Raw genomic sequence first — 985,799 nt, 5'->3', positions numbered from 1 at the left:
GCCATTATCACCAAAGGCAGAATTACAATGACAAGTACCACTTTTTTTATAGATAACACAGGATCAACCGTTCAGAACACCTGATATCACCGCTTATCTGCTCCTTCCTGAACTCTGCACAGGTCACAGAGCATGCCTAGAAAACTCTACCATAGAAGTCAATTGAGTCAGCTCCTGTCCATTGTGTCTTTGGTCCCTGTAGCTGCTCTCAAAAGACAGGAAGTCTTGACATATTTTATGCCTAGTGGCCAGTGTGAAAACCACAGGATTTTAGTTTTTGTTTCAATATAGATAGTGACACGGAAAATTAAAACCAAAAATTAAATCTGCAATTAAATTATTATATCATTATCAACAAAATGGCAAAATAAACTATGTATAGTCACTGGTGCTTTTCAGGACCCTGATCTAAATCTGCCACTGATATGCCAAAATGACACAATGTTGTTATATGTATTTCCCATAGAAACAACATAGTTTTAATGTGTATATTTAATTTTTGGTATATATATATATATGCCTGAGGTAAGGCAAAGGTAAGGCAAAGCATCAACACAGAATACCAAAGATTATACAAAACAAAACTTCTCTTAAAGGGGTTGACACGTGAACAATATTCTATATTTTTTAAACAAGTACCTGGATCTGAATACTTTTGTAATTACATGTAATTAAAAATTTTGCATAGCCACTGAGTTATTCAATACGAAGTATCTATATAGCGCCACCTGCTGTTTTCTCTTTTTCTAATGTCTGTCTCCTGCTCTCCTGAGGTGGAAGCACATGCTCAGCTCCATCCTTCAACTGCCACCCGCTACAGCAAACAGAAGACCCTCTAAGAAAGGACACGCCTCCGGAGCTGCCATCTTGAAATAAACCTAGCAGAGCAAATGGAGCAGTGAATGGATCCACGTGAGGTACAGGGCTGGTTCTAGCTTTCTTGGAAAGAGATTGTCGGTGTACTAGATGATATTTGATTTTGATTTTTACATTAATCATGGGGTAACCCCTTTAATACAAGTTACCAAGACACAGACTCACATTCAGCGGCAATGACTCCTGTTTTGTGGATTGCAAACCAATAAGATTATTATTAGTACTATTAGGTCTCACATACATAGCAACAATCCCCATCTCTGCTGTATGGATCCATAAAAATGTGTGAACCCTAAAATGTATCTTGAACAAATATATATATATATATATGTGTGTGTGTGTGTGTGTTTGATAACTTTTAATGGCTAACTGAAAAGATTATCCAATGAGCAAAGAATTGTATACAGAGGCAGGAAAAAGTTAGTGATTTCTACATAGATCATTATACAATGCAGTCTGATTGTTATCTTAAGTCAAACACAATCTAACTAAACTAATGAACATACACTCACCTAAAGAATTATTAGGAACACCTGTTCTATTTCTCATTAATGCGATTATCTAGTCAACCAATCACATGGCAGTTGCTTCAATGCATTTAGGGTTGTGGTCCTGGTCAAGACAATCTCCTGAACTCCAAACTGAATGTCAGAATGGGAAAGAAAGGTGATTTAAGCAATTTTGAGCGTGGCATGGTTGTTGGTGCCAGACGGGCCGGTCTGAGTATTTCACAATCTGCTCAGTTACTGGGATTTTCACGCACAACCATTTCTAGGGTTTACAAAGAATGGTGTGAAAAGGGAAAAAGATCCAGTATGCGTCAGTCCTGTGGGCAAAAATGCCTTGTGGATGCTAGAGGTCAGAGGAGAATGGGCCGACTGATTCAAGCTGATAGAAGAGCAACGTTGACTGAAATAACCACTCGTTACAACCGAGGTATGCAGCAAAGCATTTGTGAAGCCACAACACGCACAACCTTGAGGCGGATGGGCTACAACAGCAGAAGACCCCACCGGGTACCACTCATCTCCACTACAAATAGGAAAAAGAGGCTACAATTTGCACGAGCTCACCAAAATTGGACTGTTGAAGACTGGGAAAAATGGTTTCTTGAACATGACAATGAGTTCACTGTACTAAAATTGCCCCCACAGTCACCAGATCTCAACCCAATAGAGCATCTTTGGGATGTGGTGGAATGGGAGCTTCGTGCCCTGGATGTGCATCCCTCAAATCTCCATCAACTGCAAGATGCTATCCTATCAATATGGGCTAACATTTCTAAAGAATGCTATCAGCACCTTGTTGAATCAATGCCACGTAGAATTAAGGCAGTTCTGAAGGCAAAAGGGGGTCCAACACCGTATTAGTATGGTGTTCCTAATAATTCTTTAGGTGAGTGTATAGTCGTACCTATTAAAAACATTGAATAAACATTCACAGTGCAGACAGAAAAAGTAAGTGAACCTAAGTAAGGTAATGACTTCTCTAAGAGCCGATTGGCAATAGGTGTTTCAATTACTGAGATGAGATTGGATGTAATGGTTTTATAGGTGCTATGTCCATTAAAGGCACACAAAGCCTGTTTACTGACAAATCTGTTCCTATGAAATAAAGTTGGTTAGTGTGAACCGTGCCTCGATTCAAACACCTTTCAGAAGACCTCAGACGATGTGTTATGTACAGAAGATGTGTGATATACAGACCCTTCCTTACCTTACCCACTTGGCTGGACCAGCAATGATATGTGTGTCACGAGATGACCAGCTTTCAAAACAGCATGATTGTGTGATAAGGTCTCTATCCAATATATGTATCTGTTTGCAGCCAACCCAGTGCTTGTGTTGCGGATTGCAGCCTCTCAAGGAAGTTGAAATATTGTATTTAATTGGATTAATGAAAAAGTGGACTTCTTAAGGTAAGAGTAGCCATATCTGAAAATGTATGCTACTAGTAAAAGCCAGGAAAGCTTTGCAACGGTTGTGGGAATATGTCAGTCTACAGTTCAAATCATCTAAGAACAGAGAAATGTCAGGACTGTTTGCAGTAAGGACCGTTTTACATGGTTGGGAACAAACAATGCTCATTCCAGATCATTGGTCCATATACAAATGCCACCAATCAATTGACAAGCAAACAAGAATTTGTTTGAAATGGTGATTTGATTGTTTGTGTGGACATAAAAGTGCTTGTTTGATGGCAGCACACCTCCCTGTGTAAACTTGAACCCCAGAAGGAGGTCAATGGAACCCCAGGGGATCTTCACAACATCAGAGACGTCATCCAAGGCCAGAGAAAATATTATGGCATATCACTGGATGCGAGTTCTGATGAATTTGAAAAGTAGTTCCCTGTGCTTATTACGTATCAACATTGAGGGGTAATAGTAACTGAATTTTTAGACATGGTCTCATGCCCATCAGGTAGAGCGCAAGACCTATTTGAGGAAGTTGACACCGGGCTACAAAAACATAATGTGGCCTGGATTATGTATGCTACATATTTCTAGAGATGTCGCGAACATAAAAGTTTCCGTTCACGAACGGAGAATGCGAATTTTTGCAAATGTTCGCGAAAGGGGCAAACCGCCATAGACTTCAATAGGCAGGTGAATTTTAAAGCCCACAGGGACTCTTTCTGGCCACAATAGTGATGGAAAAGTTGTTTCAAGGGGACTAACACCTGGACTGTGGCATGCCGGAGGGGAATCCATGGAAAATTACTTAGTTGACACAGAGTCGGGTTTTAATCCATAAAGGGCATAAATCACCTAACATTCCTAAATTGTTTGGAATAACGTGCTTTAAAACATCAGATATGATGTTGTATCGATCAGGTAGTGTAAGGGTTACGCACGCTTCACAGTGACAGACCAAACTCCCCGTTTAACGCACCGCAAACAGTCCATTTGCACAACCGCAAACTTCCCATTTGCACAAGGTTGGATACCAAGCTAGCCATGTCCCGTTCCTTGTCCTCACTGACGTCATTGAAGGTCTCTTCCTCCACCCAGCCACGTACAACACCAAGGGTCCCTGAAAGGTGACAACAAGCCCCCTGGGACGCCTGCTGTGGTTGGTCCTCCTCAAAGCCACCTTCCTCCTCTGACTCCTCTTCTTCAGACTCCTCTCTCTGCATTGCCGCAGGTCCAGCAATCAACGACGACAAGGCTGCTTCTGGTGGTGATGGTGACCACAACTCTTCCTCTTCATGCTCATCTACGGCCTGATCCAGCACTCTTCGCAGGGCATGCTCCTGAAAAAACGCATATGGGATGAGGTCGATGATGTTGCCTTGTGTTTGACTGACCAGGTTTGTCACCTCCGCAAAAGGACGCATGAGCCTCCAGCCATTGTGCATGAGCGTTCAGTAACGCGGCCAAAAAATACCCAGCTCCGCAGGGGCTGTCCTCTTTTTTTTTAATTAAAAAAAATCTGTTCTTAACAGTTTAATCTCTGTTTTGTCCTCTATCAGGGGCCGGTGTATGGAATAGATTTTAGGAAAAGGGAGATGGAAAAAGATGCTTGATCGGTCCTCTTACTTACAATTTGTGGCACTGCGCATACGCCTTGCAATGTACTGTGCCACCACATATGAGTGGTGTGTTTAAGTAGTACTATTCCTATCAGTTTAATCCCTGTTACGTCCCCTATCAGGGGACGTGTATGGAATAGATTTAAGACAACCGCAAAGAGTTGTCAATAGTTGATACACTCATGACATAAATTTTATTCCTCTATGCATCAATCTTGGTGTAGTGATGACTGTGCTCGTGCGCACGTTTGGGAGATTGCAGGCGATGGGGTTTTTTCAAAGTCTATGGTCGTGCTGAGGTAGTTCAGTGACAGTTAAGTGACCCAGAAAACAATGATTCTGAAGTGTGGGCCCATTGTTGGCTTAGTAGGCTTTAATGATCACCTTAGATGATCACAAAGAAAATTAATGTATTTTCTATGCAAAATTATCCAGCCGATCGCTTTTGGTCTGTTCACAATGAAGCAACGACCTTATCATCTGGGGTGAGCCAACATTGCCATTGCCAACACACTCATAGAGGTGGTCGCTTCATTGTGATACGCAAGCCCCTTCACCACAACAAGGTAACAATCACGAAGGGGAATTGACACATGTATGTGGACTTTTTTTTTGTTTTGTTTTTGCAGCCACAGTGCAGCACCAGAGGCCAGAAAAATTAGGCATTGTTGCAGCCGCTGCTATAGCAGCGGCCAGAAAAATTGATGTTTTCCAGGCAGAAAGTGCACTAAAACATTGCGGCTTGAACCCTAGTTGGTGGCAGATAAGTCACGCAAGTCATCTGGCATGCAGACATAAAATACAGCAGCGTGTGGACCATTTTTAGCCCAAGGCAGCTCATCTCATCACCAGGCCTTTTTTAGTCAAATGTATCGCCCACTGTCAGTCCCTTCGGGATCCATGCCTCATTCATCTTAATAAAGGTGAGGTAATCTAGACTTTTTTGACCTAGGCGACTTCTCTTCTCAGTGACAATACCTCCTGCTGCACTGAAGGTCCTTTTTGAAAGGACACTTGAAGCGGGGCAGGCCAGAAGTTCTATCGCAAATTGGGATAGCTCAGGCCACAGGTCAAGCACATCCAGTAGTCAAGGGGTTCATCGCTCCACAGAGTGTCAATATCTGCAGTTAAGGCGAGGTAGTCTGCTACCTGTCGGTCGAGTCGTTCTCTGAGGGTGGACCCCGAAGGGCTGTGGCGATGCATAGGACTTAAAAAGCTCTGCATGTCCTCCATCAACAACACGTCTGTAAAGCGTCCTGTCCTTGCCGGCGTGGTCGTGGTAGGAGGAGGATTACTTTCACCTCTTCCCCTGTTAGATTCCCGTTGTGCTGTGACATCACCCTTATATGCTGTGTAAAGCATACTTTTTAATTTATTTTGGAACTGCTGCATCCTTTCCGACATGGAAAGACGACTCATGTCCCATTCCTCGTCCTCACTGATCTCACTGAAAGTCTGTTCTTCTCCCCAGCCACGTACAACACCAAGGATACCAGATAGGTGACAATGAGCACCCTGGGATGCCTGCTGTGGTTGGTCTTCCTCCACCTCCTCAAAGCCACATTCCTCCTCTGACTCCTCTTCCTCACACTCCTCTTCCAGCGTTGCCGCAGGTCCAGCAAGCGATGCTGATAAGGCTGTTTCTGGTGGTGATGGTGACCACAACTCTTCCTCTTCCTCTTCACGCTCATCTACGGCCTGATCCAGCACTCTTCGCAGGGCACACTCCAGGAAGAAAACAAATGGGATGATGTCGCTGATGGTGCCTTCAGTGCGACTGACTAGGTTTGTCACCTCCTCAAAAGGACGCATGAGCCTACAGGCATTGCGCATGAGCGTACAGTAACGTGGCAAAAAAATTCCCAGCTCCGCACAGGCTGTCCTAGCACCCCAGTCATACAAATACTCGTTGACGGCTTTTTCTTGTTGGAGCAGGCGGTCGAACATTAGGAGTGTTGAATTCCAACGTGTCGGGCTGTCGCAAATCAAGCGCTTCACTGGCATGTTGTTTCGCCGCTGGATATCTGAAAAGTGCGCCATGGCCGTGTAGGAACGCCTGAAATGGCCACACACCTTCTTGGCCTGCTTGAGGACATCCTGTAAGCCTGGGTACTTATGCACAAAGCGTTGTACAATCAAATTCAACACATGTGCCATGCACGGCACATGTGTCAACTTGCACAAATTCAATGCCACCAACAGATTGCTTCCGTTGTCACACACCACTTTGCCGATCTCCAGTTGGTGTGGAGTCAGCCACTGATCCACCTGTGCGTTCAGGGCGGACAGGAGTGCTGGTCCGGTGTGACTCTCTGCTTTCAGGAAAGTCAACCCCAAGACGGCGTGACACTGTTGTATCCGGTATGTGGAATAGCCCCTGGGGAGCTGGGGGGGTGCAGTTGATGTGGAGCAAGACGCAGCAGCAGAAGAGGACTCAGCCGAGGAGGTTAGCGAAGAGGATGGAGTAGGAGGAGTAGAGGAGGTGGCAGCAGGCCTGCCTGCAAGTCGTGGCGGTGTCACCAACTCCTCTGCAGAGCCACGCATTCCATGCTTGGCAGCCGTCAGCAGGTTTACCCAATGCGCAGTGTAGGTGATATACCTGACCTGACCGTGCTTTGCAGACCAGGTATCAGTGGTCAGATTGACCCTTGCCCCAACACTGTGTGCCAGACATGCCATGACTTCCTTTTGCACAATCGAGTACAGGTTGGGGATTGCCTTTTGTGCAAAGAAATTTCGGCCGGGTACCTTCCACTGCGGTGTCCCAATAGCTAAAAAATTTTGGAAGGCCTCAGACTCCATCAGCTTGTATGGTAAAAGCTGGCGGGCTAAGAGTTCCGACAAGCCAGCTGTCAGACGCCGGGCAAGGGGGTGACTCTGTGACATTGGCTTCTTACACTCAAACATGTCCTTGACAGACACCTGACTGTGGGCAGATGAGCAGGAACTGCTCAAGGCGAGAGACGGAGTGGCGGATGGTTGAGAGGGGGCAAGGAGGACAGCAGTGGTTGACGTGGCTGAAGATACTGGACCAGGAGGAAGATGGCGGCTTTGAGTTTGTGTGCTGCTTGTACTCATGTGTTGATCCCATAGGCGTTTGTGATTTGAGATCATGTGCCTTCGCAAAGCAGTTGTACCTAGGTGGGTGTTGGACTTCCCACGACTCAGTTTCTTTTGGCACAGGTTGCAAATGGCATCGCTAGTGTCAGAGGCAGACACACACAAAAAAATGCCACACTGCTGATCTCTGCAATGACGTCATTCTGGTGGTGGCAAGAGCATGCGTTGATTGGCGTGCTGTCTGGCTGACCCTGGGTGCCGATGCATGTTGTCTGACTGTGCCACTAGCTCCTTGCGACGACCTCCCCCTGCTTCCAACTCGTCTACTCCTCCTCTCTGTCTCCCCATCTGAACTTTCCCCCTGTTTTTTTTCTCTTCGAGTGGGCACCCACGTGACATCCATGGACACATCGTCATCATCAACCGCTACACTTGTATCTGACAACTCAGAAAAGTATGCAACAGCGGGTACAACATCATCATCATCACACCGTACGTCCATGTGTGTAATGCTGCCTGACTGAGACATATCCCTGTTATCTACATCATCTGGCAATAATGGTTGCGCATCACTCATTTCTTCCAACTGATGTGTAAATAACTCCTCTGACAGATCAAGTGAAACAGCTGTGGTGCTAGTGTTGGTGGTGGCGGCAGGCGGGCGAGTGGTAACTTGAGAGGTGCCCGAAGCGGAGCTGGAGGAGGATGGTGCGTCAAGGTTCCGAGCGGAAGCTGTAGAAGATTGGGTGTCCTGTGTTAGCTAGTCAACTATGTCCTCAGAACTTTTTTAGTTCAGGGTACGTGGCCTCTGAACACTGGGCATTATTCTAGGGCCAAAGGGAATCACAGCACCACGACCACAACGGCCCTTGCGGGGTGGCCTGCCTCTGCCTGTCATTTTTTTTTAGATTAGTTTAGTTGTACTATGCGTGCAAGCTACTGTGACACCAGATATGAGTGGCACTGTGCACTGGCAGAAGTTGGCAGAGTAGACGCTGTAGGCCTGACACACACGCTTGCAGACAACTAACTGCTATTCAATCTATTACAGTCAAAATTGTTGTTGTTTTTTTAAATGTAATCTACTGTGACACCAGATATGAGTTGCGCTGGTGACACTATGCACTTGCAGGGCCTGAAACACACACGCGTGCAGGCAACTGACTGCTATAATTTCACAGTCAAAATAGTTTTTTTATTTAAATGTAATCTACTGTGACACCAGATATGAGTTGCACTGGTGTGACACTGTGCACTTGCAGGGCCTGAAACACACACGCGTGCAGGCAACTGACTGCTATTATTTCACAGTCAAAATAGTTTTTTTTTTTTTTTTATGTAATCTACTGTGACACCAGATATGAGTTGCGCTGGTGACACTATGCACTTGCAGGGCCTGAAACACACACGCGTGCAGGCAACTGACTGCTATAATTTCACAGTCAAAATTGTTTTTTTATTTTTATTTAATCTACTGTGACACCAGATATGAGTTGCACTGGTGTGACACTGTGCACTTGCAGGGCCTGAAACACACACGCGTGCAGGCAACTGACTGCTATTATTTCACAGTCAAATTTTTTTATTTTTTTTAATGTAATCTACTGTGATACCAGATATGAGTTGCGCTGGTGACACTATGCACTTGCAGGGCCTGAAACACACACACGTTTAGGCAACTGACTGCTATTATTTCACAGTCAAATTATTATTATTATTATTTTTTATGTAATCTACTGTGACACCAGATATGTGTTGCTCTGGTGACACTATGCACTTGCAGGGCCTGAAACACACACGCGTGCAGGCAACTGACTGCTATAATTTCACAGTCAAAATTGTTGTTGTTTTTTAAATGTAATCTACTGTGACACCAGATATGAGTTGCACTGGTGTGACACTGTGCACTTGCAGGGCCTGAAACACACACGCGTGCAGGCAACTGACTGCTATTATTTCACAGTCAAAATTGTTTTTGTTTTTTTTATGTAATCTACTGTGACACCAGATATGAGTTGCGCTGGTGACACTATGCACTTGCAGGGCCTAAAAACACACACGCATGCATGCAACTGACTGGCATTATTTCACTGTCCAAAATGTATTTTATTTTTTTAATGTAATCTACTGTGACACCAGATATGAGTTGCATTGGTGACACTGTGCACTCGCAGGGCCTGAAACACACACGCGTGCAGGCAACTGACTGCTATTATATTACAGTCCAAAAAGTTTTTTTTTTTATAAATGCAAGCTACTGTGACACCAGATATGAGTGGTGGCACTGGGCAAGTGGGCACAGTATACGCTGTGAGCCTGACACACACGCTGGCAGGCAACTGCAATTAGATTACACAGGGGGAAAAAAAAGAAGACTGATGTACTAGCCCTAAAAAGGGCTTTTTGGGGTGCTGTCCTTACAGCAGAGATCAGATAAGTCTTTCAGGACTGTAGTTGACACTGAATACACTAGCCTAGCAATCGATTTCCCTATTAAATCAGCAGCAGCTACACTCTCCCTCCTCTCACTAAGACTACAGCTTCCAAATGAATCTAAAATGGATGCTGTCCAGGAGGTGGGAGGGTCTGGGAGGGAGGGTCTGCTGCTGATTGGTTGGAATGTGTCTGCTGACTGTGAGGTACAGGGTCAAAGTTTACTCAATGATGGCGAATAAGGGGCAGACCGAACATCGCATATGTTCGCCCGCCGCGGTGAACGCGAACAAGCTATGTTCGCCGGCGAATAGTTCGGGACATCTCTACATATTTCGCCGATAATGCAGCCGACATGCAGGGAAAGCACAACAGTGTGTTGTCAAGAATAAGGAGTGCTCAGAGCTCAGAACAAGTTGCAGTTGGTTGTCCCTGTCACTTAGTCCATCTAATGGCTGAACATGCAGCAAAGCTTCTGTCCATAAGTGTGGAAAACCTTATTATTGATATCCATTATCACTTTCAAAAAAGTGCCAAAAGGGTAAACACTTTGCAGGAATACATGATATTCTACAACACAGGTATTAGAAAAATAGTGAAGACCTGCTGGCTGTCGCTTGAAAAGGCAGTTGAAAGGACGTTGATTAATTGGGATGCCCTCAGGGCTTTTTTGTCTAGCACATTTGAAGAAGACAGCAGTTGTCTTGGTGCTAGGGAAAAGCGCATTCTTGCAAGTGTCAATAATCCGATGACAAAAGTCTATCTTTTATTTTTGCACTCTGCCCTACCAGTGTCCAATGCTTTAAATGTACTGCTACAAACAGAAGCGCCAATGGTCCATCACTTGTACCAAGCAATGTTTAACCTGTACAGAGACCTGCTGGTCAGATTTGTCCAGCCAGCTGTAATATCTAGAGCTGAAAACATCATGGACTTTGATTATTCTGATCCATCTGTACATCTGGCCCAGGAAGATATTCTTATTGGATTTTAAACCAGAAACTACTGTATTCGAGGAGAGAGAACCTGATTCATACCCCCATGTTCCAGAAATTTTCCCAGGAACAGTTGCCTTTTATTGTAATGCACTAGACTACATGAAAAAGTGATGCATCTGGTGGACCTAGTACTTAAAATAATATCATTTGTTGGTCGAGATCTGTGGTTATCATCAAGTATTGAGGACATCCACACTCTAATGAACAGACTGCTAAATGAATTTAGAGAGCAGTGATGTTGCAATGACGGGGAGCGTCAGCAGAAGAATTTCTACAACAGGTCTTCAAGAAGAAGCCAGAACAGAATCTTTAGTTGTACGAGGAACTGACTGAGGTCCTTCAAGTGGACAAGTTAGGTTACTTTCACACTAGCGTTCGGGTGTCCGCTCGTGCGCACCGTTTGAAGGGGCTCACGAGCGGCCCCGAACGCATCCGTCTGGCCCCAATGCATTCTCAGTGGAGGCGGATCCACTGAGAATGCATCCGCCTGCCAGCGTTCAGCCTCCGCTCCGCTCAGTGAGCGGAGACCTGAACGCTGCTTGCAGCGTTCGGGTGTCCGCCTGGCCGTGCGGAGGCGAGCGGATCCGTCCACACTTACAATGTAAGTCAATGGGGACGGATCCGCTTGAAGATGACACTATATGGCTCAATCTTCAAGCGGATCCGTTCCCCATTGACTTTCAATGTAAAGTCTGAACGGATCCGCTCAGACAACTTTCACACTTAGAAAATTTTCTAAGTTTTAATGCAGACGCATCCGTTCTGAACGGATGCGAACGTCTGCATTATCGGAGCGGATCCGTCTGATAAAACATCAGACGGATCCGCTCCGAACGCAAGTGTGAAAGTAGCCTTATCAGCAAGGAAGGAGCGTCTTCTCTTGCTAAGAGACTAGCACCTTTATTTACTCAGTTTGCATCTGCGGTATCAAGAAAGTGCTTGAGATTAGACTTAGTGTAAAACTATTTAAGCAAGAGTAGTCATTCTGCCTGTTAAAACTAAAGTCTTGAGAGAACTCCGCAACTGACAATTGCCAGACCTGTTATAAGGAATTCCAGTTAAACCAACATCTGGATTATTGCTTTTGCTGTATTGATGAACTGTAACAACAGCCCTGAGACGATTGATTCAGTAAATGTTCAACTGTTTTCTACTACAACTGAGTCCTCATCCTTTCTACTACTCTCAACATTTTCACCTTACGGTGCTGGTGTCACGAACACAGGGGCCCAACCACCAAAGCACCTTAAACCCCAATACCATCAAGGGCACCTCAACTTCCATCTGGCTGGTGTTCCCTGCAATAGAGAGTGCCCCGGAGGATTTAGTGCTGTCCTTCCCTTCACTGCACAGCCAGCCCAGGGAGCCTCTGCTAAACGTGAGTAAATTAAGTACTACCCCCATTGGCCCGTTAGTTCCATAACTAATGTGTTGCCCCTACAAAGGGACACACATATAAAATAATTGCAAATTTTATTACATAATTAACATTACAAAAGACATAAAGAAAATAGTAATAGCAGCAGCAATGCAGGCTAGCGCGGCGACAAGCAGCTCATTTTCTGGGCAAGGAGTACGCCCCATCCCAATATAGGGGAGACTCCAAAAAGAACATAAGTGCCGCATAAAGCAGGCAATATTCGAACAACCCCCAATAACAAGATGTAAAAAATCCTACTCAGGTATACAAGGACTACACTAATATGAGCAAATGTGAGGGCCAAATACAAAGCACCTCAGAGGAGAAGCCCATAAACAGTGTTAGAGACAACGGTAATAGTAATGACTAGAATAGTAAAAACTAAAACATATTACCTAAAGTTTAGTAGGACTACAAGAAGGATCGGACTCTGGACCGGCAAAGAGCGCACTCCGACGCGCGTTTCGCTCCGCTGTTTCAAGGGGCGTATATAGCTGTACCCACTGACCATCTTACATAGGCCCTAGGTAATGGAAATTAAATGCACTTCACCTGTGCGCGGACCAATAGTTGTACACCGGGCGGGACATGGCAGAGCCTGGGCAAAACAGCGACGGTCGCGTAATCTCGCGAGATAACGCGAAGATGACGTCAGCCGTCACATGACCAGTTGAAGCCGGGTTACAGAGTAAGTTGCGCGAGTCAACACTGATCGCGTCATCTCGCGGGATCACAGGAGATGACGTCGGCCGTCACATGACTCACTCGAGCCAGGTAGAGAGATCCATCGTGCGAGGCAAAGAAAACGAGATCGCAGATCACATTGCGATCACGTGATCACACGCCATTTCCTAATGTGAGGATTACTATCTCACCATGGTAACCGGCAATGCCACAAGCCTACCATCTCACCACGGCAACCCAAAAGCCATACCATCTGCACCTAATACTATCCTCAACTATTTATCAATAGAAAGGGGAGACAGAATACTCCATAACAAGGTTTTAGGTGCATGATAAATACATACTGATTATCCTAAATATAATCGAACATACTAAGCAGCAGAGCCACATAACCATATGGCTGTGATGATGTACACATTAAATATACATATAACGCATAAGAAGCGCAATGGAAGTTCTGAATACATAACAAATACAAAATACTTACCCTAAATATTGAATGTGGTCAAGCTCAATAAATATATACAATAAGAGACATTAGATGATAATGACCTTAAAAGGTGTCGTTTAAACACTTCCTATAGTGAATGAGCAATAAAGTGATGGTGTAAAAACCAAAAAAAGAAAAAAAGTGTGAAAAAGTGCAAGTGCAAAGGTGAAAAATAAAGTGTCATGCAGTGACCTAAATTAGTATATTATAACATAAGAACACATAATTGTCATACGGTTCTTAAAAGGCACATATATCTCATAATTCTATACAAACAAATAAAAATTAAAACATTTTTAATTGGCAGCTAAAAAATCACCAGTTATGATAACAGTAAATAGTCCCCCATGTAAATGTCCGAAGAGAAAACTCCCTAAATGACTAAGGGTATCTCCAACAATAATCTCTTGTCCATACTCCTTTGTCTTCTTCCAAAATTTGGGTATACGTGCACCATCCAGATGACCTGAAACGTATACGTGGTCAGAGGGTACTGAATACCATATGTGTATAACCTGTTAAAAAATAGATAAATAGATAAAAATTGATGTTGCACCAAAAAGTTGAAGGCTACAGAAGAAGAACACATCTAGTGGTAAAAAAGTGATGATCTAAATGAATGAGGCAAAGCTATTGCCCTCATTCAAACCTAAAGGTGTAATAACTGCAAAGAAAAAGGGGGTCAGTCAGCACATCCCAAAGCGCAGGGGCACGTTGCTATGGCTGAGAACAAGACTGTTAAACAAAACAAGCAATGCAACAGCTCACTGCAAACCAAATAAAATACAAAATTGCATCATAATAGCAAATGCTGAACTAATAAGTTAGAGATACTTGGCAAATCGTTTTGTACAAAATTATTTGAGCCCGTCTGCCGAACGTCAAGGCAATCTCTAGTTAGACGGGTTCCTAACACTAAATATACCTGTTATGTGCCATAGCGGCTATCATAAAATTCAGAAAGTGCAGGTTCCACTTACATGCTGGATCCGCCTGAATTTCTGTCATTTTCCCGTCTGTCCCACAGGTTGATTTTAATTAGTGTTAGTATTTAGCTTGGCCCGCTCCCCCCCCACTCACTGAAGCCATCTGGCACCAGGAGAGAGATAGTGTGTGGACTCTCATTGCAGTCCTTGGTGACCATGTGGCGCCAGGGGTGGTGTGGAGTGGGCCCGGCGTGCATGCTGGTAACTGCTTTCCCTGGATATAATGGAGGCCATTTTGGCACCGAAAATGACAGAAATTCAGGCGGATCCAGCATGTAAGTGAAACTGCACTTTCTGAATTTTATGATAGCCGCTATGGCACATAACAGGTATATTTAGTGTTAGGAACCCGTCTAACTAGAGATTGCCTTGACGTTCGGCAGACGGGCTCAAATAATTTTGTACAAAACGATTTGCCAAGTATCTCTAACTTATTAGTTCAGCATTTGCTATTATGATGCAATTTTGTACTTTATTTGGTTTGCAGTGAGCTATTGAAACATAAAGGTGTAATAGTATTAAGGAGAAAAATTCATTTAGTTTCTCTTTGAGCCAGCACTTTTTTCCAATTCCCACTTCTCGTGGTTATTATAACTCGATCGATGCCTCTAACCCGTAACAAAGCACCATCCGAGTCATGTCTTTCTTTGAAGTGCCTTGCTAGAGTTTTCAACTGTGTCTCGTCTTCCTCTTTTTTGGCTGCTGTAATAGATAACACGTGTTCTCTAACTCTTCTCCTCAATTGACGGGACGTCATACCCACATAAATAAGGTTGCATGGACAGATTGCCCAGTATATGACCCCCACCGTCGTGCAGTTGATGGAGTGTGTAATCCTGAAGGTCTTATTGTTTTCAGAATTGTGGAAATGAGTTGCTCTCTCCATATTAGAACAGGGCTTACTCTCACAGGGGGTCCCAGGCAAGGAGGCGGGGCCAGTGTGAGAAGAGGACAAGGCACTGAGGGCTGTGTGGAGCAGCATGAGTGAGGAGGAGGAGCTTATCTGGGGAGGAGTCAGGTAACTGATCTGTGAGGAACTTTCTTCACAGTGAGTACAAACTACTGTATAATGTAAATGTGCTGGAGCCTGTGCATGAGGTATGTTCAATGTATGAGGGAGGGGGCTCAGTACATGAGAGGACATGCGGGGGGGGGGGGGGGTGCTCCGTACATGAGGGAAGATACTGTGGATGATGGGTGTGCTCAGTGTATGAGGGGAGATGCTGTGGAGGATGGGGGTGTTCAGTACATAAGGTGAGATATTGTGGAGGATGGATGTGCTCAGTGTATGAGGGGAGATGCTGTGGAGGATGGGGGTGTTCAGTGTATGAGGGTAGATACTGTGGAGGATGGGGTGTTCAGTGTTTGAGGGGAGATGCTGTGGAGGATGGGGGTGTTCAGTACATAAGGTGAGATATTGTGGAGGATGGGGGTGTTCAGTGTATAAGGGGAGATATTGTGGAGGATGGGGGTGTTCAGTGTATGAGGGTAGATACTGTGGAGGATGGGGTGTTCAGTGTATGAGGGTAGATACTGTGGAGGATGGGGGTGTTCAGTGTATGAGGGGAGATACTGTGGATGATGGATGTGCTCAGTGTATGAGGGGAGATGCTGTGGAGGATGGGGGTGTTCAGTACATAAGGTGAGATATTGTGGAGGATGGGGGTGTTCAGTGTATAAGGGGAGATATTGTGGAGGATGGGGGTGTTCAGTGTATGAGGGGAGATGCTGTGGAGGATGGGGGTGTTCAGTGTATGAGGGGAGATGCTGTGGAGGATGGGGGTGTTCAGTGTATGAGGGGAGATGCTGTGGAGGATGGATGTGCTCAGTGTATGAGGGAAGATACTGTGGAGGATGGGGGTGTTCAGTGTATGAGGGGAGATACTGTGGAGGATGGGGGTGTTCAGTGTATGAGGGGAGATACTGTGGAGGATGGGGGTGTTCAGTGTATGAGGGGAGATACTGTGGAGGATGGGGGTATTCAGTGTATAAGGGGAGATATTGTGGAGGATGGGGTGTTCAGTGTATGAGGAGAGATACTGTGGAGGATGGGGGTGTTCAGTGAGTGTATGAGGGGAGATACTGTGGAGGATGGGTGTGCTCAGTGTATGAGGGGAGATGCTGTGGAGGATGGGGGTGCTCAGTGTATGAGGGGAGATGCTGTGGAGGATGGGGGTGCTCAGTGTATGAGGGGAGATGATGTGGAGGATGGATGTGCTCAGCGTATGAGGGGAGAGGCTGTGGAGGATGGGGGTGTTCAGTACATACGGGTAGATACTGTGGATGATGGGTCTGCTCAGTGTATAAGGGTAGATACTGTGGAGGATGGGGGTTCTCAGTGTATGAGGGGAGATACTGTGGATGATGGATGTGCTCAGTGTATGAGGGGAGATACTGTGGCGTTACTAGTGCTGCACTATGTCTTGGCAGCGCACATAGGAGCACACTATGACCTGGCGCTAGGACACAGCGCTAAACCAAGAGCGATGGCGTCTGGAGGAGAAGCAGAGAGGGGAGTATACACCCTATATATATATATATATTTTCTAGTCTGATGCCTGCATTTAATGTACTAAGGAGTGAGGTGGAGGTTCTAGGGGGCGACAGGGGTCTGAATACATTTTAGGCCTGTATAAATTTGTGGGCTGATCTGTATGAATTTGGGTTTTTTTCTGGGGTCTGAATGGATTTGGGACTGACTTGGGGTCAAATCTGGGGTCTGTATGAATTTGGGGGCTGGTCTGGAATCTGGATTAATTTTGAGATCTGGTTTGGAGGTCTGCATCATTAATTTTGGGATCTCATGTGGGCTCTGTGTTAAGAAGGGTTTATCCAGCCATGTAAAATTCATTTCTAAAACTGATTTGAATGTGATAATAAAAGTAGTGATACATCTCTGATCCCTGCCGCATACCTTCCACTACTTCCCGTGTCCTCGCTGGTCTATGTACTTCTATGTCCCCCTCCAACGAGACATGAGATCACTGCAGCCAGTGATTGTGAGTGAGCGGTGGGATCAAAAAAGTTTCACTACTTTTATTATTTGAGCATGTTCTCAGCAGTTTTAAAGTACAGTAAACTAATGTAGGCACATGGGGCAGCATCGGGCATAGTATTGGTGGACACTACAGGGTGGCAGTGTTAAAAGGGACAACTATATAGGGGGGTTATTTGCTACAGATGGTCGGGGTGGACTGCAGAAACAAGCCAAAGTCAAAGGTATCAGCTGAATTCCCTGGTCCCTAATGCAAAATCTGTAACAGACCTCCTCTACCCTGTGCCATTTATTAATACTGGTGTCTTTCATTGTGGCAGAGGGGGCTGCGCACCCCTGGCCGAAGATGTGTGCGCATTAGCTTATGGAAACAAACTGAAAAGAAGAGTGAACAAACTGAGATCTGTGGAGACGTTACCTGTAAGTCACTGGGTTCACCTTGGGTAACTGATTCTTTGAAAATGTGTTTTAATCTCTTCATTAGAAAGTAAGGTCACTTTAAACGTGAATGGGGGGAAGGGGCGATTTTGTATTGCTCGCCCTGTTGCAAAATTCCCTAGAAACTGCCCTGAGAGGGACGTCCTTGTACTGACCACCATTCACACTAACACCAGCTCCCCTGCTCCTGTACGAGGTACCACAACCACTACCCCCAAACCAGGCACATGGGAGGGGTGGATCTTTCAGATCAACTTCTGAAGCCCTACAGTGCCACGCGAAAAATAAAAAGTGCAATGCGTACGTGCTATTTCAATCTGCAGGCCACACAGGAACTTTCCTTCAGTTTCAAGAGGTGATTATCAAGGCCCTAATTTTTCAAAGCCAGGCCGGGGAGGGTCTCAGTACTTCAGGAAGTCATGGTACCCGTTTTGTACCAGGGCAACATTTTCCAGGTCAAGTCCCCCAGGCAGCAAGAATGGGAAGGACCCAAAAAAGATGCAGGATGTGTTCTAAAAGGGGGATAATGAAAGACACCATTTACCACTGCGAAACCTGCCCTGAAAAACTTGGCCTGTGCATGCAGGAGTGTTTTAAAATCTACCACTCATCCATGGAGTATTAATTTAATTTCATCCATGATGTACCCTGTAGTTTTACCACCTTATATCTCTGATTTAGTTTGCATAGCTTACAGATCTACGTTTCACCAACCACTACATATTCATTTCTGTGAAACACCTGTGATAGAGATGTGGACTACATTCTTTGAATTCAGCTAAGAAAGCTCCCACATACTTTAGCTCTCAGACAACACTTTATCTTCTCCAGAGCACAAAGGATCCATCCTACTGAAGATAACACGCCTCCTTGCTACGTCATATATGCTTTTCTGTTGTTAGTACAGACTCCATTACAAGATGGACGCTATAGCTAGATATTTACATACCAGAGTTAGTAAAACAATGCACACTGCGCAGATGCCAAGTCTTATCTCTTTTCTTATTTTCATATTTCAGCCAATGTAACAATGCCACATGCCTCAGGGGGAATGCCTCTCTGATGTCTATATAAACTGCTGTACTTCCTGTAATAAACAAGAATTTGCTTTGACCCCAGTGTGTGTCATAGTTATTTTCTTCCGTGCAAGTAAAACCCTTGGGTTAGTATTAATTTGGAGCAGTAGAGCAAACGTAATCAGCCCTGATTGAGGGCAACTTTATCAGTTGGCGCCCGATACGTGGGCTTCAGGAGAAGTAACATCGCTAGCCGAAGTTTGGGGTTCCCAGAGCACGCCTCAGAGACAAGGTGATACATTTTTGGTTATCTCACCTGCCTCTTGCTGCTCCACTGTACTGTGGTAATCTGTTCTGCTATTGAGGTTACGTATGTAGTAGCAACTTCGGTTGATGTAAAATCCTGAGTTCCTGGAATCCTTCTTTTGAGTTTGCTCTTCTGTGTTTGTGTTTTGTCTGTGTGTTTTGTGTCAGGCACGTTCACAGTTAACGGTTAAGCAGAGCAAGAGATTTCCCCTGGCAGGGGGATGGAGCCACATTAGGGGCTACTAAATTATCTGTCCTGTTTAGACCGAGGGTGTAGCCCCGGGGTGCTCTGGGACGGGGCTTGATTTAGGGGTTACTGATTTATCTGTCTTAGTGATGGAGGGTGTAACTCCGAGTAGCCCCGAGTGGGACTCAAATTAAGGGTCACTAAATTATCCTAATGATGGAGGGTGTGGCCCTGGGGAGTCCCAGGAGGACTATAAATTATCTGCCTGGAGTGGCGGAGGGTTAGTCCTGGACTGGCAGATCAGATGTGGTAGCCAGGGAAAAAACTGTTAATTTTCTGCACTGGGGTGAGCTTTGCTTGGGAGCATGAAGGAGAATGTGTCACCTTCTATCTTGGTTGTATGTGTGAAGTAAGTGAATAAATCCATGGGAGACAGTGTTGAAGAAGTTGCAGGGATGAAGTATGGGAATCTTAACCCTAGGAGTACTATTACGGTGGCACCCTGATTTAGGGAGGAAGCTCCGAGGAAGCTAGTCTGGGAAAGATTCAGAAACACACATTGTGTGTATGTTATAAAGGGCCATGGATGTGAAGAAGTTGAAGATTACAGGATGTGATTTTAAATAGGAAATTGAGTGCGTGGAAGTAAGCAATACTAAGCATTGTGGAAAGTTGAGTGATGATGCAGTGCAGCGCTGATGAAGTATTGTGTCTTGTGTGCCTGTGTGCCCCGCACCGTGCGTGTCTCTGTTGCCCGGTGAATATAGAGGGAGAGACAGGGGGGCGTAGCTGCATGGGGAGAGTGATGTCATGACATTGGAATGTATGATAGTAAGAACACTGCAATACTAAGATATATTGGATATAATCAAAAGAAAATGTGCGTGAAGTACTGAGTGTGTGTGTGTATGGAGGCAGAGCAGGCAGACACTTGACCACTGAGGAAGGGAGAGTGAATCTACCCGTAACGCGTATGGTGAAACAAGTGATATACCTGCATTGAAAAGCCTCCGATAATACTGTATGGCCATACAGAAGAAAATTTCTACAGTAAAGGATTAACTATTATCGTCGAAAGCTGCACCAAAGGAAATTGCGGAACAGAGTGGCAACTTCCGCGATCTTTGGAACTCCCGCGAAATTTAAACCAGCTTGCTGTATGGAGCGACTGAATAAGCCGGCAAATATTTAAAGCTCCATTGAAGCAATAGGGAGTAGTGTTGAGCGCGAATATTCGAATATCGAATTTTTTTTGCGAATATCGGCACTTCGCTAATTCGCGAATATTTTGAATATAGTGATATAAATTCGATATTTCGAATATTGTTTTTTTTTTTTTTTTTATTGTTATATATTTTTTTTCCCACTTCCCTAAAGTTGTTCTAACCTGTCCTTTGGATTCCTGGCTTCCTGGCTGCTCCAGTCAGTGCCCGTTGCCGCTTCTGCCGACTTCCGTGCTCATGGAGCGTCCCCATTACCATGGGAACGTCTCCATCTACTAGAATGTACTGTCGGATTTGAGAATTACGTTGAAATCGCAATTCGATTATTTCAAGTTATAATAATCAAATTTCGATTTTAACTTAGCACTGCTATATTCCATATTCGTTAATTCTAGCCTAATATGGAATATAGCAGTGCTAAGTTAAAATCGAAATTTGATTATTATAACTTGAATTAATCGAATTGCGATTTCAACTTGGACCTGGTTTACTATGGTTGGCTTGGTAGAATTAGCGAATATGACGAATGTATAATACTTGATAATTATTATAATTATTCTATTTATATAAAAAAAGCTAAGTAATATAATCGCATAGCGAATTAAATTTAGCTGTCTCTATAGAAAACTTTCCTATATGATTGCTAGAATTAGCGAAGTTGATGAATAGGTAGCTAAAACGAAGATGCAGAATACTTCGTTAGCTTTGTTTTATGGAATATGACGAATACATTCGTTATATTCGTTTTGTGGAATATGACGAATACATTCGTCATATTCGCTAATTCTACCAAGCCAACCATAGTAAACCAGGTCCAAGTTGAAATCGCAATTCGATTAATTCAAGTTATAATAATCAAATTTCGATTTTAACTTAGCACTGCTATATTCCATATTAGGCTAGAATTAACGAATATGGAATATAGCAGTGCTAAGTTAAAAATCGAAATTCGATTATTATAACTTGAAATAATCGAATTGCTATTTCAATAGGAGAGTAGCCTTTAAGTTAAAATCGCAATATGCGATTATTTAAATCGCATATTAATCGCGATAACAAGAATAATGACGAATATTCGATTTCGACGAATATAAAACGAATATTCGAATATTTGCGAATTTCGTCAAAATCGAATATGGCACCTGCCGCTCATCACTAATAGGGAGACAACAGACACTAGACGGTAAGCCAAATATCGATTTAAAGTTTTCTTTGATTCAAAGCTCATATCGACCTTAAAAGGATATGCTATAAGAGACTTTTCACATTATCAGGATTCCTGTGGACACTTTATGAACATATTGGTTACAGTCTGTTTAGAAAGGATCGTCAAAACCGGAGAGGGGGAGGGGTCTGCCTTTATGTAAAGTCCTGTCTAAAGCCCACACTCCGTGAAGATATAAGTGAGGGACATGAACATGTGGAGTCACTGTGGGTAGAGATACATGGAGCTAAAAACAACAATAAATTACTAATAGGAGTTTACTATAAACCACCTAATATACCAGAGTCCACAGAAAATCTACTACTAAACGAGATAGACAAGGCGGCAAATCATAATGAGGTGGTTATTATGGGGGACTTCAACTACCCAGATATAGACTGGGAAACTGAAACTTGTATATCTCATAAAGGAAACAGATTCTTGGCAATAACCAAAGACAATTATCTCTCCCAACCGGTTCAGGACCCGACTAGAGGGACGGCCATGCTGGACTTAGTATTAACCAATAGACCTGACAGAACAACAGACGTGCAGGTTGGGGGACACCTGGGAAATAGTGACCATAAAGTAATAACCTTCCAATTATCATTCAAAAGAGCGTTTCTACAGGGAGGAACAAAAATACCAAACTTCAAAAAAGCTAAATTTAGCCAACTAAGAGAGGTCATAGGCCTAACTAACTGGGACAAAGTCCTCAAAAATAAAAATACAGCCACAAAATGGGATATCTTTAAAAACATCCTAAAATCTCATTGTGAGAGGTACATACCGTATGGGAATAAAAGGTTAAGGAACAAAAAGAAACCAATGTGGATAAACAGAACTGTAAAGAAAGCAATAAATGACAAAAAGAAAGCATATAAAACACTTAAACAGGAGGGTAGCACGGAAGCACTGAAAAACTACAAGGAAAAAAACAGAACATGTAAAAAACAAATAAAAGCGGCCAAACTAGAGACCGAGAGATTAATTGCCAAAGAGAGTAAAACTAACCCTAAAATGTTCTTCAATTATATAAATGTTAAAAAGTATAAATCTGAAGGTGTCGGCCCTTTAAAGAGTAATGAGGGGGGATTCGCAGAGAGCGACGAGGAGAAAGCAAAGCTGTTAAATATTTTTTTCTCCAGTGTATTCACTGAGGAATATAAACTGTCAGATGAAATGCTGAATGTTGAAATAAATTTGCCATTAAAAGTGTCCTGTCTGACCCAGGAAGAAGTACAACAGCGACTTAAAAAGAACAAAATAGAGAAATCGCCAGGAACGGATGGCATACACCCCCGTATCCTAAGGGAATTAAGTAATGTCATAGCCAGACCCTTATTTCTGATATGTGCGGACTCTATACTGACAGGGAATGTGGTGCCAATATTCAAAAAGGGTCCAAAAACAGAGCCTGGAAACTATAGGCCGGTAAGTTTAACATCTGTTGTGGGTAAACTGTTTGAAGGTTTTCTGAGAGATGCTATCTTAGAGCATCTTAACGGAAATAAGCAAATAACGCCATATCAGCATGGCTTCGTGAGGGATCGGTCATGTCAAACTAATTTAATCAGTTTCTATGAGGAGGTAAGTTCTAGACTTGACAGCGGCGAATCAATGGATGTCGTGTGTCTGGACTTCAAAGCATTTGACACTGTACCACATAAAAGGTTAGTATATAAAATGAGAATGCTTGTACTGGGAGAAAACGTCTGTAAGTGGGTAAGTAACTGGCTCAATGATAGAAAACAGAGGGTGGTTATTAACGGTACATACTCAGATTGGGTCACTGTCACTAGTGGAGTACCTCAGGGGTCAGTATTGGGCCCTATTCTCTTCAATATATTTATTAATGATCTTGTAGAAGGCTTGCATAGTAAAATATCAATTTTTGCAGATGACACTAAACTGTGTAAAGTAATTTGCACTGAAGAGGACAGTATACTACTACAGAGGGATCTGGATAGATTGGAGGCTTGGGCAGATAAGTGGCAGATGAGGTTTAACACTGACAAATGTAAAGTTATGCACATGGAAAGGAATAATGCAAGTAACCCGTACATACTAAATGGTAAAACACTCGGTAACACTGACATGGAAAAGGATCTAGGAATTTTAATAAACAGCAAACTAAGCTGCAAAAAACAGTGTCAGGCAGCTGCTGCCAAGGCCAGAAAGATAATGGGTTGCATCAAAAGGGGCATAGATGCCCGTGGTAAGAACATAGTCCTACCACTTTACAAATCATTAGTCAGACCACACATGGAGTACTGTGTACAGTTCTGGGCTCCTGTGAATAAGGCAGACATAGCAGAGCTGGAGAGGGTCCAGAGGAGGGCAACTAAAGTAATAACTGGAATGGGGCAACTACAGTACCCTGAAAGATTATCAAAATTAGGGTTATTCACTTAAGAAAAAAGACGACTGAGGGGAGATCTAATTACTATGTATAAATATATCAGGGGGCAGTACAGGGATCTATCCCATCATCTATTTATCCCCAGGACTGTGACTGTGAAGAGGGGACATCCTCTGCGTCTGGAGGAAAGAAGGTTTGTACACAAACATAGAAAAGGATTCTTTACGGTAAGAGCAGTGAGACTATGGAACTCTCTGCCTGAGGAGGTGGTGATGGTGAGTACAATAAAGGAATTCAAGAGGGGCCTGGATGTGTTTCTGGAGCGTAATAATATTACAGGCTATAGCTACTAGAGAGGGGTCGTTGATCCAGGGAGTTATTCTGATTGCCTGATTGGAGTCGGGAAGGAATTTTTTATTCCCCTAAAGTGAGGAAAATTGGCTTCTACCTCACAGGGTTTTTTTGCCTTCCTCTGGATCAACTTGCAGGATAACAGGCCGAACTGGATGGACAAATGTCTTTTTTCGGCCTTATGTACTATGTTACTATGTTACTATATTGCGCTCCCAGTGAATACACCTACAACATTTTCAGTGACATTCAGTTTCCCAAATTGGGATAGAGCGCTAGAAGATAATACCCCCTCTTTCCCAAATAACAGCATATACTTGAAGTTTTTTGGTGTGATATATATTATTGAATTTATCGACACTATTGAGTGGTATCGAATATTCCATCGAATATTTCAACATTGAATTTTCTACCATTCAATTTATCGAATATTTCTATCGAATATATTTTTATCAAATATAGTATCGATCATATCTACCACATTGTTCTTATAAATGTTATTACTTGTATTTTATGGGGATTTAATAAATATTTTCTGCACATGTCAATTTGGTTGCCAAGTGTATGAGTGCTCGCTCATTTTCCTATTACTATGTTACACATATGTATATTATTTGTTAATAAGTTCAAATACTTGTGTGTGTAAAAGTATGAGAAAGTGTTCTATATGTCTGTTCGACATTAAATGTTATGTCTGTGTGGATCGGGAATCTGACCTTGTGTGTTGCCAACTAGAAAACTGACTAGTAGAGGAAGGTCACGCAGCCAAGTTTACTGTGAGCAAAATCAGCTCTACTGATGTGATGATGAGGCCAAATTAAGAGTTAAGTCGAGAATGAAAAAGATCATCACACAGGGAGGGGTGTGTGTTCTGGCTTTAGGCCAAAAAGGAGCAAAATTATTACAGTGTTTCTCACAGGAGTGAACACAGGACATTCGGCATTGAATTTAGAACATTCTATTCTTGATATTATAAAAAAACAATGCAAGCGTAAACTGCTGTACTTCCTGTAATAAACAAGAATTTGCTTTGACCACAGTGTGTGTGTCATAGTTATTTTCTTCCGTGCACGTAAAACCCTTGGGTTACTATTAATTTGGAGCAGTAGAGCAAACATAATCAGCCCCGATTGAGGGAAACTTTATCACCTGTTAGGTCAAAAGTGCCCTTTCTACTTCTTAAAATGTTTGTACGGGGGTGCACTTTCCAAAATGGGGTCGCTTCTTGGGGTTTTTAATTTCTGGGGACCTCAGGAATTTTTTTAATGCAACATGGCACCTAAAATCAATCTAGACTTTAGAGCCCTGCTGTGTGCTCATACATCATTTTTTGAGCACATATGGGGTATTGCCGTATTCGGGGGGAAATGGGGAACAAAATGTGGGGTGCATTTTGTCCTGTTACTTTTTGGGAAAGTGAAAAATGTGGGTGTAAATTCTAGGAAACACCTTTGAGGTCAAAGTGCTCACTACACACCTTGAAAGATTCCATGAAGGGTGTAGTTTCCAAAACTACACTTTTGGGGGTTTCCAGTGTAGGACCACCTAAGGGTGTCTTCATATGCAACATAGCTCCCAATTACCATTCCAGCTAAATCAGCTCTCCAAAAGCCATATGGTGCTCCTTCCACCCTGAAGCCTGCTATGCCCCCATACAGTTGCAAGAAAAAGTATGTGAACCCTTTGGAATGATATGGATTTCTGCACAAATTGGTCATAAAATGTGATCTGATCTTCATCTAAGTCACAACAATAGACAATCACAGTCTGCTTAAACTAATAACACACAAAGAATTAAATGTTACCATGTTTTTATTGAACGCACCATGTAAACATTCACAGTGCAGGTGGAAAAAGTATGTGAACCCTTGCATTTAATAACTGGTTGAACCTCCTTTGGCAGCAATAACTTCAACCAAACGTTTTCTGTAGTTGCAGATCAGACGTGCACAACGGTCAGGAGTAATTCTTGACAATTCCTCTTTACAGAACTGTTTAAGTTCAGCAATATTCTTGGGATGTCTGGTGTGAATCGCATTCTTGAGGTCAAGCCACAGCATCTCAATTGGGTTGAGGTCAGGACTCTGACTGGGCCACTCCAGAAGGCGTATTTTCTTCTGTTTAAGCCATTCTATTGTTGATTTACTTCTATGCTTTGGTCGTTGTCCTGTTGCAAAACCCATCTTCTGTTGAGCTTCAGCTGGTGGACAGATGGCCTTAAGTTCTCCTGCAAAATGTCTTGATAAACTTGGGAATTCATTTTTCCTTCGATGATAGCAATCCGTCCAGGCCCTGACGCAGCAAAGCAGCACCAAACCATGATGCCCCCACCACCATACTTCACAGTTGGAATGAGGTTTTGATGTTGGTGTGCTGTGCCTCTTTTTCTCCACACATAGTGTTGTGTGTTTCTTCCAAACAACTCAACTTTGGTTTCATCTGTCCACAGAATATTTTGCCAGTACTGCTGTGGAACATCCAGGTGCTCTTGTGCAAACTGTAAACGTTCAGCAATGGGTTTTTTTGGACACCAGTGGCTTCCTCTATGGTATCCTCTCATGAAATTCATTCTTGTTTAGTGTTTTACGTCTCGTAGATTCGCTAACAAGGATGTTAGCATATGCCAGAGACTTTTGTAAGTCTTTAGCTGACACTCTAGGATTCTTCTTCACCTCTTTGAGCAGTCTGCACTGTGCTCTTGCAGTCATCTTTACAGGACAGCCACTCCTAGGGAGAGTAGCAGCAGTGCTGAACTTTCTCCATTTATAGACAATTTGTCTTACCGTGGACTGATGAACAGCAAGGCTTTGAGATACTTTTATAACCCTTTCCAGCTTTATACAAGTGAACAATTCTTAATCGTAGGTCTTCTGAGAGCTCTTTTGTGCGAGGTATCATTCACATCAGGCAATGCTTCTTGTGAAAAGCAAACACAGAACTGGTGTGTGTTTTTATAGGGCAGGGCAGCTGTAACCAACACCTCCAATCTCATCTCATTGATTATACTCCAGTTGGCTGACACCTCACTCCAATTAGCTCTTGGAGATGTCATTAGTCTAGGGGTTCACATACTTTTCCCACCTGCACTGTTAATGTTTACACGGTGTGCTCAATAAAAACATGGTAGCATCAAATTTTTTTGTGTGTTATTAGTTTAAGCAGACTGTGATTGTCTATTGTTGTGACTTAGATGAAGATCAGATCACATTTTATGACCAATTTGTGCAGAAATCCATATAATTCGAAAGGGTTCACATACTTTTTCTTGCAACTGTACATTCGTTATTGAGCACACATGGGGTGTTTCTCCAGAATTAGGGTAATAGACTTTGAGTTTTGTTTGACTGTTAACCCTTGATGTGTTGCAGAAAAAATAGATTAAAATTTAAAATCTGCTTTAATTCTTGAGGGACACCTAAAGGGTTAACAGTTTTTAAAATCAGTTTTGAATAGCTTGAGGGTGTAGTTTCTAAAATATGGTGATTTATGGGTGGTTTCTAATATGTAAGCCCCACAAAGTGACTTCATAACTGAACTGGTCGTTAAAAAATTGGGTTTTGGAAATTTTCTTAAACATTTTAAGATTTGCTTCTAAACTTCTAAGCCTTCTAACGTTCCAAAAAAATAAAATGTAATTTTCAAAATGATCCAAACATGAATAGAAATATGGGGAATGTAAAGTAATAACTATTATTGGAGGTATCACTACAGTATCTATTTTAAAAGCAGAGAAATAGAAATGTGGAAATTTTTTTATTTTTTCCAATTTTTTGTAAATTTGGTATTTTTTTTTATAAATAAAAATGAAATATTTTGACTCAAATTTACCAATGTCATGAAGTACTGTACAATATGTGATGAGAAAACAATCTCAGAATGGCCTGGATAAGTAAAAGCATTTTAAAGTTATCACCACATACAGTGACACATGTCAATTTGCTAAAATGACCTAGTCCTTAAGATGAAAAATGGCAGGGTCCTGAAGGGGTTAAACAATAATTGTGTGACATTAACAAAGCACTACCCTGTTGCTTAACTGTTTCTGGTCACTTTTCAAGACATTGTAAATGTACCGGCAGCCACTGCCAAACAGTCTATTCAGAACCTGACCTCCCACGAATATACTCCACCTAAACCGTGATGGACAGAACTCCAGTGGGAGATACTTTCATGTCTACTGATAAAATTGAAGGAGTCCTCAAGGTTGTAAAAGAACATCAAGCCTTCAGCAAACATCTTTCAGACTTTGAAGAAGCAGATTGATCAGGAACATCATCTCTACTGGCTCCCATCCTCCAATCAAGGAATGGTACCGGCCTATACCACCAGCTATGTACCAACCTGTCAAAAAGATGATCCAGGAGAGGAAGGATGCCAATATCATTAAAGGCAGCCATAGTCCATGGGCTGCATCTCTAGTCCTTGTCCGGAAGAAAGATGGTAACAGATTCTGTGTGTATTACAGAAAAATTAACAACATAACCCACAAGGATGTTTATCCTTTGCCACATATAGAAGAGTCCTTAAAGGGGTTGTCCAGGGTCAGAGCTGAACACGGACATACCCACATTTTCACCCCTCCAGCTCCTGTGATATTATGTTAGGTTTTTACACTGCTAAGTGTATTTGGTGACATCAATGGCTCTGATGGGCGGACTTTAGTGCTGCCCTAGCCATTTTATAGGCTAGGGCAGTGCTAAAGCCTGTCCATCAGTGCCGGGGATGTCACAGGGCTCCCTGCTGGGCGGAAGCCTCTGCCTGGCAGTCCCTGTGGGGAGCCCGGTATGTCACCTGATCTCCCTAAAATGCCTTCCATACAGGCTTGGACTTTCCCATAGGGGAACATGGGAATCCCCCGGTGGGCCCCTGAGAAAGGTGGGCCCCCAGTCCACCAGCACAGCATCTCAAATAACCTATATCAAGATAAAAAACTGGGTTGACTATACAGTTTATTTAGACGCATCAGAAGGTTAAGATGGCCTTTAGGAATAGAGACAAGCCAGCCAGTATCCTCTCTTCCCTGGGACCCACCTTTTAAAGTTGTTGCAGAGACCCCCATAATCAATTATCTTGTAGCATCTTGTTGCTGTCTGTCGCTGTGTGGGCAGGTAATATTTGCATGTCGCTGTACAGTTGGTCCCCAGAATTAATTTTACTGGTGGGCCATATGCACCCCAGACCAACACTGCTTCCATATGACATTCAAAAAAGTACCAAAGGACCCAAATAGCCACTGATTGGAATGAAGACATTGAAGAAATTGCCTTCCAACTCCTGAAGAAGAAGTTGACTGAACCATCTGTACTAGGCTATCCTGATTACAGTCAGCCATTCTGTCTCTACACAGATGCAAGCAGGAAAGGTCTAGCAGCTGTCCTGTGTGAAGTGCAAGATGGTAAGGAAAGAGTAATTGCCTACGCCAACCGATCTCTTAGGGGAGTGGAAATAAATTACCAGAACTAGAACAGAGATGGTTCTCATGTCTTGCAGACTATAACTTTGTGGTCAAGTACACAACAGGCAAGTCAAATGAGAATGCAGATGCCTTATCCCGTCTGCCTACTAGAGAAGACTCTACTGAGCAGGAAGACATCTGGGAAGAAGAAGAGATGGTGGCTTTCTACAAGAAATTTGCCCAGCAGGATGCCAGAACCACTAGTCGAGAAAGAAAGACGGGTCAAGCTTCAAGCTGAAAGTCGAGTGTTAGGTAAACTGCAAACCTTCACCATTGGAAGAATGCCAGAGAGAATACGAAGACAAAATGCATACCCAGATCTACTCAAGCTATGGAGACTGTGGAAACCGCTCTTCATGCAACAAGGGCTGATGTTGAGAAAAACCCTAGATCTCATTATCAGTGATTGACTGCATCAAATTGTGGTACCTCGCAGAGATGACAGAATTGTCCTAGATATGTACCACAACACTTTGGTGTACAGAAAACAGAAGCCACCAATTTTCAAAGATTCTATTGGATTAGAATGAAAGGAGACATTGAAAACTGGTGTCAAGAATGTTCTACTTGTGCCATTGGAAGAGGTGAGAAACATGATTAGAGAGCTTCTCTACATCCTATTGTGAGCCGTACACCTCTGGAGATAGTAGCCATAGACCATGTCAAGTTGGAACCAAGCCGCTCAGGGTATACCTATGGCATGACTATAATTGATCATTACACCAAATTTGTAGTTGCTGTACGTGTGAAAGATCTAACAGTCAAAACAGCTGCAGTTGCATTTTTGAAGAACTTTGTGCTGCCTTACGGATGCCCTGAGAAGATCCTAACTGACCAGGGATCTGCCTTTGAGTCCCACTTCTTTCAAGAACTATGCTCACTCCACAGCTGTCAAAAGCTAAGAATAACAGCTTATCATCCTCAAGGTAATGAACTTTGTGAAAAGATGAATCAAACTCTCATTGAGATGATGAGAGCTGTACCACCTGACCAAAGAACTGATTGGATGACTTTGCTACCTGAGCTGGTGTACCTCTATAACAACACCATCCATTGTACTAACGGTACACACTATACTACTTTATGTTTGGCCGTCAAGGTAAACTACCAGCCAACCTCACCTTAGACGTATCAGTTCCAGATGCCATCACCCCTTTACCACAGACAGATTGGGTGAGTGAACATCAAAAATGCCTAGCTGATGCTCAAGATATTGTTAAAATCTTCATGTCAAATGCATGTCAGAAACAACAAAGAGACTATGACCAATCTGCCAAAGCAGAGCCTTTCAAAATTGGTGACCATGTATGTCTGAAAAATAACCATCGTAACAGCAAACTGGATCAAATGGGAAAGAGAGCCATATACAGTATCATCATGTGATTCTTCTATATAATTACGTCACACACATGGGAGCTTATTAACCATTTAAGCACTGGGCACTTTTATGCACCTCTTTTTTACCTGGTTTAAAGGGTTTCTATCACTTCATATGACATACAGTATTTAGGTGTCAGACACTAGCGATCCGCTAGTGTCTGCTCTAACAAACCATCCTAATATGATAGGTTTTGGGGCAGTCGTTTTGCTAAAATAACAACTTATATCTATATGCTAATGAGCCTCTAGGTGCTATGGAGGCGTCATTAGCACCTAGAGGCTCCGTCTACCTTCCTAAACTGTCGCCGCCCAGCGCGTCCCTCCAGCCCACCCATCTCCTGATGAATGCGATCCTCTCCGTGTGCGTCTCTGTTCTGCGCATGCGCAGTGAATGTCTGACCGCTTCCCTGCTCAGACATCTCCACTGCGCCTGCGCCGATGACATCATAGTGCTCCGAGGAACAGGCGCAGTGGAGATGTCTGAGCAGGGAAGCGGTCAGACATTCACTGCGCATGCGCAGAACAGAGACGCGCACGGAGAGGATCGCATTCATCAGGAGATGGGCGGGCTGGAGGGACGCGCTGGGCGGCGACAGTTTATGAAGGTAGACGGATCCTCTAGGTGCTAATGACGCCCCCATAGCACCTAGAGGCTCATTAGCATATAGATATAAGTTGTTATTTTAGCAAAACGGCTGCCCCAAAGCCTATCATATTAGGATGGTTTGTTAGAGCAGACACTAGCGGATCGCTAGTGTCTGACACCTAAATATGTCATACGAAGTGATAGAAACCCTTTAATTAGATCTTAAGGTGATATATGAAATAATGCACATGTTACACTGGAATTATGTATGATCAAGATTATGGAATCATCTTTATGACTATATTTATACTGAATCATGTATATATATATATTTTTTTTTTCTTTGTAATTTTATTTTATTGGAACATATTAAATAAGCTCTGAATATATTATAGCATTCTTTTTTTCGGGTACCATTTCCAAAATAATAAAAGTCAAGAAAATAAACACAAATCGGCGGCAGTGCACGGTTACAAGATCAGGGGCCACAGGACTCAGGGGCCAAAACAGAGACCTTTATTTACAGGGCGAAGAAAAGCTGCAAAAATTTCAAAGATTCAAGAGCAAAAGCATTGCGGATTATTGTCATCAACAAAAGGCGAGGTACCTGGGAGATGAAACGCATGAGGTACCAGAGATGAGACGCACAGTCATAGAGAGCCCTTAATAGTCGAAGGCAGAAGCATCAGACCACCGCTCCGGCTCGGTGTCCATGAGAGACCTAGACCTTTCCATGGGGGTGAAGTAGCAGGGTGACCGACTGCTGGGGACATAAGCCCTTGATTCGGGAGGTGCTACACGTCTGCTAATTGTATGCAATGAGTCAATGATATTGCAGTAGAGGACATGTGAGCAGAGGTTCTGGGGCCCAGCATCTAGGGGGTTGCGATGCTCTGTGTCTGGGGGGAATGATTGCATAGAAGGGGAGGGGACCTCTCTGTCTTCCACCTTAATATCGCTCTTGAAGGACATTTCCATAGATCCATCCGTGATCAGTGGAGACGACTGAATGGAAAACCAGTGAGTATAAAACAAAAAATAATCACAGCCGGTCTATCCCATTATATGAAGCAGAGCTGAGTAGTAGTTGTGGGTTTGCAGTGTTTATTATACAAAGTAGCAGAGAACGGCAAATAAAAAATAAATTAAAAAAAGTCTGGGGAATGGCGTGGGGGTGTGTCAGTGTTATACACATTGAGGTAGTGTAAAGCAATGTGAACCACCAGTGCAGGTGACAATGTAGTGGATGGGTGAGGGGCACACAAGGGGGTTAAGTGCTTAAGTTCACCAAAAGTGTCAGTAGCATAACCGGGACAAAGAAGACAAAGTGCAGGTCACGGAAAAAGGACTGGGTCGTCATCACCACCCTCATCATCTTTAAAGCTGTGCTATGAACTCAGTGATGGGACATAAAGTGCTTCACGCTGAGGACTGGAGGTGGAAATAGGAGGGGTAACGGGAGGGCATAAAGTGCTTGCTTAGGGCGTGACACAGTTTAGAACCAAAAGTATGGGGCACTGGACACAAGATTGTCAGGTGATGAAACAGCAGCTCTAATGAATAACCCAGGAACTGAGTGCTCTGCAGGGGCAGGTCTAATACAGACCAGAGCAGCAGAGTGCAGTGCAGGGGCAGGTCTAATACAGACCAGAGGAGCTGAGTGCAGTGCAGGGGCAGGTCTAATACAGACCAGAGGAGCTGAATGCAGTGCAGGGGCAGGTCTATGGATTATCCCAGGAGCTGAATGCTGCTCAGGGGCAGGTCTAATACAGACCAGAGGAGCTGAGTGCAGGGGCAGGTCTATGGATTATCCCAGGAGCTGAATGCTGCTCAGGGGCAGGTCTTATAAAGACCAGAGGAGCTGAATGCAGTGCAGGAGCAGGTCTAATGAATATCCCGGGAGCTGAGTGCAGTGCAGGGGCAGGTCTATGGATTATCCCAGGAGCTGAATGCTGCTCAGGGGCAGGTCTAATAAAGACCAGAGGAGCTGAATGCAGTGCAGGAGCAGGTCTAATGAATATCCCGGGAGCTGAATGCAGTGCAGGGGCAGGTCTATGGATTATCCCAGCAGCTGAATGCTGCTCAGGGGCAGGTCTAATGAATATCCCGGGAGCTGAATACTCTGCAGGGGCAGCTACAATACAGATTCCAGGAGCTGAATGCTCTGCAGGGGCAGCTACAATACAGATACCAGGAGCTGAATGCTCTGCAGGGGCAGATACAATACAGATTCCAGGAGCTGAATGTTCTGCAGGGGCAGCTACAATACAGATTCCAGGAGCTGAATGTTCTGCAGGGGCATGTCTAATGAAAATCATGAGCTGAATGCGCTGCAGACACAGGGCTAATGAAGATCCTGGAAGCTCAATGCTCTGCAGTCACCTGTTTATTAAATAATTTACTTATGTTATACTCTAGTCACATCCAGAGCTGCAGTCACAAATCTGCTTTTCTCCTGACAGCTTGCAGGTGGAAGCACCTCACACTTCCAATTGACCATGCTGGTTCATTACATGTCAAACAGATTCTCTGCTGCAGTGCATTATGGGAGATGTAGTGTTTAAAACTTGTAAGACTATGGAAAAGAAAAAACCTGACCTAAGCAGTGCAGCAGAGCGCTGAGGATTATGGGATCTCACCAAGACTGCCGGATAAACCATGTGGAGGTTCATCCAGACACCTGTAAGTAAAGTGAGGATCCATGGAGAAGGTGTGATCAGAGGACGGAAAGAGCATTATATCAGTATCATCACCCGCATCCTCCCAATGTCTTTATACTAAAGTGTCCCCAACCACCACATCATGGCATCGATTATCAGCCCATGGCCGGCAGATACGAAACTGGTTGCGCGACAGCTGTCACGGCCAGGCCGGCAGAGCAGCAGCGATCCCACAGAAACGAATGGTAGATTTTTTTGCGACTGGTGCGGCCATCCCATTCATGTCTATGTGATCCCTGCCACTCTGCGAATCCGACCGCAACAGCTGCCGAGCGACCATGCTGTACCCTTACTGAGACACTTGGCGCAACATACCTCAGTCCATTTATTCACACTAGCGGAAACAGGGTCACGTCCCATGGGGGACAAATACCCGTAACCCAAAAGGCTTTGTTTTAAGGGACGACGTGTGGGGAGCGATTGTCACATTCCTTTCCTCCCATTTATATTCCACTTACCAGTGTTTTTAACACGACCTGTAGACCAAGATCTGGTGCGGCTGCGCTGTACGAGGCGAGCTGCTGTTGTCACATAGTACAGTATGAGCTGCTGCCGCGCTGTACGAGACGGACTGCTGCCGCGCTGTACGAGACAAGCTGAAACTTATGCACTGTACAGGGCGAGCTGCTGTTATCACATAGTACAGTATGAGCTGCTGCGGCTGTCACGCTGTACGAGACGGACTGCTGCCGCGCTGTACGAGACAAGCTGCGACTGCTGCACTGTACAGGGCGAGCTGCTGTTATCACATAGTACAGTATGAGCTGCTGCAGCTGCCGCGCTGTACGAGACGGACTGCTGCCGCGCTGTACGAGACGGACTGCTGCCGCTTTGTACGAGACGGACTGCTGCCGCGCTGTACGAGACGGACTGCTGCCGCGCTGTACGAGACGGACTGCTGCCGCGCTGTACGAGACGGACTGCTGCCGCGCTGTACGAGACGGACTGCTGCCGCGCTGTACGAGACGGACTGCTGCCGCGCTGTACGAGACAAGCTGTGACTGCTGCCGCGCTGTACGAGACGGACTGCTGCCGCGCTGAATCATGTATATTGATTATTAATTGTTTAATCACGTATCTCAATTATCCAATCATGTATTATAATTTATTTATGGGTATTTAAGTATGCACATGAGATCATTCTATTGCTTGACAATGGCCTCATTGAGCTGGGCTGAAATGTTGCGACTGGGGAAATAAACGGGTCTGACACCCTTCACTACATTGGCGCGCTGCCTCATCATTTGTCTTTCTGGATACTATTTACTGATTATTTGCCTGGAATTCCAGAGGATTTGCACCCATCTACACTGCTGCTGTTCTGCTTTTTATCTTTGTTTGTTGTATCATATAAGACTGTACAGCTAGCACCTGTTATCAGCTATCACATATTTTCAATTATGGGACCCCCCGCCGTCTTCACCTACAGTAAATCGAATGAGAAAAGGATACTACAGGGACTGGGGAGTAACCCTATTTATCTATCCATCCCCACTGTTACTGACCTAAAGAAGCAATTTGAATCGGATGCAAAATTGTTCCCATGGAATTGCATTTAATGACCTTGGGTGAATATTATAAACAGCATAGAATTCCAAGAGGGATTAGGTCATATTTAAAGCCTAATTTATTTCCTGCAGATTTCCAGCAATTATGCCTTTGATGTCATCTTGTTAAATTTGGAATATCTACAACATGAATTGATTAATATACAACAGACATACTTTAACTGATGATAAACTTAAGAAATTGTTAACTAAAGATGACTGGGATACATATTTAATAAACTGTACTACTTTCCTTAACAAGTTCAAAAAAGAACAAGAAATCACTAAGCGACGAAAATGGCTGAGGGATGCTAACGATTATGCAAGGAGCAATGTCTATACATGGCAGGATAAACAGTAGAAAAAACGTCCATCTACACAAAGCCCTCCAACATCTAAAAGGCAATTTGGTGATACGCAACCAAGACCAGGTACATCCCATGAATCACAATCTACAGCAAAGATGTCTCAATCATCAGCTTTTTTAGACCAGGGCACACCACCAACAGTTCCAGACGAGGCAGAAGGAGACAACATAAGTGGAGGAAATCAAAGGGAACAACGGTCTCTAAAGAACAGGACTCTACGCAAAAAAACACCAGAACAGTTACAACAATAAATACCAACTTTAATACAACTGTGTAGTACAAATATATCTTTATTTACTCTTACTAATGCACAAGTGAGGGTACTTGAGAATATGACTGTCCTATTGTCCTTCTACTGGGACCAATTGATTCCAATTGGAAATAGATTTACAAAGGTTATTTCAGAGTATTAAATTAAAATTGTGGTTTTCTGAACATCAACATTATACCAGAGATACTATTGCTATGTCTGATGTTAGGTCTGAACTCACTCTTAAACAGATGAATTTTAATCTGAAGAGTGACTTCACCCTACAAGTTAATTCATCAGTACTGGACACTTTCATTAAAGCTGTCACTCTTTACATTGAATCTAGTGTAACATCTATTAAACATCTGAATATGTCCACTGCTGATCTAGAAGCGATTACTGAATTGTTTAACAACAAGGATGTAACTATTAAGCCAGCCGATAAAGGCGGTGCTGTGGTTGTAAAAAATACTTCTTGGTATATGACAGAAATTGAAAGACACTTAGGTGATGTTAATGTATATAAACGCTTATTGCATGACTCTAAATTTGATATCATCAGGTCAATAAAACTTAAGTTGGAAGCTGCCAAACTAGGTGGAATTATAGATGCAGATCTTTATACTTTCTTATTGATCACACATCCGAAAACACCTTTATTATATATTCTATCTAAAATACATAAGTCATTGACCAACCCACCAGGGCGTCCTATTGTTTCTGGCAGAGGATCCATCTTTTGAAACATTGCTATTTTTCTAGACAAACTATTGCGCAATTATGCAGTCAGCACTAAGTCGAATATTAGAGACCCAGGAGATTTTTTAGATACAATTGCCAACATCACATTACCCTCACATTGTATATTGGCTTCTTTTGATTTTACCAGTTTGTATACCTCAATTGACCACAGTAGAGGTATTGCTGTGGTGTGGAGATGTTTGGATTCTAGCCACTACACGATGGAATGCAAAGAGTTCATCATTGAGCTACTCAATCTTGTTTTGCGTCACAATCATTTTGCTTTCAGGGACCATTTTTATTTGCAGTTACGTGGGACAGCCATGGGGTCTAACGTAGTGCCCACGTATGCAAATATATTTATGGCAACTATTGAGGTATATGTGTCCCACCACTTCAGCCATGTGCTGGGGTGGTGGCGATACATGGGCAATATTTTTTTAATCTGGACCAGTGATGAATCTGCGTTATATGACTTTCACCACTTTTTGAATCAGATTGACCCTGAGATCAGTTTTACACTGACATTTTCATCCGAACAAGTTTAATTCCTCGATACAACAGTACATGTTATAGACAATTCCTTGAGTACTGATTTATACACCAAATCCACTGATTGCAACAATTTATTGAGATATGAAGGCTGTCATCCTAGATCAACAGTCAATGCTTTACCTTTCAGCCAGTTTCTGAGGATCAAGCGTACCGTACAGGACTCCCATAAGCTGCCCATTAGATATCAAGAGATGTTACAAAAATTTAAACAGAGAGGTTATCCCTCTAAGATCATACATAAACATTTATCCAAAGCTGTGGCCGATGAGCACTGTGTGATAAAACAGGATAAAACTCCCCCTCCACATGTCCCCTTTGTGTCGACCTTTTCAGAGCAGACCAATCAGATTAGTAACATCATCAGAAAACACTGGCCAATTCTAACCAGTAATTTAAAACATATCAAAGAATTGACTATACCTCCACTAATGTCATATCGCCGTCCACCCAAGGACAAACTGGTAAAGGGAGATTTACCCATAAGAGGATCTGTTCAAACTTACATCAGAACAAAAAGGGAGGGATGCTACCCCTGCTTAAGCTGCATCAACTGTTCATATATGCTGAAGGGTGATTCTTTCACCCATCCCATATTGGAAACACGCCATGATATCCGCCATTTTTTTACTTGTGACAGCACGTATGTTATTTATCTACTTCAGTGCCCATGTGGTCTACTCTATGTTGGAGAGACCACTTGGGACCTGAAGACTAGAATAAATTAACATAGATACACAATACAACAAAAAAGAACAGATCTACCAGTCCCTAAGCATTTAGTTGAATTAGGGCATAAATAAACAGATCTTAAGTTCAGAATCTTGAATCATGTTCCACCCCTTAAAAGAGGTGGAGATAGGCAGTTGGTACGTAAACAAAAAGAACTACAGTGGATTTATCGGTTACAAACTTTGAGACCTATGGGTCTCAATACAGAATTTAAATGGGGCCTTTTTGGGTAGAACTATCTGGTGCCACGGTACTGTTGTGGTAGAATCTCCTCATTCTGATATACTGTAGGTTGTTATGAATGATGTTATTTAGCTGAGATATCATATATACAGTATATGCATTGTGGTTTTTGCAATATTTATTTTTTCTCTTTGTATACAGACAATTATAACCTTTGTCTTTTCATCACCACTACATCGTGTGGGTATCAGTTCAGGACTTTTACATTGGATTCTACCTTTATTAATGGAAATCTGACCACAATAGGACCACCATTGGGAACATCATCTCCAGGCACATGGATTTTTGACTAATATATTGTCTATTATGTTGCGCTTTTATTTGTTGAAATGGTGGGTTCTCACGGTCTCTAACGTGACAGGTGTCAGAAGATCCAAGAGACTGGCTGCACGTGATGTGATCTGACAGCCTCTTTTGGTTTCACTTGTTTCAGAGTTGTTGCTGGTAATGACCACACCTCTTGTCTTAGGTGTAGCCTAGTGGTCATTCCAACTCCCCTATTTAATATGGCTTCACCCATCATGCTATGCGGTTGATAGCTTCAGTTTGGTATTGGAAGTGCTGGTGTGTGGTCCTCTTCTGAGTTCCTGCTCGTCCATTTACTTCAGAAGTTAAGTGTTACTCCCCTTTTATATTTAGTTGTTTCCCCTCTGTCTTTGGTTACTAGGCCTCAGGGAGATGCTGGTTATTTCATATGGGAAGGAACAGGTCATCTCAAGCCCTGACTCTATTCCAGGGCAATTCAGGGTTTCCAGGGTCATAGGTTCCAGTGTATGAACATTCTTACCCTCAAGGTCTGTTCATACAGATAGGAGTCAGGGCTAGGATTAGGGTTTCTATAGGTGGTGTCCGTTTTCCTTTCCCTAGCTTTGAGGCCTAGTTCCTTTTCCCTTCCCTCCTCTTGTCGGTGTGGTGTTCCCTCCCACATCACTAACGTGACATGGGTCTAATGTAATAATAGTATCGTGACTCTGGGTACTCATTCACATTTACTTTATTTGGTGGTGTCTGGGATCAAGAACTTGACCCCATGTGGTGTGACATGAGCCTGTGCCCATGAGGTCAGGTGTGACAGACCACGCCACTGAAACTGGCAGATCACTCTGCCCATTTCCCATGTCCGCCTTTACTTTGCACAAGGGTAGGGTCGAGGCCTATGACTATGGTCAGTCCCTCCCTCTAATCATTTTGCTTCTGACCCCTCAATATTTAAGTGCTTTATTTCTAGATAGGGAGTCTCTCCCCAAGTTTTGTTCATAAACCTTGTGCCTTGAAATTTTTTAATACAAATCACCATATATAATAACTATTGTTTTAATATTATTTCCCTCTAAAGTGCATCCTATTTTGGTCTTATTTATGTCAAATATAATATGTACACAGACCAGTCACGTGACAGTGCGGTCAGGTGACCTACCGCTCTCTCCCCTTCTCCCCTGGGCAGTGCCACGAGTTCTCTGGAGCGCTCACGTGTTTACATGCTGACACTCCGCAATCACGTGGGGCACGCCCTGGCGAGTGCGAGCGGAAGCGGCATGTTCACTTGTACATGCTTACTGTGAAGCTGGGGATGCTATCCCGCCCACTGATTCCACCAACGATGTAGCAGGTGTTTATGATTAGTTTCTAACAATATAGCTGTTGCTATCTGTGATTCTTCTATACAATTACACCACACACATGGGAGCTTATTAACCGTTTAAGCACTGGGCACTTTTATGCACCTCTTTTTTACCTGGTTTAATTAGATCTTAAGGTGATATATGAAATAGTGCACATGTTACACTGGAATTATGTATGATCAAGATTATGGAATCATTTTTATGACTATATTTACACTGAATCATGTATAGTAATTAATTATTAATTGTTTAATCATGTATCTCAATTGTCCAATCATGTATTATAATTTATTTGTGGGTATTTAAGTATGCACATGGCATCATTCTATTGCTTGACAAAGGCCTCATTGAGCTGGGCTGAAACATTGCGACTGGGGAAATAAACAGGTCTGACATAGAAACATAGAATGTGTCGGCAGATAAGAACCATTGGGCCCATCTAGTCTGCCCAATATACTGAATACTATGGATAGCCCCTGGCCCTATCTTATATGAAGGATGGCCTTATGCCTATCCCATGCATGCTTAAACTCCTCCACTGTATTTTCAGCTGCCACTTCTGCAGGAAGGCTATTCCATGCATCCACTACTCTCTCAGTAAAGTAATACTTCCTGATATTACTTTTAAACCTTTGCCCCTCTAATTTAAAACTATGTCCTCTTGTAGCAGTTTTTCTTCTTTTAAATATTCTTTCCTCTTTTACCTTGTTGATTCCCTTTATGTATTTAAAAGTTTCTATCATATCCCCTCTGTCTCGTTTTTCTTCCAAGCTATACATGTTAAGGTCCTTTAATCTTTCCTGGTAAGTTTTATCCTGCAATCCATGTACCAGTTTAGTAGCTCTTCTCTGAACTCTCTCCAAAGTATCAATATCCTTCTGGAGATATGGTCTCCAGTACTGAGCACAATACTCCAAATGAGGTCTCACTAGTGCTCTGTAGAGCGGCATGAGCACCTCCCTCTTTCTACTGGTAATGCCTCTCCCTATACACCCAAGCATTCTGCTAGCATTTCCTGCTGCTCTGTGACATTGTCTGCCTACCTTTAAGTCTTCTAAAATAATGATCCCTAAATCCCTTTCCTCAGATACTGAGGTTAGGACTGTATCACTGATTTTATATTCTGCTCTTGGGTTTTTACGTCCCAGGTGCATTATCTTGCACTTATCAACATTAAATTTTAGTTGCCAGATTTTTGACCATTCCTCTAGTTTTCCTAAGTCCTTTTCCATTTGGTGTATTCCTCCAGGAACATCAACCCTGTTACAAATCTTTGTGTCATCAGCAAAAAGACACACCTTACCATTGAGGCCTTCTGCAATTTTGCTGATAAAGATATTAAACAATATGGGTCCCAGAACAGATCCCTGAGGTACCCCACTGGTAACAAGACCTTGGTCTGAATATACTCCATTGACTACAACCCTCTGTTGCCTGTCCCTCAGCCACTGCCTAATCCATTCAGCAATATGGGAGTCCAAGCCCAATGACTGCACTTTATTGATAAGCCTTCTATGTGGGACAGTATCAAAAGCCTTACTAAAGTCTAGATAAGTGATGTCTACTGCACCTCCTCCATCTATTATTTTAGTCACCCAATCAAAAAAATCATTAAGATTAGTTTGACATGATCTCCCTGAAGTAAACCCATGCTGTTTTTCATCTGACACCCTTCATTACATTGGAGTGCTGCCTCATCATTTGTCTTTCTGGATACTATTTACTGATTGTTTGCCTGGAATCCCAGAGGATTTGCACCCATCTACACTGCTGCTGTGCTGCTGTTTCTCTTTGTTTGCAGTATCATCACAGCTATCCCCTATCCTTGGACAGATGTCTATGAAATCACCAAAGAAAACAGAGCGTCTCAAGTAGTGCATCGCAACCGTCTCAAATTATACCTAAAAGAGACTATTCAGGAATAAATTCCAATCACTGAGCAACCATCTCGGGAACAAAAGTTGCTTGCTCCTGTGCAACCACTGATGGCCATAGGAAAACAATTATTGGACACAGAGCCTCTGCATTGGTTTCTTATGTCATTGCTTAACTTCCTCGTTCCTGTTGGAAATACTCTAGCTCCACATCAACCAGAAGTGCCATCCTATGAGGAGTCCTCTGAGGATCAAGAGGAACCAAGTTGTCCAGAGTCGACACCTGAGGATGAGGAAGACCGGAAGCCAGTCCAAAGATCCAACCCGACTTGCTGCTATTTTAATTGTTTGGTGGCTACCACCAACCTTGCTTTAAAGACTATGTACACCTTTGGGGGCATTTTTAATTGGCCTTTATTAAAATATGGAATCTTTTTTTTCCTGTACAGAGCTGAGATGCTCTAGTAGTACCCTTTGGATTTTCTGTCTTTTGCATCAGACCAGGAGCAGACAGACTCCTTATCTCTACTCTCTGACTTTATAAATACTCATTATAGCTTATATCTTACTGATAAGAATGTGGCTTAAATAAGTGTTTGTAACCTCTTAGTAGTTTAGAGATAAGGTTTATTAGATAACCAGCACAAAGTGAAAGTGAAAGTACGAGTCACACAGTTAAAAAAACAGTTAACCCTTTGTGACAGAACAACTCAATATTTTTAATAAAGGGCAATAAAAAATATGATTTTTAGCCAAAAATGAGTAAAATGCAATGATAAAAAAAATTGCCTCCAAAGGTGTAGATAGTCTTTAACCCCTTAAGGACACAGCCTTTTTTCACCTTAGGACCAGGCCATTTTTTGCAAATCTGACCAGTGTCACTTTAAGTGCTAATAACTTTAAAACGCTTTGACTTATCCAGGCCATTCTGAGATTGTTTTTTCGTCACATATTGTATTTCATGACACTGGTAAAATGAAGTAAAAAAAATAATTTTTTTTGCACAAAAAAATACCTAATTTACCAAAAATTTTGAAAAATTAGCAAATTTCTAAGTTTCAGTTTCTCTACTTCTGTAATACATAGTAATACCCCCAAAAATTGTGATGACTTTACATTCCCCATATGTCTACTTCATGTTTGAATTATTTTGGGAATGATATTTTATTTTTTGGGGATGTTATAAGGCTTAGAAGTTTAGAAGCAAATCTTGAAATTTTTCAGAAATGTTCAAAAACCCACCTTTTAAGGACTAGTTTAGGTCTGAAGTCACTTTGTGAGGCTTACATAATAGAAACCACCCAAAAATGACCCCATTCTACAAACTAAACCCCTAAAGGTATTCAAAATTGATTTTACAAACGTCGTTAACCCTTTAGGTGTTCCACAAGAGTTAATGGAAAATGAAAACTCAATTTTTAGGGACCAGTTCAGGTCTCAAGTCACTTTGCGAGGCTTACATAATAGAAACCACCCAAAATTGACCCCATCTAAGAAACTACACCCCTCAAGGTATTCAAAACTGATTTTGCATACGTTGATAACCCTTTAGGTGTTGCAAAAGAGTTATTGGCAAATGGGGAGGAAATTTGAGAATTTTATTTTTTTGTCAAATTTTTCATTTTAACCCATTTTTTCCACTAACAAAGCAAGGGTTAACAGCCAAACAAGACTGTATCTTTATTGCCCTGACTCTGCCGTTTACAGAAACACCCAATATGTGGCCATAAACTACTGTACGGCCACACAGCGGGGCGTACAGTGGTTTTTGGAAGGCTGATTTTTATGGACTGGTTTATTTACACCATGTCCCATTTGAAGCCCCGTGATGCACCCCTAGAGGAGAAACTCCCTAAAAGTGACCCCATCTAAGAAACTACACCCCTCAAGGTATTCAAAACAGATTTTACATACGTCGTTAACCCTTTAGGTGTTGCACAAGAGTTATTGGCAAATGGCGATGAAATTTGAGAATTTCATTTTCTGGCCTAATTTTCCATTTTAACCCATTTTTTCCACTAACAAAGCAAGGGTTAACAGCCAAACAAGACTGTATCTTTATTGCCCTGACTCTGCTGTTTACAGAAACACCCCATATGTGGCCGTAAACTGCTGTACGGCCACACAGCGGGGCGTAGAGTGAAAGGTGCGCCGTATGGTTTTTGAAAGGCTGATTTTGCTGGACTGTTTTTTTTACACCATGTCCCATTTGAAGCCCCCCTGATGCACCCCTAGAGTAGAAACTCTATAAAAGTGAAACTCTATCTAAGAAACTAGACCCCTCAAGGTATTCAAAATTGATTTTACAAACTTTGTTAACCCTTTAGGTGTTGCACAAGATTTAATGGAAAATAGAGATACAATTTCAAAATTTCACTTTTTTGGCAGATTTTCCATTTTAATTTTTTTTTTCCAGTTACAAAGCAAGGGTTAACAGCCAAACAAAACTTATTATTTATGTCCCTGATTCTGTAGTTTCCAGAAACACCCCATATGTGGCCGTAAACTACTGTACGGCCACACAGCGGGGTGTAGAGTGAAAGGTGCGCCGTTTGGTTTTTGGAGGGCTGATTTTGCTGGACAGTTTTTTTGACACCATGTCCCATGTGAAGCCCCCCTGATGCACCCCTAGATTATAAACTTCATAAAAGTGACCCCATCTAAGAAACTACACCCCTCAAGGTATTCAAAACTGATTTTACAAACTTTGTTAACCCTTTAGGTGTTGCACAAAATTTAATGGAAAATAGAGATACAATTTCAAAATTTCACTTTTTTGGCAGATTTTCCATTTTAATATTTTTTTTCCAGTTACAAAGCAAGGGTTAACAGCCAAACGAAACTCATTATTTATGGCCCTGATTCTGTAGTTTACAGAAACACCCCATATAAGGTCGTAAACCACTGTACGGGCACACGGCAGGGCGCAGAAGGAAAGGAATGCCATACGGTTTTTGGAAGGCAGGTTTTGCTGGACTGTTTTCTTTTACACCATGTCCCATTTGAAGCCCCCCTGATGCACCCCTAGAGTAGAAACTCCAAAAAAGTGACCCCATTTTAGAAACTACGAGATAGGTTGGCAGTTTTGTTGGTACTAGTTTAGGGTACATATGATTTTTTGATTGCTCTATATTACACTTTTTGTGCGGCAAGGTAACAAGAAATAGCTTTTTTGGCACCGTTTTTTTTTGTTATTTACAACATTCATCTGACAGGTTAGATTATGTGGCAATTTTATAGAGCAGGTTGTCACGGACGCGGCGATACCTAATATGTATACAATTTTTTTTATTTATGTAAGTTTTACACAATGATTTCATTTTTAAAACAAAAAATATGTTTTAGTGTCTCCATAGTCTAAGAGCAATAGTTTTTTTCAGTTTTTAAGCGATTATCTTAAGTAGGGTCTCATTTTTTGCGGGATGAGATGACGGTTTTATTGGCATCATTTTGGGGTGCATATGACTTTTTGATTGCTTGCTATTACACTTTTTGTGACGTAAGATGACAAAAAATTGCTTTTTTTAAACCGTTTTTATTTTAATTTTTTTACGGTGGTCACCTGAGGGGTTAGATCATGTGATATTTTTATAGAGCCGGTTGATACGGACGCGGCGATACCTAATATGTATACTTTTTTTTATTTATGTAAGTTTTACACAATGATTTCATTTTTGAAACAAAAAAAATCATGTTTTAGTGTTTCCATAGTCTAAGAGCCATAGTTTTTTCAGTTTTTGGGCGATTATCTTGGGTAGGGTATGATTTTTGCGGGATGAGATGACGGTTTGATTGTTACAATTTTGGCGTACATGCGACTTTTTTGATCACTTTTATTACCTTTTTTGGGAAGTAAGGAGGGCAAAATTTAAATTTCATCATAGTTTTTTATTTTTTATTTTTATGGCGTTCACCGTTCGGGAAAAGTAACATGACCGTTTTATAGATCAGGTCGTTACGGACGCGGCGATACCAAACATGTGTAGGGAATTAGATTTTTTTCATTTTTAATCAGTGATAAATGTGTTTTTTGATTTTTACTTTATTTTCACTTTTATTCACTTTTTTTTTTACCCAGACCCACTTGGTTCTTGAAGATCCAGTGGGTCTGATGTCTGTATAATACAGTACAGTACAATATATATTGTACTGTACTGTATTTTACTCTTTGTCTGAACAGATCTATGCCTTTTAGCACAGATCTGTTCAGCACCATGGACAGCAGGATGCCTGAGACGGCGTCCTGTTGCCATGGGAACCTTCCCCGTCTGCTCAGTACTGGCCAGAACTGCGCAGACGGGGAAGGGTAAGGTGGGGATCTGTCGGGGGGCTGTCTGGGGGCTCTCTGCCTCTCCATCGGGGGGCTGCAAAGGCACAGCAGCCCCCTGATGGGAGAGGGATGGAGCTCCCTGAGCTGTTAACCTTTTCCATACAGCGGTCCGTACGGACCACTGTATGGAAAGGGTTAAACGGCTGACATCGCAGCACAGATGTCAGCCGTTTATACCAGGGTGCCAGCAATGTGCTGGCACCCTGGTATACCCACTAGACGCCAACGATTATTCAAGGGGAGGCGGGCGGGGATCGCGATCCCGCCTGCCGCACCGCCTGCCTCCCGCACCGCCCGCACCGCCCGAAACCCTCCCCCTGCACCTCCCACCGGGCTAAAATCACTCAGGGGTGCAGGGGGGGGGGGATACAGATATATTTTAGAAAATGCAGAAATCGCAGCAAACCGCAGGTCTGAATTGACCTGCGGTTTGCCGCGATCTCCGACATGGGGGGGTCACGGGACCCCCCCGCGCATTTAGCCTAGGTGCCTGGTCAATGATTTAAGCAGGCACCGGGTTCCGATCACTGCCGGCCGGGCGGCAGTGATCGGAATAACACAGGGCGTACATGTACGCCCTGTGTCCTTAAGTACCAGGGCACAAGGGTGTACCTGTACGCCCTATGTCCTTAAGAGGTTAAGGACTCTCTAAAGACTACTTTACCTTGTTTGCAATGTTCAAGTCATGTGCCCAGAGATGGACTTTAATGTATCTAAGCCCTCCGTGATGTTCTGCACCCATCTGGCTTTGTGCCCAGGGAACGGACTCATGCCCTTTGAGCCTCCTAAGATGTTCCAGGTTGCCGTTGTTTACATTATAATTGACTGTCCTGGAGAGATGACTATGGCCCTTGCCACCCATGCTTCTACATATTTTCACTTTTATTCACTTTTTTTTTTACCCAGACCCACTTGGTTCTTGAAGATCCAGTGGGTCTGATGTCTGTATAATACAGTACAGTACAATATATATTGTACTGTACTGTATTTTACTCTTTTTCTGAACAGATCTATGCCTTTTAGCACAGATCTGTTCAGCACCATGGACAGCAGGATGCCTGAGACGGCGTCCTGTTGCCATGGGAACCTTCCCCGTCTGCTCAGTACTGGCCAGAACTGCGCAGACGGGGAAGGGTAAGGTGGGGATCTGTCGGGGGGCTGTCTGGGGGCTCTCTGCCTCTCCATCGGGGGGCTGCAAAGGCACAGCAGCCCCCTGATGGGAGAGGGATGGAGCTCCCTGAGCTGTTAACCTTTTCCATACAGCGGTCCGTACGGACCGCTGTATGGAAAGGGTTAAACGGCTGACATCGCAGCACAGATGTCAGCCGTTTATACCAGGGTGCCAGCAATGTGCTGGCACCCTGGTATACCCACTAGACGCCAACGATTATTCAAGGGGAGGCGGGCGGGGATCGCGATCCCGCCTGCCGCACCGCCTGCCTCCCGCACCGCCCGCACCGCCCGAAACCCTCCCCCTGCACCTCCCACCGGGCTAAAATCACTCAGGGGTGCAGGGGGGGGGGATACAGATATATTTTAGAAAATGCAGAAATCGCAGCAAACCGCAGGTCTGAATTGACCTGCGGTTTGCCGCGATCTCCGACATGGGGGGGTCACGGGACCCCCCCGCGCATTTAGCCTAGGTGCCTGGTCAATGATTTAAGCAGGCACCGGGTTCCGATCACTGCCGGCCGGGCGGCAGTGATCGGAATAACACAGGGCGTACATGTACGCCCTGTGTCCTTAAGTACCAGGGCACAAGGGTGTACCTGTACGCCCTATGTCCTTAAGAGGTTAAGGACTCTCTAAAGACTACTTTACCTTGTTTGCAATGTTCAAGTCATGTGCCCAGAGATGGACTTTAATGTATCTAAGCCCTCCGTGATGTTCTGCACCCATCTGGCTTTGTGCCCAGGGAACGGACTCATGCCCTTTGAGCCTCCTAAGATGTTCCAGGTTGCCGTTGTTTACATTATAATTGACTGTCCTGGAGAGATGACTATGGCCCTTGCCACCCATGCTTCTACATATATTTATGTTTGACTGCTCCTGATATATTTGTGCCTAACCAAATTTATTTGCAGTAAGGAAGAAGACAGAATAGAAGAATGAAATATGGTACCGTATATATGCATGCATGCTATCTCTGTCTTCCAGGTGACACATCTTCGTGGCAAGAGTGCGCCGGGGATGGCTTCCCTTTAAAGTAGGGGGATATGCAGTGTCCTGAAATACATTGCAAAGCACTGAAAGTGTTAATATTATTGTATTTCATGTATTATGTGAATGTACTACAAATCCCATAAGATTGTATAGGGAGGGAGAGGTGCCATGAGGCTAGTCAGGGCTGGCTCCACTCTTCCAGTCTAGGAGGAAGATTCTGGAGTTAATGGCAGACTGCTAAGGAGTGAACACCTCAGAGCAGCAAGGAGCAGCTCCTGTAGGGAGATCCCATTCCCCTAAAGCCTACAAGAACTTATGTGCCGGCCCTCAGAAAGGAAAAGACCTACAGAAGGCTTAGCCGACAGAAAGGGATTGTGATAATCGTCGCTAATCTGGCTACAGCCTCCTTTGCATGTGGTGGAAACACTGTAAGTGGGGGTGCATCTAGCCTTTTTGCTGCCTGAGGCGAAAACTGAAAAGGCAGCCCTCCCACTCATGCCAATTCCTAAACCTAACCCAGCCCTACTGTTGTAGACATACTTGGAAAACATGAAATACCTCGCTACAAAACATACAGGGTAATAAAATGCCACATACCTTTTATATCCAGTGACATCTCCTCTGATGTAGATGTTCTCTTTCTTCATCTTCTCCATTCAGACAAGACCACTATGACTATTTCTTTCAGCCATCTCTTGTCTCTGCAGTTTGACAACTACTTTTCCATCCTCCTCCCCACCTTCTAAACACCCCATTCTGCCACCTCTACTGCCTACCTCTGTCCACTGTGCTCCCCAACTATACTGCAGAAACAGATAATCCCCCTGAAAATACCATTGCCACACAGATAGTGCCCCCTTCAATAATTATTGGCACACAGTGCCCTAAAGTCCAATTTAAAATGGTACATGATGAGGGACGCTGAGACAGACATCATTCACACCTCCTTGCATTCACACAACGTTTCGGGAGAACACCTTACTCATGCGTGCAGGTATAAATACCTCACCTCCCTCTCTACCTGCACGCATGAGTAAGGGGACATCTTCTCCCGAAACGTTGTGTGGAGGGGAGGAGGTGTAAACGATGTCTGTTTCAGCGTCCCTCATGATCTACCATTTTATACTGGAATGAATTAAAGAAATAAAAAGAAACAAAAGGTTTTGTACCAGCAACTTGTGAGTATGACGTCTGTTGCTCACTCACATGCCAGTACAAAAAGGCTCCCTTACAATATGCGCTAAGTACAAAAAATGCCCCCTTATATGCCAGTATAACGTGTGTCAGTACAAAAAACGACCCCCTTTTAGTGCCCCCAGTACAATGAATGCCACAGTGGCCCCCTTATAATGTGTGCTAGTACAAAAATGCTCCTTTTTACAGCTGCATTGTCCCTATAGCGCTTTCTCCAATTACAAAGTAATGATCCCCACTCCATTGTGGCCCGACACCATGCTGCCAAATAAAAATAATAAACTCAAATACTTACCTCCATTCTGCTGTCATCGATGCAGTGCAAGACACAGACCTCTTCTAGTCTGTGCACTGAGCTGTATGCAACCCGCCTCAGACAGCGTGATAATGATGACACCGGCCTCTGATAGGCTGCAGGAACTATGACTAAAGCCGGAACTATGACTAAAGCCGACTAATGTTGACCGGCTTCAGTAAAGTACTTTGGATTTATTATACCAACACCGGTCTCATCATTATACCACAATACATTTGCATCGCAAGGTGCTGGCATCACGCCGAAAATGTGCAGGTCTTATGTAAACCCTATCCATAAATAGGCGATCCTGTGCTGTATGGGGTGTTCCTCGGAAGGGGAAAAATAAAAATATACAGTGTGAGGTAGAAGAAGCTTTCATAAGAGAAAATTTGTGTCGAATGGTGGACCTATACAACAGACAAAACAACTGGTTTGTGTCCGAGCCCTAAAAAGAATGCAACGTTCTATCTGGCTGCAAATAATGAAGAAAATGAAGACGTGGAATGCCTGCAGGATGCGGTGTCTTTAATCTCTGCAGCCCAAGCTGCCAAAACAAACCTGCATAATATTATTTCATTAAATCTTCTTTTAGTTTCCAAAGTCACATGAACGATTTTTTCATATAGTAAACATTGCGTGCAAATATTAAGCAATGTGTACACAGTGAAATGTCACATCCAAATTTTAATTTTGCCACTGGTAACACACAGTACTTTTCAAATAGCAATAGGAAAATTATTGCAAATTCACCTGGAATTCTTAAGAACTGATTACCATATTTCTAGCCTTATAATAAGCACTGGCCCATAAGACGCACCTAGGTTTTAGAGGAGGGCAAAAAGAAAAAAATATTTTTCATTAGACCTCAAGTCAGACCAGCAATCAGACCGCTAATGTTAATCAGGCCTCAGCTGACAGCCCCAATCAGACCCCCAATGTTAATAAGACCCCAATCAGACCTCAGCCCAGACCCCAATGTAGCAGAAATAAAAATTTTAGTCCCCAATTGCTATTCCTACTATGAGCGCAGCTGGTCTCCGGCGTAGTGAGTCCAATTCAAACCAAGGTCCAATTAATAATAATAGAGACCGCATCGCTCCAGAGAGATACAGATCCGACCAAATTGTGGTAGATGGACAACTGTCTCGATATAGTCAATCACTGTTATGTCAAGCATGTACTCCACAATGACTCTCGTCTGCACCTCCTATATTAGAAAGGACAGAATAGTCAAGAATAGTGACGTACTGCTATCACTTGATACTAAACAAGCATTTATTGTACTTACAAGATTCCATAAAACATGAGCATATAAAATTCAAAACCGGTCTCCCGTCACTAGCCCGACCCGGGTTTCGCCTCCGCTTCGTCAGGCATATGCACCACCTTTCAGGGGTTTGTCTCTTATACCTTGCCGGGAGTAACTCCTCCCTCTATTTGCATAATATTCCTTTCATACTTTCATTATAATTCATTTCATGCCTACACAATTGCATATCCATATCTAATTCATATTAAAAAAAAAACACTAAATTCTAAGTACAGGTAGAAGCAAACATTAAAATTTCCTCAAACTATCCAAATTACCGAATTCTCCTTCCTCAATCACATGGGGTATAAACACCAATTAAACACCAATTAAAATCCACATCCGCATGCTTTATTCACGATCATGCTTATTACCCAGCCAACCACAAATTAGCCCTGTATTTTCTTTCTTAAATCAACATGATCACATGTCATCTATCCACAAATGTGCTCCCACTATCACTTCTCATTCACATACACTCACCTAAAGAATTATTAGGAACACCATACTAATACGGTGTTGGACCCCCTTTTGCCTTCAGAACTGCCTTAATTCTACGTGGCATTGATTCAACAAGGTGCTGATAGCATTCTTTAGAAATGTTGGCCCATATTGATAGGATAGCATCTTGCAGTTGATGGAGATTAGAGGATGCACATCTAGGGCACGAAGCTCCCGTTCCACCACATCCCAAAGATGCTCTATTGGGTTGAGATCTGGTGATTGTGGGGGCCATTTTAGTACAGTGAACTCATTGTCATGTTCAAGAAACCAATTTGAAATGATTCGAGCTTTGTGACATGGTGCATTATCCTGCTGGAAGTAGCCATCAGAGGATGGATACATGTTCTCATTCTGTTTACTCCAAATTCGGACTCTACCATTTGAATGTCTCAACAGAAATCGAGACTCATCAGACCAGGCAACATTTTTCCAGTCTTCAACAGTCTAATTTTGGTGAGCTCGTGCAAATTGTAGCCTCTTTTTCCTATTTGTAGTGGAGATGAGTGGTACCCGGTGTGGTCTTCTGCTGTTGTAGCCCATCCGCCTCAAGGTTGTGCGTGTTGTGGCTTCACAAATGCTTTGCTGCATACCTCGGTTGTAACGAGTGGTTATTTCAGTCAACGTTGCTCTTCTATCAGCTTGAATCAGTCGGCCCATTCTCCTCTGACCTCTAGCATCCACAAGGCATTTTTGCCCACAGGACTGCCGCATACTGGATGTTTTTCCCTTTTCACACCATTCTTTGTAAATCCTAGAAATGGTTGTGCGTGAAAATCCCAGTAACTGGCCGTGTGACATACACCCTTTATATACAGGGGTTTGATTCAGGCATTTGAAATACAGCCATTTGGGGCAAATAAATCTTTAATTGAGGCCTACAGTGGGTCAGGCCGTGTGAGATACACCCTTTAAATACAGGAATTTGATTCAGGCATTTGAAATACAGCCATTTTGGGCAAATAAATCTTTAATTGAGGCCTACAGTGGGTCAGGCCGTGTGAGATACACCCTTTACATACAGGAGTTTGATTCAGGCATTTGAAATACAGCCATTTTGGGCAAAGAAATCTTTAATTGAGGCCTACAGTGGGTCAGGCCGTGTGATATACACCCTTTAAATACAGGGGTTTGATTCAGGCATTTGAAATACAGCCATTTTGGGCAAATAAATCTTTAATTGAGGCCTACAGTGGGTCAGGCCGTGTGAGATACACCCTTTACATACAGGGGTTTGATTAAGGCATTTGAAATACAGCCATTTTGGGCAAAGAAATCTTTAATTGAGGCCTACAGTGGGTCAGGCCGTGTGAGATACACCCTTTACATACAGGGGTTTGATTCAGGCATTTGAAATACAGCCATTTTGGGCAAATAAATCTTTAATTGAGGCCTACAGTGGGTCAGGCCGTGTGATATACACCCTTTAAATACAGGGGTTTGATTCAGGCATTTGAAATACAGCCATTTTGGGCAAATAAATCTTTAATTGAGGCCTACAGTGGGTCAGGCCTTGTGAGATACACCCTTTACATACAGGGGTTTGATTAAGGCATTTGAAATACAGCCATTTTGGGCAAAGAAATCTTTAATTGAGGCCTACAGTGGGTCAGGCCGTGTGAGATACACCCTATACATACAGGGGTTTGATTCAGGCATTTGAAATACAGCCATTTTGGGCAAAGAAATCTTTAATTGAGGCCTACAGTGGGTCAGGCCGTGTGAGATACACCCTTTAAATACAGGAATTTGATTCAGGCATTTGAAATACAGCCATTTTGGGCAAAGAAATCTTTAATTGAGGCCTACAGTGGGTCAGGCCGTGTGATATACACCCTTTAAATACAGGGGTTTGATTCAGGCATTTGAAATACAGCCATTTTGGGCAAATAAATCTTTAATTGAGGCCTACAGTGGGTCAGGCCGTGTGATATACACCCTTTAAATACAGGGGTTTGATTAAGGCATTTGAAATACAGCCATTTTGGGCAAAGAAATCTTTAATTGAGGCCTACAGTGGGTCAGGCCGTGTGAGATACACCCTTTACATACAGGGGTTTGATTCAGGCATTTGAAATACAGCCATTTTGGGCAAATAAATCTTTAATTGAGGCCTACAGTGGGTCAGGCCGTGTGATATACACCCTTTAAATACAGGGGTTTGATTCAGGCATTTGAAATACAGCCATTTTGGGCAAATAAATCTTTAATTGAGGCCTACAGTGGGTCAGGCCGTGTGAGATACACCCTTTACATACAGGGGTTTGATTAAGGCATTTGAAATACAGCCATTTTGGGCAAAGAAATCTTTAATTGAGGCCTACAGTGGGTCAGGCCGTGTGAGATACACCCTATACATACAGGGGTTTGATTCAGGCATTTGAAATACAGCCATTTTGGGCAAAGAAATCTTTAATTGAGGCCTACAGTGGGTCAGGCCGTGTGAGATACACCCTTTAAATACAGGAATTTGATTCAGGCATTTGAAATACAGCCATTTTGGGCAAATAAATCTTTAATTGAGGCCTACAGTGGGTCAGGCCGTGTGAGATACACCCTTTACATACAGGAGTTTGATTCAGGCATTTGAAATACAGCCATTTTGGGCAAAGAAATCTTTAATTGAGGCCTACAGTGGGTCAGGCCGTGTGATATACACCCTTTAAATACAGGGGTTTGATTCAGGCATTTGAAATACAGCCATTTTGGGCAAATAAATCTTTAATTGAGGCCTACAGTGGGTCAGGCCGTGTGATATACACCCTTTAAATACAGGGGTTTGATTCAGGCATTTGAAATACAGCCATTTTGGGCAAAGAAATCTTTAATTGAGGCCTACAGTGGGTCAGGCCGTGTGAGATACACCCTTTACATACAGGGGTTTGATTCAGGCATTTGAAATACAGCCATTTTGGGCAAATAAATCTTTAATTGAGGCCTACAGTGGGTCAGGCCGTGTGAGATACACCCTTTACATACAGGGGTTTGATTAAGGCATTTGAAATACAGCCATTTTGGGCAAAGAAATCTTTAATTGAGGCCTACAGTGGGTCAGGCCGTGTGAGATACACCCTTTAAATACAGGGGTTTGATTCAGGCATTTGAAATACAGCCATTTTAGGCAAAGAAATCTTTAATTGAGGCCTAGTCTGGTTCAGGCTGTGTGAGATACACCCTTTACATACTGTCGTTCTATTCTAGTATTAATTAAACACCCATTTAGAGGAAGATCCTAAATTCGATAAATATGAGGAGAGCGTCAAATAAGGGACGTGGCCCAGATCGTGGTGCTACTGGTGGAGCTTCTGTTGCAGGGAGAGGACGTGCTCGATCTGTGCGCATCACTTCCTGTCAGCTGACCAGTGTGACATCATCGCAGGTCCTGCAAGGTGAGAGCTGCAGGAGAAACCAAACATCGGGCTGTGTACTGCGCTTGGAGACAGGGCCAGGAGGCCAACGGTGTATGCTGGGGGCGAGCGCTGCCCTTTCCCCAGGGGGTGGCGCTTTCTCCCGGTATGAAGACCCGGGCTACGGCCATCCGGCGCACTTTACCAGGCAGCCAGGACGGAGATGTGAGGAGGGAGAGCGGTGGAGACCTGAGGCAAGCAGCTCCGGTAGTATGGGAGGTGGAGGTGGAAGTAGAAGAATTGGAAAAGCCGTGTGTGCATTCAAGTGGACTGTTGCAGCCAGGAGGTAAGCGGCACGGAGTGCAAGCATGTTATTCAAGTGCTCCAGCAAGAAGCAGTGTGGAGAAGCAGGGCCTCGGTGGCGGGAGCCTCAGGAAGATAAGCAGCCTGGACTCCTCGCTAGACCGGTCTGGTTTGCGTTTGGGGAAGCCATAAATGACTTTGGAGAAGAAACATGTTGCTGAACAGGCAATGGATATGGAGAATAAGGTTATTGCTGAACCATCAGCACGCAGAAGTGTGGTTACTACCAAAGCTGCAAGTCAAGCGGTAGTGAAAGCGCTCCCAAAGGTATTCAGGGGAAAATGTCTGGGACTGGAGCAGGGGCGGAGGTACGTGACTCCAAACAGAACAGAAGTGTATCCCACCCTGCGGTGTCTCGTTCTGGAGTGTCAATCATATCTCGCCCTAATGCATCTCAAACTACAAGCAAGGGGATTAAAGTGATGCCTAATTGGGGAATCCAGGGTCCCACAGATACTGCATCAGACCTGGCTTCTAGTGTAATGTACTATCTTGGACTGTATGATACTGTTAAAAAGGACTTAAGGAAAGCAAAATTGGAATACAAAAATATCAAAATACAGGAGGACTTATTACCTAAGCGAAGGAGAGGAACCCTCACTGCTAAGCTAGATAAGTTGGAGGAAGAGGTGTCAGTATTGTAAGAAAGGAAAGCTGCTATAGAAAGGAATCTGGATCTTCTGACCTGTCAGGGCTGCAGGTCAGGCGACAGAGAGAGGCGGCAGAAAGTGAATCTGAACAGGACTTCTTGCCGGATGGGCAGTCGGAAACCTCTGGGTGGCAGGGAATAGCCCCCGGGGAGGAAAGCGAGTCTGGTGGAGGGCTGATACTACAAAAGATCAGGCAGCTAGAATCCCCGGTAGGTAAGCTCTATTTTGGTAATGAAGAGGTACCTGAAGAGGAAAAAGTAAAGGTGACAAAAAGTAAAACCAAAGTCACAGAGAGAGAGGTCCTGGTGTATACCCCTTTTAACCCCGCTGCTGAGCCCAGCCTAGCTCCTGATGTGGAGCTAGGTTGTACAGAGCGGGAGAGTTGTTTGGCTGCGGACAAGGTGAAGGAGAGTTTTTTGGCTGCGGACAAGGTAAAGACGGACGAGGTGAGGGCGGACAAGGTCGCGAAAAGGGCGGACAAGGTAGCTCCTTCTGCGGTAGAAGGGGTGGTGGTGCCTGCAAAGGCACCACTGAGGTCTGAAGAGACAATGGCAAGAAAAGATAAGAAAAGTGATGGCAAAGTGATGGAGCCAGTACAGAATACAGTGGTGATTAAGGGTAGAAGTGGGGAGAACCCGGCCAGTCTAGGGGGAATGTGGTGAAAAGTGGAGTGAACAATGCAAAAAGAGATGTGAAAGGTAGTATGAAAGAAGGGGAGAATGGAGTCAGTAATGCAGAACCAAGTGCGGATGCAAGTGTGGCTGCAAGTGGGAATGCAAAAGTAAGTGAAAATATGGAAGTGAGTGGAAATGATGTAAGTGGGAATGTTGTAGGTGGTGAAAATGTGGATATGGAAGAATATGACGAAAGGATTTTGACTGCTGAGGATATGGAGAAGTTGAGAAAAGAGGAGGAGGAGGAAGAAAAGGAGAGACAGTCAAAAAAGGCAAAACGTACTTTTGCAAATGTCGTTAAGCAGGGAGCAAGGAACTCTTTGCCCACAGGATCTGGCAAGGGTAACTTGCAACGGCGCCTTTTGGGGGCCTTGAAAGAGGGTGCGGAGACCTCCATACAAGTAGAGGGTGAATCGGTTGACCTGTCTTTCTGGACGGAGAGACACGGGCTGAGAGTCTTCCGAGAGGAAAAGGGGGATGAGACCGTCTGGACTCACCCCACAGCCGGGGGGGACCGTAGGAATGTGGCCTGTCTGTTTTGGAAAAGTAAGGAAGTAACACCTTCCAGGAAGACTGTTGTGGAGCTTTTCCTGCAGATGGGTTTTGAGGCGAAAGACATCTATGCCCTCATCCATCCCTACGGGACCAAGTTCTTTGACGTCAGCTTTGTCCGGCCAGAGGGGCTTGAGCTCTTCTGGTCCAGATATGAGCTGACAAAGAGCACCCCGGAGTGGCAGGGTTTTGCCGTCCAGGCCATCACCCGCCAGAACAAGGTGAAGAAAGTGACTTTGTTAACGTGTAATGAGTCTCTTTCTAGTGTAGATATAGCGACCTGGCTGAGTCGCTATGGTGAAGTGGGCTACCCAGCCAAGGTCCTGGACGAGCATAGTATTTGGTCAGGGGCCTGGACCTTTAACATGACGTTGAGGGCCCAGGGAAATTCTGTTACCCATATCCCCTCCTCAGCCTTTATAGGGAGGGATCGGATAATGTTTTTTTACCAGGGGCAGCCAAAGGTCTGCCACAGGTGCGGCAACCCCACACACTTCAGTGCACAGTGTAAGACCCTGAGGTCCGTGAGGTGTGGGGGGAGTGACCATCTTGCCGCAACCTGTCGAAAGATTAGGTATAACCTGTGTGGAAACCTGGGTCACCCGTTTAGTCGCTGTCCGCTTGCCTTTGCCAACCAGGCTCAGGGACAGGCTCAGAACCAGGCAGGTACTAGCCGCAAGGCTGGGCCTGCAGTTGGTGAAGAGTCTGCTGCCGGGACTGGGGAGGCTGGTGAGGGGACAAGTGCCGGGGATCCCAAAGGCGGATAGCAGTTTGGCGCATGTCCTTCCACCACCGAGGATTGCAGGGCGCTTCTCTTTGCCTCCTGTTGCTTCCTCCTCCTACTCCGCTTCCTCATCCGGTCAGCGTAACACCTTTACCACCAACTGCAGCACAGCCAGGGGTAAACGACAGCAGGAAGTTTTAAAACGTATCTGTTTGGGGGACAAACCCCACACCACTCAGGAGCTGTGGATGGGCATGGAACAACAGACGGATGAGTTGTTGGTGCCAGTGAGCCTCAAGCCCGGCCTGGTGGTATGCGATAATGGGCAAAATCTCGTAGCAGCTCTCGGCCTAGCCGGTTTGACGCACATCCCTTGCCTGGCGCATGTGCTGAATTTAGTGGTGCAGAGGTTCCCGAAAAATTACCCTAATATGTCAAAGCTGCTGCAGAAAGTGCGGGCCGTCTGTGCACGCTTTCGGCGTTCTCACCCTGCTGCTGCTCGCCTGTCAGCGCTGCAGTGTAACTTCGGCCTTCCCGCTCACCGCCTCATATGCAACATGCCCACAAGGTGGAACTCCACCTTGCACATGCTGACCAGACTGTGCGAGCAGCAGCAGGCGATAGTGGAGTTTCAGCTGCAGCACGCGCGGGTGAGACACTCTGCGAAACAGCACCACTTCACCACCAATGAGTGGGCCTCCATGCGAGACCTGTGTGCCTTGTTGCGCTGTTTCGAGTACTCCACCAACATGGCCAGTGCCGATGACGCCATTCTCAGCATTACTATCCTACTTCTATGCCTCCTTGAAAAAACACTTCGGGCGATGATGAAAGAGGATGTGGCACAGGAGGAGGAGGAAGAGGGATCATTTACAAGGGTTTCAGGCCAGTCATTCACAAGTGGCTCCGAGGGTGGGTTCCTGCACCAACATTCGCCAGGTACACAATTGTCCAGCCAGGGCACAGTTCTGAAGGATGACGAGGTGGAGGATGAGAAGATGGAGGAGGAGGAACCGTGTTCATAGCAGGGTGGCACCCAAACCAGCTCATGGCCATCACTGGTGCGTGGCTGGGGGGATACAGAGGACACAGACGATACACCTCACACAGAGGACAGCTTATCGTTGCCTCTGGGCAGCCTGGCACACATGAGCAATTACATGCTGCAGTGTCTCCGCAACGACTGCTGAGTTAGCCACATTCTAACTTGTGCTGATTACTGGGTGGCCACGCTGCTGGATCCCCATTACAAGGACAACGTACCGTCCTTAAAGGGGTTATCCCACTTTGCGTTTTTATACTTACCTGCTGCCACCGCGCGTTCACTTCCTGGATTCTGGCTGGGGGCGGGCTTCATCTTGATTGAAGTCTTCTCCCGGCCGGGCCGCGCACTGGACTGAACGCGCACGCCGCTGCGCATGCGCCATGGTGACTTATTTCTGGCCAGTATAGTACAGAGCCTGCGTGCGCGTTCGCAGCTCTGTACTATTCTGGCCGGGAAGAAGTCACCATCGCGCATGCGCGGCAGCGTGCGCGTTCAGGACAGCGAGTGGCCTGGCCGGAAGAAAAGAAGGAGTCTTCTGGGCAAGCGCGACCATCGGGATTTTGCAGAAGAGCGGTGGTCATAACCAGGGGAGACCGAGTCACATCAATAAGGTAAGTGGTGATGAATTTTATCCTAATCGGTGGGAATTTGTTAATAAAGTATATTTACAAAAATGATCACTGTCAAATCATTAACAGATTTAACAGTGATCATTATGATGGGATAACCCCTTTAATTCCGTCACTGGAGCGTGATCGTAAGATGCGCGAGTACAAGCGCACGCTGGTAGACGCGCTGCTGGTGGCATTCCCACCTGACAGCGGGGTCACAGTGGAAGCACAAGGTGAAGGCAGAGGAGGAGAAAGAGGTCGCCAATGCAGCTGGGGCACCGCCAGCACCTCAGAAGGCAGGGATAGCATGGACCAAATGTGGAAAAGCTTTGTCAGCACGCCATAACAACAAGCACAACCAGCTGATATGAAACGTCTTAGCAGGAGGTAGCATTTCAGCAACATGGTGGAGCAGTATGTGTGCACACGCCTACACGTACTGAATGATGGGTCTGCCCCCTTCAACTTCTGGGTCTCCAAATTGGGCACATGGCCTGAGCTTTCCCTTTACGCCTTGGAGGTGCTGGCCTGCCCTGTAGCCAGTGTATTGTCTAAACGTGTGTTTAGCACGGCAGGGGGCGTTATCACAGACAAGTGCAGCCGCCTGTCCACAGCCAATGTGGACAAGCTCACGTTCATTAAAATGAACCAGGCATGGATCCCACAGGACTTGTCTGTACCTTGTGCAGAATAGACATGTATACCGGCCTTACCCAACCATCGTTATACTCCAGTGCACTTTCTCATTGTTGTATTTTTGATATTTCCCACTGTTTTGGGGTGTACCCTAATTTAAACAAAAACACCTACACCGCTACGTCCACCGCCTCGTCAATCTCCTACTCCATATGGACCTCCACCTCCTGGAGGTGCTCAGTCAGAAATTAGCTCAGTCAGTGAAAAAAGGCGATAAGACATTCTTCAGATACATAAATAAAAAAAGGAAACTAAAACAAGGAATTATCAAATTAAAAACAAAAGAAGGAAGGTATATGGAAGAAGATAAAGAACTAGCTGACTGCCTCAATGAATACTTCTGTTCCGTTTTTACAAAGGAAAATGAAGGAAAAGGACCTCAGTTAGGAAGGAAGACTAATGAATCTTTTGATGCATGTGTCTTTACAGAGGAAGAGGTTCTAAGTCAGCTGTCTAAAAGTAATACAAATAAGTCACAGGGGTCTGATGGGATACACCCGATTTGTTGTAGGAATAATTGAGGTACACAAAGTTGCAGTGAACCAGAACTTCTTTTTACTGAACAGTTCAACTATTTACAGGTTTCAGTTAATTCCACATGTACAATGTTGGTCACAGGCAGGCTTCACATAAGTGGCAGGCAAAGTCTTTGCAAGATACTCAGAGGGAATAACACTTACAGATCAGGCTGTATTTTCCTCAGATCCTGTCTGGCTTTCTCCAAGGCCCGTATGCCCTATAGCTGGCTTTATCCTTGGGCAGGGGCGTAGCTAAAGGCTCATGGGCCCTGGTGCAAGAGTTCAGCTTGGGGCCCCCCTTCCCTCAAACTTTCGTGCTGCATGAGGCAAAAAAGGAAACTTCACCCCCCCCTCCTCCATACCAAATTCTTGACCTAACCCCTTTTGTCCAGTCAGAGGTGTAACTTACATACACTTTCTATAATACCAGTGTCTTCTTATGTGGCACAAGGGTCTTTGGGCCCCTTAAGCTCCTGGGCCCGGTAGCGACTGCTACCTCTGTACCCCCTATAGCTACGCCCCTGTCCTTGGGTATGGCAACCTTCCTCTTGCTGTAAATATCCTTCTGCCCTTCAGCTTTCTACTTAGCTACGTAAAACTGGCTCTGCACTGTACTTTCCAAGGTGCTAGATATCTTCAGGAGGCAACTTCTTCTCCTGGGTGCAAGCTAGGAGCCTGGGCTATCTAGCTGCATGTCAGAAGCTTGACCTCAGCTCCTGCCTGGCTGAAGTGAATCTTGGCTTCTAAAACACTCCCCTTCCCTCGACTAGACCTGACTATATATACTAGGGGGTTCCCTAGCTCCCTCTACTGCCTAGGACGAGGAACTACACCCCTAACAGGCCTGGTACACAGGAGATAATATGAAAATACACATTGCAATGCAATATAAAATACCATGACCATGTTCCACAGGAGGTGGAGAACAACGTGAACCAATTGACCCTTGTGTAGTGCCCACCCTTACGTAGTGGGACACTACACATATGATTTTTAATTGCTCTATATTACGTTTTTTGTGAGGCAAGGTAACCAAAATAATTATGTTTTGGCACCGTTTTTATTTTTTATTTTTACAGCGTTTACCTGAGGGATTAGGTCAAGTGACTTTTTCATCGTTACGGACGTAGCAATACCTAATATGTCAACTTTTTCATATTTATTTAAGTTTTACACAATAATAGAATTTTTGAAACCGAAATAATGATATTTTAGTGTATCCATAGTCTGAGAGCCATAGCTTTTTTACTTTTTGACCGATTCTCTTAGGTAGGGTCTCATTTTTTGCAGGATGAGGTGACGGTCTGATTGGTACTAATTTGGGGGGCATACACATTTTTGATCACTTGCTGTTGCAATTTTTATGATGTAATGTGACAAAAATGGCTTTTTTTTTTTTTTTTACGGTGTTCATCTGAGGGGTTAGGTCATGTGATATTTTTATAGTGCTGGTTGTTACGGACGTGCCGATACCTAATATGTATATATTTTTTTATGTACCGTATTTCACTTTAGAACAATAATAGCAGTTTTGAAACATGTTCTGAGAGCTATAGTTTTTTTATTTTTTGGGCGATTGTCTTAGGTAGGGGCTCATTTTTTGCGGGATGAGGTGACGGTTTTATTGATACCATTTTGTGGGACATACGCCTTTTTGATCACTTAATGTTGCACTTTTTGTGATGTAAGGTGACAAAAATTGCTTTTTTTTACATTGTTTTTTACATTTTTTTACTGTGTTTATCGGACAGGGTGGATCATATGATATATTTATAGAGCCTGTCATTACAGACGCGGCGATACCTAATATGTGTATTTTTTTTTTCATTTTTACTTTATTAATTTCATTACTTTATTAATTTTATTAAAAACACTTTTTTTTTACTTTTTTTTCTTTACTTTATTTATGATGTTTACTTTTGGGGGTCTGATCCCCTCTGCAATGCATTACAATACATCTGTATTGTATTGCATTGCCTGTTAGGCCTCTTTCACACGAGCGTGTCCGGATAAGGTCCAGATGCGTTGCGGCAAACCCACGCGAGTAGGTACCCAATTGCAGTCAGTTTTGACTGCGATTACGTTCCGTTGTTCAGTTTTTATTGTGCGGGTGCAATGCGTTTTGCACGCGCGTGATAAAAAACTGAATGTGGTACCCAGACCCGAACTTCTTCACAGAAGTTCAGGTTTGGGTTCAAGGTTGTGTAGATTGTATTATTTTCCCTTATAACATGCTTATAAGGGAAAATAATAGCATTCTGAATACAGAATGCATAGTGCAATAGGGCTGGAGGGGTTAAAAAAAAATTGGTGATAGCCAATGTGGACAAGCCTACGTTCATTAAAATGAACCAGGCAGGGATCCCACAGGCCTTGTCCGTACCTTGTGCAGAATAGACATGTATACTGGCCTCACCCAGCCATTGTTGTGCTCCAGCACACTTTCTCTTTCTTTTCTTTTTTATATTTCCCAATATTTTGGGGTTTACCCAAATTTGAACAAAAGAAAACAAAACAAAAAAATTAAAACAAAAAAAACAGTGTTGGCTACTAGGGATGAGCGAACCCGAACTGTATATTTTCGTAAAAATCCGTGTTCGGGTTCGGTGTTCGGCGCTTTCTTGGCGCTTTTTGAAAGGCTGCAAAGCAGCCAATCAACAAGCGTCATACTACTTGCCCCAAGAGGCCATCACAGCCTTGCCTACTATTGGTATGGCTGTGATTGGCCAGTGCAGCATGTGACCCAGCCTCTATATAAGCTTGGCTCACGTTGCGCTGCACGTCACTCTGCTGATTGAAGCATAGGGAGAGGTTGCAGCTGCGACGTTAGGGCGAGATTAGGCAGTGATTAACTCCTCCAAAAGACTTCATTCTGTGATCGATCTGCAGCTGTGGATCATTGAAGTGCTAGTATTGACTTGCTCACTTTTTTGAGGCTGCCCAGAGCGTTTTTAGATCACTTTTTTTCTGGGGTGATCGGAGGCCATTTTGTGACTTGTGGTGCGCCAGCACAAGCTACCACCAAGTGTATTTAACCATCGATAGTGTGGTTATTTTGTGCTATATCCTACATCAGCTGCAGGCTGAGCCTGTGTCACCGAAGTGCATTTAACCATCAACAGTCTGATTATTTTTTGGCCATATACTACATCTGGTGCAGGCTGAGCCTGTGTCACCCGAGTGCATTTAACCATCAACAGTGTGGTTATTGTTTGGCCATATACTACATCAGGGGCAAGTTGAGCCTGTCACCCAGCGCCTAAAAAATAGACCTGACATTTCTATTCAACCAAATCTGTACTGTTTTAGCTGGTCAAGTTATTTGTAGTGACCGTAAAAGCACACTTTTTGTTCTGGGTTGAAAAACTATTCCCAAATTTGCCATTCTCAAAATAACTAGTTTCTGGTATATGAGGCCTACTTGAAATCTATCCCAAAAAGGATATCTTACATTGAAGGTACTGATAGTGTCATTCAGAAAAACCTAAGACACACGCTACCGTGCAGATAGAAGTCTGATTCTGAGATTAAACCTTAACCTGTCACACAGTGCAAAAAAAAACAGGTCTCACATTTCTATTCAAGCAAATCTGTACTGTTTTAGCTGGTCAAGTTATTTGTAGTGACCGTAAAAGCACTTTTTTTTTTCTGGTTTGCAAAACTATTCCCAAATTTGCCATTCTCAAAATAACTAGTTTCTGGTATTTGAGGCCTACTTGAAATCTATCCCAAAAAGGATTTCTTACATTGAAGGAACGGATAGTGTCATTCAGAAAAACCTAAGACACACGCTACCGTGCAGATAGAAGTCTGATTCTGAGATTAAACCTTAACCTGTCACACAGTGCAAAAAAAAACAGGTCTCACATTTTTATTCAAGCAAATCTGTACTGTTTTAGCTGGTCAAGTTATTTGTAGCGACCGTAAAAGCCCTTTTTTTTTTCTGGGTTGAAAAACTATTCCCAAATTTGCCATTCTCAAAATAACTAGTTTCTGGTATTTGAGGCCTACTTGAAATCTATCCCAAAAAGGATATCTTACATTGAAGGTACTGATAGTGTCATTCAGAAAAACCTAAGACACACGCTACCGTGCAGATAGAAATCTGATTCTGAGATTAAACCTTAACCTGTCACACAGTGCAAAAAAAAAACAGGTCTCACATTTCTATTCAAGCAAATCTGTACTGTTTTAGCTGGTCAAGTTATTTGTAGCGACCGTAAAAGCCCTTTTTTTTTTCTGGGTTGAAAAACTATTCCCAAATTTGCCATTCTCAAAATAACTAGTTTCTGGTATTTGAGGCCTACTTGAAATCTATCCCAAAAAGGATATCTTACATTGAAGGTACTGATAGTGTCATTCAGAAAAACCTAAGACACACGCTACCGTGCAGGTAGAAGTCTGATTCTGAGATTAAACCTTAACCTGTCACACAGTGCAAAAAAAAACAGGTCTCACATTTCTATTCAAGCAAATCTGTACTGTTTTAGCTGGTCAAGTTATTTGTAGTGACCGTAAAAGCACACTTTTTTTTCTGGGTTAAAAAACTATTCCCAAATTTGCCATTGTCCAAATAACTAGTTTCTGGTATTTGAGGCCTACTTGAAATCTATCCCAAAAAGGATATCTTACATTGAAGGTACTGATAGTGTCATTCAGAAAAACCTAAGACACACGCTACCGTGCAGATAGAAGTCTGATTCTGAGATTAAACCTTAGCCTGTCACACAGTGCAAAAAAAAAACAGGTCTCACATTTCTATTCAAGCAAATCTGTACTGTTTTAGCTGGTCAAGTTATTTGTAGTAACCGTAAAGGCACATTTTTTTTTCTGGGTTGAAAAACTATTCCCAAATTTGCCATTCTCAAAAGAACTAGTTTCTGGTATTTGAGGCCTACTTGAAATCTATCCCAAAAAGGATATCTTACATTGAAGGTACTGATAGTGTCATTCAGAAAAACCTAAGACACACGCTACCATGCAGATAGAAGTCTGATTCTGTGATTAAACCTTAACCTGTCACACAGTGCAAAAAAAAAAACAGGTCTCACATTTCTATTCAAGCAAATCTGTACTGTTTTAGTTGGTCAAGTTATTTGTAGTGACCGTAAAAGCACTTTTTTTTTTCTGGGTTGAAAAACTATTCCCAAATTTGCCATTCTCAAAATAACTAGTTTCTGGTATTTGAGGCATACTTGAAATCTATCCCAAAAAGGATATCTTACATTGAAGGTACTGATAGTGTCATTCAGAAAAACCTAAGACACACGCTACCGTGCAGATAGAAGTCTGATTCTGAGATTAAACCTTAACCTGTCACACAGTGCAAAAAAAAACAGGTCTCACATTTCTATTCAAGCAAATCTGTACTGTTTTAGCTGGTCAAGTTATTTGTAGCGACCGTAAAAGCCCTTTTTTTTTCTGGGTTGAAAAACTATTCCCAAATTTGCCATTCTCAAAATAACTAGTTTCTGGTATTTGAGGCCTACTTGAAATCTATCCCAAAAAGAATATCTTACATTGAAGGTACTGATAGTGTCATTCAGAAAAACCTAAGACACACGCTACCGTGCAGATAGAAGTCTGATTCTGAGATTAAACCTTAACCTGTCACACAGTGCAAAAAAAAACAGATCTCACATTTCTATTCAAGCAAATCTGTACTGTTTTAGCTGGTCAAGTTATTTGTAGTGACCGTAAAAGCACACTTTTTTTTCTGGGTTGAAAAACTATTCCCAAATTTGCCATTCTCAAAATAACTAGTTTCTGGTATTTGAGGCCTACTTGAAATCTATCCCAAAAAGGATATCTTACATTGAAGGTACTGATAGTGTCATTCAGAAAAACCTAAGACACACGCTACCGTGCAGATAGAAGTCTGATTCTGTGATTAAACCTTAACCTCTCACACAGTGCAAAAAAAAAAACAGGTCTCACATTTCTATTCAAGCAAATCTGTACTGTTTTAGCTGGTCAAGTTATTTGTAGTGACCGTAAAAGCACTTTTTTTTTTCTGGGTTGAAAAACTATTCCCAAATTTGCCATTCTCAAAATTGTGGTGAACGGGAACAATGAGGAAAACATCTAATAAGGGACGCGGACGTGGACATGGTCGTGGTGGTGTTAGTGGACCCTATGGTGCTGGGAGAGGACGTGGCCATTCTGCCACAGCCACACGTCCTAGTGTACCAACTACCTCAGGTCCCAGTAGCCGCGAGAATTTACAGGGATATTTGGTGGGGCCCAATGCCGTTCTAAGGATGGTGAGGCCTGAGCAGGTACAGGCATTAGTCAATTGGGTGGCCGACAGTTCATCCAGCACGTTCACATTATCTCCCACCCAGTCTTCTGCAGAAAGCGCACAGATGGCGCATGAAAACCAAGCCCATCAGTCTGTCACATCACCCCCATGCATATCAGGGAAACTGTCTGAGCCTCAAGTTATGCAGCAGTCTCTTATGCTGTTTGAGGACTCTGCTGCCAGGGTTTCCCAAGGGCATCCACCTAGCTCTTCACCAGGGGTGGAAGAGATAGAATGCACTAACGCACAACCACTTATGTTTCCTGATGATGAGGACATGTGAATACCACTTCAGCACGTCTCTGATGATGACGAAACACAGGTGCCAACTGCTGCGTCTTTCTGCAGTGTGCAGACTGAACAGGAGGTCAGGGGTCAAGACTGGGTGGAAGACGATGTAGGGGACGATGAGGTCCTAGACCCCACATGGAATGAAGGTCGTGCCACTGACTTTCAGAGTTCGGAGGAAGAGGCAGTGGTGAGACCGAGCCAACAGCGTAGCAAAAGAGGGAGCAGTGGGCAAAATCAGAACACCCGCCGCCAAGAGACTCCGCCTGCTACTGACCGCCGCCATCTGGGACCGAGCACCCCAAAGGCAGCTTCAAGGAGTTCCCTGGCATGGCACTTCTTCAAACAATGTGCTGACGACAAGACCCGAGTGGTTTGCACGATGTGCCATCAGAGCCTGAAGCGAGGCATTAACATTCTGAACCTTAGCACAACCTGCATGACCAGGCACCTGCATGCAAAGCATGAACTGCAGTGGAGTAAACACCTTAAAAACAAGGAAGTCACTCAGGCTCCCCCTGCTGCCTCTTCTGCTGCTGCCGCCTCGGCCTCTTCTGCTGCTGCCGCCGCCTCGGCCTCTTCTGCTGCTGCTGCCGCCGCCTCGGCCTCTTCCTCCGCCTCTGGAGGAACGTTGGCACCTGCCGCCCAGCAAACATGGGATGTACCACCAACACCACCACCTGCGTCACCAAGCATCTCAACCATGTCACACGGCAGCGTTCAGCTCTCCATCTCACAAACATTTGAGAGAAAGCGTAAATTCCCACCTAGCCACCCTCGATCCCTGGCCCTCAATGCCAGCATTTCTAAACTACTGGCCTATGAAATGCTGTCATTTAGGCTGGTGGACACACACAGCTTCAAACAGCTCATGTCACTTGCTGTCCCACAGTATGTTGTTCCCAGCCGCCACTACTTCTCCAAGAGAGCCGTGCCTTCCCTGCACAAACAAGTGTCCGATAAAATCAAGTGTGCACTGCGCAACGCCATCTGTGGCAAGGTCCAGCTAACCACAGATACGTGGACCAGTAAGCACGGCCAGGGACGCTATATCTCTCTAACTGCACACTGGGTAAATGTAGTGGCGGCTGGGCCCCAGGCGGAGAGCTGATTGGCGCACGTCCTTCCGCCGCCAAGGATCGCAGGGCAACATTCTTTGCCTCCTGTCTCCTCCTCCTCCTACTCAGCTTCCTCCTCCTCTTCTTCCACCTGCTCATCCAGTCAGCCACACACCTTCACCACCAACTTCAGCACAGCACGGGGTGAACGTCAGCAGGCCATTCTGAAACTCATATGTTTGGGGGACAGGCCCCACACCGCACAGGAGTTGTGGCGGGGTATAGAACAACAGACCGACGAGTGGTTGCTGCCGGTGAGCCTCAAGCCCGGCCTGGTGGTGTGCGATAATGGGCGAAATCTCGTTGCAGCTCTGGGACTAGCCGGTTTGACGCACATCCCTTGCCTGGCACATGTGCTGAATTTGGTGGTGCAGAAGTTCATTCGCAACTACCCCGACATGTCAGAGCTGCTGCATAAAGTGCGGGCCGTCTGTTCGCGCTTCCGGCGTTCACACCCTGCCGCTGCTCGCCTGTCTGCGCTACAGCATAACTTCGGCCTTCCCGCTCACCGCCTCATATGCGACGTACCCACCAGGTGGAACTCCACCTTGCATATGCTGGACAGACTGTGCGAGCAGCAGCAGGCCATAGTGGAGTTTCAGCTGCAGCACGAACGGGTCAGTCGCACTGTGATCAGACACACTTCACCACCAATGACTGGGCCTCCATGCAAGACCTGTGTGCCCTGTTGCGCTGTTTCGAGTACTCCACCAACATTGCCAGTGGCGATGACGCTGTTATCAGCGTTACAATACCACTTCTATGTCTCCTTGAGAAAACACTTAGGGCGATGATGGAAGAGGAGGTGGCCCAGGAGGAAGGATTTTTGCAACACCAGAGGCCAGGTACAAATGTGGCCAGACAGTGCCCACTACTGGAGGACGAGGAGGACGAGGAGGAGGTGGAGGAGGATGAGGATGAAGCATGTTCACAGCGGGGTGGCACCCAAAGCAGCTCGGGTCCATCACTGGTGCGTGGCTGAGGGGAAACACAAAACGATGACGATACGCCTCCCACAGAGGACAGCTTGTCCTTACCTCTGGGCAGCCTGGCACACATGAGCGACTACATGCTGCAGTGCCTGAGCAACGACAGCAGAGTTGCCCACATTTTAACGTGTGCGGACTACTGGGTTGCCACCCTGCTGGATCCCCGGTACAAAGACAATGTGCCCACCTTACTTCCTACACTGGAGCGTGATAGGAAGATGCGCATTTACAAGCGCACGTTGGTAGACGCGCTACTGAGAGCATTCCCAAATGTCACAGGGGAACCAGTGGAAGCCCAAGGCGAAGGCAGAGGAGGAGCAAGAGGTCGCCAACGCAGATGTGTCACGCCCAGCTCCTCTGAGGGCAGGGTTAGCATGGCAGAGATGTGGAAAAGTTTTGTCAACACGCCACAGCTAAGTGCACCACCACCTGATACGGAACGTGTTAGCAGGAGGCAACATTTCACTAACATGGTGGAACAGTACCTGTGCACACCCCTCCACGTACTAACTGATGGTTCGGCCCCATTCAACTTCTGGGTCTCCAAATTGTCCACGTGGCCAGAGCTAGCCTTTTATGCCTTGGAGGTGCTGGCCTGCCCGGCGGCCAGCGTTTTGTCTGAACGTGTATTCAGCACGGCAGGGGGCGTCATTACAGACAAATGTGGACAAGCTGACGTTCATAAAAATGAACCAGGCATGGATCCCACAGGACCTGTCCATCCCTTGTGCAGATTAGATATTAACTACCTCCCCTTAACAATATATTATTCTACTCCAGGGCACTTCCTCATTCAATACTATTTTTAATTTCATTTTACCATTATATTGCGGGGCAACCCAAAGTTGAATGAACCTCTCCTCTGTCTGGGTGCCGGGGCCTAAATGTGTGACAGTGGCCTGTTCCAGTGGTGGGTGACGTGAAGCCTGATTCTCTGCTATGACATGAAGACTTATTCTGTGCTGACATAAGGCCAGATTCTCTGTTACGGGACCTCTCTCCTCTGCCTGGGTGCGGGGCCTAAATGTGTGACAGTGGCCTGTTCCAGTGGTGGGTGACGTGAAGCCTGATTCTCTGCTATGACATGAAGACTGATTCTGCGCTGACATAAGGCCAGATTCTCTGTTACGGGACCTCTCTCCTCTGCCTGGGTGCCTGGGCCTAAATGTGTGACAGTGGCCTGTTCCAGTGGTGGGTGACGTGATGCCTGATTCTCTGCTATGACATGAAGACTTATTCTGTGCTGACATGAAGCCAGATTCTCTGTTACGCGACCTCTCTCCTCTGCCTGGGTGCCTGGGCCTAAATGTGTGACAGTGGCCTGTTCCAGTGGTGGGTGACGTGATGCCTGATTCTCTGCTATGACATGAAGACAGATTCTGTGCTGACATAAGGCCAGATTCTCTGTTACAGGACCTCTCTCCTCTGTCTGGGTGCCGGGGCCTAAATGTGTGACAGTGGCCTGTTCCAGTGGTGGGTGACGTGATGCCTGATTCTCTGCTATGACATGAAGACAGATTCTGTGCTGACATAAGGCCAGATTCTCTGTTACAGGACCTCTCTCCTCTGTCTGGGTGCCGGGGCCTAAATGTGTGACAGTGGCCTGTTCCAGTGGTGGGTGACGTGATGCATGATTCTCTGCTATGACATGAAGACTTATTCTGTGCTGACATGAAGCCAGATTCTCTGTTACGCGACCTCTCTCCTCTGCCTGGGTGCCTGGGCCTAAATATGTGACAGTGGCCTGTTCCAGTGGTGGGTGACGTGAAGCCTGATTCTCTGCTATGACATGAAGACTGATTCTGCGCTAACATAAGGCCAGATTCTCTGTTACGGGACCTCTCTCCTCTGCCTGGGTGCCTGGGCCTAAATGTGTGACAGTGGCCTGTTCCAGTGGTGGGTGACGTGATGCCTGATTCTCTGCTATGACATGAAGACAGATTCTGTGCTGACATAAGGCCAGATTCTCTGTTACAGGACCTCTCTCCTCGGTCTGGGTGCCGGGGCCTAAATGTGTGACAGTGGCCTGTTCCAGTGGTGGGTGACGTGAAGCCTGATTCTCTGCTATGACATGAAGACAGATTCTGCGCTGACATAAGGCCAGATTCTCTGTTACGGGACCGCTCTCCTCTGTCTGGGTGCCGGGGCCTAAATGTGTGACAGTGGCCTGTTCCAGTGGTGGGGGATGTGAAGCCTGATTCTCTGCTATGACATGAAGACTGATTCTGCGCTGACATAAGGCCAGATTCTCTGTTACGGGACCTCTCTCCTCTGCCTGGGTGCCTGGGCCTAAATGTGTGACAGTGGCCTGTTCCAGTGGTGGGTGACGTGATGCCTGATTCTCTGCTATGACATGAAGACAGATTCTGTGCTGACATAAGGCCAGATTCTCTGTTACGGGACCTCTCTCCTCTGCCTGGGTGCCTGGGCCTAAATGTGTGACAGTGGCCTGTTCCAGTGGTGGGTGACGTGAAGCCTGATTCTCTGCTATGACATGAATACAGATTCTGTGCTGACATAAGGCCAGATTCTCTGTTACGGGACCTCTCTCCTCTGCCTGGGTGCCTGGGCCTAAATGTGTGACAGTGGCCTGTTCCAGTGGTGGGTGACGTGATGCCTGATTGTCTGCTATGACATGAAGACTTATTCTGTGCTGACATGAAGCCAGATTCTCTGTTACGCGACCTCTCTCCTCTGCCTGGGTGCCTGGGCCTAAATATGTGACAGTGGCCTGTTCCAGTGGTGGGTGACGTGAAGCCTGATTCTCTGCTATGACATGAAGACTGATTCTGCGCTGACATAAGGCCAGATTCTCTGTTACGGGACCTCTCTCCTCTGCCTGGGGTGCCTGGGCCTAAATGTGTGACAGTGGCCTGTTCCAGTGGTGGGTGACGTGATGCCTGATTCTCTGCTATGACATGAAGACAGATTCTGTGCTGACATAAGGCCAGATTCTCTGTTACAGGACCTCTCTCCTCTGTCTGGGTGCCAGCCCTAAATGTGTGACAGTGGCCTGTTCCAGTGTTGGGTGACGTGATGCCTGATTCTCTGCTATGACATGAAGACAGATTCTGTGCTGACATAAGGCCAGATTCTCTGTTACAGGACCTCTCTCCTCTGTCTGGGTGTCGGGGCCTAAATGTGTGACAGTGGCCTGTTCCAGTGGTGGGTGACGTGAAGCCTGATTCTCTGCTATGACATGAAGACAGATTCTGCGCTGACATAAGGCCAGATTCTCTGTTACGGGACCTCTCTCCTCTGCCTGGGGTGCCTGGGCCTAAATGTGTGACAGTGGCCTGTTCCAGTGGTGGGTGACGTGATGCCTGATTCTCTGCTATGACATGAAGATAGATTCTGTGCTGACATAAGGCCAGATTCTCTGTTACAGGACCTCTCTCCTCTGTCTGGGTGCCAGCCCTAAATGTGTGACAGTGGCCTGTTCCAGTGGTGGGTGACGTGATGCCTGATTCTCTGCTATGACATGAAGACTGATTCTGCGCTGACATAAGGCCAGATTCTCTGTTACGGGACCTCTCTCCTCTGTCTGGGTGTCGGGGCCTAAATGTGTGACAGTGGCCTGTTCCAGTGGTGGGTGACGTGAAGCCTGATTCTCTGCTATGACATGAAGACAGATTCTGCGCTGACATAAGGCCAGATTCTCTGTTACAGGACCTCTCTCCTCTGTCTGGGTGTCGGGGCCTAAATGTGTGTCAGTGGCCTGTTCCAGTGGTGGGTGACGTGAAGCCTGATTCTCTGCTATGACATGAAGACAGATTCTGCGCTGACATAAGGCCAGATTCTCTGTTACGGGACCGCTCTCCTCTGTCTGGGTGCCGGGGCCTAAATGTGTGACAGTGGCCTGTTCCAGTGGTGGGTGACGTGAAGCCTGATTCTCTGCTATGACATGAAGACTGATTCTGCGCTGACATAAGGCCAGATTCTCTGTTACGGGACCTCTCTCCTCTGCCTGGGTGCCTGGGCCTAAATGTGTGACAGTGGCCTGTTCCAGTGGTAGGTGACGTGATGCCTGATTCTCTGCTATGACATGAAGACTGATTCTGCGCTGACATAAGGCCAGATTCTCTGTTACGGGACCTCTCTCCTCTGCCTGGGTGCCTGGGCCTAAATGTGTGACAGTGGCCTGTTCCAGTGGTGGGTGACGTGATGCCTGATTCTCTGCTATGACATGAAGACTTATTCTGTGCTGACATGAAGCCAGATTCTCTGTTACGCGACCTCTCTCCTCTGCCTGGGTGCCTGGGCCTAAATGTGTGACAGTGGCCTGTTCCAGTGGTGGGTGACGTGAAGCCTGATTCTCTGCTATGACATGAAGACAGATTCTGCGCTGACATAAGGCCAGATTCTCTGTTACGGGACCGCTCTCCTCTGTCTGGGTGCCTGGGCCTAAATATGTGACAGTGGCCTGTTCCAGTGGTGGGTGACGTGAAGCCTGATTCTCTGCTATGACATGAAGACTGATTCTGCGCTGACATAAGGCCAGATTCTCTGTTACGGGACCTCTCTCCTCTGCCTGGGTGCCTGGGCCTAAATGTGTGACAGTGGCCTGTTCCAGTGGTGGGTGACTTGAAGCCTGATTCTCTGCTATGACATGAAGACAGATTCTGCGCTGACATAAGGCCAGATTCTCTGTTACGGGACCGCTCTCCTCTGTCTGGGTGCCGGGGCCTAAATGTGTGACAGTGGCCTGTTCCAGTGGTTGGTGACGTGATGCCTGATTCTCTGCTATGACATGAAGACTGATTCTGCGCTGACATAAGGCCAGATTCTCTGTTACGGGACCTCTCTCCTCTGCCTGGGGTGCCTGGGCCTAAATGTGTGACAGTGGCCTGTTCCAGTGGTGGGTGACGTGATGCCTGATTCTCTGCTATGACATGAAGACAGATTCTGTGCTGACATAAGGCCAGATTCTCTGTTACAGGACCTCTCTCCTCTGTCTGGGTGCCAGCCCTAAATGTGTGACAGTGGCCTGTTCCAGTGGTGGGTGACGTGATGCCTGATTCTCTGCTATGACATGAAGACAGATTCTGCGCTGACATAAGGCCAGATTCTCTGTTACGGGACCTCTCTCCTCTGCCTGGGTGCCTGGGCCTAAATGTGTGACAGTGGCCTGTTCCAGTGGTGGGTGACGTGATGCCTGATTCTCTGCTATGACATGAAGACTTATTCTGTGCTGACATAAGGCCAGATTCTCTGTTACGGGACCTCTCTCCTCTGCCTGGGTGCCTGGGCCTAAATGTGTGACAGTGGCCTGTTCCAGTGGTGGGTGACGTGAAGCCTGATTCTCTGCTATGACATGAAGACTGATTCTGCGCTGACATAAGGCCAGATTCTCTGTTACGGGACCTCTCTCCTCTGCCTGTGTGCCTGGGCCTAAATGTGTGACAGTGGCCTGTTCCAGTGGTGGGTGACGTGATGCCTGATTCTCTGCTATGACATGAAGACTTATTCTGTGCTGACATGAAGCCAGATTCTCTGTTACGGGACCTCTCTCCTCTGCCTGGGTGCCTGGGCCTAAATGTGTGACAGTGGCCTGTTCCAGTGGTGGGTGACGTGATGCCTGATTCTCTGCTATGACATGAAGACAGATTCTGTGCTGACATAAGGCCAGATTCTCTGTTACGGGACCTCTCTCCTCTGTCTGGGTGCCGGGGCCTAAATGTGTGACAGTGGCCTGTTCCAGTGGTGGGTGACGTGATGCCTGATTCTCTGCTATGACATGAAGACAGATTCTGTGCTGACATAAGGCCAGATTCTCTGTTACAGGACCTCTCTCCTCTGCCTGGGTGCCGGGGCCTAAATGTGTGACAGTGGCTTGTTCCAGTGGTGGGTGACGTGAAGCCTGATTCTCTGCTATGACATGAAGACAGATTCTGCGCTGACATAAGGCCAGATTCTCTGTTACGGGACCGCTCTCCTCTGTCTGGGTGCCGGGGCCTAAATGTGTGACAGTGGCCTGTTCCAGTGGTGGGTGACGTGAAGCCTGATTCTCTGCTATGACATGAAGACTGATTCTGTGCTGACATGAAGCCAGATTCTCTGCTATGGCATGAAGAGACTGATTCTGTGCTGACATGAAGCCAGATTCTTTGCTATGGCATGAAGAGACTGATTCTCTGCTGACGTGAAGCCAGATTCTCTGCTATGGGACCTCTGTCCAATTGATATTGGGTCATTTTTATTTTTTTAATTTTAATTTTAATTCATTTCCCTATCCACATTTGTTTGCAGGGGATTTACCTACATGTTGCTGCCTTTTGCAGCCCTCTAGCTCTTTCCTGGGCTGTTTTACAGCCTTTTTAGTGCCCAAAAGTTCGGGTCCCCATTGACTTCAATGGGGTTCGGGACAAAGTTCGGTTCGGGTTCGGATCCCGAACCTGAACATTTCCGTGAAGTTCGGCCGAACTTCTCGAACCCGAACATCCAGGTGTTCGCTCAACTCTATTGGCTACCTCCTTATCCTCCACCGCTGCTTTCACCTACACCGCCACATCCACCTCCTCCTCAACCTCCTACTCCATATGGACCTCCTCCTCCTAGATCAAGAGTATTATTATTATTTTTTACGTATTTTATGTTATTTTAAGTCATTTCCCTATCCACATTTGTTTGCAGAGCACTTGCCATGCCACATTTTGCTGCCATTTGACTTTTATAGAGCCATTTTAGTGCTCAAAATTTCGGGTCCCCATTGACTTCAATGTGGTTTGGGTTCGGGGTCAAGTTCGGGTCCGGAACTCGAACTTTTTTGTAAAGTTCGGCCGAACCCCTCAAACCCGAACATCCAGGTGTCCGCTCAACTCTACGAAGCACACCATCCTCCGTCTCTTGCAAGCGGCCAATACGTCCCCGGGTAGCTGGGTCTTCCTGCCAGTGCTCCGGAGTGGGCACTGGGACCAGTGGCTTGGACAACAAACTCACCCCCGTAGCAAAGGGCCTTTAGAGGACTGCATGGCGGTAAACTCTACCTGCTCTCCCTTGTATAAGATATGGCGGGTCTGAGGCAGATACGGCCTTTTCACTGAACGTCTATTGACAAAAAGTTCCGTCCCCGACCGGTCATCCTAGATAAGCCCTGTACCTCGTTCAATGTTAAACCACAGCACGGTTCCGGTCTGCCTCTCCAGCACTGGGTCGTGGGGCATAAAATGATCCAGTATTCAGAGGACCAAGTCCTCAATAGTCTTCCGGTAATCCCAGGCACTTGTGGTATGAACTGTCACTTTCCAGTGGACCACTGGGTTAAGATCATCACCATCCATGTTCTTTCTGGGCGGCTCACTTTTTCTGGGCGGCGGAGTGGGATCTCCAGCCGCCTCCACTGCACCAGCATGGGGAAAGCGGGTTTCTCCATCCCCGGACCTTGGACAATCTGCACCATTCTGATCTCCTCCACTGTTCCTTGAGTTCCAGGAGGTCATCTCATTCGTCCATGGCTCCCCAATTGGGTATCGGGAGAGCCTTCCCACTTGGCTGCTCGTTCACCATCTTGTCTCTCTCTTCACTCTATGTCCTCACAGGCGAAGAAGGTGGAGTCGGAGGGTTGGAGTTTCCAATTCCCCTTTGCACACTGTAGTATCGCTCCCTGTAGGCAGGGCTAGAGTTTCCCGCTTTAGAGAGGGAGGTCCTGGATTTTCCCACTCTATCTGGGCATGAAGAAGCTGCGCCATTACAGGCAAAAATCGCAGATTAACCCTTCCGACACCGGCTCTCAGCGTTTTGCGCTCCGCAGTAAATGCATCAAAGTAATTTTTAAAGGCAGTTTTGTAAATCCAATAGGCTATAAAGTTCATAGGCACACAGATTGGTACTGTCCGAATCCTGTTCATGGCGCCAAATGATGCAGCCGACATAGACATGAGCCAGGGGTCCCTTTAAGATGGAATATGTTTTTGTCGTGACACCAGTTGCATTTCAGCAACGAGGGATGGAGTCCCCCTAAGTAGATGGTGGTAGTGGAACCCAGGTGTAGGAATGCCAGAGTGGTGTAAGGGTTGTCTATAATGTCCCTTTAGAGGTGGCTGCAGGGCCGGCACCACCCATAAGCAGAGTAGGCCACCGCGTAGAGTCCGAATCCCAAGCAGTTGCACCCGGCAGCCGCCTGCGCCACGCCCCCTACTTGTGATCCATCTGACATCATCTCCTTGACTCCTTCTGTGTCACGGCCATGCCCATGACCGTGACTTCTTTACCGCATGCAGTTGCCTGCGGTTTTGTATGGGTGTTCAACCACGGGTGAGGACCGCTTGTGTGTGGCCTCACTTGTGGTTGCCGTGGGCAACTAGTGTTGTATTTAGCAGCAAAGCAGCCTGAGCGTCGCTTGGCAGCTTGCTGCCCTGGCATGCGGTCTCACCTGACTTTCTTTATGTTAGGTGTGTGTGTTGTGTGCACGGTGTATTATGTATTGTGTGCACTTCCCCTTTATGTGTCTTTCCCTTCTGTGGTACTGGAAGGGTTAACTTCCTTCCCAGTGTGTGTGTGATGTCACTGGGTGTGTCCAACCCTTGGGTGTGGCCACTTGGGCCTATATAGACCCTCTCTTTAGCAGGGCTCAGTAGGTTGTTTCAGTCTTGCTAGCTGGAGCAGCCTCCTGTCTTTTCTATCCGCCTGTGAGAGCCACCACTGTGGTCATACTGTCACGGCTGAGGATGGGGGAAATCCTCAGCCGTGCGTGCCAGGTGATGTTATGGCTGCTCAGCCAGGAGAACAGGATAGGGAGCAGGTCACCTCCTAACAGCGTCCCTACCCTGACCCTAACTCCTAACTGCATGGGCCGACCTTAAAGGTAGGAGGACCCATGCGCAGGAACCTCGGATCCCTAACTCACCCTCCGTCCGGTCCCTGCGCTAGGAGTCAGGGTAAGACGACCTACTCCTCCTAGGCACGGAGGAGCAGGAGTCTCACTGGCCAAGCTGTTGGGAAAAGGGGAACAAATGCAAGCCTATGTATATGGCAGGTGCTGCACTAGTTCCAGCCACCTGCCACAGCCCTGCTGACTGGATCCGTGTGCAGGAAAGCTGAAGTCCACCAATAGCAAACAGAAGTCAGCACAAACTCATCCACACACCGGAACCCAGATACATGGCAGCACTGAATAATAAAGGAAAACATAAACCGAACATCACACAGACTTAGCTAAACTTAAACTTAAACTTATGACCACAGTGGTGGCTCTCACAGGCGGATAGAAAAGACAGGAGGCTGCTCCAGCTAGCAAGACTGAAACAACCTACTGAGCCCTGCTAAAGAGAGGGTCTATATAGGCCCAAGTGGCCACACCCAAGGGTTGGACACACCAAGTGACATCACACACACACTGGGAAGGAAGTTAACCCTTCCAGTACCACAGAAGGGAAAGACACATAAAGGGGAAGTGCACACAATACATAATACACCGTGCACACAACACACACACCTAATATAAAGAAAGTCAGGTGAGACCACATGCCAGGGCAGCAAGCTGCCAAGCGACGCTCAGGCTGCTCTGCTGCTAAATACAACACTAGTTGCCCGCGGCAACCACAAGTGAGGCCACACACAAGCGGCCCTCACCCGTGGTTGAACACCCATACAAAACCGCAGGCAACTGCATGCGGTAAAGAAGTCACAGTCATGGGCATGGCCGTGACATTCTGTTCCTGTACTTGCTGGCCGCGTGGGCATGAGTTTGTTCAATCACTTCGGGCAGAGCGGGCGGCATGCAGCTGACACACAGCTACGAGACCCTGGTGTATTTAAATCTCTTTAGAAAAGTTTCTCCTGGGATTCGAGCTCACGACCTGTCACATAGAGGTAAGGCATTTACCCACACAGCTATGAAAGTTATTAAAAAAGTATATATAAGCCTTCCACTGCAGGTAACTTTGATACCAAGTGTACATTCATACACATGACAGCTGCCCCAACACAACCAGCTCTGCTACATCCATACACAGTGTACTGGGGCAGCTGTCATGTGTATGGATGTACACTAGGTATCAATCAAAGTTACCTTCAGTAGAAGTCTTATATATATATTTTTTTTTATGTAACTGGCTATACAGCTTTCAAAGCTGTGTGGGTAAATGCCTTGCCTCTGATGTGAAAGGTTGTGAGTTTGAATCCCAGGAGGAACTTTTCTATGGATATACACTAGGTATCAAAGTTATCTACAGTAGAAGTCTTATATTTTTATTTTTTTAAGTTACTGCCTATACAGATTTCATAGCTGTGTGGGTAAATGCCTTGCCTCTGATTTGAAAGGTCGTGAGTTCGAATCCCAGCACAAACTTTTCTATGGATGTACACTAGGTATCAAAGTTATCTACAGTAGAAGTCTTGTATTTTTTTTTTAAGTTACTGGCTATACAGATTTCATAGCTGTGTGGGTAAATGCCTTGCCTCTGATGTGAAAGGTCGTGTGTTAAAATCCCAGCACAAACTTTTCTATGGATGTACACTAGGTATCAAAGTTATCTACAGTAGAAGTCTTATATATTTTTTTTTTAAGTAACTGGCACAGGATACACGACCATAGTTAAATGTTGCATGCAATAGGTGGCTGAAAAAGTGGCGGGTAAAAGGGTGTGGTCAATGGGTGGAGTCAAGGGGGCGGCAAAATTAGCTTTTGCCTAGGGTGGCAAAAATCCTTGCACCAGCCTTGGGTGGCTGTGTATGTGTCACGGTGTTCCTACCTGAATATCCTGGAACCCCAGGCGTTGTCGTTCGGAGCAGTGCAAATAGGAGGAAGAGTTGAGGGATTTGTAGATTAAATGGAGTCTAGACTTGTATTAAAGTTGATAACAGCTTTACTTGAATAAACTTTCATCAGGGAACAATATTCCAACTTTATCTTGGTTATCAGCAGGTTTTGGCATAAATTCTGGCAGGCAAACACATTCGGCTTTGCTACATCTGAAACTCTCTTTAGCTCTGCTGTGCTAACTGAATTAAATAGGGACTTTTCCTTTCTGCTGTAGGCTGCAACTTAGCTTTCTGTCGTCTGACGCTATCTCTCTCTTGATCTGTATCTTTGTATCTTTAGCTATATCTTTCTCTTTGTCTTTGTCCAGGGAATCTTTATCTCTGTCTTTATTCAAGGGATCTTCACTCTTGACTCTGGGGGCAGTCAGCTTTGGCCTCTGGGCCCAGCAGAGCAGAAAAGCTCTGCTGGCTGGAACACAACCTTCCAGGGGGTACTCTCAACTAACTCTAACTAACACCTCCCTAGAAAGGTCTAGAATGGATAGAAAGTTCGACTCTAGGAAAGCTAGCTCTGCCATTGTTGCCGCCATCTGCTGGTAAACCAAGCACATTACACTTAAACAGTCATTTGCAAGGAAATATAAATATACATTGTGCAGGACATGGAATTAAATACACATGATGACATAAAGGCAACCAAACAAGTTAGTAGAGGGGTGTAAAAGATGGTAATGCCACTCTGGGTCGTTACACATACAAACTTAAAGTGTGGCCCGCAACTGTCCGAGTTTGCCATGTGCATGCTTTCCTGCCCGGCCTGTAGTGTGGTATCAGAAAGGGTGTACAGTGCGGCGGGGTGCATAGTTACCTCTAAAAGAACTCGCCTTTTGTCACAACCAGACAGCTGAGAAGCTCTGACAGGAGCCTTCCAGATCTTCCTCCTTGAGTTTCTTTGTTTTGGTTTCAGTTCCTCATCTCGTTAGTCTATCTCAGCTGTCATGCAGTTGGACTGATTGCTTCCCTTTAAGTTCCTCCCCATAATGCAGTAGTGTGCGGCTTATACAACTTCCTGGAGTGTGTGTGCATGCTGTTCCTATTTCCCAGTCCTCTGCAAGATAAGTGCTGTTCCTTTATTTGTGATTTTCTGTCTGCTGGATTTCAGGAGACCCTGACTCCCTCCGTGTCTAGTGTAGGGAGCCAGTGGTCGTGTCCCCTCACTATTGTAGGGTCTTCAGGTATTAGATAGCCGAGGTACGTGGATATGTGCCCATCCACCTTTGGGGTGTTCGCATAGGCTGAGCAGTCAGGGAGAGAGGCAGGTCTCATGCGAGGGTCTCCCTTTTGTTCCTTAGTTGTGGATCCAGTGAGTCATTTATTATATTGCATTGTCTTGTTTCCTGTACACCATCCGTGACACCTTTCCTTCAAAAATGTTGAGAGACTAACCTTCATAAAGATGAATCAGGAGTGGAACAACCAGGATTTCCAGACACTGATGCCTGATGCAACAGAATAGATCATTCTGCCACTAATGATCATACTGTAGTGTGCTATCACACTGGAATATTGTGCAAAATAAAGGGAGAGCAGCGCATCGTAGGACCATATGATGCATATGGAAAAACGCTAATGGAGGGCTAATAATTGGGTTTCACTGGGAGAGAAACTCCTAAGATAGTAATGAATCAATTGTTAGTTGGTGTAGCCAAACTTCTCCCTTCAAGACACGCAGTGCCAGGTAGGTAAATGTGGAGGTAATAGTATATGTCATTTCTAAGAGTAGCCCCAAGGTGTCATTGGAGTCCTGTGGAAACATATTAATAAAATGTTACAGGACTGTTTCTACTCATTTAGACCATAGGATAGGTCATCAATATTAAAAGCCTGGACAACCCCTTTAAGTAAAAGGTGTCAATGTTTGGCAAGAATGGCGCATACATTTTGGTGGGAGTTAGAAAACGTGGTGACAAAATTGTGTTTTGGGGCATGTTGAGTGTCTTGGCTAGGCAAGATATTAAACATTCGGCCTGGCTCAGAGCATGGCTATGTGCTAGTGCACCCTTGACCAGTTTTTAGGGTAGCCTTTCTCTAAAACTTCTGTTCTAATTTATTTGATTGTATTAAAAAGGCAGAGTCCATAGTACAGTTCCTCCTGGTACATTTAAATTGGCTGTAGGTCACGTAGTTCAGCCATTTCTTGTAATGCAGATGTTTGTGTTGCCTAATCATAGCTCACAAAGTGAACCGTTTCTCCTCCACCACTTACGGCACCACCTTCCCCATCAGATTCACCTTAACTGTATAACAGACCATGTAATATATCTTGTACAGTGCTCCTGTGGACTGCAATACATCCGTAAGGCCTCTTTCACACGGCCCTTTATTTGGTAAATATTTGATCAGTATTTGTAAGCCAAAAGCAGGAGTGGGTTTAAAACACAGAGAGATGCAAATATTTCCATTACATTTTATCTCTGTTTTGAACAAACTCCTGTTTTTGGCTTACAAATATTGATCAAATACTGATGCAAAATACGGACAAAATACTGATCGTGTAAAAAAGGCCAATGGCCTCTTTCACACGGTCAGTATTTTGCATTAGTATTTGATCAGTATTTGTAAGCCAAAAGCAGGATTTGGTCCAAAACACAGAAGAGATGCAAATATTTCCATTACATTTTGTCTCTGTTTTGGACCCACTCCTGGTTTTGGCTTAGAATTACTGATCAAATAATCAAATACTGACCTTCTGAAAGCCACATATTTTTTGTTTTAGTTTTCCGTTCTTCTGACTGATCAGAAGAACGGAAAAATAAACAGTGATGTGAACACAGCCTTACTGTCACTGCTGCTGCCCCCCCCCCTCCCCACTCTCTCATGGGGCCACTATTGTCACTGTTACTGCCACTGCTGCCGTTGCCACCCTTCCCACTCTGTCATGGGGCCAAGCACGGTAAATCTACAGCTAACAGAAGGGATTAAAAAGCATGTGTTTGGACTGCCACAACATGCATTAAAAGAACAGTTTCTTTCTCCACCACTTTATTGGCGCTGCCTCCATGTCTTTATTTTGTTCCACTAAGGAACCGTATGGACACAGCTCCTACAGGAGCGCCCATGGGTTTTTGGATTTATTGAAGGGTGCTGTATGCTTTTCTTTTTGTTTAACAAGTGGGATTAGCTATGAATTTTGGTGCAGACTCTTACTGCCACTGCTGCTGACTACTTGAATCTTGGTGCACTGCACAGGGATGTAGACAGTGATAAATTATACCTATAATACAGTACCTACAGAATGGGATTAACTATGACTGTGGGTGCACTAGAACGTAATGCACACAGAAATACACTCTCCCTGCGCTCTCCCATCAGCATATCTCCCAGCTTTTTAAAAAAGGAAGAGGGACACTATGTGTGGTGCACCGTGGGAAATTTTTTCCACACTAGGCCATGCCTCTAACTCCGTCCAAAACATAACTAATCACCTAATCCCACCCAGTCCCCTAAGTGCCCCCACATAGTAATTATTCCCACTTTATGCCACCACACAGTAGTTATGCCAGCATTGTGCCCCCTTCACAAATTATGCCCAGATATCTGCCCCCTCACAGTAGCGATGCCCAGATATGTGCCCCCTCACAGTAGCAATGCCCAGATATGTGCCCCTTCACAGTAGAAATGCCCATATATGTGCCCATTCACAGTAGCATTGCCCAGATATGTGCCCCTTCACAGTATAAATACCCAGATATGTTCCCCCTCAAAGTAGTTATGCCCAGATATGTGTCCCCTCACAGTAGCTATGGCAGGTATGTGTCCCTTCAAAGTAATATGCCCAGATATGTGCCCCCTCACAGTAGTTATGCCAGATATGTGCTCCTTCACAGTAATATGACCAGTTATGTGCCCCCTCACAGTAGTTATGCCAAGATGTGCCCCATCACAGTAATATGCCCATATATGTGCCCCCTCACAGTAGTTATGCCAGATATGTGCTCCTTCACAGTAATATGCCCAGATATGTGCCCCCTCACAGTAGTTATGCCAGATATGTTCTCCTTCACAGTAATATGACCAGTTATGTGCCCCATCACAGTAATATGCCCAGAATTGTGCCTCCTCACAGTAATATGCCTAGATAGATGCCCCCTCACAGTAATATGCACAGATATTTGCCCCCTCACAATAATATATCCAGTTATGTGCCCCTCAGAGTAATATAACCAATTATGTGCCCCCTCACATTAATATGCCCAGATATGTGCCCCCTCACAGTAATATGCCTAGATAGATGCCCCCTCACAGTAATATGCACAGATATTTGCCCCCTCACAATAATATATCCAGTTATGTGCCCCTCAGAGTAATATAACCAATTATGTGCCCCCTCACATTAATATGCCCAGATATGTGCCCCCTCACAGTAATATGTCCAGGATTGTGAACCATTCACAGGCAGCAAAATAAAATAAAAAATCAACATACTCACCTTGTTTCCCAGCAGCAGCAGGATACACTGAGCTCCCATCTGGCACCGCCCTCTGCTCTCTGCTTCATCATTACAAGCAGGGCCGGCCTTAGGTGTCCAGGCGCCCTGTGCGAGCTAACCTTGTGGCGCCCCCCCCCCCCCCCCAAAAAAAAAAAAAAAACAACACTGCTTGTTGCTGGCATTATGGCATAGGCTGGCTGACTATCCAACCAAGTAGTTACCAGCCCACACACCCCAAAGGCCGGTGTAATATCATACTTCCCTACTTCGTGAGATTTCCCTACCCTCGACACTTCCGGTCGCACCGGACATGACATGAGGAGGTGTGCAGCGCCGCGCAGGCGCACAACGTCAGGTTAGGGAAGTTTCACAGCAGAGTGCGCATGCGCCAGGAGCCTCGCCGGCGGTTAGGGTAGGGAAAAACTATGGGCCAGTGCGCAGGCGCAGTGATCGGATGGATGTTCTCAGCTGAACACCGGCCGACACTGTGCATGCACCGGGAGCCTCACCAGCGGTTAGAGAAAGGGAAAAATTACGTACGGGCCAGTGCTTTTTCCCTACCCTAACCGCTGGTGAGGCTCCCAGCGCATGCGCAGTGTCGGCCGGTGTCCTGCTGAGAACATCCATCCGATCACCACACCTGTGCACTGGCCCATAATTTTTCCCTACCCTAACCGCCGGCGAGGCTCCCAGCGCATGCGCACTCTGCTGTGAAATTTCCCTAACCCATCGTTGTGCGCAGTGCGCCCCCCCCCAATATAATAAACATTGGTGGCACAGTGCGCCCCCCCCCAACACCCCAGTATAATAAACATTGGTGGTGCAGTGCGCCCCCCCAACACCCCAGTATAATAAACATTGGTGGCGCAGTGCGCCCCCCCCCAACACCCCAGTATAATAAACATTTGCGCAGTGCGCCCCCCTCAATATAATAAACATTGGTGGCGCAGTGCGCCCCCCCTCAATATAATAAACATTGGTTGCGCAGTGCGCCCCCCCCTCAATATAATAAAAATTGGTGGCGCAGTGCGCCCCCCCTCAATATAATAAACATTGGTGGCGCAGTGCGCTCCCCCTCAATATAATAAACATTGGTGGCGCAGTGGGCAGTGCCAATGAGGGTTAAAAAATAAAAATATAATTAACTCACCTCCTCCAATTGATCGTCTTCTGTTCTTTCTTCATGACCTGTCAAAGGACCTGTGGTGACATCACTGTGCTCATCACATGATACATCACATGATCCATCACCATGGTAATGGGTCATGTGATGAGCTCAGTGACGTCACCACAGGTCCTGAAGAAAGACCGGCAGCTACGCGATCAACTGGAGGAGGTGAGTTAATTTTTTTAAATTATTTTTTAACCCTCATTGGCACTTCCCACTGAGCCACCAATGTTTCTTATACTGGGGGGGGGGGGGGGCGCACTGTGCCACCAACGTTTCTTATACTAGGGGGGGGGCACACTGAGCCACCAATTATGTTTCTTATACTGGGGTGTTTGGGGGGGGGGGCGCACTGTGCCACCAACGTTTCTTATACAAATACAGGAGGCGGGTGCAAATAGCCGGCACCCGACCTCTGTGACAGGGAGCTGCGATCAGCGGCAGTTAACCCCTCAGGTACCGCACCTGAAGGGTTAACTCAACTGCAGCTGATCACAGCTCCCTGTCACAGAGGTCGGGTGCCGGCTATTTGATTCCGGCACCCGCCTCCTGTATTTGTATTCAGGTCAGTTTTCTTCATTGGTGGCGCAGTGGCCACAGCCCCTCCCCTCCTCCTCCTGTCTCTCTTCTTATTGGCAGCGGCGGGGGCAGCAGGCAGGTCAGACAGGGGAGGGGGAGATGGAGGGGGCGCCCCGAGGGAGAACACAAGTACAGCCTCACCTGCCGCAGATTACATTGCGAGCTGTCGGCCGCCCAGCGCCCCTGTTACTATGGCGCACACCCCAAAGGCCGGCCCTGATTACAAGCCACTGTCTCTGCTCCCTATGGAAGCAGAGACAGCTGCCTGAGAGCAGGACATACCTCCCTCGTACTGGGACCATGGGAAAGCCACTGAAATCCGTGAATGTCCCGCTGGATCTGGGAGATTGGGAGGTATGCTTCAGTTTGAGTTCCAAGCCTTCAAAATAAGATTGGGCCACCAAGTGGGATGAATATGATTAGGCAGAATGGCCTGGGTATACCTGATCTATTGAGATTTGTGACAAATTAATTCACAATAAATCAAATTTCTTGTCGAAGTTCGGCGTATCGGCCAAATCAAATTTTTAAAAAACTTCGCTAATCTCTATCTGTGGCACCCGCAAAAATATAGAACATGTCCTATTCTTGTCCGCATTATGGACAAGGATAGGGCACTTCTATTATGGGCCGAACATTTAGTTCCGCAAAATATGGAACACACGGTCGTGTGCATGAGCCATAATTTACAGAGATATAGAAAACAGCTTTGTACACCGATCCATTGGGTTCATCTATCAGGATTGGCATTTGTATGCTGGTTTTGTTGTCACCAATAGGTCATCAATATCAGATCGGCGGGGGTCCAACCCCCGCCTCTCTGCTGTAGGCAGCGCTCATACAAGATGGAGCCGTCCTATATAAGTGAATGGGAACGCCATACTTGTAATTACACTGCTCATCACTGCAGTTGCTACAGCGAACAGGTAAACAGAGCAGAGATGAGCGCTGTCTTCTCTTCATACAGCTGATTGGCGGGATGCCTGGTGTCGGACCCCCCGCCAATCTGATATTGATGACCTATCCTGAGGATAGGTCATCAATAGTAAAAAGCGGACAACCCCTTTAACCTCTCGCCTTCTATATTGCAGTGTATTATGCCCGTCAGTGCAACACTCTCAAGCAGCTTATTGGGCCCTGCCATTGCAGTGAGAGATTGATTCTATATTCCAAAGAGCTCCTGATATAGATGGCTCCGGAGCTAGCGCATTATAACCGCATTTAGAAATTCGGTGGATCGCAATCTTGATGTACAGTTACACGCAATTGTGGGAAGGGGTTAACTAAAAATGTCCCAAAATGACACTTGATGTGCAAACTTATGGCAGGTGCTGATTGTTTTGCTGCCAAGTTTTGATATATTTACACAAGGAAGTTGCCAGAGGCGAAAACAAGTTGCCATCTGTATACTGGGTGGTAAACTATGTCACTGATTTTCGCTATAAAAGGGAGTAGGATCCACATTTGTGCCAATCTCAGCCATCTACACAATGAAGATCATCATACTTTTTGCACTGGCTAGTGTCGGTGTCTGCACGGGTAAGTATAGTCAGCAGCACGTTTTATATATGTACTATAAGATTTGTATGGGGTTACTTAACGGTGTCTTTTGCGTGTGTTTTAGAGTCTGGGAGCTATGATTCCCCGCCACCAGAGGAATGCTCAACATGTGAACCATATGTTCCCACATTTGATCGCTGTGATGGCTTTGAAAATGAATACGCGAATGATGAAAACTGTTTGGAACATGCGTTGGAGGTAAAAAAATACTTTCCATTATAAAAATAAAATAATATATATATATATATATATATATATATATAACTAGAGGTTTCCATAAAATGTATCAATAAACCTGGTGAAGGCTATAACAAGACAGCACCTTAATTGACATTTGTCAGCAGATTTGTCCCTATGACACTGGCTGACCTGTTACATGTGCGCTTGGCAGCTGAAGGCATCTGTGTTGGTCCCATGTTCATATGTGTCTTCATTACTGAGGAAAATTATGTTTTAATATATGCAAATGACATCTGATATTACGTTAAGGTTGTCGTTCAAGGAGCGGCATGACGTAGGGGGTGCCGCGCTCCTCCTCTGGCTGCCCTCTCCTCTCTCTCCCCACCTCGCTCCTGGATGTAATCGCTGAAGCTAACGCTAACGCCGCTTCCAGATCGGCCCTGACCAATCGAGCCCCGATGTGATCGATGGAACTACGCTCGGCCTGCCGCCCGCCGCTCCGTTACCAGCTCTGAGCGGCTTCCTGCTACCTGATGGGTCCTGCCGCTTCCTGCTCTGTCCCTCTGCCTGCTGGGTCCCGCTTTGACGCTCTCATCGCCTGCTAGCTGCCCTGAGCGCCCCCCAGCTACCTGATGTGGTCCGCTACCTGCGGCTTCGTCCCACCGCTTGCTGCCTGCTTTACGGTACCTGCCTTGTCCCACTGCCTGCGGCCCGCTGTAATGTGTTTCCACTGCTCTCCGTTTGCCTCCCGGCTGTGATCCTCTCATGTTGTGCATCGCCTCGGATCGGTGGCGTCCTCGTGGCTCGCTGCATATGGTCCGTTGCCTGTGAGGTGTTGGGGGTGCAGGAGCTGCTGAGCTTGCGTTATTGCTGACCTGCGGTTTCCGCGGGAGGAGTGGAGAGCTTGGGTTTGGTGACTGGTGGGTGAATTTGGGGTGTTTTTTGCCCTTGACTAACATGCTAACACATTTTTGGGAGGCGGTTTTGATCTGGTGTGGTTGGCGGGGGGCGCTGTGAGACTGGGGATACTTTAATCCACGATATCTTTGTGGTCCTTACTGGATCCCCGTGGGACTGTTAGCTGCATGTCTAGCTGTGGTCACTGGAGCTGGGTCCTGGGAACGTAAGGAACGGTTCCCCCCCTTCCCTTCTTCTCTACAAATGAAGCAACAAGGCCCAAGAGGATCCGTTCCCATTGATAGAGGCTAGGACCCCCTCTGTTTTTCCCATTTGGATGGGCCGTCTAGATGGACTGTCCTGTTGGAAATTAAATGCGTCAGTGGAGGCCTTATTTGGGTGCCCTTGGCATTATAGCGGGGTGGCTGAAAGCTATATGTTTGAGGCTCTATTCAGAAAGCAAGAGCGGTGTTATTACTGGTGTTCTACTCAGTGAACTGGACTTACATACTAATCCCAATTGCAATAAGTTATATAGTTATGTCATCCAGTTATCTAGTTATTTAGTGGCTCTGCCACACTGTCACCAACATGACTCTCATAGAATGATTACCAACTATATTTTGTTTGTTAGCGGTCTGGAACCGCTCTCTGCTCTAGGGGATGATCTTTATATAATTACCTGCAACCGTCTATAGCCTTTCTATTTGGGGGATGTAACTTTTTATTTTTTAGTGTGCAATTACTATGTGTTTGGGGGTGCGTATCTATTTAGTACCCGCTTTCCCTTGGGGGTATGCTTACTTATAAGTTATCTTCTTCTGCTTAGGGGTACCTGATACTAGTAACAACCGGCTTTTTGTGGGGACGTGTTGGGTTTATAGCTTTTTGTATTGAAGTGTGTCTTTAATTGTAGCTCACCTATTTAGCTAAAGGGAGGAAAAATAAATAAAAAATGCCGCCAAAGTTTCGTAAATCAGGAGGAGTGACTTCCCCAAAAGGAGGGGCAGGGGGGAGCCCACAGGCCCGATTAGATAAATTTCTGAAGTCACCACCACCTAAAACTAGAGGAGGGGTACATAGGTCTGCCGCCCAGCCCGAGTCTGGATTAGAAAATATGGATCAGTTAGAACGGGGTTCATCAAAGGCCAGCTCCTCCCATAGTGAAGGTTTTGATAGTATCAATAAAAAACTCCAGGATATATTGGGAGTAGTAAATGCTACTAATACCTCGGTGGCAGAGTTGACTTCTTCCCTTGCAGTAGTTCAAGGTGATGTCACCATAATAAGAGACGAAATGGTGAAGTTGAGACTAAAAGTAAAGGAATTGGAATCAGCAGTCAACTCTGTCACCGCGGAGAATGGTCAATTAAAGAACAGACTAGAAGAGGTAGATGAAGACCGCTCTTGGTTAAGAAGGAAAGTGGTAGAGCTGGAGGATAGATCTCGTAGATATAATCTGCGGCTAGTAGGGTTCCCAGAAGGAGTAGAACAGGATAACCCGTCGAATTTCATTCAGAAATGGCTGGTAGAGAGTCTGGGACCAGACTATGATGTGTCTACCTTCTGTGTGGAGAGAGCCCATAGAATCCCCTTTAAAAAACCTCTTCCAGGGGCCCCTTCTAGGGCTATCCTGGCAAAATTTGTTTGCTCTAGGGATCGTGACTGGGTCCTTAGACGCAAAAGAGAAGTAGAAGATACACAATTTAATGGTAATTTGATATCAATCTTTCCCGATTTTTCGCGAGAAACTCAAAATAAAAGAAGATCCTTCTTTGAAGTGAAAAAAAGATTGATTGCAGCTAAGATTAACTATTCAATGTTATATCCCGCTAAACTGAGAGTGGTATATAATGACTCGGTGCGGTTTTTTTCCACACAGACGGAAGTGGCGCAATGGTTGGACTTAAAGGGTCTATGAACGGTGTGGAAGGTGGGTGAGGGGGGAGGCTAATGAGGGGAGGTGGCGGGGGGGAGGTTTGGTGGAAGGAGAGAGGTTGATGGGTATTGAGAAATGCCCTGTCAACCAGATAGGGGGGGTTTCTGGGGGTGGGTTTAAGGGAGGGATTGGCTGCCGTCGTTTGCTGTGTAGATATGCGTGCCCCTCCGTTAAGGAAGGGGGTTTTTGGATTTTTTTTTTAATTTTTTTTTTTTTCTCTTTATTATAGGATATGCCGTGTAACATTCTATTTTGGAATGTGAGAGGGCTGGGAGACAGGGTGAAGAGGACGGTGGTGTTTGACCTTGTAGTCCGCCACCTGCCGGCGATTGTGGTACTACTAGAGACCCATGCTACAGTAGATAGGATTTACACACTGAAAAGGAGATGGGCTTCTCTTGAGTACCACGCTTGCTCCTCTTCTTATGCAAGAGGGATCAGCGTATATATTCATCATGGGATGGAGTATCAACCGTTAGATAATTGGATTGATAAAGAGGGTAGATTTGTATTTCTCCATGGGTATTGGAAAGGGCAGGAGGTCATACTGGCTTTTATATATATCCCCCCACCATTTAATGCAACGGTGTTTGCGTTGCTAGTTCAATATATATCCACAAAAAATCAATGTGCGCTTTTAGTGGCAGGTGACTTTAATGCAGTACCTGATCCTGAGTTGGACCGGTTCTCGTCGTTCTCCGGGCGCGGCCGCGAGGGATCCCCCTTGACTGCTGTATGCCAGGAGCTGGCGCTGGTCGATATCTGGCGCCACCTATATGGCAATAAAAAAATCTTTTCATGTTTTAGCCAGTCATTCGGGTCAATGTCCCGTATAGATCTGGCATTTGCAAGTCGTGATCTGTGCGGTCGAGTCCTGAGAATGAGATATGAACCCCACGGAATCTCGGATCACTCCCCAGTTCTTGTTGGGTTTAAGAGGCTCCAAATATAGGTAGAACTTTTAAACTGAACCCGCACTGGTTTGATGTGATAGGGGAGCAATCCCGAATAGACCAAGATATTCGGGAATTTTGGGACCTTAATGTAGGATCGGCACATATCCATTATGTGTGGGATGCTTTGAAGGCTCATATAAGGGGCTTATACTTTAGTAAAATTAATAGGTTCAGAACGGAAGTACGGCGCAGGGAACAACAATTGACAGACTTAATAAGGAGTTTACGCGCCGCACTAATTGATTCCTATACGGAGCAATCTATTAAACAGTTAAAAGAGGCCAATTTACAGCTTAAGACGCTCCTATATAAAAAAGCACAACATAAGCTCCTATTTCAAGGCCAGAATCGTTTTTGGGAATCTGGTAAAACGGGCAGGTTTCTGGCTCGCTTGGTGGCCAACCAGAGGGAGTCTACCAGTATAAGAGAAATTAGGAACTTACAGGGTGCTGGGGTGAACTCTGCAGAGGAGATAAGGGAGGAATTTGCGAGATATTACTCTACCCTCTATAAATCTGAGTCTATGTTTAGTCGCACCGTTATGGATCAATACCTTCAAAAATTAGAGCTCCCCCAGTTATGCACTCAAGATAGAGAGCGCTTGGATTCCCCTATTCTGTTAGAGGAACTCCAGGCGACTCTTTCCTCTCTAAAATATAAATCAGCCCCTGGATCAGATGGATTGCCGTTTGATCTATATAGGTACCACGCTAGCGCACTCTTGCCGATCCTGCTTCTAGTCCTGAATGAATCCCGCGCATGCTGTTCTTTACCTCCATCATTTGGGGAAGCAGTGATTATTTTGGTCTTGAAAAAGGACAAGGATCCGTGTGATATGGGATCATGTAGACCCATATCACTCCTGAATACGGATTATAAGATTTTCGCCAAAATTTTGTCTAATCGGCTAAAGAGGGTTATAGCGGGTTTGGTACACCCTAATCAGACGGGCTTTATTCCGGGACGGCAAATACAGACGAGTCTATATAGGGTTTATTTGAATCTGTCTGTTGGGGGTAGTATAGACCACTCCATTCTGTCTTTAGACGCCGCAAAGGCGTTTGACAGGATGAAGTGGCCTTTTCTGTGGGCTACAATGTCCCATTTTGGCATTGGGAATCCCTTTTTGGAAATGACTCAAATGCTATATGCACATCCTGTTGCATGTATTAGTATTAATGGTATTAGATCTTCCCCCGTTACGATGCGGAGAGGGATGCAACAGGGTTGCCCCCTGTCTCCTCTCCTCTTCGCTCTCTTTATTGAACCATTGGCTTCTCGGATTCGCTTGGATAGTCGTATAGACGGTTTTGGAGTAGCGGGAGTGGGCGATAAAATAAGTCTATATGCCGATGACGTGATTCTGTTCCTGGACCAGGGGTGGAAAATTCTCCCGTATGTCATAGAGGTAATAGAAGATTACGGTAAGCTATCAGGCTATAGAATAAATTGGTCAAAATCATCGCTCCTCCCGCTAAATCGGAAAGCTGTAGATGAGGGGAGGCGAGTTCGTGTTTTGGTCCCCAATGACACTTTAGATTATTTGGGGGTTAAGATTGGGCTCCCCTTAAATAGGTTTTACGATCTTAATCTGGCCCCGGTTCTGAATAAAGTCAGGGACAAAATCTGCGCTTGGCGGAAGCTGATACTGGCACAGACGGATCGAATAGCGCTGATTAAAATGATTATCCTCCCGATAGTTTTATTTCCGTTGTGTGCCTCCCCTATCTGGATAGATGATATTTTCTTCCATAGGTTAGAGGCTATGATCAATGATTTAATTTGGGGAAGGAAGAGGGTTCGCATAAAGCAGAGATATCTATGGTTGTCGGAGGCAGATGGTGGGCTGTCATTACCCTTTTTTCAAGGTTATTATTTGTGTGCACAGATTCGGCGTTGTTGCTGTTCTAAGGAGAGTTTACTTTCACGATATTTGGCAAAACTTTTTGATAAACCAGTTGATAATATTTTTGTATGTTTGGAGAATGGGTTTATGGGAATGAGGAGGTCCTTGCTGATCCCGTGCTCACTGCAGAGGGTTTGGAACAGACTGAAGAAGATCCTTAAATCTTCCGGTCCGTTTGTTTTCACCCCTCTGTGGGAGAACAGGGGGCTGGAGGAGTTCTTCAAAATTACAGATTTTGGTTATTGGGTACGTAATGGTATCAATAGGGTGTCTGACCTTATTTATATGGGTCAGTTTAAATCACTTTTGGAATTTGGTTTTACTGATAGTTCACCATTAGATTTATTTATGTATTCACGTTTGAAACATATATTTGAAGCCTCTAGGAATAGAGGCCCCTTTTTTCCACGAGAGAATATATTTTTTGATTTTTGTGACGCTCAGAAGTATGAAAAAGTGAAGTTATCCAGACTTTATGCAAAACTCCGAATTGCACTGGCAACTGTTACACCTTTCAAAAGCACAAATAAGTGGGAGCAAGAGTTGAATTGCCCCCCACTACAGTGGTCTACTATTTATAGGAATGTGAGAAGGGCGTCAGTTTCCAGTGCGCACAGGTTAATCCAATTTAAGATCCTCCATAGACTTTACTATACGCCTAAAATCCAAGGAAAATTTCCCCAAAATAAAGATCGGGATTGCTGCTGCTCCAAATGTGGATATATTAATGCGGACTATGTCCACTTGCTTTGGAGCTGCAGCAAAATAAGAAGCTATTGGGATGAGGTTTTCGCTACCCTACAAAGGGAGAGCTCAATGAATTATAACCCGGGGGTTTTGATAGTGCTTTTTGGAGAATGTGGGTCAGAAGTGGAAGTTCCGGCCCAGGTCAGACGGATTTGGATGCGGGGATTGATGGTCGCTAAAGCTATATTGATAAAGTATTGGGGCTCTGTCTCCCCGCCCTCATCAAGGGAGTGGGGTTCATATCTTCAAAAAATTAGAGTTTATGAGGACATTGAAAGGAAACGGAGGATTGCACGCAGATCTACATAGCCATAATTAATTGTATTTTATATATTGATGAATGGAGTGGACGGCAGCCAATGGGGGGGGGGAGTGGATATAGTTATTACTGTATATTGTCGTGAGGGTGTTCTTAGGATGTTGTATAGAATTTTTCTTCTTGTAAGGATGTCTATGATTGCCATGCTGGGCATACCGTTGTGATTATTACTGTTTTATGTACTAATATCATGATTTGGAAAATAAAAATATATATTTATCAAAAAAAAATATATATATGCAAATGAGACTCTAGGAGCAACGGGGGCGTTACCATTACACCTAGAGGCTCTGCTCTGTCTGCAACTGCTGCACCCTCTGTACATTGATTGGCAGGGCAGGAAGTATAAATGTGATCACACCTAGCCCTGTCTTCTCCTAAAGTCAATCAAAGTGCAGAGGGAGCAGCAGTTGCAGAGAGAGCAGAGTCTCTAAGTGTAGCAGCAATGCCCCCGTTGCTCCTAGAGGCTCATTTGCATATATTAGTATTTTGGGGGGAAAAGTACATCTTATGGAGCAAAAAATATGGTGTTTTACTATATTTGTGCATCTGTATACTTGATCCATATTGTATAAGTATGTACAGTATATATATGAGTAGAAGGAAATCAAGGAAGTTCAGAGTGATAGTTTATTTGCAAGTGAAGCAATCCAAAGTTAAGCGGGTCATACACATTAGATTTTGGCAGGTTTGGCCAACCATCTAATATGTATGGTAGCTTCCTGACTGTCCCCCGAGAGCTGATATCCGGGGAGATATCGACTGGACACATTGGATTCAATTGCCCGATCCTTTTGGTAGCAGGGAGATAAACCGCTGCCAGAGGAGTGTGTGTATGGGGTGTGGTAAATTTGGACTTGTACATATAAAATTATCACTTTGAACTTCTTTGGAGTTCCTTCTACTTGTATGCATTGGTTTGGAGTCCTGCTCCTGCACTCTTCAGGACTCAGCAAGGGTGCACTTAGTATAAGAACTTACTGTGAGTGTATACACTGTACATATATAGCGGGTGTAATTGTCTGAATATGTGCACGTCTTAGTTTTTTTTGACAGTATATGTTATTTGCATATTCCACTTCATTGTTATCATACATCAACTGTTTATTACTATTTTATGATTTATTCATTTTGCATAAGTCAATTAGATGCTCAGTGCTGCTCATCAGTGACTGCCATGTGATTGTGTTTTGTTCACAGAGTGTCCCACAACTGCTGGAAATTGGAAAGAAATTGATCTGTAAGCACAGAAGGAATGAGGTACAGTAAATGTAATGTAAAACATGTGACGAAAGTATTGGTTACCTGCCGTCCGACCCATCTAATACTCACCTGCCTCTTAAATGACCCCTTCCCCACTGATACATCTCCAACCCAGATACCTCCTTGACCTTAATAAAAACTCGGACACCAAGCTGGAATGAATGGGCCACAGCAGCCGTTTTATTAACATACAACATATAAATATATAACCATAAAACTCTTTAAATGATTAATTCCTTCCAGAGGGCCTTGAAGCCCCAAAAAACTGAATTATCCCACCGGAATGAGCCATCTTGCCTCCAGCCGTTGCCCGCCAGCTCGGAATCACCACTGAATGGCCCCTTTTTAATTCCTCAATTAAAGTTTTGTTTTGATTTTCAAGAACAGCGACTCTGTTTTCCAAGCATTTGACGTATTCTTTCTTCTTTCTCCGGCAATCTCTTGCTGCCTCCCTGTTTTTCATTAATCTTATTTCACGCTTCAGTTGTGGGTCGTCTGACTTCATTGGGGGACAAGTCAGTGTAACGGGTGAGGTCATAACCACAGTCTGTGGTAGTGAGGTGGTGGTTGAAGTGGTACGGATCTGATAAGTCTGCATATCTCCCGCTGCAGTCTGTACAACCACTTGGTTGCCGGGAACAAGGATCTGCTGGCCATCCGATGTTTGTTTATACTGAAGTATAGTTGTGCCCTGCTGGCTACTACTAGCATTGGCCATTGCCAATGTCTCTAAGCCTTGTAACCCATCTGCCGTCGTAGCGAGCTGGAAGGTTCCATTAGGACCAATGGTTACATACTGTCCAGTGCTGGTCTGGTATATGGTGGTGGTTGCAGCAGATACTCCAGCACCCTCTTCACTTTGTTTTCCAGTGTCTTCAGAAGAGAGATCTTTCAGGATCTGCCTATATGAAGCAATGCTAAAATGCCACAGGCTTTTTTTGAGGAGTCAATGCTGTCAGATGAGTCCTGAGAGTCTTCACTATCTGATAGTGACGATGCCTGTGATGCAGCAACTTGAGGAGAGTGGATGACGGAGGACTGAGCAGTCTGGATAACCTCATAGCCATGTGACCAGTAATATTGCTAGGTTACTTGTCACATGGTGATGATGTCATCTAAGGTCCTTAAGAGAATCACAGCTCTCATAGTTAGCTGCCTGGAGTGCCGGCAGGCAGGCATGGCACCCCCTGTGTAGCTGACAGCCTGACACCCGGGCAGTGGCCAGCAGGGCTCAAGAGGCAGCTGCCTTGGGGCCCCCCAGGAACACTGCCCCTTTTGCCCCTTGTTAAAGACGGCCCTGGTTAAGCCACGCTAATTTGGTCTGAACCAGGGCCGTCTTTAACAAGAAGCAAAAGGGGCAGTTGCCCCGGGCCCAGTTGTTCCTGGGGGGCCCAAGGCAGCTGCCTCTTGAGCCCTGCTGGCCACTGCCCCGGGTGTCAGGCTGTCAGCTACACAGGGAGTGCCATGCCTGCCTGCCGGCACTCCAGGCAGCTAACTATGAGAGCTGTGATTCTCTTAAGGACCTTAGATGACATCATCACCATGTGACCAGTAACCTAGCAATATTACTGGTCACATGGCTATGAGGTCATCAAAGGTCCTGTCTACCAGGAGTGTTGCTGCAGGAGAAGTTTTCCAGTCTTGTGGAGCTTTTTATGTGAAGATTACATCAGGAAAAGGTGACAGGGGCTGCTATACTAATATACTGTAAGCTCCTGTATACTGTGGGGGGCTGTATACTGTGGGGTGCTGTATATTGTGGGAGGCTGTATACTATGGGGTGCTGTATACTGTGGGGTGCTGTATACTGTAGGGGGCTATACTGCTCTACTGTATACTGTGGGGGCTGTCTACTGTGGGGGGCTGTATACTGGGTGCTATACTGATCTACTGTATACTATGGGGTGCTGTATACTGGGTGCTATACTGCTCTACTGTATACTGTGGGGTGCTGTATACTGTCGGATGCTATACTGCTCTACTGTATACTATGGGGTGCTGTATACTGTGGGGGGCTGTATATTGTGGGGTGCTGTATACTGTGGGGTGCTATACTGCTCTACAGTATACTGTGGGGTGCTGTATACCCTTGTGTTGCTGTATACTGTGGGGTGCTATACTGCTTTACTGTATACCTGGGGTGCTGTATACTGTGGGGTGCTGTATACTGTAGGGGGCTATACTGCTGTACTGTATACTGTGGGGGGCTGTATACTGTGAGGTGCTGTATACTGTGGAGTGCTGTATACTGTGGGAGGTTGTATACTGTGGGGGCTATACTGCTCTACTGTATACTGTGGGGGCTGTATACTGTGGGATCTGTGGGGTGCTGTATACTGTGGGGGCTGTATACTGTAGGGGGCTGTATACTGGGTGCTATACTGCTCGACTGTATACTATGGGGTGCTGTATACTGGGTGCTATACTGCTCTACTGTATACTGTAGGGTGCTGTATACTGTGGGGTGCTATACTGCTCTACTGTATACTATGGGGTGCTGTATACTGTGGGGGGCTGTATATTATGGGGTGCTGTATACTGTGGGGTGCTATACTGCTCTACAGTATACTGTGGGGTGCTGTATACCCTTAGGTTGCTGTATACTGTGGGGTGCTAAACTGCTTTACTGTATACCTGGGGTGCTGTATACTGTGGGGTGCTGTATACTGTGAGGTTCTGTGTTCTCTATAGTTTGGGGTGCTGTATACTGTATACTGTGAGGTGCTGTATACTCTGGGAAGCTGTATATTGTGGAGTGCTATACTGCTCTATTGTATACTGTGGGGTGCTGTATACCGTTGGGTTGCTGTATACTGTAGGGTGCTATACTGCTTTACTGTATACTATAGGGTGCTATACAGCATACTGTGTGGTGCTGGGGTGCACTGTAACACTAGGGTGAGCCGAGCTGCCCAGAGCACCGATCCTGAGCCGCTGGAGTCTTCAGAACTGGAAGTATTTACAGTAATTCACAGGACTCTACCAGGTGTGTGTGTCTTGTGGTGGAGGATGTGATTGCATGCTAGGGTGTGGGAAGGTGGGATCCAGGGGCCCAAGTAAATTAACTCTTTTCTGAACTACTTAAAATGGCCCCTTTCTTCTCCCTGTCTCAACCTTTTAACCCCTCGTCCCCCACCCCTAAACTCAAATCAGCCAATCCCCCATGGTCTCTTTAAACCTACCCCTCTAATTAAACTAGCCTATCCCTAACCCCCGGGGTCTCCCTGAACCAAACCCCCAGTCATGTTGGCCTCCCCTAAAGGCTCTGCCCCCCAGTCCAGCCATAACTTTAAAGGGGTTATCCCATGATCAATGAAAAAATAAAAATCAGACATCATCTAGTACATGTCAGTCTCTTTCTAACAAACTTAGAACCAGCCCGGTACCTCGCATGGATCCAGAGATCTCCCCATTCATTTCTCCAATTGATCTGCTAGATTTATTCCAAGCTGGCAGCTTAGGGGGCGTGCACTTTCTAGAGGGGCGTGTCCCTTCTACTGCAGCTGGTAGCAGTTGAGTGCTGGAACTGAGCATGTGCTTCCATCTTAGTCAGCAGGACAGAGAAATTAGAAACAGCAGGTGGCGCTATGCAGATCCTTTTTACTCGGTGGTTATGCAAAATGTTTAATTACATGCAGTTACAAAAGTATTCAGATCCAAGTGCTGGTTCCTGAATCCTGGCTGTGGGACAGCATCTGATCAGTTTAGCATTCATGGACTCCTTAAGCGAAATGGAATTGTCTCAAGAAAATCCTGTTACATTGTAAAAAAAATTCCCTGTAACTTGACTTCCAACATAAATGTGCTGTTTTCTTGCTATCTGCCAAGTGAACTGACTGTTAATGTATTTTTTGACCTTGCAGTTGGATGAAAGATTCGAATACTACGAAGCATTTGAAAAAGAATTGAGGGATTTTTTGGTAAGAAGAGCAAAAAGCTATTATTAATTATTAGAATTAGGGCTGAGTTCACACTTCAGTTATTTGGTCAGTTATTTCCATCAGTTATTGTGAGCCAAAACCAGTAGTGAAGCCTACTGAGAGATCAGGCGTAATGTGTTTTTGACCCGCACCTGGTTTTCGCTCACAATAACTGACCAAATAACTGAAGTGTGAACTCAGCCTAAGCAGCACATTTACATTTCAATCTCTTTATGGTTTATGAAACTGTATTGAATCCTCTATTATCTATAAATCCAAAATTACTTTTTGGGCTCTGTTGTTATTTCTGTTTCTTCAGGCTTTCGTTGTTTTTGACTGTCAGAATAGATAGAAAGGTTCAGTACTGCATTCCGCACAAAAGAAATTCTGATACCTGACTAAGTCTTGTCTGACCCGTTATAACTCAATGGAGAAAGCAACAGGTTCTGCCCAATGAGTTATCGCTGATCACAGACTTTACCCCCAGTATCTGTTGTTTAAAACGGCAATATAATCACTTTATATTGAGAAGCCATACCGGTATGTATTAATACATTATTGAGGGATGACCATACACATTAGCCACTTGTTGACCAAACAAGCTATTTCACCTAGTGCCCCAGGTCTGCTCGGCTTGGCCAAGAATCCATGTGTTCTAAACAAAGGGAGGAGAGAAAGCAGCTGCCAGACTCCTCTGGTGGATCTCCTTGAGAAAGAAAGGATCAGGCAAGTTGAAATAAACTGCCAGATCCTTATGGCCTTTGGGGTACAGTCGGGAGACCGCTATACACCTTAGATCAGGGGTCAGCAACCTCCGTCACCCCAGCTGTTATGAAACTACAACTCCCAGCATGCTCCATTCACTTTTGTGGGAGTTCTGCGAACAGCCAAGCTAGTGTGCATGCTGGGAGTTGTAGTTTGACCACACCTGGAATGTCGAAGGTTGCTGATCCCTGCCTTAGATGGTCGTCTGGTCCCACCAAAATAAATGGGTTTGACTGATGTACATCTATGTATGCCCAGCATAAATTGTAAAGTGAATTTGTATTTAAAGATGACCTTTTATCCCTCCTGACGGGTCTGGATACCCAACAATTGGGGAACACATTTATGACTGGGTGTTATCATTTCTCTTCATCCATTGGGTGTATCTCTACACAGTCTGGCGCTGTCAGCAAGGATTGGACAGTGTCAATGTGCAGGGACACACCCACAACTGGTAACACCCAGTTATCTATTTATACATTTCGATGATGAATAACAGAGGAACGGTGGACTGTACTGTAGTTACAAACATTAGATTCTCCAGAATTGTTATTTAATAGGAACTACAATTGCAGCGTTTACTAAAACAGACGTGTCGTGAGAGGTGAGAGGTCCTCTTTAACCTTATGACTAGCGCACTTTTCAATGTAGTGAGATTTCTAGATTTGATACAGTTGAAACCAGAAGTTTGCATACACTATATAAAAAGACGCATATGCAGGTTTTTCTCAATATCTGACATGAAATCAGAATAAACCTTTCCTGTTTTTGGTAAATTAGGATTACCATAATTATTATTATTGGCCAAATGCCAGAATAATTGTAACCAGTTTGGCAGTACGCTTTGGGTATTGTCCATTTGGAAGACCCATTTCCGCCCAAGCTTTAACTTCCTGGCTGATGTCTTGAGATGTTGGTTCAACTGTATATGTTACTTTGTAACAATGAATGACGTATTTCTTTCCCTTGGCAGGGATGTACTGGCTGTTCTCTTGGCAAGATACTTAGTCTCGAAGAGCTACTAGTAAGTGACTAAGGGTGGGTTCATATATGAGTTGTATATTCCGGTATACCGTTCCGTTATAACAGGGTTATAATGGAATATAACGGAATTTAAGGACGGAATGCAAAACAGAAGCCTTTAGAGGCATTCCATTTTGATCCATCCTAATATGGGCACAAATAACGGTTCCGTCTTGTTCTGTAATGTAAGACGGAAAATAAGTCCTGCCGAGGGATACTTGTAAAATATCTATTATCTGTTTGTCCTTGAAGTAGGCCTAATTGGTTGAGGACAGGGATGCCCAACCTGTGGCTCTCCAGCTGTTGCAAAACTACCACTCCCAGCATGCCCAGACTGCCTACAGCAGGGCATGGTCGGAGTTGTAGTTTTACAACAGCTGGAGAGCCGCAGGTTGGCCATGCCTGGGCTGTAGCTATTAGGGCATGCTGGGAGTGTTAGTTTTGCAACAGCTGGAGGGCCACAGGTTGAACATCCCTGGTTTATGACATGAAAATAGGGAATTCTGCTATAGATTTTACCAATTTTTTTCACTTATATAGCGCTGACATATTCCGCAGAGCTTTACAGACATCATCACTCACTGTCCCCAGCGGAGCTTACAATCTACATTCCATATCAGTATGCCTAGGGCAGTGGTGGCGAACCTATGGCACCCACACCCTGGAAAAAGTCTATGGTGTACCAATATGCCTTAAATGATTCCTGTCACTCATCAGCGCAGGGCGCACTATGAACGGCACAGGCAGAGCACAGAATGTAGACAGGTTATTATAGCTACAAGATAAAGTACATGGAAGATATACTATGTTGGACTGTAGTATTCAGGGTAAATTGCTGTGTTGGCACTTTGCGATAAATAAGTGGGTTTTGGGTTGCAGTTTGGGCACTCGGTCTCTAAAAGGTTCGCCATCACTGGCCTAGGGTATGGGAGGAAACCCAGGCAATCACGGGGAGAACATACAAACTCCATGCAGATGTTGTCCTTACTCAGATTCAAATCCAGGACCCCAGAGCTGCAATGCACCAGTGCTAACCTCAGAGCCACTATGCTGCCCATTTTCTTAAAGGGAATTTACTACCAAAATTCATAGGCAGTTGTATCGGTACAGAGTAGGATTCTGGGTGTGGTACTTTGGATGCATTGGCCAGGACCCTGAAACAGCTGTCTATCTCTGGCTTGGCTATTTTCCCTTGTTATATGTCCCAAGGCTTGTTAAAAAAAGTTGGATTTTGACTCTGATAGGGAGCCACGTCCCCAATGTGGCGCTGGCAAGGCAGTCCTCTTTCCTTGGGAAACACCTCTTTGCATATTGTTTTCCCACAGAGCAATAAGAGCTAATAAGTCAGAGCCAGAGCCAATACGTCTCCATAAGTCTCTCTGCAGAGGTCAGGATGGAGTAGATAAGCTGTGATATCACCTATTGTGAATGGTGGATCCTGTATTATTTATACACATAGGTGATATCTGTCATTGTACTCCTGACAGTAATGATAAGCAGAAAACAGAAGTAAAGTGATCTGTACAGACCAAGAAGTGGTGCCTATTTTTAGGCTTAGTGGCCAGTGTGAAAACTGAAGTATTTTAGGATTTTAAAAAAATAGATATTAACATGTTATGACAATTCAAAATAATCACCAGATATTCTTTAAAATATGTCTAATATAAAAACATGAATTAAAAACAACAGTAAAACACCTCTCACAAACACAATTTAAAACAAGTCCCAAGACATGAAATAACATACACTTGGTAACATCATACCCATAGCACATTATACAGTAAGCTTACAACTCGCTTACTAGGGCAGCACAGTGGCTCAGTGGTTAGCACTGGTGCCTTGCAGCGCTGGGGTCCTGAGCTCAAATCTGACCAAGGACAACACCTGCATGGAGTTGTATGTTGGTGTATGCTGAAAAAAAATAAGGTTGACTGCATTTTTACTCAAATAAAAACTAATATAAAGTGAATGCTAATGGATATGTAGCTACATAAAGAGCCACTGGTCGTATAAGAAACAAAGGCTATGGCTAGGGCCACAGGGAAGTCGTACGACATTGCTATGATTGGCAATGGAGTCGCAGTACGACATTCTGTGACATGTGTGACAATTGCAGAAAATCCAACACTGCTGGAATTTTGGTCGCAATTTGCATGTGACTTTGCCATCAGGGACCCCAGTGTAAGTTGTGTGTGACATAGGACGCCCCTGTGACCTGGCCATGTTGTGTACAGCCAGATTGCAGCTCTCAAGTAGCCGCGGGACAGCAAGTTGCAGACAAGTTGCCTGAATTCTTTTTGGTGCATGACTTTTCTGAGAAACATGTCGCTTTGAACAGCTATGTTGAAAAAGTTCTAAAAAATGTTATGAAGCTTGAATGTTAATAGGCAAAATAAAAAAATATTCATGTGCTCAGGGCTACAATTGGCCCAGTCCTCAAGGTGTTAAAAATAATGTTGTAAATTTCAGTCTTATATTTATTTTAGGGAAATGTTGGAGCTGCAGTTGGCAGTGTTGTCGGAACTTCAGTTGAACTAATTGGGGAAATAATTGTAAGTTTTTGTTATAATTGCTTTATATTTGACTGTTTAGTTAAACAGGAAACAGGAGCACACACAGCGAACAGGAGCACACACAGCGAACAGTAGTGTACACAGGAAACAGGAACGTACACAGGAAACGGGGGCATACAGAGGAAACAGGAGCGTACACAGGAAACAGGAGTGTACACAGGAAACAGGAGCATACACAGGAAACAGGAGTGTACACAGGAAACAGGAGTGTACACAGGAAACAGGAGCGTACACAGGAAACAGGAGTGTACACAGGAAACAGAAGTGTACACAGGGAACAGGAACATACACAGGAAACAGGGATGCACACAGGAAACAGGAGTGTACACAGGAAACAGGAGCGTACACAGGAAACAGGAGCGTACACAGGAAACAGGAGCGTACACAGGAAACAGGGGCGTACACAGGAAACAGGGATGTACACAGGAAACAGAAACGTACACAGGAAACAGAAACGTACACAGGAAACAGAGGCATACAGAGGAAATAGGAACGTACACAGGAAACAGGAGCATACACAGGAAACAGGAGCATACACAGGAAACAGGGGTGTACACAGGAAACAGGAGCGTACACAGGAAACAGGAGCGTACACAGGAAACAGGGGCATACAGAGGAAACAGGAGTGTACACAGGAAACAGGAGTGTACACAGGAAACAGGAGCATACACAGGAAACAGGAGTGTACACAGGAAACAGGAGTGTACACAGGAAACAGGAGCGTACACAGGAAACAGGAGCGTACACAGGAAACAGGGGCATACAGAGGAAACAGGAGTGTACACAGGAAACAGGAGTGTACACAGGAAACAGGAGCATACACAGGAAACAGGAGTGTACACAGGAAACAGGAGTGTACACAGGAAACAGGAGCGTACACAGGAAACAGGAGTGTACACAGGAAACAGAAGTGTACACAGGGAACAGGAACATACACAGGAAACAGGGATGCACACAGGAAACAGGAGTGTACACAGGAAACAGGAGCGTACACAGGAAACAGGAGCGTACACAGGAAACAGGAGCGTACACAGGAAACAGGGGCGTACACAGGAAACAGGGATGTACACAGGAAACAGAAACGTACACAGGAAACAGAAACGTACACAGGAAACAGAGGCATACAGAGGAAATAGGAACGTACACAGGAAACAGGAGCATACACAGGAAACAGGAGCATACACAGGAAACAGGGGTGTACACAGGAAACAGGAGCGTACACAGGAAACAGGAGCGTACACAGGAAACAGGAGCATACACAGGAAACAGGAGAGTATTCATGAAATAATGGCATAGACAGGAAACAAGAGCAAAAACAGCAAGCAGGAGGGTACATAGGAAAAAGTGTTTTGGGCAGGAAACAGGAGCAAAAATGGTAAATAGAAATATACACAGGAAACAAGAAAGTACACATAAAATAGGAGAGTACACAGGAAACAGGAGTGTACATAGGAAACAGAAGCAAACAGGGGTAGAGCCTGCAGTTGAAAATCAAATAGCAAGAAACACATTTGTCATGTCACAAATAATCAAAGAGGACTTGTAACTTGTTTTTCTGCACAACCTCCTCTCTTCATTGCAGTCATACTGTGGCACAAAGAAACTGGATCTTTTACCCCATTTATTTTTTTATGCTAACACATACCTGCATTTTTTTATTATTACGTTTTCCTCTGTTTATTTTTCCAGCACGGCACAGGCCTTTTAAATCCAGTTTTGGACCTGACGTGTGATTTGGTAAGAACGGTTACCCGCCCCTCCCCAAAATCTATTTATTTTCAGCACATTTAAACAAAAGCCCTAAAACTGATCCTATAACTAAGGCCTCATGTACATGACCGTGTCCGTATTGCGGTCCGCAAACCACACCTTCCGTCTGCAGTCCACATTTTTCTCACTCTCATCACTAGAAATATGGACAGGAATAGGACATGTTCTATAATTTGTGAAACGGACACACAGATGCGGACCCATATAAATGAATGGGTCCGTGTGCAACGGACACGGATACAAAATACGGTTGTGTGAATGAAACCTAAGGAAGTCATTTCGGTAATTACAGAAAGAAACATTTGTACAGAACTATTATGGTTGGAGCTATATTCCAGTGATGAAATGTATCCCTGCAGAGTAATATTTGTAAATATTAAAATGTCTCATCTTCCCTTGTTGTCCATTTGTGTCTGATAAATTAGCATAATTGATAAATCCATATAGGCAGTGCTAGAAAGTGATCTGGAAGAATGGAGAGTCTTTTTTGCGTCATTGCTGCTTGTTATATAACATTATAATAATAGTGTATTATTTTTTTTTATCTGACAGTTAACTGGGGACCTCACCTCCAAGTGTGTGGAAAAGCTGTCCAATGTAAGTCTCCTCCATAGACATACTCATTGTTAGGGCTCATTCACACAGAATGGGTGTGGACCCATTCATTTCAATGAGGCCACAAAAGATGTGGACAGCACCCCGTGTCCTGTCCGCATCTGTTGTTCCGTTCCACGGCCCAGCAAAAAATATGGAGCATGTCCTATTCTTGTCCGCAATCACAGACAAGAATAGGCATTTCTATAATGGGCTGCCTATTCAGCTCTGCAAATTGCGGAACGCACATGGGCAGCCTCCGTGTTTTGCAGATCCGGCAAAACATGGCGCAGTCGTGTGAATGTGCCCTTAGGGTGTATTCACAAAGCAGAAATTTCTGCAAGAGAATATCAGTTCCAGTTCCGTTCGTATGAATGGGTTTGTTTAGTCAGCGAACAAGGGGATTTCTGCTCGAGCCATTCATATGAATGCGAAATTTCTGCAACCATTCTTCTGTGTGCTATAAATACAAAGTCGGACATTAAAGCTGCTGACACGCTATAAAGGTACGACTACATGGCTTGTTGGGACACGGCAGTGCTGTGATCAAGAATCACGTGGCCAAACAGGCCTTAATTAAACGAAAGAGACTGCACTGTTTAATTCTTAATGGGCCGTGCGACCCCTATAATACAGCGCGGCCATTAACAATGCAGACTGACTTAAACAGGCCGCTCTCATTAGAACCAGGTGTGGCCTGTTTGGCCGTCGACCACGCCATGTGGTATTACCCTAAGGCCCCTTTCACATGGGCGAGAATTCTGCGGACCCGCACTGAATCCGGACCCATTCACTTCAATGGGGCTGTTCACATGAGCGGTGATTTTCACGCATTATTTGTGTGTTGCCTGAAAATCGCAGCAGGTTCTATATTCTGCATTTTTCATGCAAAGCAGGCCCCATAGAAATGAATGGGTGTGCGTGAAAATCATAAGCATCCGCAAGCAAGTGCGGATGCAGTGCGATTTTCACGCATGGTTGCTAGGAGATGATAGGGATGAAAGCAACCCCGGACCTCATTAAAGTGTTTTCCCTGTATTATTTTCCCTTATAACATGGTTATAAGGGAATATAATAGCATTCTTAATACAGAATGCTTAGTAAAATGTAGATTGAGGTGTTAAAAAAAATAAAAATTAACTTACCTGTTCCAATTGATCGCGCAGCCGGCATCCCCTTCTTGGCTCTTCTTTCAGGACCTGCAAAAGGACCTTTGGTGACGCAATTGGGCTCACCACGTGGTGAGCGCTATGACGTCAGCACAGGCCCTGCTGAATGAAGTTAAAAGATTTCTATCTTCATTCAGCAGGACCTGCGCTGACGTCTCGGCGCTCTCACCACGTGGTGAGCGTGATTACGTCACCAAAGGTCCTTTTGCAGGTCCTGAAAGAAGAAGCAAGAAGGGGATGCCGGCTGCGCGATCAATTGGAACAGGTAAGTTAATTTTTTTCCTTTTTTAGCACCTCAATCTACATTTTACTAACTATTCTGTATTAAGAATGCTATTATATTCCCTTATAACCATGTTATAAGGGAAAATATTAAAATCTACAGAACACGTAACCCAAACCCGAACTTCAGTGAAGAAGTTGTCGTTCGGGTCTAGGTACCACATTCAGTTTTTTCTCACGCGTGTGCAAAATGCATTGCACTCGCGTGGAAAAAACTGAAGAACACAACGCAATGCCATACAAAACTCACCCCACTCGCAGGCAAAATCGCACGATTTTCCCGCGACGCACCCGCATCCTTTCCGGCCCTCACACGCGACGCCTGTGTGAAAGAGGCCTAACCGTCCACATCATAGTGACATCAGATATGGCTTCCAGTACAGATATCAGATAAACGTTTAGAAAGGCGCAGATTTTCCGTCTAAGAATGTGCAAAGTTTAATGATCACCCTCCTATGAGCGCTGTAAGTAAAAATGTCTGTGTATTTATAAGACTTGTATTTCTAAAAGTAGATCTTAAGCTGACACTGTGTCTGTGTTTTCTTTAGAGCGATCTTACGTCAAAGACTGGCTCCTTGCAAAACCTCCTCTGCATGGTAAAAAATCTGTAATGAAACCACTGAATTGTTTAATAGCACTGTAGCATTGTGTCACTGTAACAGTGTCGGACTGGGTTCCTTGGGCCCACCAGTGGAAATTATTCTCAGAGCTCAACCCCTGTATCATCAATAAAGTCTAATAGATTTTTAATCAAAGAAATACACCCTAGAGGCATGTGATTGGCTCCAAAGGCAGCCAAATATTCTTTTTCTATTGAACCTTTGGAGCCCACTATAGTATCAGAGCCTGGGCTCACTGGAGGATCCTGGTTCTCATTTGCTGCATTCAAATCAACATGAATAGATCTAGCAGAGCTAAACAGCATCCAGTGGCGTACCTACCATATAGGCAGACCACTCAGCTGCTATGGGGCCTGTGAGGAAGAGAGGCCGCAGTGGAGGAGAGGCCCCGCCCCCTAATTGCTCCAGTCAATCTTTCTAAAGCTAAAGGACCTTTGATGATGTCATCACAGGTCCTGTAAGGGAACTGCACAGTGTAAAGTGTAGTTCCCAGGTTAGAACTGTGTATCTGCCAGGACCTGTGATGACATCATCTTCAACATCACAGGTCCTGCAGGATCTAGCAAAGGCACTGCACCAAAAATGGTGTAGTTCCTAGGTTTGGAAGGTACATCTGCCAGGACCTGTGATGACATCATAACAGGTCCTTCAACCACTAACAGCAAGTATTAGAAGCTTACAATCAGCTCTGCATTGATCCATACAGACTGGAATGGAGTGGTAAGAGGAGGTACTCCACTTCTCGTCATTTACCCCCCCCCCCCCCATGCCCTGTTTTTACTCATTGCTCACTCATGTATAATACTTTAGACAGTTACAGTGACAACTACCTCATGTACCTGACACACAGTGACCATAATGTATAACTGACCACATATTTCTGTAAACACTGTATCTACAGTATTATACCTTGTATGTCTCACATCAATACACTGCTCTGTATATATATATACACACACACACAGCATATATTACACAGTATTATAGAGGCAATATGTACAGATAGTATATCCAACAGTGTACTGATATGTGAGGTATGAGGTATAATATAATAGATGCAGTGTGTATAGATATATAGTATATACAGCAGTGTACTGATATATTAGGTACGAGGTATAATAGATAAAGTGTGTACAGAAATATTGTATATACAGCAGTGGACTGATATGTGAGGTACGAGCTGTAATTTATACCTCATACCTCATGTCAATACACTGCTATATTTACTTTATACCTGTACACACTGCATCTATTATACCTCGAACCTCACATAACAGTACTCTGCTGTATATACTATATATCTGCACACACTGCATCTATTATACCTCTTTTGTGCGCCAGAGCTGTTTTGTAATCCCAATCCGGCCCTCATGGCATGAATTATAAAACGCAGCAGCAAGAATAGTTCATGGAACAAAGAGAGAGGCCTGGAATGGGTAGTGGGAGGGGCTATAAATGGGGAATGGGGGCCCAATTTAGATTCTTGCTATGGGGCCCAGTGATTTCTATGTACGCCCCTGTACCACCCGTAGACCATTGCACTGATATATCCTCTATATGATATTCGTCATCCAACAGATGATCCTCCAGGTGGACGGTACCAGTCCTCTTCTATTTTACTCAGAAATTGTATTAATATCCCAAAGGCTTTTTTCCCACGAACTGAAGATTTTTATTCTAGATTTAAAACCTTTTATTTCAATCTTTTTAAAACATGTTTAAATCAAAATTCAAAAATATGCAACAAACAAAAAAATGTATTAATATAAAAATATACTCATGGGATCTTTGCTGTGTTTTATTCCTTACTTGCCATATTTATATAGTTAATGCCAACTCTGTGCAAGATTGGTTTGTGTCTGAACAGCCACAACAGTAAACTTTTTTTTAGAGGACTCGTCACCTCCCCTGACATGTCTGTTTTAGCAACTATTTGCATTCCCCATGTAATAAGAATTCTGGGAGAGTCTATTTTTATGACTCTCTGTTGTACCATTCCTTTAATATCCCTCCTAGAAGTTATGAATGAATTGCCAGAAGTTTGCAACAAAGGTCCAGATGGGTTTTACCAGTTAGAGATATGTCCCAGCACAGTCTGATACTATCCAATCAGTGCCGCCATTGTCAGACTGTGCAGCCCCCCCCCAACTGGTAACACCAATCTGCACCTTAATGGCAAGCTGCTAGTAATTAAATCATAAGTTCTTGCAGGAATAATAGAGGAATGGCAAAACACAGAGTCATATGAAAAGATGCTCCAGAATTGTTATTACATGGAGAATCCAAGTAGTTACTAAAACAGACAAGTCAGGAGGGGTGACAGCTCCTCATAAATGCATAGCTAGTATTGACACCATAGACGGCAGCAATAGCATACAATGCAAAATTTATTTTAATGGACGCTCTCTATATCACAGTCATAGAAGGCAGTTTATTGCAAATCGTAACAACTGGTTACAAAACACAGAAATGAATGGTGACTAATGTACAGATATTTCTTTTTATACTTGGTGCTTTTTTGCACTTAAAGAGGACCTTTCATGAGTTCAGACTAGAGTTCAGCGAGCATGCTCGGCACATCGCGGTGTTCGGCTGAATACCGTGTGAGTTCGAGCGCGATGCTCGAGTCTCCTCCCCTCACGTTTGTTGGGTGCTATGCAGCCAATAAACGTGCAGGTAAGTACTGCCACTCACTGTAATGCCGTAGCCATGTTGGTTACTGGCATTACAGTGATTGGCTGCCCGAAACGCGTCATCGGGTGCTATAAAGCACCCGATGACACGTGGTTCGGCTCAGTCTAAGTCAGGGAGAGCTGTGCTGTAGAAGGGACAGATAGTATAGGGAATTGAATTGAATTTTTTTGTTAGGCAGGGTTGGTGTTAGAGACCCAAAAGTCCTTTTAAGGACTATTGTTGTGTCTGGTAGCAATATATATTTTTAGCGCAACCTGCGCTAAATTGCGTGCAATTGTAGAGACCCAAAAGTCCTTTTAAGAGCTATTGTATATGGCAGCAATACAGTGGGGCAAAAAAGAATTTAGTCAGCCACCAATTGTGCAAGTTCTCACACAATACCTCAACTACGAGAGATATAATGAGAAAAAAATATCAAGAAAATCACATTCTTCACAGTCTGATTTTTAAATAATTTATTTGAAAATTATGGTGGAAAATAAGTATTTGGTCAAATACAAAAGTTCATCTCAATACTTTGTAATATACCCTTTGTTGGCAATGACAGAGGTCAAACGTTTTCTGTAAGTCCTCACAAGGTTTTCACACACTGTTGCTGGTATTTTGGCCCATTCCTCCATGCAGATCTCCTCTAGAGCAGTGATGTTTTGGGGCTGTCGCTGGGCAGCACGGACTTTCAACTCGCTCCAAAGGTTTTCTATAGGGTTGAGATCTGGAAACTGGCTAGGCCACTCCAGGACCTTGAAATGCTTCTTACGAACCAACTCCTCCGTTGCCTGGGCGGTGTGTTTGGGATCATTGTCAAGCTGAAAGACCCAGCCATGTTTCATCTTCAATGCCCTTGCTGATGGAAGGAGGTTTTCACACAAAATCTAACGATACATGGCCCCATTCATTCTTTCCTTTACACGAATCAGTCGTCCTGGTCTCTTTGTAGAAAAACAGCCCCAAAAAATGATGTTTCCACCCCCATGCTTCACAGTAGGTATGGTGTTCTTTGGATGCAACTCAGAATTCTTTCTCCTCCAAACATGACGAGTTGAGTTTTTACCAAAAAGTTCTACCTTGGTTTCATCTGACCATATGACATTATCCCAATCCTCTTCTGGATCATCCAAATGCTCTCTAGCAAACTTCAGACGGGCCCCGACATGTACTGGCTTAAGCAGGGGGACACGTCTGGGACTGCAGGATTTGAGTCCCTGGCGGTGTAGTGTGTTACTGATGGTAGCCTTTGTTACTTTGGTCCCAGCTCTCTGCAGGTCATTCAATAGGTCCCCCCGTGAGGTTCTTGTGATCATTTTGACCACACGGGGTGAGATCTTGCGTGGAGCCCCAGATCGAGGGAGATTATCAGTGGTCTTGTATGTCTTCCATTTTCTAATAATTGATCCCACAGTTGATTTCTTCACACCAAGCTGCTTGCCTATTGCAGATTCAGTCTTCCCAGCCTGGTGCAGGTCTGCAATTTTGTTTCTGGTGTCCTTCGACAGCTCTTTGGTCTTGGCCATAGTGAAGTTTGGAGTGTGACTGTTTGAGGTTGTGGACAGGTGTGGTTGTTCAAATAGGTGCCATTAATACAGGTAATGAGTGGAGGACAGAGCAGCGTCTTAAAGAAGAAGTTACAGGTCTGTGAGAGCCAGAAATCTTGCTTGTTTGTAGGTGACCAAATCCTTTTTTTTACCGAGGAATTTACCAATTAATTCATTATAAATCCTACAATGTGATTTCCTGTATTCTTTCCCCCCATAGTTGAAGTGTACCTATGATGAAAATTACAGGCCTCTCTCATCTTTTTAAGTGGGAGAACTTGCACAATTGGTGGCTGACTAAATACTTTTTTGCCCCACTGTATATATTAGCGCAACCTGCGCTAAATTGCTTGCAATTATTTGGCCACTGCAGACAGCGACATTATCTGCGCTACATCTCCTGTGTAACGTGTGCGCAGCCTAAAAATATCTGTGACATCCAGTGTACTTTTTCCGTAGACGGTGTCCGCTGCGGACAGTGACATTACCTGCGCTACATCTCCTGTGTAACGTTTGCGCATCCTAAAAATATCTGTGTCATCCAGTGTACTTTTTCTGTAGACGTTGCGGACAGTGACATTACCTGCGCTACATCTCCTGTTTAACGTGTGCGCAGCCTAAAAATATCTGTGTCATCCAGTGTACTTTTTCTGTAGACGTTGCGGACAGCTACATTATCTGTGCTACATCTCCTGTTTAACGTGTGCGCATACTAAAAATATCTGTGACATCCAGTGTACTTTTTCCGTAGATGCTGAGGACAGTGACATTACCTGCGCTACATCTCCTGTCTAACATACCCCAAAGCAAAAGAAAACAGAACAGTAATTGTATAATACAAAGATAACGCATTTTATTAGACATATAAGTGGAAGGCTGAAAAGTCAGCCTGAATTTGTGGGAGGGGCATCTTACCTTTTTAAGCTCCAGCCCCCAGCTCCTCAGGGCGCTTCTGTTCACAGTCTGGATAAGGAGTCGCTTGCTCTGGTACTGCATCCGTGCACGTCGTGAGTACTTTCATCTGGTTCGTCCGTTCGTTTTCATACACAGCCGTCACGTCTTCAGGAGAGGTAATTCTGTGCAAAACAAACGTGCCACAAGGGCCCAATCAGCGACGGCACATACCTCCGGCCCCCTGAGTCGGTGTGCGTTCCAGCGTGGAACGCACGCCGATACACATTTGTCGGCCCAAAAAATGTTTTGTTTCCGCCTTCCCCCCCTCTCCCTATCTGTCCCCTGTCTTTTGCATTCATCCCCTCCCGAGACGACAGGGGGGGCAGGGTCTCAACCACGGGTCCCCCCCTCCACACGGCCTCCCCTCCACACGTCCTTACCTGGGCTTCGCTGCGGGCCGGCGTGCGTTCCAGCATGGAGCGCACGCCGGAAGTCCCTCAGCCAGGCAGGGGCCTAGTCACGTAATCGGCGTGCGTTCCAGCGTGGAGCGCACGCCGGAGTGCCTCCGTCGGCCTGGCCTGGATCGCATGTTCGGCGTGCGTTCCAGGGTGGAGCGCACGCCGGAAATCCGCCGCCGGCCATGAGCCGGATCACGTGGTCGGCGTGCGTTCCAGCTTGGAGCGCACACCGGAGTCCTTCAGCCGGGCCTGGCCCCGGGTCGCGGGGTCGGCGTGCGTTCCGGCCTGGGGCGCACGCCGGGATCGCCGTTCAGGCCCGGCTGATGTATGCTGTGACGGCTCCGGCCTAGGTTTTCCCTGTCCCCTCTGGATCCCTCCCCTCCTTTCAGGACAAACTGGTTCTGGCCTTACTATTAGGCCTACGGCCCCCAGACCGGCACCCCCGTCCTAACTGGCCACACGCGGCAAGCAGGGGTATCTAGCCCCTGGCCAACGAAGGCCATGCCCACAGACATAAAAAAAAAAAAAAAAAAAAATGGGGGAGGATTTCTTTTCTCTCTCTGGATTGCTTATATATGCGGGTGTTATATGCATGTATGTGTACATGCATATGTGGGTTATGTGTGTGTATATATGTAGACATGTGTATATATATATGTGTATGCGTCTATATACTGTGTATATGTGTGGGTACATATATGTATACATGTGTGTGTATACAGCTGAATCGGTGTTCTTGTCATACTCTCTCCCGCCGTGTCACAGCGGCGGGAAGGCAAGTCATCTTCGGTTCTCCTCATTCAGAGGGGGGCTCCCGGGGTCTCTACTGGGTGGAAGGGACCTAGTTTCTGCACGGTGATCTGGGAGACCGGGGTCTCACCACGAGTAGGCCAGGTCATCAGTTACGCCATACCCACTCAGCGGTCACTAAAGCGCTCGCCACAAGTCACCTATTCTAGGAGGGCGACAGTGCCTTATGTTATGTATGAACGTCACGTTATATGCTACTGTCTCTTCTACTGGTTCACCCAGGCTCACACCTATCTCTGCCTCCTGGATCGCCCAGGCACGCACCTATCTCTGCCTCCTGGATCGCCCAGGCACGCACCTATCTCTGCCTCCTGGATCGCCCAGGCACGCACCTATCTCTGCCTCCTGGATCGCCCAGGCACGCACCTATCTCTGCCTCCTGGATCGCCCAGGCACGCACCTATCTCTGCCTCCTGGATCGCCCAGGCACGCACCTATCTCTGCCTCCTGGATCGCCCAGGCTCATACCTACCTCTGTCTCCTGGTTCACCCAGTCCCGTCACCCTCCTCAGTTATGTTCTCTTTTCCTTCCGAACCTTATGATTTGCCCTCTCAGGAACGTGTCCTGATCGTTCTCTCGTACGACTTTGCGATCAAGGTCAGGTGACCCAGCACATCGATACAGGTAGTAGCCTCTAAGCCAGGTACGTTGCCCAGACCGACTCAAGCCTTCTCTAGGCACCAGTCGCACTACGTTCCGGTCTCATATAGTTATTCGGGACCATTTTCTTTCTTTACAGGTTTAAGCATGTCACATGTTTCTGACACGGAGGACACCATGTCTCTCCCCGGAACGTCCGTCTCAGGCCAGCTGGGCAACACGTCCCTGAGAAGCTGGACGATTCCCAGGCTCATCGCGGAACTCAATAAAAGGGGCATCCCTCACCCGGCCTCTGCCCGCAAAGCAGAGCTGTACAAGCGGCTGATGACCACCCCGGGACCGTCGGGCGTCCAGCCGGGCACCACGGACACTGAACAGTCCTTGAGGCATCTGCAAGCCACCATTGACTCCTTGGTCGGCATGGTGACTGATGCCCAGTCCAGGGTTTCGGTACTGGAGTCCCGGGCCCCGACCCCTCCCCCCCAGGCCCCATACCCCCCGGCCGAGTCCGTGGTTCCTCAGTCGACCTCCGTAGGTACGGCCATTTTCACCCCCAGGGTGGCCCCGGCTCATTTCATCCCGGACGGCATTAAGAAGGAGATTCTGGCGGGAAAGGACGTGAACTTGGCGTCCATCCTTATCGCCTCACAGGACCTCCCTGAGAACAGGGTCATCAATTGTGGTGACGTCTCCCTTGTCCTGAGGGCCAAGGACGCAAGGCTGAACCGAAAACTCACCATCCCGGAGTTTGTTTTGGCGTTCAGCCTGTTCAGGGATGTCGTGTGCTCGGCCCAGCCCATAAGAAGGGAGGAACTAGATTCCTATCTCTATCTGGTCACCGATCTGGGGCATAAGTACGGTGGCGCGTCATTCTATGACTATCACCGCTCCTTCTCTGCGAAGGCTGCGGCTGCCCTGGTTCAATTCCAGTTCGTCACCAATTGGGCAAATATAGACATGGAATTGTTCTGCCGCCACTTCGCGGGCCTCAGGGCCCCGTCCTGCTCAGGGTGCCAATCCATCTTTCATTCCGCGGACTGGTGTCCGAACGCGGTCCACCCTGTCCAGGATAGGTCCCTGCCTGGTCCCTCAGGTCTCCAACCGGGCAACCCCGGAGTGGACAAACTGGGCAGGCCCATCGTGTACCTGGGCAAGAGCCAGGTCTGTAATAATTACAACAGGCATGGCTGCAGCTTCAACAGTTGCAGGGCCCTCCATGTCTGCTCGCAGTGTTTCAGGGCTCACCCGCGTTCCGCCTGTCCCAAGGGGTCGGCGAAGCAGCTATGACTAGCCGACATTGACCTCGACCTCCTTGGAATCCTTCTGCAGGGCCACCCCGACAGGGGGTTTGTGCAGTTTTTGCTGTCCGGCTTCACAGAGGGATTTCACACGGGCCTCATTGCTCTGCCGCAGACGCCTTGGGAGGGCGGCAACCTGAGGTCGGCTTCTGAAGACCCGGCAGCGGTCGAGGAGTTGCTCCAAGCAGAGGTTGACAAAGGGTTCGTAATTGGGCCACTTGAGTCGATTCCATTTTCCTCCTGGCGCATCAATCCCATTGGCCTGGTCTCCAAAAAAAATACAAATAAAAAAAGGTTAATCTATGACCTGTCCGCGCCTCATGCCTCTGCCGTCCCCAGTCTCAACTCGCTCATCCCATCCGAGGAGTTCTCCATTAAATATTCCTCTATAGACGAGGCGATTAGAGGTATAGTAAACTCCGGCAGGGGTTCCTGGTTGGCAAAAGCGGACATCTCAGACGCCTTCAAGCTCCTCCCCGTCAAACCGTACTTATGGGGTTACTACGGGCTTAGATGGGCCAACCGCTATTATTTCGCAAACAGGCTCACGTTTGGGTCGAAGAGTAGCCCTTGGTTGTTCGACCAGTTTGCCAAGGCCCTGCACTGGATCCTCGTCCACCATGGTGGATTACCAACGGTCATCCACTACCTCGATGACTTTCTGATCATCGAGGGTCCACAAGGCAGGTCGGGCAACCTGGCTACTCTTCTTCAGATTTTTTCCAGCCTACAGGTCCCGATAGCCCACGCAAAATCTGAGGGCCCCGCCCACAGGGTGACGTTCCTCGGTATCACCCTGGATTCCGTCCGGATGGAGGCCAGCCTCCCGGAGGAAAAACTGGCGAGTTGCCGAGGGGCAATTTCCCACGCTATGTCCGTGGGCTATCTGTCCAGGGTGGAGCTCCAATCCCTCCTGGGGCGTTTCAACTTCGCCTCCAGAATTATGCCCCAGGGCAGGGCTTTCACTTCCAGGTTGCTCCAGCTACTGCCTTTGGCCCCTGACCAGAACAGCATTGTCCACTTGGACAGCCATGCCAGGGCGGACTTGGCCATGTGGTCCCTGTTTTTATCCTCCTGGAACGGGATCTCCCTTTTTGTACCATCATGGGCACCATCATATCACACCGTTTTTTCGGATGCGGCTGCGTCCCGGGGGTATGCCGCTATTTTTGGGTCCCATTGGATGGCTGGCCAGTGGCCCATAGAAATCCGGTCAGTCGCCGAAAATCTGAGTTCATCTTCCCTCCTGGAGCTCTACCCCATCGTGGCGGCAGCCCAGAGCTGGGGTCATCGCTGGGCGAACACACCGGTGATGTTCATCACCGATAACCAAGCGTTGGTGGACATCATCACAAAAGGTCGGGCTAAATCCCCCAGGATCATGTCCCTCCTGCGCAGACTAGTTTGGCTCTCCCTCACTTATAATTTCCATGTGTTCTGCAGTCATATCCCGGGGGTCGAGAACGTGGCGGCAGATGCCCTGTCCCGATTTAATTTCCCCCTCTTTTTTCAGGTGCTGCCAGGAGCGGACCCCTCGGGGTTCCCCCCTCCGGTCTTCCAGTCTCTAGTGATGGACTAGAGTCCCTCCTTGCCCACGCCAGGAACCTGGTTCAGCACTCCCTCTCCTCCAATACCATCAGGAACTACCAAGCCGGTGTCAAGGTTTACGAAGGTTTCGCCAGGTCCCACCCGCAAGGTGGCTTGGACAATGTCTGCTACACCCTGGCGTTTATAGCCCACTGTCACCGCAATCTCAGGCTATCCTTCAACACTATCAAGCTGTACCTAGCGGGGGTACAACATTGCGCTATGCTCCATAACCCGAAGAGAGGTTCCATCTTTTCAGTGCAGGCGGTAAAAGCTGCCCTTAGGGGGGTCTAGAAGTGCGGGGTCGTCCCTCCCGTCCGTAGGCAGCCTGTCTCCGGCGAGATGTTTAGGCGACTCTCGTCCGCGCTGGATGGTCTTCCTTTTGGGCACTCTCCTAGTTTGATTATCAAAGCAGCCATGTACCTCGGGTTTTACGGGTTCCTCAGGCCAGGTGAGTTCACCAGCACCTCCCCTAATAGTCTGGGGTTGCAGGTGCGACAGTTGTCCTGGGCCCATTACCATTTCGTCCTCTGGCTCCCTTCCACGAAGGTCAACCAGCATGGACCACCTTCGGAGGTTAGGTTTTTTAAAACCTCCAACGATTGGTGCCCAGTCATGGTCCTCCGTCAATTGCTAGCCCTGTTGCAAGATGCCTCCCCAGAGGCCCCGCTGCTTCCTTGGCGTGGGGGGCCCCTGTCGTCAATCCAGTTTGTGGCCCACATCAGAACGCTGGCCTCAGGTCTCGGTTATAACCCGCTGGCCATCACAGGACACTCGCTCCGAATCGGAGCCGCGTCCTCAGCATCAAAAAACGGGGTCCCGGCTCACGTGATTAAGTGCATGGGTAGGTGGCGCTCTTCTTGCTTCACGAGATACATCCCGAACCCGCATGTTGAGATTTCCCAGGCATTTTGTAACCTTGCTCTCTGAGTGGTATTAAAGGCTTTGGTCACTACTCTGCTCTCCTCGTTTATTTTTGCCCACTACTAGGCTTACCCTCGCTCCTGGCTTCCGGCACAACACAGCCAGCTAGGTTAGGGGAAGCGCTTCACCCTCTCATCACAGTTAAGCCTCTCCCACAAGTGGAAGGCTGAAAAGTCAGCCTGAATTTGTGGGAGGGGCATCTTACCTTTTTAAGCTCCAGCCCCCAGCTCCTCAGGGCGCTTCTGTTCACACCCACCCACCCCCCCTGTTCTCAAACACTCCCTTTAGGGTACGCCCACTACTAGGCTTACCCTCGCTCCTGGCTTCCGGCACAACACAGCCAGCTAGGTTAGGGGAAGCGCTTCACCCTCTCATCACAGTTAAGCCTCTCCCACAAATTAAAATAGAGTTACATATATATTAGCAGCATTACATTCAAAGGAAAAATACCCACAGGACTACTACTCATGATACATACAGGTAACAATTTCTCCCATAGATAGAGGATATCAATAAACCCCAACCATAAGTAAAGTGCAAAGTGCCACAAAATGGATCAATACATATAGGAGACAATTTGGTAGAGTATACAGACCAGAATAGTTCTGAATCCGGACAGGTTTTTTGCGGTCGCTTTCTCCTGTCTAATGTTTCCGCATCCCAAATATCTGTGACATTGACTGTAATTTTTTCTTAACCGCTGTTCACAGCAGCGCCATTACCTGTGATACCTCTCCTGTATAACGTTTCCGCATCCCAATTATCTGTGACATTGACTGTAATTCATAGGTGTGCGCGCCGGGTGTGCCTGGGCACACTCTTATCGAGCCGACTTGAGGTTCTATCACCTCCATGCTGCACTGCCGTCTCGTTTGTAAATAGCGCTGGGAAGCGCTGAAAGCGCTATACTTACCTCTTCCTGGTCCTCTGCGCTCCACTGTGAAGGCTGCGCACAGTGTGAGGCCGCGCTGTGAGCTCACACTGTACGTGCCCACACAGCAGACTGTACAAGAGGATTACCGAGCGCAGGCAGTGAGGAGCGGCGGTGTCCGGAGCAGGAAAGGTAAGTGTTTTTTTTATTTTATTTGGGGGCTGAAGAGGGGCACTGGGGGCTGATATGAGGCACTGGGGGACTGAAGAGAGGCTGTTGCGGGGCTGAAGAGGGGCACTGGAGGGCTGAAGAGGGGCATTGGGGGCTGATATGAGGCATTGGGGGCTGATATGAGGCACTGGGGGCTGATATGAGGCACTGGAGTTCTTATCTGAGGTCTGATTGGGGGTCATTCACATTGGGGTCTGAGCTGAGGTCTGATTGGGAGTCTGATCTGAGGTCTTATTGGGGTCTTATTAACATTAGGGGTCTTATTGGGGCTGTCAGCTGAGGTCTGATTAACATTGGGAGTCTGATTGGTGGTTTGACCTCAGGTGTAATGAAAAATATTTTTTTCTGATTGTCCCCCTCTAAAACCTAGGTGCGTCTTATGGGCCGGAGCATCTTATAGGGCGAAAAATACAGTAAGTTTAAAATTATTTCTTCTCCCTTCATTATATTGATAGTGCAGGTCTGTATGTATGTATGCAGAGTGTATTTGTGTATATATATATATATATATATATATATATATATATAAAAATATATGTGTTTGTTTATGTGTATATAATATATACATACATACACACGCGTGCGGCGTGTGTTTGTGCTTTAGGGTGCACACCCTAATACAATAGGCTGCGCACGCCTATGCTGTAATTTATTTGCGCATACACTTAAAAAACTGCACTACTGTAAGTGTGACATACTTGCAAGCATATATACCATTTAATATGATAAAGGCGAGCAGTAAGGGAGGGGGAAGTGGCCATACTGCTGATGGAGCACGCAGAGGCCGTGGCCCTGGGAGCGGTGAAACTGTGCCTGCTGGCAGAGCACAAAAAACACACTCATCCACGATACCTATACGATATACCATGTCCCAGTTTGCAGGGCGGCGCAGGACTCCACTCTCGAAGTCAAACCAGTGCGAACAGGTGGTCGGTTGGATTGCAGCAGATAATGCTTACAGTCGGTTAAGCACCACCCTGTCTTCCACAAAGTCCAGTCTCAGTAGCCAAGAGTCTGGTCAACAGAATCCTCACCCTGTTACTCCTTCCTCTCACCATAGAGAGTCTTGGCAAACAAGTGTTCCCACTATCGGATATTCCGAGGAGCTCTTTTCATTGCCATTCCTTAATTTGGGCCTCTCGCCAAGCCCGCTTGAAGAGGGACATGAGGAGATCTTGTGCCCTGATTCCCAAACCCTTGAGCATCCACAGTCAGAAGAAGATGGTAAGGGGGAACGGCAATTAGTGTTTCACGAGGTGGATGATGATGATGAGACACAGTTGCTAATAAGTCAACGTCAATTAGTGTCTCAAGAGGTTGATAATGAGGATGAGTAACAGTTGTCAATAAGTGAGGTTGTTGTTAGGTCAACAAATCTGGAGGATGACAAGGTGAGGAAGTGGAAGAGGAGGTGGTGGATGATGAAATCACTGACCCAACCTGGGAAGGTGGCAGGCAGAGCAAGGAGAGCAGTACAGAGGGGGCGGGATCCGCAGCACCGCAACAGTCTGGAAGAAGCAGTGGGGTGGCAAAAGGGAGAAGGCAGGCCACACCAAGCAGGCCCGCAACTGTTCCCCGGAGTACATCCTTGCAGAAATCTCCCTGGCCAAGGGGTAGGTGTTCCGCAGTCTGGTGCTTTTTTTTATGAAAGTGCAGACGATAAAATAATTGTCATTTGCAACCTGTGCCGTACCAAAATGAGCAGGGGGCGTGAACAGTAGCAACCTTACCACCACCAGCATGATATGCCACATGGCATCAAAGCACCCTAATGGTGGGCCGAACGCCTGGGTCCACAATCAGTGTCTGCGGGTCACACCACTGCCTCCTCTTCCCCTATGTTAAGTGCTGGCCAATCCCCTGTCCAAGACACAGGCCCGGATGCCTCCCGCCCTGCACCTGGACTTTCGCAAGCACCATCAGCTAGCACATCCATTTATGTGTCCTAGCGCAGCGTACAGATGTCCATACCCCAGGCCTTTGAATGAAAGCGCAAATACCCAGCCACCTACCCACAGGCCATAGTAATAAATGCGCACCTTTCCAAATTGCTGGCCCTGGAAATGTTGCCATTTAGGCTTGTGGACACTGAGGCTTTCCACAGCCTGATGGCGGCGGCCGTCCTTCGTTACCCATTCCCCAGCCGCCACTATTTTGCCCGGTGTGCTGTTCCCTCCTTACACCAGCATGTGTCCCGTAACATCACCCATGCCCTGACCAACGCAGTTATTGGGAAGATCCACTTAACGTCTGACTCATGGACAAGTGCTTGTGGCTAGGGACGCTACATTTCCCTGACGGCACACTGGGTGAACGTTGTGGAGGCCGGGAGCGAGTCGTACCCTTGAATGGCACAGGTGCTACCGATGCCAAGGATTGCGGGCCCTACTTACATCAGGATTTCCACCACCACCTACATTAGTGGCTGCAATCCCCCTTCTTCTCCTCCACCTCCTCCTCCACTTTCACCTCTGAATTGTCATCTTGCAGCACCAGTCAGCCATCAGTTAGTAGCTGGAAGTAGTGTAGCACAGCAGTGGGGAAGGGGCAACAGGCCACGCTGAAACTTATTTGCTTAGGTGACAAACAGCACACCGCCTCAGAGCTGTGGCAGGGTATAAGGGACCAGACTGAGCTGTGGCTCTCGCCACTCAACCTACAGCCAGGCATGGTTGTGTCTGATAATGGCCGTAACTTGGTGGTGGCTTTGGAGCTCGGCAAGCTCACACACATCCCATGCCTAGCCCACGTGTTAAACTTAGTGGTTCAGTGGTTTCTCAAAACCTACCCCAATTTGCCTCAGCTACTGGCGAAGGTGCGCCATGTGTGTGCCCATTTCCGAAAGTCGTCTACAGCTTCAGCCTGTCTGGCAGTGCTGCAGCAGCACTTGCAATTGCCAGCTCACCGACTGTTGTGCGACGTGAGAACGCACTGGAACTCCACGCTCCACATGTTGGCCAGGCTTTGTGAGCAGCAGAGGGCAGTAGTGGAATACCAGCTGCATCATGGTCGTCGCCTTTCCAGTCAGCTTCCGCTCTTCACAAGCGACGAGTGGGCATGGAGGACTGACCTCTGTGAGATTTTACGCAACTTTGAGGAATCAGCACAGATGGTAAGCGGCGATGCCGCTATTATCAACGTAACCATCCCACTTCTGTGTCTACTGAAGCACTCGCTGCTCACAATGAAGGCGGACGCTTTGCATGTGGAAGAGGTGGAAACGGGGGAAGACAGTACACAGGGTGATAGCCAGACCACCCTCATTTCGTCTTCTCAGCGCGAATTGGACAATGAAGAGGAGGAGGAGGAGGAGCAGGAGACGGTTGCCTCCGCTACAGAGGGGAGTACCCATAGAAGGTTTATTCCATTTGTTCAGCATTGATGGGCAAAAGAGGAGGAAGAAGATATTGAGAGTCATCCTGCTAATGAGGACAGTGAAGTCTTGCCTGTTGGGACTCTGGCACACATGGCTGACTTTATGTTAGGCTGCCTTTCCCGTGACCCTCGTGTTTTACGCATTTTGGCCAACACGATTACTGGTTGTTCACCCTTCTCGACCCCCGCTACAAAGAAAACTTCTCATCTCTCATTCCTGTGGTGGAGAGGACTAGCAAAATGGTGCAATACCAGAAGGTCCTTGTGAAAAAATTGCTCCAAAAATTTCCAACTGACAACGCTGGCAGCAGAGTACGTAGTTCCTTGGGCAACCGAAGAGGGGAGACGAGGGGAACACAGCAGTTCCAACAGAGGCAGGGCAACACTCTCCAAGGCCTGGGACAGTTTCATGACACCGTGCCAGCATCCTCACCCTCATGCACAGCCTACTGTCACAAGGATGGAAAAATTTGGAAGATGGTGAAGGAGTACATAGCAGACCATGTCTGTATCCTCAATGATCCCTCTGTGCCTTACTACTATTGGGTGTCCAAGCTGGACATGTGGCATGAACTGGCGCTCTATGCCTTGGAGCTGCTGGCCTGCCCTGCCGCCAGCATTTTGTCAGAGCGGGTATTTAGTGCTGCTGGGGGGCATAATAACTGATAAGCGCATCTGCTTGTCAACTGAAAATGCTGACCGGTTGACTGGCTGAAGCGGCTGAACATAAAGGCACTTTAAAGGGCTTCTGTCACCCCACTAAACTCTTTTTTTTTTTGGGGTACTTATAATCCCTATACTGCGATATATCTACACATTATGTTATTAATAATTTTCGTTCAGTAGATAATGCAAAAAAAGTACTTTTATAATATGCAAATTACCTGTCTACCAGCAAGTAGGGCAGCTACTTGCTGGTAGCAGCCGCAAAAAACCGCCCCCTCCTCCTGTTGATTGACAGGGCCAGCAGCGATCTCCTCCTCCGGCTTGCCCTGTCTGCATTTCAAAAATCGCGCACCTGTCTTGATTCGGAGCTGACGCTCTGAGAGAAGGAGGCTCATCTGCTCAGCACTCCCTCAGTGAGCCGATGATGTCTTCTCTTTCGGTGACATACCCAAAAAAAAAAAAAGAGTTTAGTGGGGTGACAGAAGCCCTTTAAATGTGGCTTTTATGGTGTATTGAATAGTGATGAGCGAGCATGCTCAGCTGAATACCGGTTCGGCTTGAGCATCGCTGAGCTCGGCACATGGCGGTACTTGGCTGAGTACCGCATGTGCTAAAGTGCCATGCTCGAGTCTCCTTCCCGCACATTTTGCGGCTGCTAAACAGCTAATAAACGTGCAGTTAAGTACTGCCATCACTGTAATGCCAGTAGCCATGTGGGCTACTGGCATTACAGTGATTGGCTGGCTGGAACGCGTCATCGGGTGCTATATAGCACCCGATGACACGTGCTCGGATCAGTCATAGTCAGGGAGAGCAGAGTGTAGGAAGCGAAAGGCAGTGTAGGGAGCAAACTTCTCAAAGAAAGCTTTTCAAAGACCCAAAAGTCCTTTTAAGGACTACGGTGTGTGTGTGTTTTAGAGCAGCAATATATTTTTACCTGCGCTAAATTGATCAGTCTCAGGGACATCTGAGGAAGAGACAGAAAATGCAGGGAGAGAAATTTGCTGTTTTTACTACCAAAAGCTTTTCAAATACCCCAAAGTTTTTTTAAGGACTACTGTGTGTGTTTGACAGCAGCAAGATATTTTTCTTTAATACCTATTAGTGACATTTACTGTGCATCATCCGCAGAATGTGTCTTTTTGCAAAGTTCTAATAATCAGCGCCACATTTATTCTCTATACAGGGAGTGCAGAATTATTAGGCAAGTTGTATTTTTGAGGATTAATTTTATTATTGAACAACAACCATGTTCTCAATGAACCCAAAAAAACTCATTAATATCAAAGCTGAATATTTTTGGAAGTAGTTTTTAGTTTGTTTTTAGTTTTAGCTATTTTAGGGGGATATCTGTGTGTGCAGGTGACTATTACTGTGCATAATAATTAGGCAACTTAACAAAAAACAAATATATACCCATTTCAATTATTTATTTTTACCAGTGAAACCAATATAACATCTCAACATTCACAAATATACATTTCTGACATTCAAAAACAAAACAAAAACTAATCAGTGACCAATATAGCCACCTTTCTTTGCAAGGACACTCAAAAGCCTGCCATCCATGGATTCTGTCAGTGTTTTGATCTGTTCACCATCAACATTGCGTGCAGCAGCAACCACAGCCTCCCAGACACTGTTCAGAGAGGTGTACTGTTTTCCCTCCTTGTAAATCTCACATTTGATGATGGACCACAGGTTCTCAATGGGGTTCAGATCAGGTGAACAAGGAGGCCATGTCATTAGATTTTTTTCTTTTATACCCTTTCTTGCCAGCCACGCTGTGGAGTACTTGGACGCATGTGATGGAGCATTGTCCTGCATGAAAATCATGTTTTTCTTGAAGGATGCAGACTTCTTCCTGTACCACTGCTTGAAGAAGGTGTCTTCCAGAAACTGGCAGTAGGACTGGGAGTTGAGCTTGACTCCATCCTCAACCCGAAAAGGCCCCACAAGCTCATCTTTGATGATACCAGCCCAAACCAGTACTCCACCTCCACCTTGCTGGCGTCTGAGTCGGACTGGAGCTCTCTGCCCTTTACCAATCCAGCCACGGGCCCATACATCTGGCCCATCAAGACTCACTCTCATTTCATCAGTCCATAAAACCTTAGAAAAATCAGTCTTGAGATATTTCTTGGCCCAGTCTTGACGTTTCAGCTTGTGTGTCTTGTTCAGTGGTGGTCGTCTTTCAGCCTTTCTTACCTTGGCCATGTCTCTGAGTATTGCACACCTTGTGCTTTTGGGCACTCCAGTGATGTTGCAGCTCTGAAATATGGCCAAACTGGTGGCAAGTGGCATCTTGGCAGCTGCACGCTTGACTTTTCTCAGTTTATGGGCAGTTATTTTGCGCCTTGGTTTTTCCACACGCTTCTTGCGACCCTGTTGACTATTTTGAATGAAACGCTTGATTGTTCGATGATCACGCTTCAGAAGCTTTGCAATTTTAAGAGTGCTGCATCACTCTGCAAGATATCTCACTATTTTTGACTTTTCTGAGCCTGTCAAGTCCTTCTTTTGACCCATTTTGCCAAAGGAAAGGAAGTTGCCTAATAATTATGCACACCTGATATAGGGTGTTGATGTCATTAGACTACACCCCTTCTCATTACAGAGATGCACATCACCTAATATGCTTAATTGGTAGTAGGCTTTCGAGCCTATACAGCTTGGAGTAAGACAACATGCATAAAGAGGATGATGTGGTCAAAATACTCATTTGCCTAATAATTCTGCACACAGTGTAGTGTGCGTTTAATACACATCCGTCACATATACAGTACTCCATCCTAAAACTGTTTCTTTAGCGTAAATTTAAATAATCTGGGCTTAATTTAGTGTCCATAGTGTATTGTTTTCTGTGACATATACAGTACACCATCCGAAAACTGTTTCTTTAGGGCAAATTCCAATAATCTGGGACTAATCTAGTGTCCATATTCTGTGTGTTTTTGTGACATATACTGTCGTGCATCCGAAAACTGAGCTTGTATTGCAAATTCCAATAATCTGGGCCTAACCTATTGTCCATATTCTCTGTGTTTCTGCGACATATACTGTCCTGCATCCGAAAACTGAGTTTGTATTGCAAATTCCAATATTCTGGGCCTAATCTAGTGTCCATAGTGTGTTGTTTTCTGTGACATATACAGTACGCCATCCGAAAACTGTTTCTTTAGGGCAAATTTAACTAACCTGGGCCTAATCTAGTGTCCATATTCTGTGGGTTTCTGTGAGATATACTGTCCTGCATCCGAAAACTGTGTTTGCATTGCAAATTCCAATAATCTGTGTCTAATCTAGTGTCCATAGTGTGTGGCTTTCTGTGACATATACAGTACGCCATCCAAAAACTATTTCACCTTCAGCAGCATTCAGCCATCATTCGCTAGCTGGAAGCAGTGTAGCACTGCTGTGGGTAAGCGTCAACAGGCCGTGCTGAAGTTGATCTGCTTAGGGGACAAACAGCACACCGCCGCAGAGCTGTGGCAGGGTATAAGGGACCAGACCGAGCTGTGGCTCTCGCCACTCAACCTACAACCAGGCATGGTTGTGTCTGACAATGGCCGTAACTTGGTGGTTGCTTTGGAGCTAGGCAACCTGACACACATCCCATGCCTAGCACACATCTTCAACTTATTGGTTCAGTGGTTTATCAAAACCTACCCCAATTTGTCAGAGCTACTAGTGAAGGCACGCTGCATGTGTGCCCATTTCGCAAGTCGTCCACAGCTTCAGCCGGTCTGTCAATGCTGCAGCAGCGGTTGCTGCTTCCAGCTCACCGACTGTTGTGCGACGTGAGCATGCACTGGAACTCTACATTCCACATGTTGGCCAGGCTTTGTCAGCAGCAGAGGGCAGTTGTGGAATACCAGCTGCAACATGGTCGTCACCTTTCGAGTCAACTGCCACTATTCACAAGCCAGGAGTGGGCATTGATGTCAGACCTCTGTGAGGTTTTAAAAAACTTTGATGAATCCACACAGATGGTTAGTGGCGATAACGCTATTATCAGCGTAACCATCCTATTACTGTGTCTACTCAAACGATCGCTGCTCACAATTAAGGACTGTCGGGTGGTAATAATTCAATTAAGAATTATTAATTATAATTAAATTTATAAAATTTGTCATAAATTCTTAAAATCATGACCTGGTGAATTATAGACAACCTAATTGATACAATTCACATCTGAGTCCGACTATTTCCTCAGATAAATAAGTTCTTTTTGACGTGAGATGACGTTAATGATAAAATGTAGTTCTACATTATACAATAATACACAGGTATTATAAAAATATGCAGATTTATTGGTTACAAGGTTATAAACATATATAATTAAATAAACACAAAGATACATGCAAATGAATATACATAGCGTTAATATAAAGCATTACAAGCTTAACAATACATGTGAGTGGAAATAACTTGTCACATTATAACCAAGGTATTATTAGGTTAGGATATCAAAATATGAACATAAGTTATATACATTACTTCTGTTCAGAGAAAACCTCATGATATCAAGATGGGCATGTCTAATCCTAGACATCATTATAGAATGCTAAATACATTCTGCCCCCCTAACCAACTACACATCACATGACTTTAAGATGGGCAAATTCATTCAAGGATATAACTTAGAATAGATAACTGTATCCTTCCGCCCCATCCTGGACTATTTTCACACATATAACTTTGGTAAGACTATTAAGACAAATAACAGGGATCTAGGATTTTGCTAGATCATATCTTAAATGGGAAGGACTTGAAATAAGTCCTTCCTGTGGGAATCCATCACTTAGCTTGGCAAAGAATGTTCTATTAATATATAGATAGAAACATAGAAACATAGAATGTGTCGGCAGATAAGAACCATTTGGCCCATCTAGTCTGCCCAATATACTGAATACTATGGATAGCCCCCGGCCCTATCTTATATGAAGGATGGCCTTATGCCTATCCCATGCATGCTTAAATCCCTTCACTGTATTTGCAGCTACCACTTCTGCAGGAAGGCTATTCCATGCATCCACTACTCTCTCAGTAAAGTAATACTTCCTTATATTACTTTTAAACCTTTGCCCCTCTAATTTAAAACTGTGTCCTCTTGTGGTAGTTTTTCTTCTTTTAAATATGCTCTCTTCCTTTACCGAGTTGATTCCCTTTATGTATTTAAAAGTTTCTATCATATCCCCTCTGTCTCTTCTTTCTTCCAAGCTATACATATTAAGGTCCTTTAACCTTTCCTGGTAAGTTTTATCCTGCAATCCATGTACTAGTTTAGTAGCTCTTCTCTGAACTCTCTCTAGAGTATCTATATCCTTCTGGAGATATGGTCTCCAGTACTGCACACAATACTCCAAGTGAGGTCTCACCAGTGTTCTGTACAGCGGCATAAGCACTTCACTCTTTCTACTGCTTATACCTCTCCCTATACATCCAAGCATTCTGCTGGCATTTCGTGCTGCTCTATTACATTGTCTTCCCACCTTTAAGTCTTCTGAAATAATTACTCCTAAATCCCTTTCCTCAGATACTGAGGTCAGGACTGTGTCAAATATTCTATATTCTGCCCTTGGGTTTTTACGCCCCAGGTGCATTATCTTGCACTTATCCACATTAAATTTCAGTTTCCAGAGTTCTGACCATTCTTCTAGTTTTCCTAAATCCTTTTCCATTTGGCGTTTCCCTCCAGGAACATCAACCCTGTTACATATCTTTGTGTCATCAGCAAAAAGACAAACCTTACCAGCGAGGCCTTTTGCAATATCACTGATGAAGATATTAAACAAAATTGGTCCCAGTACAGATCCATGTGGAACCCCACTGGTAACATTACCTTGTTTTGAATGTTCTCCATTGACTACAACCCTCTGTTGTCTGTCACTCAGCCACTGCCTAATCCACTCAACAATATGTGAGTCCATGCTCAATGACTGCAGTTTATTGATAAGTCTTCTATGTGGGACAGTGTCAAAAGCCTTACTAAAATCTAGATATGCGATGTCTACTGCAGCTCCACCGTCTATTATTTTATTCACCCAGTCAAAAAAATCTATAAGATTTGTTTGACATGATCTCCCTGAAGTAAACCCATGTTGTTTTTCATCTTGCAATCCATGGGATTTTAGATGTTCCACAATCCTATCCTTTAATAGGGTTTCCATTAATTTGCCTACTATTGATGTCAGACTCACTGGTCTATAGTTGCTCGATTCCTCCCTACTACCTTTCTTGTGAATGGGCCCGACATTTGCCAATTTCCAATCTTCCGGGACGACTCCTGTTACTAATGATTGGTTAAATAAATCTGTTAACGGTTTTGCCAGCTCACCACTAAGCTCTTTTAATAATTTTGGGTGTATCTCATCAGGCCCCTGTGACTTATCTGTCTTCACCTTAGACAGCAAACTTAGAACATCTTCCTCTGTAAAGATACATGCATCAAACGATTTAATAGTCATTCTTTCTAGTGGAGGTCCTTCTCCTTTTTCTTTTGTAAAAACTGAACAGAAGTATTCATTAAGGCAGTCGGCTAGCCCTTTATTCTCTTCTACATACCTTCTGTCCTTTGTTTTTAATTTAGTTATTCCTTGTTTTAATTTCCTTTTTTCATTTATATATCTGAAGAATGTCTTATCCCCTTTTTTCATAGACTGAGCTAGTTTTTCTTCTGCCTGCGCTTTAGAAGTTCTTATAACTTGCTTGGCCTCTCTCTGCCTAATCTTGTAGATTTCCTTATCTTCATTGCTCTGGGTTTTTTTATAATTACAAAATGCTAGCTTTTTATTTTTAATGATTTGGGCCACTTCTGCTGAGTACCACATTGGTCTCCTCCTTTTTTTGCTTTTACTGACAAGTCTAATGCAATTTTCTGTTGCCTTCAATAATGCACCTTTTAAGTAGTCCCATTTCTCCTGGACTCCATGTAATTCATTCCAGTCTGATAAGGACTCATTTATGACTAATTTCATTTTTGAAAAGTCTGTTTTTCTAAAATCTAAAACTTTTGTTTTTGTGTGGTGGGACTCTTTCACAGTTCTTATATTAAACCACACTGACTGGTGATCACTAGATCCCAAGGTTTCGCCTACAATGACATCATATACCGAATCCCCGTTTGTGAATACCAAATCCAAAATGGCCTCCCTCCGGGTTGGCTCCTCAACCACTTGTTGTAGAGATAACCCCAGTAGGGAATTTAGAATATCTGTACTCCTGGTAGAACTTGCTATTTTGGTTTTCCAGTTTATATCTGGAAGATTGAAATCGCCCATAATGATAACTTCTCCTTTCATTGTCATTTTAGCTATTTCTTCAACTAGTAGATCATCTAGTTCTTTAACTTGACCAGGTGGTCTATATATCACACCTACACGAGTTACTGCATGGTTAGCAAACTGCAACGTAACCCAAACTGACTCTATGTTGGCCTCACCAACTTGTATTAGGTTAGATTTAATGCTATCTTTCACATACAGGGCCAATAAGCAATTATTTATATGCAATTATTTAATGCTTTGCTAGATTATGAGTCTAGATTCTTCTGCAGGTAGAATGAAGCCTCACAATATCCTAAGACTACATCTCAATATGGAGATGATCAATTAATTTAATCATTTATTTATTCGCCAATCTAGATGGTATAATTTCACCCACACTATCAAATTAGTCTTAATAAAATGAAATATCATTTTCTGTGTCTCTTACCAAGTCCTAGTAGGAATCTCACTTCTGCTCCTAGGAAAGCTGGGTGGTCCATCATAGCGCATCTCACCATGGCTTTCATTTTGATAGACCCCTCCTTTAGAGAGCTTTACTTCTCTTCTCTCTCTCTTTTCTTTCTCCTTTTCTTCTTCTTTCCTACCTCCTGTGTATGGCTTATGATCCCAAACTTATCAGTTAGACACACCTTCCTAGTTTGGAACTTTCCAATCATTGTCGGATGGGCGTGACCATTGATAAAAGATGTGACATCATAACCCTACCCAGAATGCACTTTTGCTACTGTTGTAATGTCACCTAATGACACATAGGTGGCACTGCTGTATAAGCTATCTGCATCATAGTATAAAGGGTTAACTTATGTAAGTCTGAATATACATTTTGACCTTAGAAGCTTTAATTCAAAGCCATAGGGATTAATTCTGACACTTGTAGCAATTAGAGACAGACCTCTAGGCGTCTCACTTAATGTCTCTCACACTGTTTATTTGTGGATCGTAAATGGCCTTGTTTTCTCACAGAGATATCAGTACCTCCTGTCATACCAAAGATGTGATTAATTGTTACAAAACACACATCTTCACAGACACTCTTCTTGAGACAGATATTCCCCTAATGAGAAATATATATATAATATACTGGATACATGTTGTCTTCGTAACATATAACAATATAATATAAACAAATATATATATGTCCTACTGATTGTCTTATGCTAAGGACTAACTAAGGCTCATTAAATGAATACATACATATTATATATTTTGCTTCATTAATAAATGCCTAATTGTATAGGTAATTATCACCAGCTGCATAGAGCTTAACTTTTTCTCCCGTCATAAATTTAAAAGTAGACAAGGAGGCTTCTTCTCAGACTGGTACATTCATGGGAAAGATAACACTGAAGAGTATAAACCTTTGTGTGACCTTAATTTGGCCTACTCAAGACATACAAAATTGCAACTATAGTCGAGCATGGCTCTTAAAGGTAATGAACATCCATCTTGACAATAATGAATTGGATATGAACGTATTTACCTATGAAAAGGCATAACAGGACGATGCTCTGAATGTGGCAGACGAGGAAATGGGGGAGGACATTACACAGGGTGATAGCCAGACCACCCACAGTTCATCTTCTCAAAGCGAATTGGATTATGAAGAGGAGGAGGAGGAGGAGCTGGAGACAGTTGCCTCTGCTACAGAGGGTAGTACCCATGGAACTTTATTTCTATCTGTTCAGCTTGGATGGGCAGAAGAGGAGAAGGAGGATGAGGAGATGGAGAGTCATCATGATGTCGACATCGACATCTTGCCTGTTGGTACCCTGGCACACATGGCTGACTTCATGTTAGGCTGCCTTTCCAGCGACCCTTGCATTATACGCATTTTAGATTACGGATTACGGATTACTGGGTGTTCACCCTTCTCAACCCCCGCTAAAAAGAGAACTTCTCACCTCTCATTCCTGTGGTGGAGAGGACGAGTAAAACGGTGCAATACCAGAATTTACTTGTTGAGAGATTGCTCCAAAATTTTCCATCTGACAACGCGGACGGCAGAGTCCGTACTTCCTTAGGCAACCGAGGAAGGGAGACGAGAGGAACACATAGCAGTTCCAACAAAGGCAGGGCAACACGTTCCAAGACATGGGACACTTTCATGACACCACGCCAGTAACCTCACCCTGAAGCACGGCCTAGTGGTACAAGGAAGGAAAAGTTTTGGAAGATGGTGACGGAATACATAGCAGACCGTGTCAGCATCCTAAATGATCCCTCAGTGCCTTACAACTACTGGGTGTCCAAGCTGGACATGTGGCAAGAACTTGCGCTCTACGCCTTGGAGGTGCTGGCCTGCCCTGCCACCAGCGTTTTGTCTGAGCGTGTATTTAGTGCTGCTGGTGGCATTATAACAGATAAACGTATCCGCTTGTCCACTGGCAATGCTGACAGGTTGACTCAGATAAAAATGAACAAGGCCTGGATTGCCCCTGACTTCTCAACATAACCAGAGGAGAGCTGAGCTGATAATGAACATAAAGGCAATTTCAATCTATCATTTATAACAGGCATTCTCAAACTGCGGCCCTCCAGCTGTTGCAAAACTACAACTCCCAGCATGCCCAAACAGCCTACAGGTATCAGCCCACAGCAGGGCATTGTGGGAGCTGTAGTTTCACAACAGCTGGAGGGCCGCAGTTTGAGGATGCCTGATTTATAATGTACTCTATCTACTGTAGTGTATTCCCATGCACCTTTTCCACCACAAAAAAAGAGTATGTGGTTGAATCTTGTTTTCTCCTTCTCCTCCTCATCCATATTGTATATATTCCCTCCACTCTAATTTTTATAATAGGGTCAGCTCAACTGCAGGCCCTCAACTCAAATTCTTTTATAGGGTCAGCTGAACTGCAGGCCCTCAACTCAAATTCTTTTATAGGGTCAGCGCAACTGCAGGCCCCTTAACTCAAATTTTTTTATAGTGTCAGATGAACAGCTTGCACTCGCATATAATGTTTTAGAGCGTCAGCTCACCTGCAGGCACTCACATGTAATGTTTTAGAGTATCAGTTCAACAGCAGGCCCTCGCACCTAATGTTTTAGAGCGTCAGCTCACCAGCAGGCACTCGCATATAATATTTTAGAGCATCAGCTCACCAGCAGGCCCTTGCCCTTAATGTTTTAGAGGGTCAGCTCAGCAGCAGGCTCTCGCATATAATGTTTTACAGGGTCAGCTCACCTGCAGGCCCTCGCGTATAATGTTTTAGCGCATCAGCTCACCAGCAGGCACTCGCATATGATGTTTTAGAGCGTCAACTCACCAGCAGGCCCTTGCCCCTAATGTTTTAGAGGGTCAGCTCAGCAGCAGGCCCTCGCATATAATGTTTTACAGGGTCAGTTCAACTGCAGGCCCTTGCATATAATGTTTTACAGGGTCAGCTCACCAGCAGGCCCTCGCATATAATGTTTTAGACCATCAGCTCACCAGCAGGCATTCGCATCTAATGTTTTAGAGTGTCAGCTCACCAGCAGGCTCTTGCCCCTAATGTTTTAAAGGGTCAGCTCAGCAGCAGGGCTGCTTAGGAGTGCTGTATTGTTATTTATCGTCACTACCTCCCCGAGTCGGAAGTGGGTAAATGCTGCGCGCCTGCTGCCTTCCTTGCATGCTTCTGCTTCAATAACTTGACCCACCCTCTCTGGCAACAACAGCTTTCAGACATTGACCTCCCTTGGATGTGGTATCCCTTTCTCAAGCTCCCTCTTCGTCAGCGAACCCTGATTCCCCGTTACCCATGATCACCATGGTAGGCACAGAAAAGTACATTGAAAGTTGATAGGGCAGACATCCAAATGGATCGTCGCAGTCACAGGGACGTGTAATCGCCCAGAGGTTATCTAGAGACACCAATGCGGCAGCAGGCCCTCGCCCCTAAGATTTTAGATGGTCAGATCAGCAGGCCCTTGCTCCAAATGTTTTTGAGCAGGCCATCAATCATAATTTTTCAAGGGTGTGTATGATGCCCTCTTTTATGTGTAACAAATTGTGTTTTGGAGTGCCGGTTTCTTGTAATTTTTGGCAGCCCTTTCACTTAGTGCATAGGCTTTATGAGTGTAGGAGTCCCACTACCTAAACAATTGTACCACAATGTGAATGAGTCCCTCCTTTATATGATATACAGGCTGTTTCGGAGTGCCTCTTGCTTGTAATTTTTAGCAGCACTTGCACTTTATATACAATTGAATATACAGGAAAGAATGTTTCCTAACAATTTTTCATGTAAAATAGATTTATTTTATTTTTTTTTGGGGGGGGGGAGTTTGTGCGTAATTTTGTCAGTCTGTAAAAGTGGCGTACAACTCGGACAACATGGTTCCCAGCAGCGACCTGGGAGTTCAAGATGCATCCAGTCCCCATGCTGTTCCCGATCCATTTCGGTGGTGTTTCTGTCACTTTCTGACCTTTTCCAATGGACCAGGCACCCTCCCCTCTTCAGAGCAGGGGGTGCCTGGTTGTCTCCCATTGACTTCCATTATACTCGGGTGCTCGGTCGAGCACACGAATATAGCAATGTGTTCGGGCCGAACACCCGAATACTTTGGTGCTCGATCATCACTAGTATTGAATACACTGTATTCCCATGCTCCCCTTCCACCACAAAAAAGGGTATATGGTTCAATCTTCCTTTTCTCGTCCTCCTCGTCCACCTCCATCATATCAACATGCTTATTAGGCTGCCCTCGCTCCTAATGTTTTAGAGCGTCAGCTCAGCAGCAGGCACTCGCCCATAATTTTTTCCATGGTCAGATCAGCAGCAGGCACTCGCCCCTAATGTTTTAGAGAGTCAGCTCACCAGCAGACCGTCAACCATAATTTTTTCTATGTTCAGCTCAGCAGCAGGCCCTCAACCATAATTTTTTTGATGGTCAGCTCAGCAGCAGGAACTCGCCCCTAATGTTTTAGAGACTCAGCTCAGCAGCAGACCCTCACCCCTAATGTTTTAGATGGTCAGCTCAGCAGCAGACCCTCACGCCTAATGTTTTAGAAGGTCAGATCAGCAGCAGACCCTCACCCCTAATGTTTTAGAAGGTCAGATCAGCAGCAGACCCTCACCCCTAATGTTTTAGATGGTCAGATCATCAGCAGACCCTCACCCCTAATGTTTTAGATGGTCAGATTAGCAGCAAACCCTCAGCCCTAATCTTTTGGATGGTCAGATCAGCAGTAGGCTCTCGACCCTAATGTTTTAGATGGTCAGCTCAGCAGCAGACCCTCACCCCTAATGTTTTAGAAGGTCAGATCAGCAGCAGGCCCTCGCCCCTAATGTTTTAGAGGGTCACCAGCAGGCCTTTGCTCCTAATGTTTTTGAGGGTCACTAGCAGACCATCAATCATAATTTTTCAAGGGTGTGTATGATGCTCTCCTTTATGTGTAATAAAGGGTGTATTGGAGTGCCGTTTACTTGTAATTTTTGGCAGCCATTTCACTTAGTGCAAAGGCTTTATGAGTTTAGGAGTCCCACTATATGAACAATTGTACCACAATGTGAATGAGGCCCTCCTTTTTGTGATATACAGGTTGTATCGGAGTGCCTCTTCCTTGTAATTTTTTGGCAGCACTTGCACTTTATATACAATTTCCTCTAAAATTGATTTTATCTTCAGTTTTGCGCGTATTATTGTCAGTCTGTAAAATTGGCGTACTACTCGGAAAACATCGTTCCCAGCAGTGACCTGGGAGTCCAAGATGCATCCAGACATCCTCCCCATGCTGTTCCCGAACCATTTCAGTGGTGTTTCCATCAATTTCTGACCTTTTCATGTGAACCAGACACGCTCCCCTCTTCAGAGCAGGGGGTGCCTTGTTTAACCCCTTAAGGACTCGGCCCTATTTCACCTTACGGACTTGGCCATTTTTTGCAAATCTGACCAGTGTCACTTTAAGTGCTGATTACTTTAAAATGCTTTGACTTATCCAGGCCATTCTGAGATTGTTTTTTTGTCACATATTGTACTTCATGACACTGGTAAAATGAAGTTAAAAAAAAACATTTTTATTAATAAAAAAATACCAAATTTACCAAACAATTTTAAAAAATTGCAAATTTCCAAGTTTCAATTTCTCTACTTCTATAATACATAGTAATACCTCCAAAAATAGTTATTACTTTACATTCCCCATATGTCTACTTCATGTTTGGATCATTTTAGGAATGATAGTTTATTTTTTGGGGATGTTACAAGGCTTAGAAGTTTAGAAGCAAATCTTAAAATTTTTCAGAAATGTTCAAAAACCCAATTTTTAGGGACCAGTTCAGGTCTGAAGTCACTTTGCGAGGCGTACATAATAGAAACCACCCAAAAATGACCCCATTCTATAAACTACTACCCTCAAGGTATTCAAAACTGATTTTACAAACTTTGGTAACCCTTTAGGTGTTCCACAAGAATTAATAGAAAATAGAGATACAATTTCAAAATTTCACTTTTTTGGCAGATTTTCCATTTTAATATTTTTTTCCAGTTACAAAGCAAGGGTTAACAGCCAAACCAAACTCAATATTTATGGCCCTGATTCTGTCGTTTACAGAAACACCCCATATGTGGTCGTAGACTACTGTACGGGCACACGGCAGGGCGCCGAAGGAAAGGAATGCCATACGGTTTTCGGAAGGCAGATTTTGCTGGACTATTTTTTTTGACACCATGTCCCATTTGAAGCCCCCCTGATGCACCCCTAAAGTAGAAACTCCATAAAAGTGATTCCATCTAAGAAACTACACCCCTCAAGGTATTCAAAACTGATTTTACAAACGTCGTTAGACCTTTAGGTGTTCCACAAGAATTAATGGAAAATAGAGATACAATTTCTAAATTTCACTTTTTTGGCAGATTTTCCATTTTAATAATTTTTTTCCAGTTACAAATCAAGGGTTAACAGCCAAACCAAACTCAATATTTATGGCCCTGATTCTGTAGTTTACATAAACACCCCATATGTGGTCGTAAACAGCTGTACTGACACATAGCAGGGCGCAGAAGGAAAGGAATGCCATACAGTTTTTGGAAGGCAGATTTTGCTGGACTGTTTTTTTGGACACCATGTCCCATTTGAAGCCCCTCTGATGCAACCCTAGAGTAGAAACTCCATAAAAGTGACCCCATCTAAGAAACTATTCCCCTCAAGGTATTCAAAACACATTTTACAAACGTCGTTAACCCTTTAGGTGTTCCACAAGAGTTATTGGCAAATGGAGATGAAATTTCAGAATTTAGATTTTTGGACAGATTTTCCATTTTAATAATTTTTTTCCAATTACAAATCAAGGGTTAACAGCCAAACCAAACTCAATATTTATGGCCCTGATTCTGTAGTTTACAGAAACACCCCATATGTGGTCGTCAACTACTGTACAGGCACACGGCAGGGCGCAGAAGGAAAGGAATGCCATACGGTTTTTGGAAGGCAGATTGTGCTGGACTGTTTTTTTTTACACCATGTCCCATTTGAAGCCCCCCTTATGCACCCCTAGAGTAGAAACTCCATAAAAGTGACACCATTTTAGAAACTACGGGATAGGGTGGCAGTATTGTTGGTACTAGTTTAGGGTACATATGATTTTTGGTTGCTCTATATTACACTTTTTGTGAGGCATGATAACAAGAAATAGCTGTTTTAGCATCGTTTTTATTTTTTGTTATTTACAACATTCATCTGACAGGTTAGATCATGTAATATTTTTATAGACCAGGTTGTCACAGATGCGGCGATACCTAATATGTATAATTTTTTTTATTTATGTAAGTTTTACACAATGATTTCTTTTTTGAAGCAAAAAAAATCATGTTTTAGTGTTTCCATAGTCTGAGAGCCATAATTTTTTCAGTTTTTGGGCGATTACCTTGGGTAGGGTAAGATTTTTGCGGGATGAGATGATGGTTTTATTGGCACTATATTGGGGTGCGTGTGACTTTTTGATCGCTCGCTATTACACTTTTTGTGATGTAAGGTGACCAAAAATTGTTTATTTAGCACAGTTTTTTTTTTTTTTTTTACAGTGTTCATTTGTGGGGTTAGTTCATGTAATATTTTTATAGAGCCGGTCGATACAGACGCGGCGATACCCAATATGTATACTTTTTTTTATTTATGTAAGTTTTACGCAATAATATCATTTTTGAAACAAAAAAAATCATGTTTTAGTGTCTCCATATTCTGAGAGCCATAGTTTTTTCAGTTTTTGGGCGATTATCTTAGGTATGGTCTAATTTTTTGCGGGATGAAATGACGGTTAGATTGGCACTATATTGGGGTGCATATGACTTTTTGATCGCTTGCTATTACACTTTTTGTGATGTAAGGTGACAAAAAATGGTTTATTTAGCACAGTTTTTATTTTTTATTTTTTACGGTGTTTATCTGAGGGGTTAGGTCATGTGATATTTTTATAGAGCCATTCGATACGAATGCGGCGATACCAAATATGTATACTTTTTTTTATTTATGTAAGTTTTACACAATAACAGCTTTTTTAAAACAAAAAAAAAAGATGTTTTAGTGTATTGGCTGTATGAGTAATACAGTGAGTATTACTCATACAGCTTCCGGCCTGTGAGATCCAGGGGGCTGGATCTCACAGGCTCGTCACCGGAAGGCAGCGCGATGCCTTCCTTAGACATCGCGCTGCCTTCCATGCCATCGGGTCCCCCCCACAGCCGCATGGGGACCCGATGGCACCGCCCTCCGCCACAGCGACCGCAGGTAAAAGCCGCAAACCACAGGTCTGAATTGACCTGCGGTTTGCGGCGATCGCCGATATGGGGGGGTCACATGACCCCCCCACCCGGCGTTGTTACAGGATGCCCGCTGAATAATTTCAGCGGGCATCCTGTCACAATTAACCCCCGCCACGCCGCAATGTACATTTAAACTTAGGACGTACCGGTACGTCCTGAGTCCTTAAGGACTCGGCAAACCTGGTGTACCGGTACGTCCTAAGTCCTTAAGGGGTTAATGCTTGGGTTCTCCCATTGACTTCCATAGTGCTCGGGTGCTCGGTTGAGCACCCGAGCATCCCGAGGTGTTCCACTCAAGTAACCGAGCACTTTGGTGCTCGATCAACACTAGTCCAGACATTATGAAATAAGTCACGGGTTATGTAGGGCATAGTCCATGGATGTAAAACCGCTTACTAGTTTGTCTGGGCACCGCTCCGTTCAACCGCTTTGCTACCCTGCAGTTTTCTTGCCTGGTATGCTAATGAATAGCATCAGGGAGGAGGAGACTGCCCTGTTTCTCATTGGGTGTCTCCTTCTCCTTGGCTGTAGCGCTGTCCAATCGCAGCGGAGAGCGTCAAAGCCAGGGAGAAGGTGAGCTGCTTTTTTTTTTTTCTTCTTTCTCCCAGGCTGTGACGCTGTCTGCTGTGATTGGACAGCGCTACAGCCAAGGAGAAGGAGACGCCCATTGAGAAACAGGGCAGTCTCCTCCTCCCTGTACCGATGATATTCATTAGCATATCAGGTGGGCAAAGTGAACAGTGGCCACATCGGGGGAACGGAGCGGCTCCCAGAAAATATAGTAAGTGATCTTACATCCATGGACTATGCTCTATATAACCTGCTACTTATTTCATAATGTCTGAAGTCTGGACCCATGAAAGGTCCTCTTTAAATAGTTATTGTATTGATTTATTATAAAAGCAATCACTGAGGCTTAGTCATTAAACAGAGACTGAAATTACCTTTTATTAAATAATGTAAACCCCTTCAGTATTTCTAACAAGCTGATGAATGCAAAGCACAGAGGGAAGTTATCAAGCTCTGCACTCCAGAATAGGGCTTTGACACTTTTTGGACTTAGGTGCAAAGGGACATTTTGCATGTTTACTCCACTCACTACAATTTTGAAAAGTGGATGGGAAAATGGGATTGTTTAGTCCATTGAGCTGATTTAAGCCAGATTTATCAGCTAAGACAATTTAAAAAGTCCCCAAAATTGTCTGAATCTTGCTCCAGTGAAGGGGGGTTGTACAAGGTAAAGAGCATCTCAAGACAGAAATGATAGACTTATAGGGTGTCCATAAGCAGATTTGCACCTATGACACTGGATGACCTGTTACATGTGCTCAGGGGTGGGATTCAAATTTTTAACAACAGGTTCCCTACTCAACAGCGGACACGCGGCGCCAATATATATGTTTACATATAAATACACCATATATATGCAACACACATACACATTAAATACACCATATACATGGTACACATACATACCGCCTAACTTTTAAAAAGCCTAAGGAGCTAAACTATTAGCCGGGCGCAAAGCGCGCCACAACAAGTTTTTTAAAGCGCTGACCCACACCTCTAACTCCAACCAATATCTATCTTTACATGTTCCAACCTTGCCTAGTCTTCATTGTGCCCCCAAAACAGTTAGTAGTTATGCCAGATCTGGGGTAGTTGAGAGGTATGCATACATAGACTATATAGACACTATACTCACATAATGACATATACAATATACACCCATATATAATACACCATACAGTATATAAATTACACACAGGCTACACTTACAGTAAATATGCCTACTCCATATCATTCCTCTTTCCTTATCTTATCCTTTCAGACCAGACCGCCATGATGATTTTTCACCCATCTCTCATCTCTTCAGTTTGACAAAAAGACATCTTAGGTTCCTACTTTTCTATCATCCTCCTACCATGTGAACAACTTATCCTGCCACCTAGCCTGCCATGCTCCCCAATACTATACTGCAGAAAAAGTCCCCCTGATAATACTAGTACCATGTAGATAGTGCCCTTCAATAATTATTGGCACACAGCCCTAAAATAACTGTGCCCAGTAAATAGTGCCCCTGACATAAATAGTGTAAACATTATGTCCCCTAATTACTACTGGGGGACTATGGGGAACATGATTACTATTATGGGCACTATGGGAGCATTATTACTTCTGGGGCACATTGGGGACATTATTACTATTGGGGGCACTGTAGGGGCACTATTACTACTAAGTGCAATCTGGCAGAGAATTACAGTACTACTATTGGTGGGACTTTGGGGAGCACTATTACTGCGCCACTTAAAATGAGCAACAGTACAAAGAATGTCGCTTATAATGTGCGCCAATAGAAAAAATGTCCCCTAATAATGTGCACAAGTTCAAAAATGCTCCTGTTTTGTGTTCCAATACAAAAAATTTCCCCTCTTTGTACCCCCAGTTGAGCTGATGCCCCCATAGTGTCCCCCATGATGTGCCAGTTTAAATGCCCCCAGATATGCCAGTATAAATGCCCCCATAGTCCCCCATGATGTGCCAGTAGATGTCCCATAGTGTCCCCCATGATGTGCCAGTAGTGCACCCAGTAGATGCCCCCATAGTGTCCCCCATGATGTGCCAGTAGATGCCCACATAGTGCCCGCCATGATGTGCCAGTAATTCCCCCAGTAGATGCCCCCAACAGTGTCCCCCATGATGTGCCAGTAATGCCCCCAGTAGATGCCCCCATTGTGTCCCCCATGATGTGCCAGTAGATGCCCCATAGTGTCCCCCATGATGTGCCAGTAATGCACCCAGTAGATGCCCCCATAGTGTCCCCCCATGATGTGCCAGTAGATGCCCACATAGTGCCCACCATGATGTGCCAGTAATTTCCCCAGTAGGTGCCCCCATAGTGTCCCCCATGATGTGCCAGTAATGTTCCATAGTGTTCCCCATCATGTGCCAGTAATGCCTCCCATCATGTGCCAGGAATGACCCCATAGTGTCCCCCATCATGTGCCAGTAATTTCCCCAGTTGATGCCCCCATAGCAGGCCACATACAAGAAAAAAAAACACTAATACTTACCTCCATGCTGGTAGCAATGCAGACCTCTTCCGGCCTGTGTCCCGCACAGTACAAATCTCGGCTCATGCGGACGCGGTGATATCATCGCTCCGCCTGCGCCAGCCTCTGATAGGCTACAAGCCTAGTGCCTGCAGCCTATCAGAGGAACGGGAAAGGGGGACGCCTCTTCCTTGCTCTGTATTGGTCGTCTCCCCCTGACCTGCTGCCGCCGCTGCCAAGCTCCGGATCGGGATTCAGCCAGCAACATGGTTCTCCGATCCAGCTGTAATTTTAACAACTGGATCTGGAGAACCGGAGGGAACCAGCTGAATCCCATGCCTGCATGTGCTCTTGGCAGCTGAAGGCATCTGTGTTGGTCCCATGTTCATATGTGCCCGGATTGATGAGAAAAATTATGCTTTATTATATACAAATGAGTCTCTAGGGGCAACGGGGGCGTTGCCGTTACACCTGAGAATTTTTTTTTTTTATGTATGCAAATGAGCCTCTAGGGGCAACGGGGGCGTTGTCATTACACCTAGAGGTTCTGCCCTCTCAGCAACTGCCGTGGCAGCAGATCAGCACCAAAATCTACATGTGTTACTTGCTGTATTTGGTGCACATTTGATGCAGATTTTTTGCAGCTCTCACCCTTCCATTGAAAAGGTTGAAGAGGGGAAAGTCTGTATCATAAATCGCACAAACAATTGCCACGCTGTAGATTTCTAAATCTGCACGACAGGTCAATTTAGGCAACTTTCACACTAGCGTTCGGGGCTCCACTTGTGAGTTCCGTTTGAAGGCTCTCACAAGCGGCCCCGAACGGATCCGTCCAGCCCTAATGCATTCTGAGTGGATGCGGATCCGCTCAGAATGCATCAGTCTGGCACCGTTTGTCCTCCGCTCAGCAGGCGGACACCTGACTGCAGCTTGCAGCGTTCGGGTGTCCGCCTGGCCGTGCAGAGGCAAACGGATCCGTCCAGACTTACAATGTAAGTCTTACACACAGAAAAAAGCAAAGTGTACGTGAGAATTGTCTAATTTCTCACACTTTGCTGGCACTGTATTACCCTGTGGTTTATTCATACATCAATCTGCTCTAAAAAGTCGGCATATTCCGCAACGTGTGCAGGTACCCTACTTGTAAAGAAATATGATAAGTACGAAAACAATATAACAAATGAAAACAAAAATGTTAAAAACTTCCCGTAGCCTTGCCATAACCCCTGCGTGCCTAAACTCCATCTGTAAAGCTAAGGCACTGCAAACAAATCACAATAAATGCTATTATAGGTCAGAGAGGGACTGATGCCAATGCCTGAAAACGAATGAACAGAGAATGTCGATCGGAGTGAAGTGACTTTATTTAACTACAGCTGATTCCTGTTTTTCAATGTTTTAATTCTAGGCAAAAAAAGACACTCTGGATTTGGAGAAACTTATCGAGCTTTTGGTAAGTAAATTTTATTCAGACTTTTTTTGCTATTATAAACCATATTAGGGCTCATGCACACGACAATGTGCTGCACGTGGCCGTATTGCGGCCCGCATATGGCGGGTCTGCAATACACGGGGCACCGGCTGTGTGCAGCCCGCATCATGTATGCGGACCCATTCACTTGAATGGGTCCGCAATCACGGAGATGCATTGCAGAACGGAGGCATGGAACCCCGCGGAAGCACTACAGACTTTTTTGCAGTGCGGACCTACAGATGCGGATCACGGACCCCGTTCAAGTGAATGTGTCCGCGATCCGCATGCGGCTGCCCCATAGTCGGTGCCCGTGCATTGCAGACCACAATTTGCATTCCGTGTGCATGAGCCCTTACCAATATATATTCTGCAGTACCTACTAGAGAGGCAGGAGATAGGTACTGCACCGTAATACAACCCTCCTATATAAAGTGCAGGTAGTGAGGGTGTAAGAAGAGCATTGAACCTGCTGTGCATATTAACCCTTTCAAGACCCTGGGATTTTCCTTCTTTGTTTTTTGTTCCCTGCCTCTTCCCGGAGCCATAACTTTTATTGTTTTTCATTAACATAACCGTAAGAGGGCTTTATTTTTGTGGGACAAAGTTGTACTTTCTAAAAGCACCATTTAATATTGCACACGGTGAGGTGGGAAGCTGGAAAAAAATTCCAAACAAGGAGTGGAATTGGATTTTTTTTTATTCAGCCATAGTTTTATGGGTTTTCTCTTTACAGCGTTCACTAGGCGATAAAACTGACCTGTGATTTTTTATTTTTTTAACAACAAGCAATCATTACATTGTCATTTGTATTTATTAATGGATTTTATCAGCTACCAAATACACAAGTCAGTATATTCCAGTGCAGTGCTGCCACCTGCAGGCTCTGGCCTATCACTACACGATAACAGCTTCCCCAATCTTAGCCAGGGGAAGCTGTAACCGGTGCTGTGGCCACATTTGACCATGGCATCTGAGGGGTTAAACGTCTGCAATCGACTTTAGAGACATCGGCCCCTGTTGTCTGTTGTCTGGAACAGCAGGCACCCTGTAGCTATGGTGCTCGCTCCGCTCCAGAGCTGGCCCCATCTTTAAGGGTCCATTCACACGTCCGCAATTTCGTTCCGCATTTTGCGGGACGGAATTGCGGACCCATTTATTCCGGGTCCACAATTCCGATCCTGAAAAATATAGACCATGTGCTATTCTTGTCCGCAATTACGGACAAGAATAGGCATTTTCTATTAAGTGCCGGCGATGTGCGGTCTGCAAAATGCGGAATGCACATAGCCGACGTCCGTGATTTACGGATCCGTGGATCCGCAAAACACACATGGACGTGTGAATGGACCCTAATAGTACGGTGGAGGTCAGGAAGGGGTTAAATGCAGAATTCTGAGAGGCCACAAAAATGGAGGAAAGAAATGATGAGCATAATAGTAACGCACTTCCTGATCTCACTTGCTATAATGATGTCTCGGTGGAGTTGGGGTTTGTTTCAAGTTTTAAGTGATCTCTTGTGTGATGAGAAGTTCATACAGTACCACTCCCTTATCTGAGAAAGTACAATAACCATTTCTAATTGGACTGTGTAACAATTCAAATATCAAGTTCTTAAATTCATTAAACCCCTTAAAGGGGTTTTCCAGTTTGCATCGACATCCTTTGAAATAATCTTATTTTTTTTAAAGGTAGCTGTAATTTTGTAATGTATTTCTTTTATCTTTATTGCTCCTACCTCCTGTTCTGGGCTGACTATGTCCATGCAGCTCTTTATTTCCTATGATGTCCATGGGCGTGTCAAAGCAGCAAAAGGGTCAGTGATGGGGGGAGATTCCATGTGACTGGATGGGAGGAGCTATAAAGTAGCTGGGAGGTGTTAGGGGCGGTGCCAGAGCTGTGGCAGAGAAAGTGCATCATGCATTACAATATAGCGGTGAAAAATTATTTGTGAGGTTAAACTGAAAAAACAATTGCACTACATTTTTTGGGGTTTGTTTTCACAGTATGTGCTAAAATTACAATATCCTTATTGTGAAGATCAATATGATTACATCAATACACAAACTCATATTGTTTTATTATGGTTTTACCATTAAAAAATATAATCCTTTGAGAAAAAAAATAATTTCTTTGCATCGCCATATTCTGACACTATTTTTATCTACAGAGCTCTTGGAGGGCTTATTTTTGCTCAGAAAACTATAGTTTGTATTAATACCATTTTGGGTTACATACAGCCTTTTGAACACATTATTTAAGTTTTTGTAGGGGCAAAGAGACAAAAAAGTAGCAATTTGGCATTTTGATTTATTTTTCCATTCTTAACATGTAGCAGATGGAATAAATACTTTTATAATTTGATATATCAGATATTTTCAGATGCAGTGATGCCAATTATTATTATTATTTTTGTTTATTTACTTTTATATGCAAAATTGGGAAAGGCAGATTATTAGAAATTTTTTACATATTTTTTTTTTTTTTAAACTTTCAATGTTTTTTTACTTTTTAACATTTTAATTCCTCCTTGGGGATTTGGACATTGCTTATAACATAGACTGCAATATTATAATATTGCAGTTTATGGGAATTCTTCTCACTGCCTATTAAGCCATGCCTGAGGCAGAGCTTAAAGGCTATGTACACCTTTGAAAGCTTCTTTTATTATTGCACTGTACTCATTTTAAGCTAAAAATCATTTTTCAGCACCGTGTGCTGTCCACATCCGTAGTCCCGTTCCGCAGCCCCGCAATAAATATAGAACATGTCCTATTCTTGTCCGCAATTGCAGACAGGAATATGGATTTTCTATGATAGCGGTCTGTAAATTGCGGAACCCACACAGGCTGGTATCCATGTTTTGCGAATCTGCAATTTGCGGACCATAATGCACTATGGTCGTGTGAATGTAGCTTTATGGTTACAGGAACCAGGAGAATTAATTAATTTAAAATATACTTTTTACATTACCTATAATGTTTAACCACCTCCGGACCGCCTAACGCAGGATCGCGTTCCGGAGGTGGCAGCGCTGCGCACAATCACGCATCTACGCGTCATCTCGCGAGACGCGAGATTTCCTGTAAACGCGCGCACACAGGCGCGCGCGCTCACAGGAACGGAAGGTAAGCGAGTGGATCTCCAGCCTGCCAGCGGCGATCGTTCGCTGGCAGGCTGGAGATGTGTTTTTTTTAACCCCTAACAGGTATATTAGACGCTGTTTTGATAACAGCGTCTAATATACCAGCTACCTGGTCCTCTGGTGGTCCCCTTTGTTTGGATCGACCACCAGAGGACACAGGTAGCTCAGTAAAATAGCACCAAGCACCACTACACTACACTACACCCCCCCGTCACTTATTAACCCCTTATTAGCCCTTGATCACCCCTGATCACCCCATATAGACTCCCTGATCACCCCCCTGTCATTGATTACCCCCCTGTCATTGATCAACCCCCTGTAAAGCTCCATTCAGATGTCCGCATGATTTTTACGGATCCACTGATAGATGGATCGGATCCGCTAAACGCATACGGACGTCTGAATGAAGCCTTACAGGGGCGTGATCAATGACTGTGGTTATCACCCCATATAGACTCCCTGATCACCCCCCTGTCATTGATTACACCCCTGTCATTGATCAACCCCCTGTAAAGCTCCATTCAGATGTCCGCATGATTTTTACGGATCCACTGATAGATGGATCGGATCCGCAAAACGCATACGGACGTCTGAATGAAGCCTTACAGGGGCGTGATCAATGACTGTGGTGATCACCCCATATAGACTCCCTGATCACCCCCCTGTCATTGATTACACCCCTGTCATTGATCAACCCCCTGTAAAGCTCCATTCAGATGTCCGCATGATTTTTACGGATCCACTGATAGATGGATCGGATCCACAAAACACATACAGGCGTCTCCCTGGAGCCTTCCAGGGGGGGGTGATCACCCCAAATAGACTCCCTGATCACCCCCCTGTCATTGATCACCCCCACCCCCCTGTCATTGATCACCCCCCCCCCCTGTCATGCTGCATTCAGATGTCCGTATGATTTTTACGGATCCACGGATACATGGATCGGATCCGCAAAACACATACGGACATCTGAATGGAGCCTTACAGTGGGGTGATCAATGACAGGGGGGTGATCACCCCATATAGACTCTCTGATCACCCCCTGTCATTGATCACCACCCCTGTCATTGATCACCCCCCCTGTCATTGATCACCCCCCTGTCATTGATCACCCCCCTGTCATTGATCACCCCCCTGTCATTGATCACCCCCCCTGTCATTGATCACCCCTCTGTAAGGCTCCATTCAGACATTTTTTTGGCCCAAGTTAGCGGAATTATTATTTTTTTTTTCTTACAAAGTCTCATATTCCACTAACTTGTGTCAAAAACTAAAATCTCACATGAACTCACCATACCCCTCACGGAATCCAAATGCGTAAAAATTTTTTAGACATTTATATTCCAGACTTATTCTCACGCTTTAGGGCCCCTAGAATGCCAGGGCAGTATAAATACCCCACATATGACCCCATTTCGGAAAGAAGACACCCCCAGGTATTCCGTGAGGGGCATATTGAGTCCATGAAAGATTGAAATTTTTGTCCCAAGTTAGCGGAAAGGGAGACTTTGTGAGAAAAAAATAAAAAATATCAATTTCCGCTAACTTGTGCCAAAAAAAAAAAAATTCTCTGAACTCGCCATGCCCCTCATTAAATACCTTGGGGTGTCTTCTTTCCAAAATGGGGGTCACATGTGGGGTATTTATACTGCCCTGGCATTCTAGGGGCCCCAAAGCGTGAGAAGAAGTCTGGTATCCAAATGTCTAAAAATAGTGTCACACATCTGGTATCGCCGTACTCAGGAGAAGTTGGGGAATGTGTTTTGGGGTGTCATTTTACATATACCCATGCTGGGTGAGATAAATATCTTGGTCAAATGCCAACTTTGTATAAAAAAAATGGGAAAAGTTGTCTTTTGCCAAGATATTTCTCTCACCCAGCATGGGTATATGTAAAATGACACCCCAAAACACATTCCCCAACTTCTCCTGAGTACGGAGATACCAGATGTGTGACACTTTTTTGCAGCCTAGGTGGGCAAAGGGGCCCATATTCCAAAGAGCACCTTTCGGATTTCACAGGTCATTTACCTACTTACCACACATGGTTATACTGCCCTGGAAAATGCCAGGGCAGTATAACTACCCCACAAGTGACCCCATTTTGGAAAGAAGACGCCCCAAGGTATTCCGTGAGGGGCATGGCGAGTTCCTAGAATTTTTTATTTTTTGTCACAAGTTAGTGGAAAATGATGATTTTTTTTTATTTTTATTTTTTTCATACAAAGTCTCATATTCCACTAACTTGTGACAAAAAATAAAAACTTCCATGAACTCACTATGCCCATCAGCAAATACCTTGGGGTCTCTTCTTTCCAAAATGGGGTCACTTGTGGGGTAGTTATACTCCCCTGGCATTCTAGGGGCCCAAATGTGTGGTAAGGAGTTTGAAATCAAATTCTGTAAAAAATGACCAGTGAAATCCGAAAGGTGCTCTTTGGAATATGGGCCCCTTTGCCCACCTAGGCTGCAAAAAAGTGTCACACATCTGGTATCTCCGTACTCAGGAGAAGTTGGGGAATGTGTTTTGGGGTGTCATTTTACATATACCCATGCTGGGTGAGAGAAATATCTTGGCAAAAGACAACTTTTCCCATTTTTTTATACAAAGTAGGCATTTGACCAAGATATTTATCTCACCCAGCATGGGTATATGTAAAAAGACACCCCAAAACACATTCCTCAACTTCTCCTGAATACGGAGATACCACATGTGTGACACTTTTTTGCAGCCTAGGTGGGCAAAGGGGCCCATATTCCAAAGAGCACCTTTCGGATTTCACTGGTCATTTTTTACAGAATTTGATTTCAAACTCCTTACCACACATTTGGGCCCCTAGAATGCCAGGGCAGTATAACTACCCCACAAGTGACCCCATTTTGGAAAGAAGAGACCCCAAGGTATTTCGTGATGGGCATAGTGAGTTCATAGAACTTTTTATTTTTTGTCACAAGTTAGTGGAATATGAGACTTTGTAAGAAAAAAAAAAAATCATCATTTTCCGCTAACTTGTGACAAAAAATAAAAAGTTCTTTGAACTCACTATGCCCATCAGCGAATACCTTAGGGTGTGTACTTTCCGAAATGGGGTCATTTGCGGGGTGTTTGTACTGTCTGGCCATTGTAGAACCTTAGGAAACATGACAGGTGCTCAGAAAGTCAGAGCTGCTTCAAAAAGCGGAAATTCACATTTTTGTACCATAGTTTGTAAACGCTATAACTTTTACCCAAACCATTTTTTTTTTACCCAAACATTTTTTTTTATCAAAGACATGTAGAACAATAAATTTAGAGCAAAATTTATATATGGATCTCGTTTTTTTTGCAAAATTTTACAACTGAAAGTGAAAAATGACATTTTTTTGTAAAAAAATCGTTAAATTTCTATTAATAACAAAAAAAGTAAAAATGTCAGCAGCAATGAAATACCACCAAATGAAAGCTCTATTAGTGAGAAGAAAAGGAGGTAAAATTCATTTGGGTGGTAAGTTGCATGACCGAGCAATAAACGGTGAAAGTAGTGTAGGTCAGAAGTGTAAAAAGTGGCCTGGTCTTTCAGGGTGTTTAAGCCATAGGGGCTGAGGTGGTTAAAGGGGTTTACTGGGATCACTATGGTTTTTAACAGACATTCTCATGTACATCTTCCCCATGCTTTTTTTTTTTTTTGGATCCTCCTGACCCGTTTTCACCATGTAAACCAATCCTTCTGCAGCCAGCCAGTCGCAGGGGCAACACGTGAGGTGCACGGTGGACCGATGAGGGGCCAAATAGTATAGCACGGTGGACCGATGAGGGGCCAAATAGTATAACACGGTGGACCGATGAGGGGCCAAATAGTATAACACACAGTTCATCAGTTTACTCACGGTTAGCAGATAGCCTCCCTGGGCTGGCAGCACAGTGTTGAGGTGGACAGAACGAAATCCTCCGGGGCACGCTCTGTGGTAGGAAACATCAGCCAAGATGGTGGTTGAGGTGCCCTTGATGTTAGGGGTGCTTAGGGTGCTCGTTGCGGTTGAGTCCCTTGATGGTTTTTGTCGTGACACCAGTACTGTTAATGGTGGTACAACCAGTAGTGGTAATAATGAGGTAGACAGTGGTAAGATGCAACTCACAACTTTTACTTTGGATGTCTTTTGGTTACAGCAGTACAAATATGCAGTCTTTAGATGGTACAGAGTTAATTCTGCAAATCCACTGTTTCAGGCTTGTCAGGTTTCTTGGGTTTTGGAGCAGTGGGTTATTTCAATGTCAGTAAATCTTCTGGTGAGGTTGCCGGAGGCTATGATATCCTTCACCTAAAATATCCCAAAGGTCCTTTATGCCTGGTTTACGGCTTTTATCCTTTGGATGAATTTGAATTTTTCCTTTTCTCTTGTCCCTTTCTGGACTAAAACTTCTCTTTAGAGCTGAAGTGCTGGATCTGCACCTTTTCACTCTCTCAGTGTCAATATACACACTGATCTTCACACTGACCTCTGGTCTCAACTGAACTCCACTCTTAATCTGCCTAATCTCATCTGTCTCACTAGGCCTGACCTAGATATATATAGGACCTGAACTTTATCCCCATCTAGTGGTGGGATGTATAAATTACACCTAATAGGCCTGTTAACAGGGATTTTGCAGATACATACATACAAAATCATACATTACAACCTAGTGCTTTTAATGCAGTAAAAAGTGCTTTTAAGCAGTGCCCACACACACGTAGTGGGACGCTGCACTTCTCTTTTTTATTTTTCACCCTGTACGTAGCACTTCCTGTTCCAGTATCCAACCAAACCCATGATGCACTTTTTCTCTCTCTGCCACAGCTCCAGCACTGCCCCTAACAACACCCAGCTCGTTTATATCTCCTCCCACCCAGCTGGTCACATAGACACACCCCTATCACTGCTCTGCCCATGGACATGACATCATAGGAAATAATAAGGAGCTGCATGGGCATGATCATGTGACCACAGCCCAGAATGGAAGATAGGAGCAATAGAGGTGAACGATACATCACAAAATGACAGCTACCTTTATCAATGGTTATTTTAAAGGATGTGGATGCAAACTGGAAAACCCCTTTAAGGAAAGTCTGAAATGAATATATAAGACAGTTTGCAGTATCCTGTTTCTAGTGACCTAGCAGTATGGATAGTGTTTGCTTCATGGTGACCTCGATCTAGTGAAACTGAGACAAAATGTGAAGTTACAAATGCTTATGGTTTACTTTGCCTTTTTATTTTTAATAGGAGGATATTGGCTGCATAGGGAATAACTCACTGGGCATTGAAGATGCGTTGGTAAGATACTTAAGTTCATATTGGATATAGGTAGAAATAGCGTTCTAAAAAATGCCTTTTTCCAATGAGCAGGAAACAAATTGTTATTATATACAAGCAGAATTTTATAATTATTAAAAATTGTTTTGAAAACAAAAAAATTGAAGACTATGCTACAATACAGATGACATCACTATAGATGACATCTATTCCTTTCCAATTTTTCCATACACTAAATATTAGCTCCCTCTTCAAGAACTGGGAAAGCTGAGTGACAAGCTGTAAGGTCCCCACTCCAAGGGTTGAGAAAACTTTCTGACACCTAAAATGCACCTCAAGAACTGGGAAAGCTGAGTGACAACCTATAACTAAGTGACAACCTAATCTTCCTGCCCAAAGAGAGAGACCTCATGATGGATTAAAATTACATTCCACACTACCAAACATACAGGAGAATACAGCACCACATATGTATTACACCCAGTGATGTTTCCTCTCATGTAGACATTCTCTTTCCTCACCTGCTCCATTCAGATCAGACTGCCATGTTGACTTCCTTCAGCCATATGTTGTCTCTGCAGAGTTTGACATGCAGACATCTTAGTTTTCTACTTTTCCATTATCCTCTCCACCCTATGAACACCCCATCCTGCCGCCCTCAATGCCGTGCCCACTGTCTTCCCCAATACTATACTGCAGAAACAGTCTCCCTGAAAATACTAGTAACAAACAGATAATGCCCCCTTCAATAATTGGCACACAGTGCCCTGAAAGATAATTGCACCCAGCAAATCTTACAGTAACAATGCTTCATACATAGTGTCTGCCAAAATAATTGTGCAAAGTATATACTGTGTCAGGGTGCCACAATAATAGTGCTTTCAAAAGTCCCACCAATAGTAATAATTCTCTGGCAGAGTACACTTAGTGGTAACAGTACCCCCAATAGTAATAATAATAATAGTAATACCTTCTTATAATGTGTGCCAGTACAAAGAAATACCCCTTTATAATGTACCAGTACAAAAAATGGCCCCTTATAATGTGTGTCAGTACTAAAAGTACCCCCTTTTAATGTGTGCCAGTACAAACAATACCCCTATAAAGCATTCCAGTATGAAAATACCCCCTTATAAAATACTGTATGCCAGTACAAAAAATGACCCCATATAATGTGTTCCAGTACAAACAATGCCCCCTTATAATATGTGCCAGTACAAAAAATACCCCCCCTATAATGTGTGCCAGTACAAAAATATCCCCTTATTATGCATTTTTTAGTACAAAAAAGTGTCAGTGCAAAAAATGCTCCCTTATAATGTGTGCCAGTACAAAAAGGCCCCTTATAATGTGTGCCAGTATAGAAAATGCCCCAAATGTGTGCCAGTAGAAAAATAGATAGAACTGATTATGAACCCCCTAAGAGGAAACCCATCGGGAATATATATCTCCAAAGCAGTTGCCCGTAATAATCCCTCTATTGGGCTCCCATGCATAAACTTAAAACGTAACCTTTATTGTGAAAATAATAATAAAATAAAAAAAGTGTCCCACAAATAATTATAAAGCTCAAAAACAGTTACCAGCGAGCGAGAAACTGGGGATCCGTGAGGCAATCATAAAATTCTGTTAACAGCCAATAGGTCATATAACCCATTCTGATGCATCTACTTACACTTGCACGGTCACACTGTCACTCGCTATGCACACTTCAAACAATTATTGCGACCAGTGTTGATCGAGCATGCTCGACCGAAAACCAGTTCGGCTTGAGCATCTCAATGCTCAGCACATGGCGGTATTCGGCGGAATACCGCACGTGCTCGAGCGCAATATTCAAGTCTCCTCCCCGCACGTTTGTTGGCTGCTACGCAGCCAATAAACAAGCAGGTAAGTACTGCCCTTCACTGTAATGCCATAGCCATGTTGGTTACTGGCATTACAGTGATTGGCTGGCCGGAACGCGTCATCGAGTGCTGTATAGCACCCGATGACATGTGTTCGGCTCAGTGTTAGGCTACTTTCACACTTGCGTTCGGTACGGATCCGTCTGGTATCTGCACAGACGGATCCACACCTATAATGCAAACGATGGTATCCGTTCAGAACGGATCCGTCTGCATTCTATTTCAGAAAAAAGTCTAAGTCTAATTGTTAGTCAGACGGATCCGTCCTGACTTTACATTGAAGGTCAATGGGGGACGGATCCGATTGCAATTGCACCATATTGTGTCAACGTCAAACGGATCCGTCCCCATTGACTTAAATTGTAAGTCAGGACGGATCCGTTTGGCTCCGCACGGCCAGGCGGACACCAAAACGCTGCAAGCAGCGTTTTGGTGTCCGCCTCCAGAGCGGAATAGAGGCGGAACGGAGCCAAACTGATGCATTCTGAATGGATCCGCATCCATTCAGAATGCATTGGGGCTAAACTGATCCGTTCGGGGCCGCTTGTGAGAGCCTTAGCCTCACACACATCCCATGCCTAGCCCACGTCTTAAACTTAGTGGTTCAGCGGTTTCTCAAAACCTACCCCAATTTGCCTGAGCTACTGGTGAAGGTGTGCAGCGTGTGTGCCCATTTTCACAAGTCATCGACAGCTTCCGCTAGTCTGTCAACGATGCAGCACCGCTTACAATTGCCAGCTCAAGGACTGTTGTGCGACGTGAGCACGCGCTGGAACTTGATGTTCCACATGTTGGCCAGGCTGCAACATGGTCGTCACCTATCCAGTCAGCTTCCGCTATTAACAAGCAAGGAGTGGGCATGGATGTATGACCTCTGTGAGGTTTTAAGAAACTTTGAGGAATCAACACAGATGGTGAGCGGCGATAACGCTATTATCAGCGTCATCATCCCTTTTCTGTGTCTAATCAAACGCTCGATGCTCACAATTAAGGACGACGCTTTGCATGTGGAATAGGTGGAAATGGGGGAGGACATTACACTGGGTGATAGCCAGACCACCCTCAGTTCGTCTTCTAAGCGCAAATTGGATGATGATGATGAGAAGGAGCAGGAGACGGTTGCCTCCGCTACAGAGCGTAGTACCCATGGAAGTTTAATTCCATCTGTTCAGCGTGGATGGGCAGAAGAGGAGGAAGAGGAGATTGAGAGTTATCCTTCTGATGACGACAGCGAAGTTTTGCCTGTTGGGACTCTGGCACACATGACTTACTTTATGTTAGGCTGCCTTTCCCGTGACACACGCGTTTTTCGCATTTTGGACAACACCGATTACTGGTTGTTCACCCTTCTCGATCCCCGCTACAAAGAGAACTTCTCATCTCTCATTGCTGTGGTGGAGAGGACGAGCAAAATGGTGCAATACCAGAAGGTCCTTGTGTAAAAATTGCTCCAAAAATTTCCAGCTGACAATGCTGGCGGCAGAGTACGTAGTTCCTAGGCCAACTGAGGAGGGGAGGAGAACACACAGCAGTTCCAACAGAGGCACTCTCCAAGACCTGGGACAGTTTCATGACACCCCGCCAGCACCCTCACCCTGATGTGCAGCCTAGTGTCACAAGGAGGGAAAAGTTTTAAAAGATGGTGAAGGAGTACGTAGCAGACCGTGTCAGCGTCCTCAATGATCCCTCTGTGCCTTACAACTACTGGGTGTCCAAGCAGGACACTTGGCAGGAACTGGCGCTCTACGCCTTGGAGTTGCTGGCCTGCCCTGCCACCAGCGTTTTGTCAAAGCGAGTATTTAGTGCTGCTGGGGGCATAATAACTGATAAGCACATCTGCCTGTCAACTGAAAATGCTGACAGGTTAACTTTTATAAAAATGAACAAGACCTGGATTACCCCTAACTTCTATACTCCACCAGAGGACAGCGGCTGAACATAAAGGCACTTTAAATGTGTTTTTTATAATGTACTGAATATACTGTATTCTCATGCACCCCTTCCACCACAAAAAAGGGTATATGGTTCAATCTTCCTTTTCTCATCCTCCTCCTCCTCCTCTTCCATCATATCAACATGCTTATTAGTCTGCCCTCTCTCCTAATGTTGTAGAGGGTCAGCTCACCTGCAGGCCCTCACATGTAATGTTTTAGAGGGTCAACTCACCAGCAGGGCCTTACCTACAATCTTTTAGAGGGCCAGCTCACCTGGAGACCCTCGCATATAATGTTTTAGAGGGTCAGCTCACCAGTAGGCCTTCACCTACAATCTTTTAGAGGGCCAGCTCACCTGCAGGCCCTTGCATGTAATGTTTTAGAGGGTCAGCTCACCAGCAGGCCCTCACCTACAATCTTTTAGAGGGTCAACTCACCAGCAGGCCCTCGACCATAATATTTTACAGCGTCAGCTTACCAGCAGACCCTCAACTACAATCTTTTACAGGGTCAGCTCACCTGCAGGCCCTCGCATATAATGTTTTAGAGGGTCAGCTCACCAGCAGGCCCTCACCTACAATATTTTAGAGGATGTGAGGATTTGCTCTGTTAGGCAGGGTAAGCGGACGCAGAACAGAGGCAAAAGAAACAGTTTGTAAAACAAAACTTGTTTATTCACACAAGAGGAAAAACAAAGCAACATTTTTCAGTCTTAGTGTTCGTTCACACAAAGGAAAGTCCAAAGCACAAAACAGTCACCTTGTTAGCAGGTTTTTTTAGCGGTCCACAACAGGCTTTAGGGGGCCTGTTTCCCCGCATGCTGCTCTCAGCCCTCTAGCACGGCACCATGCCTCAGATCCCAAAACAGAGACCTTGATTCTGAGCCCAGCTGCCTATTTAAAGGACAGCCAGGTGCTGCCAAAACCCAGACCGGCACTTAAACTCCGGTCCGGTATTTGATCTCACCTGGCTGGAAATCAGCCCAGCAGCCCATGTTGGGAGGAAAATACCTGCCTTCCCAAACAAAACTCCTTTCTATGTCACAAAGGTCAGCTACATGGTTGAATCTTCCTTTTCTCATCCTCCTCCTCCTCTCCCATCATATCAACATGCTTATTCGTCGCATATAATGCCCTCGCATATATTGTTTTACAGGGTCAGCTCACCTGCAATCCCTCGCATATAATTTTTTAGAGGATCAGCTCACCAGCAGGCCCTCACCTACAATATTTTAGAGGGTCAGCTCACCTGCAGGCCCTCGCATATAATGTTTTAGAGGGTCAGCTCACCAGCAGGCCTTCAACCATAATGTTTTACAGGCTCAGCTTACTAGCAGGCCCTCACCTACAATCTTTTAGAGGGTCAGCTCACCAGCAGGCCCTCGACCATAATGTTTTACAGGGTCAGCTCACCAGCAGGCCCTCAACCATAATGCTTTACAGGATCAGCTTACCAGCAGGCCCTCGTCCATAATATTTTCAAGGGTTAGCTAAGTAACAGGCACTCGCCCATAATTTTTTCAATGGTCAGCTCAGCAGCAGGCACTCGCCCATAATTTTTTCGATGCTCAGATCTGCAGCAGACCCTCACCCCTAATGTTTTAGATGATCAGCTCAGCAGCAGTCCCCTGCCCGTAATGTTTTAGAGGATCACCAGCAGGCCATCAATCATAATTTTTCAAAGGTGTATGATGCCCTCCTTTATGTGTAATAAAGGGTATATCGGAGTGCCGGTTTCTTGTAATTTTTGGCAGCCCTTTCACTTAGTGCATAGGCTTTATGAGTGTAGAAGTCCCACTACCCGAACAATTGTAATTTTTGGCAGCACTTGCACTTTATATACAAGTAAATATACAGGAAAGAATGTTTCCTAACAATTTTTCCTCTAAAATTGATTTTATCTTCGGTTTTGTGCGTATTATTGTCAGTCTGTAAAAATGGCGTACTACTCGGACAACATCATTCCCAGCAGCGATCTAGGAGTCCAAGATGCATCCAGACATCCTCCCCATGCTGTTCCAAACCCTTTCGGTGGTGTTTCCATCAATTTCTGACCTTTTCTTATGAACCAGACACCCTCCCCTCTTCAGAGCAGGGGGTGTCTGGTTTAATGCTCGGGTTCTCCCATTGACTTCCACTGTGCTCGGGTGCTCAGTAGAGCACCTGAGCATCCTGAGGTGTTTGACCCGAACACCCAAGCACTTTGGTGCTCGATCATTACTAATTGCGACGCCCTGAAAGTTTTATAGTTACATGTGGGGCAATAATTTTTACACTATTTTCGCAATAAAGGTTAGGTATTAAGTTTATGCATGAGGGCCCAATAGAGGTAATATTACAGGCTTTTTAGCCCTTTGCTGTTTTCCGGTACGAAAATGCCTCCTTATGTGTGCCTGTACAAAAATGCCCCTTTATAACATGTGCCAGTACAAAACATGTCTCTTTTAGTCTCTACAGTAGAACTAAGGTTCCCATAGTGCCCGCTTATGTGTACCATGTAGGAAAGCGCATGGGTCCGTCATTGACGGAAGGTATGTGTCACCAAGATTCCTGGCCTCGGTGAGGTAAGAGCCGGTAATTTTAAGTGTCAGCGGCAGTTAGTGATGACTGACATTATTTATTAGTTAGTATGGCTGTAGAGCCGATCCGGGCCGGCTTTTACTGGGAGAAGCCAAAGTGCAGGGTGGGTGGCTTCTCCCCACGCTCCAGGCTGGGTTTTGGCTGGGATATAAAAACCCAGCCAGCAGTCTCAGCTGTGTGGATTATCTTCCACTTCACAGTGAAGCTGTGGAGACGCTGTGGTTTTGGGAGCTCTCTGCGCTGAGGTCTGAATGCCGTGTGTCAGGCGAGCAGGCCGCCTTACAGCCTGCAAGTGGACTTTCTGAGGCTGAGCATTCAGCCGGGTGTGAACTGACACCCAGGATACCAGGTGAATGTTGTTTTGTTTTTTCTGTGTGTGAACAAGCACCAAGCCTGAAAAGGGACTGTTTTGTTATGTTATGAGTGTGAATAAACACTGAAGATTGATTTAAAATCTGGTCCATTGCCTCTATATTGCGTCCACTAACCTGCCTACCAGAGCGAATCCCCACAACCAGTACAAAAAATACCACACTCCCTTGACATAGCACACCGTGCTGTCACAGCTCTCTCCTGGTGCTAGAAAAAGCCCTGATGAAGGAGTCTGGACATCTTTTATGATTCACAATTTAAATTTGCTTTCTCCCAGTGGAGTCTAAATATATGAATTGTGATATGCATTTATATGTGTATATAATATTATAAATATACCGTATATACACTGTCTGTCCCAAAAAAAAAGTCGCCACCAAAAAATAATAAAGATTCTCAATGGGGTTAAGGTCTGGACTCTGTGGTGGCCAATCCATGTGTGAAAATGATGTCTCATGCTCCCTGAACCACTCTTTCACAATTTGAGCCCGATGAATCCTGGCATTGTCATCTTGGAATATGCCCGTGCCATCAGGGAAGAACAAATCCATTGATGGAATAACCTGGTCATTCAGTATGTTCAGGTAGTCGCTGACCTCATTCTTGGAGCACATACTGTTGCTGAACCTAGACCTGACCAACTGCAGCAACCCCAGATCATAGCACTGCCCCCCACAGGCTTGTACAGTAGGCACTAGGCATTATGGGTGCATCACTTCATCTGCCTCTCTTCTTACCCTGATGCGCCCATCACTCTGGAACAGGGTAAATCTGGACTCATCGGACCACATGACCATCTTCCATTGCTCCAGAGTCCAATCTTTATGCTCCCTAGCAAATTGAAGCCTTTTTTTTCTGGTTTGCCTCACTGATTAGTGGTTTTCTTACGGCTACACAGCTGTTCAGTCCCAATCCCTTGAGTTCCCTTCGCATTGTGCGTGTGGAAATGCTCTTACTTTCACTATTAAACATAGCCCTGAGTTCTACTGTTGTTTTTTATTGATTTGATTTCACCAAATGTTTAAGTGATCGCCGATCACAATCATTCAGGATTTTTTTCCCGCCACATTTATTCCTCGAATACGATGGGTTCCCACTATCCTTCCAGTTTTTAATAATGCGTTGGACAGTTCTTAACCCAATTTTAGTAGTTTCTGCAATCTCCTTAGATGTTTTCTCTGCTTGATGCATGCCAATGATTTGACCCTTCTCAAACAGACTAACATCTTTTCCACGACCACGAGATGTGTCTTTCGACATGGTTGTTTAAGAAATGAGAAGCAACTCATTGCACCAGTTGGGGTTAAATAACTTATTGCAGCTGAAAGATAATCGCCCATGCAGTAATTATCCAATAGGAGGCTCATAACTATTTGCTTAGTTAAATCCAGGTGGCGACTTTGTTTTTGGACAGGCAGTGTATATATGTATATATATATATATATATATATATATCATATATAATAAAATTCCTGTGTGAGTGCACTGTGTCCGTGTGGGTGTCACTTTTGTTATACTGGGCATGGGCGGCACAGGGACCTATCGGCACACAGCGCTCCACACGCCACTGCACCGCCCACACCAGCGCATGGACCATGCAAACGGCGAACCTCATATCCGACGCTACACTCTAACCATGGTAGGTTCCCATGGAGATGGGAAGGCTTATCAGGGAGGAATGTAGCCTAATCTCAATGTAAGGGACTCTGGGAGGCCAGGAAGAGCCCTGAGGAGATTGTAACTATGAATGTCCCGCCTCTCAGAGCCGACAGTACAACTCTACACACAGAAGGTTCCCATGGTGATGGGGAACGCTTCCAGTGTGAAAGGGGAAAGGAAGCCTCTCAGAGTGACTGTGGGGGAAGGGGGGGGGGCACTGGATTTCTGTGTTGATGATAATTACCTTAGAGAATTGATGCATTTAGAATACATATAAATAAATTCCTGAATTAATTGCATATAGTGATAAATTTATTTCTGCAAGGTAACAGATAAGATAGGATCAACCTAATATGTATCAAATTCATATTCATAATAATATGATAAAAATGAGTTAAAATGAAAGGCAGTTAATCAGAAGTAATAATTTCATTGGTGACGATGACAATAGTGATGAGAGAAAAAAAAATTGTAATAATAAGAAAAAAATTTATTAAAAAAATGATATATAGAAAAAAGAAAAATATATAATAAAAAATATTATATATATATATATATATATATATATAAAAAATAAAGTAAATATCAGCATGAGAAAGATCGCATTGAGACGGTTGAAACGTTGCACAGAGGGGAATAAAGGATCCACTTTTTTCTATTTACCTGGAGTGCTGCCTCATTCTTTGGATACTATACTCATCTATAGCCGTTTGAGCCTGCGGCTGGGAGGATTTGCACCCATGGTCTCTGGACTTGTGCTGCTGTGACTTTTTTTTATTTTTTTATATATATATATATATATATATATATATCCTACATAATAAAATCCCCGTATGGGTGCCCTGTGTCTGTGTGTGTTTGTGTAGTTTGTTATACTGGGCATGCGCTGCGCGGGTACGTATCAACACAAAGCACTCCACAGCTGCTGTGTCCAGCTCCACCGTGCCTCCTCCTCCCCCTCCAGCTTCCTCTGCAGCCGCCTCACACCCCGGGATCCCCATCATCCTACACATATTACACTCCAACCCCCATCATCATACATATATTACACTCCAACCCCCATCATTACACACACATTACACTCTAATCAGGGCTGTAGTGTAATGATGGGGGTTGGAGTGTAATATGTGTACAATGATGGGGGTTGGAGTGTGATACGTGTGTAATGCTCACTGCCTGTGATAGCTTCCCTCACTTGCTACTGTGCAGCCATTTCCTGACTGGTGGGCGGGGTTAGGGCGAAATAGGAGCGAGGAGTATGCGGCCACTGCGGGGACTAACATGTGCACCCTGTGCTGACAGAAACCCGGGGTCCAGAATCAGAGGTCCCCAGTGCTCCGAGCTTTGTCCTCCCAGGATCTTTGGGAGGTCTATGAACTCCAGGATGCGATGCTGCAGCAGGTACGGGGCCACTCTCTTCCCGATGCGAAGGTGTAGGCGGTGCGTAAGTGTGTCCGGTGAAGGACACGCTGTGGCAGGTGGTGGTTGCAGTGCCCGGATCCTGGGGTGTGAGTCGGCTGCAGAGGAAGCCGGAGGGGGCGGAGGAGGCACGGCGGAGCTGTGCGCACTTCACTAATCGGCGCGCACGCACACAGGGATTTTATTATAGAGGATATACACTCACCTAAAGAATTATTAGGAACACCTGTTCTATTTCTCATTAATGCAATTATCTAGTCAACCAATCACATGGCAGTTGCTTCAATGCATTTAGGGTTGTGGTCCTGGTCAAGACAATCTCCTGAACTCCAAACTGAATGTCAGAATGGGAAAGAAAGGTGATTTAAGCAATTTTGAGCGTGGAATGGTTGTTGGTGCCAGACGGGCCGGTCTGAGTATTTCACAATCTGCTCAGTTACTGGGATTTTCACGCACAACCATTTCTAGGGTTTACAAAGAATGGTGTGAAAAGGGAAAATCATCCAGTATGCGTCAGTCCTGTGGGCAAAAATGCCTTGTGGATGCTAGAGGTCAGAGGAGAATGGGCCGACTGATTCAAGCTGATAGAAGAGCAACGTTGACTGAAATAACCACTCGTTACAACCGAGGTATGCAGCAAAGCATTTGTGAAGCCACAACACGCACAACCTTGAGGCGGATGGGCTACAACAGCAGAAGACCCCACCGGGTACCACTTATCTCCACTACAAATAGGAAAAAGAGGCTACAATTTGCACAAGCTCACCAAAATTGGACTGTTGAAGACTGGAAAAATGTTTCCTGGTCTGATGAGTCTCGATTTCTGTTGAGACATTCAAATGGTAGAGTCCGAATTTGACGTAAACAGAATGAGAACATGTACCCATCCTCTGATGGCTACTTCCAGCAGGATAATGCACCATGTCACAAAGCTCGAATCATTTCAAATTGGTTTCTTGAACATGACAATGAGTTCACTGTACTAAAATGGCCCCCACAGTCACCAGATCTCAACCCAATAGAGCATCTTTGGGATGTGGTGGAACAGGAGCTTCGTGCCCTGGATGTGCATCCCTCAAATCTCCATCAACTGCAAGATGCTATCCTATCAATATGGGCCAATATTTCTAAAGAATGCTATCAGCACCTTGTTGAATCAATGCCACATAGAATTAAGGCAGTTCTGAAGGCAAAAGGGGGTCCAACACCGTATTAGTATGGTGTTCCTAATAATTCTTTAGGTGAGTGTATATCTACTATAATAAAAGCCATGTGTGCGTTCTCAGGAAAGCGTGTCCGTGCCGATAATTGAACTGCACATGTGCGGCATGCCGTCCAGTCAACACACGGTGCTATACACGACGCCCACACCAGCGAGCCACCCAATCACCGCCACCCCACACGCAACCGTGTTGACCACACCAGCGCGCACGGCGCACCGACCAATCACCGCCGCTGCTCGCAGGTTATGGTGTGCTCTCCACATCAGAGCGCTGCCATTCGTGCATCACACAGCCGCACAGTCCCAGCACTCTCAGCCACAGACAGCAGCCGCTGCCAGCAGTCTCAGCACTAGCAGTCAGTGCCAGCCGTCTCAGCCAGTCAGTGCCACCAGCCACCACCAGCCGTCTTAGCCGTCAGTCAGTGCCACCAACCATCAGTCACTGCCACCAGTCACCAGTCACAGTGCCAGCAGTCTCAGCCACCAGTCAGTGCCAGCCATCTTAGCCATCAGTCAGTGCCACCAGCCACAGCCACCATTCACAGTGCCACCAGCCACAGGCACCAGTCACAGTGCCAGCCGTCTCAGCCATCAGTCAGTGCTACCAGCCACAGCACCAGCAGTCTCAGCCACCAGTCAGTGCCAGCCGTCTCAGCCACCAGCCACAGTCACCAGTCACAGTGCCAGCAGTCTCAGCCATCAGTCAGTGCCACTAGCCACAGCAACCAGTCACAGTGCCAGCAGTCTTAGCCACCAGTCAGTGCCAGCCACCTCAGCCATCAGTCAGTGCCACCAGTCACAGTGACAGCAGTCTTAGCCACCAGTCAGTGCCAGCCGCCTCAGCCATCAGTCAGTGCCACCAGTCACAGTGCCAGCAGTCTTAGCCACCAGTCGCTGCCAGCAGTCTCAGCACCACTAGTCAGTGCCAGCCATCTCAGTCATCAGTCAGTGCCACCAGCCACAACCACCAGTCACAGTGCCAGCAGTCTCAGCCACAGCCAACAGTCTCAGCCACCAGTCAGTGCCAGTGCCATTTAATATAGACTGTTCCTAATAATGTTTATGCACTAATGTTCTAGCGCCGTTATTGTAACGGGCTTAATGTCTAGTATATATATAGTTATTTAAATTCACATCTATTAAATTAACATTTTCCAGGAAAATGTTGTTCAAAGCATTGGCGAAGCACTTGATTCACTTTTGAGGCAACTTCTTGATGCAGTGCTGGTAATGTATACTATATTTTCATAATTTGTATAATAGTTTATTATTTTCTTTAGGAAATGTATCGTTTGTGAGCTTGATAGGACTTCCCAATCAACTTGTAAAGGGATTGCATGAGCGAAGGATCACACTTCATACATTTTCACACACTCATTTATGCATTTTCTGACAATTATTAAAGAATCCCAGCAATAATTTATATATTAAAGAATCCCACTAATAATTTACATTATATTACATGTCATTTAACACTATGGGACACTTTTCAAGACCATTACATTGTATGCCGGTTTGGATTCCCCCTGTGTAGCTGGAGGATGAGCCACATTTATGCAGAGGCAAACTCCTCTCATAGATCTGGCGCATCTTCATGCGTCAGACTTTAATCTATGGCAGCCTTCTAGCTGCCATAGATATGTCTTTATTCACACCAGAAAAATGTTGCGAATAAAGATAACTGTGGCAGGCCAGCTGCACCACCCACTCCACGCCTGCTTTTCTCGACACTTCTAAAGTGGGTGAATAGGAAAGAGTGCAACAAAATTTGCAACCATTATAAGCCACAAAAGTGGTGTGAATAGATTAGAAAACGTCCCCATATATTTTTATAGAGAGAGTTACACAGGTTAAAAAATAGACATATGCCCATCAAGATCAACCCTTCTCAGACAAATTATACAACATTATGTTACGTTCATATCTGCGCTAGTTATGTCCATTGTTCTGCTCTGTTCAGGGGCGGATTGGCCATAGACCCTACAGGGAACTTTCCCAGTGGGCCGATGCCCAGGGGACCACCAAAAGCTCACCTGATGGCCGCAGTTAAGGTACATGATGATCAACGGCCACAGCTACCCTCCCGAACTTAACTGTATTACCATCCTCAGGACGATGATACAGTTGAATACAGTGGAGAGGGCGGCAGTATATTGTGCTGCACTGTGGTATTTGGTTCTGCAGTGGCGGTACGTTGTGCTACACTATGGTATTGCAGGCCCTGTCTACTTCTGTTTTCCCTGCCTACTTATGTTGCCCTGCCTTCTATCAATTTAGTCCCACCTACAATATGGGGCCACTTTTAAGTTTTTTTTCCAGAGCCGCTTTAAGTTGGCAATCCGTCCCTAGCTCTGTTAGAGGGGCATAAAAGCGAAAATAAAGGAAGTGCCGGATTTAGCACATAACAGATGATAACAGAGCTGAACAGACCCCATTGATAATTACCCCTTAATGGATTCTGCAGTATTTGTATATGCATTAGCGTGCCAGCTGAGCTCACTCCATACAAGGTGTCCCAGCAGTGACTGGGATTGGTGATGTCGCCGATCCTGGTCATTTAATCCTTCAGATGCGATTGCCAATAGTGACCACGGCATCTCTGGGGCTAGACTGAGGAAGGAGTCTCCCCCTCTCCAATGATCAGAGCCTCCACAGCGAAATAAGGGGGCTCAGATCAATTGCCATGGCAGCTTTGGCCTTGTGAAAGATCCCAAGCCAGCAAAGGAGGCAATATGGACAATCACAATACATTAGTAAGTGCCTTGTATTACTTTTCTCTACATGATAAATGCCACTTGGTGAAGAGAGAGAACCCCCTTAGGGAATAATGAGGTCCTTTCAGTTTCCGTTCAGGTGTCAGTTTTTTTTGCGTAAAAACATCCTGCATGTAGGCCTTTTTTTGTCCACTCTTTTTGTTGAAACTTGCACCAGACAGAGCTTCCAAAGTAGATGTGAACAGGCCCTAAATTGTTAGATTAATTGCGACCATCAATGTTGTTTGCTATTAGATAAGCATCTAGCCCTTTTTTAAATGCTGACATAGTATCTGCTATTACTACCTCTCGGGGTAGGATATTTCACAGTTTGACTGCTCTAACTGGAAATAACCCTTTCCCGTATTGATGTCTATATATACCTTCACACCTAATGAACATCCCCTGGTCCTTTGTAAGGTCTTTGGAAAGAATATGAAATAAGATCACCTCTAAGGTATCTTTTATCCAAGCTGAACATGCCTGACTATTCAAGCCTCTCATTATAAGGGCTCATTTAGGATCTGCAAAACAAAGATACCGGCTGTGCCCAATGGAATGGCCAGCCCAATGATAGAAATGCCTATTTTTGTCCGCAAAACCGAGAAGAATAGGACATGTTCTATCTGCTTTGCGGGGCCGTGGAACGGAAGTACGAATGCGGACAGCACACAATGTGCTGTCCGCATCTTTTACGGCCTCATTGAAGTGAATGGACACAAATATACATTCGTCTGGGACTACTCAGTGATCTTGGGCGCGACAGGTGTGAATGAATGGGGTCCCAGCGGAGACTGGGGACTCCCAGCTGCTACACCAGAATCACAGAAAATCCAACCCTGCTGTCACGCCCAAGATCGCTGTGTAGCACCAGCCTAAGCCTCTCATTAACGCCCATCTCTGAACCCTTCCTAGCCCTCCCATGTCCATTATTGGATATGGAGTCCAAAACTGAATCCCATATTCAAGAAGTGGCCTCACAAGAGATTTATAAAGGAGTTATCTTACATTGGAGTCACTTTTTTTCTCTCTTTTTATAATATCATATAAATCTTAGTTCTAACATAACACATGCTATTACAGGGAATCCCTGTGGTTGGAAAACTTGTAGGGGGCGTCGTATGTACAGTGGTAAGTATGGTTTATTTGGTTGGTTTATACAATATGTACCACCTTTTCCACAATACCCAAGGACAACTTATCTTTCTGATATATTTGGTGTGTGACTGTTTCATGAAAATGTTATGAAGGTGGCCTATACATGTGTCATACTATGGCCATTTTCTGTAGGACCCTCATTCACGATGGGTCTGAGGAGGTTGTTGTTTAGCCAATAAAAGATACAGTACAAGTTAAAACAACCCTCAATCTCTGCTGTGATCTAAGTCCGAGTCCAGGCATCCATTTATGCAATGCAGATTTGTCATTCGGCATGAGCGACTGTTCAACTACAGCACAACAAGAGGAAAATGTGATACAGGGTAGGAGCTCAGGGAAAAGGACCAGGACGATGTGATACCCATTGTAGGGGGCGATAATCGCATTCAGAGGAAGAGATTATATAGTTCTTCAATACCAATATTATATTTACATATAAATCTTTTTTATTGAGAATAAAGAGTATAAATAAGGCAGCATATAGCCATACAGAGTTTTGTGATCAGCAGTATTCGCCCATTGATGACGCCACAAATATTCAAGCCAAACAAGGGTGACGCATAAAAGGAGAGGTCTCACATACAAGAGGAGATGTGTTCAATCTGACGTTCACGTTGTAATAGTCCATCCTGATCTAGAGTCCATGGACAGTAATAGAACAGATGTTTGGCAACTGTATAGATACATCATGACAGCTGTATAGGTCGAGAATGCATAACATATCATACACCAAAATTAATATGCCAAGGTGTAGGCCACATCAAAACCCCAAAATGCCAATATTATATTTAAAATATCCACAGATATTGTTTATTAGGGTCCGTGTACCTCTTGTAAGAGTGGACACTGATGTGGTGAGTGATTATGATCCACAACGTCTCCAGGGTTTTGGATCTTCAGATGATTTTTAGGTCCAAAGAACAATAATACAAATAATTACACATCAGCGTTCAGCCTTTCCATTCTCCTGCTCCGTTATAGGAGCAGGAGAACGGGAAGGACGGATTTGGCACATAACTGAGCCGAATGGAGCCTACAGACATTATAGACCATAAAGGGCTCAGTTAGGTTTCCGCTCAGAGGAAGAATTTTGAAGTGGAGACAAAAGTCCTGCCTGCACAACTTTTGTCTCCGCTTCAAAAATCTTACTCTAAGCGGTAACCTAACGGACCCCATTATAGTCTATGGGGTCTGCAGTCTCTGTTTAGCTCAGTTCTGTGCCAAATCCGTCCTTTCCGTTCTCCTGCTCCATTATAGGAGCAGGAGAATGGAAAGGCTGAACACTGATGTGAACTCAGCCTAAGAAGTTGTCATGATGGAAGTTGTGCAGTATAAAAAAAAGATTTAATATAACAGGCTCTTCCAGTGGAATAATTATACTATTGTGCCCAAAGGCATAAGTTCTTCATTCCTACAGTATTTTTGTATTTTCCCACATTATTGATGAAGAGAAATGTATCTAGAGAAGAGAAGTTAACTATACATACGCTATGTGACCAAAAGTATGTGAACACTAGACCACCATGAGCTTGTTAGCCAATTTTAAAAAAACATGAGCATTGATATGGAGTTGGGCCCCCCTTTTTGAGAAGGCTTTTCAAAATATTTTGGTGCTTGTGGAAATTTGCTCCCATTCTGCCAAAAGAATCTTTGTGAGGCTAGACACCGATGTTAGATGGGAAGGTCCGGCTGGAAATCAGAGTTTCAGATCATCCCAAAGAATATGCAAAGAGGTATCTCCCAGGGAAATAGAACCATCTCGCAAGCGACACCTTTTGGAAGCGTCCCGCTCTGAATCAAAGTCCGACTTTTTAACAGAACTTGGGACTTGACAAGGGAAAATCGCCAAACTAAATATCTCTCTGTGGACAGCTGTCTACGGCCTGGCCTTCTCCACATTTCTGTGTCCGTGAAAAAATTTGCTTTTTTCATTCAGGAGGATGTCTGTGAAGGACCTGTGTTTGGTCCATGTATCCATTTTTCCCCTCCGTGTGTCATCTGTAATCCACAGACATTGCTCAGGTGAAAATTTATTTCCAGAGCATCAGTGAAAAATGGACGCACCACGGCTGCCATCCACATTGTGTATGTGATTTTCACAGACCCATAGACTTCAAAGGGAGTGTTTAGTCTGCATCACGGACCAAAGTAGTGCGTGTCTCCGTGATTCTTTTACTGACCAGCAGTCAGTTCAGACACGTTCAAATGAATTGGTATGAGTGCTGTCTGCAGAAAATGGGAACGTGTGCTGCACATACAGTATCAGTGAAAAACGGAAATGTGGACGAGGCGTGCATGCTCCTCATCAGTATAGAGTAGCCTTGGATGCAGTTTAGGCAAGGTTCTGCCTCTCATTAAAGGGGTTATCCGTGCTTTTAATATTGATGACCTATCTTCCGGATAGGTCATCAATATCAAATCGGCGGGGGTCCGACACCCGGCACCCCTGCTGATCAGCTTTATGAGGAGATGGCTTTACATACTTTTGACCATCCAGTGCCGGCCAATGGTCCCATGTCAGAGATGAGCAGAACAGATTTTCAGCCTCTGGTTATATACAAGGATATCTCCTTTCTGTAGAATCAGCAAAGAGCTTGTAAACTGTAAGGAATAGAAACAAATGTCTATTAGTGGCATTCTTTTCCATGTCACCTAATAATAATTACTTTATATTATGATGAAAATGTTATTTCCCTTCATATAATTCAAGTATTTATTTCCTACAGACGGGTCTTCTAGACAATTTACTGGGTGGATAGACAAAGAAACATAATACAGTTGTGGTAAGTAAGCGCCTTAATCTAGCTCCTATGGGTGAGTACGCAGTGCCGCTCGGCAGCAGAATCCACATGCTGTCAGCTGGGGGGCTGCATCTGTACTCGCCATTGTTTCAAGTGTATACGTACAGGCGCATCCTTGCATTTAATGGCAACCAGACTGCATCCTAAAGTATGGATTTCAGAAATGCTTTTAGAGACAATTTGTCCACTTAGGCCTAAAACCACACGGCCATACGGGACGAAATTGGCACAGGATTTGCTAGGTAACCACCTTCCATTGTTTTCAATGGGAGTCTGTGTTGTCATTGATGTGGCCACGGAAACCACGGTAGTGTGTGCGAAGGCAGATTAGCCCAGCGGAATAGGGTTAAAGCCACAATATTATTTGCCAAATTCAAAAGGCCAAACTGTGTATTTCTGGTGCCATCTTTCTGATGTGTGGGGTACTGGAGCCCCACCCATCAGATAGTGATGGCCTATCCTGAGGATAAGACATCCATATTAGAATAATTCATCACTATCTGATCGGTGGGGGTCCTACTTCAAGTAACCTACTGATACTTTGAAAAGGTATATTGCCCACGCATTAGTGTCGGTGACGTCAATGGGATAACTGCTAGGCAGAAGTCTCCACCTAACAGTGAAAAATGTAAACAAAAAAGCCCTTGCCCTGCGCGATAAATGCTCCGATGCGCATATCAGAGGGACTGGAGGTGCGAAAAGCAGGATATGTCCAGGTTAAGCTCTGAACCCGGACAACCCCTTTAAAATGCTTGAAAACTTTGGAAAAAATGTGCCCAAGAGCATGAGAGTGTGCATTGCCCACTGAGAGCAATTGGAAGCTGTTGGTGGCGTTTTGGACACGTATTCCACTACATAAAGTTGGCTTTTTTTGTGCAATGTAATATGCAGCGTTCCTGGATGTGAACACAGCTTCAGGCCTCATGCACACAACCGCAAATGTTTGGTGTATGTCTGATTCACATTTTTTGTGGATCGCATACAAACCCATTTATTTCCCCCCCAAAAAATTTACAGGACACATGGATGCAACCGGGCCACAAATTATAGAACCGGTCCTATTCATACTTTTGTGGACAATAATAGGCCTTTTTTTTACAGTAGGTCCTGTATAAATTGTGGGATGCACATGGACTGCATTCAATTTCCGCAGTGTGCAGGAGGCCTAACAGGGATTCATCTCATCACCTTTCATCTAAAAGTTGTCCAGACTTTCAGCTAAGGCTATTTTCACTTCTGTTCTTCATGTTTCCATTCTTGTGCTCCTTTATAGAACAAAAATAATGGAAGTGCCAGATTCGGCAAATAACTGAGGCAAATGGAGCCTAAGAGAGACCACTGATTATAATGGGATCTGTTAGGTTTCTATTCAGAAGAACGGTTTTATAGCAGAGAACAAAGTCCTGCATCCAGGACTTTTCTCTTCACCATTTTTAACAAATTCTGTGACAGAGGTCCCCGATGTGAAAGGAGCCTTAGCACATTACTCACATTATTTCATGATGATATGTCTAATATATGTAATATACTGTACACTCCTTTATTCTCCACAGGAACTCAAGCTTCCAACATGGAGGAATCTGAAAAATGAAAACTGACAAAATGTTTTTGGATCATCTTTTTTATAGAGATTTACATATTGTTTGTTTCTATTTTTTTCTCTTTTCTTCAAACCATACAATAAATTCCCTGCAGATTAAACCTGTGTTCTCTTTTTTTAAATAAAACAATTTTATGTTTATAAAACTAAATTGTGTAACCTGTGAAGCTACCAAAATATGTCATATAATATCTCATCATGAAACGCTACCAACAGTGATAAAACTGTATGTGAATCAATGATCATAGTACCGATCATTCATCCCCCTACAGTATAATTATTGCTGCGTGTAAATGGAGGTAAATGAGCTGTATTGTTGATCAGACCTCATTAACGACAGATCAGTGACCCATGTAAATTGATCTTAAAAGTGACAACCCAAGCAAGGTTGATGAGCAGTGTCGTTCTTTTCATGGTGGTCACTCTTCAATGGGGAGAAAGGACTAACTAGACAGTCAATAATGTCCCCATAGGTCCTTCTCCTAAGGCAGGAATGTCAAACTTGTGGCCCCCTGGCTGTTGCAAAACTACAACTCTCAGCATGCTCTGATAGCTGTAGGCTGCTTGAGGATGATGATGACGTTGTAGTTTTGAAACAGCTGGAAGGCCAAGAATTTGATATATGTGTCCTAAGGCCTCATTTACATCTCCATTTGGAGATACGGCAGGGCGTTCCTGCACAAAGCAACCTGCCAGATCCTGTACTTCAGCCAAAGGATTTACTTCATACAAAGGTTTATGTCCGGCCAAAAGCCGGCATTTACAGTATGCCAGAAATTGTCTAGACCACAACTGGACCCCATTGCAAATAAAGTGTGAATGAGGACTAAGATGATTTGGTTATGTATTAATTTTTATAATTAGCTAGTGGGTTCTTCTACAGTGATCTCTGGAAATAAAACAAAACATTTTCCCCTAAAAACAGTGGTTTAAGACTGTTATTGGTAAAAAAGAAAAATGTTTTTCTTACAGTGTGCAGTTTTTTGCTGCATGTAAATTATGTTTTTATTCATGCTGTGTTTTACAAATCCATGAAAAACACATTGCAAAAATATCAATTAAAAATATGTACTATATTTCATAATAGAAAAAAAGAGGTTTTGTCCAGCTTGTGGTTGTGGTAATCCAAAGGCTTCTTTATTGAATATTCAGTATAAAATCCAGGTACAGAAAGCAGAGTCTACATGTTTCGGGCACAATGCAATCTTAGCCCTTACTCATGACTGTTTCAGATACACTGTGAGTCCATTTGCATTTGTTGTAAATATATGAAGATCTGTCAAAATTTTGAATCCAGTATTAACGGCCAGGTTTTCAAAATAAAATCCTTTTTAAATTGCAATACTACCTATGCGATTTATTGCATAACATGCACAAGTTGCAAGTTACAATATGTGGGATGTACCACAAATGCAATAAAAACACGCATCAGAAAACATATATCAGACATACCGCACCATGAGAACCGCAACATATCTGCGGCAAGTCTCCATTTTGCCATGGTACATGGTGGTGATGTCTCCTATATGTCAGTACAAGGCATTGAAAAGTTTAAAAACCAATAAGAGGTGGCGACAGAAAAAGGAAACTCTTAAACAGAGAATCATATTGGATTTTCCGACTTGAAAGTCGCCAGCCTCAAGGTTTAAATAAGAAACTGGATCTAATCTTACAGTACTAACCAATGGTTTATTTCTTTCCTTTTCTTCCTTTATTTCCCATTTCCTTCAATCTATTGTTTTATGGACCATATGAATTGTCTTTTGGCATGTTTTTACCTATGTACACATTTGTGGAAGGGAGGGGTTGAATTTCAGCCTGATTATTTCAGGTGAGGGAACCTCCCCCTCCTCTCTACAAAAGTAACTCACAGTGTATCTGAAACAGTCATGAGTAAGGGCTAAGATTGCATTGTGCCCGAAACATGTAGACTCTGCTTTCTGTACCTGGATTTTATACTGAATATTCAATAAAGAAGCCTTTGGATTACCACAACCACAAGCTGGACAAAACCTCTTTTTTTCTATACTTCCGTATTTCTCCTGATTCGGGTGAAGGAGTTGTTCCGTGCTATAACAGTGGAATCCCTGACAGGTGAGAGCTGCTCAAAATCTCTGTTTTCTTTTTTATATTTCATAATAAATGAAAGGGATTTTCATAATTTTGCTAGTTAATATATATATTATATATACAGCCAGGTCCATAAATATTGGGACATCGACACAATTCTAGCATTTTTGGCTCTATACACCACCACAATGGCTTTGAAATGAAACAAACAAGATGCGCTTTAACTGCAGACTGTCATCTTTAATTTGAGGGTATTTACATCTAAATCAGGTGAACGGTGTAGTAATTACAACAGTTTGCATATGTGCCTCCCACTTGTTAAGGGACCAAAAGTAATGGGACAATTGGCTTCTCAGCGGTTCCATGGCCGGGTGTGTGTTCTTCCCTCATTATCCCAATTACAATGAGCAGATAAAAGGTCCAGAGTTCAATTCAAGTGTGCTATTTTCATTTGGAATCTGTTGCTGTCAACTCTAAAGATGAGATCCAAAGAGCTGTCACTATCAGTGAAGCAAGCCATCATTAGGCTGAAAGAACAAAACAAACCCATCAGAGAAATAGCAAAACATTAGGCGTGGCCAAAACAACTGCAACATTCTTAAAAAGAAGGAACACACCGGTGAGCTCAGCAACACCAAAAGACGAGGAAGACCACGGAAAATAACTGTGGTGGATGACCGAAGAATTCTTTCCCTGGTGAAGAAAACACCCTTCACAACAGTTGGCCAGATCAAGAACATTCTCCTGGAGGTAGGTGTATGTGTGTCAAATTCAACAATCAGGAGAAGACTTCACCAGAGTGAATACAGAGGGTTCACCACAAGATGTAAACCATTGGTGAGCCTCAAAAACAGGAAGGCCAGATTAGAGTTTGCCAAACGACATCTAAAAAACCCTTCACAGTTCTGGAACATCCTATGGACAGATGAGACCAAGATTAACTTGTACCAGAGTGATGGGAAGAGAAGAGTATGGAGAAGGAAAGGAACTGCTCATGATCCTAAGCATACCACCTCATCAGTGAAGCATGGTGGTGGTAGTGTCATGGCGTGGGCATGTATGGCTGCCAATGGAACTGGTTATCTTGTATTTATTGATGATGTGACTGCTGACAAAAGCAGCAGGATGAATTTTGAAGTGTTTCGGGCAATATTATGTGCTCATATTCAGCCAAATGCTTCAGAACTCATTGGACAGTACTTCACAGTGCAGATGGACAATGACCCAAAGCATACTGCAAAAGCAACCAAAGAGTTTTTTAAGGGAAAGAAGTGGAATGTTATGCAATAGCCAAGTCAATCACCTGACCTGAATCCGATTGAGCATGCATTTCACTTGCTGAAGACAAAACTTCAAGGAAAAATGCCCCAAGAACAAGCAGGAACTGAAGACAGTTGCAGTAGAGGCCTGGCAGAGCATCACCAGGGATGAAACCCAACGTCTGGTGATGTCTATGCTTTCCAGACTTCAGGCTGTAATTGACTGCAAAGGATTTGCAACCAAGTATTAAAAAGTGAAAGTTTGATTTATGATTATTATTCTGTCCCATTACTTTTGGTCCCTTAACAAGTGGGAGGCACAAATGCAAACTGTTGTAATTCGTACACCGTTCACCTGATTTGGATGTAAATACCTTCAAATTAAAGCTGACAGTCTGCAGTTAAAGCACATCTTGTTTCATTTCAAATCCATTGTGGTGGTGTGTAGAGCCAAAAATGTTAGAATTGTGTCGATGTTCCAATATTTATGTACCTGGCTGTATATTATATATTTGATATAGGAATCAGGAACTGTCCCTTGTATTGATTACACAGGGACTAGAGACAATACACTTCATTTCCTTTGAAATGCAGTGTTCAAGAATGCTCTTTTATAATGTTGGACGTAAGTGTAAACATAAACCTCTGGGTATACGATTGTTTTTGTGGTACTCCGTGAGGGTACTGCAATGCAATATGAGAGAGGTTAATCCACGTAGATCTCGTGTATAGTCTCTTGTCTTCCATTCCTGGGCTGGTAATTGTTGAGATGATATTGTTTGCGGTTTCAATGTCGTAGGAAAACGTATTTGCCGACATCTGACCTTTGGGGTGCTAGATCAGCAGATTCATCAAAGTAAAGAGATGATGAGATCTGCACCCCCTATATAGAGTTGGGTGCTCACGGAGGACGATAAATCGTCTCGTGTCAATGTAGAAAATCCGTGGCACACCAGAGCCAATTGATGCTTTTTAATTAGTAGACGTATTATATCATATCATATATATAGTGTATAGTACATCCGGATTGGAGCATTTGAATTAAAGTCGTATAGTTTGTCCCAACATTTCGGCCATATGATTGACCTTTTTCAAGGGATCTATAAAAAATTATGCAAATAAGGATCACTTATAAGTTTATATAATGATTGAGTAACAAATGTAATTCATAAGTAGATAAAAAGATAAGGGTCAGGTATATATATGTCAAAAAAGAGGAAGAGAAAGGACAATTACGTAAGTATCATCTGTATAGAAGTCACAGTAAGGTAATATCATGCAGCATAAAATGAGTTGTACAATCACCACATATCAACACTGGACATATCAATGAATGTAATAGGATACATACATGTATACAAATAAATACAGATAAGTACCACCTAATATGCTGTCTAATATATTATAGGGCGCCTAGTGCGGTAATATATCCTGTTCTGTGGAAAGATATGTCCTAAGAAGGAAGAGGAAGAGAGACCAGCATATGAGGGCACATACCTGTGGCTTGTTTATAAAGATCATTGCCGGATGTGTACGCTGTTGTTTATGAAGGGGCTAAAGTGTATCGTCTCCCAGGTGGCTACGTGCGTCCGGAATGACGTCACGATTTATAGCGCATGCGCAATGAGTGTATTAGGGCAAGAGAGGGCATAGAAGTTGCCCTTAATAAGATGATGTGTTTGTATATATCGATACTAGCGGTGCACTAATGGGAAGGAATAATCAATATATATGTATATGGGAGGCTTGTGGAGGACCTCTATAGCATTGGTGTGTGGCTAATGAAATGTATTTAAACATGATCAGTGTCTAATGGTAGCAATGCCATCATATGTAAACGGAGGACACCAGCGTCCCATAGTTATCACAAAATAGGTCAATATAATGGTAACTGAGCTAATGGGATGAGGGGGGAAGGAAAGGGAAAGGGGAGGAGGGCACTGGAGCACTGCGCACAATGAAGGCAGGGAAAAGTGCCTGATTTTGGGGTGCCCAGAAATCTCTGTCGCAGGAGCTTCGTTAGGGGTCTGATGTCTGCTCGGACCAGCCCATCCCTAATGTTCTTGGAGCGTTTATAGCAGAGTTAGTGGTGGAGTTTGGAATTCCGATATCCCTGGATAAGCTTTTGTGAGTATATGCCAGTGTTGTTTGAGTATATATTGTATTTCAGGTGTAAGGGGATGGTATGTAAGTATACTCGGTATACTCTTAGGAGATTGTAACTGCGAATTAGTCATATGTGGGGGACACCCAGGATTTTATCACTAAATTAAGCCATAGTACACCACTATCACACTCCATACTGATAACCATGGACGTCAACAGTTTATACACATCTATAGAACACAAGAAAGGCATTGAAGCTACAGCCAATATACTTGCAACACAATCAAAACTCAACAGTCAACAACAATTTGATTGTGTTGCAAGTATATTGGCTGTAGCTTCAATGCCTTTCTTGTGTTCTATAGATGTGTATAAACTGTTGACGTCCATGGTCCGTTTTGTTTATCTCTACTCTCCACGGTATTACATGAGAATTTTTGTCTCTTTGGCGATACATTTTACATTCAGAAACGGGGGACCGCTATGGAGGCCAATGTGGCCCCCCGTATGCCATTGCATACATGATTCATTTCAAAGAGACATACGTGTACCCACATTCTCTTTTCCAACAATATGCCCACATATGGCTACGTTTTATTGATGATATATTTTGTCTCTGCATTGGACCTATATCCAGTGCAGAATCTCTTCACAAATATCTCAACAACATATACCCTGAACTGAGTTTCACTATGCAAACTGACAACAACAAGATAAGCTTCTTGGATACTCTAGTACTGAAAGACGAATTTGGTAACATAACTTTTGATTTATACAGCAAACCGACTGACAGAAACAGCCTTCTATTATACACTAGCAATCACCCGAAAGCCACCAAGAGATCATTACCACGCTCACAATTCACACGGGTAGAACACATTGTCACTGATCCTTCCACTAAGCCAAAGAGACTAGAAGAAATTACAAAAAAAATTGTCGAGAGAGGATAACCGGACAATTCATTCATACGGAAACCAAAACCCCCACATATGACTAATTCACAGTTACAATCTTCTAAGCATATACCGAGTATACTTACATACCATCCCTACACCTAAAATACAATATATACTCAAACAACACTGGCATATACTCACAAAAGCTTATCCAGGGATATCGGAATTCCAAACTCCACTACTAACTTGCTATAAACGCTCCAAGAACATTAGGGATGGGCTGGCCGAGCAGACATCGGAACGAAGCTCCTGCGACAGAGATTTCTGGGCACTTTTCCCTGCCTTCATTGTGCGCAGTGCTCCAGTGTGATCAAAGGGAACATTGTGACCCACCCACACTCAGGTAAACGCTACATGATCAATGTTTTTTTTATGTGTGACATCACAGATGTAGTGTATCTGATTAAATGCCCATGTGGACTGTGTTATGTGGGTGAAACTACCCAACACATTAGAGACAGGATTTCAAAACATAAGTCTACCATTAGAACGAACCAATTACTCTTACCCATCCCTGCCCATTTCAAGGAACTGAATCACCAAATCTCTTCTCTGAGATTCCAGGTACTAGAACAGGTAAAAACCCCACGGAGGGGCGGTAATCAGACATTATTATTAAAACAGCGTGAATCATACTGGATACACCGTTTGGATACATTAACTCCCAGAGGACTGAACCGGGAATGCGACTTCTTCTTTAACATAAAATGGACTAAGTACTAATATTGTTGAACTATATGTATCTATCCCTTTAATGATGATTATTGTACATCTCTCCTCACAGATTCGCTAATATGGATTTTAGAACTAGAACGTATGGGTGAGACTATTCCCCCAATTTTCTCCCCTTCCTCTTCCTTTCCCACCCCTTTTCCCTCCCATTTTCCCTTTCCTTCCCTCCTTTCCCCTCCTTTTTCCCTCAAAATCCCCTCCTCCCCTTTCCATTTCCTTCCCCCCTCATCCCATTAGCCCAGTTACCATTATATTGACCTGTTTTGTGATAACTATGGGACACTGGTGTCCTCCGTTTACATATGATGGCATTACAACCATTAGACACCGATCATGTTTAAATACATGTCATTAGCCACATACCAGTGCTCTAGAGGTCCTCCACAAGCCTCCCATATACAGTACAGACCAAAAGTTTGGACACACCTTCTCATTCAATGAGTTTTCTTTATTTTCATGACTAAGAAAATTGTAGATTCACACTGAAGGCATCAAAAGTATGAATTAACACATGTGGAATTATATACATAACAAACAAGTGTGAAACAACAAAAAATATGTCATATTCTAGGTTCTTCAAAGTAGCCACCTTTTGCTTTGATTACTGCTTTGGACACTCTTGGCATTCTCTTGATGAGCTTCAAGAGGTAGTCCCCTGAAATGGTTTTCACTTCATAGGTGTGCCCTGTCATGTATAATAAGTGGGGTTTCTTGCCTTATAAATGGGGTTGGGACCATCAGTGGCGTTGAGGAGAAGTCAGGTGGGTACACAGCTGATAGTCCTACTGAATAGACTGTTAGAAGTTGTATTATGGCAAGAAAAAAGCAGCTAAGTAAAGAAAAACGAGTGGCCATCATTACTTTAAGAAATGAAGGTCAGTCAGTCAGCCGAAAAATTGGGAAAACTTTGAAAGTAAGGGCTATCTGACCATGAAGGAGAGTGATGGGGTGCTGCGCCAGATGACCTGGCCTCCACAGTCACCGGACCTGAACCCAATCGAGATGGTTTGGGGTGAGCTGGACCGCAGAGTGAAGGCAAAAGGGCCAACAAGTGCTAAACATCTCTGGGAACTCCTTCAAGACTGTTGGAAGACCATTTCAGGGGACTACCTCTTGAAGCTCATCAAGAGAATGCCAAGAGTGTGCAAAGCAGTAATCAAAGCAAAAGGTGGCTACTTTGAAGAACCTAGAATATGACATATTTTCAGTTGTTTCACACTTGTTTGTTATGTATATAATTCCACATGTGTTAATTCATAGTTTTGATGCCTTCATAGTCATGAAAATAAAGAAAACTCTTTGAATGAGAAGGTGTGCCCAAACTTTTGGTCTGTACTGTACATATATATCGATTATTCCTTCCCATTAGTGCACCGCTAGTATCGATATATACAAACACATCTTCATCTTATTAAGGGCAACTTCTATGCCCTCTCTTGCCCTAATACACTCATTGCGCATGCGCTAAAAATCGTGACATCATTCCGGACGCACGTAGCCACCTGGGAGACAATACACTTTAGCCCCTTCATAAACAACAGCGTGCCAGCCACTGCGTACACATCCGGCAATGATCTTTATCTACAAGCCACAGGTATGTGCCCTCATATGCTGGTCTCTCTTCCTCTTCCTTCTTAGGACATATCTTTCCACAGAACAGGATATATTACCGCACCATGCGCCCTATAAAATATTAGACAGCATATTAGGTGGTACTTATCTGTATTTATTTGTATACATGTATGTATCCTATTGCCTTCATTGATATATGTCCAGTGATGATATGTGGTGATTGTACCACTCATTTTATGCTGCATGATATTACCTTACTGTGACTTCTATACAGATGATACTTACGTAATTGTCCTTTCTCTTCCTCTTTTTTGACATATATACCTGACCCTTATCTTTTTATCTACTTATGAATTACATTTGTTACTCAATCATTTTATGAACTTATAAGTGATCCTTATTTGCATAATTTTTTAATAGATCCCTTGAAAAAGGTCAATCATATGGCCGAAACATTGGGACAAACTATACGACTTTAATTCAAATGCTCCAATCCGGATGTACTATACACTATATATATGATATGATGTAATACGTCTACTAATTAAAAAGCATCAATTGACTCTGGTGTGCCACGAATTTTCTACTTTGAGTGAGAGATATAAGCGTGTGGCGCATAAGAGACGTGTGCCTGGTCCGGGCCTGAATGTGGGTGATCTGGTGTGGTTGTCTACAAAGAATATCAAACTGAAGGATCCCTTCTGGAAGTTGGGTCCTAAATTTATTGGGCCTTACAAGATCTTGTCCGTCATCAATCCCGTTGCCTTCCGTCTTGATCTTCCTCAGACTTGGAAGATCCATAAAGTTTTTTTTACAGGTCCCTATTAAAACTTTATGTCCAACCCACTGTACTCTCCTCTTTGCCTCCTCCTCTGATTTTTGTTGATGGTAATCTTGAATTTAAGGTCTCTAGGATTGTAGATTCTCGCATTATCCGCGGTTCTCTGAAGTATCTCGTTCATTGAGAGGATTATGGTCCTGAGGAGAGGATGTGGGTCCCAGTGGCGGACATTAAGGCCACTCGTCTCATCAGGGCTTTCCATAGGTCTCATCCTGAGAAGGTAGGCTCTGAGTGTCCGGAGTCCACCCGTAGAGAGAGGGGTACTGTCACCGCCAATTCTGTGAGAAGATCTGACAGATGTTCTTTTCTACCTCTTGTATGACGTTCTTTGTTTTGGTTTCACTTTGTCATCTCCTTACCTTCTGCCAGGTGTCACTTATTTAAACTAATGGTCTTCCTTTATATTCCCTCCCATACTGCCTCACTTTGCGGTTTATACTACTTCCTGGATGAAGTGTTCACTGCTGGAGGCTGCTGCTGCTGCTGTTTGCTCAGATAAGTCTTTTCCTTTATTGTGTTTCCTTGCTGGCTTGATTCTAGGTGACATCCGCATTAGGTGCACGGAGCCAGTGGTCGTGTCCCCTCCCTATTATAGGGTTTTCAGGTGTTACACAGTCTTAGGTACGTGGGCATGCAATCATCTACCATTAAGACCCTTGCATGTGCTTAGCAGTCAGGGAGAGCTCTTAGGGTTTTATGGGGCTCACCTATATGCTCCTTAGTTTGGGATCAAGCGAGTCGGTCGTTTATTTATAAGCTCCAGCTATCTGCAACTTTACCCGTGACACATATTCAGTGAAGCCCACTTTGCGAATCTGGATTCCTGGTTGGCCAACAAAGTGACGAATCAAGGGCTCAAAATACTCTGGGGTACTCCAATTTTCCTGGTGGGCATTAGAGGCAAAGTATGTTAAGAGCTCATTTGCATTTCTTCCCTCCCAGAATTCCAGAGGAGCATGTATGGCCTATAAGTCTCCTCACACTGATTAAGGTGCTCTCTCCCTAAGGAGAGTTAGTTCCCCCTTGCTCGGACACAGGCCTCCTACCCAGTTAAGCCAGTACTCTTTGCTCTGCACTGATGAGGGGCAATCACCCCGAAACAGCTGTCTGCAGATGAGGTGCTGGCTTATATAATATCCAAGTCATGTCTCAAGGCTTATTTTAGGAGCTAAATATTGACTTATAGGATAGCTGCCTTACATCTGGTGGCATTAGAGGCAAAGCTTGTTAAGAGCTCATTTGCATTTATTCCCTCCCAGAATTCCAGAGGAGCATGTATGGCCTATAAGTCTCTTCACACTGATTAAGGTGCTCTCTCCCTAAGGAGAGTTAGTTCCCCCCTTGCTCGGACACAGGCCTCCTACCCAGTTAAGCCAGTACTCACTGCTCTGCACTGATGAGGGGCAATCACCCCGAAACAGCTGTCTGCAGATGAGGTGCTGGCTTATATAATATCCAAGTCATGTCTCAAGGCTTATTTTAAGAGCTAAATATTGACTTATAGGATAGCTGCCTTACATCTGGTGGCATTAGAGGCAAAGCTTGTTAAGAGCTCATTTGCATTTATTCCCTCCCAGAATTCCAGAGGAGCATGTATGGCCTATAAGTCTCTTCACACTGATTAAGGTGCTCTCTCCCTAAGGAGAGTTAGTTTACCCCTTGCTTTAACATACAAATACATAGTATATCTATAACTCATTATCACTTTGACTCTGAAGTATGAAGAGCATAAGTCAAACTCAGATGTCACAGTCAGTTGTCAATGTCAGGAGTCAAGTGTCAGGGTTCAGGGTCAGGTGTCAGGGTCAGGTGTCACATTGGCATTATTTTGATACTTGACTATGATATCTGACCATGTCTTAAAATGAACACTGTACACATTGTCCTGCCCCAGAAGTGGAAGAGATTGAGTGCACTGATGCCCAACCACTTATGTTTCAGGATGAGTACATGGGAGGATCATCGCAGCACGTCTCAGATGATGACGAAACATAGGTACCAACTGCTGTGGCTTTCTGCAGTGTGCAGACCGACAAGGAGGGCAGGGGTAAAGACAGGGTGGAAGATGATGTGGATGACGATGAAACTACGACCCCACATGGAATCAAGGTCATGCGAGTGACCTGTGTAGGTCGGAGGAAGAGGCGGTGGTCGCACAGAGCCACCAGCACAGAAAAAGAGGGAGCAGGGTGCAAAAGAGGAGCGGCCATCCCCTAGATAGTACGTCTGCTACTGCCCACCGCACCAAGGGACTGAGCACACCAAAGCCAGCTCCAAGGAGTTCCCTGGCGTGGCAGTACTTCAGACAATGTGCTGACGACAAGACACGAGTGGTTTGCACGCTGTGCAATCAGAGCCTGAAGTGAGGCATAAACGTTCTAAACCTGAGCAAAAAATGCATGACTAGGCATCTAAGTGCAAAGCAGGAGCTGCAGTGGAGTAGACACCTCAAAACCACTGGCTCCTCCTGTTTCCTCTTCTGCTGCAGTCTCAGCCTCTTCATTCCCCTCTGGAGTGAAAGTGGCACCTGCCACCCCGCAAACAGAGGATGTGCCAGCAACGTCACCAAGCATGTCCACAATGTCCCATGGAAGCGTTCAGCTGTCTATCTCCCAAACACTGGAGTGAAAAAGGAAGTACTCCCCTACCCACGCGATCCTTGGCCCTGAATGCCAGCATTTCCAAATTACTGGCCTTTGAAATGCTGTCATTCAGTCTGGTTGACACGGACAGTTTTAAGAATCTGATGGTGGTGGCTGTCCCACAGTACGTTGTGCCCAGCTGCCACTACTTTTCCAGGCGAGCCATCCCTTCCCTGCACAACCAAGTGGGGGACAAAATCAGGTGTGCACTGCGCAACGCCATCTGTGGCAAGGTCCACCTAACTACAGATACGTGGACCAGTAAGCACGGTCACGGACGTTATATCTCCATAACAGGACACTGGGTAAATGGAGTGGCGGATGGGCCTGAGGCGGATAGCAGTTTGGCGCATGTACTTCCACCACGAGGATTGCAGGTCGTTTCTCTTTGCCTCCTGTTGCTTCCTCCTCCTACTCCGCTTACTCATCCTCTACCACCTCCTCACCCGGTCAGTGTAACACCTTCACCACCAACTTCAGCACAGCCAGGGGTAAACGACAGCAGGCAGTTTTGAAACGTATCTGTTTGGGGGACAAAGACCACATCGCGCAGGAGCTGTGGACGGGCATGGAACAACAGACCGATGAGTGGTTGGTGCCAGTGAGCCTCAAGCCCGGCCTGGTGGTGTGCGATAATGGGCAAAATCTCGTAGCAGCTCTGGGCCTAGCCAGTTTGACGCACATCCTTTGCCTGACGCATGTGCTGAACTTAATTTAGTAACTTGACCCACCCTCTCCACCCAATCAGATTTCAGCCATTGACCTCCCTTGGATGTGGTATCCCTTTCTCAGGCTCCCTCTCGAGTATGGAACCCTGATTCCCCGTTACCCGTGATCACCATGGTAGGCGCATGAAAGAACATCGAAAGTTGATAGGGAAGATATCCAAATGGAACGTGGACGTCACAGGGACGTGCAATCAGGCAGAAGTTATCTAGAGTCAATAAAGCGGCAGCAGGGCCTCTCCTGTATAACGTTTCATATTTCAAAATACCGCAGTGACATTCCCTGTAATTTTTTATTACTCATTCCAATAACAGCATCTTAGGAGTCCTGTATTGTTATTTATCGTCACTACCTCTGCAGCCAGCCAGAACCGCAGGGGCACGTGAGGTGCACGGTGGGCCGATGAGGAGCCAAACAATAACACAGTTCATCGGTTTACTCACGGTTAGCAGAAAGCCTCCCTAGGCTGGCAGCACAGTGTTGAGGAAGACAGCACGAAATCCTCCGGGGCACGCTCTGTGGTAGGGAAGCACCAGCCTAGATGGAGGTCGAGGTGCCCTTGATGGCAGTGGTGTTTAGGGTGCTTGTGGCGGCTGGGTCCCTTGGTGGTATTTGTTGTGACGCCAGTACCGTTAATGGTGGTACAACCAGTGGTAAGAATGAAGTACACAGTGGTAGGATACAACTCATAACTTTTACTGATGTTGGTTCCAGTTGCGGCATATACATCCAGATAGAATACAGTCTTTTGCAATTTAGAGGAATCCTGTTGATCCACTGTTAATAGGTTTGGCTGGGTTTAGCTTAGCTTGAAGGTTCTGTATAAGTATTTCTGGTAGGTGACTTTGCTTCAGGTCCCTAGTAAACCAGAGTAATTTGGTGAGGTTGCCTGTAATGCTTATTTGGTATGCTTAGTCCTTTTGTTTTTGTATCTTCCAAGCCCTTGAACAGGTAGCTAGTCTGTATTCTTTAATGTATGGTGAGGCTGCCTGTAGCTAGATTGTCCTCCACCATGTGCAAAGGTGCCCATTAAGCCTTTAGTAGTGGCTGTTATCACCAATGTCTCTCTTTAGCTTGGTTATCTTCTTCCAGGGACGAAAACGCTATCCTCTGGTTATAGGATCTAGGATCTAAGAAGGTCACAGGAGGAAAACGCTCTCCTGCGCCTCATACCTTGGCTCTACCTCATTTCTGTATCTGGCTTCACCCACTATTCCGTGGTGTGTAGCCTCAGTTTTACAATTGGCTCTGCTCTTCACTAACCTCCTAATGACTCTAGAACCATCCCACTAACCTGTCCCACTAGGCCTGACCTAAGTATTTATATGACCTAAGTACTATCCCCATCTAGTGGTGGGATGTATAAATTACACCTGACCAGCCTATGAACAGGGATACAACAGGTGTTGCAATACAAAATTACATGCAGTAGAATAATGCCGTTTCACAGTAATTTTACAGTTCCCACGTGTTCTGAGGTGCCGCTGCACCTCCCCGAGTTGGGAGTGGGTAATTTCCGCGCGCCTCCTGCCTTCCTTCGATTTTTCTGCTTTAATAACTTGTCCCACATCTCCACCCAATCAGATTTCAGCCATTAACCTCAGGCAGAAGTTATGTAGAGTTAACAAAGCGGCAGCAGGGTCTCTTCTGTATAACGTTTCCTCATCAAAAATACCGCAGTGACATTCCATGTAATTTTTTATTACTCATTCCAATAACAGGGCATCTTAAGAGTCCTGTATTGTTATTTATCGTCACTACCTCCCCGAGTCGGGAGTGGGTAATTCCTGCGCGCCTCCTGCCTTCGTTCGATTCGTCCGCTTTAATAACTTGTCCCACATCTCCACCCAATCAGATTTCAGCCATTGACCTCCCTTGGATGTAGTATCCCTTTCTCAGGCTCCCTCTCCGGCATGGAACCCTGATTCCCCGTTACCCGTGATCACCATGGTAGGCGCATAAAAGAACATCGAAAGTTGATAGAGAAAATATCCAATTGGATTATGGACGTCACGGGGATGTGCGACATGGTGGAGCTGTATGTGTGCACACACCTACACGTACTGACTGATGGGTTTGCCCCCTTCAACTTCTGGGTCTCCAAATTGGGCACATGGCCTGAACTTGCCTTTTACGCCTTGGAGGTGCTGGCCTGCCCTGCAGCCAGTGTATTGTCTGAACGTTTGTTTAGCACGGCAGGAGGGGGCTATCACAGCCGCCTGTCCACAGCCAATGAGGACAAGCTCACGTTCATTAAAATGAACCAGGCAGGGATCCCACAGGACTTGTTCGTACCTTGTGCAGAATAGACATGTATACCGGCCTCACCTAGCCATTGTTGTACTCCAGCGAACTTTTTCTTTGTTTTATTTTTTATATTTCCCAATGTTTTGGGGTCTACCCAAATTTAAACAAAAAAGAAAAGAAAAAACAAAAACCAGTGTTGGCTACCTCCTCCTCCTCCACTGCCACTTCCACCTACACCGCCACAACCACCGCCTCCTCAACCTCCTACTCCATATGGACCTCCTCCCCCTAGATCAAGATTATTATTTATTTTTTTTACGCATTTTATGTTAAGTCATTTACCTAGCCACATTTGTTTGCAGAGCATTTGCCATGCTCTTAACTCCTTAAGGACACAGCCATATTTCACCTTAAAGGGGTTGTCCGAGTTATGAAAAAAAAAATATATAGCACTGAAAATCTGATGGGCAGCAATATATAACTAAGCTAAGCAAGTTTTCTGCAAAAAAAAAAAAATATATATATATATATATATATTTCCTCATTTCCCTGGTTCTTTTCTGGCCCTTTGTTTACATGCAATAAAAACAATGTATGCCCCTCCCCCTGCTCTGCTAAGAGCTACAAGACTACAAGAGCTGCCCTGAGTGACATGTCTTCCTGCTGGGAGACTCTGCAGCATGTTGTATGTGTAGGACTACAAGTCCCAGCTGTATAATGACACTGCTAAGGGAGTGAATACAAGTGCAGCCCTGAGTGACATGTCTGCCTACTGGGAGACTCTGCAGCATGTTGTAAGTGTAGAACTACAAGTCCCCCCTGTATAATGACACGGCTAATACACACAGGATCTTCCCCCTACCTTCTTGTGCAATGCTCTCTCTAGTCCTTCAGCTCCTGTGCCCAGAATTGTCACTGCTGCAGATACCCAATGTGTGCAGCTGAAGAGGTTAAGAATCCTAGGAGAGAGAGCAGACGGCAGTGAAGGGGGGCGTGGCCACACAGTGACATCTCGTTTACAGGCTTGAAAACGAAATTTATCAGAGCAGGGAGAGAAGCTGACATCACAGGTCATGTAACCCTCAGTGAAATCTGAGAAACCAGCCACTGCAGATAAAGTGAGTTAATGGGAAAGCTGTTATATTTGCCTAGTTAGGAACATAGAAAGAACAAAAAAATAACTCGGACAACCCCTTTAAGGACCAGGCCATTTTTTGCAAATCTGACCAGTGTCACTTTAAGTGGTGATAACTTTAAATCGCTTTGACTTATCCAGGCCATTCTGAGATTGTTTTTTTGTCACATATTGTACTTCATGACACTGGTAAAATGAAGTAAAAAAAATAATAATTTTTATTTCTAAAAAAATTGAAAATTTACCAAAATTTGGGGAAAAAATTGAAAATTTCCAAGTTTAAATTTCTCTACTTCTATAATGCATAGTAATACCTCCAAAAATAGTTATTACTTTATATTTCCCATATGTTTACTTCATGTTTGGATCATTTTGGGAATGACATTTTAGTTTTTGGGGACGTATGGTTTTTGGAAGGCAGCTTTTGCCGGACTGGTTTATTTACACCATGTCCCATTTGAAGCCCCCTTGAGGCACCCCTAGAGTAGAAACTCCATAAAAGTGACCCCATCTAAGAAACTACACCCCTCAAGGTATTCAAATGGAGATGGAAAATTTGCCAAAAAATTTCAATTCTCAAATGTCATTTTAATCAATTTTTTCCAGTGACAAAGCAAGGGTTAACAGCCAAACAAAATTCTATATTTATTGTTTGATTCTGCAGTTTGCAGAAACACCCCATATGTGGTCGTAAACTACTGTACGGACACACGGTAGGGCGTAGAGGGAAATGTGTGCCGTGTTGGTTTTTGGAAGGCAGATTTTGCTGGACTGGTTTATTTACACCATGTCCCATTTGAAGCCCCCCTGATGCACCCCTAGAGTAGAAACTAAAAGTGACCCCAATTTGGAAACTACGGGACAAGGTGGCAGTTTTGTTTGGACTATTTTTAGGGTACATATGATTTTTGGTTTATCTATATTACATTTTTGTACGAAAAATAGAAATTCTGAAATTTAATCAACATTTGCCATAAACTGTTGAGAATCACCTAAAGGGTTAATAAAGTTTGTAAAATCTGTTTTGAATACCTTGAGGGGTGTAGTATCTTAGATAGGGTTGCTTTTATGGAGTTTCTACTCTAGGGGTGCATCAGGGGGGCTTTAAATGGTACATGGTGCCAAAAAAAAAAGGCCATCAAAATCTGCCTTCCAGAAACCATACGGCGTTCCTTTCCTTCTGCGCCCTGCCGTTTGGTCATACAGCAGTTTACGACCACATATGGGGTGTTTCTGTAAACTGCAGAACCAGGGTAATAAATATTACGTTTTGTTTGGCTGTTATCTTGCTTTGTTATTGGAAAAAACGGATTCAAATGGAAAATTTGCCCAAAAATTGCTGTTTTGGCAGTTTTTATTTAATTTTTTTGACCATGTTCATCTGAGGGGTTAGGTCATGGGGTATTTATATAGAGCAGATTCTTATGGACGTGGCGATACCTAATATGTCTAATTTTTTTTAATGTATTTAGGTTCTACACTATATTATCTTTTTATAAACAAAAAAAAAACATTAAAGTATCTCCATAGTCTAAGAGTAATTTTTTTTTTTTGTTTTTAGTAGATTATCTTAGGTAGGGGCTCATTTTTTGCGGATTGAGAGGACGGTTTTATTGGCACTATTTTGGGGGGCATATGACTTTTTGATCGCTTGCTATTACAATTTTTGTGATGTAAGGTGACAAAAAAATACCTTTTTTTGCACCGTTTTCATTTTATTTTTTTGACTGTGTTCATCTGAGGGGTTAGGGGGGTATTTTTATAGAGCAGATTATTGCGGACGTGGCGATACCTAATTTTATTTATTTTAGTTTTACAAAATAATAATTTTGATTTATTTCTTTTTTGTTTTAGTGTCTCAAGTCTGAGAACCATAGTTTTTTATCCGATTGTCAGTGGCTAAATTGGGATATAAATTTAGTACTTCATGGAAGTGTGGTACTCCCTGAAGCAACCAATAATGCAGAGGCCCGGATGATCGGGGCACGTGTCACACTGAGTAATGGTGTCCTTATGTATCCCCCTCCTGTGACACACTCTGCACCTTTTTTGGGTCCGTCCCTTCTTTCCAGTATGGGGGGACCACACCTGGAAAGTGTTGGCCAGGAACAATCCGGGCGCCTCCATTTCCCGGGGTACTCCGGCCTGCTCTTTCCCGGTCAGAAAAGATCAGGTCCTTGAGGACTGCCTCATAGAACTGAAGGAATTTCCCTGTGTTGCCAGCGCTCCGGGACAGCACAAAAGAGTTGTAAAAGGCAACCTGCACCAAGTAGACCGCAACTTTTTTGTACCATGCCTGGGTTTTGCGCATGGCGTTATATGGCTTGAGGACTTGATCAGATAGATCAACTCCTCCCATATACCAATTGTAGTCGACGATACAATCGGGCTTGAGGACCGTTGCCACGGTACCTCGCACAAGGACAGGGGTGATGCTGTTACCATGAATTGTGGACAGTACAAGGATATCCCTCTTGTCCTTATATCTGAACAGCAACAGGTTTCCACTGGTAAGGGCACGGGTCTCACCCCCGTGGATAGGTGTCACGAGGGTGTCAAGAACCACGCCTGACTCCGTTATACCCGGGGTCAGGAAGTCGCAGAGGTTGCCTGCGCGCTCTATGTAAGATAGGGCTGTTTCCTTATGGTAGCTTTCTGGGTTTGCTTTGCAAACCCTTTTGGCTCACTCAGGGTGTAGTGTACGGGAACTGTAATACCCGTCACTACCAAAGTGTCACTTGGTGTGCTGTCGTCCCTCCTTAGTTATGGAGAAGTTGGTATATGTCAGTTTTATAAAATGTCATATAATGCAATGCTATGTGTTTCCCTGTTGCTGTGAAACTTGCATGTACAGGCCTGCAGGGGTGTCATTCCAGCTTCTAGTCGCTAGAGGGAGCTAGAGAGCCCTAGTTTATATAAGGCCCAGACAGGGAAGCAAAAGTCAGTCTAGACCACAGCTCAGAAGTTTCTAGAGCCTGAGGAAGTGTCCATAAGTTGAGAGAGACAGAGGCAAAAATCAGGAAAGCCAGAGGTACTCAGAAAGACAGAGGAGGTACTTATAAAAGCCATAGCCAAGGATATAAAGCCAGAATTAGGTTAATGGGCCTTGGTGAAGAATTGCTGTATTCCAGGATCAGACAGAATTAGAGTGCAAGCTCCTGTGCTGCAAGTCCTGTGTTCCACACTCTGTAATTACCCTGCTTTAACTGAATTGCCTGCATCGACCGAACTGCATTTCCTATATTGTCTCTGCTTGGAAAACTACTAAAGTTGGAGTTCTGTTTTAAGACTACGTTTCCTCCATTTATTCCTGCATCCGCAAACGGCGTGCCACCGTTTACTTGGCACTGGCGTCACGAACTATTTCTACCTATACCTGCCCTTGCAGAGAGTCAGCTGTAACAGGTTAGTGTCTATTGCACTACATCACCCAGAAACACCTATCACACACAACTTGAGTACGCTGCACCTCTCTTTTGGCGTCACGAACAGGATACGCACGCTTTCCAGTGCAAGAAGCGTGAACTTTGTGCCTTATACAGTTGCCCTGTGACCAAAGTGACAATTTGCCTGTTTATTGCAAGTGGACTTTGTGGACTGGAAATCATACCCAAAGTGTACCAAAAAACTCTAAAAAGCGCTGTGCAGTATTGCGCTGCACAGAGGAAGAAAACCGCCGCATTGGAATGTGGTTTTGTGGACTTTTTGCAATCCTGCTTGCTGTCAGTGAATGGACAGCGTTTTGCTAAAGATGGCCACCGGCTGCCTGGAGTAAAGTTTCCCGCGCCGCTGAGGACATTCGTGGGCGGATCCCTGCAAAGACACAGAGAGTCCCGCCTGAAAGGAATCCATGTTCTTTATTATGTCAAAATCAATTCTGCTTTTACTGAAGTTTCATTTCTATGTTAGGTACTAACTCTGATTGCTGTGAAACTAATATACTGTAAGGTTTCTATTCTCTGTAACCCTGAATCTTATCTCTTTGGCACTACTCCCGGACAATATTCCTAATATGGAAGTTCCGTTTTTGTTTCTATTTCTCTGAGCATAGAATGAAACGTGTTAATATGATAGGTTAAATACATAACATACGATGATGCCAATTAAGAGGGTAAAGCCCCCTCTATATAACCTGTGTGCGTTAAAAATAAACCTTAGAGTGTTCATTCAGTACATCACTGTTGTGTCTTTTATTACCTACTGAGTGAAGCGCTCTCCTGACGTCAGAAGGACTCAAACCAAGCCGATACTAGAAGTCTTGGTGCCAGGTACCAAGTGGGACTCAGAGATTCCTATCAGTTGGGGGCTCGTTTCCGGGATCGGGAAGGTTTTCCTCGTGTTCGGTAAGGAAGGCATCTGTTATTGTCCTCTGGCCGATCCGAGGAACACGTCCCGATCTAGTAAGTAGAACCTACAACTTCTAGTATAATTACTGTATCAGGGATACAGGGTACAGACTCCGGGAGTCTGGGGGAGTGACCCGGGGACTCCGGGAGTCCGCCGTGAGGATCACTCAGAGAAAATATAGTGCGCACTAGATAATATTGTCTCAGGGAGACAAAGACAGAGCTTGGTTTGACTCTTTACTTTTTAAAAGCTGTTTTAAAGTATAAGATTATTAGAGTTGATATAAGGATACTGATGTCCGGGTGGTAAGTGTACGGACTGAAGTTCACTATTTGCATAGAGTTTTAAGGACATTGCATTGTTGTTTTACTGTGTTGCGGAGGTCTGCAATACGCCCCACCCCCGGCTGGGAGCAATCCGTTAACCAGCAGATAGGTGAACACAAGCAGCAGACCAAAGCAACAAATTATATGTTTGATGAAACTCTCTGATATATTGTGATCAGACCTGAGTCCTTTGCCTAGTTGACAGGATTAATTTCTCTGAGCCTTAAAGGTTCAGTGCAGCCAGTCCTAGGAAAGTAGCATCATTCAAATATCAGACGGAATGGGATCACAAGAGTCTAAAACCAATTATCCCAAACCTGAGACGGGAGAAACATGCAAAGTTTATGTTGCACGGTGTAGTCCCACAAATTACTTCCTAGTTAACCCATGGGTGGATAATTTAGCTGGATGGACTGAGTTCATGCAAGCTGCTAGCCCCTTTCCCAGGGACGGCGATAATAGCCCGTACCACATGGACATGATAAAGGGTCTTTGTCTGGAAGACAAAGAAGCATGGCCACATTTTGACCATGATCCGTCCTGGAATATGGATTACATGATACAAGGGGGTGAACAATGGTTGGAGATAGCCCCACATTGGTACAATGTACCATCAAATAAGAAGAAAGGGAAAACTAATAAGATTCCAAAAGATGACAGTCAGTTACATAAAATGGAGAAAAGAACAGAATTAAAAGATGTGTCTGAAAAGCCAAACCCACCACCTTACACTGTCCCGTCCGCCCCTGCACCCCATCTCACACTAAACCCTGTACACATATGTCCAAGCATGCAGGAGATACAGGACGAAGATATAGGTGCTACATTTATGCAGGTCCATGACGACCTAGAGAAAACAAAATACAGTCAAAAACAACAGAAAGCTGCAGAACAATATAAGTACCACACACGCAGCAAGGGAATAGAAGCTAAAGAAGAACAGGTAGAACTCAGTGCACCCTTCATAACAATAGGAGAACACTTAATGAAGAAACCCATGGACATCGAGGACCTTAATAAAATTATCAAACACTGCCCCAAACCCACAGTGGCTCCTTTGGGAACCATCACCTATCTTAAAAAGGCTTGTAAAGGCAGAAATTGTACACAAGAAGATTTAAGGCTCATAATAGATGGCATCATAGGAACACATACTGCTTGGGATTGGGATGAAGTCCCATACATTTCTACACTAGTAGATGGAACTGTTGATGCCAGCCGGTACATATGCAATACAGAAGAAGGAATGAAGAAGATTTGGACCCAAGTTGAGGATCATATGAATAAGGTATTCAAACAAAAATCATCTCTGCCTATTGCTGTAGCTTGTAAACAAAAGCCCACAGAGTCTGTTACTGAGTTTTGGAAGAGATTCATGGACTGTTGGAGACTGGAGGCGGGACTCCCTACCCTCCAGAACGACAGCCTGATCATCTCCACATTCATTAACAATCTGTCAGACAAATTAACCCTTCCAGTGAAACAAGGTGTATCCTCATGGACCTCAGATGATACTGTCACTTTTGAAAAACACCTTTATGAAAAGGAATCAGCAGGATGTTTCGAAATCAGAAAAATCACACCCACACATGCCTATGCCAACAACAGGGGAGGGGGCAGAGGAAGGAGGAGAGGAGGACATACTAGTTACAACCAGAACACACAGTGGCAGCAAGGACACCCACAAGATCAGATACAAAATAACTGTTGTTATAACTGTGGGAAAGAAGGACATTGGGCAAGACAGTGTACACAGCCCAGGAGGCACCGGGGTAGACAGGGCCAAAGTCAGGTACCAGACACAAATACACAGTCTTTTAATCTTCCTCAACAAAGACCCCAACAAACAGGCCAACAACCAAGATTCCCCATTGATTGGAATCAGCAACAACAATCATACTGATGCTGCCCGGAGGGAGGTACCCCGATTTTCACACAGGTCACCACACACTGGAAAGACACACCTGTTATTCTACTGAGAGTGGGAGGAAGAAGAGTAGGATTCATGGTAGATAGCGGTGCAACTTCAAGTGTGTTAAGTAAAGATTTATACAAGGGACCATTGAGAAAATCTGAGCCCTCTATGGGAATTAATGGGGTTTTAACAAAAACTTTCAAAACTGACTCACTACCACTTGAGACCATGGACAAGGAGTACATCACAGACCATGCCTTCAGCATTATACCAGATTGCCCTGTCAGCCTGTTAGGGAGAGATTTGTTTATTAAGCTTGATTTACAAGTGTCAGCCAAAAATCAGGGCATAAGAGTACACTCAGATCTCATTCCAATCTCTACACCAGTGCCACTGATTCTTGCAAACATACAGGACCACCCAGAACTCAACAACATCAACCCTGCATTATGGTCTTCAAATGAATATGACACGGGGTTCATAGATTGCACACCTTACAAGGCTACTGTGATATCAGGTGTCCTCTCAGTGTTCCAGAAACAGTACCCGTTGTCCACAGAAAAAATTGAGGGCTTGAGGCCAATGATCGAAGAGTTTTTAAAAGAAGGCATCCTGGAAGAGGTGATTTCACCCTTCAGCACTCCCATAAATCCTGTGGCAAAAGCAGATGGTTCAATTCGCTTTGTGCAGGATTTAAGGGAAATCAACAACATCATTGTGCCTATAGCCCCTATTGTACCTGACATTACTCAGTTGCTATCTGCCATTCCAGCGGACGCTGTTTGGTTCAGTGTGATAGATCTGAAAAATGCATTCTTTTCTATCCCAGTTGACAAGAAGACCAGACTACTTTTTGCTTTTTCCTTCGAGGGGCGACAACTAACCTGGGCAAGAATGCCGCAGGGATATGCTGATTCACCTGTAGTGTTCAGCATTGTCCTCCAAATGACTTTAAAACCATGGCACCCCCCCCAAGGTTCCGTGTTGTTGCAATACGTGGATGATTTACTGTTGTGCAGTATGTCAGTGGAGGCCAACATTGAGGATGGTATATCACTGTTACAATGGTTGTTTGAATGTGGACACAAAGTGTCATTAGGGAAAATGCAATGGTGTAAACAGCAAGTCGAATACTTGGGGTTTGTCCTGACAAAGGGGGAAAGGAGGATCAGTCCAGGGAGAGTTCAGTCTGTAGCGGGATTGGTCACCCCGCACTCCAAGAAGGAAATGCTATCCTTCCTTGGAATGATAAACTACTGCAGACAATGGATCCCAGACTGTTCCTACCATGATAATATCTTGAGACAGGCAACACTGCAGGACAAACCTGATTTAATAAGATGGTCTTCAGAAATGTACAATGCATTTGATTATCTGAAATGTTCATTAATGTCAAGTCCAGGATTGGGCCTCCCTGACTACAAACTGCCCTTCCACATGTTTGCACGACAAAACTGTAAAACCATGGCGGGCGTGCTGACACAAGAACATGGAGGCAAGTTGCGCCCATGTGCATTTTTCTCGAAGGTAATGCCCACCTCTGTCCAAGGGATGCCGGCATGTCTGCGTTCTCTTGCAGCCTGTGCTATGATGGTAGAGTTGGCAACTCCTTTCACAATGGGACATTACACCATTTTGCACACCACACATGATGTTGTAGGCCTACTCAAGGGCATCCACACACAACACATGTCTGCACAAAGGCTTTCAGGATATGAGGTACTACTGCTCAGTGACCCTTCACTCGAAATCAAGTATGCTTCCCACACCTCAGGACCAGCACCAATACTGAATGCTCTCTTAGGCCTTAAAGGACAGGAAGATTGCCTCACAGATACACATGATTGCTTACAGGTCCTGGAACACGAAACTTCTCCAAGACATGATTTGTCATCCACACCCATTATAGGTGCTCCAGAGGTTTTTGTAGACGGTTCATGCACCAGACCAGATGACACCAGTTACTGTACAGGCTACGCCATTGTCATGCTCCCAGATGTTGTACTAGAGGCAAAGCCCATAAAGTTTCAGTCTGCACAGGCAGCTGAACTCATTGCCCTTACCAGGGCATGCATTCTACATGCTGAAAAACCAGTCACCATTTATACTGACAGTAGGTACGCACATGGGGTAGTGTGGGATCATGGAATGATTTGGCACAGAAGAGGTTTCACTGCAGCAGATGGTAAACGCATCTCACACTCACAGTTGGTCGCAGATCTACTTGAAGCCATCAGATTGCCTTCACAATTGGCAATTATCCACTGCAAGGCACACACCAATGGTAAGGATCATGTCTCACAGGGCAATGCGCTGGCAGATAGGGAGGCGAAACGAGCGGCCGACTACAGCCCCTCAGGTCCATGTAAACGTTGGGAGATGCCATGTTTGGCACCCCCAACCCTTGAGATGTCACAAATGCTTACCGATCTTCAAAGATACGCCACTGAACAGGAACGGCAAGACTGGTGTTATCCAGTATTGCAGAAAAATTCTAAGACAGAATTACTCTGCAAAGAGGGGAGACCATGCATTCCCCAACACAGTGCTTCCATCTTCATAGCACATTTCCATGGAGCAGGACATAACAGCATACAGACAACTCAGTCATTGTTGAGTCAAAATTTTTACATTACTGACATCAAAAAGTTAGTAACAGAATATGTACACAGGTGCATTACATGTTTGAGGAACAACCCCAACAACCCCTTGAAGGTAGTCCATCAACACCTTGACTATCCCACTACTCCATTCACCCATTTACAGGTAGACTTCACACATATTCCCAAAACTCAGGGTAGACAGGAATATGCTTTGGTGATTGTTGACATGTTCTCCAGATGGCCTGAAGTATTCCCCACCAAATCAGAGGATGCTAAAACAACAGCAAGGATACTTACTCAACAAATCATTCCTAGGTGGGGATGCCCTCTGATGATTGAATCTGACCAAGGGCCAGCATTCACCTCCAAACTCAACAAGGAAATTGCTAAATTACTACATATAGAATGGAAATTTCACATTCCATATCACCCGCAAAGTTCTGGCATTGTGGAACGCATGAACAGGACTATCAAAGATAAATTAAGGAAGGCCACTGCAGGTACTTTTGAAAAATGGAAAGAGATCCTACCCATAATACTTGCAGAAATAAGGATGACACCTAATAAGAGGTTAGGGTTATCACCATTCGAGATACTCATGGGAAGGCCTTTCCCCACCCCCTGGGCAAGACGCCCAATGATAGTGCAGGAAGGTGATCTTGATTTAATAAGGGAAGAATATGTCACCAAATTGATACAGGTTCTTAATAAAACTGAGGAAAAAGTTGCTTGTAAGTCTCCCTCTCTTCCACAGGAACCCACCCACCCATACAGGGTGGGGGATGAGGTAGTGATCAAAACACTGAAGAAAGGAAAATCCCAAGGTGACTTCGCATATGGCCCACCCACTACCGTGGTTGCAGTGACCAGAACAGCTGTGCTGACTGAACAATCTCCAACTTGGATCCACGCCACCCGAGTGAAGCTCGTGAGAAAAAGAGAGGAGGCAGGAACGGAGGCAGACAGCCTTGGCCTTGAAGAAGGACAAGAGGTACTAACGAGGGCAGACAGCCCTGACCTCCAACAAGGCCCAGAGGTACTAACGGGGGCAGACAGTCCTGACCTCCAACATGATGAGCTCCTCACTCCTTTCTGGAAAATGGTTGAATGTACTGACTAAGATTGCTTCAATAATCTTGTTGATTATACCAATTAGTAGTAAGGGAGAAGTAGCCGCAACTAGCAAGGGCGGCGTCATCACTTTTTGGTATAATTCATCTAACACTCACGTAGCCACCTACACCTTTTGCCTTTGTGATATCTTGAAAAAATGTTCATATTATAGCTATTGTTCCAACGACTATGTAGAAGGACAGGCCTATATATGTGTAACAGACTCATACTGGGGAAAAGGTTGTGGATACTGGGGATCAGTGGGATGGAATACAGGGACAAAATGGGGATATAAACCAGAAAGCGCCCTCAAAAGGAGGGATAAAAATTCTAAGTCCCTTTTGACTAGAATGACACTCCTTGAGAGAGGGACGTGTTATGTGGACACCTCTTCAGTGTATCATTGCAAAAAAAGGTCAGCGGAAATGAAAATTGTATTGACAATAGACAACCCTGGTAAATATGATGAAGGAGATTATGTATTAGGATGGTACTATCATAACATGTGGGGAGCTGAGACTTCTCAGGTAACACAAATGTTCAAACTTAGAGATATGTATAAGTCTAAGGAATACCAGCCCATCACAGGTGTCCCCAAAAACCCACTAGCCCCACATATAGTTTCTCTAAAAAACCTAAGGGCCATATCTAATCCCACATATGAGGATACTTTGGCCATGGGGACGGGTTTTTCTGATGTTAATTTGTGGCTGGAGTGGATGAAGTATAGTGCAGCCTCTGTGAATAAAAGTAACTGTTACATATGCGGTGCTGCCAAGCCACACCTAGGTACCGTACCTCTAGTGTTACCAGAAAGTGTTGAAGAATGTTTTTTGACTCTTTTTGTTAATATGTCTTATAACCACAGTGCATGTACAGAATGGAAATCAAAATACCCTCTTTTGTTAAAAAATCCTCGCCCAGGGGCAGGCATCCAGGTATATCCAGGTAACTACACATGTTACAAAGGGAGCACACATGGGAGGAATGTACAGAATTTCACCAAAGGTTATTGTCACAAATACAGCAATCTGAACATATCCCTCACTCAGAACCAAGTGTACTCCATAGGAGATGTGTACTGGATCTGTGGAGATGGAAAGATAAGATCCAGATTGGAAGGTGCCTGGAAAGGTGAATGTGCGCTTGCCAAAGCTATAATGAACATGCACATTTTTTCCGAAACAGATATTATAGACAAAGGGGTGCTAAAGAGAAACAAAAGAAGCGCCCCCCTTTCAAGTTTTGATCCCCATGTGTATATAGATGCAATAGGTGTTCCAAGAGGGGTCCCAGATGAGTTCAAAGCTAGAGATCAAGTAGCCGCCGGATTTGAATCAATATTTCCCATCATTACTGTGAATAAAAATGTGGATTGGATAAATTACATATACTACAATCAGCAAAGGTTTGTAAACTATACCAGAGATGCATTTCTAGGGGTAGCAGAAGAACTACAAGCAGACTCAATCATGACATTCCAGAATCGAATGGTGTTGGATATGATTCTTGCAGAGAAGGGCGGAGTGTGCCGAGTATTGATTGATCCAACCTCCTGTTGCACATACATACCAAATAATACTGGCCCCACTGGTAAGGTCACAATAGCTATAAAGAAGCTTGAAGATCTGTCAGTAGAACTGAAAAAGAACTCAGGTATAAATGATCCATGGGATCAATACTTTGGGTGGTTCACAAATTGGAAACAAGGTCTCATGCAACTAGGGATTGTCATACTAATAGTAATTGTAGTAATAGGTGTAGTAGCATTATGTGTTATTCCCTGTGTGAGACGAATGCTAGAAAAAGGGCTCTCTAATATGTCATTATATCAGACTACTGTACCCCAGGAGGATCGAAGCCCAGATGGGTATAAGAATTACCTAATATCGTATAGAGAGAAAAAGGACAAGAAAGGAAAGAACCATGTAGTGTGATCCACTAAAGGTTCTTAAGAGGGGATTTGAAAGGAATCCATGTTCTTTATTATGTCAAAATCAATTCTGCTTTTACTGAAGTTTCATTTCTATGTTAGGTACTAACTCTGATTGCTGTGAAACTAATATACTGTAAGGTTTCTATTCTCTGTAACCCTGAATCTTATCTCTTTGGCACTACTCCCGGACAATATTCCTAATATGGAAGTTCCGTTTTTGTTTCTATTTCTCTGAGCATAGAATGAAACGTGTTAATATGATAGGTTAAATACATAACATACGATGATGCCAATTAAGAGGGTAAAGCCCCCTCTATATAACCTGTGTGCGTTAAAAATAAACCTTAGAGTGTTCATTCAGTACATCACTGTTGTGTCTTTTATTACCTACTGAGTGAAGCGCTCTCCTGACGTCAGAAGGACTCAAACCAAGCCGATACTAGAAGTCTTGGTGCCAGGTACCAAGTGGGACTCAGAGATTCCTATCACCGCCCCTCTTCATCATCGCACCGCCGCGGCCCGGCTTCTCCTGCGTCACCGCGGTCTCAGGACGTCCGGAACCTCGCGAGACTTGACCTGCGCAAGCCCGGCGATACCGGTAAGCACTTGTAACCGGAGGGAAGGGGAGTGTACCGGCCCCTTTAGTCGCCAGCGGCCACCTCTCAATAGACTACCATGTCAGAGCCAGGAGTGCCTGAGCAGCCGGCCCCAGGAGAGCTTGCGGCTCCTGATCACCCTACAGCCCCTAGCATGATGCCCTTTACCATGCCCTACTATTTCGGGGCCCCATGGTTCCCCCGCTACAGGGGAGAGACCCATACCCTAAGGGACTTTAAAGAAAAGTTGCTGGCACTATTCCGACTGTACCCTATAAATGCTGACCAGCAAATGGAGATCCTGCTGGCGCAGCTGGAGGGAGCTGCCCGCAGGGAAGTGTTATCATGGCCTGCTACTGAGCGGAGTACTCTAGAACAGATCTTCACCCGCCTCAGAGCCACTTTTGAAACTAGGACTGCCTCAGAGATAAAGATGCACTTCTTTGGCAAGAGGCAGAAGCCCGGTGAGTCCCTCCGTGACTATGCCCTATCACTTCAGGAGGCTTTAGGGGCTGTAATCCAGGTAGATCCCAAAGAGGCTGATAACCGGGACCAGACCCTGAGGGAACAATTTATCAACGGGGTGTCTAGTGAACAAATAAGGACCCAGTTAAAGATGCTGTCCGCCCAGCACCCTAACAGTGCCTTTCTGGACTTTAAAGAACTGGCTATAAAAATTCTGGGGTCCACAGTATCTCCTGAGTTGAGCGCCCTATCTGAGTCATCAGCCTGCAAGCCAAAACCGCTTGTCACTAACCGAGCTGAGGCCGGCCAAGCTGTTCAAGTGTCAGCTACTGATACTATTGCCATGCTGACAGAGCAAGTAAATCACCTCACTAAAAGTCTAGAGAAGGTGTGCAGAAAAATAGAGGAATGGGAAAAACCCATAATGACAGAAGAAGAGTTCCTGTCATCTCCTAGGCCGTTCTCACCTCCATACCAAGAGACTCACCCCAGGGATCCTGGGAGGCGTAATAGAGGTCGCAAGAAGCCCGTGTGTACATACTGCAAAAAGCTGGGACACACAGAATCCACGTGCTGGCAGTTAAACGGGCAACCCCTGAGGCTGAGGACCAACCCTCGGGAGGTAGAACACTAGGTCCAGAGGATCCAAATTGGATGCCACGTTATGTAGGATCCCATCCTAAAATCAATATAGAGATCAACGGGATCCCCTTTGAAGCCCTATTAGATACTGGGTCTCAGGTCACTACTATTCAGCTGCCTGCATTTGAAAAGTTCTGGGACACCAACCAGTTGACCCAACCGCCTGAATCCTGGGTGGAAATTATCGCCAGCAATGGCAAACCAGTAAAGGTTCATGGATACTGGGAACCCACCCTGCAGGTGGGAGAAGTCACCCTACCTCAACAGGGAGTGATCGTAGTGCAGGCCGGTGACAGAGGAGGACATCCTGTCATTCTAGGCACCAATGTCTTTAAAAACTGTTATTCAGAAATACTTGCTGTATTACATCAGACTTTGCCCACTGCTTCCTCTGCATCCAGGAGGGTGATTCAAAAGACTATCACTGTGTTAAGTGCCCAGCAGAGGTTTGCTAATGGGAAAGGAGAAATTTGTACTGCCAGGATCCGTGATATTAAGCCTGTGACTTTGCCTCCTAATTCTCAAACTCTTTTGTGGTGTCGTGCTGTCCTGGGAGTCGAAGGCCGAGATTATCCAGCCCTGGTGGAACCAATCCAGATGGAGGATTACCCTTATGTGAGAGCTGCCAAGTGCCTGGTGAACGTCTCCCAAGGTAAAGTACCTGTCCGTCTGATTAATCTGAGTAATCATCCTGTTGCGCTTACTAAGCATTGCCCTGTTGCCCAGCTGTCCCAGGTGTCCTTCCAAGACATCATTCGTCTTCCAGTGACAGAAAAGCCGCCAGCTGCAGACAGCAGATGTTCGCCGGTGACCCAGCCACAAGTGCCCTGGTGGGAAGAGCTCCATGTCGGGGACGAGAATACCCCCCAACGGCAACAAGAAGGGATTATACAGCTTGTCAAGGAGCACCACCAGGCTTTCAGTAAGCATGCCACTGATTATGGAGAGGTGAGTGCCATACAACACACCATACCTACTGGCTCTCATCCTCCTATCAAGGAGAGATACCGACCTTTACCGCCTACTTCATATCAGACTGTAAAGGAAATGATCCAAGAGATGAAGGACTCTAATGTAATCCGGGACAGCCGTAGTCCGTGGGCTGCACCCCTGGTCCTTGTAAAGAAGAAGGACGGTGGTATCCATTTCTGTGTGGATTATAGGAAAATTAATCAAATAACCCACAAAGATGCATACCCACTGCCCCGCATTGAGGAGTCACTAACTGCTCTGGGCTCCTCTGCCTATTTCTCCACATTGGACTTGACCAGTGGCTACTGGCAAGTACCCATGGCCCCTGCAGATAGAGAAAAGACTGCCTTCACTACTCCCATGGGCCTGTTCGAATTCAATTGTATGCCGTTCGGGCTATGTAATGCCCCAGGAACTTTCCAGAGACTAATGGAGCGGTGTTTGGGTCACAAAAACTTCGAAACAGTGCTGCTGTATCTAGATGACGTCATTGTGTACTCAAAAACATATGAAGACCATCTGAAACATTTGGCAGAAGTATTTGAAATCCTTATCAAATATGGCTTGAAAGTAAAGCCATCCAAGTGTCACCTGCTCAAACCTGCAGTAAGATACCTGGGGCATGTAGTAAGCGGAGAGGGAGTGCAACCTGACCCTGATAAATTAGCAGCTGTCCGTAATTGGCCGGTTCCTACTACCGTCAAAGAGGTGAGGAGTTTTCTTGGGTTTGCCGGCTACTATAGACGTTTTATCCCCCATTTTGCTCAAATAGCTGATCCTATCCAGGAACTCTTGAGGGGACAACCCAAAAAGAGTCCTAGAACTCCTGTGCCCATTGAGTGGAATGAGAAAAGAGAGATAGCGTTCCAATTGCTAAAAAAGAAACTGACCGAGCCTCCAGTGTTAGGTTATCCAGATTATAGCAAGCCCTTCCATCTCTATACTGATGCTAGCAAGCGAGGCCTGGGAGCTGTGTTAGCCCAGATCCAAGAGGGAAAAGAGAGAGTGATAGCATATGCAAGCCGCTCCCTGAAAGGAGCTGAGAAAAATGACCAGAATTATAGTTCCTTCAAACTAGAGTTCATGGCATTAGTGTGGGCGGTGACGGAAAAATTCAAGGATTATCTAGCCGCCACCCCGTTCATTGCATTCACTGACAATAACCCTCTGGCACATCTAAATACAGCTAAATTGGGAGCCTTGGAGCAGAGGTGGGCCTCTCGCCTTGCCAACTATAATTTCTCTGTAAAGTATCGTGCTGGACGCACTAATGATAATGCTGATGCTTTATCCAGACTTCCCACAGAGACAGCTCCTGATGATGTACGAGATGCTTGGGAAGATGTAGAGATGCCGGCTTTCTATAACAAGTTTGCTCAACAGGACCAGGCTCGAGCTACCAATAACAGAGCTGCAGTTCCTTCACCCTCCAGTAGGCCTGATCCTAAAGAAGAAAGGTGGGTGAAACTACAGTCTGAAAGTAGAGTGCTGGGTGAGTTGTTGGACTTCATTACTAGTGGCAGAGCCCCTGAGAGGATTCGGCGTAAGAGTGCAGATCCTGAGCTCATCAAACTGTGGAGACAGCGCCATCAACTCTTCATACAAAAGGGCCTATTGCTACGGAGAAGCCTAGACCCAGTGTCCAACGAGAGAGTGCACCAAATTCTCATACCCCGACGAGATGCAGGTATGGTGTTGGAGATGTACCACAATCAATCCGGTCACTTTGGGGTCCAAAAAACTGAGGCTACTATCCGCCAGCGGTTTTACTGGGTAGGCATGAGAGAAGACATGGAGAAGTGGTGTCGAGAGTGTGTAGCCTGTGCCTTGAAACGAAGTGAGCACCATGATCAGAGGGCACCACTGAGACCCATTGTAAGTACCCGTCCTCTTGAACTTGTCGCCATCGACCATGTAAAACTGGAGCCTAGTCGCTCAGGGTATGCTTATGCCATGACTATTATTGATCATTTCACAAAGTTTGTTGTAGCAGTGCCTGTGAGAGACCAGACAGCCAAGACTACAGCCGAAATGTTCTGGAAGCACTTCCTCCTGCCCTATGGATGTCCGGAAAAGATCCTCACCGATCAAGGACCTGCTTTTGAGTCCCATCTGTTCCATGAACTGTGCCGCTTACACAACTGTAAGAAGATCCGGACGACGGCCTACCATCCTCAAGGTAACGGATTATGTGAAAAAATGAATCAGACCTTGATAGAGATGCTGAGGGCCGTGCCTCCTGAAAACAGAGGAGATTGGCCCAGTCTGTTGCCACAGCTCATGTTCACATACAATCATACCATACATTGTTCCACCGGGTATACCCCTTTTTACTTGATGTTTGGGCGCCAAGGGACATTGCCTGCTGATCATTCATTGGACATACATGTACCTGATTGCATTAACCCATTACCTAACACCGACTGGGTTGCTGAGCACCAAAGGCGATTGGACGCAGCCAAAGCCATTGTTCAGGAACGTATGGACTTTGCTAGAGATCGACAGCAGAGAGACTATGATCAGGCAGCCCATGCAGAACCCTTGACCATAGGGGCCGTGGTATGGTTAAAGAATAACCGTCGTACCAGCAAATTGGACAGTAAGTGGGAACGAAGCCCTTATGTTGTCACTGCAATCCCAAATGTTGGAACTCACACTTATGAGATCACCCGGGAAGGCAAGGGATCCCAAATTGTACACCGAAACCGGTTAAAGCTCTGCCTGACACCAGAACCTAGTGACGAGAGTTCTGGATCTGAGTATCCTGTGTCGGAGTCAGCAATACAGCCCGAGGATCCTATGCAGGCTGTTAGTAATCTGAGGTATGACGCGGATCCCATGCATTGGCTACTGACACCTTGGTTGAACTTGCTGGTGCCTGCTCCGGCACCTACTGTAGCTTCACCTCCAGAAGAGCCGGTTCAAGATGCTCCGGATCCAGTTCCCCCTCTCGTGGATATTGTTGTTCCAGTACTTCCTGTTGTTCCAGTTGTTCCTGTTGTTCCTGACCGAGGTCTCACGGATGGAGACCCTTCTGTTGCTCCTCTCCCTTCTACCTCGTTGCTAAGGGAAGAGGAGACCCCTGTGTTGAGAAGGTCTACCCGGATGACCAGGGGACGCCCACCAGTCCGTTTAGGAGACTTTGACTATTCTGGTGGTGTCTCCTCCCAAACCGTTGCTACTGGTAATACTTTGTTGGACATTTGTGCGCAAGAATGGACTCCCCCACGTGAGCCCTTGCCTGTGATACACCCACAGGAAATTCCTGGGTAGTTCCGTTATTTTGCTGTTCTATTATGGACTTATTCATTGTCATGGACTATCCTGGTTATAATGTTACGCTGTGCCAGGTCAGCGCCCCCGTTCCATTCATTATCCTGAGAGAAGAGAACGACGCCCCTTGTCACTACCCTTCACCTTTGCCAATTGGACCTGATGTAAATGTAAATCCAGATGAATTACATGTATGTATGCCTGCATGTCTCTATTTTCTATTTCAGGTAGAGATTCCAGTTGGGCGACCCATGATGGAGTACGAGGCCGTACTCAGCTTAAAGCAGTGGGGTATGTAGTGTACGGGAACTGTAATACCCGTCACTACCAAAGTGTCACTTGGTGTGCTGTCGTCCCTCCTTAGTTATGGAGAAGTTGGTATATGTCAGTTTTATAAAATGTCATGTAATGCAATGCTATGTGTTTCCCTGTTGCTGTGAAACTTGCATGTACAGGCCTGCAGGGGTGTCATTCCAGCTTCTAGTCGCTAGAGGGAGCTAGAGAGCCCTAGTTTATATAAGGCCCAGACAGGGAAGCAAAAGTCAGTCTAGACCACAGCTCAGAAGTTTCTAGAGCCTGAGGAAGTGTCCAGAAGTTGAGAGAGACATAGGCAAAGATCAGGAAAGCCAGAGGTACTCAGATAGACAGAGGAGGTACTTATAAAAGCCATAGCCAAGGATATAAAGCCAGAATTAGGTTAATGGGCCTTGGTGAAGAATTGCTGTATTCCAGGATCAGACAGAATTAGAGTGCAAGCTCCTGTGCTGCAAGTCCTGTGTTCCACACTCTGTAATTACCCTGCTTTAACTGAATTGCCTGCATCGACCGAATTGCAAAATCGACTGTATGCTAAGGAACTGCATTTCCTATATTGTCTCTGCTTGGAAAACTACTAAAGTTGGAGTTCTGTTTTAAGACTACGTTTCCTCCATTTATTCCTGCATCCGCAAACGGCGTGCCACCGTTTACTTGGCACTGGCGTCACGAACTATTTCTACCTATACCTGCCCTTGCAGAGAGTCAGCTGTAACAGGTTAGTGTCTATTGCACTACATCACCCAGAAACACCTATTACACACAACTTGAGTACGCTGCAAGGGATCCGTAGCTCCTTCTCCTCAGCTGTTCCTTGTCCAGCACTCCCAACCTCCTTATATTCCCCTCTCACACTTCTCTGGTTGCCAGATATAGAGCTTCCTGCCTGGACATCTATTCTGACCCTCTGGAGCTGTGTTGCTGCGTTCTCTGGTAGTTGGTCCAGAACGCTAGCCTCCGGATCCCTGTTGGACCTTTGTGGTTTATTGTGGTCGCCCACCTGGGTGTATGTGTTTGTCTGTTTTGTCTGTCCTCTCCCTGGTGTTTCCTTCTTAGTGACAGTGGTGCGGACTAGCGATCCCACCGGCCCGTTCACTATCTAGGGCTTATTTTAGGAAAAGCCAGGGTTTAGGCACGTGATCGCCGCACGGGTGAGGAACCCGTCTAGGGACATCAGGGCAGTCAGGTGCCAGTCGCAAGGTGAGTTAGGGGTCACCACCTTTCCCTCTCCCTTGGGCAGGGCTTTCCCTTTTCCCTCCCTGTGTGTGACGCGGTCATTACATTATATCTGGCCCTTAGGGAGGAATTATATCTGGCCCTTAGGGAGGAATCGAGCAACTATAGACCAGTGAGTCTGACATCAATAGTAGGCAAATTAATGGAAACCCTATTAAAGGATAGGATTGTGGAACATCTAAAATCCCATGGATTGCAAGATGAAAAACAACATGGGTTTACTTCAGGGAGATCATGTCAAACAAATCTTATAGATTTTTTTGACTGGGTGAATAAAATAATAGACGGTGGAGGTGCAGTAGACATCGCATATCTAGATTTTAGTAAGGCTTTTGACACTGTCCCACATAGAAGACTTATCAATAAACTGCAGTCATTGAGCATGGACTCCCATATTGTTGAGTGGATTAGGCAGTGGCTGAGTGACAGACAACAGAGGGTTGTAGTCAATGGAGAACATTCAAAACAAGGTAATGTTACCAGTGGGGTTCCACAGGGATCTGTACTGGGACCGATTTTGTTTAATATCTTCATAAGTGATATTGCAAAAGGCCTCGCTGGTAAGGTTTGTCTTTTTGCTGATGACACAAAGATATGTAACAGGGTTGATGTTCCTGGAGGGAAACGCCAAATGGAAAAGGATTTAGGAAAACTAGAAGAATGGTCAGAACTCTGGAAACTGAAATTTAATGTGGATAAGTGCAAGATAATGCACCTGGGGCGTAAAAACCCAAGGGTAGAATATAGAATATTTGACACAGTCCTGACCTCAGTATCTGAGGAAAGGGATTTAGGAGTAATTATTTCAGAAGACTTAAAGGTGGGAAGACAATGTAATAGAGCAGCACGAAATGCCAGCAGAATGCTTGGATGTATAGGGAGAGGTATAAGCAGTAGAAAGAGTGAAGTGCTTATGCCGCTGTACAGAACACTGGTGAGACCTCACTTGGAGTATTGTGCGCAGTACTGGAGGCCATATCTCCAGAAGGATATAGATACTCTAGAGAGAGTTCAGAGAAGAGCTACTAAACTAGTACATGGATTGCAGGATAAAACTTACCAGGAAAGGTTAAAGGACCTTAATATGTATAGCTTGGAAGAAAGAAGAGACAGAGGGGATATGATAGAAACTTTTAAATACATAAAGGGAATCAACTCGGTAAAGGAAGAGAGCATATTTAAAAGAAGAAAAACTACCACAAGAGGACACAGTTTTAAATTAGAGGGGCAAAGGTTTAAAAGTAATATAAGAAAGTATTACTTTACTGAGAGAGTAGTGGATGCATGGAATAGCCTTCCTGCAGAAGTGGTAGCTGCAAATACAGTGAAGGGATTTAAGCATGCATGGGATAGGCATAAGGCCATCCTTTATATAAGATAGGGCCAGGGGCTATCCATAGTATTCAGTATATTGGGCAGACTAGATGGGCCAAATGGTTCTTATCTGCCGACACATTCTATGTTTCTATGTTTCTATGTTTCTATGTTATTTTGTGTAGGTTAACCTCTTAAGGACATAGGGCGTACAGGTACGCCCTTGTGCCCTGGTACTTAAGGACACAGGGCGTACATGTACGCCCTGTGTATTTTCGATCACTGCCGTGCGGCTGGCAGTGATCGGAACCCGGTGCCTGCTCAAATCATTGAGCAGGCACCTAGGCTAAATGCGCGGGGGGGTCCCGTGACCCCCCCATGTCGGCGATCGCGGCAAACCGCAGGTCAATTCAGACCTGCGGTTTGCTGCGATTTCTGAAGTTTCTGGTCCCCGCAGTCCCTGACCGCGGGGATCAGAAACTTTATATGCCAAAAAAAAAGTTTTATTCACCCCCCCCTGCACCCCCGAATGATTTTTATGGTGGCGGGAGGTGCAGGGGGAGGGTTGCGGGCGGTGTGGGCGGTGCGGGAGGCGGGCGGTGCGGCAGGCGGGATCGCGATCCCCCGCCCGCCTCCCCTTGTATAATCGTTGGCGTCTAGTGGGGATACCAGGGTGCCAGCACATTGCTGGCACCCTGGTATAAACGGCTGACATCTGCGATGCGATGTCAGCCGTTTAACCCTTTCCATACAGCGGTCCGTACGGACCGCTGTATGGAAAAGGTTAACAGCGCAGGGAGCTCCCTCCCTCTCCCATCGGGGGGCTGCTGTGCCTTTGCAGCCCCCCGATGGGGAGGGAGAGAGCCCCCAGAGAGCCCCCCGAGAGATCCCCTCCTTACCCTTCCCCGTCTGCGAAGTTCTGAGCAGTACTGAGCAGACGGGGAAGGTTCCCATGGCAACAGGACGCCTCTCAGGCGTCCTGCTGTCCATGGTGCTGAACAGATCTGTGCTGAAAGGCATAGATCTGTTCAGTGTAAGTAAAATACAGTACAGAACAATATATATTGTACTGTACTGTATTATACAGACATCAGACCCACTGGATCTTCAAGAACCAAGTGGGTCTGGGTCAAAAAAAAGTGAATAAAAGTGAAAAAAAAGTAAAAATAAAAAAACACATTTATCACTGATAAAAAATGAAAAAAATAAAATTCCCTACACATGTTTGGTATCGCCGCGTCCGTAACGACCTGATCTATAAAACGGTCATGTTACTTTACCCGAACGGTGAACACCATAAAAATAAAAAATAAAAAACTATGATGAAATTGAAATTTTGCCCACCTTACTTCCCAAAAAAGGTAATAAAAGTGATCAAAAAAGTCGCATGTACGCCAAAATTGTAACAATCAAACAGTCATCTCATCCCGCAAAAATCATACCCTACCCAAGATAATCGCCCAAAAACTGAAAAAACTATGGCTCTTAGACTATGGAAACACTAAAACATGATTTTTTTTGTTTCAAAAATGAAATCATTGTGTAAAACTTACATAAATAAAAAAAAAGTATACATATTAGGTATCGCCGCGTCCGTATCGCCCGGCTCTATAAAAATATCACATGATCTAACCCCTCAGATGACCACCGTAAAAAAATAAAAATAAAAACGGTGTAAAAAAAGCCATTTTTTGTCATCTTACGTCACAAAAAGTGTAATAGCAAGCAATCAAAAAGTCATATGCACCCCAAAATAGATGCCAATCAAACCGTCATCTCATCCCGCAAAAAATGAGACCCTACTTAAGATAATCGCCCAAAAACTGAAAAAACTATGGCTCTTAGACTATGGAGACACTAAAACATTTTTTTGGTTTTAAAAATGAAATCATTGTGTAAAACTTACATAAATAAAAAAAATTGTATACATATTAGGTATCTCCGCGTCCGTGACAACCTGCTCTATAAAATTACCACATGATCTAACCTGTCAGATGAATGTTGTAAATAACAAAAAAAAAAACGGTGCCAAAAAAGCTATTACTTGTTACCTTGCCGCACAAAAAGTGTAATATAGAGCAACCAAAAATCATATGTACCCTAAACTAGTACCAACAAAACTGCCACCCTATCCCGTAGTTTCTAAAATGGGGTCACTTTTTTGGAGTTTCTACTCTAGGGGTGCATCAGGGGGGCTTCAAATGGGACATGGTGTCAAAAAAACCAGTCCAGCAAAATATGCCTTCCAAAAACCATATGGTGTTCCTTTCCTTCTGCGCCCTGCCGTGTGCCCGTACAGCTGTTTACGACCACATATGGGGTGTTTCTGTAAACTACAGAATTAGGGCCATAAATAATGAGTTTTGTTTGGCTGTTAACCCTTGCTTTGTAACTGGAAAAAAAATATTAAAATGGAAAATCTGCCAAAAAAGTGAAATTTTGAAATTGTATCTCTATTTTCCATTAAATCTTGTGCAACACCTAAAGGGTTAACAAAGTTTGTAAAATCAGTTTTGAATACCTTGAGGGGTGTAGTTTCTTAGATGGGGTCACTTTTATGGAGTTTATAATCTAGGGGTGCATCAGGGGGGCTTCAAATGGGACATGGTGCCAAAAAAACAGTCCAGCAAAATCAGCCCTCCAAAAACCAAACGGCGCACCTTTCACTCTACGCCCCGCTGTGTGCCCGTACAGTAGTTTACGGCCACATATGGGGTGTTTCTGTAAACAGCAGAGTCAGGGCAATAAAGATACAGTCTTGTTTGGCTGTTAACCCTTGCTTTGTTAGTGGAAAAAATGGGTTAAAATGGAAAATTAGGCAAAAAAATGAAATTCTCAAATTTCATCGCCATTTGCCAATAACTCTTGTGCAACACCTAAAGGGTTAACGACGTATGTAAAATCAGTTTTGAATACCTTGAGGGGTGTAGTTTCTTAGATGGGGTCACTTTTAGGGAGTTTCTCCTCTAGGGGTGCATCAGGGGGCTTCAAATGGGACATGGTGTAAATAAACCAGTCCATAAAAATCAGCCTTCCAAAAACCAAACGGCGCACCTTTCACTCTACGCCCCGCTGTGTGGCCGTACAGTAGTTTACGGCCACATATTGGGTGTTTCTGTAAATGGCAGAGTCAGGGCAATAAAGATACAGTCTTGTTTGGCTGTTAACCCTTGGTTTGTTAGTGGAAAAAAATGGGTTAAAATGAAAAATTAGACAAAAAAATGAAATTCTCAAATTTCCTCCCTATTTGCCAATAACTCTTGTGCAACACCTAAAGGGTTAACAACGTATGCAAAATCAGTTTTGAATACCTTGAGGGGTGTAGTTTCTTAGATGGGGTCATTTTTGGGTGGTTTCTATTATGTAAGCCTCGCAAAGTGACTTGAGACCTGAACTGGTCCCTAGAAATTGAGTTTTTGTAAATTTCGGAAAAATTTCAAGATTTGCTTCTAAACTTCTAAGCCTTATAACATCCCCAAAAAATAAAATATCATTCCCAAAACAATTCAAACATGAAGTAGACATATGGGGAATGTAAAGTCATCACAATTTTTGGGGGTATTACTATGTATTACAGAAGTAGAGAAACTGAAATTTTTGTTAAATTAGGTATTTTTTGGTGCCAAAAAAATTTTTTTTTTTACTCCATTTTACCAGTGTCATGAAGTACAATATGTGACGAAAAAACAATCTCAGAACGGCCTGGATAAGTCAAACCGTTTTAAAGTTATCAGCACTTAAAGGGACTCTGGTCAGATTTTCAAAAAATGGCCTGGTCCTAAGGTGTAAAAAGGCTGTGTCCTTAAGGGGTTAAAAAAAAAAAAAAAAAAAAAAAATAAAATTTTTTTTTTTTACCTACTTAGAATCCAGTATGGATCAAATTGCTGCTCTGTCCAAACAATTTCATGGCATGTCTTTGGAGGTGGCAGGATTGAAGGCGTCGGTCCTCCAGCAACAGCAGCAATTACAACTGACCGCAAGCCCAGCGGTTGCTACTGGTAACCAGGTTGTTGCGGAACCCAAGGTCCCTCTCCCTGACAGATTTTCTGGGGGAAGGGACAAGTTTTTGACATTCCGTGAGGCCTGTAAATTATATTTTAAACTGCGCCCTTACTCCTCTGGTAATGAAGAACAGCGGGTGGGGGTTGTTATTTCCCTGCTGCAGGGGGACCCGCAGTCCTGGGCGTTCTCTTTACCTACTGATTCCCAGGCTCTTCGGTCAGTGGATGAGTTTTTCGGGCCTTGGGACTCATATATGATGACCCTGACCGAGTCGCACTGGCTGAATCAAGATTACGGAGACTCTTACAAGGAGAGCGGCCGGTAGAGGAGTATTGCTCTGAATTCCGTAGGTGGGCTACGGATACCCAATGGAACGACCCGGCTCTCAGGAGTCAGTTCTGCTCTGGGTTATCCGAAAGGGTTAAGGATGCGCTTGCATTATATGAGACCCCCTTTTCCCTTGATGCGGTTATGTCCCTTTCTATCCGAATAGATAGACGCCTTAGGGACAGGTTGAAAAAACCGGAGCAATTGGTAACCCCTCCCAAGCAGCAGTTAGTCTGTACGGACTTAGACGAGCCTATGCAGCTAGGAGGAACTACTCGTCAGGTCCGTCCTCCTGAGGCTCGCCGTAGGCGTGGGGTTTGTTTTTTTTGTGGGGAGAGGGGTCATTTCATTAATGTCTGTCCTTCTTTCCTCAGAAACAAAAGACCGTCGGAAAACTACTAACCCCAGGCTGTGTGGAGGATGTCCCAAAACGAACAAGTGGAAATAATGTATCAAAATATATGTTTATTATAAAATATAAAATATGGAGAAACTACAGGATGGCATACAAAAATACGGAGAAGCACAGGGTCAATGACCCCAAACAGTCACCAATAAATCTGTGAAATATAGCACACAGAAAGGTACAGTCCATAAATCAGGATAAAAGCTCAAGGATGACAAGGATAGCAGGACACCGAAGTCGCCGCAATAAGGCTATGCACAACAAGTACAAATGACCATACCTGGTAATCCATGAGCTATCCCACACATACCACAATGCATAGATACCGAGACCGACCAATGTAATAATAGGTACTCAAAATAAGAATCAATGTCTCAGTCAGAAAGAAATGATAACAATATGCACAAGAATATAAGGGACCCACTATGGATATAAGCAGAGGTCCCTATGGGCTGTGTAAAGCAGTACTAATGACAGGACGTACCTGAGGACATGGTGGTGGATGGAATGCCAGACCCTGAGCGCGAGACCTCGACGCGCGTTTCACCTCAACGAAGCCGTATCCTGTTGGGGATGGTCCCTGGAAAACTTTTGGAAGAGGTTCCAACCTGTGCCGTAGTTGCGAGCCGTGTTGACCGAGAGGGATCGGTGCATGAGGTCCTTGGCGGTTGCCAGCAGAGACCTCAATCCAACATCAGGTCGCTGAAACCGGGAATCCGGGCCCCGGTCCGGTCTGCTTCTCGACATACCTGAAAGAAGGTTTGAAAATTGAACCTCGATAAGGCATCGGCCGCCGTGTTGCTGGCACCTGGAATATGGGAACACGAAAAATGAAAGTTATAGGTCATGGCCAGCCAGACCAGTTTGCGCAACAGGGACATGACCCTGGCCGACTTAGCTCGGCCTTTGGAGATGATGTCCACCAGGTCCTGACTGTCAGATATAAACATGACGCTGAAATTAGCCCAGAGGTGACCCCAGACGGATGCGGCCGCCACGATGGGGTAACATTCCAGGAACGGTGACGAGCTGAGGGACTGAGGGTCGGAGCTAACCTGAGGAGGCCATGGGCCAGCCAACCACCGGGACCCGAAGATGGCAGCGAAACCCCGGGATGCCGCGGCATCAGCAAACACCCTGGTAGATGACTGGGACCATGAGGGGACGAACAGGCTGATCCCGTTCCAGGATGAAAGAAAGCTGTCCCACATGCGCAAGTCTGCCATGGCAGCCCTGTCCAAGTGGACAACGCTGCTGGGTTCGGAGGCTGTGGGGAGGAGCGAGAGCAGACGGGAAATAAAGGCCCTGCCCTGGGGCATGACCTTTAAGGCAAAGTTCAGCCGACCCAGAATGGACTGTAGCTCGACCTTGGTCACCTGGGAAGAGGTGATGGCCCTGGCCACGACTTCCCGTATTTGGGACAGCTTTGCCTCTGGAAGCCTGGCTTCCATTCTGTCTGAGTCCAGGACAATACCCAGGAAGGTGATGGAAGTGACCGGCCCCGCGGTCTTCCCCTGCGAAATTGGGATGGAAAGGGCGGCAAAGATCTCCAGGAGGGAGTGCAGCCCGGATGGCCGACATAGCGGGGGTTCTATGAGGAGGAAGTCGTCCAGGTAATGGATGACCGCTGGGGCGCTGCCGTGGTGGATCAGGATCCAGTGTAGCGCCTGCGCCAATTGGTCGAATAACCACGGGCTGCTTTTAGAGTCGAAAGTCAACCTGTTGGCAAAATAGAACCTGCCCTCCCACCTAATACCATAGAACTGCCAAAGGTGAGGGGCGATGGGCAGCAGTTTGAAGGCGTCCGCTATGTCAGTTTTCGACAACCAGGCGCCTTTCCCGGCGCTAAGGATGAGGGCAATGGCTTCGTCAACGGATGCATACGTCATGGAAAACTCTTCGGAAGGAATAAGTGAATTAATGCTGGGGATGACGGAATCATGGGGGGGCGGAGAGATCGTAAATCAAACGTTTTTTATTTGACTCTTTTTTGGACACTATGCCTATGGGGCTGATCCGCCAGCGAGAGAAAGGAACCTGGTTGAAGGGCCCCAGGAGGAACCCTTTCTTGACCTCCGAATTCAGGAGTTCCTGCACAGCAACGGAATCTGACCTGGCTGACTGCAGATTGTCGCACTCCCAGTTGGAATGGGGTAGTGCCACCAACCCTGTGTCAAAGCCGGAGCAGAGGCCAGTGATCAGGAAGTCCACGAATCCCGGCACCGGATGGTCCCGTAATAGGAGGGCCAGGAGGTCGATGTCGCAGTCGGCCAGTCATAGGCGCTTGAACGCCTTCTTGGGACATGTGGACCTGGGGTGAGCCCTGAAGCAGATGGAGCAGATGTGCAGGGCCCTGCAACCGCTGAAAAGACAGGAACCAAAGTTAAAGTTGTTGCGAACTTGGCTGTTGCCAAGGTAAACAATGGGTCTGCCCAACTTATCAGTGGAGGAGGGACTGCGGGGGACCCCGGAGGGGCCTGGACTGGCCTTGTCTGGTTGGGCCGTGGCAGTTTGAGGACACCACTCCGTGGAGTGAAAAATCGACTGACAAGTCGAACAAGCAGGGGCCCGGAGACCGGCGAAATGCTGGCAGAACAACTCCATGTCCAGCGTAGCCCAGTTGACGGAAAACTGAAACCTGGGTAAGCGCGGCGGCGGCCTTGGCTGAAAAGGAGCGGTGGTAGTCATAGAAAGCCGTGCCGCCGTACTTGTGCCCAAGACCAGTAACTTTGTGTAGATACGTGTCCAGCTCCTCCCGGCGAGCCGGAAAGGCGGAGCAGAGCACGTCTCTAAACAGGCCGAAGGCCAAAACAAACTCGGGGACAGAGAGCTTGCGGTTGAGCCGTCCATCCTTGGCCCGAAGTACTACCGAGACCTCCCCACAGTCAAAGGTCTTGAGTCACATGAAGTGCGAGTCGGCGGGCGCGGTGCGGTGAGCTGGGCGTGGAGGAGTCTGTGGCCCGTGCCAACCTGGCAGGAGCGGGTGGCCTGGAGGTGGAAACCTAGGAGCCAGGAACGGCGAGCTGGATGGAGCCAGGAGAGACGTGGAGGGGACGGACCATTAATTACCCATCAGTGCCATTTATACGTAATGTGCAATTAATGCGTACCAGGATCACTGACCGCCCAGCAGTGGTGGTTATGACCTAAAGCTACATATGCTAGCCCTGCTATGTGACACCTTATGGGCGTGACCTAGCCAACCTGCCCAATTGCAGGCTGGCCACCATACTATCCATGGGCTGGTAGAAGGCACGGGCGGCAGCTGACTAACGCACCCCTGGATGAGCATTCAGCTGTGTGTATCAGACCCCCCGAGTGTGTGTGCACCTTGGATGTGCTGGTTAGGCCTGCACTCTGGGGCACGGGAGTGTGGCAAGCAAGAAGCGGCCCTGACAGGAGCGTGGGAGGCGGGAGCGGCCGTGGCCGTGAGCGGGGCTCCCCCTCTGTCCCCCACCCTTACGTCCAGCGTGCAGGGCTCGATGCGGCAACCGGGAGCTGGGCCCGGTAGCCGGCTGCGCATGCGCCCGACCTCTCGCGAGAGGACGGACGCGACATGACGGCGGTGGAGGGAGCTCGCGGTGGCCGGAAGCGGTGAGGGGGAGCGGGGCCCGCGGCCGACCTCGGTCCTGAAGTCGGACGGACCGGAGGCACAAGGCGGGAGGCAGGAGGCGTGCGGCGTGCGGCGTGCGGCGATACTTACCTGGGGAGGCGTGCTTACCGGAAGTGACGTGAGTCACATGAAGTGCGAGTCGGCGGGCGCGGTGCGGTGAGCTGGACGAGGGGGTTTAAGAAGGGGGACCTGGCCCCTCCCACAATTGCAGGCTGCATGCAGCCTTAACTATTTGTCTATAAATTACTGTATAATAAATCATTTAGATTTTTGCATAGACGCTGTTACCGTATTTTACTAATTGCACAAAATAATTAGGTTCTCGAATTCTTTTTTTCTAAAAGGGGTTTATATGTCCCCCTTGGATCAAAAGTCTCAAGGATAAATTATTTTACTTTGATCCATTCTTTGATATAAGGCATTTGCTTTATATACCCAACAGACTATAGGGTGACATTTTGGAGATGTAGCTGGCTTATTCACAGACATTGCAGCAGGCCTAGCAGGCTCTGGTTGTGGGTCTTTCCCCAGAATACTAAAAGCTAGCTCTTTGAAGTCTAGGAAGGTAGAACTTGGGTGCTGTGCAGTTAACATCTTTAACTGGCTCTTTAAGGTTTCTTTCCTAACACCTTCAATGAATTGTTCTCTCAGCGTTTTATCTTGATCCTCTGGTTCATGGAGATCTACCTGTATAACAGCTCTAAGGATAATGCAAAGTCTCTGAGTGACTCACTGGGTTGCTGTCTCTTGCTGAAGAATCTCATCTTAACCTCTGACACAATCCTGGGTTCAAAAGTGGTGAAGAGTCGTTCAAATATCTGCTCCACTGTTCTTTTCTCTGAGCTTGGCCAGGATTTCACTTCTCTCAGGGCGGCACCTTACAATAGTTCAATGAGGATTTCCATTTGCTGTTCTGCTGACACAGGGTACAATCTGAATACAGCTTAAAAAAAAATGCAAATTCCCTTAAAGTATGAGCTTCCCCAGCATATCATGGGAACCAGGGTGCTCCTAGAAAATAAGGCTTTGTTAGGGCCATGATGCTTGGTGCTGCAGCGGCTGGTGATGTTCTAGCTGCGGCTGCTGCAGGGGATCTGTTAAGGTCAGGCTGCTCATTATCTCCTTGTTCAGACATGACAATGACAGTGTTTCAATATAATGCAGGTTAAATACAGTTTTACACACTTTTTGTGTTGCGTTGCTTTGGGCAACGGCAGCAGAATTGGTGTGTGGCTCCTTTAAAAGTCGCTGTGACAGCTTAATATAGAGGATTATGGTGCTCTGTAAGGCAGATTGTAATCCCAAACAGTCCTTATTAAAGTTGATTTTCACCAACTGCATTCACTTTGAAATTCATGGATAATTCTCAGGCTGCAGGGGAGTTGGACCTCTATATTTTTTTTTTTTCAAGGTCGAGCTGCTTTCACTTCCTCTATGGGTACAGCTGTTTTTTTCTGTCCTCCTAGGAACTTGCACTCAAACACTTTTGTTCCTCTGTAGAGGCGGGCTGTTTGTCTTCCTATGTGGAGAGCAAAAACAAGATGGCTGATTAACCCCTGTTTTACCAGCAGCAAATTAATGCAATACAGTCACTTGTATGGGGTTTTTACAGATGATGTAAGCTTCAGCAGTGATCTGAGAGCACATGTATATTGTTTATACTAAGGCACAAAAGATTTAGATCCTGTTCGTGACCGCCAAAATTATGCAGCGGATCGGATCACAGGGGCAACACGTGAGGCACAGTGGGCCGATGTTGGTAGTAGTTCATCTACTCATGGTTAGCAGAGCCTCCCTGGGTCGGCGTGCAGTGATGGGGAAGACAGCACTAAATCCTCCGGGCACTCTCCAGTACGGAGATAACCAGCCAGATGTTAGTCGAGGTGCCCTTGATGGTATAGGTGGTTATGGTGCTTTGGGGCTGGGACCTCGGTTGTTCCTGACACCAGCACCGTTAGGTGCAATTAGGAGATGAAGCGGAATAATGAGACCAAATTTCTTAATAAACTCCCAGTACTTTACTGAAGCTGATCCAAAGGTCATCAATGTATGCAAAAGTCATTTACTGCAAGGCAGTGATTCAGATTAGTTCCTAGACGTTGCATAAGTGGCAGTTTTCTATGACAATCAATCTTTCTCTCTTGCTTCTCCAGGCTGGAGGGATGGACTATCTCTGCTGTACTGTATAATCATATACCTCTGTATCCTCTCTAAAAATACCATATTCTGACAGATGGCCTTTCTTTCCTTGATTATAGTGGGCAGCTTGTAGCCTAGAATCTCTCCACCTAATGCAAAGGAGACTAGAGCCTGATAAATGACCTTCCTTTGCCAATATTCTCACTCACTCTCTGAGTTGCCTGGTTCTTCTGTAATGTTTCCCTTCTATGGGCTGGTACATGGAACTAACTTTTGAGTTTTTATAACTCTCCAAGATGGCGGCTGAGGTGAAGCTTTTCCGCAGACATCACACACACACACACACTAACCTTCTTCTCCTTCTCCTCTGTACTGTGTGCAGAGCGGAGTCAGCCCTGGGAGGCGTGTTAGAACCTCCCTCTCCCTATGCAACTTTATTGGAACTCCTATACAAGTGTAATACCCCAGAGTTGTGTTACTACACTCCTCTACCCCACTACTATCTTCTAAGAGCTTTTACACTGTCATCAGATGTGATTTTGCTTATGTCCTCCAGAAATGTGCATAAAGCTATGTTAAATGTAATAGTTCATGTAATTATACTGGTTACCAGCGGGTGGCAGCATCATTGGCAGCGATAGTCTTAATGTTATGGCACTTCATAGTGGAACATTCCTGTTCTATTCTGCCCCCCTTCTGGAGAGAGGTGGGCGAGTTCCTCTTCCTGCAGCAAGGGAGGGAAAAAACAGTTAGAGCCAGATATAGTTTACCCCCTGTTAAGGAAAGGAGGGTTTTGAGTAGTACTCCCTCCGTAGGGAAGAAAGTAGGGGCATGTCTTCACAGGAGACGTGGCCATATACCCAGTCTGAGCACCTTCAGCTCTGCTGGATGAAGAGACAGAAACTACACACCAACTCCACAGTTCCAGGAAGAAAGCATCCCCTGAGAATCCATCTGTGAGATAAGTCCAGAGTCCTAGGAGAAGCCTATTCCTCCTCAGCTAGTCTGTCCCCACAAAGCAGAAGTTACAGATAAGTGCAGAAGCTAATCCTGCAACAACTACAGAGCTACCAAGCAGACGTTTATCCTGCAAGCTCCACATTTAAAGCAAAAGTACTTATACCTGCCAATCATTGCCTATACCTGCTGGGACCAAGATACCAAAGCTGTATACTGTTGGGATGCAAGTTATTCGAAGTAAAGCAACGTTTGAACTTCATCTAAAGGTCTGGACATCATTTATTCTGCAAAGTTCCTCTATTACTCCTACTATCACTACATTCAAATTTATTGCAAGTGAGCCAGGAGTCCGGCCGTAAACCAGGTAGGAGACACCGTGACACAACTACCACAACACTACAGAGACATTATAGGCCATTACACCGCTCTGGCATTCCTAATCTAGGACGTGCATTATAACACCTTGGAAGGGCCCTGGGATAGTACCCTGCGCATGCTGCAATTGGCGTCACGACAAATGCTAAATATTATCAACCCATACCTGGACACTGCACAAGCACAATTTACATGAAACAAAATCACAGTATTAACCCCTTAAGAACTCAGCCCTATTTCACCTTAAGGACTTAGGCATTTTTTGCAAATCTGACCAGTGTCACTTTAAGTGCTGATAACTTTAAAACGCTTTGACTAATCCAGGCCATGAGATTGTTTTTTCGTCACATATTGTACTTCATGACACTGGTAAAATGAAGTAAAAAAAAAATCATTTTTATTTATATTTGTAAAAAATTGCAAATTTCCAAGTTTCAACTTCTCTACTTTTATAATACATAGTAATACCTCCAAAAAGAGTTATTACTTTACATTCCCCATATGTCTACTTCATGTTTGGATAATTTTGGGAATGATATTTTATTTTTTGGGGATGTTACAAGGCTTAGAAGTTTAGAAGCAAATCTTGAAATTTTTCAGAAATTTTCAAAAACCCAATTTTTAGGGACCAGTTCAGGTCTGAAGTCACTTTGCGAGGCTTACATAATAGAAACCACCCAAAAATGACCCCATTCTAGAAACTACACCCCTCAAGGTATTCAAAACTGATTTTACAAACGTCGTTAACCCTTTAGGTGTTCCACAAGAATTTATGGAAAATAAAGATACAATTTCAAAATGTCACTTTATTGGCAGATTTTCTATTTTAATAATTTTTTTCCAGTTACAAAGCAAGAGTTAACAGCCAAACAAAACTCAATATTTATGGCCCTGATTCTGTAGTTTACAGAAACACCCCATAATAATAATAATAATTAATTCTTACTGCACAAATACCCCATACATAATAATCATCTATATCCATACTCTGAGAGACTTTAAAGAGAAAATGCTGGCTATATTCAGATTATAGCCTGTGTCTACAGAACAACAGCTGGAAATTTTATTGGTCAATTAGAAGGTGCCACACTAAGGGTCCATTCACACGTCCGTGTGTGTTTTGCGAATCCACGCATTTTGCGGACCGCACATCGCCGGCACTTAATAGAAAATGCCTATTTTTGTCCGCAATTGCGGACAAGAATAGGACATGTTCTATTTATTTTTTGGGAATGGAATTGCAGACCCGGAAGTGCGGTAGAACAGATATTTGAAAGACACAAACGAGGCCATACAGAGAAGATGTACTGCCAGTTAAAAGGGCAGCCCCGAGGCTAAGGGCGAACCCCTCGGGTGAAAAAAACAGTAGGTCCAGAAGATCCCAGTTGGATACCCAAGTATGTAGGACCCTGTCCTGAAGTAGTTCTCTCAATTAATGGGGTTCCGTTTGTTGCTCTGCTGGACACCATTTAGCAAGCCGCATTTAAGAATCCTGACTGAGTATTATAGCCATTAATGGCAAACTAGCGCCAGTGCATGGGTACTGGGACCAACCCTTCAAGTAGGAGGAACAAGTCTAACTCAACAAGGCATTATTGTAGTAGAAGTCAGACAAGAAAACAATCCTCCAGTAGTTCATGGAACATATGTCCTTAGAAACTGCTATTGAGAGATGCTTGAAGCACTACGCAAGTCTATGCCTACATCATCACCTGCCACTAAAAAGGTAATCCAACAGACCATCTGTGTACTACGTGCTCAACATAAATTTGCCAATGAAAAAGGGTAGATCTGCTGTGCTTGTACGAGAGATAACCAACCAGTGATCCTGAAACCCAGTACCGGAACACTCTTGTGGTTTCAAGCCCAAGACTACCAGGCCCTGAAATAAGTCATCAACCTGGAAGACCATCTTCTGTTTCGAGCAGCAAGAAGCATACTTACTGTCTCCCATGGCAAGGTACCAATTTGTCTGTTTAATTTAACCCCTTAGGGACCCGTAGCTGGATGTGACTTAAGGACTAGTGATGAGCGACAGGGGCAATATTCGAATTCGCAATATTTCACAAATATATGGTAGAATATTCGTCATATATTCGCGAATATTCGTATTCGAGATATTCGTTTTATTGCGAAAAATGCGAATAATGCAAATTTTTATTCGAAAAAAAGGTGGTCAAAAAAGAGTATATACACTGCGTGCAGAATTATTAGGCAAATGAGTATTTTGACCACATCATCCTCTTTATGCATGTTGTCTTACTCCAAGCTGTATAGGCTCGAAAGCCTACTACCAATTAAGCATATTAGGTGATGTGCATCTCTGTAATGAGAAGGGGTGTGGTCTAATGACATCAACACCCTATATTAGGTGTGCATAATTATTAGGCAACTTCCTTTCCTTTGGCAAAATGGGTCAAAAGAAGGACTTGACAGACTCAGAAAAGTCAAAAATAGTGAGATATCTTGCAGAGGGATGCAGCACTCTTAAAATTGCAAAGCTTCTGAAGCGTGATCATCGAACAATCAAGCATTTCATTCAAAATAGTCAACAGGGTCGCAAGAAGCGTGTGGAAAAACCAAGGCGCAAAATAACTGCCCATGAACTGAGAAAAGTCAAGCGTGCAGCTGCCAAGATGCCACTTGCCACCAGTTTGGCCATATTTCAGAGCTGCAACATCACTGGAGTGCCCAAAAGCACAAGGTGTGCAATACTCAGAGACATGGCCAAGGTAAGAAAGGCTGAAAGACGACCACCACTGAACAAGACACACAAGCTGAAACGTCAAGACTGGGCCAAGAAATATCTCAAGACTGATTTTTCTAAGGTTTTATGGACTGATGAAATGAGAGTGAGTCTTGATGGGCCAGATGGATGGGCCCGTGGCTGGATTGGTAAAGGGCAGAGAGCTCCAGTCCGACTCAGACGCCAGCAAGGTGGAGGTGGAGTACTGGTTTGGGCTGGTATCATCAAAGATGAGCTTGTGGGGCCTTTTCGGGTTGAGGATGAAGTCAAGCTCAACTCCCAGTCCTACTGCCAGTTTCTGGAAGACACCTTCTTCAAGCAGTGGTACAGGAAGAAGTCTGCATCCTTCAAGAAAAACATGATTTTCATGCAGGACAATGCTCCATCACACGCGTCCAAGTACTCCACAGCGTGGCTGGCAATAAAGGGTATAAAAGAAGAAAATCTAATGACATGGCCTCCTTGTTCACCTGATCTGAACCCCATTGAGAACCTGTGATCCATCATCAAATGTGAGATTTACAAGGAGGGAAAACAGTACACCTCTCTGAACAGTGTCTGGGAGGCTGTGGTTGCTGCTGCACACAATGTTGATGGTGAACAGATCAAAACACTGACAGAATCCATGGATGGCAGGCTTTTGAGTGTCCTTGCAAAGAAAGGTGGCTATATTGGTCACTGATTTGTTTTTGTTTTGTTTTTGAATGTCAGAAATGCATATTTGTGAATGTTGAGATGTTATATTGGTTTCACTGGTAAAAATAAATAATTGAAATGGGTATATATTTGTTTTTTGTTAAGTTGCCTAATAATTATGCACAGTAATAGTCACCTGCACACACAGATATACCCCTAAAATAGCTAAAACTAAAAACAAACTAAAAACTACTTCCAAAAATAATCAGCTTTGATATTAATGAGTTTTTTGGGTTCATTGAGAACATGGTTGTTGTTCTATAATAAAATTAATCCTCAAAAATACAACTTGCCTAATAATTCTGCACTCCCTGTACAGAATATACTGCTATATATTAGTTTTTAGAATATTCGTCATTTTTTTCATCTGAACAAATGATTCCTCCCTGCTTAAAATGCTTGTGGGTCAATGAGTCATTGGCCCACAAGCAAGAAGCAGGGAGGAATCATGACTTTAGATGTTGAAAAAAGACAAATATTCTAAAAAACGAATATATAGCACTATAGCGAATATATTCGTTTTGACATTTTTTTAGAATATTTGTCTTTTTTTTTTTTCTCCAAACAGTACAGTTAAACCCCTTTGGCATACTCCTCCCAACAAGCGTCCCCGTCACCATGGGAACGCCCAGTGGTTAGAATATACAATCAGATCTGAGTTAGATCGTGAAAACTCAAATCCGATGGTATATTCTAACACAAAGTCATTCCCATGGTGATGGGGACGCTTGAAGTTAGAGTATACCAACAGGCGCATACATACTGGCCCCCTGCTCCCTGGCGGCACCTGACCTCTGACAGGGCACTGTGATTCACACAATTAACCCCTTAGGTGCCGCACCTGAGGGGTTAATTGTGCGGATCACAGCACCCTGTCAGAGGTCGGGTGCCGCCGGGCAGCAGTGCGCCCCCCCCCACTATTAAAATCATTCATGGGCAGTGCGCACTAACCCCCCCTCACCAGTATTACAATCATTGGTGGCCAGTGCGGATCCCCCCCCCTCCGTATTAAACATCATTGCTAGCAGTCCGCTAACAATCCCTCCCCCCCGTATAATAATCATTGCTGGCAGTGCTCCCTCAATCCCCCCTCCCTCCCCAGTATTAATCATTGCTGGCAGTGCGCCCCCCCATCATTGGTGGCACCGGCAGTTCCGATCGGAGTCCCAGCAGTGTAATGCTGGGGCTCCGATCGGTTACCATGGCAACCAGGACGCTACTGAAGTCCTGGCTGCCATGGTCAGTTAGTCAGCATTGTACTTACCTGCGCTGGGGCCGCCGGGCGCTCCTTCTTCTCAAACTCACAGGTCTGTGTGGCGCATTGCTATAAGCATACGCGGCACAGACCTGTGAGTTTGAGAAGAAGGAGCGCCCGGGACTCTGCTGGGACTCCGATCAGAACAGCCGCTGCCACCAATGATGGGGGGGGGGCACACTGCCAGCAATGATTAATACTGGGGAGGGAGGATTGAGGGCTCACTGCCAGCAATGATTAATATACGGGGGGTAGGGATTGTCAGCGCACTGCCAGCAATGATGTTTAATACGGAGGGGGGGGGATCCGCACTGGCCACCAATGATTGTAATACTGGTGAGGGGGGGTTAGGGCGCACTGCCCATGAATGATTTTAATAGTGGGGGAGGGGGGCAGTGGGGGCGCACTGCTGCCCTGCGGCACCCGACCCCTGACAAGGTGCTGTGATCCGCACAATTAACATCTCAGGTGCGGCACCTGAGGGGTTAATTGTGTGGATCACAGTGCCCTGTCAGAGGTCAGGTGCCGCCAGGCAGCAGGGGGCCAGTATGTATGTGCCTGTTGGTATACTCTAACTTCAAGCGTCCCCATCACCATGGGAACGCCTCTGTGTTAGAATATACCATCGGATTTGAGTTTTCACAATCTAACTCAGATCCGATCGTATATTCTAACCACCAGGCATTCCCATGGTGACTGGGACGCTTGTGGGGAGGAGTATGCCTGACTCATTGACCCCAAGCATTTAAAGCAGGGAGGAATCATTTGTTCAGATGTAAAAAATGACGAATATTCGATATAAAGAATATATAGCAGTATATTCGTAATATTCGCGAATTATCGAAGTAGCGATATTCACGATTAATATGTGCTATTCGAATATTCGCGCTCAACACTATTAAGGACCAGCGCCGTACGACGCAAGGTCCGCCGGGTGCTGGGGCAGGATCGCAGGGGAATCGGGGCACCACGGCTGCTCTTACCGGCATGCATCCATGCCAGGTAAGGTCAGCTTGGTGTCTTTCCGCCCCACTGCAGCTCCAAGCACTGTGATTGGCTGGTCAATGAAGACCAGCACATCGCAGCGCCGGAAGCAGAAGGAAGCTGCGGGGAGAGTCGGGGGGAGGGGGGCGTTATGGGGAGGTGCACCGGTCTCCTCCGAGGTCAGGCAGAGGACTCCAGTGTTTTTCTTCCCCTGCCAGCGCTGCGATTGGCTGGAGCAACGCTCTAGCCAATGGCAGCGCTATAGCAGCACAGGAAAGGGCTGAACCTCTCTGCAGGTAGCCATTCTAGCTTGTGACTGCATGCAGAGAGGTTCTGTGCTTCTCTGTGCTGCTTGTTGGCTTGCGATTTGAGCTTTTTTTGCTGAAAGAAGAAAAGAAGAAGAACATCTGGAATTTCTGCACTGATTTCTTCATTTGCAGCTGTTCCAGATCCCTTAACCACCCTCCATCCCTGTCCCTTCCTGCTTCCCCCAACCCCAGCCCCCCTGTCCTTTTTTACAGACGTCATTTGGTCCGTGCACGCTTTTTGGTCATAATTTATTTTTTTTTATTTTCCAGCTCTGCACCACTTTTTTGGCGTGCGAGCTGTGACTGCCAAGTGCTGATCAGTTCGTAATCCACTGTTCAGCACCTGGACTTATTTTTTTGGTGCAGATATTTTTTTTTCATCTGTGCTTTTTTTTTTTTTTTTAAAGTAATAGTTAGAATCATATATATATATACACTGCTCAAAAAAAATAAAGGGAACACTTAAATAACACAATGTAACTCCAAGTCAATCACACTTCTGTGAAATCAAACTGTCCACTTAGGAATCAACACTGAGTGACAATCAATTTCACATGCTGTTGTGCAAATGGGATAGACAACAGGTGGAAATTATAGGCAATTAGCAAGACACCCCCAATAAAGGAGTGGTTCTGCAGGTGGTGACCACAGATCACTTCTCAGTTCCTATGCTTCCTGGCTGATGTTTTGGTCACTTTTGAATGCTGGCGGTGCTTTCACTCTAGTGGTAGCATGAGACGGAGTCTACAACCCACACAAGTGGCTCAGGTAGTGCAGCTTATCCAGGATGGCACATCAATGCGAGCTGTGGCAAGAAGGTTTGCTGTGTCTGTCAGCGTAGTGTCCAGAGCATGGAGGCGCTACCAGGAGACAGGCCAGTACATCAGGAGACGTGGAGGAGGCCGTAGGAGGCCAAAAACCCAGCAGCAGGACCACTACCTCCGCCTTTGTGCAAGGAGGAACAGGAGGAGCACTGCCAGAGCCCTGCAAAATGACCTCCAGCAGGCCACAAATGTGCATGTGTCTGCTCAAACGGTCAGAAACAGACTCCATGAGGGTGATATGAGGGCCCGACGTCCACAGGTGGGGGTTGTGCTTACAGCCCAACACCGTGCAGGACGTTTGGCATTTTCCAGAGAACACCAATATTGGCAAATTCGCCACTGGCGCCCTGTGCTCTTCACAGATGACAGCAGGTTCACACTGAGCACATGTGACAGACGTGACAGAGTCTTGAGACGCCGTGGAGAATGTTCTGCTGCCTGCAACATCCTCCAGCATGACCGGTTTGGCATTGGGTCAGTAATGGTGTGGGGTGGCATTTCTTTGGAGGGCCGCACAGCCCTCCATGTGCTCGCCAGAGGTAGCCTGACTGCCATTAGGTACCGAGATGAGATCCTCAGACCCCTTGTGAGACCATATGCTGGTGCTGTTGGCCCTGGGTTCCTCCTAATGCAAGACAATGCTAGACCTCATGTGGCTGCAGTTCCTGCAAGACGAAGGCATTGATGCTATGGACTGGCCCGCCCGTTCCCCAGACCTAAATCCTAGTGAGCACATCTGGGACATCATGTCTCACTCTATGCACCAACGTCACGTTGCACCACAGACTGTCCAGGAGTTGGCAGATGCTTTAGTCCAGGTCTGGGAAGAGATCCCTCAGGAGACCGTCCGCCACCTCATCAGGAGCATGCACAGGCGTTGTAGGGAGGTCATACAGGCACGTGGAGGCCACACACACTACTGAGCCTCATTTTGACTTGTTTTAAGGACATTACATCAAAGTTGGATCAGCCTGTAGTGTGTTTTTCAACTTTAATTTTGAGGGTGACTCCAAATCCAGACCTCAAAAATCAAAAATTTGATTTCCATTTTTTTTATTTTTGTGTGATTTTGTTGTCAGCACATTCAACTATGTAAAGAACAAAGTATTTGAGAAGAATATTTAATTAATTCAGATCTAGGATGTGTTATTTTTGTGTTCCCTTTATTTTTTTGAGCAGTGTATACTTGTGGTCGGGGCGACGGCCCCTGAGCGTACTAACCGGACCCTACCGATGGCTGGTAAATGCCGGGAGCCAAGGACGAGGGTAGGCCTAAAAGGGGGCCTACCTCAATGAAACCGAAGAAAAAAGGGGAGGGTGGGTGGGGTACCTGGCTCCACGTCCCGCCTAGGAGTCTAGCAAAGGTTATAAAGGCAAAGGGGGAGTGGCCTCAGCCCCTCCCACAAATACAGGCTGCCAGGCAGCCTTAACTACTTGTGGTCGGGGCTAAGGCCCCTGAGCATACTAACCGGACCCTACCGATGGCTGGTAAATGCCGGGAGCAAAGGACGAAGGTAGGCCTAAAAGGGTGCAAATAATTGTACGATTTACAGGGCAAGTGAGCAAAAAGCATTGCGAATTTCCAATTGAGGATTCGGGACATATCTGGAGAAACAAGACGACCTCCAACGCCCCATGCTCCTGATGATGTGTCGAGGTATTTGGTGTCTAGAAGCCGCTGAGGCGGCCCCAATGCGAAAGGAGTGGCCTGAGATGGTCTTTAGATCATAACCTAACCCTGCCGCTAATGAGCGAGCGTGCGAAATGAACTGTGACGTTGACAGTGGACCCCCCTTGAATGGTAGCAAAGGACTAACCGAGGCTGCGGCCTGAAGCCCCGATGTCAATTGCTGAAGTGTGTTGACCGGGCACGAATCATTGTGAGAAGGGTAAAACCTCACCTGTGTTGGAGGCCCTGTTTGTGCGGTCTTGGTAGAAGGAATGCTGAGTATGAAGTGGTCGTGATGCCATGATAAATGCTGTTTCTGGAGATGACGTCCGCTCCTAATGGTGGCGGGGAATTCCCCGGGCCGGAGGAACCCATAGAACCCCAGGTATATTGCGGCTTTAATGACTGTGCTGACGAGAGGCCCAAAAGGATTACCGTCCAGGGCCAAAGACAGCTGCCTGAACATTGAGCTGGACAGGGGTTGACGGACCACTGGCCTACTTGCACTGACTTTCTCAATACCCCTGAGAGTGGCTTTGATGGCTTGAGACGTGAAGAATGAGCCTCGGGCTGGGTCATTTAACGTAAAAAGGTGTTGTACCCCCACCAAGTAAAGGCGGATGGTGTTGGGAGAGAGGCCGAGGTTGGAATGGCAGTGGGCGATAAAAGCCATCATGAATGAGACGTCATCGATGTCGCCCTGTGGATGTCTAACAGCAAAATCCCTGTAGAGATTGCAGCCCGTGCGGTAATTCCTGGCGGTGTTCACAGAGAGGCTTCGGTGCAAGAGGTCTTTCGCTGTCATGATCAAGGATGCTAATCCCAAGTTAGGTCGCTGTACGCTGGAATTGACGCCCCCGTTGTGTCCGCGTGTGGCAAGTTCTGGAAAAAAAACATTGAAGTTAAAGCGGGACAGAGCGTCGGCGGCAATATTCCTGAAACCCGGAATGTGGGAGCACTCAAAGTAGAAATTATACACCATCGAAAGCCAAACCAATCTACGCATGAGGGACATGATTTTAGGGGATTTGGCTCTGCCTTTGTGGATGATGTCTACCAGGTCCTAACTGTCTGTGACAAACATCACCCTGGAATCTGACCACAGCCGGCCCCACACCTGTGCCGCTGTCACTAGTGGATACAACTCTAATAGGGGGGAAGAGCGAAGAGACTCCTTATCTACGGTGATTTGTGGTGGCCAGGAGCAGGCGAGCCAATGGTTCCCAAAAATGGCCGCAAAACCCTTTGATGCGGAAAACCCTTTGATGCGGCCGGATCCGAATAAACAGTGGGGGAGGAAGGGCCCCCGGGAGAATGAACAACCTGACCCCATTCCATGAGGACATAAACGTGTTCCACATGGACAGGTCCACCATGACCTGTTGGTCCAAGTGAATGATACTGTCCTGATACAGCTTTATTGATGACCGTCCGGATCTGCAGCAACTTCTCTTTGGGGAGCCTCGCTTCTAACCTACCAGAGTCGAGAATGACCCCCAGGAAGGTGATAGCCTTGGATGGGCCTACCGTTTTCCCTGGGGCTACCAGGACTGCGGAAAAAAGTTTCAAAAGGGTGGACAAGCTAGAGGGCTGCTGGGAAGGGTGCTCAACCAGCTGGAAGTCATCCAGGTAGTGAATGCACATGGGGGCCTCACCGTGTTTGACCAGGATCCAGTGCAGTGCCTGTGCGAGCCGGTCAAACAGCCAAGGGCTGCTTTTGGAGCCAAAAGTTTAGCGATTGGCAAAGTAATACTTGTCCGCCCACTTGATACCATAGTATTGCCAAAGTTGAGGATGGATTGGAAGAAGTTTGGATGCGTCCGCAATATCTGTTTTGGACAACCAAGCTCCCCTACCTGCCTTGAGTATGAACTGTATGGCCTCATCAATTGAAGAGTACTTCATATTGAATTCTTCTGAAGGTATGAGGGAGTTAATGCTGGGCACATTGGAAGAATGAGGAGCCGAGAGGTCATATATAAGCCTTTTTTTATTAGAATCTTTCTTGGCCACCACACCGATAGGGTTGACCCTCCAAAAATTGAAGGGAATGGAATCAAGGGGGCCGATGAGGAACCCTTTGTTCAACTCTCAGTCAATAGCTGCTTGCACTGCCTCCGGATCCCGCCTAGCGGAAAGAAGGTTCTCGCACTCCCAGTTGGACTGAGGGAGGGCCACCAACCCTGTATGGAACCCTTGTAAAAGACCCGTTAACAGATGTGTTACAAACTGGCGATCGGGATGACCCTTCAGGAGTGCCCCGAGGAGGTCCACGTTTATGTCAGTCATGGCTGCTTGGAGGATTTTTTGGGATATGTGGACCTGGGGTGAGCACGGAAGCAGACAGTGCAAACATGGAGGGCTCTGCATCCGCTGAACATGCAGTGACCGAAATTGAAATTATTGCATATTTGACTTTTACCCAAATAGACAATAGGTCTACCGAACTTATCCATGAGGGCCGGGCCCCTGGGGACCCCAGACGGGCCAGGAAGGGCTCTATCTGGTTGGGAAACCGCCTCATTGGGACACCATTCCGTAGCATGGAAGATGGACTGACACAAACCAAAAGTGGGGGCTCGGAGACCCTCAAAATGTCTGCAGAAGAGCTCCATGTCGAGAGTAGCCCAATTTGTTAAGAACTGGAATTGTGCCAGGGCGGCTGCTGCCTTAGCCGCGAAGGAACGATGATAATCGTAAAAAGCCGAGCCCCCATACTTGTGGCCTAAATCGGTGACCGATAGAGGTACGAGTCAAGCTCTTCCCTCCTATTCGGCTGAGCAGAGCAGATGACATCCCTGAACAGACTGAATTCGGGTATGGAAAACTTCCGATTGAGGTGGGAATCTTTGGATTTCAACACTACTGAAACCTCTCTGCAATCAATCGTTTTGTTCTCATTAGCATCATACCTGTTCTCATTAGCATCATTACCAGGACATACCTGGGGAACCCGACAGAGGCCAGGGTGGGGTAGCCACGGGAGCCACTGGCTGTGAGGCAGTGGATGCCCTGGACTTGAGCTCCCTGACACTGGCCTGGATGTCTGCTACCGAAGTAGCCAGACTTCCCATCGTGGCGTGCAACTGTGCCAATGAACTCTGAATTGTGGGTAACAAAGATTGATCACTGGAAGGTCCCGGGTTAGATACCAGCAGTCTATACAGCTCCGCCTTTCTGGCCGACACCGGGTGGCTGATGCCCCTTCTGTTTAATTCAGCGACCAGCTTCGGAATAGTCCAATTCCTGAGGGATCCATGGCCCGTCTGACCGGATATCTGGGACTCAGAGATGGACGAAGCGTCTTCTATGTCAGAAGCCTGGGACATGTTGGCCATGCCGACTGAAGGGTCGAAACCTGGTAACCACCTGAGGACTAAAACCTTAGTTTAACATGTGGATAGGAGAGCGTGAAGAGACAAAAACGCATGCTGAGAAAACCCTGGTGACAGGGGGGGGGATCCCGGGGTCACCACCAGGGGTGAGATGTGCCGACCCTATGACAGTGGATGGTGCCACGTGGACCAGCGCTGACACTTACCTGGGTATGATTAAGGACGTGACTGGAACAGGTACCGTGGAAGAGGACACAAACAATCTGACGGGGGCGGAGGCCTTGCTCTACGAAGGCCGAATAAACTGGCGCCCTCTACAAGTTGCTGTCGCGTGAAGAAGAGATTCATGATGAACATAATACCTTCAATGCAAAATGCGACAGCCATGCTAGAAGTGCACTGACCGGCGGCCACTCCAACACCAGTGATTTTTATTTTTTTTTCAGAAAACACCAGACCTAACGACCTGGACGTACCAGGCTGGAGAACAAGCCACCACGGGCGGCAGACATGACATGGTGCCTGAACGTTTCAAGCAGACGTGCAACGAGGACTGACAATCATAACGACCTGGACGTTCCAGGCAGGACAACATGCCACCCTGGGCGGCAGACGTGACAAGGTGCCTGAACGCTTCAAGCGGACGTGCAACGAGGTCTAACGAGCCTAATGACCTGGACGTACCAGGCAGGACAACATGCCACCGCGGGCGGCAGACGTGACATTGCGCCTGAACGCTTCAAGCATACGTGCAACGAGGACTGATGAGTATAACGACCCGGACGTTCCAGGCAGGACAACATGCCACCGCGGGCGGCAGACGCGACATAGCGCCTGAATGCTTCAAGCAGACGGGCAACGAGGACTGACGAGCATAAACAACCTGGAGTTCCAGGCAGGACAACATGCCACCCTGGCGGACGTGAAATTGCGCCTAAACGCTACAGGCAGACGTGCAACGAAGACTGACGAGCAACACGACCTGAACGTACCAGGCAGGACAACAAGCCACCGCAGCAGCAGACGTGACATTGCGTCTGAACGCTTCAGACGGACGTACAACGAGGACTGACAAACATAACACCTGAAGGTACCAAGTAGGATAGCAGCCTGACCTCAACTGGTGCCATACCAGAAAGAACAGCTTCCCCCTTGCTGACGTGGATATGACCAGAACCTGAACCTTCAGAAAACGTAACGCAGACAAATGCTACCTGGACGCACTAGGTGAAGACACACCAACAATGAACCCCCAGCCAAGCCTGTAAGCCACACTTAGCATGGTGACACCAACGTGAAAAATGCGTGGGTTATCTCGACATACCACCTATGGCTTGACAAAGAGACATCCGTGAAATTGGCGTGAAGCGTCCGCTACGTGGGACCATAGACCATAACCTGATAATAGAAAATATAAACACGTGTTTTTTTTGTTTTGTTTTTTTATATAACTTTACTTCCCTTCTGACAAAAATGATGGACACCCGGAAAAAGCAGCAGAAAATTCATGTGGGCGGGGCTTACTGCGACGCCAAGGGTGGCCTGACGCAACCCCGTTGCCTTGGCGCAAATGACGTCCTGCAGAAAGAGAGGCCGTGGTGACAGGGGGAGGAGCCGCCGCGAGTGCCTAGCAACTTGCAACACATGGCGGCCAACTGAAGAAACAGAGCTCCTCTCCAGGAGCACATGATAGCAAAAGGGGTGGAGGCTGAGCAAGCCGGACCTGCGGTTTACAGGATCCCGCGTGGATCAGGACCCGACCATCAGCCCCCCCCCCAGTCCATTGAACAAGGTAAGCAGCATAACCCTCCCCCAGAGCGGCACCTGCCAGACTCTGCCGCGGGCCCCGACACCCGAACCCCTGCTTACCTGATCACGTCAGCTATATCGCACGGACAAGAACGGCCTGGCCAGACCCCGATACCTACCTCAGCCTGTTTGCGGAGTTGCGGGACGTGCAGAGTACCGGTCAAGCGCGACGTGACCCGGAAGTACCTGGCTGCTAGATAGTGTTCTTTTTTTTATACTGCAGTGTCTGCACGGACGCACCAAACGTCAGCTTGCATGCGTTCTGCAGCCCTGAGCACCAATAAATACCATTTTTTTTACTGGTCGCTTTTGTGCTCAGTTTTCTTTTTTTGGTGTAAAATATACATTTAGTGTTAAATAGAAATCAATTTTAGTTAGGTAGTATTAGTGTGGATTTTTGCACGAACATAATATCTGTGTGTGTGCGTGCATCCTGCACCAGCTGAGTGCTGATCAGAAACATCCATTTTGCTGATCGGTCTGCTCAGTTTACTATAAATAAAACTATTGTTTAGAAATAGAAAACAGAAAAATGGCATGTGCGTATGTATTCACCCCCTTTGTTAGGAAGCCCATAAAAAGCTCTGGTGAAACCAATTACCTTAAGAAGTCACATAATTAGTGAAATGATGTCCACCTGTGTGCAATCTAAGTGTCACATGATCTGTCATTACATATACACACCTTTTTTGAAAGGCCCCAGAGGCTGCAACACCTAAGCAAGAGGCATCACTAACCAAACACTGCCATGAAGACCAAGGAACTCTCCAAACAAGTAAGGGACAATGTTGTTGAGAAGTACAAGTCAGGGTTAGGTTATAAGAAAATATCCAAATCGTTGATGATCCCCAGGAGCACCATCAAATCTATTGTAACTAGAGTTGAGCGGACACCTGGATGTTCGGGTTCAACAGGTTCGACCGAACTTCACAAAAAAAGTTTGAGTTCGGGACCCGAACTTGACCCCGAACCCCATTGAAGTAAATGGGGACCCGAACCTTTGAGCACTAAAATGGCTGTAAAAATGTCATGGAAAGGGCTAGAGGGCTGCAAATGGCATCAAAATGTGGTTAAGAGCATGGCAAGTGCTCTGCAAACAAATCTGGATAGGGAAATTAATTTAAATAAAATACAAAAAAATAAAAAATAATAATCTTGATCTAGGAGGACGAGGTCCATATGGAGTAGGAGGTTGAGGAGGTGGTGGATGTGGCGGTGTAGGTGGAAGCGGCGGTGGAGAAGGAGGAGGTAGCCTACACTGCTTTTTGGTTTTAAATTGATTTTTATTTTTTAAATTAGGGTACACCCCAAAACATTGAGAAATATAACCTGTGATAACCCTCTCCAGTCGTGCTAAACACACGTTCAGACAATACACTGGCTGCTGGGCAGGCCAGCACCTCCAAGGCGTAAAGGGAAAGCTCAGGCCATGTGCCCAATTTGGAGACCCAGAAGTTGAAGAGGACAGACCCGTCATTCAGTACGTGTAGGCGTGTGCGCATATACTGCTCCACCATGTTGGTGAAATGCTGCCTCCTGCTAAGACATTCCATATCAGCTGGTGGTGCTGGTTGTTGTGGTGTGCTGACAAAGTTTTTCCACATTAGGGCCATGCTAACCCTGCCTTCTGAGGTGCTGGCAGTGCCTCAGCTGCGTTGGCGACCTCTTCCTCCTCCTCTGCCTTCGCCTTGTGCTTCCACTGTGCCCCCGCTGTCAGGTGGGAATGCCACCAGCAGCGCGTCTAGCATCGTGCGCTTGTACTCGTGCATCCTACGATCACACTCCAGTGAGGGAATTAAGGACAGTACGTTGTCCTTGTAACTGGGATCCAGCAGCGTGGCCACCCAGTAATCAGCACAAGTTAGAATGTGGGCAGCTCGGCGGTCAATGTGGAGACACTGCCGCATGTAATCGCTCATGTGTGCCAGTCTGCCCAGAGGCAACGAAAAGCTGTCCTCTGTGGAAGGTGTATCGTCTGTGTCCTCTGTATCCCCCCAGCCACGCACCAGTGATGGCCATGAGCTGGTCTGGGTGCCACCATGCTGTGAACATGGTTCCTCCTCCTCCATCTCCTCATCATCCAGAACTGTGCACTGGCTGGACAATTGTGTACCTGTGTCACCGCCAGTTCTGTGAGAAGGTCTGTTAGATGTTCTTCTCTACCTCTTGCATGATGTTCTTTGTTTTGGTTTCACTTTGTCATCTCCTTTCCTTCTCCCAGCTGTCACCTATTTACACTAATTGTCTCCCTTTATATTCCCTCCCATACTGTCTCACTTTGCGGTTTATACTTCTTCCTGGATGAGTTGTTTACTGCTTGAGACTGCTACTGCTGATTCCTCAGATAAGTTTTTTCCCTTATTTGTGTTTCCTTGCTGGCTTGTTCTAGGTGACCCTGACTCCATCCGTATTAAGTGCAGGGACCTGGTGGTTGTGTCCCCTCACTATTATAGGTGTTTTCAGGTGTCACACAGTATAAGGTACGTGGGCATGCAATCGTTTACTATAAAGACCTTTGCATGGGCATAGCAGTCAGGGAGAGCTCTAGGGGTTTTATAGGGCTCACCCATATGCTCCTTAGTTTGTGATCAAGCCAGTCGGATTTTTATTTATAAGTTCCAGCTTTCTGCAACACCATCCGTGACATTATAAACCACCATAACCGTCTTAAGCATGGATCCGGTTTCAGCCTTGATTGACCGCATGCAAGGTCTTTCGCTGGAGGTAGCAGATCTCCGTAAAACTGTGTCTCAGTTTCAGGTGACCGGTTCTGCTGGTGTTCATGGAGTTTGTTCCGAGCCTAAGAGCTCGCTTCCGGATACGTTCTCCGGGGGTAGTGAGAATTTTGTTCGCTTTAGAGAGGCTTGCAAACTCCATTTTCGCCTACTTCCCCATTCCTCTGGTGATGAGGAGCAGAGGGTGGGGATCATCATCTCGCTGCTCAGGGATAACGCTCAGTCTTGGGCCTTTTTGCTGCCGGTGGGGGCACAGCCCCTCCTATCGGTAGATGAATTTTTTGTAACCCTGGGGCAAATATATGATGACCCGGATCGTATTGCTCTGGCTGAATCTAAACTGCGTCTTTTATGCCAGGGTAAACAGTCCGCAGAGATATATTGTTCAGAATTTCGGAGATGGAAAGCTGATACTGGTTGGAATGATGCTGCACTCCGAAGTCAATTTTGCCATGGTCTTTCGGAAAGATTGAAAGATGTATTTGCTTTTCATGAGAGACCAGCCTCGTTAGAATCTGCCATGTCTCTAGCTGTTCGTATTGACAGGCGTCTTAGAGAGAGAGAGGAGACTACTCCTTCCTGTCATATTCAGTCCAAGGACAGTGGGGCTGTCTCATTCAGAGCGCAGGGGTCTCAGTCTCTCTCAATCCCCTCTGAGGAGGAGGCCATGCAGCTGGGTTTGCTTACCTCTGATAGTAGAGGACTCAGCTCTCAGAGGAGGGTTTGTTTCTGTTGTGGGGGTATAAATCATTTGGCTAATGTTTGACCCTCTAGGAGATTCATGGAGTTTTCTAAGGGTAATAAAAGAAAAACAGAAAAAAAAAAACCTCTAAAAACTTTCCATTTGCTACTATTGGCAAGGTTGATGCTGAAATTGAAGGTTTGCCGTTTACTTGTAGTTCCCGTTTTTTCCTACCTGACAGGGTGGCGCTAGACAGCAAGAACATTGTTTGTGAGATTTTTGTAGATAGTGGAGCAGCTGTCAATCTCATTGATAATCAATTTGCTATAACTCATGGTTTCCAGGTATGCACTTTGGAAAAGGATATACCTGTTTTTGCTATCGATTCCGCTCCACTTTCTCAAAGATCGTTAAAGGGCATAGTTCACAATATCCATGTTGAGGATATGTCATGTTTCGTCTTAAGCGGATTACCTACTCCTCTAGTGTTCACCATTGATTGGCAAGCAAGGCAAATAAATGGTTGGAGTGAGTTTTGCAGAGAGAATTGCCTCATGGCGTCTCTTTCAGAGGTTTCTACCAAGACGGTGCCATCTTTTCTCTTTGAATTTTCGGATGTGTTTTCCGAGAGTGGTGTCCAGTAGTTGCCCCCGCACCGGGAGTACGACTGCCCTATTAATCTCATCCCAGGCGCCAAACTGCCAAAATCACGTTTATACAATCTTTCCCAACCTGAAAGAGTCGCTATGCGTACTTATATCTCTGAGAGCCTGAGAAAGGGACACATCCGACCCTCAAAGTCACCTGTTGCCGCTGTTTTTTTTTGTTAAGAAAAAAGATGGTTCTTTAAGACCTTGTCTGGATTTCAGGGAGCTGAACCGTATCACAATTCGTGACTCATATCCGCTTCCTCTGATCCCGGACCTGTTTAACCAGATTGTTGGGGCTAAGGTTTTTTCTAAGTTGGATTTAAGAGGGGCATACAGCCTAGTTAAGGTCAGGGAAGGGGACGAATGGAAGACGGCCTTCAATACCCCTGAGGATCATTTCGAGAATTTGGTTATGCCCTTTGGTTTGATGAATGCTCCGGCTGTCTTCCAACATTTTGTGAACAGCATTTTTTATCATTTAATGGGGAAATTTGTTCTAGTGTATCTAGATGACACTTTGATTTTTTCTCCTGATTTCAAGACTCATCGAGACCACCTACGTCAGGTATTGCTGATTCTGCGGGATAATAGATTGTACGCTTAACTGGAAAAATGTGTGTTTGCGGTCCCGGAGATTCAATTTCTTGGTTTTCTTCTCTCCGCTTCTGGTTTTCGGATGGACCCTGAAAAGGTCAGCGCTGTGCTTGATTGGGAGCTTCCTGAGATTCAGAAGGCGCTGACGCGGTTTTTGGGTTTTGCGAATTATTACAGAAAGTTCATTTTGAATAGTTCCTCTGTTGTACAAGTCACTCACTGATATGACTAAAAAGGGGGTAGATTTTTCTTTGTGGTCGGTAGATGCGCTTAAAGCCTTTTCTAGTATCAAAGAGAGTTTTGCTTCCGGTCCCATTTTGGTACAACCTGATGTCTCTCTACCTTTTATTGTTGAGGTGGACGCTTCTGAGGTGGGTGTGGGTGCGGTCTTATCTCAGGGTCCCTCTCCTGCCAAATGGCGACCGTGTGCCTTTTTCTCAAGGAAACTCTCCACTGCAGAGAGAAATTACAATGTGGGAGATAGGGAGTTGTTGGCCATCAAATTAGCTTTTGAGGAATGGTGCCATTAGAGGTTAGAGGGAGCCAGGGACCCTATTATCATGTTTACAGACCATAAGAATCTGGCTTACTTGGAATCGGCCAAGCGTCTGAACCCGAGACAGGCCAGATGGTCTTTGTTCTTTTCTAGGTTTCATTTTGTTGTTACGTTCCGCCCTGGGGTTAAAAATGTGAAGGCGGATGTCCTGTCACGTAGTTTTCCGGGAGGGCGGAACTTTGAAGACACGGGTCCCATTTTGGCTGAGGGGGTGGTCATCTCTGCTCTTTATCCTGATTTGGATGCAGAGGTTCAGGCAGCCCAGGCAGAGGCTCCTGATCTTTGTCCTCCTGGGAGGTTGTTTGTGCCTCTCGCTTTACGACACAAGGTTTTTAAGGAGCACTACGATACTGTCCTTGCTGGGCACCCGGGGAGTAGAGCCACAGTGGATCTCATTGCTCAGAGATTCTGGTGGCCGGCTCTTCATAAGACGGTTGAGGGTTTTGTGGCAGCCTGCGAGACCTGCGCTCGTGCCAAAGTCCCTCATTCACGGCCATAAGGTTCTCTCCTCCCGTTACCATTTCCTTCCCGTTCTTGGACGCATTTGTCCATGGACTTCATTACGGACCTGCCTCGTTCCTCGGGGAAGACTGTGATTCTGGTAGTAGTGGACCGTTTTAGCAAAATGGTGCATTTCATTCCCTTTCCCGGGTTACCCAATGCTAAGACGCTGGCGCAAGCGTTTGTTGATCACATTGTTAAATTGCATGGCATTCCTTCAGACATCGTTTCTGATAGGGGCACACAATTTGTTTCCAGATTCTGGAAGGCCTTCTGTTCTCGCTTGGAGGTTCGGTTGTCGTTCTCTTCTGCTTTTCACCCACAGTCGACTGGTCATACCGAACGCGTCAATCAGAATCTGGAGACATATCTGCGCTGTTTTGTGGCGGAGAATCAAACGGATTGGTGTTCTTTTTTGTCCCTTGCTGAGTTTGTTTTAAATAACCTTCGCCAGGAGTCGTCTGATAAGTCACCATTTTTTGGTGCATATGGGTTTCTGGAGAGGGGTCTTCTGGTTTACCTGATGAGGAGAGATTTTCCTCGTTTTTGTCATTTATTTGGCAAAAGATTCAGGGTAATCTGAAGAGGATGAGTGAGAGATATAAGCATGTGGCGGATAAGAGACATGTGGCTTGTCCGGACCTGAATGTGGGTGATCTGGTGTGGTTGTCTACAAAGAATATCAAACTGAAGGTTCCCTCCTGGAAGTTGGGTCCTAAGTTTATTGGGCCTTACAAGATCTTGTCCGTCATCAATCCCGTTGCCTTCCGTCTTGATCTTCCTCAGACTTGGAAGATCCATAATGTTTTTCACAGGTCCCTATTAAAACCTTATGTCCAACCCACTGTACCCTCCTCTTTGCCTCCTCCTCCGATTGTTGTTGATGGTAATCTTGAATTTCAGGTCTCTAGGATTGTGGATTCTCGCATTATCCGCGGATCTCTCCAGTACCTCGTTCATTGGGAGGGTTATGGTCCTGAGGAGAGGATGTGGGTCCCAGTGGCGGACATTAAGGCCACTCGTCTCATCAGGGCTTTCCATAGGTCTCATCCTGAGAAGGTGGACTCTGAGTGTCCGGAGTCCACCCGTAGAGGGAGGGGTACTGTCACCGCAAGTTCTGTGAGAAGGTCTGTTAGACGTTCTTCTCTACCTCTTGCATGATGTTCTTTGTTTTGGTTTCACTTTGTCATCTCCTTTCCTTCTCCCAGCTGTCACCTATTTACACTAATTGTCTCCCTTTATATTCCCTACCATACTGCCTCACTTTGTGGTTTATACTTCTTCCTGGATGAGTTGTTCACTGCTGGAGACTGCTACTGCTGATTCCTCAGATAAGTGTTTTTCCTTTATTTGTGTTTCCTTGCTGGCTTGATTCTAGGTGACCCTGACTCCGTCCGTATTAAGTGCAGGGAGCCGGTGGTCATGTCCCCTCACTATTATAGGGTTTTCAGGTGTCACACAGTATAAGGTACGTGGGCATGCAATTGTCTACTATAAAGACCTTTGCATGGGCATAGCAGTCAGGGAGAGCTCTAGGGGTTTTATAGGGCTCACCCATATGCTCCTTAGTTTGTGATCAAGCCGGTCATATGTTTATTTATAAGTTCCAGCTTTCTGCAACACCATCCGTGACAACCTGGCATTTGTGGGTGCAGGAACCTACCCTCGGATCCACTTGTGACTGACTGGCCGGAAACCCTATAAAATGATCCCTCTTCCTCCTGTGCCACATCCTCTTCCATCATCGCAAGCAAAGTTTTTTCAAGGAGGCATAGAAGTGGGATAGTAACGCTGAGGACAGCGTTATCAGCACTGTCCATGTTGGTGGAGTACTCGAAACAACGCAACAAGGAAAACAGGTCTCGCATGGAGGTCCAGTCATTGGTGGTGAAGTGGTGCTGTTCCGCAGAGCGACTTACCCGTGCGTGCTGCACCTGAAACTCCACTATCGCCTGCTGCTGCTCGCACAGTCTGGCCAGCATGTGCAAGGTGGCCCGCACTTTTTGCAGCAGCTCTGACATATTGGGGTAATTTTTAAGGAATTTCTGCACCACTAAATTCAGCACATGCGCCAGGCAAGGGATGTGCGTCAAAATGGCTAGTCCCAGAGCTGCTACGAGATTTCGCCCATTATCGCACACTACCAGGCCGGGCTTGAGGCTCACTGTCACCAACCACTCATCGGTCTGTTGTTCAAGGCCCGTCCACAGCTCCTGCGCGGTGTGGGGTTTGTCCCCCAAACAGATAAGTTTTAAAACTGCCTGCTGTCGTTTACCCCTGGCTGTGCTGAAGTTGGAGGTGAAGGTGTTACGCTGACCGGATGAGGAGCCAGTAGAGGATGAGGAAGCGGAGTAGGAGGAGGAAGCAACAGGAGGCAAACTGAAGCGCCCTGCAATCCTCGGTGGTGGAAGGACATGCGGCAAACTGCTATCCGCCTCAGGCCCAGCCGCCACTGCATTTACCCAGTGTGCTGTTATGGAGATATAACATCCCTGACCGTGCTTACTGGTCCACGTATCCGTAGTGAGGTGCACCTTTCCACAGATGGCGTTGCGCAGTGCACACCTGATTTTGTCCCCCACTTGGTTGTGCAGGGAACGGATGGCACACCTGGAAAAGTAGTGGCGGCTGGGCACGACGTACTATGGGACAGCCACCACCATAAGGCTTTTAAAACTCTCTGTCTCCACCAGACGGAATGACAGCATTTCAAAGTCCAGTAATTTAGAAATGCTGGCATTCAGGGCCAGGGATCGCAAGTGGGTAGGGGATTCTCTTCCGCTCCAGTGTTTGGGAGATGGAGAGCTGAACGCTTCCGTGGGACATTGTGGAGATGCTTAGTTACCCAGATGGTGGTGTTGCTTGCAGATCCTCTGTTTGCGGGGTGGCAGGTGTCACTGTTACTCCAGAGGTGGATGAAGAGGCTGAGACTGCAGCAGCAGAGGAAGCAGGAGGAGCCAGAGACCTTTCTTGGTTTTTAAGGGGTGTCTACTCCACTGCAGCTCATGCTTTGCACTTAGATGCCTGGTCATGCAGATTGTGCTCAGGTTGAGAACGTTTATGCCTCGCTTCAGGCTCTGATTGCACAGTGTGCAAACCAGTCGTGTCTTGTCGTCAGGACATTGTCTGAAGAACTGCCATGCCAGGGAACTCCTTGGAGCTGGCTCTGATGTGCTCGGTCCCTTGCTGCGGTGGGCAGTAACAGGCGTACTGTCTAGTGGACGGCCGCTACGCTTTTGCACCCTGCTCCCTCTTCTGCTGTGCTGGTGTCTCTGTGCGACCACCGCCTCTTCCTTCGAACTACACAGGTTACTCGCATGACCTTGATTCCATGTGGGGTAGAGGACCTCATCGTCCTCCACATCATCTTCCACCCAGTCTTCACCCCTGCCCTCATTTTCGGTCTGCACACTTTTGAAAGCCCCAGCAGTTGGCACCTGTGTTTCGTCATCATCCGAGACGTGCTGCGATGGTCCTCCCATGTACTCATCTTGAAACATAAGTGGTTGGGCATCGGTGCACTCAATCTCTTCCACTTCTGGGGCAGGGCTAGGTCAGATGGCCCTGTGAAACCCTGCTAACAGAGTCATCAAAAAGCAGAAGAGGCTGCTGCATGACTTGGGGCTCAGACTGCTTGGCTGATTTGCAAGGGGATGAGGTGAAAGACTGATGGACATTGGCTGCAGGTGCCAACTCTGATCTTTCAGCAGGAGACTGGGTGGGAGACAATGTGAAGGAACTGGAGGCACTGTCAGCAACCCAATGTACTATCGCCTGTACTTGTTCTGGCCTCACCATTCGTAGAGCCGCATTATGCCCGACCAAATACCGCTGAAGGTTCTGTCGCTTACTCGCACCTGTGGAAGGTGTTTCACTTGTGTGTGTAGCTGGCACAGATCGACTACGTCCTCTCTGTGCAACAGAAGCTCCACCAGCAGCACCACGACCGGGGCCACGTCTCTTATTTGACGCTCTCCTCATATCTATCAAATTTAGGATCTTGCCCAAAATGGGTGTTTTTTTAATAGCAGTATCTAAAGGGTGTATCTCACAATGACATATGCAGCAAAGGCTGCAAAATTAAGATTTTTGCCCTAAATGGGTGTTTTTTTAATTCCAGAATAGCACAACATTATCTAAAGCGTGTATCTCACACGTACAGATCCAGACAAGGCCACAAATTAAGATTTTTGCCCAAAATGGGTGTTTATTTAATACCAGAATAGCACAGCAGTATGTAAAGGGTGTATCTCACAATGACAGATGCCGCAAAGGCTGCAAAATTAAGATTTTTGCCCTAAATGTGTGTTCTTTTAATACCGGAATATGACAGCAGTATATAATGTTTGAATTTCACACGTACAGATGCAGACAAGGCAGCAAATTAAGTATTTTGCCCAAAATGGGTGTTTTTTTAATACCAGAATAGCACAGCAGTATCTAAAGCATGTATCTCACACTGACAGAGGCAGACAAGGCCGTAAATTAAGTATTTTGCCCTAAATGCGTGTTTTTTAAAACCCAGAAAATTATAGCTGTATTTCTAGCTTAAATTGCACACTGACTAATGCAGCAGAGGCCCCAGATGGAGGGTATTGACAAAAATTTGTGTTTTTTCAAAACCAGGAAATTATTGAAATATTTCAAGCTTGTTTTTAACAATCACAGATACAGCAAAGCCTGCAATATTAAGTATTTTGCCCAAAATGGGTGTTTTTTGAATAACAGAATATGACAGCAGTATATAATGCTTGAATTTCACACGCACAGATGGAGCAAGGGCTGTAAAATTGTGTATTTTGCCCAAAAAGTTTTTTTTTTAAACCTAGAAAATTATAGCTGTATTTCTAGCTTAAATTGCATACTGACTAATGCAGCAGAGGCCCAAGATGGAGGGTATTGCAAAAAATGGGTGTTTTTTAAAACCCAGAAAATTATTGAAGTATTAAAAGCTTGTTTTAACAATAACAGATCCAGCAAAGGCTGCAATATTAAGTTCTTTGCCCAAAAAAGGTGTTTAAAAAAAAAAACAGAATATGACAGCAGTATATAACGCTTGAATTTAACACGTACAGATGCAGCAAGGGCTGTAAAATTTATAATTTTGGCCAAAAAGGGTGTTTTTTAACCCCTTAAGGACCCTATTTCACCCTAAGGACTTGGCCATTTTTTGTCACTTTGAGTGCTGATAACTTTAAAACGCTTTTACTTACCCAGGCTGTTCTTAGACAGTTTTTTCGTCACATATTGTACTTCATGACACTGCTAAAATTGGGTCAAAAAAGTGCATTTTTTGCATAAAAAAATACCAAATTTACCCAAAATTTTGTAAAATTATCAAAATTCGAAGTTTCAGTTTTTCTACTTCTGTAATACATAGTAATACCCCCAAAAATTGTCATGACTTTACATTCCCCATATGTCTACTTCATGTTTGTATCATTTTGGGAATGATATTTTATTTTTTGGGGATGTTACATAGCTTAGAAGTTTAGAAGCAAATTTAGAAATTTTTCAGAAATTTTCCAAATCCCACTTTTTATGGACCAGTTCAGGTCTGAAGTCACTTTGTGAGGCTTACATAATAGAAACCATCCAAAAATGACCCCATTATATAAACTAAAAAAAAGGGGGGCCGCTAGCAAAAATAGTGTTTTATCCAGCTCCTGCCTAGCCTGTAATAACGCCTGTGAGACACATTGATAAGAGGGGAATAGTCCAGGAAGGCAGTCATAGTAGCAAGTAGCACGCTGTGGAAATAACAGCGTGCATCATATGAGCAGAGAGATGCCTTAATAAAGAAAGCAATGAGAAACATAGCTACATGAATATAGTGCCACCCAGTGGACGGATTTAATAATCAGATACTATGTTGCTATCATAAATACAAGGCAGGCAGCCATTGCTGAAAATTTTAATTGTAGAGTTCTAACAAGTGAATTTTAAGGACAAGGAATAAATGTTACATTTTATTATTATTTAACACGTGTCAGCCTAGGGACATCTATGGTCCTAGTGGCCAATTGTAAATAAAAGAATACAAAGTCCGAACACAAGTTAGGGAGATATATGTTAATCAATTCATTATAGAAACTACACCCCTCAAGGTATACAAAACTGATTTTACAAACTTTGTTAACCCTTTAGGTCTTCCACAAGACTTCATGGCAAATGGACATAAAATGTAAGAATTTAGATTTTTGGGAAAATTTTCCAATATAATCAATTTTTTCCAGGAAAAAAGCAAGGGTTAACTGCCAAACAAAACTCAATATGGGTTGCCCTGATTCTGTAGTTTGCAGAAACACCCCATATGTGGTCATAAACTACTGTTCGGCCAAACGGGAGGACATAGAAGGAGGGGAACGCCATATGGTTTTTGCAAGGCAGATTTTGCTGGTCTGGTTTGTTTATACCATGTCCCATTTCAAGCCCCCCGTTGCACCCCTAGAATAGAAATTCCAAAAAAGTGACTCCATCTAAGAAAGTACACCCCTCAAGGTATTCAAAACTGGGTTTACAAACTATGTTAACCCTTTAGGTGTTCCACAAGAGTTAATGGCAGATGGAGAAACAATTTAGAAATTTCTATTTTTTTTTAACTTTTCCATTTTAACCCATTTTTTCCAGTAATAAAGTAAGGGTTAACTGCCAAACAAAACTCAATATGGGTTGCCCTGATTCTGTAGTTTGCAGAAACACCCCATATGTGGTCGTAAACTACTGTTTGGCCAAACGGGAGGACATAGAAGAAGGGGAACGCCATATGGTTTTTGGAAGGCAGATTTTGCTGGACTGGTTTATTTACACCATGTACCCTTTCAAGCCCCCTGATGCACCCCTAGAGTAGAAACTCCATAAAAATGACCCCATCTAGGAAACTATGGGAGAGGGTGGTTGTTGTTTTGGGACTATTTTAGGGTAAATATGGTTTTTGGTTGCTCTATACTACACTTTTTTGAGGCAAGGTAACATAAAATTTAAATTCTAAAATTGTTTCTACAGTCGCTATTTAGTTTTGTGGAACATCTAAAGGGTTAACAAAGTTTGTAAAGTAACTTTTGAATACCTTGAGGGGTGTAGTTTCTTAGATGCGGTCACTCTTTTGGAGTTTCTAGTCTAGGCTACATCAGGGGGGCTTCTAATGAGACATTGTGTCAAAAAAAACAGTCCATCAAAATCTGCCTTCCAGAAACCATATAGCGTTCCCTTCCTTCTATGCCCTGCCGTGTGGCTATATAGCCATTTACGACCACATATGGGGCGTTTCTGCAAACTACAGAATCAGGGCAATAAATATTTAGTTTTGTTTGGCTGTTAACCCTTGCTTTATTACCGAAAAAAAGGATTCAAATGAAAATTTTGCCAAAAAATTGGTGTTTTGGCACCGTTTTTATTTTATATTTTTAACGCTGTTCATCTGAGGGGTTTGGTCAAATGTTATTTTTTTAGGGCAGATTCTTACGGACGCGGCGATACCTAATAGGTCTTCATTTTAAAATGTATTTTGATTTTACACTATATTATCATTTTAGGAACCCAAAAATATTATTTTAGTATCTCCATAGCCTGGGAGCTACAGTTTTTTTTTTTTTTTGGGCGACTATCTAATGTAGGGGCTCATTTTTTGTTAACGCTGTTCATCCGGGGGGGTTGAATTAAATGTTATTTTTATAGAGAAGATTTTTACGGAGGCGGCGATGCTCTCAGACTTTGGAGACACTAAGCAGGCATCCTCAAACTGCGGCCCTCCAGATGTTGTAAAACTACAATTCCCACCATGCCCTGCTGATGGCTGTAGGTTGTCTGGGCATGCTGGGAGTTATAGTTTTACAACATCTGGAGGGCCGCAGTTTGAGGATGCCTGCACTAAAACTAATATTTTTGGGGAAAAAAATTATTGTTTCCGAGTCTCCAAAGTCTGAGAGCCATAGTTTTTTATGTTCTCTAGGGGACTGTTAAAAATTTAGTACTCCATGGTAGTGTGATACTCCCTGAAGCAATCGATAACGCAGAGGCCCGGATGATCGGGGCAAGTGTCACATTGAGTGGTGGTGTCCTTCCGTATCCCCCTCTTGTGACACACTCTGCATCTTTTTTGGGTTCTCCCAATCTTTCCAGTATGGGGGACCACACCTGGAAAATGTTGGCCAGGGACGATCCAGGCGCCTCCAATTCCCGAGGTACTCCGGCCTGCTCTTACCCGGTCTGAAAAAATCAGGTCTTTGAGGACTGCCTCATAGAATTGGAGGAATGTCCCTGTGCTGCCAGCGCTTCGGGATAGTACAAAAGAGTTGTACAAGGCAAACTGTACCAAGTAGACCGCAACTTTTTTGTACCATGCCCGGGTTTTGCACATGGCATTATATGGCTTGAGGACTTGATCAGAGAGATCAACTCCTCCCATATACCTATTGTAGTCGACGATACAATCGGGCTTGAGGACCGTTGCCACGGTACCTCGCACAGAGACAGGGGTGGTGCTGTTACCGTGGATTGTGAACAGTACAAGGACATCCCTCTTGTCCTTATACCTGACCAGCAACAGGTTTCCACTAGTAAGGGCACGGGTCTCACCCCTGGGGATAGGTGCCTGGAGGGGGTGGGCAGGGAGGCCGCGCTGATTTTTCCGCACGGTCCCACAAGAGAACGTGGATCTGGCGGCAAGGGACCTGAACAAGGGAATGATAGTATAAATGTTAACTTGGAGAGAGGAAAAGAAATAAAGTTGCGGCACTCACCGAAAAGTATCAAAGGAGTCTTTTATTGTGGCTTCCTCAACAGGTAGCAGAAAGGATCCATTTTAGATGTGGCCACTGCTCCTTCTGCGCACTTAATGTCTGCTCTAGGCATCTACAAATAGGCAGTGTATCACACACAGTACGGGACTTTATTAATTGCCGTACGTCCTATGTAGTATATGTGGTTTTCTGTCCCTGTAGACGCTTCTACATTGGAAAGACAATTCGCCCCCTCTTTGAGCGCATTCGTGAACACATTGGTTCTATTCGATCAGGCAGAGGCAGTCCACGCCTCATTGAACATGTCCGCACGGCCCACGGCGCGTATCCACGTTGCCTCTCCTTTGCGGGCATAGAACATGTCCGTGACCGGCATCACCTGCTCCTGCAGAGGGAGACAAGGTGGATTATGCGCACGGAGGCCATGCATGCGGTAGGAATGAATGATAGAAATGACATGTCTGTATTTTTGTGAGACTCCATACACTCATGTTTAGAGGGATTTTTCACGACTTGTCTCTCCCATGTAGAAGCAGATCCTTTCCCTATGTCTCTTTTTTATAAATACATTTTGCTTATTTGATTAGGCCTTATGTATATATCGTGGACCTTGGTCCATATCAAGGAATTCCAATTTACTACCGTAGCCCAGGCCAGCCGTTCCATCTTAATCCCGATACAGAGATGCGACTTTGCCGCTTGCCTTGTATGTACACTGTAATACTCGTCCTTCCTCTGTATGTTTTCCTTATTCGTTTTTGGCTCAATTAACCATTGGATTGAAATCTTACCTGTTGTTTTGCATGTATTTTTACCACGTCACATCCGTGGGAGTGAGATACTTGCTGACGGCGTCGGCCGTCCCCTTACCCACCTCGTATAAAGCGCACGTATGCGCATTGACGTAATCAGTGGCCTGAGGAAGCGCGTTTTAGCGCGCGAAACGGCCGTCGCTGCTTGCAACTATGTGTCCGCCCCGGATCCTTTCTGCTACCTGTTGAGGAAGCCACAATAAAAGACTCCTTTGATACTTTTCGGTGAGTGCCGCAACTTTATTTCTTTTCCTCTCTCCAAGTTGCCATTTTTCTACTACATAGTATTTTCTGCTGAGCACCACGTTGAGAAGTGTTTTTCACTGCGTCTGGTTCGGTCTAAATACGGCGTGATCAGTGTATGCAGTGCCGCCTGATTATTATCTACGTCTCCCTTCATTCTATAGTATAAAAGTTATCCACGTATAAGTGGTAACCCTTATCTAGCAGTGGGTACATAAGGTCCCACACGAGTTTCCAGCTAACACCCAGAGTGGGGGGACATTCTGGGGGTTGAATACGGGAATTTCGCCCCTCGTACACACAAAACTTGTAAGTGTACCCTGAGGTACTCTCACAAATTTTGTACAGCTTCACGCCATACCTCGCCCGCTTAGTGGGAATGTATTGCCGGAAAGTGAATCTCCCCTTGAACGCAACGAGAGACTCATCAACCACGATCTCCCTTCCAGGTATGTAGGCCTGCTCAAATTTGGCCCCGAAGTGATCGATGACCAGCCGTATCTTATACAGACGGTCATAGGCAGGATCACCTCGTGGGGGACATTCTGCATCATCTGAATAATGCAGACATTTCTGGATGGCCTCAAACCGGGGACGTGTCATGACCATACTGTAGAGTGGGGTCTGGTAGAGGACGTCCCCACTCCAGTATTGCCTGACACTGGGTTTTTGCACTAGACCCATGTGCAGCACGAGGCCCCAAAATGTCCTCATCTCGGCTGCACTGACCGGCGTCCAGCCACCGGGTCTAGCCAAAAAAGAGCCCGGGTGCTGAGCAACGAACTGTTGGGCGTACAGGATTGTCTGCTCCACCATCAGATTCACAAAAGGGTCACTGAAAAAAAGGGGGAGTCTAGGGTCTCAAAGCTAGAAAATAAAAAGTTTAGATAAAGTGTTTTTTTTTTTTTTTCCTAACTAAATTTTCCCTTCTATCCCTGCCTAACGGTGCCTCTCCCTCACTGACCCTAACCTACCTGGAGGGTGATGGGTGCAGGAGGGTGATGGGTGCCGATTGGGGGGGATCGCAGGAGCCTGGTGAGGAGGGTGCTGCAGGGTGCAGGTGCTAAACAGGAAGAGGAGGGAAAGAGGAGCGCTGTAAGTTTGAATCTCGCGCCTCTCTCCCTGCACCAATCAGCACCCTGGACAGCAGGCATCAGCACCATGGCCAGCACCGCCTCTCCAAATGTTTGTACTGTGATTGGTGGTGTGTAATCACACCACTGATCGCAGTTTTTTTCCGGTTCATCGGGTCACCAGAGACCCGAATGGACTGGAAACGCAGCAAACCGCAGGTCTGAATTGACCTGCGGTTTTCTGCGATCGGCGATACGGGGGGGTCACATGACCCCCCCCCCGGCGTTGTGACAGGATGCCCGCTGAATGACTTCAGCGGGCATCCTGTTCCGATTAACCCCCGCGGCGCCGCTATCGCATTTTAAACCCATGACGTACCGGTACGTCATAGGTCCTTAAGGACTTGGGAAACATGCCGTACCGGTACGTCATGCGTCCCTAAGGGGTTAAAACCCAGAACATAATAGCTGTATTTCTAGCTTAAATTGCACACTGACTAATGCAGCAGAGGCCCAAGATGGAGGGTATTGCCAAAAATTTTTGTTTTTTCAAAGCCAGAAAATTCTTGAAGTATTTCAAGCTTGTTTTAACAATAACAGATGCAGCAAAGGCTGCAATATTAAGTACTTTGCCCAAAATGGGTGTTTTTTTCCCCCGAACAGAATATGACAGCAGAATATAACGCTTGAATTTCACACGTACAGATGCAGCAAGGGCTGTAAAATTGTGTATTTTGCCCAAAAAGGGTGTTTTTAAAACCCCAAAAAATAAAACTGTATTTCTAGCTTAAATTGCACACTGACTAATTCGGCAGAGGCCCAAGATGTAGGATATTGCCAAAAATGGGTGTTTTTTAAACCCAAAAAGTTTCTTAAAGTTTTTTTCCTATTCTCTTCCTCACAGCAGCAGCATCCTCTCCCTACACTAGTAACAGCAGAGTGACGTGCACCACTACGTGACTCCAGCTTATATAGAGGCTGGGTCACATGCTGCACTGGCCTATCACAGCCATGCCATTAGTAGGCATGGTTGTGATGGCTTCTAAGGGCACAGAGTTAAATGCTTGTTGATTTGCTGCTCTGCAGCCTTTCAAAAAGTGCCAAGAAATCGCCTAACACCGAACCTGAACCCAAACTTTTACTGAAATTTTAGGGTTCGGGTCCAGGGTCCAAAAATCCTAAAGTTCGGTACGAACCCGAACTTTACAATTCAGGTTCGCTCAACCCTACTCAGGAGCACTCACTAATGGCTCCTGAGCTGCCAGGGCGGGCGGGCAGGACCTCGGCGCCGGAAATCTCCTTTCTCCCAGCTGATTGGAGGCGGAGGTGGGCAGGAGTTACAGCAGCGCAATCTGCCAGCACTTAGACTTCAGTGAAGCCGCTAGCCCTTGCATGTATCGTGGCTGGTGGCTTCACTAAATGCAAAATTATGCCGGCAGCCGCGCTTCCATCTACCGTACGGGTACATCGCTGGGCAGGCTGGACGGCTTCTCTACCCTGTACTGCCGCCAGCCTGTATGTTCTAACAATGAGGCAGCAGGAGGATGTCCTTCTCCTCTCTGCTGCCTGGAGCTGGAGGTGCTGATTGGTGGTGAGCGTGTCCTGCTCCCTCCCCCACCTCCACCAATCAGCACCCTGTCATCTCCCTGTTTTTTTGTTCAAGCATAAATGTGTGATTGTTGCTCATGGAGCCAAAATAAGCCCTACCCCGATAATAAGCCCTAACCCTATTTTTGGAGAAAAAAATTATATAAGACCCTGTCTTATTTTCGGAGAAACACGGTAGTGCCCCCTAGTAGTGGCCTCTTAAATATAGTGCTCCCGGTTGTGGGATCTTTACAATTAATGCCCTCTGTATATATAATGCACCAACTGCTCCCCCGTAGTGCCCCTAATAGTGCCCATAACCCCCCCAAAAAAAAAAAAACTAACAGATGATTTACAGCCTGGTACGTAGACCAGTGGTTGGGGTTTGCTGATGTAAGGGACTAATTGACCTTTTTTAGGAATAAAGCCAAGGAATAGAGATGTCGCAAACATAAAAATTTTCTCGAACGGAGAACCGGGCAAACCGCCATAGACTTCAATAGGCAGGCGAATTTTAAAACCCACAGGGACTCTTTCTGGCCACAATAGTGATGAAAAAGTTGTTTCAAGGGGACTAACACCTGAACTGTGACATGCCGGAGGGGGATCCATGGCAAAACTCCCATGGAAAATTACGTAGTTGACGCAGAGTCGGGTTTTAATCCATAAAGGGCATAAATCACCTAACATTCCTAAATTGTTTGGAATAACGTGCTTTAAAACATCCAGTGTGTGTATACGATCAGGTATGATGTTGTATCGATCAGGAAGTGTAAGGGTGTAACTCTGACAGACCAAACTCCCCGTTTAACGCACCGCAAACAACCGCAAAGAGTTGTCAATAGTTGACACACTCATGACATAAATTTTATTTCTCTATGCGTCAATCTTGGTGTAGTGATGACTGTGCTCGTGCGCACGTTCGGGAGATTGCAGACGATGGCGGTTTTACAAAGCCTATGGTCGTGCTGAGGTAGTTCAGTGACAGTTAAGTGACCCAGAAAACAATGATTCTGCAGTGTGGGCCCATTGTTGGCCTAGTAGGCTTTAATGATCACCTTAGATGATCACAAAGAAAATTAATGTTTTTCTATGAAAAATTATCCAGCCGATCGCTTCTGGTCTGTTCACAATAAAGCAACGACCTTATCATCTGGGGTGTGCCAACATTGCCAACACCACTCATAGAGGTGATCGCTTCATTGTGATATGCAAGCCCCTTCACCACAACAAGGTAACGATCACGAAGGGGAATTGACACATGTATGTGCCTTTTTTTGTTTGTTTTTGCAGCCACAGTGCAGCACCAGAGGCCAGAAAAATTAGGCATGTACACATGCCTGAAAAATTTGATATTGTTGCAGCCGCTGCTGTAGCAGCGGCCAGAAAAAGTGGTGTTTGTTTCCCAGGCAGAAAGTGCCCTAAAACATTGCGGCTTGAACCCTAGTTGGTGGCGGATCAGATAAGTCACGCAAGTCATCCGGCATTCAGAGATAAAATACAGCAGCGTGTGGACCATTTTTAGCCCATGGCAGCTCATCTCATCAGGCCTTTTTTAGTCAAATGTATCGCCCACTGTCAGTCCCTTCGGGATCCATCCCTCATTCATCTTAATAAAGGTGAGGTAATCTAGACTTTTTTGACCTAGGCGACTTCTCTTCTCAGTGACAATACCTCCTGCTGCGCTGAAGGTCCTTTCTGACAGGACACTTGAAGCGGGGCAGGCCAAAAGTTATATCGCAAATTGGGATAGCTCAGGCCACAGGTCAAGCCTGCACACCCAGTAGTCAAGGGGTTCATCTCTCCTCACAGTGTCGATATCTGCAGTTAAGGCGAGGTAGTCTGCTACCTGTCGGTCGAGTAGTTCTCTGAGGGTGGACCCCGAAGGGCTGTGGCGATGCGTAGGACTTAAAAAGCTCTGCATGTCCTCCATCAACAACCCATCTGTAAAGAGTCCTGTCCTTGCCGGCGTGGTCGTGGTAGGAGGAGGATTACTTTCACCTCTTCCCCTGTTAGATTCCCATTGTGCTGTGACATCACCCTTATACGCTGTGTAAAGCATACTTTTTAACTTGATTTGGAACTGCTGCATCCTTTACGACTTCCGGTAATTCGGTAACATTTCAGGCACTTTCTGCTTATACCGGGGGTCTAGTAGCGTGGCCACCCAGTACAGGTCGTTCTCCTTCAGCCTTTTTATACGAGGGTCCCTCAACAGGCATGACAGCATTAAAGACCCCATTTGCACAAGGTTGGATGCCGAACTACTCATGTTCCTCGTCCTCACTGATCTCATTGAAGGTCTGTTCTTCCCCCCCAGCCACGTACAACAACACCACGGGTCCCAGAGACCTGACATCGAGCACCCTGGGATGCCGGTTGTGGTTGGTCTTCCTCCTCCCCAAAGCCACATTCCTCCTCTGACTCCTCTTCCTCAGACTCCTCTTCCAGCGTTGCCGCAGGTCCAGCAAGTGATGATGATAAGGCTGTTTCTGGTGGTGATGGTGACCACAACTCTTCCTCTTCACGCTCATCTACGGCCTCATCCAGCACTCTTCGCAGGGCACGCTCCAGGAAGAAAACAAATGGGATGAGGTCGCTGATGGTGCCTTCGGTGCGACTGACTAGGTTTGTCACCTCCTCAAGGACGCATGAGCCTACAGGCATTGCGCATGGGCGTCCAGTAACGTGGTGTGGAGGTTAGCTTTACAAACGGTAGGCAGTCGGCAGGATAGGATGCAACATAAGGGTTTTATTGGAAAAAACACAACTCAAATTTGTTCCAACAGGATGGCTTGGCTTCAGCCCATCAAAGTTCAGTCACATAAAGCACTTATCTTCAGCCCTCATGTGTCATATAACAGTTCAAATTTTAAACAGGCAGAAATACAGGAGTCACCTTTGTGCAGAATCTTGTCTTTTCCCTTCTCAGGAACACTGTTGAGAGGAATGCTCCTAAGTCCTCTGCAGACCAATACCAAACACACACTGACAGTGTGTCTTTTAAATTAGCTTCCAGCTGGGTGAGGTGGTAACACAGGAGATGGAGTATGGGAGTGACCTTCCCACCCAAACTCTTCAGTCACTCCTAAATCCCGGACCCAAATTCCAGCTACCACAAACTCAGCAATCTAACATCACTGGTTGCCATTTACCTCCGGGATTTACATCACTGAGAGCAGCAGCTTCAGTGACACATACTTACCATCAAAAACCTCACCCTTTGGATGCTTACAGTGGCAAAAAAATACCCAGCTGTGCAGAGGCTGTCCTAGCACCCCGGTCATACAAATACTCGTTGACGGCTTTTTTTTGTTGGAGCATGCGGTCAAACATTAGGAGTGTTGAATTCCAACGTGTCGGGCTGTCGCAAATCAAGTGCCTCACTGGCATGTTGTTTCGCCGCTGAATATCGGAAAAGTGCGCCATTGGCCGTGTAGGAACGCCTGAAATGGCTACACACCTTCCTGGCCTTCTTGAGGACGTCCTGTAAGCCTGGGTACTTATACACAAAGCGTTGTACGATCAGATTCAACACATGTGCCATGCTCGGCACATGTGTCAACTTGCCCAAATTCAATGCCGCCAACAGATTGCTTCCGTTGTCACACACCACTTTGCCGATCTCCAGTTGGTGCAGGGTCAGCCACTGATCCACCTGTGCGTTCAGGGCGGACAGGAGTGCTGGTCCGGTGTGACTCTCTGCTTTCAGGAAAGTCAACCCCAAGACGGCGTGACACTGTCCTATCCGGGATGTGGAATAGCCCCTGGGGAGCTGGGGGGTGCAATTGATGTGGAGCAAGACGCAGCAGCAGAAGAGGACTCAGCCGAGGAGGTTAGCGAAGAGGATGGAGTAGGAGGAGTAGAGGAGGTGGCAGCAGGCCTGCCTGCAAGTCGTGGCGGTCTCACCAACTCCGCTGCAGAGCCACGCATTCCATGCTTGGCAGCCGTCAGCAGGTTTACCCAATGCGCAGTGTACGTTACATACCTGCCCTGACCGTGCTTTGCAGACCAGGTATCAGTGGTCAGATGGACCCTTGCCTCAACACTGTGTGCCAGACATGCCATGACTTCCTTTTCCACAATAGAGTACAGGTTGGGGATTGCCTTTTGTGAAAAAAAAATTTGGCCGGTTACCTTCCACTGCGGTGTCCCATGAGCTATACATTTTTTGAAGGCCTCAGACTCCACCAGATTATATGGTAAAAGCTGGCGTGCTAAAAGTTCCGACAAGCCAGCTGTCAGATGCCGGGCAAGGGGGTGACTCTGTGACATTGGATTCTTACGCTCAAACATTTCCTTGACAGACACCTGACTGTGGGCAGATGAGTAGGAACTGCTGAACGTGAGAGGCGCAGTGGCGGGTGGTTAAGGGGGGGCAAGGAGGACAGCAGTGGTTGAAGTGGCTGAAGATGCTGGACTAGGAGGAGAATGGTGACTTTGAGTTTGTGTGCTGCTTGTACACATGTGCTGATCCCATAGGTGTTTGTGATGTGAGATCATGTGCCTTCGCAAAGCAGTTGTACCTAGGTGGGTGTTGGACTTCCCACGACTCAGTTTCTTTTTGCACAGGTTGCAAATGGCATCGCTGTTATCACAGGCAGACACACACAAAAAAATGCCACACTGCTCAGCTTTGTAATGACAGCATTCTGGTGGTGGCAACAGCATGCGTTGATTGGCGTGCTGTCTGGCTGACCCCGGGTGCCGATACATACTGTCTGACTGTGCCACTAGCTCCTTGCGACAACCTCCCCCTGCTTCCAACTTGTCTCCTCCTCCTCTCTGTCTCCCCATCTGAACTTTCCCCCTGTTCTCCTTCTCATTGAGCAGGCACCCACGTGACATCCACGGACACATCGTCATCATCAACCGCTTCACTTGTATCTGACAACTCAGCAAAGGAAGCAGCAGCGGGTACAACATCATCATCATCACACCGTACGTCCATGTGTGTAATGCTGCCTGACTGAGACATATCCCTGTTATCTACATCCTCTGGCAATAATGGTTCGGCATCACTCATTTCTTCCAACTGATGTGTAAATAACTCCTCTGACAGATAAAGTGAAGCGGCTGTGGTGCTAGTGTTGGTAATGGCAGCGGGCGGGAGAGTGGTAACTTGAGAGGTGCCCGAAGCTGAGCTGGAGGAGGATGGTGCGTCAAGGTTCAGAGCGGAAGCTGTAGAAGATTGGGTGTCCTGTGTAAGCCAGTCAACTATGTCCTCAGAATTTTTCGAGTTCAGGGTACGTGGCCTCTGAACACTGGGCATTATTCTAGGGCCAAAGGGAATCACAGCACCACGACCACGACGGCCCCTGCGGGGTGGCCTGCCTCTGCCTGTCATTTTTTTTTAGATTAGTGGTACTATGCATGCAAGGTACTGTGCCACCCTATATGAGTGGTGGGCACTGGGCACAGTACAGTCAGTGGACCTGACACTCACTGGCAGGCAACTGCAATTATATTACAGAGGAAAAATGTAATGACTTTTTTATCTGCAAGGTACTGTGCCACCCTATATGAGTGGTGGGCAGTGGGCACAGTACAGTCTTTGGGCCTGACACTCACTGGCAGGCAACTGCAATTATATTACAGAGGAAAAATTTAATGACTTTTTTATCTGCAAAGTACTGTGCCACCCGATATGAGTGGTGTGCACACAGTACAGTCTGTGGGCCTGTGGCCTCTCACACACGGGCAGGCAACTGCAATATATATATAGAAAAAAATAAAATAAAAGCAGACTGATTTAACAGCCCTAAAAAGGTCTTTTTGGGGTGCTGTCAGGACGCTCTGTGTCCACTCCAGTCTTTGAGGACTGGAGTGGACACAGAACACTGGCCTAGCTAACGCTTTCCCTATTAATTCAGCAGCAGCAGCACTCTCCCTGCTCTAACTAACACTGCAGCTTTAGAATGAATCTAAGAGGGCTGCCGTCCTTGCTTTTTTATAGGAGGTGGGAGGGTCTGGGAGGGAGGGTATGCTGATTGGCTGGAATGTGTCTGCTGACTGTGAGGTACAGGGTAAAAGTTTGCTCAATGATGACGTTTAGGGGGCGGACCGAACATCGCATATGTTCGCCCGCCGCGGCGAACGTGAACAAGCGATGTTCGCCGGGAACTGTTCGCCGGTGAATAGTTTGGGACATCTCTACCAAGGAACTCCATACACATTCGACTATCATCGGAAAAGCCTGAGGATATCAAGTGGGCCGGCCGACTGCCCAAAGCAGATGATTGCCTCACAACTCTTCCCTCAAAGATGCTATCTGAGAGAATATTGGACAAGTGAAATTTCAATGCCCGATCCACCAGCGGTGTGTGGCAGCGGCTTTCTCCTCTCCTGCCATTGAAAACACATGCAGTGGCCAATCCGAGCAGCATACGTGTGCGTGACAGCTATTGATAGTTCATGTGCACCTTATGTCATCAAAAAACTCTCTATCAAGCTGGCTGTAATTAACGATGTGCTAATGTCAGCTGAACATAACTGTATAACTTACACCTCCCTGCGTGCCGCCGTTATTGCTAAATAATTACTTTTATAATATGTAAATGAGCCTCTAGGAGCAGGGGGGGCGTTGCTCCTGCTCCTAGTGGCTCCATTCTCTCACCACTTGACATGCCCTGGTAAACTTGATTGACATCCTTGGTCTCCTCCAGCCCCGCAAATCCCACGCCTGCGCTGTCCCGTTTAGTATTCGGCGCAGGCGCAGTGATTGAAGGATGCTCGCCGGCTTCCTCACTGCGCATGCGCCGAACACAAAACGGGATGGCGCAGGCCCGGATTTGCGGGACTGGAGGAGACCAAGGATGTCAATCAAATATACCAGGGCGTGTCAAGTGTTGAGAGAACAGAGCCTCTTGGAGCAGGAGCAATGCCCTCCTTCTCCTAGAGCAGGGGTACTCAACTGGCGGACCGCGGTCCAAATACGGACCGCGGCCGCCAGTTGTCCGGACCCCGGCCATCCTTCAGAGCGCTGCTCCTCTCCTGCACACTGTGCCGTGCAGGAGGAGGAGCTTACCGGCGCACTTCCACCTGTCCCACAGCGCAGTGAGACAGGGCTTCCTCCACATGTAAGCGCTCCTCCTCCTGCACACTCTGGCAGCTCTGCTCAATACAGCGGCGGGGCACAGGAGCTGATAGTTCTCAGCAGCGCAGAAGGAGTCTCTCCCTCCCCCCTGTGCTGCTGCTGTCCCCGCCGCTGCCAATAAGAAGAGACGGGAGGAGGAGGGGAGGGGCTGTGGCCACTGCGCCACCAATGAAGAAAACTGACCTGTAATACAAATACAGGAGGCGGGTGCCGGAATCAAATAGCCGGCACCCGACCTCTGTGACAGGGAGCTGCGATCAGCTGCAGTTGAGTTAACCCTTCAGGTGCAGTACCTGAGGGGTTAATTGTAGCTGATCGCAGCCCCCTGTCACAAAGGTCGGGTGCCGGCTATTTGATTCCAGCACCCGCCTCCTGTATTTGTATAAGAAACGTTGGTGGCACAGTGCGCCCCCCCCCCTTGTATAAGAAACATTGGTGGCGCAGTGCGCCCCCCCCCCCCTTCCCCATTATAATAAACATTGGTGGCTCATTGGGAAGTGCCAATGAGGGTTAAAAATAATAAAAGAAAATTAACTCACCTCCTCCAGTTGATCGCGTAACTGCCAGTCTCCAGTTCTTACTTCTTTCTTCAGGACCTGTGGTGACGTCACCGAGCTCATCACATGGCCCAATACCATGGTGATGGATCATGTGATGAGCTCAGTGATGTCACCACAGGTCCTGAAGAAAGAAGTAAGAACTGGAGACCGGCAGTTACGCGATCAACTGGAGGAGGTGAGTAAATTATTTTTTAACCCTCATTGGCACTGCCCACTGCGCCACCAATGTTTATTATATTGGGAGGCACACTGCGCCACCAATGTTTATTATATTGGGGGGCACACTGCGCCACCAATGTTTATTATATTGGGGGGCACACTGCGCCACCAATGTTTATTATATTGAGGGGGGCGCACTGCGCCACTAATGTTTATTATACTGGGGTGATGGGGGGGCACACTGCGCCACCAATGTTTATTATACTGGGGTGATGGGGGGGCGCACTGCGCCACCAATGTTTATTATTTTGAGGGGGGGCACACTGCGCCACCAATGTTTATTATATTGAGGGGGGGGCGCACTGCGCCACCAATGTTTATTATATCGGGGTGATGGGGGGGGCGCACTGCGCCACCAATGTTTATTATTTTGAGGGGGGGCGCACTGCGCCACCAATGTTTATTATATTGAGGGGGCCACCAGACGAAAAAGTCGGACATGTAGTACTTTTAGTCTGGCGGCCTCTCACCGTGCTGCGCCGTAACTCTGCCCCCATCCCCATTATAGTCGATGGGCACAGAGCAGCGGCACGGCGAAGTAGTGGCAAGATGGATCTGACAGGGTGAGCAGCCTGTCGGATCCGTCCTGCTGCAAGTGTGAAAGTACCCTTACTAATGAGCGCTTCCATCATGGAACGCCCATTAGTACAGCCTTTACCTCCACCGCTACTTGTGCTAGTAAAAAAAAATATATATTAATTACGGTACCTCCACCTCCATTTGCTCACGCTGTGGAGAACACTCCCTGCTGACTAGAAGCTCAGGACAGGACCTACAAGACGCCATCACGTTAGAGCACCGGTCCTGAGCGTGCAGTCAGCAGCGAATGTTCACCGCAGCCAGGTGAATGCAAATTTTTTTTTTTTTTTTGCAAAAGCAGAGAAGGGGGGCACTAATGGGGGCAATACTCTTACTGGGGGCACTAATGGGGACATTATTCTTACTGGGGCACTAATGTGGCCATTACTAATTCTGGGACTTACCCGGGGCGCTCCACTATAACGTCAGAGCGCCCCACGCGCATGTATCACATGATCGCATGGCATCTTTACTGTTGGCGTTCAGCTCGGACCTTCACCTGACTGCAGACCCTGGTATGTGGACCTTTAATAAAACTAGTTGAGTACCCCTGTCCTAGAGGCTCATTTACAGCCGAGTTTTTTGATGACAGAAACCCTTTAAGCCGCCAAGTTGCTGGGAGCTATTCCTTCCAGAATAAGGTAAACATCTCACTGCTTGATGGAGCAGTCTAACACTCCACGTATGGAAAGATGAACAAAGGTAAATATAATTAAGGACATTAAACAAAGTTTCATCTGCCAATGTACCTGACTTTGATGTTTTATAGCAACGCTCACAAACTACGCAATTGGCACCGTGAACAGGATGATGATGACAATTAAGCCTACTGGTTGTCAGACCTCATGAAAGTTGTTTGTTGTATGCATTTATTTATTTTTTCAATTCTGAGAAGTGGAATAATACCTAGTTTTTGCTCCAAAACATAGTTCTACATTAAAAAAAAAAAAGCTACAAGGGAATACACTTAAAACGCTGCAAACATGAACTTGATGCCGCTAGATTTTTTTGTTTTTACACTAACAAAGTAAGGGTTAACAGCCAAACAAAACTCAATGGCCCAGATTCAAGAAGCACTTGCGCGGGAACAAGTGTGATTTGCGCTGCGCAAGTACTGATTTGCTCCTATGCAAATTTGCGGCTGATTCTGTAAACCAGTTAAGCCTGAAATGCGGCCATTTTCCCGCGCACGCAGCCTAGCTGTTCCTGCGCAATTTTCGTGCAATTTTGCGCGGGGTGTAAGTTGCGCCTTCATGGAATTCCCTCAGCGAATATGCAAATTAGGTACTGCCGATGATTCAGAAACATGCGCGTGTGATGCGCATCTTGCGCTGGAAGCGTGCAAGCTTTTTTCCCTGGGCAAACTTGCTCCTGTTAAAAGCAGGGGCAAGTTAGCAAAAGATGGCCAAATGTCATCTGAAGGAGCGCGCAACTTCAGCAGCACCTAGACAGACGATCTGAACAAGCAGAGCACCCACATTTTCGGGACCTCACATCTGTGCACCAACATGCCAGGGGCAGCTATGGTTCTTGATATTCTATTGACTGAGCCGACTCGTAGGAGGGCACGGGAGAGGATTTACAGAGGGCGCTACAACCTTTTTCAGATGACTGATACTGAGGTGTATCGCATGTTTCGCTTTAGCCCTGAAGTCATCCTTGAGTTGGTAACAATCCTGCAGGATGACATCAGCAGCCCGACCCATCGGGGACAGGCAGTGCAGCCACTGGTGAAGGTAGTGGCAACCCTTCATTTTTTGGCAACTGGCTCATTTCAGCGCACAGGTGGAGTGGTGGCGGGGATGTCCCAATCCAGCATGAGCAGGTGTGTGCACCAAGTGATCCCTGCAATACTCAGACGAATGGGCACACAATTTATCAAACCAACCACGGCTGACGTGCGGCAGAAGGCAATCAGTGATTTTTATTTATTAGCCAGATTTCCACGCACTGTGGGTGCAATAGATTGTACCCATGTGGCACTACGCCCCCCCCCCGGCACCTCGAGCATATCTACTGCAACAGGAAACATTGGCATTCGATAAATGTGCAGATGATTGTGGATGCACATGGCCTCATATGGCATGTCCGTGCCAAACACCCAGGGTCAAGCCATGACAGTTTTATTTACCGACACAGCCCCATCCCAACCGAGTTTGACCAGAACATGTATGGAGACAGCTGGCTGATTGGTGAGTGACATGGGTGTCAGGTATGACTGCCCCCCCCCCATGATGCACACATCACAAGGGGCACATGCACGACTAACATCCTCCTGTCTTTTCCCTTCCAGGTGACTCTGCCTATGCCCTGGGACCTCACATGATGACCCCATTTCGTAACCCTCAAACACCAGGAGAGGAAAGATATAACGAAGCCCATGCACGTACCCGTGCGGTGGTGGAGCGCACATTTGGCATCCTTAAATCTCGATTCAGATGTCTGGATAAATCAGGGGGGACCCTATTGTATTCACCCAACTTTGTATGCCAAATCGTAGGGGCATGTAGTATTCTCCACAATTTAGCTCAAAGAAGGGGCATGCACATTGAGCTACGCAATGACCTTACCCCCGAACCACGCAACCCCCCCCCCCCAACACTACCGGATCTTCTGAGGGAAGAGCAATCCGGAATGGTCTTGTGGAACGTCTCTTTGCACATTAAACACACCCTGATCTTGTCACAAGTATAATGCATGTATGTACACCACTGTAGTCCCTAGCACACACCCGACACATGCACCCCCAATTGGATTAGACCCAACAATACCCCATGGTATTAGGGAGCAGCAACGCCGCGTCAAGGCTCCAATTATGTTGCTGTCCATTCATACACCTTTCACATGGCAGAGGGTGACACCCCTTTTCCAGCAGGAGTGCCACCCCCCCCCCCCCCATTCACACACCAGTCACACTGTAGTATACACTCCTCACCGTGTGTAGGGACTACAAATAAATATAAAAACTCATATCCTGAGCATATAAAAAAAAAAAAATCTCATACCCTGAGCATATAGGAAAAAAAAAAAAAAAACATATTGTGTTGAGCAAAAAAATGTAGACATAAAATTATTTTTTTGTTTTTTTATTTGGGCCAAGGGTGCCCCGGCTCTGGCTCCTCAATCTCCGTGGTGCGGAGGAGGCATGGGGTGGGGATGGAGGGGTGGGGGGAGGAGGGGGGGGAGGAGCATCAACCCCTACTTCCACACTCCTTGCAGAGCGGGGGGGTGGTGGGTTGCACAGGGATGGTGGTATCCTCCTGGAGGGAGCCAGAGTCCTCCTGGATGAGGAAAAAGGAATCCTCCTCCAATACCACTTGCTCCTCCATACTTGGCCCCGGTATGATCTCCTCCTGGACCAGCATAGCCAGAATGTCCATGGGGCCTGACTGGACCCCTGGCTCTGGTCTGGATGGGCTGGGTCGAGCCGCAGCCGAAGACGGCCCAGCTTCTTCTTCCTCATCACCACCTGTGGATGACACCAAAACAACATATTTTGCTGGTGCAACACACTTCTCATATGTTCACTTGTACCCCCTCCCATGATGCACAGCAGATATGAAAGAAAAATAACTTACCAGTCCCCAAGTTCCCAACAGTGGAGTCATACCCTTCAAGTCCCTCCACCTGCTCCTGCACGAACGTTTGTGCAATAAGCTGCTCCTCCTGATTGAGCCGGATCATACATCGCGGACCACCTCCCGTGCCACCGGTATGCTTCCTGATAAGAGCCAGTTTTTCACGGACCCTGCGCCTCATATCATTTAATTTCTTCTGGATGTCATCCCAGGTACGCACTTCATTACCCAGGGCATTGATGTCCAGGGCAATGGCTTCATATATAGCCCTCCTTTGGGCAATGGTGGTGTTTGCCCGCTGGGCACCATATAGGACTTCCTTATGCTGCTGGAGTGCAGCAATCAGGATGTCCATCTCTGCAGCCACAAAGTTGGGCTTCCTTTTTTTGGTCCCTTTGGGAGGTGCCATGTCTTGCAAAAGGGCTGAATATCCTTGCTCAGGGGGGGTAGGAAAAAGCAGGATGAAATTCAGCAAAGAACCTGCGCAAGTCTGCTCCTATTTATTTGCTCAGTGCAAGCAGCTGAGCAGGATTTGCCCTGAAATTATGCTAGCAAACCTCTGCTGAGCCGAAAATTCCTCATTTACATAGGGGCACACCCACTTTGACTTGCACGGCCTTGCGCCCTCAGCTTTGCCTTAAACAGGAGCAAATTAAATGAACAAACGATTCCTGAATCAGGTGGCAATTTGGCAAAATTGCTCCAGCGCAGAGAAATTCAGCTGAGCGGCTCAGGTGTAAGTAATGGGCAAATCTACCTGAATCTGGGCCAATGTTTATTGACCTGATTCTGTAGTAGTAATGGACAAACTGTGTGTCACTTTATGTGTGAATAATTTTAAAAAACTTTTACTTATCCAGGCCATTCTGAGATTGTTTTTTCGCCACATATTGTACAGTGGTAAAATGGAGTTCAAAAAATTCATTTTTATTTTAAAAAAAATACCAAATTTACCAAAAATCTGGGAAGATTTGCAAATTTCCAAGTTTAAATTTCTCTACTTCTATAATACATAGTAATACCTCCAAAAATAGTTATTACTTTACATTCCCCATATGTCTACTTCATGTTTGGATCATTTTGGGAATGCCATTTTATTTTTTGGGGGTGTTATAAGGCTTAGAAGTTTAGAAGCAAATCTTGAAATTTTTCAGAAATGTTCAAAAACCCACTTTTCAAGGACTAGTTCAGGTCTGAAGTCACTTTGTGTGGCTTACATAATAGAAACCACCCAAAAATGACCCCATTCTAGAAACTAAACCCCTAAAGGTATTCAAAATTGATTTTACAAACGTCGTTAACCCTTTAGGTGTTCCACAAGAGTTAATGGCAAATGGAAATAAAATTTCAGAATTTGGATTTTATGCCAAATTTTCCATTTTAATCAGTTTTTTCCAGTAACAAAGCAAGGGTTAACAGCCAAACAAAACTCAATATTTATTGCCCTGATTCTGTAGTTTGCAGAAACACCCCATATGTGGTTATAAATTACTGTACGGGCACACGGTAGGGTGTAGAGGGAATTTAGCGCCGTTTGGTTTTTGAAAGGCAGATTTTGCTGGACTGGTTTATTTACACTATGTCCCATTTGAAGCCCCCCTGATGCACCCCTAGCGTAAAAACTCCATAAAAGTGACCCCATCTAAGAAACTAAACCCCTTAAGGTATTCAAAACCTATTTTACAAACTCTGTTTACCCTTTAGGTGTTATTGCCCTGATTCTGTAGTTTGCAGAAACACCCCATATGTGGTTATTAACTCTGTTTACCCTTAAGGTGTTCGGCAAGAGTTATTGGCAAATGGAGATGAAGTTTCAGAATGTGGAACCTACACTCCCTGAATTTTATGGCAGCCGTCAGGCACATAACAGGTAGTATTTAGTGTTAGGAACCCGTCTTACATAGATCGCCTTGACGTGCGGCAGACGGGCTCAAATAATTTTGTACAAAATGATTTGCCAAGCATCTCTAACTTTTTAGCATAGTACATGCCATTACTATGCTATTTTTGTACTTTATTTGGTTTGCAGTGAGCTGTTGCATCACATGTTTTGTTTTACAGTACACTATATAGTGTACTGTACTGTATTTTCACTTTACCTAGTCTGATCAGACTTCTGCCTTCAGCAGAAGTCTGATCAGCACCATGGAGAGCCGGAAGCCTGTGAAGGCGTCCAGTTGCCATGGTAACCATCACTCGCTGCCACAACAGAGCAGCGGGTGATGGGTAGAGATGGCCCGAATAGTTCACCGGCGAACATAGCTTGTTCGCGTTCGCCGCGGCGGGCGAACATATGCGATGTTCGTTCCGCCCCCTATACATCATCATTGAGTAAACTTTGACCCTGTACCTCACAGTAAGCAGACACATTCCAGCCAATCAGCAGCAGACTCTTCCTCCCAGACCCTCCCACCTCCTGAACAGCATCCATTTTAGATTCATTCGGAATCTGCATTCTCAGTGAGAGGAGGGACAGTGCTGCTGCTGATTCAATAGGGAAAGCGATAGCTAGGGCAGTGTTCTGTGTCCACAGACTCATCTGCTGTAAGGACAGCGTCCTGACAGCACCCCAAAAAGCCTGTGTGTGTCAGGCCCACACAGACTGTATTGTGGCCACTGGCTAGTGGCTAGTCCTCCACTTATACCGTTACAGGGTGTCACTCACTCAAATACCTTTCAGATAAAAAAAATTATATTTAATATTTTTCTGTGATCTAATCCCATTTGCAAGCCCCTGTGTGTCAGGCCCACACAGACTGTATTGTGGCCACTGGCTAGTGGCTAGGCCTCCACTTAAACCGTTACAGGGTGTCACTCCCTCACAAATACCTCGCAGATAAAAAAAAATTAAATGTAATATTTTTCTGTGATATAATCCCATTTGCAAGCCCGTGTGTGTCAGGCCCACACAGAATGTATTGTGTCCACTGGCTAGTGGCTAGACCTCCACTTATACCATTACAGGGTGTCACTCACTCACAAATACCTCGCAGATAAAAAAAAATTCTATTTAATATTTTTCTCTGATATAATCCCATTTGCAAGCCCGTGTGTGTCAGGCCCACACAGACTGTATTGTGGCCACTGGCTAGTGGCTAGACCTCCACTTATACCGTTACAGGGTGTCACTCACTCACAAATACCTCGCAGATAAATAAAAATTCTATTTAATATTTTTCTGTGATATAATCTCAGTTGCAAGTTAGTGTGTGTCAGGCCCACACAGACTGTATTGTGTCCACTGGCTAGTGGCTAGACCTCCACTTAAACCGTTACAGGGTGTCACTCACTCACAAATACCTTGCAGATAAAAAAAATTCAATTTAATATTTTTCTGTGATATAATCCCATTTGCAAGCCCGTGTGTGTCAGGCCAACACAGACTGTATTGTGGCCACTGGCTAGTGGCTAGACCTCCACTTATACCGTTACAGGGTGTCACTCACTCACAAATACCTTGCAGATAAAAAAAAATTATATTTAATATTTTTCTGTGATATAATTCCATTTGCAAGCCCGTGTGTGTCAGGCCCACACAGACTGTATTGTAGTCACTGGCTAGTGGCTAGACCTCCACTTATACCGTTACAGGCTGTTACTCACTCACAAATACCTCGCATGTAAATAAAAATTCTATTTAATATTTTTCTGTGATATAATCCCATTTGCAAGCCAGTGTGTGTCAGGCCCACACAGACTGTATTGTGGCCACTGGCTAGTGGCTAGACCTCCACTTATACCGTTACAGGCTGTCACTCACTCACAAATACCTTGCAGATAAAAAAAAATCAATTTAATATTTTTCTGTGATATAATCCCATTTGCAAGCCAGTGTGTGTCAGGCCCACACAGACTGTACTGTGACCACCGCCCACCACTTATATAGGGTGGCATAGTACCTTGCACGCATAGTAACACTAATCTGATAAAAAAAGACAGGCAGAGGCAGGCCACGCCGCAGGGGCCGTCGTGTTCGTGGTGCTGTGATTTCCACTGGCCCTGGAATAATGCCCAGTGTTCAGAGGCCACGTACCCTGAACCCCAAAAATTCAGAGAAAATAGTTGACTGGCTTACACAGGACACCCAATCTTCAACAGCTTCCGCTAAGAACCTTGACGCACCATCCTCCTCCAGCTCAGCTTTAGTCACCTGCTCTCAAGTTACCACTCTCCCGCACACCGCCACCACCATTACTACCACCACAGCCACCACAGCCGCTTCACTTGATCCCTCAGAGGAGTTATTTACAAATCATTTGGATGAAATTAGTGATGCGCAACCATTATTGCCAGAGGATGGAGATAACAGGGATATGTCTCAGTCAGGCAGCATTACACACATGGACATACGGTGTGATGATGATGATGTTGTACCCGCTGCTGCTTCCTTTGCTGAGTTGTCAGATACAAGTGAAGCGGTTGATGATGACGATGTGTCCGTGGATGTCACGTGGGTGCCCTCTCGAAGAGAAGGAGAACAGGGGGAAAGTTCAGATGGGGAGACAGAGAGGAGGAGGAGACGAGTTGGAAGCAGGGGGAGGACGTCGCAAGGAGCTAGTGGCACAGTCAGACAGCATGTATCGGCACCCGGGGTCAGCCAGACAGCACGCCAATCAACACATGCTGCTGCCACCACCAGAATGCCATCATTGCAAAGCTCAGCAGTGTGGAATTTTTTTTGTGTGTCTGCCTCTGACAACAGCGATGCCATTTGCAACCTGTGCCAAAAGAAACTGAGTCGTGGGAAATCCAACACCCACCTAGGTACAACTGCTTTGCGAAGGCACATGATCGCACATCACAAACGCCTATGGGATCAACAGATAATGACGAGTAGAAGCAGCACACAAGCTCAAAGAAACCATCCTCCTCCTGGTCCAGCATCTTCAGCCACGTCAACCACTGCTGTCCTCCTTGCCCCCTCTCAACCACCCGCCACTCTGCCTCTCACGTTCAGCAGTTCCATCTCATCTGCCCACAGTCAGGTGTCTATCAAGGAAATGTTTGAGCGTAGGAAGCCAATGTCCCAGAGTCACCCCCTTGCCCGGCGTCTGACAGCTGGCTTGACGGAACTCTTAGCCCGCCAGCTTTTACCATACCAGCTGGTGGAATCTGAGGCCTTCAAAAAATTTGTCGCTTTTGGAACACCACAGTGGAAGGTACCCGGACAAATTTTTTTTTTCAAAAAAGCCAATCCCAAACCTCTACTCAGTGATTGAAAAGGAAGTCATGGCATCTCTGGCATACAGTGTTGGGGCAAGGGTCCATCTGACCACTGATACCTGACCTTCAAAGCACGGTCAGGGCAGGCATATCACCTACACTGCGCATTGGGTCAACCTGCTGACGGCTGACAAGCATGGAATGCGTGGCTCTGCAGCGGAGTTGGTGACACCGCCATGACTTGCAGGCAGGCCTACTGCCACCTCCTCTACTCCTCCTACTCCATCCTCTTCCATAACCTCCTCGGCTGAGTCCTCTTCTGCTGCGGCGTCTGGCTGCACATCAACTGAATCCCCCCAGCTCCACAGGGGCTATTCCACATCCCGGATACGACAGTGTCACGCTGTCTTGGGGTTGACTTGCCTGAAAGCAGAGAGCCACACCGGACCAGCACTCCTGTCCGCCCTGAACGTACAGGTGGATCAGTGGCTGACCCCGCACCAACTGGAGATCGACAAAGTGGTGTGTGACAATGGAAGCAATTTGTTGGCGGCATTGAATTTGGGCAAGTTGTCACATGTGCCGTGCATGGCACATGTGTTGAATCTCCTCGTACAACGCTTTGTGTCTAAGTACCCAGGCTTACAGGACGTCCTCAAGCAGGCCAGGAAGGTGTGTGGCCATTTCAGGCGTTCCTACACGGCCATGGCGCACTTTTCAGACATTCAGCGCTGAAACAACATGCCAGTGAGGCGCTTGATTTGGCAACAGCCCGACACGTTGGAATTCAACACTTGTAATGTTTGACCGCCTGCTCCAACAAGAAAAAGCCGTCAACGAGTATTTGTATGACTGGTGTGCTAGGACAGCCTCTGCGGAGCTGGGAATTTTTTTGCCACGTTACTGGACGCTCATGCGCAATGCCTGTAGGCTCATGCGTCCTTTTGAGGAGGTGACAAACCTAGTCAGTCGCACCGAAGGCACCATCAGCGACCTCATCCAATTTGTTTTCTTCCTGGAGCGTGCCCTGCGAAGAGTGCTGGATCAGGCTGTAGATGAGCGTGAAGAGGAAGAGTTGTGGTCACCATCACCACCAGAAACAGCCTTGTCATCATCACTTGCTGGACCTGCGGCAACGCTGGAAGAGGAGTCTGAGGAAGAGGAGTCAGAGGAGGAATGTGGCTTTGAGGAGGAGGAAGACCAACCACAGCAGTTATCCCAGGGTGCTCATTGTTGTCACCTATCTGGGACCCGTGGTGTTGTACGTGGCTGGGGTGAAGAACAGACCATCAATGACATCAGTGAGGACGAGGAACGGGAAATGAGTAGCTCGGCATCCAACCTTGTGCAAAAGGGGTCTTTCATGCTGTCATGTCTGTTGAGGGACCCTCGTATAAAAAGGATGAAGGAGAACAACCTGTACTGGGTGTCCACGCTACTAGACCCCCGGTATAAGCAGAAAGTGGCGGAAATGTTACCAACTTACCGAAAGTCAGAAAGGATGCAGCAGTTCAAAACAAAACTAAAAAATATGCTTTACACAGCTTATAAGGGGGATGTCACAGCACAACGGGAATCTAACAGGGAAAGAGGTGAAAGTAATCGTCCTCCGACCATGGCGGCAAGGACAGGACGCTTTACAGATGTGTTGTTGATGGAGGACATGCAGAGCTTTTTAAGTCCTACACATCGCCACAGCCCTTCGGGATCCAGCGTTAGAGAATGACTCGACCGACAGGTAGCAGACTACCTCGCCTTAACTGCAGATATCGACACTCTGAGGAGCGATGAACCCCTTGACTACTGGGTGTGCAGGCTTGACCTGTGGCCTGAGCTATCCCAGTTTGCGATAGAACTTCTGTCCTGTCAGAAAGCACCTTCAGTGCAACAAGAGGCATTGTCACTGACAAAAGAAGTCGCCTCGGTCAAAAAAGTGTTGATTACCTCACCTTCATTAAGATGAATGAGGCATGGATTCCGAAGGGACTGACAGTGGGGAATACGTTTGACTAACAAAGGGCCTGATGACATGCCTTGGCCTCAAAATGGTCCCCACGCTGCTGTATTTAATGTCTGCATACCGGATGACTTTCGTGAATTCTCCGCCACCAACTAGGGTTCAAGCCACAATGTTTTAGTCACCTTTCTGCCTTGAAAACATCAATTTTTCCGGCCGCTGCTACAACAGCGCCTGCAACAATAACATTATTTTTCAGGCATGTGTACATGCCTAATTTTTCTGGCCTCTGGTGCTGCACTGTGGCTGCAAAAACAAAACAAAACAAAAAAAGGCACATACAAGTGTCAATTCCCCTTCTTGATCGTTACCTTGTTGTGGTGTAGGGGCTTGCATATCACAATGAAGCGATCATCACCTCTATGAGTGTGTTGGCAATTTTGACACACCCCAGATGATAAGGCCGTTGCTTCATTATGATCAGACCAAAAGCGATCGGCTGGATAATTTTTCATAGAAAAACCTTACATTTTTTTATATATTTTTTTTTTAAGTTGTATGGGTGGGTTTTTAATACATAAAATAAAAAAATCATAATAAAGTCTCTTAATAGTTTATTAGAAATAATGCAGACAATTTAAAAAATCCCCATCAATTACAATACAAAGCAAGTACAACGCTCAGAACTAAATTATTCCAGGATGTCGTAATGGTTCGTTAATTCGACAATGGTTAATCAATTCGACACACGTCCCCGGATAGGGGACGTAACAGGGATTAAACTGATAGGAATAGTACTAGTTAAGACACCACTCATATAGGGTGTCACAGCACATTGCTCCGTGCACGCGCAGTTCCCCAACTTGGGAGTAAGAGGACCGACCAAGCTGCTTTTTCCATTTCCCGGTTCCTAAAATCAATTCATTTTGGTGTATCAGAGTTTGGTCTGTCCCTGTGAAGGTAGTCGAAGGTACCCGGCCTAAAAATTTTTTCACAAAAGGCAATCCCACACTGATATGGGACGTAACAGGGATTAAACTGATGAGAATAGTACTACAGAAAATAGCACTCATATCGGGTGTGACAGTAAATTGCACGGCGCAGACGCAGTGACCGTGGCGTGGATTCAAACAAAGGGGAGGGAGCCAGCATTTTTTTAACCATCTCCCTGTTCGAAAAATTAATTTAATAAATAAACCCCAGATTGGGGACGTTACAGGGATTAAATTGATGAGAATAGTACTACAACAAATACCACTCATATCCGGTGGGGCAGTAAATTGCACGGTGCGGACGCAGTGACCGTGGCGTGGATTCAAACAAAGGGGAGGGAGCCAGCATTTTTTTAACCATCTCCCCGTTCGAAAAATCTATTTAATAAATGGACCCCAGATTGGGGACGTAACAGGGATTAAACTGATGAGAAGCGAGAACTACAGAAAATACCACTCATATCGGTTGGGGCAGTAAATTGCACGGCGCAGACGCAGTGACCGTGGCGTGGATTCAAACAAAGGGGAGGGAGCCAGCAGTTTTTTAACCATCTCCCCGTTCGAAAAATCAATTTAATAAATGGACCCCAGATTGGGGACGTAACAGGGATTAAACTGATGAGAAGAGAGAACTACAGAAAATACCACTCATATCGGGTGGGACAGTAAATTGCACAGCACAGACGCAGTGATCGTGAATTCAAACAAAGGGGAGGGAGCCAGCGTTTTTTTAACCATCTCCCCGTTAGAAAAATCAATTCAATTCACCTTTCCGGGACCCTTGTTGTTGTACGTGGCTGGGTGGAGGAAGAAACCTTCAATGACATCAACGGGACATGGCTAGCTTGGTATCCAACCTTGAACAAATGGGGAGTTTGCGGTTGGGCAAATGGACTGTTTGCGGTTTTTTGCGGTGCATTAAAAGGGGAGTTTGGTCTGTCAATGTCTGTGAAGCGGGCGTAACCCTTACACTACCTGATCGATACAACATCATACCTGATCGTATACACACACTGGATGTTTTAAACCACGTTGTTCAAAAAAAAATTGGATTGTTAGGTGATTTATGCCCTTTATGGATTAAAATCCAACTCTGCGTCAACTACATAATTTTCCATGGGAGTTTTGCCATGGATCCCCCTCCGGCATGCCACTGTCCAGGTGTTAGTCCCCTTGAAACAACTTTTCCATCACTACTGTGGCTAGAAAGAGTCCCTGTGGGTTTTAAAATTCGCCTGCCTATTGAAGTCTATGGCGGTTCGCCCGGTTCGCCCGTTCGCGAACATTTGCAGAAATTCGCGTTCGGCGTTCGCGAACGGAAAATTTTATGTTCGCGACATCGCTAGTGATGGGGAGGGCCCTCTCCCTCTGTTATCCCGTCAAGAATCGGGGGCTGAAAAGGCACAGCAGCCCCAGATGTGAGAGGGAGGGAGCTCCCTGCCTGTTAACCTCTTCCGTACAGCGGTCCCTACAGACCGCGGCATGGAAGGAGTTAAACGGCTGGCATCTGTGTGATGATGTCTGCCATTTCAAGCAGAGTGTCAGCAATGTGCTGACACTGCTTGCTAACTGCTTGGCCATCCTGAAAATGAGAGGGAGGGCGGGCGGATGATTGACCTGCGGTTCGCAGCGATTGCCAATACGGCGGGGTCACAGGACCCCCCTCGGCATTGACCCAGGGTGCCTACTGATTGATTTCAGCAGGCACCCAGTTCCGATCACCGCCCGCCGCGCGGAGGTGATCGGAACTACACAGGACGTACCTGTACGCCCTGTGTCCTTAAGTTCCAGGACATCAGGGCGTACAGGTACTCCCTGTGTCCGCAAGAGGTTAAAGGGAAACTCTCAAAAATTTGCCCTGCTGGAGCCTAGAAATTTTTTATTTCCTATCTGTTGGATGTATACAAATGTGCAGTACTCCACGTTTTTGTTTCCTTCAGAGTCCAGTAAAAAAAATGCATTCATTAACGTACATTTTTTTTCTACCATGGAACTTTATGGTGAACGGACGCCACTGTACGGCATCAGTCTGAGGCATGTGTTAATGCATACATTTTTGGTAGGCATTAAATGGATGGCAAAAATAGGATATGAACTTAGCCCTAGTGTCAGAATAAGCACCAGTACACAGTGGAGCAGCGTGGTGGAGAGGGGAGGCCGTCATGTACTGACAGAGCGCTACCTGGTCCTGGTGGTCAGGGATGAGGACTGTATTTCCCAAGGATCATTTTTCTACTGGGAAATACAGGGCACAGTATAATAGACTAGAATCTATAAGATATAAAGATATTAGCCCTACCCCCGAATAATGATACAATTAGGTGGTCATTTATTATATAGAAATATGTCTATGTTAGGCGTATTTCAGGCACAGATTGTGGCGCGAAGGTTCTTAGCACCGCAATATGCATATTTTTCCTGTTGGTGCGGGGTCAGCCACTGATCCACCTGTGCGTTCAGGGCAGACAGGAGTGCTGGTCCGGTATGACTCTCTGCTTTCAGGAAAGTCAACCCCAAGACGGCGTGACACTGTCCTATCCGGGATGTGGAATAGTTCCTGTGGAGCTGGGGGGTGCAATTGATGTGGAGCAAGACGCAGCAGCAGAAGAGGACTCAGCCGAGGAGGTTACCGAAGAGGATGGAGTAGGAGGAGTAGAGGAGGTGGCAGCAGGCCTGCCTGCAAGTCGTGGCGGTGTCACCAACTCCGCTGCAGAGCCACGCATTCCATGCTTGGCAGCCGTCAGCAGGTTTACCCAATGCGCAGTGTACGTGACATACCTGCCCTGACCGTGCTTTGCAGACCAGGTATCAGTGGTCAGATGGACCCTTGCCCCAACACTGTGTGCCAGACATGCCATGACTTCATTTTCCACAATAGAGTACAGGTTGGGGATTGCCTTTTGTGAAAAAAAAAATTCGGCCGGGGACCTTCCACTGCGGTGTCCCAATAGCTATAAATTTTTTGAAGGCCTCAGACTCCACCAGCTTGTATGGTAAAAGCTGGCGGGCTAAGAGTTCCGACAAGCCAGCTGTCAGACGCCGGGCAAGGGGGTGACTCTGTGACATTGGCTTCTTACGCTCAAACATTTCCTTGATAGACACCTGACTGTGGGCAGATGAGCAGGAACTGCTGAAGGTGAGAGGCGGAGTGGCGAGTGGTTGAGATGGGGCAAGGAGGACAGCAGTGGTTGACGTGGCTGAAGATGCTGGACCAGGAGGAGGATGGTGGCTTCGAGTTTGTGTGCTGCTTGTACACATGTGTTGATCCCATAGGCGTTTGTGATGTGAGATCATGTGCCTTTGCAAAGCAGTTGTACCTAGGTGGGTGTTGGACTTCCCACGACTCAGTTTCTTTTTGCACAGGTTGCAAATGGCATCGCTGTTATCAGAGGCAGACACACAAAAAAAATGCCACACTGCTGAGCTTTGCAATGACAGCATTCTGGTGGTGGCAACAGCATGCGTTGATTGGCGTGCTGTCTGGCTGACCCCGGGTGCCGATACATGCTGTCTGACTGTGCCACTAGCTCCTTGCGACGACCTCCCCCTGCTTCCAACTTGTCTCCTCCTCCTCTCTGTCTCCCCATCTGAACTTTCCCCCTGTTCTCCTTCTCTTCGAGCGGGCACCCACGTGACATCCACGGACACATCGTCATCATCAACCGCTTCACTTGTATCTGACAACTCAGCAAAGGAAGCAGCAGCGGGTACAACATCATCATCATCACACCGTACGTCCATGTGTGTAATGCTGCCTGACTGAGACATATCCCTGTTATCTACATCCTCTGGCAATAATGGTTGGGCATCACTCATTTCTTCCAACTGATGTGTAAATAACTCCTCTGACAGATCAAGTGAAGCGGCTGTGGTGCTAGTGTTGGTAGTGGCAGCGGGCGTGCGAGTGGTAACTTGAGAGGTGCCCGAAGCTGAGCTGGAGGAGGATGGTGCGTCAAGGTTCCGAGCGGAAGCTGTAGAAGATTGGGTGTCCTGTGTAAGCCAGTCAACTATGTCCTCATAATTTTTCGAGTTCAGGGTACGTGGCCTCTGAACACTGGGCATTATTCTAGGACCAAAGGAAATCACAGCACCACGACCACGACGGCCCCTGCGGGGTGGCCTGCCTCTGCCTGTCATTTTTTTTTTGATTAGTGGTACTATGCGTGCAAGGTACTGTGCCACCCTATATGAGTTGTGGGCAGTGGGCACAGTACAGTCAGTGGACCTGACACTCACTGGCAGGCAACTGCAATTATTTTACAGAGGAAAAATGTAATGACTTTTTTATCTGCAAGGTACTGTGCCACCCTATATGAGTGGTGTGCACACAGTACAGTCTGTGGGCCTGTGGCCTCTCACACACGGGCAGGCAACTGCAAGATATATATATAGAAAAAAATAAAGTAAAACAGACTGATTTAACAGCCCTAAAAAGGTATTTTTGGGGTGCTGTCAGGACGCTGTCAGGACGCTCTGTGTCCACTCCAGTCTTTGAGGACTGGAGTGGACACAGAACACTGGCCTAGCTAACGCTTTCCCTATTAATTCAGCAGCAGCAGCACTCTCCCTGCTCTAACTAACACTGCAGCTTCAGAATGAATCTAAGAGGGCTGCCGTCCTTGCTTTTTTATAGGAGGTGGGAGGGTCTGGGAGGGAGGGTATGCTGATTGGCTGGAATGTGTCTGCTGACTGTGAGGTACAGGGTAAAAGTTTGCTCAATGATGACGTTTAGGGGGCGGACTGAACATCGCATATGTTCGCCCGCCGCGGCGAACGTGAACAAGCGATGTTCGCCGGGAACTGTTCGCCGGCGAATAGTTCTGGACATTTCTACCAAGGAACTCCATACACATTCGACTATCATCGGAAAAGCCTGACGATATCAAGTGGGCCGGCCGACTGCCCAAAGCAGATGATTGCCTCACAACTCTACTCTCAAAGATGCTATCTGAGAAAGTATTGGACAAGTGAGATTTCAATGCCCGATCCACCAGCGGTGTGTGGCAGCGGCTTTCTCCTCTCCTTCCATTGAAAACACATGCAGTGGCCAATTCGAACAGCATACGTGTGCGTGACAGCTATTGATAGTTCATGTGCACCTTATGTCATGAAAAAATCTCTATCAAGCTGGCTGTAATTAGCAATGTGCTAATGTCAGCTGAACATAACTATAACTTACACCTCCCTGCGTGCCGCCGTTATTGCTAAATAATTACTTTTATAATATGTAAATGAGCCACTAGGAGCAGGGGGGCGTTGCTCCTGCTCCTAGTGGCTCCATTCTCTCACCACTTGACACGCCCTGGTAAACTTGATTGACATCCTAGGTCTCCTCCAGCCCCGCAAATCCCACGCCTGCGCTGTCCCGTTTAGTATTTGGCGCAGGCGCAGTGAGTGAAGGATGCTCGCCGGCTTCCTCACTGCGCATGCGCCGAACACAAAACGGGACGGTGCAGGCCCGGATTTGCGGGACTTGAGGAGACCAAGGATGTCAATCAAGTTTACCAGGGCGTGTCAAGTGGTGAGAGAACAGAGCCTCTTGGAGCTCATTTACAGCCGAGTTTTTTGACGACAGAAACCCTTTAAGCCGCCAAGTTGCTGGGAGCTATTCCTTCCATAATAAGGTAAACATCTCACTGCTTGATGGAGCAGTCTAACACTCCACATATGGAAAGAAGAACAAAGGTAAATATAATTAAGGACATTAAACAAAGTTTCATCTGCCAATGTACCTGACTTTGATGTTTTATAGCAACGCTCACAAACTACGCAATTGGCACCGTGATGACAATTAAACCTACTGGTTGTCAGACCTCATGAAAGTTGTTTGTTGTATGCATTTATTTATTTTTTCAATTCTGAGAAGTGGAATAATACCTAGTTTTTGCTCCAAAACATAGTTCTACATAAAAAAAAAAGCTACAAGGGAATACACTTAAAACGCTGCAAACATGAACTTGATGCCGCTAAATTTTTTTGTTTTTACGCTAACAAAGTAAGGGTTAACAGCCAAACAAAACTCAATGTTTATTGACCTGATTCTGTAGTAGTAATGGACAAACTGTGTGTCACTTTATGTGTGAATAACTTTAAAAACTTTTACTTATCCAGGCCATTCTGAGATTGTTTTTTTGTCACATATTGTACAGTGGTAAAATGGAGTTCAAAAAATTCATTTATATTTTTGAAAAAATACCAAATTTAACAAAAATTTGGGAAGATTTGCAAATTTCCAAGTTTCAATTTCTCTACTTCTATAATACATAGTAATACCTCCAAAAATAGTTATTACTTTACATTCCCCATATGTCTACTTCATGTTTGGATCATTTTGGGAATGCCATTTTATTTTTTGGGGATGTTACAAGGCTTAGAAGTTTAGAAGCAAATCTTGAAATTTTTCAGAAATGTTCAAAAACCCACTTTTTAAGGACTAGTTCAGGTCTGAAGTCACTTTGTGAGGCTTACCTAATAGAAACCACCCAAAAATGACCCCATTCTAGAAACTAAACCCCTAAAGGTATTCAAAATTGATTTTACAAACGTCGTTAACCCTTTAGGTGTTCCACAAGAGTTAATGCCAAATGGAAATAAAATTTCAGAATTTCGATTTTATGCCAAATTTTCCATTTTAATCATTTTTTTCCAGTAACAAAGCAAGGGTTAACAGCCAAACAAAACTCAATATTTATTGCCCTGATTCTGTAGTTTGCAGAAACACCCCATATGTGGTTGTAAATTACTGTACGGGCACACAGTAGGGCGTAGAGGGAATTTAGCGTGGTTTGGTTTTTGGAAGATTTTGCTGGACTGGTTTATTTACAACATGTCCCATTTGAAGCCCCCCTGATGCACCCCTAGAGTAAAAACTCCATAAAAGTGACCCCATCTAAGAAACTACACCCCTTAAGATATTCAAAACTGATTTTACAAACTCTGTTTACCCTTTAGGTGTTCGACAAGAGTTATTGGCAAATGGAGATGAAGTTTCAGAATGTGTAGGAAATTTCAATTTCATCATAGTTTTTATTTTTTATTTTTTTGGCGTTCACCGTGCAGGGAAAGTAACATAACCTTTTTATAGATCAGGTCGTTACGGACGCGGTGATATCAAACATGTGTAGGGAATTTAATTTTTTTAATCAGTGTTTTTTTTTTACCCAGACCCACTTGGTTCTTGAAGATCCAGTGGGTCTGATGTCTGTATAATACAATACAGTACACTATATAGAGTACTGTACTATATTTTCACTTTACTTAGTCTGATCAGATTTCTGCCTTTAGCAGAAGTCTGATCAGCACCATGAACAGCCGGAAGCCTGTGAAGGCGTCCGGTTGCCATGGTAACCATCACTCGCTGCCACAACAGAGCAGCGTGTGATGGGGAGGGAGGGGGGCCCTCTCACTCTCAAGAATCGGGGGCTGAAAAGGTACAGCAGCCCCCGATGGGAGAGGGAGGGAGCTCCCTGCCTATTAACCTCTTCCGTACAGTGGTCCCTACGGACCGCGGCATGGAAGCAGTTAAATGGCTGGCATCTGTCAGATTATGTCAGCCGTTTCAAGCAGAGTGTCAGCAATGTGCTGACACTGCTTGCTAACCGCTAGGTCATCCTGAAAATGAGAGGGAGGGCGGGCGGATGATTGACCTGCGGTGTGCAGCGATTGCCGATACAGGGGGGGCACAGGACCCCCCTCGGCATTGACCCAGGGTGCCTGGAAAACAAAACATGTGATGCAACAGCTCACTGCAAACCAAATAAAGTACAAAAATAGCATTTTTGTACTTTATTTGGTTTGCAGTGAGCTGTTGCATCACATGTTTTGTTTTACAGTCTTGTCCTCAGCCATAGCAACGTGCCCCTGCACTTTGGGATGTGCTGACTGACCCCCCCCTTTTTTCTTTGCAATTTGTGCAGGAGGTGTTGCTGCCTTCTTAGTCGTGCACTCCTGACCAGCTCGTCTGCCCCATAGGCTGATTTTAATTATTGTGAGTATATAGCTTGGCCTGCTCCCCCTTACTCACTGATGCATGTGGAACCTACACTCCCTGAATTTTATGGCAGCCGTCAGGCACATAACAGGTAGTATTTAGTATTAGGAACCCGTCTTACATAGATCGCCTTGACGTGCGGCAGACGAGCTCAAATAATTTTGTACAAAATGATTTGCCTAGCATCTCTAACTTTTTAGCATAGTACATGCCATTACTATGCTATTTGTGTACTTTATTTGGTTTGCAGTGAGCTGTTGCATCAAATGTTTTGTTTTACAGTACACTATATAGTGTACTGTACTGTATTTTCACTTTACCTAGTCTGATCAGACTTCTGCCTTCAGCAGAAGTCTGATCAGCTCCATGGAGAGCCGGAAGCCTGTGAAGGCGTCCAGTTGCCATGGTAACCATCACTCGCTGCCAAAACAGAGCAGCGGGTGATGGGGAGGGAGGGGGGCCCTCTCCCTCTGTGATCCCGTCAAGAATCGGGGGCTGAAAAGGCACAGCAGCCCCCGATGGGAGAGGGAGGGAGCTCCCTGCCTGTTAACCTCTTCCGTACAGCGGTCCTTACAGACCGCAGCATGGAAGGAGTTAAACGGCTGGCATCTGTGTGATGATGTCTGCCATTTCAAGCAGAGTGTCAGCAATGTGCTGACACTGCTTGCTAACTGCTTGGCCATCCTGAAAATGAGAGGGAGGGCGGGCGGATGATTGACCTGCGGTTCGCAGCGATTGCCGATACGGGGGGGTCACAGGACCCCCCTCGGCATTGACCCAGGGTGCCTGCTGATTGATTTCAGCAGGCCCCCAGTTCCGATCACCGCCCGCCGCGCGGAGGTGATCGGAACTACCCTGGACGTACCTGTACGCCCTGTGTCCTTAAGTACCAGGACATCCGGGCGTACAGGTACTCCCTGTGTCCGCAAGAGGTTAAAGGGAAACTCTCAAAAATTTGCCCTGCTGGAGCTTAGAAATTTTTTATTTCCTATCTGTTGGGTGTATACATTTGTGCAGTACTCCACGTTTTTGTTTCCTGCAGAGTCCAGTAAAAAAACTGCATCCATTAACGTACATTTTTTTCTACCATGGAACTTTATGGTGAACAGACGCCACTGTACGGCATCAGTCTGAGGCATGTGTTAATGCATGCATTTTTGGTAGGCATTAAATGGATGGCAAAAATAGGATATGAACTTAGCCCTAGTGTCAGAATAAGCACCAGTACACAGTGGAGCGGCGTGGTGAAGAGGGGAGGCCGTCATGTACTGACAGAGCGCTACCTGGTCCTGGTGGTCAGGGATGAGGACTGTATTTCCCAAGGATCATTTTTCTACTGGGAAATACAGGGCACAGTATAATAGACTAGAATCTATAAGATATAAAGATATTAGCCCTACCCCCGAATAATAATACAATTAGGTGGTCATTTATTATATAGAAATACGTCTATGTTAGGCGTATTTCAGACACAGATTGTGGCGCGAGGGTTCTTAGCACCGCAATATGCATATTTTTCCCACTCATGCCAGGTCTAAATAAGGTGTCATGGGCAGGGAAAGTGATACAGTGATGGCCATCCAGTTATTGGATACCAAAGCCATACATTTACCGAATAACACTTCTGTTTTGTTACATTGAACTTGGGTCATGATTAAGAGGGATGGCCGGTGGCATCCGTATTGCGCCGCTAGATTTGAAAGTCTTGGATCGGCGCAAGACAAACCACAGCCAAACCATTTGTTGCCACGAACGTTTTTAGTAATCAACAACAAAAGTCGGAGGTTCGAAGACGATATGACAGGCGACCCGGCAGCTTTATTCCCATTACCTGCCGAGCATTTTCTGGGAAACTAAACTCTTTGGGTTTCGGGGGAAGTATGGTTGCAAAGCTGAAACTTAGACTAATTGTTTGAACGGCACCACAAGGAGTGGAGCCTGCGGCTTAATTTGACTACGCACGGGAAACCTCACCCGGACCGGACACGGAAAGGAATGACAGATTGCTACCTCTTTCTTTATTCTGTGGGTGGTGGTACATTATGCGTCAAAGGTTAAAAAATTTACTGTAGGCCACTGTAGTACGGCCCCCAAAAAATGTCATTCCCCAGACAGAAAAGAAATTGTCAGTATGTGGCTTGAGTTACATTATGCGGTCAATGGATAAAAATGTTACTGTAAGCAACTGGAGTACAGGCCCCAAACATTCGCCATTCACTGGACAGAAAAGAACAAGGAATTTTGAGGTTGGAGGTAGATTAGACGGTCATTGGATAACAATTTTACTGCAGACCAGTGGACTACAGGGCCCAAAACATTAGGCCTTAACCTGACATAAAAGAACACTGAATTTGTGGTTATAGGTAGACAGGGCTGGCCTTAGGTGTTCAGGCGCCCTGTGTGAGCTAATCTTGCGACACCCACCCCCTTCCCCCCCCCCCCCCCCCCCCGTTCACCTAAACATACACAAAGAGGAAAACAATCTTTGTAACAAACACTTTTTTTTTATTACAGATAATTTAAGTGCAAGTGCAAACAAGTACAATCATACACAGTGTCACCCATAGCCAGTCTCCTGCCCCCCAATCATACCCTGTCACCTTTGCCCAGTCCCCTGCCCCCCTTAATCATACCCAGTGTCACCCAGAGGCACTCCCCTGCCCTTCTTTTTTTTTATTTTTTTTTATTTTTTTTTTATTTTAGAAATCAAGATATTAGTACATAAATCAGTATTCAACATATTGGCATAAAATAGTGTATCAATTACAAACATCATTATAAATGAATTATGTACGTCAACTTAAGTTCACATCTAAGATAATAGAAAATCTGCATATATATATATTCCACCCCACCCTCCCCATTGGCTGTCGACCATGCCATATTAAAATTTAAATGTCATACATATCGCTACGTAGTTATGTAGTTATGCGTGTACCTCTCCGCTTTCTTTCAATATCCTCAAAAATTCTAATTTGTTGAAGGGATAAAACCCATTCCCTAATCGAGGGAGGGGAGACAGAGCCCCAATACTTAACCAATACAGCCCTAGCCACCATCAATCCCCTCATCCAGAGCTGTCTAACCTGGCGTGAGAACTCAATTTCAGGCAAGTCATACCCCAAAATCACTGTCATAATCCCCGGATTATGGTTCGTTAAAGACTCCTTTTGTAAGGTACAGAAAACCTCATCCCAATATTTTTTTATTTTGGTGCAGCTCCAAATCAGATGGACATAGTCCGCATTAACATAACCACATTTAGGGCAGCAACACTCCCGGTCCCTATTTTGGGGAAATTTTCCTTGGATTTTATGGGTATAGTACAGTCGATGAAGGATCTTAAATTGGATTAGTCTATGAGCACTAGAAACTGTCGCCTTTCTCACATTCCTATAAATAGTGGACCATTGCAGTGGAGAACAATTCAACTCTTGCTCCCACTTACTTGGGCTTTTAAAAGGTGTTACAGTTGCCAATGCTGTTCGGAGTTTAGCATATAATCTAGATAACTTCGCTTTCTCGTACTTCTGGGCGTCACAGTAATCAAAAAATATATTCTCTCGTGGGTGAATACGGCCCCTATTCCTAGCGGCTTCGAAAATGTGTTTTAATCGTGTATACATAAATAAGTCTAATGGTGAACTATCTGTAGAACCAAATTCTAAAAATGACTTAAAATGGCCCAAATAAAAAAGATGAGAGACCCTATTAATACCCTTATGTGCCCAGTAACCAAAGTCTGTAATTTTAAAGAATTCCTCTAGCACCCTATTCTCCCACAGGGGGGTGAAAGCAAACGGATCCGAGACTTTGAGGATCTCCTTCAGCTTGTTACACACCCTCTGTAGTGAGTAAGGGATCAGCAAGGACTTCCTCATTCCCATATACCCAGTCTCCAAACATGAAAAAACATTCTCTATTGGTTTATCCATTACTTTAATCAAATAGGGTGACAGTAAATTCCCTTTCCAATAACAGCAACGCTGAATCTGTGAACATAAAAAATAACCTTGAAAAAAAGGAAGTGACAGCCCACCATCTGCCTCTGACAACCATAAGTATCTCTGCTTTATCCGCACCCTCTTCCTTCCCCAAATTAAATCGTTAATCAGGGACTCCAGTCTATGAAAGAAGATGTCATCGATCCAAATGGGGGAAGCACACATCGGGAATAAGACTATAGGTAATATAATCATCTTAATCAGTGCTATTCGATCTGTCTGTGCCAGTATCAGTTTCCGCCAGGCGCTTATTTTAGTCTTAAAGAGGACCTTTCACCGATTCTTACCCTATGAACTAAGTATACATACATGTGGAGCGGCGCCCGGGGATCTCTCTGCACTTACTATTATCCCCGGGCGCCGCTCCGTTCTCCTGATATGCCCTCCGGTATCTCCGTTCCCTAAGTTATGGTAGGCGGAGTCTGCCCTAGCGCTGGCCAATCGCATTGCAGAGCTCACAGCCTGGGAGAAAATAACCTCCCAGGCTGTGAGCTCTGCGCTGCGATTGGCCAGCGCTAGGGCAGACTCCGCCTACCATAACTTAGGGACTGGTATCTCCGCCTACTATAACTTAGTGAGCGGAGATACCGGAGGGCATAGCAGGAGAACGGAGCGGCGCCCGGGGATAATAGTAAGTGCAGTGAGATCCCCGGGCGCCGCTCTACATATCTGTATAGTTAGTTCATAAGGTAAGAATCGGTGAAAGGTCCTCTTTAACTTTATTCAGAACCGGGGCCAAGTTAAGCTCGTAAAATCTATTTATAGGGAGCCCCATCTTAACCCCCAAATAATCCAAGGTATCATTAGGGATCAATACCCGTACTTGCTTCCCCTCATCTACAGCTTTCCGGTTCAGTGGGAGAAGCGATGACTTTGACCAGTTAATCATATAGCCTGAAAATTTACCATAGTGCTCTATTACCTCCATCACATATGGGAGAGCTTTCCAACCCTGGTCCAAGAACAGAATCACATCATCAGCATATAGGCTTATTTTGTCATTCACTCCCTCCACCCCAAAGCCTTCTATACACTTATCTGATCGAATCCGACAAGCCAGAGGTTCAATAAAAAGGGCGAAGAGGAGCGGTGACAGGGGGCAACCCTGCCTCATCCCCCTCCACATCATAACAGGTGGATAACTAACACCATTAATATTAATGCGTGCGACCGGCTGTTCGTATAGCATTTGGGTCATTTCCAAAAATATATTCCCGAGGCCAAAATGGGACATCGTGGCCCACAAAAAGGGCCACTCCATCCTGTCAAACGCTTTTGCAGCGTCCAGAGACAGGATGGAGTGGTCTATACTACCCCCAAGAGACAAATTCAGATAGACCCTATAAAGACTCATCTGGATTTGGCGGCCCGGGATAAAACCCGTCTGATTGGGATGTACCAGAGAGGCTATAACCCTCTTCAGGCGATTAGCCAAAATTTTTGCAAAGATCTTATAGTCCGTATTTAGGATCGATATAGGTCTATATGACCCCATATCACATGGATCCTTCTCCTTTTTTAAAACCAGGGTAATAACTGCCTCTCTAAATGATGGAGGTAGAGAGCCACATGCACAGGATTCATTCAAAACTAGAAGTAGGATCGGCAGAAGAGATTTAGCATGATACCTATACAATTCAAACGGCAATCCATCTGGGCCTGGAGATGAATTATATTTTAGAGATGGAAGGGTCGCTTGAAGTTCCTCCAGAGAAATGGGGGAATCCAACTTCTTTCTATCTTGTAAAGATAGCTTGGGGAGCTCCAATTGTTGAAGATATTGGTCCATGTCAATACGGCTAAACATAGACTCAGATTTATAGAGGGTGGAGTAGTATTTAACAAATTCTTCCCTAATCTCCTCTGCGGATGTTAACCCAACCCCCTGAGAATTCCTAATTTCTCTTATACTAGTAACCTCTCTCTGGTTGGCCACCAAGCGAGCCAAAAACCTGCCCGTTTTACCGGATTCACAAAAGCGATTCTGGCCTTGAAATAGGAGCTTATGTTGGGCTATATTATACAAAAGTGTCCTAAGCTGTGAATTGGCCTCCTTTAACTGATTAATGTATTGCTCCTTATGAGATTCAATTAATGCAGCACATAGTCTCCTTATTAAATCTGTCAGATCTTCTTCCCTGCGACGCGATTCTTTTCTAAACCTATTAATTTTATTAAAATATAAGCCTCTTATATGGGCCTTCAGAGCGTCCCACACAAAATGAATATGAGTTGAGCCTACATTAATGTCCCAGAATTCCTGTATGTCCTGGTCTAAGCGGGATTGCTCCCCTATCACCTCAAACCAGTGAGAATTCAATTTAAAGATCCTTCCTGCAGTTGGTGCCTCAACAAACGCAATCAGTACTGGGGAATGATCTGAAATTCCATGAGGTTCATATTTCATTCTCAGGACGCGGCTGCACAGATCACGGCTGAATGAAAAGGTTTTTTTGTTGCCATAGAGGTGGCGCCAGATATCAACCAGCGCCAGTTCCTGGCACACAGCAGTTAAAGGGGACCCAGTACGACCGCGTCCAGAAAGCGAAGAGAACCGATCCAGCTCCGGGTCAGGGACTGCATTGAAGTCACCTGCTAATAATAACGCACATTGATTTTTTGTGGATATATATTTAGCTAACTGTGAAAGGACCATTGATTTAAATGGTGGGGGGATATAAATAAAGGCCAATATCACCTCCTGCCCTTTCCAATACCCGTAAAGGAATACATATCTCCCTTCTTTATCGATCAAACTATCTAATGGTTGAAACTGCATCCCCCGATGGATATACACACTGACACCTCTTGCATAAGAAGAGTAGCAAGCGTGGTACTCAAAAGAAGCCCATTTCCTTTTCAATGTATAGGTCCTATCTAAAGTTGCGTGAGTCTCCAATAGTACCACAATCGCAGGAAGATGACGGACCACAAGATCAAACACAACCGTCCTCTTCACTCTGTCTCCCAGCCCTCTCACATTCCAAAACAAAATATTACACGGCATATCCTATGAATAGAGGTAATTCCCGATCCCCCATCTTAACAGAGAGGCACGCACAACTACGAAGCAAACGACGGCAGCCAATCCCTCCCTTACTCCCACCCCAAAAAAAACCTCCTACTTGGTTGATAATGCATTCCGCAATACCCATCAACCTCTTTCCTTCCTCCAAACCTCCCCCCCACCCTCCCCACCTCATCAATCCCATCCTCGACACCTTTCCATCTTATTTCATAAACCTATCGAGTCCAGCCATTGCACAGCCTCTGCCTGGGCGGAGAAAAACCTAACGGAGTCCCTATAAACCACCCTCAACTTGGCCGGGTATAACATAGAATAACTGATCTTGGCTGCAATTAATCTCTTTTTCACATCCACAAAAGATCTCCTTCTGAGTTGGGTCTCTCGTGAGAAGTCCGGAAATATTAGTATGGAATTACCGTCAAAATAGATATCTGCCATTTCTCTTTTACGTCTGAGAACCCAATCTCGATCATTTGAACAGAGGAACTTTGCCAAAATAACCCTAGGTGGGGCCCCCGGAGGGTTTTTTTTAAATGGTATTATGTGGGCCCTTTCCACACAAAGGGTAGATGATTCATAGCCTGGCCCAAAATTTTCAATAAACCATTTTTGGATAAAATTTACAGGGTTATCCTGTTCTACCCCCTCCGGGAACCCCACCAAGCGCAGGTTATATCTACGGGACCGATCCTCCAACTCCACCACTTTCTTTTTTAACCAAACCTGGCTTTCATCTACTTCTTCTAGTCTCTTTTTTAATGCCGCATTCTCTAGAGTGACAGAGTTGACTGCCGTTTCCAGTTCCTTCACTTTTGATCTCAACTTTGTCATTTCGTCTCGTATTATCGTTACATCTCCCTGTACTACTGCCATGGAGGAAGTCAGCTCTGCCACTGAATTGCAGGTTAGATTTACTACTCCCAATATATCCTCAAGTTTTTTATTTATATTCTCAAAGCCTTCACTCTGGGGTAAGCAGGTCTTTAATGGGGTCTGTTCTAAACGGTCCGTACTATCCGAAACCGACTCAGTCTTTGGGGCAGCCCTCTGTACACCTCCTCTAGTTTTCGGAGGTGGTGACTTCAGGAATTTATCTAATCGGGTCTGTGGACTCCCCCCCGAACCACTTTTTGGCGAAGTCACACCACCTGATTTACGATACTTTGGCGGCATTTTTATAGGTGTTCGACTCCAAAACTGGAAGTGGGAACAACGTGACAGGTAACCAATAGTAATTTCGCTACTGATTCGGGTCTATCTACACCAATAGCTCCTTTAACTCTAAGACCGCAACCCGTATTTGTTACATATATGTCAATAAAGAAAATTAAAAAAATAAAAAAACAGAAAAATACATAATGCATAAATACAAAAAAAAAGATTAATACCAAAGTCGACTCAATCATGCAAAGTGAAATCTACGAACCACGGTCACCGTCCTGCATATCAAAAAGTCCTTGAGACAGATATGACGTTTCTAACCACGTCACTAAGTTATCGGGGCTTCTCAGAAACCTACCCCCCTAGGACATGGTAGATCTCCAACTGGAGGTCGCCAAGCAGCAAATACATAAACCCCCCAAATAACAAGCTGAATTGGTTTTCCCCAGGTTAAATCGTGGTAGCGGAGACAGGCCGCAGCAGATGTAGGTACTTGTTGAACTGAAAGTTTTAGCATGAAAGTATAAACAAAAATAATAATAATTAAAAAAAAAAAAATAAATACAGCAGCAGTCTTTTTACAAAGTCCCTCGTCCCACAGCCAAAGAAGATCCCCCCAAATATGAACTTTCCATCCAAGTCCTAAGTTGACCGCAGTCCTGGCTAAATACCCCCTAGCACCCAGTGCTTTACAGGGGGCAAGCCCGGTCAGCGCTGTATGCCAAAGTGAGTATCAATCACAGAGGACCATTTGGGGGCATTCAAAAAAGGGAAGCAGTGCCTCCAGCACCCTGGGATCAGCCACCAACCTCCACAAAGCACTTCACCGCTGCTAGAGCCAGAATTCTGGGCTAACAACGACCACCAACCTCCACGACAGGCTTCACAGCAGATTCAGCCGGGATTACACAGCCGGAGTTCACAGAGCGCTGCGGGTCATTACGTCCTCATAGCATGATCCAAGCGCATTCCCTTGATGCCTCAGGAGGGAAAAGGAAGGAAGAGCCCTGCTTCAGCCGACACCGAGGGCACGGATCTGTTTCTCCTATCACGGGCTACAGGTAAGTACCGACGAGGCTTCCACCCTCAGCAACCAGCGCCACACTCCGGCATCTCGGGATCACAGCAGGCATAGCTGCACCGGTCGGACGCCTCCAGAGACAGCAGGCAGCAAAGGCAGCAACGCTCGGCTTCACGCAGCTGAGCTGGAATCAGCTGTGGCTCGCATCACGGCCGAAGGCGGAGAGAGGGCGGCAGGAGGAGGAGCGCGGCACACCTACACCATGCCGCTACGCTTGACCCTCTCTCCCCTGCCCTTCTTAATCATACCCAGTGTCACCCTTACCCAGTCCCCTGCCCTTCTTAATCATACACAGTGTCACCCTTACCCAGTCCCCTGCCCCCTCAATTAGACCCTGCCGCCCTTAAATTAAGGGTGACAGACACTGGGTATGATTAAGGGGGCAGGGGACTGGATAAGAATGACACTGGGTATGATTAAGGGGCAGGGGACTGGCTTTGGTTGACACTGGGTATGATTAAGGGGGGCAGGGGACTGGGTAAGGGTGACACTGGGTATGATTAAGAAGGGCAGGGGACTGGGTAAAGGTGACAGGGTATGATTAAGAGGGGCAGGGGACTGACTATGGGTGACACTGGGTATGATTAAAGGGGGAAGGTTCTAATTGAGGGGACAGGGGACTGGGTAAGGGTGACACTGAGTATGATTAAGAAGGGCAGGGGACTGGGTAAAGGTGACAGGTCATGATTAGGGGGGCAGGGGACTGGCTCTGGGTGACACTGGGTATGATTAAGGGGGGCAGGGGACTGGGCAAAGGTGACAGGGTATGATTAAGGGGGGCAGGAGACTGGCTATGGGTGACACTGGGTATGATTAAGGGCCTTATAATGTCCCAGTAAATAGGGACCCCCATAATGCCCCACAATAATGTGCCAGTAAGAGTCCGAATAGATGCCCCCCATCATGTGCCAGTATCAAGTGCCTCCCCCCCCACATGTCCCAGTATCATAGTGCCATCTCGCCCCCCCCCCAAAGTGCCAGTATCATAGTGCCATCTCTCCCCCCAATGTGCCAGTATCATAGTGCCATCTCCCCCCCAATGTGCCAGTATCAAGTGCCTCTCTCCTTCCCACCACCCATGTGCCAGTATCATAGTGCCAACCCCCCCATGTGCCAGTATCAAGTGCCAAACCCCCCCATGTGCCAGTATCAAGTGCCTCTCTCCCCCACATGTCCCAGTATCATAGTGCCATCTCGTCCCCCCCCCAAAAAGTGCCAGTATCAAGTGCCTCTCTTCTTCCCACCCCCCATGTGCCAGTATCATAGTGCCAACCCCCCCATGTGCCAGTATCAAGTGCCAAACCCCCATGTGCCAGTATTAAGTGCCTCTCTCCTCCCCCCATGTCCCAGTATCAAGTGCCTCTCTCCTTCCCACCCCCCATGTCCCAGTATCATAGTGCCACCCCCCCCCAAAAGTGCCAGTATCAAGTGCCTCTCCTCCCCTATGTCCCAGTATCATAGTGCCATCTTCCCCCCAAAAAAGTGCCAGTATCAAGTGCCTCTCTCCCCCCTATGTGCCAGTATCATAGTACCAACCCCCCCCCCAATGTGCCAGTATCAAGTGCCTCTCTCCTTCCCACCCCCCATGTGCCAGTATCATAGTGCCATCTCCCCCCCAATGTGCCAGTATTAAGTGCCTCTCTCCTTCCCACCCACCCCATATTTGCCAGTATCATAGTGCCATCTCCCTCCCTCCCAATGTGCCAGTATCAAGTGCCTCTCTCCTTCCCACCCTCCATGTGCCAGTATCATAGTGCCAACCCCCCCATGTGCCAGTATCAGGTGCTAACCCCCCTTCCCCCTTGTGCCAGTATCAAGTGCCTCCCGCTCCCCCCATGTGGCAGTAACAGTCGGGTATTTAAAAGAAAAAAAACACTTATACTCAATGTGTCACGGCCTATGGTGTGTGCTGTGAAACTGTTGCTACACTTGCGGTTGCCCGTGGCAACATGTTGCTGTGTGAGCATGCGGTGGCAGTGTCTCGGCCTTCTGGGTGATTGCCGTGACATGGTTGCCACGCATGTTGTTGCCTGCGGCAACGTGTAGCTTTCTATGCTTGAGTGTGCACTTCCCCTTTAAGTGGCTTTCTTCCCTTGTCTGGTGTTGGAAGGGTTAACTCCCTTCCAATTTTTTTGTTAACACTGAGTTTATGTGTGTGTGGGTGTGGCTGCTTGGGCTATTTAGCCTCTGCTGGATGCCTGAAGCTGAGGGGTACTCCAGCCATGGTGTATGCTGGAGCTATCCTCCTGGTCTTCATATTCCATCTGTAGAGTGAGGGCCACCCTTGTGGTCATACTGTCACGGCAGGGATTGGTGGAAACCCCCACCGTGCAGTATCTAAGGGTAAAGGGGATCAGCCTGGCCAAAAGGAGTAATAAGGGAACAGGTCACCTCCTACCTCCCTAATCCTGGGACGCGTTAGGAGGTGACCTGCTCCCTTATTACTCCTTTTGGCCAGGCTGATCCCCTTTACCCTTTGATACTGCACGGTGGGGGCTTTCCCCCACTCCCCGCCATGACACAATGTCAGCGATGCAATGCAGGCCTCTTCCGGCCTGTGTCCCGCGCTGTATGTCCATATATGGATTCAGTGCTTGTGTATTCTAATTTAGCCTGTATTTCAGAAAAGTTTCTGCTGGGACTCGAACCCACAACCTTCTGTATCAGAGGCAAGGCACTTAACCACACAGCTATAAGAGCTGCATAGCCACTGACTGAAAAAATATGGGACTTCTACTGTAGACTCGTTTATAGCTTTGCTTTGATAGCCAGTGTACATCTATATACACATGACAGCTGCCCCAGCGCACTCAGCTCTGCTATATCTCTATATATGATAGCTGCCCCAGCACACCCAGCTCTGCTACATCTATACACATGACAGCTGCCCCAGAACACTAAGCTCTGCTATATCTCTATATATCTATCTACTGTATAGTAATACTTAGAGATATATAGATATAGCAGAGCTGAGTGTGCAGGGGCAGCTGTCATGTGTATAGATGTACCAGAGATGGGTGTGCTGGGGCAGCTGTCATATATAGAGATATAGTAGAGCTGAGTGTGCTGGGGCAGCTGTCATGTGTATTAGATGTAGCAGAGCTGGGTGTGCTGGGGAAGCTGTCATATATAGAGATATAGTAGAGGTGAGTGTGCTGGGGCAGCTGTCATGTGTATTAGATGTAGCAGAGCTGGGTGTGCTGGGGCAGCTATCATATATAGAAAATTAGCAGAGCTGAGTGTGCTGGGGTAGCTGTCATATAGAGATATAGCAGTGCTGGGTGTGTTGGGGCAGTTGTCATGTGTATAGATGTACACTGGCTATAACAGCTATAACAGAGTCTACAGTAGAAGTCTCATATTCAGTCAGTGGCTATGCAGCTCTTATAGCTGTGTGGGTAAGTGCTTTGCCTCTGATACAGAAGGTCGTGGGTTCGAATTCCAGCAGACACATCTCTCCCTCTCCTGAGGACAGCAATACAGATGACTATACCTGGGATTTGACGGATTCGAATCTCGTAAATGAGAAGCCTTCAAGTTGTGACACAGGCAGGGTGTCTATAAAGTAGTAAGGGCACTGCCGGGAGGTGAGAGAAGGCTGCCCTGTCCTGCATCTCATTACAGTGTGTGGCATTTGGGTGCCCATGTTGCCATGGCGCCCTGTGCGGCCGCACAGCTCACACACCCCAAAGGCTGGCCCTGTAGGTAGATTAGATGCTCATTGGATAACAACTTTACTACAGGCTAGTGTAGTACAGGGCTTAAAACATTAGGCCTTCACCTGACATAAAAGAACACTGAATTTGTGGTTGTAGGTAGATTGGACACTCATTGGATATCAATTTTACTGAAGGCCAGGTCAAATACATATGTTTAAAAAAACTAAAAAATATAAAATTGGATTAAAAACATGGCTAAAGAATTCCCCCCTCTTGAAAAAAAACCCTAATGATAATAGTTGAAACACGTGGTCGTCACAGGTGTTAAATTCCTCCGAGGTCCAAAACAGGCATTCAACAGACAGAAAAGGCCTTTCAACTAAGATAGGGACCTGTCACGGATGATGTTGCAGATAGCTGGAACTTATGAATAAATGTCAGACTGGCTTGATCCCAAACTAAGGAGCATATAGGTGAGCCCTATAAAACCCTAAGAGCTCTCCCTGACTGCTATGCCCATGCAAGGGTCTCAATGGTAGACGATTGCATGCCCACGTACCTAAGACTGTGCAACACCTGAAAACCCTATAATAGTGAGGGGACACGACCACCGGCTCCCTGCTCTTAATACGGACGGAGTCAGGGTCACCTAGAATCAAGCCAGCAAGGAAACACAATACATGAAAAGACTTATCTGAGTAAACAGCAGCAGCAGCCTCCAGCAGTGAACACTTCACCCAGGAAGTAGTATAAACCGCAAAGTGAGGCAGTATGGGAGGGAATATAAATGGAGACGATTAGTCTCAATAGGTGACACCTGGGAGAAGGAAAGGAGATGAAAAAGTGAAACCAAAACAAAGAACATCATGCAAGAGGTAAAGAAGGACGTCTGCCAGACCTTCTCACAGAACTGGCTGTGACAGTACCCCACCCTCTACGGGTGGACTCCGGACATTCAGAGCCCACCTTCTCAGGATGAGACCTATGGAAAACCCTGATGAGACGAGTGGCCTTAATGTCTGCCACTGGGTCCCACATCCTCTCCTCAGGACCATAACCCTCCCAATGAACGAGGTACTGGAGAGAACCGCGGATAATGCGAGAATCCACAATCCTAGAGACCTGAAATTCAAGATTACCATCAACAACAATCGGAGGAGGAGGCAAAGAGGAGGGTACAGTGGGTTGGACATAAGGTTTTAATAGGGACCTGTGAAAAACATTATGGATCTTCCAAGTCTGATGAAGATCAAGACGGAAGGCAACGGGATTGATGACAGACAAGATCTTGTAAGGCCCAATAAACTTAGGACCCAACTTCCAGGAGGGAACCTTCAGTTTGATATTCTTTGTAGACAACTTCCCTTCAAGGACCCTTTTGGACCCGGGATTTAAATATTACAGTTCAAATAGCCTGAGGCTAATGGGTTCCCGTTTCAGGTCTGATTTAAAACATAACGTTTACTTCTTTATTTAAATTTTTTTCTTTTTTTGTTTCACCACTGTCTTCAGGGGAAATGGAGCTACTATCAACACGATCGCTATTTGAGTCGGTGTTTAAACCTCTTATGGGCGGATCTTTCCCTTTCTATTCTCCAATGGACATACAGCGATCGTGCGATACCTATACAATCAGGCCAATAGATTCCGATCTTGGTACCTGGTCAGTCGTGAGTATCACCAAGGCCATTAGGGGACGTGCGCCTGCGTGAGAACTTTTACCTTTATGTCGGTATCTTATCCTAAATATCTGACAATGGACTGTTCCAGTTTTGGCTGACGTGAAGCCTGATTCTCTGCTATGACATGAAGACTGATTCTCTGCTGACATGAACCCTGAATCTCTGTTTTGGGACCTCTCTCCTCTGCCTGGGTGCCTGGGCCTAAATATGTGACAGTGGCCTGTTCCAGTGGTGGGTGACGTGAAGCCTGATTCTCTGCTATGACATGAAGACTGATTCTGTGCTGACATGAAGCCAGATTCTCTGTTACGGGACCTCTCTCCTCTGTCTGGGTGCCTGGGCCTAAATATGTGACAGTGGCCTGTTCCAGTGGTGGGTGACGTGAAGCCTGATTCTCTGCTATGACATGAAGACTGATTCTGTGCTGACATGAAGCCAGATTCTCTGTTACGGGACCTCTCTCCTCTGTCTGGGTGCCTAGGCCTAAATATGTGACAGTGGCCTGTTCCAGTGGTGGGTGACGTAAAGCCTGATTCTCTGCTATGACATGAAGACTGATTCTGTGCTGACATGAAGCCAGATTCTCTGTTACGGGACCTCTCTCCTCTGTCTGGGTGCCAGGGCCTAAATGTGTGACAGTGGCCTGTTCCAGTGGTGGGTGACGTGAAGCCTGATTCTCTGCTATGACATGAAGACTGATTCTCTGCTGACATGAAGCCTGAATCTCTGTTATGGGACCTCTCTCCTCTGCCTGGGTGCCGGGCCTAAATATGTGACAGTGGCCTGTTCCAGTGGTGGGTGACGTGAAGCCTAATTCTCTGCTATGACATGCAGACTGATTCTCTGCTGACATGAAGCCAGATTCTCTGTTACGGGACCTCTCTCCTCTGCCTGGGTGCCTGGGCCTAAATATCTGACAATGGACTGTTCCAGTGTTGGGTGACGTAAAGCCTGATTCTCTGCTATGACATGCAGACTGATTCTCTGCTGACATGAAGCCAGATCCTATGTTACGGGACCTCTCTCCTCTGCCTGGGTGCCGGGGCCTAAATATATGACAATGGACTGTTACAGTGGTGGGTGACGTGAAGCCAGATTCTCTGCTATGGCATGAAGACTGATTCTCTGCTGACGTGAAGCCAGATTCTCTGCTATGGGACCTCTCTCCAATTGATATTTGGTTTATTTTTATATATTTTATTTTATTCCTTTCCCTATCCACATTTGTTTGCAGGGGATTTACCTACATGTTGCTGCCTTTTGCAGCCCTCTAGCTCTTTCCTGGGCTGTTTTACAGCCTTTTTAGTGCCGAAAAGTTCGGGTCCCCATTGACTTCAATGGGGTTCGGGTTCGGGACGAAGTTCGGGTCGGGTTCGGATCCCGAACCCGAACATTTCCGGGAAGTTCGGCCGAACTTCTCGAACCCGAACATACAGGTGTTCGCTCAACTCTATTAATAATATATCTTAATAATAATCTTAATGCGCTATACACATGTATGTCCTAATTTGATGCACTGTCAGTGGAGATACATGTGTATATATCAGCATAAATTGTGAATATTTGTGAATATTTGTGATATATGTGGAGAACTTTTTTGTATGTGAAACAGGTCCTATATATGTATATATATGTTACAAGCTTTCAGATATGCACTTGCACTTTCTCTAGCTATTTGTGAATCTTAGCTGAGGTATAGCTGAGCGTTGACCTCCTTGCCCCCTTCTTTGTATGTAATCATATTATGTCCCCTCAGGTGTAGTCCACCTTTTTATCTGATGTGATATATCACCCAATTAAATAATGATTTTTTATGTATTGCTTAATAAAGTATATGTATATTATTTCTATTATACCCGTCTAGTCTCAGTTTATCCTTTGTTCGTGTATGCAGTGTCCAATGCTTTAAATGTACTGCTACAAACAGAAGCGCCAATGGTCCATCACTTGTACCAAGCAGTTTAACCTGTACAGAGACCTGCTGGTCAGATTTGTCCAGCCAGCTGTAATATCTAGAGCTGTTTATACCCCAGGTGTAAATTAATACTTTACTTTTATTGTTACTCGAATTAAAATCTGAACGTGATACAATGGTGTGTGTTTGTAAATAACGAACCAAATTAACAAAAAAGGTTAAAAATCCAGCCACCACTCTACTGAGAAAACCAATGTTGCTCAGTGAATCAGGGGGGAGAGCAGTGCACTATCTCTCACCCTGATCACTTTACAGGCACTACACTGCCCTCTCAATGCTTGCAGTGCTCCTACCAACTGGACTGATTTATCAATCCAACCATCTGGCTGTGGGAGCCCTGATGCGTCAACCCACTGCGAAAACAGCACATTAATTCGTCACATGTGCTTTATTGTTGGCAGCTATCCTAATGGCAGCAGACTCTGCAAGCAGATGTCGCACGGTTTTGATGCCGTATCTATGTGCTTGAGCCGGATTACTATTGATTAGTTTGCAGTGGAGTGGAGCGCTGAGTTAAAAGCTAAGACTGCCCCCCGACATGTTTCGCCAGATTTCTGGCTTCTTCAGGGGTAAATGGGCAGCATTGAGTGACCCCATGCGACTGGTGGATTAAATACGTCATTTGTAGATTGGCAACCCCGACATCCTATAAAGTGAGTAGCCAAAAACAACCAACCAATTGTGTCTGAAAACACACCCCCATATGCAGAGTGAAACGCCAATCCAAATAGTCTGTTCGATTCGCCTTCACTGGCGCACTAAAGTCGTCATTGGTGCGCTGTCAGAGCAACATTTGTTTTCTCAGTGGAGTGGTGACTGGATTTTTAACCTTTTTTGTTAATTTGGTTCGTTATTTACAAACACACACCATTGTATTACGTTCAGATTTTAATTCGAGTAACAATAAAAGTGAAGTATTAATTTACACCTGGGGCAAGATAGGTTCTACACCTGTATAGGCATCTGTAAATAAAGTATGAAAATTAGCCTTTCCCAGTTTTTGTCCCAATCATGAATATGTTATAGGTATAGGCTCAGCAGCCTTAGTTTTTGGGGACTCACATTGTTCACCAATCCCTCCTTCTCCTTTCACTTAACTCTGTGGGTGACTATTGTCATATGGCAGGTTTCCTTTCGAATGCACCGTCCTCTAGTTTTAATATTACAGAGGCGGCACAAGTGTTCTCCACTGGCTGTCTCCCTATCAATACTACCGATATCCAAGTAGCATTCAGAGAAATATATAAGACTTATAAGCAGTATGTGAGAGCCCAGTGGGAAGTTGCAAGTCTTGACACTTACCAGCAACAGGGCCTGGTGTTTAGGGGCATGCGAATTAATATTGTCCCACACTCACACCAAGACGATGCCACCTTCATTAAGGGCTGGCAACAATTATTAACAGAGAATTCACGGCTAAACAACTGGAGCAAGAAATAGCTCAAATTCAGAACTTTAGGTCCAACTCAGAATTTGCTGCACAGGAATCACGGTTACAGAAGCATATTGAGTCCTTTCAAATTGAAATGAAAGAAAGAAAACACAATAAATACATCAGAGACAAAAGGGATTTTGACACAGGTCAGGTTTATTTCAACAAGCCCAGTACTGTTAATAGTCAAGCCAAAAGGTATAACACTAACAGGCCAAACGCCTCACAGTCTGACTTTTCTGAATCAGATTGGTCAGGAATCGACCCACTAGAAATCCTGTGGGGACAAAACGTAAATATACAGCACGAGGACCGTCTAACCAAAGGAAGGCACCCCCTCCTCAGACAGGTGTAGTGACACAAACGGGTCCAACATGGCAAGGCTTTCAGGGATCTATTCCAGCACCAAATGCAGTCTTGACAGGACCAGCTCCCATCTCACTAGTGAATTCGCAACAATATGCCTCTACCTCTGGAGGACAACTGTTACCTTCTATACCATCTGGGGCCTTTTGTGCTCCATCTATAACAGAGCCCTCTGTAGTGGCACCTACGGCTCTCCCTTCTTTTTTAGGCCAGGGCCCAGCCCTGAGAGACAGAGAGAAGTGGGCATACAATGTCAGGACGTAGATGACCCATTTAGGATTATCAACCTTTCCAGCTTTGGGTTGGAACCTAGGCACCTCAAGATGCTTAGTAAGGGCTTATCATTTACACCCACTCCAGCCTTTGAATGTTTTAACTGGGTCAAGGACATCAACTTGTTCGCAAGGAAGCTCTCCTTGCATAAATCATTCAATCAGCAATGCAGAGATTTCCAGCGGATGCAGGCCAAAGAAAAAGAGGCCTTGGCCATTCTAGAATCATTGGACACACTCGATGATAATGCCCATGATCTAGTTGAGGCACCCCTGTCATCACTAAGACCGCAATCAAAATATACACCTTCATTCTCTCAGTATGGGAATATAGACACCTTTGTTCAGTTAGTCACAAGGGATTTTAAAACCCTTAGTACTAAAATACCTAACACACAGCTTAACCTAGAGGTGGATGAACAACAGGCATTAGATGAACTGAGTAAGAATGATGATTTGGTAATAAAACCCTCGGACAAGGGTGGAAATGTTGTCCTTATAGACAAACTGGATTACAAAAAGATGGTTGAAGACAAACAAACGGATACCTATCAGAAGTTGGATCAGTTGGAGTTGAAAGTGATACTCTCTGCAGCAAAGGAGAACAAGCTCATCTCTAAAGAGGAATTTAAATACCTCTTCAGGATGCACCCAACAACTGCCACCATTTATGCTATCCCCAAGGTGCATAAACAGAGGCGACCTGTGCCAGATAGACCCATAGTATCTGGTAACAACAGTATGATGAGTTTATAGCACCATTTGTACCCAGCCTACCCTCATACATTAGGGACACTAATGTAGGGATATTCAATTCACCTTACAAACTAAGTTAGCAAGCCTCGATGTCGAGGCCTTGTACACGAACATTAGACACGACTTAGGGATTAAGGCAGTCTCCTCTTTTCTCTCCACTAAGAGCACCCTATTCTGTGCACATAATGAGTTCATACTGACTCTCCTCAAATTTTTACTCACGCACAATTATTTTCTTTTTGATGGGAATTATTATTTACAATTGGTTGGCACCGCGATGGGAAGTAAGTGTGCACCAAATTATGCTAATCTTTTTTTAGGGTGGTGGGAGGACACTATTGTTTTTACACAAGATCTCTCTGATTTCACACAGCACATACTTTTCTGGGGTAGGTACATCGATGATGTACTAATACTCAGGGAAGGTACCACTGATAAGTTTCACCAGTTTGTTCAAATCCTCAATACCAACTCCATTGGTATTACATTCACTTCTGAGATTCACGATAAAACTATCACGTTTTTGGATCACCGTAAACCCACAGCGACAAACAACTTACTGCAGTGGAATAGCTACCACCCGAGACCACTCAGAAAGGGAATACCTGTGGGACAATATATTAGGGCCCTCAGGAATTGTTAATTACTGCCTGAAGAACGTATTTAAAAGAAAATAATAAATCGTTTATTAATCTCAGGTTAAAACGGGAAAATCTGTATATCACTTTGCGTGACTATCAGGCTCCAGACTCCGGTGATGTAGTATAGGAGTTAATTATATCCTCCACACAACCAGAAGTCTGGACTAAATCCCTGTACCAGCTAGCACGTTGGTGCCAATAGTTACTGGAGAGGGAGTCAGGACACGGTTTTTGTATTTAAACCAGGCCCAGGTGTATGGTTGAAGCAGTCCTATCTAGCGTGAGTTATAGAGCCGCTATGAGTGAAAAATAAGCTGGGTGCCAAAACAGACCAGCATAAAGCATCCACCCAGTGTAGTGTAAATTGTGGACGCTCACTCAGCCGCCTATAACTACCCCACCAATCGTGCAGTAAAGCACTGGGTCTAGATCTCAGACCGCATTCACACAAGCAAGTCAGCTAGTGATGCTGCTTGGCATTAAATCAACACCCTGCCTGAGGAACCGTGTCCTAGTTCAAGATCAACGGCTCAACGCGTTTCAATGTGGGACATTAAGCCACATATCATCAGGAGCGATAATCTCCAATTAGAGGTAGCCTGTAGGGCAAAAGTACATAGCCTCACACTGTTGCGTGTTAAGGCTCCGGCGCTGTAGTGGCCATACGCGGCCGCTCGAACGCCGGGATGATATCAGGTAAGCTCCGCCTATGAGAGGGGGGGTGTGCTGGTCCTGGGCGAATAGTCGGCAGGCGCGTCATCCAACACACGCCTCCTGCTCCGCCCAGGACCCACGTCATGGCACACACCTCCCTGCCAGCGCAAGCAAGCGCTCATGTGTGGGAGGAATCGAAAATTGCGGCTTAGATCATGTCACATAAACGCCTCGCTCCGCTGTCAGTATAATCGGCGATCCCAGCAGGTAACAGAATAATATTATATGCGCACAGTATCCATCATAAAACTATATTTGCGGAAGAAACACAGCTCCAAATTAGACCGCATATCTCCATAATATTGTAGGTCAAACAAAATCCCTATGCATTGTAGCTATACCAGACAAAATGGTCAAAATGGGATAGAGGAAAGACAAGCAAAGGAGAATGTCAGTGTATATTCAGTATATGTATGGGCAACAAAGTCCGTGCCCATATCCAAAGATATGGACTATATCTGGTCTAAATGAAGCAAGCGTATGAGATCGCCTCATTTAGACCTTTAGGCTGGATGGTTTGTAGCTTAAAGATCCACATAGCTTCTTTGCGGAGTAGTGGTGTATCCACGTCTCCGCCGCGTGTGGATCTATTTTGTAATGCAATCCCTTGAACCCGCAGCACATCTGGGTTGCCATCATGTTTCTCACGCACATGACGAGAAACCGTAGTGTCCCGTAAGTTGCGGATATCTGATAAATGTTCGCCAAATCTCCTCCTGAGTTCGCGTTTGGTCTTGCCAACGTACTGTAGGCCACATTTACAAGTAATCAAATAGACCAAACCCACCGAGGTACATCTAATAAAGGACCGGATATTATATTTTTCTCCAGTAGAGAAACTGGTGAAAAAAGCTCCCTTATTGATGTACTTACAGATGATGCAAGACCCACAGGGGAAATTGCCTTTTGCTGTGTTTTTCAACCAAGTTTCAGGCATAGGGCGAGTATATAGACTGTGTACCAATCGATCATGTAGATTGGACCCACGTCTATATGTAACCGATGGACGGTCGGGTATAGATGATCCAATGTCTGGATCCGACTGAAGGATGGGCCAATGATTCTCCAGGATTTCACGGACTTGGCGGTGGGCCTTGTCAAAATTACCCAGGATACGTGGGGTAGAATCGGTCTTAGTCCTAACTTTAGGGACCAATAATTCGCCCCGATTCGCACTCATGGCATGATGGTATGCCTTCTTCAAAGTATGTGCTGGGTATCCTCTATTTTTGAACCTGCATTTTAGATCTGATGCTGCGGCCTTAAATTCTCCAAGTTCAGAACAATTCCTCCTGGCCCTGAGATACTGTCCCTTAGGGATACCACTTCTCAAGGCCAGGGGGTGTCCACTCTCCCAATGTAGGAGACTGTTTGTTGAAGTTTGTTTTCTGAAGAGTTTGGTGTTAATTCTCCTGTCCCTACCTATGGAAATGGTCAGGTCAAGAAACGTTATCTGGCTCTCTTGCATTTCAGATGTAAAAAAGAGGCCGACCGTATTGGTGTTAAGGGTCTCCACAAATTCCAGAAATCCAGTTTTGGTACCATTCCACAATATCAGTACATCATCCAGATATCTAATCCATAACTGGATACAGGATGTGTATTGTTCCATCGTGTCCGTAAATACCATTTCTCTCTCCCACCAGCCCAGGAAGAGGTTTGCGAATGTTGGGGCACAGGGACTGCCCATCGCAACCCCCCTGAGCTGGTGGTAAACACGTTGATCAAAGAGAAAGATATTACGTGTCAGAATAAAGTTCAAGAGTTGCATGATGAAGGCATTATGGCGACGACAATGATCACCCCTTTGGAGGAGGAACGTCCCCACAGCCTCACACCCCAAATCATGGGGTATGGAGGTGTATAGGGCCTCCACATCCAAACTCGCCAGCCAAACACCCTCATCGCAATAAATGCCATCCAGCCGCTGTAGCACATCCATTGTATCACGGGCATAGGAGGGCAGGCTCACTACAAATGGACGTAGGATGATGTCTACATACGTGCTAATGTTTGCAGTGAGGCTGCCTATGCCCGAGACAATGGGTCTGCCTTTCAGGAGAGGGCCCTGCTTGTGTAGCTTGGGCAGACTATAAAATGTAGCAAGGACTGGGAATTTAGGTAATAAATATTCATACTCTGCCTTACTAATGAGTCTCTCCTCCATTGCATCACTTAAGATTGTCACGAGTTGGGCCCTAAATATAGATGTAGGGTCAGAGCCCAAGATGTTGTAGGTCTTATTATCCTCCAGGAGTCTGAGACACATGATACGATATTTATCCTGGTCCAGGACGACAATATTGCCGCCCTTATCAGAGGGCTTAATGACAATATTTGTATTCCTCTCCAGTTGTTCTAAGGCGACTCTTTCCTCAAGGTTCAGATTGTCATGTCCCATGGATAAACCCTCCAATTTGTGGAGGTCACGGGTTACCACATTTAAGAAAGTATCTATTGGGGTATTATCATTAAGGGGCGGGAATATTTTAGATGGATTCTTTAGATCCGTATATGGACCATCACCTATATTCCTGTCCCCCTCCTCAGAAAGACCTACCAAGAGGTTCAGATCCTGAAGATCCTCAACATCTATGCCCAGCTCATGACATTGTCGTTTGTTATGCATGGAAAAGAATTTCTTCCACTTCAATTTGCGCACATACAGTTGTAAATCTTTAATCCAATAAAACAGATTGAACTTTTGAAGGGGTACAAAGGATAAGCCCTTTTTGAGGACCTCTATTTGTGATGAAGAGAGGTCACACTGGGACAAATTCACGACCTGGAGTTCGTCTATTTGGGATCTACTGGGGCTTTTTTGTGGCGTAGTAGGTAGTCGGATACTGGTGGGGTCTGATCTAAAAAACCCCCACCCCGTGAACCTCTCCCTGATCTACCTCCTTGCCTTGATCCCCGAGATCTCTGAGATCTTCTGTTAGAATTACCACGACCTCGAGGTGGCACAAAACCCCGCTCGCCGTCAGTGTCACATTCTGAAGAAGATAGATCTGTGTCTAATTCAGAAGTGACCTGACGTCTAGGGCCAAATTCAAGAATTTTCCCTTCCTTAAAGTCGTTGGTATCTCTGTTATATAGGAAGTGTTTTCTTTCCTTAATTTGGGACGTAAAGCGTTCGATATTTTGTTGTAAAAGCGCCTCTTTTTTACTGAATTCGCTGTGATCACTGAATTTTTTGGCCTGTGTGATACATTCCTTTAGCTCTGTCTCGCTCACTATAAGTAGTCGTTTCTCTTCTTCCAACAATAACCGCATTAAGCGGAGGGAACCTTGGATGGATTCTTGTTCCCACTTTTTGAGAAACTCATTTGAGCGAATACGTGCTGTGGGGAGGATCGGACTTCTCAGACCTCTTGGGACTATGCTGTTTTTTATATATATATCCAGAGTCTGAACCTCCCACCAGCACCGGACATGATCTTTATAGATACGGTTCAGATGTTTAAAAGATGCCGTAATACTAATTTGGGCTGCCTGTGAGGGCAACTCTTTTTCTGTGAACACCTCCCTAGGATCACCCAACCAACATTCAGAGCTCAGGTCGTTAGACAAAAAGCCTGCCATTCCCCAGCTGACTCAAATCAAAATAAACTATCTCACACGAATAAATACTGGTGTGTACGTTCACTGAATATATGTTAATTACTGCCTGAAGAACGTATTTAAAAGAAAATAATAAATCGTTTATTAATCTCAGGTTAAAACGGGAAAATCTGTATATCACTTTGCGTGACTATCAGGCTCCAGACTCCGGTGATGTAGTATAGGAGTTAATTATATCCTCCACACAACCAGAAGTCTGGACTAAATCCCTGTACCAGCTAGCACGTTGGTGCCAATAGTTACTGGAGAGGGAGTCAGGACACGGTTTTTGTATTTAAACCAGGCCCTCAGGAATTGCTCAGACGATGCAGGGCGCTTCTCTTTGCCTCCTGTTGCTTCCTCCTCCTACTCCGCTTCCTCATCCGGTCAGCGTAACACCTTTACCACCAACTGCAGCACAGCCAGGGGTAAATGACAGCAGGCAGGCAGTTTTAAAAGGTATCTGTTTGGGGGAAAAACCCCACACCACTCAGGAGCTGTGGATGGGCATGGAACAACAGACCGATGAGGTGTTGGTGCCAGTGAGCCTCAAGCCCGGCCTGGTGGTATGCGATAATGGGCGAAATCTCGTAGCAGCTCTCGGCCTAGCTGGTTTGACGCACATCCCTTGCCTGGCACATGTGCTGAATTTGGTGGTGCAGAGGTTCCCGAAAAATTACCCAAATATGTCTGAGCTGCTGCAGAAAGTGCAGGCAGTCTGTGCGCGCTTTTGGCGTTCTCACCCTGCTGCTGCTCACCTGTCAGCGCTGCAGCGTAACTTCGGCCTTCCCGTTCACCGCCTCATATGCAACATGCCCACAAGGTGGAACTCCACCTTGCACATGCTGGCCAGACTGTGCGAGCAGCAGCAGGCGATAGTGGAATTTCAGCTGCAGCACGCACGGGTGAGACGCTCTGCGGAACAGCACCACTTCACCACCAATGAGTGGGCCTCCATGCGAGACCTGTGTGCCTTGTTGCGCTGTTTCGAGTACTCCACCAACATGGCCAGTGCCGATGATGCCATTCTCAGCATTACTATCCTACTTCTATGCCTCCTTGAAAAAACGCTTCGGGCGATGATGAAAGAGGATGTGGCACAGGAGGAAGAGGGAACATTTACAAGGGTTTCAGGCCAGTCATTCACAAGTGGCTCCGAGGGTGGGTTCCTGCACTAACATACGCCAAGTACACAATTGTCCAGCCAGGGCACAGTTCTGGAGGATGACGAGGTGGAGGATGAGGAGGAGGAGGAGATGGAGGAGGAGGAACCGTGTTCATAGCAGGGTGGCACCCAAACCAGCTCATGGCCATCACTGGTGCGTGGCTGGGGGGATACAGAGGACACAGACGATACACCTCACACAGAGGACAGCTTATCGTTGCCTCTGGGCAGCCTGGCACACATGAGCGATTACATGTTGCAGTGTCTCCGCAACGACTGCTGAGTTAGCCACATTCTAACTTGTGCTGATTACTGGGTGGCCACGCTGCTGGATCCCCATTACAAGGACAACGTACCATCCTTAATTCCGTCACTGGAGCGTGATCGTAAGATGCGCGAGTACAAGCGCACGCTGGTAGACGCGCTGCTGGTGGTATTCCCACCAGACAGCGGGGGCACAGTGGAAGCACAAGGTGAAGGCAGAGGAGGAGAAAGAGGTCGCCAATGCAGCTGGGGCACCGCCAGCACCTCAGAAGACAGGGATAGCATGGCCGAAATGTGGAAAAGCTTTGTCAGCACGCCACAACAACCAGCACCACCAGCTGTTATGAAACGTCTTAGCAGGAGGTAGCATTTCAGCAACATCGTGGAGCAGTATGTGTGCACACGCCTACACGTACTGAATGATGGGTCTGCCCCCTTCAACTTCTGGGTCTCCAAATTGGTCACATGGCCTGAGCTTTCCCTTTACGCCTTGGAGTTGCTGGCCTGCCCTGCAGCCAGTGTATTGTCTAAACATGTGTTTAGCACGGCAGGGGGCGTTATCACAGACAAGTGCAGCCGCCTGTCCACAGCCAATGTGGACAAGCTCACGTTCATTAAAATGAACCAGGCATGGATCCCACATGACTTGTCTGTACCTTGTGCAGAATAGACATGTATACTGGCCTTACCCAGCCATTGTTATACTCCAGCACACTTTCTCATTGTTGTATTTTTGAAATTTCCCACTGTTTTGGGGTGTACCCTAATTTAAACAAAAAAAATAAAATGATAAAAAAATTAAAAACAAAAACCAGTGTTGGCTACCTCCTCCACCGACGCTTACACCTACACCGCTACGTCCACCGCCTCGTCAATCTCCTACTCCATATGGACCTCCACCTCCTGGAGGTGCTCAGTCAGAAATTAGCTCAGTCAGTGAAAAAAGGCGATAAGACATTCTTCAGATACATAAATAAAAAAAGGAAACTAAAACAAGGAATTACCAAATTAAAAACAAAAGAAGGAAGGTATATGGAAGAAGATAAAGAACTAGCTGACTGCCTCAATGAATACTTCTGTTCAGTTTTTACAAAGGAAAATGAAGAAAAAGGACCTCAGTTAGGAAGGAAGACTAATGAATCTTTTGATGCATGTGTCTTTACAGAGGAAGAGGTTCTAAGTCAGCTAAAATTAAATACAAATAAGTCACAGGGGCCTGATGGGATACACCCAAAGCTATTAAAAGAGCTTAGCGGTGAACTAGCAAAACCATTAACAGATTTATTTAACCAATCACTGGTAACAGGAGTCGTCCCAGAAGATTTGAAATTAGCAAATGTTGTGCCCATTCACAAGAAAGGTAGTAGGGAGGAATCGGGCAACTATAGGCCAGTAAGCCTGACATCAATAGTAGGGAAATTAATGGAAACCATACTTAAGGAGAGGACTGTGGAACATCTAAAATCCCATGGATTGAAAGATGAAAAACAGCATGGGTTTACTTCAGGGAGATCATGTCAAACTAAGATTATTGATTTTTTTGATTGGGTGAAATAAAATAATAGATGGCGGAGGTGCAGTAGACATCGCTTATCTAGACTTTAGTAAGGCTTTTGATACTGTCCCACATAGAAGGCTTATCAATAAATTAGTCTTTGTGCTTGGACTCCCATATTGTTGAATGGATTAGGCAGTGGCTGAGAGACAGACAACAGAGGGTTGTAGTCAATGAAGTATATTCAGACCATGGTCTTGTTACTAGTGGGGTACCTCAGGGATCTGTTCTGGGACCCATATTGTTTAATATCTTTATCAGTGAAATTGCAGAAGGCCTCGATGGTAAGGTGTGTCTTTTTGCTGAGGACACAAAGATTTGTAACAGGGTTGATGTTCCTGGAGGGATACACCAAATGTAAAAAGATTTAGGAAGTGCAAGATAATGCACCTGGGGCGTAAAAACCCAAGAGCAGAATATAAAATCAGTGATACAGTCCTAACCTCACTATCTGAGGAAAGGGATTTAGGGGTCATTATTTCAGAAGACTTAAAGGTAGGCAAACAATGTCATAGAGCAGCAGGAAATGCTAGCAGAATGCTTGGGTGTATAGGGAGAGGCATTACCAGTAGAAAGAGGGAGGTGCTCATGCCGCTTTACAAAGCACTAGTGAGACCTCATTTGGAGTATTGTGCTCAGTACTGGAGACCATATCTCCAGAAGGATATTGATACTTTGAAGAGAGTTCAGAGAAGAGCTACTAAACTGGTACATGGATTGCAGGATAAAACTTACCAGGAAAGATTAAAGGACCTTAACATGTATAGCTTGGAAGACGAGACAGAGGGGATATGATAGAAACTTTTAAATACATAAAGGGAATCAACAAGGTAAAAGAGGAGAGAATATTTAAAAGAAGAAAAACTGCTACAAGAGGACATAGTTTTAAATTAGAGGTGCAAAGGTTTTAAAGTAATATCAGGAAGTATTACTTTACTGAGAGAGTAGTGGATGCATGGAATAGCCTTCCTGCAGAAGTGGTAGCTGCAAATACAGTGAAGGAGTTTAACCATGCATGGGATAGGCATAAGGCCATCCTTCATATAAGATAGGGCCAGGGGCTATCCATAGTATTCAGTATATTGGGCAGACTAGATGGGCCAAATGGTTCTTATCTGCCGACACATTCTATGTTTTTATGTTTCCTAGATCAAGATTATTATCAAGTATTTTATGTTATTTTAAGTCATTTCACTAATTTGTCTGATACATTGTTGGGTGACATATCCCAAATTTTTGGCTGTGATATACCCCTGCTCTACATAGTGGACAGGGAAATACATTGCATTAATTCATCTGTTACATTGTCGGGTGAAATTCACCAAGTTTTGGCTGTGATATACCCCTGCTCTATCTAGTGGACAGGGAAATACATTTGTCTGTTACATTGTCGGGTGGCAAATGCTCATCTTTTGCGCTAGAAAGTACATTTGCGGCCTACACTGCATTTAGGACAGTACGAATGGTGAGGTCAGAACAAGTACAGACGATAGTAGAATAACTTGTCCCACATTTCCGCTCGATCACATTTCAGCCATTGACCTCCCTTGGATGTGGTATCCCTTTCTCATGCTACCTCTCCGGTGTGGAACCCTGATTCCCCGCTACCCTTGATCAACATGGTAGGCACATAAAAGAACATCGAAAGTTGATAGAGAAGATATCCATTTGGATCGTGGACGTCACGGGGACGTGCAAACAGGCAGAAGTTATCTAGAGTCAACAAAGCGGCAGCAGGGCATGTCACTGGGGTATTTTGGATTTGGAAACGTTAGACAGGAGAGTCTAACGTTTCCAAATCCAAAATACCCCAGTGACATTCCCTGTAATTTTTTATTAAAGGGGTTGGCCACCATAAGTATAAAAAACAATAAAGTGCCCCAGACAATAACTGCAAAGTGAAAGTAAAATTCCCAGCATGCATCACAGCAAAGCGTCTCCAGGGGAGCAGTCACATGACATCTCTGCCTACTTGTGATGCCATAGTGACAACAGCACATTAGTTGTCATTTCATCAGTGCTTTAGCACACCTCCCAACTTTAGAATAGAAGGAAGAGAGACACTACGTGCCCAAGGCTACTTTCACACTTGTGTTTTTTGCGGATCCGTCATGGATCTGCGAAAACGGTTCTGTTACCATAATATAACCGCATGCATCCGTCATAAACGGATCCATTTGTATTAGGTCTTCTATAACCATAACGGATCCATCTTGAACACCATTGAAAGTGAATGGGGGACGGATCAGTTTTCTATTGTGCGAGAGAAAACTGATCCATCGCCATTGACTTACATTGTGTGCCAGGACGGATCTGTTTGGCTCAGTTTGATCAGGCAGGCAGCGTTTTGGTGTCCGCCTCCAAAGCGGAATGGTCACTGATCGGAGGCAAACTAATGCATTCTGAGTGGATCCTTTTCCATTCAGAATGCATTAGGGCAAAACTGATCCATTTTCGACATACCTCCCCCATACCAGGACCGCCACTGAAATCCGGGACTGTCCTGCCGGATACTGTCCGATACTGTCCTGCCGGAAGGAGGTATGGCTTTAGACCTCATGCACATGACCATAGCCTGTCTGTGCCTGTATTGTGGCCAGCGAACAGGGGGTCTGCAATATACAGGCACCAGCCGTGTGCGCACCGTATCAAGTGATGGGTCTGAAATCCGAAAGATACGGTGTGGTCTGGAATGGAAGCACGGATCGGAAACCTATGGAGTGCATCCATGGGTTTTCTGTCTATGCCTCCGCACTGCGAAAAAGTACTGTCGGATGCAGATTGCAGACCCCATTTAAATGAATGGGTTCATGTCTGCAGACAGTGGCCATGCATTGCAACGTATACACACACATACACATGTGTGTAAATAAATGTATATATACATATGTGTATGTATATTTATATATATATACTTTTTTTATATTTATATGTACACATACTTATATTTATATGTACACATATGTTCACACATCTGCAATTCCATTCCGCATTTTGCGGAATGGAATTGCGGACCCATACATTTCTATGGGAAGCAAGACGTGCGGCCACGATCCGGAATTGCGGACCCGCACTTCCGGGTCCGCAATTCCGATCCTGAAAAAAATAGAACATGTCCTATTCTTGTCCACAATAGCGGACAAGAATAGGCATATTCTCTTAGTGCCGGCAATGTGCGGAACGCACATTGCCGCTGTCTGTGTTTTGCGGATCCATGGATCCGCAAAACACACACGGATGTGTGAATGGACCCTTGGACATAAATACATACACACACATACATATAGATACATACACACATATATACATATATATACACATACGGTCAGTGCCCATGCATTGCGGACCGCAATGTATATACACATATAAATATATTAAACACGTGTGTTATATTTTGTGTATGAATAAATATGTATGTGTAAATATATATATATATACACATACATACACACACACACGTGTGTGTGTGTGTGTATACATATACACTCACCTGAAGAATTATTAGGAACACCTGTTCTATTTCTCATTAATGCAATTATCTAGTCAACTAATCACATGGCAGTTTCTTCAATGCATTTAGGGGTGTGGTCCTGGTCAAGACAATCTCCTGAACTCCAAACTGAATGTCAGAATGGGAAAGAAAGGTGATTTAAGCCATTTTGAGCGTGGCATGGTTGTTGGTGCCAGACGGGCCGGTCTGAGTATTTCACAATCTGCTCAGTTACTAGGATTTTCACGCACAAAGATTTCTAGGGTTTACAAAGAATGGTGTGAAAAGGGAAAAACATCCAGTATGCGGCAGTCCTGTGGGCAAAAATGCCTTGTGGATGCTAGAGGTCAGAGGAGAATGAGCCGACTGATTCAAGCTGATAGAAAAGCAACGTTGACTGAAATAACCACTCGTTACAACAGAGGTATGCAGCAAAGCATTTGTGAAGCCACAACACGCACAACCTTGAGGCGGATGGGCTACAACAGCAGAAGACCCCACCGGGTACCACTCATCTCCACTACAAATAGGAAAAAGAGGCTACAATTTGCACGAGCTCACCAAAATTGGACTGTTGAAGACTGGAAAAATGTTGCCTGGTCTGATGAGTCTCGATTTCTGTTAAGACATTCAAATGGTAGAGTCAGAATTTGGCGTAAACAGAATGAGAACATGTATCCATCCTCTGATAGCTACTTCCAGCAGGATAATGCACCATGTCACAAACCTCGAATCATTTCAAATTGGTTTCTTGAACATGACAATGAGTTCACTGTACTAAAATGGCCCTCACAGTCACCAGATCTCAACCCAAAAGAGCATCTTTGGGATGTGGTGGAACGGGAGCTTCGTGCCCTGGATGTGCATCCCTCAAATCTCCATCAACTGCCAGATGCTCTCCTATCAATATGGGCCAACATTTCTAAAGAATGCTATCAGCACCTTGTGGAATCAATGCCACGTAGAGTTAAGGCAGTTCTGAAGGCAAAAGGGGGTCCAACACCGTATTAGTATGGTGTTCCTAATAATTCTTTAGGTGAGTGTATATATATATATATATATACAGTACAGACCAAAAGTTTGGACACACCTTCTCATTCAAAGAGTTTTCTTTATTTTCATGACTATGAAGGCATACTTGAATTAACACATGTGGAATTATATACATAACAAACAAGTTTGAAACAACTGAAAATATGTCATATTCTAGGTTCTTCAAAGTAGCCACCTTTTGCTTTGATTACTGCTTTGCACACTGTTGGCATTCTCTTGATGAGCTTCAAGAGGTAGTCCCCTGAAATGGTCTTCCAACAGTCTTGAAGGAGTTCCCAGAGATGCTTAGCACTTGTTGGCCCTTTTGCCTTCACTCTGCGGTCCTGCTCACCCCAAACCATCTCGATTGGGTTCAGGTCCGGTGACTGTGGAGGCCAGGTCATCTGGCGCAGCACCCCATCACTCTCCTTCATGGTCAAATAGCCCTTACTTTCAACGTTTTCCCAATTTTTCGGCTGACTGACTGACCTTCATTTCTTAAAGTAATGATGGCCACTCGTTTTCCTTTACTTAGCTGCTTTTTTCTTGCCATAATACAAATTCTAACAGTCTATTCAGTAGGACTATCAGCTGTGTATCCACCTGACTTCTCCTCAACGCAACTGATGGTCCCAACCCCATTTATAAGGCAAGAAAATCCACTTATTAAACCTGACAGGGCACACCTGTGAAGTGAAAACCATTTCAGGGGACTACCTCTTGAAGCTCATTAAGAGAATGCCAAGAGTGTGCAAAGCAGTAATTAAAGCAAAAGGTGGCTACTTTGAAGAACCTAGAATATGACATATTTTCAGTTGTTTCACACTTGTTTGTTATGTATATAATTCCACATGTGTTAATTCATAGTTTTGATGCCTTCAGTGTGAATCTCCAATTTTCATGTGTCCAAACTTTTGGTCTGTACTGTATATATATATAAAGCAAAACAACAGCACTCTCATTAGATGAAAATAGAAAAAAGATTATTCACCCATATGGACGCGATGTTTGTATGTGTATACAGGGAGTGCAGAATTATTAGGCAAGTTGTATTTTTAAGGATTAATTTTATTATTGAACAACAACCATGTTCTCAATGAACCCAAAAAACTCATTAATATCAAAGCTGAATATTTTTGGAAGTAGTTTTTAGTTTGTTTTTAGTTTTAGCTATTTTAGGGGGATATCTGTGTGTGCAGGTGACTATTACTGTGCATAATTATTAGGCAACTTAACAACAAACAAATATATACCCATTTCAATTATTTATTTTTACCAGTGAAACCAATATAACATCTCAACATTCACAAATATACATTTCTGACATTCAAAAACAAAACAAAAACAAATCAGTGACCAATATAGTCATCTTTCTTTGCAACGACACTCAAAAGCCTGCCATCCATGGATTCTGTCAGTGTTTTGATCTGTTCACCATCAACATTGCGTGCAGCAGCAACCACAGCCTCCCAGACACTGTTCAGAGAGGTGTACTGTTTTCCCTCCTTGTAAATCTCACATTTGATGATGGACCACAGGTTCTCAATGGGGTTCAGATCAGGTGAACAAGGAGGCCATGTCATTAGATTTTCTTCTTTTATACCCTTTCTTGCCAGCCACCCTGTGGAGTACTTGGACGCGTGTGATGGAGCATTGTCCTGCATGAAAATCATGTTTTTCTTAAAGGATGCAGACTTCTTCCTGTACCACTGCTTGAAGAAGGTGTCTTCCAGAAACTGGCAGTAGGACTGGGAGTTGAGCTTGACTCCATCCTCAACCCAAAAAGGCCCCACAAGCTCATCTTTGATGATACCAGCCCAAACCAGTACTCCACCTCCACATTGCTGGCGTCTGAGTCGGACTGGAGCTCTCTGCCCTTTACCAATCCAGCCACGGGCCCATCCATCTGGCCCATCAAGACTCACTCTCATTTCATCAGTCCATAAAACCTTAGAAAAATCAGTCTTGAGATATTTCTTGGCCCAGTCTTGACGTTTCAGCTTGTGTGTCTTGTTCAGTGGTGGTCTTTTTTCAGCCTTTTTTACCTTGGCCATGTCTCTGAGTATTGCACACCTTGTGCTTTTGGGCACTCCAGTGATGTTGCAGCTCTGAAATATGGCCAAACTGGTGGCAAGTGGCATCTTGGCAGCTGCACGCTTGACTTTTCTCAGTTCATGGGCAGTTATTTTGCACTTGGTTTTTCCACACGCTTCTTGCGACCCTGTTGACTATTTTGAATGAAACGCTTGATTGTTCGATGATCACGCTTCAGAAGCTTTGCAATTTTAAGAGTGCTGCATCCCTCTGCAAGATATCTCACTATTTTTGACTTTTCTGAGCCTGTCAAGTCCTTCTTTTGACCCATTTTGCCAAAGGAAAGGAAGTTGCCTAATAATTATGCACACCTAATATAGGGTGTTGATGTCATTAGACCACACCCCTTCTCTTTACAGAGATGCACATCACCTAATATGCTTAATTGGTAGTAGGCTTTCGAGCCTATACAGCTTGGAGTAAGACAACATGCATAAAGAGGATGATGTGGTCAAAATACTCATTTGCCTAATAATTCTGCACGCAGTGTATATATATATATATATATATATATATATATATATATATATAATCCAAAAAGCAGGTAGCACTCCAAGGTAAAGGTGTATGTGTATATATATATATATACACACACACACAAAATCATAGTTCCTGGCTAGATGTCCTGCTTTCCCTGTTGGTTGCAGGGGCGTGGCCTAACGGAACCGGTGGGCGTGGCTTAGCGGGTCGGCTGTGTGGTGATAGTGCAGGGGGGATGGGGATTGAGTAGCTTCTGCAGTAGGGACTCGGAAGAGTTTTATCACAGCCAGCTTCTGACAGGAATCAGCTGTTTGTAGAGACGGATCAAGCAGCTGATTCCGGTCAGAGTTGGAGCGGGCAGCAGGGAGCCGACCACTGACAGGAGCAGACTGCACATGCGCATGGACGAGCTTCCTCTATAGCTCCTCCATGTCGCGTGCAGCCATGGACGAACTCAGCTGCAAGGTAGAGCTGGGCTGAGGAAAAATGGCTTATAACTGAAAGAGAAGCAGGCAGATGTGTTTAATGAAGTATATTAGGAACTTTTTTCCCTGCCTGCCACACTGTAGTGGAGAGTATTTAGGGAGTGGCCAACCCCTTTAATCATTCCAATAACAGGGCATCTTAACCCCTTCAACCCCGGGCCTTTTTTCACCTTCCTGCCCAGGCCATTTTTTGCAAATCTGACATCTGTCACTTTATATGGTAATAACTTTAAAACACATTTACTTATACATGCCATTCTGAGATTGTTTTCTCATCACATATCGTACTTCATGACAGTGGTAAAAATTAGTAAAAAAATACGGACGTAGCAATACCTAATATGTCTACTTTTTCTTATTTATTTAAGTTTTACACAATAATAGAATTTTTGAAACCGAAATAATGATATTTTAGTGTATCCATAGTCTGAGAGCCATAGCTTTTTTACTTTTTGACCGATTCTCGTAGGTAGGGTCACATTTTTTGCAGGATGAGGTGACGGTCTGATTGGTACTAATTTGGGGGGCATACACATTTTTGATCACTTGCTGTTGCAATTTTTATGATGTAATGTGACAAAAATGGCTTATTTTTTTTTTTTTACTTTAAAACACTTTTACTTATACAGGCCATTCTGAGATTGTTTTCTCAACACATATCGTACTTCATGACAGTGGTAAAAATTAGCAAAAAATAATCATTTTTATTCATAAAAAATACCAAATTGACCAAAATTTTTGAAAAATTAGCCAAATTTTAATTTCTCTACTATTATAATAGATAGTAATACATCCAAAAATAGAAATTACTTTACATTCCCCATATGTATACTTCATGTTTGAATCATTTTGAAAATGAGATTTAATTTTTTGGGGACGTTAGAAAGCTTAGAAGTTTGGGAGCAAATCTTAAAAATTTTCAGAAAATTTCCAAAACCCACTTTTTAAGGATCAGTTCAGGTCTGAAGTCACTTTGTGAGGCTTACATAATAGAAACCACCCAAAAATGACTCCATTTTAGAAACTACACCCCTCAAGGTATACAAAACAGATTTTACAAACTTTGTTAACCCTTTAGGTGCTCCACAAGAGTTAATGGAAAATTGAGATGAAATTTCAGAATTTTACTTTTTTGGCAGATTTTACATTTTAATCCATTTTTTCCAGTAGCAAAGAAAGGGTTAACAGCCACATAAAAATCAATATTTATTACCCTGATTCTGCGGTTTACAGAAACACCCCACATGTGATTGTAAACTGCTGTACGGGCACACGGCAGGGCGCAGCATGAAAGGAACGCTATATGGTTTTTGGAAAGCAGATTTAGCTGAACTGGTTTTTAGATGCCATGTCCCATTTGAATCCATTTTTTACAGTAGCAAAGCAAGGGTTAACAGCCACATAAAAATCAATATTTATTACCCTGATTCTGCGGTTTACAGAAACACCCCACAAGTGATTGTAAACTGCTGTACGGGCACACGGCAGGGCGCAGCATGAAAGGAACGCTATATGGTTTTTGGAAAGCAGATTTAGCTGAACTGGTAATTAGATGCCATGTCCCATTTGAAGCCCCCGATGCACCCCTATAGTAGAAACTCAAAAAAGTGACCACATTTTGGAAACTACGGGATAAGTCAGGGGAATGTCAGCTCCGGTAAGCAGGGGAACCGGGAGAGCAGGGCAGGCCAGACAGGTGCTGGTAGTGGGAGACTCAATTATTAGGGGAACAGATAGGGAAATCTGTCACAAAGACCGTGATCGCCGAACAGTGTGCTGTCTTCCTGGCGCTAGAGTTCGACATATCGCGGATCGGGTTGACAGATTACTGGGAGGGGCTGGAGAAGATCCAGCGGTCATGGTCCATATCGGAACCAATGACAAAGTTAGGGGTAGGTGGAGAGTCCTTAAAAATGATTTCAGGGATTTAGGGCAAAAGCTTAGGGCAAGGACCTCAAAGGTAGTATTTTCCGAAATACTACCGGTACCACGGGCCACACAAGAAAGGCAGCGGGAGATTAGGGAAATTAACAAGTGGCTCAAGAACTGGTGTAGGATGGAGGGGTTTGGGTTCCTGGAGAACTGGGCCGACTTCTCTGTCGGCTACAGCCTCTATCGTAGGGACGGGCTGCACCTCAATGGGGAAGGAGCAGCTGTGTTGGGGAAGAAGATGGCTAGAAGGTTGGAGGAGTGTTTAAACTAGGGACTGGGGGGGAGGGTAATTACACTATAGAAGGGGAAGATAGTGCAGATAGAGACCGGGGGCAAGGTAGTGGGACTGGGGGAGAAATGGAAGGAGGGACAAGAACAGTTCAGAAGGAAAGGTGTAGGGTAAAAAATATACATAAACCTCTCATATGTATGTATACTAATGCCAGAAGCCTGACTAATAAAACTGGTGAACTGGAATTAGTGATGTGTGAGGAGGACTATGACATAGTGGGAATAACTGAGACATGGCTGGATGATAGCTATGACTGGGCAGTTAATGTACAAGGTTACAGTCTGTTCAGAAAGGATCGTCAAAACCGGAGAGGTGGAGGGGTCTGCCTTTATGTAAAATCTTGTCTAAAGCCCACACTCCGTGAAGATATAAGTGAGGGACATGAACATGTGGAGTCACTATGGGTAGAGATACATGGAGCTAAAAACAACAATAAATTACTAATAGGAGTCTACTATAAACCACCTAATATACCAGAGTCCACAGAAAATCTACTACTAAACGAGATAGACAAGGCGGCAAATCATAATGAGGTGGTTATTATGGGGGACTTCAACTACCCAGATATAGACTGGGAAACTGAAACTTGTATATCTCATAAAGGAAACAGATTCTTGGCAATAACCAAAGACAATTATCTCTCCCAACTGGTTCAGGACCCGACTAGAGGGACGGCCATACTGGACTTAATATTAACCAATAGACCTGACAGAACAACAGACGTGCAGGTTGGGGGACACCTGGGAAATAGTGACCATAAAGTAATAACCTTCCAATTATCATTCAAAAGAGCGTTTCTACAGGGAGAAACAAAAATACCAAACTTCAAAAAAGCTAAATTTAGCCAACTAAGAGAGGCCATAGGCCTAACTAACTGGGACAAAGTCCTCAAAAATAAAAATACAGCCAAAAAATGGGATATCTTTAAAAACATCCTAAAATCTCATTGTGAGAGGTACATACCGTATGGGAATAAAAGGTTAAGGAACAAAAAGAAACCAATGTGGATAAACAGAACTGTAAAGAAAGCAATAAATGACAAAAAGAAAGCATATAAAACCCTAAAACAGGAGGGTAGCACGGAAGCACTGAAAAACTATAAGGAAAAAAACAGAACATGTAAAAAACAAATAAAAGCGGCCAAATTAGAGACCGAGAGATTAATTGCCAAAGAGAGTAAAACTAACCCTAAAATGTTCTTCAATTATATAAATGTTAAAAAGTATAAATCTGAAGGTGTCGGCCCTTTAAAGAGTAATGAGGGGGGAGTCGCAGAGAGCGACGAGGAGAAAGCAAAGCTGTTAAATATTTTTTTCTCCAATGCATGGATGGACTGGGACAATAAAGTGGCCCTGGACTTCAGCCAGACCGGCCCACTTTATTTTTCCCAAACACACTCAAAAAAGGGGTTATGTCTCTTCAGCAAGTGGCATTTATCTTGTAGAGAAAGTTAATACAAGGCACTTACTAATGTATTGTGATTGTCCATATTGCTTCCTTTGCTGGCGGGAGTCATTTTTCCATCACATTATGCACTGCTCGTTTCCATGGTTTTGACCACCCTGTAATCCAGCAGCGGTGGTCATGCTTGCACACTATAGGAGTAGCCGGGATTGTGGGAGTGCACATAGTTTGGTGCTTTTTTCGACCACCAATGCTGGATTACAGGGAGGTCGTAACCATGATGACGAGCCATGTATAATGTGCTGGGAGACATTTTGTCTCTATGGCACTATCTGCCCTAATAGTGATACAGTGCCCACATAGAGCACGATAGTGCCCTCCTATTCACAGAAAAATAGCGCATTTGTACCCATATAGTACCTACCTAGGTGCATAGAAAGTGCCATACTTTGGCTCTATGTCGGCACTGTATGACTGTGGCCAAAGTACTGTAGGTTTTCACTTTAGGTAGGTACTGTATGGCACCATAAGCAAGAAATACACCATTTATCTGTGCATAACATGGCGCTATCTGAGCACTGTATGACCGTGGGAAGACCTGGGCATACTATGCTCAGATAAGTTGTGTATTTAGTGTCTACAGTGCCCACAAAGTGCCATATCATACCTACCTAGAGCTAAAACGTGGGCAGAAAGTGCCATACTTTGCCTATAATTATACTCTGTCTACACAAGTATGGCGCTTTCCGAGTATGGGTTCTATATGGCACTATGTGGGCACGACAGGCACTAAATGCGCCATTTATCTGTGGATAGTATGGCACTATCTGCCCACAATCATACAGTGCCCACATAGAACCAAATATCGCCGTACCCACACTATTATATGGCAGTGCCCAGAGCGCCATATGTTGACTATGTGGGCAGATAGTGCCCTACTATGCCCAGATAAATAGTGCCCTTAGTGACTGCAGTGCCACACTGTACCCACCTAGAGCCAATCTGTGCACAGAAAGTGCCATACTTTGTCCACAGTGACAAAGTGCCCTTTCTGTGCACAGTCTGGCTCCAGGTAGCCGGTAGGTATTCTACTACACGTGGGGGCACAGCGCTCATCTCTTTAGTAAAGAGTCTTTACTACCTTACATTCAGCTCCAGCCTCCAGTAACAAGTGCGGGCGGCAGCGCTCACTCACTGACGTCACGCGCCTGCGCCGCCTAGTGGGAGGAGCAGGCGTGTGACGTCAGTGAGTGAGCGCCGCCCCCACACTGCCTGCTGTTACTGGAGCTTTACCCCCCTGATGGCGGCCCTGGCCGGCCCATAATTCGATCGGCCCACCGGGATTCTCCCGGTACTCCCGATGGCCAGTCCATCGCTGCTCCAATGTATTCACTGAGGAAAATAAACTGTCAGATGAAATGCTGAATGCTGAAATAAATTCGCCATTAAAAGTGTCCTGTCTGACCCAGGAAGAAGTACAACAGCGACTTAAAAAAATCAAAATAGACAAATCGCCAGGACCGGATGGCATACACCCCCGTATCCTAAGGGAATTAAGTAATGTCATAGCCAGACCCTTATTTCTGATATTTGCGGACTCTGTACTGACAGGGAATGTCCCACAGGATTGACGCATGGCAAATGTGGTGCCAATATTCAAAAAGGGTCCAAAAACAGAGCCTGGAAACTATAGGCCGGTAAGTTTAACATCTGTTGTGGGTAAACTGTTTGAAGGTTTTCTGAGAGATGCTATGTTAGAGCATCTTATGGGAAATAAGCAAATAACGCCATATCAGCATGGCTTCGTGAGGGATCGGTCATGTCAAACTAATTTAATCAGTTTCTATGAGGAGGTAAGTACTAGACTTGACAGCGGCGAATCAATGGATGTCGTGTATCTGGACTTCTCCAAAGCATTTGACACTGTACCTCATAAAAGGTTAGTATATAAAATGAGAATGCTCGGACTCGGAGAAAACGTCTGTAAGTGGGTAAGTAACTGGCTCAATGATAGAAAACAGAGGGTGGTTATTAACGGTACATACTCAGATTGGGTCACTGTCACTAGTGGAGTACCTCAGGGGTCAGTATTGGGCCCTATTCTCTTCAATATATTTATTAATGATCTTGTAGAAGGCTTGCATAGTAAAATATCAATTTTCGCAGATGACACTAAACTGTGTAAAGTAATTAACACTGAAGATGACAGTATACTGTATATATACTACAGAGGACAGTATACTACTACAGAGGGATCTGGATAGATTGGAGGCTTGGGCAGATAAGTGGCAGATGAGGTTTAACACTGAGAAATGTAAAGTTATGCACATGGGAAGGAATAATGCAAGTCACCCATACATACTAAATGGTAAAACACTCGGTAACACTGACATGGAAAAGGATCTAGGAATTTTAATAAACAGCAAACTAAGCTGCAAAAAACAGTGTCAGGCAGCGGCTGCCAAGGCCAATAAGATAATGGGTTGCATCAAAAGGGGCATAGATGCCCGTGATGAGAACATATTCCTACTACTTTACAAATCACTGGTCAGACCACACATGGAGTACTGTGTACAGTTCTGGGCTCCTGTAAACAAGGCAGACATAGCAGAGCTGGAGAGGGTCCAGAGGAGGGCAACTAAAGTAATAACTGGAATGGGGCAACTACAGTACCCTGAAAGATTATCAAAATTAGGGTTATTCACGTTAGAAAAAAGACGACTGAGGGGAGATCTAATTACTATGTATAAATATATCAGGGGGCAGTACAGAGATCTATCCCATCATCTATTTATCCCCAGGACTGTGACTGTGACGAAGGGACGTCCTCTGCGTTTGGAGGAAAGAAGGTTTGTACACAAACATAGAAAAGGGTTCTTTACGGTAAGAGCAGTGAGACTATGGAACTCTCTGCCTGAGGAGGTGGTGATGGTGAGTACAATAAAGGAATTCAAGAGGGGCCTGGATGTATTTCTGGAGTGTAATAATATTACAGGCTATAGCTACTAGAGAGGGGTCGTGGATCCAGGGAGTTATTCTGATTGCCTGATTGGAGTCGGGAAGGAATTTTTTATTCCCCTAAAGTGAGGAAAATTGGCTTCTACCTCACAGGGTTTTTTTGCCTTCCTCTGAATCAACTTGTAGGATGACAGGCCGAACTGGATGGACAAATGTCTTTTTTCGGCCTTATGTACTATGTTACTATGTTACTAGAATGCATAGTACAATAGGGCTGGAGGGGTTATAAAAAATAAAATAAAAAATTAACTCACCTTAATCCACTTGTTCGCGCAGCCGGCATCTCTTCTGTCTTGTTCTGTGAGGAATAGGACCTTTAATGACGTCACTACGCTCATCACATGGTCCGTCACATGATCCATCACCATGGTGATAGATCATGTGACGGACCATGTGATGAATGTAGTGACGTCATCAAAGGTCCTATTCCTCACAGAACAAGACTGTAACGGTCACGTATACACACACACAGGGGGAGGATAGTGACCACTGCGCTCCACCCTCACCCCTGGCCCTGCCTACTTGCCTCACGAGTCCTGATGACAGGGGACAACTGGACGGCAGTCCCTAACTTAGTATACGCGCGGGAAGGACAGACAAGACAAATAACGGATAGTGAACGGACCGGGTCAAAACCAAGAGGACAACGCAGTACAGAGGGATAAGCAAAGAAAGGTCAGGAGAAGCCGGGGTCATAAATACCAGGAGAGTCGAGAAGTACCAAAGGAGTCCGCAAAGAATAGTCAGGTGGAAGCAAAGGTCAATATACCAGGAAGGATGCGCAGTACAGGAGGAGCAGGCAAAGGATCGTCAGGGAACAGGATCAGGTAAGTACACAGGTATCCAACAACTGCCAGGAGCCTAAATTAACAGGCAGCACAGCTGTGTGACCTTAGACCCCCCAGGGGTGCTGCCGCTTGCCCCCCCCCCCAAATTTTTTGGGGTGCAGGATTTTTATTTATTTTTTGTGTACACTGACTGTGGCCGGCACTCTTAGCGTCCGGCCACTGTTAGCGCATCGCACACCCCACCGCTGATCAACTTCGGACGGTTGATCAGCGGTTTTGAAATTTTTTTTCAAATTTTTTGCCCTTTTTTTTAGTTATTATTATTTTTTTTTCTGTTAGTTTTAGGGTGAGTTCGTAAACACCCGTGCCCCCACACACACGCACACCAAATAAAGATTTACACACACGCACATACACACGCAGACACACACTCCCCTATGGCCCGCCGGACGTTCTCAGCCGAGGAGGCATACGCTCAGCTTACCTCCGTCTCCGAGAGTCCCAGTGAGGACGAGGATGACCCCACTTTCCTGTTCTCATCCGCGTCCTCCTCATCATCTAGCGATGATGATGAGCCCCCAAGGCGGCGGAGACGCCGCCAGGCGGAGCAAGGGGACCGCCATGTTAGGGACCCTGTGGCCCAGCCTAGTACGAGCAGCTCTGGGGCTCGTACTAGTTTTCCGGCCCACCAGTTAAATCCACCGGAGCACCCTGCCGGTGAACCTGTCTGGTGTAGCCCAGAGCGATACGAGCCCGTGATTCCTGATTTTGTAGGCCAATGAGGAATCCAGATTTCCACAGTAGGCTACACTGAATATGACTTTTTTTGTCATTTTTTCAGTGACCCACTGGTAAATCTGATGGTGGAGCAGATGAACCTGTACGCCCAACAGTTCATTGCTCAACACCCGGGCTCCTTTTTGGCCAGGCCCGGTGGCTGGACGCCGGTCAGTGCAGCCGAAATGAGGACATTTTGGGGCCTCGTGCTGCATATGGGCCTGGTCAAGAAACCTAGTGTCAGGCATTACTGGAGTGGGGACGTCCTCTACCAGGCCCCACTTTACAGTACAGCCATGACACACTCCCGGTTTGAGGCCATCCGGAAATGTCTGCATTATTCAGATAATGCAGCATGTCCCCCCCAAGGTGATCCTGCCTATGACCGTCTGTATAATATACGGCCGGTCATCGATCATTTTGGGGACAAATTTGTACAGGCCTATGTACCTGGAAGGGAGGTCACGGTTGATGAGTCTCTCATTGCGTTCAAGGGGAGACTCATTTTCCGCCAGTATGTGCCCTCCAAGCGGGCGAGGTATGGCGTGAAGCTATACAAACTTTGTGAGAGCACCTCAGGGTACACTTACAAGTTTTGTATATACGAGGGGCGAGATTCCCGTATTCAACCCCCAGAATGTCCCCCCACTCTGGGTGTTAGCGGGAAACTTGTGTGGGACCTTATGTACCCACTGCTAGATAAGGGTTACCACCTTTACGTGGATAACTTTTATACTAGTATCCCCTTGTTCCAGTCCCTTGCCGCCAGATCCACGTCCGCTTGTGGGACCGTGCGGAAAAATCAATGCGGCCTCCCTGCCCACCCCCTCCAGGTACCTATCCCCAGGGGTGCGACCCGTGCCCTTACCACTGGAAACCTGTTGCTGGTCAGATATAAGGACAAGAGGGATGTCCTTGTACTGTCCACAATTCATGGTAACGGCATCACCCCTGTCCCTGTGCGAGGTACCGCGGCAACGGTCCTCAAGCCCGATTGTATCGTCGACTACAATCAGTATAAGGGAGGAGTTGATCTCTCTGATCAAGTCCTCAAGCCATATAACACCATGCGCAAAACCCAGGCATGGTACAAAAAAGTTGCGGTCTACTTGGTACAGGTTGCCTTGTACAACGCTTTTGTACTATCCCGAAGCGCTTGCAGCACAGGGACATTCCTCCAATTCTATGAGGCAGTCCTCAAGGCCCTGATCTTTTCGGACCGGGAAAGAGCAGGCTGGAGTACCTCAGGAACTGGAGGCGCCAACACTTTCCAGGCGTGGTCCCCCATACTGGAAAGAAGGGACGAACCCCAAAAAAGTGCAGAGTGTGTCGCAGGAGGGGGATACGGAAGGACACCACTACTCAGTGCGACACGTGCCCCGATCATCCGGGCCTCTGCTTTGACGGTTGCTTCAGGGAGTACCACACTTCCATGGAGTACTAAATTTATATCCCAATTTAGCACTGACATCGGATAAAAAAAAAATGGTTCTCAGACTTGAGACACCCAAAAAAACTTAAATAATTTAAAAAAAAGTATACAAATTAGGTATCGCTGCGTCGGTAATAATCTCCTCTATAAAAATACCCCATGACCTAACCCCCCAGATTAACACGGTCCAAAAAAAAAAAACGGTGCAAAAAAAGAACTTTTTTTGTCACCTTACCCAACAAAAATTTTAATAGCAAGCGAAAGTCCTATAGCCCCCAAAATAGTGCCAATAAAACCGTCCTCTCATCCCGCAAAAAAAGAGTTCCTACATAAGATAATTGGCAAAAAAAAAAATGACTCTTAGACTTTAGAGATACAAAAACTTTTTTTTGTATCAAAAAGGATAATATAGTCTAAAACCTAAATAATTAAAAAAAATGTAGACTTATTAGGTATCGCCGCGTCCATAAGAATCTCCTCTATAAAAATACCCCATGACCTAACCCCCCAGATTAACACGGTCAAAAAAATAAATAAAAAAAACTGTGCCAAAACAGCTATTTTTGGCACTTTTCCATTTCAATCCATTTTTTCCGGTAACAAAGCAAGGGTTAACAACCAAGCAAAACTTAAAGGGTTTCTAGCACTTCGTTTTCACATAATTAGCTTTCAGACACTAGCGATCCGCTAGTGTCTGCTCTACCAAACAATCCTAATATAATAGCTTTTTGTGCAGCCGTTTCGCTAAAAAAAGAACTTATATTGATATGCTAATGAGCCTCTCGGTGCTATGGGGGCGTCATTAGCACCTAGAGGATCGGTCCACCTTCACAAAATGCCGCCGCCCAGCGCGTCCCTCCTGCCCGCCCATCTCATCCGGAATGCGATCCTCCCTGTGAGCCAGCGGACGAATTCTCGCGCATGCGCCGTGCGCGTCTGTATTCGGCACATGCGCAGTGAATGTCTGACCGCTTTCTGCACAGACATCTCCACTGCGCCTGTTCCTCGGATCACTATGACGTCATCGGCGCAGGCGCAGTGGAGATGTCTGAGCAGGGAAGCGGTCAGACATTCACTACGCATGTGCCGAATAAAGACGCGCACGGCGCATGCGCGAGAATTCGTCCGCCGGCTCACAGGGAGGATTGCATTCCGGAGGAGATGGGCGGGCTGGAGGGACGCGCTGGGCGGCGGCATTTTGTGAAGGTAGACTGAGCCTCTAGGTGCTAATGACGCCCCCATAGCACCGAGAGGCTCATTAGCATATCAATATAAGTTCTTTTTTTAGCGAAACGGCTGCACCAAAAGCTATTGTATTAGGATTGTTTGGTAGAGCAGACACTAGAGGATCGCTAGTGTCTGAAAGCTAATTATGTGAAAACTAAGTGGTAGAAACCCTTTAATATTTATTACCCTGATATTGCAGTTTACAGAAACGCCACATTTGTGGTCGTAAACTGCTGTATCAGTAAAAGGAAGGCCACAAAAGGAAAGGACCGACATGGTTTCTGGAAGTCCATAGTACAGTTCCTCCTGGTACATTTAAATTGGCTGTAGGGGACGTAGTTCAGCCATTTCTTGTAATGCAGATGTTTGTGTTGCCTAATCATAGCTCACAAAGTGAACCGTTTCTCCTCCACCACTTACGGCACCACCTTCCCCATCAGATTTCACCTTAACTGTACAACAGACCATGTAATATATCTTGTACAGTGCTCCTGTGGACTGCAATACATCCGTAAGGCCTCTTTCACACGGCCCTTATTTGATAAATATTTGATCAGTATTTGTAAGCAAGTGGGTTCAAAACACAGAGAGATGCAAATATTTCCATTACATTTTATCTCTGTTTTGAACCCACTCCTGTTTTTGGCTTACAAATATTGATCAAATACTGACAAAATACTGATCATGTAAAAAAGGCCAATGGCCTCTTTCACACAGTCAGTATTTTGCATTAGTATTTGATCAGTATTTGTAAGCCAAAAGCAGGAGTTGCTCCAAAACACAGAAGAGATGCAAATAGTTTCATTACATTTTGTCTCTGTTTTGGACCCACTCCTGGTTTTGGCTTAGAATTACTGATCAAATAATCAAATACTGACCTTCTGAAAGCCACATTTTTTCTTTTTTTCAGTTTTCCGTTCTTTTGACTGATCAGAAGAACGGAAAAATAAACAGTGATGTGAACACAGCCTTACTGTCACTGCTGCTGCCCCCCCCCCTCCCCACTCTGCCATGGGGCCACTATTGTCACTGTTACTGCCACTGCTGCCATTGCCACCCTTCCCACTCTGTCATGGGGCCAAGCACGGTAAATCTACAGCTAACAGAAGGGATTAAAAAGCATGTGTTTGGACTGCCACAACAGTCTGCCACAACTTGTCCATAATGTCCGCATTATGGACAAGGATAGGGCACTTCTATTATGGGCCGAACATTTAGTTCCGCAAAATATGGAACACACGGCCGTGTGCATGAGCCATAATTTACAGAGATATATAGAAAACAGCTTTGTACACCGATCCATTGGGTTCATTTATCAGGATTGGCACTTGTATGCTGGTTTTGTTGTCACCAATAGGTCATCAATATCAGATCGGCGGGGGTCCAACCCCCACCTCTCTGCTGTAGGCAGCGCTCATACAAGATGGAGCCGTCCTATATAAGTGAATGGGAACGCCATACTTGTAATTACACTGCTTACCACTGCAGTTGCTACAGCGAACAGGTAAACAGAGCAGCGATGAGCACTGTCTTCTCTTCATACAGCTGATTGGCGGGATGCCTGGTGTCGGACCCCCCGCCAATCTGATATTGATGACATAGAAACATAGAAACATAGAATGTGTCGGCAGATAAGAACCATTTGGCCCATCTAGTCTGCCCAATATACTGAATACTATGGATAGCCCCCGGCCCTATCTTATATGAAGGATGGCCTTGTGCCTATCCCATGCATGCTTAAACCCCTTCACTGTATTTGCAGCTACCACTTCTGCAGGAAGGCTATTCCATGCATCCACTACTCTCTCAGTAAAGTAATACTTCCTTATATTACTTTTAAACCTTTGCCCCTCTAATTTAAAACTGTGTCCTCTTGTGGTAGTTTTTCTTCTTTTAAATATGCTCTCTTCCTTTACCGAGTTGATTCCCTTTATGTATTTAAAAGTTTCTATCATATCCCCTCTGTCTCTTCTTTCTTCCAAGCTATACATATTAAGGTCCTTTAACCTTTCCTGGTAAGTTTTATCCTGCAATCCATGTACTAGTTTAGTAGCTCTTCTCTGAACTCTCTCTAGAGTATCTATATCCTTCTGGAGATATGGCCTCCAGTACTGCGCACAATACTCCAAGTGAGGTCTCACCAGTGTTCTGTACAGCGGCATAAGCACTTGACTCTTTCTACTGCTTCTACCTCTCCCTATACATCCAAGCATTCTGCTGGCATTTCGTGCTGCTCTATTACATTGTCTTCCCACCTTTAAGTCTTCTGAGGATAGGTCATCAATACTAAAAAGCGGACAACCCCTTTAACCTCTCGCCTTCTATATTGCAGTGTATTATGCCCGTCAGTGCAACACTCTCAAGCAGCTTATTGGGCCCTGCCATTGCAGTGAGAAATTGACTCTATATTCCAAAGAGCTCCTGATATAGATGGCTCCGGAGCTAGCGCATTATAACCGCATTTAGAAATTCGGTGGATGGCAATCTTGATGTACAGTTACACCCAATTGTGGGAAGGGGTTAACTAAAAATGTCCCAAAATGACACTTGCTGTGCAAACTTATGGCAGGTGCTGATTGTTTTGCTGCCAAGTTTTGATATATTTACACAAGGAAGTTGCCAGAGGCGAAAACAAGTTGCCATCTGTATACTGGGTGGTAAACTATGTCACTGATTTTCTCGCTATAAAAGGGAGTAGGATCCACATTTGTGCCAATCTCAGCCATCTACACAATGAAGATCATCATACTTTTTGCACTGGCTAGTGTCGGTGTCTGTACAGGTAAGTATAGTCAGCAGCACGTTTTATATATGTACTATAAGATTTGTATGGGGTTACTTAACGGTGTCTTTTGATGTGTTTTAGAGTCTGGGAGCTATGATCCCCCGCCACCAGAGGAATGCTCAACATGTGAACCATATGTTCCCACATTTGATCGCTGTGATTGCTTTGTAAATGAATACGCGAATGATGAAAACTGTTTGCAACATGCGTTGGAGGTAAAAAAAATACTTTCCAATATCTAAAAAAAAAAATATATATATATATATATATATATATATATAACTAGAGGTTTCCATAAAATGTATCAATAAACCTGGTGAAGGCTATAACAAGACAGCACCTTAATTGACATTTGTCAGCAGATTTGTCCCTATGACACTGGCTGACCTGTTACATGTGCGCTTGGCAGCTGAAGGCATCTGTGTTGGTCCCATGTTCATATGTGTCTTCATTACTGAGGAAAATTATGTTTTAATATATGCAAATGAGACTCTAGGAGCAACGGGGGCGTTACTGTTACACCTAGAGGCTCTGCTCTCTCTGCAACTGCCGCACCCTCTGTACGTTGATTGGCAGGGCAGGAAGTATAAATGTGACCACACCTAGCCCTGTCTTCTCCTAAAGTCAATCAAAGTGCAGAGGGAGAAGCAGTTGCAGAGAGAGCAGAGTCTTTAAGTGTAGCGGCAATGCCCCCGTTGCTCCTAGAGGCTCATTTGCATATATTAGTATTTGCTTCATAAAAAACAACTGCCATTTTCTCCCTTTTGGGGGAAAAAGTACATCTTATGGAGCAAAAAATATGGTGTTTTACTATATTTGTGCATCTGTATGCTTGATCCATATTGTATAAGTATGTACAGTATATATATGAGTAGAAGGAAATCAAGGAAGTTCAGAGTGATAGTTTATTTGCAAGTGAAGCAATCCAAAGTTAAGCGGGTCATACACATTAGATTTTGGCAGGTTTGGCCAACCATCTAATATGTATGGTAGCTTCCTGACTGTCCCCCGAGAGCTGATATCCGGGGAGATATCGACTGGACACATTGGATTCAATTGCCCGATCCTTTTGGTAGCAGGGAGATAAACCGCTGCCAGAGGAGTGTGTGTATGGTGTGTGGTAAATTTGGACTTGTACATATAAAATTATCACTTTGAACTTCTTTGGAGTTCCTTCTACTTGTATGCATTGGTTTCGAGTCCTGCTCCTGCACTCTTCAGAACTCAGCAAGGGTGCACTTAGTATAAGCACTTACTGTGAGTGTATACACTGTACTTATATAGTGGGTGTAATTGTCTGAATATGTGCACGTCTTAGTTTTTTTTACAGTATATGATATTTGCATATTCCACTTCATTGTTATCATACATGAACTGTTTATTACTATTTTCTGATTAATTCATTTTGCATAAGTCAATTAGATGCTCAGTGCTGCTCATCAGTGACTGCCATGTGATTGTGTTTTGTTCACAGAGTGTCCCGCAACTGCTGGAAATTGGAAAGAAATTGATCTGTAAGCACAGAAGGAACGAGGTACAGTAAATGTCATGTAAAACATGTGATGAAAGTATTGGTTACCTGCCGTCCGACCCATCTAATACTCACCTGCCTCTTAAATGACCCCTTCCCCACTGATACATCTCCAACCCGGTGTTAGATACCTCCTTGACCTTAACAAAAACTCGGACACAAAGCTGGAATGAATGGGCCACAGCAGCCGTTTTATTAACATACAACATATAAATATATAACCGTAAACATCTTTAAATGATTAATTCCTTCCAGAGGTCCTTGAAGCCCCAAAAAACTGAATTATCCCACCGGAATGAGCCATCTTGCCTCCAGCCGTTGCCCGCCAGCTCGGAATCACCACTGAATGGCCCCTTTTTAATTCCGCCACAACTGGGAGTCCAACCCCAACCGTGGAGCACTCCCATCATCCTCACCTGTGAATATAACCAACTTCAAGGACCCCGCCACCAACGCACAGACTTGACCCATTAAGTCTGCGCGACCCTCCAAACACCCAAAGCCGTCTCGATACCTTCCAGTAATGCCAGACTCCACATATCCAAAATGACTGCATTTAAATGTACACCATCAGACCTCCAAAAACCACCAACACCGTTCTCAAGCTCCCTATGCCTCACTGCCACTGCCCCATTCTTGGCCATAAAGCGACCCATCGCTCGATTCACCTTTACTCTCGCCCTATTCACCCCTTCCACCAATCTAGCACCCCTCCAAACCATCCTTGGAACAATATCTGACCATACTGTCACTAACTTCGGAAACAAAGCCCACAACCTCAACAAATCAAAATTCCTGCAGTAATTCCCGAAATGGCCGCGCTGCCAGATCATTGCCACCCACATGCAGCACTAACACATCAGGTGCCCTATCCTGCCTAACAAAACGGTGTACTTCAGGCAACACCCCACCCCATACCATGCCTCTGCGCCCCAACCACCTTACCACCAACTCTCACCGTGGAAAACTTAATTGCTGACCGCCCGGCCGAACCGCTGCCCGGACAGCCCCCCAAATAACCTAAGAATGTCCGAGGAGCCACTCTAGGGCTGGTACCGCACCTGAAACGAGAAAAAAACAGAGCAAAGAACAATACAACTGCCAAGAAATCCCACTGCTACTGTAATGCTAACTCCGTAAATTACAGTCGATTTAACCGTATATAGGACCTGAACCGACTCGACTCCCAACGCCCAATGTGTTTTATAATCTCATCCCCGAATCCCCACCGAGCTGACTGTCGCTGCTCCGATCCTAAATGAATGGCTTGAGTTCCCCGCCTGACCCAGCCCTAACCAATCTAAACAGCTGTAAACTGAAAACAGGACAGAAAAGACCCATCAGCATGCACTAACAACGGTAGAACCCCCCTCTTCAAATCTGTCCCATAATCCCGCATACAGTGCACCGGACACATTACACAATCCGGAATACCGAACAGCACTACCTTACGCCCCCTTCCTTCCACATCCGTCTTTGAACGGCAGATAACAAATTCAACCCTATCGTAGAACACATCTATGTCATCCCTAAGCAACCCTCCCACCCGACCAACCATCGGACAGACCAACTCCCCCAAGCGTAACGCCCCAAAAAAAGCCAAAGAAAACACTAGTCTAAATAAACACTCCTCCGAAGACGAACTGCAAACCCTCTTTAACTGTTCACCTAAACTCAAAAGCAACTTAAGACACTGGCCTCCTACTATCTGCCTTCGCCCCTAACCGACGCCAACCTCTTAAAGCTCTCATGACCAAAAAAAACTTTTTCATATTCCTCCACTTGAACCCAAAAGCCAACCCTGCTATGTAACTATTCATTTTTGCCACCGACCAACCTTCCGCTCTACAATGCCCTACAAACAGCAACAGCGGAACTTCCAACTTAACATTCCCAACCACCAGCCTACTACACCAATCTTCCCAGGAGCTCCATGCTTTTAAATATGTCGCCCACGTACCGGGCGCCAATGATGCCTGGAAGAGCCCTGCTATCGTCCCTCCAGAATATCCCACGGACCACTCGGGCACTCCCTCCCAAACTCTTCTGCCTCTAATACCAGCTGCTGTGGCAGCCGTACCACTAATGGTGACGAGGCCGACAACCAATTTATCGCCCGCCAGCGTGAAGGGTCCTCTGAAAAACTCTGTCTTCGGCGCTGAGCCCGGAGGGGACTGTGGGCTGAAGCGCGCAGGCGGTCTGATCCGCCACGCCGAGTCGCAGAGGGCTGAGGTGATACTGATGCCTCAGCCACCCCCCTCAAAAGCTGCTGCAGTTGGTCCTAAACCCAGCTGGGGCCCCGAACCTCTGCTACGGCCCTCTATTTCTTAATGGTGTCCTCCAGTTGCTCCATTACCGGTAAGTTCAGACCAGGGCCGTCTTTAATATTGATTGGACCCTGGGCAAAAATTTACTTGGGCCCCTGGATCCCGCCTTCCCACACCCAAGCATGCAATCACACCCTCCACCACAAGACACACACACAAAAAAAAAAAAATCCACACACCTGGTAGAGTCCAGTGAATAACTGTAAATACTTCCAGTTCTGAAGACTTCAGCGGCTCAGGATTAGTGCCCTGGGCAGCTGGGCTCAGGCTGGAAGTGGGCACCGCTCTGCAGTTCAGGAAGGAGACCGGGGCGTGGCTCACCCTAGTGTTACAGTACACCCCAGCACCCCACAGTATGCAGTATAGCACTCTATAGTATACAGCACCCCACAGTATACAGTAGAGCAGTTTAGCACTCCACAATATACAGCTCCCCACAGTATACAGTAAAGCAGTATAGCACCCCACAGTATACAGTAACCCAATGGTATACAGCACCCCACAGTATACAATAGAGCAGTATAGCACTCCACAATATACAACTCCCCACAGTATACAGCACCTCACGGTATACAGCACCTCACAGTATACATTACCCCAAACTATAGAGAATACAGCACCTCACAGTATACAGCACCCCAAACTATACAGAATACAGCACCTCACAGTATAGAGCACCCCACAGTATACAGCACCCCAGGTATACAGTAAAGCAGTATAGCACCCCACAGTATACAGCAACCCAAGGGTATACAGCACCCACAGTATACTGTAGAGCAGTATAGCACCCCACAGTATACAGCGCCCCTCACAGTATACAGAACCCCATAGTATACAGCACCCCATAGTATACAGTAGAGCAGTATAGCACCCCACAGTATACAGCACCCCACAGTATACTGTAGAGCAGTATAGCACCCAGTATACAGCACCCCATAGTATACAGTAGAGCAGTATAGCACCCAGTATACAGCCCCCCACAGTATACAGCCCCCACAGTATACAGCACCACAGTATACAGCACCCCACAGATCCCACAGTATACAGCCCCCACAGTATATAGTAGAGCAGTATAGCCCACACAGTATACAGCACTCCACAGTATACAGCACCTCACATAATACAGCCCCCACAGTATACAGTAGAGCACCATAGCCCCCCACAGTATACAGCACTCCACAGTATACAACACCTCACAGTATACAGTAGTGCAGTATAGCCCCCCACCGTCTACAGCACCCCATAGTATACAGCCTCCCACAATATACAGCACCCCACAGTATACAGCCCCCCACAGTATATTAGTATAACAGCCCCTGTCACCTTTTCCTGATGTAATCTTCACAAAAAAAGCTCCACAAGTCTGGCAAACTTCTCCTGCAGCAACACTCCTGGTAGACAGGACCTTTAATGACCTCATAGCCATGTGACCAGTAATATTGCTAGGTTACTGGTCACATGGTGATGATGTCATCTAAGGTCCTTAAGAGAATCACAGCTCTCATAGTTAGCTGCCTGGAGTGCCGGCAGGCAGGCATGGCACCCCCTGTGTAGCTGACAGCCTGACACCCGGGGCAGTGGCCAGCAGGGCTCAAGAGGCAGCTGCCTTGGGCCCCCCAGGAACAACTGGGCCCGGGGCAACTGCCCCTTTTGCCACTTGTTAAAGACGGCCCTGGTTAAGCCACGCTAATTTGGTCTGAACCAGGGCCGTCTTTAACAAGGGGCGAAAGGGGCAGTTGCCCCGGGCCCAGTTGTTCCTGGGGGGCCCAAGGCAGATGCCTCTTGAGCCCTGCTGGCCACTGCCCCGGGTGTCAGGCTGTCAGCTACACAGGGAGTGCCATGCCATGCCTGCCTGCCGGCACTCCAGGCAGCTAACTATGAGAGCTGTGATTCTCTTAAGGACCTTAGATGACATCATCACCTAGCAATATTACTGGTCACATGGCTATGAGATCATCAAAGGTCCTGTCTACCAGTAGTGTTGCTGCAGGAGAAGTTTGCCAGACTTGTGGAGCTTTTTTTGTGAAGATTACATCAGGAAAAGGTGACAGGAGCTGCTATACTAATATACTGTAAGCTCCTGTATACTGCGGGGGGCTGTATACTGTGGGGTGCTGTATATTGTGGGAGGCTGTATACTATGGGGTGCTGTATACTGTGGGGTGCTATACTGCACTACCGTATACTGTGAGGTGCTGTATACTGTAGGGGGCTATACTGCTCTACCGTATACTGTGGGGGGCTGTATACTGTGAGGTGCTGTATACTGTGGAGTGCTGTATACTGTGGGAGGTTGTATACTGTGGGGGCTATACTGCTCTACTGTATACTGTGGGGGCTGTCTACTGTGGGGGGCTGTATACTGGGTGCTATACTGCTCTACTGTATACTATGGGGTGCTGTATACTGGGTGCTATACTGCTCTACTGTATACTGTGGGGTGCTGTATACTGTGGGGTGCTATACTGCTCTACTGTATACTATGGGGTGCTGTATACTGTAAGGGGCTGTATATTGTGGGGTGCTGTATACTGTGGGGTGCTATACTGCTTTACTGTATACCTGGGGTGCTTTATACTGTGGGGTGCTGTATACTGTAGGGGGCTATATTGCTCTACTGTATACTGTGGGGGGCTGTATACTGTGGAGTGCTGTATACTGTGGGAGGTTGTATACTGTGGGGGCTATGCTGCTCTACTGTATACTGTGGGGGCTGTATACTGTGGGATCTGTGGGGTGCTGTATACTGTGGGGGCGGTATACTGTAGGGGGCTGTATACTGGGTGCTATTCTGCTCTACTGTATACTATGGGGTGCTGTATACTTGGTGCTATACTGCTCTACTCTATACTGTGGGGTGCTGTATACTGTGGGGTGCTATACTGCTCTACTGTATACTATGGGGTGCTGTATACTGTGGGGGGCTGTATATTGTGGGGTTCTGTATACTGTGGGGTGCTATATACCCTTGGGTTTCTGTATACTGTGGGATGCTATACTGCTTTACTGTATTCCTGGGGTGCTGTATACTGTGGGGTGCTGTATACTGTGAGTTGCTGTATTCTGTATAGTTTGGGGCGCTGTATACTGTGAGGTGCTGTGTTCTCTATAGTTTGGGGTGCTGTATACTGTATACTGTGGGGAGCTGTATATTGTGGAGTGCTATACTGCTCTATTGTATACTGTGGGGTGCTGTATACCGTTGGGTTTCTGTATACTGTGGGGCGCTATACTGCTTTACTGTATACTATAGGGTGCTATACTGCATACTGTGGGGTGCTGGGGTGCACTGTAACACTAGGGTAAGCCGAGCCTCGGTCTCCTTCCTGAATTGCAGAGCGGTGCCCACTTCCAGCCTGAGCCCAGCTGCCCAGAGCACTGATCCTGAGCCGCTGGAGTCTTCAGAACTGGAAGTATTTACAGTAATTCACTGGACTCTACCAGGTGTGTGTATTTTGTGTGTGTGTCTTGTGGTGGAGGGTGTGATTGCATGCTAGGGTGTGGGAAGGCGGGATCCAGGGGCCCAAGTAAATTTTTTCCCAGGGTCCAATCAATATTAAAGAAGGCCCTGGGCTTAACTCTTTTCTGAACTACTTAAAATGGCCAGTTTCTTCTCCCTGTCTCAACCTTTTAACCCCTCGTCCCCCACTCCTAAACTCAAATCAGCCAATCTCAATCCCCCAGGGTCTCTTTAAACCTACCCCTCTAATTAAACTAGCCTATCCCTAACCCCCGGGGTCTCCCTGAACCAAACCCCCAGTCATGTTGGCCTCCCCTAAAGGCTCTGCCCCCCAGTCCAGCCATAACTTTAAAGGGGTTATCCCATGATCAATGAACAAACTTACAAACTTAGAACCAGCCCGGTACCTCGCATGGATCCAGAGATCTCCCCATTCATTTCTCCAATTGATCTGCTAGATTTATTCCAAGCTGGCAGCTTAGGGGCGTGCAATTTCTAGAGGGGCGTGTCCCTTCTACTGCAGCTGGTAGCAGTTGAGGGCTGGAACTGAGCATGTGCTTCCATCTCAGTGAGCAGGACAGAGAAATTAGAAACAGCAGGTGGCGCTATGCAGATCCTTTTTACTCGGTGGTTATGCAAAATGTTTAATTACATGCAGTTATAAAAGTATTCAGATCCAAGTGCTGGTTCCTGAATCCTGGCTGTGGGACAGCATCTGATCAGTTTAGCATTCATGGACTCCTTTAGCGAAATGGAATTGTCTCAAGAAAATCCTGTTACATTGTAAAAAAAATACCCTGTAACTTGACTTGCAGAATAAATGTGCTGTTTTCTTGCTATCTGCCAAGTGAACTGACTGTTAATGTATTTTTTGACCTTGCAGTTGGATAAAAGATTTGAATACTACGAAGCATTTGAAAAAGAATTGAGGGATTTTTTGGTAAGAAGAGCAAACCGCTATTATTAATTATTAGAATAAGGGCTGAGTTCACACTTCAGTTATTTGGTCAGTTATTTCCATCAGTTATTGTGAGCTAAAACCAGTATTGAAGCCTTCTGGGAGATCAGGCGTAATGTGTTTTTGACCCGCACCTGGTTTTCGCTCACAATAACTGACCAAATAACTGAAGTGTGAACTCAGCCTAAGCAGCACATTTACATTTCAATCTCTTTATGGTTTATGAAACTGTATTGAATCCTCTATTATCTATAAATCCAAAATAACTTTTTGGGCTCTGTTTTTATTTCTGTTTCTTCAGGCTTTAGTTGTTTTTGACTGTCAGAATAGATAGAAAGGTTCAGTACTGCAATCAGCACAAAAGAAATTCTGATACCTGACTAAGTCTTGTCTGACCCAGTATAACTCAATGGAGAAAGCAACAGGTTCTGCCCAATGAGTTATCGCTGATCACAGACTTTACCCCCAGTATCTGTTGTTTAAACGGCAATATAATCACTTTATATTGAGAAGCCATACCGGTATGTATTAATACATTATTGAGGGATGACCATACACATTAGCCACTTGTTGACCAGACAAGCTATTTCACCTAGTGCCCCAGGTCTGCTCGGCTTGGCCAAGAATCCATGTGTTCTAAACAAAGGGAGGAGAGAAAGCAGCTGCCAGACTCCTCTGGTGGATCTCCTTGAGAAAGAAAGGATCAGGCAAGTTGAAATCCAACTGCCCAATCCTTATGGCCTTTGGGGTACAGTTGGGAGACCGCTATACACCTTAGATCAGGGGTCAGCAACCTCCATCACCCCAGCTGTTATGAAACTACAACTCCCAGCATGCTCCATTCACTTTTGTGGGAGTTCTGCGAACAGCCAAGATAGTGTGCATGCTGGGAGTTGTAGTCTGACCACACCTGGAATGTCGAAGGTTGCTGATCCCTGCCTTAGATGGTCGTCTGGTCCCACCAAAATAACTGGGTTTGACTGATGTACATCTATGTATGCCCAGCATAAATTGTAAAGTGAATTTGTATTTAAAGATGACCTTTTATCCCTCCTGACGGGTCTGGTTACCCAACAATTGGGGAACACATTTATGACTGGGTGTTATCATTTCTCTTCATCCATTGGGTGTATCTCTACACAGTCTGGCGCTGTCAGCAAGGATTGGACAGTGTCAATGTGCAGGGACACACCCACAACTGGTAACACCCAGTTATCTATTTATTTATACAATTCAATGAATAACAGAGGAACGGTGGACTGTACTGTAGTTACAAACATTAGATTCTCCAGAATTGTTATTTAACCACTTAAGGACCACAGGTTTATACCCCCCTAAAGACCAGGCCCTTTTTTACAAATCGGCACTACACTACTTTCACCGTTTATTGCTCGGTCATGCAACTTACCACCCAAATGAATTTTACCTCCTTTTCTTCTCACTAATAGAGCTTTCATTTGGTGGTATTTCATTGCTGCTGACATTTTTACTTTTTTTGTTATTAATCGAAATTTAACGATTTTTTTGCAAAAAAATGACATTTTTCACTTTCAGTTGTAAAATTTTGCAAAAAAAACGAGATCCATATAGAAATTTTGCTCTAAATTTATAGTTCTACATGTCTTTGATAAAAAAAAAATGTTTGGGTAAAAAAAAAATGGTTTGGGTAAAAGTTATAGCGTTTACAAACTATGGTACAAAAATGTGAATTTCCGCTTTTTGAAGCAGCTCTGACTTTCTGAGCACCTGTCATGTTTCCTGAGGTTCTACAATGGCCAGACAGTACAAACACCCCACAAATGACCCCATTTCGGAAAGTACACACCCTAAGGTATTCGCTGATGGGCATAGTGAGTTCATAGAACTTTTTATTTTTTGTCACAAGTTAGCGGAAAATGATGATTTTTTTTTTTTTTTTTTTTTTCTTACAAAGTCTCATATTCCACTAACTTGTGACAAAAAATAAAAACTTCTATGAACTCACTATGCCCATCACGAAATACCTTGGGGTCTCTTCTTTCCAAAATGGGGTCACTTGTGGGGTAGTTATACTGCCCTGGCATTCTAGGGGCCCAAATGTGTGGTAAGGAGTTTGAAATCAAATTCTGTAAAAAATGACCTGTGAAATCCGAAAGGTGCTCTTTGGAATATGGGCCCCTTTGCCCACCTAGGCTGCAAAAAAGTGTCACACATCTGGTATCTCTGTATTCAGGAGAAGTTGAGGAATGTGTTTTGGGGTGTCTTTTTACATATACCCATGCTGGGTGGGATAAATATCTTGGTCAAATGCCAACTTTGTATAAAAAAATGGGAAAAGTTGTCTTTTGCCAAGATATTTCTCTCACCCAGCATGGGTATATGTAAAATGACACCCCAAAACACATTCCCCACCTTCTCCTGAGTACGGCAATACCAGATGTGTGACACTTTTTTGCAGCCTAGGTGGGCAAAGGGGCCCATATTCCAAAGAGCACCTTTCGGATTTCACAGGTCATTTGTTACAGAATTTGATTTCAAACTCCTTACCACACATTCGGGCCCCTAGAATGCCAGGGCAGTATAACTACCCCACAAGTGACCCCATTTTGGAAAGAAGACACCCCAAGGTATTCCGTGAGGGGCATGGCAAGTTCCTAGAATTTTTTATTTTTTGTCACAAGTTAGTGGAAAATGATGATTTTTTTTTTTTTTTTTTTTTTCATACAAAGTCTCATATTCCACTAACTTGTGACAAAAAATAAAAACTTCCATGAACTCACTATGCCCATCAGCAAATACCTTGGGGTCTCTTCTTTCCAAAATGGGGTCACTTGTGGGGTAGTTATACTGCCCTGGCATTCTAGGGGCCCGAATGTGTGGTAAGGAGTTTGAAATCAAATTCTGCAAAAAATGACCAGTGAAATCCGAAAGGTGCTCTTTGGAATATGGGCCCCTTTGCCCACCTAGGCTGCAAAAACGTGTCACACATCTGGTATCTCTGTATTCAGGAGAAGTTGAGGAATGTGTTTTGGGGTGTCTTTTTACATATACCCATGCTGGGTGAGATAAATATCTTGGTCAAATGCCAACTTTGTATAAAAAAAATGGGAAAAGTTGTCTTTTGCCAAGATATTTCTCTCACCCAGCATGGGTATATGTAAAATGACACCCCAAAACACATTCCCCACCTTCTCCTGAGTACGGGGATACCAGATGTGTGACACGTTTTTGCAGCCTAGGTGGGCAAAGGGGCCCATATTCCAAAGAGCACCTTTCGGATTTCACAGGTCATTTTTTACAGAATTTGATTTCAAACTCCTTACCACACATTTGGGCCCCTAGAATGCCAGGGCAGTATAACTACCCCACAAGTGACCCCATTTTGGAAAGAAGAGACCCCAAGGTATTCGCTGATGGGCATAGTGAGTTCATGGAAGTTTTTATTTTTTGTCACAAGTTAGTGGAATATGAGACTTTGTATGAAAAAAAAAAAAAAAAAAAAAATCATCATTTTCCACTAACTTGTGACAAAAAATAAAAAATTCTAGGAACTCGCCATGCCCCTCACGGAATACCTTGGGGTGTCTTCTTTCCAAAATGGGGTCACTTGTTGGGTAGTTATACTGCCCTGGCATTTTCCAGGGGCCCTAATGTGTGGTAAGTAGGTAAATGACCTGTGAAATCCTAAAGGTGCTCTTTGGAATGTGGGCCCCTTTGCCCACCTAGGCTGCAAAAAAGTGTCACACATGTGGTATCGCCGTATTCAGGAGAAGTTGGGGAATGTGTTTTGGGGTGTCATTTTACATATACCCATGCTGGGTGAGAGAAATATCTTGGCAAAAGACAACTTTTCCCATTTTTTTATACAAAGTTGGCATTTGACCAAGATATTTCTCTCACCCAGCATGGGTATATGTAAAATGACACCCCAAAACACATTCCCCAACTTCTCCTGAGTACGGCGATACCAGATGTGTGACACTTTTTTGCAGCCTAGATGCGCAAAGGTGCCCAAATTCCTTTTAGGAGGGCATTTTTAGACATTTGGATACCAGACTTCTTCTCACGCTTTGGGGCCCCTAGAATGCCAGGGCAGTATAAATACCCCACATGTGACCCCATTTTGGAAAGAAGACACCCCAAGGTATTCAATGAGGGGCATGGCGAGTTCATAGAAATTTTTTTTTTTTGGCACAAGTTAGCGGAAATTGATATTTTTAATTTTTTTCTCACAAAGTCTCCCGTTCCGCTAACTTGGGACAAAAATTTCAATCTTTCATGGACTCAATATGCCCCTCACGGAATACCTGGGGGTGTCTTCTTTCCGAAATGGGGTCACATGTGGGGTATTTATACTGCCCTGGCATTCTAGGGGCCCTAAAGCGTGAGAAGAAGTCTGGAATATAAATGTCTAAAAAATTTTACGCATTTGGTTTCCGTGAGGGGTATGGTGAGTTCATGTGAGATTTTATTTTTTGACACAAGTTAGTGGAATATGAGACTTTGTAAGAAAAAAATAATAATAATTCCGCTAACTTGGGCCAAAAAAATGTCTGAATGGAGCCTTACAGGGGGGTGATCAATGACAGGGGGGTGATCAATGACAGGGGGGTGATCAATGACAGGGGGGGTGATCAATGACAGGGGGGTGATCAGGGAGTCTATATGGGGTGATCACCACAGTCATTGATCACGCCCCTGTAAGGCTTCATTCAGACGTCCGGATGCGTTTTGCGGATCCGATCCATCTATCAGTGCATCCGTAAAAATCATCCGGACGTCTGAATGGAGCTTTACAGGGGGGTAATCAATGACAGGGGGGTAATCAATGACAGGGGGGGTGATCAGGGAGTCTATATGGGGTGATCACCACAGTCATTGATCACGCCCCTGTAAGGCTTCATTCAGACGTCCGGATGCGTTTTGCGGATCCGATCCATCTATCAGTGCATCCGTAAAAATCATGCGGACATCTGAATGGAGCTTTACAGGGGGGTAATCACCACAGTCATTGATCATGCCCCTGTAAGGCTTCATTCAGACGTCCGGATGCGTTTTGCGGATCCGATCCATCTATCAGTGCATCCGTAAAAATCATGCGGACATCTGAATGGAGCTTTACAGGGGGGTGATCAGGGAGTCTATATGGGGTGATCACCACAGTCATTGATCATGCCCCTGTAAGGCTTCATTCAGACGTCCGGATGCGTTTTGCGGATCGGATCCATCTATCAGTGCATCCGTAAAAATCATGCGGACATCTGAATGGAGCTTTACAGGGGGGTGATCAGGGAGTCTATATGGGGTGATCACCACAGTCATTGATCATGCCCCTGTAAGGCTTCATTCAGACGTCCGGATGCGTTTTGCGGATCGGATCCATCTATCAGTGCATCCGTAAAAATCATGCGGACGTCTGAATGGAGCTTTACAGGGGGGTGATCAATGACAGGGGTGTAATCAATGACAGGGGGGTGATCAGGGAGTCTATATGGGGTGATCACCACAGTCATTGATCACGCCCCTGTAAGGCTTCATTCAGACGTCCGGATGCGTTTTGCGGATCCGATCCATCTATCAGTGGATCCGTAAAAATCATGCGGACGTCTGAATGGAGCTTTACAGGGGGGTAATCAATGACAGGGGGGTAATCAATGACAGGGGGGTAATCAGGGAGTCTATATGGGGTGATCAGGGGCTAATAAGGGGTTAATAAGTGACGGGGGGGGGGGTGTAGTGTAGTGTAGTGGTGCTTGGTGCTACTTTACTGAGCTACCTGTGTCCTCTGGTGGTCGATCCAAACAAAGGGGACCACCAGAGGACCAGGTAGCAGGTATATTAGACGCTGTTATCAAAACAGCGTCTAATATACCTGTTAGGGGTTAAAAAAAACACATCTCCAGCCTGCCAGCGAACGATCGCCGCTGGCAGGCTGGAGATCAACTCTCTTACCTTCCGTTCCTGTGAGCGCGCGCGCCTGTGTGCGCGCGTTCACAGGAAATCTCGGCTCACGCGAGATGACGCCTATTGGCGTTAGTGTGACCTGGGAGCGCCGCAGAAATGACGCCTTTCGGCGTTAGCGTGGCGGGAAGTGGTTAATAGGAACTACAATTGCAGCGTTTACTAAAACAGACGTGTCGTGAGAGGTGAGAGGTCCTCTTTAACCTTATGACTAGCGCACTTTTCAATGTAGTGAGATTTCTAGATTTGATACAGTTGAAACCAGAAGTTTGCATACACTATATAAAAAGACACATATGCAGGTTTTTCTCAATATCTGACATGGAATCAGAATAAACCTTTCCTGTTTTTGGTAGATTAGGGTTACCATAATTATTATTATTTGCCAAATGCCAGAATAATTGTAACCAGTTTGGCAGTACGCTTTGGGTATTGTCCTTTTGGAAGACCCATTTCCGCCCAAGCTTTAACTTCCTGGCTGATGTCTTGAGATGTTGGTTCAACTGTATATGTTACTTTGTAACGATGAATGACGTATTTCTTTCCCTTGGCAGGGATGTACTGGATGTTTTCTTGGCGAGATACTTAGTCTCGAAGAGATACTAGTAAGTGACTAAGGGTGGGTTCATATAAGAGTTGTATATTCCAGTATACCGTTCCGTTATAACAGGGTTATAATGGAATATAACGGAATTTAAGGACGGAATGCAAAACAGAAGCCTTTAGAGGCATTCCATTTTGATCCATCCTAATAAGGGCACAAATAACGGTTCTGTCTTGTTCTGTAATGTAAGACGGAAAATAAAGTCCTGTCGAGGGATACTTGTAAAATATCTATTATCTGTTTGTCCTTGAAGTAGGCCTAATTGGTTTAGGACAGGGATGGCCAACCTGTGGCCCTCCAGCTGTTGCAAAACTAACACTCCCAGCATGCCTGGACAGCCTATAGCAGGGATGGCCAACCTGAGGGCCTCCAGCTGTTGCAAAACTACCACTCCCAGCATGCCTGGACAGCCTATAGCAGGGCATGTTCGGAGTTGTAGTTTTACAACAGCTGGAGAGCCGCAGGTTGGCCATGCCTGGCCTGTAGCTATTAGGGCATGCTGGGAGTGTTAGTTTTGCAACAGCTGGAGGGCCACAGGTTGAACATCCCTGGTTTACGACATGAAAATAGGGAATTCCGCTATAGATTTTACCTATTTTTTTCACTTATATAGCGCTGACATATTCCGCAGAGCTTTACAGACATCATCACTCACTGTCCCCAGCGGAGCTTACAATCTACATTCCATATCAGTATGCCTAGGGCAGTGGTGGCAAACATATGGCACCCGCATCCTGGAAAAAGTCTATGGTGTACCAATATGCCTTAAATGATTCCTGCCATTCATCAGCGCAGGGCGCACTATGAACGGCACAGGCAGAGCACTGAATGTAGACAGGCTATTATAGCTACAAGATAAAGTACATGGAAGATATACTATGTTGGACTGTAGTATTCAGGGTAAATTGCTGTGTTGGCACTTTGCGATAAATAAGTGGGTTTTGGGTTGCAGTTTGGGCACTCGGTCTCTAAAAGGTTCGCCATCACTGGCCTAGGGTATGGGAGGAAACCCAGGCAAACACAGGGAGAACATACAAACACCATGCAGATGTTGTCCTTACTCAGATTCAAATCCAGGACCCCAGAGCTGCAATGCACCAGTGCTAACCTCAGAGCCGCTATGCTGCCCATTTTCATAAAGGGAATTTACCACCAAAATTCATAGGCAGATGTTTGGGAGCACTTGCCCCTCATCGGTACAGAGTAGGATTCTGGGTGGCTGAGTGTGGTGCTTTGGATGCATTGACCAGGACCCTGAAACAGATGTCTATGGATGTATCTCTGGCTTGGCTATTATCCCTTGTTATGTCCAAAGGCTTGTTAAAAAAGTTGGATTTTGACTCTGATAGGGAGCCACTTCCCCAATGTGGTGCTGGCAAGGCAGTCCTCTTTCCTTGGGAAACACCTCTTTGCATATTGTTATTCCACAGAGCAATAAGAGCTAATAAGTCAGAGCCAATACGTCTCCATAAGTCTCTCTGCAGAGGTCAGGATGGAGTAGATAAGCTGTGATATCACCTATTGTGAATTGTGGATCCTGTATTATTTATACACATAGGTGATATCTGTCATTGTACTCCTGACAGTAATGATAAGCAGATAACTGAAGTAAAGTGATCTGTACAGACCAAGAAGTGGTGCCTATTTTTAGGCTTAGTGGCCAGTGTGAAAACTGAAGTATTTTAGGATTTAAAAAAATAGATATTAACATGTTATGACAATTCAAAATAATCACCAGATATTCTTTAAAATATGTCTAATATAAAAACATGAATTAAAAACAACAGTAAAACACCTCTCACAAACACAATTTAAAACAAGTCCCAAGACATGAAATAACATACACTTGGTAACATCATACCCGAAGCAAATTATACAATAAGCTTACAACTTGCTTACTAGGGCAGCACAGTGGCTCAGTGGTTAGCACTGGTGCCTTGCAGCGCTGGGGTCCTGAGCTCAAATCTGACCAAGGACAACACCTGCATGGAGTTGTATGTTGGTGTATGCTGAAAAAAAATAAGGTTGACTGCATTTTTACTCAAATAAAAACTAATATAAAGTGAATGCTAATGGATATGTAGCTACATAAAGAGCCACTGGTCGTATAAGAAACAAAGCCTATGGCTAAGGTCACAGGGAAATCGTACGACATTGCTATGATTGGCAATGGAGTCGCAGTACGACATTCCGTGACAGATGTGACAATTGCAGAAAATCCAACACTGCTGGAATTTTGGTCGCAATCTACATGTGACTTTGCCATCAGGGACCACAGTGTAAGTTGTGTGTGACATAGGACGCCCCTGTGACCTGGCCATGTTCTGTACAGCCAGATTGCAGCTCTAAAGTAACCACGAGACAGCAAGTTGCAGACAAGTTGCCTGAATTCTTTTTGGTGCATGACTTTTCTGAGAAACGTGTCGCTTTGAACAGCTATGTTGAAAAAGTTCTAAAAAAAGTTGTGAAGCTTGAATGTGAATAGGCAAAATAAAAAAATATTCATGTGCTCAGGGCTACAATTGGCCCAGTCCTCAAGGTGTTAAAAATAATGTTGTGAATTTCAGTCTTATATTTATTTTAGGGAAATGTTGGAGCTGCAGTTGGCAATGTTGTCGGAATTTCAGTTGAACTAATTGGGGAAATTATTGTAAGTTTTTGTTATAATTGCTTTATATTTGACTGTTTAGTTAAACAGGAAACAGGAGCGTACACAGGAAACAGGAGCACACAGGAAACAGGAGCGTACACAGGAAACAGGAGCATACACAGGAAACAGGAGCGTACACAGGAAACAGGAGCGTACACAGGAAACAGGAGCGTACACAGGAAACAGGGGCGTACACAGGAAACAGGAGCGTACACAGGAAACAGGAGCGTACACAGGAAACAGGGGCATACACAGAAAACAGGAGTGTACACAGGAAACAGGAGTGTACACAGGAAACAGGAGCGTACACAGGAAACAGGAACGTACACAGGGAACAGGAGCACACAGGAAACAGGGGCATACACAGGAAACAGGAGCGTACACAGGAAACAGGAGCATGCACAGGAAACAGGGGCGTACACAGGAAACAGAAGCGTACACAGGAAACAGGAGCGTACACAGGAAACATGGGCGTACACAGGAAACAGGAGCGTACACAGGAAACAGGAGTGTACACAGGAAACAGGGGCGTACACAGGAAACAGGAGCATGCACAGGAAACAGGGGCGTACACAGGAAACAGAAGCGTACACAGGAAACAGGAGCGTACACAGGAAACATGGGCGTACACAGGAAACAGGAGCGTACACAGGAAACAGGAGTGTACACAGGAAACAGGGGCGTACACAGGAAACAGGGGCATACACAGGAAACAGGAGTGTACACAGGAAACAGGAGCGTACACAGGAAACAGGAGTGTACACAGGAAACAGGAACGTACACAGGAAACAGGGGCATACAGAGGAAACAGGGGCATACAGAGGAAACAGGAGCATATACATGAAATAATGGCATAGACAGGAAACAGGAGCAAAAACAGCAAGCAGGAGGGTACATAGGAAATAGTGTTTTAGGCAGGAAACAGGAGCAAAAATGGTAAATAGAAGTATACACAGGAAACAAGAAAGTACACATAAAATAGGAGAGTACACAGGAAACAGGAGTGTACATAGGAAACAGAAGCAAACAGGGGTAGAGCCTGCAGTTGAAAATCAAATAGCAAGAAACACATTTGTCATGTCACAAATAATCAAAGAGGACTTGTAACTTGTTTTTCTGCACAACCTCCTCTCTTCTTTGCAGTCATACTGTGGCACAAAGAAACTGGATCTTTTACCCCATTCATTTTTTTATGCTAACACATACCTGCATTTTTTTATTATTACGTTTTCCTCTGTTTATTTTTCAGCACGGCACAGGCCTTTTAAATCCAGTTTTGGACCTGACGTGTGATTTGGTAAGCACGGTTACCCGCCCCTTCCCAAAATCTATTTATTTTCAGCACATTTAAACAAAAGCCCTAAAATTGATCCTATAACTAAGGCCTCATGTACATGACCGTGTCCGTATTGCGGTCCGCAAACCACACCTTCCGTGGGCAGTCCACATTTTTCTCACTCTCATCACTAGAAATATGGACAGGAATAGGACATGTTCTATAATTTGTGGAACGGACACACAGATGCGGACCCATATAAATGAATGGGTCCGTGTGCAACGGACACGGATACAAAATACGGTTGTGTGCATGAGGCCTAAGGAAGTCATTTCGGTAATTACAGAAAGAAACATTTGTACAGAACTATTATGGTTGGAGCTATATTCCAGTGATGAAATGTATCCCTGCAGAGTAATATTTGTAAATATTAAAATGTCTCATCTTCCCTTGTTGTCCATTTGTGTCTGATAAATTAGCATAATTGATAAATCCATATAGGCAGTGCTAGAAAGTGATCTGGAAGAATGGAGAGTCTTTTTTGCGTCATTACCTGCTTGTTATATAACATTATAATAATAGTGTAATAACTTTTTTTATCTGACAGTTAACTGGGGAACTCATGTCCAAGTGTGTGGAAATGCTCTCCAATGTAAGTGTCCTCCATAGACATACTTATTGTTAGGGCTCATTCACACAGAACGGGTGTGGACCCATTCATTTCAATGAGGCCACAAAAGATGTGGACAGCACCCCGTGTCCTGTCCGCATCTGTTGTTCCGTTCCGCGGCCCCGCAAAACATATGGAGCATGTCCTATTCTTGTCTGCAATTACAGACAAGAATAGGCATTTCTACAATGGACTGCCTATTCAGCTCTGCAAATTGCGGAACACACATGGGCAGCCTCCGTGTTTTGCGGATCCGGCAAAACATGGCGCTGTTGTGTGAATGTGCCCTTAGGGTGTATTCACAAAGCAGAAATTTCTGCAAGAGAATATCAGTTCCAGTTCCATTCGTATGAATGGGTTTGTTTAGGCAGCGAACAAGGGGATTTCTGCTCGAGCCATTCATATGAATATGAAATTTCTGCAACCATTCTTCTGTGTGCTAATATGGCCTTATAAATACAAAGTCGGACATTAAAGCTGCTGACACGCTATAAAGGTACGACTACATGGCTTGTTGGGACACGGCAGTGCTGTGATCAAGAATCACGTGGCCAAACAGGCCTTAATTAAACGAAAGAGACCGCACTGTTTAATTCTTAACGGGCCGTGCGACCCCTATAATACAGCGCGGCCATTAACAATGCAGACTGACTTAAACAGGCCGCTCTCGGCTTGTTTGGCCGCCGACCACGCCATGTGGTATTACCCTAACCCTCAGTTCACACCTGAGCGTTTTACAGCGCGTTCCTACGCACTGTAAAACGCTCAACAAGGAGAAACCAATGCTTCCCTATGGGAATGGTTCTCACCTGGGCGTTTTACAGCGCGTACTATCGCGCTGTAAAACGCCCGACGCTCAAACAAGTACATGAGCGTTTTTTTGGGCGTTTGTCGCGCGTTCCCGTACATAGACTTTCGGGAACGCGCGACAATGTGTGTTCGCTTGTCTCTGTATGCGAGATTGTAAACGCCCGTACAATCGCGCATACAGAGCGCTCCTTTCAGAACGCTCAGGTGTGAACCCAGCGTAAGGCCCCTTTCACACGGGCGAGAATTCTGCGCACCCGCACTGAATCCGGACCCATTCACTTAAATGGGGCTGTGCACATGAGCGGTGATTTTCACGCATCATTTGTGTGTTGCCTGAAAATCGCAGCAGGTTCTATATTCTGCATTTTTCATGCAACGCAGTCCCCATAGAAATGAACAGGTGTGCGTGAAAATCGTAAGCATCCGCAAGCAAGTGCGGATGCAGTGCGATTTTCACGCATGGTTGCTAGGAGATGATAGGGATGAAAGCAACCCCGGACCTCATTAAAGTGTTTTCCCTGTATTATTTTCCCTTATAACATGGTTATAAGGGAATATATTAGCATTCTTAATACAGAACTTACCTGTTCCAATTGATCGCGCAGCCGGCATCCCCTTCTTGCTTCTTCTTTCAGGACCTGCAAAAGGACCTTTGGTGACGCAATTGGGCTCACCACGTGGTGAGCGCTGTGACATCAGCACAGGTCCTGCTGAATGAAGTTAAAAGATTTCTATCTTCATTCAGCAGGACCTGAGCTGACGTCTCGGCGCTCACCACGTGGTGAGTGTGATTACGTCACCAAAGGTCCTTTTGCAGGTCCTGAAAGAAGAAGCAAGAAGGGGATGCCGGCTGCGCGATCAATTTGAACAGGTAAGTTATTTTTTAGCACCTCAATCTACATTTTACTAAGCATTCTGTATCAAGAATGCTATTATATTCCCTTATAACCATGTTATAAGGGAAAATATTAAAATCTACAGAACACCTAACCCAACCCCGAACTTCAGTGAAGAAGTTCAGGTTCGGGTCTGGGTACCACAGCCAGTTTTTTCTCACACGTGTGCAAAATGCACGCGGAAAAAACTGAAGAACACAACGCAGTGCCATACAAAACTCACCCCACTCGCAGGCAAAATCGCACGATTTTCCCGCGATGCACCCGCATCCTTTCCGGCCCTCACAAGCGACGCCCGTGTGAAAGAGGCCTAACTGTCCACATCATAGTGACAACAAATATGGCTTCCAGTACAGATATCAGATAAACGTTTAGAATGGCGCAGATTTTCCATCTAAGAATGTGCAAAGTTTAATGATCACCCCCCCCCCCCCCTATGAGCACTGTAAGGAAAAATGTCTGTGTATTTATAAGACTTGTATTTCTAAAAGTAGATCTTAAGCTGACACTGTGTCTGTGTGTTTTCTTTAGAGAGATCTTACGTCAAAGACTGGCTCCTTGAAAAAACTCCTCTGCATGGTAAAAAAATCAGTAATGAAACCACTGAATTGTTTAATAACACTGTAGCATTGTGTCACTGTAACAGTGTCGGACTGGGTTTCCTTGGGCCCACCAGTGGAAATTATTCTCAGAGCTCAACCCCTGTATCATCAATAAAGTCTAATAGATTTTTAATCAAAGAAATACACCCTAGAGCAGTGATGGCTAACCTTGTCACTCCAGCTGTGGTGAAACTACGACTCCCAGCATGCTATATTTATTTCTATAGAGTTCTGAGAGCAGCCAAGCAAGGGGGGAATCTTGGGAGTTGTAGTTTTACCACAGCTGGAGTGCCAAGGTTAGCCATCACTGCCCTAGAGGCATGTGATTGGCTCCAAAGGCAGCCAAATATTATTTTTCTATTGAACCTTTGGAGCCCACTATAGTATCAGAGACTGGGCCCACCGGAGGATCCTGGTTCTCATTTGTTGCATTCAGATCAACATAAATAGATCTAGCAGAGCTAAACAGCATCCAGTGGCGTACCTACCATATAGGCAGACCACGCAGCTGCTATGGGGCCTGTGAGGAAGAGGGGCCGCAGTGGAGGAGAGGCCCCGCCCCCTAATTGCTCCAGTGTATCTTTCTAAAGCTAAAGGACCTTTGATGATGTCATCAAAGATCCTGTAAGGGAACTGCACAGTGTAAAGTGTAGTTCCCAGGTTAGAACAGTGTATCTGCCAGGACCTGTAATGACATCATCTTCAACATCACAGGTCCTGCAGGATCTAGCAAAGGCACTGCACCAAAAATGGTGTAATTCCTAGGTTTGGAAGGTACATCTGCCAGGATCTGTGATAACATCATCACAGGTCCTTCAACCGCTAACAGCAAGTATTAGAAGTTCACAATCAGCTCTGCATTGATCCATAGAGACTGGAATGGAGTGGTAGGAGGAGCTCCTCCACTTCTCGTCTCCCCCCCCCTCCCCCCCATGCCCTGTTTTTACTCATTGCTCACTCATGTATAATACTTTAGACCAGGGATCAGCAACCTCCGGCACTCCAGCTGTTGCGAAACTACAATTCCCAGCATGCTCCATTAATTTCTGTGAGAGTTCTGAGAAGAGCAGAGGAAGTATGCATGCTGGGAGTTGTAGTTTTACAACATCTGGAGTGCCGGAGGTTGCCTACCCCTGCTTTAGACAGTTACAGTGACCACTACCTAACGTACCTGACACACAGTGACCATAATGTATATCTGACCACCAGTATCGGACTGGGGTACCTAGGGCCCACCAGTAAAATGTATTTTGGGTGCCCACCATACAGATACATTCGAATATAATAAATAATTTAACAAGTTTTTTATATGAACACCGGCTGGTTGAGGTGCTATACATTGAATATATGTATGTAGTGCAGTAAGTCTACTGTGTTATGTGCCACTTGTGGAGGGGGTGTGAGACTAGGGGCCCACCTTACTCAGGGGCCCACCGGGGGATTCCCCTGTACCCCTGTGGGCCAGTCCGAGCCTGCTGACCACATATTTCTGTAAACACTGCATATACAGTATTATACCTTGTATGTCTCACATCAATACACTGCTTTGTATATATATATATATATATATATATATATATACAGTCAGGTCCATAATTTTGGGACATCGACACAATTCTAAGATTTTTGGCTCTATACACCACCACAATGGATTTAAAATGAAACGAACAAGATGTGCTTTACCTGCAGACGGTCAGCTTTAATTTGAGGCTATTTACATCCAAATCAGGTGAACGGTGTAGGAATTACAACAGTTTGCATATGTGCCTCCCACTTGTTAAGGGACCAAAAGTAATAGGACAGAATAATAATTATAAATCAAACTTTCACTTTTTAGTACTTGGTTGCAAATCCTTTGCAGTCAATTACAGCCTGAAATCTGGAACGCATAGACATCACCAGACGCTGGGTTTTATCCCTGGTGATGCTCTGCCAGGCCTCTACTGCAACAGTCTTCAGTTCCTGCTTGTTCTTGGGGCATTTTCCCTTCAGTTTGGTTATCAGCAAGTGAAATGCATGCTCAATCGGATTCAGGTCCGGTGATTGACTTGGCCATTGCATAACATTCCACTTCTTTCCCTTAATAAACTCTTTGGTTGCTTTTGCAGTATGCTTTGGGTCATTGTCCATCTGCACTGTAAAGCGCCGTCCAATGAGTTCTGAAGCATTTGGCTGAATATGAGCAGATAATATTGCCCGAAACACTTCATAATTCATCCTTCATCCTTTTGTCAGCAGTCACATCATCAATAAATACAAGAGAACCAGTTCCATTGGCAGCCATACATGCCCACGCCATGACACTACCACCACCATGCTTCACTGATAAGGTGGTATGCTTAGGATCATGAGCAGTTCCTTTACTTCTCCATACTCTTCTCTTCCCATCACTCTGGTACAAGTTGATCTTGGTCTCATCTGTCCATAGGATGTTGTTCCAGAACTGTGAAGGCTTTTTTAGATGTCGTTTGGCAAACTCTAATCTGGCCTTCCTGTTTTTGAGGCTCAAAAATGGTTTACATCTTGTGGTGAACCCTCTGTATTCACTCTGCTGGATATACTTTATATCTATACACACTGCATCTATTATACCTTGTACCTCACATATCAGTACACTGGATATACTATATATGTGAGGTACGAGGTATAATAGATGCAGTGTGTACAGATATATAGTATATACAGCCGGTGTACTGATATGTGAGGTACGAGGTATAATAGATAAAGTGTGTACAGAAATATTGTATATACAGCAGTGGACTGATATGTGAGGTACGAGCTGTAATTTATACCTCATATCTCATGTCAATACACTGTTGTATTTACTTTATACCTGTACACACTGCATATATTATACCTCATACCTCACATAACAGTACACTGCTGTATATACTATACATCTGCACACACTGCATCTATTATACCTCGCACCTCACATGTCAGTACTCTGCTGTATATACTATACATCTGCACACACTGCATCTATTATACCTCTTTTGTGTGCCAGGTCTGTTTTGTAATCCCAATCCGGCCCTCATGGCATAAATTATAAAACGCAGCAGCAAGCATAGTTCATGGAACAAAGAGAGAGGCCTGGAATGGGTAGGGGAATGGGGGCCCAATTTAGATTCTTGCTTTGGGGCCCAGTGATTTCTATGTACGCCCCTGTACCACCCGTAGACCGTTGCACTGATATATCCTCTTTATGATATTCGTCATCCAACAGATGATCCTCCAGGTGCACGGTACCAGTCCTCTTCTATTTTACTCAGAACTTGTATTAATATCCCAAAGGCTTTTTTCCCACGAACTGAAGATTATTATTCTAGATTTAAAACCTTTTATTTCAATCTTTTTAAAACATGTTCAAATCAAAATGCAAAAATATGCAACAAACAAAAAAATGTATTAATATAAAAATATACTCATGGGATCTTTGTTGTGTTTTATTCCTTACTTTCCATATTTATACAGTTAATGCCAACTCTGTGCAAGATTGGTTTGTGTCTGAACAGCCATCTCTGTAAACTTTTATTTAGAGGACCCGTCACCTCTGCTGACGTGTCTGTTTTAGCAACTATTTGCATTCCCCATGTAATAAGAATTCTGGGAGAGTCTATTTTCATGACTCTCTGTTGTACCATTCCATTAATATCCCTCCTAGTAACCTGTTGCGGCGTTTGCTTCTGGGTAAGAGGTCTACAAGGGGAATATTTTTATCCCCTTTTTTTTTTTTTTCCCTTCTCTCCCCCCTGCACCCCTCTGTCGCTTGCCCCTCCCCCTCTCCTGGGCGACATGTAGATAATAAATAGATGGCCGCCATAATGAGATTCGATGAGAATAATCTCATGGAATATTAGGGGATTAAGTAAGGGCAATCAAGAGAGTCGCTGTTTTTGACTTAATACAAAGGAATCTACCAGCCTTGGTCTGCCTCCAAGAGATGCACCTGACAGGTGAGATGTTAGTAGGGCTTAACAAACCATGGGTACAATATGCATTCCATTCGGTTTTTTCATCCTATGCGAGAGGAGTGAGCATATTGATCCATCGAAATATAGATATTAAAATACTAAATACAGCCATAGACGAAGAGGGTCGATATGTTTGTATTGACTGTATTTTGGAAGGCAGACCATGGATTATAGCAAATGTATACATACCCCCCTTTCATTTCAGATTAGAAGTCTTATTAAAAATAAATGAATTTGTGCACAGAGTGGGAGATAAGCCATTTTTAGTTATGGGAGATTTCAATAATGTAATGGACGCCCAAATGGATAGATGCAGAATAAATAATACTCAATAAAAAATACCGGGTCAAAATTAAGAGACATCACAATAGAACTGGGGAATATTTGGAGGGACCTGAATCCTAAGTTAAAAAGATACTCATGTTTTTCTAAGACACATAGGAGCTTATCACGGATTGATTTACTTTTTACTGATAATAAAGGTGCTCAGGAGGTGGAACAGGTTAAGTATGGAAGAAGAGGGATTTCGGATCACAATTCAATTATTATAAAGATAAAAACACAAAAAAAAAATAGAGGGATGAGGATAAGTATAAATTAGATTAATATAATGGGTGTTCACGATAGGATAATAAAAGAGATTAGGGAATACTTTGAGATTAATGAGGGATCAACTGAAAATAATATAGTTTGGGATGCCGCAAAGGCTTTTATAAGAGAGATATATAGGAAGAGCATAAAGAAAAAGATTATTGACTTAGAAAGTGAGGTGGAAAATTTAGAAAAAAAATATATAGATGACCCTACAGTTCAAAATTATCAAGAGTGGACAGATAAAGTAGCTAAACTCAAAATGGAGCTGCTTCTAATGGCTGGACAACAGAAAGAGAATCATGTAAGGGATAATTTTATACATGCACATATACCCGGTAAAAAACTGACATCCCTGGTAACAACTCCCATTAAAAATAAATATATTCATATCTTGACAGACAAAGTTGGTCATAAAATGACAGAACAATCAGCTAAAGCAACTCTCCTCAAGGAATATTTTGAAGATATGTATAGCAGCAAGACAATTAAGAAAGGGGGGGGGGACTACAACAGTTTTTGGATAAAATCTCTATCTCTAGGTTGACAGTTGATCAAAAAGAAAGTCTAGAGGCCCCTATAAATTCGGTAGAGGCAATATTGTCAAAGATAACCAAGAACAAGACCCCAGGAATAGATGGGATTCCATTTGAGATCTACGTACAATACAAAGACTTATTGATCCCGAAACTTCTTACAATGTGGACGGCCTCGCGGGAGAGAGGGAAACTTCCAGACTCCGCTAGAGAGGCTTTGATAACACTGATTTTAAAACCAGGGAAAGACTCAACACTACCAGATTCATATCGTCCTATCTCATTAATAAATTCCGATAATAAATTATTAGCAAAGATTTTAGCAAATAGACTTGGAAGAGTGGCTCCGGGGATTGTCCATGAGGATCAATCGGGCTTTATGCCAGGTAAAACTCCAACTGATAATATAATAAGATACTTCATGGGTACCCAACTGGAGCCCTCAAATGCTGGGGAACGTATGATTGTAACTAGACGCCTCCAAGGCCTTCGACACGATAGAGTGGCCCTTTCTATTTGCTACACTGACGAGCATGGGATTTGGAGATAATTTTATAGATTGGGTCAGGCTGTTGTACACAGAGGCCTCTGCAAGGGTGATGCTGAATGGTGAGTATTCGGATAAAATAAGCATTGGCAGGGGGGTTAGGCAGGGTTGCCCCCAATCCCCCCTGCTATTTGCTATAGCTATGGAACCCTAAGCCGATTTGATTAGACAAGATAAAGAAATTGAGGGGTTCAGGTTTGGGACCCATGAAGAAAAAATTTCTTTATATGCAGATGACATCATGCTTTTTGTGGGATCGCATGGTTCACTAAACAGGATTTTTCAAGTATTTAAAGATTATAGTAAACATGCGGGACTGAATATAAACTGGTCGAAATCGACCTGTATCCCGATTGATCCTCTGAATGTTTTTTCACCAAGCCCGCTCGAAATTAGAGAGAGGTATGAACCGGTTAAGTATTTAGGTATTCAGATAACCTCTAATTCTGGGGATTACGTACAGCTGAATGTACTCCCAAAAATACATGAGATGTGCAAACGTATAGGGGTTTAGAAAAACATGCCCATTTCGATGGCTGGTCGCACCTCTCTAGTGAAAATGTGCATGTTGCCCTCCCTGAACTATATATTCTGGAATGCACCAGTAATAATTCCCAAGAGAATCATTAAAACAATAACTACACTAATAACTGATTTGATATGGAGAGGGGAAAAAACCAAGAATAAGAACACAGATCTTATGTATTCATGAGAAAGCGGGTGGATTATCAGTTCCCGATCTGGACCTCTATTTTCTGGCTGGTCAAATTAAAAATATGATAACATGCAGCAAATCACGTAGTGGTAAGAGTATGATAGCTGGGTGTAAAAAAAATCTGGCAAATTGCAGTATTTTTCAACTATTAGAAGCAGATATTTTCTCACAACAACAGGTTAAGAATTTACCTTTAATTGAGTTGTGGATTAAATCCTGGAACAGGGTAAATGAATTGTGGTCCCAGAAGGGTCTACATTCAGACACATTTCTATGGCACAACATCCACCTAAGGGAGCTTAGACTAATAGAACAAAAAGTCTGGTGGAAATATGGAATTTCTAGACTGGGCCAGATATGGAAAGAGGGAGACATAACTACTTATCAAGATCTTAAAGACGAATATTTATTCGGAAATAGAGATTTGAGTTTTTTTTATAATCTATTAAAATTAGCGGTACGAACAGAGAAAGGGAACGCAGATTGCCTCTCCCCTCAACACCCTTAGCCATTATCACTAAGCTAGCCGTAGGGAAGAAACTGATTTCCAGGATATATGGATGCCTACTCCACCAGAAGACAAAAAAAAAGAGCTGTTACTACTTTAAATTATAGATGGCAAGAAGCACTCAGCCTGCAACAGGAAGAATTCTGGGAGAGGGCTATACGGTCTAAAAACAGTGTGTCAGGTAACTTCTCATATAGAATCATGCAATTTAATATACCGTATATACTCGAGTATAAGCCGACCCGAATATAAGCCGAGGCCCCTAATTTTACCCCCAAAAAATGGGAAAAATTATTGACTCGAGTATAAGACTAGGGTGGGAAATGCAGCTATAATGCAGAGTGTACAGTATGTATATAATGCACACACTCTACATTATATACACACATCTGCAAGAGGGTGACTCAGATTGATGGGAGTCTGACTCTGACTCCCTGTATTTAATGCAGAGTGTGTGCATTATATACACACACACACTCTGCATTAAATACAGGGAGTCAGACTCCCATCAACTGGGCATTTATTTATTTATTTTTTTTTTTTTTTATATTTAGCAGGTTGTTTATTTTTATATTTTTGTTCCCCCCTGCCTACTTCATACTTGGCCAGGGAGGGGGGCTGTGCTGGGGGAGGGGGGGATGTCCAGGGGGAGGGGGGGCTGTCCAGGGGGAGGGGAGGCTGTGCAGGGGCCGGTACTTACTGCCGGTGTAAATCTCACGGTCTGCTCCCAGTGTAAATCTCGCGGCCCGCGTGTTTCGCGAGATTTACACTGGGAGCTTAACAGAGGTGCCGCGCGGACGTGCAGGGAGCTGACCGGAGCAGCTGTAAAGGTAAGTAACAGCTTCTCCGGCCCCCAACATGTCATGGTCTGTATTATGGCAATGTAAGTTGCCATAATACAGACCTAGACTCGAGTATAAGACGAGGGGACTTTTTGAGCACAAAAATATGTGCCAAAAAACTCGTCTTATACTTGAGTATATACGGTACTATATCACTTATACTATTCCCCCAAGAAACTTATGAAAACTAAACAATTTAATTGTAAAAAACGTAAAAAACTTGGAGAAGTTGGGGGTAGATGACGTCCATATACTTTGGTCATGTATAAAAACTCAGCAATTCTGGAGGGAGGTGATAAAAAAAATAAAGAGCTATCATGCGTTCAAAGTCTCTACTTGCATTGAGGTCTTTGTTCTGGGACTGATGGATGTATATGTAGATGCTGCTCAAAATCGAGAAATAGCAGTGAAACTCTTATTTTATGCAAGGAAAACAATTGTAGCCCACTAGGGAGCAAAGACAATACCTACAGCTAGTGAATGGGAGAATTTGACTAGACTTCCGCTTGCTAGAGAGTAATTTCACTTGATATCAACAAAAAAAAATATGCATTTGCTAAAAAATGGCAGAAATGGCTGAAAAAGCGGGCTGAGTCGGTGTCGGGCCCGAGACACGGGAGTGGGGGGGGCTCGGGAGGGAGGGCGGTGAAGGAGACGGGAACTTATATACAATTTATTTTTTTTATTTCTTTTTCTTTTTTCCTCTCCTACCCCTTCCGAATAAGACAAAGCAACAGGGAAGGTACAAGGGTTTTGCAAAGTTTTATTGCTGTTAACTATATACACTCACCTAAAGAATTATTAGGAACACCATACTAATACGGTGTTGGACCCCCTTTTGCCTTCAGAACTGCCTTAATTCTACGTGGCATTGATTCCACAAGGTGCTGATAGCATTCTTTAGAAATGTTGGCCCATATTGATAGGATAGCATCTTGCAGTTGATGGAGATTTGAGGGATGCACATCCAGGGCACGAAGCTCCCGTTCCACCACATCCCAAAGATGCTCTATTGGGTTGAGATCTGGTGACTGTGGGGGCTATTTTAGTACAGTGAACTCATTGTCATGTTCAAGAAACCAATTTGAAAGGATTCGAGCTTTGTGACGTGGTGCATTATCCTGCTGGAAGTAGCCATCAGAGAATGGATACATGTTCTCATTCTGTTTACGCCAAATTCGGACTCTACCATTTGAATGTCTCAACAGAAATCGAGACTCATCAGACCAGGCAACATTTTCCAGTCTTCAACAGTCCAATTTTGGTGAGCTCGTGCAAATTGTAGCCTCTTTTTCCTATTTGTAGTGGAGATGAGTGGTACCCGGTGGGGTCTTCTGCTGTTGTAGCCCATCCGCCTCAAGGTTGTGCGTGTTGTGGCTTCACAAATGCTTTGCTGCATACCTCGGTTGTAACGAGTGGTTATTTCAGTCAACGTTGCTCTTCTATCAGCTTGAATCAGTCGGCCCATTCTCCTCTGACCTCTAGCATCCACAAGGCATTTTTGCCCACAGGACTGCCGCATACTGGATGTTTTTCCCTTTTCACACCATTCTTTGTAAACCCTAGAAATGGTTGTGCGTGAAAATCCCAGTAACTGAGCAGATTGTGAAATACTCAGACCGGCCCGTCTGGCACCAACAACCATGCCACGCTCAAAATTGCTTAAATCACCTTTCTTTCCCATTCTGACATTCAGTTTGGAGTTCAGGAGATTGTCTTGACCAGGAGCTCACCCCTAAATGCATTGAAGCAACTGCCATGTGATTGGTTGACTAGATAATTGCATTAAATGAGAAATAGAACAGGTGTTCCTAATAATTCTTTAGGTGAGTGTATACTGTCAATGTAAAGAATTTTTTTTGAAAAAATGAAAAAAATTGTTAACTACTGATATACTTGTATCTATTAAAAACAAATAAAAATATATGTAAAAAAGTAAAAATAAAATATCCCTCCTAGAAGTTATGAATGAATTGCCAGCAGTTTGTAACAGAGGTCCAGTTAGAGATGTGTCCCAGCAAAGTCTGATACTATCCAATGAGTGCCGCCATTGTCAGACTGTGCAGCCCCCCCCCCCCCCCCCCCCCCCAACTGGTAACACCAATCTGCACCTTAATGGCAAGCTGCTAGTAATTAAATCATAAGTTCTTGCAGGAATAATAGAGGAATGGCAAAACACAGAGTCATATGAAAAGATGCTCCAGAATTGTTATTACATGGAAAATGCAAGTAGTTACTAAAACAGACATGTCAGGAGGGGTGACAGCTCCTCATAAATGCCTAGCTAGTATTTACACCATAGACGGTAGCAATAGCATACAATGCAAAATTTATTTTAATGGACGCTCTCTATGTCACAGTCATAGAAGGCAGTTTTTTTTGCAAATCGTAACTGGTTACAAAACACAGAAATGAATGGTGACTAATGTATGGATATTTATTTTTATACTTGGTGCTTTTTTTCACTTAAAGAGGACCTTTCATGGGTCCAGACAAGTGTTGAGCGAGCATGCTCGGCCGAACACTAGTTCGGCTCGAGCATCGTGATGCTCGACACATCGTGGTGTTCAGCTGAATACCGTGTGAGCTCGAGTCTCCCCCCCGCACGTTTGTTGGCTGCTATGCAGCCAATAAACGTGCAGGTAAGTACTGCCACTCACTGTAATGCCGTAGCCATGTTGGTTACTGGCATTACAGTGATTGGCTGCCCAGAACGCGTCATCGGGTGCTATAAAGCACCCGATGACACGTGGTTCGGCTCAGTCTTAGTCAGGGAGAGCTGTGCTGTAGAAAGGACAGATAGTATAGGGAATATAATTTTATTTTTTTGTTAGGCAGGGTTGGTGTTAGAGACCCAAAAGTCCTTTTAAGGACAATTGTTGTATCTGGCAGCAATACGGTGGGGCAAAAAAGTATTTAGTCAGCCACCAATTGTGCAAGTTCTCACACTTAAAAAGATGAGAGAGGCCTGTAATTTTTGTCATAGGTATACCTCAACTACGAGAGACATAATGAGAAAAAAAAATCCAGAAAATCACATTGTCTCCCTCCAAAGGTTTTCTATAGGGTTGAGATCTGGAGACTGGCTAGGCCTCTCCAGGACCTTGAAATGCTTCTTACGAAGCCACTCCTTCGTTGCCCGGGCGGTGTGTTTGGGATCATTGTCAAGCTGAAAGACCCAGCCACATTTCATCTTCAATGCCCTTGCTGATGGAAGGAGGTTTTCACACAAAATCTAATGAAACATGGCCCCATTCATTCTTTCCTTTACACGAATCAGTCGTCCTGGTCTCTTTGTAGAAAAACAGCCCCAAAACATGATGTTTCTACCCCCATGCTTCACAGTAGGTATGGTGTTCTTTGGATGCAACTCAGAATTCTTTCTCCTCCAAACATGACGAGTTGAGTTTTTACCAAAAAGTTCTACTTTGGTTTCATCTGACCATATGACATTCTCCAAATCCTCTTCTGGATCATCCAAATGCTCTCTAGCAAACTTCAGACGGGCCCGGACATGTACTGGCTTAAGCAGGGGGACACGTCTGGCACTGCAGGATTTGAGTCCCTGGCGGTGTAGTGTGTTACTGATGGTAGCCTTTGTTACTTTGGTCCCAGCTCTCTGCAGGTCATTCACTAGGTCCCCCCGTGTGGTTCTGGGATTTTTGCTCACCGTTCTTGTGATCATTTTGACCCTACGGGGTGATATCTTGTGTGGAGCCCCAGATCGAGGGAGATTATCAGTGGTCTTGTATGTCTTCCATTTTCTAATAGTTGATTTCTTCACACCAAGCTGCTTGCCTATTGCAGATTCAATCTTCCCAGCCTGGTGCAGGTCTACAATTTTGTTTCTGGTGTCCTTCAACAGCTCTTTGGTCTTGGCCATAGTGAAGTTTGGAGTGTGACTGTTTGAGGTTGTGGACAGGTGTGGTTGTTCAAACAGGTGCCATTAATACAGGTAATGAGTGGAGGACAGAGGAGCCTCTTAGGCTAGGTCTACACGACGACATTTGTCGCGCGACAATAAGTCGCGCGACAGATAGGGTGCAACATTTGTTGCGCGACATTTTGTTGCACCAATGTTGCGCGACAATTTTTATAATGGCAGTCTATGGTGTCGCACTGCAACATGCGACATGCTGCGACTACGACGCAACAGTCGCAGAAAAATCCATCTCGAATGGATTTTTTGCGACTGTTGCGTCGCAGTCGCAGCATGTTGCATGTTGCAGTGCGACACCATAGACTGCCATTATAAAAATTGTCGCGCGACATTGGTGCAACAAAATGTCGCGCGACAAATGTCGTCGTGTAGACCTAGCCTTAAAGAAGAAGTTACAGGTCTGTGAGAGCCAGAAATCTTGCTTGTTTGTAGGTGACCAAATCCTTTTTTTACCAAGGAATTTACCAATTAATTCATTAGAAATCCTACAATGTGATTTCCTGTATTCTTTCACCCCATTCTGTCTCTCATAGTTGAAGTGTACCTATGATGAAAATTACAGGCCTCTCTCATCTTTTTAAGTGGGAGAACTTGCACAATTGGTGGCTGACTAAATACTTTTTTGCCCCACTGTATATATTAGCGCAACCTGCGCTAAATTGCTTGCAATTATTTGGCCACTGCAGACAGCGACATTATCTGCGCTACATCTCCTGTGTAATGTGTGCGCAGCCTAAAAATATCTGTGACATCCAGTGCACTTTTTCCGTAGATGGTGTATGCTACGGACAGTTACATTACCTGCGCTACATCTCCTGTATAACGTTTGCGCATCCTAAAAAAATCTGTGACATCCAGTTTACTTTTTCCGTAGACGCTGCTGACAGTTACATTACCTGCCCTACATCTCCTGTTTAACGTGTGCACAGCCTAAAAATATCTGTGACATCCAGTGTACTTTTTTTGTAGACGCTGCGGACAGTGACATTATCTGCGCTACATCTCCTGTTTAACGTGTGCGCAGCCTAAAAATATCTGTGACATCCAGTGTACTTTTTCCGTAGATGCTGTGGACAGTGACATTACCTGCGCTACATCTCCTGTCTAACATACCCCAAAGCAAAAGAAAACAGAACAGCAATTGTATAATACAAAGATAACACATTTTATTAGACATATAGCTTAAAATAGAGTTACATATATATTAGCAGCATTACATTCAAAGGAAAAATACCCACAGGACTACTACTCATGATACATACAGGTAATTTCTCACATAGATAGAGGATATCAATAAACCCCAACCATAAGTAAAGTGCCACAAAATGGATCAATACATATAGGAGACAATTTGCTAGAGTATACAGACCAGAATAGTTCTGAATCCCGACACGTTTTTCGCGGTCGCTTTCTCCTGTCTAACGTTTCCGCATCCCAAATATCAGTGACATTGACTGTAATTTTTTCTTAGCCGCTGTTGAGAGCAGCGCCATTACCTGTGGTACCTCTCCTGTATAACGTTTCCGCATCCCAAATATCTGTGACATTGACTGTAATTTTTTCTTAACCGCTGTTGACAGCAGCGCCATTACCTGTGGAACCTCTCCTGTATAACGTTTCCGCATCCCAAATATCTGTGACATTGACTAAGTTTTTCTAAGCCGCTGTTGACAGCAGCACCATTACCTGTGATACGTCTCCTGTATAACGTTTCCGCATCCCAATTATCTGTGACATTGAGTGTAATTCATAGGTGTGCGCCCGGGGTGTGCCTGGGCACACCCTTATCAAGCCGACTTGAGGTTCTATCACCTCCATGCTGCACTGCCGTCTCGTTTGTAAATAGGTCCGGGAAGCACTGAAAGCACTATACTCACCTCTTCCTGGTCCTCTGCGCTCCACTGTGAAGGCTGTGCACAGTGTGAGGCCGCGTTGTGACCTCACACTGTGCGCGCCCACACAGCAGACTGTACAAGAGGATTACCGAGCACAGGCAGTGAGGAGCGGCGGCGTCCGGAGCAGGAAAGGTAAGTGTTTATTTTATTTGGGGGCTGAAGAGGGGCACTGGGGGCTGATATGAGGCACTGGGGGGCTGAAGAGGGGCATTGGGGGCTGATATGAGGCATTGGGGGCTGATATAAGGCACTGGGAGCTGATATGAGGCACTGGGGACTGATATGAGGCACTGGGGTTCTTATCTGAGGTCTGATTGGGGGTCATTCACATTGGGGTCTGAGCTGAGGTCTGATTGGGGGTCTGATCTGAGGTCTTATTGGGGTCTTATTAACATTGGTGGTCTTATTGGGGCTGTCATCTGAGGTCTGATTAACATTGGGGGTGTAATTGGTGGTCTGACCTCAGGTGTAATGAAAAATATTTTTTTCTTATTGTCCCCCTCTAAAACCTAGGTGCGTCTTATGAGCCAGAGCGTCTTATAGGGCGAAAAATACAGTAAGTTTTAAATTATTTCTTCTCCCTTCATTATATTGATAGTGCAGGTCTGTATTATGTATGTATGTATGCAGAGTGTATTTGTGTGTATATATATATATATATATATATATATGTGTGTTTGTGTATGTGTATATAATATATACATACATACACACGTGCGCGGCGTGTGTGCTTGTGCTTTAGGGTGCACACCCTAATGCAATAGGCTGCGCACGCCTATGCTGCAATTTATTTGCGCATACACTTAAAAAAAGTGGCCGTGCTGCTGATGGAGCACGCAGAGGCCGTGGCCCTGGGAGCGGTGAAACTGTGCCTGTTGGCAGAGCACAAGAAACACACTCATCCACGATACCTAGCTTAATGTCCCAAATTGCAGGGCGGCGCAGGACACCACTCTCGAAGTCAGACCAGTGCGAGCAGGTGGTCGGTTGGATTGCAGCAGATAATGCTTACAGTCGGTTAAGCACCACCCTGTCTTCCACAAAGTCCAGTCTCAGTAGCCAAGAGTCTGGTCAACAGAATCCTCACCCTGATACTCCTTCCTCCCACCATGGAGAGTCTTGGCAAACAAGTGATCCCACACTCGGATATTCAGAGGAGCTCTTTTCATCGCCATTCATTAATTTGGGCCTCTCGCCAAGCCCGCTTGAAGAGGGACATGATGAGATCTTGTGCCCTGATTCCCAAACCCTTGAGCATCCACAGTCAGAAGAAGATGGCAGGGGGGAACGGCAATTAGTGTTTCATTTCACGAGGTGGATGATGATGATGAGACACAGTTGCTAATAAGTCAACGTCAATTAGTGTCTCAAGAGGTTGATGATGAGAATGAGACACAGTTGTTAATAAGTGAGGTTGTTGTTGGGTCAACAAATCTGGAGGATGACAAGGTGAGGAAGTGGAATAGGAGGTGGTGGATGATGAAATCACTGACCAAACCTGGGAAGGTGGCAAGCCGAGCAAGGAGAGCAGTACAGAGGGAGCGGGATCCGCAGCACCGCAACAGTCTGGAAGAAGCAGTGGGGTGGCAAAAGGGAGAAGGCAGGCCACACCAAACAGGCCCGCAACTGTTCCCCGGAGCACATCCTTGCGGAAATTTCACTGGCCAAGTGGTAGGTTCCCTGGCCAAGTGGTAGGTCCACACTTATGAAAGTGTGGACGATAAAAGAATTGTCATTTGCAACCTGTGCCGTACCAAAATGAGCAGGGGCAACCTTACCACCACCAGCATGATCTGCTACATGGCATCAAAGCACCCTAATAATAAGCCGAACGCCTGGGTACACAATCAGTGTCTGCGGGTCACACCACTGCCTCCTCTTCCCCTGTGTTATGTGCTGGCCAATCCCCTGTCCAAGACGCAGGCCCTGCACCTGGACTTTCGCAAGCACCATCAGCTAGCACATCCACTTCTGTGTCCCACCTCAGCGTACAGATGTCCATACCCCAGGCCTTTGAATGAAAGCGCAAATACCCAGCCACCTACCCACAGGCCATAGTAATAAATTCGCACCTTTCCAAATTGCTGGCCCTGGAAATGTTGCCATTTAGGCTTGTGGACACTGAGGCTTTCCGCAGCCTGATGGCGGCGGCCATCCTTTGTTACTCATTCCCCGGCCGCATCGGTGTGCTGTTCCCGCCTTACACCAGCATGTGTCTCGTAACATCACCCATGCCCTGACCAACGTAGTTATTGGGAAGGTCCGCTTAATGACTGACTCATGGACAAGTGCTTGTGGCTAGGGACGCTACATTTCCCTGACGTCACACTGTGTGAACATTGAGGAGGCCGGGAGCGAGTCGTACCCTGGGATGACACAGGTGCTACCGACGCCAAGGATTGCGGGCCCTACTTCAATCAGGATTTCCACCACCACCTACATTAGTGGCTGCAATCCCCCTTCTCCTCCTCCACCTCCTCCTCCACTTTCACCTCTGAATTGTCATCTTGCAGCACCAGTCAGTCATCAGTCAGTAGCTGGAAGCAGTGTAGCACAGCAGTGGGGAAGGGGCAACAGGCCTCGCTGAAACTTATTTGCTTAAGTGACAAACAGCACACTGCCGCAGAGCTGTGGCAGGGTATAAGGGACCAGACCGAGCTGTGGCTCTCGCCACTCAACCTACAACTAGGCATGTTTGTGTCTGACAATGGCCGTAACTTGGTGGTTGCTTTGGAGCTCGGCAACCTGACACACATCCTATGCCTAGCCCACATCTTCAACTTATTGGTTCAGCGGTTTCTCAAAACCTACCCCAATTTGCCTGAGCTACTGGTGAAGGTGCGCCACGTGTGTGCCCATTTCTGAAAGTCATCTACAGCTGCCGCCGGTCTGGCAGCGCTGCAGCAGCGCATGCAATTGCCAGCTCACCGACTGTTGTGCGACGTGAGCACGCGCTGGAACTGTACATTCCACATGTTGGCCAGGCTTTGTGAGCAGCAGAGGGCAGTTGTGGAATACCAGCTGCAACATGGTCGTCGCCTTTCGAGTCAACTGCCACTATTCACAAGCGAGGAGTGGGCATTGATGTCAGACCTCTGTGAGGTTTTGAAAAACTTTGATGAATCCACACAGATGGTTAGTGGTGATAACGCTATTATCAGCGTAACCATTCTATTGCTGTGTCTTCTCAAACAATCGCTGCTCACAATTAAGGACGACGCTTTGAATGTGGCAGACGAGAAAATGGAGGAGGACATTACACAGGGTGATAGCCAGACCCACAGTTCGTCTTCTCAGAACGAATTGGACCATGAAGAGGAGGAGGAGGAGGAGGAGCTGGAGACAGTTGCCTCTGCTACAGAGGGTAGTACCCATGGAACTTTAATTCCATCTGTTCAGCTTGGATGGGCAGAAGAGGAGAAGAGGAGAAGGAGAAGGAGGATGAGGAGATGGAGAGTCATCCTGATGTCAACATCGACGTCTTGCCTGTTGGTACCCTGGCACACATGGCTGACTTCATGTTGGGCTGCCTTTCCAGCGACCCTCGCGTTATACGCATTTTAGATAACACGGATTACTGGGTGTTCACCCTTCTCGACCCCCGCTAAAAAGAGAACTTCTCACCTCTCATTCCTGTGGTGGAGAGGACGAGTAAAACGGTGCAATACCATCCTAAATGATCCCTCAGTGCCTTACAACTACTGGGTGTCCAAGCTGGACATGTGGCACGAACTTGCGCTCTACGCCTTGGAGGTGCTGGCCTGCCCTGCCGCCAGCGTTTTGTCTGAGCGTCTATTTAGTGCTGCTGGTGGCATTATAACAGATAATCGTATCCGCTTGTCCACTGGCAATGCTGACAGGTTGACTCAGATAAAAATGAACAAGGCCTGGATTGCCCCTGACTTCTTAACATAACCAGAGGAGAGCTGAGCTGATGATGAACATAAAGGCAATTTCAATCTATCATTTAAAACAGGCATCCTCAAACTGCGACCCTCCAGCTGTTGCAAAACTACAACTCCCAGCATGCCTGAACAGCCTACAGATATCAGACTACAGCAGGGCATTGTGGGAGTTGTAGTTTCACAACAGCTGGAGGGCCGCAGTTTGAGGATCCCTGATTTATAATGTACTCAATCTACTGTAGTGTATTCCCATGCACCTTTTCCACCACAAAAAAGAGTATGTGGTTGAATCTTGTTTTCTCCTTCTCCTCCTCATCCAGATTGTATATATTCCCTCCACTCTAATTTGTATAATAGGGTCAGCTCAACTGCAGGCCCTCAACACAAATTCTTTTATAGGGTCAGCTCAACTGCAGGCCCTCAACTCAAATTATTTTATAGGGTCAGCTCAACTGCAGGCCCTCAACTAAATTTTTTTTATAGTGTCAGCTGAACAGCATGCACTCGCATATAATGTTTTAGAGCGTCAGCTCACCTGCAGGCACTCACATATAATGTTTTAGAGCGTCAGCTTAACAGCAGGCTCTTGCCACTAATGTTTTAGAGGGTCAGCTCAGCAGCAGGCTCTTGCATATAATGTTTTACAGGGTCAGCTCAAATACAGGCCCTCGCATATAATGTTTTACAGGGTCAGCTCACCTGCAGGCCCTCGCATATAATGTTTTAGAGCGTCAGCTCACCAGCAGGCTCTTGCCCCTAATGTTTTAAATGGTCAGCTCAGCAGCAGGCCCTCGCATATAATGTTTTACAGGGTCAGCTCACCAGCAGGCCCTCGCATATAATGTTTTACAGGGCCAGCTCACCAGCAGGCCCTCGCATATAATGTTTTACAGGGCCAGATCATCTGTAGGCCCTCGCATATAATGTTTTACAGGGTCAGCTCAACTACAGGCCCTCGCATATAATGTTTTACAGGGTCAGCTCACCAGCAGGCCCTCGCATATAATGTTTTACAGGGCCAGCTCAACTGCAGGCCCTCGCATATAATGTTTTACAGGGTCAGCTCAACTACAGGCCCTCGCATATAATGTTTTACAGGGTCAGGTCAGGGTTGAAAAACTTCTCCAAAGTTGATAGGGCAGACATCCAAATTGATAGTCGCCGTCACGGGGACATGCAATCGCCTAGAAGTTATCTAGAGTCAACAAAGCGGCAGCAGGCCCTCACCTACAAGTCCAGTCTCAGTAGCCAAGAGTCTGGTTAACACAATCCTGGGTTTACACTGGGTAAACGTTGTGGAGGCTGGGAGCAAGTTGGCTGCTGACACCAGACTTGCCCTCCAATAGATCCTCGTTAACGGAAAGTATACTCATTCCAATAACAGGGCCGCTTAGGAGTGTTGTATTGTTATTTATCGTCACTACCTCCCCCAGTCTGGAGTGGGTAAATGCTGCGCGCCTGCTGCCTTCCTTGCATGCTTCTGCTTCAATAACTTGACCCACCCTCTCTGGGTGGTTCACAATTAGGAAAAAAAAAGGGGCAAGGCAACAACAGCCAATCAGATTTCAGCAATTGACCTCCCTTGGATGTGGTATCCCTTTCTCAAGCTCCCTCTCCAGCATCGAACCCTGATTCCCCGTTACCCGTGATCACCATGGTAGGCGCAGAAAAGTACATCGAAAGTTGATAGGGCAGACATCCAAATGGATCGTCGCAGTCACAGGGACGTGCAATCGCCCAGAGGTTATCTAGAGACACCAATGTGGCAGCAGGCCCTCGCCCCTAAGGTTTTAGATGGTCAGATCAGCAGGCTCTTGCTCCAAATGTTTTTGAGCAGGCCAGCAATCATAATTTTTCAAGGGTGTGTATGCTGCCCTCTTTTATGTGTAACAAATGGTGTATTGAAGTGCCGTTTCCTTGTAATTTTTGGCAGCCCTTTCACTTAGTGTATAGGCTTTATGAGTGTAGGAGTCCCACTACCTGAACAATTGTACCACAATGTGAATGAGGCCCTCCTTAATATGATATACAGGCTGTTTCGGAGTGCCTCTTGCTTGTAATCTTTAGCAGCACTTGCACTTTATATACAATTGAATATACAGGAAAGAATGTTTCCTAACAATTTTTCATGTAAAATTGATTTTTTTTTTTTTTGAAGGGGGGGGGGGGGGGGTTGTGCGTAATTTTGTCAGTCTGTAAAAGTGGCGTACAACTCGGACAACACGGTTCCCAGCAGCATCCAGAATTTTTTTGATGTTCAGCTCAGCAGCAGGCTTTCAACCATAATTTTTTCGATGGTCAGCTCAGCAGCAGGCACTCGCCCCTAATGTTTTAGAGACTCAGCTCAGCAGCAGACCCTCACCCCTAATGTTTTAGATGGTCAGCTCAGCAGCAGGCCCTCGCCCATAATTTTTTCCATGGTCAGATGAACAGTAGCAGGCAATCGCCCCTAATATTTTAGAGAGTCAGCTTGGCAGCAGACCCTCACCCCTAATTTTTTAGATGGTCAGCTCAGCAGCATACCCCTAATGTTTTAGAAGGTCATCTCGGCAGCAGACCCTCACCCCTAATGTTTCAGATGGTCAGCTCAGCAGCAGACCCTCACGCCTAATGTTTTAGAAGGTCAGATCAGCAGCAGACCCTCACCCCTAATGTTTTAGATGGTCAGATTAGCAGCAGACCCTCACCCCTAATCTTTTAGATGGTCAGATCAGCAGCAGGCTCTCGACCCTAATGTTTTAGATGGTCAGCTCAGCAGCAGACCCTCACCCCTAATGTTTTAGAAGGTCAGCTCAGCAGCAGGCCCTCGCCCCTAATGTTTTAGAGGGTCACCAGCAGGCCTTTGCTCCAAATGTTTTTGAGGGTCACCAGCAGGCCATCAATCATAATTTTCAAGGGTGTATATGATGTTCTCCTTTATGTGTAATAAAGGGTATATCAGAGTGCCGGTTCCTTGTAATTTTTGGCAGCCCTTTCACTTAGTGCAAAGGCTTTATGAGCGTAGGAGTCCCACTACATGAACAATTGTACCACAATGTGAATGAGGCCCTCCTTTTTGTGATATACAGGTTGTATTCACCCTGGCTTTGAAGCTCTCCGCTGCGATTGGACAGCGCTACAGCCAGGGAGAAGGAGACACCCATTGAGAAACAGGGCAGTCTCCTCCTCCCTGATGCTATTCATTAGCATACCAGGCAAGAAAACTGCAGGGTAGCAAAGCGGTTGAACGGAGCGGTGCCCAGACAAACTAGTAAGCGGTTTTACATCCATGGACTATGCCCTACATAACCCGTGACTTATTTCATAATGTCTGGACTAGTCTGGACCCCTAAAATGTCCTTTTTAAATAGCTATTGTATTGATTTATTATAAAAGCAATCACTGAGGCTTAGTCATTAAACAGAGACTGAAATTACCTTGTATTGAATAATGTAAACCCCTTCAGTATTTCTAACAAGCTGATGAATGCAAAGCACAGAGGGAAGTTATCAAGCTCTGCACTCCAGAATAGGGCTTTGACACTTTTCGGACTTAGTTGCTCACAAATATTGAGACATTTTGTATGTTTACTCCACTCACTACAATTTTGAAAAGTGGATGGGAAAATGGAATTGTTTAGTCCATTGAGCTGATTTAAGCCAGATTTATCAGCTGAGACAATTTAAAAAGTCCCCAAAATTGTCTGAATCTTGCTCCAGTGAAGGGTTGGTGTACAAAGTAAAGAACATCTCAAGACAGAAATGATAGACTTATAGGGTGTCCAGAAGCAGATTTGCACCTATGACACTGGCTGACCTGTTACATGTGCTCAGGGGTGGGATTCAAATTTTAAACAACAGGTTCCCTATGTTTACATATACATACACCATATATATGCAACACACATACACATTAAATACACCATATACATGGTACACATACATAAATACACCATATATACACTACACACACATAACGCCCAACTTTTAAAAAGCCTAAGGAGCTAAACTATCAGCCGGGCGCAAAGCGGGCCACAACAAGTTTTTTAAAGCGCTGACCCACACCTCTAACTCCACACAATATCTATCTTTACATGCCCCAACCCTGCCTAGTCTTCATTGTGCCCCCAAAACAGTAGTTATGCCAGATCTGGGGTAGTTGAGAGGTATGCATACATAGACTATATAGACACTATACTCACATAATGACATATACAATATACACCCATATATAATACACCATACAGTATATAAATTACACACAGGCTACACTTACAGTAAATATACCTACTCCATATCATTCTCTTTCCTCATCTTCTCCTTTCAGACCAGACCGCCATGATGATTTTTCACCCATCTCTCATCTCTTCAGTTTGACAAAAAGACATCTTAGGTTCCTACTTTTCAATCATCCTCCTACCTTGTGAACAACTTATCCTGCCACCTAGCCTGCCATGCTCCCCAATACTATACTTCAGAAAAAGTCCCCCTGATAATACTAGTACCATGTAGATAGTGCCCTTCAATAATTATTGGCACACACAGCCCTACAATAACTGCGCCCAGTAAATAGTGCCCCTGACATAAATAGTGTAAACATTATGTCCCCCATATACTACTCGGGGACTATGGGGAACATGATTACTATTATTGGCACTATGAGAGCATTATTACTTCTGGGGCACAGTGGGGACATTATTACTGTTGGGGGCACTATTACTACTAAGTGCACTCTGGCAGAGAATTACAGTACTACTATTGGTGGGACTTTGGGGAGCACTATTACTGCACCACTTAAAATGAGCACCAGTACAAAGAATGTCGCTTATAATGTGCGCCAGTACAAAAAATGTCCCCTAATAATGTACACAACTTCAAAAATGCTCCTGTTTTGTGCGCCAGTACAAAAAAATTCCCCTCTTAGTGCCCCCAGTTGAGCTAATGCCCCCATAGTGTCCCCCATGTGTGCCAGTAGATGCCCCATAGTGTCCCCCATGATGTGCCAGTAGTGCACCCAGTAGATGCCCCCACAGTGTCCCCCATGATGTGCCAGTAATTCCCCCAGTAGATGCCCCCACTGTGTCCCCCATAATGTGTCAGTAGATGCCCCCATAGTGTCCCCCATGATGTGCCAGTAATGCACCCAGTAGATGCCCCCATAGTGCCCCCCATGATGTGCCAGTAGATGCCCACATAGTGCCCCCCATGATGTGCCAGTAATTCCCCCAGTAGGTGCCCCCATAGTGTCCCCCATGATGTGCCAGTAATGCCCCTATAGTGTCCCCATAGTGCCCCCCATGATGTGCCAGTAATTCCCCCAGTAGTGCCTGCAGCCTATTAGAGGAACGTGAAAGGGAGACGCCTCTCCCTTGCTCTGTATCGCTCATCTCCCCCTGACCTGCTGCCGAGCTCCGGATCGGGATTCAGCCAGCAATATGGTTCTCCGATCCAGCTGTAATTTTAACAACCGGATCTGGAGAACCGGAGGGAACCAGCTGAATCCCATGCCTGCATGTGCTCTTGGCAGCTGAAGGCATCTGTGTTGGTCCCATGTTCATATGTGCCCGCATTGATGAGAAAAATTATGTTTTATTATAGAAAAATGGTTTTAATATATGCAAATGAGCCTCAAGGGGCAACGGGGGCGTTTTTATTACACCTAGAGGCTCTGCTCTCTCTGCAACTGCCGTGGCACCAGATCCGCACCAAAATCTACATGTGTTACTTGCGGTTTTTGGTGCACATTTGATGCAGATTTTCTGCAGATTTCACCATTCCATTGAAAAGGTTGAAGAGGGGAAAGTCCGTATCATAAATCGCTCAAACAATTGCCACGCTGTAGATTTCTAAATCTGCACGACAGGTCAATTTACACACAGAAAAAAGCAAAGTGTACGTGAGAATTGTCTAATTTCTTACACTTTGCTGGCACTGTATTACCCTGTGGTTTTTCCGCACATCAATATGAGCTAAAAAGTGTGCATATTCCGCAACGTGTGCAGGTACCCTACTTGTAAAGAAATATGATAAGTGCGAAAACAATATAACAAATGGAAACAAAAATGTAAAAAACTTCCCGTAGCCTTGCCATAACCCCTGCGTGCCTAAACTCCATCTGTAAAGCTAAGGCACTGCAAACAAATCACAATAAATGCTATTATAGGTCAGAGAGGGACTGATGCCAATGCCTGAAAACGAATGAACAGAGAATGTCGATCGGAGTGAAGTGACTTTATTTAACTACAGCTGATTCCTGTTTTTCAATGTTTTAATTCTAGTTGGAAGAAAACACTCTGGATTTGCCGATCACTGCCAAGACTTTGGTAAGAAAATGTTTTTCAGACTTTTTTTGCTATCATAAACCATATTAGGGCTCATGCACACGACCATGTGCTGCACGTGGCAGTATTGCAGCCCGCATATGGTGGGTCCGCAATAAATGGGGCACCGGCTGTGTGCAGTCCGCATAATGGATGCGGACCCATTCACTTGAATGGGTCCGCAATCACGGAGATGCAGTGCGGAACGGACGCATGGAACCCCGCGGTAGCGCTACAGAGTGCTTCCGTGGTGTTTCTGGCCGTTCCTCCGCACTGCAAAAAAGTAGTGCATGCACTACTTTTTTGCAGTGCGGACCTACAGATGCAGTTCGCGGACCCCATTCAAGTGAATGGGTCCGCGATCCGCATGCGGCTGCCCCATGGTCGGTGCCTGTGCATTGCAGACCGCAATTTGCGTTCCGTGTGCATGAGCCCTTACCAATATATTCTGCAGTACCTACTAGAGAGGCAGGAGAAGGGTACTGCACCGTAATACAACCCTCCTATATAAAGTGCAGGTAGTGAGGGTGCAAGAAGAGCATTGGACCTGCTGTGCATATTAACCCTTTCAAGACCCTGGGATTTTCCTTCTTTGTTTTTTGTTCCCTGCCTCTTCCCGGAGCCATAACTTTTATACTTTTTCATTAACATAACCGTAAGAGGGCTTGATTTTTGTGGGACAAAGTTGTACTTTCTAAAAGCACCATTTAATATTGCACACGGTGTGGTGGGAAGCTGGAAAAAAATTAAATTTAGCAATAGTTTTATGGGTTTTCTTTTTACAGCGTTCACTAGGCAATAAAACTGACCTGTGATTTATTTTATTTTTTTAAGTCAGCATAGGAGACCACAACAAGCAATCATTACATTGTCATTTGTATTTATTAATGGATTTTATCAGTTACCAAATAAACAAGTCAGTATATTCCAATGCAGTGCTGCCACCTGCAGGCTCTGTCCTAACACTACAGGGTAACAACTTCCCCAATCTTAGCCAGGGAAAGCTGTAACCGGTGCTGTGGCCACATTTGACCATGGCATCTGAGGGGTTAAACGTCTGCAATTGACTTTAGAGACATCGGCTCCTGGTGTCTGTTGTGTGAAACAGCCGGCACCCTGTGGCTATGGTGCTCGCTCCGCTCCAGAGCTGGCCCCATCTTTAATAGTACGGTGGAGGTCAGGAAGGGGTTAAATGCAGAATTCTGAGAGGCCACAATAATGGAGGAAAGAAATGATGAGCATAATAGTAACGCACTTCCTAAACTCACTTGCTATAATGATGTCTCGGTGGAGTTGGGGTTTGTTTCAAGTTTTAAGTGATCTCTTGTGTGATGAGAAGTTCATACAGTACCACTCCCTTATCTGAGAAAGTACAATAACCATTTCTAATTGGACTGTGTAACAATTCAAATATTAAGTTCTAAAATTCATTAAACCCCTTAAAGGGGTTTTCCAGTTTGCATCGACATCCTTTAAAATAATCATTTTTTTTAAATGTAACTGTAATTTTGTAATGTATTTCTTTTATCTTTATTGCTCCTACCTCCTCTTCTGGGCTGACTATGTCCATGCAGCTCTTTCTTATTTCCTATGATGTCCATGGGCGTGTCAAAGCAGCAAAAGTTGCAGTGATGGGGGAGCTTCCATGTGACTGGGTGGGAGGAGCTATAAAGTAGCTGGGAGGTGTTAGGGGCGGTGCCAGAGCTGTGGCAGAGAAAGTGCATCATGCATTACAATATCACCGTGAAAAATGATTTGTGAGGTTAAACTGAAAAAACAATTGCACTAAATTTTTGGGGGTTTGTTTTCACAGTATGTGCTAAAATGACGATATCCTTATTGTGATGATCAATATGATTACAGCAATACCAAATTCATATTATTTTATTATGGTTTTACCATAAAAAAAATATAATCCTTTGAGAAAAAAAATTCTTTGCATCGCCATATTCTGACACTCTGTATCTACAGAGTTCTTGGAGGGCTTATTTTTTGCGTAGCAAACTGTAGTTTGTATTAATACCATTTTGGGTTACATACAGCATTTTGAACACATTATTTAAGTTTTTGTAGGGGCAAAGAGACTAAAAATTGGCAATTTGGCATTTTGATTTATTTTTCCATTCTTAACATGTAGCAGATGGAATAAATTATTTTATAATTTGATGTATCAGATATTTTCAGATGCAGTGATGCCAATTATTATTTTTGTTTATTTACTTTTATATGCAAAATTGGGAAAGGCGGATTATTAGAAATTTTTTACATATTTGTGTTTTTTTTCAACTTTCTATTTTTATTTACTTTTTAACATTTTAATTCCTCCTTGGGGATTTGGACATTGCTTATAACAGACTGCAATATTATAATATTATGGGAATTCTTCTCACTGCCTATTAAGCCATGCCTGAGGCAGAGCTTAAAGGCTATGTAAACCTTTAAAGGCTTCTTTTATTATTGCACTGTACTCATTTTAAGCTAAAAATCATTTTTCAGCACCGTGTGCTGTCCACATCCGTAGTCCCATTCCGCAGCCCCGCAAAAAATATAGAGCATGTCCTATTCTTGTCCACAGTTGCAGACAGGAATAGGCATTTTCTATGATAGCGGCGGCCATGTGCGGTCTGTAAATTGCGGAACCCACACAGGCTGGTATCCATGTTTTGCGGATCTGCAATTTGCGGACCGCAATACACTATGGTCATGTGACTGTAGCCTTATGGTTACAAGAACCAGGAGAATTATTTAATTTGAAATATATTTTTTACATTATCTAGAATGTTTAACCCCTTAAGGACCAGGCTCATTTTCACCTTAAGGACCAGGCCATTTTTTGCAAATCTGACCAGTGTCACTTTAAGTGCTCATAACTTTAAAACGCTTTGACTTATCCAGGCCGTTCTGAGATTGTTTTTTCGTCACATATTGTACTTCATGACACTGGTAAAATGAAGTAAAAAAAAAATATTTTTTTTTCACAAAAAAATACCTAATTTACCAAAAATTTGGAAAAATCCCCCAAAAATTGTGATGACTTTACATTCCTATATGTCTACTTCATGTTTGAATTATTTTGGGAATGATATTTTATTTTTTGGGGATGTTATAAGGCTTAGAAGTTTAGAAGCAAATCTTGAAATTTTTAGGGACCAGTTCAGGTCTGAAGTCACTTTGCGAGGCTTACATAATAGAAACCCCTCAAGGTATTCAAAACTGCTTTTGCATACATTGTTAACCCTTTAGGTGTTGCACAAGAATTATTGGCAAATGGGGAGGAAATTTGAGAATTTCATTTTTTTGTCTAATTTTTCATTTTAACCCATTTTTTTCCACTAACAAAGCAAGGGTTAACAGCCAAACAAGATTGTATCTTTATTGCCCTGACTCTGCCGTTTACAGAAACACCCAATATGTGGCCGTAAACTACTGTACGGCCACACAGCGGGGCGTAGAGTGAAAGGTGCGTCGTTTGGTTTTTGGAAGGCAGCTTTTTATGGACTGTTTTTTGACACCATGTCCCATTTGAAGCCCCCGGATGCACCCCTAGAGGAGAAACTCCCTAAAAGTGACCCCATTTAAGAAACTACACCCCTCAAGGTATTCAAAACTGATTTTACATACGTCGTTAACCCTTTAGGTGTTGCACAAGAGTTATTGGCAAATGGGGATGAAATTTGAGAATTTAATTTTTTTGCCTAATTTTCAATTTTAACCCATTTTTTCCACTAACAAAGCAAGGGTTAACAGCCAAACAAGACTGTATATTTATTGCCCTGACTCTGCTGTTTACAGAAACACCCCATATGTGGCCGTAAACTACTGTACGGCCACACAGCGGGGCGTAGAGTGAAAGGTGCGTCGTTTGGTTTTTGCTGGACTGTTTTTTTTTACACCATGTCCAATTTGAAGCCCCCCTGATGCACCCCTAGAGTAGAAACTCCATAAAAGTGACCCCGTCTAAGAAACTACACCCCTCAAGGTATTCAAAACTGATTTTACAAACTTTGTTAATCTTTTAGGTGTTGCACAAGATTTAATGGAAAATAGAGACACAATTTCAAAATTTCAAATTTTTGGCAGATTTTCCATTTTAATTTTTTTTTCCAGTTACAAAGCAAGGGTTAACAGCCAAACAAAACTCATTATTTATGGCCCTTATTCTGTAGTTTACAAAAACACCCCATGTGGTCGTAAACCGCTGTACGGGCACACGGCAGGGCGCAGAAGGAAAGGAATGCCATACGGTTTTTGGAAGGCAGATTTTGCTGGACTGTTTTTTTTTACACCATGTCCCATTTGAAGCCCCCCTGATGCACCCCTAGAGTAGAAACTCCAAAAAAGTGACTCCATTTTAGAAACTACGGGATAGGGTGGCAGTTTTGTTGGTACTAGTTTAGGGTACATATGATTTTTGGTTGCTCTATATTACACTTTTTGTGCAGCAAGGTAACAAGAAATAGCTTTTTTGGCACGTTTTTTTTTTTGTTATTTACAACATTCATCTGACAGGTTTTCTCATGTGGTAATTTTATATAGCAGGTTGTCACGGACGCGGCGATACCTAATATGTATACAATTTTTTTTATTTATGTAAGTTTTATACAATAACTTCATTTTTAAAACCAAAAAAAGTTTTAGTGTCTCCATAGTCTAAGAGCCATAGTTTTTTCAGTTTTTGGGCGATTATCTTGAGTAGGGTCTCATTTTTTGCGGGATGAGATGACGGTTTGATTGGTACTATTTTGGCGTACATGCAACTTTTTTGATCACTTTTATTACCTTTTTTGGGAAGTAAGGTGGGCAAAATTTCAATTTTCTCATAGTTTTTATTTTTTTATTTTTATGGCGTTCACCGTGCGGGGAAAGTAACATGACCGTTTTATAGATCAGGTCATTACGGACGCGGCGATACCTAATATGTGTAGTGTATTTTATTTTTTTAATTTTTATTCAGTGATAAATGTTTTTTTTTTATCTTAACTTTTTTCAATTTTTTTTTACATTTTTGTGACCCAGACCCACTTGGTTCTTGAAGATCCAGTGGGTCTGATGTCTGTATAATACAGTACAGTACAATATATATTGTTCTGTACTGTATTTTACTTACACTGAACAGATCTATGCTTTTAGCATAGATCTGTTCAGCACCATGGACAGCAGGACGCCTGAGCAGGCGTCCTGTTGCCATGGGAACTTTCCCCGTTTGCCACAACTTCGCAGACGGGGAAGGGTAAGCACAGGGCTGAGGGGGGCTGTCGGGGGGCTCTCTCCCTCTCCATCGGGGGGGCTGCAAAGGAGAGGGAGGGAGCTCCCTGACCGATGACAGTTAACTTTTTCCATACAGCGGTCCGTACGGATCGCGGTATGGAAAGGGTTAAACGGCTGACATCTGCACAGATGTCAGCCGTTTATACCAGGGTGCCAGCAATATGCTGGCACCCTGGTATACCCACTAGAAGCCAACGATCGTTTATGGGGAGGCGGGCGGGGGATCGCGATCCCGCCTGCCGCACCGCCCGCCTCCCACAACGCCCCCAACGCCTGCGACACCCCCCCCGCACCACCCTCCGGCATAAAATCGTGCAGGGGTGCAGGGGGGGTGAAAAATATTGATTTTAGCCACTCTAAAGTTTCTGATCAGAAACTGCAAAAAGCGCAGCAAACCGCAGGTCTGAATTGACCTGTGGTTTGCTGCGATCGCCGATACGGGGGGGTCAAATGACCCCCCCTGCATTGTTACGGGATGCCGACTGAATGATTTCAGCCGAAATCCCGTTCCGATTAACCCCTGCGGCGCCGGAATTCCGATTTTAAGTCAGGACGTACCGGTACGTCCTGGGTCCTTAAGGACTCTGGAAATAGTGCGTACCGGTACGTCCTGGGTCCTTAAGGGGTTAAAGGGGTTTACTGGGATCACCATGGTTTTTAACAGACATTCTCATGTACATCGTCCCCATGCTTTTTTTTTTTTCTTGTTTGGATCATCCTGACCCGTTTTCACCATGTAAACCAATACTTCTCTTTCTTATTTGTCACCCTGTACGTAGCACTTCCTGTTCCTGTATCCAACCAAACCCATGATGCACTTTTTCTCTCTCTGCCACAGCTCCAGCACTGCCCCTAACAACACCCAGCTCGTTTATAGCTCCTCCCACCCAGCTGGTCACATAGACACACCCCTATCACTGCTCTGCCCATGGACATGACATCACAGGAAATAATAAGGAGCTGCATGGGCATGATCATGTGACCACAGCCCAGAACTGAAGATAGGAGCAATAGAGGTGAACGATTCATCACAAAATGACAGCTACCTTTATCAATGATTATTTTAAAGCATGTGGATGCAAACTGGAAACCCCTTTAAGGAAAGCCTAATATGAATATATAAGAAAGTTTGCAGTATCCTGTTTCTAGTGATAAACTAAAGGGGGCAGTAAACTACATAAAATATCACTTTTATTAAATAATAGGAGATAAAAAACGGCCCCTACAGACAAACAACAAGTAAGACAAATACATACACGAACTGGTACACAAGCAAGGACCAGTTAATTAAGATGTGGGTAAAGTGTAAATAATGGACTGGACCAGTAGTGGCAAACTGGGCACGGCTATGTCAGGTCAGATCAACTAGCCCTAGTAACTCTCTGCTTGACCTGGTCCGCCCTATAACATATATCCACGGGACGGGGTCCAAAAAGCCCCGCAAGGGGTGGCCCAGACAGGAGCTCTTTTCCTATGTAAATGGCCCTAATGAGGCCCTAGCATATAAGGAAAAAAATGGTCCGTCCAGAAGAGCAAAATACACACGGTTACCAAAAAGCGCCCCTTTTATAAGGCTGTAGGGCCATGTGCAGTGTCCAAAAAAGGCCCCGGCGCCTCCGCATGACGTCACAACAGGTGCACCCGTCGCAAGGTCTTGTGACCGGAAGCTTTGCAGTTGCGCATGCGCTGAGACCTCTCCATGCGTCTCATGGGCCCGGGGTGGAACGCACAGCTGTGCTTCCGCATCACGTGACCGCCGCGATGCGCCTACGTCACAGGCTATCGTAACATCGCGGGGGTCACGTGATCGGAGCGCAGCAAAACCAAGCTGTCCCCAGTGAGCAGACAGGAGCCGTGTCAGGCTACATACCCAGACCAGGTAGCATCACTTTGGGACATTTATAATGATATGCACGGCCGCTCCTCCGGTCTGCATAAGATAATAGCTTGGTTACCCTCCTCACTAGGAAATGCTAACAGGAGGGGCTTTTAAACCCAATGAATTAATAAATTGGAAAAATAACACTAAGAGAGGTACAGGGGGGAGCAGAACACAGCTCTTCGGTCTTGTGGGACCTCAACCTCCCCATCCCTCATAACTGAGGGGAACATGGCAGTGTGTATCCACTGTTCCCCTAATGAGACCAAATATATATACAGGGGTTAAATGACCAGAAAGAACTGATACCAGGAGTATGACTGGAAAAAGTGGTATTTAAAGAAAGCAAGTAAAGTTTATTTGTTCATTTAGGCCATGAGGGGTGACCGTATTCAAGGTGAAGGTCCACCAACACTCCCTCTGTAGGATAAGTCTGTTCCAGTCTCCCCCTCGTGTGGGTTTGGGAACCCGTTCAATGGCCATAAAAGTGATGGCCGAGGTACGTCTGTCATGAGCCGTCTGTACGTGGCGTGCTATGGGGGTGTCCTTGTTGTTACGAATATCCCCAAGATGCTCCCCCATGCGTTTGCGTAACTCCCTAAACGTTTTTCCTATATAGCGGAGTCCACAGACGCATGTGACCAGGTAGATCACGCCCACCGCACGGCAATTCATGAAGTCCTTTATTTGATAGACGGTGTTATTAGGTTCCCCAGTGAAGGTCTTACCCTGTGAAAGGCTGCCGCAGAAACTACAGCGTCCACATCTGTGGCAGCCCGTCACGGGTGTGTTCAACCCCGTCCGTGGCTTAACTAATGGGGCAAAGTGGCTATGCACAAGTCTGTCCCGCAGATTATTGCCTCTTCGAAAGGTCAATGAGACATTAGGGCTCAGCACGTCAGAGAGGTCGGGGTCCATCAAGAGTGTCTTCCAGTGCCGTGACAGAATCCTTCTCACTTGAGAGGCCGCGGTGTCAAATGTTCCTATCACCCGGACAGTACCTTGAGATTCCTTCTCCCTAGTAGTTATAGGGTGGAGGAGTTCAGTCCGCGTACGTAGTTTGCTTTTTTCATACGCCAGTCTGAGGGTCCTGTCAGGATACCCTCTCTCCTGAAATCTCGCTCTCAGGTCCCTCGCCTGGCGCTTGAAATCACCAGACTCGGAGCAGTTGCGTTTCAATCTCAGGTACTGTCTGGTCGGAATTCCTCTCTTAAGGGGCACAGGGTGGCAACTGTCCCACCTCAGAAGGGAGTTGGTGGAGGTGGGTTTGCGATAGATGGAAGTACTAAGGCCGCCCTTCCCGTCCCTGCAGATAACCACATCTAGAAAAGGAAGGCGGTCCTCAACGATCACCGAGGTGAACCTCAGGTTGAAATTGTTTATATTCAACTCAGAGATAAACCTCTCAAAGTCGCTCTCTGGTCCGCTCCAAAGCACGAAAATATCATCGATGTAGCGTGACCAGAGAGCGACCATATCGGCGAACCATGGTGACGGTTCGGCAAACACCAGAGACTCCTCCCACCAGCCCAGGAGCAGGTTAGCATACAAATTGTCGACAATTTGTGCAGCATAACATCTTCACTCTTGAACTACTGAGGTTCATTCTGGTGAGCAATTTTTTCCTGTTCGACGGACGCATATACCACCAGCTCAGGGGCACCGCGATGGGTAGCTCTTGTGCCCCATCGTATGCTAACCTGCTCCTGGGCTGGTGGGAGGAGTCTGTGGTGTTTGCCGAACCGTCACCATGGTTCGCCGATATGGTCGCTCTCTGGTCACGCTACATCGACGATATTTTCGTGCTTTGGAGCGGACCAGAGAGCGACTTTGAGAGGTTTATCTCTGAGTTGAATATAAACAATTTCAACCTGAGGTTCACCTCGGTGATCGTTGAGGACCGCCTTCCTTTTCTAGATGTGGTTATCTGCAGGGACGGGAAGGGCGGCCTTAGTACTTCCATCTATCGCAAACCCACCTCCACCAACTCCCTTCTGAGGTGGGACAGTTGCCACCCTGTGCCCCTTAAGAGAGGAATTCCGACCGGACAGTACCTGAGATTGAAACGCAACTGCTCTGAGTCTGGTGATTTCAAGCGCCAGGCGAGGGACCTGAGAGCGAGATTTCAGGAGAGAGGGTATCCTGACAGGACCCTCAGACTGGCGTATGAAAAAACCAAACTACGTACGCGGACTGAACTCCTCCACCCTATAACTAATAGGGAGAAGGAATCTCAAGGTACTGTCCGGGTGATAGGAACATTTGACGCCGCGGCCTCTCAAGTGAGAAGGATTCTGTCACGGCACTGGAAGACACTCTTGATGGACCCCGACCTCTCTGACGTGCTGAGCCCTAATGTCTCATTGACCTTTCGAAGAGGCAATAATCTGCGGGACAGACTTGTGCATAGCCACTTTGCCCCATTAGTTAAGCCACGGACGTGGTTGAACACACCCGTGACGGGCTGCCACAGATGTGGACGCTGTAGTTTCTGCGGCAGCCTTTCACAGGGTAAGACCTTCACTGGGGAACCTAATAACACCGTCTATCAAATAAAGGACTTCATGAATTGCCGTGCGGTGGGCGTGATCTACCTGGTCACATGCGTCTGTGGACTCCGCTATATAGGAAAAACGTTTAGGGAGTTACGCAAACGCATGGGGGAGCATCTTGGGGATATTCGTAACAACAAGGACACCCCCATAGCACGCCACGTACAGACGGCTCATGACAGACGTACCTCGGCCATCACTTTTATGGCCATTGAACGGGTTCCCAAACCCACACGAGGGGGAGACTGGAACAGACTTATCCTACAGAGGGAGTGTTGGTGGACCTTCACCTTGAATACGGTCACCCCTCATGGCCTAAATGAACAAATAAACTTTACTTGCTTTCTTTAAATACCACTTTTTCCAGTCATACTCCTGGTATCAGTTCTTTCTGGTCATTTAACCCCTGTATATATATTTGGTCTCATTAGGGGAACAGTGGATACACACTGCCATGTTCCCCTCAGTTATGAGGGATGGGGAGGTTGAGGTCCCACAAGACCGAAGAGCGGTGTTCTGCTCCCCCCTGTACCTCTCTTAGTGTTATTTTTCCAATTTATTAATTCATTGGGTTTAAAATCCCCTCCTGTTAGCATTTCCTAGTGAGGAGGGTAACCAAGCTATTATCTTATGCAGACCGGAGGAGCGGCCGTGCATATCATTATAAATGTCCCAAAGTGATGCTACCTGGTCTGGGTATGTAGCCTGACACGGCTCCTGTCTGCTCACTGGGGAAAGCTTGGTTTTGCTGCGCTCCGATCACGTGACCCCCGCGATGTTACGATAGCCTGTGACGTAGGCGCATCGCGGCGGTCACGTGATGCGGAAGCACAGCTGTGCGTTCCACCCCGGGCCCATGAGACGCATGGAGAGGTCTCAGCGCATGCGCAACTGCAAAGCTTCCGGTCACAAGACCTTGCGACGGGTGCACCTGTTGTGACGTCATGCGGAGGCGCCGGGGCCTTTTTTGGACACTGCACATGGCCCTACAGCCTTATAAAAGGGCCGCTTGTCGCCACAGTAGCTGCCGGTCACCCCACCACTGCGGACACCACCACCCTGGGTCACAGTCTGATGGTGGAATTAGAGCCATACGCCTGACCGCTGCCAAACAAAAAGTAAGTGATCGGCCTCCATGGTCCCATGAGGGCTGACGGTATGGGGGCTTATCTACTGTACTTATTCTAGCCTTTGTATTTTTGATGTGATTCCTAGACTCAGCCGCAACCTGACTGTAGTAACTGCCCCGTGTCCCCTGATGAATCCTGGGGCATCCTCTCTGAAGAAACGCGTCGGGACACATGAGTATACCTCTCACTCTATCCCTTTTAGTGGATATATTTTGTGGTGGGGTTACGTTTTTTGGTAACCGTGTGTATTTTGCTCTTCTGGACGGACCATTTTTTTCCTTATATGCTAGGGCCTCATTAGGGCCATTTACATAGGAAAAGAGCTCCTGTCTGGGCCACCCCTTGCGGGGCTTTTTGGACCCCGTCCCGTGGATATATGTTATAGGGCGGACCAGGTCAAGCAGAGAGTTACTAGGGCTAGTTGATCTGACCTGACATAGCCGTGCCCAGTTTGCCACTACTGGTCCAGTCCATTATTCACACTTTACCCACATCTTAATTAACTGGTCCTTGCTTGTGTACCAGTTCGTGTATGTATTTATCTTACTTGTTTGTCTGTAGGGGCCGTTTTTTATCTCCTATTATTTAATAAAAGTGATATTTTATGTAGTTTACTGCCCCCTTTAGTTTATCGTTATTGTCTATTGAGCAGTAATCAGGGAGACACTCCTGTCTTCTCCTGACCGACCATCTTTAGTCCTGTTTCTAGTGACCTAGTAGTATGGAAAGTGTTGCTTCATGATGTTACAAATGCTTATGGTTTACTTTGCCTTTTTATTTTTAATAGAGGACTGTTGGCTGCATAGGGGATAACATGCTGGGCATTGAAGATGCGTTGGTAAGATACTTAAGTTCATATTGGCTATAGGTAGAAATAGCATTCTAAAAAAATTTATTTTTCCAATGAGCAGGAAACAAATTGTTATTATATACAAGCAGAATTTAATAATTATTAAAAAATGTTTTGAAAACAAAAAAATTGAAGACTATGCTACAATACAAATGACATCACTATAGATGATATCTATTCCTTTCCAATTATTCCATGCACTAAATATTAGCTCCCTCTTCAAGAACTGGGAAAGCTGAGTGACAAGATGTAAGGTCCCCAGTCCAAGGGTTGAGAAAGCTTTCTGACACCTAAAATACACCTCAAGAACTGGGAAAGCTGAGTGACAACCTATAACTGAGTGACAACCTAATCTTCCTGCCCAAAGACAGAGACCGCATGATGGATTAAAATTACATTCCACACAACCAAACATACAGGAGAATACAGCACCACATATGTATTACACCCAGTGATGTTTCCTCTCATGTAGACAATCTCTTTCCTCACCTCCTCCATTCAGATCAGACTGCCATGTTGACTTCCTTCAGCCATGTTGTCTCTGCAGAGTTTGACATGCAGACATCTTAGTTTTCTACCTTTCCATTATCCTCTCCACCCTCTGAGCACCCCATCCTGCCGCCCTCAATGCCGTGCCCACTGTCTTCCCCAATACTATACTGCTGAAACAGTCTCCCTGAAAATACTAGTAACACACAGATAGTGCCCCCTTCAATAATTGGCACACAGTGCCCTGAAATATAATTGCACCCAGCAAATCTTACAGTAACAATCCTTCATACATAGTGTCTGCAAAAATAATTGTGCTCCCACAATAATAGTGCTTTCAAAACTCCCACCAATAACCAATAACTCTCTGCCAGAGAACACTTAGTGGTAACAGTACCCCCAATACTACCGTAATAATGACCCCCATATTGCCCCCAGTAGTAATAATACCTACTTATAATGTGTGTCAGTACAAAAAGTACCCCCTTATAATGTGTGCCAGTACAAGCAATACCCCTATATAATGCATTCCAGTATGACAATACCCCCTTATAAAATATGCCAGTACAAAAAATTCCCCATATAATGTGTTTCAGTACAAACAATGTCCCCTTATAATATGTATCAGTACAAAAAATGCTCCCTCATAATGCATGCCAGTACAAAAATACCCCTTTATAATGTGTGCCAGTACAAAAAGGCCCCTTATAATGTGTGCCAGTATAGAAAATGCCCCAAATGTGTGCCAGTAGAAAAATAGATACAACTGATTATGAACCCCCTAAAAGGAAACCCATCGGGAATATATATCTCCAAAGCAGCGGCCTGTAATAATCCCTCTATTGGGCTCCCATGCATACACTTAAACTTAACCTTTATTGTGAAAATAATAATAAAATTTTAAAAGTGCCCCACAAATAATTATAAAGCTCAAAAAGAGTTACCAGGGAGTGAGAAACTGGGGATCCGTGAGGCAATAATAAAATTCTGTTAACAGCCAATAGGTCATATAGCCCATTCTGATGCATCTACTTACACCTGCACGGTCACACTGTCACTCGCTCTGCACACTTCAAACAATTATTGCGACGCCCTGAAAGTTTTATAATTACATGTGAGGCAATTATTTTTTACTATTATTTCACAATAAAGGTTAAGTTTTAAGTTTATGCATGAGGGCCCAATAGAGGTATTATTTGCTGTTTTCCAGTATGAAGATGCCTCCTTATCTGTGCCAATACAAAAATGCCCCTTTATAACATGTGCCAGTACAAAACATATCCCTTTTAGTGTCTACAGTAGAACTGAGGTTTCCATAGTGCCCGCTGATGTGTGCCAGTACAAAAAATACCACACTCCCTTGATATAGCACACCGTACTGTCACAGCTCTCGCCTGGTGCTAGAAAAAGCCCTGATGAAGGAGTCTGGACATCTTTTATGATTCACACTGAAAATCTGCTTTCTCCCAGTGGAGTCTAAATATATGAATTGTGATATGCATTTATATGTGTGTGTATATATATATATATATATATATATATATATACACACACACATCTATTAAATTTACATTTTCCAGGCAAATGTTACTCCAGACATTGTCAAAGCACTTAATTCGCTTATGAGGCCTCTTCTTAGTGCAGTGCTGGTAATGTATACTATATTTTCATAATTTGTATCATAGTTTATTATTTTCTTTAGGAAATGTCTCGTTTGTGAGCTTGATAGGACTTCCCAATCAACTTGTAAAGGGATTGCATGAGCGAAGGATCACACTTCATACATTTTCACACACTCATTTATGCATTTTCTGACAATTATTAAAGAATCCTAGCAATAATTTGTATATTAAAGAATCCCACTAATAATTTACATTATATTACATGTCATTTAACACTATGGGACACTTCTCAAGACCATCCATTTGTATGCCGGTTTGGATTTCCCCTGTGTAGCTGGAGGATGAGCCACATTTATGCAGAGGCAAACTCCTCTCATAGATCTGGCGCATCTTCTTGCGACACACTTTAATCTATGGCAGCCTTCTAGCTGCCATAGATATGTCTTTATTCACAACAGAAAAATGGCGTGAATAAAGATAACTGTGGCAGGCCAGCTGCACCACCCACTCCACGCCCACAGCACGCCCGCTTTTTTCAACACTTCTAAAAAGTGGGTGACTAGGAAAGAGTGCAACAAACTTTGCAACCTATTTGAAAACGTCCCCCCTATATTTTTATAGAGAGAGTTACACAGGTTGAAAAAAAGACATATGCCCATCAAGATCAACCCTTCTCAGAAAAATTACACATATCTGCTCTAGTTATGTCAGTTTTTTTGCTCTGTTCAGGGGCGGATTGGCCATAGACCCTACAGGGAAATTTCCCAGTGGGCCGATGCCCAGGGGGCCACCAAAAGCTCACCTGATGGCCCCAGGCCAGGTACATAATGATCTGATGCTCAATGGCCACAGTCACCCTCCTGAACTCAACTGTATTACCATCCTCAGGACGATAATACAGTTGAATACAGTGGAGAGGGCGGCAGTATTTTGTGCTGCACTGGGGTATTTGGTTCTGCAGTGGCGGTATATTGTGCTGCACCATGGTATTGCAGGCCCTGTCTACGTCTGTTGTCCCTGCCTACTTCTGTTGCCCTGCCTTCTATCACTTTAGTCCCACCGACAACATGGGACCACTTTTACGTTTTTTTCAAGGGCCACTTTATGTTGCCAATCTGTCCCTGGCTCTGTTAGAGGGGCCTAAAAGCAAAAATAAAGGAAGTGCCGGATTTAGCACATAACAGATAATAACAGAGCTGAACAGACCCCATTGATAATTACCCCTTAATGGATTCTGCAGTATTTGTATATGCATTAGCGTGCCAGCTGAGCTCACTCCATACAAGGTGTCCCAGCAGTGACCGGGATTGGTGATGTCGCCGATCCTGGTCATTTAATCCTTCAGATGCGGTTGCCAATAGTAACCACTGCATTTATGGGGTTATACTGAGGAAGGAGTCTCCCCCTGTCCAATGATCGGAGCCTCCACATCGAAATAATTGGGGTTAGATCAATTGCCATGACAGCTTTGGCCTTGTGAAAGATCCCAAGCCAGCAAAGGAGGCAATATGGACAATCACAATACATTAGTAAGTGCCTTGTATTACCTTTCTCTACATGATAAATGCCACTTGGTGAAAAAAAAGAACCCCTTTAGGGCGATAATGAGGTCCTTTCAGTTTCCGTTCAGGTGTCTGTTCTTTTTAGCGTAAAAACATCCTGCATGTAGGCCTTTTTTTGTCCACTCTTTTTGTCGGAACCTGCACCAGACAGAGCCTCCAAAGTAGATGTGAACAGGCCCTAAATTGTTAGATTAATTGCAACCATCAATGTTGTTTGCTATTAGATAAGCATCTAGCCCTTTTTTAAATGCTTACATAGTATCTGCTATTACTACCTCTCGGGGTAGGACATTCCACAGTTTGACTGCTCTAACTGGAAATAACCCTTTCCCGTATTGATGTCTATATATACCTTCACACCTGATGAACATCCCCTGGTCCTTTGTAAGGTCTTTGGAAAGAATATTAAATAAGATCACCTCTAAGGTGTCTTTTATCCAAGCTGAACAGGCCTGACTATTCAAGCCTCTCATTATAAGGGCTCATTTAGGATCTGTGAAACAAGGATACCGGCTGTGCCCAATGGAATGGCCAGCCCAATGATAGAACTGCCTATTCTTGTCTGCAAAACGGAGAAGAATAGGACATGTTCTATCTTTTTTGTGGTGCCGCAGAACGGAAGTACGAATGCGGACAGCACACAATGGGCTAAAGATAAGAATGGCACCGGCAGCATCTCATATCATCCAATCTTTTATTGCGACCTTAAGACAAATACAGCAGCAACGTTTCGGCTGAAATTCAGCCTTTGTCAAGCCTAATGACATCAACATTATCACACATATAAATACCCCACTTAAAAACACACCCCTTCAAATCACCAATGTTAATCACTGTTATTCTCATGTGTTTATCCTAATAGGTTATTACCTTCCACCTGGTTATAGACATACTATGGCGATGTTCGTCATGTTGGCGTTGTCCCATGTGAAGTGCGCAGCCGCGCACAATTGCACTTGCTTGGTAGGATGTATCAAACCGTGTCCATGGAAACTGACGGCGCTCATTCATGCAGCCAATCGGCTGTCTCCAAAACCACATGACGCACGTCATCACGTGTCATGTCCGCAGACGTCATCAAGACGCGCCCTTGTGCATCCGATGATCATATCACGCGAACACTCACGTGCGGCGTCACTGCAGCGCGACCTCATCAGTGCCATGGCAACGGGGACGCATATATAAGAATCATTCCTATAGCTCAAATGAAACAAACTTATTTAGATCAATCTATCAAGTAATCACATGGGACAGTTCCGATTGACATGGGCAAAAGAAATTGCATATTTGGCATGGTCATATAGCCTATAATGCATCCATCAATAAATCACATAAAGCAACTCCGATTGTAATGGGTAAAAAGGTATATGATTAAACACATATGATGTATACATCTACCATACATTGTAGATACATTATATAAATCCCCTATTCATGGAATAATAACACATCAGTGAATTTAAAGGTAACTGGCTATCCTAAGGAGTAAGGGATGGATCACCCGGGACTATTTTACACATAACGTTATAAAAACAAGATGTCCAAATACCTAGGGGACATATTAGCTACCCATCTCAATCAATGGACGTGACGTTAAATTCTAAATTAAGGCCAAATGGTTGAAGGGACCTCAGGGTGTGAATCCATTTTAGTTCCTTTCTTCTCAGGATTCTCTCAGTCACCCCGTCTCAGATATCCTACACTGTCAATAACACGAAATCTTAATTGATTTATGGAATGATTATGTTCAATGAAATGTTTTGCAACCGGTTTATCTAATGCACCCTTTCTTATTGTACTTTTGTGTTTATTGAGATATCCCTCGCATTCCCTTTGTGTCTATTTATGGGGGAGACAGCGGAAATATTGCTGCCATTCTTAGACAAGATTGGCAAATTTTGCATAAAGGATTACCGAATGTCATTGAATTTACAGCTCCCCCAATGATGGCTTATAAGAGAAGCCCGAATTTACGTGACAAAATTGTAAAAGCGGATATAGGGGGTAAAGATATGGAGAGACAGAAGAGATTGGCACCATTGAAGAGTGGCAATTTCCCTTGCCTTTCATGCTGCAACTGCAATGGCATCATGAAAGGCAACGGTTTTGCGCACCCTAAGGCTCCATTCACACGTCCGCAATGTGTTTTGCGGATACACGGAGACACGGATCCGCAAAACACGGAAAGCGGCAATGTGTGTTCCGCATTTTGCGGACCGCACATTGCCGACATAATAGAATATGCCTGTTCTTGTCCGCAATTGCGGACAAGAATAGGACATGTTCTATTTTTTTGCGGAAACGGAAGCACGGATGCGGAAGTGCGGATACGCAAATGTGGATGCGGACAGCACATTCCGTCCCCATAGAGAATGAATGGGTCCGCACCCTTTCCGCAAAATTGCGGAAAGGATGCGGACCCATTTTGCGGACGTGTGAATGGAGCCTTATAGCGGCAAGCTGTTTAAAATCAGAGGACATTATACATGTAGATCCACTGATGTGGTATACATGATACAGTGCCTATGTAGTTTGGTATACGTGGGGGAGACCACGATGGAATTAAGAGAGAGAATCAATAAACACAAAAGTACAATAAGAAAGGGTGCATTAGATAAACCGGTTGCAAAACATTTCATTGAACATAATCATTCTATAAATCAATTAAGATTTCGTGTTATTGACAGTGTAGGATATCTGAGATGGGGTGGTGATAGAAAGAGAATCCTGAGAAGAAAGGAACTAAAATGGATTCACACCCTGAGGTCCCTTCAACCATTTGGCCTTAATTTAGAATTTAACGTCACATCCATTGATTGAGATGGGTAGCTAATATGTCCCCTAGGTATTTGGACATCTTGTTTTTATAACGTTATGTGTAAAATAGTCCCGGGTGATCCATCCCTTACTCCTTAGGATAGCCAGTTACCTTTAAATTCACTGATGTGTTATTATTCCATGAATAGGGGATTTATATAATGTATCTACAATGTATGGTAGATGTATACATCATATGTGTTTAATCATATACCTTTTTACCCATTACAATCGGAGTTGCTTTATGTGATTTATTGATGGATGCATTATAGGCTATATGACCATGCCAAATATGCAATATCTTTTGCCCATGTCAATCGGAACTGTCCCATGTGATTACTTGATAGATTGATCTAAATAAGTTTGTTTCATTTGAGCTATAGGAATGATTCTTATATATGCGTCCCCGTTGCCATGGCACTGATGAGGTCGCGCTGCAGTGACGCCGCACGTGAGTGTTCGCGTGATATGATCATCGGATGCACAAGGGCGCGTCTTGATGACGTCTGCGGACATGACACGTGATGACGTGCGTCATGTGGTTTTGGAGACAGCCGATTGGCTGCATGAATGAGCGCCGTCAGTTTCCATGGACACGGTTTGATACATCCTACCAAGCAAGTGCAATTGTGCGCGGCTGCGCACTTCACATGGGACAACGCCAACATGACGAACATCGCCATAGTATGTCTATAACCAGGTGGAAGGTAATAACCTATTAGGATAAACACATGAGAATAACAGTGATTAACATTGGTGATTTGAAGGGGTGTGTTTTTAAGTGGGGTATTTATATGTGTGATAATGTTGATGTCATTAGGCTTGACAAAGGCTGAATTTCAGCCGAAACGTTGCTGCTCTATTTGTCTTAAGGTCGCAATAAAAGATTGGATGATGTGAGATGCTGCCGGTGCCATTCTTATTTTTCGCTTATTACATGGCCTGTTGGATCAAGGGTCAACGGTGAGGCTGTTGCATCATATTTTTACATCGACCAAGGACCGCATAGTGCTGCTTCTATTTACATTTTACTAGCACACAATGGGCTGTCTGCATCTTTTACGACCCCAATGAAGGGAATGAACATAAATATGCATTTGTCTGAATGAGCCCTAAGGCTGAGACATCTTAGTGATCTTGGGCGTGTTGGGGCAAAAACCCCTTCTCTATAATTGTCGGGGTTCAAATTGAAATGTTCTCATGAGAACTCAGGAGAGCTGACACAGGCGCATCGCTGAATCAGATACTGTCACCGCCAGTTCTGTGAAAAGGTCTGGCAGACGCCCTTCTCTACCTCTTGCATGACTTTCTTTGTTTTGGTATAACTGTCATCTCCTTTCCTTCTCCCAGGTGTCACCTATTTAGACTAATCGTCTCCCTTTAAATTCCCCCCCATACTGCCTCACTTTGCGGTTTATACTACTTCCTGGATGAAGTGTTCACTGCTGGAGGCTGCTGCTGCTGTTTGCTCAGATAAGGCTTTTAATGTATTGTATTTCCTTTCTGGCTTGATTCTAGGTGACCCTGACTCCGTCCGTATTAAGTGCAGGGAGCCGGTGGTCGTGTCCCCTCACTATTATAGGGTTTTCAGGTGTCACACAGTCATAGGTACGTGGGCATGCAATCGTCTACCATTGAGACCCTTGCAGTCAGGGAGAGCTCTTAGGGTTTTATAGGGCTCACCTATATGCTCCTTAGTTTGGGATCAAGCCAGTCGGACGTTCATTTATAAGTTCCAGCTATCTGCAACATAGAAACATAGAAACATAGAAACATAGAATGTGTCGGCAGATAAGAACCATTTGGCCCATCTAGTCTGCCCAATATACTGAATACTATGGATAGCCCCTGGCTTTATCTTATATAAAGGATGGCCTTATGCCTATCCCATGCATGCTTAAACCCCTTCACTGTATTTGCAGCTACCACTTCTGCAGGAAGGCTATTCCATGCATCCACTACTCTCTCAGTAAAGTAATACTTCCTTATATTACTTTTAAACCTTTGCCCCTCTAATTTAAAACTGTGTCCTCTTGTGGTAGTTTTTCTTCTTTTAAATATGCTCTCTTCCTTTACCGAGTTGATTCCCTTTATGTATTTAAAAGTTTCTATCATATCCCCTCTGTCTCTTCTTTCTTCCAAGCTATACATATTAAGGTCCTTTAACCTTTCCTGGTAAGTTTTATCCTGCAATCCATGTACTAGTTTAGTAGCTCTTCTCTGAACTCTCTCTAGAGTATCTATATCCTTCTGGAGATATGGCCTCCAGTACTGCGCACAATACTCCAAGTGAGGTCTCACCAGTGTTCTGTACAGCGGCATAAGCACTTCACTCTTTCTACTGCTTATACCTCTCCCTATACATCCAAGCATTCTGCTGGCATTTCGTGCTGCTCTATTACATTGTCTTCCCACCTTTAAGTCTTCTGAAATAATTACTCCTAAATCCCTTTCCTCAGATACTGAGGTCAGGACTGTGTCAAATATTCTATATTCTGCCCTTGGGTTTTTACGCCCCAGGTGCATTATCTTGCACTTATCCACATTAAATTTCAGTTTCCAGAGTTGACAAAACATCATCTGTGACATTATAAACCGCCGTAACCGTCTTAAGCATGGATCCGGTTTCAGCCTTGATTGACCGCATGCAAGGTCTTTCGCTGGAGGTAGCAGATCTCCGTAAAACTGTGTCTCAGTTTCAGGTGACCGATTCTTCTGGCGTTCATGGAGTTTGTTCCGAGCCTAAGATCTCGCTTCCGGATACGTTCTCCGGGGGTAGTGAGAATTTTGTTCGCTTTAGAGAGGCTTGCAAACTCCATTTTCACCTACTTCCCCATTCCTGTGGTGATGAGGAGCAGAGGGTGGGGATCATCATCTCGCTGCTCAGGGATAACGCTCAGTCTTGAGCCTTTTTGCTGCCAGTGGGGGCACGGCCCCTCCGATCGGTGGATGAATTTTTTGTAGCCCATGGGCAGATATATGATGACCCGGATCATATTGCTCTGGCTGAATCTAAACTGCGTCTTTTATGCCAGGGTAAACAGTCCTCAGAGATATATTGTTCTGAATTTTCGGAGATGGGCAGCTGATACTGGTTGGAATGATGCTGCACTCCGAAGTCAATTTTGCCATGGTCTTTCGTTAAGATTAAAAGATGCATTTGCTTTTCATGAGAGACCAGCCTCGTTAGAATCTGCCATGTCTCTAGCTGTTCGTATTGACAGGCGTCTTAGAGAGAGAGGAGATAACTCCTTCCTGTCATATTCAGCCCAAGGACACTGGGGCTGTCTCATTCAGTGCGCAGGGTTCTCAGTCTGTCTCAATCCCTTCTGAGGAGGAGGCTATGCAGCTGGGTTTGCTTGCCTCTGATAGTAGAGGATTCAGCTCTCAGAGGAGGGTTTGTTTCTGTTGTGGGGGTATGAATCATTTGGCTAATGTTTGCCCCTCTAGGAGATTCATGGAGTTTTCTGAGAGTAATAAAATAAAAAATAAAAACTCTAAAAACTTTCCATTTGCTACTATTGGCAAGGTTGATGCGGAAATTGAAGGTTTGCCGTTTGCTTGTAGTTCCCGTTTTCTCCTACCTGCCAGGGTGGCGCTAGACAGCAAGAACATTGTTTGTGAGATTTTTGTAGATAGTGGAGCAGCTGTCAATCTCATTGATAATCAATTTGCAATAACGCATGGTTTCCAGGTATGCACTTCGGAAAAGGATATACCTGTTTTTGCTATCGATTCCACTCCACTTTCTCAAAGATCGTTAAAGGGCATAGTTCACAATATTCGTTTGACTGTGGGTGATGCTCATGTTGAGGATATGTCATGTTTTGTCCTAAGCGGATTACCTACTCCTCTAGTGTTGGGGCTACCCTGTCTCACTAAACATAACCCCACCATTGATTGGCAATCAAGGCAAATAAATGGTTGGAGTGAATTTTGCAGAGAGAATTGCCTCACGGCCTCTCTTTCAGAGGTTTATACCAAGACTGTACCATCTTTTCTCTCTGAATTTTCGTATGTGTTTTCCGAGAGTGGTGTCCAGGAGTTGCCCTCTGCCCTATTAATCTCATCCCAGGCGCCAAGCTGCCAAAATCACGTTTATACAATCTCTCCCAACCTGAACGAGTCGCTATGCGTACTTATATCTCTGAGAGCCTGAGAAAGGGACACATCCGACCCTCGAAGTCACCTGTTGCCGCTGGGTTTTTTTTTGTTAAGAAAAAAGATGGTTCTTTAAGACCTTGTCTGGATTTCAGGGAGCTGAACCGTATCACAATTCGTGACCGATATCCGCTTCCTCTGATCCCGGACCTGTTTAACCAGATTATTGGGGCTAAAGTTTTTTCTAAGTTAGATTTAAGAGGGGCATACAACCTAGTCAGCGTCAGGGAAGGGGATGAATGGAAGACGGCCTTCAATACCCCTGAGGGTCATTTTGAGAATTTGGTTATGCCCTTTGGTTTGATGAATGCTCCGGCCGTCTTCCAACATTTTGTGAACAGCATTTTTTATCATTTAATGGGGAAATTTGTTCTGGTGTATCTAGATGACATTTTGATTTTTTTCTCCTGATTTCAAGACTCATCGGGACCCTCGTCAGGTCTTGCTGATTCTGCAGGAGAATAAATTGTACGCTAAACTGGAAAAATGTGTGTTTGCGGTTCCGGAGATTCAATTTCTTGGTTTTCTTCTCTCCACTTCTGGTTTACGCATGGACCCTGAGAAGGTTCGCTCTGTGCTTGATTGGGAGATTCCTGAGAATCAGAAGGCGCTGATGCGGTTTTTGGGTTTTGACAATTATTACAGAAAGTTAATTTTGAATTATTCCTCTGTTGTTAAGCCACCCACTGATATGACTAAAAAGGGGGTAGATTTTTGCTCGTGGTCGGTAGATGCGCTTAAAGCCTTTTCTAGTATCAAAGAGAGTTTTGCTTCCGCTCCCATTTTGGTACAACCTGATGTCTCTCTACCTTTTATTGTTGAGGTGGACGCTTCTGAGGTGGGTGTGGGTGCGGTCTTATCTCAGGGTCCCTCTCCTGCCAAATAGCGACCGTGTGCCTTTTTTCCTCAAGGAAACTCTCCTCTGCAGAGAGAAATTACGATGTGGGAGATACGGAGTTGTTGGCCATCAAATTAGCTTTTGAGGAATGGCGCCATTGGTTAAAGGGAGCCAGACACCCTATTACCGTGTTTACCGACCATAAGAATCTGGCCTACTTGGAATCGGCCAAACATCTAAACCCGAGACAGGCCAGATGGTCTTTGTTCTTTTCTAGGTTTAATTTTGCTGTCACGTTCCGCCCTGGGGTTAAAAATGTGAAGGCGGATGCCCTGTCACGTTGTTTTCCAGGAGGGGGGAACTTTGAAGACCCGGGTCCCATTTTGGCTGAAGGGGTGGTCGTCTCTGCTCTTTATCCTGATTTGTAGGCAGAGGTTCAGGCAGCCCAGGCAGAGGCTCATGATCTTTGTCCTCCTGGGAGGTTGTTTGTGTCTCTCGCTTTACGACAAAAGGTTTTTATGGAGCACCACGATACTGTCCTTGCTGGGCACCCGGGGAGTAGAGCCACAGTGGATCTCATTGCTCGGAGATTCTGGTGGCCGGCTCTTCGTAAGACTGTTGAGAGTTTTGTGGCAGCCTTCGAGACCTGCGCTCGTGCCAAGGTCCCTCATTCACGGCTATCGGGTTCTCTCCTCCCGTTACCCATTCCTTCCCGTCCTTGGACGCATCTGTCCATGGACTTCATTACAGACCTGCCTTGTTCCTTGGGGAAGACTGTGATTCTGGTGGTAGTGGACCGTTTTAGCAAAATGGCGCATTTCATTCCCTACCAATGCTAAGACGTTGGCGCAAGCGTTTGTTGATCACATTGTTAAATTGCATGGCATTCCTTCAGACATCGTTTCTGATAGGGGCACGCAATTTGTTTCCAGATTCTGGAAGGCCTTCTGTTCTCGCTTGTGGATTCGGTTGTCGTTCTTTTCTGCTTTTCACCCGCAGAGAATATAACTCTCTCTTGTATGTCAGACTCTGAAAAGGAAGCAAGGGGGCTACTACCTTGGCCTTGCAGCTAGGAACATTTGATCTATATACACAGAGACTCCCTAATCCTGCCAGCTGGTTCATTAATTCTACCACACATGTACAAGATGGAGGACATGTTTATACAAAATGGATTCTCATCCCTCACAGGCGCGACAGGTGTGAATAACTGGGGTCCCAGCAGCGACTAGGGACTCGCAGCTGCTACAGCAGAATCACAGAAAATCCAACCCTGCTGTCACGCCCAAGATCGCTGTGTAGCCCCAGCCTAGGCCTCTCATTAAAGCCCATCTCTGAACCCTTCCTAGCCCTCCCATGTCCATCATTGGATATGGAGTCCGAAACTGAATCACATATTCGAGAAGTGGCCTTACAAGAGATTTATAAAGGAGTTATATTACATTGGGGTTACTGTTTTTTCTCTCTTTTTATAATACCATATAAATCTTAGTTCTAACATAACACATGCTATTACAGAAAATCCCTGGGGTTGCTAATGTTGTACTGGGCCTCTTATGTAAAGTGGTAAGTATAGTTTATATGGTTTGTTTATACAATATACCACCTTTTACACAATACCCACGGACAACTTATCTTTCTGATATATTTGATATGTGACTGTTTCATAAAAATGTTGTGAAGTTAGCCTATACATGTGTCATACTATGGTCATTTTCTGTAGGACCCTCATTCACGATGGTTCTGAGGAGGTTGTTGTTTAGCCAATAAAAGATACATTATAAGTTAAAACAACCCTCAATCTCTGCTGTGATCTAAGTCCTAGTCCGGGCATCCATTTATGCAATGCAGATTTGTCATTCGGCATGAGCGACTGTTCAACTACAGCACAACAAGAGGAAAATGTGATACAGGGTAGGAAAAAGGAAAAGGACCAGGACAATGTGATACCCACTGTGGTGGTGAGAATCGCATCCATAGGAAGAGATGATATGGTTCAATACCAATATTATAGGTACATACAAATCTTTTTTATTGAGAATAAAGAGTATAAACAAGGCAGCATATAGCCATACAGAGTTTTGTGATCAGCAGTATTCGCCCATTGCTGACGCCACAAATATTTAAGCCAAACAAGAGTGACGCATAAAAGGAAAGGTCTCACATACAAGGGGAGATGTGTTCAATCTGACGTTCACGTTGTAATAGTCCATCCTGGTCTAGAGTCCATGGATAGTAATGGAACAAATGTTTGGCAACTGTATAGATACATCATGACAGCTGTATAGTTCGAGGTCAAGTCAAGAATGCATAACATAGCATACGCCCAAATTAAAATACCAAGGTGTAGGCCACATCAAAACCCCAAAATGCCAATATTATATTTAAAATATCCACAGATATTGTGTATCAGTGTCCATGTACCTCTTGTAAGAGTGGACACTGATGTGGTGAGTGATTATGATCCACAACGTCTCCAGGGTTTTGGATCTTTAGATGATTTTTAGGTCCAAAGAACAATAATACAAACAATTACACATAGGCTGAGTTCACATCAGCGTTCAGCCTTTCCGTTTTCCTGCTCTGTTATAGTAACATAGTAACATAGTACATAAGGCCGAAAAAAGAAATTTGTCCATCCAGTTCGGCCTGTCATCCTGCAAGTTGATCCAGAGGAAGGCAAAAAAAAATACCTGTGAGGTAGAAGCCAACTTTGCTCACTTTAGGGGAATTAAAAATTCCCTCCCGACTCCAATCAGGCAATCAGAATAACTCCCTGGATCACCGACCCCTCTCTAGTAGCTATAGCCTGTAATATTATTACACTCCAGAAATACATCCAGGCCCCTCTTGAATACCTTTATTGTACTCACCATCACCACCCCCTCTGGCAGAGAGTTCCATAGTCTCACTGCTCTTACCGTAAAGAATCCTCTTCTATGTTTGTGTACAAACCTTCTTTCCTCCAGACGCAGAGGATGTCCCCTCGTCACAGTCACAGTCCTGGGGATAAATAGATGATGGGAGAGATCTCTGTACTGACCCCTGGAGCAGGAGAACTGAAAGGACGGCTTCGGCACATAACGGAGCCGAACGGTGCCTACAGACCCCATAGACCATAATGGGGTCCGTTAGGTTTCCGTTAAGAGGAAGATTTTTGAAGTGGAGACAAAAGTCCTGCCTGCACAACTTTTGTCTCCGCTTCAAAAATCTTCCCATTATAGTCTAAGGGGTCTGTAGGCTCTGTTTAGCTCAGTTCTCCGTTATAGGAGCAGGAGAACGAAAAGGCTGAACGCTGATGTGAACTCAGCCTAAGAAGTTGTCATGATGGAAGTTCTCAGGTAAATACTTGTGCAGTATAAAAAAAAGATTTAATATAACAGGCTCTTCCAGTGGAATAATTATACTATTGTGCCCAAAGGAAGTTCTTCATTCCTACAGTATTTTAGTATTTTCCCACATTATTGATGAAGAGAAATTTATCTAGAGAAGAGAAGTTAACTATACTATGTAACCAAAAGTATGTGAACACCAGACCACCATGAGCTTGTTGGCCATCCAATTCCAAAAAACATAAGCATTGATATGGAGTTGGGCCCCCCTTTTTGAGAAGGCTTTTCTAAAGATTTTTGTGAGGCTAGACACCGATATTAGATGGGAAGGTCTGGCTTGAAATCAGAGCTTCCAATCATCCCAAACAATATGCAAAGAGGTATCTCCCAGGAAAATAGAACTATCTCGCAAACGACACCTTTTGGAAGCGTCCCGCTCTGAATCAAAGTCCGACTTTTTAACAGGACTTGGGACATGACAAGGGAAAATCGCCAAACTAAATATCACTCTGTAGACAGCTGTCAATGGCCTGGGCTTGTCCACATTTCCATGTCCATTCATTCGTGAGGATGTCTGTGAAGGATCTGTGTTTGGTCCGTGTGTTCGTTTTTACCCTCCGTGTGTCATCTGTAATCCACAGACATTGCTCAGATGAAAATGAATTTCCAGAGCATCAGTGAAAAATGGACGCACTACGGCTGCCATCCACGTTGTGTATGTGATTTTCACAGACCCATAGACTTCAAAGGGAGTGTTTAGTTTGCATCACGGACCAAAGTAGTGCGTGTCTCCGTGATTTTTTTACCTACCCACAGTCAGTTAAAATATACTGATGTGTAAACGGACACGTTCAAATGAATTGGTATGAGTGCTGTCTGCAGAAAATGGGCACTTGTGCTGCACAGATCAGTGAAAAACTGAAATGTGGACGAGGCGTGCTTGCTCCTGATCAGTATAGATTAGCCTTGGATGCAGTTTAGGCAAGGTTCTGCCTCTCATTAAAGGGGTTGTCCGTGCTTTCAATATTGATGACCTATCTTCCGGATAGGTCATCAATATCAGACCGGCAGGGGTCCGACACCCGGCACCCCTGCAGATCAGCTTTATGAGGAGACGGGTTTACATACTTTTGACCATATTTTTATTGATCAAATATCAGACAGCCCTAAAAACCAGTAATGGCAGCATACATGCACAGGAAAAAAGAAAAACAGAACCACAAATAAAGTGTCATTGGCCAAACTACAAGACCCATTGATGAATAGTATTCATATTAAGTCTCCTTCAACATTATCCAAAAAAGGGGGGTGATAAGGGATTTATCCCAAATTTTAAGTCTGTCTGATATTTGATCAATAAAAATATGTATTCATTATATAATATGCTGTGTATTCCATTTTGGGGTGGTGGATTTGAGTCTATTATACACAGCAACTACTCTACTGGAAACTAGTGCAACTTTTGATGTGATACTTTTGACCATCCAGTGCCGGCCAATGGTCCGATGTCAGAGATGAGCCGAACAGATTTTCAGCCTCTGGTTATATACAAGGATATCTCCTTTCTGTAGAATCAGCAAAGAGCTTGTAAATTGTAAGGAATAGAAACAAATGTCTATTAGTGGCATTCTTTTTCATGTCACATAATAATAATTACTATATATTATGATGAAAATGTTATTTCCCTTCATATAATTCAAGTATTTATTTCCTACAGCTGGGTCTTGTAGAAGGGTGACTGGGTGGATAGACAAAGAAACATAATACAGTTGTGGTAAGTAAGCGCCTTAATCTAGCTCCTATGGGTGCCAGTACACAGTGCCGCTCGGCAGCAGAATCCACATGCTGTCAGCTGGGGGGCTGCATCTGTACTCGCCATTGTTTCAAGTGCATACGTACAGGCGCATCCTTGCATTTAATGGCAGTCTGCATGCGGATCTCGCGGCCAGCCTGCACCCTAAAGTATGGATTTCAGAAATGCTTTTAGAGACAATTTGTCCACTTAGGCCTAAAACCACACGGCCATACGGGATGAAAACGGCACAGGATTTGCTTGGTAACCACCTTCCATTATTTTCAATGAGAGTCTGTGTTGACATTGATGTGGCCACGGAAACCATGGTGGTGTGTGAGCTTGCAGATTAGCCCAGCAGAAAAGGGTTAAAGCCACAATAGCATCTTCCAAATTCAAAAGGCCAAACTGTGTATTTCTGGTGCCATCTTTCTGATGTGTGGGGTGCTGGGTGCCATCTTTCTGGGAATACAATATTGATGACCTATCCTCAATATAAGTCATCACTATCTGATCAGTGGGGGTCCTACTCCAATTAACCTACCGATCAGGTGTTTGAAAAGGTATATTGCCCACCTATTAGTGTCGGTGATGTCCCTGGAATAACTTGCCGGGCAAGGAAGAGCATCGCAGCAGAGTGTCCGGAGGTGCGAAAATGAGGATATGTCCAGGTTCAGCTCTGAACCCGGACATCCCCTTTAAAATGCTTGAAAACTTTGAAAAAATGTGCCCAAGAGCATGAGAGTGTGCATTGCCCACTGAGAGCAATTGGAAGCTGTTTGTGGCGTTTTGGACATGTATTACACTACATAAAGTAGGCTTTTTTTGTGCAATATAATATGCAGCGTTCCTGGATGTGAACACAGCTTCAGGCCTCATGCACACAACCGTAATTTTTTAGTGCATGTCTAATTTGCATTTTTTGTGGATCGCATACAAACCCATTCATCTCTATGGGTCCCAAAAAAAATAAAAAATGTAAAGGACATATGGATGCAACCGGGCCACAAATTATAGAACCGGTCCTATTCATACTTTTGTGGACAAGAATAGGCTTTTTTTTTATATATATAAATTGCGGGATGCACATGGACTGCATTCAATTTCCGCAGTGTGCAGGTGGCCTAACAGGGATTCGTCTCATCACCTTTCAGCTAAAGGATGTCCAGACTTTCAGCTAAGGCTATTTTCACTTCTGTTCTTCGTATTTCAATTCTTCTGCTCCGTTATAGAACAAAAATAATGGAAGTGCCAGATTCGGCAAAACTTAGGCAAACGGAGCCTGGGAGACACCTCTGACTATAATGGGATCTGTTAGGTTTCCATTCAGAAGAACGGTTTTGTAGCAGAGAATAGAGATGTCGCGAACATAAATTTTTCCGTTCGCGAACGGCGAACGCGAATTTCCGCAAATGTTCGCGAACGGGCGAACCGCCATAGACTTCAATAGACAGGCGAATTTTAAAACCCACAGGGACTCTTTCTGACCACAATAGTGATGGAAAAGTTGTTTCAAGGGGACTAACACCTGGACTGTGGCATGCCGGAGGGGGATACATGGCAAAACTCCCATGGAAAATTACGTAGTTGATGCAGAGTGTGGTAAGTTAAATTCGCAATGCGATTACAACTTAGATCTGAGATCCTAATGGTTGTATTGCTAGAATATAACGAAGATTGAGAATATAGTGCTATATTCGTCAATTCTAGCAATACAACCATTAGGAACTCAGATCTAAGTTGTAATCGCAATGCGATTAATATAACCTGAATTAATCGCATTGCGATTACAACTTAGATCCAGTGGCGTTGCGAGGGGGGTGCGGTGGGTACGGGCCGCACCGGGTGACACCAGTCTGATGGGGTGTCACCCGCGGCCCGCCGGCGCAGGAGTTCTCACTCACAAGTTCAACTTCTAAACTTCGCAAGCAAGCACGTCGCGCCGTCACGTGGTAAAGGGGGACGGGGGTGTGACTCACTGCAGCCTGGTGAGTGGTGGGGCGCCGCGGCAGCTGCCCTGCAGGAGTCTCTGGTGCCGGGAGGAGGAGGTAGGTAGAGCGGCTCTGAGTTTATAGACCAAATTATTTTAATAATACCCCAATAATAAGTTAATAACCTAATGTCACGGATGGTGTACAGGAAACAAGACAATGCAATATATTCAATGACTCACTGGATCCACAACTAAGGAACAAAAGGGAGACCCCTGCATGAGACCTGCCACTCTCCCTGACTGCTCAGCCTATGCGAACACCCCAAAGGTGGATGGGCGCATATCCACGTACCTCGGCTATCTAATACCTGAAGACCCTACAATAGTGAGGGGACACGACCACCGGCTCTCTACACTAGACACGGAGGGAGTCAGGGTCTCCTGAAATCCAGCAGACAGAAAATCACAAATAAAGGAACAGCACTTATCTTGCAGAGGACTGGGAAATAGGAACAGCATGCACACACACTCCAGGAAGTTGTATAAGCCGCACACTACTGCATTATGGGGAGGAACTTAAAGGGAAGCAATCAGTCCAACTGCATGACAGCTGAGATAGACTAACGAGATGAGGAACTGAAACCAAAACAAAGAAACTCGAGGAGGAGGATCTGGAAGGCTCCTGTCAGAGCTTCTCAGCTGTCTGGTTGTGACACCTAACCCCATTCATAAATTACTGGTGGATTATTATAGAGACGGCCCCAGGCCAGGAGACATAAGGGGTTGGGTTGAACTGTGGGCTGGGGCACATTTACTAATCTTTGCTCAGGGGGGCCCTCATAAATATAGACCCACATGGTGTGGACTGGTCATTTTTACTAAGGAATATAGTTTAAACTGAAAATAAGAAGTCAGCTCCAATCAGATATCTGCACATAGCCCAAGACTCAGTTTTTTTTCTTTTTATCTCTGTATTATGGCTTTGGGGGGGGCAGGAGTGACACCATTTTTTACCGCACCGGGTGACACCAGCCATAGCAACGCCAACCATTAGGAACCCAGCTCTAAGATGAATTTGCAATGCGATTAATATAACCTGTATTAATCGCATTGCGATTACAACTTAGATCTGAGTTCCTAATGGTTGTATTGCTAGAATTGACGAATATAACTAATATAGCGCTATATTCTCAATCTTCGCTATATTCTAGCAATACAACAACCATTAGGAATCCAGCTCTAAGTTGAATTTGCAATGCGATTAATATAACCTGTATTAATCGCATTGCGATTACAACTTAGTCAAATTTGTGACACTGCAGCTTCCGAATGAATCTAAAATAGATGCTGTCCGGGAGGTGGGAGGGTCTGGGAGGGAAGGTATGCTGCTGATTGGCTGGAATGTGTCTGCTGACTGAGGTACAGGGTCAAAGTTTACACAATGATGATGAAAAGGGGGCGGACCAAACATCGCATATGTTCGCCCGTCACGGCGAACGCGAACAAGCCGGCGAATAGTTCGGGACATCTCTAGCAGAGAACAAAATCCAACATCCAGGACTTTTCTCTCCACCATTTTAAAAAAATTCTGTGACAGAGGTCCCCGATGTGAAAGGAGTCTTAGCACATTATTCCATGATGGCATGTCTAATATATGTAATATACTGTACACTCCTTTATTCTCCACAGGAACTCAAGCTTCCAACATGGAGGAATCTGAAAAATGAAAACTGACAAAATGGCTCCTTTTCAATCTTCTGATTTTCTGAAATGTTTTTGGATCATCTTTTTATAGAGATTTACATATTGTTTGTTTCTATTTTTTTCTCTTTTCTTCAAACCATGCAATAAATTCCATGCAGATTAAACCTGCGTTCTCTTTTTTTAATAAAACATTTTTTGTTTATAAAATTACACTGAACAAAAATATAAACACAACACTTTCGGTTTTGCTCCCATTTTGCATGAGCTGAACTCAAAGATCTGAAAAATTTTCTACATACACAAAAGACCCATTACTCTCAAATGTTGTTCACAAATCTGTCTAAATTTGTGTTAGTGAGCTCTTCTCCTTTGCCGAGATAATCCATCCCACCTCACAGGTGTGGCATATCAAGGTGCTGATTAGACAGCATGAATATTGCACAGATGTGCCTTAGACTGCCCACAATAAAAGATCACTCTGAAATGTGCACAGTTTTGCCTTACTGGGGGGGGGAGGTCAGAAAACCAGTCAGTATCTGGTGTGTCACCATTTGCCTCACGCAGCAGTGTAACACATCTCCGTCGATCAGTTGATCAGGTTGTTGATTGTGGCCTGTGGAATGTTGGTCCACTCCTCTTCAATAGTTGTGCGAAGTTGCAGAATATTGTCAGGAACACGCTGTTGTATACGCCGATCCAGAGCATCCCAAATATGCTCAGTGGGTGACATGTCCGGTGAGTATGCTGGGCATGCAAGAACTGGGATGTTTTAAGCTTCCAGGAATTGTGTACAGATCCTTGCAATATGGGGCCATGCATTATCATGCTGCAACACGAGGTGATGGTCGTGGATGAATGGCACAACAATGGGCCTCAGGATCTCATCACGGTATCTCTGTGCATTCATAATGCCATCAATAAAATGCACCTGTGTTCATTGTCCATAACATACGCCTGTCTGCCATCTGCCCTGAACAGTGAAAACTGGGACTCATCTGTGAACAGAACACCTCTCCAACATGCCAGACGCCATTGAATATGAGCACTTGCCCACTCAAGTCAATTACGACCACGAACATCAGTCAGGTCCAGACCCCGATGAGGACGACGAGCATGCAGATGAGCTTCCCTGAAATGGTTTCTGACAGTTTGTGCAGAAATTCTTTGGTTATGCAAACCGATTGTTGCTGCAGCTGTCTGGTGGCTGGTCTCAGACAATCATGGAGGTGAACATGCTAGATGTGGAGGTCCTGGGCTGGAGTGGTTACACGTGGTCTGCGGTTGTGAGGCCAAATTCTCTGAAACGCCTTTGGAGACGACTTATGGTAGAGAAATGAACATTCATTGCACGGGCAACAGCTCTGGTAGATATTCCTGCAGTCAGCACGCCAACTGCACGCTCCCTCAAACGTTGCGACATCTGTGGCATTGTGCTGTGTGATTAAACTGCACATTTCAGAGTGCTTTTTTTATTGTGGGTAATCTAAGGCACACCTGTGCAATATTCATGCTGATGTGTGAACAATATTTGAGAGTAATGGGTCTTTTGTGTATTGTGGGGGTTTGCTCTGGTAGGCAGATGGTAGCGGTGGCAGTATAGAGGCTCAGGAGACAGGCTTTGTGTCCAAACCGTGCTCTTTTATTCACTTCAGTGCATCACATCAAAACTGTGCAATTCACACAACAGCAATGTCCATAAACCCCACCTCCCACAACGGATCCCCAAACGCTGCAGGCGTCTTGGTGCCTGTTCACACAGTCTCTCACATCAGTGGTCAGTACTACACCTTGTCATGGGGCGGGTTTGTCCAAGTTCGTGCAAGTTAGACAGGCCATGTGTCGGCCTGGACAAGGGATTGGCTCCGGCCACAGGATCCCTTCTTTTGGTCCTTCGCTGAGCCTGCAGCAATTGGGCAGTTCTTGTTAGACGAGCGGACTACAGCGCTCAGCCCGACCGAGCGATCAGCCTCCCATACAGCTTCCTGCAGTGAGACAGGAGACCACACTTCATCAGCAGCACCACAGTCAGTGAGCCTCAAACCTATATCCACAGCCCTGGGTGTAGCAGGAAGACCACACCCAGCAAGCATAGTGAAGGATTAACTCCTTCCCTACCCAACTAAGGCCAGAGATAACCAACCTGCCAGGATCAGTGTAGACTGACACCAACAACTGAAACCTGTCCACCCTGCTCTTACTCCACCAGGGCCACGACCCCCGGTGGTACATATCTTCCATCCACTACCACTCCAGACATTCTCTTACAGTATGCAGAAAATGTTTCATATCTTTGAGTTCAGGTCATGCAAAATGGCAGCAAAACCGAAAGTGTTGCTTTTATATTTTTGTTCAGTGTTAATTGTGTAACCTGTGAAGCTACCGATATATGTCATATCATATCTCATCATGATACTCTACCGACAGTGATAAAACTGTATGTGAATCAATGATCATAGTACCGATCATTCATCCCCCTACAGTATGATGATTGCTGCGTGTAAATGGAGGTAAATGAGCTGTATTGTTGATCAGAGCTCATTAACGACAGATCAGTGACCCATGTAAATTGATCTTTAGGGACAACCCAAGGAAGGTTAATGAGCAGTGTCGTTCTTTTCACGGTGGTCACTCTTCAATGGGGAGAAAGGACTAGGCAGTCAAAAATGTCCCCTTAGGTCCTTCTCCTAAGGCAGGCATGTCAAACTCGTGACCACCCAGCTGTTACAAAACTACAACTCTCAGCATGCTCTGAAAGCTGTAGGCTGTTTGAGGATGATGGTAAAGTTGTAGTTTGGAAACAGCTGGAAGGCCAAGAATTTGATATATGTGTCCTAAGGCCTCGTTTACATCTCCATTTGGAGATACAGCAGGCCGTTTCGGCACAAAGCAGCCTGCCAGATCCTGTACTTCAGCCAGGTTTTGGCACACAACGGTTTATGTCCGGCCAAAACCTGGCATTTATGTCAGAAATTGTCTGGATCACCACTGGACCCCATTGCAGTGTAGGAATCCGGCGGTGAAGTAGAAGATTCGACAAATGAAGATGTGAATAAGGACTAAGATGATTTGGTTATGTATTGATTTTTATAATGAGCTAGTGGGTTCATCTACAGTGATCTCTGAAAATAAAACAAAACATTTTTTCCCCTTAAAACAGTGGTTTAAGGCTGTTATTGATAAAAAAAAAAGAAATATGTTTTTCTTACAGTGTACCGTTTTTTGCTGCATTTAAATGATGGTTTTATTCATGCAGTGTTTTACAAAACCATGAAAAACACATTGCAAAAATATCAATTATTAAACAAAATGTAAATGTAGTGTATTTCATAATGCACTATAGACTTTGAAGTAACATCTGGCTACATGTAAAAATGTGAAAAGACACAGTTAAAACTGCGGAAATAAATAATTGAAAGGCTGAGCACTCACCACCTGGGCCAAAACAGAGATACGTACAAGTATAAGTAATGGTGTCAATTAAATATTTATTATTACACCTGATGCAGATTTGACAACTAAAATATACAATGATAAAAAACCAATAATATTGCAAACTAGCTGACAATAAAACAATGGATAACAATAATGACTAATATAAAATACATTCCAATATATTTAAAAAGATAAAAGTAATTGCTGAGGTGAAAAAAACATCATTCAAATATATGGTTAACTTCTATGGCATATAAAACCCTTGCGATTAAATAATATTGATAATTTAAAATTTGATAAATCTTTGCTGATAAAATGCCCAATAAATTTTCGGATGACTATCTGAGCAAGGATCACATTCAATAGTCTGTGTTCGATATTATAACATATTCGGCATATATTCGCTGACTGAGATGCTGTGATTACACCTCGTAATATGGTTTAGTTCAATTGCCGTACGACTTGCGCACACAGTGGCATCCCACGTGGCTGGCAATGTCGAATATGGCGGTACCTGATTAAAGTTCGTCAGCTGGAACGGCTCGAATGATTCTGCGATCACTGGTATTTACGATCTACAAACTTTCTCCAATTATGGAAGGTATTCAGGTGGGATCTCGCAGTTGTCAGAACCGAATATTTAAATCGAGGCGTTCAGTCTATGCTGGAAAATCGAGCTTGTATAGTCAAGGGCTCCACAAGGATAAGGATCCAATTCCAAAGTATGTGGATAAGAGTCTGTCCATCAGCTGATGTGCGGGTCTTAAAACAACCAGACGCGTTTTGGGGTCTTTTCCTAGCCCCTTCCTCAGTGGTGACCCGCAAAAGAAATCTGTCCCTTTTTATACCCAGCATCCTTTACAATCCAATAAAACATAAAATGCGGAGAGGATTCAGGTGTAATAAAAAAAATGGGGCATGGAGTTTTTCAGATAAAATATCAAATATAAAAGAAAAAATACATTCAGAACCTATAGTTGTATAGTAATCTTCAGCAATATTCTTATCATTATTATTTTGACATTTGCTATTAAATTCTATCATTAATCTGCACAAATTTTCATATGCGATATTGATGCGATTTTTTACCATAGGTGCGTTTTTTTTCTGAACATGCATTTTATTTTCCCCCACTACTCTAGATAGAAAATATATAGATTGCATATTGCAGATTTCAAAACACTGGAATACATCCTATGTCCAAGGATGTATTTCGCATTCTGAAAGATTCTGGAGTCCTATGTAACTTCAATATTCACCTTTATATATTTATATAATTCATATGATCTAGTCATAAATAATCTAGTCATAAATAACATAAATCCATAATATGATTTATAAATAGCTTTTGCAATTGGTATTTATTATAAAACCTATAAAACATGTATGATAAAACGTATATTAAAAGCTGGTGTAGAATGAATGACAAAAAGTTCATATCCAATTCTGACTTCATTGACAAATTTCCAAAAAATGAAGAATTTAACACTTGGCAGGAAAGACTGTTAAAGTATTGATAGATTGGAGCATGACATCATAGAAAAAAAGTTTAAAAAATTTAAGAATTATGATAGAAAAAAGTCACATACCTCACAAACCCAATTTGTAGAGAGCACACAGTCACAAGATGTTAATAGTAATGTAAAAGATTCTAAAAAACCAACTAACACCAGTCCAAACCACTCTACACATGACACAGCACAAACAAAACCTAACATTCCCACTTCCAATAGGTATGAAGTTCTAATGAGTGATCATTTTTTAGATCGCACACCACCACATCTCAGAGCACGAACGAGACAATATCACAATACCAGGCACTCACCAAACAGATCACGTTATTCACCTTCACCAATCTCACACCCATACAATCTGAGGAACAGACAAAAGAATTTAGACTGGGAATACAGAGTTCCCCACGACATATCGCCTCAGAGATACAATCAATATCAGGAACTCAATTGGTCACAAGAGACACAGAAAAATCACAAAAATACACACATCAAACAGGAAGAGAAAAACAATGAGGAGTCACCGAAAGAAATCACAATCACAACTGGAAATAAATCCACATCCCATTCAAGATGCAGTAATTAATTTAACCTGCTCAGGACCGCCGTACGCAGGATTGCGTCCTGGCTGCGGCCCTGCTCTTCTGGGTGGACGCATATACGAGTCCTCTCGCAATAGCCGAGATTTCCTGTGAACGCGCGATCACAGGCGCGCGCGTTCACAGGATCGGAAGGTAAGCGAGTGGATCTCCAGCCTGCCAGCGGCGATCGTTCGCTGGCAGGCTGGAGATGCGATTTTTTTAACCCCTAACAGGTATATTAGACGCTGTTTTGATAACAGCGTCTAATATACCTGCTACCTGGTCCTCTGGTGGTCCCTTTTGTTTGGATCGACCACCAGAGGACACAGGCAGCTCAGTAAAGTAGCACCAAACACCACTACACTACACTACACCCCCCCTGTCACTTATTAACCCCTTATGAACCACTGATCACCCCATATAGACTCCCTGATCACCCCCCTGTCATTGATCACCCCCCTGTCATTGATCACCCCCCTGTAAGGCTCCATTCAGACGTCCGTATGATTTTTACCGATCCACGGATACATGGATCGGATCCGCAAAACACATATGGACGTCTGAATGGAGCCTTACAGGGGGGTGATTAATGACAGGGGGGTGATTACCCCATATAGACTCCCTGATCACCCCCCTGTCATTGATCACCCCCCTGTCATAGATCACCCCCCTGTAAGGCTCCATTCAGACGTCCACATGATTTTTACGGATCCACGGATACATGGATCGGATCCGCAAAACACATACGGACGTCTGAATAGAGCCTTACAGGGGGGTGATCACCCATATAGACTCCCTGATCACCCCCCTGTCATTGATCACCCCCCCTGTCATTGATCACCCCCCTGTAAGGCTGCATTCAGATGTCCGTATAGTAGGGGGGTGATCAATGACAGGGGGGTGATCAGGGAGTCTATATGGGTGATCACCCCCCTGTCATTGATCACCCCCCTGTAAGGCTCCATTCAGACATTTTTTTGGCCCAAGTTAGCGGAAATTGTTTTTTTTTTTTTTTTTCTTCTTACAAAGTCTCATATTCCACTAACTTGTGTCAAAAAATAAAATCTCACATGAACTCACCATACCCCTCACGGAATCCAAATGCGTAAAAATTTTTAGACATTTATATTCCAGACTTCTTCTCACGCTTTCGGGCCCCTAAAATGCCAGGGCAGTATAAATACCCCACATGTGACCCCATTTCGGAAAGAAGACACCCCAAGGTATTCCGTCAGGGGCATATTGAGTCCATGAAAGATTTAAATGTTTTTCCCAAGTTAGCGGAAAGGGAGACTTTGTGAGAAAATACAAAAAAAATCAATTTCCGCTAACTTGTGCCAAAAAAAAAAAAAATTCTATGAACTCGCCATGCCCCTCATTGAATACCTTGGGGTGTCTTCTTTACAAAATGGGGTCACATGTGGGGTATTTATACTGCCCTGGCATTTTAGGGGCCCGAAAGCGTGAGAAGAAGTCTGGGATCCAAATGTCTAAAAATGCCCTCCTAAAAGGAATTTGAGCCGCTTTGCGCATCTAGGCTGCAAAAAAGTGTCACACATCTGGTATCGCGTACTCAGGAGAAGTTGGGGAATGTGTTTTGGGGTGTCATTTTACATATACCCATGCTGGGTGAGATAAATATCTGGGTCAAATGCCAACTTTGTATAAAAAAAATGGGAAAAGTTGTCTTTTGCCAAGATATTTCTCTCACCCAGCATGGGTATATGTAAAATGACACCCCAAAACACATTCCACAACTTCTCCTGAGTACGGCGATACCACATGTGTGACACTTTTTTGCCGCCTAGGTGGGCAAAGGGGCACACATTCCAAAGAGCACCTTTAGGATTTTATAGGTCATTTTTTACACATTTTGATTTCAAACTACTTACCACACATTAGGGCCCCTAGAATGCCAGGGCAGTATAACTACCCCACAAGTGACCCCATTTTGGAAAGAAGACACCCCAAGGTATTCCGTGAGGGGCATAGTGAGTTCCTAGAATTTTTTATTTTTTGTCACAAGTTAGCGGAAAATGATGATTTTTTAAGTATCATATTCCACTAACTTGTGAAAAAAATAAAAAATTCTAGGAACTCGCCATGCCCCTCACGGAATACCCTGGGGTGTCTTCTTTCCAAAATGGGGTCACTTGTGGGGTGTAGTTATACTGCCCTGGCATTTTAGGGGCCCATATGCGTGAGACGTAGTTTGCAATCAAAATCTGTAAAAAATGACCGGTGAAATCCGAAAGGTGCTCTTTGGAATGTGTGCCCCTTTGCCCACCTAGGCTGCAAAAAAGTGTCACACATCTGGTATCTCCGTACTCGGGAGAAGTTGGGGAATGTGTTTTGGGGTGTCATTTTACATATACCCATGCTGGGTGAGAGAAATATCTTGGCAAAAGACAACATTTCCCATTTTTTTATACAAAGTTGGCATTTGACCAAGATATTTATCTCACCCAGCATGGGTATATGTAAAATGACACCCCAAAACACATTGCCCAACTTCTCCTGAGTACGGCGATACCAGATGTGTGACACTTTTTTGCAGCCTAGGTGGGCAAAGGGGCACACATTCCAAAGAGCACCTTTCGGATTTTACCGGTCATTTTTTACAGATTTTGATTGCAAACTACTTCTCACGCATATGGGCCCCTAAAATGCCAGGGAAGTATAACTACCCCACAAGTGACCCCATTTTGGAAAGAAGACACCTCAGGGTATTCCGTGAGGGGCATAGCGAGTTCCTAGAATTTTTTATTTTTTGTCACAAGTTAGTGGAATATGAGACTTTGTAAGAAAAAAATAAAATAAAAAATAAATCATCATTTTCCGCTAACTTGTGACAAAAAATAAAAAGTTCTATGAACTCACTATGCCCATCAGTGAATACCTTAGGGTGTCTACTTTCCGAAATGGGGTCATTTGTGGGGTGTTTGTACTGTCTGGGCATTGTAGAACCTCAGGAAACATGACAGGTGCTCAGAATGTCAGAGCTGTTTCAAAAAGCGGAAATTCACATTTTTGTACCATAGTTTGTAAACGCTATAACTTTTACCCAAACCTTTTTTTTTTACCCAAACATTTTTTTTTTATTAAAGACATGTAGAACAATAAATTTAGCGAAAAATTTATATATGGATGTCGTTTTTTTTGCAAAATTTTACAACTGAAAGTGAAAAATGTCATTTTTTTGCAAAAAATCGTTAAATTTTGATTAATAACAAAAAAAGTAAAAATGTCAGCAGCAATGAAATACCACCAAATGAAAGCTCTATTAGTGAGAAGAAAAGGAGATAAAATTCATTTGGGTGGTAAGTTGCATGACCGAGCAATAAACGGTGAAAGTAGTATAGGTCAGAAGTGTAAAAAGTGGTCTGGTCATTAAGGGTGTTTCAGCTAGGGGGGTTGAAGTGGTTAAGTGATGTCAATTTAACTGAGCCCCAAATCAAACTTCTAAATAAGGGCTTAAAATTTGCCCCTACTGTCAAAGTAAACAAATTCGATACGTATATAGGAATTGAAAAATATATTCGTAAACTTTGTCTTAAAAAATACTTTCTAAAGAACCCAATTACTATGAATTTGGAGGAGGATTCAAAATACAAACATACTGAGACTAAAATCGTTAAAATTCCCCAGACAAGAAATCAGTCCTGAAATGAATACATTCCGTAAGAGTGTTGAACAGGACATAAGATCATTAAATATTAAATATACAAAAAATTATCTCAACTTAGAAATTCAAGCAATTAAAAATCTACAATCCATGGAAAACATCACAATACGCCCAGCAGATAAGGATGGGGCGATGGTAGTTATGAATACTCAAGACTACAACGAGGAATGCAAGAGACAACTAGCTGATACAAATACTTACACTAAATTAAGTGCAGATCCGACAGAAAATTTTAAGTCAATTTTAAAAGAATACTGTACTAAAGGCATACAAAGCAAGATTTTATCAGATCATGAAGCAAAATTCATTTTAGATACACAATGCAAACTTCCTGTTTTTTATTGTTTACCTAAAGTCCACAAAAATCCAATTAAACCACCAGGCCGCCCTATTATTTTGGGTATAGGTTCATTAACAGCAAATCTCTCGCAATATATAGATAACCTACTCCAACCTGTAGTTAAAAAAAACTAGATCATATATTAAAGACACTACTCAAATAGTAGAAATCATTGAGAGCTTAAGGTATGACCCAGAATGGTTTTAGGTACTCTAGATGTCCAAACATTATACACATCAATTAACCACACACAAGGAATAGCAGCAATGAATAGCCAACTTCAAAACAGTAAACTATTTTTGAAGAACAAATTAATTTTATAGCAGCTGGTGTAGAGTTGATTTTAAAACACAATTATTTTTATTTTGACACAGAATATTATCTTCAGATCACCGGGACGGCCATGGGCACCAGAGGTTCGCCCCCAGTTATGCTAACCTATTCATGTCAGAATGGGAAGAACTGGTTATTAATCAAGTACTGGGGTCGGACCTGGTGCTATGGTACCGTTACATTGATGACGTGATTTTTATTTGGAAAGGGAGCGAGGAAGCATTGGCCTCTTTTTTAGACATGATTAACATTAATCAATTGAATCTTTGTTTTTCCTCTCAAGTCAGTAAAACACATTTAGAATTTTTAGATCTAAACATTAGAGCTGAACAAGATAGATTAGTATGCTCTACATATCAAAAACATACAGCCAGAAATAGCTTTATCCTCCACTCCAGTTGTCACCTACCTAGGTGGCTCCTCAATATTCCGGGGAGCCAATTCAGACGTTTAAAGAGGAACTGCACTGACAACGATACTTTTGAACAAGATGATGAGGCATTAAAAGTACAGTTTAAGGAGAAGAATTATCCTGCAAAATGTGTTGAAGACTCCCTAAATAGGATAAAACGGTTAGATAGACAGACTTTCTTTAATAAAATCCCCAAAGAAATAGAAGATTCCATAAAATGTAAAAACCGGTCAGAATTGGAACAGACAAATATCATTCTTCCTTTTAATACACACCATAAAAAGATTGAAAGAATCATCAATAAATATTGGCATTTTATCCAAAAAGACAAAACAATAGGATCATTATTGCCAAACAAACCAACTATAGTTTACACTAGAGCCTCCAATTTAGGCCTTAAAATCGCTCCTACCGTTGAATCTGAAAAATGTGTTCCGGACCCTTCTATACATAAATGGCTCCATTTGAAAGGCTTCTTTAGGTGCAATACCTGCTCCAATTGCAAAAAGACACATTTCCCCCAAAAAACAATGAAAGTCTCATCCACTTCTAATGGTTTTATACATGAGATAAATGATTTTTTAACATGTAATAGTAAAAATGTTATTTGTATTCTTCAATGTCCGTGCGATAAGCAATATATAGGATGCACTAAAAGAACTTTAAAAGAAAGAATCTCTGAACATTTTACTAAGATTAGAAGTGGATCAGACAAGCATACGGTTTCGAGACATTTTAAATTGCACCATAATCAGGATCCAAATTGCCTTTCCTTTGCCGCTATTGAAAGGGTAAAATCACATTGGAGAGGTGGTGATTTTATTAAACAAATGTCCCGTGTTGAATCAAGATTTATTTTTGATTTTAATTCAATAATACCTATGGGCTTGAATGCCGAATTTGAGCTTTTCGGCTTCCTTTGAGTTGGATGTGGGGGTGGGAGCCCTCCACCCAACGATGGCCCAGAGGTGGTTGTTTCTACCCACCATGGTCCCCTTGGGTAGAGGGCCCCCACTCCTTTTCCTCTTCATCAATGAAGTCAGAATTGGATATGAACTTTTTGTCATTCGTTCTACACCAGCTTTTAATAAACGTTTTATCATACATGTTTTATAGGTTTTATAATAAATACCAATTGCAAAAGCTATTTATAGATCATATTATAGATTTATGTTATTTATGACTAGATTATTTATGACTAGATCATATGAATTATATAAATATATAAGGTGAATATTGAAGTTACATAGGACTCCAGAATCTTTCAGAATGTGAAATACATCCATGGACATAGGATGTATTCCAGCGTTTTGAAATCTGCAATATGCAATCTATATATTTTCTATCTAGAGTAGTGGGGGAAAATAAAATGCATGTTCAGAAAAAAACGCAAGAAAAAATCGCATCAATATCGCATATGAAAATTTGTGCAGATTAATGATAGAATTTAACAGCAAATGTCAAAATAATAATGATAAGAATATTGCTGAAGATTAAGGGAGGGGCAGCATATAAGGGAGGGGCAATAGTCCTACAAAATACAGAAGATTACGAAAAAGAAGCACTGAACATTCTGAATGACAAAGATTATTACCGGAAAGTAACTGAGAACCCCTTCCCTAACATAATAAAAAAACTAACAACCTTTATAAAAAGTGCCCACAAGAATCAATACATAAACAAAAAAGAAAAAAATTTCCTCATTCCAAAATCACCCTCCAATCCATACTTCTACCACCTCCCAAAAATAAACAAGAACGTCGAAAATCCTCCAGGGAGGCCCATAGTGTCTAACACCAACTCAGCAACAAGCAATCTATCACACTACTTTGATCTGTTTCTACAACCCTATGTGCGCAATCTAGACAGCTATCGTCACGACTCCAGACAGGTAATCCAAGAGCTAGCTAACATCCCCTGGAAGGACACATATGCTCTGCTAACGATGGACGTAACAGCACTATACTCCAATATACAACATGATCTAGGCATTAGATGTGTAGAAAACACACTGAGAGAGGACCACACACTCAAACCACAACAAATCCTGTTTTTGCTGGGAAGCCTGCGTTTTATCCTAGAAAACAATTTTTTTATTTACAATGGTCATACATATCACCAATGTCGGGGGACCGCGATGGGTACGAAAGTAGCACCGGCCTTTGCAAACATTTTTATGGGCCAATTTGAAAAAGTACATGTTTATGACAACCAGGGGAAATAAATCATATATACTATAAAAGATACATAGATGATGTTTTCATCATCTGGGACGGAAATGAATCCTCAGCATTAGAATTCTGCGAAAAAACTAGACAACACAAACTGGGGCTATTGCCCTCACCCCAAGCTTTGATAAAACCCACATAGACTTTTTAGACATCTCCATCACTATTACAAACAACACCCTCATAACAAAAACCTTTTTTAAACAGGTAGACACAAACAGCTACATACACTACAAAAGCTTCCACCACAAAAAAGAGGATTCAGACTTCGAAAAACAAGCAGAAATTTTACAAAAACGTTTTATAGAAAAGGGCTACCCAAAAAAACTCGTCACAAACGCATATAAAAAAAGCATCGAAAATACTCAGAAAGAATGTCTGACCAGCAAAATAACAGAAAATGAAGGAACCCAAATAGAAAGACATCTCAACCTCATTACACAATACAATACATCCAACAATGCCATACGCACAATACTAACAAAACACTGGCACATTTTGAAACAAGACCCTTATCTTGTAAAATATCTACCCAATAAACCAATAATCACGTACAGAAGAGCCCCCACAATTAAGAGCACTGTGGCCCCAAACAAACCAAAACAAAACACTGAGGAAAAAAAGAGCACTATACAGAAAATAATGGGCAGCTATAAATGTGGAGAAAAACGCTGCCTCTGCTGTAATATTATTACACATAGAAGCACAACTTTTTCTTCCACAATAAAATGGTGCCACTTTCAAAATTAAACACCATCTCACGTGCCAGAGCAGCTATGTCATATATCTGATCGAATGCCAATGCGGCCTCCAATATGTGGGCCGCACCACACAGCCGATGCACGGCAGACTCAACCAACACAGATATAATATACGGAAACAGAATGTAAAACATAGTATCTCCAGACATTGTATAACCACAGCAGAAAAAGATAAACATGCGATAAGAATCACACCTATCGACTATATACCTGAAAACCCCTACAATAGGTTCAACAGCCTTCAGAGAAGGGAGGTCTTCTGGATATTCCAACTGGATACCCTAACCCCCTTCGGACTGAATGAGATCAGCGAAACCATTTTGTAATATAATATACCCCACATATACCCCACAATACCAGCGGGCGCACACATGTACGCACATATGTATGTGTGTACATTGCTCTATATATATGGGTATGTGTACACATATATATGTATGTGTATAAATATTGGCTATTATCTTTTTACCACTACCTTTGGCCCCCCCAAAAAACTTTTCCTGTTTTTCCGGGACCCCAAGATTGTTTTCGGGACCCCAAGCCTCTCTCTTTTTTGAAAAAAAATCTTTTGTTTTTGGGACCCCAAAACTTTGTCGGGACCCTACGCCCTTTCATGCATGTCTTCTATTAGTGTCTTTACACATACAGAATCCCTATCAGTGGCCAAATAATTTTATATACACTGACACGCACTGGGGGACACGACCCCCTCCCTCCCTTTTCTTCCACTTTTAGGTTTTAGTGGAAAATCCCTCTTATAATTTTTTTATACGAATCCCAACCTCATCCAAATACCTCCTTCTATTTTAACCCTTTGACATATCCCCATAGAAACATCCCTATACAAAGCTGTCCACATTATTATTTTTCTCTGTTTTCCATTTTTAAGTTTTTAGTGGAGAATTCCTTTAATAATAATTTTTAGATATAAATCCCAACCCTATCTAAATACCTCATTTTACTCTAACATGAATCTACGCTTAACCCTTGGACATACCCTCAAAGAAACATCCCTATATAAGGCTGTCTATATACTGTATATTTATTATTCTTAATTTTTTTATTATTTTTTATTTATTTATTTATGATTTTTTTTATTTGTATTTTTATATTTTTATATATATATATTTTTTATATATATATATATATATATATTTATTTTTTATTTTTATTACCATTACTATATTCATATGGACCTGTAGATGTGGTCTTCTTACCCTTCATCTTTATTTCGATTCACATATACATATAATTATTTATTATTTTTTGTCCCTTATTTTTATGTGTCCCTTTTTCTTTTTTTTATATATATTTATATATATATATATATAACTTCTCATCTCAGCCCACTGCTTTCTCTTCTCGATTCCTGCTTTTATTGCCCCGCTTTTTTCACTGCAAAACTAAGTACCAGCAACACATGACACTCGTTCTCCTGCGGGCATATACAGTACAGACCAAAAGTTTGGACACACCTTCTCATTCAAAGAGTTTTCTTTATTTTCATGAAGGCATCAAAACTGTGAATTAACACATGTGGAATTATATACATAACAAACAAGTGTGAAACAACTGAAAATATGTCATAGTCTAGGTTCTTCAAAGTAGCCCCCTTTTGCTTTGATTACTGCTTTGCACACTCTTGGCATTCTCTTAAAGAGCTTCAAAAGGTAGTCCCCTGAAATGGTCTTCCAACAGTCTTGAAGGAGTTCCCAGAGATGCTTAGCACTTGTAGGCCCTTTTGCCTTCACTCTGCAGTCCAGCTCACCCCAAATCATCTCGATTGGGTTCAGGTCCGGTGACTGTGGAGGCCAGGTCATCTGGCGCAGCACCCCATCACTCTCATTCATGGTCAAATAGCCCTTACTTTCAAAGTTTTCCCAATTTTTCGGCTGACTGACTGACCTTCATTTCTTAAAGTAATGATGGCCACTCGTTTTTCTTTACTTAGCTGTTTTTTTCTTGCCATAATACAAATTCTAACAGTCTATTCAGTAGGACTATCAGCTGTGTATCCACCTGACTTCTCCTCAACGCAACTGATGGTCCCAACCCCATTTATAAGGCAAGAAATCCCACTTATTAAACCTGACAGGGCACACCTGTGAAGTGAAAACCATTTCAGGGGACTACCTCTTGAAGCTCATCAAGAGAATGCCAAGAGTGTGCAAAGCAGTAATCAAAGCAAAAGGTGGCTACTTTGAAGAACCTAGAATATGACATATTTTCAGTTGTTTCACACTTGTTTGTTATGTATATAATTCCATATGTGTTAATTCATAGTTTTGATTCCTTCCGTGTGAATCTACAATTTTCATAGTCATGAAAATAAAGAAAACTCTTTGAATGAGAAGGTGTGTCCAAACTTTTGGTCTGTACCAGGGGCGTAACTATCAGGGAAGCAGGGGAAGCAGCTGCTTCGGGGCCCCGAGCTTAGGAGGGGCCCGGGAGCAGTAGCAGGGGTGTCAGCAGGGCAGGGTTGCATCTACTATGATGTAAACTTCTGGCCTCACAGGCAGCAGGCAGCGTATAGTGGAGGGCCGCACTGAAGATAACAGCAGCTCTTATCAGCAGCAGCTTATGCTGCTACCTTAAAAAAATCTCCCTGGAGCTTCCTTAAGAACTCCCCCCCCCCCTCCCCAGTTTGCTCCTCTTCACTTACTATCATATTACGGCAGGGCAGTAGTGCTCTTTGCTCTGCTGTCAGTGTCTAGTTGGGACAGAGTGAGGGGGGTGGGGGCTGCACTGCTCTCTGAGGAGGAGACACCCAGCCATGCGCTCCGTGGGGGTTAGAAACTCTTCTGGATCCTCCACAGCCTGACAAATCCATCTAGCCTGCATAAAAGGCAAGTGTATGTATGTGAAAGGTGTGTGTGTGATTATCTATCTATCATCTATCTATTATACTGTGTATATGTATATATATATATATATATATATATATATATATGTAACAGAACCTAGTTATCTCACCAGTGGAGGCATTTGGTGGAAATTTCAATGCATAAAATGCATATGTGAAATGAGAAACAGGCCTAAGACTATATAATGAATGTCTGTGTATATTTATACATTCAGCCCCATACTAAGGATGCATAGGGGAAATACACTGCCCAGTGGATGCTATTCCTGTACTTGCTTGAAATTGGTTATGCTATTTTATTCTGTGTATTCAAGTAAGCAAGAGTTCACATCTCCATTTCATTTTCGGTTCTTCTGATCCGTCAGAAGAACAAGAAAAAAAGGATCCTGTAAACAAATGGATCCTGTTGCATCCGTTATGCACATTTGGCATCCGTTTGAGCCATTTCTACCTGAGATCCATTTTTTTGGACAGAAAGAAAACTTCTGTACGCAGTACTTTTTTCCGTCTGATAGAACAGATCTCAGAAATGGCTCAAACGGATGCCAAATGTGCATAATGGATGCAACAGGATCCATTTGTTTACAGGATCCTTTTTTTTTATTTTTTATTACAAGATACATCCAGTTTTATTTATTTTTTTCGTTCTTCTGACACATCAGAAGAACGGAAAATTAAACGGAAATGTAAACTCTCCCTAATTATATTTATTGGCATTGTATAGTGTGTATAGCTGTAATATTGTGAAAGGCAGGAGCGTACCTATAGTGGAAGCAGGGGACGCAGCTACTGCGGGGCCTGAACTCAAAAGGGGCCTACCTGAGATGAGGACTAAATTGTAAAAGGGCACCCACAATAGTATTATATACAGTGACATGATATTGTCACGGATGGTGTACAGGAAACAAGACAATACCAAATAAACAATGTCTCTCTGGATCCACAACTAAGGAACAAAGGGAGACCCCTGCAATAGAGCTGCCGCTCTCCCTCACTGCTCAGCCTATGCGAACACCCCAAAGGTGGATGGCCACATATCCACGTTCCTCGGCTATCTATTACCTGAAGACACTACAATAGTGAAGGGACACGACCACCAGCTCCCTACACTGACACGGAGGAAGTCAGGGTCACCTGGATCCAGAAAAGACAAAAACATAAATACATAAACAGCACTTATCTGCAGACGACTGACGACTGAGGACTGGGAACTGGGAACAGCATGCACACACACTCCAGGAAGTTGTATCAGCCGCACACTACTGCATTATGGGGAGGAACTTAAAGGGTAGCGATCAGTCTGACTGCATGACAGCTGAGATAGACTAACGAGATGAGAAACTAAACCAAAACAAAGAAATTCAAGGAGGAGGATCTGAGAAGCTCCTGTGAGCGCTTCTCAGCTGTCTGGCTGTGACAGTACCCCTCCCTCTAGGAGTGGACTCCGGACACTCAGGGCCCACCTTCTCAGGATGGGACCTATGGAAAGCCCTGATGAGACGAGAGGCCTTAATGTCCGTCACTGGGACCCACATCCTCTCCTCAGGACCATAACCCTCCCAATGAACGAGGTACTGGAGGGAACCGCGGACAAGACGAGAATCCACAATCCTAGAGACCTGAAATTCAAGATTTCCATCAACCATAATCGGAGGAGGAGGCAAAGGCGAGGGTACAATAGGTTGAACATAAGGTTTCAATAAGGACTTATGAAAAACATTATGGATCTTCCAAGTCTGAGGAAGATCAAGACGGTAGGCAACAGGATTGATGACAGACAGGATCTTGTAAGGCCCAATAAACCTAGGACCCAACTTCCAGGAGGGAACCTTCAATTTGATATTCTTGGTAGACAACCACACCAGATCACCAACATTCAGGTCCGGACCAGGCACACGTCTCTTATCCGCCACACGCTTATATCTCTCACTCATGCTCTTTAGATTATCCTGAATCTTTTGCCAAATAGATGACAAAGACGAGGAGAATCTGTCCTCATCAGGCAAACCAGAAGAGCCCTCTCCCGAGAAAGTCCCAAACTGCGGATGGAACCCATATGCACCAAAAAATGGTGACTTATCAGAGGACTCCTGACGACGGTTATTTAAAGCAAACTCAGCAAGGGACAAAAAAGAACACCAATCCTCCTGATTCTCCGCCACAAAACAGCGCAGATATGTCTCCAGATTCTGATTGACGCGCTCTGTCTGGCCATTCGACTGCGGATGGAAAGCAGAAGAGTATGACAACCGAACCCCCAAGCGAGAACAGAAAGCCTTCCAGAATCTGGAAACAAACTGCGTGCCCCTATCAGAGACTATGTCTGAAGGAATCCCATGCAATTTGACAATGTGGTCAATAAATGCCTGCGCCAGCGTCTTAGCATTGGGCAAACCAGGGAAAGGGATAAAATGCACCATTTTGCTAAAACGGTCCACCACCACCAGAATCACAGACTTCCCCGAGGAACGAGGCAAGTCCGTTATGAAGTCCATGGACAGATGTGTCCAAGGACGGGAAGGAATGGGCAAAGGAAGGAGAGGACCTGATGGCCGTGAATGAGGGACCTTGGCACGAGCGCAAGTCTCGCAAGCTGCCACAAAACCCTCAACCGACTTACGAAGCGCAGGCCACCAGAATCTCCGAGCGATGAGATCCAGTGTAGCTCTTGCCCCCGGGTGCCCAGCAAGGACCGTGTCGTGGTGTTCTTTAAAAATCTTGTGTCTCAAAGCGAGAGGCACAAACAACCTCCCAGGAGGATAAAGATCAGGAGCTTCTGACTGGGCTGCCTGCACCTCTGCCTCCAATTCAGGAAAAAGAGCAGAGACCACCACACCTTCAGCCAAAATGGGACCCGGGTCTTCAAAATTCCCACCTCCTGGAAAACAACGTGACAGGGCATCTGCCTTCACATTCTTAACCCCAGGGCGGAACGTAACAACAAAATTAAACCTTGAAAAGAACAAAGACCAATCTGGCCTGTCTCGGGTTCAGACGCTTGGCTGACTCCAAATAGGCCAGATTTTTATGGTCAGTAAACACGGTAATAGGGTGTCTGGCTCCCTCTAGCCAATGGCGCCATTCCTCAAAAGCCAACTTGATGGCCAACAATTCCCTATCTCCCACATCATAATTTCTCTCTGCGGAGGAGAGTTTCTTTGAGAAAAAGGCACACGGTTGCCATTTGGCAGGAGAGGAACCCTGAGACAAGACCGCACCCACCCCTACCTCAGAAGCATCAACCTCAACTATGAAGGGTAACGAAATATCAGGTTGTACTAGGATGGGAGCGGAAGCAAAACTCTCCTTGATATTAGAAAAGGCCTTACGCGCCTCTACCGACCAGGAAGAAAAATCTACCCCCTTTCTGGTCATATCAGTGAGTGGTTTAACAACAGAGGAATAATTCAAAATAAATTTCCTGTAATAATTGGCAAAGCCCAAAAAACGCATCAGCGCCTTCTGGTTCTCAGGAAGCTCCCACTCAAGCACAGCGCGGACCTTCTCGGGGTCCATGCGAAAACCAGAAGCGGAGACAAGAAACCCCAGAAATTGGATTTCTGGAACCGCAAACACACATTTTTCCAGTTTCGCATATAATTTATTCTCCCGCAGAATGAGCAAGACCTGACGTAAGTGTTCCTTATGAGTCTTGAAATCAGGAGAAAAAATCAAAATGTCATCCAAATACACTAATACAAATTTTCCCATTAAATGATAAAAAATGCTGTTGACGAAATGCTGAAAAACGGCTGGGGCATTCATCAAACCAAAAGGCATAACCAAATTCTGAAAATGGCCCTCAGGGGTATTGAAAGCCGTCTTCCATTCGTCTCCTTCTCTGACCCTAACCAGGTTGTATGCCCCTCTTAGGTCTAATTTGGAAAAGACTTTAGCCCCAACAACCTGGTTAAAGAGGTCCGGGATCAGAGGAAGCGGATAAGGATCACGAATAGTGATACTGTTCAGCTCCCTGAAATCAAGACAAGGTCTTAAAGAACCATCTTTTTTCTTAACAAAGAAAAAACCAGCGGCAACAGGTGACTTCGAGGGTCGTATGTGTCCTTTTCTCAAACTCTCAGAGATATAAGCCCGCATAGCGACCCTCTCAGGTTGGGAGAGATTGTATAAACGAGATTTAGGCAGCTTGGCGCCTGGGATGAGATTAATAGGGCAATCATACTCCCTGTGCGGAGGCAAACCCTGAACTCCACTCTCAGAGAAGACATCCAAAAATTCAGAGAGGAAAGGTGGTACAGTCTTAGTAGAAACCTCAGAAACAGATGTTATGAGGCAATTCTCTCTGCAAAAGTTACTCCAACCATTTATTTGCCTCGCTTGCCAATCAATGGTGGGGTTATGTTTAGTGAGCCAGGGTAGCCCCAACACTAGAGGAGTAGGCAAACCGCTAAGGACGAAACATGACACATCCTCAACATGAGCATCACTCACAATTAAACGGATATTGTGAACTATGCCCTTTAATGATTTCTGAGAAAGTGGAGCTGAATCAATAGCAAAAACAGGAATATCCCATCCCAAAGTGCATACCTGGAAACCATGAGTTATTGCAAATTGATTATCAATGAGGTTGACAGCTGCTCCACTATCCACAAAAATCTCACAAAAAATGCTCTTGCTCTCTAGCGCCACCCTAGCAGGCAGGACAAAACGGGAACTACAAGCAAACGGAAAACCTTCAATTTCCGCCTCAACCCTGCCAATAGTAACAGACGGAACATTTTTAAAAGATTTTTTCCTTTTTGTCTCTTTATTACTCCCAGAAAACTGCCTGAATCTCCTTGAGGGACAAACATTTGCCAAATGATTTATACCTCCACAACAAAAACAAACCCTCCCATGCGGGCTGAATCTTCTATTGTCAGAGGCAATCAACCCCAGCTGCATGGGCTCCTGCTCAGAAGGGGCTGACAGCGACTGAGACTCCTGCGCACAGAATGAGACCGCTGCACTGTTCCGAGACTGAGTAGGACAGGAAGGAGAGATCTCTCGTCTCTTTCTAAGACGCCTGTCAATACGAACGGCCTGAGACATAGCAGAGTCCAAGGAGATAGGCCTCTCATGAAAGGAAAATGCATCTTTCAATCCCTCTGAAAGACCATGGCAAAATTGACTTCGGAGTGCAGCATCATTCCAACCAGTATCAGCTGCCCATCTCCGAAATTCGGAGCAGTATATCTCTGCGGATTGTTTACCCTGGCATAACAGACGTAGTCTAGACTCAGCCAGAGCAATACGATCCGGATCATCATATATCTGACCCAGGGCTAAAAAGAATTCATCCACTGAGCGGAGGGGCCGTGCCCCCTCCGGTAGCGAAAAGGCCCAAGACTGAGCGTTACCCCTGAGCAGCGATACAATGATCCCCACCCTCCGTTCTTCATCACCAGAAGAATGGGGAAGAAGGCGAAAATGGAGTTTGCAAGCCTCTTTAAAACGCACAAAATTCTCACTACCCCCAGAGAACGTATCCGGGAGCGAGACCTTGGGCTCAGCACAAACTCCATGAACGCAAGCTGAACTGGTCACTTGAAACTGAGAAAAAATCCTACGGAGATCAGCTACCTCCAATGAAAGACCATGGAGGCGTTCAGCCAAAAGTGAAACCGGATCCATGCTTGAGACAGTTTCGGCGGCTGATAATGTCACGGATGGTGTACAGGAAACAAGACAATACCAAATAAACAATGTCTCTCTGGATCCACAACTAAGGAACAAAGGGAGACCCCTGCAATAGAGCTGCCGCTCTCCCTCACTGCTCAGCCTATGCGAACACCCCAAAGGTGGATGGCCGCATATCCACGTTCCTCGGCTATCTATTACCTGAAGACCCTACAATAGTGAAGGGACACGACCACCAGCTCCCTACACTGACACGGAGGGAGTCAGGGTCACCTGGATCCAGAAAAGACAAAAACATAAATACATAAACAGCACTTATCTGCAGACAACTGACGACTGAGGACTGAGGACTGGGAATTGGGAACAGCATGCACACACACTCCAGGAAGTTGTATCAGCCGCACACTACTGCATTATGGGGAGGAACTTAAAGGGTAGCGATCAGTCTGACTGCATGACAGCTGAGATAGACTAACGAGATGAGAAACTAAACCAAAACAAAGAAATTCAAGGAGGAGGATCTGAGAAGCTCCTGTGAGCGCTTCTCAGCTGTCTGGCTGTGACAGATATGCAGTATATGTGTGGGAAACGGACGAAGTCGCAGCAGGGCCTGGTCTGAGTGAGTGATTTTGACTAGCTGCAGGACTGGGGCCCATGAGGGGGGGGGGGCCCATTCAATAATTTGGTGTGGGGCCCAGTCAGTTTTAGTTACGCCACTGGTCTGTACTGTATATATATATATATATATATATATATGTATAAAAAATGACTTGCCGCACATACCCGAATATCGCATACCATAAAACGGATGCTGCGGAGATCCAAAACATTTAACACTAACTCCGCCCAAGCCATGCTCACACAATAACATCCTTAGTGGCGAGGCAGCGCGTCATAACGCAACACACCGCCCACAAACACCGGAGCTCAAGCATAGAGACTCCGCCCATGAAGCGCGTCACCAATACCCCTCCCACAAGTGAAACGTCAGCAAGGACCGCCCACACAGCATCGAGCCGGCACTAAGCATATCTTCTATGGGCATCATGCAAACAAGGCTAAACACGTGCATCCACGCCCCCGTTCCCTCCCCCCACGCCCCCCACACGCCCCCAGAGGCCAGAATTATCGTGCCCAAACAGACAGAATAAAAAGACAATAAACACACCCACAATGTACAGACATATTGTCCTGATGAAGGGGGCAGTCCGCCCCTGAAACGCGTAGACTAATACAAATAAAGATCCATTTTTATTTACCTACCTGAGTCCTGTCTTCTGCAGCAGCGCCGCTTCAAAATAAGGTTCATTTTTTGAATCTATCCACTATTCTTCATATCCCGGAAACCGTATCCCACGGCAACGGGTAAGAACCTGGGCAGCAGCAGCAGTCACCTCCACTGCCTGGTACGTAGACAAGTGGTTGGGGATTGCTGATGTAAGGGATTAATTGACCTTTTTTAGGAATAAAGCCAAGGAACTCCATACACATTCAACTATCATCGGACAAGCCTGACGATATATCAAGTGGGCCAGCCGACTGCCCAAAGTAGATGATTCCCTCACAACTCTTCTCTCAAAGATGCCATCTGAGAAAGTATTGGACAAGTGAAATTTCAATGCCCGATCCACCAGCGGTGTTTGGCAGTGGCTTTCTCCTCTCCTGCCATTGAAAACACATGCAGTGGCCAATCTGAGCAGCATACGTGTGCGTGACAGCTAATGATAGTTCATGTGCACCTTAACCACCCCAGGACCGCCGTACGCAGGATTGCGTCTTTGCGGCGGTCCTGTTGTTCTGGGTGGACGCGCCGGTGCGTCCTCTCGCGAGACGCGAGATTTCCTGTGAACGCGCGCACACAGGCGCGCGCGTTCACAGGATCGGAAGGTAAGCAAGTGGATCTCCAGCCTGCCAGCGGCGATCGTTCGCTGGCAGGCTGGAGATGTGATTTTTTTAACCCCTAACAGGTATATTAGACGCTGTTTTGATAACAGCGTCTAATATACCTGCTACCTGGTCCTCTGGTGGTCCCCTTTGTTTGGATCGACCACCAGAGGACACAGATAGCTCAGTAATATGTTGCACCAAGCACCACTACACTACACCCCCCCCCTGTCACTTATTAACCCCTTATTCACCCTTGATCACCCTTGATCACCCCTGATCACCCCATATAGACTCCCTGATCACCCCCCTGTCATTGATTACCCCCCTGTCATTGATCACCCCCCTGTAAAGCTCCATTCAGATGTCCGCATGATTTTTACGGATCCACTGATAGACTGATCGGATCCGTAAAAATCATACGGACGTCTGAATGGAGCCTTACAGGGGAGTGATCAATGACTGTGGTGATCACTCCATATAGACTCCCTGATCACCCCCCTGTCATTGATTACCCCCCTGTCATTGATCACCCCCCTGTAAAGCTCCATTCAGATGTCCGCATGATTTTTACGGATCCACTAATAGACTGATCGGATCCGCAAAACGCATACGGACGTCTGAATGGAGCCTTACAGGGGCGTGATCAATGACTGTGGTGATCACCCCATATAGACTCCCTGATCACCCCCCTGTCATTGATCACCCCCCTGTCATTGATCACCCCCCTGTAAAGCTCCATTCAGATGTCCGCATGATTTTTACGGATACATGGATCGGATCCGCAAAACACATACGGACATCTGAATGGAGCCTTACAGGGGCATGATCAATGACTGTGGTGATCACCCCATATAGACTCCCTGATCACCCCCCTGTCATTGATCACCCCCCTGTCATTGATCACCCCCCTGTAAAGCTCCATTCAGATGTCTGCATGATTTTTACGGATACATGGATCGGATCCGCAAAACACATACGGACATCTGAATGGAGCCTTACAGGGGGGTGATCAATGACAGGGGGGTGATCACCCCATATAGACTCCCTGATCACCCCCCTGTCATTGATCACCCCCCTGTCATTGATCCCCCCCCCCCTGTAAGGCTCCATTCAGACATTTTTTTGGCCCAAGTTAGCGGAAATTATTTTTTTTTTCTTACAAACTCTCATATTCCACTAACTTGTGTCAAAAAATAAAATCTCACATGAACTCACCATACCCCTCACAGAATCCAAATGCGTAAAAATGTTTAGACATTTATATTCCAGACTTCTTCTCACGCTTTAGGGCCCCTGGAATGCCAGGGCAGTATAAATACCCCACATGTGACCCCATTTTGAAAAGAAGACACCCCAAGGTATTCCGTGAAAGATTGAAATTTTTGTCCCAAGTTAGCGGAAAGGGAGACTTTGAGAGAACAAAATAAAAAAAAATCAATTTCCGCTAACTTGTGCCCAAATTTTTTTTTTTCTATGAACTCGCCATGCCCCTCATTGAATACCTTGGGGTGTCTTCTTTCCAAAATGGGGTCACATGTGGGGTATTTATACTGCCCTGGCATTTTAGGGTCCCCAAAGCGTGAGAAGAAGTCTGGGATCCAAATGTCTAAAAATGCCCTCCTAAAAGGAATTTGGGCACCTTTGCGCATCTAGGCTGCAAAAAAGTGTCACACATGTGGTATCTCCGTATTCAGGAGAAGTTGGGGAATGTGTTTTGGGGTGTCATTTTACATATACCCATGCTGGGTGAGATAAATATCTTGGTCAAATGCCAACTTTGTATAAAAAAATGGGAAAAATTGTCTTTTGCCAAGATATTTCTCTCACCCAGCATGGGTATATGTAAAATGACACCACAAAACACATTCCCCAACTTCTCCTGAGTACGGCGAAACCAGATGTGTGACACTTTTTTGCAGCCTAGGTGGGCAAAGGGGCCCACATTCCAAAGAGCACCTTTCGGATTTCACAGGTCATTTACCTACTTACCACACATTAGGGCCCCTGGAAAATGCCAGGGCAGTATAACTACCCCACAAGTGACCCCATTTTGGAAAGAAGACACCCCAAGGTATTCCATGAGGGGCATGGCGAGTTCCTAGAATTTTTTATTTTTTGTCACAAAGTAGTGGAAAATGCAGATTTTTTTTTTTTTTTTTTTTCATACAAAGTCTCATATTCCACTAACTTGTGACAAAAAATAAAAACTTCCATGAACTCACTATGCCCATCAGCGAATACCTTGGGGTCTCTTCTTTCCAAAATGGGGTCACTTGTGGGGTAGTTATACTGCCCTGGCATTCTAGGGGCCCAAATGTGTGGTAAGGAGTTTGAAATCAAATTCTGTAAAAAATGACCAGTGAAATCCGAAAGGTGCTCTTTGGAATATGGGCCCCTTTGCCCACCTAGGCTGCAAAAAAGTGTCACACATCTGGTATCTCCGTACTCAGGAGAAGTTGGGGAATGTGTTTTGGGGTGTCATTTTACATATACCCATGCTGGGTGAGAGAAATATCTTGGCAAAAGACAACTTTTCCCATTTTTTTTATACAAAGTTGGCATTTGACCAAGATATTTATCTCACCCAGCATGGGTATATGTAAAAAGACACCCCAAAACACATTCCTCAACTTCTCCTGAATACAGAGATACCAGATGTGTGACAATTTTTTGCAGCCTAGGTGGGCAAAGGGGCCCATATTCCAAAGAGCACCTTTCGGATTTCACTGGTCATTTTTTACAGAATTTGATTTCAAACTCCTTACCACACATTTGGGCCCCTAGAATGCCAGGGCAGTATAACTACCCCACAAGTGACCCCATTTTGGAAAGAAGACACCCCAAGGTATTCCGTGAGGGGCATGGCGAGTTCCTAGAATTTTTTATTTTTTGTCACAAGTTAGTGGAAAATGATGATTATTTTTTTATTTTTTTTTCATACAAAGTCTCATATTCCACTAACTTGTGACAAAAAATAAAAACTTCCATGAACTCACTATGCCCATCAGCGAATACCTTGGGGTCTTTTCTTTCCAAAATGGGGTCACTTGTGGGGTAGTTATACTGCCCTGGCATTCTAGGGGCCCAAATGTGTGGTAAGGAGTTTGAAATCAAATTCTGTAAAAAATGACCAGTGAAATCCGAAAGGTGCTCTTTGGAATATGGGCCCCTTTGCCCACCTAGGCTGCAAAAAAGTGTCACACATCTGGTATCTCTGTATTCAGGAGAAGTTGAGGAATGTGTTTTGGGGTGTCTTTTTACATATACCCATGCTGGGTGAGATAAATATCTTGGTCAAATGCCAACTTTGTATAAAAAAATGGGAAAAGTTGTCTTTTGCCAAGATATTTCTCTCACCCAGCATGGGTATATGTAAAAAGACACCCCAAAACACATTTCTCAACTTCTCCTGAATACAGAGATACCAGATGTGTGACACTTTTTTGCAGCCTAGGTGGGCAAAGGGGCCCATATTCCAAAGAGCACCTTTCGGATTTCACTGGTCATTTTTTTACAGAATTTGATTTCAAACTCCTTACTACACATTTGGGCCACTAGAATGCCAGGTCAGTATAACTACCCCACAAGTGACCCCATTTTGGAAAGAAGAGACCCCAAGGTATTTCGTGATGGGCATAGTGAGTTCATAGAACTTTTTATTTTTTGTCACAAGTTAGTGGAATATGAGACTTTGTAAGAAAAATAAAAATAAAAAAAAAATCATCATTTTCCGCTAACTTGTGACAAAAAATAAAAAGTTCTATGAACTCACTATGCCCATCAGCGAATACCTTAGGGTGTCTACTTTCTGAAATGGGGTCATTTGTGGGGTGTTTGTACTGTCTGGCCATTGTAGAACCTCAGGAAACATGACAGGTGCTCAGAAAGTCAGAGCTGCTTCAAAAAGCGGAAATTCACATTTTTGTACCATAGTTTGTAAACGCTATAACTTTTACCCAAACCATTTTTTTTTTACCCAAACATTTTTTTTTTATCAAAGACATGTAGAACAATAAATTTAGAGCAAAATTTATATATGGATGTCGTTTTTTTTGCAAAATTTTACAACTGAAAGTGAAAAATGTCATTTTTTTGCAAAAAAATCGTTAAATTTCGATTAATAACAAAAAAAGTAAAAATGTCAGCAGCAATGAAATACCACCAAATGAAAGCTCTATTAGTGAGAAGAAAAGGAGGTAAAATTCATTTGGGTGGTAAGTTGCATGACCGAGCAATAAACGGTGAAAGTAGTGTAGGTCAGAAGTGTAAAAAGTGGTCTGGTCATTAAGGGTGTTTAAGCACTGGGGGCTGAGGTGGTTAAAGGGTTTATGTCATCAAAAAACTCGGTATCAAGCTGGCTGACATTAGTGATGTGCTAATGTCAGCTGAACATAACTGTATAACTTACACCTCCCTGCGTGCCGCCATTATTGCTAAATAATTACTTTTATAATATGTAAATGAGCCTCTTTGAGCGGGGGGCGTTGCTCCTGCTCCTATTGGCTCCGTTCTCTCACCACTTGACACGCCCTGGTAAACTTGATTGAAATCCTTGGTCTCCTCCAGCCCCGCAAATCCTGCGCCGACCCGTTTAGTTTTTGGCGCAAGCGCAGTGAGTGAAGGACGCTCGCCGACTTCCTCACTGCGCATGCGCCGAACACAAAACGGGGCGGCGCAGGTGTGGGATTTGCGGGACTGGAGGAGACCAAGGATGTCAATAAAGTTTACCAGGGCGTGTTAAGTGGTGAGAGAATGGAGGCTCTCGGAGCAGGAGCAATGCCCTCCTGCTCCTAGAGGCTCATTTACAGCCGAGTTTTTTGATGACAGAATCCCTTTAAGCCACCAAGTTGCTGGGAGCTATTCCTTCCAGAATAAGGTAAACATCTCACTGCTTGATGGAGCAGTCTAACACTCCACGTATGGAAAGAAGGTAAATATGATTAAGGATATTAAACAAAGTTTCATCTGCCAATGTACCTGACTTTGATGTTTTATAGCAACGCTCACAAACTACGCAATTGGCACCGTGAACAGGATGATGATGACGATTAAACCTACTGGTTGTCAGACCTCATGAAAGTTGTTTGTTGCATGCGTTTATTTATTTTTTTAATTCTGAGAAGTGGAATAATACCTAGTTTTTGCTCCAAAACATAGTTCTACATTTAAAAAAAGCTACAAGGGAATACACTTAAAACGCTGCAAACATGAACTTGATGCCGCTAGTTTTTTTTGTTTTTACGCTAACAAAGCAAGGGTTAACAGCCAAACAAAACTCAATGTTTATTGACCTGATTCTGTAGTAGTAATGGCTCCAATATTAAGTACTTTGCCCAAAAAGGGTGTTTTTTTAATAACAGAATATGACAGCAGCATATAACGCTTGAATTTCACACTGACAGATGCAGACAATGCCGCAAATTAAGTAGTTTGCCCAAAATGGGTGTTTTTTGAATAACAGAATATGACAGCAGTAAGTAAAGCTTGAATTTCACACGTACAGATGCAGCAAGGACTGTAAAATTGAGTATTTTGCCCAAAAAGGGTGTTTTTTAAAACCCAGAAAATTATAGCTGTATTTCTAGCTTAAATTGCACACTGACTGGTGCGGCAGAGGCCCAAGAATGGAGGTTATTGCAAAAAATTTGTGTTTTTTCAAAGCCAGAGAATTATTAAAGTATTTCAAGCTTGTTTTTATCAATCACAGATGTAGCAAAGGCTGCAATATTAAGTATTTTGCCCAAAATGGGTGTTTTTTGAATAACAGAATATGGCAGCAGTATATAACGCTTGAATTTCACATGCACAGATGCAGCAAGGGCTGTAAAATGGTGTATTTTGCAACCCAGAAAATTATAGCTGTATTTCTAGCTTAAATTGCACACTGACTAATGCGGCAAAGGCCCCAAGTGGAGGGTATTGCAAAAAATGAGTGTTTTTTAAAACCCCAAAAATTATTGAAGTATTTAAAGCTTGTTTTAACAATAACAGATGCAGCAAAGGCTGCAATATTAAGTACTTTGCCCCAAAAGGGTGTATTTTTTAAAACAGAATATGACAGCAGTATATAACGCTTGAATTTCACATTGACAGATGCAACAAGGGCTGTAAAATTGAGTATTTTGCCCAAAAAGGGTGTTTTTTAAAACCCAGAAAATTATAGCTGTATTTCTAGCTTAAATTGCACACTGACTAATGCGGCAGAGGCCCAAGATGGAGGGTATTGCCAAAAATGGGTGTTTTTTCAAAGTCAGAAAATTATTGAAGTATTTCAAGCTTGTTTTAACAATAACAGATGCAGCAAAAACTGCAATATTAAGTATTTTTCCTAATAATGATTAATGCGGCAGAGGCCCAAGATGTAGGATATTGCCAAAAATTGGTGTTTTTTTAAACCCAGATTATTATTGCAGTTTTTCAAGCTTGGATTTCAATGTCACAAAAGCACATATGCATGCTAGTGCACTGAGATTGCATAAAATGGCCGCCACCGCCCACCTAACAGATGGATAAAAGTTATTTTTCTCTGTCACTGGGCTCAGGGCAGGGTAAAAAGATTGTGCACTGCACCCACACAACTAAATCTATGTAGACCGCTGAGTTCAATTGAAGTTCTGATTAAAGTTTCTTTCCTATTCTCTCCCTCACAGCAGCAGCATCCTCTCCCTACACTAGTAACAGCAGAGTGACGTGCAGCGCTACATGACTCCAGCTTATATAGAGGCTGGGTCACATGCTGCACTGGCCAATCACAGCCATGCTATAAGTAGGCATGGCTGTGATGGCTTCTAAGGGCACAGAGCTAAATGCTTGTTGATTGGCTGCTCTGCAGCCTTTCAAAAAGCACCAAGAAATCGCCGAACACAGAACCCGAACTTTTACTGAAATGTTTGGGTTCGGGTCCGGGGTCCAAAAATCATAAAGTTCTGTAAGAACCCGAACTTTACAGTTCGGGTTCGCTCAACCCTACTCAGGAGTGCTCACTAATGGCTCCTGAGCTGTCAGGGCGGGCGGGCAGGACCTCGGTGCCGGAAATCCCCGTTCTCCCAGCTGATCGGAGGCGGAGGTGGGCAGGAATTACAGCAGCGCAGTCTGCCAGTACTTAGCCTTCAGTGAATCCGGTAGCCTGTGCATACATCGCGGCTGGTGGCTTCACTAAATGCAAAATTATGCCGGCAGCCGCGTTTCCATCTACCGTACGGGTACATCCAGGGCCGTTTCTAGGGGCGGGCGGGACGGGCGGCGCTGTCAGAAGGGGGGCGCCAGCAGGGGCGCCCTCTTGTCGTTTCTCTGCCGTGCGCCCTGGCTCCCTCCCTCTGACATCTTGCCTAGGGTTGCCACCCGTACGGGATTGACCCGGACAGTCCGGGTTTGTAATCCTGTGCCCGGGTTCAAGACTTTCTCAGACCCGGGCACAGCGATCTCTTTACTCTCCCGACTTCTGTAGCAGGTAGCCAATGAGCAGCAGTGCTGGTGGTGACGTCTAATCATACTGCCAGCCCTGCGGTCCGGCACTCAGCAGCCTGAAGACATCATAAGAAGACTCCTCCTCCCAGCTGCTCCTGATCAGAGGAGCCGACATGGCAGTAAGAACTGCTGGTCACTGCCCCCCTCCCCCATTGCTATCTGGTGCCCTGTTAACCCTTACCCTCTTATTTACACAGCTGCTGGTGTAAATGATGCAGCTATGTAGTCTGGACCGGGGTCGGAGGGGGAGGGTTGTCAGGAGAGGCAGTGTTACTAGCTGCAGGACTGCCCTTCCACTGCATGATGGAGCCCCAGGAATCCTGCATAAAAGTGAGTGCACATGTGATGTGTACTATGTGCCTTGTATGTAGTAACATGTGTGATGTGTACTATGTGCCTTGTATGTAGTAACATGTGTGATGTGTACTATGTGCCTTGTATGTAATAACATGTGTGATGTGTACTATGTGCCTTGTATGTAATAACATGTGTGATGTGTACTATGTGCCTGTATGTAATAACATGTGTGATGTGTACTATGTGCCTGTATGTAATAACATGTGTGATGTGTACTATGTGCCTGTATGTAATAACATGTGTGATGTGTACTATGTGCCTGTATGTAATAACATGTGTGATGTGTACTATGTGTCTGTATGTAATAACATGTGTGATGTGTACTATGTGTCTGTATGTAATAACATGTGTGATGTGTACTATGTGCCTGTATGTAATAACATGTGTACTATGTGCCTGTATGTAATAACATGTGTGATGTGTAGTATGTGCCTGTATGTAATAACATGTGTAATGTGTACTATGTGCCTGTATGTAATAACATGTGTGATGTGTACTATGTGCCTGTATGTAATAACATGTGTGATGTGTAGTATGTGCCTGTATGTAATAACATGTGTGATGTGTACTATGTGCCTTGTATGTAGTAACATGTGTGATGTGTACTATGTGCCTGTATGTAATAACATGTGTGATGTGTACTATGTGCCTGTATGTAATAACATGTGTGATGTGTACTATGTGCCTGTATGTAATAACATGTGTGATGTGTACTATGTGCATGTAAGTATTTTCTTTTAATTCCTGGAGAACCCCTATTAAACACCATGCTGGCTCCAGGATGAATGTAAGGGCCCACCAGAGCGTCCAGCTTGGGGGACACATGGGGGCAATGACCCCATATTTTATGACAAAATTATTAGGTAGTTTGTGTTCTCTACCCCCCTTTCTCCCCCTTTTTCTTCCCCTTCCCGCCTTATTTTTTCAGGTGAATTTACCTCAAGAAGAAGATTCCTGTACAACTGGTTTTGTTTATGTTTGATTTTCTGGATAGCAACTGAAGCCGAGCTGTTAATTGGTTGCTACCCTGTTGCTGGGGGAGATTTCCAGCTCTGTGATTTGTTCCTGCCTGCAAGGCGGGAAATTTGTCCCCTTTATATTTCCAGGTTCGCCGCTACCTCAGGGCAGTCGTCGCGGATCTGGACAGCGCCCGCCCTCCCTCCCTTAAATTTTGCGCTACCTGTCGCTGTGCTTTATTAGAGGGGCTGTATCGCTCAGCTGATGCTGAGTGGATCTTGGTCTATATGGATGGTTTGAAATTGGTATTTATTGTTAGGGTTGATGGTTTTAATTATTAATTAATTTATTAAATTATTTATTGGTTTTAATTTTGGTTACCCTTAATAAAGCACTTCGGCCATTTCTATTCCACTAAGAAATATGTTGTCAGTGTTTTTATTTATCTAATCACATATGGTTGAGAGGGAAGTGGGTCATTTGCCTCCATGTTCCTAGTTTTATTTTAGTTGCAGCCTTTGGAGAGTATCCCCAGCGTCTGGTAACTTGTAGGCCATAGTGATGTCCAGTACAAAGCATTAATTACAATGGGGGGGGCCGCTGTGGCAGACATGAAAATGGGGGCCACTGTCACTCTGGGGGACATTAAGTTTAATAAGGATCACTATGGACATTATTTAGAATGGAGGCTGCTGTGGGTGTCATTATAACTGTATAATGTCTGATAGGCCTAGTCCTGAGCTGAGTTATATTTCCCTGCCCTGTATAATAATGTACCCATCCCTGATACCCCTTAGTTATATTACCCCGCTGGAGTAATATAACTAAGGGGTATCAGGGTACATTATTATACAGGGCAGGGTAATATAACTCAGCTCAGGACTAGGCCTATCAGACATTATACAGTTATAATGACACCCACAGCAGCCTCCATTCTAAATAATGTCCATAGTGATCCTTATTAAAAATAATCTCCCCCCACAGGCAGGCTCTGGGGGCGGCGGCGCTCACTCACTGTACCTCACGCGCCGCGTGACGTTTAGTAGTGAGGTGAGCACCGCCGCCCGCAGAGCCTGCCTGTTACCGCCCGCCCGGAGCAGTGCTGAGAAAGAAGCCTGCTGTGATGAGAGCCTGAGTCTGTGGGACAGTGGGTCACTGGGTGCGTCACTGTGACCGTCCGTGCAATGTGGTGACACATTTTTTACAATGGGGAGACACTTATTTCATCGAGCAGTTTTGAGGGGGGGGGGGGAATTTTTTTGACACTCGCCCTGAGAGAAAATTTAGCTAGAAACTGCACTGGGTACATCGCTGGGCAGGCTGGACGGCTTCTCTACCCTGCACTGCCGCCAGCCTGTACGTTCTAACAATGAGGCAGCAGGAGGATGTGCTTCTCCTCTCTGCTGCCTGGAGCTGGAGGTGCTGATTGGTGATGAGCGTGTCCTGCTCCCTCCCCCGCCTCCACCAATCAGCACCCTGTCATCTCTCGCGCCGGATCTCCCTGTTTTCTGTTCAAGCATAAATGTGTGATTGTTGCTCATGGAGCGAAAATAAGCCCTACCCCGATAATAAGCCCTAACCCTATTTTGGAGAAACACGGTTGTGCCCCCCAGTAGTGGCCTCTTTAAATATAGAGCTCTCGGTTGTGGGCTCTTTACAATTAATGCCCTCTGTATATATAATGCACCAACTGCTCCCCCATAGTGCCCCTAATAAAAAAATCCTCCAACTTGCTGCCCTGGCTCAGTCCGTCACTGCGACCTTTGGCCCCTGGGTCTCTGGCTGTGTAATAACGTTGTTATGCCACCTGTGACCCTGATGTCATCGCGACCATACTGCTCCATAGCACTGCCTAATTGGACTATGAAGCTGAACTGTGGGGCACAAGAGACAACAGTTACCGTCCCTGCCGTTCAACTCTGTCCCCCCCCCACGGACCAGTACCAGATGATCCACAGCCTGGTACGTAGACCAGTGGTTGGAGATTGCTGATGTAAGGGACTAATTGACCTTTTTTAGGAATAAAGCCAAGGAATAGAGATGTCGCGAACATCAAATTTTCCGTTCGCGAACGACGAACCGGGCGACCCGCCATAGACTTCAATAGGCAAGCGAATTTTAAAACCCACAGGGACTATTTCTGGCCACAATAGTGATGGAAAAGTTGTTTCAAGGGGACTAACACCTGGACTGTGGCATGCCGGAGGGGGATCCATGGCAAAACTCCCATGGAAAATTACGTAGTTGACGCAGAGTCGGGTTTTAATCCATAAAGGGAATAAATCACCTAACATTCCTAAATTGTTTGGAATAACGTGCTTTAACCAGTTAAGGACCACAGGTTTATACCCCCCTGGCCAGGCCCTTTTTTACAAATCGTCACTTCACAACTTTAACTGTTTATTGCTCGGTCATGCAACTTTGCACCCAAATTAATTTTACCTCCTTTTCTTCTCACAAATACAGCTTTCTTTTGGTGTTATTTGATTGCTGCTGACATTTTTTGTTTTTCTGATATTTATCAAAATAGACTGCAATTTACTCAAAAAAAGTGTATTTTTAACTTTTTCTGGTAAAATTGCTCAAATATAATTACATTTCTATACAAGTTTGTGTCAGAATTTATTGTGCTACATGTCTTTGATAAAAAAAAATCCAATAAGTGTATATTTATTGGTTTGCGCAAAAGTTATAGCGTTTACAAACTATGGTACAAAAATGTGAATTTCCGCATTTTGAAGCAGCTCTGACTTTCTGAGCACCTGTCATGTTTCTTGAGGTGCTAGAATGCCAGGATAGTATAAATACCCCCCAAATGACCCCATTTTAGAAAGAAGACACCCCAAATTATTCGCAGAGGGGCATGGTGAGTTCATGTATGATTTAATTTTTTTTCACAAGTTAGCGGAAAATGACACTTTCTGAGGAAAAATTTAATAAATAAAGTTTCCATTTCTGCTAACTTCTAGGGAAAAAAAATTAAATCTCCCACGGACTCACTATGCCCCTTGGGGTGTCTACTTTCCGAAATGGGGTCATTTGTGGGGTGTGTTTACAGTTCTGGCATTTTGGGCGGGGCTAAATTGTGAGCAACCCTGTAAAGCCTAAAGGTACTCGTTGGACTTTCGGCCCCTTTACGCACCTAGGCTGCAAAAAAGTGTCACACATGTGGTATCGCCGTACTCAGAAGAAGTAGGGCAATGTGTTTTGGGGTGTATTTTTACATATACCCATGCTGGGTGAGAGAAATATCTCTGTAAATTGACAACTTTAAAAAGTTGTCATTTACAGAGATATTTCTCACACACAGTATGGGTATATGTAAAAATACACCCCAAAACACATTGCCATACTTCTTCTGAGTATGGCGATACCACATGTGTGACACTATTTTGCAGCCTAGGTGCGCAAAGGGGCCCAAATTTCAATGAGTACCTTTAGGAATTCACAGGGCATTTTTACGCATTTGAATTCCAAACTACTTCTCACGCTTTATGTCCCCTAAAATACCAGGGCAGTATAAATACCCCACAAGTGACCCCATTTTGGAAAGTAGACACCTAAAGGTATTCCATGAGGGGCATGGCGAGTTCATAGAAGTTTTATTTTTTTGGCACAAGTTAGCGGAAAATGATATATATATTTTTTCTTACAAAGTCTCATATTCCACTAACTTGTGACAAAAAAATTCAATTTTACATGAACTCGCCATGCCCCTCACGGAATACCTTGGGGTGTCTTATTTCCAAAATGGGGTCACTTGTGGGGTATTTATACTGCCCTGGCATTTTAGGGGCCCTAAAGTGTGAGAAGAAGACTGGAATCCAAATGTTTAAAAATGCCCTCCTAAAAGGTACTCATTGGAATTTGGGTCCCTTTGCGCATCTTGGCTGCAAAAAAGTGTCACACATGTGGTATCGCCGTACTCAGGAGAAGTAGGGCAATGTGTTTTGGGGTGTATTTTTACATATACCCATACTGTGTGTGAGAAATATCTCTGTAAATGACAACTTTTTCAATTTTTTTATACAAAGTTGTCATTTACAGAGATATTTCTCTCACCCAGCATGGGTATATGTAAAAATACACCCCATAACACATTTCCCTACTTCCTCTTCCTCTTCACGCTCATCTACGGCCTGATCCAGCACTCTTCGCAGGGAATGCTCCAGGAAGAAAACAAATGGTATGAGGTCGCTGATGGTGCCTTATTTGCGACTGACTAGGTTTGTCACCTCCTCAAAAGGACGCATGAGCCTACAGGCATTGCGCATGAGTGTCCAGTAACGTGGCAAAAAAATACCCAGCTCTGCAGAGGCTGTCCTAGCACCCCGGTCATACAAATACTCGTTGACGGCTTATTCTTGTTGGAGCAGGCGGTCGAACATTAAGCATGTTGAATTCCAACGTGTCGGGCTGTCGCAAATCAAGCGCCTCACTGGCATGTTGTTTCGCTGCTGAAAATCGGAAAAGTGCGCCACACACCTTCCTGGCCTGCTTGAGGACGTCCTGTAAGCCTGGGTACTTATACACAAAGCGTTGTACGATCAGATTCAACACATGTGCCATGCACGGCACATGTGTCAACTTACCCAAATTCAATGCCGCCAACAGATTGCTTCCGTTGTCACACACCACTTTGCTGATCTCCAGTTGGTGCGGGGTCAGCCACTGATCCACCTGTGCGTTCAGGGGGTCAGCCACTGATCCACCTGTGCGTTCAGGGCAGACAGGAGTGCTGGTCCGGTGTGACTCTCTGCTTTCAGGCAAGTCAACCCCAAGACGGCGTGACACTGTTGTATCCGGGATGTGGAATAGCCCCTGGGGAGCTGGGGGGGGTGCAGTTGATGTGGAGCAAGACACAGCAGCAGAAGAGGACTCAGCCGAGGAGGGTAGCGAAGAGGATGGAGTAGGAGGAGTAGAGGAGCTGGCAGCAGGCCTGCCTGCAAGTCGTGGTGGTGTCACCAACTCCGCTGCAGAGCCATGCATTCCATGCTTGGCAGCCGTCAGCAGGTTTACCCAATGCGCAGTGTACGTGACATACCTGCCCTGACCGTGCTTTGCAGACCAGGTATCAGTGGTCAGATGGACCCTTGCCCCAACACTGTGTGCCAGACATGCCATGACTTCCTTTTTCCACAATAGAGTACAGGTTGGGGATTGCCTTTTGTGAAAAAAAAAATTCGGCCGGGTACCTTCCACTGCGGTGTCCCAATAACTACAAATTTTTTGAAGGCCTCAGACTCCACCAGCTTGTATGGTAAAAGCTGGAGGGCGAGGATCATAGGCAGGAGCATGGGAGCGTCTGACGTGTGACGCTAGGCTCCGCCCCCCCGCCTCCCCTGTACGCTGGCCGCACGGATCGCCCGCTCACTGAGCCTGCGGTAGGATGCTGCCTGATATGCCGATGCCCGGGACCTGATCTCTGCCTAGCATGCCTTGCCTGCCGCCGCCGGGAGCTGCCTGACGGAGACGCTGCTGCCTGGCGGAGACGCCGCTGTTCGGGTGGTGAGTCAGTGAAGTAGTTGGGTGATGAGTCACTGAAGCAGTTGGCGATAAGAAGCAGAGGCACAGAGAGGATCCATATTAGTGGAGGCGCTGTGCTAACGGAGCTAGAGTGGCTGGGACTATATATGTGAATTGGGGGCGAAAGACGAAGGTTCCAGTGTTTTGTATGATCGGCTGGACTGTCTGCCCCTCTTCCTATGGAGTGAGTTTATTACTTTTGCTTTTTTGAATCTGTACGGTCGCCCCTCACCGTGTAACAAACAGTGCCAGAGATACTTTAAAAAGGGGTGAAGAAAGGAAGAAAGAAAGAAGGACGGTGTGGAGAGAGAAGGAGGGTAGGAGCGAACATAGATGGGCTGGAAACTGGAGTGTGGAGGATGGAGGTTGTGGCCTAAAAATTGAGGGGTTGAGTATTTTTACTATCGTTGGAAGAAGAACAAAGTAAGGGCTCTTTCACACTTGCGTTGTCCGGATCCGGCGTGTACTCTATTTGCCGGAGTTACACGCCGGATCCGGAAAAACGCAAGTGAACTGAAAGCATTTGAAGACGGATCCGTCTTCAAAATGCCTTCAGTTTTACTATGGCACCCGCTATTAAAGTCCTGGCTGCCATAGTAGTAGTGGGGAGCGGGGGGAGCAGTATACTTACAGTCCGTGCGGCTCCCGGGGCGCTCCAGAATGACGTTAGAGCGCCCCATGCGCATGGATGACGTGATCCATGCGACACGTCATCCATGAGCGTGGGGCGCCCTGACGTCGCTATGAAGTGCCCGGGGAGCCGAACGGACGGTAAGTATACTGCTCCCCTGCTCCCCACTACACTTTACCATGGCAAACAGGAATTTAGCGTCCTGGCAGCCATGGTAACCATTCAAAAAAAGCTAAACGTCGGATCCGGCAATGCGCCGAAACGACGTTTAGCTTAAGGCCGGATCCGGATTAATGCCTTTCAATGGGCATTAATTCCGGATCCGGCCTTGCGGCAAGTGTTCAGGATTTTTGGCCGGAGCAAAAAGCGCAGCATGCTGCGGTATTTTCTCCGGCCAAAAAACGTTCCGGTCCGGAACTGAAGACATCCTGATGCATCCTGAACGGATTTCTCTCCATTCAGAATGCATTAGGATAAAACTGATCAGGATTCTTCCGGCATAGAGCCCCGACGACGGAACTCTATGCCGGAAGAAAAGAACGCAAGTGTGAAAGAGCCCTAATAAGTGAGGGAAGAGGGAAGAAAAATAGGGGAAGAAAAAAAGAAAAAAAAGGGGGAAGAGGGGAGAAGATATAAAGTCCCAGCTGGACTTTTGATTAACCCTCTGATTAACCCTCTGAAGAAGTTGTTCCAGGACTAACCTCTAATCTTTCTAAACAGTTGCTAATACCTCAAAATTCTCCCGGATTAAACAGGGACTTATTCATCTTGATATTTATCCAGCTTCACCTTTATATTTAATAGTATAAATGGACATTTTGTTTTGATGAATATTTGCGACGTCTCCATTCCCCTTTCTCTGAAAAAGTGGACATTATCCTTTGATTAACTGCGTCTAATCTCTCTGGATAACAGGAAAAACGTTTATAACCTGGTTGCTGGACTTGTGTTCTTTTCTTTTTTCTTTTTTCTTTTCTCCCTCTTCCCCTCTGCTTTCACAACATTAACAGTTTTAACAGTTTTATGTCATTAACAAAACCTTTCTTGTCCTTTTTTTTTTTTATTAAGTTGAAACGTACGGCTAAGGCTACTTTCACACCAGCGTTCGGGTGTCCGCTGGTGAGTTCCATTTGAAGGGGCTCACAAGCGGCCCCGAACGCATCCGTACTGCCCTAATGCATTCTGAGTGGATACGGATCCGCTCAGAATGCATCAGTCTGGCAGCGTTCAGCCTCCGCTCCGCTCAGCAAGCGGACACCTGAACGCTGCTTGCAGCGTTCGGGTGTCCGCCTGGCCGTGCGGAGGCAAGCGGATCCGTCCAGACTTACAATGTAAGTCAATGGGGACGGATCCGTTTGAAGTTGACACAGTATGGCTCAATTTTCAAACGGATCCGTCCCCCATTGACTTTCAATGTAAAGTCTGGACGGATCCGTCTGAAGCTACTTTCACACTTAGAATTTTTTTCTACAATTTAATGCAGACGGATCCGTTCTGAACGGATCCCAAGTCTGCATTATATGAGCGGATCCGTCTGAGCAGACATCAGACGGACCCGCTCTGAACGGTAGTGTGAAAGTAGCCTAAGTTGAACTGTTTGATTTTCGGTTATAGTTCAGTATATTGTAAAACTTAGCGCCATTATATTTTTTTTATAGACCTAATATTTTTTATGATAATTATATTTTGGTAATACAGAAGGAGAGGGAGGGAGGGCAAGAGAGAGGGAGGGAGGGTGAGCAAAGATGCCACCCAAGAAAAGGGAGGAACAGCACGGCCCTACTGGCGGTGGTAGTAGGAGATCAGTAACAGGGCTAGAGAGTGGGTCTAAACAACAAGGATTGAACAAATTTTTGGTTCTAAACTCGCCAGGTTCCAGCCCCTCTCAGAAAGAAAAAAGTACGGATGTAGAGCCTCAGGGTTTGATGCATGAGAACAGGTCTATGGGTGGGGCTGGAGTACTGGTATCCCCGGTATTATCTACAGAGATAGATGCAGGAATGGTGAAGGACATATTTTGCACTGTCTGGAGGATGGAGAATGTAATAGGAAACATAGTGACGCAGATCGGGGCAGTGCAAACGGATGTCAGTATAATACGGGATGAGATGGAGAAAATTAGGCAGCGTTTACATGAGATGGAGAAAAGGGTCCCTGCTCTGGAACATTCGGTACAGAACTTAGAGAAGGAGGTTTTTTTTTTAAAAGAAATGAATACTAGCATGGAACAAAAATTAATAAATCAAGAAGATAGATCAAGAAGATCCAACATAAGATGTGTATGGATCCCAGAGCGTGCAGAGGGGGATAACTGTACTGGATTTATGGAAAAATGGATTAGGGAGAATTGTAAAGAGGGTACTCTCTCCCCCCTGTTCGCCATTGAAAGAGCACATAGGGTCCCTACAAAAAAAAAAGGGTTCCAGGGGATTATCCTAGATCGATACTGGTGAAATGCCTATTAGCCAAGGATCGTGATACTATAATAGGCAATGCTAGAAATTCTGAAAAATATCAGATACAGGGTGAAAAGATAAGATTTTTTCCGGATTACTCGGCAAATACTAACGCCCGTAGAAGAGATTTTATAACTGTAAAAAAAAGACTAAGGGAGGCAGGTTTAAAGTACAGCTTGCTTTTTCTGGCAAAGTTAAGGGTGGAATATAAAGGAAAGAGTGTGTTTTTCTTTGCTTCGGAAGAGGTTAGTGAGTGGGCGGACGGGGAGGGCCTTTGAGGCTGGGGGTGGTAGAGGGGAAAGGAGCCATTATGCTAGGTTATGGAGTCGCCCCGACTGCTGTATAGCAGAGTGGGAGACTATTTAGGGGGGGAGGTATTTATAAGATGAGGGAGAGGGGACGTGTTTTTTTTTTTTTTTTCCCTCTCTGCTAGATGGTTAGGATTCTTTCATTGAATGTGAGAGGTCTGCGAGAGAGAGTTAAGAGATTTGCTATCCTTGAGTGTTTGAAGAGGTTCTTGCCAGCCATCATTTGCCTTCAAGAGACCCACCTGGATAAGGAGTCATTGAGGTGGTTGGAGAGGAGATGGACTGTGGAAGGGTATCACTCTGTATATACTACTTATTCTAAAGGGGTGTCAATTTTGATACACAATAAGATCAAATTTGAGTGTGTGGTATGTGAGGTCGATGACTATGGCAGGTACCTCTTTTTGCACTGTAACATTGAAGGGATTAAAACTGTAATTGCTAATATATATATTCCACCACCATATAAGCCAGATGTTCTGTATCAATTGCACAGATTTATGCTGAACAGACAGGAGTGTGTAATGATTGCGATAGGAGATTACAATGCGGTAATGGATTCACTCAAGGATAGAACGTCTAGCAGAGGGGGAAGAGCACAAAATGTAGATTTTTTTAAACTAGCCCAGGAATTTAATTGGGTTGATATTTGGCGTTTCCAGAACCCGGATGAAGCCATGTACTCTTGTTATTCTAAAACACACCAAACTTGGTCAAGAATAGATATGGTCCTGGGAAATAAAAATTTAATGTCCCAAAATAAGATTAGGATAAAGTATGTACCCATGGCCCTATCAGATCACACCGCAGTGGTAATTGAATTAGATCTGAATAAAAAGAATATTCGGCCATTTTTTAAGTTCAACCCTCATTGGTTATCTCTGATTCCAGATAAAGAAAGTATAGCTGAAGAACTCAAAAAAAAATTTAAGGCAAATAAGGACTCCGCTAGTAGGTTAATTGTTTGGGACACTGCCAAGGCATACTTGAGAGGTTTGTTGCTCAAAAAGGTGAATCACTGGAAAAAAAAGTACTATAGAAAGTGGCAATGTACTGGAAAAAAAATTACAAGAAGCAAGAATAGCATGTAAAAGGCACCCCACTGACTGCAATAAGAAAGTTTGGGAGGAGGAACAGGAAAAGTTAAAAATATATCATTTAGAAAGAAGTAAGAAAGAATTACTCTTTCAGGGGATCCGGTTAGCCACAGAGGGTGAAAAGGTTGGTAAAATCTTAGCAAGTATAGTAAGAAATCAAAGAGGGAAATCCTGGATTGGTGCGATTAGAGATAAAATGGGCGAAATAATTAGTACAGTAGGTGTTTGTGAGATTGTGTTTTCAGCACGACAGCGTCGCGCTGATACTCGGCGACGTGGTGCCGAGATCTCGCACTCACTGGGATAGCGACAGCACATCCCAGCAAGCGCGTCATAGAAGCGACGGGAGATCCGACTTGGATTCCCGCCAATTCTACACGTGTGCGGCGTTTGTTATGAATCCTGAGGGGGAAGTCCCCGCCGGATTTTAAATAAAAATCCGACCTGGGTCCCGCCCTCAGGAGCATACCGGGCCCTTAGGTCTGTTATGGGTTGTAAGGAGAGCCCCCCCTACGCCGAAAAAAACGGCGTAGGGGGTCCCCCTACAATCCATACCAGACCCGTATCCAAAGCACGCTACCCGGCCAGCCAGGAAGGGAGTGGGGACGAGCGAGCGCCCACCCCCCTCCTGAGCCGTACCAGGCTGCATGCCCTCAACATGGGGGGTTGGGTGCTCTGGGGCAGGGGGCGCACTGCGGCCCCCCCACCTCAGAGCACCCTGTCCCCATGTTGATGAGGACAGGGCCCCTTCCCGACAACCCTGGCCGTTGGTTGTCGGGGTATGCGGGCAGGAGGCTTATCGGAATCTGGGAGCCCCCTTTAATAAGGGGGCCCCCAGATACCGGCCCCCCACCCTAAGTGAATGAGTATGGGGTACATCGTACCCCTACCCATTCACCTGCAAGAAAAGTGGTAAAAACACAAATAAACCACACAGTGTATTAAAATATTTTATTTTTCTGCTCCGGAGGCCGCCCCCTGTCTTCTTTATTAGCTCTTTTACCAGGGGGGGGCTCTTCTTCTTCCGATATCCCGACGGGTCTTCTCCGCTATCCGGGGGGGTCTTCTCAACTCTCCGGGGTTCTCCTTCTGTCTTCTCCTTCTGTCTTGTTGTCTCCTTCTGTCTTCTGTCTCCGGGGGGGGCTCTTCTTCTTCCGATATCCCGACGGGTCTTCTCCGCTATCCGGGGGGGTCTTCTCAACTCTCCGGGGTTCTCCTTCTGTCTTCTCCTTCTGTCTTGTTGTCTCCTTCTGTCTTCTGTCTCCGGGGGGGGCTCTTCTTCTTCCGATATCCCGACGGGTCTTCTCCGCTATCCGGGGGGGTCTTCTCAACTCTCCGGGGTTCTCCTTCTGTCTTCTCCTTCTGTCTTCTCCTTCTGTCTTGTTGTCTCGGCGCACCCCGATTCTTCGTCTTCTCTTCTTGTTTTCGCCTCTCTCTGTTGTTGACTCGGCGCACCCCGGTTCTTCGTCTCGCGAGACTCGGCGCACCCCGATTCTTCGTCTCGCGAGACTCGGCGCACCCCGATTCTTCGTCTCGCGAGACGAAGAACCGGGGTGCGCCGAGTCAACAACAGAGAGAGGCGAAAACAAGAAGAGAAGACGAAGAATCGGGGTGCGCCGAGACAACAAGACAGAAGGAGAAGACAGAAGGAGAAGACAGAAGGAGAACCCCGGAGAGTTGAGAAGACCCCCCCGGATAGCGGAGAAGACCCGTCGGGATATCGGAAAAAGAAGAGCCCCCCCCGGAGACAGAAGACAGAAGGAGACAACAAGACAGAAGGAGAAGACAGAAGGAGAACCCCGGAGAGTTGAGAAGACCCCCCCGGATAGCGGAGAAGACCCGTCGGGATATCGGAAAAAGAAGAGCCCCCCCCGGAGACAGAAGACAGAAGGAGACAACAAGACAGAAGGAGAAGACAGAAGGAGAACCCCGGAGAGTTGAGAAGACCCCCCCGGATAGCGGAGAAGACCCGTCGGGATATCGGAAGAAGAAGAGCCCCCCCCTGGTAAAAGAGCTAATAAAGAAGACAGGGGGCGGCCTCCGGAGCAGAAAAATAAAATATTTTAATACACTGTGTGGTTTATTTGTGTTTTTACCACTTTTCTTGCAGGTGAATGGGTAGGGGTACGATGTACCCCATACTCATTCACTTAGGGTGGGGGGCCGGTATCTGGGGGCCCCCTTATTAAAGGGGGCTCCCAGATTCCGATAAGCCTCCTGCCCGCATACCCCGACAACCAACGGCCAGGGTTGTCGGGAAGGGGCCCTGTCCTCATCAACATGGGGACAGGGTGCTCTGAGGTGGGGGGGCCGCAGTGCGCCCCCTGCCCCAGAGCACCCAACCCCCCATGTTGAGGGCATGCAGCCTGGTACGGCTCAGGAGGGGGGTGGGCGCTCGCTCGTCCCCACTCCCTTCCTGGCTGGCCGGGTAGCGTGCTTTGGATACGGGTCTGGTATGGATTGTAGGGGGACCCCCTACGCCGTTTTTTTCGGCGTAGGGGGGGCTCTCCTTACAACCCATAACAGACCTAAGGGCCCGGTATGCTCCTGAGGGCGGGACCCAGGTCGGATTTTTATTTAAAATCCGGCGGGGACTTCCCCCTCAGGATTCATAACAAACGCCGCACACGTGTAGAATTGGCGGGAATCCAAGTCGGATCTCCCGTCGCTTCTATGACGCGCTTGCTCTCCATTGCGGCAAGCCAGCTCGGCGCTGGCTCCCGCGATGGGGCTCGTATGTGCTCAATCTCGCCGAGAAATACAGCGAGATTGACACAAAATCGGGTTCACCTACTGTACATCGGAAGGCATTAAAAAAGTGTTTTTGGAATATTTCCTGGAAATATATAAGTCCCGGGTACAATATTCAAAACAAGATTTAGATTCCTATCTAGATCAGATTGCTTTCAGAGAGATATCCCAGGCCCAAAAAGAATATTTAGAAAAATAAATATCGGTGGTGGAAATAAATGAGGTTCTGGGGAAGGTAAAATCAGAAAAGGCACCAGGTGGTGATGGGCTCCCCTTTGAAATATATAAAACCTTTTCTCAGGTACTAGTACCAGAGTTAAAAACAACACTGAATGAGGCCCAAAGATTAGGTGATCTACCGGACTCCATGAAAGAGGCAATTATCACATTAATTCCAAAAAAGGGGAAAGAACAATTAGATCCCGAGTCATATAGGCCAATATCTCTGCTAAACACGGATGTTAAAATTCTGGCAAAGGTCCTGGCTGATAGGCTGTCGAAGGTTATTAAAGTAGTAATAAATGAAGACCAGACCGGCTTTATACCTGGTAGAACGATATACTCAAATATAAGAAGGTTGTTTCTTAATATTGAAGCCAATAGATTAGAAGCAGGGGAGAAAGCGGTACTTTCACTAGACGCCCAAAAGGCATTTGATTGTATTGAATGGGAGTATTTATGGGCAGTATTAAAAAGGATTGGTATAGGGGAGGGATTTATAAGATGGATTCAGCTTATATACTCCAATCCAAGGGCTAGAGTGATGGTGGATGGGAGCTTGTCCTTGCCACTTGCCCTTTATCGTGGCACTAGGCAGGGATGCCCTCTCTCCCCATTACTATTCGCTATTGCGATTGAACCATTGGCAAGTATAATAAGAGATGATAGCGAGATTAAAGGGTTTCCATATGTGGGTGGAGAAGAAAAATTATTAATGTATGCGGACTATATATTATTGTTTTTGCACAATACCGGGGACCAGTTTAATAGAGTAATAAAAATAATTGATAAGTTTGGTTTTTTTTCTGGTTTAAATATTAATTGGGGGAAATCACATATGTTGTTACTAGGAGAGGCACAATCACAGGGAGATTCAAGGGTTCATGTCCTTGAAAAGCACGAAAATTTCAAATATTTAGGTATACAAATCTCTGGAAACATAGAAGATTATGAAAAATTAAATGTACTCCCTCTAATAAAAGAACTTAGAAGCAAAATACATATTTGGAAAAGATTACCAATATCAATACACGGACGGGTAAATTTTATAAAAATGGTTTTCCTCCCAAAAATACTCTATGTTCTACAAAATGCCCCATTGAGATTACCGCAAAATATCTTTAAGTTACTCGACAGCCTAATGGGGGACTTTTTTTGGAAAGGCGCTATTCCTCGGATAAAGAAAGAAGTGCTTCAGCTTCCAGTGCGAGAGGGAGGACTAGCGGTTCCGAATAGTTTTTTTTTATTATTTAATAACACAATATGGTCACATAAAAGGTAGTTTAAATGCTTTAGTGGGTAAGCAGGAAGTAAATAGATTGGGGTGGAAAGAGGAATGGAATTACTTAGAGGTGTTGGAATCAGGTGCTTTGGGGAAAAATAATACAGGTAATAGAATCTTAAATTCACTGGATTATATATGGGTGGAAATTAAAAAAAGATTAGAGATTAAAGGGTTTTTGCACTATACACCTATTTGGAAAAATTTTAATTTAAGGCTGGGTTCAGACCTGAGCGTACTTGATATGCGCGTTTAACGCGCGTTTTTGTCGTGCGTTTTTATGCGCGTTTATTTGCAATAGTAAACGCGCGTTTGACGCGCGTTTGTGTGATTGACTGCAGTGTCCTATGGCCACAAACACGCGTCAAAACGCCCCAAAGAAGCTCAAGAACTTGTTTGAGCGTAGGGCGTTTTTCAGCGCGTTCAAACGCGCTGTAAAACGCTCAAGTGAGAACCAGGGCCATAGGGAAGCATTGGTTTTCATGTGTTGAGCGTTTTACAGCGCGTTTGAACGCGCTGTAAAACGCTCAAGTGTGAACCCAGCCTAAAGGAATTGCAAACAATTAGGAACTATATTGATTGGGAAAAAAAGGGGATGAAATATTTAGACCAGATATTTGAGGAGGATAAGTTGAAAGATTTCAATACACTGGTGAGGGAGTTCGGGATCCCCCAAAAGGATATGTATAAATATTTTCAGCTCAGGAATGCGCTGCGGACAGTGGAGCAGCGGGATAATTACAGAAGGGAAAAATCAGATAAGTTATACAAATTCACTAATGGAGGGGAAAGAGGAGGAATAACTGCAAGGAGATATAAGATTTTGATGGAGGTAAAGAGTAAACGGACCATAATGCTTGCCGAAAAAAAGTGGGAGAGTGAATTAGTATCTTTTACGGAAGAGAAATGGAAAGACGCCATTAGAAGTTACGCTAGGGTTTCAGATAGGGGCTCACATAAGATCTCACCGTTTTTCATAGTTCATAGATTACATAGATCCCCGTGGATGTTGAATAGAATGGGTGTGAGTACTTCAGATAAGTGTCTAAAATGTAGGGGTGATAGAGCAGATCTAATACATTGCTTCTGGAGATGCCCCAGATTGTTCAGATACTGGACAGAAATAGCAGAGACCGTATTTTTCAATCTTGAAGGTTGACATATCCGAAGATCCCGTGACCTGTATATTAATGGCAACCGAACATTTGAAGTTAAATAAAAAGATAAGATTGCTCCTTAGTAAAGTATTATTTCAAGCTAGACTCCTCATACTTAGGAAATGGGTAAAAGAAGACCCTCCGACAGCGGCTCAGTGGAGAAAAGCAATCGATAATTTGATCAAGGAAGAGCGGGTGATGGAGGGCCATAGTAAAAAATCACAAAATCTTGATAAACTATGGAAAAATTTGTTATTATAGGGCTGGGCACGTGTTAGTGATTTTTTTTTTTTTTTGTCCCCCCTCCCTCTCCCTCTAGGGTGGCGGGTGGGTATTTAATAAAGGGGAGTGATAAGGGATAAGGGAAGAGAAAGAAAAGGACAGAAAAGAGGAAAAAAAAATTCTGCAATTCTTCAATTTTAACTTTCATATTTTTTTTTTTTTTCTATTGTTAAAGTTGTTATGTATAATGTATATGTTTCTATGAAATTGAAATAAAAAGTTTAAGATAAAAAAAAAAAGCTGGCGGGCTAAGAGTTCCGACAATCCAGCTATCAGACGCCGGGCAAGGGGGTGACTCTGTGACATTGGCTTCTTACGCTTAAACATTTCCTTGACAGACACCTGACTGTGGGCAGAAGAGCAGGAACTGCTGAAGGTGAGAGGCGGAGTAGCGGGTGGTTCAGAGGGGGTAAGGAGGACAGCAGTGGTTGACGTGGCTGAAGATGCTGGACCAGGGGGATGATGATGGCTTTGAGTTTGTGTGCTGCTTGTACTCATGTGTTGATCCCATAGGCGTTTGTGATGTGAGATCATGTGCCTTCACAAAGCAGTTGTAACTAGGTGGGTGTTGGACTTCCCACGACTCAGTTTCTTTTGGCACAGGTTGAAAATGCCATCGCTGTTATCAGAGGCAGACACACAAAAAAAATGCCACACTGCTGAGCTTTGCAATAACGGCATTCTGGTGGTGGCAACAGCATGCGTTGATTGGCGTGCTGTCTGGCTGACCCCGTTTGCGATACATGCTGTCTGACTGTGCCACTAGCTCCTTGCGACGACCTCCCCCTGCTTCCAACTCGTCGTCTCCTCCTCTCTGTCTCCCCATCTGAACTTTCCCCCTGTTCTTCTTCTCTTTGAGCGGGCACCCACGTGACATCCACGGACACATCGTCATCATCAACCGCTTCACTTGTATCTGACAACTCAGCAAAGGAAGCAGCAGCGGTTACAACATCATCATCATCACACCGTACATCCATGTGTGTAATGCTGCCTGACTGAGACATATCCCTGTTATCTACATCCTCTGGCAATAATGGTTGCGCATCACTCATTGCTTCCAACTGATGTGTAAATAACTCCTCTGACAGATCAAGTGAAGCGGCTGTGGTGCTAGTGTTGGTGGTGGCGGCGGGCGGGCGAGTGGTAACTTGAGAGGTGCCCGAAGCTGAGCTGGAGGAGGATGGTGCATCAAGGTTACGAGCGGAAGCTGTAGAAGATTGGGTGTCCTGTGTAAGCCAGTCAACTATGTCCTCAGAATTTTTCGAGTTCAGGGTACGCGGCCTCTGAACACTGGGCATTATTCTAGGGCCAAAGGAAATCACAGCACCACGACCAGGACGGCCCCTGCGGGGTGGCCTGCCTCTGCCTGTCATTTTTTTTTAGATTAGTGGTACTATGCGTGCAAGGTACTGTGCCACCCTATATGAGTGGTGGGCACTGGGCACAGTACAGTCAGTGGGCCTGACACTCACTGGCAGGTAACTGCAATTATATTACAGAGAAAAAATTAAATGACTTTTTTATCTGCAAGGTACTGTGCCACCCTATATGAGTGGTGGGCAATGGGTACAGTACAGTCTGTGGGCCTGACACTCACTGTCAGGCAACTGCAATTATATTACAGAGGAAAAAATAAATGACTTTTTTATCTGCAAGGTACTGTGCCACCTGATATGAGTGGTGTGCACACAGTACAGTCTGTGGGCCTGTGGCCTCTCACACGGGCAGGCAACTGCAATATATATATAGAAAAAATAAATAAAAGCAGACTGATGTACCAGCCCTAAAAAGGTCTTTTTGGGGTGCTGTCAGGACGCTGTCCTTACAGCAGATGAGTCTTTGAGGACTGGAGTGGACACAGAACACTGGCCTAGCTAACGCTTTCCCTATTAATTCAGCAGCAGCAGCACTCTCCCTGCTCTAACTAACACTGCAGCTTCAGAATGAATCTAAGAGGGCTGCCGTCCTTGCTTTTTTATAGGATGTGGGAGGGTCTGGGAGGGAGGGTATGCTGATTGGCTGGAATGTGTCTGCTGACTGTGAGGTACAGGGTCAAAGTTTGCTCAATGATTACGTATAGGGGGCGGACCAAACATTGCATATGTTCGCCGGCGAACGCGAACAAGCGATGTTCGCCGGTGAATAGTTCGGGACATCTCTACCAAGGAACTCCATACACATTTGACTATCATCGGACAAGCCTGACGATATCAAGTGGGCCGGCCGACTGCCCAAAGCAGATGATTCCCTCACAACTCTTCTCTCAAAGATGATATCTGAGAAATTATTGGACAAGTGAAATTTCAATGCCCGATCCACCAGCGGTGTGTGGAAGCTGCTTTCTCCTCTCCTGCCATTGAAAACACATGCAGTAGCCAATCCAAGCAGCATACGTGTGCGTGACAGCCATTGATAGTTCATGTGCACCTTATGTCATCAAAAAACTCGGTATCAAGCTGGCTGACATTAGCGATGTGCTAATGTCAGCTGAACATAACTGTATAACTTACACCTCCCTGTGTGCCGCCGTTATTGCTAAATAATTACTTTTATAATATGTAAATGAGCCTCTAGGAGCAGGGGAGCGTTGCTCCTGCTCCTAGTGGCTCCGTTCTCTCACCACTTGTCACGCCCTGGTAAACTTGATTGACATCCTTGGTCTCCTCCAGCCCCGCAAATCCCGCGCCTGCGCTGTCCCGTTTAGTATTCGGCACAGGCGCAGTGAGTGAAGGATGCTCGCCGGCTTCCTCACTGCGCATGCGCAGAACCCAAATCGGGGCGGCGCAGGCACGGGATTTGCGGGACTGGAGGAGACCAAGGATGTCAATCAAGTTTACCAGGGCATGTCAAGTGGTGAGAGAACAGAGCCTCTTGGAGCAGGAGCAATGCCCTCCTGCTCCTAGAGGTTCATTTACAGCTGAGTTTTTTGATGACAGAAACCCTTTAAGCCACCAAGTTGATGGGAGCTATTCCTTCCAGAATAAGGTAAACATCTCACTGCTTGATGGAGCAGTCTAACACTCCACGTATGGAAAGAAGAACAAAGGTAAATATAATTAAGGATATTAAACAAAGTTTCATCTGCCAATGTACCTGACTTTGATGTTTTATAGCAACGCTCACGCAATTGGCACCGTGAACAGGATGATGATGACGATTAAACCTACTGGTTGTCAGACCTCATGAAAGTTGTTTGTTGTATGCATTTATTTATTTTTTTTAATTCTGAGAAGTGGAATAATACCTAGTTTTTGCTCCAAAACATAGTTCTACATAAAAAAAAAAAAAGCTACAAGGGAATACACTTAGAACGCTGCAAACATGAACTTGATGCCGCTAGTTTTTTTTGTTTTTACGCTAACAAAGCAAGGGTTAACAGCCAAACAAAACTCAATGTTTATTGACCTGATTCTGTAGTAGTAATGGACGAACAGTGTCACTTTATGTGTGAATATCTTTAAAAAGCTTTTACTTATCCAGGCCATTCTGAGATAGTTTTTTTGTCACATATTGTACAGTGGTAAAATGGAGTTTAAAAAATTCATTTTAATTTTTTCTTAAATACCAAATTTACCAAAAATTTTGAAAAATTAGCAAATTTCCAAGTTTCAATTTCTCTACTTCTATAATACATAGTAATACCGCTAAAAATAGTTATTACTTTACATATATCTTTACATATATCTTTACATATATCTACTTCATGTTTAGATCATTTTGGGAATGCCATTTTATTTTTTGGGGATGTTACAAGGCTTAGAAATTTAGAAGCAAATCTTGCAATTTTTCAGAAATTTTCAAAAAACACACTTTTTAAGGACTAGTTCAGGTCTGAAGTCACTTTGTGAGGCTTGCATAATAGAAACCACCCAAAAATGACCCCATTCTAGAAACTACACCCCTAAAGGTATTCAAAATTGATTTTACAGATGTCGTTAACCCTTTAGGTGTTCCACAAGAGTTAATGGCAAATGGAAATACAATTTCAGAATTTCGATTTTATGCCAAATTTTCCATTTTAATCAATTTTTTCCAGTAACAAAGCAAGAGTTAACAGCCAAACAAAACTCAATATTTATGGGGGCGGAGCTTGACCGCGGACTGGATGGCAGCTTGAGAAAGAGCTCTCCTGCCACGTACTCTCACAAGCATTGAAATACCCTGTTAAATCACATGAAACATGGGCAAAATAGGAAGATATCAACCGAGAGATGGTGAAGATAAAGATAAAGGACAAAGATAAATCAAGCAGCGGTCACGAAACTCTTTGCCAAGAGACACACGCATTCTCCCGCCTCACAGACTAAGATGGCGCTGGAGCTTACCCAGCATCGATAATCTGCGGAGGAACACCACTCTAGCAGTGAGAATGAACAGACCCCAGATGAAACGCTCACCGCGGCAGTGCTGAAGAAAGCCTTAGGCCAGGCACTGAGACTGACCTGGCTGATATAAAAACAAACTTAGATGCTCTTGGGTTCCGGACAGAGGCCTTAGAGTCGACATGTTCAGAGCTTACCTCTCATGCCTCCGCACTAGCAGCTAGAACAGAGCAGCTAGAGGCACATGTGAATACGACATACACACTGATCGAAGATCAGAAAAATAGAAGCCGTCGCAAAAATATTCGATTCAAAGGGATCCCCGAATGCTGGGCAGGGGAGGCGCTCCCTAAAGTGGCGCAGGAGATATTCGCTGAGTTATTGGGGCCAGAACGCGCCATGACAGTTGTGATTGAGCGTATACACAGAGCGCTGCGTTCGAAACCCAAGACAAATGAACCACCCCCGAGATGTAATCTGTGGACTGCTCTCATTTGTGGACACAGCCGCAATCCTCCGTTCAGCCAGGGAAAAAAGGCCTGTTTGCCATGAAGGAGTAGAGATATCCCTGTATCAGGACATTGCACCCTCAACTCTCCAGAAAAGGCGCCTGCTATGACCACTGTTGGATAAGCTGAGAGCAAAGGGTCTTCAATATGCTTGGCTATTTCCTTTTGGAATATCTGTGATGAAGAACGACAAGCGAATCATCATAAAAACCCCAGCTGATCTTGAAACTGCATGGTCTATCCTGGACTTAGAACCAGTAGAAATACCGTCTTGGTCCCCAGCTGTGGACTTGGTACGCTTACCACCCCTACCACAATCAGAGGACTGGCACACTATCACCCGTCCGAAGCCTCAGAGAACCAAGAGGCCTTCAGCTCATACCAGCTCGCCACACCGCTGACTTCAGGACCTTACCCCTTCATAACTTTCCCGAGTCACGTTCGATCAGGTCACCTATAACCTGAATCTTACTGATGATTTCATGATTCATTCGCCTTAGGAGGACCCGACCAGAACTTCCGCAATGAGTCCTTCTCAGGCAAATGTGTAGTTAACCCTTAAATACCTCAGGGATCTGTTTCTTGACCAATCTTCCCCGTTTTTCCTTTCATCCCTATCCTTCTCCTTTTACCGTTTTTTCTCCTCAGGGCCTTAATATATCCGGTAGCCATTTTTGAAGCATCCTATACATGAGACCACAAACGTAGAGCTCTAGGTCAATTAGAATAGGATGTAAATGCAATGAGTTAGAAATGTTTGAGAATATGTCACTAAATATTTGGTTGAATATTACGTACTAGAGATGAGTGGTGCTCTTTCTCTTCCTCAAATCCACACTCTATCGCTCTGAGATAGATATACTAGCACATTGAAATGGCCTACTGGTATGCTGTGGATGTTCCTTAGGCTAAGGTTATGATTACCGCTTCTTGAGAGGAAAGAATGGAGCATCATGAATTGAATGACGACTCCTGTATTTATGATTTAGGTATCTCACCTCCCCCGCCCCCTCATCCCTTCCTACCCTTTTACTTGCTGTCATTCCAATAGTAATTTGTTAGACTCTATAATACAGTACATGCAGATATGAAGATAGCTTTATGTGAACTGAACTGTGATGACATATATCAGGCCCCATTCCGTAAGCAGGGCAGTTAATTACTCTACCCTCCTCCTCCTCCCCCCCCTTATCCTTCACCTCTAATCCTGCCATCATCTCCTTTCCTCCCTGAAGTACTGCTGTTCCTATAGTTTAGGTTGCCGCATATTGGCGATTTTTTTTCATGTTATGCATAATGTTATGTGTTTGTACACCACAGGTCAAGACTTGTTCAGGATTTGAACACCTCTCTCACCCCCCATTCTTGATTCACTTATTCATTCTCTTACTTGGCTTCATAGCCTTGGAATATACCTTCCCTTATTTACTAAACCTCGTTCCCCCACCTAGACCTTTTTCTGTCCTCCTTCTTACCTGTCCCCACTGGTCACAAGGGGGATCTTGACCTTCCTCTACTACTATTATTTCCACCCCTTCTTCCCCTCTCTAAATACTTCCCTTTCTACTACTTATTTAATCGATAAGAGTGCTTGAGAAAATGAGCGAAATCAGATGTGCTACCTTTAATGTGCGTGGTTTAAATACTCCCAACAAGAGATATCATGTCCTAGACATTCTCAGGAAACTTAAAGCTTCCATTCTCTTTCTACAAGAGACCCATTTTAAACAAAACAAAATCCCCAAACTGCCCACTAAACACTTTACAAATTGGTACCATTCATGTCATGCTACTTCAGCTTCCAAGGGGGTCTCCATAGCCGTCCTAAATCAGTCCCGATCAAAATACTACAACAATACACGGACCATGAGGGTAGAATATTATTCTTGAGGGCTCAAATATATACAACTAAACTTACTTTAGCAAATATATATGCCCCCAACCATGCACAGATACCTTGGTTGTTGGATGCCTTAGATAAACTTAAGCTGTTTGCAAACGGTCTGGAAATTCTGGGTGGCGACCTGAACGCCACCTTGAACCCGTTACTTGATTCCTCAACCTCCAAGTCCAATATTTCTCACCATGCCTTAGCTAAATTACGATCTAAACTTTCTGACCTTTCTCTTTCAGATATTTGGAGGCTGCAGAACCCCTCCGCTCGGGACTATTCATATTTCTCCACAGTGCATAACTCACATCAAAGGCTGGATTATCTAATGATTCACCCGTCTCTACTGCCACGTGTCACGGACACAGGTATTTCGGTTATAGCCATATCGGATCATGCTCCAGTCCACCTTTCCCTTACCCTAACTAATACACCTCCTACAATGTGCCTCAACAAACAGATTTCAGAAAACACTAAAGCACTATCAGACATACAAACGCAAATCTCCGCTTTTTTCGAGTAGAACAAAAATTCTGGTCCCTCAAGTCCAATAGTTTGGGAAACACACAAGGCTTTTGTTAGAGGACTTTTCATCTCTTGGGGAGCCAAACTAAAAAAGGATAGGCAAAGAGTTATAGATGAGTTATTAGAACAGATAACAATTTTGGAAAAAGAATATAAAAGCTCTAGACTAGTTGAAACACAGACGAAATTGCGAACCTTAAGAGAAAAACTCCTCACACTCACAAAACAAATCAGCTAAAGCTTACCTTTATTTCAGACATAGGCTATACGCCCACGGGAACAAGGGAGGGAAGCTTATGTCCGCTCTACTTAAGAAAGAAAGAGCTAAGCAACACATTCATGGGATTAAAGACTACACAGGTATGACTACCTCCTCCCTACCAAAAATGGCGGAGGCTTTCCATAAGTACTACTCAGCGCTATATAACATTGATAAATAGGTAATGCGCAAGGAGAAAATCATAAGCAAACCCTGATTGATGCCTTCTTTCAGGACATATCCCTGCCAAACCTGGATCAAGTAATGAAAAATTCCCTCCTCACTCCTATCATACATAAGGAAGTGAACATGGTCCTTGCCTCCTTCCCCCCCGGGTAAGAGCCCAGGCCCAGATGGGCTCCCCTTGCTCTACTATAAAAAATTCCAAGACGTGCTCATGCCTCATCTCATCGAACTCTGCTCCTCGTTGTTCAGAGGGGACCCACTACCCAAGCAGTCGCAGGAAGCACACATTACCCTTATAGCCAAAGAAGGTAACAATCCAGAAGAATGTGGAAGTTACAGGCCCATATCACTTCTAAATTTAGACCTTAAAATATGGGCTAAGCTTCTGTCCCTACGAATAAAGAAGCTTCTACCTCACCTTATAGGTGAAGAGCAATCAGGATTTGTACCGGGGAGGGAGGGAAGGACCAACACACAGGGCCGGCCTTTGGGGTGTGCGGGCTGTGCGGCCGCACAGGGCGCCATAGTAACAGGGGCGCTGGGCGGCCGACAGCTCGCAATGTAATCTGCGGCAGGTGAGGCTGTACTTGTGTTCTCCCTCGGGGCGCCCCCTCCATCTCCCCCTCCCCAGTCTAACCTGCCTGCTGCCCCCGCCGCTGCCAATAAGAAGAGAGACAGGAGGAGGAGGGGAGGGGCTGTGGCCACTGCGCCACCAATGAAGAAAACTGACCTGAATACAAATACAGGAGGCGGGTGCCGGAATCAAATAGCCGGCACCCGACCTCTGTGACAGGGAGCTGCGATCAGCTGCAGTTGAGTTAACCCTTCAGGTGCGGTACCTGAGGGGTTAACAGCCGCTGATCGCAGCTCCCTGTCACAGAGGTCGGGTGCCGGCTATTTGATTCCGGCACCCGCCTCCTGTATTTGTATAAGAAACGTTGGTGGCACAGTGCGCCCCCCCAACACCCCAGTATAAGAAACATAATTGGTGGCTCAGTGCGCCCCCCCTTAGTATAAGAAACGTTGGTGGCACAGTGCGCCCCCCCAAACACCCCAGTATAAGAAACAAACATAATTGGTGGCTCAGTGCGCCCCCCCCAGTATAAGAAACATTGGTGGCTCAGTGGGAAGTGCCAATGAGGGTTAAAAAATAATTTAAAAAAATTAACTCACCTCCTCCAGTTGATCGCGTAGCTGCCGGTCTTTCTTCAGGAGCTGTGGTGACGTCACTGAGCTCATCACATGACCCATTACCATGGTGATGGATCATGTGATGTATCATGTGATGAGAACAGTGATGTCACCACAGGTCCTTTGACAGGTCATGAAGAAAGAACAGAAGACGATCAATTGGAGGAGGTGAGTTAATTATTTTTTTATTTTTTAACCCTCATTGGCACTGCCCACTGCGCCACCAATGTTTATAACATTGAGGGGGGGCGCACTGCGCCACCAATGTTTATTATATTGAGGGGGGCGCACTGCGCCACCAATGTTTATTATATTGAGGGGGGGCGCACTGCGCCACCAATGTTTATTATATTGAGGGGGGGCGCACTGCGCCACCAATGTTTATTATACTGGGGTGTTGGGGGGGCGCACTGTGCCACCAATGTTTATTATATTGGGGGGGCGCACTGCGCACAACGATGGGTTAGGGAAATTTCACAGCAGAGTGTGCATGCGCTGGGAGCCTCGCCGGCGGTTAGGGTAGGGAAAAATTATGGGCCAGTGCACAGGTGCGGTGATCGGATGGATGTTCTCAGCAGGACACCGGCCGACACTGCGCATGCGCTGGGAGCCTCACCAGCGGTTAGGGTAGGGAAAAAGCACTGGCCCGTACGTAATTTTTCCCTTCCCTAACCGCTGGTGAGGCTCCCGGTGCATGCGCAGTGTCGGCCGGTGTTCAGCTGAGGACATCCATCCGATCACTGCGCCTGCGCACTGGCCCATAGTTTTTCCCTACCCTAACCGCCGGCGAGACTCCTGGCGCATGCGCACTCTGCTGTGAAACTTCCCTAACCTGACATTGTGCGCCTGCGCGGCGCTGCACACCTCCTCACGTCATGTCCGGTGCGACCGGAAGTGACGAGGGTAGGGAAATCTCACGAAGTAGGGAAGTATAACATTACACCGGCCTTTGGGGTGTGTGGGCTGGTAACTACTTGGTTGGATAGTCAGCCAGCCTATGCCATGATGCCAGCAACAAGCAGTGTTTTTTTTTGGGGGGGGGGGGGGCCCCACAAGGTTAGCTCGCACAGGGCGCCTGGACACCTAAGGCCGGCCCTGCCAACACGACCAAACTGCTTACAGCAATCCATCAAGCACATGCCGAAGCTAGACCACTGGTCCTTCTCGGAGTAGACGCCGAGAAGGCCTTTGATAGAGGTAATTGGCTCTTCATGCACTCCATACTATTGAAATTCGGTTTTCCAACTGCTTTCATAAAAGCGATTTTTTCGCTCTACTCCCAACCGTCGGCTTCTCTTCTAGTGAATGACTATTTGTCACCCCCTTTCGAGATAACAAATGGTACCAGACAGGGATGTCCGCTCTCCCCCACTCTGTTTGTACTTGTAATGGAAGCTTTGCTACAGAGAGTAAGACAGCATTCACATATCAAAGGCTTTCCCATGCCAGATGGCGTGTTGAAAATGCTAGCTTTTGCAGATGACCTCCTGTTTTTACTGCCTGAGGTTGGACTCCCTTGTCTGGTTAAACTGTTTGAAAGATTTGGAGAAGTTTCAAACTTAAAAGTAAATATCACGAAATCAGAAATCCTGAATATATCCCTCACAAAACAAAGCTATTTGAGTATTAAGGGAACTTCCCCTTTTGCGTGGGCCCCCTCATCCCTCAAATACCTAGGCGTACATATCCCTACCTCCATACACAAAGTACACTGCTCAAAAAAATAAAGGTAACACTTAAACAACACAATGTAACTCCAAGTCAATCACACTTCTGTGAAATCAAACTGTTCACTTAGGAAGCAACACTGAGTGACAATCAATTTCACATGCTGTTGTGCAAATGGGATAGACAACAGGTGGAAATTATAGGCAATTAGCAAGACACCCCCAATAAAGGAGTGGTTCTGCAGGTGGTGACCACAGACCACTTCTCAGTTCCTATGCTTCCTGGCTGATGTTTTGGTCACTTTTGAATGCTGCCGGTGCTTTCACTCTAGTGGTAGCATGAGACGTAGTCTACAACCCACACAAGTGGCTCAGGTAGTGCAGCTTATCCAGGATGGCACATCAATGCGAGCTGTGGCAAGAAGGTTTGCTGTGTCTGTCAGCGTAGTGTCCAGAGCATGGAGGTGCTACCGGGAGACAGGCCAGTACATCAGGAGACGTGGAGGAGGCCGTAGGAGGGCAACAACCCAGCAGCAGGACCGCTACCTCCGCCTTTGTGCAAGGAGGAACAGGAGGAGCACTGCCAGAGCCCTGCAAAATGACCTCCAGCAGGCCACAAATGTGCATGTGTCTGCTCAAACGGTCAGAAACAGACTCCATGAGGGTGATATGAGGACCCGACGTCCACAGGTGGGGGTTGTGCTTACAGCCCAACACCGTGCAGGACGTTTGGCATTTGCCAGAAAACACCAAGATTGGCAAATTCGCCACTGGCGCCCTGTGCTCTTCACAGATGAAAGCAGGTTCACACTGAGCACATGTGACAGACGTGACAGAGTCTGGAGACGCCGTGGAGAATGTTCTGCTGCCTGCAACATCCTCCAGCATGACCGGTTTGGCATTGGGCCAGTAATGGTGTGGGGTGGCATTTCTTTGGAGGGCCGCACAGCCCTCCATGTGCTCGCCAGAGGTAACCTGACTGCCATTAGGTACCGAGATGAGATCCTCAGACCCCTTGTGAGACCATATGCTGGTGCGGTTGGCCCTGGGTTTCTCCTAATGCAAGACAATGCTAGACCTCATGTGGCTGGAGTGTGTCAGCAGTTCCTGCAAGACGAAGGCATTGATGCTATGGACTGGCCCGCCCGTTCCCCAGACCTGAATCCAATTGAGCACATCTGGGACATCACATCTCGCTCTATCCACCAACGTCACGTTGCACCACAGACTGTCCAGGAGTTGGCAGATGCTTTAGTCCAGGTCTGGGAGGAGATCCCTCAGGAGACCGTCCGCCACCTCATCAGGAGCATGCACAGGCGTTGTAGGGAGGTCATACAGGCACGTGGAGGCCACACACACTACTGAGCCTCATTTTGACTTGTTTTAAGGACATTACATCAAAGTTGGATCAGCCTGTAGTGTGTTTTTCCACTTTAATTTTGAGGGCGACTCCAAATCCAGACCTCCATGGGTTAAAAAATTTGATTTCCTTTTTTTTTGTGTGAATTTGTTGTCAGCACATTCAACTATATAAAGAACAAAGTATTTCAGAAGAATATTTAATTAATTCAGATCTAGGATGTGTTATTTTTGTGTTCCCTTTATTTTTTTGAGCAGTGTATATGACATGAACTTTCGTCCACTCCTTACAGAAATCCAAAAAATCCTTACAGACTATGATATCCCTTTGATATCATGGATTGGTAGGAAAAACGTCATACAAACATATGTCCTTCCCAAAGTTCTGTACAAATTGCAAATGCTGCCAATAGCCTTGCCGCAAACCTTCTTTACCAAGATAAGATCCCTTTTCTCGTACTACCTATGGAAACAGAAACGCCCCCGACTGGCGCATAAACTTTTGACTAGGCCTACGAAGAAGGGAGGCATTGGTCTACCAGATGTTCAAACAATATACAAGGCGATTCAACTAAGAAGATGGATCAACTTAACTGCCTTTTCCGACTCGCAAACTATATCTCGATGGTCCACAAAGGCTTATAAAGGAGATTTGGTGTGAGACATGTGGCTGCCCCCCAAAACGCGCAACACATATAACCAGGGCTTTTTTTCTGGCGGAACGCACCGGAACGGCGTTCCGCCACCTTTTGACATCGCAGCCTGCCATGCTCCAGCATCGCAGACTGCGATGTATCAGCGGGGAGGGACTGGGAGGAGGAGCTGGGGGCCGGTGCGTTCACTGTGCTCCGGCCCCCAGCTCCAGTACAGTTATAGAATGTGTAAAATTAATAATGATTCTATTCATGAGGCCCCCTCTGTATTAGAACATTCAATATATCCATCCTACTCACAGGGCTGTTATCGTAATCCAGGCCGGCCGGGCAGACGAGCGGCAGCGTCACTGACTGACGTCACGTGCCTGCCCGGCCTACTTTATGAATGAAGCAGGCGACGCAGGCACGTAACGTCAGTCAGTGACGCTGCCGCTCGTCTGCCCGGCCGGCCTGGATTACGATAACAGCCCTGTGAGTAGGATGGATATATTGAATGTTCTACTACAGAGGGGGCCTCATGAATAGAATCATTATTAATTTTACACATTTTATAACTGTACTGGAGCGGCAATGGGGGGGGTCTGTGGATGGCAGTGTTAAGGGGGGGGTCTGTGGATGGCAGTGTTAAGGGGGGGGTCTGTGGATGGCACTGTTATGGGGTGGGGCGGCTGTGGATGGCACTGTTATGGGGTGGGGGGGTCTGTGGATGGCACTGTTATGGGGTGGGGGGGTCTGTGGATGGCACTGTTATGGGGTGGAGGGTCTGTGGATGGCACTGTTATGGGGTGGGGGGGTCTGTGGATGGCACTGTTATGGGGTGGGGGGGCTGTGGATGGCACTGTTAAGGGGGGGGGGGTCTGTGGATGGCACTGTTATGGGGTGGGGGGGTGTCTGTGGATGGCACTGTTATGGGGTGGGGGGGTCTGTGGATGGCACTGTTATGGGGTGGGGGGGTCTGTGGATGGCACTGTTAAGGGGGGTCTGTGGATGGCACTGTTATGGGGGGGTCTGTGGATGGCACTGTTATGGGGTGAGTAGGTCTGTGGATGGCACTGTTATGGGGTGGGGGGTCTGTGGATGGCACTGTTATGGGGTGGGGGGTCTGTGGATGGCACTGTTATGGGGTGAGGGGGTCTGTGGATGGCACTGTTAAGGGGGGGGTCTGTGGATGGCACTGTTATGGGGTGGGGGGTCTGTGGATGGCACTGTTATGGGGTGGGTGGATGTCTGTGGATGGCACTGTTATGGGGTGGGGGGTCTGTGGATGGCACTGTTATGGGGTGTGGGGTCTGTGGATAGCACTGTTAAGGGGGGTCTGTGGATGGCACTGTTAAGGGGGGGTCTGTGGATGGCACTGTTATGGGGTGGGGGGGTCTGTGGATGGCACTGTTATGGGGTGGGCGGTCTGTGGATTGCACTGTTATAGGATGGGGGGTCTGTGGATGGCACTGTTATGGGGTGGGGGGGTCTGTGGATTGCACTGTTATAGGATGGGGGGGTCTGTGGACGGCACTGTTATAGGATGGGGGATCTGCGGATGCCATCCCCAGATCCCCCATTAACAGTGCCATCCCCAGATCCCCCATTAACAGTGCATCCCCAGATCCCCCATTAACAGTGCCATCCCCATCTGGGGGGTTTCTTTGCTGGGCTGGACTTTTATAGTCCCCCCAAATTTTACTTGCATCCCTGTTCTCTAAAGGGGCGGTTTTAGGGGGCGGTCCTAGGGGTGGGTAGGGGCGTGGCCAGGGGAGGGGGGCTGAGTTCCACCACCTTTTCTCTGAGAAAAAAAGCCCTGCATATAACCCATCTGACACTAACTTGTTCTTCAAAGGGGCTTCTAATACTTGGGCTTTACTTTCACCTTATCTAGCCCCTAAGACAGGGGTAGGCAACCTCTGGCACTCCAGCTGTTGAGAAACTACAACTCCCAGCATGCATACTTGTTCTGCTCTTCTTAGAACTCACATCGAAATTAATGGAGCATGCTGGGAATTGTAGTTTCACAACAGCTGGAGTGCCGAAGGTTGCTGATCCCTGCCCTAAGATATCTCCATTACTACCTTCCAGCATAATACCTGTGGTCGTAGGCAGAGAGTCTCTGACCTTTAAGCCTATGTGGGATCAACTAACACACATCTCAGTCTCAAACATGTTCCCGAGCAGAGGGATTCCTAGCCTTACAGACCTAAAGTCACTGCTCCCAAATCTCTCACTCACGTTTCTGCACGTCTCACACTTTACTAGATGTTGTACAGACTTTCTACAAGCGCATTACCCCTTACTGATTTTGAACTAGACCTGTCATCTCCGGTCTCTAAGTTCAAAAAACTCTTTAAAGTGCTGAGTGTTGTTAGAAGCGAAAAACACTTGAATAACCCAGGGTACATTGCTTCTTGAGAGAAAGAACTGGGCCTCTCTCTCACTGAGACGGAGATAACTCAGATCCTTCAAAATTCCCACGGATATTCAAGATGTATTCACTTACAAGAATCTCACTACAAAATTCTCGCTAGATGGTACAAAACCCCTGAGTTTCTTCATGCGCATGGACTCTCCTCCACTAGTCTCTGCTGGAGGTGTAACTTACAAGTGAGCACACATACCCATATCTGGTGGGATTGCCCGGCTATCCGCCCCTTTTGGTCTGAAGTGGAACGCATAACAAGGGAAATTATGGGACCACAATTAACGTTAACTCCGGCCTTGGTATTACTAGGTTGTCCTACATCGGAACTTCGTCAATCCTCCTCATCCCTGATCACTCACTTTTTAGCGGCAGCTAAGTCTTTAATCCCCCTGAAGTGGCTTAACACTATCCCCCCCACTATAATTGAGTGGTTTGAAAAACTACATCAAATATGCAGATTCGAAGAGATGTCTAGCAGATCAAGTCGTGCTCACCACAAGTTTCTCACAATATGGGATGCCTGGTTAAAGTCACCATATTGTACAACAACACGCTCCTACTTTACTACCTGATAACGTCTGTTTTGAACAGGTTTTCGAGGTACTCATGGAGGTAGAGTACCACTACTAAGGTGTTATTTGTGTTACTCATCTTAATGGTAATAAATCTTGTATTTTTGACATTATTAAGGGAAAAATGCCCCCTAAGTCTGTTAATAGGAGATCTACTGGGTTATCAGCCCCTCTGCAAAAATAGATAGATTCCTAAAAAAAATCCTCTCCGCCAAAGACAAGACAGGCTCAGAAAACACAGCTACCCCAGGAAACCCCTGATATTTCTGATAAAACAGAGTTGGTGAGCGAGATCGTGAGTACCACGGGGGGAGAAAATAGGTGTCACCGCCAGCTCTGTGAGAAGATCTGGCAGACGTTCTTCTCTACCTGTTGTATGATGTTCTTTGTTTTGGTTTCACTTTCTCATCTCCTTTTCTTCTCACAGCTGTCACCTATTAGCACTGATTGTCTCCCTTTATATTTCCTCCCATACTGCCTCACTTTGCGGTTTATACTTCTTCCTAGATTGTGTTCACTGTTGGAGGCTGCTTCTCCTTATTCCTCAGATAAGTCTGTTTCCTTTAGTCTGTTTCCTTTATTTGTGTTTCTTGCTGGCTTGATTGTAGGTGACCCTGACTCCGTCCATATTAAGTGCAGGGAGACGGAGGTCGTGTCCCCCTCACTATTAGGGTTTTCAGGTGTCACATAGTATAAGATACGAGGACATGCAATCGTCTACCACAAAGATCTTTGCATGGGCATAGCAGTCAGGGAGAGCTCTAGGGCTTTTATAGGGCTCACCCATATGCTCCTTAGTTTGGGATCAAGCCAGTCGGATGTTTATTCATAAATTCCAGCTTTCAGCAGCACCATCCGTGAGATTATAAACCGCCATAACCGTCTTAAGCATGGATCCGGTTTCAGCCTTGATTGACCGCATGCAAGGTCTTTCACTGGAGGTAGCAGATCTCCGTAAAACTGTGTCTCAGTTTCAGGTGACCGGTTCTGCTTGCGTTCATGGAGTTTGTTCCGAGCCTAAGATCTCGCTTCCAGATATGTTCTCCGGGGGTAGTGAGAATTTTGTTCGCTTTAGAGAGGCTTGCAAACTCCATTTTCACCTACTTCCCCATTATTCTGGTGATGAGGAGCCGAGGGTGGGGATCATCATCTCGCTGCTCAGGGATAACGCTCAGTCTTGGGCCTTTTCGCTGCTGGTGGGGGCAAAGCCCCTCCGATCGGTGGATGAATTTTTTGTAGCCCTGGGACAGATATATGATGACCCGGATCGTATTGCTCTGGCTGAAACTAATGTCACGAGGGTATCAAGAGCCACGTCTGACTCCGTTATACCCGGGGTCAGGAAGTCGCAGCGGGTGGCTGCGCGCTCTATATCTAAAGATCACGGTGTTTCTTAGTTATTGTTTTCTGTGTTTGCCTTGCTATCCTTTTTGTCTCTCTCAGGGATCCGTAGCTTCTCCTCCTCAGCTGTTTCTTGTCTGCCACTCCCTACCTCCTTATATTCTCCCCTCACACTTCTCTAGTTGCCAGTTATAGAGCTTCCTGCCTGGACATCTATACTGACCCACTGGAGTGGTTAATCCTGGTTGTTGTTCCTGTGTGCTACCCTCCGGATCCCTGTTTGGCTTATTGTTGTCTCTTGTTGTCGCCCACCTGGGAATATATGTTGAGTCTGTGTTGTCTGTCCTCCCCTTGGTGTTTTCCCTTAGAGTTAGTGGTGCGGACTAGTGTTCCCATCGCCCTGTTCACTACCTAGGGCTCAGCTTAGGGAAAGCCAGGGCTTTAGGCACGTGATCGGCGTACGGGTGAGGAACCCGTCTAGGGACGTCAGGGCAGCCAGGTGCCAGCCGCCAGGTGAGTCAGGGGTCACCATCTTCCCTCTCACTTGGGCAGGGCCTTCCTCGTTCCCTCCCTCTGTGTCACGTATGTGATAGCCACGCCGACCGTGATATTATAACTGGCCCTTACTTTTTGAGAAAAAAAAAATAATTTTTTTTTTTTTTTTAATTGTTGTTTTTTTTTCTCTCTCTACTTAGAATCCAATATGGATCCTATTGATGCCTTGGCAGAACAGCTTCAAAGCCTGTCTTTGGAGGTGGCAGGATTGAAGACGTCTGTTCTCCAACAACAGCAGCAAATGCAGCAGACCGCACCCCCAGCGGTTGCTATGGGTAACCAGGTTGTCACTGAACCCAAGGTTGCTCTTCCCGACAGATTTTCTGGGGGAAGGGACAAATTTGCGACGTTCCGTGAGGCCTGCAAATTATATTTTAAGTTGCGCCCTTACTCCTCAGGTCATGAAGAACAGCGGGTAGGGATTGTCATTTCCCTGCTTCAGGGGGATCCGCAATCCTGGGCGTTCTCGTTACCCCCTGGTTCTCAGGCTCTTCGGTCAGTGGAGGGATTTTTTGGGGCTTTGGGTCTCATATATGATGACCCTGACCGAGTCGCCCTGGCTGAGTCGAAGTTACGGAGACTCCTACAGGGAGATCGGTCAGCAGAGGAATATTGCTCAGAGTTCTGTAGGTGGGCTACGGATACTCAGTGGAACGACCCGGCTCTCAAGAGTCAGTTCTGCTCTGGGTTATCTGAAAGGGTTAAGGATGCACTGGCGCTGTATGAGACCCCCCTTTCCCTTGATGCTGTTATGTCCCTCTCTATCAGAATAGATAGACGTCTTAGGGAGAGATCGAAAATTCCGGAGCAATTGGTTACCTCTCCCAAGCAACAGTCAGCCTGTACTGACTTAGATGAGCCTATGCAGCTAGGCGGAACTTCTCGTCAGGTCCGTCCTTCCGAGGTTCGCCGTAGGGGGGGGGCTTGTTTTTTCTGTGGGGGGAGGGGTCATTTCATTAATGTCTGTCCCTCCTTTCTCAAAAACAAAAGACCGTCTGAAAACTACTAACCCCGGGCTGTGCGGAGGATGTCAGCCGGGGGGTATACGTTTCCTCCATACGAACATCTCAATTTGTGTTACCAGCGGTCATTGTTTTGGTGTTAAGACAGAGTCTATTTCTGTTTTTCTAGACAGTGGAGCAGGGGTAAACTTGATTGATGGCCATTTTGCCCGCACTATGGGTTTGCCTCTCTGTACGCTGCAGAGACCTATTCCCGTATTCGTTATAGATTCTGCTCCTCTGTCTCAGAGAAACCTCACCCACATTGTCCGAAATTTACACCTTCGGGTAGGGGACCACCATAATCAGTGTCTTGCATGTTACGTTCTGGAGGGCCTTCCCTCTCCGGTGGTATTGGGTCTTCCCTGGTTGGTAGCGCACAATCCAGTGGTGGATTGGCAGGCCAGGGAGATATTGGAGTGGAGTGAGCATTGCAGAGTGAATTGCTTAAATAACAATTGCTTAATCGCCTCCATAGCTTCTCTACCTACATTTATTTCGGACTTTGAGGACGTTTTTTCTGAAAAGGGTTGTCAGAAACTACCAACTCATCGTCCTTATGATTGCCCGGTTAACCTGATTCCCGGGGCAAAATTACCCAAGTCCAGGTTGTATAATCTTTCGGGTCCCGAGAGACAAGCCATGAAAGATTATATCTCCGAGAGTCTGGCTAAGGGACACATCAGACCCTCTTCTTCACCCGTGGCTGCAGGGTTTTTCTTTGTAAAAAGAAAGATGGGGGCCTGCGTCCTTGTTTAGATTTCCGTGAGTTAAACCAGATAACCATCCGTGACCCATACCCTCTTCCTCTCATTCCTGACCTTTTTAATCAGATTGCGGGTGCTAAGTGGTTCTCCAAACTTGATCTTAGGGGGGCCTACAATCTGATTCGTATCAGGGAAGGGGATGAGTGGAAGACAGCTTTTAACACCCCTGAGGGGCATTATGAAAATCTAGTTATGCCTTTCGGTCTGACCAATGCCCCTGCGGTCTTCCAACATTTTGTGAATGATATTTTTAGTCATCTCATCGGCAGGTTTGTAGTCATATACCTAGATGATATCTTAATTTATTCGGCTGATCTGAAAACACATGAGGTGCATGTCAGGCAAGTACTGCAGGTCCTACGGACGAATAAATTATATGCGAAAATTGAAAAATGTGTCTTCGCTGTTCAGGAATTACAGTTCCTGGGATATCTATTATCTGCTTCTGGTTTCCGCATGGATCCTGGGAAGGTCCAGGCAATTTTAGATTGGGATCTTCCTGAGAACCTTAAAGCCCTACAACGGTTTTTGGGTTTCGCTAATTTCTATAGAAAGTTCATTAAAAATTATTCAGTGATCGTTAAACCCCTTACCGACATGACTAGGAAGGGGACGGATTTTTCCAAATGGTCTGACGCCGCTTAAGATGCATTTTTCTCTCTAAAGGAGAGGTTTACCTCGGCACCTGTTCTAATTCAACCTGATGTCTCCCAGCCTTTTATTGTCGAGGTAGATGCGTCAGAGGTGGGAGTGGGAGCTGTATTGTCTCAGGGTCCGTCTCCTGGCAAATGGCGTCCCTGCGCTTTCTTTTCCAAAAAATTATCTTCTGCGGAGAAGAATTATGATATTGGAAATAGGGAACTGTTGGCGATTAAACTGGCGCTTGAAGAGTGGCGTCACTTCTTAGAGGGAGCAATCCACCCCGTCACGGTGATTACGGATCACAAGAACCTTCTGTACCTAGAATCGGCTAAATGTCTCACCCCTAGACAAGCTAGGTGGTCGCTATTCTTTACCAGATTTAACTTTGTAATCACCTATCGTCCTGGGGCAAAAAATACCAAGGCAGACGCATTATCTCGTAGTTTCCCTGGAGGGGGTAATGTTTGTGATCCGGTTCCTATTTTACAAAGAGGAGTGGTTGTCTCTGCTGTACACTCTGTTCTAGAGGGAAAGGTGTTAGAGGCTCAGGGGGACGCCCCGGCCTCTTGCCCCTCAGAGAAATTGTTTGTACCGTTAAACCTGCGTCTTGAATTATTAAAAGAACATCATAATTCGGCACTTGCTGGACACCCGGGTAGTAAAGCAACCTTGGAGCTTTTATCTCGTCGTTTTTGGTGGCCAAGGTTGCGTCAGGATGTAATGGATTTCGTGTCTACTTGTTCTACTTGTGCACGCGCGAAAGTCTCTCATACACGTCCAGCAGGGTCTTTATTGCCACTTTTCATCCCCAATAGGCCATGGACACATCTGTCAATGGATTTCATCACTGACTTACCGTTGTCGGCGGGTAAAACAGTTAACTTGGTAGTAGTAGACAGGTTTAGCAAAATGGTACACTTTATTGCGCTACCCGCACTTCCTAATGCTAAAACTCTTGCTCAGGTGTTTATCAGTGAAATCGTGAAGCTTCACGGGGTCCCTTCCGATGTGGTTTCGGATCGGGGAACCCAGTTTATTTCTAAGTTTTGGAAAGCTTTTTGTTCCCGTTTGGGGGTTCACTTGTCCTTTTCCTCAGCTTTCCATCCTCAGTCGAATGGACAGACTGAGCGTACCAACCAAAACCTAGAAACATATTTAAGGTGTTTTGTGTCTGAAAACCAAGAGTTGTGGTCATCATATTTACCGTTTATTTACTGAGTTTGCCATAAATAATCATTATCAGGAGTCCACTGGCAAATCACCATTCCTTGGTGCATACGGTTTTCATCCCCAATTTTGTACTTTCAAAGAGGGGGGGTCTTCTGGGGTTCCCGAAGAGGAAAGGTTTTCTTCATCTCTTTCATCGGTATGGCAGAAGGTGCAAGTTAACTTGAAAAAGATGAGTGGCAAATATAAATGCATGGCCGATAAGAAACGGTCGCCAGGTCCGGACCTAGGAGTGAATGACTATGTGTGGTTGTCTACTAGGAATATTAAGTTGAAGGTTCCCTCTTGGAAATTGGGTCCTAGGTTCATTGGTCCCTATAAAATAGTAGCCGTCATTAACCCTGTGGCTTTTCGCCTGGAGCTACCTCAGACTTTTAAGATCCATAACGTCTTCCATAAATCGTTACTCAAGAAGTATGTTCCACCTCTAGAACCATCGCCGCTGCCACCTCCGCCTGTTATTGTGGATGGTAATCTGGAGTTTCAAATAGCCAGAATTGTTGATTCTCGTCGGGTCCGCCGCTCTCTTCAGTATCTGGTGCATTGGAGGGGTTACGGTTCCGAGGAAAGAATGTGGGTTCCAGCGTCAGAGGTAAACGCCAACAGGTTAATTCAGACTTTCCATGCCTCTCATCCGGAGAGACCTGGTCCTGAGTGTCCGGAGGCCCCTCGTGAAAGGGGGGGTACTGTCACGAGGGTATCAAGAGCCACGTCTGACTCCGTTATACCCGGGGTCAGGAAGTCGCAGCGGGTGGCTGCGCGCTCTATATCTAAAGATCACGGTGTTTCTTAGTTATTGTTTTCTGTGTTTGCCTTGCTATCATTTTTGGCTCTCTCAGGGATCCGTAGCTTCTCCTCCTCAGCTGTTTCGTGTCTGCCACTCCCTACCTCCTTATATTCTCCCCTCACACTTCTCTAGTTGCCAGTTATAGAGCTTCCTGCCTGGACATCTATACTGACCCACTGGAGTGGTTAATCCTGGTTGTTGTTCCTGTGTGCTACCCTCCGGATCCCTGTTTGGCTTATTGTTGTCTCTTGTTGTCGCCCACCTGGGAATATATGTTGAGTCTGTGTTGTCTGTCCTCCCCTTGGTGTTTTCCCTTAGAGTTAGTGGTGCGGACTAGTGTTCCCATCGCCCTGTTCACTACCTAGGGCTCAGCTCAGGGAAAGCCAGGGCTTTAGGCACGTGATCGGCGTACAGGTGAGGAACCCGTCTAGGGACGTCAGGGCAGCCAGGTGCCAGCCGCCAGGTGAGTCAGGGGTCACCATCTTCCCTCTTACTTGGGCAGGGCCTTCCTCGTTCCCCCCCTTTGTGTCACGTATGTGATAGCCACGCCGACCGTGATAACTAAACTGCGTCTTTTATACCAGGGTAAACAGTCCGCAGAGACATATTGTTCAGAATTTCGGAGATGGGCAGCTGATACTGGTTGGAATGATGCTGCACTCCGAAGTCAATTTTGCTATGGTCTTTCGGAAAGATTGAAAGATACATTTGCTTTTCATGAGAGACCAGCATCGTTAGAGTCAGCCATGTCTCTAGCTGTTCGCATTGACAGGCCTCTTAGAGAGAGAGCGGAGACTACTCCTTCCTGTCATATTCAGTCCAAGGAAAGTGGGGCTGTCTCATTCAGTGCGCAGGGGTCTCAGTCTGTCTCAATCCCCTCTGAGGAGGAGGCCATGCAGCTGGGTTTGCTTGCCTCTGATAGTACAGGATTCAGCTCTCAGAGGAGGGTTTGTTTCTGTTGTGGGGGTAGAAATCATTTGGCTAATGTTTGCCCCTCTAGGAGATTCATGGAATTTTCTGAGGGTAATAAAAGAAAAACAAAAAGAAAAAACCCTGTAAAAACTTTCCATTTGCTACTATTGGCAAGGTTGATGCGGAAATTGAAGGTTTGCCATTTACTTGTAGTTCCCGTTTTCTCCTACCTGCCACGGTGGCGCTAGACAGCAAGAACATTGTTTGTGAGATTTTTGTAGATAGTGGAGCAGCTGTCAATCTCATTGATAATCAATTTGCAATAACGCATGGTTTCCAGGTATGCACTTTGGAAAAGGATATACCTGTTTTTGCTATCGATTCCGCTCCACTTTCTCTAAGATCGTTAAAGGGCATAGTTCACAATATCCGTTTGACTGTGGGTGACGCTCATGTTGAGGATATGTCATGTTTTGTCCTAAACGGATTACCTACTCTCTAGTGTTGGGGCTACCCTGGCTCACTAAACATAACTCCACCATTGATTGGCAAGGAAGGCAAATAAATGGTTGGAGTGAGTTTTGCAGAGAGAATTGCCTCATGGCGTCTCTTTCAGAGATTTCTACCAAGACTGTGCCATCTTTTCTCTCTGAATTTTCGGATGTGTTTTCCGAGAGTGGTGTCCAGGAGTTGCCCCCGCATCGGGAGTACGACTGCCCTATTAATCTCATCCCAGGCACCAAACTACCAAAATCACGTTTATACAATCTCCCAACCTGAAAGAGTCGCTATGCGTACTTATATCTGTGAGAGCCTGAGAAAGGGACACATCCGACCCTCGAAGTCACCTGTTGCCGCTGGGTTTTTTTTTGTTAAGAAAAAAGATGGTTCTTTAAGACCCTGTCTGGATTTCAGGGAGCTGAACCGTATCACGGTTCGTGACCCATATCCGCTTCCTCTGATCCCGGACCTGTTTAACCAGATTGTTGGGGCTAAGGTTTTTTCTAAGTTGGATTTAAGAGGGGCATACAACCTAGGTTCAGGGAAGGGGACGAATGGAAGACGGCCTTCAATACCCCTGAGGGTCATTTCGAGGATTTGGTTATGCCCTTTGGTTTGATGAATGCTCCGGCCGTCTTCCAACATTTTGTGAACAGCATTTTTCATAATTTAATGGGGGAATTTGTACTGGTATATCTGGATGACATTTTGATTTTTTTCTCCTGATTTCAAGACTCATCGAGACCACCTACGTCAGGTCTTGCTGATTCTGCTGGATAATAAATTGTACGTTAAACTGGAAAAATGTGTGTTTGCGGTTCCGGAGATTCAATTTCTTGGTTTTCTTCTCTCCGCTTCTGGTTTTCGCATGGACCCTGAGAAGGTCCGAGCTGTGCTTGATTGGGAGCTTCCTGAGAATCAGAAGGCGCTGAGGCGGTTTTTGGGTTTTGCCAATTATTACAGAAAGTTAATTTTGAATTATTCCTCTGTTGAATTACTCACTGATATGACTAAAAAGGGGGTATATTTTTCTTCGGGGTCGGTAGATGCGCTTAAAGCCTTTTCTAGTATCAAAGAGAGTTTTGCTTCCGCTCCCATTTTGGTACAACCTGATGTCTCTCTACCTTTTATTGTTGAGGTGGACGCTTCTGAGGTGGGTGTGGGTGCGGTCTTATCTCAGGGTCCCTTTCCTGCCAAATGGCGACCGTGTGCCTTTTTCTCAAGGAAACTCTCCTCTGCAGAGAGAAATTACGATGTGGGAAATAGGGAGTTGTTGGCCATCAAATTAGCTTTTGAGGAATGGCACCATTGGTTAGAGGGAGCCAGACACCCTATTACCGTGTTTACAGACCATAAGAATCTGGCCTACTTGGAATCGGCCAAGTGTCTGAACCCGAGACAGGCCAGATGGTCTTTGTTCTTTTCTAGGTTTAATTTTGTTGTTACGTTCCGCCCTGGGGTTAAAAATGTGAAGGCAGATGCCCTGTCAGGTTGTTTTCCGGGAGGGGGGAACTTTGAAGACCCGGGTCCCATTTTGGCTGAAGGGGTGGTCGTCTCTGCTCTTTATCCTGATTTGGAGGCAGAGGTTCAGGCAGCCCAGGCAGAGGCTCCTGATCTTTGTCCCCCTGGGAGGTTGTTTGTGCCTCTCGCTTTACGACACAAGGTTTTTAAGGAGCACCACTATACTGTCCTTGCTGGGCATCTGGGGAGCAGAGCCACAGTGGATCTCATTGCTCGGAGATTCTGGTGGCCGGCACTTCGTAAGACGGTGGAGGGTTTTGTGGCAGCCTGCGAGACCTGTGCTCGTGCCAAGGTCCCTCATTCACGGCCATCGGGTTCTCTCCTCCCGTTACCCATTCCTTCCCATCCTTGGACGCATCTGTCCATGAACTTCATTACGGACCTGCCTCGTTCCTCGGGGAAGACTGTGATTCTGGTAGTAGTGGACCGTTTTAGCAAAATGGCGCATTTCATTCCCTTTCCTGGGTTACCCAATGCTAAGACGCTGGCGCAAGCGTTTGTTGATCACATTGTTATATTGCATGGCATTCCTTCAGACATAGTTTCTGATAGGGGCACGCAATTTGTTTCGATATTCTGGAAGGCCTTCTGTTCTCGCTTGGGGGTTCGGTTGTCGTTCTCTTCTGCTTTTCACCCACAGTCGAATGGTCAGACCGAACGCGTCAATCAGAATCTGGAGACATATCTGCGCTGTTGTAATGGTCACGTCCACACACACACAGGGGAAAGGATAGTGACCACTGCCCTCCACCCTCACCCCTGGCCCTGCCTACTTGCCTCACGAGTCCTGATGACAGGGGACAACTGGACGACAGTCCCTAACTTAGGATATGTGCAGGGAAGACAGACAAGACAAAATACGGAACATGAACGGACCGGGTCAGAACCAAGAGAGCTACGCAGTACAAAGAATAAAGCAAAGAATGGTCAGGAGAAGCCGGCGTCAAATACCAGGAGAGCAGAGAAGTACAGAGGAGTCCTAAGAGAGTAGTCAGATGGGAGCCGAGGTCACAATACCAGGACGGATGCGCAGTACAGGAGGAGCAGGCAAAAGGATGGTCAGGGAACAGGATCAGGTAAGTATTCAGCAGTCCAACAAATAGCCAGGAACCTAGAAATTAACAGGCAACCTGTAGCCAGCAGGCTGCCTGTATTTATAGTGGGGAGTGAGGGTCATGTGACGTGGCCAGCGTCACATGACCGACAGACCAACCAGTCGAGCACCGAGTGATCAGCTCGGCGCTCAAGGCAGACTAGGAGCAGGGAGCCACCCAGCTAGTAAAGCCGCCCTGGGAATGAGGTCAAACACAGAACCTCATTCCAAAAGCTAAGCAACAGGTCTGCGGGCAATGGGGGACCGAGTGCACCTTCGGAACCCCGTGACAGTACCCCCCCTTTTGCGAGGGGCCACCGGACCCAAGACTTCAGGCGATGGCTTTTCAGGGTGTTCTAAATGAAATTTACGAACAAGTCTAGGAGCATGAACCTCCCTGGCAGGTACCCAAGAATTCTCTTCAGGTCCATACCCCTTCCAGTGAATCAGGTACTGCAAGGAATTACGCACCTTCCTGACATCCACTATTTTAGACACCACATACTCGACAGCATCATTAACAAGAACCGGCGGAGGCGAGGCTTTTGATGGTACTACCGGTTCAAAATATCTTTTAAGCAGAGATTTATGGGACACATTATGAATGTGGAATGACTCAGGCAGCTCCAACCTAAAAGATACCGGTTTAATCCCTTCCGTGATCTTATATGGTCCAATAAAACGAGGAGCAAATTTTTTAGAAGTTACCTTGAGAGATAGATTCTTGGAGGACAACCATACCTTATCCCCAACCTGAAAGTTTACCCCCCTTGAACGTCTCCTATCGGCCTTGAGTTTTTGAGAACATTGAGCCTTTTCTAGGTTCGATTGAACCTGGGCCCAAACTGTGCACAGTTCGGAGGAGAGTTTATCCGCTTCAGGGTTAGAGGAGGAGACGGACGACCCAGAATGAAAACGGGGATGAAAACCATGGTTACAAAAGAAAGGGGAGACCCCTTTCAAAGCAAATTCAGCCAACGGAAGGAATTTGACCCATAATTGCTGGTCATCAGCAACATACAACCTCAAGAATTGTTCCACAGACTGATTAAGGCGTTCAGTCTGCCCATTACTCTCAGGATGGTAGGCGGAAGAAAAAGACAATGAAATTTTATATGTTTGACAGAAGGCCCTCCAGAATTTGGACACAAACTGCACACCCCTGTCAGAAACAATATTTTCCGGGATGCCATGTAAACGAACAATCTCTCTCACAAAAAAAGACGCCAGGGTTTTAGCATTCGGAAGTTTAGACAGGGGAATGAAATGAACCATCTTGCTAAACCTATCGACCACTACCCAAACCACAGTCTTACCCTCCGCCAGCGGTAGGTCAGTTATAAAGTCCATCGAGATATGGGACCAGGGTCTACTTGGAATGGGTAGGGGTCATAGGTTACCAGCAGGGCGAGTCCTAGGTGTCTTAGACCTGGCACAAACCTCACAGGCTGACACGTAGGACTTAACATCCCTGGTCAGAGTGGGCCACCAATAAGATCTAGAAACCAGATCCTTAGTGCCCTCAACACCCGGATGTCCACAAAAGGCAGAATCGTGACACTCCCCCAACAGCTGGAGACGAAATTGTACGGGAACAAACAACTTATCTGTTGGGGTGGATGCCGGTGCCAGATGTTGTTCAGCCTTAATGCGAGCCGAGATATCCTGGGTTAGAGTTGCTAAGAAGGGGGGCGGAGCTTGACCGCGGACTGGATGGCAGCCTGAGAGAGCTCTCTCCTGCCACGTACTTGCATTAACGTTGATCCAGCTGGATAAATCGCCTAAATATGGGCAAAATAGGAAGATACCAGCCGAGGGAAGGTGAAGGACTTAGCAGACCGCAAATGAATCAAGCTGCAGTCACGAAACTCTTCACTAAAAGACATACCAGTTCTCCCGCTACTCTGACCAAGATGGCGCCGGAGCCCGCCGAGCAGAGGGAATCTGAGGAGGAGCGTCACTCGAGTAGCGATGAGGAGCGAACACCGAATGAGACGCTTACAGCAGCGGTGCTCAAGAAAACCTTGACCCAGGCGTTGAGACCAGTGAGAGACGACTTGGCAGTCATAAAAACAGACTTACATGCACTTGGGTTCCGGACGGAAGCCCTTGAGACGACATGCTCGGAACTCACTGCTCACGCCTCCGGATTAGCTGCCAGAACAGAGCAACTTGAGGCCCACGTTAATACAGCGTTCACATTGATCGAAGATCAAGAGAACAGGAGCCGCCGAAAGAATATTAGAATAAAGGGGTTACCTGAATCCTGGGCCGGGGAAGCGCTCCCCAAGGTGGCGCACGAAATTTTCACTGGTCTCTTGGGACAGGACCGGGCAGATGTGATCACAATAGAGCGTATACACAGGGCTCTTAGATCGAAGCCTAAGCCTAGTGACCCGCCACGAGATGTAATATGTGGTCTGTTATCCTATGTAGACACAGCTGCAGTCCTCCGCTCGGCCAGGGAGAAATCTCCGATTGATTACGAGGGAACTGAGGTTTCCCTATACCAAGATATAGCTCCGTCTACTCTGCAGAAGCGCAGAATGCTGAGGCCGTTACTAGACAAGCTGAGGGAAAAGAACTTACAGTATGCATGGCTATTCCCTTTCGGGATCTCGATTATGAAGAACGACAGAAGAATCATCATTAAGACCCCAGCTGACCTGGATGCCGCGTGGCCTGCATTGGACATTGATCCTATAGAGATACTGTCATGGGCACCTGCGGCTGATCTGGTTCGCTTACCTCCCCTGCCGCGTATGGAGGAATGGCAGACCTTCTCTCGTCCGAAGCCTCAGCGTCTGAAAAGAACATCTGCTACCAACAACTCGCCTCATCGCTGAACTCTGATAGTCCCAACGTTGGACTTTTCTTCAACCATGTCTGCGAGGGTCAATTGAATTCTGGTTGGCCCTGAAGTTTCTTCGGTCAGACTTGCCGTGAGCGGGACTGTTCTGTTTTGTTCTTCACCGCTATGGTTTACCTGTTGAGGAGCGTCTCCTCTCCTTATTGATAAGGTTCTTCCTTTCCAGTCAGTCTGCACCTTGCAAGAATGTCTATTTTGATCCTTATTGTTTCCCCCTCTCTCTCTCTCTTTCTCTCCCTATCCCCATCAACCTCCCCTACCCCATCTCTTCTGTCTGTCAATATAGATCAGAGTTAGGTGGCTCAATGGTTTCTTCACCACATGAAGTGCGTGGTAAGCTGATTACTTTTTTAAGTTACTGTCTTTTATTGTGTTTAGGTAAACCACCTCAATTGAATTGAACGCACAGTGGTTGTGGATTATGCTGTTTCATCTTCTTCATCACTACTGAGCGCTAGATGGAGGAGGTGAAACATCGTGCGCACTATAGAACAGTAAGAATGCCAGTTATCCGTCTTGTGTTCTCACTCTCCCCGCCTCCTATGAGCGGCCATGATGAGATATTGAATTGCCTGGGGAATAGCAATTACAGCTCAATCACAGTGAACCTTAATGTCTCATTACCTTAATGTCTCATTACCTGATATGTTGACATGGAATAGGATGATTTATTAATGTACAGAATTATATTTGAGGCGACTTTGGAATCTGTGGCGAAGCGCTGTTTCACTAGTCCATATCTGCTAGTAGGTTAGTCTAAAATATTCTGGCTCCACTGTTCTCCCCACCCTCTCTCCCCTCTCCCCCTCCCCCCCCCCCTCCATCCTTCCCCTGTCCTTCCCCCCCCCCTCCCCCCCTCCTTGGGTCAAAGATGTTGATGTTGATAGATCTAAGGTAATGACATATCTGGCGATCGTTTGTATATGTTATGTATAACGTTATATGCTTGTACACCACAGGTCAAGACTTGTTCACATTTTGAACATTTTCTCTCATCCCCACACCTGAGTTATTAGCTCACCCTATATTAGGCTTCAAGGTTTTGAAGTTTACTCTTACTCAGAAACACATTTCTACTTGTTTTATCTGCTCTTTTTTTCTCTTTTTTTTCTCTTTTTTTTTTTTTTTCTCTTTTTCTCTTTCTCTCTTTTTTCTTTTTCTGTTTTTCTCTTATTTTTCACCTTACTTTTTACCTTATTTTCTTTCCTCCTCCCTACCCTTCTCCCACGTGACATTTGTGCCTCTGTAATATGTGCGATATCAGGTGCGCATCCTTTAATGTGCGGGGCCTGAATACCCCGAATAAGCGGCATCACGTGCTGGACATGCTCAAGAAACTACGTGCCTCCATTCTCTTTTTACAAGAGACCCATTTTAAGAAACATAAAATCCCGAATCTGCCTTCCAAACAATTTGCTAACTGGTACCACTCATGCCACACTTCTTCAGCTTCCAAGGGAGTTTCCATAGCTGTACACAAATCTATTCCTATTAAGATACTGCAACAATACACGGACCTAGAAGGGAGAATATTGTATCTAAGGGCCCAGGTATATACTACCAAGTTCACCTTGGCTAATATTTATGCACCTAATCATGCTCAAGTGCCTTGGCTTTTGGATGCCTTAGATAGACTCAAGTTGTTCGCGGACGGTCCGATTATTCTAGGAGGAGATCTGAATGTTACACTAGATCCCTCACTTGATTCCTCGACTTCTAGGTCGAGTGTCTCTAGACGTGCTTTAGCAAAGTTGAGGTCTAAATTGTCTGAACTTTTCCTTACAGATGTCTGGCGGCTACAGAACCCCTCTGCTCGGGACTACTCATACTTTTCCCAGGTACACAACTCGCATCAGAGGTTGGATTATCTGTTGGTTCAGGCCTCCCTTTTGCCGAGAGTGACAGATACAGGTATATCGATCATTACAATATCAGACCATGCGCCAGTTCACTTGTCACTAACCCTCACAAATGGCTCTCACACGACGTGGAGATGGCGGCTCAATGAGCAGATATTAGAAAATGTGGAAGCACACTCAGATATACAATCTCAACTTTCAGTCTTCTTTGAACAGAACAAACACTCTGGCCCCAAATTTCCGATAGTCTGGGAATCGCACAAAGCGTTTGTTAGGGGTCTCTTCATTTCGTGGGGGTCCAAGATCAAGAAAGATAGGCAAAGGGTTATTGATGAGATGTTGAGCCAGATCACTATTTTAGAAAAAGAACACAAAAGCTCTAGCTCGCTGGCCACACAGGGGAAACTTCGAGTGTTAAGGGAAAAACTCCTCACTTACTTACAAAACAAATCGGCCAAAGCTTATTTACACTTCAGACATAAGCTGTATGCTCATGGTAACAAGGGAGGGAAGCTCATGTCCACATTGCTCAAAAAAGAAAAAGCTAAACAGCACATTCACGGGATCAGAAATCCTGCGGGGACAATCACATCATCTTTACCTGAGATGGCCGAGGCGTTCCAGGCGTTTTATTCGGCTCTATATAATTTAGATAGGACGGACGTTATGTCTAACTCAGCACAGAGGCAGGCTTTGATTGACAGTTTTCTAAGGGATATTTCTCTACCGCAATTAGATCAGGCCATGATCAACACACTAACGGCCCCCATCACACAACAAGAAGTATCTGAGGTCCTCGCCTCCTTCCCCCCAGGGAAGAGCCCGGGTCCAGATGGTCTTCCCCTGCTTTACTATAAGAAATTCCAGGAGGTGCTTTTGCCCCATCTCGTTGACCACTGCTCCGCGTTATTTGGAGGTGATCCTCTACCGAAGCAGTCCCAGGAGGCTCACATTACTCTCATAGCCAAGGAGGGGAAAGACCCGACAGAGTGTGGAAGTTATAGACCCATCTCTCTTTTGAATCTGGACTTGAAAATATGGGCCAAGCTCTTGTCCTTAAGGATAAAGAAACTCCTGCCTCATCTGATAGGTGAGGAGCAATCGGGCTTTGTACCGGGGAGGGAGGGGAGGACCAACACGATTAAACTGCTTACAGCAATACATCAGGCACATGTGGGGAGCAAGTCATTGGTCCTTCTCGGGGTAGATGCCGAGAAGGCCTTTGATAGAGTTAACTGGCACTTCATGCGCTCTACTCTTGTGAAGTTTGGCTTCCCCATTACTGTTATTGATGCAATCTTTTCATTGTATTCCTGCCCGTCGGCCTCTCTTTTGGTCAACGACCATTTGTCTAGCCCCTTTGATATAACAAACGGTACTAGGCAGGGTTGCCCTCTCTCCCCCACTCTTTTTGTATTGGTGATGGAAACTTTACTTCAGAAAGTGAGACAGGAACCGCATATTAGTGGCGTTGCTACGCCTGAGGGAGAGTTGAAAATGCTGGCTTTTGCGGATGATCTACTGTTTCTGTTATCCAACCCTGAGAGGGGGCTGCCATGCCTAAACAAACTATTTGATTGCTTTGGGGAGGTCTCAAACTTTAAAGTGAATACTGCAAAATCCGAGTTATTGAATATCTCCCTAACAAAACATAGAATCTTGCAGCTTAGAAAGGAATCATCTTTTTCTTGGGCCCAAACCTCTCTTAAGTACCTGGGAGTGAATATCCCTTCATCCATAACCAAAATTTATGATGCGAACTTCCGTCCACTCCTAGATGAGATTCAAAAAATCTTGATAGATTATGATATTCCTCTGATATCGTGGATAGGCAGGAAGAATGTCATCAAGACATATGTACTTCCGAAGGTCCTTTACAAATTACAGATGCTCCCAATCGCACTACCACAATTCTTCTTTACAAAGTTGAAATCGCTTTTCTCTCGTTACTTATGGAAACAGAAGCGTCCGAGACTGGCACATGTTCTCCTCACTAGACCCGTAAACAAAGGTGGATTAGGTTTGCCAGATGTTAGCACAATTTATTCAGCAATCCAACTGAGGAGATGGTTCAATCTGACTACCTTCTCTGCCTCGGATTGTATTTCTAGATGGTCGAGGGAGGCATATAGGGGTGATTTACTAAAGGATATGTGGCTCTCCTCTCACAAGAAGCGTATAATGTACAACTCATCAGATAGCAATTTGCTTTACAAAGGAGCCTCAAACGTGTGGTCATTGATGTCAACTGAGCTGGCGCCTGGAATCTCACCATGGTTGCCTTCTAGTCTGATACCTGTAGTCATTGGAAAGGAATCTTTGACTTTCCAGCCTATGTGGGATCAGCTGGCTCATATCTCCGTTACCAATCTATTCCCGAGTGGAGGGGTTCCCAGCCGTTCAGACCTCCAGACATTTATACCGAACTTTAAGCTTACGTTTTTGCACATTTCACATTTTAATAGTTGTTGTGCAGTTTTCTTGCAGGCTAACTACCCCTTTAGGGCTCCCACCGACTTTGAAAGAGAGTTACTGACACCAGCAGTTAGACTGAATAAGTTGTCTAAGTGGATAACCATTGTAAGGAGTGTGAAACACTTGAGTGACCCTGGGTTTGTGGCCTCCTGGGAAAAGGAACTGGGTATTTCTCTCACTGAGCCGGAAATTAAACAGATTCTTCAGCACTCCCATGGTCACTCAAGGTGTATACGTCTCCAAGAGTCTCATTATAAAGTACTGACTCGCTGGTACAAGACTCCGGAGTTTCTGAACTTACACGGATTAGCCCCTACTAATCGATGTTGGCGATGCAATGTGCAAGTTGGCTCACATACTCATATCTGGTGGAGTTGTTCAGTTATCCGTCCATTTTGGTCCGAACTGGAAAATATAATCAAGGTAGTTGTAGGGACGAGCCTTGAGTTGACCCCGGCAGTGGTTCTTCTTGGTTGCTCGTCGAAGGACATACATCAATCCTCTACATCTTTAGTAACCTATCTTCTTGCAGCAGCGAAGTCCTTGATACCCTTGAAATGGCTGAGTGTAGACCCGCCCACCATCAAAGAATGGTGTGGAAAGGTGCATCAAATTTGCAGATTCGAAGAGATGTCCAGCAGGTCATGTCGTGCTCACCACAAATTTCTTCGAATATGGAGTCCTTGGTTATCTTCACCTTATTGTAAGGATTCACAGGGTAACCTACTTCCTGACTGATTTGCTTGTCTTGTGTTATCGTACTTGGAGGTAGTATCCCCCCCCCCCCTTCCTTTTCCCCGTCCCCCTCCTCTCTTTCTATCTTCTTTCTTTTTGTTTCTTCCTTTCTCTCTGCTCCTTCTTTTTTTATATACTCTTTATAGTCTTTATTTTCTTATATTCTTTATGGTTTATTTTTACCATCTCTGACTTCCACCAATCTTATTTAATGGCAGATTTTTGACAAGGTTAGAGATTACAGCTATACATCAGGAAATTGTAATCCCTAGTATGATGTAATACTAGTTTTGAATTATTTTCTGATTCATGTAACTCATCCATGTCTGTCATACGTCCCTTGTTGGGACACTGTAATGCCTATTGTGAATGCCATGGATGTAAATCTGTCTTTATGATTAATAAAAACAAAGTTGACAAAAAAAAAAAAGAGTTGCTAAGAAGATGTTTGTTGGTAGGATGGATTCAGGCGGCGTCTCAGTGGGTTGAAAGCATGGAAGCTCCGAGATAATGCGTCTGCTTTCACATTTTTACTTCCCGGCCTGAACGTAATGGAGAAATCAAAACGGGTAAAAAACAGAGCCCATCGGGCTTGTCGGGGATTCAACCTCTTAGCTGACTCGAGAAACATTAGGTTTTTATGATCAGTGACAACAGTTACTCGATGCCTTGCCCCCTCCAAAAAATGCCTCCACTCCTCAAATGCCCATTTAATAGCCAGCAGCTCCCTATTCCCTATGTCGTAGTTTCTCTCCGTGGGAGAGAATTTCCTGGAGAAGAAGGCACACGGTCTTAGGTTAGTGAGGCTAGCAGGACCTTGTGAAAGGACTGCTCCTGCGCCATCCTCGGACGCATCCACCTCCACAATAAAAGGTTTCTCCTGATCAGGCTGGATCAGAATGGGAGCGCTACTAAATGCCTTTTTTAAGGTTTCAAATGAAGAGATGGCCTTGGTAGACCAATTCTCCAAATCCGCCCCTTTCTTCGTAAGGTCGGTCAATGGCTTAGCAATTACAGAAAAATTCATGATAAATTTACGATAGTAATTAGCGAAACCCAAAAAACGTTGTAAAGCCTTTAAGGATGAAGGCCTTACCCATTCCTTAATTGCTAAAACCTTACCAGGATCCATCTTAAAGGCGTGAGGAGTCAAAACATGCCCTAGAAACAGTATCTCCTGTACACCAAAGACACATTTCTCTTGCTTAGCGGATAGCTGGTTCTCCCTCAACACCTCTAATACTTGTTTGACATGAGACACATGAGATTCGAAATCTGGAGAGAATATCAAAATGTCGTCAAGATAGACAATAATAAATTTACCTAAGAACTCCCTGAGAATATCGTTCATTAAGTTTTGGAACACAGCTGGGGCATTGCTGAGTCCAAAAGGCATCACCTGATATTCAAAGTGTCCTATCGGAGTATTGAACGCTGTCTTCCATTCGTCTCCCTCCTTGATTCGGATTAGATTGTATGCCCCTTTCAGGTCAATCTTGGAAAACCAGGTTGCCCCCAGAACCTGGTTAAATAAATCCGGAATCAATGGGAGAGAGTATCTAGTTTGGACAGTGATCTTATTCAATCTCCGGTAATCAATACAAGGCCCAAGACCACCATCCTTCTTTTTACCAAAGAAAAACCCTGCTCCCATAGGAGAGACTGAAGGTCTAATATGCCCTTTAGCAAGGCTCTCCTTAATATAATCTTCCATAGCCTTGCATTCGGGCCCTGAAAGATTATAAATTCGCCCTTTAGGAAATTCGGCACCCTCTATTAGCTCTATGGAGCAATCATAAGGTCTATGGGGGGGTAGAACCTCTGGAGTAGGGGATGAGAATACATCAGAAAATTCTTTAATAACTGAGGGTAATGTATTAGACCTTAATGAAACCCCAGCCTGGACCACGGACAAGCATGAGTCACACTTAGGTCCCCATTTCACCAACTCTCCTTTGGACCAATCAATTGTGGGGTTATGTAAACGGAGCCAAGGCAACCCTAGTACCACCTCAACCGGTAGGTTCTCCAGGACTAAAAGAGAACATCTCTCGGAGTGGCACACACCCACGGTCAGAGAAATTTCAGAGGTACATGACCTCACCGTACCACCCATCAGGGGAGTAGCATCAATAGCCATGACATGGATAGGTGTAGGTAAAGCAAACATTGGAATACCCAATTTACTAGCAAATTCAAGTCAATAAAGCTGGCCGCTGAACCGGAATCAATAAAGGCCTTACCCTGCCACTTATTAACCCCCAGAGAAATTGTTATGGGTACCAAAAGCTTATATTTAGAAAAATCAGGGTGTACCTGGACTTTAGGTTGTCTTGCCTTAGGAGACTTGTCAGAGAGGACCCTCTTAGGACACTTGTTGATCCAATGGCCAGGATCTCCACAGTGGAAGCACTCTCCGCGTCTGCGACGAAGATTACCCCGGGTCATGCCAACCTGCATGGGTTCCTCGGTGGAGGCCTCAGTGTTGTCCCTGGAAAAGGCCTCTGGCTGGAACACCATCTGAGAACAGAACTGTCGTTCTTGTCGTCTCTCTCTAACTCGTCGGTCAAGTCGGACAACTAGGGTCATCATCTCCTCTAAGGTCACTGGAATTTGATAACTGACTAATAGATCTTTTAAATTATTAGACAGACCAGACCTAAACTGACTCTTCAGGGCTGGTTCATTCCATCCTTAAGGGACACACCACCGTCTGAATTGGGTGCAATACTCCTCTGCAGGGAGATGACCCTGAACCAGTGCCCTAAGAGCCTTCTCGGCTACCAGGGCTCTGTCTGGTTCGTCATAGAGGGTACCCAGGGCCTGAAAAAACCCCTCCACAGAAGTCAGACAACTGGCCCTAGGAGGTAACGAGAATGCCCAGGCCTGGGGATCACCCTGTAGAAGAGAAATGATAATCCCCACGCGTTGGCTCTCGGGACCAGAGGACACGGGGCGCAAACGGAAATAGAGTTTGCAACTCTCCTTAAAGGAAAGAAACCTCTTCCGGTCTCCTGAAAAGGGTTCTGGGAGCTTGATCTGGGGTTCAAAATGTGGACTGGAGGGCAGAGGAGTGGAAGAACCTTGCCCTAACTCAAAAGAACAGAGTTTCTCTCCTAGCTCCTGCACCACCTGTGTCAAGCTAGAGACATGGTCAGTCAGGGTAGTAAGCGGATTCATGATACAGTGGTTATTGGGCCTGTTAATCTGTAACGGTCACGTCCACACACACACAGGGGAAAGGATAGTGACCACTGCCCTCCACCCTCACCCCTGGCCCTGCCTACTTGCCTCACGAGTCCTGATGACAGGGGACAACTGAACGACAGTCCCTAACTTAGGATATGTGCAGGGAAGACAGACAAGACAAAATACGGAACATGAACGGACCGGGTCAGAACCAAGAGAGCTACGCAGTACAAAGGATAAAGCAAAGAATGGTCAGGAGAAGCTGGCGTCAAATACCAGGAGAGCAGAGAAGTACAAGAGGAGTCCTAAGAGAGTAGTCAGGTGGGAGCCTAGGTCACAATACCAGGACGGATGCGCAGTACAGGAGGAGCAGGCAAAAGGATGGTCAGGGAACAGGATCAGATAAGTATTCAGCAGTCCAACAAATAGCCAGGAACCTAGAAATTAACAGGCAACCTGTAGCCAGCAGGCTGCCTGTATTTATAGTGGGGAGTGAGGTTCATGTGACGTGGCCAGCGTCACATGACCGACAGACCAACCAGTCGAGCACCGAGTGATCAGCTCGGCGCTCAAGGCAGACTAGGAGCAGGGAGCCACCCAGCTAGTAAAGCCGCCCTGGGAATGAGGTCAAACACAGAACCTCATTCCAAAAGCTAAGCAACAGGTCTGCGGGCAATGGGGGACCGAGTGCACCTTCGGAACCCCGTGACAGCTGTTTTGTGGCGGAGAATCAGGAGGATTAGGGCCACTTGTCCCATCAGGGCTTTCCATAGGTCTCATCCTGAGAAGGTGGGCTCTGAGTGTCCGGAGTCCACCCGTATAGGGAGGGGTACTGTCACCGCCAGCTCTGTGAGAAGATCTGGCAGATGTTCTTCTCTACCTGTTGTGTGATGTTCTTTGTTTTGGTTTCACTTTCTCATCTCCTTTTCTTCTCACAGCTGTCACCTATTTGCACTGATTGTCTCCCTTTATATTTCCTCCCATACTGCCTCACTTTGCGGTTTATACTTCTTCCTGGATTGTGTTGACTGTTGGAGGCTGCTTCTCCTGATTCCTCAGATAAGTCTGTTTCCTTTATTTGTGTTTCTTGCTGGCTTGATTGTAGGTGACCCTGACTCCGTCCGTATTAAGTGCAGGGAGCCGGTGGTCATGTCCCCTGTAACGGAGCTCCTAGCACCCCGACCGGGTACCTCCATTGATAAATGCTCCCAGTGTCTCCCGAGGACTCCAAGCACTCTGCTCGACACCGATACCACCACACGAACCAGGAACAGAAACAGCTCTTACAAGAGCTAGGAGTAATAGCCAGGGGAGTATACACGTATAGCAATCCCCCACACACATGAGACGAGGCTCTATGTTGAGTGTAAAACAGGAACACTTTATTGAGGGCTACCCGTCCGTATTTATGCAGGTCCCCATCTGGTGGACACTCCCCTAGGGGACCAGATGGAAAACTGTGACACAGGACAGATATGCAGCAATTCAGGATACACAGACACAAAACATCCCCACAATGCATCATGGTTTCCTCCTCTCTGCCCTGGAGACACCCGAGGAGTAATTCATTTATCTCTCAGGACAAAGGGAAATCGCCAATACACATGTGGGGACAACAGGACAGAAATCACCATTTAAACATACAATGTCACAACCCTTACAGTAAACACAGACATTTAACATATCCTTAGATAGCTCAAGTCTGAGTGCATATTATTAGCTATCTTGGTACCCTCACATAACATACAAATCAAATTCCAAAGACAGATGGTTCTGTCACACCTCAAAACCCCACATATCCCCATAATGTATAAATTCATGGATAGCTCTGATCTGGGTGAACAACATATCCAAAAATCACCCAGATCCGAGCAGGGGTTCCCGAATTCCATGGAAGTCACATTTGGCCGACCGCAAGCATGGCTTTCCTGCCCAAAACAGTTCCACAGATTTAAGCTGTGCGGCCGGTATGTCTTCTCCTTTAACCCCTTAAGGACTCAGCCCTATTTCACCTTAAGGACTTGGCCATTTTTTGCAAATCTGACCAGTGTCGCTTTAAGTGCTGATAACTTTAAAACGCATTGACTTATCCAGGCCGTTCTGAGAATGTTTTTTCGTCACATATTGTACTTCATGACACTGCTAAAATTGGGTCAAAAAAGTTAATTTTTTTGCATAATAAAATACCATATTTACCAAAAATTTTGAAAAATTAGCAAATTTCAAAGTTTCAGTTTCTATACTTCTGTAATACATAGTAATACCCCCAAAAATTGTGATGACTTTACATTCCCCATATGTCTACTTCATGTTTGTAGCATTTTGGGAATGCTTTTTTTACACCGTTTTTTTTTTTTTTTTTTTTACGGTGGTCACCTGAGGGGTTAGGTCATGTGATATTTTTATAGAGCCGGTCGATAAGGACACGGCAATACCTAATATGTATACATTTTTTTTATTTATTTAAGTTTTACACAATGATTTCATTTTTGAAACAAAAAAATCATGTTTTAGTGTTTCCATAGTCTAAGAGCCATAGTTTTTTCAGTTTTTGGGTGATTATCTTGGGTAGGGTATGATTTTTGCGGGATGAGATGATGGTTTGATTGGTACTATTTTGGCGTACATGCGACTTTTTTGATCACTTTTATTACCTTTTTTGGGAAGTAAGGTGGGCAAAATTTCAATTTCCTAATAGTTTTTATTTTTTTATTTTTATGGCGTTCACCGTGCGTGGAAAGTAACATGACCGTTTTATAGATCAGGTCGTTATGGACGCGGCGATACCAAACATGTGTAGGGAATTTTATTTTTTCCATTTTTAATCAGTGATAAATGTGTTTTTTGATTTTTACTTTTTCTTTCACTTTTTTTTTGACCCAGACCCACTTGGTTCTTGGAGATCCAATGGGTCTGATGTCTGTATAATACAGTACAGTACAATACATAGTGTACTGTACTGTATTTTACTTACACTTTATCTGAACAGATCTCTGCCTTTAGCACAGATCTGTTCAGCACCATGGACAGCAGGATGCCTGAAACGGCGTCCTGGTGCCATGGGAACCTTCCCCGTCTGCTCAGTACTGGTCAGAACTTCGCAGACAGGGAAGGGTAAGGACAGGGCTGTCGGGGGGCTGTCTGGGAGCTCTCTCCCTCTCCATCGGGGGTCTGCAAAGGCACTGCAGCCCCCCGATGGGAGAGGGAGGGAGCTCCCGCACCGCCCGCACCGCCCAGACCGCCCACAACTCCCCCCCCCTGCACCACCCGCCGGCAAAAAATCATGCAGGGGTGCAGGGGGGGTGCAAAATCTATATTTTAGGGACACTAAAGTTTCTGATCCCCGCAGTCAGGGACCGCGGGGATCAGAAACTGCAGAAAGTGCAGCAAACCGCAGGTCTGAATTGACCTGCGGTTTTCTGCGATCGCCGATACGGGGGGTCAAATGACCCCCCCCCTGCGTTGTTACGGGATGCCGGCTGAATGATTTCAGCCGGTATCCCGTTGCGATTAACCCCCGCGGGGCCGGAATCCCGATTTAAAGTTAGGACGTACCGGTACGCCCTGAGTCCTTAAGGACTCGGGAAATAGGGCGTACCGGTACACCCTGCGTCCTTAAGGGGTTAACGTTAGTATGGGCCATAATCCTGAGGCAAGAGGCTGGCAAACAGGCCCCTCCAATAACCTCGCCACACATCTCCCCCTCCCAGGGAAGACTAACTATATACCTGACCTCACGCCGGTCGGTACCTGAGTTAGTCTGGCAGCCCACCCACAACCAAATACTGGACCTGTTGAATTTGGTAGCCTGTCTCTGTCCAGTGAGTCCACCAAGGTTATGTTGGTAGCTGGTACTCCCGGTCTCTGTGTTGCTCCCTGGCTTGGAGTGGAGGTTGCTTTGTGGGCAGGGATCAGCGGTACTCTGCCCTGGTGCCAGCGTTACCATGGAAGAACCCTGGTTGGAGCCTGGTTGTTGGAGGGGGAGACCGACTGTCTCCCCTTTGGATACCCAGCTCTGCTGCTGGAGGGGGAGACCGACTGTATCCCCTTTGGCTAAACAGCCCTGTTGCTGGGGGACAGGACCGACTGTCCCTACCCCCTGTGCTGTAAGTGCAGAGACCACGGTCCCATCTGCACTGTTGTGGGGCTTACTGTCTTCCCCTGGTGCGTTAAGCTGCCGCTGGGGAGAGGGGGTAACGAGCTCCTCTCCCATACATACTTCCAGCCGCTGGGGTGGGCGACCGACCGTCTCGGCTCCCAATACAGTGTCCTGCTGCTCGGGAAAGGAGACTGGGCTCTCTATTCCCTGCTGGACACTCTGCCGCTGTGGGACAGGACCGACTGTCTCTTCCCTCTGTAACTCCGCCTGCCGCTGGGGAATGGAGACTGGGCTCCCAATTCCCAATAAATCACATTGCCGCTGGGGGACAGGACCGACTGTCTCTGCCCCCTGTAACTCAGCCTGCCGCTTGGGAATGGAGACTGGGCTCCCAATTCCCTGCAAGACTGGTGGAGAGACCTCAGTCCCATCTCCACCCACACCCTGGGTTTCTTCCCAGAAAAACTCCACAATATCTTCCCAGCTGAAGAGGTCTGGCTCTGGGTCTGTCACTCTGCTCTCCTGCTGAGCCTTCTCACTGGAGTGGAACAGCTGCTGGTAGCCCTGTTCCAGCTCCATCTCCCGGGTCACCAGGTGGACCAGGTCCTGCTCAATCTCATGAGTGTTGTCCCAGTCATACCTGCTCTCCCGCCACTCAAAGCGGTCCCTGTACCGGGCTTGTGTAGGGCTCCCAAATTCCAGCTCTGAAAAAGTCTCCCATAACAAGCTAGGACCATCAAACTCCTCTCCCTCCGGCTTGTCATGCTCAGCTGTCCTGGGTAGGTACTGTGCCCCATACCACCAGAGCGCCTGGTAGGCATCTTCCAGCCACAGCTCCTGCCATGCTAGGAGTTCCAATTCCTTTACCCATTCCTCCCGGGCTGCTCTCCCAGGAAGGGCATCCACAGGGCTACTCGCTTCTGCAACCTCTGGTCTTCCGTGGGGAGTCTCTCGTCCCACATATACTCCACAATACCCAGTACCTGGTACCAGATGCCTTTGGGGACTGCATCTCGGTCATCCATGACACCCTCATCGTACTCCACTGCTATTTCCATTCTGGTGCTGTCAGGGTCGCTGTACTAGGACATGCGTTGCCCTCAAATTGTAAAATCCATGGAATTGTGTCTCCTGTAGCTGTCCTTCTGGCTGTGGGAACGATCTCGCCGCTTGCCACCAATGTAACGGATCTCCTAGCACCCCGACCGGGTACCTCCGTTGATAAATGCTCCCAGTGACTCCCGAGGACTCCAAGCACTCCGCTCGACACCGATACCACCACACGAACCAGGAACAGAAACAGCTCTTACAAGAGCTAGGAGTAATAGCCAGGGGAGTATACACGTATAGCAATCCCCACACACATGAGACGAGGCTCTATGTTGAGTGTAAAACAGGAACACTTTATTGAGGGCTACCCACCCGTATTTATGCAGGTCCCCATCTAGTGGACACTCCCCTAGGGGACCAGATGGAAAACTGTGACACAGGACAGATATGCAGCAATTCAGGATACACAGACACAATACATCCCCACAATGCATCATGGTTTCCTCCTCTCTGCCATGGAGACACCCGAGGAGTAATTCAATTATCTCTCAGGACAAAGGGAAATCGCCAATACATATGTGAGGACAACAGGACTGAAATCACCATTTAAACATACAATGTCACAACCCTTACAGTAAACACAGACATTTAACATATCCTCAGATAGCTCAAGTCTGAGTGCATATTATTAGCTATCTTGGTACCCTCACATAACATACAAATCAAATTCCAAAGACAGATGGTTCTGTCACACCTCAAAACCCCACATATCCCCATAATGTATAAATCCATGGAATGCTCTGACCTGGGTGAACAACATATCCAAAAATCACCCAGATCCGAGCAGGGGTTCCCGAATTCCATGGAAGTCACATTTGGCCGACCGCAAGCATGGCTTTCCTCCCCAAAACAGTTCCACAGATTTAAGCTGTGTGGCTGGTATGTCTTCTCCTTTAAAGTTAGTATGGGCCATAATCCTGAGGCAAGAGGCTGGCAAACAGGCCCCTCCAAAACCCAGTGGCGAGGTTATTTTCGCCACATTCCCTAACTATTATAGGGTTTTCAGGTGTCACATAGTAAAAGGTACGAGGACATGCTATCGTCTACCACAAAGATCTTTGCATGGGCATAGCAGTCAGGGAGAGCTCTAGGGCTTTTATAGGGCTCACCCATATTCTCCTTAGTTTGGGATCAAGCCAGTCGGATGTTTATTTATAAATTCCAGCTTTCTGCAACACCATCCGTGACAATAGGATGGAATTGATTGATAATAAACTGGCTGATATATTGGCTGCGGTTCATTTATCTAATCAATCGCTGAGGGAGCTTTCTTCAAATGTTGCTTCTGTACAATCTGACATTTCCCTTATAAAGGATAAAATGAACAAGATACAGGATAAAGTTAAGGAACTACAGGGATTTACCAAAGAAATGAAACTAGATCTGGACGTGACCTCTGGGAAGGCCAAGTCTCTGGAACGTGAGAATAAATTATTAAAAGAGAAACTGACCTCCCTGGAGGATACGTCCAGAAGATCTAACTTGAGGTTGATAGGATTCCCGGAGGGGGATGCAGTAGAAGAGTTTGTACAAAGCTGGCTGTTAAATAATATTGGGAAAGAATCCCTTACGCCCTCTTTTTGTGTGGAAAGGGCGCATAGGATACCAGCTAAAAAAAAAACTCTGGGTGCCCCCCCCCAAGGACAATGTTAGTTAGGTTGCTGTCTCAAAAAGATAGGGATAAGATCCTGAGGGAAAAGCAGGATATTAAAGATTTGCTGTTTAATGACAGCAGGATTGAGATTTATCCGGATTTTTCTAAAAACACTCAAGATAAACTAAGGGAATTTCGAGAGGTGAAAAAGAAGCTCGCATCCGTAAAAATTAAATATTCCATGATCTACCCAGCAACCCTTAGATTAATATATGAAGGGACGACTTTGTTCTTTCCCTAATTGTATGGATTAATATCGTGGTTGGAGCGGGAGGGTATTGCTAATTAAAAACACGGGGCAGGCGTGGGCGGTGGGGGTTGGGAGGGGGGAGTGCAAAGAGGAAGAGGCTATCAGGGAGGGATGCCACTCTCTGGTGACCAAGAAGGGGGGTTAGGGGGGTGGACAGGGGGAGGGAACTTGCGGTCTCGGGGCACATCCAGGGTGAACAGGTTATGGAGGTTCGGTCCTCCAATCTTTGACCTGGACACAGGATAGTCATAATTCAATGACAGAAAGACACTCCTGTTTTTCTTCTTACTCTCGGGGGTTTAGCGTGTATATTCATAATAAAGTACAGTATGAACCTATCGGACAAAGAATAGATAAAGAGGGCAGGTATGTGTTTCTTCACTGTAAGTGGCTTCAGACAACTTGTATACTGGTGTTTGTTTACATCCCTCCCCCTTTTTCTTTGAAGGTTATTTCTCAACTCTTTGACTTTGTAAGCCAAAGAGATGAATGCCCAATTGTATTGCTGGGAGACTTTAACAATGTCATGGATCGCGGATTGGACAGGATCTCTTCTGGACGTCAGGGCAGTTCGGGAACAGGAGGAACATAGTTATTATTCAACATATGCCAAGAAATGGCGCTAATAGACATTTGGCGACATTTATATGGCAATGTAAAGACATACTCCTGTTATAGTTGTTCCTGCACTGCCCTATCCAGGATAGATCTTGCCTTTACAACGGCTAATTTTATTAATAAGATTGTTCGTATGAAATATGAGCCACATACGATCTCGGACCACTCTCCAATTCTCCTAGCAATAAAAAAACGGGAAGATGTTAGGAGATCTCGTATTTTTTAACTTAATCCACATTGGCTTAATATAATTCAAGAGCAGGGAGAAATAAGGACTGAGCTGGAAGAATTCTGGAATTACAACTCTAATTCTGCTCATATACATTATATTTGGGATGCTTTAAAAGCTAATTCAAAAAGCTAAAGTTTCCTATGCAGAAAAGGAGATTACTCTTGAACAGCGAGTACATTCTTTGCAAGGGATAATAGCTACGGACCAAAGTGTAAATATACAGCAGAGTCTACTCAAAGCTAGGGAGGAATATAATCGTCATCTCCAGGACAAGTGTCAACAAAAGATTTTCTTTTCAGGTCAAAATCAGTTCTGTGAGGCAGGAAAGCCAGGGAGATTACTAGCTTCCCTGATTCAAAATCAGCAAACTACCACTATAATTAAAAGTATTAGGTCTCCCAAGGGAAAGATATGTACAGATATGGCAGATATTGAACAAGAATTTGTCAGCTACTTCACTACCTTATATAGATCAGACCTAAATGGGCGTCATGTTAATCATAAACTCTACCTGGATAAAATCAACCTCCCCTCTCTCTCTCAGGAAGATAGAATGGCGCTAGAGATCCCTATCCAACTCTTGGAATTGGAAGAAGCACTGAGATCAACTAGAGGTAACTCTGCCCCTGGGGCTGATGGCCTCTCTTTTGAATTATATCGGCGGGATAGTGATGTGCTTCTACCTCACTTACTGCAGCTATTAAATGTGTCTTGGAATGAGGGCCATCTATCTCCATCAATGTCGGAAGCTATTATTGGTTTTAAAAAAGGGAAAGAATGAACTGGATATGGGGTCATATAGACCCATCTCCTTGCTCAACACTGATTATAAAATTGGTGCAAAAGTGCTTGCTAATAGACTCAAGAGGATAATAGCTAAGATAATCCATTCTGACCAAACAGGATTTATACCAAGGCGCTCAGCCCAGACTAATATTCGTAGGACATTAATGAATATTTATCTGGGAGAGGGTGAGGACCGCTCCATCCTGTCACTAGATGCCGCAAAGGCTTTTGACAGGGTAGAGTGGGACTTTCTATGGGAAGTAATGTACAGGATGAATTTTGGCCCTAACTTTGTTCAGTGGATCAAGTTACTATACAAATCTCCTAAAGCAAGGATAAATGTGAATGGCTCCTTATCGGATCCATTTGAATTTCAGCGGGGTACTAGACAAGGCTGTCCCTTATCCCCCCTCTTATTTGCTATTTTTCTAGAACCCCTGGCATGTCAAGTCAGACAGGATATTAATATTCGTGGTTTTGGAGGCCAGGACTTGCATGATAAAATGAGCCTCTATGCTGATGATGTTCTTATATATTTAAGGGATGGATATTTAGCCCTGCCTCATGTTATGAAGATAATAAATGAATTCGTTTTTTTCTCTGGATATGAAATGAACTGGCAGAAATCTGCTTTATTACTGCTAAATAGTACCCCCCCCCCCCCCCCCCCCCCCCAGTTAAAGTGGCTGTTAGATGTCCAATGTTAACTGATTCACTGGAATATCTGGGGGTTCGGATTGGCCCCTTGGTGAGAGACTATACTAAATTGAACATTATCCCACTGATAGATAAAATTAAAAATAAAGTATGGGTATGGCAAAAGTTGACGATGGGTCAGGCAGATAGGATTGCCTTAATTAAAATGGTGCTCCTTCCACAGATGCTATGTCAACTGGCTCCTTGCCCGGTGTGGATCGAAGATGCGTATTTTAAAGTCCTCGAGAGATTGCTTAACAAACTAATTTGGGGCAGAAAAAGAGTACGCATTAAGCAGAATTACCTATGGCTAGCAGAGGAGAATGGGGGTTTATCTCTTCCCTATTTGCGGGGTTATTACTTGGCCTCTCAAATACAATGGTACCTTTCTGCTCCCCTTAATATATACCCCCAACTTATCAGAGACTGTAACGGAGTTCAGCGGGATATATTTAGTATTCTAGAAACAGGATATATGGGAGAAAAGGGAAAAAAATTTATTATATTACACTCTATGCAACTTGTTTGGAACTCACTTAAAGTAATTTTGGGAATTACTCATACACTTAACTTTACCCCTCTATGGTATAACGTGAATTTTAGTGAAGTTAATAAGATTGATGATATTAAATTCTGGGAAAGGAAGGGAATAATTAGGGTTGAACAAATGATACACAATGGTGACATTAGGACTCTAGTGGATATACTTTGTCACAATGTTAATATATTAGATAAGTATAAATATTTTCAGGTTAAACATGCTCTTAGGAGCATTAAAGACAAAGAGGTTTTCACGACCAAATCACATGATTTTATGGATTGGTGCTTTAATTCATATCAGAATAGTATGTCTATCTCACTAATTTATAGTAAATTGAGAGTGGAAATGGGTAAAATGAATAAGTTCAGAAGTGAAGTGAAATGGGGACAAGATATAGGGAATAATAAAATATTAAATTGGTATGCAATATACAGAAATATTCGAAAAATTTCTATATCTGTGAATCATAGGTTAATTCAGTTTAGGATTCTACACCGTCTATATTATACGCCTTCTTCTCTCTCCCGGTTCTATAATAATGTTTCAGATAGATGTCGTAGATGCCTGGCCCAACGAGCGGATTTTTTACACCTTGTTTGGTTATGTCTGGTGATTCAGGGTTTCTGGACCAACGTTTTTTCTGAGCTCCGAAGATGCTCTTTATCTAACTATGATCCAGACATAACCACTGCTGTTTTAGGTGCCCCCCTATTTGATGGGCAAGGATGAGAAAATATGCTTTGGATGAAGTCGCTGATGTTGGCCAGGGTTGTAATTGCCAGGAATTGGGGCTCAAATAACCATTTGACTGTATCGGTATGGCAACAACTTGTTGATAAAGTGAAGAAATTTGAGAAACTCGCTATTCAGAATAAGTGTCAGAAAACAAAATGGGATAGAACTTGGTCAACATGGCCACAGGGCCCTGTTCGCCATGGATGTGCTCCGAGACATTGAAGGTGGGTGGGGGGGGGTGGGTGATTAAATACATAGGATCTTTTTTTATACTAATTTTTGTATTCATGATGGTTAAGTGGACCAAACTGTGGATATTTGTTGTATTTGTGTAACATCATGTTATTTAAATTGTTATGTTTTGGATATAAAATAAAGATAATTTAAATTAAAAAAAATTAAAAAAACACAGGACGTACCTGTACGCCCTGTGTCCTTAAGTACCAGGACATCAGGGCGTACAGCCAAACAAAACTCAATATTTATTGCCCTGATTCTGTAGTTGGCAGAAACACCCCATATGTGGTTGTAAATTACTGTACGGGCACACTGTAGGGCGTAGAGGGAAAGGAGCGCCGTGTGGTTTTTGGAAGGCAGATTTTGCTGGACTGGTTAATTTACACCATGTCCCATTTGAAGCCCCCCTGATGCACCCCTAGAGTAAAAACTCCATAAAAGTGACCCATCTAAGAAACTACACCCCTTAAGGTATTCAAAACTGATTTTACAAACTTTGCTTACCCTTTAGGTGTTCGACAAGAGTTATTGGCAAATGGAGATGAAATTTCAGAATGTGTAGGAAATTTCAATTTCATCATAGTTTTTATTTTTTATGCCGTTCACCGTGGGGGAAAGTAACATGACCGTTTTATAGATCAGGTCATTACGGACGCGGTGATATCAAACATGTGTAGGGAATTTAATTTTTTACATTTTTAATCAGTGTTTTTTTTATTTTATTTTTTTACCCAGACCCACTTGGTTTTTGAAGATCCAGTGGGTCTGATGTCTGTACAATACAATACAGTACACTATATAGTGTACTGTACTGTATTTTCACTTTACCTAGTCTGATCAGACTTCTGCCTTTAGCAGAAGTCTGATCAGCACCATGAACAGCCGGAAGCCTGTGAAGGCGTCCGATTGCCATGCTAACCATCACTCGCTGCCACAACAGAGCAGCGGGTGATGGGGAGGGAGGGGGGCCCTCTCCCTCTGTGATCCCGTCAAGAATCGGTGGCTGAAAAGGCACAGCAGCCCCCAATGGGAGAGGGAGGGAGCTCCCTGCCTGTTAACCTCTTCCGTACAGCGGTCCCTACAGACCGCGGCATTGAAGGAGTTAAACGGCTGGCATCTGTCTGATGATGTCAGCAATTTCAAGCAGAGTGTCAGCAATGTGCTGACACTGCTTGCTAACTGCTTGGCCATCCTGAAAATGAGAGGGAGGGCGGGCGGATGATTAACCTGCGGTTCGCAGCAATTGCCGATACGGGGGGGTCACAGGACCCCCCTCGGCATTGACCCAGGGTGCCTGCTGATTGATTTCAGCAGGTTGCTACACTTGCGGTTGCCCGCGGCAACGTGTTGCTGTGTGAGCATGCGGTGGCAGTGTCTCGGCCTTCTGGGTGATTGCCGTGACATGGTTGCCACACATATTTTTGCCTGCGGCAACGTGTAGCTTTCTATGCTTGTGTGCCCTTCCCCTTTAAGTGGCTTACTTCCCTTGTCTGGTGTTCGAAGGGTTAACTCCCTTCCTAGTGTTTTGTAAACACTGGGTTTATGTGTGTGTCGGTGTGGCTGCTTGGGCTATTTAGCCTCTGCTGGATGCCTGAAGCTGAGGGATACTCCAGCCATGGTGTATGCTGGAGCTATCCTCCTGGTCTTCATATTCCATCTGTCCAGTGAGGGCCACCCTTGTGGTCATACTGTCACGGCGGGGAGTGATACCGCACGGTGGGGGCTTTCCCCCACTCCCCGCCATGACACAATGTCAGGCCTCTTCCGGCCTGTGTCCTGCACTGTATGTCCATATATGGATTCAGTGCTTGTGTATTCTAATTTAGCCTAATTTCTAATTTCAGAAAAGTTTCTGCTGGGACTCGAACCCATGGCCTTCTGTATCAGAGGCAAAGCACTTAACCACACAGCTATAAGAGCTGCATAGCCACTGACTGAAAAAATATGGGACTTCTACTGTAGCTTTGCTTTGATAGCCAGTGTACATCTATACACACATGACAGCTGCCCCAGCGCACTCAGCTCTGCTATATCTCTATATATGATAGCTGCCCCAGCACACCCAGCTCTGCTACATCTATACACATGACAGCTGCCCCAGCACACTCAGCTCTGCTATATTTCTATATATCTATCGACTGTATAGTAATACTTAGAGATATATAGATATAGCAGCTGTCATGTGTATAGATGTACTAGAGTTGGGTGTGCTGGGGCAGCTGTCATATATAGAGATATAGTAGAGCTGAGTGTGCTGGGGCAGCTGTCATGTGTATTAGATGTAGCAGAGCTGGGTGTGCTGGGGAAGCTGTCATATATAGAGATATAGCAGAGCTGAGTGCGCTGGGGCAGCTGTCATGTGTGTATAGATGTACACTGGCTATCAAAGCAAAGCTACAGTAGAAGTCCCATATTTTTTCAGTCAGTGGCTATGCAGCTCTTATAGCTGTGTGGTTAAGTGCTTTGCCTCTGATACAGAAGGTCATGGGTTCGAGTCCCAGCAGAAACTTTTCTGAAATACAGGCTAAATTAGAATACACAAGCACTGAATCCATATATGGACATACAGTGCAGGACACAGGCCGGAAGAGGCCTGACATTGTGTCATGGCGGGGAGTGGGGGAAAGCCCCCACCGTGCGGTATCACTCCCCACCGTGACAGTATGACCACAAGGGTGGCCCTCACTGGACAGATGGAATATGAAGACCAGGAGGATAGCTCCAGCATACACCATGGCTGGAGTATCCCTCAGCTTCAGGCATCCAGCAGAGGCTAAATAGCCCAAGCAGCCACACCTACACACACATAAACCCAGTGTTAACAAAACACTAGGAAGGGAGTTAACCCTTCGAACACCAGACATAGACATAGAGATATAGTAGAGCTGAGTGTGCTGGGGCAGCTGTCATGTGTATTAGATGTAGCAGAGCTGGGTGCATTGGGGTAGCTATAATATATAGAGAATTAGCAGAGCTGAGTGTGCTGGGGCAGCTGTCATATAGAGATATAGCAGTGCTGGGTGTGTTGGGGCAGCTGTCATGTGTATAGATGTATATAGAGCTATAACAGAGTCTACAGTAGAAGTCTCATATTCAGTCAGTGGCTATGCACCTCTTATAGCTGTGTGGGTAAGTGCTTTGCCTCTGATACAGAAGGTCGTGGGTTTGAATCCCAGCAGACACATCTCTCTCTCTCCTGAGGACGGCAATACAGATGACTATGCCTGGGATTCGTCGGATTCGAATCTCGTAAATGAGAAGCGTTCAAGTTGTGACACAGGCAGGGTGTCTATAAAGTAGTAAGGGCGCTGCCGGGAGGTGAGAGAAGGCTGCCCTGTCCTGCATGTCATTACAGTTTGTGGCAGTTGGGCGCCCATGTTGCCATGGCGCCCTGTGCGGCCGCACAGCTCGCACACCCCAAAGGCTGGCCATGTAGGTAGATTAGATGCTCATTGGATAACAACTTTACTGCAGGCCAGTTTAGTACAGGGCCTAAAACCTTAGGCCTTCACCTGACATAAAAGAACACTGAATTTTGTGGTTGGAGGTAGATTACACGGTCATTGGATAAAAGGGCCCAAGACTAAAGGGCCCAAAACATTATGCCTTCACCTGACATAAAAGAACACTGAATTTGTGGTTGTAGGTAGATTAGACACTCATTGGATATCAATTTTACTAAAGGCCAGTACAAATATAGGTCAAATACATGTTTAAAAAAACGAAAAATATAAAATTGGATTAAAAACATGCCTAAAGAATTCCCCCCTCTTGAAAAAAAACCCTAATGATAATAGTTGAAACACGTAGTCGTCACAGGTGTTAAATTCCTCCGAGGTCCAAAACATTAGGCATTCAACAGACAGAAAAGGCCTTTTAACTAAGATAGGGACCTGTCACGGATGATGTTGCAGATAGCTGGAACTTATGAATAAACGTCCGACTGGCTTGATCCCAAACTAAGGAGCATATAGGTGAGCCCTATAAAACCCTAAGAGCTCTCCCAGACTGCTATGCCCATGCAAGGGTCTCAATGGTAGACGATTGCATGCCCACGTACCTAAGACTGTGCGACACCTGAAAACCCTATAATAGTGAGGGGACACGACCACCGGCTCCCTGCACTTAATACGGACGGAGTCAGGGTCACCTAGAATCAAGCCAGCAAAAAAACAAATGAAAAGACTTATCTGAGTAAACAGCAGCAGCAGCCTCCAGCAGTGAACACTTCATCCAGGAAGTAGTATAAACCGCAAAGTGAGGCAGTATGGGAGGGAATATAAAGGGAGACGATTAGTCTAAATAGGTGACACCTGGGAGAAGGAAAGGAGATGACAAAGTGAAACCAAAACAAAGAACATCATGCAAGAGGTAAAGAAGGACGTCTGCCAGACCTTCTCACAGAAGTGGCGGTGACAGTACCCCTCCCTCTACGGGTGGACTCTGGACATTCAGAGCCCACTTTCTTAGGATAAGACCTATGGAAAACCCTGATGAGACGAGTGGCCTTAATGTCTGCCACTGGGACCCAGATCCTCTCCTCAGGACCATAACCCTCCCAATGAATGAGGTACTGGAGAGAACCGCGGATAATGCGAGAATCCACAATCCTAGAGACCTGAAATTCAAGATTACCATCAACAACAATCGGAGGAGAAGGCAAAGAGGAGGGTACAGCTGGTTGGACATAAGGTTTTTATCGGGACCTGTGAAAAACATTATGGATCTTCCAAGTCTGAGGAAGATCAAGACGGAAGGCAACGGGATTGATGACGGACAAGATCTTGTAAGGCCCAATAAACTTAGGACCCAACTTCCAGGAGGGAACCTTCAGTTTGATATTCTTTGTAGACAACCACACCAGATCACCCACATTCAGGTCCGGACCAGGCACACGTCTCTTATCCGCCACACGCTTATTTCTCTCACTCATCCTCTTCAGATTACCCTGAATCTTTTGCCAAATAAATGACAAAGACGAGGAAAATCTCTCCTCATCAGGTAAACTAGAAGACCCCTCTCCAGAGAATGTCCCAAACTGCGGATGAAACCCATATGCACCAAAAAATGGTGACTTATCAGAAGACTCCTGGCGACGGTTATTTAAAGCAAACTCAGCAAGGGACAAAAAAGAATACCAATCCTCCTGATTTTCCGCCACAAAACAGCGCAGATATGTCTCCAGATTCTGATTGACGCGTTCCGTCTGACCATTCGACTGCGGGTGAAAAGCAGAAGAGAATGACAACCGAATCCCCAAGCGAGAACAGAAGGCCTTCCAGAATCTGGAAACAAATTGGTGCCCCTATCAGAAACGATGTCTGAAGGAATGCCATGCAATTTAACAATGTGATCAACAAACGCTTGCGCCAACGTCTTAGCATTGGGTAACCCAGGAAAGGGAATGAAATGCGCAATTTTGCTAAAACGGTCCACTACCACCAGAATCAGTCTTCCCCGAGGAATGAGGCAGGTCTGTAATGAAGTCCATGGACAGATGCGTCCAAGGACAGGAAGGAATGGGTAACGGGAGGAGAGAAGCCGATGGCCGTGAATGAGGGACCTTGGCACGAGTGCAGGTCTTGCAGGCTGCCACAAAACCCTCAACCGTCTTATGAAGAGCCGGCCAGCAGAATCTCCGAGCAATGAGATCCACTGTGGCTCTACTCCCCGGGTACCCAGCAAGAACAGTATCGTGGTGCTCCTTAAAAACCTTGTGTCGTAAAGCGAGAGGCACAAACAACCTCCCAGGAGGACAAAGATAAGGAGCCTCTGCCTGGGCTGCCTGAACCTCTGCCTCCAAATCAGGATAAAGAGCAGAGACGACCACCCCTTCAGCCAAAATGGGACCCGGGTCTTCAAAGTTCCCCCCTCCCGGAAAGCAACGTGACAGGGCATCCGCCTTCACATTTTTAACCCCAGGGCGGAACGTGACAACAAAATTAAACCTAGAAAAGAACAAAGACCATCTGGCCTGTCACGGGTTCATACGCTTGGCCGATTCCAAGTAGGCCAGATTCTTATGGTTGGTAAACACAGTAATAGGGTATCTGGCTCCCTCTAACCAATGGCGCCATTCCTCAAAAGCTAATTTGATGGCCATCAACTCCCTATCTCCCACATCGTAATTTCTCACTGCAGAGGAGTGTTTCCTTGAGAAAAAGGCACACATTTGGAAGGAGAGGGACTCTGAGATAAGACCGCACCCACACCCACCTCAGAAGCGTCCACCTCAACAATAAAAGGTAGAGAGACATCAGGTTGTACCAAAATGGGAGCGGAAGCAAAACTCTCTTTGATACTAGAAAAGGCTTTAAGCGCATCTACCGACCACGAATAAAAATATACCCCCTTTTTAGTCATATCAGTGAGTGGCTTAACAACAGAGGAATAATTCAAAATTAACTTTCTGTAATAATTGGCAAAACCCAAAAAACGCATCAGTTCCTTCTGATTCTCAGGAAGCTCCTAATCAAGCACAGCGCTGACCTTCTCAGGGTCCATGAGAAAACCAGAAGCGGAGAGAAGAAAACCAAGAAATTGAATCTCCGGAACTGCAAACACACATTTTTCAAGTTTAGCGTACAATTTATTCTCCCGCAGAATCAGCAAGACCTGACGTAGGTGGTCCCGATGAGTCTTGAAATCAGGAGAAAAAATCTAAATGTCATCTAGATACACCAGAACAAATTTCCCCATTAAATGATAAAAAATGCTGTTCACAAAATGTTGGAAGACGGCCTGAGCGTTCAACAAACCAAAGGGCATAACCAAATTCTCGAAATGACCCTCAGGGGTATTTAAGGCAGTCTTCCATTTATCCCCTTCCCTGACCCTGACTAGGTTGTATGCCCCTCTTAAATCCAACTTAGAAAAAACTTTAGCCCCAACAATCTGGATCAGAGGAAGCGGATATGGGTCACGAATTGTGATACAGTTCAGCTCCCTGAAATCCAGACAAGGTCTTAAAGAACCATCTTTTTTCTTAACAAAAAAAAACCCAGCGGCAACAGGTGACTTCGAGGGTCGGATGTGTCCCTTTCTCAGGCTCTAAGAGATAGAAGTACTCATAGCGACTCTTTCAGGTTGGGAGAGATTGTATAATCGTGATTTTGGCAGCTTGGCGTCTGGGATGAGATTAATAGGGCAGTCGTACTCCCGGTGAGGGGGCAACTCCTGGACACCACTCTCGGAAAACACATCTGAAAATTCAGAGAGAAAAGATGGTACAGTCTTGGTAGAAACCTCTGAAAGAGACGCCGTGAGGCAATTCTCTCTGCAAAACTCACTCCAACCATTTATTTGCCTTGCTTGCCAATCAATGGTGGGGTTATGTTCAGTGAGCCAGAGTAGCCCCAACACTAGAGGAGTAGGTAATCCGCTTAGGACGAAACATGACATATCCTCAACATGAGTGTCACCCACAGTCAAACGATTATTGTGAACTATGCCCTTTAACAATCTTTGAGAAAGTGGAGCGGAATCGATAGCAAAAACAGGTATATCCTTTTCCAAAGTGCATACCTGGAAACCATGCGTTATTGCAAATTGATTATCAATGAGATTGACAGCTGCTCCACTATCTACAAAAATCTCACAAACAATGTTGTTGCTGTCTAGCGCCACCCTGGCAGGTAGGAGAAAACGGGAACTACAAGCAAACGGCAAACCTTCAATTTTCGCATCAACCTTGCCAATAGTAGCAAATGGAAAGTTTTAGAGGGTTTTTTCTTTTTGTTTTTTTTTATTACCCTCAGAAAACTCCATGAATCTCCTAGAGGGGCAAACATTAGCCAAATGATTTATACCCCCACAACAGAAACAAACCCTTCTCTGAGAGCTGAATCCTCTACTATCAGAGGCAAGCAAACCCAGCTGCATGGCCTCCTCCTCAGAGGGGATTGAGAGAGACTGAGACCCCTGCGCACTGAATGAGACAGCCCGACTGTCCTTGGGCTGAATATGACAGGAAGGAGTAGTCTCCTCTCTCTCTTTAAGACGCCTGTCAATACGAACAGCTAGAGACATGGCAGATTCTAACGAGGCTGGTATCTCATGAAAAGCAAATGCATCATTCAATCTTTCCGAAAGACCATGGCAAAATTGACTTCAAAATTGATTCAGTCAGAGCAATACGATCCGGGTCATCATATATCTGCCACAGGGCTACAAAAAATTCATCCACCGATCGGAGGGGTCGTGCCCCCACCGGCAGCTAAAAGGCCCAAGACTGAGCGTTATCCCTGAGCAGCAAGATGATGATCCCCACCCTCTGCTCCTCATCACCAGAGGAATGGGGAAGTAGGCGAAAATGGAGTTTGCAAGCCTCTCTAAAACTAACAAAATTCTCACTACCCCCGGAGAACGTATCCGGAAGTGAGATCTTAGGCTTGGAACAAACTCCATGAACACCAGCAGAACTGGTCACCTGAAACTGAGACACAGTTTTACGGAGATCTGCTACCTCCAGCGAAAGACCTTGCATGCGGTCAATCAAGGCTGAAACCGGATCCATGCTTAACACGGTTACGGCGGTTTATAATGTCACGGATGATGTTGCAGATAGCTGGAACTTATGAATAAACGTCCGACTGGCTTGATCCCAAACTAAGGAGCATATAGGTGAGCCCTATAAAACCCTAAGAGCTCTCCCTGACTGCTATGCCCATGCAAGGGTCTCAATGGTAGACGATTGCATGACCATGTACCTAAGACGGTGCGACACCTGAAAACCCTATAATAGTGAGGGGACACGACCACCGGATCCCTACACTTAATACGGACGGAGTCAGGGTCACCTAGAATCAAGCCGCCAGCAAGGAAACACAATACATGAAAAGACTTATCTGAGTAAACAGCAGCAGCAGCCTCCAGCAGTGAACACTTCATCCAGGAAGTAGTATAAACCTCAAAGTGAGGCAGTATGGGAGGGAATATAAAGGGAGACGATTAGTCTAAACAGGTGACTCCTGGGAGAAGGAAAGGAGATGACAAAGTGAAACCAAAACAAAGAACATCGTGCAAGAGGTAAAGAAGGGCATCTGCCAGACCTTCTCACAGAACTGGCGGTGACAGGACCATTATTTGTTCTGGGTGGTGGCGGATATAAGTGGGCTTGCATGAGGAAATTCAATTAAACGTGATCGTCACAGGTGTTGAATTCCTCCGAGATCCATGCCTCATTCATTTTTATAAATGTGAGGTAGTCCACACTGTCGTGAGCTAGGTGAGTGCGCTTATCGGTCACTATCCCCCTTGCTGCGCTGAACGTCCTTTCGGACAGGACACTGGACGAGGGGCAAGCCAAGAGTTCCATGGCAAATTGTACCAGCTCTGGCCACAGGTCAAGCCTGCACACCCAGTAGTCCAGGGGTTCCTTGCTTCTCATAGTGTCCACATCAGCCGTTAACCCAACGTAGTCGGACACCTGTCGGTCGAGGCGTTCCCTGATGCTGGATCCAGAGGGCGGCTGTCGATGGGTTGGCTGCAAGAATGATCTCATATCCGAAGTGACCAACACATCTTCAAACCGCCCTCTTCTTGCATGCGCTGTTGGATTGGTACACGCAGCTGTTACTCTGTGAGTGGAAATTCCTCTGCCAGCGCCCGCAAAAACAGAATGCAGAATCTCTCGAAGCAAGGCCTGGAAGTGCTGCATTCTGCCAGCCCTCTGTGATGCTCGTAACATGTCTGTCATTTTTTGTTTGTACCGGGGGTCTAAGTACGTTGCCACCCAGTACTGGTCCTTGACCTTTATGCTTTTTATACGGGGGACCCTCTTCAAACACTGGAGCATGAAGGCCCCCATTTGCACAAAATTAGGAGCAGTGGAGCGGCCTGGCTCCTGCTCATCATCCAGGATAATGTCGTCCTTGGTATCCTCCCCCCAGCCACGGACAACACCAGGGATCCCAGAAAAGTTTAAAGCATGCTCTTCTTGCTCCTCCTCTGACTCCTCCTCAGACTCCTGTTGACTTGTCTCAGATGGAGTAGCCTCCTAGGAATTCATCCAGCATTGCCAATTCCTCATCTTCCTGCTCCTCAACGGTTTGATCAATGACACGACCCAATGCACACTACAGAAAATGTGCATCCGTGTAAGATCTTGTAAAATGGCCAGAGATTTTCCTGGCCTGCCGCAAGAGGTCCTGGACCTCGGGGTATTTGGCAACGAACCGCTGCACCAATAAGTTCAGGACGTGTGCCATGCACGGCATGTGTGCCATTTTGCCCTGTTCAGAGAGCTCAGCAGATTGGCACCATTGTCGCAAACCACTTTGCCAACTGTCAAATTGAGCGGGGTTAGCCACTTATCGGCCTGTGACCGCAAAGCTGAAAGGAGTGCAGGACCGGTGTGGCTCTTGGCTTCCAGGCATAACAGCCGCAGCACAGCATGGCAACGTCTCACCTGGCACATCGAATAGGTTTTGGGGGGCGCAGCGAAGAGGCAGTAGCAGTGGAAAAGGAGGAGTCAGCCGAGGAGGAGATGGAGGATGGAGGAGGAGGAGAAGAGGCAGGCCTGCATGCAATCTGTGGCGGTAACACCAAATCCACATGGGTGCCACGGGATGCATGCTTGACAGCCATCACAAGGTTCACCCAGTTGGCAGTAAAAGTTTTCTAAAGGCCTCTGAGTCCACCAGTTTATATGTCAGTAGTTGGCGGGCTAGCAGTTCCGACAAGCCAGCGGTCAGCCGTTGGGCAAGAGGGTTACGCTCAAACATTTGGGCCACGGAAGCCTGCCTTTTGCCAGATGAACGTGACGACAGCACGGTGGAAGGTGGAGTGGAGGACACATGGGAGGAGAGAGGAGAAGGAGAAGAGGCAGGACGTGCAGCGCACACTGTGGAGCCATGTGTCGGCGTCCTGGGAGCACCAGATGTGACCATGCATGGTGGATGGCTCGCTCCAGATACATTTTCAGTCTGCTTTTTGCCTCCTGTGCACTGCGAGTTCTGCCTGCTTCTCCTCCTTCTCCTCCCTATCTGCTGCTCCGTCTCTCCATCCGAACTCCCCTCCTCTTCCTCTCTTGTGGGCACCCACATGACATCCATCGACACATCATCATTGTCACCTTCACCACCACTGACCTTAGAGATCTCGGAGTAGGCAGCAAAAGCGGGGACCTCCGTCCTTGGGCTGATCTGGGTACTGTCGTCAGACCGCTGGGTGGCAGTCATTGCTACCTCCTCTTCCTGATCTGATGCCAAGAATGGCTGCGCATCAGTAAGGTCTGGGAATGGATGTGAAAATAATAACTGTGACTCGAGTGGAGGGGCTATGGTGGTGGTGGTGGTGGTGTCTTTGGGGGTGCACACAGCAGAGAGTGAGGAGGGTCCAGATACAGAGGATAAGTAGGGTGCAGAAACGGAAGGCTGAATGAGCCACTCAACCAACTCTGGTGCGGCCTTTGAAGTTATTGCACGCATCTCCTCCAACTTCCCACTTAGGCTCCGGTCTGGTGCACCTGCCCGACTCCTACCACCCCTGCGGAAGAAAGTATATTATAAGTATATTTCACCCCTCAGTAAGTCACACCTATCGATTGCACACCTATACCAGTCCTTAAAAGGACTTTTGCGGCCCTATTAGCTAGCGTTTGGTGTCCCTAGCAATCTGTCCCTGCTCCACACAGCAACCTCTCCCTACACTGGCAAAATACTGAATGTAAAATGGCGGCCAGATCGGGTCTATTTATAAGGTAGGGGGTATGTCCATGTGCTGAAATGTCTCAATTGGCTGTCCTGTACCACCTTATGGATGTATCATGGATCAAAGTTCTTCACGATGTAAAAGAATATGGCGCTGGCGGACATCGCCATATGTTCGCCCGTTCGGCAAACCGCGAACGAGCAAAATTCGGCGCGAAACTACTGCCGGGTGAACCATAAGGCCATCTCTATTTACAGTTTACAAAAACACCCCATATATGGTCATAAACTGCTGTACGGGCACACGGCAGGGCGCAGAAGGAAAGAAACGCCATATGGTTTTTGGAAGGCAGATTTCACTGGGATAATTTTAAGTTGCCATGTCCCATTTGAAGACCCCCTGATGCACCCCTAGAGTAGAAACTCCAAAAAAATGACCCCATTTTGGAAACTACGGGATAAGGTAGCAGTTTTGTTGGTACTATTTCAGGGTACATGATTTTTGGTTGCTATACTGTAGGTTACACTTTTTGTGGGGCACGGTAACAAAAAATAGCTGTTTTGGCACCGTTTTTAATTTTTGTTATTTACAATGTTCATTTGACAGGACAAAAACACAGAAATGACAGGTTAGATCATGTGGTATTTTTTGTGGTATTTTTTGTGGTATTTTTTGGTTGATTGTTTCAGTTTTACATAATAACTTAGTACCTCCTGATGACGCCGCAGAGGTGAAATGCCCGTCGAGGTCTTGCGCTTAGAGTTCAGTATCCTCCTGTGTTCCCGTCATGTCTTCAGGTACGTCCTGTGTGTAGCATAGCGTGATACCTATATATGGCCCTTATCACATCCATATTGGGTCTTTCATGTTTTTTAGATCATTGCTATACTTTGGAATTGAGTTACAGATTAGACTGTAGATATTTGCAATCATTGTCAGTCTTTGTTGTCTATGATCCTCGGACGGTGTGTTGTTACTCACGGACATTTAGTTATTTTCTTTCCTTTTCTGCAAACATATTATATGGCCCATTTGGGATTATTTATACCAATCATGCAGATGCGGGTGTCCGTGAACTACAGCCCCCCTACCTGGTAGCCACCTAATGCTTATAGCTGTGTGGATATACATGTGAACTCAGTTGTGCAAACTGCCCTTTGCTTCTCTGTACACTGTTTGTCATCCTGTCTTTTCCCCATATTTTTATATTTAATAATAAATTGATATTTTGGTATACTATCTCCACTTGCTTTTTTTGCTACGACATTGGACATCGTTCAGGTGGAATATTTTGCTGTCTGGTTTAGACAGAGAGGTTTTTTGTAGGTTTAATAAAATTGACATAATAAAGCATTTAAATAAAAAAAAAAGTCTGAGACTTGTACAAAAAAAGAGCAAGGATTTTTACAAGGTAAAAAATCTCATTTTATTCAATATAAATCACATGATCATTACAGGTAATGCTCAAAAGGGACAGGACATGGAGACTGAGCCACAAAGGGCTATACAATGTGGAGAATCACATTGGGGGATAATGTGACCATAAACAGCAGAGAACAACAATTAACCAGAGGCCGTGAACAAGAGTGTAGTTGCGGGTGCAATTGCTGATCCCTAGTATAAAACAACTACCTGACTATTGTTCACAACATCTGTTCAAGGATGCTGTGAGGTGTCAATGGACGGTGCAGTACTACTAATGAAGATGGCATATAACAATGAACTGCAAGCCTCTCGTTCCACCCTGATCCAGCTGCCAAGTTACCTACCCATGTTGCTGCTGTAGCATGGTAACACGATTCCCCCACTGCTTCAACCTCGACACGTGTTTCGCCACGTAGGCTTCGTCAGGAGGTATAAACACAATAAAACAAACTTGGGCATATGAAGGCTAAAGAGGAGGGATTAATTATCACTCACCATGATCATCTGTACTGGGGGTGTGGTCCGGCGCAAACCGCCCATGTTGCAAGACTGCCTCCTTCAGCGCTCCCTGGTCATCAAAATGCGACCTGATTCCAGCACTTCCGGGTGGCAGTCATACAGAGCATGCTCCAGCCGTCTCATCCCCCAATCACATGATCGCTCACCGGTCACATGGTCCTGACATCATGGACATGCGACCATCTCCCAGGTCCTTCAACCATAGCTAAAAAGTACTCCCAGGTTCTGAATACAACTATTGTAAACAACTACCAGTCATTGAGCTAAAGCTAACTATCCATAACTCAGCATACCTCTCGATTATCTTCATTTCAGCTGATAGGTAAATTCATAAAATACAAATATAATCTCAAGATCATTTCATAGTAGAATATATCTTTAAATTACCATAAGTAAATTGTAGGGAGAAGGAAAGGGGAGGGAGGGAAACCATCCACTCATCCATTCATACAGGGAAGGCAAAAATCGAAATCACTGAATGGATACATGATCTTTACATTTAACCAAAACCTACGTGCAAGAGAATAAAGTGCATGTGTGCTCGAATAGATTCTATGATCACAATGACATTTAATGTCAATAATTATTACCAAAATATAAAAAATGTATTACATAGTGAGCGGATCCAACCCCCAATAGCTGGCTGCAGGGCTACTGATCCCAGGAAAAATTGGGAATCAGCCGCGCCGCAACCCCCAATGGTGGGTCAGATCCGTCCCAACTCCAAGTGAGTAAGGTTCATGTCCAAATGAGGATGGAACAGACCCACCCATAAGGTGGCCCAGTCCCCCATCAGATGGACAATATGCCTTGTGATTCCCCAAACAGGTGCTGAATACAATGCTGCTGGTGCACCCACCTCCCAGTGGGCACAGCAGAGAAGCCAATCCACAAACCGGAGTTGACCTGTCCGCCGTGCGCAGTGGGAGGTAGGTTACACCACAGCCACATGAAAAATAACAAATATATGGGTCAGCTGTCCACCTAAGGGCGGACTGAACCACCCATAATTATGGGACGTACGTCCTATGAAAACACCAAAAGTGTATACAATACATAATCTATGTTAGTCATCAATGTGACAAAAATATAAAATATGAACATGATAGTGCCAAGAAAATGTACAGGTTGCTTCTTCTCTGATGATGAGTGACAGTCCCATGAAGAGTGTTCAAAAGGGGGTCCAATATGAAGATACCCCATATCTCCCTCTCAAATCACGTCATGCAATTGACAGGTTTTCTTATGGTTCGTGGTTATCTACCATCCAATCTTACTCCATCTTAAATCTAAACAAAAAATGACAATTAGACACATACATATAATTGAACTTATTTGCCCATAGTAAAATTCACGTCTTACAAAAAGGACTTGAAGCTATTATATTCATTTAACCCACTTGGAACCACTGTATCAAGCACAGTAATCCATTTAGTTTCTTTTGTAGTAACGCCTTATTTGCGTCACCACCTCGCACCCCCAACCTAACTCTGTCAATACCTCTTACCCTCAGGACACTCGGGTCACTATTATGGTACTTGAGGAAATGCCGTGGAACAGATTGTAATTCATCCACGTCCTGGTCTTTACATTGTGAGGCTGTGCAGATTTTGCTGGCATGTTCCAATATCCGAGTTTTCAAGGCACTTGTTGTCATGCCGATATAAATCAATCGGCACGGACAAGTTAGCCAATATACGACTCTCTCAGTGGTGCAGGTTATATAGTGAACGATCTTAAATTCCGCGTCCCTGGAGGCGTCATAGAAAGTGGTGGAACGTTCCATGTACATACATGCGGCACATTTCCCACAAGCTTTCGAACCCCATGGAGGACCTTTGCCCCAAAAGATTCCCCTGGGAATGTCTGCTACATAATGGCTCCTTGTCAGCATATCCTTCAGGGTTCTGGACCTTCTCCAAGTGATTTGGGGATAATTGGGTAGGGATGACCGCAGATCCCTGTCAGTCATAAACACTGACCAATGCCTTTTCATTATTTCCTGCATTCTACGCCATTCACTGTTAAAGGGAGTGATGAATCTAACTGGGCCATCTTTAGGTTTCTCAAATGGCTTTTTTCTACAGAGTAAGGCCTCCCTCGTCTTGGTTTTGGCCATCTCATAGCCCTTTGTCACCACCCCTATCTTGTATCCCCTGTCTAGGAAACGTTTCGTGAGGTCTGAAGATTGTTGTTAAAACCTCTCCTCCTTGGAGCATATACGCCTCATCCTCATAAATTGGCCTTTCGGTATGGCCTGTATTACCTTGGGGTAGTGTGATGAAGTTGCATGCAACAATGCATTCACCGAAGTAGGTTTTCTATGCACATCTGTCGCTACCATCCCCCCATTCTCCTTTTTGAAGATAATATCAAGGAAGTGTCACGACTATGACTGATCCAGACAGGTCTGGGAGGAGAAGGTCGCAACGACTTGCTACTCGCGATAGCTTGTGAGTTTGCTCCGTGGTTCAGGGTATGTCATCGGGGTTTTGCCTTGTGAACATTTTTGTCCTGACTGGGAGTTTGTAGGCATCCTTCTCAGGTGAGTCCTGTCTGCCACTCCCAGCTACTATATTAGTTTCAGTTTCACTTGCAGTCATTGCCAGATATAGTCCTTACTTCCAGTGCTATTCTGACCTTTGAAGGAGATCGTTGGACGGTATTGCTGTGGAGCTCTTGTCTGGCGTGGACTGTCGTCATTGGGATCACCTTCTCTGCTCGTGACTGGATAAGTCTATCTCTGCTGTAGATTGTTTGTTTGTTGCTGTCTTCCCCTGTTGTTCTCCTAGACACGAGTGATGGTGACTAGTGCTCCCATCTGCCTTTCCCCACTCTAGTCTTGTTAGGGTGACTGAGGGTTTAGGCATCCTGCTCGCCGCACGGGTTCACACCCCGTCTAGGGTATCAGGGCAGACAGGTGCCAGCTTAGGGTTAGCCATTCTATTCCCCATCCGTAGATAGGGGTCCCCCTTCCCCTCCGTCTGGTGCGACACGACTGCTGCTGGGTTAGCAGTCATGACAGTATATCTGGCCTTTTTAAAGAAAAAAAAGTGACATTTCTTTTTTTTTTTTTTTTTCCTGTTCCACTATGGATCCGGTTACGGTTTTGGCAAAACAATTACAGGGGTTATCCCTTGAAGTGGCAGGATTAAAAGCAACTGTGCTGCTGCAGCAACAGCAGCAATCCTTGGGTTCCACCGTTGCTACGGGAGACCAAGGTACTCCTGAGCCAAAAGTGGCTTTACCTGATAGGTTCTCAGGAGGGAGAGACCAATTTGTGACCTTCAGAGAAGCTTGTAAATTGTTCTTCAGGTTACGCCCTAGATCCTCCGGCGGTGAGGAACAACGGGTGGGCATTGTAATTTCTCTCCTGCAAGGAGATCCGCAGGCTTGGGCTTTCTCCCTACCATCAGACTCTCCGGCTTTACGATCAGTGGAGGAGTTTTTTGAAGCCCTGGGTCTCGTATATGATGACCCGGACAGGGTCTCACTGGCTGAGTCTAAGCTACGTAGACTTCGGCAAGAGGACCGGTCTGCTGAACTATATTGTTCCGAATTCCGTAGGTGGGCTACTGATGCATTATGGAACGACTCGGCCCTTAGGAGTCAGTTCTGCCAGGGGTTGTCTGAAAAATTAAAAGATGCGCTGGCGGTATACGAGGTCCCTGGGTCTCTTGAGGCTGCCATGTCTCTGTCCATAAGAATCGACAGACGACTCAGGGAGAGACTACAAAATTTGACAGATGCCTCTATAGGGCAGGGATCAGTTTGTTTCTATCCAGTCGAACCAATGCAAATAGGGGGCGCCACTAGACGGGTGAATCCTCCTAAGGTCTGCCGTAGGTCAGAGGTTTGTTTTCGTTGTGGGGGGAGGGGTCATTTTGTAAAGGTTTGTCCCTCAGAGCCCAAGAGACCACAAACAAAGGAGCCGCCGGAAAACTAGAGTCCCCAGATTGTGCGGACTATAACAATCTGGGCGTATTCGTTTCCTCCATACGCATGTCTCAGTTTTTGTTGTCCGCTACCGTTGAGGCGGGCAATAAGACTGAGATCTGTTCCGTCTTTCTGGACAGTGGGGCGGGGGTCAACTTGGTGGATTCACGGTTTGCTCAGGCTCTGGGTTTTACTCCGGAAACGGTACGCAGAACTATTCCTGTTTTTGCCATCGACTCCTCCCCTCTTACTCAGAGAGAGTTAACTCAGATCATCCATAATATCCATCTGCAGGTAGGGGACCTCCATAAAGAGCATATCTCTTGTTATGTTCTGGACGGTCTTCCGGCTCCTATGGTGTTGGGGCTTCCCTGGCTGGTGACTCACAATCCAGTGGTGGATTGGCAGATTGTGGAGTGGAGTGAACATTGTAAGGACAACTGCTTGAGTAGTAGGTGCTCTACACTCTCTGTAACATCTCTACCTGCCTTTCTGTCAGATTTTATGAATGTGTTCTCTGAGAAGGGTTGTCAGGGGTTACCACCTCATCGTCCATATGATTGCCCGATTAATCTATTACCTGGGGCAAAACTACCTAAAACCCGGTTATACAATCTTTCCGGCCTGGAGAGGAAGGCTATGCAAGATTATATTTCGGAGAGTTTGGCTCTTCTTCACCTGTGGCTGCAGGTTTTTTTTTTTGTTAAAAAGAAAGATGGGGGCCTGCGTCCTTGCCTGGATTTCCGGGAAATAAACCGGATAACTATCCGACATCCCTATCCTCTTCCTCTCATTCCCGACCTCTTTAATCAGGTTGCTGGTGCTAAATGGTTCTCCAAAATGGATCTCAGAGGAGCCTATAACCTGGTTCGCATCAAAGAGGGGGATGAGTGGAAGACGGCTTTTAATACTCCGGAAGGGCATTATGAAAATCTGGTAATGCCATTTGGTCTTACTAATGCGCCTGCGGTGTTCCAACATTTTGTCAACGATATCTTTAGTCACCTTATTGGGAGATTTGTTGTGATATATCTTGATGACATCCTGGTCTATTCTCCGGATCTGGTTACACATAAGATCCATGTGAGACAAGTGCTGCAGATATTAAGGGCCAACAAATTATTTTCTAAATTAGAGAAATGTGTGTTCGCCGTAAAAGAACTGCCATTTCTGGGGTATGTGTTGTCAGATTCAGGTTTCCGCATGGATCCAGAGAAAGTCCGGGCGATTATGGACTGGGATCTGCCTGAGAACCTGAAGGCTTTGCAACGCTTCCTGGGGTTTGCCAATTTTTATAGAAAGTTTATAAAGAACTATTCCTTGGTGGTCAAACCACTGACGGACATGACCCGAAAGGGATCCGATTTTTCCAAATGGTCACATGCAGCCAAAACTGCCTTTACATCTCTGAAGGAGAGATTCACCTCGGCCCCTATTCTCGTACAGCCAGATGTCTCGCTTCCTTTTATTGTAGAGGTTGACGCATCAGAGGTGGGGGTGGGAGCTGTACTATCTCAAGGCCCGTCCCCTGGTGAGTGGCGTTTGTGTGCTTTCTTTTCGAATAAATTGTCTACTGCAGAAAGGAACTATGATATTGGGAACAGGGAACTTTTGGCTATTAAGTTGGCCTTTGAAGAGTGGCGTCAATTTTTGGAGGGGGCGGTTCATCCCGTCACTGTGATTACTGATCACAAAAACGTATTATATCTGGAGTCTGCTAAACGTCTCACCCCTAGACAGGCTCGGTGGTTGTTATTTTTTACTAGGTTTAATTTTGTAATAACCTATCGCCCGGGGGCAAAAAATACTAAGGCGGATGCTTTGTCTCGAAGTTTTCCTGGAGGGGGTGATGTTGATGTAACAGAGCCTATTTTGCAAAAGGGGGTGGTGATCTCTGCATTACACTCAGGTTTAGAGGGGAGGGTGTTGGAAGCTCAGGGGGACGCCCCGGCCTCCTGCTGTCACGGCTACGGCTATGGCCGTGACTCCTTGGGAGCCGCATACAGTTGCCCGCAGTTTTGGGTTGTAGTGTCAACCGCAGCTTGAGGCATAAGGTTGTTAGCCTCAAGTGCGGTTGCCGCGGACAACAGCTATGTGCGCGGTTTCCTTGGAGTTGTGTGCGCGTTTGTAAGCACTTTTGTATGTCTGTGTGCACTTTGTTTATGTTTGGTGTGCACTGACATTTTCCCATCACTGTGGCTGTCCGGGGCAACGTTTGGTTGTATTATGTACATGTGGTGGCAGTGTCCCGGCCTTCGGGCTGACTCCCAGGACACGCTTGCCACCCATGTCGTTGCCTGCGGCAACAGCCACAGTGTGTTTGTTGTTTGGACACTTCCCCTTTAAGTTATGTTTTCCCTTCTGTGGTTTTCGAAGGGTTAACTCCCTTTCAGTGTGTGTGAGTCACGTGGTGTGTCTGATTGTTGGGTGTGGCCTCTTGGCCCTATAAAGCCTCAGTTGTAGGCAGTAGCCAGAGAGGGTGTTTCAGCCATGCTGGCTGTAGACATCCTCCTGGTTACTTACCAACTGCCATTGGGGGCCAACCTTCTGGTCATAAGCAAATATATATGTCCTTTGGTGTCTTGAAGATGTGTTTGGTTTTATGTTTCTTTATTGCACCTGTGGTCCTGGGTTCCCGTGTGTTGTGTGTTTGTGTGCTGAGTCCTGCTGTCTGTGGGCAGTACATCCACATGGGTTCCAGGCTTGGTTGTCTGTGGTAGGTCTCTGCTATGTTTGTGACAAGTACCTGCCATTGCCATAGGTTGCATTTGTTTCCCCTTGCTTGCAGCTTGGCCAGTGAGACTCATGTTCCTCCGGATCCAGAAGGAACAGGATGTCTTACTCTGACTCCTAGCCTAGGGACCGGCGGAGGGCGAGTAGGGATCCGAGGTTCCTGCGCATGAGTCCTCCTACCTTCAAGGTCGGCCCATGCAGGTAGGAGTTAGGGTCAGGTTAGGGACGCTGTAGGAGGTGACCTGCTCCCTAATCCTGTTTGTCCTGGTCAAGCAGCGACCATCATCCTTCGGCACACGGCTGAGGGTTTCCCCCATCCTCAGCCGTGACACCTGCCCCTCGGGTAAACTGTTTGTGCCAGAAGATTTACGCCTGGAGATACTAAAAGAACACCATAACTCCACACTGACAGGACACCCAGGTAGTAAGGCAACCTTTGAGTTAGTGTCTCATCGGTTCTGGTGGCCTAAGTGGCGCCAAGAGGTGTTGAATTCTGTGTCTGCATGTGCTACCTGTGCTCGTTCTAAGGTAGATCATACTCGTCCGGCAGGGCGTCTTTTACCTCTGGCCATCCCCAACAGGCCTTGGACGCACCTGTCAATGGATTTCATTACGGATCTACCAGTATCAGCGGGGAAGACTGTTATTCTTGTGGTTGTTGACAGATTCAGTAAAATGGTGCACTTTATTGCTCTTGCCGCATTGCCTAATGCTAACACACTGGCTCAGGTTTTTATTGACCACATCGTGAAGCTTTACGGGGTCCTTTCCGATATTGAAGCGCTCTGAAGGTCCGGACCTTGGGGTGAATGACTTGGTGTGGTTGTCTACCAGAAATATCAAGTTGAAGGTTCCCTCGTGGAAATTAGGTCCGAGATTTATTGGTCCTTATAGGGTAATTAAGATCATTAACCCGGTAGCTTTTCGTCTGGAGCTACCTCAGACTCTAAGGATCCATAATGTTTTCCACAGATCTCTGCTTGAGAGATATGTAGAACCTCCTGAACCATTGCCACTACCGCCTCCACCGGTGGTTGTTGATGGCAGTCTTGAGTTTCAGGTAGAAAAGATTGTGGATTCATGATATGTTCGCCGCTCTCTTCAGTACCTGGTGCACTGGAGAGGTTATTGTTCCGAAGAGAGAATGTGGGTGCCAGCATCAGAGATAAAAGCGGACAGACTCATTCGGGCTTTTCATAGGTCCCATCCGGAGAGGCCTGGTCTTGAGGGTCCGGTGGCCCCTCGTAGAAGGGGGGGTACTGTCACGACTATGACTGATCCAGACAGGTCTGGGAGGAGAAGGTCGCAGCGACTTGCTACTCGCGATAGCTTGTGAGTTTGCTCCGTGGTTCAGGGTATGTCATCGGGGTTTTGCCTTGTGAACATTTTTGTCCTGACTGGGAGTTTGTAGGCATCCTTCTCAGGTGAGTCCTGTCTGCCACTCCCAGCTACTATATTAGTTTCAGTTTCACTTGCAGTCATTGCCAGATATAGTCCTTACTTCCAGTGCTATTCTGACCTTTGAAGGAGATCGTTGGACGGTATTGCTGTGGAGCTCTTGTCTGGCGTGGACTGTCGTCATTGGGATCACCTTCTCTGCTCGTGACTGGATAAGTCTATCTCTGCTGTAGATTGTTTGTTTGTTGCTGTCTTCCCCTGTTGTTCTCCTAGACATGAGTGATGGTGACTAGTGCTCCCATCTGCCTTTCCCCAGTCTAGTCTTGTTAGGGTGACTTAGGGTTTAGGCATCCTGCTCGCCGCACGGGTTCACACCCCATCTAGGGTATCAGGACAGACAGGTGCCAGCTTAGGGTTAGTCAGGGGTGGCCATTCTATTCCCCATCCGTAGATAGGGGTCCCCCTTCCCCTCCGTCTGGTGCGACACGACTGCTGCTGGGTTAGCAGTCGTGACAGGAAGTCCACCTCAACTGGGCTGTACTTCCAAGTGAGCCTGATATTAAACTCATTAACATTGAGGGCGGCCAGGAAGTCATCCAACTGCGACGTCGATCCCTGCCAGATGAAAAACACGTCGATATACCTCGACCAGAGCTGGGCCGCATCAAAACCCAAGGAATTCTGGACGATTTCTCCCTCCCACAGCCCCAGGAACAAATTTGCATACGAGGGCGCACAAGGCGGCCCCATCGCAGTCCCCTGGAGCTGTAGGAAGAAGCGATCTTTGAAAAGAAAATAATTATGAGTTAATAAGAATTCCAATAACTTCAAAATTAACTCAATTAGATCATTTTCCAGATTCGTCATTGTAAGAAAGTACCTAGACGCCCTCAGGCCCTGGTCGTGGCATATCGATGTAGTCTGAGAGCCATAGTTTTTATTTTTTTTGGTCAATTGTCTTAGGTAGGGGCTCAGTTTTTGCGGGATGAGTTGACAATTAGATTGGTACCATTTTGGGTGGCATACGCCTTTTTGATCGCTTGGTGTTGCACTTTTAGTGATGTAAGGTGACAAACAAATTTTTTTTAGCATAGTTTTTATTTTTATTTTTTTACGGTGTTCACCTGAGGGGTTAGGTAATGTGATATTTTTATAGAGCCGGTCGATACGGACGCGTCGATACCTAATATGTCTACTTTTATTTTTTTCCCTATTTTTTTTAATTTATTTTTTACTTTATTTTGGGAAAAGAAAGCTTCTTTTTTTTAATTGAAACTTTTAATTTTTTTATAAAACTTTATTTTTTTAACTTCTTTTTTTACTTTATTTTTTGTCCCACTCTCGAACTTTAACTTTTCGGGGTCTGATCCCCTTTACAATGCATTAAAATACTTCTGTATTGTAATGCATTGGCTGTAAGTGTATTACACACTGTAATACACTTACAAGTTCCTGCCTGTGAGATCCAGAGGGCTGGATCTCACAGGCTGTCACGGAAGGCAGCCACGATGCCTATGGAAGGCATCGGGCTGCCTTTCCTGCCATCAGGTCCCCGTCACAACAGTGCTATTAGTGACTCCGGATTCTGCCGCTCATCGGGCGGGCGCAGCTCCTGCTCCCGCCCGATCAGCCCGCCGTACATGTATGGCACTGGCCTTTAAGTCACGTCCACCAGCGCTGTACATGTACGGCACGGGTCCTTAAGGAGTTAAACAAAGTTTCACCTGACTTTGATGTTTTATAGCAACACTCACAAACTACGCAATTGGCAGGATGATATTGACGATTAAACCTACTGGTTGCAAGACCTCATGAAAGTTGTTTGTTGACATGGGACTGTATGTCGGAGGGGGCTGGGGAGGCAGTGATGTTATTTACATGGGACTGAATGTTGGAGGGGGATGGGGCAGGGAACGATGTTATTTACATGGGACTGAATGTTTGAGGGGGCTGGGGGAGGGGGGATGTTATTTACATGGGACTGAATGTTACAGGGGTCTGAGGGAGGGAGTGATATTATTCACATGGGACTGAATGTTGAAGGTAGCTGGTGCAGGGAATGATGTTATTTATATGGGACTGAATGTTAGGGGTTGATGTTTACATTGGATTGCATGTTGGAGGCGGCTGGGGAGGAGTGATATTATTTACTTCGGACTGTATGTTGAAGGCGGCCGAGGAGGGGGTGATATTATTTACTTGGGACTGTATGTTGAAGGCGGCTGGGGAGGAGGTGATGTTACTTACATGGGACTGTATTTTGGAGGGGGCTGTAGATAGAGAGGGATGTTATTTACATAGGACTGTATTTTGGAGGGGGCAGGAGAAATGGTGTGATGTTATTTACATGGGACTGTATAGTGGAGGGAGGAATATAACTACAGGGGGCACTGCAGTGGGTATTACAAATACTGGGGGCACTTCAGGGTGAGCATTATAACAGTAGGGGGCAGTATAAATACTGGGGCACTGTAGCGGTATATTAAATCCAGGGGACATTGGGCGTTCTTATTACTACTAGGGGCTCTATAGGAGGGACTTATAGATCTGCCTTATTTCAACTAAGAGCACTATGGGGGGCCTTATTACTACTGAGGGGTCTGTAGAGAGCTTTATTACCACTGGGGGAACAATAGGGGGCCTTATTTCTACTGTGGGCTCTGTGAGGGCATTATTAATATTGGAGGGCTCTTCTACTAATAGGGGCACTCTTGGGGAGCGTTATCACAGTTGGGGCACTGTCGGGGGCAGTATTACTAATGAGGGCATTCTAGTAGGGAATTACTATTAATGGGACTATAAGGAGCACTATTACTATGGGGGCATTATTATTTCTTCAGGATAGTATTTGGGGGTATTGGGGAGCAAAGTGAACAGCAGGATAACACTATGGGGACTCCAGGTTGGGGGATGATGATAGAAATATGAGGAAGCTAAAATGTCTGTATGTCACACTCTGCAGAGACGAGGTGCAGCTGAAAGAAGTTGTACGGACCAAATGGAGAAGATGATAACAGAGAAGATCTACATCGGAGGAGACGTCACCTGGAGGCACTGGATGTGATAGGTATGTGCTGCTGTATAGCAAGTACAGCAAAATGTGGTGTGTGCGTGTGGGGGGGGGGAGCGACTTAGAGAACTGGGCCATATTCATTGGGGCTTGGGCCCCGGATCTTTTGAGACTCTAGCAACGCCCCTTGGGGGGCGTGTCTTTGCTGCTGCAGTTCAGAGGGCGTGTCTTTTCTGCTGGAGCTCTCTCTCTGTCACAGCTCAGGACACAGCTGAAGGATAAAACTGAGCATGTGCGACCTTCTCAGTGAGCAGGACAAAGAAATAAGAAAATGAACAAACAGCATATGGCGCTATACAGATAGATTTTATTGAATAGCTCACTGGCTATATAAAAATTTTAATTACATACAATAACAAAAGTATTCAGGTTGAGGTGCTGGTTTGAAAACTGTAGAATATTTTTCATTGGACGACTCATTTAAGGTATCTTTTAGGCTCCATTCACGCATCCGCAATTCCGTTCCGCATTTTGCAGAACAGAATTGCGGACCCATTTATTTCTATGGGGCCGCACGATGTGCAGCCCCCATCCGGAAATGCGGACCCGCACTTCAGGGTCCGCATTTCAGTTCCCGAAAAAAATAGAACATGCTCTATTCTTGTCCGCAATTGCGGACAAGAATAGGCATATTCTATTAGTGCTGGCAATGTGCGGTCCGCAAAATACGGAACGCACATTGCTGGTGTCCTTGTTTTGCGGATCAACGGATCCGTGGATCTGCAAAACACACACGGATGTGTGAATGGACCCTTTATCTGCATTTTTGAAAGACTGTGTGCTCATGGAAAAGCTATGTTCCTGCAATGCAATGCACTATGGATCCATATCATGCAATACTAGAGGGTAACACTTCGGAAATACAGTGTGAAGCAATCATGTTTCATGCAGGAATGTATTTGTAAGTTATTGAGTTGTTCTGGTAGGTTGTATAATTTCTGAAAAAAAATATTGATTTTGATAAGTATAGTACTGTTTTTCAAATTTTCAGGTAAGGACAATTGCACACCCATTGTTTCAGAATTTCTATGAGAAGTTTTTTTTTAGATCTAGACATGTTTGGAACATACAAAGTTTGAAGGCTTGATTTATTGTTGTGAGACCATGTCTTGTGTGTACACCTTTGCTTGGATATTAGTTTAAAGGCAAGTTGTCATCATAAAATTATCTACTGTTTTAATCACGGTCTTGTGTTAAACAATTTTTTATTTTATTTTTTTGGTGAGCTATTCTAATTTTCCATGTCACTATCTGTATTCTTAAAAAAATGTATACAGGGAGTGCAGAATTATTAGGCAAGTTGTATTTTTGAGGATTAATTTTATTATTGAACAACAACCATGTTCTCAATGAACCCCAAAAACTCATTAATATCAAAGCTGAATATTTTTGGAAGTAGTTTTTAGTTTGTTTTTAGTTTTAGCTATTTTAGGGGGATATCTGTGTGTGCAGGTGACTATTACTGTGCATAATTATTAGGCAACTTAACAAAAAACAAATATATACCCATTTCAATTATTTATTTTTACCAGTGAAACCAATATAACATCTCAACATTCACAAAAATACATTTCTGACATTTAAAAACAAAACAAAAACAAATCAGTGACCAATATAGCCACCTTTCTTTGCAAGGACACTCAAAAGCCTGCCATCCATGGATTCTGTCAGTGTTTTGATCTGTTCACCATCAACATTGCGTGCAGCAGCAACCACAGCCTCCCAGACACTGTTCAGAGAGGTGTACTGTTTTCCCTCCTTGTAAATCTCACATTTGATGATGGACCACAGGTTCTCAATGGGGTTCAGATCAGGTGAACAAGGAGGCCATGTCATTAGATTTTCTTCTTTTATACCCTTTCTTGCCAGCCACGCTGTGGAGTACTTGGACGCGTGTGATGGAGCATTGTCCTGCATGAAAATCATGTTTTTCTTGAAGGATGCAGACTTCTTCCTGTACCACTGCTTGAAGAAGGTGTCTTCCAGAAACTGGCAGTAGGACTGGGAGTTGAGCTTGACTCCATCCTCAACCCGAAAAGGCCCCACAAGCTCATCTTTGATGATACCAGCCCAAACCAGTACTCCACCTCCACCTTGCTGGCGTCTGAGTCGGACTGGAGCTCTCTGCCCTTTACCAATCCAGCCACGGGCCCATCCATCTGGCCCATCAAGACTCACTCTCATTTCATCAGTCCATAAAACCTTAGAAAAATCAGTCTTGAGATATTTCTTGGCCCAGTCTTGACGTTTCAGCTTGTGTGTCTTGTTCAGTGGTGGTCATCTTTCAGCCTTTCTTACCTTGGCCATGTCTCTGAGTATTGCACACCTTATGCTTTTGGGCACTCCAGTGATGTTGCAGCTCTGAAATATGGCCAAACTGGTGGCAAGTGGCATCTTGGCAGCTGCACGCTTGACTTTTCTCAGTTCATGGGCAGTTATTTTGCGCCTTGGTTTTTCCACACGCTTCTTGCGACCCTGTTGACTATTTTGAATGAAACGCTTGATTGTTCGATGATCATGCTTCAGAAGCTTTGCAATTTTAAGAGTGCTGCATCCCTCTGCAAGATATCTCACTATTTTTGACTTTTCTGAGCCTGTCAAGTCCTTCTTTTGACCCATTTTGCCAAAGGAAAGGAAGTTGCCTAATAATTATGCACACCTAATATAGGGTGTTGATGTCATTAGACCACACCCCTTCTCATTACAGAGATGCACATCACCTAATATGCTTAATTGGTAGTAGGCTTTCGAGCCTATACAGCTTGGAGTAAGACAACATGCATAAAGAGGATGATGTGGTCAAAATACTCATTTGCCTAATAATTCTGCACACAGTGTATAGTCCTGCAATTTTCCACTAGGTCTAATAAAAGGTAATGATTTTCTGTTCTGTACAGGTACATTTTTAGTAGCCATTATCACCAAAGGCAGAATTACAATGACAAGTACTACTTTTTTATAGATAACACAGGATCCACCGTTCAGAACACCTGATATCACCGCTTATCTGCTCCTTCCTGAACTCTGCACAGGTCACAGAGCATGCCTAGAAAACTCTACTATAGAAGTCAATTGAGTCAGCTCCTGTCCATTGTGTCTTTGGTCCCTGTAGCTGCTCTCAAAAGACAGGAAGTCTTGACATATTTTATGCCTAGTGGCCAGTGTGAAAACCACAGGATTTTAGTTTTTGTTTTAATATAGATAGTGACATGGAAAATTAAAACCAAAAATTAAATCTGCAATTAAATTATTATATCATTATCAACAAAATATGCCACAGATATGCCAAAATGACACAATGTTGTTATACCGTATTTTTCGCTCTATAAGACGCACTGGCCCATAAGACGCACCTAGGTTTTTGGGGAGGAAAATAAGAAAAAACATTTTTTGAACCAAAAGGTGTGCTTTTGGTGGGTTTGGAACTAATGGTGGTCTGTAGATGACAGACACTGTTATGGGGGGATCTGTGGATGACGGACACTGTTATGGGGGGATCTGTGGATGACGGACACTTATGGGGGGATCTGTGGATGACGGACACTTATGGGGGGATCTGTGGATGACGGACACTTATGGGGGGATCTGTGGATGACGGACACTTATGGGGGGATCTGTGGATGACGGACACTTATGGGGGGATCTGTGGATGACGGACACTTATGGGGGGATCTGTGGATGATGGACACTGTTACAGGGGGGGATCTGTGGCTGGCACTGTTACGGGGGGGGGAATCTGTGGATGGCACAGTTAAGGGGTGGGGGTCTGTGGATGGCACTGTTATGGGCTGGGGGGGCACTGTGGATGGCACTGTTATGGGGTGGGGGATCTGTGGATGGCACTGTTAAATATGTGCCATCCACAGACCCCCCCCTATAACAGTGCCATTCACAGTGCCCCCCCAGGCCATAACAGTGCCATCCACAGACCCCCACCCCTTAACTCTGCCATCCACAGATTCCGTGTGCCCCCCCGCATACAAATTTAAAATGTATTATTGAATTGAAAGTTATTAAACATGCCCCCCTCACTCCTAATAGTACCGTATATCCGAATTTCTTCTGTATAATGCCGGCAGGCGGGCCGGGCGTCCGGCGCGTCCCTCAGTGACGTCACTTGTCTGCGCCGCCTGCTTCAGTCATAAAGCAGGCGGCGCAGGCACGTGACATCAGGGAGTTACGCTGCCGCCCGCCCGTCCTGCCTGCCGGCATTATACAGAAGAAATTAAGATATACGGTACTATTAGGAGTGAGGGGGGCATGTTTAATAACTTTTAATTCAATAATACATTTTATATTAGTATACCTGAGCGGTGGGGCGGGGCTATAGTACAGTGACCGCACCGCACCGCCGCTATTGCCGGCCCCCAGCTCCTCCTCCCAGTCCCACCCCCGGCCCCCGCTCCGTACATCGCGTCCAGCGATGTTAAACTGTCAGCATTCGCCCCATAAGACGCAGGGGCATTTTTCTCCCATTTTTGGGGAGGAAAAAGTGCGTCTTATAGGGCGAAAAATACGGTATGTATTTTCCATAGAAACAACACAGTTTTAATGTGTATATTTAATTTTTGGTATGCATATATATATGCCTGAGGTAAGGCAAAGGTAAGGCAAAGCATCAACACAGAATACCAAAGATTAGACAAAACAAACAATATTCTATATTTTTTAAACCAGTACCTGGATCTGAATACTTTTGTAATTACATGTAATTAAAAATTTAGCATAGCCACCGAGTTATTCGATACGAAGTATCTATATAGCGCCACCTGCTGTTTGCTCTTTTTCTAATGTCTGTCTCCTGCTCACTGAGGTGGAAGCACATGCTCAGCTCCATCCTTCAACTGCCACCAGCTGCAGCAAACAGAAGACACCCTCTAAGAAAGGACACGCCTCCGGAGCTGCCATCTTGAAATAAACCTAGCAGAGCAAATGGAGCAGTGAATGGGGAGATCTCTGGATCCATGTGAGGTGCATGGCTGGTTGTAGCTTTCTTGGAAAGAGATTGTCGGTGTACTAGATGATATTTGATTTAGATTTTTACATTAATCATGGGATAACCCCTTTAACCACTACAGGACCGCCGTACGCAGGATTGCGTCTTTGCGGTGGCCCTGTTATTTCCGAGTGGACGCGCCGGCGCGTAATCTCGCGAGACACAAGATTTCCTCTGAACGCGCGCACACAGGCGCGCGCGTTCACAGGAACTGCAGGTAATCGAGTGGATCTGCAGCCTGCCAGCGGCGATCGTTCGCTGGCAGGCTGTAGATCCGATTTATTTAACCCCTTAAAGGTATATTAGACGCTGTTTTGATAACAGCGTCTAATATACCTGCTACCTGGTCCTCTGGTGGTCCCTTTTGCTTGGATCGACCACCAGAGGACACAGGCAGCTCTGTAAAGTAGCACCAAACACCACTACAGTACACCCCCCTGTCACTTATTAACCCCTTATTAACCCCTGATCACCCCATATAGACTCCCTGATCACCCCCCTGTCACTGATCACCCCCTGTCATTGATCACCCCCCTGTAAGGCTCCATTCAGACGTCCGTATGTGTTTTGCGGATCCGCGGATCTACGGATCTGCGGATCCACAAAACACATACGGACGTCTGAATGGAGCCTGACACAGGGGTGATCAATGACAGGGGGGTGATCACCCCATATTAGACTCCCTGATTACCCCCCTGTAATTGATCACCCCCCTGTAAGGCTCTATTCAGACGTCCGTATGTGTTTTGCGGATCCACGGATCCGCAAGACACATACGGACATCTGAATGGAGCCTTACAGGGGGGTGATCACCCCATATAGACTCCCTGATCACCCCCCTGTCATTGATCACCCCCCTGTAAGGCTCCATTCAGAGGTCCGTATGTGTTTTGCGGATCCGGGGACCCATGGTTCCGCGGATCCGCAAAACTCATACAGACGTCTGAATAGAGCCTTACAGGGGGGTGATCAATGACAGGGGGGTGATCAGTGACAGGGGGGTGATCAGGGAGTCTATATGGGGTGATCAGGGGTTATTAAGGGGTTAATAAGTGACAGGGGGGGTGTAGTGTAGTGGTGTCTTACAGGGGGGTGATCACCCCATATAGACTCCCTGATCACCCCCCTGTCATTGATCACCCCCCTGTAAGGCTCCATTTAGAGGTCCGTTTGTGTTTTGCAGATCCGGGGACCCATGGATCCTCGGATCCGCAAAACTCATACAGACGTCTGAATGGAGCCTTACAGGGGGGTGATCAATGACAGGGGGGTGATCAATGACAGGGGGGTGATCAGTGACAGGGGGGTGATCAGGGAGTCTATATGGGGTGATTCAGGGGTTATTAAGGGGTTAATAAGTGACAGAGGGGTGTAGTGTAGTGGTGTCTTAAAGGGGGGTGATCACCCCATATAGACTCCCTGATCACCCCCCTGTCATTGATCACCCCCCTGTAAGGCTCCATTTAGACGTCCGTATGTGTTTTGCGGATCCGCGGATCCACAAAACACATACGGACGTCTGAATGGAGCCTTACAGGGGGGTGATCACCCCATAAAGACTGCCTGATCACCCCCCTGTAAGGCTCCATTCAGAGGTCCGTATGTGTTTTGGGGATCCGGGGACCCATGGTTCCGCGGATCCGCAAAACTCATACAGACGTCTGAATGGAGCCTTACAGGGGGGTGATCAATGACAGGGGGATGATCAGTGACAGGGGGGTGATCAGGGAGTCTATATGGGGTGATCAGGGGTTATTAAGGGGTTAATAAGTGACAGGGGGGGTGTAGTGTAGTGGTGTCTTACAGAGGGGTGATCACCCCATATAGACTCCCTGATCACCCCCCTGTCATTGATCACCCCCCTGTAAAGCTCCATTCAGACGTCCGTATGTGTTTTGCGGATCCGCGGATCAGCAAAACACATACGGATGTCTGAATGGGGCCTTACAGGGGGCTGATCACCCCATATAGTCTCCCTGATCACCCCCCTGTCATTGATCACCCCCCTGTAAAGCTCCATTCAGACGTCCGTATGTGTTTTGCAGATCCCAAAACACGGACACCGGCATTTTGCGGATCCGCACATTGCCAGAACTATATGGAAAATGCCTGTTCTTGTCCGCAATTGCGGACAAGAATAGGACATGTTCTATAGGCTCTACAAAAAACGCACTGTTCGCCCGATCAGGCCTGATCTTGTGCGCACACTTGCGTTCAGTCCGCCCCACCGCAGTGACAGAATTATTTTTTTTCTGATCACTGCAAAAACACAGTAAAATCACTGCGGCGCTATAAAAAGATCACTTTTGAGAGGCATGGCGAGTTCATAGAAGATTTTTTTGTTTTTGTCACAAGTTAGCGGAAATTGATTTTTTTGTTTTTTTTGTTTTTTCTTACAAAGTCTCATATTCCACTAACTTGTGACAAAAAATAAAATCTCATATGAACTCACTATACCCCTCACGGAATCCAAATGCGTAAACATTTTTAGACATTTATATTCCAGACTTCTTCTCACGCTTTAGGGCCCCTAAAATGCCCCACAAGTGACCCCATTTCGGAAAGAAGACACCCCAAGGTATTCGCTGAGGGGCATATTGAGTCCATGAAAGATTGAACTTTTTGTCACAAGTTAGCGGAAAGGGAGACTTTGTGAGAAAAAAATAAATAAAATTAATTTCCGCTAACTTGTGCCAAAAAAAACAACTTATATGAACTCGCCACGCCCCTCACACCCCCTGGGGTGTCTTCTTTCCAAAATGGGGTCACATGTGGGGTATTTATACTGCCCTGGCATTTTAGGGGCCCTAAAGCGTGAGAAGAAGTCTGGAATCCAAATGTCTAAAAATGCCCTCCTAAAAGGAATTTGGACCCCTTTGCGCACCTAGGCTGCAAAAAAGTGTCACACATGTGGTATCGCCGTACTCAGGAGAAGTTGGGCAATGTGTTTTGGGGTGTCATTGTACATATACCCATGCTGGGTGAGATAAATATATCGGCCAAATGCCAACTTTGTATAAAAAAATGGAAAAAGTTGTCTTTTAGAGAGATATTTCTCTCACCCAGCATGGATATATGTAGAAAGACACCCCAAAACACATTGCCCAACTTCTCCTGAGTACGGAGATACCACATGTGTGACACTTTTTTGCAGCCTAGGTGGGCAAAGGGGCACACATTCCAAAGAGCACCTTTAGGATTTCACAGGGCATTTTTTACACATTTTGATTTCAAACTACTTCTCACGCATTAGGGCCCCTAAAATGCCAGGGCAGTATAACTACCCCACAAGTGACCCCATTTTGGAAAGAAGACACCCCAAGGTATTTCGTGATGGGCATAGTGAGTTCATGGAAGTTTTTATTTTTTGTCACAAGTTAGTGGAATATGAGACTTTGTAAGGAAAAAAATAAAATAAAAATTCTATGAACTCACTCTTTCCAAAATGGGGTCACTTGTGGGGTAGTTATACTGCCCTGGCATTTTAGGGGCCCTAATGCGTGAGAAGTAGTTTTGGAATGTGGGCCCCTTTGCCCACCTAGGCTGCAAAAAAGTGTCACACATGTGGTATCGCCGTACTCAGGAGAAGTTGGGCAATGTGTTTTGGGGTGTCTTTTTACATATACCCATGCTGGGTGAGAGAAATATCTCTCTAAAAGACAACTTTTCCCATTTTTTTATACAAAGTTGTCATTTGACAGAGATATTTATCTCACCCAGCATGGGCATGTGTAAAAAAACACCCTAAACACATTGCCCGACTTCTCCTGAGTACGGCGATACCACAGGTGTGACACTTTTTTGCAGCCTAGGTGGGCAAAGGGGCCCACATTCCAAAGAGTACATTTAGGATTTCACAGGGCATTTTTTACACATTTTGATTTCAAACTACTTCTCACGCATTAGGGCCCCTAAAATGCCAGGGCAGTATAACTACCCCACAAGTGACCCCATTTTGGAAAGAAGACACCCCAAGGTATTTCGTGATGGGCATAGTGAGTTCATGGAAGTTTTTATTTTTTGTCACAAGTTAGTGGAATATGAGACTTTGTAAGGAAAAAAATAAAATAAAAATTCTATGAACTCACTATGCCCATCAGCGAATACCTTAGGGTGTCTACTTTCCGAAATAGGGTCATTTGTGGGGTTTTTCTACTGTTTGGGCATTGTAGAACCTCAGGAAACATGACAGGTGCTCAGAAAGTCAGAGCTGCTTCAAAAAGCGGAAATTCACATTTTTGTACCATAGTTTGTAAACGCTATAACTTTTACCCAAACCATTTTTTTTTACCCAAACATTTTTTTTTAATCAAAGACATGTAGAACAATAAATTTTGAGAAAAATGTATATAGAAATGTATTTTTTTTTTTTTTAATTTTACAACTGAAAGTGAAAAATTTCATTTTTTTGCAAAAATTTGGGTAAATTTCGATTAATAACAAAAAAAGTAAAAATGTCAGCAGCAATGAAATACCACCAAATGAAAGCTCTATTAGTGAGAAGAAAAGGAGGTAAAATTCATTTGGGTGATAAGTTGCATGACCGAGCAATAAACCGTAAAAGTAGTGTAGTGCAGAATTGTAAAAAGTGGTCTGGTCATTAAGGGTGATTAAGCTAGGGGAGCTGAGGTGGTTAATACAAGTTACCAAGACACAGACTCACATTCAGCGGCAATGACTCCTGTTTTGTGGATTGCAGACCAATAAGATTATTATTAGTACTATTAGGTCTCACATACGTAGCAACAATCCCCATCTCTGCTGTACGGATCCATAAAAATATGTGAACCCTACAATGTATCTTGAACAAATATATATATATATATATATATATATATATATATGTGTGTGTTTGATACCTTTTAATGGCTAACTGAAAAGATGATCCAATGAGCATAGAATTGTATACAGAGGCAGGAAAAAGTTAGTGATTTCTACATAGATTATTATACAATGCAGTCTGATTGTTATCTTAAGTCAAACACAATCTAACTAAACTAATAAACATACAGTCGTACCTATTAAAAACATTGAATAAACATTCACAGTGCAGACAGAAAAAGTAAGTGAACCTAAGTAAGGTAATGACTTCTCTAAGAGCTGATTGGCAATAGGTGTTTCAATTACCGAGATGAGATTGGATTTAATGGTTTTATAGGTGCTATGTCCATTAAAGGCACACAAAGCCTGTTTACTGACAAATCTGATCCTATCAAATAAAGTTAGTTAGTGTAAACCGTGCCTCGATTCAAACACCTTTCAGAAGACCTCAGACGATGTGTTATGTACAGAAGATGTGTGATTAGAGTTGAGCGAACACCTGGATGTTCGGGTTCGAGAAGTTCGGCCGAACTTCCCGGAAATGTTCGGGTTCAGGATCCGAACCCGACCCGAACTTCGTCCCGAACCCGAACCCCATTGAAGTCAATGGGGACCCAAACTTTTCGGCACTAAAAAGGCTGTAAAACAGCCCAGGAAAGAGCTAGAGGGCTGCAAAAGGCAGCAACATGTAGGTAAATCCCCTGCAAACAAACGTGGATAGGGAAATGAATTAAAATAAAAATAAAAAAAATAAAAATTAACCAATATCAATTGGACAGAGGTCCCATAGCAGAGAATCTGGCTTAACGTCAGCAGAGAATCAGTCTCTTCATGCCATAGCAGAGAATCTGGCTTCATGTCAGCAGAGAATCAGTCTTCATGTCATAGCAGAGAATCAGGTTTTACGTCACCCACCACTGGAACAGGCCACTGTCACATATTTAGGCCCCGGCACCCAGACAGAGGAGAGAGGTCCCGTAACAGAGAATCTGGCTTCATGTCAGCACAGAATCAGTCTTCATGTCATAGCAGAGAATCAGGCTTCACGTCACCCACCACTGGAACAGGCCACTGTCACATATTTAGGCCCAGGCACCCAGGCAGAGGAGAGAGGTCCCGTAACAGAGAATCTGGCTTCATGTAAGCACAGAATCAGTCTTCATGTCATAGCAGAGAATCAGGATTCACGTCACCCACCACTGGAACAGGCCACTGTCACATATTTAGGCCCCGGCACCCAGACAGAGGAGAGAGGTCCCGTAACAGAGAATCTGGCTTCATGTCAGCACAGAATCAGTCTTTATGTCATAGCAGAGAATCAGGCTTCACGTCACCCACCACTGGAACAGGCCACTGTCACATATTTAGGCCCCGGCACCCAGACAGAGGAGAGAGGTCCCGTAACAGAGAATCTGGCTTCATGTCAGCACAGAATCAGTCTTCATGTCATAGCAGAGAATCAGGCTTCACGTCACCCACCACTGGAACAGGCCACTGTCACATATTTAGGCCCAGGCACCCAGGCAGAGGAGAGAGGTCCCGTAACAGAGAATCTGGCTTCATGTAAGCACAGAATCAGTCTTCATGTCATAGCAGAGAATCAGGCTTCACGTCACCCACCACTGGAACAGGCCACTGTCACATATTTAGGCCCCGGCACCCAGACAGAGGAGAGAGGTCCCGTAACAGAGAATCTGGCTTCATGTCAGCACAGAATCAGTCTTTATGTCATAGCAGAGAATCAGGCTTCACGTCACCCACCACTGGAACAGGCCACTGTCACATATTTAGGCCCCGGCACCCAGACAGAGGAGAGAGGTCCCGTAACAGAGAATCTGGCTTCATGTCAGCACAGAATCAGTCTTCATGTCATAGCAGAGAATCAGGCTTCACGTCACCCACCACTGGAACAGGCCACTGTCACATATTTAGGCCCCGGCACCCAGACAGAGGAGAGAGGTCCCGTAACAGAGAATCTGGCTTCATGTCAGCACAGAATCAGTCTTCATGTCATAGCAGAGAATCAGGCTTCACGTCACCCACCACTGGAACAGGCCACTGTCACATATTTAGGCCCCGGCACCCAGACAGAGGAGAGAGGTCCCGTAACAGAGAATCTGGCTTCATGTCAGCACAGAATCAGTCTTCATGTCATAGCAGAGGATCAGGCTTCACGTCACCCACCACTGGAACAGGCCACTGTCACATATTTAGGCCCCGGCACCCAGACAGAGGAGAGAGGTCCCGTAACAGAGAATCTGGCTTCATGTCAGCACAGAATCAGTCTTCATGTCATAGCAGAGAATCAAGCTTCACGTCACCCACCACTGGAACAGGCCACTGTCACATATTTAGGCCCCGGCACCCAGACAGAGGAGAGAGGTCCCGTAACAGAGAATCTGGCTTCATGTCAGCACAGAATCAGTCTTCATGTCAAAGCAGAGAATCAAGCTTCACGTCACCCACCACTGGAACAGGCCACTGTCACATATTTAGGCCCCGGCACCCAGACAGAGGAGGGAGGTCCCGTAACAGAGAATCTGGCTTCATGTCAGCACAGAATCAGTCTTCATGTCATAGCAGAGAATCAGGCTTCACGGCACCCACCACTGGAACAGGCCACTTTCACATATTTAGGCCCCGGCACCCAGGCAGAGGAGAGAGGTCCCGTAACAGAGAATCTGGCTTCATGTCAGCACAGAATCAGTCTTCATGTCATAGCAGAGAATCAGGCTTCACGTCACCCACCACTGGAACAGGCCACTGTCACATATTTAGGCCCCGGCACCCAGACAGAGGAGGGAGGTCCCGTAACAGAGAATCTGGCTTCATGTCAGCACAGAATCAGTCTTCAAGTCATAGCAGAGAATCAGGCTTCACGTCACCCACCACTGGAACAGGCCACTGTCACATATTTAGGCCCCGGCACCCAGACAGAGGAGAGGTTCATTCAACTTTGGGTTGCCCCGCAATATAATGGTAAAATGAAAATAAAAATAGGATTGAATGAGGAAGTGCCCTGGAATACAATAATATATTGTTAAGGGGAGGTAGTTAATGTCTAATCTGCACAAGGGATGGACAGGTCCTGTGGGATCCATGCTGTAGACAGGCGGCTGCGTTTGTCTGTAATGACGCACCCTGCCGTGCTGAATACACGTTCAGACAAAACGCTGGCCGCCGGGCAGGCCAGCACCTCCAAGGCATAAAAGGCTAGCTCTGGCCACGTGGACAATTTGGAGACCCAGAAGTTGAATGGGGTCGAACCATCAGTCAGTACGTGGAGGGGTGTGCACAGGTACTGTTCCACCATGTTAGTGAAATGTTGCCTCCTGCTAACACGTTCCGTATCAGGTGGTGGTGCAGTTAGCTGTGGCGTGGTGACAAAACTTTTCCACATCTCTGCCATGCTAACCCTGCCCTCAGAGGAGCTGGCCGTGACACAGCTGCGTTGGCGACCTCTTGCTCCTCCTCTGCCTTCACCTTGGGCTTCCACTGGTTCCCCTGTGACATTTGGGAATGCTCTCAGTAGCGCGTCTACCAACGTGCGCTTGTACTCGCGCATCTTCCTATCACGCTCCAGTGTAGGAAGTAAGGTGGGCATATTGTCTTTGCACCGGGGATCCAGCAGGGTGGCAACCCAGTAGTCCGCACACGTTAAAATGTGGGCAACTCTGCTGTCGTTGCGCAGGCACTGCAGCATGTAGTCGCTCATGTGTGCCAGGCTGCCCAGAGGTAAGGACAAGCTGTCCTCTGTGGGAGGCGTATCGTCATCGTCCTGTGTTTCCCCCCAGCCACGCACCAGTGATGGGCCCGAGCTGCTTTGGGTGCCACCCCGCTGTGAACATGCTTCATCCTCATCCTCCTCCACCTCCTCCTCATCCTCGTCCTCCAGTAGTGGGCCCTGTCTGGCCACATTTGTACCTGGCCTCTGCTGTTGCAAAAAACCTCCCTCTGAGTCACTTCGAAGAGACTGGCATGAAAGTGCTAAAAATGACCCCTCTTCCTCCTCTTCCTCCTGGGTCACCTCCTCTTCCATCATCGCCCTAAGTGTTTTCTCAAGGAGACATAGAAGTGGTATTGTAACGCTGATAACGGCATCATCGCCACTGGCCATGTTGGTGGAGTACTCTAAACAGCGCAACAGGGCACACAGGTCTCGCATGGAGGCCCAGTCATTGGTGGTGAAGTGGTGCTGTTCCGCAGTGCGACTGACCCGTGCGTGCTGCAGCTGAAACTCCACTATGGCCTGCTGCTGCTCGCACAGTCTGTCCAGCATGTGCAAGGTGGAGTTCCACCTGGTGGGCATGTCGCATATGAGGCGGTGAGCGGGAAGGCCGAAGTTACGCTGTAGCGCAGACAGGCGAGCAGCGGCAGGGTGTGAACGCCGGAAGCGCGAACAGACGGCCCGCACTTTATGCAGCAGCTCTGACATGTCGGGGTAGTTGCGAATGAACTTCTGCACCACCAAATTCAGCACATGCGCCAGGCAAGGGATGTGCGTCAAACCGGCTAGTCCCAGAGCTGCAACGAGATTTCGCCCATTATCGCACACCACCAGGCCGGGCTTGAGGCTCACCGGCAGCAACCACTCGTCGGTCTGTTGTTCTATACCCCGCCACAACTCCTGTGCGGTGTGGGGCCTGTCCCCCAAACATATGAGTTTCAGAACGGCCTGCTGACGTTTACCCCAGGCTGTGCTGAAGTTGGTGGTGAAGGTGTGTGGCTGACTGGATGAGCAGGTGGAAGAAGAGAAGGAGGAAGCTGAGTAGGAGGAGGAGGAGACAGGAGGCAAAGAATGTTGCCCTGCGATCCTTGGCGGCGGAAGGACGTGCGCCAAACAGCTCTCCGCCTGGGGCCCAGCCACCACTACATTTACCCAGTGTGCAGTTAGGGAGATATAGCGTCCCTGGCCGTGCTTACTGGTCCACGTATCTGTGGTTAGGTGGACCTTGCCACAGATGGCGTTGCGCAGTGCACACTTGATTTTATAGGATACTTGGTTGTGCAGGGAAGGCACGGCTCTCTTGGAGAAGTAGTGCCGGCTGGGAACAACATACTGTGGGACAGCAAGCGACATGAGCTGTTTGAAGCTGTCTGTCTCCACCAGCCTAAATGACAGCATTTCATAGGCCAGTAGTTTAGAAATGCTGGCATTGAGGGCCAGGGATCGAGGGTGGCTAGGTGGGAATTTACGCTTTCTCTCAAATGTTTGTGAGATGGAGAGCTGAACGCTGCCGTGTGACATGGTTGAGATGCTTGGTGACGCAGGTGGTGGTGTTGGTGGTACATCCCATGTTTGCTGGGCGGCAAGTGCCAACGTCCCTCCAGAGGCGGAGGAAGAGGCCGAGGCGGCGGCAGCAGCAGAAGAGGCCGAGGCGGCAGCAGCAGAAGAGGTATCAGGGGGAGCCTGAGTGACTTCCTTGTTTTTAAGGTGTTTACTCCACTGCAGTTCATGCTTTGCATGCAGGTGCCTGGTCATGCAGGTTGTGCTAAGGTTCAGAACGTTAATGCCTCGCTTCAGGCTCTGATGGCACAGCGTGCAAACCACTCGGGTCTTGTCGTCAGCACATTGTTTGAAGAAGTGCCATGCCAGGGAACTCCTTGAAGCTGCCTTTGGGGTGCTCGGTCCCAGATGGCGGCGGTCAGTAGCAGGCGGAGTCTCTTGGCGGCAGGTGTTCTGATTTTGCCAACTGCTCACTCTTTGTATTTTGCTACGCTGTTGGCTCGGTCTCACCACTGCCTCTTCCTCCCAACTGTGAAAGTCAGTGGCACGACCTTCATTCCATGTGGGGTCTAGGACCTCATCGTCCCCAGCATCGTCTTCCACCCAGTTTTGATCCCTGACCTCCTGTTCATTCTGCACACTGCAGAAAGACGCAGCAGTTGGCATCTGTGTTTCGTCATCATCAGAGACGTGCTGAGGTGGTATTCCCATGTCCTCATCATCAGGAAACATAAGTGGTTGTGCGTTAGTGCATTCTATCTCTTCCACCCCTGGTGAAGAGCTAGGTGCATGCCCTTAGGAAACCCTGGCAGCAGAGTCTTCAAACAGCATAAGAGACTGCTGCATAACTTGAGGCTCAGACAGTTTCCCTGATATGCATGGGGGTGATGTGACAGACTGATGGGCTTGGTTTTCATGCGTCATCTGTGCGCTTTCTGCAGAAGACTGGGTGGGAGATAATGTGAACGTGCTGGATGCACTGTCGGCCACCCAATTGACTAATGCCTGTACCTGCTCAGGCCTTACCATCCTTAGAACGGCATTGGGCCCCACCAAATATCCCTGTAAATTCTGGCGGCTACTGGGACCTGAGGTAGTTGGTACACTAGGACGTGTTGCTGTGGCAGAACGGCCACGTCCTCTCCCAGCACCAGAGGGTCCACTAACACCACCACGACCATGTCCACGTCCGCGTCCGCGTCCCTTACTAGATGTTTTCCTCATTGTTCCCGTTTTCCACAATAAGAAAAATATTATTCGGGCCAATGTATTGAATTAAAATTCAGGCCTTTTTTTACAGACACCTAACACTGTCTGGCTATCTATTTAGGTACCGTATTACACTAATACAGGCACACCAGTAATGACAGATTTAGCTGAATATAAATGTGAGGCCTATTTTTTAGGCGCTGTGTGACAGGTATACGTTTAATCACAGAATTAGACTTGTATCTGCACTGTAGCGTGTGTGTTAAGTTTTTCAGAATGACCCTATCAGCACCTTGAATCTAATATACTCTTTTAGGGATAGATTTAAAGTAGGCCTGATACAGCAGAAACTACTAATTTTGAGAATGGCAAATTTGGGAATTGTTTTTCAACACAGAACAAAAACTGTGCTTTTACGGTCACTAAAAATAACTTGACCAGCTAAAACAGTACTGATTTGGAGGAATATAAATGTCAGGCCTATTTTTTAGGCGCTGGGTGACAGGCTCAACTTGCCCCTGATGTAGTATATGGCCAATAAATAACCACACTATTGATGGTTAAATGCACTTGGGTGACACAGGCTCAGCCTGCACCTGATGTAGTATATGGCCAAAAAATAACCACACTATTGATGGTTAAATGCACTTGGGTGACACAGGCTCAGCCTGCACCTGATGTAGGATATAGCAAAAAATAACCACACTATTGATGGTTAAATGCACTTGGTGGTAGCTTGTGCTGGCGCACCACAAGTCACAAAATGGCCGCCGATCACCCCAGAAAAAAGTGATATAAAAACGCTCTGGGCAGCCTAAAAAAAGTGAGCAATTGAATATCAGCACTTCAATGATCCACAGCTGGAGATCGATCACTGAATGAAGTCTTTTGGAGGAGTTAATCTGCCTAATCTCGCCCTAACGTCGCAGCAGCAACCTCTCCCTACGCTTGTATCAGCAGAGTGACGTGCAGCGCTACGTGACCCAAGCTTATATAGAGGCTGGGTCACATGCTGCACTGGCCAATCACAGCCATGCCAATAGTAGGCAAGGCTGTGATGGCCTCTTGGGGCAAGTAGTATGACGCTTGTTGATTGGCTGCTTTGCAGCCTTTCAAAAAGCGCCAAGAAAGCGAAGAACACCGAACCCGAACACGGACTTTTACAAAAATGTTCAGGTTCGGGTCCGTGTCACGGACACCCCAAAGTTCGGTACGAACCCGAACTATACAGTTCGGGTTCGCTCATCCCTATGTGTGATATACAGACCCTTCCTTACCTTACCCTCTTGGCTGGACCGGCAATGATATGTGTGTCACGAGATGACCAGCTTTCAAAACAGCATGATTGTGTGATAAGGTCTCTATCCAATATATGTATCTGTGTGCAGCCAACCCAGTGCTTGTGTTGCAGCCTCTCAAGGAAGTTGCAATATTGTATTTAATTGGTTTTATGAAAAAGTGGACTTCATAGGCCTCATGCACACGACCGTTGTGTGCATCCGTGGCCGTTGTTCCATTTTCCGTGATTTTCTGCGGACCCATTGACTTTCAATTGGTCAGTTGAAAACTCGGAAAATGCACCGTTGTTCATTCGCGGCCGCGATCCGTGTTTCCTGTCCGTCCAAAAAATATGACCTGTCCTATTTTCTTGAGGGACAACGGTTCACGGACCCATTCAAGTCAATGGGGCTACTTTCACACAGGGGCTACTTTCACACAGACGGATCGCAGATCCGTCTGGATAAAAGCTTTTTCAGAGCTGAGTTTTCACTTCGTGAAAACTCAAATCCGACAGTATATTCTAACACAGAGGCGTTCCCATAGTGATGGGGATGCTTCAAGTTAGAATATACTAAGAACTTTGTAAATGACTGCCCCCTGCTGCCTGGCAGCACCCGATCTCTTACAGGGGGGTGTGATCCGCACAATTGATCGTATCATAGCCCCCTGTAAGAGATCAGGTGCTGCCAGGCAGGAGGGGGCAGACCCCCTCCCTCCCCAGTTTTAAATTCATTGGTGGCCAGTGCGACCCCCTCCCTCCCTCCCCAATATTAAATTCATTGGTGGCCAGTGCGGCCTCCCCTCTCCCCCCCCCTAATTAAAATCACCTTCCCCCATCATTGGTGGCCAGTTCGGCCTCCCCTCTTCCCCCCTTCCTAGTTAAAATCACCTTCCCCCATCATTGGTGGCCAGTGCGGCCTCCCCTCTCCCCCCTCCCCTAGTTAAAATCACCTTCCCCCATCATTGGTGGCCAGTGCGGCCTCCCCTCTCCCCCTTCCTAGTTAAAATCACCTTCCCCCATCATTGGTGGCCAGTTCGGCCTCCCCTCTCCCCCCCCCTAATTAAAATCACCTTCCCCCATCATTGGTGGCCAGTTCGGCCTCCCCTCTTCCCCCCTTCCTAGTTAAAATCACCTTCCCCGATCATTGGTGGCAGCGGAGAGTTCCGATCGGAGTCCCAGTTTAATCGCTGGGGCTCCGATCGGTAACCATGGCAACCAGGACGCTACTGCAGTCCTGGTTGCCATGGTTACTTAGCAATTTTAGAATCATTATACTTACCTGCGATGTCTGTGACTGGCCGGGCGCTCCTCCTACTGGTAAGTGACAGGTCTGTGCTATAGGCAATGCGCCGCACAGACCTTTCACTTACCAGTAGGAGGAGCGCCCGGCCGGTCACAGACTGCGAAGGTAAGTATAATGCTTCTAAAATTGCAAAGTAACCATGGCAACCAGGACTGCAGTAGCGTCCTGGTTGCCATGGTTACCGATCGGAGCCCCAGCGATTAAACTGGGACTCCGATCGGAACTCTCCGCTGCCACCAATGATGGGGGAAGGTGATTTTAACTAGGGGGGAGAGGGGAGGCCGCACTCGCCACCAATGATGGGGGAAGGTGATTTTAACTAGGAGGGGGAGAGGGGAGGCCGCACTGGCCACCAATGATGGGGATGGTGATTTTAACTAGGGGGGGAGAGGGGAGGCCGCACTGGCCACCAATGATGGGGGAAGGTGATTTTAACTAGGGGGGGGAGAGGGAGGCCGCACTGGCCACCAATGATGGGGGAAGGTGATTTTAACTAGGGGGGGGAGAGGGGAGGCCGCACTGACCACCAATGAATTTAAAACTGGGGAGGGAGGGGGTCTGCCCCCTCCTGCCTGGCAGCACCTGATCTCTTACAGGGGGTTATGATACGCACAATTAACCCCTCAGGTGTGGCCCCTGAGGGGTTAATTGTGCGGATCACAGCCCCCTGTAAGAGATCGGGTGCTGCCAGGCAGCAGGGGGCAGTCATGTACACAGTTCGTAGGATATTCTAACTTGAAGCGTCCCCATCACTATGGGAATGCCTCTGTGTTAGAATATACTGTCGGATCTCAGTTTCACGATCTAACTCAAATCCGATGGTATATTCTAACATAGAGGCGTTCCCATGGTGATGGGGACGCTTCAGGTTAAAATATACCATCGGATTGGAGAAAACTCCTGACTTTACATTGGAAGTCAATGGGGGACGGATCCGTTTGCAATTGCACCATATTGTGTCAACGTCAAACGGATCCGTCCCCATTGACTTGCATTGTAAGTCAGGACGGATCCGTTTGGGTCCGCACGGCCTGGCGGACACCAAAACGATTTTTTTTTTTACTTTCCTTCATGTCCGTGGATCCTCCAAAAATCAAGGAAGACCCACGGAAGAAAAAACGTACACAGATCACGGACCTACAGACCCCGTTTTTGCGGACCTTAAAAAAAAACGGTCGTGTGCATGAGGCCATAAGGTAAGAGTAGCCATATCTGAAAATGTATGCTGCTAGTAAAAGCCTGGAAAGCTTTGCAATGGTTGTGGGAATATGTTAGTCCACAGTTCAAATCATCTAAGAATGGAGAAATGTCAGGACTGTTTGCAGTAAGGACCGTTTTACATGGTTGGGAACAAACAATGCTCATTCCAGATCATTGGTCCATATACAAATGCCACCAATCAATTGACAAACAAACAAGAATTTGTTTGAAATGGTGATTTGATTGTTTGTGTGGACATAAAAGTGCTCGTTTGATGGCAGCACACCTCCCTGTGTAAATCTGAACCCCAGAAGGAGGTCAATGGAACCCCAGGGGATCTTTACAACATCAGAGACGTCATCTAAGGCCAGAGAAAATATTATGGCATATCACTGGATGCGAGTTCTGATGAATTTGAAAAGTAGTTCCCTGTGCTTATTACGTATCAACATTGAGGGGTAATAGTAACTGAATTTTTAGACATGGTCTCCTGCCCATCAGGTAGAGTGCAAGACCTATTTGAGGAGGTTGACACCGGGCTACAAAAACATAATGTGGCCTGGATTATGTGTGCTACATATTTCGCCGATAATGCAGCCGACATGCAGGGAAAGCACAACAGTGTGTTGTCAAGAATAAGGAGTGCTCAGAGCTCAGAACAAAAAGTGTATGCAGTTGGTTGTCCCTGCCACTTAGTCCATCTAATAGCTGAACATGCAGCAAAGCTTCTGTCCATAAGTGTGGAAGACCTTATTATTGATAACCATTATCACTTTCAAAAAAGTGCCAAAAGGGTAAACACTTTGCAGGAATACATGATATTCTACAACACAGGTATTAGAAAAATAGTGAAGACCTGCTGGCTGTCGCTTGAAAAGGCAGTTGAAAGGACGTTGATTAATTGGGATGCCCTCAGGGCTTTTTAGTCTAGCACATTTGAAGAAGACAGCAGTTGTCTTGGTGCTAGGGAAAAGCGCATTCTTGCAAGTGTCAATAATCCAATAACAAAAGTCTATCTTTTATTTTTGCACTCTGCCCTACCAGTGTCCAATGCTTTAGGCTACTTTCACACTAGCGTTCGGGTGTCCGCTTGTGAGCTCCGTTTCGGGTGTCCGCCTGGCCGTGCGGAGGCAAGCGGATCCGTCCAGACTTACAATGTAAGTCAATGGGGACGGATCCGTTTGAAGATGACACAATATGGCTCAATCTTCAAACGGATCCGTCCCCCATTGACTTTCAATGTAAAGTCTGGACGGATCTGTTCAGGCTACTTTCACACTTAGATTTTTTTTTAAACTATAATGCAGACGGATCCGTTCTGAACGGATCCAAACGTCTGCATTATAGGAGCGGATCCGTCTGTGCAGACATCAGACGGACCCGCTCTGAACGGTAGTGTGAAAGTAGCCTTAAATGTACTGCTACAAACAGAAGCGCCAATGTTTAACCTGTACAGAGACCTGCTGGTCAGATTTGTCCAGCCAGCTGTAATATCTAGAGCTGTCTATACCCCAGGTGTAAATTAATACTTCACTTTTATTGTTACTCGAATTAAAATCTGAACGTGATACAATGGTGTGTGTTTGTAAATAACGAACCAAATTAACAAAAAAGGTTAAAAATCCAGTCACCACACCACTAAACCAATGTTGCTCAGTGAATCAGGGGGGAGAGCAGTGCACTATCTCTCACCCTGATCACTTTACAGGCACTACACTGCCCTCTCAATGCTTGCAGTGCTCCAACTGGACTGATTTATCAATCCAACCATCTGGCTGTGGGAGCCCTGATGCGTCAACCCACTGCGAAAACAGCACATTAATTCGTCACATGTGCTTTATTGTTGGCAGCTATCCTAATGGCAGCAGACTCTGCAAGCAGATGTCGCACGGTTTTGATGCCGTATCTATGTGCTTGAACCGGACTACTATTGATTAGTTTGCAGTGGAGTGGAGCGCTGAGTTAAAAACTAAGACTGCCCCCCCCCCCCCCCGACATGTTTCGCCATATTTCTGGCTTCTTCAGGGGTAAATGGGCAGCATTGAGTGACCCCATGCGACTGGTGGATTAAATAAGTCATTTGTAGATTGGCAACCCCGACATCCTATAAAGAGAGAAGCCAAAAACAACCAACCAATTGTGTCTGAAAACACACCCCCATATGCAGAGTGAAACGCCAATCCAAATCGTCTGTTCGATTCGCCTTCACTGGCGCACTAAAGTCGTCATTGGTGCGCTGTCAGAGCAACATTTGTTTTCTCAGTGGAGTGGTGACTGGATTTTTAACCTTTTTTGTTAATTTGGTTCGTTATTTACAAACACACACCATTGTATCACGTTCAGATTTTAATTCGAGTAACAATAAAAGTGAAGTATTAATTTACACCTGGGGCAAGATAGGTTCTACGCCTGTATAGGCATCTGTAAATAAAGTATGAAAATTAGCCTTACCCAGTTTTTGTCCCAATCATGAATATGTTATAGGTATAGGCTCAGCAGCCTTAGTTTTTGGGGACTCACATTGTTCACCAATTCCTCCTTCTACTCTCACTTAACCCTGTGGGTGACTATTGACATATGGCAGGTTTCCTTTCGAATGCACTGTCCTCTAGTTTTAATATTACAGAGACGGCACAAGTGTTCTCCACTGGCTGTCTCCCTATCAATACTACCGATATCCAAGTAGCATTCAGAGAAATATATAAGACCTATAAGCAGTATGTGAGAGCCCAGTGGGAAGTTGCAAGTCTTGACACTTACCAGCAACAGGGCCTGGTGTTTAGGGGCATGCAAATTAATATTGTCCCACACTCACACCAAGACGATGCCACCTTCATTAAGGGCTGGCAACAATTATTAACAGAGAATTCACAGCTAAACAACTGGAGCAAGAAATAGCTCAAATTCAGAACTTTAGGTCCAACTCAGAATTTACTGCACAGGAATCACGGTTACAGAAGCATATTGAGTCCTTTCAAATTGAAATAAAAGAAAGAAAACACAATAAATACATCAGAGACAAAAGGGATTTTGACACAGGTCAGGTTTATTTCAACAAGCCCAGTACTGTTAATAGTCAAGCCAAAAGGTATAACACTAACAGGCCAAACGCCTCACAGTCTGACTTTTCTGAATCAGATTGGTCAGGAATCGACCCACTAGAAATCCTGTGGGGACAAAACGTAAATATACAGCACGAGGACCGTCTAACCAAAGGAAGGCACCCCCTCCTCAGACAGGTGTAGTGACACAAGCGGGTTCAACATGGCAAGGCTTTCAGGGATCTATTCCAGCACCAAATGCAGTCTTGACAGGACCAGCTCCCATCTCACTAGTGAATTCGCAACAATATGCCTCTACCTCTGGAGGACAACTGTTACCTTCTGTACCATCTGGGGCCTTTTGTGCTCCATCTATAACAGAGCCCTCTGTAGTGGCACCTACGGCTCTCCCTTCTTTTTTAGGCCAGGGCCCAGCCCTGAGAGACAGAGAGAAGTGGGCATACAATGTCAGGACGTAGATGACCCATTTAGGATTATCAACCTTTCCAGCTTTGGGTTGGAACCTAGGCACCTCAAGATGCTTAGTAAGGGCTTATCATTTACACCCACTCCAGCCTTTGAATGTTTTAACTGGGTCAAGGACATCAACTTGTTCGCAAGGAAGCTCTCCTTGCATAAATCATTCAATCAGCAATCCAGAGATTTCCAGCGGATGCAGGCCAAAGAAAAAGAGGCCTTGGCCATTCTAGAATCATTGGACACACTCGATGATAATGCCCATGATCTAGTTGAGGCACCCCTGTCATCACTAAGACCGCAATCAAAATATACACCTTCATTCTCTCAGTACGGGAATATAGACACCTTTGTTCAGTAAGTCACAAGGGATTTAAAAACCCTTAGTACTAAAATACGTAACACACAGCTTAACCTAGAAGTGGATGAACAACAGGCATTAGATGAACTGAGTAAGAATGATCATTTGGTAATAAAACCCTCGGACAAGGGTGGAAATGTTGTCCTTATGGACAAACTGGATTACAAAAAGATGGTTGAAGACAAACAAACGGATACCTATCAAAAGTTGGATCATAATCCAACTGACAGGTTTTTGAGTGAGTTGAAAGTGATACTCTCTGCAGCAAAGGAGAACAAGCTCGTCTCTAAAGAGGAATTTAAATACCTCTTCAGGATGCACCCAACAACTGCCACCATTTATGCTATCCCCAAGGTGCATAAACAGAGGCGACCTGTGCCAGGTAGACCCATAGTATCTGGTAACAACAGTATGACTGAGAATATCAGTCAATACATAGATGAGTTTATAGCACCATTTGTACCCAGCCTACCCTCATACATTAGGGACACTAAGGATATGGTCATCAGGCTCCAGGATATTCAAGTCACCTCACAAACTAAGTTAGCAAGCCTCGATGTCGAGGCCTTGTACACGAACATTAGACACGACTTAGGGATTAAGGCAGTCTCCTCTTTTCTCTCCACTAAGAGCACCCTATTATGTGCACATAATGAGTTCATACTGACTCTCCTCAAATTTTTACTCACGCACAATTATTTTCTTTTTGATGGGAATTATCATTTACAATTGGTTGGCACCGCGATGGGTAGTAAGTGTGCACCAAATTATGCTAATCTTTTTTTAGGGTGGTGGGAGGACACTATTGTTTTTACACAAGATCTCTCTGATTTCACACAGCACATACTTTTCTGGGGTAGGTACATCGATGATGTACTAATACTCTGGGAAGGTACCACTGATAAGTTTCACCAGTTTGTTCAAATCCTCAATACCAACTCCATTGGTATGATATTCACTTCTGAGATTCACGATGAAACTATCACGTTTTTGGATCTTAAACTTTTCCTGGACCCTGATGGCCACATCCAGTCTGAGATCCACCGTAAACCCACAGCGACAAACAACCTACTGCAGTGGAATAGCTACCACCCGAGACCACTCAGAAAGGGAATACCTGTAGGACAATACATTAGGGCCCGCAGGAATTGCTCAGACGATGCAGGGCGCTTCTCTTTGCCTCCTGTTGCTTCCTCCTCCTACTCCGCTTCCTCATCCAGTCAGCGTAACACCTTTACCACCAACTGCAGCACAGCCACGGGTAAACGACAGCAGGCAGTTTTAAAACTTTTCTGTTTGGAGGACAAACCCCACACCACTCAGGAGCTGTGGATGGGCATGGAACAACAGACCGATGAGTTGTTGGTGCCAGTGAGCCTCAAGCCCGGCCTGGTGGTATGCGATAATGGGCGAAATCTCGTAGCAGCTCTCGGCCTAGCCGGTTTGACGCACATCCCTTGCCTGGCGCATGTGCTGAATTTGGTGGTGCAGAGGCTCCCGAAAAATTACCCCAATATGTCAGAGCTGCTGCAGAAAGTGCGAGCCGTCTGTGAGCGCTTTCAGAGTTCTCACCCTGCTGCTGCTCGCCTGTCAGCGCTGCAGCGTAACTTCGGCCTTCCCGTTCTCCGCCTCATTGCACATGCTGGCCAGAGTTTGCGAGCAGCAGCAGGCGATAGTGGAGTTTCAGCTGCAGCACGCGCAGGTGAGACGCTCTGCGGAACAGCACCACTTCACCACCAATAAGTGGGCCTCCATGTGAGACCTGTGTGCCTTGTTGCGCTGTTTCGAGTACTCCACCAACATGGCCAGTGCCGATGACGCCATTCTCAGCATTACTATCCTACTTCTATGCCTCCTTGAAAAAACGCTTCGGGCGATGATGAAAGAGGATGTGGCACAGGAGGAAGAGGAAGAGGAATCATTGACAAGGGTTTCAGGCCAGTCATTCACAAGTGGCTCCAAGGGTGGGTTCCTGCACCAACATACGCCAGGTACACAATTGTCCAGCCAGGGCACAGTTCTAGAGGATGATGAGGTGGAGGATGAGGAGGACTAGATGGAGGAGGAGGAACCGTGTTCATAGCAGGGTGGCACCCAAACCAGCTCATGGCCATCACTGGTGCGTGGCTGGGGGGATACAGAGGACACAGACGATATACCTCACACAGAGGACAGCTTATCGTTGCCTCTGGGCAGCCTGGCACACATGAGCGATTACATGCTGCAGTGTCTCCGCAACGACTGCTGAGTTAGCCACATTCTAACTTGTGCTGATTACTGGGTGGCCACGCTGCTGGATCCCCATTACAAGGAAAACGTACCGTCCATAATTCCGTCACTGGAGCGTGATCGTAAGATGCGCGAGTACAAGCGCACGCTGGTAGACGCGCTGCTGGTGGCATTCCCACCCGACAGCTCGGGCACAATGGAAGCACAAGGAGGAGAAAGAGGTTGCCAATGCAGCTGGGGCACCGCCAGCACCTCAGAAGGCAGGGATAGCATGGCCGAAATGTGGAAAAGCTTTGTCAGCACGCCACAACAACCAGCACCACCAGCTGATATGAAACGTCTTAGCAGGAGGTAGCATTTCAGCAACATGGTGGAGCAGTATGTGTGCACACGCCTACACGTACTGAATGATGGGTCTGCCCCCTTAAACTTCTGGGTCTCCTAATTGGGCACATGGCCTGAGCTTTCCCTTTACGCCTTGGAGGTGCTGGCCTGCCCTGCAGCCAGTGTATTGTCTAAACGTGTTTTTAGCACGGCAGGGGGCGTTATCACAGACAAGTGCAGTCTCCTGTCCACAGCCAATGTGGACAAGCTCACGTTAATTAAAATGAACCAGGCATGGATCCCACAGGACTTGTCTGTACCTTGTGCAGAATAGACATGTATACTGGCCTTACCCAGCCATTGTTATACTCCAGCACACTTTCTCATTGTTGTATTTTTTAAATTTCCCACTGTTTTGGGGTGTACCCTAATTTAAACAAAAAAATAATAATAATAAAAAAATTAAAAACAAAAACCAGTGTTGGCTACCTCCTCCTCCATCACCGACGCTTACACCTACACCACTACGTCCACCGCCTCGTCAATCTCCTACTCCATATGGAACTCCACCTCCTGGCGGTGCTCAATCAGAAATTAGCTCAGTCAGTGAAAAAAGGCGATAAGGCATTCTTCAGATACATAAATAAAAAAAGGAAACTAAAATAAGGAATTACCAAATTAAAAACAAAAGAAGGAAGGTATATGGAAGAAGATAAAGAACTAGCTGACTGCCTCAATGAATACTTCTGTTCCGTTTTTACAAAGGAAAATGAAGGAAAAGGACCTCAGTTAGATAGGAAGACTAATGAATCTTTTGATGCATGTGTCTTTACAGAGGAAGAGGTTCTAAGTCAGCTAAAATTAAATACAAATAAGTCACAGGGGTCTGATGGGATACACCCAAAGCTATTAACCACTTCAGCCCCCCTAGCTTAAACACCCTTAATGACCAGGCCACTTTTTACACTTCTGACCTACCCTACTTTCACCGTTTATTGCTCAGTCATGCAACTTACCACCCAAATGAATTTTACCTCCTTTTCTTCTCACTAATAGAGCTTTCATTTGGTGGTATTTCATTGCTGCTGACATTTTTACTTTTTTTTGTTATTAATCGAAATTTAACGATTTTTTTGCAAAAAAAATGACATTTTTCACTTTCAGTTGTAAAATTTAGCAAAAAAAACGACATCTATATATAAATTTTTCTGTAAATTTATTGTTCTACATGTCTTTGATAAAAAAAAAATGTTTGGGTAAAAAAAAATGCTTTGGGTAAAAGTTATAGCGTTTACAAACTATGTATGTGTCATTTTACATATACCCATGCTGGGTGAGAGAAATATCTTGGTCAAATGCCAACTTTGTATAAAAAAAATGGGAAAAGTTGTCTTTTGCCAAGATATTTCTGTCACCCAGCATGGGTATATGTAAAATGACACCCCAAAACACATTGCCCAACTTCTCCTGAGTACGGAGATACCACATGTGTGACACTTTTTTGCAGCCTAGGTGGGCAAAGGGGCCCACATTCCAAAGAGCACCTTTCGGATTTCACCGGCCATTTTTTACAGATTTTGATTTGAAACTACTTACCACACATTTGGGCCCCTAGAATGCCAGGGCAGTATAACTACCCCACAAGTGACCCCATTTTGGAAAGAAGACACCCCAAGGTATTCCGTGAGGAGCATGGCGAGTTCCTCGAATTTTTTATTTTTTGTCACAAGTTAGCGGAAAATGATGATTTTATTTTTTATTTTTTTTCTTACAAAGTCTCATATTCCACTAACTTGTGACAAAAAAATAAAAACTTCCATGAACTCACTATGCCCATCACGAAATACCTTGGGGTGTCTTCTTTCCAAAATCGGGTCACTTGTGGGGTAGTTATACTGCCCTGGCATTTTAGGGGCCCAAATACGTGCAAAGTAGTTTGAAATCAAAATCTGTAAAAAATGGCCGGTGAAATCCGAAAGGTGCTCTTTGGAATGTGGGCCCCTTTGCCCACCTAGGCTGCAAAAAAGTGTCACATATCTGGTATTGCCGTACTCAGGAGAAGTTGGGCAATGTGTTTTGGGGTGTCATTTTACATATACCCATGCTGGGTGAGATATCTCGGTCAAATGCCAACTTTGTATAAAAAAATGGGAAAAGTTGTCTTTTGCCAAGATATTTCTCTCACCCAGCATGGGTATATGTAAAAAGACACCCCAAAACACATTGCCCAACTTTTCCTGAGTACGGGGATACCAGATGTGTGACACTTTTTTTCAGCCTAGGTGGGCAAAGGGGCCCACATTCCAAAGAGCACCTTTCAGATTTCACCGGCCATTTTTTACAGATTTTGATTTCAAACCACTTCTCACGCATTCGGCCCCTAAAATGCCAGGGCAGTATAACTACCCCACACGTGACCCCATTTTGGAAAGAAGAAACCCCCAGGTATTTCGTGATGGGCATAGTGAGTTCATGGAAGTTTTTATTTTTTGTCACAAGTTAGTGGAATATGAGACTTTGTAAGAAAAAAATAATAATAATCATCATTTTACGCTAACTTGTGACAAAAAATAAAAAATTCTAGGAACTCGCCATGCCCCTCACGGAATACCTTGGGGTGTCTTCTTTCCAAAATGGGGTCACTTGTGGGGTAGTTATACTGCCCTGGTATTCTAGGGGCCCTAATGTGTGGTAAGTAGGTAAATGACCTGTGAAATCCGAAAGGTGCTCTTTGGAATGTGGGCCCCTTTGCCCACCTAGGCTGCAAAAAAGTGTCACACATGTGGTATAGCCGTATTCAGGAGAAGTTGGGCAATGTGATTTGGGGCGTCTTTTTACATATACCCATGCTGGGTGAGATAAATATCTCGGCAAAAGACAACTTTTCCCTTTTTTTATACAAAGTTGGCATTTGACCAAGATATTTATCTCACCCAGCATGGGTATATGTAAAATGACACCCCAAAACACATTGACCAACTTCTCCTGAGTACGGCGATACCAGATGTGTGACACTTTTTTGCAGCCTAGATGCGCAAAGGGGCCCACATTCCTTTTATGAGGGCATTTTTAGACATTTGGATCCCAGACTTCTTCTCACGCTTTAGGGCCCCTAAAATGCCAGGGCAGTATAAATACCCCACATGTGACCCCATTTTGGAAAGAAGACACCCCAAGGTATTCAATGAGGGGCATGGCGAGTTCATAGATTTTTTTTTTTTTGGCACAAGTTAGCGGAAATAGATTATTATTTTTTTTTTCTCACAGTCTCCCTTTCCGCTAACTTGGGACAAAAATTTCAATCTTTCATGGACTCAATATGCCCCTCAGTGAATACCTTGGGGTGTCTTCTTTCCGAAATGGGGTCACATGTGGGGTATTTATACTGCCCTGGCATTCTAGGGGCCCTAAAGCGTGAGAAGAAGTCTGGAATATAAATGTCTAAAAAATTTTACGCATTTGGATTCCGTGAGGGGTATGGTGAGTTCATGTGAGATTTTATTTTTTTGACACAAGTTAGTGGAATATGAGACTTTGTAAGAAAAAAATAATAATTTCCGCTAACTTGGGCCAAAAAAATGTCTGAATGGAGCCTTACAGGGGGGTGATCAATGACAGGGGGGTGATCAGGGAGTCTATATGGGGTGATCACCCCCCTGTCATTGATCACCCCCCTGTCAGGCTCCATTCAGATGTCCATATGTGTTTTGCGGATCCGATCCATGTATCAGTGGATCCGTAAAAATCATACGGACATCTGAATGCAGCCTTACAGGGGGGTGATCAATGACAGGGGGGTGATCAATGACAGGGGGGTGATCAATGACAGGGGGGTGATCAGGGAGTCTATATGGGGTGATCACACCCCTGTCATTGATCACCCCCCTGTAAGGCTCCATTCAGACGTCCGTATGTGTTTTGCGGATCCGATCCATGTATCAGTGGAACCGTAAAAATCATACGGACATCTGAATGCAGCCTTACAGGGGGGTGATCAATGACAGGTGGGTGATCAGGGAGTCTATATGGGGTGATCACCCCCCTGTCATTGATCACCCCCCTGTAAGGCTCCATTCAGACGTCCGTATGTGTTTTGCGGATCCGATCCATGTATCAGTGGTTCCGTAAAAATCATACGGACATCTGAATGCAGCCTTACAGGGGGGTGATCAATGACAGGGGGGTGATCAGGGAGTCTATATGGGGTGATCACCCCCCCGTCATTGATCACCCCCCTGTAAGGCTCCATTCAGACGTCCGTATGTGTTTTGCGGATCCGATCCATGTATCAGTGGATCCGTAAAAATCATACGGACGTCTGAATGGAGCTTTACAGGGGGGTGATCAATGACAGGGGGGTGATCAGGGAGTCTATATGGGGTGATCACCCCCCTGTAAGGCTCCATTCAGACGTCTGTATGTGTTTTGCGGATCCGATCCATGTATCCGTGGATCCGTAAAAAACATACGGACATCTGAATGCAGCCTTACAGGGGGGTGATCAATGACAGGGGGGTGATCAGGGAGTCTATATGGGGTGATCACCTCCGTCATTGATCACCCCCCTGTAAGGCTCCATTCAGACGTCCGTATGTGTTTTGCGGATCCGATCCATGTATCAGTGGATCCGTAAAAATCATACGGACGTCTGAATGGAACTTTACAGGGGGGTGATCAATGACAGGGGGGTGATCAGGGAGTCTATATGGGGTGATCAGGGGCTAATAAGGGGTTAATAAGTGACAGGGGGGTGTAGTGTAGTGTGGTGCTTGGTGCTACATATTGCTGAGCTACCTGTGTCCTCTGGTGGTCGATCCAAACAAAAGGGACCACCAGAGGACCAGGTAGAAGGTATATTAGACGCTGTTATCAAAACAGCGTCTAATATACTTGTTAGGGGTTAAAAAAATCACATCTCCTGCCTGCCAGCGAACGATCGCCGCTGGCAGGCTGGAGATCCACTCGCTTACCTTCCGATCCTGTGAACGCACGCGACTGTGTGTGCGCGTTCACAGGAAATCTCGCGTCTCGCGAGATGACGCATATATGCGTGACTCTGCGCAGGGCTGCCACCTCCGGAATGCGATTCTGCGTTAAGCGGTCCGGAGGTGGTTAAAAGAGCTTAGCGGTGAACTAGCAAAACCATTAACAGATTTATTTAACCAATCACTAGTAACAGGAGTCATCCCAGAAGATTAGAAATTAGCAAATGTTGTGCCCATTCACAAGAAAGGTAGTAGGGAGGAATCGGGCAACTATAGTCCAGTAAGCCTGACAATAGTAGGGAAATTAATGGAAACCATACTTCAGGAGAGGACTGTGGAACATCTAAAATCCCATGGATTGAAAGATGAAAAACAGCATGGGTTTACTTCAGGGAGATCATGTCAAACTAATCTTATTGATTTTTTTGATTGGGTGACTAAAATAATAGATGGCGGAGGTGCAGTAGACATCGCTTATCTAGACTCTAGTAAGGCTTTTGATACTGTCCCACATAGAAGGCTTATCAATAAATTATAGTCTTTGTGCTTGGACTCCCATATTGTTGAATGGATTAGGCAGTGGCTGAGAGACAGACAACAGAGGGTTGTAGTCAATGGAGTATATTCAGACCATGGTCTTGTTACCAGTGGGGTACCTCAGGGATCTGTTCTGGGACCCATATTGTTTAATATCTTTATCAGCGAAATTGCAGAAGGCCTCGATGGTAAGGTGTGTCTTTTTGCTGATGACACAAAGATTTGTAACAGGGTTGATGTTCCTGGAGGGATACACCAAATGGAAAAGGATTTAGGAAGTGCAAGATAATGCACCTGGGGCGTAAAAACCCAAAAGGAGAATATAAAATCAGTGATACAGTCCTAACCTCAGTATCTGAGGAAAGGGATTTAGGGGTCATTATTTCAGAAGACTTAAAGGTAGGCAGACAATGTCATAGAGCAGCAGGAAATGCTAGCAGAATGCTTGGGTGTATAGGGAGAGGCATTACCAGTAGAAAGAGGGAGGTGCTCATGCTGCTCTACGAAGCACTAGTGAGACCTCATTTGGAGTATTGTGCTCAGTACTGGAGACCATATCTCCAGAAGGATATTGATACTTTGAAGAGAGTTCAGAGAAGAGCTACTAAACTAGTACATGGATTGCAGGATAAAACTTACCAGGAAAGATTAAAGGACCTTAACATGTATAGCTTGGAAGACGAGACAGAGGGGATATGATAGAAACTTTTAAATACATAAAGGGAATCAACAAGGTAAAAGAGGAGAGAATATTTAAAAGAAGAAAAACTGCTACAAGAGGACATAGTTTTAAATTAGAGGGGCAAAGGTTTAAAAGTAATATCAGGAAGTATTACTTTACTGAGAGAATAGTGGATACATGGAATAGCCTTCCTGCAGAAGTGGTAGCTGCAAATACAGTGAAAGAGTTTAAGCATGCATGGGATAGGCATAAGGCCATCCTTCATATAAGATAGGGCCAAGGGCTATTCATAGTATTCAGATATATTGGGCAGACTAGATGGGCCAAATGGTTCTTATCTGCCGACACATTCTATGTTTCTATGTTTCCTAGATCAAGATTATTATTTTTTATTTTTAAGTATTATATGATCAACATGGTAGGCGCATAAAAGAACATCGAAAGTTGATAGAGAAGATATCCATTTGTATCGTGGACGTCACTGGGACGTGCAAACAGGCAGAAGTTATCTAGAGTCAACAAAGCGGCAGCAGGGCATGTCACTGGGGTATTTTGGATTTGGAAACGTTAGTCTGAGTCTAACGTTTCCAAATCCAAAATACCCCAGTGACATTCCCTGTAATTTTCTATTAATCATTCCAATAACAGGGCATCTTAACCCCTTCAACCCCGGGCCTTTTTTCACCTTCCTGCCCAGGCCATTTTTTGCAAATCTGACATCTGTCACTTTATGTGGCAATAACTTTAAAACACTTTTACTTATACAGGCCATTCTGAGAATGTTTTCTCATCACATATTGTACTTCATGACAGTGGTAAAAATTAGTAAAAAAAAACATTTTTATTCATAAAAAAATACCAAATTTACCAAAAATTTAGAAAAATTAGCAAATTTCCAAATTTTAATTTCTCTACTATTATAATAGATAGTAATACCTCCAAAAATAGTAATTACTTTACATTCCCCATATGTATACTTCATGTTTAAATCATTTTGAAGATGAGATTAATTTTTTTGGGGACGTTAGGAGGTTTTGAAGTTTGGGAGCAAATCTTTAAATTTTTCAGAAAATTTCCAAAACCCACGTTTTAAGGATCAGTTCAGGTCTGAAGTCACTTTGTGAGGCTTACATAATAGAAACCACCCAAAAATGACCCCATTTTAGAAACTACACCCCTCAAGGTATACGAAACAGATTTTACAAACTTTGTTAACCCTTTAGGTGTTCCACAAGAGTTAATGGAAAATTGAGATGAAATTTCAGAATTTCACTTTTTTGGCAGATTTTACATTTTAATTCATTTTTTCCAGTAGCAAAGCAAGGGTTAACAGCCACATAAAATTCAATATTTATTACCCTGATTCTGCAGTTTACAGAAACACCCCACATGTGATTGTAAACTGCTGTACGGGCACACGGTAGGGCGCAGCATGAAAGGAACGCTATATGGTTTTTGGAAAGCAGATTTAGCTGAACTGGTTTTTAGATGCCATGTCCCAATGCACCCCTACAGTAGAAACTCAAAAAAGTGACCACATTTTGGAAACTACGGGAAAAGTTGCCAGTTTGATTGGTACTATTTTGGGGTACATATGATTTTTAATTGCTCTATATTACGTTTTTTGTGAGGCAAGTTAACCCAAAAATTTATGTTTTGGCACCGTTTTAATTTTTTATTTTTATAGCGTTTACCTGAGGGATTAGGTCATGTGACTTTTTCATCGTTACGGACGTAGCAATTCCTAATATGTCTACTTTTTCTTATTTATTAAATTTTTACACAATAATAGAATTTTTGAAACCGAAATAATGATATTTTAGTGTATCCATAGTCTGAGAGCCCTAGCTTTTTTAATTTTTGACCGATTCTCTTAGGTAGGGTCTCATTTTTTGCAGGATGAGGTAACGGTCTGATTGGTACTAATTTGAGGGGCATACACATTTTTGATCACTTGCTGTTGCAATTTTTATGATGTAATGTGACAAAAAAGGTTTTTTTTTTTTTTTTTTTTTTTTTTTTTTTACGGTGTCCATCTGAGGGGTTAGGTCATGTGATATTTTTATAGTGCTGGTTGTTACGGACGTGGCGATACCTAATATGTATATATTTCTTTATGTATTTCACTTTAGCACAATAATAGCAGTTTTGAAACATGTTCTGAGAGCTATAGTTTTTTTATTTTTTGGGAGATTGTCTTAGGTAAGGGCTCATTTTTTGCGGGATGAGGTGACGGTTTTATTGATACCATTTTGTGGGACATAAGACTTTTTGATCGCTTGGTGTTGCACTTTTTGTGATGTAAGGTCCCAAAAATTGCTTTTTTTAACATTTTTTTTACATTTTTTTACGGTGTTTATCGGACAGGGTGGATCATATGATATATTTATAGAGCTTGTCATTACGGACGCGGCGATACCTAATATGTGTAGGTTTGGGGGTTTTTTCAGTTTTTTTTATTATAAAATATGGGGAAAGGGGCGTTTTTTTTTTTCATTTTTACTTTATTAATTTTATTACTTTATTAATTTTATTAAAAAGCACATTTTTTTAACTTTTTTTCTTTACTTTATTTATGATGTTTACTTTTGGAGGTCTGATTCTCTCTGCAATGCATTACAATACATCTGTATTGTATTTCATTGCCTGTTAGGCCTCTTTCACACGAGTGTGTCCGGATAAGGTCCGGATGCATTGCGGCAAACCCGCGCGAGTAGGTACCCAATTGCAGTCAGTTTTGGTGATAGATCATGTGACGGACCATGTGATGAACGTAGTGACGTCATCAAAGGTCCTATTCCTCACAAAACAAGACAGAAGAGATGCTGGCTGTGCGAACAAATGGATTAAGGTGAGATAAATCATTTTTTATTTTTTTTAACCCCTCCAGCCCATGTTTTTTAACCCCTCCTGCCCATGTTATAAAAGAAAATAATAAAGATCGGGTTCCCATTCCGATCGTCTCCTAGCAACCGTGCGTGGAAATCGCACCGCATCCGCACTTGCTTGCGGATGCTTGCGGTTTTCCCGCAGCCCCATTCACTTCTATGGGGCCTGCGTTGCGTGAAAAACGCACAAAATAGAGCATGCTGCGATTTTCACGCAACGCACAAGTGATGCGTGAAAATCACCGCTCATGTGCACAGCCCCATAGAAATGAATGGGTCCGGATTCAGTGCGGGTGCAATGCGTTCAACTCACGCATTGCACCCGCGCGGAAAACTCGCCCGTGTGAAAGGGGCCTTAGTGTATGACACTGAGTCATACTCTAAGGCTGGGTTCACACGGGCGTTGCGGGAAAATGTGCGGGTGCGTTTCGGGAACATTGTAATACGTTTTGCACTCGCGTGAGAAAAATCACGCATGTTTGGTACCCAAACCTGAAATTCTTCACAGAAGTTCGGGCTTGGGATCGGTGTTCTGTAGATTGTATTATTTCCCCTTATAACATGGTTATAAGGGAAAATAATAGCATTCTGAATACAGAATGCAAAGTAAAATAGCGCTGGAGGGGTTAAAAAAAATAATAATCTCCTTCTGTATTCTTTCTTCAGGACCTGGGTAAAGGACCTGTGGTGACGTCACTCCGGTCATCACATGATCCATCACATGATCTTTTACCATGGTGATGAATCATGTGATGGACCATGTGACGACAAGAGTGACGTCACCACAGGTCCTTTACCCAGGTCCTGAAGAAAGAATACAGAAGGAGATGCCGGGCTGCGCTATCAAGTGGACTAAGGTGAGTTACATTTTTTGAATTTTTTTTTAACCCCACCAGCGCTATTTTACTTTGTATTCTGTATTCAGAATGCTATTATTTTCCCTTATAACCATGTTATAAGGGGAAATAATAATGATCGGGTCTCCATCCCGATCGTCTCCTAGCAACCGTGCGTGAAAATCGCACCGCATCTGCACTTGCTTGCGGATGCTTGCGATTTTCACGCAACCCCATTCACTTCTATGAGGCCTGCGTTGCGTGAAAAACGCAGAATATAGAGCATGCTGCGATTTTCACGCAACGCACAAGTGATGCGTGAAAATCACCGCTCATGTGAACAGCCCCATAGAAATGAATGGGTCGGTATTCAGTGCGGGTGCAATGCGTTCAACTCCCGCATCGCATCCGTGCGGAATACTCGCCCGTGTGAAAGGGGCCTAACAGTTTGCCTAGGAGACCTAGCCTGAGGCTGGATCTCCTCGGCACCCGTAGAAGGCAGTTCCCGATGCCGTGCAAGGCATTGGGCAGCCTCTGCACGCCATCGGGCTGCCTTGTGATGCATCGGGTCACCGCCACAGCAGAGCGGGGACTCGATGCGATCACTCACCCGACACAAACCCCTTCTATGTCGCGGTCAGCGCGGACTGCGGCATAGAAGGTGTAATCCGCCGGCATTGGCTTTTATAGCAATGTCGGCGGATACAGCAGGGGCCCGGCTACCATGGACTGCCGGGCCCCTGCAGTGATCGTGCGCGCACCGCTCCGGTGCCTGCGCGATCACTATGACATACTATTACTTTAAATTGCGGGAAAGCAGTGGTTCCCATGACGTAGTAGTACGTCATAGGTCGGGAAGGTGTTAAGAGTCCTGTATTGTTATTTATCGTCACTACCTCCCCGAGTCGGGAGTGGGTAATTGCAGCGCGCCCCCTCCTTTACTTGGAAGCTTCTGCTTCAATAATTTATCCCACATTTCCGCTCGATCATATTTAATTTCATCCATTTACCTCCCTTGGATGTGGTATCCCTTTCTCACTCTCCCTCTCCAGCATTGAACCTTGATTCCCCGTTACCCATGATCACCATGGTAGGCGCATAAAAGAACATCGAAAGTTGATATAGAAGATATCGTGGACATCACGGGGACGTGCGATATGGTTGAGCAGTATGTGTGTACACGCCTACACGTACTGACTGATGGGTCTGCCCCCTTCATTTCTAGGTCTCCAAATTGGGCACATGGCCTGAGCTTGCCCTTTACGCCTTGGAGGTGCTGGCCTGCCCTGCAGCTATTGTATTGTCTGAACGTTTGTTTAGCACGGCAGGAGGGGGTTATCAAAGAGAAGCGCAGCCACCTGTCCACAGCCAATGTGGACAAGCTTACGTTCATTAAAATGAACCAGGCAGGGATCCCACAGGACTTGTCCATACCTTGTGCAGAATAGACATGTATACTGGCCTCACCGAGCCATTGTTGTGCTCCAGCACACTTTCTCTTTGTTTTCTTTTTTATATTTCCCAATATTTTGGGGTCTACCCAAATTTGAAAATATTAAAAAAATAATAAAATGAAAACCAAAAACCAGTGTTGGCTACCTCCTCATCCTCTACCGCCGCTTTCACCTACACCGCCACATCCACCGCCTCCTCAACCTCCTACTCCATATGGACCTCCTCCTCCTAGATCAAGATTATTATACATTTTTTTAACGTATTTTATGTTATTTTAGGTCATTTCCCTATCCACATTTGTTTGCAGAGAACTTGCCATGCCACATTTTGCTGCCATTTGCAGCCCTCTAGCCCTTTCCATGACTTTCGGGGTCAAGTTCGGGTCCCAAACTCGAACTTTTTTGTGAAGTTCGGCCAAACCCGTCGAACTCGAACATCCAGGTGTCCGCTCAACTCTACTCAGCACACCATCCTCCGTCTCTTGCAACCGGCATGGCGGTAAACTCTACCTGCTCTCCCTTGTATAAGCTATGGCGGGTCTGAGGCAGATACGGCCTTTTCACTGAACGTCTATTGACAAAAAGTTCCGTCCCCGACCGGTCATCCTAGATAAACCCTGTACTTCGTTCAATGTTAAACCACAGCACGGTTCCGGTCTGCCTCTCCAGCACTGGGTCGTGGGGCAGAAAACGATCCAGTATTCAGAGGACCCAGTCCTCAATAGTCTTCTGGTAATTCCAGGCACTTGTGGTATGAACTGTCACTTTCCAGGGGACCACTGGGTTAAGATCATCACCATCCATGTTCTTTCTGGGCGGCTCACTTTTTCTGGGTGGCGGAGTGGGATCTCCAGCCGCCTCCACTGCACCAGCATGGGGAAAGCGGGTTTCTCTATCCCTGGACCTTGGACAATCTGCACCATTCTGATCTCCTACACTGTTCCTTGAGTTCCAGGAGGTCATCTCCATCGTCCATGGCTCCCTAATTGGGTATCGGGAGAGACTTCCCGATTGGCTGCTCGTTCGCCATCTTGTCTCTCTCTTCACTCTATGTCCTCACAGGCGAAGAAGGTGGAGTCGGAGGGGTGGAGTTTCCAATTCCCCTTTGCACACTGTAGTATCGCTCCCTGTAGGCAGGGCCAGAGTTTCCCGCTTAAGAGAGGGAGGTCCTAGATTTTCCCGCTCTATCTGGGCATGAAGAAGCTGCGCCATTACAGTCAAAAATCGCAGATTAACCATTCCGACACCGGCGCTCAGCGTTTTGCGCTCCGCAGTAAATGCATCAAAGTAATTTTTAAAGGCAGTTTTGTAAATCCAATAGGCTATAAAGTTTATAGGCACACAGATTGGTACTGTCCGAATCCTGTCATGACGCCAAATGATGCAGCCGGACTAGACATGAGCCAGGGGTCCCTTTAACCTCTTCAGGACACAGGGCGTACAGGTGCGCCCTTATGTCCTGGTTTGTCCTGTGTATTTTCGATCACCGCCGCGCGGCGGGCGGTGATCGGAACCCGGTGCCTGCTCAAATCATTGAGCAGGCACCTGGGGCAAATGCGCCGGGGGGTCCTGTGACCCCCCTATGTATGCGATCGCAGAAAACCGCAGGTCAATTCAGACCTGCGGTTTTATGCTTTTCCGGGTTATTCGGGTCTCTGAGGACCCGATAACCTGGAACAGGATGGTGATGGTGGTGTGATTTTACCCCACCAATCACCATCCTGCGATCCTGAGTGGTGATGGTGACATCACCTCTCAGGATCGCCTCTGATTGGTTGGTGGGCGGGATGGCGGCAGATTCAAAAGATGCAAGCGCTCCTCTCCTCCTCCTTTTGTGCTCCGGAGCCGAAGGAGAGAGGAGCTGCCTGCACATCGTCCGTCTATGCCAGCATCACCCCATCTGTGCCCCCCAGGACCCGATCTGTGCCCCAGCACCCCCCATCTATACAGCAGGTACATAGGGAAAGCATAGGGAAAGTTTGGGTTAAGCAGGGAAAATAAAGGGAAAGTTAGTTTGAAAAACTTTTATTGCAGCACCCTAAGTTAGGGTGTCTGGGGTCCACAGCACAGCTGTGCGACCCTAGACCCCCCCAGGGGTGCTGCCGCTTGCCCCCCCCCCAACTTTTTTGGGGTGCAGGATTTATTTTTTATTTTCTGTGTACGCTGACTGTGGCCGGCATTCTTAGCGTCCGGCCACTGTTAGCGCATCGCACACCCCACCACTGATCAACTTCGGACGGTTGATCAGCGGTTTAGAATTATTTTTTCACATTTTTTGCCCTTTTTTTTTTTTTTTTTTCTGTTAGTTTTAGGGTGAGTTCGTAAACACCTGTGCCCCCACACACACGCACACCAAATAAAGATTTACACACACGCACATACACACGCAGACACACACTCCCCTATGGCCCGCCGGACGTTCTCGGCCGAGGAGGCATACGCCCAGCTTGCCTCCGACTCCGAGAGTCCCAGTGAGGACGAGGATGACCCCACTTTCCTGTTGTCATCCGCGTCCTCCTCATCATCTAGCGATGATGATGAGCCCCCAAGGCGGCGGAGACGCCGCCAGGCGGAGCAAGGGGACCGACATGTTAGGGACCCTGTGGCCCAGCCTAGTACGAGCAGCTCTGGGGCTCGTACTAGTTTTCCGGCCCACCAGTTAAATCCACCGGAGCACCCTGCCAGTGAACCTGTGTGGTGTAGCCCAGAGCGATACGAGCCCGTGATTCCTGATTTTGTAGGCCAATCAGGAATCCAGATTTCCACAGTGGGCTACACTGAATATGACTTTTTTTTGTCATTTTTTCAGTGACCCACTGGTAAATCTGATGGTGGAGCAGACGAACCTGTACGCCCAGCAGTTCGTTGCTCAACACCCGAGCTCCTTTTTGGCCAGGCCCGGTGGCTGGACGCCGGTCAGTGCAGCCGAAATGAGGACATTTTGGGGCCTCGTGCTGCATATGGGCCTGGTCAAGAAACCTAGTGTCAGGCCATGACATGCTCCCGGTTTGAGGCCATCCGGAAATGTCTGCATTATTCAGATAATGCAGCATGTCCCCCCCCCCCCCAAGGTGATCCTATGACCGTCTGTATAAGATATGGCCGGTCATCGATCATTTTGGGGACAAATTTGTACAGGCCTATGTACCTGGAAGGGAGGTCGCGGTTGATGAGTCTCTCATTGCGTTCAAGGGGAGACTGATTTTCCGCCAGTATGTGCCCTCCAAGCAGGCGAGGTATGGCGTGAAGCTATACAAACTTTGTGAGAGCACCTCAGGGTACACTTAAAAGTTTCGTATATACGAGGGGCGATATTCCCGTATTCAACCACCAGAATGTCCCCCCACTCTGGGTGTTAGCGGGAAACTTGTGTGGGACCTTATGTACCCACTGCTAGATAAGGGTTACCACCTTTACGTGGATAACTTTTATACTAGTATCTCCTTGTTCCAGTCCCTTGCCGCCAGATCCACGTCCGCTTGTGGGACCGTGCGGAAAAATCAACGCGTCCTCCCTGCCCACCCCCTCCAGGTACCTATCCCCAGGGGTGCGACCCGTGCCCTTACCACTGGAAACCTGTTGATGGTCAGATATAAGGACAAGAGGGATGTCCTTGTACTGTCCACAATTCATGGTAACGGCATCACCCCTGTCCCTGTGCTAGGTACCGCGGCAACGGCCCTCAAGCCCGATTGTATCGTTGACTACAATCGGTATATGGGAGAAGTTGATCTCTCTGATCAAGTCCTCAAGCCATATAACGCCATACGCAAAACCCGGGCATGGTACAAAAAAGTTGCGGTCTACTTGGTACAGGTTGCCTTGTACAACGCTTTTGTACTATCCCGAAGCGCTGGCAGCACAGGGACATTCCTCCAATTCTATGAGGCAGTCCTCAAGGCCCTGATCTTTTCGGACCGGGAAAGAGCAGGCCGGAGTACCTCAGGAACTGGAGGCGCCTGGATCGTCCCTAGCCAACACTTTCCAGGTGTGGTCCCCCATACTGGAAAGAAGGAACGAACCCAAAAAAAGTGCAGAGTGTGTCACAGGAGGGGGATACGGAAGGACACCACTACTCAGTGCGACACGTGCCCCGATTATCCGGGCCTCTGCATTGACGGTTGCTTCAGGGAGTACCACACTTCCATGGAGTACTAAATTTATATCCCAATTTAGCACTGACATCGGATAAAAAAAAAACGGGTTCTCAGACTTGAGACACCCAGAAAAACTAAAATAATAAAAAAAAAGTATACAAATTAGGTATCGCTGCGTCGGTAATAATCTCCTCTATAAAAATACCCCATGACCTAACCCCCCAGATTGACACGGTCCAAAAAAAAAACGGTGCAAAAAAAGAACTTTTTTTGTCACCTTACCCAACAAATTTTTTAATAGCAAGCGATCAAAAAGTCCTATAGCCCCCAAAATAGTGCCAATAAACCCGTCCTCTCATCCCGCAAAAAATGAGCCCCTACATAAGATAATCGGCTAAAAAAAAAATTACTCTTAGACTTTAGAGATACAAAAACTTTTTTTTTGTATCAAAAAGGATAATATAGTCTAAAACCTAAATAATTGTAAAAAATTTAAACTTATTAGGTATCGCCGCGTCCATAAGAATCTCCTCTATAAAAATACCCCATGACCTAACCCCCCAGATTAACACGGTCAAAAAAAAAACGGTGCCAAAACTTCTATTTTTGGCACTTTTCCATTTCAATCCATTTTTTCCGGTAACAAAGCAAGAGTTAACACCAAACAAAACTTAATATTTCTATACCCTGATATTGCAGTTTACAGAAACGCCACATTTGTGGTCGTAAACTGCTGTATCAGTAAAGGGAGGCTGCAAAAGGAAAGGACCGACATGGTTTCTGGAAGGCCAATTTTTATAGCCTTTTTTATTGACACCATGTCCCTTTTGAAGCCCCCCTGATGCCCCCCTAGAGTAAAAACTCCACAAAAGTGACCCATCTAAGAAACTACACCCTTCAAGGTATTCAAAACTGATTTTACAAACTTTATTAACCCTTTTAATGTTCCTCAACAGTTAATGGCAAATGGAGATGAAATTTCAGAATTTCATTTTTATTAACCCTTTAACTGTTGAGTTAATGGCAAATGGAGATGAAATTTCAGAATTTCAATTTTTTGGTAACCTTGCCTCACAAAAATGTAATATAGAGCAACCAAAAATCATATGTACCCTAAAAATAATCCCAACAAAACTGCCACCTTATCCCATAGTTTCCAAAATGGGGTCACTTTTAGGGAGTTTCTACTCCAGGGGTGCATCAGGGGGGTTGAAACAGGACACGGTGTAAATAAACCGGTCCATAAAAATCAGCCCTCCAAAAACCAAACGTCGCACCTTTCACTCTACGCCCCGCTGTGTGGCCGTACAGTAGTGTACGGCCACATATGGGGTGGTTCTGTAAACTGCAGAGTCAGGGCAATAAAGATACAGTCTTGTTTGGCTGTTTACCCTTGCTTTGTTAGTGGAAAAAAATGGGTTTAAAATTAAAAATTAGGCAAAAAAATGAAATTTTCAAATTTCATCCCCATTTGCCAATAACTCTTGTGCAACACCTGAAGGGTTAACAACGTTTGTAAAATCAGTTTTGAATACCTTGAGGGGTGTAGTTTATAGAATGGGGTCACTTTTAGGGAGTTTCTACTCCAGGGGTGCATCAGGGGGTTGAAACAGGACACGGTGTAAATAAACCGGTCCATAAAAATCAGCCCTCCAAAAACCAAACGGCGCACCTTTCACTCTACGCCCCGCTGTGTGGCCGTACAGTAGTGTACGGCCACATATGGGGTGGTTCTGTAAACTGCAGAGTCAGGGCAATAAAGATACAGTCTTGTTTGGCTGTTAACCCTTGCTTAGTTAGTGGAAAAAAATGTGTTAAAATGGAAAATTAAGCAAAAAAAAGAGATTTTCAAATTTCATCCCCATTTGCCAATAACTCTTGTGCAACACCTGAAGGGTTAACAACGTTTGTAAAATCAGTTTTGAATACCTTGAGGGGTGTAGTTTATAGAATGGGGTCATTTTTGGGTGGTTTCTATTATATAAGCCTCACAAAGTGAACTGGTCCCTAAAAATTGTTTTTTTGAAAATTTCAAGATTTGCTTCCAAACTTCTAAGCCTTGTAACATCCCCAAAATATAGAATATCATTCCCAAAATGATGCAAACATGAAGTAGACATATGGGCAATGTAAAGTAATAACTATGTTTGGAGGTATTACTATGTATTATAGAAGTAGAGAAATTGAAACTTGGAAATTAGCAATTTTTTTCACATTTTTGGTAAATTTGGTATTTTTTTATAAATAAAAATGATTTTTTTTTACTTCATTTTACCAGTGTCATGAAGTACAATATGTGACGAAAAAACAATCTCAGAACGGCCTTTTAAAGTTATCACCACTTAAAGTGACACTGATCAGATTTGCAAAAAATGGCCTGGTCCTTAAGGTGAAATAAGGCTGTGTCCTTAAGGAGTTTAGATGGAATATGTTTTTGTCGTGCCACCAGTTGCATTTCAGCAACGAGGGACGGAGTCCCCCCTAAGTAGATGGTGGTGGTGGAACCCAGGTGTAGGAATGCCAGAGTGGTGTAAGGGTTGCCTATAATGTCCCTTTAGAGGTGGCTGTGTATGTGTCACGATGTTCCTACCTGAATATCCTGGAGCCTCAGGCGTTGTCGTTCGGAGCAGTGCAAGTAGGAGGAAGAGTTGAGGGATTTAAATTAAAGAGATTAAATGGAGTCTAGACTTGTATTAAAGTTGATAACAGCTTTACTTGAATAAACTTTCATCAGGGAACAATATTCCAACTTTATCTTGGTTATCAGCAGGCTTTGGCATAAATTCTGGCAGGCAAACACATTCGGCTCTGCTACATCTGAAACTCTCTTTAGCTCTGCTGTGCTAACTGGATTAAATAGGGACTTTTCCTTTCTGCTGTAGGCTGCAACTTAGCTTTCTGTCGTCTGACTCTATTTCTCTCTTGATCTGTATCTTTGTATCTTTAGCTTTATCTTTGTCTTTGTCCAGGGAATTTTTATCTCTGTCTTTATTCAAGGGATCTTCACTCCTGACTCTGGGGGCAGTCAGCTTTGGCCTCTGGGCCCAGCAGAGCAGAAAAGCTCTGCTGGCTGGAACACAACCTTCCAGGGGGGTACTCTCAACTAACTCTAACTAACACCTCCCTCTCTAGAAAGGGCTAGAATGGATAGAAAGTTCCACTCTAGGAAAGCTAGCTCTGCCATTGTTGCCGCCATCTGCTGGTAAACCAAGCACATTACTGTCACGGCAGACAGGAACTCAGATACACAGACAACCAAATTCACAAGTGTCTAGGCTAGATGCTGGGGACAGGTCACCTCCTAACACATCCCTGACTTCTCTCCCTATGCTGCTAAGCCCACATTCAGACCTTAATGGTAGGAATGAAGTGTCCTCGTGCCTGGACTGCAAACACCCTAGAATCCCTGAGATGGTGAAAGGGGAGAAGGGGCAGAAGACACACAAATATCCTAGACCGCAAACAACACAAACAGAAATTAAACTTATCTGAGCTGGAACAGACAATCCTTCCTTCCTTGAATCCAAGGCCAGACTGAAAGCTATAACCCGCACGGCCCTCTGGGATTGAAGGCAATTTAAGCCAATGACCCCACCCAGAGCACCTGAAGGAAGGCGGATCCAGCAAGATTCCAAAACAAACAAATGGTTAGACACGTGCTGCCAATCTGACAGACCTCTGCACACCGTCTGAACAGGGCATGACAGTACCCCCCCTTCTACGGGTGACCTCCGGGCACCCTGGACCAACCTTATCCGGGTGGGCTCTGTGAAAAGCCCTAACCAGTCGGCTGGCGTTGACCTCCAGTGCCGGAACCCACATCCTCTCCTCGGGGCCGTATCCCCTCCAGTGTACCAGATACTGAAGGGAACCCCGAAGAACTGTAGAGTCAAGAATCCTGGAGATCACGAACTCAAAATTCCCATCGACCAGAACAGGAGGAGGCGGCAATGGCAATGGTTCCACTGGTATCACATATTTCTTCAATAAATATCTATGGAACACATCATGGATCTTCCAAGTCTGCGGAAGATCCAGTCGCAGATATTTTGTACGGGCCGATGAATCTTGGACCCAGTTTCCAAGATGGCACTCTCAATTTAATGTTCTTAGTGGACAACCACACCAGATAACCCACACACAGGTCCGGACCAGTCACACGTCTCCTGTCAGCCATTCGCTTATATCTCTCACCCATCGTCTCCAAATTCACTTGTATCCTCCGCCAGATAGAGGATAAGGTAGAAGAAAACCTTTCCTCCTCTGGCATCCCAGAGGAACTAGTCCCAGAAAAGGTACCAAACGGAGGATGAAAACCATATGCGCCCAAAAATGGCGACTTAGCCGTGGATTCCTGTCTACGGTTATTCAAAGCAAACTCCGCTAAGGGCAGTAATGAGGACCAGTCCTCCTGATTTTCCGCCACAAAGCACCTCAAGTAGGTCTCCAGGGTCTGATTAGTACGCTCCGTCTGTCCATTCGACTGTGGATGGAAATGGAAAGCCGAAGAGAACGAAAGTTGAATGCCAAGCCGAGAGCAGAACGCCCTCCAGAACCTGGAGACAAACTGCGTGCCCCTATCAGAAACCACATGCGAAGGAATACCATGCAATCTCACGATATTGTCAACAAAAATTTGCGCAAGAGTCTTGGCATTAGGCAGACTAGTTAACGATACAAAATGAGTCATCTTGCTAAAACGATCAACTACCACCAAAATTACTGTTTTCCCCGAGGGACTAGGCAGACCCGTAATAAAGTCCATGGACAAGTGCGTCCAAGGATGAGACGGAATAGACAAAGGAAGGAGTGAACCAGCCGGTCGAGTATGAGCAACCTTAAATCGTGCACAGGTCTCACAAGCTGCCACGTAATCCTCAATGCTCCTACGTAACCCGGGCCACCAGAACCTCCGGGACACAAGGTCACAGGTGGACTTACCACCAGGATGTCCGGCAAGGACAGTATCGTGATGTTCCTTGAAAACCTTGTATCGCAGTTCTTCGGGAACAAATAACCTCCCTGGGGGACAGGAACCAGGAGCCCACTCCTGGGCTCCCAACACCTCCATCTCCAATTCGGGATACAGAGCGAAAACCACAACCCCGTCGGCCAAAATCGGAGCAGGATCCTCTGAATCACCTCCCCCAGGAAAACTGTGAGACAACGCATCTGCCTTGATATTTTTGACCCCCAGACGAAAAGTGACAACAAAATTGAACCTGGTAAAAAACAGTGACCATCTGGCCTGTCTAGGGTTCAGACGCTTGGCAGATTGTAGGTAAGCTAAATTCTTATGATCCGTATAAACAGTAACGGGGTGAGAAGCCCCCTCCAACCAGTGACGCCATTCCTCAAAGGCCAATTTTATAGCCAGCAACTCTCTATCTCCCACATCATAGTTCCTCTCGGTGATCGAGAGCTTCTTGGAAAAGAAAGCACCCGGGACCCATTTTCCAGGAGAAGAACCCTGCGACAGCACCGCTCCCACCCCCACTTCTGATGCATCCACCTCCACCACGAATGGTTGAGACACATCGGGCTGCACCAGAATGGGAGCAGACGCAAAACACTCCTTAATAGTCGAAAAGGCCTGCAATGCCTCCTCCGACCAAACAGAGACGTCAGTGCCCTTCTTTGTCATATCAGTCAGAGGTTTAACAATGGTGGAATAGTTTAGAATAAATTTTCTATAATAGTTAGTAAACCCCAAAAATCGCATCAAAGCTTTCTGATTCTCTGATCGGTCCCATTCCAGAACCGCCCGGACTTTTTCGGGGTCCATACGAAAACCAGAGTCGGAAAGCAGATATCCCAAAAACGGAAGCTCCTGCACAGAAAACACACATTTTTCCAATTTGGCATATAACTTATTCTCCTGAAGGATCGTCAAAACCTGTCTCACATGATCCAGATGGGTCTTCAGATCAGGAGAATAAATTAAAATGTCATCCAAGTAAACCACCACGAACCTCCCCACCAAGTGATGAAAAATGTCATTGACGAATCGCTGAAATACCGCTGGTGCGTTCGTCAACCCAAAAGGCATAACCAGATTCTCAAAATGACCCTCGTGCGTATTGAAGGCCGTCTTCCACTCATCCCCTTCCTTGATTCTGATAAGATTGTAGGCCCCTCTCATATCCAACTTGGAGAACACCCTGGCACCAACAATCTGATCAAAAAGATCGGAGATCAAAGGAAGGGGATACGGATCCCGGACCGTAATACGGTTCAATTCCCGAAAATCCAAACACGGTCTCAGTGATCCATCCTTTTTCTTGACAAAGAAAAAACCTACTGCCACGGAGACTTAGATGGTCTAATATGACCTTTTGCCAAACTCTCGGCGATATACTTTCGCATGACCTCTCTTTCAGGTTGGGAAAGATTGTAAAGGTGAGACTTTGGCAACTTAGCTCCTGGGATGAGATTAACTGGACAATCATAGTCACGATGAGGGGGCAATTCCTGGGTCCCACCCTCCGAAAAGACATCAACAAAATCTGAGAGATATTGAGGTAGAACCGCAGTGGACACCCCTGAGATAGATGTGCCAAGACAATTCTCCGAACAAAACTCTCCCCAACCAATAATTTGTCTTGCCTGCCAATCAATAATTGGATTATGTTTTGTCAACCAAGGTAAACCTAGGACTAAAGGAGCAGGCTAATTCCTCATGACAAAACAAGAAATAAGCTCTACATGTGGTAAAGCATTCTTGTTGACAGTAGCTCCTTTCCCCTGATGAAGCCACGTTTCAGTGGCGAAACATGTTGGGGGAGCTCTAGCCTTTAACTTTTAGATTAGGTTTAGGCAGGGATCCTGCCACGGCGAGAAGTATCTGCAGACTTCTCTACACCGTGACTACTGATGGTGGAGAGACTTACCTGAGACATACCAAGATAATGACGAGTGATAACCATTAGGTGATTCCCTAACTCCATAAAAGGAAATATTCCGCCGAATCAAAGGTGGATGGATATATGTTAGGATATGCAGAGTATTTGGGTGGAATTAACCCTTCACTCTGCAGAGTGATCCTGCCAAACCTAGAATTTTAAAGTTTTTTTCCTTTGTTCTCCCGTTTATGTTATATTTTTAATAATGAAATAAATAAATGTTATATTTTATATTGACTAGAAAACGGGAGTTTATTAGTCTGGGCAACTAGACTATTTGAATGATATAAGCTCTACATGTGAATCACCCAACCTCAACTGAATATTATGTGCAATATGAGTGAGACTCCTTTGAGAAAGAGGTGAAGAATCTATTGCAAACACCGGAATCTCCCTTTCCAAAGTGCACGTACTTAGACCCAGATTTTGAAGGAAAAGAAAGTCAATAAGGTTTAGCCCAGCACCACAGTCAATGAATACCTCAACAAAGAATTTTCTTGAGTCTAGCGCCACCATGGCTGGAAGGAGAAAACGAGAATTACAGGGAGCTTGCATATTTGCTTGTTCCACTACTCCAATCACGCTTCCAAGAGTCGGGACGGTTTCTCTTTCTTTCATATCATCACGTGATTTAACAAAAGGACAAGCAAAAACAAGATGGTCACTTTTACCACAGTAGTAACATAGTTTATGTAATCTCCTAAAGTTTCTCCTACCAGAACGAAAAGATATCTGACCCAACTGCATGGGTTCCTCCCCTACCCCGGAGTTATAAGTAATATCACCCTGGGCAGCAGGTGAGACAAAACCACATGCAGAAGGGATCCCTTGCAAGGAGGGACCCTTACACCTCTCTCTGATACGTCTATCCAACCGTATAGCCAAAGACATTGCATTCTCAAGAGTATCCGGGTACTCATGAAAAGCCAGGGCATCTTTCAACCTTTCAGATAACCCCTGACAAAACTGACTACGTAACGCGGGGTCGTTCCACCCCGACTCAGTAGCCCATCTCCTAAACTCTATGCAGTAAGCCTCTGCATTATGTTTACCCTGTAGTAAGTTACGCAATTTAGATTCTGCCATCGAGACCCGATCTGGGTCATCGTAAATCAATCCCTGGGCTTTGAAAAATTCCTCCACCGACCGGAGGGCCAGAGAACCGGGCGGCAGAGAAAAAGCCCAGGATTGCGCGTCTCCTTTAAGCAGAGACATGATGATACCAACCCTCTGATTTTCATCACCTGACGAAAATGGACGCAGTCGAAAATACAATTTGCTTGACTCTTTAAAGCGGATAAAATCATCCACACCCCCTGTAAATTTCTTGGGAAGAGCGACTTTAGGCTCCCCACCAATTTGACCTGCACCTGATGCCAGAACCCTCTGACAATGTGTGACCGAACTACGCAGATCCGCAACCTCCAGGGACAATCCCTGCATGCGGTCAACCAGTGCATCAATTGACGCCATCACAAAACCGCTGAGTGATGGCAGTCACAGTATGGCGGGTTATAATGTCACGGCAGACAGGAACTCAGATACACAGACAACCAAATTCACAAGTGTCTACGCTAGATGCTGGGGACAGGTCACCTCCTAACACATCCCTGACTTCTCTCCCTATGCTGCTAAGCCCACATTCAGACCTTAATGGTAGGAATGAAGTGTCCTCGTGCCTGGACTGCAAACACCCTAGAATCCCTGAGATGGTGAAAGGGGAGAAGGGGCAGAAGACACACAAATAGCCTAGACCGCAAACAACACAAACAGAAACTAAACTTATCTGAGCTGGAACAGACAATCCTTCCTTCCTTGAATTCAAGGCCAGACTGAAAGCTATAACCCGCACGGCCCTCTGGGATTAAAGGGTTTGAAGGCAATTTAAGCTGATCCAGCAAGATTCCAAAACAAACAAATGGTTAGACACGTGCTGCCAATCTGACAGACCTCCGCACACCGTCTGAACAGGGCATGACAATTACACTTAAACAGTCATTTGCAAGGAAATATAAATATACATTGTGCAGGACATGGAATTAAATACACATGATGACATAAAGGCAACCATACAAGTTACTAGAGGGGTGTAAAAGGTGGTAATGCCACTGTGGGGCGTTACACATACAGACTTAAAGTGTGGCCGCAACTGTCCGAGTTTGCCATGTGCATGCTTTCCTGCCCGGCCTGTAGTGTGGTATCAGAAAGGGTGTACAGTGCGGCGGGGTGCATAGTTACCTCTAAAAGAACTCGCCTTTCCTTCAAAAATGTTGAGAGACTAACCTTCATAAAGATGAATCAGGAGTGGAACAACCAGGATTTCCAGACACTGATGCCTGATGCAACAGAATAGATCATTCTGCCACTAATGATCATACTGTAGTGTGCTGTCACACTAGAATATTGTGCAAAATGGGCCGTTAATTCAGGCCACGTCCTTCTGCCATCATTCTGATGCTATAAGAAAATAAAGGGAGAGCAGCGCATCGTAGGACCATATGATGCATATGGAAAAACGCTAATGGAGGGCTAATGGATGGGTTGCACTGGGAGAGAAACTCCTAAGATAGTAATGAATCAATTGGTAGTTGGTGCAGCCAAACTTCTCCCTTCAAGACACGCAGTGCCAGGTAGGTAAATGTGGAGGTAATAGTATATGTCATTTCTAAGAGTAGCCCCAAGGTGTCATTGGAGTCCTGTGGAAACATATTAATAAAATGTTACAGGACTGTTTCTACTCATTTAGACCATAGGATAGGTCATCAATATTAAAAGCCTGGACAACCCCTTTAAGTAAAAGGTGTCAATGTTTGGCAAGAATGGCGCATACATTTTGGTAGGAGAAAACGTGGTGAAAAAATTGTGTTTGGGGGCATGTTGAGTGTCTTGGCTAGTCTTGGGGCAAGATATTAAACATTCGGCCTGGCTCAGAGCATGGCTACGTGCTAGTGCACCCTTGACCAGTTTTTAGGGTAGCCTTTCTCTAAAGCTTCTGTTCTAATTTATTTGATTGTATTAAAAAGGCAGAGTCCATAGTACAGTTCCTCCTGGTACATTTAAATTGGCTGTAGAGGACGTAGTTCAGCCATTTCTTGTAATGCAGATGTTTGTGTTGCCTAATCATAGCTCACAAAGTGAACCGTTTCTCCTCCACCACTTACGGCACCACCTTCCCCATCAGATTTCACCTTAACTGTATAACAGTCCTTGTAATATATCTTGTACAGTGCTCCTGTGGACTGCAATACATCCGTAAGGCCTCTTTCACACGGCCCTTATTTGGTCAATATTTGATCAGTATTTGTAAGCCAAAAGCAGGAGTGGGTTTAAAACACAGAGAGATGCAAATATTTCCATTACATTTTATCTCTGTTTTGAACGCACTCCTGTTTTTGGCTTACAAATATTGATCAAATACTGACAAAATACTGATCGTGTAAAAAAGGCCAATGGCCTCTTTCACACGGACAGTATTTTGCATTAGTATTTGATCAGTATTTGTAAGCCAAAAGCAGGAGTTGGTCCAAAACACAGAAGAGATGCAAATATTTCCATTACATTTTGTCTCTGTTTTGGACCCACTCCTGGTTTTGGCATAGAATTACTGATCAAATAATCAAATACTGACCTTCTGAAAGCCACATTTTTTCTTTTTTTTAGTTTTCCGTTCTTCTGACTGATCAGAAGAACGGAAAAATAAACAGTGATGTGAACACAGCCTTACTGTCACTGCTGCTGCCCCCCCCCTCCCCACTCTGTCATGGGGCCACTATTGTCACTGTTACTGCCACTGCTGCCATTGCCACCCTTCCCACTCTGTCATGGGACCAAGCACAGTAAATCTACAGCTAACAGAAGGGAGTAAAAAGCATGTGTTTGGACTGCCACAACATGCATTAAAAGAACAGTTTCTTTCTCCACTACTTTATTGGCGCTGCCTCCATGTCTTTATTTCGTTCCACTAAGGAACCGTATGGACACAGCTCCTGCCGTAGCGCCCATGGGTTTTTGGATTTATTGAAGGGTGCTGTATGCTTTTCTTGTTGTTTAACAGGTGGGATTAGCTATGAATTTTGGTGCAGACTGTTACTGCCACTGCTGCTGACTACTTGAATCTTGGTGCACTGCACAGGGATGTAGACAGTGATAAATTACACCTATAATACTGATGGCACAGTACCTACAGAATGGGATTAACTATGAATGTGGGTGCACTAGAACGTAATGCACACAGAAATACACTCTCCCTGCGCTCTTCCATCAGCAAATCTCCCAGCTTTTGAAAAAAGGAAGAGGGACACTATGTGCGGTGCACCGTGGGAAATTTTTTCCACACTAGACCATGCCTCTAACTCCGTCCAAAACATAACTAATCACCTAATCCCACCCAGTCCCCTAAGTGCCCCCACATAGTAATTATTTCCACTTTATGCCACCACACAGTAGTTATGCCAGCATTGTGCCCCCTTCACAAATTATGCCCAGATATCTGCCCCCTCACAGTAGCGATGCCCAGATATGTGCCCCCTCACAGTAGCGATGCCCAGATATGTGCCCCCTCACAGTAGCAATGCCCAGATATGTGCCCCTTCACAGTAGAAATGCCCAGATATGTGCCCATTCACAGTAGCATTACCCAGATATGTGCCCCTTCACAGTATAAATACCCAGATATGTGCCCCCTCAAAGTAGTTATGCCCAGATATGTGTCCCTCACAGTAGCTATGGCAGATATGTGCCACTTCACAGTAATATGACCAGTTATGTGCCCCCTCACAGTAGTTATGCCAGATATGTGCTCCTTCACAGTAATATGACCAGTTATGTGCCCCCTCACAGTAGTTATGCCAAGATGTGCCGCATCACAGTAATATGCCCATATATGTGCCCCCTCACAGTAATATGCCCAGAATTGTGCCTCCTCACAGTAATATGCCTAGATAGATGCCCCCTCACAGTAATATGCACAAATATTTGCCTCCTCACAATAATATATCCAGTTATGTGCCCCTCAGAGTAATATAACCAATTATGTGCCCCCTCACATTAATATGCCCAGATATGTTCCCCCTCACAGTAATATGTCCAGTTGTGCCCCCTCACATTAATATGCCCAGATATGTGCCCCCTCACAGTAATATGTCCAGTTGTGCCCCCTCACACTAATATGCCCAGGATTGTGAACCCTTCACAGGCAGTAAAAAAAAAAAACTCAACATACTCACCTTGTTTCCCAGCAGCAGCAGCAGGATACACTGAGCTCCCATCTGGCACCGCCCTCTGCTCTCTGCTTCATCATTACAAGCCACTGTTTCTGCTCCCTATGGAAGCAGAGACAGCTGCCTGAGAGCAGGACATACCTCCCTCGTACCGGGACCATGGGACAGCCACTGAAATCCGTAAATGTCCCGCTGGATCTGGGAGATTGGGAGGTATGCTTCAGTTTAAGTTCCAAGCCTTCAAAATAAGATTGGGCCACCAAGCGGGATAAATATGATTAGGCAGAATGGCCTGGGTATACCTGATCTATTGAGATTTGTGACAAATTAATTCACAACAAATCAAATTTCTTGTCGAAGTTCAGCGTATCGGCCAAATCAAATTTTTCAAAAACTTCGCTAATCTCTATCTGTGGCACCCGCAAAAATATAGAACATGTCCTATTCTTGTCCGCATTATGGACAAGGATAGGGCACTTCTATTATGGGCCGAACATTTAGTTCCGCAAAATATGGAACACACGGCCGTGTGCATGGGCCATAATTTACAGAGATATATAGAAAACAGCTTTGTACACCGATCCATTGGCTTCATCTATCAGGATTGGCATTTGTATGCTGGTTTTGTTGTCACCAATAGGTCATCAATATCAGATCGGCGGGGGTCCAACCCCCGCCTCTCTGCTGTAGGCAGCGCTCATACAAGATGGAGCCGTCCTATATAAGTGAATGGGAACGCCATACTTGTAATTACACTGCTCATCACTGCAGTTGCTACAGCGAACAGGTAAACAGAGCAGAGATGAGCGCTGTCTTCTCTTCATACAGCTGATTGGCGGGGTGCCTGGTGTCGGACCCCGCCAATCTGATATTGATGACCTATCCTGAGGATAGGTCATCAATACTAAAAAGCGGACAACCCCTTTAACCTCTCCCCTTCTATATTGCAGTGTATTATGCCCGTCAGTGCAACACTCTCAAGCAGCTTATTGGGCCCTGCCATTGCAGTGAGAAATTGACTCCGGAGCTAGCGCATTATAACCGCATTTAGAAATTCGGTGGATCGCAATCTTGATGTACAGTTACACCCAATTGTGGGAAGGGGTTAACTAAAAATGTCCCAAAATGACACTTGCTGTGCAAACTAATGGTAGGTGCTGATTGTTTTGCTGGCAAGTTTTGATATATTTACACTATGAAGTTGCCAGAGGCGAAAACAAGTTGCCATCTGTATACTGGGTGGTAAACTATGTCACTGATTTTCTCGCTATAAAAGGGAGTAGGATCCACATTTGTGCCAATCTCAGCCATCTACACAATGAAGATCATCATACTTTTTGCATTGGCTAGTGTCAGTGTCTGCATGGGTAAGTATAGTCAGCAGCACGTTTTATATATGTACTATAAGATTTGTATGGGGTTACTTAACAGTGTCTTTTTTTTGCGTGTGTTTTAGAGTCTGGGAGCTATGATCCCCCTCCACCAGAGGAATGCTCAACATGTGAACCATATGTTCCCACATTTGATCGCTGTGATGGCTTTGAAAATGAATACGTGAATGATGAAAAGCCCCTATAGCTTAAACACCCTTAGTGACCAGGCCACTTTTTACACTTCTGACCTACAATACTTTCACCGTTTATTGCTCGGTCATGCAACTTACCACCCAAATGAATTTTACCTCCTTTTCTTCTCACTAATAGAGCTTTCATTTGGTGGTATTTCATTGCTGCTGACATTTTTACTTTTTTTGTTATTAATCGAAATTTTACGATTTTTTTTTGCAAAAAAATGACATTTTTCACTTTCAGGTGTAAAATTTTGCAAAAAAAAACGACATCCATATATAAATTTTTCTCTAAATTTATTGTTCTATATGTCTTTGATAAAAAAAAAAAAATGTTTGGGTAAAAAAAAATGGTTTGGGTAAAAGTTATAGCGTTTACAAACTATGGTACAAAAATGTGAATTTCCGCTTTTTGAAGCAGCTCTGACTTTCTGAGCACCTGTCATGTTTCCTGAGGTTCTACAATGCCCAGACAGTACAAACACCCCACAAATGACCCCATTTCGGAAAGTAGACACCCTAAGGTATTCGCTGATGGGCATAGTGAGTTCATAGAACTTTTTATTTTTTGTCACAAGTTAGTGGAAAATGATGATTTTTATTTTTTCTTACAAAGTCTTATATTCCACTAACTTGTGACAAAAAATAAAAACCTTCTATGAACTCACTATGCCCATCAGCGAATACCTTGGGGTGTCTTCTTTCCAAAATGGGGTCACTTGTGGGGTAGTTATACTGCCCTGGCATTCTAGGGGCCCAAATGTGTGGTAAGTAGTTTGAAATCAAAATGTGTAAAAAATGGCGGGTGAAATCCGAAAGGTGCTCTTTGGAATGTGGGCCCCTTTGCCCACCTAGGCTGCAAAAAAGTGTCACACATGTGGTATCTCCGTACTCAGGAGAAGTTGGGCAATGTGTTTTGGGGTGTCATTTTACATATACCCATGCTGGGTGAGATAAATATCTTGGTCAAATGCCAACTTTGTATAAAAAAAAAATGGGAAAAGTTGTCTTTTGCCAAGATATTTCTCACCCAGCATGGGTATATGTAAAATGACACCCCAAAACACATTGCCCAACTTCTCCTGAGTACGGACATACCACACGTGTGACACTTTTTTGCAGCCTAGGTGGGCAAAGTGGCCCACATTCCAAAGAGCACCTTTCGGATTTCACCGGCCATTTTTTACACATTTTGATTTCAAACTACTTACCACACATTTGGGCCCCTAGAATGCCAGGGCAGTATAACTACCCCACAAGTGACCCCATTTTGGAAAGAAGACACCCCAAGGTTTTCCGTGAGGGGCATGGCGAGTTCCTAGAATTTTTTATTTGTTGTCACAAGTTAGCGGAAAATGATGATTTTTTTTTCTTACAAAGTCTCATATTCCACTAACTTGTGACAAAAAATAGAAACTTCCATGAACTCACTATGCCCATCAGCGAATACCTTGGGGTGTCTTCTTTCCAAAATGGGGTCACTTGTGGGGTAGTTATACTGCCCTGGCATTCTAGGGGCCCAAATGTGTGGTAAGTAGTTTGAAATCAAAATGTGTAAAAAATGGCCGGTGAAATCCGAAAGGTGCTCTTTGGAATGTGGGCCCCTTTGCCCACCTAGACTGCAAAAAAGTGTCACACATGTGGTATCTCCGTACTCAGGAGAAGTTGGGCAATGTGTTTTGGGGTGTCATTTTACATATACCCATGCTGGGTGAGAGAAATATCTTGGCAAAAGACAACTTTTCCCATTTTTTTATACAAAGTTGGCATTTGACCAAGATATTTCTCTCACCCAGCATGGGTATATGTAAAATGACAACCCAAAACACATTGCCCAACTTCTCCTGAGTACGGAGATACCACATGTGTGACACTTTTTTGCAGCCTAGGTGGGCAAAGGGGCCCACATTCCAAAGAGCACCTTTCGGATTTCACCGGCGATTTTTTACACATTTTGATTTCAAACTACTTACCACACATTTGGGCTCCTAGAATGCCAGGGCAGTATAACTACCCCACAAGTGACCCCATTTTGGAAAGAAGACACCCCAAGGTATTCGCTGATGGGCATAGTGAGTTCATGGAAGTTTTTATTTTTTGTCACAAGTTAGTGGAATATGAGACTTTGTAAGAAAATAAATAAATAAATAGAAAATCATCATTTTCCGCTAACTTGTGACAACAAATAAAAAATTCTAGGAACTCGCCATGCCCCTCACGGAATACCTTGGGGTGTCTTCTTTCCAAAATGGGGTCACTTGTGGGGTAGTTATACTGCCCTGGCATTCTAGGGGCCCTAATGCGTGGTAAGTAGGTAAATGATCTGTGAAATCCTAAAGGTGCTCTTTGGAATGTGGGCCCCTTTGCCCACCTAGGCTGCAAAAAAGTGTCACACATGTGGTATCTCCGTACTCAGGAGAAGTTGGGCAATGTGTTTTGGTGTGTCATTTTGCATATACCCATGCTGGGTGAGAGAAATATCTTGGCAAAAGACAACTTTTCCCATTTTTTTTATACAAAGTTGGCATTTGACCAAGATATTTATCTCACCCAGCATGGGTATATGTAAAATGACACCCCAAAACACATTGCCCAACTTCTCCTGAGTACGGAGATACCACATGTGTGACACTTTTTTGCAGCCTAGATGCGCAAAGGGGCCCACATTCCTTTTAGGAGGGCATTTTTAGACATTTGGATACCAGACTTCTTCTCACGCTTTGGGGCCCCTAAAATGCCAGGGCAGTATAAATACCCCACATGTCACCCCATTTTGGAAAGAAGACACCCCAAGGTATTCAATGGAGGGGCATGGCGAGTTCATAGAATTTTTTTTTTTTTTTGGCACAAGTTAGCGGAAATTGATATTTTTTAGTTTTTTCTCACAAAGTCTCCCTTTCCGCTAACTTGGGACAAAAATTTCAATCTTTCATGGACTCAATATGCCCCTCAGTGAATACCTTGGGGTGTCTTCTTTCCAAAATGGGGTCATTTGTGGGGTGTTTGTACTGCCCTGGCATTTGAGGGTCTCCGCAATCATTACATGTATGGCCAGCATTAGGAGTTTCTGCTATTCTCCTTATATTGAGCATACAGGTAATGAGATTTTTTTTTTCCGTTCAGCCTCTGGGCTGAAAGAAAAAATGAACGGCACAGATTTCTTCATTCGCATCGATCAATGTGGATGAAAAAATCTCTGCCAAAAAAAAAAAAAAGGAGGGGAAAGGCGTCTGCCAGGACATAGGAGCTCCGCCCAACATCCATACCCACTTAGCTCGTATGCCCTGGCAAACCAGATTTCTCCATTCACATCAATCGATGTGGATGAATAAAACATTGCCGGGATTTTTTATTTTTTTTTATATACAAAGTGTTTGCCAAAGCATATAAACACCGCCACCTCCTCAGCTCATATGCCTCGGCAAACGTATCTTTTACTGCAGAGGAGAAATCTCGTCTTGCAGCGCCGCATACACCGACTTGTGTGTAATCTGACAGCAGCGCAATGCTTCTGTCAGAATGCACATCAGTGCTGCAGCTAGTCGATCGGTTGGTCCACCTAGAAGGTAAAAAAAAAAAAGAAAAAACCAGGCCGCAACGCAATAAATTTATTAACTTTATAATAAAATTTGAACGGAACATATAAACTTTAACTTTTTCAACTGATCGTTAACTTTTTTACTTACCGGTAATTTTTTTTTTTTATTTTTTTTTTTACCTTTATAGAACAAACCTCTCCTTCCCCATGGGACAATGTGCAAAGCGCAAATCGGCCAAAGATGTGGCGAAGTACATTATGCACTTTATCCCAGGTGAAAGGAGAGGTTTGCAGCAGCTGTGAGAGAAAGGGCCCTAATAGCCCTGTGTGCCTGTCCTGTGAGATGTGATCCCTATGCTAGGTGTACCTGTGTGTGGTACTTCCGGAAACACTCCCCTAAGCATAGGGCAGGGTGGTCAGGGCAGTCAGGACAGAAATAGCGGGTGTCACGCCTTATTCCACTCCTGCTACAGACACAACATTTTTTTCGGGGTGGCGGTTGGTTTGAGGTACCAGGAACGACACTGGGGAAATGTCGCTCGTGTAGACGGCTCACTACACTGGTGGTTGGGGCAACGGAACCTCCTGGATACAGAAGGTTCTCGATGATCTCTTCCTGAAATTTGAGGAAGGATCGTGTTCTCCCAGCCTTACTGTAGAGAACAAAACTATTATAGGCAGCCAATTGAATTAAATATACAGACACCTTCTTATACCAGCGTCTTGTGCGTCGGGAAACTAAATAGGGAGCCAACATCTGGTCATTGATGTCCACCCCTCCCATGAGCGCATTATAGTCGTGGACACAGAGGGGCTTTTCAATGACACGGGTTGCCCTTTCAATTTGGATTGTCGTGTCTGCGTGAATGGAGGAGAGCATGTAAACGTCACGCTTGTCTCTCCATTTCACCGCGAGCAGTTCTTCGTTACACAAGGCAGCCCTCTCCCCCCTTGCAAGACGGGTGGTAACGAGCCATTGGGGGAAGCCCACGCGACTAGGTCGCACGGTGCCACAGCAGCCAATCTGTTCTAGGAACAAATGCCTGAAGAGGGGCACACTTGTGTAAAAATTGTCCACATAAAGATGGTACCCCTTGCCAAATAAGGGTGACACCAAGTCCCAGACTGTCTTCCCACTGCTCCCCAGGTAGTCAGGGCAACCGACCGGCTCCAGGGTCTGATCTTTTCCCTCATAGATCTGAAATTTGTGGGTATAGCCTGTGGCCCTTTCACAGAGCTTATACAATTTGATCCCATACCGGGCACGCTTGCTTGGGATGTATTGTTTGAAGCCAAGGCGCCCGGTAAAATGTATTAGGGACTCGTCTATGCAGATGTTTTGCTCGGGGGTATACAAATCTGCAAATTTCTGGTTGAAGTGGTCTATGAGGGGCCGAATTTTGTGGAGCCGGTCAAAAGCTGGGTGGCCTCTGGGACGAGAGGTGCTGTTGTCGCTAAAGTGCAGGAAACGCAGGATGGTCTCAAAACGTGTCCTGGACATAGCAGCAGAGAACATGGGCATGTGATGAATCGGGTTCGTGGACCAATATGACCGCAATTCATGCTTTTTTGTCAGGCCCATGTTGAGGAGAAGGCCCAGAAAAATTTTAATTTCGGAAACTAGGACTGGTTTCCACCGGAAAGGCTGGGCATAAAAGCTTCCCGGGTTGGCGGATATAAATTGAGTGGCATACCGATTTGTTTCTGCCACGACTAAGTTCAAGAGCTCCGCAGTCAAGAACAGCTCAAAAAATCCCAGGGCCGAACCGATCTGAGCTGTCTCAACCCGAACTCCAGACTGGGCGGTGAAAGGGGGAACTACAGGTGCGGCTGAAGTTGGTGACTGCCAATCAGGGTTTGCCAGCACCTCAGGGACTCTAGGGGCTCTACGGGCCTGTCTTTGCGGTGGCTGCGATGGGGTAACTATTGCACGTGCCACCGTACCAGCTTCAACTGCCCTTCTGGTGCTCGCCACTTCACCATGTTGTACGGCAGTGCTGGTACTAGGTCCAGGATGGGCTGCGCTGCTGGTGTATGCCTCACCACGTAATCCGACAGCGCCAGCCCCACTCTGCTGCTCTTGAAACGGATCCTGCAAAACCTGTGGTCTAGCGACACGGGGCCTGGTACGTCTGGTGCTATCAGTGACCTAAACTTCCTCGTTCGAACTTTGGGTCAGAGTGCCACTGCTTTCTACAGGTTCATATTCTGACCCGCTAGATTCGTCAGATGAGGGTTCCCATTCCTCATCCGACTGGGTCAGAATCCTGTAGGCCTCTTCAGAAGAATACCCCCTGTTTGCCATTTGGACTACTAAATTTAGGGGTATTCCCTGAGACTACCCAAGAAAAAAAGCAAGCCTGTCTTACAAATGGGAGGCTAGCGAAGTACCGGAGGCCGCTGCGGTTGATAAAAAATATCAAAACTGATTTTTTTTTTATCGCCGCAGTGCTTGTAAAGTGATTGTGCAGTGATCAAAAAAAAAATTTTTTTGTCACTGCGGTGGGGCGGGCGTGGGTGAACACACGTGTGGGCGACCGATCAGGCCTGATCGGGCAAACACTGCGTTTTGGGTGGAGGACGAGCTAAGGTGACACTAATACAATTATAGATCTGACTGTGATCAGTTTTGATCACTTACAGATACTATAAAAGTACAAATGCTGATTAGCGATACGCTAATCAGCGAATAAGTGACTGCGGAGCGGTGGGCTGGGCGCTAACTGACGCTAACTGACGCTAACTACCTAACCAAGGGACCTAAACTATCCTAAAACTGTAAGTCAATACCAGTGGGGAAAAAAAAGTGACAGTTTACACTGATCACTTTTTTCCCTTTCATTAGGTGATTGACTGGGGGCAATCAAGGGGTTAATTTGGATGATGGGGGTGATGGAGGGTGATCTGGGGCTAAGTGTAGTGTTTGGTGGGTACTCACAGTTTTGTCTGCTCCTCTGCTGGAACCAACCGACGAAAAGGACCAGCAGAGGAGCAGACAAGCCATTTAACACCTTATATTTATAAATATAAGGTGTTAGATGGCTTCTGATTTGATTTTTTTAAAATCAGCAACCTGCCAGCAACGATCATTGGCTGGCAGGTTGCTGATGAAATACTCCTCTAACTTTTGCCGGCCCGCGATGCGCATGCGCGGGCCGGCTGTGACCGAAATCTCGCGTCTCGCGAGAGGACGCGTATATGCGTCCAGGAGGAATCAATCAACCACCTCCAGGACGCGTCGCTGCGTTCGGCGGTCCGGAGGTGGTTAATTGACATCTGTCAGCAGATTTGTCCCTATGATGTGCGCTTGGCAGCTGAAGGCATCTGTGTTGGTCCCATGTTCATATGTGCCTTCATTGCTGAGGAAAATTATGTTTTAATATATGCAAATGAGACTCTAGGAGCAACGGGGGCGTTACTGTTACACCTAGAGTCTCTGCTCTGTCTGCAACTGCTGCACCCTCTGTACGTTGATTGGCAGGGCAGGAAGTATAAATGTGATCACACCTAGCCCTGTCTTCTCCTAAAGTCAATGAAAGTGCAGAGAGAGCAGAGCCTCTAGGTGTATCGGCAATGCCCCCATTGCTCCTAGAGGCTCATTTGCATATATTAGTATTTGCTTCATAAAACAACTGCCATTTTCTCCCTTTTGGGGGAAAAAGTACATCTTATGGAGCAAAAAATATGGTGTTTTACTATATTTGTGGATCTGTATACTTGATCCATAATGTATAAGTATGTACAGTATATATATATATATATATACAGTACAGACCAAAAGTTTGGACACACCTTCTCATTCAAAGAGTTTTCTTTATTTTCATGGACTATGAAAATTGTAGATTCACACTGAAGGCATCAAAACTATGCTTTGCACACTCTTGGCATTCTCTTGATGAGCTTCAAGAGGTAGTCCCCTGAAATGGTTTTCACTTCGCAGGTGTGCCCTGTCAGGTTGATGAAGTGGGATTTCTTGCCTTATAAATGGGGTTGGGACCATCAGTGGCGTTGAGGAGAAGTCAGGTGGATACACAGCTGATAGTCCTACTGAATAGACTGTTAGAATTTGTATTATGGCAAGAAAAAAGCAGCTAAGTAAAGAAAAACGAGTGGCCATCATTACTTTAAGAAATGAAGGTCAGTAAGTCAGCCGAAAAATTGGGAAAACTTTGAAAGTAAGGGCTATTTGACCATGAAGGAGAGTGATGGGGTGCTGCGCCCGATGACCTGTCCTCCACAGTCACCGGACCTGAACCCAATCGAGATGGTTTGGGGTGAGCTGGACCGCAGAGTGAAGGCAAAAGGGCCAACAAGTGCTAAGCATCTCTGGGAACTCCTTCAAGACTGTTGGAAGACCATTTCAGGGGACTACCTCTTGAAGCTCATCAAGAGAATGCCAAGAGTGTGCAAAGCAGTAATCAAAGCAAAAGGTGGCTACTTTGAAGAACCTAGAATATGACATATTTTCTGTTGTTTCACACTTGTTTGTTATGTATATAATTCCACATGTGTTAATTCATAGTTTTGATGCCTTCATAGTCATGAAAATAAAGAAAACTCTTTGAATGAGAAGGTGTGTCCAAACTTTTGGTCTGTACTGTATATATTTGTGGTCCTGGCTACGGCGCGAAGCCTGATGAGTGTGACTGAACCTAAACTAGCTAAAGTGGCTGGTGGTGTGCCTGTTGCCACGTGATGAGGGTAGGCCAAATAAAGGGGGCATACCCTGGGAGATGTAAGGAGAAGGGCCGGGAGGGAGGGGCGAGAGAGGACGTACACCAGGAGAGCTGGGCGGCGGAGCTTAAGAAGCCCCCTACGCCCCTCCCACAAAAGCAGGCTGGATTCAGCCTGCTGAATTTGTGGTCCTGGCTACGGCGCGAAGCCTGATGAGTGTGACTGAACCTAAACTAGCTAAAGTGGCTGGTGGTGTGCCTGTTACCACGTGATGAGGGTAGGCCAAATAAAGGGGGCAAAAATACAAGTAGGAAAGGTTAGGAAACAACTCTTTATTGTGGAAGATGGAATTACAGAACCAAGTCAGAGAAAGCTGCGGCGATTTTGGCTTTTGGATGCGGGATGTATTGTGAGAAACAAGAGGACTTCCAGCGACCCATTTTGCGTATGATGTGGGCCGGTACCCCATGTTTGGATGCGGCGGAGGCGGCTCCGATACTGAATAAATGGCCCGTGATGGCCTGGGGGTTGAACCCTAGCCCTGACGCGAGGCTGCGAATGTGTTTGACGAACTGCGAGGACGTGAGTGGCCGTGACGGGAAAGGAAGGAGAGGGCTGGCGGGAGCCCGGTTGCCCAGGGTGATTAGCAACCTGTTGAGGACGGCCATGGGACACCAGGAGTTGGAGGTAGGGAAGTAATCTATGCGCACTGGGGGCCCGATTTGTGAAGTTTTGGAGACTGGCAAGGTGAAAGTGAAATGCTCGTGACTACGGGTGAGTTGGTTTAGAGTGGGGCCTGTGTTGTGAGGAGAGGTGCCGGCGAATTCCCCGGGCCGGAGAAAGCCGTAAAAGCTTAAGTAGAGGGCGGCTTTGAGAATGCAGCTTCTGAAAGGGCCAAAAGGACTGCCGTCTAGGGAGGATGAGAGTTTCCTGAACAGGTCCCCTGAGATGGGTCGCCTGGAGGGAACGGGTTTGTGAGAGCATTTTTGAATACCCCGCAGTGTGGCTTTGATGGCGTGGGAAGAAAAGATTGGGTTTCTGTCTGGATGACGGATCATGAGGTGATGTTGGACCCCTGACAGATACGATCTGATGGTGCTGAAAAAGAGGTGTAGATCCTTGTGGCAGTATGCCAGGAAAGCCATGATGAAAGTGGTTTCGCTTACGTTGCCCCTGGGGTGAAGGTGACGAAAAACCTGGAAAGCTTTCCAACCTGACTGGTAATTCCTGGTGGAGTTTTCGGACAGGGACTTGCGGATGAAATTTTGAGCCATGGATAGGTGTCTGTCTAGTCCAGGATCAGGGAGCCGAAGTCCGGGGGGCGGATCCCGATTCTCTCGGCTTGTGGCATGACCTTGAAGAAGAGAGTTAGATTTAGGCGAGACAAAGCATCCGCTGCGACGTTCCTGATGCCCTGGATGTGGGTGCAAGAAACATGAAAATTGTGTTTGAGGGCAAGCCAGGTGAGTTTGCGTAGGAAGCGCATGACTTTGGGTGAGCTGGATCTGCCTTTAGTGATGATGTCGACGACCGTATGGTTGTCGGTGATGAAACATACTGGCATGTTACTCCATTCTTCGCCCCAGACTTGTGCGGCTGCCACGATGGGGTACAACTCAAGGAGAGGAGAGGACTGAATGGCTTGGGGGTCTAAGTGGATTTGAGAGGGCCAGGAATCGGCGAACCACTGGTGGCCGAATAAGGCGCCGAAGCCGACGGACGCGGCCGCATCGGAGTACACGGTCGGACAGGTGGGACTCCAGCGAGGGACAAACATGGAGATGCCATTCCATGCCGCCAGAAAGACCCTCCACATGTCTAGGCCGGCCAGGGCTTCACGGTCCAGTTGAATCAGCGAGTCCTGGGTTGTGGCTGTCGGTAACAATTGGAGGAGTCTTGCTGTGAAGGATCGTCCTTGTGGCATGATGCGGGTTGCGAAGTTGAGAGAACCCAGTAGTGACTGCAGGTCGCCCTTGGTCATGGTTCTGGATCCTATGTGAGCGGAAATGGATGATTGGAGTCTCACTAGTTTGTCCTCTGGGAGTCTGGCTTCCATTCTGCAGGTATCTAGCGTGATACCCAAGAAGGTGAGGGCCGTATTAGGGCCATCGACCTTTGATGGCGCCACTGGGACCTGTAAGGCGGAGAAAATGCTAAGGAGACTTTCCAATCGGTCGGGCACGTGGTTGGGGTGCTCGATCAGCAAGAAATCGTCCAGGTAGTGTATGACTCTGGGACAATTACCGTGGTTTACCAGGATCCAATGGAGGGCCTGGGCGAACTGATCAAAGACCCAGGGGCTGCTCTTTGACCCGAACGTGAGGCGGGTGGCGAAGAAGTACTGGTCCCTCCATTTGATCCCGTGAAACCCCCAGAGGTGTGGTTGGATTGGCAGGAGCTTGAAAGCGTCCGAAATGTCCGCTTTTGAGAGCCAAGAGCCTGCCCCGACCTGTAAGATGAGTTGGATGGCTTCATCCAGGGAAGAGTAGTGCATGGAGTATTCTTCTGATGGTATCAGGGAGTTGAGGCTCGGGACGCTGGATGCATGAGGCGCAGACAAGTCGTAGATTAAGCGTTTTTTATTGGTATTCTTCTTGCAGACCAGCCCGATAGGGCTCACCCTGTAGACCTGGAAGGGAGGGGTGGGAAAAGGGCCTATGATGAAACCCTTCTGCAGCTCGAACTGCAGAAGAGAATCCACCGAGGCCGGGTCCTCTATGACCGACATGAGATTGGGGGTCTCCCAGGAATCCCGGGGCAGGGTGACAAGACCGGTGTGGAAACCTGTTGAAAAACCGGAATGCAGGAAATCAACGAAGGCGGGATCGTGGTGAGTATTGAGGAGGGAGACGAGAAGGGGGACATTAATGTCGGCTAGTCAGCTTTTGGCCGAGCGCTGGGAGCAGGAGGACTGGGGATGGGCCCGGAAGCAGGTGGAACAAATGTGGAGCGCCTTACATTTGCTGTAGTTGCAGAAGCTGGAATTGAAGTTATTGCACAACTGGTTTTTACCCAGGAACACAATTGGGCGACCTAATTTGTCCAGGAGCGGACCCGGCTTCTGGGGGGCAGAAGTGCTGGGCAACTGTTTGGGCTGGGATGAGGCGTGGGCGTTTGGGCACCAGTCGGATGCATGCAGAACTGACTGGCAGTTGGAGCAAAAAGGTGACCTGAGACCTGCAAAGTGTCTGCAGAATAGCTCCATGTCCAGAGAGGCCCAGTTGGTGATATGCCGGAACTGGGCGAGGGCTGCGGCTGCCTTCGCCGAAAACGACCGGTGATAGTCGTAGAAAGCGCAACCTCCGTATTTGTGTCCGAGCTCCGTGACCCGGTATAAGTAAGCGTCCAGCTCCTCTCTTCTAGCAGGATGTGCCGAGCAGATGATGTCGCGATAGAGGCTGAACGCGAGCACGAACTCTGGGATGGAGAGTTTTTTATTCAGGCGGGAGTCTTTGGCCTTCAGAACTATGGACACATCCCCGCATGCGATGGTCCGATTTTCCACCGTGTCATGCGTGGAAATGAGGACCGCTGCCAGGTTCACGTCCTTGCCTGCGAGTATGTCTCTGCGCAGGTTTTCGGGGACGAAAAAGGAAGGAGCTATTTCGGGAGCCCCGGACGACCTACCTGGGGAAGACGGCTGGGAAGTGGAAGGACCAGGGGCGGGACTGGAGGGAGCAGCAGGCGAGGCGTCCCTGCTTTCGACTGCCTGGAGCCTGGTGTTGAAGTCGCACATGGCACTGGACATATTATTGATAGCGGCGTGTAGTTGCATCAGTGACAACTGTATGGTTGACATGGAGACCTGCTCCGTGGACTCTGTGGATGGCTCAGGAAACAAGAGTCGATATAATTCGGCCTTTCGGGCAGTGGCCGAATGGCGGATTCCTCGCTTGTTGAGCTCGGCGATCATCTTGGGAATGGTCCATGTCCGATAAGAAGAGCGACTTGCTCGCTCCGATACCGCGGACTCTACGGTCGATAGAGCGTCCTCGAGATCGGAAACGTGGGATATGTTAGAGCTGAAAAACGAAGAGGGAGAAGACGAAAGCTGGAGGAGAGCGAGAGCGTCTGGGGGCGGCCGGAGGACGCGTGATCCCCTTGTCGGGCGTGATTTATCAACTTACCTTAAGTCACAGGAGCCGTCTATGCCGCGAATAACGGGGACAGGAAAACTGGGGAAGCCGAGATTGTCACTGCTTCGCCTACAAAGAACGGTATATGATGCTACAATTTGCTATGCTGGGCGGCCAGAATAGCGAATCGTGTCCGCTACTTACCTGGAAGATCGAAATAGATTTTAAGGGAGCACTTCACGGAGTAGCTTAGCCACCTGAAAGAACAAGACCGAACGTGTTGTTTTTGGGAAAACCATGGCTGGTGCGTGACCAGCGGTTTCCTGGGATATGACCAGGCCGGTGCCGGGAATGCCGCGTGTGGCTGCTGCAGCGGCAAGCAAAGGGGTAGGAAGCGCGCCATGGGTGGGAATGCATCCCGGCGAACTGATGGAGTATGCAACAAGGGGTCAGAGAGTGAAATGTGTGCCAGGGCGATCCTGGGTGGACGAGGTTTAAGGAGTGGTTCAGGGCGTACCTTTGGAGAAGACTATAGGGACAAGGCAGGGCCTGGGCGTACCAGGCCCAGGGTAGGAGTGGGAAAGCGAGGTGGGCGCACCACCTTGAAGACACATGGGTTGTGTGACCCGAGCGAGAAACAAAGAGAGAGAAGGACACCGACAGGTGATGCCGGATGGACGGAGGGAAACAGGTGTGGACAAGTGACCAGAGAGAGAGGAAAGAAAAGAGAAGAGAGCAGGGCGTTCCTGCGGACAGAAAGTAGTGGGTGTGCGAACCGGGTTTGGGGGGGGGGGCCAAAAGCGGGAGGGACAGATGGCGGGCGAAGACCTCCAAGCAAAAGAAGAGACCAGGAGGTGCACAGTCCCTGTGCTCAGAGAAGAAGGTCAGCGGAGAGACATTCTCTGCATGGAAGTCAGTGGGAGATGTGTATGTGCCTAATCAGCTGCTTGAGTATCCCCTGATCTCTGTGAGACTAGAGACCCCATGCACATCTAAGGACAGGCTGGCGACAGGAGGAAGAGGGGGGGGCAGCATGGCGGGGGAAAGATAATTTACTATGCACCGGAAGGGAGAAGTTGCGCAGCGGATTTCCGGTGGAAAGTAAACTGTGATACCATGGTTAGAATGTGAAAATACCGTGCAATGGAAATATTGGGAACAAATATATGCGCATACATTGCCGGGAGCTGGGCAGGGGCACAAGCACTTAAGGTACATCAGCATGCACGGAGACTGACGCGATTGTGGGCGTTCCCTCAGAACCTGCCATGCATGCTGATGTGTGACTGAGGTGGTCAGGACTGGAAATCAATACTGCGTGGGAAATCAATACTAGCTATATTATGGAAATTTATTTGTGGGGAATCAAGTGCGGTGATGTAGGGGCGCTGCACAGATAAGCCCCCTACATCCAACCCTGTCCCCACGTGCGGCAGCGGTCAAACAGATAGCAGGAGTGAAAGCTGGAGCCGGGCCCCACCCCGCCGACCCCTGACCCGCAGCGGCCGCGCGATGCGTTCCACGCTGGGACGCACGGCGGGCGGGAGTGGGGAACCAGACGCAGGCCGCAGCGATGGACCCGATGGAAGGAGCTGGCCGAGCATTGCGTGGTCCTGCGGGGAGAGGTGGCACGGTAAGAGGGGGATCTGTGGGGACCCTGGGGACTATATAAGGCGATTCCGAGTGCGGGGGGCAGGATGGATCGTGCCGGCGGCCCCCGCCGACTTCCGCCCTGCGGTCACGTGATGCGCTCCAGCTGGAGCGCATGGAGGCAGGGCAGGAGCGGCAGGCGAAGGAGCGGACCGGTGGGGGGTGAGGTGGTGGCTGCGGGGTGGTGGTGTGGACGCAGGAGGGGGATGAAAGGAAGCTGGAGGAGAAACTTACCAGGGTAGCGGCGGGTTCTGGCGCGCAGAAACGCCACACGTGCGGGCAGCTTGGCCGGAAGCAAAGGACTGACGGGTGCAACTCCTCCTACCAAACGAAAAGGCGAGAGAGGACGTACACCAGGAGAGCTGGGCGGCGGAGCTTAAGAAGCCCCCTACGCCCCTCCCACAAAAGCAGGCTGGATTCAGCCTGCTGAATATATATATATATATATATATATATGTAGAAGGAAATCAAGGAAGTTCAGAGTGATAGTTGATTTGCAAGTGAAGCAATCCAAAGTTAAGCGGGTCATACACATTCGATTTTGGCAGGTTTGGCCAACAATCTAATATGTATGGTAGCTTCCTGACTGTCCCCCGAGAGCTGATATCCGGGGAGATATCGACTGGACACATTGGATTAAATTGCCCGATCCTTTTGGTAGCAGGGAGATAAACCGCTGCCAGAGGAGTGTGTGTATGGTGTGTGGTAAATTTGGACTTGTACATATAAAATTATCACTATGAACTTCTTTGGAGTTCCTTCTACTTGTATGCATTGGTTTGGAGTCCTGCTCCTGCACTCTTCAGAACTCAGCAAGGGTGCACTTAGTATAAGAACTTACTGTGAGTGTATACACTGTACATATATAGCAGGAATAATTGTCTGAATATGTGCACGTCCTAGTCTTTTACAGTATATGTTATTTGCATATTCCACTTCATTGTTATCATACATCAACTGTTTATTACTATGATTTATTCATTTTGCATAAATCAATTAGATGCTCAGTGCTGCTCATCAGTGACTGCCATGTGATTGTGTTTTGTTCACAGAGTGTCCCGCAACTGCTGGAAATTGGAAAGAAATTGATCTGTAAGCACAGAAGGAACAAGGTACAGTAAATGTAATGTAAAACATGTGACGGAGGTATTGGTTACCTGCCGTCCGACCCCTCTAATACTCACCTGCCTCTTAAACGACCCCTTCCCCACTGATACATCTCCAACCCAGATACCTCCCTGACCTTAATAACTCGGACACCAATCTGGAATGAATGGGCCACAGCAGCCATTTTATTAACATACAACATATAAATATATAACCATAAAACTCTTTAAATGATTAATTCCTTCCAGAGGTCCTTGAAGCCCCAAAAAACAAAATTATCCCACCGGAATGAGCCATCTTGCCTCCAGCCGTTGCCAGCCAGCTCGGAAGCACCACTGAATGGCCCCTTTTTAATTCCGCCACAACTGGGAGTCCAGCCCCAACCGTGGAGCACTCCCATCATCCTCGCCTGTGAATATAACCAACTTCAAGGACCCCGCCACCGACGCACAGACTTGACCCCTTAAGTTTGCGTAACCTTCCAAACACTCAAAGCCGTCTCGATACCTTCCTGTAATGCCAGACTCCACATATCCAAACTGACTGCATTTAAATGTACACCATCAGACCTCCAGAAAAAAACAACATCCTTCTCAAGCTCCCTAGGCCTCACTGCCACTGCCCCATTCCTGGCCATGAAGCGACCCATCACCCGATTCACCTTTACTCTCGCCCTATTCACCCCTTCCACCGATCTAGCACCCCTCCAAACCATCCTTGGAACAGTATCTGACTATACTGTCACTAACTTCGGAAACAAAGCCCACAACCTCAACAAATCAAAATTCCTGCAGTAATTCCCGAAATGGCCACGCTGTCAGATCATTGCCACCCACATGCAGCACTAACACATCAGGTGCCCTATCCTGCCTAACAAAATGGTGTACTTCAGGCAACACCCCACCCCATACCATGCCTCTGCGTCCCAACCACCTTACCACCACCTCTGACCGTGGAAAACGTAATTGCTGACCGTCCGGCCGAACTGCTGCCCACACAGCCCCCCAAAAAACGTAATTATGTCCAAGGATCCACACTAGGGCTGGTACCACACCTGAAATGAGAAAAAAACTGAGCAAAGAACAATACAACTGCCACGAAATCCCACTGCTACTGTAATGCTAACTCCGTAAATTAGAGTTGATTTAACCGGATATAGGACCTGAACCGACTCAACTCCCAACGCCCAATGTGTTTTATAATCTCATCCTCGAATCCCTACCGAGCCGCTTGTCGCTGTTCCGATCCTAAATGAATGGCTTGAGTAACCCGCCTGACCCAGCTCTAACCGATCTAAACATTTTGAAAAAAAAACTGCTGTAAACTGAAAACAGGACAGATACGACCCATAAGCATGCACTAACAACGGTAGAACCCCCCTCTTCAAATCTGTCCCATAATTTCACATACAGTGCAGTGGACACATTACACAATCTGGAATCTGGAACAGCACTACCTTACGCCCTCTTCCTTCCACATCCGTCTTTGAACGGCGGATAAAAAAATTCAACCATATCGTGGAACACATCTACAGGGAGTGCAGAATTATTAGGCAAGTTGTATTTTTGAGGATTAATTTTATTATTGAACAACAACCATGTTCTCAATGAACCCAAAAAAACTCATTAATATCAAAGCTGAATATTTTTGGAAGTAGTTTTTAGTTTGTTTTTAGTTTTAGCTATTTTAGGGGGATATCTGTGTGTGCAGGTGACTATTACTGTGCATAATTATTAGGCAACTTAACAAAAAACAAATATATACCCATTTCAATTATTTATTTTTACCATTGAAACCAATATAACATCTCAACATTCACAAATATACATTTCTGACATTCAAAAACAAAACAAAAACAAATCAGTGACCAATATAGCCACCTTTCTTTGCAAGGACACTCAAAAGCCTGCCATCCATGGATTCTGTCAGTGTTTTGATCTGTTCACCATCAACATTGCGTGCAGCAGCAACCACAGCCTCCCAGACACTGTTCAGAGAGGTGTACTGTTTTCCCTCCTTGTAAATCTCACATTTGATGATGGACCACAGGTTCTCAATGGGGTTCTGATCAGGTGAACAAGAGGCCATGTCATTAGATTTTCTTCTTTTATACCCTTTCTTGCCAGCCACGCTGTGGAGTACTTGGACGCGTGTGATGGAGCATTGTCCTGCATGAAAATCATGTTTTTCTTGAAGGATGCAGACTTCTTCCTGTACCACTGCTTGAAGAAGGTGTCTTCCAGAAACTGGCAGTAGGACTGGGAGTTGAGCTTGACTCCATCCTCAACCTGAAAAGGCCCCACAAGCTCATCTTTGATGATACCAGCCCAAACCAGTATTCCACCTCCACCTTGCTGGCGTCTGAGTCGGACTGGAGCTCTCTGCCCTTTACCAATCCAGCCACGGGCCCATCCATCTGGCCCATCAAGACTCACTCTCATTTCATCAGTCCATAAAACCTTAGAAAAATCAGTCTTGAGATATTTCTTGGCCCAGTCTTGACGTTTCAGCTTGTGTGTCTTGTTCAGTGGTGGTCGTCTTTCAGCCTTTCTTACCTTGGCCATGTCTGAGTATTGCACACCTTGTGCTTTTGGGCACTCCAGTGATGTTGCAGCTCTGAAATATGGCCAAACTGGTGGCAAGTGGCATCTTGGCAGCTGCACGCTTGACTTTTCTCAGTTCATGGGCAGTTATTTTGCGCCTTGGTTTTTCTACACGCTTCTTGCGACCCTGTTGACTATTTTGAATGAAACGCTTGATTGTTCGATGATCACGCTTCAGAAGCTTTGCAATTTTAAGAGTGCTGCATCCCTCTGCAAGATATCTCACTATTTTTGACTTTTCTGAGCCTGTCAAGTCCTTTTTTTAACCCATTTTGCCAAAGGAAAGGAAGTTGCCTAATAATTATGCACACCTAATATAGGGTGTTGATGTCATTAGACCACACCCCTTCTCATTACAGAGATGCACATCACCTAATATGCTTAATTGGTAGTAGGCTTTCGAGCCTATACAGCTTGGAGTAAGACAACATGCATAAAGAGGATGATGTGGTCAAAATACTCATTTGCCTAATAATTCTGCACTCCCTGTATGTCATCCCTAAGCAACCCTCCCAACCATCGGACAGACCAACTCCCCCAAGCGTAACGCCCCAAAAACACCAAAGAAAACGCTAGTCTAAATAAACGCTCCTCCGAAGGCGAACTGAAAACCCTCTTTAACTGTTCACCTAAACTCAAAAGCAACTTAAAAGGCACCGGCCTCCTACTATCTGCCTTCGCCCTTACCCGACGCCAACCTTTTAAAGCCCTCGTGACCAAAAAATACTTTGTCATCTTCCTCCACTTGAACCCAAAAGCCAACCCTGCTATGTAACTATTCATTTTTGCCACCGACCAACCTTCCGCTCTACAATGCCCTACAAACAGCAACAGCGGAACTTCCAACTCAACATTCCCAACCACCAGCCTACTACACCAATCTTCCTAGGAGCTCCATGCTTTTAAATATGTCGCCCACGTACCGGGCGCCAATGATGCCTGGCTGGAAGAGCCCTGCTACTGTCCCTCCAGAAGATCCCACAGACCACTCGGACACTCCCTCCCAAACTCTTCTGCCTATGGGGCCAGTGAATGAGAGAGCATCAGCAACACAGTTGTAGACCCCCGGCACATGCACCGCCACCACCCAAGCATTAATTGCTAAAAACCCTCCCCATAAGCATAATCCTGTACGCAAAATTGAGTTTCCTCAGGAGTGACTGAAGCTCACGCAATTTTATCTTTTTTTTAACCGAGTCGCCCTCGCTACCTCCCCCTTTAAATCCACCAACTTGTACCTCGGCAATCTACATGGTGAGCCATTTATATGGATACACCTTAATAAAATGGGAATGGTTGGTGATATTAACTTCCTGTTTGTGGCACATTAGTATATGTGAGGGGGGAAACTTTTCAAGATGGGTGGTGACCATGGTGGCCATTTTGAAGTCGGCCATTTTGAATCCAACTTTTGTTTTTTCAATAGGAAGAGGGTCATGTGACACATCAAACTTATTGGGAATTTCACAAGAAAAACAATGGTGTGCTTGGTTTTAACGTAACTTTATTCTTTCATGAGTTATTTACAAGTTTCTGACCACTTATAAAATGTGTTCAATGTGCTGCCCATTGTGTTGGATTGTCAATGCAACCCTCTTCTCCCACTCTTCACACACTGATAGCAACACCGCAGGAGAAATGCTAGCACAGGCTTCCAGTATCCGTAGTTTTAGGTGCTGCACATCTCGTATCTTCACAGCATAGACAATTGCCTTTAGATGACCCAAAAGATAAAAGTCTAAGGGGGTCAGATCGGGAGACCTTGGGGGCCATTCAACTGGCCCACGACGACCAATCCACTTTCCAGGAAACTGTTCATCTAGGAATGCTCGGACCTGACACCCATAATGTGGTGGTGCACCATCTTGCTGGAAAAACTCAGGGAACGTGCCAGCTTCAGTGCATAAAGAGGGAAACACATCATCATGTAGCAATTTTGCATATCCAGTGGCCTTGAGGTTTCCATTGATGAAGAATGGCCCCACTATCTTTGTACCCCATATACCACACCATACCATCAATTTTTTTGTTCCAACAGTCTTGGAGGGATCTATCCAAAGTGGGTTAGTGTCAGACCAATAGCGGTGGTTTTGTTTGTTAACTTCACCATCCACATAAAAGTTTGCCTCATCACTGAACAAAATCTTCTGCGTAAACTGAGGGTCCTGTTCCAATTTTTGTTTTGCCCATTCTGCAAATTCAGTGCGCCGATCTGGGTCATCCTCGTTGAGATGCTGCAGTAGCTGAAGTTTGTAAGGGTGCCATTTGTGAGTAGCTAATATCCGCCGAAGGGATGTTCGACTAATGCCACTCTCCAGTGACATGCGGCGAGTGCTACGCTGTGGGCTCTTGCTGAAGGAAGCTAGGACAGCCACTGATGTTTCTTCATTAGAGACAGATTTCATGCGTTCACATTTTGGCAAATCCAACACTGAACCAGTTTCACGAAACTTAGCAAGCAGTTTGCTAACTGTAGCATGGGAGATGGGTAGTCTCGTAGGGTGTCTTGCATTGAAATCTGCTGCAATGACCCGGTTACTGCGTTCACCAGACATCAACACAATTTCTATCCGCTCCTCACGTGTTAACCTCGGCGACATGTCAATGGCTGTAAACAAAGAGAAACTTGAAAAATAACTCATGAAAGAATAAAGTTACGTTAAAATCAAGCACACCATTGTTTTTCGTGTGAAATTCCCAATAAGTTTGATGTGTCACAAGACCCTCTTCCTATTGAAAAAACAAAAGTTGGATTCAAAATGGCCAACTTCAAAATGGCCGCCATGGTCACCACCCATCTTGAAAAGTTTCCCCCCTCACATATACTAATGTGCCACAAGCAGGAAGTTAATATCACCAACCATTCCCATTTTATTAAGGTGTATCCATATAAATGGCCCACCCTGTACATTCTATCCTAATCGTATCAATCACAATCCCCCAAAAACTAAATTCCAAGACCGGCCCTACCATCTTCTCCATTGCCAATGGGACTCCAAACGCCGCAAACAACATACCCAATGTATGCAACAATAGTGCACACACACTCGAATCCGGGGGACCGATACAAAGGAAATCGTCCAAGTAGTAAAAGATGGACTCACAACTAGACGAATCCACCACCGCCCATTCCAGAAACGAGCTAAACGCTTCAAAGTATGCACATGACAAGGAACAGCCCATTGGCAAACACTGATCCACAAAAAATCCCCCGTCCCAAAAGCACCCAAATGCAAACAATCCGGATGTACTGGCAACAACCTAAACGCCGCCTCGATGTCTGTCTTTGCTAGCAACGCCCCTCTCCCAAACTTCCTAACCCACGCAACTGCCGCGTCAAATGAGGTATAGACCACGAAACACAAGGCCGGTCATTGACCGACTATTCCTTTGGGAAAGATAGATGATGAATAAGTCGAAACCTATTCATCTCCTTCTTTGGAACCACCCCCAGTGGTGACACTTGCAAAAATGGGCCCGCCATCCTACCCAGCATGACCTCTTTTTTAAGTTGCTCTGCCACTACCTCCGGATATTCCCTGGCCGACCTCAAATTCCTTTTTAACAACACTGCATCCCCTGGAACAAACTGAATTTTAAAACCAAACTAAAACCCCTCCCACAACAAAGCCGCCTCCTCCTTTTCCGGGTAGCTATCTAGGAACGGCTCCATCCTTTCCAGACGGACACCCTTTGCCATTACTACCCCTCCCTTTTGGCTTTTTCCCATTAAGCACCGTGCAGCTCCATGGGATTCCCAACATATGGAGCATTCATGCTTAAACTTGCATTTAGCTCCAAATTTACAGTTCCCATCATTGAACAAGAAGCACAATCCCTTCGCGGACGCAGTGGCGACATTGGATTAACCCCCACCTCCTGATTCCCCTCGAAAGGAATGCCCCGACCTTATTGGCGCAGTCACCTTCAACCACAAAGCTATATGCTTGAGGTCCCACCTCATTTCTGGACGTACTGCTTTCCGCTGCTTGAACAGCTCGCCATAACGCAGCCACGCTACCCCCCTATACACCCGATACGCCTCCCCGAGTGCATCCAAATAACAAAACAGCACTAAACAGCACTCTGGCGCCTTCTCCCCTATCACACTTGCTAGTATCGTAAAAGCCTGTAACCAGTTTTGAAAAGTTTGTGTTATTAAGTGATATCTTCACTTCTCTTCTTCCTCTTTTTTACCCTCTTCGTTCCGCAACCTATCCAGGTTAAACTTTTCCGATGGGAGCAAAGAAAAAATCTCCACATATTCCCCTTTTCCAAATTCGTTCCCTTACCTTCTGTTTTAAATGGGCCCCCAACGGGCCCTCAAAGCACAGACATAAACCGTATTTTTCGCCCCATAAGACGCACTTTTTCTCCCCCCAAAATGGGGGGAAAATGCCCCTGCGTCTTATGGGGCGAATGCTGGCAGTTTTACATCGTAAGCTGCGATGTACGAGCGAGCAGGGAGGGACTGAAGGAGGAGCTGGAGCCGGCGGGGCAGTGCAGTCAATGTACTATAGCCCCACCGCTCCGGTATACAAATATAAAATGTCTTATTCAATTAATAGTTATTAAACATGCCCCCTCACTCCTAATAGTACCGTACATCCTAACCTCTTCAGTAGAATGCAGGCAGGCAGGCCGGGCGGGCGGCAGCGTAACTCCCTGATGTCACATGCCTGCGCCGCCTACTTTATGAATGAAGTAGGCGGCGCAGGCAAGTGACGTCAGTGAGTGACGCGCCGGCCGCCCGGCCTGCCTGCCTGCGTTGTACTGAAGCGGTTAGGATGTACGGTACTATTAGGAGTTGGGGGGCATGTGAAATCACTTTTAATTGAATAAGACATTTTATATTTGTATACTGGAGCGGCGGGGGGGGGATCTGTGGATGACATTTTTATGGGGGACATCTGTGGATGGCACAGTTATGGGGGTCTGTGGATGGCACTGTTATGGGCTGGGGGGTCTGTGGATGGCACTGTTATTGGCTGGGGGGGGTCTGTGGATGGCACATATATAACAGTGCCAGCCACAGATCCCCCCTCTAACAGTGCCATGCACAGATCCCCCTGTAACAGTGCCAGCCACATATCCCCCTGTAACAGTGCAAGCCACAGATCCCCCCATAACAGTGTCCGTCATCCACAGATCCCCCCATAACAGTGTCCGTCATCCACAGATCCCCCCATAACAGTGTCCGTCATCCACAGATCCCCCCATAACAGTGTCCGTCATCCACAGATCCCCCCATAACAGTGTCCGTCATCCACAGATCCCCCCATAACAGTGTCAGTCATCCACAGATCCCCCCATAACAGTGTCCATCATCCACAGATCCCCCCATAACAGTGTCCGTCATCCACAGATCCCGCCATAACAGTGTCCATCATCCACAGATCCCCCATAACAGTGTCCTTCACAGATCCCCAGTAATAGTGCCATCCACAGACCACCATTAGTTCCAAACCCACCAAAAGCACACCTTTTGGTTAAAAATATATTTTTTCTTATTTTCCTCCCCAAAAACCTAGGTGCGTCTTATGGGTCGGTGCAACTTATAGGGTGAAAAATACGGTACCTTACCTCTTGCTTTGTCATCCAACCGCACCGTTTCTTCATCTGTCACATCACCCGCCTGTGTTTGCACCAACGCCACATTACTCCCTATCCCTAACCTACTTCCCCTCACCATATTGGACCCTCCATGAGCCCCTGCCACCCCCCATGCCGGCAACAGGGACGATCCCCCCAATACCCCAACCCGCTAATAAGCCCGCTAAACCCCCCAACAGCTGCCCTAAACCCATAGCCAAATCTGCCGGGGGACCTCCGACCCCCCCCCCCTCATTACGCGCCGCTAACTGCGCTAAAGGTCCCCACAAAGTCTCACCTGGCTGCCTGGGTGCTGTGACCCCATCAGCCGAAGATCCTGAGTCCAGATGTCCACTCCCCTGTGGTGATCTTCCTGCTTCTGACCAAAACTCCTCCACATGCTGTCCCCTGGCTGCGCTCAAGCCAGGGACGTTAGAGCTGATCTCCTCCATGGCTTGTTCAGAGAGGGCGGAGCTTCCTCCTTGATGTAGCCTGGGTGATGGTGATGGGGGCCTTCTGCATGATGCCCCTTCTTCCCCTGGACTTGCCTCCCGACCTCTTGCTCACACTGGGGGGCACCTTCTTCCCCTGGACTTGGGAAGGTGCCCGCCATGCCTGGTCCAGCTCCAACGCCGCTCCCGGATGTAGGCCGAGGTGACCGAGCCCGACCACCTCATGGGTTCCGCCTACATGTCGGATTCCTTCCATGCAGAGGGGTGTGGGGGGACGTTTTCCCCGCTGCCTGCCGGCGTGAAGGGTCCTCTGAAGGGCTCCGTCTTCGACGCTGAGCCCGGAGGGGACTGTGGGCTGAAGCGCGCCAGAGGTCTGATCCGCCTCGGCCGAGTCGCAGAGGGCTGAGGCGATACTGATGCCCCCTCAAGAGCTGCTGCAGTTGGCCCCGAACCTCCGCTGCCGCCCTCAATTTCTTAATGGTGTCCTCCAGTTGCTCCATTACCGGTAAGTTCAGACCAAATTAGCGTGGCTTATCTCTTTTCTGAACTACTTAAAATGGCCCCTTTCTTCTCCCTGTCTCAACCTTTTAACCCCTCGTTCCCCACCCCTAAACTCAAATCAGCCAATCCCTATCCCCCAGGGTCTCTTTAAACCCACCCCTCTAATTAAACTAGCCTATCCCTAACCCCTGCGGTCTCCCTGAACCAAACCCCCAGTCATTTTGGCCTCCCCTAAAGGCTCTGCCCCCCAGTCTGGCCATAACTTTAAAGGGGTTATCCCATGATCAATGAAATAAAATAAAAATAAAAAAACAGACATCATCTAGTACATGTCAGTCTCTTTCTAACAAACTTAGAACCAGCCCGGTACCTCGCATGGATCCAGAAAGAGAAAACAGCAGGTGGCGCTATGCACATACTTTTTACTTGGTGGTTATGCAAAATGTTTTGCAGTTACAAAAGTATTCAGATCCAAGTGCTGGTTCCTGAATCCTGGCTGTGGGACAGCATCTGATCAGTTTAGCATTCATGGACTCCTTTAGCGAAATGGAATTGTCTCAAGAAAATCCTGTTACATTGTAAAAAAAAATACCCTGTAACTTGACTTCCAACATAAATGTGCTGTTTTCTTGCTATCTGCCAAGTGAACTGACTGTTAATGTATTTTTTGACCTTGCAGTTGGATAAAAGATTCAAATACTATGAAGCATTTGAAAAAGAATTGAGGGATTTTTTGGTAAGAAGAGCAAACCGCTATTATTAATTATTAGAATTAGGGCTGAGTTCACACTTCAGTTATTTGGTCAGTTATTTCCATCAGTAAGGCCTCATGCACACGACAGTGTTTTTTCACTGTCAGTGATTTGGCTTCAGTGGTCCGTGTCCGATTTTGCTTCAGTTGTGTTTCCTTGTGTCTTCCTTTTTTTTTGTCTGACAGGGGAAAAAAAAGAAAGGTTAATGAAAAGTTTAATTTTATTGCACCAAGGTCTTGTAGAAAAAAACAGACACAGACGCGGACACGGATGACATACCAGTTGTGCATCCGTTTTTTTGGACGGACCCATTGACTTGAATGGGTCCGTCCTCCGTTTTCCACTGACAAGAATAGGACAGGTTATATTTTTTTGACGGACTGGAATCACGGATCACGGACACAGAGAAAAAACGGAGGACTATCAGTTTTTTTTCACAGCTCCATAGAAATTAATGGGACCTCCGCTAAACTGTGAAAAATAACGGAACGGACGCGGATGCACACAACGGTCGTGTGCATGAGGCCTTATTGTGAGCCAAAACCAGTAGTGAAGCCTACTGAGAGATCAGGTGTAATGGAAAGATGTGCAAATGTTCCATGTTTTTGACCTGCACCTGGTTTTGGCTCACAAACACTGACCAAATAACTGAAGTGTGAACTCAGCCTAAGGCCTCATGCACACGACCGTTGTGTGCATCCGTGGCCGTTGTGCCGTTTTCCGTTTTTTTGGAAAAATCGGAAAATGCACCGTTTTGCAGCCGCATCTGTGATCCGTGTTTCCTGTCCGTCAAAAAAATATGACCTGTCCTATTTTTTTGACGGACAACGGTTCACGGACCCAATCAAGTCAATGGGTCCGTGAAAGAACACGGATGCACACAAGATTGGCATCCGCGTCCTTGATCTGTGGCCGTAGGTTACTTTCATACAGACGGATCCGAAGATCCGTCTGCATAAAAGCTTTTTCAGAGATGAGTTTTCACTTCATGAAAACTCATATCCGACAGTATATTCTAACACAGAGGCGTTCCCATAGTGATGGGGACGCTTCTAGTTAGAATATACTACGAACTGTGTACATGACTGCCCCCTGCTGCCTGGCAGCACCCGATCTCTTACAGGGGGCTGTGATCCGCACAATTAACCCCTCAGGTGCTGCACCTGAGGGGTTAATTGTGCATATCATAGCCCCCTATAAGAGATCAGGGGCTGCCAGGCAGCAGGGGGCAGACCCCCCTCCCTCCCCAGTTTTAATTTCATTGGTGGCCAGTGCGGCCCCCCCCCGGCCCCCCCTCCCTCTATTGTAATATCATTGGTGGCCAGTGTGCGGCCTCCACCGGCCCCCCCTCCCTCCCTTTATTGTATTATCATTGGTGGCCAGTGTGCGGCCCCCCCGGCCCCCCCTCCCTCCCTTGTATTATCATTGGTGGCCAGTGTGCGGCCCCCCGGCCCCCCCCCCCTCCCTCTATTGTATTATCATTGGTGGCCAGTGTGCGGCCCCCCCGGCCCCCCCTCTATTGTATTAATATCATTGGTGGCCAGTGTGCGGCCTCCCCTCTCCCCCCCCCTTCCCCCCCGATCATTGGTGGCAGCGGAGAGTTCCGATCGGAGTCCCAGTTTAATCGCTCTGGGGCTCCGATCGGTAATGATGGCAACCAGGACGCTACTGCAGGCCTGGTTGCCATGGTTACTTAGCAATATTACAATATTAGAAGCATCATACTTACCTGCTGCGCTGTCTGTGACCGGCCGGGAGCTCCTCCAGTAGGAGGAGCTCCCGGGCGGTCACAGACAGCGTAGCAGGTAAGTATGATGCTTGTAATATTGTAATATTGCTAAGTAACCATGGCAACCAGGCCTGCAGTAGCGTCCTGGTTGCCATCGTTACCGATTGGAGCCCCAGAGCGATTAAACTGGGACTCCGATCGGAACTCTCCGCTGCCACCAATGATCGGGGGGGGAGGCCGCAACTGGCCACTAATGATATTACAATAGAGGGAGGGAGGGGGGCTGGGGGGCCGCACACAGGCCACCAATGATAATACAATAAAGGGAGGGAGGGGGGGTCGGGGGAGGCCGGACACTGGCCACCAATGATATTACAATAGAGGGAGGGAGGGGGGGCCAGGGGTGGGGGCCGCACACTGGCCACCAATGATATTCAAACTGGGGAGGGAGGGGGGTCTGCCCCCTGCTGCCTGGCAGCCCCTGATCTCTTACAGGGGGCTATGATATGCAAAATTAACCCCTCAGGTGCAGTACCTGAGGGGTTAATTGTGCGGATCACAGCCCCCTGTAAGAGATCGGGTGCTGCCAGGCAGCAGGGGGCAGTCATGTACACAGTTCGTAGTATATTCTAACTAGAAGCGTCCCCATCACTATGGGAACGCCTCTGTGTTAGAATATACTGTCGGATATGAGTTTCACGATCTAATTCATATCCGACAGTATATTCTAACATAGAGGCATTCCCATGGTGATGGGGACGCTTCAAGTTAAAATATACCATTGGATTGGAGAAAACTCTGATCCGATGGTATAATAGGGACTCCTGACTTTACATTGAAAGTCAATGGAGGACGGATCCGTTTGAAATTTCACCAAATTGTGTCAACGTCAAACGGATCCGTCCCCATTGACTTGCATTGTAATTCAGGACGGATCCGTTTGGCTCCGCACGGCCAGGCGGACACCAAAACGACTTTTTTTTCATGTCCGTGGATCCTCCAAAAATCAAGGAAGACCAACGGACGAAAAAACGGTCACGGATCACGGACCAACGGAACCCCGTTTTGCGGATCGTGAAAAAATACGGTCGTGTGCATGAGGCCTAAGCAGCACATTTATATTTTAATCTTTTTATGGAAAACTGTATTGAAAACTGTATTGAATCCTCTATTATCTATAAATCCAAAATTACTTTTTGGGCTCTGTTGTTATTTCTGTTTCTTCAGGCTTTAGTTGTTTTTGACTGTCAGAATAGATAGAAAGGTTCAGTACTGCATTCAGCACAAAAGAAATTCTGATACCTGACTAAGTCTTGTCTGACCCATTATAACTCAATGGAGAAAGAAACAGGTTCTGCCCAATGAGTTATCGCTGATCACAGACTTTACCCCCAGTATCTGTTGTTTAAAACGTCAATATAATCACTTTAAATTGAGAAGCCATACCGGTATGTATTAATACATTATTGAGGGATGACCATACACATTAGCCACTTGTTGACCAAACAAGCTATTTCACCTAGTGCCCCATGTATGCTCGGCCATGGGCGTAGGAAGCGGGGGGGGACGGGGGGGACGGATCCCCCCCAGGAAATAATGCGGGGGGGACAGGTTTGGTCAAATCCCCCCCAGCGGCAGTGCGTGCGGCGGCGGGGCAGGCACTGAGATGAGCGCTTCCATTGTGGAAGTAAAGCGCTCATCTCCATAGTGATCTGACTGTTTGTATCGCCGTCCTCAGGACAGCGATACAAACAGAAGGCTGCAGAGGAGCAGGGCAGGGAGGTGTGTCCCTTTCGTGTTCCTCTGATAGGCTGCCGGCACTACTAGGCCGGCAGCCTATCAGAGGCCGGTGCAGGCGGCGCGAAGACGTCATCGCGCCGCCTGAGCCGTACAGCGCTGGAGTCGGGACACAGGCCGGAAGAGTCCTGCATAGCATCGCTCCAAAGAGGTAAGTATAAGTGTTAATTATTTTTTTACTGGCACATAATGGGGGGCCCTATTACTGGCACATGTTGGGGGGGGCCTGTTATTACTGGCACATAATGGGGGGGCCTGGTTGTTACTGGCACATAATGGGGGGCCTGGTTATTACTGGCACATAATAGGGGGGGCCTGGTTATTACTGGCACATAATGGGGGGCCTGGTTATTACTGGCACATAATGGGGGGCCTGGTTATTGCTGGCACATGATTGGGGGGGGCCCTGTTATTGCTGGCACATGATTGGGGGGGGGCCTGTTATTACTGGCACATAATGGGGGGGGGCCCTGTTATTCCTGGCACATGATTGGGGGGGGCCCTGATATTACTGGCACATGATTGGGGGGGGGCTGTTATTACTGGCACATGATTGGGAGGGGCCCTGTTATTACTGGCACATGATTGGGGGGGCCCTGTTATTACTGGCACATGATTGGGGGGGGCCTGTTATTACTGGCACATGATTGGGGGGGGCCTGTTATTACTGGCACATGATTGGGGGGGGCCCTGTTATTACTGGCACATGATTGGGGGGGCCTCTGTTATTACTGGCACATGATTGAGGGGGCCCTGTTATTACTGGCACATGATTGGGGGGGGCCCTGTTATTACTGGCACATGATTGGGGGGGGCCTGTTATTACTGGCACATGATTGGGGGGCCCTGTTATTACTGGCACATGATTGAGGGGGGGCTGTTATTACTGGCTGATGAGAGGTGCTGGGGGGCTGATGAGAGGCACTGGGGACTGCTGGAGAGGCACTGGGGGCTGCTATGAGGCATGGGGCTCTTATCTGAGGTCTGATTGGAGGTCATTCATATTGGGGTCTGAGCTGAGGTGTGATCTGAGGTTTTATTAACATTGGGGATCTTATTGGGGCTGTTAGCTGAGGTCTGATTAACATTGGGGGTCTGATTGGTGGTCTGACCTGAGGTGTAATGAAAAATATTTTTTTCTTATTGTGCCCACTTCCAGCACGGAGCCCAGAGCACTGATCCGGAGCAGCTTGGAGAAAAAGGCCTCACAGTCTCCCACACTCCTTCTGCCCGGCCAAGCCAGCACCCCTGAGTCTTCAGAACTGTAAGTATATACCCGGCGAGCAAAAATGCTGTCCCCCCCAGATTTTTGGGGGTTCCTACACCCATGTGCTCGGCTTGGCCAAGAATCCATATGTTCTAAACAAAGAGGAGAAAAAGCAGCTGCCAGACTCCTCTGGTGGATCTCCTTGAGAAAGAAAGGATCAGGCAAGTTGAAATCCAACTGCCTCTGGCACTCCAGCTGTTGTGAAACTACAACTCCCAGCATACTCCATTCACTTCAGTGGGAGTTGTGCGAACAGCCAAGCTAGTGTGCATGCTGGGAGTCGTAGTTTGACCACAGCTGGAATGTCGAAGGTTGCTGATCCCTGCCTTAGATGGTCGTCTGGTCCCGCCAAAATTACTGGGTTTGACTGATGTACATCTATGTATGCCCAGCATAAATTGTAAAGTGAATTTGGATTTAAAGATGACCTTTTATCCCTCCTGACGGGTCTGGTTACCCAACAACTGTGGAACACATTTATGACTGGGTGTTATCATTTCTCTTCATCCATTGGGTGTATCTCTACACAGTCTGGCGCTGTCAGCAAGGATTGGACAGTGTCAATGTGCAGGGACACACCCACAACTGGTAACACCCAGTTATCTATTTATACAATTCAATGAGGAATAACAGAGGAACGGTGGACTGTACTGTAGTTACAAACATTAGATTCTCCAGAATTGTTATTTAATAGGAACTACAATTGCAGCGTTTACTAAGACAGACGTGTCGTGAGAGGTGAGAGGTCCTCTTTAACCTTATGACTAGCGCACTTTTCAATGTAGTGAGATTTCTAGATTTGATATATGTTACTTTGTAACGATGAATGACGTATTTCTTTCCCTTGGCAGGGATGTGCTGGCTGTTCTGTTGACAAGATACTTGGTGCAGAAGAGATACTAGTAAGTGACTAAGGGTGGTTCACATATGCGTTGTATATTCCAGTATACTGTTCCGTTATAACAGGGTTATAATGGAATATAACGGAATTTAAGGACGGAATGCAAAACAGAAGCCTTTAGAGGCATTCCATTTTGATCCATCCTAATATGGGCACAAATAACGGTTCCGTCTTGTTCTGTAATGTAAGATGGAAAAATAAGTCCTGCCGAGGGATACTTGTAAAATATCTATTATCTGTTTGTCCTTGAAGTAGGCCTAATTGGTTTAGGACAGGGATGGCCAACCTGTGGCTCTCCAGCTGTTAGCAGGGATGGCCAACCTGAGGGCCTCCAGCTGTTGCAAAACTACAACTCACAGCATGCCCAGAGTGCCTACAGCAGGACATGGTGGGAGTTGTAGTTTTACAACAGCTGGAGAGCCACAGGTTGGCCATGCCTGGCCTATAGCTATTAGGGCATGCTGGGAGTTGTAGTTTTGCAACAGCTGAAGGGCCACAGGTTGAACATCCCTGGTTTACGACATGAAAATTGGGAATTTTACTTATTTGTTGCACTTATATAGCGCTGAGCTTTACAGACATCATCACTCACTGTCCCCAGTGGAGCTTACAATCTACATTCCCTATCAGTATGCCTAGGGCAGTGGTGGTGAACCTATGGCATGGGTACCAGAGGCAGCACTCAGAGCCCTCTCTGTGGGCACCCATACCCTGGAAAAAGTCTATGGTGTACCAATATGCCTTAGACGATTCCTGCCTTTCATCAGCGCAGGGCGAACTATGAACGGCATAGGCAGAGCACAGAATGTAGACAGGTTATTATAGTTACAAGATAAAGTACAGTCGTGGTCAAAAGTTTTGAGAATTACATAAATATTGGAAATTGGAAAAGTTGCTGCTTAAGTTTTTATAATAGCAATTTGCATATACTCCAGAATGTTATGAAGAGTGATCAGATGACTTGCATAGTCCTTCTTTGCCATGAAAATTAACTTAATCCCAAAAAAAACTTTCCACTGCATTTCATTGCTGTCATTAAAGGACCTGCTGAGATCATTTCAGTAATCGTCTTGTTAACTCAGGTGAGAATGTTGACGAGCACAAGGCTGGAGATCATTATGTCAGGCTGATTGGGTTAAAATGGCAGACTTGACATGTTAAAAGGAGGGTGATGCTTGAAATCATTGTTCTTCCATTGTTAACCATGGTGACCTGCAAAGAAATGCGTGCAGCCATCATTGCGTTGCATAAAAATGGCTTCACAGGCAAGGATAATGTGGCTACTAAGATTGCACCTCAATTAACAATTTATAGGATCATCAAGAACTTCAAGGAAAGAGGTTCAATTCTTGTTAAGAAAGCTTCAGGGCGTCCAAGAAAGTCCAGCAAGCGCCAGGATCGTCTCCTAAAGAGGATTCAGCTGCGGGATGGGAGTGCCACCAGTGCAAAGCTTGCTCAGGAATGGCAGCAGGCAGGTGTGAGCGCATGTGCACGCACAGTGAGGCGAAGACTTTTGGAAGATGGCCTGGTGTCAAGAAGGGCAGCAAGGAAGCCACTTCTCTCCAAAAAAAACATCAGGGACAGATTGATCTTCTGCAGAAAGTATGGTGAATGGACTGCTGAGGACTGGGGCAAAGTCATATTCTCCGATGAAGCCTCTTTCCGATTGTTTGGGGCATCTGGAAAAAGGCTTGTCCGGAGAAGAAAAGGTGAGCGCTACCATCAGTCCTGTGTCATGCCAACAGTAAAGCATCCTGAGACCATTCATGTGTGGGGTTGCTTCTCATCCAAGGGAGTGGACTCACTCACAATTTTGCCCAAAAACACAGCCATGAATAAAGAATGGTACCAAAACACCCTCCAACAGCAACTTCTTCCAACAATCCAACAACAGTTTGGTGAAGAACAATGCATTTTCCAGCACGATGGAGCACCGTGCCATAAGGCAAAAGTGATGACTAAGTGGCTCGCGGACCAAAACGTTGACATTTTAGGTCCATGGCCTGGAAACTCCCCAGTTCTTAATCCCATTGAGAACTTGTGGTCAATCCTCAAGAGGCGGGTGGACAAACAAAAACCCACTAATTTTGACAAACTCCAAGAAGTGATTATGAAAGAATGGGTTGATATCAGTCAGGATTGGCCCAGAAGTTGATTGAGAGCATGCCCAGTCTAATTGCAGTGGTCCTGTAAAAGAAGTGCCAACACTGCAAATACTGACTCTTTGCATAAATGTCATGTAATTGTTGATAAAAGCCTTTGAAACGTATGAAGTGCGTGTAATTATATTTCACTACATCACAGAAACAACTGAAACAAAGATCTAAAAGCAGTTTAGCAGCAAACTTTGTGAAAACTAAAATTTTTGTCATTCTCAAAACTTTTGGCCACGACTGTACATGGAAGATATATTATGTTGGACTGTAGTATTCAGGGTAAATTGCTGTGTTGGCACTTTGCGATAAATAAGTGGGTTTTGGGTTGCAGTTTGGGCACTCGGTCTCTAAAAGGTTTGCCATCACTGGCCTAGGGTAGGGGAGGAAACCCACGCAATCACGGGGAGAACATACAAACTCCATGCAGATGTTGTCCTTACTCAGATTCAAATCCAGGACCCCAGAGCTGCAATGCACCAGTGCTAACCACTGAACCACTATGCTGCCCATTTTCTTAAAGGGAATTTGCCACTACAATTCATAGACAGATGTTTCGGGGTGCTTGCCCCTCATCGGTACAGAGTAGGATTCTGGATGGCTGGGGTTGGTGCTTTGGATGCATTGGCCAGCACCCTGAAACAACTGCCTATGGATTTATCTCTGGCTTGGCTATTTTCCCTTGTTATGTCCAAAGGCTTGTTAAAAAAAGTTGGATTTTGACTCTGATAGGGAGCCACTTCCCCAATCTGGCGCTGCAAGGCAGTCCTCTTTCCTTGGGAAACACCTCTTTGCATATTGTTATCCCACAGAGCAATAAGAGCTAATAAGTCAGAGCCAGAGCCAATACGTCTCCATAAGTCTCTCTGCAGAGGTCAGGATGGAGTAGATAAGCAGTGATATTACCTATTGTGAATGGTGGATCCTGTATTCTTTAAATACATAGGTGATATCTGTCATGGTACTCCTGACAGTAATGATAAGCAGATAACAGAAGTAAAGTGATCTGTACAGACCAAGAAGTGGTGCCTATTTTTAGGATTAGTGGCCAGTGTGAAAACTGAAGTATTTTAGGATTATTAAAAAAAAAAAATTGATATTAACATGTTATGAGTTATGACAATTAAAAATAAGCACCAGATATTCTTTAAAAAATATGTCTAATATAAAAACATGAATTAAAAACAACAGTAAAACACCTCTCACAAACACAATTTAAAACAAGTCACAAGACATGAAATAACATACACTTGGTAACATCATACCCGAAGCACATTATACAGTAAGCTTACAACTTGCTTACTAGGGCAGCACAGTGGCTCAGTGGTTAGCACTGGTGCCTTGCAGCGCTGGGGTCCTGAGCTCAAATCTGACCAAGGACAACACCTGCATGGAGTTGTATGTTGGTGTATGCTGAAAATAAATTATGTTGACTGCATTTTTACTCAAATAAAAACTAATATAAAGTGAATGCTAATGTATATGTAGCTACATAAAGAGCCCTGGTCTTATAAGAAACAAAGCCTATGGCTAGGGCCACAGGGAAGTCGTACGACATTGCTATGATTGGCAATGGAGTCACAGTACGACATTCCGTGACAGATGTGACAATTGCAGATAATCCAACACTGCTGGAATTTTGGTCGCAATCTGCATGTGACTTTGCCATCAGGGACCACAGTGTAAGTTGTGTGTGACATAGGACGTCCCTGTGACCTGGCCATGTTGTGTACAGCCAGATTGCAGCTCTAAAGTAGCCACGAGACAGCAAGTTGCAGACAAGTTGCCTGAATTCTTTTTGGTGCATGACTTTTCTGAGAAACATGTCGCTTTTAACAGCTATGTTGAAAAAGTTCTAAAAAATGTTATGAAGCTTGAATGTGAATAGGCAAAATAAAAATAAATTCATGTGCTCAGGGCTACAATTGGCCCAGTCCTCAAGGTGTTAAAAATAATGTTGTGAATTTCAGTCTTATATTTATTTTAGGGACATCTTGGAGCTGCAGTTGGCAGTGTTGTCGGAATGTCAGTTGAAATAATTGGGGAAATTATTGTAAGTTTTTGTTATAATTGCTTTATATTTGACTGTTTAGTTTGAAGTCAGAGACAATTTAGAAGATAAACAGGAAACAGGAGCGTACACAGGAAACAGGAACGTACATAGGAAACAGGAGTGTACATAGGAAACAGGAGTGTACATAGGAAACAGGGGCGTACACAGGAAACAGGGGCGTACACAGGAAACAGGGGCGTACACAGGAAACAGGGGCGTACACAGGAAACAGGGGCGTAAACAGGAGCGTACACAGGAAACAGGAGCGTACACAGGAAACAGGAGCGTACACAGGAAACAGGAGCGTACACAGGAAACAGGAGCGTACACAGGAAACAGGAGCGTACACAGGAAACAGGAGCGTACACAGGAAACAGGAGCGTACACAGGAAACAGGAGGGTACACAGGAAACAGGAGGGTACACAGGAAACAGGAGGGTACACAGGAAACAGGAGCGTACACAGGAAACAGGGGCGTACACAGGAAACAGGGGTGTACACAGGAAACAGGGGTGTACACAGGAAACAGGAGCGTACACAGGAAACAGGGGCGTACACAGGAAACAGGAGCGTACACAGGAAACAGGAGCGTACACAGGAAACAGGAGCGTACACAGGAAACAGGAGCGTAAACAGCAAGCAGGAGGGTACATAGGAAATAGTGTTTTAGGCAGGAAACAGGAGCAAAAAAATGGTAAATAGAAGTATACACAGGAAACAAGAAAGTACACATAAAATAGGAGAGTACACAGGAAACAGGAGTGTACATAGGAAACAGAAGCAAACAGGGGTAGAGCCTGCAGTTGAAAATCAAATAGCAAGAAACACATTTTTTATGTCACAAATAATCAAAGAGGACTTGTAACTTGTTTTTCTGCACAACCTCCTCTCTTCTTTGCAGTCATACTGTGGCACAAAGAAACTGGATCTTTTACCCCATTTATTTTTTTATGCTGACACATACCTGCATTTTTTATTATTACGTTTTCCTCTGTTTATTTTTCCAGCACGGCACAAGCCTTTTAAATCCAGTTTTGGACCTGGCGTGTGATTTGGTAAGAACGGTTACCCGCCCCTTCCCCAAATCTATTTATTTTCAGCACATTTAAACAAAAGCCCTAAAACTGATCCTATAACTAAGGCCTCATGTACATGACCGTGTCCGTATTGCGGTCCGCAAACCACACCTTCCGTCTGCAGTCCACATTTTTCTCACTCTCGCCACTAGAAATATGGACAGGAATAGGACATGTTCTATAATTTGTGGAACGGACACACAGATGCGGACCCATATAAATGAATGGGTCTGTGTGCCACTGACACGGATACAAAATACGGTTGCGTGCATGAGGCCTAAGGAAGTCATTTCGGTAATTACAGAAAGAAACATTTGTACAGAACTATTATGGTTGGAGCTATATTCCAGTGATGAAATGTATCCCTGCAGAGTAATATTTGTAAATATTAAAATGTCTCATCTTCCCTTGTTGTCCATTTGTGTCTGATAAATTTGCATAATTGATAAATCCATATAGGCAGTGCTAGAAAGTGATCTGGAAGAATGGAGAGTCTTTTTTGCGTCATTGCTGCTTGTTATATAACATTATAATAATAGTGTAATATTTTTTTTTATCTGACAGTTAACTGGGGACCTCACCTCCAAGTGTGTGGAAAAGCTGTCCAATGTAAGTGTCCTCCATAGACATACTCATTGTTAGGGCTCATTCACACAGAACGGGTGTGGACCCATTCATTTCAATGAGGCCACAAAAGATGTGGACAGCACCCCGTATCCTGTCCGCATCTGTTGTTCTGTTCCGTTCCGCGGCCCGGCAAAAAAATATGGAGCATGTCCTATTCTTGTCCGCAATCGCAGACAAGAATAGGCATTTCTATAATGGACTGCCCATTCAGCTCTTCAAATTGCGGAACACACATGGGCAGCCCCCGTGTTTTGCGGATCTGGCAACACATGGCGCAGTTGTGTGAATGTGCCTTTAGGGTGCATTCACAAAGCAGATATTTCTGCAAGAGAATATCAGTTCCAGTTCCGTTCGTATGAATGGGTTTGTTTAGGCAGCGAACAAGGGGATTTCTGCTCGAGCCATTCATATGAATACGGAATTTCTGCAACAATTCTTCTGTGTGCTAATATGGCCTTATAAATACAAAGTCGGACATTAAAGCTGCTGACACGCTATAAAGGTACGGCCACTTGGACCCTGGGCAAGAATTTCCTTGGGCCCCCTGAAATGCTAAGGTCCATCTGTCTTCATGAGTGATTATCGCAGGGAAGGCAGGTTAGTTAGTGTACCTGAGCATTAGATTTTAAGAGGCCTGTGGCCACCGCGGGGGCAGAAGCACAGCTCCCGCACAACCCGTCTCCCCTTTTCAAATAGAAGACGGGTGGCCCTTAGCAACGCTCATTTCAGAGAGCGCTGCTAAGGGCCATTTCAGCCACAGTTTTCTACTAAAATTAAAGGTTTTGGCTAAATAAACTTTAGCAAAAAAAAAAATTAAATGGCATTTACACTTTAAGGTCGTCCTGAGGATCGGTGATAAACGCCTGTCATACGGTTGCTAATCACTGCAGTATTATTTATTTAGGGACTGTAAGCACATGCAGTCTCAGGAGTGGTCCACACCACACCCCTGCCTTGCAGCCTCACAGGAGTACAGGACCAGTATCTGTACACGTATGTATGGCATAATTAATGGAATGACACATCACACATAACATGACGTGAGTTACCAGGCTGCCTGGTAAAGACCTGTGTCACTCATGTCATGTCATGTGTGATTCCATTAATTATGCCATACATACGTGTACAGATAATGTTCCAGGCAGCAGGCACATTATTATTGCCACATCATGTGTCACAGACTCACATGCCACTGTGACTGTACTGTACAGCCATTCAGACAGTTCCACTTCCTTTAGAAAGTGCCTGCAGTGCACACCAGCGACAAGGGACTTACTCTAGAGGTGACTGTGACTCAGGTGAGTAACCGAACCGACTGAGTGTCTAGACTAGTGATGGTGGTGGTGATGGACTGGGTGTCTCCTCTGTGACGCGGCCGCCTTTGCAAGTTGAGGAACTTGAGAGCCGAGGCAGAATGTGGCACAGAGGCAGGCAGCGTACCAGTGGCGTTGCTAGGGCTGGTGTCACCCGGTGCGGTAGAAAATTGTGTCACACACCGCTCTATCCGCTGCCACAAAACACTGGTGCTTATATAACAGACTACACAGTGTAGCGGTATACTGTACATTGTGGGGCACAGTGTAGGCTATATGTGTATAACAAACATATTTCACATGAAAACTTACAATTACTTGGCTTGGCCCTTGGGGATCTCAGACGCCACTTCAACACTTGGCCGGGGGCTCGGCGGAGCGGATGATGTGTTTTATACTAATGAGTAAAGTTGAGCAAACACCTGGATGTTCGGGTTCGAGAAGTTCGGCCGAACTTCCCGGAAATGTTCGGGTTCGGGATCCGAACCCAACCCGAACTTCGTCCCGAACCCGAACCCCATTGAAGTCAATGGGAACCCGAACTTTTGGGCACTAAAAAGGCTGTAAAACAGCCCAGGAAAGAGCTAGAGGGCTGCAAAAGGCAGCAACATGTAGGTAAATCCCCTGCAAACAAATGTGGATAGGGAAATGAATTAAAATAAAAAAAAAAAATGACCCAATATCAAATGGACAGAGGTCCCATAGCAGAGAATCTGGCTTCACGTCAGCAGAGAATCAGTCTCTTCATGCCATAGCAGAGAATCTGGCTTCATGTCAGCACAGAATCAGTCTTCATGTCATAGCAGAGAATCAGGCTTCACGTCACCCACCACTGGAACAGGCCACTGTCACACATTTAGGCCCAGGCACCCAGGCAGAGGAGAGAGGTCCCGTAACAGAGAATCTGGCCTTATGTCAGCACAGAATCTGTCTTCATGTCATAGCAGAGAATCAGGCATCACGTTACCCACCACTGGAACAGGCCACTGTCACATATTTAGGCCCAGGCACCCAGGCAGAGGAGAGAGGTCGCGTAACAGAGAATCTGGCTTCATGTCAGCACAGAATCTGTCTTCATGTCATAGCAGAGAATCAGGCTTCACGTCACCCACCACTGGAACAGGCCACTGTCACACATTTAGGCCCCGACACCCAGACAGAGGAGAGGTTCATTCAACTTTGGGTTGCCCCGCAATATAATGGTATAATGGTAAAATGAAATTAAAAATAGTATTGAATGAGGAAGTGCCCTGGAGTAGAATAATATATTGTTAAGGGGAGGTAGTTAATATCTAATCTGCACAAGGGATGGACAGGTCCTGTGGGATCCATGCCTGGTTCATTTTTATGAACCTCAGCTTGTCCACATTGGCTGTCCACGTGGCTGTACACGTTCAGACAAAACGCTGGCCGCCGGGCAGGCCAGCACCTCCAAGGCATAAAAGGCTAGCTCTGGCCACGTGGACAATTTGGAGACCCAGAAGTTGAATGGGGCCGAACCATCAGTCAGTACGTGGAGGGGTGTGCACAGGTACTGTTCCACCATGTTAGTGAAATGTTGCCTCCTGCTAACACGTTCCGTATCAGGTGGTGGTGCACTTAGCTGTGGCGTGTTGACAAAACTTTTCCACATCTCTGCCATGCTAACCCTGCCCTCAGAGGAGCTGGGCGTGACACAGCTGCGTTGGCGACCTCTTGCTCCTCCTCTGCCTTCGCCTTGGGCTTCCACTGGTTCCCCTGTGACATTTGGGAATGCTCTCAGTAGCGCGTCTACCAACGTGCGCTTGTACTCGCGCATCTTCCTATCACGCTCCAGTGTAGGAAGTAAGGTGGGCACATTGTCTTTGTGCCGGGGATCCAGCAGGGTGGCAACCCAGTAGTCCGCACACGTTAAAATGTGGGCAACTCTGCTGTCGTTGCGCAGGCACTGCAGCATGTAGTCGCTCATGTGTGCCAGGCTGCCCCAGAGGTAAGGACAAGCTGTCCTCTGTGGGAGGTGTATCGTCATCGTCCTGTGTTTCCCCCCAGCCACGCACCAGTGATAGGCCCGAGCTGCTTTGGGTGCCACCCCGCTGTGAACATGCTTCATCCTCATCCTCCTCCACCTCCTCCTCATCCTCCTCGTCCTCCAGTAATGGGCCCTGTCTGGCCACATTTGTACCTGGCCTCTGGTGTTGCAAAAAACCTCCCTCTGAGTCACTTCGAAGAGACTGGCCTGAAAGTGCTAAAAATGACCCCTCTTCCTCCTCTTCCTCCTGGGCCACCTCCTCTTCCATCATCGCCCTAAGTGTTTTCTCAAGGAGACATAGAAGTGGTATTGTAACGCTGATAACGGCGTCATCGCCACTGGCCATGTTGGTGGAGTACTCGAAACAGCGCAACAGGGCACACAGGTCTCGTATGGAGGCCCAGTCATTGGTGGTGAAGTGTGTCTGATCCGCAGTGCGACTGACCCGTGCGTGCTGCAGCTGAAACTCCACTATGGCCTGCTGCTGCTTGCACAGTCTGTCCAGCATATGCAAGGTGGAGTTCCACCTGGTGGGTACGTCGCATATGAGGCGGTGAGCGGGAAGGCGGAAGTTATGCTGTAGCGCAGACAGGCGAGCAGCGGCAGGGTGTGAACGCCGGAAGCGCGAACAGACGGCCCGCACTTTATGCAGCAGCTCTGACATGTCGGGGTAGTTGCGAATGAACTTCTGCACCACCAAATTCAGCACATGCACCAGGCAAGGGATGTGCGTCAAACCGGCTAGTCCCAGAGCTGCAACGAGATTTCGCCCATTATCGCACACCACCAGGCCGGGCTTGAGGCTCACCGGCAGCAACCACTCGTCGGTCTGTTGTTCTATACCCCGCCACAACTCCTGTGCGGTGTGGGGCCTGTCCCCCAAACATATGAGTTTCAGAATGGCCTGCTGACGTTTACCCCGTGCTGTGCTTAAGTTGGTGGTGAAGGTGTGTGGCTGACTGGAAGAGCAGGTGGAAGAAGAGGAGGAGGAAGCTGAGTAGGAGGAGGAGGAGACAGGAGGCAAAGAATGTTGCCCTGCGATCCTTGGCGGCGGAAGGACGTGCGCCAAACAGCTCTCCGCCTGGGGCCCAGCCGCCACTACATTTACCCAGTCTGCAGTTAGGGAGATATAGCATCCCTGGCCGTGCTTACTGGTCCACGTATCTGTGGTTAGGTGGACCTTGCCACAGATGGCGTTGCGCAGTGCACACTTGATTTTATCGGACACTTGTTTGTGCAGGGAAGGCACGGCTCTCTTGGAGAAGTAGTGGCGGCTGGGAACAACATACTGTGGGACAGCAAGTGACATGAGCTGTTTGAAGCTGTGTGTGTCCACCAGCCTAAATGACAGCATTTCATAGGCCAGTAGTTTAGAAATGCTGGCATTGAGGGCCAGGGATCGAGGGTGGCTAGGTGGGAATTTACGCTTTCTCTCAAATGTTTGTGAGATGGAGAGCTGAACGCTGCCGTGTGACATGGTTGAGATGCTTGGTGACGCAGGTGGTGGTGTTGGTGGTACATCCCATGTTTGCTGGGCGGCAGGTGCCAACGTTCCTCCAGAGGCAGAGGAAGAGGCCGAGGCGGCAGCAGCAGCAGAAGAGGCCGAGGCGGCGGCAGCAGCAGAAGAGGCCGAGGCGGCGGCAGCAGCAGAAGAGGCAGCAGGGGGAGCCTGAGTGACTTCCTTGTTTTTAAGGTGTTTACTCCACTGCAGTTCATGCTTTGCATGCAGGTGCCTGGTCATGCAGGTTGTGCTAAGGTTCAGAACGTTAATGCCTCGCTTCAGGCTCTGATGGCACAGCGTGCAAACCCCTCGGGTCTTGTCGTCAGCACATTGTTTGAAGAAGTGCCATGCCAGGGAACTCCTTGAAGCTGCCTTTGGGGTGCTTGGTCCCAGATGGCAGCGGTCAGTAGCAGGCGGAGTCTCTTGGCGGCGGGTGTTCTGATTTTGCCCACTGCTCCCTCTTTTGCTACGCTGTTGGCTCGGTCTCACCACTGCCTCTTCCTCCGAACTGTGAAAGTCAGTGGCACGACCTTCATTCCATGTGGGGTCTAGGACCTCATCGTCCCCTGCATCGTCTTCCACCCAGTCTTGACCCCTGACCTCCTGTTCAGTCTGCACACTGCAGAAAGACGCAGCAGTTGGCACCTGTGTTTCGTCATCATCAGAGACGTGCTGAGGTGGTATTCCCATGTCCTCATCATCAGGAAACATAAGTGGTTGTGCGTTAGTGCATTCTATCTCTTCCACCCCTGGTGAAGAGCTAGGTGGATGCCCTTGGGAAACCCTGGCAGCAGAGTCTTCAAACAGCATAAGAGACTGCTGCATAACTTGAGGCTCAGACAGTTTCCCTGATATGCATGGGGGTGATGTGACAGACTGATGGGCTTGGTTTTCATGCGCCATCTGTGCGCTTTCTGCAGAAGACTGGGTGGGAGATAATGTGAACGTGCTGGATGCACTGTCGGCCACCCAATTGACTAATGCCTGTACCTGCTCAGGCCTTACCATCCTTAGAACGGCATTGGGCCCCACCAAATATCCCTGTAAATTCTGGCGGCTACTGGGACCTGAGGTAGTTGGTACACTAGGACGTGTGGCTGTGGCAGAACGGCCACGTCCTCTCCCAGCACCAGAGGGTCCACTAACAACACCACGACCATGTCCACGTCCGCGTCCCTTATTAGATGTTTTCCTCATTGGCAAATTTGGGAATAGTTTTTCAACCCAGAAAAAAAAGTGTGCTTTTACGGTCACTACAAATAACTTGACCAGCTAAAACAGTACAGATTTGGTTGAATAGAAATGTCAGGTCTATTTTTTAGGCGCTGGGTGACAGGCTCAACTTGCCCCTGATGTAGTATATGGCCAAAAAATAACCACACTGTTGATGGTTAAATGCACTTGGGTGACACAGGCTCAATCTGCACCAGATGTAGTATATGGGCAAAAAATAACCAGACTGTTGATGGTTAAATGCACTTCGGTGACACAGGCTCAGCCTGCAGCTGATGTAGGATATAGCACAAAATAACCACACTATTTATGGTTAAATACACTTGGTGATAGCTTGTGCTGGCGCACCACAAGTCACAAAATGGCCGCCGATCACCCCAGAAAAAAAGTGATCTAAAAACGCTCTGGGCAACCTCAAAAAAGTGAGCAAGTCAATACTAGCACTTCAATGATCCACAGCTGCAGATCGATCACAGAATGAAGTCTTTTGGAGGAGTTAATCACTGCCTAATCTCGCCCTAAAGTCGCAGCTGCAACCTCTCCCTATGCTTGAATCAGCAGAGTGACGTGCAGCGCAACGTGACCCAAGCTTATATAGAGGCTGGGTCACATGCTGCACTGGCCAATCACAGCCATGCCAATAGTAGGCAAGGCTGTGATGGCCTCTTGGGGCAAGTAGTATGACGCTTGTTGATTGGCTGCTTTGCAGCCTTTCAAAAAGCGCCAAGAAAGCGCCGAACACCGAACCCGAACACAGACTTTTACGAAAATGTTCGGGTTCGGGTCCGTGTCACGAACACCCCAAAATTCGGTACGAACCCGAACTATACAGTTCGGGTTCGCTCATCCCTACCAATGAGAAAGATTTCATAATAAGGATTTGGAGAAGGGGCAGAGGGATAGCAGAGCAGGGAGAGGCTGGTGCTGCTACTAGGGGGTTATACCATGGGGGAGTAATAAAGCCCACCATAATGCACCCCCCCCAGTAGAAATATTTCTCCTTTTAATGTGACCGTGCAAAAAATACCCCCTTGTAATGCCCCCAGTTGAGCTAATGTCCCCATAGTGCCCCCATAATGTCCCAGTATAAAATACCCCTATATAGTGCCCCCAGTAAATTCCCCCATAGTGCGCTTCTCCCCCCTTCCTGCTAATGCCCCCCATAATGCACCAATATAAAATGCCCCATATATAGTGCCCCAGTAGATGCCCCTCAGTGTCCGGCCTCTGATAGGCTGCCGGCCTAGTGTCCCCCATAATGCTCCCCAATAATGTGCCAGTAAGTGTTCCCATAGATGCCCCCCCATGTGCCAGTATCAAGTGCCTCTCTCCTCCCCCCATGTCCCAGTATCATAGTGCCATCTCCCCCCCCCCCCAAAAAAAAGTGCCAGTATCAAGAGCCTCTCTCCTCCCCCCCATGTCCCAGTATCATAGTGCCACCTTCCCCCGCCCCCCAAAAGTGCCAGTATCAAGTGCCTCTCTCCTTCCCCCCAAGTGCCAGTATCATAGTGCCAACCCCCCCATGTGTCAGTATCAGGTGCCAACCCCTCTCCCCCCTACATGTGCCAGTATCAGGTACCTCCCCATGTGCCAGTAGCATAGTGCCAACCCCCCTCCCCCCCCCCATGTGCCAGTATCAGGTGCCAACCCCCCTCCCCCCAAGTGCCTCCCGCTCCCCCCATGGCAGCAACAGTCGGGTATTAAAAAAAACAAAAACACTTATACTTACCTCCATGTCAGCCTCTTCCTGTGTCCCGCCCCGTATGTCCATATATGGAGTCAGTGCTTGTGTATTCTAATTTAGTCTGAATTTCAGAAAAGTTTCTGCTGGGATTCGAACCCACGATCTATTTTCTGCTGGGATTCGAATCCACGATCTTCTGTATCAGAGGCAAAGCACTTACCCACACAGCCATAAGAGAGGCATTGACACTGACTGAAAAAATATGAGACTTCTACTGTTATAGGTGGCTAAGTGTACAGCTATACTCATGACAGCTGCCCTAACACACCCAGCACTGCTATATCTCTATATGACAGCTGTCCTAGCAGACTCAGCTCTGCTATATCTCTATATATGATAGCTGCCCCAGCACACCCAGCTCTGCTACATCTAATACACATGACAGCTGCACCAGCACACTCAGCTCTACTATATCTCTATATATGACAGCTGCCCTAGCACACCCAGCTCTGCTACATCTAATACACATGACAGCTGCACCAGCACACTCAGCTCTACTATATCTCTATATATGACAGCTGCCCAGCACACCCAGCTCTGCTACATCTATATATCTCTAAGTATTGCTATACAGTAGATAGATATATAGAGCTATAGCAGAGCTGAGTGTGCTGGGGCAGCTGTATTGTGTATAGATGTAGTAGAGCTGGGTGTGTTTGGGCAGCTGTCATGTGTATAGATGTAGCAGAGCTGGGTTTGCTGGGGCAGCTGTCATATATAGAGATATAGCAGAGCTGAGTGTGCTGGGGCAGCTGTCATGTGTATAGATGTAGCAGAGCTGGGTGTGCTGGGGCAGCTGTCATGTGTATAGATGTAGCAGAGCTGGGTGTGTTTGGGCAGCTGTCACGTGTATAGATGTAGCAGAGCTGGGTGTGTTTGGGCAGCTGTCATGTGTATAGAAGTAGCAGAGCTGGGTTTGTTTGGGCAGCTGTCATGTGTATAGAAGTAGCAGTGCTGGGTTTGTTTGGGCAGCTGTCGTGTGTATAGATGTAGCAGAGCTGGGTTTGCTGGGACAGCTGTCATATAGAGATACAGCAGTGCTGGATGTGTTAGGGCAGCTGTCATGTGTATAGATGTACACTTAGCCAGCTATAACAGTAGAAGTTTTATATTTTTTCAGTCAGTGTAATGCCTCTCTTATGGCTGTGTGGTTAGGTGCTTTGCCTCTGATACAGAAGGTTCGAATCCCAGACACATCTCTTCCTCTCCTGAGGACGGCAATGTGACTATGCCTGAGCGTACATACCGTAGGGACGCAAGGGCAGGGTCGGGAGGAGGAGCTAGCATGGCACTTGGCCGGCAGACTCGGCAGTAAGTAATTGTAATTGACAGACAAGTCCTTCATTTCTAAGGCGAGCAGCAAGCCACATGCCGCTCGCTCACATAGACAACAAGTGAATGTGGGAGTCGGGAAACGGAGCTGCCTTGGGCCCCCAGGAGCAACTGGGCCCGGGGCAGCTGCCCCGTTTGCCCTGCGGCAAAGACGGCCCTGACGACCACATGGCTTGTTGGGACATGGCAGTGCTGTGATCAAGAATCACGTGGCCAAACAGGCCTTAATTAAACGATTTAATTCTTAATGGGCCGTGCGACCCCTATAATACAGCGCGGCCATTAACAATGCAGACTGACTTAAACAGCTTGCTCTTATTAGAGCCAGGTGTGGCCTGTTTGGCCGTCGACCACGCCATGTGGTATTACCCTAAGGCCCCTTTCACATGGGCGAGAATTCCGCGCACCCGCACTGAATCCGGACCCATTCACTTCAAAGGTGCTGTGCACATGAGCAGTGATTTTTACGCATCATTTGTGTGTTGCCTGAAAAATCGCAGCAGGTTCTATATTCTGCATGAAATGAACAGGTATGCGTGAAAATCGTAAGCATCCGCAAGCAAGTGCGGATGCAGTGCGATTTTCACGCATGGTTGCTAGGAGATGATAGGGATGAAAGCAACCCCGGACCTCATTAAAGTGTTTTCCCTGTATTATATTCCCTTATAACATGGTTATAAGGGAGTATAATAGCATTCTTAATACAGAATGCTTACTAAAATGTAGATTGAGGTGTTAAAAAAATAAAATTAAAATTAACTTACCTGTTCCAATTGATCGCGCCGCCGGCATCCTCTTCTTGCTTCTTCTTTCAGGACCTGCAAAAGGACCTTTTGGTCCGTAAATGATTTTTCTTCATTCAGCAGGACTTGCGCTGACGTCTCGGCGCTCAACACGTGAGTGAGCGTGATTACGTCACCAAAGGTCCTTTTGCAGGTCCTGAAAGAAGAAGCAAGAAGGGGATGCCGGCTGTGCGATCATTTTGAACAGGTAAGTTAATTTTTTTCATTTTTTAGCACCTCAATCTACATTTTACTAAGTATTATGTATTAAGAATGCTATTATATTCCCTTATAACCATGTTATAAGGGAAAATATTAAAATCTACAGAACACCTAACCCAAACCCGAACTTCAGTGAAGAAGTTGTGGTTCGGGTCTGGGTACCACAGCCAGTTTTTTCTCACACGTGTGCAAAATGCACGCGGAAAAAACTAATGAACACAACCCAATGCCATACAAAACTCACCCCACTCGCAGGCAAAAATCGCACGATTTTCCCGCTACGCACCAGCATCCTTTCCGGCCCTCACACGCGACGCCCGTGTGAAAGAGGCCTAACCGTCCACATCATAGTGACAACAGATATGGCTTCCAGTACAGATATCAGATAAACTAGAACGGCGCAGATTTTCCGTCTAAGAATGTGCAAAGTTTAATGATTGCCCTCCTATGAGCGCTTTAAGGAAAAATGTCTGTGTATTTATAAGACTTGTATTTCTAAAAGTAGATCTTAAGCTGACACTGTGTCTGTGTGTTTTCTTTAGAGAGATCTTACGTCAAAGACTGGCTCCTTGAAAAAACTCGCCTGCATGGTAAAAAATCTGTAATGAAACCACTGAATTGTTTAATAGCACTGTAGCATTGTGTCACTGTAAGGCTACTTTCACACTAGCGTTAGGAGCGGATCCGTCTGGTGTCTGCACAGACGGATCCGCTCCTATAATGCAAACGCTTGCATCCGTTCAGAACGGATCCGTTTGCATAACAATTTTTTTTTTTTTTTTTTTTTTATGATAATGCAAACGGATCCGTTTTGACTTTACATTGAAAGTCAATGGGGGACGGATCCGTTTGAAAATTGAGCCATACTGTGTCATCTTCAAACGGATCCGTCCCCATTGACTTCCATTATAAGTCTGGACGGATCCGTTCGCCTCCGCACGGCCAGGCGGGCACCCGAACGCTGCAAGCAGCGTTCAGGTGTCCGCTCACTGAGCGGAGGCTGAGCGCTGGCAGGCGGATGCATTCTCAGCGGGTCCGCCTCCATTGAGAATGCATCAGGGCTGGACGGCTGCGTTCAGGACCGCTCGTGAGCCCCTTCAAACGGAGCTCACGAGCGGACACCTGAACGCAGGTGTGAAAGTAGCCTAACAGTGTCGGATTGGGTTTCCTTGGGCCCACCAGTGGAAATTATTCCCAGAGCTCAACCCCTGTATCATCAATAAAGTCTAATAGATTTTAAATCAAAGAAATACACCCTAGAGGCATGTGATTGGCTCCAAAGCCAGCTAAATATTCTTTTTCTATTGAACCTTTGGAGCCCACTATAGTATCAGAGCCTGGGCTCACTGGAGGATCCTGGTTCTCATTTGTTGCATTCAGATCAACATGAATAGATCTAGCAGAGCTAAACAGCATCAAGTGGCGTACCTACCATACAGGCAGACCACGCAGCTGCTATGGGGCCTGTGAGGAAGAGGGGCCGCAGTGGAGGAGAGGCCCCGTCCCCTAATTGCTCCAGTCTATCTTTCTAAAGCTAAAGGACCTTTGATGATGTCATCAAAGGTCCTGAAAGGGAACTGCACAGTGTAAAGTGTAGTTCCCAGGTTAGAACAGTGTATCTGCCAGGACCTGTAATGACATCATCTTCAACATCACAGGTCCTGCAGGATCTAGCAAAGGCACTGCACCAAAAATGGTGTAGTTCCTAGGTTTGGAAGGTACATCTGCCAGGACCTGTGATGACATCATAACAGGTCCTTCAACCACTAACAGCAAGTATTAGAAGTTCACAATCAGCTCTGCATTGATCCATAGAGACCGGAATGGAGTGGTAAGAGGAGCTCCTCCACTTCTCATCATTTAACCCCCCCCCCCCCCCATGCCCTGTTTTTACTCATTGCTCACTCATGTATAATACTTTAGACAGTTACAGTGACCACTACCTCATGTACCTGACACACAGCGACCATAATGTATATCTGACCACATATTTCTGTAAACTCTACAGTATTATACCTTGTATGTCTCACATCAATACACTGCTCTATATATATATATATATATATACACACACACATACATATACACATACAGTCAGGTCCATAAATATTGGGACATCGACACAATTCTAAGATTTTTGGCTCTATACACCACCACAATGGATTTGAAATGAAACTAACAAGATGTGCTTTACCTGCAGACTGTCAGCTTTAATTTGAGGGCATTTACATCCAAATCAGGTGAACGATGTAGGAATTACAACAGTTTGCATATGTGCCTCCCACTTGTTAAGGGACCAAAAGGTAATAGGACAGAATAATAATCATAAATCAAACTTTCACTTTTTAATACTTGGTTGCAAATCCTTTGCAGTCAATTACAGCCTGAAATCTGGAACGCAGAGACATCACCAGACGCTGGGTTTCATCCCTGGTGATGCTCTGCCAGGCCTCTACTGCAACTGTATTCAGTTCCTGCTTGTTCTTGGGGAATTTTTCCTTCAGTTTGGCAAGCAAGTGAAATGCATGCTCAATCGGATTCAGGTCCGGTGATTGACTTGGCCATTGCATAACATTCCACTTCTTTCCCTTAATAAACTCGTTAATTGCTTTTGCTGTATGCTTTGGGCCATTGTCCATCTGCACTGTATAGCGCCGTCCAATGAGTTCTGAAGCATTTGGCTGAATATGAGCAGATAATATTGCCCGAAACACTTCAGAATTCATCCTTCATCCTTTTGTCAGCAGTCACATCATCAATAAATACAAGAGAACCAGTTCCATTGGCAGCCATACATGCCCACGCCATGACACTGCCACCACCATGCTTCACTGATGAGGTGGTATGCTTAGGATCATGAGCAGTTCCTTTCCTTCTCCATACTCTTCTCTTCCCATCACTCTGGTACAAGTTGATCTTGGTCTCATCTGTCCATAGGATGTTGTTCCAGAACTGTGAAGGCTTTTTTAGATGTCGTTTGGCAAACTCTAATCTGGCCTTCCTGTTTTTGAGGCTCAAAAATGGTTTACATCTTGTGGTGAACCCTCTGTATTCACTCTGCTGGATATACTATATATCTGTACACACTGCATATATTATACCTCATACCTCACATATCAGTACACTGCTGTATATATTATATATCTGTACACACTGCATCTATTATACCTCGTACCTCACATATCAGTACTCTGCTGTATATACTATATATGTGAGGTACGAGGTATAATAGATGCAGTGTGTACAGATATATAGTATATACAGCAATGTACTGATATGTGAGGTACAAGGTATAATAGATGCAGTGTGTACAGATATATAGTATATACAGCCGGTGTACTGATATGTGAGGTACGAGGTATAATAGATAAAGTGTGTACAGAAATATTGTATATACAGCAGTGGACTGATATGTGAGGTACGAGCTGTAATTTATACCTCATATCAATACACTGCTGTATTTACTTTATACCTGTACACACTGCATCTATTATACCTCGTACCTCACATGTCAGTACCTGCTGTATATACAATATATCTGTACACACTGCATCTATTATACCTCGCACCTCACATAACAGTACACTGCTGTATATACTATATACCTGTACACCCTGCATCTATTATACCTCGCACCTCACATAACAGTACCTGCTGTATATACTATATATCTGTACAAACTGCATCTATTATACCTCGCACCTCACATGTCAGTACCTGCTATATATACTATATACCTGTACACACTGCATATATTATACCTCGCACCTCACATGTCAGTACCTGCTGTATATACTATATATCTGCACACACTGCATCTATTATACCTCATACCTCACATAACAGTACACTGCTGTATATACTATACATGTGCACACACTACATCTATTATACCTCGTACCTCACATGTCAGTACTCTGCTGTATATACTATATACCTGTACACACTGCATATATTATACCTCTTTTGTGTGCCAGGGCTGTTTTGTAATCCCAATCCGGCCCTCATGGCATAAATTATAAAACGCAGCAGCAAGCATAGTTCATGGAACAAAGAGAGAGGCCTGGAATGGGTAGTGGGAGGGGCTATAAATGGGGAATGGGGGCCCAATTTAGATTCTTGCTATGGGGCCCAGTGATTTCTATGTACGCCGCTGTACCACCCGTAGACCATTGCACTGATATATCCTCTATATGATATTCGTCATCCAACAGATGATCCTCCAGGTGCACGGTACCAGTCCTCTTCTATTTTACTCAGAACTTGTATTAATATCCCAAAGGCTTTTGGGATATTAAAACATGTTCAAATCAAAATGCAAAAATATGCAACAAACAAAAAAAATTTTTAATATAAAAATATACTCATGGGATCTTTGCTGTGTTTTATTCCTTACTTGCCATATTCATACAGTTAATGCCAACTCTGTGCAAGTTTGGTTTGTGTCTGAACATCCATCTCTGTAAACTTTTATTTAGAGGACCCGTCACCTCTGCTGACATGTCTGTTTTAGCAACTACTTGCATTCCCCATGTAATAAGAATTCTGGGAGAGTCTATTTTTATGACTCTCTGTTGTATTATTCCTTTAATATCCCTCCTAGTAACCTGTTGCGGCGTTTGCTTCTGGGTAAGAGGTCTACAAGGGGAATATTTTTATCCCCTTTCCTCCCCTTTTTCTTTTTTATTCCCTTCTCTCCCCCCTACGCCCCTCTGTCACTTGCCCCTCCCCCTCTCCTGGGCGACATGTAGATAAGAAATAGATGGCCGCCATAATGAGATTCGATGAGAATAATCTCATGGAATATTAGGGGATTAAGTAAGGGCAATCAAGAGAGTTGCTGTTTTTGACTTAATACAAAGGAATCTACCAGCCTTGGTCTGCCTCCAAGAGATGCACCTGACAGGTGAGATGTTAGTACGGCTTAACAAACCATGGGTACAATATGCATTCCATTTGTTTTTTTCATCCTATGCGAGAGGAGTGAGAATATTGATCCATCGAAATATAGATATTAAAATACTAAATACAGCCATAGACGAAGAGGGTCGATATGTTTGTATTGACTGTATTTTGGAAGGCAGACCATGGATTATAGCGAATGTATACATACCCCCCCCCTCCCCCTTCCTTTCAGATTAGAAGTCTTATTAAAAATAAATGAATTTGTGCACAGAGTGGAAAATTAGCCATTTTTAGTTATGGGAGATTTCAATAATGTAATGGACGCCCAAATGGATAGATGCAGAATAAATAATACTCAATTAAGAAATACGACGACTTGCCTGGACAAGTAAAACGGTGCAATACCATCCTAAATGATCCCTCAGTGCCTTACAACTACTGGGTGTCCAAGCTGGACATGTGGCACGAACTTGCGCTCTACGCCTTGGAGGTGCTGGCCTGCCCTGCCGCCAGCATTTTGTCTGCGCGTGTATTTAGTGCTGCTGGTGGCATTATAACAGATAAGCGTATCCGCTTGTCCACTGGCAATGCTGACAGGTTGACTCAGATAAAAATGAACAAGGCCTGGATTGCCCCTGACTTCTTAACATAACCAGAGGAGAGCTGAGCTGATGATGAACATAAAGGCAATTTCAATCTATCATTTAAATTTTATAATGTACTCAATGACCCCCTAATGTTTTAGAGGGTCAGCTCAGCAGCAGGCCCTCGCATATAATGTTTTACAGGGTCAGCTCAACTGCAGGCCCTCGCATATGTTTTACAGGGTCAGCTCACCTGCAGGCCCTCGCATATAATATTTTACAGGGTCAGCTCAGCAGCAGGCCCTTGCATATAATGTTTTACAGGGTCAGCTCAACTACAGGCCCTTGCATATAATATTTTACAGGGTCAGCTCAGCAGCAGGCCCTTGCATATAATGTTTTACAGGGTCAGCTCACCAGCAGGCCCTCGCATATAATGTTTTACAGGGTCAGCTCAACTACAGGCCTTCGCATATAATGTTTTACAGGGTCAGGTCAGAGTTGGAAAATTTCTCCAAAGTTGATAGGGCAGACATCCAAATGGATCGTCGCCATCACGGGGACGTGCGATCGCCTAGAAGTTATCTAGAGTCAACAAAGCGGCAGCAAGCCCTCACCTACAAGTCCAGTCTCAGTAGCCAAGAGTCTGGTCAACACAATCCTCACCATGATGGCACACTGGGTAAACGTTGTGGAGGCCGGGAGCAAGTTGGCTGCTTGCACCAGACTTGCTCTGCAATAGATCCTCGTTAACGGAAAGTATACTCATTCCAATAACAGGGCCGCTTAGGAGTGCTGTATTGTTATTTATCGTCACTACCTCCCAGAGTCTGGAGTGAGTAAATGCTGCGCGCCTGCTGCCTTCCTTGCATGCTTCTGCTTCAATAACTTGACCCACCCTCTCTGGGTGGTTCACAATTAGGAAAAAAAAAGGGGCAAGGCAACAACAGCCAATCAGATTTCAGCAATTGACCTCCCTTGGATGTGGTATTGTCACTGCCAGCTCTGTGAGAGGATCTGGCAGATGTTCTTCTCTGTTTTGGTTTCACTTTCTCATCTCCTTTTCTTCTCCCAGCTGTCACCTATTTGCACTGATTGTCTCCCTTTATATTTCCTCCCATACTGCCTCACTTTGCGGTTTATACTTCTTCCTGGATTGTGTTCACTGCTGGAGCCTGCTTCTCCTGATTCCTCAGATAAGTCTGTTTCCTTTATTTGTGTTTCTTGCTGGCTTGATTGGAGGTTACCCTGACTCCGTCCGTATTAAGTGCAGGGAGCCGGTGGTCGTGTCCCCTCACTATTATAGGGTTTTCAGGTGTCACATAGTATAAGGTACGAGGACATGCAATCGTCTACCACAAAGATCTTTGCATGGGCATAGCAGTCAAGGAGAGCTCTAGGGGTTTTATAGGGCTCACCCATATGCTCTTTAGTTTGGGATCAAGCCAGTCGGATGTTTATTTATAAGTTCCAGCTTTCTGCAACACCATCCGTGACATTATAAACCGCCATAACCGTCTTAAGCATGGATCCTGTTTCAGCCTTGATTGACTGCATGCAAGGTCTTTCACTGGAGGTAGCAGATCTCCGTAAAACTGTGTCCCAGTTTCAGGTGACCGGTTCAGCTTGCATTCATGGAGTTTGTTCCGAGCCCAAGATCTCGCTTCCGGATACGTTCTCCGGGGGTAGTGAGAATTTTGTTCGCTTTAGAGAGGCTTGCAAACTCCATTTTTGCCTACTTCCCCATTCCTCTGGTGATGAGGAGCAGAGGGTGGGGATCATCATCTCGCTGCTCAGGGATAACGCTCAGTCTTGGGCCTTTTCGCTGCCGGTCGGGGCACGGTCCCTCCGATCGGTGGATTAATTTTTTGTAGCCCTGGGACAGATATATGATGACCCGGATCGTATTGCTCTGGCTGAATCTAAACTGCATCTTTTATGCCAGGGTAAACAGTCCGCAGAGATATATTGTTCAGAATATCGGAGATGGGCAGCTGATACTGGTTGGAATGATGCTGCACTCCGAAGTCAATTTTGCCATGGTCTTTCGGAAAGATTGAAAGATGCGTTTGCTTTTCATGAGAGACCAGCATCGTTAGAGTCAGCCATGTCTCTAGCTGTTCGTATTGACAGGCGACTTAGAGAGAGAGAGGAGACTTCTCCTTTCTGTCATATTCAGTGTAAGGACAGTGGGGCTGTCTCATTCAGCGTGCAGGGGTCTCAGTCTCTCTCAATCCCCTCTGAGGAGGAGGCCATGCAGCTGGGTTTGCTTGCCTCTGATAGTAGAGGATTCAGCTCTCAGAGGAGGGTTTGTTTCTGTTGTGGGGGTATAAATCATTTGGCTAATGTTTGCCCCTCTAGGAGATTCATGGAGTTTTCTGAGGGTAATAAAAGAAAAACAAAAAGAAAAAAACCCTCTAAAAACTTTCCATTTGCTACTATTGGCAAGGTTGATGCGGAAATTAAAGGTTTGCCATTTACTTGTAGTTCCCGTTTTCTCCTACCTGCCAGAGTGGCGCTAGACAGCAAGAACATTGTTTGTGAGATTTTTGTAGATAGTGGAGCAGCTGTCAATCTCATTGATAATCAATTTGCAATAACGCATGGTTTCCAGGTATGCACTTTGGAAAAGGATATACCTGTTTTTGCTATCGATTCCGCTCCACTTTCTCAAAAATCGTTAAAGGGCATAGTTCACAATATCAGTTTGACTGTGGGTGATGCTCATGTTGAGGATATTTCATGTTTCGTCTTAAGCGGATTACCTACTCCTCTAGTGTTGGGGCTACCCTGGCTCACTAAACATAACCCCACCATTGATTGGCAAGCAAGGCAAATAAATGGTTGGAGTGAGTTTTGCAGAGAGAATTGCCTCACGGCGTCTCTTTCAGAGATTTCTACCAAGACTGTACCATCTTTTCTCTCTGAATTTTCGGATGTGTTTTCCGAGAGTGGTGTCCAAGAGTTGCTCCCGCACCGGGAGTACGACGGCCCTATTAATCTCATCCCAGGCGCCAAACTGCCAAAATCACGTTTATACAATCTCTCCCAACCTGAAAGAGTCGCTATGCGTACTTATATCTCTGAGAGCCTGAGAAAGGGACACATCGACACTCGAAGTCACCTGTTGTCGTTGTTTTTTTTTTGTTAAGAAAAAAGATGGTTCTTTAAGACCTTGTCTGGATTTCAGGGAGCTGAACTGTATCACGGTTCGTGACCCATATCCGCTTCCTCTGATCCCGGACCTATTTAACCAGATTGTTGGGGCTAAGGTTTTTTCTAAGTTGGATTTAAGAGGGGCACAACCTAGTCAGGGTCAGGGAAGGGGACGAATGGAAGACGGCCTTCAATACCCCTGAGGGTCATTTCGAGAATTTGGTTATGCCCTTTGGTTTGATGAATGCTCCGGCCGTCTTCCAACATTTTGTGAACAGCATTTTTCATCATTTAAATGGGGAAATTTGTACTGGTGTATCTGGATGACATTTAGATTTTTTCTCCTGATTTCAAGACTCATCGAGACCACCTACGTCAGGTCTTGCTGATTCTGCGGGATAATAAATTGTATGTTAAACTGGAAAAATGTGTGTTTGCGGCTCCGGAGATTCAATTTCTTGGTTTTCTTCTCTCCGCTTCTGGTTTTCGCATGGACCCTGAGAAGGTCCGCGCTGTGCTTGATTGGGAGCTTCCTGAGAATCAGAAGGCGCTGATGCGGTTTTTGGGTTTTGCCAATTATTACAGAAAGTTCATTTTGAATTATTCCTCTGTTGTTAAGCCACTCACTGATATGACTAAAAAGGGGGTAGATTTTTCTTTGTGGTCGGTAGATGCGCTTAAAGCCTTTTCTAGTATCAAAGGGAGTTTTGCTTCCGCTCCCATTTTGGTACAACCTGATGTCTCTCTACCTTTTATTGTTGAGGTGGACGCTTCTGAGGTGGGTGTGGGTGCGGTCTTATCTCAGGGTCCCTCTCCTGCCAAATGGCGACCGTGTGCCTTTTTCTCAAGGAAACTCTCCTCTGCAGAGAGAAATTACGATGTGGGAGATAGGGAGTTGTTGGCCATAAAATTAGCTTTTGAGGAATGGCGCCATTGGTTAGAGGGAGCCAGACACCCTATTACAGTGTTTACAGACCATAAGAATCTGGCCTACTTGGAATCGGACAAGCGTCTGAACCCGAGACAGGCTAGATGGTCTTTGTTCTTTTCTAGGTTTGATTTTGTTGTTACGTTCCGCCCTGGGGTTAAAAATGTGAAGGCAGATGCCCTGTCACGTTGTTTTCCGGGAGGGGGGGAATTTGAAGACCAGGGTCCCATTTTGGCTGAAGGGGTGGTCGTCTCTGCTCTTTATCCTGATTTGGAGGCAGAGGTTCAGGCAGCCCAGGCAGAGGCTCCTGATCTTTGTCCCCCTGGGAGATTGTTTGTGCCTCTCGCTTTACGACACAAGGTTTTTAAGGAGCACCACGATACTGTCCTTGCTGGGCACCCGGGGAGCAGAGCCACAGTAGATCTCATTGCTCTAAGATTCTGGTGGCTGGCTCTTCGTAAGACGGTGGAGGGTTTTGTGGCAGCCTGCGAGACCTGTGCTCGTGCCAAGGTCCCTCATTCATGGCCATCGGGTTCTCTCCTCCCGTTACCCATTCCTTCCCGTCCTTCGACGCATCTGTCCATGATCTTCATTACGGACCTGCCTCGTTCCTCGGGGAAGACTGTGATTTCATTCCCTTTCCTGGGTTACCCAATGCTAAGACGCTGGCGCAAGCGTTTGTTGATCACATTGTTAAATTGCATGGCATTCCTTCAGACATCGTTTCTGATAGGGGCACGCAATTTGTTTCCAGATTCTGGAAGGCCTTCTGTTCTCGCTTGGGGGTTCGGTTGTCGTTCTCTTCTGCTTTTCACCCGCAGTCGAATGGTCAGACCAAACGCGTCAATCAGAATCTGGAGACATATCTGCGCTGTTTTGTGGTGGAGAATCAGGAGGATTGGTATTCTTTTTTGTTCCTTGCTGAGTTTACTTTAAATAACCGTCGCCAGGAGTCCTCTGATAAGTCACCATTTTTTGGTGCATATGGGTTTCATCCGCAGTTTGGGACATTCTCTGGAGAGGGGTCTTCTGATTTACCTGATGAGGAGAGATTTTCCTAGTTTTTGTCATTTATTTGGCAAAAGATTCAGGGTAATCTGAAGAGGATGAGTGAGAGATATAAGCGTGTGGCGGATAAGAGACGTGTGCCTGGTCCGGACCTGAATATGGGGGATCTGGTGTGGTTGTCTACAAAGAATATCAAACTGAAGGTTCCCTCCTGGAAGTTGGGTCCTAACTTTATTGGGCCTTACAAGATCTTGTCCGTCATCAATCCCGTTGCCTTCCGTCTTGATCTTCCTCAGACTTGGAAGATCCATAATGTTTTTCACAGGTCCCTATTAAAACCTTATGTCCAACCCACTGTACCCTCCTCTTTGCCTCCTCCTCCGATTGTTGTTGATGGTAATCTTGAATTTCAGGTCTCTAGGATTGTGGATTCTCGCATTATCCGCGGTTCTCTCCAGTACCTCGTTCATTGGGAGGGTTATGGTCCTGAGGAGAGGATGTGGGTCCAAGTGGCGGACATTAAGGCCACTCGTCTCATCACGGCTTTTCATAGGTCTCATCCTGAGAAGGTGGGCTTTGAGTGTCCGGAGTCCACCCGTAGAGGGAGGGTTACTGTCACCGCCAGCTCTGTGAGAAGATCTGGCAGATGTTCTTCTCTACCTGTTGTATGATGTTCTTTGTTTTGGTTTCACTTTCTCATCTCCTTTTCTTCTTCCAGCTGTCACCTATTTGCACTGATTGTCTCCCTTTATATTTCCTCCCATACTGCCTCACTTTGCGGTTTATACTTCTTCCTGGATTGTGTTTACTGCTGGAGCCTGCTTCTCCTGATTCCTCAGATAAGTCTGTTTCCTTTATTTATGTTTCTTGCTGGCTTGATTGTAGGTGACCCTGACTCCGTCCGTATTAACCACCTCCGGACCGCTGTACGCACAGACGCGTCCTGGAGGTGGTTGTTTCATTCCGAGTGGACGCGCCGGCGCGTCCTCTCGCGAGACGCGAGATTTCGGTCTCAGCCGGCCCGCGCATGTGCATCGCGGGCCGGCAAAAGTTTGAGGAGAATTGCATCAGCAACCTGCCAGCCAATGATCGTCGCTGGCAGGTTGCTGATTTTTAAAAAATCGAATCACAAGCCAGATAACAGATCATATTAGTAAATATGATCTGTTATATGGCTTCTCTGCTCCTGTGCTGGTCCTTTTCGTCGGTTGGATCCAGCACAGGAGCAGACTGAACTGTGAGTACACCAAACACTACACCTTAGCCCCAGATCACCCCCCTGCACCCCAATTAACCCTTTGATCACCCCTTTGATCGCCCCTGTCAATCACTAGTGAAAGGAAAAAAAGTGATCAGTGTAAACTGTCACTTTTTTTTTTTCACTGGTATTGACTGATAGGTTTTAGGGATAGTTTAGGCCCCTTGGTTAGGTAGTTAGCGTCAGTTAGCGCCCACCCCACCGCAGTCACTTTTATTCGCTGATTAGCGTATCGCTAATCAGCATTTGTACTTTTATAGTATCTGTAAGTGATCAAAACTGATCACGGTCAGATCTATAATAGTATTAGTGACACTTTAGTTCGCCCTCCACCCAAAACGCAGTGTTTGCCCGATCAGGCCTGATCGGTCGCCCACACGTGCGTTCACCCACACCCGCCCCACCGCAGTGACAAAAAATTATTATTTTTTGATCACTGCACATTCACTTTACACGCACTGCGGCGATAAAAAAATCAGTTTTGATATTTTTTATCAACCGCAGCGGCCTCCGGTACTTCGCTAGCCTCCCCTTTGTAAGACAGGTTTGCTTTTTTTCTTGGGTAGTCTCAGGGAATACCCCTAAATTTAGTAGTCCAAAATGTCAAACAGGGGGTATTCTTCTGAAGAGGCCTACAGGATTCTGACCCAGTCGGATGAGGAGTGGGAACCCTCATCTGACGAATCTAGCGGGTCAGAATATGAACCTGTGGAAAGCAGTGGCTCTCTGACCCAAAGTTCGGACGAGGAGGTGGAAGTCCCTGGCAGCACCAGGCGTACCCGGCCCCGTGTCGCTAGACCACAGGTTATGCAGGATCCGCTTCAAGAGCAGCAGAGTGGGGCTGTCGCTGCCGGATCACGTGGTGAGGCATACACCAGCAGCGCAGCCCTTCCTGGACCTAGTACCAGCACTGCCGTACAACATGGTGAAGTAGCGAGCACCAGAAGGGCAGTTGAAGCTGGTACGGTGGCACGTGCAGTAGTTACCCCGTCGCAGCCACCGCGCAGACAGGCCCGTAGACCCCCTAGAGTCCCTGAGGTGCTGGCAAACCCTGATTGGCAGTCACCAACTTCAGCCGCACCTGTAGTTCCCCCTTTCACCGCCCAGTCTGGAGTTCGGGTTGAGACGGCTCAAATCGGTTCGGCCCTGGGATTTTTTGAGCTGTTCTTGACTGCGGAGCTCTTGGACTTAGTCGTGGCAGAGACCAACCAGTATGCCACACAATTTATAACCGCAAACCCGGAAAGCTATTATGCCCAGCCTTTCCGGTGGAAACCAGTCCAAGTTTCCGAACTTAAAATTTTTCTGGGCCTTCTCCTCAACATGGGCCTGACAAAAAAACATGAATTGCGGTCATATTGGTCCACGAACCCAATTCATCACATGCCCATGTTCTCTGCTGCTATGTCCAGGACACGATTTGAGACCATCCTGCGTTTTCTGCATTTTAGCGACAACACCACCTCCCGTCCCAGAGGCCACCCAGCTTTTGACCGGCTCCACAAAATTTGGCCCCTCATAGACCATTTCAACCAGAAATTTGCAGATTTGTATACCCCTGAGCAAAACATCTGCGTAGACGAGTCCCTAATACATTTTACCGGGCGCCTTGGCTTCAAACAATACATCCCAAGCAAGCGTGCCCGGTATGGGGTCAAATTGTATAAGCTCTGTGAAAGGGCCACAGGCTATACCCACAAATTTCGGATCTATGAGGGAAAAGATCAGACCCTGGAGCCGGTCGGTTGCCCTGACTACCTGGGGAGCAGTGGGAAGACAGTCTGGGACTTGGTGTCACCCTTATTCGGCAAGGGGTACCATCTTTATGTGGACAATTTTTACACAAGTGTGGCCCTCTTTAGGCATTTGTTTCTAGAACGGATTTGCGCCTGTGGCACCGCGCGAACTAGTCGCGTGGGCTTCCCCCAACGGCTTGTAACCACCCGTCTTGCAAGGGGGGAGAGGGCTGCCTTGTGTAACGAAGAACTGCTCGTGGTGAAATGGAGAGACAAGTGTGACGTTTACATGCTCTCCTCCATTCACGCAGACACGACAATCCAAATTGAAAGGGCAACCCGTGTCATTGAAAAGCCCCTCTCAGTCCACGACTATAATGCGCTCATGGGAGGGGTGGACTTCAATGACCAGATGTTGGCTCCCTATTTAGTTTCCCGCAGAACCAGACGCTGGTATAAGAAGGTGATTTGTTCTCTACAGTAAGGCTGGGAGAACAGGATCCTTCCTCAAATTCCAGGAAGAGATCATCGCGAACCTCCTTTACCCAGGAGGTTCCGTGGCCCCATCCACCAGTGTAGTTAGCCGTCTACACGAGCGACATTTCCCCAGTGTCGTTGCTGGTACCTCAACCCAACCGCCACCCCGAAAAAAATGTTGTGTCTGTAGCAGGAGTGGAATAAGGCGTGACACCAGCTATTTCTGTCCTGACTGCCCTGACCACCCTGCCCTATGCTTAGGTGAGTGTTTCCGGAAGTACCACACACAGGTACACCTAGCATAGGGATTGCATCTCACAGGACAGGCACACAGGGCTATTAGGGCCCTTTTACTCACAGCTGCTGCAAACCTCTCCTTTCACCTGGGATAAAGTGCATAACGTACTTCGCCACATCTTTGGGCGATTTGCGCTTTGCACATTGTCCCATGGGGAAGGAGAGGTTTGTTCTATAAAGGTAAAAAAAACTAAACAAAAAAAAAATTACCGGTAAGTAAAAAAGTTTAAAAAAAGTTTATATGTTCTGTTCTAAAGTTAATAAAGTTATTGCTTTGCGGCCTGGTTTTTTCTTTTTTGTTTTGTTTTTTTTACCTTCCAGGTGGACCAACCGATCGACTAGCTGCAGCACTGATGTGCATTCGGACAGAAGCATTGCGCTGCTGTCAGATTACACGCAAGTCGGTGTATGCGGCGCTGCAAGACGAGATTTCTCCTCTGCAGTAAAAGATATGTTTGCCGAGGCATATGAGCTGAGGAGGTGGCGGTGTTCATATACTTTGGCAAACACTTTGTATATATATAAAAAAAAAAAAATCCCGGCAATGATTTATTCATCCACATCGATTGATGTGAATGGAGAAATCGGGTTTGCCAGGGCATACGAGCTGAAGTGGGTATGGATGTTGGGCGGAGCTCCTATGTCCTGGCAGACGCCTTTCCCCTCCTTTTTCTTTTTTTGGCAGAGATTTTTTCATCCACATTGATCGATGCGAATGAAGAAATCTGTGCCGTTCATTTTTTTCTTTCAGCCCAGAGGCTGAACGGAAAAAAAAAAATCTCATTACCTGTATGCTCAATATAAGGAGAATAGCAGAAACTCCTAATGCTGGGCATACATGTAATGATTGCGGAGACCCTCAAATGCCAGGGCAGTACAAACACCCCACAAATGACCCCATTTTGGAAAGAAGACACCCCAAGGTATTCGCTGAGGGGCATATTGAGTCCATAAAAGATTGAAATTTTTGTCCCAAGTTAGCGGAAAGGGAGACTTTGTGAGAACAAAATCAAAAAAATCAATTTCCTTGTGCCCAAAATTTTTTTTTTCTATGAACTCGCCATGCCCCTCATTGAATACCTTGGGGTGTCTTCTTTCCAAAATGGGGTCACATGTGGGGTATTTATACTGCCCTGGCATTTTAGGGGCCCCAAAGTGTGAGAAGAAGTCTGGTATCCAAATGTCTAAAAATGCCCTCCTAAAAGGAATTTGGGCACCTTTGCCCACCTAGGCTGCAAAAAAGTGTCACACATCTGGTATCTCTGTATTCAGGAGAAGTTGAGGAATGTGTTTTGGGGTGTCTTTTTACATATACCCATGCTGGGTGAGATAAATATCTTGGTCAAATGCCAACTTTGTATAAAAAAATGGGAAAAGTTGTCTTTTGCCAAGATATTTCTCTCACCCAGCATGGGTATATGTAAAATGACACGACAAAACACATTCCCAACCTTCTCCTGAGTACGGAGATACCAGATGTGTGACACTTTTTTGCAGCCTAGGTGGGCAAAGGGGCCCACATTCCAAAGAGCACCTTTCGGATTTCACAGGTCATTTACCTACTTACCACACATTAGGGCCCCTGGAAAATGCCAGGGGAGTATAACTACCCCACAAGTGACCCCATTTTGGAAAGAAGACACCCCAAGGTATTCCGTGAGGGGCATGGCAAGTTCCTAGAATTTTTTATCACAAGTTAGTGGAAAATGATGATTTTTTATTTTTTTATTTTTTTCATACAAAGTCTCATATTCCACTAACTTGTGACAAAAAATAAAAACTTCCATGAACTCACTATGCCCATCAGCGAATACCTTGGGGTCTCTTCTTTCCAAAATGGGGTCACTTGTGGGGTAGTTATACTGCCCTGGCATTCTAGGGGCCCAAATGTGTGGTAAGGAGTTTGAAATCAAATTCTGTAAAAAATGACCTGTGAAATCCGAAAGGTGCTCTTTGGAATATGGGCCCCTTTGCCCACCTAGGCTGCAAAAAAGTGTCACACATCTGGTATCTCCGTACTCAGGAGAAGGTGGGGAATGTGTTTTGGGGTGTCATTTTACATATACCCATGCTGGGTGAGATAAATATCTTGGTCAAATGCCAACTTTGTATAAAAAAAATGGGAAAAGTTGTCTTTTGCCAAGATATTTCTCTCACCCAGCATGGGTATATGTAAAATGACACCCCAAAACACATTCCCCACCTTCTCCTGAGTACGGAGATACCAGATGTGTGACACTTTTTTGCAGCCTAGGTGGGCAAAGGGGCCCATATTCCAAAGAGCACCTTTCGGATTTCACAGGTCATTTTTTACAGAATTTGATTTCAAACTCCTTACCACACATTTGGGCCCCTAGAATGCCAGGGCAGTATAACTACCCCACAAGTGACCCCATTTTGGAAAGAAGAGACCCCAAGGTATTTCGTGATGGGCATAGTGAGTTCATAGAACTTTTTATTTTTTGTCACAAGTTAGTGGAATATGAGACTTTGTAAGAAAAAAATAAATAAAAATAAAATCATCATTTTCCGCTAACTTGTGACAAAAAATAAAAAGTTCTATGAACTCACTATGCCCATCAGCGAATACCTTAGGGTGTGTACTTTCCGAAATGGGGTCATTTGTGGGGTGTTTGTACTGTCTGGGCATTGTAGAACCTCAGGAAACATGACAGGTGCTCAGAAAGTCAGAGCTGCTTCAAAAAGCGGAAATTCACATTTTTGTACCATAGTTTGTAAACGCTATAACTTTTACCCAAACCATTTTTTTTTTTTACCCAAACATTTTTTTTTTTATCAAAGACATGTAGAACAATAAATTTAGAGCAAAATTTATATATGGATGTCGTTTTTTTTGCAAAATTTTACAACTGAAAGTGAAAAATGTCATTTTTTTGCAAAAAAAATCGTTAAATTTCGATTAATAACAAAAAAAGTAAAAATGTCAGCAGCAATGAAATACCACCAAATGAAAGCTCTATTAGTGAGAAGAAAAGGAGGTAAAATTCATTTGGGTGGTAAGTTGCATGACCGAGCAATAAACGGTGAAAGTAGTGTAGGTCAGAAGTGTAAAAAGTGGCCTGGTCTTTCAGGGTGTTTAAGCACTGGGGGCTGAGGTGGTTAAGTGCAGGGAGCCGGTGGTCGTGTCCCCTCACTATTATAGGGTTTTCAGGTGTCACATAGTATAAGGTACGAGGACATGGAAGAAGTGAACCAGCCGGTCGAGTAGGAGCAACCTTTGACCGAGCGCAGGTTTCACAAGCTGTCACGTAATTCTCAATGCTCTTACGTAACCCTGGCCACCAGAACCTCCGGGATACTAGATCACAGGTGGACACCACCAGGATGTCCAGCGAGGACAGTATCGTGATGCTCCTTGAACACCTTGTATCGCAGGCCCTCAGGAACAAACAACCTCCCTGGGGGACAAGAACCAGGAGCCCCCTCCTGGGCTCCCAACACCTCCATCTCCAATTCAGGGTACAGAGCGGAGACCACCACCCCATCCGCTAAAATCGGCGCAGGATCCTCTGAATCACCTCCCCCAGGAAAGCTGCGAGACAAGGCATCTGCCTTGACGTTCTTGACCCCTGGGCGAAAGGTAACCACAAAATTGAACCTGGTAAAAAAACTGTGACCATCTGGCCTGCCTAGGGTTCAGACGCTTGGCAGATTGCAGATAAGCCAAATTCTTATGGTCTGTATATACCGTAACGGGGTGAGACGCCCCCTCCAACCAGTGACGCCATTCCTCAAAGGCCAACTTGATAGCCAACAACTCTCTATCTCCAACATCATAATTCCTCTCGGCGACCGAGAGCTTCTTGGAGAAAAAGGCACACGGGACCCACTTGCCAGGAGATGAACCTTGTGACAGTACCGCTCCAACCCCCACCTCTGATGCATCGACCTCCACTACGAATGTCTGAGACACATCCGGCTGCACCAGAATGGGAGCAGACGCAAAACGCTCCTTAATAGCCGCAAAGGCCTGCAATGCCTCATCCGACCAGACAGAGACGTCGGCGCCCTCCTTGGTCATATCAGTGAGAGGTTTTACTATGGTAGAATAATTCGAAATAAATTTTCTATAATAATTCGTAAACCCCAAGAACCGCATCAAAGCTTTCTGATTCTCTGGTCGGTCCCACTCCAGAACCGCCCGGACCTTTTCGGGGTCCATACGAAAACCAGAATCAGAAAGCAGGTATCCCAAGAACGGAAGCTCTTGCACAGCAAACAAACATTTCTCCAATTTGGCATATAATTTATTCTCCCGAAGGATTGTCAAAACCTGTCTCACATGATCCTGATGGGTCTTCAGATCAGGAGAATAAATTAAAATGTCATCTAGGTAAACTACTACGAACCTCCCCACCAAATGATGAAAAATGTCATTGACGAATCGCTGAAATACTGCTGGCGTGTTCGTCAACCCAAAAGGCATAACCAGGTTCTCAAAATGACCCTCGTGCGTATTGAAGGCCGTTTTCCACTCATCCCCCTCCTTGATTCTGATCAGATTGTAGGCCCCTCTCAAATCCAACTTGGAGAACACCTTGGCTCCAACAATCTGATCAAAAAGATCAGAGATCAAAGGTAGGGGATATGGATCCCGGACTGTAATATGGTTCAATTCCCAGAAATCCAAACACTGTCTCAGTGATCCATCCTTTTTCTTCACAAAGAACAAACCTACTGCCACTGGAGACTTAGATGGTCTAATATGACCCTTTGCCAAACTCTTGGCAACATACTTTCGCATGACCTCTCTTTCGGGTTGAGAGAGGTTGTAAAGCCGAGACTTTGGCAACTTAGCCCCCGGAATGAGATTAACTGGACAATCATAGTCTCGATGAGGAAGCAATTCCTGAGCCCCACCCTCCGAAAAGACATCCGCAAAATCCGAGAGATACTGAGGTAAAGCCGTAATGACCCTCGTGCGTATTGAAGGCCGTTTTCCACTCATCCCCCTCCTTGATTCTGATCAGATTGTAGGCCCCTCTCAAATCCAACTTGGAGAACACCTTGGCTCCAACAATCTGATCAAAAAGATCAGAGATCAAAGGTAGGGGATATGGATCCCGGACTGTAATATGGTTCAATTCCCAGAAATCCAAACACTGTCTCAGTGATCCATCCTTTTTCTTCACAAAGAACAAACCTACTGCCACTGGAGACTTAGATGGTCTAATATGACCCTTTGCCAAACTCTTGGCAACATACTTTCGCATGACCTCTCTTTCGGGTTGAGAGAGGTTGTAAAGCCGAGACTTTGGCAACTTAGCCCCCGGAATGAGATTAACTGGACAATCATAGTCTCGATGAGGAAGCAATTCCTGAGCCCCACCCTCCGAAAAGACATCCGCAAAATCCGAGAGATACTGAGGTAAAGCCGTAATGGACACACCAGAGATAGATGTGCCAAGACAATTATCCGAACAAAACTCACTCCAACCAACGATTTGTCTCGCTTGCCAGTCTATAATTGGGTTATGTCTAGTCAACCATGGCAACCCCAAAACTATAGGAGCTGGCAAATCCTTCAGGAAAAAACAAGAAATTATTTCAACATGTGAATCACCCACCCTTAAGTGAATACCATGAACAATGTGAGTAAGGCTCCTTTGAGAAAGAGGAGAAGAATCAATTGCAAAAACACGAATCTCGTTCTCTAAAGTGCAAGTACTTAGTCCTAGGTTTTGAAGGAAAAGAAAGTCAATTAGGTTTACCCCAGCACCACAATCAAGGAATACTTCAACAAAAACATTTTTTGACTCTAGCGCCACCATAGCTGGAAGGAGAAAACGGGAACTGCAGGGAGCTTGCATACCTGCCTGCTCCACCACACCATTCATACTACCAAGTGTCAGGGAAGTTTTTTTTTTTCTTTTTTCTTTTTCTTTTCCACCTGTGGTTTAACATAAGGACAAGCAAAAATAAAATGACCCCTCTTTCCACAATAGTAACATAGTTTGTGCACTTTCCTAAAGTCTCTACTATCAGAATGGCAAGAAACCTGACCCAACTGCATGGGTTCCTCTGCTACCCCAGAGTTACCTGTAACATCACCCGGGGAGGCAGTAGAGACGAAACCACTCACAAAAGGGGTACATTGCGTGGAGGGAGCCCTATACCTCTCTCTGATACGTCTATCTAGCCGTACTGCTAAAGACATGGCGTTCTCCAAAGAGTCTGTGTATTCATGAAAAGCAAGGGCATCCTTCAATCTTTCAGATAACCCCTGACAAAACTGACTACGTAACGCGGGATCATTCCACTCTGATTCAGTAGCCCACCTCCTAAACTCAACACAGAAAGAGAAAAGGCCCAGGATTGCGCGTCCCCTTTAAGCAGAAAAATAACTATACCTATCCTCTGACCTGACGACGATGGACACAGCCGAAAGTACAACTTACAGGATTCTCTAAAACGGATAAAGTCATCCGTACCTCCTGAAAAATCGATCAGGAAGAGCCACTTTAGGCTCCACACAAATTTGACCTGCACCATCTGCCAGAGCATTCTGACACCGTGTGACCGAACCACATAGCTCCACAACCTCTAGGGATAGCCCCTGCAAGCGGTCAACCAGTGCTTCAATTGACGCCATCAAAAAAACGCTGAGTAATGGCAGTCACAGTATGGCGGATTATAATGTCACGGCGGACGTGCACTCAGACTCACAAATGAACCACCAAGCAGGCTCTGGGCGAGAGACAGGGGAAGGGTCACCTCCTAGCTAATTCCTGACCTCTTTCCCTGCACTGCTCAGCCCACATGCAGACCTTGGTGGTAGGTATGATGTGTCCCCCTGCCTGGGCTGAAACTCCCTAAATTCCCTGAGATGGTGAAGAGGGGAAATAGGAGCAGCCTGCTCGCACAGAACCTGGATGGGAGAGATGACACAAAACAACCAAACTTAAAACCACACTTATCTTTCTGAGCTGGAACAGACAACCTTCCTTCCTAGCTTCCAAGACCACAATGATTCCTATAATCCGCTCAGAGCACTGGGATGGTGTGCTATTTAAACTAATGACCCCACCCAGTGCACCTGATGAGAGGCGGATCCAGCACGGCTCCAAAACAAACACTAAACTCGTGCTGCTATCCTGGCCGACCTCCGCACATCGTCAGAGCGGGGCATGACACAAGTGTACCACAATGTGAATGAGGCCCTCCTTAATATGATATACAGGCTGTTTCGGAGTGCCTCTTGCTTGTAATTTTTAGCAGCACTTGCACTTTATATACAATTGAATATACAATTTTTCATGTAAAATAGATATTTTTTTGGGGGGGGGCGTAATTTTGTCAGTCTGTAAAAGTGGTGTACAACTCGAACAACATGGATCCCAGCAGCAACCTGGGAGTCCAAGATGCATCCAGACATCGTCCTCATGCTGTTCCCGATCCATTTCGGTGGTGTTTCTGTCACTTTCTGACCTTTTCCAATGGACCAGGCACCCTCGCCTCTTCAGAGCAGGGGGTGCCTGGTTGTCTCCCATTGACTTCCATTATACTCAGGTGCTCGGCCGAGCACACGAATATAGCAATGTGTTCGGGCCGAATACCCGAATACTTTGGTGCTCGATCATCACTAGTATTGAATACACTGTATTCCCATGCACCCCTTCCACCACAAAAAAGGGTATATGGTTCAATCTTCCTTTTCTCGTCCTTCTCCTCCTCCTCCATCATATCAACATGCTTATTAGGCTGCCCTCGCTCCTAATCTTTTAGAGGGTCAGCTCAGCAGCAGGCCCTCGTCCATAATTTTTTCCATGGTCAGATCAGCAGCAGGCAAATGCCCATAATGTTTTGGAAAGTCAGCTCGGCAGCAGACCCTCACCCCTAATTTTTTAGATGGTCAGCTCAGCAGCATACCCTCACCCCTAATGTTTTAGAAGGTCATCTCGGCAGCAGACCCTCACCCCTAATGTTTTAGATGGTCAGCTCAGCAGCAGACCCTCACGCCTAATGTTTTAGAAGGTCAGATCAGCAGCAGACTCTCACCCCTAATGTTTTAGAAGGTCAGATCAGCAGCAGGCCCTCGCCCCTAATGTTTTAGAGGGTCACCAGCAGGCCTTTGCTCCAAATGTTTTTGAGGGTCACCAGCAGGCCATCAATCATAATTTTCAAGGGTGTGTATGATGCTCTCCTTTATGTGTAATAAAGGGTGTGTTGGAGTGCCGGTTCCTTGTAATTTTTGGCAGCCCTTTCACTTAGTGCAAAGGCTTTATGAGTGTAGGAGTTCCACTACATGAACAATTGTACCACAATTTGAATGAGGCCCTCCTTTTTGTGATATACAGGTTGTATCGGAGTGCCTCTTCCTTGTAATTTTTGGCAGCACTTGCACTTTATATACAATTTCCTCTAAAATTGATTTTATCTTCAGTTTTGTGCGTATTATTGTCAGTCTGTAAAATTGGCGTACTACTTGGACAACATCGTTCCCAGCAGCGACCTGGGAGTCCAAGATGCATCCAGACATCCTCCTCATGCTGTTCCCGAACCATTTTATTTCATGTGAACCAGACACCCTCCCCTCTTCAGAGCAGGGGGTGCCTTGTTTAACGCTTGGGTTCTCCTATTGTGCTCGGGTGCTCGGTAGAGCATCCGAGCATCCCGAGGTGTTCTACTCAAGTAACCGAGCACTTTGGTGCTCGATAAACACTAGTCCAGACATTATGAAATAAGTCACGGGTTATATAGGGCATAGTCCATGGATGTAAAACCGCTTACTAGTTTGTCTGGGCACCGCTCCGTTCAACTGCTTTGCTACCCTGCAGTTTTCTTGCATGGTATGCTAATGAATAGCATCAGGGAGGAGGAGACTGCCCTGTTTCTCAATGGGCGTCTCCTTCTCCCTGGCTGTAGCGCTGTCCAATCGCAGCGGAGAGCATCAAAGCCAGGGAGAAGGTGAGTTTTTTTTTTTTTTTCTCCCAGGCTGTGACGCTCTCCGCAATGATTGGACAGCGCTACAGCCAAGGAGAAGGAGACGCCCATTGAGAAACAGGGCAGTCTCCTCCTCCCTGTACCGATGCTATTCATTAGCATATCAGGTGGGCAAAGTGAACAGTGGCCACATCGGGGGAACGGAGCAGTGCCCAGAAAATATAGTAAGCGATCTTACATCCATGGACTATGCTCTATATAACCTGCTACTTATTTCATAATGTCTGAAGTCTGGACCCATAAAAAGGTCCTTTTTAAATAGCTATTGTATTGATTTATTATAAAAGCAATCACTGAGGCTTAGTCATTAAACAGAGACTGAAATACCTTGTATTAAATAATGTAAACTCCTTCAGTATTTCTAACAGGCTGATGAATGCAAAGCACAGAGGGAAGTTATCAAGCTCTGCACTCCAGAATAGGGCTTTGACACTTTTTGGACTTAGTTGCTCACAAATATTGAGACATTTTGCATGTTTACTCCACTCACTACAATTTTGAAAAGTGGATGGGAAAATGGAATTGTTTAGTCCATTGAGCTGATTTTAGCCAGATTTATCAGCTGAGACAATTTAAAAAGTCCCCAAAATTGTCTGAATCTTGCTCCAGTGAAGGGGGGTTGTACAAGGTAAAGAACATCTCAAGACAGAAATGATAGACTTATAGGGTGTCCATAAGCAGATTTGCACCTATGACACTGGATGACCTGTTACATGTGCTCAGGGGTGGGATTCAAATTTTAAACAACAGGTTCCCTATGTTTACATATAAATACACCATATATATGCAACACACATACACATTAAATACACCATATACATGGTACACATACATAAATACACCATATATACACTACAGACACATACCGCCCAACTTTTAAAAAGCCTAAGGAGCTAAACTATCAGCCGGGCGCAAAGCGGGCCACAACAAGTTTTTTAAAGCGCTGACCCACACCTCTAACTCCACCCAATATCTATCTTTACATGTCCCAACCCTGCCTAGTCTTCATTGTGCCCCCAAAACAGTAGTTATGCCAGATCTGGGGTAGTTGAGAGGTATGCATACATAGACTATATAGACACTATACTCACATAATGACATATACAATATACACCCATATATAATACACGATACAGTATATAAATTACACACAGGGTACACTTACAGTAAATATGCCTACTCCATATCATTCTCTTTCCTCATCTTCTCCTTTGAGACCAGACCGCCATGATGATTTTTCACCCATCTCTCATCTCTTCAGTTTGACAAAAAGACATCTTAGGTTCCTACTTTTCAATCATCCTCCTACCTTGTGAACAACTTATCCTGCCACCTAGCCTGCCATGCTCCCCAATACTATACTGCAGAAAAAGTCCCCCTGATAATACTAGTACCATGTAGATAGTGCCCTTTAATAATTATTGGCACACACAGCCCTAAAATAACTGTGCCCAGTAAATAGTGCCCCTGACATAAATAGTGTAAACATTATGTCCCCCAATTACTACTCGGGGACTATGGGGAACATGATTACCATTATTGGCACTATGGGAGCATTATTACTTCTGGGGCACAGTGGGGACATTATTACTGTTGGGGGCACTATTACTACTAAGTGCACTCTGGCAGAGAATTACAGTACTACTATTGGTGGGACTTTGGGGAGCACTATTACTGCGCCACTTAAAATGAGCACCAGTACAAAGAATGTCACTTATAATGTGCGCCAGTACAAAAAATGTCCCCTAATAATGTACATAACTTCAAAAATGCTCCTGTTTTGTGCGCCAGTACAACATAAAATTTCCCCTCTTTGTGCCCCCAGTTGAGCTAATGCCCCCATAGTGTCCCCCATGATGTGCCAGTAGATGCCCCATAGTGTCCCCATGATGTGCCAGTAGTGCACCCAGTAGATGCCCCCACAGTGTCCCCCATGATGTGCCAGTAATGCCCCCAGTAGATGCTCCCACTGTGTCCCCCATGATGTGTCAGTAGATGCCCCCATAGTGTCCCCCATGATGTGCCAGTAATGCACCCAGTAGATTCCCCCATAATGTGCCAGTAGATGCCCACATAGCGCCCCCCATGAGGTGCCAGTAATGCCCCTATAGTGTCCCCATGATGTGCCAGTAGATGCCCCCATAGTGCCCCCCATGATGTGCCAGTAATTCCCCCAGTAGATGCCCCCACAGTGTCCCCCATGATGTGCCAGTAATTCCCCCAGTACATGCCCTCATAGTGTCCATGATGTGCCAGTAATACCCCTATAGTGTCCCCCATGATGTGCCAGTAGATGTCCCCATAAGGTCCCCATGATATACCAGTAATGCCCCCATAGTGTCCCCCATCATGTGCCAGTAATGTTCCATAGTGTTCCCCATCATGTGCCAGTAATGCCCCCAGTTGATGCCCCCATAGTGCGCCACATAAAAGAAAAAAAAAACACTAATACTTACCTCCATGCTGGTAGCAATGCAGGCCTCTTCCGGCCTGTGTCCCACGCAGTACAAATCTGGGCTCCAGCCAGCCTCTGATAGGCTGCAAGCCTAGTGCCTGCAGCCTATCAGAGGAACGTGAAAGGGAGACGCCTCTCCCTTGCTCTGTATCGCTCATCTCCCCCTGACCTGCTGCCGAGCTCTGGATCGGGATTCAGCCAGCAATATGGTTCTCCGATCCAGCTGTAATTTTAACAACCGGATCTGGAGAACCGGAGGGAACCAGCTGAATCCCATGCCTGCATGTGCTCTTGGCAGCTGAAGGCATCTGTGTTGGTCCCATGTTCATATGTGCCCGCATTGATGAGAAAAATTATGTTTTATTATAGAAAAATGGTTTTAATGTATGCAAATGAGCCTCTAGGGGCAACGGGGGCGTTGTCATTACACCTAGAGGTTCTGCTCTCTCAGCAACTGCCGTGGCACCAGATCCGCACCAAAATCTACATGTAGTTCTTGCGGTTTTTGGTGCACATTTGATGCAGATTTTCTGCAGATCTCACCCTTCTATTGAAAAGGTTGAAGAGGGGAAAGTCCGTATCATAAATCGCTCAAACAATTGCCACGCTGTAGATTTCTAAATCTGCACGACAGGTAAATTTACACACAGAAAAAAGCAAAGTGTACGTGAGAATTGTCTGATTTCTCACACTTTGCTGGCACTGTATTACCCTGTGGTTTATCCGCACATCAATATGAGCTAAAAAGTGTGCGTATTCCGCAACGTGTGCAGGTACCCTACTTGTAAAGAAATATGATAAGTACAAAAACAATATAACAAATGGAAACAAAAATGTAAAAAAAACTTCCCGTAGCCTTTCCATAACCCCTGCGTGCCTAAACTCCATCTGTAAAGCTACTGCACTGCAAACAAATCACAATAAATGCTATTATAGGTCAGAGAGGGACTGATGCCAATGCCTAAGAAAGGGAATGAACAGAGAATGTCGATCGAAGTGAAGTGACTTTATTTAACTACAGCTGATTCCTGTTTTTCAATGTTTTAATTCTAGTTGCAAAACGACTCTCCGGATTTGCCGCTCACTGCCGAGAATTTGGTAAGAAAATGTTTTTCAGACTTTGTTTGCTATTATAAACCATATTAGTCATGGTGTGTAGAGTGAAACTAAATCGCACCTCCTCATTCCTATACTTATGACTACTGTATGTAATAAGCAGCATTTCTTATGATAAAACATGGCTATACAGCGCTTGTATCAATCATTTGCTGTGCACTATTAAGAGGCATTAGTATACAGTTTGATCAAAGAGCATAGGCCCACTTACCGCGACAAGGTTTCCTCCTGTTAAGTGGGAACCTACTCTAACCGTAGCGCAGTGCCGTGTGGCGACCACCGCGTCTCCACACTGCTCCAGCAGGCAATGGGACCCAGCAGCCCACCAGCTGCCCCGCTGTACAGCGGAGCCACCTAGGCCTCGGATCCCACAGCTCCACCAGCCAGGGCCGGCTCCAGGTTCATGTGGGCCCTTGGGCGATAAATCCCAGTGGGCCCCCATGAGGCATTTTTTTACATTGACATGTCCCCCTGTGGCTCCTACACGGTATAATGACCCCCAGTGGCCCCTATACAGTATAATGACTACTAGTGGCCCTTCACACAGTATAATGAACCCCCAATTCCCCCCCACTGTATAATGACCACCTGTGGCCCTGCATTCAGAATAATAACCCCCAGTCGCCCCCATTTAGAATAATGACCCCCAGTAGCCCCCACACTGGGGGAATACTGTATGGAGGGGGCTCTGGGGGTATTTATACTGAATGGAGGGTCATTGGTGATCATTACTAAATGGGGGACACTGGGGGTCATTATACTATGTAAAGGGCCCTCACAGTATAATGACCCCACAGTGGCCCTCCATTCAGAATAATGACCCCCAGTCGCCCCCACACTGGGGGTTATACTGTATAGAGGGGGCACGAGGGGTTATTATATTTAATGGGGGCTCTGGTGGTCATTATGCTAAATGGAGGGTCAATGGGGATCATTATACTAAATGGGGGGCACTGGGAGTCATTATACTGTGTAAGGGACCCTCACAGTGTGATGAATGACCCCCAGTGGCCCCCTCACATACCTATCATTGCAGGGGAGCTGGTGGTCCTGTCATTCACTAACCGCAGCTCCCAGCTCCCCACATGAACCTGGAGCCGGCCCTGAATGACCACCAGTAGCCCCCACACGGGGGGAATACTGTATGGAGGGGGCTCTGGGGGTCATTATACTGAATGGAGGGTCATTGGTGATCATTATACTAAATGGGGGACACTGGGGGTCATTATACTATGTAAAGGGCCCTCACAGTATAATGACCCCACAGTGACCCTCCATTCAGAATAATGACCCCCCAGTCGCCCCCACACTGGGGGTTATACTGTATAGAGGGGGCACGAGGGGTTATTATATTTAATGGGGGCTCTGGTGGTCATTATGCTAAATGGAGGGTCAATGGGGATCATTATACTAAATGGGGGGCACTGGGAGTCATTATACTGTGTAAGGGACCCTCACAGTGTGATGAATGACCCCCCAGTGGCTCCCTCACATACCTATCATTGCAGGGGAGCTGGTGGTCCTGTCATTCACTAACCGCAGCTCCCAGCTCCCCACATGAACCTGGAGCCGGCCCTGAATGACCCCCAGTAGCCCCCACACGGGGGGAATACTGTATGGAGGGGGCTCTGGGGGTCATTGGTGATCATTATACTAAATGGGGGACACTGGGGGTCATTATACTATGTAAAGGGCCCTCACAGTATAATGACCCCACAGTGACCCTCCATTCAGAATAATGACCCCCAGTCGCCCCCACACTGGGGGTTATACTGTATGGAGGGGGCACGAGGGGTTATTATATTTAATGGGGGATCTGGTGGTCATTATGCTAAATGGAGGGTCAATGGGGATCATTATACTAAATGGGGGGCACTGGGAGTCATTATACTGTGTAAGGGACCCTCACAGTGTGATGAATGACCCCCCAGTGGCCCCCTCACATACCTATCATTGCAGGGGAGCTGGTGGTCCTGTCATTCACTAACCGCAGCTCCCTGCGCTCCTTCTCTCCTCCGGCCCGCTGCAGCAGTGAGCCAGGCCTGGAGGAGAGAAGGAGATGTGCAGTGATGGAGCTAGAACTGACTGGGCCCCACAGCAAAATTTAGTACGCCCCCCTCCCCCCCAACGTGTGTTCACATTACGTTTTTCCTATCGGTTTGATGTATACACATGTGCAGCACTCCACGTTTTTGTATCCTGCAGAGTCAAGTAAAAAATGCATACGTTAACGTATATGTTTTTTTACCATGGAACTGTATGGTGAACGGACGCCACTGTACGGCATCAGTCTGAGGCATCTGTCAATGCATACATTTTCAGTATGCATTAAATGGATGGCAAAAATGTGATGTGAACCCGGCCCTAGTGTCAGAATAAGCCCCAGTACACAGCGGAGCAGCATGGAGGAGAGGGGAGGCCGCCATGTACTGACAGAGCGCTACCTGGTCCTGGTGTTCAGGGATGAGGACTGTGCTTCCCAAGGATCATTTTCTACTGGAAAATACAGGGCACAGTATAATACACTAGAATCTATATAATATAAAGATATTAGCCCCACCCCCCGAATAATCATACGATTAGGGGGTCATTTATTATATAGAAATACGTCTATATTAGGCGTATTTCTGACACAGATGTGGCGCAAAGGTCCTTAACACCGCAATCTGTATCTTTTCCCGCTCATGCCAGGTCTAAAAAAAGTGGTGTGGGCAGAAAGGGATACAGTTATGGCCATCCAGTTATTGGATACCACCGCCATATAGTGATAACACCGCCATATAGTGATAACACCGCCATATAGTGATAACACCGCCATACAAGGATAAAACGACCATACAGTGACCGGATAAAAGGGTATAAGAGGGCATAGTACAGGGAATGACTATGGGCACTGCACAGAGTGTGGTAAGAGGGCACAATGCAGGGTATAAAGGGGCACAGTACGGGGTGGGGGGCACAGTCACATGACCCTGTGATGTTAGAAGGTCCTTATGGTGAATGCGGTTCAGATGCCACCATAATGAGAGGCAGAGGAGTGAGACAGGGGCCCGGGGCCCTGGATGGACAGGAGGGGTGGACACAGCAAGTAGGTTGAAGGGGCTCTGAGGGGGATTCATACAAGTAGTGGCAGGAGGTCTGTGCAGGGCAGCAATAGGAGATAGGAGGGTGGGACAGGAGCCCTGGATACATGAGGGAGGAAAGGAGACAGCAGGGGCTCCATAAGGGTGATATAGGACAGGATATGGGGGGGGGGGGGCAGGTGTCATGGAGACAATCAGCTTAATAAAACAGTAACACAACTAAATAGAATGAAGCAGCAGTGTCCCCCCCTTTCCTTCTGTCCCACAGAGAAGAGACAGTCACAGTGCAGACTCACTCACAGACTGTGTTCACACTTCTCTGCTCCAGCTCCAGCCGTGCGGTCTCTCTCCAGTCTCCTCAGGCAGCGTGTGTCCTGTGTAGAGGGGGCGTGTCCTGAGTAGAGGGGGCGTGTCCTGAGTCTCTGCAGCTCAGAGGGCCCACCAGAGGGGTACTGCGTATGTGAAATGACAGCAGTGAGAGCTCCCATCTGTATTGATGGAAGTGCTCATAGCAGCTCAGTGGGCCCCCCCAGGAGCATTGGGCCCCGGCACTTGCCCGGGGATGCCGGGTTATGACGCCGGCCCTGCCACCAGCACAGCACAAAAAACAGCGACGGCCGCCATCCAGCGCCGCATGTGAACTGGTGCTAAAGGATCACCTGTTCACAGCTTCTCAGGAACTCCAACTGAGATGTGGTAGGAATTAAAACCCTGTGCAGACTACTGCTAATTTAAGTAAAGAGCACCTGTGCCACATGGGGAGGAGTGCTGACTTAGAGGGGGGAGAAAGACAATAGAGCATATAAATCATGGTGTGTAGAGTGAAACTAAATCGCACCTCCTCATTCCTATACTTATGACTACTGTATGTAATAAGCAGCATTTCTTATGATAAAACATGGCTATACAGCGGTTGTATCAATCAGGCGGGGTGGTCGCCGCACGGAGCCGCGCCATGGTTAGAGTAGGTTCCCACTTAAACAAGAGGCAACCTTGTCGCGGTAAGTGGGCCTATGCTCTTTGATCAAACTGTATACTAATTGCCTCTTTATAGTGCACAGCAAATGATTGATAGCATTGCTGTATAGCCATGTTTTATCATAAGAAATGCTGATTATTTGTAAACAATGATCATATCAGAAGCATAGGGATGAGGATGTGCGATTCAGATTCACTCTACACATTAATAAACCATATTAGGGCTCATGCACACGACCATGTGCTGCACGTGGCCGTATTGCGGCCTGCATATGGCGGGTCCGCAATACACGGGGCACTGGCTGTGTACTTGAATGGGTCCGCAATCACAGAGATGCATTGCGGAACGGACGCATGGAACCCCGCGGTAGCACTACGAAGTGCTTCCGTGGTGTTTCTGGCCGTTGCTCCGCACCAACAGATGCAGATCGCGGACCCCATTCAAATGAATGGGTCCGCGATCCGCATGCGGCTGCCCCATGGTCGGTGCCTGTGCAATGCAGACCGCAATTTGCGTTCCGTGTGCATGAGCCCTTACCAATATATTCTGCAGTACCTACTAGAGAGGCAGGAGATAGGTACTGCACCGTAATACAACCCTCCTATATAAAGTGCAGGTAGTGAGGGTGTAAGAAGAGCATTGGACCTGCTGTGCATATTAACCCTTTCAAGACCCAGGGATTTTCCTTCTTTGTTTTTTGTTCCCTGGCTCTTCCCGGAGGCATAACTTTTATACTTTTTCATTAACATAACCGTAAGAGGGCTTGATTTTTGTGGGACAAAGTTGTACTTTCTAAAAGCACCATTTAATATTGCACACGGTGTGGTGGGAAGCTGGAAAAAAATTCCAAATAAGGAGTGGAATTGGAAAAAAATTAAATTCAGCAATAGTTTTATGGGTTTTCTTTTTACATCGTTCACTAGGCGATAAAACTGACCTGTGATTTTTTATTTTTTTAAGTCACCATAGGAGACACAAGTCAGTATATTCCAGTGCAGTGCTGCCACTTGCAGGCATTGGCCTAACACTACAGCCAGGGAAAGTTGTAACCGGTGCTGTGGACACATTTGACAATGGCATCTGAGGGGTTAAACGTCTGCAATCGACTTTAGAGACATCGGCCCCTGGTGTCTGTTGTGTGTAACAGCAGGCACCCTGTGGCTACAGTGCTCGTTCCGTTCCAGAGCTGGCCCCATCTTTAATAGTACGGTGGAGGTCAGGAAGGGGTTAAATGCAGAATTCTGAGAGGCCACAATAATGGAGGAAAGAAATGATAAGCATAATAGTAACGTACTTCATAAACTCACTTGCTATAATGATGTCTGGTGGAGTTGAGGTTTGTTTTAGGTTTTAAGTGATCTCTTGTGTGATGAGAAGTTCATACAGTACCACTCCCTTATCTGAGAAAGTACAATAACCATTTCTAATTGGACTGTGTAACAATTCAAATATTAAGTTCTAAAATTCATTAAAGGGAATCTGTCACTAGCATATTAGCAAAAAAAAATTTTTATGAATCCATGTGTAATAAAGTACCTTATTTCCATATGTCTTGTTCTTTTTATTCTGTGTCTTGTCATTTCTTCAAAAAAACGCTTTTTATGATATTCAAATGAAGCTGTAAGGAGCCCAGAGGGGCATTATTCTTTGTCTACGGTGCCCAGGAACGCCCCTCTGAAGTGCCGTGCCCGCCTAAATTTGAAAACTAAGAACTCTTCCAAGATCGCCTAAATCGCCTCCCAGAGGCGAGGCTAAGTGCTCCCCCCCCCCCCCAGCGCCGCGCTCTGCGGCCAACACCCCCGATCCTCTTCTCGCCCGCATCCGAAATCCCGCGCAGGCGCAGTGCCGGCGATTTATGTGGGGGGGGGGGGTGTTTCACATGTTTTAGCACATTATTTCAACCCTCAACCATACATAATATAAAAAGATGTGGGAGCTATTTATATCATATATGTTTGAGGGTTTTATTTGTGTGTGGGGGGGGGGGGGTGTATAGGATCATATGGCCATATATTATATTGATATGTAACTAGTGTAGGACAATAAATATGCGTTGGTGTATAGTGGTAGTTATTAAAAAAAAAATTCCATCTCTACCTATACAGACTCAAATCCTCTGGTTGACGTCGGGACAGGGGACAGCCACTTCAGCTTCCAGCTGGCTGAGGAAACAGCGAACACGTCACTGGGATCGGCGCATGCCCAGTGACGCTGTTGAAGCTGTTGCCCTCAGTTGTCTTATCATCGCGCAGGCGCAGGCAATCGCCGGCACTGCGCGGGAATTCGGATGCAGGCAAGAGGAGGATCGGGGGTGTTTGCCGCAGAGCGCGGCGCTGGGGGGAAGAGCACTTAGCCTCGTCTCTGGGAGGCGATTTAGGCAATCTTGGTGGAGTTCTTAGTTTTCCAATTTAGGCGGGCACGGCACTTCAGAGGGGGGTTCCTGGGAACCGTGGACAAAGAATAACGCCCCTCTGGGCTCCTTACAGCTTCATTTGAATATCATAAAAAGCGTTTTTTTGAAGAAATGACAAGACACAGAATAAAAAGAACAAGACATATGGAATAGGCCTTTTCTATGATAGCGGCGGCCATGTGCAGTCTGTAAATTGCGGAACCCACACAGGCTGGCATCCGTGTTTTGCGGATCTGCAATTTGCGGACCGCAATACACTATGGTCGTTTGACTGTAGCCTTATGGTTACAAGAACCAGGAGAATTATTTAATTTAAAATATACTTTTTACATTATCTATAATGTTTAAAGGGGTTTACTGGGATCACCATGGTTTTTAACAGACATTCTCATGTACATCGTCCCCATGTTTTTTTTTTTTTTTTTTTTTTTTTTGATCCTCCTGACCCGTTTTCACCATGTAAACCAATCCTTCTCTTTTTTTTTTTCACCCTGTACGTAGCACTTCCTGTTCCTGTATCCAACCAAACCCATGATGCACTTTTTCTCTCTCTGCCACAGCTCCAGCACTGCCCCTAACAACACCCAGCTCGTTTATAGCTCCTCCCACCCAGCTGGTCACATAGACACACCCCTATCACTGCTCTGCCCATGGACATGACATCACAGGAAATAATAAGGAGCTGCATGGGCATGATCATGTGACCACAGCCCAGAACTGAAGATAGGAGCAATAGAGGTGAACGATACATCACAAAATGACAGCTACCTTCATCAATGATTATTTTAAAGCATGTGGATGCAAACTGGAAACCCCTTTAAGGAAAGCCTGATATGAATATATAAGAAAGTTTGCAGTATCCTATTTCTAGTGACCTAGTAGTATGGATAGTGTTTGCTTCATGATGTTACAAATGCTTATGGTTTACTTTGCCTTTTTATTTTTAATAGAGGACTGTTGGCTGCATAGGGGATAACTTGCTGGGCATTGAAGATGCGTTGGTAAGATACTTAAGTTCATATTGGATATAGGTAGAAATAGCATTCTAAAAAATGTCTTTTTCCAATAAGCAGGAAACAAATTGTTATTATATACAAGCAGAATTTTATAATTATTAAAAAAATGTTTTGAAAACAAGAAAATTGAAGACTATGCTACAATACAAATGACATCACTATAGATGACATCTATTCCTTTCCAATTTTTCCATGCACTAAATATTAGCTTCCTCTTCAAGAACTGGGAAAGCTGAGTGACAAGATGTAAGGTCCCCACTCCAAGGGTTGAGAAAGCTTTCTGACACCTAAAATGCACCTCAAGAACTGGGAAAGATGAGTGACAACCTATAACTGAGTGACAACCTAATCTTTCTGCCCAAAGACAGAGACCGCATGATGGATTAAAATTACATTCCACACAACCAAACATACAGGAGAATACAACACCACATATTTATTACACCCAGTGATGTTTCCTCTCATGTAGACAATCTCTTTCCTCACCTCCTCCATTCAGATCAGACTGCCATGTTGACTTCCTTCAGCCATATGTTGTCTCTGCAGAGTTTGACATGCAGACATCTTAGTTTTCTACTTTTCCATTATCCTCTCCACCTTCTGAACACCCCATCCTGCCGCCCTCAATGCCGTGCCCACTGTCTTTCCCAATACTATACTGCGGAAACAGTTTCCCTGAAAATACTAGTAACACACAGATAGTGCCCCCTTCAATAATTGGCACACAGTGCCCTGAAATATAATTGCACCCAGCAAATCTTACAGTAACAATGCTTCATACATAGTGTCTGCCAAAATAATTGTGCTAAGTTTATACTGTGCCAGGGTGCCCCCACAATAATAGTGCTTTCAAAACTCCCACTCTGCCAGAGTACACTTAGTGGTAACAGTACCCCCAATGCTAATAATGACCCCCATATTGCCCCCAGTAGTAATAATACCTACTTATAATGTGTGTCAGTACAAAAAGTACCCCCTTATAATGTGTGCCAGTACAAACAATACCCCTATAATGCATTCCAGTATGACAATACCCCCTTAAAAATTTGCCAGTACAAAAAATTCCCCATATAATGTGTTTCAGTACAATGTCCCCTTATAATATGTATCAGTACAAAAAATACCCCTTATAATGCATTCCAGTACAAAAATATCCCCTTATAATGCTTTCCAGTACAAAAAGTGTCAGTGCAAAAAATGCTCCCTCATAATCCATGCCAGTACAAAAATACCCCTTTATAATGTGTGCCAGTACAAAAAGGCCCCTTATAATGTGTGCCAGTATAGAAAATGCCCCAAATGTGTGCCAGTAGAAAAATAGATACAACTGATTATGAACCCCCTAAAAGGAAACCCATCGGGAATATATATCTCCAAAGCAGCGGCCTGTAATAATCCCTCTATTGGGCTCCCATGCATACACTTAAACTTAACCATTATTTGTGAAAATAATAATAAAATTTAAAAAGTGTCCCACAAATAATTATAAAGCTCAAAAACAGTTACCAGTGAGTGAGAAACTGGGGATCCGTGAGGCAATCATAAAATTCTGTTAACAGCCAATAGGTCATATAGCCCATTCTGATGCATCTACTTACACCTGCACGGACACACTGTCACTCGCTCTGCACACTTCAAACAATTATTGCGACACCCTGAAAGTTTTATAATTACATGTGAGGCAATTCTTTTTTACTATTATTTCACAATAAAGGTTAAGTTTTAAGTTTATGCATGAGGGCCCAATAGAGGTATTATTTGCTGTTTTCCAGTACGAAGATGCCTCCTTATCTGTGCCAGTACAAAAATGCCCCTTTATAACGTGCCAGTACAAAACATGTCCCTTTTTAGTGTCTACAGTAGAACTAAGGTTCCCATAGTGCCCGCTTATGTGTGCCAGTACAAAAAATACCACACTCCCTTGATATAGCACACCGTACGGTCACAGCTCTCGCCTGGTGCTAGAAAAAGCCCTGATGAAGGAGTCTGGACATCTTTTATGATTCACACAGAAAATCTGCTTTCTCCCAGTGGAGTCTAAATATATGAATTGTGATATGCATTTATATGTGTATAATATATATATATATATATATATATATATATATACACACACACATCAATTAAATTTACATTTTCCAGGCAAGTGTTACTTCAGACATTGGCAAACCACTTAATTCACTTTTGAAGACTCTTCTTAGTGCAGTGCTGGTAATGTATACTATATTTTCATAATTTGTATCCTAGTTTATTATTTTCTTTAGGAAATGTCTCGTTTGTGAGCTTGATAGGACTTCCCAACCAACTTATAAAGGGATTGATTGAGCGAAGGATCACACTTCATACATTTTCACACACTCATTTATGTATTTTCTGACAATTATTAAAGAATCCTAGCAATAATTTATATATTAAAGAATCCCACCAATAATTTACATTATATTACATATCATTTAACACTATGGAACACTTCTCAAGACCATCATATTGTATGCCGGTTTGGATTTCCCCTGTGTAGCTGGAGGATGAGCCACATTTATGCAGAGGCAAACTCCTCTCATAGATCTGGCGCATCTTCTTGCGACACACTTTAATCTATGGCAGCCTTCTGGCTGCCATAGATAAGTCTTTATTCACAACAGAAAAATGGCGTGAATAAAGATAACTGTGGCAGGCCAGCTGCACCACCCACTCCACGCCCACAGCACGCCCGCTTTTCTCAACACTTCTAAAAAGTGGGTGACTAGGAAAGAGTGCAACAAAATTTGCAACCTATTTGAAAACATCCCCCCTATATTTTTATAGAGAGAGTTACACAGGTTGAAAAAAAGACATATGCGCATCAAGATCAACCCTTATCAGAAAAATTACACATATCTGCGCTAGTTATGTCAGTTTTTCTGCTCTGTTCAGGGGCGGATTGGCCATAGACCCTACAGGGAAATTTCCCAGTGGGCCGATGCCCAGGGGACCACCAAAAGCTCACCTGATGGCCCCAGGCCAGGTACATAATGATCTGATGCTCAACGGCCACAGTTACCCTCCTGAACTCAACTGTATTACCATCCTCAGGACGATGATACAGTTGAATACAGTGGAGAGGGCGGCAGTATATTGTGCTGCACTGTGGTATTTGGTTCTGCAGTGGCGGTATGTTGTGCTGCATTATGGTATTGCAGGCCGTATCTACTTCTGTTGTCCCTACCTACTTCTGTTGCCCTGCCTTCTATCACTTTAGTCCCACCTACAACATGGGGCCACTTTTAAGTTTTTTTCAAGGGCCACTTTATGTTGCCAATCTGTCCCTGGCTCTGTTAGAGGGGCATAAAAGCAAAAATAAAGGAAGTGCCGGATTTAGCACATAACAGATGATAACAGAGCGGAACAGACCCTATTGATAATTACCCCTTAATGGATTCTGCAGTATTTGTATATGCATTAGCGTGCCAGCTGAGCTCACTCCATACAAGGTGTCTCAGCAGTGACCGGGATTGGTGATGTCACCGATCCTGGTCATTTAATCCTTCAGATGCGATTGCCAATAGTGACCACGGCATTTCTGGGGATAGACTGAGGAAGGAGTCTCCCCCTGTCCAATGATCAGAGCCTCCACAGTGAAATAATTGGGGTTAGATCAATTGCCATGACAGATTTGGCCTTGTGAAAGATCCCAAGCCAGCAAAGGAGGCAATATGGACAATCACAATACATTAGTAAGTGCCTTGTATTAATTTCTCTACATGATAAATGCCACTTGGTGAAAAAAAAGAACCCCTTTAGGGCGATAATGAGGTTCTTTCAGTTTCCGTTCAGGTGTCTGTTCTTTTTAGCGTAAAAACATCCTGCATGTAGGCCTTTTTTTGTCCACTCTTTTTGTCGGAACCTGCACCAGACAGAGCCTCCAAAGTAGATGTGAACAGGCCCTAAATTGTTAGATTAATTGCAACCATCAATGTTGTTTGCTATTAGATATGCATCTAGCCCTTTTTCAAATGCTGAAATAGTATCTGCTAATACTACCTCTCGGGGTAGGACATTCCACAGTTTGACTGCTCTATATGGAAATAACCATTTTCTGTATTGATGTCTACATATATCTTCACACCTGATGAACATGGTCCTTTGTAAGGTCTTTGGAAAGAATATTAAATAAGATCACCTCTAAGGTGTCTTTTATCCAAGCTGAACAGGCCTGACTATTCAAGACTCTCATTATAAGGGCTCATTTAGGATCTGTGAAACAAGGATACCGGCTGTGTGCAATGGAACGGCCAGCCCAATGATAGAACTGCCTATTCTTGTCTGCAAAACTGAGAAGAATAGGACATGTTCTATCTTTTTTGTGGTGCCGCAGAACGGAAGAACGAATGCGGACAGCACACAATGGGCTGTCCGCATCTTTTACGGCCCCAATGAAGTGAATGGACATAAATATGCATTTGTCTGAATGAGCCCTAAGGCTGAGACTTCTTAGTGATCTTGGGCGTGTTGGGGCAAAAGCCCCTTCTCTATAATTGTCGGGGTTCAAATTAAAATGTTCTCATGAGAACTCAGGAGAGCTGACACAGGCGCATCGCTGAATCAGATACTGTCACCGCCAGTTCTGTGAGAAGGTCTGGCAGACGCCCGTCTCTACCTCTTGCATGACTTTCTTTGTTTTGGTTTCACTTTGTCATCTCCTTTCCTTCTCCCAGGTGTCACCTATTTAGACTAATCGTCTCCCTTTATATTCCCTCCCATACTGCCTCACTTTGCGGTTTATACTTCTTCCTGGAAGTAGTGTTCACTGCTGGAGGCTTCTGCTGCTGTTTGCTCAGATAAGTCTTTTAATGTATTGTGTTTCCTTTCTGGCTTGATTCTAGGTGACCCTTACTCCGTCCGTATTAAGTGCAGGGAGCCGGTGGTCGTGTCCCCTCATTATTATAGGGTTTTCAGGTGTCACACAGTCATAGGTACGTGGGCATGCAATTGTCTACCATTGAGACCCTTGCATGGGCATAGCAGTCAGGGAGAGCTCTTAGGGTTTTATAGGGCTCACCTATATGCTCCTTAGTTTGGGATCAAGCCAGTTGGACGTTTATTCATAAGTTCCAGCTATCTGCAACATTATCCGTTACATTAGAAACCGCCGTAACAGTCTTAAGCATGGATCCGGTTTCAGCCTTGATTAACCGCATGCAAGGTCTTTCGCTGGAGGTAGCAGATCTCCTTAAAACTGTGTCTCAGTTTCAGGTGACCGCTTCTGCTGGCGTTCATGGAGTTTGTTCCGAGCCTAAGATCTCGCTTCCGGATACGTTCTCCGGGGGTAGTGAGCATTTTGTTCGCTTTAGAGAGGCTTGCAAACTCCATTTTCGCCTACTTCCCCATTCCTCTGGTGATGAGGAGCAGAGGGTGGGGATCATCATCTCGCTGCTCAGGGATAACGCTCAGTCTTGGGCGTTTTTGCTGCCGGTGGGGGTACGGCCCCTCCGATCGGTGGATGAATTTTTTGTAGCCCTGGGGCAGATATATGATGACCCGGATCGTATTGCTCTGGCTGAATCTAAACTGCGTCTTTTATGCCAGGGTAAACAGTCCGCAGAGATATATTGTTCTGAATTTCGGAGATGGGCAGCTGATACTGGTTGGAATGATGCTGCACTCCGAAGTCAATTTTGCCATGGTCTTTCGGAAAGATTGAAAGATGCATTTGCTTTTCATGAGAGACCAGCCTCGTTAGAATCTGCCATGTCTCTAGCTGTTCGTATTGACAGGTGTCTTAGAGCGAGAGAGAGAGAGAGAGAGAGGAGACTACTCCTTCCTGTCATATTCAGCCCAAGGACACTGGGGCTGTCTCATTCAGTGCACAGGGGTCTCAGTCTGTCTCAATCCCCTCTGAGGAGGAGGCCATGCAGCTGGGTTTGCTTGGCTCTGATAGTAGAGGATTCAGCTCTCAGAGGAGGGTTTGTTTCTGTTGTGGGGGTATAAATCATTTGGCTAATGTTTGACCCTCTAGGAGATTCATGGAGTTTTCTGAGGGTAATAAAAATAAAAAAAAAATAAAAAAACCCTCTAAAAACTTTCCATTTGCTACTATTGGCAAGGTTGATCTGGAAATTGAAGGTTTGCCGTTTGCTTGTAGTTCCCGTTTTCTCCTACCTGCCAGGGTGGCGCTAGACAGCAAGAACATTGTTTGTGAGATTTTTGTAGATAGTGGAGCAGCTGTCAATCTCATTGATAATCAATTTGCAATAACACATGGTTTCCAGGTATGCACTTTGGAAAAGGATATACCTGTTTTTGCTATCGATTCCGCTCCACTTTCTCAAAGATCGTTAAAGGGCATAGTTCACAATATCCGTTTGACTGTGGGTGACACTCATGTTGAGGATATGTCATGTTTCGTCTTAAGCGGATTACCTACTCCTCTAGTGTTGGGGCTACCCTGGCTCACTAAGCATAACACCATTGATTGGCAAGCAAGGCAAATAAATGGTTGGAGTGAGTTTTGCAGAGAGAATTGCCTCACGGCGTCTCTTTCATAGGTTTCTACCAAGACTGTACCATCTTTTCTCTCTGAATTTTCGGATGTGTTTTCCGAGAGTGGTGTCCAGGAGTTGCCCTCTCACCGGGAGTACGACTGCCCTATTAATCTCATCCCAGGCGCCAAGCTGCCAAAATCACGTTTATACAATCTCTCCCAACATGAAAGAGTCGCTATTAGAGTTGAGCGAACACCTGGATGTTCGGGTTCGAGAAGTTCGGCCGAACTTCCCGGAAATGTTCGGGTTCGGGATCCGAAGCCGACCCGAACTTCGTCCCGAACCCGAACCCCATTGAAGTCAATGGGGAACCGAACTTTTCGGCACTAAAAAGGCTGTAAAACAGCCCAGGAAAGGGCTAGAGGTAGTTAAATCCCCTGCAAACAAATGTGGATAGGGAAATAAATTAAAATAAAAATAAAATAAATAAAAATTAACCAATATCAATTGGAGAGAGGTCCCATAGCAGAGAATCTGGCTTCATGTCAGCAGAGAATCAGTCTTCATGTCATAGCAGAGAATCAGGCTTCACGTCACCCACCACTGGAACAGTCCATTGTCATATAATTTAGGCCCCGGCACCCAGACAGAGGAGAGAGGTCCCATAACAGAGATTCAGGCTTCATGTCAGCAGAGAATCAGTCTTCATGTCATAGCAGAGAATCATGCTTCACGTCACCCAACATTGGAACAGTCCATTGTCATATAATTTAGGCCCCGGCACCCAGACAGAGGAGAGAGGTCCCATAACAGAGATTCAGGCTTCATGTCAGCGACTCAGCAGAGAATCAGTCTTCATGTCATAGCAGAGAATCAGGCTTCATGTCACCCACCACTGGAACAGGCCACTGTCAGATATTTTTAGGCCCCGGCACCCAGACAGAGGAGAGGTTCATTCAACTTTGGGTTGCCCCGCAATATAATGGTAAAATGAAAATAAAAATAGGATTGAATGAGGAAGTGCCCTGGAGTACAATAATATATGGTTAAGGGGAGGTAGTTAATGTCTAATCTGCACAAGGGATGGACAGGTCCTGTGGGATCCATGCCTGGTTCATTTTTATGAACGTCAGCTTGTCCACATTGGCTGTAGACAGGCGGCTGCGTTTGTCTGTAATGACGCCCCCTGCCGTGCTGAATACACGTTCAGACAAAACGCTGGCCGCCGGGCAGGCCAGCACCTCCAAGGCATAAAAGGCTAGCTCTGGCCACGTGGACAATTTGGAGACCCAGAAGTTGAATGGGGCCGAACCATCAGTCAGTACGTGAAGGGGTGTGCACACGTACTGTTCCACCATGTTAGTGAAATGTTGCCTCCTGCTAACACGTTCCGTATCAGGTGGTGGTGCAGTTAGCTGTGGCGTGGTGACAAAACTTTTCCACATCTCTGCCATGCTAACCCTGCCCTCAGAGGAGCTGGCCGTGACACAGCTGCGTTGGCGACCTCTTGCTCCTCCTCTGCCTTCGCCTTGGGCTTCCACTTGTTCCCCTGTGACATTTGGGAATGCTCTCAGTAGCGCGTCTACCAACGTGCGCTTGTACTCGCGCATCTTCCTATCACGCTCCAGTGCAGGAAGTAAGGTGGGCACATTGTCTTTGTACCGTGGATCCAGCAGGGTGGCAACCCAGTAGTCCGCACACGTTAAAATGTGGGCAACTCTGCTGTCGTTGCGCAGGCACTGCAGCATGTAGTCGCTCATGTGTGCCAGGCTGCCCCAGAGGTAAGGACAAGCTGTCCTCTGTGGGAGGCGTATCGTCATCGTCCTGCGTTTCCCCCCAGCCACGCACCAGTGTTGGGCCCGAGCTGCATTGGGTGCCACCCCGCTGTGAACATGCTTCATCCTCATCCTCCTCCACCTCCTCCTCATCCTCCAGTAGTGGGCCCTGTCTGGCCACATTTGTACCTGGCCTCTGCTGTTGCAAAAAACCTCCCTCTGAGTCACTTCGAAGAGACTGGCCTGAAAGTGCTAAAAATGACCCCTCTTCCTCCTCCTCCTCCTGGGCCACCTCCTCTTCCATCATCGCCCTAAGTGTTTTCTCAAGGAGACATAGAAGTGGTATTGTAACGCTGATAACGGCGTCATCGCCACTGGCCATGTTGGTGGAGTACTCGAAACAGCGCAACAGGGCACACAGGTCTCGCATGGAGGCCCAGTCATTGGTGGTGAAGTGGTGCTGTTCCGCAGTGCGACTGACCCGTGCGTGCTGCAGCTGAAACTCCACTATGGCCTGCTGCTGCTCGCACAGTCTGTCCAGCATGTGCAAGGTGGAGTTCCACCTGGTGGGCACGTCGCATATGAGGCGGTGAGCGGGAAGGCCGAAGTTGCGCTGTAGCGCAGACAGGCGAGCAGCGGCAGGATGTGAACCCCGGAAGCGCGAACAGACGGCCTGCACTTTATGCAGCAGCTCTGACATGTCGGGGTAGTTGTGAATGAACTTCTGCACCATCAAATTCAGCACATGCGCCAGGCAAGGGATGTGCGTCAAACCGGCTAGTCCCAGAGCTGCAACGAGATTTCGCCCATTATCGCACACCACCAAGCCGGGCTTGAGGCTCACCGGCAGCAACCACTCGTCGGTCTGTTGTTCTATACCCCACCACAACTCCTGTGCGGTGTGGGGCCTGTCCCCCAAACATATGAGTTTCAGAATGGCCTGCTGACGTTTACCCCGGGCTGTGCTGAAGTTGGTGGTGAAGGTGTGTGGCTGACTGGATGAGCAGGTGGAAGAAGAGGAGGAGGAGGCGACAGGAGGCAAAGAATGTTGCCCTGCGATCCTTGGCGGCGGAAGGACGTGCGCCAAACAGCTCTTCGCCTGGGGCCCAGCCGCCACTACATTTACCCAGTGTGCAGTTAGGGAGATATAGCGTCCCTGGCCATGCTTACTGGTCCACGTATCTGTGGTTAGGTGGACCTTGCCACAGATGGCGTTGCGCAGTGCACACTTGATTTTATCGGATACTTGGTTGTGCAGGGAAGGCACGGCTCTCTTGGAGAAGTAGTGCCGGCTGCGAACAACATACTGTGGGACAGCAAGCGACATGAGCTGTTTGAAGCTGTCTGTGTCCACCAGCCTGAATGACAGCATTTCATAGGCCAGTAGTTTAGAAATGCTGGCATTCAGGGCCAGGGATCGAGGGTGGCTAGGTGGGAATTTACGCTTTCTCTCAAATGTTTGTGAGATGGAGAGCTGAACGCTGCCATGTGACATGGTTGAGATACTTGGTGACGGAGGTGGTGGTGGTGTTGGTGGTACATCCTCTATTTGCTGGGCGGTAGGTGCCAACGTTCCTCCAGAGGCGGAGGAAGAGGCCGAGGCGGCAGCAGCAGAAGAGGTAGCAAGGGGAGCCTGAGTGAGTTCCTTGTTTTTAAGGTGTTTACTCCACTGCAGTTCATGCTTTGCATGCAGGTTGTGCTAAGGTTCAGAACGTTAATGCCTCGCTTCAGGCTCTGATGGCACAGCGTGCAAACCACTCGGGTCTTGTCGTCAGCACATTGTTTGAAGAACTGCCACGCCAGGGAACTCCTTGAAGCTGCCTTTGGGGTGCTCGGTCCCAGATGGCGGTGGCCAGTAGCAGACGGACTCTCTTGGCGGCGGGTGTTCTGCTTTTGCCCACTGCTCCCTCTTTTGCTACGCTGTTGGCTCGGTCTCACCACTGCCTCTTCCTTCCGAATTCTGAAAGTCAGTGGCACGACCTTCATTCCATGTGGGGTCTAGGACCTCATCGTCCCCTGCATCGTCTTCCACCCAGTCTTCCTCCCTGACCTCCTGTTCAGTCTGCACACTGCAGAAAGACGCAGCAGTTGGCACCTGTGTTTAGTCATCATCAGAGACGTGCTGAGGTGGTATTCCCATGTCCTCATCATTAGGAAACATAAGTGGTTGTGCTTTAGTGCATTCTATCTCTTCCACCCCTGGGGAAGGGCTAGGTGGATGCCCTTGGGAAACCCTGCCAGCAGAGTCTTCAAACAGCATAAAAGACTGCTGCATAACTTGAGGCTCAGACAGTTTCCCTGATATGCATGGGGGTGATGTGACAGACTGATGGGCTTGGTTTTCATGCGCCATCTGTGCACTTTCTGCAGAAGACTGGGTGGGAGATAATGTGAACGTGCTGGATCCACTGTCGGCCACCCAATTGACTAATGCCTGTACCTGCTCAGGCCTTACCATCCTTAGAACGGCATTGGGCCCCACGAAATATTGCTGTAAATTCTGCTGGCTACTGGGACCTGAGGTAGTTGGTTCACTAGGACGTGTGGCTGTGCAGAACGGCCATGTCCTCTCCCAGCACCAGAGGGTCCACTAACACCACCACGACCATGTCCGCGTCCCTTACTAGATGTTTTCCTCATTGTTACCGTTCACCACAATAAGAAAAAAATTATTTGGCCCAATGTATTGAATTCAAATTCAGGCCTTTTTTTACAGGCACCTAACACTATCTGGCTATCTATTTAGGTACCGTATTACACTAATACAGGCACAACAGTGACGACAGATTTAGCTGAATATAAATTGTAGGCCTAGTATTTAGGCGCTGGGTGACAGGTATACGTTTACGGACAGAATTAGACTTGGATATGTACAGTAGCGTGTGTGTGAAGTTATTGAGAATGACCCTATCAGCACCTTGAATCTAATATACCCTTTTAGGGATAGATTTAAAGTAGGCCTGATACAGCAGAAACCACTAATTTAGGAAATTGCTAGGTTGGGAATTGTATTTCAACCCAGAACAAAAACTGTGCTTTGACGGACACAAAATAACTTGACCAGCTACAGCAATAACCACAGATTTAGCTGAATATAAATTTGAGGCCTATTATTTAGGCGCTGGGTGACAGGTATACGTTTACGGACAGAATTAGACTTGGATATGTACAGTAGCGTGTGTGTGAAGTTATTGAGAATGACCCTATCAGCACCTTGAATCTAATATACCCTTTTAGGGATAGATTTAAAGTAGGCCTGATACAGCAGAAACCACTAATTTAGGAAATTGCTAGGTTGGGAATTGTATTTCAACCCAGAACAAAAACTGTGCTTTGACGGACACAAAATAACTTGACCAGCTACAGCAATAACCACAGATTTAGCTGAATATAAATTTGAGGCCTATTATTTAGGCGCTGGGTGACAGGTATACGTTTACAGACAGAATTAGACTTGGAAATGCACAGTAGCGTGTGTGTGAAGTTATTAAGAATGACCCTATCAGCACCTTGAATCAAATATACCCTTTTAATGAATAGATTTAAAGTAGCCCTGATACAGCAGAAACCACTAATTTAGGAAATTGCTAAGTTGGGAATTGTATTTCAACCCAGAACAAAAATATATCCTTTGCCAGACAGCAGACAGTATTACAATTGGCTGGCCACAGCTGAAACACCAGATTTAGGGTACTGCTATTTTGGCAATTGTATTTCACCCCTCAATAAAATAGCAAGCACAGCCAAGCCCCTGATGTAGGATATAGCAAAAAAAATAACCACACTATTGATGGTTAAATGGACTTGGTGGCAGCTTGCCCCTGATGTAGGATATAGCCAAAAAATAACCACACTATTGATGGTTAAATGGACTTGGTGGCAGCTTGCCCCTGATGTAGGATATAGCCAAAAAATAACCACACTATTGATGGTTAAATGGACTTGGTGACAGCTTGCCCCTGATGTAGGATATAGCAAAAAAATAACCACACTATTGATGGTTAAATGGACTTTGTGGCAGCTTCTGCTGGCGCACCACAAGCCACAAAATGGCCGCCGATCACCCCAGAAAAAAGTGACTGAAAAACGCTCTGGGCAGCCTAAAAACAGTGAGCAATTGAATAGCAGCAGTTCAATGATCCACAGCTGACTTAAGTGTTTTGGAGGAGTTAATCACTGCCTAATATCGCCCTGACGTCGCAGCTGCAACCTCTCCCTACACTAAGCACAGCAGAGTGACGTGCGGCGCTACGTGACTCCAGCTTAAATAGAGGCTGGGTCACATGCTGCACTGGCCAATCACAGCCATGCCAATAGTAGGCATGGCTGTGATGGCCTCGTGGGGCAAGTAGTATGACGCTTGTTGATTGGCTGCTTTGCAGCCTTTCAAAAAGCGCCAAGAAAACGACCAACACTGAACCCGGACTTTTACTAAAATGTTCGGGTCCGTGTCACGGACACCCCAAAATTCGGTACGAACCCGAACTATACAGTTCGGGTTCGCTCATCCCTAGTCGCTATGCGTACTTATATCTCTGAGAGCCTGAGAAAGGGACACATCCGACCCTCGAAGTCACCTGTTGCCGCTGGTTTCTTTTTGTTAAGAAAAAAGATGGTTCTTTAAGACCTTGTCTGGATTTTAGGGAGCTGAACCGTATCACAATTCGTGACCCATATCCGCTTCCTCTGATCCCGGACCTGTTTAACCAGATTATTGGGGCTAAAGTTTTTTCTAAGTTGGATTTAAGAGGGGCATACAACCTAATCAGGGTCAGGGAAGGGGACGAATGGGAGAAGGCCCTTAATACCCCTGAGGGTCATTTCGAGAATTTGGTTATGCCCTTTGGTTTGATGAATGCTCCGGCCGTCTTCCAACATTTTGTGAACAGCATTTTTAATCATTTAATGGGGAAATTTGTTCTGGTGTATCTAAATGACATTTTGATTTTTTCTCCTGATTTCAAGACTCATCGGGACCACCTACGTCAGGTCTTGCTGATTCTGCGGGAGAATAAATTGTACGCTAAACTGGAAAAATGTGTGTTTGCGGTTCCGGAGATTTAATTTCTTGGTTTTCTTCTCTCCGCTTCTGGTTTTCGCATGGACCCTGAGAAGGTCCACGCTGTGCTTGATTGGGAGCTTCCTGAGAATCAGAAGGCGCTGATGCGGTTTTTGGGTTTTGCCAATTATTACAGAAAGTTAATTTTGAATTATTCCTCTGTTGTTAAGCCACTCACTGATATGACTAAAAAGGGGGTAGATTTTTCCTCGTGGTCGGTAGATGCGCTTAAAGCCTTTTCTAGTATCAAAGAGAGTTTTGCTTCCGCTCCCATTTTGATACAACCTGATGTCTCTCTACATTTATTGTTGAGGTGGATGCTTCTGAGGTGGGTGTAGGTGCGGTCTTATCTCAGGGTCCCTCTCCTGCCAAATGCCGTGTGCCTTTTTCTCAAGGAAACTCTCCTCTGCAGAGAGAAATTACGATGTGGGAGATAGGGAGTTGTTGGCCATCAAATTAGCTTTTGAGGAATGGCGCCATTGGTTAGAGGGAGCCAGACACCCTATTATCGTGTTTACAGACCATAAGAATCTGGCCTACTTGGAAAATGTGAAGGCGGATGCCCTGTCACGTTGTTTTCCAGGAGGGGGGAACTTTGAAGACCCGGGTCCCATTTTGGCTGAAGGGGTGGTCGTCTCTGCTCCTTATCCTGATTTGGAGGCAGAGATTCAGGCAGCGGCTCAGCGGCTCCTGATCTTTGTCCACCTGGGAGGTTGTTTGTGCCTTTCGCTTTACGACACAAGGTTTTTATGGAGCACCACGATACTGTCCTTGCTGAGCACCCGGGGAGTAGAGCCACAGTGGATCTCATTGCTCGGAGATTCTGGTGGCTGGCTCTTCGTAAGACTGTTGAGTGTTTTGTGGCAGCCTGCGAGACCTGCGCTCGTGCCAAGGTCCCTCATTCACGGCCATCGTGTTCTCTCCTCCCGTTACCCATTCCTTCCCGTCCTTGGACGCATCTGTCCATGGACTTCATTAAGGACCTGCCTCGTTCCTCGGGGAAGACTGTGATTCTGGTGGAAGTAGACCGTTTTAGCAAAATGGTGCATTTCATTCCCTTTCCTGGGTTACCCAATGCGAAGACGTTGGCGCAAGCGTTTGTTGATCACATTGTTAAATTGCATGGCATTCCTTCAGACATAGTTTCTGATAGGGGCACGCAATTTGTTTCCAGATTCTGGAAGGCCTTCTGTTCTCGCTTGGGGATTCGGTTGTCGTTCTCTTCTGCTTTTCACCCGCAGTCGAGTGGTCAGACCGAACGAGTCAATCAGAATCTGGAGACATATCTGCACTGTTTTGTGGCGGAGAATCAAGAGGATTGGTATTCTTTTTTTCCCTTGCTGAGTTTGCTTTAAATAACCGTCGCCAGGAGTCCTCTGATAAGTCACCATTTTTTGGTGCATATGGGTTTCATCCGCAGTTTGGGACATTCTCTGGAGAGGGGTCTTCTGGTTTACCTGATGAGGAGAGATTTTCCTCGTCTTTGTCATTTATTTGGCAAAAGATTCAGGGTAATCTGAAGATGATGAGTGAGAGATATAAGTGTGTGGCGGATAAGAGACATGTGCCTGGTCCGGACCTGAATGTGGGTGATCTGGTGCGGTTGTCTACAAAGAATATCAAACTGAAGGTTCCCTCCTGGAAGTTGGGTCCTAAGTTTATTGGGCCTTACAAGATCTTGTCCATCATCAATCCCGTTGCCTTCCGTCTTGATCTTCCTCAGACTTGGAAGATCCATAATGTTTTTCACAGGTCCCTATTAAAACCTTATGTCCAACCCACTGTACCCTCCTCTTTGCCTCCTCCTCCCCCGATTTTTGTTGATGGAAATCTTGAATTTCAGGTCTCTAGGATTGTGGATTCTCGCATTATCCGCGGTTCTCTCCAGTACCTCGTTCATTGGGAGGGTTATGGTCCTGAGGAGAGGATGTGGGTCCAAGTGGCGGACATTAAGGCCACTCGTCTCATCAGGGCTTTCCTTAGGTCTCATTCTGAGAAGGTGGGCTCTGAGTGTCCGGAGTCCACCCGTAGAGGGATGGGTACTGTCACCGCCAGTTCTGTGAGAAGGTCTGGCAGACGTCCTTCTCTACCTCTTGCATGACTTTCTTTGATTTGGTTTCACTTTGCCATCTCCTTTCCTTCTCTAAGTTGTCACCTATTTAGACTAATCGTCTCCCTTTATATTCCCTCCCATACTGCCTCACTTTGAGGTTTATACTACTGCCTGGATGAAGTGTTCACTGCTGGAGGCTTCTGCTGCTGTTTGCTCAGATAAGTCATTTAATGTATTGTGTTTTCTTGCTGGCTTGATTCTAGGTAACCCTGACTCCGTCCATATCAAATGGTCGTGTCCCCTCACTATTATAGGGTTTTCAGGTGTCACACAGTCATAGGTATGTGGGCATGCAATCGTCTACTGTTGAGACCCTTGAATGGGCATAGCAGTCAGGGAGACCTCTTAGGGTTTTATAGGGCTCACCTATATGTTCGTTAGTTTGGGATCAAGCCAGTCGGGCGTTTATTCATAAGTTCCAGCTATCTGCAACATCATCCGTGACAGATACACTCTTATACTTTATTCCATACAAGCATATATCTTTATACAGATAATCATAGACAAATCTGGCACACCGCCAAGGGGGTGGAAATCGAAACTAATGATTTGATTAGTTATTCATAAAAGGTAATACTTCCGTATTATACTAAAAGAATTCTTCTTAATTAAAAAGTTTCTGCAGCATCTTATCTCAAAGTTAGTATTCGTTAGCAGCGCATCCCGAATTCAGGGAGAAAATATAACTCTCTCTTGTATGTCAGACTCTGATAAGGAAGCGAGGGGGCTACTACCTTGGCCTTGCAGCTAGGAACATTTGATCTATATACACAGAGACTCCCTAATCCTGCCAGCTGGTTCATTAATTCTACCACACATGTACAAGATGGAGGACATGTTTATACAAAATGGATTCTCATCCCTCACAGGCGCAACAGGTGTGAATAACTGGGGTCCCAGCAGCGACTGGGGACTCGCAGCTGCTACAGCAGAATCACAGAAAATCCAACCCTGCTGTCACGCCCAAGATCGCTGCGTAGCCCCAGCCTCATCCTCTCATTAAAGCCCATCTCTGAACCCTTCCTAGCCCTCCCATGTCCATCATTGGATATGGAGTCTGAAACTGAATCACATATTCGAGAAGTGGCCTTACAAGAGATTTATAAAGGAGTTATATTACATTGGGGGTCACTGTTTTTTCTCTCTTTTTATAATACCATATAAATCTTAGTTCTAACATAACACATGCTATTACAGAGAATCCTTGGGGTTTCTGACCGTCTAGGGGGCCTCGTATGTACAATGGTAAGTATGGTTTATATGGTTTGTTTATACAATATACCACCTTTTACACAATACCCAATACTATATCTTTCTGATATATTTGATATGTGACTGTTTCATAAAAATGTTGTGAAGTTAGCCTATACATGTGTCATACTATAGTCATTTTCTGTAGGACCCTCAATCACGATGGGTCTGAGGAGGTTGTTGTTTAGCCAATAAAAGATACATTATAAGTTAAAACAACCCTCAATCTCTGCTGTGATCTAAGTCCTAGTCCGGGCATCCATTTATGCAATGCAGATTTGTCATTCGGCATGAGCGACTGTTCAACTACAGCACAACAAGAGGAAAATGTGATACAGGGTAGGAGCTCAGGGAAAAGGACCAGGACGATGTGATACCCACTGTGGTGGTGAGAATCACATCCATAGGAAGAGATGATATGGTTCAATACCAATATTATAGGTACATACAAATCTTTTTTATTGAGAATAAAGAGTATAAACAAGGCAGCATATAGCCATACAGAGTTTTGTGATCAGCAGTATTCGCCCTTTGCTGACACCACAAATATTTAAGCCAAACAAGGGTGAAGCATAAAAGGAAAGGTCTCACATACAAGGAGAGATGTGTTCAATCTGACGTTCACGTTGTAATAGTCCATCCTAGTCTAGAGTCCATGGATAGTAATGGAACAAATGTTTGGCAACTGTATAGATACATCATGACAGCTGTATAGTTCGAGGTCAAGTCAAGAATGCATAACATAGCATACGCCCAAATAAAAATACCAAGGTGTATGCCACATCAAAACCCCAAAATGCCAATATTATATTTAAAATATCCACAGATATTGTGTATCAGTGTCCGTGTACCTCTTGTATAGTGTTGATCACGGATATTCGAATTTCGAATTTTTATCGCGAATATAGGTACTTCGAAAATTCGCGAATATTTCGAATATAGTGATATATATTTGTAATTCGATTTTTTTTTTTAAATCAGTACACATGATACCTCCCTGCTTGTAGCTTATGGGCCAATGAGAAGGCTGCAGTATATTTGACTTTAGGAGTAGTGTTGTTTGCGAATTTTCGTAATACGAATTTTTGTAATGCGACTTTTTATTGCGAATTTTTCAACTTACAACTATTAGACAAAGAAGATTATAGCACTATATTAGCTAAATTGCTCTATATTCGTTTTTTTCAAATATTCGCTATATTGCTATAACTTCATTTTTTCGAATATTTGTAATATTCTAAAACAAGAATATATAGCAATATAGTGAATATTTGGGGGAAAAAACGAATATAGAGCAATTTAGCTAATATAGTGCTATAATTTTCTTTGTCTAATAGTTTTAAGTTGAAAAATTTGCAATAAAAATTCGCATTACCAAAATTTATACAAAATATTTGCGAAATATTGCGAATTCGAATATGACCCCTGACGCTCATCACTACTCTTGTAAGAGTGGACACTGATGTGGTGAGTGATTATGATCCACAACGTCTCCAGGGTTATGGATCTTCAGATGATTTTTAGGTCCAAAGAACAATAATACAAACAATTACACATAGGCTGAGTTCACATCAGCGTTCAGCCTTTCCGTTCTCCTGCTCTGTTATAGTAACATAGTAACATAGTACATAAGGCCGAAAAAAGAAATTTGTCCATCCAGTTCGGCCTGTCATCCTGCAAGCTGATCCAGAGGAAGGAAAAAAAACAACCCTGTGAGGTAGAAGCCAACTTTCCTCACTTTAGGGGAATAAAAAAATCCTTCCCGACTCCAATCAGGCAATCAGAATAACTCCCTGGATCAACGACCCCTCTCTAGTAGCTATAGCCTGTAATATTATTACACTCCAGAAATACATCCAGGCCCCTCTTGAATTCCTTTATTGTAATCACCATCACCACCTCCTCTGGCAGAGAGTTCCATAGTCTCACTGCTCTTACCGTAAAGAATCCTCTTTTATGTTTGTGTACAAACCTTCTTTCCTCCAGACGCAGGGGATGTCCCCTCGTCACAGTCACAGTCCTGGGGATAAATAGATGATGGGATAGATCTCTTTACTGACCCCTGGAGCAGGAGAACTGAAAGGACGGCTTCTGGGCATAACGGAGCCGAACGGAGCCTACAGACCACATAGACCATAATGGGGTCCGTTAGGTTTCCGTTAAGAGGAAGATTTTTGAAGTGGAGACAAAAGTCCTGCCTGCACAACTTTTGTCTACGCTTCAAAAATCTTCCTCCAAGAGGGAAACCTAACGGACCCCATTATAGTCTAAGGGGTTTAGCTCAGTTCTCCGTTATAGGAGCAGGAGAACGAAAAGGCTGAACGCTGATGTGAACTCAGCCTAAGAAGTTGTCATGATGGAAGTTCTCAGGTAAATACTTGTGCAGTGTAAAAAAAAAGATTTAATATAACAGGCTCTTTCAGTGGAATAATTATTGTGCCCAAAGGGATAAGTTCTTCATTCCTACAGTATTTTGGTATTTTCCCACATTATTGATGAAGAGAAATGTATCTAGAGAAGAGAAGTTAACTATACTATGTAACCAAAAGTATGTGAACACCAGACTACCATGAGCTTGTTGGCCATCCAATTCCAAAAAACATAAGCATTGATATGGAGTTGGGCCCCCCTTTTTGAGAAGGCTTTTCTAAAGATTTTTGTGAGGCTAGACACCGATGTTAGATGGGAAGGTCTGGCTTGAAATCAGAGTTTCCAATCATCCCAAACAATATGCAAAGAGGTATCTCCCAGGAAAATAGAACTATCTCGCAAACGACACCTTTTGGAAGCGTCCCCCTGTGAATCAAAGTCTGACTTTTTAACAGGACTTGGGACATGACAAGGGAAAATCGCCAAACTAAATATCACTCTGTAGACAGCTGTCTATGGCCTGGGCTCGTCCACATTTCCGTGTCCATTCATTCGTGAGGATGTCTGTGAAGGATCTGGGTTTGGTCCGTGTGTCCGTTTTTACCCTCCGTGTGTCATCTGTAATCCACAGACATTGCTCAGGTGAAAATTAATTTCCAGAGCATCAGTGAAAAATGGATGCACCACGGCTGCCATCCACGTTGTGTATGTGATTTTCACAGACCCATAGACTTTAAAGGGAGTGTTTAGTCTGCATCACAGACCAAAGTAGTGCGTGTCTCCGTGATTTTTTTACCTACCCACAGTCAATTAAAATATACTGATGTGGATTCACAAAGAAGAATCCCTCTGCATAGCTAACTCCTACGCGCCTACAGACAACCCTATTTCCTTTTTAGAAAACATGAACCGGGTTATTGAGACACTCACATTTAGGAAAAATTGATATGGTGTGGAGATTTTAATTTCACTTTCCATTCTATATTAGATCGTTCTACCCCCCCCCCCCCCCCCTACAACCCCACGTCCTGCAACCCAGGTAACTGTGATCAACCGGGTTCTGCAATCCCTATCTCTGGCTGATACTTGGAGGGAGCACAACGGCCCGCAGAGGGGTTATACATACTATTCACCAGCTCATCAGGTCTATTCACATGATCTTGGCGTCCACCTCTCTTCTCCCCTGTTTGTCTTATTCTAGGCATGTTGTGTCGTCATGGTCCAATCATGATATGGTTATTTCTGAATTTATGACCCCTCATCGAACGAATACCTCATCCCACTGGAGATTAAATGAATCTCTCCTTACTAACCCGACCATACTTTCCCAGCTGCAGGAGGATCTATCAAACTTCCTCACCGAGAACAATACCTCAGAAGTTGACCCTATGACACTTAGGCTGACTCACAAAGCCTATATGAGGGGTAGATTAATAAGTATTGCCTCCAAGAGAAAGAGAGAACGGACTTAAGCCCAAGTAGGTTTGGAGGCCAAACTGAATAGGTTAGTCTGGGCCCACCAAAGATCCCCTTCACTGTATCTGCTAAAAGCAATAAAAGAGGTTAAACAACAATTGAACATGGTCCTCACGAACAATACAGAAAAGGCCCTTAGGTGGACTAATTGCTTCTATTATAAATATGCTAATAAACCGGACAAGCTATTAGCCAACCAACTTAAAACTATGCAGAGGATCAACCATGTATTTCGAATACATACACGGTCAGGCCAGTCCACATCTAATCCGGACACCATTTACACAACCTTCCAAAAGTATTACAGATTCCTTTATTCGACCCCTGATGGTGACACCAATACTCAGATTAATAATTTCCTATCATCAATACGACTCTCCTTACTAACCCCAGAAGCCCAGTCTGATCTAGGTAATCCTATTACAGCTGAGGAAGTGACTCATGCCATCAAATCCCTGAAATTAGGCAAAGCCCCAGGTCCGGACGGTTACTCTGCATTATATTATAAGAAGTTTGCACCTTCAATTATCCCCCATGTAACAAATTACTGTAACCACCTAATGCAAGGGTCCACCGCCCCAGATGAATTCCTCAAGGCGTCGATTACGGTTATCCCTAAACCCAATCGAGACCCTTTACTTCCATCTAATTACAGACCAATTTCACTGCTAAACATTGACAATAACATTTTTACCTCCATATTAGCTAATAGGCTCAATAAATTCCTCCCATCCCTCATTCATAAGGACCAGGTCGGGTTTATACCGAGAAGGGAAGCCCCTGATAATATTAAGAAGATTCTAAACATTATACAATCCTCCAATAAAAATAAAGCCCCATTAACACTACTGGGACTTGACATTGAAAAAGCTTGTCACCTGGACCTATCTTTACAAAGTCCTTTCAACAATGGGTATTAAGGGCCCCTTCCTGGCGGCTATCCAAGCTCTCTACTCTAACCCAGAGGCCTACCTTAAACTCCCTACCATGAAGCCCTCCCCTATTCCCATCAGAAGAGGTACGAGGCAGGGGTGTCCTCTCTCCCCAGCATTATTCGCCCTCCCTATGGAACCCCTAGCAATTCACATTAGAGCCCATGGTGACATTAAGGGTTATTCAATCAGGGGATCAGAGTACAAATTAAGTCTGTTCGCAGATGATCTACTATTGTCTATCACCAACCCCATTATCTCCCTCCCCTCCCTCTTAAAACTTCTAGAAGTTTTCACTAAAGCATCAGGCCTATCAATTAACCATGCCAAATCCTAATTACTTCTGTGCAACACACCTCCACTAGGTCGGTACTGTTGCATAGTTTTCCCTTTCAACACAAACCTCAACACATCTCTTACCTAGAGATCCTGCTGCCAAATAGCCTTGACTCAGTTTACAAGATAAATTACTTACCTTTGTACCGCAAGATACGACAAGACTTAGTGTCGTGGCAAACCTTGCAGACGTCTTGGGTGGGTAGAATAAACATAATTAAAATGGTGATTCTCCCTAGACTACTCTATCTATTTAGGGCACTACCGATACCAATCCCTATACGGGATCTTAGATCCATACAAAGTGATGTGTTGAGGTTTATTTGGGCGAACAAACGACATCGCATATCCAGGACGACCATATGCAGACATAGATCTCAAGGGGGTTTATCAGTCCCTGATTTTGTGAAATATTACAAATCTGCTAGATTGGCCCAAATGTTCCTGACCCATCTTGATCCACGTGAACATCCTCTTTGGATTGGGTTAGAGCTCACCAACCTTAAACCCTATACCTGGAAAGCATTGATATGGTCAGCCTCTCCCATTCCTCAGGTTATACGCACTAACTCCGTATTATCGTACTATTCGCTACTGCTTTGGAGATCGGTCAGATTTAAGTTCGCACTCCAGTCTAAACCCTCACCGTTGGAACACCTAATAGGAAACCCTGCTTTCCTACCGGGAACCCAGCCTCACATCCTGGATTGGTGGTCGACCAACAATTTGTGTTCATTACTTAAATTCCTTATTAGAGGCAAATTGATTTCCACTACGGATTTCAAAGAAAGGTTCTCTCCCCCTACTAGGGAATACCTCACCATGAATCAAATATTTTCCTTTTTTAGATCACTGCTTGCGTCTGATCGATCTGTAGAGCTAACACCATTTGAACGTTCCATTAACTATTCGCTATATAGACAGGGTTTGTTATCCAGAATGTACGAGGCCCTCAACTCGGTTCCTGAAGGTCATAAATTACCCTATATGAGAGCCTGGGAGGAGGAGTTGGGTCAGGAATTCACATCCTCCAAATGGTCTGAACGCTCCATAACCCTTACGAAAGGTTCTTGGCAAGTCACATTGGCTGAGACCTCTATAAAAGGTTCTTCACAGAACTTACATGGTTCCCGCCCGTGTACATTATATATATCCAGAAGTGTCCCCACTGTGCTTTAGAGGTTGCGATGAGGTGGGGTCCATGCTGCATACGTGGTGGTCATGCCCAGTGGTTAAACGATTTTGGGTCAAAGTAACTAATCTAATATCATCAGTACTGGATTGCAAATACCCCATGACATTACCCTTATGTCTCCTGGGAGACAAACCTCACTGACTACCTTATGCCAGATTCAAACTATCCCAATTCATTCTTCTGGCAGCTAGAATCCACATTGCCTTTAAGTGGCGCTCTGATTCACTGTCTTTCCAAGCTGTTATAGACAGGATCAACAAAATTCTACTATTTGAGAAGATATCAGCTATCCGCACTGATACTTTCGACACCTTTGAGAAGGTGTGGGAACCTTGGCTATCTTCCTCCCACTCACCAGATATACGTTATAGTATTTCCCTTTGAACAATATTGAATCCTAGCCGGAAGTGTGGGTTTGATACACTTCCTCTCCATGCTTGAAAATGTTTCATTCCTTTAAGAGTACATTGATTAATGTGATATTTTCCATGTATACCACCAAGAGGCTTATTTGTTTTATGTTACTTATTTTATCAACTACCTTTGTAATCGTTTTTCTTTTCATTGTGCAAAAAAAACAATAAATGCATTTTGAAACTTAAAATATACTGATGTGTAAACGGACACGTTCAAATGAATTGGTATGAGTGCTGTCTGCAGAAAATGGGCACGTGTGCTGCACATATCAGTGAAAAACGGAAATGTGGACGAGGCCTAAGGGTGCTTGCTCCTCATCAGTATAGAGTAGCCTTGGATGCAGTTTAGGCAAGGTTCTGCCTCTCATTAAAGGGGTTGTCCGTGCTTTTAATATTGATGACCTATCTTCCGGATAGGTCATCAATATCAGACCGGCAGGGGTCCGACACCCGGCACCCCTGCAGATCAGCTTTATGAGGAGACGGGTTTACATACTTTTGACCATATTTTTATTGATCAAATATCAGACAGCCCTAAAAACCAGTAATGGCAGCATACATGCACAGGAAAAAAGAAAAACAGAACCACAAATAAAGTGTCATTGGCCAAACTACAAGACCCATTGATGAATAGTATTCATATTAAGTCTCCTTCAACATTATCCAAAAAAGGGGGGGATAAGGGATATATCCCAAATTATCCCAAATTTTAAGTCTGTCTGATATTTGATCAATAAAAATATGTATTCATTATATTATATGCTGTGTATTCCATTTTGGGGTGGTGGATTTGAGTCTATTATACACAGCAACTACTCTACTGGAAACTAGTGCAACTTTTGATGTGATACTTTTGACCATCCAGTGCCGGCCAATGGTCCGATGTCAGAGATGAGCAGAACAGATTTTCAGCCTCTGGTTATATACAAGGATATCTCCTTTCTGTAGAATCAGCAAAGAGCTTGTAAACTGTAAGGAACAGAAACAAATGTCTATTAGTGGCATTCTTTTCCATGTCACATAATAATAATTACTATATATTATGATGAAAATGTTATTTCCCTTCGTATAATTCAAGTATTTATTTCCTACAGCCGGGTCTTCTAGAAGGTATACTGAGTGGTCTTAGCGAATAGACAAAGAAACATAATACAGTTGTGGTAAGTAAGCGCCTTAATCTAGCTCCTATGGGTGCCAGTACACAGTGCTGCTCGGCAGCAGAATCCACATGCTGTCAGCTGGGGGGCTGCATCTGTACTCGCCATTGTTTCAAGTGTATACGTACAGGCGCATCCTTGCATTTAATGGCAGTCTGCATGCGGATCTCGCGGCCAGACTGCATCCTAAAGTATGGATTTCAGAAATGCTTTTAGAGACAATTTGTCCACTTTGGCCTAAAGCCACACGGCCATACGGACGAAAACGGAACAGGATTTGCTAGGTAACCACCTTCCATTATTTTCAATGAGAGTTTGTGTTGACATTGATGTGGCCACGGAAACCATGGTGGTGTGTGCACTTGCAGATTAGCCCAGCAGAAAAGGGTTAAAGCCACAATAGCATCTTCCAAATTCAAAAGGCCAAACTGTGTATTTCTGGTGCCATCTTTCTGATGTGTGGGGTGCTGGAGCTCCACCGATCAGATAGTGATGGCCTATCCTGAGGCCTAAGACATCCATATTAGGAGTTTTCTGGGAATACAATATTGATGACCTATCCTCAATATAAGTCATCACTATCTGATCAGTGGGGGTCCTACTCCAAATAACCTACCGATCAGTTGTTTGAAAAGGTATATTGCCCACCTATTAGTGTCGGTGATGTCCCTGGAATAACTGCTAGGCAGAAGCCTCCACCTAGCAGTGTAAAATGTAAACATAAAAGCCCTCGCCCTGCGCGATACAGTGCCGGGCAAGGGAGAGCATCGGAGCAGAGGGGCCAGAGGTGCGAAAAGAAGGATATGTCCAGGTTCAGCTCTGAACCCGGACATCCCCTTTAAAATGCTTGAAAACTTTGAAAAAATGTGCCCAAGAGCATGAGAGTGTGCATTGCCCACTGAGAGCAATTGGAAGCTGTTGTTGGCGTTTTGGACACGTATTACACTACATAAAGTAGGCTTTTTGTGCAATATAATATGCAGCGTTCCTGGATGTGAACACAGCTTCAGGCCTCATGCACACAACCGCAGATTTTTAGTGCATGTCTAATTTGCATTTTTTGTGGATCGCATACAAACCCATTCATCTCTATGGGTCCCAAAAAAATAAAAAATTTACAAAACACATGGATGCAACCGGGCCACAAATTATAGAACCGGTCCTATTCATACTTTTGTGGACAAGAATAGGCTTTTTTTTTTGTATAAATTGTGGGATGCACATGGACCGCATTCAATTTCCGCAGTGTGTAGGAGGCCTAACAGGGATTCGTCTCATCACCTTTCAGCTAAAGTTGTCCAGACTTTCAGCTAAGGCTATTTTCACTTCTGTTCTTCGTATTTCAATTCTTCTTCTCCGTTATAGAACAAAAATAATGGAAGTGCCAGATTCGGCACATAACTGAGGCAAACGGAGCCTAAGAGAGACCACTCTGACTATAATGGGATCTGTTAGGTTTCCATTCAGAAGAACGGTTTTGTAGCAGAGAACTAAGTCCAGCATCCAGGACTTTTCTCTCCACCATTTAAAAAAAATTCTGTGACAGAGGTCCCCGATGTGAAAGGAGCCTTAGCACATTATTCACATTATTCCATGATGATATGTCTAATATATGTAATATACTGTACACTCCTTTATTCTCCACAGGAACTCAAGCTTCCAACATGGAGGAATCTGAAAAATGAAAACTGACAAAATGGATCATTTTCCATCTTTTGATTTTCTGAAATGTTTTTGGATCATCTTTTTATAGAGATTTACATATTGATTGTTTCTATTTTTTTCTCTTGTCTTCAAACCACACAATAAATTCCCTTCAGATTAAACCTGCGTTCTCTTTTTTTAATAAAACATTTTTTGTTTATAAAATTACACTGAGCAAAAATATAAACACAACACTTTCGGTTTTGCTCCCATTTTGCATGAGCTGAACTCAAAGATCTGAAAAATTTTCTACATACACAAAAGACCCATTACTCTCAAATGTTGTTCACAAATCTGTCTAAATCTGTGTTAGTGAGCTCTTCTCCTTTGCCGAGATAATCCATCCCACCTCACAGGTGTGGCATATCAAGGTGCTGATTAGACAGCATGAATATTGCACAGATGTGCCTTAGACTGCCCACAATAAAAGGTCACTCTGAAATGTGCAAAGTTTTGCCTTACTGGGGGGGGGGAGAGAGGTCAGAAAACCAGTCAGAGTATCTGGTGTGCCACCATTTGCCTCACGCAGCAGTGTAACACATCTCCGTCGATCAGTTGATCAGGTTGTTGATTGTGGCCTGTGGAATGTTGGTCCACTCCTCTTCAATAGCTGTGCGAAGTTGCAGAATATTGTCAGGAACACGCTGTTGTATACGCCGATCCAGAGCATCCCAAATATGCTCAGTGGGTGACATGTCCGGTGAGTATGCTGGGCATGCAAGAACTGGGATGTTTTCAGCTTCCAGGAATTGTGTACAGATCCTTGCAATATGGGGCCATGCATTATCATGCTGCAACACGAGGTGATGGTCGTGGATGAATGACACAACAATGGGCCTCAGGATCTCATCACGGTATCTCTGTGCATTCATAATGCCATCAATAAAATGCACCTCTGTTCATTGTCCATAACATACGCCTGTCTGCCATCTGCCCTGAACAGTGAAAACCGGGACTCATCTGTGAACAGAACACCTCTCCAACATGCCAGACGCCATTGAATATGAGCATTTGCCCACTCAAGTCTGTTACGACCACGAACATCAGTCAGGTCCAGACCCCGATGAGGACGACGAGCATGCAGATGAGCTTCCCTGAGATGGTTTCTGACAGTTTGTGCAGAAATTCTTTGGTTATGCAAACCGATTGTTGCTGCAGCTGTCCGGTGGCTGGTCTTAGACAATCATGGAGGTGAACATGCTAGATGTGGAGGTCCTGGGCTGGAGTGGTTACACGTGGTCTGCGGTTGTGAGGCCAAATTCTCTGAAATGCCTTTGGAGACGACTTATGGTAGAGAAATGAACATTCATTGCACGGGTAACAGCTCTGGTAGATATTCCTGCAGTCAGCACGCCAACTGCACGCTCCCTCAAATGTTGCGACATCTGTGGCATTGTGCTGTGTGATCAAACTGCACATTTCAAAGTGGTCTTTTATTGTGGGTAATCTAAGGCACACCTGTGCAATATTCATGCTGATTTGTGAACAATATTTGAGAGTAATGGGTCTTTTGTGTATGCAGAAAATGTTTCATATCTTTGAGTTCAGCTCATGCAAAATGGCAGCAAAACCGAAAGTGTTGCTTTTATATTTTTGTTCAGTGTAAATTGTGTAACCTGTGAAGCTACCGATATGTCATATCATATCTCATCATGATACGCTATCGACAGTGATAAAACTGTATGTGAATCAATGATTATAGTACCGATCATTCATCCCCCTACAGTATAATGATTGCTGCGTGTAAATGGAGGTAAATGAGCTGTATTGTTGATCAGAGCTCATTAACGACAGATCAGTGACCCATGTAAATTGATCTTAAGGGACAACCCAAGCAAGGTTGATGAGCAGTTGTCACGAGGGTATCAAGAGCCACGTCTGACTCCGTTATACCCGGAGTCAGGAAGTCGCAGCGGGTGGCTGCGCGCTCTATATCTAAAGATCACGTTGTTTCTTAGTGATTGTTTTCTGTGTTTGCCTTGCTATCCTTTTTGTCTCTCTCAGGGATCCGTAGCTTCTCCTCCTCAGCTGTTTCTTGTCTGCCACTCCCTACCTCCTTATATTCTCCCCTCACACTTCTCTAGTTGCCAGTTATAGAGCTTCCTGCCTGGACATCTATACTGACCCACTGGAGTGGTTAATCCTGGTTGTCGTTCCTGAGTGCTACCCTCCGGATCCCTGTTGGGCTTATTGTTGTCTCCTGTTGTCGCCCACCTGGGAATATATGTTGAGTCTGTGTTGTCTGTCCTCCCCTTGGTGTTTTCCCTTAGAGTTAGTGGTGCGGACTAGTGTTCCCATCGCCCTGTTCACTACCTAGGGCTCAGCTCAGGGAAAGCCAGGGCTTTAGGCACGTGATCGGCGTACGGGTGAGGAACCCGTCTAGGGACGTCAGGGCAGCCAGGTGCCAGCCGCCAGGTGAGTCAGGGGTCACCATCTTCCCTCTCACTTGGGCAGGGCCTTCCTCGTTCCCTCCCTCTGTGTCACGTATGTGATAGCCACGCCGACCGTGATATTATAACTGGCCCTTACTTTTTGAGAAAAAAAAAAAAAAAGTTTATATAATTTTTTGTTTGTTGTTTTTTTTTTCTCTCTCTACTTAGAATCCAATATGGATCCTATTGATGCCTTGGCAGAACAGCTTCAAAGCCTGTCTTTGGAGGTGGCAGGATTGAAGGCGTCTGTTCTCCAACAACAGCAGCAAATGCAGCAGACCGCACCCCCAGCGGTTGCTATGGGTAACCAGGTTGTCACTGAACCCAAGGTTGTTCTTCCCGACAGATTTTCTGGGGGAAGGGACAAATTTGCGACGTTCCGTGAGGCCTGCAAATTATATTTTAAGTTGCGCCCTTACTCCTCAGGTCATGAAGAACAGCGGGTAGGGATTGTCATTTCCCTGCTTCAGGGGGATCCGCAATCCTGGGCGTTCTCGTTACCCCCTGGTTCTCAGGCTCTTCGGTCAGTGGAGGGATTTTTTGGGGCTTTGGGTCTCATATATGATGACCCTGACCGAGTCGCCCTGGCTGAGTCGAAGTTACGGAGACTCCTACAGGGAGATCGGTCAGCAGAGGAATATTGCTCAGAGTTCCGTAGGTGGGCTACGGATACTCAGTGGAACGACCCGGCTCTCAGGAGTCAGTTCTGCTCTGGGTTATCTGAAAGGGTTAAGGATGCACTGGCGCTGTATGAGACCCCCCTTTCCCTTGATGCTGTTATGTCCCTCTCTATCAGAATAGATAGACGTCTTAGGGAGAGATCGAAAATTCCGGAGCAATTGGTTACCTCTCCCAAGCAACAGTCAGCCTGTACTGACTTAGATGAGCCTATGCAGCTAGGCGGAACTTCTCGTCAGGTCCGTCCTCCCGAGGTTCGCCGTAGGGGGGGGGGCTTGTTTTTTCTGTGGGGGGAGGGGTCATTTCATTAATGTCTGTCCCTCCTTTCTCAAAAACAAAAGACCGTCGGAAAACTACTAACCCCGGGCTGTGCGGAGGATGTCAGCCGGGGGGTATACGTTTCCTCCATACGAACATCTCAATTTGTGTTACCAGCGGTCATTGTTTTTGGTGTTAAGACGGAGTCTATTTCTGTTTTTCTAGACAGTGGAGCAGGGGTAAACTTGATTGATGCCCATTTTGCCCGCACTATGGGTTTGTCTCTCTGTACGCTGCAGAGACCTATTCCCGTATTCGCTATAGATTCTGCTCCTCTGTCTCAGAGAAACCTCACCCACATTGTTCGTAATTTACACCTTCGGGTAGGGGACCACCATAATGAGTGTCTTTCATGTTACGTTCTGGAGGGCCTTCCCTCTCCGGTGGTATTGGGTCTTCCCTGGTTGGTAGCGCACAATCCAGTGGTGGATTGGCAGGCCAGGGAGGTATTGGAGTGGAGTGAGCATTGCAGAGAGAATTGCTTAAATAACAATTGCTTAATCGCCTCCATAGCTTCCCTACCTACATTTATTTCGGACTTTGAGGACGTTTTTTCTGAAAAGGGTTGTCAGAAACTACCACCTCATCGTCCTTATGATTGCCCGGTTAACCTGATTCCCGGGGCAAAATTACCTAAGTCCAGGTTGTATAATCTTTCGGGTCCCGAGAGACAAGCCATGAAAGATTATATCTCTGAGAGTCTGGCTAAGGGACACATCAGACCCTCTTCTTCACCTGTGGCTGCAGGGTTTTTCTTTGTTAAAAAGAAAGATGGGGGCCTGCGTCCTTGCTTAGATTTCCGTGAGTTAAACCAGATAACCATCCGTGACCCATACCCTCTTCCTCTCATTCCTGACCTTTTTAATCAGATTGCGGGTGCTAAGTGGTTCTCCAAACTTGATCTTAGGGGGGCCTACAATCTGATTCGTATCAGGGAAGGGGATGAGTGGAAGACAGCTTTTAACACCCCTGAGGGGCATTATGAAAATCTAGTTATGCCTTTCGGTCTGACCAATGCCCCTGCTGTCTTCCAACATTTCGTTAATGATATTTTTAGTCATCTCATCGGCAGGTTTGTAGTCATATACCTAGATGATATCTTAATTTATTTGGCTGATCTGAAAACACATGAGGTGCATGTCAGGCAAGTACTGCAGGTCCTACGGACGAATAAATTATATGCGAAAATTGAAAAATGTGTCTTCGCTGTTCAGGAATTACAGTTCCTGGGATATCTATTATCTGCTTCAGGTTTCCGCATGGATCCTGGGAAGGTCCAGGCAATTTTAGATTGGGATCTTCCTGAGAACCTTAAAGCCCTACAACGGTTTTTGGGTTTCGCTAATTTCTATAGAAAGTTCATTAAAAATTATTCAGTTATCGTTAAACCCCTTACCGACATGACTAGGAAGGGGACGGATTTTTCCAAATGGTCTGACGCCGCTAAAGATGCATTTTCCTCTCTAAAGGAGAGGTTTACCTCGGCACCTGTTCTAATTCAACCTGATGTCTCCCAGCCTTTTATTGTCGAGGTAGATGCGTCAGAGGTGGGAGTGGGAACTGTATTGTCTCAGGGTCCGTCTCCTGGCAAATGGCGTCCTTGCGCTTTCTTTTCCAAAAAATTATCTTCTGCGGAGAAGAATTATGATATTGGAAATAGGGAACTGTTGGCGATTAAACTGGCGCTTGAAGAGTGGCGTCACTTCTTAGAGGGAGCAATCCACCCCGTCACGGTGATTACGGATCACAAGAACCTTCTGTACCTAGAATCGGCTAAGCGTCTCACCCCCAGACAAGCTAGGTGGTCGCTATTCTTTACCAGATTTAACTTTGTAATCACCTATCGTCCTGGGGCAAAAAATACCAAGGCAGACGCATTATCTCGTAGTTTCCCTGGAGGGGGTAATGTTTGTGATCCGGTACCTATTTTACAAAGAGGAGTGGTTGTCTCTGCTGTACACTCTGTTCTAGAGGGAAAGGTGTTAGAGGCTCAGGGGGACGCCCCGGCCTCTTGCCCCTCAGAGAAATTGTTTGTACCGTTAAACCTGCGTCTTGAATTATTAAAAGAACATCATAATTCGGCACTTGCTGGACACCCGGGTAGTAAAGCAACCTTGGAGCTTTTATCTCGTCGTTTTTGGTGGCCAAGGTTGCGTCAGGATGTAATGGATTTCGTGTCTACTTGTTCTACTTGTGCACGCGCGAAAGTCTCTCATACACGTCCAGCAGGGTCTTTATTGCCACTTTTCATCCCCAATAGGCCATGGACACATCTGTCAATGGATTTCATCACTGACTTACCGTTGTCGGCGGGTAAAACAGTTATCTTGGTAGTAGTAGACAGGTTTAGCAAAATGGTACACTTTATTGCGCTACCCGCACTTCCTAATGCTAAAACTCTCGCTCAGGTGTTTATCAGTGAAATCGTGAAGCTTCACGGGGTCCCTTCCGATGTGGTTTCGGATCGGGGAACCCAGTTTATTTCTAAGTTTTGGAAAGCTTTTTGTTCCCGTTTGGGGGTTCACTTGTCCTTTTCCTCAGCTTTCCATCCTCAGTCGAATGGACAGACTGAGCGTACCAACCAAAACCTAGAAACATATTTAAGGTGTTTTGTGTCTGAAAACCAAGAGTTGTGGTCATCATATTTACCGTTAGCTGAGTTTGCCATAAATAATCATTATCAGGAGTCCACTGGCAAGTCACCATTCCTTGGTGCATACGGTTTTCATCCCCAATTTTGTACTTTCAAAGAGGGGGGGTCTTCTGGGGTTCCTGAAGAGGAAAGGTTTTCTTCATCTCTTTCATCGGTATGGCAGAAGGTGCAAGTTAACTTGAAAAAGATGAGTGGTAAATATAAATGCATGGCCGATAAGAAACGGTCGCCAGGTCCGGACCTAGGAGTGAATGACTATGTGTGGTTGTCTACTAGGAATATTAAGTTGAAGGTTCCTTCTTGGAAACTGGGTCCTAGGTTCATTGGTCCCTATAAAATAGTAGCCGTCATTAACCCTGTGGCTTTTCGCCTGGAGCTACCTCAGACTTTTAAGATCCATAACGTCTTCCATAAATCGTTACTCAAGAAGTATGTTCCACCTCTAGAACCATCGCCGCTGCCACCTCCTCCTGTCATTGTGGCTGGTAATCTGGAGTTTCAAATAGCCAGAATTGTTGATTCTCGTCGGGTCTGCCGCTCTCTTCAGTATCTGGTGCATTGGAGGGGTTACGGTCCCGAGGAAAGAATGTGGGTTCCAGCGTCAGAGGTAAACGCCAACAGGTTAATTCAGACTTTCCATGCCTCTCATCCGGAGAGACCTGGTCCTGAGTGTCCGGAGGCCCCTCGTGAAAGGGAGGGTACTGTCACGAGGGTATCAAGAGCCACGTCTGACTCCGTTATACCCAGGGTCAGGAAGTCGCAGCGGGTGGCTGCGCGCTCTATATCTAAAGATCACGTTGTTTCTTAGTGATTGTTTTCTGTGTTTGCCTTGCTATCCTTTTTGTCTCTCTCAGGGATCCGTAGCTTCTCCTCCTCAGCTGTTTCTTGTCTGCCACTCCCTACCTCCTTATATTCTCCCCTCACACTTCTCTAGTTGCCAGTTATAGAGCTTCCTGCCTGGACATCTATACTGACCCACTGGAGTGGTTAATCCTGGTTGTCGTTCCTGAGTGCTACCCTCCGGATCCCTGTTGGGCTTATTGTTGTCTCCTGTTGTCGCCCACCTGGGAATATATGTTGAGTCTGTGTTGTCTGTCCTCCCCTTGGTGTTTTCCCTTAGAGTTAGTGGTGCGGACTAGTGTTCCCATCGCCCTGTTCACTACCTAGGGCTCAGCTCAGGGAAAGCCAGGGCTTTAGGCACGTGATCGGCGTACGGGTGAGGAACCCGTCTAGGGACGTCAGGGCAGCCAGGTGCCAGCCGCTAGGTGAGTCAGGGGTCACCATCTTCCCTCTCACTTGGGCAGGGCCTTCCTCGTTCCCTCCCTCTGTGTCACGTATGTGATAGCCACGCCGACCGTCATAGCAGTGTCGTTCTTTTCACGGTGGTCACTCTTCAATGGGGAGAAAGGACTAGGAAGTCAAAAATGTCCCCTTAGGTCCGTCTCCTAAGGCAGGGATGTCAAACTCGTGACCCCCCAGCTGTTGCAAAACTACAAATCTCAGCATGCTCTGAAAGATGTAGGCTGTTTGAGGATGATGGTAAAGTTGTAGTTTGGAAACAGCTGGAAGGCCAAGAATTTGATATATGTGTCCTAAGGCCTCGTTCACATCTCCATTTGGAGATACAGCAGGCCATTTCGGCACAAAGCAGCCTGCCAGATCCTGTACTTCAGCCAGGTTTTGGCATACAACGGTTTATGTCCGGCCAAAACCTGGCATTTATGTCAGAAATTCTCTGGATCACCACTGGACCCCATTGCAGTGTAGGAATCCGGCGGTGAAATAGAAGATCCGACAAATGAAGATGTGAATAAGGACTAAGATGATTTGGTTATGTATTGATTTTTATAAAGAGCTAGTGGGTTCTTCTACAGTGATCTCTGAAAATAAAACAAAACATTTTTTCCCCTTAAAACAGTGGTTTAAGGCTGTTATTGCTAAAAAAAAATATATATATATGTTTTTCTTACAGAGTACAGTTTTTTGCTGCATTTAAATGATGGTTTTATTCATGCAGTGTTTTACATGAAAAACACATTGCAAAAATATCAATTATTAAACAAAATGTAAATGTAGTGTATTTCATAATGCACTATAGACTTTGAAGTAACATCTGGCTACATGAAAAAATGTGAAAAGACACAGTTAAAACTGCGGAAATAAATAATTGGAAGGCTGAGCACTCACCACCTGGGCCAAAACAGAGATACGTTCAAGTATAAGTAATGGTGTCAATTAAATATTTATTATTACACCTAATGCAGATTTGACAACTAAAATATACAATGATAAAAAACCAATAATATTGCAAACTAGCAATGGATAACAATAATGACTAATATAAAATACACTCCAATATATTTAAAAAGATAAAAGTAATTGCTGAGGTGAAAAAAACATCATTCAAATATATGGTTAACTTCTATGGCATATAAAACCCTTGCGATTAAATAATATTGATAATTAAAAATTTGATAAATCTTCGCTGATAAAATGCCCAATAAATTTTCGGATGACTATCTGAGCAAGAATCACATTCAATATAAAGTAAAGGCGAGAAAAGAAAAAAAAAAAAAAGAGGAAGAAAAGGAGGGAAAAAAGGGGGAGAAAAGGGAAAAATAAAAGGGAAAAGATAAAGGGGAAAAAAAGAAAAAAAAGAAGAAATAAAGGAACAGTTTGAAAAAGGAGGGGGAAGAGAGGAGAAAAAAAAAAAAAAAAGAAATGGCTCCAAAAAATAGTAGGCGCCCGGCGGATCTCTCCGGCCAGAAACCGAATACCAAAACCTTTGAAGCGACAAAAATAGATCAATTCTTGAGGTCTCCAAGGGTGAATACGAGAGGGGGACAAAAGGATATTGGTTCCAAAAAAAAATGATAATTTTGGGGTGACGGAAACAGAACCACAAAAAGTCCCTGGACACTCTCAGGAGGAAGAGGGAATGGAGGGAGAAGATACGCCTAGTGTCAATTCCTCCCCGCTAAAAGAAATATTGCTGGCGGTAAAACAAAACGGGGATTTAATGCAGGGCATTACAACTCAGCTCGGGTCCATCCAAGTTGATGTGGGATTGATTAGAGACGATATGTCAAAAATTCGAGACAGAGTCAAGAATGTGGAGAGCACCATGGGTCTTATACAGAATGAATCCCAAAAAACAAACTCTGAAATCTCCACTCTGAAGGTAGAATTTAATCTTCTGAAGAAAAAGGTGGTGGATCTTGAAGATAGATCGCGAAGATATAACGTGAGAATTCTGGGGGTCCCAGAGAATGCCGAAGATAAGAATTCAATTCAATTTATACAGACGTTAATCCTTGAGAACTTTGGGAGGGATCCGTTTTCTCCACTATTTATGATAGAAAGAGCTCATCGGGTCCCAGGTGGCAAACCAATCCCTGGGAGACAACCTCGGACATTTCTTGTTAAATTATTGACTACTAGGGACAGAGATATGCTACTGAGAAGGGCGAGGGAATGCTCACCAGTTGTATATAACGGAAATAGATTGGCCTTTTTTCCTGATTTTTCAAAAGACATCCAAGAAAAGAGACGCTCATTTATGATGGTAAAAAAGAAGCTAATAGAAAGGGATATTAAATACTCCCTTATGTTCCCAGCAAAACTTCGGATTATTTTTAAGGACACAATCCTATTTTTTGATACTCCGGACAAAGCCGCGGATTGGCTTGAACGCAATGATATGTGACTCTAGTTGTTCTAGGACTTGCGGGGATCAATAACTACTAGAGGTTTTTTTTATACCCGCAATATATTTTTTCTCCGTTATTTAGTCGGGAGGTGCCGAGCAGGGGGGAGTGTGGGAGGGATGGTCACAGGAGAGAAATCTGCTACAATATGTGGTGGATTATTTGTATGTGGGGTTGGGATCTGGGCTGTGATGCGACTTGTGTGAAGTTGGCACCCCATGTTCTTAAATTTCAAAAAGAAATACACCATTCGTTTGTGCTGCGTTTGTGCTGGTTTGTGCCGCAAAAATGAACGTTTGTGCTGATTCGGTTCCTGAGATATTGCGCGTTAGATTTTTGTGAAGCCCCGCCCACTTTCCACCCCATGTTTTTAAATTTCAAAAAGAAATACACCATTCGTTTGTGCTCCGTTTGTGCCGCAAAAATGAACGTTTGCGCCGCTTTGGTTTCCGAGATATTGCGCACATGATTTGCTGAAACCCCGCCCACTTTACACCCCATGTTTTTAAATTTCAAAAAGAAATACACCATTCGTTTGTGCTGCGTTTGTGCTTGTTTGTGCCGCAAAAATGAATGTTTGCGCCGCTTTAGTTTCCGAAATATTGCACGCTTGATTTGCTGAAACCCCGCCCACTTTCCACCCCATGTTTTTACATTTCAAAAAGAAATACACCATTCGTTTGTGCTGCGTTTCAGCTGGTTTGTGCTGCAAAAATTAACGTTTGCGGCCCTTTGGTTTCCGAGATATTGCACGCTTGATTTGCTGAAACCCCGCCCACTTTCCACCCCATGTTTTTAACCCTGACCCTAGACCCCCCAGGTGTGCTGCAGCTTGCCCCCCTCCCGCCCCCCCACAACTATTTTTGGGGCACAAGCATATTATTTTATTTTTTTCTGCGTACGCTGACTGTGGCCGGGACTCTTAGCGTCCGGCCACTGTTCGCGCATCGCACACCCCACCGCTGATCAACTTCGGACGGTTGATCAGTGAGTTTGAATTTTATTTTTTAGAAATTTCACATTTTTTGTCCTTTTTTTTATTTTTATTTTTTTTGTCTGTTAGGTTTAGGATAAGTTCGCGAACACCCGTGCCCCCACACACACGCACACCAAATAAAGTTTATCACGCACACACACACTCCCCTATGGCCCGCCAGATGTTCTGGGCTGAGGAGGCATATGCCCAGCTTGCCTCCGAGTCCGAGAGCCCCAGTGAGGACGAAGATGACCCCACTTTTCTTTTTTCATCCGCGTCCTCCTTATCATCTAGCGATGATGATGAGACCCCAAGGCGGCGGAGACACCGCCAGGCGGAGCAAGGGGACCGCCATGCTAGGGACCCTGTGGCCCACACTAGTATGAGAAGCTCTGGGGCTCGTACTAGTTTTTCGGCCCACCAGTTAAGTCTACCGGAGCCCCCTACCGGTGAACTTGTCCGGTGTACCCCAGAGCGTTTTGAGCCCGTGATTCCTGATTTTGTAGGCCAACCAGGAATCCAGATTTCCACAGTGGGCTACACTCAATACGACTACTTTAGTCTTTTTTTCAGTGACCACTTTGTAAATCTGATGGTGGAGAAAACGAACCTGTACACCCAACAGTTCATTGCTCAACACCCGGGCTCCTTTTTGGCTAGGCCCGGTAGCTGGACTCCGGTCTGTGCAGCCAAGATGAGGAAGTTTTGGGGCCTCGTGCTGCATATGGGCCTAGTCAAGAAACCTAGTGTCAGGCATTACTGGAGTGGGGATGTCCTCTACCAGACCCCACTTTACAGTACGGCCATGACACGTACCCGGTTTGAGGCCATCCGGAAATGCCTGCATTATGCAGATTATGCAGCATGCCCCCCCCCAAGGTGATCCTGCCTATGACCGCCTGTACAAAATCAGGCCGGTCATCGATCACTTTGGGGCCAAATTTGTACAGGCCAATGTACCTGGAAGGGAGGTCGCGGTTGATGAGTCTCTCATTGCTTTCAAGGGGAGACTCATTTTCCGCCAGTATGTTCCCTCTAAGCGGGCGAGGTATGGCGTGAAGCTATACAAACTTTGCGAGAGTACCTCAGGGTACACTTACAAGTTTCGTGTGTACGAGGGGCGAGATTCCTGTATTCAACCCTCAGAATGTCCCCCCACTCTGGGTGTTAGCGGGAAACTTGTGTGGGACCTTATGTACCCACTGCTGGATAAGGGTTACCACCTTTACGTGGATAACTTTTATACCAGTATCCCCTTATTCCAGTCCCTTGCCGCCAGATCCACGTCCGCTTGTGGGACCGTGCGGAAAAATCAACGCAGCCTCCCTACTCACCCCCTCCAGGTACCTATCCCCAGGGGTGCGACCCGTGCCCTTACCAGTGGAAACCTGTTGCTGGTCAGATATAAAGACAAGAGGGATGTCCTTGTACTGTCCAGAATTCACGGTAACGGCATCACCCCTGCCCTGTGCGAGGTACTGCGGCAACGGTCCTCAAGCCCGATTGCATCGTCGACTGCAATCGGTATATGGGAGGAGTTTATCTATCTGATCAAGTCCTCAAGCCATATAACGCCATGCGCAAAACCCGGGCATGGTACAAAAAAGTTGCAGTCTGCTTGGTGCAGGTTGCCTTGTACAACTCTTTTGTGCTGTCATGGAGCGCTGGCAACACAGGGACATTCCTTCAGTTCTATGAGGCAGTTCTGTGCGAGCAGGCTGCTCCTATTTCCCACTTCACCATCTCAGGGAATTCAGGGTTTTGTCAGCCCAGGCACGGGGACACCTCATACCTACCTTAAAGGTCTGTAGGTGGGCTGAGCAGTGCAGAGAAAGAGGTCAGGGATTAGCTAGGAGGTGACCCTTCCCCTGTCGCCCAGAGCCTGGTTGGTGCATTATCTGTTATACTAAGTGCATGCCCACCGTGACAGCTGTACATTTTTTTAAATTGAAGTAAATGAAAAGTTTCTTATGGGCCCTTTGTGTGTTCATATCTGTATTGCCAGATCTGTTTGTTTCAATGTTTGAAGTTACGTGTTACATGTTAAGTGTTGTGCTAAACATCAGAGCTCTGTTCTAATGGACAGCTGGGACACTACTGACGGACAAAAGGAGGACCACAGCGTCCAACTGAAAGGGGTGGACTTAGATGACTCAGAGCGGAGGGAGGAGGATAGGGGTGGACGTTACAGACAACGACAGCCCTTGTGCCCATCCCCTAGTTATAAGACACTCCCATGGAAGATGAGAAGTCCTGTTTTCCAGTCTATTAATTCCGCGATAGGAAAAGTTGGATACTTCTGTAAGCCAAAATGCAGAGTAACATCAAGCAGCATTGGGTGGTTCAGTGGTGCCAACCATAGGTAGTGTTCCTTTGGCATTGCTTCAGCCCTGATGTCAAACGCCTCATTGAAGTGAGGAAAAAGTAAGTCTGCTACCCTATAATGGTCCTGGGAGATGGGCCTGCAGAATCTGTGGGACCCAGATCCCAGAAGAGAGACACCCATGTTTTTTGTTATAAGGAGAACACAAAGACAGGGAGGGGGGGAGTTAGATCAAGATTAGGAAACAGGAAATCCAGTATCGGCTCTACTTTTAAACATTTTTAGCAGATTCAGTCTGGCCCAATGATATCCCTCACTCTGGGTGATAAAGAAGTAGTCCCGTTTTTGATTGATACTGGAGCAGCCAAGACAGTTGTGCACAGCAAACAAGGCCTCCCCTGATTTACTCTCCAAGGACACCAGTCTTTGGGTAGAAGTGGATGGGAAAGTAGTACACTCCCCTTTCAACAGAAACCATCCATATTAGATTTGCCCCTAACCAAGATGCACTTGCCCTTTTGCTGGTCAGTGGTAACGCCCCTTGTTGCCTCCTGGGTGCAGATTTGCTTGCAAAAGTACATGCTGGTATCTCATATCAGGAGGACGGCACTGTGAAGCTTACAGGTGCCCTCAATGACCAGGAACTTTGTTTGTTGGCCATTAGTGATATAATTCCCTGGTCCATGTTTGTATCAGTACTCCCAGAAGCTGAGAAAAGCAAAACCACTCACCATTGGATGGTACATGACCTACATGCCGTTAATGAAGCCACAGTTTTTAACACCCACATCGTGCCCAATAGACACACCTTGTTGGCTCAGGTTCCCATTACTTCTACTCACTCCACTGTGATTGATTTGTCCTTTAGTCCCTACCGCCCCACAGATGAGGTGGTAGATGCTTTTTATGCCTAGAGCTGGCAATTTTGTGTTCCCCCACACTGGGCCTATCAGATTATTACATTTAGATTGTATTGTTATGAAGTGAGTGGCCATGACTCACCCAACTGCATGGCCAGCAATAACGCCCCGTAGCATATTATTCAGTCAGACTTGATCCTGTGGCCAGAGGTGCCCCTTTCTGCATCAGAGCTGTAGTAGTTGTACTAGCTATGCTTGATGAAAGCTCTGAGATAGTTCTGAACCACAAAGTGATGGTGATATTACATCTATCCTCATGAACGTACAATCCAAATGATTGTTTTGTTGCCCGTTATTTGAGAATGCGGTGTTCCATTTTGTTGCCTGACAATGTTGCTCTCCAAAGGTGTAATACTTTGGACCCAGCCACCCTGTTGCCTCTGGACCAAGGGGGGAGGGAAGAGTTAGGGCACCGCACTTTAAACTTTTCTTCCAGATTCAAAGGAAGAGGCTCCTGACTGTTTGCAGATGATGTCACAAGAGGTAGTGGGATTTGGTAAATCAGCCATTAGGTAATTTAGATCATGTGCTCTTTGTGGATGGATCGAGGTATGGCCAGGATGGCAGGTACTACACAGGTTGGGCAGTGGTGATTAAACGTGAACTACCACACATGTCTGCTCAAGAAGTGGAGCTAAAAGACTCTGAAGATGGCTTGCAGATATGCAGATGAAAAAAAAGCCAACATTTACACTGATTCCAGGTGTGCTTTTGGGATAGAAAAACAAGAAAGTAGAGCTCATAGTACCAAAGAATAAAAATATATATATTTTATTAAGACATGATTAAAAATACATAAATAAAGAAGTCAGTAAATGTGATGCCATTAACAAAGCAAGTAAGGGCAGAGGAAAGAAGAGAAAAAGCGCCACCCTGGGGTGAACACACAGGTCAATAATACAACATTACATATGGATCATGGAAGAAAACTCGGTACAATGACCAGCCTATGAACCAAGTACAGGTTAAAGTGCATAGGTGAGTCAATGGTCAGCAAGGGATCCCACACGGCGATAGAGCATGGTTTGTATAGCAAATGCAGAAATAAAAAGTAAGCAACAAACCAAAAAAAATTGAGGCCCGGTGTAGTGGGACACCGAAGTCAAAGTACCATGGAGGTGATAGCAAAGACCAAGGCTCACCTAAAAAGGACTGTGCTGAACAACCCAGGATGGCGCTACCCAAACCCGCGTTTCGGCGTGCCTTCGTCAGGGGGTAACACCACCACTGTGAATCTGATATTTATGGCCTCTCTCAGCCAATAGGAGATAAGTACTCACTCGTCCCCAGGTGTGTATGTTGGTTGGCGCGCGAAAATCCAGCACAGACGCATCCAGCTGCCTCGCGGCCGGCGTCCCGCCGGCACGCCCCCATCACGTCACAAAGTCACATGATCGGACGGCTGCGGCGTAAGGACGCTCGGGCGCGAGGCGGTGCTGGATGACGCGCACACACATCACAAAAGAGGAGGAGAACCAGGGCACCAACATAACGACATTCCTCCCATCAAAAGACCTGATTGTCTCCGCCGGGAACCATCATATATACATGTAGCAATACAACGTAACATACATACAGCATAATGCGCACCTATATAGAATCCATGATTCTGTTAGAGACACCAGTTGTTATACAATAGAATATACACACATGGGATAGCCCATGACTATGGGCCCATATGGAAAGCCAGAGACTCCTTGATCGCTTCAGGTAAACCCATCGAAAATGGGGAAGCAGTGAGGTCTCTGATGGAAGCCCTCTTGTCACTAACATGAGGGGTGATGATAGCAACGAAAGGCCACTGTAAACAGATGCAGAGGAGGCAAAGGGAAAAGCCACGGCAGATCAGGCGGCAAAAATGGCTGCCAAATTACCTAAGCAGACCCCTGTCTTAAGTGGCCACAGTTCAGGTCCCTGAAATAACTCCTCCTGTCTCCCGAAAGTTCTTAAGACCTAACAGAACCAGATGGGGAAGGAGGAAAGGGACTGGTGGATGGAAAAGGGGGGACTACAAATTAGAAGGGCCTAAAACAGTTCTAAGGGAAACTTTGCCTTCCCAGGTCCCTCTACTCCACGATGCCACAGGCAACCCATGGAGTGATGCACTAGACAAAAACTGCTATGTGTGATTTAGTACGTAGCATATGGTACGCCCCAGGGTTCAGCACTGTAACAGTCAGACATACTCAAGGATAAATGATTTGTGCCCAGAACAACGTGGGCAAGGTGGTTAAGGTACCCAAGAAACAAGTCTTGCTTTTTTTTATCTGTTTCAACATTTGCAGACTACCTTCAACTACCCAAGGTGGGCATGTATGAGTAGGTATTGATATGTGATGACTTGTTTTCAGGATGGCCAAAACCGTACCCAAAGAAGTAAAGAAGATTATGGCCGAAGATGTGTGCAGGTATGGGGTACCTTAGATCATTGAAAGTGACACAGGTGTTCACTTCACAGGTGAAGTGATGCAGGAGATGAGGAAGGTTTTGGGTGTAGGACAGGCCTTACATGCTTCGTACCATCCACAAAGCAGCAGTAGAGTAGGAAAAAGGAACTGAACGGGACACTAAAGTTAAAGATTCAAAAAGCGTTAATAGAGTGCCTGCTGGTAGCCCTCTTTTAGTAAGGTATACGCCTAACCGTGAGACAGGCCTTTGTCCCTATAAGGTCCTTTTTGGGTCAGCCCCTAGGATAGGATTTTATTTTCCACAGCAGCTCCAGATGCAACATGGTTGTCTGACAGATTATGTGATCAGTTTTGTACAAGCATTTTACTAAAGTAAATTTTCGAGTTTTTGCTTCACTTCCAGGTTTTGATAAAGTAAAGTCCTAAAACCCTGGTTTGATGGTCCATTCCGAGTGTTGTTGACCACAAGCACAGTGAAGCTCAAAGAAAAGCATAATTGGATTGATTTCAAGGAAGTGTTGAGACTGGTTTTCCCTTGTGTGACTGTTGATCATGACTCAAAGAATATGGAAAAATTTTATGAAAACTTCGGTCCACTCAAATCAGAAGCACTGATGACCTCCAGTCTCCCCCATATGATGTCAACGCAAGGGAAAGATCATCTGACTTCCCCGTGCTCAAATCCAGTGTCATGGGAGGGTGTTCACTAGGAATGGCTTGTCGTGGAAGCTGGTGAAAAGGAGGCGGATCATTGGGACAGATGTTTAGGTTTAGGGAGAAAGTTAAAATTCAAGGGGGGACTGTTAGAGATGTGTGAATTTTATTCTATATTTTTTGTATCTCTAGGACTGTAACTGGTTAATCTTAAGTTGTTACAAACTTCTTATCATCTCAAAAGCATCCCCCATCCCCTTTCTGCTGTTAGTCGAGCTCTGTCTATGCAATGCTATGAGGAGAAGAAGGGGGGGGGGGGCAGAGAACTGTGGGCAGCGTTTGTCTTCTATCTCCCCACGTATGCTTTGAAGAAGATGTTTGCACTGTGAAAGGATGCTAAGCCAATCCCTTGGGTGGATGAATATGATACATTTTTTCAATAACCTTTGACCTCACAGTACATGTCAACGTTTTAACTTTACAGACTAGTGGTCACTATGGACCTATTTACGTTCTTGGATCAAGTACTGTTTTTTGCCTTTTTTTTGTGTATAAAACTTCACTTTTATTTCATTATTTAAATGTACATTATACTTTTAATCTTATTTCATCCTATTACAATGCTAAAGACACATATTAAAACTTTCAGTTGTGCGGACTGGCTCTGTGTTTTTTTATTTATTCTGGTATATACTTTTCGTACTATAGTTATAAATGTTATCACAGTTGCTGCTACCTTGTTGGTAAATGGGACTTCTTATTTGAAACCCCTCTATTCCTATGACACAGGGGTAGGGGGAGAACTAGAGAGGGGGGAGGGGGAGGAGTGAGGAGAAATAAGGAGATTAACCTGTAGGTTGGTATAATCTCTTATAGAGGCATAGATGACAGTGTTCGTCACAATCTATGCTTGATATCATACCTCTAGTATATCTCTAGTGTGTTCATATCTATATCAAGCCTATTCCCTAGTAATGGCACTGGCAACTTCTACTTGTGCTTTCAGTATGCTCCTCTTATCACCTCCTATCCACCTCTCTCCATAAGTCACCTTCCCCTTGTAGCCACTGCCTTCAGTATTACTTTCTATTGGCTACTGGGTCCCTATGGTACGCAGCTTCTGTGATAGTTGCTTTATTTGCTCATATATTTGAGCTTAGTCCACATCATACTGCCTAAAACCTAACACTCACACACCCTGCATCCCGACATGTTTCGCTGTATACCAGCGTCTTCAGGGGATGATGCAGGCGTGAGTGTTGGGGGCGGAGTCCAGCCTTTGAAGGTTCGTTTCCGATCACATGTTTTAAGACACCAATCATTTACTGATACATAGTATCAGTTTGTTCCTTTTGTTCACCCCCACTGATCGTTGATTGGCCCCAGTCCGTCATGCACTGATGACTCACAGTTGCATGACGTTTCTCTAGGGTCATTCACTCATGCGCCCGGGTTTGCCCATTCTTCACTGCGTTATCGCGGGACTGTTGTTATGTTCGCGCATGCGCGAGAACTTATACTTTTTGCAGTCATTCAGTTCATCACCATTAACTCAGCGCATGCGTGCAGGCTCCACACCGATTTGTCCACGCTCATACCTCACGGCCGCGCGACGCATCCCTGGGGTCACCTGCACACACCTCCGGACCTGCCCGCCCTCACCGGTGCTGCCGCGAGACTGCCGTTATATTCGCGCATGCGCAGGGACTTATACATTTTCAGTCATTCGATTTTCCAATCGGCTTCGCGCATGCGCACAGACTTTAACATTAGTTTGTCCACATCTGTGCTGTCACGTCCTTCCAACTGGGGCTTCATTTCACTCCTAGCAGAGCCTCCTTCATATAACACTCTACTTCAGCAGGGTACCTATGTTATGATGTAATTCCATATTTAGTTAGGTATCTACTCTTGTTCCTCAAACTATTCCTTTTATTTACTTTGATAATATCTTATTCTCATGGTGTGTATATATCTTTATACGTATACATATATAAATGTATGGATATAGGGGCTAATTTTTCCTCAGGGGGGATTTTTTGGTCAAATTTCTAAATATCTTCTATTAGAGAGTCAATAGATTATGGCTTATTTTTTGTTTTTTCCTAACTCTTTATGCCTTTTTATTTTTTATTTTTTATTTTCATACCAGGTCATCAATCACTGGTCCATACACCCATCTCTAACTTCTCCCCTGATTCCAGATTCCAGACACCCCTCCCCACAGCCTGGGCTTCCCCATCACTGCCACGGTAAGTATTTTCTTCTTCTTTTATTTTTTAGAGGTATATATAGTTTTTTTACTCTATTTTGGGAATTAGATTTTTCTCCTTTTCTCTATTTCTTCATTTTACTATATTTTTTATTTTTTAAGAGAGACATTTCCTCTCCCCACGTAGGTGGTCTACTCCGCTCCTCTCTAAATAATCTGTCTACATAGCATTATCATTGCTAATCTAGGAGTACTTTAATATATTATTATTTATTTATATCATTCTTTTTCTTTTTACTGCTAAATTGTTCTACAAGAATGGTAGAAAGGTAAATCCTTCATTTATTCCAATCGGTGACAATGATTTAAGCCGATATATCCACTTTGCCTCCTCCTGTTGTAATTTGTTATCCACATCTCCTTGTCTCGGGCCTATTTTGACCCTCTGTATCCCCCAAATTTCTAGACCTGTTGGGCTCCCTTTGTGATATTTGTTGATATGTCTCACTAGGGGTGTATCATCGTCAGTATTGAGGGCACTCAGATGTCTCGAGATCCTCCTCCTCAGTTCCTGTATTGTTTTTCCCACGTAGATTTTGGGACACCTACATTGTATCGCGTAGACAACACCAGTACTCTTACAGTTGATATATTCTCTAATAATATATTTCTTCCCATCATGGGGGTTTATAAACTCTTTCTTTGGCACCATATACTTACAGAATACGCATCCACCACATGGGTATGACCCCTGTGTGGATAACCAGTTCTTTTTTGTACTTATTTTCTTCTGGAAGTGGCTATGAACCATGATATCTTTTAGGTTTTGTCCCCTCCTGTATGTCACTGACGGGTTATTAGGCAATACTTCCTTTAGGTCTTTATCTGATGTTAAAATATGCCAATATTTTTTAAGAATACCATAGATTTTTTTGTGTTGGTAATCAAAGGTACCAATACAACGTATTGTTTTTTCATTTTTTAAAACCTTTCTTTTGAACAGACTCTCCCTCTCCATCCTCTTGACTCTATTATAGGCCCTATACAGTACCTTTCTAGGGTATCCCCTTTCCAGGAATCTTTGAATCTTTGATACAGAACCTTACATTCTTCCTCGAAAGCTGTTTCATTTGTACAGTTTCTTTTCGCTCTTAAGTATTGTGCGACCGGTATACCTTTCTTTAAGGGTTTCGGGTGACAGCTTTCCCAATGAAGGAGACTGTTACCAGCCGTAGCCTTCCTATATACTTCAGTGGTCACTTCACCATTAGTTTCTATATTGATCTTTAGGTCAAGAAAGTTTATACTCTTTTTATGGATCTCAGCTGTGAAATGCAAGCCGACGTCGTTCTTATTGAGGTCTTTAGTGAATGTCTCGAACTGTGATATAGTGCCGTTCCAAAAAATCAAAATGTCATCTATGTATCTAGCCCAATACATTATGTGCTCTGTGTGATGTGAATTCTGATCAATAAATACATATTTGTCTTCCCACCACCCCAAAAATAAATTAGCAAAACTGGGTGCACATACTGTCCCCATCGCGGTCCCAGTGATCTGTAAATAATATTGTCCGTTAAAAATAAAATAATTATGTGTAAGTAAAAACCGTAATAAAGTGATAACTAAATTATTGTGCTCATGAAATTGTGTTCCTTTGGTGTATAAATAATATTCTACCGCCTTAATCCCTAGTTCATGGTGTATACTAGTGTAGAGAGCCTCAACGTCTAGGCTTGCTATCAGAGTATCATCATTCACATGGATTTCTCGCAGTTTTATCACTGTGTCACTCGTGTCCTTAAGATACGAGGGGAGAGTCTGCACAAAGGGTTTCAAAATAGCATCCACGTAGGAACTTATACCCTCGCACATATTGTTGTTCCCTGAAACTATCGGTCTTCCAGGAATTGGTTCACGTTTTTTGTGAATTTTTGGCAACGCGTAAAACGTTGCTATCGTTGGGTATGGTTTATACAGGATTTTATACTCATCTTTCGTAATCAGTTCTTTCCCTCTTGCTTCCATCAGTATCTTTTTTGGGTCTTTATTATATTTTTCTGTGGGGTTACTATCTAGCTTTTTATAAGTAGTGTTATCTCCCAGTAGTCTCATCACCATCCCTATATACTCCTCTGTATCCATCAATACGACATTTCCCCCTTTATCTGAGGGTTTTATTGTAAGATCTTGTCGTTCTGTAATTTCTCCTATGGCCCTCCTTTCCTCAGGACTAAGGTTCTCCCCCATTTCATTTTTCTTCTTTCCTATTTTTTCTAGATCGTCTGTTACCAGATTCACGAACGTCTGAATATTTGCGAATCTGGCTATTGATGGAGTATATCTAGATTTAGGTCGTATTTTGCTGAAGGGGGCGACAGGTCTTATTATCTCGCCTGCTCCTTCCCTGGATAGTTCTTCTAAGGTCTCTAGTGCTTGTTTTTCCCCACTTGTTAACTCATTCCCATGTTCCTCTTTATCCTTAAACTCTTTATGCAGAGCAAGTTTCCGGGCAAATAAGTGAACGTCTTTCACCCATGTGAAGCATTCAAATTTTGGGGTGGGGGTATATGATAGTCCCTTCCGAATTAGTGATTCATGCTCTACATTTAGCACCACGGAGGACCTATTTATGATCTGCATTTCCATTTTTCTCTTTACATTTTCTGACTGTACCCCCATTTGTCCCGGTCCCTGAGTTGTATCCCCGGCATTAAAAAAGGAACCTGGGCAGTGGGTGCCAGCACCTGGGGCGTATTAGTTTGAGGAAGTGATGGTGTTATAGATGCAGAGGTAGGTTGTAAGGAGTACAAGGATGTTTGAGGATTTATATTTTGTCCCTGAACGTTTTGAACTCGATATTGGTTCTGTTGCCATTCTTGATTTATATTTTTAGATTGTGGATTTCTCCTTTGTTGGTATTTGCCCCTAAATCTACCTCTACCTCTCCTATTTATCTGCGGGAGGCTTCCTTCTGACTCCGATGCTTCAGATTCAGAGATGTCTGTATATTGTTTATACTCAGTTCTACCAGTATATATTGACTGGCTATTAGATTTGTTATATACCTGACCTGTCTCGAAGTCTCGCTTATCCCTAATATATTTCCTATGCTTCCTTTCTTTCACCTCGGTTTGTAAGCTTTCAACGTTTTTTTGTAGTTTAATTTCCAGGGAACTAAATTCTGGCTGAGATCTTAGTTTTTGTATTTCTTGGGTCTCCTTCTCAAGCTGAGCTGCCACTTTAATTAGCTGTTTTTTCTCGTACTCCCATGATGGGAAGAAATATATTATTAGAGAATATATCAACTGTAAGAGTACTGGTGTTGTCTACGCGATACAATGTAGGTGTCCCAAAATCTACGTGGGAAAAACAATACAGGAACTGAGGAGGAGGATCTCGAGACATCTGAGTGCCCTCAATACTGACGATGATACACCCCTAGTGAGACATATCAACAAATATCACAAAGGGAGCCCAACAGGTCTAGAAATTTGGGGGATACAGAGGGTCAAAATAGGCCCGAGACAAGGAGATGTGGATAACAAATTACAACAGGAGGAGGCAAAGTGGATATATCGGCTTAAATCATTGTCACCGATTGGAATAAATGAAGGATTTACCTTTCTACCATTCTTGTAGAACAATTTAGCAGTAAAAAGAAAAAGAATGATATAAATAAATAATAATATATTAAAGTACTCCTAGATTAGCAATGATAATGCTATGTAGACAGATTATTTAGAGAGGAGCGGAGTAGACCACCTACGTGGGGAGAGGAAATGTCTCTCTTAAAAAATAAAAAATATAGTAAAATGAAGAAAAAGAGAAAAGGAGAAAAATCTAATTCCCAAAATAGAGTAAAAAAACTATATATACCTCTAAAAAATAAAAGAAGAAGAAAATACTTACCGTGGCAGTGATGGGGAAGCCCAGGCTGTGGGGAGGGGTGTCTGGAATCTGGAATCAGGGGAGAAGTTAGAGATGGGTGTATGGACCAGTGATTGATGACCTGGTATGAAAATAAAAAATAAAAAATAAAAAGGCATAAAGAGTTAGGAAAAAACAAAAAATAAGCCATAATCTATTGACTCTCTAATAGAAGATATTTAGAAATTTGACCAAAAAATCCCCCCTGAGGAAAAATTAGCCCCTATATCCATACATTTATATATGTATACGTATAAAGATATATACACACCATGAGAATAAGATATTATCAAAGTAAATAAAAGGAATAGTTTGAGGAACAAGAGTAGCTACCTAACTAAATATGGAATTACATCATAACATAGGTACCCTGCTGAAGTAGAGTGTTATATGAAATGAAGCCCCAGTTGGAAGGACGTGACAGCACAGATGTGGACAAACTAATGTTAAAGTCTGTGCGCATGCGCGAAGCCGATAGGAAAATCGAATGACTAAAAATGTATAAATCCCCGCACATGCGCGAATATAACGGCAGTCTCGCGGCAGCACCGGTGAGGGCGGGCAGGTCCGGAGGTGTGTGCAGGTGACCCCAGGGATGCGTCGCGTGGCCGTGAGGTATGAGCGTGGACAAATCGGTGTGGAGCCTGCACGCATGCGCTCACACCTGCATCATCCCCTGAAGACGCTGGTATACAGCGAAACATGTCGGGATGCAGGGTGTGTGAGTGTTAGGTTTTAGGCAGTATGATGTGGACTAAGCTCAAATATATGAGCAAATAAAGCAACTATCACAGAAGCTGCGTACCATAGGGACCCAGTAGCCAATAGAAAGTAATACTGAAGGCAGTGGCTACAAGGGGAAGGTGACTTATGGAGAGAGGTGGATAGGAGGTGATAAGAGGAGCATACTGAAAGCACAAGTAGAAGTTGCCAGTGCCATTACTAGGGAATAGGCTTGATATAGATATGAACACACTAGAGATATACTAGAGGTATGATATCAAGCATAGATTGTGACGAACACTGTCATCTATGCCTCTATAAGAGATTATACCAACCTACAGGTTAATCTCCTTATTTCTCCTCACTCCTCCCCCTCCCCCCTCTCTAGTTCTCCCCCTACCCCTGTGTCATAGGAATAGAGGGGTTTCAAATAAGAAGTCCCATTTACCAACAAGGTAGCAGCAACTGTGATAACATTTATAACTATAGTACAAAAAGTATATACCAGAATAAATAAAAAAAACTGAAAGTTTTAATATGTGTCTTTAGCATTGTAATAGGATGAAATAAGATTAAAAGTATAATGTACATTTAAATAATGAAATAAAAGTGAAGTTTTATACACAAAAAAAAGGCAAAAAACAGTACTTGATCCAAGAACGTAAATAGGTCCATAGTGACCACTAGTCTGTAAAGTTAAAACGTTGACATGTACTGTGAGGTCAAAGGTTATTGAAAAAATGTAAATGAAGAGTGGGACATATCCCAATAAATTATAGACCTCCCGAATTACTGTGAACATTGTTAAGCCAATAAGGTGATATGGCAGGATTCCTGTCTAATCAACCGAATAGCCAAAACAATCTTCTAGAAGCGAATAAAGTGTTCTCCACAGAGAGTCTCCCCATCAATACTCAAGATATAACCCAGGCATTTAGAGAAATAAATAGGACTTATAAGAAATACATCAGGTCAATTTGGGAAATCACAAGCTTAGAAACCTATTTACAACAAAAAATTGTCTATAGGGGTATGAGAGTAAACATCATTCTCAACTCACATCAGGAAGATACTGAATTTATTAGAGGTTGGGAATCACTGCTGACGGATAACTCACTCCGCATGCAAGCGTACATTTTGGAGTACGAGAAAAAACAGCTAATTAAAGTGGCAGCTCAGCTTGAGAAGGAGACCCAAGAAATACAAAAACTAAGATCTCAGCCAGAATTTAGTTCCCTGGAAATTAAACTACAAAAAAACGTTGAAAGCTTACAAACCGAGGTGAAAGAAAGGAAGCATAGGAAATATATTAGGGATAAGCGAGACTTCGAGACAGGTCAGGTATATAACAAATCTAATAGCCAGTCAATATATACTGGTAGAACTGAGTATAAACAATATACAGACATCTCTGAATCTGAAGCATCGGAGTCAGAAGGAAGCCTCCCGCAGATAAATAGGAGAGGTAGAGGTAGATTTACGGGCAAATACCAACAAAGGAGAAATCCACAATCTAAAAATATAAATCAAGAATGGCAACAGAACCAATATCGAGTTCAAAACGTTCAGGGACAAAATATAAATCCTCAAACATCCTTGTACTCCTTACAACCTACCTCTGCATCTATAACACCATCACTTCCTCAAACCAATACGCCCCAGGTGCTGGCACCCACTGCCCAGGTTCCTTTTTTAATGCCGGGGATACAACTCAGGGACCGGGACAAATGGGGGTACAGTCAGAAAATGTAAAGAGAAAAATGGAAATGCAGATCATAAATAGGTCCTCCGTGGTGCTAAATGTAGAGCATGAATCACTAATTCGGAAGGGACTATCATATACCCCCACCCCAAAATTTGAATGCTTCACATGGGTGAAAGACGTTCACTTATTTGCCCGGAAACTTGCTCTGCATAAAGAGTTTAAGGATAAAGAGGAACATGGGAATGAGTTAACAAGTGGGGAAAAACAAGCACTAGAGACCTTAGAAGAACTATCCAAGGAAGGAGCAGGCGAGATAATAAGACCTGTCGCCCCCTTCAGCAAAATGCGACCTAAATCTAGATATACTCCATCAATAGCCAGATTCGCAAATATTCAGACGTTCGTGAATCTGGTAACAGACGATCTAGAAAAAATAGGAAAGAAGAAAAATGAAATGGGGGAGAACCTTAGTCCTGAGGAAAGGAGGGCTATAGGAGAAATTACGGAACGACAAGATCTTACAATAAAACCCTCAGATAAAGGGGGAAATGTCGTATTGATGGATACAGAGGAGTATATAGGGATGGTGATGAGACTACTGGGAGATAACACTACTTAGAAAAAGCTAGATAGTAACCCCACAGAAAAATATAATAAAGACCCAAAAAAGATACTGATGGAAGCAAGAGGGAAAGAACTGATTACGAAAGATGAGTATAAAATCCTGTATAAACCATACCCAACGATAGCAACGTTTTACGCGTTGCCAAAAATTCACAAAAAACGTGAACCAATACCTGGAAGACCGATAGTTTCAGGGAACAACAATATGTGCGAGGGTATAAGTTCCTACGTGGATGCTATTTTGAAACCCTTTGTGCAGACTCTCCCCTCGTATCTTAAGGACACGAGTGACACAGTGATAAAACTGCGAGAAATCTATGTGAATGATGATACTCTGATAGCAAGCCTAGACGTTGAGGCTCTCTACACTAGTATACACCACGAACTAGGGATTAAGGCGGTAGAATATTATTTATACACCAAAGGAACACAATTTCATGAGCACAATAATTTAGTTATCACTTTATTACGGTTTTTACTTACACATAATTATTTTATTTTTAACGGACAATATTATTTACAGATCACTGGGACCGCGATGGGGACAGTATGTGCACCCAGTTTTGCTAATTTATTTTTGGGGTGGTGGGAAGACAAATATGTATTTATTGATCAGAATTCACATCACACAGAGCACATAATGTATTGGGCTAGATACATAGATGACATTTTGATTTTTTGGAACGGCACTATATCACAGTTCGAGACATTCACTAAAGACCTCAATAAGAACGACGTCGGCTTGCATTTCACAGCTGAGATCCATAAAAAGAGTATAAACTTTCTTGACCTAAAGATCAATATAGAAACTAATGGTGAAGTGACCACTGAAGTATATAGGAAGGCTACGGCTGGTAACAGTCTCCTTCATTGGGAAAGCTGTCACCCGAAACCCTTAAAGAAAGGTATACCGGTCGCACAATACTTAAGAGCGAAAAGAAACTGTACAAATGAAACAGCTTTCGAGGAAGAATGTAAGGTTCTGTATCAAAGATTCCTGGAAAGGGGATACCCTAGAAAGGTACTGTATAGGGCCTATAATAGAGTCAAGAGGATGGAGAGGGAGAGTCTGTTCAAAAGAAAGGTTTTAAAAAATGAAAAAACAATACGTTGTATTGGTACCTTTGATTACCAACACAAAAAAATCTATGGTATTCTTAAAAAATATTGGCATATTTTAACATCAGATAAAGACCTAAAGGAAGTATTGCCTAATAACCCGTCAGTGACATACAGGAGGGGACAAAACCTAAAAGATATCATGGTTCATAGCCACTTCCAGAAGAAAATAAGTACAAAAAAGAACTGGTTATCCACACAGGGGTCATACCCATGTGGTGGATGTGTATTCTGTAAGTATATGGTGCCAAAGAAAGAGTTTATAAACCCCCATGATGGGAAGAAATATATTATTAGAGAATATATCAACTGTAAGAGTACTGGTGTTGTCTACGCGATACAATGTAGGTGTCCCAAAATCTACGTGGGAAAAACAATACAGGAACTGAGGAGGAGGATCTCGAGACATCTGAGTGCCCTCAATACTGACGATGATACACCCCTAGTGAGACATATCAACAAATATCACAAAGGGAGCCCAACAGGTCTAGAAATTTGGGGGATACAGAGGGTCAAAATAGGCCCGAGACAAGGAGATGTGGATAACAAATTACAACAGGAGGAGGCAAAGTGGATATATCGGCTTAAATCATTGTCACCGATTGGAATAAATGAAGGATTTACCTTTCTACCATTCTTGTAGAACAATTTAGCAGTAAAAAGAAAAAGAATGATATAAATAAATAATAATATATTAAAGTACTCCTAGATTAGCAATGATAATGCTATGTAGACAGATTATTTAGAGAGGAGCGGAGTAGACCACCTACGAGGGGAGAGGAAATGTCTCTCTTAAAAAATAAAAAATATAGTAAAATGAAGAAATAGAGAAAAGGAGAAAAATCTAATTCCCAAAATAGAGTAAAAAAACTATATATACCTCTAAAAAATAAAAGAAGAAGAAAATACTTACCGTGGCAGTGATGGGGAAGCCCAGGCTGTGGGGAGGGGTGTCTGGAATCTGGAATCAGGGGAGAAGTTAGAGATGGGTGTATGGACCAGTGATTGATGACCTGGTATGAAAATAAAAAATAAAAAGGCATAAAGAGTTAGGAAAAAATAAAAAATAAGCCATAATATATTGACTCTCTAATAGAAGATATTTAGAAATTTGACCAAAAAATCCCCCCTGAGGAAAAATTAGCCCCTATATCCATACATTTATATATGTATACGTATAAAGATATATACACACCATGAGAATAAGATATTATCAAAGTAAATAAAAGGAATAGTTTGAGGAACAAGAGTAGATACCTAACTAAATATGGAATTACATCATAACATAGGTACCCTGCTGAAGTAGAGTGTTATATGAAGGAGGCTCTGCTAGGAGTGAAATGAAGCCCCAGTTGGAAGGACGTGACAGCACAGATGTGAACAAACTAATGTTAAAGTCCGTGCGCATGCGCGAAGCCGATAGGAAAATCGAATGACTGAAAATGTATAAGTCCCCGCGCATGCGCAAATATAACGGCAGTCTCGCGGCAGCACCGGTGAGGGCGGGCAGGTCCGGAGGTGTGTGCAGGTGACCCCAGGGATGCGTCGCGCGGCCGTGAGGTATTAGAGTGGACAAATCGGTGTGGAGCCTGCACGCATGCGCTGAGTTAATGGTGATGAACTGAATGACTGCAAAAAGTATAAGTTCTCGCGCATGCGCGAACATAACAACAGTCCCGCGATAACGCAGTGAAGAATGGGCAAACCCGGGCGCATGAGTGAATGACCCTAGAGAAACGTCATGCAACTGTGAGTCATCAGTGCATGACGGACTGGGGCCAATCAACGATCAGTGGGGGTGAACAAAAGGAACAAACTGATACTATGTATCAGTAAATGATTGGTGTCTTAAAACATGTGATCGGAAACGAACCTTCAAAGGCTGGACTCCGCCCCCAACACTCACACCTGCATCATCCCCTGAAGACGCTGGTATACAGCTAAACATGTCGGGATGCAGGGTGTGTGAGTGTTAGGTTTTAGGCAGTATGATGTGGACTAAGCTCAAATATATGAGCAAATAAAGCAACTATTACAGAAGCTGCGTACCATAGGGACCCAGTAGCCAATAGAAAGTAATACTGAAGGCAGTGGCTACAAGGGGAAGGTGACTTATGGAGAGAGGTGGATAGGAGGTGATAAGAGGAGCATACTGAAAGCACAAGTAGAAGTTGCCAGTGCCATTACTAGGGAATAGGCTTGATATAGATATGAACACACTAGAGATATACTAGAGGTATGATATCAAGCATAGATTGTGACGAACACTGTCATCTATGCCTCTATAAGAGATTATACCAACCTACAGGTTAATCTCCTTATTTCTCCTCACTCCTCCCCCTCCCCCCTCTCTAGTTCTCCCCCTACCCCTGTGTCATAGGAATAGAGGGGTTTCAAATAAGAAGTCCCATTTACCAACAAGGTAGCAGCAACTGTGATAACATTTATAACTATAGTACAAAAAGTATATACCAGAATAAATAAAAAAACACAGAGCCAGTCCGCACAACTGAAAGTTTTAATATGTGTCTTTAGCATTGTAATAGGATGAAATAAGATTAAAAGTATAATGTACATTTAAATAATGAAATAAAAGTGAAGTTTTATACACAAAAAAAAGGCAAAAAACAGTACTTGATCCAAGAACGTAAATAGGTCCATAGTGACCACTAGTCTGTGATGAATATGATATACACATATTACTCACTGCCTATAGAAGAACGCCTCTTTGAAGTGTCATATATGACGTGTGCAGTATTATTGTTAGGATAGACGCCATTACAACATGGCGACGATAACCAGATGTTTACTTTAGTTCACATTCCAAAGTAGTGCACAGTGAACAGATGTTAGAGTGTTATCTCCTCTCTCTTATCTCTTCTTCCTTTTGAGCCAATGAAATAATGCCTGGGCCTCAGAAAGTACTTTGGGGGTACTTTGATTCGGAGCACCAGAGTGTATCTTAAAGGCTTTAATTAAAAGCCGCTTTGACAATACCTAAAAATTAACAGGCAACCTGTGGCCAGCAGGCTGCCTGTATATATAGTGGAGAGTGAGGGTCATGTGACTTGGTCAGCGTCACATGACCGACAGACAGACAAATCGAGCACCGAGTGATCAGCTTGGCGCAGCCCTGGGAACTAGGCCAAACACAGGTCCTCGCTCCCGAAGCTAAGCAGCAGGTCTGCGGCTGATGGGAGACCGAGTGCGCCTTTGGCGCCCCCCTTTTACGAGGGGCCACCGGACCCAAGACTTCAGGCGATGGCCTTTCAGGGTGTTCTAAATTATATTTTCGAACAAGTCTAGGAGCATGAACCACCCTGGCGGGTACCCAAGATCTCTCTTCAGGTCCATACCCCTTCCAGTGAATCAGGTACTGCAAGGAATTACGCACCTTCCTGACATCCACTATTTTAGACACCACATACTCGACAGCATCATTAACAAGAATCGGCAGAGGCGAGGCTTTTGATGGTACTACTGGTTCAACATATCTTTTAAGTAGAGATTTATGGAACACATTATGAATGTGGAATGACTCGGGCAGCTCCAACCTAAACGATACTGGGTTAATCACCTCCATGATCTTATATGGTCCAATAAAACGAGGAGCAAATTTTTTAGAATCTACCTTGAGAGAGAGATTCTTGGAGGATAACCACACCTTATCCCCAACCAGAAAATTTGCGCCCCTTGAACGTTTCCTATTGGCTTTGAGAACTTTGAGCCTTTTCTAGGTTCATTTGAACCTGGGCCCAAACTGTGCACAGTTCAGAATTGAGCCTATCCGCCTCAGGGCTAGAGGAGGAGACAGATGACCCAGAATGAAAACGGGGATGAAAACCATGGTTACAAAAGAGAGGGGAGACCCCAGCAGAAGAATTAACACGGTTATTCAAAGCAAATTCAGCCAACGGAAGGTATTTAACCCATAATTGCTGGTCATCAGCAACATACGACCTCAGGAATTGTTCCACAGACTGATTAAGGCGTTCAGTCTGCCCATTACTCTCAGGGTGGTAGGCGGAGGAAAAAGACAATGAAATCTGACATCTTTGACAGAAAGCCCTCCAAAATTTGGACACAAACTGCACACCCATGTCAGATTCAATATTTTCCAGGATACCATGTAACCGTACAATTTCTTTCACAAAAATAGATGCCAGGGTCTTGGCATTCGGGAGTTTAGACGGAGAAATGAAATGAACCATCTTGCTAAACCTATCGACCACTACCCAAACTACAGTCTTACCCTCCGCCGTTGCAGGTCAGTAATAAAGTCCATCGAGATATGGGACCAGGGTCTACTGGGAATGGGCAGGAGTCGTACGTTACCAGCAGAGCGAGTCCTAGGTGTCTTAGACCTAGCACAAACCTCACAGGCTGACACGTAGGACTTGACATCCCTAAATAGAGTGGGCCACCAATAGGATCTAGAAACCAGCTCTCTAGTGCCCTCAAAACCAGGATGTCCACAAAAGGCAGAATCATGGCACTCACCCAACAGCTGGAGACGAAATTGTATGGGGACAAACAACTTATCTGTTGGGGTGGTTGCCGATGCCAGATGTTGTTCAGCTTTAATGAGAGCCGAGATATCTTGGGTTAAGGCTGCTACGAAGATATTTGCTGGTAGGATGGATTCCGGTGGTGCCTCTGTAGGCTGAAAAGCATGGAAGCTCCGAGATAATGCATCAGCCTTCACGTTTTTACTTCCAGGCCTGAAAGTAATGGAGAATTCAAAACAAGTAAAAAACTGTGCCCATCTAGCCTGACTGGGATTCAACCTCTTAGCAGATTTGAGAAACATAAGGTTCTTATGGTCAGTGACAACAGTTACACAATGCCTTGCCCCCTCCAGAAAATGCCTCCACTCCTCAAATGCCCACTTAATGGCCAGCAACTCCCGATTCCCTATGTCGTAGTTTCTCTCGGTAGAAGAAAATTTTCTGGAAAAGAATGCACACGGTCTCAGGTTAGTTAGACTAGCAGGACCTTGTGAAAGGACTGCTCCTGCACCGTCCTCAGACGCATCCACCTCCACAATAAAAGGTCTCTCCTGATCTGGCTGGATCAGAATGGGAGCGCTACTGAATGCCTTTTTTAGTGTTTTAAACGAAGTAATGGCCTCAGTAGACCAGTTCTCCAAATCCGCCCCTTTCTTAGTAAGGTCGGTCAACGGTTTAGCAATTACTGAAAAATTCTTAATAAATTTACGGTAGTAATTGGCAAAACCTAAGAACCATTGTAAGGCCTTTAAGGATGAAGGCCTTACCCATTCCTTAATAGCTAGTACCTTACCAGGATCCATCTTGAAGGCGTGAGGGGTCAGGACATGCCCTAGAAACAGTATCTCCTGTACACCAAAGACACATTTCTCTTGTTTAGCGGACAACTGATTCTCCCTCAACACCTCTAATACTTGTCTAACATAAGACACATGAGATTTGAAATTAGGAGAAAATATCAAAATGTCGTCAAGATAGACAATGACAAATTTACCTAAAAACTCTCTAAGAATATCATTCATAAAGTTTTGGAACACAGCTGGGGCATTGCTGAGTCCAAAAGGCATAACCTGATATTCAAAGTGTCCTGCCGGAGTATTAAACGCCATCTTCCATTCGTCTCCCTCCTTGATTCGGATTAGATTATATGCCCCTTTCAGGTCAATCTTAGAAAACAAGGTTGCCCCCAGAACCTGGTTAAATAAATCCAGGAATTAATGGAAGAGTGAATCTATTCTGGATAGTGATCTTCAATTTCCGGTAATCGATACAAGACCTAAGACCACCATCCTTCTTCTTAACGAAGAAAAACCCCACTCCCATAGGAGAGACAGAAGGTCTAATGTGCCCCTTACCGAGGCTTTCCTTAATATAATCCTCCATGGCCTTGCGTTCGGGCTTAGAGAGATTATAAATACGCCCCTTAGGAAACCTGGCACCTTCTACTAACTCTATGGCGCAGTCATAAGGTTTATGGGGTGGTAGAACCTCCGGGGTAGGTGATGAGAACACATCAGAATATTCCCTAATGACCGTGGGTAATATATCAGATTCTACTGAGACCCCAGCTTGTACCACAGACAAGCACGAGTCACACTTAGGTCCCCATTTCACCAACTCCCCCCTGGACCAATCAATAGTGGGGTTGTGTAATCGGAGCCAAGGCAACTCTAGTACCACCTCGACCGGTAAGTTCTCCAGGACTAAGAGGGAATATTTCTCAAAGTGGCACACCCCCACGGTTAAAGAAATCTCTGAGGTACATGACCTCACCATAGCACCTACCAGGGGAGTGGCGTCAATAGCCATGACATGGATAGGTGTAGGAAGAGAAAAAATTGGAATACCCAGTCTAATGGCGTACTCAGAGTCAATAAAGCTGGCCGCTGAACCAGAGTCAATAAAGGCCTTACCCGGCCATTTATTAACGCCCAGAGATATTGTTATAGGTACCAAAAGCTTACATTTCGTAATATCAGGGTGTACCTAGTCTTTAGGTTGCCTTGCCTTGGGAGACTTAACGGAGAGGGCCTTCTTAGGACACTGGTTGATCCAATGGTCAGGATCTCCGCAGTAAAAACACACTCCACGTCTGCGGCGCAGATTCCCTTGAGTCATGCCGACCTGCATGGGTTCTTCGGTAGAGACCTCAGCGTTGTTTCTGGGATAGACCTCAGGCTGGACCACCATCTGAGAAGAGAACTGTCGTTCCTGTCGTCTCTCTCTAACCCGTCGGTCAAGTCGGACTACAAAGGTCATCATCTCCTCTAGAGTCTCTGGAAGTTGATAATTCACTAGAAGATCCTTTAAGTTATCAGGCAGACCTGACCTGAACTGACTCTTAAGTGCTGGTTCATTCCATCCTGAGGGAACACACCACCTTCTGAATTGGGTGCAATACTCCTCCGGAGGTAGATCGCCATGAACCAGAACCTTTAGAGCAGTCTCGGCTACCAGTGTCCTGTCTGGTTCATCATAGAGGGTACGAAGGGCCTGAAAAAAAAACTCCACTGATGTTAAACAACTGGTGTCAGCAGGTAAAGAAAATGTCCAGTCCTGGGGATCACCCTGTAACTGGGAAATGACAATGCCTACGCGTTGATTCTCAGGGCCAGAGGATACGGGGCGCAAACGGGAAAAAAGTTTACAATTTTCTTTAAAGGAAAGAAACTTCTTCCAATCTCCAGAAAAGGGCTCAGGAAGCTTAATCTGGGACTCTAAATGTGGACTGGAGGCCTGAGGGATGGAAGTACCTTGTCCTAGCTCCTGCACCATCTGCGTCAGGTTAGAGACATGGTCAGTCAGGGTCACCAGAGGATTCATGATACAGTGGATAGGTTACAGCCTGTTAATCTGTGACGGTCACGTACACTACACACAGGGGGGAGGATAGTGACCACTGCTCTTCACCCTCACCCCTGGCCCTGCCTACTTGCCTCGCAAGTCCTAATGACAGGGGACAACTAGATGGCAGTCCCTAACTTAGGATACATGCTGGGAAGACAGACAAGACAAATAACGGAACGTGAACGGACCGGGTCAATACCTAGAGAGCTACGCAGTACTAAGGAATGAGCAGAGAATAGTCAGGAAAAGCAGAGGTCAAATACCAGGAGAGAAACAAAGTACAACAGGAGTCTGCAAAGAATCGTCAGGTGGAAGCCGGGGTCAGGATACCAGAAGAGATGCGCAGTACAGGAGGAGCAGGCAAAGAATCGTCAGGGAACACAGGATCAGGTAAGTATGCAGGAACAAAACAATCACCAGATACCTAAAAATTAACAGGCAACCTGTGGCCAGCAGTCTGCCTGTATATATAGTGGGGAGTGAGGTTCATGTGACGTGGCCAGCGTCACATGACCGACAGACAAATCGAGCATCGACTGATCAGCTCGGCGCTCAAGGCAGACCTAGGAGCAGGGAGCCTCCCAGCTAGCAAAGCCGCCCTGGGAACGAGGCCAAACACAGATCCTCGCTCCCGAAGCTAAGCAGCAGGTCTGCGGCTGATGGGAGACCGAGTGCGCCTTTGGCGCCCCGTGACAACTTTCTTATAATTTTAATCAAGTTTTGGTTTAATAAAATTAATGTTAAAATACTTAATAAATTTAATAATAAAAAGTTAAATGTTGCGTAAGACAGGAGAGACTCGGCCAGTCTTCTGTTTATTCAACGACGTGGTGTTGCGATGGAGAAAGCATTCAAAAAACTAAAATTCAATGAGAAGAAGACAAAGCTTCAAGATTGCTTGGAGTACGGAAGAGTTGCGAATTTAATCAAGATTCAAACCAACCAGGGCCCAGTCTAATACATTTTATAATAAAAATTAAAATTTTCCTAACACAGTTGGAGGAGGACATCCTGCGGTGCACGGAGATGTAGATGGTCTTCGGATTCCCACACAGACATCTCAGAAATAAACCGTGGCTCCCAAAAGCAGCTCCTGGGAAGATCTTCGAGCGTCATCTGTTCGCCCCACTTTATTTTGGAAGTGTGTAGAACCCATGTGGGACTCCCACGCTGCAGATTGATCATCTAGACACCGAATTTTATAATATATTTGGAATAAATTTCCTAATAAAATGTTTAATAAATTTAATAATAACATTTAATTTTTATCTTAGGAGAGAACGGTCAGTCTTCAGTTTATTCAATGACGTGGAGAGTGTTGCGATGGAGAAAGCATTCCAAAAAAACTATTCCTCTACACCTGGAGCTGAATCCTGTCAAGATTGCTGCAAGTGCGGTATTGGCTGCTCATCCAGCAAGATACTTCTGGGGGAACCTGCCTGCCATGCTTAGACCTCTACTAGCGACAGACACTGAGAAGAAGACAAAGCTTGTTCTTTTCTGTACATTAAATTAATAATTTTTCTGTCCAGTGAATGCCTATTGTTTGGGGCCTGTACTCCCGTGGCCTAAAATAATTTTTTTCTAGGCTCCAGCAGGGCACATTTTTGATAGTTTCAATTTAAGACGCATAAATATGGTCCCTGATTAAAATACATATTTTTTTGTGGGAATTTTTGCCATTGATCCCCCTCTGGTATGTCACTGTCCATTTTGTGGGACTATTTGTGCACTTCTACTAAGTATTTCATGGCTGCAAATATGACCTGAAGGTTTTTCTGGTTCGCTTGCCATTAAAGTGAAAGGGGCCCGCTCCGAACTTGCGGTTCGCGAACATTTGATCGCGTTCACGAACCATCCCGGGGTGTGGTGAATAGTGAAAGGTCAGATTAGTGGATGCAATAGGCTAACACTAAAAAGATGTGTTTTTGCAAATGCAAAGAAAGGAAAATACAACGTATTGTTCTATGTTTTACTATGTATTTATTGTTCAATAAAAACGATTTGATTTAAAAAAAAAAAAGATGTGTTTTTAGGGAGCGCCTTGTTATGAATTAACCTAATTGCTTGCGGTAGGGCATCAGAGAGAACTGCTGCTGATCGGGAGAAGTCTTGGAGATGGGAGTAAGAGGTTCGGAAGTCATTGGCTTAATAGAGGGGAAGGGTAGGACGGCAGACAGAAATTAGGGAAAAGATGTATGGGTGCAGCACTTTGAGAACTTTGTGGCTGAGAATGAGAGGCTTAAATTGGATCCTGTACTGTATGGACAATCAGTACAATGACTGGTACAGGGCAGAGGCATCAGAGTAGCAGTTAGATTGATAGGTGAGCCTGGCTGCTGTGTTCAGGATAGATTGGAGAGGGAAGAGTCTGGTGAGGGGGAGGCTATTTAGTAATCAGTTACAGTAATCAAGACAGGAATGGATCAAGGCAACAGTAAGAGTTTTTGTTGTTTCCAGAGTCAGAAAGGGACAGATTCTAGAGTTGTTTTTGAGGTGGAGGTGACATAAACAAGCAATAGATTGAATATAGGAGTGATGTCATGGGAAGAAGTATATAGTTGGGTGTCCTCGGCATAGAGATTGTATTGGAAACCAAATCTGCTGGTAGTCTGTCCAATAATAGTCTGTGCAGAGAGAAGAGAGGAGAGGACCTAGAACTGAACCCTGAGGAACCCTGACAGCAGGAAGGAGAGGAGGATAGGTAGAGCCAGTGAATATACACTGAAAGAGCTCACAGAGAGATAGGAAGAAAACGGAGAGAGAATGTTGTCCTTAAGGCCAATAGATTGAAGTATGGTGATGAAAAGATGGTGGTCTACAGTGTCAAATGCTGCAGAGATCGCTAAGAATTAGTAGAGAGTAGTCAATATTGCATTAGCTGTTAGGAGATAATTTGTAACTTTGGTGAGGACAGTTTCTGTAGAATGTAGGGCACAAAAACCAGATTGTAATGGATCAAGGACAGAGTGGATGAGATTGGAGTAGACGAGATTGGAGTAGACCAGATGCTCTAGGAGTTTGGAGATGAAGGACTGATATAACATTATGTTTTTATTCTGATTTGTCCTGTTACTGGGGTTAACATACTAGCCCCAGTTACAAGGAGAATACAGACTGACATGCACTGCAGAGCTGATCTGGCTCTGCTAAGACCAAGAAGATCCTGCAGTCACCCAACTCCCAGCAATCATATGATTTCTAGGACCAGAGTAGCAAGCATGACTGCTTTCTGAACCTTATTCACAGTTAGAAAGAGTTTACATCACCGTTATTTTTCCGTTCTTTTGATCCATCAGAAAAGCAGAAATAATATCTGTTTGAGATCCGTTTTCTCAGATGGAAAAATAGAACTGCATGCAGTCTAAAAAACGGATCTCAGACGGAAATGGCTATGCCAAATGTGCATAACCTATGCACAGAATCAGTTTAACAGTTTATTTCTGTTTTTCTGATGGATCAGAAGAAAGGAAAAATATTAGTGATGTGAACGCTCCCTAACAGAGTGCTGTGTGTACAGTGATGGGGAAGGCAGGAAAAGTTAAAAAAATATAAACTCCTTGCAATGGAGAGCTCAGTAGTAGCTGATATCCGGCTTCCCACCTATACAGCTGCCATCTCTGCAAGGAAGTTTAAAGTCTAGTTCTGATTGAACTGGTTAAGCATTAAGCAAACTAATTAGAAAATTATATGAAATCTTTGGTAAATGAGTTCCTAATAAGCTCAATTCATTATTTGCGATATGTTCAAGTGTGTCACAGAGGCTTCATAAATATGGACTAAATGCTTTTATCCCAGAAAATTGAAATTGATATTTTGATAAATTTGCCCTAATGCATACCATATTATTAAATAATTTTTTTGATAGAAACATGAAGATTATTCACATGATTAGACAATATATTTTGCTAAAAGGGGTATTCCCATCTCAGACAATGGGGGCATATCGCTAGGATATTCCCCCCATGTCTAATAGGTGCGGGTCCCACCATAGGGACCCGCACCTACAATGAGAACGGAGTGGGGAGAGCTGTGGCTGGAGGACCTCAGATTTCCTGGAGTCCGTTCACCACCGAGCACTGCTCCCATAGAAATAAATGGGAGTGCACCACGCGGCCCCTGCTCCCATTGATTTCTATGGGGCAGACGGAAATAGCCAAGCTATTTTAGGCAGCCCCATAGAAACGAATGGAGGGCTGCTGTGCATGCACAGTGCTCCCTCCGTTCATTTCCCCGCTCCGTTCTCATTGTAGGTGCGGGTCCCAGCGGTGGGACCCGCATCTATCAGACAATGGGGGCACATCCTAGCGATATGCCCCCATTGTCTGAGATGGGACAACCCTTTTAATAGGCATGTCCATCTCTGAAAATCATTTATTTAATAAAAATATGCAAAATTCTATAGGCTGGTTAAAGGAGTTCTCCAGGCCTACCCTATAAATGCCTTTATTTAATCTGTGGAAGGAAGATTTTCTTTGCTAAAGTTACCTGCAGCCACTCTGCCAATTCCGCTCTCATCAGTATGGTCACATGACCTCCTATTCGACAATTTCCATGCTTCTAGTGAAGCCCTGTTCAGACATTATCCTCCAGGCCTCTTCAGTAGATGGAGCATCGTCACTAACATTGCCGCCCCCTGCTGCTCGGAAGACTGCTGGGGGAAATCCTTCTTTGCTTACACATGCACAGTACAATCCTACTACTGCACATGCATCAGGGCCTCTGCAGTGAAATTTGGCTTTCGGGTGAAAATTATGGAAAACATAAAAAGTTCACCCTACAGTGATAATATAACATGAAAGTAGGGCATTTAAGTAGAAGCATGCCGACAAGTCGACTTATTGTCTGCTGAGGCACGGCATCCCACTCTTCTTGAAGGGCGGCCCTCAGGTCACTGAGGTTCTGGGGTATATAGAGTGGCGAGCCTCTACACGACCAATACGCTAATCCCATAGGTTTTTAATGGGATTCAGGTCTGGAGAAAGTGCAGGCCACTCCATTTGAGGTATTCCAGTCTACAACACTTGTTCCCTGGACCTCGATGAGCTGGGGCATAGTCGTCCATGAAGATGAAATGAGGCCTGTGTTGTTGAGGCACAATGACTGGATTAATGATGTTATTCAAGTAGTATGGGCTTGTCACTGTACCATTCACAAAGTGTAGGGCAGTTCTGTATTGGCAAGACACACCTGCCCACACTGTAACATCAACACCACCAAAGGCTCGTCTGGTGACAACAATGTCTGATGCATAGCACTATCCTTATCGTCTACAACATCGTTGGCGGCCATCATTTCTGCACTGCTTGAATTGAATTTCATCAGTGAATAGCACTGAGGCCCACTGGTCCCTCGTCCAGCGTAGATACTCCCTGGCCCATGCAAGACAATGCAGCCTATACTTGGTGATATGGTCAGGCACTCTTGCAGGTCATCTAGCAAGCAGACCATGCTGATATAAATGGTTTAGAGGGTTTGACGTGACACTTGGGTGCCTCTCACCTACGTTAAATGTGCCTGGAGTTGTGCGGCATTCATCATCCTGTTCTGCAGGGCATTGTTCACAATCAATCGGTCATCAGTGTGGGATGTGGCCAAAGGACGTCCACTCCTATGCCTTTCTGTGACTCTTCCAGTCTCTCTTTATCTCTGCTGCAACCTGCTGACGACACTCTTTGACACTCTAAGCTCAGTGGCCACTTCTGTCTGAGAACATCTTGCTTGAAGCCTTGCAATGGTGAGGTACTGATCAATTGTTAGGTTTCGTCTTGGTCTCATGATGTCAAAATGTGACCAGCATGATGAGGAGGACTCTTTAAATACCAATTCTATTAGAACAGGGAAATGTATTGGGCGATTTATGGATCAAACACCTCTTGTGAATTTTGCCATTAAGCTCTTTGTTAGAGGACAGCAAGTTGTGCAAAAAGTACTGAAACACCGAACATTTGCATGTGCACTCAAATGTTTAGAGAAGGTCACATTAAGTTCACCTGTAAAGGTTAGAGTGCATTTTAGTTTCTTCCAGAAAATTCCCCCACAAGCCAAACATCCCTTTTGTGAGTAGTGTACGAGCTCAGAATACGCATAGATTTCTAGTGTTTATGTCACATATCAGTATAGTCCCTCCTCATCGGCTCAGGCTCACTGCTAGGTATTATGGGAAAGCCTGCCGGCCAGGGCCCCACTAAGTCATATGACCTTGCATCTTTGTCTTCCCTTCTTCACTGTCTTCTGATTTTTAAAATGGTGGAAACCATTTGAGTGATTCCCAGAATCAAATTGAATAAACTTCAGACTTGCTGGGAATGTGGAACTTTGAGAAATGATAAAATAATTTGATTAAGTCAATTCATGCATCTCTAATCAGATCTGCTGATGGTGAGAAATGCAGAAATGCTTCTTTATTTCTGCAAATAAGGTTTAAAGTGCACAGTGGACAGGGCCACTCTATTTGGTGCACTGTGGCACACCTATAATACCACCAAGGCCTCCTGCTTTTGTTGGATCGACAGTCAATGAGATTTCAGAGGCAGTAGTGATGACATAGGGGAAACTGGTGCACTGAACAGAGCAGTCACAGATTCGCTAACAGGGATGTTAGCATATGTCAGAGACTTTTGTAAGTCTTTAGCTGACACTCTAGGATTCTTTTTCACCTCAGTAAGCAGTCTGCGCTGTGCTCTTGCAGTCATCTTTACAGGACGGCCACTCCTAGGGAGAGTAGCAGCAGTGCTGAACTTTCTCCATTTATAGACAATTTGTCTTACCGTGGACTGATGAACAGCAAGGCTTTTGGAGATACTTTTATAACCCTTTCCAGCTTTATGCAAGTCAACAATTCTTGATCGTAAGTCTTCTGAGAGCTCTTTTGTGCGAGGCATTATTCACATTAGGCAATGCTTCTTGTGAAAAGCAAACCCAGAACTGGTGTGTGTTTTTTATAGTGCAGGGCAGCTGTAACCAACACCTCAAATCTCATCTCATTGATTAAACTCCAGTTGGCTGACACCTCACTCCAATTAGCTCTTGGAGATGTCATTAGTCTAGGGGTTCACTTACTCTTTCCACCTGCACTGTGAATGTTTACATGGTGTGTTCAATAAAAACATGGTAACATTTAATTATTTGTGTGTTATTAGTTTAAGCAGACTGTGATTGTCTATTGTTGTGACTTAGATGAAGATCAGATCACATTTTATGACCAATTTGTGCAGTAATCCATATCATTCCAAACAGTTCACATACTTTTTCTTGCAACTGTATGCCAGGTTTCAGCTTTGAACCATGAAAAGCTTAAAAATGTATACAAAAATAAGTTTATATCTCAATATAAAAAAAAAAAAAGTACATTAATTGTTCTGCAGGTGAAACACTTCAACGGAAAGTGGTGTCCTGTCTTTCGATGAGATGAGACACTCTTTGGAGCAGATCGTCAAAACTGTCGACGCTCATCCGTAAGTAGTTTTGATTTTGAAACTTGTCCGGATAGTTCCGCAGTTTGGGAAACAGAACTTCCCCTTCTCATTCTGGCATAAGCAATCGGATGCACCCAATAGCGACGCCGCCGTCTGGCTCGAAGACGTCTTCTCCAGCGGGAAACAAGGATTAGAGCCTGAAATCCAAAGCGAATGTGGTCCGGCATCATCTTTGCTATCTTCTGAGGCAGCATCTGAGGGGTATGTGACCTTCGTTTGGCTATTTATAGCCACTGTAGAATTTGCATGTGAAATTGTTTATTTTGATGTTTTGAAAATTTTAATGCCAGATCCGTTATTCCGTCTGAAAACAGATGATAACGGATAAGACGGATCCGGTAAAAATGATCTCCGTTTACATACGGTTTGCCGGATCCGGTTGGTATTTTCGGCAACGGAGGAACGGATCCATGGAGGGAAGAACTATCTGTTTTCATGCGGTTAGACAGATCCGACAGGCATTTCCGGCAACCGAACCGCCTGCCGGAATCCAACAACGCTAGTGTGAAAGTAGCCTTAGCCATTATAAGGTATCAAACCTGCAATTAGTGATGGACGAACATCTGCCAGGACGGTTCGCGAACGCGATCAAATGTTCGCGAACCCCAAGTTCGCGGCGGGTCCCATTCATTTTAATGGCAGGCGAACCTGAAAAACCTTCAGCTCATATTTGCAGCCAAGAAATAATTACTAGAAGTGCACAAATAGTCCCACAACATGGACAGTGACATACCAGATGTATTATTCGAATTTGCGATCTCCATTCATAATTGTTTTCAATGCGAAATATCGGCAATATAATTTTCGCGTACGCGCAAATGCACTATACAGTACCCAAATGCACTATAAAGAAAGTATATTGGTATATAACACCCCTGCTTCAATCAGTTTTTTTTGGGGGGGGACTGGTATATCACGCCAGTAGAAATAATTTGTTCCAATAACGCTTGTCCCTCTATTTACCTGCAGTATCGCAGCAGAACCGCACACAACTGCCGCACAATACAAATGCACTATAATATACTGTCTAACATAGAAAGTATATTAAAACATTATACAAGGAAGGCAATCCATTAGAATATACATAAAACCTAACCTTTAATAATTTTACTATGAGGGTCCATTCACACGTCCGTAAGTGTTTTGCGGATCCGCAAAACACGGACACCGGCAATGTGCATTCCGCAATTTGTGGACCGCACATCGCCGGCACTATAATAGAAAATGACTAATCTTGTCTGCAATTGCGGAGAAGAATAGAACAGAAGCACAGATGCGGATGTGGATCCGCAAATGCGAACAGCACATTCCGACCTCCATTGAAAATGAATGGGTCTGCACCCGTTCCGCAAAATTAAATTATTAAAGGGAGTCTTTCACGCAGATTCACCCTATTAACCTAATAACAGTGTTATGTCCACGGCATCCCCCCTATTAAAACTGTGTTTACCGTTAGTTCCCTGCTAGCATCGTTATGCAGAAAAACACTTTTAATCCGTATGCAAATGAGGCTGTGAAGGTGCCCAGGGGCGGCGTTACAAGGGCCGGTGCCCAGGCCCCTGGATAATTTTCATACGAAGCCACTCCCCCTCCGCCGCATCTGCCCGCGCTTAGTCTCTGCTCTAACCTCCCTCCTCCCGCCGGTAATCCTGCGCATGCGGCGATGAACACGATATCGGAGCGTGCACATTGAATGAGCACAGTCGGGCCGGGGCATCGCAGTTTACCGTGCGTTATCGCGTTCATCGGCGCATGCGCGGGATTATGGACGGGAGGAGGGAGGTTAGAGCAGAGACTAAGGGCAGGCAGACGCGGCGGAGGGGGAGTGGCTTCGTATGAAAATGACCCAGGGGCCTGGGCACCTTCACAGCCTCATTTGCATACGAATTAAGGCCTCATGCACACGACCGTTATGTGCATCCGCGTCCGTTCCGTCATTTTTCACAGTTTAGCGGAGGTCCAATTCATTTCTATGGAGCTGTGAAAAAAAAACTGATAGTCCTCCGTTTTTTCTCCACGTCCGTGATCCGTGATTCCAGTCCGTCAAAAAAATATAACCTGTCCTATTCTTGTCAGTGGAAAACGGAGGACGGACCCATTCAAGTCAATGGGTCCGTCAAAAAAAACGGATGCACAACTGGTATGTCATCCGCGTCCGTGTCCATTTTTTTCTACAAGACCTTGGTGCAATAAAATTACATTTTTCATTAACCTTCCTTTTTTTTCCCCTGTCAGACAAAAAAAAAGGAAGACACAAGGAAACACAACTGAAGCAAAATCGGACACGGACCACTGAAGCCAAAACACTGTCGTGTGCATGAGGCCTAAAAGTGTTTTTTTGCACAACGATGCTAGCAAGGAACTAACGGTAAGCACCGTTTTAATAGGGGGGATGCCGTGGACATAACACTGTTATTAGGTTAATAGGGTGAATCTGCATGAAAGACACCCTTTAAAGTTAAGCAAAAAGCATAGATGTGGTCGGCAATAACAAGTGCTCGGCGGCACCAAATCAGAAACCATATGTCCTACCACAATCCGGGGGGTTCCAGTGCACATCCATGAATCCAGGAGGAAAAGCAAAAAAACATCCATCCCTGGGCTAGATGATGATGTGGTATTGAAGGACAGGGTGGGCAAAGAACTGTCCCTGATATTGCCCTACAGGGGGGTGCTATTCTGGCCCTGATAGCCTAATCACAGACCACCCGCCCTGATAAGAGCGACCCCGTCCGGAACCTTACCCTATATAAGCCCCTAGCCCCTAGGCCCCTGACTTCCAGGTGATCACTATATAGATCTATGTGTTTTTGACTCATTATAAAAGTATATTATAAGTATATCGCACCCCTCTGTGTATCACACCTATCGATAGCACACCTATACTAGTCCATTAAAGGACTTTTGAGGCCCTATTAGCTAGCGATTTGTGTCCCTAACAGCCTGTCCCTGCTCCACACAGCAACCTCTCCCTACACTGGCAAAACACTGAATGTAAAATGTCGGCCAGATCGGGTTTATTTATAAGGTAGGGGGTGTGTCCATGTGCTGAAACGTCTCAATTGGCTGTCCTGTACCACCTGATGGATGTGTCATGGGTCAAAGTTCTTCACAATGTAAAAGAATATGGCGGTCGCGAATTTCTCCATATGTTTGCATGTTCGGCGAATCGCGAACACGCAAAGTTCGCCGTGAAACGACCGCCGGGCGAACCGCAAGGCCATCTCTACCTGCAATACTCTTATTTTGTTTTTCCTAAGAAAGAGAGCACTAAACTACATATAAATAGACCCCGTATTTTTTCCCCGACCCAGATTCGGAACTCTGATGAAATCCACAATCCAACCCCCAATAAGACCCCAGATCAGGCCCACAATCAGACCTCGGCTACCTCAATGTGAATGACCCCCATTCAGACCTCATTTTTGAGCCACCATGCCAGTCATTAGCCACCATATGCCTCCCCTCAGCCGCCATGCCTCATATCAGCTACCATGCCTGTAATCAGCCACAATATGCTTCTCTTCTACTGCCATATGCCTCATATCGCCCAGCATGTCATCCACACTCCCTTTAATTTTTTTTCTACCTTAAAAAAATGATAATTATATAAATTTTTTCTCATTGTTTTTTAGCATCTTCCAAAAAAAAAAAAAAAGATTTTTAAAGAGGAAAATTTGTGGTGGGCAAGTGAAAGCTTCTGAATTCAAAAGTAAGTTTGTGAAATAAATATTGTGCATGCAATATCTCTGTCAATGGTGCTCTCCCTTTACAAACATGTTCATATTGCGTTTTTATTCAAAATTTTGTCTTGTATTATGTCTCGTACAGATGTCTTCTGAATCTGACCAGAGAAGCCCACCCAGAAGGCGCCGTAGAATACAGCAGCCGGTAAGTATAACAAGCAACGCTTGGAGTTTGGAAAACTGTTTGATTCATTGCATTAATCAGTATGTACTTTATTCTAGTCTTCTTAATCATCATCATCATCATCATCATCATCATCCTCCTCCTCACCTGCTGGGGCATCAGCGTCACCAAGGGGAGGTGGACCGAGCACGGACCAGGGCCAGCAAGAAGTAAGTATCTATATTCACTGTAAAAAAACTAGTTTTAAATCAGATTCAATCTTTTTTTTTTTTTTGTGGTAGGAACCTGCACCTAGAGAAGCCAGGCAGGATGCCCCAGACTTCTCCAGAGCTCGTGGGAGAGCTAGTAGCGGTTGGGAACGTGTCAGTATTGAAAACATAGTTATAATTTTGTATTTTTCTTTTTTTGAACTTTTACTAAATTTAGTTTTTCTGTTTCTTCTAGGGTTCCGCAGTCTCCACCAGGGAAGATGAGGAGTTCGTTGTCCCCCACATAGATAATGAACTCCTCATCCAACTGGTGGAGGCGCGTCCCGCTTTATGGGACCACACCTACTGCCACCATGCTGACCATCAACGGACCCAGCGGCTCTGGCGGGAAGATATATTCAGAAATTTTCACCACCTGATGGGATCTCACCACGGCGGCTCAAAAAAAAAAAAAAAATGTGGTAAGTACAGCAATTTGTATTTTATCTAAAGTTATAGTGTAGTAAACATAAACTGCATACTAAACTTTTTTTTTTTTTTCCACAGTTCAAAAGGTTCTGATTCGGTGGCGGTCAATGCAGGATCGCTTTAAGAGGGATTACAACGGCGAGGTTCAGGCCCTGAGTGGATCCGCAGCAACCTCAAGGCCGCCATACAGATATCATGTGGCCTTGGGGTTTCTGAGATGGACGCTGGCATTAAGAAGGTAACTTTTTTCTTTGGATTGGAAAAAGCATTTTTTGTCCTTTCCCTCTGTCTGCTAGGGGCTGTCTGAGACAGAGGAACGTTTGGCCCCTCTGTTTCCGGCAACCCCTTACAGTAGGAGGTAGGCATAGCATAGAACCTGGATGCAGTAATTGAAGGTCCATCTCTTTTTTTTTTTTTTTCTCCAGACCCAGCTCTTGAAGCGGCCCCGGTACCGACCGCCACCCCCAGCCCTCTTGTCTATCATGCCCCTGCTCAGGACAATCCTGGTCCCCTACTGGGTTCCTCTATTGAACAGAGGCTCTCTAATTCCCGACAAAATGCGAGAGCCCTGTTGAATAGTCGGAGATCCGGTAGGAGCAGTCATGAGGATTTTAGGAACCTTGTAGAGATAGTTTCTGAGGCTCTAGAAGGTTTTTGCAGAGGAAATGAGGCGAATGAGGGAGGACTTGGCACGTCACCTGGAGGGGACGGAGGCGGCATGTCAACTCAGCCCTCACCATCATTTCGTGCTAACCATAATCCTGAGGATGGACCAAATGACGCCTGAGCAGATGAACGATTTAAAAAATTTGGTTGAGAACGGGTCGTGGGAAATTTTGCACCGACCCCCGTCCCACTCCTTCCTCCCATCCCACTCCTTCCATGACCACCATCCCATTCCCACCCCCTGAGCATGTGTTCACTCCTCCTCCTTCTTTCATCTCCTGCTCACTATGTTGCTCCCATATCTTTTCAAACTCCCTCTTCGACACATGCTCGGGAACATTCCAGTTCTGACCCATTCTCTCTCCACACCTCACAAATCCGCCATGCATCTTTTCCTGAAACGGCTTTAGTGCCAAAGGTGGCTGAACCTTGAGCATTACATGTTGCACAATCAATAACGCGCTTTCTTATAGCTCCTTATTGATCGTATTCCCTCAGATTGGCACATGAACAAGCAAATGCTTGTTCATCAGTCAAACTTGTGCCCTTTAACATGAGCCCTTGTGGGAGTCACGGTCCATGTGAATCAGCTTTACGAATTCACTAACTACAGAGCGCTAAATTTTAATTTCACTCTTTAGTTAATGAATTACAGATGGCGCTCTCACATAACTAGCGTGATTAGCACAAGGGACATGCTGCTGTTAAAGGTGTTGTCCGGGTTCAGAGCTGAGGTTGGACCTACACAGAATTTCACCCGGGCAGCCGCCCGGATGTTAGCAGCGGAGCATTTCAAGCTCCAATGCTCTTCCTTGCCCTGCGCAGGATCGGGAAGGGCTTACAATAACACACTGCTAGGCGGAGGAATCTGCCATTGTGTTCGGTGACGTCACCGGCTCTAATGGGCCGGCTTTATCGATGCCCTAGCCGTTTTACAGGCTAGGGCTGCGCTAAAGCCCACCCATCAGTGCTGTTGACGCCACCGGGATCGCTAATGGGTGCAAGCCTCTGCCTGGCAGCTCTATGGAGAGCCCAGTACGTCACCAGATCTCCATAAAATGAACCCAGATAAACCCCTTTAACAAGCATTATTTCTCGTGACAAGGCAGATTGTGTGATGTTGTCAAACAACAAAAACACAATGGTGCCTTGCAATATTGAGGAAGGGCCAATAGCTTAAAGGGGTTGTCTCAAAACAGGATGGGGCCATATCGCTAGCATATGCCACCTTTGACTCATAGCTTATAGGTGCATATCCCAGCACATGTACAGTAGAGACCAAAAGTTTGGACACACCTTCTCATTCAAAGAGTTTTCTTTATTTTCATGACTATGAAAATTGTAGATTCTCACTGAAGGCATCAAAACTATGAATTAACACATGTGGAATTATATACATAACAAACAAGTGTGAAACAACTGAAAATATGTCATATTCTAGGTTCTTCAAAGTAGCCACCTTTTGCTTTGATTACTGCTTTGCACACTCTTGGCATTCTCTTGATGAGCTTCAAGAGGTAGTCCCCTGAAATGGTTTTCACTTCACAGGTGTGCCCTGTCAGGTTTAATAAGTGGGATTTCTTGCCTTATAAATGGGGTTGGGACCATCAGTTGCGTTGAGGAGAAGTCAGGTGGATACACAGCTGATAGTCCTACTGAAATGAAGGTCAGTCAGTCAGCAGAAAAATTGGGAGAACTTTGAAAGTAAGGGGTATTTGACCATGAAGGAGAGTGATGGGGTGCTGCGCCAGATGACCTGGCCTCCACAGTCACCGGACCTGAGCCCAATCGAGATGGTTTGGGGTGAGCTGGACCGCAGAGTGAAGGCAAAAGGGCCAACAAGTGCTAAGCATCTCTGGGAACTCCTTCAAGACTGTTGAAGACCATTTCAGGGGACTACCTCTTGAAGCTCATCAAGAGAATGCCAAGAGTGTGCAAAGCAGTAATCAAAGCAAAAGGTGGCTACTTTGAAGAACCTAGAATATGACATATTTTCAGTTGTTTCACACTTGTTTTTTATGTATATAATTCCACATGTGTTAATTCATAGTTTTGATGCCTTCAGTGTGAATCTACAATTTTCATAGTCATGAAAATAAAGAAAACTCTTTGAATGAGAAGGTGTGTCCAAACTTTTGGCCTGTACTGTACACGCACCTATATTGAGAAAATAAAAAAGGGCTGGTGAGCGCATTACGCAGGCACATCATCCAAAAATAGCCGAGTGCTAGATAGGCCGTTTCTGTCAGGCCCATAGAAGTGAATGGGAGCAGTGGCTGGTCATGTGCAGTGCACTCCCATTCACTTCTATGAAAAAAGTGCTTGGTGGTGGCCGGACCGGACTCCTCCAGCGAACACCTTGTGTGGCTATGTCACCAACACTGGGACCCGCACCTCTAAGGGGGAATATCCTAGCAATATGCACCTAATGTCTAAGATGAGACACCCCCCTTTAATAACCATATGTGTGGCTACTACCCTTCACGTTTATTTCACAAAAGCTAATGCCACCCATGAGGATCTGGACCACGTGCATGTTCACAAGAGTGATGCTGCAACTACGCCATGCACAAAATCCAGACGTCATGGGTGGCATTAGCTTGTGCGAAAAAAATAAAATAGATCAATAAAAAAGAAGAAGACAAAAGGTGTATACAAAAAAAATAAAAACTTTGATTTAATAGAAGATCAAACTTTTTAATCAACATTATCCTGCCAACTCACTCTGCCCGCTTCAGAAACAAAGTAATCAGCGAAACTGTCCCTCATTTGGGCCACGCCAAGGGTTGACTGATATGACAAACGTTGCAGCCTGGTGAGTGTGCAATCAACCTCTTGCGGGTCCAGGCGCAGTGGTTCCTCCATTAACAGATAGTTATGTAGAACTACACAAGCTTTGACTATATCGTCGATGGTTTCAACCTTAAGATTTATAGCTTTGGTGAGAATACGCCATTTAGCAACTAAAATGCCAAAGGCGCACTCCACCGTTTGTCTAGCTCGTGTCAGTCTGTAGTTAAACACTCGCTTAGCAGGGTTCAAGTCACGGCTAGAGTACGGCTTGATGAGGTTCTCACACATTTGGAACGCCTCGTCCCCTACTACCACAAATGGCATTGGAGGTCCGTCAGTACCCGGAAAAGGTCTCGGGGGTGGCAATCCAAAGTTCTTTGAATACAGGAGCCGTCCCATTGCTGAGTTTTTGAAAGCCATCGAGTCATTTGTCCACCCATAAGCTCCAATGTCAACGGCAACAAACCGGTAATCGGCATCTGCAATGGCCATCAAGATTATTGAGAAATATTTTTTGTAGTTGAAGAATTCTGAGCCACTTCCGGAAGGTTTTACAATTCTTATGTGTTTCCCATCCACGGCTCCGACACAATTAGGGAATTGGCAGGTTTCCAGGAACTTGTCTGCAATCTGAAGCCACTGTACTGTAGTTGGATGTGGGATGCAATCCTCACACAATACCTCCCACAAGGCACGACAAGTATCCTGGACACAAGGTGTGCAATACTCAGAGACATGGCCAAGGTAAGAAAGGCTGAAAGACGACCACCACTGAACAAGACACACAAGCTGAAACGTCAAGACTGGGCCAAGAAATATCTCAAGGTTTTATGGACTGATGAAATGAGAGTGAGTCTTGATGGGCCAGATGGATGGGCCCGTGGCTGGATTGGTAAAGGGCAGAGAGCTCCAGTCCGACTCAGACGCCAGCAAGGTGGAGGTGGAGTACTGGTTTGGGCTGGTATCATCAAAGATGAGCTTGTGGGGCCTTTTCGGGTTGAGGATGGAGTCAAGCTCAACTCCCAGTCCTACTGCCAGTTTCTGGAAGACACCTTCTTCAAGCAGTGGTACAGGAAGAAGTCTGCATCCTTCAAGAAAAACATGATTTTCATGCAGGACAATGCTCCATCACACGCGTCCAAGTACTCCACAGCGTGGCTGGCAAGAAAGGGTATAAAAGAAGAAAATCTAATGACATGGCCTCCTTGTTCACCTGATCTGAACCCCATTGAGAACCTGTGGTCCATCATCAAATGTGAGATTTACAAGGAGGGAAAACAGTACACCTCTCTGAACAGTGTCTGGGAGGCTGTGGTTGCTGCTGCACGCAATGTTGATGGTGAACAGATCAAAACACTGACAGAATCCATGGATGGCAGGCTTTTGAGTGTCCTTGCAAAGAAAGGTGGCTATATTGGTCACTGATTTGTTTTTATTTTGTTTTTGAATGTCAGAAATGTATATTTGTGAAATTTTAAGATGTTATATTGGTTTCACTGGTAAAAATAAATAATTGAAATGGGTATATATTTGTTTTTTGTTAAGTTGCCTAATAATTATGCACAGTAATAGTCACCTGCACACACAGATATCCCCCTAAAATAGCTAAAACTAAAAACAAACTAAAAACTACTTCCAAAAATATTCAGCTTTGATATTAATGAGTTTTTTGGGTTCATTGAGAACATGGTTGTTGTTCAATAATAAAATTAATCCTCAAAAATACAACTTGCCTAATAATTCTGCACTCCCTGTATATGAAATCTTTGGTAAATGAGTTCCTAATAAGCTCAATTCATTATTTGCGATATGTTCAAGTGTGTCACAGAGGCTTCATAAATATGGACTAAATGCTTTTATCCCAGAAAATTTAAATAGATATTTTGATAAATTTGCCCTAATGCATATCATATTATTAAATTATTTTTTTGATAGAAACATGAAGATTATTCACGGAACCGTCTTCCAAATGCGTTCAGTGTTACTATGGCACCCAGGACGCTATTAAAGTCCTGGTTGCCATAGTAGGAGCGGGGAGCGGGGAAGCAGTATACTTACAGTCCGTGCGGCTCCCGGGGCGCTCCAGAGTGACGTCAGAGCGCCCCATGCGCATGGATGACGTCATCCATGTGATCACATGATCCATGCGCTTGGGGCGCCCTGACGTCACTCTGGAGCGCCCGGGGAGCCGCACGGACGGTAAGTATACTGCTCCCCCGCTCCCCACTACACTTTACCATGGCTGCCAGGACTTTAGCGTCCCGGCAGCCATGGTAACCACTCTGAAAAAGCTAAATGTCGGCTCCGGCAATGCGCCGAAACGACGTTTAGCTTAAGGCCGGATCCGGATCAATGCCTTTCAATGGGCATTAATTCCGGATCCGGCCTTGCGGCAAGTGTTCCGGATTTTTGGCCGGAGCAAAAAGCGCAGCATGCTGCGGTATTTTCTCCGGCCAAAAAACGTTCCGTTCCGGAACTGAAGACATCCTGATGCATCCTGAACGGATTTCTCTCCATTCAGAATGCATTAGGATAATCCTGATCAGGATTCTTCCGGCATAGAGCCCCGACGACGGAACTCTATGCCGGAAGACAAGAACGCAAGTGTGAAAGAGCCCTTAGACAATATATTTAGCTAAAAGGGGTATTCCCATCTCAGACAATGGGGGCATATCGCTAGGATATTCCCCCCATGTCTAATAGGTGCGAGTCCCACCACAGGGACCCGCACCTACAATGAGAACGGAGTGGGGAGAGCTGTGGCTGGAGGACCTCAGATTTCCTGGAGTCCGTTCACCACCAAGCACTGCTCCCATAGAAGTGAATGGGAGTGCACCGCGCGGCCCCTGCTCCCATTGATTTCTATGGGGCAGAAGGAAATAGCCGAACCATCGCTCGGCTATTTTAGGCAGCCCCATAGAAATTAATGGAGGGCGGCTGTGCATGCACAGTGCTCCCTCCGTTCATTTCCCCGCTCCGTTCTCATTGTAGGTGCGGGTCCCAGTGGTGGGACCCGCACCTATCAGACAATGGGGGCACATCCTAGCGATATGCCCCCATTGTCTGAGATGGGACAACCCTTTTAATAGGCATGTCCATCTCTGAGAATCATTTATTTAATAAAAATATGCAAAATTCTATAGGCTGGTTAAAGGAGTTCTCCAGGCCTACCCTATAAATGCCTTTATTTAACTAATCTGTGGAAGGAAGATTTTCTTTGCTAAAGTTACCTGCAGCCACTCTGCCAATTCCGCTCTCATCAGTATGGTCACATGACCTCCTATTCGACAATTTCCATGCTTCCAGTGAAGCCCTGTTCAGACATTATCCTCCAGGCCTCTTCAGTAGATGGAGCATCGTCACTAACATTGCTGCCCCCTGCTGCTCGGAAGACTGCTGGGGGAAATCCTTCTTTGCTTAGGCCTCTTTCACACTTGCGTTGTCCGGATCCGGCGTGTACTCCACTTGCCGGAATTACACGCCGGATGCGGAAAAACGCAAGTGTACTGAAAGCAATTGAAGACGGATCCGTCTTCAAAATGCTTTCAGTGTTACTATGGCAGCCAGGACGGAGCGGGGAGCAGTATACTTACAGTCCGTGCAGCTCCCGGGGCGCTCCAGAATGACGTCAGAGCGCCCCATGCGCATGGATGACGTGATCCATGCGCTTGGGGCGCCCTGACATCACTCTGAAGCGCCCCGGGAGCCGCACGGACGGTAAGTACACTGCTCCCCCGCTACACTTTACCACGGTAAGTACACTGCTCCCCCGCTACACTTTACCATGGCTGCCAGGACTTTAGCGTCCCGGCAGCCATGGTAACCATTCAGAAAAAGCTAAACGTCGGGTCCGGCAATGCGCCGAAACGACGTTTAGCTTAAGGCCGGATCCGGATCAATGCCTTTCAATGGGCATTAATTCCGGATCCGTCGATGCGGCAAGTGTTCCGGATTTTTGGCCGGAGCAAAAAGCGCAGCATGCTGCGGTATTTTCTCCGGCCAAAAAACTTTCCGTTCCGGAACTGAAGACATCCTGATGCATCCTGAACGGATTTCACTCCATTCAGAATGCATGGGGATAATCCTGATCAGGATTCTTCCGGCATAGAGCCCCGACGACGGAACTCTATGCCGGAAGAAAAGAACGCAGGGCATTTAAGTAGAAGCATGCCGACAAGTCGACTTATTGTCTGCTGAGGCACGCCATCCCACTCTTCTTGAAGGGCGGCCCTCAGGTCACTGAGGTTCTGGGGTATATAGAGTGGCGAGCCTCTACACGACCAATACGCTGATCCCATAGGTTTTTAATGGGATTCAGGTCTGGAGAAAGTGCAGGCCACTCCATTTGAGGTATTCCAGTCTACAACACTTGTTCCCTGGACCTCGATGCGCTGGGGCATAGTCGTCCATGAAGATGAAATGAGGCCTGTGTTGTTGAGGCACAATGACTGGATTAATGATGTTATTCAAGTAGTATGGGCTCGTCACTGTACCATTCACAAAGTGTAGGGCAGTTCTGTATTGGCAAGACACACCTGCCCACACTGTAACATCAACACCACCAAAGGCTCATCTGGTGACAATGGCTGATGCATAGCACTATCCTTATCGTCTCCAACATCGTTGGCGTCTCCAACATCGTCAGACAAAAAAAAAGGAAGACACAAGGAAACACAACTGAAGAAAAATCGGACACGGACCACTGAAGCCAAATCACTGACGTGTGCATGAGGCCTAAAAGTGTTTTTCTGCACAACGATGCTAGCAAGGAACTAACGGTAAGCACCGTTTTAATAGGGGGGATGCCGTGGACATAACACTGTTATTAGGTTAATAGGGTGAATCTGCGTGAAAGAAACCCTTTAAAGTTAAGCAAAAAGCATAGATGTGGTCGGCAATAACAAGTGCTCGGCGGCACCAAATCAGAAACCATATGTCCTACCACATTCCGGGGGGTTCCAGTGCACATCCATGAATCCCGGAGGGAAAGCAAAAAAACATCCATCCCTGGACTAGATGATGATGTTGTATTGAAGGACAGGGTGGGCAAAGAACTGTCCCTGATATTGCCCTACAGGGGGGTGCTATTCTGGCCCTGATAGCCTAACCACAGACCACCTGCCCTGATAAGAGCGACCCCGTCCGGAACCTTACCCTATATAAGCCCCTAGGCCCCTGACTTCCAGGTGATCACTATATAGATCTATGTGTTTTTGACTCATTATAAAAGTATATTATAAGTATATCGCACCCCTCTGTGTAGCACACCTATCGATAGCACACCTATACCAGTCCATTAAAGGACTTTTGTGGCCCTATTAGCTAGCGTTTGGTGTCCCTAACAGCCTGTCCCTGCTCCACACAGCAACCTCTCTCTACACTGGCAAAAGACTGAATGTAAAATGGCGGCCAGATCAGGTTTATTTATAAGGTAGGGGGTGTGTCCATGTGCTGAAACGTATCAATTGGCTGTCCTGTACCACCTGATGGATGTGTCATGGGTCAAAGTTCTTCACAATGTAAAAGAATATGGCGGTCGCGAATTTCTCCATATGTTTGCGTGTTCGGCGAATCGCGAACACGCAAAGTTCGCCGTTAAACGACCGCCGGCGCGAACCGCAAGGCCATCTCTACCTGCAATACTCTTATTTTGTTTTTCCTAAGAAAGAGAGCACTAAACTACATATAAATAGACCCCGTATTTTTTCCCCGACCCAGATTCGGAACTCTGATGAAATCCACAATCCAACCCCCAATAAGACCCCAGATCAGGCCCACAATCAGACCTCGGCTACCTCAATGTGAATGACCCCCATTCAGCATTCAGAAATAATTTTTGAGCCGCCATGCCAGTCATTAGCCACCATATGCCTCCCCTCAGCCGCCATGCCAGTCATTAGCCACCATATGCCTCACCTCAGCCGCCATACCTCATATCAGTCACAATATGCTTCTCTTCTACCGCCATATGCCTCGCCTCAGCCACCATGCCATGTCATCCACACTCCCTTTAAAAAAAAAATCTACTTTAAAAAAAATGATAATTATATACATTTTTTCTCATTGTTTTTTTTAGCATCTACCAAAAAAAAAAAAAAAAGATTTTTAAAGAGGAAAATTTGTGGTGGGCAAGTGAAAGCTTCTGAATTCAAAAGTAAGTTTGTGAAATAAATACTGTGCATGCAATATCTCTGTCAATGGTGCTCTCCCTTTACAAACATGTTCATATTGCGTTTTTATTCGAAATTTTGTCTTGTATTATGTCTCGTACAGATGTCTTCTGAATCTGACCAGAGAAGCCCACCCAGAAGGCGCCGTAGAATTCAGCAGCCGGTAAGTATAACAAGCAACGCTTGGAGTTTGGAAAACTGTTTGATTCATTGCATTAATCAGTATGTACTTTATTCTAGTCTTCTTAATCATCATCATCATCATCATCATCATCATCCTCCTCCTCACCTGCTGGGGCATCAGCGTCACCAAGGGGAGGTGGACCGAGCACGGACCAGGGCCAGTAAGAAGTAAGTATCTATATTCACTGTAAAAAAAAAAAAAAAAAAAAAAAAATATAATCAGATTTAATCTTTTTTTTTTTTGTGGTAGGAACCTGCACCTAGAGCAGCCAGGCAGGATGCCCCAGACTTCTCCAAAGCTCGTGGGAGAGCTAGTAGCGGTTGGGAACGTGTAAGTATTGAAAACATAGTTATAATTTTGTATTTTTCTTTTTTGAACTTTTACTAAATTTAGTTTTTCTGTTTCTTCTAGGGTTCCGCAGTCTCCACCAGGGAAGATGAGGAGTTCGTGGTCCCCCACATAGATAATGAACTCTTCATCCAACTGGTGGAGGACCGTCCCGCTTTATGGGACCACACCTACCGCCACCATGCTGACCATCAACGGACCCAGCGGCTCTGGCGGGAAGATATATTCAGAAATTTTCACCACCTGATGGGATCTCACCACGGCGGCTCAAAAAAAATAATAATGTGGAAAGTACAGCAATTTGTATTTTATCTAAAGTTATAGTGTAGTAAACATAAACTGCATACTAAACTTTTTTTTTTTTTTCCACAGTTCAAAAGGTTCTGATTCGGTGGCGGTCAATGCAGGATCGCTTTAAGAGGGATTACAACCGCGAGGTTCAGGCCCTGAGTGGATCCGCAGCAACCTCAAGGCCGCCATACAGATATCATGTGGCCTTGGGGTTTCTGAGATGGACGCTGGCATTAAGAAGGTAACTTTTTTCTTTGGATTGGAAAAAGCATTTTTTGTCCTTTCCCTCTGTTTGCTAGGGGCTGTCTGAGACAGAGGAACGTTTGGCCCCTCTGTTTCCGGCAACCCCTTACAGTAGGAGGTAGGCATAGCATAGAACCTGGATGCAGTAATTGAAGGTCCATCTCTTTTTTTTTTTTTTTCTCCAGACCCAGCTCTTGAAGCGGCCCCGGTACCGACCGCCACCCCCAGCCCTCTTGTCTATCATGCCCCTGCTCAGGACAATCCTGGTCCCCTACTGGGTTCCTCTATTGAACAGAGGCTCTCTAATTCCCGACAAAATGCGAGAGCCCTGTTGAATAGTCGGAGATCCGGTAGGAGCAGTCATGAGGATTTTAGGAACCTTGTAGAGATAGTTTCTGAGGCTCTAGAAGGTTTTTGCAGAGGAAATGAGGCGAATGAGGGAGGACTTGGCACGTCACCTGGAGGGGACGGAGGCGGCATGTCAACTCAGCCCTCACCATCATTTCGTGCTAACCATAATCCTGAGGATGGACCAAATGACGCCTGAGCAGATGAACGATTTAAAAAATTTGGTTGAGAACGGGTCGTGGGAAATTTTGCACCGACCCCCGTCCCACTCCTTCCTCCCATCCCACTCCTTCCATGACCACCATCCCATTCCCACCCCCTGAGCATGTGTTCACTCCTCCTCCTTCTTTCATCTCCTGCTCACTATGTTGCTCCCATATCTTTTCAAACTCCCTCTTCGACACATGCTCGGGAACATTCCAGTTCTGACCCATTCTCTCTCCACACCTCACAAATCCGCCATGCATCTTTTCCTGAAACGGCTTTAGTGCCAAAGGTGGCTGAACCTTGAACATTACATGTTGCACAATCAATAACGCGCTTTCTTATAGCTCCTTATTGATCGTATTCCCTCAGATTGGCACATGAACAAGCAAATGCTTGTTCATCAGTCAAACTTGTGCCCTTTAACATGAGCCCTTGTGGGAGTCACGGTCCATGTGAATCAGCTTTACGAATTCACTAACTACAGAGCGCTAAATTTTAATTTCACTCTTTAGTTAATGAATTACAGATGGCGCTCTCACATAACTAGCGTGATTAGCACAAGGGACATGCTGCTGTTAAAGGTGTTGTCCGGGTTCAGAGCTGAGGTTGGACCTACACAGAATTTCACCCGGGCAGCCGCCCGGATGTTAGCAGCAGAGCATTTCAAGCTCCAATGCTCTTCCTTGCCCTGCGCAGGATCGGGAAGGGCTTACAATAACACACTGCTAGGCGGAGGAATCTGCCATTGTGCTCGGTGACGTCACCGGCTCTAATGGGCCGGCTTTATCGATGCCCTAGCCGTTTTACAGGCTAGGGCTGCGCTAAAGCCCACCCATCAGTGCTGTTGACGCCACCGGGATCGCTAATGGGTGCAAGCCTCTGCCTGGCAGCTCTATGGAGAGCCCAGTACGTCACCAGATCTCCATAAAATGAACCCAGATAAACCCCTTTAACAAGCATTATTTCTCGTGACAAGGCAGATTGTGTGATGTTGTCAAACAACAAAAACACAATGGTGCCTTGCAATATTGAGGAAGGGCCAATAGCTTAAAGGGGTTGTCTCAAAACAGGATGGGGCCATATCGCTAGCATATGCCACCTTTGACTCATAGCTTATAGGTGCATATCCCAGCACATGTACAGTAGAGACCAAAAGTTTGGACACACCTTCTCATTCAAAGAGTTTTCTTTATTTTCATGACTATGAAAATTGTAGATTCTCACTGAAGGCATCAAAACTATGAATTAACACATGTGGAATTATATACATAACAAACAAGTGTGAAACAACTGAAAATATGTCATATTCTAGGTTCTTCAAAGTAGCCACCTTTTGCTTTGATTACTGCTTTGCACACTCTTGGCATTCTCTTGATGAGCTTCAAGAGGTAGTCCCCTGAAATGGTTTTCACTTCACAGGTGTGCCCTGTCAGGTTTAATAAGTGGGATTTCTTGCCTTATAAATGGGGTTGGGACCATCAGTTGCGTTGAGGAGAAGTCAGGTGGATACACAGCTGATAGTCCTACTGAAATGAAGGTCAGTCAGTCAGCAGAAAAATTGGGAGAACTTTGAAAGTAAGGGGTATTTGACCATGAAGGAGAGTGATGGGGTGCTGCGCCAGATGACCTGGCCTCCACAGTCACCGGACCTGAGCCCAATCGAGATGGTTTGGGGTGAGCTGGACCGCAGAGTGAAGGCAAAAGGGCCAACAAGTGCTAAGCATCTCTGGGAACTCCTTCAAGACTGTTGAAGACCATTTCAGGGGACTACCTCTTGAAGCTCATCAAGAGAATGCCAAGAGTGTGCAAAGCAGTAATCAAAGCAAAAGGTGGCTACTTTGAAGAACCTAGAATATGACATATTTTCAGTTGTTTCACACTTGTTTTTTATGTATATAATTCCACATGTGTTAATTCATAGTTTTGATGCCTTCAGTGTGAATCTACAATTTTCATAGTCATGAAAATAAAGAAAACTCTTTGAATGAGAAGGTGTGTCCAAACTTTTGGCCTGTACTGTACACGCACCTATATTGAGAAAATAAAAAAGTGCTGGTGAGCGCATTACGCAGGCACATCATCCAAAAATAGCCGAGTGCTAGATAGGCCGTTTCTGTCAGGCCCATAGAAGTGAATGGGAGCAGTGGCTGGTCATGTGCAGTGCACTCCCATTCACTTCTATGAAAAAAGTGCTTGGTGGTGGCCGGACCGGACTCCTCCAGCGAACACCTTGTGTGGCTATGTCACCAACACTGGGACCCGCACCTCTAAGGGGGAATATCCTAGCAATATGCACCTAATGTCTAAGATGAGACACCCTCCTTTAATAACCATATGTGTGGCTACTACCCTTCACGTTTATTTCACAAAAGCTAATGCCACCCATGAGGATCTGGACCACGTGCATGTTCACAAGAGTGATGCTGCAACTATGCCATGCACAAAATCCAGACGTCATGGGTGGCATTAGCTTGTGCGAAAAAAATAAAATAGATCAATAAAAAAGAAGAAGACAAAAGGTGTATACAAAAAAAATAAAAACTTTGATTTAATAGAAGATCAAACTTTTTAATCAACATTATCCTGCCAACTCACTCTGCCCGCTTCAGAAACAAAGTAATCAGCGAAACTGTCCCTCATTTGGGCCACGCCAAGGGTTGACTGATATGACAAACGTTGCAGCCTGGTGAGTGTGCAATCAACCTCTTGCGGGTCCAGGCGCAGTGGTTCCTCCATTAACAGATAGTTATGTAGAACTACACAAGCTTTGACTATATCGTCGATGGTTTCAACCTTAAGATTTATAGCTTTGGTGAGAATACGCCATTTAGCAACTAAAATGCCAAAGGCGCACTCCACCGTTTGTCTAGCTCGTGTCAGTCTGTAGTTAAACACTCGCTTAGCAGGGTTCAAGTCACGGCTAGAGTACGGCTTGATGAGGTTCTCACACATTTGGAACGCCTCGTCCCCTACTACCACAAATGGCATTGGAGGTCCGTCAGTACCCGGAAAAGGTCTCGGGGGTGGCAATCCAAAGTTCTTTGAATACAGGAGCCGTCCCATTGCTGAGTTTTTGAAAGCCATCGAGTCATTTGTCCACCCATAAGCTCCAATGTCAACGGCAACAAACCGGTAATCGGCATCTGCAATGGCCATCAAGATTATTGAGAAATATTTTTTGTAGTTGAAGAATTCTGAGCCACTTCCGGAAGGTTTTACAATTCTTATGTGTTTCCCATCCACGGCTCCGACACAATTAGGGAATTGGCAGGTTTCCAGGAACTTGTCTGCAATCTGAAGCCACTGTACTGTAGTTGGATGTGGGATGCAATCCTCACACAATACCTCCCACAAGGCACGACAAGTATCCTGGACTATACTGGAGAGCGTCGAAATTCCCATCCGATACTGGTAATGCAGCGAAGACAGACTGTCTCCGGTAGCAAGAAACCTGTCAAAAAATGAAAAAATATCAATATAAAAAAAAAATCATATACGGTATACAGCTGTACCAAAAAAACCATTAGGACGATCCTTACCTTATGGTCACCATCAGCCGCTCTGCAGGAGAAATTGCCCTTCTGAAGCGGGTGTCCTGTCTTTCGATGCGTGTCGAAATGCGCTGCAGTAGCTGGTCAAAACTCTCGACAGTCATGTGCATATAGGTAAAAAAGGTTTCTGGACGCGCACGAAGCTCCAAATACAGGACGGAAAAAACGCCTCTGGTCATCCGTTTGGAAGTTATCGGGTGGACCCAATAGCGGCGTCTTCTTCTTTCCTGGTCACGTCTTCTCCATCTCGCTTTCAGGATTAGAAACCTCAATCGCAGACGTAAGTGTGCAGGCAGCATGGTCCCAAAACACAAGGAGCCTGAATGGAGGTTTCCCTGCTTATACACACTGTAAAAGTGGGTGGACACTTCGAGACACGCCTCACACCTTTAAAACGGATCCGCTAAATGGAAGCAAAAACGGAAACAAACGTGACAAACGGATCCATCAGAACGGAAAATGGTTTCCGTTCGTCTACGTTTCTTTCATTTGCATGACGGATCCGTTTCAAACAGATCCTGAAACGCAAATGTGAATGTAGCCTAAGTAATATCTCTTCCTCCAACATACAGTCCCATGTAAATAACATCACACCCTCCCACCAGCCTCTCCAACACACAGTCCCATGTAAATACCATCATTCCCTTCAACACACAGTCCCATGTAAATAACATCACACTCTCCCACCAGCCTCTCCAACATACGGTCCCATGTAAATAACATCACACTCTCCCACCAGCCTCTCCAACATACAGTCCCATGTAAATACCATCACACCCTCCCACCAGCCTCTCCAACACACAGTCCCATGTAAATACCATCATTCCCTTCAACACACAGTCCCATGTAAATAACATCACACTCTCCCACCAGCCTCTCCAACATACAGTCCCATGTAAATAACATCACACTCTCCCACCAGCCTCTCCAACATACGGCCCCATGTAAATAACATCACACCCTCCCACCAGCCTCTCCAACATACAGTCCCATGTAAATAACATCACACCCTCCCACCAGCCTCTCCAACATACAGTCCCATGTAAATAACATCACACCCTCCCACCAGCCTCTCCAACATACAGTCCCATGTAAATAACATCTCTCGCTTCCACACACAACAGTAACAACTCAACAGTTTACCACATCAAAGCGCACCGATGGGAGTCCCCGCCCATTAGATCACAAGTCGCCGCCTCTTCCCGTGACATCATGCCTATCATATGCCGTTCTAATCACTTCCCTCCGCCCACGGTCTGGTCACATGGACATGACGTCATTGAAGGTCCTTTCGCCCACAGGAAATAGCGTCTACCCAGGTAAGTAAGGGGAGCTTTGATTGGTCGCTTTAAGATCCAATGGCTGGAGATGTGATTGAGCTGTGCCAGCAACCAACGTACACACTGGGAGTCCGGGAAGTGCTGAGCTCAGGATGCCCGAGGGCTGAGAGTGGAGAGGAACCTGTCAGAGCGCGGCTGAAGCTGGGGAGCGGGGGGCCATGAACCTGGGGTAAGGGCACTGCACTCCTCTAGAAATGCATGCGGCTTGTTACTGCCCCTGCTGGTCCCCCTGAGAGAAGCGCCATAATGAGTGGCCTCTTGTGTTTCCTGCATTATCCTAATGCAGACTGATAATTCTGGTGGTTTGCACCTGTCCTGATAATTAAGGTTACCATGGCAACCAAGCAATATTTCTCCATCAGAAATAAATGAATCCCGTTAAATTAAATGTAATTAAATTCAATTCCAGTATAGAGGCCATGGTGTATTCTGTAATATCAGGAGGTGATCGCAGCCTGTCCATGCCCATTGGCCCATCCTGGAAAACAGAGGTCAGAATGGGCGCTGGATTTATCAACCTGCCGCCTTTTTTTTTTCTGCCATCCTCACAATTTTTTGTGTATGTTAGTAATAGGGGGAATATCTTTTTTTTTCTTTTTTTTTTTTTTCTGCCATGTTCCTGATCAGAGGGATGTGTTGGTGAATAGTGTTGAGCGAACTTGTGTTTTAAAGTTCGGGTTATCGAAGAATCGCGTTATGGATTCTAAATTCTGTTATGGTCGGTGGTAGCGGAATCCATAACGCCATTCTTCGATAACCTGAACTTTAGATGCCAAGTTCGCTCAGCACTATTGGTGACCTATGCCTGGCTGTGCCATACTAGGGTATACCCTATAGTATTACACTACAATAGGGTGCTGCGGAGCTGAACTCCAAAATTAGGGCAGGTGTAGACTGGTGCGGCAGATCGCTGAGACCATATAAAGCCATGTATGGTGCGTCATGGGGCAGAAGTGCTGATTTAGTGCAGCGGCTCCTTCGTCATGCAGTAAACAAACACTGCAGCAGCTTTATTATTAATTTTAATTCATATGCAAATGAGCAGTTGAGAGCAGACCCAAGCCACTCTGTGCACTGTTGCTTCTCCTGCTTCCTCTTCCAGCCCCTCCATTTAATTCATTGACAGGGCCATGTAACTATATAGTCACCTCACCTGGCCCTGTCAATCAGGGGTTGCTGACAGAGGAAGGTGGAGGAGCAGGGGTGCACAGAGTGGCTTGGGCCCACCCTCAGTGCACTGAACTCCCCATTTGCACAAGTATTTAATTTTTTTATTTTTTATGAGGGTGCAATCGGGACTCATAGGTCTGTGCATGCCATATCACCAGTATTCAAATTGTAAGAGGCCTTAGTAAAGTGTGGCTGCCTGTGCGCTCGCTCCAGTCACACTACAAGCTGTATTCTGCCTGTGGCACTTGTCCTACTCTAGTATTGGTATTGTGATCATGGTCATATCGTTTATTTGAAGAGACGGCTAATAAGGCAGCTCGCTCGTGTATAATTGGTAATAAAATGGCTGCAATATGAAGAGTTATAGTTCTTAGTCACTGTTGCCGCTGTTTCGGATCCTTTGTATGAAGTTGACTGACCCTTCCCTGATGGCAGTTGTTGAAGGGAAGAAGGATCAGGCATATTGTATTTAAACATGCCTGATCCTTTGCCCTCTCAGGATATAAGCCGCTGACATACTCTCTTCCTATTGAGAAGGCATGCACACTTAGCAGAGCATGCTTTTGTCTGGGAGGATTCTGGAGGAATATCTGTCTATGGACTGGTGTATAGGTGTCCGTGATCTTAGACCCCACAGCAGTGAGTCATTGTGGTCAAGCCCCCGACGTAGAGACTAGACAGAGGCCTTTTAAGGGGTATTCTGATGTGGATAGGAGATAACTATCAGATCGGTGGGGGTACTACCACTGGGACCCCCACTGCTCACTAGAACGGGGGATCCGTACTCCCCGCAGGCCCCTTGCTGCTCCCATAAAATAACCAGAGCGGACAGTCGCACATGCGCGCGGCCACTCCATTCATTTCTATGGGAGTTCCGGAGATAACGAAGTACAGTCTCCTGAACTCCCTGTGGATAGGGGATAACTTGTACCTAGCGGAATACCCCTTTAAATTACTAGCTGAATAAAAGCTGCCAGCATTAAAAGGGGTTTTCCAGGAATAGGCAAAATTTTCACAAGAGAAGGGGAGTGGGATAAAATACTGCTAAGGCTAGTGATTGGCTGCTACAGTCACGTGTCGTCATTGTTGCAGCCAGGTAGACAAACCCCAGGTAGAAAAAGCTGAGCAACGCTGCGGGATGTATCAGTCAATAATGCCTCTTTTATTACTTTATGGCCATGTTAGTCATTGCCCCCTTTTAAAAACTTGAAATCAGACCATCCCTTTAAAAGGAGGGATAACCCCTTTAAGGACACTCCTAGAGGAGCTGATTGTCTAAGCTCAACTGACAGTTGCTGGGTGCTAGGCATTGTATACAGTACATTGGTTTTAGGAGCCGTTAGCAGTCACTGATATGGATGGCGCCTCTGGCTTTTATTAATCCCCGATGCACCCAATAATGGTCAGCATTTCCTGATCTGAAACCATATCAATGAGAAAGCTCTCCGGAATATAGCTCGGCTTGCTAAACCACCTAGCTGCTTGATACAATTAGTAATAAATAGCCGGCTGTGTATCAATCATATAACTACATTTATTTTATATGAATTGTATATAATCGCAACAATTTACTTTATATGAAATAACTACATTTAATCATATGTATATCAATTAGTAATTGGAGTAAATTGTTGTGATTTGTATATTTCATATAAAATGAATGTAGTTATGATTGATTTACAGCCGGCTATTTATTACAAATTTTCCGATCTGTCATTGAACGTGTAAATGGCTTCATCTCCAGGTTCTCAGAAGAAACGGCTGCTTGCAGGGAGCAATAGAGGAAATCTTCATAGGAGAGGCTCCAGGTGTTAGGACAAGTATTGCATATTTCCAGGAGGTGCCGTAAAAGTCCGGATAGATGCATGTCCCACCTCAGGACCCTCATCTACCTTGAGAAGATGAGTCCCCGGCCTCTGTTTAGTTTGGTGAGGCGGCCAGCACATCCTGGTGGAGCGGGAATATAGAGATGTGCCTGGCTCTCTGTTCAGGTGTGCGGGATACAGTAATGAAGGGGTTATGCCATCATGGCATACAGGTATCACAGGGTAGGTGATAAATGTTGGATCTCTGTGGTCCCACCGATGGCTAACATGGGAATCCTGAGCCCCTTGTTCAGCGAGGAGGAGTCTGAATAGAGCCGTGGATGACCCTAAGTGCTGTTACTACTCCATTCAATATCCGTGGTGCTGACGGAAACAGACGAGTCTTGTTAAACTGAGGAAGTTTGTGGCAAACCGCTTATGGGTTTGGTGTCCATTCATTACCTGTTAGATGGCCCTGACTGTGTCAAATTAGTGCTGACCGTGTCATGGACAATGGGAAAGGTATGCTTTGTACATTTCCTGCAGGATTAATAGAGGAACATGTGTTTAATACAACAGAAACGTCCTCTTAACACAAGCTTCACATAACGGCACTCTTTGGAGAAGTAAAAGCTTTTATGGTCTCTGAATTAGGTAAAATATAACGAATTGCCATAATTACTGGTTTCTTTTCTAATCCCTGCGTTTCAATGTGCTTTATTTTACAGGGATGGATTAATGCTTGAAACTCAGATTTTGAATGGCAAACCCAAGCTTATCTTGGCTCCCTATGGTAAGATGGCTCTCACTAGTCTTCAAAATGCTTCTACTGGATACTCGGATATATTTTCATTTATTTTATTGTTTTTTTATATCTATTTTTTAACTAGGAGTACAAGAAAAGACGGCTAAGCAGGTAATGTGCTCTAAATCACAGATATCTATTAATCCATGTTTTCTTTATGGCATTGACGGAATTACTTTATTTTTATTTTTTTCATTGACAGGTGGGTAACAAGGGAAGGACCCAAAAATCTACTCTGAAAGGAAAGAATCCAGCCCAAGTCCTCCACGTGGAGAACAACCATGCCAAGACAGAGCAGCCGGTGCTGAAAGGCAGATCTGCCGTCGGAGGGGCGCCCCCTAGTAAACCTCCTAGTAACGTACTCAAGGAACTTGAAAACAAACATCACGACCAGAATGTGCAACAGACAAGGCTGGATGCTGGGAGGGGCAAGCCTGTGCCCAAAAAGATATCTAACGTGCCAAAGCAGAGACTACAACAGAAGCCGCCAATCTCTGCAGAGGAGCTAAGGGAGAGTCTAGTATGTCTTACCCAGGAGCAATTCCAGCAAATTCTGATGACCCTCAATCATGGTAACAAACCAGGGACAACAGACCAGACGGCTGAGCAAGGTAAACCGCTTGTCTGATAGGGAACTTAGGTTGTGAGCCCCATTGGGGGCAGCAAGTGATGATCATGTAAAGCGCTGAAGAATATGTCAGTGGCATATAAGTGCGTAAAATAAAAATAAGTAAATGTCTCTCTGTGTAGGGAATATCGATTACATCAAAGAAAGAGACTTCCAGCACGTAGTAGATTAGAAAATTGCATCCTCTTTATTCCAAAAACGACATCATGACTAAAGTAAAAGATCTGACGGGAGGTTTGTCCATTTTACTTTAGTCACGGTGTCGTTTTTGGAATAAAGAGGATACAATTTTCTAATCTACTACGTGCTGGAGGTCTCTTTCTTTGATGTTTACTGCATAGAGCTGGCCTTGGCTTTTCCGCTGCACGATGGATATTTGGTGAGCTGGGCTTTTTTCTTTTTAATATCGATTACTGCCTAGTCGCCTGTTGACAGCTTGCCTTTTTATATTATTCCTAAACGGTTTTTGGAACCCTCTGTGAGTGATGGCCTGTCGCCAGGGTAGGTCATTAGTATCCGATCGGAAGGGGTCTAACATCTCGCACCCCCTCCGATCTGCTGTTCTGCAGTAGATTTGATGCCGGGATTTCAAGCTCTATCCTTTGTCCAGTGGATGGAGCTCCTACCTGCAGGACCTCTCACTTCAGTGGGAGCAGTGCTGCAGTAACCAGCTCCATTCACTACACAGCGGACAGAGTACCGGAACTACTGCAGAACAGCTGATCAGCGGGGGGCAGGGTGTCGGACCCTCTGACCCTCCCTCCTGAGGATAGAACATCACTTGTAAAATATTTATAATTTTTACAATAAGGAACAGTTTTGTGTCATTCCTTTCTCATTTATCTTGGTTATATTTTCTGGGAAAGAAGGGTGCCATTTAATACAACTATTGCAGCTCATGCAGTTTTCTGAAGGGCAGTGCACATACCCCAGGCTCCTATAAAGCTGGGAAGGATCTACTGTCAGGAATATATAGTTAATGAGAACCTGTCGCCATGAAAATGCAATGTAATCTGCCAGCAGCATGGAATAGGGCGAGAAGAGTTTATAATCTCGTTTTAATCTCTGTACAGCTTCACATAATATGTTGGAGCTCAACAAATGAATAAAACAATAAAAACCTAACTTTTACACATGAGCCCCATGCTCTTTGGGCCTCCCCCCTTGACATCAGCAAGCAATGAATTTACATGGACAGTTCACATTAAAGGGAACCTGTCATATTCAACATGGTGTTTGTTTGAGCTGAGGCCCAGCATAGAGCAGGTGATGCTGAGCAGATTGAGATGTAGTTTGTGAGAAAATATTCAGTATAAGGGCTCTTTCACACTTGCGTTGTTGGGTTCCGGCATAGAGTTCCGTCGTCGGGGCTCTATGCCGGAAGAATCCTGATCAGTTTTATCCTAATGCATTCTGAATGGAGAGAAATCCGTTCAGGATGCATCAGGATGCCTTCAGTTCCGGAACGGAACGTTTTTTGGCCGGAGAAAATACCGCAGCATGCTGCGCTTTTTGCTCCGGCCAAAAATCCTGAACACTTGCCGCAAGGCCGGATCCGGAATTAATGTCCATTGAAAGGCATTAATCCGGATCCGGCCTTAAACCAAACGTCGTTTCGGTGCATTACCGGATCCGACGTTTAGCTTTTTCTGAATGTTTACCATGGCTGCCGGGACGCTAAAGTCCTGTTTGCCATGGTAAAGTGTAGTGGGGAGCGGGGGAGCAGCATACTTACCGTCCGTGCGGCTCCCAGGGCGCTTCAGAGTGACGTCAGGGCGCCCCACGCTCATGGATGACGTATCGCATGGATCACGTCATCCATGCGCATGGGGCGCTCTGACGTCATTCTGGAGCGCCCCGGGAGCCGCACGGACTGTAAGTATACTGCTCCCCACTACTACTATGGCAACCAGGACAATAATAGCGTCCTGGGTGCCATAGTAACACTGAACGCATTTTGAAGACGGATCCGTCTTCAAATGCTTTCAGTTCACTTGCGGTGTTACGGATCCGGCGCGCACCTCCGGCAAATGGAGTGCACGACGGATCCGGACAACGCAAGTGTGAAAGAGGCCTAACATATAATTCATTCATTTATATCCAAGCTCATTCTGGGCTTTGAAGTCCAGGCAGTGGTCCTATAGGTGATTGACATGCTTCCCTCTATGATTGTGTATACAGAGATCCCTGTCAATCACTGACAGGAGCGCCTCCTGGACTTCAAAGCCCAAAATGAGCAGGGATATAAATGAATAAATTATACTGAATATTTTCGCATAGAACTGTATATGAATCTGCTCAGCTCCTTCTGCTCTATAACATGCTGGCCCTCAGCTCAAACACTGTGTTCAACGTGACCGGTTCCCTTTAACGTGAACTGTCCATGTAAATTCATAGCGTGCTGTTGTCTAGGTTGGTGGCCCAAAGAGCATGGGGCTCATGTGTAAAAAAAATTATGTTTTTATTGTTTTATTTATCTGTTTAGCACCAAAATATTATGCAAAGCTGTACAGAGATTTTAACACACTGACCCCGCTGGGGCTCACAATCTAAATTCCAAATGAACTTTTTTTTGGCGTAACGGAGGAAACTGGAGTACCTGGAATAACCCCACGCAGACATGGGCAGAACATACAAACTGCCTGCAGATGCTGCCCGTGGGGGGGATTCTAACCCAGGACCCCAGTGATTAACCACTGAGCCTCCATGCCTTTCTAAGAAAATGTGACACTGTTATCTAAAGGGATCATTTAGATCTCTCCATTATTTTCTTCGCTACCCTAAAAAAAAAAAATATATATATATATAAGGGCTCATGCACACAACCGTATGTATTTTGCGGTTTGCAAAACACGCATCCGCTAAAAATACGGATGACGTCTACTCTATATCCATTCCGTATTTTGTGGAACGGAACAGCTGGCCGCTAATAGAACAGTCCTATCCTTGTTCGTTATGTGGACAATAATAGGACATGTTCTATTGTTTTGTGGAACGGACATACGGAAACAGAATGCACACTGAGTAACTTCTGTTTTTGTTTTTGCGGACCCATTGAAATAAATGGTTCCACATATGGGCCACAAAAAAAAACACGGAAAGAAAATACATTTGTGTGAAACTCTGCCAGGAAAGGCTGGATGCAGAGTCCCACAACGAAGACCATTTGGTTGAGGTATTTTTATTTTTTTCTCCCCTTCATGTAGCTTTATAGTGGATATAGATGCTTTATGTCTTTAGGTGTCTTGGGGGGGCACAGCAAGTGCATTATAATTACCACTTGAGTTATTAATTTTGCTAATTTTTGAGAGTTTTCATGATGATGCTGGTTTCATCCTGATTATGTTAACTGTTAAGCCGATCTAAATAATTTTATGTATTTTTGTCATTTTAGGTGAGGAGAAACCGGAAACGGGGGAAAACCTTACAGAAAACGCAGCTATTGAGGAGGAGGCCAGCAGTGGACTGGCAGAGAAAAATGATCTTCCCACCACAGGCCAGATCGGTGACGGGTATGTTCTATGTCTTTACAACATGGTGCATTGTCCAAAGTTAGACATAAATGGAAAGATTATTGCTAATGATAAAACTTGTTTGATGTATGTGAGTGATGCTTCATAGTCCCCCAAAGCAAAAGTGTCACAGGGTCTCCACCAACAATGTGTCATTTTTAAGACTATTCATATAGAATCCTTTCATGGCTGAGATTGGAATAACCCTTGTCAGCAGTAGTTAGGGGTGGGCGAAGTCGGGGTCGGACTGGCCCACCAGAGAACCATAGCATCCTACAATGATCCTCAAGGACCTAGGAGAAAAAAACTTTTGGTTTCCTTTGGAGCCAATCACCGGCCACTGGGGTCTTTTTCTTTGATTCAGAACCTATAAAATTTTATTGATGGGGGTTATTATAGGGGTTGGGCCTCGAGAATAATGTCCTCTGGTGGGCCGAAGGAACCCCAGTAAGATATTGGGTGGAGTTACATACATGTTTTTGTAACCCTGGCTGCAGCATTCGAGGTTTATTCTTATCTCAGCCATGAAAGGCTGAGATGGGAATAGCCCTTTTAATAATTGTGTCCTGCAGAAGAACCTTTTAGGCTTCTCCAGCTAAGACGATTGAGTAACAGAGGACCTGTCACCTCTCCTGATAAGCCTGTGTTACTTTATACCTGTATTCCCTAGGAAATATTCTTTCTGGAGCAGCTTTTCTTAGAATTGTGGCCCAGATGTACTATGAGTTAGATAGTTCTGATGCATTTAAAGACTCCCACTCACACTCTGATTGTAGACTTAGATTGTATGATAAATTGGGCACATCTATAGGCTGCCTGTCTATGGCTAATTTCACATCTGCGTTTTGCTGGATCCGTTAGGATTCAGCAAAAACGCTTCCGTCATGATAATACAACTGGCTGCATCTGTTCTAAACGGATTCGTTTGTATTATCTCTAAAATAGCCATGACTGATCCGTCATTAAAACCATTGAAAGTCAATGGTAGACGGATCCGTTTTCTTTTATGTTCGAGAAAACTGATCCAGCACTGTTGACTTAGATTGTGTTTCGTGCCAGATCCGTCTTGCTCCGCATCCCATGCCAGACAGAAAAACCTGCTTGCATCGATTTTTCTGTCCGGTATGGGAACGCAATTCTGGTGCACTCCTTTCCATTTAGTTTTGTCATCCCCATTGACAATGAATGGGGACAAAACTGAAGCGTTTTACTCCGGCATTGAGATCCTATGACTGACAATACTGGAAAGGAAAAACGCATATGTGAAAGTAGCCTAAAAGCTCAAAAAGGTTGTTTGAGATAATTAAAAATCTCAGATACGCCTCCCAGTAGCCTAAAATAATTAAAACATTTTTTATACTCGCACCTTTCTCCAGCGCCATTTTCTGTGGTGCTGGTCCGGTCCTCCTGACGCAGCTTGTTTACAAACCACAGTGGTGACATGCTGGTATATGGCATGTGACTGCTGCTTCCAGTCAATGCCTTCAGTGGACTAACACTGAGGACAGAGAGTGGCTGCAGCAGTTGCATGCTGTGTAGGTAGAAAGTTGTAAAACTTTTAATTACATGATTAATAAGATTTAATTTGTTAAAGCCAGATTACACCTTTAAGGATTATTCATGGAAGAGCTAAAGAGTACATGTCAATGCAGAAGTGACGTTACAGTTCTGACTTAATAAAGGCCGCTTTATATTAAATGCAAACAACGTTGAAGTATGTGCACATGTCATTCTAAATCCTCTTCAAAGACACTAATGTTACACATCCAGTGCAAGTTTTGGAACCCCATTCCCATATTCTGGGGAAAAAAACACCCTCTGGTTTTAGTTTTTGTCATGGAAAATAAATCCTATGCAGAGGTAATGAGCTTGAACAATTCTGTAGATTCTGCATGGAAAAGCAGGGGGATAGCCCCATGTGAATGACATGACCAGTTGAGTAAATCCATAGCAGAAATCAGAGTGTCCGGCTTGGATATCTGCCACCGATCTTGCGGTAAAATACCGCTGCCATAGGTAAATGTGACAGTTGAACATACCCTTAGGGCTTATTCAGATGGCCGTGTGAATAGGTCTGCATCCGTTCTGCAACTTTGTGGAACGGGTGTGGACACGTTCATTTCAATGGGGCCGCAAAAGATGCGGACAGCACACCGTGTGCTGTTCCCATCCGTGGTTCTGTTCCGCGGCCCCCGCAGTCGCAGATGAGAATAAGCATTTTCTATTATAGTTGCAGCCATGTGTGGTCCGCAAATTGCCAGTATCCGTGTTTTGCTAATCTGCAAAACACTATGGTCGTGTGAACCTGCCCTTATACTGAGTTTCAGGAAATCCCTTTGTGACCTACATTATGTGATGTAAAAATGCTTTCTTCCCATCAATTTAGGCAAACGGTCAACTTGTTCAGCACGCTGGGAGAACGGGAGAGAGACAAGAGTCTCCAGGAAGCAAAGAAAGCCCAGTGGAGGCGAGAGCTAGGTATGTGCGCTGCAGTGCTGATTGCTCTACCGTCTTTGTCGAGCTGTGTGAATGGCAAGGGCTAGCGCTCATTGTTTTTATGTGTTCTTCCCCCAGAGAATAACTTAGTTTTTTGCAAATAAGTTCTGGTGCTGAATGCATATAACGTACAGCTGTTGACATAAAGAAGTCTTCCGTCCTACTCCCATAGATCATTCAGGACAGGGAGCATTCTGTCTTACTGCTGGAAATATAATATCATTGTAATTATATGTGAGGCCTTGGGGAGCTCTTAACCCTCTGCTCAACTCACGTGGGGATCACTCATTAAATCTACAGCCAGAGGTTTTAATTACATATCCACGTTTCTGTGGGGTTCTGTGGTAGGATGATCCCATCTCCTTATACTTAAACAGTCACTTTATATTATATTGTTTGATAGACAACCCGAATATTGTACAAAAAATAAAGCAATCTTAAAGGGCTTCTACCACCAGAAATACTGTTATGTAGCTGACTGATATAGCGATGCGCTAATTAGGGATCGACCGATTATCGGTTTGGCCGATATTATCGGCCGATATTGAGGATTTTGAACGTTATCGGTATCGGCATCTATTTTATATACCGATAACGTATTGGGAACACAGAACGCGCTGCTCTCAGCGCTCTCTGTGTTCCCTCCGCAGCACAGGGGAGAAGGAAGCAGTGTCTCCTCCCCCTGTGCTGCTGCTGCCGCCAATGAGAGGAGAGAAGACAAGAGGAGGGGAGGGGCTGTGGCCGCTGCGCCACCAATGAAGATGAGCCTTTCATTCATTCCTATACAGGAGGCGGGAGCTGGCTGCAGAATCACATAGCCGGCTCCCGACCTCTATGAGCGATAGCTGCGATCCGCGGTAGTTAACTCCTCAGGTGCCGCGGATCGCAGCTACCGCTCATAGAGGTCGGGAGCCAGCTATGTGATTCTGCAGCCAGCTCCCGCCTCCTGTATATGAATGATTGAGAGACTTATCTTCATTGGTGGCGCAGTGCGCCCCCCCCAAGCCCCCCAGTATTAATCATTGGTGGCGCAGTGCGCCCCCCACCCCCATCCCAATCCCGGCCAATAGTAAAAACATTGGTGGCGCCGGGCGCCTTCCCCCCCCCCCCCCCCCACCCAGTATTACTCATTGGTGGCAGTGGCCACAGGGTCCCCTCTCTCCTGCTCCTCCGATCGGAGCCCCAGCAGTGTAAGCCTGGGGCTCCGATCGGTTACCATGGCAGCCAGGACGCTATTAAAGCCCTGGCTGCCATGGTAAGCTCCATGCTGCTGTGTGCACTATGCACAGAGCAGCAGGGACAGTGTGAGCTCCTATTCACCCTGATAGAGATCTATCAGGGTGAATAGGACAAGGGTTCTAGTCCCTAAGGGGGCTAAAAGTTAGTAAAAAAACAAAACACAAAAATATTAAGTATAAATGAAAAAGATTTATAAAAAAAAAATACACATTAACAATAAACCAAAAAATACACATTAACAATAAACATATTAATTTTCAGCAGATTTGTGTAGAAATTTTTTTTTTTTCTCCAAAAATGAAAATTCCCAGAATATCGGTATAAATTATCGGCTATCGGCCTGAAAGTTCACAAATTATCGGTATCAGCCCTAAAAAATCAATATCGGTCGATCCCTAGCGCTAATGTCAGCACTACATAACAGTATGTTTCTAACATTTGTCCCTGCAGCCGTTTTTGTAAAAAACAAACACTTTTATTATACTCTAATGAGCCTCTAGGTGCTATGTGGGCATAAAATCAGCACCTAGAGGCTCCGTCTACTCACTTTATCCCGCCCAGGTTCCCTGTTCTGCCTGCCCAGCTCCTCTTGATTGATGCCACGGTCCACCGCATCATTGACAAAATCCCGCGCCTGCGCCTATCACTTTTGTCTTTAGCGCAGGCGCAGTGAGTGAAGGCCGCTCTCCTGATGCCGGTGTAACGTTACATTACCCTACTTCGTGAGATTTCCCTACCTCCTAACTTCCTGTCGCACCGAAAATGACGTGTGGAGGCGTTCCTTAGTTTTGACGATATGCGCAAAAGGACAGTTTAGGGAAAATCTCACTGCGGAGTTCAGCAGCACACCGGGACACTGCGCATGCGCCGGAGAGCCGAAGTAGGGAAATATTACGGCCCATTGCGCAAGCGCGGTTAACCCTTTACTTGAGCTATTCTCATATAGCTCCAGCAAAGGGTTAGCAGCGCTTGCAAAATTATTATTATTATTTATTATTAAAGCGCCATTCATTCCATAGTGCTGTACATATGATGAGCGGTGCACATACATAATACAGACAATTGCACTAATCATAAACAAGACAAGTTACAAACTGGTACAGAAGGAGAGAGGGCCCTGCCCGTGAGGGCTTACAATCTACATGGTATGGGAGAAGGACACAGTAGGTGCGGGTTAAGTTGGTCATGGCGGTATAGAGGCAGCAGGGTCACTGGTTGTAGGCTTGTCTGAAGAGGTGGGTTTTCAGGTTTCTTTTGAAGGATTGCAATGTAGGTGAGAGTCTGATATGTTGGGGTAGCGAGTTCCAGAGTATGGGGGATGCACAGGAGAAATCTTGGAGTCGATTGTGGGAAGAGGCAATAAGAGGAGAGGAGAGAAGGAGGTCTTGTGAGTATCGGAGAGTGCGTGTGGGGATGTATCGGGAAAGTAGCTCAGAGATGTAGGGAGGTACCAGGTTATGGGTGGCCTTGTATGTATTTGTTAGTACTTTGAAGTGAATTCGCTGGGCAATGGGGAGCCAGTGAAGGGATTGGCAGAGGGGAGAGGCAGAGGAGTAATAGGGTGAGAGGTGGATTAGTCGGGCAGCAGAGTTGAGGATAGATTGGAGGGGAGCGAGAGTGCTTGATGGAAGGCCACAGAGGAGAATGTTGCAGTAGTCTAAGCGAGAGATAATGAGGGCATGTACAAGAATTTTCACAGATTCAAAGTTAAGGAAAGCACGGATGCGGGAGATGTTTTTGAGTTGGAGGCGGCAGGTGGTGGAAAGGGCTTGGATGTGCGGTCTGAAGGAGAGGGCAGAATCCAAGGTCACTCCAAGGCAGCGGACTTTGTTGACCCGGGAGAGTGTGCAGCCATTGATCATAATAGATAGGTCTGTTGAGGGGGTTGAACAAGATGGGGGAAAGATTATGAAGTTTTAGAAAGCGAGAGGCGAAGAAGGATGATATAGAAGATAGACATATTGGGATTCTTGATAGTAAGGTGGTGATGTCTGGACCAGAGAGGTAGATTTCTGTGTCGTCAGCGTAGGAGTGATACTGAAATGGATATTTATACTACCCTCAGCGCTTGCGCACTGGGACGTAATTTTTACCTACCCCCACACTGCGCAGGCGCCGAGATCGGATGGAATTTTCAGGAGTTAACCGCGCTTGCGCAATAAGCCTTAATATTTCCCTACTTCGGCTCTCCGGCGCATGCGCAGTGTCCCGGTGTGCTGCTGAACTCCGCAGTGAGATTTTCCCTAAACTTTCCTTTTGCGCATGCGCAGATTGTCAAAACTAAGGAACGCCTCCACACGTCATTTTCGGTGTGACAGGAAGTTAGGAGGTAGGGAAATCTCACGAAGTAGGGTAATGTAACGTTACACCGGCATCAGGAGAGCGGCCTTCACTCACTGCGCCTGCGCTGAAGACAAAAGTGATAGGCGCAGGATTTTGTCAATGATGCGGTGGACCGTGGCATCAATCAAGAGGAGCTGGGCGGGCAGAACAGGGAACCTGGGCGGGATAAAGCGTGAGTAGACAGAGCCTCTAGGTGCTGATTTTACGCCCACATAGCACCTAGAGGCTCATTAGCATATAATAAAATTGCTTTTTTTACAAAAACGGCTGCAGGGACAAATGTTAGAAACATACTGTTATGTAGTGCTGACATTGGTGGTAGAAGCCCTTTAACTGTGAAGGACCAGGTCTTTTTGGGCTTCCCTATTGTCTTTTTTTCAGCCTACTTATTCCCCTCTTCAGCTGTACAGCTAGATTAATTTCTCTCACAAGCAGGGGGCATTCCCTTCAGTGGAATCTGCCAGCACTGTACTGCTGTGATGTCCTTTCCCTTATTTCCCACTATGTTTGTCTTCAACTCTGAAGCTCACAGAATAGATAAGGAGGGGAAGATCAGACCTACAAAAAGGCAGGAGGCTCCTGTGATGTTCAGAAGCTGTGTAGAAGCAGTTCTTTTATCAGTCATAGGATCTCAGCTAGCCCTGACACATCCCCACTTCCTCTCAGCTGTCTCCTGTGTCTGTTACTAGGGACGGATCTTGCCTGACAATAGGCAGTGGGCTGCAAATTAGGTGGAAGTGAGACCCTTAGTGGCCATGACTTTAAAGCTTTTTTTCAGGTGGATGCCGGCATATTTTTTAAATGAAGTGATTCAGAAATTTGCTATTTACACCATTCTCTATTAAATGAAATTGTGTGAAAGTACAGTGACTCTTAAAAGCATGTATACTACCACTCCACTCTCCACAAGCCTGACAGACATAGCTGAGTAGAGCGTTCAGCTACATCCGTCCGTCCCACAGACTTTGGTACAGTAATGTGCATGCATGACCGGTTGTTGCTATCTTTTGTGTTGCATTTAAACATAGGGCAAGAGACTTCCAATGTTGTGATTGTGGGGGTCCCAACAGTCAAAACGCCCAACGATTAAGACACCTATCGCCTATCCTCTGGTTGAGTGACAAGTACTCCTAATGGGAAAAAAATTTAGTTTTTTTATCCTGTATATAAGAACAACCAGAGAAGTCTACATATTTGTATATACCTTTTAACCACCGCTCCATTTAAACAGGGGACACACCTTGTTTTCATGATTCAGTGGGGATCCCTATCACCTATCCTGTAGTTAGGTGATAAGTCTTGGTTGTGGGAAAGCCCCCCTTACCTTATACATTGGGAAGGTATTATACCTCAACTTTAGTTTACAATATATTTTTCTTCTATTATAGATGAACAAGTGGCTTTAAAGAAGAAGTTGAAGGAATCGGAAAAGGATGGAATTAATCTCAGGACTCGGGAAGCTTATGGCAGAGACTCTGTCTCAGAGAGGGCAGTCTCTTCTGATCTGCCAAAAGTAAGAAATCCAACCTTTTTCGCCATGTTTTGCCGGCTGTAAAGTGAAGTTCTGAATTTAGTTGGCCTAAAGAGGTTGTCCAGCTATATGTCTCTGTCTCTATCTCTATCTCATCAGTGGGGTCCAACACCTGGCACCCCTGCCGATCAACATTTTAAAGATGATGCAGTGCTCCATGCAAGCGCTGCTTCCTGTTCATTACACTATACTTCGTCTCGGAAGTTCAGTGTAATACAAGTACCAGCTCCATTCATGTGAATATAGCGAATACTTGTAATTCCACAGGAGACAACGTGTATTGTACTGACCAGGAAGCTGCGCTCTCGTGGAACGCCGCCTCCTCGTCTCATAGCTGATCAACGAAGGTTCCGGGTGTCGGACCCCCTTTGATCAGATATTGATGACCTATCCTGACGATAGGTTATCAATATATTTGGCCGGACAACCTCTTTAAAGAATGTATTAAGAAATTGATTGAATGACAATATGTTATGTAAACTGTGTGTGTATGTGGCTTCCGGTAAATCCTGTGGGTTTTCTGTAGCTCCATCAGAAGACTCGAACATTTTTTTACGACTATCAGAAATCGGACATCCCTACAGCTCAATACGACCCCTATATTTAATAGTTATCACTGAAAAGTGACCTGTTGTCACTAAAACTTCAATTTTAAAAAGTAGGTTTAAACAACAAAAACCTAAATAGCTGCACCGTGCTAAGCAGACATGCTGATGGTTCATACGAACAAGACATGTCCTGTAAATCACAAGTAATCTCCCTTTAAAGGGAATGTGTCATCAGCAATTGACCTATCGTTTAAATCACGTTTTTATGTTAATCATATTTTAAAAAAATATATATTCCATGACAATATTTAGATAAAATCCTGCAGTTTTCACACTATTCACTAAGCCTAATTATAGGCGCCACTTCTTGGTTTGTACAGATCACTTTACTGCAGTTACCCACTTATCTGTCATTCTAATCCTGCCTGTAATGATATCACCTTTATGTATAGATAACACAAGATCCACTATTCACAATAGGTGATATCACAGCTTATCAGCACAGGTCACAAAGCATGCCTAGAAAACTCTCCCATAGAGGTCAATGAGGTCCCCTCCTGACTATTGTGTCTATGGCCCATGGGGCTGCCATAAAGCAGTTCTTTAAATGCTTTCTAAAAGTTAAGAACAGCTCAGGTAAGATGGCCTCCCTCATAATAATGTTCAGGGAATAAAAAATCTGTTATCAGAAAATAAAAACAGATTACCAAAAAAGGAGACGTGATCTGGTTTTAACTGGCAGATAAAAGTTTTGGTGACACATTTCCGTAAATTTCCCGCTGAGCTTTTGACTGATTAAGGTTAAGCGCAATACGAGTGACTCTCTAAAGTGGAACTGCCTCTTGACCAGCTGACATGTCACAGTTTGCATTTACCTATTGTCTTTGGTCTTTAACCTCTTCAGGACCCTGCCATTTCTTGCTTGTATCATTGGGGGACACAGACCATGGGTATAGCTGTTTGCTGCCACTAGGAGGCGACACTAGGCTGAAAACTATTAGCTCCTCCCCCGCCAGCTATACCCCCCCCGGCCAGGAGAGAGCTTTTAGCTTAGTGTCGTAGGAGGCAGACCCCCTGCTCTGCAGGGTGGCTGTTATTTTTTTTTTTTACTTTTTATTTTTCCTTTTTAGGTTGGGGGTCCAGAGCTACTAAGAGCTCTGCATCCCTGGGGGGGGCTGACCGGTGACGCTTATTCCACCGCTCTGCCTCCAACAAGAAGACAGTGGACCAGGAGGGCTTGTCCTTCCTGCTCCCCCCAGCCATGGGGCCACCTGTTTCTGCCCTTCAACCAGGTCCCTGTCACTTGTGCCAGGGACTGAAGAGGTGGCTCTGCTGGTCCATGTTAGAAGGGTGAAGAACACAGATGAAGGCCGGTGAGTATGTCTGTCTGTGTTCTCTGTGTCAAGATCAGGGCCAAGGGGCTGGACTCTGTACTCCATGGGGACCTGTCTGCACGGCACCACCGGCACGGGGTTGCGGGGGTTAACTCCCCATGTGCTGCGGTTTCCCCAACCGCCTCACCAATTCGCGGGCGGCGGCGCGGGGTTACCGCCGCCCTCCCCCCTCTTTTTCCGGTCCTGGTAGAGTTCTTCCGATGTATGTCGGGACCACTTCTTCTCCGGAATCCCGGCAGCGCTGCTGCGGGGGGGGGAGTGGTTTTGCGCCGTCGGGCTGTTCTTCCCTTCCTGCTTGCTCTCTATCTGGAAGTACCCGGCCGTGCATGCGGTTTCCCAACCTGAGAGGGACATCTTCTTGGCGGCTCAGTTGTGTAAAGCCCTCCTCTCCAAACTGTCCAGCTCGCCGCAGACCACCTCAACCTGCTGCATCCTGCTCCTGGGGACACGTCCAGCAAGGGTTAACTCTGCTCCACTTTGATAGGACCAGCGCTGCTCCCCTCCTCTGTACCCTCTCTGGCTCCCTGACTCCTGTCATGTCGGACCCAGCAGATCCCGTGCCCCAGGTCCTCGGTAGGGCTACCCATTATGCCTGCACTTCATGTAATGTGAAGTTTCCTAGGGGTCAGGTGAACCCCCTCTGTGCCTCATGCCAGGCCACCTAGAGCGTGCCGCCTCAGTCGCAGCTCACTGACGTGGACCCTTCTGCTGGAGGTATGGAACCGGAATGGGCCAAATCCCTGTCCCGGGCGGTGAACTGACCTATCCAAGATCTCCCAATCCACCCTTTCCTTAAAGGGTTTCTATCACTTCGTTTGACATATTTAGGTGTCAGACACTAGCGATCCGCTAGTGTCTGCTCTAACAAACCATCCTAATATAATAAGTTTTGGGGCAGCCGTTTCGCTAAAAAAAGAACTTATATCTATATGCTAATGAGCCTCTAGGTGCTATGGGGGCGTCATTAGCACCTAAAGGCTCCGTCTACCTTCATAAACTGCCGCCGCCCTGCGCGTCCCTCCAGCCCGCCCATCTCCTGCTGAATGCGATCCTCCCCGTGCGCGTCTCTGTTCGGCGCATGCGCAGTGAATGTCTGACCGCTTCCCTGCTCAGACATCTCCACTGCTCCTGCGCCGAGGAACAGGCGCAGTGGAGATGTCTGTGCAGGGAAGCGGTCAGACATTCACTGCGCATGCGCCGAACAGAGACGCGCACGGGGAGGATCGCATTCAGCAGGAGATGGGCGGGCTGGAGGGACGCGCTGGGCGGCGGCAGTTTATGAAGGTAGACGGAGCCTCTAGGTGCTAATGACGCCCCCATAGCACCTAGAGGCTCATTAGCATATAGATATAAGTTCTTTTTTTAGCGAAACGGCTGCCCCAAAACCTATTATATTAGGATGGTTTGTTAGAGCAGACACTAGCGGATCGCTAGTGTCTGACAGCTAAATATGTCAAACGAAGTGATAGAAACCCTTTAATGGGTCGCTTGGTAGAGACGTCGTCACCTGCGCAACCTGCTCTCTCTCAGGGCATACCATCCAGTAGCAGATACCCCAGCAAGCAGCGTCCCAGGCAGAAACGCCTCTCCTCTTCGGATGCATCGCCTTCGCCTCCTCCCACCGGTTTGCTGTCCAAGGCGTCCTCGTTGGTTGAGGACCCTTCGTCTGAAGTGGAACTCGCAGAATCGGATCCGGATCTGGATCCGGACCGCTCGTCCCAGATGGCTGCCTTAGTGGACAGTCTGGTCTTGGCAATCCGGGACACGTTCCAACTTCAAGAGGAGGACCTCGCCTCCAGTCACCAGGGAGTTTCTTTCCTGCGTACCAAGCAGACTTTCAAATCTTTCCCGGTCCACGACGACTTTTCCGTTCTCACCACTAAAGCATGGGAACAGCCAGGTTCACGTTTCCTGATCCCCAAGCGGCTGGATCTTCTTTATCCGTTCCCCCCAGATTGGGTGGGTAAGTGGTCTTCCCCTCCAAAGGTGGACCCGCCGGTGGCTCGTCTGGCCAAGAATACCACTATTCCGGTTGCGGACGGCTCCTCTCTGCAGGACCCGGTGGACCGACGGGTTGAATCGCTTGCGAAGTCGGTCTTTTCAGCCACCGGTTCGGCACTCCGTCCCATTTTCGCTTCGGCGTGGGTGGCTAAAGCAGTTTCTGAATGGGCCCTGCACTTACATCAGGACTTGGACTCTGACCTTTCCCGCACAGAACTCCAGGCTCTGGCGGTCCAGATATCCCAGGCGGGGAAGTACCTTTGCGAGGCGGCTCTGGACGCGGGCTCCATGGTCGCGCGGTCCTCCGCCTTTGCCGTCTCCATTCGGTGGGAACTCTGGCTAAAGGCCTGGCAGGCCGATTCTTCTTCCAAGCGCTCCCTTCTATCTCTTCCTTTCGCTGGCTCTCCTCTCTTTGGGCCCAAACTTGACGAAATAATTTCTGAGGCCACGGGTGGCAAAAGCACCCATCGTCCGCAGCCCAAACCCAAGCGTTCTTCTCGACCGCGTCCTTCCGTGCAACGCCAGTCCTTCCGCCGCATCACGGGCACCCACCCGGCAGCTCCCTCGACCACGAGGCAGCCCACCCAGGAACAAAGGCGGAAGCCTTCGTTAAAGCCACAGCCCGCCTCAGCGCTCTTCCTCTGGCAAGCAGTCCCCGGCATGAAGGTGCGCCCCCACCTTCCTGGGTGGGGGGTCGGATCCTTTATTTTCAGGAGGTTTGGCAGGCCCACATATCAGACGCCTGGGCGTTCGAGGTGGTCACTTCGGGCTACAAGTTGGAGTTCAAATCCATGCCTCCAAACAGTTTTTTTCTGTCCCGTCCCCCCAGGGAACCGTCTCGGGCGGGGGCCTTCTTTCAGGCGGTTCACGATCTGCTGGTCAGGGGAGTTATCTCCCCGGTTCCGGCGAAGGAGCGGTTTTCCGGTTTTTACTCCAACCTCTTCATTGTGCCCAAGAAGGAGGGAGCGGTCCGCCCGGTGTTGGACCTCAGGATGGTAAACCGTTACCTTTGAGTGCGCCGTTTTCGCATGGAGTCTCTTCGCTCCGTGATGGCTTCCTTGGCGCAAGGGGAATGGCTGAATTCTGTGGATATCCAGGACGCCTACCTACACGTCCCCATCGCGGTCGCCCACCAGCGTTTTTTGTGCTTCGCGGTCCACTCGGACCACTACCAGTTCGTCGCCCTGCTGTTCGGTCTGGCGACTGCGCAGGGGGTGTTTACCAAGGTGCTTGCTCTGCTTATGGGCATTCTTCGCTCCAGAGGCATCACCTTGCTTCCGTACCTGGACAACATTCTCCTCAAAGCGTCGTCGTTCCGGCAGTGCGAGGAGAGTCTGCAGATCACCTTGGACACTCTCGCCCGCTCTGGGTGGATAGTGAACCTTCGGAAGTCCTCCCTGGTCCCGTCCACTCTGATTCGGTTCCTCGGTATGATTCTGGACTCCGGGGCAGCCCGGGTGCGTCTTCCAGCGGACAAGGTGAAGGACCTTCGCATCGCGGTGCTCTGGTTGATTCGGCAGCGCACAGTGTCCATCCGGTCTTGTATGCGGGTGTTGGGTCTTATGGTGGCCTCGTTCGAGGCAGTGCCATTCGCTCAATTTCACACCCGGTCCTTTCAGCGAGCGATCCTCTCGGCCTGGGACAAGTGCCAGGAGTCCTTGGATCGTCTGTTTTCCCTTCCTCAACAGGTTCAGTCGGACCTCCATTGGTGGCTCTCCCCAACTCACCTGGAGGTGGGGAAGTCCTTCCTTCCGATCAGGTGGACAGTCATTACGACCAACGCCAGTCTTCAGGGTTAGGGAGGGGTCTTCGACATTCGGACAGTCCAGGGCGTATGGTCTCCGTCGGAGTCCAGACTGTCCATCAATGTCTTGGAGCTTCGTGCGATTTTCCTCTCACTGCGCCGTTGGTCTCCCCTCCTGCGGGGCCTTCATGTCTGGGTCCAGTCGGACAATGCCACAGCTGTGGCGTATGTCAACCATCAGGAAGGGACTCGCAGTGTCGGCTTTTCACGTCAATGAGGACATTGTCGTGCCGTCCTTTTGTCCTGGGACCTCCCATCCGAGAGAGGTGTCGTTACACAGTTTAGATGTGGTGCGGACTCTGCGGATTTACCTTTTGGCCGTGGCCCCCTTTCGGTGCACGGACGCCTTGTTCGTCCTTCCGGAGGGTTCTAGGAAGGGATTGGCAGCTTCGAAGGTGACGATCTCCCGGTGGATTCGCTCCACTATTTTGGAATGTTACCGCATTGGGGACAGGACGCCCCCTCCGGGGATCACGGGCCACGCTACCAGGGCACTTGGGTCCTCCTGGGCTCACTTCCACCAGGCGTCGGTGGCTCAGTTGTGTAAAGCTGCGACCTGGTCTTCCCTCAACACTTTTACTAAGTTCTACAGGGCTCACACTCTCGCTTCTGCGGATGCTGCTCTGGGTCGCCTGGTCTTGCAGGCAGCGGTGTGATGACTGTCACGAGGTTCTCTACCTTCTTCACTCTATTTTGTGTTCCCTCGCCAGGGACTGCTTTGGGACGTCCCATGGTCTGTGTCCCCCAATGATATAAGCGAGAAAACGAGATTTTGTGAAACTCACCTGTAAAATCTGTTTCTCGCTTGATTCATTGGGGGACACAGCACCCACCCCCGTTTGGGTCCGTTAACCGTGGAGTTTGTTGATGTTGTAATATCCTTCTGCTTCTCCTACTGCTTTTGCACAAACTGAGGGCTCTCTACTGGCCGGAGGGGGTATAGCTGGCGGGGGAGGAGCTAACAGTTTTCAGCCTAGTGTCGCCTCCTAGTGGCAGCAAGCAGCTATACCCATGGTCTGTGTCCCCCAATGAATCAAGCGAGAAACTGATTTTACAGGTGAGTTTCACAAAATCTTGTTTTTTCACCTTAAGGCCCAGGCCATTTTTAGCAAATCATAGTGTCACTTTATGCGGTGATAACTTTAAAACGCTTTTACTTATACAGGCCATTCTGAGATTGTTTTCTCGTCACATATTGTACTTCATGACGGTGGAAAAATTGAGTCAAAATATTTCATTTTTATTTATAAAAAAAAATACCAAATTTACAAAATATGTGGAAAAATTTCCAGTTTTCAATTTCTCTACTTTTATAATAGATCTAACTCCAAAAATAGTTTTTACTTTACATTCCCCATATGTCTACTTCATGTTTGGATTATTTTGAAAATGACATTTTATTTTTTTGGGATGTTGGAAGGCTTGGAAGTTTAGAAGCAAATCTTAAATTTTTTTTAAAGAAAATTTCCAAAACCCAATTTTTTTAAGGACCGGTTCAGTTATGAAGTCACTTTGTGGGGCTTACATATTAGAAACCACCCATAAATCACCCATAACTATACCCCCAAGCTATTCAAAACTGATTTTACAAACTTTGTTAACCCTTTAGGTGCCCCATGAGAATTAAAGGAAAATGGGAATGAAATTTCAAAATTTAACTTTTTGCAGATTTTAAATTTTAATCTACAGGGTGGGCCATTTATATGGATACACCTTAATAAAATGGGAATGGTTGGTGATATTAACTTCCTGTTTGTGGCACATTAGTATATGTGAGGGGGGAAACTTTTCAAGATGGGTGGTGACCATGGCGGCCATTTTGAAGTCGGCCATTTTGAATCCAACTTTTGTTTTTTCAATAAGAGGAGGGTCATTTGACACATCAAACTTATTGGGAATTTCACAAGAAAAACAATGGTGTGCTTGGTTTTAACGTAACTTTATTCTTTCATGAGTTATTTACAAGTTTCTGACCACTTACAAAATGTGTTCAATGTGCTGCCCATTGTGTTGGATTGTCAATGCAACCCTTTTCTCCCACTCTTCACACACTGATAGCAACACCGCAGGAGAAATGCTAGCACAGGCTTCCAGTATCCGTAATTTCAGGTGCTGCACATTTCGTATCATCTGAAGGCAATCGTCTATGCTGTGAAGATACGAGATGTGCAGCACCTGAAACTACGGATACTGGAAGCCTGTGCTAGCATTTCTCCTGTGGTGTTGCTATCAGTGTGTGAAGAGTGGGAGAAGAGGGTTGCATTGACAATCCAACACAATGGGCAGCACATTGAACACATTTTGTAAGTGGTCAGAAACTTGTAAATAACTCATGAAAGAATAAAGTTACGTTAAAACCAACCACACCATTGTTTTTCTTGTGAAATTCCCAATAAGTTTGATGTGTCAAATGACCCTCTTCCTATTGAAAAAACAAAAGTTGGATTCAAAATGGCCGACTTCAAAATGGCCGCCATGGTCACCCCCCATCTTGAAAAGTTTCCCCCCTCACATATACTAATGTGCCACAAACAGGAAGTTAATATCACCAACCATTCCCATTTTATTAAGGTGTATCCATATAAATGGCCCACCCTGTATTATTTTTTTCTGCAACACATTAAGGGTTAACAGCCAAACAAAACTCAATCTATTACCCTGAATCTAGAGTTTACAGAAACACCCCATGTGTGCTCAAAAACTGATGTATGGGCGCACAGCAGGCTTGAGAGTAGAAGGAGCACCATATGGCTTTTGGAGAGCAGATTTAGCTGGAATGGTAATTAGGAGCTATCTCGCATGTGAAGACACCCAGAGGTGGCCCTACAGTGGAAACCCCCAAAAAGTGACCCCATTTTGGAAACTACACCCCTCAAGGAATCTTTCAAGGTGTGTAGTGAGCACTTTGACCTCAAAGGTGTGTCCTAGAATTAGGAAACATTTGGAAGTGAAAATGAAAAATAGATTTGCTGACCTGAATTGGCAGACATTAATTTTAGGTGCCATGTCGCATTTAAAAGATTCCCCAGAAATTAAAAACCCCAAGAAGTGACCCCATTTTGGAAAGGGTACCCCTGTACGAACATTTTAAGGGGTGGAAAGGTCACTTTTGATCTAACAGGTGTTTCACCGAAATGAATATGTAGTGGTTGGGGAAAAGTGGATCTGTAAGCTATGCGGACTAAATCAGAGATATAAGGTGGTAAAACTACAAGGTACATCATGGATGAAATTAAAGGGAGTCTTTCACCTAAACTGACCATTATAGAACACTAACCATGATCTGCATTATAGTCCCCATATCGGAATGCTACTTACCGTATAGCTGTCCGTCGTATATTTTCACTAAAAAACACTTTCATTCAATATATTAGGTTCTGAAGGTGCCCAGGGGTGGCGTTCAAGCGGCTGGTGCCCAGGCCCCTCCTCGATTTTCATATGAAACCCCTCCCCTTTCACCCCTCTGGCCCGCCCTAGGTTCTACAGAAATCCAGCGCCGTTCACAAGATTCGCTGCGCCTGTGCACTTCATTCCTTATTATGGGCAGAGGCACAAGAACATTTAATGCGCATGTGCCGGCTCGTACATCTAGCTGGCATTGTGTCTCTGCCCATAATGGGGAATAAAGTGCGCAGGCGCGGCGAATCTTGTGAACGGCGCTAGATTTCTGATGAAACTATGGCGGGCCAGAGGGGAGAAAGGGGAGGGGTTTCATATGAAAAGCGACGAGGGTCCTGGGCACCTTCAGAACCTAATTAACATATTGAATAAGTGTTTTTTTGCGAAAATAAGCGATGGACAGCTATACGGTAAGTAGCATTCCAATATGAGGACTATAATGCAGATCATGGTTAGTGTTCTATAATGGTCAGTTTAGGTGAAGGACTCCCTTTAATACTCCATGGATGAGTGCTAGATTTTAAAACACTCCTCCATGCACAGGCCAGGTTTTTCAGGGCAGATTTCGCAGTGGTAAATGGTGTCTTTCCTTATCCCCCTTTTGGAACACACCCTGCATCTTTTTTGGGTCCTTCCCATTCTTGCTGCCTGGGGGACTTGACCTGGAAAATGTTGCCCTGGTACAACACGGGCACCATGACTTCCAGAAGTACTGGGACCCTCCCCGGCCTGGCTTTGAAAAATTAGGGCCTTGATAACCACCTCTTGGAACTGAAGGAAAGTTCCTATGTGGCCTCAAGATTGAAATAGCACGTACGTATTGCACATTGCCATCTGTACAATGTGTACGGTCAGCTTTTTGTACCACACTTTCGTTTTTCGTGTGGCACTGTAGGGCTTCAGAAGTTGATATGAAAGATCCATCCTTCCTATGTGCCTGTTGTAGTCTACGATACAAACTGGTTTGGGGGTAGTGGTTGTGGTACCTCGTACAGGAGCAGGGGAGCTGGTGTGAGTGTGAATGGTGGTCAGTACAAGGATGTCCCTCTTGTCCTTGTACTTAACCTCCAGCATGCTCTCATGGAGCAGAGCCCTAATTTCACCCATTTTTTCAGTGGTTGCCCTACCAGGGATCTAGGGAGGCCTCTCTGATTTTTGCGCACTGTGCCGCAAGCCACAGTACCTGGGGGCGGGGCTTGAGTTCTCCCCGCACCAGCGGCTGTGTGTGAAGGACTGCTGGCTCCGCCCACTTTTTTTTTTTTTTTTAAAGGAAACCTGTCACCGGGATTTTGGATATAGAGCTGAGGACATGGGTTGCTAGATGGCCACTAGCACATCCACAATATCCAGTCCCCATAGCGCTGTGTGCTTTTATTGTGTTAAAAAAACGATTTGATACATATGCAAATTAACATTAAAAGAATTATATCTTGCTTGTGTGACCAGAGAAGAGTCATATTTTCAAGCTCTGACTCATCTCAGGGTAATTTGCATATGTATCAAATCGGTTTTTATACACAATAAAAGCACACAGAGCTATGGGGACTGGGTATTGCGGATGTGCTAGTGGCCATCTAGAAACCCATGTCCTCAGCTCTATACCCAAAATCCAGGTGACAGGTTCCCTTTAAAGGCTCCTGTGGCGGGACGCTGATCGGGTCATACGTGAAGGGACACAGGCTTGGTAAGAGCTGTGCTCCTTCTTACATGGTCTCACCTTTCCCCTCTTCCTCTTTACGGGCGGCACGGTTGTCAGTATGTCCGAGCCCAGGCCCCGAAGCAGGCGGTCCCTTCTGTGCATCATTTTGCTTGTTCATCGTGTCACGCAAAATTTCTATCCCCATAGTCAGACTTCCTCTGCTTTGCATGTGCTGCGCCGCCATCAAGTGGCTCGGCTCGGCCCCGCACCCAATGGTCCCTATGGTAGAACCAGAGTGGGCGCGTTCCCTGCCCAGGGTGGTACAGGAGGTCTCCAATACCAACAAAGCCATTATGGAGTATTGGGGCGTTTGTAGGCAAGGCAGTCCTCTGACCGGTCCGACTCTGGGGATCATGGGGTGCATGCCCATCGCGGCCGTCCCGCAAAATGGGCCAGAACATCCTCGTCTGAAAGGGTGTCTGTGTCTCCCGTTTCCCCGGCCTCTCCTCCTCCTACTAGATAGTCTAACTCCGATGTGTTCTCAGTGGAAGAGGCATGTTCTGAGGAGAGGGGGTCAGGTGAGGATTTGGTCTTGCCTGAGGGTCAGTCGTCCAAATTGTCCTCCAAGGTGGACAATCCTATTGCGGAGGCTATTGAGACGTTGCATGTTGAGGACTCTGCACATTTATCTGCCATCTCGGGTTTTTCCTTTAGAATGTCCCGTCGCTCGCATAAGTGTTTCCCCAACCACCAGGAGTTTGATTCCTCTCTGGACAAGGAGTGGAATTATCCTGATAGACGTTTTGTTTTGCCAAAACGCTTAACCATCCTTTATCCATTTCTGGAGGATTTGACTAAGAAATGGTCGTCCTCACCAATAGTGGATCTGCCAGTTTCCCGCTTGGTTAAGCATACTACCTTGCCAATGGCGGATGGGGCTTCTTTCTTTGACATCAGGGATAAGAAACTGGAAGCGTTTGCAAAGTCTTCCTTTTTGAGGCAGTGGGCACAGCTGGTATTTGCCTCAACATGGGTGAGCAAGGTGATGGAGGAGTAGGCGAATAATTTACATCATGGTCTTGACTCGGGAGTCCCCTTGGGGTAATTAGTAGATCTTGCATGCTAGTGCGTATATTTGTGAAGCATCTTTAGATGAGGCCAGGCTTATGGCTCGTTCGTCTGCCCTCTTGGTAGCTGTCCATCGAACCCCATGGCTGTCCTGCTTGGCGGCAGATAATGCATCAAAGCGGACCCTGACGGCCCTCCCCTTTACCGGCAGCAGACTTTTTGGTAAGCACCTGGATGAGATCATTTTGGATGCTACAGGTGGTAAGAGCATGCATTTACCAAAGAGCAGGGGGCGGTCTAATAGGTCAAAAAAGCGAAAGCCTTTTTTTCGCCCCTTTCAAAGTTTTTCCAGCCCCAAGTGGGTGTCCGTCAAGTCAGCCACGGATCAGAAACGCAAACCTTCTTTCAAACCTCGACCTTCCTGGCGTCCACGTCAACAGTGCTCCAAGTCCTATAACCCCAAGAACTCCGCTGCATAACGGGCAGCTCCCAGTGCCCTCCGTTCGGGTGGGCTGCCGGCTTCATTTGTTTCGGCATGTCTGGCTGGCTCACGTCTCGGATGCGTGGGTGAGGGAGGTCATTGCAGAGGGCTACTAGCTGAAATTCAAGTCTTCCCCTCTGTCTCGTCTTTTTTGGTCGTCTCCTGCGGCCGCAAATTTCTTTTTTTCGTTTGGGAAGTGTTGGAGAATCTCTGTTCAAGGAGTGTGGTCACACGAGGAACACACCCTTCCAATCAATGTTCTGGAGTTGAGGGCGATTCGGCTCTCCCTTCGACATTGGGTCGATCATCTCAGGGGTCATCTGGTTCGGGTTCAGTCCGACAACTGAACTGCGGCAGCCTACCTCAATCACCAGGGCAGCACCCGAAGCCCGGCAGCCATGGCGAAAATGGCACTGCTGGGCAGAGAAACCTGTTCCGGCGCTGTCGGCAGTTCACATTCCCGGTGTCGACAACTGGATCGCCGACTTCCTCAGTGGGCTCTTCACCTGCAGGTCTTTCGAGCACTCTGCGAGAGGTGGGGTCGACTGGACGTGGATCTTCCCGCATCCACAACAAGGTCGAAGACTTCATCGCACGGTCCAGGGCCCTGGCGGGCGATGCGCTGGTGATTTCATGGAGTCTGTTCTCGTTTCCTTACGTGTTCCCGCCTCTTCCCCTCATTCCGCGTCTCCTCCGTAAGATCAGGTCCGAAGGACTGCCCGTCATTCTCGTGGCCCCCGATTGCCTGCGCCGCGTGTGTCACGCATCTCTAGTCACCCTTCTCGCTGACGAACCCTGGCATCTTCCTCTTTAGGAGCCGAACTCTCATCTCCCTTAAATGGCTAGTTTCAGCTCTCTATTCTTTTTCAGCGGAATTTGGCTTCGCTTTCGGCGGTTCTGACTTTTCTGCAGGGGTGGCGCATGCTGCTCCCCCTTTCTGTCCTCCACTGGATCCTTGGGATCTTAATCTTAATCTAGTGCTTAACGCTCTCCAGTCTTCTCCGTTGGAACCATTGCAGCAGGTATCACTTTGCTTCCTGTCCTACAAGGTGGCTATCACATCTATCTGTAGGGTTTTGGAACTCGCAGCTATGTCTTGTTGGTCGCCTTTTCTGGTCCTCTATCAGGATAAGGTAGTCCTTCGTCTTGTTCAGGCCTTCCTTCCGAAGGTGGTGTCGGCATTTCTTGTAAATGAGGAGATTATTCTTCCTTCATTTTGACCGGACCTGGATCATCCTTGGGGAGAGGTCGCTCCCAAGGGCCGTTTGTGTCTGTCACAGACGGCGTCTTTCCGGTTAACGGATTCCCTGTTTGTGATTCCGCAAGAGCCGAGATGAGGGCTGGCTGCATCAAAGACTTCCATTTTCCGATGGATTCATTTGGCCATTGTGGAAGCGTACCAGGTTAAGGACCTGGCCCCACCCTTCCAGGTAACTGCTTATTCAGCTCGGGCAGTGGGGGGCGGTGAATCACGGGGCTTCAGCTCTTCAGGTATGCAAGGTGGCGACCTGTTCGTCTTTGCACACCTTTTCTGAGTTTTACAGGGTGCATACCTTCGCGTCGGCTGCCACGTTTCTGGGGCGTAAAGTTTTGCAAACGGCGGTACTCTGATTGGCAGGAGGGTTCTTTGTTATGCCCACCCCTGCAGCTCCAAGCGCTGCGATTGGCCGGTCAATGAAGACTGGCACATCGCAGTACCGGAAGCTGAAAGATGATGTCAGGGGGAGGTGACTGATGCTGAACTGGTCAGCACCGGTCTCCTCCGAGGTGAGGCAGGGGACACTGGCGTTCCCTGCCAGCGCTGCAATTGGCTGGAACAACGCTCCAGCCAATGGCAGCGCTATAGCTGCACAGGAAAGGGCAGAACCTCCCTGCATGCAACCATTGTAGCTGGTGACTGCATGCACAGAGGTTTTGTGCTGCTGTTGGCTTGCTGGGACTTATGATGCACCAACACTGCAATTTAACACTTTCCTGCTGTTCCAGATCCCTAAACCACCCTCCGTCCCTGTCCCTTCCCGCCCTGTCCTTTTTTTACAGACGCCATTTGGTCTGTACGGTTTTAATTTTTTTTTACACCGTTCACTTGATGGGGTAGATCATGTGATATTTTTGTACAGCCAATTGTTACGGACACGGCGATACCAAATATGTCTATTTTTTTGTTTTACACAATAAGAGCATTTTTAGCATCTTTCTGGCTATGGTCTTGTGTGGGGGCTAATTTTTGGCGGAATAAGATAACTTTTTTTTTTTTTTTTTTATTGCTACCACTTTGGGGTAGATACGACTTTTTGATTGATTTAACATTGTTTTTTGGGAGGTGAGCTAACTAAGAAAAAAATCTGCTTTGGCGCAATGTTTATATTTTTTTTTATGGTGTTCACCTGATGGTCTAGATCAGGGATGGGCAAACTGTGGCTCTCCAGCTGTTGTAAAGCTACAACTCCCAGTATGCCCAGTCTGCCTACAGCAGGGCATGATGGGATTTGATAATGCCAAATATGTCTTTTTTTTTTTTTTTTTCTTCTATTTTTTACATTACGGTTTTGGGGGATTTTTTTTTTCTTTGTAAATGTGAAACTTATTTTTTTTTTCAAAACACTTAGCATATGCATAAATCTACCATACTTTACCATGAACCAACTTGGTGTAATACAACATTGCATTAATTGATCTTTTCTTTTCCTAGAATACGCCGTTTTATGATTACAGCACCCCAGACCAAGAAGATCCCATGCTGAAGACATCCACGGGTACAGAAACTAGTGAATCATCACCATTTGGAAGGGCTTCAAGCTTTAGCTCCCCTGAGCTTCCTGCTGCTATCCGTACTGCATTTGTTTTAGGGGTAAGATGACAACTTAAAGACATTTATGGCACCCCCCCTCACAATTATTTAATTATTGTCGCATGTCTTTAAAAGGATTTTCCAAGATTTTTTTAGATTATTTTTATTTTTATTTTTTTTACTGATGTCCTATCCTCTGGATAGGTCATTAGTATCTAATCGATGGGGGTCCGACACCCGGGACCCCTGCTGCCTTTTCGCAGCTTACCAAGCACAGCGCCGTACATTGTTTTGTGACTGTGCTTGTTATTGCAGCTCAGCCCCATTCACTTTAATGGGGCCGAGCTGCTCCTAGGCCACGTGACATATGAATGTGTCGTCACTCGGCCTAGGAAAAGCAGAGGGAAGGCCGCGGTGCTACTGAAAGCACTGCTGCCTTCACAAACAGTGGATTGGCAGTGGTCTCGGGTGTCACACTCCCACCAATCAGATACTGATGACTTATCCTGCCGATAGGTCATAAAGTATACAAAAATCTCGAAAAACCCCTTTTAAATGCCATGGACATCTTTCAGGGCAATTTTCTATTATTGTTTTACTCATTTTGGGCTATAAATCATTTTTCGTTTAGTCTTTGTTAAAAATGTTTGTCTGTAGTTGCGATACAAGGGTTAAAAATCTATATGTTTGCAGAGTCACTTCTCAGTCCCATCAGAAAGTGCCACAGTATACAGTCAGTGGGGATACCAGCATGACCAGCTGATCACAGGGTGTTCTCCTGCTGGGGGCACAGGCAATCGGCAGTAAACTGTGGGGGAATCTGACATGAAGTGTTCGGTCGTCCTGTAGTGCCACCACAGGGGAAATTTTGCATTGCATGGTACCCATTGAAATCAATAGCTCTATAGGTAATGGCTGGACTAGCTGGCTCATACAGGAAAAGAGAGATGCTCTTTGCTGCTGCTTTAAGCTCTGGCTAATTGGTGTTGGTTTTTAACGAGGGCTTCCTCTCTGTTAACTAAAGACTGCCCTAATAGGTTGATTGAGAACTGTTTTCTAAACCAGACATGTTTTTTTTTTATTTATTTTTTTTTATATTTTATTTTAAACCTTTTGAATAATGCATTTATATTATAGGAAGCAGCTCCACTGGACCATCCTTTTAGTGCTGTAAAACGTCAACAGCAGAAGAGATGGTTGGAGGAACTCAACAAGCAAAGAGAGGAAGCTGCCCAGCGGAAAATGGAAGAAAAGCAAAAGCTTCAGGAGGAGGTATTTAAATATATTCTTAAGTAACAGAGTCACACTCATCTTGATTTTTATTTTTCCCTCTGTGTTGCTTCGGGTATGTAACTTTTACTTACTGTCACCATACTGATGTTCCTATGCTGCTTATACATGTGAGCCCAGGCCTTGCCCCACGCTTTCGCATATGTTATTATGTTCCCTAATGTTTTAAGGATACACAATTATATATTGTTTTGTTTTATGCAGAGTGTTCAACAGGATCACTGGGCAATGCATTTTGATTCGTTTAAGAAACCAAGTCCCGTCTCTCAGAATACAGTAACATTTCAGCAATTTGAAAATTCTCGCGCAACACCAGATCCAGTGGGCGGCACGCCATCTCCTTCTGCAAGTTATCGGCAACAGGAACAGATAGAAACTCTGAAATCAACCGAGGAAGAACATTTTCAAAGCCAGAAGACTGGGTAGGCTTGCTGATTACTGTGATGATGATAATTGTGTGCGACAGTATTTATGTTATTAAGAAAATTCTTTTTGAGGGCTTTACATGAAATAAAGTGTCTGTATTGGTTAATTTAACATTCAGGTATATGGTTAACCTTGGTTAAAGGGGTATTGCCACCTGGTACATTGATGGCATCACTCTAGGATATCATTGTCAGAGAGGTGCAGGTCTCACATGTGGGACCTGCTCTTATCTCCAGAACGGAACCCTTGAGCGTTATGGGACTTGCACTCGGCTATTTCCTGCAGTCTGGTTACAGTGAATGGAGAGGTGGCTATGCTTGTGTGGTGCGCTCTCCATTCACTGCTATGGGACCTCTGAAAATATCCGATCATGCAAGCCCTGCTGCTTTCAGAAATCCCGTAGCGATCAATGGAGAGCATGCCGGGTATGACATCTTCTCCTCACAGCAGCAGTAAACTGACAGTAGATTACCTATCTAAACAGGAAGTCTTAACATTATTTTGACTGTTAAAGAAGGACAGTATTTTATATTTCAAGGAGTTCTCCCATCTGGACATTTATGACATATTGATAGGATTTGCTATAAATGTCTGATAGGTGCAGGTCCCATGTCTGGGACACGCTCCAGTCTCTAGAACAGGGCCCCGCTGTGATCAGGGAGAGCCAGTGCATTCAGCTTTAGAAGTTACATAGCATATATATAAATAAAATCAGGGTGGATAAAAATCTATAATTATTATTTTATTTTTTTTATCGGATTTTTTTATTTTATTTAAATCAGATTTTTTTTATATTAAATGCTTTTTGAGGAAAATATATTACCATCCAAAGGTTATTCCATCATGAATATATAGGCTGTATATGTTTAATTTATTTGGTAAATAAATTCTATTAATCCATTCACAATGGGAGGGAAGAAATGCAAATGAGCTTTTAACAAGCTTTGCCTCTAATGCCACCAGATGTAAGGCAGCTATCCTATAAGTCTATATTCAGCTCTTAAAATAAGCCTTGAGACATGACTTGGATATTATATAAGCCAGCACCTCATCTGCAGACAGCTGTTTCGGGGTGATTGCCCCTCATCAGTGCAGAGCAGAGAGTACTGGCTTAACTGGGTAGGAGGCCTGTGTCCGAAACAGCTGTCTGCAGATGAGGTGCTGGCTTATTTAATATCCAAGTCGGGTCTCAAGGCTTATTTTAAGAGCTGAATATAGACTTATAGGATAGCTGCCTTACATCTGGTGGCATTAGAGGCAAAGCTTGTTAAGAGCTCATTTGCATTTCTTCCCTCCCAGAATTCCAGAGGAGCATGTATGGCCTCTAAGTCTCCTCACACTGATTAAGGTGCTCTCTCCCTAAGGAGAGTTACGGTAGTTTCCCCCTTTGTCCATTCACAATGTCATGCTCTTCCAGAGGTTTTTGTAAGATTATTGGGCAGTTTCTCTGCCTACAAGATATTATCACAGATGCTTGGTTTACTTTTGCAGTTCTCAAAACTGAATTTGACTCAGCAGAGATCACATGCCTCTTCTTCACAGCAAAAATGTTAGAACATGAACAGAGTTGAGAAAAAGACCTTAATCCTAACTTCTACAAACCTATGAATGCAGAATCAACCTAATCAAAATAATATGAAAAGTTGTTATTCTTAAAATCTTCATCTACTTGCATATTATAAGTTATACCAGCAAGAATTAGTCTTTATGTAGAAAACTATGATTTAAATCAAGCCTTACTGACTAGTGATTTAAATCGTGATTTTAAATCAGTTTGATTTAAATCAAATCCACCCTGATATATATAATTTATTTCTGGTTTTACTTGTTTTTAGGTTCCTACGTACTATGACCTCTCTATTAGACCCAGTCCAGATTGAAGAAAGGGATCGTAAAAGATTGAAGCAGCTGGAACATCAGGTATATGGCACCACTTTTTTTGTACTCATAGACCCACAACCTCCAGCACCTGTATTGTAAAGATCTAATGACAACATTTCTTCTGATGTCTATAAAATTCATAATGCTGTAGAGTCAACATCTGGATCTAAATTAGAATTCCCATCATTTATAAACTTGTAACCTCATTAATCAACCATTTTCATTGTGAACACTGATGTGGATCAGAGGAGCAGCATGAAGCTCCTGTGCCCCAATACAAAATCTGTTATGGTGTCCAACCCCAAATGTCACATGGCATTGTGCACCTCTATTACTGATGTGGGTATTGATCTGGATGCCCCTTTTCATAAAGTCACCAACCTCTTTGAAGGGAACCTGCCGCCACAATAATGGCCCCCAAATGTTCAGAGTACCTCCCAGTTCTGGTCATCTTATACCTAATGATGTTTTACAAAAGGTGATTGTATTTGGAGGCTCACCCGCTAGTGAAGGTGGATCTGGGTGCTTTTGACGTGTCGGTTTCACCTAATCAGAAGAAAAATATATGTAATGTAAATTTCTAGTCAGGCACTCACATCATTCGTGCACCAGAGAGCAAGAGAGTACGGGTAACTGATATAATTTAAATAAATGTATTTTTTATTGACAAAAACTGGAAAGTGGTATAATGGGTATGCGTCCTCTTAAACAATCAAATGAATATATGTAGGGAAAGGATGGTAAAACAAAATAACAAAATCTTTATTAGATTGTCTCAATAAAATATAGGGGTATCTACCCACACTGCACGGAGCAGCTACTTGAACCGTTACTGATTTATGGGACCACCATCATAGTAACCACACTAGTGAAGGTGGAACTATATGGGAAAGAGTGAAAGGTGGAACTATATGGGAAAGAGTGAAAGGTGGATCCCACAAACTAAAACCCACCAACACTGTGGGGTGGGGGGGGGGGGAATTTGGGGGGCGCGCGCACAACACAGCACACCACAGGGTCCTAGGTGTGTGACCTGGGTGAAGTACTGTATAGCTGGATATCTGGTACCAAGTATAACACCAGGTATCACTCCTAACAGTGAATGTCAGCGCGCAGACATCCACTGCACTAACATAATACAGGTGCAGGACTATGGCAGCGTGAAACTATTGACTCCGTCAGGTGTAACTGGAGCACCGATTCCCCTGACATTGTCCTCAATGGTAAGTGCTCAACGCGTTTCCATTTCATCAAGAGAAACGTGCACCATAAATGAAGCCCAAAGCCTCTGATATAGATGTTTAACTTGAGGCTGTAAACAAGAGGCAGAAGTAGGGTGAGCTGCCTATAACTGACTTCCTCTAGTGTGAGGTACGGTGTCGTCACTGGAACCTACGGTCCTGCCTAAGCCGTCAGGTTGAGGGGCAGCGTGCTGGTGTGCAAACACATCGGCGCTGTAATGGCCGCGAAGCGGCTCACAGAACGCCGAGATTCAAAGAGTGAAACCCCACCTGCTGGACATTCCCTTCCCCCCCGCGTGACAGCCAATTCGGCCAGGAGGCTCGGTACAGGAACAACCAATGGCTGAACAGCGGGAGGAGCTACATCGGTCCCGGGTAAAGTGCAATGCGCCGCATTCAAAGCAGAGAACTTCACGGCGGCTCTGTATGAACATGCCATCGCAGCATCAATACCTGAACATTTACATCTATAGACAGTGGAATAAGATCAGAATCGAGGAAACAAAGAAAAAGTATTAACACAACACTATATTATAGGGAGCCCAAATACGTCCGAAAATGCCCCTGATAAGTTAAACATGAATCACATAGGCCTCTGCAAAGCCAATATATGTTCATATAAAAGGCACAAACGAGATGGCATCATTAAGGCCAGGCGGTTTGATAGTATTTAGAGAAAAAATCCATCTCGCCTCTTTCTGCAACAGGATGCGGTCACAATCACCGCCCCTTGATGACATCTTCACAGAATCAATCACCTGAAACTTAACCGATGACGTTCTTCCACTGTGAAAATCAGATACATAGCGTGCAATAGGGGTATCCTTTAGGTTCGTAATGCCCAAAACATGTTCCCCAATGCGTCGCCTGAGCTCCCTAATAGTTTTGCCAACATATTTAATGCCACAAACGCATGTCATCAGATAGATAACACCAATCGACTTGCAGTTGTAAAATGACCTAATGAAAAAGGTCTTATCTGATGTGCTGCTGGCAAAACTCTTGGTCTTGTCTATAAACCCACAGAACTTGCAGGATCCACAGGGAAATGTCCTGTTTTATTGACACTCTAAAAAATTGGATTGACACTATAAAAATGCATGTAAAAATTTAAAATAAATGACCTTTAGGTTAAAGGTTTAAAATATATAAAAAAAATTATAAAAAGCAATGCAGTCTCTTTGTTGACCACTAGATGGTATTTATACTTTCAGATTCTAATACTTTCTGTGTAACGCATGTAGTTGCGTCTATTCCCCACCAGATGGTGTTGTTCTTCAATAGACATGTATTACTGGTAAGTACACTGCTCAAAAAAATAAAGGGAACACTTAAACAACACAATGTAACTCCAAGTCAATCGCACTTCTGTGGAATCAAACTGTCCACTTAGGAAGCAACACTGAGTGACAATCAATTTCACATGCTGTTGTGCAAATGGGATAGACAACAGGTGGAAATTATAGGCAATTAGCAAGACACCCCCAATAAAGGAGTGGTTCTGCAGGTGGTCACCACAGACCACTTCTCAGTTCCTATGCTTCCTGGCTGATGTTTTGGTCACTTTTGAATGCTGGCGGTGCTTTCACTCTAGTGGTAGCATGAGACGGAGTCTACAACCCACACAAGTGGCTCAGGTAGTGCAGCTTATCCAGGATGGCACATCAATGCGATCTGTGGCAAGAAGGTTTGCTGTGTCTGTCAGCGTAGTGTCCAGAGCATGGAGGCGCTACCAGGAGACAGGCCAGTACATCAGGAGACGTGGAGGAGGCCGTAGGAGAGCAACAACCCAGCAGCAGGACCGCTACCTCCGCCTTTGTGCAAGGAGGAACAGGAGGAGCACTGCCAGAGCCCTGCAAAATGACCTCCAGCAGGCCACAAATGTGCATGTGTCTGCTCAAACGATCAGAAACAGACTCCATGAGGGTGATATGAGGGCCCGACGTCCATAGGTTGGGGTTGTGCTTACAGCCCAACACCGTGCAGGACGTTTGCCATTTGCCAGAGAACACCAAGATTGGCAAATTCGCCACTGGCGCCCTGTGCTCTTCACAGATGAAAGCAGGTTCACACTGAGCACATGTGACAGACGTGACTGAGTCTTCAGACGCCGTGGAGAATGTTCTGCTGCCTGCAACATCCTCCAGCATGACTGGTTTGGCATTGGGTCAGTAATGGTGTGGAGTGGCATTTCTTTGGAGGGCCGCACAGCCCTCCATGTGCTCGCCAGAGGTAGCCTGACTGCCATTAGGTACCGAGATGAGATCCTCAGACCCCTTGTAAGACCATATGCTGGTGTGGTTGGCCCTTGGTTCCTCCTAATGCAAGACAATGCTAGACCTCATGTGGCTGGAGTGTGTCCGCAGTTCCTGCAAGACGAAGGCATTAATGCTATGGACTGGCCCGCCCGTTCCCCAGACCTGAATCCAATTGAGCACATCTGGGACATCATGTCTCGCTCTATCCACCAACCGTCACGTTGCACCATAGACTGTCTAGGAGTTGGCAGATGCTTTAGTCCAGGTCTGGGAGGAGATCCCTCAGGAGACCGTCCGCCACCTCATCAGGAGCATGCACAGGCGTTGTAGGGAGGTCATACAGGCACGTGGAGGCCACACACACTACTGAGCCTCATTTTGACTTGTTTTAAGGACATTACATCAAAGTTGGATCAGCCTGTAGTGTGTTTTTCCACTTTAATTTTGAGTGTGACTCCAAATCCAGACCGCCATGGGTTGAAAAATGTGATTTCCATTTTTTAATTTTTGTGTGATTTTGTTGTCAGCACATTCAACTATGTAAAGAACAAAGTATTTCAGAAGAATATTTAATTAATTCAGATCTAGGATGTGTTATTTTTGTGTTCCCTTTATTTTTTTGAGCAGTGTACTTTCTAGGTATCAAAAGTTGTTGCATCTATTCCCACCAGATGGTGTTGTTCCTCGGTGTACACGTGCTGCTGGTAAGTGTTTGTTAGTTAGCGTCTGTTAATTGTCACACAGTATTTGCAATTAGGAGTACAGATCGGTATATCTTATCACAGCACACAGACTCTTGCTATTTCATATAAAGTTATCGATCTATAGCGTTGTACAGCGTGTCACGAGGTCACTGGTTGTTAGGACAGATGGTTTCCTCACGCCTTTGTATATTGCTGATAAGGGGGAAAGTACGGAGATTCCTGGATGTATACAGTTGTTGGCAGGGGTTAATCTTGGGTATATATTCAAATTGGTGAGCAGGTCTTCTCGCCAGACGCGTTTCGAAGTGTCACACTTCTTCCTCAGTGGTTGCCTGCTTTCATTTCCGTTCACCTTTTTTATATCCGGTAATGAGCCCAAAAAAATTGTGGATCTAAAATCCATTCCAGGTTTTCCCACCTGATTGCCAATGATTTAGAGCCATCTGTGGTTTCTTGTTATTTGTTTAAAAAGATCATCTACTAAAACATGGAGTAATGGCATAAAGAATAAAAAATAGAAATAAAAGTAAAATTGATAAGTAGACAATAGACCTAAAGAATGTACTTGGGATAAAAATCAGATAAATACATTGCGCTTCCTAGGGACAGGAAACCACTCATGCTGGGAGGGAAGTACTTCCTTTTTGTGCTCTAGGTTTCCTGTCCCCGGGGGAGGAGTCCATCTCTCTGGTGGTGCTGTCGTGACGTGGTGGTGCTGTCGAGATTTACAGTAAATTAGTCTCAAGAAAAGACCATTATTGTAGGATAGATGTTGGGTCAGCACACCTTAATCCACAGATTTTATTGTTGACATCAAAAACGCAATGTATATTTTTGAAAAAATCCCAAGTACATTCTTTGGGACTATTGTCTACTTATCATTTTTACTTTTTATTTCTATTTTTTATTCTTTATGCCATTACTCTTCATGTTTTAGTAGATGATCTTTTTAAACAAATAACAAGAAACCACAGATGGCTTTAAATCATTGGCAATCAGGTGGGAAAACCTGGAATGGATTTTAGATCCACTACATTTTTTTTGGCTCATTACCGGATATAAAAAGGTGAGAGGAAGTGAAAGCAGGCAACCACTGAGGAAGAAGTGTGACACTTCGAAACGCGTCTGGCGAGACCTGCTCACCAATTTGAATATATACCCAAGATTAACCCCTGCCAACTGGATACATCCAGGAATCTCCGCACTCTCCCCCACATCAGCAATATACAAAGGCGTGAGGAAACCATCTGTCCTAACAACCAGTGACCTCGTGACACGCTGTACAACGCTATAGATCGATAACTTTATATGAAATAGCAAGAGTCTGTGTGCTGTGATAAGATTTACCGATCTGTACTCCTAATTGAAAATACTGTGTGACAATTAACAGATGCTAACTAACAAACACTTACCAGTAGCACGTGTACACCGAGGAACAACACCATCTGGTGGGGAATAGATGCAACTACATGCGTTACACAAAGTATTAGAATCGGAAAGATGCTAAAGACTGCCCTCTAGTGGTCAACAAAAAGACTGCATTACTTTTTATACTTTTTTTTTTTATATATATATATATATATATATATATATATATATATATATATATATATATATAATTTTTAACCTAAAGGTTATTTATTTTGAATTTTTGCATGCATTTTTTTTATAGTGTAAGTACAATTTTTTTAGAGTGTCAATAAAATACATTTATTTAAATTATATCAGTTACCCGTACTCTCTTGCTCTCTGGTGCACGAATGATGTGAGTGCCTGACTAGAAATTTACATTACCAATGATGTTTGTTTAGTTTGTCTGATGGATAACTTTGTTGGAAGTCAGGCTTGCCCCTCCCCAGTTCCGCCTCTTTATTCTTGATGGACGTCTCTGTGTTGAGGCGATGCTCCTGAGAACTTATGCAGGTGCCATTGTCTGTATTGTTTCCAGTGGTTGCCCAAAACAGCTGATTGGTAGCATTACCAGGCGTTTCACCCCCACTGAGATGATATTGAGGATAGGCATCAACATCTAAGAACTGGAAATCCCTTTTAAGATTGGGCTATGACCAGTGAAGAAAATAGCAAATACATTCCATCCGCGTCCCCAGTTTGCTGGCGCTGTGACTCAGCCCTGGGTTCGATGTTACATATTTTTGGGGATTGCCCCAGACTCAGTCTCTTCTGGCAGTCGATCCATAAAGCGCTGTCCTCAATTTTTCAGTTTTCAATCCCGAACACGCCTGTTTTTTTTCCTATTATTTCTATCGGATCTACCAATGAGCGTGCTTCGTAAGTCTTGTCTGTGCTCTTTGGTGATTGCGGCTAGGTTGTGCATCCCTGCGAGGTGGAAATCCTCTTAGTCTCCGACAACTGGCTGCTGGGTTCAGGTGGAGGAGATCCGGAGAATGGAGGAACTTACTTCGCAGCTGCGATCTAAACATAAAGCTTTTCTGGATGCTTGGGCCCCCTGGTTTGTTTTCCAGGACTCTCAGGATTTTCAGAGCCTATTGTCGAGAGAAATTAGACGACTCACTCTGTACTCTTTTATGCCCCCCCCCCCCCACCTATGGTGTTTGTTCGTCAGTGTTTTGTCTGTGTGTAATTGTAGTAGTTGAGATCTGTTTTATGTGTTTTCAATTGTCATGCGCAATCTATTTCAGTTTCCATAGGTACCTGATGCTAGCATTTTTCCATATGGGTACAGGTTTGGAAGAGATGTTCTTCTTGGTCATTTTAGTTAATGGCACCAGGACTGCCTTTATATCAGTGTTTTCTTGCAGTGTACATGCGTAGACTAATATCTTGTAGTTCAAGGACGTATATCACCGCGTACTGCAATTACCCCTCTATTCTGTATTATCTTGACCTCTCATTGTAGTGTTATGTTTTTGAAATATGCTAAGTACTCAGGCTACTTTCCCGGTGCACTTTGTTATTCGTATACATTTAGGGTCCATTCACACGTCCGTTGTTTCTTTCCTGATCTGTTCAGTTTTTTGCAGAACAGATCTGGACCAGTTCTGTACCCATTCATTTTCAATGGGTCCTGAAAAAAAATCAGACATTTGAGCTGTCCGATTTTTTTTCAGGACCCATTGAAAATGAATGGGTACAGAACTGGTCCAGATCTGTTCTGCAAAAAACGGAACAGATCAGGAAAGAAACAACGGACGTGTGAATGGACCCTTAAATAAAGAATAAAAAATGTATAAAAAAATAGCAAATACAAAGTAAGAATCAATGCAGATCCTGAATCGTAAAATGTTTGGAAAAGGTTTTGCCAAAGTTGCTGTACATTCCTCAGAATGTGACCGCTGACCACACCAGTCCAGTATGTCAAATTTACAATCCTGTCTCTTCTTTAACTTGCCAGAAAGCAATAGCGGCTCAAGTAGAAGAAAAGCGCAGGAGAAAGCAGCTGGAAGAAGAGCAAAAACAACAGGAAGAACAGGAGGAGGAGAGGCGACTGGCGAGGGAACAGGAACAGATGAGACAGCAGTATGAGGCAGACTCTCTTAAACAGAAACAAAAAGAAGTACGAGACTGTTCCATTGCAGTCATTATTCTTACAATCTATTGCATGAGGCTGTACCAGGATTCTTGAATATTACTGCTGTTGGTTGATTTATTTTAGAAGACCTTGCTTTGTAAATTAGTATGTTTCACATAGTGTGCCATCCATTTTCACCATTCAGGTTGTCCATGTATCATCTGGGGTTTTAGAGGGTGGGTTCAGGCTGGATTCACCCAGGAAATCCAAGATGCAATATGACTCAAAGGCACCAAATGAAGTATTCACTGCTTGATTTGGAGCACATGAACACATAAGGGTCCATTCACACGTCCGTAGTGTATTTCGGATCCGCAATACACCCGGCCGGCACCCCCATAGAACTGCCTATTCTTGTCCGCTATTGCGGACGAGAATAGGGCATGTTCTATTTTTTTCCGGAGCCGTGGACCGAAAGTTCGGGGCTGCACGCCGGAACTGTGTGCTGTCCGCATCCATCCTACCCCATAAAGAATGAATGGGTGCGCACCTGTTCCGGATAATTGAGTAACGGGTGCGGACACATTCGACCGATGTCTGAATGGACCCTTAGTGATGTTCAAGCATATGGAAGGTGTGCCAAAAAGTTGCCGATATTTGCTATGTAATATAGCAGCGAATACATCATTTCGCGTTGAACTTGTTTTGCATGTTGAATATTCACATCCTGTGCCACCTCTGGGATCCTCATGTATGAAGAGAACAAGGGTTCCCTGACTTTCATTGTATTGAGACAACTGCTTGAATGAAGAGGTGGCCATAGCTTTCTCATAGTCTCTGGGCGTTCTGGAACAAGCCTTGCCACATACCCATTTAATCTGTCTCTTTGTTGGGGACTCTCACCCGTTCTCAACCAGGCGAGGCAGCCATCTCAGTCCAGGTATTTTATTGCCGATCTAAAAAAAAATCTATGGTAAAATGCTGATTTATAACTGATGTTCTGAACTTTGCTATTCTCTGTTAAATACCAGGAAGTTCTTGACCTGAAGACAAGAGAATTGTACCACAGTATGCAGAAGGCCCAAGAAGAAGCACAGCGGTTAAAGCTGGAGCAGCGGATGCGTCACTTACAGCAAAAAGGACATGACATATCTAATCTACAGAAAAATATAGAAGGTAGATGCATACAGCTCTGACATTTCCATGATTGTTTGTTAAAGGTTGAATTTAATTTTCAGTGGGAAACTGATGGAAGGTTATGATTGTGAAGATCCAGCTGGTAGGGAGGCCAATTTTATAAAGGCATACTGATGCACTTTTTAAATTATCACTACAGTGGATGTCAAACTGCACATATTATTAAAGGGGTATCCCATCACAGACAATGGGGGCATATCGCTAAGATATGCCCCCATTGTCTGATAGGTGCGAGTCTCAGAGGTGGGACCTCGCTTATCAGACAATGAGAGCATATCCTAAGGATATGCCCCCATTGTCTGTGATGGGAATACCCCTTTAAAGGGGTTGTCTCATCATGGACAGTGGGGGCATATCGCTAGGATATGCCCCCATTGTCTTATCGGTGCGGGTCACGGCTCTCACAAGCGGTCCAAAACAGATCAGTTTTCATTCTAATCCATTTTGGATGGAAAAGGATCCGCTCAGAATGCATCAGTTTAGTCTCCATTCCGCTTTGGAGACTGACACCAAAACGCTGCTTGCAGCGTCTGATAAAACTGAGCCAAACGGATCCCTCCTGGCACACAATGTAAGTCAATGGGGATGGATCAGTTTTCACTGGCACAATAGAAAACGGATCCGTCCTTTTATTGACTTTCAGTGGTGTTCAAGACGGATACGTCTAGGCTATGTTAAAGATAATACAAATGGATCCGTTCTGAACGGATGCAGACGGTTGTATTATCTGAACGGATCCGTCCATGACGGATTCGCACAAAACACGAGTGTAAAAGTAGCCTAAATTCCTTTGTTACAGTTGTTACTCTGTGAATGCCATCGTCATTTATAATATGTTTTGAAGAGGGTGAACTGTTCTTTTTGTTGTCTGTTTTAGGTGACACAGTGCATCCAGAGACCAGCAGGGCTGCAGGCCGCACCAATGATGTCAGGTCAGATGACACAAACAGTATTAGAAGTCAAAGCGCTTTAACATTGACCTCACCTAGGAAGGACACTGCTGTTCAGACAGGTAATAATTATGGTTACTGGTTAGGACTATTACATTTTTCAGTGGTTTGTGTGTAGAGCTGGACCATGCATTTGTATGTGGTGTTCATTTTGATACATTACAGTTTAGCATCAACCGCTTTTGTGTCAGTAACAAATGGCAGAATTGAATCCATCGCTATTGCCTTCCTTGTTGCACTTTTAGCACTGATCATGAGTATTTCAGAGGGTTTTTATAAAAGGTAAATTTATATTTACAATTTAATACCCCTCAGCTTAACCCTTTCAGCCCCGGAGGGTTTTTTCCATTTTTGTTTTTCACTCCCTGCCTTTCCGAGGTCATAACTTTTATTTATTTTTTCCCCCTTTTCACATAGTATGAGGACTTGTTTTTTGCGGGACAAGTTGCACTTTGTATGCAGTAAATCAATGGTGAAATTACAATGTAGTGGGGAGCTGGAAAAAAATTCCAAATGAGGTGAAATTGGGGGGGGAAAAAACTGCTATTCCGCAACAGTTTTAAGGGTTTTGTTTTTACGGCATTCCCTATACGATAAAACTGACCTGTTACTTTCATTCTCCAGGTCAGTACGATTATGGCGATACCACATATTGATAGTTTTTATTGTGTATTAAAAATTAGTTTTTACTTCACCATATTCTGACCCCTATAACTTTTTGGTGGCTCATTTTTTGCGGGGTAATCTGTACTTTTCATTGATAGTATTTTGTGGTGTGTATCACTTTTTATTTTATTTTTTGTGGGAGGCGATGCCCATGATGTGTTTTTATTTTATTTTTATTGTTTACATATTTTTATTTACATTTTGACGATTAGAGTGTATGTGGGGGAGATTTATCATTTCCTGTACGTCCCAACTCCCTACCAGTGTGACGTATCACAGTATAACATGGGAAAACTCCTTTTACACACAATTGGAAATGTGTAAATGAGTTGTGTAAACCACACATACATTTTCATCATTGTTTTAAATGAGGCTCCATCTTAAAATATTACAGTATCTTCTCCTCTTCATATTAGTTGTGGTCCAGTCTGTCTCAAATATCTTTCTTTGTACCTTTTTTTTATAGATGACTTGAATTTTTTGATGAAGGCAGATCCCATATCCTTTCGCAAGGAGGTGACGTGGAGACATGAACACAATGCCTCTCCTGATATTCCCATAGAGTTAAAAGACCAACAGCGCAAAGCTGAAGTACAAACAAAGAAGTCCCATGTCCAGAGAGACAGAAATGACTCCAGCAAAGAAAACACTAATGCCTACAATGATGTTTACGATCAGTTTGCAAGAACAGAAAAGCAGAGTAAAGATCACGGACGTAAACCAGACTGGAATAAAAACAGACCTCAGAAGAAATACATCCCAGCCTCCGAGCGGTACCCCCGGGGGCTTCAGAAGCAAAGGGAGGAGAACAAAACACGGAGGCAGATAGAGTTGCTGCATTTAGTGGAAAAAAATTCTTCTAATAATTTGTACTTAAGAAAAGGGAATTCCCCCGAAAAGTCTCCAGTTCCTCGAGAAGAAGCCAAGATCTCTCCACATCACGAAGACATAAAAACTACACAGGATGCCAAAAAGGTATTGGTGCTATGGTTCTGCAAATATGGTGTCCAACTAAGACAATGTGCATAAGGGCTCATGCACACTGCCGTTGCCTAGCCATGCCCGTATGGCGGTCCGCAATATGTTGGCACCAGCTGTGTGCACCCTGCATCACGGATGCGGACCCATTCACTTGAAGGAAGGTCTAGTGAGGAATGGAGGCACAAAACCCCATGGATGCTTCCGTGGGATTTCTGTCCATGCCTCCGCACCACAAGAAAAAAGTAGTGCAAGCACTACTTTTTGCGGGACGGACGGACTACGGACCCATTCAAGTTGAATGGGTCTGGATCAGTCTGTGGAATCCGCATGGATGTTGTCCGTGCATTGGGGACCGCAAATTGCGGTCCCCAATGCAGGGAATTGCTGTGAGCATGAGTCCTAATTCTCACAAATATGTCACATATTCAAGAGCTTATTACACCCTTGCATAGTAAAAGGTTAACATATATTAAAGGGAACCTGTCACATTGAAAATGCAATGTAGTCTGCCAGCAGCATGTTATAGAGCAGGAGATACTGAGCTGATTGATAATATTTTCCCATAAATCTATATAAGTAAAACTTATTTTATTCATTTAAATTTCTGTTCATTCTGGGTTTGAAGTCCAGTAGGCGGTCCTATCAGTGATTGACAGCCTCCTCTCTGACTGTGTATATAGAGGCAGTTGTCAATCACTGACAGGACCGCCTCCTGGACTTGAAAGTCTAGAATGAGCAGAAATTTAAATGAATGAAATGCAAGTTATACTAAATATTCTCCCACAAAACTGTACACCAATCTGCTCTACAACATGCTCCCTGCAGCTTACACTGCATTTTTTATGGTGACAGGTTCCTTTTAAATGTGTTACATTTTATTTACTGTGCTTTACTTCTCCAGAGTTACTGTACTTGAGGGCTAAAATCTTTTGCTTGACTAGTCCTGTGTCAGGCAAGATACTCCTTGGGAGGAATTTAATTTGGACCAGAATTCTGGCAGAAAAAAAGTAGCTGATTTTTGCACACAAATGTGTGACTATTTTGATCTTATGCCAATCTCTTAAAAAATTTGCAATCTTACTCAGTATGGGGTGGCATTAAAAAAAACTAACTGTAGTAACATCTCTAGACAAAAGTATTTTAATGTTTAAAGAGGTGCCAAATGTATTAAACAACATGCACCATTTGGAGTAATTATTGCAACACAGACTCAAAATTAACTTTAAAAAAATAATAATCCCCCCTAATGTTTTAGTCTGTTCGGATTTAGATATGGCTGATTATTTACAAACCACTGATGTATGAAAGCTAATGGCACTGCTGCTGTTATAGGAACAGCAGCATAACCCCTGTTCAACTGCTGAAGGTCCTTGCACAGCCAGGTGGGCCGGAAACATGGGAAAACTGAGAAGGTGATGTGGACCTAAACCAGCACTGCGGCCCATTCAGTGGGGTCCCAGAGGTCTGACTCCCACTAGTTATAAAGAGAGTTTATAACCTAGCGATATTCTGTCACTTTTTATATTATGGTAATACATTTTTAAACCATGTACTCTGCAACTTTTTTTTTTTTTTTTAGCAGGAAGACAGAGTGCAGAAAACCGAATCAAATTTCAAGAGGTAAGCGCAGATGTCTTCCATTCTTCTATGTCTTTGTATTTCTCCTAAAACATCGATATCTATGCAGTAATAGCTACTATAGTCTACTGTACACTAAATGTATTGCTTGCATAGCCTACATGTAATTTGCCATCTCCACCCCATGATTGTTGGTGTCTGCTCATTTTAGTATATTGAGGTAAGAAAACCTTTCATTATGGGGCTGTACTTCTTCTGTGCGCAGGGTATGTGTTGCCTTGTTATAAACTAGTGCATTGTCGTCACAGGTCAGACTCTCCACCAGTTCCTGCAGTGAAGAACAGATTACATCAGGCTCAGAAGAGATCCACTGTTACCCCTGTTCCTGCAATTTACAATGGTAATGCTGTGTCCATCCAAAGGCATGTCACCCCGGACCTTGAGAAGTTGGAATCTGACCGACCACCATCTTCACAATTTGTTCCATATGTGCGGACGAAAGAGATTTACTATCTGGATCCTAATGCTCCTATGTCCAGACCCTCAACACATGAGCCCCAGCATAATCCATCAGGTAAGAACCAAATGCAGTACAATCACCATTCACTAACGTGATCCGCTTCTGCGTGTGTTTTCCTTATAAATTCCGTATGAGGACGCCTACTTATTTATAGACTGAATGACTATCTAAATTTTTATTAAATTATTTTATTTCAATGTATGCTGGTTCAATAGTGGAAGTGTCTCCATACAATATATAGATACTACTGGGGCACCTAGCCTTTTTGAATGTCTAAGTGGCTAATTTAACCACGTATGATATACCCTTTGTATCTCCGTATAACTGTTCTAGTGACTGATTATCACCTTGCTTTTCTACTGCTGAAACCTCTATATACATCTGCAAGGGTTTTTCCACATGATATCCTATATACAGTATATAGCCCTGCTTGCAGCATCTGGAAATGGAGAGGTGGTCATGCATGCGCGGCTGCCCCTATTCATTTCTATGGGAGTTCCGAAAACAGCTGAGCTGCTTACTCAGCTATTTTCTATGGGTGCTATATTACGGTTCCATAAAACTAGGTTGTTGTAGCAAACTGTAATACACCCTGACCCGTAGGTGGTGCCTTATGACTGCAGGATCCGATTACACATGGTTTGTTGGTAGTCTACAATCATGTACACACACAGCTGTAGGTATAATGTAAACTGAGCAGAGTGCATTTCCTATTTTAGTGGGGAGAGAAGTTACTTCCCCACTCATCTGAAAATGGAGTATCTGCTGTGCAACGAAACAATTAGGCCTCTTTCACACAAACAATGCATTCAGTGAAACTCTCACCATTTTGCAAGCAAGTTCAGTCCGATTTTTTTTTTTCACGCAAGTGCAATGCGTTTTGATGCGTTTTTCACACACGTGAAAAAAAACTGAAGCTTTACAAACATCATCTCCTAGCAACCATCAGTGAAAAATGCATTGCATCCGCTACATAAACTTTCTTTTTTTCTTCACTCATCTGTTCTGCATTGTGTGAAAATCACAGCATGTTTTATATTCTGCGTTTTTTCACGCAGCCCTGGCCCCATAGAAGTGAATGGGGCTTCAGTGAAAAATGCATTGCATCCGGATGCAATGTGTTTTTCACTGATGGTTGCTAAGAGATGTTTTAGTAATCCTTCAGATTTAAATAAATCAAAACGGATTACACTTGCGCAGAACACTTAAGACACTGACCGCAAATGCAGACAAAACTTGCTTGTGAAATGGTGCGAGTTTCACTGAAAGCATCCTGAGTCAATCCGCATCATTCGTGTGTAAGAGGCCTTAGGCTTGTTTAATATTAGTATCACTGGGCCCCAGAGTACACATTAGATTATTACCTGATCCCACACAAAATCTCCAAAATTTATGAAGATAGTAACTTGTATATTAAAAAGTGCCTAAGGGTTTCTATAGTATTATGAGTTCTGAACAAAATGCCCTTCTCTTTAGGCAAAGACCAGGAATCTCGGCAAATATTCAACTCTAATCATGCAAAAGACCCTTTATTGAATCCTAATGTTGTCAGAAATAAGGACCGACAACAGGCAATACTGAGGGGACTGTCAGAATTACGAAAGGTTTGTATTGTCTTTATTCGGGATAAGAGTACTTTCACACTTGCGGTAGAGTGATCCGGCAAAACGTATGGCATTTGTAAGACTGATCAGGATCCTGATCAGTCAGAAAAATGCATTGAAATGCCGGATCCGTCTTTCCGGCGTCATCCGGTATTTTGAATGCACTAATACATTCCTATGGAAAAAAAAATTCAGGCAAGTCTTCAGTTTTTTGTGGCAAACGTTGAGAAAGATCAATTTTTTATATATATATATATATATATATATATATATATATATATATATATATATATATATATATATATATTTTAAACTGATTGCAAATCCTCAGAAAAACCCATCTCTATTAGGCCTCATGCACACGGCCAGGGTATGGATCCGCATCCAAGCCACATTTTTTTGCGGCTCGCGTGCAGACCTATTCACTTTAATGGGGCTGCAAAAGATGCGGACAGCACTCTGTGCGCTGTCTGCATTCGTTGCTCCGTTCCGTGTCCCCGCAAAAAAAAAAAAGCATGCCCTATTGTCCGTTTTGCGGACAAGAATAGGCATTTCTATTATGGGCAGCCTGTCCCACATGCACATGACCGGCAGCCGTGTTTTGCGGATGCGCAAAACACGGCACGGTCATGTGAATGTAGCCTTAGTGATAGGAGTCTGACTCTCAGCTCCCCTGCCGAGCAGATGTTTAACAATCACAGCACTGTACTTCAATTAACGGCAGCCTGGTATTATAATTCACTACAGCTTGTTGCTTTCAAGTGCACAGGACTGAGCTTTTATACCCAGCCCAACGAGTACTAATAGTATGGAGCAGTGTAAACTGTGAAAGGGCCATGACACTTTCCTGTAATCATCACTTACAAATACACAGGTTAAGCACAAATGTAAAATAACAGTGTGTGAATATACATGTAATGTATGTGTACTGGTAGTAAAGAGCTGTGATTATGCTGATTTTACAACTTTTCTTCATTTTGCTTTAGGGTTTGCTTCAGAAACAAAGGGAACTGGAGACCGGGTTGATGCCAGATGTTTAAAATGTTGGAGTAGACTTGTGTCCCAATACGTGTTATAACCTTGGCCTGTGTGTGTTTGACTCATTATTATGTTAACTAGATGCACTGTAACATGATCAATGTGAATTATGTGTTTGCTGCTGTTTTGTGTATTTATCAAACCTCTCATAGGAGTGTTTGTCAATTTTGTAGACTTTGTTTTTAATAAAAATTATTTTTGTAATGTTTATTTTAAACTTATTTTCTCAGTCATTGTGGATCTGCTGCAATCCATTGCTTCTCTGTTTTCTAGGTTCCCATATTATGCTCCTTTAGGGTACTTTCACACTAGCGGTTTTTGTTTTCCGGTATTGAGTTCTGTCACAGGAGCTTAATACCGGGAAAAAACTGATCAGTTTTATCCTAATGCATTCTGAATGGAGAGCATTCCGTTCAGTATGTATCAGTTCAGTTCATCTTACGTTTTTTTGGCTGGAAAAAAATACTGCAGCATGCTGCAGTTTTCTCTCCGGCCAAAAATCCTGACCACTTGCCGGATCCGACATTAATTACCATTAAACTGTATTAAGGCCGGATCCAGCACCAAGTGTTTAGGCAAAACTGATCCGGTTTTCTGGTCGGCGCAGACCTTCAACCACTTAAGGACCACAGGTTTATACCCTCCTAAAGACCAGGCCCTTTTTTACAAATCGGCACTCCACAACTTTAGCGGTTTATTGCTCGGTCATGCAACTTGCCACCCAAATGAATTTTACCTCCTTTTCTTCTCACTAATAGAGCTTTCATTTGGTGGTATTTCATTGCTGCTGACATTTTTACTTTTTTTGTTATTAATCGAAATTTAACGATTTTTTTGCAAAAAAATGACATTTTTCACTTTCAGTTGCAAAAAAAACTACATCCATATATAAATTTTTCTTTAAATTTATTGTTCTACATGTCTTTGATAAAAAAAAAATGTTTGGGTAGAAAAAAAAATGGTTTGGGTAAAAGTTATAGCGTTTACAAACTATGGTACAAAAATTTGAATTTCTGCTTTTTGAAGCAGCTCTGACTTTCTGAGCACCTGTCATGTTTCCTGAGGTTCTACAATGGCCAGACAGTACAAACACCCCACAAATGACCCCATTTCGGAAAGTAGACACCCTAAGGTATTCGCTGATGGGCATAGTGAGTTCATAGAACTTTTTATTTTTTGTCACAAGTTAGCGGAAAATGATGATTTTTTTTTTTCTTACAAAGTCTCATATTCCACTAACTTGTGACAAAAAATAAAAACTTCCATGAACTCACTATGCCCATCAGCGAATACCTTGGGGTGTCTTCTTTCCAAAATGGGGTCACTTGTGGGGTAGTTATACTGCCCTGGCATTCTAGGGGCCCAAATGTGTGGTAAGGAGTTTGAAATCAAATTCTGTAAAAAATGACCAGTGAAATCCGAAAGGTGCTCTTTGGAATATGGGCCCCTTTGCCCACCTAGGCTGCAAAAAAGTGTCACTCATCTGGTATCTCCGTATTCAGGAGAAGTTGGGGAATGTGTTTTGGGGTGTCATTTTACATATACCCATGCTGGGTGAGATAAATATCTTGGTCAAATGCCAACTTTGTATAAAAAAATTGGAAAAGTTGTCTTTTGCCAAGATATTTCTCTCACCCAGCATGGGTATATGTAAAATGACACCCCAAAACACATTCCCCAACCTCTCCTGAATACGGAGATACCAGATGTGTGACACTTTTTTGCAGCTTAGGTGGGCAAAGGGGCCCATATTCCAAAGAGCACCTTTCGGATTTCACTGGTCATTTTTTACTGAATTTGATTTCAAACTCCTTACCACACATTTGGGCCCCTAGAATGCCAGGGCAGTATAACTACCCCACAAGTGACCCCATTTTGGAAAGACACCCCCAGGTATTTCATGATGGGCATAGTGAGTTCATGGAAGTTTTTATTTTTTGTCACAAGTTAGTGGAATATGAGACTTTGTAAGAAAAAAAAAAATCATCATTTTCCGCTAACTTGTGACAAAAAATATAAAATTCTAGGAACTCGCCAGGCCCCTCACGGAATACCTTGGGGTGTCTTCTTTCCAAAATGGGGTCACTTGTGGGGTAGTTATACTGCCCTGGCATTTTCCAGGGGCCCTAATGTGTGGTAAGTAGGTAAATGACCTGTGAAATCCTAAAGGTGCTCTTTGGAATGTGGGCCCCTTTTCCCACCTAGGCTGCAAAAAAGTGTCACACATGTGGTATCGCCGTATTCAGGAGAAGTTGGGCAATGTGTTTTGGGGTGTCTTTTTACATATACTCATGCTGGGTGAGAAAAAATATCTCAGCAAAAGACAACTTTTCCCATTTTTTTTATACAAAGTTGACATTTGACCAAGATATTTCTCTCACCCAGCATGGGTATATGTAAAATGACACCCCAAAACACATTGCCCAACTTCTCCTGAGTACGGCGATACCAGATGTGTGACACTTTTTTGCAGCCTAGATGCGCAAAGGGGCCCACATTCCTTTTATGAGGGCATTTTTAGACATTTGGATCCCAGACTTCTTCTCACGCTTTAGGGCCCCTAGAATGCCAGGGCAGTATAAATACCCCACATGTGACCCCATTTTGGAAAGAAGACACCCCAAGGTATTCAATGAGGGGCATGGCGAGTTCATAGAATTTTTTTTTTTTTGGGCACAAGTTAGCGGAAATTTATTTTATTTATTTTTTTCTCACAAAGTCTCCCTTTCCGCTAACTTGGGACAAAAATTTCAATCGTTCATGGACTCAATATGCCCCTCACAGAATACCTTGGGGTGTCTTCTTTCCGAAATGGGGTCACATGTGGGGTATTTATACTGCCCTGGCATTCTAGGGGCCCTAAAGCGTGAGAAGAAGTCTGGAATATAAATCTCTAAAAAAATTTACGCATTTGGATTCCGTGAGGGGTATGGTGAGTTCATGTGAGATTTTATTTTTTGACACAAGTTAGTGGAATATGAGACTTTGTAAGAAAAAAATAATAATTTCCGCTAACTTGGGCCAAAAAAATGTCTGAATGGAGCCTTACAGGGGGGTGATCAGAGAGTCTATATGGGGTGATCACCCCCCTGTCATTGATCACCCCCCTATAAGGCTCCATTCAGATGTCCGTATGTGTTTTGCGGATCCGATCCATGTATCCGTGGATCCGTAAAAATCATACGGACATCTGAATGCAGCCTGACAGGGGGGGGGGTGATCAATGACAGGGGGGTGATCAGGGAGTCTATATGGGGTGATCACCCCCCCGGAAGGCTCCCGGGAGACGCCTGTATGTGTTTTGCGGATCCGATCCATCTATCAGTGGATCCGTAAAAATCATGCGGACGTCTGAATGGAGCTTTACAGGGGGGTGATCAATGACAGGGGGTAATCAATGACAGGGGGGGGTGATCAGGGAGTCTATATGGGGTGATCACCACAGTCATTGATCACGCCCCTGTAAGGCTCCATTCAGACGTCCGTATGCGTTTTGCGGATCCGATCCATCCATCAGTGGATCCGTAAAAATCAAGCGGACGTCTGAATAGAGCTTTAGAGGGGGGGTAATCAATGACAGGGGGGTGATCAGGGAGTCTATATGGGGTGAATAAGGGGTTAATAAGTGACAGGGGGGGGGGGGTGGCAAGCGGTTAAAAATGCAATAAAAAAATAATACCTGATCCGTTTTTCCGGAGAGACGGATCTGGTATTTCAATGCATTTGTCAGACGAATCCGGATTCGTCTGACAAATGCATCCGTTTGAGGCCGGATCCGGCAGGCAGTTCCGGCGATGGAACTGCCTGCCGGAATCCTCTGCCGCAAGTGTGAAAGTACCCTTACTTGTCTCAAAGGGGTCCCTTCGATGTTGGTGCTGCAACAGTGGACACAGTGTGAGTTCAGCCCTCTCTCAACTGGCTAGCTGCCACATATTCCTCTCCCCTTGGTCTTCAGCAAGGCTACCTCAATCCAACACTAAATTTCTGGGCCTCCCTGGAGTGGTCCGGCACACCATGGCTAATTTAGTCTCCAGCTTCTTGCTGGTCCTGGGCTAGCATTTAGCCCTGCCCCTACTATGACAGGCTGGTACATCACTTTGTTCTCAGGCTCCTTGGCTGTGGTGAGAGGGCAGTCCCCGCTTTCTACAATCTGCTCCAGCGCATGCTTACTCCATGGGGAGGGCTCTCCGTTGTCCCCATTTCCACCACTTCCATTCACCGCCACCTTGAAACTCAGGTATCCTGCAGCCTTCCTTGCTTCCTCACCCATCCTGGTGGTCCTGGACAGCGGATTTCCATGGTGACACACAATACCTGGGTCTGGTAGGAGCCCCTGTGGCTGTGTTCTAGCTTAATTTTTTTTTCTTTGCTCCATGTTCTCTCCCCAATTTACAGACTCCTGCAGCAATGGCTATATATACACTTTATGGACAAAAGTATTGGGACCACAATACATACATCAGCTTTTGACATCCCATTCTAAATCCATAGTTGCTAATATAGAGTTGGTCCCCCTTTGCAGCTAAAACAGATTCTGGGACTGTTTTCTGTAAGATTTTGGAGGGTCGCTGTGGGAATCTTTGTCCATTCATCCAGAAGAGCATTTGTGAGATCAGACACTGCTATTGGACTAGAAGGTCTGGTTCACCATCTCCACTCACTGGGGTTGAGATCAGGTCTGTGTGCAACCAGTCAATTTCTTCTACACCAAACTCACAGGTTGTTCAGTTCTCACAGCCTGGATAGGCAGAAACACCAATCCAGGCTTTTTAACCCCTTAGATGCCACAGTCCATAGCAACTGCTGACTCTAAGTGGCTTGGGGTGAGGGCGCTCCCTCTGTCTCCCATCAGCACCCCTTGAATAACATTGCAGGGATGCCAATGTGTTTAAATGGTAGCCTGTGGCCTAATGAAAGTCCCAGGCTGCCCATCATGCACCTTGATGGTGCCTAACCGTCTAATACACTTTACTGTAAAAGCAGTATAGATGCAATCAAAAGACAGCCTGTTGAAGTCCCCTTTTGGGACTAATGAATGGTTAAATAAAAATGTTGTTTTAATAAATACTTTTCCATAGGAAAAAAGCTTTTCAATGTAAAAAAAAATAAAATCCCCTCCAAATATTTGATAACGCAACGTCTTTAACGACCCACATTACACAATTATCAAGCAACTTATCCCCTATGGTGAACACTTAAAATAAGTCAGAATTGCTGTTTTTGGATAATTACACTTACCGTTAATTTGATTTTTCCTGAACCCATGACATCACCATAGAGAGATGGATCCGTCCCCACAGTTAGAAAGACCAAGAGCAATTAAAAAAAGGAACACCCACTTGCTCCTTCAGTATTGATTCCAGAGTAGATCAGTAGGAGCCGTATAGATAAGATTCTTATAACTTTTTTTCCGGTTTTCATACACTGCTCAAAAAAATAAAGGGAACACTTAAACAACACAATGTAACTCCAAGTCAATCACACTGTCCACTTAGGAAGCAACACTGAGTGACAATCAATTTCACATGCTGTTGTGCAAATGGGATAGACAACAGGTGGAAATTATAGGCAATTAGCAAGACACCCCCAATAAAGGAGTGGTTCTGCAGGTGGTGACCACAGACAACTTCTCAGTTCCTATGCTTCCTGGCTGATGTTTTGGTCACTTTTGAATGCTGGCGGTGCTTTCACTCTAGTGGTAGCATGAGTCTACAACCCACACAAGTGGCTCAGGTAGTGCAGCTTATCCAGGATGGCACATCAATGCGAGCTGTGGCAAGAAGGTTTGCTGTGTCTGTCAGCGTAGTGTCCAGAGCATGGAGGCGCTACCAGGAGACGTGGAGGCGGCCAACAACCCAGCAGCAGGACCGCTACCTCCGCCTTTGTGCAAGGAGGAGCACTGCCAGAGCCCTGCAAAATGACCTCCAGCAGGCCACAAATGTGCATGTGTCTGCTCAAACGGTCAGAAACAGACTCTATGAGGGCCCGACGTCCACAGGTGGGGGTTGTGCTTACAGCCCAACACTGTGCAGGACGTTTGGCATTTGCCAGAGAACACCAAGATTGGCAAATTCGCCACTGGCGCCCTGTGCTCTTCACAGATGAAAGCAGGTTCACACTGAGCACATGTGACAGAGTCTGGAGACGCCGTGGAGAACGTTCTGCTGCCTGCAACATCCTCCAGCATGACCGGTTTGGCATTGGGTCAGTTATGGTGTGAGGTGGCATTTCTTTGGAGGGCCGCACAGCCCTCCATGTGCTCGCCAGAGGTAGCCTGACTGCCATTAGGTACCGAGATGAGATCCTCAGACCCCTTGTGAGACCATATGCTGGTGTGGTTGGCCCTGGGTTCCTCCTAATGCAAGACCTCATGTGGCTGGAGTGTGTCAGCAGTTCCTGCAAGACGAAGGCATTGATGCTATGGACTGGCCCGCCCGTTCCCCAGACCTGAATCCAATTGAGCACATCTGGGACATCATGTCTCGCTCTATCCACCAACATCACGTTGCACCACAGACTGTCCAGGAGTTGGCAGATGCTTTAGTCCAGGTCTGGGAGGAGATCCCTCAGGAGACCGTCCGCCACCTCATCAGGAGCATGCACAGGCGTTGTAGGGAGGTCATACAGGCACGTGGAGGCCACACACACTACTGAGCCTCATTTTGACTTGTTTTAAGGACATTACAGGCTGATCCAACTTTGATGTAGTGTGTTTTTCCACTTTAATTTTTAGGGTGACTCCAAATCCAGACCTCCATGGGTTGAAAAATTTGATTTACATTTTTAAATTTGTGTGATTTTGTTGTCAGCACATTCAACTATGTAAAGAACAAAGTATTTCAGAAGAATATTTAATTAATTCAGATCTAGGATGTGTTATTTTTGTGTTCCCTTTATTTTTTTGAGCAGTGTATATAAAAAAAAAAAAGCGCCAAGGAGGGAATTAGAGGGGTGCTGTCATAGGTTCAGGAAAATCAAATTACCCGTAAGTGTAATTATAATTTTTATTTCCCTTCACCCATGACCGAATAGCAGAGAAATAAAACACCCCTCGGGAAGGAAAGCTCTTGAAAAGTATTCTATGCTAAGAAGACCCAGAAGGAACGAGGTCGGAGCTAAAAAAAAAAATGAAATAAAAAAAAAGGTCAGTTCAAGCAACATCCTAAAACCTAGGAAATTTTAAAAGCTAGACATTAGAATTTAAACCCAGCATAATCTTATTAGAGAAATTCCATATGGGTTTCTTATCAAGTGCTTATAAAAATAAATCATTTTTTTTAGAAAGGTACTTATCTTACACGGATTGATCAAATTTGAAAATGACTGCTGAACCACCACTGATTCCTTTGGTGCAGATTACATTGCAAAACAGGTTTAGAACCATGATCCGCTGGAGGCCCTTCCTTCTCTTTTCTTTCTGTTACGTCTACCAGAAATACTTTAGACGCCAAAATCTCCAATTTTCCTTGCAATCTGGCAACCATGAGGGAACCTTACCATGGCATCCATCCCCTGGACAAGCCCACAGATCTGCTACAAGAGGTCTAAAGAGCCCCTTGGACCCTTCAGACCTCCCATGGTCCACAACGCCAGATCTACCACCTGAAGGGCCCCAGCAGACAACCACCAACCCTCCAAGGCCACCCTGGGACTTCCAGATCGGCAGCAAGTATTTATAGAGTTTTGCTGGTGAGCCATACCTCCTGTAGGCCATCCAGACTACATAGTCCAGTCCAACTTCTTACTCCCAACCAGGAGCTATATAGGACTTTGTTGGTCTGCCATATGTCTTGTGGGCCTTTCAGACAATATTGTCCAGCCCTACTTACCACTCCCCACCAGGTGCATTATAGGGCTTTGCTGGTGGCTTACTGTAGACCATTAAACTTAAAATTGTCTAACAGGCATAGCCACAGAATTAGTTCACGATGCATGCATAGTGACCATAGAAGACCACCACAGACATTGGCAGCACCTCAGGTCACAGACACCCACTCCAAGCCAAAGTAAAGTCATCCAGACATGGCTGCACGAGCTGCCAGCCATTTAGACACGGCTGCACTACACAAGCCCAGTAACAGAAGCAGACAGCTACAAACATTTGTAACAGGGTTGATGTTCCTGGAGGGATACACCAAATGGAAAAGGATTTAGAAAAACTAGAGGAATGGTCAAAAATCTGGCAACCCAAGAGCAGAATATAAAATCGGTGATACAGTCCTAACCTCAGTATCTGAGGAAAGGGATTTAGGGGTCATTATTTCAGAAGACTTAAAAGGTAGGCAGACAATGTCATAGAGCAGCAGGAGATGCTAGCAGAATGCTTGGGTGTATAGGGAGAGGAATTACCAGTAGAAAGAGGGAGGTGCTGATGCCACTCTACAGCGCACTAGTGAGACCTCATTTGGAGTATTGTGCGCAGTACTGGAGACCATATCTCCAGCAGGATATTGATACTTTGGAGAGAGTTCAGAGAAGAGCTACTAAACTGGTACATGGATTGCAGGATAAAACTTAAGGACCTTAACATGTATAGCTTGGTAGAAAGACGAGACAGAGGGGATATGATAGAAACTTTTAAATACATAAAGGGAATCAACAAAGGTAAAAGAGGAGAGAATATTTAAAAGAAGAAAAACTGCTACAAGAGGACATAGTTTTAAAAGTAATATCAGGAAGTATTACTTTACTGAGAGAGTAGTGGATGCATGGAATAGCCTTCCTGCAGAAGTGGTAGCTGCAAATACAGTGAAGGAGTTTAAGCATGCATGGGATAGGCATAAGGCCATCCTTCATATAAGATAGGGCCAGGGGCTATTCATAGTATTCAGTATATTGGGCAGACTAGATGGGCCAAATGGTTTTTATGTTTCTATATGCATAGCTGCAGGAGCAGTCATTCTAGCAAGCAAAAACACAGAAGCAATCAGCTACACAGGTAAAGAGACACATGAAATTAGACACCCGGCTTGGCTCCTCACATGTAAAGGCAAAAAGTCAGCGGGACAGACGTGGACGCAAAAGGCGTTCAACCGAGAAGGTAAGGACGCAAAAGGCGTTCAACCGAGAAGGCAAGGACGCAAAAGGCGTTCAAATCCAGCAGGCATGGACGCAAAGTCATTCAACCAGACAGTCATAGACACAAACATATTCAGCCACACAGGCATAGACACAAGTGTAAATGTGGAGAACATGTCCAGGGTGATGTGAAGACTGAAAAAGAGCTATATGATAATCAATGACTTGATCACCTGAAGTTATAGAATCCAGAAAAAGGGTAGAGTGGTGATCCTTATTAAAACGTAACTTTTAATACATACGATAGTAAAGGATCCCTAGATATATACACTGCTCAAAAAAATAAAGGGAACACAAAAATAACATCCTAGATCTGAGTTAATTAAATATTCTTCTGAAATACTTTGTTCTTTACATAGTTGAATGTGCTGACAACAAAATCACACAAAAATTAAAAAATGGAAATCAAATTTTTCAACCCATGGAGGTCTGGATTTGGAGTCACCCTCAAAATTAAAGTGGAAAAACACACTACAGGCTGATCCAACTTTGATGTAATGTCCTTAAAACAAGTCAAAATGAGGCTCAGTAGTGTGTGTGGCCTCCACGTGCCTGTATGACCTCCCTACAACGCCTGTGCATGCTCCTGATGAGGTGGCGGACGGTCTCCTGAGGGATCTCCTCCCAGACCTGGACTAAAGCATCTGCCAACTCCTGGACAGTCTGTGGTGTAACGTGACGTTGGTGGACAGAGCGAGACATGATGTCCCAGATGTGCTCAATTGGATTCAGGTCTGGGGAACGGGAGGGCCAGTCCATACCATCAATGCCTTCGTCTTGCAGGAACTGCTGACACACTCCAGCCACATGAGGTCTAGCATTGTCTTGCATTAGGAGGAACCCAGGGCCAACCGCACCAGCATATGGTCTCACAAGGGGTCTGAGGATCTCATCTCGGTACCTAATGGCAGTCAGGCTACCTCTGGCGAGCACATGGAGGGCTGTGCGGCCCTCCAAAGAAATGCCACCCCACACCATTACTGACCCAATGCCAAACTGGTCATGCTGGAGGATATTGCAGGCAGCAGAACGTTCTCCACGGCGTCTCCAGACTCTGTCACATGTGCTCAGTGTGAACCTGCTTTCATCTGTGAAGAGCACAGGGCGCCAGTGGCGAATTTGCCAATCTTGGTGTTCTCTGGCAAATGCCAAACATCCTGCACGGTGTTGGGCTGTAAGCACAACCCCCACCTGTGGACGTCGGGCCCTCATATCACTCTCATGGAGTCTGTTTCTGACCGTTTGAGCAGACACATGCACATTTGTGGCCTGCTGGAGGTCATTTTGCAGGGCTCTGGCAGTGCTCCTCCTGTTCCTCCTTGCACAAAGGCTGAGGTAGCGGTCCTGCTGCTGGGTTGTTGGCCTCCTCCACGTCTCCTGATGTACTGGCCTTCCTCCTGGTAGCGCCTCCATGCTCTGGACACTACGCTGACAGACACAGCAAACCTTCTTGCCACAGCTCGCATTGATGTGCCATCCTGGATAAGCTGCACTACCTGTGCCACTTGTGTGAGTTGTAGACTCCGTCTCATGCTACCACTAGAGTGAAAGCACCGCCAGCATTCAAAAGTGACCAAAACATCAGCCAGGAAGCATAGGAACTGAGAAGTGGTCTGTAGTTACCAGCTGCAGAACCACTACTTTATTGGGGGTGTCTTGCTAATTGCCTATAATTTCCACCTGTTGTCTATCCCATTTGCACAACAGCATGTGAAATTGATTGTCGCTCAGTAATGCTTCCTAAGTGGACAGTTTGATTTCACAGAAGTGTGATTGACTCTGAGTTACATTGTGTTGTTTAAGTGTTCCCTTTATTTTTTTTTAGCAGTGTATTAATGATTACAAAAAAGTGTACAATAACACAAAAACAAATTGGTGCACGACAGCACCTAAAGTAACCGGTTATCGTACCATATCCTCAGTCTTCTAAGGGTTAATTTAATGACGGTTAATAATATAATTTTATTAAATATAGTAATATAATGTCCTTCTTTTACAATTTTTAAATACAAAGGATAAAGAACTGATATCAATGACTGAGTAGGTAATATCTGGCGACACATCAACTGGGGAAATTCTTTTCACCACATAGGCCAGAGGCTCAATAGAGAGAACACAGAGTGGATCCTACATGAGGCGTCCCTCTGTAGGTGAGCTTCTTCTCTCACCATGCCTTGAAAAGTCCCAGCTTTTATACCATATTAAACAAAAAGCAAATCAATCTAATATTGCAACTAGCACAGATAAATTCTACAAGTCATTGCATATGTGTTTACACTCTCGCATCCTTGGGCGGCCAGCTCCCGGACCCAGTTGGAGTCACAAGACTATCATCAGACACGGCTGGCTATACACCCAGATAATACCTATTCTTGTTTACAGCACACAATGTTATATTTTATACAAAATATATAACTTCATTATAACTGCATTATAAGCTAGTCAAATATGAATACAAAAATGTTGGCTATACAGTTGTGCAGCTTTGTTCAAGAAATAAAAGAATATACATAAATACAAACATGAAAACTGAATGCAATAAGTGCATTAAGGGTCATTCTAATATTAAATGACTACTGGATACAAAATGGAGTCTAAATGATCCTATATAATTATTCACATATTAGTCTACCAGGATCTTCTTTGGTGGCTGAGCCCCCAGTCTGTCTTCCTCGGTAAATCCTTCCTTCCCCTTCTCTGGCAGGTGATTTTTACCAATGCCAGTCTTGCCGGTTAAGGGGCGGTCTTCAGCTCGCTCACAGCCCAGGGCTTGTGGTCGGAGGAGAGCTCCTTACAGATCAATATTCTGGCGCTTAGAGGCATTTTCCTAGCTCTCTCTTACTGGACGGTCTTCCTCCATGGTCGCCCGGACATGATTCAGGACACCGAGGTGGCTTACTTGAACCACCAGGCGAGCACCAGTCCGGGAAGCCTCTTTCAACCTGAGGTGGGTGGAGAAATGTACCCACCCTCTCTGCCATTCACATTCCCAGAGTCAACAGTTGGGCAGCCCTCCTCGGTTGTCAGTGCCTAGCTCTGGCCATTGGCCCCTCCATTCATAAGTTTTACTCCATCTCTGCCAACATTGGGGTCTCCTATTCTTAGGGCTTTGTAGTCTCTCCAAGGCTGTCATTCATATCATGCTTAGGCCTCATGCACACGGCCGCAGCCCGCAAACGGCGGGTCGGCAATCCACAGCTGCGTGCACCCCGCAATTCCGGAGATGCGGAACGGAACACCGGAAGCACTACGGAGTGCTTCTGTGGTGTTTCTTTCCGTTATTCCGCACCGCAAATAAATATGACATGTCAAGTTGAATGGGTCCGGCCCGATGCACAGATGTTGCCCGTGCACTGGGGACCGCAATTGCATTCCCCAATGCACGGAATGTCCGCACAATGGCCATGTGCACGCAGCCTTAAAGTGTAACTGTCATGTTATCATAAAAAATATATATTTCACCATATGTTACTACTGCTACAACATTATGCATAAAGCAGTCTTTATTTTCTTCACACACCACTGTTTTCCTCAAGTGTTTTCCTCTTTGTTACAGCTGTTTTAACCTCTACAATATGAGACTCTTCTCAAGATGGCTCCTCTGCCAGTTCTCTGAAGCCAAAACTGCTTTCCCTCACTCCCCAAACACACTTGCTGTATCCAGCAGCTTCCTGCCAGCCAATCAGATTGGATTACTGAGAGACACGCCTCCTCACTCTGAAGACTAATGCAGGCATGCAGTGTGGAAGACCGCCCCTCTATCTCCTGTTTATGCTAAAAGGAAGACAGACAACCCCTAGCAACGGTTTTTTAACCCCTTCACGCCCAGCCCATGTACAGTACTGCCGATCGCTCAGATGCCGTGGTCAATCCTGACCACGGCATCTGAGAGCGCTGAAAACGCATCTGAGAGCGCTTGTATGCAGCAGCCAGTGTCTTGATGAATGACACAAGGCTGCATAGTATTTCCTATGGAGCCCTTGTCTGTAATAGGGCTCCATAGGAAAGTAGTGAAATCATAATAGACTTCAATGCACTTGCATTGGAGTCTATGATAATAGCAATCAGATGATTGCATGTTATAGTTCCCTATGGGAACTATAAAAACGTGTTAAAAAAAAAAAAAAAAAAAAAAATTATATATATATATATATATATATATATATATATATATATATATATATATTCTAATCACCCCCCCTTTTCCCAAAAAAATAAAATAAATACACATCATGGGTGTTGCAATCTGCGAAAACGCCCATAGTATAAAAAATATATTCCCCATACGGCAAACAGCAAAACTGAAAAAAGCATCCAAATGGCCGATTCGCTGTTTTTGGTAGCTTCATTTTCTACAAAAAAATCTAATAAAAAGTGATCAAAAATTCACACACACCCCAGAATGGTATCAATGAAAAGTTCAGATCGCCCCGCAAAAAATTAGACCCCATACAGCTCTACACCTACAAGGAGAACGGAGCAGGGAGAACTGTCCAAGCGCATACCCGTCCACCGGGATTCGTGATGCTAGTTAGAATTGGGGGGAAGTTAACCCTTAATTCATGTCCTGAGACTAGGACCTCTGCCCAGGGGCGACTCCTGATGGTGGAGACCCCCTGTCCTCGAACCTAGACTGGCAACTCCTAGCTTGCCCTATTGTGAATGGGCTGAAAATCGTTGATCTAAAGGTGGACTGATATAAGCACGGACAGAGAGGACCAAAAAACACAACACAAAGTGCACAGTGTATACAACCCTGATGGTGTATAACACCAAGAGGTACACGGTGCAACAGACTACTAATATAAAAGACACCTTAGTAGGATAGCTATTGATACCACAGAAATTATGTGATCAACCCCAACGCGTTTCCCCCACGGTGTGGGATTATCAGGGGGTAAATGGATTTAGATATTTGTATAGATAACTTAGAACTTGTCGAACGGAGGGAGGCCCAAATAGTATTGGGACATCCGTAGAAGGGATAGATATGGCCGTTCAACATAAAGTGGTGTCAAATAACGGTCAATAGTGAGATTAAAAGATTGGACCAGATGACACTCCTGGGAAGAAAAGACGGAGGGACAGACACCAACTGTCTTGATGTACAGGACACGTATATTTCACATGGGACAGCCAAAGTAGGTATCTGTAGAAGAGAGAGGAGAATATACATATGTATATATGCATAAATTTATACCCAAACACCAATATAGGTTGCGTGAGGGACCACCACCAGCATAAGCCTTATTCAAGGGAGTCACTCACTGTGTCCAGGGGAAATTAAGTACACATATGTAGCGAAAGGTCGGTTTCTCAATCAATGCCCATAGGATCATGGGTAACCTTAAGGTTACTGGTGTTCACGGAGACCAGTATACATGAATGTAAATGGCAACGATAAGCTGAAACATAATATATAGTAGCCAGTCAACACAGTCATGCTGTATGAGACCCACACAGTGTAGATACCGTGGGTAGAGGGGATAGGCATACCTTAAGATACGCTCTGGATCAAACATATCTTAGCAATATGCCCCCATTATATGTGATGGCAAAACCCCTTTAAGGAGGAGGTCCTATCAGAGATTGACAGCTATCTACATGTACACAGCCACAGAGGGAAGGCAATCACTGATAGGACCACCTCCTTGACTTCAAAGCACAGTATAAGCAGGAAATTTAAGTTAAAGAACTACAAGTTTTATTGAATCTTTTACCAAAATACTATATAATAAAATCTGCTCAGTTCCTCCTGCTCTATTACATGCTGCCTACAGCTCAAACACCATGTTCAATGCAACAGTTTCTCTTTAAGGCACACCTCAGTCTGCAGGGCTCTATGATGGTACTTTGAGGACTTATTTTTCCTGGTGTGAATCCAATGATTTCCACCCCCTTTTTTTGTCCCCCAGATTCTTTCCTTTCTTCAGTCTGATTTTGAGAAAGGTTTGGGTTTAACCTCTCTCAAGGGCCAAGTTTCTGCCCTTGCATATTCTTTTTCAAAGGACCCTGGCTTTTGCCCCCAAGTTAAAGGGGTTCTGCAGTCACTTTAAACTGATGATCTATCCTCCTTGTTTTTCTCGGCCTTTGTTCAGTTTTTTTTTTGGTTTTTTTTTCGGATAGGATGGGGACCCATTCATTTCAATGGGTCAGCAAAAAAATGCTGATAGTTCATCCGTTTGTGTTCCGCGTCCGTTGTCCCTGTTTTCCTTCAGCAAAAAAAATTGTGCAGGTCCTACTTTTTTCACATTTGTGGACAAGGATAGGCATTTATTACAAGGGATCTGTGGAAAAAAAACGGATGCCGCATCAGGTTTTTTTTAGCGGACGCAAACAATTGTCGTGTGCATGAGGCCTAAATCATCAGCATCTGATCGGCGGGGGTCCGACACCCGGGACCCCTGACGATCAGCTGTTTGAGAAGGCAGCGGCGCTGGCAGTAGCGCCACAGCCTTCTCACTGTTTAGCGCAGGCCCAGTGACGTCACGACTAGTATCACTGGCCTGAGCGTGGCTAAGCTCCATTCAAGTGAACAGAGCTTAGCCGCACCCAGGCCAGTGACAGTAGTCATGACGTCACTGGGCCTGCGGTAAACAGCGAGAAGGCAGCGGCACTCAAACCGCCGATCAGATGCTGATGATCTATCCAGAGGATAGATCAGTTTAAAATAACTGTAGAACCCATTTAAGACCTTTCTGCAGGGTGTGGCTCACTGCATTCTCCCCTTCCACCCTCCTGTAGAACTCAGGGTCTAAATCTGGCCCTAGCTGCCCTTTAGTCTCCTCCCTTCAAGCCCTTGAAGGAGATCTCTCTTCACTTTGTCTCCTTTAAAGGTTGCTTTTCTTGTGGCTGTTACCTGCATCTGCAGGGTTTCCGAGCTAGCTTGTTGGTCTCCTCTTCTGGTTCTTTGCCAGGACAAGGTGGCCCAACGTCCTGTCCCATCTTTTATGGGTGGTCTCCTCCATTCATATTAATGAAGCGATCGTGCTGCCCTCCTTTTGTACCAACCCCTTTCATTCTCAAGAACAATCTTCATGTTATTTGGCAATCAGAATTTATCTGTCTTAATTGACTCCTCGGTCGGCCATCAAGGACACCTTTCTGGCTAATGGACAGTATTATGAGAGTGTTATACAATACATTCCAGAACTCTAAGGCCCCTTTCACACGGGCGAGTATTCCGCGCGGATGCGATGCGTGAGGTGAACGCATTGCACCCGCACTGAATACCGACCCATTCATTTCTATGGGGCTGTTCACATGAGCGGTGATTTTCACGCATCACTTGTGCGTTGCGTGAAAATCGCAGCATGCTCTATATTCTGCGTTTTTCACGCAACGCAGGCCCCATAAAAGTGAATGGGGCTGCGTGAAAATCGCAAGCATCCGCAAGCAAGTGCGGATGCGGTGCAATTTTCATGCACAGTTGCTAGGTGACGATCGGGATGGAGACCCGATCATTATTATTTTACCTTATAACATGGTTATAAGGGAAAATAATAGCATTCTGAATACAGAATGCATAGTAAAACAGCGCTGGAGGGGTTAAAAAAATAAAAATAAAAATTTAACTCACCTTAGTCCACTTGATCGCGATGCCGGCATCTCCTTCTGTCTCCTTTACTGAACAGGACCTGTGGTGAGCATTCATTATAGGTCAAGGACCTTTGGTGACGTCACTCCGGTCATCACATGGTACGTCACATGATCTTTTACCATCGTGATGGATCATGTGATGACCGGAGTGACATCATCAAAGGTCCTTTTATTTCTATGGGGCAAGGGCCGCGTGAACAACTGACAAGGAACATGCTGCGATTATTCCTGAATCCAAAGATGATCAGTGAAAAACGATGCTCATGTGCACATACCCGTTGAAATTCAGACGGAATACATCCGGGCGGAATACTTGCTCATGTGAAATTAGCCTTAGTAATCTTTTTAGTATTGCAGACATTGGCCCTGATTTATCATTCCTTCACTCCAAAATTCTGGCTTCAAGAAGTAGCAAAGCAGAAATTTTGCTACTTTTTCCACTTGATTGTGGAAAAGTTTTGCAACTTTTTGCATTTTTACACCACTCGCTCCAGTTTTGTAATGTGTGTGTAAAAGTGGGTGTAGTTAGCTATGTGAAGGAGTTTCATTTCAGATTCAAATCACTGTTACTTTTTTTTTAAGTTACAAAAAAAAGTCGCAATCTCACTCTGGCAAGTGTGTGGAGTAGGAAAACTGGGAGTAGGTTTTCTAGTCAAAAGTGGTAGATTTAAAGGGAACCTGTCATCAACTTTATGCTGCCCATACTAACAGCAGAATAAAGTAGAGACAGGTGAGTTGATTGCTGAGTGGTTGCCAAGAACCAGCATCATAATCATTGCAGCCCAGGCCTGGAAAAGAGTCACGGCCACCTGAGAAGAGTCATGGTTATTCATAAATTCCTGCTCTCCCTGCTGATGACTGACCGTCTTCTAACCAAGTTTTCTCCCTTTCCCTCTAGGAGAGAACTGTCAATCATCAGCAGTTGAGCAGGAGATTATGAGTAACCATGACTCTTGTCAGGTGGCCGTGACTCTTTTCAAGGCCTGGGCTGCAATGATTATGATGCTGGTTCTCGGCAACCGCTTACTTTTAGCTCATGAGTGACACACCGCTGACATCAGCATTTCTGTCACTATTTTATGCTGCCCTCAGTGAGGTCAGCATAAGGCCTCATGCACACGACCGTTGTGTGCATCCGTGGCCGTTGTGCCGTTTTCCGTTTTTTTTCGCCGACCCATCGACTTTCAATGGGTCCGTGAAAAAAAAAAAAAATCTGAAAATGCCCCGTTTTGCAGCCGCATCAGTGTTTCCTGTGTCAAAAAAATAGGACCTGTCCTATTTTTTTGACGGACAACGGTTCACGGACCCATTCAAGTCAATGGGTCTGTGAAAAAACACGGATGCACACAAGATTGGCATCCGCGTCCGTGGCTACTTTCACACAGACGGATCCGCAGATCTGTCTGCATAAAAGCTTTTTCAGAGCTGAGTTTTCACATAGTGATGGGGACGCTTCTAGTTAGACTATACTTTGAACTGCGTACATGACTGCCCCCTTCTGCCTGGCAGCACCCGATCTCTTACAGGGGGCTGTGATCCGCACAATTAACCCCTCAGGTGCTGCACCTAAGGGGTTGTGCGTATCATAGCCCCCTGTAAGAGATTATGTGCTGCCAGGCAGGAGGGGGCACAACCCCCTCCCTCCCCAGTTTTAAATTCATTGGTGGCCAGTGGGCCTCCCCTGTAGATTCATTGGTGGCCAGTGGGCCCGCCCTCCCTCCCCTGTATTACTGTCCATTCATTGGTGGCCAGTGGGCCACCCCCTCCCTCCCCTGTATTACTGTCCATTCATTGGTGGCCAGTGGGCCTCCCCCTCCTAATTAAAATCTCCCCCCCTATCACTGGTGGCAGCGGAGAGTTCCGATCGGAGTCCCAGTTTAATCGCTGGGGTTCCGATCAGTAACCATGGCAACCAGGACGCTACTGCAGTCCTGGTTGCCATGGTTACTTAGCAATTTTTAGAAGCATTATACTTACCTGCGAGCTGCGATGTCTGTGACCGGCCGGGCGCTCCTCCTACTGGTAAGTGAAAGGTCTGTGCGGCGCACTGGCCACCAATGTGTTAAATACAAGGGAGGGAGGGGGGGGGCGGCCGCACTGGCCACCAATGTCTTAGATACAGGGGAGGGAGGGGGGGGCCGCACTGGCCACCAATGAGTTAAATACAAGGGGGGGGTTTGCAGAGGGCAGTCATGTACACAGTTCTTTTAGTATATTCTAACCTGAAGCGTCCCCATCACCATGGGAACGCCTCTGTGTTAGAATATACTGTCGGATCTGAGTTTCACGATGTAACTCAAATCCGATGGTATATTCTAACAGAGGCGTTCCCATGGTGATGGGGACGCTTCAAGTTAAAATATACCATCGGATTGGAGAAAACTCTGATCCGATGGTATAAAAGGGACTCCTGACTTTACATTGAAAGTCAATGGGGGACGGATCCGTTTGCAATTGCACCATATTGTGTCAACGTCAAACGGATCCGTCCCCATTGACTTGCATTGTAATTCAGGACGGATCCGTTTGGCTCCGCACGGCCAGACGGACACCAAAACGACTTTTTTTTTCCATGTCCGTGGATCCTCCAAAAATCAAGGAAGACCCACGGACGAAAAAACGGTCACCGATCACGGACCCTGTTTTTGCGGACCTTAAAAGAAAACTGTTGTGTGCATGAGGCCTAAATTTGATGACAGGGCGTACCGGTACGTCCTGGGTCCTTAAGGGGTTAAAGGGAACCTATTTCCCGAGTCCTTAAGGACCCAGGACGTACCGGTACGTCCTGACTTAAAATCTGTATTCCGGCGCCCCAGGGGTTAATCGGAACGGGATTTCGGCTGAAATCATTCAGCCGGCATCCCGTAACAATGCAGGGGGGGGGTCATTTGACCCCCCCGTATCGGCGATCGCAGCAAACCGCAGGTCAATTCAGACCTGCGGTTTGCTGCGCTTTGTGCAGTTTCTGATCCCCGCGGGCCCTGACCGCGGGGATCAGAAACTTTTGAGTGCCTAAAATCATTATTTTTCACCCCCCCCCTGCACCCCTGCACGATTTTATGCCGGCGGGTGGTGCGTCGCAGGCGGTGGGGGCGTTGCGGGAGGCGGGCGGTGCGGCAGGCGGGATCGCGATCCCCCGCCCGCCTCCCCATGAACGATCGTTGGCTTCTAGTGGTTATACCAGGGTGCCAGCACATTGCTGGCACCCTGGTATAAACGGCTGACATCTGTGTAGATGTCAGCCGTTTAACCCTTTCCATACCGCGGTCCGTACGGACCGCTGTATGGAAAAAGTTAACTGTCATCGGTCAGGGAGCTCCCTCCCTCTCCATCGGGGGGCTGCTGTGCCTTTGCAGCCCCCCGATGGAGAGGGAGAGAGCCCCCAGAGAGCCCCCCTCCCCCACCGTCTGCGAAGTTCTGAGCAGACGGGGAAGGTTCCCATGGCAACAGGACGCCTGCTCAGGCGTCCTGCTGTCCATGGTGCTGAACAGATCTATGCTAAAAGCATAGATCTGTTCAGTGTAAGTAAAATACAGTACAGAACTATATATTGTACTGTACTGTATTATACAGACATCAGACCCACTGGATCTTCAAGAACCAAGTGGGTCTGGGTCACAAAAATGTAAAAAAAAAGTGAAAAAAGTTAAGATAAAAAAAAAAAAAACATTTATCACTGAATAAAAATTAAAAAAATAAAATACACTACACATATTAGGTATCGCCGCGTCCGTAACGACCTGATCTATAAAACGGTCATGTTACTTTCCCCGCACGGTGAACGCCATAAAAATAAAAAAATAAAAACTATGAGAAAATTGAAATTTTGCCCACCTTACTTCCCAAAAAAGGTAATAAAAGTGATCAAAAAAGTTGCATGTACGCCAAAATAGTACCAATCAAACCGTCATCTCATCCCGCAAAAAATGAGACCCTACTCAAGATAATCGCCCAAAAACTGAAAAAACTATGGCTCTTAGACTATGGAAACACTAAAACATGATTTTTTTTGTTTCAAAAATGAAATCATTGTGTAAAACTTACATAAATAAAAAAAAAAAGTATACATATTAGGTATCGCCGCGTCCGTATCGACCGGCTCTATAAAAATATCACATGACCTAACCCCTCAGGTGACCACCGTAAAAAAATAAAAACAAAAACGGTGTAAAAAAAGCCATTTTTTGCCATCTTATGTCACAAAAAGTGTAATAGCGAGCGATCAAAAAGTCATATGCACCCCAAAATAGTGCCAAACAGTCATCTCATCCCGCAAAAAATGAGACCCTACTCAAGATAATCGCCCAAAAACTGAAAAAACTATGGCTCTTAGACTATGGAGACACTAAAACATTTTTTTGGTTTTAAAAATGAAGTTATTGTATAAAACTTACATAAATAAAAAAAATAGTATACATATTAGGTATCGCCGTGTCCGTGACAACCTGCTCTATGAAATTACCACATGATAAAACCTGTCAGATGAATGTTGTAAATAACAAAAAAAAAAAAGTGCCAAAAAAGCTATTTCTTGTTACCTTGCTGCACAAAAAGTGTAATATAGAGCAACCAAAAATCATATGTACCCTAAACTAGTACCAGCAAAACTGCCACCCTATCCCGTAGTTTCTAAAATGGAGTCACTTTTTTGGAGTTTCTACTCTAGGGGTGCATCAGGGGGGCTTCAAATGGGACATGGTGTCAAAAAACCAGTCCAGCAAAATCTGCCTTCCAAAAACCGTATGGCATTCCTTTCCTTCTGCGCCCTGCTGTGTGCCCGTACAGCGGTTTACAACCACATATGGGGTGTTTCTGTAAACTACAGAATAAGGGCCATAAATAATGAGTTTTGTTTGGCTGTTAACCCTTGCTTTGTAACTGGAAAAAAAATATTAAAATGGAAAATCTGCCAAAAATGTAAAATTTTGAAATTGTGTCTCTATTTTCCATTAAATCTTGTGCAATACCTAAAGGGTTAACAACGTTTGTAAAATCAGTTTTGAATAGCTTGAGGGGTGTAGTTTCTTAGATGGGGTCACTTTTATGGAATTTCTACTCTAGGGGTGCATCAGGGGGGCTTCAAATGGGACATGTTGTCAAAAAAACAGTCCAGCAAAACCTGCCTTCCAAAAACCAAACCGCGCACCTTTCACTCTACGCCCTACTGTGTGGCTGTACAGTAGTTTACGGCCACATATGGGGTGTTTCTGTAAACAGCAGAGTCAGGGCAATAAAGATACAGTCTTGTTTGGCTGTTAACCCTTGCTTTGTTAGTGGAAAAAATGGGTTAAAATGAAAAATTAGACAAAAAAAATGAAATTCTCAAATTTCCTCCCCATTTGCCAATAACTCTTGTGCAACACCTAAAGGGTTAACGACGTATGTAAAATCAGTTTTGAATACCTTGAGGGGTGTAGTTTCTTAGATGGGGTCACTTTTAGGGAGTTTCTCCTCTAGGGGTGCATCAGGGGGGCTTCAAATGGGACATGGTGTCAAAAAACCAGTCCAGCAAAATCTGCCTTCCAAAAACCGTATGGCACTCCTTTCCTTCTGCGCCCTGCCGTGTGCCCGTACAGCGGTTTACGACCACATATGGGGTGTTTCTGTAAACTACAGAATAAGGGCCATAAATAATGAGTTTTGTTTGGCTGTTAACCCTTGCTTTGTAACTGGAAAAAAAATATTAAAATGGAAAATCTGCCAAAAATGTAAAATTTTGAAATTGTGTCTCTATTTTCCATTAAATCTTGTGCAATACCTAAAGGGTTAACAACGTTTGTAAAATCAGTTTTGAATAGCTTGAGGGGTGTAGTTTCTTAGATGGGGTCACTTTTATGGAATTTCTACTCTAGGGGTGCATCAGGGGGCTTCAAATGGAACATGGTGTCAAAAAACCAGTCCATAAAAATCAGCCTTCCAAAAACCATACGGCGCACCTTTCACTCTACGCCCCGCTGTGTGGCCGTACAGTAGTTTACGGCCACATATTGGGTGTTTCTGTAAACGGCAGAGTCAGGGCAATAAAGATACAGTCTTGTTTGGCTGTTAACCCTTGCTTTGTTAGTGGAAAAAATGGGTTAAAATGAAAAATTAGACAAAAAAATGAAATTCTCAAATTTCCTCCCCATTTGCCAATAACTCTTGCGCAACACCTAAAGGGTTAACAATGTATGCAAAATCAGTTTTGAATACCTTGAGGGGTGTAGTTTCTTAGATGGGGTCATTTTTGGGTGGTTTCTATTATGTAAGCCTCGCAAAGTGACTTCAGAGCTGTAGTGGTCCCTAAAAATTGAGTTTTTGTAAATTTCTGAAAAATTTCAAGATTTGCTTCTAAACTTCTAAGCCTTGTAACATCCCCAAAAAATAAAATATCATTCCCAAAACAATTCAAACATGAAGTAGACATATGGGGAATGTAAAGTCATCACAATTTTTTGGGGTATTACTATGTATTACAGAAGTAGAGAAACTGAAACTTTGAAATTTGCTAATTTTTCCAAATTTTTGGTAAATTAGGTATTTTTTTTGTGGAAAAAAAAAATAATTTTTTTGACTTCATTTTACCAGTGTCATGAAGTACAATATATGACGAAAAAACAATCTCAGAACGGCCTGGATAAGTCAAAGCGTTTTAAAGTTATGAGCACTTAAAGTGACACTGGTCAGATTTGCAAAAAATGGCCTGGTCCTTAAGGTGAAAATGAGCCCGGTCCTTAAGGGGTTAAGGATAAGACAACTTTATCAAAGTGTAACATTTGATAAATGTGGCATAAAGTATTCCAATGCGGACTCTATAAGGGACATTATATGCAGTATGATGTGTCATCAAATTTTCGTGCACAGAAAGCAAAAGAAAAAAAAAGAAAAAGAAATCACATTACCAGTATATGTTATTAATGATATATCGATAATAAAATGGTCTAAACAAGTTTTTCTATTAACAGCATAACAGCATTTTAATGCTATATATGTGTAGTGACAAAATATTGTACTGACGATAACAAAAAAAAAAGGTTTCTAACATTATAGAAATGTGGTTCCATTCTTCATAGGGACAAAGTGAACGTACAGTAAATTACAGTATTTTTTGTCCTGCAAGACACACTCCCCCCCCCCTCCCCCAAAGTGGGGGGGAAATGTCAGCATCTTATGGGGCGAATACTAATGATAGCTTCCATCATGGAAGTGCTCATTAGTATTGGAGGAACGGGAAATGGTGAATGAAGTGCTCCCCGGGCTCTGTATTCACTGCTTCCTGGTCTTCCTCAGCCATTCGCTGTGCTGTGACTGCGCAGAGCGTGAGGACGTCAGCACTCTGACCTCACACTGCGCGTTGGGTCACAGTACAGCGCGTGGCAGGCTGAACAAGAAGAGTGTGGATGTGACAGCAGCGTCCGAAACAGGAGAGGCGAGCTGATTTTTTTTCTTTTTAATCTGCTCTGAGCATGGGGGTCATTCACATTGGGGCTTTGATTTGAGGTCTAATGAAATATTTTTTCTTATTTTCTTCCTCTAAAATAAAGGTGTGTCTTAAAGGGCGAAAAATACGGTAGGTGTTGTCCAAAGTTGTGCACAAAAACAAGCCAGAGACATGATAAGCAAAAAGTGCAGTATACAGTGTGCTGGAAAAAGTTTCCAAAACGACTGAGGTAGTGCCAAAAGTGACAGATGGTTTAGAAAATCACACATGATAATATTAGAAGTACACCATTTTATTTTTAGTTCAGAATTCTGGAGTACCTGATTGGCATAAAGTAACGGGACAGATTTACTAATAGTGTCGTACTTCACTTTAAGAATATGAATCACAGTCTTAGGCCTCTTTCACACAAACTTATTTTTTTTCAGTTTCCGTGGTTTCCGTTTGCAGTCTGTATGCGGAACCATTCATTTCAATGTTTCCACAAAAAGAAAACGGAATGTATTCCGTGTGCATTTCGTTTCCGTATTTCAGTTCCGCTAAAGGATAGAACTTGTACTATTGTCCGCAAATAAAGTTCTGTTGCTCCATTCAAGTCAATGGGTCCGCAAAAAATACAGAATGCATACGGTACACATCCGTATGTCATCCGTATTTTGTGAATCCATGCCCACTTTGCTCATGTGTTTACTGTTACATTTCATTACAGTAATGATTACAAATTTTCTGTTATTGATCCGCAAAAAACTCATCGCATACGGAAACCATACAGAGATGTTTTTGTGGAAATACGGAAAGGAAACAACGGAAACAAAAAACGGATCAGTTAAAAACAGACCGCAAAATACACAAAAAGCCATACTGTCCTGTGCTAGAGGCCTTAGGCCTCTGGAACACGAACGTATTTTCATTCCGTGTCCGTTCCGTTTTTTTGTGGACCGTATACGGAACCATTCATTTCTATGGGTCCGCAAAAAAAAAAAAAAAAGGAAGGTACTCCATGTGCATCCGTATTTCCGTTCCGCCAAAAAAAATAGAACATGTCCTATACAAACGGTAGTCTGCAAAGGGCCCTAATGTTAGGCCTCTTGCACACGACCGTATGTATTGTTCGGGTCCGCAAAAAAAAAAAAAAAAAAAAAGAAAATCCGCAAAAAATACGGATGACGTCCGTGTGTAGTCCGTATTTTGCGGAACGGAAGAGCTGGCCCCTAATAGAACAGTACTATCCTTGTCCATAATGCGGACAATAATAGGACATTTTCTATTTTTTTTGCAGAACGTAAATACGGAAACTGAATGTTTTTGCGGACCTATTGAAATAAATTGTTCCGTATATGGTCCGCAAAAAAGACGGAACGTAAACGGAATGAAAATACATTCGTGTGCAAGAGGCCTTAGGCAAATTTACTATTCTGGTGCACTGGCCTTCGTAAAATTTGAGTGTCATAAATCATGCGCTAGAATTACGCCAGAAATTTGTCCATGCGCCCAAAAAAAGTCGAGATTAAAGTGTATACCACATATAAATTGTTTTACTTTTAAGCAAAGCCACGGCTCATGGCACATTTTCATAAGTAAATCTGCCCCAGTCTGTCTCACATGCCTAGTGAGTTGCTCCAAATGTACCATTTTGATAAATCTGGTCTCCCACAATACATTAAAGGCTATGGGCACCTTGGAGGGAAATGTTTTTTTAATTATTGCATTCCACTTAGGCCTCTTGCACACAAACGTATTTTCTTTGTGTCCATTTAGTTTTTTGCGGACCGTATGCAGAACCATTCACTTCAATGGAATCGCAAAAAGAACGGAAGTTACTCCGTGTGCATTACGTTTCCGTATGTCCATATTTCTGTTCCGCAAAAAAATAGAACATGTCCTATTATTTTCCACATTAGACAAGGATAGTACTGTTCTAATAGGGGCCATCTGTTCCGTTCCACAAAATACGGAATGCACACGAATGTCATCTGTATTTTTTGCGGATTCGTGTTGTGCGGACCGCGAAATACATAGTCGTGTGCAAGAGGCCTTATCTAGGGCAAAAAAATATATATAACTCCAACTGGTCTTTATTAATAATTTTCAAGTTTTTACTCTACAGCTTTCAGTCTCACTTGACTGTTCCTTCTTCTCAGTGAAGCCTGTCAGCACTGACAGCTCGATATGTAGCCTTCTCTAGTCCCCTGACAGCTCATAGACACTCAGATAAACAAAATTCTTACCAGTTTAATAAGAATTTAGCTTAAAACAGTTATCCCATGATTGATGTAAAAAAATGAAAATTGGACATCATGTACAGTAGTACATGACCATCTCTTTCTAACAAAGCTAGAACCAGCCCTGTACCTGACATGGATCCTGAGATCTCCACATTCATTGCTCTGCTAGATTTATTTAAGGCCTGCAAACCGTTGGGTGTGTCCATTCTGCTGCAGCGCTCCCTTATCACAGCTCAGTGGGGTGTCATTTCTCTCCCTGTAACTGTCACATCAGTGAGGTGGACAGGAAATAAGGAAAATAACCAGCAGGTGGCGCTATACAGAAACATTTTACTGAATAACTTAGTGGCTATATATTTTTTTTTAATCACATTCAATTACAAAAGTATGCAGATCCAGGTGTTGGTTTTAAAAATATTGATAATTTCTGTGGCACAACCCCTTTAAAGGGAGCCTGTCACCAGAAAATTAACTGATAAATGTAGGACTAGCTCAGCTGAATACCTTTCGTGTAACGATCCTCTGCTTCATTATGGAGAAAAAGTACATCCAATCCATATGCAAATGAGCAGTAAAGGGGGCCCCAAGACACTGGGTTTCATTGAGAAGAAAGAAGTGATACTGAAGGCTGTGGAAGATGCACTGTTTTTTTATTAAAGACCAATTGGAAAAAATATTTTTAGCCCTAGATACTAGAATGCTTTCATTTAAAGTGTAAACCTTTAGGCAAATTTATTAAAAAGTATTCCAAAAGCCCTACAGAGTCTCCAGTGTGCTTCGAAGAGATTTTAGCTGAGGGGGGGAAGGGAAGGGGGGGGGGGGGATCGGCTCAATTAAATTCTAGAAAAGTACATCAGTACAAGTATCAATGTGCTATGCCAGGATTTAGCCAAGCTGAGGGGGGCATATGCAGGAGCAGCGATGTGTGCTGTTGACTGTACAGTGCTCTCTGTGGCCCCATTCCACCAGTAGAGCAGAATCTGTATATTGCCGACACGTTAGCAAGTGCACTCATTCTAAAGCGTCATTGGCACCGAGGACCATTGGTGCCCATTTCTTTAGTAAAACATATTAATAGTATATTACAAAATATATTTGTAGGCAATATATTTTTAAATAAAGTTGCCTAAAAGGTTTTTATTTATTTATTTTAAATGTGCCAAAGGTGTCCATGGTATTTTAAGTATTTACTTAGATTAATTTAGGTATTTATTCGAATTTGTCAAGTAAATTTAGGAAAAAAATGCTTTAGTGAGAAGCATCTATTTCCATGTTATTTATGACTTAAAAAAAACAACAAAAAACTGTTAGTGAAATTCAGTCATTTACATAAAAAAATTTATTTACTTGATGTGTAATATACATGACATACGGACTCCAAAAAGAGGCAGAGAAAATTGGGTTTTCCCCTCAATATATAATAAAATGTTATTTTACTTTGTGTAAGAAACAAAAAAAATCTTACAAAGAGTCATTTGTATATAAATACTTCCATTATATAGCAAGTAGATAGGAAAAAAAAAAATATCTATTTTACATTCCACTTCTGATCCCATTCAGTGTGTTCCGAGGTCTCTTGTTCCGTTGACTGACTGTATGAATTTGTGAAATAGCTTTCCCCTGATGTTTGGTTAGCCAGCAAAGGGTATACACTCGATCCAAGAAAAGTCTGGTGTGTGAGAAGATTGAAATGGGAAATACCTAATTGTCTGCTGGTGTAGTCCCGGAAATTGTTGGAGATCTCATCTCCTGTTGCGCTGCTATTGTCACCCGTCGTTGATCCAGCTGTGGAGACTGGTGTTACTGGCTGCATGCAATCAGAATCTACGATGGGAGACCTGAGCTTTAAACTCTCAGTTTCAGAATGGGTTGCAACTTTGTTTCTTTCCGTTTCAGGGTTTGCAGAGTTGTTGCATACTTCAATCTCTGGAACTTCCTCCTCCGAGTCTAGAGACATATCCTCCTCCTCGTCAGCTTCCATGAGAGCTATTTTACAAAGAGAACTTTCCTAAATATTCGGCCACATAAAAAAAAACATTACTTTACAGGCTTAAAGAGGTTGTCCGGTCCCAAAATCAAAAAAAAATTATATGTGCTCCTAACACCCCTCACCATGCATACATATGCCCCCAATACCTGTTTTTCATGTCTGAGCTTTCCTTCCCCCCTGGAAAACATCAGACTATCCTGGCAGATCTGTTTACTTTCTCCCCTTTTTGTTTTGTTGAATACATAACTTTATTGATACACAAGCCTGGCTGCACTACACAGAGATGGGTCACAGGCTGGACACGCCCCCACTCTGCTCTGCAGCAGCTACTCCCACTGCAACTCCTGTGTCTTTCTACACCTAGACAGGAATCTACTTCTCACCCAGTGTCTAAATCCTATTACTGACTGTCCACATGTGTATCTAATCCTATCCTGTGTGATACAGCCTGCTGAGCTGTGTATCTAATCCCATCACTGACCGCCTGCAGGCTCTTGCATCATCATTTCCAGAGTGTGAAAAACAGCTTGAATCAGGAGACCTACTAAAAGGAATGACAGAAAGGAATGCCCATATAGAATAATGGACCAGAGTGGAATGCCCATAGAGAAGAATGGAAATGTAATATTTGAATTAGAGACAAAACCATTTGACATATCTAATAATTATTTAGCAGGCTTACTCTCCAAATTCAGTGGGATTATTTAATGTTCAGATTACGTGGAATTATCACTGTTTTCTGCAGAATGACGAGGGTGAATGACACAAAGGAATGCCCATAGGCTATAATGGAAAGTAAAACGTGACTTGGTGCCTGAACCATTCAACATATCAAATAAATCTGTAGCAGGTTTACTTTTAAAGTTCAGTGGGATTATTTAAAATTGAGATTAAGTGGGATTATCATGTTAATGTCCTACATAACACAGATTTACCTGCAAATGAGCTCAGAGTTTACTTCCCATTATAGCCTATGGGCATTCCTTTGTGTCATTCACCCTCGTCATTCTGCAGAAAACAGTGATAATTCCACTTAATCTGAACATTAAATAATCCCACTGAACTTGGAGAGTAAGCCTGCTAAATAATTAAATATGTCAAATGGTTTTGTCTCTAATTCAAATATTACATTTCCATTACTCTCTATGGGCATTCCACTTTCCTGTTAAAGTCTATGGGCATTCCACTCCGTCATTCCTTTTAGTAGGTCCCTGAATCAGCAAGCGTATCCAAACACATCTGTATCTAATCCTATCCTGTGATACAGCCTGCTGAGCGGTGTATCTAATCCCATCACTGACAGTCCACAGGCTTTTCCCTCACCATCTACAGAGTGTGATAAACAGCTGGAATCAGCAAGCGTACCCAAACACATCTGTATCTAATTCTATCCTGTATGTGTGCCTGTTACACATCCTGTTGTGTGCGCGATACTGCCTGAAGTGTATATCTAATCCCATCTTCTATGATACAGCCTGCTAAAATGTGTATCTAATCCCATTTTGTATGACAGCCTGCTGAGTGGTGTATCTAAGCCTATCTTGTATGATCCTGCCGAGCTGTGTATCTAAACCCTTATGCATACGACCGTATCCATTTTGCGATCCACAATTTTTGCACTCCCATTGAGTTCTATGGATTTGAGGTCCTCATTTTGAAGACTAGAATAGGACATGTTGTGTCTTTACTGGAACTGACATACGGATGTAAAAAACACACTGATGACGTCCCTGTGCTTTCCACATCCATGACAGTTCTGCGAAAGATAGAACATGTCCTATTCTGGTCTTCAAAATGCAGATCTAAAACCCATAGAACTCAATGGGACTGCAAATAACGGACAGTAACCTTATTTAGTGGATCCGCAACTTGCAGACCGCAAAACAGATACGTCTCGTGCACAGAACTGTATCACTTACACTCAGCCCCCATAACAGTACATCCACAGCGCCCCCATAACAGTGACATCCACAGTGCCCCCATAACCGTGACATCCACAGCGCGTCCATAACAGTGACATCCAGAGCCCCTAGTGCCATCCAATGCCCCCTATTTGTCAGCCAGTGCCCCCATTGTGCCATCCATCGCCCCCCTTGTGCCATCCACTGTGCCCCAGTGAAATCCAGTGCCCCCATGTGCCATCCTCATTGACCCAAAGTGCCATACACAGTTCTACAGTGAACCCCCTATTTGTGCCAGTCAATGCTCCCAGTGAGATCCGCAGCATAGCAATCAGCCTCTGTGGCTGACCGCTATGCTGTCACTCCTGCACAGCGCTTACATCGCGCTGTGCAGGAGTCAGTACAGGCTTCACATAGAAGCCTGTACACTGCAGAGAGCAGCCGGCAATTCTGCGCATGCGCACTAGCATTCAGCATAGTGCGCTTGCGTGGTGAGTGAAGACGGCCACCCGGAGCTTTCTTCAGCAGGAGGCGGTGACGTCACTTGTGACGATCAGTCTCTTGCTGGAGAAAGGAAGAGAAGACGGACTTTGCCGGGAAGCACAGAAAAGCCACCTGGAGGGACCACGTGACCGGGAGTATGTGAGCAATAATCTTTCCGCCACAGGTTAAAGGGGTTCTACAGTTTGTTTTAACTGATGATCTATCCTTTGGATAGATCAGCATCTGACCGGCGGGGGTCCGACAACCGAGACCCCCGCCGATCAGCTGTTTGAGAAGGCAGCTGTGCTCCAGCAGAGCCGCGGCCTTCTCACTGTTTACCGCTGGCCCAGTGATGTCACAACTGGCCTGGGCGGGGCTAAACTCTGTTCACTTGAATGGAGCTTAGCCCCGCCCAGGCCAGTTGATACTAGTCGTGACATCACTGGGCCAGCGGTAAACAGTGAGAAGGCCGCGGCGCTGCTGGAGCGCCGCTGCCTTCTCAAACAGCTGATCGGCGGGGGTCCCGGGTGTTGGACCCCGCCGTTCAGATGCTGATGATCTATACAGAGGATAGATCATCAGTTAAAACAAACTGCAGAACCCCTTTAACTTTTAATCACCAAAAAAAAGCCCGGAGAACCCCTTTAAGTCAGAATTATCAGGCAATCTCATCTTCTGTCATAGGCGGCACAGCTATAAACCTTAAAATTAAATGTTAGGCTCCTGTAGGTTGAGTTTAGAGTAAATAATGGTAAAACTTGACCACATGCAGTGTTCTCATTTACTAAGATCTCATGTACAGGAGCAAATTGTAGTGCCACACAACCTCCAAATTGTACCTCGCTTTTAGATGGCACCTGCAGAGGTTTTTGAGGCCATACTGTACTGCCTTACTACTACTACTTTATTTTAAATTTGACAGAAAACATCTGCATGGTACTTCAGTGCCCTACGGAGGCACAAGGCGCCCCCAGTACTCTGCAGTACAGAGCTGTAGGGACTGTACAGCTACATATATCCTGTCCATAGAGGATGTATAAATAATCCCACATATACATTGCATTAAAAATCTAATCTATCAGAGAACTGCATGTACCAAGATATTTCCATAAAAGTAGAACCCCTTTTAACTAGGTGGCCCAGATTTACATAAGGTCGACACATTCAGTATTAAATGGTACCAATGTGAACATTTCCAGCTGACCTTATGCCGTAATCCAGCTACTGCCTGCAGAATGCATTCGGTAACTAAGATGTGCCCTACATAAATTCAAAGTTTACCACAGATTAAACACATAACATCCTCAATAACTAGAAAAACATAGGGTTACAGACAGAAAACACTTATAAAATACCTGTCTGCTTTTCTTCATTGACCAGATTGGGCAGGCAAATTCCTTCACTGCTGGAATTATGGTGACCAATAAGATTGGTAAAATCCTGCATGAACTCGTCCATTCTTGTTACCACAACCCCATTTTCAGCAAAATTAGCAAACAAAGATGTGTTTTTTTCTGAAACAGAACATGAATTTAATGTTCAGATTGGCTGTCACAGAGCAACCATGCCATGTGGAATAGAGATATGCAGCCGTTACCTGTCAGAAATATGAGGTGTCGCTGATGTACGTTCTCAGACTGAAGCTTGATTAAACATTCTAGTTCCGGAGCTTGTCGGCTCTGAGAATCACAGCAGTTATGGTAAGAAAGAATCTCAACTAGATGCTTCTTCTGGTATGTGTTGAGAAGAGACAAAATATTCAGTGCATTTGGTTTTGTCCTTGAAGGGGAACACAGAGGAATAAATGAAACAATATTAATGCAATGTTTCTACAACTTCCAACTTATTACAATATGGCCACAATTTTTGCATTAATAAATAGTCACATTATGGTAAATGCTCCTTTTGTGCTGGTCTCATCACTTTTCAAAAAGTGATGAGAAAATTGTGCAGAGATTAGCAGGAAGGGCCTCCTACAGACAGGCAGAATTACTATAATTTGAGCAAACTATAGCTTAAATTGTCGCGTGCTCATAGCAGGTATACTTTTTCGGACAATAAGTAGCCAAAATGCATCAAATTTAATGAGGCATACATATTTTAACAAATTTAGCATATCATATTCCAACACATCTTAAGACTGGTGTATGATATGCCACTTTAGAGAAATCTCCCCTTTTTTATAGTTTAAATTTCTTAATGTTTTCAAGATTCATGTTTGTCGTCAGCCGAAGATGCCATGTAGTTCTGGCACTAGAGCGACACCCGAACAACTGATCAGAGAGGGGAGCGGGCTGTCAGTACACCATCAATCAGAAAGTGATTACCTGTCCCCAGGATAGGCTATCACTTAAATGCTGGAAAACTCTTTCAATCATTTGCATGATTATGAAAATCTCCATTTATAAACAGTTATTCCCTTCCCAAAGACCATCTTCACATTGTTAGTATTTTGCATTAGTGTTTGGTCAGTATTTGTAAGCCAAAACTAGGAGTGGTCCAAACACACAGAAGGGGCACAAATCTTTCCATTATACTTTTTTCTGTAGGGTTACAATCCTGGTTTTGGCTTACAAATACTGACCAAATACATACTGTGTGAAAGTGGCCTTAGTCAGAAAAAAGAGTAATGCAAAGTATAATATATAATTATATATAAAAAGTATAATGCAAAGATTTGTGCCTTGTGTTTTGAACCCACTTCTGATTCTGCTTACAAACACTGAATGTGTAAAAGAGGTGATTAGTGCAAGTACACCAGTATACCTGTGAGAGCTCTCCCAGCACACATACCAAATTCAGTGCTAAAACAAGACGTGAACTAAGCCTTAGGGCACCTTCACACACTGCTGATTTTGTTGCAGAATTTTCTGTGACTAAAAATCTGTTCCATTCACTTGCTGTCTCATTCAAATGAACAGAACTGATTTTAAGTCGTAGAAAATTCTACAACAAAAACAACAGCGTGTGAAAGGTGCTGCCACACTTTTAGGCATTTTTATGCAGTTTTTGAAGTAAAAATCAGCTGTGGATCAAAACACAAGAGGATGTGTTAAAGAAGTTGTCCCGAGGGATCGCCTTTTTTGTATTTAGTTAGTATTACTATGCTACTTTGCTTAGTACCAGCCTCCAAAAGAGCCTACGGCAGAGCTATACACCACCCATTAGTGCTGGGGACGTCACTGGGCTTACTGCTAGGCAGAAGCATAGTGTTGTGAAGCCTGGTCACAGACTCACAACAAACAGGGGCTTGCGGTGCTCGATGCAGCCAAAGGGGAGCATTGGAGCAAGGAAATGTTGCAATGCTCCTCTCATACATACTAAGTGAATACAGAAGAGGTGATATCTGGGTTCAGTACTGAACCTGGACAACCCCTTTAAGGCTCCATTCAAACGTCCGTAGAATGGGTCCACATCCGTTCCGCAATTCTGCGGAATGGGTGCAGACCCCGATCTTGCCGTCTGAAGTTCCGCAAGAAAATAGAGCATGTCCTATTCTTGTCTGCAATTGCAGACAAGAATAGGCAGTTCTATGGGGGTGCCGGCCGAGTGTATTGCGGATCCACAATACACTACGGACGTGTGAATGGACCCTAAGGGCAGATACAATTTCTCCACTTCAATCAATCCACTCCTGGCTTAAAAATCACCATAAAAAACCCTGAATGTTTGGCAGCACCTTTACACTTCAAGTACAATATCTAAGCAAACATGTGTTGTTCTTGTTCTCAGTATAACAAATTTATATTGGGACTCCCATCTGCACTTCTGCTGCATTTCTCAGTTAACTTGTTTGAACAAAATCACTCACCTTCCAAGCTCCTTCAGTTTCTTCTGAAATTTGCAATGGATTTTTAATTGCCACTTTTCTTCAGGATTGTTTATTTGCTCGAGGAACAGAAGGAATTTTTTTAGGTCACCTACAAATAATATGGAGTGTCAGTGTACAATTATGAATATATTAATATAATATATATATATATATATATATATAAAAAAAAGGGAGGAAAAAAGGCGGGTGCAATGTCCAAGTATGGCAACAGGTGCTTACCCTCTTGTATAGAACAAAAATCGGACCGCACTCCAAATAGATCTTCAATAAAACAGTATGTTTTTATTCACCCATAAAGTGGTAAAGAGCGACGTTTCGGCTCATGTATGAGCCGAAACGTCGCTCTTTGCCACTTTATGGGTGAATAAAAACATACTGTTTTATTGAAGATCTATTTGGAGTGCAGTCCGATTTTTGTTCTATATACATACAGTCCGATTTTTGTTCTATATACATACACACACACACACACACACTAAAGTTGGTATAGCCAACTATTCAGCAATGTTTTATTGCTCCAAATTGGATTAAAAAACTTAGCAACTTTTCAAACAGTGTGGAATAAAAAATCTACCATATTGTCCTTTATGTAAAAACTGTCAAGATAGGGAGGCTCACTACTTAGAAAATGTATTCAATTATAAACACTTTAATACTGCACTACTGAAGTGTTTATAATTGAATACATTTTCAAATTTTCAAATACAGTATTTTTAGTGTTCCACTATTTTTCCAGAAGGTGGTGTGCCTGCTGTTTTCCTTTGCTACATATTGTCCTTTATGCCTCCACTGTTACAGACTACAAAGTCAGATGCTGTAATCATTCCTTTCATCTTCTTTCTAAAGTACAGTACATTTGGTAGGTTAGCCAGAAACTTGGGATAAAAGTATATGACTCGTGAGTGAATAAAGTTGTTGTGCGGTCCTAGCCATGAAGTACTATTTCCCACAATGTTGTGCTATTTATGTGAATTGTGAAGCTTATTTAAAGGGAACCTGTCATCAACTTTATGCTGAGCTCACTCAGGGCAGCATAAAATAGTGACAAAAATGCGGATCCGTTTTTTGCAGAATAGATGTCGTCCCATTCACTTCTATGGGGCCCTTTTCTTCCATTGCACGGCTCAGCAAAAAAAATTAAACATGTCCTATGCCAGTCAGTGAAAATCAGGACATGGCCCTATTGAAGTCTATGGATCAGCAAATAAACGGAATGCAATCTTTTTTTGCTGACATGCTGAACTGTCCGCGGACAGCATATGGCCATCTGAATGAGCCCTTAATGTGAAGATACAATTAGATTTTTGTTTAGGTATTATGGGAGATGAGGAGCTGTTCACATGACATTTTAGTCCTCCACCAGGCGAGAGCACTCCTGCATAATGGAAACTAGACGGATCAATTATGCAGCCCATAGACTTCTATTATGACGGAATGCAAATTGGAATGCCTCAAAGACATTCCATCATAGAATTCAGTTATGGCCCTTGGTAACGGAGTCCATAACGGAATTGTAATAAAACCCGAACTTGTAAAACACAAGTTCGCTCATCCCTATCAATGAGCCATCACTGATATGGGGTTTAAAAAAAAAAATAAAGGCTACCCTAATAAATGCTGACAATTATTAGATTGCAGTATTGGCAGCATAACTTACTCTGGACTGAAGATATTTGAGTTCTGTTTGTATGTAATAAATTCAGATATATAAGCATTTGAATTCAGTGAAATATCACATTTTATATAAGTATGCAAAAACAAGAAATTTCTAAGTGTCCTAAATTCTGGAATTCATGAATGGTTAAAATATATCTAAATTTACAATGATTCTAAAAACTAAACTGTCAAAAGGAGACTATTTCAAGGGAATCTTACCAGAAGTGACAGAATCTGGATTGAGCAGAGTGTCATCAGGTACAATTAATCCACCAGACACAAAAAGTTCATTATATGTATGGTTTTTCAAATCCTCTAAACTGTCCACACCAGCAAAACTGACGCACGAGCGCTTCTTCAATTCCGTCAAGGATGGGATCTATTAAAAGTAAAGACCAAAAGAAAAGAATGAATGCTTTTCTTTTGTAACGATTTACATAAAAAGATGGAGATGAGGGCTGGAAAACCACTGAAGAAAAGAAGCTGACAAAGGACTGTCAATTCTGAAGATGAATACTCACTGTATGAATACTATGGGGAATATCTTCATTCTGAATAATAATTAGTAGTTTATCAGAGATTGCGCTACTGAGCACATACTGTTCTGGGTAACACTGCACATTGCCAAGTTGTGTCAAGTAATCCTAGAAAGAAAGAAAAAGAAAAATATTATTTCCATATAAGAATGCCTTAAGAGAGTGATCTCCAACCTATGGCTCTCTGGCTGTTGCGAAATTAGACACTGCTGGGAGTTGTAGTTTTGTAACAGCTAAAGAGCCACAGATGGAGATAACTGGCTTAAGGGGGTTATCCGATATCTAAAATATCCCCCCCAATGCCCAGTCCCCTTGTATGCATTACAGGGGCGTAGCTAAAGGCTCATGGGCCCTGGTGCAAGAGTTAGGCTTGGGCCCCCCTTCCCTCAGTGCTTTGTGTGTCTTCTTATGCAGCACAAGGGTCTTTGGGCCCCCTCAGGCTCCTGGGCCCGGTAGCGACTGCTACCTCTGCACCCCCTATAGCTACGCCCCTGATGGATTATACTTGCCTGCTCCCCGGCACCTACGTCGCTCTGGATCCCTGCAAGGCCGTTGCTGCATCTCCCTGTCGCTCGGATCAAAACATCCGGCGATGGCGGGAGCAGCCAATAGCACGGCGCGACGGTGAGCAGCCTCAAGGGGGCTTGTCCCACAATAAATATTGTACATTTAATTATAGTTTAAGGAAATCTATCTGCATCCCGCCACCTGCTGTTTGCTCGTTTTATAATTTCTGTTCTGCTCACTGAGGTGGAGGCACACGCTCATTTACATCCTTCAACTGCCACCAGCTGCAGTAGAAAGGACACCCCCTAAGCTGGCAGCTTGAAATAAATCTAGCAGAGCAATTTGAGCAATGAAAGGGGAGATCTCTGGATCTATGTCAGGTACAGGGCTGGTTCTAAGTTTGTTACAGATTGTCATGTACTATAAGATACCGGATTTTCATTTTTACATTAATCATGGGATAACCCCTTTGAGGTACTGTGACAAAAAGGCGTAGGACACAATAATGGCAGCCATCGCTGATGGTATGAAAATGCATAAAGTAGGCTAGCTAAAGATCTAGCAATTATTGTTAATGGTCCCAAACATTTTACATTAGTTTTGGATAATCATTCGAAAATCTATGGTATTGAACCAGACTCATTTCAATCAATGGCTAGCTGCACCATTGGTTGGAACACTTCCTGTCCTTATGTTGATAAGAAGGCCACTTTACTATAGTCATGGAAAAGATCACAAAGAACATAAACCCCGATTGTCTTTATGTATATATTTGTCCACCTAAATTTGTGTTTCATTAAAAAAAATTTGTTTCAGCTACTTAGGAGTCATCTGTAACCAGAACATTAACTGGTAAAATCAGGTACAGTGCCTTGTAGGGCTATACTCAGCTGAATGATACCTTTCACTTATTGATCCAGTTAAATGCACCAAGAGCAGGCCCAGGCCGCTCTATGCACCCTTGCTCCTCCTGCTTTGTCAGCCCCTCCCTCTCCTCCTTGATTGACAAGGCTAGCTTCCTGGATAGTTATCTCTCATGGCCCGGTCAGTGGATATGACCTAAATGTATGTGGCCATTGGTACTAACAAAGTTTAAGAAGCAAGAAGCAGACAGCTTTGTGCCAGGTTACTGCAGCTCAACCTCCATTCTAGTGAAGGCGACTAAACAGTGTATGGCGCTGCCTGGTTATGGCTATGTTAGCTCCAGCGACTCGTGTGACCTACTGCTAGCGGCTGATTGGTGGGGGTGCTGGGTTTTGAACCCCCACTGATCTGATGCTGATGACTGATCCCATCAATGTCCTGAAGCACCGCTTTAACAGTATTAGGCCGAATGCACACGGCCGTGTTCCGCGGCCGAGAGCGGTCCGTGGTATGCCGGGCTGGATTCCTGTTCAGAGCATTCGGCCTTAACAAGTATAACTGAGAATGTAGATATCTGAAAAATGTGTTGAGGAATAACAGATTGACGCCAATATTACTTTACCTTGATTTCACCACATATTGTGCTTTCCTCCTGTTTTGCATGAATATAGAATTTTACTATGTTTTTATTCACTTGGGAGAAAATCTTCACCAAATTGTTGAATACTTCCGGATTCATTTGGTTTATTAAATCTTTAATAGCCGTATGTGACGTTGAAATATCTGGCAAGCTGGGTGTTTTCTCTGGATTGTTAAGGATGCTATCCGGTGAGGCATGAGGCAATTCATCTATATGAGGAACAGGACTTCTATGTGGTGGAGCATCCTGTGCACTGCTGGAAGGAGCCTGCTCTATGCAACCATTATGATCCAATTCAGAACTTAACGTCTGTGAAATCTCTGTTTTAACATGTGTGTAATTGTCAGTACTGCACTCTTGCTGTCCATGCTCTAAGGCCCCCATCGTTCCATCAGTAGGATTGTTAACATCAGCAGGTCTTGTACGAGAATTTACAACAATGTCCAGCTTTACACGAAGCTCATCAACATATTGCTGCACAGGTATTACAGAGGCTTGGGTAGACAGCCAGTCCGAAAGCTTGACAACTCTGTCTTCTGATGACAGCGAGGGTGTCGTAACAGCCGTAAATGAAATATCTTTTTCTCTTAGAATATCCTGAAGCTGTTCTGAAAACTTGCTGTAAACCTCCACCACGGTTTTCTCAATCAATCCATCCTGACAGTGTTTGCTTTTAAAATGTCCTTTCTTCCCGCTATCTCTGCAAGACCCTCTATCACTTCTAGAGGAATGTCTCCTGCCTTTCCTGTACTCTTCAAGTGGTGAATATCCAGACCCCTTGCCTTGTCTTGTATGGTTAACTCTTGGATCATTTGGAAGGACATCTTCTTTTGCCGAAGAGTACACAGACTGGTCTTCAGCAATATTTAATCCTGAAAATGGAGAAAAAGCATCAAATTTTTTTTATGAATACAAAAATGATCATGGTCTTATATATCAGTTACTCACAGAAGACAATTAGACCTGCAATGATGAGATATCCAACAAAATAAAAAGTACAGAGCCCTGTCTAATGCAAAGTTAAAAATTGGGATTCCCTTTAGGTCTCTTTCTCACGAATGCGTTTCGGATGGGAAACAGGCTCCATGTGATGGGGCATTTTCTGGACCCAACACTCCTCCTCTGACCTGAACTCACAGCATCATGATTTATGTCAGTACAGAAGAACCACAGTCAGGCAGGAACTCACAGCGTCATAAATCATTATGATGCTGTGAGGTTAGGGTCAGAAGAGCAGTGGTCGGACCTTGAAATGCAGCCATCACAAGGAGCGCGTTTACTAGAACAAACACGCCTGTTCCCTGTTCCACAGAAAAGTTCTCTTTTCCATGTGCACATTATCGTTCTGTTTGAATTCAGACAATCCCTTCTCGTTAGAAGCTGTCATGGCAATTGGCTTATATAAATGAGGGATGCTGCTGGGGCAGTTGTACATTTCCCGAACAATAAACTTTTAACATGGCATTCGATTGAAATCAAATTGCCAAAGTGGGTGGCGTTTGTCCAGCCAGAAGACGTTAAATGGATTGGTGGTCATGCAGGCACACTACCACTCCATTTACTGTCTATAGCATTAAGCTTTGTACCTGGTAATGTTAGTGCCATAGGACTCAGTGTTTCTGGCAATTGGTGGGGTCCCAGCGGTTAGACTCCCACCAGTCTAGCGGTCATCCTCTATTCAGTGGGTAGGGGATAACTTGCAATTACGAGAATACCACTTTAACTACTCCACTTTTAGAAAAGATCTCAGTAGATAGGAAATTATTATTAAGTTAACTAGGGAAAGTTTAAGGGCAAGCAGAAAATTTAAACTTGATGTATGATGTAGACATTTAGATATCTAAATACATGATTAATAATCACAGAATTTTGGACTCATTTAGAGGGAGAGCTGCAACAATAGGTTCATTTTCATATAATGGGAGTGGGGGGGACCTAAGCAGTCTTGGCTAATTATAATTGCAGAAAGATTACGCGATGGCTCCTTCCAACCCTGTGTTTCAAAGAGGGCACAATCTTTCAGCCCAACCTGGAGCATCAACTAGCTCGGGGATCAGTAACCTCCAGCACTCCAGTTGTTTTGAGACTACAACTCCCAGAATCCTACTCACTTCTATGAGAGTGACAAGAACAGCCAAGTAAGTGTGCATGCTAGGAGTTGTAGGTTCACAGCAGTTGGAGTGCCGAAGGTTGCTGATACCGCAACTAGCTGTTCTTTAAAGAGAGTGCCACAAAGGCAACCTCAGTCCACGTTCCCTACTAGGGCATATGCACATCTTCGATGGGCTGAGGCTCTGTTCGGGACCCTCCTATAGAACTAGAGAGCATGGCTCACAAAGACGGGTCTTACTCTGGTTATTCAAGTATTGCATTCATTTGAATGGCTGCATGTAATACATTTCCCCTGCAGCAGACAGACGTTTCCACTGAAAATAAAAATTAAGTAACCATTTTATAGCTGCAGTAAGCAAAGGCACAGAAAAAAATAAAATAAAATGAATGTGCAGTGTACGTGAAGATGAAATGATCTTTAGCAATAATTTTATTTTTTTTGCTGTTGCTCCAATAAGGATTGCTGCCATATCTACTGTCAGATGATTAAAACTGACAGTCCAGGAGAGTGGGTAGTCTGGTGCTTAGCTAACGGTGGGACGATAAAGTGGTCTCCTGCAAAGAAGCTTTAGCAACCCTACCGATGACTCTCCGGTCATTACCGTAATTTTAAACATCTGGCAGGAGACGCTGAACACTACACAATCTAATAGGTCTAAAACATATAGTTTTAATTAAACCTGGACACTTAAATATCTTAAAATCTAAGATGCACCAAGGTTTGGTCTGCTCTGCAACCCACGACCTCAAGATCTAAGGGGCAACTATTTTTCACCCATACAGGATTATGTTAGCACAATCCTTGTAGTATGTTTACCACCCTATAGCTGCCAAAGGAAGCTCTGAAAAAGTAATTTAACATTTTTCAGGAGTAAATGTTCTGCTCAGACCTCAAGAAAAATGGAAGTGCCAAGTACAGAACGGGCTTCCTTACATACTACAATTACAACAAAGCTTAGCATATAACTTTAACTCTGATCACACGCATTACCCTCCTCACCTTGTGGTTTTTCATCTCTAAGATTTCCAATATGATCCTCTGGTATTCTTCCTTCCTCTCCTGGGGGAAACCAGTAGTTAGAAATCATGGATTCTTATCTAGGGTCTTATTCTATAGAATCCAATAGGTTAAAAACAGGAGTTCGGCAATCCATCTACTACAACATATAATCACCTAATAAGGTGGTAGAATGGTTGATGGTGATGATAAAAATACAGACACGTCTCACAACCAAAAAGTTTGATGCATTTCCAAATATCTGAAACACGGGAGTGATCAGTAAATATGCAGGGCTACAGGTGAAATTAAAATTCCCTCAAAATGTTCTCCCGTCAGCAGTCTACTAAATAACAGCCCATAGTCCAGGTCCAATGCACAGACTTGTATAAACAGTACAATGTTGAGAAAGTGCATGTTATAAGCATAGTGCATACACCGCTAAAAGCCAATAGCACAAGTTAAAAATCTCACAGGATTCACAGCCAATAACAGGTCACGACGGGGACGAGCCTCCCTAGTGTCACCTCTGTATACATCTCACTTCATACAGAGGCATACACTGCTTTACTTGCCAGATTATGTATCATAAAAAATGTATTTCTGGCATGCTGCATTAAATATCACATTGACGTCCTAGTATGGAGAATAACAAAATTATACTGTCTACAGAGACATATTTCACACAACGGAAGTCAATCATGTGATATATGTGCAGACAAGGCACAGCTGGGAGGAGTTAAAATTGATGAAACATAGCAAATTCTCCCTGCTGTGAATACTGAAAGGGACATTTCCATCAGGGCTTTTTAAACTCAATCGTCACTGAAAACTAAATTCAAAATAATGTCCTTCTGTAGCAGTCAACACAAATTATTAAATCTCCTATATAGACAGGTAATTCACTGCCAATTTACCACTGTGAAGGGGAGAGGTTATCTGTAATGTAATGTTCATTGTAATAGTAGGTGTAGAATTGGGATGACAGTATGGCAGCTCTATTGTTCTCTTGCTAAGCACAGATAAAGATGCTCACAGACGAGCTTCAGCTTTGTTAGGGTGGTTTCATATACAGTTTATTTTAAGCAGTTTGTGTTCACTTTTGCGGTTTTAGTGTTTTCTGGTGCATTTTTGAGGTACACCAAAATGGTTCGCTAAAAAGTCTATGGCCTAATTTAACTCTTTACTCGCTTCGCTGGAGGACTTTCTTTTCTTTCTGTGGATGGGCAGCAGCTCACATGAGACACTCAAGTGCCTGCATCTCCCAGAATGCACTACAATTAGCTCATTAAAGCCTTCCCTCCCCTGCATAGAAAATAGCCCCTCACATATAGCATCTTGAGAAATATAAATCTCTATGAATTTAGAAGTAGGAAAGAATGAAAAGCATCTGGGCCACTTCACCTCCTTCATTACAAGATCACCACACTGGCACTTAGGGGAGAAAAGGGAGCAAGGAACCTACTGAGCATGTTAAGTCTACCTCTGAAGGCAGAAGAAGGTGGACCAGAAATACTAACAGCAGGAGAAGATAATGTACATAATATATATTTTTGATGCATGTATACTGCAATAATACTTCACTTGAAATGGCGTATTCTTTGCATAGTAATACTTTTTGTGGACTAAACTTTTTAAGATGTTAGCTTTCAGTGCAATAATGTGTGATAACGAGAAAACTGCTGAGATGTGAACCCTACAGAACAGGTAGTGTCATGTTATCGTTAGGCTGGAGTGAAAACAGATTTCAGTTAGATTTCAGGATTATTTTTTCTAGTTACATAGATCACATGACAATGGGAGGCGGAGTTGTGGAATCCCAGGGCACGCAATGCGCCCATAAATATGGTGCCTCACATGCATTTTGAGCGTGCAGCTGTAGGGACAAACTCAGCTGCTCCACGGGTGCTCCCCCAGTCACTTGTGGGGAGCACCATCTTAGAGGGACCATTGATGTCCCGACCCTTCATCCTATAGATCCACTGATCTAAGGTATGTCCCAGTTCTGTCCACCTTTGAGTTCTCATTCTATTGTTTAGTATCGTTTCTTATTTGATTACATTCTCTTTGCAGGACGGTTGCTTTCACCTATTTGGATTACTTCCCCTGATAGATGACTTGAAACATGACACGTCGGGAACTATCCTTTAGGGCATATTAGGGATACCGCCCTATATCAGGGTTAGGTATCCGGACGGGGTCGCCCCTTGCGGGGGAAAGCACTCTGTGTAGACAGGCAGGGCTCTATCAGCAATGTCCCCATCCCACATTCAGGGATATTTAGGGATACCAGTTCCTGCAATGTCTACACTGAGTCTACCAACGACCACACCAAGTTACCGCCTAGACGTGGTGTATCAACTTTACCACGCTAGGCCTGTCCCCATCTGGGTCACGTCGGAATGGTAAGACTGTTCCTTTTTTTCTATATTAATTCTTGACTATGGCGCTAGGTTTTAATTATCATTATTAAAGGCTATATTTTAGCGCCCGTTTTTGCTCCCTTTGGGGAATCTGTGATCCAGTGTACAGGATGAGATTCCGCCGGCGCATGCGCACTGCATGGAGCGATGCTGCTGCCCACAATGGTCATCACAGTGCGCACGCGCCAGCGGGATCTATACTAGATGACGTAAGAGGCTTGCAGGGCAGGCCAAGCAACAGGCTGGGAAGGGGTTATGTGAGAAGGAGGAGTGGCCTGGGCACTTACAGTCCAAATGTCACCCCTGGGCACTTGCGAGCCCTCGTTTACATATGAATAAAACTGTTTTTTCCTTTGGTGAACATCAAAACAAAAGGAGACAGGTACCATTTGACTCCTCTACAGTTAGGCTACAGTACTCTGTAAGCAGTGTATAATGGCATACCGTGGTGACAGACTCCCTTTAAAGGGGTTGTCCAAGTTACTTTTATTGTTGACCTATCCTCAGGATAGATCATCAAAATCAGATCGACAGGGGGTGCCGGGTGTAAGATCCCCGCCGATCTGATGACAGGTCATCAATAAACATAACTTAGACAACCCCTTTAAGGGCACATTGCAGATCCACAAAAACTAGATTTTTGTACTTGCCACAAAATCTGTTTCTCTTCCATTCATTGAGGGACACAGTCTTGACCTTGGGTAAAGCTTTTGCCACTAGGAGGCGACACTAAACAAAGAAAGTGTTAGCTCCTCCTCAGCTATATCCCTCCTGCAGACACAATCAGTTTTTACAAAAGCAGTAGGAGCAGCCAAGAGTAGCCAACAGCAAATAATAAAAAGGAAGAAAACAGAAGATAGGTCATCGTCAAGAACCAGAAGGACCCATGTAGGCGAACCAGTAATGTACATACAGAGTGGGAGCTGTGTCCCCCCAATGAACGGAAGAGAAACAGATTTTACGGTACGTACAAAAATCTAGTTTTTTCATCCGTATCATTGGGGGACACAGGCTTGACCTTAGGACGTTCCAGAGCAGTCCCCGGGGTGGGTCATAAACTAATAAGCCATCTGGTCAATCCGAGGACCGCTTTCTGCAAAACGCTACGCCCCAGAGAAGTGTCAGAAGATGCAAAGGTGTGCACCCTGTAAAACTTGGAAAAAAGTGTGCCCAGACGACCAGGCAGCCGCCCTGCACCCCTGAAGGGCCGAAGCCCTGTGATGTACCGCCCAACCATTGCTCGAGTAAAATGAGCAGTAACCTGAAAGGGTGGAGCCCGGCCACTGATGCAGTACGTATTCACCATGACCAAACAAATCCATCCAAAACATGGAAACTTTAGACATAGCCAGCCCTCGTCTCGGTCCCTCCGGAATGATGAATAATGACTCAGTTCATCGTAAAGAGGACATCTAAGACCAACAGATGCGAACGACCCGAACCAAAACCAGAGTGTGGAACGACTATTCCCAAACAGGAGACGTGGCCGCACAAAAAGGAAGGGAGAAATGAACCCTACATTGAGATGGAATGCTGACAACCTTCTGAAAAAAGGACTATACCGGACGAAGGACTACCATGTCCTGATGGAGGATGAGGAAGGGCGACCGACATGAAAGAGCCGCTAGTTCTGACACCCTATGGATGGAAATGACTGCCAACAAGAAGCCCACCTTGTAAGACAGGAAGCAAAAGGGACACCTGCTGCAAAGGCTCAAACGGAGAGAACTGGAGAGCGCTGAGCCCCAGATTTAAGTACTAGGGATTCAACGGAAGTTGGTAAGGGGGCTTACCGTGCGCCACCCCCTGCAGAAATGTCCAAACCGCAGCAAGGGAAACCAAATTCTGCTGAAAAAGAATAGTGTCTGGATCTCAAGGGCCAAAGAACTGCAGCTGTGAGAAACTTGCCCCTAGGGGTGGGCGATATAGGCGATATGGGATATAAATTTGTGCCACGATATGGATTTTGTACCACGGAGCGGTAGTGAATGATCGCACTCTCGGCACGCACCATGTTCTCCTGAGCCGGCACAGTGGAGAAGAAGGGAGTCCCTCCCTCCCCACTGTGCGCGGCTGCCGCTGGCCACCAATAAGAACAGAGTAGGAGGAGAAGGGGAGGGACTGTGGCCACTGCGCCACCAATGAATGCCTGAATACCAACGTATCGTTCATGTGCCGGCCATATTCCGGCCCCTATGACTGCACGCTGCGATCCGCCGCAATTAACCCCTTAGTTGAGGGGTTAATCGCGCGGATCACAGAGTCCTGTCAGAGGTCGGGTGCCGGGAATGTTTTTCAGTCTCTGCATTAATGGCAGTGGGCAGTTCCGATCGGAGTCCCAGCAGTGTAATGCTGGGGCTCCGATCGGTTACCATGGCAGCCAGGAGTCACGCTACTGAAGTCCTGGCTGCCATGGTATGTTAGTGAGCAGCATTATATTCACGTGCGCCGTGGCCGCCGGTCGCTCCTTCTGTCTGTGCGGCGCATTGTTAATGCTATAAGCATTAGCAATACGCCGCATAGACCTATGAGATGAAGGAGCGCCCGGCGGCCGCGGCGCACGTGAGTATAATGCTGCTCACTAACATACCATGGCAGCCAGGACTTCAGTAGCGTCCTGGCTGCCATGGTAACCGATCGGAGCCCCAGCATTACACTGCTGGGACTCCGATCGGAACTGCCCACTGCCACCAATGATGGGGGGGAGGAGGGGGACCCTGTGGCCACTGCCACCAATGATTAATACTGGGGAGGGGGGGTGGGTTTACCAGAGGCTGCTGATAAGAGGGAGAGGCTGGGGGGTGGATCAGGGGCTGGGGGGCACATGAGAAGCTGGGGGGCACATGAGAGGATGGCTGCCATGGTCAGCTCACTGCTGTTGTGTGCACAAAGCACAGGGCAGCAGGGAGAGTGTAAAGTCCTATTCACCCTAATAGAGCTCTGGGTCCGCATGGGTTTGCACCCGTTCCGCACAATTGCGGAATGGATGCGGACACATTTTGCGGACGTGTGAATGGAGCCTAATACAGAGGGGGCCATTATAATATTAAGAATAATAACAACACAGAGGGGGCCAGTATATATTATAATTATACAGAGGGCATTATACTTATGGGCACTACGGGTGGAGGGGAGGTCTGTTATCTGAGGATGATAGTAAAGTGAGAAATCTAAACATTTTTCTGTGAAACTATGCAGATACGCGGCTGAAAGAAGGTATTATGGCGGTCTTATCTCCGAATGAAGACGTTGAGGAAAGTCTACATCACAGGAGACGTCACTGGATGTAACAGGTATGTGCTGCTGTACTCTACTGTATAGTGTGCACCATTATATGTAATGTCCATCCACATATCTGTTTGGGGGGGGCTATAGGATTTAGCCCACACGGCCGCAGTCCGGTCCCAGACTTCAGGTCACACTGTGCGTGTTCTGAATTCTGGGGCCTCACACCCATCTACTACATTATCTGTACTCAGAGAGTTACCACTGTGTTATCTGTGGTATTACATAGGACTGCAGGTGACATCTACTACAGTATCTGTACTCAGTTATCACTGTGTTATCTGTGGTGTCACATAGGACCGCAGGTGACATGTACTGCATTATTTGTAAAAAGATTGGGGGGAGAAATACTTGGCTTGCCCCGGGTGCTGACAAACCACGCTACACCACTGGAACTCTGCCCTGTATGTTCCCTGCTGCTGCTACCCCTCCTCAATTACACCCCTGTATAATGTACCCTGATACCCCTCAGTTATATGATACTGTATAAATGAGGGGTATCAGGGTAAATTACAGGGGGTAATATAACTGAAGGATCAGGGTAAATTATACAGGGGGTAAAACTAAGGGGTATTAGGGTACATTATTATACAGGGGTAATATAACTGAGGAAGGCTATCTCAGGGGACAGGATGAAGGGGTAATATAACATATAATATAAGTTATATTACCCCTGTATAATAATGTACCCTGATACCCCTTAGAGAGTGTGTGTGTGTGTGTGTGTGTGTGTGTGTGTGTGTGTGTGTGTGTGTGTGTGTGTGTGTGTGTGTGTGTGTGTGTGTGTGTGTGTGTGTGTGTGTGTGTGTGTGTGTATATATATATATATATATATATATATATATATATATATATATATATATATATATATATATATATATATATATATACACACATACATACATACACACACGCAGCGTGTTTGTGCTTTAGGGTGCACACCCTAATGCAATAGGCTGCGCACACCTATGCTGCTACACATCCAATGCAGCGCCCAGGCCTTGCAGGCATCCAGCTTTCAAACACAGCGAAGGGTTAAGGGTGGGTCCCTTCACCTGCCAGCTGCTGTAGTATGGGCCTGATTATACCCTGCACACACAAGGCACCTCTCACAGGGGGGCACAGGCATGCGACCGCCCCTGCCGAACAGGGAAGCCAGAAGAGTTAAGCCACAGGAAGACTTTTAGGGAAATACTCACCCGTCCAGAGTTTTCTGCACCCCTTCGGCCCCTTGGTGAGGGACGCTACACCGGAACAGAGGGGACTTTCGGCGTGGATGGCTGTGGTGACCCGATTGCTTGCGGGAGGCAGAGGTTTTTACCAGAACCTTTGGTCCTCCTTTTCTTCTGGAGCACGGGAAGGAGCAGGGGGTTTGGGTGACCCCCTTGGGCTCCCGTCTCCTGAATGGGAGTGCAGGCAGTTTTACGGACTGCCTGAAACTCCCATTAGAAAAGGAAAGAAGAAAAAACAAAAAACCAGCAGACTTGCAACGCAGGGAGGTCTGCCTCCTACTAAGCTAAAACTGATTAGTTCAGTGTATGCAGGAGGCATATAGCTGAGAGGAGGAGCTAACACTTTCTTTGTTTAGTGTCGCCTCTTAGTTGCAATAGCTATACCCAAGGTCAAGACTGTGTCCCCCAATAATACGGATGAGAAACACAGATACTGGCCATGTGTGTTCCGCATTCTGTGGATAAGCACATCCTGCCCTTTCTTAGAAATGCTCATTCTTGTCTGCAAAAGGGACAAGAATAGGACATGTTCTATTTTTTTGCCAGGGCAACGGAACCGAGGTGTGGATGAGGACAGCACACTGTGCGGTCCGTATCTTTTGCAGCCCTATAGAAATTAATTGGTCCACATCCGATCTGCAAAAAGTGTGGAACGATTGCAGACAGAAACTACGGTAGTGTGCAAAGATGACAAGTGAGCTTCGTCCTATTGTGACATCTCTGGTAAACCGCTGCAGACATTTCAGACTTAAGGCTCATTCAGAAGGCCGTATGCTGTCTGCAAAAATGCGGATCCGTTTTTTTGCGGATTAAATGCTGCCCTATTTACTTCTGAGGCCCTTTCTTCCATTGCACGGCTCCGCAAAACAAATGAAACATGTCCTATACTTGTCAGTGAAAATCAGGACTAGCCCTATTGAAGTCTATGGGTCAGCAAAAAAACGGAATGCAAGCCATTTTTTTGCTGACATGCTGAACTATCTGCAAAAAAACGGATCCGCATTTTTGCGGACGGCATAGGGCCGTCTGAATGAGCCCTTATCAAGAGACTGATTTATCTGCATTTCACCACACAAATACAACCATAAAAATCTGAAAAGTAAATACATTACCTGTAATTGGGATCAATTTCCAGTGCATTTCAGATTCCATACTGCTTGAATTAGAATTCTGTTGTGGGTAAACTTGTTCTGTAGGTGTGCTGGGACAAGGACTGGCATAGCTTGAATATGGTCCCTAAAAATAATTATGAAGGAAATAAAAGTTAAATGAGAATAATGGAATATCATATAATGAAAAAGCTTATATCCGTCTGGAAGCTAGTAATAGAAATGTATTTAATGATGAAAGTCAATACCTGGATCATTTCCTCAGTTGCCAATAAGTCATCATTCACATCTTCCTTTTCAGCAAAGACCTCATTTACAGGAGGAGCAGTTTCTGATGGCGGTTGATCCACGCTTTGCTCTTGTACATAACTGCTTTGCTCAGAATGTGCGGAAATATTAGCAACAGAGTCTGGTGCCAACGAAAACTCTGTTTTATCCATCTCATTAGTAGTTTGGTTTTGATCAGGAAACAGTTTGTTGATAGTGTTTATTATATTAATACTAGCCTCTAATGATTGTCCAAACAGTTCATTATAATTTTCTGGATCTGCATCATCTGGTTCCATTTCTGTGCTCTCCTCTCTTAGATCTGTATCTTGCCCACCAAGTGCAGATATTAAAGTGGAAACAGAATGTGCTGAATCCACGTCGTTGTGACCTTTTTAAAGATAAAACATTATTATTCCTCTTCAGTCTTCTAGTACATTCCAGAAAAGCATAGCAATGGTACATGCAATCACAAAAGAAATGGGGGGGGGGGGGGGGGGGGGGGTCGTTAGGAGAGGAGGAGGTGATAGTTTACTTTTAAAATGATCCAGACTACTGGAACATAACACTGCCAGATCAGAGGGTTTTGACCAATGGGTAATGAATGAATACAAAATACCTCTTTGCATTGTTATAGAATATTGCTTTGCAAAACAATGAAGATGTATTCGCCTTACATGATCTTTGGAAAAATGACTGGAATGGAACTAAAGGGTCCCTTTACACAGGTCAATGATTTAGGGAATGATGGAAAGCACTATTGTAGGCTCAGCAGAAAAAGGAGCCTCTAGGTGTAACGGTAACGCCCCCGTTGTTCTAGAGGCTCATTTGCATATATTAAAACTTAATTTTTCTCAGAAATGCGGGCACATATGACCATGGGACCAACACAGATGCCTTCAGCTGCCAAGCGCACATGTAACATGTCAGCCATTGTCACAGATACAAATCTGCTGACAGATGCCCTTTAAAGGGAACCTGTCACCAAAAAAACGCTTACCAAGCTGTTAATAGTACCTTATAGTGCTGCATAGTAGTTTCTTAATGCACTTTTTAATCGTTTAGCCGCATCTAGCCTCCTTGAGAAATCGATGTTTTATTCAGCCGCTGCCCCCTGCTTCAAGTCAGGTTTGAAGTCAAGGGGGCAGCGGCCTAGGCGTCTCCAATACTGCTCTCCCCACCTCCCGCCGCCTTTATTGACAAGCCGAATCTCAGTGCCGGGACCGCGCTCCCAGCCCGCATGCGCAGTAAAGGGCTGCTGTAGCGCGATCCCGGCTCCTGGCTCCGGCTTCAGTTTCGCTACTGCGCATGCACCCGGCATCTTCTGTAACTGCGCTAGTATGTAAGGCTGGCGGGAGCATGCGCAGTAGCGAAACTGAAGCCGGCTGAGTGTACGAGCCGGAGCCGGGATCGCGCTACAGCAGCCCTTTACTGCGCATGCGGGCTGGGAGCGCGGTCCCGGCACTGAGATCCGGCTTGTCAATAAAGGCGGCGGGAGGGGGGGGAGAGCAGCATTGGAGACGCCTAGGCCGCTGCCCCCTTGACTTCAAACCTGACTTGAAGCAGGGGGCAGCGGCTGAATAAAACATCGATTTCTCAAGGAGGCTAGATGCAGCTAAACGATGAAAAAGTGCATTAGGAAACTACTATGCAGCACTATAAGGTACTATTAACAGCTTAGTAAGCGTTTTTTTTGGTGACAGGTTCCCTTTAAACTGTCAGTATAGGCTAAGTAATGACAGCCAAATATCAAACTGAAAACCAGAATGACTGGAATCAAATCATATTAGCACACACCTCACATGATTTTTCCGAAATTCCTCTGTAGCAGAAAAATATGAAAGCCAGGGCAGCACTAAAAGTTAGAAATCTTTATTCACCAATTCAACATTTCCATTCTACTAACCCCTTCTCAAGCTTAACCACCTCCGGACCGCCTAACGCAGATTCGCGTTCCGGAGGTGGCAGCCCTGCGCGAGCCGAGACTTCCTGTGAACGCGCGCGCACAGGAACGGAAGGTAAGAGAGTTGATCTCCAGCCTGCCAGCGGCGATCGTTCGCTGGCAGGCTGGAGATGTGTTTTTTTTAACCCCTAACAGGTATATTAGATGCTGTTTTGATAACAGCGTCTAATATACCTGCTACCTGGTCCTCTGGTGGTCCCCTTTGTTTGGATCGACCACCAGAGGACACAGGTAGCTCAGTAAAGTAGCACCAAGCACCACTACACTACACTACACCCCCCCCCCCCCCCCCGTCACTTATTAACCCCTTATTTGCCCCTGATCACCCCATATAGACTTCCTGATCACCCCCCTGTCATTGATTACACCCCTGTCATTGATCAACCCCTGTAAAGCTCCATTCAGATGTCCGCATGATTTTTACGGATCCACTGATAGATGGATCGGATCCGCAAAAACGTATACGGACGTCTGAATGAAGCCTTACAGGGGCGTGATCAATGACTGTGGTGATCACCCCATATAGACTCCCTGATCACCCCCCTGTCATTGATTACACCCCTGTCATTGATCAACCCCCTGTAAAAGCTCCATTCAGATGTCCGCATGATTTTTACGGATCCACTGATAGATGGATCGGATCCGCAAAACGCATACGGACGTCTGAATGAAGCCTTACAGGGGCGTGATCAATGACTGTGGTGATCACCCCATATAGACTCCCTGATCACCCCCCTGTCATTGCTCACCCCCCCTGTCATTGATCACCCCCCCCTGTCATTGATGACCCTCTGTAAGGCTCCATTCAGACATTTTTCTGGCCCAAGTTAGCGGAATTATTTTTTTTTTTTTCTTACAAAGTCTCATATTCCACTAACTTGTGTCAAAAAATAAAATCTCACATGAACTCACCATACCCCTCACGGAATCCAAATGCGTAAAAATTTTTAGACATTTATATTCCAGACTTCTTCTCACGCTTTAGGGCCCCTAGAATGCCAGGGCAGTATAAATACCCCACATGTGACCCCATTTCGGAAAGAAGACACCCCCAGGTATTCCGTGAGGGGCATATTGAGTCCATGAAAGATTGAAATTTTTGTCCCAAGTTAGCGGAACGGGAGACTTTGTGAGAAAAAAATAAAAAATGTCAATTTCCGCTAACTTGTGCCAAAAAAAAAAAATTCTATGAACTCGCCATGCCCCTCATTGAATACCTTGGGGTGTCTTCTTTCCAAAATGGGGTCACATGTGGGGTATTTATACTGCCCTGGCATTCTAGGGGCCCCAAAGCGTGAGAAGAAGTCTGGTATCCAAATGTCTAAAAATGCCCTCCTAAAAGGAATGTGGACCCCTTTGCGCATCTAGGCTGCAAAAAAGTGTCACACATCTGGTATCTCCGTACTCAGGAGAAGTTGGGGAATGTGTTTTGGGGTGTCATTTTACATATACCCATGCTGGGTGAGAGAAATATCTTGGTCAAATGCCAACTTTGTATAAAGAAATGGGAAAAGTTGTCTTTTACCAAGATATTTCTCTCACCCAGCATGGGTATATGTAAAATGACACACCAAAAAACATTCCCCAACTTCTCCTGAATACGGCGATACCACATGTGTGACACTTTTTTGCAGCCTAGGTGGGCAAAGGGGCCCATATTCCAAAGAGCACCTTTAGGATTTCACAGGTCATTTACCTACTTACCACACATTAGGGCCCATGGAAAATGCCAGGGCAGTATAACTACCCCACAAGTGACCCCATTTTGGAAAGAAGACACCCCAAGGTATTCCGTGAGGGGCATGGCGAGTTCCTAGAATTTTTTATTTTTTGTCACAAGTTAGTGGAAAATGATGATTTTTATTTTTTTTATTTTTTTATTTTTTTCATACAAAGTCTCATATTCCACTAACTTGTGACAAAAAATAAAAACTTCCATGAACTCACTATGCCCATCAGCGAATACCTTGGGGTCTCTTCTTTCCAAAATGGGGTCACTTGTGGGGTAGTTATACTGCCCTGGCATTCTAGGGGCCCAAATGTGTGGTAAGGAGTTTGAAATCAAATTCTGTAAAAAATGACCAGTGAAATCCGAAAGGTGCTCTTTGGAATATGGGCCCCTTTGCCCACCTAGGCTGCAAAAAAGTGTCACACATCTGGTATCTCCGTACTCAGGAGAAGTTGGGGAATGTGTTTTGGGGTGTCATTTTACATATACCCATGCTGGGTGAGAGAAATATCTTGGCAAAAGACAACTTTTCCCATTTTTTTATACAAAGTTGGCATTTGACCAAGATATTTATCTCACCCAGCATGGGTATATGTAAAAAGACACCCCAAAACACATTCCTCAACTTCTCCTGAATACGGAGATACCAGATGTGTGACACTTTTTTGCAGCCTAGGTGGGCAAAGGGGCCCATATTCCAAAGAGCACCTTTTGGATTTCACTGGTCAGTTTTTACAGAATTTGATTTCAAACTCCTTACCACACATTTGGGCCCCTAGAATGCCAGGGCAGTATAACTACCCCACAAGTGACCCCATTTTGGAAAGAAGAGACCCCAAGGTATTTGCTGATGGGCATAGTGAGTTCATAGAACTTTTTATTTTTTGTCACAAGTTAGTGGAATATGAGACTTTGTATGAAAAAAAAAAAAAGAAAATCATCATTTTCCACTAACTTGTGACAAAAAATAAAAAAATTCTAGGAACTCGTCATGCCCCTCACGGAATACCTTGGGGTCTCTTCTTTCCAAAATGGGGTCACTTGTGGGGTAGTTATACTGCCCTGGCATTCTAGGGGCCCAAATGTGTGGTAAGGAGTTTGAAATCAAATTCTGTAAAAAATGACCAGTGAAATCCGAAAGGTGCTCTTTGGAATGTGGGCCCCTTTGCCCACCTAGGCTGCAAAAAAGTGTCACACATCTGGTATCTCCGTACTCAGGAGAAGTTGAGGAATGTGTTTTGGGGTGTCTTTTTACATATACCCATGCTGGGTGAGATAAATATCTTGGTCAAATGCCAACTTTGTATAAAAAAATGGGAAAAGTTGTCTTTTGCCAAGATATTTCTCTCACCCAGCATGGGTATATGTAAAATGACACCCCAAAACACATTCCCCAACTTCTCCTGAGTACGGAGATACCAGATGTGTGACACTTTTTTTGCAGCCTAGGTGGGCAAAGGGGCCCATATTCCAAAGAGCACCTTTCGGATTTCACAGGTCATTTTTTACAGAATTTGATTTCAAACTCCTTACCACACATTTGGGCCCCTAGAATGCCAGGGCAGTATAACTACCCCACAAGTGACCCCATTTTGGAAAGAAGAGACCCCAAGGTATTCGCTGATGGGCATAGTGAGTTCATAGAACTTTTTATTTTTTGTCACAAGTTAGTGGAATATGAGACTTTGTATGAAAAAAAAAAAAAAAAAAAAAAAAAAATCATAATTTTCCGCTAACTTGTGACAAAAAATAAAAAGTTCTATGAACTCACTATGCCCATCAGCGAATACCTTAGGGTGTGTACTTTCCGAAATGGGGTCATTTGTGGGGTGTTTGTACTGTCTGGGCATTGTAGAACCTCAGAAAACATGACAGGTGCTCAGAAAGTCAGAGCTGCTTCAAAAAGCGGAAATTCACATTTTTGTACCATAGTTTGTAAACGCTATAACTTTTACCCAAACCATTTTTTTTTTACCCAAACATTTTTTTTTTATCAAAGACATGTAGAACAATAAATTTAGAGCAAAATTTATATATGGATCTCGTTTTTTTTGCAAAATTTTACAACTGAAAGTGAAAAATGTCATTTTTTTGCAAAAAAATCGTTAAATTTCGATTAATAACAAAAAAAGTAAAAATGTCAGCAGCAATGAAATACCACCAAATGAAAGCTCTATTAGTGAGAAGAAAAGGAGGTAAAATTCATTTGGGTGGTAAGTTGCATGACCGAGCAATAAACGGTGAAAGTAGTGTAGGTCAGAAGTGTAAAAAGTGGCCTGGTCTTTCAGGGTGTTTAAGCACTGGGGGCTGAGGTGGTTAAAGGGGTCACCAGAATTAACCCTTAATGTCAGCTAAACCTAACTAGCCTTTTCCTACTTTTATCTATCGATAATGTTAGCTAGTTTAATGGGGTTAATTCTGGTGACAGAAACCCTTTAAGAGGGGCTCAGTGGAGCTGAAACGTTGCAGGGGTGATTAAAGATATCTAACTTTGATGTCGTTTTTATCATCTTCTGCTGATAAAAATTGCCCCAAAGAGCAATTTGCATAAACCTGTCACACTGTAGTGTACTGTATTATACCCATAAAAATACTTCAACAAGTAAAATAACATTACTTACTGCTGGTTTCTGCATTATTAGAAGCATTCTTTTTCATGTATATTAGGTCAATCAGGCCTTTTATTCTGTCCTGATCATAATTTGTATGATCAGACAGTCCGTCATTGACAACTTCTCTCCTCGTGCTTGTTGAGAGGTCATGATCATCCTCAATGGGTTCATAATCTGATACTGGACTGAACTGCTGAACCTTTCGATTTTCCACAATCAGTTCTTGTGCTCTTTTTACAGGCAAAGTATATGCTTCCGACCCATGAAGATAACTATTTAAAGAAGGATGTATATGGGATCGATCTTTAGGCGCGACAAAAAGGGTTTTTCTCGAATCCAACCTTTGGTCATATGTTCTTATAACAAAATCTTTGTGTGTATGAGACCCTTCTGCTCGGTGCTTCAAATATAAGCGCACATGTTTCTCCACAACAATGTTAAAGTTGTCAGAGGTGTCAGTCTGACTCTTCAAAATGGCATAGTGCAGTGCAGAAACAAAGGTTGGTAGTTCAGGCATAATTTCATGGTCTGGTATGGGAAAGCATGGGGCTTTAAAATGTGATTCTGTAAAAGAAAAAAAATGAAACGTGCATTAATGTTTAGCCAAGCAAAGAAAACAAGTTTTATTTCTTTAATTTAAATTTTAACAATAAAATATGCCAAAATATGGACTTTTGTAATCAATATAGTCATCCCCTCGGGTCACTGTAAACATTCCACATCTGCACTCTCCACATCCAGATCTGCATCTCCACATCTGCTATACTCGGCGCCTACTTGGTCTGAAGACTCATGTAGATACACAGAATTGCTGTATTAGGGTCCATTCACACGTCCATAAGTGTTTTGTGGATCCGCAAAACACGGACACCTGCAATGTGCGATCCGCAATTTGCGGATCCGCACATCACAGACACTATAATAGAAATTGCCTTTTCTGGTCCGCAATTGCAGACAAGAATAGGACATGTTCTATTTTTTTCCAGGAACGAAATTGCGGATCCAGAAAATGCGGATGCGGATCCAGGAAATGTGGATTTGCATCCGTTCCAGCCCCAATGAAAGTGAATGGGTCCGCAAATTGCGGAACGAATGCGGACCCAAATTACGGACGTGTGAATGGACCCTTAGGCCCCAATAACACAACCTTATTTTTGGTCCGCATCCGAACCGCATTTTTGCAGATCAGACGCAAACCCATTCATTTAAATGGGTCTGCAAAAATTGTAGACAGCAAACTGTGTGCTGTCTACATCCATATGTCCGTTCTGTAGCCTCACAAAAAAAATAAAAATGTCAGCCATATTTTTTGTGGATCAGTGTTTTGCAGACTGCAAAATACATATGGTTATGTGAATGCACCCTTACCTGTACAGATCAATTCATGACAACCACTGCTGAAGGAGCCACTCAAATTAAAGTGGTTGTCCGGTAGATAATATTATGACCCATGGTCAGGATTGGTCATCAATATCAGACCGACACCTGGCACCCTCGCTGATGAGCTGTTTGAAGAGGAAATGGTGCTCCACGGGAGCGCTGCTTCCTCTTCATTACACTGCACTTCGTCTCGACGATAGGTCATCAATATTAACGGCTGGACAACACTTATAAAAGTTCGATAGATCTTGTAAAAGTGGGTAACTACTGGGGGTGTGGGTCACATTAAAGCAAGTCTGTCTAGCATCCAACCCGTAGACCGCTAGGGAGGCTGTGAAGCAGCTTAATGCATAGAGCACTTCAGTCTTGACGGTAAATATTTATATTCAAACCAATACTAATAAAACTACTTAAAAGTTCTGCAAAAGGTGTACGTTTGTCCTGTCTCCTCTGCCTCTACCTGACAGACTGTTTAAAACCGTAAGCAAATTTCAACAGAATTAATCGCATTTATACAAACTTCAGGACATACTGATGAAATATTCAGACTATAATTAATACGAAGAAAAAGTGATGTCTATATAAAGTGGACCAATATAGTTAAAGGGGTCATCCAATACTATAAACGGACAAACCCCCCCCTGACAGATACCAAGCCCTTCACAGGAAATATACTTACCCTGCTCACTGCGCAGCTCCTGGTCCCCGCACCACCGCTTCTCCCAGTGGGCCAAAGAAAACATTCTGTGTCAGTGGGGAGGAGCAGCCAATGGCAGACGGGGACAAGCCTCCCTAGCATCGCGGGTGATGCTAGGGAGGGTTCGTCCCCGTCCGCCATTGACTTCTTCGCCCTCCAACACGGACACCGGATGTTTTCATCGGCACACGGGGAGAAGCAGCAGCGGTGGTGGTGCAGGGACCAGGAGCGGGGTAAATATATTCTCTGTGAGTGGGGCTGTTTATAGCATTGGATAACACCTTTAACTTGAAAGAATTTTTTTTTTTAATGAAAAAATCTTTCAAAAATATATCCTTCATTGCAGACAAAATTTGTTTTAAATACCTTCACTACAAATTACTTTAGAATAATATATGGGACCAGACAAGAGTTTATTCCCCTTAGTAATAAAAAGAATATTGTACATTCATTACACTTTAAATCAGCATCACACTCACCATGCTGTAATGTTTCCCTCGAAGCGGGATAAATAAACAGCGCATGCAGTGGATACGGCTTCATACTTTGAGCACCTGAAATGTTACAACACAGTTTTAGACTTTTTCTAGAAGCTTCTTCAAGGGATATTCCAACAATAATTAATTACCTATCCACTCGGCTGTTTTGGTCAGTGCCATAGACTTTGAATGAAGAGGAGAGGCGGATGTGCTGACTTCAAACTTCTCCTAGCCAAGTCAGTGAAGCTGTAGGGACTGAGGTCCCCTGTTCTAGTGATTGTTGAGGTTCCAGCAATCAGACCCTACCCATCTAATATTTATCACCTATCAATTGTATAGAGGATAAAAACGTTTGGAGGAAATACCCTCTGAACAATCTAAAGATACTAGAACACACTTACCATAGGAAGCTGTCAGGGGAGTCGGGAAATAGAACAGCAAGAATCCCCCATCAGCCAGTGGCTTAACCAAAGCCTATAGTGAAAAGAAAACCAATTAATATAAATCCATGAAAAGCATTTGCATTGCACAGCAATACAATTCATTTTTCACACAACTGTAGGAAAAATAGATTTTTTTGTGACACCTTTAAAAACCCTTTTCTCATTACATTCATTTTGGGAAAAGAAGACCATCAGGTATAGCTCCTGCCTCTAGGAGGAAAGCACCAAGCATAAAAAGTGTTAACTTCGCCTACTAGCCATACCCTTCCTGCGGAGAATGAGCTAATCAGTCTGTACGCAAGTATAAGGTGCAACCAGGAGAAGCCAACACAAGGTAGACAGTTAAGCTAGATAAAACTATAAATTGGTCAAAAGGCATGTGGGGAACAAGTGGACCAGCCACAGCCCAATTACTCTGCCTACAGAAGGAGGTTATGCAGATGACAGATTCCTACAGGACTTTTCTGTTCTTCTGGCGGATCAGAAGAATGAAAAAAAAAAAAAAAAAAAACAGGGATGTGAACGAGGTCTTAGCTGAGCATTGCAGCTAGGGTACAACTGGTAAGAGGAGCTTACAGTTTTTCTTCTTAATATCTGCCTCCTAGTGGCAGCAGCTATACCCATAGTCATCTGTGTCCCCCAATGACACAATCGAAAAGTAAGATTTTTAGGAGGGGAGGAAAATTAATTTGCAGATTGGCTCCAACATGAAGCAACACAATTAAAATACTGTACCCGAACAAAATTTCACTCAAATATTTGAAGAGGTTGTCTCTTGGCGAGATAGTTTATATAAATCCTGAACATGCAATACCACATTACCCGTGCAAACCACTAGAACAGTGTAGCCGGCTACATTATCTCTTTCAGGGCCTTGCAATTCTGAATTTATTTTTTCTATTCAACCATTCCCTTCTGTTCACATAGCTGTATAAGGTCTTGTTTTTAGCAGGACAAGCTGTACTTTCTAATGGCACCATTTAATATTGCATACGATGTAGTGGGAAGCTGGAAAAACTTCCAAACAGGGTGGATTTGGAAAAAAAAACTCAACCATAATTTTATAGCTTTCGTTTTTAAGGCCTTCCCTATGTGGTAATTGTGACCTGTTACCTTATTTATATAGTTTTTATTGCGTTTTAATATTGAAGAAATTTTTTTATTATTTTTTGTACTCACCGTAAAATCCTTTTCTCGTAGTAGGCATTGGGGGACACAGCACCATCGGTATACGTCCAACTACCACTAGGAGGCACTAGACACAAAAAGTGTTGGCTCCTCCCAGGTGGGCTATACCCTCTTCACAGGCACGAGGCTGATCAGTTTGTACCAAAAGCAGTAGGAGAGAGAAGAAAAGCAACTTCCGTACCGGGAAAGATCAAGAGACCAGCCCAGAGAAGCGGAAGTAAAAACATAGGGTGGGATCTGTGTCCCCCAATGCCTACTACGAGAAAAGGATTTTACGGGGAGTACAAAAAATCTAATTTTCTCGTGCATGGCATTGGGGGACACAGCACCATGGGACGTCCCAAAGCAGTCCCCGAGGGTGGGAAAAGAACAGCCATGCCACCGGTTGGGCATACAGGTGCAGGAGAACCATGTGACCCAACAGGAAAAAACACGGAATGGGCAAGAGGTTCCATAACAAGGAAGAAACCTCAAGGAAGAAGCAGTGAAGACTGCCAGCACCCCAGGACAAATGCCTGGAAGAAAATCCCAAATGCAAGAAGAAGGCAAAAGGGAACACCGAGCTCAGCCAAAGGCTGGAGAAAAAATTAGGACAGCACCGCGTGTTGGAACTACCTAACGCTCTAAATCAGGGGTAGGCAACCTCCAGCACTCCAGGTGTTGTGAAACTACAACTCCCAGCATGCATACTTGCTCTGCTCTTCTCAGAACTCTCATAGAAATGAATGGAGCATGCTGGGAGTTGTAGTTTCACAACAGCTGTAGTGCCGAAGGTTGCTGATCCCTGCTCTAAATTGTCTCAGACCCAAAGAGCCAAAAAAAAAAAAAAAAACTGTGGCCAACCCCTGACAGTCCAGGGGAGAAAGGAAACCGGGAAGCACTGGAAGCCAAACGAGTGAGGGAAGCCATAGCAAGGCTCACATGTGAAGGGAGCAGGTCTCCCCTCACCGCAAGGCAGATGATGAAGTTATGCGCCCTATTTAAAAGGTGAAAACCCAAGGCTGCTAGAGGAAACCGCCAACCCTTGGAGAAGGAGGGGGTTGTAGGAAAAGGCCAGGAAAAGAGAATGATAAGACCTGCGTCCCAAAAACAGTAGACGAGGCTTGAGCATCTGAAAACAAGATATCACTGTGAAGCGTAAGACCAGAGGAAACTCTGGGCATATGAAGTATCAGGGAAAAAAGGAAACTGATACAGGCCCAGGAAATCTCAGCAGGGACACACTGGACTGAGAGACATGGGAGAAGAAGGAGAGTACTCCAATAGCCTAAGGAGGAAAGGTTCTACAACAGGGGGAGGTCCCTCGCGAAAGAGATCATACGGCGGAATTGCAAACCGTAGCACTAAACCACTCAATACCAGGTACTTGACGTGGGAGGATGGGAAAAGAGACACGAATCCCAAGAGGACCACAAGGCTATTAGAACCCATAAAGGGAACAATCAACCCAGCACCCCCCCCCCCCCCCCCCCTCCACAGCATCTGGGAATGCGACAGCATTTGGAGGGTACAGGTACTCAACCTGTAAAGTAGAAATACGGCTGTGTAGTGCAGAGATACGACCAGACAGGTGTAATGGGTACAGCATCTGGAGATGGTAGAGGCACTACATTTAAGATCGGAGCAATGTGGCTGCATGGTGCACCCTAGAACCAGAGAGGTGCAACAGCTACCGCGTTAGCAATGGTACCTATATTCCGCCCGGGAAGGGGAAAATAGGGCCGCACAGTACCACAAAGAACAAGACAGGTGCACACTACAATCAGGTAGGTGCAATGGCAACTGAAGGAGGCCCTCTATTTCGCCTGAAAAAAAAAGGGATACAGGGCCGCATAGTACACCATAGAGCCAGAAGGGTGTAACGGCTGCAGCATCAGAGACGGCGCAGGAACTCTACCTATGAAGGGAGTAAGATGGCTGTTTGGTGCACACTATGATGAGGTAGGTGCAATGGCCACGGCAATTGGAGGAGGCCTCAATATCTCGTCCGGTAAGAAAGAAAATGCCACATGGTACACCATAAAGCCAGACAGGAGTAACGGCTACAGCATCCGGATATGGTGCAGGTACTCTACCTATGAAGGGATCAAGGTGGCAGCTTGGTGCCCACTAGAACCAGACAGGGGCAATTTTACGGCAATTGAAAGTGGCCTCTATATCTCGCCCGTAGGGAGAAATGTTGCCGCATGGAACACAATAGAGCCCGCCAGGGGTATCGACTACAGCATCTGGAGATGGTGTAGGTACTCTACCTATGAAAGGGAGCAAAAAAGTCTGGGAACAGACAGGTGCAATTGCTACGGCAATTGAAGGCGGCCTGTATATCTCGCCCGAAAGGGAGAAATCGTGCCGCATGGAACACCATAGAGCCAGCCAGGAGTAATGGCTTCAGCATCTGGAGTAGGTGTAGGTACTCTACCTATGAAAGGAGCAAGGCGACTGGAAACAGACAGATATAATTGCTTTTTACTCACCAACCCACAGAAGGCGTTTGCCTGAGCTAACAGCTTGCCTAGAACAGGGACCCCCTGTAATGAGGTAGAGTGGCAAACACAAGCACCAGGATGGGGACCCGGTGGAAACACTCAAATGTGTAGAGCATAGCCCCTGGTATGGGGGAACCAGTAAGGCTTGCCAGGTACAGCCTATGGCACTGGTGCAGGTACCCCCCTGTTAAGGAGAAGGCATACGTACCAGAGACACCACGTAGGTGACTCAGTATGCTAAACACGGGGACTGCTGCCTTACCTGTGCGGTTGAATACCTGTGCAGTCAGGGGAGCGCCATCCGAAAATCCCCTAGAGGGGATACCAACCCTGGGTAGGAGAGGTTCCTCCGTGCACGTTAGTCTTGACCTCCCAGAGGGGTTCTGTATAGAGGAAGACCGCCTGATGCTCTGTTCCGAAGGAATCGGTGCAGAGATGTCCCCAGAGGCAACGGATGGGGTGACAGGAAAGGATTCGTCACCAGACTCCGGCCTGTCCTGGGGAGGACCAGAGGATGCCGAGGAGGGGTGGAACCCTGTTGAGACCACCTGAGGTTGTACTGTGAGCTACCCCTTGCCGGACCCGATATCTAAGCGTGCCCCATCTGCAGGGAGGACCCTGGGAGGGCAGAGGTGGCCGCAATTTGGCTAGGTAGCGGTCCAGCCAGGGATTGGGAGAGTCGGACAAGGTTCCCATGGCTTTGACAGGGAAGGAGCCCATTCAGGGGGGACCTACACAAAAGGATTGGTCAGGGGACACGATGGGGTCTGGGAAGAGGTACTGCACACAAGCAGGGACAGGCTGACCGCATGGCAGCCTTCGTAGACAGCGGACATGGTGATCCGAGGAGAGGCAGGGAGAGGAGACCCTCATAGAGCAGCCAGCAGAGGCTGTCTTATCTGGACCCGGATGCCATGTTCCCCAAAGAGGTGCTGCAGCAGCTATAGAGGTGGTCAGGTGGGCTGCAGGAGAAATGAAGCAATTGAGGGGGTAGGGTTTAGCCACCCCCTCCAACAGAAAACCCCCGTTAGACCAGGAAAGGGTGGAGAAGATAGCCCCTCCCGAGGGTCGGGCAGGGTCAGAAAAGCCCAGGAAGCAAGGAGGGGCCGGGAAGATCGCGGCCTAGCAGGCCCAAAAGCCGGGGCCTCGATTTTCGAGGTGGCCGGGAATGGAGCGAGGGGGGCGGGGTGAATCGCGGCCGACTGAGGGCCCTCCGGACCCACAAAACTAGGTGAGGGGGGGGGGGGGAATGGGGAGACGCCTGGGGATGGGCGGATCAGGGCAAACTGAGCACCTGGGAGCCGGGAACGGGCCATGGAAGATGAGGCCTAGTCCCAGCAGAAGCCGGGGACTAAAGTAGCGGGGAAGGCCGGGGAGAAGACTCTGTGGCCAAGGAGGAGAGAAAATGAGATTTTTGTATAACTTACCAGTAAAATCTCTTTCTCGCTCTTCCTTGGGGGACACAGAAGACCTTGGGTATAGCTCATCTCCATAGGAGGCGTGACACTAAGTGAAGACTGTTAAGCCCCTCCTCCACAGCTATACCCTCAGCCTGGAGAGAGAGACTGCCAGTTGCGTGTCCAAGTAGTGAGAAAAGGCAAAGCCCAACAAGTGGAACTAATAAGCCAAATACCCAACGGGGTAAACCAAACCTGGAAACCGTGGAAATAAAACAATGAATGGGTGGGTGCTGTGTCCCCCAAGGAAGAGCGAGAAAGAGATTTTACTGGTAAGTTATACAAAAATCTCATTTTCTCGCCCATTTTCCTTGGGGGACACAGGAGACCTTGGGACGTTCAAAAGCAGTCCAAGAGGGGAGGGACCACAGCTCCAAGGCGAAGCACCCGAAGGCATCAAGGAACCGCCGCCTGCAAACCCAGGCGGCCCAAGGCAGCATCTGCCGAAGCCCGAGTATGCACCCTGTAGAACTTGGTAAAGCGTGCAGGGAAGACCGGTGGCCGCCCTGCCCAATTGCATGGCAGAAGCCAAATGCCTCCGGCAGCAGGAGGCACCGACCGCTCTGGTGAAACGAACGGTGATACCAAGGCAGAACCCTGCCCTTAGTGTGATAATCTCAGTAATAGCCATTCTGATGAAACGGAGGAAAAAAACACCCTGGAGGCAGTCAAACCGTTGCGCGGACCTCCTGGCAACACAAGAGACCGAGCGTTGACCAGAGTCGGAGACCTCCAAGTAAAACTGCGAGGCCCAAACAACGACCAATCGGTGAAGCGTCCGTTCCCGGAGTTAGGGGGGGGGGGGGGGGGGGGCGACAGCCTCGTTGAGATGAAGGCAGATACCACCTTCAGAAGAAAGGAAGCGACGGGATGGAAAAACAGCCCTGTCCTGGGGAAGGACAGAAGGCTCGGAACAAGAAGGGCCGTCATTCAGACACCCGTCAGACACGATTGCAACAGAAAACACCACTGTACAGGACAGAAGGAGTAGGGAGAACCTATGGAACGGCTCCAAGGAAAAGATTGGAGCGCCGAGAGCACAGAATGTAGTTCCCAGGGCGGTACCGGGGAACGGTACAGAGGAACCAAAGAGCCACTCCGTGTAAGAAGGTCTTGACAGGCCAAGAGGCCCAGGGAACGCTGGAAGAGGAAAGACAGCGCCGACACTTGACACTTCAAGTAACAGAATCCCAGTCCCAGGTCCAGGCCGGACTGGAGAAAGACAGAACCATGGGGAGAGAAAAGCAGAGTGGGGGAATGCCCAGCTTCCCACAGAACCCCAGGTAAGAACCCGAAGTCCGAAAACGGATCCTGGACAAGGCACGGCCGGGAGCGAACACTAGCGTGCCCGTTGGAATCGCCTGGGCAAGCGGGAGAAAACCTAATGTGATCAGGCGCAGACCAGAAACACGGGCGAAGGGTCGGCAAAACTGGATCGGTCGGCCCCCGAGTAACGTCGTCCCGTATCTACCCGAGTGGGGGAGCAGAAGGACAGACGGAGAAACCGACAGGGTCCGCCCAGCATCCGACAGATGCCAGGACAGGCTAAAGTCTATGTCTATGTAGCCACGACAGGAAGGTGTTCTACAGTCCCGGTGTGGGAGATCTAAGGACAATCATGACCGAAGGGTAGTCCTTCCAAGTTACCGAGAAGGTAAGTCCACAGCAGGACCATTGCCTAGAATGGAAAACGCAATCAGCACCCAAGCGGGAGACAGAACGCGGTAGACTGAGTAAAATAGGCACACAGCTAGTACAGCCAGTATGAACAAGTGAGATGGTACGAGGCCACAGGGAACACCGGAACCATCCAGGTGAACAACCATGCTCTCCCCAGAGGGGAGGGCAGAGAAGGAACAGCCTCTGAAGCCTGGCCGGGGCAGAAGCCACATTTGAGTGATATGCCCCGAGCGGGAGCCAAACCAAAACCGGCGAGAAAAAACAGTCGAGACAGAGGACGGCATAGAACCCTCCAACCGAAAGGAGGAGCAGGCAACAGGGAAGTCATAGGACAGCTCAAAAGCAGAACCCCGCTACTCTGAGAGACACCTGGCTCACCGCCTCGTAGCAGGTGAATGCCCTGAAGAACCCAAAATGGATGTCCCCCGGACCTGGATAATCGAACACCCAAGAGAAATTGGGTGACCTTCCCGAGAAGAGCGGTCCGAACCTAGTAGCAGATCAAAACTGAAGCGCAGAGGGCGCCAATAGGAAGGACTCATACACACTGCATCCTTAGAGGAGGAAATGGTAGTAGGCGAGGGAACCGTAGTCCCGCCAGAGCCATCGTAGAATTCGAGGGGCGCTGCAGACAGCACTCTCGACCATGCGACCGCTTGCGCAGGGAAGCAAAGCCGCGGGAGGACAAACGGGTACGCATCTGGGAACCACGAACACTCCCCAGGTGGAAGGGCCAACGAACATGGTGGATACAGTCACAATGGGACCGCAATCTACAATCCCAACCAGAGAATGCGTACCCCCCAGCTCGGTGCAGTAGAGAGCAAGTAGAGCCCGTCCGGGTCAGGTGGACAGAATGATCTCTTCAGAGAAGAGTGCAAGGCTTGCGGCAAGCATCGTATCTCAAGAGAAAAAAAGTATGTCGCAGGAGGAAGGGAGGCATACGTACGAGCAGCCCCGTAAGCAGTGAGAAGGCCAACCCACCTACGGGAGGAGAAGGCATACACGGCCCAAACAACGCACAGAGCGCACAAGAACGTCCGCTCACTGCAAAATAGTCACTCAGAGAAGAGGGTCAGCCACAGAGTCCCACAGTATCTACGGAAGTGCAAAGTGCAACCTGAAAGGGAGCTATGCACAAGACTAGTACAGCATGCGGTCCACCCAGAAAGGGGGGAAATGTAACTGTCAAACACTGCAGTCGTCAAGAGTGCAAAGGCCCGCCCCAAAAGGGGGAAAGCCCAAGGCCAGTACCTACTTCAGAGAAGTAGGACATACCATATTCCACCCAGAAGGGGGCCATGCACATGGCCGCACAGTATCCAGCAGGAACGCAGGAGGTCCACCTAGTGAAAGGGGGACATGCACAGGGTTATCCTAGCATTAAGTGATTGTGCAATAATCCACCCAACACCGTGAGAGTGCAACTAGAGGACGATAGCCTCGCTCCGCCAATGAAGTGGGAAATGTACCAGTCCAGATATACAAGGACAGCCGTGAATCTCGTGAGCGTGCAAAATTCCACGCAAGGAATGAGGGGTGGTCATGCACAAGGCCAGCACCGTATCCAATGGGAGTGCAAGCATTCCACCTATGTTAGAGGGCCATGGCCAGCGACGTATCCGGTGAGCGCAATATGCCGCCCAGAAACGGGAGTCATGCACACGGCCAGCATCGCATCCAGGGAGAGTGCGAGCATCCCGTCATAGATGGGAGTCATGCACATGGCCAGCAACGTACTGGCAAGAGAACAAACACAGTCAGTGAGAGTGTATGTAGGTCGCCTGAGGAAAGGAGGCCTGTCCATAGCCGGCAGCGAATACAGTGAGTGCGGTACACCGCCCACGGAAGGGGGGTCATGCATATGGTCGGTAACAAATCCAGTGAGAGTGCAAGCACCCCACCATGGAAGGGGGTCATGCACATGGCCAGCAACTTACTGGTAAGAGAACAGCCTCAGCCAGTAAGAGTGTATGTATGCCGCCTGAGGGAAGGGGGCATGCCCAAGGCCGGCAACGCATCCAATGAGAGTGCAGCATACCGCCTATGAAAGGGGGTCATGCACATGGCTGGCAGCGAATCCAGTGAGTGTAGAATTCCGCCTACGGAAGGGAGTCATGCCTATGGCCAGCAGTGAATCCAGTGAGAGTGCAGTATTCCGCCTATAGAAGGGGGTCCCGCAGCTGGTCGGCAGCGAATCCAGTGGGAGTGCAGCGTTCCGCCTATGGAAGGGGGTCGTGCACATGGCCAGCACCGTATCTAGTGAGAGTGCAGTATTCCGTCTATGTAAGGGGGTCATGCACATTGTCGGCAGCGAATCCAGTGAAAGTGCAGCGTTCCGCCTATGGAAGAGGGTCGTGCACATGGCCAGCCTGCAGTCAGGGAGAGTGCAGTATTCCGGAGAGGGTGACTAATTCTGCCTATAGAAAGGGTGGAAAGGGGCACATGCACTTGGTCAGCCCCGTATCCCGGGAGAGGGCAAGGGTCCGCCTGGAAGGGGAACCATGTACCTGGCCAGCACCGCTGCCGGGGAGCGCGACATGCTGCCTATGGAGGGGGGCATGTATACGGCTAGCACTACTAAGAACAGGCTGCAGCGTCCTGCGCAGCCATTCCGTTATTTATTTACCCCGCCATGGAAGCCCGTTTTTTTCTTCTTTTTTTTTCAAACACAGCCTCCTGAGGCAAGAAAAGGGGGGCCACCACACAGGGGCACAGCCCCATGAGGAAGCCCAGATCACAGAGGGTCTCCTCTAGATGGGAGCCGGCCCCTGGAGATGGCCGGTACCCAAAGGGTTAACAAAGATCCGGCCTGGGGGGAGGAGGGGGCGGCGCGGCGATCCCCTGGAGGCGGGGGGACGTCCAGGCGGGAAGAATTTGCGCCTGAAGAAGTTCCCGCCCCCTCCAACCAAGGCCGGAATTTTGCGGCCTAGTAGGCCGCGAAGCCGGGGCCTAAATTTTTACGGCGCCCGGGACCTGGAGGGAGCCGGGGTGATGCATGTACAAGCCGGCCGTGGGTGCCCACCCCGCGGGCCGGCAGACAGGGGCCTGGAGAAGGAGGTCCGGATAACAGCCCAGCAGGCCGAAGCCTGGGTCAAAATTTTGCGGCGCCCGGCCGACCGGAAGCATCGACGGTCGGCCAGGGCCTGTTGGAGCATCGCGCTCAATACATGCAGGCCGCGGGGGCCCACCCCGCGGGCCGGAAGTGAGGGCCCTGCGCCCGGCAGCGTCAGGAGCGGGCCCTGAGCAGCGCACCTGTAAGGATGGGGGGACCTTGAAGTCCAGCACGGCAAACCCTGCCCTTGATGGACCGGGTGTTTGTAGAGGAGGGTAGGGGCAGCTATGCGCGGGCCCCCTGGCCCTTCTGCGACCGGTAAGAGGAGGTGAGGGTAGAGTAGAGACGCCGGCATGACTCCTGTGTCAGGGGCAGCTAGGTGCGGGTCTCCGGGCTCTATTGCAGTATTCCTCTCACAGCAAGTCTGCTTGGGGAAGAGAGGATGCAGATTGTCTCCCTGCGGCACCCCAGGGGCCAGCCTAGGTCCAGCAGGGGCAGAAGAGTTCACCAGTATGGGGTTCAGGCACGCAGGAGACCTGGGGGGGGGAGACGTAGGGCTGGAGAAGCCAATCTCTCACCATCAGCCGTCTTCACCCTCGGTCCGTTCCAGCAGGGTCGCCCCTTCAGCTACTGGCACCGTAGTGGCAGGACGCTGGAAGAGGGACTTGGCGTGCGGGCAACCCTTGCGCTGGCGGGATGTAGGGGAGCTAGGCTGCCCTGATCCACCTTGCCTTCTGTGGGGGAGGCAGCAGTGCGGGTGACCGGCACAGGCGCAGCTCAACCCCGGGAGAAACAGAGAGGTCTAGTGCGTCTCTGTTGTCCCTGATGGTCTGGAAGAAAAAGAAAAAGTAAAAATCACAAAAACAAGGAGAAAACAGCCCTGCAGAGCAGGGAGTGTCTTGCCTCATTGGACACTAAGCAAAAACTGGCAGTCTCTCTCTCCAGGCTGAGGGTATAGCTGTGGAGGAGGGGCTTAACAGTTTTCACTTAGTGTCACGCCTCCTATGGAGATGAGCTATACCCAAGGTCTCCTGTGTCCCCCAAGGGACGAGAAAAACCAACCAAGGGGGAAGAGAAAGGAGGGGAAACAAGAATATAACCCCCCCCCAAGAAAAAAAGGGGGGGTTGGCTTGTGGGAAGATGGAGGCTTTCCAGGACCCCCAGCTAAGGTGGATCCCACCCCCTGCCCAGGAGGGAACCTAACCCTGGGGCAGGGACACAGGGACAGGGGAATATACTTATATACTCACCATCCGATGTCTTCGGGCGCCGCAGTGTCACCCCTTCGGCAGACTCAACACGGGAACCGTGGGAATGCCGGCAAGCCACTGCGGATGCAGTCTGTGGGGACTGGGTGACCGGCGATGATACCGAAGTACGTGCCCGCAGGGGTAGGGGGGGGGGGCAACTAAAGTGGAACACGATGGAGCCCCAGCCTGCAGCAGGTATAACGGTGGAGATCACCGAGAACTGCAGAAGAGAGAAAAAAAAAAACAGCAGGACCTGCAAAAAAAAAAGCAGGACACGAGACTAAAACTGAATAGCCTCGTGCCTGTGGAGAGGGTATAGCCCACCTAGGAGGAGCCAACACTTTTTGTCTAGTGCCTCCTAGTGGTAGTTGGACGTATACCCATGGTGCTGTGTCCCCCAATGCCATGCACGAGAAAAAAAAAAATTCTCTGCATGGCCATTTTCTGACCGCTTTAACCACCTCAGCCCCCAGTGCTTAAACACCCTGAAAGACCAGGCCACTTTTTACACTTCTGACCTACACTACTTTCACCGTTTATTGCTCGGTCATGCAACTTACCACCCAAATGAATTTTACCTCCTTTTCTTCTCACTAATAGAGCTTTCATTTGGTGGTATTTCATTGCTGCTGACATTTTTACTTTTTTTGTTATTAATCGAAATTTAACGATTTTTTTGCAAAAAAATGACATTTTTCACTTTCAGTTGTAAAATTTTGCAAAAAAAACGACATCCATATAGAAATTTTGCTCTAAATTTATAGTTCTACATGTCTTTGATAAAAAAAAAATGTTTGGGTAGAAAAAAAATGGTTTGGGTAAAAGTTATAGCGTTTACAAACTATGGTACAAAAATGTGAATTTCCGCTTTTTGAAGCAGCTCTGACTTTCTGAGCACCTGTCATGTTTCCTGAGGTTCTACAATGGCCAGACAGTACAAACACCCCACAAATGACCCCATTTCGGAAAGTACACACCCTAAGGTATTCGCTGATGGGCATAGTGAGTTCATAGAACTTTTTATTTTTTGTCACAAGTTAGCGGAAAATGATGATTTTTTTTTTTTTTTTTTTTTTTCTTACAAAGTCTCATATTCCACTAACTTGTGACAAAAAATAAAAAGTTCTATGAACTCACTATGCCCATCAGCGAATACCTTGGGGTCTCTTCTTTCCAAAATGGGGTCACTTGTGGGGTAGTTATACTGCCCTGGCATTCTAGGGGCCCAAATGTGTGGTAAGGAGTTTGAAATCAAATTCAGTGAAAAATGACCTGTGAAATCCGAAAGGTGCTCTTTGGAATATGGGCCCCTTTGCCCACCTAGGCTGCAAAAAAGTGTCACACATCTGGTATCCCCGTACTCAGGAGAAGTTGAGGAATGTGTTTTGGGGTGTCATTTTACATATACCCATGCTGGGTGAGATAAATATCTTGGTCAAATGACAACTTTGTATAAAAAAATGGGAAAAGTTGTCTTTTGCCAAGATATTTCTCTCACCCAGCATGGGTATATATAAAATGACACCCCAAAACACATTCCCCACCTTCTCCTGAGTACGGAGATACCAGATGTGTGACACTTTTTTGCAGCCTAGGTGGGCAAAGGGGCCCATATTCCAAAGAGCACCTTTCGGATTTCACTCGTCATTTTTTACTGAATTTGATTTCAAACTCCTTACCACACATTTGGGCCCCTAGAATGCCAGGGCAGTATAACTACCCCACAAGTGACCCCATTTTGGAAAGAAGACACCCCAAGGTATTCCGTGAGGGGCATGGCGAGTTCCTAGAATTTTTTATTTTTTGTCACAAGTTAGTGGAAAATGATGATTTTTTTTTTTTTTTTTTTTTTCATACAAAGTCTCATATTCCACTAACTTGTGACAAAAAATAAAAACTTCCATGAACTCACTATGCCCATCAGCGAATACCTTGGGGTCTCTTCTTTCCAAAATGGGGTCACTTGTGGGGTAGTTATACTGCCCTGGCATTCTAGGGGCCCAAATGTGTGGTAAGGAGTTTGAAATCAAATTCAGTGAAAAATGACCTGTGAAATCCGAAAGGTGCTCTTTGGAATATGGGCCCCTTTGCCCACCTAGGCTGCAAAAAAGTGTCACACATCTGGTATCCCCGTACTCAGGAGAAGTTGAGGAATGTGTTTTGGGGTGTCATTTTACATATACCCATGCTGGGTGAGATAAATATCTTGGTCAAATGACAACTTTGTATAAAAAAATGGGAAAAGTTGTCTTTTGCCAAGATATTTCTCTCACCCAGCATGGGTATATATAAAATGACACCCCAAAACACATTCCCCACCTTCTCCTGAGTACGGAGATACCAGATGTGTGACACTTTTTTGCAGCCTAGGTGGGCAAAGGGGCCCATATTCCAAAGAGCACCTTTCGGATTTCACTCGTCATTTTTTACTGAATTTGATTTCAAACTCCTTACCACACATTTGGGCCCCTAGAATGCCAGGGCAGTATAACTACCCCACAAGTGACCCCATTTTGGAAAGAAGACACCCCAAGGTATTCCGTGAGGGGCATGGCGAGTTCCTAGAATTTTTTATTTTTTGTCACAAGTTAGTGGAAAATGATGATTTTTTTTTTTTTTTTTTTTTTTCATACAAAGTCTCATATTCCACTAACTTGTGACAAAAAATAAAAACTTCCATGAACTCACTATGCCCATCAGCGAATACCTTGGGGTCTCTTCTTTCCAAAATGGGGTCACTTGTGGGGTAGTTATACTGCCCTGGCATTCTAGGGGCCCAAATGTGTGGTAAGGAGTTTGAAATCAAATTCAGTGAAAAATGACCTGTGAAATCCGAAAGGTGCTCTTTGGAATATGGGCCCCTTTGCCCACCTAGGCTGCAAAAAAGTGTCACACATCTGGTATCCCCGTACTCAGGAGAAGTTGAGGAATGTGTTTTGGGGTGTCATTTTACATATACCCATGCTGGGTGAGATAAATATCTTGGTCAAATGACAACTTTGTATAAAAAAATGGGAAAAGTTGTCTTTTGCCAAGATATTTCTCTCACCCAGCATGGGTATATATAAAATGACACCCCAAAACACATTCCCCACCTTCTCCTGAGTACGGAGATACCAGATGTGTGACACTTTTTTGCAGCCTAGGTGGGCAAAGGGGCCCATATTCCAAAGAGCACCTTTCGGATTTCACTCGTCATTTTTTACAGAATTTGATTTCAAACTCCTTACCACACATTTGGGCCCCTAGAATGCCAGGGCAGTATAACTACCCCACAAGTGACCCCATTTTGGAAAGAAGAGACCCCAAGGTATTCGCTGATGGGCATAGTGAGTTCATGGAATTTTTTTTTTTTTGTCACAAGTTAGTGGAATAGGAGACTTTGTATGAAAAAAAAAAAAAAAAAAAAAATCATCATTTTCCACTAACTTGTGACAAAAAATAAAAAATTCTAGGAACTTGCCATGCCCCTCACGGAATACCTTGGGGTGTCTTCTTTCCAAAATGGGGTCACTTGTGGGGTAGTTATACTGCCCTGGCATTTTCCAGGGGCCCTAATGTCTGGTAAGTAGGTAAATGACCTGTGAAATCTGAAAGGTGCTCTTTGGAATGTGGGCCCCTTTGCCCACCTAGGCTGCAAAAAAGTGTCACACATCTGGTATCTCCGTACTCAGGAGAAGGTGGGGAATGTGTTTTGGGGTGTCATTTTACATATACCCATGCTGGGTGAGAGAAATATCTTGGCAAAAGACAACTTTTCCCATTTTTTTTATACAAAGTTGGCATTTGACCAAGATATTTATCTCACCCAGCATGTGTATATGTAAAATGACACCCCAAAACATATTCCCCAACTTCTGCTGAATACGGAGATACCATATGTGTGACACTTTTTTGCAGCCTAGGTGGGCAAAGGGGCCCAAATTCCTTTTAGGAGGGCATTTTTAGACATTTGGATACCAGACTTCTTCTCACGCTTTGGGGCCCCTAAAATGCCAGGGCAGTATAAATACCCCACATGTGACCCCATTTTGGAAAGAAGACACCCCAAGGTATTCAATGAGGGGCATGGCGAGTTCATTGAAAAAAAAAAATTTTGGCACAAGTTAGCGGAAATTGATTTTTTGGATTTTGTTCTCACAAAGTCTCCCTTTCCGCTAACTTGGGACAAAAATTTCAATCTTTCATGGACTCAATATGCCCCTCAGCGAATACCTTGGGGTGTCTTCTTTCCAAAATGGTGTTATTTGTGGGGTGTTTGTACTGCCCTGGCATTTGAGGGTCTCCGCAATCATTACATGTATGCCCAGCATTAGGAGTTTCTGCTATTCTCCTTATATTGAGCATACAGGTAATGAGATTTTTTTTTTCCGTTCAGCCGCTGGGCTGAAAGAAAAAAATGAACAGCACAGATTTCTTCATTCGCATCGATCAATGTGGATGAAAAAATCTCTGCCAAAAAAAGAAAAAGGAGGGGAAAGGCGTCTGCCAGGACATAGGAGCTCCGCCCAACATCCATGCCCACTTAGCTCGTATGCCCTGGCAAACCCGATTTCTCCATTCACATCAATCGATGTGGATGAATAAATCATTGCCGGGATTTTTTTTTTTATATATACAAAGTGTTTGCCAAAGTATATGAACACCGCCACCTCCTCAGCTCATATGCCTCGGCAAACGTATCTTTTACTGCAGAGGAGAAATCTCGTCTTGCAGCGCCGCATACACCGACTTGCGTGTAATCTGACAGCAGCGCAATGCTTCTGTCCGAATGCACATCAGTGCTGCAGCTAGTCGATCGGTTGGTCCACCTGGAAGGTAAAAAAAAAAAAAAAAAAGAGAAAAAACCAGGCCGCAACACAATAATTTTATTAACTTTGGAAGAGAACATAGAAACTTTAACTTTTTGAACTGAACATTAACCTTTTTGCTTACTGGTGTTTTTTTTTTTTTTGTTTTTTTTTTACCTTTATAGAACAAACCTCTCCTTCCCCATGGGTCAATGTGCAAAGCGCAAATCGCCCAAAGATGTGGCGAAGTACGTTATGCACTTTGTCCCATGTGAAAGGAGACGTTTGCAGCAGCTGTGAGTGAATGGGCCCTAATAGCCCTGTGTGCCTGTCCTGGTGAGATGTGATCCCTATGCTAGGTGTACCTGTGTGTGGTACTTCCGGAAACACTCTCCTAAGCATAGGGCAGGGTGGTCAGGGCAGTCAGGACAGAAATAGCGGGTGTCACGCCTTATTCCACTCCTGCTACAGACACGACATCTTTTTCGGGGTGACGGTTGGATTGAGGTACCAGCAACGACATTGGGGAAATGTCGCTCGTGTAGACGGCTAACTACACTGGTGGATGGGGCCACGGAACCTTCTGGATACAGGAGGTTCTCGATGATCTCTTCCTGGAATTTGAGGAAGGATCGTGTTCTCCCAGCCTTACTGTAGAGAACAAAACTATTATACAGCGCCAATTGAATCAAATATACAGACACCTTCTTATACCAGCGTCTGGTTCTGCGGGAAACTAAATACGGAGACAACATCTGGTCATTGAAGTCCACCCCTCCCATGAGCAAATTATAGTCGTGGACTGAGAGGGGCTTTTCAATGACACGGGTTGCTCGCTCAATTTGGATTGTCGTGTCTGCGTGAATGGAGGAGAGCATGTAAACGTCACGCTTGTCTCTCCATTTCACCGCGAGCAGTTCTTCATTACACAAGGCAGCCCTCTCCCCCCTTGCAAGACGGGTGGTAACAAGCCGTTGGGGGAAGCCCCGGCGACTAGGTCGCACGGTGCCACAGGCGCAAATCCGTTCTAGAAACAAATGCCTAAAGAGGGCCACACTTGTGTAGAAATTGTCCACATAAAGATGGTACCCCTTGCCGAATAAGGGTGACACCAAGTCCCAGACTGTCTTCCCACTGCTCCCCAGGTAGTCAGGGCAACCGACCGGCTCCAGGGTCTGATCTTTTCCCTCATAGACACGAAATTTGTGGGTATAGCCTGTGGCCCTTTCACAGAGCTTATACAATTTGACCCCATACCGGGCACGCTTGCTTGGGATGTATTGTTTGAAGCCAAGGCGCCCGGTAAAATGTATTAGGGACTCGTCTATGCAGATGTTTTGCTCGGGGGTATACAAATCTGCAAATTTCTGGTTGAAATGGTCTATGAGGGGCCGAATTTTGTGGAGCCGGTCAAAAGCTGGGTGGCCTCTGGGACGGGAGGTGGTGTTGTCGCTAAAATGCAGAAAACGGAGGATGGTCTCAAATCGTGTCCTGGACATAGCAGCAGAGAACATGGGCATGTGATGAATTGGGTTCGTGGACCAATATGACCGCAATTCATGCTTTTTAGTTAGACCCATGTTGAGGAGAAGGCCCAGAAAAATTTTAATTTCGGAAACTTGGACTGGTTTCCACCGGAAAGGCTGGGCATAAAAGCTTCCCGGGTTTGCGGTTATAAATTGTGTGGCATACCGGTTTGTCTCTGCCACGACTAAGTCCAAGAGCTCCGCAGTCAAGAACAGCTCAAAAAATCCCAGGGCCGAACCGATTTGAGCCGTCTCAACCCGAACTCCAGACTGGGCGGTGAAAGGGGGAACTACAGGTGCGGCTGAAGTTGGTGACTGCCAATCAGGGTTTGCCAGCACCTCAGGGACTCTAGGGGCTCTACGGGCCTGTCTGTGCGGTGGCTGCGACGGGGTAACTACTGCACGTGCCACCGTACCAGCTTCAACTGCCCTTCTGGTGCTCGCTACTTCACCATGTTGTACGGCAGTGCTGGTACTAGGTCCAGGAAGGGCTGCGCTGCTGGTGTATGCCTCACCACGTGATCCGGCAGCGACAGCCCCACTCTGCTGCTCTTGAAGCGGATCCTGCGTAACCTGTGGTCTAGCGACACGGGGCCGGGTACGCCTGGTGCTATCAGGGACCTCAGCCTCCTCGTCCGAACTTTGGGTCAGAGAGCCACTGCTTTCCACAGGTTCATATTCTGACCCGCTAGATTCGTCAGATGAGGGTTCCCACTCCTCATCCGACTGGGTCAGAATCCTGTAGGCCTCTTCAGAAGAATACCCCCTGTTTGACATTTTGGACTACTAAATTTAGGGGTATTCCCTGAGACTACCCAAGAAAAAAAGCAAACCTGTCTTACAAAGGGGAGGCTAGCGAAGTACCGGAGGCCGCTGCGGTTGATAAAAAATATCAAAACTGATTTTTTTATCGCCGCAGTGCGTGTACAGTGAATGTGCAGTGATCAAAAAACAAAAAATTTTTTGTCACTGCGGCGGGGCGGGCGTGGGTGAACGCACGTGTGGGCGACCGATCAGGCCTGATCGGGCAAACACTGCGTTTTGGGTGGAGGGCGAGCTAAGGTGACACTAATACAAGTATAGATCTGACAGTGATCAGTTTTGATCACTTACAGATACTATAAAAGTACAAATGCTGATTAGCGATACGCTAATCAGCGAATAAAAGTGACTGCGGTGCAGTGGGCTGGGCGCTAACTGACGCTAACTACCTAACCAAGGGGCCTAAACTATCCCTAAAACCTAACAGCCAATACTAGTGGAAAAAAAAAAGTGACAGTTTACACTGATCACTTTTTTTCCTTTCACTAGTGATTGACAGGGGCGATCAAAGGGGTGATCAAAGGGTTAATTGGGGTGCAGGGGGGTGATCTGGGGCTAAGGTGTAGTGTTTGGTGTACTCACAGTTCAGTCTGCTCCTGTGCTGGATCCAACCGACGAAAAGGACCAGCACAGGAGCAGACAAGCCATATAACAGATCATATTTACTAATATGATCTGTTATATGGCTTGTGATTGGATTTTTTGAAAATCGCCAGCCTGCCAGCCAATGATCGTTGCTGGCAGGCTGGTGACGAAATTGTTCTTTAACTTTTGCCGGCCCGCGATGCGCATGCGCGGGCCGGCAATACCCGAAATCTCGCGTCTCGCGAGATGACGCACGGATGCGTCCAGGAGGAATGAATCAACCACCTTCCGGACGCATCCGTGCGTTAGGCGGTCGGGAGGTGGTTAACCTTTAGGCCTCTTTCACACGGACATCCCGAATTTGCTCAGGATGCGTCGCGTGTGCATTGTGGGAAACCCGCGCGAGTGAGCACACAATTTCAGTCAGTTGACTGCAATTGCATTGTTCAGTTTTTATCGCGCGGGTGCAATGCGTTTTGCAAGCACGTGATAAAAAACTGAATGTGGTACCCAGACCCGAACTTCTTCACTGAAGATTGGGTTTGGGTTAGGTGTTCTGTAGATTTTATTTTCCCTTATAACATGGTTATAAGGGAAAATAGTAGCATTCTTAATACAGAATGCTTACTAAAATGTCGATTGAGGGGTTAATAAATTTTAAAAAAATTAACTAACTCACCTTATCCACTTGATCGCGCAGCCGGCATCGTCATCTTTCTTCTTCTTTAAAGACCGGCAAAAGGACCTGTGATGACGTAATCGTGCTCACCACGTGGTGAACGCAATTACGTCAAAGGTCCTTTTGCAGGTCCTGAAAGAAGAAGAAAGACTATGCCGGCTGCGCGATCAAGTGGATAAGGCGAGTTATTTTTAGTTTATTTTTTAACCCCTCAATCGACATTTTAGTAAGCATTCTGTATTAAGAATGCTACTATTTTCCCTTATAACCATGCTATAAAGGGAAAATAATAGTGAATTTACTTTAATGGGGTTGCTCATCCCTATCATCTCCTAGCAACCATGCGTAAAAATCGCACCGCATCCGCACTTGCTTGTGGATGCTTGCGATTTTCACGCAGCCCCATTCATTTCTATGGGGCCTGCGTTGCGTGAAAAACGCATAATATAGAACATGCTGCGATTTTCACGCAATGCACAAATGATGCGTGAAAATCCCCGCTCATCTGCACAGCCCTATTGAAGTGAAAGGGTCCGGATTCAGTGCGAGTGCAATGCGTTCACCTCACGCATTGCACCCGCGCGGAAAACTCGCCTGTGTTAAAGTGGCCTTATAGGCAAGTCTACGAGCTGTGTGGGGGCTAATTTTTTCCAGGGCAGTCTGTAGTTCTTAATACCATTTTAGAGCGTTACTTTTGATCACTCTTTATTAAATTTTTTTTTAGAAGTTCAGACGACGAAAAAACAGCAAAATGGTGATTACATTTATATTTTAAAAGGGACGCTTTGGGACATGGAGATAGCTTTGATCTGAGCGGGACCATGTTTAAATACAGTACCGGCGTAGGTCTGAAAGGGGTTATTGTGCCTGTTATTTTATAAAATCTGCACCAGATATATGCTAATCTAACACAAAAACAAACAAATCTTACCAGTCTTTCTTTCTCCAATTTATGCAATAAACCCTGCAATTCTTTTCCTGTCTTGGTCTTGTTAGACACTTCATAGAGACGGCTATACACTCCACCTTTTAAAACTGAAAAATTAAGTAAAAATTGATTTTAAAACAAAAGTATAATTATCATACATTCTAAATATAATACTAACCTAATGCTTACCTTCCTTAGACCTGCTGTGGGTCTCCTTATACAACAGCAATGGTGGAATTCTTTTTTTAATCTGCTCCAGTCTCATGACAATGTCCAAATCGATTTTATCAGGCCTAAAGAACACAAGCCATTACATGTAATGTACAACAAGAACAAATAGCCATTTTCTGGTTTTGGTACACGAACAAAAAGAATAAAAAAAATAGTGAACTCACAGTTTGTATGGAAAAAATGGGCCTGTTGTAGATTTCAAAGAAGCATGGCATAGAGGTTTTCCTTTACTTAAAAGCTGCCCCCTCCATAAAATAAAACTGCTACGGTCTATAAGAATAAAATGAGCATTAATGTTTAACACTGTAATGGTAAATTTATCATAATATTATACCGTATGTTATTGAATACATTCATATGGCCTATCCAAATACACATTTAAATACTCAGTACACATTTAAAGTGTAACTGTCGTTTTGGTTATTTTTTTTATATAGTATAGGGACAGGGATGTTAAGCATTTTTGTAATATACTTTATTAAGGAAAGGTGTTTATTTTTACTAGAAAACAGTGTGTAAAGATTTTCCTGAGTATTAGGGCTCATGCACACGACGGTATGCCCTCCGAGACATACCATATGTCCCGGAGTGGCATACATTGTGCGCACGGGAGCGCACAGCATCATAGGTTACTATGATGCTGTGTGCATCAGGCCGCCCGAGGGGCTATTGTCCCGCACTCATAACATCATACGAGTGCGGGACACTAGTCCCGCGGGCAGCCCGATGCACACAGCATCATAGTAACCTATGATGCTGTGCGCTCCCGTGTGTGCGATGTATGCTGCTCCGGGACATATGGCTTGCTCACGGACCAAATGTCTCGGAGGGTATACGGTCTTGTGCATGAGCCCTTACTAAGGGGAACCAGTCTTCAGTGTCTACTTATCGCTGAAGACAACTATGTGGAACATATAGTGAAAGGCCTCTCAGGTCACTACCCTTGTCTTTGGCTTCCTAAATGTGCCCTGTCTCTGCTTGTGTCCCTGCCTTTGTGCCTTGCTACCAGCTCTGCACATTTATCTTGGCGCTTCTCTGAGCACAGGTAAGAGAATAACAGACCTGCCAATGCTTAGCACTGACAAAAGGAGTACTATATTCCTTTATACCTACTGTCCGCCCTAAGCACTGGGAGTCCCGTTGTTCTCTCTCTTCCCTGTGGTTAGTAACAAACTGAGAAACGCAGGAAAAAGTGAACAGGATAGGTCATCAATATTAGATCAGCTGTACAAAGAGGCCGAATTGCTCCATAAGCGCCAGACGTGACATCACATTCATCAATTACATGGCCTAGGCGCAGCTCAGCCCCATTCAAGTGAATGGGGCTGAGCTGCAATACCAACACAGCCGCTATACAATGTATGGCACTATGCTTGGCAAGCTGCGAGAAGGCCATGACGCTCCCTCAAACAGCTGATCGACAGGGCTGACAGGAGTAGGACTCCCACCCATCTCATACTGATGACCTACCCTAAGGGTAAACGTTCAAATAGTAGATGACAGCAGCATCACTCTCCATTAATTCTTTATTTGTTGTTAAATCCATGAAAAAATTTACAAAAAAGACCAATAGCAGCAACGTTTCGACTACTGAGTACAATACAGAGGATTCCGTTTGTATCCACTTTTGGTGATCATAGGTGGCAAAATAGCGAACATTCTAAAGGAAGGAATGGCATATATTACACAGAGGTTTACCCACTATCTGAGAATTTGAAGCACCTCCCTTGATGGCAGCAATATTCTTGGGATGTCTGGTGTGAATCGCTTTCTTGAGGTCATGCCACAGCATCTCAATCGGGTTGAGGTCAGGACTCTGACTGGGCCACTCCAGAAGGTGTATTTTCTTCTGTTTAAGGCCTCTTTCACACTTGCGTTGTTGGGATCCGGCATGCACTTCCGTTGCCGGAGGTGCCTGCCGGATCCGTAACAACGCAAGTGTACTGAAAGCATTTGAAGACGGAACAGTCTTCCAAATGCTTTCAGTGTTACTATGGCACCCAGGACGCTATTAAAGTCCTGGTTGCCATAGTAGGAGCGGGGAGCGGGGGAGCGGTATACTTACAGTCCGTGCGGCTCCCCGGGCGCTCCAGAATGACGTCAGAGCGCCCCATGCGCATGGATGACGTGATCCATGCGCTTGGGGCGCCCTGACGTCACTCTGGAGCGCCCGGGGAGCCGCACGGACGGTAAGTACACTGCTCCCCCGCTCCCCGCTACACTTACCATGGCTGTCAGGACTTTAGCGTCCCGGCAGCCATGGTAACCACTCTGAAAAAGCTAAATGTCGGCTCCGGCAATGCGCCGAAACAACGTTTAGCTTAAGGCCGGATCCGGATCAATGCCTTTCAATGGGCATTGATCCCGGATACGGCCATGCGGCAAGTCTTCAGGATTTTTGGCCGGAGCAAAAAGCGCAGCATGCTGCGGTATTTACTCCGGCCAAAAAACGTTCCGTACCGGAACTGAAGACATCCTGATGCATCCTGAACGGATTTCTCTCCATTCAGAATGCATTAGGATAATCCTGATCAGTATTCTTCCGGCATAGAGTCCCGACGACGGAACTCTATGCCGGAAGACAATAACGCAGGTGTGAAAGAGCCCTAAGCCACTCTGTTGTTGATTTACTTCTATGCTTTGGGTCGTTGTCCTGTTGCAACACCCATCTTCTGTTGAGCTTCAGCTGGTGGACAGATGGCCTTAAGATCTCCTGCAAAATGTCTTGATAAACTTGGGAATTCATTTTTCCTTCAATGATAGCAATCCGTCCAGGCCCTGACGCAGCAAAGCAGCCCCAAACCATGATGCCCCCACCACCATACTTCAGTTGGGATGAGGTTTTGATGTTGGTGTGCTGTGCCTCTTTTTCTCCATACATAGTGTTGTGTGTTTCTTCCAAACAACTCAACTTTGGTTTCATCTATCCACAGAATATTTTGCCAGTACTGCTGTGGAACATCCAGGTGCTCTTGTGCAAACTGTAAACGTGCAGCAATTTTTTTTTGGACAGCAGTGGCTTCCTCTGTGGTATCCTCCCATGAAATCCATTCTTGTTTAGTGTTTTACGTATCGTAGATTCGCTAACAGGGATGTTAGCATATGCCAGAGACTTTTTTAAATCTTTAGCTGACACTAGGATTCTTCTTCACCTCATTGAGCAGTCTGCACTGTGCTCTTGCAGTCATCTTTACAGGACGGCCACTCCTAGGGAGAGTAGCAGCAGTGCTGAACTTTCTCCATTTATAGACAATTTGTCTTACCGTGGACTGATGAACAGCAAGGCATTTGGAGATACTTTTATAACCCTTTCCAGCTTTATGCAAGTCAACAATTCTTAATTGTAGGTCTTCTGAGAGCTCTTTTGTGCGAGGCATCATTCACATCAGGCAATGCTTCTTGTGAAAAGCAAACCCAGAACTGGTGTGTTTTTTTTATAGGGCAGGGCAGCTGTAACCAACACCTCCAATCTCATCTCATTGATTGGACTCCATTTGACTGACACCTCACTCCAATTAGCTCTTGGAGAGGTCATTAGTCTAGGGGTTCACATACTTTTTCCACCTGCACTGTGAATGTTTACATGGCGTGTTCAATAAAAACCTGGTAACATTTAATTCTTTGTGTGTTATTAGTTTAAGCAGACTGGGATTGTCTATTGTTGTGACTTAGATGAAGATCAGATCACATTTTATGACCAATTCGTGCAGAAATCCATATCATTCTTAAGGGTTCACATACTTTTTCTTGCAACTGTATAAAAAGAAAGCTAATCTTAGGGATCGATTGGTGAAAACTGATCTAGGTAGTGCACAAATAGATAGACCGCAGGTTTTAGCTCTAAGTAAGAAATGGCAATTTCCCCTGTTTGGGGTGTTGCAACATGATGAAAGGCGATACCTTTGTGCACCCCTATACAGGATGAAAATTTAAGATCAGAGGATATTACACATGTTGATGAAGGGAGGTCATCTATATGATTCAATGCCCATGGATCTTGATCTACATAGGAGAGACCATGATGGATATTAGAGAAAAAAATCTATAAACACAAAAGTACCATTAGGAAGAGATCGATAGATAAAGCCTGTTGCCTAACACTTTATAGAATGTGGCCATTCAATTAATCAACAGCGATTTAGAGTAATTGACTCTGTGGGAAAGCTGAGAAAAAGGGTGACAGAGAAATGATCCTTAGAAAAAAGGAATTGAAATGGATATTTATGCTAAGAGCACTGCAACCATTTAGTCTGAATACTGAATTTAATGTGAGTACTATAGAAAAGGAATGATCTTTAACAGTATAGACTTGAAGTATATTGCTACTTTTATGTAGATTTTAACTGTTTTTATTATTGTTCTTGCAGGGGTTAATCGTGAACAACACTGAGCACTTCACATGCATGGTCTGGCACAGCTTGCGATCCGTGGTTTACAACTTCGTTATTATAGTGGAAGCTCCGTATAGGTACATCAAGGTGACAAGGTGTCAATATAAATCACTCAATAGAAGTGCTGATAAGATAAGATGCCTTTATTGTCACTGTACAATACAATGAAATGTTGTTTGGAGCAATCCTAGATGCCATGGACAGAGGAACAAGAACTTACATTTAAACTAAAGCATTACACTAGAAAAAAAAAAAAAAACATTGCACTAGAAAGTATTATTATTCACAGTTCACAGCATATATATAGCAAGAGCAAAGTAGGAAGTGCTTATGAGTATATATACACACTGATTCAGACACCACTGCAGACAAGAGATCATCATGGGTTCATGAATGCAGCAGTCACTTTTAGTCTGTGGTAGATATATAGTATTATCACCTGCAGCGTCGGTTACCTTGGTAACATGACCCCTTGGGTTGTGCAAGTAAGCTGGTATGATCAGGGGCAAGCACTGTAGCCGGTCATGTGATCCAGATAGAAACACGTGATCTAGAGACTACGGGGAGAAGCATGGAGCGGTACGCTCCTACGAGTGTACACACCAGTGAGGATGATCTATAGGTCGGACCTGAATGAAAACTGGTGAGTGAGCCAGTGACTGCGGCCACGATCACATGATTTAATTGGGCGGGGATAGGACATAACGCACGGATTGAGAGACATACGCATTAGGTAAACGGAGATGTCGGACTGTGCAGGACACATGAGGTGAGGTGTTCATTGGTGGATAGGTGTTTGTTATAATTGTACACAGGTGCACAAGTGGGGCAATTACCAATGGGTATAATCCTATTGGCAGCCTTTCAAGTAGGGCGTGGATGAATAACAATTGCCTATTGTAATTGGTTATATGTGAACCACGGGTGGTGACCTGTATCATATAAAGGTTTGTAGTAAGCACTGTATACTAGGCTTCACAAAGACTACATCGTAGTCGAAACGTTGCTGCTATTATTGGTCTTTTTTGTACATATGTCATGGACCAACAACAAATAAAGAATTAATGGTGAATGATGCTGCCGTCACCTACTATTTGAACGTCTATCGTAGGCGACAGTGGGTCTGGTGCCTGAGACAGGCTGATGCATATCTCCTGAATTGAGTCAGTAAGGTACATTAGTGCTGCTCTACATACATTACACTACCCTAAGGGTAAGTCATCAATATGTAAATCCCAGAGAACCCCTTTAAGGGTCCATTTACACGTCCGCAATTCTGTTCTGCATTTTGCGGAACGGAATTGCAGACCCATTCATTTCTATGACCCGCACTTCCGTTCCCGAAAAAATAGAACATGTCATATTCTAGTCCGCAGAATAGGCATATTCTATTAGTGCCGGCGATGTGCCGTCCGCAAAATGCGGAACGCGCATTGCCGGCGTCTGTTTTGTGGATCCGCAGACACACACGGACATGTGAATGGACCCTAAAGTGAATCTGTCACCAGCGACCTACCTATCCAACTATTTGCATAGACACACAGCTGTGGATCACCTGATTAAAACTGTTTTTCTTTTGTTGATCTGAGGCTCTGTTAACATGCAAATTAGGAGCAAGGAGGGAGTTACTATTGCTCTTGTTGCACTAAAGCTCCACTCTTTTCTGTAGCCAGCTCCCCCCTCGTTGCTTTTCCACTACCTGGACTTGTCAAAGCAGACAGGGAGAGACTGAACATAGAAAAAAGTGGAGCTTGGATGCAAAGACTGCAATGATGACACCCTCATTGCAAAAGCCCAAGTTTTTATGGTACATTATTTTTCATGGCACATACCCTATATTATACATACTGAAGGCCATACATACCGTTATAATGATCAACACTGATGTTCACTGGCCTGCTTAAAAAAAACAAAAAAAAAACAGACTAAGTCAAATAAGAACTGTGCATTGTCTTTGTTTTATTAAAATAAAAAAAAAGTCAGAATGATTCCAATTTTTCCTTTAACCCCCTTATTAGTTCTACCAGAACTTTAACAGACGATTTTTGATTGCTTCCATAATACAATATATACGTCATAAGCAGTACCGTGTATTATAATGTCAGTGCTATATCAACAGGCACCATCAGGAGCAGCCTAATGGGTATACACTGCAGGCAGGCCTGGGCCATGATTTCATTCGCAGGGTGCTGAAAAGAGACAGAGGGAGCCCCCTCCTTCTAAAACTACTTAGATTGGTTGCTATTGACTAGGGCTGCACGATATATCGCAAAAGTAATCGAATCGCGATAATCGGCAAATGCGGTTTGGCGATTCGGCCGAGCCGAAAATGCCGCGATTATTATATATGAAGGGGCCCCTATTGATAAAGTCCTCTGTCCTATTGATAACAGGTCCAGCCTCTGTACTTCCTTTTACAATGAATGCTCTGCAGCGACGAGCGGGAGCGAGCGAGGCAGCGTGACTGACGTCACTTAGTCACGCTCCTGCTTCCTGAATTAAGTGGGAGGAGCGTGACAGTGACGTCAGTCACGTGCCGGCCGGCTCGCTCTCTGCCGCTCTCTGCACTGCAGTGCATTCATAGTGAAACTGTGAAAGTACAGAGGCTGGCCATTTTATGAATAGGAGAGTTAACACATGAAGGGACACATGGGGCCATGAGGGGGACCAGCATAAGATGCTATATGTGTGTCTTATGCTGGCCCCCCTCGTGGCCCCATGTGTCATAGCACACATCCCCCATAGCAGTGCCCTCCGCAGGTCCCCCATAACAGTGCCCTCCGCAGGTCCCCCATAACAGTGCCCTCCGCAGGTCCCCCATAACAGTGCCCTCCGCAGGTCCACCATAACAGTGCCCTCCGCAGGTCCACCATAACAGTGCCCTCCGCAGGTCCACCATAACAGTGCCCTCCGCAGGTCCCCCATAACAGCGTCCTCCGCAGGTCCCCCATAACAGCGTCCTCCGCAGGTCCCCCATAACAGCGTCCTCCGCAGGTCCCCCATAACAGCGTTCTCCGCAGGTCCCCCATAACAGCGTCCTCCGCAGGTCCCCCATAACAGCGTCCTCCGCAGGTCCCCCATAACAGCGTCCTCCGCAGGTCCCCCATAACAGCGTCCTCCGCAGGTCCCCCATAACAGCGTCCTCCGCAGATCTCCCACATAACAGCGTCCTCCACAGATCTACACCTCCACAGATCTACACCTCCACAGATCCCCCACATAACAGTGTCATCCACAGATCCCCCACATAACTGCGTCATCCACAGATCCCCAACATAAAAGCGCCATCCACAGATCCCCCACATAACAGCGCCATCCACAGATCCCCCACATAACAGCGCCATCCACAGATCCCCCACATAACAGCGCCATCCACAGATCCCCCACATAACAGCGCCATCCACAGATCCCCCACATAACAGCGCCATCCACAGATCCCCCACATAACAGCGCCATCCACAGATCCCCCACATAACAGCGTCCTCCACAGATCTACACCTCCACAGATCCCCCACATAACAGTGTCATCCACAGATCCCCCACATAACAGCGTCATCCACAGATCCCCAACATAAAAGCGCCATCCACAGATCCCCCACATAACAGCGCCATCCACAGATCCCCCACATAACAGCGCCATCCACAGATCCCCCACATAACAGCGCCATCCACAGATCCCCCACATAACAGCGCCATCCACAGATCCCCCACATAACAGCGCCATCCACAGATCCCCCATAACTATGTCATACCCAGCCGCGTCAGCGGCTCATATGGGAAAATCCAAGCAAATAGACCTCTAGCACAATTCCCTTAAAATATCGCATCGCACATCGTTATCGCAATTTTTAGGGCCCTAATCGCAATCGCACAAAATTCCCATATCGTGCAGCCCTACTATTGACTGTGCCATTTAAGGGGATAAACTTCTGTTGATCTGAGCAGTTAGAGCAGGCAGATGGGGGGGGGAGGGGTGTCACGCCATGCAGATTAAAATTTGCCCCCTAATTTGGACTCTGGTATGTCACTCATATGTGAGTAGAATACTGTAGACCTGCGGTCAGAGAGGAATTGATAGTATCACATGACACTATAATGCTTTGAATTTAGGTCATTACTCAGCTCTTTAAAGAAGAAAAATTAGTAAAGTATATGGATTTCACACAGTCGGGTCCATAAATATTGGGACGTCAACACAATTCTAACATTTTTGGCTCTATACAGCACCACAATGGATTTGAAATGAAACGAAGAAGATGTGCTTTAACTGCAGACTGTCAGCTTTAATTTGAGGGTATTTACATCCAAATCAAGTGAACGGTGTAGGAATTACAACAGCTTGCATATGTGCCTCCCACTTGTTAAGGGACCAAAAGTAATGGGACATAATCATAAATCAAACTTTCACTTTTTAATACTTGGTTGCAAATCCTTTGCAGTCAATTACAGCCTGAAGTCTGGAACGCATAGACATCACCAGACGCTGGGTTTCATCCCTGGTGATGCTCTGCCAGGCCTCTACTGCAACTGTCTTCAGTTCCTGCTTGTTCTTGGGGCATTTTCCCTTCAGTTTTGTCTTCAGCAAGTGAAATGCATGCTCAATCGGATTCAGGTCAGGTGATTGACTTGGCCATTGCAGAACATTCCACTTCTTTGCCTTAAAAAACTTTGGCTGCTTTTGCAGTATGCTTTGGGTCATTGTCCATCTGCACTGTGAAGCACCGTCCAATGAGTTGTGAAGCATTTGGCTGAATATGAGCAGATAATATTGCCCCAAAACACTTCAGAATTCATCCTGCTGCTTTTGTCAGCAGTCACATCATCAATAAATACAAGAGAACCAGTTCCATTGGCAGCCATACATGCCCACACCATGACACTACCACCACCATGCTTCACTGATGAGGTGGTATGCTTAGGATCATGAGCAGTTCCTTTCCTTCTCCATACTCATCTGTGAAGGCTTTTTTAGATGTTGTTTGGCAAACTAATCTGACCTTCCTGTTTTTGAGGCTCACCAATGGTTTACCTCTTGTGGTGAACCCTCTGTATTCACTCTGGTGAAGTCTTCTCCTGATTGTGGACTTTGACACACATACACCTACCGCCTGAAGAGTGTTCTTGATCTGGCCAACTGTTGTGAAGGGTGTTTTCTTCACCAGGGAAAGAATTCTTCGGTCATCCACCGCAGTTGTTTTCCGTGGTCTACCGGGTCTTTTGGTGTTGCTGAGCTCACCGATGCGTTCCTTCTTTTTAAGAATGTTCCAAACAGTTGTTTCTCGTGCACGGCATTGGGGGACACAGCACCATGGGTATACGTCCAACTACCACTAAACAAAAAAAGTGTTGGCTCCTCCCAGGTGGGCTATACCCTCTCCACAGGCACGAGGCTATTCAGTTTTTAGTCTAGTGTCCGTAGGAAGCAGACCTGTCTTGCTTTTTTTTGCAGGTCCTGCTGTTTTTTTTATTTATTTATTTTTATTCTTTTTTTCTCTCCGTTATACCTGCTGCAGGCTGGGGCTCCATCGTGTTCCACTTTAGTTTGGCCCCCCCCCCCCCCTGCGGGCACATACTTCTGTGCCATCGCCGGTCACCCAGTCCCCACAGACTGCATCCGCAGTGGCTTGCCAGCATTCCCACGGTTCCAGTGTTGAGTCTGCCGAAGGGGTGACCCTGCGGCGCCCGAAGACATCTGATGGTGAGTATATTGGACAGTGAGTATATTGCCCTGTCCCTCCACCTTAGCTGGGGGTCCTGGGAAGCCTCCATCTTCCTCCAAGCCAACCCCCCCTTTTTTTTTTTGGGGGGGGGGGGGGGGGGGGGGGGTTATATTCTTGTTTCCCCTCCTTTCTCTTCCCCCATGGTTGGTTTTTCTCTCCTCCTTGGCCACACAGTCTTCTCCCCATGGCCCGTTCCCAGCTCCCAGGTGCTCCGTTTGCCCTGATCCGCCCATCCCCAGGCGTCGCTTCTCCCCCCCACCCCCACCCTCCTCACCTAGTTTTGTGGGTCCGGAGGGCCCTCTGTCGGCCGCGATTTGCCCCGCCCCCCTCGCTCCATTCCCGGCCACCCCATAAATAGAGGCCCGGCTTTTGGGCCTGCTAGGCAGCGATCTTCTCGACCCCTCCTCCTTGCTTCCCGGGCATTTCTGACCCCGCGCGGCCCTCGGGAGGGGGCTATCTCCTCCACCCTTTCCTGGTCTAACGTGGGTTTGCTTCATTTCTCCTGCAGCCCTCCTGACCAACTCTATGGCTGCTGCAGCCCCGCTTTGGGGAACATGGCATCCGGGTCCAGATAAGACAGCCTCTGCTGGCTGCTCTATGAGGGTCTCCTCTCCCAGCCTCTCCTCGGATCGCCACGTGTTTTCATGTGCGTCCGCTGTCTACGAAGGCTGCCATGCGGTCAGCCTGTCCCTGCTTGTGTGCAGTACCTCTTCCCAGACCCCATCGTGTCCCCTGACCAATCCTTTTGTGTAGGTCCCCCCCTGAATGAGCTCCCTCCCTGTCAAAGCCATGGGAACCTTGTCAGACTCTCCCAATCACTGGCGGAGTCGCTGGACCGCTACCTACCCAAATTGCGGCCACCTCTGGCCTCCCTGCAGATGGGGCACGCTCAGATACCGGGTCCGGCAAGGGGTAGCTCACAGTACAACCTCGGGTGGTCTCAACAGGGTTCCACCCCTCCTCGGCATCCTCGGGTCCTCCCCAGGACAGTCCTGAGGCTGGTGACGAATCCTTTCCTGTCACCCCATCCGTTGCATCTGGGGACACTTCTGCACAGATTCCCTCAGAACAGAGCATCAGGCGGTCTTCCTCCATACAGAAGCCCTCTGGGAGGTCAAGACTAACGTGCACGGAGGAACCTCTCCTACCCAGGGTTGGTATCCCCTCTAGTGGATTTTTGGATGGCGCTCCCCTGACTGCACAGGTAAGGCAGCCGTCCCCGTGTTTAGCATACTGAGTCACCTACGTGGTGTCTCTGGTACATACGCCTTCTCCTTAACAGGGGGGTACCTGCACCACTGCCATAGGCTGTACCTGACAAGCCTTCCTGGTTCCCCTATACCAGGGGCTATGCTTTACACATTTGAGAGTGTTTCCACCGGGTGCCCATCCTGGTGCTCGCCACTCTACCTTATTACAGGGGGTTCCTGTTCTAGGCAAGCTGTTAGCTCAGGCAAACGCCTCCTGTAGGTTGGCAAGTAAAAAGCAATTATATCTGTCTGTTTCCAGCCACCTTGCTCCTTTCATAGGTAGAGTACCCTACTCCAGATGCTGAAGCCATTACTCCTGGCTGGCTCTATGGTGTTCCATGCGGCACTATTTCTCCCTTCCGGGCGAGATATACAGGCCGCCTTCAATTGCACCTGTCTGTTCCCTGCCACCTTGATCCCTTCATTGGTAGAGTACCTGCACCATATCCAGATGCTGTAGCCGTTACTCCTGTCTGACTTTATGGTGTACCATGTGGCATTTTCTCTCCCTTACCGGACGAGATATTGAGTCCTCCTCCAATTGCCGTGGCCCCAACCCCCACCTTGTCGGTCTAGTGCTACTTCTGGTAGCTCCTGATCTGTTCTGATCCGGCGGGTGGTCCACATACAATCACGCTCCCTACACCATGGCCAGGTGGTTGTTGGCCTTTGTGCTAGGGTTGCTCTTGCCCATCTCTATAAGGTACTATGGTATGCTGCGCTCTGCGTTACCCCATGTTATAGAGGAGTACTCGCGTTGTTTCCTATTACAGAGCGGCCCATTCCTGGTGGAGTACAGGGATCTCCACTGGATCTTCTACCTTGTTGGGGCACGTAGCTTGGTGAGCACCGGCCGCTGCAGCAGTTTTCGGTCATCGCTGGATGTCCTTCGCCACACGGAATCCTTCTGGGGTCAACGGCATTTATAGTCGCTGGACGTCCTCCCTGACGGGTCAGGGACATGACCACTGAGCGCCACACACCTGCCTGGTAGGTGAACTTTCAGCTGATTGCTCTGCCATCGGACAGGGTCCCGTAGTTCCTTCTGGGTCCAGGTGTTCTCGGTATTCCCTTATATTCTCTGCTTAGTTGTACTACATGACAGAGGGGCAGTCCCCTTGGACCTTGCTGTCGTCTGCACCTATCAGGTACTTTCTCCCCCCTGGGAGTTTTCAGTATGCCGGTCACAGCTGGTTTCTACATTTCTGTGTAGTCTCACCCGACTTTGTCATGGTGACTTCTGCATTCCTTATGCATATGGATGTCTGTCGATTTAGTGGTACATCCCGAGCTGCTGTACTTGCCCTCTCTGGGACAATGTATACAGTTTGCTAGTCACTATTCTTGGAATGGCTAGTTGTCCATGGCCAATGTCCCTTCGCCTATGGTAGTTTCATTTCACCTTTCCTGGATATTCTGGCTTGCGTTGTCTTCTGGTGGTTCAGCTCCTGGTTCCTTGTGAGCCCATCCCGGGTACTCCTTCTGGAGTCCCTGTCCTCGTTCATTTGACCACTCAGGCTCTGCATGACAATCGTTTTTGGTTTTTTTGGAGGGGGGGGGGGGCGTGGCCTGGGTTGATTGTTCCCTTTATGGGTTCCAATAGCCTTGTGGTCCTCTTGGGATTCGTGTCTCTTTTCCCATCCTCCCACGTCAAGTACCTGGTATTGAGTGGTTTAGTGCTACGGTTTGCAATTCCGCCGTATGGTCTCCTTCGGGAGGAACCTCCTCCTGTTTTAGAATCCTTCCTCCTTAGGCTACTTTCACACTTGCGTTCATAGCGGGCCCGTCTGGTATCTGCACAGACTGATCTGCTCCTATAATGCAAACGCTTAGATCCGTTCAGAACGGATCCGTTTGCATTACCATGAACAAAAAAAAAAAAAAAAAAAACTTTTTTTTTGTTCATGATAATGCAAACGGATCCGTTTTGACTTTACATTGAAAGTCAATAGGGGACAGATCCGTTTGAAAATTGAGCCATATTGTGTCAACTTCAAACGGATCCGTCCCCATTGACTTACATTGTAAGTCTGGACGGATCCGTTTGCCTCCGCACGGCCAGGCGGACACCCGAACGCTGCAAGCAGCGTTCAGGTGTCCGCCTGCTGAGCGGAGCGGAGGACAAACGGTGCCAGACTGATGCATTCTGAGCGGATCCGCCTCCACTCAGAATGCATTAGGACTGGACGGATCCGTTCGGGGCCGCTTGTGAGACCCTTCAAACGGAACTCACAAGCGGAGCCCCGAACGCTAGTGTGAAAGTAGCCTTAGGCTGATGGAGTACTCTCCTACTCCCATGTCTCAGTCCAGTGTGTCCCTGCTGAGATTTCCTGGGCCTGTATCTGGTTCCTTTTTTCCCTGATACTTCATATGCCCAGAGTTTCCTCAATGATATCTTTTTTTCAGAGGCTCGAGCCTCGTCTCCTGTTTTTGGGACTGGGTATTGCAGATGAGCTAGTGGCCATCTAGCAGCCCATGTCCCCAGCTCTATGCACTAAATCAAGGTGACAGGTTCCCTTTAATCACCCCCTCCATTTATTGTAAACCATCATTGCTAAACATATCTACAACGAAAAGGTCATGAAATACAGAACATGCCAGCTTTCAGAACTCTGCAGCATGTTTCCTAAAACTATGGGGCACATTTATTAAGACTGGCGTTTTAGATGCCGGTCTTAATAAAGACGCTGGCCTCTCCATAACTTCAGCACATCCAACGCTAGTTCTAAATGTAAGACAGCTTCCGAGCCATCTTACATTCAGACCATTTTCTACGCCTAAAACAGGCATAGAAAGTGGCAAATGAGACGGGCCTGACAGGCCGCCCCCTTCCCCGCCCACAATTTTAGAACCGACGATGGTGGGGCGAAGTTGCAGATAGCAGCACAACTAATTGCTGCGCCGCCATCTGCGCCTGAAATAAGTCTAATTTAGGCATATTTCAGCATAATATAGGAGGGCATCATAACATTTACACCAGACAACTGAAAGAAAACATCGATACATCTCCCCTTTATAACTTTGTATATCCTACCTCCCTTCAGTACATGATAAAAATGGCTTCCTTCACACACCTCTAATGGTAGTTAGGTGAACAGGCATTTCTACAGTTACCACTCAATGGCAGCTGTAAAATCTCTTTGCGCTGAGCTCCCCCTAATGGTGGCTGCAGAAAAAGGTCAAAAAGTAAAAGGAGTTCATAGCTGGGATCACTCACTTTCAACCCTGTAGAAGTAGTGTGGTCTATCTCCATGGTATTACATCATTGCTGGAAGGCTATACTCTTACGTACAGCTTCCATAAAAAAGTACCCTGTCCCGTCAGACACTGAAGGTGGCACACCACTCATTAAGGGTAGGGTGCAAAGTCTTTTGTGTGCAACCTGCTTGGAAGTGGTGTCAATCGGGCCTTGTATGAGCAAGCATTTTCTTTAATTTTACTGAAGCAGGGGGTTGCAATTTAATGTGGTCCTCTGATCTAAATAAATGCTGTCATCTCGCATCAGTCATCTGAAGTCAGGGCATGGTCAGAACAGTACACGAATTCCTTGTTTTTCAAATAGATGAAAGTTGCCCATTACAGCACAACCTTCTTAAGAAATTTTATGGTCAATTCACCGTAAAACCCTTTTCTCGTAGTAGGCATTGGGGGACACAGCACCATGGGTATATGTCCAACTACCACTAGGAGGCGACACTGGACATACAAAAAGTGTTGGCTCCTACCCGTTGGGTATACTGTCTCCACAGGCACTAGGCTGATCAGTTTGTACCAAAAGCAGTAGGAGAGAGAAGAAAGGCAAGGAACCAACAACTCCCGTACTGGGAAAGATCAAGAGACCAGCCCGGAGAAGCGGAAGTAAAAAACATAGGGTGGGATCTGTGTCCCCCAATGCCTACTACGAGAAAAGGATTTTACGGTGAGTACAAAAAATCCAATTTTCTCGTGCATGGCATTGGGGGACACAGCACCATGGGACGTCCCAAAGCAGTCCCCGAGGGTGGGAAATGAACAGCCATGCCACCGGTTGGGCATACAGGTGCAGGAGAACCATGTGACCCAACAGGAGAAAAGCACAGAATAGGCAAGAAGGCTCATAACAAGGGAGAAGTGTAGGTACTCTACCTATGAAGGGAACAAAATGGCAAGTTGGTGCCCACTAGAACCAAACAGAGGCAATTGCTACAGCAATTGAGAGTGGCCTCTATATCTCGCCCGGAAGGGAGAAATAGTGCCGCACGGAACACAATAGAGCCCGCCTGGGATATTGGATACAGCATCCGGAGATGGTGTAGGTACTCTACCTATGAAGGGAGCAAGGTGGCTGGAAACAGACAGGTGCAATTGCTACGGCAATTGAAGGCGGCCTGTATATCTCGCCCGGTAGGGGGAAATAGTGCTGCATGGAACACCATAGAGTCAGCCAGGAGTAATGGCTACAGCATCTGGAGTAGGTGTAGGAACTCTACCTATGAAAGTAACAAGGTGGCTGGAAACAGAAAGATGTAATCGCCACGGCAATAGAAGTCGGCCTGTATATCTCTGGTTCAGGCACTACAAAAGAACTTTTAGAGGCCGAGAAGGGTTACCAACCCCACAAGAGGCGTTTGCCTGAATTATCAGCTTAGAACATAGCCCCTGGTATAGGGGAACCAGGAAGGTCTGTCGTGTACAGCCTACGAGGGCGTACGTACCAGAGACAACACGTAGGTGTCCCAGTTGCTAAGCACGGTAATGGCTGCCTTACCTGTGCAGTAATTACCTGTGCAGGCAGGAGAGCGCCATCCGAAAGTTCACTAGAGGGGCACCAACCCTGAATAAGGTAGGTTCCTCCGTGCACGTTTGTCTTGACCTCACAGAGGGATTCTGTATGGTGGAGGACTGCCTGATGCTCTGTTCCGAGGGAATCGGTGCAAAGGTGTCCCCAGAGGCAACTGACAGAGAAGGCTTCGTCACCAGCCTCAGGCCTGTCCTGGGGGTGACCCGAGGATGCGGAGGAGGGGTGGAAGCTAGTTGAAACCACCCGAGGTTGGTCTGTGGGCTACTCCTTGCGTGACCCTGTATCTGAGCGTGAGCGTGCCCCATCTGCAGGGAGGACCCTGGAGGGGCGGGGGTGGGGGGAACGGAATTTGGGATTGGGAGAGTCAAGCAAGGTTCCCATGGTTCGACAGGGAGGGAGCCCATTCAGAGGGGACCTACACAAAAGGGTGGGAGGGGGGGGGGGGGGGACAAGCTGACCACATGGAAACCTCCGTAGACAACGGACGCACGTGAAATACGTGGCGATCCGATAGGGAAGCTGGGAGAGGAGGCCCTCAGAGCAGCAGGGCTGTCCTATCTGGCCCCGGATGCCACGTTCCCAAGAGGTGCTGCAGCAGCTCATAGATCAGGTGGTAAGGGCTGCAGGAGAATGAGGCAATTGAGAGAGGGGAGGGAGGAGCCTGCAGAAGCAAATCAGCCACAGGCTGCTTACCAGACCCCAGGAGCTGTATCCCAGCGCGCCCCATGCAGGAGAGCAAGATGGCGACCCGGTGAGAGAAGGAGCCAGCAGCAAGAGGAAGAACCACCCCTCTGAGACAGAGCAGGGAACCCGCGCTGGAGCTGGATTGGACAGGCAGGAGAGGCCCCTCCCAGGCTCCTCCCACGGAGGGGAGGTGACAGAGCAAGCCCGGGAAGCTCAGGAGTGGGCGGGGTGTTGCGGCCTAGTAGGCCCGAAAAGCCAGGGCCTCAATTAGTGGAGCACGGCCAGGGACGAACGGTCGCGCTCGAGCTCCGGAGCTGCCGCGACGAACGGGGGCCAGGTGGGGGAGAGAACTGGAGAAGCGACCCCCCAGAGAGAGAAAAACGGAAGAGGAGTGTGGGAGACCCTAATCCTCCCCGGGGAGGAGTGTGGGAGACCCTAATCTAAGGGAACATACTCACCCTCAGACGTCTTCAGGCGCAGCAATAACCACCCCCTCGGCGGACTCAACACGGGAACCGTGGGACTGCCGGAATTCCAGTGCGGAAGCAGATTTGGGGACTGGGTGGCTGCCAGGCACCTGAGTACGCGCCCGCAGGGGGGCAACTAAAGTGGAACACGATGGAACCACCCCTGCAGCAGGCCAGAGCCTGCATAGAAGAAAAAAAAAAAAGTAGCAGGAAGACCTGCGCAAAAAGCAGGTCAGGTCTGCCTCCTACGGACACTAGAACAAGACTGATCAGCCTAGTGCCTGTGGAGAGGGTATAGCCCAACGGGGAGGAGCCAACACTTTTTATGTCTAGTGTCGCCTCCTAGTGGTAGTTGGACATATACCCATGGTGCTGTGTCCCCCAATGCCATGCACGAGAAATGTGTGTCTGAACAGAAAATGTAGATGCACTAACCTTGGCAGAGGTGAAGATGGTCGTCTTGGTTTCTGCTCGGTCTTGTACCCAAATGACACAACAGCGTAAGGACACACATGTCGAGGTCTCTTGAGAATTTCATCAAATCCATACTCATAAAAATAATACTAAAAAATATAAAATAATTTATATTTTTTATAAATTCTAGCATATTGCATCTTTATATTATATCTACACAATCGGGGTGGTTCGGTTTTCTCAACATGCGCTGTGAATGACTGGGGACAACGGTGTATGGAAAAGAGTATCTCTGACAGATCCAATAGCTTATTGATGGACCAGGATGTCTAGGAGTAAGATCAACAAACGATAATCCTATCAACAATCTCCTACTGGTTGGAAAATTTGAAAGGGATTTTGGTGGGTATTTAACTGGTAATATATAGGATACAACTGGCACATGCATACCAATAAGGTTCAAATATTGTGTGTAGGACATTATGTGCTCTATCACCTAATTTATGATTTTTATTTACATTCCTTGATACTACATCAAGGGTGCAGCAAGGACTAAACACATTGGAAACTTTGCATACAGCATAATGGCTTAATTAGTAGGTTAAGAGGAGAGTCATTGATGAGTGGGGCATTCTAAATAATGCCACTGTTAGGCAGGCAAAGTGTAGTGTAAGTGTAGGAACAATCTTTTCGAATAACTTTTTAACCTCTCCCAGGCAGCTACCAATAAACTGTTAGATCCTAACTAGTGTTGAGTGAAGAGAGCTTCGTATGCTTCATCCGAAGTCGCATTCAAAACTTCAGAATACTGTATAAAGATTAATCTCTGTACAGTATTAGAATGTATGGGCTCCAATGAGGCGAAGATAGTTATTCGCGAAGTCGCGCGTGACTTGGTTGAATAACTTCGGTAGTTTTTTTTTAAGTGGAAAACCCTGACCTCCTAATTCCCCAGACTTGAACCCAAGTGAGCATCTGTAGGACCACCTTGTATGTCGTGTTCACCCTCTCCAGCAGCTTGTGAGATATACTGCAGTCAGCATGGCTCCAGATACCTGCGACAACCTACAAGGACCTTACTGAGTCACTCCCGCCCGTCTAGCTGCTGTCCATGATGCACACAGCAGTTACTCTGGATATTAGCTGGTGGTCATAATGTGACTCGACTACAATTATAAAATTATTCAAATCCAGATGCTGTTTTGAAAATTGTAGAATATGTTTCGTGAAATAACCTCTAAGCTTTAAATACATTAGATTCATGCTTCTCAGTAAGATAAGCCACTGCCAGGAATTTGCCCGAGTCCTACTCTCCTTATTCCGACTGATAACATGGCTCAGTGGTTAGTACTTGTGCCTTGCAGCGCTGGGGTCTTAGGTTTGAATACGACCAAAGACAACATCTGCATGGAGTTTGTACAGTTGTGTTCAAAATAATAGTGTGTTTAAAAAAGTGAATAAAGCTCAAAAATCCTTCTAATAGCTTTTATTTCCATACACACAAATGCATTGGGAAGACAACACATTCTATTCCAAATCAAAACATGGTGACAAATATGAAATTTGTGTTGTTCCTTTAAAAAAAATTGAAGAAGTGAATATTAGACTGTTCAAAAAAATAGCAGTGTTTGTATTCTTCTTTACAAACTCAAACATTCACTATATAAACTGAAAAATGTTTGAAGATTTTGCTTTCCTTTGAATCACTTAACTAATATTCAGTTGTATAACCGCTGTTTCTGAGAACTGCTGGACATCTGTGTTGCATGGAGTCAACCAACCTCTGGCCCCTGTGAACAGCTATTCCAGCCCAGGATGATTGGACTACATTCCACAGTTCTTCTCTCTTTCTCGGTTTTGCCTCAGAAACTGCATTTTTGATGTCACCCCACAAGTTTTCTATTGGATTAAGATCCGGGGATTGGGCTGACCACTCCATAACGTCAATCTTGTTGGTCTGGAACCAAGATGTTGCACGTTTACTGGTGTGTTTGGGGTCGTTGTCTTGTTGGAACACCCATTTCAAGGGCATTTCCTTATCAGCATAAGGCAGCATGACCTCTTCAAGTATTCTGATGTATTCAAACTGATCCATGATCCCTGGTATGTGATAAATAGGCCCAACACCGTAGTATGAGAACATCCCCATATCATGATGCTTGCGCCACCATGCTTCACTGTCTTCACAGTGCACTGTGGCCTGAATTCAGTGTTTGGGGGTCGTCTGACAAACTGTGTCCGGCCATTAGACCCAAAAATAACAATCTTACTTTCATCAGTCCACAGAATGTCTCTTTAGGCCGTCAATGTGCTATTTGGCAAATTGTAACCTCTTCAGCACATGTCTTTTTTTCAACAGTGGGACTTTGCGGGGGCTCCTTGCAGATAGCTTGGCTTCACATAGGCGTCTTCTAATTCTAACAGTGCTCACAGGTAACTTTAGACCTTCTTTGATCTTCCTGGAGCTGATTGTTGTCAGAGTCCTTGCCATTTTGGCTATTCTTCTATCCATTCAAATGGTAGTTTTCCGCTTTCTTCCACGTCTTTCAGGTTTTGGTTGCCATTTTAAAGCATTTGCGATCATTTTAGCTGAGCAGCCTATCATTTTCTGCACTTCTTTATATGTTTTCCCCTCTCCAATCAATTTTTTAATCAAGGTACGCTGTTCTTCTCAACAATGTCAGGAACAACCCATTTTCCACAGAATGTCTGAGAGAAATGCACTGTAACCATCATGTACAACATTTGCTGCCTTCCTTCCTTAAGTGAGGGCAATAATTGCCACCTGTTTTTCAAATAATGAATGACCTCACTAATTGAACTCCACACTGCTATTATTTTGAACATGCCCCTTTCAATAAGTGATTGAATTACAGAGAATCAGCAGCATGCATGTCATGACTGTTGGATTTCTATTACTCTACTACACCTGCTAGTAAATTATTTGCCATGTGGAAATATCATTTCTACCAAAAACAGTGATTGATCAGGTTAGTGATGTCTGACTGCTATTATTTTGAACACAACTGTATGTTCTCCCCATGTTTGCGTAGGTTTCCTCCAGGTACTGCGGTTTCCTCCCACACTCCAAAGACATACTGATAAGGAACTTAGATTGTGAGCCCCATTGGGGACAGTTTGATGCTAATGTCTGTAAAGCGCTGCAGAATATAGTAGCGCTATATAAGTGCATAAAATAAATAACACATGCTGACTAATGTGCAAGCATGTGTACATTAGATCAGAACTAAGCACCCACTTGGTCAATATCCATCTCATGTATGGCTGACCTTAGGTCTGATGCTTTTATATCCCACACATACTTTAAAAATACATCTTAAATCTATACGTACAAAACTGATTATATATACAGATAAACAGTACCTGAGTGCGTTCAAATCCCCTGTAGGACAGCAAAGATGTAACTGCATTCATGTTCTTTAATACATGACACTCATGTTTAGGTGCTGGATCCAGAACAGAATTGCCAAGAAAAGACTCCTGAGTATTCCTAAAGTTTTCATAAATGGCTTTCATTTTCCCCTATAAAAGGAAATAATGCAATATAAACCAAGTAACCAAAGACATTTTTAACAAATGCTTATTCCTGAAAGGAGTTGTCAGACAGGTGCAGGTCCCAGAGGAGCTTCCAAAGTGAAACAAGAGCGCACCAAGCAAGCGTGGTCACCGCTCCATTGCACTTTTATGGAACATCCAGAAACGCTGAACCAGCGATTGGCTATTTTTCGGTGCTCTAAAAGAAACGAATGGAGGGTGGCCGTGTGCTCTTTTTCACTATGGGAGCTCTGTTCTAGAAATTGGTGTGGATACTAGCAATATGACACCAATGTCTCAGATGAAACAATCCTTTTAACAGAATGACATTAATGGAATCATTCATTTTTGCACCAATGGGAACTGATAACCCAGAATGTTAGGTTATACAATGTCCATGTATCCCATTTACCCCCTAAATGGCGGCTATAGTCAACTTAACTTTTATCCATTGCAGACTGAGAAACGTAGTTGGTGAAAAAGAATCATTCTGTCTGAAGAAAAAAAAGAAGACTATGTTCTGCAAAAGCTGCAATGGGGGAGTAGTGATGAGTGTCATGGCCTCACCCAACAACCATGGTGTAGTGATCTATATCTTAACTACAGTTCTTTCCCAAGTAAGGCTATGTTCACACAAGATTAGTGATGCAAGTAAAAATACAAGAAAAATGTATAAACAGGGTTAGATTATCTCAACAAAGACCAGTAGATGAGGAAAAAAAACAGTGGGACCGTATGGGTGGCATAACAGCACAACGGCATGCATCAGAGGCATCCATTTAACGTACTCATCCAAGAGTGAAGGAAGGTTTTCACCGTCACATCAGTTGGGGAGCCTTTACTGTAAGAGCAGTGAGACTATGGAACTTTCTACCACAGGTTCTTGTGATGGTTGACAAATTCAAAAAGGGCCTAGTCGCCTTTTTCAAAAATAAATTTCACACGTTATGGGAACAAGATTTCTGGAGAAGGGACATTGATGCAGGGGTTCCTTTTCCTTCCTCTAGATAAACACAGTAGGATGGTATGTTTGACTTGGTGGACAAGTGTCATCTTTCAAATATGTGAAATTAACCCTATAAATTATGGGAGAAGGCATGTCACAAACACTGCAACCCCTTCCTCCTAAATTACTGATTAAGGCTCAAGTGCCAAAACAAAAGACTGTTGACACAATATAAAAAACAGCACATAAAAGGAGTAGAGATTAAAATTTTAAAATCTACCTTTATTACTTTAAATATAAGAATACATCCAGTTGCTCCTCCTTCTAAAGGATTGACTCGCAATAAATCAGCAAACTTAGACAGGTAAACCCCTGTGAGAAAAGAAAAAAACAAAAATGTCTGAGACAGGCACGTACATCTTTTTGCACCCTATTTAACATCTTGCTTCGTAACCAAGATAGTCAAAGTGGAAATTTCAACCCCACACAAAAGTTCAAGTCCCACACTACTCAAGGCTTAAAGGGAACCTGTCATGTGGATATTTGATTATAATATAACTAATTATATACAATCATTAACTACTAAAAAGTCTTAGATGTATTCACTTACTGGTGTGACAGATGGTTACCTCATAATATACACACAAAGATGTCACACGCCGCATGCTAATGAGCTGATTTGAGTCCAGCGTGATGTCAGTGAGTCCAGCATTTTTTTTTAATTCAGAGCTATAGCCACTCCTTCCCACCTGCTGCTGATTCATATGGAAAATAACTGTCAATCAGCAGCAGGTAGGCGGGGAGAGACAGCAGCTCATGAATATTCAGGACTCATCATTATAAGCTGGAGCTTTTCAATACAAGATGTTGGCAGATTGACTGGGTCAATTAAAGAAAGTGACCCAGCATTTTGCTAAGAGAATCAGTCACTTATTTATGTTGCCCTTAGTTAGGACACCATAAAACTGGTGACAGGTTCCCTTTAACCACTCAAAAGGGTTCTCTGAGATTTTACAACCGATTACCTATCCTTAGTATAGGACATTTTTGGACATGGCGATTCCCGGTGTTTTTTTTTGTTTATTGTCTTAAGCTTTTAATATTTTAATGTTTTTTAATTCATTTATTTTTTACCTTTATAACATATTTTTTACCTTTATAATCCCCTTAGGGGGCTAGAACCTGGTATCTTTTGATCCCATGTTTCATTAGCCCAACAGAGATCTATAAGGGTGAATGGCATTATAGCCCACTCCCTGCTAAGCTGTGCCTCGTGCACAGCTTAGCAGGAAGCTTTCCATGGTAGGCCTGGGAAGCTTCAGCAGCTCCCAGGCCTCCATTGTAACCGATCAGACTCCTATGATTTCATTGAAGAGGCTCTAATCGGAAGGCAGACGGAGCTGCATCCCTCTGCCTGAGGGGTTAAATGACAGGATTCCTCGTGGTGGCAATTCCCCCGTCATTTGCCGGGTGTCTGTTGTATTATACAGCTGGCACTCACCACGTATGGAGCTGGCTCACTGTAGTAGCCCCGCTCCATAAAATATCTCAGCCACGAGATATACCGATACGTCATGGTGGTTGAAGAGGTTAAAGGGCCTCTGTCAGCAGTTTCCTACCTGTGAAACTGGCTGACCTGTTGCATGTGCGCTTGGCAGCTGAAGGCACTTGTGTTGGTCCCATGTTCATATGTGCCTGCATTGCTGAGAAAAATTGTGTTTTAACATATGAAAATAAGCCTCTAGGCGAAACGGGGCATTGCAGTTACACCTAGAGGCTCCTGTTTCTCTGTAACTGCAGTGTCCTTTGCAATTTGATTGATTAACAGGGCCAGGAGTAATGATCCCTGCCTGGCTCTGTCAAAGTGCAGAGGGTGCAGCAGTTGCAGAGAAAGCAGAGCCTCTAGGAGTAATAGCAACGCCCCGTTGCTGCTAGAGGCTCATTTGCATATATTTACAATTTTTCTCAGCAATGCGAGCACATATGAACATGGGACCAACACCGATGCCTTCAGCTGCCAAGTGCACATATAAAAAAAAAAAAAAAAATGAAAATTTGAGCTGTGGATATACTCGGACACTTCTGTTTAGCATGACTAGTATGTAAATGGATTCATAGATATTGGCCACAGAGCGAATCTTGCTGCATTTTAGTTGTTCTTACCAGAACAGAAAATCTGTTAGGCTACTTTCACACTAGCGTTCAGAGCGGGTCCGTCTGATGTCTGCTCAGACGGATCCGCTCCTATAATGCAGACGTTTGTATCCGTTCAGAACGGATCCGTCTGCATTATAGTTTGAAAAAAAAAACGAAGTCTGAAAATAGCCTGAACGGATCCGTCCAGACTTTACATTGAAAGTCAATGGAGGACGGATCCGTTTGAAGATTGAGCCATATGGTGTCCTCTTCAAGCGGATCCGTCCCCATTGTAAGTCTGGACGGATCCGCTTGCCTCCGCACGGCCAGGCGGACACCCGAATGCTGCAAGCAGCGTTCAGGTGTCCGCTCGCTGAGCGGAGGCTGAACGGTGGCAGACTGATGCATTCTCAGCGGATCTGCGTCCACTGAGAATGCATTAGGGCTGGACGGTTGCGTTCGGGGCCGCTTGTGAGCCCCTTCAAACGGAGCTCACGAGCGGACACCCGAACGCAGGTGTGAAAGTAGCCTAAGTCTGTTATTATACTTTTTCTATCTGTGTAATCTACAATATAATCCTACAACTATAAAACTGTAGAAACCATGAGCATCTGGGTGAATTCAAGTTATAGTTTTGGTTTTACACTAGCAGCAAATATCACCCGTTATTATCCATTACAGAAACATCACCCAAAGCAAATTGTCTTTATTTAAAAAAAAATGTTAGACGTCGGTCGGTGGGCGGAGACAGCACATTCGGAGCAAGCAGGAGGAGCCGCTGCTGGAAGAAATTGGTAGATAATGATGGGGGAGGGCAGCCGCGGACTCAGTTTTTAAAGGCGATGACGTCAGCAGCTGCTGCCCCCCCCCACCAAGCCCCATACTGTATGTAATGTCTCCTTTTGTGGCTGCTGCCAGCTGCCCCCATACTGTAATGTCTCCTTGTGGCTGCTGCTCTCATCATCATGTCTCCTTGTGGCCCCCCATACAGTATAACGTCTCCTTGTGGCCCCCCATACAGTATAACGTCTCCTTGTGGCCCCCCATACAGTATAACGTCTCCTTGTGGCCCCCCATACAGTATAACGTCTCCTTGTGGCCCCCCATACAGTATAACGTCTCCTTGTGGCCCCCCATACAGTATAACGTCTCCTTGTGGCCCCCCATACAGAATAACGTCTCCTTGTGGCCCCCCATACAGTATAACGTCTCCTTGTGGCCCCCCATACAGTATAACGTCTCCTTGTGGCCCCCCATACAGTATAACGTCTCCTTGTGGCCCCCCATACAGAATAACGTCTCCTTGTGGCCCCCCATACAGTATAACGTCTCCTTTTGGCCCCCCATACAGTATAACGTCTCCTTGTGGCCCCCCATACAGTATAACGTCTCCTTTTGGCCCCCCATACAGTATAACGTCTCCTTGTGGCCCCCCATACAGTATAACGTCTCCTTGTGGCCCCCCATACAGTATAACGTCTCCTTGTGGCCCCCCATACAGTAGAACGTCTCCTTGTGTTTTTTCTTTGAAACGGGTATTTATCGCGATATACATCGTTATCGCGATAATTTTTTTGAATATCGTCATCGTCTGAATATTTTTGATATCGTCCAACCCTACTGCCACCAATGATTATAATACTGGGGGGTTGAGGGGGGGGCGGGCGCACTGCGCCACCAATGATAATTAACCCTTAATACAGGAGGCGGGTACTGGCAGCAGATCAGTGGCAGTTAACCCCTCAGGTGCCGCACCTGAGGGGTTAACTGCCGCTGATCACAGCTCCCAGTCAGAGGCAGGATGTCTGCTATGCGATTTTGCTGCCGGCACCTGCCTCCTGTATTAAAAGTTAAAGACTACCTTATATGGGTTCGGACTTTGTTAAGTAGCAGGCAACACAGAGCGGCACCCAGGGATGTCCCAGCACTTACTATTATTCCTGGGCGCCGCTCCGTTCGCCCGCTGTGCGCCTGTGCCCCATTACAGTCTCCTGCAGTCCTGCTCCATATGCTAAATTACTATCGGAGCAATGGGGAGGAGACAGCAGCTTCTCTAGTGGGAGTTCCTTCTCCCTGCGCTGTAGCACTGTCCAATCGCAGCGCAGGGACAAGGAACGGTAATAGGGCACAGGCGCACAGCGGGCGAACGGAGCGGCGCCCAGAAATAATAGTAAGTGCTGGTAAATCCCTGGGTGCCGCTCTGTGTAGCCTGCTGCTTAAAGTCCGGACCCATGAAAAGTACTCATTGGTGGCGCAGTGCGCCCTCCCCTCCTCCGCCACTCTCTCCCCATTGGTGGCAGCAGCGGCACAGGGGGGAGGGAGAGACCGCTATCTTCTCCCCTGTGCTGCTGAGGGAACATGAGCGCGCTGACAGCAGCGCGCTCATGTTCAGAGATACTAGACTGCGCAGCAGCACAGCCCAGTATCGAAAAAATGGAAATCCCGGTATCATATCGATACCGGGACAAAAGTATCAATTGGGTATCGAAATTTCGATAACAGCAACCCCCCTAATCAGGGGGTCTTCAAATGTGACATGGAAACTTAAAATGATCCCAGTGAAATCTGCCTTCCAAAAACCATATGGCGTTCCTTTCCTTCTGCGTCCTGCCGTGTGCCTGTAACAGCAGTTTACGAACACATATGGAGTGTTTCTGAAAACGACAGAATCAGGGTAATAAATATTGCGTTTTGTTTGGCTATTAACCCTTGCTTTGTTAGCGGGGAAAAAAAATTGATTAAAATGGAAAATCTGCCAAAAAAGTGAAATTCTGAAATTTCATCTACATTTTCCTTTAATTCTTGTGGAACACCTAAAGAGTTAACAAAGTTTGTAAAATCAGTTTTGAATACCTTGAGGGGTGTAGTTTCTAAAATTGGGACATTTATGGGTGGTTTCTATTTTCAGAAAAATTTCATGATTTGCTTCTAAACTTCTAAGCCTTCTAACTTCCCCAAAAAAAGAAAATGTAATTTACAAAATGATCCAAACATGAAGTAGACATATGGGAAATGTTAAGTAATAACTATTTTAGTAGGTATCGCTATCTGTTTTGAAAGCAGAGAAATTAAAATTATGAAAACTGCAAATTTTTCCAAATTCTGGGAAAATTTGGTATTTTTTATAAATAAAAATGAAATATTTTGACTCAAATTTACCACTGTCATGAGTACAATATATGACGAGAAAATCTCAGAATTGCTTGGATAAGTAAAAGCGTTTTAACCACCTCCGGACCGCCTAACGCAGGATCGCGTTCCGGAGGTGGCAGCGCTGCGCACAGTCACGCATATACGCGTCATCTCGCGAGACGCGAGATTTCCTGTGAACGCGCGCACACAGGCGCGCGCGCTCACAGGAACGGAAGGTAAGAGAGTTGATCTCCAGCCTGCCAGCGGCGATCGTTCGCTGGCAGGCTGGAGATGTGTTTTTTTTAACCCCTAACAGGTATATTAGACGCTGTTTTGATAACAGCGTCTAATATACCTGCTACCTGGTCCTCTGGTGGTCCCCTTTGTTTGGATCGACCACCAGAGGACACAGGTAGCTCAGTAAAGTAGCACCAAGCACCACTACACTACACTACACCCCCCCCCCCCATCACTTATTAACCCCTTATTAGCCCCTGATCACCCCTAATCACCCCTGATCACCCCATATAGACTCCCTGATCACCCCCCTGTCATTGATTACCCCCCTGTCATTGATCAACCCCCTGTAAAGCTCCATTCAGACGTCCGCATGATTTTTACGGATCCACTGATAGATGGATCGGATCCGCAAAACGCATCCGGACGTCTGAATGAAGCCTTACAGGGGCATGATCAATGACTGTGGTGATCACCCCAAATAGACTCCCTGATCACCCCCCTGTCATTGATTACCCCCCTGTCATTGATCACCCCCCTGTAAAGCTCCATTCAGACGTCCGCATGATTTTTACGGATCCACTGATAGATGGATCGGATCCGCAAAACGCATCCGGACGTCTGAATGAAGCCTTACAGGGGCATGATCAATGACTGTGGTGATCACCCCATATAGACTCCCTGATCACCCCCCTGTCATTGATTACCCCCCTGTCATTGATCACCCCCCTGTAAAGCTCCATTCAGATGTCCGCATGATTTTTACGGATGCACTGATAGATGGATCGGATCCGCAAAACGCATCCGGACGTCTGAATGAAGCCTTACAGGGGCATGATCAATGACTGTGGTGATCACCCCATATAGACTCCCTGATCACCCCCCTGTCATTGATTACCCCCCTGTCATTGATTACCCCCCTGTAAAGCTCCATTCAGATGTCCGCATGATTTTTACGGATGCACTGATACATGGATCGGATCCGCAAAACGCATCCGGTCGTCTGAATGAAGCCTTACAGGGGCATGATCAATGACTGTGGTGATCACCCCCCTGTCATTGATTACCCCCCTGTAAAGCTCCATTCAGATGTCCGCATGATTTTTACGGATGCACTGATAGATGGATCCGATCCGCAAAACGCATCCGGACGTCTGAATGAAGCCTTACAGGGGCATGATCAATGACTGTGGTGATCACCCCATATAGACTCCCTGATCACCCCCCTGTCATTGATCACCCCCCTGTCATTGATTACCCCCCTGTAAAGCTCCATTCAGATGTCCGCATGATTTTTACGGATGCACTGATAGATGGATCCGATCCGCAAAACGCATCCGGACGTCTGAATGAAGCCTTACAGGGGCATGATCAATGACTGTGGTGATCACCCCATATAGACTCCCTGATCACCCCCCTGTCATTGATTACCCCCCTGTAAAGCTCCATTCAGATGTCCGCATGATTTTTACGGATGCACTGATAGATGGATCGGATCCGCAAAACGCATCCGGACGTCTGAATGAAGCCTTACACGGGCGTGATCAATGACTGTGGTTATCACCCCATATAGACTCCCTGATCACCCCCCTGTCATTGATCACCCCCCTGTCATTGATCACCCCCCTGTCATTGATCACCCCCCTGTCATTTATCACCCCCCTGTCATTTAGCACCCCTCTGTAAGGCTCCATTCAGATATTTTTTTGGCCCAAGTTAGCAGAATTTTATTTTTTTTTTCTTACAAAGTCTCATATTCCACTAACTTGTGTCAAAAAATAAAATCTCACATGAACTCACCATACCCCTCACGGAATCCAAATGCGTAAAATTTTTTAGACATTTATATTCCAGACTTCTTCTCACGCTTTAGGGCCCCTAGAATGCCAGGGCAGTATAAATACCCCACATGTGACCCCATTTCGGAAAGAAGACACCCCCAGGTATTCCGTGAGGGGCATATTGAGTCCATGAAAGATTGAAATTTTTGTCCCAAGTTAGCGGAACGGGATACTTTGTGAGAAAAAAATTAAAAATATCAATTTCCGCTAACTTGTGCCAAAAAAAAAAAATTTCTATGAACTCGCCATGCCCCTCATTGAATACCTTGGGGTGTCTTCTTTCCAAAATGGGGTCACATGTGGGGTATTTATACTGCCCTGGCATTCTAGGGGCCCCAAAGCGTGAGAAGAAGTCTGGTATCCAAATGTCTAAAAATGCCCTCCTAAAAGGAATTTGGGCACCTTTGCGCATCTAGGCTGCAAAAAAGTGTCACACATCTGGTATCGCCGTACTCAGGAGAAGTTGGGGAATGTGTTTTGGGGTGTCATTTTACATATACCCATGCTGGGTGAGAGAAATATCTTGGTCAAATGCCAACTTTGTATAAAAAAATGGGAAAAGTTGTCTTTTGCCAAGATATTTCTCTCACCCAGCATGGGTATATGTAAAATGACACCCCAAAACACATTCCCCAACTTCTCCTGAATACGGCGATACCAGATGTGTGACACTTTTTTGCAGCCTAGGTGGGCAAAGGGGCCCATATTCCAAAGAGCACCTTTAGGATTTCACAGGTCATTTACCTACTTACCACACATTAGGGCCCCTGGAAAATGCCAGGGCAGTATAACTACCCCACAAGTGACCCCATTTTGGAAAGAAGACACCCCAAGGTATTCTGTGAGGGGCATGGCGAGTTCCTAGAATTTTTTATTTTTTGTCACAAGTTAGTGGAAAATGCTTATTTTTTTTTATTTTTTTTTTTTCATACAAAGTCTCATATTCCACTAACTTGTGACAAAAAATAAAAACTTCCATGAACTCACTTTGCCCATCAGCGAATACCTTGGGGTCTCTTCTTTCCAAAATGGGGTCACTTGTGGGGTAGTTATACTGCCCTGGCATTCTAGGGGCCCAAATGTGTGGTAAGGAGTTTGAAATCAAATTCTGTAAAAAATGACCTGTGAAATCCGAAAGGTGCTCTTTTGAATATGGGCCCCTTTGCCCACCTCGGCTGCAAAAAAGTGTCACACATCTGGTATCTCCGTAATCGGGAGAAGTTGGGGAATGTGTTTTGGGGTGTCATTTTACATATACCCATGCTGGGTGAGAGAAATATCTTGGCAAAAGACAACTTTTCCCATTTTTTTATACAAAGTTGGCATTTGACCAAGATATTTATCTCACCCAGCATGGGTATATGTAAAAAGACACCCCAAAACACATTCCTCAACTTCTCCTGAATACGGGGATACCAGATGTGTGACACTTTTTTGCAGCCTAGGTGGGCAAAGGGGCCCACATTCCAAAGAGCACCTTTCGGATTTCACAGGTCATTTACCTACTTACCACACATTTGGGCCCCTAGAATGCCAGGGCAGTATAACTACCACACAAGTGACCCCATTTTGGAAAGAAGAGACCCCAAGGTATTCGCTGATGGGCATAGTGAGTTCATGGAAGTTTTTATTTTTTGTCACAAGTTTGTGGAATATGAGACTTTGTATGAAAAAAAAAAAAAAAAAAAAAAAATCATCATTTTCCACTAACTTGTGACAAAAAATAAAAAATTCTAGGAACTCGCCATGCCCCTCACGGAATACCTTGGGGTGTCTTCTTTCCAAAATGGGGTCACTTGTGGGGTAGTTATACTGCCCTGGTATTCTAGGGGCCCAAATGTGTGGTAAGGAGTTTGAAATCAAATTCAGGAAAAAATGAGGAGTGAAATCCGAAAGGTGCTCTTTGGAATATGGGCCCCTTTGCCCACCTAGGCTGCAAAAAAGTGTCACACATCTGGTATCCCCGTACTCAGGAGAAGTTGAGGAATGTGTTTTGGGGTGTCTTTTTACATATACCCATGCTGGGTGAGATAAATATCTTGGTCAAATGACAACTTTGTATAAAAAAATGGGAAAAGTTGTCTTTTGCCAAGATATTTCTCTCACCCAGCATGGGTATATATAAAATGACACCCCAAAACACATTCCCCACCTTCTCCTGAGTACGGAGATACCAGATGTGTGACACTTTTTTGCAGCCTAGGTGGGCAAAGGGGCCCATATTCCAAAGAGCACCTTTCGGATTTCACAGGTCATTTTTTACAGAATTTGATTTCAAACTCCTTACCACACATTTGGGCCCCTAGAATGCCAGGGCAGTATAACTACCCCACAAGTGACCCCATTTTGGAAAGAAGAGACCCCAAGGTATTCGCTGATGGGCATAGTGAGTTCATAGAAGTTTTTATTTTTTGTCACAAGTTAGTGGAATATGAGACTTTGTAAGGAAAAAAAAAAAAAAAAAAAAAATCATCATTTTCCGCTAACTTGTGACAAAAAATAAAAAGTTCTATGAACTCACTATGCCCATCAGCGAATACCTTAGGGTGTGTACTTTCAGAAATGGGGTCATTTGTGGGGTGTTTGTACTGTCTGGGCATTGTAGAACCTCAGGAAACATGACAGGTGCTCAGAAAGTCAGAGCTGCTTCAAAAAGCGGAAATTCACATTTTTGTACCATAGTTTGTAAACGCTATAACTTTTACCCAAACCATTTTTTTTTTACCCAAACATTTTTTTTTTATCAAAGACATGTAGAACTATAAATTTAGAGCAAAATTTCTATATGGATGTCGTTTTTTTTGCAAAATTTTACAACTGAAAGTGAAAAATGTCATTTTTTTGCAAAAAAATCGTTAAATTTCGATTAATAACAAAAAAAGTAAAAATGTCAGCAGCAATGAAATACCACCAAATGAAAGCTCTATTAGTGAGAAGAAAAGGAGGTAAAATTCATTTGGGTGGTAAGTTGCATGACCGAGCAATAAACGGTGAAAGTAGTGTAGGTCAGAAGTGTAAAAAGTGGCCTGGTCTTTCAGGGTGTTTAAGCACTGGGGGCTGAGGTGGTTAAAAGGGACACTGACAGGCCCAAAAAGCATATTTAGGTATATATATATGACATTACAGGTCTTATAAAGTGTATTAGAATCATCTAAGTATCCCCCCTGTCCACCTTATAAATACAGTAAAATAAAGTTTTAGAACCTGCTTGAATCGTGTTCAATCTGCCCAAGGGGCGGCGTTTCATCTCCACTTGCGCCCAGCCAGCCTCGCCCCAACTGCCGTTTGAAACGCCGCCCAGCTCATCAATATTCACTTCGCTGGGCGGCTACTACTGTCCCCGACGCAAGATCCGGCGCATGCCCAATACAATACTATGGGCATCGGCCTCCGGCTCATCTTCAGCGCATGCGCCCGGCACCCTCACTGGCCGGGATCGCATCGCGCCTGCGCACAGTCTGCATCTCAGAGTCCGGCGCATGCGCATAAAGCAGAGATGCAGACTGTGCGCAGGCGCGATGTGATCCCGGGCGCATGCGCTGAAGATGAGCCGGAGGCCGATGCCCATAGGATTGTATTGGGCATGCGCCGGATCTTGCGTCAGGGACAGTAGTAGCCGCCCAGCGAAGTGAATATTGATGAGCTGGGCGGCGTTTCAAACGGCAGTTGTGGCGAGGCTGGCTGGGCGCAAGTTGAGATGAAACGCCGCCCCTTGGGAAGATTGAACACGATTAAAACTTCATTTTACTGTATTTATAAGGTGGACAGGGGGGATACTTAGATGATTCCAATACACTTTATAAGACCTGTAATGTCATATATATACCTAAATATGCTTTTTGGCCCTGTCAGTGTCCCTTTAAAGTTATCACCACATAAAGTGACATGTCAGATTTGCAAAAAATGGCCTGGTGTTTAAGGTGAAAAATGGCAGGTTCCTGAAGGGGCTTTCCAACCCCCCAACAATCAGATATTTTAGGATGAGCGCTGTGTCCTTCTCACAGCTTACCAAGCACAGCACTGTACATTATATAGCAGCTGTGCTTGGTATCGCAGCTCAGCCCGATTCACTTGAATGGGACCGAGCAGCACCTAGGCCACATGACGCCAGTTAAAGGGTCAGAAACCCCATTTAACCCTTAGGATACCGGATGTTTTTTTGTTTTCATTTTTCTTCCCTATATTCCTTGAGCCATAACTTTTTTACATTTCCATTCACATAGCTGTACAAGGGCTTATTTTTTGGGGGACAAGTACTTTCTGATGCCACCATCATTCTCTGGGTCAGTACGATTACAACAATACCACATATGTATAGGTTTTGATGTCTAAACTGTGTAAATATAAATTTAAACTATTTTTTATACATTACAATATTCTGACCCCCATAATTTTTTTTATAGTTATATCTACGAAGCTGTGTGGGGGCTCATTTTTACATGTACGGCACTGGAGCAATGGGCAAACAAGCTGGTAGCGAAGAGGGTTAATAAAATCCTAAAAGTCGGCAGTTTTCCTACTGACCAAAAAGCCTAATAGATGCCACTTCTTGGTCTGTACAGATCACTTTATTAAAGTTACCTACTTAAAATAATAGACAGGATTACGATGACCGATCACTTCTTGTAAATGGTGTATCCTGTGTCATCACAGCCTATCTACTCCCCCTGGCCTTTACACAGGTCACAGAGCATGCCTAAAAAAAACTTCCCATGAAAGTCAAAAAGGTCCCCTCCTATCCACTGTGCCTATGGCTCACGGTGGCCGTTGTAAAGAATCTCTCTAAATGCTGTTATGAACATTTCAGGCACAATGGCAGCCTTATGTGTAATCATCTTCAATAAACAGAATAAAAAATCTGCAATCGAAAAAAACACATTAGAAAAAAAAAGGATGTACTGTTATTTGGTTTTAAATGGCAAAAAGTTTCCGGTGAAACATTCCGTTTAAGGAACATTTGACAGTTTTAGAATGTACCTTCACAAAGACTGTAAGGAATTTCACGGAAATAACTGAGCACACTTGTGTTTTTCACTCCTATTCGTCTCCAGTCATGAAAGGAGGATATGGGGGCCTTCGTTCTCATCAGTGGTGGCAGTCACAAAGACTGAAGTTCGGCTAACTTACTGTTATAGCCTGCCTGACAAGTTATAAAAGTAAAATGGGACTTATGTCATGTAAATATTTTGGGCATGCTCTGTGGATTGAAGTCGTGACCTACTGTTACTTTTGTACCCACTTCCTAATCTTGTTCTTGGGCTATCCTCCTTAGATGCCCACAGTAAGGTTAGGGATTATCCTTCAATTCTTCCTTCAGAGCCCCAATGACACTGAATTTTTTTATATTTTTTTTACTCTTTTTCCACTGGTTTGGTAATTTCCTATTATTCATCCTACATCCAATCTTTCAAAGCTATTAGTTGTCACCATTGATAACTTGCATTGTTTTTCATTAGTAAACTGCTTTTCCTTCTGTGTACGCTGCAAATAATACTAAAAGAACATATCAAAGCTGACAGATGGACCAGCAATGCCCTCTCCACTGGCCACCACTGCTCAAAATACAGCCACTTTATGAAAGTAGTCTTGAAATAGGTCACAGAAGATCATAACCAGGAAAAGGACTGATTCAAAGATGACAAACCATGGCTGCCATGCCAATAACAATCATACATTTAAATGCTTTAGTTTATTCTACATGAGGTTTCCTGGTAAACACAACCACATCTGCCTCAGAACTCATGAACACGAACGTTGTGCGTCCGTGTGGCGGCTGGGATAGATCGAGACCCATTCAACTTGAATGAAACCGTGATCCGTCCGCACCGCAAAAAAAAACTGAACATTTTCTATTTTTTTGCGGTGCGGAGGCACGACCAGAAACACCACGGAAGCACTTTATAGTGCTTCTGTGGGGCTCCGATCCGTGCTTCCGTTCCGTATTCAAGTGAATGGGTCCGCATCCTTGATGCGGAGTGCACACGGGCCAGTGCCCGTGTATTGCGGACCCGCCGTATGCAGGCTGCATTTCGGCCACACAACGTTCGTGTGCATGAGGCCTTATTATGTAAACAGTTTGGGAATCCTAACAGGAGGTAATATTTATGATGGAGACCTACACATAGGTAGGTAAGAAAATGTACTGTGTGTTCACCATCTGTAAATACAGCACTTCTTAGGCTGGGTATAGATCTGTGCTTTTAAACTCTAGCAGTCTGTTACAGCAGAGGAACAGACGGCCAGAGTTTACCGTAACAGGCACCGCCAGATACCATCATGCACTGGTGGATCCACATTCACTGTAATGGGATCTGCTTTCTGGTATATAGAGCAGTTTTTGGCTGGACAAAAAATGCTGTGTGTAGTATTTTTTTCCAGACATGTACATCGGATACAGTGAATTCTGGCACCATGTTCCTCCGCCAGAATTAAAAGTGCAGATGTGAATCCAGCCTTAAGCTGTTCACAGGACCTTGGCAGTTCTATAAGCCTCTTTTCATGTTAGCCAATAAAGAATTGTTTGAAACTTTCAGTTGAGCGATAATAGGAATGGACAGGACTAGGATGTCAAGGCTGGAGCAATATTTTTGGACCTGAGGTAAACAATGTAATCTGGAGACATTTCTACATAAGCACCTGACTGTATGTCACGCATTTTGACCAAGATTTTTATAGGCTGGAAGGCATGTTTGAAAAAGGTCATACATAAATGAGCAACTTTCTGCAGGAAAAAAAAAGGGGGGGGGGGTAAAAGATATTGACTGCTTGGAATTGAGATATCGACTGCTTGGAATTGAGATAATACAAACAAGTGATAATTTAAAAACTGTAGCTTCATGCTTTTATTCAAAAACTTATTTACTGTAAAGTGCATTTTTCAAAGGAGAAAAAAAGTGCATCTAAAAATCCATAAACACACACATTGTTGTTGGATCACTGAAAAGTGTCGCTGAAATTATAATTGGAAATTAATATTCAATTAACACTTACCCATTGAGGGCTTGCCAAGTGTGGTTAATCTGGAGTTTCCCACTTGTAACCCTCTCTCACTTATATTGTTCACCTAGTAAGTAAAGGGATGTTCGTCAGAAGTAATTTATGGTACGGTAGTATAGTATGAATTTTCAAGGGAAAGGGAAATGAACATAAAACCAGATGGCGTTAGACCTCCATATATTAGTACATTCTTTATAGGTCATTAAAGAGGTCGTGTAGTTTAGAAAAACAATTTTCAAATAAGCCTCTGAACTAGCCGTGGATTGCCGAAGTTATGTAAAAGCGCCGGCCTCTACACAACTTTCTGCACAGAAAGCTGGCGCATGCGCAATTCCCCTGGATGAGACTGCTGCCAGGACAACGCGTGGGCCCGGACGTGTGTATCAAGGGCGCATGCGCAAGATTACGGCACACTGGGGGGAAAGAAAAAAAATTGAGGAGAGGAGTGAATATTTAACAAGATAAGGGGCACGGCTGGGCTCCAAAGGCCGGAGGAACAACCCCTTGGGCTCCATATGAAGGTAATTAGCATGTAAATAAAAGTGATTTTTAGCAAAAATGAAAAGACTGGTGGTGGTAAGACTAGTATATTTTTCTCTAGATCAAGGAGACCGATATGATATGAAAAGCTCTGTAGCTAAAATCTGGCTGACAGAATCCATTTAGGTTCACATCGCACATTTTGTTTGTGGCTTTTGGCAAGCATAGTGTGTGGAATCAACCTCCCATTGTTATCAATAGAAAGCAGTACTGCCATCCATACTACCACAGGTTAATTAAGCATCATGAAAGGACATGTCCTTATTTGTACGTCAGCGATTTTTAAAGACATCCCTGGAATCTGCATCTTATCACAGATTAGCCCTATAGAATGGGGCTAAAGCTTCATACATCTAAGGCAGGTCTTGTTGCATTTGTCAGGCCTCTCAGCTGCAATGGCAACCCATGGTGAACCTTTCAACTGGTTGTGGTTTTAAACGGCCGGGATCAGAGAAAACTAAATCACACTAGTTCCGGACAGTGTAGGCTCAGATACTGTGGCAGTACCATCCAGTAGACATACCTGTACGACCATTTGCAATAAAGCACTGCTAAAATGGAGGTATAGTTACATTAAAATGTGGTAAGAAGTTAGCAAGCAGCAGGTCTGGCAGAGCCTGTATGGCTTTTGTGTTAACAAGTGTGCTAATTTACTTTAGTCCAATCTTACAGCAAGCATTTGTTTCCGAAGTGTGCAGTGCATCTAGGAAAAGCAATCCAGACACACTGGCCCACCAAGGCCTTGCAGATTCAATGGAGCCATTTTTCTGGAGTGCACTTTTAAAATTTTATATTGTTGTTACAATTAAATATAGAAAAATTAAGTAATATGGCGACAGCCGCCAGTTTTGTGTTACAGATTGTGTGCTAATCTGTTCATTATCTTGGTAAATAGGTGCACTGCAAAGCAGCAACCAGTTAACATTGTGAATGTCTAAATGAAGTTTAGACCACACCATTTCCTTTGTGAGAATACACAACCAAGTTATTCTAAAAGATTAGTTTTAAAATATAAAAAAATTGAATGCTAGAAAGAAACCAATGCTCAGCTGGAGCGAAGGGCTTTACAGCTTGGATGTCAAAATGTGACTTTCTTCTGTTCGTCTCTTCCAATCTGAAGGGTCATCAGCTGATTACACAGGATTGCAGTGATTAACACTTATTTACTCTCGGGTGTGTCATATACAATTCTGTTCACTTAAAATAAAATAAAAAATAGGATTTAAAAAAACAAAAAAAAAAAACAGCAGTTTTTCTTTAAAAGGCTGTGCCATGAAAAATATTCTACACTTTTCAAAGCATCGCCTGGATCTGAATATTTTTATAATTGCATGTAATTAAAATTTAATATAGTTACTGAGTTTTCCAAATGAGATCCATCTGTATAGCACCACCTGCTGTTTGTTCATTTCCTTATTTCTCTGTCCACCTTGAAGTGGACGCACATGCTCAATGCCATCCTTCAACTGCTGTTAAACTGACAGTTGCAGCAAGAGAGAGCAACAGAAAGGACACATTCTTTAAGAATATGACCATAGGCTGCCAGCTTAAAATAAGTAGCAAAGCAATGAATGGAGGGATCTCTGCATCCATGTGAAGTACAGGGCTGGTTCTAGCTTTGTAAGAAAGATCGTCAAGTTGTCCGATTTGCATTTTCTACATTAAACATGGTATAAACCCTTTAAAACAAATACCAATTTTAATTCTCCAAAAAGGGAGGCATAAGCCATTTAACTAAAAATGGCAATTTCAAAATGGCAATTTTTTTTTTAAAGCTGCAGTAGATTCTCATTTTGCCATGTTTCCTAATTGAATAGAAATCCAGGTGTATGTCTCAACACTTTTTTTAAACAAGTCTTTGACTGCGACGACAGATTTGATTTCCAATACCATTGAGAAGTCCAAACTGCATATTTATCACAGTAAAATTTTAAAACCTTTAAAAACATGGTTTTTTTTCTTGGTCAGTACAGCAATTTGAGTGCATCTCACCAAATTTTTTCCATAAATGCTAACGAGATCTGACAAAAAATTGGCAGATTTGGGAGAAAAAAAATCTGTTGCTTCTTCCAAGAAAACTGAATGCAGGTACTTAACGGTATGCACATAAGATGCAAGACTTGCCTGCCAGGAAAACCATTGTGTACGGAGGGAAAATAAAATTAATGCGGCTTCTAACCCATGGTGAGAAAAACGTCCATGCCTAATTCTTCATGTCAACTAAAAAATAAATCAGTGTCCAAATGTAACAATGGCTTAATTCCAAGCTTCATATTTCATGTTATTATTACTGGGTATGGGCTATTGTTCATCTGAAAACATCCCAACCAAACCAGAAGTAGCCATGTATAATGTCATGGAACACCTATTGAACATGCAAAGGAGAGGGGGAAAAAATCCCCAGAATTCATATATTCCTGCAAGACGAAGGCTCCACAATTACGTCCTGAGTATTTAGCAAGTGTGGATAATTGGAAGATCTGTAACAATCACGTATCGGAGATATTTTAATGTGACTTCAAAATAGTGTACACGTGCCTCCATATCAAAAGGTTTCTCCTTAGAATATGCGTTGCTAAAATAGAAGACTTCATGGACAAAGGTTAGCAACTGCATTAAATTTTCTTACCTGATCTTCCTCAGCCAAAAGAAAAGCATAAGATTCGACAAGTTCTTTTTCTGATCGACCATCAAATTTCAATTGTCTTCTTTTCTCAGTGAACTAAGAAAAAGAACAAAAAAGAAGTATGGAATTTGGGAAAGGATTGAAAATAAATCCAGACTCTTCCTCCAAAATAGTATATTAAGCACACAAAACTAAGTGAAGATGTAAAATGTGCCAACTAGTACGTGTGCAACATAGTACACAACTTTCACAAAGTTGCCAAATTCATTTTTGAAAAAAATAAATACTTTGCCATTTTCGTTAAAGCATATACCAAGACTGATCCATGTTTTTTGAGTTTAGAACTTAATGCTCCAGAAAAGAAGTGTTAAAAAGTAACACGAGCGAGAACCAATGTTTTACAGGGCACAGGCAATCAATCTGCGAGATGACCAATTCAATCTCACTGACCTCTTTTTCCAAGAATTCATTGTGAACGATTCGAGCAGTTTGGTATGTAAAATGTATCTTAGAATTTGCATCCAAGTAAGACGAATGTAGAATTTTCAATATCTCCTCAAAATCTCGTGAGCCAGAACTAATTGGCTGAAGAGCTGAAAGACGAACACAGAAAAAAATAAATAAATAAATAAGTTACTTCCAAATGTACGTAGGCTAACTTTAAATTGTCAATTATTGTGAACTTGTAAAAAATAAAATGAATAGAAACGCATACAAGACAACAATGCAAAGACTTTATTGTGCTTTACGTTAACATCTCTAAGATTCACAAGTGGGCAACGAGTAATTACATGTATCGTTAAAAGTACGCCACTGTATAAAACAAAAAAAAGGGGGAATACATAAAAAATTTATAACAGATTATGTGGATCAGGGAGCTACAATATTCATATTAAACTTATCCAAACCTCTACTATCATTACAAATGACTTCCAACGCGAAAGGTCTGCTTCCGGGGTAACGTACAATTTTTGTACCAATTAGAATTAGCACTATTACTTTAATATTTATTTTTTATACCGTTGTGTGAACAGGAATCTTCTACAGAAAAAAGCCTGGCTTTACAATGTGCAGGGCTGCATAATAATGTCAAACTCCATAGACATCTCAAAATTCACTCAATGTGGCTATACACAAAAGTTACCTGTTGATCGGTAGACAGGCATTTTGGCCTAGCATGACAATGACTGGAATAAGCCACTGCCAGACACCTCTGGCGGTAACATATCTCCTGAGAAATGATCGATAACGCTAAAATTCTACAAGACCGATCCACCCTCCAATGGACGTCCATTCTTACCAGATTTTTTACTTCCGCCATTAGTCTAATGTGTACACTCAAGCAGTAGTCTGTGGTCAAGCAAGTCAATTTGTACATAACCGCCTAGAAACCAATTATAAATTAACAGGTTGTAAAGGATAACGGTCATATTTTCACTCAAAATTAAATTTTCATATATGTTGTTGCTGCTGTGGTGATAATCCATAATCACTAATTATTATGTCCACGTACCACTTGTTTACTAAGATTCTGTGCATAGCAACCTCAAGACTTTTTTCTGACTATCTTCTCAAGATGGCCGACAATGCCCTTACCCTGATGCTAAGACCTCCCTCCCTAACTACCCAGAATTCATTCAGCTCATCTCGGGAACGCGCAACCTCAATCCAACCAATCTACTTTCTCCATACTTAAACACGCCCTCTTCCTCCTGAGTAGTTTATCGCGATTATATCAGCACTATTTCGGTATTACGAGAGCGCGCGCGCAGCGATCGGGACTACCCACCACTACGTCCTCTGTCTTCTGTATATAGAAGATACGGAGCACACCTAGCAACGCTGTTTTAGCCGAACCACTGAAATGCATGGGGTAGGAAAGAACATACTGCAATTACTAAGTAATTCAATACCTATACAAAAGCATTAACTAGGGAACTAAGATAAGTTTAGACCAATCCAATTACAAAAAATAATATGACCGTTACCCTTTAATAAAAAGGACTAAATGGGCAGATATAAAGCTAAAGTATATGAAAAAAAATATATATATCTCCATTTTTAACTCAGGGGGCCTAGCACGAGCAGAGCACCAAAAATGGGGCATGTTGTATATAAAACCACTTTAATACTGTCCTAAATCAAGTAAAATGCTAAAATTATATATTATTGTGTTACTATAGAAGGTAAAATAAGCGCCGGATGAAGGTTTTTTTTATGTATGTAATTTTACACGTTTTAAAATCTACAAGAATTTCAATGACCAACAGATTTACTAAGCCCTCATGGGAGGAACTATTAAACTATTGTCAATTTTTTTTCTGAATGGTTGTTACAACTTTTACTTGTTTCAATGAAAAAATAAAAAGTATTATATAAAAGAGACACTGAGTATGGGATGGCAATCCCGTTCAGGAAGATCATGCAGTCCCATGGAAGCCAAGCATCCCCAAGGGTTCTCAGAAAATATATCAAGTTACAACATTGAGCTCAGCTTTATTTAATTTACCGTTAATGACATAAACCACATTGATATAGAGAGGCTAATTACCTAAAATGACAAAAATAATGTCCTCCGGGGACATAACCACGAGTGCATAATTCTAAGCCTTGAAAAGACTAACGGCCACAGATGTTCAGGAAAACTACTAAACCATTATGGTCAAGTCCGTTAACTGAGGCTCTAACAAAGTTTTGCCAAATCATAGGTAATAATAATAATTCCACTTAATTTAGTAATCCAGAAAGTATAAAATCCGGAAGACATGAAATGAAGCAGAAGACTGAACAGAAAAAAAAAATTAGGGACAATTTGTAATTGGTTAACAATATGTTCTAAAATTATGCCGGATTTTTCCCAAAGGTTCTCTTACGAGCATAAGTGATTTTTCTAACTATCCAGTAATCCAGAATAGTTAATAATCTGGTCACTTTACCATAGCGCCCAAGATTAACCCCAAACTAAAATTTTCGGGGGGGGAAAACCAGTGCTACACAAAGTAAAAACTGTCCCATAACTGACTAGCCTAGTGTCCATTCAGCCCACATGGGCGGAGGCAATTTTTTTTTGTATTTCTTGTGTCACCTCCTAGTGGCAGCTGGGCATATAACCATGTCCCCCAAATAATTAAACGAGAAAGTGATTTCACAATAAGTACAAAAATCCAATTATTTTAACACACATAGCATTTCATGACTGGGAACCTGATGCAAGGAAAATATTTTCTTACATTAGGACATCTGGTCACACTTCACCTGGTCACGCCCCCCTCAAAAGACTGAGGTCGCTTACAATAAAAGCACTCCACGCGACTCATTTAAAAAAAATATGCCCATTTTAGTTGTAAAGATGGGGCAAGAGAATTCAGCGGGGGGGGGGGGGGGGCTTCACCTATCATTCTGTGTCAGAATCCTCTATGCACTGCAAACTACTCTCCAGCTCTATTACCAGACACAAAACTTCAGTGTGCTCAGAGCTTATTAAAGCAGGCCCATACCAGGTTCCATTCCAGAGGGGGGGGGGGGGGGAGAAAAAAAAAACTTGCCTACTTGTACCGTTATGCCGTTATGCACAGGATTCCATTTATAATATTGACAACAACAAAAAAAGTGGTCAGTGAAAACGCGTGGGCGGGGAATATGAACGCGTGGGCGGAGCCATCCAGCCTCCAACTCGCGTTAGAGAGCCAGCTGCCTCCTATCAAACGGGTCCTCGCTGATCGTCCGCGCCCTCTAGCGGACATAAAGCAAGGAGAGGAATACAACTCTACACTGGCCCCCAGGACAGCGCCGAGGTGAAATGTACTCCATAGGCATGCAATATGACACCACTCATATCCTAGCTGCTATACAGGAGAAGATGACGACCACCTTTCTTTTCTCTGCTCTTCTTGGGGATCTGAAAGCGTTTTCTGGGGGGCTCTTCTGTTGGGGTGATGTCCCCTCTGACTGCGCTGTTGGGCGGATCACTGTTCACACTGCTGTTTCTCCTCTTGCAACCAGTTTTTTCCGCCCCCGCCACTGCCGCCTCCTCTTCTTCAGCTTCGCCATTTTGAGAAGCCCCGAATCTTGTTTCTTCGCTCGCTGCCGGTCTTGTACTTCCACCGCCACTACCCCCGTTGACGTCAGTGAGCGCGCTCGGTTTCTCTTCCTCCATTTGCTTCACTGCCTTCTCTCTGCGACGCCGCTGAACATTACACACTGGTGTCCGTCTGAAGTCTCCCTCCTCTGACCCGCTTACGAGAGCTCGCGCCGCACTCTCTTCAGCCTCCCCTCAGGACGCCATCTCACCGCTCTGCCCGCGTGCGCCGCGTTCTCCTCGTTTCATTAAACCTTCCCCCTCCTCCTCCTCCTCCTCCTCCTCTCTCCCTCACCCACCCAGCCCTGGCGACGTCACGAGGAGGGCGGGCGCACGGGAGTGCTAACCAATGAACGAACGAAACTCGGCGGCGCTGACCAATAGGAGCGTAGCAGAAGGATTCCTGTCAGAGAGCGGTCGCCATTTTAAAGCTTGTTTTTTTTTATCTTCGTGTTCTTCTGAGGCGAGCGCTCCTGCAGATACCTATTTCGCGGTTTTTATGTACTTATTTATTTTACTATTTATTCGCAACGGCCTCGTTTTACTTTAGTAATCTGTTTTTCGGGGTGGCCGCTAGGTTATGGCCGTCCTATATATAGGTTTTTCTGTATGACGACATGCAGAAAGACGACGGATTTGGATCCCTGATCTTATCTGTTTTAGCTATAGCGTCTTTTTTTTATTGCATACGTTCAGAATTAAGCAAATATTGTAAATAATTGGGGGCTGCTGAGGTGATTAGGTAGATGTAATGCAGCTGTAGGTACACAAAATGGTGGTTTGGAAAAAAAAAAGGGGGGGGCATGCTGAAGGTGTAAAATATGCACCCAAAATATTGGTATATGTGCATGGCAGCCATGACATGGTGGAAGTAACGTGTGTTGCGCAGTTAGTAGCTACAACTTTGTGAGCAGTAAGTTGTGCGTTTGTGGCATTAAAAATGCAGCAACAACATGTAGGATTGGGGGGGGAAATTAGGTGTTTCCTAAAAAAATAAAATAGGGCACATTTATCAAGCTCGCTTGGTTTTTTTTGGCATACAATTATGTGTATTTCCCTCGTCTGTCTTTCTTTTGTCTACTATTTGTTAAAAGTACAGCACTTCATGAATTAGATGAGGCATATTGCTAATAGTCTTCCCCCTGGTGGTTGTTTTTCAGTATGCCAGGTTCATATTCACTAAGACTGGTCTATTAAGTATGTGGAGCAAGTGAGCTGAAAGTAGGAGCACGTCTCCATGAAAGGTAGAAGCTGCGTAAAATCTTTACTATAGTTCATCATGGTAGAAGGCAACATTTTGCCCAAGTCATCGCTGAAAACTGACGAAGAAAAATACGGCAGCCCTGGAGTGGAGTGAAATTAGACTGTTTTTGCAACAAAATAAGGCACGCCTACATAAATAGGTCCTAAAATAGATGTAAAATTTCTGAATTGGGCTAAAAAGTCAAAATGGACAATCGAGGCACAAAAGCATCCAAAATAGGCGCATTTTCCGTAGTAATTATGGCTAAAAAAAAGAAAACGTTCTAAAACAGCATTTTTACGCCTAAAAACAGGTGCAGACACTATAGTAAATGTTTTTCATTGTGGTTCAGTTATGTTTTGCGGCCGAGAGCCCTAAAAATTAATTTCACGGCAAAGAAACCCGGCCATGACCGTAGCAGCAAAAACAACCACAAAGGAAAAAATCCAGTCCGGCATAAAAAATTGAGGATATTGATGGGACTAGGGCCATGTCTTCCACTGCATGAACCGAGGGACCTACAGGCCAGAATATAACTTGTACAATCCTTTGTTCTGAGAGATAAGCAGCGCCAGCCGTGACAGATTTGTATCTGCTCTCTACTTTTGGAAAAATATGCTTAGTTGGCTAAACAAAAATAAATAAATACGTATGTATAAGGTATGGTCCTTTGTTTACCTGAGAGATGAGCAGCGTGAGCCATGAACACTAACTTGTATTGGAAGAACATGCTTATTCGGGCCCCAAAAAAGTATGGGGTACAGTCCTTTGTCTACTAACTCCTATTAGAAGAACGTGCTTACTCTGCCGAGTCAAAGGTGTATATCTATGAGGGAGTGAAGGAACAGCCATTTATTTCAGTTGCTTTATGGTGCTCAATACCTAAAAGTTCAGCTGATTGCCGCTATCCTCCAAGACTCACTCCTAGGAAGCTGATATATGAAGACTGCTCCATTTCAGATATCCATCATGGGGCGACCCAAATAATGTTCATCTTCAGTGCACCTAAACAAGAGTGTCAAAGACCCCTCATCATATATACTGTATATAGAGAGTGGAGGGTGCATTGAGACACTCCTAGAAGCGGAATTGATAAACCAATTCCTGTGACCGGTGATCTCCGGAATGGTACCACTATGGTGTGTAGTTTCTCAGGAGTAAGGGGGCTACTCGGAGCCTGGAAAAAAAATCCAGATTATGAGCTTTTCCTCGAATGTCCCTTTAACTGAAACAGAGATACAAAGCAGACGTCACTGAAGAAAATCAATAGCTGGTAAGTGTTAACCTCAGCTGGCAGGTATCACATAGCTGGACTTCTGCATTCATTCATTACATTAATGGGCATCTTTCAGATTTGTCCCTATGACACTGGCTGATCTGTTGCATGTGCACTTGGCAGCTGAAGGCATCTGTGTTGGTCCTATGTTCATATGTGGCCGCATTGCTGAGAAAAATGGAGTTTTAATATATTTAAATTAGCCTCTAGGAGCAACGGGGGCGTTGCCATTACACCTAGAGGCTCTGCTCTCTCTGCAGCTGCTGTGCACTTTGACAGGATCAGGCAGTAAAAACATCATTATGCCTGGTCCTGTCAATCAAAGTGGAGAGGGCATTGCAGAAAGAGCAGAGCCTCTAGGTGTAACAGCAACGCCCCTGTTGCTCCTAGAGGCTCATTTGCAAAACATAATTTTTGCCAGCAATGAGAGCAAATATGAACATGGGACGAACACAGAACTCAGCTGCCAAGCACACATGCAACAGATTAGCCAGTGTTACAGGTACAAATCTGCTGACAGATGCCCTTTGACAAACTGTTGTAGTGTTCACTATTAGCATGCACTGGCACCTCGTGTTGTATTTGCAGTAAATAATTTAAAGTTTGTTGCTAGGGTTTGCAGTGTCCTCTTTAGACAGAAGTTTTTGCCTGTTAAGTGATATACTAATAGATAAGGTCACGCTGGGATCTGAATCCTCTTTGTCAGTTCTCTCACATTTGACTGTATCAGAGCAGCATGTAATTGCTGTCAAAAAATGGACAAACCGTTGAGTCTAATGATGGATGTGGCAGAGCGTCTTGTGTCCCATTCTAAATGGAAGCCACAACATGAAAGGATAAAGATGATTATTTGTAAAGGAGTTATAATTGGCAATAAACTATAATACCACTTATCGGTTCAATTCATCAAAAATGTAGAATTGTAACAATAATTGTGAAATAACATGGGTTTTAATCTGTTAGCAAAATACTATACACAATTGTTTTGCCGTTAGGGGGTGATAATGTCTCCAGACAAATGATGCAATCTATTGTAGACGTTCTAGAAATTGCATCATGTGTTTTTAAAGACAGTAGAATAGAGGTAAAAATAGAAGCCCTGAAATAAAAAAAATCATAAGCTGACGTGTACACCAGTATATATCTAACATAAATTGCGTGTACGGTACATGTAGTCTATCTTCAAGGCTTCTTGGAAGAATTCAAGAGATGTAAGAATGTTAGGGCCCTTTTACATGGGTGTCGATCTATATACAAAAAAAAAAATAGTAATGATTGTTCTTCCCCCTTCAGTTTGCATCGAGCTGTATGAAATGGCGTTTGACACTTTTGCTGCCAGGGGTGTTTGGACATATTGCACCTTTGGTAACTAGGACAATTTTTTACAGTTTGGACATGTACAAATGTGTACCCTTAGTGACTGCCTATACCCCTTTTTATAGCGGTCACTGCCTATTTATGGCGGCCTAGTCTAAGCCCATGCAGCGATAAGACGGAGCTCAGCTGTCTCATGACAGCCAGGTTCCTGCTCTAATGTCATGAACTGGCAGAAGCTCCCATCTTGGCCATTTAACCCCTTAGATGCAGCTGTCAAAAGTAAACATTGCATCTAAGTAATTTAGAGGGAGGGAGCTCTCTGTAAGGCACTAACACCCCCATAATTGAGATTGCGGAGTGCCAATGGCAGCTGGGGTCCTAATGCAGCCCCCCAGGTCTTCCCTCAGTATATGCCTATCAGTGCTGTCACAAAAGTAGACATTATAATTCACTGCACTGCATGAGCTCTTGGAATGCAACATTGAAAAAAAAAACATTAGCTTGGTCACTAAGGCCCAAAACGGGGAAAACCTAACTTCCAAAATAAAATCATACTAAGCCCCAATACCCATATACACTGCTCAAAAAATAAAGGGAACACCACACTACCACATCCTAGATCTCAATGAATAAAATATTCCAGTGAAATGCGTTGAGAACAATAAGACATAAAAATAGTCAATTTAAATCAAAATTAATATCCCATGGAGGTCTGGCTTTGGAATGATACTCAAAATCAAAGTGGAAAATCAAATTTCAGGCTGATCTAACTTCAGTGGAAATGCCTCAAGACAAGGAAATGAGGCTCAGTAGTGTGTGTGGCCTCCAAGTGCCTGTATGACCTCCCTATAACGCCTGGGCATGCTCCTGATAAGGCGGCGGATGTTCTCCTGAGGGATCTCCTCCAAGACCTGGATTAAAGCATTAGTCAGCTCCTGAACAGTCTATGATGCAGTGTGGTGGTGGATGGAACAAGACATGATGTCCCAGATGTGCTCAATTGGATTCAGGTCTGAGGAACGGGTAGGCCAGCCCACAGCATCAATGCCTTCATCATGCAGGAACTGCTGACACACTTCAGCCACGTGAGGCCTAGCATTGGCATGCATCAGAAGGAACCCAGGACCCACTGCACCTGCATATGGTCTTACAATGGGTCTGAGGATCTCATCCCGGTACCTAATGTCAGTCGGGTACCTCTGGTTAGCACATGGAGGGCTATACAGCCCTCCAAAGAAATTCCTCCTCACACCAGTACTGACCCACTGCCAAATCCGGTCATGCTGGAGGATGTGGCAGGCAGAACGTTCTCTGCGGTGTTTCCAGATTCTGTCATGTACTCAGTGTGAACCTGCTCTCATCCGTGAAGAGCACAGGGTGCCAATGTCGAATCTGACAATCTTGCTGTTCTCTGGAAAATGCCAATCCCCCTGCACCGTGTTGGGCTATAAGCACAACACCGACTTGTGGACTTTGGGCCCTCATACCACCCTCATGGAGTCTTGTTTCTGACAGTTTGAGTAGACACATGGATATTAGTGGCCTGCTGGAGGTCATTTTGCAGGGCTCTGGCACTGCTCTTTCTCCTTGCACAAAGGAGGAGGTAGCGGTCCTGCTGCTGGGTTGTGCTCCTACGGCCCCCTCCACTAGTGATATATTCGAATTCGCAATATTTCACGAATATTTTGGCGAATATTCGTCATATATTCGCAAATTCAAGATTATTTTCTTGATCGTGAAAAATCGGCAATGTAATATTTACGTATTGCGTGCGAAATACAGGCGTGGGTCACTTTTGCTACATTTTCCAAGCTAGAAGTTTGGAGACTGGAGAAAATGGTTGGCACGGCAGAACATAAAAAATGGCTATATATGCAGTTAGAGTGCTCCAATATATACACTATTGCGCAAATCGGCACTAACGATGCAAATATTTTGGCGCAATACGTGAAACTTCACATTTTAGCAGGTCTGCATATATGTGTGGACAGCAGAACCTAACATCCTGCACTGCAACAGCTACACTATATCAGGATATAACCTATTTAACTATCTACTGTAGTGTGGAAAGCACAGAACACAGCAATGACACTGCTGTCTCTCTCAGAACTTTAAAAAACTGTAGAAAAATGACTGCCGGGAAGTTCTTATATAGTAAGGGGTAGGCAGCTTTCCTATTGGTTACTAGGGATGTTGCTAAGCTCAGACAAAGACATTGCAGTCTTCTCATTGTCCCACAAGCAAGAAGGGAGGTTACGGATGAAAAAAAAATCTAGAATATTTGAAATTACGAATATATATCACTATATTCTAAATATTCGGGAATTCTCGAAGTGCCGATATTCGCTATTCGAATATTCGTGATCAACACTACTCTGCACGTCTTCTGGTGTATTGGCCTGTCTCCTGGTATCTGCTCCATACTCTAGACACAGCTAACCTTCTTGCCATAGCTCGCATTGATCTGCAATCCTGGATGAGCAGAACTACCTGAGCAACTTCTGTGGGTTGTAGACACCGCCTCATGCTACCTCTAGGAATGAGAGCAATGACGAAATGCAAAAGTGACCAAAACAACAGCCATAAAAGATGAGAACAAAGAAATGGTCTGTGGTCACCACCTGCAGAACCACTCCTTTATAGGGGTTGCCTTGCTAATTGCCCATCATTTCTACCTGTTGTCTGTTCAATTTGCACAACAGCAGGAGAAATTGATTCACAATCAGTGTTTCTTCATAACTGGACAGGTTGATTTCACAGAAGTGTGACTGACTTGGAGTTACATTGGGTTGCTTAAGTTTTCCCTTTATTTTTTTGAGAAGTGTATTTTTTTGAGAGTAGATGCCTGGCACATTGTTAAAAATGCCACTCACAGACACCTTCCTTCATGCAATTTTGCATCAAAATGTTAATTATCATTGGGAAAAACACAGAAAACAATGGGTCTAGCTGCTGTTACTATGCGGTGACACTAAGCTGAAAAAAGTGTTATTTCCTCCCCTTAACTATAACCCTTGTGCAGACACCGAGGCAATCCGTTTTAGCCTAGTGTCCGTAGGAGTCAGACATGACTGCCATATAGTTCTATTGAAAATCATCCTCTTCAGATTATTTTGGACTGCCAGGAGGTCATAAACCTCCTGTCTCCCCACACATGAGAGCAGGTCACCAAGCCTGCCGCTTGTTCCCTACCAACTTACTCACAAAAAGTTAGGGATATTTGGTTTGTAGGTGAAATTTCAGGATCAACTTAAAATGCATTCTAGCCTTTACAGGTGAACTAAATGTGACCTCCTCTAAACTTTTGAATGCATATGTCTAACTGTTCAGTGTTTTCAGTACTTTTTGCATAACTTGCTGTCCTCTAATAAGGATCTTAACGGCAAAATCCAGGTGTTTGATCCATGAATCGCCCAATAAATTTCCTAGTTAAATTAGAATTGGTATTTAAACAGTCCTCCTCATGATGCTGCTCACATTTTGACATCATGAGACCAAGACGACACCTAACAATTGTCACAAATCAGTGGATGTGAACATACTGTGCCACTGACTGGCTATGCTCTGGAGGGGAGTGTCTAAGCAACTAACTGGTATTCACCAGAGCCTCAGATGGTGAGGATGGACTTGAGCCATTAGGGTAGTTGCCAGGGGCTACTCCAGAGCAACCACGAATGGCAGAGGCGTCAGACAGGCAGGAGGTCGGGCCAGGCAGCACAGGTACAGGTCAGGCAATCCGGTTCGGCAACAGGAGAATCAAAGCAGGCAGGGATGAGATGACAAGCAGAGTCCAAGAACGAAGTACAAGATAAAAAACACCAGTGGTTATCAGGCTCTTAAGCAAACACTAGGATCCTGACACTGAGGCGTTTGGGATAAGGGCTGAACCACTTAAATACCTGCAGGAGATCCAGGGTTGGTCAGCGAGGTCACCTGACGCAGCCCGCCCAGGGAGTGATGCGTGACGCCCCTAGAGCAGGGTAACATGACACCAGCTGAACTCAGGCTGTGTCCAGGGCTGAATAGAATCTGTGGGTCTGAATCCTGAGAAGCAATATCATTTATACAGAGTGTCCCAGACTGCAGCGGTAATCGGGGGAACAGCGGTGCACCGTAGCCACTGTTACAGTACGCCCCCCTCCCCCCAGCAGATGGCCCGAATGTCTTCCCAGGAGATAGGTTTTCTACAAGGATAGGAGCCACAGGGATCAGGCGGGCATGGTCTATGATTTACTGGGCCTCCTCCTGTTGGTCAGAGAAGTTAATTGACCTAGACCAAGCATCCGCCTTGATGTTCCTCTCTATAGCTATCTCTTCTTCGGAGACCTACCTGACTAGTGGAGGCAGAGTCTTAGAAGTCTCAAACTGCAAGAGTTGTGCTAGCATCTCCTCCAGATGCAGTTTTCTTAGAGGACTTTTTATTTCGTGATGGGCGCACCTTACTTCGTCATATGTCATCCTCATTCACTTTCTTCTTTTCAGATTTCTTCGGCTTTGAAATTGGTGCCCGTGGAAGAGCAGCGATCTGTACAGGCGAGGAAGCAGGTCGGTCTTCTGACAGGCAGGTAGGATGATCCCCAATGCAGAATCCAACCCGAGTTCCAGTCCAGAACCGGAGTTTGCCATGTAACCAGGGGAGGCCAAGGATTACCGGATTCACAGGGGCTTGCAGCATGTAGAAGGAGATCATTTCAAAGTGCCAAACCCCAATTTGCATTTTGAGGAGCTTGGTCACAGAGAGTACTGGTTCAGGGAGAGACAGACCATTAACGATGGCCACAGACAGGGGCCTTTCGAAACGCATGGTAGGAAGCTGGAACTGATAGACCAGAGCCTGTTGAATGAAATTACCCGCCGATCCGGAGTCCAAGACTGCAGGCACAGACAATGTGACTCCCTTGTGCGAGAGAGACACTGGAACAGAAAGTTTAGGCGAGGACTTCTCACAATCTAGAGTCACCTCTCCGATAGAAGCTTGGTATTGGCGTTCTCGCCGCCTCCGGGGACAATTACGCACGAAGTGCCTCTTGCCACCACAATAAAAACACAGGCTATCTGCTCTGCAGCATAGACGCTCCTCGTCGGTCAATCCAAGGCGCCCTATTTGCATAGGCTCTTCAGGTGGGGTGGACACTAGAGGAAAGACCGGACCCTGGAAGGATGGAGCCACATGAGGTGGTCTTCTGGTATAAGCAACCTTCTTCGAACGTTCTGTGAAACACATATCAATCCTAGAGGCCAGAGTGATCAGGTCATCCAGAGTAGACGGACGATCGCGACCAGCCAGTTCATCCTTAATCCGTTCAGAAAGGCTCTCCTAGAACACCATCAGTTGAGCCTCATTGTTTCATGCAAGTTAGGTGGCCAGGGTACGAAACTGGATGGCGTACTGACCCACAGCCGAATAACCCTGTAGATGCAGCAGAGCTGATGCAGCGGAGGCCGCACGACCAGGCTCCTCAAAGACCTGCCGGAACGCAGTCAGAAAGATTTGCAGATTAGCAGTCTCTGAACCTCCATGTTCCCAAACAGGATTTGCCCCTACCAGGGCCTCCTCCGACAGCAGGGACACGATGAAGGCAACCTTGGACCGCTCAGTGGGAAACTTCTGCCCATGCAACTCGAAGTGGATCAAACACTGGTTCAGGAATCCATGACAGGGTTTTGGATCACCACCATTGCGGTTTGGCAGAGGAAGTTGCACACCTGCGGCGCAAAAATCCAGATTCGCCGAAGTGCGCAAAGCCAGTGTAGCCGTCACTGGCGACTAGGTGGCATCCAGATGAGCAGTAATATTTTGTAAGAACTGGATAATGACATCCTGACGTTCACTCAGGTGCTTTACTTCTTGCAACAGTTCCTGGACGACAGGCAGCAGACCTGGCTTAGGGTGACCAGCGGGGTCCATGGTCTCAGTATACTGTCACTGATCAGCGGATGTGAACCCACTGTGCCACTGACTGGCTATGCTCTGGAGGGGCGTGTCTAAGCAACTACCTGGTATTCACCAGAGCCTCAGATGGTGAGGATGGACTTGAGCCGTTAGGGTAGTTGCCAGGGGCTACTTCAGAGCAGCCATCGAGTCAGTGGCAGGTGGACCAGGGAGTACCTGAGCAGGTTCCTGAAGTATAGGCAGAGACGTAACCAGGACCAACGATGCAGGACCGAAGGATGAAACAGAGGTATCGCCAGACAAGCAGGAGGTCGGGCAGAAGGCACAGGTTCAGGTCAGGCAATCCGGATCGGCAACAGGAGAATCAAAGCAGGAAGGGATGAGCCACCCCTAGAACAGGGTAACATGACACCAGCCGAACTCAGGCTGTGTCCAGGGATGAATAGAAGCTGTGGAGCGGAATCCTCAGAAGCAATATCATTTATACAAACAGAGTGTCCCGGACTGCAGCGGTAATCGGGGGAACAGCGGCGCACTGCAGCCGCTGCTACAACAATTGATCAACAGTACCTCGCCATTGCGAGGCTTCAAGCAGGATGTTCTCAGATGGAAGTGGCCGCTGAGCTTAGAGTGTCATCAGCAGGTTGCGACAGAGAAAGAGAACCGGATGATGAATGCCCCACATCTCCAGGCACATTTAAGGGAGGCGAGAGGCACCCAAGTGTCACGTGAGACCAATTGAAACTGTTTACATCATGCTAGACAACCACCACAACCTGTCTACAGACGTCATCATCTTGCATGGGCCAGGGAGCATCTAAGCTGGACGAGGGACCAGTGGGCCTCAGTGCTGTTCACTGATGAAAATCGATTCATGCTGAGCAGAAATGAGGGCCGCCAATGATGTTGGAGATGTCAAAGAGAGCGCTATGCATCAGCTACTGTTTGCCTTTAGTAGTGGTGGTTGTGTTACAGTATGGGAAGCTGTGTCTGGTCAATACAGAACTGGCCTACATTTTGTAAATGGTACAGTGACAAGCTCATACTACTTGAATAACATCATTAACCACCTCCCGTCCGCCCATAGACTAAAAACGTCTGGGAGGTGGTTCTATATTTCTGAATGGACGTTCCTGAACGTCCATTCAGAAACTGCAGCTGCATGCCAATTGTGCAGCTGCTGATCGGGTTGCCCGCTGTCAGTGACAGCAGGGCAACCCTTAGAGAAGGCAGGGACAGTGCCCAGGTGTCCCTGCCTTCTAGATCGCTGTATACACAGCGCTCACCAAGCTATGCGCTTCCTGTTCCCGGCCCGGCGGTCATGTGATCGCCGGGACCGGAAAGTGCAGGAGTTGTGTGAGGTCTTTCATTAACCTCGATCAGCCCTGCTCTGAGGCTGTACAGCCTCTCTGGGGGGTGCATTTCTCCTGTAACTGGGGCTAAATCAAATGTAATAAAATAAAAGTGAAGTAAATTTCCCCCAGAGGTCTTGTATGACCTTATGGGGGACTAAAAGTGTAAAATAAAAAAATAAAGTGTTAAAAAAAATTAATAAAAAAAAAAGGGTTTCACATGTAAAAAAAAATCCCCCAAAAAATCCCCAAAAATAATAATTTAAAAATAGGAAAAATAAAAGACATATTTGGTATTGCCGCGTCCGTGACAGTCGGCTCTATAAATATATCACATGATCGACCCAGTCCGATAAACACCATAATTTTTTTTTAAATAACTGTCAAAACAAGCAATTTTTGTCACCTTACATCACAAAAAGTGCAACACCAAGTGATCAAAAAGGCGTATGTCCCACAAAATGGTACCAATAAAACAGTCACCTCATCCCGCAAGAAATGAGCCCCTACATAAGGAAATCTCTCAAAAAATAAAAAAAAACTATAGCTCTCAGAACATGGACACATTAAAACATAATTCTTTTGGTTTCAAAAATGCTATTATTGTGTAAACATTAAATAAATAAGAAAAAGTATACATATTAGGTATCGCCACATCCATAACGATCTGCTCTATAAAAATGTCACTTGACCGAACCCCTAAGGTAAATGCTGTAAAAATAAATAAATAAAAACTGTGCTAAAACAACAAATTTTTTGGTCACCTTGCCCCATAAAGTGTTATAATGAATGATCAAAAAATCATATGTACCCAAAAATAGTACCAATAAAACTGGCACCTCATCCCCTAGTTTCCAAAATGGGGTCACTTCTTGGGATTTTCTACTGTAAGGGTGCATCAGGGGGGCTTCAAATAGGACATGGCCTTCTAACGTCCTAAAAAAATAAAATGACATTTCCAAAATGATGCCAACATAAAGTAGACATATGGGGAATGTTAAGTAATAAATATTTTATGAGGTATCACTTTCTGTTTTAAAAGCAGAGAAATTTTTGGTAAATTTGGGATTTTTTCATAAATAAAGGTGAAATATATTGACTCAAATTTATGACTATCATGAAGTACAATGTGTCACGAGAAAACAATCTCTGAATGACTTGGATAAGTAAAGGCATTCCAAAGTTATTACCACATAAAGTGAGATATGTCAGATTTGTTAAATTAGGCCTGGTCAGGAAGGGGGCAAATGGCCCAGATGGGAAGTGGTTAATCCAGTCATTGTGTCTCTGCATTAACAACACCGGCCTAATTTCATCTTCATGGACTACAATGCGCCAGCTCATCAAGGTCGCATGATTAGGGAACGGCTACTGGAGACTGAGATACCTCAAATGGAGTGGTCTGCACTTTCTCCAGACCTAAATCCTATTAAAATCCTCTGGGATCGAGCATTGAGACATTGGCATTTTTTGTGGGGGTATACCCACCACTGTTGGCTTTTGTTTCAATAAATTGTTTGAGATGAGAAAATCATCATTGCATGCTTCTACTTAAATGCCCTACTTTCATGATATAATATCACTGTAGAATTAACTCTTTATCCCTAACTTTTTGTGAGTAGTGTATAAAAGGCAACGAGGAACGGTGGATCACAAATCTGTCTTTGCCCGCCAGCAATCGGGTCACCTTAACCATTTAAACATGCTAAAGGAACACTAAAATGCCACATCCTAGATCTCAACTAATGAAATTTTCTAGTTGCAAATCTTTATTCATTACATAGTGGAATGTGTTGAACAATAAAACATAAAAATGCTCAATGTAAATCAAAATTAATATCCCATTGAGGTCTGGATTTGGAATGGTACTGTTACTGTCCCTCCAGTGGCAGAGGTTAGAAGATCTGAGAGACTGGCTGCACATTAGGTTATCTTTTCAACCTATCTGTTTTCACTTGTTGCAGTGTTGTTGTTGGTAATGACCACACCTCTTGTCTCAGGTGTAGCTTGTGGTCATTACTGATTTTCAATTGAGTCTGGACTCACACTTCATACCATGCGGTTGATATCATACCATGCGGTTGATATTCTCTGCCTGGAGTTGGAAGAGCTGGTGTGTGGTCCTCATCTGAGTTCCTGCTCATCCATTTTCTATTGAAGATAAGTGTACTTCTCTTGGTATTTTGTTGCTCCCATTTGCTTGTTGTTTACTAGGCCTCAGGGAGACGCTGGTTCTTTCATCTGAGAAGGAACCAGTAGTCTCAGATCCTGTCACTAATCTTAGGGTTTTTCAGGATTATTAGGGCCTAGGTTTATGGTGTATGAATATTTCCACCTTCAGGGTTGATTCATACTGACAGGAGTCTGGGCTAGATTTAGGGTTTCCTTAGGTGGTCACCATTTCCCTTTCCCTAGCCTTGAGGCCTAGTTCCTGGTCATTTTCCTTCTGTTGTCATTCTGGTCTTCCTCCCCTCCCCCTACACTGTGACATTATCAACCGCCAGAAAACTGCCATTCTGTTTGTGTCAGTGTAGCGATGGATACAATTTCTGCACTGGTCGAACAGCTGCAGGGGCTGTCTTTGGAGGTAGCTGACCTCTGCACATCCATCTCACAGATCTAAAGACCACAAGCATCTGGTTCCGGCAGCGGGAACCAGGCCTGCCTTGAACCTAAGGTCGCTCTCCCGGACAGATTTTCCAGGGGAAGTGACAACTTAACCACCTCCGGACCGCTGTACGCACAGACGCGTCCTGCAGGTGGTTGATTCATTCCGCCTGGACGCATATACGCGTCATCTCGCGAGACGCGAGATTTCCTGTGAACGCGCGCACACAGGCACGGAAGGTAAGAGAGTTGATCTCCAGCCTGCCAGCGGCGATCGTTCGCTGGCAGGCTGGAGATGTGTTTTTTTTAACCCCTAACAGGTATATTAGACGCTGTTTTGATAACAGCGTCTAATTTACCTGCTACCTGGTCCTCTGGTGGTCCCCTTTGTTTGGATCGACCACCAGAGGACACAGGTAGCTCAGTAAAGTAGCACCAAGCACCACTACACTACACTACACCCCCCCCCCGTCACTTATTAACCCCTTATTAGCCCCTGATCACCCCATATAGACTCCCTGATCACCCCCCTGTCATTGATTTCCCCCCTGTCATTGATCACCCCCCTGTCATTGATCACCCCCCTGTAAAGCTCCATTCAGACGTCCGCATGATTTTTACGGATCCACTGATAGATGGATCGGATCCGCAAAACGCATCCGGACGTCTGAATGAAGCCTTACAGGGGCGTGATCAATGACTGTGGTGATCACCCCATATAGACTCCCTGATCACCCCCCTGTCATTGATTACCCCCCTGTCATTGATCAACCCCCTGTAAAGCTCCATTCAGACGTCCGCATGATTTTTACGGATCCACTGATAGATGGATCGGATCCGCAAAACGCATCCGGACGTCTGAATGAAGCCTTACAGGGGCGTGATCAATGACTGTGGTGATCACCCCATATAGACTCCCTGATCACCCCCCTGTAAAGCTCCATTCAGATGTCCGCATGATTTTTACGGATGCACTGATAGATGGATCGGATCCGCAAAACGCATCCGGACGTCTGAATGAAGCCTTACAGGGGCATGATCAATGACTGTGGTGATCACCCCATATAGACTCCCTGATCACCCCCCTGTAAAGCTCCATTCAGATGTCCGCATGATTTTTACGGATGCACTGATAGATGGATCGGATCCGCAAAACGCATCCGGACGTCTGAATGAAGCCTTACAGGGGCATGATCAATGACTGTGGTTATCACCCCATATAGACTCCCTGATCACCCCCCTGTCATTGATTACACCCCTGTCATTGATTACCCCCCTGTAAAGCTCCATTCAGATGTCTGCATGATTTTTACGGATGCACTGATAGATGGATCGGATCCGCAAAACGCATCCGGACATCTGAATGAAGCCTTACAGAGGCGTGATCAATGACTGTGGTGATCCCCCCATATAGACTCCCTGATCACCCCCCTGTCATTGATTACCCCCCCCTGTCATTGATTACCCCCCTGTAAAGCTCCATTCAGACGTCCGCATGATTTTTACGGATCCACTGATAGATGGATCGGATCCGCAAAACGCATACGGACGTCTGAATGAAGCCTTACAGGGGCGTGATCAATGACTGTGGTCATCACCCCATATAGACTCCCTGATCACCCCCCTGTCATTGATTACACCCCTGTCATTGATCACCCCCCTGTAAAGCTCCATTCAGATGTCTGCATGATTTTTACGGATGCACTGATAGATGGATCGGATCCGCAAAACGCATCCGGACGTCTGAATGAAGCCTTACAGGGGCGTGATCAATGACTGTGGTGATCACCCCATATAGACTCCCTGATCACCCCCCTGTCATTGATTACCCCCCCTGTCATTGATTACCCCCCTGTAAAGCTCCATTCAGACGTCCGCATGATTTTTACGGATCCACTGATAGATGGATCGGATCCGCAAACTGCATCCGGACGTCTGAATGAAGCCTTACAGGGGCATGATCAATGACTGTGGTGATCACCCCATATAGACTCCCTGATCACCCCCCTGTCATTGATTACCCCCCTGTAAAGCTCCATTCAGACGTCCGCATGATTTTTACGGATGCACTGATAGATGAATCGGATCCGCAAAACGCATCCGGACGTCTGAATGAAGCCTTACACGGGCGTGATCAATGACTGTGGTGATCACCCCATATAGACTCTCTGATCACCCCCCTGTCATTGATCACCCCCCCTGTCATTGATCACCCCCCCTGTCATTGATCACCCCCCCTGTCATTGATCACCCCCCCTGTCATTGATCACCCCTCTGTAAGGCTCCAGACATTTTTTTGGCCCAAGTTAGCGGAATTATTATTTTTTTTTTCTTACAAAGTCTCATATTCCACTAACTTGTGTCAAAAAATAAAATCTCACATGAACTCACCATACCCCTCACGGAATCCAAATGCGTAAAATTTTTTAGACATTTATATTCCAGACGACTTCTCACGCTTTAGGGCCCCTAGAATGCCAGGGCAGTATAAATACCCCACATGTGACCCCATTTCGGAAAGAAGACACCCCCAGGTATTCCGTGAGGGGCATATTGAGTCCATGAAAGATTGAAATTTTTGTCCCAAGTTAGCGGAACGGGAGACTTTGTGAGAAAAAAATGAAAAATATCAATTTCCGCTAACTTGTGCCAAAAAAAAAAAATTTCTATGAACTCGCCATGCCCCTCATTGAATACCTTGGGGTGTCTTCTTTCCAAAATGGGGTCACATGTGGGGTATTTATACTGCCCTGGCATTCTAGGGGCCCCAAAGCGTGAGAAGAAGTCTAGTATCCAAATGTCTAAAAATGCCCTCCTAAAAGGAATTTGGGCACCTTTGCGCATCTAGGCTGCAAAAAAGTGTCACATATCTGGTATCGCCGTACTCAGGAGAAGTTGGGGAATGTGTTTTGGGGTGTCATTTTACATATACCCATGCTGGGTGAGAGAAATATCTTGGTCAAATGCCAACTTTGTATAAAAAAATGGGAAAAGTTGTCTTTTGTCAAGATATTTCTCTCACCCAGCAAGGGTATATGTAAAATGACACCCCAAAACACATTCCCCAACTTCTCCTGAATACGGCGATACCACATGTGTGACACTTTTTTGCAGCCTAGGTGGGCAAAGGGGCCCATATTCCAAAGAGCACCTTTAGGATTTCACAGGTCATTTACCTACTTACCACACATTAGGGCCCCTGGAAAATGCCAGGGCAGTATAACTACCCCACAAGTGACCCCATTTTGGAAAGAAGACACCCCAAGGTATTCCGTGAGGGGCATGGCGAGTTCCTAGAATTTTTTATTTTTTGTCACAAGTTAGTGGAAAATGCTGATTTTTTTTTTTTTTTTTTTTTCATACAAAGTCTCATATTCCACTAACTTGTGACAAAAAATAAAAACTTCCATGAACTCACTATGCCCATCAGCGAATACCTTGGGGTCTCTTCTTTCCAAAATGGGGTCACTTGTGGGGTAGTTATACTGCCCTGGCATTCTAGGGGCCCAAATGTGTGGTAAGGAGTTTGAAATCAAATTCTGTAAAAAATGACCTGTGAAATCCAAAAGGTGCTTTTTGGAATATGGGCCCCTTTGCCCACCTAGGCTGCAAAAAAGTGTCACACATCTGGTATCTCCGTACTCAGGAGAAGTTGGGGAATGTGTTTTGGGGTGTCATTTTACATATACCCATGCTGGGTGAGAGAAATATCTTGGCAAAAGACAACTTTTCCCATTTTTTTATACAAAGTTGGCATTTGACCAAGATATTTATCTCACCCAGCATGGGTATATGTAAAAAGACACCCCAAAACACATTCCTCAACTTCTCCTGAATACAGAGATACCAGATGTGTGACACTTTTTTGCAGCCTAGGTGGGCAAAGGGGCCCATATTCCAAAGAGCACCTTTTGGATTTCACAGGTCATTTTTTACAGAATTTGATTTCAAACTCCTTACCACACATTTGGGCCCCTAGAATGCCAGAGCAGTATAACTACCCCACAAGTGACCCCATTTTGGAAAGAAGAGACCCCAAGGTATTCGCTGATGGGCATAGTGAGTTCATGGAAGTTTTTATTTTTTGTCACAAGTTAGTGGAATATGAGACTTTGTATGAAAAAAAAAAAAAAAAAAAAAAAATCATAATTTTCCACTAACTTGTGACAAAAAATAAAAAATTCTAGGAACTTGCCATGCCCCTCACGGAATACCTTGGGGTGTCTTCTTTCCAAAATGGGGTCACTTGTGGGGTAGTTATACTGCCCTGGCATTCTAGGGGCCCAAATGTGTGGTAAGGAGTTTGAAATCAAATTCTGTAAAAAATGACCTGTGAAATCCGAAAGGTGCTCTTTGGAATATGGGCCCCTTTGCCCACCTAGGCTGCAAAAAAGTGTCACACATCTGGTATCTCCGTACTCAGGAGAAGTTGGGGAATGTGTTTTGGGGTGTCATTTTACATATACCCATGCTGGGTGAGAGAAATATCTTGGCAAAAGACAACTTTTCCCATTTTTTTATACAAAGTTGGCATTTGACCAAGATATTTCTCTCACCCAGCATGGGTATATATAAAATGACACCCCAAAACACATTCCCCAACTTCTCCTGAGTACGGAGATACCAGATGTGTGACACTTTTTTGCAGCCTAGGTGGGCAAAGGGGCCCATATTCCAAAGAGCACCTTTCGGATTTCACAGGTCATTTTTTACAGAATTTGATTTCAAACTCCTTACCACACATTTGGGCCCCTAGAATGCCAGGGCAGTATAACCACCCCACAAGTGACCCCATTTTGGAAAGAAGAGACCCCAAGGTATTTCGTGATGGGCATAGTGAGTTCATAGAAGTTTTTATTTTTTGTCACAAGTTAGTGGAATATGAGACTTTGTAAGAAAAAAAAAAAAAAAATCATCATTTTCCGCTAACTTGTGACAAAAAATAAAAAGTTCTATGAACTCACTATGCCCATCAGCGAATACCTTAGGGTGTGTACTTTCCGAAATGGGGTCATTTGTGGGGTGTTTGTACTTTCTGGGCATTGTAGAACCTCAGGAAACATGACAGGTGCTCAGAAAGTCAGAGCTGCTTCAAAAAGCGGAAATTCACATTTTTGTACCATAGTTTGTAAACGCTATAACTTTTACCCAAACCATTTTTTTTTTACCCAAACATTTTTTTTTTATCAAAGACATGTAGAACAATAAATTTAGAGCAAAATTTATATATGGATGTCGTTTTTTTTTGCAAAATTTTACAACTGAAAGTGAAAAATGTCATTTTTTTGCAAAAAAATCGTTAAATTTCGATTAATAACAAAAAAAGTAAAAATGTCAGCAGCAATGAAATACCACCAAATGAAAGCTCTATTAGTGAGAAGAAAAGGAGGTAAAATTCATTTGGGTGGTAAGTTGCATGACCGAGCAATAAATGGTGAAAGTAGTGTAGGTCAGAAGTGTAAAAAGTGGCCTGGTCTTTCAGGGTGTTTAAGCACTGGGGGCTGAGGTGGTTAATTTGGTTCAGGGAGTCATGCAAATTAAATTTTAGACTACATCCTAATTTTTCTGGGGACGAGAGTCAAAGAGTGGGTATAATCATTTTGTTACTTAAAGGTGACGCTCAATCTTGGGCTTTTTCGTTGCAGACCGGATCACAGTCCCTCCGGTTGGTAGATGAATTTTTCAGAGCTCTAGGTCTTTATCAACGATGACCCAACTCGGATCTCCCTGGCCGAGACTAAGTTGCGTGGCTTACGGCAGGGAGAGTGTTCTGCAGAGACATATTGGTCTGAATTTAGGAGATGGGCTATGGAAGCGGCCATGTCCCTTGCTGTACTTATTGATAGATGCCTGAGGAAGAGATCGAAGGTTCCTCACTCTCAGGACATATCATATAAGGTGGCGGCCTCTTCCGACACTTGGGTAGAGAGACACTTAAGTTTATGTCTGGTGACGAACCAATGCAGCTGGGAGGAGCTACTCCTGGACCTGGTGATAAGAACTTTAGGCTTAAGAAGAGAATCTGCTTTTTCTGTGGAAAAAGGGGACATTTTGTTAACGTATGTACTTATGTTCAGCGTCAAGGTTTAATCCTCATCTCACTCTTGGTGGAGTGGGTGAGGAATCTGAGAATTTACTTTTGTAATTATCCGGTAGTACCCCTTTTCTCCTGTCTGCCAAGGTGGCGCTAGATTCCAAAACTGGAAATTGAAGTGTTTATTGACAGTGGGGCAGGGGTTAACCTAGTTGATGTTCAGTTTGTCCGTATGCATGGTTTGACTACAAGTGCATTAGACAAAAATATTTCGGTGTTTGCAATTGATTCCGCTCCACTCACACAGAAATATTTGTCACAGATGGTGCAGGACATCTGTTTAAAAGTGGGTGATTTTCATCAAGAATCCATTTCGTGTTTTGTGCTGGAGGGTCTGCCTGCTCCCTTGGTGCTAGGGTTACCATGGTTAAGCAAACCTTAATCCTACCATTGATTGGCAAGCGAGACAGATTCTTGATTGGAGCGATTATTTAATTACAACTGTCTTAGCACATCGCTTTCTGTTGTAACCACTAAAGTTGTACCTTCGTTTATTTCAGATTTTTCTGATGTATTCTCTGAAAGTGGAAACCAGGAGTTACTCCCCATGTGGAGGTATGATTGCCCCGTCAACCTTGTTCCCGGAGCTAGGTTGCCCAAGTCTCTGTTGTATAATCTTTCTGAACCCGAAAGAGCAGCCATGCGAGAATATATCACCGAGAGTTTGACTAAACCATCCAAATCCCCAGTGGACGCAGGGTTCTTTGTTAAGAAAAAGGACGTAACTCTTAGGCCATGTTTGGACTTCCATGAGCTTAATCACATTACTGTTCGTGATCCTTATCCCCTTCTTTTGATCCCATATTTGTTCAATCAGATTGTCGGTGCCAAGGTGTTCTTTTAGTTGGATTTGAGGGGGGCATATAATCTGGTAAGGATCAAGGAGGGGGACGAATGGAAAGCGGCCTTTAATACCCCTGAAGTTCATTTTGAGAATATGGTCATGCCTTTTGGGTTAACCAATGCCTCTCCGGTTTTTCACCATTTCATCAATGACATCTTTCATCATCTGGTGGGCAGGTTTGTTGTGGTGTATCTGGATGATATTCTAATTTATTCTCCTGACATGGAGACGCATCAGGATCACCTGGGACAAGTGTTACAGATCCCAAGAGAGAATAATTTGTATGCTAAGTTGGAAAAGTGTGCATTTGCAGTTCAGGAAGTGCAATTCCTGGATTACTTACTCTCATCTTCAGGTTTTCGTATGGATCCAGAGAAGGTCCGTGCTGTGTTGGACTGGGATCGACCCTAAAATCTGAAAGCGCTTATGCGGTTTTTGGGGTTCACCAAATACTACTGTAAATTCATTTTGAACTACTCTACTATGGTTAAACCTTTAACAGACATGACTAGGAAAAGTTTGGATGTCTCAGTCTGGTTTAATGAGGCATTACGAGCCTTTTCAGTGGTGAAGGAATGTTTTGCTTCTGCTCCTATACTGGTGCAACCGGATGTGTCACAGCCATTCATTGTGGAAGTTGACTCATCCGAGGTAGGGGTAGGAGCAGTCTTGTCGCAGGGCCCTTCACCTAGTAAATAGTTCCCATGTGCTTTCTTCTCTAAAAAGCTCTCAACTGCTGAAAAAAATTATGACGTGGGTAATAGAGAGTTGCTGGCCATTAAGTTGGCTTTTGAGGAATGGCGTCATTGGTTGGAAGGAGCGATTCATCCTATTATGGTAATTACTGATTACAAAAAATCTGGCTTACCTGGAGTCTGCTAAACGTCTGAACCCAAGGCAGGCCAGATATCACGGACGTTTCCGTGGCAGGTACCAGGAGATCCGAGAGACTGGCAACTCATGGGTTAAATTGACAAGTTCACTGTGGATCTTATTGTGTCTGTGTTTTGGTGAATGCCACTCCCCTTGCTTCAGGTGTTGCTTGTTGCTTGTAATTTACTTTTCCCATAAGTAGCTGCTTCTCACTCTTGGAGGTGCGGTTTATAGATTTTCTTCCTGCCTTCTAACTAGCTGGTCAGTTGTACTCTGTGGTGCTTCTGGAGTTGCCAGTTTTCTACTTTCAGATAAGTCTTGTCGTTTCTTATTGTTTTGTGTTTGTTTTATTCCCTGTTGTTTGTATCTGGGCCTGTGACAGACTTCCATTCGTCCATCTGGGGAGGAATGGGTTGTCTCTGGTCCTAACCTCATTCCAGGGCCTTATAGGGATATAAGGGCCTTGGTATACAGCTTATAAACATTCCTACCTTCAAGGTCTATTCATATTGATAGATAGTTAGGGCCCGGATAAGGGTTGTTTAGGAGGTGACCTGTTCCTTCCCTAGTTTCCAGGCCCAGTTACTGTTCCCTTTCCCTCCTGTGTTTAATGTGGAGTTTTTCCCCCACACTGATCGTGACATTAGAAAACCGCTGAATAACCGTCATTTTGTTGTCTGTATCAGTTCAGCCATGGATGTTATCGCTGCACTGACCGGACAGCTACAGGGGCTGTCTCTGGAGGTGGATGACCTCCGCACGACCGTCTCACAGATGCAGAGACTACTGTTGACTGATCTTAGTAGTGGTTACTTGACCTTTCCTGAACCTAAAGTTGCTCTCCCGGATAGATTGTCGGGGGGAGTGATAATTTTATTTGGTTCAGGGAAGCGTGCAAATGGTACTTTAAGTTGCATCCACACTCATCTGGTGACGAGAGCCAGAGAGTGGGTGTGATTATTTCTTTGCTTAAAGGGGATGCCCAGTCTTGGGCTTTTTCTCTGCCGACCGGATCACAGTCTCTCCGATCAGTAGATGCATTTTTCGGAGCTTTAGGTCTCATCTATGATGACCCTGACCGAACCTCCCTGTGTCAGGATGGGGAGTGGGGGAAACCCCCCACTGTGCGGTGGCAAAGGGTAAAAGGGGATCAGCCTGATCAAAAGGAGAAATAAGGGAGCAGGTCACCTCCTACAGCATCCCTAATCCTCTCCCTGACTCCTCACCATATGAGCGGACCCCGATGGTAGGACGACTCATACTCAGGATTCCTAGAGACCCTAAGTCGTCCTGGTAATCCCTCACTTAGGAGCAGGGGAGAGACAACCTGTTCATCCCAGTCATGGAGGAACAGGAGTCTCTATCTGAGGCCAGGCTGCAAGGAGAGGGGAACACATACAGCATATGAAGATGGCAGGTAAGTGAAACCAATAACACACTTACCTGCCACAGACACACTGACTGGAACCCGTGCACAAGTGCTGCTGTCCACACCAACATAAAAGGACACGGCACATACCACACAGAAACCCAGGACACCCATAGCTGCAATAAACAGAATGCAAAATCACATAGCCGGCTCCCGACCTCTATGACAAGTAGCTGCGATCTGCGGTAGTTAACCCCTCAGGTGCCGCGGATCGCAGCTAACGCTCATGGAGGTCGGGAGCCGGCTATGTGATTCTGCAGCCAGCTCCCGCCTCCTGTATATGAGTGCGCCCCCCCAGTATTAATCATTGGTGGTGCAGGGCGCCCCCCCCCCAACCCCAGTATTAATCATTGGTAGTGCAGTGCGCCGCCCCCCCCCCCCCCCCCCAGTATTTATCATTGGTGGTACAGTGCGCCCCCCCACCCAAGCCCCCCAGTATTGATCATTGGTGGCAGTGGCCACAGGGTCCCCTCCTCCTCAGTGGCAGCTTCTGATCGGAGCCCCAGCAGTGTAATCCTGGGGCTCCGATCGGTTACCATGGCAGCCAGGACGCTATTGAAGCCCTGGCTGCCATGGTAAGCTCCATGCTGCTGTGTGCACAAAGCACAGAGCAGCAGGGAGAGTGTGAAGTCCTATTCACCCTGATAGAGATCTATCAGGTTGAATAGGACAAGGGTTCTAGTCCCTAAGGGGGCTAATAGTTAAAAAAAAAACACCAAAATATTAATTATAAATGAAAAGGAAAGATTTACAAGAAAAAAACCTACACATTAACAATAAACATATTCATTTTCAGCAGACTTGTGTAGGAAATTAATTTTTTCAAAAATGAAAATTGACAGAATATCGGTATAAATTGTTGGCCTGAATGTTCATAGATTATCAGTATCGGCCCTAAAAAATCTGTCGGTCAATCCCTAATATAATCTGGTTAGGATCAAGGAAGGGGATGAATGGAAGACGGCTTTTAATACTCCTGAGGGGTACGTTGAGAACCTGGTCATGCCTTTCGAGTTGACCAATGCCCCAGCGGTCTTCCAACATTTTGTGAATTACATCTTTCATCACCTGGTGGGGAGGTTTGTGATTGTGTATTTGGATGACATTCTTATTTATTCTCCTGACATGGAAACACATCAGAATCATGTGAAACAGGTGTTACACATTCTAAGGGATAATAAATTGTTCGCAAAATTAGATAAATGTGTTTTTGCTGTACACAAGGTGCATTTCTTGGGCTACCTGCTGTCATCTTCGGGTTTTCGAATGTCTGTGCTGTATTGGACTGGGATCGACCCGAAAATCTCTTATGTGGTTTTTAGGATTCACCAACTATTACTAAAAATGTATTAAGAATTATTCGAAAATAGTAAAACCCTTAAAGGACATGACTAAGAAAGGGACTGATGTCTCTGTATGGTCTGATTCAGCTTTGCAAGCCTTTTCTGCGATTTAAGGAATGCTTCTCTTCTGCTCCCATATTGGTGCAGCCAGATGTGTCACAACCGTTTATTGTGGAAGTGGACGCATTCGAGGTGGGGGTAGGAGCAGTTTTGTCACAGGTCCCATCACCTGGTAAATGGCGACCATGTGCATTTTTCTCGAAAAAAACTATCTGAGAAAAATTATGATGTGGGTAACAGAGAGTTGCTGCCCATTAAATTGGCTTTGAAGGAATGGCGTCATTAGTTGAAAGGAGCGATTCATCTGATCACGGTATTCACTGATCACAAAAATCTGGCTTATCTGGAGTCGGCGAAACGACTGAACCCAAGACAAGCCAGATGGGTCCTGTTTTTCACCAGATTCAATTTCACTGTCACCTATCGTCCTGGGATTAAGAATGTCAAGGCGGACGCCTTGTCACGTAGTTTCCCTGGAGGTGGTGATTTAGAAAACCTGAGTCCCATACTGTCTAAAGGGGTGGCGATATCAATTTTTGGAAGGCAGATTTTGCTGGACTGTTTTTTTGACACCATGTCCCATTTGAAGCACCCCTGATGCACCCCTAGAGTAGAAACTCGCAAAAAGTGACCCCATTTTAGAAACTACACCCCTCAAGGTATTTAAAACTGATTTTACTAACTTTGTTAACCCTTTAGGTGTTCCACAAGAATTAATGGAAAATAGAGATACAATTTCAAAATGTAACTTTTTTGGCAGATTTTTTATTTTAATAATAATTTTGTTCCAGTTACAAAGCAAGGTTTAACAGCCAAACAAAACTCAATATTTATGGCTCCGATTCTTTAGTTTACAGAAACACCCCATATGTGGTCGTAAACTGCTGTACGGGCACACGGCAGGGCGCAGAAAGAAAGGAATGCCATACGGTTTTTGGAAGGCAGATTTTGCTGGACTGGTTTTTTGACACCATGTCCCATTTGAAGCCCCCCTGATGCACCCCTAGAGTAGAAACTCCAAAAAAGTGACCCCATTTTAGAAACTACGGGATAGGGTGGCAGTTTTGTTCGTACTATTTTAGGGTACATATGATTTTTGGTTGCTCTATATTACACTTTTTGTGTGGCAAGGTAACAAGAAATAGCTGTTTTGGCACAGTTTTTATTTTTTGTTATTTACAACATTCATCTGACAGGTTAGATCATGTGGTATTTTTATAGAGCAGGTTGTCACGGACGCGGCGATACCTAATATGTATACATTTTTTTTATTTATGTAAGTTTTACACAATGATTTCATTTTTGAAACCAAAAAATCATGTTTTAGTGTCTCCATAGTCTGAGAGACATGGTTTTTTCAGTTTTTGGGCGATTATCTTGGGTAGGGTATGAATTTTGCGGGAAGAGTTGATTGGCACTATTTTGGGGTGCGTATGACTTTTTGATCGCTTGGTATTACACTTTTTGTGATGTAAGATGACAAAAAAAGGCTTTTTTTTTACACCGTTTTGATTTTTTTACGGTATTCATCTGAGGGGTTAGGTCATGTGATATTTTTATAGAGCAGGTTATTATGGACGCGGCGATACCCAACATGTATACTTTTATTTTATTTTAAGTTTTACACAATAATAAACAAAAAAAAAAACATGTTTTAGTGTCTCCATATTCTGAGAGCCATAGTTTTTTCAGTTTTTGGGCTATTATCTTAGGTTTTTTGCGGGATGAATTGACGGTTAGATTGGTACTATTTTTGTGGGCTTACGCCTTTTTGATCGCTTGCTGTTGTACTTTTAGTGATGTAAGGTGACAAAAAAATGGTTGCTAAATGCACAGTTTTTTTTTTATTTTTGTACGGTGTCTATCTGCGGGGTTAGGTTATGTGATATGTTTATAGATACCTAATATGTCAACTTTTTTTTTTTTTTCCAATTTTCTTTTTACTTTATTTGGGGGAAATGACGTGTTATTTTTTTTTTTTTACTTGAAACTTTGAATTTTTGGGGGGGGAAACGTAATTTTTTGTCAACTTTTTTTTTTTCACTTTATTTTTTGTCCCACTTTGGGACTTCAACTTTTGGGGGTCTGATCCCCTTTACAATGCATTCCAATACTTCTGTATTGGAATGCGTTGGCTGTATGAGTAATACAGTGTGTATTACTCATACAGCTTCCGTCCTGTGAGATCCAGGGGGCTGGATCTCACAGGCTCTTCACCGGAAGGCAGCGTCGATGCCTAAGGAAGGCATCGCGCTGCCTTCCATGCCATCGGGTCCCCATTACAGCCGCACGGGGGACCTGATGGCACTGCCCGCCGCAACTCCCGTAAATGCCGCAAAACGCAGGTCTGAATTGTAACGGGACCCCCCGGCGCATTGTTCCAGGGTGCCTGCTGATAGATCTCAGCAGGCACCCAGTTCCAATTACCGCCCGCCGGGCGGCAGTGATCGGAACTACACATAACGTACCAGGACATCATGACGTACCGGTACATCATGTGTCCCTAAGAGGTTAAGCCTAAAGTTACATGCACATATCTTCATAAAATCACCTGAACGGAAAATAACAAAAGAAACAACATAATATACAGGGATTACAGCCCTTAAAAAGTACCGTATTTATCGGCGTATAACACGCACTGGCGTATAACACGCACCTTTCATTTTAAGGGAAATTTCAGGAAAAAAAATTAAATTTCAAATTGTACTGCTATGGGGTGGGGGGATCTGTGGATGGAACTGTTATGGGGGGATCTGTGGATGACACTGCTATATGTCATCCACAGATCCCCCTCATAACAGTGTCCATTTCAAATTGTACTGCTATGGGGTGGGGGGATCTGTGGATGGAACTGTTATGGGGGGGATCTGTGGATGACACTGCTATATGTCATCCACAGATCCCCCTCATAACAGTGTCCATTTCAAATTGTACTGCTATGGGGTGGGGGGATCTGTGGATGGAACTGTTATGGGGGGGATCTGTGGATGACACTGCTATATGTCATCCACAGATCCCCCTCATAACAGTGTCCCCCAATACACCGGGCTTCTGCTCACCGAAGTACCGTATTTATAAACGTGAATCCTTATCCTGTTATTAAGCTGCCCTCTCCCATGTTCCCCTGTATCCCCACAGCACTTACGATTCACACGCTTCCATAGCAGGCAGAGCGGATGGCACCAGTAACGTCACTCACTGACGTCGCGCGTCTGCTCCGCCTGCTTCATTCATAAAGGGGGCGGAGCAGGCGCTCGACGTCAGTGAGTGACGTTACTGCTGCCGTCCGCTCTGCCTGCTATTGAAGCTTAAGTAAGTGCTATGGGGATACAGGGGGGACATGGGAACATGGGAGAGGGCAGCTTAATAACAGGATAAGGATTCACGTTTATAAATACTTTGGTGAGCGGCGGGGCCCGGTGTAAGAGTACAGTGACTGCACCGGGCCCCGCCCCTAGTTACGGACTCCAGCCCCTCCTCTCTCCCGGCTCATACAGCGCAATGAATATCGGCGTATAACACGCATACATGATTTGCCCCCTATTTTCAGGGGGAAAAAGTGCGTGTTATACGCCGATAAATACGGTAAGTGAATCCCCAAAACCTACCGTATATATTTCCTAAAAGCAGAAAACCTGATTATTTCAGACTGTTGACAACTCTGTCTACCTTCATGTAACTTTATGATGAACAAGAATTATTTACATATGTGGGAGAACCCCCCTCAGTCTCTATTTTTCAATGCAGTGCTCAGCTTTAATTTCTGCATTCAGAGGGTTAAGCAGCGAAGATCAGAAGTTCCTCTGATCACTGTCATTAACATGGGTCCTCAGCTGTCTATTAAGCTATGGCTAAATGGTGATCTTGGGCACAACAGGTGTCACGTGATCGCAGTGTAGCAGGGCATCTATATAAATGAATGGGGTCACAGCAGAACTCGCATGATTATTGTGACCACAGAATCACAAAAAATTCTGCAGGGTTTGGATTTTTTTTGCAATTCCCTGATCATGTCAAACATACAAGCAGGCACAGGCAGGATTCAGCTCCGCTCAGCTAATCCTGGCATAGCACATAGTTATAGGGTACCCATGTGCTATGCAAGCATTTAGTAAACCTTCAGGGAACATGGGCAGTAGCAGCAATATGCTCTCCTGCCTGTACTCACTGCGCCCCGGCTCCATAAACCTGTCAACTCCGTACACCGCTGAGCAGTAGATTTTAATTGTACAGCGAAACGCGCGCTTTAGGGAGGGATAAGGGTAATAAAAATACAAAAAACATGAACAAACTATTACAAAAAATGTTATTAGGGCATTAGGGACAAAAAAAACTGTATACAAAAGTTTAGTTTAGTCAGCTTTGCTAATTTTCTTGAAAATGTGAAAAATTGCTTCTAACATTCTTAAAAAAAAAAAAAATGACTATTTTATGAGGTACCACTGCCATAAAAGCAGAGAAATTCAAATTTAGAAAATTAATAATTTTGCTTAAAATTCTTTTTAATGGCTGATTCACCATTTTTTCATCACTTCACCTCCCCAAAAAATAGAATAAAAAGTGACCAAATAGGCTCACACATTTCACAATGGTATCAATAAAAACTACAGATCATCCTGAAAAAAATGGGGGTTAGAATATGCCAATGAAAAGAGAATTTTTTTTCCATCGTCTTGTTTTTTCAATATTAAAACACAAGTGAAACTATATAAATATGGTATCAAGGGTGCACCACCAATGAGGCCAGGTGAGGCGATTGCCTCAGGCAGCACCAGGAAGGGTCAAGAGGGGGGCAGCAGAAGGGCCATGGGCAATGAGCGCTTTCATTGTGGCAAAGGGGTTAGGTTAAGAAATTGGCATGGGGGGGGGGGCCCGTTTCAGTTTTCGCCTCAGGCAGCAGAAAGGCTAGGTGCACCCCTGTGTCGCAATATTGTAATCGTACTGACTCAGAGAATGAAGAGCATGGGTCAGTTTTACTGCATAGGGAACGTTGTAAAAACAAAACCCAATCCATTTGGCATTTGTTCCATCTTCTCACTACATTGTATGTAATAGTAAATGGTGCCATTAGGCTAGTTTCACACTAGCGTTCGTCATATCAGGCAGGGTGTTCTGGCAGGGAACAGCCTGCCGGATCTCTCTGTATCTGGCATTGCTGGAAGCTACATGGATGCCATCCGGCCCCATTAGCTATAATGGGGACCGGCGGAGATCTGGCCGCAAACTGGCAAAACTAGCCTTAAAAGGTGCAACTTGTCGCACAAAAAAACAAGCCCTCATACACCTATGTGAATGGAAAAAATACAAAAGTTATGGCTCCAAAAAGACAGGCAATAAAAAACTGAAAATTGCCAGGTCCTGAATGGGTTAATGCAAAGATTTGCACAGAGTGCAAGAATGGGGACAAAACTGAACAAAACGGAATGCACCAAAATGCATTTCGTTCCATTTGCTTGCAAGCAGCGTTTTTCTGTCCGCGATGTGGTGCGGAGCAAGACACACAATGTAAGTCAATGGGGACGGATCCGTCATGGCTATAGAAGACATAATACAACCGGATCCGTTCATGATGGATGCATGTGGTTGTATTATTGTAACAGAAGCGTTTTTGCAGATCCATGACGGATCCGCAAAAAATGCTGGTGTGAAAGTAGCGTAATTCTATCTAATTGACCGAAAATCCAGTAATTATCTGCAAGACAAGTCGTATAATACTAATATAATAATAATACTTTAGTCTCTGGCTTGTAGTTTCAGTTCATAATATGCATGTGTGTCGTTTTCAGAAAATCCAATCCACATTTTTTACGATACAGTATTTATATTGTACTCTTTTTTTTCTTTTCTAATTATGTTCCACCAGATGGCAGTACTTCACCAATAATACAGTAATGTGTGGTTATTTTCATTTACCTTTTTTCTCTTAGCAGTTGAGGATTCAATGCATGTTTTCATGTGAAATTATAAATTTGCATACACTAGTTATGGTTGTACCTAGTGGTCTCCATCACTTCAGTTCTGCCTTGCACTTTGGGCTGACGCACATGAATGTATCTTTTGTCCGTGTTCGTCCCGCTTTTTTTTTTTTTTGCCACCTGTATGCGGAACCATTCACTTCAGTGGGGCCGCAAAAATGGGAAATGACTTTGTGTGCGTTCCCTGTCCGTATGCCTGCATGTCCGTTCCGCCAAAAAATAAAACATGTCCCATTATTTTCCGCATTATGGTTGAGAATAGGACTTTTCTATTACGGGCCTGCCGTTCCATAAAATGTGGAACTTACACAGCCGGTATCCGTGTTTAGCGTACCGCAAAAAAAAACTATGGTCGTGTGCATGAGCGCTTAAAATAAGGATGCTTTAAAGGAGCATTTTCACAAAGGACATTTATGACCTGTCTATGGAATAGGTGATAAATGTATGTTTTCTGAAGGCTACACCACTTGGACCCCCACTATTTCTTGAACAGGGGTCCGTTTCGTTTCTCCTCACTGCACAGTGTCCAGCTGTATCCATCAGTCCCATAGACTTTGAATGGAGTGTCAGTGTGCATGAGAAGTTACTGTTCCATTCAACATTCTCCCTACCACTGTTGTGGGAGATACTATAATGGTATATGAACAAGCTGTCAAATATATATATATATACAGTATATATATATGCATGCATATTAGAGGGGGAATATAGGTATCTTTGGAAAAACAAATGGCAGAATCTCACAGTATGACAATTTTTAAAGCCTTTGAATATAGAGAAACACTTTAACCCCTTAGGGACTTAGGACGTACCGATACGCCACGTTTGCCGAGTCCTTAAGGACTCAGGACGTACCGGTACGTCCTAAGTTTAAAAGTAGATTGCGGTGCGGCGGGGGTTAATTGTGACAGGTTGCCCGCTGAAATCATTCAGCGGGCATCCTGTCACAACGCCGTATCGGCGATCGCCGCAAACCGCAGGTCAATTAAGACCTGCGGTTTGCGGCTTTTACCTGGTGCGGCGGTGCCATCGGGTCCCCATGCGGCTGTGGGGGGGACCCGATGGCATGGAAGGCAGCGCGATGTCTAAGGAAGGCATTGTGCTTCCTTCCGGTGACGAGCCTGTGAGATCCAGCCCCCTGGATCTCACAGGCCGGAAGCTGTATGAGCAATACACACAGTATTACTCATACAGCCAATGCATTCCAATACAGAAGTATTGGAATGCATTGTAAACGATTAAAAGTTCAAGTCCCAAAGTGGGACAAAAAATAAAGTGAAAAAAAAGTTAAAAAAATAAAGTTTTCCCCCCAAAAAATAAAGTTTCAAGTAAAAATAAACAAAAACGTCATTTTCCCCAAATAAAGGTAAAAAATAGGGGGGGGGGGAAAGTATACATATTAGGTATCACCGCGTCCGTATCGACCGGCTCTATAAACATATCACATGACCTAACAAAAACATAACATAACAAAAAATAAAAACGGTGCCAAAACAGCTATTTCTTGTTATCTTGCCTCACAAAAAGTGTAATATAGAGCAATCAAAAATCATATGTACCCTAAACTAGTACCAACAATACTGCCACCCTGTCCCGTAGTTTCTAAAATGGGGCCACTTTTTTGGAGTTTCTACTCTAGGGGTGCATCAGGGGGGCTTCAAATGGGACATGGTGTCAAAAAAAACGTATGGCCTTCCTTTCCTTCTGCACCCTGCCGTGTGCCCGTACAGTAGTTTATGACCACATATGGGGTGTTTCTGTAAACTACAGAATCAGGGCCATAAATATTGAGTTTGGTTTGGCTGTTAACCCTTGCTTTGTAACTGTAAAAAAAATTATTAAAATGGAAAATCTGCCAAAAAAGTGAAATTTTGAAATTGTATCTCTATTTTCCATTAATTCTTGTGGAACACCTAAAGGGTTAACAAAGTTTGTAAAATCAGTTTTGAATACCTTGAGGGGTGTAGTTTATAGAATGGGGTCATTTTTGGGTGGTTTCTATTATGTAAGCCTCACAAAGTGACTTCAAACCTGAACTGGTTCCTAAAAATTGGGTTTTTGAAAGATTCTGAAAAATTTCAAGATTTGCTTCTAAACTTCTAAGCCTTGTAACATCCCCAAAAAATAAAATATCATTCCCAAAATGATCCAAACATGAAGTAGACATATGGGGAATGTAAAGTAATAACTATTTTTGGAGGTATTACTATGTATTATAGAAGTAGAGAAATTTGCAATTTTTTTTAAATGTTTGGTAAATTTGGTATTTTTTTATAAATAAAAATGCTTTTTTTTACTTTATTTTACCAGTGTCATGAAGTACAATATGTGACGAAAAAACAATCTCAGAATGGCCTGGATAAGTCAAAGCGTTTTAAAGTTATCAGCACTTAAAGTGACACTGGTCAGATTTGCAAAAAATGGCCAAGTCCGTAAGGTGAAATAGGGTTGAGTCCTTAAGGGGTTAAGTGGCTACCTTGAGTTAGAAAAAGTTGCACTAAATTTCAGGCCACAGTCTTCATTCCTCCATTCATTCTCAGACCCCCTGATATTCAGTTTTCATCTTGCTCCTGTTTCAGTCATTTCTCATAGGTGCTCGTCCCTCCCAGTAACACATTCTGGATATGAGTTATCGATGTCCAGGATGTTGCTGTCTTTACTAGCTGTTTTGTATCAGTACTGCCTCATTTCTGGACTGATATTTTCATACACAGCCCAGACACCAATCCTGAAAAGTGCGTGATTCTTCCACAGCTGTAGCTAAGGTTTTCTGCACCTGGTGCAAAGCTTCAGTTTGCAGCCACCCCCCTCAACCTCTCCAACTACAACTACATTGCGACATATGTCGCCTATTTTTTTTTTTATAATGAATTTTTTGTGAATGTCATATCGCAGTCGCATGTTGGAGTGCGACACCATTGACTATCATTATAAAAAAATGTTGCGCAACACATCTTGCCGTGTAGCCCTAGCCTAAAGCTTAAAGAGAGTCTGTCAGCAGTTCTGAACATACAGACAGTGCTAGGTAGAGGTGTGGAGTTTTTATTATAAGGAATAGTGTGGATATGAACTTTTAGGCTACATGCACATGACCGTGTGATGACACTTTATTTATTTTTTTCTATTCACATGGCCATTATATTAATGGCCAGTGAATACTAGCCTTTAGAAAATAGGACATGTCCTACTTTTGGCCGTTTTCACGGCCACGTGGACCTCATTGAAATCAATGAGCCTGTTAAAGACCTTGTGGACCCATCTAACAGGCTTAAAAATAGGTTAAAATGCCATTCAGGGGTTAAAAATATATATCAGGCCCATCAGTGCAGAGCGAGTGTCAGCGTGTTCAAGTGGATGAGTTTTTTTTTTATTTTTTGCACCCAGCAAACTTAGGGACTAATTTATATTGGGGGCACTATTAGGGGCATTTTATATACATGGGGGATTTCATATATAAGGTGGCACTATTGGGGGGGGCGGGTATTTTGTACTGTAGGAACATTATTGGGAGAGTTATATACAGGGGCACCATTGCGGGGATTTAACATACAAGTTGGCACTATGGGGGACCTTATATATATACTGGGGCTACTATGGGGGTATTATAGATCCTGGGAGCATTACAGTGGGGCCATTATAGATACTGAGGGTGTACTGAGGGCACTGCAGGGTTTGGGATGCTAAAATAAAATAAACATATTAAATTCAACAGGTGCAAAACAGCCATTAAATACGGAAAAATTGCCAGAAAATGGATGCAAACATAGATGCAGAATGGCTATGAAAAACTGACACTGAGGCCGTGCATATAGCCTAAGGGCTCGTTCACTACCCGTTGCCCTATTGTGGACCGCATTTGCGGATCTGCAATACACGGGCACCGTTCCGTGTGCATTCCGCATCACGGATGCGGACCCATTCACTTCAATGGGTCTGCAAATCCGGAGATGCGGAATGGAACACTACGGAAGCACTATGGAGTGCTTCCTAGGGTCCCGTTCCGTGCCTCCACACCGCAAAAAGATAGAACATGCTGTATCTTTTTGTGGAATGGAGGGATCACGGACCCATTCAAGTGAATAGGTCCACAATCCCCATGCGGCTGCCCCACGGACGGTGCCCATGCATTGTGGACTGCAATTTGCGGGCCACAGCACGGGCTTCACACGTTCGTGTGAACGAGCCCTAAGTCTGTCAGTGACTGCTACTATAAGTGCCCAGGAGGCGGAGCTTTACTGTGAAGTGCTCTCTGCAATGAGCTGCTTCACAACCTCTCCCCTCTAGAATGAGTGACAGCTTTAGGCTACCTTCACACTTGCGTTCGGATCGGATCCGTCTGGTGTCTGCACAGACGGATCTGCTCCTATAATGCAAACGATGGGATCCGTTCAGAACGGATCCGTCTGCATTATATTTCAGAAAAAATTCTAAGTGTAAAAGTTAGTCAGACGGATCCGTCCAGATTTTGCATTGAAAGTCAATGGGGGACGGATCCGTTTGAAATTGCACCATATTGTGTCAACTTCAAACGGATCCGTCCCCATTGACTTACATTGTAAGTCTGGATGGATCCGTTTGGCTCCGCACGGCCAGGCGGATACCCGAACGCTGCAAGCTGCGTTCGGGTGTCCGCCTGCTGAGCGGAACGGAGGCCAGACTGAGGCATTCCGTTCGGGGCCGCTTGTGGGAGCCTTCAAACGGAACTCACAAGCGGAACCCCGAACGCAAGTGTGAAAGTAGCCTTAGAATCCAACTAGGATTTCACTACAGCTGTCACTCAGAGTAGAAGGAAGGGGCTGTGAAACAGCTAATTGCAGAAAGCATTTCACAGAGAAGCTCCAAGTCCTATGGTAGCGGTGCGTGTTTGAGTAGACGTTCACTACTCCTGTTAACAAAATCTCTGCAAAATGGATATTTGTCCTGCACTCTCAGCCCCTACCTAGTGCTGCTGCACCCTTTCCTCCTAACAATACATGTAATGTAACTTAAAGGGGTTTTCAGAGATTTTGATCCTGATGACCTATCCTCAGGATAGGTCATCAGTATCTGTTTGGTGGGGGTCCGACACCCAGGACCCCTGACGATCAGCTGTTTGAAAAGGCAGCGGCGCTCCTGTGGGTGCTGTGGCCTTCTCGCGGCTTACCAATCACAGCACCGTACATTGTATAGCGGCTGTGCTTACTATCGTGCGTAGCCCCATTCACTTCAATGGTGCAGAGCGCGATACCAAGCACAGCCGCTATGCAATGTACGGAGCTGTGCTAGTGCGATACCAAGCACAGCCGCTATAAAATATATGGCGCTGTGCTTGGTAAGCTGCGAGAATGCCTCAGCGCCTTCTCAAACAGCTGATCGGTGGGAGTCCCAGGTGTTGGACCTGCACCGATCAGTATCAAAATCTTGGAAAACCTCTTTAAAGGGAGTCTGTCACCACATTTGAGCATATTAGACTGATCAAATAGCGTTATATGTGCCACCCAGAACTTAAAAACGGTACCTTTGTTGTATCTAATGGAGTTTTCTTTCAGCCAAAAATGCACTTTTAAGATTCTGTAAATGCGCCCTCTCAAGTGCCCAGGGCGGCGTCTCAATCGTCGGAGCCCCAGGCAGCACCTCCTCAACGGCTCATAACCCCGCCCTCCGTGTGCCTCTTCCCGCCCGTTTACTCTCCTCCTCTCTCCTTTTCCACTGCGCTACGAATTTGACCACGCAGCCGCAGTGGAAAAGGATAGAGGAGAGTAAACGGGCGGGCGGGCATATTAGTTTATGTTTTACAACTTTTGTACAGTAAAAAAAAAATGTGTTTTTTTTCTTTCGCTGTATTCAGAGAGCCATAACTTTTTTTTATTTTCCGCAGTAGGTTGAAGTTTTCATTGACACCATTTTAGCGCACAGTTCATATGACATTTTAATGACTTTTTTATTTCTCTTTTTAAGTTGGACGTGAAAAAACGTTTAACAATTGATCTGATATCTGTGATAGATCTACATCCAATATGGCCCACCCTAGCAAGTGTATTGGTGCAGGCTTCTACATAAAAAGTTTAATGTATCTCTTGCTAACTGGGAGTTTTGATTGGAAGAGCCCAGTCAAAAGTACTGGCAGGCTCTCCTCCAATCATCTCTCCTTTTCAGGATCACTGACTATACCAGCTGCTGTTAACAGCATAGCCTATAAGCAGAATAAACCATAGCTGCCCCCATCATAACTACTGATTACTTTTGCTACCCCTTCAGTTATTAGTCAAATTAATGCCCTAGCAGCCATGGTGTGTTGTCCTTCTCTATATTAGGAAGCTGTCTTACATTTAGAAGTGGCGGAGGATCCACTGAAGTTACAGTGACGTGTGATTGGAGCCTTACATGTTTCCACTTAAACCACTCAAGAAGAAGCCGGACTGAGGGCGTAGCATAGGGGGAGGCGAACATGACAGGGGGTGGTTTAAGGAGACCCCTCCCTGGTCATGGTTAGGGATTGGTAGGTTTGAGTTGGTGGGAGGGGGACAAAGGGGTTAAGAGGGGATGTGTGGCAGAAGACAGGGGCCATTTTGTGCGTTCTGACCGCCATCCAGACGCGCAATGGAGGTGCTCATATCTCAGCTTCGGGCAGCGGCGGCGGAGAAGGGCGAGGACTGGCTGCAGGGTCGGATCCAGCAGCTGCTGCAGGGGGTGGCAGGGGCGCCCGCTTTGCCTCTGCCTCAGACGTCCCGGCCGCAGGGGTCCGTACCGCTGGCGCGCCTTAGTCAGGAGATGGCGCCCCCTAGGGCTCAGCGCCGAAAAAGGAGCCCCTCAAGGGACCCTTCACGCCTGGGGCAGTCGGTACCTGTGCCTCCACGGACGCCCAGGCGTGGGAGGAATCCTGGTAAGCGGCGGAGCTCGGCTGCAGGCTGTGCCAGGCCTGCCCGGCGTGATGGACGGCGATTGGAGGCGGGACCCGGTTCGGCAGGCCCAGTCCATGGAGCGGTGGCTGGGGCCTCTCAGCGTGGGAGAGGAGGACAGAATGGCGGAGATGCTGCAGGCCAGGAGGCAGCAGGCTCCCGGCGGTGACGTCCAGCAGAAGAGAGGGGGAGGGGCCGGCCCTCCTTGAAGAAATTGCCTGTAGCAGTGGATCCTCGTCTAGTGGAGGGGTGCGACGCTTGGAAGAAGATGCCCCTGGAGGATCTGCGCAGAGATCGGCTCTTCTGGATGCAGGACCTGCGGCTGGTGGGGTCACAGCACCCACGCAGCCAGGTGAGACACCTTGGGGACCGTTAGTTCAGCTGGGGGCTAGTTTGGCTGGGGGTGGGGGAGCCCACCTTGATTTGAGCAGAGGTTTAGGTCAGTTACTGGGGGGTTTGGCGGGGCTGGCGGCTAGCTGGGGGGCTGGGGGCCTGTCACCGTTGCCAGTTTGGGGGGCGTTGGGGGGTCCCTGTGGGGTACAGAGTGGTGGGGGTACGGTTGCGGAGGTGCGGGCTTCTAGCGTGTCAGTGCAGACGTAGGCCGGTGGAGTGGGGGAGGGGGGTGAGTCGCGGTTAGATGACCGGGCAAAGGGTGAAGTTTATGTTTGCTTTGAGGGGCCGCTGGGGGCCCATTTGAAGCAGGAGGTGAGGGATCGGATCTGGAAGGGGGAGTATGTGGATATTTTTTTGCTGCTCCCTCTTGAGAAGTTTAACCTGGATAGGGTGAGGAAGGATGAGGGGAAAAGGGAGGAGGAGGAGAAGAGGAGGCATAGGTTAATACCGTGTACGTTTGCAAACTGGTTGCAGGCGTTCGCGATACTGGCTAGTGTTATAGAGGAAAAGGAGCCAGAATGTTGTTCCGCTCTTTTTTGTTATCTGGACGCGATAGGGGAGGCCTATCGGGTGTATGGGGGGCTGGCCTGGCTGCGCTACGATGAGCAGTTTCGGCAGCAGAAGGCGGTGCGGCAGGGTATCCGGTGGGACCACAAGGATATCGCGTTGTGGTTAAAGGTTACGGCGCCGGTTAGGGGGGGTCAGTCCTTTCGAGGGGAGGTGGGGGGAGGAGGCCAGTCAGGTTTTGCGTCAGCATCCGCGAAAGGGCTGTGCTTCCTGTTTAATGAGGGGGGATGCAAGTTCGGGGCAAAGTGCAAATTCAAGCACGAGTGCTCAACTTGCGGGGGGGCACATGGAGCGGCGAGGTGCTTTAAAGGGGGGAAGCATAAGGGAGGGGATAATTTTGGAAAAGGGGGAGACGCCGGTGCGGCTAGCAAGGATGGTCCCGTACCTCGATAGGTACCCGGATAGGGGAGCGGCGGATTTGTTAAAAAATGGGTTTGCGTTTGGTTTTCGGATTCCGTTTGTTCCGTCCGAAGCGGTTTTGGTTAGGAAGAACTTGCGGTCGGCTAGGGAGCACCCGGAGGTAGTCACGGAAAAACTGGAAAAAGAGGTTAGGTTGGGTAGGATGGCTGGCCCCTTTTTGGAGCCTCCTTTAGCGGCGCTGCGTTTGTCGCCCTTGGGGGTGGTGCCAAAGAAGGAGGTTAATAAATTCAGGCTGATTCACCATCTGTCCTTCCCTAAGGGAACGTCGGTCAATGATAGTATTGACCCGGCGATGTGTTCCGTGGTCTATACTTCATTTGATGCGGCAGTGGCATTGGTGAAGGGGTATGGGCAGGGAGCCTTAATGGCAAAGACCGACATTGAGGCGGCTTTTAGGCTGTTGCCAGTACATCCAGATAGCCTGCATCTGTTGGGGTGTTTTTGGAACGGGGGTTTTTTCGTGGACCGTTGTTTACCAATGGGGTGCTCCTTATCGTGTGCTTACTTTGAGGCGTTTAGTTCTTTTTTAGAGTGGGCAGTTCGGGATGCGTCAGGGTGCGAGTCGGTCATCCATTATCTGGATGATTTCCTTTGTGTGGGTCCGGCTCAGTCCCGGGTGTGTTCAGTTTTGTTGAACACGTTGTTTGCGTTGTTTGAGGCGTTTGGGGTTCCGTTGGCGGGGGAAAAGACGGTGGGTCCGGTTACGGAATTGAGCTTCCTAGGGATAGTAATAGACTCTGGGAGGATGGAGTGCAGGTTGCCATTGGATAAGGTGGAGGACCTTAGGCAAGAAGTGGCAAGGGCGGGGAGATTGGAAAAAATCAAATTGAGGGATTTGCAGTCTCTTTTGGGGAAGCTCAATTTTGCATGCCGGGTAATGCCGATGGGGAGGATTTTCTGTAGGAGGCTGGCGGGGGCAACGGGGGGGGGGGTTCAGGCCCCTCATCATTTTGTACGGTTGGGTCGGGAGCTGAAGGCTGATCTGAGAGTTTGGGGTATGTTTTTAGATCAATATAATGGGCGTTCTTTGTTCATGGAGGAGATTAGTTCGTTTGATTTTGACTTGTTTTCTGATGCGGCGGGGGGTTGCGGTTTTGGGGTCTATTTGGGGGGCAAGTGGTGCGCGGGCAGGTGGCCGGACAGTTGGGTTAGTAAGGGATGGGTGCGCAACCTAGCGTTATTAGAGCTGTTTCCGATTGTCGTTGCGGTGTTGTTGGGGGACCTTTTTCGTAATAGGACGGTGGTTCGGTTCCACTGCGACAATTTGCGGGTAGTGCAAGCAATTAATAGTTTGTCGGCTTCTTCACCATTGGTTGTGCGACTGCTACAGAAATTGGTGTTGGAATGCCTGCTACTCAATGCGTGGGTCGTGGCGGTTCACGTGCCCGGTGTGGATAACTGTATTGCTGATGCCCTCTCTCGTTCGCAGTGGGACTGTTTCCGGCAGCTGGCTCCTGGAGCAGCGGAGGTGGGCTTGGAGTGTCCGGCGGGGATTTGGGAAATCCTGGAACCGCGGTGATGGGTTTGATTCGGTCATCCTTGGCGCCTGTGACATGGGATGAGCTTGGCGGGGGTGGGAAGAGTGGAAGGTGAAGTTGGGTGTGGGGGAGCGGGAGGATCTTGAGATCCCCCTGTTGTTGTTTATTGGACATTGTAGGGAGGAAGGATGGTCTGTCACCAGGATGAATAGTTGGATCGCGGGCGTGGCTTTTGGGTTTCGCTTGCGGGGTATGGTCGACATTACTAAGGCTTTTTTGGTGAGGAGGGCATTAAAGGGGTGGCGTAGGGATGGTACGGGGAAGGATTCTCGCCGCCCAGTGTCATTTTTGATGTTGTTGCAGTTAGGTAGGACGTTGGCGGATGTGTGCACATCGCCATGGGAGGTGCGTTTGTTTCGCTTAGCGTTTTCATTGGCATTTTTCGGGGCATTGAGAGTGGGGGAGCTGGTCTGCCCGGCAACGGATAGGTTGGGGGGCCTGTTGTGTGACAATGTGGATGTTTTTCCGGACCGGATGGAGATAGTTTTGCGGCGGTCCAAGACAGATGTGGAGGGTAGAGGCAGGCGGCTGGTGTTGTTTAGTGTCCCGGATTGTGAAATGTGTCCTGTTCGCTGTTGGCGGGATTACGGTTGTGAAAGGGGTAGGGTGGCCACCCCCCTGTTGGTGCATGCGGATGGGGCCTTTTTGTCTAGTTTCCAGTTCACTGCAGTTTTCAGACGGTGCTTGGTTCAGTTGGGTCTGGGGGATGCGGGTTATGCTAGTCATTCTTTTCGGATAGGTGCGGCGACAGAGGCGGCCAGGTGGGGTTTGGGGGAGGAGGTCATCAAGAAGATCGGGAGATGGGAGTCAGTGCGGTTCAGGTCTTATGTGCGCCTGGAGGGGCTTGGGGGGTGGTGACTTGTAGTGAAGTGAGTTGTTTAGGATGTGGGGTGTTGGCCAATAGATTTTGGTTCTGTTATGTTTTTCGTTTCTTTGCAGGTTCCGGTCCGGCGTTGGTTTGGGTGCTAGGGCACTCCTACGTTTTCTGGGGAGCTCTCCGGGCGGCAGTTCGGCCTGATGGCCAGCAGCTCGGTTTGGCGCGGGACGTGGCAGTGGTAAGGTGGATAGGCAGGCGGGGCATGATGTGGAAGGGTATGTTGCCGGAATTCCACCAGTTTGTAAAGCAGGATAGGGCTCCGGATGTGCTTGTATTGCATGTGGGGGGCAATGATCTGTGTGCGCGTCCTTCACAGGAGTTGGTGAGGGATGTTAAATTTGACCTGCTTAGATTGTGGTCCCTTTACCCGGGCATGGTGACGGTCTGGTCAGACATGGTGCCACGGACGGTTTGGAGGGGGGCTCGCTCAGTGGAGGGTGTGAACAGGGCGAGGGTGAAGGCAAACAGGGCAATAGGTAGGTTCATGGTTCGGAATGGGGCATTGGCGGTCAGGCACCGTGAGCTGGAGAAGGGTGTCGGTGGCTATTGGCGCAGTGATGGGGTTCATTTGAATGCGCTGGGTATAGACATGTGGTGTTTAGTTTTGCAGGAAGGCATCGAGGTTGCAGTGCGGGTGTGGAGGGACGCCAAGGCTTAAGAGGTCAAGCCTTGGCTTCTGTGGCGGTGGGAGGTCCTTGGAGTCGGTGGGTTTATCAGAGGACGAGGATGGGAGGGCCCCACGGTGGGGGCTGGACTCCCATGGTTGCTTGGCGGCTGTGGCGGGATTGTTGGGGTGTGTCAACCGTGGTGCTTCCGAGCTAAGGTGCAACGGCTGGAGGTAAGGTTGGCCACCCCGGCATGGTTTCCAAGGTTCCGGGCTTCAAGGACCTCCCCCTGGGTTAGGTTAATGTGGGGACAACTATATATGTATGTTTTGTTTAATAAAAGGCTGCTGTGGCCAATTTATCCATCCAGGTGTCGGTGTTTTATTTGAAGGGAGGAAGGTTGGAGGTGAAGTAGAGGAGGGATGGCGTGGAGGGCAGCCTGAAGAAGGGGTCGAGTGTAAGTAACCAGTACCCTGTCAAGAAGAAGCCGGACTGAGGGCGTAGCATAGGGGGAGGCGAACATGACAGGGGGTGGTTTAAGGAGACCCCTCCCTGGTCATGGTTAGGGATTGGTAGGTTTGAGTTGGTGGGAGGGGGACAAAGGGGTTAAGAGGGGATGTGTGGCAGAAGACAGGGGCCATTTTGTGCGTTCTGACCCCCGCCCACCCACCCTTGTTTTGGGGGGGGGGGGAGAGGGGATGGGCCCCCCTTGGGAAATAGCTGTCGGTATGGGTTGGGGTTGCGTGCTGTCTGCATAATGAGGGTTCTATAAAAAAAAAAAGGGGGAAGGATAAAGAAAGGTAGAAGAAAAGGCGAAGAAGGAAGAAGAAGGAAGGTTATTGTCGCGGCGGCTTAGATTGGCGGTGGGAGGTCCTTGGAGTCGGTGGGTTTATCAGAGGACGAGGATGGGAGGGCCCCACGGTGGGGGCTGGACTCCCATGGTTGCTTGGCGGCTGTGGCGGGATTGTTGGGGTGTGTCAACCGTGGTGCTTCCGAGCTAAGGTGCAACGGCTGGAGGTAAGGTTGGCCACCCCGGCATGGTTTCCAAGGTTCCGGGCTTCAAGGACCTCCCCCTGGGTTAGGTTAATGTGGGGACAACTATATATGTATGTTTTGTTTAATAAAAGGCTGCTGTGGCCAATTTATCCATCCAGGTGTCTGTGTTTTATTTGAAGGAGGAAGGTTGGAGGTGAAGTAGAGGAGGGATGGCGTGGAGGGCAGCCTGAAGAAGGGGTCGAGTGTAAGTAACCAGTACCCTGTCAAGTGTTGCTTTAGCAGTGTGGTTGGGTTTATTGTCCTGCTGGAAGGTGAACCTCTATCCTAGCCTCAAATCACGCACTGAGTGGTACAGGTTTTGCTCAAGAATATCCCTGTATTTAGCACCATTTATCTTTCCCTCAACTCTGACCATCCACCATCATGTTTCACTGTGGGGATGGTGTTCTTTGGGTGATGTGATGTGTTGGGTTTGCGCCAGACATAGCGTTTTCTTTGATGGCCGAAAAGTTCAATTTTAGTCTCATCAGACAGAGCACATTTTTCTCCACACATTTTGGGAGTATCCCACATCCCTTTTCGCAAAATCACAACGTGCCTTTTTGTTTTTAGCTGAAAGTAATGGCTTTCTTCTGGCCACTCTGCCATAAAGCGCAACTCTATGGAGCGTACGGCTTATTGTCGTCCTATGTACAGATGCTCCAGTCTCTGCTGTGGAACTCTGCAGCTCCTCCAGGGTTACCTTAGGTCTCTGTGCTGACTCTCTGATTAATGCCCTCCTTGCCTGGTCCATGAGTTTTGGTGGGCGGCCGTCTCTTGGCAGGTTTGCTGTTGTGCCATGTTCTTTCCATTTGGTTATGATAGATTTGATGGTGCTCCTGGGGATCATCAAAGATTTGGATATTTTTTTATAACCTAACTCTGACTTGTACTTCTCAACAACATTGTCCCTTACTTGTTTGGAGAGTTCCTTGGTCTTCATAGCAGTGTTTGGTTAGTGATGCCTCTTGCTTAGGTGTTGCAGCCTCTGGGGCTTTTAAAAAAAGGTGTGAATATGTAATGACAGATCATGTGACACTTAGGCCTCTTTCAGATGGGCGTTGCGGGAAAATGTGCAGGTGCGTTACGGGAACACCCGCGATTTTTCTGCGCGAGTGCAAAACATTGTAATGCGTTTTGCACTCGCGTGAGAAAAATCACGCATGTTTGGTACCCAAACCCGAACTTCACAGAAGTTCGGGCTTGGGATCGGTGTTCTGTAGATTGTATTAATTTCCCTTATAACATGGTTATAAGGGAAAATAATAGCATTCTGAATACAGAATGCATAGTTAAATAGCGCTGGAGGGGTTAACTCACCGTAGTCCACTTGATCGCGGAGCCCGGCATCTCTTTCTGTCTCCTTTGCTGAACAGGACCTGTGGTGACGTCACTCCGGTCATCACATGATCCATCACATGATCCATCACATGATCCATCACCATGGTAAAAGATCATGTGATGGATCATGTGATGACCGGAGTGACGTCACCACAGGTCCTGTTCAGCAAAGGAGCCAGAAGGAGATGCCGGGCTGCGCGAGCAAGTGGACTAAGGTGAGTTAAAAAAAAAAATTAACCCCTCCAGCGCTATTTTACTATGCATTCTGTATTCAGAATGCTATTATTTTCCCTTATAACCATGTTATAAGGTAAAATAATAATGATCGGGTCTCCATCCCGATCGTCTTCTAGCAACCGTGCGTGAAAATCGCACCGCATCCGCACTTGATTGCGGATGCTTGCGATTTTCACGCAACCCCATTCACTTCTATGGGGCCTGCGTTGCGTGAAAAACCCACAATATAGAGCTTGCTGCGATTTTCACGCAACGCACAAGTGATGCGTGAAAATCACCGCTCATGTGAACAGCCCCATAGAAATGAATGGGTCAGTATTCAGTGCGGGTGCAATGCGTTCAACTCACGCATCGCATCCGCGCTGAATACTCGCCCGTGTGAAAGGGGCCTCAGATTGCACACAGGTAGACATCATTTCACTAATTATGTGACTTCTGAAGGTATTTGGTTGCACCAGAGCTTTTTATGGGCTTCCTAACAAAGGGGGTGAATAAATATGCACATGCCAATTTTCTGTTTTCTATTTCTAAACAATAGTTTTATTTATATATTTTTCTCATTTCACTTCACCCACTTAAACTATTGTGTTCTGATCCATCACATAGAATTCAGATTAACAAAACATTGAACTTAAGGCTGTAATGTAACAAAATACGAAAAAAGTCAAGGGGGGTGAATACTTTTGCAAGGCACTGTATGTAGAGGCCGGCACCTCTTCATAATTGATGAATAAAAGGTGTATTGGCCGCTTCACTATTAGATCACTAGTCTAGTACTGAGAGGAGAAGGGAAGCAGGGAAGCTACTGCGCATGTTAGTCCACCTCTGAATGCAGGAGGTGGTGGTAAACAGCAGGGGGCGCTACCAGAGAGTAAAATGTAATGTCTATAAAACAAGCAATATTTTTACTGCATTTATATTGCAATAATACTTAATATCCTATTCATTGCATAGTTAGACTTTTTTCAGGATAACCCTTTGATAAGGTATATGTACAAAAGGTGTCCGGACTAGACAACCCCTTTATGTTTGAGCACGAAAACATCACTAGAGAGATAACTTTTTCCTTTTTTATTTCATTTAACCTTTAGTCACACCCATCACATGACAAACAATTGCTGTGTAGCACTGCAGCCATTGAACTGAATGGGTTCCTAGTGCAACCCAGATTCGCCAAAACTCCAGCAATGCTTGAGTAATTAGGGATAAAATACATGATACTGGTGATGTATATTTACCACTAGGAATTCCACATTGTGACCTAAATTTTTCATTACATATGTTTTTTCATAATAGCAAAGCTGGATAAGAACATTCTGTTTAGTTCAACCAGTTCTTACCTTTCCGATCTATGTTTATATGCTTATGCCAACAACTAGAAACGCCCTTCCTTACTTTGCCTCTGCTTTTCCTTTAGAAATTAATTTACTTTCTAATCTTTGATTATTTGAAAGTGTAACCCTTTCAGTGCTGCTGAAGCCTGTAGACTGCAGCCAAAGTAGTTCCTCAGTCACTAATGCTACTCTAGAAATCTAAATACATAGATGAGTCATTCCAGACAAACTCTACTTAGTGCCAGAGACTCTACTAAAGTATTCCAAAGAAATCACAAAATAAACAAGAAAGGACCAGAGCTGCAGAAGCCATAACATATACAGTGTGTGCTAAAAAATACATGCTAGTGAAAGGATCAGTACCCGACTAGGGTTGTCGCAATACCAAAATTTTGATTTGATTTTGATACCACGCGAAAAAATAAAACCCCATTCCGCACATTATGGAACGTCCGGCCCATAATAGAACAGTCCGCACCTATTTTCTGGGGGGACAAGGTGACAAAAAAAAAAGAAAATCGCGCTTTTTTTTTTAAATTTATTTTCTGTTACGGCGTTCACTGCATAGGAGATATTTTTTTATATTTTAATAGTTCGCACTTTTTTGGGCGTGACGATAAATAAACATATTACATATTTATTATTTATATATTTTATATGTAAAATTGGGAAAGGGGTGATTAAAACTTAATATTTTGGTGTTTTTTTTTTTTTACTTTTTATTTAATAACTGGTTATCTTTTGATCCCTTGTATTATTCATCTATTGAATAGGACTTTACACTGTCCCTGTGCTTTGTGCATACGGCAGCAGGGAGCTTACCATGGCAGCCAGGGCTTCAGTAGTGTCCTGGGTGCCATGGTAACCGATCTGAGCCATGTTCTCTGATACTAGTATCTGTAAATGTCAAATCCCGGTATCGATAGCGGTAGAAAAGTATTGATTGGGTATCGATAATTTGATACCCGGTGCCCCCCTATACCGGACAACACACAATGGCCACCTGAAAAGTAAAGAAGGATTTGTTCACTAAGCACTCTTTTGGTGCAGTTGTTTTTTTAACTTAACCAGGATCGGCTTTTTACATTTCACTGTGGTGTGTGAACAAAGCCTTGCTGAAGTAGTAGTATGGGTATATGTATTTTATCAAGACTATTAATCATATTTTCTTTCTCTAAATTTCTATATGAATGTCATATATAAATATGTGTTATCAGACATACTAGGCTCACCCCTGTAACCAGTCTTTAGTTGTAACATCAGTATTAATGTAGCTGCCAGGGCTTGATGACTTCTTCAGGTGGAGTTTGCCCAAGCAACCCAACTGTATTGTCCAGACACAGAAAGAGGGCTGCCTCCCTGCTGGATCAAAGACAGAAAACAGAGGAGTTGAAATGGAGGAGGCGTCTGGCTGGAGTTGCACAGATTTTCCACAGGAAGTGAGGTGAGCAGCAGTCTATGATTGTACCAGTACAAGTGATTGCCTACAATATATGATGTTCCAAGCCCAGGTGTTACCTGGTAGTTCAATTGTACCAGGACAGTATGAGTGGAGTAACATGTAAAATCAAATGTCTAAGGCTACTTTCACACCTCCGTTAGGTGCGGATCCGTCTGGTATCCGTTCAGTACGGATCCGTCTGCATACACTTAGTCAAAAAAAGTCTAAGTCTAAGTCAAACTGATCCGTCCTGACTTTACATTGAAAGTCAATGGGGGACGGATCCGTTTACAATTGCACCAATATTGTGTCAATGTAAACGGATCCGTCCCCATTGACTTACATTGTAAGTCAGGACGGATCCGTTTGGCTCCGCATCGGCAGGCGGACACCAAAACGCTGCAAGCAGCGTTTTGGTGTCCGCCTCCAGAGCGGAATGGAGGCGGAACGGAGCCAAACTGATGCATTCTGAACGGATCTGCATCCATTCAGAATGCATTGGGGCTAAACTGATCCGTTTGGGGCCGCTTGTGAAAGCCTTGAAACGGATCTCACATGCGGACCCTGAAACGGCAGTGTGAAAGTAGCCTAAGGGCTCATTCACTCGGCCTTATGTATTTTGCAGTCCGCAAAACACAGATCCGCAAAAAATGCGGATGACATCCGTGTGCATTCCATATTTTGCTGAATGGAACAGCTGGCCCCTAATAGAACAGTCCTATCCTTGTCCGTTATACTGCCAATAATAGGACAGTTCTACTTTTCTTTGCGGAATGGACATATGGAAGCGGAATGCACATGGAGTAACTTCTGTTTTTTTTGGGGGGGTTTTTGAGGACCCATTGAAATGAATGGTTCTGCATACGGTTCACAAAAAAACGGAATGGACATGGAAAGAAAAAAACATACGTATTCATGAGCCCTGGGGTTGTCCAAGTTATATTTATTGATGACTTATCCTCAGGATAGGTCATCAATTTCAGATTGGCAAGGGTCTGACACCCGGCACCCCCGCCGATCAGCTGTTTAAAGAGAAGGCGCGCGCCGTGCCATCGCTGCCTCTTCTTCATTGTTTACTTGCTCGCTGTTGCATCTGCAGCGGTGAGCAGGTGTAATCACACCCAAGCCGTCCCATTAATTTCAATGGGACGGCTCGTTCCTATACACTTGTATAGGAGCGATCTGTCCCATTGAAATGGGCAGAAGCGCCAATCCGGACATGTAACCCTTTAGATGCTGTGGTCAGTAGCGACCGCAGCATCTAAGTGGTTTAGAGTGGATAGGAGCTGACCCCATGACTTCTATGGTACAGTTTTTTAGGCATGCTCTATGAAAGGTCAGGAGTGAGCAGATAAGCCGTGAATGAGATTGCAGGGCGCCAATGTCTTTGCATGGCAGCCTCAATTTTTGCAGGGCAGTCTGTAGATTTTAATGATACCATTTTGGAGTGTGTGACATTTTGATCGCTTTTGTTCAAATCGTTTTAGGGTACTTTCACACTAGCGTTAAAGTTTTCCGGTATTGAGTTCCATCATAGGGGCTCAATACCGGAAAAAACTGTATCAGTTTTGTTCTAATGCATTCTGAATGGAAAGCAATCCGTTCAGTATGCATCAGGATGTCTTCCGTTCCTTTAAAGGGAACCTGTCACCGGGATTTTGTGTATACAGCTGAGGACATGGATTGCTAGATGGCCGCTAGCACATCCGCAATACCCAGTCCCCATAGCTCTGTGTGCTTTTATTGTGTCAAAAAAAACAATTTAATACATATGCAAATTAACCTGAGATGAGTCCTGTCCCTGACTCATCTCACATACAGGACTCATCTCAGGTTAATTTGCATACGTATCAAATTGTTTTTTTTTACACAATAAAAGCACACAGAGCTATGGAGACTGGGTATTGCGGATGTGCTAGCGGCCATCTAGCAACTCATGTCCTCAGCTCTATACACAAAATCCTGGTGACAGGTTCCCTTTAATGGTATTTTCTCGGGCCAAAATTCCGGAACACTTGCCGGATTCATTTCCTTTGAAATGTATTAATGCTGGATCCGGTACCACGTGTTCAGGAAATTGCCGCATTGACGGATCCGGTTTTCCGGTCTGCACATGTGCAGACCTTTAACCCCTTAAGGACGCAGGGCGTATCGGTACGCCCTATTTCCCGAGTCCTTAAGGACTCAGGGCGTACCGGTACGTCCTAACTTGAAATCAGTATTCCGGCGCCCGAGGGGTTAAACGGAACGGGATTTCGGCTGAAATCCTTCAGCCGGCATCCTGTGACAACGCCAGGGGGGGTCATGTGACCCCCCCCGTGTCGGCGATCGCAGCAAACCGCAGGTCAATTCAGACCTGCGGTTTGCTGCGCTTTTTGCAGTTTCTGATGCCCGCGGTCCCTGACCGCGGGGATCAGAAACTTTTGAGTGCCTATAATCTATATTTTTCACCCCCCCCTGCACCCCTGCACGATTTTATGCCGGCGGGTGGTGCGGGGGGGGGGTGTCGCATGCGGTGGGGGCGTTGCGGGAGGCGGGCGGTGCGGCAGGCGGGATCGCGATCCCCCGCCCGCCTCCCCATGAATGATCGTTGGTGTCTAGTGGTTATTCCAGGGTGCCAGCACATTGCTGGCACCCTGGTATAAACGGCTGACATCTGTGCAGATGTCAGCCGTTTAACCCTTTCCATACCGCGGTCCGTACGGACCGCTGTATGGAAAAAGTTAACTGTCGTCGGTCAGGGAGCTCCCTCCCTCTCCATCGGGGGGCTGCTGTGCCTTTGCAGCCCCCCGATGGAGAGGGAGAGAGCCCCCCGACAGCCCCCCTCAGCCCTGTGCTTACCCTTCCCCGTCTGCGAAGTTCTGAGCAGACGGGGAGGGTTCCCATGGCAACAGGACGCCTGCTCAGGCATCCTGCTGTCCATGGTGCTGAACAGATCTATGCTAAAAGCATAGATCTGTTCAGTGTAAGTAAAATACAGTACAGAACAATATATATTGTTCTGTACTGTATTATACAGACATCAGACCCACTGGATCTTCCAGAACCAAGTGGGTCTAGGTCAAAAAAAAAGTGAAAAAAAGTGAAAAAAGTTAAGATAAAAAAAAAAACATTCATCACTGAATAAAAATTAAAAAAATTAAATACACTACACATATTAGGTATCGCCGCGTCCGTAACGACCTGATCTATAAAACGGTCATGTTACTTTCCCCGCACGGTGAACGCCATAAAAATAAAAAAATAAAAACTATGAGAAAATTAAAATTTTGCCCACCTTACTTCCCAAAAAAGGTAATAAAAGTGATCAAAAAAGTCATATGTACGCCAAAATAGTACCAATCAAACCGTCATCTCATCCCGCAAAAATCATACCCTACCCAAGATAATCGCCCAAAAACTGAAAAAACTATGGCTCTCAGACTAAAGAAACACTAAAACATGATTTTTTTTGTTTCAAAAATGAAATCATTGTGTAAAACTTACATAAATAAAAATAAAGTATACATATTAGGTATCGCCGCGTCTGTATCAACCGGCTCTATAAGAATATCACATGATCTAACCCCTCAGGTGACCACCGTAAAAAATAAAAAATAAAAACGGTGTAAAAAAAGCCATTTTTTGTCATCTTACGTCACAAAAAGTGTAATAACAAGCGATCAAAAAGTCATATGCACCCCAAAATAGTGCCAATTAAACCGTCATCTCATCCCGCAAAAAATGAGACCCTACTCAAGATAATCGCCCAAAAACTGAAAAAACTATGGCTCTTAGACTATGGAGACACTAAAACTTTTTTTGGTTTTAAAAAGGAAGTTATTGTATAAAACTTATATAAATAAAAAAAATTGTATACATATTAGGTATCGCCGCGTCCGTGACAACCTGCTCTATGAAATTACCACATGATCTAACCTGTCAGATGAATGTTGTAAATAACAAAAAAAAAAAAAAAGTGCCAAAAAAGCTATTTCTTGTTACCTTGCCGCACAAAAAGTGTAATATAGAGCAACCAAAAATCATATGTACCCTAAACTAGTACCAACAAAGCTGCCACCTTATTCCGTACTTTCTAAAATGGGGTCACTTTTTTGGAGTTTCCCCTCTAGGGGTGCATCAGGGGGGCTTCAAATGGGACATGGTGTCAAAAAAACCAGTCCAGCAAAACCTGCCTTCCAAAAACCGTATGGCATTCCTTTCCTTCTGCGCCCTGCCGTGTGCCCGTACAGCGGTTTACGAACACATATTAGGTGTTTCTGTAAACTACAGAATCAGGGCCATAAATAATGAGTTTTGTTTGGCTGTTAACCCTTGCTTTGTTACTGGAAAAAAAATATTAAAATGGAAAATCTGCCAAAAAAGTGAAATTTTGAAATTGTATCTCTATTTTCCATTAAATCTTGTGCAACACCTAAAGGGTTAACAAAGTTTGTAAAATCAGTTTTGAATACCTTGAGGGGTGTAGTTTCTTAGATGGGGTCACTTTTATGGAGTTTCTACTCTAGGGGTGCATCAGGGGGGGCTTCAAATGGGACATGGTGTCAAAAAAACAGTCCAGCAAAATCTGGCTTCCAAAAACCAAACGGCGCACCTTTCACTCTACGCCCCGCTGTGTGGCCGTACAGTAGTTTACGGCCACATATGGGGTGTTTCTGTAAACGGCAGAGTCAGGGCAATAAAGATACAGTCTTGTTTGGCTGTTAACCCTTGCTTTGTTAGTGGAAAAAATGGGTTAAAATGGAAAATTAGGCAAAAAAATGAAATTCTCAAATTTCATCCCCATTTGCCAATAACTCTTGTGCAACACCTAAAGGGTTAACAAAGTTTGTAAAATCAGTTTTGAATACCTTGAGGGGTGTAGTTTCTTAGATGGGATCACTTTTTTGGAGTTTCTACTCTAGGGGTGCATCAGGGGGCTTCAAATGGGACATGGTGTCAAAAAAACAGTCCAGCAAAATCAGCCCTCCAAAAACCAAACGGCGCACCTTTCCCTCTACGCCCTACTGTGTGCCCGTACAGTAGTTTACGGCCACATATGGGGTGTTTCTGTAAACGGCAGAGTCAGGGCAATAAAGATACAGTCTTGTTTAGCTGTTAACCCTTGCTTTGTTAGTGGAAAAAATGGGTTAAAATGGAAAATTAGGCAAAAAAATGAAATTCTCAAATTTCATCCCCATTTGCCAATAACTCTTGTGCAATACCTAAAGGGTTAACGAAGCTTGTAAAATCAGTTTTGAATACCTTGAGGGGTGTAGTTTATAGAATGGGGTCATTTTTGGGCGGTTTCTATTATGTAAGCCTCGCAAAGTGACTTCAGACCTGTAGTGGTCCCTAAAAATTTGTTTTTTGTAAATTTCTGAAAAATTTCAAGATTTGCTTCTAAACTTCTAAGCCTTATAACATCCCCAAAAAATAAAATATCAATCCCAAAATGCTACAAACATGAAGTAGACATATGGGGAATGTAAAGTCATCAAAATTTTTGGGGGTATTACTATGTATTACAGAAGTAGAGAAACTGAAACTTTGAAATTTTGCAAATTTTTCAAAATTTTTGGTAAATATGGTATTTTTTTATGCAAAAAAATTTACTTTTTTGACCCAATTTTAGCAGTGTCATGAAGTACAATATGTGACGAAAAAACAATCTCAGAACGGCCTGGATAAGTCAAAGCGTTTTAAAGTTATCAGCACTTAAAGTGACACTGGTCAGATTTGCAAAAAATGGCCAAGTCCTTAAGGTGAAATAGGGCTGAGTCCTTAAGGGGTTAAAAATGTGGGGGAAAAAATTTCAGATCCGTTTTTCCGGATGACATCGGAGAGACGGATCCAGTATTTCAATGCATTTGTCAGATGGATCTGGAAACAATGATATCAGTTTGCATACGGATTTCCGGATCCGGCAGGCAGTTCCGGCAACGGAACTGCGTGCCAGAATCAAACAACGCTAGTGTGAAACTAGCCTAAGTGAAGCGATGAAAAAACAGCGAATATACACTTGTGTGAAGCTCAGCAAACCACAAACCATTTACCATATTAAAGAGGTTGTCTCACTTTAACAAATGGTATTTATCATATAGACAAAGTTAATACAAGGCCCTTACTAATGTATTGTGATTGTCCATGTTGCCTCTTTTGCTGGCTCGATTCATTTTTTCATCACATTATACACTGCTCGTCTCCATGGTTACGACCACCCTGCAATGAGCAGCAGTGGTTGTTCTTGCACACTATAGAATATAGAATACTGCACTCTGGTGGCCGGGCTCAGGAGGGCATGCATAGGAACGCATGCGCAGCAGCTCCTGTCCCGGCCACCTCATATATGTGCAGCAGCCGTGGCCGTAACCCCTGAAAACGAGCAGTGTATAATGTGATGGAAAAATGACTCCAGCCAGCAAAGGAGGCAATATCAAAATTCACAATACATTAGTAAGTTCCTTGTATTAACTTTCTCTACATGATAAATGCCATTTGCTGAAGTGAGACAAACCTTTAATGACTATAAATAAAAGTAAAAATGACATGTAAATAATGTACAGTATTGCTAATTGACTGGTGTGTTCTAAGTAACCTGCAGAAAATAACATGTTGTGTTCTATAGACAGACAAGTTCCGTGGTGTTGATAGTGGCAGAGAAGTGAGTAGCTGGTGGTTCAGCAATAATCTCCTTGCTTGAGGTTGCCATGCACGATTAACCAATACTTCAGCCAGATAGAAGCAATGCCTTCTTGTATGTATGGGTAGCAACTTGTCATTACCATGACCTATTCATCATTTTTCATGTAAACTGCCAGTTCAATTGATACGAACATATTAAATAACACATAATATGATATTCTTTATGGTCTCTTGTGCTAGGCAAAAAAACAAAAACTGCTTCATTTTGATTTATGGGCATATCATGGGTACCACCTGCTTTCTCCTCAGATATTAATAATTTCATTTATTGATAACTATATATACATACCCCAGCAGCTCTTCTGTGCAGCATAGGACAAATCTTAGGAAATAAAAAGCTACAAGGACAGAGACCAAAGAGAGGGAGAAGGGATCTGCAGAAAATGGTGGTATGTGGTTTTCAACTGTTTGGTTATGATTTAAGACCCATTGGTGAGACATCACACTGTATGACCAACTTATATATATGTGCACAAGTGTTGCATGTACAGATGCCCTTCTCTACAGTGATTTACCTGTAGGCTTAAAAAATGCCCCTCCCCAATCTTGTGCTATGTAATAAAATGGCACTATGTAGGCTATGAGATATTTTGTAATTTATTAGCTAGTTTTCTGGAATTTGTGTAAAGCCTCATTCACACGTCAGTGTTTTGATCAGTGATTTCCATCAGTGACTGTGAGCCTAAGGCCTCATGCACACGACCATTCTGTTTTTTGCGGTCCGCACAAATGATCTATTACCCAATGAACAAGCATTTTGTTCATAATGTAATCGGCGGCACCTTTACACCACCAGATAATCGCTAACTAGCGTTCCTATGAATGCTCATTAGCGTTTATCTGGCAGATTTTTGGCCCTTTTTCTATATAGATGTGTTACTTGTCATTGTAATTCTGCCTATGTTGATAGTGAGAACAACTACTGGAAAGTTACCTGTACAGAACAGGAGATCATGACTAGAGATAAGCGAATCGACCTTGCATGAAACATCCGAAGTCGATTCGCATAAAACTTCGTTCTAATACTGTACGGAGCAGGAGCTCCGTACAGTATTAGAATGTATTGGCTCAGATGAGCCGAAGTTATTACTTCTCGAAGTCTCGCGAGACTTCGCTTAATAACTTAAATTGATTTCTACTGTAAAAACCCATTTCCCGAACTCGGGTTCAGTTCTAAGTGGTGCCTTCGGGAAATGGATTTTTAAAGCAATTTATGAAGTTATTAATAACTTTAGCTCATCGGAGCCAATACATTCTAATACATAAAACTTTGAAACAAAGTTTTATGCGAATCGACTTCGGATGTTTCATCCGAAGTCGATTCACTCATCCCTAATTATGACCTATTATTACGCCTAGTGGCCAGTGTGAAAATTGCAGGATTATATAAATTTTTTAATATAGTAAAATGGAAAAAAAAATTGTTTTAACATCAAAAATAATGATTTAAACAGGTCATTTTCTCATCACACAGAACACTTATTTTTTTTGCCTTGGATGACAAGGGGGTGGAAAGGGGCATGGCTTAGTGGTGGAGGGGCGTGGCTTCAGATGCGCCAAAGTTCAGGTTTACTATTCTAGCACAAATAAAGCCACCTAAACAGTGGTAGAAACTGTCTAAGAATGTGCCAGATTTATCTTCCGGTATAAGGAACTATGATAAATCAGGAGCATTGTTAGATTGTGTAGTCTAAGTTTGCACTGTATAAATGTTAGACCGTATTAGTCAATCTACCCCACTGTGTTTCTACTGCAAGGCCTTGGGGGGTGGTGCATGACACAGGGGTTCAAAGAAAATATATGCACTGCCCTCCCAGGTCCTGCCTAATGCATAGCACAGTGTATCAGCTTTGCCAAGACTGCTCCATTAAGTGACATC

At 45.2% G+C, this 985,799-nt stretch overlaps 3 protein-coding genes, 5 long non-coding RNA genes and 2 pseudogenes across 17 annotated transcripts; 7 read left to right on the top strand and 3 right to left on the bottom strand.

Moving 5' to 3' along the window:
- The first annotated feature begins 4,283 nt into the window (after positions 1-4,283).
- LOC120979963 lies at positions 4,284-4,461 on the top strand (annotated as a pseudogene).
- A 27,864-nt stretch (positions 4,462-32,325) lies between these two features.
- LOC120979115 lies at positions 32,326-34,674 on the top strand. 4 transcript variants are annotated; one of them, XR_005774244.1, is made up of 4 exons: positions 32,326-33,854; positions 33,903-33,980; positions 34,029-34,286; positions 34,327-34,674. It is a non-coding gene; the product is annotated as an uncharacterized LOC120979115 (long non-coding RNA). The 4 variants fall into 4 exon arrangements; XR_005774246.1 differs by having other exon boundaries at positions 32,326-33,908; positions 33,951-33,980; XR_005774245.1 differs by having other exon boundaries at positions 32,326-33,950; positions 33,993-34,286.
- A 54,007-nt stretch (positions 34,675-88,681) lies between these two features.
- Positions 88,682-88,957, top strand: LOC120978670. Its single transcript, XR_005774162.1, has 2 exons — positions 88,682-88,780; positions 88,866-88,957. It is a non-coding gene; the product is annotated as an uncharacterized LOC120978670 (long non-coding RNA).
- Positions 88,958-97,237: 8,280 nt separating this feature from the next.
- Positions 97,238-115,320, bottom strand: LOC120979772 (annotated as a pseudogene).
- A 51,621-nt stretch (positions 115,321-166,941) lies between these two features.
- On the top strand, positions 166,942-693,028 carry LOC120978667. 2 transcript variants are annotated; one of them, XR_005774159.1, is made up of 4 exons: positions 166,942-166,955; positions 169,565-169,612; positions 691,188-691,253; positions 692,898-692,926. It is a non-coding gene; the product is annotated as an uncharacterized LOC120978667 (long non-coding RNA). The 2 variants fall into 2 exon arrangements; XR_005774158.1 differs by lacking the exons at positions 166,942-166,955; positions 169,565-169,612 and adding an exon at positions 683,318-683,362 and having other exon boundaries at positions 692,898-693,028.
- On the top strand, positions 331,810-339,964 carry LOC120978668. The gene is made up of 3 exons (XR_005774160.1): positions 331,810-331,944; positions 333,204-333,263; positions 339,931-339,964. It is a non-coding gene; the product is annotated as an uncharacterized LOC120978668 (long non-coding RNA).
- LOC120978669 lies at positions 600,652-620,496 on the top strand. The gene is made up of 3 exons (XR_005774161.1): positions 600,652-600,701; positions 610,524-610,580; positions 620,431-620,496. It is a non-coding gene; the product is annotated as an uncharacterized LOC120978669 (long non-coding RNA).
- Positions 693,029-743,033: 50,005 nt separating the features above from the next.
- LOC120979244 (protein ANTAGONIST OF LIKE HETEROCHROMATIN PROTEIN 1-like) lies at positions 743,034-755,758 on the bottom strand. 2 transcript variants are annotated; one of them, XM_040407884.1, is made up of 4 exons: positions 755,661-755,688; positions 754,506-754,920; positions 754,336-754,417; positions 743,034-743,880 (listed from the first exon to the last, which is right to left on the bottom strand). In XM_040407884.1, exons 2-4 carry the CDS (start codon positions 754,814-754,816, stop codon positions 743,080-743,082), a joined length of 1,194 nt encoding a protein of 397 aa, XP_040263818.1. In that variant the 5' UTR covers positions 754,817-754,920; positions 755,661-755,688; the 3' UTR covers positions 743,034-743,079. The 2 variants fall into 2 exon arrangements, with proteins under 2 accessions (XP_040263818.1, XP_040263817.1); XM_040407883.1 differs by lacking the exon at positions 743,034-743,880 and having other exon boundaries at positions 753,489-754,417; positions 755,676-755,758.
- A 137-nt stretch (positions 755,759-755,895) lies between these two features.
- Positions 755,896-806,503, top strand: CCDC66 (coiled-coil domain containing 66). Of its 2 annotated transcripts, none has more exons than XM_040407707.1 (19): positions 755,896-756,026; positions 759,561-759,625; positions 759,723-759,748; positions 759,840-760,248; positions 763,660-763,777; positions 766,164-766,255; positions 771,244-771,368; positions 786,413-786,571; positions 787,649-787,783; positions 788,006-788,223; positions 790,063-790,147; positions 797,685-797,846; positions 798,833-798,977; positions 799,876-800,010; positions 801,081-801,589; positions 803,178-803,215; positions 803,482-803,747; positions 805,170-805,297; positions 806,284-806,503. In XM_040407707.1, exons 1-19 carry the CDS (start codon positions 756,016-756,018, stop codon positions 806,335-806,337), a joined length of 2,880 nt encoding a protein of 959 aa, XP_040263641.1. In that variant the 5' UTR covers positions 755,896-756,015; the 3' UTR covers positions 806,338-806,503. The 2 variants fall into 2 exon arrangements, with proteins under 2 accessions (XP_040263641.1, XP_040263640.1); XM_040407706.1 differs by having other exon boundaries at positions 803,175-803,215.
- A 27,478-nt stretch (positions 806,504-833,981) lies between these two features.
- Positions 833,982-930,523, bottom strand: TASOR (transcription activation suppressor). 4 transcript variants are annotated; one of them, XM_040408700.1, is made up of 24 exons: positions 930,057-930,523; positions 926,637-926,779; positions 926,190-926,282; positions 923,015-923,087; positions 908,959-909,050; positions 907,562-907,720; positions 904,199-904,326; positions 892,727-892,761; positions 886,636-886,741; positions 886,430-886,533; positions 886,244-886,347; positions 865,753-865,825; positions 865,352-865,426; positions 862,805-863,359; positions 856,473-856,882; positions 856,228-856,351; positions 848,179-848,238; positions 845,049-845,938; positions 843,041-843,163; positions 842,739-842,898; positions 840,843-840,951; positions 838,629-838,810; positions 838,387-838,545; positions 833,982-834,643 (listed from the first exon to the last, which is right to left on the bottom strand). In XM_040408700.1, the coding sequence occupies exons 1-24, from the start codon at positions 930,340-930,342 to the stop codon at positions 834,186-834,188; spliced, it is 4,701 nt and encodes a 1,566-aa protein (XP_040264634.1). In that variant the 5' UTR covers positions 930,343-930,523; the 3' UTR covers positions 833,982-834,185. The 4 variants fall into 4 exon arrangements, with proteins under 4 accessions (XP_040264634.1, XP_040264635.1, XP_040264636.1 ...); XM_040408701.1 differs by having other exon boundaries at positions 892,727-892,758; XM_040408703.1 differs by having other exon boundaries at positions 834,259-834,665.
- Positions 930,524-985,799: the final 55,276 nt, after the last annotated feature.

The sequence above is a fragment of the Bufo bufo genome, chromosome 9 (assembly GCF_905171765.1).
Source record: "Bufo bufo chromosome 9, aBufBuf1.1, whole genome shotgun sequence".
In the NCBI taxonomy this organism is placed as follows: Eukaryota; Metazoa; Chordata; class Amphibia; order Anura; family Bufonidae; genus Bufo; species Bufo bufo.
Note: the sequence above shows the minus strand (reverse complement) of the source record. Positions and strands in the feature narration are given on the sequence as shown.

Bases quoted from the DNA above. Each gene is read 5' to 3' on its own strand.
- LOC120979244 (XM_040407883.1), bottom strand. From the start codon at position 754,816: ATGCTGCCTGCACACTTACGTCTGCGATTGAGGTTTCTAATCCTGAAA. The intron at 754,418-754,505 runs GTAAGGATCGTC...ATTTTTTGACAG, and splicing joins CGGCTGATGGTGACCATAAG to GTTTCTTGCTACCGGAGACA.
- CCDC66 (XM_040407706.1), top strand. The intron at 786,572-787,648 runs GTAAGATGACAA...TTTATATTATAG, and splicing joins GTACTGCATTTGTTTTAGGG to GAAGCAGCTCCACTGGACCA. The intron at 803,748-805,169 runs GTAAGAACCAAA...CCTTCTCTTTAG, and splicing joins GCCCCAGCATAATCCATCAG to GCAAAGACCAGGAATCTCGG.
- TASOR (XM_040408700.1), bottom strand. From the start codon at position 930,342: ATGGAGGAAGAGAAACCGAGCGCGCTCACTGACGTCAACGGGGGTAGT. The intron at 926,780-930,056 runs GTGGTCGTCATC...TTCGTCTTTCAG, and splicing joins GAAGAGCAGAGAAAAGAAAG to CTCTTCAGCCAATTAGTTCT. The intron at 886,534-886,635 runs GTGAGTTCACTA...TGTGTTCTTTAG, and splicing joins CCATTTTTTCCATACAAACT to GCCTGATAAAATCGATTTGG.